A 1,024,364-nucleotide genomic window follows, 5' to 3' on the forward strand; every position below is an offset into this window, starting at 1 on the left:
TAAACCAGGCCACACATCGCGCACAAGATCGCAGCCAGATTTTTTTTATTTATTAAAATTTACAATCAATTCTCGCATTGAGAATTTTCAGTAATTTTTTCTGGCGTGGTGCAGTGACATGGCTAAATATTTATAATAAGTTAATACTTATTATAGATAAGTATAATTTATAAGTAAGTATTATAAATAAGTAAATATTACTTAATTTAGATAGCTAATTGAATCTAGCGTTTAGGTCTAGCGGGTAGTGTCTCTTCAGCCTGCGGATCCGGTCCGACGTATCAAGTAGTCCAGTAATTAAGGGGTTTCGATGTTTGTTGACTCTTTTGCTATATCTATCGCTATATTTTGTTATTTTCTCTTTGACTGTTGGTATCTTGAGGTCGCGACGTATTAGTTCGTTGACGACATACCAGGGTGCATTTATAATGGATCTTAGCGTTTGTATTTTCGACCAATCGCGGGGAGACGCAATCGCGAGGAGAGACGTCAACGGAAGTCGTAAATTCCCGTTACGATTATAATAATCGACACCATGAGTTGATCGATCCCCTGATTTCCGTTAAGATAATAGGGGTGATTCAGTTAGTATAACACTGTGATTCGCAGGGTTATAAGGTTTTTATTTCTAACACTTAAGTTACACTGTTGAGTAGGTATAAATCGTAGATGGGAAGTGGTGGGGATACATGGGAGGCAGACGTAGACAGGACGGAGCTGCGAGCGTAATCGAAATCTCCGGAAAACTGGAGAGCCTGGGCAAGGGAGGTAACCAGAGTGGAGGACTAGTGCCTGCGAGCGCAAAACGGGTGTGGATACGGGAAGTCCGGCTTGGACAAGGAGGAGTTAAAGCAAAACCAACCAAGTGTGAGGTTAGGACGGTGAAGTAGCCATATTAGGACGCGTGACAACAGCGCCGCTACACGGGCAACTCGAGGAACTACCCAGACGCAGCCATATTGGCGCGTGCGCCGAAGCGCGTTGCACGGGCCACTTGAAAGTGACAGCGACTGGCAGAGTGGCAAGTGTTGACCGAGCGACATTTCCCGCCCAACGGGGAAACGGACGCAACCATGGCGAAAGAGAAGGAGGTAGAGGAAAACGATAGGGGACGGAGGGAAACGGAACTGGCTGCGGAGCCGCAGCACGTTAGCACCAGGAGAATGACGAAGGCGATGCCGCCAAAGGAGGGACCCTCCCGCTTCACGCTGGACAAGGAGGGAATATGGACTGAGGAAACAACAGAGGAGGAGGAAACCCCCGCCAGAGAAGCACCCCGAGCGAAGAGAAAGAAGGCCAACGAATCCCCCGAACTCCCCGCGGACCCGGCTGAAGAAATGAGAACAGCCACAACGGCGGACATAGGAGCCGAACTGATTCGCCGGGCCGCCGAGGTGGCCAAGGCTGCCGAGGCACCCCGCGGCCACAAGGGCGCGCAGGGGAAAACCCTGAAGGAGGCGGCGAGAACCATCACCGCGGGCGTGACAGAGATAGTGAGGAGAACGGACCCTGTCACCGACGCACTCGCTATAGCGCAAGGACGCATAGCAACACTGGAGGCGGTGGTAGAGGCACTCCGAAAAGAGCCGGCCTCGCGCCCCTCCGCGGATGAGAGCAGCTACAGGGCGCGTCTCGCTGCAGTCGAGCACCATGTAGAGGAGATGAGATCCTTGCTGCACCGACTGGAGGAACAACTGCAGGGAACAGAAAAAGGAGAAGGAAAGGAGGTCGCCCCTGCCGCGAACACGAGAGGGATGGAGCCTGGAGCCCCAAGCACCCCAGCGCCCAAGGGAGGCCGAACGGCTGTCACCGAATGGCAGACCGTCGGAAGGAAAAGAAGAGGAAAGAAGAAGGAGGCAGGGAAGAAGCAGCCGGCGAAGCTGATCCCCGAGACAGGGGCGGAGAGCCAGAAGAAAACTCCGGAGAGTGGATTGGAGAACGCACGAAGAGGGGGAGGCAGGGGGCCCCTCCCGCGCGCACCGCGAACGTCAGCGGTAACAATCACCCTGACGGACAAATCGAGCCAATCCTACGCGGAGGTGCCGGCTGCGGCCAAGGACAGTGTCTCCCTGACCGAGCTCGGCATCAACACGATGAGGATGCGGAAGACTATCACCGGAGGTGTCATTTTAGAGGTCCCTGAGGACCAGGGAAGGGGGAATGCCGCAGCGCTCGCAGCACAGCTGACGCGGGCTCTGGACCCGAACGAGGTCCGCGTGGCGACCCCCTTCCGAGCCGCGGAGGCAAGGGTGTCCCTGATAGACATAGCGGCCACCAAGGCGGAAATCCAGAACACCCTGGCGAGGGAGAGCGGCTGCAAGCCGGAGGACATCCGGCTTGGAGAAATCCGCCTCGCCCGGAACGGACTTGGTACCGTATGGATACGAGGCCCTGCCAGTGCTGACGACACAGCGCTATTCGCTTCCCACGCAGAGCCGATAATTGCTTCATCCACTCTCCAGCGGTGTCTCGACTATATGGAAAAAATCCACACATGTAACCTTCACGCTCCGAAAACAAACCCGCCCTCAGATCACCACCAACAATACAACAATTCCTAGCAAGGACGCAGTCAGATACCTGGGTATGATCCCGGGCAGGAGATTAACCTGGGAAAACCACATCGTAGACAAAACGAAGCAAGTAAAGGACTAACTCAAAAAATTCGATTGGCTGGCTGCCCGACGAACCAAACTAAACACACAGAATAAAATTACTCTCTATAAGATTGTAATAAAACCTCTCTGGACCTAAGGAATCCAACTATGGGGAACAGCGAGTAATTCCAACATTGAAATACTCAACGCTTCCAATCGAAAACTCTGTTACGTCGGACGACCCTCTACCTAGACCAGGCCATACACCGCGGGCCAGACGGGAACCAGATGTCCGCTCATCCTTACTGCGTATCCTCAATAGTCTCAAGGACCCATCATAAATCCCAGTAATTTGCTAGCTAAGGTTCTTCAGACCGAACAAATACCTTTTTTCTCAATCGCCTTTTAAAGAGTGTTGTCTACTACGGCTTAACACGAGAAAGTTAGTTTTTCTCACGTACGATACTTCTCACTAGCCGCTTTCTATCGAGGACGGCTAAGACCCTTCCTAGTTCACCAACCTTCGTTTATCCAATCAGAAGCAATGCATACTGCCCTCACTTTCCTGACCAAACATGTCATGAACAAATCCGATGGTCCCGTGCTCAGGACACACCCATCGCTATCTTTCCTACGACACAGCATCGACACTGTACCTTACTTCTTCTGCGCCGCTAGGAAAGTCAACTACTTCTTCTACATCACTAGAAAAGTCAACTACTTCTTCTATACCGCTGGAAAAGTCAACTACTTCTTCTACACCGCTAGAAAAGTCAACTTCTTCTACACCGCTAGAAAGGTAAACTTTAAGACTAAGTATACACTGCGAAAAGTCTACTTTACTTATTATACAACGCTAGAGGAGTCTAACTCACATCAACTATCTAAGTCGGTTCTCGGGATTACCGAACATTTACTTTCTCTTAGGTATCCTCTATTCACTAACATACTCAATTCAACTATAAGAGTCTTACTCTATTGTGCATATCTATCTTATCCGCTGCTGCAATAATCGCGTAACAGCAGAGTAGTGTCGGACTCCTACCGACCAAAACTCCACGATGACCATCTTATGCGCGTGACAGGGGTGCTCCAGGAACCTCTTATGAATTAACTTCAGTTGCATCCCCTTCTCGCGTTCTCTTGTTCGAGCCGGCTATTGAGTCGGCGTTAGGGGGAGGTCGTTGCCCCTAGTGCTGTCACTTCTTCTGGTCGTAGTCCGTTGGGGGGTGGCGGGGCGGCTCTGGGTCGTCTGACTGCCATCCTTCTCCATCGTCTTATCCTGCAGGGGTGAGAGTTTTTCTTTCTCTCCCTTTCCGCTCGCTCCTTCGCGAGCATAACTCGCTCGCAGAAGAGGCGGACGGCCTCGTATTCCTGTGACCCTCTCAACATCGCTTCCACAATCGCTAAGGGGGTCAACGTTTCTTCTATGACGTGCCGCAGGGTGTAGCGGGGCAGCTCCCACGCCGGACAGAGCTCCAGGGTGTGCTGCGCTGTGTCCCTGCCCTCTCCGCAGTGGTGGCAAATGTCTGTCGTCTCTCGCCTTATTCTCATCAGGAACTCGCCGAACACGCCGTGTCCGGTGAGTACTTGTGTCATCCTGAATGTGAGTGGGAGGCCGTGGCGGCTCCTCCATGCCTCCCAGTTTGGTAGGACCGCATCCGCGCCTCGGTGTTCGCTTCTCCCGTTGATCAGTTGGGATCGCCACAGGTTCCATGTGTCCTCCTCGGCGGTTCCTGTGTCGTTTGGAGCCGCCTGCTCGGTGGGGTCTTCTCCCGGGTGCATTCTCTCCGGCGGGTGTATTTCTTTTTGAGCGCCAGCGCCCGCAGTTCCCACGGGGGGGGGGGGGGGGGGGGGTTAGGTTGGGGTTAGGTTGGGGTTAGGTTGGGACGCGGCTAGGGTGGACGCCGACGCGTGAGACACCGTCCGGTATCCCCTAATGATTCTGATGGCGGTCACTCTGTGCAGCCTTCTCAGGAGCAGAATGCTGCGACGGCTTGCCATCAGGTCTTCCGCCCATACTGGGTGGTTCCGCCACCACCGCTAGGGCGACCGTGCTCTCCCGGATGGTTTGGTAGAGCAGGTCTTGTGCTCGCCTCGACCTTCCCAGGTTAGTCTGGAAGATGCGCATTCTCAGTTCTTTGGTGTTCTTTCTTTGTTTGTGGCTTTCTCCGTGCCTACCTCCTTGTTCGCGGGCTTAGCGTCGCTTTGCGACGGGGAGCCTTTCTCGTTGCCTCTTGCAGCCGTGGATCCGCGGGCGGCTCCTTTCGTTCCTTTCTTCGAGGGGGCGCAGGCCGGTCCCCCCATCCTGTGCACCGATGGTGCTCCAAGCGCCTCGCAGAGCAGGCATTTCGGGCTCGCAGTAGTACATGCTCTCGCATGGTGCGCTGGTTCGCCGCATCTGAAGCACAGGTGCCCCTTGTCCTCCTTGGCGGTGCAGGTCTTCCCCGTGTGTCCTAACCTAAGGCACCTGTAGCACTGTAACGGTCTCCGTTCGATGGCTTCGACCTTCGCCGTCGACCAGCCTATGGCGACCTTTCCAGCCTGGGCCAGTTTCCTCACTGCACTGGCAGGGCCTCGTATCCATACGGTACCAAGTCCGTTCCGGGCGAGGCGGATTTCTCCAAGCCGGATGTCCTCCGGCTTGCAGCCGCTCTCCCTCGCCAGGGTGTTCTGGATTTCCGCCTTGGTGGCCGCTATGTCTATCAGGGACACCCTTGCCTCCGCGGCTCGGAAGGGGGTCGCCACGCGGACCTCGTTCGGGTCCAGAGCCCGCGTCAGCTGTGCTGCGAGCGCTGCGGCATTCCCCCTTCCCTGGTCCTCAGGGACCTCTAAAATGACACCTCCGGTGATAGTCTTCCGCATCCTCATCGTGTTGATGCCGAGCTCGGTCAGGGAGACACTGTCCTTGGCCGCAGCCGGCACCTCCGCGTAGGATTGGCTCGATTTGTCCGTCAGGGTGATTGTTACCGCTGACGTTCGCGGTGCGCGCGGGAGGGGCCCCCTGCCTCCCCCTCTTCGTGCGTTCTCCAATCCACTCTCCGGAGTTTTCTTCTGGCTCTCCGCCCCTGTCTCGGGGATCAGCTTCGCCGGCTGCTTCTTCCCTGCCTCCTTCTTCTTTCCTCTTCTTTTCCTTCCGACGGTCTGCCATTCGGTGACAGCCGTTCGGCCTCCCTTGGGCGCTGGGGTGCTTGGGGCTCCAGGCTCCATCCCTCTCGTGTTCGCGGCAGGGGCGACCTCCTTTCCTTCTCCTTTTTCTGTTCCCTGCAGTTGTTCCTCCAGTCGGTGCAGCAAGGATCTCATCTCCTCTACATGGTGCTCGACTGCAGCGAGACGCGCCCTGTAGCTGCTCTCATCCGCGGAGGGGCGCGAGGCCGGCTCTTTTCGGAGTGCCTCTACCACCGCCTCCAGTGTTGCTATGCGTCCTTGCGCTATAGCGAGTGCGTCGGTGACAGGGTCCGTTCTCCTCACTATCTCTGTCACGCCCGCGGTGATGGTTCTCGCCGCCTCCTTCAGGGTTTTCCCCTGCGCGCCCTTGTGGCCGCGGGGTGCCTCGGCAGCCTTGGCCACCTCGGCGGCCCGGCGAATCAGTTCGGCTCCTATGTCCGCCGTTGTGGCTGTTCTCATTTCTTCAGCCGGGTCCGCGGGGAGTTCGGGGGATTCGTTGGCCTTCTTTCTCTTCGCTCGGGGTGCTTCTCTGGCGGGGGTTTCCTCCTCCTCTGTTGTTTCCTCAGTCCATATTCCCTCCTTGTCCAGCGTGAAGCGGGAGGGTCCCTCCTTTGGCGGCATCGCCTTCGTCATTCTCCTGGTGCTAACGTGCTGCGGCTCCGCAGCCAGTTCCGTTTCCCTCCGTCCCCTATCGTTTTCCTCTACCTCCTTCTCTTTCGCCATGGTTGCGTCCGTTTCCCCGTTGGGCGGGAAATGTCGCTCGGTCAACACTTGCCACTCTGCCAGTCGCTGTCACTTTCAAGTGGCCCGTGCAACGCGCTTCGGCGCACGCGCCAATATGGCTGCGTCTGGGTAGTTCCTCGAGTTGCCCGTGTAGCGGCGCTGTTGTCACGCGTCCTAATATGGCTACTTCACCGTCCTAACCTCACACTTGGTTGGTTTTGCTTTAACTCCTCCTTGTCCAAGCCGGACTTCCCGTATCCACACCCGTTTTGCGCTCGCAGGCACTAGTCCTCCACTCTGGTTACCTCCCTTGCCCAGGCTCTCCAGTTTTCCGGAGATTTCGATTACGCTCGCAGCTCCGTCCTGTCTACGTCTGCCTCCCATGTATCCCCACCACTTCCCATCTACGATTTATACCTACTCAACAGTGTAACTTAAGTGTTAGAAATAAAAACCTTATAACCCTGCGAATCACAGTGTTATACTAACTGAATCACCCCTATTATCTTAACGGAAATCAGGGGATCGATCAACTCATGGTGTCGATTATTATAATCGTAACGGGAATTTACGACTTCCGTTGACGTCTCTCCTCGCGATTGCGTCTCCCCGCGATTGGTCGAAAATACAAACGCTAAGATCCATTATAAATGCACCCTGGTATGTCGTCAACGAACTAATACGTCGCGACCTCAAGATACCAACAGTCAAAGAGAAAATAACAAAATATAGCGATAGATATAGCAAAAGAGTCAACAAACATCGAAACCCCTTAATTACTGGACTACTTGATACGTCGGACCGGATCCGCAGGCTGAAGAGACACTACCCGCTAGACCTAAACGCTAGATTCAATTAGCTATCTAAATTAAGTAATATTTACTTATTTATAATACTTACTTATAAATTATACTTATCTATAATAAGTATTAACTTATTATAAATATTTAGCCATGTCACTGCACCACGCCAGAAAAAATTACTGAAAATTCTCAATGCGAGAATTGATTGTAAATTTTAATAAATAAAAAAAATCTGGCTGCGATCTTGTGCGCGATGTGTGGCCTGGTTTAGGCGTCGTCCGACGCAACATACCCTTTTGATAATTGGAACGGAATATCATGGTGGCCAGTTTCGATATATTGTTGATTTCCTTGGATTGCTTGGGCATAAGACATTGAAGTAGTAGAGAATTTTTGAGGACTGGGTACTTGATTGGTTGTCTCTTTTGCTCTGGGTTTAGGGTACTTATTTGTGTACAGGGTTTTATGGGCAGCGCAACCTTTATAGTTCGCAGGGTGGTCTCCTTCACAGAGGATGCACTTCGCAGGGCTTTCGACCTATTGATTAGGTCGATTCCTGGTGCTTTATTATTTTTTGTTTTCTCGATTATGTTTCTAATTTCTTGTGCTGTTGTTTTAGGTATCGTGTAGTGTTTGTCAGTTGAGGTACTAGTGGGTTGCACATCCTCGTCCGTATGGCATTTGGGATTGCTGTTGTTGATATTATGTGGTGTAGATGTGTTGTAAAGGTGGTTGGAAAATTCTTCAGCTTGCTCTTCGTTGCTTCTTGCCCATGTGTTGTCTGCTTTTCTGACTGCTGGGACTAGTTTTAGTGGTTTCTTTATTTTTTTCGTGCCTTTCCATAGGGAGTAGTTGGAGTTCTCGTGTGCAGAGAGTGACTCTATGAATTTTGTGAATTCGTCATTGTTATGCTCTTTTATTTTGTTTTTTATTTCCTTTGCAAGTTTGTTTAGGTACTTTTTGTTTTCTTGTGTTCTATGTTTTTGCCATTTTGCTTTCGTTTTTCTTTTTTCTTTAATTTTTTCAAGCATGTCTGGTGGAATTATTTTTGTTTGTCTGTTGGTTGGTTCAGGTATAGTGGTTGCCCTTGCTACTTCTTGGATAGTTTCTGTCATTGCTGTTACTGCCTGTTCGATGTGTTCGGGTGTTTTCAATGGGATGTTGCAGCTGATTTTGCTCTCAATTATTTCTTTAAATGTTTGCCATTTGGTGGTTTTGTTGCATAGTATCTCTGGGTTGGTATAAAGTATTGTATGTAATTATTATGGGTGTATGATCGGAGCTGAGCTCGCGGCTGGGTGTTATTTTTATTTTATTTGCGTTTAGTCCCTTTGTAACTGCAAAGTCGAGTAGGTCAGGAATTTTGCTCAGATCTGTTGGCCAGTATGTCGGTCTTCCCGTGGATAATATATTGAGGTTATTGTTTCTAATGTAGTTTTCCAAGGTTCTACCTCGTGGTGTAGTGATTCTTGATCCCCATAGTGTGTGCTTTGAGTTGTAGTCTCCAGCTGCGATATACTCGTCATCTAAGTGTCGAAAATACTCCTCCCACATTTACGCTGTCATTTTGTGTCGCGGTGGTACGTATGCTGGTGACAACTGGAAGTGGTTGCTGCTAGTTTGTACTGTAACGGTGGTTGTTTGGGTATATTCCTTTCTTACTTGGCTGTGTAAGTGATGTTTGATATCGTTTCTTATTATCACTGCGCCCCCCCCCCCCCCCGTGTGCATATATGGTGTAGTACGGTATTTTTATGTAACTTTTTGGAGAGAAGTGTGTTTCTGATACGAGTAGTATGTCGATATTATTGTTATACAGGAATGTTTTAGTTTCTAGGGCTCTTTGTTGTAGGCCGTTAGATTTCCAGGCTGCTTTTTAAGCATGTTCATTTTTATTTTTTGCTTAGCATGTTTGTAAGTAGTTGTAGCATGACTGTGATTTGTTGCGTTTGCTGTCTGGGGACTGCGTTTTGTTCGTTTATCATTTTTGTTAGCATTTCTGTGTTTTTGATGGATTGCTTTAGTTGTTCTTTGATTTCTGTAGTGTCGTTGCTGTAATTGTTCTGATTTTTATTGTCTAAGGGTGCTGATTGTTTGGTTACTTGCGCGTAGCTTCGGCTACTAACGGCGTTCGTGTTACTGTGCTTATTGTTCATTACGTGCTGTAGATTTGGTGTTGTCTCTGTTTCTGTGCTATCCTGTTGCGCGTGAAAGTTGTTGTGTGTCCTGTTTCGAAGCGGCGGAAACAGTTTACATTGCAGTTGCTTTCTGACTACACAGCCTTTGTTGCTGGCTGGGTGGTTTCCACTGCAGTTGTAACATTTTCGCGTGTATGGGCAGTTCGTTGTTAGATGCATTTCTGCGTATTTGACACACGCCGAGATTCTGTTGCAGTAATTTTTTGTGTGTTCATATTGATGACACCGTGTGCATTGCGGTATGTCTTTTTTATGTCTAGGTGGCTCCACTGTTACTATTGTGTTTAGAACCTTTTTAATTTCAAAAATTTCTTTGTTATTGTTTTTAGGTTCAAGTTCTATTAGGAATAGCGGCAATGGTTGTTTAGTATCGTACCTGGTTATGTTGTTTATTGCTCTTACATGATGCCCGATTTTAGCTAGTTCCTCGCATATGTTATTTGTATTTGTTTTTGGATGTAATCCTCTGATTACTGCTTTATAACTTTTATCTGGTAAGCTGGTAAGTGTGATATCCGGCGTTGTTTTCTTTTAGTGCTTTTGTCACTTTTCTGAAAATTTCTGGGGTGTTCGTTTGTACTTTTACTTGGTCTTGTTTTAATTGTTTTATACTGTAATTTTTTTCCTGCCGTGTTGTTAAGTAGTTCAATGAGGGGGTCTATTTGGGCTTCAATGTAAATTGACGGTGGTTTAGCGATGTGGGTTATTGGTTTTCCGACCGGAAGGAGTTTCGGAGTGTGATTTCTTGTAGCCATTGTTGTTTCTCTGCTTCTATAGCTTTCCTAATGTTGGTGTTTGGTGTTATTTTTCGTTTTTTGTTGTAACTTGCCACCTTCCAGCTTTCATCCTGGTGGGTTAGTTCGTTACTGGTTTTATTCTCTTCATTGTTTTGGATTGGTTCCATTTCAATTTCGTTTGTAGCTGAGCACTCCTGTTTTTCGCTTATTGATTGGCTTGGTTTTGAAGTGTTTGTTGTTTTGTTTATGTAGTGTGTTTCGTCTTTACTATTTATTTTTATCGGTGCGATGTGATTTTGCATTTTAGATTTGATAATAGTCTTCTTAGTAGGACACGGATTTCTACCATTTGGCTATGGGCGTTGACGTTCGTAACTTTCTTTTCCCCACTTGCCGCACTTTGTCTGAAGCACTGTTTTACACGTTCGTTTAGCTCGGCTGCTCGGGCAGAACTGAGAGTGAAAGTGATGGGAAAGGTCAAATGTATTTAAAGCCGAAAAAAGCGACATAAAGTGCCATGGCTGTGGAAAGTACAGCCACGTGGTAAGAAATTGTACAAACACGTGCAGAGGCGGAAACAATGGCGCAAACAATTGAGGAGCGCAATGGCAAGGAGGTGCGTATCAGCCGCAGCAGAATAGGGGTCGCGGCGGACCAAAGCTTTTGGCCAAAGAGGACGAGGATATGGTCAACGAGGATTTGGCCAACGAGGACGAAGCAGAGGCTGGCAACAACGCTACAACGGGGCAAGTCAACACGACGCAAATTATTCATACAACGAGGAGTACGACGACTAAGAAATTGGATCTTTCCTAACGCGAGTAGAGCGCGATAATAGTAAGAATGTATTACGGTATATACTGGCGATACGCGAAAAATTGATTGGATATTGGATAGTGGATGTTCAGATCACATTGCAAATGTGGCAGGCACTACCGGGCATAGCCTTACTGACGAGTCCACCGGTAGTCCCGGGACGAAACGCAACCTCTCTTTTCATCTGCCACATTGGTGACCCCGACGTGATAAAATGTCTAAGACCAATTCATCGTATATGTGCCCGCAACCAATCCGCGTGCCTCCGATGAAGCCGCAGAAGGTATCGTTCTGGTTCACTGTATTTGAGAAACAGCTTGAGGCGGCGGGAATCGAGCGAGATTCCGACAAAGTTGCCACCCTGTTTGGGTGACTCGAATCAGAGTATCTGGAGCGACTCGAGGACGTTGATTTGGACTCCACGGTCGGCAGTCAGTACGACCGGCTAAAGGAAGAACTGATACGGAGTCTAGCTGAATCCGACAGCGAGCGGGTTAAAAGACTGGTAGAAAAAGAGGTGATGGGCGACCGTAAGCCGTCCCAATTCTACCACGACCTGAAGAAGCTGGCCAGTCCCTTAGCGTCGGAGCAGTTTATCCTCGCGTTGTGGAAGAATCGTCTACCAGACCGCATACGACGGGTGTTGGCGGTTATGGACGACACCAGCACGGATAAAATAATCCAGGCCGCGGATAGAGTAGAGGAGGCCTGTTCTGGAAGCGATCAGCGGGAGGCGAGAGTAGCATCCGTGAGCAAACGCGAGGCACAGGACGACGCAGTGCCCAGTTTCAGGAAGGAAATGCGTGAGGAAATGCGCGAGGTAATGCGCGAGGAATTGCGCGAGGAAATGCGGCAGGTTAATGCGAGGATCAACGCGCTCAGTATTAGCGTCCGTCGACGAATGCATTCGCGTTCGCGTTCCCCCGGGAGGCGTCGTCGGCGTTCTACCTCCCGAAACCTATGTTAGCCTATGTTATTATCACGACTTGTACCGCGAGCGGGCGCGAAAGTGTAGATCTCCGTGTCGATGGAAGTCGGGAAACGAGTCCAGCCGTCCGTAACCGCGGCGAACGACAACGGCTTGGTGACCCGCCGCATTTTAAGTGGCGTTTTGTGATTGCCGACGTGAAAACGCCCATCATCGGCGTCGACGTTTTGGCCTATTACGGGTTACTCGTCGATCCGCAGCTGAGACCGACGTAGGATCCATTAAGACCATCGACAAGGAATCCCCGTACCATCGCTTATTAGCAGAATTCCCGGCGTTGACTCGACCACCTGTCTTCAGGCAAAGTACGATTGAGCATGGAGTGCAGCATCATATCTGCACGACACCTGGAACCCCCGTCCACGCGAAACCACGCCGCCTAGCCCCCAATCGTCTCAAACAGGCAAAGGCGGAATTCGAAATCATGATTGACCGAGGAGTGATGCGTCCATCGCGAAGCCCGTGGGCACCACCCTTGCACATTGTACCGAAGAAGAACGGAGGAATACGACCGTGTGGCGACTATCGGGCATTGAACGCCCGTACCATTCCGGATAGGTACACACCGCCACACATCGAGGACTTTGCCCAGAATTTGTATGGTAAGCGAATCTTTTCTAAGATCGATCTCGTGCGCGCTTACCATCAAATTCCCATCGCGCCGAAGGATGTACCGAAAACGGCAATTACTACCCCTTTCGGTCTATTCGAAGCGACTTCCATGATGTTTGGGCTTCGAAATGCCGCCCAAACGTGTCAAAGATTCGTGGACGAAATCACAAGAGATCTCGATTTCGTCTACGCGTATATCGACGACTTTTTAATCGCGTCGGAAGATGGAAAACAACACCGCGAGCATTTACGAATTTTGTTCAAACGCCTCGACGAATATGGGGTCGTCATCAATCTCGCGAAATGCGAATTCGGCGTACGCGAAATTCAATTCCTTGGCTATACCGTTACCGCGGAGGGGATAAAACCTCTGGCTGAACGCGTTGCAGCGATCATGAAAGTACCGTGTCCTTCTACCATTAAAGAATTACGAAGATACTTCGGTATGAGTGATTTTTATCGACGTTTCATACCGAGGGCCGCGCAAATTCTGCAACCACTCAACGATTTGTTGAAAGGCACGACCAAGTGCAACGCGACTATTGAGTGGTCCGATCAAACTGAAAAGAACTTCCGCGAGTCGAAGCGCGCCTTAGCTAACCGATTTGGGAGGACTTGAACGCAACGGCCGCCGAAATGCTCTACGGCACCGATATACGATTGCCGGCGGAATTTTTCATCGCAATTAAACAGCAAGCCAACACAGAGTACGCGAACCGGCTCAAGGAACAGGTGGGGAAGTTCAGGCCGCATCAGCCTACGCGTCGTGGCGAAAGAAAAATCTTCGTTTTTAAGGAATTGGAAACGTCGCCTTATGTTTTCTTACGTCGTGACGCCGTAGGAGGCCCTCTACAGCCTCAGTTCGACGGACCATACAAGGTCATCAAACGCCTCGACAAAGATTATATCATCAAAATAAACGATCGCGACGTAACGGTTTCCATAGATCGTTTAAAACCGGCGTTCGGCGTTCCAGACGATATTGAAGAGAAGACCGCCGAACCTCGGGACATACTTATTCCGGTAAAGCAAGAGAATGCGCACGAGGAAAGTAGCGCAGGCAGCGGTAAAACAACGGAAGAAAATGCTAGGAATAGGTATGTTACGAGGTATGGACGTAGAGTTCGTTTTCCCGACCGGTTCCAGGCAGGTCTCGATTAGGCGTCTTAATATGTCGGATAGGCGTAAAATCGTAAACAGCGATGACAAACTCGACGAAAAGAAACTCCGTATACACTTAAAAATTTTTTTTATAACGTAAACGTTATCACTGGAAGGGGGGTAATGTAGCGGCACGCGAGCAGGATAAATTCAAATCTTATTGTTGTTTTGTTTCCGAGTATCATGACCGTTAGGTCACAGGTATTGCAAGGTGTAATAAACTCCGAGCAAAACAATGCCGCCGTTACTTTCAACCGTCAAACGCAGTCGAGTTCAAACTTTCCGACCGTCCCTCGACCAGTATAAATAAACAAGCGAATTGACGAGCGAGGGAGTTCAGCGATCGCAGAGTAAGCATATCGACGCATCAAAGTGTATACGAAGTTTCTTGACACGCGCGTATTTATTCCGATAAATGATTACACCAGAACTTGTGCTTTGTATCAAAGCATTACTTTAATAAAGTGCTCACGACTTATAGACTGTAATAGTGATATTTGAACTGATCCATCCTCTACAGATGATTCTTATTTTGTTGAGTACGAAAATTTAAAAAGCCCGATAAATGTAAAGGTAGGAGACGGTAGAATTCTAAAAGGAACAAAAGTTGGAAAAATTTTAACTTACTTTGAAGTAAACAAAAGGAGGATTAAAATTATAATGTCTAATGTATTTTACGTGAAAGAAATGGATAACAACTTGGTTAGGTATGCGAGAGTAACGAATGAAAATAAGATAGTCTCAGCAGGAAATATTTCAAAGATACATAACAAATACAGAAAGACGATAGGGATCGCATTCAAAGATCATGGTTTATATAAAATAAGTAGTTACATTGAAAGGCAAGAATCTCACGCTATAAATGTAGAAAAAACGACAAATAAGGAAAAACTTTGCAAGATCTTAGGACATGTAAACTTTGGTTATTTAGATACAATGTGTAAGAAAAAATTAGTTGAGGGAATGCCAGAAAATTTTGAGCAAGTACAATTAAAATGTGGTACATGTATCCAAAATAAAATGCACAATTTGCCCTTCCAAAATAACCGTAGTAGAGCACGCGAGATTTTAGAATTAGTACATACCGATTTAAATGGACCTCATAAAAAAAAAAAAAAACCGGGTTTGATGGATCCAAATATTTCTTAACATTTATAGACGACTACAATAAGTGCGCATTGATTTATACTTTGAAATCAAAAGGTGAAATTTACAATTGTTTCCTTGATTATATAAACAAAGTTGAAAATCTTACTGGTAAGAAGATAAAGAGACTAAGATGCGATAATGGAAAAGAACATATGAACAAAAACATGTACAATCTAATTAGGGAAAAGGGAATTTTCGTAGAACCATGCCCACCTTATGTTCACGAGTTAAATGAAACAGCTGAGCGCTACAATAGAACAATCATGAATTCCGCTAGATGCTTATTACATGATTCAAAGCTGAATATTAAATATTGGCCGGAAATAGTTAGAGCTGCGGCGCACTTAAAAAATAGAACCATTACGAACACATATGAAAATGAAACACCATTTGAAATATTTTTTAAAAGGAAACCGAATACAAATAATTTAAGATTGTACGGAAGTAGAGTTTTCGTAAGAATAGCTGAAATTGCACTGGGATACTTGTAGGTTATGAAAACAATGGATATAGGTTAACAATAAAATTATAATTGCAAGACACGTAGAATTTATAGGTGAAGATGAAAATTTAGTAGGATTTCAAGGAAAAGATGAAACAGATAATGAAACAGAAAAGGATTTTGACGAACGTTCGGATTCAAACGAAATTCATGAAAATGAAATAAATGACGAAAAGGTCGAGCAGGTTGCAATAGAAAAGGAGAGAAATTGAAGTAACGAATCAGAAGAAAAACTTGAAGACATAGAAAATAATTTGAGAAGGTCAGGACGGGAAAGAAAGAAATCTCAAAGATGGCCAAACGAGTTCATATTTCATTTATGTATATGTAGTTAGCGCAGACAGTCCTCAAATCTATGAAGAAACTTTAAGTGGTGATGACAGCGGTTCATGGAAAGAAGCAATAGATCGAGAAATGAATAGTTTAATCAAAAATAAAACCTGGTAAATTAATAGAGAAACCAAAAGACAAAAAAGTATTAGATTTGAAATGAATATATACGAATAAATCTGATAATCGTAAGAAAGCGCGACTGGTTGTTCGAGATTTCCAACAAAAGGAAATACTGGAAGATTTATACTCTCCAGTGGCAAAAATGCAAACGTTGAAGTTCTATCTTATTGTTGTCAATATGGTTTGACGATTATGCAAATGGATGTAGAAACGACATTCCTAAACGGAACTATAAAAACGGAAGTATTTGTAAAACAACCTATAGGTTACGACGATAAAAGCGAGAGAGTATGTAAATTATCAAAAGCGTTATATGGATTGCGTGAAAGTTCAAGAGCTTGGTATGAATGTTTCGACGGGTATATGAAAAAATTAGGATTTCAAAGAAGTGAGAGCGATTATTATCTGTATATGAAGTATAAGAGCGATAATGTTATATATTTAATTCTATTCGTAGACGACTTATGAATATGTGGAAAAGCAAAAGAAAAATCGATGAAATTAAAAACAAATTGTCAAAGAAATTTGCGATGAAGGACTTAGGTGAAGTAAAGACTTACTTAGGAATAAACATTGAATACGATAATAAGGAGTGTGAGATGAAATTAGATCAAAGTAGTTATATAGTGTCATTAGCGAAACAATATAATATAGAAAATAGTAAACTACATTTTACACCAATGGAACAAAACTTAAGTTTAGAACCCGCACAATCAGCCTCAGATGATATAAGATACAGAAATCTCATAGGAGCTTTATTATATATTAATACTGTAACAAGATTAGACGTTAGCTATAGTGTAAACTATTTAAGTCGATTTTAAAACAGTTACGACGGGACCCACTATAAATATGCATTGAGAATTTTGAAATACTTATATTTAACTAGGAAATTGAAATTAACTTATAAAAGAAATTTGAATACTGAAGTTATTGATTGTTTTGTTGACGCTGATTGGGCTGGAGATAAAGTAGATAGAAAATCCACTACGGGATTTATCATAAGATTTTTCGGAAACGCAATTTACTGGAAATCGAGAAAGCAAAGTAGCGTGACAAAATCATCAACAGCCGTCGAGTATGTAGCTTTATCGGAAGCTGTAAGCGAAATTAAATTTGTAAGAAAATTGTTGTTCACTTCCATTTCATGAATGAAAGTTACGAAAATAAAGAGATTGACATTATGAAAGTAGATTCAGAAAATAGTGTAGCTGACATTTTAACGAAGGCTCTAGGGAGGAACAAATTTGAAAATTTTAGATTTCTTTTAAGAATGATTTGATTGACTTATAAAAGGAAATGAATATGCAGCACAAAAATTAAGGAGGTGTGTTGAGATGTACATAATTTTCTGTGCTGGACTGAGTTAAATGCGTAGTAGAGATGCTAGTATGTGGGTATCAGTGTGTGGAGGTATGTGTGTGCGCGGCGTCTCGAAAACAGATGAATGTAAACTATTCAATCGGTTAACAGTCGGGTATAGAAGAAACTGCTGAGACGCGTGCAAGTGTGTATCGATGAATATCTTTGGAATGGTTCATCAAATAAATATATGTCGGATCACGATTCGAATTTTGGGCGCGCGACGACTCTTCATGTGGACTAGCCATCGTTTCACAAAGCCGAGATTTTATTTACACGTATATACAGGTCTATCACTAAGCTTAACAAATAATAAGTACGACTAATAATAAGTCTAACAAACACTAAGCCTAATGAATAATACGATCTACGAATAATTAAATTAAATAATACTATTAGCAATGTTTGAGTTCAAACGAATCCACGGTCTCCGGGATAACTCCTTACTAAGCGAAACTAACTTAGACGCAAATGCGATCGTCGAAAATGCTCGATGTATCACTCTCCAAGGCAATCGCAAGAATGCCAGCCTCGTGGAGATTTTTCTCCCTGTACGATTGCATTTTGTTTTCTATACCCGTTTGGAAGCATCGAGAAGGTTCCAAACGCCGTTGCTAGGCACACTCGTTGGAAGCATCGAGAAAGTTCCAAACGCCGTTGCTAGGCAGTTTCTGCCTGGAGTTTTGATTACTAATACAATGTATGTCCCATTGCATCGGCACCTCCGAGGCAACATCACACGTGGCTCGGCCCGCTCTCGAGGCCGCATGCCGCCACAACCACATTTCTCGGAAAACACATACAACCACTCCAGACCTCCGTTAGATAAAACATCCATCCCGTGACCGTGGCTACGTTCAGCGACCGATTGTCACCTCGAACCCAATCTCGCTTATTACAAATCTTAAGCAATTACAACTATAATAAAATCTAGGCTAAGGTACTAGAGGATGTTCCCAAAATTTCCAAGGAAAGGCTTCGGCTTTCCTTTCATCTCCGACATATATAACTATTCTAATATTAATTCCAAATGTAAATTTAGTGCTCCCATGACATTATTTCGGCTATCAAGATCCACAATTCTCAACAAACGTATCGAAGCTAAGTTGTGTTTTGTCAGTCCAGTGGAATTGTATGTCTTTCTTAGTTAGTTCTGTTAACGGCTTGGCAATTTTAGAGAAGTTTCTAATAAATTTTCTATAGTATCCAGCTGGCGCAAAGAATGATTTTACATCTATAGGATTTTTGGGTAGTTTAAAATTCTTTACTGCTTCCATCCTTTTAGGGTTAGGTTTTACTCCATCTGCTGTCACTACATGTCCTAGATATTCTATTTCGGGTTTTAAGAACTCACATTTATCTGGTTGTATTCTTGGATATACTTCCCTGAGTCTTTGGAATATAAAGGCTAAATTTTTATTATGTTCTATCGATTGCCTGAATATAATGATATCATCCAAATAAACGAAATAATGATTGTTAATCAAACCTCTCGACGCGGTATCTATCATTCTTTGAAAGGTAGCAGGTGCGTTCTTGAACCCGAATGGCATTCTATTGTAGTGGAAGTGTCCTTGCTAAATGCAGTATATTTCTTTGAATTCTTGTCCATGGGTAGTGATGGAATCCTGAGGATAAGTCTAAAGCGGCGAAATATTTTGCGTTTCCTAGTTGTGAAAGTATATCGTCAAAGTCAGGTAGTGAATATGCGTCTTGGTCTGTTAGTTCGGTTAACTTTCTAAATTCAATTATTATTCGCCACTTTTGTTTTCCTGATGCGTCGATTTTCTTTGGAACGACCCAAACAGGAGAGTTATAGGGAGAGTCAGAGGGTTCTATAATCTTTCTGTTCAACATTTATTTATTTCGGTTTTATGATGTTCAGGAGGACGGTAGGATTTTACGTTGATGATCTTATTTTCTTTTAACGTAATGGAATGTTTGGCGAGGGATGTGCATGGTAATGTTCCACTATCTAAATTAAATACGCCCATGTAATAGAGAAGAATCTTTTCCAGAGGTTCTCTAAGAGGTTTTTCTATGTGCGATAGCCGAATCAAAGATATGAATTTTTCGATTTGATCTACAGTGTTTGTATTTTCAATAATGTTAGAAATTTGTACTGAGGACTTGCCACCATTGACAAAGCATACTGGCGTTGGCTTTCCTTCGAGGTATACAATCTTTTGAACGGTTTCTCCTGATGCGAGAGTCGCTTCTTGCTGCAGCAGAAGAGTGTTATTATCTAATTTTAATGTTTTATTGGAGAGTTCGAATCGATATTGATTTAAACCGGGTAAGCCTAATATGCCGTCTTCTATAATAGGGAAATTATCATCTACTAAGGAAAATTCTATCTCCTTGTTGAATAAATTTAGTTTAATTTTGGAATTGGATTCGTATTTGGAATGTCCGTCCCATGAAGAATTTCCTTGTGTCTGGCATTATACTTCTTCCTGGGTAGTATTCTTGTTTAAGCAAGTTGATTAATGCTCCCGAGTCAACGAGGAATCACAACCCTAGTTGTAGTCGTATTGTGGGTAATATTCCTGAGGTAGCATTGTTAAGTCTGATTGTCCTTGAATGTGGTTAATTCCTGGAGGGGCTTTTGTTTGAGGTATTCGAAAATTTTGACATTGATTGGCAAGGTGTTCCAATCGATTGAATTTGAAACATTTCGTTTGTGTCCTTTCGTTTACTGGTCGGTTCTCAAACTTTGTAAAATTATTCATTCTTGGTTACGATACGTCTGGTTACGATAAGATGGCGGAGCGGTTGTTTGTTGTGTCATCCTTCTGCGAGCGTTGTTTTCGCGAAAGTATCTTTCCACGTTCATTGCTTTTTGTTCTGCGTCAATGATGTTGGGGGGGGGGGGGGGGAGGGATTAGCCAATAGCACTTGCCCTATTTCTGAACGAAGGCCTCTTACATAGTTAGTCACAAATTCCATATATAGTCGATCGTTCATCGCTCGTCGAGTTCGTCCTTATATTCATCGTTAATGCTGTATTGAATCTTGTTAAAAGCACGTCGAAATCTAATGTTATAATTTAGCACGCTTTCGGTTAATCCTTGCCTTATTTCTCTTAATTGATCTTGGTGTTCTCTTACTGATGCTTGAGTAGCTACGTTAAATCTTAATGCTTCGTACAGAGTTTCAAATTCGTTAATATGGATATTGCGAATTGCCATTGCGGGTTTTCCTACAATTTTCTCTATTTTGATCATTTTTAATAACAACATTTGTTCGCCACACATCATTCTCATTTCTTTTATTTCACGAATAAAATCCTCTACACCTATATCATCTTCTCCGTTTAGTATGGGAATACATTTTAATGCAATTTCAGCCTTTAGATTTCCATAGTTTGCAGCTCTTGGATTGGATGGTTGGACGTATGTTGGTGGTCTTTGTGGCATAGGTGGAGGTGGATTAGTATGGTGTTTTAATACTGATATATTATCGCCATCGTTAGTCATCACAGAACCAAATTCAGTTGATTCTACGTCTACTTGTGATAGTTTAACACGAGAGAGGTTTCTACCTAATATTTTTATTTCGTTAGCGCGCTTTCTATTTTCTTCGTTGGCTAATCTTAATGCATTCTTTATTTCGTTAAATTGTTGTCGAAATTCTTCCTTCTGTCTCTGTATTAAGTCTAAAATTGCTCTGGTAGAGGAATCAAGTGATCCCGTTTTATTTTGGGTTTTACTTGTAGAGGGTAAACTTGTCTCGGCTTTTGAATCTTTCTTATTGTTCATTGTGAATATTGTCTCTTCGCTAGAGTTGCTAGAGAAACTAACTTTTCGCGTTCTATCGTTTAAAAGAATCCTGATTTTTCTCACCTTGATACATAAGTTCGTAGAATGAGGTTCCTTCGCGGTGCTTTCCTCTGTGGCACGTTCAAAGGTGTTGTTAGACTGTCAAACGCGTTCTGTTGATTTGTTCTATGCTGACAGTAGTCTCGCTGATTTGATCCACTGTAGTAAATTATTGGCAGCAGAGTTCACAACACAAATGGTCCCAATCCTTCGATCTTCAATGATGTCCGTAGACGGAAATCGTAATATCGTTTACACTGAAGCGAATGGATCCTGGCAGAGTCGCCAAAATGTCACGTAAAAATAACGCGAAAATAATAATAAAAAAAAAATGTTGGGTTCTTGGACCACAGTTCGAGATACCTTTATTCTATAATAAGATTACAAGTGTGCGATTAGACCGTTACCGAAAGGCTGAAGTCTCGATCAAGGCCCAGCCCTTCCAGATGTTCGTTTATCTTATGCCTATGTGCCGAATTCATATTCCTTTGTTTTAGGAGTTGGTGTCGTGTGCCAAGCGATTCGGGTTTCCTGAGTCGGTTGGAGAAATTTGTCGACGTTACAATAGTGTCACGACCAGCTTAGTTCACGACTGGAGATAAAGATGTGTTGGCACTCGGCAACAATGTATATCGCCGAAGCGGAGTGCCTAATGAACCATCAATATCCCAGCGGTGCTTCTGCCGAATGTTCGAGAGGACGACGTGCGTGGCACCAGTCGCGGACGCCTAACAAACTTTAGGATAGTGGCGATATAGAGGGGTGACGAAAGAAAAACAACCGAATCCGATCGGAAGTCAAGTCGTAAGAGTCAGTCTTGAAAAGTTACGCCTAGGACTCGGAAGTACTACTAGCATCCCACTCAGACCCAATAATGGCATCCCACACTCTCCAGCGAGGTCTTGACTCTATGGAAAAGTGGTTCCACAAATGGGGCTTCAAAATTAACGAAGATAAATCTACACAGGTTGTTACGTCGGGCGAGCCTCTATCTAGACCAGGCCATACACCGCGGGCCAGACGAACACCAGATGTCCGCTCATCCTTATGGCGGACCCTCAATAGTCTTAAGGACCCATCATAAATTCCAATAATTTGCTAGCTAAGGTCCTTCAGACCCAACAAACGTCTGTTTTCCGAATCATTTCTAAAGACTATTGTTTACTACGGCTTGACAAGGGAAAGTTAGTTTCTCTCACGTACGATGATTCCTACTAGCAACTTTCTATCGAGGGCAGCTAAGACCCTTCCTAGTCCACCAACCTTCGTTTATCCAATCAGAAGCAATGTATACTGCCCTCACTTTTCTGACCAAAATGTCATGAACAAATCCGATGATCCCGTGCGCTAGACACACCCATCGCTAGCTTTCCTCCGACAGAGCATCGTCACCCAACCTCACTGCTCCTACGACCTCAGGAGGGTCAAGTCAGCCACTTCCCATACGACATCAGGAGGGTCAAGTCAACCACTTCTCATACGACATCAGGAGGGTCAAGTCAGCTACTTCTTCTACAGATGCTGGAAAGGTCAGCGTCTAAGTCTAAGCACAACGCTAGAGGAGTATAATTCACATCAACTATCCAAGTCAGTTCGCGGGATCACCGAACATTCACTTCCTCTATTAAGTATCCTCTAGTGTTACGTCCACTAACATACTAAGTTCAACTCCAAGAGCCTTGCCCTATTGTGCATATTTACCTTATCTTCGTGCGACAAGTTGTTACCTAGGAATTATATCCACTCATCGGTGTAACTTAAGTGTTGGAAATATATAACTTATAATTCTGTGAATCGCAGTGTTATACTAACAGAATCACCCGTATTATCTTACCGGAAATCAGGGGATCTATCAACTCGTGGTGTCGATTATTTTAATCGTAACGGAAATTTACGACTCCCGTTGACGTCTCTTCTCGCGATTGTGTCTCCCCGCGATTGGTCGAAAGTACACAGGTAACCTTCATGCTACGAAAACAAACCTGCCCTCAGGTACCATTCACAATATCACAATTCCTAACAAGGATTCAGTCAGATATCTGGGCATGACTCTGGACAGGAGATTGACATGGAAACAACACATAATAGACAAATCGAAGCAACTCAAGGCTAAACTTAAAAAATTTTACTGGCTCATTGGCCGTCGCTCCAACTTAAGCACTCAGAGCAAAATAATGCTATATAAAGCCATACTAAAACCTATCTGGACCTATGGGATTCAACTATGGGGAACAGCGAGTAACTCCATCATAGAAATCCTTCAACGATTTCAATCAAAAACGCTAAGATCCTTAATAGATGCACCTTGGTATGTCACCAACGAAACAATCTACCGCGACGTCAAGATACCCACAGTAAAAGAAGAAATATACAAGTTCAGAAGCAGATATAACACAAGAGTCGACAACCACCACAACCCATTAGTCACCCAACTACTTGACACGATGGACCAGATCCGCAGACTAAAAAGAAAATACCCTTTAGATTGAAGCATTAGATTGAACTAGAATCAACATAATATATGTAGGAATGTTTATTATAAATTAACAGAAAAGACAGTATGATAAACACAATATCGTAACACTCTCACAAAACTGAATATAATATCGCACTTCACAAACTCGCTTAACACTATTTCTGCGTCACAGCAACACGATGAACTTCTCTCGACCACGATTAATTCAACTCTGACAGCATTACCACGCTCATTTTTCCCTTAAGAAACCTTGGTAACGCTCACAACACTCCTTGACAACATTAACATATCTTAACAACATTTATAAACAATCAGCCACGTCTTTCACTAACGTCACACCATCCGGTGTGACAGACAGACAGAAATAGAACGGACAGAAATAGAACGTGCAACGAAAGATTTGGAGAAAAAGAATACGTTGATAGAAGATATGAAAAAGCAATTTGAACACAGTACAAATACTTTGAAGGGGCAGTTGCAAGAGATGCAGAAACGATAGAAAATATTAAAAGAAAGATTGAACAATTTGATTATAAAATCGACCATAGACCAGGTACGGCGATGCGTCATGTGGACGCGCTTAGTCGAAATATAGTAGAAGAGTTATTAGTACAGGAAGGCCGAAGCGGTTTGAGTGATCGAGTTTGTCAAGCTCAAGAAGAAGATGACGATTTTGAAGACAACGAAGGATAATCGTCATCCATTGAGGTTAATAGTCGTTGCATAATAATAAAGAAATCAGGAACGCAAGTGTAATTAGTAATATTGAGCACATCTGGGGGCAGATGTGTTTGTCAGAATGGCCGAAGTTGTGGGATGGTGTGACGTTAGCGAAAGACATGGCTAATTGTTTATAAACGTTTTTAAGATATGTTAATATTGTCACGGAGTGTTGTGAGCGTTACCAAGGTTTGTTAAAGGAAAAATGAGCGTGGTAATGCTGTCAGAGTTGAATTAATCGTGGTCGAGAGAAGTTCATCGTGTTGCTGTGACGTAGAAAGTGTTAAACGAATTCGTGAAGCGCGATATTATATTCAATTTTGCGAGAGTGTTACAATATTGTGTTTATCATACTGTTTTTTCTGTTAATTTATAATAAACATTCCTACATATAAATTATTATAAACCAAGCTATTGTACCTTGCCAAATGAAATTACTTAAAATTTTCAACGAGAATTGATTGTAAATAGCCTACCAAATAAAAAAAAACCTTCTTATGATCAAACCGAAAGCAATGTCTATCGCCCTCACTTTCCTAGCCAAAATTGTCCTTAACAAATCAGCTCCTCTCTTGGTCTTAGACACACCCACACCTAGCTTTCCTCCTCCACAACATCCTCACTAAAACTTACTGATTCTCTATCTTTAGAACAGTCAACATCTCTTTACCGAGTTTCTACCCTTAAACCAATCGCCTACTTAATTTATATAAAGTTACTAGAGTAAGGTGTAATTTATACGTGTCTATTCAGTGTATATCTTAATTGTGATTATTAAGTGTATAATAAAGTGTAATAAAAAGTTCTAGATGGTTGGAAAAGTCGGCCGGCGCCACTCGCCCAATTTAACGTTGGATTTCTTCAACGGAACCGTCGGTCAACGACGAAGGTCGTACGCAACTACGTTTGAAGCACTCTTAAACCTGAATCAAATGGAGGACATTTATATCGTCTATCTGGGAAAATCGCATAGTGGTACCAGTTGCGATATACACACCCACACTTGTATTAATACACATACAACTTGTAATAAACATGTAAAAATTTCACTAACGGATATATAGGGCTATGTTGGCCAATAAAAACCTCTTTTATCCGTGTATCTTAAGGCTCGGTGCAGATGAGCCATATATTATCGTAGGACATCGTTCCGGTGCCTTTGGAAGAGCAGAGAAAGAAATAAAGCTCTCCTGTTTCGCAAAGGAAGGATACATACATATGTATTTTCTTGTTCTTCCAACTCATTGCCGTTGTGGTCATTTGTTGAAAATTCAATCGTATGCATCGGACCTAAATCTTGAGGTTAAAATCATCTGTTTCAAATTATCAATTAGACCTATTTATAACTTATGCTAATCCCATGTGTTATAAAATCTCTGCCAGTGCGATGGAAAACGCAAGGCTAGACATCTTGTAAATAAGTGCATTAGAAGAGACAGGAATTCTTTTAGAACGGCCATCTGTTACTACAAGAATTATAATAGTAGCAAAAATATGTTATTAAGAGCTTCATAATAAATTTAATAATAATGATTTAATTAAGGAAATTATTTACCTTTACCCCTTGTATTTTGAGAGGGCTATGAAAAATGTACATCTCTTTCAAGAGACCAATTAGAATACTTCCTATGATATACAATGCCACATTAAGAATCAAATACTTTCCAATCAGCTAGAAGCTCGGCGGGGCAAGCAGCTACGCACGTTAAAGCCCAGAACTGAAGACGGCGCGTCGCGAGTTCGAATCCGCGGCATACAGAGGAGCAGCCGAACACTTCCCAGAGAATGGAAGTTTCTTATTAAAAGAAACATATACAGCATTTATTAGAGGAACACTACACATGCAAGCGGCCAGCCCCTCCCTTGCGTGTGGCGTGGATGGATGTACTTTCTGGGAGAACATGGTTAAACGTGCTTGGTGTTAAGCACACAGCGCCTCGACGATCAACTCGCACAACACTATTCCCACTGTCGTCCCGCCCGTGGAGGTTTTAGCCGGTAAGAATCCGGCACTACCTTCTGTCCACCTACACTTAGGGTAGTAAGGTGTCTATGAAGATTTTCCTCCACGTAAAAAAAAAAAAAATTTTTTTTGTAGTATGAAAGGAGAGACGTTTAACACTCCCGTATACAAGGGTGGAACATACATATAAATGGCAAGGCACTGTCGCCTTTCGCCAACACTTACCAGATCTTTTTGGAAGGATCGCGGAGGGATTCCGCTATGCTAATAATTTTATGCTAAAAATAATTATTGGCATATAATAATTTTTGGTGCTAATAATTTTTCTATCTAGATTTTTAATCTAGATGTTTGATCCATTGACATCGTGTAATCAAAAACGAAATAAGAAAGATAAAAAAATTTGATATACAACACAGTATTACCGAGTAAATTTACACTATTAATTACCAAATTCCAGACTTGAACAATATAATCATAGGCAAAACTTGGATACATACCGGTGGTTAGAAGGTGGCGCCTACTGACATTCTGAATCAACTTCAGTAAACGTATTTCCTTGAATGATGAAATTAAAAATGTTACACGAGTAGCGGTAATATCGTAAACTGTTTATAATTTAATTAGACATAATGTTACTTATATGCTTGTAAAAAGTTTCTATTTGTAAATTGGTTCGTTAATTATTTTGTTTTACTTTATTTATATGATCATATATTACTTTATATCCTTTTATTTCATTTTATGTTTCTTTATCTCCTTTATTTATTTTATTTCATTAGCATAATTTTCTTTAATCTGTTCTATCTTTTCTAATAATCTGTGAGTACTGTAATTTTAAAGCCATTGGTTTGGATTCATTATAACTAATATTTTATTGATCTGCGGCATTTCAGTCAATATCACACCATAATGTTATTATTATTATTATATTATATTACTATATGGTTATTATTATATTAAAACTGTTATGAGAATAAACGCTAAAAAAGGTACACATTACACAGTTGTTCATCGAAATCGTTACAAAGTTACGTAGTATCTAAACACCCGACGCAACACTTAAAACTCGTTTGTCGGAAAGTAGCGGCATTGCTGTCAATGATATTAGCATAGGCGTCTGTGCTATGTGTATCAACACAAGCGTCGGACGCGTGTATCAGCTGGTGTTGCTATGAGAGTGGTGCAGACAGGCGATCAATGTCAGCCATACAATTCGGATTTAAGACTCAGACTGCGGATTTCAGACGCAACCGCGTAAGGCGCGGCTATACAGCTAAGGAAATTCCATCTTTAGACGATTGTCAGACATGTACTTACATACGTTTAAGGCGGATTCAATATTTGAAAATTTTTGAAAATCAGTTGGAAGTAAAATTTTCAGAATTAACAGACATGTGTTTATAATTTCCAACATCAGAAAGTATTGATTCTTTATTGCGAACGAAATGTCATTTAGATATGTTAAATCTTACACATTAAACCTTCAAAAGAGCAACTCGATTACAAAAATAGTTTCCGAATTCCATTTTCATGAAATGAGCAATTCACGTAAATTATATGATACTTCACTGAAAAAAATTCCTAACTTCAACGTTAAAAAATGATCGATTTGATGTGCAATGACCCTTATTGGAAAACAGAAGCATGTTTCAGTCATGCAAATGGGTGTGAGCCATACATCAGACACTACCATCTGATACTTATACTGTATTTTCTATCGTTACTTAGTATTTTATCTGGCACTTCGAGACTGAAAAAACTGAGGTTTTACATTTTCTTCCTGTGATTCTTGCTGTTCTTTATTCGATTTAATTAAGTCAGCTTTTCGTAACAGCCTATACCTACAATTATAACTAAGTATACAGATAGATAATACATAGATAATAGCAATAGATAATGAAAAATAAATAATAAATAAATAGATAATAATGTATTAATTAATTAAATGCTTCAAATAGAACGTTTTAATTTTATAAAAGGAGCGAGATAGGGAATTTTTATCAAGAAACAACTTGAAATCATGTTATTGAGGTATGTATAATTTTATGTGCTAGACTAGGTTAGCTGCGTAGTAGCATGTGAATATCAGTGTGTGGAAGATTGTGTGAGCACGGCGTCTCGAAAACAAAGGAATGTAAACTGTTGAGTTCACAGTCTGGTATGGAAGAAAGTGCTGGGAAGCGTGGAAGTGTGTATCGATTAATATCTTTGGAATTGTTTATCAAATAAATATATAACTATACTAATATTAATTCCAAGTGTGAATTTAGTGTTCCTATACCATTATTTCGGCTATTAAGATCCAAAATTCTGAAGATGTATTTAATTAGTGTTTTTAAATATACGTAAACGCAAACATAAGGAGAAAACAAAGAATAGAAGTGAAAGCTAGAAAAATTTGTTAAGACATTAGTGGTTTCAACATATGTAGGTGGTATTGCAATAAAATGTCCTATCGATTTTTAAAGGTAAGACCATTTAATTTACGACACTTTGTAATAGTGTTAGGGAAGTGATACATTTACACTGTACATGAGAGTGTGTGTGTAAGGGTTAGAGGGCGTCAAGGTCTTAGTGGAGACAAAAGACTGTTGCCAGATGTTAGAAGGATCTAGGATAGTCGGTTGGCGACCAGCGTGCGTGCAAGACGTTCTTCAGAGAGTAATATAGATGTATAACTGTTGTGTGGTAAATATAGTAAATAATTTGTATTCCCAAATCCTCGAATTTCCTTAACATGGTAGCAGAGCGTGGTTACTAGTTTTGCAAGATATTTAGTGCGTGGTTACGATCTTGCGAGTGAGTTTTCAGTAAAGAAAAAAAAAACTTTCAGAGAAAAAAAAAAGAAATATACTTCGAGCACGTAGGAACGCTTGAGTAAGAAAAGAAGAAAAAGAAGAATCAATTAAAATGGAGAGATCGGAAATCATGATACCTATAATCGATGGTGAGGATTATGGAATGTGGAAGCAAAGAATCACGATGTTTCTCAAATATAAGGAATGCGAGGTTGTTACAACTAGAATGAAGAACGAAAGAGACGATGAAGACTGGGACAAAAAGGATTTGAAGGCGATTAATATAATTTATAGTGCAATATCGAACAGACAATTGGAGTATGTTAGGGAAGGAAAAACGGCGTATAATATAATAAAAAGGTTCGATGAAATGTACTTGAAAGAGTCGACGGCACTGCAGATCGTATGCAGAAGGAGATTGGAAAACATAAGACTGGAGAACCACAGTGATTCAGCATCATTCTTTAACGATTTTGAGAAATTAATCAATGAATTAAAAAGTGCGGGCGCACAAGTAAGTGAGAGGGAAAAGCTGAATTACATGCTGAATACGTTACCCGAAGAATATAGCTACATAGCGGACATAATAGACGCATTGAAAGAAGAGGATCAAACGGTAGCGTATGTAAAAAATAAAATAGAGTTAGCAGAGAAGAAAAATAAATCCAATCGAGGAGAAAGGCAAATCAACGCCTTTTCTGCAAAAAAGGAAGGATGCTTCAGATGTGGAAGATTAGGACACTTTGCGAGAGAGTGTCAAAATGGCGTCCAAGCGAGAAGCAGTAACGGCTATTGGCATGGGCCAACACGTGGTCGAAGCAGAGGAAGAGGGAACAAAGGCAATACGAGCAGGGAACGTGGAAACTTTCATCGTCAATCAACAACCGGCGAGCATGGAAACTCAAGAGCAGGCATATGGATAGCAACGGCGCACGCAGCAAACAGCAGTGAGACGAATGAAATAAGTAAGAACGAAATAGTGTGGCTATTAGATAGCGGTTGTACCGATCACATAATTAATAATATAAATTATTTCGATAAATCTGTCGACCTAAAAGAACCGGTAAATATATATTTAGGCGATAATAGACCGATAAAAGCGACAAAAGTTGGGAATGTTATAAGTTATTTTGAAGCATTCGGAAAACAAAATGAAATAATTATGAGGAAAGTATTTTACGCGAAAGAAATGTCCGCAAATTTGATTAGCTTAGGTAAACTAACAGACAATAAGAATACGGTTATTTCCAAAGGAAATATTGCGAAAGTAATAGATGAGGATAATATACTTACAGCTGTAGCGTTCAAAGAGAATGGGACATATAGAATAAAAAGTATATTGAAAGGGAAGAAGCACTTAGTAAACAGCGCCGAACGTAGTGGTATGAGTAAAAAGGAAAGATGGCATAGGATGCTAGGACACGTAAATTTTAAATATTTAGAGATTTTGGGTAAAGAGCAGCTAGTGACTGGCATACCGAATGAATTTGAAAAGGAACTTTTGAAATGTAGGGTTTGTATAGAAAGCAAAATGCATAACTCACCTTTCAAAAATAATCGAACTAAGGCTAGGGAAATAATGGAAATTATTCATACGGACGTATGTGGTCCCTTTAAGACCACCGGATTCAATGGAGAAAAATATTTCATTTCATTTATCGATGATTATAGTAAAATAGCTAGGATCTATTGTATAAAATCAAAAGATGAGGTCTTTGATTCTTTCGTACAGTTCGTAAATGAAGCCGAAAATTTAACGGGCAAGAGGTTAAAAATATTAAGATGCGATAATGGTAAAGAATATTTAAATAATCGAATTTATAAATTTGCTAGGGATAAAGGTATAAGAATAAATAATTGCCCAACATACGTACATGAATTAAACGGGACAGCGGAAAGGTATAATAGAACAGTGATGGACATGGCGCGTTGCTTGTTAGCGGAAGCGAAAGTACATAAAAGGTACTGGCGGGAAATAGTTTGTACAGCGGCATACTTGAAAAATCGAATATTAGCGAATACTATAGAAAGAAAGACACCTTTTGAAATATTCTTCGGGAAAAAACCAAGTGTTAAAAATCTACATCTATATGGAAGTAAAGTTTTTGTAAGAAGGCCAGAACAAAAAAGAGTTTCCAAATGGGACAAGAAGGCAGATATGGGAATTCTATTAGGATATAGTGAAGTAGGATACAGAGTCTTATTAGGTGGGAAAATAACAATAGCTAGACATGTAGAGGTCATAGAGACAGACACTAAATGTATCGGTTTTGAGGAAAATTCATCAGAGGCAGATAGAAATGATAGCGAAGATAACTATTCATTGGTTGGTATGGATAAGGAAAAGTTAGAAGGTAGGAAAGATGAAAATAATAGTAGTATTGAAAGCTCAAACACTCCTAGGAGATCTACACGTATTAAGAAAACTTCAGTAAGGTATCCAGAAAAGGAAAATATTTCCGAGATGCATGCAAATTATTGTAAAGTAGATATCCCTCGTACATTTGAGGAGGCGATTTGTTGCGAAAATAATGAAGTTTGGAAACAGGCTATGGATAAGGAAATAGAATGTCTCTATAAGAATAAAACTTGGAAATTGGTAGAAAGGGTAAAAGGCAAAGAAGTATTAGATGTAAAATGAGTTTACACGAAAAAATCAGAGGACAGGTATAAGGCTAGATTAGTGGTAAGGGGATTTCAACAAAGAAACCTAGCCGATGACATATATTCTCCAGTGGCGAGTAATCAGACCTTTAAGATATTGCTATCATATTGTTGTCAAAATGGATTAATAATTGAGCAAATGGATGTAGAAACTGCCTTTTTAAATGGTGAAGTAAGCTCGGAGGTATATGTAAATCAACCAAAGGGATATGCGGACGGAACGAATAGAGTTTGTAAATTATCGAAAGCGCTTTATGGGTTAAAAGAGAGTCCGAGGGACTGGTATGAGTGTTTTGATAAGTATGTGACGAGATTAGGTTTTAAAAAGAACAATATAGAGCTGTGCCTATATACTTATGGAGAGGGAGAAAATGTTGTTTATTTGTTAATATACGTAGACGATTTGTTGATTTGTAGTAAAAACAAAGGGAAGATACAAAGTGTAAAAAGATTATTAACTGATAAATTTGAAATGAAAGATTTAGGTGAAGTAAAAGGATATCTTGGAATAAATATAGAGTATGATTATTTAAAAAATGAAATGAGATTAAGCCAAAAGAAATACATAGAATCATTAGCAAACAAATATAAATTACATAATAGCAAATTGTACTGTACACCTATGGAGACCAACTTAAAAATTGAAAAAGCTGAGATAAATAGAGAGGACATTGGATACAAGAATTTAATTGGCGCATTGCTGTATATTAGTGTAAATACCAGACCCGATATAAGTTATAGTGTGAATTATCTGAGTAGATTTCAAGATTGTTGTAACGATACACATTTTAAATATGCCTTGCGAATATTGAAATATTTGTACCGGACTAGAGATTTAGGGCTACATTATAAAAGAAATGAAAAGTGCGAAACGATAGATTGTTATGTGGACGCTGATTGGGCAGGAGATCATATAGATAGGAAATCGACTTCTGGGTATGTAATTAGATTGTATGGAAATGTAATTGGATGGAAGTCTAAAAAACAAAGGTGTGTGACAAAAGCCTCGACGTATGCAGAGTATGTTGCTCTATCGGAAGCGGTGAGCGAAGTAATGACTATCAGAGAACTAATGAAAATCTTCGATGTAAATGTAGACGATAACCCTGTAAAAATCTATGAGGATAACTCTGGAGTAATGAGTATAGCAAAACACGGAACTTTTACAAAAAATTCTAAACACATCGAAGTTCATTACCACTACGTTCACGAGTACGTAAAGGAAAATAAGATAAACATAATAAAAGTAAGTACAGAAGAAAACACTGCGAATATTTTTACGAAGGCACTGTGTAGAGAGAAATTTGAAAGGTTTAGGTCATGGATGAATGTAAAATAAGAGAAATGTAAATAAAGCGATAAATGTTAAATATTTTGTTAATTCGACAAGTATGTAAATAAAATTAAGTGTACAGTATAAATGTAAGGAGGCGTGTTAGGGAAGTGATACATTTACACTGTACATGAGAGTGTGTGTGTAAGGGTTAGAGGGCGTCAAGGTCTTAGTGGAGACAAAAGACTGTTGCCAGATGTTAGAAGGATCTAGGATAGTCGGTTGGCGACCAGCGTGCGTGCAAGACGTTCTTCAGAGAGTAATATACATGTATAACTGTTGTGTGGGAAATATAGCAAATAATTTGTATTCCCAAATCCTCGAATTTCCTTAACAAATAGAACATTATAAATTGGTAAAAACATCTAAAAAACAATTAGAATAAATAAATCAGGCTGTTTCTAGATCCCTACAAGCTGCATAGGATTTTCTGACTTTGTTTAAAAGGTTAAAAGTATGAAGTGCTTGAAATATTTCAAATAGTGTGCAAAAATAACAATTATTCCCAAAATTCTTATTAGAGAAGTTTTTTTAAAGAAAGTTAAATCTTAAAATTTAGTCAACTAAAGTCTTTCAAACAGACAAACAGTCTTTGTCCCAAATACGGGAAAATAGGGGAGACCTATTTTTCAACGAACGGCGTCTCCCACTAGCAACTTTCCCTCGAGGGCGGCTAGCATCTTTTTCTAACCACCGGTGTGGAGATTGACCAATTAGCAGCAACGCCAATTTCCCTTACTTTCTGAACGAAGGCTTTTCCCGACGAATCCGATGATCTCGTGTCCTTAGACACACCCCATTATAGTTTTCCTCCGTGGCATCATCGGGACGGGAAAGACATTCTCGCTGGCGATCTCATCGATTAAAGAGTAACATCTTCGCGATCAGTGGTTATTTCACGTTTTAACCAGACTTAGACTTTGTGAGTACGTTCTTTTGTAATCCCGTTGGCCGCGGATTCGTTATTGAGCCTGAGACCATCGTCACTAATGTCGCGAGTGCCGAACCGCCGTGATCAATTGTCAAGACTGTGTGGCGGATCGGTATCAATAGGACGCAGACAGGTCGAGGCATCAACACGGCGCAACACCTCCCGGGCGATCCGCTGGTACCAACCGCCAACACTAGAGGGCTACGACGACAACGAGTCTGTCTAACTCGCTAGCGGTCGAATATACGAGCGATTGATACAAATACCGCACCTAGCGAGACTCCCTCTACGTCTAAGGCAGGGACTACCGGGCATAGCCTTACTGACGAGTCCACCGCCAGTCCCGGGACGAAACTCACAACTCTCTTTTCATCCGCCACAACTGTAATAATTCTATCATTGCAATAAACTACACCTGTGTATACCGTACCAATGGCTAATTCTCGAGAAGATTCATTTGACGCCCACAACCCTACTCCCAGTGCAAATCCGACATATATATGTCGGGTTTACATTAGAGTTAGGGTTAGGGGCGTGAAACGAATCTTCGTTTGGGTTACACGTTGTCGTTATGCAATAGAGAAGACATTGACTAGTGCAAATACGATTATTATAGAACCGGACAAGTAACCGTGGTAGTTAGGTACTCGAGAAACTAATGACAATGATCCTAGGTTCAATAACGAATCCGCGATCGACGGGATGATAGATGAACGTACTCACAAAATCTAAGTCGGACGCGTAATATTCACTGGTCGTAAAGGGTTACTCCTTTCATCAATGAGATCGCGAGCGAGAATGTCTTTCCCGTCCCGATGATGCCACGGAGGAAAACTATAATGGGGTGTGTCTAAGGACACGAGATCATCGGATTCGTCGAGAAAAGCCTTCGTTCAGAAAGTAAGGGAAATTGGCGTTGCTGCTAATTGGTCAATCTCCATGTTGTTGGGACAAAGACTGTTTGTCTGTTTGAAGGACTTTAGTTGACTAAATCTTGAGATTTATAACGGGCCCTCGAGCTAGCTGAACATGTACTGCGGAGACGCATCGACATCTGGCAATCATCTTACTCGAAGAGTGGGGTCTGCGTGTGGCGAGCTACGGGACAGAGACCGTTGGAATGTTTACTGTCGAGTGTTACAACTATTTCCTTTTTAAGGAGAGCTATAGAATTATTCCATGCCTTTGTTAGACAAAGCGTTCATCCCGTGACCGCGGCTACGTTCGGCGACTGGCTGTCGCCTCGAGCCCAAGCTCATTCTCACAACTCTCGAACAATTACAATCGGGTTGAATAACTACAATTGTTCAATTACAGCTATAGTAGACTCTAGGTTACAATGATGCGGGATTATCCAAAATTCCAAAGGCTCCGCTGTTCTTTCATCTCCGACATATATGTATTTTCTTGTTCTTCCAACCCATTGCCGTTGCGGTCATTTGTTGCAAATTCGATCGTTTGCATCGGACCTACATCTTGAGGTTAAAATCTTCTGTTACAAATTGTTAATTAGACCTATTTATAACTTATGCTAATCCCATATGTTATAAAATCTCTGCCAATGCGATGGAAAACGCAAGGCTAGGCATCTTGAAAATAAGCGCATTAGTAGAGGCAGGAATTCTTTTAGAACGGCCATCTCTTACTACAAGAATTATAATAGCAGCAAAAATATATTGTTAAGAGCTTCATAATAGATTTAATAATAATGATTTAATTGAGGGAATTATTTAACTTTACCCCTTGTATTTTGAGTGAACTATGAAAAATGTGCATCTCCATCATGAGACTAATTAGAATACTTCCTATGATATACATTGCCACATTAAGAATCAAATACTTTCCAATCAGCTAGAAGCTCGGCGGGACAACCAGCTACGCTCGTTAAGGCCCAGAGCTGAAGACGACACGTTGCGAGTTCGAATCCTCGGTATTGGATGCTACTTAGAAAGGAACGGAAAAAGGGAAGTTTCTCTTTACTACAGGCAAGTGGCCTGCCCCTCCCTTGCGTTTGTTGCGGGTGTACTTTCTGTGAGTGCGCTTGGCAAAGGTGCTTGGTGATAAGCACCAGGGGCCCGAGGAGGAACATTCACGCACTGGTTTACCGTCCCCGCCCGTGGAGGTTTTAGCCGGTAAGAATCCGGCACTACCTCTTCTACCCGTCTGCACAGGGGTGGTAAGAGGTGTCTATGAAGATTTCCTCCACGTAAAAAAAAAAAAAAAATTTTTTTGTAGTACAAAAGGAGACACGTTCAACACAGATATAAATGGTTAGGTGAGATTATTTTCAATCAAAAATGAATTTTTGATCAATATCCAAACGTGTTACGTTGTATATCAATTGTATAAATAACAAGAAAGGATTAATATATCCTTTCAAACTTTGCACGCTGCACAAAAATACAGAACACATTTACTCGCAATATATTCTAATAGAGTTTCATTCGCTTGAAAAGAAACAAAAGATTTTGATTGCAATATACTTGCGTCTGCAGTTTGCTACTGGAACAGACGATTGTCAGACATGTACTTACATACGTTTAAGGCGGATTCAATATTTAAAAATTTTTGAAAATCAGTTGGAAGTAAAATTTTCAGAATTAACAGACATGTGTTTATAATTTCCAACATCAGAAAGTATTGATTCTTTATTGCGAACGAAATGTCATTTAGATTTGTTAAATCTTACACATTAAACCTTCAAAAGAGCAACTCGATTACAAAAATAGTTTCCGAATTCCATTTTCATGAAATGAGCAATTCACGTAAATTATATGATACCTCACTGAAAAAAATTCCTAACTTCAACGTCAAAAAATGATCGATTTGATGTGCAATGACCCTTATTGGAAAACAGAAGCATGTTTCAGTCATGCAAATGGGTGTGAGCCATACATCAGACACTACCATCTGATACTTATACTGCCTTTTCTATCGTTACTTAGTATTTTATCTGGTTACTTCGAAACTGAAAAAACTGAGGTTTTACATTTTCTTCCTGTGATTCTTGCTGTTCTTTATTCGATTTAATTAAGTCAGCTTTTCGTAACAGTCTATACCTACAATTATAACTAAGCGTACAGGTAGATAATACATAGATAATAGTAATAGATAATGAAAAATAAATAACAAATAAATAGATAATAATGTATTAATTAATTAAATGCTTCAGATTTTATAAAATTAATTTTATAAAGTTAATTTTATAAAAGGAGCGAAATACGACATTTTTATCTAGAAACGACTTGAAATCATGTTATTGAGACATGTATAATTTTATGTGCTAGACTAGGTTAGTTGCGTGGTAGAGATACTTGTATGTGAATATCAGTGTGTGCAAGCATGTATGAACGCGGCGTCTTGAAAACAAAGGAATGTAAACTGTTGTGTAAACAGTCTGGTATGGAAGAAAGTGCTGAGAAGCGTGCAGGTGTGTATCGATTAATATCTTTGGAATCGTTTATCAAATGAATATATAACTATTCTAATATTAATTCCAAGTGTGAATTTAGTGTTCCTATACCATTATTTCGGCTATTAAGATCCAAAATTCTGAAGATGTATTTAATTAATGTTTTTAACTATACGTACAACTTATACGTAAACACAAACGTAGTAAGGAGAAAATAAAGAATAGAAGTGAAAGCTAGAAAAATTTGTTAAGAAATTGATAGTTTCGTAACAACATATGTACGTGGTATTGCAATAAAATGTCCTATCGATTTTTAAAGGCAAGACCATTTAATTTACGACACTTTGCAATGGAACATTATAAATTGGTAAAAACATCTAAAAAAACAATTAGAGTAAATAAATCATGCTGTTTCTAGATCCCCATAAGCTACATAGGATTTTCTGACTTTGTTTAAAAGACAAAAAATATGAAGAACTTTGAATATTTCAACCAGTGGCCAAAAATAACAATTATTCGCAAAATTCTTACGAGAGAAGTTATTTAAAAAAAAGTTAACTCCCCTTGGCAATAAAAAAAACCTACTAAATTATAAAAGATGTTTTGAAAAAATTAAGTGATTAAAAAATATTAATTTTCGAGTGTTCTGATTACAAATAATCATTATAAATGAACATTAATACGGTTACCGATAACTATTATCAACGATAAATATTGTTTTTGGTTATCGATAACCATTACTGTAATGAACTATTTTTAGTTATTGATAATCATTATCGGTGACGGAATTTCTAACCAAAGAAATTTGAGTAATTGTAATGATTATTTCTGATCAAAACAATTTAAAATAATTGTAAGATACTAATGTTTAAACTATAACTTTGTAAATTTGGGTTACAACTGTCATAGTCCCATATTTCAACATATTTTTAAAAAATGAAAAAATACTATACAGAACATTTTAATTAATTGTAAGAAGCGCAGTAAACGGAATTTGGTCTTAAAGTTCGTTTCTCTTTCTTCCATAGAGAGAATCCAAGAATACGCTGTGTGGAAATACCTGGAGCCCTTTCGACGCACCTCGAATCGCGTTAGTCACAATCAATGTAAGGAAGCAAAAGGGTTGCAGTTAGAGTGGAAGAAAAATAGGAAACCACTGAGATTAATATGGAAATGGATGGAGTTAAAAAGATAAGAAAATCGGAAATTGTCCCAAGGATACGTCTGTTAGTTTCTAATTGTGGGTACTTTCCCAACTGTTTCGCAAAAAGCAATGTCGGTAGTAACTGCTATGGATATTCGTGAGATTACAGACATTAGGTAATAATGGTTGTAAGTTGAGTTTATAATATTTACTGATCGTTTTGAAGCATTTACGGAACATTTTAGAGCACTGGGTAATAAAATTTAATCATAATACAGATCTGAAGAAAATCATGTTGAATTTCTGAAAAATGGTTTCTAAATATGTAGATTTGAAGAAAATTGTGGTGAATTTCTGAAGGATACCTAGTATAAATTTATCGCACAGAATATCGTGTAATTAATAGTGCAATTGGTAAATGGATGTAATTAGATGATGTTGATTGTAAAGTTTTTGTAAGTGTCACTGAATATTTTGCAGGAGAGAGCATAATGATAAGAATCAAGAGCTATGTGTAGGTAATGCAATTTGTACTTGCACTGACATGGAAAAAGGAATAGACAATATAAGATAATATTTTTTCGTTTGAGGCTTTATTTTCCAAGACAATTAGGTTTGAACTTTATACTTTATGTGAAGTATAACACATTTTGTTTAACTAATTAATTTTCCTTTTTTATTTACATAATATTAAAAATGATTATCTTTTTTTCCAATGGGTTAAGTTTAGGTTGGACTATATAAAAATGCGGCCGTCTACTCTAAAATGAAACGTAATCGTAACATAAATTGCATTAACACTTTAGCTTCGGCAGTCCAGTCCGCCTAAGTGCTCTCCCTGTACGGAGGCGCGCGCCACACATGGGCACAGTGGCGTGATTGCTGTATAAATGTTTTCCTAAGTCTTAAATAACAACTATGCTGAATAAAACAATAATAAAACAATCTTTGCTCCAATATGGTAAGTATAATTTACATGTTTAATATGAAAAGGCTTGTTACGACCGTTCGCGGAGAGACGCGGTCGCTAGGAAAACGCGTTAGCGAGAGGCGTAAATTCTCGCTACGATTATGTTAATCGACGCCCCGAAATAGTCGTTCCCCTGTTTCGATTAAGATAACAGAGGTGGTTTAATGAATGTTACACTGTATTAACAGGTTAACATAGAATAATATATTTTACAATAATATGATGAATATGTCACAGAAATTTGACTCGACTTTGCGATATCTCTAGATAAATTCGTTTGCTCGTCGGATTTGTCGAAGTGTCACGTTAGACTCGTCAGAAGGAACTGAACGCCCGTCGATTATTCCTTTGTCTCATTTGGAAGACGACCCCCATTATGCTCGGGTCACGCCACCGCTAGCGCCTATGATCACGTATGCCTCTTCTTATGTGAAAAACGTAACGGTCAAAAATCGACGTTTCTAGAGCTCGCTGCTTGGCGACAACTATGCTCTCGTGGATACATTGTATATGATCCGGTGGGCAGATAAGACGGTCTGCCTGCAACGCTGTAGGACCGCGAGCGACGGTTAGAAAATACAGCCTGTGGTAAGCCTCGTGGCGTAACAAGGCTCACAAAATTGTAGGTAATATATTACATATTTACATGACTTTACGATAAGATGTTTAATATAACTAATTATGAGAAGTAAGAAACTTTAACTTCAACTTAATTTTAACTTTTAAGAAGCGATTAATCCAATATATCGATAAAATAAACAGAAAATGTTCTGCCGGTAACGAAAAAATATATTATTGACTACAGATGGCACTGGTGTAACTGGCGTATGATTGATATATGGGGTGCCGATCGTCGTGTGATATCAATTACTTTCCAATCCAATCAGAGATAAGATCTCGACCCCCGACTTTCGAACACCAAAGAGCTGCGACGCATTTTCGTCCCCATCAGAGAAAACACATCGACTCCCGACTGTCGGACGCCAAAGCTGCGACGCACCTTAGTCCTCATCGGAGATAAGACTCTACCCCCGACTTTCGGACTCCTTTGGAACTCACACCGAACCCCTCAACATCCCCAAGCCAGGGTGTATATAAGCCGAGACTTCATCCAGCTCGGGCAGTTCTTGTTCTTGTTCTACTCGCTGTTCTCGTACAACCTCTTTTCTCCGGTTCAGTGCCAAAGTTATGATAAAGTTCGATAAAAGAAAATTAATAGTTGAGTTACGACTCAGCTTTCTTTTCTCTTACAACCTAAGTATCGATTTTACGTGACACCGTCGCCGTCTATAAGCGGCACCGGAAGCGAAAGGGTTAAAGCTTTTTGCGAATATCTTGGAAACTAAAGCCATGTAGCGATAACATGTATAAAAAAAAGTTGTCCAGAATGATGACCTTGACAACATATTTCAAAATCATGAAAATTCTTATGTTCAATAAGGAATCCACGGTCAACGGAGTAACTCTTTGTTAAACGTAGAATATATTTTGAAGCACAAAATAACGTTTGTTGTGACACTCGGTATAATACTGCACGTAAATCATTGCATATTGTACATATATGTCGGAGATGAAAGAACACCGGAGCCTTTGGAATTTTGGATAATTCCGCAACACTGTAATCTAGATTTTATCATAGCTGTAATTAAGCAATTGTTGTCATTCAATCTGATTGTAATTGTTCGAGATTTGTGATAGCGAGGTTGGATTCGAGGTGACAACTGGTCGCCGAACGTAGCCACGGTCACGGGATGGACGTTTTGCCTGACGGAGGTGTGGAGTGTTTGTATGGTTCTCCCGAGAAATGTGGTTGTGACGGCATACGGCGATACGGTCGATATAATGGGACACACGTTGTATTAATAATCCAGGTTAATAATCCAAACTCCAGGCAGAAACTGCTTAGCAACGGCGATTGGAACTTTCTCGATGCTTCCAACGAGTATATAACAAACAAATGCAATGCAATCAATTTACTATTCGTGCGATCGCCTTGGAGAGTGACACATCGAGCAGTTTATACCGAGCGTCTCAACAATCGTATTTTATAGCTAAAATTATTCTACGCATAGTAAAGAGTTATCCCGTTGACCGTGGATTCGTTTGAACCCAAGAACATTGTTAATAGTGCTCATTAAACTCATTATTCGTTAAACTTATTATGCGTAAAACATATTATTCGTTAATCTTATTATTCGTTAAACTAATTATTCGTTAATCTTGTTATTCGTTAAACTCAATATTCATTATACTTTGTAAAAGTCTTGTATATACGTGTAAATATAATCTTTGCTTCGTAAAACGAAGGCTAATCCAAACGAAGAATTGTTACTGGCTATAAATTCTAATGTTAACCCGACATATGGATTATGTGGAACATCTCGTATCTTATTCCAAAAATTACGAGCTGAGGTGGTTTATTCTACGTGATAAAATTGTAATAGTCACTGTATATTCAAATCACTTTAAATACAAGTACAGAGAGAGATAGTGTATGCCGGTTGTAATCGTCGCTCGCTCAATGCTACCGTTCAACTCTACGCTTGCTATTCCACTGTATGACCTGTTATAATGATTCGTTATAATGATCGTCCTAGAAAGGACGCTCGTCTATTCGTACCGACCGATGGCATTATAAAAAGTTCAAATGTAAATACGGATGACGATTAGAAAGAACGGCGATAATGTTTTGTTCGGCATTTGTTTACCTTTAGACCTAGCAAAGCAAAACAACGTTGTCACTCCAAGGCACAACAATACGATCCGCCTTAAACGTACGTAAGTACATGTCTGACAATCGTCTGTTCTAGTAGCAAACTGCAGACGCAAGTATATTGCAATCAATTTCGATCATGTTTAAGAAATGTTGACAAAATCTTTTGTTTCTTTTCGAGCGAATAAAACTCTATTAGAATATATTTCGAGTAAATGGGTTCTGTATTTTTGTGCAGCGTGCAAAGTTTGAGAGGATATATTAATCCTTTTTTGTTATTTATACAATTGATATACAACGTAACACACTTGGATATTGATTAAAAATTCATTTTTTATTGAAAATAATCTCATCTAACGCTTGGAATGCCCCTTTATATCTAACTGACTTTCCTGATCTTTTTTTGTTGTGAGGTATTTTGCAATCTGAGCACGCTTTTCCTGGAAAGAGTGTTAGACAGGGTCCTATTGTCTAAAGATGGAATTTCCTTAGCTGTATAGCCGCGCCTTACGCGGTTGCGTCTGAAATCCGCAGTCTGAGTCTTAAATCGGAATTATTGGGTAAAATTGATCGCCTGCCTGCACCACTACATAGCTACACCAGCCGATACACGCGTCCGACGCTTGTGTTGATACACATAGCACAGACCACTATGCTAATATCATTGACAGCAATGCCGCTACCTTCCGACAAACGAGTTTTAAGTGTTGTGTCGGGTGTTTAGATACTACGTGACTTTGTAAAGATTTCGATAAACAACTGTGTAATGTGTACCTTTTTTTAGCGGTTATTCACAAAACAGTTTTAATATAATAATAACTATATAATAACATAATATTATAATAATAATAACATAGTGGTGTGATATTGACTGAAATGCCGGAGATCAATAAAATATTAGTTATAATGATCCAATCCAATAGCTTTAAAATTAGAGTGCTCACAGATTATAATTTCTTATATATAATTACAATATTTGCATTGATTAATTTATGCTTTCTTAGGGCATACGAAAATTATGTTGATGAAATAAAATAAATAAATGAAATAAAAAGAACAAAATAAAATAAAAGGAAATAAAGTAATATATGATAATATAAATAAAATAAAACAAAATAATTAACGAACCAATTTATAAAAAGAAACTTTTTACCGAAAGACTGAAGCCTCGATCAAAACCCTGCCCTTCTAGATGTTCGTTTATCTTATACCTGCGTGCCGAATTCACATTCCTTTGTTTTGGGAGTTGGTGTCGCGTGCCAGGCGGTTCGGGTTTCTTGAGTCGGTTGGAGATATTTGTCGACGTTACGATAGTGTCACGACCAGCTCAGTTCAAGACCGGAGATAAAGATGTGTTGGCACTCGGCAACAATGTATATCGCCGAAGCGGAGTGCCCAATGAACCATTAATATCCCAACAGTGCTTCCGTCGAATGTTTGAGTGGAGGGCGTGCGTGGCAACAGTCGCGGACGCCTAACAAACTCTAGGATAGTGGGGATATAGTGTAACGTCGCTTCATATTAGAGGCAGAATGTATGCAGGTCTTCAGTCCATACCCTCAATTACCCCAAGGACCCACCATAAGCCTAAACTTTTTAAGTTTATTATTTCTGCTATCTGTTTATGGATGGTCCTTGAAACAGCCCTTAGGTTGTTATACGTCCTTACTAATTACGGGAAAGCAGGTAGTTACTTAATGGGAAAAACCCAATACTCGACTAACGAAAAAGCTGGTTTTTCCCATAAACAATGTTACCTACTAGCCGCGCTGGAAGAAGGCTTTCTCCTCCTATCTTCATGACTTATAACCAATTAGCATCGTGGATCATTACCCTCACATTTCCTAACGGAAGGTGCGAACAGCGAATCCGCGTTGTTAATTAAAAATGGCGCACCCACGCCGAGCTTTCCTCCGTAATGAGACGGAAGCACCTGGGGAGAAATAGATAAAACTATCGAACAGTGAACATCTCTCCAATCTATGTAAACCTGTGCCGTGAAATAAAGACGATAGTTGTGTTACGACTCAGCTACTTTTTATTTTCATCAACTAACCTCAAAAATTACGTGACAAGAGAGTGTTAACAAAAGAAACATAACCGAATCCGATCGGAAATCGAGTCGTAAGAGTCAATCTTCAAAAGTCACGGCTAGAGCTCGGAAGTAAATTGTAAACCAGGTGCCAGAAAAAAATAAAGTTTCCTTTTTTTATTTTTTCATCTTAAATTTCTTTTTTTATTTCTTTGTTATTTTACGTGACAATAGCTTGAATAAGTTAGGAAAATTATTGTAAGTAACATGGTGTTACGAATAAGATTTGGAGAAGAGACAGTTTGGAAAAAAAATGTTATTTTAGGCTGGAATTTGAATTTACAGATAACTATTTATAGTTCAGGACTGTAATTTAGAAAAATACGCGAAACTTTTAGTAAATATATGTCGGAGATGAAAGAACAGCGGAGCCTTTGGAATTTTGGATAATCCCGCATCATTGTAACCTAGAGTCTACTATAGCTGTAATTGAACAATTGTAGTTATTCAACCCGATTGTAATTGTTCGAGAGTTGTGATAATGAGCTTGGGCTCGAGGCGACAGCCAGTCGCCGAACGTAGCCGCGGTCACGGGATGAACGCTTTGTCTAACAAAGGCATGGAATAATTCTATAGCTCTCCTTAAAAAGGAAATAGTTGTAACACTCGACAGTAAACATTCCAACGGTCTCTGTCCCGTAGCTCGCCACACGCAGACCCCACTCTTCGAGTAAGATGATTGCCAGATGTCGATGCGTCTCCGCAGTACATGTTCAGCTAGCTCGAGGGCCCGTTATAAATCTCAAGATTTAGTCAACTAAAGTCCTTGAAACAGACAAACAGCCTTGTCCCAACTACGGGAAAATAGGGGAGACCTATTTTTCAACGAACGGCGTCTCCCACTAGCAACTTTCCCTCGAGGGCGGCTAGCATTTCTTTCTAACCACCGATATGGAAATTGACCAATTAGCAGCAACGCCAATTTCCCTTACTTTCTAAACGAAGGCTTTTCTCGACGAATCCTATGATCTCGTGTCCTTAGACACACCCCAATATAGTTTTCCTCTGTGGCATCATCGGGACGGGAAAGTCATTCCCGCTCGCGATCTCATCGATGAAAAAGAGTAACCCCTTACGACCAGGGAACATTACACACACGACTTAGATTTTGTGAGTACGTTCATCTATCATCCCGTCGACCGCGGATTCGTTATTGAACCTAGGATCATTGTCATTAGTTTCTCGAGTACCTAACTACCACGGTTACTTGTCCGGTTCTATAATAATCGTATTTGCACTAGTCAATGTCTTCTCTATTGCATAACGACAACGTGTAACCCAAACGAAGATTCGTTTCACGCCCCTAACCCTAATTCTAATGTAAACCCGACATATATATAATTCTTTACTTTGTATTAAATTTTTCTATGTACTTTACTGCAGTCTGCTACAAGTAATATACCAATAAAACCATATTCTTAAGAATGATGTAAATAAAATGATAAGAAGAGTCTATCACAAAGAACGTTCGAACGTGTACTCAAACGAATGGTCAATAGCATGAAAATTCTTAATTATCCTCTTTGCATTAAATACTTTCACGTGTCATTTCTTTTCTATGAGAAAAATTTGAATTGATCATAAATAAATAAGGATTTAGCGTGGATAATGATTCTGATGTAACTACTTTCATTCATATAACTCATATGTCAGTTGTAATTGTTTTTAAAATGATTTCGAAAGTTAACAGAATTGAATAGAATAGAATTTGAATTTCTATAAAATTTGTTAAAAGTTACGGATAACTGTAATAACGGAAGTTTCAGTAATAACTGAAAAACCCCGAAGCCAACATCGCTTCTACTGTTTATAGTCTGTCTTCGTCGCAGACTTTTGTCTACACGCTGTCGATGGCTTCAGTTTTTTTCTTTTTTTTTTTGATTGTTCACATTCACTATTTGTCCGATTTGTACATTTGGTAGAATTTTTTGGCTGTTTGATTATCATGCGGGCGGCTACCCCCAGTGGGATACCCTCTTCGTGTTTGTCAGGTTGTGTCCTTTGTGAGGTCTGCTGGGTGTTTCCTTTTCAGTCTTTTGTCTCGTTCGCTGTGGAGTGCCGAAGCGTGCAGACGTGTCTCTAGTGCCCAGCGTAGTTCGAAAACAACACGTGTCGCCCAACCGTCGAAAGAGAACGAAGCTAAGTGTCCCTTACCCTCTAGGGTGAAGAAAATCCCACGCACCTAACCCCAACCCGAATACTAGCCTCACAGCCTCACGACTAGTTGTTCATTCCGAATTAACTAGCTCGATGATGGCCCAGCAACCGCGACCAGGCTCTCCGGAGCAGACTCGCAGCTACCCCGTGCTACCCCCCCCCCCCCCGTGGCAGAAGTGCAGCAGAACTCTCCGCACTAACGACGCTAACACTACAAAGAAAAGGAAAATAGAACCAGCAACGCAAATAAACACACACAACAGGTTCGCCGTATTGGAATCCTCAAACGACGCCATGGAAATCGTAGAACCGCCACCAAACCAACACTCACAGAGAATCCCCCCTCCCCCACCAATATTTGTGGACGACGTCATTGACATACAGACAATGATCAAGTCCCTAGAGAGAGAAACCAGCAAGGAGGAATATAACCTTAAGATAAGCAACAACAAGGTGAAAATACTACCGACGAACCCAGAAGCTTACAGAAAACTCACCAAGACACTCAGGACCCTGAACGCCAACTTCCACACCTACCAACTCAAACAGGAAAGGCCTTTCCGGGTGGTCCTACGAAACATACACCACTCAGCAGACATAGACGAACTAAAATACGAACTCTCAAAACTTGGCCACGAAGTCATCAACGTAAGTAATATAAGGCATAGAGTCTCGAAAGACCCGTTATCCTTATTCTTTCTAGACATTAAACAAAAACCGAATAATAAGGAAATATACAGCATCAGTCGCCTAATGAACGCGATAGTAAAGATCGAACCACCGCTCGTGAAAAAAGAAATAGTGCAGTGCAAAAGGTGCCAAAGGTACGGTCATACGCAGAAATACTGCAACCATACTTTCCGCTGCGTTAAATGCGCAGGCTCTCACTCCACTGACCAGTGCGCCAAATCACCGGAAACCCCAGCGAAATGCATCCACTGCCAAGGGGACCACCCTGCCAACTACAAAGGCTGCCCAGCATATAAAACACTATACACGAACAGGTACCCTAAGCTCAGAGCAAAAGAGGTATCCAACCAAACACCCAGCCCGCCGAAATTCACGACTACCCCAACCCCCTCAACCAACCAAACACCCAGTCCTACCAATTTCATCTCCACCTCAACCTCCTATGCCCAAGCAGTACAAGGCATCCAAAATAACCCGAACAGCCAAAGGAACCTTCCCCAAAACAGTGTCCCCAACCCACCAAACGCAGACAACTCCTCAAGGCTCGAAAAGCTAATAGAGAAACAATCGGAGCAAATAAATCACTTGCTATCGCTACTAACACTCATCGTGGAAAAATTAGCACGACCCGACTCAAAATAAAACCAAGGCGCATAGCTCTCTGGAACGCCAACGGTCTAGCGCAACACAAACGTGAACTAGAACTCTTCTTAAAACACCAGCAAATCGACGTAATGCTCGTATCGGAAACCCACTTCACCGATAAGAGCTACCTGAAAATAAATGGTTACAAATTCTACCATACCCAACACCCCAGCGGAAAGGCCCACGGTGGCACCGGAATAATAATCAAAGCAAGTATTAAGCACTACGAACTCCCACCATTCCAGAAAGACTACCTCCAAGCAACAAACGTAGCAATAGAAGACTGTCATGGCTCAATCACCACCTCAGCAGTATACTGCCCTCCCAGACACTCCATCGCCAAAGAAGACTTTGATAACTTCCTGGACACCCTGGGCAACAGATTCATAGTTGGAGGAGACTATAACGCCAAGCACATCCAATGGGGCAGCAGACTGGTTACAGCAAGAGGCAAAAACCTCTTAAACAGCATAATAAACAACAACCTCAACTACCTCACCACATACGAACCCACATACTGGCCCACTGACACCAACAAAATACCCGACCTTCTCGACTTCTTCATAACTAAAAATATCCCATCAAGACACGTCCAGATCAACTCCTCGGCCGATCTCTCCTCTGATCATTCTCCCGTGATAGCAACAGTCAGTTCAACAATCATCGAGAGTACACCTAATGGCTCCATTCACAACCAACACACCAACTGGCAGCTCTTCAGAGAAGTCTTTACACACTCAACCTCAGCCTTCACCCCACTAAAAACAAAGGAAGATATCGAAGCAGCCACGGAATACTTAAACACGAGCATAATAAACGCAATCCGCCTCTCCACACCGACAAAGCCAACTAACAGCAAACAAGAATATCCACAATACATACTAAAAAAAATAGCAGAAAAACGTAGACTAAGAAGAGTATGGCAGACCCACAGAACACCGGAGGACAAACGCAAACTTAACAACGCAACTAGAAAGCTAACCAGAACCTTAACAAACTATAAAAACGACTGCTTCCATAAATACCTCGCCAGCTTATCGCCCACAGCCGACACCAACTACTCACTATGGAAGGCCTCCAGGAAACTCACACGCCCCCCACAAATAATCCCACCTATCCGCCGTCCGCAAGGTGGATGGGCGCGAAGCCCTATAGAAAAAGCCGACCTGTTTGCAAAACACTTGTCAAAAGTATTCAAACCCCATTCCCCCCAAGCCGCCGCGGACGTTACTGAATACCTACACACCCCCTTCCAAATGTCCCCTCCTATCGAACCCTTCTCCTCTGCTGAGACTATAGAAACAATCAGTCGCCTAAACCCCAAGAAAGCAGCAGGACACGACCTAATAGGCAATAGAGCAATCAAGGAACTTCCCACAAAAGGGATAGCACTCATCACATCGATTTTTAATGCTATCCTTCGCCTGGAACACTATCCTAAGGCTTGGAAAATCTCATTGATTACCCTCATCCCTAAACCCGGTAAACCGATACACGAAACCTGCTCCTATCGCCCAATCAGTCTTTTACCTACCCTGTCCAAACTATTCGAGAAGATGCTCACGAACCGACTCCTTCCAATCCTAGAGAACTTGAAAACACTCCCAGATCACCAATTCGGCTTCCGAAAACATCATTCTACAGTAGAGCAAATCCACCGCTTAACTCATACGATCAGCCAATCACTCGAAAAGAAAAAATATTGCTCAGCGGTTTTCCTAGACATCCAACAGGCATTCGATAAAGTATGGCATGAAGGGCTACTATACAAACTTAAAAAGATCCTACCCCACCCCTACTTCTCCATCCTAAAATCATACCTAACCAATAGACAATTCATGGTTAAATACCTAGACGCCACTTCCGCAACATTCCCAATAGAAGCCGGCATACCCCAAGGTAGTGTCCTCGGACCCCTACTGTACTCCATCTACACTGCCGACCTACCTATATCAAACGACATAACAATAGCGACATTTGCAGACGACACAGCGCTATTAGCTTCCCACGCAGACCCGGTAATAGCCTCATCCACTCTAAAGCGAAGTCTCGACTCCATGGAAAAGTGGTTTCACAAATGGGGCTTCAAAGTCAACGAAAAGAAATCCTCACATGTAACCTTCACGCTCCGAAAACAAACCTGCCCCCAGGTCACCATCAACAATGCAACAGTTCCTAGCAGGGACACAGTCCGATACCTGGGCATGACCCTGGACAGGCGACTAACGTGGAAGACACACATCTCAGATAAAAGGAAGCAACTAAAGGACAAACTAAAAAAACTCTATTGGCTCACGGGCCGACGCTCCAAACTAAATTTACAGAATAAAATTACCCTCTACAAGACCGTAATAAAACCTGTCTGGACCTACGGAATCCAACTATGGGGAACAGCAAGCAACTCCAACATCGAAATACTCCAACGCTTTCAATCGAAAACGCTAAGATCCCTAATTGACGCACCTTGGTATGTAACCAATGAAACAATACACCGCGACCTCAAGATACCCACCGTCAAAGAGGAAATAGCAAAATATAGCAACAGATACAGCAAAAGAATCAACAAACACCGAAACCCCCTAATCACTGGACTACTCGATACGACGGACCAGATTCGCAGGCTGAAGAGGCACTACCCGCTAGACCTAAACGTTAGATTCATTTAATTATCCAAATCAAGCATATGCACTTACTTATAATACTTATAGATCATAAATTATAACTATCTATAATAAGTATTAACTTATTGTAAATAAACAGCCATGTCACTGCGCCACGCCAGAAAAATTACTGAAAATTCTCAACGCGAGAATTGATTGTAATTTCAACAAATAAATAAAAAAAAAAAAAAAAAAAAGCAATGAGAGTAAGGAAAAAAGGAAGAGCAAAGGGGGAATAATAACGGGTATAAATAAGGAACTGAGAGAAATAGATTACAAAGAAATAAGTAATAATATAGTGGAAAGAAAAATAGTATACAATGATAAGACGTATAGGGTAATGATGGTTTATAATCAAGACCCAAAAGGGACATGTAAAGAAATAGAGGAAAGAGTAGACGGAAGAGAGGAGGAAGTGATGATCATCTGCGTTGATTGGAAGGCAGGAAGAAGGAGAAGAGGGAGGGCCGATAAACGAGGATCTAGGGAAAGAAGAAAACAGGCGATCAAAAGACATGACGATAAACATGGAAGGAAGAACTCTGTTGAAGTACCTGGAAGAGAGAGGCTGGATGATAATCAATGGAAGAGATTAAGAAGGGGAGGAGTGGACATATATCGGGGAGAGAGGAAACTCAGTAATAGATTGGCAATCAGGTGGCGACAAAAGAAATAATCGACATGAAAGTAGGAAAAGAACAGAGTCGGACCACGTGCCGTTAGAAATAGAAATAGGGGGACCAGACTCATAAAAAAATGAGGGAAAGAAAGAAGAAGAGAAGGAGAAAAGGGAATGGGCAAATGAAAGTGCGGAAAAATACCTGGAGATTGTGATATAATGTGATATGATGTGATATAATTATCGGAAATATCATACAAAGAAAAAATTTTAAGGAATATCCAGTAAAATAGCCAGTAAGAACATTTAAATGCATTTAAAACAAGATTTAGATGCATATGAGGTTCGCCGAAGCCGGTGTCACGTAAAGTGAAAAAAGAAATGGAAGATGAAAATAAAAAAAGAGAGAATTTATTTGCTAACATCTTGTTTACACTAATGACAGTTTACTTCCGAACTCCAGCCGTGACTTTCAAAGACTGGAGCTCTTACAACTCGGCCGCATCCCTACACAAGTGGTTATCTTACGAAGTAGGGAGGACCCCCGGGTGTTGGGTCTGGGCCCTGACCCCCTGCTGCCGCGTGCACTCCCTTGCCGTCTGGTGGGTGTCCGTCATTAGCTCATCGGTTTTGAAGTGTACCGGTCCTGACACCGGATAAGACCGAATACCAGCACCTAATGACAAAATCTGCAATGACTTAATTGCCAACCCAATGTATAGCTATCGGAACGAGACCTGATATTTCTTCACGGTAAGTAAACTGTCACAATATAATCGGAACTCAAAAGCAATACATTTGATCGCTGTGAAAAAGGAATGTAGATACCTGAATCAGTAGACGCAAGTTGGATGGAAAAAAAATTAAATTTGTAGAAAGAAAGAGTGAAAAAGAGATTAGACAAGATCAAGTCGTGCTTTATTCGTTTTACAATTGAATATGTCTGCAGAACAGTAATGAATATTTTAGTAATAGCATTTTGCAATTAATTTAAAGATGTCTAATACAAAAACTGAAATGTACCATAACGAAACAGTAAAATAATTAAGAAATATGATAAATACAGATATGTATGTATGAGTATCATTTTGTATGTAAATTAATTTTTAAGGAATGGACAGGTGCTATATTTTAATCTTTCAGTTTCGACAAAGAAGATAATTCCTTTGACAAATTTTGTACAAATTCAAATCAGAAAATAAAATAAAAACGTATACAACTTTCTATTAACTTTCGAAATCATTTTAAAAACAATTACAAATAACATATGAGTTGTACGAATGAAAATAGTTACATCAGAATCATTATCCACGCTAAAACCTTATTTATTTAGTATCAATTCAAATTTTTCTCATAGAAAAGGAATGTCACGTGAAAGTATTTAATGCAAAGAGTTTAATTAAGAATTTTCATGCAATTAACTATTCATTTGCGTACACGTTCCAACGTCCCTTGTGATAGGCTCTTCTTATTATTTTATTTCCATCGTTCTTAACAATATGAGTAAAACTAACGCAGAAAAAATTAGTTATTGGTATACTACTTGTAGCAGACTGCAGAACTAAAAAGAAGGCAGAAAATAGCGCGAACTTACAAATTTTGACGGGTTAAAAAAAATGTGTTTTTTAAAAAGAAAAAATAGACTTTAAGGTGCTATAATGATTATTTAAATGAACTTCTTGACGAACTTTTTTAGTACATCGAGAAGAAAAATATATATAGAATAATTTAATCCTTTTTTGGTTTTTCGTTTCAGTCAAGGATTTCAAGGTGGATCTTTCACGCCGATTGAAAACTGCAGCCCATGAAATAGGCTTAGAAATCTATTATAATTTTTCTTTTTACTTAACAAAACTTTTTGTACTCGTTAAATATATAGAAAACCATACCTCGAAATTCAATAACTTTGTTTCTTTCTTTCCCTTCTAACAAATATCACAAAAAGACGCTATTTTAGAACATTCTAATTCAGGACATCCCCTTAAGGACTTGTCATATTTATTATCATATTTAACGCAGTCCTTCCCCTTAAATATTATTCAAAGCTTTAGAAATTGTCACTCATTACTCTTATTCTTAAATCAAGGAAGCCAATCCATCGAGCAAATTCAAATTGATCAGTCGCTCTTGCGTCAAATTTATCCAAACTCTTTCAGAATATGCTAATCGGACGACTTCATTCCTTTTTCGAGGATTCGAATATAACGTCAGATTATCAATTCGGTTTTCGGAAGCGACATTCAACAGAACAATATCATCGGATAGCACACAAAATCAGCCAAGACCTAGAGAAGAAAAAATTGTGCCTTGCAGCAGTGGTTATTAAAAAAAATATATACTTATACCTACTTCTCTGTATCATAGTTGTACTTAGTCAATAGGTTTTTCACAATAAATATTTAGGAGATGCTACTAACTTTTTTATTACATATATTTTGTCTCTCTATATTTCTTTATTATTATTATCTATATTTATTTTACTATAATTTTAGTTGATAATTGAATTGAAAACAATTTCATATTCGATATCGCTGCTATAATTTAAGAAGTATTGTTATTTGGTCTTAGATATCGAATGAAATAAATTTCTTAATTATTACTTCCACATAATTATCGATTACTGCTGCAGAAAATTTTAACTGTACACTATGTTCATAATTCTAAACTTTTCGTATTTTGCCTTTAGCATTCCTATAATATTTATGAATCAAGCGTCCTATTACTCTAATGAAATTATTGATATAACAATTGTAATATCGTAGAATAGCTTTGATTGGAGATCGGCTGAAATTAGAAAACACCGTGTACGCCGTCTTTTTGTGGTTTGTTTACATCCAAGAGCGCCTAGTAACAGTGACGCGAGAAAAGATAAGCAGCGTCAAAACAGAAGTACGGTTTCATATTTCAAGGAGTGGCAATCGAGAGGCCAGAGTATGTGAGCCGAAAAGTGTGTGTGTGTGTGAGAGAGAGAGAGGACGAGAGCAGGAGTGCAAGAGCGAGCACGACCGAGCAGGAGTGCATTGGCGAGGGTCAGAGTTGATGGAGACGTCGAAGCATAGAGTCGTTAGAATTGAGTTGCGAATGTTGTCGAGTGTAGAGTTGCTAGTGAGAGAGAGAGAGAGAGAGAGAGAGAGAGAGAGAGAGAGAGAGTTACCAAATAGTTGTCAAGTTATTTGTTGTAAATACGAGCGTTGCATTTAGTTTTCCTGTTAATCAAACATCGTTTCTCTGTCTAACTAATATCTGTATTTTCAATCCATTATTAATAAATCATAATTAATCGGACAAAATTACACCTTTAATATATTCCGATATTACAAGTGGGGGCTCAGCCGGGATTGAATAAGACAGAGAAACGACACGATTTAACGGAGCTATTTGTGCGGGAGTAGAAAAGAAAAGAATAGGCAAACGTTGAAGACGAACGATTGTCGGGTGAAGAGGATTTGACGCTCAAGAAGCTGAGGACGAAAGAGCTAAGAGCGCGTCTCGTTAGCTTGGGGTTGAAGGTAACGGGAAGAAAATCCGAACTACGCGCGCGGCTACAGGCGGCCCTAGAAGGGAACGATGTATCGTCGGAAGAAGAGAGCTCCGACGAAAGTGAAGGCGAGGACGATAAACAAGGCGCACGAGAGTACAGGAGAGGCACGCGAGCGGTGTATCAGGACTGCGATGAGTATCACCAGAAGGTATGCGTCGGTTCGATGTTGAGTCTTAAAGACGTAGAAGACTCATTAGAGAAATTGAGCGGGGATGATCTGCTGAGTGTAAATCAGTGGGTGGAAGACTTCGAGGAAATGGCAGAAGTGTGGGGTTGGTCAGACGCCCACATGGTGGCCTATGCTAAGAAATTACTCGCAGGCTCCGCTCAGGCCTTCGTACGACAAGAACGATGCGCGAAGTCCTGGGCAAAGCTAAAAAAGGCGTTGAGGAATGAGTTTGAAAATGTAGTAAGCGACCAACAGATACATCGCGAGTTATACCATAGAAAGAAGAAAGCAGATGAGAGTCTGCAACAATATATGTATCACATGTGCGGGATTGCAAAACAAGGAAGGGTTGATACGCAATCCTTGATAGACTACATTATTCAAGGCATTCCCGACGAGGTCGCGAACAAGACTGTGCTATACGGAGCCAGGAATATCGAGCAATTAAAAGAGCGTTTCAGGCGCTACGAAGCGATAAAAAGAGATATGGAGATGAGGACGAAATTTGAGGAGCCGAAGAGTAACAGGGTAAAGCCGGTGGCGAAGCTGTCCGAAACCGAGAGGAACAAGGAACCCGGTCGATCTGGAGATGCGAGGAAGACGCGATGCTACAATTGCGGTGATGCGGAGCACGTGTGTGCGGAGTGTCCGAGCAAGTCGAGAGGACCTAAATGCTTCAAATGTAGGGAGTACGGACACATCGCATCAAGTTGCGACAATTTGGGTGAGCCCTCAAAAAAAGTTTACAGCGTGTTTCGGTCGTTAAAAACAAGGCGTGGTAAGGATGTTAAGATGGAAAATTTCGAATTGAGCGCGTTGATAGACACCGGTAGTGAGCTGACTCTAATGCGAGCAGATCAGCATGTGAAAATCGGAGCGCCCAGATTAAGTCGGGAAATCGTTGGATTTGGCGGTGTCGGTTACGGAAGGAATTTTACGCTCGGGAAATTTTCCACGAACATTATTATAGACAATGAGTCGTACTGTATAACCATACACGTAGTTCCAGACACAGTGATGCAACATTCGCTTATTATTGGCGCAGACTTTTTGGACACTGTTGAAATAAGTATAAAAGGGGGAGAATTTTTTATTAGTAGAATAAAGGACGAAAATCCCGATGAGTGTCCGGAAGTCCTCAAGATAGATGTAGAGACACAGGCGAGTGAGATAGATTTATCACACGTTAAGGACATGCAACATAGGCTAAAAAGAGATTTGAAGAGAACCAAAGCATTGCTAAGAGACGCTCAAACGATGCTGGAGAGATCGAAAGGTGACTCGACGGGTAAAGCAGCTTTACGACAGCTGAAGAACCAGTTAGAAGATGCAGAATGCGCTAGAGCAGTTGCAGTTAAAGCGAAACAGGCACTGGAGCAAGAACCGAATGAGACGCAGGCTTCGTTGCAGGAAGTATTGCGGCAACGTTCCGAAGCAGAAGATCGTGTTAATGTAGCTAGTCGCGAACGAACTGAGCTACTGTCGCAATTGGAAGAAAATAAAGAAGAGTTAGCAGAAGTTTTGAAGAAGTATCGGGCAGCTGTGCAGCAAGTGTCGGAGGAACGGAGAATAGTGGCAAGACACGTGGTGATTGGTAAAGTGGACCAAGAGATGGTGTCCTCGTCGGATTCTTGCGGCCAGCAGGAGGACTTAGCGAACATCACGAGGAGGAAGAATCTGGCTAAACAACAGCAACAGGATGTTGTTGATGATATTTGCGAATTTACTGAGAAGGATAGCGTTGCGGGTGTGAGGGTTGTTTCAAGTTTTCGGATAGACTCGAAGAGAGTGAATGCAAGGCGAACGAAAAGACAAGGGAAGTCGCACGTGCGGAATCCCTCCAATAATATCGATATACAGAGGATGTGGATGACGAGGACGACGATGGGATTGTCGAGGACACGATGAACGTGAAGACCTTTGAAAAAGAAGAGATCATAGTCTCGGTAGATGGTAAGTTGTTAACGTCTTCCATGTACGAACCGAGCCTACGAAAATGTTACGATGCTGCCACGACGATCAAAGCCCCTGACAAGAGTGAAATGGGTAAACAAACAACGGAGAGGAAGATAGAGGAAGAGCGAAAGAGGAGCAGTAGCATCGAGGACGAACAGGCCGCGGTGTTCCAAGAGGAACGAGATCAGTTGCGTACAAACGCAAAGAGACGGATCGAAGAGATCCAAGCCCGAGACAAGTGGACGTATAACAAGAGACGCAAGAAGGCGACAGCATACAGGACGGGAGATCTAGTGGCGATCGAGAGGACGCAGGGCGTTCCCCGACTAAAGCTGCATCCGAAGTTCCTTAACTAAAAGTAAAGGTCCTGCGAAATGACCGATACGTAGTGCAGCGAGAGCAGCACGATCACGGCAGCCGATCACATGAAGTGGTGGAATGTTAACGATAGTGATGTAAGTGCGAGCAGCGACGATGAGCACATCTGAGGGCAGATGTGATTGTCAGGAAAGGCCGATTGTAATATCGTAGAATAGCTTTGATTGGAGATCGGCTGAAATTAGAAAACACCGTGTACGCCGTCTTTTTGTGGTTTGTTTACATCCAAGAGCGCCTAGTAACAGTGACGCGAGAAAAGATAAGCAGCGTCAAAACAGAAGTACGGTTTCATATTTCAAGGAGTGGCAATCGAGAGGCCAGAGTATGTGAGCCGAAAAGTGTGTGTGTGTGTGTGTGTGTGTGTGAGAGGACGAGAGCAAGAGCGAGCACGACCGAGCAGGAATGCATTGGCGAGGGTCAGAGTTGATCGAGACGTCGAAGCATAGAGTCGTTAGAATTGAGTTGCGAATGTTGTCGAGTGTAGAATTGCTAGTGAGAGAGAGAGAGAGAGAGAGAGAGAGTTACCAAATAGTTGTCAAGTTATTTGTTGTAAATACGAGCGTTGCATTTAGTTTTCCTGTTAATCAAACATCGTTTCTCTGTCTAACTAATATCTGTATTTTCGATCCATTATTAATAAATTATAATTAATCGGACAAAATTACACCTTTAATATATACCGATATTACACAATAAACAAACGTGCTAATAACGACAGTACCTTCAGTTATGACTTAGTTATTTCAATGCGACGTGATCAACGAGATGTCCATAACAAATTTCAATGTTACTCACCTGAAACGACAAATACAATAATTAAGTTATTAATGTGACATATTGGAATGGAGGGAATTACGAATTCTTACATATAAATTAAAATTCATTTTGTTCTGTTAGAACATACATCATTTATACGTAATTCAATAAATAAATACAAAGCAAAAAATGTTGTGGCTCTATTATTTCCTTATAAAACGAAAGAAACTTTTCGGACAATGTAATATTTATAATCCACTGTATTAATATTTATGTCATATAAACACATGGAGAGAGACTATTAACAGGTACATGGTTTGCGAAGACACGTTTAAATTTAGTTAAAATATATCGCATTAGATGATATTCTTTAATGAAAAATTTACCGCAACAAAAACTACCGATGGCAGAAATTTAAATATTTCCAAAGGTAGTTGTGCTTTGAATTAACTTCTGTCGTATAGTAAATATGAATTAATGAATTTAAAACAAATTGTCACATTATCTTTTTGAATGCAATATTGTTTTACTGTAGATAATAATAAATTATATCTTATAGTTACTGATCGATCGTTCGCGGGGAGACGCGATCGCGAGGAAGCGCGCCAACGGGAGTCGTAAATTCTCGTTACAATTAGACAATCGACGTCACGAAATGATCGATTCTCTATTTCGTTTAGGCCAATAGAGGTAGTTGAATTGATTATAACACTGAGAATAACAAGTTACAACGTACACTTTATTCCAGCAACTTTATCGACATAGACAGTTATGCCAGGTGGGTATAGATATGGTCCCGGCGTACCTGGTGGGGATCGTTCGAGCGTACCTCGCCGACAGGTACATCGTCTACGCCGGCAGGGACGGGGAGGAGAGAAGACGGATCGAACGCGGCGTTCCGCAGGGGTCGGTGCTGGGACCGTTGCTCTGGATCACGGCCTACGACTCGGTCCTCCGATGTCCGATGCCCCCGGGAGCGGGAACGGTGTGCTACGCCGACGACACCCTGGTCCTGGCCGGGGGACGGTGGTGGCACGACACGGCGAATCGCACGGAGGACGCAGTGGCGTGCGCGGTGGGCGCCATCCGGAGGCTCGGCCTGACGGTGTCGCCGGCCAAGTCGGAGGCGCTGTGGTTCTTCGACCAGCGACGAAGAGGAACGCCTCCCCCCGGGCTGACGGTGAACATCGGCGGAGAAGAGGTCCCGGTGGGACGACAGATGAAGTACCTGGGCCTCACGATCGACAGCGGATGGACCTTCGGACCGCACTTCGAGCAACTGGTCCCGAAGGCGACGGCCGCGGCCAACGCCCTGTGCGGCCTCCTACCGAACATCGGCGGAGCGGGATCGAGAGTCCGCCGACTCTACGAGGGAGTGGTTCGGTCCCGAGTCCTCTACGGGGCACCCGTCTGGGCCAGAAGTCTGGCGACCAGCCGTCGCAGCCTGACCTTGCTGCGGAGGCTGCAGAGGACGACCGCTATCCGCATAGCGAGAGGCTACAGGACGACATCGTACGCGTCGGCGACCGTGCTGGCGGCCTCCCCGCCGTTCGAGCTGCAAGCCTTGGCGCTCGAACGCGTATACGAACACCAGAGGAATCCGACGCCACCGACCGCCGGCCAGCCGGCCTCGAACATCCGGGAGGAGGCGAGGAAGGAGACCTGGGAACGATGGCGCTCGCAGCTGATCCAGGAGGACGCAGTGCGGCCGCACCGGGCCGTTCGCGCCGTGCTTCCCAACTGGGAGACGTGGAGGGATCGAGGCGGAGCACCGCTGACCTTCAGGATGACGCAGCTGCTCACCGGCCACGGAGTGTTCGGCGAGTACCTGCTAAGGATTCGGCGAGAGACGACGTCCGTCTGTCACCACTGCGAGGAAGAGGAGGACACGGCGCAGCACACGCTGGAGTTCTGCCCGGCGTGGGCGGAACCACGACGCGTCCTACGGCTCGAAATCGGCGAGAGCTTAGCCCCCGAAGCGGTCGTCGCGGCCATGCTCAGAGGGCGCCAGGAGTACTCCGCTGTCCGCACCTACTGCGAGCAGGTCATGCTGGCGAAGGAGCGGGCGGAACGTAGCAGGGAACGAGATCGCGACCCGTCAAGGACGTCGCAGCGCCCTAGGAATACAACGCGCTACAGGGGCGCGACGCCGCCACCGGCGCCGCCGCGGCCGCCGTAGGAGCGCGTGGAAACCAGGAAGAGGCGTCAGGGGGACGGGGTCCCTGGAACGACGCAATAGGAGCGAGGCGCTAGGGGGGCGTGGTCCCCCCCTAGCGTTCCAAGAAGATCAAGGACGCCTCCCTTCGACGAAAGGAGAGATAGACGCCCGGGGGTAACCGGTAGTAATTCGGGAGAGATCCCGGGTGCATCTCGACTCAGGCGTCAGGACAGGCCACCGTGGAGTTTTAGTCGGTAAGAGTCCGACACTACCCGCTAGCGGGTGTCCATGAGGATTTCTCCACGAAAAAAAAAAAAAAAAAAAAAAAAAAGGTGGGTATAGATATAAGTTAAACAGATGACTGATCTAAAGATGGACAATCAGTCAAGAAGATGTTGACTTATCTAAGGATGGCAACTAACGAAGATATGTTGACTGATCTGAGGACGATGAACCAGTGAAGTTCGGTGACGATGCTGTGACAACAGCCATACCCAAATCCACGTCATTCCACGCTACCTGACAGTGAACCGTTAGACTCTGACCTTACCTTTGCACATGGCCCAAAACTAAATTTTCCTCATTACGTAGGGCACTCAGGATCCTCTCCTTGCCTCTCAACACTACTCTTACTACAAGAAATATAATAGCAGCAAAAATATATTAAGAGCTTTATAATAGATTTAATAATAATACTTTTAATTAATGGAATTATTTACCTTTGCCCCTTATATTTTGAGAGGGCTATGAAAAAAGTACATCTCCCTCAAGAGGCTAATTAGAACACTTCCTATGATATACATTGCCACATTAAGAATCAAATACTTTCCAATCAGCTAGAAGCTCGGCGGGGCAAGCAGCTACGCTCGTTAAAGCCCAGAACTGAAGACGGCGCGTCGCGAGTTCGAATCCGCGGCATACAGAGGAGCAGCCGAACACTTCCCAGAGAATGGAAGTTTCTTATTAAAAGAAACATATACAGCATTTATTAAAGGAACACTACACATGCAAGCGGCCAGCCCTTCCCTTGCGTGTGGTGTTGATGGATGCACTTTCTGAGAGTACTTGGTTAAACGTGCTTGGTGTTAAGCACACAGCGCCTCGACGATCAACTCGCACAACACTATTCCCACTGTCGTCCCGCCCGTGGAGGTTTTAGCCGGTAAGAATCCGGCACTACCTTCTGTCCACCTACACTTAGGGTAGTAAGGTGTCTATGAAGATTTTCCTCCACGTAAAAAAAAAAAAAATTTTTTTTGTAGTATGAAAGGAGAGACGTTTAACACTCCCGTATACAAGGGTGGAACATACATATAAATGGCAAGGCACTGTCGCCTTTCGCCAATACTTACCAGATCTTTTTGGAAGGATCGCGGAGGGATTCCGCTATGCTAATAATTTTATGCTAAAAATAATTATTGGCATATAATAATTTTTGGTGCTAATAATTTTTCCTTTTGAGCATTGGATTTCGAACGATATATTAGACGCGAATCTAGATGTTTGATCCATTGACATCATGTAATCAAAAACGAAATACATAAAAAAATTTGACATGCAACTGACAAAATTTACACTACTAATTATCAAATTCCAAACTTGAACAATATAATCATAGTCAAAACTTGGATACATACTGATGGATAAAAAGTGGCGCCTACCGACATTCTGGATCAAATTCAGTAAACATATTTCTTTGAATTTTTTCGAAAGTTTCTATTTGTAAATTGGTTAGTTAATTATTTTGTTTTATTTTATTTATATTATCACATATTACTTAATTTCCTTTTTTATTATTTTATGTTTTTTATCTTATTTATTTATTTTATTTCATCAACATAATTTTCGTATGCCCTAACAAAGCATAAAATAGTCAATGCAAATATTGTAATTAAATATAAGAAATTATAATCTGTGAGTACACTAATTTTAAAGCCATTGGATTGGATTCATTATTTATTTAAAAAAATTTTTTTCGTATTTGTTAAATATATATAAAAGCATGCCACACAATTCAATAACTTTATTTCTTTCTTTCCATTGTAAAAAAATCACAAAAAGACGCTGTTTTAGAACGTTGTAATTCAGGGCACTCCCTTAAGGTCCAAGGGCTGTCCTCGACGAAGTACCCTAATACCAATGTGACCTAATCGCATTCTCGCGGTTACGATTTATCGTTCGATTAGCTTGAAATCAGTTGTTTTAAAGTTCAATAGTATGGGAACTGTTTGCATCTTGTTCAGTACACAGGATTCGGTCGAATAACCTTTACAGACGACCATGGGATAGTTCCATGTGAAAAGATGGTAAGAGAATATATGATACAAATTTTTCGTCCGTGGTTTAGTTTCCAAGCAAGCGAGTCTGAAAATTTGTCAAGTATACTTGAACGTGGCTAATTATAGACTGGGTATGAACAAACAATCAGCAGGGAGTTACTTTATCTGCGAAAATGGCTTCATTTTTATGAAATTAGGATTTGGATATATTTAATTAAAAATTGTCCTAGTATACGAGTACGATAAACTTCCGAATTTATTTGTCTCATAAGCGATGCGTCTTTTAAAGAAATTGTATTTTTTTCATTTTTGACTTATTTTCACATGTTATATAACTTCTTGTCGATTATTTACACCCGTCCAATCCGGAATTAACAATATTCAAGTATATATATTTGATACATTTTTGAATTTGATTTTATCGAAAACGAAGATTCTATATTTTCTTCTTATGTTTTCATAAGGATTGACCTCATTTGCATATCGATGTTATTCAGCCGGGTTTACATTTCTACGAGACTGCGAATTTTTATGAAAATTCATACTTTTGTAAATGTAATCAAGAAAATTGAACTCAAGCAGAGATTTGCTTCACCCTCTAAACATCGTAACAACTATTTTATTTCAGATATCTTATTGACAAGATGATTCTAATAAAATAATCGAAAGGGACTAAAACTCTATCCTAGCTGAAGTTAACACTAGAACTACCACACCAGTGAAATTGACTGGTTTTACAATTTTATTTTAGAATTCCTACTTCATGTTATATTTTCTTTCCGCAATGATGTAATGACTCTCGCAACGATAACTAAAAGAATAATATAATGAATTTTATTTTGTTTTTTATGTATCCAAACTCAAAATAATTTTGTATCAAGGCTACGTATACCAATAGCAGTTAAAATGACTGCTACTTGTCAAAGCGTGAAAGGGTCCTGCAATCTGTTTATCGAACTTCAATTAACCAGTTTCCTCGTTTCCTACAACTTCCCACACGTTTTTCAAATTTTTACCGCATATCATTCGATATGATGATATCAGTTATCAGGAAAATTTCAGATCGATCGCTAGATGCTAACGCTAGAAATACCACAAGCAGTCAAAATGACTGGTTCGACAATTTTATAAATGTGTCAACTCTCGTTTAGAGATTATTGTCCCGGATGGATCAATAATACCAAAAATCTACTACATAACATGGAATTGCTTCTGTAAGAAAGTAATAAATCAATAAATATAAAACTGTTCTATTATTACGTATTTTTTAAAGACCAGTCATTTTCACTGGTTTTGGTAGAAATAGCTTCGTGTTAACTATCGGTAGTTCTGGTGTTAAGGAACAATTGTAGAGAAAAATTGTGCACTGTTTTATCCATCACTCCATTTTTTTTATTGATTTGAGGTGTACGGTGTAATAGGTACTGGAGGTACACTCAAGTATGTTCAACCAATAACGTTTATTAACGTCTATCACTCGATAACAATGAATAACACTTAACGATTAACAACAGTTGACGCTTGACGACGATTAACAACAGCGGCGATTAACGGATCTCTTGAAAATAGCCGAGTCGTTTCTCTTCGCCATTCGCGCTTCGTGGTTCGGGGTAGAATGCCCTTTTTGTTCCAGATCGAACGGGTTCTTCCCTTCGTTGCTCATCGATATCGATATCCCCACTAGCGTGAGTTCATTAGATCTGCCGCAGCGGCTGGCGCGCGTATGCTCTTCCGAGAATTCGGCGGAAGAAATCGATGCCACATTTTGCACGTCGGTGTTGCGCTTTGACGGCGTAACGCTTTGTATCACGAAGCCGTTGGAAAGTTCCGTGACACGTGCCGCCGCAATCGTTAATCGTGGTTAATCGTTATTTGTTGTTAATTGTTAAGAGTTTTATTTATTTATTCTTAGTCCATACCTTTCGGCTTTGGACGACTTTTGGTTTACATTTCTTATATAATGCCCTTACATCACTTATATATCTCTTACACTAGCTCTTCTATAATTATATACAACTGCTTATACCTATCTATTGCACCTTACTTGATCTATCTCCATGTTCTAACTTATATCTAACGCTTGTAACTAAGTGTTCTTTCCGTCTTTGGCTTTTGCTTCCTTGTTGTGCTCCCTCCCTGTCGTTCCTCCCCTCTTCTGCTGCTCTTCTCTCCTCTATTATCGCTTTCAGTTCTGCCAGTCCTTCTCCAGTCTCATTTAGTGTTTCTACCATGTTCCTTGCTCTTCCTGTTATCTCACATTCCTCTAATATGTACATAAGTCCTCCTCTCCCTTTTTGCATAATCTGCAAATCCTCTTTCTCCCTCCTCTTTCCAGTGTTCCCTTGCCCTGGTTTCATTACTACATCTAAATCTTGCTACTATACTTCCATTTCATCTTTCCTTCTAGATATTTTGGTAGCTCTTCTTTTGCTATGTTTCTGTAATATCTATTGTACTTAGATTCCCTTATCCTTTTCTCCCTCTCCTCTGTTTCTCTCTTCCCTCTTTCATCTATGATTTGGTTTGCTGTCATCCTTTCTTGTCCATCTCCTGCCGCCACTTGTGTCCTTCCCTCTCTCGCCTCCTGTAACCGCATCTTTCTTTTCCTTGCTCTTTTCCCTTCTTGGCCCTTTCCCCACTTCCTTTCTCTCTCCTTTATACACTCCTTTACTAATTCCTTCTTCGATTCTAAGGCTTTCTCCTCATACCTTACTGCTCTTTTCAGTACCTTTTCTCTTATTTCCTCTATCTTGCACTCCTCTCTCAAAATGTAATTCGGCGTTGTTGTGTCTAAGCCTAGAATCCATCTCACGTATCTCCTTTTTATTCTGTCTAGTCTCTCTTCTTGTTAAGAGTTTAATAAACGTTATTGTTGAAAATCAATAGTATTTCTTGTGGGCACCTTCGCCGACGATCACCTCAGATATTTTATGTTTGTTTGCATATTACGTACAATTCGATATTTCTACAACCTCGAATGTCTTCGATCATGAAACACTTGATATTTGTATTAACGGATATTAATATTACGAATTTATATAGCAAACTGATTGTATTCGTGTGAGATTAATTTAAAATGAAGCTTCAGTTCCAATTCCTCGATGTTAGATTATTATAATATTTCTATCTGATACGGTGTTACAGCAATAGTCACTTAAGCACAGTAGAATTTTCAACCTCAAACTATTAGGGGGAGGATTAAGCAATTCATATATTGGGTTGGCAACTAAGTGATTGCGGATTTTGTCATGAGAAGGTAATTACAAAATCCGCAATATATAGCGCAAGAGCAATTTGAAGATGACGTTATAAAATGTATATGTAAAATATTATATTTTGTCCATCTAATGATTCCGTTAGAATGCGTGAAAGACTCTTTTTTGATCATATTCAATAATATAAACATCGTGTGGATTGCACGTTTTAAGTCATCCTTCTCCTAGTCGGCGAATTGGAATTGAACACATAAATAATAAAAAAGATTTTTTAATGATACACGAAACGTGCAATTTTTATACACAATCGTTAACATACGTTCAAATGAAAAGAAAAGTTTCTTTGGAATGATAGCACGTTGGAATAATTAATAATCTAAAGAAAGAGTCCATTGCATTAGCATGTTGAAGATTTCGTAGAGTTCACGGTACAGATAGAATTAACTGATCCAAGAAACGTATGATATAGTATGTACGATACGTATGATATTGCTGAAGACAAAATTATTGCAACGGCTATAGATAATACAAGCAATTTGGTGAAGCCTTCCAATTATTTGGAGTAAACGTAAAATGCATAAATAATTGCGAACGAACGTTTAACACTAGAACTACCGATAGTTTCTTTTTTTTTTTTTTATTTATTTGTTGAAATTACAATCAATTCTCGCGTTGAGAATTTTCAATAATTTTTCTGGCGTGGCGCAGTGACATGGCTGTTTATTTACAATAAGTTAATACTTATTATAGATAGGTATAATTTATAAGTATTATTTATAGATAGGTATAATTTATAAGTATTATACTGGCTAACAAGTGGAAAATCCAAACGAAGCATAGAAAACAAACTAAAAATATATAAAATGGTCATAAAACCAATCTGGACGCACGGAATAGCACTATGGGGAACAGCAGCAATGAGCCATATAACCAAAATAGAGGCAATGCAATCTAAAATACTCAGAACAATAGTAAGCGCGCCATGGTACGTTAGAAACGAGGACATTCGGAAAGACCTGGGAATACCAACGGTCAAGGAGGAGATTAACAAAAGTGCAAGAAGGTACGGAGAAAGAATAGCAACGCAACCAAACCGGCTGGCAGCGGAAACGGTCGACACATCAAGCATAAAAAGAAGATTAAAAAGGAAACACTCGACAGATCTCACAAAGGACATAACCTAACAAACACGATGATGGTACCCCGCTGGGGGTAGCCACCCACATGTTATATTGGTATACCGCTATAATATTTTACCAAATGTCCTACTGGACAAATTGTAAAATTTAAATAAATAAATAAAAAAAAACTTCGCTTGTCATCTACACGAAGCGAAAGATTAATGCAACCTTTTAAAGAAGCAGCCCAAGTCAATATCCAGAACAACAAAAAGAAGCTTCGTCTGGTGACGGGTTCTTCGATTTTGGAAATAATTACCATGAAATTACTTTACTTGCATCTAGGACAGAGTTAGAAATTCTACAATATTAGGTTGTCCGGAAAGTGTCTTTCTTTCGTAAACGTGTTTTTTACAACAATGCACCTTCATACAAACGTGAAACTAAGTCTGTGAAATGTCGTGGTGTTTATCTCAAGAGAACAAAATGGATCGTACGAAATTCAACAAAATAATATAAAACGAAAAATATGCGTCTATTTTTCGTCATAAAACGAAAGAAACCTGTCGGACAACCTAATACATTTGATATGTGAAAAACAGCAAGGTTTATACCTTCCATATCAGAATCCGTCGATAAGAAACGTTTTTTTCTTATACGTAATACGCCATTACCAACGTCAGCAGCCGTGAAGAGACTATCCTTTCATTATGCAATGATGGAAAAGGAACCGAAGGCGCATAGACTCTCAGATGAAATATTTTTAATGAAAGTCAAATTAAAAGCGTACTATACTCCCACTCGCACATCAAGATCATAATTTATATTCATTTATTATGTAAATATTTTTTCGTTGAATTATTCAACAAATGTGGATTTTATAAAAACTGTCCAATATCACTATAACTACCATAATACATATCAAATTTCTGAGTCGATCATGCCTACTGAATACATTTGCTTTGATTACTTCAGTTATTCATTAATTATGATTGCTAGATTACTTGGTAATCGTGATCATTAATTATGAACATGATTTTACGTTAGTCATAATCGTTAATCAACCAGATTAACTTTTAGCCCAACTCTGATTTAGAACTATGGAGACGAAACCTAATACAGAGCATAGCCGGAACACGGAACGAACACGGCACGGTTTTATCGACCTTTAGCTACACAGGAAACATATGCAAAATGAGTAAACATATTCGTCATCGATTTTCCATTTCTGTATTTCGAGTAACTCACATTGATCCATATCGACATTTGTCGTAGATCTTGCTCTTCTTCTTCTGTTTTTACAAACAGAGTAAATTGGACATAAAGATAATACGTATAATTGATATTTCGAAACAAATTTCTAATAAATTCAGTCACTTATTACTGTTATAAAATACTAATTTGAGAATTTTGGACCTTAATTGCCAAAATAATGTTATAGGAACACTAAATTTACACTTAGAATTTATATTAAAATAGTTATATATTTATTTGATAAAGGATTTCAAAGATATTCATCGATATACACTTGCACGCGTCCCATCTTCTTCCATACCACACTTAACTGAACAGTTTACATTGCTTTGTTTACGAGGCACTGCGCACACACATACTTCCACACACTCATATTCACATACATGTATAGCTACCACGCGGTCAATCTAGTCTAGCACATAAAATTATACACATCTCTATAATCATGAATACGATTTCTATATGATTTATAAATATGAATATTCCTTTTCGTAAAGTGTAACATATATTGGGTTGGCAACTAAGTGATTGCGGATTTTGCCATTAGGTGGCATTGACGAAATCCACAATCACTTAGTTGCCAACCCAATAATAACGAACAATGATAAAGACATACACTAGGTATATGCATGGACTAGATTTTCTTATAAAATGCTGAGTAAATTTGTAAAACATACGATGCCTTATTTAGTTCTTTGGCAAAATAACTTTCCACTCTAAAGTATAAAACTAAATAATAAAAGATATATGTGTATGAACTGTTTTTATAGAAACGTAATGTTTCAATTACTATAAAATCGATATAAGAGATAATTCTAGAACTGTCTCGGAAATAATAACGTTTTGTAAATAATTAATCTAGAAACAAAGTGTATAAGAATCAAAATAGAAATCGTTATAGAAACAGAAATTCCTTACAAGAATTACTCAGTGAGGTAGGTATGGTGATAGGTGCGTAAGGAACTACTCTTGGTGTTTTTAACGAACAATAGTTTTATTAGAACTAATCAACAATCAGAGTTATCAATTAACAACTAACAATTACACTTAACAGACAACAGGTAACAACTAACAAATAACGATAGACACCGCGAGATCATTCGACGCGTTGCTATGCAAATAGTACCGAGAAATTACACATTTAATGGCGCAAGACAGACTGACTCTGCTTTTGTTTCGGATCGCGCAGATTCTTCCCTTCGTAGCCCATCGATATCCCCCACTAGCGTGCATTCATTAGATGTGCTGCCAGTGCTGGCACGTGTATGCTCTTCCGAGAATTCGGCGGAAAGAGTGTGAAGATATCGATGGTACATTGGGCACGTCGGTGTTGCGCTTTGGCGGCGTCGCGCTTTGCATCCGGAGCCGTTGAAAAGTTCCGTGGCCCGTGCCGCCACACTCAGAATAGAAGTTCATAAATATCGTAAAAAGCAAAACCAATACCATAAGTTTTTTTTTTATTTATTTATTTATTGAAATGTTATATTTAACATATTATATTTAATAAATCATTTTACATGATTTCTTTTATATATGTCGGAGATGAAAGGAAAGCCGAAGCCTTTCCTTGGAAATTTTGGGAACATCCTCTAGTACCTTAGCCTAGATTTTATTATAGTTGTAATTGCTTAAGATTTGTAATAAGCGAGATTGGGTTCGAGGTGACAATCGGTCGCTGAACGTAGCCACGGTCACGGGATGGATGTTTTATCTAACGGAGGTCTGGAGTGGTTGTATGTGTTTTCCGAGAAATGTGGTTGTGGCGGCATGCGGCCTCGAGAGCGGGCCGAGCCACGTGTGATGTTGCCTCGGAGGTGCCGATGCAATGGGACATACATTGTATTAGTAATCAAAACTCCAGGCAGAAACTGCCTAGCAACGGCGATTGGAACTTTCTCGATGCTTCCAACGAGTGTGCCTAGCAACGGCGTTTGGAACCTTCTCGATGCTTCCAAACGGATATAGAAAACAAAATGCAATCGTACAGGGAGAAAAATCTCCACGAGGCTGGCATTCTTGCGATTGCCTTGGAGAGTGATACATCGAGCATTTTCGACGATCGCATTTGCGTCTAAGTTAGTTTCGCTTAGCAAGGAGTTATCCCGGTGACCGTGGATTCGTTTGAACTCAAACATTGCTAATAGTATTATTTAATTTAATTATTCGTAGATCGTATTATTCGTTAGGCTTAGTGTTTGTTAGACTTATTATTAGTCGTACTTATTATTTGTTAAGCTTAGTGATAGACCTGTATATACGTGTAAATAAAATCTCGGCTTTGTGAAACGATGGCTAGTCCACATGAAGAGTCGTCGCGCGCCCAAAATTCGAATCGTGACCCGACATCAGAAGTGGGATCAGAACCGTTTAAAGTGCTACAAGAGCAAATGGTCCTTATGCGCGAGTTAATTCAGACGCTAGCGCACAAACCGGAGGAGCAAAGACCGAGTACGGAATCTAAGGATGCAACGTTACCACGTTTTGACCCCGAAGGTGCGGGCGCCGATCCATCCGCGTGGTGCTCTCATGCTGATTTGATTTTGAAAGACCACCCGATGCAAGATAGTGCGTTACTTTCCGCTCTAAATCGCGCCCTAAGGAGTCCTGCTGCGCATTGGCTTTCACAAATGGTGCGCGGTGGAAAGCTTACCTGGCCAACGTTTAAGGAACAATTTCTTTCGCGTTTTGGTGGCAGAGAGACAGCCGCTTCGGCGTTAATAAGGATATCCAGAGAACGACCGTCGGAGACTGAATCCCCGGGAGCGTACGGTAGTCGCCTCCGCTCCATGCTGCAGATGAAGTTGCAAGATCTAACGATGCCCGAAATGATCAATGCCTTCGCCCTTTATATACTGAGTTCACAAGATCGACGCTTTCGGCGACTAACGCTCGCGAATAATATCAGGACGGAGGACCAATTTCATGATGAAATGAGGATTCTCCCTTACAACGATCAGCCGACATTTTCGCCAAGAAATTCACTAACGGAACCTGAAGCTAAACGAAGCAGGCTATCAGTTCCTCGGATTAAGTGCTACCGCTGTGGTGCTCTCGGACATAGGAGAACGGAGTGTCGCCTGCAAATACAAACGGGGAAGGAGCAGGATATACGAAACCCGAAGGAAAAACGACCAGCCGCATCGTCGAAGGTGACCTGCTTCAAATGCCACGAGGAGGGACATATCGCGCCTAATTGCCCATCATCGCGGAAAAGAAACTACGATTCCATTGACGAACGCCGGATCGACTCCTGTGTAGTGGAAGCTCCGGCTGGTAGATTAAGCCATCTGGGTGAGTCGTATCCATTTTACTTTGATTCTGGGGCCGAGTGTTCGTTAATCAAAGAGTCCCTAGCCTCGAAATTTTCGGGTAAGAGAATAACCGATGTGGTAGTGATGCGGGGGATCGGGAATACTTGTATTAAGAGTACACTTCAGATTTTGTCCACTGTTTGTATTAACGGTCTTACATTGGAGATAGTTTTTCATGTCCTTGCCGACGATTACCTAAAATACGACATCATGATTGGTCGCGAGATTTTGAGCCAGGGATTCGACGTAAATATCACGCAAAATAGCCTCGTTATTTGTAAAACAAAGGTCGTTAACGCTTGTGGTAAAGTCGCGGAAGATGCGGTCAACATTAACGAGGTTGACACTGATGTGATCGGTAACGACAAAGATCGATTAATCTCTGTTCTCGAAAAATTTAAAGAATCATTCATTACGGGTTTCCCGCGTACTCGCGTCAGTACGGGTCAGTTGGAAATACGGCTAATTGATCCCAACGTCACCGTGCAGAGAAGCCCTTACAGGCTTAGCGAGGAAGAGCGAAGAATAGTACGCGAGAGAATAGACGAATTAATGAATCGTAAAACCTAGTAATTCGCCGTTCGCGAGCCCTATGATACTTGTGAAGAAGAAGGACGGCTCAGACAGATTGTGTGTAGACTTTCGAGCGCTGAATAAAAATACGGTCGCGGATCGGTATCCCTTACCCCTTATTGCTGACCAAATCGCGAGATTGCAGAGTGCGAGATACTTCATTAGCCTGGACATGGCTAGCGGATTTCATCAGATTCCCATTCATCCTAACTCGACGGAATATACTGCGTTCGTTACCCCCGACGGTCAATACGAATACGTGACGATGCCGTTTGGGTTGAAAAATGCACCAGCCGTTTTCCAGAGAGCCATTTTCAAGGCCTTAGGCGACCTCGCTTATTCGTATGTCGTTGTTTATTTGGACGACGTTCTAATAATCGCCGACTCAATAGATCAAGCTCTAGAAAGGTTGCACACTGTACTAAACACTCTCGTAAACGCCGGATTTTCTTTCAATTTCGCTAAATGTTCTTTTCTGAAAACGTTGGTACTTTATTTGGGATATGTAATTCGTAACGGAGAAGTTCGTCCAAACCCGGGAAAAATACAAGCTTTGAATTCTTTACCTGCACCGTCGACCGTCACACAGCTTAGGCAGTTTATAGGTTTGGCCTCTTACTTCCGAAAATTTATTCCTAAATTTTCACAAGTGATGAAACCCTTGTACGCACTCACTTCTAGTAACAAGCACGTAACTTGGACGGACAGGCAAAGATAAGACGGAAAAGATAAGACAACAGATAATTTCCGTTCTGACCGACGCGCCGGTGTTAATGATATTTGATCCCAATCGTCCCATAGAGCTACATACCGACGCTAGTTCGGAGGGGCATGGAGCTATTTTAATGCACAAAGTCGAAAAGGAAAACAGAGTCATCGAATATTATAGTAAAAGGACCAGTCCCGCGGAATCTAGGTATCATTCGTACGAACTGGAGACACTAGCAGTAGTAAGCGCCGTCAAGCATTTCCGACACTACTTACATGGACGGAAATTCTTAGTAGTTACCGACTGTAATTCTTTGAAAGCCTCCAGCAACAAAGTAAACTTAAACGACCGGGTTTATAGGTGGTGGGCTTACTTGCAAACATTCGATTTTGACATCATGTATCGAGAGGGTAAACGAATGGCCCACGTAGATTTCTTTTCGCGAAACCCCGTAGACTTGAATCGCCGTATGATAGACAAGGTCGCAGAGAAAGAGATTAATCTGGCCGAGATCTCCGAGGATTGGCTATTAGCGGAACAACGTCGCGATCCGCAAATCTCCGAAATCGTTAATAAGTTGCAGAACGAAGAGCTCGCGGAAGATATCGCGAATACCTACGAACTGCGATCCGGTACACTTTACCGTAAAATACAACGAAAGGGCAGAACCCTTTGCTTACCCATTGTTCCGAGAGGTTTTAGATGGTCCGTCATCAACCATGTGCATCAGTCAATTATGCACTTAGGATGGGATAAAACGCTCGAGAAGCTCTATGAGTATTATTGGTTCGAGGGAATGGCGAAGTACGTTCGCAAATTTGTCGAGAACTGCCATGCTTGTAGAGTTTCGAAGGCTAGTTCAGGTAAAATACAGGCTGAACTGCATCCTATACCTAAGACCGGCATACCGTGGCATACGGTGCACATGGACATAACGGGCAAGCTGAGTGGCAAGAATGACTCGAAAGAGTATGTCGTCGTCTTGATCGATGCCTTTACGAAATTCGTGCACTTACATCACACACGCAAATTGGATTCGCTTAGCGTTATCAAGGCACTTAAGTCCGCCGTGTTTTTGTTCGGTAGTCCCTGTCGGGTAATAGCAGATCAGGGTAGATGTTTCACGGGCCGGGAATTTCAAGAATTCTGTGCAAGCAAACAAATCAAAGTTCATTTGATCGCGACCGGTGCAAGTAGGGCCAATGGCCAAGTAGAACGTGTTATGAGCACGTTAAAAAATATGTTCACAACGGTAGAAACGACCGGGCGTTCATGGCAAGACGCGATCGGGGAGATGCAATTGGCTTTGAATTGCACCATCAACCGCGTAACCAAATCGAGTCCTTTAGAGTTATTGATTGGTAGAGCAGCAAGACCGTATGACTTATTACTACCTGATAACATCGAGGAAAAAGAAATAGATATCTCCAGTGTAAGACAACAGGCAATAAAAGAGATGGAAACTAGTGCTAGGTATGACAAAGAGAGATTCGATAAAACCAAAGCTAAAGTAGTTAGGTTTAATCCCGGTGATTTGGTACTACGCCAAAATGAAGAAAGGAACCAGACAAAACTGGATCCAAAATTCAGGGGTCCGTTTGTAATATCGGAGGTCCTGGAAGGAGTCCGATATACCTTGAAAACACTGGATGGGAAAAGGTCATACAAGTACAGTCATGACAGGTTAAGGAAAATGCCGGATAGTTGCATTCCTGCGGAGTTGGATGTCTGTTGTGATGACGAGAACAGTGACCATGGCGATGTGAGTACCCCGATCCCAGAGGATCGTAGAATTATATGAGCCCAGGTGCGGCCATGGGATGGAGTTCAGTGCGGTCAGGCACTGGAAGTGACGATGTCACGAAGCTGGGAGCCGGTTTAGTACCGACAGCGACGATGTCACGAAGCTGGGAGCCGGTTTAGTACCGACAGCGAAAATGTCACGAAGCTGGGAGCCGGTTTAGTACCGACAGCGACAATGTCACCAGGTTAGAGCTGGTCTAGTACCGACAGCGACAATGTCACGGATTTGGAGCTGGTCTAGTACCGACAGCGACGATGTCACGAGGCTGGAGGCGGTCTAGTACGTGACCCGACATATACATTTATGGATTCCATTTTATATCGTGTTATTTTCATGCCTAAAATTCTTTGTAAGTGGGAGGTATGCCGTCCTTCCTTAACGTGAAAGCGATGTGATTACATTTGTCGGTATACCCTCTTTTCACTGATTTAACCAAAGTTCCAGCAATCGTATGTGTTACTGCAATAATGTCGATACAACCTTAGCTCGGTGGCTAGAATTACAGTATCATCCGCGAACGTTAAAATAAAGTATTTTTAGAGCTGGCCAGTATATCGGCTGTATACATACAGAGTATACGACGTAGTTATGAAAACATAACCTTGAGTATCGCCAGCACTGACAGTGTGTAATCTGAAAGAGTGTCTGATATTCAGCAAAGAATATTCTATTTTCAAAGTATAATTTAACAAACAGAAGAATATCGATAGGGAAGTTTTGTTTAATTCTGTCAAGAAGTCCCCCACATCATACTTTGTCAAATAGCTTTTCAACATCCAAAAATAGAATAGTGCAGTACTGTTTCAGCTCCAGTGCATTGATGATCTTGTTTGTTACCTTATGTACTTTTTCGTGGCGTATTTATTCCTGAAGCCAAATTCTTTCAGTGATTATCTTTCCCACCCCATTTTCAAATACTTTTTTCAATAACTTCACAACTTTTTATAGGTTTTTTGGACATTGTTGGGAGCAATGAAATCGGTCTAGGGGGAGTTTCCCTATTAGTGGACACTTATGGTTTTCCTTAGATACACAAAAGAAATAATGTCATGTTTTTGTTTATTTTGCATTAATTACAGGTCAACTAAGTAGAAGTCAAAGTAGAGAAATAAGATAAATAAAATTGTCATAATATTTAGATTAAACTAACATTAAACGTTGGTTATTGATTTTAAAAGAACATAGAATGGCACCTAATATCGGACATAGCGAAAATAAGTAACGCAGGGCAGCTTCAAAATAATTTACAACGATCATGAATATAGTCACCGAAAACACTCAAAAACGTCGACACAAACCTCGAGAAGTCATTCTATCGTAACCATTGAACCCAATATTAATCAATGATCCCTAAGCAAACTACGCAGACAGCTTATTTGTTTATATTTTCCAATTTCAGTGCACTGATTTTATATTCTTTGGTCTATTTATCTTTTAAAATCTACTTTCAAAATTCTTCTTCTATTCTTTAACACATTTTTCACTTTCTTTCTCTTAAAGAAATAATTTATAAAAATACGAAATAAAAACTTGACTCTTTTCTGATTTCCTTTTCCTTGGTTCATAGAATCTTTTCATCTTTAAATACATAACATAGATTTTTTGAAAGAATGTTGCTAGAAAATGTATAAACACAGAGTGGATATTCATGCAAATTCATAGTTTTCAAAATAACGCTTAAAGAATGGAACTAAAGTATTTGCTATCTTAAGTTATGACTTGTTTCTGTTTAATAGTGTAATTTTATTGGATAACTATGATCCTTAAGAAAGGAGACATTTTTAGTTATTTTTTAAAAATGTCTAAAAATTGAAATTTTTAAAAATCTGTTACTCTCTTAGCAACTCAACAAAGGGATGCAATGTTTAACATGTGCACAAGCATAGTTACAACGATGAATGCTGCTTTACGTTTATAGGCGCAAATGGATTAAATATCACGTCCTGTCCCTCTATTGGGCGGCACTCCTATATTTGATACGCTCCATTAGGAGATGAACTGATCGTTTCCTCGAGTAGGGAGCCTTAAGGTCTTTCTAATGAATTACTAGAAAATACGTAAAATACGTGTAAAAATGTACGTATTAAAAATTTTTGTTTTCCTACGTATTAAAAATTATAAAAATTCTTCATAACGTTAATACTGAAAATGGTTTCTCGAAGAATTTAGTGTATTTTTTAACTTAATATATATTTTAACTTAATGTATATATATATTTAGTTATATATATAACTAAATTATTATGAGCTATGAAGTCTCTTAGAAAAAAACATGATTCCATAATATGTTTCAATCTAATGATGAAATATCGCTTCAAACATTCTTTATAGCTACTTGAGCTACTATCCTGAAATTAAAATTGAGCCAGAACATTCTCGATTTTGATTTAACAAACGGTAAAATCATCAAAGAACTTTCTTCTAAAGCAATTAGAATATTTACTATGATATACATTGTCACATTAACCCCTTCCCGTGCTTTAACGAGTGAGACTCGCGATGAAGATTTTGGCCCAAACATGAATATCACGAGCCACGGTCGTGAACAGATAGCTTTACATCTGCCAGAGTGTTTTAGGAAATATCATACCATGGAGGTTTTTTTAGAGTTTATTTTACTTTACTTTTTACTATTTACTTTTTACTATTTACTTTTAGGCGTAGTATTATTACATTATTACATTGCTTCGGATAAAATCACATTTGAAGACTCTTGAATTTCTATTGAAGTATCGTTTATTCATGAAATATAATTTTGAAACCGTCATCTATTTCAAAATATAATATATTTATCATATCCATAAAAGGAAAAAGGATTAGAGTTTACTTCCACAACAGCACTGTCGCGTAAAACTGACTATATCATAGGTATTTGTATTTCGGCTTGTATTGTGACTCTTCTTGAGCACAGTCTGGTTTGTTTACCTATCGCTTGGGCCAGTTTTGTCGAGCTATATGAATCAAATACTTTCCAAACAGCTAAAATCTCAGCGGGGCAGCCGGCTACGCTCGTTAAGGCTCACAACCGAAGACGACGCGTCGCGAGTTCGAATCCTCGGCCTGCAAAGTATATTTGGAAAAGGATGGAAAATCCAACATCTCTCTGAAAGGTAATATACAACAGGCAAGCGCCCAGCCCGCCCATCTCCCTTGCGCTGTTGTGGGTGTACCTTCTGGGAGTGCTTGGTAAAGGTGGTGTGCTTGGCGTTATTAAGCACACAGCAGGGGCGCCCCCGACGATCGACTTGCGGCTGGTTACGCCCCGTAGTGGAGGTTTTAGCCGGTAAAAATCCGGCACTACCTTCCACCGTCCTGTGTTTCCGGCCCACAGGGGGTGGGTATGGTGTCTATGAAGATTTCCTCCACGTAAAAAAAAAAAAAAAAAAAATTTTTTTTTCTACAGTATGAAAAGAGAGACGTTTAGCACTCCCCTAGACAAGGATGGAACACATATATAAGGTAAGGCACTGTCGCCTTTCGGCGGCACTTACCGAATTTTTTTGGAATGACCGCGGAGTTTTTTTGGAATTCCGCTATCCTTCCGGATGACGCAGGCGCTCACAGGACATGGAGTATTCGGGGAATACCTGCAGAAAATCGGAAGAGAGGTGACGAACACTTGTCACCACTGCGGAGAGTGCGAGGACACGGCCCAGCATACGCTGGAGTTTTGTGCGGCGTGGGAGGCCCCCGTCGTATGCTGCGACTAGCGATTGGCGAGAGATTGGACCCCATGTCAGTTATGAAAACGATGCAAGCACAACAAAGATGTACACTTGACATCATTTAGAGGGAGTTTTCCATAATGTTGGACGGCGCTTAATATCGGACACCAGTTACATTTTTAAAAAATTAAAACGCAACGGAATAGTTTTAACTGTCAAAGCAGAGGAGGAGATAGAATAAAAGATGTGCAGATTTTTCCACGTTTCCATCGTGTATGTGTAGACAAAAAATCAATCGATCGTTGGCGTTTGACTTAAAATCAATGCACTGTGGAAGTTAAAAATTATATCCATTGCCTGATGCAGTAAAAAGGTGATATCGCGATGATAATTGCGGATGGAAGGAAGATGTACGTTTTTGTACAATAAACTCTGAAATGTATTTAACGACGTCTAATACATACGGATGAAGGACAGGAAATAAAAATAGAAAGATTAGATACTTAGATACAGTAATATGTATATAGATAACTATATGATGTGACTCTAATGATAATTACGATTATAGCGATTATAACGCTGCCGCTAACGGTCTTTTCTGTACATGTATATCAACAACTGTATAATATATATGGTTCGACGCGTCATTCAACTATATAATATATATAATCAATAACTATATATATATATTATATATATGTAATTTACAACAGACATGTGGAATAAAAATGTTAAATAGAATTCGTTAATAGGTTACTATGTATTAATAGTTGTGAAGTGGAACTCAAAAAAAGGACTTTAGAGCATACTTATCGCTTTGTACAAATCGTATATTCTGAGATATAAGAAAACAAATCTTATGGCTATATATTGAAAATTGATGAACTTACGTATAGTATATATATGTCGGAGATGAAAGGAAAATCGGAGCCTTCCCTTTGCAATTTTGAGGAAGCCTTCTAATGCTTTAGCCTAGATTTTATCATAACTGTAATTAAGCAATTGTCATTTGTAATTGTTTGATATTTGTGAAAACGAAAGTGGGTTCGAGGTGACAACTGGTCGCCGAACGTAGCCACGGTCACGGGATAAACGTTTTGCCTGACGAAGGTGTGGATCGATTGTATTGTTCTCCCTAGAAATCACATAGAATTGTACTTTAGAGATGTCGATATAATGGGACACACGTTGTATTAGGAATCAATCTCCAGACAGAAACTGCCTAGCAACGGCGTTTGGATCTTTCTCGATGTTTCCAAAGAGTATACAACAAACTTTTGACAGAAATTGCCTAGCAACAACGATTGGAACCTTCTCGATGCCTCCAGCGAGCATGTAACAAACAAATGCAGTCGTATAGCGAAAAAGATTTTCATCAGATATTCATTCGTGTGATCGCCTTGGAAAGTGATACATCGAGCAATTTACCGAGTGTCTCAGCAATCGTATTTTTGTGTTTAAAATTATTCTACGCATAGTAAAGAGTTATCCCGTTGACCGTGGATTCGTTTGAACCCCGGAACATTGTTAATAGCGTTAATTAAATTCATTATTCGTAAAACCTATTAATCGTTAATCTCATTATTCGTTAAATTTATTATTCGTAAGACATATTATTCGTTACTCTTATTATTCGTTAAACTTATTATTCTTTGATCTAATTATTAGTTAAACTTATCGTCTGTTAATCTTATCATTCATTAAACTCAATATTCATAATATTTTGTAAAATCTTGTATATTCGCGTAAATATAATCTCTGTCTCGTAAAACGATGGCTAACTCAAACGTAGAATCGTTACGCGCCTTAAATTCTAATGTTAACCCGACAAATATATGCAACATATACAGAAAATGTTATTATTTAATAAATATTTTATTATTTAAATGTAATAATTAATAATTACAATTTAAATTACAATAAGTTACGAGTATTTTTTCAAGATTATGGAGCATTAATTGATAACGTTTATCGCTTAAGATCAACTTATAAGCTGAGAATGAGCGTTCATCGTCACAAGACGTAATCGAGACATATTTAAATTTGCTGCAGTAGCATACTTTAACCTCATCCAATTCTTCAACTGACTGACCTCGAAAAATTTCATTAACTTTCTAGATTATTTAGAATCTGGTATGTCTTGCTAAAACTGCATTCCACTTTGATACAATTTTGGCTGCGCAAGTTCCAGGAATGCTCCTAAAATATTTATCAGTGTCAGTCGTTACTTTCACCGATTCAGTGAAAGACATTGCAATTGTTTCTAGTTTCTTTACATTATCCGAGAAAATCCCAAAGTGGGTTTTGATAAACATTAGATTTTGAATTAGCAATTCATTCTGAAGAAGATCTTGTGCTGTTTTAATTACTAGCACATCATCCGCGTCGAAAAATTTAACAACATTTTTAATATTTTCCAAATACCAGTGTGGTATAAAATATAGCTGTCTCGAGCCAAGTATCTGAGCTCGTTAAAATTGGTTCAGGTGGTAATAGAATGTTCTACGATACACTCTACGATAACATTCGATCCAAAGTGGTGCTATTATAAATACTTTATTAATAGAATGTACTACACTATTTACTAATGGGAAATGTAAACGTACTTCTTCTGCACCTCTATATAATTCATCAATTATACACGTTAGATGCACCATGTTTGGATAAAATATCTCAAGTGTTTTCCAGCTTTCATCATACCTACATCTGTTATCAACAATAACACTGTTTCTTCGTTACCATCTGACCATAGTATTCGACTCTCTGTTTCTAAAGATTGTGATAATATGGTATTACCCTTACTTTTATACGTCGAGTCTTTATGGATTTGTAAGCTATAAGATTTTATAAGTTTCCAATTTTCGCGCGATCAGCAGTGGTTCAATATTTTAAGAATCGAATCACTACTTAACATCAGTTTTTTAAATTCATTAAAAATATGAAAGAAAAAATATTAAATAAATACTTTTATATCGTTTATCTGTATTAGATTTGAAAGATTTAGACAACTTTTTAAACGAAACATCTTACATTCTTTAAAGAGGTTCAGGAGCTTTTGCAATGTCCCTCGTGTGCGTAAGTATAATTATTTATTTATGAAAAAATTCTATGAATAAATAGATCTAAATATTTTGTATGTATGTTCACATTATATGCAATCTGCAAATATATATAAATTTAACAGATTAATTATTCGTACAAGTACTATAATTTTCTATTATTATTTAAATAAATTTTATTAATGACAAAACTCCGTGCCTATATCTTCTACTGAATCAAATTTTTAATTATTTATTTTAAGAAGCATGTGTGAATTTATTATTTTAGTCCATATAATTATTGAATATTTATTACAATTTTTCAACAGTCTCAATGAAAATGCACATTGAATGGAAGAATTTAGTGGCATTTCCGTATAATTTTTAAGCCATTGAATATAATGGAACAAGGTTTAAAAATTATTATGATATAATCTCTTTCTAATAATTTATATATAACATATTTTCTATTTATTTCGTTAGTTTTTCAAATGTCTTAAACTTAATCGTTTGAAACAAATATAACAAAATAAACAAAACTGTTTCTTTGATAGCTTAGAGTTTTTATTTTTTAGGTAATTTAAATTGCAAGTTGGGAACATATTTACTTCACAGATTAAACATGGCAGGGCACAGGAATCTGAACGATTTTTCAAATGAAATAGAATTTTAAGATTTCAATTTCTTATGAAGCTTTTATGTTAATACAAAGATGCCAATTTATTTTTTGAAAAAGACTCTCTCGAATATTATTCTAGTTGATTCCAAAGATTTCCTATTACCTTTTGGATCATTTCGTTATGAAATGCTGCAATTTTATCTTTTCTTTCAATTCCTAAATATTGGCAAATGGAGGATCACACTCTTTGTTTTTTGGTTTTTGAGGCAACTATCACTAATCGCAATAAATCAAATTTGCCGATCAAGAGAAATAAGAAATATCGTCATACCATGAAACAGAATGTCCAGAAAACATTCCACGCGCAAACATTCAACACACTGCCATTGTGACGTGCAAAGTTGTATTAGGTTGTCCGAAAAGTGTCTTTCTCTTCCAGACACGTCTTTTACAACGACGCATCTTTATATAAGCATGAAACCTAATCTGTCGAACGTTGTGATCTTTATTTTGCTGGGAACAAAATGGATCATACGTAATTCGACAAAATAATACAAAACGGAAAATGCTGTGCATCCATTATTTCCTTATAAAACGAAATGAACTTTTCGATCTATTACCCTAATGGGACCATACAGTGTTCAAGTCGATGCAATTGTGGTTCCAAAGAATTACACAGAATTTTCACATAGCGGTCTTATGTCATCGTAACAGCACAGCCTGTCCTCAAAGAAAAGGCAACGGTACCAAACAATGCTGCTCCATATTATACGGTAATTTTCTGGGTGTGAAAACCTGAACTTCGTGAAGATTTTCAGGAAAATTTTATTTATCGACACAACCAGATAATACAAGATGAGTCTGGTCTGACATAAGCGGAAAGTTCAGCGCACTATTTACAGTCAAAATTTCAAGTAACTCTTGAGAAAAATTTAGCTGTTGGACAACAACTATATTGTATGGATGAAAGTTAGGGTCCTTGTGCAAAATTCTACGAAGACTTCGACTTGAAAATAAAGCGCTTGCGTGTCTCCTGGTTGAACAGCGTTGATCTCGTTGCATTGCTATTCTCACAGTTTCAATGTCCTCTGCAATTCGTATTGCACGAGCAACAGCGAGTAGCTTCGTGTTTAATGCAGAAGCACTGTGCCAAAAATTCCGAACCTGTAACTTGATGGAGTTACGGCAATGAACAGTGTCGTGGCGCGGAATTTAAAAATGTATGCGAAATAATTACTTTGTTCGACAATATAGAAAAATCGCCACAGAAGAGTTACCAAAATACTTAGAAGGGAGGATGAAGTGGAAGGACAGAAAAATATTAGCAGGATTCAGATGTGGAAACGAGACCAAAGCAAGGGAATACTGGAAACAAGAGGGAGAAAAGAGATGCAGGCTACGTAAAAGGAAAGAAGAAGACCTGAGGCACGGAATAGAAGAATGCGAAATAACGGGAGGACCAAAGGACACGGAAAAAATACTAAACGATGCTGGAGAAGGACTAATAGAATTGAAAACAATAATGGAGAAGAGAAGAGCGATACAAGACGAGGAGGAACGACAATAAGGAAGCACAGCAAGGAGGCAAAAGCGCAAAAATTGCCATAGTTTTAGAGACAGAATATATAATGGAGTGCAATATAATAGATAGATTTATAGATAGATTAGATAGATATAAGGGAGGAGGCAATAAAGCGATAACGCCATGAGACTGATAGAATGTAAAAAGCGTAATAGGTAAACGAGATGTAAAACCGAAAGCTCGACCAAGGCCGAAAGGAGCGGACTAAGTAATAATAAATAAAATAAAATAAATAAATAATTACTTTGTTCTAATAACTGATTCACTATTTTTAAAAAACATTTCTGATACAAAAGCACGATACTATTCGGTTCATCGTGCCATCATTACTGAAATTATCGGCAGGTACGCAAAGAAATACAAGGAAAGAGCTCATAAAAAGAAGACTAAAGAGAAAACACCTCAGTGACCTTACTAAAGAAATAAAATAAACAAACTGAAAGATGGTATTCCGATGGGCGTAACCATCCACATATTATTTAGCAATAAAGCTAGAAAAATTTACCAAATGTCTAGCTGGACAAATTGCAAAGTACAAATTAAATAATAATAAAAAAAAAACACCTTCTTCTACCAATGAAGCAGAAATATTTGTATATCCATAAATCATATTTGTGATAATACATGAAATTTCTGTAAATCACCTTTCTAGATATCTTTTCCTATAAAACCATTTACAAACTCAGAGGCCAAAGAAATGATCTATTAGCATTTTAACCCTCAAGAAGCACCGGGATACAATATGACAAGTAAGTAAAACGATTAAGGGAGTGTCCTGAATTAGAATGTTTTAAAACAGCGTCTTTTTGTAATTTTTTTTTAGAAGAGAAAGAAAGAAACGAATTTGTTGAATTTTGAGGTATGATTTTATATATATTTAACGAACAGAAACAAATTTTTTTCAAAGCAAAAAGAAAAATTATCCACCTCGTAATTCTTGACCATAACAGAAAACAAAAAAAGGATTAAATTATTATATATTTTTCTAATAATCTAAATCTAAATCTTGAGGTTCAATCTAAGGTTAAATCTAAATCTTCTGTTTCAAATTATTAATTAGACCTATTTATAAATTATGCTAATCCCATATGTTATAAAATCTCTGCCAGTGCAATGGAAAACACAAGGCTAGGCATCTCGAAAATAAGCGCATTAGAAGAGACAGGAATTCTTTTAGAATGGTCATCTGTTACTACAAGAATTATAATAGTAGCAAAAATATATTATTATGAGCTTCATAATAGATTTAATAATAATGATTTAATTAAGGGAATTATTTACCTTTACCCCTTATATTTTGAGAGGGCTATGAAAAATGTACATCTCATTCAAGAGGCTAATTAGAATACTTGATTCCTATACTTGATACCTATGATATACAATGCCACATTAAGAATCAAATACTTTCCAATCACCTAGGAGCTCGGCGGGGCATCCAGCGACGCTAGTTAAGGCCCGGAACTGAAGACGACGCGTCGCGAGTTCGAATCCTCGGCATACAAAGGAGGCACAAATAGCACAGGGCGAGAAGGTTTCTATTTAAAAGAAATATACAACAGGCAGCAGCCTCTCCCTTGCGTGTTCTCTGGAATGTACTTTCTGGGAGTACTTGGTAAACGTGCTTGGTGTTAAGCACACAAGGGCCCGACGATCAACTCGCACAACACTGGTCCACCGTCGTCCCGCCCGTGGAGGTTTTAGCCGGTAAAAATCCGGCACTACCTTCTGCCCGTCCCCGCAGGGTGGTAAGGTGTCTATGAAGATTTCCTCCACGTAAAAAAAAAAAAAAAATTTTTTTTTGGAGTATGAAAGGAGAGACGTTTAACACTCCCGTAGACAAGGATGGAACACACATATAAATGGTAAGGCACTGTCGCCTTTCGGCGGCACTTACCAGATCTTTTTGGGAGGACCGCGGAGGTCTTCCGCTATCCTTCCGGATAACACAGGTTATCTGTTAACCTTTTCTCGTGGCAAATGATCTTTACAGCTACATCCTTTCGAGCATTGCATTTCGAACAATATATTAGACGCGAATCTAGATGTTTGATCCATTGACATCGTGTAATCAAAAACGAAATAAGAAAGATAAAAACATTTGATATACAACACAGTATTACCGAGTAAATTTACACTATTAATTACCAAATTCCAGACTTGAACAATATAATCATAGGCAAAACTTGGATACATACCGGTGGTTAGAAGGTGGCGCCTACTGACATTCTGAATCAACTTCAGTAAACGTATTTCCAAAAATACCAGGAAAAAACGACAACACATCCAAACCAATTGACCGCCGAAACAAACAAAACTCTCATAGATAGAAGACAAAAAGAAAACATCCCATTGACCTCACTAAAGAAATAAAATAAACAAACTGAAAGATGGTATCCCGCTGGGCGTAGCCATCTAAATGCTATTTAGCAATTAAACAAGAAAAATTTACCAAATGTCTAGCTGGACAAATTGTAAAGTACAAATTAAATAATAATAATAAAAAAACACTTTCTTCTACCAACGAAGCAGAAATATTTGTATATTTATAAATCATATTTGTGATAATACATGAAATTTTTGTAAATCACCTTTCTAGATATTTTTTCCTGTAAAACCATTCACAAACTCAGAGGTCAAAGAAATGATCTATTAGCATTTTAACCCCCAAAAAGCACCGGGATACGAATTGATAAGTAAATAAAACGATTAAGGGAGTATTCGGAATTAGAATGTTCTAAAACAGCCACATTTTGTGATTTTTTTAGAAGGGAAAGAAAGAAACGAATCTGTTGAATTTTGAGGTATGATTTTATATATATTTAACGAATACAAACAAATTTTTTTTTAAGTAAAAAGAAAAATTATAACAGATTTCTAAGCCCATTTAATGAACTGCACTTTTCAATCGGCGGGACAGATCCACCTCGTAATTCTTGACCGTAATTCTAATAATCTAAATCTAGATCGTGAAGTTAAAATCTTCTGTTATAAATTAATAATTAGACCTATTTATAACTTATGCTAATCCCATACACTATAAAATCTCTACCAGTGTGATGGAAAAGGCAAGGCTAGGCATCTTGAAAATAAGTGCATTAGAAGAGGCAGGAATTCTTTTAGAACGGCCATCTCTTACTACAAGAATTATAATAGCAGCAAAAATATATTGTTAAGAGCTTCATAATGGATTTAATAATAATGATTTAATTGGGGGAATTATTTACCTTTACCTCTTATATTTTGAGAGGGCTATGAAAAATATACATCTCCTTCAAGAGGTTAATTAGAACACTTCCTGATATACATTGCCACATTAAGAATCAAATACTTCCCAATCATCTAGAAGCTCGGAGGGGCAGCCAGCTGCGCTCGTTAAGGCCCAGAACTGAAGACGACGCGTCGCGAGTTCGAAACCTCGATATAAGGACATCTCAAAAAAGGGGACGGAAAAACCAAAATTTTTCTTAAAAGTAAATATACTACAGGCAAGCGGCCAGCCCCTCCCTTGCGTGTCTTCTGGGTGTACTTTCTGGAAATACTTGGTTAAAGGTGCTTGGTGTTCAGCACACAGGGGTCCGACGATCAAAACTCGCACTGATACACTGCCCCGTTCGTGGAGGTTTTAGCCGGTAAAAATCCGGCACTACCTTCTGCCCGTCCCCACGGGTGGTAAGGTGTCTATGAAGATTTCCTCCACGTAAAAAAAAAAAATTTTTTTTGTAATACGGAAGGAGATACGTTTAACACTCCCATAGACAAGGATGGAACACATATATAAATGGTAAGGCACTGTCGCCTTTCGTCGGGACTTATCAGATCTTTTTGGAGGGACCGCGAAGGGCTTCCGCTATCCTTCCGGATAACACAGGTTATCTGTTAACCTTTTCTTGTGGCAAATGATCTTTACAGCTACATCCTTTCGAGCATTGCATTTCGAACAATATATTAGACGCGAATCTAGATGTTTGATCCATTGACATCGTGTAATCAAAAACGAAATAAGAAAGATAAAAACATTTGATATACAACACAGTATTACCGAGTAAATTTACACTATTAATTACCAAATTCCAGACTTGAACAATATAATCATAGGCAAAACTTGGATACATACCGGTGGTTAGAAGGTGGCGCCTACTGACATTCTGAATCAACTTCAGTAAACGTATTTCCTTGAATGATGAAATTAAAAATGTTACACGAGTAGCGGTAATATCGTAAACTGTTTATAATTTAATTAGACATAATGTTACTTATATGCTTGTAAAAAGTTTCTATTTGTAAATTGGTTCGTTAATTATTTTGTTTTACTTTATTTATATGATCATATATTACTTTATATCCTTTTATTTCATTTTATGTTTCTTTATCTCCTTTATTTAATTTATTTCATCACCATAATTTTCTTTAATCTGTTCTATCGTTTCTAATAATCTGTGAGTACTGTAATTTTAAAGCCATTGGTTTGGATTCATTATAACTAATATTTTATTGATCTGCGGCATTTCAGTCAATATCACACCATAATGTTATTATTATTATTATATTATATTACTATATGGTTATTATTATATTAAAACTGTTATGAGAATAAACGCTAAAAAAGGTACACATTACACAGTTGTTCATCGAAATCGTTACAAAGTTACGTAGTATCTAAACACCCGACGCAACACTTAAAACTCGTTTGTCGGAAAGTAGCGGCATTGCTGTCAATGATATTAGCATAGTCGTCTGTGCTATATGTAACAACACAAGCGTCGGGCGCGTGTATCAGCTGGTGTTGCTATGAGAGTGGTGCAGACAGGCGATCGATGTTGTCCATACAATTCGAATTTAAGACTCAGACTGCGAATTTCAGACGCAGCCGCGTAAGGCGCGGCTGTACGGCTAAGGAAATTCCATCTTTAGACAATAGGGCCATGTCTAGCACTCTTTCCAGGAAAAGCGTGTTCAGATTGCAAAGCGCCTCACAACAAAAAAAGAAAAGTAAAATAAGTTAAATATAAAGGGGCACTCCATGCGTTAGGTGAGATTATTTTCAATCAAAAATGAATTTTTGATCAATATCCAAATGTGTTATGTTGTATATCAATTGTATAAATAACAAAAAAGGATTAATATATCCTTTCAAACTTTGCACGCTGCACTAAAATACAGAACACATTTACTCGCAATATATTTTAATACAGTTTCATTCGCTTGAAAAGATACAAAAGATTTTGATTGCAATATACTTGCGTCTGCAGTTTGTTATTACCATCTTCTCGTCGGTGTACGGCCTGGTCTCTGATGTGGATTAATGTTACACGCTCGTCGGCCCTGATACAACGATTCTCTTTCCAGCAGTTTTTTCGTTTCTATTATAGTACCGCGGAGAGATTACCGACATACAGACAATGTCGACGACAAAGGGCAAATGCCGACAAGCCGAAAGGGTGGGAAACTTCAATAGGCCTAACGGCCATCAATATATTTCGGCACCACAGCCGTTGATGTTCGGTTAGCCACCGGAGTGTCAAGAGTCAAGAGTCGTTCTTCGACAGTTTCTCGACGAATCCGATGATCTCGTGTCCTTAGACACACCCCATCATAGTTTTTCCTCTGTAGCATCATCGGGACGGAAATGCATTCTTTCTTGCGATCTCGTCGACGAAAAGAGTAACACCTTACGACCAGTGAATTTACGCGTACGACTTAGATTTTGCGAGTACGTTCATCTATGATCCCGTCGACCGCGGATTCGTTATTGAACCTAGGATCATTGTCATTAGTTTCTCGAGTACCTAACTGCCACGGTTACTTGTCCGGTTCTATAATAATCGTATTTGCACTAGTCAATGTCTTCTCTATTGCATAACGACAACGTGTAACCCAAACGAAGATTCGTTTCACGCCCCTAACCCTAATTTTAATGTAAACCCGACATATAAGAAGCGGCATAGATATAAGAGATGTAAAGCCGAAAGTTCGTCCAAAGCCAAAAGGCACGGATAAATAAAAATAAATAAATAAAAATAAATAAATAAAATTAGCAAGAAGGAAATATAAAGTACAAAGCAAGATTACTCGCAGTAGGACGTAACTAGAAATCGGAATAAATTGCGGGCAATCATTCGCTCCTGTCAACGATTGGACACAGCAAGGGCTATGCTGGCTCTAACTTCGATTAATCGAATGAAAATCAAGCAATCCAACGTCAAATCGTCATACTTATACAGAAATACAAAGGACAGAGTATATATGGAACAACCACTAGGATTTATAACCGACGATAACAAAGTATGCGAGCTAGAAAAACGCACATATGGATTGCCTTAATCTGGATACCGTTGGATATTATATAACACACTTTGAAGGAGAATCGTGTGCATATAAATTAAGGGACAGAAGCAACCGATCGTTGGAATATACGTAGCTGACTTTTTATAGCAACAAATGATAAGATAGTTGAATTCCTTAAATATAAAAGTTATAAAAAATAAGGATGTGATATAATTATCGGAAACATACAAAGAACAAATTTTAAGGAAATACCGCCTAGAAAGTTGCGATCCAGTAAAATAGCCACTAAGAAAATTTAAATGCATTTAAAACAAGATTTACATGCATATAAGGTTCGCCGAAGCCGGTGTCAGGTAAAGTAAAAAAAGAAATGGAAGGTGAAAATAAAAAAAGAGAGAATTTATTTGCTAACATCTTGTTTACACTAATGACAGTTTACTTCCGAACTGCAGCCGTGACTTTCAAAAACTGGAGCTCTTACAACTCGGCCGCATCCCTACACAAGTGGTTATCTTACGAAGTAGGGAGGACCCCCGGGTGTTGGGTCTGGGCCCTGACCCCCTGCTGCCGCGTGCACTACCTTGCCGACTGGTGGGTGTCCGTCATTAGCTCATCGGTTTTGAAGTGTACCGGTCCTGACACCGGATAAGACCGAATACCAACAGTTACTGAGACCACTGATCTACTGCATTGGCAACTAAATGATTGCTGATTTTGTCAATACCACCTAATGACAAAATCTGCAATGACTTAATTGCCAACCCAATGTATAGCTATCGGAACGAGACCTGATATTTCTTCACGGTAAGTAAACTGTCACAATATAATCGGAACTCAAAAGCAATACATTTGACCGCTGTGAAAAAGGAATGTAGATACCTGAATCAGTAGACCCAAGTTGGATGGAACAAATATTAAATTTGTAGAAAGAAAGAGAGAAAAAGAGATTAGACAAGATCAAGTCGTGCTTTATTCGCATCACAATTGAATATGTCTGCAGAACAGCAATGAATATTTTAGTAATAGCATTTTGCAATTAATTTAAAGATGTCTAATACAAAAATTGAAATGCACCATAACGAAATAGTAAAATGATTAAGAAATATGATAAATACAGATATGTATGTATGAGTAACATTTTGTATGTAAATAAATTTTTAAGAAATGAACAGGCGCTATATTTTAATCTTTCAGTTTCGACAAAGAAGATAATTCCTTTGACAAATTTTGTACAAATTCAAATCAGAAAATAAAATAAAAACGTATACAACTTTCTATTAACTTTCGAAATCATTTTAAAAACAATTACAAATAACATACGAGTTGTACGAATGAAAATAGTTACATCAGAATCATTATCCACGCTAAAACCTTATTTATTTAGTATCAATTCAAATTTTTCTGATAAATAAGAGATGTCACGTGAAAGTATTTAATGCAGAGTTTAATTAAATGTTTCCATGCTATTGACCATTCGTTTGCGTACACGTTCGAATGTCCCTTGTGATAGGCTCTTCTTATTATTTTATTTACATCGTTCTTAACAATATGAGTAAAACTAACGTAGAAAAAATTAGTTATTGGTATACTACTTGTAGCAGACTGCAGTAAAGTACATAGAATAATTCAATACAAAGTAAAGAATTATATATATGTCGGGTTTACATTCGAATTAGGGTTAGGGGCGTGAAACGAATCTTCGCTTGGATTACGCGTTGTCGTTATGCAATAGAGATGACATTGACTAATGCAAATACGATTATCATAGAACTGGACAAGTAACCGTGGTAATTAGATACTCGAGAAACTAATGACAATGATCCTAGGTTCAATAACGAATCCGTGCTCACAAAATCTAAGTCGGACGCGTAATGTTCACTGATCGTAAGGTGTTACTCTTTTCGTCGATGAGATCGCAAGAAAGAATGACTTTCCGTCCCAACAATGCCACAGAGGAAAAACTACGATGGAGTGTGTCTAAGGACACGAGATCATGGGATTCATCGGGGATAGCCTTCGTTCGGAAAGTAAGGGAAATTGACGTTGCTGCTAATTGGTCAATCTCCATATCGGTAGTTAAAAAAAGATGCTAGCCGCCCTCGAGGGAAAGTTGCAAGTGGGAGACGCCGTTCGTTGAAAAAATAGGTCTCCCCTATCTTCCCGTAGTTGGGACAAAGACTGTTTGCCTGTTTGAAGGACTGATCGAGACTTCAGTCTTTCGGTAACGGTCTAATCGCACACTTGCAATCTTATTGCAGAATAAAGGTATCTGGAACTCTGGTTCAAGAGCCCAACATTTCTTTTTATTATTATTTTTCCCACTATTTTTACGTGACACTATCTTCGTTTTTTTATTAATTATACTTTAAAACGAATAACTTTAATGTATCATGTATTTTTGTTATAATGTACGAAATAATTATAATTTATCAACAAGCATCGTTATAAATATCATTCTAAACATCACAAGGAATCATTATAAACATCAGTTCTCTTTATTGGCATAATTATAAACTACAATAAGTTTTGGATCATTATATTACTACATTTTATATGTAGAAAACCGAAAAGTTTACCTTTTAAATATGTGCATATAAAAATAAATATTATTTATAATAATATTTGCGCGTATAGGGTAATAGTTAAGCGAATCATTTTATGGGATGTCTATATTTGTTTCATGTACATTAAGCAATAAGCTGCACAACCTACCTGAGCGATAAAATGTGTGTATATTTACATATCTGAAAGTTCTTCGATAAAATGAGAAATTATAAGTTAGAGAAGTAAAGTAAATTAGAGAGAAATATGAGAAGTAAAGAGAAAAATGAAATACCAAGAGATCGAAATAATAAGAAATATAACATGTGTAGTAATTGAAATAATCTACGACATAATACTATGTTGATTGATCTCTTTATCATTATATTTAACATTAAATCATATAAATATTAAAACATCTCTGCAAAATGTGCCCGAGTCAGCTCTTTTCTGGAACTCTCTTCAGATCACTCACTTGTAGCAACAAGTAATTCAACAATTATTGAAAACTAAATAGATCTACTCACAACGACCTCACAAATTATCAGTGCTTTCGAGAAGTTTTAACCTTTTCGCTTCGGGTGCCGCTTATAGGCGGCGACCACGCGATATATCAGGCATATACCAGTGCCATCTTGTAAATATGTAAATATGTAATATATTACCTGTAATTTTGTAAGCCTTTTCATATTAAAGATGTAAATTATACTTATCATATTGGAGCAAAGATTGTTTTATTATTGTTTTATTCAGTAGAATTCTTATTTAAAACTTAGGAAAACATTTACACAGCAATCACGCCACTGTGCGCATTTGTGGTGCACGCCTCCGTACAGGAAGAGCACTTAGGCGGACTGGACTGCCGAAGCGAAAGGGTTAAACATCCCAAGATCGACTTCAGTACCGCTAAGAACAAACGAAGATTTTGAAGCAGGTATGGAATATTTGAATAGCAACATAATAAATGCGATCCGTTCTACTACACCTGATGAAGAGTCCGCAAGCAAACAGGACTATCCAGATTCCATAAAAAGGAAAATTACAGAAAGACATAAGCTCAGAAGAATATCGCAAAGCAATCGAGAAGCAAGAGGAAACGCAGGTTAAACGAAGCAACAAGAAAAGTGACAACAATCCCTCAGAAATTCAAAAACAACTGTTTCTAGAAGTATCTATGGAACTTGTCTCTTACAATAGACTGTAACTATTCTTTTTTGTAGATATTCAAGAAATTCACTTGTTCATCGTAAATTATTTCTGCGATCCATTTGTCGCAAGGAGGACACGATACCCTACACAGATAAAGCAAACTTAGTTGTGCATTAGCCGAAGTATTTAAGTCACTTTCTTCTATTGAAATCGGCAGGTACGCAGAAAAATACCAGGAAAAAACGACAACACATCCAAACAAATTGACCGCCGAAACAAACAAAACTCTCATAGATAGAAGACAAAAAGAAAACATCCCATTGACCTCACTAAAGAAATAAAATAAACAAACTGAAAGATGGTATCCCGCTGGGCGTAGCCATCTAAATGCTATTTAGCAATTAAACAAGAAAAATTTACCAAATGTCTAGCTGGACAAATTGTAAAGTACAAATTAAATAATAATAATAAAAAAACACTTTCTTCTACCAACGAAGCAGAAATATTTGTATATTTATAAATCATATTTGTGATAATACATGAAATTTTTGTAAATCACCTTTCTAGATATTTTTTCCTGTAAAACCATTCACAAACTCAGAGGTCAAAGAAATGATCTATTAGCATTTTAACCCCCAAAAAGCACCGGGATACGAATTGATAAGTAAATAAAACGATTAAGGGAGTGTTCGGAATTAGAATGTTCTAAAACAGCCACATTTTGTGATTTTTTTAGAAGGGAAAGAAAGAAACGAATCTGTTGAATTTTGAGGTATGATTTTATATATATTTAACGAATACAAACAAATTTTTTTTTAAGTAAAAAGAAAAATTATAACAGATTTCTAAGCCCATTTAATGAACTGCACTTTTCAATCGGCGGGACAGATCCACCTCGTAATTCTTGACCGTAATTCTAATAATCTAAATCTAGATCGTGAAGTTAAAATCTTCTGTTATAAATTAATAATTAGACCTATTTATAACTTATGCTAATCCCATACACTATAAAATCTCTACCAGTGTGATGGAAAAGGCAAGGCTAGGCATCTTGAAAATAAGTGCATTAGAAGAGGCAGGAATTCTTTTAGAACGGCCATCTCTTACTACAAGAATTATAATAGCAGCAAAAATATATTGTTAAGAGCTTCATAATGGATTTAATAATAATGATTTAATTGGGGGAATTATTTACCTTTACCTCTTATATTTTGAGAGGGCTATGAAAAATATACATCTCCTTCAAGAGGTTAATTAGAACACTTCCTGATATACATTGCCACATTAAGAATCAAATACTTCCCAATCATCTAGAAGCTCGGAGGGGCAGCCAGCTGCGCTCGTTAAGGCCCAGAACTGAAGACGACGCGTCGCGAGTTCGAAACCTCGATATAAGGACATCTCAAAAAAGGGGACGGAAAAACCAAAATTTTTCTTAAAAGTAAATATACTACAGGCAAGCGGCCAGCCCCTCCCTTGCGTGTCTTCTGGGTGTACTTTCTGGAAATACTTGGTTAAAGGTGCTTGGTGTTCAGCACACAGGGGTCCGACGATCAAAACTCGCACTGATACACTGCCCCGTTCGTGGAGGTTTTAGCCAGTAAAAATCCGGCACTACCTTCTGCCCGTCCCCACGGGTGGTAAGGTGTCTATGAAGATTTCCTCCACGTAAAAAAAAAAAATTTTTTTTGTAATACGGAAGGAGATACGTTTAACACTCCCATAGACAAGGATGGAACACATATATAAATGGTAAGGCACTGTCGCCTTTCGTCGGGACTTATCAGATCTTTTTGGAGGGACCGCGAAGGGCTTCCGCTATCCTTCCGGATAACACAGGTTATCTGTTAACCTTTTCTTGTGGCAAATGATCTTTACAGCTACATCCTTTCGAGCATTGCATTTCGAACAATATATTAGACGCGAATTTAGATGTTTGATCCATTGACATCGTGTAATCAAAAACGAAATAAGAAAGATAAACAAATTTGATATACAACACAGTATTACCGAGTAAATTTACACTATTAATTACCAAATTCCAGACTTGAACAATATAATCATAGGCAAAACTTGGATACATACCGGTGGTTAGAAGGTGGCGCCTACTGACATTCTGAATCAACTTCAGTAAACGTATTTCCTTGAATGATGAAATTAAAAATGTTACACGAGTAGCGGTAATATCGTAAACTGTTTATAATTTAATTAGACATAATGTTACTTATATGCTTGTAAAAAGTTTCTATTTGTAAATTGGTTCGTTAATTATTTTGTTTTACTTTATTTATATGATCATATATTACTTTATATCCTTTTATTTCATTTTATGTTTCTTTATCTCCTTTATTTATTTTATTTCATTAGCATAATTTTCTTTAATCTGTTCTATCTTTTCTAATAATCTGTGAGTACTGTAATTTTAAAGCCATTGGTTTGGATTCATTATAACTAATATTTTATTGATCTGCGGCATTTCAGTCAATATCACACCATTATGTTATTATTATTATTATATTATAATATTATGTAGTTATTATTATATTAAAACTGTTTTGTGAATAAACGCTAAAAAAGGTACACATTATACAGTTGTTCATCGAAATCGTTACAAAGTTACGTAGTATCTAAACACCCGACGCAACACTTAAAACTCGTTTGTCGGAAAATAGCAGCATTGCTGTCAATGACATTAGCATAGTCGTCTGTGCTATGTGTATCAACACAAGTTTCGGACGCGTGTATCAGCTGTTGTTGCTATGAGAGTGGTGCAGACAGGCGATCGATGTTGTCCATACAATTCGGATTTAAGACTCAGACTACGGATTTTAGACGCAGCCGCGTAAGGCGCTATGGAAATTCCATCTTTAGACGATTGTCAAACAGGTACTTACATACGTTTAAGGCGGATTCAATATTTGAAAATTTTTGAAAATCAGTTGGAAGTAAAATTTTCAGAATTAACAGACATGTGTTTATAATTTCCAACATCAGAAAGTATTGATTCTTTATTGCGAACGAAATGTCATTTAGATATGTTAAATCTTACACATTAAACCTTCAAAGGAGCAACTCGATTACAAAAATAGTTTCTGGATTCCACTTTCATGAAAATGAGCAATACCAGCTATCCATAACCAGCTATCGACGAGACAAGCCAACTTTTTTTTCCAGAAATTCCCTGTAAGCCACGGATAGGATAGAAACAAGAGGAATCGTGTACTATTGGTTTGGCATTTAAGTGATTGCAGATTTTGCCATTAAGTGGTAATGACAAGATCCGCAATCATTTAGTTGCCAACCTAATGTATTATAGTTTGAATGTATATGTTGATATTAAAACTATTCGATTCTTCGATCCATACTATGGAATCCAACATCCAAAATAGTAGAGAAGACAATTGACAAAAGATGAATGGATGAAATAATAGCTAAATCCCTTTTTTTTGGTACGTGGAGAAATCCTCATGGACGCTTTGTTGGTGCTGCAGCAGTATAGCAGTGTCGGATACTTACCGACTAAAACTCCACGATGGCATGCCTACGTGTGTGACAGGAATACCACGGGACCTTTTACGAATTACCGCTGGTGCACTCTCCTAAAAGTGTCCTAACTGATTAATTTCACGCTAGGGGACGCCATTGCTGCTAGCGCCCCCTCCCGTGCTAGAAGGGTTGAGCGGGGCACAGCGGTCCAGGTTCTCTTCCTCGGCCGCAATAAAAAATTTTTGTTTTTCTTTTCTTTTGTTTTTTTTTATGTTTTTCTTTCTTTTTGTCCTTCCGTTTCAGTTGGTAGTGATTGCCTGTGTTTTTTATTATTTCTTTTTTTTTCGTGGAGGAAGTTCTCATAGACAACCTCTTATCTCTCCATCTTACCGGCCGGGGCACAGAGCGGTGGCAGAGGGTAGTGTGTCGGCCGGACTCTTACTGGCTAAGATCTCCACAGTCGAAATGGTAGGAACATGGTCGGAAGTGTGAGTGTTCGTCGGCTCTGGGGTGCTTACCAAGCAACTCTACCAAGCACTCTCAGTAAGTATACCAACAACACATGCAAGAGGAGCTGACCGCTTGCCTGTTGTATATTACTTGTAAGGGAAATTTTGGTTTTTCCGTTCCTGTTTTCAAGTTCTCTTTGCCAAGGATTCGGACTCGCGACGCGTCGTCTTCAGTTCTGGGCCTTAACGAGCGCAGCTGGCTGCCCCTCCGAGCTTCTAGATGATTGGGAAGTATTTGATTCTTAATGTGGCAATGTATATCAGGAAGTATTCTAATTAGCCTCTTGAAGGAGATGTACATTTTTCATAGCCCTCTCTAAATACAAGGAGTAAAGGTAAATAATTCCCTCAATTAAATCATTATTATTAAATCTATTATGAAGCTCTTAATAATATATTTTTGCTGCTATTATAATTCTTGTAGTAAGAGATGGCCGTTCTAAAATAATTGCTGCTTCTTCTAATGCACTTATTTTCAAGATGCCTAGCCTTGCGTTTTCCATCGCACTGGCAGAGATTTTATAACATATGGGATTGGCATAAGTTATAAATAGATCTAATTAATAATTTGTAACAGAAGATTTTAACCTCAAGATGTAGGTCCGATGCAAATGATCGAATTTGTTTACTTCGTTGGAAATTTGATTGAGGTGCATTCTATACGATTGTACAGTTTTAATGATTTTTGGAACCGTTTCAATTTTTGTTAGGATTTCTTCTAGACTTTCATTTGAGGGTAAAGCTATAGTTTTGAGATTTGTTTTCTAAGCTATATTGGTTTTTAATTTATTGTTTTCATCAAAAAGTTTATCTATATTTTTATTTATTAATTCTAAATCATCGTCATCCAGAGTTCCAAATAGATTGCTAGAAATGGATCCAACAAAATTCAATAACTCTCTTCGGTAACGAGTGGGTGTCATAAGTTTAATATGCATTACTAAATTGTCTAAATTTCTTTCGTGAGCGCGAGTAATCATTTCATTGAAAGACTGGCATTCACTCGTACAATGCTCTGTTAACATTAGTCTAAATCTTTTAATTTCGCTTAGTTTTGCATATATATCCTTAATGTCTAAACATATAATTACGTTTACAGATTCGCTATATATGTATGCATGAGCTAATTTTTCTTGATATATAGAACGTTTAGCTTAGCTATCTATGAAGAAGATGAAGACCGTCCTGGAAAGTAAGGTTTAATACGATTACCATGTATTTTCCTAATCGAGTCATTTACCATTATTTCGTAATAAAGGGTTTTTACTTTTTCAATGGTGTATGGCCCTAGCCATTCGGTATCTAACTTGTGTTCTTTATGATCGTTATGAACTAATACTAAATCTCCTTCTCTAAAAATGGATTGAAGTTTAATAATTTTTTTTTATCTCTTTCATATCTTTGTTAACTCTTCATTAGAGTTTCTCTGTCTTTAAGTAGTTTGGCAGCTCATTCTCGATTCCTGAAGCTAACATCATCAGCGTATGTTCTTTGGGGATTCTGGGATATGGTAGAGGGGAGATTGGCCTCATGTCCAAATGTGAGTTCGAAAGGGGTATATCCAATGGCATCATGAACCATTATGTTATATGCTAGACACACAAAATTTAGGTTTTGATCCCATTCTGTTTCATTGTCGTTTTGTATAGCTTTTAACATGTCGGATATTACAGCACGTGTTCGATCTAAGCTTCCGTTGGATTACGGGTGGAATGAGGTGGTTTTTATATGTTTGATTCTAAATGCTTCTTCGTATCGTTGCATTAGTTCGCTAATGAAACTTTCGTTTCACGGTTTACGTTTGGGTGCGGAGAATATATAAATGTAGTGATTCAGTAAAGCGTTCCAGATTGATTGGGTCTGTTGTTGTTTTTAAGGGTACAAGTAATAAATATTTGGTTAGTTCATCGTGTATAGAGAGAATGTATTGGTTTCCTGCCTTGGTCTTTTTCAATGGACTTATCAAATCCATAGCGATTTTGTCGTTAGGTTCTAATGGGGTGTCAGTTATTTGTGATTCTTCCTTTCCTCTTATCCGAACAGTCTTTGATGTTTGACACGTCGCACAAGTTCCTATTCCAGTTTTTATTCTGTCCATTAGGTGTGGGATATTATATTTGTCATTGATTTTGTCGTACGTCTTTTGCATTCCGGGATGTCCTATCAAGTCATGATTTTCTTTTAGTACTTGTTCTATCTCTTCTTCACTTAAACTCTGTATTGGTTCGTAAGCAAATTCTATGTCGTCGCTTTGGTCATTGAAAAATAAAAGAAGTCTTCTTATGTGTGCTTTTTCTTGTGCGTTTAAGTTAATGTCTCCTATTCCGATCTTTCTACTTGTTTGAAGTATGTTTGATATTTTCTGTAACCATGTGGTTTCGTCATATGGGCTTAGATCGTTTTTGTTAATTGGAAAAAGTAGTCTTTGCTAGATGTTAGTTTTAATAATTTTGGTATTTCTTCTGATTTTTCCCAGTGTTTGAATCGTTTTAATAAAACGTCAGTTTGTGTTATCGCGTGTATTCTGGATAGGGCGTCAGCGACTGTGTTTTCCTTTCCATTTACGTAATCCATGTCATATTCGTACTCCTCTAATTTTAGTCTTCATCGAATCAATCGGCTAGAGGGTTCCTTGCAGTTGTGTAGCCATTTAAGAGCTTGATGGTCTGTTTGAATTTTGAATTTGCGGCCTAGTAAATATTGTCTAAGTCTTTTAACTGCCCAAACGATAGCTAATAATTCCTTTTCTGTCATAGTATAATTTCGTTCAGGGGGGTTTAATGTTCTTGAAACGAAGCAACAAGGGTGTCCGTCTTGTGAAAGAATGGCTCCTAAACCTTCGTTACTGGCATCCGTTGTTAACGTAAATGTTTTCGTATAGTCGGGATATTTTAATACTAGGGCTTGGCATAGTTTTTCTTTTAATGTTGTTGAGATATATATAATTTTCTGTGCTGGACTGGCTTGAATGCGTAGTAGAGATACTTGTATGCGGGTATCTGTGTGTGGAGGTATGTGTGTGCGCGGCGTCTCGAAAACAGATGAAGGTAAACTATTCAGTCGGTTAACAGTCGGGTATAGAAGAAAGTGAATATCTTCGGAATCGTTTATCAAATAAATATATAATTATTCTAATATTAATTGCAAGTGTAAATTTAGTGTTCCTGTAACATTATTTCGGCTATCAAGATCCACAATTCTCAACATGGTAGCAAAAATCGTGATTGCCGAGATTCAATGTTATGGAACCACGTGAAACCGGAAGTGAATATATAAAAGTCGATTTTTAAAAAATTGGAAATAAGTTCTGAAGAGATAAAGAGGCTATTGGCAGAACAAATAAAAGGAACCTGGATAATGAAGAAAACTATTTTTGAAAAAGAAGAAAAAAAGGATGAAAATAAAAAACGAATCAAGATGCCAAGGGACGATGAAATTAAACTTCAAATATTCGATGGACGTGATTACAAAATGTGGAAGAAAAGAGTATTAATGTATTTAAAGTGTAAAAAATGTCTAGAACCGGCTTCATGAGAGAAAATGGACACGGATGCGCAAGATAACTGAGATGAAAAGAATCAATGGGCGATGAACTACATCTATGGTAGTATAACGAATGAACAATTAGAATTTGTTGGTGATCGAGACACTGCTTTAAAAATAATTAAAAAATTTGATGAGATGTATATGAAGGAAGCAACAGCATTGCAAATTTGTATAAGAAGTGGACTAGACATGATGAGGCTGAAAGACTTTGAAGAATCAAATTCATTTTTCACGGAATTTGAAAAAACGATAAATGAATCAAAGAGTGCTGGTGCAAACGTAAGTGAACGTGAAAAACTCGACTACATGCTGAAAACACTACCAGAATCATCGAGCTATATTGGTGACTTGAACGACTCATTGAAAGAAAGTGATCGAACTTGTGAATTTTTAAAAAATATTTACATTTGAACTTTTTATAATGCCATCGATCGATACGAATAGACGAACGTCCTCTCTAGGACGATCATTATAACGAATCATTATAACGACTCATACTGTAGAATAGCAAGCGTAGAGTTGAACGGAAGAATGGACGAGCAACGATTACAACCGGCATACACTATCTCTGTACTTGTATTTAAAGTGATTTTAATATACACTGACTATTACAATTTTATCACTCGTCTCTTGAATAAACCAACCAACACGTAGAATAAACCACCTCGGCTCGTAATTTTTGGAATAAGATACGAGATGTTCCACATAATCCATATATTCCTTGTCTTTGTTTTCAAACTGAACAGTATCTAGAAGTTATTTACAAATTCGGACATATTCCATCTGAAACATTTATTTTCTGAGATTCCTTAGATTTATAGATTAGCATAAGAAATATTTACCGATTATATAAAATATAAATATTTACCACTGTACGACAAATGTTTGTTATATACTTATAACAATTATTGTGCCAATTTAAAATATTCATAACCAAGGTTATATATATGTCGGGTTAACATTAGAATTTAAGGCGCGTAACGATTCTTCGTTTGAATTAGCCATCGTTTTACGAAGCAGAGATTATATTTACACGAATATACAAGACTTTTACAAAGTACAATAAATATTGAGTTTAACGAATGAGTTTAACGAATAATAAGATTAATGAAGGCTATTAACAATGTTCTTGGGTTCAAACGAATCCACGGTCAACGGGATAACTCTTTACTATGCGTAGAATAATTTTAACTATAAAATACGATTGTTGAGACGCTCGGTATAAACTGCTCGATGTGTCACTCTCCAAGCAATCGCACGAATAATAAACTGATGGAAATTTTCCTTGCTGTACGATTGCATTTGTTTGTTATATGCTCGTTGGAAGCATCGAGAAGGTTCCAATCGCCGTTGCTACGCAGTTTCTGCCTGGAGTTTGATTAGTAATACAACGTGTGTCCCATTATATCGACACCTCCGAGGTACAATCCCATGTGGCTAGGCCCGTTGTTGAGGCTGTATGCCGCCACATTTCTAGGGAGAACCATACAACCACACCACACCTCCGTCAGGCGAAACGTTCTTCCCGTGACCGTGGCTACGTTCGGCCACCAGTTGTCGCCTCGAGCCCAAGCTCATTATCACAAATCTCGAACAAATACAATCGGATCGAATGACGACAATTGTTTAATTACGCCTATGATAGAATCTAGATTACGGTGTTAAGGGATTTTCCCGAAGTTCCAAAGAGAAGGCTCCGATGTCCTTTCATCTCCGACATGTATATATAAAGAATATATAATGAATAAGTTGATTAAAGTCTTGAACACAAATACAAATTTAATGTTAATTATTCTCATTTTTTAACCTTTAACGCTCCGACTTTTAATTGTGAATATCGACCGACAATTCCAACTTATTCTCATTCTACTTCGACTTGCAAGCTTTTAACACTTTACCGACCGATAGCCGAATAATCGCTTTTTAGTCTCCGACGCTTACCGACCGATAGCCTATTCATCGGCTTTTTGTCGTCGACGTTTACCGACCAATAGCTTATTAATCGACTATGTTACGCCGGGCGACTCTCTGCCTGGCCCAGGTCACACACCGTGGGCCAGACGGACACCGAAACCCGAGTAACTTGCCTGCTAAGGTCCTTCAGACCCAACAAATGTCTTTTTCTAAATCAGTTTCTAAAGACTATTGTTTACTACGGCTTGACACGAGAAGGTTAGTTTTTCTCACGTACGATGCTTCCTACTAGCAACTTTCTATCGAGGGCGGTTAAGACCCTTCCTAGTCCACCAACCTTCGTTTGTCCAATCCGAGGCAATGTATACTGCCCTCACTTCCTGACCTACAATGGCATGAACAAATCCGATGGTCCCGTGCGCTAGACACACCCATCACAGGCTTTCCTCCGACACAGCATCGTCACTCAACTTCACTTCTTCTACCTCGCTGGAAAAGTCAACTACTATGTCTAACGCTAACGCCTATCGTGGCAGTCTAAGCATAACGCGAGAGTCGGTTCTTGGTATTGTCGAGCATACATCTCCTCTACTAAATATATTATATGACTACGTCCACTAATACACTAAATCCAATTATAAGAGCCCTGCTCTAACGTACATATCTATCTTATCTTCGTGCGATGAGTGATTATCTATTTATCTATGCTCATCAGTGTAATCTAAGTGTTGGAAATATATGATTTATAATTCTGTGAATCACAGTGTTATACAAACTCAATAACCCCTATTATCTCAACGGAAATCAGGGGATCGATCAATTCGTGGTGTCGATTGTTATAATCGTAACGGGAATTTACGACTCCCGTTGACGTCTCTCCTCGCGACTGCGTCTCCCCGCGATTGGTCGAAATAACAGACTATTATTATAATTAAAAGCTATTACTTATAATTCTCAGTGAGAATTAATTATAAAATTCTTCCAAATAAAAAGGAAAGAAAAAAACTTCTTAAGTGTCAGATTTTAAAAAGAGTACCGCACCGCATCGCACATTGGTGGTGCTTGGGAGGCACACTTGGAGCGTTAAGTGTTAAGAGGAGATATAAATTTGTAAATTTATCAAATTCAGAAATATTATTCAGAAAAACTTCAATAACTTTGACATTTTTTAGGAAAAAACACGTTTTGCAACACACGTTCAATTCTTTATTAGGTGCCAAACGGAAATGAAAAAGTTATCAATGTACAATGGAAGCTACCCACATTAAAAAGGAGAGCATGCATGCGCTAGCCTCCGCGGTACATCTCACGAACGCACGGTAGTGGGGATGTCGCTGGGCAACGGAGGGAAGAATCCGTTCGATCAATCACTTTATCTGTATGCGATTAATATCGTTGTGTAATATCGGAATATATTAAAGGTGTAATTTTGTCCGATTAATTATAATTTATTAATAATGGATTGAAAATACAGATATTAGTTAGACAGAGAAACGATGTTTGATTAACAGGAAAACTAAATGCAACGCTCGTATTTACAACAAATAACTTGACAACTATTTGGTAACTCTCTCTCTCTCTCTCTCTCTCTCTCTCACTAGCAACTCTACACTCGACAACATTCGCAACTCAATTCTAACGACTCTATGCTTCGACGTCTCCATCAACTCTGACCCTCGCCAATGCACTCCTGCTCGGTCGTGCTCGCTCTTGCACTCCTGCTCTCGTCCTCTCTCTCTCTCACACACACACACACACTTTTCGGCTCACATACTCTGGCCTCTCGATTGCCACTCCTTGAAATATGAAACCGTACTTCTGTTTTGACGCTGCTTATCTTTTCTCGCGTCACTGTTACTAGGCGCTCTTGGATGTAAACAAACCACAAAAAGACGGCGTACACGGTGTTTTCTAATTTCAGCCGATCTCCAATCAAAGCTATTCTACGATATTACAGTTGTATTCCAACAAAAATTCATGTATTGCAGAAAGATGACATAAATGATAATAGATTCTAATGTAAATTAAAAAACAGTGTTTGCAACATCGTCACTTAATTTGCGAAATTGATTACTGTGACTTCTGAACGGCTAATAGAACAGCCAACCTTTAATATGCATATTCACATATACCATGTATAACTAATTTGACTTAAATCAATCTAATGAAAATAAGTATATGTAATTGCGCTCCTGTCCTAATAAATGTATTTCATAATTTTACAAAAAATATATTGCAAAAATAAATAAAAAGTTTGAGATACCAATCAATTCGATGAATATAATAGCATTAGTGTAAAAAATAAAGTTGTATAAATGTTTAGAGATTTATACAAATTCTGTATAAATAATGTATAAGTAAATTACTCATTGTTCCTTTCTGTTTTTTTTTCTTGCGTTATGTTATGTAAAATTGAAAAGTTTGCAGTAATAGTGACACAATTGTTACTAAATAATAGGCAACAGTTTTAAGAAATAATATCTTTTGAATAAGACCTCGGATCAACGAAAATGAATTACACAACTTTTTCAGGTTGAAATACTTTTTGTGGTAAAGACTATACCAAATTAGATACTTTTTCGCGATCCTTATCACGTACGATATCAACCGTAAGGTAATTTATATAATTTATATAATAATAATTTAATTTACATTAAATTTAATTCACATTAAATTATTATTATATAAATTATTATTATTTTATTATTATTATTGCTTAGTCCGTGCCTTTCGGCTTTGGACGAACTTTCGGTTTTACATCTCTTATATCTATTTCGCTTCTTATATGTCTACCTCCCCTCTTATCCGCTCTATTCTATTTCACTCCCTTAATTATTCTATCTCTACGAACTAAATACTAGAAACTACAAATTAATAACTAATGACTAATAACTATTGCAGCTTTGGTCTTTAGCCTCCTTGCTGTGCTTCCTTCCTGTCGTTTGCCCTTTCCTTCTCTATTATTGCTTTCAGTTCTGTTAAACCTTTTCCAGTCTCGTTTAGTGTTTTTCCTATGTCCTTTGATCCTCCCGTTATTTCACATTCTTCTATTACATGTCTCAGGTCTTCTTCTTTCCTTCTACATAGTCTGCATCTTTTTTCTCCCTCTTCTTTCCAGTATTCCCTTGCTTTGGTCTCGTTCCCACATGTGAATCTTGCCTTCTATACTTCCACTTCATCCACCCTTCTAAGTACTTTGGTAATTCTTCTTTGGCGATATTTCTGTAATGTATATTATATTTGGATTCCCTTATCCTTTTCCCCCTCTCTTCTGCTTCTCTCTTACTTCTTTCTTCTATAATTTGGTCTACTGTCATCCTTGTTTGCTCCTCTCTTGCTTCTATCTGCGTCCCACCATATCTCACCTCTTCTAGTCCCTCCTTACCCTTTCTTGCTCTTTTCCCTTCTTGGCCATTTCCCCAATTTCTCTCTCTTTCCTTTATACACTCCTTTACTCCTTTTTAGTTCCTTTTTCATTCTAGGGCTTTATCTTCATACCTTGCTGCTCTTTTTAATGCTTTTTCTTTGATTTCTATTAGCTTGCATTCTTCTATCGATATATAATTTGGTGCTGTCATACCTAATATCCGTTTTATATATCTTCTTTGTATTCTATTCAGTCTTTCTTCCATATCCCAGCCCCATACCTCTGCTCCAAACATCTTCATTCTCCTCTCGTAGTCCTGTTTGAATATTCTTTCTCCCACGCTCCATGTTTTCTTCGTTGCTATTGTTGCTCTCTTTTTCCTGTCTTGTATGTGTTTCTCATCACTGCGGTTTTTCTCTAGCATGTACCCTAGGTATCTTATCTCGTCCACTTCTTCTAATTCTTGCTCTCCCCATTTCCATTTTCTTTGTCTCCTTTTATCCTTCTTTTTTCGAAAACTACTATCTTGGTCTTTTCCGTGCTCGGTTCTAATTCGGCTTTCTTTAAAAATTGTTTGAATCTCTTTAGCATATCTTTTAGCTCCTCTTCTCTATCTGCCATCGACACAATATCGTCTGCATATGTTAGTGACCATACCTTTCTTTCTCCTACCACTATGCCCCCAGCTTGTCCTTGCCTTAGTTCTTCTTCCAGTCTTGTTTGACTCCCCTCGAAGTCCAAAATTCCCTTGTGTCGCGGTTCTTGACTCTCGTATATCGCTTTAATCCTTCGGGTTAGTTTTTCGCTAATCCCCATTTTCCTCATTTTCTCCTCCAGTTTCTCTCTGTTTAGTCTGTTGAACGCCGCTCTTAAGTCCGCAAAGCAGGCATACAATTTCCCTCTTTCTTTACCTAGCTGCTTGTATATGATGTGGTTTATCACAAAAACCGCATCGGTCACTCCTCTTCCTTTTCTGAATCCGAATCTTCCAGTTTGTTTTCAATCTCTGCCTTCAGTCGTTCGTCCAATATCTCTGCATAGATCTTGCATGCTGTATCCATTAGCGTTACTCCTCTGTAGCTCTTCGCTACTCTCTTGTCCCCCTTCTTACATATCGATATCCTTTTTTCCAACCTTCTGGTATCCCCTCCCTATTTCCATATTCTCCTTAAGGGGGGGGGGGGGGGGGGGGGGGGGGGGGGTAAGGTATTACAATTTTTTTGTATTTTTTTAAATGAATGCATAATATCTTAAGAATATTGTATCAAAATTTCAAGTCGATTGGAGCAAAATTGACAAAGTTACGAGTATTTTCATACATGTCGGATTTTAATACATACCCGACCCGAACGTGCTATTGATACCTGGCAGATGTTTCGCTCTCTATATAATACATAATCTTACCCCCCAGATCCCGATGCCCCTTTGAACACTATTTCTGTACATAATTTACCAAGTAACGCTGTAGAGTTTTTTCAAATTTGTTAATTATTTTTATTTTACAATAACAAATTATCCGATTTTTTCGCAAAAAATCGCGTTTTTCCCTTCAAAGTATTCCAAAAAAGTGAAAAATTGAAATTTCGAAAAATCCTCCCAGCGTTACCTGGAGAAAACTGTTTCCTAACGAATGAACTTTAATTTTTTGATTTCAGATGATACAGCACCAAGTTACGAGAGGCGCCGCAATTCTACTTTTTTCCGAGACAAGTCCGTGAAAATTTTATACAATATACTTCGAATGTCATACTTTAGTGTATTATTGGTTTTAATAAAGAGATTCTAACTGTGTCGTCACAAAAAATTCACAGAAACATGCCTTTTTTGTACGAATTAACCTTAGCCCCCCTTAACTCCCATAAGGCCACCCCCACTTCCTTCGGTGCATACTTTCGTACCTCATATTCTAACCCGTTTTCCCCCGTTGCTTTCTTTTGCTTCTTTTCTTTTCTTTTCTCTTTTCCCTCTATGAGCGCTTCTCTGCTGCATTTTCCTTTCATAAACTTTGTCATCTTCCTTCTCATCACTCTTTTCGTTTCTTTCCACTCCTTGTTGTACCACGCTTTCTCTCCCACACCCCATTTCCTCATCGTCACTTTCTTCTTTGGCATTGCTTCGTTTATCTTCTTTTTGATTTCAGTCCACGTTTCCTCTACTGTTCTTCCCTTGCAGGTCCAGTCTTTACATTCCTCCAGGTATTTTTCCACACTTTCGCTTGTTCATTCCCTTTTCTCCTTCTCTTCTTCTAGCTTTTCCTGGTTTTTTTATAATTCTGCCCCCCCCCCCCCACCCTATTCAACGGCATGTAGTCAGACTATGTTCTTTTTTATACTGTTACGACCTTTCGCGGAGAGACGCGACCGCTAGGAATACGCGTCAGCGAGAGGCGTAAATTCTCGCTACGATTCTGTTAATCGACGCCGCGAAATAGTCGTTCCCCTGTTTCGATTAAGATAACAGAGGTGGTTCAATGAAGTAACACTGTATTAACAGGTGAACTTAAAAAAATATATTTGACAATAATATGTTGAATAAATTACACAAAGTTGTCTCGACCTTACGATATCTCTCAATGAATTCGTTAAACTATATGATTTTGATTTTGCTCGTCAGAGCTCCCGATGTCTAACGCTTGACTCGTCAGAAGGGACTGATTGCCTTTCGATCATTTCTTTGTCTTGTTTGGAAGACGAATCCCATTATGCTCGCTTCACGCCATCGCTCGCGCCTATGATCACGTATGGCTCTTCTTGTGTCGAAAACGTTACGGACAAAAATCGACGTTTCTAGGGCTCGCTGCTTGGCGACAACTATGCTCCTGTCACGACCGGCATACTTCAAATCCGACGGACTGACGATAGAGATAAAGATGTGGCGGCACTCGGCGACAATGTATATCGCTGAAGTGCCTAATGAACCATCAACATCCCAACGGTCCTTCCACCGAAGGTTCTAGAGGAAAGAGCACGTGGCAACGATCGCGGACGCCTAGCAAATGCATGGACGGTGGGGATGTTGAGGGATGACAAAAGAAAGTAATCGGATCCGATCGAAAGTAAAATCATAAGAGTCAGTCTTAGAAAGTCACGCCTAGAGTTCGGAAGTAGATTGTAAAGTGTATTGATGTTAGAAAAAAAATAAAGTTTTCTTTTTTTTATTTTTACCTCAAATTCCTTTTTTATTTTGTTATTTTACGTGACACTCCCGTCGATACATTGTATATGATCCGGCGGGCAGATAAGACGGTCTGCCTGCGACACTGTAGGACCGCGAGCGACGGTTAGAAAATACAGCCTGTGGTAAGCATCGTGGCGTAACACCTACTTTCATGTCGATTATTGATAAAGATTATTCGCCAGTGATACCATTTATATGTGTTCCCCCTTGTCTACGGGAATGTTAAACGTCTCTCCTTTCATACTACAAAAAAATTTTTTTTTTTTTTTTACGTGGAGGAAATCTTCATAGACACCTTACCACCCTGTGGGGACGGGCAGAAGGTAGTGCCGGTTTCTTACCGGCTAAAACCTCCACGAACGGGGCAGTGTATCAGTGCGAGTTTTGACCGTCGGACCCCTGTGTGCTTAACACCAAGCACGTTTAAAAACCAAGTACTCCCAGAAAGTACACCCAGAACACACGCAAGGGAGGGGCTGGCCGCTTGCCTGTTTGTATATTCTAAGAGAAATTTTGGTTTTTCCGTCCCTTTTTAGATGCAGAGACTTCTTATACCGAGGATTCGAACTCGCGACGCGTCGTCTTCAGTTCTGAGCTTCAACGAGCGTAGCTGGCTGCCCCGTCGACTTTCTACCTGATTGGAAAGGATTTGATTCTTAATCTGGCAATGTATATCAGGAAGTATTCTAATTAGCCTCTTGAAGGAGATGTATATTTTTCATAGCCCTCTCAAAATATAAGGGGTAAAGTTATATAATTCCCTTAATTAAATCATTATTATTAAGTCTATTATGAAGCGCTGAATAATATATTTTTGCTGCTATTATAATTCTTGTAGTAAGAGATGGCCGTTCTAAAAGAATTCCTGCCTCTACTAATGCGCTTATTTTCAAGATGCCTAGCCATGCGTTTTCCATCGCACTGGCAGAGATTTTATAACGTATGGGATTAGCATAAGTTATAAATAGGTCTAATTAATAATTTATAACAGAAGATTTTAACCTCAAGATTTAGGTCAGATGCAAACGATCGAATTTTAATTGGATTTTGTTATCTCTCGCTTAGCGTTCTGTATTATATACGTGCGTTTTAGGTTCTTCTTGCTATTTTAATGTTTCCATGTTTGGATGGGATATTTTCAGATGTTCTTTTTCTTTTTTTTTTTTATTATTTAATTTGTACTTTACAATTTGCCCACATTCGGCAAATTTTTCTAGCTTATTTTCAGATGTGAACGTAGCGAAGGAATAAGTTTCCGTTTTTAGCGTTGTTAGCAACAAACAAAATAGAAAATGGGTTCGAGGACATTTTCTTGTGAAACCGTTAATTTCTTTCAGAGAGGACACATACACTTCTAATTTTAACATACAAATACCTATTCGTAATGTGGGAGAAAATAATTCTATATGTGCTATTCAGCAGAATTGTTTATAACTTCCTTAAAATCCTTCATTTTATCACATAATACATAAAATCATTCAATCTTTAGCGGAGGCTTTTTCCACATTGAGAAGCAACGCGGTGCAGTATTTTCCACCTTCCGTTGATCTAATTACGTCGCTGGTCATTCTGTGTATTTACTTTACTGTATTCTGATTCTTCCTGAATCTAAATTGTTGGCCTAGGATTAGGTATTTAGCTTTTGGCCGGATAGCCAGCTACGCTCGTTAAAAAACAACGGAAAAACTAAACATTATCGGCACCCACTTTTCCAAAACACACACACGAAACGACCACATGGGTCGAGAACGACTGAACAGCATTATCATCGCCGAAACAAACAAACTCAAAAATAAAATAGAACAAGGCATAGCGCAAAATAAAACAGTTTGCACATTCTCAAACGAAAACACCTCGGACAACCCCAAACAACCAGAACCAGAAATAAACTACTTTACAAATTACAGCCAACTAAATATAATATTCTCCAAACTAAACAAGAAAAAATCCTACGGCTTCGATGGCATGCCAAACATTTTGCTCAAACGCTTACCTAACGAAATAAAATGGTACTACACGGTACTCTTCAACAATGCGCTAAATAACACGTATTTCCCCGGAAAATGGAAAAAGGCCAAATTAATAGCCATTACAAAAAAATAAAGACGGTTCATCGCCTGCAAACCTACGACTTATAAGCCTCCTCCCCAACATAAGCAAAGTATTGGAAATAGTCATAAACAACCCCCTAGCCTCCTTCTGCGCAATAAATAACGTAATCCCAGAAAATCAATTCAACGCAATTAGAAGAAAAACAGCAGTTACCCCATCAGCGACATCTACAGCCAGCGCAACAATTATCACGAACAACACTTTTACACCTAAACAATAAGAACAGAACTTCAAGAACTTTTTGACAAAATTAACGATTACTACTATACATGGAAACTAAAAATTAATGCTACCAAATGCGAAACCATACTGTTTAGATCCACGTCAAGTGAAAAAGGCCCAATAGAAAGAGAACACTGTAAAAAATTCCAATTAAGAGGAAAAGCAAACGAAGGGGAGCTCATACCACACAAAAATTGCGTAAAATATCTAGGCGTAAATATAGACGACAAATTAAACTGCAAGCAGCACCTCGAAATTCAACTCTCCAAAGCCAGCAAAGCATTCTAGAAAACGAAAAGATTATTCTACACCAAGCGTCTCAACAGCAAAGTAAAAATCCTGTGCTACCAAGCACTAATCAGACGGATCATAACCTATAGCTGCCTAATCTGGTACAACGTATCAGCTTCCCTAATGGAAAAAATTCGCATATTCGAAGGAAAATGCATCAGGGCTTGCCTGAGTACTTACAGATTCGAACACAGCAGATTCAAAAAATACGTCAAAAATAAAAGAATCTACGACTTAGCCAACAACCACCGCATCGACTGCCACATCTTAAAACAAGTACATAACCTAACGAACAAACACACACCACACTAAAGAAATAAATCAATCAAATTCGAAGATGGTATCCCACTGGGGGTAGCCATCCACATGTTATATTATTATGCCACTAAGCTATAATATTTTACCAAATGTCCTACTGGACAAATTGTAAAATGTAAATAAATAAATAGAAAGAAAAGCATCTCAAAACTAACAAGGAGCCACTTCGCGCAAGCTGCAAAGATAAAACAAAATAATTTAATCTTCGGTTGCTTATTTCCAAACGATTCGTATTACAAAAATACACTGACAACAGGTTAGGCCCCCCCCCCCCCCGCCCGAAGCGTTTTTATACCTAGACGAAAGAAACTATCTCCAAGACCAAAATAATATCCCAATAATATACCATATAAAAAGAAAGATAGGGATTAAAACAATACTCTACGAGAAGAACTTAAATGGACAAACCGTAGACACTAGGTGGAGATACAACATGGCCCTTCCCCAAAAAGACACAGAAGACAATCACAGAAAAAACATAAAAAAATTGGTGGATACCGAAACCATAGTAAAAAAGAGAATAACAAGAGAAAGAGCCACAAAACGGCAACGCTCAAATCTCCCTCCGTATAAAATAGTGTGAATATTGTAAACTTTGTAAATATTGCAAATAATTCTACAGGACACCCCTCCCTTCCCCGCCCCGACCACCCTCACCGACCCCTTTCCAAAATCCCACAGCACCTCCAAAACCGAATAGACTAACGAACTGTCCTGTTTTTGCGACCAGGTTTTCAGGACAGAGATACAAAGAAAAAACTACATCGTATATACGCACCGCTCTATAGCGACTTAAATCCAATTTCTATATTGTAAAGCTAAAAAAATGTAATTCCGACATACAAAATATTGTATGCCTATGTCGTACCGTCATGTATCGGTATTTTTGCCTAAACAGTCCCACAACCAAAGTTCATTGTTTATGGTGAACAGCATGCCAATGTAACATTCTGTTAAGGTATAGAGAGGAATCGGAAAAGTAAATGATTTACTTTATTCACAACAGCTATACATATATATGTCGGGTTTACAATAGAATTAGAGTTCGGGGCGTGAAACGAAACTTCGTTCGGATTATACATTGTCGTTATGCAATAGAGAAGACATTGACTAGTGCAAATACGATTATTATAGAATTGGACAAGTAACCGTGGTAATTAGATACTCGAGAAACTAATGACAATGATCCTAGGTTCAATAACGAATCCGCGGTCGACCGGATGATAGATGAACGTGCTCACAAAAACTAAGTCGGACGCGTAATATTCACTGGTCGTAAGGTGTTACTGTTTTCGTCGATGAGATCGCAAGAAAGAATGACTTTCCGTCCCAACGATGCCACAGAGGAAAAACTACGATGGGGTGTGTCTAAGGACACGAGATCATGCGATTCATCGGGGATAGCCTTCGTTCGGAAAGGAAGGGAAATTGACGTTACTGCTAATTGGTCAATCTCCATATCGGTAGTTAGAAAAAGATGCTAGCCGCCCTCGAGCCGCAGCCACGTTCGGCGACTAGCTGTCGCCTCGAGCCCAAGCTCATTATCACAAATCTCGAACAAATATAATCGGATCGAAAGACGACAATTGTTTAATTACGCCTATGATAGAATCTAGATTACGGTGTTAGGGGATTATCCCGATGTTCCAAAGGAGAGGCTTCGATGTCCTTTCATCTCCGACATATATTACACTCTGAAGACCTCGATAACCTTCTTACACGCACGATTGTTGTCAACAGACTATTCTAATAGATTCTTCTAACAGCTACCAATCGTCTTTTGTCTCAACTGAGCCCTCGACGTCCTCTGACGCTTACGCACACATTCACATGTACAGTGTAAATGTATCATCTATCTAACACATTCATCTACTGGTCAATAAACATTATAAAAAAAAAAGCTACACTCGTTATGGCCCGGGACTGAAGACGACGCATCGTGAATTCGAATCCTCGCCCTGGATATATTTCCAAAGGATGGAAAACCCAAAATCTCTCTCAAAAGCTAATATACGACATCTCCCATATGCGTTGTGTTGGTACTTTCCGCGAGTGCTTGGTAGAGTTGCTTGGTAAGCACCCCAGGGCCGACGACCACTCACACTTCCGACCATGTTTCTACCATTTTGACTGTGAAGATCTTAGTCGGTAAGAGTCCGGCCGACACACTACCTTCTGCCGCCGCCCTGTGTCCCCCGGTCGGCACGATGGAGAGGTAAAAGGTTGTCTATGAGAACGTTCTCCACGAAAAAAAAAGAAAAAATAAAAAACACTGACAATCACTAACAACTAAACGAAAGGACAAAAAGAAAGAAAAACATAAAAAAACAAAAAAGAAAGAAAAGAAAAAACAAAAGAAAAGAAAAAAAATTGTTTTTTAATGCGGACGAGGGAGATGGTGGTCTGGTGGCCCTGGACCGCTCCGCCCCGCCCGCTATGGGTCAAGACTTTCAGGGAGGTGGCGCTAGCGGCAATGGCGTCCGCTAGCGCCAAATTAATCAGTTAGGAAACTTTTAGGAGAGTGCACCAGCCGTAATTTGCAAGAGGTTCCGTGGCATTCCATTTTAGTCGGTAAGAGTCCGACACTGCTATGCTGCTGCAGCCGCAACAAAGCGTCCATGAGCATTTCTCCACGTACAAAAAAAAGGGATTTAGCTATTATTTCATCCATTCATCTTTTGTCAATTGTCTTCTCTACTATTTTGGATGTTGGATTCCATAGTATGGATCGAAGAATCGAATAGTTTTAATATCAACATATACATTCAAACTATAATATATTAGGTTGGCAACTAAATGATTGCGGATCTTGTCATTACCACTTAATGGCAAAATCCGCAATCACTTAGTTGCCAATCCAATAATACACGATTCTTCTTGTTTCTATCCTATCCATGGCTTGCAGAGAATTTCTGGAAAAAGAAAGTTGGCTTGTCTCGTCGATAGCTGGTTATGGAATGGTTGGAAGAGTTTTTGTAAAATTCCTGTGTGGGAAATTATAAGAAAGGTTAAAAGCCTGACGCTGCTGGTGGTGTCTCTGATACTCGTATGATTCGACATTTACGTTCGGCTTAAAGCCATCCGTTCTTAAACGATGGTGGAAAAAATGATCCTGGTTAAATACTACATAACAAGGTAAGACACGACACAACATACGATTAACAGATTCAAAGAAAAGCCAGAATACAATATAGATATAATTGGAAGGAAAGTTACTGGTTATAAGCGGATGGTGGTATTACATTCTTATTTGCTTTTTCTAACACTATCTGTGCACGTTTCCATATCTGTGGAAAATTCCCTAGCCTGAAAATAAAAATCTTACTCCTTTGTCCGGAATTTCTTTTAATATTTTTGCTGTTATTATATCGTATTCAGGTCTTTTCCGTTGTTTCTTTAAATTTTTGATTATTGCTTTCTTTTATCATTTCTGCTTAAAATTTGTTACTCGTTAATGCAGTCGATATTTGGTTCTTGTATGTTTAAACATTGTTAACCATTTGGCTATAAACCGAATAATAATATAAATGGATAATAAATGGCTGGTGATAATTGGAAGAAATAATCTTTTTGCAGCTCCTTCCTTACAATCCAACATTTGTAGCTTGCCGGATGATTGTTTCTGCAATTTGCACAGATTACCTTTTTTATTTTTTTACATATGAGCAATTAATCGAGAGACACATACCTGAACATTTGACACGAGTCGGTAATTTATTACAATAATTTTTCGTGCGTCCATGTCGTTCACACACTGTGGAATATTATTATTAGCTCTTGGCGTTTATACTTTTATGAACATATCACATACCGTCTTATTCACGTTCAGAGAGAAACATTGACAATGATGTTAAAGCGACACTTTCGCTTAAGTAAATTACGTTGTGTAGCGTGTGTCTCCTTTCCAATAGATCTGTTTTGATATATTTTATGTCAAGTTTTGGGTGTTTAAATTACTTATAATTCTCAATGAGAATTGATTGTAAAAAGTCTACCAAATAAGAAAAAAGTTTTGGGTGTAATTCTTTTATTGTCACCTGAAACCTTTTAATATCTTTGCTTAGTAGGTATAATAATTTACATTTTTATTTTTTGGAATATTTCTTACTATCCTGTATGCGTCTGAATCGAGCTCTTGTAATTTCATTTGTTCTTCCAATTGTTTCGTTATATGTTTTTTGGTTCTTATATGTAGTTTTAACGTTTCCTTGTCTTATTTAATTTACATTACATTTAATGTATTGTTTTTGATATAAAAGTAGAATGATTTTATAAATTCTCATCACTGATGTTTTGTAATGTTATACATCTATTTGACGTTTACGAATCTTCTAACCACTTAATATTGGTTTTCACGTTAATTAGTCTTATTTTCGTACGTGAATTCTCCAAATCTACTTTTGTTCCTCTTTTCCTTTCTAGTGTGGGAAGCTTCCATTGTACATTGATAACTTTTTGTTGTTGCAAAACATGTTTTTTCCTAAAAAATGTCAAAGTTTTTCAAGTATTTCTGAATAATATTTTTAAATTTGATAAATTTACAAATTTATATCTCCTCTTAACATTTAACGCTCCAAGTGTGCCTCTCAAGCACCACCTATGTGCGGTGCGGTGCGGTACCTTTTTTAAAATCTGGTACTTAAAAACGTTTTCTCTTCTTTTTTTTTAGTTGGAAGAATTTTACAACCAATTCTCATGGAGAATTATAAGTAAAAGCTTTTAATTATAGTAATAGCCGATTAATAGTCTATCAGTCGGTAAGTGTCGACGACAAAAAAGCGATTATTCGGCTATCGGTCGGTAAAGTGTTAAAACCTTGCAAGTCGAAGTATAATGAGAATAAGTTGGAGTTGTCGGTCGATATTCACAATTAAAAGTCGGAGCGTTAAAGGTTAAAAATGAGAATAATTAACATTAAATTTCTATTTGTGTTCAAAATTTTAATCAACTTATTCTTTATATATTCTTTATATATATATATGTCGGGTTAAGATCGGAATTTTGGGCGCGTGACAACTCTTCGCGTGGACTAGCCATCGTTTCACAAAGCCGAGATTATATGTACACGTATATACAAGACTATCACTAAGCTTAACAAATAATTAAGTCTAATGAATAATAAATTTGATGAACAATGAAGTTAATGAATAATATGATTTACGAATAATGAATTTAATGTACACTATTAACAATGTTTTTGTTGGGTTCAAACGAATCCACGGCCAACGAGATAACTCTTTACTAAGCGTAAAAAATAATCTTAGGCGCAAAATACGATTGACGAAAATGCTCGATGTGTCGCTCTCCAAGGCAATCGCACGAATGCCAGCCTCGTCTGCAATTCGATACGCACTCGTTAGAAGCATCGAAAAGTTCCGAACGCCGTTTCTAGGCAGTTTCTGCCTGGAGTTTGGTTATTGATACAATGTATGTCCCATTGTCTCGGCACCTTCCAGGTAACCTCACACGTGGCTAGGTCCGCTCTAGAGGCCGCATGCCGCCACAATCACACTTCTCGGAAAACCCATACAACCACTCCAGACCTCCCTTAGGCAAAACGTTTATCTCGTGACCGCGGCTACGTTCGGCGACCAATTGTCACCTCGAACCCAATCTCGCTATCACAAATTTTAAACAATTACAGCTATAATAAAATCTAGGCTAAAGTACTAGAGGATGTTCCCAAAATTTCCAAGGAAAGGCTTCGGCTTTCCTTTCACCTCCGACATATACATATATACGTATGTAAGTATACACACGTATACATATAATATCAATTACGATGCTTATAATGACAATAATACTACTTATAGTTTCTGTCTTCATTTCTAGTTATAAAATACATTTCACTGTTAGTGTCAAAGATTGAAATATCATATTTGCATAATTTCTTACACTTCGATACAGGTAGGAAAACATTGCCATCTCTGCAGAAAAATTATTTCAGCTGTATTTTAAATAGTAATAATTTAAATTCTATTTTTCATCTATATTTTTTATTTTCATTTATTTTTTATTTCTATCATTTCTGTTTATTGCAATGAAGTTATCATATCAAGCTATTTGTGAAAATTATATACAATGAAGATAATAGTATACACGACGAAATAGAAAATTTTGTTTAAAATTTGTCATCATGTCATGTTAGATTGTATGAATATGTATCGAAAAGATAACATTTTTCTTTTTTTTTTATTTGGAAGAATTTTACAATCAATTCTCTTTGAGAATTATAAGTAAATTATTCTGGTGTGGTATAACTTGAATAATAAATGTTTATCGTATGTTTGATTCTGGTTGAATCTAATGCTTAATTCTAGAAAACATAACATGTATGTAGATTATTTATTTTTCAAAACGTACACTATAAATATCAAATATCAAATGCAAAATTTTTCATGGTTTCCTATGAATTAATATATTTTGAAATCTGTCGGAATTAACTAAATATTTTTGCTTCTTTCGTAGATTCTGCAGATGTATTAAGGGAATGCCCTGAATTAGAATGTTCTAAAACAGCGTCTTTTTGTGATTTTTTTTAGAAGGGTAAGAAAGAAACGAATTTGTTGAACTTTGAGATATGATTTTATATATATTTAACGAACACAAACAAATCTTTTTTTAAGTAAAAAGAAAAATTATAACAGATTTCTAATCCTATTTCATGAGCTGCAGTTTTCAATCGGCGTGAAAGATCCACCTCGTAATTCTTGACTGAAACGAAAAACCAAAAAAGGATTAAAATTATTATATATTCTCCTTCTCGATGAACTAAAAAAGTTCATCAAACAGTTTATGTAAATAATTGTTATAGCACCTTAATGTTTATTTTTTCTTTTTATAAGACACATTTTTTCTTTAAACCCGCCAAAATTTTTAATTGCACGCTATTTTCTGCCCTTTTTTTATCTCTGTTATTGTTGTTATCTTGTTATCTTATTACATTCATCCACGCATTTTTACTCTCTATTCCGAGATAAATCTCAACAGCTTTTGATGTACAGAAAACGAATATTTAGAAAAATATAAATGTGTGTAAAAATAAGAATGATATAATGTATGGTAATAGTGTAATACTAAAACATTAATGTTTTTCGATGCTTCAATTATAGATTATTGAAAGTATATTGTTAAGTAAAAGAGATTGGAAAAATAAGAAACCAACACCACTTCTTGGATAGTTTCTGTGAGCGTTGTTACTGCTTGATCGATGTGTTCGGGTGTTTTCAGTGGGATGTTGCAGCTGATTTTGCTCTCTATTATTTCTTTGCTCTCTATTATTTCTTTGCCATTTGATGATTTCATTGCATAGCTTCTCTGTGCTGCTGTAAAGTATTGGTTTGTTTCTGTATGTAATTATTATGGGCGTATGGTCGGAGGTAAGCTTGAGGCTGGGTGCTATGTTTAGTTTATTTCTGTTTAGATTTATAACGGGCCCTCGGGCTAGCTGAACATGTACTGCGGAGACGCATCGACATCTGGCAATCATCTTACTCGAAGAATAGGGTCTGCGTGTGGCGAGCTACGGGACAGAGACAGTTGGAATGTTTACTGTCGAGTGTTACAACTATTTCCTTTTTAAGAAGAGCTATAGAATTATTCCATGCCTTTGTTAGACAAAGCGTTCATCCCGTGACCGCGGCTACGTTCGGCGACTGGCTGTCGCCTCGAGCCCAAGCTCATTATCACAACTCTCAAACAATTACAATCGGATTGAATAACTACAATTGTTTAATTACAGCTATAGTAGACTCTAGGTTACAATGTTACGGAATTATCCAAAATTCGAAAGGCTCCGGTGTTCTTTCATCTCCGACATATATAACCTTGGTTATGAATATTTTAAATCGGCACAATAATTGTTAAAAGTATGTATCAAACATTTGTCGTACAGTAATACGCATGATCGGTAAATATTTCTTATGCTAATCTATAAATCTAAGGAATCTCAGAAAATAAATGCTTTAGATGGAATATATCCGGATTTGCAGATAACTTCTAGATACTGTTCAGTTTGAAAACAAAGACAAGGAATATATGGATTATGTGGAACATCTCGTATCTTATTCCAAAAATTACGAGCTGATGCGGTACATTCTACGTGTTGGTTGGTTTATTAAAGAGAGGAGTGATAAAATTGTAACAGTCAGTGTATATTAAAATCACTTTAAATACAAGTACAAAGATAGTGTATGCCAGTTGTAATCGTCGCACCTTCAATGTTACCGTTCAACTCTACGCTTGCTATTGCACTGTATGACCTGTTATAATGATTCGTTATAATGATCGTCCTAGAAAGGACGTTCGTCTATTCGTATCGAACGATGGTATTATAAAAATTTCAGATGTAACACCGGATGACGATTAGAAAGAACGACGATAATGTTTTGTTCGGAATTTGTTTACCTTTAGACCTAGCGAAGCAAAACAACGTTGTCACTCCAAGGCAAAACAATACGATCCGCCTTAAACGTATCTAAGTACATCTCTGACAATCGTCTGTTCCAGTAGCAAACTGTAGACGCAAGTATATTGCAATCAATTTCGATCATGTTTAAGAAATGTCGACAAACTCTTTCGTGTCTTTTCAAACGAATGAAACTTTATTAGAATATATTGCGAATAAATGTGTTCTGTATTTTTGTGCAGCATGCAAAGTTTAAAAGGATATATTAATCCTTTCTTGTTATTTATACAATTGACATACAATATAACACGTTTGGATATTGATCAAAAATTCATTTTTTATGAAAATAATCTCACCTAACCATTTATATATGTGTTCCATCCTTGTCTACGGGAGTGTTAAGCATGTCTCCTTCCGTACTACAAAAAAATTTTTTTTTTTTTTTTTTACGTGGAGGAAATCTTCATAGACACCTTACCACCCTGTGGGGACGGGCAGAAGGTAGTGCCGGATTCTTACCGGCTAAAACCTCCACGAACGGGACAGTGTAGCAGCGCGAGTTTTTATCGTCGGGCCCCTGTGTGCTTAACACCAAGCACGTTTAAAAACCAAGTACTCCCAGAAAGTACACCCAGAACACACGCAAGGGAGGGGCTGGCCGCTTGCCTGTTTGTATATTCTAAGAGAAATTTTGGTTTTTCCGTCCCTTTTTTTGGGGGCCTTCCATACCGAGGATTCGAACTCGCTACGCGTCACCTTCAATTCTCGACCTTAACGACCGTAGCCAACTGCCCCGCCGAGCTTCTAGCTCATTGGAAAGTATTTGATTCTTAATGTGGTAATGTACATCATAGGAAGTATTCTAATTAGCCTCTTGAAGGAAATGTACATTTTTCATAGCCCTCTCTAAATACAAGGGGTAAAGGTAAATAATTCCCTTAATTTAATCATTATTATTAAATCTATTATGAAGCTCTTAATAATATATTTTTGCTGCTATTATAATTCTTGTAGTAAGAGATGGCCGTTCTAAAATAATTGCTGCTTCTTCTAATGCACTTATTTTCAAGATGCCTAGCCTTGCGTTTTCCATCGCACTGGCAGAGATTTTATAACGTATGGGATTAGCATAAGTTATAAATAGGTCTAATTAATAATTTGTAACAGAAGATTTTAACCTCAAGATTTAGGTCAGATGCAAACAATCGAATTTGCAACAAATGACCGCAACGGCAATGGGTTGGAAGAGCAAGAAAATACTTCGACTCGCGGAAGTTCTTTTCAGTTTGATCGGACCACTCGATAGTCGCATTGCACTTTGTTGTGCCTTTTAACAAGTCCTTGAGCGGTTGTAGAATTTGCGCTACCCCCGGTATGAAACATCGATAAAAGTTGATCATACCGAAGTATCTTCGCAGTTCCTTAACAGTACCAGGTGCTTTGATTATCGCATCAACGCGTTCAGCCAGAGGTTTTGTCCCCTCCGCGGTAACGGTATAGCCAAGAAATTGAATTTCGCGCACGCCGAATTCGCATTTTTCGAGGTTTATAACGACCCCGTATTCGTCGAGGCGATTGAACAAAATCCGCAAGTGTTCGCGGTGTTGTTCCTCGATATCGGACGCGATTAAAAAATCATCGAGGAAATAGCAAAATATAGCGACAGATATAGCAAAAGAGTCAACAAACACCGAAACCCCCTAAATAAACAGCCATGTCACTGCGCCACGCCAGAAAAATTACTGAAAATTCTCAACGCGGGAATTGATTGTAATTTCAACAAGTAAATAAAAAAAAATACCTGGGCATGACCCTGGACAGGAGGCTAACTTGGAAAAATCACATCATAGACAAAACAAAGCAACTCAAGGACAAACTCAAGAAATTCTATTGGCTCACATATTATATTAAATATTATATTAAATATTATTGGCTCACATATAATATCAAATATTATATTAAACACGAAAAATGTAAAGCGCCGACACATATTATAGCATGGCTACGTCGTACCGTTGCGTATCGGTACCTTTGCCTAAAACATCATTACAAAAATTCACCGTTTATTGTGAATACCAAAATGTATTTAAAATTGTATCTTGGGTTTAATAAACATCTTTAAAAAAAAAAATATTATCACACTTTGTTTACAGACAACTTTGTAAATGCATAGTTTATACATTTATATCTATACCAATCTATACATAACTGCTGCAGGAAGCTCTTTTATAAATGGCGCTTTTATAAATTTTTATAAATGCAAATGAATTTAAGAGGATTTTAACCGTACGTCAGCACATACAGTTTATTTTACGTGTCTCTACATAAATATGTTTTATATTTATATTATAAATACTTACATTTGTGCATTGTGTTTAATTATGAAACTTCTGTTTCGTACAATTAATAAATAACGATGAAATATAATATAATAATTCATAACACGATGAAATATGTCATATTTCGAACGTGTTTCCCGAGGTATAAAAAATTAACCGTTTAAATAACTCGTTAGAATTAAATTTCAATGAACTACTTCAAAAACGACTTGAAAATTATTTTTTCAGAAAATAATTTATTAGCCAAATAAATAGAAAAATGAATAGAAAAATGTAGCAAATGTGAAAATTATTTAAAAGTTGAGATCGTGCGCGGTTATCATTAGTTTGCATTTTGGGCACATTTTGTATACATTATTTTAACCAATTGAAGAAGAAAATAAAGTGCAACATTCCATATATTAATGGATTCAACGAAAAATATTTCCGGCCATTAGGCAACCGGATACCACACTAACCCAACCAACTACTTCTTTTCTTTTTCTTCTTCTAAGATTCTTGTGGATATCTAGGGGGAACTGAGATCGAACGGCGATAACATGTATAAGGGAAAGTTATACAGAAGAATGCCCTTAACTACATATTTCAAGTTCATTAAAATCGGTCAGACATTCTCTGATGATAATTAAGGAATTAATATGGAGAACAATTTATGTAACAATACATTCGCTGACACGTTGAATGAAATATTTAATAAATATTATGTAGGATTCTTTTATTTATTTAGAATGAGTTAAACAGGAAACGATGGTTATTTAACGTGAGCTAAATACTAATACGTCGGGTTAACATTAGAATTTAAGGCGCGTAACGATTCTTCGTTTGAATTAGCCATCGTTTTACGAGACAGAGATTATATTTACGCGAATATACAAGATTTTACAAAATATTATGAATATTGAGTTTAATGAATGATAAGATTAACAAACGATAAGTTTAACTAATAATTAGATTAAAGAATAATAAGTTTAACGAACAATGAGAGGAACGAATAATATGTCTTACGAATAATAAATTTAACGAATAATGAGATTAACGATTAATAGGTTTTACGAATAATGAATTTAATTAACGCTATTAACAATGTTCCTAGGTTCAAACGAATCCACGGTCAACGGGATAACTCTTTACTATGCGTAGAATAATTTTAAACACAAAAAAAATACGATTGCTGAGACGCTCGGTAAACTGCTCGATGTATCACTTTTCAAGGCGATCACACGAATGAATATCTGATGAAAATCTTTTTCGCTGTACGACTGCATTTGTTTGTTATATGCTCGCTGGAGGCATCGAGAAGGTTCCAATCGTCGTTGCTAGGCAGTTTCTGTCAAAAGTTTGTTGTATACTCTTTGGAAGCATCGAGAAAGATCCAAACGCCGTTACTAGGCAGTTTCTGTCTGAAGTTTGATTCCTAATACAACGTGTGTCCCATTATATCGACATCTCCAAAGTAGAATTCTATGTGATTTCTAGGAAGAACAATACAACCGATCCACACCTTCGTCAGGCAAAACGTTTATCCCGTGACCGTGGCTACGTTCGGCGACCAGTTGTCACCTCGAACCCACTTTCGCTTTCACAAATATCAAACAATTACAAATGACAATTGCTTAATTACAGCTATGATAAAATCTAGGCTAAAGCATTAGAAGATTTCCTCAAAATTGCAAAGGGAAGGCTCCGGTTTTCCTTTCATCTCCGACAAATATATACAATATTGTTAACTAGTGATTTGAATTGTATAGAGTTTTAACAGTTGAGCAGATTACAGTTGCAATCTAAAGCGTGATCATATCCATTTCCAATTAACTTCAACCAAAAAAAAAAAAAAAGAAATTATAACTATATAAATGAAATACAGATATGTAACAATTTATCTTGCATATTTTACTTTTTATAATTCTTGAAGAATATTTGTATCCTATCCAAATTTTTTACATTATTTTCTAAATTTAATCAGGACTCAAAGGTTTAAAAACAATATAATACAGAGAATATTACATAATTATTGCGGATCAATATATTTTCATTAAAAACAGAATTTGTGTGTATTTCACTGTAACAAGGTTATGTTTATGAATAGAAAAATTCGGATATGGATGGTTCTACAGAAGTGGGAATTTCTTGCGGTCCTTATATTTCAATACTTTTAAAAATGTTAAATTGTATTATAATTGCACGTCATAGAAGGATAATAAATGTAATTTCATAAGCAAATTACGAAGAACTGCCAATTTAATTTAATTATATCCAAAAATTACCCTTTTACACGTGAAATTCTCAATCCACTGTTAAATAATATGATAAAGTTGTAAAAGAAGTAGCAACCTGAAGCAGCCTGATAAGAGTGTAATATAATATTTATGTTATATTCATGCTTGCGAGTTTGCTCCGGAGCGCCTGGTCGCGATTGCTGGGCCATCATCGAGCTAGTCAATGATGATGAAAAATTCTCAACGCGAGAATTGATTGTAATTTCAACAAATAAATAAAAAAAAAAAACACCACACCCAAGCGGTCACCCATCTAAGTACTATCCGTGCCCAACGTTGCTTAACTTTCGTGATCGGACGAGAAAGAGTGCTTTTATTTTTTTTATAACGTGTTTTTTTTTTTTTAAATGTTTATTTAAACCCAAGATACAATTTTAAATACATTATGGTGTCCACAATAAACGGTGAATTTATATAATGATATCTTAGGCAAAGGTACCGATACGCAACGGTACGACGTAGCCATGCTATAATATCTGTCGACGCTTTACATTTTTCGTGTTGAATATAATCTTTTGGTTTAAGCCGCTGGAGGAGCGGAGCTTCTATGTGATTTTGTTTTTATTTGTTTTTACTGTCCTGGAAACTGGGTCGCAAAAACAGGACGCTTCGGTAGTATATTTTTGGGTGCTGTGAAATTTTGGGGAGGGGTGGGATGAGGGGGAGGGGGAGGGGGATGTTAAATAAGTTTCTTTTAAAAGAAGGAGAATTACAATAATTACAATGTTTGCACCTGTGTTGTACGGGGGCAGAATTGAGTTTTATCGGTTTAATGGATTTTCTCTCTTATTTTATTATGGATTCAGTGTCCACCAATATTTTTTTATATTTTTTCTATGTTTGTCTTTGTGTCTTTCAGAGGGAGGGCCATGTTGTATCTCCATCTAGTGTCTGCGGTCTGTCCATTTAGGTTTTCTTCGTAAAGTATGGTTTTGATCCCTATTTTTCTTTTTATGTGATAAATTATTGGAATATTATTTTAGTCCTGGAGGTAGTTTTTTTCGTCAAAGTATAGGAAAGCTTCTGGCGGGATGTAGCCTGTTGTCAGAGTATTTTTGTAATATGCGTCATTTGGAAATAAGCAACTGAAGATTAAACTATTTTCTTTTATCTTTGCCGCTTGCGCGAAGTAGTTTCTTATTAGCTTTAGGATGTGACAGTCTATGCGGTGAATGTTGGCTAGGTCGTATATTATTTTGTTTTTTACATATCTTTTGAATCCGCTGTGTTCGGATCTGTAAATACTCAAGCAAGCCCTGATGCATTTTCTTTCGAAGATGCGAATTTTTTCCATTTGGGAGGCTGATATGTTGTGCCAGATTGGGCAGCCGTAGGTTATGATCGGTCTGATTAGTGCTTGATACATAGAATTTTTACTTTGCTGTCGAGATGTTTGGAGTGGAATAGTTTTTTTATTTTCCAGAATGCTTTATTGGCCTTAGTAAGTTGAATTTCGGTGTGCTGCTTGTAGTTTAATTTATAGTCTATGTTTACTCCTAGGTATTTTACGCAATTTTTGTGTGTTATAAGAGCCCCTTTGTCTGTTTTTTCTCTTAGTTGAAATTTTTTGCAGTATTCTCTTTCTATTGGGTCGATTTCACTTGACATGGGTCTAAACAGTATGGTTTCGCATTTGCTTATGTTGATTTTTAGTTTCCATGCCTGATAATAGTCGTTTATTTTCTCAAAAAGTTCTTGGAGTTCCGTTTTTATTGTTTTGGTTTTGCGACCTGTTACGTAGATGATTAGGTCATCTGCGAAGGCTATGGAGCGTTTATGGGTGGATGTATTGAGATTAAAGAGATTTAGTAAGTCACTGTTGTAAATACTGAAAAGTAACGGGGAATTTACTGTACCTTGTTGTAGACCGTTTTTTATGGAGAATTCTTTGCTTGATGAGTGTGAACCTTCAGTCATTACGAATGTTCTGCTTGTGATCATGTCCCAGACTATTTTAATCAGGTATTTAGGAAAATTTTTTTTGATCAATTTGTATATGAGACCTGGGATCCAGACTGTGTCGAAAGCTTTTTCGAGGTCTATTAAGCAGGCGGCTACTCGTTGTTTTGCGTTTAGAGCCCAGCAGATATCCGACGTAAGTTTGTTTATTGCGTGAATTGTGGAGTGTTTGTGTCGGAAGCCGAATTGATTCTCTGGGATTATGTTATTTTTTGTGCAGAAGGAGGTTAGCGGGTTGTTTACGATTATTTCAAATACTTTGCTTATGTTGGGGTGGAGACTTATGGGTCGTAGGTTTGCGGGCGATGAGCCGTCTTTATCTTTTTTTGTTATAGCTATCAATTTGGCTTTTTTCCATTTTCTGGGGAAATATGTGTTGTTTAGAGCATTGTTGAAGAGTACTGTGTAGTACCATTTTATTTTGTTCGGTAGGCGCTTGAGTAAAATGTTTGGGATGCCGTCGAAGCCGGAGGATTTTTTGTTGTTTAGTTTGGAGAAGATTGTGTTTAGTTGATTGTAATTTGTGAAATAGTTTATTTCTGGATCTGGTTGTTTGGGGTTGTCTGCGGTGTTTTCGTTTGAGAATGTGCAGACTGTTTTGTTTAGCGTTTTGTCTTGTTCCATTTCATTTTTTAGTTTGTTTGTTTCGGTGATGATAATTCTGTTTAGTTGTTCTCGGCCCATGTGTTCGTCTTGCGTATGTATTTTGGAAAAGTGGGTGCCGATGATGTCTAATTTTTCTATTGTTTTAGATATTATGAAGTTACCCTCGGTGTCTTTGATGGTGTTGTGTATCGTTATACCTGCTTCTTGGATGAGGGAGGCATTTTCTGGGGGCAATTTGAGAGGTGGGATGGGGTTTTGTTCTTTTGGTCTAAAGATTTGATTTATTTGTGGGAACATGTTGGCTGAGTCGTTTTTGGAGATGTTTTTTATTTTGTTTGTCCAGTAATGGTTTATAGAATTTGCGAATTCTTGTTTCAGTTGCGCTTTTATTCTGTATAGTAGGTACTTTAGGAATTCCAATTCTTCTCTTTTGTCGTAAGAATAGTTAAATTTTATATTGTTTATTTTGGAGAGTATGTAGCTTTTATCTCGATGTAGATCTTTTATTTTATTGTTTATATAGCATGAATTTTTTTCTTTTATGTTTGGCACGGATTTTTGAAGAGCGATTTGTGTATGTTTTTCTATTTCATCTATGAATGAGTCGATTTGACTATTTGTTAGGTTGACGTTGTTACGCCATGCGGCTTGCCATAGATCATATTCTTAACTGTCGGTCGCGGCACTATAATGTCGCAGACGGATCTTCGCGGCTGCCCGGCAAAACAAACATTGTAGTGGCAAGCGCATGGTTCATTAAGCAGGGCGACCTCCAGAAACGTCGATTCGTGGCCGTTATTTTATCTGGCGTAAAAGAATGTGGCGTGATCCGAAGGTAGTGGGGGTCGCCTTCCAGAAAGAATCAGAACGTTTCGAGAAGCCAAACAGTCAACACATATCTTATATCGCGCATTACGTAGTCACATTTCTTTTTGTTGTTCCATTTATATCTTTCTAGTTAATAAGTTGTTGCAATAAAAATTAATTTAGTTGCGTTAATTCTGTGAAATTTCATTGAACTACCCTTATTATCATAATCGAAATAAGGGAATCGATCAGTTCGTGGCGTCGATTGTTTAATCGTAACGAGAACTTACAACTCTCGTTGACGTGATATCTCGCGATCGCGTCTCTCCGCGAATGATCGAAACAGACGTTGTTGTAGATCTTTAGGTCGCAGTTTTGTTCAAGTATGTTTTGGAACTTTTTCCAGTCTGTCTTTTTGTAATTGTACCTGGGTGTCTCGGTCTGAGTTTCGAGTGTTAGGGAGTCAGATGTATTTTTGTTTACGTGAAATACTAGGGCGTTATGGTCACTGTCATAGGCTGAGGTTTTGAGGTTGTTATTTGGACGTAGGTTTTGGAATTTTAGTCGCGCATCTGCTAGGCATATGTCCAGGTATGAGCCTCCTTTTGGGTAAGAGGGTAGCTCGGAGCTGTATAAGTTTGTTTTGTAGTGGATGCTTTTATTGTCTAGCCAGTTTCTAATGAAGTTGCCTCTCGTGTTGTTTATTTCGTTTTTCCAGCTTGTATGTTTTGCGTTAAGGTCTCCTGCTATTATATAGTAGTTTTCCGGTTTGTTGAGCTGTAAGAGTTCGAAAAGATTATTGAATTCGTAGTTAAATTCTTTCTGGTTTCCGTAGGTTGCGTAGGCTGCAGTGATGAATAAATTTTCCTTATTGCTTATTTTTATTTTTATGATCGTTGTTTCTAAGGTTTTGAAACTTGTTATTTTGTCAATTAGAATTGTTTTGTATTTTATAGGGTTTTTTATGAGGATCGCTGTTCCTCCTCCTTGACTGGCGTTCGGTCTGTCGTGTCTTATCATGGAGTAGTTTTTGAAGTGTACATTGTGTCTTTTGTTTAGTTTTGTTTCTGAGATGAGTACCATATCGGGGGCTTCTTTATTTATTAGGGTTAGCATACTGTATCTTTTTTGGTTTGAAATTAAAGAGTTAGCATTTATTGCAATTATTTTCAGGTGCTTTAGGTTAAATTTATGTGTTTTTTGCTGTAATTGTTGGTTTAGCGTGTTTTGGTTATTCGTCATCTGTACTATTGAAAGTGCTGAAGATGGCGTCGAACCTTTCTTCGTGCGTTGATAGTGTATTTTTTATTTCGTTTAATTGCATTTGTTGTTCTTTTAACGCTTGGAGGATACCTTTCTTAAAGTCTTCGATAACGTTTATAATGTTTAAATGGGGGGAGTCATCGATTGTGGTTGAGATTTGGCTTGAGCGCGGATCTAAGTTTGTTAATTGTGATGTGTTTTCGATTGTTTGATTTAATTTTGTTTGTTGTTTCACTACGTCAGAGAACTTTAGTTCTGGGACGTATTTGCGGCTTATTTGGGCAATTCGTTTTATCTTTGTTTCTTTGTCTTTTTTGATTTTATCGGCTAGCTTTTTACGAAGCTCTACGAGTTTGGGGCAACCTTTGTATGACGCGGGGTATCCATAGTTTTTGCAATTGACGCAGAATATTTTGTCTTTGATTACTGCGTTTTCCCTTTTTATTTTGCAGTCGCCTGGACCATGGGGCTCACTGCATTTAACACAGCGGTAGTTTAGGTTGCAGCTTTGCGCTGTGTGACCTAATCGCTGGCATTTGTGGCATTGAGTTATGTCATCCTTTTTTTTTACTATTTTTCCCCATTTTATTCTGAAGTAGTTAAAATGGTTAACTTTTAACAAGTTATTTATATTACTGTCGGGGGATACCTGTATTATATAAATTGGGAGCAGTATATTGTTCTTCCTTGATCTTTTTGTCGTGAATCGTGTGACTTTTTTGAATTTTACGTCTTCTATTTGCAAGGCTTGTAGGTCTGTAAGTATTTCTGTTTCGGTGTAGCTATTGTCTAAACCTTTTAACAAGTATGTATGGTGTTTCTCTGTTTTGGGTGTGCACGTGTAGAAGATTGTGTTCGCTGAGAGGAGTGTTTGTTTTGCTTTATGGAAGTCGGGTAGGTTTCGGAGGTAGAGTGCATGTTTATCTGAGTGTATTCTTTTAATATGGAACTGATTGATGCCCGCTACTTTCTCTATGAGCGTTACCGTGTCCTTTGGGTCTTGTAGCGTTATGTTGATAGGCGGCGGTTTGTTATCCCTTGTAGTGGATGGGGTACTCGTACGCTCCTCCGCGGAGCATCCGGTGGGGCGTCCGTCAGGTGCTCGGTCCCCCCTTGGCGATGCTGGTGGCGCCGGGCCTCCTGGGTTGTACGATGGGGTGTGTCGCCCCTGCGGCGCCGATTGTTCCGATGGCATGGTGGGACCGTGCCTTCCCATTTTGCCTCCTAATGTTTCTTTTTTCTTTTTTATTTGTTCCAGCGTTGAGCTCGAAGTGGGGTAGTTTGATGGTCCCGGTTCTGGATGAGGCTCTGGTTCAGATTGTAATATACTGAATCTGTTTTTTGTTATGATCGCTGGAGGCGAGGTAGCTCTTGTGGGCTTCATGTTTTTCATTTCGTTAGCCTTTTCTTCTTGGCTGGAGTGATAATCTACAACTGTGTTTCCTAGGATGTTTACTAGTCTTTTCGTCCTGGCAACCAGGTTAGGTTGTGGGTTGAGTTTCCGCGTCTTTTGAGCGGGAGGTCTTAAACTATTGTTGGTTTCCTTGGCTGTTTTTTGTGTGATTATTTTTCTCTTGATGGCTTTTTTTATTGGGTCTACGGTGGGTTCCGTTTCGTTGCTTTTGGCTTCATTATCGGCAGCTTCTATCTTTTTATACAGTTTTATTTTGTCTTGTTTTATTTTATTTTCTTTTTATTCTTATTTGTATTTATAGAGATGATGTCAATGCAGTATTTTTCACTTTTTGTCACTTTTTGTCACTTGTTCCTTCTACTTTAGTGAATGTTAGTCTACTTTGACGCGCGCACTGAGAGGTCCATCCTGCTCGGCGATCTACAATCAACTGATTTTTTTTATAATGTGTATTGACCAGTAGATGAATGTTATATTGGTATGTTGTTCACAATAAACAACGAACTTTGGTTGTGGGGTGGTTTAGGCAAAAGTACCGGTACATGACGGTACGACATAGCCATACAATATTTTGTGTGTCGGAATTACATTTTTTTAGCTTTACAATATATAAATTGGATTTAAGTCGCTGTAGAACGGTGCTTATATACGACATTGTTTTTTTCTTTCTATCTCTGTCCTGAAAACCTGGTCGCAAAAACAGGACAGACAAGAATGAGTGCACTCAACTCGATTTGAGCGTTGGCTGAAATAAATGGTTTTATTATTTGCTTTTGCTGAAGCGATGTTCACTTCTAGGAAAACTCTACATCTGCTTTAGTTTTTTTTTTTTTTTACTTATTTATTAAAATTACAATCAATTCTCGCGCTGAGAATTTTCAGTAATATCTTCTTTAGTGTTTAGTTTTTTTTAGTCCTCAAAGCCATCGAGTACTGTTTAGCTCAATTTTTTTTTTTTATTTATTTGTTAAAATTACAATCAATTCTCGCGCAAAATAAATTTGATGGGCCTCCCAGCCTTTTCTAGGAATATGCCATGCACAGATGGTACAGCCGCGTATATATATGTCGGGTTTACATTAGAATTAGGGTTAGGGGCGTGAAACGAATCTTCGTTTGGGTTACACGTTGTCGCTATGCAATAGAGAAGACATTGACTAGTGCAAATACGATTCTTATAGAACCGGACAAGTAACCGTGGTAGTTAGGTACTCGAGAAACTAATGATCCTAGGTTCCATAACGAATCCGCGGTCGACGGGATGATAGATGAACGTGCTCACAAAATTCACTGGTCGTAAAGAGTTACTCTTTTCGTCGATGAGATGGCAAGAAAGAATGACATTCCGTCCCAACAATGCCACAGAGGAAAAGCTATGATGGGGTGTGTCTTAGGACACGAGATCATCGGATTCGTCGAGAAAAGCCTTCGTTCAGAAAGTAAGGGAAATTGGCGTTGCTGCTAATTGGTCAATCTCCATATCGGTGGTTAGAAAAAGATGCTAGCCGCCCTCGAGGGAAAGTTGCTAGTGGAAGACGCCGTTCGTTGAAAAATAGGTCTCCCCTATTTTCCCGTAGTTGGGACGAAGACTGTTTGTCTGTTTGAAGGACTTTAATTGGCTAAATCTTAAGATTTATAATAGGCCCTCGGGCTAGCTGAACATGTACTGCGGAGACGCATCGACATCTGGCAATCATCTTACTCGAAGAATAGGGTCTGCGTGTAGCGAGCTACCGGACAGAGACAGTTGGAATGTTTACTGTTGAGTGTTACAACTATTTCCTTTTTAAGGAGAGCTATAGAATTATTCCAATTATTAGCTAGACAAAGCGTTCATCCCGTAACCGCGGCTACGTTCGGCGACTGGCTGTCGCCTCGAGCCCAAGCTCATTGTCACAACTCTCGAACAATTACAATCGGATTGAATAACTACAATTGTTTAATCACAGCTATAGTAGACTCTAGGTTACAATGTTACGGAATTATCCAAAATTCGAAAGGCTCCGGTGTTCTTTCATCTCCGACATATATAACCTTGGTTATGAATATTTTAAATCGGCACAATAATTGTTAAAAGTATATATCAAACATTTGTCGTACAGTGTTGAAGTGGTTACCACTTCTAAGAAAACTCTACATCTGGTCTTTTTTAGTTTTCTCAAGCACTGAAGCCATCGACAGCGTGTAGACAAAAGACTGCGACGAAGTCAGGCCATAAACAGTAGACAGGCGACGTTGGCTTCGGGGTTTTTCAGTTATTAGATAATACAGCTAGCGTGCGGATCTGGACCAGCTCAAATTGTATTTTTACTTATTACACTTCTATTTAAATATATTTTCTACCTTACAATTTATCCACGTGTTTTCTCTGTTTACACACCGAATAACCTCAACAGGTTATGGGCCCAGGGCTGTAAATTGCAAGGTAGCAACGTGAAGTGAATAAAATTGTTAAAGTGTTGTGCTTAGTAAAATAAGGGATAGTGCTAAAATGGAATCAGCAAGTGCGAAGGTCGAGATGTTACGCGGCGAAGAAAATTGGCTCCAGTGGCGTTTTGTTATGCGTACACTTTTGGAGGAAGATGACGACCTGATCAACGTGTGTGAAGGGAATTTGTGTCATCCAGGTAACAGCGCGGAGAAAGAAACCGCTCGTGGAAGACTTTTGAAAGCAGATCGATTAGCGAGAAAATTAATCGTGACCTCAGTAGGAAAGAAACCGTTGGATCTTCTTTTATGTTGCACGACAGCACATGAAATGTGGAAAAAGCTGAATACAGTATATGACATGAAGTCGGATGAGAATTTAAATATGGTCCAGAAGCAGTTCTTCGATTTTAAATGGGAAGAATCTGAAAATGTCTCTTACAACCTATCAAAGTTGGAACTCATAGCGGCGAAGATGAAAGCCCTTGGGAGTGAAATTGGCGAGAAAATGCTGATAACAGGCATTTTATCGGTGTTACCAAACAAATTCGATCATTTTCACAGTGCGTGGGATTCCGTGGAAGAAGAAAAGAAGACCTTAGACAGGCTTAGTACCAGGCTGATGACGGAAGAAATTAGATGGAAGAAAGAAGACCAGGAAACATCGGTGGCACTGGTAACAAAAGGTAATAATTATAAAAGGGAACAGCAGAAGCAGTCAAGTAAACGCGAATACGAGAAACAAGGACCAAGTTGCTTTAACTGTGGAAAAGTTGGCCATCTAAAGAAGGATTGCTTTAAATGCTTTATATGCAAAAGGAAAGGCCACACCAGCAAAAACTGTTTTAAAAATAACAAAAGAAGCAACAGTAGAGACAACCAGGAACCTAGAAACCAAAATCGGGATCACAGCGAAATTGGTCTATTAGGAAGTACCTCAGCGATACAAACGGCAAACCCTGATGTTTGGATAATCGACTCAGGAGCTACGGATCACATGACGGGACGACGGGAATGGTTCAGCGTTTTCGAAGAATTCGATAACACGGTGAAGATAGAGATCGGCGATGGTACGTTCATGGATGCGTGCGGCAAAGGAAAAATCAGAGTAGAGACTTTTGTGGACGGCAAATGGGTAACATGTACAATGAACGATGTTCTATACGTACCAGGTATGAAAAGAAATCTGTTTTTGATTCGATCTGTCGCAAGAAGGGGCATAGATTTTTGTATTTCAAAGGAAGGGACCAATTGCATATTTTTACAAAATCAGAAAATAATAGCAAGAGGTTCTGTTATCGGAAATTTGTATAAAGTAGATATGCGAGTTATCATACCGTCAGTTTGTAATTTTAGCAATAGAGCGGAGTCAAACGCGGACACATTGCAGTTATGGCACGAACTATGTCATCAGAACATCAGACATGTTAAAGAATTCTTAAAGAATTCAAATATGAAAGTTGTAGAGGATAATAACTTTTTCTGTGAAGGTTGCGCGTACGGGAAACAGCATAGATCGAGTTTTCACGAGAAAATCAATCGGGCGACTAAACCTCGCGAAATTATTTATACGGATGTATGTGGACCTATGGAAGTCGAGTCATTAGGCAAGAATCAGTTCGCTGTGGAGTGCCGAAGCGTGCAGACGTGTCTCTAGTGCCCAGCGTAGTCCGAAAACAACACGTGTCGCTCAACTGTCGAAAGAGAACACAGCTAAGTGTCCCTTACCCTTTAGGGAGAAGAAAATCTCACGCACCTAACCCCAACTCGAATACTAGCCTCACAGCCTCACGACTAGTTGTTCATTCCGAATTAACTAGCTCGATGATGGCCCAGCAACCGCGACCAGGCTCTCCGGAGCAGACTCGCAGCTACCCCGCGCTACCCCCCCCCCCCCGTGGCAGAAGTGTAGCAGAACTCTCCGCACTAACGACGCTAACACTACAAAGAAAAGAAAAATAGAAACAGCAACGCAAATAAACACATACAACAGGTTCGCCGTATTGGAATTCTCAAACGACGCCGTGGAAATCGTAGAACCACCAAAAAACCAACACTCACAGAGAATCCCCCCTCCCCCACCAATATTTGTGGATGACGTCATCGACATACAGACAATGATCAAGTCCCTAGAGAGAGATATCAGCAAGGAGGAATATAACCTTAAGATAAGCAACAATAAAGTTAAAATACTACCGACGAACCCAGAAGCTTACAGAAAACTCACCAAGACACTCAGGACCCTGAACGCCAACTTCCACACCTACCAACTCAAACAGGAAAGGCCTTTCCGGGTGGTCCTACGAAACATACACCACTCAGCAGACATAGACGAACTAAAATACGAACTCTCAAAACTCGGCCACGAAGTCATCAACGTAAGTAATATAAGGCATAGAGTCTCGAAAGACCCGTTATCCTTATTCTTCCTAGACATTAAACAAAAACCGAACAATAAGGAAATCTACAACATCAGTCGCCTAATGAACGCGATAGTAAAGATCGAACCACCGCTCGTGAAAAAAGAAATAGTGCAGTGCAAAAGGTGCCAAAGGTACGGTCATACGCAGAAATACTGCAACCATACTTTCCGTTGCGTTAAATGCGCAGGCACTCACTCCACTGACCAGTGCGCCAAATCACCGGAAACCCCAGCGAAATGCATCCACTGCCAAGGGGACCACCCTGCCAACTACAAAGGCTGCCCAGCATATAAAATACTATACACGAACAGGTACCCTAAGCTCAGAGCAAAAGAGGTATCCAACCAAACACCCAGCCCGCCGAAATTCACGACTACCCCAACCCCCTCAACCAACCAAACACCCAGTCCTACCAAATTCATCTCCACCTCAACCTCCTATGCCCAAGCAGTACAAGGCATCCAAAATAACCCGAACAGCCAAAGGAACCTTCCCCAAAACAGTGTCCCCAACCCACCTAACACAGACAACTCCTCAAGGCTTGAAAAGCTAATAGAGAAACAATCGGAGCAAATAAATTACTTGCTATCGCTACTAACACTCATCGTGGAAAAATTAGCACGCCCCGACTCAAAATAAAACCAAGGCGCATAGCACTCTGGAACGCCAACGGTCTAGCGCAACACAAACTTGAACTAGAACTCTTCTTAAAACACCAGCAAATCGACGTAATGCTCGTATCGGAAACCCACTTCACCGACAAGAGCTACCTGAAAATAAATGGTCACAAATTCTACCATACTCAACACCCCAGCGGAAAGTATGGCATGAAGGACTACTATACAAACTTAAAAAGATCCTACCCCACCCCTACTACTCCATCCTAAAATCTTACCTAACCAATAGACAATTCATGGTTAAATGCCTAGACGCCACTTTCGCAACATTCCCAATAGAAGCCGGCATACCCCAAGGTAATGTCCTCGGACCCCTACTGTACTCCATCTACACTGCCGACCTACCTATATCAAACGATATAACAATAGCGACATTTGCAGACGACACAGCGCTATTAGCTACCCACGCAGACCCGGTAATAGCCTCATCCACTCTCCAGCGAAGTCTCGACTCCATGGAAAAGTGGTTTCACAAATGGGGCTTCAAAGTCAACGAAAAGAAATCCTCACATGTAACCTTCACGCTCCGAAAACAAACCTGCCCCCAGGTCACCATCAACAATGCAACAGTTCCTAGCAGGGACACAGTCCGATACCTGGGCATGACCCTGGACAGGCGACTAACGTGGAAGACACACATCTCAGATAAAAGGAAGCAACTAAAGGACAAACTAAAAAAACTCTATTGGCTCACGGGCCGACGCTCCAAACTAAATTTACAGAATAAAATTACCCTCTACAAGACCGTAATAAAACCTGTCTGGACCTACGGAATCCAACTATGGGGAACAGCAAGCAACTCCAACATCGAAATACTCCAACGCTTTCAATCGAAAACGCTAAGATCCCTAATTGACGCACCTTGGTATGTAACCAATGAAACAATACACCGCGACCTCAAGATACCCACCGTCAAAGAGGAAATAGCAAAATATAGCAACAGATACAGCAAAAGAATCAACAAACACCGAAACCCCCTAATCACTGGACTACTCGATACGACGGACCAGATTCGCAGGCTGAAGAGGCACTACCCGCTAGACCTAAACGTTAGATTCATTTAATTATCCAAATTAAGCATATGCACTTACTTATAATACTTATAAATTGTACCTATCTATAATAAGTATTAACTTATTGTAAATAAACAGCTATGTCACTGCGCCACGCCAGAAAAATTACTGAAAATTCTCAACGCGAGAATTGATTGTAATTTCAACAAATAAAAAAAAAAAAAAACTTATTACACTTCTATTTAAATATATTTTCTACCTTACAATTTATCCACGTGTTTTCTCTGTTTACACACCGAATAACCTCAACATACAGTAATACGCATGATCGGTAAATATTTCTAATGCTAATCTATAAATCTAAGGAATCTCAGAAGATAAATGCTTTAGATGGAATATATCCGGATTTGCAGATAACTTCTAGATACTGTTCAGTTTGAAAACAAAGACAAGGAATATATGGATTATGTGGAACATCTCGTATCTTATTCCAAAAATTACGAGCTGATGTGGTACATTCTACGTGTTGGTTGGTTTATTAAAGAGAGGAGTGATAAAATTGTAACAGTCAGTGTATATTAAAATCACTTTAAATACAAGTACAAAGATAGTGTATGCCAGTTGTAATCGTCGCACCTTCAATGCTACCGTTCAACTCTACGCTTGCTATTCCACTGTATGACCTGTTATAATGATTCGTTATAATGATCGTCCTAGAAAGGACGTTCGTCTATTCGTATCGAACGATGGTATTAGAAAAATTTCAGATGTAACTCCGGATGACGATTAGAAAGAACGACGATAATGTTTTGTTCGGAATTTGTTTACCTTTAGACCTAGCGAAGCAAAACAACGCTGTCACTCCAAGGCACAACAATACGATCCGCCTTAAACGTATGTAAGTACATCTCTGACAATCGTCTGTTCCAGTAGCAAACTGTAGACGCAAGTATATTGCAATCAATTTCGATCATGTTTAAGAAATGTCGACAAACTCTTTTGTGTCTTTTCAAACGAATGAAACTCTATTAGAATATATTGCGAATAAATGTGTTCTGTATTTTTGTGCAGCATGCAAAGTTTAAAAGGATATATTAATCCTTTCTTGTTATTTATACAATTGATATACAATATAACACGTTTGGATATTGATCAAAAATTCATTTTTTATGAAAATAATCTCACCTAACCATTTATATATGTGTTCCATCCTTGTCTATGGGAGTGTTAAGCATGTCTCCTTCCGTACTACAAAAAAAATTTTTTTTTTTTTTACGTGGAGGAAATCTTCATAGACACCTTACCACCCTGCGGTCGCGGGCGGAAGGTAGTGCCGGATTCTTACCGGCTAAAACCTCCACGAACGGGACAGTGGTACCAGCGCGAGCTGATCGTCGGAGGACACCGCCCCTGTGTGCTGAAGAACACCAAGTAGCATCTTTAACCAAATATTCCTAGAAAGTACACCCAGAAGACACGCAAGGGAGGGGCTGGCCGCTTGCCTGTTTGTATATTCTAAGAGAAATTTTGGTTTTTCGTTCCCCTTTTTTTCTGTCCTTCCATGCCGAGGATTCGAACTCGGGACGCGTCGTCTTCAGTTCTGGGCTTTAACGAGCGTAGCTGGCTGCCCCGTCGACTTTCTGGCTGATTGGAAAGGATTTGATTCTTAATCTGGCAATGTATATTAGGAAGTATTCTAATTAGCCTCTTGAAGGAGATGTATATTTTTCATAGCCCTCTCAAAATATAAGGGGTAAAGTTATATAATTCCCTTAATTAAATCATTATTATTAAGTTTATTATGAAGCGCTGAATAATATATTTTTGCTGCTATTATAATTCTTGTAGTAAGAGATGGCCGTTCTAAAAGAATTCCTGCCTCTACTAATGCGCTTATTTTCAAGATGCCTAGCCATGCGTTTTCCATCGCACTGGCAGAGATTTTATAACGTATGGGATTAGCATAAGTTATAAATAGGTCTAATTAATAATTTATAACAGAAGATTTTAACCTCAAGATTTAGGTCAGATGCAAACGATCGAATTTTAATTGGATTTTGTTATCTCTCGCTTAGCGTTCTGTATTATATACGTGCGTTTTAGGTTCTTCTTGCTATTTTAATGTTTCCATGTTTGGATGGGATATTTTCAGATGTTCTTTTTCTTTTTTTTTATTATTTAATTTGTACTTTACAATTTGCCCACATTCGGCAAATTTTTCTAGCTTATTTTCAGATGTGAACGTAGCGAAGGAATGAGTTTCCGTTTTTAGCGTTGTTAGCAACAAACAAAATAGAAAATGGGTTCGAGGACATTTTCTTGTGAAACCGTTAATTTCTTTCAGAGAGGACACATACACTTCTAATTTTAACATACAAATACCTATTCGTAATGTGGGAGAAAATAATTCTATATGTGCTATTCAGCAGAATTGTTTATAACTTCCTTAAAATCCTTCATTTTATCACATAATACATAAAATCATTCAATCTTTAGCGGAGGCTTTTTCCACATTGAGAAGCAACGCGGTGCAGTATTTTCCACCTTCCGTTGATCTAATTACGTCGCTGGTCATTCTGTGTATTTACTTTACTGTATTCTGATTCTTCCTGAATCTAAATTGTTGGCCTAGGATTAGGTATTTAGCTTTTGGCCGGATAGCCAGCTACGCTCGTTAAAAAACAACGGAAAAACTAAACATTATCGGCACCCACTTTTCCAAAACACACACACGAAACGACCACATGGGTCGAGAACGACTGAACAGCATTATCATCGCCGAAACAAACAAACTCAAAAATAAAATAGAACAAGGCATAGCGCAAAATAAAACAGTTTGCACATTCTCAAACGAAAACACCTCGGACAACCCCAAACAACCAGAACCAGAAATAAACTACTTTACAAATTACAGCCAACTAAATATAATATTCTCCAAACTAAACAAGAAAAAATCCTACGGCTTCGATGGCATGCCAAACATTTTGCTCAAACGCTTACCTAACGAAATAAAATGGTACTACACGGTACTCTTCAACAATGCGCTAAATAACACGTATTTCCCCGGAAAATGGAAAAAGGCCAAATTAATAGCCATTACAAAAAAATAAAGACGGTTCATCGCCTGCAAACCTACGACTTATAAGCCTCCTCCCCAACATAAGCAAAGTATTGGAAATAGTCATAAACAACCCCCTAGCCTCCTTCTGCGCAATAAATAACGTAATCCCAGAAAATCAATTCAACGCAATTAGAAGAAAAACAGCAGTTACCCCATCAGCGACATCTACAGCCAGCGCAACAATTATCACGAACAACACTTTTACACCTAAACAATAAGAACAGAACTTCAAGAACTTTTTGACAAAATTAACGATTACTACTATACATGGAAACTAAAAATTAATGCTACCAAATGCGAAACCATACTGTTTAGATCCACGTCAAGTGAAAAAGGCCCAATAGAAAGAGAACACTGTAAAAAATTCCAATTAAGAGGAAAAGCAAACGAAGGGGAGCTCATACCACACAAAAATTGCGTAAAATATCTAGGCGTAAATATAGACGACAAATTAAACTGCAAGCAGCACCTCGAAATTCAACTCTCCAAAGCCAGCAAAGCATTCTAGAAAACGAAAAGATTATTCTACACCAAGCGTCTCAACAGCAAAGTAAAAATCCTGTGCTACCAAGCACTAATCAGACGGATCATAACCTATAGCTGCCTAATCTGGTACAACGTATCAGCTTCCCTAATGGAAAAAATTCGCATATTCGAAGGAAAATGCATCAGGGCTTGCCTGAGTACTTACAGATTCGAACACAGCAGATTCAAAAAATACGTCAAAAATAAAAGAATCTACGACTTAGCCAACAACCACCGCATCGACTGCCACATCTTAAAACAAGTACATAACCTAACGAACAAACACACACCACACTAAAGAAATAAATCAATCAAATTCGAAGATGGTATCCCACTGGGGGTAGCCATCCACATGTTATATTATTATGCCACTAAGCTATAATATTTTACCAAATGTCCTACTGGACAAATTGTAAAATGTAAATAAATAAATAGAAAGAAAAGCATCTCAAAACTAACAAGGAGCCACTTCGCGCAAGCTGCAAAGATAAAACAAAATAATTTAATCTTCGGTTGCTTATTTCCAAACGATTCGTATTACAAAAATACACTGACAACAGGTTAGGCCCCCCCCCCCCCCGCCCGAAGCGTTTTTATACCTAGACGAAAGAAACTATCTCCAAGACCAAAATAATATCCCAATAATATACCATATAAAAAGAAAGATAGGGATTAAAACAATACTCTACGAGAAGAACTTAAATGGACAAACCGTAGACACTAGGTGGAGATACAACATGGCCCTTCCCCAAAAAGACACAGAAGACAATCACAGAAAAAACATAAAAAAATTGGTGGATACCGAAACCATAGTAAAAAAGAGAATAACAAGAGAAAGAGCCACAAAACGGCAACGCTCAAATCTCCCTCCGTATAAAATAGTGTGAATATTGTAAACTTTGTAAATATTGCAAATAATTCTACAGGACACCCCTCCCTTCCCCGCCCCGACCACCCTCACCGACCCCTTTCCAAAATCCCACAGCACCTCCAAAACCGAATAGACTAACGAACTGTCCTGTTTTTGCGACCAGGTTTTCAGGACAGAGATACAAAGAAAAAACTACATCGTATATACGCACCGCTCTATAGCGACTTAAATCCAATTTCTATATTGTAAAGCTAAAAAAATGTAATTCCGACATACAAAATATTGTATGCCTATGTCGTACCGTCATGTATCGGTATTTTTGCCTAAACAGTCCCACAACCAAAGTTCATTGTTTATGGTGAACAGCATGCCAATGTAACATTCTGTTAAGGTATAGAGAGGAATCGGAAAAGTAAATGATTTACTTTATTCACAACAGCTATACATATATATGTCGGGTTTACAATAGAATTAGAGTTCGGGGCGTGAAACGAAACTTCGTTCGGATTATACATTGTCGTTATGCAATAGAGAAGACATTGACTAGTGCAAATACGATTATTATAGAATTGGACAAGTAACCGTGGTAATTAGATACTCGAGAAACTAATGACAATGATCCTAGGTTCAATAACGAATCCGCGGTCGACCGGATGATAGATGAACGTGCTCACAAAAACTAAGTCGGACGCGTAATATTCACTGGTCGTAAGGTGTTACTGTTTTCGTCGATGAGATCGCAAGAAAGAATGACTTTCCGTCCCAACGATGCCACAGAGGAAAAACTACGATGGGGTGTGTCTAAGGACACGAGATCATGCGATTCATCGGGGATAGCCTTCGTTCGGAAAGGAAGGGAAATTGACGTTACTGCTAATTGGTCAATCTCCATATCGGTAGTTAGAAAAAGATGCTAGCCGCCCTCGAGCCGCAGCCACGTTCGACGACTAGCTGTCGCCTCGAGCCCAAGCTCATTATCACAAATCTCGAACAAATATAATCGGATCGAAAGACGACAATTGTTTAATTACGCCTATGATAGAATCTAGATTACGGTGTTAGGGGATTATCCCGATGTTCCAAAGGAGAGGCTTCGATGTCCTTTCATCTCCGACATATATTACACTCTGAAGACCTCGATAACCTTCTTACACGCACGATTGTTGTCAACAGACTATTCTAATAGATTCTTCTAACAGCTACCAATCGTCTTTTGTCTCAACTGAGCCCTCGACGTCCTCTGACGCTTACGCACACATTCACATGTACAGTGTAAATGTATCATCTATCTAACACATTCATCTACTGGTCAATAAACATTATAAAAAAAAAAGCTACACTCGTTATGGCCCGGGACTGAAGACGACGCATCGTGAATTCGAATCCTCGCCCTGGATATATTTCCAAAGGATGGAAAACCCAAAATCTCTCTCAAAAGCTAATATACGACATCTCCCATATGCGTTGTGTTGGTACTTTCCGCGAGTGCTTGGTAGAGTTGCTTGGTAAGCACCCCAGGGCCGACGACCACTCACACTTCCGACCATGTTTCTACCATTTTGACTGTGAAGATCTTAGTCGGTAAGAGTCCGGCCGACACACTACCTTCTGCCGCCGCCCTGTGTCCCCCGGTCGGCACGATGGAGAGGTAAAAGGTTGTCTATGAGAACGTTCTCCACGAAAAAAAAAGAAAAAATAAAAAACACTGACAATCACTAACAACTAAACGAAAGGACAAAAAGAAAGAAAAACATAAAAAAACAAAAAAGAAAGAAAAGAAAAAACAAAAGAAAAGAAAAAAAATTGTTTTTTAATGCGGACGAGGGAGATGGTGGTCTGGTGGCCCTGGACCGCTCCGCCCCGCCCGCTATGGGTCAAGACTTTCAGGGAGGTGGCGCTAGCGGCAATGGCGTCCGCTAGCGCCAAATTAATCAGTTAGGAAACTTTTAGGAGAGTGCACCAGCCGTAATTTGCAAGAGGTTCCGTGGCATTCCATTTTAGTCGGTAAGAGTCCGACACTGCTATGCTGCTGCAGCCGCAACAAAGCGTCCATGAGCATTTCTCCACGTACAAAAAAAAGGGATTTAGCTATTATTTCATCCATTCATCTTTTGTCAATTGTCTTCTCTACTATTTTGGATGTTGGATTCCATAGTATGGATCGAAGAATCGAATAGTTTTAATATCAACATATACATTCAAACTATAATATATTAGGTTGGCAACTAAATGATTGCGGATCTTGTCATTACCACTTAATGGCAAAATCCGCAATCACTTAGTTGCCAATCCAATAATACACGATTCTTCTTGTTTCTATCCTATCCATGGCTTGCAGAGAATTTCTGGAAAAAGAAAGTTGGCTTGTCTCGTCGATAGCTGGTTATGGAATGGTTGGAAGAGTTTTTGTAAAATTCCTGTGTGGGAAATTATAAGAAAGGTTAAAAGCCTGACGCTGCTGGTGGTGTCTCTGATACTCGTATGATTCGACATTTACGTTCGGCTTAAAGCCATCCGTTCTTAAACGATGGTGGAAAAAATGATCCTGGTTAAATACTACATAACAAGGTAAGACACGACACAACATACGATTAACAGATTCAAAGAAAAGCCAGAATACAATATAGATATAATTGGAAGGAAAGTTACTGGTTATAAGCGGATGGTGGTATTACATTCTTATTTGCTTTTTCTAACACTATCTGTGCACGTTTCCATATCTGTGGAAAATTCCCTAGCCTGAAAATAAAAATCTTACTCCTTTGTCCGGAATTTCTTTTAATATTTTTGCTGTTATTATATCGTATTCAGGTCTTTTCCGTTGTTTCTTTAAATTTTTGATTATTGCTTTCTTTTATCATTTCTGCTTAAAATTTGTTACTCGTTAATGCAGTCGATATTTGGTTCTTGTATGTTTAAACATTGTTAACCATTTGGCTATAAACCGAATAATAATATAAATGGATAATAAATGGCTGGTGATAATTGGAAGAAATAATCTTTTTGCAGCTCCTTCCTTACAATCCAACATTTGTAGCTTGCCGGATGATTGTTTCTGCAATTTGCACAGATTACCTTTTTTATTTTTTTACATATGAGCAATTAATCGAGAGACACATACCTGAACATTTGACACGAGTCGGTAATTTATTACAATAATTTTTCGTGCGTCCATGTCGTTCACACACTGTGGAATATTATTATTAGCTCTTGGCGTTTATACTTTTATGAACATATCACATACCGTCTTATTCACGTTCAGAGAGAAACATTGACAATGATGTTAAAGCGACACTTTCGCTTAAGTAAATTACGTTGTGTAGCGTGTGTCTCCTTTCCAATAGATCTGTTTTGATATATTTTATGTCAAGTTTTGGGTGTTTAAATTACTTATAATTCTCAATGAGAATTGATTGTAAAAAGTCTACCAAATAAGAAAAAAGTTTTGGGTGTAATTCTTTTATTGTCACCTGAAACCTTTTAATATCTTTGCTTAGTAGGTATAATAATTTACATTTTTATTTTTTGGAATATTTCTTACTATCCTGTATGCGTCTGAATCGAGCTCTTGTAATTTCATTTGTTCTTCCAATTGTTTCGTTATATGTTTTTTGGTTCTTATATGTAGTTTTAACGTTTCCTTGTCTTATTTAATTTACATTACATTTAATGTATTGTTTTTGATATAAAAGTAGAATGATTTTATAAATTCTCATCACTGATGTTTTGTAATGTTATACATCTATTTGACGTTTACGAATCTTCTAACCACTTAATATTGGTTTTCACGTTAATTAGTCTTATTTTCGTACGTGAATTCTCCAAATCTACTTTTGTTCCTCTTTTCCTTTCTAGTGTGGGAAGCTTCCATTGTACATTGATAACTTTTTGTTGTTGCAAAACATGTTTTTTCCTAAAAAATGTCAAAGTTTTTCAAGTATTTCTGAATAATATTTTTAAATTTGATAAATTTACAAATTTATATCTCCTCTTAACATTTAACGCTCCAAGTGTGCCTCTCAAGCACCACCTATGTGCGGTGCGGTGCGGTACCTTTTTTAAAATCTGGTACTTAAAAACGTTTTCTCTTCTTTTTTTTTAGTTGGAAGAATTTTACAACCAATTCTCATGGAGAATTATAAGTAAAAGCTTTTAATTATAGTAATAGCCGATTAATAGTCTATCAGTCGGTAAGTGTCGACGACAAAAAAGCGATTATTCGGCTATCGGTCGGTAAAGTGTTAAAACCTTGCAAGTCGAAGTATAATGAGAATAAGTTGGAGTTGTCGGTCGATATTCACAATTAAAAGTCGGAGCGTTAAAGGTTAAAAATGAGAATAATTAACATTAAATTTCTATTTGTGTTCAAAATTTTAATCAACTTATTCTTTATATATTCTTTATATATATATATGTCGGGTTAAGATCGGAATTTTGGGCGCGTGACAACTCTTCGCGTGGACTAGCCATCGTTTCACAAAGCCGAGATTATATGTACACGTATATACAAGACTATCACTAAGCTTAACAAATAATTAAGTCTAATGAATAATAAATTTGATGAACAATGAAGTTAATGAATAATATGATTTACGAATAATGAATTTAATGTACACTATTAACAATGTTTTTGTTGGGTTCAAACGAATCCACGGCCAACGAGATAACTCTTTACTAAGCGTAAAAAATAATCTTAGGCGCAAAATACGATTGACGAAAATGCTCGATGTGTCGCTCTCCAAGGCAATCGCACGAATGCCAGCCTCGTCTGCAATTCGATACGCACTCGTTAGAAGCATCGAAAAGTTCCGAACGCCGTTTCTAGGCAGTTTCTGCCTGGAGTTTGGTTATTGATACAATGTATGTCCCATTGTCTCGGCACCTTCCAGGTAACCTCACACGTGGCTAGGTCCGCTCTAGAGGCCGCATGCCGCCACAATCACACTTCTCGGAAAACCCATACAACCACTCCAGACCTCCCTTAGGCAAAACGTTTATCTCGTGACCGCGGCTACGTTCGGCGACCAATTGTCACCTCGAACCCAATCTCGCTATCACAAATTTTAAACAATTACAGCTATAATAAAATCTAGGCTAAAGTACTAGAGGATGTTCCCAAAATTTCCAAGGAAAGGCTTCGGCTTTCCTTTCACCTCCGACATATACATATATACGTATGTAAGTATACACACGTATACATATAATATCAATTACGATGCTTATAATGACAATAATACTACTTATAGTTTCTGTCTTCATTTCTAGTTATAAAATACATTTCACTGTTAGTGTCAAAGATTGAAATATCATATTTGCATAATTTCTTACACTTCGATACAGGTAGGAAAACATTGCCATCTCTGCAGAAAAATTATTTCAGCTGTATTTTAAATAGTAATAATTTAAATTCTATTTTTCATCTATATTTTTTATTTTCATTTATTTTTTATTTCTATCATTTCTGTTTATTGCAATGAAGTTATCATATCAAGCTATTTGTGAAAATTATATACAATGAAGATAATAGTATACACGACGAAATAGAAAATTTTGTTTAAAATTTGTCATCATGTCATGTTAGATTGTATGAATATGTATCGAAAAGATAACATTTTTCTTTTTTTTTTATTTGGAAGAATTTTACAATCAATTCTCTTTGAGAATTATAAGTAAATTATTCTGGTGTGGTATAACTTGAATAATAAATGTTTATCGTATGTTTGATTCTGGTTGAATCTAATGCTTAATTCTAGAAAACATAACATGTATGTAGATTATTTATTTTTCAAAACGTACACTATAAATATCAAATATCAAATGCAAAATTTTTCATGGTTTCCTATGAATTAATATATTTTGAAATCTGTCGGAATTAACTAAATATTTTTGCTTCTTTCGTAGATTCTGCAGATGTATTAAGGGAATGCCCTGAATTAGAATGTTCTAAAACAGCGTCTTTTTGTGATTTTTTTTAGAAGGGTAAGAAAGAAACGAATTTGTTGAACTTTGAGATATGATTTTATATATATTTAACGAACACAAACAAATCTTTTTTTAAGTAAAAAGAAAAATTATAACAGATTTCTAATCCTATTTCAGGAGCTGCAGTTTTCAATCGGCGTGAAAGATCCACCTCGTAATTCTTGACTGAAACGAAAAACCAAAAAAGGATTAAAATTATTATATATTCTCCTTCTCGATGAACTAAAAAAGTTCATCAAACAGTTTATTTAAATAATTGTTATAGCACCTTAATGTTTATTTTTTCTTTTTATAAGACACATTTTTTTCTTTAAACCCGCCAAAATTTTTAATTGCACGCTATTTTCTGCCCTTTTTTTATCTCTGTTATTGTTGTTATCTTGTTATCTTATTACATTCATCCACGCATTTTTACTCTCTATTCCGAGATAAATCTCAACAGCTTTTGATGTACAGAAAACGAATATTTAGAAAAATATAAATGTGTGTAAAAATAAGAATGATATAATGTATGGTAATAGTGTAATACTAAAACATTAATGTTTTTCGATGCTTCAATTATAGATTATTGAAAGTATATTGTTAAGTAAAAGAGATTGGAAAAATAAGAAACCAACACCACTTCTTGGATAGTTTCTGTGAGCGTTGTTACTGCTTGATCGATGTGTTCGGGTGTTTTCAGTGGGATGTTGCAGCTGATTTTGCTCTCTATTATTTCTTTGCTCTCTATTATTTCTTTGCCATTTGATGGTTTCATTGCATAGCTTCTCTGTGCTGCTGTAAAGTATTGGTTTGTTTCTGTATGTAATTATTATGGGCGTATGGTCGGAGGTAAGCTCGAGGCTGGGTGCTATGTTTAGTTTATTTCTGTTTAGATTTATAACGGGCCCTCGGGCTAGCTGAACATGATGCGGAGACGCATCGACATCTGGCAATCATCTTACTCGAAGAATAGGGTCTGCGTGTGGCGAGCTACGGGACAGAGACAGTTGGAATGTTTACTGTCGAGTGTTACAACTATTTCCTTTTTAAGAAGAGCTATAGAATTATTCCATGCCTTTGTTAGACAAAGCGTTCATCCCGTGACCGCGGCTACGTTCGGCGACTGGCTGTCGCCTCGAGCCCAAGCTCATTATCACAACTCTCAAACAATTACAATCGGATTGAATAACTACAATTGTTTAATTACAGCTATAGTAGACTCTAGGTTACAATGTTACGGAATTATCCAAAATTCGAAAGGCTCCGGTGTTCTTTCATCTCCGACATATATAACCTTGGTTATGAATATTTTAAATCGGCACAATAATTGTTAAAAGTATGTATCAAACATTTGTCGTACAGTAATACGCATGATCGGTAAATATTTCTTATGCTAATCTATAAATCTAAGGAATCTCAGAAAATAAATGCTTTAGATGGAATATATCCGGATTTGCAGATAACTTCTAGATACTGTTCAGTTTGAAAACAAAGACAAGGAATATATGGATTATGTGGAACATCTCGTATCTTATTCCAAAAATTACGAGCTGATGCGGTGCATTCTACGTGTTGGTTGGTTTATTAAAGAGAGGAGTGATAAAATTGTAACAGTCAGTGTATATTAAAATCACTTTAAATACAAGTACAAAGATAGTGTATGCCAGTTGTAATCGTCGCACCTTCAATGTTACCGTTCAACTCTACGCTTGCTATTGCACTGTATGACCTGTTATAATGATTCGTTATAATGATCGTCCTAGAAAGGACGTTCGTCTATTCGTATCGAACGATGGTATTATAAAAATTTCAGATGTAACACCGGATGACGATTAGAAAGAACGACGATAATGTTTTGTTCGGAATTTGTTTACCTTTAGACCTAGCGAAGCAAAACAACGTTGTCACTCCAAGGCAAAACAATACGATCCGCCTTAAACGTATCTAAGTACATCTCTGACAATCGTCTGTTCCAGTAGCAAACTGTAGACGCAAGTATATTGCAATCAATTTCGATCATGTTTAAGAAATGTCGACAAACTCTTTCGTGTCTTTTCAAACGAATGAAACTTTATTAGAATATATTGCGAATAAATGTGTTCTGTATTTTTGTGCAGCATGCAAAGTTTAAAAGGATATATTAATCCTTTCTTGTTATTTATACAATTGACATACAATATAACACGTTTGGATATTGATCAAAAATTCATTTTTTATGAAAATAATCTCACCTAACCATTTATATATGTGTTCCATCCTTGTCTACGGGAGTGTTAAGCATGTCTCCTTCCGTACTACAAAAAAATTTTTTTTTTTTTTTTTTACGTGGAGGAAATCTTCATAGACACCTTACCACCCTGTGGGGACGGGCAGAAGGTAGTGCCGGATTCTTACCGGCTAAAACCTCCACGAACGGGACAGTGTAGCAGCGCGAGTTTTTATCGTCGGGCCCCTGTGTGCTTAACACCAAGCACGTTTAAAAACCAAGTACTCCCAGAAAGTACACCCAGAACACACGCAAGGGAGGGGCTGGCCGCTTGCCTGTTTGTATATTCTAAGAGAAATTTTGGTTTTTCCGTCCCTTTTTTTGGGGGCCTTCCATACCGAGGATTCGAACTCGCTACGCGTCACCTTCAATTCTCGACCTTAACGACCGTAGCCAACTGCCCCGCCGAGCTTCTAGCTCATTGGAAAGTATTTGATTCTTAATGTGGTAATGTACATCATAGGAAGTATTCTAATTAGCCTCTTGAAGGAAATGTACATTTTTCATAGCCCTCTCTAAATACAAGGGGTAAAGGTAAATAATTCCCTTAATTCAATCATTATTATTAAATCTATTATGAAGCTCTTAATAATATATTTTTGCTGCTATTATAATTCTTGTAGTAAGAGATGGCCGTTCTAAAATAATTGCTGCTTCTTCTAATGCACTTATTTTCAAGATGCCTAGCCTTGCGTTTTCCATCGCACTGGCAGAGATTTTATAACGTATGGGATTAGCATAAGTTATAAATAGGTCTAATTAATAATTTGTAACAGAAGATTTTAACCTCAAGATTTAGGTCAGATGCAAACAATCGAATTTGCAACAAATGACCGCAACGGCAATGGGTTGGAAGAGCAAGAAAATACTTCGACTCGCGGAAGTTCTTTTCAGTTTGATCGGACCACTCGATAGTCGCATTGCACTTTGTTGTGCCTTTTAACAAGTCCTTGAGCGGTTGTAGAATTTGCGCTACCCCCTGTATGAAACGTCGATAAAAGTTGATCATACCGAAGTATCTTCGCAGTTCCTTAACAGTACCAGGTGCTTTGATTATCGCATCAACGCGTTCAGCCAGAGGTTTTGTCCCCTCCGCGGTAACGGTATAGCCAAGAAATTGAATTTCGCGCACGCCGAATTCGCATTTTTCGAGGTTTATAACGACCCCGTATTCGTCGAGGCGATTGAACAAAATCCGCAAGTGTTCGCGGTGTTGTTCCTCGATATCGGACGCGATTAAAAAATCATCGAGGAAATAGCAAAATATAGCGACAGATATAGCAAAAGAGTCAACAAACACCGAAACCCCCTAAATAAACAGCCATGTCACTGCGCCACGCCAGAAAAATTACTGAAAATTCTCAACGCGGGAATTGATTGTAATTTCAACAAGTAAATAAAAAAAAATACCTGGGCATGACCCTGGACAGGAGGCTAACTTGGAAAAATCACATCATAGACAAAACAAAGCAACTCAAGGACAAACTCAAGAAATTCTATTGGCTCACATATTATATTAAATATTATATTAAATATTATTGGCTCACATATAATATCAAATATTATATTAAACACGAAAAATGTAAAGCGCCGACACATATTATAGCATGGCTACGTCGTACCGTTGCGTATCGGTACCTTTGCCTAAAACATCATTACAAAAATTCACCGTTTATTGTGAATACCAAAATGTATTTAAAATTGTATCTTGGGTTTAATAAACATCTTTAAAAAAAAAAATATTATCACACTTTGTTTACAGACAACTTTGTAAATGCATAGTTTATACATTTATATCTATACCAATCTATACATAACTGCTGCAGGAAGCTCTTTTATAAATGGCGCTTTTATAAATTTTTATAAATGCAAATGAATTTAAGAGGATTTTAACCGTACGTCAGCACATACAGTTTATTTTACGTGTCTCTACATAAATATGTTTTATATTTATATTATAAATACTTACATTTGTGCATTGTGTTTAATTATGAAACTTCTGTTTCGTACAATTAATAAATAACGATGAAATATAATATAATAATTCATAACACGATGAAATATGTCATATTTCGAACGTGTTTCCCGAGGTATAAAAAATTAACCGTTTAAATAACTCGTTAGAATTAAATTTCAATGAACTACTTCAAAAACGACTTGAAAATTATTTTTTCAGAAAATAATTTATTAGCCAAATAAATAGAAAAATGAATAGAAAAATGTAGCAAATGTGAAAATTATTTAAAAGTTGAGATCGTGCGCGGTTATCATTAGTTTGCATTTTGGGCACATTTTGTATACATTATTTTAACCAATTGAAGAAGAAAATAAAGTGCAACATTCCATATATTAATGGATTCAACGAAAAATATTTCCGGCCATTAGGCAACCGGATACCACACTAACCCAACCAACTACTTCTTTTCTTTTTCTTCTTCTAAGATTCTTGTGGATATCTAGGGGGAACTGAGATCGAACGGCGATAACATGTATAAGGGAAAGTTATACAGAAGAATGCCCTTAACTACATATTTCAAGTTCATTAAAATCGGTCAGACATTCTCTGATGATAATTAAGGAATTAATATGGAGAACAATTTATGTAACAATACATTCGCTGACACGTTGAATGAAATATTTAATAAATATTATGTAGGATTCTTTTATTTATTTAGAATGAGTTAAACAGGAAACGATGGTTATTTAACGTGAGCTAAATACTAATACGTCGGGTTAACATTAGAATTTAAGGCGCGTAACGATTCTTCGTTTGAATTAGCCATCGTTTTACGAGACAGAGATTATATTTACGCGAATATACAAGATTTTACAAAATATTATGAATATTGAGTTTAATGAATGATAAGATTAACAAACGATAAGTTTAACTAATAATTAGATTAAAGAATAATAAGTTTAACGAACAATGAGAGGAACGAATAATATGTCTTACGAATAATAAATTTAACGAATAATGAGATTAACGATTAATAGGTTTTACGAATAATGAATTTAATTAACGCTATTAACAATGTTCCTAGGTTCAAACGAATCCACGGTCAACGGGATAACTCTTTACTATGCGTAGAATAATTTTAAACACAAAAAAAATACGATTGCTGAGACGCTCGGTAAACTGCTCGATGTATCACTTTTCAAGGCGATCACACGAATGAATATCTGATGAAAATCTTTTTCGCTGTACGACTGCATTTGTTTGTTATATGCTCGCTGGAGGCATCGAGAAGGTTCCAATCGTCGTTGCTAGGCAGTTTCTGTCAAAAGTTTGTTGTATACTCTTTGGAAGCATCGAGAAAGATCCAAACGCCGTTACTAGGCAGTTTCTGTCTGAAGTTTGATTCCTAATACAACGTGTGTCCCATTATATCGACATCTCCAAAGTAGAATTCTATGTGATTTCTAGGAAGAACAATACAACCGATCCACACCTTCGTCAGGCAAAACGTTTATCCCGTGACCGTGGCTACGTTCGGCGACCAGTTGTCACCTCGAACCCACTTTCGCTTTCACAAATATCAAACAATTACAAATGACAATTGCTTAATTACAGCTATGATAAAATCTAGGCTAAAGCATTAGAAGATTTCCTCAAAATTGCAAAGGGAAGGCTCCGGTTTTCCTTTCATCTCCGACAAATATATACAATATTGTTAACTAGTGATTTGAATTGTATAGAGTTTTAACAGTTGAGCAGATTACAGTTGCAATCTAAAGCGTGATCATATCCATTTCCAATTAACTTCAACCAAAAAAAAAAAAAAAGAAATTATAACTATATAAATGAAATACAGATATGTAACAATTTATCTTGCATATTTTACTTTTTATAATTCTTGAAGAATATTTGTATCCTATCCAAATTTTTTACATTATTTTCTAAATTTAATCAGGACTCAAAGGTTTAAAAACAATATAATACAGAGAATATTACATAATTATTGCGGATCAATATATTTTCATTAAAAACAGAATTTGTGTGTATTTCACTGTAACAAGGTTATGTTTATGAATAGAAAAATTCGGATATGGATGGTTCTACAGAAGTGGGAATTTCTTGCGGTCCTTATATTTCAATACTTTTAAAAATGTTAAATTGTATTATAATTGCACGTCATAGAAGGATAATAAATGTAATTTCATAAGCAAATTACGAAGAACTGCCAATTTAATTTAATTATATCCAAAAATTACCCTTTTACACGTGAAATTCTCAATCCACTGTTAAATAATATGATAAAGTTGTAAAAGAAGTAGCAACCTGAAGCAGCCTGATAAGAGTGTAATATAATATTTATGTTATATTCATGCTTGCGAGTTTGCTCCGGAGCGCCTGGTCGCGATTGCTGGGCCATCATCGAGCTAGTCAATGATGATGAAAAATTCTCAACGCGAGAATTGATTGTAATTTCAACAAATAAATAAAAAAAAAAAACACCACACCCAAGCGGTCACCCATCTAAGTACTATCCGTGCCCAACGTTGCTTAACTTTCGTGATCGGACGAGAAAGAGTGCTTTTATTTTTTTTATAACGTGTTTTTTTTTTTTTAAATGTTTATTTAAACCCAAGATACAATTTTAAATACATTATGGTGTCCACAATAAACGGTGAATTTATATAATGATATCTTAGGCAAAGGTACCGATACGCAACGGTACGACGTAGCCATGCTATAATATCTGTCGACGCTTTACATTTTTCGTGTTGAATATAATCTTTTGGTTTAAGCCGCTGGAGGAGCGGAGCTTCTATGTGATTTTGTTTTTATTTGTTTTTACTGTCCTGGAAACTGGGTCGCAAAAACAGGACGCTTCGGTAGTATATTTTTGGGTGCTGTGAAATTTTGGGGAGGGGTGGGATGAGGGGGAGGGGGAGGGGGATGTTAAATAAGTTTCTTTTAAAAGAAGGAGAATTACAATAATTACAATGTTTGCACCTGTGTTGTACGGGGGCAGAATTGAGTTTTATCGGTTTAATGGATTTTCTCTCTTATTTTATTATGGATTCAGTGTCCACCAATATTTTTTTATATTTTTTCTATGTTTGTCTTTGTGTCTTTCAGAGGGAGGGCCATGTTGTATCTCCATCTAGTGTCTGCGGTCTGTCCATTTAGGTTTTCTTCGTAAAGTATGGTTTTGATCCCTATTTTTCTTTTTATGTGATAAATTATTGGAATATTATTTTAGTCCTGGAGGTAGTTTTTTTCGTCAAAGTATAGGAAAGCTTCTGGCGGGATGTAGCCTGTTGTCAGAGTATTTTTGTAATATGCGTCATTTGGAAATAAGCAACTGAAGATTAAACTATTTTCTTTTATCTTTGCCGCTTGCGCGAAGTAGTTTCTTATTAGCTTTAGGATGTGACAGTCTATGCGGTGAATGTTGGCTAGGTCGTATATTATTTTGTTTTTTACATATCTTTTGAATCCGCTGTGTTCGGATCTGTAAATACTCAAGCAAGCCCTGATGCATTTTCTTTCGAAGATGCGAATTTTTTCCATTTGGGAGGCTGATATGTTGTGCCAGATTGGGCAGCCGTAGGTTATGATCGGTCTGATTAGTGCTTGATACATAGAATTTTTACTTTGCTGTCGAGATGTTTGGAGTGGAATAGTTTTTTTATTTTCCAGAATGCTTTATTGGCCTTAGTAAGTTGAATTTCGGTGTGCTGCTTGTAGTTTAATTTATAGTCTATGTTTACTCCTAGGTATTTTACGCAATTTTTGTGTGTTATAAGAGCCCCTTTGTCTGTTTTTTCTCTTAGTTGAAATTTTTTGCAGTATTCTCTTTCTATTGGGTCGATTTCACTTGACATGGGTCTAAACAGTATGGTTTCGCATTTGCTTATGTTGATTTTTAGTTTCCATGCCTGATAATAGTCGTTTATTTTCTCAAAAAGTTCTTGGAGTTCCGTTTTTATTGTTTTGGTTTTGCGACCTGTTACGTAGATGATTAGGTCATCTGCGAAGGCTATGGAGCGTTTATGGGTGGATGTATTGAGATTAAAGAGATTTAGTAAGTCACTGTTGTAAATACTGAAAAGTAACGGGGAATTTACTGTACCTTGTTGTAGACCGTTTTTTATGGAGAATTCTTTGCTTGATGAGTGTGAACCTTCAGTCATTACGAATGTTCTGCTTGTGATCATGTCCCAGACTATTTTAATCAGGTATTTAGGAAAATTTTTTTTGATCAATTTGTATATGAGACCTGGGATCCAGACTGTGTCGAAAGCTTTTTCGAGGTCTATTAAGCAGGCGGCTACTCGTTGTTTTGCGTTTAGAGCCCAGCAGATATCCGACGTAAGTTTGTTTATTGCGTGAATTGTGGAGTGTTTGTGTCGGAAGCCGAATTGATTCTCTGGGATTATGTTATTTTTTGTGCAGAAGGAGGTTAGCGGGTTGTTTACGATTATTTCAAATACTTTGCTTATGTTGGGGTGGAGACTTATGGGTCGTAGGTTTGCGGGCGATGAGCCGTCTTTATCTTTTTTTGTTATAGCTATCAATTTGGCTTTTTTCCATTTTCTGGGGAAATATGTGTTGTTTAGAGCATTGTTGAAGAGTACTGTGTAGTACCATTTTATTTTGTTCGGTAGGCGCTTGAGTAAAATGTTTGGGATGCCGTCGAAGCCGGAGGATTTTTTGTTGTTTAGTTTGGAGAAGATTGTGTTTAGTTGATTGTAATTTGTGAAATAGTTTATTTCTGGATCTGGTTGTTTGGGGTTGTCTGCGGTGTTTTCGTTTGAGAATGTGCAGACTGTTTTGTTTAGCGTTTTGTCTTGTTCCATTTCATTTTTTAGTTTGTTTGTTTCGGTGATGATAATTCTGTTTAGTTGTTCTCGGCCCATGTGTTCGTCTTGCGTATGTATTTTGGAAAAGTGGGTGCCGATGATGTCTAATTTTTCTATTGTTTTAGATATTATGAAGTTACCCTCGGTGTCTTTGATGGTGTTGTGTATCGTTATACCTGCTTCTTGGATGAGGGAGGCATTTTCTGGGGGCAATTTGAGAGGTGGGATGGGGTTTTGTTCTTTTGGTCTAAAGATTTGATTTATTTGTGGGAACATGTTGGCTGAGTCGTTTTTGGAGATGTTTTTTATTTTGTTTGTCCAGTAATGGTTTATAGAATTTGCGAATTCTTGTTTCAGTTGCGCTTTTATTCTGTATAGTAGGTACTTTAGGAATTCCAATTCTTCTCTTTTGTCGTAAGAATAGTTAAATTTTATATTGTTTATTTTGGAGAGTATGTAGCTTTTATCTCGATGTAGATCTTTTATTTTATTGTTTATATAGCATGAATTTTTTTCTTTTATGTTTGGCACGGATTTTTGAAGAGCGATTTGTGTATGTTTTTCTATTTCATCTATGAATGAGTCGATTTGACTATTTGTTAGGTTGACGTTGTTACGCCATGCGGCTTGCCATAGATCATATTCTTAACTGTCGGTCGCGGCACTATAATGTCGCAGACGGATCTTCGCGGCTGCCCGGCAAAACAAACATTGTAGTGGCAAGCGCATGGTTCATTAAGCAGGGCGACCTCCAGAAACGTCGATTCGTGGCCGTTATTTTATCTGGCGTAAAAGAATGTGGCGTGATCCGAAGGTAGTGGGGGTCGCCTTCCAGAAAGAATCAGAACGTTTCGAGAAGCCAAACAGTCAACACATATCTTATATCGCGCATTACGTAGTCACATTTCTTTTTGTTGTTCCATTTATATCTTTCTAGTTAATAAGTTGTTGCAATAAAAATTAATTTAGTTGCGTTAATTCTGTGAAATTTCATTGAACTACCCTTATTATCATAATCGAAATAAGGGAATCGATCAGTTCGTGGCGTCGATTGTTTAATCGTAACGAGAACTTACAACTCTCGTTGACGTGATATCTCGCGATCGCGTCTCTCCGCGAATGATCGAAACAGACGTTGTTGTAGATCTTTAGGTCGCAGTTTTGTTCAAGTATGTTTTGGAACTTTTTCCAGTCTGTCTTTTTGTAATTGTACCTGGGTGTCTCGGTCTGAGTTTCGAGTGTTAGGGAGTCAGATGTATTTTTGTTTACGTGAAATACTAGGGCGTTATGGTCACTGTCATAGGCTGAGGTTTTGAGGTTGTTATTTGGACGTAGGTTTTGGAATTTTAGTCGCGCATCTGCTAGGCATATGTCCAGGTATGAGCCTCCTTTTGGGTAAGAGGGTAGCTCGGAGCTGTATAAGTTTGTTTTGTAGTGGATGCTTTTATTGTCTAGCCAGTTTCTAATGAAGTTGCCTCTCGTGTTGTTTATTTCGTTTTTCCAGCTTGTATGTTTTGCGTTAAGGTCTCCTGCTATTATATAGTAGTTTTCCGGTTTGTTGAGCTGTAAGAGTTCGAAAAGATTATTGAATTCGTAGTTAAATTCTTTCTGGTTTCCGTAGGTTGCGTAGGCTGCAGTGATGAATAAATTTTCCTTATTGCTTATTTTTATTTTTATGATCGTTGTTTCTAAGGTTTTGAAACTTGTTATTTTGTCAATTAGAATTGTTTTGTATTTTATAGGGTTTTTTATGAGGATCGCTGTTCCTCCTCCTTGACTGGCGTTCGGTCTGTCGTGTCTTATCATGGAGTAGTTTTTGAAGTGTACATTGTGTCTTTTGTTTAGTTTTGTTTCTGAGATGAGTACCATATCGGGGGCTTCTTTATTTATTAGGGTTAGCATACTGTATCTTTTTTGGTTTGAAATTAAAGAGTTAGCATTTATTGCAATTATTTTCAGGTGCTTTAGGTTAAATTTATGTGTTTTTTGCTGTAATTGTTGGTTTAGCGTGTTTTGGTTATTCGTCATCTGTACTATTGAAAGTGCTGAAGATGGCGTCGAACCTTTCTTCGTGCGTTGATAGTGTATTTTTTATTTCGTTTAATTGCATTTGTTGTTCTTTTAACGCTTGGAGGATACCTTTCTTAAAGTCTTCGATAACGTTTATAATGTTTAAATGGGGGGAGTCATCGATTGTGGTTGAGATTTGGCTTGAGCGCGGATCTAAGTTTGTTAATTGTGATGTGTTTTCGATTGTTTGATTTAATTTTGTTTGTTGTTTCACTACGTCAGAGAACTTTAGTTCTGGGACGTATTTGCGGCTTATTTGGGCAATTCGTTTTATCTTTGTTTCTTTGTCTTTTTTGATTTTATCGGCTAGCTTTTTACGAAGCTCTACGAGTTTGGGGCAACCTTTGTATGACGCGGGGTATCCATAGTTTTTGCAATTGACGCAGAATATTTTGTCTTTGATTACTGCGTTTTCCCTTTTTATTTTGCAGTCGCCTGGACCATGGGGCTCACTGCATTTAACACAGCGGTAGTTTAGGTTGCAGCTTTGCGCTGTGTGACCTAATCGCTGGCATTTGTGGCATTGAGTTATGTCATCCTTTTTTTTTACTATTTTTCCCCATTTTATTCTGAAGTAGTTAAAATGGTTAACTTTTAACAAGTTATTTATATTACTGTCGGGGGATACCTGTATTATATAAATTGGGAGCAGTATATTGTTCTTCCTTGATCTTTTTGTCGTGAATCGTGTGACTTTTTTGAATTTTACGTCTTCTATTTGCAAGGCTTGTAGGTCTGTAAGTATTTCTGTTTCGGTGTAGCTATTGTCTAAACCTTTTAACAAGTATGTATGGTGTTTCTCTGTTTTGGGTGTGCACGTGTAGAAGATTGTGTTCGCTGAGAGGAGTGTTTGTTTTGCTTTATGGAAGTCGGGTAGGTTTCGGAGGTAGAGTGCATGTTTATCTGAGTGTATTCTTTTAATATGGAACTGATTGATGCCCGCTACTTTCTCTATGAGCGTTACCGTGTCCTTTGGGTCTTGTAGCGTTATGTTGATAGGCGGCGGTTTGTTATCCCTTGTAGTGGATGGGGTACTCGTACGCTCCTCCGCGGAGCATCCGGTGGGGCGTCCGTCAGGTGCTCGGTCCCCCCTTGGCGATGCTGGTGGCGCCGGGCCTCCTGGGTTGTACGATGGGGTGTGTCGCCCCTGCGGCGCCGATTGTTCCGATGGCATGGTGGGACCGTGCCTTCCCATTTTGCCTCCTAATGTTTCTTTTTTCTTTTTTATTTGTTCCAGCGTTGAGCTCGAAGTGGGGTAGTTTGATGGTCCCGGTTCTGGATGAGGCTCTGGTTCAGATTGTAATATACTGAATCTGTTTTTTGTTATGATCGCTGGAGGCGAGGTAGCTCTTGTGGGCTTCATGTTTTTCATTTCGTTAGCCTTTTCTTCTTGGCTGGAGTGATAATCTACAACTGTGTTTCCTAGGATGTTTACTAGTCTTTTCGTCCTGGCAACCAGGTTAGGTTGTGGGTTGAGTTTCCGCGTCTTTTGAGCGGGAGGTCTTAAACTATTGTTGGTTTCCTTGGCTGTTTTTTGTGTGATTATTTTTCTCTTGATGGCTTTTTTTATTGGGTCTACGGTGGGTTCCGTTTCGTTGCTTTTGGCTTCATTATCGGCAGCTTCTATCTTTTTATACAGTTTTATTTTGTCTTGTTTTATTTTATTTTCTTTTTATTCTTATTTGTATTTATAGAGATGATGTCAATGCAGTATTTTTCACTTTTTGTCACTTTTTGTCACTTGTTCCTTCTACTTTAGTGAATGTTAGTCTACTTTGACGCGCGCACTGAGAGGTCCATCCTGCTCGGCGATCTACAATCAACTGATTTTTTTTATAATGTGTATTGACCAGTAGATGAATGTTATATTGGTATGTTGTTCACAATAAACAACGAACTTTGGTTGTGGGGTGGTTTAGGCAAAAGTACCGGTACATGACGGTACGACATAGCCATACAATATTTTGTGTGTCGGAATTACATTTTTTTAGCTTTACAATATATAAATTGGATTTAAGTCGCTGTAGAACGGTGCTTATATACGACATTGTTTTTTTCTTTCTATCTCTGTCCTGAAAACCTGGTCGCAAAAACAGGACAGACAAGAATGAGTGCACTCAACTCGATTTGAGCGTTGGCTGAAATAAATGGTTTTATTATTTGCTTTTGCTGAAGCGATGTTCACTTCTAGGAAAACTCTACATCTGCTTTAGTTTTTTTTTTTTTTTACTTATTTATTAAAATTACAATCAATTCTCGCGCTGAGAATTTTCAGTAATATCTTCTTTAGTGTTTAGTTTTTTTTAGTCCTCAAAGCCATCGAGTACTGTTTAGCTCAATTTTTTTTTTTTATTTATTTGTTAAAATTACAATCAATTCTCGCGCAAAATAAATTTGATGGGCCTCCCAGCCTTTTCTAGGAATATGCCATGCACAGATGGTACAGCCGCGTATATATATGTCGGGTTTACATTAGAATTAGGGTTAGGGGCGTGAAACGAATCTTCGTTTGGGTTACACGTTGTCGCTATGCAATAGAGAAGACATTGACTAGTGCAAATACGATTCTTATAGAACCGGACAAGTAACCGTGGTAGTTAGGTACTCGAGAAACTAATGATCCTAGGTTCCATAACGAATCCGCGGTCGACGGGATGATAGATGAACGTGCTCACAAAATTCACTGGTCGTAAAGAGTTACTCTTTTCGTCGATGAGATGGCAAGAAAGAATGACATTCCGTCCCAACAATGCCACAGAGGAAAAGCTATGATGGGGTGTGTCTTAGGACACGAGATCATCGGATTCGTCGAGAAAAGCCTTCGTTCAGAAAGTAAGGGAAATTGGCGTTGCTGCTAATTGGTCAATCTCCATATCGGTGGTTAGAAAAAGATGCTAGCCGCCCTCGAGGGAAAGTTGCTAGTGGAAGACGCCGTTCGTTGAAAAATAGGTCTCCCCTATTTTCCCGTAGTTGGGACGAAGACTGTTTGTCTGTTTGAAGGACTTTAATTGGCTAAATCTTAAGATTTATAATAGGCCCTCGGGCTAGCTGAACATGTACTGCGGAGACGCATCGACATCTGGCAATCATCTTACTCGAAGAATAGGGTCTGCGTGTAGCGAGCTACCGGACAGAGACAGTTGGAATGTTTACTGTTGAGTGTTACAACTATTTCCTTTTTAAGGAGAGCTATAGAATTATTCCAATTATTAGCTAGACAAAGCGTTCATCCCGTAACCGCGGCTACGTTCGGCGACTGGCTGTCGCCTCGAGCCCAAGCTCATTGTCACAACTCTCGAACAATTACAATCGGATTGAATAACTACAATTGTTTAATCACAGCTATAGTAGACTCTAGGTTACAATGTTACGGAATTATCCAAAATTCGAAAGGCTCCGGTGTTCTTTCATCTCCGACATATATAACCTTGGTTATGAATATTTTAAATCGGCACAATAATTGTTAAAAGTATATATCAAACATTTGTCGTACAGTGTTGAAGTGGTTACCACTTCTAAGAAAACTCTACATCTGGTCTTTTTTAGTTTTCTCAAGCACTGAAGCCATCGACAGCGTGTAGACAAAAGACTGCGACGAAGTCAGGCCATAAACAGTAGACAGACGACGTTGGCTTCGGGGTTTTTCAGTTATTAGATAATACAGCTAGCGTGCGGATCTGGACCAGCTCAAATTGTATTTTTACTTATTACACTTCTATTTAAATATATTTTCTACCTTACAATTTATCCACGTGTTTTCTCTGTTTACACACCGAATAACCTCAACAGGTTATGGGCCCAGGGCTGTAAATTGCAAGGTAGCAACGTGAAGTGAATAAAATTGTTAAAGTGTTGTGCTTAGTAAAATAAGGGATAGTGCTAAAATGGAATCAGCAAGTGCGAAGGTCGAGATGTTACGCGGCGAAGAAAATTGGCTCCAGTGGCGTTTTGTTATGCGTACACTTTTGGAGGAAGATGACGACCTGATCAACGTGTGTGAAGGGAATTTGTGTCATCCAGGTAACAGCGCGGAGAAAGAAACCGCTCGTGGAAGACTTTTGAAAGCAGATCGATTAGCGAGAAAATTAATCGTGACCTCAGTAGGAAAGAAACCGTTGGATCTTCTTTTATGTTGCACGACAGCACATGAAATGTGGAAAAAGCTGAATACAGTATATGACATGAAGTCGGATGAGAATTTAAATATGGTCCAGAAGCAGTTCTTCGATTTTAAATGGGAAGAATCTGAAAATGTCTCTTACAACCTATCAAAGTTGGAACTCATAGCGGCGAAGATGAAAGCCCTTGGGAGTGAAATTGGCGAGAAAATGCTGATAACAGGCATTTTATCGGTGTTACCAAACAAATTCGATCATTTTCACAGTGCGTGGGATTCCGTGGAAGAAGAAAAGAAGACCTTAGACAGGCTTAGTACCAGGCTGATGACGGAAGAAATTAGATGGAAGAAAGAAGACCAGGAAACATCGGTGGCACTGGTAACAAAAGGTAATAATTATAAAAGGGAACAGCAGAAGCAGTCAAGTAAACGCGAATACGAGAAACAAGGACCAAGTTGCTTTAACTGTGGAAAAGTTGGCCATCTAAAGAAGGATTGCTTTAAATGCTTTATATGCAAAAGGAAAGGCCACACCAGCAAAAACTGTTTTAAAAATAACAAAAGAAGCAACAGTAGAGACAACCAGGAACCTAGAAACCAAAATCGGGATCACAGCGAAATTGGTCTATTAGGAAGTACCTCAGCGATACAAACGGCAAACCCTGATGTTTGGATAATCGACTCAGGAGCTACGGATCACATGACGGGACGACGGGAATGGTTCAGCGTTTTCGAAGAATTCGATAACACGGTGAAGATAGAGATCGGCGATGGTACGTTCATGGATGCGTGCGGCAAAGGAAAAATCAGAGTAGAGACTTTTGTGGACGGCAAATGGGTAACATGTACAATGAACGATGTTCTATACGTACCAGGTATGAAAAGAAATCTGTTTTTGATTCGATCTGTCGCAAGAAGGGGCATAGATTTTTGTATTTCAAAGGAAGGGACCAATTGCATATTTTTACAAAATCAGAAAATAATAGCAAGAGGTTCTGTTATCGGAAATTTGTATAAAGTAGATATGCGAGTTATCATACCGTCAGTTTGTAATTTTAGCAATAGAGCGGAGTCAAACGCGGACACATTGCAGTTATGGCACGAACTATGTCATCAGAACATCAGACATGTTAAAGAATTCTTAAAGAATTCAAATATGAAAGTTGTAGAGGATAATAACTTTTTCTGTGAAGGTTGCGCGTACGGGAAACAGCATAGATCGAGTTTTCACGAGAAAATCAATCGGGCGACTAAACCTCGCGAAATTATTTATACGGATGTATGTGGACCTATGGAAGTCGAGTCATTAGGCAAGAATCAGTTCGCTGTGGAGTGCCGAAGCGTGCAGACGTGTCTCTAGTGCCCAGCGTAGTCCGAAAACAACACGTGTCGCTCAACTGTCGAAAGAGAACACAGCTAAGTGTCCCTTACCCTTTAGGGAGAAGAAAATCTCACGCACCTAACCCCAACTCGAATACTAGCCTCACAGCCTCACGACTAGTTGTTCATTCCGAATTAACTAGCTCGATGATGGCCCAGCAACCGCGACCAGGCTCTCCGGAGCAGACTCGCAGCTACCCCGCGCTACCCCCCCCCCCCCGTGGCAGAAGTGTAGCAGAACTCTCCGCACTAACGACGCTAACACTACAAAGAAAAGAAAAATAGAAACAGCAACGCAAATAAACACATACAACAGGTTCGCCGTATTGGAATTCTCAAACGACGCCGTGGAAATCGTAGAACCACCAAAAAACCAACACTCACAGAGAATCCCCCCTCCCCCACCAATATTTGTGGATGACGTCATCGACATACAGACAATGATCAAGTCCCTAGAGAGAGATATCAGCAAGGAGGAATATAACCTTAAGATAAGCAACAATAAAGTTAAAATACTACCGACGAACCCAGAAGCTTACAGAAAACTCACCAAGACACTCAGGACCCTGAACGCCAACTTCCACACCTACCAACTCAAACAGGAAAGGCCTTTCCGGGTGGTCCTACGAAACATACACCACTCAGCAGACATAGACGAACTAAAATACGAACTCTCAAAACTCGGCCACGAAGTCATCAACGTAAGTAATATAAGGCATAGAGTCTCGAAAGACCCGTTATCCTTATTCTTCCTAGACATTAAACAAAAACCGAACAATAAGGAAATCTACAACATCAGTCGCCTAATGAACGCGATAGTAAAGATCGAACCACCGCTCGTGAAAAAAGAAATAGTGCAGTGCAAAAGGTGCCAAAGGTACGGTCATACGCAGAAATACTGCAACCATACTTTCCGTTGCGTTAAATGCGCAGGCACTCACTCCACTGACCAGTGCGCCAAATCACCGGAAACCCCAGCGAAATGCATCCACTGCCAAGGGGACCACCCTGCCAACTACAAAGGCTGCCCAGCATATAAAATACTATACACGAACAGGTACCCTAAGCTCAGAGCAAAAGAGGTATCCAACCAAACACCCAGCCCGCCGAAATTCACGACTACCCCAACCCCCTCAACCAACCAAACACCCAGTCCTACCAAATTCATCTCCACCTCAACCTCCTATGCCCAAGCAGTACAAGGCATCCAAAATAACCCGAACAGCCAAAGGAACCTTCCCCAAAACAGTGTCCCCAACCCACCTAACACAGACAACTCCTCAAGGCTTGAAAAGCTAATAGAGAAACAATCGGAGCAAATAAATTACTTGCTATCGCTACTAACACTCATCGTGGAAAAATTAGCACGCCCCGACTCAAAATAAAACCAAGGCGCATAGCACTCTGGAACGCCAACGGTCTAGCGCAACACAAACTTGAACTAGAACTCTTCTTAAAACACCAGCAAATCGACGTAATGCTCGTATCGGAAACCCACTTCACCGACAAGAGCTACCTGAAAATAAATGGTCACAAATTCTACCATACTCAACACCCCAGCGGAAAGTATGGCATGAAGGACTACTATACAAACTTAAAAAGATCCTACCCCACCCCTACTACTCCATCCTAAAATCTTACCTAACCAATAGACAATTCATGGTTAAATGCCTAGACGCCACTTTCGCAACATTCCCAATAGAAGCCGGCATACCCCAAGGTAATGTCCTCGGACCCCTACTGTACTCCATCTACACTGCCGACCTACCTATATCAAACGATATAACAATAGCGACATTTGCAGACGACACAGCGCTATTAGCTACCCACGCAGACCCGGTAATAGCCTCATCCACTCTCCAGCGAAGTCTCGACTCCATGGAAAAGTGGTTTCACAAATGGGGCTTCAAAGTCAACGAAAAGAAATCCTCACATGTAACCTTCACGCTCCGAAAACAAACCTGCCCCCAGGTCACCATCAACAATGCAACAGTTCCTAGCAGGGACACAGTCCGATACCTGGGCATGACCCTGGACAGGCGACTAACGTGGAAGACACACATCTCAGATAAAAGGAAGCAACTAAAGGACAAACTAAAAAAACTCTATTGGCTCACGGGCCGACGCTCCAAACTAAATTTACAGAATAAAATTACCCTCTACAAGACCGTAATAAAACCTGTCTGGACCTACGGAATCCAACTATGGGGAACAGCAAGCAACTCCAACATCGAAATACTCCAACGCTTTCAATCGAAAACGCTAAGATCCCTAATTGACGCACCTTGGTATGTAACCAATGAAACAATACACCGCGACCTCAAGATACCCACCGTCAAAGAGGAAATAGCAAAATATAGCAACAGATACAGCAAAAGAATCAACAAACACCGAAACCCCCTAATCACTGGACTACTCGATACGACGGACCAGATTCGCAGGCTGAAGAGGCACTACCCGCTAGACCTAAACGTTAGATTCATTTAATTATCCAAATTAAGCATATGCACTTACTTATAATACTTATAAATTGTACCTATCTATAATAAGTATTAACTTATTGTAAATAAACAGCTATGTCACTGCGCCACGCCAGAAAAATTACTGAAAATTCTCAACGCGAGAATTGATTGTAATTTCAACAAATAAAAAAAAAAAAAAACTTATTACACTTCTATTTAAATATATTTTCTACCTTACAATTTATCCACGTGTTTTCTCTGTTTACACACCGAATAACCTCAACATACAGTAATACGCATGATCGGTAAATATTTCTAATGCTAATCTATAAATCTAAGGAATCTCAGAAGATAAATGCTTTAGATGGAATATATCCGGATTTGCAGATAACTTCTAGATACTGTTCAGTTTGAAAACAAAGACAAGGAATATATGGATTATGTGGAACATCTCGTATCTTATTCCAAAAATTACGAGCTGATGTGGTACATTCTACGTGTTGGTTGGTTTATTAAAGAGAGGAGTGATAAAATTGTAACAGTCAGTGTATATTAAAATCACTTTAAATACAAGTACAAAGATAGTGTATGCCAGTTGTAATCGTCGCACCTTCAATGCTACCGTTCAACTCTACGCTTGCTATTCCACTGTATGACCTGTTATAATGATTCGTTATAATGATCGTCCTAGAAAGGACGTTCGTCTATTCGTATCGAACGATGGTATTAGAAAAATTTCAGATGTAACTCCGGATGACGATTAGAAAGAACGACGATAATGTTTTGTTCGGAATTTGTTTACCTTTAGACCTAGCGAAGCAAAACAACGCTGTCACTCCAAGGCACAACAATACGATCCGCCTTAAACGTATGTAAGTACATCTCTGACAATCGTCTGTTCCAGTAGCAAACTGTAGACGCAAGTATATTGCAATCAATTTCGATCATGTTTAAGAAATGTCGACAAACTCTTTTGTGTCTTTTCAAACGAATGAAACTCTATTAGAATATATTGCGAATAAATGTGTTCTGTATTTTTGTGCAGCATGCAAAGTTTAAAAGGATATATTAATCCTTTCTTGTTATTTATACAATTGATATACAATATAACACGTTTGGATATTGATCAAAAATTCATTTTTTATGAAAATAATCTCACCTAACCATTTATATATGTGTTCCATCCTTGTCTATGGGAGTGTTAAGCATGTCTCCTTCCGTACTACAAAAAAAATTTTTTTTTTTTTTACGTGGAGGAAATCTTCATAGACACCTTACCACCCTGCGGTCGCGGGCGGAAGGTAGTGCCGGATTCTTACCGGCTAAAACCTCCACGAACGGGACAGTGGTACCAGCGCGAGCTGATCGTCGGAGGACACCGCCCCTGTGTGCTGAAGAACACCAAGTAGCATCTTTAACCAAATATTCCTAGAAAGTACACCCAGAAGACACGCAAGGGAGGGGCTGGCCGCTTGCCTGTTTGTATATTCTAAGAGAAATTTTGGTTTTTCGTTCCCCTTTTTTTCTGTCCTTCCATGCCGAGGATTCGAACTCGGGACGCGTCGTCTTCAGTTCTGGGCTTTAACGAGCGTAGCTGGCTGCCCCGTCGACTTTCTGGCTGATTGGAAAGGATTTGATTCTTAATCTGGCAATGTATATTAGGAAGTATTCTAATTAGCCTCTTGAAGGAGATGTATATTTTTCATAGCCCTCTCAAAATATAAGGGGTAAAGTTATATAATTCCCTTAATTAAATCATTATTATTAAGTTTATTATGAAGCGCTGAATAATATATTTTTGCTGCTATTATAATTCTTGTAGTAAGAGATGGCCGTTCTAAAAGAATTCCTGCCTCTACTAATGCGCTTATTTTCAAGATGCCTAGCCATGCGTTTTCCATCGCACTGGCAGAGATTTTATAACGTATGGGATTAGCATAAGTTATAAATAGGTCTAATTAATAATTTATAACAGAAGATTTTAACCTCAAGATTTAGGTCAGATGCAAACGATCGAATTTTAATTGGATTTTGTTATCTCTCGCTTAGCGTTCTGTATTATATACGTGCGTTTTAGGTTCTTCTTGCTATTTTAATGTTTCCATGTTTGGATGGGATATTTTCAGATGTTCTTTTTCTTTTTTTTTATTATTTAATTTGTACTTTACAATTTGCCCACATTCGGCAAATTTTTCTAGCTTATTTTCAGATGTGAACGTAGCGAAGGAATGAGTTTCCGTTTTTAGCGTTGTTAGCAACAAACAAAATAGAAAATGGGTTCGAGGACATTTTCTTGTGAAACCGTTAATTTCTTTCAGAGAGGACACATACACTTCTAATTTTAACATACAAATACCTATTCGTAATGTGGGAGAAAATAATTCTATATGTGCTATTCAGCAGAATTGTTTATAACTTCCTTAAAATCCTTCATTTTATCACATAATACATAAAATCATTCAATCTTTAGCGGAGGCTTTTTCCACATTGAGAAGCAACGCGGTGCAGTATTTTCCACCTTCCGTTGATCTAATTACGTCGCTGGTCATTCTGTGTATTTACTTTACTGTATTCTGATTCTTCCTGAATCTAAATTGTTGGCCTAGGATTAGGTATTTAGCTTTTGGCCGGATAGCCAGCTACGCTCGTTAAAAAACAACGGAAAAACTAAACATTATCGGCACCCACTTTTCCAAAACACACACACGAAACGACCACATGGGTCGAGAACGACTGAACAGCATTATCATCGCCGAAACAAACAAACTCAAAAATAAAATAGAACAAGGCATAGCGCAAAATAAAACAGTTTGCACATTCTCAAACGAAAACACCTCGGACAACCCCAAACAACCAGAACCAGAAATAAACTACTTTACAAATTACAGCCAACTAAATATAATATTCTCCAAACTAAACAAGAAAAAATCCTACGGCTTCGATGGCATGCCAAACATTTTGCTCAAACGCTTACCTAACGAAATAAAATGGTACTACACGGTACTCTTCAACAATGCGCTAAATAACACGTATTTCCCCGGAAAATGGAAAAAGGCCAAATTAATAGCCATTACAAAAAAATAAAGACGGTTCATCGCCTGCAAACCTACGACTTATAAGCCTCCTCCCCAACATAAGCAAAGTATTGGAAATAGTCATAAACAACCCCCTAGCCTCCTTCTGCGCAATAAATAACGTAATCCCAGAAAATCAATTCAACGCAATTAGAAGAAAAACAGCAGTTACCCCATCAGCGACATCTACAGCCAGCGCAACAATTATCACGAACAACACTTTTACACCTAAACAATAAGAACAGAACTTCAAGAACTTTTTGACAAAATTAACGATTACTACTATACATGGAAACTAAAAATTAATGCTACCAAATGCGAAACCATACTGTTTAGATCCACGTCAAGTGAAAAAGGCCCAATAGAAAGAGAACACTGTAAAAAATTCCAATTAAGAGGAAAAGCAAACGAAGGGGAGCTCATACCACACAAAAATTGCGTAAAATATCTAGGCGTAAATATAGACGACAAATTAAACTGCAAGCAGCACCTCGAAATTCAACTCTCCAAAGCCAGCAAAGCATTCTAGAAAACGAAAAGATTATTCTACACCAAGCGTCTCAACAGCAAAGTAAAAATCCTGTGCTACCAAGCACTAATCAGACGGATCATAACCTATAGCTGCCTAATCTGGTACAACGTATCAGCTTCCCTAATGGAAAAAATTCGCATATTCGAAGGAAAATGCATCAGGGCTTGCCTGAGTACTTACAGATTCGAACACAGCAGATTCAAAAAATACGTCAAAAATAAAAGAATCTACGACTTAGCCAACAACCACCGCATCGACTGCCACATCTTAAAACAAGTACATAACCTAACGAACAAACACACACCACACTAAAGAAATAAATCAATCAAATTCGAAGATGGTATCCCACTGGGGGTAGCCATCCACATGTTATATTATTATGCCACTAAGCTATAATATTTTACCAAATGTCCTACTGGACAAATTGTAAAATGTAAATAAATAAATAGAAAGAAAAGCATCTCAAAACTAACAAGGAGCCACTTCGCGCAAGCTGCAAAGATAAAACAAAATAATTTAATCTTCGGTTGCTTATTTCCAAACGATTCGTATTACAAAAATACACTGACAACAGGTTAGGCCCCCCCCCCCCCCGCCCGAAGCGTTTTTATACCTAGACGAAAGAAACTATCTCCAAGACCAAAATAATATCCCAATAATATACCATATAAAAAGAAAGATAGGGATTAAAACAATACTCTACGAGAAGAACTTAAATGGACAAACCGTAGACACTAGGTGGAGATACAACATGGCCCTTCCCCAAAAAGACACAGAAGACAATCACAGAAAAAACATAAAAAAATTGGTGGATACCGAAACCATAGTAAAAAAGAGAATAACAAGAGAAAGAGCCACAAAACGGCAACGCTCAAATCTCCCTCCGTATAAAATAGTGTGAATATTGTAAACTTTGTAAATATTGCAAATAATTCTACAGGACACCCCTCCCTTCCCCGCCCCGACCACCCTCACCGACCCCTTTCCAAAATCCCACAGCACCTCCAAAACCGAATAGACTAACGAACTGTCCTGTTTTTGCGACCAGGTTTTCAGGACAGAGATACAAAGAAAAAACTACATCGTATATACGCACCGCTCTATAGCGACTTAAATCCAATTTCTATATTGTAAAGCTAAAAAAATGTAATTCCGACATACAAAATATTGTATGCCTATGTCGTACCGTCATGTATCGGTATTTTTGCCTAAACAGTCCCACAACCAAAGTTCATTGTTTATGGTGAACAGCATGCCAATGTAACATTCTGTTAAGGTATAGAGAGGAATCGGAAAAGTAAATGATTTACTTTATTCACAACAGCTATACATATATATGTCGGGTTTACAATAGAATTAGAGTTCGGGGCGTGAAACGAAACTTCGTTCGGATTATACATTGTCGTTATGCAATAGAGAAGACATTGACTAGTGCAAATACGATTATTATAGAATTGGACAAGTAACCGTGGTAATTAGATACTCGAGAAACTAATGACAATGATCCTAGGTTCAATAACGAATCCGCGGTCGACCGGATGATAGATGAACGTGCTCACAAAAACTAAGTCGGACGCGTAATATTCACTGGTCGTAAGGTGTTACTGTTTTCGTCGATGAGATCGCAAGAAAGAATGACTTTCCGTCCCAACGATGCCACAGAGGAAAAACTACGATGGGGTGTGTCTAAGGACACGAGATCATGCGATTCATCGGGGATAGCCTTCGTTCGGAAAGGAAGGGAAATTGACGTTACTGCTAATTGGTCAATCTCCATATCGGTAGTTAGAAAAAGATGCTAGCCGCCCTCGAGCCGCAGCCACGTTCGGCGACTAGCTGTCGCCTCGAGCCCAAGCTCATTATCACAAATCTCGAACAAATATAATCGGATCGAAAGACGACAATTGTTTAATTACGCCTATGATAGAATCTAGATTACGGTGTTAGGGGATTATCCCGATGTTCCAAAGGAGAGGCTTCGATGTCCTTTCATCTCCGACATATATTACACTCTGAAGACCTCGATAACCTTCTTACACGCACGATTGTTGTCAACAGACTATTCTAATAGATTCTTCTAACAGCTACCAATCGTCTTTTGTCTCAACTGAGCCCTCGACGTCCTCTGACGCTTACGCACACATTCACATGTACAGTGTAAATGTATCATCTATCTAACACATTCATCTACTGGTCAATAAACATTATAAAAAAAAAAGCTACACTCGTTATGGCCCGGGACTGAAGACGACGCATCGTGAATTCGAATCCTCGCCCTGGATATATTTCCAAAGGATGGAAAACCCAAAATCTCTCTCAAAAGCTAATATACGACATCTCCCATATGCGTTGTGTTGGTACTTTCCGCGAGTGCTTGGTAGAGTTGCTTGGTAAGCACCCCAGGGCCGACGACCACTCACACTTCCGACCATGTTTCTACCATTTTGACTGTGAAGATCTTAGTCGGTAAGAGTCCGGCCGACACACTACCTTCTGCCGCCGCCCTGTGTCCCCCGGTCGGCACGATGGAGAGGTAAAAGGTTGTCTATGAGAACGTTCTCCACGAAAAAAAAAGAAAAAATAAAAAACACTGACAATCACTAACAACTAAACGAAAGGACAAAAAGAAAGAAAAACATAAAAAAACAAAAAAGAAAGAAAAGAAAAAACAAAAGAAAAGAAAAAAAATTGTTTTTTAATGCGGACGAGGGAGATGGTGGTCTGGTGGCCCTGGACCGCTCCGCCCCGCCCGCTATGGGTCAAGACTTTCAGGGAGGTGGCGCTAGCGGCAATGGCGTCCGCTAGCGCCAAATTAATCAGTTAGGAAACTTTTAGGAGAGTGCACCAGCCGTAATTTGCAAGAGGTTCCGTGGCATTCCATTTTAGTCGGTAAGAGTCCGACACTGCTATGCTGCTGCAGCCGCAACAAAGCGTCCATGAGCATTTCTCCACGTACAAAAAAAAGGGATTTAGCTATTATTTCATCCATTCATCTTTTGTCAATTGTCTTCTCTACTATTTTGGATGTTGGATTCCATAGTATGGATCGAAGAATCGAATAGTTTTAATATCAACATATACATTCAAACTATAATATATTAGGTTGGCAACTAAATGATTGCGGATCTTGTCATTACCACTTAATGGCAAAATCCGCAATCACTTAGTTGCCAATCCAATAATACACGATTCTTCTTGTTTCTATCCTATCCATGGCTTGCAGAGAATTTCTGGAAAAAGAAAGTTGGCTTGTCTCGTCGATAGCTGGTTATGGAATGGTTGGAAGAGTTTTTGTAAAATTCCTGTGTGGGAAATTATAAGAAAGGTTAAAAGCCTGACGCTGCTGGTGGTGTCTCTGATACTCGTATGATTCGACATTTACGTTCGGCTTAAAGCCATCCGTTCTTAAACGATGGTGGAAAAAATGATCCTGGTTAAATACTACATAACAAGGTAAGACACGACACAACATACGATTAACAGATTCAAAGAAAAGCCAGAATACAATATAGATATAATTGGAAGGAAAGTTACTGGTTATAAGCGGATGGTGGTATTACATTCTTATTTGCTTTTTCTAACACTATCTGTGCACGTTTCCATATCTGTGGAAAATTCCCTAGCCTGAAAATAAAAATCTTACTCCTTTGTCCGGAATTTCTTTTAATATTTTTGCTGTTATTATATCGTATTCAGGTCTTTTCCGTTGTTTCTTTAAATTTTTGATTATTGCTTTCTTTTATCATTTCTGCTTAAAATTTGTTACTCGTTAATGCAGTCGATATTTGGTTCTTGTATGTTTAAACATTGTTAACCATTTGGCTATAAACCGAATAATAATATAAATGGATAATAAATGGCTGGTGATAATTGGAAGAAATAATCTTTTTGCAGCTCCTTCCTTACAATCCAACATTTGTAGCTTGCCGGATGATTGTTTCTGCAATTTGCACAGATTACCTTTTTTATTTTTTTACATATGAGCAATTAATCGAGAGACACATACCTGAACATTTGACACGAGTCGGTAATTTATTACAATAATTTTTCGTGCGTCCATGTCGTTCACACACTGTGGAATATTATTATTAGCTCTTGGCGTTTATACTTTTATGAACATATCACATACCGTCTTATTCACGTTCAGAGAGAAACATTGACAATGATGTTAAAGCGACACTTTCGCTTAAGTAAATTACGTTGTGTAGCGTGTGTCTCCTTTCCAATAGATCTGTTTTGATATATTTTATGTCAAGTTTTGGGTGTTTAAATTACTTATAATTCTCAATGAGAATTGATTGTAAAAAGTCTACCAAATAAGAAAAAAGTTTTGGGTGTAATTCTTTTATTGTCACCTGAAACCTTTTAATATCTTTGCTTAGTAGGTATAATAATTTACATTTTTATTTTTTGGAATATTTCTTACTATCCTGTATGCGTCTGAATCGAGCTCTTGTAATTTCATTTGTTCTTCCAATTGTTTCGTTATATGTTTTTTGGTTCTTATATGTAGTTTTAACGTTTCCTTGTCTTATTTAATTTACATTACATTTAATGTATTGTTTTTGATATAAAAGTAGAATGATTTTATAAATTCTCATCACTGATGTTTTGTAATGTTATACATCTATTTGACGTTTACGAATCTTCTAACCACTTAATATTGGTTTTCACGTTAATTAGTCTTATTTTCGTACGTGAATTCTCCAAATCTACTTTTGTTCCTCTTTTCCTTTCTAGTGTGGGAAGCTTCCATTGTACATTGATAACTTTTTGTTGTTGCAAAACATGTTTTTTCCTAAAAAATGTCAAAGTTTTTCAAGTATTTCTGAATAATATTTTTAAATTTGATAAATTTACAAATTTATATCTCCTCTTAACATTTAACGCTCCAAGTGTGCCTCTCAAGCACCACCTATGTGCGGTGCGGTGCGGTACCTTTTTTAAAATCTGGTACTTAAAAACGTTTTCTCTTCTTTTTTTTTAGTTGGAAGAATTTTACAACCAATTCTCATGGAGAATTATAAGTAAAAGCTTTTAATTATAGTAATAGCCGATTAATAGTCTATCAGTCGGTAAGTGTCGACGACAAAAAAGCGATTATTCGGCTATCGGTCGGTAAAGTGTTAAAACCTTGCAAGTCGAAGTATAATGAGAATAAGTTGGAGTTGTCGGTCGATATTCACAATTAAAAGTCGGAGCGTTAAAGGTTAAAAATGAGAATAATTAACATTAAATTTCTATTTGTGTTCAAAATTTTAATCAACTTATTCTTTATATATTCTTTATATATATATATGTCGGGTTAAGATCGGAATTTTGGGCGCGTGACAACTCTTCGCGTGGACTAGCCATCGTTTCACAAAGCCGAGATTATATGTACACGTATATACAAGACTATCACTAAGCTTAACAAATAATTAAGTCTAATGAATAATAAATTTGATGAACAATGAAGTTAATGAATAATATGATTTACGAATAATGAATTTAATGTACACTATTAACAATGTTTTTGTTGGGTTCAAACGAATCCACGGCCAACGAGATAACTCTTTACTAAGCGTAAAAAATAATCTTAGGCGCAAAATACGATTGACGAAAATGCTCGATGTGTCGCTCTCCAAGGCAATCGCACGAATGCCAGCCTCGTCTGCAATTCGATACGCACTCGTTAGAAGCATCGAAAAGTTCCGAACGCCGTTTCTAGGCAGTTTCTGCCTGGAGTTTGGTTATTGATACAATGTATGTCCCATTGTCTCGGCACCTTCCAGGTAACCTCACACGTGGCTAGGTCCGCTCTAGAGGCCGCATGCCGCCACAATCACACTTCTCGGAAAACCCATACAACCACTCCAGACCTCCCTTAGGCAAAACGTTTATCTCGTGACCGCGGCTACGTTCGGCGACCAATTGTCACCTCGAACCCAATCTCGCTATCACAAATTTTAAACAATTACAGCTATAATAAAATCTAGGCTAAAGTACTAGAGGATGTTCCCAAAATTTCCAAGGAAAGGCTTCGGCTTTCCTTTCACCTCCGACATATACATATATACGTATGTAAGTATACACACGTATACATATAATATCAATTACGATGCTTATAATGACAATAATACTACTTATAGTTTCTGTCTTCATTTCTAGTTATAAAATACATTTCACTGTTAGTGTCAAAGATTGAAATATCATATTTGCATAATTTCTTACACTTCGATACAGGTAGGAAAACATTGCCATCTCTGCAGAAAAATTATTTCAGCTGTATTTTAAATAGTAATAATTTAAATTCTATTTTTCATCTATATTTTTTATTTTCATTTATTTTTTATTTCTATCATTTCTGTTTATTGCAATGAAGTTATCATATCAAGCTATTTGTGAAAATTATATACAATGAAGATAATAGTATACACGACGAAATAGAAAATTTTGTTTAAAATTTGTCATCATGTCATGTTAGATTGTATGAATATGTATCGAAAAGATAACATTTTTCTTTTTTTTTTATTTGGAAGAATTTTACAATCAATTCTCTTTGAGAATTATAAGTAAATTATTCTGGTGTGGTATAACTTGAATAATAAATGTTTATCGTATGTTTGATTCTGGTTGAATCTAATGCTTAATTCTAGAAAACATAACATGTATGTAGATTATTTATTTTTCAAAACGTACACTATAAATATCAAATATCAAATGCAAAATTTTTCATGGTTTCCTATGAATTAATATATTTTGAAATCTGTCGGAATTAACTAAATATTTTTGCTTCTTTCGTAGATTCTGCAGATGTATTAAGGGAATGCCCTGAATTAGAATGTTCTAAAACAGCGTCTTTTTGTGATTTTTTTTAGAAGGGTAAGAAAGAAACGAATTTGTTGAACTTTGAGATATGATTTTATATATATTTAACGAACACAAACAAATCTTTTTTTAAGTAAAAAGAAAAATTATAACAGATTTCTAATCCTATTTCAGGAGCTGCAGTTTTCAATCGGCGTGAAAGATCCACCTCGTAATTCTTGACTGAAACGAAAAACCAAAAAAGGATTAAAATTATTATATATTCTCCTTCTCGATGAACTAAAAAAGTTCATCAAACAGTTTATTTAAATAATTGTTATAGCACCTTAATGTTTATTTTTTCTTTTTATAAGACACATTTTTTTCTTTAAACCCGCCAAAATTTTTAATTGCACGCTATTTTCTGCCCTTTTTTTATCTCTGTTATTGTTGTTATCTTGTTATCTTATTACATTCATCCACGCATTTTTACTCTCTATTCCGAGATAAATCTCAACAGCTTTTGATGTACAGAAAACGAATATTTAGAAAAATATAAATGTGTGTAAAAATAAGAATGATATAATGTATGGTAATAGTGTAATACTAAAACATTAATGTTTTTCGATGCTTCAATTATAGATTATTGAAAGTATATTGTTAAGTAAAAGAGATTGGAAAAATAAGAAACCAACACCACTTCTTGGATAGTTTCTGTGAGCGTTGTTACTGCTTGATCGATGTGTTCGGGTGTTTTCAGTGGGATGTTGCAGCTGATTTTGCTCTCTATTATTTCTTTGCTCTCTATTATTTCTTTGCCATTTGATGGTTTCATTGCATAGCTTCTCTGTGCTGCTGTAAAGTATTGGTTTGTTTCTGTATGTAATTATTATGGGCGTATGGTCGGAGGTAAGCTCGAGGCTGGGTGCTATGTTTAGTTTATTTCTGTTTAGATTTATAACGGGCCCTCGGGCTAGCTGAACATGATGCGGAGACGCATCGACATCTGGCAATCATCTTACTCGAAGAATAGGGTCTGCGTGTGGCGAGCTACGGGACAGAGACAGTTGGAATGTTTACTGTCGAGTGTTACAACTATTTCCTTTTTAAGAAGAGCTATAGAATTATTCCATGCCTTTGTTAGACAAAGCGTTCATCCCGTGACCGCGGCTACGTTCGGCGACTGGCTGTCGCCTCGAGCCCAAGCTCATTATCACAACTCTCAAACAATTACAATCGGATTGAATAACTACAATTGTTTAATTACAGCTATAGTAGACTCTAGGTTACAATGTTACGGAATTATCCAAAATTCGAAAGGCTCCGGTGTTCTTTCATCTCCGACATATATAACCTTGGTTATGAATATTTTAAATCGGCACAATAATTGTTAAAAGTATGTATCAAACATTTGTCGTACAGTAATACGCATGATCGGTAAATATTTCTTATGCTAATCTATAAATCTAAGGAATCTCAGAAAATAAATGCTTTAGATGGAATATATCCGGATTTGCAGATAACTTCTAGATACTGTTCAGTTTGAAAACAAAGACAAGGAATATATGGATTATGTGGAACATCTCGTATCTTATTCCAAAAATTACGAGCTGATGCGGTGCATTCTACGTGTTGGTTGGTTTATTAAAGAGAGGAGTGATAAAATTGTAACAGTCAGTGTATATTAAAATCACTTTAAATACAAGTACAAAGATAGTGTATGCCAGTTGTAATCGTCGCACCTTCAATGTTACCGTTCAACTCTACGCTTGCTATTGCACTGTATGACCTGTTATAATGATTCGTTATAATGATCGTCCTAGAAAGGACGTTCGTCTATTCGTATCGAACGATGGTATTATAAAAATTTCAGATGTAACACCGGATGACGATTAGAAAGAACGACGATAATGTTTTGTTCGGAATTTGTTTACCTTTAGACCTAGCGAAGCAAAACAACGTTGTCACTCCAAGGCAAAACAATACGATCCGCCTTAAACGTATCTAAGTACATCTCTGACAATCGTCTGTTCCAGTAGCAAACTGTAGACGCAAGTATATTGCAATCAATTTCGATCATGTTTAAGAAATGTCGACAAACTCTTTTGTGTCTTTTCAAACGAATGAAACTTTATTAGAATATATTGCGAATAAATGTGTTCTGTATTTTTGTGCAGCATGCAAAGTTTAAAAGGATATATTAATCCTTTCTTGTTATTTATACAATTGATATACAATATAACACGTTTGGATATTGATCAAAAATTCATTTTTTATGAAAATAATCTCACCTAACCATTTATATATGTGTTCCATCCTTGTCTACGGGAGTGTTAAGCATGTCTCCTTCCGTACTACAAAAAAATTTTTTTTTTTTTTTTTTTACGTGGAGGAAATCTTCATAGACACCTTACCACCCTGTGGGGACGGGCAGAAGGTAGTGCCGGATTCTTACCGGCTAAAACCTCCACGAACGGGACAGTGTAGCAGCGCGAGTTTTTATCGTCGGGCCCCTGTGTGCTTAACACCAAGCACGTTTAAAAACCAAGTACTCCCAGAAAGTACACCCAGAACACACGCAAGGGAGGGGCTGGCCGCTTGCCTGTTTGTATATTCTAAGAGAAATTTTGGTTTTTCCGTCCCTTTTTTTGGGGGCCTTCCATACCGAGGATTCGAACTCGCTACGCGTCACCTTCAATTCTCGACCTTAACGACCGTAGCCAACTGCCCCGCCGAGCTTCTAGCTCATTGGAAAGTATTTGATTCTTAATGTGGTAATGTACATCATAGGAAGTATTCTAATTAGCCTCTTGAAGGAAATGTACATTTTTCATAGCCCTCTCTAAATACAAGGGGTAAAGGTAAATAATTCCCTTAATTCAATCATTATTATTAAATCTATTATGAAGCTCTTAATAATATATTTTTGCTGCTATTATAATTCTTGTAGTAAGAGATGGCCGTTCTAAAATAATTGCTGCTTCTTCTAATGCACTTATTTTCAAGATGCCTAGCCTTGCGTTTTCCATCGCACTGGCAGAGATTTTATAACGTATGGGATTAGCATAAGTTATAAATAGGTCTAATTAATAATTTGTAACAGAAGATTTTAACCTCAAGATTTAGGTCAGATGCAAACAATCGAATTTGCAACAAATGACCGCAACGGCAATGGGTTGGAAGAGCAAGAAAATACTTCGACTCGCGGAAGTTCTTTTCAGTTTGATCGGACCACTCGATAGTCGCATTGCACTTTGTTGTGCCTTTTAACAAGTCCTTGAGCGGTTGTAGAATTTGCGCTACCCCCGGTATGAAACATCGATAAAAGTTGATCATACCGAAGTATCTTCGCAGTTCCTTAACAGTACCAGGTGCTTTGATTATCGCATCAACGCGTTCAGCCAGAGGTTTTGTCCCCTCCGCGGTAACGGTATAGCCAAGAAATTGAATTTCGCGCACGCCGAATTCGCATTTTTCGAGGTTTATAACGACCCCGTATTCGTCGAGGCGATTGAACAAAATCCGCAAGTGTTCGCGGTGTTGTTCCTCGATATCGGACGCGATTAAAAAATCATCGAGGAAATAGCAAAATATAGCGACAGATATAGCAAAAGAGTCAACAAACACCGAAACCCCCTAAATAAACAGCCATGTCACTGCGCCACGCCAGAAAAATTACTGAAAATTCTCAACGCGGGAATTGATTGTAATTTCAACAAGTAAATAAAAAAAAATACCTGGGCATGACCCTGGACAGGAGGCTAACTTGGAAAAATCACATCATAGACAAAACAAAGCAACTCAAGGACAAACTCAAGAAATTCTATTGGCTCACATATTATATTAAATATTATATTAAATATTATTGGCTCACATATAATATCAAATATTATATTAAACACGAAAAATGTAAAGCGCCGACACATATTATAGCATGGCTACGTCGTACCGTTGCGTATCGGTACCTTTGCCTAAAACATCATTACAAAAATTCACCGTTTATTGTGAATACCAAAATGTATTTAAAATTGTATCTTGGGTTTAATAAACATCTTTAAAAAAAAAAATATTATCACACTTTGTTTACAGACAACTTTGTAAATGCATAGTTTATACATTTATATCTATACCAATCTATACATAACTGCTGCAGGAAGCTCTTTTATAAATGGCGCTTTTATAAATTTTTATAAATGCAAATGAATTTAAGAGGATTTTAACCGTACGTCAGCACATACAGTTTATTTTACGTGTCTCTACATAAATATGTTTTATATTTATATTATAAATACTTACATTTGTGCATTGTGTTTAATTATGAAACTTCTGTTTCGTACAATTAATAAATAACGATGAAATATAATATAATAATTCATAACACGATGAAATATGTCATATTTCGAACGTGTTTCCCGAGGTATAAAAAATTAACCGTTTAAATAACTCGTTAGAATTAAATTTCAATGAACTACTTCAAAAACGACTTGAAAATTATTTTTTCAGAAAATAATTTATTAGCCAAATAAATAGAAAAATGAATAGAAAAATGTAGCAAATGTGAAAATTATTTAAAAGTTGAGATCGTGCGCGGTTATCATTAGTTTGCATTTTGGGCACATTTTGTATACATTATTTTAACCAATTGAAGAAGAAAATAAAGTGCAACATTCCATATATTAATGGATTCAACGAAAAATATTTCCGGCCATTAGGCAACCGGATACCACACTAACCCAACCAACTACTTCTTTTCTTTTTCTTCTTCTAAGATTCTTGTGGATATCTAGGGGGAACTGAGATCGAACGGCGATAACATGTATAAGGGAAAGTTATACAGAAGAATGCCCTTAACTACATATTTCAAGTTCATTAAAATCGGTCAGACATTCTCTGATGATAATTAAGGAATTAATATGGAGAACAATTTATGTAACAATACATTCGCTGACACGTTGAATGAAATATTTAATAAATATTATGTAGGATTCTTTTATTTATTTAGAATGAGTTAAACAGGAAACGATGGTTATTTAACGTGAGCTAAATACTAATACGTCGGGTTAACATTAGAATTTAAGGCGCGTAACGATTCTTCGTTTGAATTAGCCATCGTTTTACGAGACAGAGATTATATTTACGCGAATATACAAGATTTTACAAAATATTATGAATATTGAGTTTAATGAATGATAAGATTAACAAACGATAAGTTTAACTAATAATTAGATTAAAGAATAATAAGTTTAACGAACAATGAGAGGAACGAATAATATGTCTTACGAATAATAAATTTAACGAATAATGAGATTAACGATTAATAGGTTTTACGAATAATGAATTTAATTAACGCTATTAACAATGTTCCTAGGTTCAAACGAATCCACGGTCAACGGGATAACTCTTTACTATGCGTAGAATAATTTTAAACACAAAAAAAATACGATTGCTGAGACGCTCGGTAAACTGCTCGATGTATCACTTTTCAAGGCGATCACACGAATGAATATCTGATGAAAATCTTTTTCGCTGTACGACTGCATTTGTTTGTTATATGCTCGCTGGAGGCATCGAGAAGGTTCCAATCGTCGTTGCTAGGCAGTTTCTGTCAAAAGTTTGTTGTATACTCTTTGGAAGCATCGAGAAAGATCCAAACGCCGTTACTAGGCAGTTTCTGTCTGAAGTTTGATTCCTAATACAACGTGTGTCCCATTATATCGACATCTCCAAAGTAGAATTCTATGTGATTTCTAGGAAGAACAATACAACCGATCCACACCTTCGTCAGGCAAAACGTTTATCCCGTGACCGTGGCTACGTTCGGCGACCAGTTGTCACCTCGAACCCACTTTCGCTTTCACAAATATCAAACAATTACAAATGACAATTGCTTAATTACAGCTATGATAAAATCTAGGCTAAAGCATTAGAAGATTTCCTCAAAATTGCAAAGGGAAGGCTCCGGTTTTCCTTTCATCTCCGACAAATATATACAATATTGTTAACTAGTGATTTGAATTGTATAGAGTTTTAACAGTTGAGCAGATTACAGTTGCAATCTAAAGCGTGATCATATCCATTTCCAATTAACTTCAACCAAAAAAAAAAAAAAAGAAATTATAACTATATAAATGAAATACAGATATGTAACAATTTATCTTGCATATTTTACTTTTTATAATTCTTGAAGAATATTTGTATCCTATCCAAATTTTTTACATTATTTTCTAAATTTAATCAGGACTCAAAGGTTTAAAAACAATATAATACAGAGAATATTACATAATTATTGCGGATCAATATATTTTCATTAAAAACAGAATTTGTGTGTATTTCACTGTAACAAGGTTATGTTTATGAATAGAAAAATTCGGATATGGATGGTTCTACAGAAGTGGGAATTTCTTGCGGTCCTTATATTTCAATACTTTTAAAAATGTTAAATTGTATTATAATTGCACGTCATAGAAGGATAATAAATGTAATTTCATAAGCAAATTACGAAGAACTGCCAATTTAATTTAATTATATCCAAAAATTACCCTTTTACACGTGAAATTCTCAATCCACTGTTAAATAATATGATAAAGTTGTAAAAGAAGTAGCAACCTGAAGCAGCCTGATAAGAGTGTAATATAATATTTATGTTATATTCATGCTTGCGAGTTTGCTCCGGAGCGCCTGGTCGCGATTGCTGGGCCATCATCGAGCTAGTCAATGATGATGAAAAATTCTCAACGCGAGAATTGATTGTATTTTCAACAAATAAATAAAAAAAAAATATTCATGCTTAAAAAATGCTTTACACTGTTTCGGTAAAGTTATGAAGTGTATAATTTATTTATTTTAATTTACAATAAAGAACGCAAGATTGATCATTAGATCGCTTATGTAAGGAATAAATGTTCGCTATTTTTAAAAATGCAATAATTATTTTTAAATTTAACTGAGAATTGTCAAGATTGATAGCTAGTTCGCTTATGATTAATAAATATTAATTGGGTGAAACTATAGAACCGTTACGTCTTTTCCGATCTCGATGATTTTTGAATATGTTGTCAAGTGCATGATTGTCCTACTGAACAAATTGTAAAATTTAAATAAATAAATAAAAAAAAAGTGCATGATTGCGAACAACTTTCTTCTTTAACTGTCTAAGAAATCTATCTATATCAGTAGAATAAATTCTGTTTAGAAAATACATATCATATAATTATACAATGACTCATTGAAATCTAGCTTTTATTTTTTGTTGATAGTATGGTAAGAAAATACGAAGTTCGAACGCTCGTAGCGATTGCCTGGGTTACGTCATCCTTTGTTCTAGGAAAAGATAGCGATGCTCAAGGGTGTGGCGGACTTCGATGTCTTTCACAGCTGCGACGCCAAGCATTTTTTTTTTATTTATTTGTTAAAATTGATTGTAATTTTAACAAATAAATAAAAAAAAATGTCACGTAAAATTCGTGATAAAAAAAGGAAGAGCTGACCAATAGCTTAACCTGATTGTCCTTTTATATTTTTATATATTTTATATTTTTAGTCACAAAAGTGGTAAAGCACAATATTACAATGAATCAGCGAAGTTACAAAGTATTAAAATATTTGTTTAAATCGCGGCCAAAACTAGTCTCGTGGTCAACGCACATTTTTCTCAACATGTCCCAATTCACCACATTTGGGACATTTTACTTGTCGCTTAGCAGATGATTCACGTTCCGTTTTAGAAACCGGTGAAACGCGTTTGTTGACTGGATTATTGTTACGTGTGGTAGGTAATGGTCGATCACTTGCTGTTGGTCGAGAACCTGTCCTCCATCCCTTTTCTTTTTCTTGTAGGTATCTTTCAACGTCTACGGCTTTTTTTTCTGTTGTGTACAAGGAATCTAGTTTGCCAGCTAACAGTATGCGTCCTATGTCGCGTCGAAGTCCTCTTAAATAAATTCGACTTACTTTCCTCATGGTGGCTTCAATCATTATTCGTCTTGTAATTGGTTGTAGATTTTCACTAATTATTGCATATGTAAGTCTATTCAATATGCAGCGGAATCGGATATTGAAACTTTGAACAGATTCGTGGCGTCCCTGTTTCAAATCGCGTAATTGTTCTTCGTATTCGTCAGATGTTACATCAACTACTACGTTGGATCTCAAAGTGTTATATAAATCTTCATAATTTCCAATCGGTATGTGTCGAATACTGCGCGCGGCTTTACCGACTATTTTATCGATTTTTATGGCTTTCAATAACAAATCCTTTTGTGAACAACACATTCGCATAGCATGTACTTCTTTTATGAACTCTTCCACTCCAACATCATCGTCACCGTTTAAAGTTGGTATAAATCTTATTGCATCTTCCGCTGATAACATAATCTGGTGTTGTGGTTCGTTGTAGTATTGGTCTCCGCCATTATTATCGCTTTTGGGATCAAATGTCGTTTCGGGTATGCTCGCTGCAGGTATACGACCCTTCTTTCTTGATTTCACGGTTTTCTTTGTGGTCTTCGTCACAGATTTAGAATTTTTGGACTTAATTATTTTTGTATTTGTAAGAACTAGCTTTATTTCGGCAACTGCTTGTTTTAGCTGTTTGATTTCTTTAGCGCGGCGTTCATTCTCTTCCCTTGCTTGTTGTGCTAATATTTGGATCTGATCTTGAATTTCGGTGTGTTTCTGTATCGCTTGTAATACTTGCCGTAGACTAATGTTGATATCTTTATATGATAAGTCATACATTTTTTTTCTTTTCTTATTTTTTTTTTCTCGAAAATTGCTACTTAGTCCGAGGTTTGGTTGACAAAAGAATCAAGCTTTACCTTGATATCCGTAGAAATGGAACTTCCGTAGAATGTCCGTTAACTTCAGATTGTGAGTTTATCGTTGATGATGACCCGTAATCCAAGTTGAGTCCTTTTCACGTAGATAGGATGTCTTGTTTTCCTAACGAGCACTTATCACTATTGCTTAACTTGATATTTAATTTCACTTTTATAATTTGATATGCTTTTACTCACAAAAATGATTAAATGCAATATTACAATGAAGTAGCGAAGTTACAAAGTATCAAAATAGTTCAAGTCACGGCCAAGGCTCTACCCAAGACTAGTCTCGTCGTGGAATGCTCGTAGTTTTTATATGTGTAGAGCTTGAAAAAGTTGAGGGGCGAGGAGAGGACCATGAATGCCCTACGTGATGGGGAGTTTGGTTTGGGCCATGTTTCCAAAGGCCAGGTTAAAATCTAACGGTTCATTGTCAGTAGCGTACTTATAATACCTACAAATTATACCTATCTATAACAAGTATTAACTTATTGTAAATAAACAGCCATGTCACTGCAACACGCCAGAAAAATTACTGAAAATTCTCAACGCGAGAATTGATTGTAATTTCAACAAATAAATAAAAAAAAAAATTGTCAGTAGCGTGGAATGGTATGGATTTACGTATAGTCGATGTCACACGGGCGGGGTTGTTCTTTGTACAATTGTCAACGTGGAGGAGCGTCAAAGCAAAACCACGCAAATTCTGCATTTCCGATAATATAGAAGACTGCTTTGAATTCGTTCGATCAATTCCTAACAATATCTATAAACAGTGAACTTAAGGCCCCATTCACAACTACATGCACTAGATTGTAAGAAATATTTGTTGTATATGTATGTAGCGGCACGTGAGTCATAGGACGATTCGAATCGAGAGTGACTTGTGTTATTGTTTTGCCTCGGAGTATTAACACCGTTTCGATGTATGAGATTTAAAAGTAAACAAACTCCGGACAAAACAATATGACCGCTACTTGCAACCATCAACCGGAATCGAATTCAAACTTCTCTGATCAATATAAATAGGCGAGTATGCGCTCTAGAACATTCATTAACCAGTATCATTATAGCGAGTAGCATTGAGCAAACGACGATTACAACGTAATATACTTTTTTTAAAATATTTACTAAAATTACAATCGCTTCTCGCGTTGAGAATTTTCAGTAGTTTTTCTGGCGTGGCGCAGTAACATGGCTAATTATTTATAAATAGTTATTACTTATTATAGATAAGTATAATGCGTAATATACTAACTCTGTATTTTGTACTTTTTTTTTTATTTAGTAGACTATTTACAATCAATTCTCGTTGAGAATTATAAGTAAATTCTTTTGGCGTGGTACTGTAACTTGGATTATAAGAATTTATAATATGTTTGATTCTAGTTGGATCTAATGGTATTCTGTACTTAGAGCGATTTTTAATATATCTGACTATCACGAGTATTCACTCGTCTCGTCATTAAATAAATCAACACGTTTGACATCCGCCTCAGCTCATTTGAAAGCCATTTGCATAAATTTGAACCGCCGACCTTGCACAAATCGCTTGTTATTGTTTTAGTAGGGCCGACTTCTTAGAGTAGTCAGTAGAGAAAATGTCGTCCATGTATATTTATTCTAGATCTCACAAAGGACATAACCTAACAAACACGATGATGGTACCCCGCTGGGGGTAGCCACCCACATGTTATATTAGTATACCACTATAATATTTTACTAAATGTCCTACTGGACAAATTGTAAAATTTGAATAAATAAATAACAAAAAAAAAAAATGTATATTTATTTCTCTAGAATTGCTGCTCTTAGAGGAAACATTGTTTTCGTCTGCAGTTAACTCTTTTATTACTTTATTGACTGAAAATGAACTACTATTAATCCTTATATGTAATTATATATGTATATGTATATATAGTATAAAAATCCTGTACGCAGCTTATAAATTCGAATTAGCTCCGAGACGTGAAATCTCCTAGAGATCAGTGAGAATCAGAAAGAATTAACGACGACCGTGTATAAGAATTTATAAGAATGTATAAGAAACGTAAACGCAAACTTCTATGTACGTTTGAAGAACCTTTGAAGCAAGCAAAGATTTGTTACAAGAATTATTGCGATATTGAGCTCTCTGCGAATTATCTTCTTACACAGAATAAGAGGTAGAGATTTAAAATTTACTAGCATTCCCGAGTTTTCAGCCTTAAGCTTAGTATTCAAGAAAGTATCCGTTCCTTGAGAGTTTGCGGATCGAGCTTTCTGGCTACCAGGAAAATCGGCCCAAATGTTTGGTTGGACGTTTGACAGCTGCCAACATAAATAAAGAACCAGAAGTGCATCTTTTTAATTTATTTTCCCTGAAAGCTACAAATTCAGAAACTTTTCCAGAAATCAAAAGAGTTCTCTAGATAAATGTTCTTCGCGATGTAGTAAAAATTCTTTTGCCATCGGCATTCTCGTTATCCAGGATCCATCATAAGCTTCGATGAAGCTTTTCCAATGCTTATTCAGATTCTCAATTTGTACTTTTATAGCATCTTAACACTTAGCCAACTACGTGCGCCACAGCGAGTTGTACATTTCCAACGCACTGGGGCAAGCTAACCTATACGCTTTCCACCGCGCATTTTTCCAAGTATCGACGACTAATATTTACTACATAAAAAACAAACAAGTCCAAAAATTATTTAAGTGGTTAATTATGTTTTGCAGTAATGATTTCATTTAATGATTTCACATGTTGCTTATACAAAATATCAAATTAAAAGTATAAAAAAATATAGATAAAATTAAAAACATTAAAGATGACTAAAGATAAATAACGCGACTTGAGTGTGAAATTAAAAATTCATAATGCATTTTAATATTTTTTTACAGTGTGGTATCGTCTGATTATAACTTTATTTAGTCATAACTGATAATGTAAATTTTTAATTAATTTTAACATCGCTAAATTGGTATACTTTATTATATACTGTACTTTATAAAAGCAAAAAGAATGGTGCAATTAATTGGGAACAATTTCAACTAAACGATAATTGATAATAACAACAACAACAACAAAAAGAAAACGCATTGCTAAAGTCAAAAAGGGAAATTTCCTCATTCGGTCACGCACCGATGTTCTTCACAAAGGGGTGATCTCCCTCTCAGTTGGCCTTAGTGTCAAACCATTTCAACTAATTTTTCCTTTTTAAAATGTCTTCGGACTTCCACACATAAAAGGAAGAAAGAGGATGATCTCCCTTTTTTTAGAGACAAGAGCAGATGTGCGTTAGGGGCGACCAGAGAATTGGACGAGGGAAAATCCTTTCAAACGAAAAGGGAGGATGGTAAGTTGTAGCACAATAAGAAGAGACTCAGAAGTTCGGGCGATTGTGACACCAATCACATCTCAACCTACATCAGTGATAAGACATCGACCGCCGACCTTCGCACATTTTTGGACACATCACCACCTTATCATCATAGCATACATCAAGGCTGTGACGCACCTTAGTCCACATCAGAGATAGGATATCGACCCCCGACCTTCGGAAACTTTTCCACATCATAACCTACACCTTTCTCAACTTAAAATAGTTTCATATTTTTTAAATATGTGATGTACAAGATATTCGTAGATGCACATTGCACGCGTCTCAGCACTACTTTTGTGTCGCAATCTTTTCAACCATCGTGCGTACAGAACAATTGCACCCTTCTGTTTTACGAGACGCTGCGCATGCACATACTGGCACACACACGCGGCTAATTCGGTATAGCACACAGAATTACATATATCTCAATACTTCGTTTCTTTTATTCTGTTTAATGAAAAATTATAAAATAAATAAAGGATATTCTGTTCAACAATGTACATTGTCCTATATGTCTGTCAATTTCTTCAGAAATTTTAGTATTTTTCTTTTATACATATATAAATACCTGAAAATTCGCGATCTATATATATGTCGGAGAAGAGTCAGGAACAGGGTTGTGGGCGTTTGATAGACCTCCCTTGGAGTTGGCCATCGTTGTGTGATAATGAAGACGCGGCCTGATGCTACGAGTAGGGACACTACTGATTCGACAATCAACAGCGGTGATTGGGCACTTGCGATATTAGCGACGTTGATTGGTCGATTTGGGACAGAAGCTGCCTGTCTGTTTGCAAAAATCTTAATTGCCGAAAACCCAGGTTTTATAGCGGGTCTCCGGGCTGGCTGGGCTTGTGCTGTGTACGTGCCTTCACATCTGGTATTCATTGTTCGAAGGGACCTCTATGGGTGTTTCTTTTAATGAGGGTCATACTGTAACTCCACGCCTTTGTTGGACGGAATGCCCGTCCCGTTGACCGCGGCTACGTTCGGCGACTGGTGGTCGCCTTAAGCCCAAGTTTATCACAAATCGGAAACAAGTACAATTGGGCAGGATGATGGCAAATTGTTTAATTACGACAGTAAACTTTAATTGCAATTTTATGGATTTTCCCGAAGTTCCAGAGGGACGGCTCCGGCGTCCTTTCGTCTCCGACATAGAAAATAAAATTTCGTTCAAGATTATGTAGGGCTGCAATAGTTCCGACAATTCACTTAAAGATTACCTAAGGCAGTCACGTATCATTTGTAGTATACGTACATATAGCAGTATACATATACGTACACCCTTTAGTTTCTATGGGCTGCGCAATCCTATATCTTTACTAAATCTTCGGTAATTCTAAAGACCCATAAATTTTCATCGTTGTTAACATCATCATTGTTCATCGTTGATACTGAATAGAAATTGTATAAAATATTGTTCCAGGAAAGAATATCCTTTGTTCTATGATAATACAAAATTTTAACTTTGATAATGTTCATTTGTGGGAACAATAAGAAACCTATTCATTGAAATCTGGATATTGGGACTGTTACAATACTTTATATGCCATAATTTCCATAAGTAACATACAGAGCAGTACACAGACAACAAGAAATTATTTAGAGAATTTAAAAGCTTTTTTTCTAAAAGCTTTTGTGTTTATTTATTTATAGAATACAATTTTATACAAATTATAATTGTAGTGCGACTTTTACCTGCAAATACTTACACACGAACCTCCAATATGTGAAAAGTGTGATGTGTCAATTACCGTCAAGTAAGCACGTGAAAACCATTATTCTGGGAGAAGAACAATTAATTTATCAAACACGAACGAAAATGTAACAAGTCTCATTCAATTTCTAGTAAAATTAAATATTTTTAAAGATTTAGCAAATCCTTTTAAACGTTTTATTACGGGTAATTATACATCGCCAAAACTTTCGGTTAGTCGGTAACCAGATATGTCAAGATACCTATCACTGTTTTCTACGACGACCGTGGTAGCGCTATTTCGCAGGTAATTGAAGACACAAAGCCGAATCCTCTCTCTATCATGCGCCCAAATAGCTGAAACCAATCAGAATTATATATACACTTGCATTACACTGTACTTTCTATCAATTAGAAATAGTTTTTCTCCTCCAATGCACATCCACTTTGTAAAAGAAATTCTAGCCAATATAGTTAACATCTCTAAACTCTAATATTATTTTATAGATATAGTATTCTGTTACACTGCTATCATTTGTTACAATTTCATTAACGCATGATCTTTTCATACTGTAAGGTACGAGAACACACGACATTTCATAAACATTATTCGGCTGAAATTATGCGTACATAACAAAAGCTGTACCAAAGATATAATTTTAGAAATTGATAATGACCTTCGATGTTAAAGCATCATTAACTTCGGCACTCTATAAAAAGGGAAACAAGGAAAAGCTCGGGATGGTAGTCGATCGTAGTTGACGGCCGTCGGTAATAGTCGATTAGTTAGTCAGACAGATAGCCACGGTTAATTCGTATCGAGTCTGTATCGACTCTGTATCGAGGCTGTATCGAAACGGTAGTTTAGTTCAGTAAGCATCAGATCTGTATCATGATCGCTTGAATTCGACGTGCATCACGTTACGACGACGATATAGAAGTAAACACTTTTAAAGTTAAACATCGGAGTACTAACACCTAACATGTCCTCCACCTCGATGCTGTTCTCTACGCAAGCACATTGAAATGAAGTTTTTAATAATTAAATTATAATTTTTCTTGAAGATATGATGCATATACTTTAACTTTAACAATTTACTTTAATAATTAATAATATAATTCAGTGTGATATATGTTACGACCGTTCGCGGAGAGACGCGGTCGCGAGGAAAACGCGTTAGCGAGAGGCGTAAATTCTCGCTACGATTCGGTTAATCGACGCCGCGAAATAGTCGTTCCCCTGTTTCGGTTAAGATAACAGAGATGATTAAATGAATATGACACAGTATAGTAAGTTATATTTCACCGTTTATTCTAACAACTTATGGCGAAGGCAGTTACGCTGGTGCGTATGTACGAGATGAGTGAGTGACTGATCTACGGGTGTGTATACCCGGTTGAAGGATGTTGACCGTTCGAAGGATGTAAAATCAGTGATGTTCGGAGACGATGCTGTGGCGAAGGAAAGCTAAGGATGGGTGTGTCTAACGCACGGGACCATCGGATTTGTTGGTGACGATTTTAGTTAAGAGAGTGAGGGAAATAGGCTTCGTTGTTAATTGGTTAAACGAAGAGTCTTAACCGCCCTCGAGAGAAAGTGGTTCGTGGGAGGAAAGTTGCATCATACGTGAGAAATTCTCAACGCGAGAATTGATTGTAATTTCAACAAATAAATAAAAAAAAAAAAATACGTGAGAAAAACTAACTTTCCCTTGTCAAGCTGTAGTAGACAATGGTCTTTAGAAATGCTTCAGAAACAGACCTTTGTTTGGTTTGAAGGACCTCGACTAGGAAATTCCTGAGATTTATGGAAGGTACTTGAGACTATTGAGGGTACGCAGTGAGTATCCGAAGACATTTGGTTGCCATCTTGCCCGCGGTGTGTGGCCTGGGCTATATATAATATATACAATATATTTTAAAGCACGGTACGGCACATAAATCCACGTTACAATTTTCACACTCATAGCACGATAGTGTTTTTCAAATTGCTCTTCGTTTTCTATTTTGTAGCGACATTTTGAGGTTGAAGATTCTAAAAGATTATAGGGAAACGGATCGGCATGTTAAAAAGAGCATCTAGTAATGGTATGTTTATATTAACGAAAAGCAACAATTGATACTTGACACTGGCGTATCAAAAACGAAGATAAGAACGTTGTGGGGGCAAAAGAAGTGTGAAACAAGACAAATGAAGATCATTTACTTCAAACGGTGAGCGAATGAGTCAGTAGAGAGTCACTATAGTGGCATGTCGTGATATAAGATGACATCCACGAAAGCCACTATAGTGGCACCTAAGAGGTTAATTTTCAATATTTCGAGATCATTGATCCTTATGGCCGCTTCTATCGACAGGCTTACCAAACTACATCAGTTATATTAAAACTTATTCAAATACTATCGTTGGCAATAAAATTTATACATAATAGACAAATATTATTCATAGTATAATTCGAAATTTTAACAAATATCTTGTAATCCTGTGCTTGTACTTTCTAGCATAAATTACCTAATATAATCATTACGCTTTTGTTAGCTGCTTCGTAACGCGCGGTATCACTATAATGTACGCTATTAATTTTAGTTGCAAAATCATTAATCAAGAAAGATATTGCATTTCCTGTATCGAGAACTACTACTGTTTCGCTTATACCGAGTCGTATTTTTGCAAACAACTTTGCGAACGATTTCGTATCCTTTATGGACATTTAATCAAATCCACATATAATATAAATAATAAATTGTAAAACGACGCTTGTCGTATTTCTTAATGTTTAGTAACTTAGCGTTGGCGCTGTAAAAAAACGAATTTATCTTAGAACCAATTAATTCTAGGACAACGTTCTGTTTTAAATTACGTGGAAGTATTCCTCAAATCGATAGAAACAAGTTTCATTACGGTTGGATGTAAAGTGTGAAAATTACTGCGTGTTACGCAAAAAAAATTTTGTTACATTTGCATGTCAAAATATAGGTTCTCCAGATGGCGTACAAGCACGGAGGATGAACTGAGACAAGCTCATACATTTTTATTATTATTCTATTCTTTGTGTAATAACAAAGTTGTGTAAAAAAGTGGAATTGTTACTGAGTTTACCCTGTCATCTGATAATAAACGGAAAGATAGCAAAGAAATCTCGTTCGTATCAGGAGCCTACTTTGAAGGTAATGAAACGTAAGTAAATTTGTATTTTATTAAATATATTATTAAGGTGAAGTCTAAAAAAAAAAAGAATATTTCATAAAAGTCTTGTTATTTAGTTAATTGCATTTTAGGGGCTGCGTACAAACCCGAACCAAACGAGGTAGGCGACCACCTAACCTAGCGCGCCACTTACAATAGGAACAAGCACTAAGTATCACGGCCGGCTTGCATGTGTCGCTAACCGACTTGTCTAAAAGAGCTATTCAAATGGTTGAATCGCTTCGTTGACTGGACGAATCGGTGGACTAGACCTGAGCGTCTATAAGCCGGCTTATCTATGTCTAGACCAGGTAGATTTACTTTATTACAATAATAGTGACTGAAAGAAAAAGGGAAAAGCTAATTCTGTTTTTCTACTTGAGCAGAAAATCAACAAATTTGGATCTACTCCAGCAAACCTTTTCGTTTGACAAACTACATTACGAACTACATTATTTGCCACTTGTCTCTACTACTGGAACTTACTCTTATATACTGGACTAGATTTCGATGTTCACACACGGCAACTTCTTAAATTCTTTGTTACTTACCTGCTGTACTGGCCGTGTCTGACCCAGCCTGCAGAAACTTGGTGGAAACATATGTGGTGGAAACATATAAAAATTCGCGCTTTGCATACAGACATATTATGATAGAGATTATTGGAAGTTGGTCGATAAACTAAATTTGATTAACAGTCTTTTCGAATTTTGCGCGTATGTGACGAGTGTCTTGTAGGTAATATAAAATGATTTTATACAAAAATTAACTTAAAAAACATTATATTTTAATAATCTGTATGTATATCTTACATTTTTAAACATATTTTTTAATATTTTTTCTGTATTTTTTATGATAATTTATAAAACACCTGCCAAGATGTAAGGAAATAAGTATCGCAATAATAAGTTGTTTCATGTCTTTCTCCTGCTTTATTTCGGAAAGAAAACACCTTACAATACTTTTTTGTTCCTGTTACAACTACATGGAGCTTTCCATTTAACTGAATTTCGTCACAATTAACAGTTGACGTCGAAGATCGATCTCGGGATCAACTGGAATCAGGAGAGACTCATATCGTTGTTCCTTGGAGTACCAACCTTGTTTTGGTTTGTTAAGTTTAAAGATAAACAAACTTCCCTTCTTAGGAGAAGGGGCCGCTATATAGTGGCACCCACGTTTGGATCCAGTTGATTAAAATTTACAGCTCCTGGCGTTTGTAGTCATCGTGGTTCACTGTGTCGATGTTTATTTGGTGCTGGATTGTTCTTAAGTTGTTTTCTTGATATTATCGCTGCGTTACGTGCTTCAGCAACCGCTGGTTCCGCATCAAACGGACTGTCCTGCTTGGACTCTGGTTTCAGGAGAGCAGTTGCGCTCTGAATTGACCAGCATTAGGCTTAGTTTGTTCCTTGGAGGTGTCACCATGCTGGCACTGTGCAAGGAATGCGCTGCTTCGTCCTTCGTGGCGAGTTCGCCGTTGGGAGGGTCAGGTGGAATGGCTCGACTGCTCTGTAGTGTTCCAAATATCTCCGTAGTCCGATAGCTTGTTCGTAGCCCTCCAGCAGGCCTTCGATAATGCGACTCCAAGATATCAGGACCTTGCGAGTTCGTTCTCGGTCTCATCTTTGTTTCGGCTTAACGCGGAGATTCCGATTCGAGCCAATTGCAGATATGATCCATCTCGGAGGCGGCGGAGGTGGTGTTTCACATTCTGTTCCGGATAATGATTCTCCGATACGATATTCTTGATCTGGAACGCTTTGTCACGCTTTGTAACAGATTGAAGATGTTTAGTGGCGTTGGATAAGGTTATGCTCAGATAATGACGATGTGGTTGCCGTTAAAGGGGGTGTTGGAGGGGGTGTTGGAGGGGGTGTCGAAGAAGTTTTCAAAGGGGGTGTCGAAGAGGGGTCGAAGAGGGACTCGACGAGGGAGTCGAGGAGGCACTCGAAGAGGGGCTCGAAGTGTGTGTCAAAGAGAGCGTCGGCGAGGTTGTCGAAGGAGGAGTCGAGGAGGGAGTCGATAAGGGAGTTGATGAGGGAGTCGAAGAGGGAGGCGAAGGAGGTGTCGAAGGAGGTGTCGGAGGAGGTGTCGGAGGTGTCGGAGGAGGTGTCGGAGGTGTCCAAGGAGGTGTCGAAGGAGGTGTTGGTGGTGTCCAAGAATGTGTCGGTGAGGGAGCCCAAGGATGCGTCGGAGAGGGTGTCCAAGAATGTGTTGAGGAAGGTGTCGAAGAAGGCGTCCAAGAATGTGTCGAAGAGGGTGTCCAAGGATGTGTCGAAGAGGGTGTCGAAGGATGTGTCGAAGAGGGTGTTCAAGGATGCAACTATTTTATCGATTTTTATGGTTTTCAATAATAAATTCTTTTGTGAACAACACATTCGCAAAGCATGTACTTTTGTTATGAACTCTTCCACTCCAACTTCATCGTCACCGAATAAAGTTAGTATATATCTTATTGCATCTTCCGCTGATAACATAATCTGGTGTTGTTGTTCGTTGTGGTATTGGTCTCCGCCATTGCTATCGTTTTTAGGATCAAATGTCGTTTGGGATGTGCTCGCTACAGGTATACAATCCTTTCTTCCCGATTTCACGGTTTTCTCTGTGGTCTTCGTGACAGATTTAGAATTTTTGGTCTTAATTATTTGTTTACTTGTAATAACTGGATTTGTTTCGCCAACTGCTTGTTTTTGCAGTTTGATTTCTTTAGCGAGGCGTTCGTTCTTTTCTCTTGCTTGTTGTGTTAATAGTCGGATCTGTTCTTGAATTTCGGTGTATTTCTGTATCCCTTGTGGTACTTGCCGTAGATCAGAGTTGATATCTTTAGATGGTAAGTCACACATTTTTTTTCTTTTCTTATTTTCTTTTTCTCGAAAATTGCTACTTAGTCCGAGATTTGGTTGGCAAAAGAATCAAGCTTTACCTTGATATCCGTAGAAATGGAACTTCCGTAGAATGTCCGTTAACTTCAGATTGCGAGTTTATCGTTGATGATGACCCGTAATCCAAATTAAGTCCGTTTCACGTAGGTAGGATGTCTTCTTTTCCTAACGAGCACTTATCACTATTGCTTAACTTGATATTTAATTTCACTTTTATATTTTGATATGCTTTTACTCACAAAAATGATTAAATGCAATATTACAATGAAGTAGCGAAGTTACAAAGTATCAGAACAGTTCAAGTCACGCGCAAGGATCTACCCAAGACTAGTCTCGTCGTCGAATGCTCGTAGTTTTTATATGAGCGGAGCTTGACGGGAGTGAGAGGTGAGGAGAGGACCCTGAGTGACCTACGTGATGGGGAAAGTTTGGTTTGGGTCGTGTGTCCAAAGGCCAGGTTAAAATCTAACGGTTCATTATCAATAGCGTGGAATGGTATGGATTTATGTATAGTCGATGTCACACGGGCACTCGGTTGTTCTTTGTACAATTGTTAACGTGGACGAGCGTCAAGGCAAAACCACGCAAATTCTGCATTTCCGATAATATACAAGACTGCTTTGAATTCGTTCGATCAATTCCTAACAATATCTATAAACAGTGAACTTAAGGCCCCATTCACAACTACATGCACTAGATTGTAAGAAATATTTGTTGTATATGTATGTAGCGGCACGTGAGTCATAGGACGATTCGAATCGAGAGTGACTTGTGTTATTGGTTTGCCTCGGAGTATTAACACCGTTTCGATGTATGAGATTTAAAAGTAAACAAACTCCGGACAAAACAATATGGCCGCTACGTGCAACCATCAACCGGAATCGAATTCAGACTTCTCTGATCAATATAAATAGGCGAGTATGCACTCTTGAACATTCATTAACCAGTATCATTATAGCGAGTAGCATTGAGCAAACGACGATTACAACGTAATATACTTTTTTTTAAAATATTTACTAAAATTACAATCACTTCTCGCGTTGAGAATTTTCAGTAGTTTTTCTGGCGTGGCGCAGTAACATGGCTAATTATTTATAAATAGTTATTACTTATTATAGATAAGTATAATGCGTAATATACTAACTCTGTATATTGTACCTTTTTTTTATTTGGTAGACTATTTACAATCAATTCTCGTTGAGAATTATAAGTAAATTCTTTTGGCGTGGTACTGTAACTTGGATTATAATAATTTATAATATGTTTGATTCTAGTTGGATCTAATGATATTCTGTACTTAGAGCGATTTTTAATATATCTGACTATCACGAGTATTCACTCGTCTCGTCATTAAATAAATCAACACGTTTGACATCCGCCTCAGCTCATTTGAAAGCCATTTGCATAAATTTGAACCGCCGACCTTGCACAAATCGCTTGTTATTGTTTTAGTAGGGCCGACTTCTTAGAGTAGTCAGTAGAGAAAATGTCGTCCATGTATATTTATTCTAGATCTCACAAAGGACATAACTTAACAAACACGATGATGGTACCTCGCTGGGGGTAGCCAGCCACATGTTATATTAGTATACCGCTATAATATTTTACCAAATGTCCTACTGGACAAATTGTAAAATTTAAATAAATAAATAACAAAAAAAAAATGTATATTTATTTCTCTAGAATTGCTGCTCTTAGAGAAAACATTGTTTTCGTCTGCAGTTAACTCTTTTGTATATTGCAGCGGGAGACTATAACTCAAAGCACACACTATGGGGATCAAGAATCACCACACCTCGAGGCAGAACTTTGGAAAAATACATTAGAAATAATAACCTCAATATATTATCCACAGGAAGACCGACATTCTGGCCGACAGACCTGAGCAAAATATCTGACCTGCTAGACTTTGCAGTTACAAAGGGACTAAACAGAAATTTTTTTTTTTATTTTTTTTATTTGTTGAAATTACAATCAATTCTCGCGTTGAGAATTTTCAGTAATTTTTCTGGCGTGGCGCAGTGACATGGCTGTTTATTTACAATAAGTTAATACTTATTATAGATAGGTATAATTTATAAGCATTATAAGTAAGTAAGTAAGTTAATTACAACAGAGTTTCGAAGCCATGAATCTATTTATAGAACTACGAAGACTGGCCCGTCTATATGTCGGATTTTTTCCAAAATCGATCTCGTGCGCGCTTACCATCGAATTCCCATCGCGCCGGAGGACGTACCGAAAACTGCGATTACTACCCTTTTCGGCCTTTTTGAAGCGACTAGTATGACGTTTGGGCTCCGAAACGCCGCCCAAACGTGCCAAAGATTCGTGGACGAAATCACAAGAGGCCTCGATTTCGTCTACGCGTATATCGATGATGTTTTAATCGCGTCCGATACCGAGGAACAACACCGCGAACACTTGCGGATTTTGTTCAATCGCCACGACGAATACGGGGTCGTTATAAACCTCGCAAAATGCGAATTCGGCGTGCGCGAAATTCAATTTCTTGGATATACCGTTACCGCGGATGGGACAAACCTCTGGCTGAACGCGTTGTCGCGATAATCAAAGCACCGCGACCTGGTACTGTTAAGGAATTGCGAAGATACTTCGGTATGATCAACTTCTATCGACGTTTCATACAGGGGGTAGCGCAAATTCTACAACCGCTCAAGGACTTGTTAAAAGGCACAACAAAGGGCAATGCGACTATCGAGTGGTCCGATCAAACTGAAAAGAACTTCCGCGCGTCGAAGCGCGCCTTAGCTAACGCAATAATGTTAGCGCATCCGATTCCAGGCGCGCCCGCTAGCTTCGTAGTCAATGCTTCCGATTACGCAATAGGGGCGGTACTCCAACAACGCGTCAATGATACTTGGCAGCCTCTGCGTTTCATCACGAAATTCCTATCCCTCGCGCAACGAAAGTACGGGATACATACATATGTATTTTCTTGCTCTTCCAACCCATTGCCGTTGCGGTCATTTGTTGCAAATTCGATCGTTTGCATCTGACCTAAATCTTGAGGTTAAAATTTTCTGTTACAAATTATTAATTAGACCTATTTATAACTTATGCTAATCCCATATGTTATAAAATTTCTGCCAGTGCGATGGAAAACGCAAGGCTAGGCATCTTGAAAATAAGTGCATTAGAAGAAGCAGCAATTATTTTAGAACGGCCATCTCTTACTACAAGAATTATAATAGCAGCAAAAACATATTATTAAGAGCTTCATAATAGATTTAATAATAATGATTTAATTAAGGGAATTATTTACCTTTACCCCTTGTATTTAGAGAGGGCTATGAAAAATGTACATTTCCTTCAAGAGGCTAATTAGAATACTTCCTATGATGTACATTACCACATTAAGAATCAAATACTTTCCAATGAGCTAGAAGCTCGGCGGGGCAGTTGGCTACGGTCGTTAAGGTCGAGAATTGAAGGTGACGCGTAGCGAGTTCGAATCCTCGGTATGGAAGGCCCCCAAAAAAAGGGACGGAAAAACCAAAATTTCTCTTAGAATATACAAACAGGCAAGCGGCCAGCCCCTCCCTTGCGTGTGTTCTGGGTGTACTTTCTGGGAGTACTTGGTTTTTAAACGTGCTTGGTGTTAAGCACACAGGGGCCCGACGATAAAAACTCGCGCTGCTACACTGTCCCGTTCGTGGAGGTTTTAGCCGGTAAGAATCCGGCACTACCTTCTGCCCGTCCCCACAGGGTGGTAAGGTGTCTATGAAGATTTCCTCCACGTAAAAAAAAAAAAAAAATTTTTTTGTAGTACGGAAGGAGACATGCTTAACACTCCCGTAGACAAGGATGGAACACATATATAAATGGTTAGGTGAGATTATTTTCATAAAAAATGAATTTTTGATCAATATCCAAACGTGTTATATTGTATATCAATTGTATAAATAACAAGAAAGGATTAATATATCCTTTTAAACTTTGCATGCTGCACAAAAATACAGAACACATTTATTCGCAATATATTCTAATAAAGTTTCATTCGTTTGAAAAGACACAAAAGAGTTTGTCGACATTTCTTAAACATGATCGAAATTGATTGCAATATACTTGCTTCTACAGTTTGCTACTGGAACAGACGATTGTCAGAGATGTACTTAGATACGTTTAAGGCGGATCGTATTGTTTTGCCTTGGAGTGACAACGTTGTTTTGCTTCGCTAGGTCTAAAGGTAAACAAATTCCGAACAAAACATTATCGTCGTTCTTTCTAATCGTCATCCGGTGTTACATCTGAAATTTTTATAATACCATCGTTCGATACGAATAGACGAACGTCCTTTCTAGGACGATCATTATAACGAATCATTATAACAGGTCATACAGTGCAATAGCAAGCGTAGAGTTGAACGGTAACATTGAAGGTGCGACGATTACAACTGGCATACACTATCTTTGTACTTGTATTTAAAGTGATTTTAATATACACTGACTGTTACAATTTTATCACTCCTCTCTTTAATAAACCAACCAACACGTAGAATGTACCGCATCAGCTCGTAATTTTTGGAATAAGATACGAGATGTTCCACATAATCCATATATTCCTTGTCTTTGTTTTCAAACTGAACAGTATCTAGAAGTTATCTGCAAATCCGGATATATTCCATCTAAAGCATTTATTTTCTGAGATTCCTTAGATTTATAGATTAGCATAAGAAATATTTACCGATCATGCGTATTACTGTACGACAAATGTTTGATATATACTTTTAACAATTATTGTGCCGATTTAAAATATTCATAACCAAGGTTATATATGTCGGAGATGAAAGGACACCGGAGTCTTTGGAATTTTGGTTAATCCCGCAACATTGTAACCTAGAGTCTACTATAGCTGTAATTAAACAATTGTAGTTATTCAATCCGATTGTAATTGTTCGAGAGTTGTGATAATGAGCTTGGCCTCGAGGGGACAGCCAGTCGCCGAACGTGGCTGCGGCTCGAGGGCGGCTAGCATCTTTTTCTAACTACCGATATGGAGATTGACCAATTAGCAGTAACGTCAATTTCCCTTCCTTTCCGAACGAAGGCTATCCCCGATGAATCCCATGATCTCGTGTCCTTAGACACACCCCATCGTAGTTTTTCCTCTGTGGCATCGTTGGGACGGAAAGTCATTCTTTCTTGCGATCTCATCGACGAAAAGAGTAACACCTTACGACCAGTGAATATTAAGCGTCCGACTTAGTTTTTGTGAGCACGTTCATCTATCATCCGGTCGACCGCGGATTCGTTATTGAACCTAGGATCATTGTCATTAGTTTCTCGAGTATCTAATTACCACGGTTACTTGTCCAATTCTATAATAATCGTATTTGCACTAGTCAATGTCTTCTCTATTGCATAACGACAATGTATAATCCGAACAAAGTTTCGTTTCACGCCCCGAACTCTAATTCTATTGTAAACCCGACATATATATGTATAGCTGTTGTGAATAAAGTAAATCATTTACTTTTCCGATTCCTCTCTATACCTTAACAGAATGTTACATTGGCATGCTGTTCACCATAAACAATGAATTTTGGTTGTGGGACTGTTTAGGCAAAAATACCGATACATGACGGTACGACATAGGCATACAATATTTTGTATGTCGGAATTACATTTTTTTAGCTTTACAATATAGAAATTGGATTTAAGTCGCTATAGAGCGGTGCGTATATACGATGTAGTTTTTTCTTTGTATCTCTGTCCTGAAAACCTGGTCGCAAAAACAGGACAGTTCGTTAGTCTATTCGGTTTTGGAGGTGCTGTGGGATTTTGGAAAGGGGTCGGTGAGGGTGGTCGGGGCGGGGAAGGGAGGGGTGTCCTGTAGAATTATTTGCAATATTTACAAAGTTTACAATATTCACACTATTTTATACGGAGGGAGATTTGAGCGTTGCCGTTTTGTGGCTCTTTCTCTTGTTATTCTCTTTTTTACTATGGTTTCGGTATCCATCAATTTTTTTATGTTTTTTCTGTGATTGTCTTCTGTGTCTTTTTGGGGAAGGGCCATGTTGTATCTCCACCTAGTGTCTACGGTTTGTCCATTTAAGTTCTTCTCGTAGAGTATTGTTTTAATCCCTATCTTTCTTTTTATATGGTATATTATTGGGATATTATTTTGGTCTTGGAGATAGTTTCTTTCGTCTAGGTATAAAAACGCTTCGGGCGGGGGGGGGGGGGGGGCCTAACCTGTTGTCAGTGTATTTTTGTAATACGAATCGTTTGGAAATAAGCAACCGAAGATTAAATTATTTTGTTTTATCTTTGCAGCTTGCGCGAAGTGGCTCCTTGTTAGTTTTGAGATGCTTTTCTTTCTATTTATTTATTTACATTTTACAATTTGTCCAGTAGGACATTTGGTAAAATATTATAGCTTAGTGGCATAATAATATAACATGTGGATGGCTACCCCCAGTGGGATACCATCTTCGAATTTGATTGATTTATTTCTTTAGTGTGGTGTGTGTTTGTTCGTTAGGTTATGTACTTGTTTTAAGATGTGGCAGTCGATGCGGTGGTTGTTGGCTAAGTCGTAGATTCTTTTATTTTTGACGTATTTTTTGAATCTGCTGTGTTCGAATCTGTAAGTACTCAGGCAAGCCCTGATGCATTTTCCTTCGAATATGCGAATTTTTTCCATTAGGGAAGCTGATACGTTGTACCAGATTAGGCAGCTATAGGTTATGATCCGTCTGATTAGTGCTTGGTAGCACAGGATTTTTACTTTGCTGTTGAGACGCTTGGTGTAGAATAATCTTTTCGTTTTCTAGAATGCTTTGCTGGCTTTGGAGAGTTGAATTTCGAGGTGCTGCTTGCAGTTTAATTTGTCGTCTATATTTACGCCTAGATATTTTACGCAATTTTTGTGTGGTATGAGCTCCCCTTCGTTTGCTTTTCCTCTTAATTAGAATTTTTTACAGTGTTCTCTTTCTATTGGGCCTTTTTCACTTGACGTGGATCTAAACAGTATGGTTTCGCATTTGGTAGCATTAATTTTTAGTTTCCATGTATAGTAGTAATCGTTAATTTTGTCAAAAAGTTCTTGAAGTTCTGTTCTTATTGTTTAGGTGTAAAAGTGTTGTTCGTGATAATTGTTGCGCTGGCTGTAGATGTCGCTGATGGGGTAACTGCTGTTTTTCTTCTAATTGCGTTGAATTGATTTTCTGGGATTACGTTATTTATTGCGCAGAAGGAGGCTAGGGGGTTGTTTATGACTATTTCCAATACTTTGCTTATGTTGGGGAGGAGGCTTATAAGTCGTAGGTTTGCAGGCGATGAACCGTCTTTATTTTTTTGTAATGGCTATTAATTTGGCCTTTTTCCATTTTCCGGGGAAATACGTGTTATTTAGCGCATTGTTGAAGAGTACCGTGTAGTACCATTTTATTTCGTTAGGTAAGCGTTTGAGCAAAATGTTTGGCATGCCATCGAAGCCGTAGGATTTTTTCTTGTTTAGTTTGGAGAATATTATATTTAGTTGGCTGTAATTTGTAAAGTAGTTTATTTCTGGTTCTGGTTGTTTGGGGTTGTCCGAGGTGTTTTCGTTTGAGAATGTGCAAACTGTTTTATTTTGCGCTATGCCTTGTTCTATTTTATTTTTGAGTTTGTTTGTTTCGGCGATGATAATGCTGTTCAGTCGTTCTCGACCCATGTGGTCGTTTCGTGTGTGTGTTTTGGAAAAGTGGGTGCCGATAATGTTTAGTTTTTCCGTTGTTTTTTAACGAGCGTAGCTGGCTATCCGGCCAAAAGCTAAATACCTAATCCTAGGCCAACAATTTAGATTCAGGAAGAATCAGAATACAGTAAAGTAAATACACAGAATGACCAGCGACGTAATTAGATCAACGGAAGGTGGAAAATACTGCACCGCGTTGCTTCTCAATGTGGAAAAAGCCTCCGCTAAAGATTGAATGATTTTATGTATTATGTGATAAAATGAAGGATTTTAAGGAAGTTATAAACAATTCTGCTGAATAGCACATATAGAATTATTTTCTCCCACATTACGAATAGGTATTATTTGTATGTTAAAATTAGAAGTGTATGTGTCCTCTCTGAAAGAAATTAACGGTTCCACAAGAAAATGTCCTCGAACCCATTTTCTATTTTGTTTGTTGCTAACAACGCTAAAAACGGAAACTTATTCCTTCGCTACGTTCACATCTGAAAATAAGCTAGAAAAATTTGCCGAATGTGGGCAAATTGTAAAGTACAAATTAAATAATAAAAAAAAAAAAAGAAAAAGAACATCTGAAAATATCCCATCCAAACATGGAAACATTAAAATAGCAAGAAGAACCTAAAACGCACGTATATAATACAGAACGCTAAGCGAGAGATAACAAAATCCAATTAAAATTCGATCGTTTGCATCTGACCTAAATCTTGAGGTTAAAATCTTCTGTTATAAATTATTAATTAGACCTATTTATAACTTATGCTAATCCCATACGTTATAAAATCTCTGCCAGTGCGATGGAAAACGCATGGCTAGGCATCTTGAAAATAAGCGCATTAGTAGAGGCAGGAATTCTTTTAGAACGGCCATCTCTTACTACAAGAATTATAATAGCAGCAAAAATATATTATTCAGCGCTTCATAATAGACTTAATAATAATGATTTAATTAAGGGAATTATATAACTTTACCCCTTATATTTTGAGAGGGCTATGAAAAATATACATCTCCTTCAAGAGGCAAATTAGAATACTTCCTGATATACATTGCCAGATTAAGAATCAAATCCTTTCCAATCAGCCGGAAAGTCGACGGGGCAGCCAGCTACGCTCGTTAAAGCCCAGAACTGAAGACGACGCGTCCCGAGTTCGAATCCTCGGCATGGAAGGACAGAAAAAAAGGGGAACGAAAAACCAAAATTTCTCTTAGAATATACAAACAGGCAAGCGGCCAGCCCCTCCCTTGCGTGTCTTCTGGGTGTACTTTCTAGGAATATTTGGTTAAAGATGCTACTTGGTGTTCTTCAGCACACAGGGGTGGTGTCCTCCGACGATCAGCTCGCGCTGGTACCACTGTCCCGTTCGTGGAGGTTTTAGCCGGTAAGAATCCGGCACTACCTTCTGCCCGTCCCCACAGGGTGGTAAGGTGTCTATGAAGATTTCCTCCACGTAAAAAAAAAAAAAAAAAATTTTTTTTGTAGTACGGAAGGAGACATGCTTAACACTCCCGTAGACAAGGATGGAACACATATATAAATGGTTAGGTGAGATTATTTTCATAAAAAATGAATTTTTGATCAATATCCAAACGTGTTATGTTGTATATCAATTGTATAAATAACAAGAAAGGATTAATATATTCTTTTAAACTTTGCATGCTGCACAAAAATGCAGAACACATTTATTCGCAATATATTCTAATAAAGTTTCATTCGTTTGAAAAGACACAAAAGAGTTTGTCGACATTTTTTAAACATGATCGAAATTGATTGCAATATACTTGCGTCTACAGTTTGCTACTGGAACAGACGATTGTCAGAGATGTACTTACATACGTTTAAGGCGGATCGTATTGTTTTGCCTTGGAGTGACAACGTTGTTTTGCTTTGCTAGGTCTAAAGGTAAACAAATTCCGAACAAAACATTATCGTCGTTCTTTCTAATCGTCATCCGGAGTTACATCTGAAATTTTTATAATACCATCGTTCGATACGAATAGACGAACGTCCTTTCTAGGACGATCATTATAACGAATCATTATAACAGGTCATACAGTGCAATAGCAAGCGTAGAGTTGAACGGTAACATTGAAGGTGCGACGATTACAACTGGCATACACTATCTTTGTACTTGTATTTAAAGTGATTTTAATATACACTGACTGTTACAATTTTATCACTCCTCTCTTTAATAAACCAACCAACACGTAGAATGTACCGCATCAGCTCGTAATTTTTGGAATAAGATACGAGATGTTCCACATAATCCATATATTCCTTGTCTTTGTTTTCAAACTGAACAGTATCTAGAAGTTATCTGCAAATCCGGATATATTCCATCTAAAGCATTTATTTTCTGAGATTCCTTAGATTTATAGATTAGCATAAGAAATATTTACCGATCATGCGTATTACTGTACGACAAATGTTTGATATATACTTTTAACAATTATTGTGCCGATTTAAAATATTCATAACCAAGGTTATATATGTCGGAGATGAAAGGACACCGGAGTCTTTGGAATTTTGGTTAATCCCGCAACATTGTAACCTAGAGTCTACTATAGCTGTAATTAAACAATTGTAGTTATTCAATCCGATTGTAATTGTTCGAGAGTTGTGATAATGAGCTTGGCCTCGAGGGGACAGCCAGTCGCCGAACGTAGCCGCGGTTACGGGATGAACGCTTTGTCTAACAAAGGCATGGAATAATTCTATAGCTCTCCTTAAAAAAGAAATAGTTGTAACACTCGACAGTAAACATTCCAACTGTCTCTGTCCGGTAGCTCGCCACACGCAGACTCTATTCTTCGAGTAAGATGATTGCCAGATGTCGATGCGTCTCCGCAGTACATGTTCAGCTAGCCCGAGGGCCCGTTATAAATCTAAACAGAAATAAACTAAACATAGCACCCAGCCTCGAGCTTACCTCCGACCATACGCCCATAATAATTACATACAGAAACAAACCAATACTTTACAGCAGCACAGAGAAGCTATGCAATAAAACCACCAAATGGCAAATATTGAAAGAAATAATAGAGAGAAAAATCAGCTGCAACATCCCACTGAAAACACCCGAACACATCGATCAAGCAGTAACCACGCACACAGAAAGTATCCAAGAAGCAGCAAGGGCAACCACTATACCTGAAACAACCAACAGACAAACAAAAACAGTTCCATTAGACATCCTCGAAAAAATTAGAGAAAAAAGAAAAGCGAAAGCAAAATGGCAAAAACACAGAACAAAAGAAAACAAAAAACACCTAAACTAACTCACAAAATAAATAAAAAACAAAATAAAAGAGCACAACAACAACGAGTTCACAAAGATCATCGAGTCACTATCTGCTCACGAGAACTACAACTACTCCCTATGGAAAGCCACAAAAACAATAAAGAAGACAACAAAAATGGTACCAGCAATCAGAAGAGCAGACAACACATGGGCAAGAAGCAACGAAGAGCAAGCTGAAGAATTTTCCAACCACCTATGCAACACATTCACCCCACACAACATCAACAACAGCAACTACAATAGTCATACGGACAAGGATGCGCTAACTACTAGTACACCAACTGACAATCACTACACCATACCCAAAGCAACAGCACAAGAAATCAGAAACATAATTGAGAAAACAAAAAATAATAAAGCACCGGGAATCGACCTAATTAACGGCAAAATCTTGAAAAACCTTCCGCCAAAAGCGATAAGACAAATCACAATAATAGTTAACGCAATACTAAGAATACAATACTTTCCAAAAACTTGGAAACTGGCACAAATCATAATGATACCCAAACCAGGCAAGGACCCACACGAAATCAAGTCCTACCGACCAATCTCACTACTTCCGGTGTTCTCCAAGATACTAGAGAAAGTAATTTACGACCGCATAAAACCTATAATAGAGAAGAATCAATTAATACCGCATCACCAATTCGGATTCAAAAACAAACACTCCACAATAGAACAAACGCACAGACTCGTCAATGAAATGTTACAGGCGCTGGAAACAAAACAATACTGCACGGCACTCTTTATGGACATCGAAAAAGCATTCGATAAAATAAACCACACTAACCTACTACAATCAATCAGGAAACAGTTCCCGGAGCAGATATAGCAATTAATCAAATCATACTTAAGCAGCAGAAGCTTCATAGTAAAAATCAAAGACACATACTCTGAAGTTAAAGAAATCAAGGCAGGAGTTCCGCAAGGAAGCGTCCTAGGACCAATTTTATACACATTATACACGGCCAACATACCAACAACTAACAATAGCAAAATACTGACATTCGCGGATGATACAGCTGTACTAGTCAGGCACACTAACCCTGCAACAGCAGCTACATTACTACCAGAACATATCACAAAAATAGAAATGTGGCTTCAAGCAAAACAAATTAAAGCAAACTCCGATAAATGCAAACATATTACATTCACACTGCGAAAACCACCAAACATTGTACTAAACGGCACACACATAATACAAACAAGGCAAGTTAAATACCTAGGAATCCACTTAGATACACGACTCACATGGAAACAGCATATTAAAGCAACAATAGACAAAATACAGATGGCAAGGAGACAAATGTACTGGCTAACAAGTCGAAAATCCAAACTAAGCGTAGAAAACAAACTAAAAATATATAAAATGGTCATAAAACCAATCTGGACGTACGGAATAGCACTATGGAGAACAGCAGCAATGAGCCATATAACCAAAATAGAGGCAATGCAATCTAAAATACTCAGAACAATAGTAAGCGCGCCATGGTACGTTAGAAACGAGGACATTTGGAAAGACCTGGGAATACCAACGGTCAAGGAGGAGATTAACAGAAGTGCAAGAAAGTACAGAGAAAGAATAGCAACGCACCCAAACCGGCTGGCAGCGGAAACGGTCGACACATCAAGCATAAAAAGAAGATTAAAAAGGAAACACCCAACAGACCTCACAAGGACATAATCTAACAAACACGATGATGGTACCCCGCTGGGGGTAGCCACCCACATGTTATATTAGTATACCGCTATAATATTTTACCAAATGTCCTACTGGACAAATTGTAAAATTCAAATAAAAAAAAAAAATTTGTCAAATCGAAGTGTTCACACCATCGTTCTGCCAGTTCGTCTGTCAAATCGAAATCAAGTTAGTAAAAATTTTATAAGTATTAACTGTTAGTTACCATTTTGTCAATTAAACTGCTCATACCGTCATTTTATAAGTTGTCAAAGTTCGATTAACCGCCAAGATTCATAGATATGAATCCCTGAATATGAATTCATAGATGTGAAGAAACCCACGCTATTGTTACTATCTTCCCACATTTGACTAATTTGTCATATAATTCGTGAATTACTATGTACATTGCCATGCTTCGCATCTTAGATTTGAAAAATAGTGGAAATCTGAAAAAATGATCAATGTACATGTTTCAATCGTACAAATATTATTGAAATCATTCAGGCCTTTTTCTTTTTTTTTTCATTATTTAATTTGTACTTTACAATTTGTCCAGTTGGACATTTGGTAAATTTTTCTAGCTTTATTACTAGATAATAAAAAGTGGATGGCGGGATACCATATTCTAGTTTGTCTATTTTATTTCTTTAGTGAGGTCAGTGATGTGTTTTCTCTTTAGCTCTTTTTTTATGAGAGTTTTGCTCGCTTTAGCAGCCAGCTCATTTGGATGTGTTGCCCTCCTTTCCTTGTTCTTTTCCGCGTACCTGCCGATTTCTTCTTTGACTGTTGGAACTTTTAAATCTTTGCGTATATCCTCGTTTCTGAATCCATATTTAATTAATTTGTTTTTAGTAAGGGCAGCGGCTCCTGTTCCAAGATTTTCATTTTTAAAACTGTTGGTGTAAACGTGCATGAAATTGCACGTAAAGAGCATTAAACAGATTTTTCCATTCCTAAGCAGACAGTACTTCCTTTTTGTATATTACGAGCGATAAGTCGATAACGGATGCCTTTAGTGCCCAGAGAAGCACTTTGTAAAATTTGTTTTTTTTTTTGTATAGCTGATAGATTCTAATTCGTCAAAATACAAAGGTTTGTCAATTAGACTTACACTTCAATTACAGTTTAGTGATTTCATTGCATTAAATAATTATTTTTTTATTTAAAATTATGTTCAACTGCTAGAATTACAATGAAATAATATCTTACAAACATTAGGGTCCTTTTTCTATCGTTGGTAATTTTCATCTTTAACGTTGTTAGAATTTAATCTTGAAATTAAGATTAATAATCTGTGGAAGACACAATGTTTATGTTAAAATAATATTATGTGATATTTATTAAACAAAAAATTACAGAACCAAAAATATAAGTGAGTGTTATGGAATGTTAACAGTTGGCTAGTTATTCTCAGACTGTCAGCGCCCGCTGGCAGCGGTGGAGACGTGGACTTCCCACCGATCACATGGGTTAAGCAACGGTCGCCGCGGCACGGACAAGGATGGGTCAACGTTCGGGCGGGCGCTGGCGAAGAGGAAGAAGGCGCACCGCCGCCATTTTTCTGGGATTCTCCAAGGAGCACTAGGCAGGCAGAAGCCCCCGGAGCGCAGGACTACCCCGGGGGTAACCGGCGGAGCTATCCCGGCCGCCACAGGAGCACATGGAAACCAGGAAGAAAGGCGTCAGGGACGGGGTCCCCAGGAAGACGCGCAGGATCGAGGCGCTAGGGGGTGTGGTCCCCCCTAGTGTTCCAAAGAAGAGCAAGGATGCCTCCCTTCGAAAGAAGGAGAGATAGACGCCCGGGGGTGACCGGCAGAATTCGGAAGAGAACCCGGGTGCGTCTCGACTCAGGCGTCAGGATAGGCCACCGTGGAGTTTTAGTCGGTAAGAGTCCGACACTACCCGCCTAGCTGGTGTCCATGAGGATTTCTCCACGATAAAAAAAAAAAAAAAAAAAAGTTATTCTCAGACTGACTGACTTACTGACCCATGGCGCCTGAAAAGATTTTGAACCCGTGTAAATGCTGTGTGGCGGCACGTGCCACGGAACCTTCCAGCGGCTTCGCGATACAAAGCGCTACGCCGTCAAAGCGCGACACCGACGTGCCCTATGTGCCATCCATATCCTTACGCTTCTTCCGCCGAATTCTCGGAAGAGCATGCACGCACCAGCCGCCGCGGTACATCTCACGAACGCACGCTAGTGGGGATATCGCTGGGCAACGAAGGAAAGAATCCGTTCATCACCTCATCTGTATAAGATTAATATCGTTGTATTCCAACAAACGTATTAAACATTTTCTTCTATACATTTCTTCAAAATTTGAATTACTAAATATGAATTCTGTAAGGTGTGCTGTTGTATTTCAGTTGGTTATTGAATAATACTGGAAGTGAATAAAAAAGATTGAAAAAAAAGGTTACAAACAAGATTAAATTAAATAAAAAAGATTACAAAAGTACAGAAAATAAAAAAGGCCCAAAGAAATCTACAGCAGAATAACTTAAACTATACTAAATTTACAATTAACTCCAACTTCATGTTTATACAATTCTCCTAACCTTTCTTTTTGGCTGTTGAAACGATTCTATCCTTTCAAGATTGTTTTATCCTCTTACCAAATTTCTAAAATCGCTGAAACATGTTATTTATGTAAGTAGAGTTCAATTTGATTCTATTGGTAGCGAAGAGTTCATTCAGAAAAAATATTTGCAAAAATGCCTTTCATTTACAATTGTCTCCTATCCGTTTATGACTCGGATAACACCTCTGCCTTTCTTGGGAAACTCCGACTTTCCTACCTACCAAGTTGTAAACCTTACGACGTGGCTCATAAACACCCTAAGTGCCCGATGGGTCAGGTCTAAAGTAAACATCTGGTATCAGTCAGCAATACCAGAGAATATGCGCCCATGAGAATAGACAACTACAAGATTTGAAATAATAGGTTTTGGAGTTGGATATTTAATTGATTCACGCAGACACAATTAATATATTCTGTATTCACCGGATACACTCAGATAATTAACACATGACGGACGCCAAAACAAAAGAGCGTCGTTAGAAGTCGTACCAACTTTGCATGTAGGAACTAGTAATCATACCAACTTAATATTTTCCTTAACAGAGAATCTTACAACAATCTTGATCAGAACGTTATACTCTTCGTGTTACACTAAACCGTATTAAATAAACATAACATTATTCTGTATCATAAAGTGCTAGTGATTCTCTTCGTGTATACCAAAGAGTGAAAGTAAATAACCTAAACATACTCGGCATCTTTAATTTACTTCCACCTTGAGCGTTAATCTCGTTCAAAGTTCGTGATATCAACCGATCAGTTGCAACCTGACTGATCGCCACTTGGTTGAGACTCGAAGATGGCATCTCGCTGGGAGTAGTCATCCACATGTTATTTAGCAACTAAACTAGAAAAATTTACCGAATGTCCAGCTGGACAAATCGTAAAATACAAATTAAATAAAAAAAAGAAAAAACAATTTAGTTGAGAATTCGCAACAGTCTCCTTCAATCTGTTTCACTTTTTATTCAGAGGAAACACCCAACAGATCTCACAAAGGATATAACCTAAGAAACACGAAGATGGTACCCCGCTGGGGGTAGCCATCCACACGATAATCAAACAGCCAAAAAATTCTACCAAATGTCCAAATCGGACAAATTGTGAATGTAAACAACTAAATAAAAAAAAAGAAAACTTTTTATTCAGAATGTTTTCCGCTTTTGAGAATATTCTTTCAGGTAATACCAATGTTCTTTTTTCTTTTTTTTTTTATTTATTTACATTTTACAATTTGTCCAGTAGGACATTTAGTAAAATATTATAGCTTAGTAATATAGTAATATAACATGTGGATGGCTACCCCCAGTGGGATACCATCTTCGAATTTGATTGATTTATTTCTTTAGTGTGGTGAGTGTTTGTATGTTAGGTTACGTCCTTTGTGAGATCTGTTGGGTGTTTCCTTTTTAATCTTCTTTTTATGTTTATAATACCAATGTTGCCATAATACTTAAATACGTCATTACTTACAATTTCTTATAAGATAAGATACTGATAACATTTTCAAATCAGAATGAAAGTGGTTGTCCTTTGTTGCCAAAATATGGACGGTTTATATATTCCACCACTAAAGAGATTGTAATCTCTACATTAATTAAAATGAAGAAAACAGAAGAAAAGTGAACAGTTTTGTCCTTTTTTGTTTGCGAAATGCTAGAAACCGCATTTCGTCTTACTCTTATCTCTCACGAGAAACAGTCACGTCACAAGGTACAAGAGTACGATAGAAGAAGAAAGAAAATGTTCGATTGTGAAATATTCAACAAAACTGAAACATGTAGATGAATCACGTGCACGTCATGAATATTTTGCATCGTTTCTTCGCCTTTTCTTCATTTTTTTCGCTAGTTGCTCCATTATTTAAGAACGAAGATATTTCTTCTTTTCTTTTTATTTGGAAGAATTTTACAATCAATTCTCATTGAGAATTATAAGTAAATTATTCTGGCGTGGTACTTTAACTTGAATAATATGTGTTTATCATATGTTTGATTCTAGTTGAATCTAATGCTTAAATCTAAAGGGTTATGTCTTTTTTTCTTCTCGATGAACTAAAAAAAAAGGCAGAAAATAGTGTGAAATTAAAAATGTTGGCGATTTTAAAGAAAAAATGTGTTTTTTAAAAAGAAAAAATAAACCTTAAGGTGCTATAACAATTATTTCAAAAATCTTTCTGACGAACTTTTTTAGTTCATCGAGAAGAAAAATATATAATAATTTAATCCTTTTTTGGTTTTTCGTTTCAGTCAAGAATTACGAGATGAATCTTTCACGCCGATTGAAAACTGCAGCCCATGAAATAGGCTTAGAAATCTGTTATAATTTTTTTGTTTACTTTAAAAAAATTTTTTTGTATTCGTTAAATATATATATGTCGTATCGTCGTCATAATACCGTCGGTTTGGGGTATGTAATGAACCTTCACTCGAACTATCCATCTTCTTACACAGTTGAAGTGACATCTATTGATACAAATACGGATATTACAGAGTTGACAAAGAATCGCGATGATTAGGCACTAGTGACACTGATCTAAGACACGATAACGACCCGACGGTCAACGGGATAGTAGGTTTAATTTTTCGTCAAAGTCTAAGTTGGAATTTATATCAAACATGGAGTAATCACAGATAGTAAGGCGTTAGTTAATTCGTCAATAAACTCGTACACGAGAGAGAGTGTTTTTTTTCTTTTTTAAATAACGTTTGTTTAAACCAAGATACATTTTAATACATTTGGGTATTCACAATAAACCATGAATTTTGATAAGATGTGTTAGGCAAAAATACCGATACGCGACGGTACGACGTAGCCATACTATGTTATGTATGGCTATGTTATGTTTTAATATAATCTTTGGCTTTGTGGCGGCACGGGCCACGGAACTTTTCAACGGCTCCGGATGCAAAGCGCGACGCCGCCAAAGCGCAACACCGACGTGCCCAATGTACCATCGATATCTTCACACTCTTTCCGCCGAATTCTCGGAAGAGCATACACGTGCCAGCACTGGCGGCACATCTAATGAATGCACGCTAGTGGGGGATATCGATGGGCTACGAAGGGAAGAATCTGCGCGATCCGAAACAAAAGCAGAGTCAGTCTGTCTTGCGCCATTAAATGTGTAACTTCTCGGTACTATTTGCATAGCAACGCGTCGAATGATCTCGCGGTGTCTATCGTTATTTGTTAGTTGTTACCTGTTGTCTGTTAAGTGTAATTGTTAGTTGTTAATTGTTAACTCTGATTGTTGATTAGTTCTAATAAAACTATTGTTCGTTAAAAACACCAAGAGTAGTTCCTTACGCACCTATCACCATACCACCTCAGCTTTAAGCCGCTGGGGAGGGGAGCTTTTATGTGATTTTGTTTTTAGTTGCTTTTTCTGTCCTGAAAACTTGGTCGCAAAACAGGACGACGAGAGAGAGTGTCTCTCCGTCACGGTGAGACCAGGCCGCTGTCACGACCGGCTCACTTTAAAATCGGAGATAAAGATGTATTGGCATTCGGCAACAATGTATATCGCTGAAGTGCCTAATGAGCCATCAATATCCCAACAGTCCTTCCGCCGAATATTCGAGGAGATGGCGTGCGTGGCGGCAATCGCGGACTCCTAACAAACTCAAGGATAGTGGGGATATCGAGGGGTGACAAAAAACAAGTAACCGAATCCGATTGGAAGTCGAGTCGTAAGAGTTAGTCTTGAAAAGTCGCGTCTAGAGCTCGGAAGTAAAAATTGTGAACTGTGTTAGAAAAAAAGTGAAGTTTCTTTTTTTCATTTTTTTCTGTTTTTTGTGTTATTTTACGTGACACTGTCGGGGAAAACTATGATGGGGTGTGTCTAATGGTACGAAATCATCGGATTCGTGGTGAGATGCCTTCCTTCGGGAAGTTTTTTTTTTTTATTTATTTATTTATTTACATTTTACAATTTGTCCAGTAGGACATTTAGTAAAATATTATAGCTTAGTGGTATAATAATATAACATGTGGATGGCTACCCCCAGTGGGATACCATCTTCGAATTTGATTGATTTATTTCTTTAGTGTGGTGAGTGTTTGTTTGTTAGGTTATGTCCTTTGTGAGATCTGTTGGGTGTTTCCTTTTTAACCTTCTGACTTTGAAGATGACAGAAATGAAGCGTCTGATCTTTGGCAAATGTTCTTCTTTTCTCCAGCTAATTCCTTGGCTAAACAAAATATGAATTCCTTTCTGAATAATTTCGATCAGGTGCACTCCTTATATAATATCCACCCGTTTATCGCTGCCAAATCCAAAATATTGAAAAAGATTTGAAAGGGCCATCAGAAACTCCCTGCTTTCACACTATATTTGCGTGCCATTTGGTCAACGACGTCCACACCAAACTTTGTTTTATTGTAAAAAGCAATGGTTTCTGGAACACGATTATAATTATCTTCTCTTCGTACACCTGTATGTTTGGTGCTTAGAAGGAGGACTTCTACTTTAGGTTTACTTTTATACACAGCAAGTGTACAGTTTTCTGATTTATATAAATCTAAGGAAAACAAAGTCATCTTGTCCTTTTTTTCCTTCGCTGGTTTTGCCAGTTCTCTTTTATTCGACCGGATGGTCCCAACCAAAGTTGTTTTTTGTGATAGCAATTTTTTAGCTAGCGGGATGCTTGTAAAGAAATTGTCTGTCCTTATATTTTTGCCTCGTTGTAAATATGGTTTGGCTAATTTTAGTGTTACAAACTCGCTTAAATCTCGGTATTGAGCATCGAGTTTCATCTTTCCCCATATAAGAGAAATCATTCAAAATCTACTTTGTTTGGACGTCAACTGCTAACAAAAATTTTTTTTTTATTATTATTTATTAAAATTACAATCGATTCTCGTGTTGAGAATTTTCAGTAATTTTTCTGGCGTGGCGCAGTAACATTGCTAATTATTTATAATAAGTTAATACTTGTTATAGATAAGTATAATTTGTACGTAAATATTGTAAATAAGTAGATGTTACTTAATTTAAATAACTAGTTGAATCTATCGTTTAGGTCTAGCGGGTAGTGTCTCTTCAGCCTGCGGATCTGGTCCGTCCGATCCAATTTAATGCCAAATTTATGAGGTTAGGTTATTCGGCATATATTGTGTAAATCTGCAGCGGGCTTTCGTTGGAAATAATTGCTCATCTATCGAAATATTTCCATATGGCTTATGACAAGCCTGGCTATTACTTATAAACCTGTTCCATATTTCGGAAAATGCAAAATAGTTAAAATTAATACTATGGTTCTTGAGATATTTCATTTCGAAGTTCGAAATCCGTCAAATTGATGTCCAGTAAACCTAGTGTTAATGTTATTGTTATTTTTTTAGTGATAATTGAAAATTGAAAAAAAAAGACTTTTTACTTATTAATAATTTATTTAAACGTGAAGCCTAATATTGTTCCTTTCAGACTTAATTTGAATAAATCCATTTTTTAAAGAAAAATGCGTATCGTCGTTTATCCATCAATTTGACGGGTGCTCGTAGAGATAGGTATATACGAAACGCCCGTAAACCTAGTGTTAATTGGTCAATTTCCATGTCGGTGGTTAGAAAAAGATGCTAGCCGCCCTTGAAGCGTCGTTCGTGAGAAAAATACATTTCCCCTATCTTCCCGTAGTTGGGACAAAGACTGTTTGTCTGTTTGAAGGACATGTTTTTTTTTTGTTTGTTAAATTTACAATCAATTCTCAGTACATACAATCTCAGTCTCATACAATCAATTTTCAGTAATTGAAGGACGTTAGTTAACTAACTCTTAAGATTTGTAACGGGCCCTCAGGCTAGCTGAACATGTACTGCGGAGACGCATCGACATCTGGCAATCATCTTAGTCGAAGAATAGGGTCTGCGTGTGGCGAGCCACGGGACAGAAACCGTTGGAATGTTTACTGTCGCGTGCCGCCACAAATATTTCTTTTACGGAGAGCTATAGAATTACTCCATACCTTTGTTAGACAAAGCGTTCATCCCGTCACTCCCAAGCTCATTATCACAAATCTCAAACAAATACAATTAGATAGAATGGCGACAATTGTTTAATTATGGCTATGGTAGACTTCAGATCACAATTTTACGGATTTTACCGAAGTTCCAAGGGGAGGCTCCGGTGTCCTTTCATCTCCGACATATCAGTTCGCTGTGGAGTGCCGAAGCGTGCAGACGTGTCTCTAGTGCCCAGCGTAGTCCGAAAACAACACGTGTCGCCCAACCGTCGAAAGAGAACACAGCTAAGTGTCCCTTACCCTTTAGGGAGAAGAAAATCCCATGCACCTAACCCCAACCCGAATACTAGCCTCACAGCCTCACGACTAGTTGTTCATTCCGAATTAACTAGCTCGATGATGGTCCAGCAACCGCGACCAGGCTCTCCGGAGCAGACTCGCAGCTACCCCGTGCTACCCCCCCCCCCGTGGCAGAAGTGTAGCAGAACTCTCCGCACTAACGACGCTAACACTACAAAGAAAAGGAAAATAGAAACAGCAACGCAAATAAACACACACAACAGGTTCGCCGTATTGGAATCCTCAAACGACGCCATGGAAATCGTAGAACCGCCACCAAACCAACACTCACAGAGAATCCCCCCTCCCCCACCAATATTTGTGGACGACGTCATTGACATACAGACAATGACCAAGTCCCTAGAGAGAGATATCAGCAAGGAGGAATATAACCTTAAGATAAGCAACAACAAGGTGAAAATACTACCGACGAACCCAGAAGCTTACAGAAAACTCACCAAGACACTCAGGACCCTGAACGCCAACTTCCACACCTACCAACTCAAACAGGAAAGGCCTTTCCGGGTGGTACTACGAAACATACACCACTCAGCAGACATAGACGAACTAAAATACGAACTCTCAAAACTCGGCCACGAAGTCATCAACGTAAGTAATATAAGGCATAGAGTCTCGAAAGACCCGTTATCCTTATTCTTCCTAGACATTAAACAAAAGCCGAACAATAAGGAAATATACAGCGTCAGTCGCCTAATGAACGCGATAGTAAAGATCGAACCACCGCTCGTGAAAAAAGAAATAGTGCAATGCAAAAGGTGCCAAAGGTACGGTCATACGCAGAAATACTGCAACCATACTTTCCGCTGCGTTAAATGCGCAGGCACTCACTCCACTGACCAGTGCGCCAAATCACCGGAAACCCCAGCGAAATGCATCCACTGCCAAGGGGACCACCCTGCCAACTACAAAGGCTGCCCAGCATATAAAACACTATACACGAACAGGTACCCTAAGCTCAGAGCAAAAGAGGTATCCAACCAAACACCCAGCCCGCCAAAATTCACGACTACCCCAACCCCCTCAACCAACCAAACACCCAGTCCTACCAAATTCATCTCCACCTCAACCTCCTATGCCCAAGCAGTACAAGGCATCCAAAATAACCCGAACAGCCAAAGGAACCTTCCCCAAAACAGTGTCCCCAACCCACCAAACGCAGACAACTCCTCAAGGCTCGAAAAGCTAATAGAGAAACAATCGGAGCAAATAAATCACTTGCTATCGCTACTAACACTCATCGTGGAAAAATTAGCACGCCCCGACTCAAAATAAAACCAAGGCGCATAGCTCTCTGGAACGCCAACGGTCTAGCACAACACAAACGTGAACTAGAACTCTTCTTAAAACACCAGCAAATCGACGTAATGCTCGTATCGGAAACCCACTTCACCGACAAGAGCTACCTGAAAATAAATGGTTACAAATTCTACCATACCCAACACCCCAGCGGAAAGGCCCACGGTGGCACCGCAATAATAATCAAAGCAAGTATTAAGCACTACGAACTCCCACCATTCCAGAAAGACTACCTCCAAGCAACAAACGTAGCAATAGAAGACTGTCATGGCTCAATCACCACCTCAGCAGTATACTGCCCTCCCAGACACTCCATCGCCAAAGAAGACTTTGATAACTTCCTGGACACCCTGGGCAACAGATTCATAGTTGGAGGAGACTATAACGCCAAGCACATCCAATGGGGCAGCAGACTGGTTACAGCAAGAGGCAAAAACCTCTTAAACAGCATAATAAACAACAACCTCAACTACCTCACCACATACGAACCCACATACTGGCCCACTGACACCAACAAAATACCCGACCTTCTCGACTTCTTCATAACTAAAAATATCCCATCAAGACACGTCCAGATCAACTCCTCGGCTGATCTCTCCTCTGATCATTCTCCCGTGATAGCAACAGTCAGTTCAACAATCATCGAGAACACACCTAATGGCTCCATTCACAACCAACACACCAACTGGCAGCTCCTTAGAGAAGACTTTACACGCTCAACCTCAGCCTTCACCTCACTAAAAACAAAGGAAGAAATCGAAGCAGCCACGAAATACTTAAACACGAGCATAATAAACGCAATCCGCCTCTCCACACCGACAAAGCCATCTAACAGCAAACAAGAATATCCCCAATACATACTAAAAAAAATAGCAGAAAAACGTAGACTAAGAAGAGTATGACAGACCCATAGAACACCGGAGGACAAACGCAAACTAAACAACGCAACTAGAAAGCTATCCAGAACCTTAAAAAACTATAAAAACGACTGTTTCCATAAATACCTCGCCAGCTTATCCCCCACAGCCGACTCCAACTACTCACTATGGAAGGCCTCCAGGAAACTCACACGCCCCCCACAAATAATCCCACCTATCCGCCGTCCGCAAGGTGGATGGGCGCGAAGCCCTATAGAAAAAGCCGACCTGTTTGCTAAACACTTGTCAAAAGTATTCAAACCCCATTCCCCCAAAGCCGCCGCGGACGTTACTGAATACCTGCACACCCCCTTCCAAATGTCCCCTCCTATCGAACCCTTTTCCTCTGTAGAGACTATAGAAACAATCAGTCGCCTAAACCCCAAGAAAGCAGCAGGACACGACCTAATAGGCAATAGAGCAATCAAGGAACTTCCCACAAAAGGGATAGCTATTATTAGATATTAACTAGATAGATATTAACTTATTGTAAATAAACAGCCATGTCACTGCGCCACGCCAGAAAAATTACTGAAAATTCTCAACGCGAGAATTGATTGTAATTTCAACAAATAAATAAAAAAAAAAATCTCCGACATATAAAACTGCAGCGGCACATGAGTCATAGGACGATGCGGATCGAGAGCGACTCGTGTTGTGTTGTGCCTCGGAACACGGACACCGCCTTGACGCACGAAACATAACGATAGATAAACTCCGGACAAAACAAAGTGACCGTTATAGGCAACCGTCGATCTAAGACGAATTCAAATTTTTCTACTCCCCCTGCTCCCGACGCGTGTAAATAAATGAACGCGATCGCGAACGAGTCAGTTATTATCCGAGTCATTATCGGAGTTACAGTTCGAGTTATTTGTCTGAGTTATTATCTACGTTTAATAGAATATACGAGTTATCGAGTTATCCGCGAGCGATCATACTTTCTCTTTGCGAATACATTTATAGGAGCGTCTCTCGACGGTATTTATATTTATTCATATTTATTTAATTTATTCTAAATATATTTCACGGGTTGCAACAGCTATTTCTCGTTATTTGCCTCCACCAACCTAGAGATTTTTTTTTCTTTTTTTTTCTTTTTTTTTATTTGGATTTTACAATTTGTCCAGTAGGACATAACCTAGAGATTAATATGATTTTAAAAGCTTTTTAAATTCCTCACATACTTAGAATTAACCAAATAGCTTAGTATATAAGAGAGTGAACTTATGTCGAATGTTATAAATGCAGCTGCGTTCGTTACAACAATTGCCATTCCAAGGAATTTCTCTCGAAGATCGCGGTGAAGAATTTGCTTTGTTAAATTATTATTGGTATACTTCGTCAACTTGTGGAATATCGATACAACTTGTCAACCGTCACTTTTAATAGCTTCTCGCTAATAAAAACAATTCGTAATTATTTAATAAGAAGCAGTATATTCTTAGTTATTTAGAAATTTGCTTAATGATGTTTAAAAATACAAATGTGTTTAAAAATTATATCGTAAATACATGTGAAGTGGTATGGTGATAGGTGCGTAAGGAACTACTCTTGGTGTTTTTAACGAACAATAGTTTTATTAGAACTAATCAACAATCAGAGTTAACAATTAACAACTAACAATTACACTTAACAGACAACAGGTAACAACTAACAAATAACGATAGACACCGCGAGTTCGTTCGACGCGTTGCTATGCAAATAGTCCCGAGCAGTTACACGTTTAATGGCGCAAGACAGACTGACTCTGCTTTTGTTTCGGATCGCGCGGATTCTTCCCTTCGTAGCCCATCGATATCCCCCACTAGCGTGCATTCATTAGATGTGCCGCCAGTGCTGGCACGTGTATGATCTTCCGAGAATTCGGCGGAAAGAGTGTGAAGATATCGATGGTACATTGGGCACGTCGGTGTTGCGCTTTGGCGGCGTCGCGCTTTGCATCCGGAGCCGTTGAAAAGATCCGTGGCCCGTGCCGCCACAGTACCCCCTTACCAGTGATAACGCATATAAATGAAAAATATATAAATGTTACAGGCAAGGGTGCACGTTCGCCGGCTCCTAACGCCTATCCGAGACCCGCCTGAAACCAATCAGGAAATCGAACTCTCCTGCCCGCGCGTGTGGTGTGATGAACTCTTGAGTCCCCTTCGCTTTGTTCGTTTCGGGCACCGGGCGGTATTGTTACATTGCGCTTTTCCGTGCTATGGTGTTCAATATTATCGTTAAATAGAAATGCGGGTTTCAATCGGTCTATGGACACTATTACGTTTTTATTATTTATTTTAATAGTGAAGGTCTTTTTTCCTCGCTCTATAACCTGATACGGCCCGTCGTAGGGTGGTTGTAAGGGGTCTCCGATGGCGTCGCGACGCAGGAATACATAAGGCGATGTTTCGAGGTCGCGGAACACGAAGGTTCTCTTTTCGCCGTGTCGCGTAATTGGATGAGGCCTGATTTTTCCTATTCGGTCTTTTAGGCGACTTGCGAATTCCGAATTGGCCTGTTGTTTAGTCGGTATAAAAAATTCTGCCGGCAATCGTATGCCGGTGCCATAAACCATTTCGGCTGCCGTCGCGTTTAGGTCCTCTTTAATAGCTGTTCGTATGCCTAATAGAACTATCGGCAAGATATCCACCCAGTTGCTCGTATCGTGGCATTTGATTGCTGCTTTTAGTTGTCGGTGCAGGCGCTCTACCATCCCGTTGGACGCGGGGTGATAGGCTGTCGTGCGCAAATGTCTGATGCCGAGCAACCGGCATAGTTCGTTAAATAGGTTCGACTCGAACTGGCGTCCTTGATCGGTCGTTATTTTTAAAGGCACGCCGAAACGGGATATCCACGTGGAAAGGAGAGCCGAAGCGACGGTTGCCGCCTCCATGTCGGCGATGGGAATGGCTTCGGGCCAACGCGAAAAACGGTCGATACACGTTAGACAATATCGGTAGCCTTTTGAATATGGCATCACGATAATGTCTATGTGTAAGTGTTCGAAACGGCCCGCTAATTCTCCGAATGTTCCGACGGGTGAGGATACGTGCCTGGTGACTTTACATTGTTGACACGGGATACATTGTCGTGTCCAATTTCGGGAGTCCTTATTTATGGACGGCCAGACGAAACGCGTCGTCACCAGGTTTTGAGTGGCACGTATCCCTGGATGGGAAAGTCCATGGAGCGAATTAAATACGTCGCGCCGCAAGGATTTCGGTACGTACGGTCGTACAAAGTCACCCGATACGTCGCAATATATTTCTACGTCGTGATCGGGGAAACGTATTTTCTTTAACCGTAGCGCGGATGTACCGGAGTTGACGATGTTGCTTAGTTCTTTGTCGGCTTCTTGCGCGGCGGCGAGAGCTCGATGGTCCACAGACTTTCCTATCGCTTCGATGCGTGACAGAGCGTCGGCAACATTATTGTCTAACCCCTTGATATATCTTACGTCGGTAGTGAATTGTCCGATGTAATCTAGTTGCCGGAATTGTCGCGGCGAACACTTATCAGGATCTTGGTTGAACGCATATGTAAGGGGTTTATGATCGGTGTAAATTGTAAAATTTCTCCCTTCAATGGCGTGTCGAAATCGCTTTACCGCAGTGTACATAGCGAGTAATTCGCGGTCGTACGCGCTGTACTTTCGCTGCGCGGAGTTCAACGGTTTGGTAAGGAAACCTAACGGCTGCCAAGAGTCGTTGACGCGTTGCTGGAGGACCGCTCCTATTGCATAGTCGGGTGCGTCTACCGCGAGGCTAACAGGTGCGCCAGGTATCGGATGCGCTAACATCGTGGCGTTAGCGAGGGCGCGTTTCGACTCGCGGAAGCTGGCTTCGGATTGCTCTGTCCATTTGATGGGCGCGTTGCCCTTTTTTCCTCCTTTTAATAGGTCGTTTAGGGGTTGAAAAATTTTTGCGGCCCCCGGTATGAAACGTCGGTAGAAATTAATCATACCGAGGTACCTGCGTAGTGATTTAACGGTCCCGGGGAGCGGTACTTCTACAATAGCGTCAACGCGTTCGGCTAGCGGCTTTATCCCGTCGGCGTTTACGGTGTGTCCCAAGAATGTGATTTCGTTCACACCGAATTCGCACTTTACTGGGTTGATGACTACGCCATACTCGTTTAAGCGTTCAAACAAAATCCGAAGGTGTTCGCGATGTTGTTCTTCGGTTTCGGATGCGATTAAGAAATCGTCTATGTAAGCGAACACGAAGTCCAGACCATGGGTAATTTCGTCAACGAATCTTTGACACGTTTGCGCGGCGTTTCGAAGCCCAAACATCATGTTGGTTGCTTCGAAAAGTCCGAAAGGTGTCGTGATCGCGGTTTTCTTAACGTCTTCTGGCGCGATCGGGATTTGGTGGTAAGCGCGGACAAGGTCGATTTTTGAGTAGACACGCTTACCGTACAGATGTTGCGCGAAATCTTCGATATGTGGTGGGGAGTACCTGTCGGGTATGGTGCGAGCGTTCAACGCACGATAGTCGCCGCATGGTCGTAGACTTCCGTCCTTCTTTGGGACGACATGCAGAGGTGATGCCCATGGACTCTTCGATGGCCGCATCACTCCTTGCTCGATCATTGTTGCGAAATCCGCCTTGACTTGCTTGAGACGATCCGGTGCGAGACGTCGAGGTTTACTGTAGACGGGTGGCCCGGGTGTGGTTTCAATATGGTGTACCACACTGTGTCGGATTTTCTCTCGTCCGAAGGCCGGTGGACGAGTTAGATCCGGAAACTCCGCCAAAAGTCGATGGTAGACTGATTCGCCGATTACGGTTTTGATGGATATTTCTTCCGTCGTGGCAGCATATCCCCTTGATGATAATTGGGTTGTCGTGTCGAGGAGTCGTTTGTTTCGCGGGTCCACGAGCAACCCATAATGGCTTAAAAAATCTACGCCTATGATAGGCGTTTGAACGTCAGCAATTACGAAGTTCCACTTGAAGGCTCGTCTTAGGGACAGGTTAAGGCCAATCGCAGTGGTACCATACGTTGCGATGCGCGTCCCGTTGGCCGCGAATAGTTCGTACGCGTTTTTCTTGACGTGCCTATGGATTTTACTGCGGGGGTATACGCTGATGTCGGCGCCGGTGTCTACAAGGAAAGAGATCTTCGTTCCCTTGTCCGTAACGAAGATGCGGCGGGAACTCAGGCCGTCGTCGTCTGCCGCGTCTACGGACGGCTGGTCTCGTTTCCCGACTTCCACGTGCATGGGAAACGACAGCTCCTCGCGCGTTCTCCGAACTTTGCATGATAGAAACACAGACCGTCTTGCCGTGGCCGATCTCGCGAGCGCGAACGTCGGTGGTATCGCGAACGCGAGCGTGATCGTGATCGTGGTCGACGATGATTAATCATGCTCAACGCGTTCATCTGTGCCTGCAACTGTGATATTTGCTCGCTCAACACGTTGATTGCGGCTGCCATTGGTTCGTATACTCCGGCGTTTTGCGCTGGTGGGTCCATTACTGCCGTTACCCGGGCGGTGCGCCGAAAATCCTCCGAGAATTCTTCAGCGATCAGGTCCGCCTGCTGCAATAACCTTTCTGGGTCCGAATCGTCGACTGCCGCGAGGATACGCCTGATGCGGGCGGGTAATCGGTTCCTCCACAGCGTGAGGGTAAAATCATCGGGCGTGGAGGGGCTGGAGAGTTTTTTTAAGTGTTGGTAAAACTGGGATGGCTTTCTATCTCCCATCTCCTCGCTTTCCACCAACTTCTTTATCCGGATCGCGTCCGTATCGGATAATTTGCGAATGAGCGCATGTTTTAATTTCTCGTAGCGTCCGATGTCTGGAGGGTTCGTCATTAGGTCTTCGACGTCCTGGAGCTGTTGATCGTTGAGGCATTTTGCCAGCGTCACGTACTTAATGGTGTCTTCCGTAATTCGCGCTGCCTCGAATTGTCTCTCCAGAAGGGCAAACCATGCCGCCGTGTTTGTCACGTAAAATAACAAAATAAAAAAAGGAATTTGAGGTAAAAAATAAAAAAAGAAAACTTTATTTTTTTTCTAACATCAATACACTTTACAATTTACTTCCGAACTCTAGGCGTGACTTTCTAAGACTGACTCTTATGATTTTACTTTCGATCGGATCCGATTACTTTCTTTTGTCATCCCTCAACATCCCCACCGTCCATGCATTTGCTAGGCGTCCGCGATCGTTGCCACGTGCTCTTTCTTCTAGAACCTTCGGTGGAAGGACCGTTGGGATGTTGATGGTTCATTAGGCACTTCAGCGATATACATTGTCGCCGAGTGCCGCCACATCTTTATCTCTATCGTCAGTCCGTCGGATTTGAAGTATGCCGGTCGTGACATGTTCGTGGGCAGCAGTGGAGACATGCTGATCACCTGGCTGGCTATGGTTCCCTGTGTATTACTTTCCATCGTCGCGGTGCACTCAAAATCGGTGGTTAAAAACGATAGCACTATCACGGTCACCTCTTTCACTAAATGTCACATTAGATCACGTCGGTAGTCACCAGTTTGAAGTGGTATGGTGATAGGTGCGTAAGGAACTACTCTTGGTGTTTTTAACGAACAATAGTTTTATTAGAACTAATCAACAATCAGAGTTAACAATTAACAACTAACAATTACACTTAACAGACAACAGGTAACAACTAACAAATAACGATAGACACCGCGAGATCATTCGACGCGTTGCTATGCAAATAGTACCGAGAAGTTACACATTTAATGGCGCAAGACAGACTGACTCTGCTTTTGTTTCGGATCGCGCAGATTCTTCCCTTCGTAGCCCATCGATATCCCCCACTAGCGTGCATTCATTAGATGTGCCGCCAGTGCTGGCACGTGTATGCTCTTCCGAGAATTCGGCGGAAAGAGTGTGAAGATATCGATGGTACATTGGGCACGTCGGTGTTGCGCTTTGGCGGCGTCGCGCTTTGCATCCGGAGCCGTTGAAAAGATCCGTGGCCCGTGCCGCCACACATGTATACATGTTTATACATGTAAATACATGTATTCGTAATTATTTAATAAGAAGCAGTATATTTTTAATTATTTAGAAATTTGCTTAATGATGTTTAAAAATACGAATATGTTTAAAAATTATATCGTAAATACATATATTTCATTTCATGTTTTACTAATATATCTTTAATTTATATTAAATATCTGAAACTTGAAAGGTACTTTTAAAACTTTCAATATATCGCATTCGTTTCAAATTTAGTGCATAATTCTTAGGTTATATTACCTTCGCTTTCCAAAGATTAATCTTAGTATATGGATTTAATGCATCATACAATAACCTCTCTTTGTCAGACAATTTTAGAAATTATCTATATGACCATAATCTTATTTCATGGTGGATATATTAGATTTGATGGACTATATTTTAATTTTACTTTATATTACTATTAATAGAATAGTAAGTAGAAAGATTACGTATATGCACTGTTACATAGTACGAGTAAGCATACAATTTTTTATATTTCGCATGTAACAGCAATTTGTAATTCGGTAATTATCTGTCTTCACATAATACTTAAAATTCGCATTTTAAAATAATAATGAACAATATGTTCATTCTGAAAATATTTGTTAAAATACTAGATTTTCTTAAGGAAATTATGTTTGTTGATGTACGCATATATACGTGTGCACCTTAGTGTTCAAATTCTTACAGTTATCTGGTTTGAAAATGTTCAGTTCAATTCATTGATTAATTGCAGAAATGCATAATGAAATAATCAATATTCTATTCCATGCTTTTTCATACAGTAACGTTTAGTAACGTTTGATTTATGATATACGCATTTATATTTTTTTCTTTTATTTATTTATTAAAATTACAATCAATTCTCGCGTTGAGAATTTTCAGTAATTTTTCTGACGTGGCGCAGTGACATGGCTGATTAACGCATTTATATGACAATCATATATAATATATGTCTGAGACGAAAGGAGGCCGGGGCCCCTCTGGAACTTCAGGATAACCTCCTAACATTGTAATCTAGAGTCTACTATAGCCGTAATGAAACAATCGCAGTTATCCAAGCCGATGGTAACCGTCCGGGATTAGTGACGGTGAGCTTTGGCTCGGGGCGACAGCCTGTCGCCCAACGTAGCCGCGGTCAACGGTACGGGTGCTCCGTCTAACAAAGGTGCGGAGCGGTGTTATGACCCTCATTAAAGGAACTACCCATAGAGGTATCGGACAGTAAAACATGCTAACGGTTCCTTAGGACAAGTAATACCTGAGGTTGAGGCACGTACACAGCACAAGTCCCAGTAGCCCGAGGACCCGCTATAAAACCTGGGTTTCTCGGCAGTTAAGATGTTTTGCAAACGGACAGGCAGCTTCTGTCCCAAATTGACCAATCGATAGCGACGTCGATCCGAGGATCTTGGGTACTTAGGCACCCCACCAGAGTTTAGCTCGGTGGCGTCGTTGGGACGGAGAGGCATTCCTGACTGAGACCTCAACAAGGAAGGGAATGGCGCCTTACGATCAGTACACGTTTGAGTTAGAGCAAGCATATCGATCCTCCCGTTGACCGTGGATTCGTTATCGAACCTAAGACCACTATCACTAGTGTCGCGAGGGCCTAATCGCCGCTGTTGATGGTCGAATCGGTAGTGTTCATACCCGTTGTATCAGGCCGTATCTTCGTTATAACACGACCCTGGCCAACTCCAAGGGAGGTCTAGCAAATGCCCACAACTCTATTACTGACGCTTCTCTGACATATATATATATGTCGGAGATAAAAGAACACCGGAGCCTTTGGAATTTTGGATAATCCCGCAACATTGTAACCTAGAGTCTACTATAGCTGTAATTGAACAATTGTAGTTATTCAATCCGATTGTAATTGTTCGAGAGTTGTGATAATGAGCTTGGGCTCGAGGCGACAGCCAGTCGCCGAACGTAGCCGCGGTCACGGGATGAACGCTTTGTCTAACAAAGGTATGGAGTAATTCTATAGCTCTTCTTAAAAGAAACATTTGTGGCGGCACGCGACAGTAAACATTCCAACGGTTTTTGTCCCGTGGCTCGCCACACGCAGAGATCCTATTCTTCGAGCAAGATGATTTTGCCAGATCTCGATGCGTCTCCGCAGTACATGTTCAGCTAGCCTGAGGGCCCGTCATAAATCTTAGAATTTAGTTGACTAAAAAGTCCTTCAAACAAACTTTGTCCCAGCTACGGGAAGATTGGAGAGGAGATTTATTCTATTGTAGAGGATGAGTCGAGTCCGTGATGATTGTGGCTGGTGGCTGTAGATGTCGCTGCTGGGGGTACTGTTATATTTTCTTCCTATTTAGAATCGTGTAATAAAAATCGGACTTCGGTCGCCGGGATTCGATCCCGCGTTCCGAACGTTCGTAGCCTAATGCGCTAACCACTGCGTTACCGTCGTCCGTTAGTTGTTTATGTCGAGTAGCGGTATTTGTGGTGTCGAGTGCCGCTACACTATATTTTTGACTTCTTTTTTCGCGTAGAATCACCCCCTTTCCGCTTGTACCACCAGTTACCAACCACCCTGTATATAAAACGTAACACATAACAGAATATAATATAACGTAATACTATATGACGTAATGCAATGTAATGGAATATATTATAACGTAATATATTGTAACGTAATATAAATATTCCGTAGTGTAATATGACGTAAACCTATATAACGTAATACATTATAACGTGATATAATATAACATAATACATTATAAGGTAATAATTTACATCTCCTCTTACTTAACAGAGGCTCGACCAGCACATGCGTGGCGTGGGGAAGGTGTTCCGTCGTTAATATTACATGGGGCACCCCCAATCCGTTCCGACGGGTGTCAGGCTGGGGAGTAGCTGAGGGGATTGATAAGCTCTCACACCACCTCTATATATTCATGGAGGTCAAGCCGGAGACAAAGCCCGCGGGAGAGGCCCACGGCATCCGGGGAATGGAACCATCCCGCCCGCCATCAAGATCGAGACGCATCAAGGATAGAGCGACAGCGATCGAAGACGACGACATGCTCCAGGCATTTGCCATCGTCGCGGCCTGGAATCGCGACGCCCGTACAAAGAAGAAAAGCGTGGACAAGAAGAAAAGCGCGGACAAGAAGAAAAGCGTGGACAAGAAGAAAAGCGTGGACAAGGAGAAAAGCGTGGACAAGGAGAAAAGCGTGGACAAGGAGAAAAGCGTGGACAAGGAGAAAAGCGTGGACAAGGAGAAAAGCGTGGACAAGGAGAAAAGCGTGGACAAGGAGAAAAGCGTGGACAAGGAGAAAAGCGTGGACAAGGAGAAAAGCGTGGACAAGAAGAAAAGCGTGGACAAGGAGAAAAGCGTGGACAAGGAGAATAGCGTGGACAAGGAGAAAAGCGTGGACAAGGAGAAAAGCGTGGACAAGGAGAAAAGCGTGGACAAGGAGAAAAGCGTGGACAAGAAGAAAAGCGTGGACGAGAAGAAAAGCGTGGACAAGGAGAAAAGCGTGGACAAGGAGAAAAGCGTGGACAAGGAGAAAAGCGTGGACAAGGAGAAAAGCGTGGACAAGGAGAAAAGCGTGGACAAGGAGAAAAGCGTGGACAAGGAGAAAAGCGTGGACAAGGAGAAAAGCGTGGACAAGGAGAAACGCGTGGACAAGGAGAAACGCGTGGACAAGGAGAAACGCGTGGACAAGGAGAAAAGCGTGGACAAGGAGAAAAGCGTGGACAAGGAGAATAGCGTGGACAAGGAGAAAAGCGTGGACAAGGAGAAAAGCGTGGACAAGGAGAAAAGCGTGGACAAGGAGAAAAGCGTGGACAAGGAGAAAAGCGTGGACAAGGAGAAAAGCGTGGACAAGGAGAAAAGCGTGGACAAGGAGAAAAGCGTGGACAAGGAGAAAAGCGTGGACAAGGAGAAAAGCGTGGACAAGAAGAAAAACGTGGACAAGAAGAAAAACGTGGACAAGAAGAAAAGCGTGGACAAGGAGAAAAGCGTGGACAAGGAGAAAAGCGTGGACAAGAAGAAAAACGTGGACAAGAAGAAAAGCGTGGACAAGGAGAAAAGCGTGGACAAGGAGAAAAGCGTGGACAAGGAGAAAAGCGTGGACAAGGAGAAAAGCGTGGACAAGGAGAAAAGCGTGGACAAGAAGAAAAGCGTGGACAAGAAGAAAAGCGTGGACAAGGAGAAAAGCGTGGACAAGGAGAAAAGCGTGGACAAGGAGAAAAGCGTGGACAAGAAGAAAAGCGTGGACAAGGAGAAAAGCGTGGACAAGGAGAATAGCGTGGACAAGGAGAAAAGCGTGGACAAGGAGAAAAGCGTGGACAAGGAGGAAAGCGTGGACAAGGAGAAAAGCGTGGACAAGAAGAAAAGCGTGGACGAGAAGAAAAGCGTGGACAAGGAGAAAAGCGTGGACAAGGAGAATAGCGTGGACAAGGAGAATAGCGTGGACAAGGAGAAAAGCGTGGGCAAGGAGAAAAGCGTGGACAAGGAGGAAAGCGTGGACAAGGAGAAAAGCGTGGACAAGAAGAAAAGCGTGGACGAGAAGAAAAGCGTGGACAAGGAGAAAAGCGTGGACAAGGAGAATAGCGTGGACAAGGAGAATAGCGTGGACAAGGAGAAAAGCGTGGGCAAGGAGAAAAGCGTGGACAAGGAGAAAAGCGTGGTCAAGGAGAAAAGCGTGGACGAGGACGCGGCATATGATGCGTCGATGCTGCGCTCTTCGACTGATGCTAGACAGGACCGACATGCGTACTGGTGGACCCAGGACATTGCAGATCTACGGGCGACGTGCATTCGGGCCCGCAGGCGGCTCCAGAAAGCCCGCCGTCGGCGGCATCATGACGAGGAAGAGATCTCCCTCTGCTACGAGACATACAAGGGGACGCAATACTTCTTAAAGCGGGCGATCAAGAGCGCTAAAGCCCGACCCCGGATAAGCTTCGACTTCTCCCAACAATTCCGACTCGTGCATGTGTGAAGAACGTAATATTATATAACATAATACATTATAACATAATACATTATAACATAATATATTATAACGTAATATATTATAACGTAATACATCATAACGTAATATAATACTACGTAATACTATATAAAGTAATACTATGTAACGTAATAGATTATAAGGTAATAAATTGTAACATAATACATTATAACGAAATACTATATAACGTCATACATTATAAAGTAGTACCATATGACGCAATATATTTTAACGTAATATAATATAACGTTATATCGTATAATGTAACGTAATATAATATAATGTAATATGATATAACGAAATACATTATAAAATATTACTATCGTCATTTTATATTGCTCTAATTATAACTATTACAGTCTGTTAAATCTTAACTGGTTATTCAAAATTTTCCCAATTTTTCTCACTCTAACGTTAATAGTTTCTAATGAAAAAAAAGTAGGCGATTATTTTTCAATTGTATCTGGAGCCAGCAATATTTGTACGAATTATAGACTATAATGAGAATCAATTATTTCACGCAATTAAACGACGCTGAATCCTTTCTACATAAAAAATAATGTCCCTCTACAAAAATCGTAGCACGAGAGAATTCCAAGTTATGACACACTCGCCATTATTCAATTCACCATTGATAGGAGCAGTTTTTTTCTTTTATTATATTTCTTCTTTTTTTTTAACCAAAGCGTAGGATAATTATAGGACGTTAATAATCTAGTCTGTCTGAATTTTTGGGTCCTGTTACAGCGGATTACTGAACAAAGACGGGTGTCTTCATCAGAAACATGGCATTGCTAGTGTGTTTTCTTTTCTTTCTTTTTTCATTTTTTATTTTGTTTACGACGATTCGTCGCGATTCGTTTTAACACGACAACCATCGATACCACAGGACTGTTCCTGAGATCTTCCCACGTCACCTCATTGTATTTGTTGCCCCGTATAGGTTTCGTTTTATCTTTTCTGTCATTCCCCTTATTCTTCCCTCTTAATCCCACGGTGTGCTCATATTGTGAGAAGACGAAGATCTTTTGAGAGAATCGAATCACACGACTGGTTTTTCGGTTTCAAAATTGAAAATAATTGTCACCTGGTCGCGATGATTCCCTGTTTCGCCATCTTCGTTCAAAATAAAAAGGAACCAACGCGAAGTGTATTCGAGTCGAATACCATCATGTTACCTCGATCAATCATTGTGCTATATTTATGTAAGTTATGCAAAATAAATCATCTGTAAAATTTACTTTAAACCTCATTTCGAGTCAATCTACTCCTCGCTGCCTTTTGTAACAACTTTCGATCATCTTTCATTCAATAAAAATGAATAAATGAGACAGCAACCTTTGATTTTCTTTTTAAGCATCGTGTACAAAATTTCTGTTATACATGTAGAAGATTGCTGAACGTATATTATCATAGGCTGATGTAATTGCGTTTTGCATGCATAACGTATGCAATAATTGACCATAATCCAGTGCCCCAAATGGCCTCGCATAAACGCAGTGCTCGACTTTCCATGCTACCGATGCTCCAGTGGAAAGGGAAATTTTGATAGCACACCATGTGGCCAACGTACAGCAGTAAACCATTCATACCTACGGATAATCGAATATAATCGTTTTTACATTTGTTGCAAAAGAGTGTTGAAACAGTGAACAGGTTGCGCGCCAACCTGAATTTTTCTTAATGCTATCTTTTAACAATCTAATAAAACGTTTATTACAAATTTATATATAAGTTATAGTATATTTGAATCGTTAATTAGAAAAATAGCTATTTGATATCTGCTGGCTAGTAAGACACTAACTGCATTGAAAAGTGTATCGAAGACGATAATGGTTTAAAAAACTACGTTTTTTCAGTAGCATTAATTCTTCAAACAGGTCTTAAATCGATTTGGCGCGAAACCTGTTTAGTGGTTGTGTAATCTCGTGAAAGTCATACCAGGAATACGAAAAGGTCCACCGTTCCACACCTTGACGACATCTACGAGCAAGTAGCAAGCAGAAAGGAAAGCCAAGGAAAAAGACGTGGTTACGAATACGAATGACAGTGACCTGCATATATAATAGCAAATAAATACGGTTTTATAATGTAATCGATACGACGTTGTCCTTTTTTGGAAACGTACCATAATTTCTTGTTGACGGGAATTACGTTGGTAAAATGAAGAACGCATCCTACGCAACCGAAGAACGCAGCCCATGCTAACCATCTGATTACACGTTCTTTCCAGTCTTTGTAAGTCATCATGATTATGCCAGCGTGTAGGCCAAGAAAGACTTGAAACGCCGCTGTAAGGGTACCTTGATTTTGGAAATAATTATTTAGAAACATCAAAAAGAAAAATGTCGAATGAATAATATTCATTTCCACGTGAAGTAGGTTATTATGGAACTGTGAATTTTATTTCTCTGAAAAGTAAAATTGGAAAAAAGTTAAAAATTCTTCCTAATAAATTTAAATAAATTTGTGCAGTGTGAGATTTTGGAAAAGAAAAGTTAAGATAACAATTGAAAGTCTGCAGAATAAATTTTCACAGTACTTTAATGGAAGACAGTGTACCCAGAATTCCTTCAGGATCGTACGGTCCAGATTTATAAACCGTAGCTGAATGGTGCAAATGAGCTTCTTTAAGTATCACTCTATCAATGTAGCCTGCTGCACCGCCCACACAATCAAAGTATTTCGCGTCGTCGTGAAGACCACCGGGACCAAGATATCCACTAAGAATAATCGCTTTTGATGCTTTCGTAAAAACACAATTGTCATTCATTAAATCATACGTACATACGTGGGACATCCTGGAACGTTTAAGCAAAATGTTATGACGCAATGAACGACCACAATCACGAGCATCACGCACCATTGAGGAAGAAGCAGAAGAAAATCTTGCACTTCTCGTAACATTGGAGACTATGAATGAAAATGAAATATTTTGTAAATCGATGTTTCCGAGAAAATATATAAAAATATTTGATACTTTTACGGGGAAATACATACAGAAAATTTTCATTTATAAGTATGTATACACTTACTTGTATCTTGCTTGGTCTTCTTGACATTAAAAGGAAATATAACAGAGCAACAACGAAATAAGTTATACCGAATCGTTGCAGAACACCGAATATGCGAATGGTTTCAAGCTGGCCACCTGTGCTCACCGTATTCAGAGACAATCCGATTAGAAATAAAAGTATGCTCCTCTGCCATATAAAAAAGTAAAATATAAATAAATATAAATAAATTAAGATTGAAATACAAAGTAAAAATTCTAATTTGCATAAATTCTATATTTCCTATTACAACTGTTTGAATGCAAATTACATTCTACCAGTTTTTCTTTGCAATTGTTTCAATGCAAATTAAATTTTATATTTATCTGTGAAATTGTTATCAATTACTTTGACGATTCCATATAATATCTGGCGTTTCGGTGTCATGCGCTTCATCTGACTGGACATCGCTATGGGGATACACACGCCCATGATCCATATGAAGCAAGGGAACAACAAATCTCCTGGAAGCAATCCATTCCAAGTCGCATGACCAAGAGTCCTATAACCACCCGATCCATCGTTCACGAATATCATCAACAACGTACTGGCCCTGTAACATTAAATTTTTCTTAAATACTGTAATATTTTATACGGAGCGATTTTATTAAAAGAGAAATAAATAGAATAGAAATATTTACCCCCGCACCGTGTCAATCGCCTTCACTCGACGTTTCGCGGGTTGCTTCATAGCGCCATCATCCACCTGACTTTTCATATATTTCTTCCTGCATACGTGCCACAGTGATTTCAAGCCAGACAGACCAAATAGAACGAGTAACAATACTCCAAAAATAACAAGAAGCTCTGAAAAAAATGACACTTTTATCAACACGACCGTTGAACTTTATTTTGCTGTAATCTCTTCTACAATCAAGGTGCTATCGTACATCTTAATAAATTAAATCAGATGTAACATGGCTGCTATCTACAACCATCCGGTAAATATTTATAACCATCAAACGGATCTGATATTTCGATACAAATAAATAAGATCTGGATAAAGTCTAAACACAGATTTATACGTATAACAATTACTGGTTATTTTTCAACTTTTATTAGAAATTCTATTTGATGCAGGGAGTCTTGCCTGTATAAGGATACGTTGGCGCATTCAGAACCTTTATATCGCAGCTTCGATTTACTATAGAAAGTTCGTACACACCGAACTGTCCCAGGTTCGGCGTCAGCTCACAGATCACGTCGCTGAAATGCGAAAAAGATGTAAATCGTATAAAACTGGACGGCGTTAACTTTAAGACACGTTGTATCGTGACACTTCTTTCGGTCAACCAAATGTACCTGGTATTTTTAGCGGATATAAATTCGTTGGGATCCTCGGCATCCAACACTCTCAAGCTCGTGGATCGAATAGTATCGATTGTCACGCTGGAAGTCCAGTTTACTACGATCTGCTTGATCCTAGTATATGGGCACTGTAACGAGATTATTCTCTGTGGTATGACTACATTTTTATAGAGGAAAATATAGGTCTCGATTAAAGAAGTTGATTAATTTCAAAATTCGAACACTAAAAGGTTATCGAACTAACTGCGTTTATTAATTCATCCTGTATCATCACAAGTATCACGCAAGTATCACACCAATAAATTATTTCACTCGTGTAACGTTACGATGTAATAAATCGGAAATGAAAAAGGATTCGAAGAATGAAAGAAAAAAAAATCTAACCCTGAATGCTCAAATGTGCATCCCAAGCACCACCGATGTGCGGCGCTCTAACTCTTTAAAATCTGACAGTTAACACTTTACTGACCGCTAGCGGTTCAACAATATACGCACGTCCGACTGGCAACTCAGGTGCAGATTCTCCCTGGCGCCGGCTCTGTTTCGGTTTAGACTCTCCAATACCATTCTTTTCGTTTATCGCGAACGGTAAGTTTTTCAAATTGGTATAAAACTGTGGAAGCTTACAAAGCAACGCAACTGACGCAACTGATCAAGGTATCTTAGTACTAAATAACAAATTACTGCTCAAATAATGAGAAAGATTGTCGACGACAAAAAGCCGATTAGTAGGCTATCAGTCGGTAAGCGTTGGCGACAAAAAGCAGATTAATAGGTATCGGTCGATAAAGTGTTAAAAACTTGCAAGTCGAAGTATGATGAAAATAAGTTGGAGTTGCCGGTTGATATTTACAATTGAAAGTCGAAGCGTTAAGGGTTAACTTCTTCGTCTGTATCGTAAAAAATATATTACTGAACGGTGGATTTTTATGCAAATTCATATTTTGCTGAGCGCAATTAGAAAAATGGAACCCCAATACCGACTTTTTTCATTCTGTAAATATTATGACGATTAATTTACTATAGATTTTCCATGTGTTCGCGTATTTAAATTTATAAATGTATAAACATGTGCAGTCTAATTGTTTTAAAAAAAGCTCTTTAACTTCAAATTTAACCAATAATCATGGTTACCTGAGACTCCAATCAACATTTAAACCCGTTCTTGGAATATTCATAGGAAACGGTATTGCACAGAAGCAGGCAAAAGTATGCAAAGCACGAAAAAACATAAAAAGAGCGTGTCCTTGCGTGACTCACCAGCGCGCAATCCGCGGAAAGCAGGTAGAGCCAGGCGTTCGAATCTTCTGTGCGTAAGTTGATACAAGCCTCGTCGTATCCAAGGGTGTCCTGGTCACAGATCCACTCATCCATTGTCTCCATGTCACGCTGAACCGAGAATAAATGCTGGGTAAGGAAGAACTCGCGGTGCACGCTTCGAAAGTCGCGCGAGGAATCACGGCTGATGACTAGATTTAACACGCATCCTTAATTTGAGAGAAATGTTTACAACACGTTCCATATACGGTGACCGGGAAAGTGGAACGCTAAAAACCGAATTTTTACCATGAGTTCTTCTGCCTTTTATGGTATGATAATGAAGTATCTAGATGAAATAAAAATGTTTTTACGCGGCACAAGAAGGAGAATATTTTAATTTTCGCCCGAATCCATGAAATTTGAATTTCTTGATTAATTTCTTGACGAGTCAAAGAATTATTTCCGAACTATAATTTGATATTTATGTACATAAGATTGTTACTTTAAAATCGTCGATATCGCAGAAATTTAATCTAAGAAGAGTCGATATTCTATGGATAAAGAGCTTTTAGCGGATGAAGTTCACCACTGTCTTTCGCCTAATATTGCATTGTTACCAATAACCGACACGCTATCAAGTAATTTTTAGAGTACGTTTAAATACATTCACAAATATACTCCGTTTAAAGAAAGAGAGAAAAATAAAAAATTAATATATAAAATACCTGGTATTGTTCTTCAGACTCACAAGTAGATGCGCATTATAAATGCTTGGACCTCAGAAAGGAAAAATGTCGAACAGTTGTCACGGGACAAAAAGCAAAGAACAATCGGTGCTTCTCAGTGCAAAATAGTTAATACAAGGTATATAACAAGCTAGCTGGATAATTCGCAATAATGATCGGCTCTAACGGTATATTACCACATATGCGTATGTATATCGACGTTCGGTCAGCAAATGTTTCCACGATCAAATATTGCGCGGCCGTGGTTTAATCGGCGCAAGTTGGAACGAGAGTGGTGCGACAGCTTTTTAATATCGCGCCGTGTGCTGGCGAACAGACAGCCGGCTCGAGTCGTCACGAATCACGTGGGTGCATCGACTGACATTTCACCTGGCATTCAACAGGAATTTTACCTGGCCACTAACCGAGCCATCGCGATCTCCTGCATACAGTATCGGCCGCCTTGAACCAGACTTTTTATCCGACGGGCTTTGGAACGTGTTTACCGATCATCGTTCAGCGCCTTATGGTGTGCGAGATTGATGTAATTCTGTAATGTAGTTCGTAACAGATGTTCCATGTAACGGAACTTCTTGTAGGATATTTTATGAAATTCTATGATCGGTGCAATTGAGTAGCGGTTTTTAGTACTTTCTAATACGGAAATTGAAATAATTTGACGCTATGCGAGAAGACACAATACGAAAAATCGATTTATACGCAAAGATTTTCTCTTCCTGGCTTCTGCTTTTGTCAGCTGAGTTTAAGGGGATCGAATGAAAAACTGTATATCGAAACGTGAGGCAACATCATTCTGGAATCATACAATCGGAGATAGATAACCTTGAACAGGTGAAAATCGACACACACATTGACCTGAATTGGAGAACTCGATAAAAGGGGCTTGAAATGTATGAAAATCGATAAAGCCTTAGCATGCGATGAACTTATATTGAATGAAATCATTGAGGTCACTTGATTCCTATACTATTATCAGGAATATTATTTGAAGTATAGGTAAAAGTATTTATTCGTGTTATCACAATTGCTGATAAATTTAATTGATTAATTGATAGATATGTCGATAATAATACAATCGCGGATGAGATATGACATGGAACATGAACCTAATATTCGATGCATAACGAATTTTTGTAGATTATTCCAATGATCGTCTAATTTAAAAAGGTTGGTACTCCCGAACTAATGGAAAGCATGACGTGCATAAATGGGAAAGATCGTAATTTTCAAGTTCCTTTATTTTGAAGCTAATTAAAATACTTTGACATATATATATCATATAATGATTCAAATAAATAAGTGCCATTAAATACGTACGAGCTGAGCAAATTATAAAACAAATTTGATATGTGCAGTTCGGTAGACTGACTAGCATAGACGTTTCGAAATCCATAACTTCATAAATGTAGTCATTTTTTAATCAATTACAAAGATAATAATTAATATCGAAAAACTTTCAATGTTAGACAAACAAACCTTTTCCTTAAGATGAGTATATTGGTCATCCATCTCATGTTATCCATGTACATTACAATTTATAAACAACAGCAGACATATGTGGCCACTTGTTTAGCTTGTTCGAAATTCCTTTTTCTTCAGATTTACATCCATATAAATATTTACGACGCGATGATGTGTATGGGTCGATGACTGCGACTCTATCAAGATTATTTATTACAATTCGCCATATGTGACAATAAATTCATGCATAGCTAATGCTTTCCTCTCTTTAGCTTGAACTATATTCATTTTACAAGAGAAAGATAATATACGAATAGATATACGTCACAAACACTAGGTTTTTTGCTAGCTTGCAATGTGTTGTGTATTTTTCATAGTAACAGAAGGAATGTAACTAGTATAATATTGTGTCTGTGGAATTTTTAACATTAATAATTCTTTATATTATGAAATACTTTATATTATGAAATACGTCGACATTATGTAATACTGTGAATAGGATTGGATTTTATACAAAAGAAAAAGGTGGTTCGCACAAATTTCGCTATTACCGAAAATATAACTTAGGCCTTATAAAGTGGGTGTGCATTTCTTAATTTTTGTTTTTTTTCCCCCAATTTTTCCTTGCCTAAAACAAATGCATGCAATAATTTTATTCATATCTTCCTAACGTTAATGACCTTAGTGTACATTATATAATTTATATTCTTTCGTTTTCATATAATTTAACGAGTTTTCTACCTTTATTATCTAGATCCTTTTCGTGTACAAGCAATTTTAATATTGCAATAATATATTTATCAAAAGCGTCAAAATCATCACATGCTAACATCTATTATTATACCCAATAAATAGTACAGCAAGATTTTAAATAAATGATTAACAGCCAAAAGTGATGATCTATTACTATACCCAATAGATAGTACAGCACGATTTTAAATAAATTATTAACAGCCAAATATTAATCGATGTTTATAGATATTGGAAATACTTCTAAATCTTCAAAATTAATGTTCGCCACTAACTATGCCACCCAGGTGTTCCTCTGCGTGTCGTAGCGACGATACATAGATAATTTTGAATAACAGTGCATATAAATTAATCAACATATTGGATATATTAGATTATATTATAAAATTGCACCGTTCAGTCTAAAGAATTTAAAAATTATGTTAGATTAACTAAATTAAATATGATATTAATATTGTATGTTGGAATTCCTCATACGTGCTATTAAAATCAATTTACAATTTAAGTTGGAACAAACAGCTTACATGGTCTATGTAAAATTTCATGACGGATCGAGAAGAATATCATTTATAAATTTTTACGCGAATATATAGAATATATTACGCATAAGCATTATACTTGATATTCTTCATTTCATCAAATAGTAACTACACACGTGTAAATACAATATACACCTATCTACAACAAAATTCTATTCAAAAAAGTATCGCCGCTATATGCCTTGCAAATCTTGTACCCTCTTACATGAGGGCATTTCGATATTTCTAGCTTTGGAAAATAATTCTTGATCTCCAAAGTTTCTTGCTTTCCACATCATCGTTTCCCCTAAGGATTAAAGAAACGATATATCCAAAGTATAAAGACATATCCTTTGACTATTATGTTAAGTCCCTTTTTACAATCTGTCACACAAAAGTATACCGATGATATCTACGAAATTTGATAATTAATGTGGGGAAAAGTGTAATACTCTAAACTTATACAGTCTTCTGGAATACGCAGTGATTTATAATGTCTTGGTCTTAGTACCTTTTGTGACAATGAATAGAAATACAACATATATATCCGAAAAATGAATACTGCCTACGCGATACGTTTTGAAACGATCTTTTTGTTTCCATTATGCTGAGCTGGCCACCACAGTCATTTAATGCAGGTCCGATAGAAAATATGTAGTCCTCTATGAAAAACAAACTAAAGGGAGAACGCATATTAAAGATTAGAATCTCAATGGCTCGCGTTCGAAGAACATGGAGTTCCTACCAGTCCTGTACGCCAAAAAATTAATAGAAAGCATACCGAAACGATGTCAGACTATAATCGATAATGGAGGAAATTGGATCCATTATTAAATAAAAGCAAAATAGTTGCACTTTTGATCCATACTAAATTTATCACAAACGAATTAATATTTGTAGAGATATCGTCGGCATACTCTTGTGTGACAGACTATTATTTCTAAGAACTACACGTAGTTTGCTACTCTGGGACATTTAGTAATCAATTGAGTAAAATACTTACTATAATTTTTCTCTCTAAAACAGGCATGTCTCAAATTATGCAGGTATTCTTCTTCAACAGAAATTTCTAGCCTACGTAAACTGCCTTGATATTCAGTATGAAAGTTTTCTTTCACATAGTAGGGCGCCCTTAATCCTTGAGTTGTTCTCAATACAGAATATTTTCTGTGTACAAATTTAAAATTTGCATATAATCGCATTCATACGAGTCAATCGTTCTCTTTAAAATATACCAGAGATAGAAGCCAAAAAATAAAGCGTAAATAATAAAATTGAAACATTCCATAAAATTATCAATTTAAACTAATTTATTCGTCATTATTTGTCATAAATGTATTTGTCGCGAATTATGAATACACTTACGCGCTAGAATGTAAGCTATATACAGGATCTGATATAAAGAAACTGCTCATCATAGTTAACAATATTAATAACAGCACAGGCAACATTTGAAGGAATGTGGTATATCCATTTGCTTGCTAAAAATCATAATATTTATTTAAAAAAGCATGATCTGATTGAAAAAGAAATTGTAATTACTATATTTTAAATATATTAAATTACTATATTTTTCCTTCATACCTGAGAATGAACATGTTGAGCTTGTGCTTCTTGTTGTCTCGCCCACCTTCCAGAGCGTCTCATATAAAATTCTTGCTGTGGGAACCCACCTCCAAAGAACATACTGAACAATTCTTCTGCTGTTATGTCAGCTAGGAAAAATTATTTAATCAGTATATATGTTTTAATAAATATTGATAAATTATTACTATTATTATTATCATTGTTCTTTGTTTATCATAGTGAGGCTTAAAGCTTATTACAATCTCTGTTACAAACCTATTAATAATAATTTTAATAATAAATGGTGATAAATGTATCTAATAAATTTATGATAAATAATTATGATAAAAAATAAATATTGGACAAAAGATATTATAATACGTACCTTCAAATCCCCTTGTATAATTGTAATGTGAATGATTTTGGTGAGCTTGAGCACTTTGCATTCTTTCATCCTCAGGGCCATACATGTCATACTGCTTTCTTTTTTCCACATCAGTGAGTATAGCGACAGCATTTCCAATGGCTAAACACAATATAAATTATACATATGTCACAATAAATACTATATATCAATAAATAATACTATATGTCATAATAAATCTGCCTCAAATATACTTTTATTATCCTTTTTAATTTACCTTTAAATGCTTCAGCAGCACCTGGTGCTTTATTTTTGTCTGGATGTAATTGAAGTGCCAACTTTTTATATGCCTTCTTAATATCACTATCAGTTGCATCTTTGCTTACACCCAAAATTTCATAATAATCTTTGCATTTCTTGATTCTACAAATAAATGAATTACACCAATATTAATGATAAAATAACAAATCTTATTATTATATCTCAAAATTTTTATTAAGATGATTTTAGAACTTTATTCGACACAAGTACCTTTTAATATGTTCAAGCTGTTCCTTTGTATAATCATTAGAAGCTTGAGTATGTGTAGTTTCCTTAGGTGCAGTTTGACGTTTCTTAATTGTAGGTTCAGATTCAGACTTTTGTTGATTTTGTTTTGACATCATTGTCACTTTTGCCAATACATCTGTGAATGTATCATTAATTACAAAAAAATAGTATATAGTTACACAAATTTCACTTAAACTCTTAATTTTCTGCTTACTCATACTACATTTCTCTCTTGATCAATATTCAGACACACACGATTACCATGAAACCATATTTCTTAAAGAATTCAATATAAACATTAAAATAATCTTTTAAAAAAAATGACAATCTTTGAAACCAAAAATACAACAGGGATCTCCTCCAAAATGTCAAATAATGTCAATAGTGTCAATAATTTAGTGGTTAGATGTAAATAAAGTAAAGGACAACTAAGAATTGATTAAGTTATTTTATAGAAGCTGACGTGGGTTTTTCCCACCTTACCTTCTGCTTTTTTTGTTGGGTAAAGTTTCTGTGCTTTACGTACAAATTTTTCCGCCTCTTCGTATCTTTTCTCCCGTAGATATCGTTCAGCGAGTTCCATACATCGCTCAGCCTCATCTTTATTGCTATCCATGACTTTTCTTAAAGGCCAAATTAAACTTTACCTTAAACACAATGACGGAGCAGAACAGTAAATAAATTTAATCATACACTAATTCTCCGCCATAGCAATTTAATAAGTTGCGTCATGAACACGCTATGAAGTAGAGCATTCCACTACCATCCTTACATATACTAGTATAAGTGACGACACATTTCACAGGCGCTACTTATAATATAATAATTATTGTTTTTATTCACGGACCTGAATAATTTAACTCTAAAATCAACCAATCAGAATGTTTGCCATCGATTAACTGAAATTTGTATAATTCAAAAAAGTTCTGTTAACAATAACATAAAGCGACCTACATAAAGAAGTAAATAAACGCGTATTGAATAATTTTCTAAGACATAATATTACTTCTTGCAAATTATACGAAGTAATTGTTTTTATATAATTCAAAAACTTTATTTTATCATAAATAATTTCTTTTATTTACAATAAGAATTTGTCAAAAAATATACCCTGATCGTATATGTTAGATTAAAATATTACTGCCAAAGTGGCATCTCTAGTTTCTTTAGAATCAATGTATTTTCTATGTCAATAGTTTGAAACTATTTGTATATTATAAACTAATGTTATATACTCAAGCATTAATTTAACATTATTATTCGTATAATTGTCAAACGTTTATAAATTATTTCAGGTAATCATATCTTTTATTTATTAAATGATATTTATTTATGATGCATTTCAACTGCAAGGTTATCTTTTAATATATTTTGAATTCTTCAAAATGTGAATTTATATTAGAAATAAATGAATATTCTTTAATTATTAGTTCTTAATTTTATATACATTTTCACATTTACAGAAAATGCTAGGTATAAGGCAATGTGTACAACGATTTATATCAAACAAAATATTTAATGCAAATAACTCCAATTGTTTATCTAGTATACAACAAAGATCATACAATTGGTATAAAAATGAAGAAGAAGAAGAATCAAATAAAGGATTCCTTAAATATAATAAAGTTGTTTTTCCTCCGCAAAAACCAGGTGAAAAGAAAAGACCAGGTGTAAGTTTATTTTATATTGTAAAATAATTCCATTTTATTAATTAAAATATAATTATTCACTATATTTTTATATCTTACAGTATGTCTGTCACGTAAAAAAATTCATTAAATATAGTCCATTAAATATGTGGTATATTGCTTGTTTTGTAAGAGGTATGAGTGTAGATGAAGCTATTAAACAATTGAGCTTTTTGAAGAAGAAAGGTGCAGCTATAGCAAAAGAAGTTATCTTAGAGGCACAACGTATGGCTGTAGAGGAACATAATATTGAATTCAAAAGTAACTTATGGGTTGGTAAGTATATTGAAAAAGAAATAAAATGTTTTCAATATTTTTAGTACTACAGCATTATAGATTTTCATTGTATTTTTCAGCTGAATCTTTTGCAACAAAGAGTATTATAATAAAAGGCATACGACGTCATGCTAGAGGAAGGATAGGAATAGTACATTACAGATATTGTAATTACTTTGTACGTTTAGAAGAAGGGAAACCACCAAAACATTATTATCAACCAGCACCTAAAACAGGCGAAGAATGGTTGGAAGAATGGATGGAACAAATGCGTACCCGCAAAATATATAATTCGTTATAATATACACATATATGGTTATATGTAAATAAATAATTATACATCATACTTTTTTCTGAGATTATGTACTTTGATCGAAGTTTAGATTAGGGTTTATTATTTCCAAATACAAATTTACATGTTAAAGTTAGAGTTTATTTACGAATAAACGATTAATGTATATAGCAATCAAAAAGGCAAATACATATCAAATTCATTTTACAACTTCAACTTAGTTCTTCTCCAGTGACGCCGTTTGGCGTTGTACCTATAAAATGAATTATAATAATAATAAATAGTGCAATGATTAAAAAGGAAAATACTAAAATACATATATTTTAATAATTCTTACCGGATAGTGTTGCCAGTACGCATTCTGACCCATTGTGGAATCGGCCTGTTTTGCTTTAACTTTTTGGCAAGCTTCCGCTTGATAATAAATGTTTTGTGAGCAGACTGAAACAGAACATGTAGTTTATGTATGTCTTAAATAAAATTTTCTAACAATTATTTACATATAATTAATAGGATGTGAAAAGAATTGTTAGATAACCTAAACCTTACCATCTTGCTCAAACACAATCAATGAAATGGTCGAGAATCTTCCTGCGTCTTTCTGAACAGGTTTTCTACCAGGCAAATGTCACTATATAAAAGTTACCAAGAATAATAAAATAAATACTAGATATAGAATCTTTATGGTACATTAAAAACAGATAAAAAATAAAAATAATATAATATGAAGAATAAATATCTAATATTAAAAAGAGCAAATATTACATAAAAAAATACAGAATCTAATAGATGTTTTAGAATATAATATTATTTCCATATAGTTAAAAAATTTGAGAGTTTTCAAATTAGCAATGTTCGTTTTGACGCTTGAAAAAGACACATTTGCCATCTTATCTATAAAATTTAATATAGATATTAACTTAAAATATATTTACATTTTTTCATGATATATTTATAAAGTATATTTAATAACATATATTTCTATATAACAATTTTAATTTTAATAAATGGAGTATCAAATTTAACTTATTCAATTTAGTTTAAATATCTAATCGAGTTATTTCAAAACATTATTACGTCACAGTTTGTATATCTTTTTTATCACTATGTGTTTTATTGTTATTCCTCCCTGGAACTTTGGACTTTATTGATACAAATTAGTTTTCACGATTTAGTTAACATATTGTTAAAAGAAATTGTTTAAAAATTATACTTGTCAAATATGTTCACCACTTGTTTTAGAACGTTTCGAACTGGGAACAAAGTGAGTATTAGAAACTTATATTTCCTTGATGTTCGATTGTTTCAATGACCAACCAATTGATCGATACTTATAAGTGATTTGGATTAATAGGAAACAAAACTAATTTTTATTATACTTATAATATTGTATGTTTCTTCTATTGTATGAAACATTTTTACTTATAAAGAATAATAATATTAAATAAAAATGTATTAATTTTATATGAAATCGCATATTTTTGTAAAATAAAATTATATTAATTTAAAAATAAAAACAAATGAGGTATTTAAAACGATATTATAAATTACTTGTTTCAAAAAGGATTAATATTTAAGGAACTTATTTATTATTTTAGTATGGATTATTGGCACGTTATGAATCCACGTTAGTTATTGCAGAACATAATAATGAATCTCTAGCCCCTATCACTTGTAATACATTAAGTGCAGCAAAAAAAATTGGTGGTGATATAACAGTCTTAGTTGCTGGTACCAAATGTGATGCAGTTGCACAAAGTGTCAGTAAAGCTAATGGTGTATCCAAAGTTTTGGTGGCAGAGAGCGACGCTTTTAAAGGATTTCTTCCAGAAGCACTAACGCCTCTTATCCTTGCTACTCAAAATGAGCATAAATTTACCCATATTTTAACTGGTGCTACTGCATTTGGTAAAGCACTATTGCCAAGAGTAAGCATCTAATTAGAAAGTCTGTTTTCTCTACCTTTAAATATATATTACTATAGATAAAAAGTATTTTTCATAGTTTGTATATAACTTTCATTCTTTAAGGTTGCAGCTAAATTAGATGTGTCTCCAATAAGTGATATTATTGGTATTAAAGCAGCAGATACATTCATCCGTACAATTTATGCAGGAAATGCAATTCAAACTTTAAAGTGCAAAGACAATATAAAGATAGTTTCAGTGAGAGGCACTGCATTTGAAGCAATACCTTTGGATGGAGGCAGTGCCAAGTGTGAACCTGCACTAGCTGGTGACTACAAATCACAATTGGCAGAATTCATTAAACAGGAGTTATCTAAATCTGATAGACCAGAATTGACATCTGCAAAAATCGTTATATCTGGAGGAAGAGGAATGAAGTCTGGCGATAACTTCAAATTATTATATAGTTTGGCAGATAAACTTAATGCTGCAGTTGGCGCTTCCCGTGCTGCTGTTGATGCTGGTTATGTGCCTAATGATTTGCAAGTGGGGCAGACAGGAAAAATTGTTGCTCCAGTAAGCTTGGCTTCTAGTTATAGTCTATTATAACCGCTAAAAAATTATTTACATTTCAATTCATATCTTTTAGAATCTATATATTGCTGTTGGTATCTCTGGAGCAATTCAGCATCTAGCTGGTATGAAAGATTCAAAAACGATTGTGGCAATTAACAAAGATCCAGAAGCACCAATCTTCCAAGTAGCTGATTATGGCTTAGTTGCTGATTTATTCAAGGCTGTTCCTGAACTTACAGAAAAATTGTAAATTTTAACAATATTTTATAAGGACATTTTTTATACACACACACATATATATACAAAATATATTTATGCAAAACATTTATTAAAAATATAATTTTTTTTATAAATATTAAATTTATAACTATTTATTTTAACTGTATATTAATAATCTAAGATTAAAATAGTATTATTTTTTCATTTATATAAATCAACAACATTTTAGGCTCTCCTATTTGAAGCATAACATATGATACTATAAAGTATCTTTATGGATTTTATGACAAACTATTATGTATTCAGAGCATACATGAAAAGATGAAATTTCTCCAAGTTTATGGACAAATATCTAATTAAAGCAATAATTTCGATAATATTTATTATTAAGTTTTCGACTTTAGCGCCATAATAAGCTTCTCAGTGAGGAAATGATAGTGTATACGCTATGATGGTTCTGGTTGTTCCCCAGCTAGTGCTGCACCATACACCAAGTGCTAAAGGTAGCCATGCTAGCATATACAAGATCCTATAAAATTAGGAGTCTGGTGGCACGCTAGCATAGACAAGTTCCATGCTACAAGAACCTATTTAATTGTACGGTTCTGTGGGAAAATTCATATCTATTTTTCTATCCGGAATAAACAAGTATGAGAGTACCAAATCGTGCAATAATTGAACTAGTTGTAAGTTGCCTAGAAAAGAGAGACTAATTGTTTATTATATTTTTTTCAGACAAGAAAAGAGAATATTTTCTTTCAAACGATAATGGATCACTTAATTCGTTGAGCCGTAAATAAATAATATGCAAAATAAGAGTATGCAAAATTTTATATCCAAATGTTTATTAGTTTTTCCAAAAAGCTATTTAACAACTAAAAAGTAGTCTTCGTTGCACACTCGTCATCTCCACGACGGAGAGAAGGTTCCCTTGACGCACTGAAAGGCTCGACAGCCTGTTGACCCTCGAGTAGTGTAACATGATCCAATGTCAGATATCCACGAGGCAATGTATCTAGGTATTAATTTAAAAGTGAAACTTCTTTCATTTTTGACTTTTTTAAAATTAAACTTTTACAAACGTGTTTGTGAGATGTTTCTGATTAAAACGAGTATAGAAATATGCGCCAAAATACATCGTGTTTGGTGTCATTTTAATCCGAAAAATGTAAGAAACATGCTGGTAAAAGTTTCATTGGTCACAAATAAAAAATAAGAAAGTTTGATTTTTAAGTTCGAGGTCTCAGCTTATCACAGCCTTTTAATATTTATTGATCGCTTCGATTCTCAGTTCCTCTTTCTCTTTCATTCACATTGCCCTTCCCTACATTCGACACGTGTAAAATCTTAGTTTCGAAAAATAGAATCGTTTCTACATCTCCAGTATTGCAACATTTGCGCTCCGATTTTTGTGCAATTATCAAATATTTCTTGTATTATAAAAAATTTATATATACAACAATAATAGCTGAGAAGGAATTGCATTTGGGGACGAAATGCTGCCATTTTTTCAATTAAAATATACTTATGGTAGGGACATTTTAGCATTCTGATAATATCTTAGGATTTATAATAAAACAATTACATAGTTTTTTTTATTAAACATCTACTACCAACTACGCAGGTAGCGGCAAGCAATATTATTCACAATGCAATAATAAAACTTTAGCCCTTTTTATGACACTTTCATCAATATGTGATATTTTTCTATTTAAAATGTCACGAAACACGACACTGTAAGCGAATTTCAAGGGAATATAATCTGTTATTTATATAAACGCATTCTGATTTATTTATTTCTGACGCCCCATTTATTCAGGTTGGTTTGGGATAGAAAAGTAGATATTTTTTTTAAGCCTTACGACTTTTCGTAGGACCGTACAATTAAATAGGTTCTTGTAGCGTGGAACTCAATAGGTTCTTGTCTATGCTAGCGTGTACCAGCTTCAGAACTTGGCCGCATGGTGCAGCATCTGTACTGTAAAACAACTAGAACTGCGGGCGTGAACATTCTCATTTCCTCTCTGCTATTTCGTATTTACTTCTGTTATACGTGCGTACATATTTATATGTGTGGAATCGCTGCCATCTTTGTCATTTCTTGGCGTGGTGCATTGGCGTGTATGGCCGGCTAGATTACCGATTTTTAAGTATATAATCGTATTTATGTGTTTTGTGTCTATAGATGTGGAAATTCGATAATAAGTTTATCATGAGTATGGACAGTATCGAAAAATTGTACAAAAATTTTGGCATTTTGGCTGATGCCAAAGATAAATTGGCTGAGGTAATTGACGAGCTTGGTTATATTTAATAACCACGTTTACTTAATTCTAACATTTACAATTTTATGTATTTGCAAGCATAAATAAAACTTTCTATCCCATTTAAAACATGCAAATATGTATATTAATTTCGTAAGCTTCAAGTTAATTTAACGATGTTTTTATAATAGAAATGAGCCAATATTGTACATAAATAATTAAGCGAAGAAAGCGGCAAATATTATGAGTCTAAACGTTTTATTTGTATGTTTCAGCATGAGAAAGAGTATTTAGAAATTCTGACAGCAGTGAAAGGATCACCGAAAGAAAAACGATTAGCATCGCAATTCATTGCAAGGTTTTTTAAATATTTTCCAAAATTAGCTGATCAGGCTATAGATGCTCATTTAGATCTATGTGAAGATGAAGATATGGCTGTATGTAGTATTTATATCACTTGACCACATATGCGAATACATACACATTTGTATTAAAGTCTCCATACAATGGAAATTTGATGATTTGATATATTGATATTTTCAGATAAGAAAACAAGCAATTAAAGATTTACCTGCATTATGTAAGGATAATAAAGAACATACAGCTAGAATTGCAGATATTTTAGCTCAATTACTTCAAGCTCAAGATCCATCGGAATTAGCTGTTGTTCATAACAGTGTTATGTCCCTTATGAAAACTGACCCAAGAGGTATGGAGTATATCATTGTTTGTTATAGATACATCACAATGTAATGATATTGTAATGAGGTATTAATTATATTTAATATATTCTGTTCTTAAGGAACAATAAGTGGATTTTTTAGTCAAATTATCAATGGGGATGATGGAACGCGGGAACGTTGCATTAAGTTTCTAGCGACAAAATTAAAAGCAATAGGTCATGACATTATTACTAAAGAACCAGAAGATCTTTTAATTTCAGAATGCAAGAAAGTGTTACAGGTATAATCTTTTTACCATAATAATAGAATTTTTTCTTTAATTACTGTTTATATAATACTTCCTTTTCCATAGGATGTTACTGCTGATGAATTTCATAGTATTATGGAAGTACTTGCGTGGACTAGATTAGGTTCAACAATTAGTGGACAACAAGAATTAGTAGATATTACAGTTGAACAAGCTGAATTGTCTGAACCATTCAAGCATACTAATGTTGAACAATGGAACAGACTTGTACAATGTATTAAACACGCACTTCCATTCTTTAGTGTAAGCATACTTTAACTATATTTATATATCATTTTATGATTATTAATGAAAATTTATGTAATGTAATTTATTCCTTAGTCTCAAATAGATTCATCACGATTCGTTTCTTACATTTGTGTACAAGTTTTACCACATCTTTCTTTAATTACTTCACCCAATGGAAGAGATGTACAATTGGAATTATTAAAGCTTCTTGCTGAATTAGCTGTATTTTGTGGAACAATTGATAAACCAGAAGAAAAAGTACAGCAGCTTTATAATACTCTTATTGTAAGTAATAACATTATTTAGGAGCAAAAATTTATTTTATATCGAAAATATTAATACTGTTTCAATATTTATAGACATATATGCCACTACCGCCAGTCTCAGAAATAACTGAAGTACCAAAATTACAATTCAGTCATGTTGAGTGCCTTATGTATACTTTTCATAAACTGTGTAAACAAACTCCGGAATTTTTAATGAAAGATCCAGAACAGCTTAAGGAATTTAGATTAAGATTACAGTATTTTGCACGTGGCATTCAAGGCTATATAAAAAAATTACGGGAGGCAATTAGCGGCAAATCGGAAGAGGAGTTGAAGTCAGAGGAAAATCAGTTAAAAGTTGTTGCTTTAAAAACGACAAATAATATCAATAGTTTAATCAAAGATCTGTTTCATTCACCACCTAGTTTTAAAAGTATTATACATCTTTCATGGAAAACAACAGCTAATGATAAGAAGGTACGTATTAAAATAGTTACAATTTTTTTAGAAATGTGGTATTTTGAATACTGTAATACATTTTTTGTATCTTATTCTAGAATGAAAAGCATTCGTCTGCTCAAAAAAGACATACACCCATTACGTTTGGAAATGACAGTAATTCAAATAAACGAAGTAAAGAAGATAAAAGTAAAAGAGAATTGTATACTCCTCCTAGTGGAAAATATAGCTCAAACATATCATCAAATTATGGTAATTGAAGAAGCATTTTTATTTCATAAAATAATATGTAGAAATAAAATAAAAATCTATCTTTATATCTTTTGTTACAGGTCGAGGTAGATTTAGAGGAAATAGATCAGGTGGTCGAGGTGGTTATAGACCAAGAGGTCGTGGAACATGGAGAAAAAATTTTTATTAATTAATGACTGAAATTGTTGAAAAATGATATAGTAAAAGCTCCAATAATATAAAAGACTAAACCAGTTCTGTAAAATGTACATATTAAGATGAAGGACTTAAAAGTGATTATTTACTGAAAGTGAGTTTAAGAGAAGTGACAAAGGGAGAAATACAATTTTTTATCCTATAAATCTTAGTGTAAAGAAAGTGTTTTTTGTGAAAGCTTTAAGTACATATACAAGTTTCAAATACAAAATTGTAAGAATCGATTGTTTACTAAACATAGTGATAATGTCAGTAACGAAATATTGACATTTAAAGAAGAGAACATTGCTGTGTAATACTGTACTAATGGTGTTATCAGAACCTTTTTTTATATTCATTGTTAAATAACTGGAAAATACAATTTGAAGAAACCTGAGTTTACAAAAGTGAACAGCTATGGAGAAAGAAGTGGAGAAACTTGATATCATGAACTTGAAGAAGTGTTTATTACAAAAATTCTAAACCAGGTACCTTAACAGGCAATACAATATACACGAAATACCGAAGAAAAAATGGTGTGGCAACACAACACATGAGTCATTTGAAGTATTTGAAGAAACATCAGATGTCACAAACAAAAAATTACATCTATTTGATACAAAATATTTACAAATTCATACTGTATAATGATTGGCTTGTGCTAGGACACTTGTGTTACACGTATTTGCAAAAGACAGACAATATTTCTCTGCCATAACAATTTTGGCATCAAAAAATAGTAATTAAAATAGTATCAAAATGTATTCCCCTATCTCCTAGTTCTTCCTAGTCCTTTCTCTCTTGATCATATCTCATTTCTTTTGTCAACAGGAAGTGCAGACGAGAGTAAGCAGAGGGATAATGACAGAGTATCTAATTCTGAGAGAATAATGAAATCAAAGAAACTTAAAAACAGCTGTTGTTTTCTTAGATTCGAAATTAGTTATATTTATTGATTTATATGCTACATTTACTAATCCTATGTTTGTATTATTATTAAGTGTTTACATATTTTTTTAACTGAATGGATGAATCTTCTATTAAAATGTCTAATTTGAGTACAAAAAGACATATTAAAATGATATAAAGATCAGCATAAAATTATAAAATCGTTTACTAAATAATATAAATAAACAAACAATATGAACAAGTGATTTTTCAAGTCAAAAAGTTTCTTTGATTACATGAATGAAGGTGTAATTTATTGTATACATTTTATCTTGCAGATGCTGTGTGGTGATTGCTGACTGAGGATGGGAAAGCAGAACAAAAATAATCATGTTTTGATTACAGGTTGTCCAGTAAGTCCAAGGTGGAGGCTCATAAGAAATGATTATAATGTACTTTTTTCAGGAACCAAGGTACGGTTGTATATTGTCTTTTATCTATATATTGATGGTAGCTGTTTTGTAAGGTGAGTTTTAAAACATATTGTATCCTTTTCCTATCCACCATTGAATAAAACTTGTGTAATACTAATAATAATAATTCATGAATATATTATCATTTAATTTAATAAACAATACTATTGCATAATATATGTTGTATTTTTTATGCCCAATATCGAATGTCACTATATATGGCTAATTAAAAAGATTGTAAAAAATTTACAGTTAGTGAATATTCATACATGTTTGAATTAATATTTAATACAAATGTTTTGTGACTTGTTAATTATGTAATTATATCAAATTTGCTCATGTATTAGTATATTGTAATATTCTAAAACTATTATTTCTGTTTATTATAATTTTAAATATGTAAATTTCACTTCAATACATTTATTACATTATTAAAGAAATAAAAGATATTTAAACTGCAATGTGTTTTTTTAGTATATGCAATGTATATATAATATTGTTTCTTGTCGTTTAACAAATAAACTGTATTTGTAGAATAGTTATTATTACAATGTATCTTACAAATATAATTACAATACTTTTTACAGCATCTTATAAGAAAAGAAATTCATTTAATACAATCCATTTGTTGAAATCATATCATCTATTGTTTTGCACATAATGCGATCACTTGGACTACATGGATCTGGAGTTTGTTGTTCAGAACCTAAATTATCAACAGATTCCATAGCATCTGTATTTATTGCTAATTTAGAATCCAATTCTGAAGTATCTGGTAACATTTGCAATGCATGTTGTAAAATTTCTTGAACCTGAAAAAATATGGGAATTTTAACTAAATATTGTATTGTCAAATGTACAAAAGATTAAAATTTGAGAACCATACTTTTTCTAAATGTTTCTGAAACCTAAGTGCTGTTTCTATACGTTGTCTGCGTTGCAATTCCATCATTACTCTTAGCGTTTCTCTTGCTTGATGCGGTCTGAATTCATTTAACAAGTGATGAATGTGAATAAATAATAAACTGAGATCTTCCACCTAAAAACAATAAAAGAAACAGTGAGTATTTGCATTATATGCCAGGTCATTACATTAAGTATTTACCTTTTCAGCACGTCTTGGACTGTCAGGACATTGTACGAGCAGATCTATCAAATCCAAGAAGTTAACAAGCAATGAGTGATTCAATTTTTTCAACTCTCGTCGCCGATCGAAATGCTGAGGATATAACCTTTTAATTCCTTGAGCTTCGAGTGGCCTAATGATTGTATCGTCTGCGTTAAATACATTTCCAAACATTGAATAAGAATCGTGTATCGGCGGTGGTGGTCGTGGTGCTCTGCCTCGACGAACATTTTCGTCTGTGTACAAATTAATATATTGCACTGGAGGTAGGGGTAGCGAACTAACTTGTATCGCTTCTGGTGCTGCCATTTTTCACGTTTGATATTGGTATTCTTAATGAAAAAAATAAAAAGCAATTGCACTTAAGATGAGAGTCTTTCAAAAAATGCACAATAGGTTAGGTTTAACTAAAAGAAACACTGTTGTCAAACTGATCGGAACGTCCAAGTTAGTGCGCAGGTCCGTAATTTCGCGCGTAGTTATCACTTTTTTTTCACACAATTCATATTCTGCTTATTTAATATTCATAATAATAAAAAATAATAGTTTATAGTAATATTGCAAAATCAATGTTTATATATTACAAAGTTGAATGACAGATTCTAGCTTCACACTTGATATAGTGATACTATACGTTAGGTTACATTAATATCATTTCACAATATTTTCAACGAATTTCTTGATCGATCCTTCTTTTTTTGTAAACATACGATCAATTAGAATATTTCTATGCACGCTACACGGACTTTTCACTACGAATTAACAAGAGCTAAATATCGTGCAACTAAAACAAAACAACATGTAACGTAGCCTTCGATCCGCCATCTTGTTTTTTTAAAATGAGTCAACAGGTATTCTCTGTTGGCCAGTTAATACGTTAATGCTAGCAGGACGTCGAACCCAGATTGGGGATTTTCGTTGTTTAACTAGCAAAACGAAAGAGCCGATCTGTAGATATTGTTTGTTTTCCATTTGGTAAATCATTCTCGCGGCAGCGCGATATTTCGGATAAATGCTTTACTAACGTAGTGAGGTATTTCCTGCTATCTCGTGAATTTCCAACGTCTTCGTTTGACAGATTGTCGGTGTGTGTATGCGTTCGTTCCACGTGAATTCTTTGTTTAGGCACCGGTCATGTTTCTGACAAGCATTGAAATTGCGAGGTGGTAGCAGTACCCTAGTGCATGGTAAGTTGATTTTCTCATATGAATTTCGTGCGTATCAATACTATTTCGATTGAACTTTCACATAGAAATATCCATATAGCCGAGTGTCAGGATAACCACAAACTATCGCGTTGTCGTTGATCTCACTGTTCTGTTATTTTTGGCAATTTCGAAAGGAATGCCTCTGTGATTGCCCTCGTGTAATTAAATGCTTGTAAGGTGGTATAATTTTTTCGAAAAATCCTAAACCACGGTCAAAACAAAGAATAGAATTTGATTCAGAATTCGTGCATGGTTTGTATACAGGGTGGCCCATAAAACTAGCATCAGTTCGATATTTAAAAATTGTGATGGATTTTGATCAACCAGGCTTCAAATTTTATACATTCTAAAGTTCTTTACATATATGTTAGAGTTCATTCTCATTGATTTTCTACAGAAAGTGATGCGAGTGTTGACTTAAAAATTTTTAATAAAAAGTTAGCATGACGAATAATTTACTTAAAAAATACACGCTTTTTGTTTAAATTACTCGCTTTAAATTATTGTTTCAAAAGCATTTGCAGTTTATTGTAAAACGAAGTAAGAGCGAAAGCCAAGATGGCCGAAACTGATTGTATTTATAAACAATTTTATAAATAGATATATTTTATTGCTTGCATATTTATATATACATATATGCGCATATACAGGTAATGTTGTTATGTATAGTATTAGGTTATATTTTTTCATCTAATCTATTTTATTTCTTTTTGTTTCTTTTTGTCAATATTGTCAATACAATTCTTTTACTTCTCATTATATTTGTTTCTTTATAATTTTATCTATTAGAATATTTTTATTTTGTAAATTTGTTATTAATTAATACGTAGATGTTTTTGTAAATAATTCTTCGAATAATTTTATTTAACATCCTTGTATAGTAACATAATTTAAAATTCTCTTCCACTTTATATAATAAGAAACTTATAATTTTTCCATGTAAAAAAATCCTCCACAGGTATTTAATAAGTAATTGTGACAGTTAATTGTACCAAAATAAACTTTTAGTAATTCGATTTCCTTCGCTTAACGAAAGAGACAGTTATTCTGTGGTTTTGTCCAACGTATCGCGGTGTCTCATTCCTTTCCCATTTCCAAGAAGCGCGGAAAGCACGAAACGGAAATTCAAAGGACGTCGCGGTTTAGGCGGCGCCTTAAAATTTCAGAGACACGAGTTACAAAAGAACTTCAGTGGAAGTAGGCGGTCACCGAGGTTCGCTCGAGTGCTTCGTGTCAAGCGTTCGGTTCATGTTGGTACTTTGTCGAATCGTAACCAGTTCTATGCACTATGTGATAAATATGTATATTCTCATGTATACAAAATTGTATTCTTTCTCTATCGATTTTACTTCCTTTTATAAATTTCAATTAATTGTCAACAGTGATATAGAAGGTTTCGTCTTAACTAAAGTTGAGAATAAGCAATGTTGTAATATATATAATATATGTTTTTTTTTTCTAATTAGCTTGATAAGATAATTTTTATGAAGATAAATATTAAGATACATTCAACCTCATTTTGAGCCTCTTTAAAATATCTATCTAAAATTAAAGACAGACTATTAAGTTACTAGGAAAATTCTAGATAAATCTTAGTCTTCTGCAGAAGTTCGGGACAAAAAGTTTGACGCAGACGTAAAACACGTGAATCGTACTTGTGCGCGTGCGCGCTGGCGATCGACGAATGCGTGTTAGTTGACACGCGTTCTCGCTTCGAATTGTCGATGGCGCGCGTTAGCCACTGTTTACGCTATTTATTTAGACTGCCTCGTAGTTTTACGCCAAACAGATTTCGCGTTTTCTCTGTGAACTTTCCGTGGAAATCAATCGTGATTGTCGGTATAAACGCGACACAGATGTACCTTCGTATATTTTCATTTGTAAATGGATACGTTTTGAAAAAGTGAATCGATGATATACAGACAAAGGCCTTTTTATTGTTTCATCTCGTAGATCAAATGGTACGAATGAATTTAACGGCATTGTTTTATTATTGTTGTATTTTAAGCAAGGAACATGGAACAAATATTTCAAAGAAGAATAAGAACAAATTTATTCGTTTACTTTATACATCGAAATGGGTTGCTCTGTATAACTTTTCGCGGGATTAAAATGATTCAACCTGTGGGAAGTTGTTTGGTTCTTTAGTTCTTTTACAGCACCGAAAATGGTCTAGGCTTGTCTCGTGAGAACGCGGCCGAAGGTTTCAGCCTGTCTCTCTGGCTCTCTATTTTGAATGGAAATTCTTCGTGGTCGAGTCACCCTGGCTTTAATGGAGGTTCAGGATCCCTAAAACCTTTATATTTGGCTCACCAGGGTTTGAACATTCTTTCTCTGATAAATCTCTGATAAATATAAAACTTATTATCACGTGTGTAATATAATCTTTTCTTCATGCAATTGATATCATGATCCTATTTTTACTCTCTGATATGGTAATCTTATCTTCTTTTTTTTAACTTGTTGTCCAAATACAACCACTTGGTTTTGTATTGCATTGGCAACTAAGTAATTGCGGATTTTGCCATTAGGTGGTATTGACAAAATCCGCAATCAATTAGTTGCCAACCTAGTTAATGTTATTTGTTCGTATTTACCTTGAATTATGTTTAAGCTATGTTCGATGGAATTCTTTGGGAATAAAAAGTATTCAGGCTGCAAACTATTCGGATAATTGAAAGTTCATCGCGCGACTCGCCTAATTGATCTTCGACCAAGTTAACTGCGAGAAACTTGAAGTTTCTACGGAACGTTGCAACGTTGTTTCATAGAAACGAAGAATTAAGTGTTTCTATCAGATTAAAGTAACTCGTAAGTGGCATTAACGATGCAGTTACCCACGACGAGTCTATACCACTTTATTGCACGAAATCACACTTCGTGTAAAATAATATTCAAAAATGTTCGCCACTTGCTTATGAAAATTGCCTAATTGATCATTTCGATTCATTCATTAATCGCTATTTACTTCACCATATATTCCGTTCTGTTTTCGTGAAACAATTCAAAGGAATACAATTCACGCAGAAATTTCTTCCACCCGGTAAATATTGGGTTGGCAACTAAGTGATTGCGGGTTTTGTCAATACCACATAATGACAAAACCCGCAATCACTTAGTTGCCAAGCCAATATTATGATCTGATATATGTATTTGAAATACTTTATATATTTTTGCATATAACATGTACTCTACAGAATTTTGCATCTTTAAATTTCCACGGTTTATTCATTAATTTTTTTGTCAAATTTCCATCATTCTACTGAACCACGTCAATTCAGAAACCAGTGCTATTAAGGGGGGGTCCTGAATCAGAATGTTCTAAAACAGCGTTTTTCTGTGATTTTTTTTTTAGAAGGCAAAGAAAGAAATTAAGTTATTGAATTTTGAGGTATGGTTTTATATATATTTAATGAATATAAAAAGATTTTTTGTAAAGTAAAAAAAAATTGTAACAGATTTCTAAGCCCATTTCATGGGCTGCAGTTTTTAATCGGCGGGAAAGATCCACCTCGTAATTCTTGACTGAAACAAAAAACCAAAAAGGATTAAATTATTATACAGGGTGGTTGGTAACTGGTAGTACAAGCGGAAAGGGGGTGATTCTACGCGAAAAAGAAGTCGAAAATATAGAATAAAAATTTTTTTTAATTTTTTTTTTTTTTAACGATCTACAGTGAGATCCGTTATAACGAGACGTGCTAAAGTGCACGCGTACCGAGCGAGAATTCAAAGTCGATTTTCTCGAAAACAGAGCCTCAAACGAAAAATTTTTATTCTATATTTTCGACTTATTTTTTGGCGTAGAATTACCCCGTTTCCGCTTATTCCACCAGTTACCAACCACCCTGTATATTTTTCTCCTGGGTGAACTAAACAAAGGCAGAAAAAAAGTTTATTTAGATAATTGTTATAGCACCTTAGTTTATTTTTTTTTTAACATTTTTTTAAATCCACCAAAATTTTTAATTTCACATTTTTCTGCCTTTGTTTACCCAGAGGAAAAATATATAACAACTTAATCCTTTTTTGGTTTTTTGTTTCAGTCAAGAATTACGAGGCGGGTCTTTCCCACCGATTGAAAACTGCAGCCCATGAAAATAGACTTAGAAATCTGTTACAATATTTTTTTTTACTTCAAAAAAAATTTTTTTGTATTCGTTAAATATACAGGGTGGTTGGCAACAAGGGTGGTACAAGCGGAAAGGGGGTGATTCTACGCGAAAAAATAAGTCGAAAATGTAGAATAAAAATTTTTCGTTCGAGGCTTCGTTTTCGAGAAAATCGACTTTGAATTTTCGCTCGGTACGCGTGCACTTTGTACTTGTAGATTTTTCAAAAATTAAAAAAAAAATTTTTTTTAGTTACAAATGACCCTGTATATAAAACCACACCTCCAAATTCAATAACCATTTCTTTCTTTCCCTTCTAAAAAAAATCACAAAAAACCGCTGTTTTAGAACATTGTAATTCAAAACACCCCCTTAAGTAATTCTCCATTTACTTGGTTCATTGTATCATTTGAAACAGAAACATCGATAACAATTTAATACTGTTTTCTGTGTGCAGGGTGGCCCTCCATTGGGAATGGCGGGGAAAGATGGGAAGGCGGAGCCAAAAAGCGGGGACGTGGTGCGGCAGGGGTTCATGGTGAAGCGTTCGCAGAACAAGAAACGCTTCACACCAGTCAACTACAAGCAACGTTGGTTCGTCTTGACGAGGCGCTACCTCGTCTACTACGACGGCGATGGAGAGGTACGTAACCGAGCTTTTTTTGCAATTTCAACATCGTCACACTCCGTCCACTTGTTTTTTGCTCTGTATTCCCCCCCCCCCCCCCCCCCCCCCCCCATAGCTGCCCCATTAACGGCCTTTCTCTGTTGCCCCGAAAAAAACGTCTGCTCCATTAGCGATCGAAGAAGAGGGTTTTCTCTTTGTAAATAAGCCGGTAACCAGATCGACAAATGAAATAGACAAGCAAAAAGTTTCACCGTGTAAATAGACTGCAAATATAGCTTGATAAATCGAGCAGACAGAAATTAAGCGATGAAAAACGTTCAAACGATATTTCGATGCAACCCCTCTTTTGGCGTTTCACTTAAAACTTGCCAGACACCCTTGTAACTTTAATTTACGACTTCGGGGGCTGATTAATACTTGGGACGACGGCAGCCATTGTTATTCCCTTTCCTCCCCTTCGTTCTAAACAGACACGAATTCTCATGGAACGGACAAACCAAGACTTTCATTGAACAAAGTAGGTTCCAAGGTTTTCGAGACTGGTTCGCCAGGTTCCACTAATTTGCCTTTCAATTCGTTATAAATACCTAACCGTGTTTGTAGCCTCGCCTTTTGGCCTGGTTTTCGTCGTGGTACCGATCATCGAGGATTGTGTTCGTCGAAACCAGGTCGACGTGTCTTTCCTCGGAATGAAAGGAGAGGAAAAAAGGGGAATCGGAGAAAGAAAATAAAACTCGTACGGACCGTATCGATGTAATTGCGAAGTCGAAGAAACGTACTCGACGATGCGATTTCTCATTCGATAATTGCTTCGAAATAGTCCGGATACACGGGGTCTCCAGCGATTTCCAGCGATCTGCAATGAATTTCCGTGGAATTCGTCGGCGGCGATTCAGAGAAATGAGACGAGACGAGAGTGCAGCGTGTGTTCACCTGTTTAACTCGTTGAAAACACGGAAACGATGGTTTCGAAGCTTTAGGGTGACAGAGAACGGCCTTGAGGGGCGGCGAATTGAGCGAGACGGCGGGCAAAAGCCTTTAGACCGGAAAAAACTAAATGTGACTTAGATTGGATGGCGTTCGTTTTAGGGAAAAAAGGACGAACCATCTTGGTGTTTTGATTTAGCCCGAGAGAAAGTGCTTCTCGACTTTTCTTCGATACGTCTTCTTTCTATTATTTGGCGGAGGTTTTTTTACGTGGCAATTTCTTTGCCCTTCGTTCTTACGTGCCGCTAGTTTCCTTCAATATCGCTCTTTAACACTTGCGATGGACTCAGCTCTGGCGTTTTAATTCTCGTGAAAAAATGTTTTCAATTTGAGCAGGGACGAGGGCGTCTTTAACTTTTCGATGTTACGCTAAAAGTAGCAGGTTTCACGAAAACGAGGTCTAATTGGATGAAAAGGAGAATTGGAAAACGGATAAAAGAGTTAGAAAGTGGTATTAAAAAGTAGATTAAACAGTTCTCTGATCTGAGCCTGAGCGTCTGATCATGTAACGGCACGAGCCGAGATCGATTTGGTTCTGTTCCTTTCGTTTCGCCCCGTTCGCGATTCCTACTGACAGCATTTTGCTGCAGCGTAAAATTCACGCGACGTGCAACGCACTAAGAGGCCGTCGGAATCGATAATTAACGATCCTGAAACATCATCAGTTGCGCGAGACTACAATTCACGGGAGAATTGATAGTGGGTGAAAATCAGTTGCGCTGAATCTCCCACTTGAACATTATTACGTTTTCAATCGAGCGATTACCATAATTGTGGCTGATGCGTCCAAAATAGACAGGAATCTTTCGTACATAAACTTCTTCAACTATTTTCTCCTCAAATTTTCTGTATCTTACAATTTTTAATTCTCCTTATTTTATTGTATAATAATATCTAACCTTTACTCTTTTTTCAAAAGAAAGAAATAGATAAAAACATACATTTCTGCGTCGTGTAGAAAATTTTCGTTATTATAAAAATATAATGTAGTTTGAGGAATAGTGTAGTTTGCGTTCTGTAAGGAAGTTTGTAGAGTTTCCTCGTCTTGTCGCTTATTGTTATATATTGGCTTGGCAACTAAGTGATTGCGGCTTTTGTCATTACCACCTAATGACAAAAGCCGCAATCACTTAGTTGCCAAGCCAATAGAAGAGACAAAGAATGAAAAGAACGATACTCGCGTCGAGTCCGATATCTCGGAAGAATTTTGAAAAGGGACGCGTATGAGAATGCAAATGACGGGAATAATAACGCTGAGTTTGCTAGCGGTACGCCTCGAATCAGGGCCAATTGCTTTATACACATTACCTTGCGCTTGACAAGCGCCACTAGCGTTCCGGACGCTAAACTCACCATATTATCTCTGCCCGGCCGATAAAAAGCCACCTATTATTCCTTGTTTTCTCTGGTTACTTTAGATGCTTTGTTCATGATCAGGAGAAACGGTAGCAGGAAGCTTTCACGAGGAGCAGAAAGCATATGTACGTATACGTATACGCATAAAGATGTGGAGGGATTTTTAGTGTCAAGGTGCGATTAATTGTGCGAAAGTGCTTCTAAAAATGTATTAAAGCAGCGAGTTTTCTTATTCGCTTGTGTTTTATTCGTTCTACCTAAGATATTTTGCTCTTGAGTATCTTTTTTTTTTAAACGTCGATAACATAAATAAATCACTTGTGGCGTGGAAAAGAGTAGCTTGGTATTAGTTTTTTATTGGTTCACATTTTTATTTTTTTAGTTTTTAATGGTCGATCGTCTAACGAGCTACAAAGAAAGTTCTCAGCGTGAAACGAGAAAGCACACGATATATCATCATTATACTTTGTTAAAAGAAATCTCATTAGCTGGTATATATAGGCTGTGACCAATAAAAATACATACGTTCGATTAAAACCTCTCTTCAGTCTTAGAACGTAGAATTGTAATTGAAGAGATTGCGCAAAATAAGAAGATAGTTTTACTTTCCATTAATTTGGGCAAGTTAACAAAAACTAATTTAAAATCAAATCATTTCTTTTAAACGAACTATACATTTATACTCCATTGATATTAGTAGTAATCAATTTTTGCATATTAAGCTCGTATATTCCTCTTCCTATAATTCCAAATTTAAATCACAAATTTAACTTTCCTGTCTTGTTATACATTTCTCAATTAGAATCTTTCACTTTCTCAACCTTTATGAACTATCAATTCTAGAAAACGTGAAGATCGTTCGAGCCTCGAAATGTTCGAATAAATGCGCTTACGTAACCCGGAAAGTAGGTAGAAACGCAAACATCCAGGAAACAGGCACCTCTTCCAATTCTCCGCAATAAATTACAAACCGAAAGATCAGCGCAATCGGCCACTGGACACTCGACCTGAACGAACACCGTGGTGTAGCCATTTACAGATATAACCGGCAAAAGCAGGCTTCTCCCACTATCGCGCGTTGAGAAATGTTAGGTTGGCATGATTGCTAGTTACTACAAGCTAAGTTGGTACGACTTCTAACGACGCTCTTTTGTCTTAGAAGTCGACCACGTGTTAATTGACCAAGTGTATTCTGTGTGTTAAGACGTGTTGTACGAGGCGAAAAAATATATTGGAGAAAATCGAATCTGCGTGCATCGATTAATTAACAATCCCAAACCCATATCAATTAACATCGCGATCATAGTCGAGGCAACTCCTCTATAATCCTTATTCGATCTGTCTGGTTTTTTCTAAATGGATTTTTTAGCCGCTCTCCCTTTTTCTCGTATCGGAAGTTTTCTTTATTTACCATCAAAGCTCGAACGCTCGGTGTATTTGGCTAAAAATTTATCTTTCGCAGCCAAAGTGCAAGTAAAACAATTGAATGAGAATGTTTTACGTTATTAATTGAAATTCCTTTTTTAGTATACAAAGAATATAAAATAAAGCAGAGTTTTTTTCATTCCCTTTATATCCTCGTACAATAGCATTTCAGTAGCATTTCAATATTTTAACCATCCATTATTATCTCAGAAATCTTCCGCCATATTATCATTTGAAACACAATTTCAAAAAAACAGATCTCCTTTCTTCTCATAAATCTTTGCCTTTCTCTCGATACCACTCGCGATATTATTTCTCATGAAACATCATCGCAGTATTTAACCACTGGTTCTTACCTCTTAAAATAAATTCATTATCTCATTATCTTTCATTATATTGTTTTTAACAAACGATTTAACGAAAATTTTCTTTTTTATCGTCGATCTTTACTTTTCTCTAGCAATTCACAAAATCACTTCCGTGAAATCTAGTCGCAATAAGTTAATCATCCGTTCTTATGTCTCAAATCAGATTACCCTTCTTTATTATGAACTTTTATCCTTCTTCCTCAATTTACAAAATCATTTCCCATCAAACATCGAAGCTAATTGCGATATTTAACCATCTATACTCCGTATTTCTTAAACCAAATCAACCCTCCTCTCTTCTCGATACCGCTCACAAAATTATTTCGCGCTAAACGTGAAATTTAATCGCGATATGATGACCATTCAGTTCCGTCGCTTAAATCGAGCCAGCTATTACTACGTTGCTCAGATATAACCACCGGAAACAGCAACCCTCTGTATCCTTCTCCTGTCTCCACCATCTTATCCTGTCACGCAGCTTTCTTTAAAACACTTTGACTGCCACGCCGAAATCACATGCTTCACTGAAGACGCCACGAGAGTATTTTTATTATTCGAAGCATATAGTGGAAAAATAATAATAAATTGATGATGTAAGACTACATTCTTCCTCAATGGACCGTTTATCTTATTGGTCGTCACCGGTGATCACCGTGGCGCCTTGGTAACAGTTGACAGCGACATATTATAACAACGCTTCGTTTATTTCAACAAACCATTCGCATTCGTTATTTCGTCGTAAGCAAAACGTGCAGAATATATTGTTGAAAGGTGTAGAAGATATCAGTAAACGGTATTATGATTATTTTTACGATTTCGATGAAATGGTAGAGGTCCGCAAAAAAATTTTGTTTGTGATAAACCAATGGTAGTGGTAGATTGCAACAGAGGAAAATGTGCTGTAGATTTGTCAGATCAAATTGTTACGACCGTTCGCGAAGAGCGTTCCTACGATTCTGATAGTCCACGCCGCGAACCAATTAGGTTAACGATTAGGTTAACAGACGTAGTTCAAATGATTGTAACACTGAATTAACAGGGTTAATATAAACTTCTATTTTTAACAATATTTAAAATGATAACTAACACGTTACAAATGATTTAACGATGATACAACTAGTTTATTATTATAATTCGATTCGACTTTATAATATTTCTCCACGCATTCGTTTGACTAAGCGACCTTGATTTTATTTCTCTGGACCTCTCGATGCATTCGGTTTGAATCCTCGTATGAAACTGACTGCCCTTCGATTTTTTCCTTCGTCTTCTCTTGGAGACGACCCCCACCACGCTCGGGTCTCGCAACCGTTCTCGCCTATGATCACGTACGCCACTTTTTTGCGTAGGTAAAATAACGAACCGAAGGCGAATCGATGTTTTTTAGAACTCGCTGCTGGACGACAACTACGCGCTTATCGCTACATTGTGTATATTTCGCCGGTCATGTAAGACGATCTGTCTGCGACACGGTAGTACCAAGGGAGACGGTTAGAAACACGGCCTATAGTAAACCTCGGGGCGTAACACAAATAATGGCATATTCTACCACATAGAAGAACCCCCAAGTGATATATAAAATTAGCTTCAGAGTTACTATTAAATACATCAATTTCAAACGCGATGATACTCTATAAACAAGCAAGAAGAACAAAAATCAAGGTATCGGATTTTAGAATGGCACTCGCGATGCACCTTACACAGTGCCATTCACCAGAGCCGTGAAATATACTTATTCGACAAAGATTGCGACGCGAAACGCAGAAGAAAAAGGGGCAAGCGTACCTGGCACGAAAATTTTGCAGAGAGTGGTATAAAAAAATGTTAAACAGTTAGGATCAAAAATTGCTAAGAATCGGACCAAAAAGGTGACCACCTATCGTCCAGATTGTATCGATGAGCCACATTTATGTTTAAAGTGTTTCAACACAGTGCACCGTTAGATGCAACATTTGTTCTCATTTTTTTTTTTATTGATGTTCTAATAAAAATGTTTAATTGTTCAATGGGGCATTTTCTATTTCAAAGTATCTTCTATTTATCGGTTATATTCAAAATGCCCCAACTGTCAATTTTCATTCAATTTTTACAATTGTAAGAAGTTGAAACACTCCGGTCAGCGATGGTCATAGGAGAAAACCGTGGTGGGTCATATATGACCCATCGCAGTAGTCAAAGTGTTAACAGTAGCAGTTAGCTGCGTAGAGGTACGCAGCCTGTTAGCTGGTAGGCAAGCCAGCCTGTTTCGATGGCAGGGGCTGCTTAGGGGTGGATATAACGTGCTCGTAGACCATGTGTAAAATTGGCAGCGCAGGCGCCCCAGGGCCGCCACCGCCACCTTCTCTTCATCCTTTCTTCCGCCGTGAGTTCCTGATGCTGCTCCGCGGCTCAGTCAGTGGTCGTCATCGGGATCGCTCTTTGCTGCTCCTCAGCATCTACGATATATCTGAACATACATAGAAACATACCAACGTCAGTCAATTGCATTCTTTCATTTTGGTGTTCAGCTGCTTTCAAGCAAGAAGCTCTGTTTCCAAGAGCAATTAATCCGTGTAATTTCCGTATTTCGAAATATACATCGATACTCGTATACATCGTCTGTTAGTCGATATATTTGCCAAGATATTCGCCGCTATTTCATCGATCGATGCTAGGTGTTGAATCGAACGTTGAACAGCGTTTTCACGAATAGTACAACCGAGGTTACGAGGATTTCCAAGAGCGAAGAGTATCGTATATTTCCTATTCCCCTCGAGTTGGGTGGTTCTCGGAAGGAAAAAGCTGCAGCTTTAAGTCGGCGCAAGATACCAACCGAAGTAATTGGATACTTGGAGAGAAGCAATCGTGCAACACCGTCTGCTGAGAGACTATTCGAAGACTATCGATCAACGATCCGCTGTACCCTCGAGAAGTAGAGTATTACTCCACGGAAGTTTTCTCATCCGAGATATTCAAGATCGGAAGAGCTTTTCCGACAGACTATTCAGCGAGTCGCGGGAATTAATCCATCGTAGAGAAGTTTTTCTAATTAATCCTCGGTTTCTTCGATCCACTTGCCAGCTCGTAGGCAAGCAATCGTTATTCATCCGGAATATCTTCGACACCACGGAAGACTTTCGCATCTTTCTGGAAAGTTGGGTCGTTAAGACGTTGAGAGGTCGCGCTCGATCAATCCAGAAGCTACAATAGATCACACGGCCTCATCGAGTTCCACGCGCCAACAGGATTCTTTCGTTTTTGCCTCGAGACGAACACTTTTCTCCACGTGGCAGAAGCGACGCCAATCGTGTCTCCTCGACGTGATCGAACTTCCAGAACCCTTCGAGACTGCTGCAACGTGGAGGTAAGATCGACTGGATCTTTCCAGGGAAGCATTACTTTTAGCTTATCCGAGATCTCCGCCAGATATCGTTTATTCTTGATCGCGTCGGGAACACTCGCTCCTTTTTTACCATCGGTCAAGTTCTCTCGCCGCTTTAGTCGGATCGTGAATCATTTCTTTAAGGGGCTGTCATTGGGAACGTTGAACGAACGGATGGTTCCTATTCGCTGGTCTTGCGTTTTTTTTCTTTTTTTGGTAAATCGACCTGGTAGAAATCCAGCGAAGAAGTTTTGATTGTTTTGGATGTTCGAAGGAAAATACGAAGAGAGTGGGTTCGATCGATACATTTTGGGGCAATTTGTATTTTCCGTGATGCCTTAAATTTCTTTGGGGATTAAGGTGAGAATTTTGAGCGTTAAAGGGGATGACAGTGAATGGATGATAGAGACGGATAACGCGAGCTTAACAGTAGAACTACTATACCAGTCAAATTGACTGGTTTTACAATTTTATTTTAAAATTCCTACTTCATGTTATATTTTTTTCCGCAATAACTGAAAGAATAATATAATGAATTTTATTTTGCTTTTTATATATTCAAACTGACAATAATCTTGTATCAAGGCTACTTATACCAATACCAGTCAAAATGACTGGCGCTTGTCAAAGTGTAAAAAGGGTCCTGCAATCTGTTTGTCGAACCCCAATTTAACCAGTTTCCTCGTTTCGTACAACTTGCCACACGTTTTTAAAATTTTTATCGCGTATCACTCGATATGATGATATCAGTTATCAGGAAAATTCCGGATCGATCACTAGATCGCTAGATGCTAACGCTAGAAATACCACATCAGTCAAAATGACTGGTTCTATAAAATTTTATAAATGTGTCAACCCTCGTTTTGGGGATTATGGCCCCAGATGGATTAATATGCCAAAAATGTATTACATAACATGGAATTCCTTCCGTAAGAAAGTAATAACTCAATAAATACAAAAATGTTCTATTATTACGTATTTTTTAAAGTCCAGTCATTTTCACTGGTTTCGGTAGAAATAGCTTCGTGTTAGCTATCGGTAGTTCTAGTGTTAAGGTAGAATAATGCAAGTCTAAGAAGCGATCAGTCGACCTTCAACTGTACGTCTGCAGAGGAGTTTTGCAATTCTGAACATAGCGTTCAACGAAATTCACTTTTTCTTTTTACATACGAACGACTGTACTCCATTGAAATATCGAATCTTTTAGTTTGCTAAATTATACTCACCGTTCTGTCAAGTGAGAACAAAAATACGAACAAAACTGTGTATTAGAGGAACGGTCAGCGTGAAACAAGGTAAATTAATTGCTCCGTGCAGTTATAATTAATTTCGCAACGGTGCATTACGTAAATTTAACGAGCTGTCGCGCGTTCGACGAAACACATATCCAAACGAAACGAGAGTTAACTTGCTGAAAGAACGTGTTCCTCTTGGATTTTTCTTCCAGAAACATTCTTCTTCACGATTCTTCCTATTATCTTCTTTCTTTCCTTATCTTATCTTTTTTCTATTCCTATCCTTCTAAGATGGAACAATGCATCGATTCAACGAATCATACCTGTAATTCATCCTGCAAATCACTAATGTTTCCCTTTACACATATAAATATGGTTTCTCGCGTGATTTTTGCTGAAAAGCGAGTTATTTAACATTTTGATTGCCACGCCGAAATCACATGGTTTGCTGAGGACGTCATGGGTGTATTTTTATTATTTAAAGCGTATAATGGCAAAATAGTAATAAATTGATGAATCTCTCGATGCATTCGGTTTGAATCCTCGTATGATACTGACTGCCCTTCAATTTTTTCCGTCGTCTTCTCTTGGAGACGACCCCCACCACGCTCGGGTCTCGCACCGTTCGCGCCTATGATCACGTACGCCACCTTTTTTGCGTAGGTAAAATAACGGACCGAAGGCGAATCGATGTTTTTAAGAACTCGCTGCTTGACGACAACTACGCGCTTATTGCTACATTGTGTATATCTCGCCGGTCATGTAAGACGATCTGTCTGCGACACTGTAGTAGTACCAAGGGAGACGGTTAGAAACACGGCCTATAGTAAACCTCAGGGCGTAACACAAATCATAGCATATTCTACATCACATAGAAGAACCCCCAAGTGATATATAAAATTAGCTTCAGAGTTACTGTTAAATACATCAATTTCAAACGCGATGATACTCTATAAACAAGCAAGAAAAACAAAAATCAAGGTATCAGATTTTAGAATGGCACTCGCGATGCACCTTACACAGTGCCATTCATCAGAGCCGTGAAATATACTTATTTGACAAAGATTGCGACGCGAAACGCAGAAGAAAGAGGGGCAAGCGTACCTGGCACGAAAATTTTGCAGAGAGTGGTATAAAAAAATGTTAAACAGTTAGGATCAAAAATTGCTAAGAATCGGATCAAAGAGGTGGCCACCTATCGTCCAAATTGTATTGATGAGCCACATTTATGTTTAAAGTGTTTCAACACAGTGCACCGTTAGATGCAACATTTGTTCTCTTTTTTTTTTTGTTGATGTTCTAATAAAAATGTTTAATTGTTCAATAGGACACTTTTTATTTCAAAGTATCTTCTATTTATCGGTTATATTCAAAATGCCTTAACCCTCAATTTTCATTCAATTTTTACAATTGTAAAAAGTTGAAGCGCTCCGGTCACCGATGACCACCGTTGCAGTCAAAGTGTTAATTAAAACTGGCATCGTTGCTCGTTGTTCTCCCTTACAAGAAAAAGAGAAACAGAATGCCAGTAGAAAGGGGGGAAGAGCGAAGAAAAAAGAAAGAAGATGCCGAAGTTGGAAGTAGCTGCACGCGAATGGACCGAGTAATTCAACACGGATTTTTTTTCACAAAACTCGGATTCTCCCGTTTTCCAGCTTTTCCCTGCTTTTTTCTTTTACTTCTGCAACCTAAACGCGTCGTTCCGTCTACGCTTCGCGAGAAGAACGTTCGGTCTGTGCCTCTATTTCCTCGATTATTCGAGTTCGTGTCTTGATGAACGAACAAATGGACCAACGGACGTCGTTTCGACGAAGTGTGCCTGACGAGACAGAGCAGAGTGGGGAAACGTAAGGAGAGGGGTTAAAACGGGTGGGGTGGGGATAGAAGAGCGTGGTTGCGCTCGTAGAACATCGACGTTAACGAAGGTCACCGGAAACCGGCGAATCTAATAAAGACGTCGTGGCACGGGACCCACTCGAAAAGCCTAAATGAAATTTTCCAACGGCCACCGCTTTCTTTTCGCGTCAGCCGCCTCCTGAACGAGGATGCAACCGAGGCTAGCAACCAAAGGGAGGTCTGTTTTCTGGCTTGCCGAGCTTTATTAATGTTTATTAGGGCATGGACGTTGTACGTCGTGTGTCGGACGTTTTTGCTCGTGCCAGGGGTGTTTTGTGCAGCGGCCGCGAAGGCGGAAGCGTGTAGGTGTTTGTGGAATTATCGGTGGTTTTTTTTATTCTTTGCTTTCTTTTTGTCGTTTTTAGCTCCATTTTTAAATCTGCTTCCTTTTGTCGCAGTACATCGAGTTTCGAGAATTCTTGTTTTAGCCGAAGATGGGCTACGCGCATATTAAGAACGTAGTTAAAAGGAATATTCTAGAAAGGGTTAGATGAGTGTTAAACAATGGAACCGGGTTTCGAGTACTGTTAAAAAGGACGCTTTATTGGACAAAAGAATCCTTTGAAAAGTGCACGAGTGGTGAATTGAAAAAGTCAGTCAGGTTTAATTCTTTGCGTTCTTAAGTTGAACTATATCACTGGCGTTTGCCTTTAGCATGTAGACTAAGCTTTTGTGTATCAAAATTTAATTTACTAGAAATACTGTCGACCAGAAGTACTAGGATACGATTTATTTTGAAGAAAACTTCGATAGCTATGATAGAAATTGTACGTCTTAAATTATATGTATTTCTTAATAAAATTTTCATTAATATTTTCATTATTATTATACATTACTTTATTTTATATATTCTTTTTTATTTCTTTATTGTACTATAGTTTATTCTATTTTGTATTTATTTCATCCATTTTACTTATTATATACGTTACTGTTACTTTCTTCGTTCGCACTTCAATTTAGGAAACGGCTTCCTCGAAAATATTCGGTTGGCAACTAAGTGATTGCGGATTTTGTCATTACCACCTAATGACAAAATCCGCAATCACTTAGTTGCCCAATGTTGAGATTGAGGTTAACTGATTGAAGAACGCGTGGATAAATTTGTAATAAAAAAGTATATTGAAAAAATTAAAGGTATAAGTACAAGTATAATTTATAATTTATAAGTTTATGCTGATTGACATCCTTACTCTCTTAGTGTTACTAGACAATGGAATAATAGGGAGCACGTTTGTATATTTATAGGAAAAGGATATTACCAAGAAAGTTAACCTTATAGCCTTGGCTAGAGACTACAGGGAACATAACTAGAAACCTGTTTATTAGTTCCTTTGTTCCTAGACCTTGCAACCCAAAACATAATGCATACTCAAGGGTACAATAATATGCACCGCTCCTTATTTAGAATATTTCTGCGTAATAGCTGTCCTCAGGTCACGAATATACATAAATAAAGAATGTAGAGTTTTTCTTGAAGTAGTTACTTCAACACCCAATAGCTTTACTATTCTGTTTGTAATAAACCGTGCTAGCCGTCTGCACGCCAAATATTTCTTTCGTTCAAGGAATCGACCGGCTATAAATTCGAAAGGAGTTGCTCAAAATTTGAATTTTCTCGCTTAGCAGGAACGTCCGTCGTCAGTTTCCATACAGCGATTCCTCTTAATGCCGCATGCGTGCACGCGAAATAATTCCCATCAGCTGTTCCCATCGCCGTTTTGCAACTAATACGTTTCGTCGTTTTTAATCCACGTAATGGCATTAAGGGATAAACGAAGGATGACCAGTGGGGGAGACTGTGTGGGTAGTATTAAGCGTAACGCGATTTAGGGAAGGGAGCAATACCGAATAACCTGTTGAGAAAATTATTGTAGCGTAACACAAGATTCGAAGGCTAGCGAGATTCGCTGTATGCGCGTGCTGTCCAACGAACGCGTTCCATTATTGTATAAAGCTGTGCTGTGTGTGTGTGCGTATATATCTATACACGCAACCAATATCCTTTTACAGTAACAGGAAACTAGATTTGCCTCGCTGGATTCCACTGTTGCAAAAGAGCCAGTTCGTGGTGTTATCGTTTGTGTTAGGGTCCTCCTCTTCAACGGGAACAACTTGTTACTGTTTGTAATAAGCATATGGTTTCATAGGGAATTGCTTCATTGCGTTTGTTACGTGGCTTTCTTGCGTACAGTGTCACTCGTGTTTTGCTTTCAGCACGTTCATTTTCCAATTGCTCTGTTTTTGCTGTTACGCAGAACTGCGAGAAGAAAAGGGTAGGAGAAAGGAAGGGGGAAAAAATGACAGCGAGGAAATGAGGCAGAAGATAGAATAGAGTAAGAATTATAGAGTCAGAAAATAAGAAAAGGGAAGGGGAGGAAGATACAGAATCTTTCCTTCGGGTATTTGTAGCGTAGATTGATTTTATTACAATTTCTTTCAAATTTTTTACCATACGTTACCCAGTATATCGCCTATACATAATTCAATTTTTAGCGTTATTGGCGCGAATGGAATGGAAAATATCTATCTTCAAGGTTGAAAGTATAAGTAATCCCTATAGCAAGCAGCTGCAAAAATGGCTTTCCAATTTGTTACAGAAGAACCGTCCTTACAAAGTTGTGAAAAAGTTAATTTGTCATGTAAAACGGTTGGAAGAGTATCTTTTTAAAGAAAAACTTAGGCCTCGCGTCAATGAAAGTATGTAACGCTCGCAATTTGCACGTCCAAAATGTCGTATATCGTATATAGGTAGCATAATGTGAAACTGCCATTATGTCCATTTCTAAATTGTTCGTTAGCGCGTAAGAAGCACAGACAACGAAGGAACTTTCTTCTAAAAACAGAATCTTGTCGTGTTTTAACGTTATACCTTAAATACATTAAAATGACAATGACTCGGAGAGACAGTGCCATAGAGAATCGGAAATGTATCATATAACTTACGAAAGAGTGAGAATCTGGTCGATGTCGACCATATTCCTATGTCATCAAATTCGATGCGCATTTGTCGAGTGCGTCCATGGCCGGTGGATGCACTCGATGCCCCCTGTTTGATTGACAAACGATGTTCGATTTAGAATTTTGGTTCGTTTATTTTCTCATCAATTCCAGGCAATTTGCATATAGAAATTTCCAATACACAAGGTGTCACGAAATATGTGAGGGATATTTGTAGACTTTATAGGGTGTATTTTTAGCGCAAAATGAAATTGCTTCTAATATGAAAATAAGCCTCGAACAAATTCTATACAAATCTTTCTATACAAATTTTTTCGTCGTTTTCATATCACCAATAGGCCATATAAAAATCCCGAAATATTTTCTCAGGGTCTGTATATTTAATGATACATACATACATACATTTACCTAACATGATATGTAACCCTAATCCATTATGTAGGTATTTGGTTTCCTTTGGAAGCCCGAGAAGCAACAGAGAATTTTTTAGTTCGTTGTATCACAAATCCTACTGTCTTTTATGAAATGTCCAATTTCGTCGAACACGGTAACTGATTTTCCATTGAAAGTCCATCTTTTACTGTAGAAAGACAATGAATCGTTTATTGATGAGATAAAAAAAAAATAAACATGACATCGTCTACGTGGCTTGCCGATTTTCTCCGCTAATTGAAATATCGCATCAACTTTGGCATATTTCCGATATTAAAACAGGTTTTTTTTTTCGATAATAGGAAAACCACATTACAAATGCTCTTCTCTTTACTTGTATACGTAAAACAATTTTCGTTTAAAATTCTTCATTCGCAAATTCTGTTTTCTGCCGATAATAATTAAACACCGTAGGAAAGAAACGACCATGAGCACAAAATATAAAATTTGTAGTATTCGAAAAACGAATTTTGTGAACTTGTTTCCCCCTATGCAATATTCCAATGTTCATTTTTTGTAATTGATTGCTGTTTAAATGCGAGTCCATAAATTCGTTCATTAATACAGTTTCAAACGGTTTCAAGCAATTACCCAATTGTAAAAACATATTTCTGCTAATACTTTCACTGTACAGTACAAAGTAGTTTTTAATATTGTTAATAATTGTTAATAATATTGTTTCTAATCCTCGAATTGTATTTGCAGTGATATTGAGTGTAGTGCGTTAAACAATCACTCGGTGTTTAGGTCAAAAATATGTTTATTAACAAGCGTCTTCTTTTGATCGCGTCGCGTATCGCTCTCGGTTTCGCTAGTCAATCTCACTGCCCGGTTACGACTCGACCTTATCGCTTCCTAGTTCGAACCTAACTGTCGATCGGATTCGATTCTTTTCTTTTCGTCGCCCCTCAATATCCCCACTATCCACCCGTTTGTTTGGCGTCCGCGAACGTTGCCACGCACGCCTTTTTTCTCGAACGGAAGGACCGTTGGGATATTGATGGCTCATTAGGCACTTCGCTTCGGCGATATACATTGTTGCCAAATGCCGTCACATATTCTTGACTGTTCTTTCATTAAATACATGGATCGCTTTTTCCTAAATTCTCTGCTTCTTAATTTTCTTGAAATATGTCTGTTACTCTCTTCATATGTTTCCCTAAACTATATCGTATCGTACTCCATAAACTATATTAACTAGAATTTCAATTTCGATTTGGAGTGGCATACAATCGCAAGCAATTCTGTTTCTCAACTTTCGTTGACTTCACTGACACGAACATGCTACTTTATTTAACAGTGCTTCTTTCAAAAGAGCAAACGAAGATGGAAAGATAACGTTGCATGAAAAAATAATAAGGAAGACATGCGAAAATTGTTGCAACGCTGGCTGCCAGAAACCGCTATCAAAATTTTTCGATCAAGAAACCACGGCTGTTCCGCGATTTAATGTTCCATGAAGCGCTGGTTGCAGGATTGAAAGAGGACCACGTCGATTTTTACGTGACACCGAGTTATGCGCCGGTATTTTGACGTGGAAGCTTCGTTATTTCTTCGCGATGTCGAGCAATAAAAACGCGCTTTTTCGCTATCTGCTGGAAAAACCGGCCTTTTTGCCGACCTCGCCCAGTGATTTATGATTCTTGCGCGGATTCCAGCAGCCAGCCATGGTGACACGTTCAAGTGATATGATATCGCGCTGCAATTTGTTGTATTTTTAGTTGCGAGTTCATATGGCGTGGGTTAACTGGTTGCAATTTCGAGAAAAGATTTTCAGTTTCATTTGTTAAGCGCATGTTCGTAACTTCAATTTCCTCAAGTACTTTCCGTTATCTAGTTACGATACATGTTCTTTTAGCGAAAATTAATTAACCTGTTAACTGCGGAGTTTAATTTCAAAAGTTCCATACGGGATGCGCAGGTAAAATCAAACAATGACGAATATACACGTCAACCGCACTGAAATGAAGTTTTAGATTGACGTGTATACATGTCGAACGCAGTTAACTGGTCATGTTGTAACAGTTAATATCTATAACAATACATACAGAGTTAATCTAGTTTAACACTTTACCGACCGCTAGCAGTTCAACAGCATACGCACGTCCGACCGGCAGTTCAGGCGCAGATTCTCCCTGGCGCCGGTTCTGTTTCGGTTTAGACTCTCCAATATCATTCTTTTCGTACATCGCGAACGGTAAGTTTTTCAAATTGGTATAAAACTGTGGGAGCTTACAAAGCAACGCAACTAAGCAAGGTACCTTAGTACTCAATAATAAATTACTGCTCAAATAATGAGAAAGATTGTCGGTAATAAAATCGGTCGGTAAGCGTCGGCGACAAAAAACCGATTAATCGGTTAATCGGTCGGTAAAGTGTTAAAATATAGAGTTATCTTTGGTTAAAAATGTCGTTTACGAGTAACCATTATAAATGATAAATATTTTTTTGTTTATCGGTAATCATTGTCAGTGACAGAAATTCTGTTTGGGTTACATATAATCATCATCGAAAAATTGTTTCTGATTATTTTCAGTTATTCTCAATCTTCAACTGTTAACCATTTTTTCTGCTTAATAAGATATATACCTGACTTAAAATTAGTTTTTTTCATGTTATCAATGAATACTAAACCATAATGTTAACAATTGACAACAGTCAAATGTGGCCAGAAAAAAGATTTTGTTACCCATATTGGTTAGCGGAAACCAAAAAAATTTTTCGTTATCGATAATGGTTATCGGTAACGAAAATAAAACTCTGGCCAACGATAATGGTCCCTGGTAACGAAAAAAATTCCGATCATTTGTTTTAGTTACTGGCAATGTGAATGAAATTTCCGTCATCGATAATGGTGACTGGTAGTGCAAAAAATGTTAATCATTCGTAATGGCTATTCCTAATAGGAACAATTAAAAATTAATATTTCTTAATAGTTTTACTTTTTGAGAAATTTCTTACAGTTTTATTCATGACTGACTTTCATTGAAATAAAAATTAATTTTTATTCAATGACGTCTTTCCAAAAAATATTAGAAATAACTGTTACTTTGGATCTTTGAATTCTTTCAAACGACTGCTTCCAAAATTCATTGCAGTAAGATTCCTGAACAAGGATCACCAAACGTAGAATTTAGGAAAGAAAATGTATTTTATTTACATAAAGAAACAAAATAATTATATATAATATTAAGTTCTTAACAGAATCTGGTTCTACGTTTCAGTCGAATATTTTTCTTGTATATTGCAAAAGTTCAGGTAGTTTGCAGAAAAATCAATAGGGTAGAAAAATTACACGTTATCCTAACATCTAAGATCATGAATCTTGTATCTTCAGAATCTCAGTCGTAAGAGTGAAGACCTATGGGCTTTGATACTGACAGTTCCAGTTGTGTCAGATATAACAGCCAGTCCCGAGGGAAGTTGCATCCATAAACTTAAATCCGTGTTATCTGGTTCAGGAAATTCTGTGCCTTTCGAAAATCAATCCTAATGTTACAGAATCCGACAGATTTAGATCCTCTAGCTGGATTCAAGAATCTGCTACCAGTGCCAATAACGATATTTACAGCACTTCCACTATCTCACAAGTCTGCGATACTGTTTGCACTAGCCGCCATAAACTATACAAACCTGCATTATCTACCTACGCGTTTACTTACTTCAATGTTTGACTGTTAACTTGAACAGTGAAGTTCGCTCGTAAAACTAAAGTTGAGACCGCCACAGTCGATATTCGAATTTATTACTCTTCCACCGGTTCATGGCGGCATAAAAGAAAAATGCTGGCTAATTTTAAAAGATACACTCTCTATAATTTAACGTATAATTCTAAATATCCTGCAGAGATCAGAAAAATAATTACACAGTATTTACAGCTAAGCAATTGCGTTACAAAGTATTTATAATTATCCATTATATTAATTGCAATAAATAAGACGGGATCATCTTTAACGCTTATTGTATGTGTAAGATAACATGTAAGATATACTAACTGTTGAAAATTGTGGATCCTTGAAGCCGAAATAATGTTATAGGAACACTAAATTTATACTGAGGATTAATATTAAAATAATGATATATTTATTTCATGGACGATTCCTTATATATTCATCGATACACACTTGCACGCGTCTCAGCACTTTCTTCCATACCCGACTGTTAACCGACTGAACAGTTTACATTTCTTTGTTTTCGAGACGCTGCGCACACACATACCTCCACACACTGATATTCACATACAAGTATCTCTACTACGCATTTAACCCAGTCCAGCCCAGAAAATTATACATATCTCAACACTACCTTTTTGCCCGATGTACGCATGTTTGTAGTAAATACTTCGCAATTTCTATATTCCTTCGTATATTCACATTTGTATTGTTCATTTGTATTCGTAACAATGTATAACGTATCTCATTACAGAGCTACCGAAGTTTCAAAATGTTTTATATAGCACACACAATATGGGCATAGTAGCATTCTACGGTAAGAGTTCAGATACATTCGCGAGTCAGTGTATACATTTTCTTGGGTATCGTTCGCATATCCAATTTCGTTGTAACGGTGACAAAACAGACTATCGCGTCGTTCTTAAACCGATCCGTTAGTCAACGAAGAAAGCTGGATTCTCTTCTTTCATTCTGCACGCTTTATACGACGCACGATACCAGAAAGCTGGTTTCTCATTGATTAATGACAAGCGAGACGTTTTCTCGGTGAATAACAGAGAAGATTGGAACGCGTGTACAGAGTTGTAAGCAAATAGAGGGAAGAGAAGAAACGCAACGAGGTCAAAGGATTCGACTCCCTTGGCATCTCTCTCGCTCTTTCGCCAACTCGGCGAGAATGGCGAATGCAGGAGGAGATGGTAAAGGGGGAAAAAGATAGCGAACGGAGGAAAGCACTTAGAAAGGACGAGGGGAATTAATAGAGAAAGCGTGAAATGAAAGAGTGGAGAAGTTGGACGAGAAGTTGTGCGATTTCATCGCTCGTAGCGGAAAGAAATTCGAATCGGGAACCAAGTAAAAGATAAGACAGTCTTGATAACCAGACTGAAGGAACCTCGAACTAGGAAACGCGATTGCGCCTTTCGTTTCTTCACAACTAATTTCGAAATTCGCAATTCCCTTTTGAATCCCGTTTCTCGATAGATTCAAGATACACAGCTCTTTCAAACAAACGTGCCTGCTAAAATAACTTCTTAAATATTTGTCATTTACACACGTTGACTCATTGTGAGCTTCTTTATACAATTATCGTTCAAACTATTTGTCGTGTAACTGATTTTTTGGATAGAAGTTACTTTGTTTCAAGGAAGATGGCCCAACTAGGTGCAAGTTTCTGTTGAGAAATGTTAAGTTGGTATGATCGCTGCTTACTACAAGCTAAGTTGGTACGACTTCTAACGACGCTCTTTTGTCTTAGAAGTCGACCACGTTGTTCTATTGACTTGGAGATTCCTGTGTGGTAAGACGTGTTATAAGACTGAAATATATTGGAGAAAACGAATCTAAGTGAATCGTTATTTTATAAACCCAAAACCTTATTAAATAACAGTTTCTTGACATTTCAAGCTGATTTTCATTGTGTTAAATAGAACAGTATTTTTGTGATAGTTGGCCGCGTAATATACTTCGAGACAAGTTCATTGGCCTATGATATGGTTGGTTATTTGAAGTTTTCTTTGAATAGAAAAAGTGTTCTTTATTTTATTGTTTCTCTTCCTACATGAAAACTGCAACGAGAAATCTATCCAACATTACTTCGATACTATTGTAGGGGCACTCGACAGCAAATTACGACCGGACGACGATAGGGCAGTGGTTAACGCCGTTGGTTACGAACGTTTCTGTACCAGGTTCAAATCCCGGCACTTGTAGGTCCCATTTTTTCTCCACGATTTTTTCTCCACGATTTCTAAATGAGAAGAAGCACTATCATTACGTACAGTAACTCACAAAAGTATTCGAACACTTACATATGCAAACTTGAATGGGCGAAATAATGTACGTTAGAGTAATTTGGTTAGGCAAGCAGATGTCAATAGGAAGATGGAAATTTTGAGGTTATGTCAGTAAAATTTGAAAAGGATTCAACGACGTAGGTTAGGAATTTGATACATTTATTAGAAACAGGCATTGTAAGTGACTGACAAAAGTATTTGAGCGCTACATATGTTATTAAATTATTTAATATTAATATTTTGTTGGACCACCTTTAGCAGCGATAGTGTGTCTCAATCGACGTTCCATACTGTAAACCAATGATTTTGTAAAACTACACTCAACGGAGTTCCATATTTCTATAATTTTATCTTTCAATACTTGCTTCGAGGTTATCTGAAATTTATTTCATCTTTTCCCGATTTCAGCCCATAAATTTTCAATCGGATTTATGTCTGGACTTTGCGGTGGAGTAATTAGCATGCGTGGTGTGTTATATACGATTCATTCTTTCGCAATTCTAGCAGTATGCTTAGGATCATTATCTTGTTGGAAGTGGAAATCCAATAATCCTAATCTACAGGCACTTTCTTTAAGGTTATTTTTTAAAATATTTAAAAATATTTAAGAGTTAATCTTTTTTTATGATTTACCGCATTAATGTATGGCTTGTTTCGCAGTACTCTGCCTTGGAAATCATTGTTTCGTCAGATTCGTCGACATAATTCCGGGTGAACTTCTTCATGAAACATATCAGCTACCATACTTGCGAGTCGAGGAGCGGATGCAGTAGGATTTTTTTTAATTCGCGAACGATAACTTTCTCCTCTCTTCCAGTCAATTTCTTTGGTCGACCTGATCGAGCTTTGTTTGCAAGTGTTTCCTCATTCTCTCACTTGTTTATGATATAATGTATCGTGGACTTACTTCTGTTCACAATTCCGGCAATCTCGTTATATGATCTGCCGTCCTCGTGTAATCGGATATTATTTCACCTTCACACTTTTTACTTTCACACTTTTTGGTATTCATTTTAAATACTGTTATGCACACTTTTACGTTACTGTTACCGAAACGATATCCTAACATCAAGTGAACGTACCGATATTTTCATCTAGCAATGATGTTTGCATTCGCTGCAAAGGAAAATAGAAAATTATCAACAGTGCTACAGCGTTCGAATACTTTTGTGAGACACTTATCATGAATGTTTCTAATAAATGTAACATAACCCCTGTCTATATTATTGACTCGTTTTCAAATTTTACTGATATAATTGTTGAGATACGTATAATTTTCTGTGCTGGACTGGGTTAAATGCGTAGTAGAGATACTTGTATGTGAATATCAGTGTGTGGAAGTATGTGTGTGCGCAGCATCTCGTAAACTGTTCAGTCGGTCAACAGTCGGATATAGAAGAAAGTGCTGAGACGCCTGCAAGATTGTATCGATGAATATATAAGGAATCGTCCATGGAATAAATATATTACTATTTTAATATTAATCCTCAGTATAAATTTAGTGTTCCTATAACATTATTTCGGCTTCAAAGATCCACAATTTTCAACAATAATCTTGACACTTTTTCGTCACTGTGGATACCAAATTGATTTACAAATTAGTTTAGTACACCTCATGTTATTACTTGAAATTTGTAAGTATAAGCATTCGAATACTTTCGTCAGCCATTGTATATTTATACAGAAAACATTGTTGCATCTAACTTTCAGGATATTTTACATCGAATAAAATCTACTCTTAATTTACCCAGACCATGAAATCCGTTCTAACCGTTGTAAAATGTGTTCTTGCTATCTCTGGCGATTTAGCATTCTGGAAATGGTCGAAATTGGCATGGAAGATGGTATCATCGGGGCAACCGAAAGTCCAAACGATTTGGACGGTCTATTTCGATATTCCTTTCGAATACCGTTTCAAATGTCGATCCATGAACACACGTGTACCATAGGGAAATCGGATTCGCTGCTCGCTGGCAATCTAACAGTTAAAACGTGTATGCAGCAAAGCTTTAGCCGAAATATTAGTGGAAACGGTATTGCCTGGTCCCTAAGTAGCATTTATATTCTCGTTATCCAAATAGCGATGTTTTCGACGTTTCGGCAGATAGGATGCCCGTGTAATCAAGATTCTCTGTCCCGATAAACGTGGACAGTACGCGGATAGCTGTCGGTCTTCGTTTCTGTACGCGTTTCGTTCATACGAAACGTGAGAAAAAAAAAAAAAAAAAAAAAAAAAAAAAGGACAAAAAGGGAAAAAAGGAAGAAATGGATTGACATTGTCAATCAAACGATTCGCGACGCTCGGCTTGCAATGGAAACCGACTGCTGCGCTTGAATAAAAACGTAAATATGCCCCAGAGTGTTGGTTGAGATAGTATTGCTAGAGATACGATTGATGGACATTGATATGGATGGCATTTGATGATTTTATGAGTAATCGCGAGAAAACTACCTTCTGTGCTGTTAAAATAAATTTTCAAATCTGTTGTCCGAGCATTTGATCCTGTAATCAGAGAGATGAATGGCCTGTGACGTTGATTTGATGCAGTTAAAAAGTAGCGTTAATACACACAGCCCTGCTTAATCTTTAGTAAATGAAACATTTATTAATCAATTTATCAATTTGCAATGTGATTCTTTGCAAGAATCTAATTATAATAATTTCGTATCAGGGAAAAGGAAATGGAAAACAGAAATTTTTGTAAAGTGTCAGTTGCCATATCAACCCTTTGCACTGCGAATTTTATTTCAATTTCGTTAGCAGCAGCTGCCAACGCTTTTAAGTGTTTTATTTGAAATTTATTTTAACTAAAAAAAATAAGACAATTGAAATAAATAAAGGAAGAAAGAAATTCACTTATCAGGCATGTAAGCATGAAACCGGAATTTGCTTATAGATGGACCTAGCTGATAATGTAGTTATCACTAAACTGCGTCATTGATGCCAAAAGTCCTCGTTGACGTCTCACAAACATTTTCGACTCGGAACAATACAACTTTCATACAACAGCATAGTTTGTAATGCCAGGTCTATAAGTATGAAACCGGAATTGGCTTATAGATGGACCTAGCTGATAATGTAGTTATCACTAAACTGCGTCATTGATGCCAATAGTCCTTGTTGACGTCTCACAAACATTTTCGACTCGGAACAATACAACTTTCATACAACAGCGTAGTTTGTAATAGCGTTGAACATGTCAAATTTTGTGCCTGGAAACCACGATTTGCGGACAGCATTGACTTTCTGTTACCATTTGAAGAAAACTGCTGCAGAATCGCATCGAATGCTTGTCGAAGCTTACGGCGAGCATGCTCGTGGTAAATCACAGTGCTTTGAGTGGTTCAAAAAATTCAGAAGTGGCAATTTTGCCGCGAGGAACGAAGAACGTGGAAGACCACCGAAAAAGTTTCGAGACAGCGAATTGCAAGCATCGTTGGACGAGGATGACGCTCAAACGCAACAACAACTCGCTGATCGATTAAACGTGACACGAGAAGCCGTCTCCATACGTTTGAAAGTCACAGGAAAGATCCAGAAGTTGGGAAAACGGGTTCCACACGAACCGAATGAAAGACAGCAGGAAAACCGAAGAACCACTTGCGAAATGCTGCTCGCCAGATACAAAAGAAAGTCGTTTCTCCACCGAATTGTGACTGGCGATGAAAAGTGGAAATATTTTGAGAATCCTAAGCGTAAAAGATCATGGGTAGCTCCAGGCGAACCACCGACATCGACTACAACACCAAATCGCTATGGACGGAAGACGATGCTCGGTGTTTGGTGGGATCAGAAGTGTGTGATCTATTATGAGCTGTTAAAACCTGGCGAAACCGTTAATACTGAGCGCTACCGACAACAAACGATCGATTTGAATCAAACTTCGCGCGAAAAACGACCAGGATATCAAAAAAGGCAACACAAAGTAATTTTGCTTCGTGACAATGCACCATCGGCATACAGCAAAACCGGTCAAGGAAAACGATCGAAGCGTTCAGTTGGGAAATACTTTCGCACGCGGCTTACTCACTATACTTGGCTCCGTCCGATTAGTATTTATTTGCATCGATGGGACACGCACTTTCTGACCAGCACTTCTTACCAAAATGGCTCGATGACTGGTTTGCCTCAAAAGAGCGACAGTTTTTTTGGCGTGGCATCCACCAATTGCCAGACAGCCGGGAAAAATGTATAGCTAGCGACGGGCAATACTTCGAACAAAATATTTTTAATCATTTTCATACGATGAACGTGCATTTTCTATTAAAAATTCCGGTTTCATACTTACATATCTGGTATTCACGCTATTGTTGTATTTTCGAATTTTTAAGTGTGTGACATATCTTGAAACAGTTTCCAGCGTGCAATTCTGCTTTTCTTTCGCGCGTTTCACAAAAAAAGGTGGGGCTCGACGAAGGAGCTGCTGAGATAAAAACTGACGTCGAGTCACATTCGACATAGCAGTGGTCCTCAACATTGTTTATCGTGTCTGATTTAAGAAAAATTGATATAGCTCTAAGGAAAATGTTAGAAAATAGAGAAAAAGAATGGAAATCGAAGTTTTAATATCTGTCTGACAAATATGTGCATAGAACTTGATCCGAGTATACGTATACTTAGAACCAGAGATTTCGATCTTTAAAAGCCATCTCCTTCATTAATGTTCGTATTATAATAATCTTTGATTCAGTGTGTCAATTCATTTGGTAGAACAAACTGGAGGAAAACAGGCTATCGATGTCGAATTCGATAGGACCTAGTCGACCTCAATCGTAATTTACTTAGAACTTGAGGGTAGAAGAGGGAGTTAATCCATGCGAGACTTCTTCTGTCACATCGCAACCACAACTGCGACAAGTTACAAATCCGAACGTTGCCTAAACTACTTCAAGTTGGTAATCGAAACGTTCTCTAAACCGAAACCATTGAACAAACTAAAGAGATTACGGTAAAATAAATTCTCTGAAAATCCTCAAATAGGTACAATCTTTCATTCTAGTCATAATTCTACTCAAATAAGAAACAATAAAAAAAAAAAAAAAAAAAAAGGAAAAAATAGTCTTAACTATGTCTCGCAACTCCAAAGAGAAATTTCAACTTGATATAAAACGCGATACAAAAAGCAAAAGTTAAGAAGAAAGTGGCGCGCACAGGAAAAAAAAGAAAAGTGTCTAAAAATTCTCAGAAAGTTAGTCTTTCACTCGCATTATAACCACGTCCGAATAAAAAATGCAGCACCATAAAACACGTCCATTCTAACTAAACTCCTTAACTTCAAATCTCAGCGTGAAACAGAACACGATAGAAAAATAAAAAGTTCAAGACAAAGTCTAGCGCATAGAAAAAAGAGAGTACAGCGAAACAAGTATCTCAAAATCTTCAAAAAAGTTACGGTCTCTGCCACTCGAGTTATAATCCTGTTCGAATAAAAATAATAAAAAAAATACACCTGTTACGACCGTTCGCGAATAGACGCGTCAGCGAGAGGCGTAAATTCTCGTTACGATTCTGATGGTCGACGTCGCGAACCAGTCCCCCAGTTCCCCTGTTTCGATTAGGATAACAGAGGTAGTTCAAATGATTGTAACACTGAATTAACAGGGTTAATATAAGCTTCTATTTTTAACAATATTTAAAATGATAACTAACACGTTACAAATGATTTAACGATGATACAACTAGTTTATTATTATAATTCGACTCGACTTTATAATATTTCTCCACGTATTCGTTTGACTAAGCGACTTTGATTTTATTTCTCTGGACCTCTCGATGCATTCGGTTTGAATTCTCGTATAATACTGACTGCCCTTCGATTGTTTCCTTCGTCTCCTCTTGGAGACGACCCCCACCACGCTCGGGTCTCGCAACCGTTCGCGCCTATGATCACGTACGCCACCTTTTTTTGCGGAGGTAAAATAACAGACCGAAGGCGAATCGATGTTTTTTAGAACTCGCTGCTTGACGACAACTAAGCGCTTATCGCTATATTGTGTATATCTCGCCGGTCATGTAAGACGATCTGTCTGCGACACTGTAGTACCAAGGGAGACGGTTAGGAACACGGCCTATAGTAAACCTCGGGGCGTAACAACACCAACCCCGTAAAACACGTCCATCGCAACTACTCGTCGTAACTCCGAACATAAACGTGAACGTGATACAAAAATGCAAAGTTCCTTAGGGACAAAGTGCCGCGCAGATAGACAGAGTGAAAAAGAAAAAGGAAAAGGTAAACGTTTGCAGAGGAAAAGGAAGAGGGTTGTTCGCGTGTTTCCTGCCGTGGGCCACGTCTCTCATATCTTTCTTCTTTTTTTCCTTCTCGAAACGATAACGAGACAACTACAGAGTTGTTCTCTGTCCGTAGCGGCGCAAGGAGCGAGGTAGAATCGCGGTCGAGAGCGTCCACGTGGTTGAAACGGCCAGCCTCGGGAGCAACGCCGGCGGCGTCGGCGGTGTCGGCAGCGACGTGGCAGGCAGCGAGGCAGGAACAGGCGGCGGCGGGGGTGGAATACCACCTGGGCTACCCTTCCAGGTGGGCTATCGGGAAGCCGGCCAAGAGTACACGCTGTACCTTCTCGCAGCCCGCGAGCAGGACCGCGCCGAGTGGATCCGTGCCATCCGTGCTGGTGAGTTCGCTCTTTATTTTCCTCCTTGCATCTTCTCTTCTTATCTCTTCTTACCTTCTTGCCCGGTCTTTTTCAAATTTCTTTTTGCTTCCTATCTTTCAAACGCGATCAAACACGTAAGATGTTGCTCTCTGTGGTGTCAGTACCATCTATTGACAAAATCCGCAACCACTTAGTTGCCAATTCAATAGTTGTAAGTTGCACGAAGATTTTGGTTTGTGTCATAGATGGTGAAATTAAAGTTGCGACGAATAAATTGCAAGTTTTTACTTCGTCAGCTCCGTGAGAGTTAACCAATTGTAGAATTGCAAAATGGCACACGATAAAAGTGTAGAAAATATATAACCTACAAATTGCACAAATAACTTCTAGCATTTTATAATTTCTTTTGCTTTTATATTGATCAAAATGGTAACGATTGAATGTTAAGAATAAACGATAAAAATACAGTAATAAATACGTGGTAAAATTAATTAACGTTACGATTTTCTCTATGAAAAAAATATTTTCGTTTGTCATCATTTACCATTGCAGCTGGTGAATTATGAAGCTCGTTACTGCCACCTCGATAATGTAGAAATCTCCTCCATATGCTTTGTCCGTTTCTCGCGCAATACCGTTCTTTATTCTCGCGATAACAACTCGTACGTTTTTCACCAGGCTACTTCAATCGTCGTTAGTATATTTTAATCGGCCCCGGTTACTGCAATTAGCTTTGGCTTCGCGTACTTCGTTAGAGCATCGTGTTTCTATACGAGTCACGATTCGCGGGATACAATAACGGGCCATCATTTAAAATATATTTAGGGAAACTGGAAATTGAAGTCGTAAGTCGGCGAGTTTTCTTTACCGCTTGTTGTCTGGCGATAATAAGCGCGTGTCCCAGATACTACCCTGAGGATGCTCGGTTTTTCTTAATAGGTCTGCCCTGCGGAGGGACGTCGTTAAGCATTGTAATTCATTTGCAGCCGTAAATCTGAAGCAGTTTCGTTCAGTGGGGCTTACGCTCGTTCCTCCAGGCCACTGTTCTTTAAGCGAGCGTTCATTAAAGGCACCTTTAAATTGCCGCCGCTGCTCTTCTTCGTGAAATAGATACATCACCAAGGGAAAAATTTTCTTCTCTTTCTGGCCTGTGCCTCTTTTCACCTTTCGATTTTACGCTCCCAACTGTTGACACTTGTATACTTCATCGCGATAACCTGGTAATTATCGTTTCAATTTCATTCTTTAGCAGATAAGGTTTGATTTAAATTGCCTATAGTCGTGAAAGTCATCCACGCCATTTTGTACGTTTAACACTTTGGTCATTGGTGACAAAATTGAATGAAAATTGACAGTTGGGGCATTTTGAATATAACCGATAAATAGAAGATACTTTGAAATAAAAAGTTCCCCATTGAACAATTAAACATTTTTATTAGAGCATCAAAAAAAAAAAAAATGAAAACAAATGTTGCATCTAACGGTGCACTGTGTTCAAACACTTTAAACCTAAATGTGGCTCATCGATACAATCTGGACGATAGGTGGTCACCTCTTTGATCCGATTCTTAGCAATTTTTGATCCTAACTGTTTAACATTTTTTTTATACCACTCTCTGCAAAATTTTCGTGCCAGGTACGCTTGCCCTTCTTTCTTCTGCGTTTCGCGTCGCAATCTTTGTCGAATAAGTATATTTCACGGCTCTGGTGAATGGCACTGTGTAAGGTGCATCGCGAGTGCCATTCTAAAATCTGATACCTTGATTTTTGTTCTTCTTGCTTGTTTATAGAGTATCATCGCGTTTGAAATTGATATATTTAACAGTAACTCTGAAGCTAATTTTATATATCACTTGAGGGTTCTTCTATGTGATGTAGAATATGCTATAATTTGTGCTACGCCCCGAGGTTTACTATAGGCCGTGTTTCTAACCGTCTCCCTTGGTACTACGGTGTCGCAGACAGATCGTCTTACATGACCGGCGAGATATACACAATATAGCGATAATCGCATAGTTGTCGTCAAGCAGCGAGTTCTTAAAAACATCTATTCGTCTCCGGTTCGTTATTTTACCTACGCAAAAAAGTGGCGTACGTGATCATTGGCGCGAACGGTTGCGAGTCTCGCGCGTGGTGGGGGTCGTCTCCAAGAGAAGACGAAGGAAAAAATCGAAGGGCAGTCAGTTTCATACGAGGATTCAAACCGAATGCATCGACAGGTTCATCACTTTATTATTATTTTGTCATTATATGCTTTGAATGATAAAAATACTCTCGTGGCGTTTTGAACGGAACATGTGATTTCGGCGTGGCAGTCAAAGTGTTAATCGCTTTTCGCATGATCAAATTAGTTCGGTAGTATGTGCCGTTTTGTTTGCATTAAATTGGTCCTTTCGGTTTTTTAACTCGTGGAAACGATTAGGCATCTGTTGGAGAACGTGTCTGCGCGCAGAGTGTTTTGTGCGTCCGATTTGTTACAAATGATAATGTTGTTTGAAGTTGCAGAAATATTGCAATAAATTCATAATCAATGCTTCGTAATATTTCAGTTGTATTTCGTAACCGGATGCGACTGTGTACGGTATAAAACGTAATTTTAGAATCATCAATTGCAGTAGCGGATACGTCGATAAGTTTTGTATAAATGACATCATTATCGGACCTCTTCACACAGATTTAACGTGCATTTGTACTATATCGAGATACTGTCGATAACTCGTCGTCCGGCTTGTTTCGGTGAAGTACAATAAATGCGGCTACGATCGCTGCTTCTCCAATTACGCATTGATTATAGATCATTTTGCAACAGCGATGCAATCATTAACGTGGCTCTCATCGAATTAATTTACATATGTAGAGGATGGTAATAGAAGTCAACTTTAATGATAAGGAAAATCGTATTCGTTTCGTTTAATTTAGTTGAAGCCCAATCGAAAGTCAAATTGTAAGAGCTTCAGTCTTGGAAAGTCACGGCTGGAGTTCAGAACCAAATCGTAATTAGTGTAAACCAAGTGTTCAAAAATAAATTCTCTTTTTACTTTTTTATATTTTATTTTTCTTTTCATCTGAGATTTCCTTTTTTTTATTTTGCGTGACATCTCGACGAACGTTTAATATTGGATTGTCATTGCCACCTAGTGACAAAATCAGCAATCACTTAGTTGCCAATACCCATATTTCCCCTATATTTCGTGCACGTCTTTGGCAAGCATCATCGGTACTATGAAAATTGTATGTGAAAATTGGCCGTTTCGCGTGTGTAGAAGCAGTACGGAATAAAGTTTTTGCGGATCAGTACAATGCGGTCGGTAACAGCTAACTGACGATAAAATAAAATAAAAAAAAAAAAAAAATAATAAACGTCCCAATTAGTCACTTGGCGTACCATAGCTGGGAAAAATTAGCAGTGATATGTCGGTCAAGTGGTTGGTAGTAAATAATGCAGACGAGGGACATACGAACGATGTTTGCAGAGCGTTAATTTTTTCATGTTATTTTGACATGCTCTCCTCTAATGGAAAATTCACAGAAACGCTTCAATAATTAAATAACATTCGTAGAGAAATAATTTATTATCTCACTGAAATAATGAATTTAATTATCCTTAAAAGCTGTTTTATCATTTTCGAATTTCACATAATAGTAAAAATCACGTTCAAAGGAAAAATTAGAACATCGTCTAATTTCTATATGTTTCAACAAGTTTTTGCAACTCTTTCAAGCAGAGATAATAGATTACCGTAGAAGAAAAATGTCTTCTCTAAGCGAATAAATTTATGTTTTGTCTGAACAGAATATCGAGAGATGGGGGAAAAGTCAATTTTCATTAAGCTATTTTCATTCTCACGAAAGATTAATTTTTCTACGATTTTACGATTAATTTTAATTTCCAATATTTCCAACAAACTTGATAGAACTTGATAGAAACATCAACTTTTAATTCTCGTGCATTTTTTGTGATTTAATGGAATTTCTTTTTAAATAAATCACAGTATCTCAGAGTAGAGAAAGGCTTGGTTATATCTGTGGGGTAATTTCTCAGGGTAGCGGTATGACAGTGATGGATTGAATTCTCCATTATACCCACGAAGATGTGCAACCACTAGCAATAAGATCTACCTAAGTTCCATCGAGATAATATCAGATGATCTTGCATGTGACTCTGAGTGTCCAGCACAGTTGTTCGTATAATAGTTTGCAACAGATTTTCATTGTGTGGCCACAAGTTCTACCGTACAACTCAGACAGAAATTGGTATCCGTAGGAGGAGAAGCGATGACTTGGACGAAATTGATTCCAAAGTACTTTAGTAGAATTTCTAAATTGCGTCACTTCTAAGTGGAATAATCTGCAATTGCAGCGACGAGCTATCGTTACAATTTATCGTGTTGCAGCCATCGCAATGCTGATATCATCTTGCAAGTATAACGTAAAAAGTTTTTAGGAAGCACAACATCATTGTATTGGGTTGGAAACTACGTGATTGCGGATTTTGTCAATACCACCTAATGTCAAAATTTTGTTTGATATTCATTGGGTGGTATTGACAAAATCCACAATCATTTAGTTGCTACCCAATATTTTATGAGATACCTAAGCAAGAAAGTTGTCATTTTCTTCAATTATCTAATTAGATGTATAATTTTATTCTCTGTCAGGTACGTCTTCACAACCTAAACAAATATATCTAATGAAATTTGTATAGCAATAAATATACAGAAGATTATTCTATAAGAAACAGCAGTAGACAGACCTACATCATACTTCTCTATATAGTTTAACATGATTCTGGAAAGATAGGACTGATAAAAAAATGTTTCTTTTATAATAAAATATCGCGGTTGTCGTTTTCTTTGATTATCTAATTAGATTTGCAATTTTATTCTCTGTCAGATACGTCTTCACAACCTAAACAAATATATCTAATGAAATTAGTATAGCAATAAATATACAGAAGATTATTCTATAAGAAACAGCAGTAGACAGACCTACATCATACTTCTCTATATAGTTTAACATGATTCTGGAAAGATAGGACTGATAAAAAAATGTTTCTTTTATAATAAAATATCACGGTTGTCGTTTTCTTTGATTATCTAATTAAATTTGTAATTTTATTCTCTGTCAGATACGTCTTCACAACCTAAACAAATATATCTAATGAAATTAGTATAGCAATAAATATACAGAAGATTATTCTATAAGAGACAGCAGTAGACAGACCTACATCATACTTCTCTATATAGTTTAACATGATTCTGGAAAGATAGGACTGATAAAAAAATGTTTCTTTTATAATAAAATATCACGGTTGTCGTTTTCTTTGATTATCTAATTAAATTTGTAATTTTATTCTCTGTCAGGTACGTCTTCACAACCTAAACAAATATATCTAATGAAATTAGTATAGCAATAAATATACAGAAGATTATTCTATAAGAAACAGCAGTAGACAGACCTACATCATACTTCTCTATCTAGTTTAACATGATTTTGGAAAGATAAGACTGATAAAAAAATGTTTCTTTTATAATAAAATATCACGGTTGTCGTTTTCTTTGATTATCTAATTAAATTTGTAATTTTATTCTCTGTCAGGTACGTCTTCACAACCTAAACAAATATATCTAATGAAATTAGTATAGCAATAAATATACAGAAGATTATTCTATAAGAGACAGCAGTAGACAGACCTACATCATACTTCTCTATATAGTTTAACATGATTCTGGAAAGATAGGACTGATAAAAAAATGTTTCTTTTATAATAAAATATCACGGTTGTCGTTTTCTTTGATTATCTAATTAAATTTGTAATTTTATTCTCTGTCAGGTACGTCTTCACAACCTAAACAAATATATCTAATGAAATTTGTATAGCAATAAATATACAGAAGATTATTTTATAAGAAATAGCAGTAGACAGACTTACATCATACTTCTCAGTATAGTATAACAAGATTCTGGAAAGATAGGACTGATAAAAAAAAGTTACTTTGATAGTAGAATATCACGGCTTAAAATATTCCGGATAAAATAAATGGTGAAGTTTCAGAGACGACTGCACGTGAGCAAATATTTCTCACTTCTTCACTAGCCTATGGAGTTTCATCAAAATCGATGCATACCACTTCATACGTACCCTTTGTGAGCTCTGGGGCTTCAGGTAGTTTCTTGCTCCTCTATTTTTTCATAGCATCGCGCACCAGCGTTGAAACGAGTTGGTCGCAGTGATCTACAAAGTCCCGTATAACTTGCTGAAAAAATAACAAAAAACAATGATAATGACACCTGTGTCCAATACGCGACACGTATTTTTTATTCTCGCAACGAAACCTATTTTACTTTAATATCGAGTTACGTACAGTATATAAACTCTTCCATAGATGAGAGAAAATTGCAGGGCTTGTAGCAAATACGATCATTATATTTTTCTTCCAGAATATATACACAAAGTAATGTTTAGCAGAATATTCGATACATACTAATTTTTTGAAATAAATTGTGTATGATATATGAATAGCGTTTCCTATCTTTTATAAAAAAGTAATTTTAAAGTTCAATAATGTCATTAATTAGTCCCACGTGAAAACTATTTTGGCCGTTTTGCAATCTTGCATATAGAAAAATATTAATAACGTCAGTTAGGCAGGCTAATTAATTAAATTGAATATTACCTGACTCGACCCATCACATGCTTTTCAGAAGACTTACAGTGGCTCAGAAAATTGATCGCCTGACAATTCGTTTGTCACTTAATAATTTGTTAATGTGAATATCAATTAATCAACCCAATTTATCTCTTTTTAATTTTTATCAAACAATCCAAATAAAGGCAATTCTCTTCTAATTCTTCAAATCATTTTGTAGTATTCGTTTGAACAAAAAAGGTTTATATAAAATATGATACATTTTATCCCCTGTAAAGATGATTTCGTTTAAAGTTTCCGCCAAAATTACGCTACAAAGCACAAATAATACAAAGCACGATAAGTTCTCAGCATGTGTTCATGATACATGACACTCGATGCTCCATTTGAGGTGGTGTTGGTTGTAAGTGCCCAAGAAGTACTCTCGGTATTCAACAAAAAGTTTATTTAACAATTAACAGTCAACAATCAACGATCAACAATCAAGCTTCCCGAATGTGTTTGCTTTGCTGTTACGCTAGACCCTTCGCACTTTGCCGTTACGCTAGACCCTTCGCACTTCGCCGTTACGCTAGACCCTTCGCACTTCGCCGTTACGCTAGACCCTTCGCACTTCGCCGTTACGCTAGACCCTTCGCACTTCGCCGTTACGCTAGACCCTTCTCATTTCGCTATTTGGAACGGAATGAATCTTTTGTTCCAAACCAAACGGATTCTTCTCTTTGTTGCCCCTCGATATCCCCACTACGCACGCGTTTGTTAGATGTCCACGACGATTGCCGCGTATGCATTCTTCCGAATATTCGGCGAAAGGACCGTAGAGATATCTATGGTACATTGGGCATAGCGCTTCGTGTCGCGAAGCCGTCGGATGCCGCCACACATTCATCAGCTTCGAAGACGTATTCGGTTTGCGATTTAACTATCTTCAGCTCGGAATTCAGCTATTCTTTAAGCCAATAAATGATTTCCTTAACGAAAATGGAAACGGCACCTTTGTGTAATATTCGTTGGAACGACTGAAAACTGTCTGCTTAACGTAACATCCCCAAGGAAATCAAATCTTGAGAATAAGATACTCTCTCTTTGTGGAATGTACATAGAAGTGACTTTCCTTAGTTCAGCTGAGATAAGAAGATGTAGAACCGATGAAGCTATTCTAAAGTTAATGATTATTCTTTGTTTGAACTGTCTCTGGTTAACCATGCTGCGTTTCTCAAATTTTCATATCTCAATTTCGTTCGCGTTTCAACAAACAGGAGTTATAATAGTTTTCAAATTTTTAGTATAATATTGAAATGGGAAATGAAGCGTGTCGTTAACGATTCTTTTATATCTTGCCCGAACTCGAGGAGTCTTTTAACGATAGAAAAGTTGCGATCGAAAATGACTGGAATCTTTTATATTTATATTCTTTAAGGAATTAAAGCTTCATTTTCTTTAACGATCAGTAAATTGTCAGTAAGAACTTTTAGTGTTCATTCTTCGTTTAAAACTTTTATCTAAAATTTAAAGCGTTCATTTCAGCAAGAAGATTTCATATACATTAATGGAAAGATATCTGTAATAGTTTCTGTGTATGGCCGAGAATCTTGTAAATCTAATACCAAAACAAAAGCCTTTTTGTTCGTGGAAAGTGATTGCGTATTTTAAATAAAAAGGAAAATTCAAAATTTTTGCTTAGAAATATAACTTTATACAATTAGATATTGTCCATTTTTGTCGATCACTTTTTGCCATCTTTCAGGTAGTGTCACAATTCCATGTTCATAAAACTTCTGATTTTTGCCAGCAAAAAACTGAATTAAATGTGACTTTACATCATCAGCGTCATTAAAAATTTTACCATTTAAGGAATTCTGCATAGAACGAAATAAATGGTGATCTGAAGGCACAAGGTCAGGGCTATATGGCGGATGTGACAACACATCCTAACCTAGTTCCAATAATTTTTGGCGAGTGAACAAAGATGTGTGGGGCTTTGCATTATCATGCTGGAAAACAACACTCTTACGTTTCGCCAATTCTGGCCGCTTTTCTTGAACTGCATCGCTCATTTTTGCGAATCGTTGAACGTACACGTTTGAATTAATCGTTTGGTTTCTTGGTAAAAGTTCAAAGTACAGAATTCCTTTATAATCCCACCAAATTGACAGCATAATCCTTTTTTGGCGAATCTCAGATTTTGGTGTCGTCTGGGCTGGTTCATCTTGCATCACCCACGATCTTTTCCGATTAACGTTGTTATAAACTATCCATTTTTGGTGGCCGATAATCAGTCGTTTCAGAAATGGATCAATTTCGTTGCGTTTCAGAAGCGAATCGCAGATGCTAATGCGTTGCGTCCAAAGAATTTCTTTAAGCTGATGAGGGGGACATAAATCGAGTTTCTTGACAAAGTCAAGCTGTTTTAATTTTTTTTTAATGCATGCACGCGATACATTGAGCTTCTCTGCAATCTCACTCGTTGTGCTATGACGATCTGAATCGATAATGGCCTTGGTATGAGTCTCGTCAACTTCAACTGGACAGTCAGATCGTTGAGCATTTTTCAGTGAAAAATCAGCAGAATGAAATTTGCCAACCAATTTTCACACTGCCTCTCTTTCAAGGCTTCATTCCCATATACTGCACATAACCTGTGTGCTTGCGATGCGTTCTTGCCTTTTCGGAAATAATACAATAAAATATGTCTGAAATGTGCGTGTTGTTCTTCCATTTTTAAATTGGAATAAAAATGAGCTAAATAACTAATCGATACAATTGTTTTACTAAATTAAAGGTGGAAGTCCAAGCAACATGAAAACAATATGGGTTAGGTGCTTTGAACACGTTGACAAAACAAAAGAATGTGCTAAGGCCACCTATTGACAAAATCCGCAATCACTTAGTTGCTAACCCAATAGTTACGTTCATTTCAACGAAGTTTTCTATGTTTAGTGCACGTTAATATCTGTAGAAAATTTCGCGGCTCGTTGAAATTACCAGGAAATTTCCAATCTTTGCATAATACAGATATATAAACACAGATATAAATAGGCAATATTTGTGTAGCGGCACTCGGCAACAATGTATACCGCCGAAGCGAAGTGCCTAATGAGCCATCAATATCCCAACGGTCCTTCCGTTCGAGAAAAAAGGCGTGCGTGGCAATGTTCGCGGACGCCAAACAAACGGTTGGATAGTGGGGATATTGAGGGGCGACGAAAAGAAAAGAATCGAATCCGATCGACAGTTAGGCTCGAACCAAGAAGCGATAAGGTCGAGTCGTAACCGGGCAGTGAGATTGACTAGCGAAACCGAGAGCGATACGCGACGCGATCAAAGGAAGACGCTTGTTAATAAACATATTTTTGACCTAAACACCGAGTGATTATTTAACGCGCTACACCTAATGTTACCTCATTTGCATAATATAATTCGTAGATATAATACATGTGGTTAATAATATTCTTGTGTGAGAATGTGATTTCGTACTGAAATGTCGGTTAAATGTGGCTTAAATCTAATAGCAAAGAAAAGCCTGGTTCACTTTGCATCAGAGGCTCGCAAGAAACTACTCGAATTGCTCGCGGCATGCTAGCTCTTAATTGTTTCGCAATTGCGAAGATCAAAGAATCTCTCTCGCGCAGTTTACACCAATTTACATCAAATATCGTTTGGATTCGCATCAAAGCGTCTCTTACTCCCTCGTTCATCTTTGATTTAGCTTGAAACTTCGCTGCGCAAGCTTCGCCCCGTCGATTTCGTGCAATTTCCCCGGCGAAAATATGACCATCGACGCGAAACCCAACGAGAAACTTAGCCAGGTATCGGTTTTTCGTCGATGGAAAGTGATTCATAGGCGAAAACCGGGCCAGAAATCATAAGAATCGATGCAGGATATCGGCAGCGTATCTGGATTCCCGAGTTGATTGATTTGTCACCAGGATGGCCGAACTTTTAACGAGTTTTCGAAGAATCTCGTCGCACGGAGAGCTCGTTATTATTCACGAGGACGCCACGGGAAATCGACTCCGGCATTTTTTTCCATATTCGTGAAACTTATTTCGTCTTTCGCAGTGATGCATCAACTTCGAGGGCTTGGTCGCCGCAAATTTTCGTTTTATGCGGATATTTCGCCATTAAAATTCGCTTTGCTGTATGAAATTTCTGACAGTGACTCTTCTCATCCGACTGCGGGAAACAGAAATTCCTACCTTTGCGTTTCTCTCTCTCTTCCTTTCTGCTCTTCTTTTCATATTCGAGTAGATTTTCGCGAATCTGTTTTTCGTCTTCAATATAAAGTATGTATGCTCCCTGTATGTTTGCCTCAAAAACGTTCCTGTCGTGATATCAATTTTTAAAGAATTGCTTATTTCTATATCTCGGCAAAGAATAATCTTCCCTAACTTTTTACATAACGTTCACGTCAATATCATATATAGGAATTGTTGAAGTAACTACTTCAAGAAAAACTCTACATTTTTATTTATGTATATTCGTGACCTGAGGACTGCTATTACGCAGAAATATTCTAAATAAGGAGCGGTGCATATTATTGTACCCTTGAGTATGCATTATGTTTTGGGTTGCAAGGTCTAGGAACAAAGAAACTAATAAACAGGTTTCTAGTTATGTTCCCTGTAGTCTCTAGCCAAGGCTATAAGGTTAACTTTCTTGGTAATATCCTTTTCCTATAAATATACAAACGTGCTCCCTATTATTCCATTGTCTAGTAACACTAAGAGAGTAAGGATGTCAATCAGCATAAACTTATAAATTATAAATTATACTTGTACTTATACCTTTAATTATTTCAGTATACTTTTCTATTACAAATTCATCCACGCGTTCTTCAATCAGTTAACCTCAACCTCAACATTGGGCAACTAAGTGATTGCGGATTTTGTCATTAGGTGGTAATGACAAAATCCGCAATCACTTAGTTGCCAACCGAATATTTTCGAGGAAGCCGTTTCCTAAATTAAAGTGCGAACGAAGAAAGTAACAGTAACGTATATAATAAGTAAAATGGATGAAATAAATACAAAATAGAATAAACTATAGTACAATAAAGAAATAAAAAAGAATATATAAAATAAAGTAATGTACAATAATAATGAAAATATTAATGAAAATTTTATTAAGAAATACATGTAATTTAAGATGTATAATTTCATATCATAACTATCGAAGTTTTCTTCAAAATAAATAGTATCGCGAGCGAGGGGCCCGGGAGTTGGCGGGTGAACCGCGTGGAATGTCGCGAGAGCCGAGGCGCTCGTTTCGATCGCGTAGTTTTAGAAAGAGGAGGCCTACGTGATCTTGGCCACGAGTGGTTGCTAAGGAACGAGAGACGAATCAACAGTGATTGCGAGTTGCGTTGCCGAGAGAGTGTTGATTGCGTTTATGAAAGTCGAGTCGATTAATTATTTAGTTGTGCTGTTTATTAAACGTTTGCTGCGATTAGTTCATGTTGAACAACTGTCGTTTTTCTGTCTGATTAACACCTGTATCATCCATTCATTGTAAATATATTCCATCACGATATTACATATATGAACGTGCTCCACACCATTCCATTGTCTAGTAACACTAAGAGAGTAAGGATCTGAATCAGCATAAAATTATGCTTATACTTATGCCTTTAATTATTCCAATGTACTTTTCTATTACAAATTCATCCACTCGTTCTTCAATCAGTCAACCTTAACCTCAACAGGAATATTCCTATCTTGTGTCGTTTTTGCTTTTACCATTGATCGGTCATTTTTTGGAGGTTAGAAAATCTGGGAATCTTCTCAACGTGCAAGTTTTTCGTTGATCACGGTAGTGTTTAATTTGTTACTTCGTTTGACCATCCACAACTTTCCTCGTTTCCTATTTTCTGCATCGTGTGTTTCGTAAAGCGTAGAAATCGGACGTATTAGTAAAAATAATAAAAGTGAAGTAAAGATTTGCGATATTTCCTGGTGGAAGTTGAACGCTTGAACGAATGGCTCTCCTTTAAAAAAAGGCCAATGAGAAAGAGGAATGCAATATCACCTTGCCATTTCATAGGTTTTTTCGTTTCGAATTTCTTCCTTACCGTCGACCGTGTGGACCGGCCAATATATTTGTCAATTTGTCTGGATACATTCGATTGGCTTCCTTTCTTTCCATTAAAGAAGAAATCTTTAATGGAAAAAATTGTATTAGCTTTTGGCCAACTATCGGGTTCATATGTCAGTCGATTATATTGGTACGGCTATAATAAAAAAAGTCAACACTTTGAGACACGTCGAGTACTGTAATTCTGAACAGAAAAGATCTCACGATATATTTAGAATTATTTTTCTACGTACCAAAGTTATGGTTAAAGTGAAAAAACATCAGCGATGAATTATACGACATATTATAAAATATCGAGAAATATTGCAACATTAATTTTCAGCGCAAGAAGCCGATAGTGTTACATTTACCTTATCGTTCAAACATACCTTTCTGAGTATTTAAAAACATGAGTTTCACCAGGAAACCAAGTCGACCATTACTTAACACGTAGAGATAAAATCTAAAGGAAGAAGCTGCATGCATTAAGAACATCTAACCTACAACTTACAACCATCCGCTTGTACCTCGAGTGCAACGAAGCAGCCGGTAAGATGCACTCGAAGCTTTTTTCCAAATAGAATCACTGAGGCCTTCTCACTCCAGAAAAACCAGTAGAAACGTTCAAACGCGTTTGAAAATATTTTTCTCAAACAGTGGAGAAAAGAAAAATGTAAAATATCAGTGAGGCGAGAAATATAAGATTTGATCGTTTTATTTGACTGAAAGCTACATTTTCCATAACACGTACGCTATACGATAGAATATAAATCAAATTCGCTGACTCGTACATGCTAATGAGGCGATTAATTACGAGATTTCCGTTGAAATTTCGGCCGTCGTTCCACCAGACAGCGGATGGAGGTTGAAGAACGAAAGAGAAAGAGAAAAAGAGCGAGCTAGAGAGAGAGAGAGAGAGAGAGAGAATGAGAGAAGAAAAAAGTCAGAGGTAGACGGAAACGAGGATAATTAGAGAGGGAGGACAGGATAAAAGACGAATAAGCAGAACTAGACTACTTTGCACTTTCGTAGGCTCCGGGGCTGTCGTGTACAATAGTTCCTCATCGATATTGTCTCCGCCGACAAATTGCTCCGGGCTTTGATATCGATCGACGCCTTTAAACTACTACAATTCCCTCTTTTTTCTCTCTTCTCTCTTTCTGTCTTTTCCTCTTCTGTCTCCCCCTCTTTCACTTTGTCTTTTTGCGAACGAATGCATATGCATGCAGTCGTTGGTGAGAATTTCCGCTGAGCGAGGTCCATGTTAATAAAGATTAATCGTGTCTAGGCCGCATTCCTCGTAAACACGCGATTTCCGGACCGCATCTGACGGACGGAAGTTAGACACCTGTGTCAGGTTGTGTAGGGCCTCGTGTCGGTGAACTTGGAACGTAATTTCCAGCGAACACCACAATTACCAATTCTTCATGATAATAATAAATTGTAAGTTGGAAAGAAATAAATTTGAATAATCGTGTTTTTGTCTCGCTGAGAGTCTATTGGGTTTAAGTGATTGCGGATTTTGTCAATGCCACCTAGTGACAAAATCCGCAATCACTTAGTTGCCAACCCAATATTATTCATTTTGCCAAAATAGTGAATTTAATATTTTGAGATATAGTCGTGATACAAAAGAACATTCTGAGATCTAGAAAATCCAGTTTTTGTATTGTTACTGAACGAAATTAATACTCCAAGGTTCAATAAACAGTTAGTAAATAAGAATATACTTTGCGCAAGAGTAAGAGTGTCAAAGAAGATTATGAAAGTAGTTTGAGGTAATTTAAAATTTCTGTTAAAAATACATTAGACTCTGAAAAGTGGTTTACCTTTTTATATTTCGATTGTTATTACGTTATATTGGGTTGGCAACTAAGTGATTGCGGATTTTGTCAATGCCACCTAGTGACAAAATCCGCAATCACTTAGTTGCCAACCCAATATATTCATTTTGCCAAAATAGTGAATTTAATATTTTGAGATATAGTCGTGATACAAAAGAACATTCTGAGATCTAGAAAATCCAGTTTTTGTATTGTTACTGAACGAAATTAATACTCCAAGGTTCAATAAACAGTTAGTAAATAAGAATATACTTTGCGCAAGAGTAAGAGTGTCAAAGAAGATTATGAAAGTAGTTTGAGGTAATTTAAAATTTCTGTTAAAAATACATTAGACTCTGAAAAGTGGTTTACCTTTTTATATTTCGATTGTTATTACATTATATTGGGTTGGCAACTAAGTGATTGCGGATTTTGTCAATGCCACCTAGTGACAAAATCCGCAATCACTTAGTTGCCAACCCAATATTATTCATTTTGCCAAAATAGTGAATTTAATATTTTGAGATATAGTCGTGATACAAAAGAACATTCTGAGATCTAGAAAATCCAGTTTTTGTATTGTTACTGAACGAAATTAATACTCCAAGGTTCAATAAACAGTTAGTAAATAAGAATATACTTTGCGCAAGAGTAAGAGTGTCAAAGAAGATTATGAAAGTAGTTTGAGGTAATTTAAAATTTCTGTTAAAAATACATTAGACTCTGAAAAGTGGTTTACCTTTTTATATTTCGATTGTTATTACATTATATTGGGTTGGCAACTAAGTGATTGCGGATTTTGTCAATGCCACCTAGTGACAAAATCCGCAATCACTTAGTTGCCAACCCAATATATTCATTTTGCCAAAATAGTGAATTTAATATTTTGAGATATAGTCGTGATACAAAAGAACATTCTGAGATCTAGAAAATCCAGTTTTTGTATTGTTACTGAACGAAATTAATACTCCAAGGTTCAATAAACAGTTAGTAAATAAGAATATACTTTGCGCAAGAGTAAGAGTGTCAAAGAAGATTATGAAAGTAGTTTGAGGTAATTTAAAATTTCTGTTAAAAATACATTAGACTCTGAAAAGTGGTTTACCTTTTTATATTTCGATTGTTATTACATTATATTGGGTTGGCAACTAAGTGATTGCGGATTTTGTCAATGCCACCTAGTGACAAAATCCGCAATCACTTAGTTGCCAACCCAATATTATTCATTTTGCCAAAATAGTGAATTTAATATTTTGAGATATAGTCGTGATACAAAAGAACATTCTGAGATCTAGAAAATCCAGTTTTTGTATTGTTACTGAACGAAATTAATACTCCAAGGTTCAATAAACAGTTAGTAAATAAGAATATACTTTGCGCAAGAGTAAGAGTGTCAAAGAAGATTATGAAAGTAGTTTGAGGTAATTTAAAATTTCTGTTAAAAATACATTAGACTCTGAAAAGTGGTTTACCTTTTTATATTTCGATTGTTATTACATTATATTGGGTTGGCAACTAAGTGATTGCGGATTTTGTCAATGCCACCTAGTGACAAAATCCGCAATCACTTAGTTGCCAACCCAATATATTCATTTTGCCAAAATAGTGAATTTAATATTTTGAGATATAGTCGTGATATAAAAGAACATTCTGAGATCTACAAAATCCAGTTTTTGTATTGTTACTGAACGAAATTAATACTCCAAGGTTCAATAAACAGTTAGTAAATAAGAATATACTTTGCGCAAGAGTGAGAGTGTCAAAGAAGATTATGAAAGTAGTTTGAGGTAATTTAAAATTTCTGTTAAAAATACATTAGACTCTGAAAAGTGGTTTACCTTTTTATATTTCGATTGTTATTACGTTATATTGGGTTGATAACTAAGTGATTGCGGATTTTGTCAATGCCACCTAGTGACAAAATCCGCGATCACTTAGTTGCTAACCCAATAAGATTACTATAGCCACCAGCTTCTTTCTATTTTTTAACAATTATTTTTACTAAACTATTGCTCAAAAGTTAAAGATTGTAACTTAAAGATCCTTCAATTGTTTCTTCATTTGCATTTTAATTAAATTATCCACTACTTTGATACATTTGATTACTTTACATTAATATTGGGTTGGTAGCTAAGTGGTTGCAGATTTTATCAATTAGATGGTGTTGCCCAAATCCACAATTACTTAGTTGCCAACCCAATATCTGTTAATTCCCTACTATGCGTCATTGCTTTCGAAAGTATTCACGTGGAAGTTCATTACGCGTGGAATACGCTCGCGCATAATCTGCTTTCAATTCGATCATTTGCCGATATAACAGCCATCAAGTATTAAAGACGATTGGATGGGGAAGTACGTGTGAATGGATCATTATCGACGTTTTGTTAAACAATAAGTTCTGCGTGTTAATTGTCAGAGCACATTAACGTCACGAAATCACACATCTTTGTTGATGGCATTTTGAAAAACGATCGACCCATCAATCTTTTTTCCCATCTTTCTTCCACATGTCGAATCAACTACGAACATTATCCCTTGGCTCACTCTGGTGTCATCGTTCTTTTCTCTTTCGATGAAACCGATGTAACAATGTAAAACTCAGCGCTCTATTTTTTCTCATCCAGATTTAGTGGAAAATATCGGGATTTTTTCTACAGTCGAAGCGATTGTTCGCGGCGCACGGATCGAATGATCGATGGTTAAATTAGTTTTATTATCGTTAGAAAAGTTTTCGTCGATTTCGATTCGTTTTCCACGTTTTGCAAGATTCATACAGGCGAAAAATTGACAGTGGTTTACACAATTGGTTTATTCGATGCTCAGACCAGATTACGCTACTTTGTTAAGCTATTGAGTATTAAGCTGATTCCCATTGTTGGAAATACCTTTGGCCAGCGAATCGATGTTTCTCGTAAGTTCAATTTTTCTTTCTCGCGTTAAAAATATACGGCGAAGCTTAAGCTGCTTAGCAGTTGTGCGAGTATTTAATGAATACGAGCTACCGTAACAAAATCTGCTTCCATTTATGCCAACTTCTCGTGGATCTACTTAGAGAAGAAATCCATGGTTCATTAGCAGAAAAGAATTCAGTGAAAAAGATTTCCCTGATTTTCGTCAACGTGTAACAGAAGCATACAAATTTACAATATTATTTGTACGTATAAAGGTCAGTGAAAATATTTGGATTAAAAAGCTTTCACGACAATAACCACGATAGTTGGGTCTCGTCGCGAAACTAATCAAATTTTCAAATGTATGGTGGCACTCGGCAACAATGTATATCGCCGAAGCGACGTGCCTAATGAGCCATCAATATCGCAACGGTCCTTTCGTCGAGTATTCGAGAAGAAAGCGTGCGTGGCAACGCCTAACAAACGCGTGAATAGTGGGGATATTGAGGGGTGACAAAAAGAAAAGAATCGAATCCTATCGACAGTTAAGTTTGAACCGGCAAGCGATGAAGTCGAGTTGTAACCGTGCAGCGAGATTGAGAGCGATACGCGACGCGATCAAAGAAGACATTTGTTAATAAATATATTGGTGACCTAAACACCGAGTGATTATTTAACGCGCTACACCAAATGTCACCTTAAATTTTTCACGTAACAAACGTAATACGTCTATTTAAGGGAGGGGGGGGGGGGGGTGAGGTATTAAAAATTTTTTTTTTGTATTTTTTTATTTTTTTAATTGAATGCATAATATCTTAAGAATATCGTGTAAAAGTTTCAAGTCGATTGGAGCAAAATTGACCAAGTTACGAGTATTTTTATACATGTCGGATTTTAATACCTACCCGACCCGAGCGTGCTATTCTTACCTGGCAGACGTTTCGCTCTCTATATAATACCTAATCTTACCCTCCAGATCTATCTATAGAAATTTTCACTTAAGTACAAACCTCCTTATACCTGTACTGTATATTTTGTCAGTATAGAGTATAGAATTTGGTGTAGCGGTAAATATTCTATCGAGCAGACGTACACGTGCGTTCCTATTTTCGCATCATTTTGGTTCCGTTTTCATTAAGTTTTGTATTAAATTATTACTAAAATGCCTAAAAAAATTACAAGAGCTGATAGAAAAGCAACTGGTTCGAGATTATATCGACCTAGAAAAATTGTACCTCCGCACAAACGTAAAAACGAAGGCATTTCAACGAGTAGCGCGTCGGCTAAAAAAATGAAAGTGACCGTTGAAGATCAAGTTGCGGAGGACCTTGAAAAACATTATAGGATAATTGATTTTTTATTAGTCTTTTCAACAATTGCTACGCTAGTGAAGTGTGTGAAATGTGATGGAAAAGTAAATTTTCATTCGACTAAGAAAGAAGGCCTTGGATTTAACATCAAAGTGTCGTGCGAATGCTGTAAACAGATTACAAATGTTCCGTCTAGTGCAAGAATAAACTCTGGTATTTTCGAAGTTAATTATCGGTTTGTTTTCGTGATGAGGATATTAGGCCTTGGATTAGATGGCTGTGAAAAGTTCTGCGGCTTGATGGATTTGTCCAGTAGGTTTTTATCGACATCGACGTACAATGATTACGTGAAAAAAATGTGCTCGACCGTAAGAGAAGTAGCGAGTCGATTTTTTTTATCTGCTATAAAAGAAGAAAAAGCAGCAACAGCCGAAGAGAAAAAGACTGAAGATGCCGACGAACTCACCGTATCGGCCGACGGAACATGGAAGAAAAGAGGCTTCTCATCTTTATTCGGCGCCACCTCGTTAATCGGTTACTTTACAGGTAAAGTTCTTGACATTTTCGTCAAAAGTTCATACTGCCATGAATGTAAAACTTGGGAACATAAATTAAACTCTGCCGAATACGAAGAGTGGCATGAAGCCCATGTAAGTGCTGGCAAGTGTCGGGCAAATCATACCGGTGCAACTGGGAGTATGGAGGTCGAAGCGATAAAAACCATGTTTCAACGCTCGGTAAAGAATGGTGTACGATATCGCAACTATATCGGCGACGGTGACTCTAAAGCTTACTCCGAGTTGGTGAATTCTAAACCTTATGGCGATGATTTTTCAATAGTGAAAAAAGAATGTGTAGAACATGTTCAAAAAAGAATGGGCACTCGTCTACGTGAAATAGTCAACAATACCGTTGTCGATACTGAAACTAAGGCTGGAAAGAAGATTGAAAGAAAGAGTCTGTCTGCTAAAGGGAAGCTTACGGCTAAAATGATCGATAAACTGACGGTACACTACGGTTCGGCTATTAGACGTTACTCTGATTCCGTGGAAAGTATGAAGAATGCTATCTGGGCAACGTTCTTTCACTACAGTTCGACGGACGAGAATCCGCAGCATAAAAAATGCCCGAGCGGCGCGGACTCCTGGTGCGAATGGCAAAAAGCTGCAGCTGCTGATGCATTGGATTCGTTCAAACACACGTACAGTGCTCTTCCGGAGGATGTTTTGAATGCCATCGAGCCTATCTATGAAGATCTGAGCAAAGATGCTCTCCTGGAGCGATGTGTCGGAAGCTTCACGCAGAGCAACAATGAGAGTTTGAACCAACTTATTTGGAAAATCTCACCAAAGCACTTGAGTGAAACCTCTGTCATCGTTGAAATTGCAGCTTATGTGGCAGCCAGTGTTTTCAACGAAGGTTCTTTTGCTTTACTAACCTTCATGCAAGACATGGGAATCAGTAGTGGATCAAGCGCTCATGACTGGGCGCGATCAACTGACTCCATACGTGTAAGCCGAGCAGAGCAGGAAGCTGAAAGACAAACTAAAGAAGGGTAGGATTGGTCGTAGACAGGAGCAAAAAAGGCAGGACCTGGCATTGGTGATTTAGTGTGAGGTAAGCCGATAAAATTCGCTTATGAACGTTTTATACCAGATTTTTTAGTGTTCAAAACTTTAAAGCGTTTTCCCCACAACTCACGTTTTCAAAGTCGGTGACCCTCATAACTTCGAAACTACAGCACCGAGCCTTTTCAAATTTTGAACACTATTTCTGTACATAATTTACGAGGTAACGCTGGAGAGTTTTTTCAAATTTGTTAATTATTTTTATTTTACAATAACAAATTAGCCGATTTTTTCGCAGAAAACCGCGTTTTTCCATTCAAAGTGTTCCAAAAAAGTGAAAAATTGAACTTTCGCAAAACCCTGCCAGCGTTACCCGGGGAAAACTGTTACCTAACGAATGAACTTTGATTTTTTGATTTTAAATGATCCAGCATCAAGTTATGAGCAATTCTATTTTTTTCCGAGACACGTCCGAATAATTGCTGCCATTGCTGTATTTTTTAATATTTCTCCGTGAAAATTTTATACAACATTCTTCGAATGTCATACTTTAATGTACTATTGGTTTTAATAAAGAGATTTTAACTGTGTCGTCACAAAAAATTCACAAAAACATGCCTTTTTTGTACGAATTAACCTTAGCGCCCCCTCCCCCCTTAAATACGATAACAGGTTGCACTGATCAAATCCATAAAATTGAAAAGCAAGAAAAAGCGAAGGTGTTACACTTATTATTTTTACAAATTTATTTTGTGTTTCATTTATTCGACTAAATCAACTTATAGAATTAGATCATTTGTGTGAACAATTGAACAGTGATTGAATGAAATTTAGACTTTTATAAAAGGTGGATTTACGAAAAGTTCATCAGCTTTTATCATTTTTATCACTTTCTGTAATAAAAAGTTTCTGTAAGTGTTGAAATACTTTGGTGAACAATTGCATGTATTATCAGGTTGACTGCCACGTCACCCATATTCGGGTGATAGCAAAGTTTCTGATAGGGCCGCCCCATCCGCATTCGGACGACAGCAAAGCCCCTGGCAGCGGGTGTCACCCACATTTGGGTGACAGCGAAAGCTGGCGAGACCGTGTCACCCGCATTCGGATGACAGCAAAGCTTTTGGCAGGGGCGTGTCACCCATATACGGGTGACAGCAAAATTTCTGATGCTGCTGCGTCACCCGTATTCGGGTGACTCTTATTTGACTGCTTGCGAAGGATCGTCGTAGGTATTTGAAAAGATATTTCACAAGAAATAATAAAACTATTCAATTGTTATACAAGTAATACGAAAATGGTTTATTAAGAAAATTATTTAGAATGTAAAATTTTGAAGCATTCTATACAAAGCTGAGTTTGATCGGAGCAGTTTGGACAATAAGTTGCTGTTTTCTTTAAATTCTTCCGTGTCTTTGATCGGTCCGTTCGACGTCTTTTATCCGCATAACATAGTTTGCATGCGCGTCTAATGCTTCTTCCGGAATCATTTTTCCGGACGGCGATATTATGCTGACTCCGTCGAAGACAAGGATTTTTTGTATTTTCAGACAACCCTAATAATTTTGCAGCTAATAATTCTCTAAATCTTCTAATATTTACATTCTTCCTTGTCTCAATTTTCTGATACAAGTAAGTTTATTATTTCGTCATCGACGAACAGCTGAAACACATGATATGGATTGACATCGTCAGGTAATTGCCTAATGAGGCCGTCTGTTTCGGGAAAAGAAAATGACTTCTGCCGACCATTAAATTCATCCCATTCGCCAAATTGAATTGTACTTTCCTCGGTATCTCGGTTCTTCTTTCTTCCTCAATGACAAATTCTTGTAAAATCACGTTCAGTATCACCACGATTGCACTTATCAATATCCGAATCAGGATCAGACGATGTAATTCTATTTATATTTCTATTTCTAAGAAATCTGATTTCTTCCTCATCGCTACCATCCGAATTTGTGTTTAACCTCGTAAAAGCTTTCTTTTTCACTGCTATTTGACTCACTAAGCAATAAGTTTTCCATTTTTCTTTTCCACATTGTAACGAATTAGGGCAGAGATTTTAAGTTATCTAAAATATCGGTGGGAGTATCTAGCAGAGTACGCTTGGTTCTGCGGCACTCGTGGCCTGAAGGAGATTTCATTGAAAACACGCACGGCAGTCAACGTGTTATAATAACGTATATTCAAATATTCATGGACAATAGGATAAGAATTATTTTTACCAGACTTCTCACGATTTTACGTGTTCACAATGATTTTCAAGGTAAAGGAAGTTCGCTTGAGGAGTTTCAATTATCGAAATGACCTACGTAAATCATATTCATGAGAATGGCTCTTTTACCCCAGCAACATCAATTTCATAGAGGGCGTCGATTTACGCGAGCTCGTGCGTTTGAGACGTTGCATCTTCTGAAAGACGATCGTTGCCGCATGCAAAAAGCCCGTGAATAGCCTTTCACGTGTTCCGAGGAGCGGCCACTTGTTTCGTGCTCTCGAGGGCGGATGCGAAACGTTTTTCCGGCCTCTGTAAGATGTCCGCGGGTCAGTGCTTTCATAGCGTTGCGTGCACATTCTACTTGTTCTTCCGCACTCGTATTTTTTCCTTTCTTTTAGTTGAATTGCTCGAAACTCGATTGTTTTACGTAGAATACAAAAATTGTAGTATGAGTGCACAGTATGACTCAAGTTAGAGGGAATTTTTTCCTTAGTCTTTAGGGTTTTCAAGTAATTGGTTTTTAGGTTAAGACTCAAGATCATAATGGTATAGGTTAGAATTTTGAGAACTTGAATTTTGTCACATATCTTAATTCTTTCATGTTTCCCTTTAGTTTTACATTTTACATAGTTTTAAATTTTTGAACAATATATGACGAATTTTGTATGACATTACAGTTTTGCATCATTATGATATTCAGTCAGCGAAATCTAATTATTTGAAGTATATTGACATCTCATTATTAAATGTGTTGAGGTAATTACTTCAAGAAAAGCTCTATCTAAAAAGTCGTTTCTCTATCACTTAACCTCAACAATATCACACATTAAATTAATAAATAACGATAACAATTTACTTGACTTTGATCTCACTATACCTATACTTATATTTCTATATATTTTTCTATTAAAAATTCATCCAGTCGTTTCTCTATCATTTAACCTCAACAATATCACAAAATTAAATTAATAAATAATGACAACAATTTATTTAATTTTGATCTCATACACTATATCTGTACTTATACTTATTTCAATATATTTTTCTGTTACAAATTCATCCAGTCGTTTCTCTATCACTTAACCTCAACAATATCACACATTAAATTAATAAATAACGATAACAATTTACTTGATTTTGATCTCACTATACCTGTACTTATATTTCTATATATTTTTCTATTACAAATTCATCCAGTCGTTTCTCTATCACTTAACCTCAACAATATCACACATTAAATTAATAAATATTATAACAATTTACTTGATTTTGATCTCACTATACCTGTACTTATATTTCTATATATTTTTCTATTACAAATTCATCCAGTCGTTTCTCTATCACTTAACCTCAACAATATCACACATTAAATTAATAAATAACGATAACAATTTACTTGATTTTGATCTCACTATACCTGTACTTATATTTCTATATATTTTTCTATTACAAATTCATCCAGTCGTTTCTCTATCACTTAACCTCAACAATATCACACATTAAATTAATAAATAACGATAACAATTTACTTGATTTTGATCTCACTATACCTGTACTTATATTTCTATATATTTTTCTATTACAAATTCATCCAGTCGTTTTTCTATCACTTAACCTCAACAATACCACACATTAAGTTAATAGATAATGGTAACAATTTACTTGATTTTGATCTCATACACTATACTTGTACTTATACTTATTTCAATATATTTCTCTGTTACAAATTCATCCAGTCGTTTTTCTATGACTTAACCTCAACAATATCACACATTAAATTAATAGATAATGGTAACAGTGTATTTGATTTTGACCTTATACACTATACCTGTACTTATAGTTGTTTCAATATATTTTTCTATTAGAAATTCATCCAGTCGTTTCTCTATCACTTAACCTCAACAATATCACACATTAAATTAATAAATAACTATAACAATTTACTTGATTTTGATCTCATACACTATACTTGTACTTATACTAATTTCAATATATTTCTCTGTTACAAATTCATCCATTCGTTTCTCTATCAGCTAATCTCAACAAAATATGAAACATTTACCATTATTCTGATTTTTATCTTAAAAAAATAAACTAAAAATTATTACAATGACAGTTATCTACTTTAGTAGAGGATTTAATTGATGCATTGGATTTACTTGATGCATCATTTCCAGACAATTATTTAATTACAAATAACACGTTTGCAGCATATTCTGTGTCAATCTTAATAATTAGTTTCGCCAGTTTAATCTCTAAAAATGAGATTTTCCTACCGCGATAATACAAAACACCATCCACCGTGGTAACGTTCGATTTTAATATTCGTTGCTTTCCACGCAACAACTTGCTCGCCCATCTGAAACAAGGTCAAGGGATCTAATTGTAATCCTCGGAATTATTACTATTTCTTCCCGCGGATCGCATTTTAACGAGCTAATTGGATTAATTAATTCTTAGGCCCCCCCCCCCCTTTGTTACACGCTCTATCGTTCCTCTTGACCTCTCATTTTCCCCGCACGAGATTCGTCTGTGGATTTTCTTGTCTTCGAACACGATACAACCCACTGTACAACTGACAACATGCACGCAAAACTCGAAACATCCGGGTTAGATTTGGTTAGGTTCCGAGGAACATACTTGCAAGCATTGAAATATACAGGGTGGTTGATAACTGGTGGTACAAGCGGAAAGGGGGTGATTCTACGCGAAAAAAGAAGTCGAAAATATAGAAAAAAAATTTTTTTTTTTTAATTTTTCCATCGAGACAACGATCTACAGTGAGATCCGTTATAACGAGACGTGATAAAGTGCAGGCGTACCGAGCGAAAATTCAAAGTCGATTTTCTCGAAAACAAAGCCTCGAACGAAAATTTTTTATTCTATATTTTCGACTCCTTTTTTCGCGTAGAATCACCCCCTTTCCGCTTGTACCACCAGTTACCAATCACCCTGTATAATTAAATTGAAATTCTCAAAATCCCGACTTTTTCATACGTTCTCATAAACTCAATACCAAACGTAATCAAATATTCTATGTATTTTCGACCAATCGCGAGGAGACGCAATCGCGAGGAGAGACGTCAACGGGAGTCGTAAATTCCCGTTACGATTATAGCAATCGACACCACGGGTTGATCGATCCCCTGATTTCCGTTAAGATAATAGGGGTGATTGAGTTAGTATAACACTGTGATTCACAGAATTATAAGGTTTTATTTCCAACACTTAAGTTACACTGTTGAGTAGATATAATTCCCAGATGACAATTTGTCGCCCGAAGGTAAGATAGATATGCACGCTAGAACAAGGCTCTTATAATTGAACTTAGTACGTTAGTGGACGTAGCACTAGAGGATGCTTAATGGAAGAAGTGAATGTTCGGTGATCCCGAGAACTGACTTGGATAGTTGATGTGAATTATACTCCTCTAGCGTTGTGCTTAGACTTAGACGCTGACCTTTCCAGCATCTGTAGAAGAAGTAGCTGACTTGACCCTCCTGATGTCGTAGGAGAAGTGGTTGACTTGATCCTCCTGATGTCGTAGGAGAAGTGGTTGACTTGACCCTCCTGAGGTCGTAGGAGCAGCGAGGTTGGGTGACGATGCTGTGTCGGAGGAAAGCTAGCGATGGGTATGTCTAGCGCACGGGACCATCGGATTTGTTCATGACATTTTTGGTCAGGAAGTGAGGGCAGTATACATTGCTTCTGATTGGATAAACGAAGGTTGGTGGACTAGGAAGGTCTTAGCCGCCCTCGATAGAAAGTTGCTAGTAGGAAGCATCGTACTTGAGAAAAACTAACTTTCCCTTGTCAAGCCGTAGTAGACCATAGTCTTTAGAAATGATTCCGAAAAAAGATATTTGTTGGGTCTGAAGGACCTTAGCTAGCAAATTACTGGGATTTATGATGGGCCCTTAAGACTATTGAGGGTACGTCGTAAGGATGAGCGGACATCTGGTGTCCGGCTGGGCCGCGGAGTATGGCCTGGTCTAGGTAGACGGTCGCCCGACGTAACATTCTATGTACACAGAAATTTCCCATTTTTATTTTTATAATATTTTTTATGAAATATATTTATATACAGAGGTTGGACAAAATAATGGAAATGCCTTTTTATGTCATATACGTATTATACAAATATATACATACAGATACATATATGACATATAAGAATTCTGTTCAACACCTTTGTATGTGTTTACTGTCTTCAGATGTTTTTGAACGAATAAGCGTCCACTGTAACCATAATCTCATTTTTTTTTATTTATTTATTTATTTACATTTTACAATTTGTCCAGTAGGACATTTGATAATTATAGCAGTATACTAATATAACATGTGGGTGGCTACCCCCAGCGGGGTACCATCATCGTGTTTGTTAGGTTATGTCCCCATAACCTCATAACACTATAATTTTCAGTCCACTATTTACACTCGTGTTCATATTATTACCAATTTCTAAGAGAAGATTAAAAAGGAAACACCCAACAGATCTCACAAAGGACGTAACCTAACATACAAACACTCACCACACTAAAGAAATAAATCAATCAAATTCGAAGATGGTATCCCACTGGGGGTAGCCATCCACATGCTATTGTCACGTCCCGCGCTGCGCACGCGCCGTAACGTAGGCTAAAACTACCAATAGCGCGAGTGAGCGTTCCAATTTGAAATTTAAATAAATTTTAACAATTTGTATATAAACCAAATTCGAACGTCAAACCCCCACGGAATAACCCGTCACATGACAACTCCTCCACGGTAGACCTAAATATAAATAAGCGTAGCGGCATAGAAGAAGCGGTAATAATTCCTTAGTTTTAGAGTAGTTAATTCCTCAGTTTTGGGTGATTAGTTTTCTCAGTTCTTGGTGATTAACTCCTTGGTTCTTGGCGATCAGTTCCCATTTCCTGGCAAGTAATTTCTTGTTCATAGCGATTAATTCTTAATTCCTCTAGCTCTTAATTTCTCAATTCCTTTGTTTTTTAATTCTTCAGTTCCTTAGTTTTCAGCTCTTAATTCCTTTAGCTCTTAGTTTTGCTCTCAGCTTTTAGGTTCTTTAGTCCTTTAGTTCTTTAGCTTTTAGTTCTTTGTTTTATTAGTTTCCAATTCTTGTTAGTCTTGTTAATCGACGTGTTTGTATTTGTCAATTTGTAAACTATCGAAAATCTATCGAAATTAAAATCTTGTAATTAATAAGAGCGAAACGTATTGCGAACGATTGTAACTCCGAGCATTCGAAATTTCAACGACTATTCTGTCAATATCCAATTAGAATACGAATAAACATTTTTTTTTTGTGAAGAATATTTGTCTAATAATATAGCAGGATTAAGCGAACATTTATTTTCACCAACTTTAATCCCCTCCCGTGCCAGTACTCCTGCGCATAGCAGGTTAGCCGAAACGTGGAGTTTAATTTCAAATCGCATTAAATAACATACAATACTACAATTTAATCTAAATTCAAAAATTAACGGCAACGCAACCAAAACGAGCCATACAAAACGTAACACTATATTGCTATATCACTAAGCTATAATATTTTACCAAATGTCCTACTGGACAAATTGTAAAATGTAAATAAATAAATAATAAAAAAAAAAGAAAAAAATTTCTAAGATGTTACAAATCCCAATTGTAGTACAATTTTTTCTAACTCTTACAATGGCTATCCTACAAAAAGTATAAGTCCAAGTGGCAAAAGTATAAGAAGGAATTTTCAAAGTCTAAAGGAACAGTTTTCGTACTGGAAGCGGTTAGACCAATTCCTGTTAATTATCGCCATGTTGCTCGCCTCCGTACTTCTCGAATGCATTTCTGTAGTTCGCGGTGTCTCCCGCTGGCGACCCCAACAAAATGCGAGAAAGCTTCACGGTGAGACAACGGGGAAAAATTTTTCTGTCGATCCTTTTTTTTCTCTCTAGCGAGGAGAAGTTTCGCCAGGAACGTAGTTCCGCGAATGGGAAGTTGCTAGGTACTTTGATGGCGCTGTTGTTTGTCGATGTGGTCGAAAGTGAGGAATGGGGTTAGGTTGTGTGCGCTGATCAGATTCGTAGATAAAACAGCGCAAGCATGATTTTTATCAAATTCATCGGTGATATTCCGCGAGGAACAATATGGGAAAGGATGCGATAGATAATTTGCCAAATAAATACAACACGACGCGAAAGCTCGCCTCGAATAAATCGAACGCTGTCTCGTGAACCAATGGCGTTTCGATATTTGGTTTTTTTTGTCTTCTCTCGTTAGAGGCTAATGATCATCGATTCGAACTGGATTCTGTTTCCCTTTTCCTCTGACAGAATCATGACGTATATTTTCATTTCTCGTTCGAAGGAATAATTCGAAAAATTGAAAACTCTCGGTTGTTGTTTCGTTAAAAATGGAAATCGAACTACAGATCTCTAGCAGCATGCGTTCATTTAATGCTCATTGCCAATCAGATCCACGATCTCCACAATTAATCTCGTTGGCAGTCTCTAAATTTTTATATCGCGTTTCCCTTTGTTATCTATTTCGATAAACAAAACAATTCGCGATATTTCAGGGGAAAACTCGAGGATTAAATGGAAACGAGAAATAACGTGTATTAACAACGATCTATATTTTGATGAAATTTAAGATATTCTCGTTACGATCGGAAGATCTGCAGTGACACTCGACGACGGAACTTTCCGACGGCTTCGCCACACAAAGCGCTATGCCATCTAAGCGTAAGGCTGACATACACAATGTACCATCGATATCCCTATGGTCCTTTCGCCGAATATTCGGAAGAATGCATACGCGGCAATCGTCGTGGACATCTAACAAACGCGTGCGTAGTGGGGATATCGAGGGGCAACAAAGAAAAGAATCCGTTTGGTTTTGGACAAAAGATTCATTCCGTTTCAAATAGCGAAATGAGAAGGGTCTAGCGTAACGGCGAAGTGCGAAGGGTCTAGCGTAACGGCGAAGTGCAGAGGGTCTAGCGCAACAGCGAAGCAAACATATTCGACAAGCGTGTTTGTTTATTGTTTGTTGTTTATTGTTTATTGTTTATAGTTTATTGTTTACTGTTTACTGTTTACTGTTGACTGTTGACTGTTTACTGTTTGCTGTTTACTGTTTACTGTTTACTGTTTACTGTTTACTGTTTACTGTTTACTGTTTACTGTTTACTGTTTACTGTTTACTGTTTACTGTTTACTGTTTACTGTTTACTGTTTACTGTTTACTGTTTACTGTTTACTGTTTACTGTTTACTGTTTACTGTTTACTGTTTACTGTTTACTGTTTACTGTTTACTGTTTACTGTTTACTGTTTACTGTTTACTGTTTACTGTTTACTGTTTACTGTTTACTGTTTACTGTTTACTGTTTACTGTTTACTGTTTACTGTTTACTGTTTACTGTTTACTGTTTACTGTTTACTGTTTACTGTTTACTGTTTACTGTTTACTGTTTACTGTTTACTGTTTACTGTTTACTGTTTACTGTTTACTGTTTACTGTTTACTGTTTACTGTTTACTGTTTACTGTTTACTGTTTACTGTTTACTGTTTACTGTTTACTGTTTACTGTTTACTGTTTACTGTTTACTGTTTACTGTTTACTGTTTACTGTTTACTGTTTACTGTTTACTGTTTACTGTTTATTGTTTACTGTTTATTGTTTAGTGTTTATTGTTTATAGTTTACTGTTGACTGTTGACTGTTGACTGTTGACTGTTGACTGTTGACTGTTGACTGTTTACTATTGACTGTTTACTATTGACTGTTTACTGTTTAATGTTTACTGTTTATTGTTTATTGTTTACTGTTTAGTGTTTAGTGTTTATTGTTTATAGTTTACTGTTGACTGTTGACTGTTGACTGTTGACTGTTTACTGTTGACTATTGACTATTGACTGTTTACTGTTTACTGTTTACTGTTTACTGTTTACTATTGACTGTTGACTATTGACTGTTTACTATTGACTGTTTACTGTTTACTGTTTATTGTTTAGTGTTTATTGTTTATAGTTTACTATTGACTGTTGACTGTTTACTGTTCACTGTTTACTATTGACTGTTTACTGTTGACTATTGACTGTTTACTGTTTACTGTTTACTATTGACTGTTTACTATTTACAATTGGTTGTTGTCTGTTTACTGTTGACTGTGTTGCGGATCGGTATCAATAGGACGCCGACAGGTCGAGGCATCAACGCGGCGCAACACCTCCCGGGCGATCCGCTGGTAGCAACCGCCAACACTAGAGGGCTACGACGACAACGAGTCTGTTTAACTCGCTAGCGGTCGAATATACGAACGATTGATACAAATACCGCACCTAGCGAAACTCCCTCTACGTCTAAGGCAGGGACTACCGGGCATAGCCTTACTGACGAGTCCACCGGTAGTCCTGGAACGAAACGCACAACTCTCTTTTCATCCGCCACAACTGTTTACTGTTTACTATTTACTGTTGACTGTTGACTTTCCGCTGTTGAGTGTTGAGTGTTGATTGCTGGCTGTTGATTGTTGACTGTTGTTTGTTAACTGTTGATTGTTAAATAAACTTTGTTGTTGAACATCGAAAGTATTTCTTGGGCACTTACATCTGCAACCAACCACCACCTCAGATCGGATAAAAATAATTAGAAGGATAACCAAATTAATTATAAACACACATCACGCGTTTAACATACAGTGGTTCACCAGAAACTCGTAGAAACCTTTTATGAATAAATTACGTGTATTACATGAAACATTCTGAAATTTCATTAGAACTGTAATAAGACTGGACCGTCATGATGATATTGATAAATTATGAAAGAGACTTTAAAAAATATACAGAAGTAGCAAGAAATTTCTGGTGCAAGTATATTTTTCATAGAAATTATGAAAATATTCTTCCTTTAATTATTAACATTTTGACTGCCACGTTGGGACCGGAGCGCTTCAACTTCTTACAATCGTAAAAATTTAATGAAAATTGACAGTTATGACATTTTGAATACAACCGATAAATAGAAGATACTTTAAAATAAAAAGTGCCACATTAAACAATTAAACATTTTTATTAAAACATCAATAAAAAAAAAAAATGAGAACAGATGTTCCATCTAACGGTGCACTGTCTTAAAACACTGTGGCGCCCTCAGCGAAACATGTGATTTCGGCGCGGCATTTAAAATGTTAAAGGCTTTTTATTGATTAAATTATTAAAAGAAACATAGGAATAGAACATATCTAGTCATAAAGTAAGCTTTATAACTAACGATTTATAATCAATTTATTAATAAAACTAATATTCTAATTTGTTAATAAAATATCTAATTCGACGGTTCGTTGGTCTGTTCACAGTGTGCAGCGAGAATCCTGGCCTAAGCGGTCGTTACCACGCCGGACTGTGGAGTGGAAAGCGTTGGTCCTGCTGCCGCTTGTCCACACGTTCCGCGGAGGGCTGCGACACTTGCAGCTCCTGGTCCTCTAAGCCGTTAAACGCAACGAACCCGTCCTCCACGTCCACATTGAGCTTCACCTCGGCCACCGGAAGCACCATCGCCACCACTGCCGCCATAACCGATCGACCACAGACGACCAACTCAGAGGCGAACAACAATCCCATCGTTCACTCGCAGGCCCGTTCAACTATCGGTTCGTACCAACTTTCATTTTTCTCCTTATTGTATCTCCTTCTTTTCTACGATCTACGTTCTTATTTCTCTTGTTCTGTTTGCTTAGCAAGATTTTAAAAATAATTTCCAAAGCTTCTACATCGGTAGTTCCGATCGTGAACAGCAGAGGGCAGGTGCGACGCTTAGAAAAGAAACGCGCGCACTTTGAATGTGATAGAATCGCGAATGTTTCAAAATCGGATTTTTCCAAGATTTTTAAATTGTATTTGCCAATATTGTGTAACATAGGATTAAGTTGACGACAGGCTGCAGGCGATCCATCTTTAAAAGGTTAAAGTATGAAGAATAGATTTTTCTTGTTTTGTTGGTAACCTGGACGTGGTAAAACAAGATGAAAGTATGATGGCGCACGTGGAATGCTATAGGATGATCGATAGAGGAATTAGCGAACTGACGATTGTGAAAACTAAAGTGAGAAGTTCAAAGGTTAGAGATATACATGCTGTAACTTGATACTCTGGCGACTCTTTCGCGCCACGCTTGCCAAGGTCTACGTTTCAAAGAAACCAGTAGAAAATTATCTGCTGACTCTGGCAAAGAGAGGATAAAACCTGCAAACCACCACATTTCTTTGATACGTCGAGCGTTTTACCTTTTTTAAAGACGACGAACGTGTGACATGAATTTCGTGTTTCAAGATCTTTCAGTGCAACTCTCAAGTTTTTCTTACAGTTTCACCGAGATATCTTCGCGACGTTAACGAAGCTATTCTTCTTCCATAATAATCTGTTTCCATGAACTTTCTTCTTTTTTTTTCTTTTTTTTATTCTACTTTTCACCAGCTTTAAAATAGATTCGACCAATCGACTAATAGCTTAATTAATCCCATGAGTTGGCCAATGTTAAATTCAACGCTAGTTTTCCGTTTAATCTGCGGCCTGCTTCCTTCCGGTTCGACTTCGCGTCGTATTTCGGGCTTACCGAAACTCACCAGCCCCCTTCCAGTTAAATATTAGCGAGCGTCGCGGTAATTCCAAGACAAACTCTCCCCTAGTCATAAATGTCCGGTCAGTTAATACCGGATTCCATTAGGACCCCTTAGTGGCTTTGAAATTCCAATCAGTTTCAGTAGAATTGACAGTTGTTGAGCTCACGTTGCATGGAATAACTAGGAAATTGCGTTATTTCATTGGTCTAACGATCAGTCTTGTATTAAATTTCCATTTAAATTCTCCTGTTTGTTGGATTTATCCTGTTTCCTCTTTTTTTTTTTTTTTTTTTTTTTTAAAGACTGCATCGAAATGTAACATTGTTTTTATTTTTTATGGAGATATATTTAATTAACTATATTGAAAACACCGAGATATTCGAAATGGTCAATTCGTAGGTTTTCGTAGGAATTTTATAAATTTGCCACGCTACAATTTGTGATTTTAATGATTTTTTTTTTTGCAAGTATGGGTATAAATGTCTTTCCCTTGCATTATATATTTTTCCATATACCTTTCATTTTGATTTCTTTGGTGCAACTTTTATACTTTGATCGTTGATAGTTTTAGTATTAATATTACAATAGTCACCAGCCTTTTTCTATTTTTTAACAATTATTTCTACTAAACTATTGCTCAAAAGTATGAGTGAGTACTCAATATTGAAATATTTTAAAGATTAAGTAAATTAAAGATCGTACAATTGTTACTTCATTAGGATTTTAATTAAATTATCAAATACCTTGATACATTTGTACACCCAATAAGAACAACCCAATAGGATACAGTAGTCACCAGCTTTTTTCTATTCTTCAACAATTGTTCCTACTAAACTATTGCTCAGAAGTATGAGTACTCAATATTGAAATATTTTAAAGATTAAGTAAATTAAAGATCGTACAATTGTTACTTCATTGACATTTTAATTAAATTGTCAAATACCTTGATACATTTGTACACCCAATAAGGACAACCCAATAGGATTACAATAGCCACCAGCTTTTTTCTATTCTTCAACAATTATTTCTACTATACTATTGCTCAAAAGTATGAGTGAGTACTCAATATTGAAATATTTGAAGATTAACTAACTTAAAGATCGTACAATTGTTACTTCATTTGCATTTTAATTAAATTGTCAAATACCTTGATACATTTGTACACCCAATAAGAACAACCCAATAGGATTACAATAGTCACCAGCCTTTTTCTATTCTTCAACAATTATTTCTACTAAACTATTGCTCAAAAGTATGAGTACTCAATATTGCAATATTTTAAAGATTAACTAACTTAAAGATCATTCACTTGTTACTTCATTGGCATTTTAATTAAATTGTCAAATACCTTGATACATTTGTACACCCAATAAGAACAACCCAATAGGATTACAATAGCCACCAGCTTTTTTCTATTCTTCAACAATTGTTTCTACTAAACTATTGCTCAGAAGTATGAGTACTCAATATTGAAATATTTTAAAGATTAAGTAAATTAAAGATCGTACAATTGTTTCTTCATTTGCATTTTAATTAAATTGTCAAATACCTTGATACATTTGTACACCCAATAAGAACAACCCAATAGGATACAATAGCCACCAGCTTTTTTCTATTCTTCAACAATTATTTCTACTATACTATTGCTCAAAAGTATGAGTGAGTACCCAATATTGAAATATTTGAAGATTAACTAACTTAAAGATCATTCAATTGTTACTTCATTTGCATTTTAATTAAATTGTCAAATACCTTGATACATTTGTACACCCAATAAGAACCCAACCCAATAGGATTACAATAGCCACCAGCTTTTTTCTATTCTTCAACAATTATTTCTACTAAACTATTGCTCAAAAGTATGAGTGAGTACTCAATATTGAAATATTTGAAGATTAACTAACTTAAAGATCATTCAATTGTTACTTCATTTGCATTTTAATTAAATTATCAAATACTTTGATAAATTGGAACACTTTACATTAACTCTTTGCACTTCTCTGTCGAGTGTGACTCGACGTCAGTTTTTATCTCAGGAGCTGCTTTGTCGAGCCCCACTCGACATTCTTTACCACCTTTTTTTGTGATTGCATCCTGGAAATTGTTCCAAGATATATCACACACTTAAAAATTACAAAATACAACAATAGTGTGAATAAAACTGTTTAATTGAATCTAACTAAATTTCTGTCTTCCTTTATTTATTTAAATTCTCTTATATTTTAGTTAAAGTAAATCTCAAATAAAACACTAAAAAGCACTTGACAGCTGCTGCTAACGAAATTGAAATAAAATTCAGCGTACAGAGGATTAATAAATATCAAACAGTTATTTGAAACGATATCATTGGCATAATTTTTAACATGCAAGAAATTTTCATTTTCACAATATTTCGCTTCTTTATTTCTTTGGAAAACTGTCCATACGAGATGTCTTCGATGACGTCGTATCTTACGTCGACGATCAACAGTAACATCTCGACGTTCTTCTTCTTCTTGAAGCACGGAACATGAAGCAGAGGACCATAAACAGGGCTGCAAATACAAAATAAGGGATGAAATTCGACAGGCGTAGTTAAACGGGTCAATGCACAGCGATAGTATTCGTTGTGCCTTGCTCTTTATGCTGTCATTGTGCACCGACCCATTTGACGCGGCTTTTTATATTTTATTTTTCCTTTTCCGTCACCGTGCATCGACCCACTCGGCGCATCGAACAGATCCTCTCCGCGTCTCGCATTCTTCCTCTCTCCTTTCTTTTATTTTTCTCTTCTTCCATCTGTCTGTTCGAACAGCTAGACGTACATTTCATGAATTTTACATTTTGAAACTTTTACGATGATTAGACGACATTTCTCATAGTTCTTCGAGCTTCCATCATATTTTTATTAGTTGCGATCTATCGCGAGGTTCCGTCAACATTCCAACACGCATCTTCGGGATAAACTTGAACATTTTTTTCTTCTTCAGGGCAAGCCCAAAATATTCTATATGTACTTGCGCAGGACTTGTAGATAATTGTAATATAGAACAACGAGAACTTGCTGTTGCAACCCGTCAAATATATTTAAAAAAAAATAATTAGTATACAAACTATATTCGTTGATACGCTCGTATAAAATATAAATATAAATCGCTAATGACTCGTTAATTAGATCGCTGATATCTCGTAGATATTGATCGATAATTCGTAGATACTGGGTATATACTCGCGATCGTGTCACGTAAAATAAAGAAAAGGAAATTGAAGATGAAAAGTAATAATAAAAAAAAAAGAGAATTTATTTCTTAACACACTGATCAATCTACTTCCGAACTCCAGCCGTGCCTTTCCAAGACTGAAGCCCTTACAACTTGACTTTCGGAGGAATCCGATTCTTTTTCTCTGTCGCCCCTCAATATCCCCACCATCCACGCGTTTGTTAGGCGTCCGCCACCGTTGCCACGCACGCCTCCTCTCGAACATTCGGCGAAAGGACCGTTGGGATATTGATGGCTCATTAGGCACTTCGTTTCGGCGATATACATTGTTGCCGAGTGCCGCCACATCTTTATTTCCATCATCAGTCCATCGGTTCCGAAGCGCGGCCTGACCTCTGATGTGGATTGAGATGTGGTTGATGTGACAATCGCGTCCGTTTATTTATACTGGTCGGGGGATAGTCGAAAAATTCAGATTCGTCTTTGTTCAACGGTTGCACGTAGCGGCAACATTGTTTTGTCCGGTGTTTATTTAGCGTTACGTTTCGTGCGTCAAGGCGGTGTCAATGTCTCGAGGCAAAACAACAATATAAGCTTTCGATTCGCATCGTTCTCTGACTCATGTGCCGCTACATATTCTAAAAATATTCTAAATATTCTAAAGTATTTTAAAATTATTGAGATATGTATAATTTTGTGTGCTGGACTGGGTTAGATGCATAGTAGAGATACTTGTATGCGAATATCAGTGTGTGGAAGTATGTGTGTCGCGGCGTTTCGAAAACAGATGAATGTAAACTGTGTTCAGTCGGTTAACAGTCGGCTATGGAGGAAAGTGCTGAGACGCGTGCAAGTGTGTATCCATGAATATCTTAAAAATCGTCCATCAAATAAATATATAATTATTCTAATATTAATTCCAAGTGTAAATTTAGTGTTCCTATACCATTATTTCGGTTATTAAGATCCACAATTCTCAACAAAAATAAATATTCTAAAAATATTCTTCTCCTGGATGAACCGCAAATACAACATTTAACGTTTTCTGTACCATGGGTTTATTTATTCAATGATTATTTTTGCAACAACGCGAGATGCTCAATGGCTTGTTCGGTGAAAAGTGGAAAATTCGATGACCAGATTGCTCTCTCGCTTTGGAGGAAAGAAAAATTCGACATTGACCGGCTATCGATGGTTCGTTGTGGGATGAATAGAACGATAGTGTCGGTACGTTCTATTGAAATTTTTGACGCGAATGTCGATCAGGTGTACACAGCGTTGCAGAACCTGTGACAAGTATACGGCGACCGTTTTCCAAACATAAGAATGTTGTGTCATAGATAGAAATTAATACGTAAAATTTTGTTGTCTCAACTTGAACGAAACGTAAACTAATTTATTTCTAAATTAATATCATCCTTCTGTGAAATAATTTCAATTAAATTGCCGGAAGCACCTCTGCTTCATTGAATTTATTTACCACTTATGCACATATTAATTAATCGGGACACATAGGTATATTAAATTTCGTGTTAATTAACAGTATTTTCATATAACTACAAATATTTCATACTATAAAAGTTACACGTAGAATTTGATAAAAAATTGTATACTCACAACTTTAGCTGAAATACTCTTAACACTAGAACTACCGATAGTTAACACGAAACTATTTCTACCAAAACCAGTGAAAATGACTGGCCTTTAAAAAATACGTAATGATAGAATATTTTTATATTTATTGATTTATTACTTTCTTATAGAAGGAATTCCATGTTATGTTATTGAGAATCGTAGATCTTAATTGCCGAAATAAATGTAAAGGAACACTAAGGTTACACTTAAAATTCAAATTAAAATAGTTATAGATTTATTTAATAAACGATTTCTAGGATGTTCGTCGATATACATTTGCACGCGTCTCGGCACTTTCTTTGTCTCGCCATCTTCCGTACCACGCTGCCAACGGAACAGTTGCATTCATCTGTTTTTCGAGACGTCGCGCGTACACATACTTCCGCACACTCATATTCGCATACGTGTGTCACTACTACGCGGCCAATCTATGTAGCACACAAAATTATACATATCTCAATATATGTAGTACATTTTTGGTATTATTAATCCATCTGGGACCATAATCCCTAAACGAGGGTTGACACATTTATAAAATTGTAGAACCAGTCGTTTTGACTAGTGTGGTATCTCTAGCGTAAGCATCTAGCGATCTAGCGATCGATCCGGAATTTTCCTCATAACTGATATCGTCATATCGAATTATACGCAGTAAAAATTTTAAAAACGTGTGGCAAGTTGTACGAAACGAGGAAACTGGTTAATTAGGGTTCAATAAACAAATTGCAGGACCCTTTTACACTTTGACAAGTACCAGTCATTTTGACTGGTATTGGTATAAGTAACCTTGATACAAAATTATTTTCAGTTTGAATACATAAAAAGCAAAATAAAATTCATTATATTATTTTTTTAATTATCATTGCGAAAGTCATTACATTATTGCGGAAAAAGGTACAACATGAAATAGGAATTTGAAAATAAAATTGTAAAACCAGTCAATTTGACTGGTGTGGTAGGTCTAGTGTTAATTCATCAAGAAAGAAATTTGTGAATCTGTCACAGTAAATAAGGAAAAGAAAATATAAGATTAACGACGATGAAATGGCTACAATAATCTAATAATTTAATAATTTCTGGCTACGATCCGCGTTATCGTTTTACATTTGATCCTGCTACCATTTTTCAGTGTGCTCCAGCGTACAAACATCTTCCACTTCTCGCGGTATACAGCTGTTCCGTTTCCAAGGAATAGCTCATCCGATTATTTTCCCCGAGTTGCTTCCTCGAACAAGTTCCTTGCTCGCAACTGCGTTCGTGCCTTAGAAGTTGGCCAGTTTGTAACATTAACACTTGCTGGATCGGTCTAATGAAATTAGCACGGGTATTAGCTTGCAAATGCGCTGGGAACGTCCATGTGTATCTTCGTTTTCGAATATTCGTGCATCCAGCCACGTGCTTCGTTCACGTGTTCTAAACGTATTACATTGGGTTGGCAACTAAGTGATTGCAGATTTTGTCTATACCATGTAATGACAAAATCCGCAATCACTTAGTTGCCAACCCAATAGGACGATGATGACCAGCTACGGTAGATAACCAACTGATTATCAGTGTTGAATCATCAAAGTGTTCAAATTTCATCCACTCAGAAACACGCAACTCGGCACTTTACCGAGTCAGTCATTAAAAAATGGAAATTCTATTTTTCTAAACATAGTAAATCACGTTTCTGTCTTTTATAACACGTTGACTGGCGTGTCACCCATATTCGGGTGACAGCAAAGTTCCTGATAGGGCCGCCCCAACCGCATTCGGACGACAGCAAAGCCCCCGGCAGCGGGTGTCACCCACATTTGGGTGACGGCGAAAGTTTCTGGTGAGACCGCGTCACCCGCATTTGGATGACAGCAAAGCTTTTGACAGGGGCGTGTCACCCATATACGGGTGACAGCAAAGTTTCTGATGCTGCTGCGTCACCCGTATTCGGGTGACTCTTATTTGACTGCTTGCGAAGGATCGTCGTAGGTATTTGAAAAGATATTCCACAAGAAGTAATAAAACTATTGAATTGTTATACAAGTAATACGAAAATGGTTTATTAAGAAAATTATTTAGAATGTAAAATTTTGAAGCATTCTATACAAAGCTGAGTTTGATCGGAACAGTTTGGACAATAAGTTGCTGTTTTCTTTAAATTCTTCCGTGTCTTTGATCGGTCCGTTCGACGTTTTTTATCCGCATAACATAGTTTGCATGCGCGTCTAATGCTTCTTCCGGAATCATTTTTCCGGACGGCGATATTATGCTGACTCCGTCGAAGACAAGGATTTTTTGTATTTTCAGACAACCCTAATAATTTTGCAGCTAATAATTCTCTAAATCTTCTAATATTTACATTCTTCCTTGTCTCAATTTTCTGATACAAGTAAGTTTATTATTTCGTCATCGACGAACAGCTGAAACACATGATATGGATTGACATCGTCAGGTAATTGCCTAATGAGGCCGTCTGTCTCGGGAAAAGAAAATGACTTCTGCCGACCATTAAATTCATCCCATTCGCCAAATTGAATTGTACTTTCCTCGGTATCTCGGTTCTTCTTTCTTCCTCAATGACAAATTTTTGTAAAATCACGTTCAGTATCACCACGATTGCACTTATCAATATCCGAATCAGAATTAGACGATGTAATTCTATTTATATTTCTATTTCTAAGAAATCTGATTTCTTCCTCATCGCTACCATCCGAATTTGTGTTTAACCTCGTAAAAGCTTTCTTTTTCACTGCTATTTGACTCACTAAGCAATAAGTTTTCCATTTTTCTTTTCCACATTGTAACGAATTAGGGCAGAGATTTTAAGTTATCTAAAATATCGGTGGGAGTATCTAGCAGAGTGCGCTTGATACAGCGGCACTCGTGGCCTGAAGGAGATTTCATTGAAAACACACGCGGCAGTCAACGTGATTTCAAGACAATTTTAACAATCGATACACTTTCAACTATACGTAATTATGTCTCTGCAGAAAGTTCTAGGATTAAAATAAGAAGCTGAATTCTCAGCCCAATGTACTCAAATTCTAAGTGTTAAAATCTGTAATGAAATTAGCGAAATTCTTCTATTGTAAATCCCCTTAATTCTAAGCCATTTGTGACGATAACAGTTAGATCAGCATGGTGTCTGGTACACCAAAGAATTTTAAATACTTCAGCATTCCACTCGAAAATTCTTAATCATCTTAGACCCTTCAATAACTTTAAATTCTCTTTAAATTCTTCTATTGTAAATCGTCTCAATTTTAAGCCATTTGTGACCATAGCAATTAGATCAGCATGCTGTTTGGTACACCAAGAATTTTAAATACTCGAGCAGTGCATTCGAGAATTCTTAATCATCTTAATCTTTTTCTTGAAATACTTAGTTTTCGAACGATCTTTCTTGCAATTGAAGATAAAAGAAAATAAAATACAGCAATCTGTTCTTCTCGAAGGCAATGGAACGGAGGTGATTAAATGTATAATGGTCGATGATACGTTTTAGGTTATGTGGCAACAGTGTTAGAATCCTCGGTTCGTATGCTTTTTTCCAATGACGAAGCAGCGGCTTTACCGTTGAAAAAAGTGAAACGAAGCAAAGCAAAGTCTTATTTGCTCGACGTTCTCCTTCTTTGCCTCATAGTTCCACGTAATCTCGCGCCTCCAAAGCATCCCGTTATGCAATACCGAGAAGTATCTTGCTGGAATGCAGAAGTTGGAAGAACCGAGAAAATAAGAAGCCACGTTCCACATTCTCCCTCGATGGATAGCTTCAAGTAGTGACGCGTCGAAGAATGATAAGTGGCGACAGTTCTATATTGTCGTTGTTTTTCCATCATACTGCTACATTCTTCATGGTAAAATCGAATTGAATTAAAAAAAAAGTAATAAAAGGTTTCCTCAAAATTCGTTTCTTTTTTTTTACTCGTCCAGATATGGAAGCGTATATTTTCTTTCAAAATCTACCGCAGTTCGTTTTGTTTACTAAGTAAACAGCCGGTGAATGTAAATTAAAATAGCGAGTGAGAGAAAATAACTAGCAATGGGAGAAGTTGGCCTGTGCTTGCGACACTAATGGAAGATTACAATAGGAAAATGTAACAAGTTTAATTTAAGCTCATATTTTAAAATAACAATATTTCAAATTTAATATGTTGTGAATGAATTTTATATTACCAATTTCTCTCCTTTTATTTCATTTTAGCATTAAATAAAGCATAGGGAAATGCTTGTTCATGGAAACAATTTCGCAATTCAATAGCGTAGTTTCAAAATTGTCTTTTCATTAAATTTGTTTACAGATATACAGGGTGGTTGGTAACTGGTGGTACAAGCGGAAAGGGGGTGATTCTACGCGAAAAAAGAAGTCGAAAATATAGAATAAAAATTTTTCGTTCGAGGCTTTGTTTTCGAGAAAATCGACTTTGAATTTTCGCTCGGTACGCGTGCGGTACGTTATAACGGATCTCACTGTAGATCGTTGTCTCGATGGAAAAATTAAAAAAAAAAATTAAACAAAAATTTTTATTCTATATTTTCGACTTCTTTCTGTATTACGACAACTACGCGCTTATCGCTACATTGTGTATATCTCGCCGGTCATGTAAGACGATCTGTCTGCAACACTGTAGTATCAAGGGAGACGGTTAGGAACACGGCCTATAGTAAACCTCGGGTCGTAACATATTCTACCACATAGAAGAACCCTCAAGTGATATATAAAATTAGCTTCAGAGTTACTATTAAATACATCAATTTCAAACGCGATGATACTCTATAAACAAGCAAGAAAAACAAAAATCAAGGTATCGGATTTTAGAATGGCACTCGCTATGCACCTTACACAGTGCCATTCACCAGAGCCGTGAAATATACTTATTCGACAAAGATTGCGACACGAAACGCAGAAGAAAGAAGGGCAAGCGTACCTGGCACGAAAATTTTGCAGAGAGTGGTATAAAAAAAATGTTAAACAGTTAGGATCAAAAAATTGCTAAGAATCGGATCAAAGAGGTGACCACCTATCGTCCAAATTGTATCGATGAGCCACATTTATGTTTAAAGTGTTTCAACACAGTGCATCGTTATACGAAACATTTGTTCTCATTTTTTTTATTGATGTTCTAATAAAAATGTTTAATTGTTCAATGGGGCACTTTCTATTTTAAAGTATCTTCTATTTATCGGTTATATTCAAACTGCCTTAACTGTCAATTTTCATTCCATTTTTACAATTGTAAGAAGTTGCGGCGCTCCGGTCACCAATGACCAATATGGCGTCACAGGAGAAACCGTGGCGGGTGATATATGACCCACGTGGTAGTCAAAGTGTCAAATTCAATCTAGCATTCTATATAAGCCCAATGAAAAATCCTATTATTATTAAATTTAAATATTTTACAACTGCTATCATCATCTCCACCTATCGTGTACCTGCAATAACCTGATTATATTGTACACGTACATTTGGTTTAGGTTAATTTATGCTGTCGCAATACATTTCTATAACCACGTTTAAAATACGAGAAATATCCTCACGCAAAGTGTTTGATTCGATAGCAGGAATTCCATAGAATATTTAGTTTCTTCGTAGGTAATTTTTTAAAACTCGATACGACATCGATTAACGAAGCACGATAAATGTATTCAATTTTGATGAAATTGGTCCGCTATATTTCAGTGTGTTATACACACGAAATTGCTCCGAAAAATATTTCTATTGTTCGTATTCAATAAAATACAATTTTTCTCATAGGTTGGAAGTATTCGACCTTGGAAGGGTAAACAAAGCGTATAAAGAGCGTGTTGATTGATTTAATAGTAAAATGTAATTGAGCCACCTAATAATTACGAGTTTCATGTTCCGAAACGATCTACAAAATGTATCTCGCGAAATATCACGACTACGATACTAGCGACATCTGGAATTCAAGCTTTTCACGATATTAGCATAGGTTGATGCGAAATAATCGGTGAACAGTGTTTGGACAGGCAAGTTTCGAGGAAGTTGGTCGGCTTGAAGAGGATCCGATGGAAAAAGTTTGGACTGCCATTCACGGTACCGGTACTCGAGTATTTGATAAACGATCTCCCTCTCTGGTTTCGCCTATCCTCCGGCTTTGCCGGTTAAAACTTTCGTTTTTCGAATAGGAACACCGCAGACGAATGGTCGGCAACTCGGCTAGAAACTCGGTGCAGTTCATTTGCATGCGTTTCGCGTACGCGGCCCACGGCTACATTTTCTGTCGGAATTTAAGACTCGATTTACACTGACATGGCACCGGTCACAATGTAGTTAGGGCTCAGTCACACTCCATTTAAATGGTAATCGATTCTCTTGGAACGACGAGGGACGATGCTCGATGTGTAACGACGATTTAGAGATTTCGCGTGGACACCGCTGTTTTTCTCGCTTTTCCGTCGAACAGCTTCGCTCAATTTCTGTCCACTCACCCGCCATCTCAATGGAATAATAATGCAGTGAAACGTTCAGGTTTTCCTTTAGCTTGGATACAATTGTCAGGCAATTTTGCATATTTAATCATTTGAAGAGAGAAATATCTTGGGACAAATACCTTTCTTTTGGTTAAATCTCTTCGTAGTTAACACATTGTTTACCGGACATTTTACTGAATGTTTCGTAATTGGATGTACAAGTAAAACAATATAATTAAACTTTAATAAATTTGACTTATTATTCAACTTTTAATATTTCCTTCTCCTATGATAAACAGTGTAACAATCATCTACGTTAATGGTACACAACAGTTTTTGCAAATATATCTGAAGGATGCATCACTATAATAAGGAGATGTTTTAGAAATTCGAGAAGTGTCAGGTGCGATGCTGCATTCTTTGGAATCCACAGTTATCCATTCTCTAGCTACTTCCAGTAGAAATTTGTTGTATCTTGTTTTATTTTCTGGCAGATAGGTACAGTACATTTTATATGCATCGAACAAGGTGCAGTTTATCAGAAAAAATGCTAATTTTCTGGACCACTTTAAAGTTTTTCGTAAAATACTGCTGTTCATCAAATACTGATCTGCACGATCTACGCCTTTCACGTTGTTACGCCCCGAGGCTTACTATAGGCCGTCTCCCTTGGTACTACAGTGTCGCAGACAGATCGTCTTACATGACCAGCGAATATACACAAAGTAGCGATAGGCGCATAGTTGTCGTCGAGCAGCGAGTTCTAGAAAACATCGATTCGCCTTCGGTCCGTTATTTTACCTACACAAAAAAGTGGCATACGTGATCATAGGCGCGAACGGTTGCGAGACTCGAACGTGGTGGGGGTTGTTTCCAAGAGAAGACAAAGGAAAAAGTCGAAGGGCAGTCAGTGGCATACGAGGATTCAAACCGAATGCATCGAGAGGTTCAGAGAAATAAAATCAAGTTCGCTTAGTCAAACGAGTACGTGGAGAAATATTATAAAGTCGAGTCGAATTATAATAATAAACTAGTTGTATCATCGTTAAATCATTTGTAACGTGTTCATTATGATTTTAAATATTGTTAAAAATAGAAGCTTATATTAACCCTGTTAATTCAGTGTTACATTCATTTGAACTACCTCCGTTATCCTAATCGAAACAGGGGATCGACTGGTTCGCGGTGTCGATTATCAGGATCGTAGCGAGAATTTACGCCTCTGCTGACGCGTTTCCTCGCGATCGCGTCTTGTCGCGAGCGGTCGTAACACATGTGCTTATTGTATTGTAATATACACGTAGGTTTAATGATATTTTTGTGGTCTAATATCAGATTCACTATCTCCTGATACAGTATCATTTTCCAAGTTTTCCAAATTTCACAATTTGATTTGAGGTGTAAGTGTTGTGAAGTTGCCCACAAGAAATACTCTTGATTTTGGTTGGCCATTAAAACACGAGTTACCTTGTGACCTGTCAACAATATGTTAATTAGAATTTTCTTTCAATTCTGAAGATAATATATTTTTTGTAACAGTTGGAGAACGGAATCGCGAATTTTAACTTTAACTTGAAACTAAAATATTCAGTGAATTATCTACAATAGATATGTCGCTACGATGTAAGAATAATATCGTAAAAAAATAGTCGCATGAATTTATAGCAATTTGTAGGAAATGCAAATAATCATATCTTCAGAAATATGTAACTTTTGAAATAGTAAACTCACAAAGCGTTTAAAAATTGCGTTGAAAAAAGGATCGCAGTTATCGTGTACGTGGAGGTATCCAATTTCCGCAAAACAATTATCCAACACTAATAAAACAATATTGTAAAAAAATAGTCGCATGAATTTATTGAAATTTGTAGGAGATGCAAATAATTATAACTTCAGAAATATGTAACTTTTGAAATAGTAAACTCACAAAGCGTTTAAAAATTGCGTTAAAAAAGGGATCGCAGTTATCGTGTACATGGAGGTATCCAATTTTCGCGAAACGATTCTCCAACACTTTCGCAATTTCATCGGCTATTTCGAATGGCAATATCGGCCGAAATTAATCATCGCGACAGAGGATTGAATAAAATGTCATCTTGGTGCAGGCTGCGGATTTCCCATGTAAACTGTGTTTTCTTATACACCATACGTAAGGTGGATGAAATTTCATTGGCGAAACACTGTCAGCTAAGTTCCCTTCCCGTCGTATCTTTTTTACCCGACGTAGGTAACGACGAATCGATATTCGACATTAAATCTTTAACCGTGCCATGAAAGCTCGATAAGATTTTATGCAGGATAATAAAGTTTTAAAGAGTCTGGCGATATAGATTTCGCGCGATCACCATAAAACGAGAGACTGTCGCGAATATCGCCTTGGAAAACGATTCTTTTTATTTACGCGATTGAATTTAACGACTTGGCGATTCTATTGGCCGTTGTAACCTTTGATAATCGAAGCTCAATTTTCTAGTGCAAATGGTTCTTGGATAGAAAAGTGTCTGTGATCCTTATTTCTGTGACAAAGGTGCCGTTTCTGTGATAAATTATAAGCAACGCACTTAATATACAAATTCCTCTGTGAGAAATTGAAAATTACTGGGAGAAAGTGGTAAGAGAAAAGATAGAAGAATTGCTCGTAATAAGCTGGAATTTAAACGAAGACAAGAACTTTTGGTATTTTAAATTTGTAATATCTTTTACGATTTTTAACTCTTCTTTACTGATCACAGAGATGAAATATTATTAACGAGAAAGATTTTAATTTCTGGAAATCGATAGTAATTGTTCATCCGTATCATCAAATTCGAACTAACCTTTTAAGAAATATAGAATACATGTTTCACTGTTTTAGGCTAAAGTTCTGCAAAGAAGAGTAGTTTTAATATACAGGGTGATTCGTAACTGGTGGTACAAGCGGAAAGGGGGTGATTCTACGCGAAAAAAGAAGTCGAAAATATAGAATAAAATTAAAAAAAAATTTTTTTTTAATTTTTTTATCGAGACAACGATCTACAGTGAGATCCGTTATAACGAGACGTGATAAAGTGCACGCGTACCAAGCGAAAATTCAAAGTCGATTTTCTCCAAAACGAAGCCTCAAACGAAAAATTTTTATTCTATATTTTCTTCTTCTTTTTTCGCGTAGAATCACGCCCTTTCCGCTTGTACCACCAGTTACCAACCACCCTGTATATTGGGTTGGCAACTAAGTGATTGCGGATTTTGTCAATACAATCTAATGACAAAATCCGCAATCATTTAGTTGCCAACCCAATAGTAACGGAAGCTGCACAGTTCACACGAGTTGAATACAATTCACATCAAACACGAGAACCGTAAGCGAGTAACCAGATCAGCGTTTGTCGATGTACAGACGTTCGTCTAATTGGTTAAGCTTTAACTGATATAATAATATTAACAACAACAATAACAACAGCAACAACGACAACAACAACAACAACGACGACGACAATGACGACAACAACAATAACAACAATAACGACAATAACGACAATAACAGCAATAACAGCAATAACAGCAATAACAGCAATAACAGCAATAACAGCAATAACAGCAATAACAGCAATAACAGCAATAACAGCAATAACAGCAATAACAGCAATAACAGCAATAACAGCAATAACAGCAATAACAGCAATAACAGCAATAACAGCAATAACAACAATAACAACAATAACAACAATAACAACAATAACAACAATAACAACAATAACAACAATAACAACAATAACAACAATAACAACAATAACAACAACAATAACAACAACAACAACGACGACGACGACGACGACGACGACGACAATGGCGACAACAACAATAACAACGACGACGACAATGACGACAACAACAATAACAACGACGACAACGACGACAATAGCGACAATAACAATAACAACAATACAACAATAACAACAACAATAACGACAATAACAACAACACCAACGACAACGACAATATGTGTTGATTTATTAGGCGAATTAAAAATAGCTTGTGTGAAAAGTGTAACGAATGAACCGACGTATATAAAGTGCAAAACTGTCGGTCAAATGTTCGTTTCAACGTGAGACAGACATCTGTAGTTGGATGAGAATTTATACGAATAATCGTATGGAAAAAAATGTTTTAAACGTTTTTCCTTCGCTCGCCTTTTTTCCATCCTCTTTTTCTCCCTTTTTCCCCTCTATACGATATAGTCACGGTAGAAATATGTAAAATTAATGGATTGTGCACGACCATTCGAATAAACCGAACGATGTTTCATTTCCACCGATGAGGGGAAGGAGGACGAAATACGATATTCAGATTTCACGGACGATTGAAAAAACGTGGGGAAAAACTGCGGGCGAACGTTGAAGTTGCGAATTATGCGAGAAACGTGGCAATTCAGCGGCAGCTTGATGGACCGGATAATTGGATAATCCAATGCGAAACAGTCACTTTTTAATATTAATGCTGAAATTCGTCAAACGTTCGTGCCTGCGACGTTTTTACTTCCTATAAAAGGGTAACGTCGAGCGAATCCTGACACTCAGGCGAATTATTCATTTTCTGAACCATCGCGATATTTCATCGTTTCACACTAAAAATCAATCGAAACAACAAGTGAAATTTATTCCATCTCGAATAAATCATAAGCGTTAGTTTCATAAAATTTGTAGATAAAATATTAGCACATTCGCTATCCGCAAGGTGTGATACATGAAAATATATCGTTTTCGTTAAAATAAACGTATGTTGCATACATTAAATATGTGTTGAATTCTGTGGTATATTAAATATTTTTCCTAATTATCTAACTCTTTCGAAACACATTTTTCTTTTAATAATAAACCGAGTAATATATTATTGGGTTGGCAATTAAGTGATTGCAGGTTTTGTCAATAGGTGGCCTTAGCACATTCTTTTGTCTTGTCAACGTGTTAAAAGCGCCTAACCTATATTGTTTTCTTTTTGTTTGGACTTCCATCTTTAATTTAGTAAAAAAATTGTATCGATTAGTTATTTAATTTCATTTTTATTCCAATTTAAAAATGGAAGAACAACATGCACATTTCAGACATATTTTATTGTATTATTTCCGAAAAGGCAAGAACGCATCGCAAGCACACAGGTTATGTTCAGTATAAGGGAATGAAGCCTTGAAAGAAAGGCACTGTCAAAATTGCGTGGCCAAATTTCGTTCTGCTAATCTTTCATTGAAAAATGCTCAACGATCTGGCCGTCCAGTTGAAGTTGACGAGACTCATACCAAGGCCATTATCGATTCAGATCGTCATAGCACAACGCGTGAGATTGCAAAGAAGCTCAATGTATCGCGTACATGCATTAAAAAAAAATTAAAACAGCTTGGCTTTGTCAAGAAATTCGATTTATGGCCCCCTCATCAGCTTAAGGAAATTCATTTGACGCAACGCATTAGCATCTGCGATTCGCTTCTGAAACGCAACGAAATTGATCCATTTCTGAAACGACTGATTACCGGCCACCAAAAGTGGATAGTTTATAACAACGTTAATTGGAAAAGATCGTGGGTGATGCAAGATGAACCAGCCCAGACGACACCAAAATCTGAGATTCGCCAAAAAAGGATTATGCTGTCAGTTTGGTGGGATTATAAAGGAATTCTGTACTTTGAACTTTTACTAAGAAACCAAACGATTAATTGAAACGTGTACGTTCAACGACTCGCCAAACTGAGCGATGCAGTTCAAGAAAAGCGGCCAGAATTGGTGAAACGTAAGAGCGTTGTTTTCCAGTATGACAATGCAAAGCCCCACACATCTTTGTTCACTCGCCAAAAATTATTGGAACTAGGTTAGGATGTGTTGTCACATCCGCCATATAGCCCTGACCTTGTGCCTTCAGATCACCATTTATTTCGTTCTGTGCAGAATTCCTTAAATGGTAAAATTTTTAATGACACTGATGATATAAAATCACATTTAATTCAGTGGTTTGCTGGCAAAAATCAGAAGTTTTATGAACATAGATTTATGATACTGCCTGAAAGATGGCAAAAGGTGATCGACAAAAACGGACAATACCTAATTGTATAAAGTTATAGTTTTAAGGAAAAACTTTGAATTTTCCTTCTTATTTAAATGATGCAGTCGTATCTTCTTATGTTCCACTAGAAAAATTAAAGCAATCCAATAATTAGTTTCGTGCCCATCAAAGGATTGATACTAAAATGATAAATTTCAATGTTCTCGGTAGGAGTTTTTAATAAAATTAATGTTGACTTTTATCGTGATTGAAACACGATTATGCTCAAACATATTTCGTTCTCATTCTACAATTTTAATTATTATTATTTTTGTATGATATTGCTTTAGTGTTAAAACTGTACGAAGTTGATGTCTAATACCTGCGTCCCCACAAATTGTTCGAAGTCCGACGAATTAATTTATGTGGAAGGTTAGATGAAAGGTAAAGTAATACGCGTGTGCCAATTACAGTATTTTCTCTATAATTGATCGCCACTGTGTTTCTCATAATTAATCAGCCGTCATCCCCATTGCTGGTCCATTTGAAACACCGTGAAGTTTGCCGGTTGGGCGCTGCTCAAGTTACGTTCCTGATCCCAGTTCAATTTCATGGAAAAATACTAATTATCCATGACACAACGATGTAACCTTTCTACTTTCATCTTTTTAGTGCTAAACCTTTATTTATGTATTTGTTAGATTTCTCTGATTTAAAATAGCACCAAACACGATAAACTTTCAATTATATTCACATGTATTGTATATAGACAAAATAAAATAGACAAAAGAAGATAAGTTAGTGCCCGTAAATAAGAAAATACGCTCTAATTTATATCGTGTTTGATCTAGTTCCAATCACAATAACCTCACAACTACGCTAGTGTAGTATCAGGGAAAATCCCTAGGAATTAACAAGGTCTACTTGACCATAGATCATCCACGTCCGTGGAACATGTGTGTGCCGAGTATACAGTGTAGTATAGGGGAAAAACTCTGGATAATTAAGTTCTACTTTTTATTTTCTTTTTTATTTTTTAAATTGTACTTTATAATTTGTCCAACTGGACATTTGGTAAATTAGAAGGTAAATTAGAAGGTCTACTTGACCATGGGTCATCCACATCTGTGGAACATGGACGTGCCAGGTATACCAGAGCCATGGTATAAAAGGTAGCTGTTAGTGAGTTATTGGGAGAATGTTGTCAGCGTTGTCAAGGAGTGTGGCCAGCGTGAAAAAGAGCCGCTGTGGTGAAACGAGTGAGTGACGAATGATGACTGCGCGCATATAGATTGATGGAGCATCGTATTAGGTTATCCGAAAAGTCTTTTTCGTTTCATAAGGTGATAATAGACGAACAACAATTTCTGTTTTATATTATTTTATCGACTTAGGTATGATCCATGTTGTTCTGCGTAATTCAATAAACTAATGTAAAACAAAAAACATTGTGAGTCTATTATTTCCTTCTAAAACGAAAGAAACTTTTCGGATAACCTAATACTTGACTTCGTGTTGGCGTGAACGATATTGAAACAAATCACACCGTTGCCAAATCTACTACCAGCACTATATTTCCTCACATTAGGGAAAGTTTTATTCGATAAAGATCGATGGTAAGGAAGTTACGTTGCCGCATTAACCCTTTGTACTGACGTCAGTTTTTGTCTCAGCAGCTCCTTTGTCGAGTGCCAGCTTTTGTTGTAAAACGAGCCAAAGCAAAGCAGGATTGCGTTCTGCAAATTGTTTCAAGATATATCATACACTTAAAAATTAGAAAATACAACAATAGTGTAATATCGGAATATATTAAAGGTGTAATTTTGTCCGATTAATTATAATTTATTAATAATGGATTGAAAATACAGATATTAGTTAGACAGAGAAACGATGTTTGATTAACAGGAAAACTAAATGCAACGCTCGTATTTACAACAAATAACTTGACAACTATTTGGTAACTCTCTCTCTCTCTCTCTCTCTCTCTCTCTCTCTCTCTCTCACTAGCAACTCTACACTCGACAACATTCGCAACTCAATTCTAACGACTCTATGCTTCGACGTCTCCATCAACTCTGACCCTCGCCAATGCACTCCTGCTCGGTCGTGCTCGCTCTTGCACTCCTGCTCTCGTCCTCTCTCTCTCACACACACACACACACACTTTTTGGCTCACATACTCTGGCCTCTCGATTGCCACTCCTTGAAATATGATACCGTACTTCTGTTTTGACGCTGCTTATCTTTTCTCGCGTCACTGTTACTAGGCGCTCTTGGATGTAAACAAACCACAAAAAGACGACGTACACGGTGTTTTCTAATTTCAGCCGATCTCCAATCAAAACTATTCTACGATATTACAATAGTGTGAAAAAAACTGATATTTAAGTGAATTTCTTTCTTCCTTTATTTATTTCAATTGTCTTATTTTTTAGTTAAAGTAAATTTCAAATAAAACACTTAAAAACGTTGGCAGCTGCTGCTAACCAAATTAAAATATAAAATTCCCAGTGCAAAGGGTTAACATTGTCTGACTGATATACGTTTCTTCCCATTAAGCAGGTTCTCGCACTTTTTTCTCTGTCACCCGCGCTGTTTCTTTTTCCAAATTTGGAAATTAAGTTTCGTTCCGTTCGTCTATATAGCTCCTTTATATTTATTAATTTTAGTCATTTTTTTTCCACTAGTGCGTTTAAGAGTTTCTCTGTATTCATCAAATTTTTCAACGTCTCTCGTAATCTTCTTAAAAATTAAAATCGCAGGTCCTATCTGTTACATACAATCGAGCCCTCTAGACGATAATTCATCGCCGAGTAGTCTCGATTTTCCATCAATTGCGCAGAAAATACTCCGTTTCTCGCGCTCCGTCGATATCATCCTAATTGCTATCGAGCGTCTTGGTAATCCATTAGCGAACAGAGATGGCCTAGATCAGGCAGCGTGGTAGGCCTATGCTCCTCGTATTCGCCGCGTCCTATCTTCTCTCCACGAAGAATCTATCCGGTCTGCGTTCTATCCAGATCCACGGTACATTTGATGTAGAATCGCGTCTCTTTTGCATTCGCGAGGATTAATGGAGGAGCGGTACGTTCCCCGATCATCTAAAGCATCTGATGTATTGCATAGTTTCAACGAACAGATGCATCTTTTTTAGAATTCTCATTCGAATGTCGCTTTAGCAATCTCCTTACGTCTCTCCTCTGAGATATCTGTAGTACGAGATCGAGTGATAAAAAATAATGATAATAATAGTAAGTAAAAATAAAAATAACAAATAAGAAGTTTCTGTGTGAAAATTCGACAAATTCAATTGAGTGTCAATCAGATTAACACTTTACCGACCGCTAACGATTCAACAGCATACGCACGTCCGACCGGTAATTCAGTCGCAGATTCTCCCTGACGTCGGCTTTGTTTCGGTTTAGACTCTCCGATACCATTCTTTTCGTTCATCACGAACAGTAAGTTTTTCAGATTGGTATAAAATGTGGGAGCTTAAAAAGCAACGCAACTGACGCAACTGTGCAAGGTACCTTAGTACAAAATAACAAATTACTGTTCAAATAATGAGAAAGATCGTCGGCGACAAAAAACCGATCATTACGCTATCGGTCGGTAAGCGTCGGCGACAAAAACCGATTAATCGGTTATCGTTCGGTAAAGTGTAATTAATGATGGAGCACATTGTAATTTTTGCAACACTTTTATATGAATTTTTTTTTATATTCTACGGAAAAATTATTTAATCGTACGTTCGCCACCAGCGTCACGTATATGAATTTTGTAAATTTTAAACCGCGATATAAATGAATACATAATTAACGTGCTTACTTCTGAAAAGGTAGAAGCTGCTGCTTATAATAAAAGTAGGTTTATTCTATCATTGAATACATTGTAGAAAACTACAAGAAACAAAGCATGCTGTGGTGAACATCATAAGAGCGAATGCATTAATCCACTGCTTTGCCAACCGCGCGCGCCACAACGGGCTGTACGTTTCTCACCGCAATGGACAAGTCAACCCATACGCTGTCCACCGTGCATTTTTCCAATTATCAACGACTAATGTTCACTATTTAAAAAACAAAGAAATCTAAAAGTTATTTAAGCGGTTAACTATATTTTACGGTAATGATTTTCTTTAACGATTTCACGTATTGTTTATACAAAACACTGAATTAAAAGTATATATTAAAAGTATAAAAAGAAATAGGTAAAATTGAAAACGTTAAAGGCGACTAAAGTTAAATAACAGGACTTGAACGTGAAATGAAAAATTCATAATGCATTTTAATATTTTTTTATATTGTAGTATCGTTCGATTGTAACTTTATTTAGTCATAACTGATAGTGTAGATTTTTAATTAATTTTAATACTACTAAATTTTGTGTTTTATTATATACTGTGCTTTATAAAAGCAGAACGAGTGGCGCGATTAATTCGGAACAATTTCAGCTGAACAATAACTGACAATAATAATAAAAAAAAGAAAACACGTTGCTAAAGTAAAAAAGGGAGATCTCCCAGTTGGGTCACGCAGCGATGTTCATCTTAGAGGGCAGATCTCCCTATTCGGTTGGCTAAGTGTTAAAAGAACATTATCCACCGTCAATTTTTTAATAAATTGATAAAGGTCCTAGGTTTTACGTGTATTGTTTAAGAGTAACTTAGTTCCAAGACAATTGACTGTATCAGAAAATTACAATAAATGGATGTAGAAACATACACAATACTACATATATTATTATATTATAATATACAGGGTGGTTGGTACAAGCGGAAAGGGGGTGATTCTACGCGAAAAAAGAAGTCGAAAATATGGAATAAAAATTTTTCGTTTGAGGCTTCGTTTTCGAGAAAATCGACTTTGAATTTAGGCTCGGTACGCGTGCACTTTATCTCGTCTCGTTATAACGGATCTCACTGTACATCGTTATCTCGATAGAAAAGTTTAAAAAAAAGAAAGAAAAAATTTTTAATAAATAAAATAAATAAAAAATTTTTTTTCTTAATTTTTTTTTTTAATTTTTCCATCGAGACAACGATCTACAGTGAGATCCGTTATAACGTGCCGCACGCGTACCGAGCGAAAATTCAAAGTCGATTTTCTCGAAAACAAAGCCTCAAACGAAAAATTTTTATTCTATATTTTCGACTTCTTTTTTCGCGTAGAATCAGCCCCTTTCCGCTTGTACCACCAGTTACCAACCACCCTGTATATTATATATTATTATATATTATTTATTATTATACATATTATATTATTATATATTATATTATATTATAATACTATATGTATATATAATTATATGCACAGTATAAATTTATCAATATATCAATTTATTATTTTTTTATTATGTATTATATTTTTCATATTATATATTATATTTTTTTATTATATATTATTATTATTTATTAAAAATAGACAAGGTTGCCTCAATACGACTGGATTAATACATTCGCTAATACGATGTTCGTCACACATCACGTTTTATTTTTTCTAGTTTTCCGCAATATATTCAACAAGATATATTTATACCCAGTAAATTGCTAAATATAAATAATTATATTGTAATTACCTTTGTTCTCTCGCTTCAGCATCTATTATAATTAATGCAAATGAGCATTACTATAATGCCAACGTTGTAACGTAATAATGAATCATCGAATATTCTCGAATAGTCCACCACATATATGCGGAGAATTAAATTCACGATCGGTAAAATCCATTGGGGAAATTGTAATCTTTTTGAACACATCGCATCCACCGTGGTTATTTTACCGTGGTATGGCAAGGGAGCGGGGATAGGCTATTGTAAATCCTTGAATTTTATTTCGATGAATTATCGTCGTATTTATACGAGAGTTTCGTGTTTTATTCGTGTTTTTGTTTTCCACCGATAGCCAGCCAGCTATTGAAATTCAGATCAGAGGAGCGAGTGTTTCGATTTACGGATTAACGGATTACGGGAATAATGCTTGGGATAATTCGGGTTTCTGTCGAATATCGGATACGCCAATGAGTAGATCTCGCGGGGAAATTAAGCTTCGTTTCGTTCGTCTATATAAGCTCCTTTATATCTATTAATTCTAATCATTTTTTTTCCACTAGTGCGCTTAAGAATTTCTCCTTTTTTCCTCTGTATTCATCAAATGTTTCAATGTCTCTCGTAATCTTCTTAAAAACTAATCTTTTCGTATCGTATTTTCTCTTCGTATTTTCTATGTTTGTTAAATTCTGTGTGTTACGTGCAGAATTTATCATCGATCTAGAAAAATTCACAATTCACTATTGACTTGGCAACTAAGTGATTGCGAGTTTTATCAATGCCACCTAATGGCAAAATCCGCAATTACTTGGTTGCCGATAGTTAACACGAAGCTATTTCTACCAAAACCAGTAAAAGTAACTGGTCTTTAAAAAATACGTAATAATAGAACATTTCTATATTTATTGATTTATTACTTTCTTACGGAAGGAATTCCATGTTATGTTGTTGAGAATTGTAAACTTTAATTACCGAAATAAATGTAAAGGAACACTAAGGATACACTTAGAATTCAAATTAAAATAGTTATGGATTTATTTAATAAACGATTTCCAGGATTTTCGTCGATATACATTCGCACGCGTCTCGGCACTTTCTTTGTCTCGCCATCTTCCGTATCACACTGCCCACGGAACAGTTGCATTCATCTGTTTTTCGAGACGTCGCGCGTACACATACTTCCGACACTCATATTCGCATACGTGTGTCACTACTACGCGGCTAATCTACTCTAGCACACAAAATTATACATATCTCAATATATGTAGTACATTTTTGGTATTATTAATCCATCTGGGACCATCATCCCTAAACGAGGGTCGACACATTTATAAAATTGTAGAACCAGTCATTTTGACTAGTGTGGTATCTCTAGCGTAAGCATCTAGCGATCTAGCGATCGATCCGGAATTTTCCTCATAACTGATATCGTCATATCGAATTGTACGCAGTAAAAATTTTAAAAACGTGTGGCAAGTTGTACGAAACGAGAAAACTGGTTAATTAGGGTTCAATAAACAAATTGCAGGACCCTTTTACACTTTGACAAGTACCAGTCATTTTGACTGGTATTGGTATAAGTAACCTTGATATAAAATTATTTTCAGTTTGAATACATAAAAAACAAAATAAAATTCATTATATTATTTTTTTAATTATCATTGCGAAAGTCATTACATTATTGCGGAAAAAGGTATAACATGAAGTAGGAATTTGAAAATAAAATTGTAAAACCAGTCAATTTGACTAGTGTGGTAATCCTAGTATTAATGCTCGTCAAGTTTTTACGGTGCGGTAAGGAACAAGCAGACGATGATCGATTCGGCCATGATTATTCATTCTGCAGCTGATCAATATCGCAAGCCGAGCGGAGTGATGATGTATCCGAAACCGTAGAGCAGCCTGCTATAAATTATAACGGCGTATTAGGGCGTGCAGGCACTAGAAAGCCTCAGAAACTCGAGTATTGCATACATAAATGCATGTCTGCCCTGCTGAAGGACAATGGGCCGGGTCTGGCTTCGTATTATGCTGGTTCCTGCTTCGTGCACCATGAAAAGTGAAATAATTTTCGAAATTATAATTAAATACAACTTAATTACAATTACAATTTAATACAATTAAAAAAGAAATACGAAAGATACGTTTTGTAAGTCACAGGGTGAAATGAATAATTTCTTCTGTAAACATCGTCTCGTTCTTATTTCCACCGTAATTAGTGCAAAAAATATATAACCAGGTGGTAAAATACAGGTCGAACGTTGAAATTTATGTGCTCAAACAATTTGAAACATATATTAGGTTGGCAACTAAGTGATTGCGGATTTTGTCATTAGCACATAGTGACAAAATCCGCAATTACTTAGTTGCCAACCCAATAGATAAAAGACGCAGAGCTTATATTTTATACGAAGTCTTAATCGATTACTGATACTCTCTGTAAGGCAGCTTATTAAAATTGTAGGTACCTGAAAGTTATAAACTTTGTAAAAGTATAAACTTTGCACTCCTTGGTCGTCCACTTCCACTCTATACAAGTTTTGTTTTAATATTGGATTGGTAACTAAGTGATTGCGGATTTTGTCACTAGGTGGCATTGACAAAATCGGCAATCACTTAGTTGCCAACCCAATATATTCATTTTGCCAAAATAGTGAATTTAATATTTTGAGATATAGTCGTGATACAAAAGAAAATTCCGAGATCTACAAAATCCAGTTTTTGTATTGTTACTGAACGAAATTAATACTCCAAGGTTCAATAGACAGTTAATAAATAAGAATATACTTTGCTCAAGAGTAAGAGTGTCAAAGAAGATTATGAAAGTAGTTTGAGGTAATTAAAAATTTCTGTTAAAAATACATTAGACTCTGAAAAGTGGTTTACCTTTTTATATTTCGATTGTTATTACGTTATATTGGGTTGGCAACTAAGTGATTGCGGATTTTGTCAATGCCACCTAGTGACAAAATCCGCAATCACTTAGTTGCCAACCCAATATATTCATTTTGCCAAAATAGTGAATTTAATATTTTGAGATATAGTCGTGATACAAAAGAAAATTCCGAGATCTACAAAATCCAGTTTTTGTATTGTTACTGAACGAAATTAATACTCCAAGGTTCAATAGACAGTTAATAAATAAGAATATACTTTGCTCAAGAGTAAGAGTGTCAAAGAAGATTGTGAAAGTAGTTTGAGGTAATTTAAAATTTCTGTTAAAAATACATTAGACTCTGAAAAGTGGTTTACCTTTTTATATTTCGATTGTTATTACATTATATTGGGTTGGCAACTAAGTGATTGCGGATTTTGTCAATGCCACCTAGTGACAAAATCCGCAATCACTTAGTTGCCAACCCAATATATTCATTTTGCCAAAATAGTGAATTTAATATTTTGAGATATAGTCGTGATACAAAAGAAAATTCCGAGATCTACAAAATCCAGTTTTTGTATTGTTACTGAACGAAATTAATACTCCAAGGTTCAATAGACAGTTAGTAAATAAGAATATACTTTGCGCAAGAGTAAGAGTGTCAAAGAAGATTATGAAAGTAGTTTGAGGTAATTTAAAATTTCTGTTAAAAATACATTAGACTCTGAAAAGTGGTTTACCTTTTTATATTTCGATTGTTATTACATTATATTGGGTTAGCAACTAAGTGATTGCGGATTTTGTCAATGCCACCTAGTGACAAAATCCGCAATCACTTAGTTACCAACCCAATATTAAAATTATAATATGATTGGAGTGTCATTTGTAGCTACAGCAAATAATAACTTTTCCATTCTTTATTTGATATTAAATACATCTATTTTTTTTTATTTTAAGCACAAAATATAAATCTATTAAGGTGAAATTTTGCCTCTGATAGAATCAACGTGATTTCTATTGACGACAGCTCTTAATGGTTAAACGAGTCTGCTTAATATTTCAATTTACCGACTGCAGTACTGTGAATAATTATAAACTCAAACACCGTTTCTCTATTAGTTCTTCGATATTTCCAGGAAACTACTGATCATGCCTACATATATCAAGAGAAATTTGAACGCTATAAAATAGCACAAGGTGTTACATAGCGAAATATTGTTTTTTAAAATGGTAGACAGAAAGACAATTTATCAAGAAGACCATGCTGCCATTATACTACTCCTATTACAAAAAAGTATTTTCAAGGTTTCACAATAGAATTATTATCATAGCCAGCTTTGAGTCTCGTCTAAACCCGACTGAGAATCTGTGATTCCAACAAGAAAAGTTTATGATCAGGAGAAGCCAGCTATAGAAAGTATGGCGGAATTTAGAAAGAAAATAAAATCCGCCTTAGCTGATATTGAAAGCAAAAGTTAGTGGATAGTGCGCTTGACAGGTTAACAGAAGCGATAAAAAATAAAGTAAAATCCACTAAATGTTGAATGAAAAGTTAACGAGATTGACACTGAGTCTACATTCCTTCACAGCCAAAAACATAATTCTAAAAGAAAATGTAAAAGAACAACATTTTTCTCCGTTGTATCTTCAATTTTCTTTCATGTTATAATATAAAGTTACATAAAGGACTCTGTCAATTTTTCTTTTGATATTCTGATTAATTTTCTAATTATTTACGGCACTGTATATCACTTGCACCAAGTACAAATTCATTTTATATCATCAGATACGTGACATCACATAATCCTTTAACTAAATAGATTTCGATAATAGTCATTCTCGCTCACGGACCAACGATAAATCGGAAGTATGATTGGTTCCCGGACACACAAAGGGCCGAGCGTTTAAGGGCCGCTCGAAACGCTCAAAGGAAGAACCATCGAGGCGAGTGGTACGGTGCGGCGTGGCCAGGTTAATCTTCGTCGTGGCAATCGGATATCATGTTTTACTATTGACCCTCTTTTCTTTCCAACTAGTTCCTTGACGACCCTCAGACGCAGGAATCGTTCTGGACCTTGTACAATTTGAGAAAAAAGGAAACGACAAAATGGAAGAAGACGACAGGCAGAGAAGCGAAGAGGCTCCAAAGAAGAGGAAATTGAAGGGTTTAACCTGACCCTCTTCGCGTCTCCAACGACCTTCTTCAATTAATGGCGTCCGTGGTCAAATATTTATAATATAACATTCCTGTTAATTGCGAGAATCGGCTTCAAAGACGTAGCGAAACGATCTGCGAAGCTTTTACGCTTCGGTACTCTTGCTTCTGCTCCCGACGAGCTTCTATTCATTTTATTTTCTCTCTGTTGAATCGTATCTCGTTACCATTAGCGCTCACACGTGCCTGTACTGCGTCGATGGCCCCTGAATCTATGCAACCGGTTGCCCGTGCTTGTAGCTCGTTCGTAATTCACGACTAGTGGCCACAGACTTGCGAGAACCACTGGTTAAATGCGATTCGTCGAGCTGTAACTCGAAACGCGTTGTCTTTCGATGCATCGAGGCTCGTTAAGGCTCGCGTGGTTTCCGGATTCTTCGTCATTTAGAATATAACTGTTCGTATCAAGCTGTAATACATCCAAACGAAGATTCACATTGTGTGTGGTTTGGGAAATGGACATTCTGAATAGGTTTTGAGAAAAGTTGTTGAGGATTTCGCAACGTAACGCGTTCTATCTTTCCTGCAAATGAAATATAATATTAATTAGTGGAAATTTTTCATGCAACAATATGTCTTCCGTAGATTAAGGATGATATCGGTTAGCGAATCAGCGTCATCTGATGCAACTAATATCACAAATTATTAGGTTGAATAGAAATAATTATTGGTCTAATATTGTTTAACAGTTACCGCTCAATTGTGCAATGTAAAACAAATATTTTTGGAAGTATATATTTGTTTTTTGTTAGTTTGGAACAAATTAAAAAACATAGTTCGCCAAGCAACGCACGACCATGTGTGTCACACGACAAAAATTGATACAACTAGAATAGTGTGTTCTACCATATTCCGACCTTGCATATTCAGATTATCATTTACTCAGCTTGTTACAAAACTATCTTATTATTTTGACTGCCACGTTGGTCATATATGACCCGCCACGGTGGTTGCTAAGTTCATAAATCGAAGACAAGCACGCGTGTACAGCTTTACAAACAAACAATTCTCACATTTTACAACATTAATAACCAACACTATTTTACGATACTAAACTGACACACGTGTACATAGCTGAAAATGGCCCTGCTGTGAAACATGACACCTGCAATGTGACACTATCACTCACACACGTAATTATAGAGTTGAGGTGTTATAGGGTGTAGTGCGTTAAATAATCACTCGGTGTTTAGGTCAACAATATATTTATTAACAAGCGTCTTCTTTTGATCGCGTCGCGTATCGGCTTCGGTTTCGCCAGTCAATCTCGCTGCCCCGTTACAACTCGACTTTATCGCTTCTTGGTTCGAACCTAACTGTCGATCGGATTCGATTCTTTTCTTTTCGTCGCCCCTCAATATCCCCACTATTCACGCGTTTGTTAAGTGTCCGCGACCGTTGCCACGCACGCCATCTTCTCGAAAATTCCGCGGAAGGACCGTTGGGATATTGATGGCTCATTAGGCACTTCGCTTCGGCGATATGCATTGTTGCCAAGTTCCGCCACAGAGTGCTCCACACACAATAAGAAATACTGAGATATATACACATCTATCTATTAGTTTGGCAACTAAGTGATTGCGGATTTTGTCATTAGGTGGTATTGATAAAATCCGCAATCACTTAGTTGCCAAACTAATAGAAGTGGAATTTCGAGTACTGGTATATTTATAATTATTATTATGATTCATTTATATTTATTTCATAAAATCAGTTGAAAGATACCATTAAATTCTCAACTTATCGAAACCTTTGTTACAAAATTTAATGCTATCGGCTTAACAACTAAGTGATTGCGGATTTTGTCAATAGGTGGTATTACTCGACTTATTGACAAAGTCCGCAATCGCTTAGTTGCCAACCCGATAGTTTACTTGTGTGCGTGTATGCGGCTACGCTTGAACATGCATATGTTACATTATTTTAATTCGACTAAAATCAAACGTGCTTTGTCTCCATTGGCAAACGTGCTCCATAATGTTGAGGTTAAGGTTGACTGATCGAAAAACGAGTGGATGAATTTGTAACAGAAAAGTATATTGAAATAATTAAAGGTATAAGTACAAGTATCATGTATAAGTATAAGTTTATGCTGATTCAGATCCTTACTCTCTTAGTGTTACTAGACAATGGAATGATGGGGAGTACGTTCATATATTTATAGCAAAACGATATTACCAAAAAAGTTAAGGTTATAGCCTTGGCTAGGGGCTACAGGGAACATAAAGAGAAATCTGTTTATTAGTTCCTTTGTTCCTAGACCTTGCAATCAAAAACATAATATATATTCGAGAATGCAATAATATGCACCGCTCCTTATTTAGAATATTTCTGCGTAATAACAGTCTCAAGGTCACAGATATACATAAATAAAGATGTAGAGTTTTCCTTGAAGTAGTTACTTCAACAAATTTTTCTAACTTAATTACTAAATAATAAAAGGTGGATGGCTACCCCCAACAGGATACATCTTCGAGTTTGACTAATTTATTTCTTCAGTGAAGTCAGTGGGATGTTTTCTTTTTAGTCTTCTTTCTATCAAAGCCTTTAGAAATGACAGTCAATATCGAGCAATCAGACAAATAACATGACAAAGAACGTATACGTGTTTAGTTGCCGTAATAAAATCTCAACTTAAACGAAGCCCCGTTTCGACTCGTTTGTCGCAGCAAATTTGCTTTCATCAAATTGGAAACGGATTACATGCTTCAGTCGTCAGGTTGTCGCAGTCGCGTAAAACAGCTTTACAACCGTTGGAAAATTTGAATTCGAATCGCAGTGGATAGGCAGAGCTATCGAATGCCTCGATCCATTCAACACCTCTCTCTCTTTCTCTCTCGATCCTCTTCATTTCTGCCCTTCTTTTCGACTAGTCGAAGAGAAATGTCTATGAAATATGTCGTTCGAAACTTTTGATCTGAAACGTTGATTACTTCATCGCGAGAAGAGACGATCTTCTACCATCGAGCAGAAGTCAGATTCCGCGGATTCTTCTCCTTTTTCTTTTTTCCCCTCTGCTTTTCTATCTCGCTCTTTTAATTCGCGCGTCACTGTATCAGCCGCTGACACAGTTCCGTTATATTAACGCGAAGGATGCAATTAACGAGTTGGTTTGAGCGACGCCGACGGGGCGCGACAGCCGGCAAAAGCAGCGCGTGCACACACCAACGAAATTATAACGACTCTCGACTCTTGCTCGCGGCATCCTCACCTTTTCTCCCGATCTCGTCCTTTGCCAAATGAATCGCGGCGTTGCCGTTGCTCCTCCATTCGTATCGTTAAACGCCACGCTAATGGCAATTCCAACGATAGTCTTCGCTGGATTATGACCGAGATCCACCAATTCGTTTACAGCCGTTATCTGATAGACGAACGAATAACACGAAGAAGATTGTTGACGATCTTCTAGATGGGATAATAAGTGGAGAATTTTAGCCCTCTCGTTACGAGTGCCGCTCATAGGTGGCACCCACGAGGTGACCTGTGGGTACAAGCGTCGCATATAGGTGGCGATCACGTGACGACTCCTGAGTTTTTTTTTTTTATGTTTATTAAGCCCAAGATACAAGTGTTCTAAATACCTTTTGGTGTTCACAATAAACGGTGAATTTTTGTAGTGATGTTTTTGGCAAAAGTACCGATACGCGACGGTACGACGTAGCCATGCTATGATATGTGTCGGCGCTTTACATTTTTCGTGTTTAATATGATTATTAGGTTTAAGCCACTGGGGGAGCGGAGCTTCTGTGTGATTTTGTTTTTGTTTTTTCTGTCCTGAAAACTTGGTTGCAAAACAGGACGCTTCGGTAGCTTGCTTTTTGGGTGCTGTGTGACTTTGAGGTTAGGTTGGGGGGGGCGGGGAGGGGGGTGTCAAATATTTACAAGTGTTTACAATATTTACAATATTTACAATTTTACACCTCTGTTATGCGGTGTCAGAGTTGTGTTCTGTTGGTTTGATGTTTTCTCTTATTTTGCTATGGGTTCTGTATCCGCCAGTATTTTTTTGTGTTTTTTCTGTCGACGACTCCCGAGTCCGGCATTCAAAATGATGCATACACAAGTGCTATTTGTAGACAATAATATATTTGTTCGTTATTGGCAGAACATTTTCTGTTGATTTTATTGGCATATTGGATTAATCACTTTTTAACACGTTGGTCACCACGTCACCCGTATCTATGTGACAGGTGTGCTTCCGTGGAACCCCGTAACCCAAATATGGGTAACGCTCTTCCTGTTCGAGTTAATTGAAGTTACTCGTTGTTGGAACAACATCAAAATGTTTCACGCAATATATTTCAAACATCCAGACGATTCGCACGTTTCGCAAAAATAGCTGAGACTCGATAAAGGAGCTGCTGAGATAAAAACTGATGTCGATTCACATTCCACGTAACAGTGCAAAGGGTTAATGTATAATGTTGTGTATACATATATGTACATTATACACTGTGCAACTATATACAGGGTGGTTGGTAACTGGTGGTACAAGCGGAAAGGGGGTGATTCTACGCGAAAAAAGAAGTCAAAAATATAGAATAAAAATTTTTCGTTGGAGGCTTCGTTTTCGAGAAAATCGACTTTGAATTTGGGCTCGGTACGCGTGCACTTTATCTCGTCTCGTTATAACGGATCTCACTGTACATCGTTGTCTCGATAGAAAAGTTTAAAAAAAAAGAAAGAAAAAATTAAAAAGAATTTTTACTAAATAAAATAAATAAAAAATTTTTTTTCTTAATTTTTTTTTTTAATTTTTCCATCGAGACAACGATCTACAGTGAGATCCGTTATAACGTGCCGCACGCGTTACCACCCTATATAGAAACACGAGAATGAAAGAGAAACAGTTATTTACTCTCAGCGAGTAGTCAGAAATAATCAGAAGAGTGCACAATTCACAGGAAGGATTTTTGTTTAAAACACCTGTCTGTAACCTAACGTTCATACACGTGTTCTTATACAAACGGGTTGGCTAGACGAGATTTTTCGACAATTGTCACTTAGTGCGCATGCCTCTGCTGGTGTATTAACTGTAGAGACATTCGCGAATTGCAAGGAAATTATTTCTCACCACAGATGCTTTGAAATCACGTTAAAGTTTTGTTGAGAATTGTGGGTCTTGATCGCCAAAATAAATGTATAGAAACACTTACATTACATTTAGAATTGATATCAAAATAGTTTCAGATTTATTTAATATGTGATTGACAAGATATTCGTGGATACACATTTGCACGCGTCTCAGCACTCTCTTTGTCCACCATCTTCTATTGAGTTGGTAACTAAGTGATTGCAGATTTTGTCATTAGGTGGTATTGACAAAATCCGCAATCTCTTAGTTGCCAACCCAATAGACACGACAGAAGGAACCAACTTCTCCCCCAACTTTTCAAATATTTCTTTTTAAGATTCATAACTGTTGGGAATTGTGGATCTTAATCGCCAAAATAAATATATAAGAACACTTACATTACATTTAGAATTGATATCAAAATAGTTTCAAATTTATTTAATATGTGATTGACAAGATATTCGTGGATACACATTGCACGCGTCTCAGCACTCTCTTTGTCTCGCCATCTTTTTCATCACCATGCGTACGCAACAGTTGCATTCTTCTGTTTTACCATACGCTGCGCACGCACATACTCCACAGACTCATATTCACATACGTATGTCACTATACTACCCGGCTAATCTAGTCTAGCACACAAAATTACACATATCTCAATAAGTTTCATCCGACAGGAACGCGAAACAGAATGACAAAGGAGCTCTCGTTGCTGGTATCAAAAGACAAGCAAACGAAATTCTCTTTGGCCTGGAACGTCCGCAAATATCTTGCAGATATTATTTAGGACGCCTTCAACCGTCTTGACGATTTCACTTGGTTGCAAGGAAATGGGAAGAGCGGAGAAAGTATAAGGGGCAGGGTCTTTAGGTCGGCGTGCAACGAAGGATTTTGAAATTTTCATCGGCAACACACACACACACACACACACACACACACACTGGGTTTGGTTCTTGCTAGGCAAGGTGTTTCCACTTAAATCGCGCGCTGCACCGTGTTTGCTCCTATCATTTTCAGAGTACCGTCTCATTTCAGACGTCTTTGAGTAGTTTTGCTTGCTCGTAGTCTGAAAACCGTGTTGAAGAGGTCCTACCGGCGGAGCTGTGAGTCGTGTTCACTGTACCAAGAAGAAGGTCAGCTTAATAGGCTGTCAGGCCATACAAGCGGAACCGTTTGCCTTCGTGTGTCTGCTTATTTACTTGCGAAACGCCGACCCATTGCTGCCGATCTTCCCTCGCGCACGTTCGTTCACCATGGAACCTCGCGATTGCCTAAAAATTCTACAGTTCGATGATGAGTTATCTCGTGCTGCTCTGTTTCTTTTTGATCGAAATTATAGCAAATTAAAATTTACGATCACGTGGCCTCACATTTTCGCATATATCGTGATCTTCTTTTGTGGGGGAAAAAAAAGATGTCAGATGGAATACAGAATTTGTGTGGAAGAAATGTACAGGTGACCGACGCTATAGAAAGTTTCTGAAAAGAAAATCTATAATTTACAATTGCTCGATTTAATTAGTTCTGGTAGGATGATTTGTACTTTGGACATATTGGGTACTCATACTTTTGAGCAATAGTTTAGTAGAAATAATTGTTGAAGAATAGAAAAATGCTGGTGGCTATTGTGATCTTATTGGGTTGACAACTAAGTGATTGCGGATTTTGTCCTTACCATCTAATGACAAAATCCGCAATCACTTAGTTGCCAACCCAATATGATGTGCGACTATTCTTTATTTCTTTGTGATTCAAGGTTATTATTAGCAAACTACTTCTAAATTCACCATTTACTTTATAAAATATACTAAAACTTTTTAATGCACATCATACGATACGTTGCAAATCATAGTGGTGTAGGTGGAGATTTAGAGAATTTCATTCTATCAAGTATCATAAAGGTTTCATTATTATTAGATAACGAAGAAAGTTGTATGTCTGGAAAGAATAACGGAAGAATATAGAAGAATAATTTTAAACATACCTCTGTTTTCTTCTATAAAAAAGTGATTTTCGTGGTTACCTTATACACACAACATATATAATCTGTGGGATCTATTTTGCGTGTTAATTTACTATTCTATTTTATGAGATACCTAAGCAAGAAAGTTGTTGTTTTCTTTAATTTTCTGTTGGTTGGCAACTATTGGTATTATGGACATACGTATGTGAATATGAGTCTGCGGAGTATGTGCGTGCGCAGCGTATGGTAAAACAGAAGAATGCAACTGTTGCGTACGCATGGTGATGAAAAAGATGGCGAGACAAAGAGAGTGCTGAGATACGTGTAATGTGTATCTACGAATATCTTGTCAATCACATATTAAATAAATTTGAAACTATTTTGATATCAATTTTAAATGTAATGTAAGTGTTCCTATACATTTATTTCGGCGATTAAGATCCACAATTCTCAACAGTTATGATGAATCTTAAAAAGAAATATTTGAAAAGTTGGGGGAGAAGTTGGTTCCTTCTGCCGTTGTGTCTATTGGGTTGGCAACTAAGAGATTGCGGATTTTGTCATTAGGTGGTATTGACAAAATCGGCAATCACTTAGTTGCCAATCCAATAATTAGATTTGTAATTTTGTTCTCTGTCGAACACGTCTTCACAACTTTTTATCAAATATCAAATCAAATACTTTGATAAATTTGAACACTTTACATTGATATTGGGTTGCTACTAAGTGGTTGCGGATTTTATCATTAGATGGTAATGTCAAAATCCGCAATCACTTAGTTGCCAAGCCAATAGTAACTTTCCTAAACGGTTCGTGACGTGAATCGAACAAGTTTTAATTGTGGAAAATATGGACTGTAGTAGTGGAAGTGGTACGTGGTCGAGTAAATTCTGATAAAGTAACTGGTAACGAGATAAGATCGGTTACGATGTGTAAAACTATGCTCGATCGATCAAAGGGCTAGCCATCGAAGCTAACTCGTTTCCAACTCTTAATTGTTCCAATCACCGAAGAAAGTTTCCTCTTAGCTAAAGAAAAGCCTAACCGTCTTCGGATAAACTGCCCTCAAAATTGGTACAATGGCAAAAAGAAGGAAGAAAGTAACAAGAATTTCACGTAGATACTAAACCTCCTTTAGCGTGTATGACAAGACTGTCATGATATTTGTTTCAATTCTTCAAAGCAGAAACTTACGATCTGCTCAAGTTTTGTATTTTAATTGGAAATTCACTAACGAAGAAAGGTTATAATATAGAAAAGTTGCGAGTTGCAAGTTAGAAAATAGAATTCTGATGATAAAAATCTAAAAGTATGAAAAAAGAAATGTTTACATTTAAAAAAAGCAGTATGTTGTGTATGTGTGTAAAGGTCTCAAAGAGGAAATTGCAGTGATAGAAAAAAAAAAAATATCAGAAATGGAATCTTCGCCATAATGAGATAAGAAACGAATTCGAGAAAAGAATTGTATTAGGTTGTCCGAAAAGTTTCTTTCGTTTCATAAGATGATAATACATGAACAATAATTTCTGTTTTATATTATTTTATTGAATTATGTATGATCCATTTCGTTATATTTCTATTATTATGTTCGTGCATAATTCAACGAAACTAATATAAAACAAAAAACATTGCGCGTCTATTATTTCCTTATAAAACGAAAGAAACTTTTCGGACAACCTAAAAAATAGACGTGGAAAATTAGAAGCAAAAAAAGAAACAGGATCGAGAGTAAGAAAACAGGCAATGTAAAGACACAAACAGTAGAGTTTTCTGGCGATAGAAAAAAGAGAATGCGTCAAACATCGCGAAAGGAAGAGTTGCGACAATAGAGTAAATTCTGTGGAGCAGCAGAAGAAAAGAAATTCCAGCAACAAAAAAAGCAGAGCAAGGACGCTAAAAAAGAAGAAGAGTCGCAAGAGTAGAAAAAGAAGTACAAGGACATAAAAAAAAAGGAATTTTAAATTAAATGTTATTAAATGTTATATGTATGCTATAAGAAGAAATTGCAAAAATAGATATAATACAAACGATTACGGTCAGAAGAAAATTTGATTACGTCATCAAATTGTATTTTCTATCATAGTAACTGTGTAAAAGACGCGAAAGATTTGCTTAGCTTAAACGAATCGAGAAATTTATTTGGGAAATTTGACGAAATCGGTGTTTTTATCACGTTATGATAAACCGTTGCTCGTTCACTGACAGGTCGGAGGATCAAACTGCCATCGAAGAACGCTTTCGACACCGCGAAATCCATCGAAGTAGCCTAATACCGACAAGTACCATAATCCACGTCAGTGGCGTTAAAATAAAGCAAAACGCGGCTTGCGCTCTCGCTTCCGATTTCTGAAACGTTCTCACGTTCACTTGCCGCGAAATTCGTAGGCGACTAACGGCCATTAAGACACATCCCGTTTCTCCAGGTCTCCGGCAAATAAGTTAAAGCCGCTTACGCCAGCCTCCGCGACGAAGATCCGCGAGGAAGACGCGATTAAGATAACTGTCGCGTATAACAGGCACTCGTGAACTGGCTAACGAATCGCGACAGTTCGCAGACTCGACGATGAAGCAAAGCCTGCGAAATTTCCACGTTTCTCGACCGCGTTCCAACGCGGACGACCAACGAGTACAAATCCGTGGAATTACGTCGCGGACGCGGCCAGTCTCGTTCTCTTTATTATTCCAGGATCAGAGACAGTAGGATCATAGCTATAGACGATAGCAATTTCTACGAACAACGGTATTCAGCCACGAGCAAATCACCAGACCGAAACTTCTGCTTAATCCTTGACTCGTTAACCCTCACAGCGTCGTGCAGCTATAAACGACTATGATAATTTATGTTAGATTATTGGAGTTATTTAACGTTACTTTGTATTCTTACTTTATTGCTATTTTTACTGCAGTTTCGCGTATTTAAATTTATTTTAGATTTTTCGTGCCAGAGATAGCAGAAAAATGAAATTTCATGAAAAATTGTAAAACTAAGTAATCTGAGCTGAAACTGCTCTGGTTCCCAATGACTCAATGATATTGGTTAACATTTGAGCGCTGCGTTGTCCGACTGCTGTATTTTTGACGAAATAGCGCAAGTTGAGCAGACTGAATTTTCATTACAAAATATATTTGTCGGAGATGAAAGAACACCGGAGCCTTTGGAATTTTGGATAATCCCGCAACATTGTAACCTAGAGTCTACTATAGCTGTAATTGAACAATTGTAGTTATTCAACCCGATTGTAATTGTTCGAGAGTCGTGATAATGAGCTTGGGCTCGAGGCGACAGTCAGTCGCCGAACGTAGCCGCGGTCACGGGATGAACGCTTTGTCTAACAAAGGTATGGAGTAATTCTATAGCTCTCCTTAAAAGAAATATTCGTGGCGACACACGACAGTAAACATTCCAACGGTTTCTGTCCCGTGGCTCGCCACACGCAGACCCTATTCTTCGAGTAAGATGATTGCCAGATGTCGATGCGTCTCCGCAGTACATGTTCAGCTAGCGTGAGGACCCGTTACAAATCTTAAGATTTAGTTAACTAAAGTCCTTCAAACAGACAAACAGTCTTTGTCCCAACTACGGGAAGATAGGGGAGACATATTTTTCAACGAGCGGCGTCTCCCACTAGCAACTTTCCCTCGAGGGCGGCTAGCATCTTTTTCTAACCACCGATATGGAGATTGACCAATTAGCAGCAACGTCAATTTCCCTTACTTTCTGCACGAAGGCTTTTCTCGACGAATCCGATGATCTCGTATCCTTAGACACACCCCGTTATAGTTTTCCTCTGTGGCATCATCGGGACGGGAAAGGCATTCTCTCTCGCGATCTCATTGATGAAAGGAGTAACTCTTTACGACCAGTGAATATTATGCGTCCGACTTAGACTTTGTGAGTACGTTCATCTATCATCCCGTCGACCGCGGATTCGTTATTGAACCTAGGATCATTGTCATTAGTTTCTCGAGTACCTAACTACCGCGGTTACTTGTCCGGTTCTATAATAATCGTATTTGCACTAGTCAATGTCTTCTCCATTGCATAACGACAACGTGTAACCCAAACGAAGATTCGTTTCACGCCCCTAACCCTAATTCTAATGTAAATCCGACATATTGATTGTAACTAAAATAAATTATGTAGTGGCCTCGGAAACCTTAATAACCATTTATTTCATTAAGCAATAATAACATGAACAATATCAAAGTTTTAAATTATATCTTTTAAATTGAAAATTTAATAATTTTGTACTGTATTGTACGATCTTATATTACAATTAGTTTATTTACAATAGATGGATTAAACAGATGATGATTAAACAGGAAACGATGGTTGTTTAACGTGAACTAATCACAATTAATCACAAAACGTATTATAATTAAGATAACTAGATAGTTAATTCGCAATTCTCGTCACCACCGATCCAACGCTCTCTCTCTCACTCGGACCACGCTCTCTCGACAACGCTAGCAACATTATCTCCCCGGCTTTTCGATTCACACTCTCTGGCTTCTCAACTCACACTGACTGTTAATTCGGCTTTGTCCCTTAGCAACTCCTTATGTTTCGCTTAGCCCCACCACGCACGTGTTCCAGAACCGCTCGTGGCCAGGGTCACGTAGACCTTTCCACGAAACTATTCGATCGAAGGATCGACGATACATTGTTGAGCCTGTCGGTACTTCGGCTTTTTCGCGACATTGTTTATAGTTCACCCGATATCTGTTAGGCCTTTCGTCTACGATACTACAGTGTGGTAGAACTGAAAGCAAGGTTCGATACATAAGCCAATGTTACATTTTTTGCATTCGTAACGCGAGTCAGTCTTGCGATTATGTTTAGTGCAAACGGCGCATCTTCGTCGCGAAGAATGTTTATTATTTTCTTTAGTTACGCAGGATGTAGGGAAATACCTCTTCGTTAACCGAAATGGAAGGTCGATCAACTCTTCCTCCCTTAGCATGGTGGGTATTTTTGCAAAATATCTTTTATAAGAAGCAGATGAAAATTTTTAAACGTTCCAGTTTTATTATTAGCACTTTTGTCAAGAATATATGCATTATATATAGCGAGGTCTAAGGGATGGAAAAAATATTTTTTATGCCATTTTGTGCTTTTTCGAACGCGACGAAGTGAACTTAAAATCATATCGATTTTACCAACTGCACCCATCAAGGCATTGTAGTTTGCTACACACTTTGGTTTCCGCTTTGCTTTGTCAATTTGATAATTAACTTTTTTTTGTTTCAACGAAATCATCAGAGTGTCAGATGGATAACACCCATACGTCTTTTTTATCACGCCACTTTAACGCCACTTTTAGTCTAAATTGAGTGGTTATGTGAGAACGCATATACTCGTTCATAGCGCTCGACGAGTTAGTCAACCACTCTGTATACAGCATATTTGGACACATATAACATATTGTTGAGAATTGTGGGTATTGATCACCGAAATAAATGTATAGCAATATTTATAATATACTTAGAATTGATGTCAAAATAGTTTCAAATTTATTTAATATGTGATTGACAAGATATTCGTGGATATACATTTGCACGCGTCTCAGCACTCTCTTTGTCCACCATCTTCTATTGAGTTGGCAACTAAGTGATTGCAGATTTTGTCATTAGGTGGTATTGACAAAATCCGCAATCTCTTAGTTGCCAACCCAATAGACACGACAGAAGGAACCAACTTCTCCCCCAACTTTCCAAATATTTCTTTTTAAGATTCATAACTGTTGAGAATTGTGGATCTTAATCGCCGAAATAAATGTATAAGAACACTTACATTACATTTAGAATTGATATCAAAATAGTTTCAGATTTATTTAATATGTGATTGACAAGATATTCGTGGATACACATTTGCACGCGTCTCAGCACTCTCTTTGTCTCGCCATCTTTTTCATCACCATGCGTACGCAACAGTTGCATTCTTCTGTTTTACCATACGCTGCGCACGCACATACTCCACAGACTCATATTCACATACGTATGTCCATAATACCAATAGTGACAAAATCCGCAATTACTTAGTTGCCAACATAGTATACACTACACTTTGACTGCCACGGTCGAAATCACATGTTTCGCTCAGGATGCGACGGAAGTATTTTTATTATTCGAAGCATATAATGGCAAAATAACAATAAATTGCTGATGTACGACAACATTCTTTCTCAATGGACCGTTTATCTTATTGGTGGTCACTGGTGACTACCGTGGCGCCATGGTAACAGTTGATAGCGACATATTATAACAACGCTTCGTTTATTTCAACCAACCATTCGCATTCGTTATTTTGTCGTAAGCAAAACGTGCAGAATATATTGTTGAAACGTGTAGAAGATATTAGTGAACAATATTATGATTATTTTTATGATTTCGACGAAACATTCGGCTGAGATGGTAGAGGTCCGGAAAAAAAATTATGTTTGTGATAAAGCAATGGTAGTGGTAGGTTACAAGAGAGGAAAATGTGCTGTAGATTTATCAGATCAAATTATAGCATATTCTACACCACATAGAGAAACCCTCAAGTGGTATATAAACTTAGCTTTAGAGTTACTGTTAAATACATCAATTTCAAACGCGATGATACTCTATAAACAAACAAGAAAAACAAAAATCAAGGTATCGGATTTTAGAATGGCACTCGCGATGCACCTTACACAGTGCCATTCACCAGAGCCGTGAGATATACTTATTCGACAAAGATTGCGACACGAAATGCAGAAGAAAGAGGGGCAAGCGTATCTGGCACGAAAATTTGCAGAGAGTGGTATAAAAAAATGTCAAACAGTTAGGATCAAAAATCGCTAAGAATCGGACCAAAAAAGTGGCTATCTATTGTCCAGATTGTATTGATAAGCCACATTTATGTTTAAAGTGTTTCAACACACTGCACCGTTACATGCAACATTTGTTCTCATTTTTTTATTGATGTTCTAATAAAAATGTTTAATTGTTCAATGGGACACTTTTTATTTGAAAGTATCTTCTATTTATCGATTATATTCAAAATGCCCTAACTGTCAATTTTCATTCAATTTTTACAATTGTAAGAAGTTGAAGCTCTCCGGTCGCCAATGACCAACGTGGCGTCACAGGAGAAACTGTGGTGGGTCATATGTGACCAACGTGGCAGTCAAAATGTTAATTAGTAAATTTGCTATTAGAATTCGTCCACTCCTATCAATTTTACCAAAACATAAAAAATATCGAAAGCATATTCTGCATCCAAGTGAATATTCAACGACTACAGTTGAATCGAGCAGGAGTCCGTACGGTGACTGCAGTTTAACAATCGGTGATCTCGACAGGTCGCTATATAGAAATATGGAAGTTCAGCTTGAAGTTAAAAACCAGAGGCTGATTCGATTCGATACAATGGGGATAGCTCGACTCGCGAGTCGAAGGACGGTCGATATCGTTTTCTTGACGGATCGATTGCCGGCGTATCCCTCGTTTCGAGGCTGATCCCGAGAGAGGGAAGCACGTTTGCATTGTGTCGATCGTTTTTTGCAGACGCTGTAAACGCGTTATTAGGAGGTTTTCGCTGGCTTTTGTGCGTGCACCGTGACCCAGTTTTTGGCGTGACATTTCGCCAGAGTTTTCCGCGTTCACAAGCACCTTGACATCTTTCTCAACAACTTTTTCTGGAACGTTTTATCCAGCTGTACTACTATTTGCCGGAACCGAGCCTCCTTCCCTACTTTCTCCACCTCCTGCGTCGCCGTGTACGTGGAACAGAAAGAAGTGATACGTAGAACGAAAAGTCTGGCGCGCACGCGTTCTTCCCTGAACATTTGGCCGAATCGTTCGCCGTCTAATGCTTTGCTTTTCATTTAATTAAAACCGTTTGCACGAACGGACGTTTCAGCGCGCGTGTACGACGCGGGTTTATGCGAGACGCGTAATTAATTTCCACGATAATTTCGTTGCTTTGACGCACCCAACTATGGATCGTCGCATTATTTTCCATAATTACGCGCCGCTGCCTTGTCCGACCGATTTAATTTCCCTTCCTCGCTTTTGTAGCTGCGAGATATGCCACTTGGAGAAGTTAAACGCGTCATCAAATGCGCTGTACCTTTCAAAATAAAGCGAATAAAGCACAGCACTCGCGGTATGAATACGATCTGCTGCATTCTTTCAATTATTTCTCAGCCAATTCTATTTTTTTATCATTGATAAATTTTACAAGTTGCAGGAGAATAGGAAAGAATCGCATATCGATACGCATGATTTTCTCTTTTCATCTTTCGCTAGGAATTTTGTGAAAACGTGAAAGTTCTTTGTTAAACCGAGAGCGCGAGGTTTAAACGTAATATTGGGTTGGTAACTAAGCGATTGCAGAACCGTGGAAAGATAAAAAGAGAAAAATTTTCTACTTGCTTTACTTCCACTTTATTATGCTATTACGTACACAAGCAGGTGCTGCGTAATTATAACACTAACACCCTTTCTTTCTTCTTTCTTTTATACATCAAAGACGCGTACAGAGTTGAAAAATTCACGTATCGCGTGGCGCGGTTCGAGTGTTCGCGAGTCGACGAATCGGGTCAAGCGTCGAGTTTCATCGGCAGACTCGGTTCTCTTCGGTGATTTTCGGCCAACGAAAGGCAGAAATTTCTCTCGTGGCTGCAATAAGAGAGCAGCGCGCAAAGGCAGAGGGCGACTGGGGCGGTTCTCTTCCTTTCAAAGCAGTCGATTCTCTGTCTGAGAAACTTCGGCTCCACTGCTTCGAGACTTTACGCCGGGTGAAATCGCGTTGTTTTCCGGAGAACAACACGGTGTGCGATGAGGAAACGCGATAACAAGGAGGGTCGATAGGCGCATTTCGCGGAAAAGTGGATGAACCGACAATGGCGAATCGGAGTACGAGATGCAAACCGCTCGGCCGTGTAGAATTTCGCCTAGTAATATAATATTAGCGTTTAGTGGCGAGGATTGTGTGTCTGTGTAGGAGTATGCGTGGAATGGCGTATGCACGCTAGCCGCAAACGATAACGCCAAATGTTGGATTAATTGTAGCATTGCGATAGCTGTTTGCGTGAAACTGTTATCCTGCTTGGCTGATTATTTAATTATCCTGTTGGTCGCTATCGCTACCGATCTATGGATTAATGGAGACATGTAGTAGGTTAATGTTTTCCGATCCAGTAGTTCGATCGTTCAGTGGGCAATTGGAAATATCGATGAAATTTATAAATTCGTCGAAAAATTCGAGTTTATAATAGAAATGAGGTGGGTAGGTCGAGATAGGTGCTGAAGAAACACTCGAGTGTAATTAACAGTAACTTTATTAAATCGTGGGTCGCCACGTCACCCATATCTATATGACGGATATGCTTCTGTGGGGCCCCGTAACCTAAATATGGATGACGCTCTTCTTGTTCGAGTTAATTAAATATAGGATATTATATATAGGATATAAAAGATAAAAATATTATAAAATATATATAAAGGATCTCTTTGCGTATGTTGACGTCTTAATGTTTCAACTACGTCCATAGAATCGTCTGTAGATTCTAATATCGCGAGTCTCTTAGAAGTGGCAACATGGCTTGTTGTCGATTCGTTCCGACTAGTGTTTACATTTTTATCAACTATATCTAGCTTACGTTTTTTATTGTTGTTCGTGTGATTTGAGAGATGGGGCAGATTACCCTTCTGCCACAGAGGAGGTAGAAAAGTGCGATTATAGTTTTGCTTATGAGAGCCTGATCGAATTACTTGGGCCATCTTCGAGCTAGTTAATTCAAATTGAAATGATTAGTCGAGAGGCTATGATTTGAATTAAAGGTTAGAAGTGTCGGATTTTCGACGAGTAAGTTTAGTAAACGCTTGCTTTATTTCTGTTTCGATTCACTTTCAACGGAAGGTCGTCACTTATTGTATTGTAAACTTCAGTGAGCACTAGACGCACGTCTATACGCTTCGGCAGTCGACGACAGAATGAGGAGAGTAAACTAGCAAAGATAAGTTTTGTCCTAAACTCTTCAATGTTTTATTCCAGATCACTTTGAAAAATCACGTTTGATATCCATTTGGAAGACGCTCTGATATCATGAAAAACATTCGTCCTACATATTATATTTGTTATTAAATATAGGTTTGGGATTGATATTTAATAGATTCACACAGATTGAATTTTACTTTCTATATTTCACCACCTCGTACAAAACGTCTGAACACACCGGATACACTTAGATAATTAACACGTGGTCGACTCCTAAGACAAAAAAGCGTCGTTAGGAGTCGTACCAACTTAGCTTGTAGGAACTAGCGATCATACCAACTTAACGTTTCTCAACAATACTGTATATATATATGATAGTGGAATAGAGAATCTAAATGTTTTTTTTTCATTATTATTTGTACTTTATAATTTGTCCAGCTGAACATTTGGTAAATTTTTCTAGCTTAACACTAGAAGTAGCACACCAGTCAAATTGACTGGTTTTACAATTTTATTTTAAAATTCCTGCTTTAACCACAATTATAAAAAAAATATCAAAATTCAGTAACAGGTATAATATAAAAGTTAACAACCACCAAAACCATTAATTACCCAATTACTTGACACGACGGATCAGATCCGCAGACTAAAAAGACAATACACCCTTTAGATTTAAGCATTAGATTCAACTAGAATCAAACATATTATAAATTCTTATAATCCAAGTTACGGTACCACGCCAAAACAATTTACTTATAATTCTCAATGAGAATTGATTGTAAATAATCTACCAAATAAAAAAAAATTCCTACTTCATGTTATATTTCTTTCCGCAGTGATGTAATGACTTTCGCAACGATAACTAAAAGAATAATATAATAAATTTTGTTTCGTTTTTTATATATTCAAACTGAAAATAATTTTGTATCAAGGCTACTTATACCAATACCAGTCAAAATAACTGGCTATACAATTTTATAAATATGTCAACCGTCGTTTAGGGATCATGGTCCCAGATCGATTAATAATGTTGAGGTTAAGGTTGACTGATTGAAGAACGAGTGGATGAATTTGTAATAGAAAAGTATATTAAAATAATTAAAGGTATAAGTATAATATATAAGTTTATGCTGATTCAGATCCTTACTCTCTTAGTGTTACTAGACAATGGAATGATGGGGAGTACGTTCATATATTTATAGCAAAACGATATTACCAAAAAAGTTAAGCTTATTGCTTAATTAAGTTGGCTAGAGGCTACTGGGAACATAAATAGAAATCTGTTTATTAGTTCCTTTGTTCCTAGACCTTGCAATCAAAAACATAATGTATACTCAAGGGTACAATAATATGCACCGCTCTTTATTTAGAATATTTCTGTGTAATAGCAGTCTCAAGGTCACGGATATACATAAATAAAGATGTAGAGTTTTCCTTGAAGTAGTTACTTCAACAAATTTTTCTAACTTAATTACTAAATAATAAAAGGTGGATGGCTACCCTCAACAGGATACATCTTCGAGTTTGACTATTTTACTTCTTCAGTGAAATCAGTGGGGTGTTTCCTTTTTAGTCTTCTTTCTATAATAGTTTTCCTCCCTTCAACAACCAACTGGAATTTGGATATATTTTTTTTATTTATTTATTTACATTTTACAATTTGTCCAGTAGGACATTTGGTAAAATATTATAGTGAATTTGGATGTATAAGCAGAAAATGTGAAAAGAGACTATGGTAGGTGGAGGAAGCGTGAACGCAGAAAAGCACAAGTGGAGTAGTGGAAAATGGTGGCATCGGGCAAAAAGGAAGGGGGAATGGCATTTGTTGGAAAGAGTATGACTGTTTCGGTGGCTGTTTCATATTCGATGGCTTTCAATTGGCCGGCTTATTGTTGCCAATTTTCATTTCGTCTCTCTCTCTCTCTCTCTTTCTCTCTCTCTCTCTCTCTTTGTCATAATCTCTCCTCGCCTTCTACCCTTAGCCCATGCTGTGCTGTAGTTGTAGCAGTGAAAAGCTAACTTTCTCGATACACGGAACATCCTCGAGTCCATTCTAACAATCGTAATGCAGTTCGCTGCAGTTTGTTCGCCATATGATCCGGCAGGGCGAAATACGGCTTCTTAAATGGAAACGGGAGAAATATTCGTTGCTCTCGTTTCCCGATTACGAGATCGTTAGTACGAGAGTCTGTTGGAAAGTTATATAACTTGGGTCTCGACTTTATGCAACATCAATTACGGAAATAAGCTCGACGTCGGTTACCGCGATACTCGAGCGCGAAATCGTCGAAAGAATCGTCGATACTGCACGTAGAATTATTCTCTTCTTGTTATCTTATTTATTCGATTTTCCTTTCACCGCGCCCTTTTCTTTCCTCATCTTCCGTTCTCCTGTTCTGGCGATTTATCAGCTCGTTAAATTACTGGATCTGCTGTTTATATACATATTCTTTTTATTTTAATTATATGTTTATTAATATTTATTTATGCACGTGTTCCGCCGTTTAATGAAGTTTAATCGACCACTGATTCATATTGTTGTATTATATCTTTAGTAGACGTAGTTAGTTTGGAAATACGTTAAACACGTTTTTACTGTGCCGCTCGGCATCGAACGAGAACACGCGCGAGACGAGGAAATTACGGAGAAATAAGCTTGTAAGATATCGTCGAGTTAATTTAGTTTGTAATGAGATTGCCGAACGTAACGTTGCAGTAAACGCGAAGTCATTAACTGCCACTCCGCCGATGAAGATAATTAGCAAGGCTCTCGGATTTAACGAATCCAATCGCGGCGCGTTTATTTTACTCTACGTTGAAACTTTCTGGCGTTGCAACCGTATCCAAATTCGATAATTATTGATGTTACGCCCCGAGGCTTACTATTGGCTGTTTCTAACCGTCGCCCTTGGTACTACAGTATAGCAAACAGATCGTCTTACATGACCGGCGAGGTATACACAAAGTAGCGATAAGCGCGTAGTTGTCGTCGAGCAGCGAGTTCTAGAAAACATCGATTCGCCTTCGGTCCGTTATTTTACCTACGCAAAAAAAGTGGCGTACGTGATCATAGGCACGAACGGTTGCGAGACCCGAGCGTGGTGGGGGTTGTTTCCAAGAGAAGACAAAGGAAAAAGTCGAAGGGCAGTCAGTTTCATACGAGGATTCAAACCGAATGCATCGAGAGGTCCAGAGAAATAAAATCAAGGTCGCTTAGTCAAACGAATACGTGGAGAAATATTATAAAGTCGAGTCGAATTATAATAATAAACTAGTTGTATCATCGTTAAATCATTTGTAACGTGTTAGTTATCATTTTAAATATTGTTAAAAATAGAAGCTTATATTAACACTGTTAATTCAGTGTTACATTCATTTGAACTACCTCTGTTATCCTAATCGAAACAGGGGAACGACTGGTTCGTGGTGTCGATTATCAGGATCGTAGGGAGAATTTACGCCTCTGGTGACGCGTTTCCTCGCGATCGCGTCTTTCGGCGAACTCTCTGTTAAGTGAAAGAAGGTCCACTTTTGAGACACTTCCCTGACAGTTCATCCATTGCAACTCAATGACGATTGATATCGAAGTTCAAGAATTTTTATTAAATATAGAATTCCATTTTTTGCTTCACTTTCTGGGCAATATATCCACCGCAACGTTGACAATTAGCGTCGAAATTCTAGCAGTTTCTGTTTGAGTGCCATGCCGAAATCACATGTTTAGCTGAGGACGCCACGGGAGTTTTTTTATTATTCAAAGCATATAATGACAAAATAATAATAAATTGGTGGTGTAAGACAACATTCTTTTCCAAGTGTTTTAACACAGTGCACCATTAGATGGAACATTTGTTCTCATTTTTTTTATTGATGTTCTAATAGAAATGTTTAATCGTTCAATGGGGACCTTTTTATTTCAAAGTATCCTCTATTTATCGGTTATATTCAAAGTGGCCTAACTGTCAATTTTCATTTAATTTTTACAATTGCAAGAAGTTGAAGCGTTCCGGTCACCAATGACGAACGTGGCAGTCAAAGTGTTAACTAAAGATCAGCTCTAAAGAGCATTTTTAAACAATTTAGCATGAAAATTCAATGATCTCTACTTAATAAAGAAAAAGTGGACGGATGTTCGAGACAGTTGCTGGACAATTTATCATCAAATGAGAAACATTCTTCACATTGAAATTCTATGATTTTCCATTAAATAAAGCAGCATGTATCTCTCTTTGGAACACATTTTCGACAATTTATCAACCACTGCCGCATAACACACGATTACCTAAGTTTGCAACGTTTGGATCGTAATTTGGCAACGAAATAAAATTCCTAAGAAATACAACACAAGCTATAGGGAAGTAAGGCAAGGAATATTCGAGGAAAAGTTTCGATCTTAAATAACAAGCAAAATTTCGTGTACAGCTGCACGGGTCTATCGGAGATAATCGTGGAAGATGGAAGCGAGAGATGGTTTATGGTGGCGTTCCGGCTAAAGTGGTGCGTGTCAGTTATGTCGCTGCATTCGCGATAGCTCGTTTAACGGCTGTAAGAATTTGAAATTTCCACCGCTTTACGATTTTCTCTCGGATTGAACTTCCGGTGAAATGGTACCGCGAACGTTTCTTACGATCCTCACGTTCATTGCTACTTTATGATCACTAATAATTGTATTATTTTCAAAGAATTACAGATTTCAGTTTTTTCAATGATACAATTCAATCGTTTAAGTATATTTTCTCTTATTTATGTGACTTTTATTCCATAGCTTGGTAACAATATTTACGCAACGTATATCGATTATCAAACGATGATTTTTATTTATTTACATGGATTTTTGCTAAAAAAATATTCAGATCGTAACATAATCGTGCAAGAAAATATTTTCTTTTATTTATACCAATCGTATTTAATTTCTTATAACAATATTTTTAATAAATATTTACTAAAACGTATTAAATGTCCAGTAATAAAATCACATGCCCGTGAATTAATGATGAAATCTGCTAATTAAAGCTCTGGGTCCTAAAATATTCTTTGGAATCTTGTTTCGCCAATGTTTACTTTTCATTTCGAACTTCCATCTACGTTTCAATTTATCTTCCAGCAGTTTAAACAACTTCTCGTTGGCCATGGAGCAACGTTACTCTCAGTGACTCGTGAAAAAAAAAAAGATATCGTAAGTAACGTAGGTGCAGGTGAACGAATATTCGCGTATGCAATGATAAAGCTGCTCGCGGAGCTCGTTGGAGAGAAAAAAAGGTATCGTCAACGTGAAATTCGTCGAAATTCGACAGGTCGCGCGTTCGTTCCCTGTTTTTCGCATTTTCTCGGTCGGTCGGCATTTTTCGCGTTTCAGAGCAGCGATTTGCCGGCAGCTGGCATTCGAACAACGGCTTTCATTACTTCGTAACGAATATTCGTTGTGTACCGCCTGTGTATAATGCGCGGCTTTGTTTTTAGCGCGGTTGTACAGCCTTTCAGTACCCGTGGGCCCTTTCCTTCCTTTTTTTTTCGAATATCGTTGCCTGGACGGATGTAATTTAACCGAAGAACCGAAATACCCGTCGGCATTCAAAGTGTTTACGACAACCACACCGCCTATTCCCTTTCCTTTTTTCGTTTTTCTTTCTGCTATGTTAAAGTTAATCAACTGTGTTTTTTTCAACTATGTGCCTTTCCAGGGTTAAACAATTTCTTCTTATAGGAAATTCATTTATACATTTATGCAATGAAATTTGTATAATAATGAGATATAGTAATAAGAGTAACGATCATTTTTATAATAATAAAGAAAATATATTATTTTTTAAAAAAAACAGCAGTTTGATCTGAAATTCTACTTCACTGCATCGGATGTAGTTCTATTTAGGTAGAAACTGCGAAACATTTGTTCATAGTGGGGTTTCGCTTAATGTAAATATATAAACAGCTATTACAATAAATAGACTAAATCGTATCCAAACTGAGACTAACTTTGATTCGAACGAGAAATTCAGCGAAATAAATAGAAATAAAACGCTGGGGAATGCAAACAAATTGTTTATTCACTTGCCACGTGTGTTATTTTCATGGAAAAAACATGACGTTTCTATTAAAAACATTTTTTAATTGCTGTTTCTTTAAACGTTTTTCTTGCTTTAACACGTACTGAATATGTTACGCACTGGTTAATTGGAATTAAAACAATACGAGAAAAATAAGTAAATACATGAAGAAGGCGGAATGTTGTTTTTTCTTTAAACCTCTTTTTCTGCTTTTGCTTGTACTGTATGTTTTACATTTAATTTAATTGAAACTAAAACAATACGGCGGATATAATTAAATATATGAAATATTCATGGGGAAAAGGGGGAACGTCAAGTTTCAAAATTTCATAAATTTTCAAAAGGGAAAGAAAATTTATTTTTCGTATAAAACTTCATATTCTCTCATATATTAAAGTAAAACATCATTTTATTCTTCACTTTATTCTGTATCATTTCAATTTTTATTGTAATTCTGAGTAATATATAACACGTTAAATCCTAAAAAATGAAAATCATTTTGCACACCTCAATTTTTTATGATTCTTATAAAGTGCAAAAAATTTTAAAAGAAGACATATACCAGAAATATATGAAAAAAACGTTAGTCTGAAAATTTGTAAAAATTGACATTTCCTTATCTTCCCTTCCTATGTATTGTAATTATATGTTTTGGCTTAGTAAAAGTAAACATCAATATTAGGTGCCAAAAACACTAGCATATTTTTAGTAAATTTTTAGTAAAATATGCAAACAAAGGATCTTTAACGTATACCTAAATATGTTATAAATAAGTAACTTGGAAGAAAAGCAATACGATAAAAATAAATAAACAAATAAATAAATAGATATATATGTACAGTAGACTGTCGCATAACACGATTATGCGACATAGGAATTCGCGTTATAGGAAATGATATGGTGCACAGGAATTCTTCTCGTATATCGCGCATAACCTAAAATAACATGTTTGAAATGATTATTGCTGTGCCAACTTTTATTTTCTATGTTCTATCAAATAGAACAATACTTTAAATAGTAAATAGGATTATAACTCAAATAGTAAATAAGACAATACACTAAATAGTAAATAGTACAATACTTTAAGTAGTAAATAGTACAATACTTTAAATAGTAAACAGTACAATACTTTAAATAGCAAATAGGACTATAATTCAAATAGTAAATATGAAAATACTTTAAAAATAAATGGCACATATACGAAGTTGATTAAAAAGAACATATTATTAATGTATGTGATAAATCTTTTATTTTATTGAAATTTAATAAGAATGTAATTATATAAATTTACCTATTAAATAGGACAATACTTTAAATAGTAAATAGGACTATAATTCAAATAGTAAATAAGACAATACTCCAAATAGTAAATAGTACAATACTTTAAGTAGTAAATAATATAATACTTTAAATAGTAAACAGTACAATACTTTAAATAGCAAATAGGACTATAATTTAAATAGTAAATATGACAATACTTTAAAAATAAATGGCACATATACGAAGTTGATTAAAAAAACATATTATTAATGTATGTGACAAATCTTTTATTTCCTTGAAATTTAATAAGAATGTAATTGTATAAATTTACATAATACTCTATATTGTAAATAAGACAATACTCTAAATAGTAAATAGTACAATACTTTAAGTAGTAAATAGTACAATACTTTAAATAGCAAATAGGACTATAATTCAAATAATAAGTGGGACAATACTTTAAAAATAAATGGAACATATACGAAGTTGATTTAAAAAAGCATATTATTAATGTATGTGACAAATCTTTTATTTCATTGAAATTTAATAAGAATGTAATTATATAAATTTACCTATTAAATAAGACAATACTCTAAATAGTAAATAGTATAATACTTTAAACAGTAAATAGTACAATACTTGTAATAGTAAATAGTACAATACTTTAAATAGCAAATAGGACTATAATTCAAATAGTAAATATGACAATACTTTAAAAATAAATGGCACATATACGAAGTTGATTAAAAAAACATATTATTAATGTATGTGGCAAACCTTTTATTTCCTTGAAATTTAATAAGAATGTAATTATATAAATTTACCTATTAAATAAGATAATACTCTAAATAGTAAATAGTACAATACTTTAAGTAGTAAATAGTACAATACTTTAAATAGCAAATAGGACTATAATTCAAATAGTAAATATGACAATACTTTAAAAATAAATGGCACATATACGAAGTTGATTAAAAAGAACATATTATTAATGTATGTAACAAATCTTTTATTTCCTTGAAATTTAATAAGAATGTAATTATATAAATTTACCCATTAAATAGGGCAATACTTTAAAAATAAATGGCACATATACAAAGTTGATTAAAAAAGACATATTATTAATGTACGTGTAGCGGCACTCGACAGCAGCTGCCGTCGGACGACGGCCTAACACTACACCTCATACGTAACAAATCTTTTGTTTCATTGAAATTTAATAACAATATAATTATATAACTTTACCTATCAAATAGTGCAATACTTTAAATAGTAAATAGAACAATACTTTAAATAGTAAATAGGACAATATATTAACAATAAATGGTACATATACAAAATTGACTAAAAAAAAAGCATATTATTAATGCATGTAACAAATCTTTCATTTCATCGAAATTTAATAAAAATGCAATTATATAAATTTACCTATTACGTTCTTCCAGATTTTTTAAACTGAAAAATACTTTTACGATCTTAGTTATTAGTCACTGTCCAATGTCTTCGTTTTCCGTGAAAATAAATATTTATTTTCATCATCTCGTCAATCAATCTGTTATCTTGCTTTATTATAACGTATTTGACGCGATTTATACGAGAATCTACTAGAATCATATTTTTATCGCAATAAAAATAAACGTTAACATCATCAAAATTACACTTGAATACACAACAAATCTGATATCATTAATTTTGATTTATTTGCAACAGTTCTCGCGTTACAACCTCAACCAAAACTATTTCTTTTTTTTTTTCCAAGATTTCTATTCATCGAAATTAATTTTTTCTCTCAATATCTAACAGTTGCACTGTAAAATTTGATCGGCAGTAAATACAGGCAGACAGTTTCCGGACGAAACACGAGCAAGCTCAGTTCCAAGCAAATACCTAATCTCGAATGAAAAGTTTGGCTGAGTTCGGCTTCCGTTCGCCGGAAGTTCCCGAAGCTTAGCCAGTTCTTGTTCCCTCGTGATTTTTCGGCTATGCTCAAAGCGACGAATGTATATTTCGAAGCTCTCGTTCGGATATTTCCGGTGGCATAGCGTCGACGTTCTATCCGCACAGACGAAACTTTTCAATTTTTAGCATCGGATACGCTTTCTAAATCGATTGGTCGCTCGAATATTCCGTGGGATGGATTTCCATGCAACTTTCTTCAGATGTTTTCCACGCGATTCGAAGAATCGGGAAAAAGTGGTAGAGTTTCGGATTCCTTTTTCCTTCCTCATTCGATTCTTTTGTTCTCGTTCTTTTCTCCATTTCATGCAATTTCGATGGGACTAGTTTCTTCGACAATGCTTCAAGCTTTTCGGAATATTTTTTACAACGATTGGTAAATGCCTAGTTTTGCTAAAATCTGAGTGGAATTAATTAACTTGAAAATATTAAACTTTTTCAATGATATTTTTCGCGGTAATGTTTTTTTATCTATGAAACGCTAATGAAACTTTTCACCAATGTTAGCTGGTTTTGTTAGAACTAGTGCGGAAAGAGATATTTTAAAAATGCTCATATTTCATCGCGATATCTTTTACAACAGTTTTTCAGATTTAAATTAAACGTATGTTTTTATTTTATCATTAGCTACTGTTAAAAAGATGTTAATTATTCTAAAAGAATATCGAAGAAAGAATAAAATTAGGTATATAGATTGCAATCATCCTTTTGAAAAGTATAGTAGGTGTTTTTAGGTTAAGTTCGATTTAATTAAGATATCGAGATCCCGTTGATAAGTTTCGGATCAGATTTCAGGTTTTTGAGGGTTGGCGTGGTGAGATAAAGTTTACCAAGTTTAAAAAGAACACGTTATATCTTTCATCTGGTATATTAACTTCGTAAAACTTTCCACTAATTATGTTAAAAAGAAAATGAAATAGCAGCATGAGACGCCTGAAGCTGTCTGTGGAACAGTTTCTTATTCTACTTCAATTAGACTTGTCTTATTATATTAGGCTAGTTCTATGAGTAATGCGGTTTTCCTGATTGCAGGAACCCAGTTTCCAACAATAAAACTCGTTATGATAAGAGCTTTATAGAAATAGATGGCAAAGAGTCGTAGACAATACACAGCTAACCAATTATCAGCAGATGGTAGATTATTTTTTGTCTGAAATATGTACCTGAACAAGCTGCTTTAATATTTTTCCACATATCTGCTATTGTCTCTTATTAACTAAAAGGATTTATTATTATCTTAAATAAAACATAGAGAAACATTTATCTTGGCGCGCAAATTAAAAGTTTTTAAATAAGTATAGCTTGCAGTAAAATAATAATTTCTACTGCAGACATTTTCATCAATACAATCAAACAAACAGCAGCTAAATACAAATTCGTTGTATTAATATTTCATTTTGGATATTTTCGAATTTTCGAGTTGCCAAATTTGGTCATCTATCGGGTTGGCAACTATGATAGGTGATTGCGGATTTTGCCATTAGGTTGTATTGACAAGATGCGCAATCACTTAGTTGCCAACCTAATAGATGAACAAATTCGGCAACTCGGGAATTGTCGTTGTTGTAGACATCTAACTGTGAAGCGCAATAAAAACCTTCATCATTTGCTTAATTGTTTGCTTAACACTTTACCGACCGATGACCGATCAATCGGTTTCTGTCACCGACGCTTACCGACCGATAGCCTACTAATCGGCTTTTTGTCGCCGATAATCTTTCTCATTATTTGAACAGTAATTTGTTATTTGGTACTAAGGTATCTTGCTTAGTTGCGTCAATTGCGTTGCTTTGTAAGCTCCCACAGTTTTATACCAATTTGAAAAACTTACCGTTCGCGATGAACGAAAAGAATGGTATCGGAGAGTCTAAACCGAAACAGAGACGGCGCCAGGGAGAATCTGCGCCTAAGATGTCGCTAGTACGTGCGTATGCTGCTGGATCGCTAGCGGTCGGTAAAGAGTTAATTATTTGAAGTGACAAATTGCGAATCTCTTTTTGCGATTTTTATAACATTCGGTCATCAGGTTTGCGCATAGCATCTGTAGGTATTATAGTTGCTTGTTTTTCGATTGATCTGCGATGAAGTAACAGCCCGGCACGTTTTAAAGGTTATCCATAGTATCGGTAATCAGCTGCTAAGTGAATTCATCGATCTATTGTGTACGAACGTTCGAACATTGCTCTTGATGATGCAACGTGTTTGTCATCTGCTCAGATGCGCCTCATCGCTGCTAGGGATTTCCTTCGATTTTGCGAAAATTGTTTCTATTTTTTGCGTATAGGGCATCTCGGTTATATTGAGTTGGCAACTAAGTGATTGCGGATTTTGTCAATACAACCTAATGGCAACATCCGCAATCACTTAGTTGCCAACCCAATATATCTTCTTCGGTTGATTACAGTAAGTATAGTATTTTGCATGTAATTTGAGTGATATCGTAGGACGAGTAGCTCTCAAAGAATATTTTTCTTATATCATTTTTCTGAGTCTCTTCGAACGTCGTTGATGTTTTTTCCTTGCGTCTTGCAGCCGATATTCAGATGCAAAATTATACGATCTCGAAATAATTTTCAAAAATAACAAAGAATCTTCTCTGGCGTATAATTTCATTGTAATATATATATATGTAAAATATAAATACTTCCAAATTAATACAAAACTATATCACAATATACTGTACTGCACAACCCCACAAAAATACAGTACAATAATTGTATATTACAACTAATTTGGATCTAATTATTATATAAATTAAAAAAACACTCAAAATATATTAATTCAATATAGTAGATTATATCTAAATATCAGTAAATACATTATAGTACACTATACTTTAAAATATAATATAATAAATATTTAATCTATATAAATACAAAGAAATAATTATAATCTAATATATATGTAATATAAAATTCCAACCCAATATTTTATACACTTTTATGCAATCTATACGTTCTACGTATTCAAATTTCATCAAGAACACCTACCAATAATTTTTCCTGATGCAATAAAATTTCCTGATAAAATGGCACAGATTGATCTGTACAATATGAAAATGTTCTATCGAAAACTTGTAAAAATTTCCTAACCTCAATCAAAATCCAAATTCTTAAGGGGAACTCGAACAATACGATTGTCTCAAACAAACTACTCTTCTACTTAATTTACACGACAAGAGAGCGACTTTCTTCGAGAACATAATCACGATAAGCGCTTATCACGATCTCGACGATCGAAAGGGACTTTGGTCTATAACTCGTAGACGCGCCGCTTAATAAGCGGCCATTTTATTTCCTCGGGCGGGCTATTTAAATTGTAAAACACCACTGTCCCAGGCTCGAATTGATTTCGAGACAGCCGGTTTGATTTAAATGTAAAACAGCTTGCTCCTCGCGAGGATGACGGTGCTTGGCGCTAGTAACTATTTTCAAGCGGAGCTTAATCTGGCGCGTTCGTCCAGCCTTGCAAAGGGAAAATGCCGGCCGTGAGACGTTAGAAAGTAGAGGCTGCTTTCCTTCGAAGTACCTGCTTCATTTCCCGCTGAATTATCTCGTAATAATATTTTTCCCGGCGAACTTTGTCCCTCGCTGGGTTACTTGCAGATATTCGCGTTATCTTCGAATTAGAGAAGTTGCATCATGAAATATTACGATACTTCTAGAAAGAAAATTCGCTTGGGAAATTCTTCTCTTCCTTATCCCGAGAGATTTTCTGCAAAGTTCGAGAAATTCGGAATTGCGGATCGATGATCTCTTTATATTGGGCTAATTGTCATTAGATAATATTGACAAAATCAGCAATCACTTAGTTGCCAACCTAATATTAATGTAAAGTGTTCAAATTTATCAAAGTATTTGATAATTTCATTAAAATGCAAATGAAGAAACAATCGAACGATCTTTAAGTTACAATTTTTTAGAAGGGGAATTTTTAAAATATTTCAATATTGAGTACTGATACGAAACTTTTGAGAAATAGTTTAGTATAAATAATTATTAAAGAATAGAAAGAAGCTGGTGGCTATTGTAATCTTATTGGGTTGGCAACTAAGTGGATTTTGTCAATGCCATCTAATGGCAAAATCCGTAACCACTTAGTTGTCAACCCAGTATGTTTCATGTGATTCGTTTCTTAAATCCTAGTTCCCCGCGTGCCCTAAGAATTCACTATTTCGCCAACTGTCATTGGATTCTTCACAGTAAATGTAAACCTAAGCTGTGGTTGATAGGTCTTTCGGAAGTTCGTAGTTTGCGGCGTAGCACTTCATCTTGTTTTGTGTCTCGCAAACTAATATATGATACTGTTTGTTGAAGTTAGCCATCGCGAAATTTAGCTGGCTGTTCATACTCGATGGAAGATTCTCTTGGAAACCGGAACATATTGTTTCGCATTCGCTTCGCTCATACGTATCTCTTATCGTGAAACCTCACTTTATCCTTGATCTTCCGTAAACTGTTTGCTTGTGAGAAAAACAATTATGATTTGCTATAACGATACGTTTTAATCCCAGCAATATTAATATATTCTTTCATATATTATATTATTTGGTGTATGTGTAGGGAAGTGATACATTTACACTGTACATGAGAGTGTGTGTGTAAGGGTTAGAGGGCGTCAAGGTCTTAGTGGAGACAAAAGACTGTTGCCAGATGTTAGAAGAATCTAGGATAGTCGGTTGGCGACCAGCGTGCGTGCAAGACGTTCTTCAGAGAGTAATATAGATGTATAACTGTTGTGTGGGAAATATAGTCAATAATTTGTATTCCCAAATCCTCGAATTTCCTTAACAGTATGCGTAGTAGACAAGCCACGTATTGCCATCTAATGACAAAATCCGCAATCACTTAGTTGCCAATCCAATTGCTCGTGGAACCGTGTTCGTGCGAAACAAATTAGCGAAAAACTGATTGGTTCACCCATTAATTAACACCAGTATTAACGCAACGTTTCATTTGCAAATTTTCTTATAATCATCCTATGGTATCTAATTCTACTTTTTTTTTTATTTTATAGCTATGACAGGGAATTTTAAAGAGATGGCTATATTTCTTCGTTATTATGTAAACTTTGCATGGAGAAAATGGCAAGTTTCATAAAACTGTAAAATTGATGTTTAATAATATTATGACTAGCCATTGCTCGGTTAACGTTGTTCGAAATTTTAACAACATTTAACCCTATTGCACTCCTTTGTCGAGTCTCACCTTTTTTTGTAAAACGTGCAAAAGAAAAGCAGGATTGCGTCCTGGAAATTGTTTCAAGATATATCATACACGTAAAAATTAGAAAATACAACAATAGTGTGAAAAAACTGGTATTTAAATGAATTTCTGTCTTCCTTTATTTATTTAAATTGTCTTATTTTTTAGTTAAAGTAAATTTCAGATAAGACACTTAAACGCGTTGGCAGCTGCTGCTAACGAAATTGAAATAAAATTCCCAGTGCAAAGGGTTGATGTTGCATTTTGTAAAAAGATTTATTTCAGAAAATCCTTGAAGAAGTATCGTCGACTAAATTCTGTAGAAAATTCCACTGCGCGCATCGATATCAGCGATAATTGCGTTCCGATGCCTATCGCGGTTTTTCATATTTCTTTTTCCTCTCTCTTAATAGATGGTTTTCCACGAAAAATGCAAACAAGCTCCGCGGTATATCGTTTCTCGTTCGCTGAAAATTCCTCTCATTTTCTTCATTATCTCGTTAACGGGCAACTACTCGAGATTTATGGCCACTCGAAGATATCGTTGAACCGTGCTCTAATAAATAGAGAGAGAGAGAGAGAGAGAGAGAGAGAGAGAGAGGAGGAGGAGGAGGAGGAGTGAAATCCTTGCTGGCTAGATTTTTCAGCCGAAAACTTGGCCGTACCTGTTCATTCGCTTTAAATTTCATCTTTTATTCATCCGCGTCCACTTCGTGTCGCTGGTTTTACATCCGCCAATTATTACTATTAATTTCGTCGAAACGATCGCGCGCAATGCTTTTTAATCGCTTCGTAAATACACATGGCTATTTGACGAATTACTCTCAAATGGGAGTGCAAACGTTATTATGTAGATGTGGCGTTGGCTGTCGCTGGATGACGATTTGTATAGTCGTCTGACTCGGTGATAGCTACGTTGAAGTGCGTCCTCATTGCTGTTCGCCAACATTTCACCAACGGTTCGTCTGTTCGGCATTTGCATATTGTTCGCAAATACGCTGGTGTCTTGTACAGTGGACTTAAAATGAAGACTACACGCTAGAAATAGATAATAACATTACCATGGATTTTTATGTCGTTTGATCGTGTAGAAAGGACATATTTTAACACTAGAATTATCGATAGTTAACACGAAGCTATTTCTACCAAAACCAGTGAAAGTAACTGGTCTTTAAAAAATACGTAATAATAGAACATTTCTATATTTATTGATTTATTACTTTCTTACGGAAGGAACTCCATGTTATGTTGTTGAGAATTGTGAACTTTAATTACCGAAATAAATGTAAAGGAACGCTAAGGATACACTTAGAATTCAAATTAAAATAGTTATAGATTTATTTAATAAACGATTTCTAGGATGTTCGTCGATATACATTTGCACGCGTCTCGGCACTTTCTTTGTCTCGCCATCTTCCGTACCACACTGCCAACGGAACAGTTGCATTCATTTGTTTTTCGACACGCCGCGCGCACACATACTTCCGCACACTCATATTCGCATACGTGTGTCACTACTACGCGGCCAATCTAGTCCAGCACACAAAATTATACATATCTCAATATATGTAGTACATTTTTGGTATTATTAATCCATCTGGGACCATAATCCCTAAACGAGGGTCGACACATTTATAAAATTGTAGAACCAGTCGTTTTGACTAGTGTGGTATCTCTAGCGTAAGCATCTAGCGATCTAGCGATCGATCCGGAATTTTCCTCATAACTGATATCGTCATATCGAATGATACGCTGTAAAAATTTTAAAAACGTGTGGCAAGTTGTACGAAGCGAGGAAACTGGTTAATTGGGGTTCGATAAACAGATTGCTAGACCCTTTTACACTTTGACAAGCACCAGTCATTTTGACTGGTATTGGTATAAGTAACCTTGATACAAAATTATTTTCAGTCTGAATACATAAAAAACAAAATAAAATTCATTAGATTATTCTTTTAATTATCGTTGCGAAAGTCATTACATCATTGCGGAAAAAAATATAATATGAAGTTCTAGCGTTAATATGAAACAAATAATTGAAGAAGGTAACACTTTGATAGACGAGAAATTTTTTTTTATTATTTAATTTGTGGCGACACTTGGCAACAATGTACATCGCCGAAGCGAAGTGCCTAATGAGCCATCAGTATCTCAACGGTCCTTCCGCCGAATGTTCGAGAAGACGTGCGTGGCAACGGTGGCGGACAACAAACGCGTGGATAGTGGGGATATTGAGGGGCGACAAAAGAAAGAAAAGATTCATTCCGTTTCGAACAACGAAGTGCGAAGGGTCTAGCGTAACAGAGAAGCGTGATTGTTAATTGGTGATCGTTGACTGTTAATTGTTTAATAAACTTTGTTGTTTAGAGTATTTCTTGGGGCACTTACATCTAATATTTCCATCTCAAATTTGTACTTTACGATTTATCCAGCTGGACATTTGGTAAATTAGACGATAAATTGACAACGTTTTGTGTGAAACGAATGATATTGATTTACTTGATACGTTAGTTTATCTTAGTTAACAAACATTTACCTTCGTATCTAATGTTACGTGTATTTTTAATTTTTTATTTTCCATTTTAGACACTCGATGTGCTGTAATTCTGCTTTACGTTAAAACCGTTATTTTAACAAACTTCAGATTTTACTGGTGTAATTAACGTCGATTTTTATTTAAACAAAGAAGTGAATTGCACATAACCATTTGTATTCATTGCGTTATTTTAACTGTAATCTCATACATATAGAATACATTTATACAGCTACATATTACACGTCATTATTCCAATTACTGAAATTCATTCTTTTTAATTCCTTCATCATCTGGCCATTAAGATTCTTTTATCGACCATCAGACGACTTTATTAAGCGTAGCGCTCGCAGCTAACAAAAGCTTATACAAATTTAAATTCAGGACAACGAAGATTTACGTTATTTGCTCGCATTCATTTCCAACCGTAGAATCGCGGTTTTTAAAGATATTATTTATCACTGTTATTTACAAATCTGTTTACCGAGACATCCGGCGTGCAGATCACAATTTACGATCTATAATTATCGCAATACACATAAAGCGTGGATTATCTGGCCGTTCGTTACGCTAATTAGTCCGACAGTGGAAGGAAATTATTCGAAGAAAATTCCGAGAGAAGCAGGAACAGTGCAAAAAAGAAAAAGAATAGGAAACAGAAAAAGAGGAAAGAAGTGTGAAAGATTGAATTCTCCGGGTGCAACCGATAGTTAAACATCGCGTTTCGTTTTATCTTTCCATCTGTTTCTATCATGATCGCGTTGCGGTACTCAACAGCCGTGAGTGGAACGAGCAGTGCTGCGATTTTGCAGAAGTGTTTTGGAGAAGGCGAAAGGCGCGGCATCCTCTCACGGAATCCCGCAATTATTTTGTTACTGCAACAACGATGCCAATCGAAGCGAACCGTTCCGCTCCCGATCGACCGCAACAGTTTCGTTCCTTTTCATTTGTCGAGGAGCAGTGAGAATGGATGGTGGTGTTTCAACGACGTTATTTTTCCCTCCTTCGCGTTTCTCTTACACCTGTTTCTCCTCTCGCTTATAAATATTACTCTGTTGTTCCTTGATACGTTTCACAGAGATTAATTCGTCGATATAACCGAGTATCGACAACTTGTTCCTTAATTTATTAATTTGCTGACAGAATTTATCGATTGAGTGTAACACCCATGCATTTACTAAGTCGTTCACTTACTCAATTTATTAGTTGAATTTCTTTAGAGGTATTGGTACATAAAGTGGCTCACGAAAGTATTCGAACGCTTACATATGCAAACTCGAATGGCCGAAATGACGTACATTACAGTAATTTGCTTCGACAAGCAGATGTCAGTAGGAAGATGGAAGTTTTGAGGTTATGTCAGTAAAATTTGAAAAGGATTCAACAACGTAGGTAAAATTGATACATTTATTAGAAACACGTATTGTAAGTAACTGACAAAAGTATTTGAACGCTATATATATTTGTTAGGGAAGTGATACATTTACACTGTACATGAGAGTGTGTGTGTAAGGGCCAGAGGGCGTCAAGGTCTTAGTGGAGACAAAAGACTGTTGCCAGATGTTAGAAGAATCTAGGATAGTCGGTTGGCGACCAGCGTGCGTGCAAGACGTTCTTCAGAGTGGAATATAGATGTATAACTGTTGTGTGGGAAATATAGTCAATTATTTGTATTCCCAAATCCTCGAATTTCCTTAACAATATTATTAAATTATTTAATATTAATATTTTACTGTAAACCGATGATACATTTAGTTATATATAGTTTGCGTTTAGCCGGAGCATAATTGTAAAAGACATAACGATTATTATGTATCTTTCAATCAATGTTTGAATTTATTGTTTAATCACTTACTCGCGTGTATGTCGTTTTTGCCGGAAGAATAAAATATATAGCCACCTTTTTCTAAGCCAAATAAATTTGTTTCTCAATATGTTCAACATTAATCAATTTATTAATTCGTCTACTCGCGTATCAGTTCACTAGCCAACTGTACTAACTCTGTCTCGATATTACAAGCTTCGAACATGCCAAGACTACCTTAAATCATTCGTTGATTTATTCATTTAATTTCCCAACTGCGATTTACGCGTCCCTTAACGTACTTTCATATTGGCTTTCTCGTTTATTTGCTTACTCATTAGCCTATTCAGTCGGTAACTGAACTGTCCCATTGATTTACACGCTCATTTCTTGGGACCTAGGCTTTCCTCCTGCGCCTCTCTTTACCAATTTTCCTCAGTGGCACGGAAAAATTAGCTTTCAGCGAGGTGCACGGGTCCTCTTTGTGTCTGCGATGCAGCCCCGCATTCGTAAGATCCGAACACTGGACACCTCGTTAAAACTTGATAACACGGGCTCTTTAGTTGGCCTCCTCCTTTTTCCTCCGTCTCACTCTCGGTTCTATGCTTTTCCACCTTGTGCCCCTGATGTCACGACTGCCGCTCGTGCCTACCGATAAAAGAAACCTTTTGCGGCCACAGACCACTAGAGGATAGATGAACAGGCGTTTCCCGAACCTCTCCGGACTACACTACGCGACTTTTCTTCTCGCAAGCTGCACTTCTTTCATCCTGCTCGCTTCCCTTCACCGTCAACGTATTTCTATACAGACGTTTCGATGCTTCTCTCAAAGACTTCCTTGGCCTTCTGTCGTTATTTCAACATTTTTCTTCTTTCCTTCATCTCTTTTAAATATTTACTTTTCTTTTTCAATAGTCGCATTGTATACATTGGCATATGACAATGATCAGTGGCGATATAGTGACGATATAGTTCGATATTGGTTTGTTTAAAATAAAATCTTTTCATTAAATTTGGAAGGGCGTTTCAATGCAAAATAATATAATTTCTCTAGTTGAAATTTTTCAACAATTGGCTGTAGGTTTTATTCTTGATTTGTTATCTTCTGCTTTTGATTGGACAATCTTACGCCAATATTTAACTTACATTCTATTATTCTATTATTGGGTTGACAATTAAATGATTGCGGATTTTGTTAGTCACATTCTTTTGATTTGTCAACGTGTTCAAAGCACCTAACCTATATTGTTTCCTTGTTGCTTGGAGTTCCATCTTTAATTTAGTAAAAAAATTGTATCGATTAGTTATTTAGCTCATTTTTATTCCAATTTAAAAATGGAAGAACAACACGCACATTTCAGACACATTTTATTGTATTATTTCCGAAAAGGCAAGAACGCATCGCAAGCACACAGGTTATGTGCAGTATATGGGAATGAAGCCTTGAAAGAAAGGCACTGTCAAAATTGCTTGGCCAAATTTCGTTCTGCTAATCTTTCATTGAAAAATGCTCAACGATCTGGCCGTCCAGTTGAAGTTGACGAGACTCATACCAAGGCCATCATCGATTCAGATCGTCATAGCACAACGCGTGAGATTGCAAAGAAGCTCAATGTATCGCGTACATGCATTAAAAAAAAATTAAAACAGCTTGGCTTTGTCAAGAAACTCGATTTATGGCTCTCTCATCAGCTTAAGGAAATTCATTTGACGCAACGCATTAGCATCTGCGATTCGCTTCTGAAACGCAACGAAATTGATCCATTTCTGAAACGACTGATTACTGGCAATCAAAAATGGATAGTTTATAACAACGTTAATCGGAAAAGATCGTGGGTGATGCAAGATGAAGCAGCCCAGACGACACCAAAATCTGAGATTCGCCAAAAAAGGATTATGCTGTTAGTTTGGTGGGATTATAAAGGAATTCTGTACTTTGAACTTTTACTAAGAAACCAAACGATTAATTCAAACGTGTACGTTCAACGATTCGCAAAAATGAGCGATGCAGTTCAAGAAAAGCGGCCGGAATTGACAAAACGTAAGAGTGTTGTTTTCCAGTATGATAATGCAAAGCCCCACACATCTTTGTTCACTCGCCAAAAATTATTGGAACTAGGTTAGGATGTGTTGTCACATCCGCCATATAGCCCTGACCCTATGCCTTCAGATTACCATTTATTTCGTTCCATGCAGAACTCCTTAAATGGTAAAATTTTTAATGACACTGATGATGTAAAGTCACATTTAATTCAGTTTTTTGCTGGCAAAAATCAGAAGTTTTATGAACATGGATTTATGATACTGTCTGAAAGATGGCAAAAGGTGATCGACAAAAACGGACAATACCTAATTGTATAAAGTTATATTTCTAATTAAAAGTTTTGAATTTTCCTTTTTATTTAAAATACGCAATCACTTAGTTGCCAACCAATATATCAACGTCCCATAATTGATAAACACTACATTTGCACACGCGTAATTAGAAATGTCTTAGCACCTGGAAAAAGGATAGTATTTTATTTGAACCACAGTTAAAGACAAAATAGATAATACAGTGAGATGATATTGGGTGTAGTGCGTTAAATAATCACTCGGTGTTTAGGTTAACAATATATTTATTAACGAGTGTCATCTTTTGATCGCGTCGCGTATCGCTCTCGTTTTCGCTAGTCAATCTCGCTGCCCGGTTACATCTCGACTTTATCGCTCCCTGGTTCAAACTTAACTGTCGATCGGATTCGATTCTTTTCTGTTTGTCGCCCCACTAATCCCCACCATCCACGCGTTTGTTAGGGGTCCGCGACCGTTGCCACGCACGCCTCCTTCTCGAACATTCGGCGAAAGGACCGTTGAGGTATTGATGGCTCATTAGGCACGTCGCTACGGTGATATACATTGTTGCCAAGTGCTGCCACAACCGTATCGATGCAAGTACATACTCTTCACGAAATTAGATAAAGGCGTATACAGATACTGAAGAGGATTCAAAATTTCAATGAAATTCCAACACGTCTCTGTTGTTTTCAGAAAAATCACCACCGGTATTCATTTATTTTTCGTTTATTTTCGCCAGATTGCGATAGAGGCGCGAATCGAATGACCCGTATTTCAATAATTATGCAATCATGTCTTGGGAGCGCGTCTTGCGCGGGCTCGTGCCTCGTCATAGGACTCCGCCACCGCTTTTATTAAAAATTCCCCAAGGCCTTCGGTGAATAGCGCTTTCAGCTTGCACGATGCAGACGCGACCGATAAATAAATTACGAGAGAGAACGAACTCGCGTTTTCCAACTTTTCACCGACTAGTGGCATTAACAAATGCCACGTTCTCCCGATGGATTTCCACCCCTTCCCAACACATACATACGCGCGCCAAAGAAAATGAAATGGTCCATTTAGAATCTTTTGTTCTTTTAGAATAGAAAGGCTGAAATGTTTAAAAAGATCGAACAACCTGCAGCTCTTTTATTATTGAAAATTCCCCTTGATTTAGTTATAACTATGGTTATCGTGGCGAGCAATGCCAGTAGAATATGAATGTTTTATATTAGACATGTAAGGTCATACAAGGTCGTTCTTGCTTGAGAATTTCTTGCAGAGTTTTTTTTTTTTAATATTAACACTAAAACTACCGGAATTTGAGACGTAGCTATCTCTACCAAAACCAGCCAAAATGACTGATTTTTAAAAAATACATAGTAGTAGAATATTTTTATATTTATTGATTTATTATTATCTTGTAAAAGGAACTCCATGTTCTGAGATCATAAAAACTATATAATAACAACTATAATAATAACAATAAGTACAATAATGAAAAATATTTAGTATCAAAATCTTTGGTAACAAGAATACTAAAATAAATTTCCATTGGTAAATATAAGAAGTATAATATAATAATATAATAATAAGCGTAATAGAATAAATAAAATACAAATATAACTTAAAGCAGGTATTACAGTGGCTAGAAAAAATATTGCTATATTAACCGCAGCATTTACGTACTAATTAATTAAGTTTCATTTATTAGTATTACTTTAACGTGAATATAAAAATTTAACATCGCGAAAATGAAATGTAGATTAAACATTTTCTTATTATTCATGAACGTATCTGCAAATACTTTTTATAGCCAGTGTGTGTTACAACCTAATAACAGTACACATTGAATACCTGTAATAAACACGTGTAGCAAATTGCATTTCTTTTTTTTTTCCTGTCTCCATTAGGCTCTTTCCTTTCATTCGTCCATTCCAAAAAAAAAGGTTCAATTTCATCCATCGAAAAAACGAACGTAACATCTCCGCTACCTACCAATTTATCAAATCTGTAAAGCATGGCGTGTAACACACGATATTAAACGTTTCCGCAAGTTCATGCCACGGAAAGCCAGCAGCAGGAGGACATTAACGACATTCATTTAATACCGGATGTCCTTGGAAAAAATCCATTAAAGCTACACGTTCGAAAAAGAATTACGGGGTAAAATGTACGAGAACGTTGAAAAAAAAAAAAAAAAAGAAAGAAAACCACCGTTATATGAAATATTGCTCTTTATTTTAACGGGGCAACCAGAACAGAGAGAATATTTTTTAATGCGTTGCGCGCAGACGAAATGGTGGCGCTGTTAGCCCGTCAAACTGTATCGTTCCTATTCCGACTCGTTCGTTACACGAAATTTATTCAGAACGGAAATTCCATTAGCAAACACTGCCAACAGTGGAATCCTATCTTTTTTCTCCGACATTTTTTTTTTTTTTTTTCTTTTTTTTCTCTCGATTCACTCGCGGTTCTCCACCGCGGTTCGATTATGAATCAGCTTGTCATGCAGTTTGCACGAGGCGCAATATTTGCCCACGGGTATGTTGATTCGGGCGCGCTGTTGAAAAGTGTCTGTGTCCGCCTTATTTGAGTAATTTGTCGATGTTTGTTAACCGTGAACGCACGCAGGCAAATTAAGAGTTTCGATGGAGCTGCAGCGTTTTTACAATTAATTTGAAATATCGCGTTTGTTGAGACATTTAATTGCAGAATAAACAAGGCCGATGTTGAATTTTATATTTTTTATCGCGGCACGTGCTCTCGCATCACGTCTTCACTTTTATGCTGCGTCATTAATTTTTCTAGCCATGTTCGAAAATATGTCAATTTTAGGAGAAAGGAAAATTATTTTTAATTATTAATCGTCGACGATTTATATCTCCGTGTAATTAGCATTTATGGAAAGTCGATTAGTCGGAACTAATCAGTTGCTTTCCCTAATCCATTCGGTTGCGGAGATTTCGAAAAATTCATATTTTTTTTTTTTATTATTCAATTTGTACTTTGCAATTTGTCCAGCTGGACATTTGGTAAATAAATTCATATTTTACGAACACTGCTGTAGAAAGAGATCGTAACGACTATTTTATGCTACTTTGACTACTTCGTATTTTTCTGCACATTTAAATTTCCCATAAGTGCGTAAACATTCGAAGTCTGCTAATTGCGAGTTCTAGCAATGGAATCGAGAAATTTACAGAAAATCGAAATTTATAATATGAAAGAGAATAAATTCAAACGACATGGTACATAACCTTCAAATCAATGAACGTACAGTGATCTGTGATCCTAATCGAATATCGCCATGTAAAATATAATTCAATATAAACTGCTCTTTCTCTTATTCGAATTTGTTAGCGACTCTTATTACGACTATTAATGACCAGGATAATGACTAATTGTTTAATTAATCAGATTAATTAATAGCCCATTATTACAATTAACCAAAAATCAAGATCGCAAGCTAATGTAGTGTTTGTAGATTTAATGCAAACTATTGCTAATACCACCTAATGACAAAATCCGCAATCATTTAATTGCCAACCTTTATGTTCATAAATAACATAGTTTTCGTCGATATAATTTGCAATCAGTTTTTCCTTTGACCACGTAGTCGATACTACCTCGCGTCCATCTTGGAATTACGACACGGAATTCGCTGTTTAATCTTCCTTCACGAACGCGCATTCATCAACCTTTTTTTCTTGCCAAAAGATAAACATGTTGCCAATATTTGACCTTTGTCTTCTACTTTTTCTTTTCTTCTTTTTAATACACGAGGTTGAAGAGGCTGTTTTTCAGCTGCGCAAACAACAACATCGAGACGAAAGTATAAATAAAGGGAAGCCGTTAAATCCATAAACTGTTGTACGAGAGAAGCGAAGAATTTTGTATTTTTAACATTCCAGTATTTTCCTTCGCACGATACACGAGACATGCAGATTCCTCGGTTCTATTCCATTTTTTCCCACTCTAACTGCCAACTGTAGATACGATATGTTACTAACGTTATACTGCATTATCGAACGTCGTAAATATCAGTCGTGTGCGCGGCCACTAAATTTATAATAATAAGCGTTATGGAGAGCGGAATTGTAGTCGGCGATCAGCCACATTGTCAATGTTTCACCGTTTCCATCCACCGTTTATCGTTCTCCCTAATCTCTGCCAGTTTCAAACCGAGTTTCCTATATGAAATTAATCTTTTCTTAGTTGACATCTCAAAATGAAACATGAAAGCCTCTTACAAATGATCAAAAAACACTTCCCGGAACAAATCTACCACTTACTCAAATCATACCTAAGCAACAGAATTTTTGTAGTAAAAATTTATTTTACATCCTTTAGGATGTATATTCTGAAGTAAGAGACATCAAGGTAGGGATACCGCAAGGAAGCGTCTTAGGACCAATATTATACACATTATACATGGCCGACATACCTACATCTACCAACAGCAAAATACTGACATTCGCGGACGACACGGCTGTACTAGTCAGGCACACTAATGCAGAAACAGCAGCCACATTACTACAAGAGCACATTAGAAAAATAGAAAAATGGCTACGGGATAAACAAATAAAAGCAAACTCCGTAAATGCAACTATATTACATTTACACTAAGAGAACGGAAACCACCAAATATCCAATTGAATAGCACGCACATAACACAAATAAGTCTACACAACATAACACTAAATCAATTGTAGACAAAATACGGATAAAAAGAAGACAAATGTACTGGTTAACTAGTCAAAATTCTAAACTCAGCATAGAAAATAAACTAAAAATCTTAAAAAATCTTAAATAAAAAAAAAACAAAACGATAGTAAAACCAATTTGGACGCACGGAATACCACTATGGAGGACAGCAGCAATGAGCCACATAAACAAACTAGAGTCGCTACAATCGAAGATACTAAGAACAATAGTGAACGCCCTCTGGTATGTCAGAAACGAGGATATACGTAAAGACTTGAAAATACCAACGGTGAAAGAAGAAATCGGCAGGTACGCAAAAAAATACAAGGAAAGAACGGCAACACAGCAAAACCAGCTGGCTAATGAAGCGAGCAAAACTAATAGAAAGAAGACTAAAAAAAAAAACACCCCACTGACCTCACTGAAGAAATAAAATAGTCAAACTCGAAGATGGTATCCCGCTGGGGGTAGCCATTCACGTGTTATTTAGCAATTAAGTTAGAAAAAATTACCAAATGTCCAGACTGGACAAATTGTAAAGTACTAAAGTGATATCGGGTTTCGTGCGTTAAATAATCACTCGGTGTTTAGGTCAACAATATATTTATTAACAAGTGTCTTCTTTTGATCGCGTCGCATATCGCTGTCGGTTTCGCTAGTCAATCTCGCTGCGCGGTTACAACTCGACTTCATCGCTCCCTGGTTCAAACTTAACTGTCGATCGGATTCGATTCTTTTCTGTTTGTCGCCCCTCCATATCCCCACTATCCACGCGTTTGTTAGGCGTGCGTGGCAACGGTGGTGGACCTTCTCGAATATTCAGCGGAAGGACCGTTGGGATATTGATAGTTCATTAGGCACTTCGCTTTGGCGATATACATTGTTGCCAAGTGCCGCGACAGTACAAATGAAATAATAATTTCGTATTCTATGAACCTTTTCTATTCCAGTGGTTTATATTTGTCTTTCTTTTTTGTTCCAGGTGAGTACACTACGATACCGATTTAATTGACCTGTAATTTGGTGAGTATTTGTCAAGTTGTTTGAAAATGTTTGCACGGCAAAAGTAGGCCATAATTAATGAAATGTATAATTATATCGTGCAAACCATAAATAAATAACATTCATGCAGAAATGATTGAGACTAACGAATCAGAAGGAAATTATTTGCTTATCGTGACGATAATTGTTAATATAAAATTTTTATGGAAATTACTACGCCGTTCGTCTTATTTTCATAGACTTATTACCATCAAATTTGTATTTGGTTTTGATTAATGCGAGATATTATAGAAAGTATAAGTTTGCATACGATGGAAAACTTTAAAGCAGCAAGCAAATATTTCGCGTTGAAATTCTAACAATTCTAACGAGAGAGAGAGAGAGAGAGAGAGAGAGAGGAATTAAAAAGTGCGAGTTCGGAAGTGTCATAGATCAACTCAGTGAATTAAAAAGCTATAGAAAAGTGATAATATTGAAAACATTGTTTCTTAAATTTACCTCAAAATTTTCTACTATTTTCTTATCTTCTTGGCATAAGTAAATTTATAGAAGTAATTTGTTTCTTATTAAATTGAACCTGAAGCTTTTGTTTCTGCATATTACCAGCTACTCGAAGCGTACACTTGCATGGTTAAAATTGCGCGTAAAGAGAATTCTAGTTATTGGGTTGGCAACTAAGTGATTGCGGGTTTTGTCAATACCACCTAAGGATTTTGTCATTATCTGCCATATTGCGAGAAGTATCACGTTGCCAAACAAAATCTTATTGCGTCACGATGAGCGATGTATTGGGTTGGCAATTAAGTGATTACAGATTTTGTCAATACCACCTGATGACAAAATCCGCAATCACCTAGTTGCCAACCCAATAATTAACGCTTTACTGACCGCTAGCGGTTCAGTAGCATACGCACGTCCGACCGGCAGCTCTGTTTCGGTTTAGACTCTCCAATATCATTCTTTTCGTTCATCGCGAACGGTAAGTTTTTCAAATTGGTATAAAACTGTGGCAGCTTACGAAGCAACGCAACTGACGCAACTGAACGAGATACCTTAGTACTAAATAACAAATTACTGCTCAAATTAGAAGAAAGATTGTCGGTGATAAAAAGCCTATTAATAGGCTATCGGTCGGTAAGCGTCAGCGACAAAAAGCCGATGAATTAGCTATCGGTCGGTAAAGTGTTAACGTGGAGGACGTGTATACTCGTGCAAACGAGTACAAAACGAGCGATTAAGAGGAAGTTCGATGTGAATCGTTCGTACGTTAAAAACAGGGAAACGAAGGAAATACGGCAAGTAGCGGTTATTGTTAAACAGCATTGTTAATATTACTGCTGCCTTTTGTCCCGTAGAAAATTTCTATTTTATCGATGCAATGGAGTAGCAAGCAGCTAGTTGGTGAAAATGTGTAATCTAATGGCTAACGAAGAAATAATCGAATGCTCTTGATTTTGGTCGTTCGTTAAACCGAAATGAATTCCACTGTAGAATTCATATAGAGTTGTATTTAAAACGTATTTGTTTAAAAAATGAATTCAGATAAATTCAACTGAGAAGAATGAAATGTTTCTATTGGGTAGGCAACTAAGTGATTGCGGATTTTGTCATTAGGTGGTATTGACAAAATCCGCAATCACTTAGTTGCCAACCCAATATTAGATGTCTCTGTTCCACGACGCTGATGATCACAAATATTTGATCGAAGTTTCCAATTAGTAGGCTTTTAATTAGTAGACTACGTCAATTATTTCCTCGACACGACGATTCCATCGAATCTGCTCGATCGTTTCGCGAAAGTTCCTATCATACAATCCTGCAATTTCGTTGGATTTTTCTCGTTGTTGCACGAACGTAATTGTGAAAATAAGGTTAGCCATCAACAAGGATCGGAAGATCGGCAAGCGAGATGTTGTTACTGGAACAGCGTCGCTTGGCAATTCGCCATTCGAAGGATGAATGGCGACAATTAAGGGACACGCAATGATGTTGCTACCCTGTTGCGATTAACCGTGCAGTGTGCTTAACGAAATTGTTAATTGCTAATTAAAGCAAGATCGAACTCACGCTGTTAAATATGCAGAATGCCCTGTGTTCGCGTGACGAGAAAGCCTCTCGGTTAATAATTTTCGACGTAATACTATGTTAATGAGTTGAAGCATCACCCCCAAGTTAGTTACGAGGAAATTTGTGCCACGAAACGCGTAGTTATTGCTTTTCGCTTTCATTACTCCATACACGTAGCAGCAGCTTTAATCTCTTGTTGATATTGAATTATAGAAACAGCTGGAATTTACGTGGAAATCTTTCGAGTGTACATTTGCCAACACCTGATACGACTTCATTAAAACCGCTGAATACCCAAGCATTTTCGTAATTTCCATTTTAGGTGGCCATCCATGCGTTCACGTGTAATCGTATTATATATCGGCAACTAAGTGATTGCGGATTTTGACAATACATATAATGACAAAGTCCGCAATCACTTAGTTGCCAACCCATATAATATTGTACATGGTACATGGTATATCGTACCTGGTACATGGTACATGCCACATAGTACATGCCACATAGTACATGCCACATGCTACATGCTACATGCTACATACTACATGGTACACGGTACACTGTACATGATACATGGTACATGGTACACGGTACACTGTACATGATACATGGCACATGGTACATGGTACACGATACATGATACATGGTATATGGTACACGGTACACTGTACATGATACATGGTACATGGTACATGGTATACGGTACATGGTACATGGTACATGCTACATAGTACATGATACATGATGCATGGTACATGGTACATGGTACATGGTACACGGTACATGGTACACGGTACATGGTGCACGGTACATGGTACACGGTACATGGTACACGGTACATGGTACACGGTACATGGTACACGGTACATGGTACACGGTACATGGTACACGGTACATGGTATACGGTACATGGTACATGGTACATGCTACATAGTACATGATACATGATGCATGGTACACGGTACATGGTACACGGTATACTGTACACGGTACATGGTACACGGTATGCTGTACACGGTACATGGTACACGGTATACTGTACACGGTACATGGTACACAGTACATGGTACACAGTACATGGTACACGGTACATGGTACACGGTACATGGTACACGGTACATGGTACACGGTATATGGTACACGATACATGGTACACGGTATATTGTACATGGTACATGGAGTTTCGTTCCATACAAAATAACCCCGACACGATGTAAATGTAAAGTTGAACGCATGTCACCGCTATCAATCATCGATTTAATTGTTTTATAATTCTATATAATTAAAAAACGTACTTCCTTATCAATAGTACTGATCTTAACTTTCATCCAAGCTTGCCTGAGAAAAATTCGGTATCGACATTCGACAGTTCGATTCTTCGACCAATCAAGCGACGTCTATAGCTAAACGTAGCTTGTATATCATCGACGAGAAAATCCTTATCCGATGATGAAATGCTCTGTTCATGATGCAATATGTTCGTAGCGAGAAACAAGAATGGAGAAACGAATACCGGTAGACGATCGAGTTATCAGGAAAAGTAATGAACACGGTTTCAATAGCAGACTTATCGACGTGGTGCAGTCACGTCCAGCGAATTCGACTAATTTTTTTCACCCTCTTTCTCTCTGTGTACCTAACGATCGAACGCAAGGGAACAAAAAGAGACGAGAGAACGACAGAAACAAAGAAAAAAAGAGAGATAGAACAGCGAGCAATTAGTTGGTTCGCTAGACTAGTTGTGATTAATTGTGGGCGTTAGGTGGCGTTTTCAAGCAGCGACGACTCGCTCGGTCTGCGACTGGTGCATCAAGCCGCAAGCCCGCGAACGCCGATTAATCGCCGTAATCCGAAATGATCGTGGCAATTTGACGAGGAAAGATATGGTTGGAAACGCGGCGTAATTTATTCCTCGTGTCGGCTTCTCACCGACTGAAATCAAAAACGCTGCCCCGTGAATTAGTCCAAGTCCCGTCACCCCATCGATTCCTCAGCCTCACAATCAACTTCTTTCGCAAATTTCCTCGTTTTCAAGCGTTTCCTCCAACCTGTTTTTAATTACCGATTTTTTCCAACATTTAACGAGCTGCTTTGGAAGATTTATAGGCGTTGAAAAAGTCAGGATTGAAGATGTTTTTTCGGTGAAACTGCTTGATCGAATTGCATTAATTTTCAGCTGTCAGAGTGATAGGTTCCGGATTTTCTTTTGCTCTTGAAAATTGTCGGATATGCACAGCAGTTTTTCTCAAAATTAACGCTCATTTTTACTGACACAGAAATACGTATATGCCTTCTTCATTGTAATAATTTATTATTAGGTTGTCCGGAAAGTGTCTTTCTTTCGCAAACGTGTTTTTCACAACAGTGCACCTTTATACACATGATAAACCATGTTTGTGAAATGTTACGATGTTTATCTCAACAAAACAAAATCGATCGTATGTAATTCGACAAATGAATATAAAACAAAGAACGTTGTGCTTCTATTATTTCCTCATAAAACGAAAAAAACTTTTCGGACAACCTAATATTATGTATTATAGGTTAGCAACTAAGTGATTGCGGGTTTTGTCATTATCACCTAATGACAAAGTCCGCAATCACTTAGTTGCCAACCCAATATCACGTATTGTGTTTGCATTTTCTTTGGGAGCCGTTTCCGTGGCTACGAGATCGCGTCAAAGGGACACTGATCTAGGGATTCTGATCGAATTGTATAACCGTTTGAGTCGCAAGCAGCGCGATGGCGCTGTTTACATTTGCTGTGGAGAAGTGCCAGTACATTTGAACGATACGAACGACTGTATTTTCTATTTCATTGTTACCTTGTCAATAATTTTTATTGAAGAAAACTTGAAATATTTATAAACTAATGGTACGCATATATAATAATATAAACGTATTTCATACAAATAACAAATATGATTTGGCATTTTCCGATCTTGCTTTTTCAAACATTCCAACGACTCAAGCGGATAATTATAATTTTATTTATTTAATAATGAATTTGTAGCGGCACTCGACAGCAAAACTTTCCGACGATTTCTGGACCGTGTCTTGCTACACAAGGACCTTATACTCCACCGGACGACGGTAGAGGTGTGGTTAGCGTCGTTGGTTGCACAAACCTATCAGACCAGGTTCGAATCCCGACACTCGTAATTCGGTTTTTTCTCCACGATTTCTAAATGAGAAAAAGGCAACTCGGATGATAGACAAAAAAATTCTTCTCATACAGTAGCAGCACACTATCACGACCTATCAACCTCAAATTGTTTTATATCAACATACTACTTCAAATCAATATACTAGCGCGAATACATTCAATTCTATTTTCACAAGGTGAACAGCTTAGAAAAAAAGCGCGGGAAGAAATCAGCAATCAGCTGTCGTCTCGTTCACTTGATTACTGTACCGGAATATCAATATAGCAATCTATTCGGCGTATCTAACTCTCGTACGTTCGGCACGATATTTACTTTCGTTTCACGATCGCGTGAAACTTCTACTTGAAAATGAGCAGCTGATATTCAAACCTTCAACGGCACACACCAGTTTTTCCTGTGAACGTGTTACGTTTTAACACGTCCAATAATAAGGTTTCTGAAGTTAAACACCGTGAAAACGGGATTTTAAGTGTAATGTGGTATTTCGGTAGACAAATGGGTGCATTTGTCATAGGCGAAAAATTCCTGCAAGAGAAAATGTTTCGACCACTTTCGTGCAAGGTAATTAAAACGCGCACAAACAAGCGATAAATCGAGCTACCTTGCAGACGTTTTAAGAGGGCGTTTATTGCTTTAATGCGTTTCATTATCATCATGCTTCAATGTGGTGATGAGAAGATTTGAAATAGTTTGGCAATCTTCTTGTTCATGCAAAATTTAATAATTGAATTGATTTTTGATTAAAGAATTTTCTCATTTTTTCGCGCAATTCTAAGCAGGCCTTTTAAATTGTTGATTTATAGAAGACGTTTATTGCTAAATAATAAAAGGTGGATGGCTACCCCCAGCGGGATACCATCTTCCAGTTTGTCTATTTTATTTCTTTAGTGGGGTGTTTTCTGGTCGATTATTTAACTAACTTACTTAACTTATTTAAGTAATTATACAAAGTGTACACTAGCCTTGCATAAATGAAAGTCTTTAATTTAATGTCATTGTACGTGAAACAACCACATACAATCAATGAATATTCAGAAAATAAATAGTCGATATTAATGACTGCAGATAAATGAACAATAACATTTATAAATAAAGTTTACGATGCAGCCACATATTCTTTCTTTTAATTTGAATCTAGTAGAATATTTAATCTCAGTCGTGGCAGCAAGTAAACAATTAAATCAATAGACATTTATTTATTGTAATTTTAAAAGTATCACAAAAATATAAATCTAAATCGATGCCTCTAAGAGATTAAACCTGAAAATATCACACGAAGAGAATTAAAGACGCTTACAAATTTCAATTAATAGAATGAGGTGTACTAAACTAATTTGTTAAAACAATTTGGTATTCATAATGACAGGAAAGTGTCAAGATTACATCAGTAAAATTTGAAAATGATTCAATAATATAGACAGGAGTTACGATACATTTGTTAGAAACATTCATGATAAGTGTTTCACAAAAGTATTCGAACGCTGTAACACTGTTGATAATTTTCTATTTTCCTTTGCAGCGAATGCAAACATTATTGCTAGATGAAAATATTGGTACGTTCACTTGATGTTAGGATATCGTTTCGGTAACAGTAACGTAAAAGTGTGCATAACAGTATTTAAAATGAATACCAAAAAGTGTGAAACAAAAAAGTGTGAAAGAGAAATAATATCCGATTACACGAGGACGGCATATCATATAACGAGACTGCCGGAATTGTGAACAGAAGTAAGTCCACGATACATTATATCATAAACAAGTGAGAGAATGAGGGAACACTTGCAAACAAAGCTCGATCAGGTCGACCAAAGAAATTGACTGGAAGAGAGGAGAAAGTTATCGTTCGCGAATTAAAAAAAAATCCTACTGCATCCGCTCCTCGACTCGCAAGTATGGTAGCTGATATGTTTCATGAAGAAGTTCACCCGGAATTATGTCGACGAATCTGACGAAACAATGATTTCCAAGGCAGAGTACTAAGAAACAAGCCATACATTAATGCGGTAAATCATAAAAAAAGATTGACTTTTAAATATTTTTAAATATTTTAAAAAATAACCTTAAAGAAAGTGCCCGTAGATTAGGATTATTGGAAGATTTCCACTTCCAACAAGATAATGATCCTAAGCGTACTGCTAGAATTGCGAAAGAATGAATCGTATATAACACACAACGCATGCTAATTACTCCACCGCAAAGTCCAGACATAAATCCGATTGAAAATTTATGGGCTGAAATCGGGAAAAGATGAAATAAATTTCAGATAACCTCGAAGCAAGTATTGAAAGATAAAATTATAGAAATATGGAACTCCGTTGAGTGTAGTTTTACAAAATCATTGGTTTACAGTATGGAACGTCGATTGAGACACACTATCGCTGCTAAAGGTGGTCCAACAAAATATTAATATTAAATAATTTAATAATATATGTAGCGTTCAAATACTTTTGTCAGTCACTTACAATGCGTGTTTCTAATAAATGTATCAAACTCCTAACCTACGTCGTTGAATCCTTTTCAAATTTTACTGACATAACCTCAAAATTTCCATCTTCCTATTGACATCTGCTTGCCTAACCAAATTACTCTAACGTACATTATTTCGCCCATTCAAGTTTGCATATGTAAGCGAATACTTTCGTCAGCCACTTGGTATATTTACAAGCTCTCAGCTGAATATCCGTACCGATTTTTCTGTCGCGACCAGTTATATTCTCTCTGGCTGTAGATGTGTTTTCGCGTAAAACGTCCCACGTTCAGCTAGCGGCCATGTTTAAACGACTGGAACTGCCTGAGCAATTGTTTACGAGGTTGCGACCGGAGAGCGCGGTGATCGTTCGAGCGGACAATAAACATCGGACGCGATACGAAACAGAAGTCGAAGGCGTGCCGATAGATGACGTTTCCTGGTCAAAACAATAGCACTGTTTCGCGGAAGGCTGTCCATCGTGAGATTAGCGGAAAGAGGGTGTCGCTCTAACCGATCGCTCGAGCGGAACGTTTCCTGAGATTTTCCACGGGAATCGTGGAAATTTTTGACGATTTTTAGATCAACTTTTCTAAATAATAATTGCTGTTGAGTATTTTAGAGTTGAAATTTCAGGTAGTTGTCGAACGACGAACAAGTATCACCACGGTCACAGTTTCTTCTGACGAGATCCACTGCTCGTCGACTCGACAACCTTGGTATGTTTTCAAAAGGGGTTTTGCTTATTTCTTTGAAAACACAGAGGTAGCTGTCTTCATTCGCTCAAGCCTTCGTAGCATCAGTAACTCGGAGGAAATCCATTTAACCATTTCCTTTACGTTTGCAATTTGAAGGAAATGAATGGTAGAATAGGTTAGCTTCGTTTGAAAGCCCATTTCTCTTGTTGTCTCTCGTAGATTGTTTTCAGTAGTTTCTTAAAACGTTATTTCTCAGTCTGTAAATTGTATATACGAAGACAGTCACCTCTGTGCTTCGAACAAATAAGCAAAACCTTTTTGAAAATGTATCAACGTTCGCATCTGCATATATATTGGGTTGGCAACTAAGTGATTGCGACTTTTGTCAATACCATCTAGTGACGAAGTCCGCAATCACTTAGTTGCCAACCCAACATTTTTCCATCATCCGTTTCTTCATCGCAGTTCTTTTTGTCTTCTAAAGTTGGTAATATTTGTGTATAATCGTCTAAGTATCTAGTGTACACGATTAGAAAGTTGAATTTAGGTAAAATGACGCTGTGGAATCGACATATACGAAAGAACGTGTTACTTAGAATTTCGATATGAACGTTTCACTTCTGAAAACTCCGTGTAATTTCACAAAATTCTTATCCTGCTTCGATGGACTGTGTCAATCAAAAATATGTCTTCAATATGTATATATGTAAATTTAAAAACCCGAGGAAAGAAAAAAAAAAAGACCAGAATGGAAGAGATAATGGAATAATTTTGAACGACAAAGATGGTATCCAGAGAAGGAAGACGCGTCTCTTCCCTCGTCGAGCCATCGTTGGCTAGACACGTCCCATTATACAAACGTAGCTCTCTTTCCTTTATCGGCGGCCCATCTAAAATGGAAAAGTTTCCGCTATTTTTCCTCAACGGTCCGCCAGCCGCATCTAAAGTACTCGGACGATGAAGCTGGTGAATAAAAAATCAGTCGGACGATTTCATAGAAGATACGCGTTTAGTCGAAAACTTGGATGAAACGTGGGAGATACGAATACCAGTTTCTGGTCGTTCAGTCTATCGTAGAGTGCATTAGCAGATAATCGACGAACATCGCCGGCCAACGAGGAAAAAATGGTGCAGTTTTAGCGGAGAAACGCGGTGACAGATATTCGCGAAGCGACATAAAAATTCAATCCCCTCGATGAAGCGTTTCTGCTTGTTCCGTGGCTCGTTCTATTTCTACGCCTCGAAGCGACGAATATGGAATAGTCTGGCGAATTATGGATCGACGAGTATATATGGAAATTTCGGCTGATAGGTGGAGATGCGTGTTTGACGAGGTAGTTTTGAAAATGCAGATGATTTATTAGAGAAGCACAGTGTATGTTCTCAGAGTAGCGAATGTATGAGTATCGATGGATAGTTTGAATTTTTCATCGAGTTTCATTTTTGAATAAACGACCAGAGGGATGAAAGGCCGACGACTGATTGATTTTTCTTTTTTATTCATTTGTTCGTCTGCCTTTGGCGTACAACACATTATTAGTATATGAAATATCAGTAAACGTCAGAATGGGACGAATGTATCGTCGGGTTGTATAAATCTTTCGACTAGTTTCACGTGGAAATAATAAATGGCGAAAGGGGTGAAATAATCGATGAAATTTTGTTGTTTATTCATTTGTTCGGATAGCTTTAGCGTACAAAAGATCATTGATATATAAAATACCAATAGAACGTATTTGCGATTTGTAATCTATTCTCTGATACATTGTGCAATGTAACGCAAAATAATCTTCACGGAGATATTGAAACTGCTTGAACGAAAGAAAGAAAAAATACAATATTCACTTCATCCGATTAAATATGATATTCTAAAAGATTTTACAGAAAGTAAATTCCATTAATAACATAATTGAAAGTGAAACAGAGCCACGTACTAACCCAAATTTGTAGCCTTTTGAGCGCTGCGTTGTCCGACGTTAAGCGTGGGCCATGGGCGGCCCACTCTTTACAGAAAAGCACACCGTGGGCTGCGTATTTTTTACGAAAGAGCGCAAGTTGAGCAGATTGAATTTTCATTGCAAAATATATTGATTGTAGCTAAAATAAATTATGTAGTGACCTGAAAAGCCTTAATAATCATTTATTTCATTAAGCAATAATAACATGAACAATATCAAAGTTTGAAATTATATCTTTTAATATGATAATAATGATAATAATGAAATTTAATAATTTTGTATTGTATTGTAAATCTGGAAGCAGGGTTCAATATACAGGGTGGTTGGTAACTAGTGGTACAAGCGGTAAGGGGGTGATTCTACGCGAAAAAAGAAGTCGAAAATATAGAATAAAAATTTTTCGTTTGAGGCTTTGGTTTCGAGAAAATCGACTTTGAATTTTCGCTCGGTACGCGTGCGGTACGTTATAACGTACCTTACTGTAGATCGTTGTCTCGATGGAAAAATTAAAAAAAAATTTTTTTATTCTATATTTTCGACTTCTTTTTTCGCGTAGAATCACCCCCTTTCCACTTGTACGACCAGTTACTAACCACCCTGTATAAGTCAATGTTACATTCTTTGCATTCGTAACGCGAGTCAGTCCTGCGATTATGTTTAGTGCAAACGGCGCATCTTCGTCGTGAAGAATGTTTATTATTTTCTTTAGTTACGCAAGATGTAGGGAAATACCTCTTCGTTAACCGAAATGGAAGGTCGATCAACTCTTCCTCCCTTAGCATGGTGGGTATTTTTGCAAAATATCTTTTATGAGAAGCAGATGAAAATTTTTAAATGTTCCAGTTTTATTATTAGCACTTTTGTCAAGAATATATGTATTATATATTGCGAGGTCTAAGAGGTGGAAAAAATATTTTTTATACCATTTTGTGCTTTTTCGAACGCAGCGAAGTGAACTCAAAATCATATCGATTTTACCAACTGCGCCCATCAAGACATTGTAGTTTGCTACACACTTTGGTTTTCGCTTTGCTTTGTCAATTTGATAATTAACTTTTTTCTGTTTCAACGAAATCATCAGAGTGTCAGATGGATAACACCCATACGTCTTTTTTATCACGCCACTTTAACGCCATTTTTAGTCTAAATTGAGTGGTTATGTGAGAACGCATATGCTCGTTCATAGCGCTCGACGAGTTAGTCAACCACTCTGTATACAGCATATTTGGACACATATAACATATTGTTGAGAATTGTGGGTATTGATCACCGAAATAAATATATAGCAACATTTATAATATACTTAGAATTGATGTCAAAATAGTTTCAAATTTATTTAATATGTGATTTACAAGATATTCATGGATACACATTTGCACGCGTCTCAGTATTCTCTTTGTCTCGCCATCTTCTTTACCACACTACCAACGGAACAGTTGCATTCATCTGTTTTACGAGACGCTGCGCACGCACATAATGCCACACACTCATACTTATATATGTGTATCACCATTAAAATTACACATATCTCAATACATATACACGAGATATCTCGTTTTCATGTTTTTTCGACTGAATCGATGACTTAAGTAACCAGAGACAAATGTTTTTGTTACGTTAACAGGCTAATGAAGCCTTGCACATTTTTCCGACTAATAATTAAGAAAACAAATGAATGTTGACATTTCCAGCATATAAAAACAATGAGTCTTTTATAGCCAGTACATCGGAAGATCTGTGTCGATCGTCTATCGTACCTTATAATGTATTTTATTGTTGTACATTTCATTATTTCAAAGTTTGTATTTTAATTTGTAAGGAAACAGCTTTTTAAAAATCATTTACATTTTCACTCTGTTACTGACAATTTATAACAAAAATTATTTTATGAAACAGGCCCTAATTCTATAAAAGTAGCAAAATGACACATAGATGTAAAGAAAATGAAAGTCAAAGTGAATTGTTTGATGATTTATCTGATACAGGTAACATCACTTACAACGAAAATGAATTCAGTGATAGCAGCAATATTCTTGAATTAAGCGATGCGATTAGACATAGAAGAAGACTGAGTAAAAAATATAATACCAAATGCAAATTAAAAATGTGCATATGTTAATTGATATGGGTTTGAAGTTATTAATTAATCGATCCACGCAGATTCGATTTTCTCCAATATATTTTTCCGCCTCGTACAACACGTCTTAAGACACAGAATACACTCGGTCAATTAACACATGGTCGACTTCTAAGACAAAAGAGCGTCGTTAGAAGTCGTACCAACTTAGCTTGCAGTAACTAGCGATCATGCCAACCTAACATTTCTTAACACCATATATGCATCCTATTGTTTACCAAGATGCTTCTGGAGAGCAGAGCGCCGTACGCAATGTGTTAATGTAATTAACCGTGGATTTAAAATGTTCAGCAGTGACTGTGCAACACACCATCGAATACAAACGTACGATTTACCGAAGGGACGTGCGCGTAACATCGTTTCGTTTCAGCCATTCACGGCAGCCCATATTTCTTCTTAAACGAAACCTAAGCTGTCGCAATAAAAGAGACTCGCAGACCGCGTCACCGAGCAAAGGAAGAGATCTCGATACTCGGCACGTACGCCGCGTGGATTCAGCCCGTGTTTCTCGACTAGGGATATTTCTATCGTGACATATGACTACGGAGCAGAAATAAAGGGAAACCGTATCTTCGTTTCCGATGCGCCATCCTCGACAAGACGTGCGCGCTCTCCCGTCCCTGTGGAAAATGCATTTTCGTTGCTTCCATTTTTAAGGGGAATCCGACACCGACCGAGAAGGTCACGCGATCGACGTATCAGAAGGTTAAGTCACTGACTCGCTCGTATATGGAACAGCTTCGAAAATAATTTTTGTCGCCGTTTTGCCTACGTAACGACCTATCTGCCGGATCTATGGACCCTGACGTAAATCACGGAAGATTCGTTGGGAATATTTGAATACATCTACGTGGTAGGAGACACCAGCTCTTTTGTATTTTGCATTGCAACCTATACCGTGCGTGATTTAGTGGGCAGATGATCGTAAGAATGTTGGGAAGCTTCATGAAAGGGCACGATCTGGTATTTTTTCATCTTTTTTTGAAATTTCGAGCTAGTTTCCATTTTCCAGTTATTCAACAATTTTCGAACGTTTCTTAAAATGAAACACTACTTCTTGGGTATTTTTTTCTTACAAATCTATGCAGAGACTGTTTGCGATCAGCGAGGCTACAGTTATATTTATTTATTAAAGTCATTCCCTGCTTTGTAATCGTTTTAATGTCAGGAGACTTGTCAGGGAAAGACAAAAGATCTATTGTCTGTTTTTTTAAATATGCTTTTTGAGTCCATATGCTATTCATTATGCTTAGCACATTCTTTTGTTTTGTCAACATGTCCAAAGCACCTAACCTATATTTTTTCTTGTTGCTTGGACCTCCACTTTTAATTTAGTAAAAAAATTGTATCGATTATTTATTTAGTTTCGTTTTTATCCCAATTTAAAAATGGGAGAATAAGACGCCCATTTCAGACATATTTTATTGTATTATTTCCAAAAAGATAAGAACACAACAAGTTATGTGCCGTATATGGGAATGAAACCTTGAAACAAAGGCAGTGTCAAAATTGGTTTGCCAAATTTCGTTCTGCTGATCTTTCACTGAAAAATGCTGGAAGATCTGGCCGTCCAGTTGAAGTTGACGAGACCCATACCAAGGCCATTATCGATTCAGATCCTCATAGCACAACGCGTGAGATTGCAAAGAAGCTCAATGTATCGCGTACATACATTAAAAAAAAAATTAAAACAGCTTGGCTATGTCAAGAAACTCGATTTATGGCTCCCTCATCAGCTTAAGCAAATTCATTTGACGCAACGCATTAGCATCTGCGATTCGCTTCTGAAACGCAACGAAATTGATCCATTTCTGAAACGACTGATTACCGGCCACCAAAAATGGATAGTTTATAACAACGTTAATCGGAAAAGATCGTGGGTGATGCAAGATGAAGCAGCCCAGACGACACCAAAATCTGAGATTCGCCAAAAAAGGATTATGCTGTCAGTTTGATGGGATTATAAAGGAATTCTGTACTTTGAACTTTTACCAAGAAACCAAACGATTAATTCAAACGTGTACGTTCAACGACTCGCCAAACTGAGCGATGCAGTTCAAGAAAAGCGGCCAGAATTGGTGAAACGTAAGAATGTTGTTTTCCAGCATGATAATGCAAAGCCCCACACATCTTTGTTCACTCGCCAAAAATTATTGGAACTAGGTTAGGATGTGTTGTCACATCCGCCATATAGCTCTGACCCTATGCCTTCAGATTACCATTTATTTCGTTCCATGCAGAACTCCTTAAATGGTAAAATTTTTAATGACACTGATGATGTAAAGTCACATTTAATTCAGTTTTTTGCTGCCAAAAATCAGAAATTTTATGAACATGGAGTTATGACACTGCCTGAAAGATGGCAAAAAGTGATCGACAAAAACGGACAATACCTAATTGAATAAAGTTATATTTTTAAGCAAAAATGTTGAATTTTCCTTCTTATTTAAAATACGCACTCACTTACCATAGTTGCAATCTTTGCAATCTTTTAAATATTGCAAGGTTTATTCATCCGTGTTATAGGATGTTTTGTTGTACGTTATATCTGCAAAACAAAGATTTCTTTTTCACCGGAAGATGGTTAGCTGCTCTATGTATCGCGTTGAAGACTGATTAATTAACGCGATAATGGAAGATATTACGCGCTGCCGTGAATTACGAAGCGGGAATATTGGTTGGCCGTGGCAGCGTTTGCCGCAAAGTCATCAAAGATTTACCACGAATCCGGCATCGGCCGTAAACTCCACCGCTGTTATTTCTTAGCTTACCGCTAGCCTGGCCGCAGCTACACCAGCGTGAATAACCTGCACGCTGAAATCGCTCGTTCGTTGTCGTTGCATCTAAACTATCTCTCAAATGAACGTAAATACGTCGAATATTGTTCCATATTTACGATCGTCCTCCGCTTCTTTAACCAGGTTAACGCATTCTATAGCGTACCAATATTATGTGATTTATCGTTCATACTCACAATTTGTCGTTACAGTGATCCACGTTCTCTATTCGTTATCAATTGTGCTCGATAACGGTTAGAAAATGACAAAAATTAGCATAAAGAAAAGGTAGTATATATTATTATTGTGTATCGATGGATGATAAACATTTATGAAATATTATTCGATTAATTAATTTGTATTATATGGTAAACATCTTGCTATAGGCATTTGTAGAAAATGTCTTGTAATATTAATTTAATACAATTAATTAATCTATGAAATTGTCTAATTCTATTAACGCTTTGTGGTCATATTGAGTTGGATATGATAGCTGCGCTATTCGGAATTAATTTCTATTGATCGGACAGTATAACGTAATATGATATCGTAGTATCGTGGACAAAAGACCCAAGAGATATCGGCTACCGAACTATAAACAATGTCGCGAGAAAGCCGAAGTGCCGATAGGCCCAACAATGTATCGTCGGTCCTTCGATCGTATAGTTTCGTGGAAAAGGCCTACGTGACCCTGGCCACGAGCGGTTGCGGAACGCGAGCGTGGTGGGGCCGAGACAAAAACAAGGGGTTGCTAAGGACAAAGACGAATTAACAGTCAGTGTGAGTTGAGAAGCCAGAGAGTGTAAATCGAGAAGTCAGGGAGATAGTGTTGCCAGCGTTGTCGAGAGAGTGTGGTTCGCGTGAGAGAGAGCGTTGGATCGGTGGTGACGAGAGCTGTAAATTAACTATCTAGTTGTCTTAATTATAATACGTTATTGTGATTGGTTCACGTTAAACAACCATCGTTTCCCGTTTAACCATCTGTTTAATCCATTTGTTGTAAATAAACTAATTGTAGTAAAGATCCTACAATATAATATAATATAATATAATTTTGTATATAGTAACTAATTTGTAAAGTCTTATTTAGAATTCTATGTGTTTTCGAAGCGTGTTTACGTAGGTAGCAGCTAAAAGTAGACATACGACCAAAGCAGTAGAAACCTTTCAGTCACAAAGAATTTGTAAAAATTATTTCTGTAATAGAATTCTAGAATACTCAATTTCTAAAAATCTACAAATTCATTGTTATTATTAGTTAACAGTATTTTGTGCAAAAGACACCGGAAATATATTTTACAATATTTTCTTTCTACTTGTATAATCAAAATATTAAACGGATGGAACAGGTTAGCAGTAAGACCAGGCAAAATGAACCGTGTTAACTGGTTTCGAACACATGGCTAGAAATTCTGAAATGCGTAACATTTATTGCGAAATATCGTGGTCGAGCGAGAGGGAAAATTTCGAGGAAAAAGACAAAACGAAAGCAATTTACGAATAATTACCTAATTGCTTTACAAGTTAATTGCCATAATGCAGAAGTAATAACAATGGCAGCAACGGTTGGCATTCGTTATTATATGCAGTCGCGTTATTGATGATTAATGTATTTGCGTTTTCAGTTATTAATTGTTAACCGTAATTAAGTTTGGTACGTATGGTAATCGGGCGAATGCGGTTTAACGCGTTGATGTGGTTACGAGGAAACGAGAATCGAAAAACGTAAACGGATTGAATTTGCAACAAGCGTGCATATATCGAGAACATTTGTGTTTTAATCGTTTTAAATATTCGCAAAATGTTCTACCTTTTGTTGAAACTATTCCTATAACGATTCGTATTAAAAGAAGTATCCTTTTCCTTTAGTTGTATTGTACATTTATTAAGAGAGATTTCTAACCTAGAATTCTAACTCAAATAGTTCTATTCTATAAATAGTTCAATAAGCGTAATTTTGTATAATATTTCAATTCTCTGCTCCAGGTGAAACGTTAGAGTTGCGAAAAGATAGCATACGTAGCCATTTTATTCTTAATCCTCAAAGTTTTGATTGGCAACTAAATGATTGTTATTAAAATATAAATAAAAGTTATATTTTTATTATTATATAAAAAAAATAAATTTCATATGATAATATTACAATTATATTATTTATACATTTAGTTATTAAAATATAAATTAAAATTCATATTTTTATTATTATATGAAAATAAATTTCTTCTGATAATATTACAATTATATTATTTACAAATTTAGTTATTAAAATATAAATTAAAATTCATATTTTTATTATTATATGAAAATAAATTTCTTCTGATAATATTACAATTATATTATTTACAAATTTAGTTATTAAAATGTAAATTAAAATTCATATTTTTATTATTATATGAAAAAATAAATTTCATATGATAATATTACAATTATATTATTTACAAATTTAGTTATTAAAATATAAATTAAAATTCATATTTTTATTATTATATGAAAAAAATAAATTTCATATGATAATATTACAATTATATTATTTATACATTTAGTTATTAAAATATATTAAAATTCATATTTTTATTATTATATAAAAAAAATAAATTTCATATGATAATATTATAATTATATTATTTACAAATTTAGTTATTAAAATATAAATTAAAATTCATATTTTTATTATTATATGAAAAAAATAAATTTCATATGATAATATTATAATTATATTATTTACAAATTTAGTTATTAAAATATAAATTAAAATTCATATTTTTATTATTATATGAAAAAAAATAAATTTCATATGATAATATTACAATTATATTATTTACAAATTTAGTTATTAAAATATAAATTAAAATTCATATTTTTATTATTATATGAAAAAAATAAATTTCTTCTGATAATATTACAATTATATTATTTACAAGTTTAGTTATTAAAATATAAATTAAAATTCATATTTTTATTATTATATGAAAAAAATAAATTTCATATGATAATATTATAATTATATTATTTACAAATTTAGTTATTAAAATATAAATTAAAATTCATATTTTTATTATTATATGAAAAAAAATAAATTTCATATGATAATATTATAATTATATTATTTGTAAATTTAATTTTTAAAATATAAATTAAAATTCATATTTTTATTATTATATGAAAAAATAAATTTCTTCTGAAAATATTACAATTATATTATTTACAAATTTAGTTATTAAAATATAAATTAAAATTCATATTTTTATTATTATATGAAAAAAATAAATTTCTTCTGATAATATTACAATTATATTATTTACAAATTTAGTTATTAAAATATAAATTAAAATTCATATTTTTATTATTATATGAAAAAATAAATTTCATATGATAATATTACAATTATATTATTTATAAATTTAGTTATTAAAATGTAAATTAAAATTCATATTTTTATTATTATATAAAAAAAATAAATTTCATATGATAATATTATAATTATATTATTTACAAATTTAGTTATTAAAATATAAATTAAAATTCATATTTTTATTATTATATGAAAAAAAATAAATTTCATATGATAATATTACAATTATATTATTTACAAATTTAGTTATTAAAATATAAATTAAAATTCATATTTTTATTATTATATGAAAAAAATAAATTTCTTCTGATAATATTACAATTATATTATTTACAAATTTAGTTATTAAAATATAAATTAAAATTCATATTTTTATTATTATATGAAAAAAATAAATTTCATATGATAATATTATAATTATATTATTTACAAATTTAGTTATTAAAATATAAATTAAAATTCATATTTTTATTATTATATGAAAAAAATAAATTTCATATGATAATATTATAATTATATTAATTAAAAATTTAGTTATTAAAATATAAATTAAAATTCATATTTTTATTATTATATGAAAAAATAAATTTCTTCTGATAATATTACAATTATATTATTTACAAATTTAGTTATTAAAATATAAATTAAAATTCATATTTTTATTATTATATGAAAAAAATAAATTTCTTCTGAAAATATTACAATTATATTATTTATAAATTTAGTTATTAAAATATAAATTAAAATGCATATTTTTATTATTATATGAAAAAAATAAATTTCATATGATAATATTATAATTATATTATTTACAAATTTAGTTATTAAAATATAAATTAAAATTCATATTTTTATTATTATATGAAAAAATAAATTTCATATGATAATATTACAATTATATTATTTATAAATTTAGTTATTAAAATGTAAATTAAAATTCATATTTTTATTATTATATGAAAAAAATAAATTTCATATGATAATATTATAATTATATTATTTGTAAATTTAATTTTTAAATATATAGGAACAAATTTCCCGTGTGAAATTCAACTTTCGCCCCTGCTACCAAATCTATAGTATTTAATTACATATTTAAAAATATATAAACGATTCTTTCACGCAACACTGATAATTCGTTTATTTCATTCTTACAAAATATGTCATGTTAAATGGTAATTTAATTAATTTGCCAATTGTAAGAATTTTTATTACAATATTAATTCTAATTGAAGGAACATTGAGCAAAGGAGCACCAAAAATTCAATATATCTAACCTGTACACTCTGCGTAAGATTCTTTTCGAAACCAATAAGTAGCTGACCAAGACCTTCGGCCCGTTACAATTCACGGATTTCTAAGAGTGCGGACCTTGAGAACCGCTACAGTTAAAATACAAGCTGTCAGAGAGCGCGAAGAAAAGGCACGGTGGAAAATGAGCGAGAGAAGGCGTAGTAGAAAGGCATGGAAGAAGGGGCCAAGAAGCAGGCGATTCACGTTGGCCAGGGAAGGGAACTTCGTAGACTTCTCAGTCAGAGAAGCTCCGCGAGCCACGGCACACCTGGTCATCGACGCGTGAACGCGAATGTTGCGCGTGTTCCGTGTGTTGCGTTCGTCAGTGACCGGTAAAACGGTGAACAATCGAAGCAAAATCGCGTTTTCGAGGTGCAGTTTCACTATTAACACGTTGACACGCGAATTTGATATATCTTTTTCCTACAATATACCGTAATATTTATAACCAAACTGTTGATTTTTATGCATTTGTAGAACAATTCGAAGATAGAAAAATGCATATAATAGAGAAAAATATATAAAACATCGGAAGTATAGTTCCTGTTAGTAACATTTAACAAATTTTACGTAAATTTATATCTTGCAGAGTAGATAAATTAAAAATTAGAATCTCGGTAGAAAATTCTTTTATCTGTCGAGTATTATAAAGAGCTCTATACTTCCGACATTCTATATATTTTATCATATCTTCCGCGTTCTATGTAATTTTCAACTTTTAAACTTCCTAAAAATCTATTAATAAGTGAAACAATTCTCTATCTAGATTCCATTCTTTTTTTTTTTTTTTAGTCATATTCGAAAAATTATGAACTTGCACGAATATCCTTAGTCTAATCATAACGTTTCGTTTCTGGGGAATATGCATGTCGCGTTTGCGCACTTTTTTTTACAGATAATCTGGGTTATTCGTGTTATTGGAAATTGTTTAGTCGATGACGTTGATCTTATTTTAATCATCCTTAAGAATTTAAAGTCGAATTCTACTTCTAATAAAACGTGGGTCAAAAGTGCTAACCGACACTTTCTTTAAGAATGCGAAAGGAGACACTCAGCTTGGATAGTGTGGTTCTGTTCGTTGCATTTACTATTTCCAAAGATTCGTGGAATTTCTCGTTTAGGGATTTTCCTACGCCGCGTGGCCGATGCAGCAAGATACTTTAAAGCGACTCTTGGTGCGAATAGCATTGCGAAGGATTTTAATCGCAAGAAGGAGAGTTTGAATTTTGGTGTACAGAGTGGAAGTTTTAAGCTTGAGTGGAAGTTTTCGGTTTGTTTCAGAATTTCCGTGAGTTTATTGTCTAGAGATTTTCGTTTGGAACATGAACTTCGGCAATATAGTATTTTCACATTATTCTTAGCGCGAATGTATGCCTGGCAAATAATTCAGTTTAGAAATTTGTTGTTTAGGGATTTTCGTCTGGTTGTATTTAAACTGGAATTGTAAACATTTCTCACGAATATGAATATCTTGAATTGAACGTATCTATTGTATTGGCAACTAAGTGATTGCGCATTTTGTCATTAGTTGGTATTGACAAAATCCGCAATCACTTAGTTACCAACCAATAATAACTAGACCAAAATTAGTTCAATTTTACTTAGGTTTGTAAATATATCATTCAGCAACTTTGGATAGTGGAAGCGATATTAGCAATAATAGTTCTCGGTGTGGATGAAATTTTCGAGTTTTTGATCGTCGGTATGAGCATTTGAATTTGATAAATGTGGTCGGTTGTGGGTCACAAGAATATTACATTTCGGAATTGATTGCAGAGCAATTGTATCTTAATTCACGCAAATGTCTTATATATTCTCTTTTAATTAATCTAACAATCATAATGCAAAATTAATTAATTTAACATTAATAAAAAAATAAACAACAAATTTTAATTTAATTTAACAATCGATCTGTACAGTTTGCAGTCACTTCACATTACCTAACATCGGAATACTATTCTCCTTACAACCAGTCTGCCGACAACATACAGTGCACCCAGCGACTGCATTCCAATCTGCTCAGACCTTTAACAGTCCAAGAATATACAGCGTTGTTCAAATATTTCGCTCGCCTATTATTTTCAAAGGATTTTCGTTAGCAAGAAAACGACAGAGAAAAATGTGAGAAATATCAAGGATCGTCAGAATTAAACTTACGCATGCGAGTAGCATTGAAAAGTTTTACCACTTTAAGCCATAAAATGTACTGAGGATTATTGTATTGGCAGCTAAGTGATTGCAGATTTTGTGAATGCCATCTAATGACAAAATCCGCAATCACTTAGTTGCCAACCGAATATTAATGTAAAGTGTTCAAATTTATCAAAGTATTTGATAATTTAATTAAAATGAAGAAACAATTGAACGATTTTTAAGTCACAATCTTTTAGAAAAGGAATCTTTAAAATATTTCAATATTGAGTATTGATACGAAACTTTTGAGCAATAGTTTGGCTGACGGGAAAAGCTGATGGCTATTGTAATCTTATTGGGTTGGCAACTAAGTGGATTTTGTCAATGCCATCTAATGGCAACATCCGAAACCACTTAGTTGCCAACTCAGTATGTTTAATGTGTTTCGTTTCTTAAATCCTAGTTTCCCGCGTGCCCTTCTAAGGCTTTGCGATTTCGCCAACTGTCGCTGCTGCATCCTTGACAGTAAATGTAAACCTAAGCTTGTAGTTGATAGGTCTTTGGGAAGATTGTAGTTCGCGGTGTAGCAGTTTCTGCTCGCGTCCTGCTTCAGTATCGTACTTGCATTTCATCTTGTTTTGTGTTTCGCAAACTAATATATGATACTGTTTGTTGAAGTTAGCCATCGCGAAATTTAGCTGGCTGTGTTCATACTCGATGGAAGATTCTCGTGGAAACGGGAACATATTGTTTCGCATTCGCTTCGCTCATACGTATCTCTTATCATGAAATCTCACTTTATCCTTGATCTTCCGTAAACTGTTTGCTTGTGAGAAAAATAATTATGATTTGTTACGACAATACGTTTTTATCCCAGCAATATTAATATTAATACTATTGCATATATTGGCAACTAAGTGATTGCGGTATCATTAAGTGGTATTGACAAAATCCGTAATCGCATGGTTGCCAACTGTATTATATCATTTGGTGTATGACTAGTAGACAAGTTACATAGATTGAAACGTAGAGAAAGATGATGATGTTACATGATGTGGCAATGAGTCATTTGTTTTTTTCGGTATTGAAGATGAATAGTGTGCCAGGATAATGAAACCTGAAAGTATAGAAAATGCGCAATTGATCAGTTTGTTTTGTAAAACGATCGTACGTAATAAATCATTGTTAATAAATTGTTTGCTATCAATACAACATACTATAGCAATAAAGCAAAATAACAGTAATAGTGAACGCGATAAGATTTAAACGTTATAAATATATGGACATTTTAATTCATGTGTACATTCTAATTTAAACAACGATGACGAGGTCAGCAATAGGAAGTTGACAGTCTAGTGAACATTGTTGATCAAATGTTGCAAAGAATGTCACAATGTCTATTTATTTATCGTCCATTCCTGCTCGTATTTTGTGTTACGATGTTAGTGTGTACATTTAGTCACGTGTTGAATTTTACGAGCAATATGAAATAATATTATTGTTTATTGAAAAACAACTTTGCCTGTCAAGGTTTTTCGTTACGATGCTTACGAGTTGAATGTATATGAAACAGGAGAAATTCTACGATATATTATTCGATTAATGTTTCTGTATCGAATTACGCTCGACAATATATTGGTATGTATTAACAGCGATCGATAAGTGGCAGATAAAAAAATATTTCATTACTCGTTAAATTATTCGATCGTGAATTCCTCATTTGTTTTAATTGGTATTAAATTTCCTTCGAATTTTACAGCAAAGCTATCCACAAAGTATCGTAACGACTATCGATATGAAATATGGTTTATCGCTTTCCACGTACAATCGGCTTCTCTTGCAGAACGTTTTATATTTACGACCTTTGTTTATGACGATAAATCGTACATGGATAGTCATGAATTTTTGACAGCTTTGATAAGATGATCGCGATAAAAGTGTATCTATCGTTTCAGAAATAAATATGAAATTGGCTGAGAAATATTTGCGAATACAATTACGTGTCTGCTTTTGATTTATTCCATTGATATTATAGCAACGAAGAACGTCGTATTCGCTTGTTATCATAACACGTGATTTCCACAAGTTTATCAATTGATTAGGATCGATGAATAATTTCAAAATCAAACTTTAAAAAATTGTAAAAATAAAATAAATTCACACCTTAGAAACGATCAAAATATTGTCAGAAGTCTATCGATTTGGTACAGGAGACCGTCAACAAACCTAACCTATTAGGTTGGCAACTAAGTGATTGCAGGTTTCGTCATTAGCTGTGGTATTGACGAAATCTGCAATTACTTAGTTGCCAACCTAATAAATCATAAATTATAAATTAGTTGCCAACCTAATAAATCATAAATTAAACTTCTAGAATTATTAGAAAAGATTCCTCGAAATTTCCAGTCGATCTGACTACCAAATTCCAATTTTTAAAGTATTAAGCAAATTCTCATAAATCTAAAATCATAATTCAACATGGAGGGTTACTGAAAAATTTAATCCAAACTTGAAGTGTCGCATGGAAAATTTGCGAAAATTTCTCGTGGATCCTTAGTGCATTCGTAATGAAGATCTGACAGAAATCTTGAATCGATTTGGTATCCAACATCGCTGTTTGATTTCGTTTAAAATTCTTCCGTGATCGTCATAAAAATCCGAAAACAGAGCAATCCTGTTCGCTGAAGCGGTGATCCGGAGGATCGATGGCTAGTGCACGTCGAGAGCAACTTATTGAAAACGGTTCGTCGCACCTGACGCCTCCGCCATTACTGGCCAGGTTTCATCCTGGCGACCGCTTACTCCGGAAACGTAGCTCGTGGGACACAGTGGCCTCGTGTTTCATGGAGAAACGGAACATATTGCCGGATCATCAATCCTGGCTGCACTGGAAATTTTATATCGTTCCACCGGGATGCTCTTACTTGACGTGTCCTGAGTAGTTTCTTATTTACTTGGTCCGCAATATTTCCTAAAATATTCTGTCTGGAAGATCGTCGTTGACTCTTGTTCGTTTAAAATCTTTCCAAAATGATTCTTCGGAATATCAATCATTGAGCATTTCTCTCGGTGGTTTAGGATATTTCTACGATTATTCGAGACTTGGGACAGTGAGAAATGGGATGGAAATATTTCCAAGATGGCTCTCCAAAATGTAGATCATTGAGAATTTTCCTCGTTGGTTGGCAATATTTCTATCGTATTATTTTTTGAGACATGGATCAATGGGAAATAAGAAGATATTTTCAAAATGATTCTTCAGAATGTAAATCATTGAGATCAAGATTTAAATCAGTGAAAAATGAGCAGATATTTTTCCCCATAAATCTAGAATATTTCTACAATGTTTCTTTGCATTTGGACTAGAGAGTATTTTAAAAAAAAAATCCTTCTTACAGGAGCAATATAAAGAGATTTTATTATTCCATCTTGGTGGATGTGTGAATACAATGAAACTATGAAACGAGGATTTTCCACTCGACAAAGTAGCCCAGTAGAGTAGATTGTCATGCAAGGATAATCAAATTTTACGATTATAGAGCTGAAAGAAGTAATATACCTTCAAATTGAGGATGAAAATCTGAACTCATAGGTCAACGTATCGCATAAAAGTGGTAGAAAGAACATTGCTAGGATCGTTAATTAAATATTCTAATCGTAAAAATAAATTATTTCAATTGTATTACAATCCTCTTTCTTCTCATTTTCCATCACATTTAGAATTTATTATTCATAACCAAACTATGTAATACCACAGTATATAGTCGAAACGAGCACCATGCACCACACATTAATTCTACTCAAATAACTCATGTAAAATTCTACCAATTTCCATTTTCTCCAAAAATAAACCAACTATTTTTCATTACTATTAAATCTACAATTCACTATCCATAACCAAATTGTGTAATGTTACGGTATAAATTGGATAAAACCAACACATACAAAATGTTCACACACATACTCATGTTCTCCAATTTTTCCCAAAGTAATCCAACCATTTTCCAATTCCATCACAGTAATTACTAGCTATTACCTTTTTTTTATATTTATTTATATTACTATTAGTTACTAAATTAAATTAGTAATCGCTATCAAGCGCCATCTTTAACTCTTGCCTTGTACCTCCAAACAAGTTTTTTCCGCTAAACCTGTCAAAATTCTATTTTCTATTGGATTGGCAACTAAGTGATTGCGGGTTTTGTCAATACCACCTAATGACAAAATCCGCAATCACTTAGTTGCCAAGTACAGCGTTCGCGTTTTCTTCGTGTCTTCGTATTATGCAAACGTACGGAGGAACGTTGCAGCCAGACAAGTGTGGTTAATAATATGTCTGTTAATAATATGGGAGACGTTAGTTCCGTTCACTTAGCCGGCACGCTGGCCAACATTAAGGATTTTCAGTCGCGGACAAGCTCGATAGATTCGGTGTTTATTCGACAGGAAGTTGCCACGACTGCTCCTAACCTTGCTTAGTATGACTTGATTATGGATCAATGCCAATTGTGCTAGCAAAAGCAAAGAAATTCGGAAATGATTGTGCAGTGGTTGATTATACAGTGAAGTGGAAGTTGAAGTGGAATTGGTATTTGATTTGGAAAGTTGGATCATATTTCCAATCGAAGCTCGTTTTCAATTTTGCAGTTTCCTGTCTCATGCGAATTTGATAGTAATAATAGAAACGTGCTGATGAGATGTGTTTAATTAATTACCTTTTTTCATGGTTATTAAGGTTTTCATGATTCGTGATTATTAATTTCATTCTGATAATCCGTTCCGTTTCTATCATTTGCGTAGCATCACGTGAAATTTGTTGAAATTAGATGTCTCGATACGAAACTCGAATTTCGTCTGTCAAATTGTGGCTACCAAAGTTTTCTATAAAATAAGGGGAAAAAATAGAAAAAAAAACCTTTGTTTAAAAAATTTCTATAATCAATTTACAATTTACAAGGTTTGAGTACAAGTTTAGGTACAATTTACATTCTACTGGAGTCTGTATTATGCACAAAATTCATCAGCTGTTGCCTTAACATTGGAGAAAAAGCAGAAACTTACAACTTGGAAAAATTTGCAAAGTGACTATGAGTTACAAGCTCAGCAAAATGCTTGTTTGTCGTGTATCAAACGTTGAAAAAACTAACAAATTATTACTTGGAATAAGTTGTAGAATAACATTCATCAGTTACGTATACTAAGTCGTTTATATGCAATACTTATCAATAGTGGCTTAAAACTTCGAAAAATCATTGCCTCGACAAGTTTTTCAAATAACGTACACGATATATCTAAATGAAAAATAGCTGTAATCAACAGGAACTTTTTATCTTCAATTTTTATTATTATCATTCCTTATTATACAGCTGAATGTATTTTTATTAACAGAGCGAAGTTTCTAGAACAAACTAAAGCTAAAAAGTTAATTTTCAATTTTCAATCGGCCAATTTTAATATAACCAGACTTTCTTGTTATCTGATATCGTTGTTAACTAATTTCACTAATAATATTCATTTTATCGACTTCTGAATTTTATTTCAATGATATCAAATTTTTCTAATCGTATAAAAGTATTACCAAATGATACAAAATTTATTATAGTCGAATTCAATGAATTATATAATTGCAATAATAAATACAGAAGTTCAGAAACAATTTTTCTAGCCACTCTAACTACACGGTGCTATTAAAATAATTGTACGTTCGTCATTGTGCACGATGAGCGTTCGTGGTCACGGAGGAAACATATGGAGACAGAAGTTATTCGAGGGGCGCAGCTGACTTGACTACAAATATCGTGGCTGGTGTTGCAGAAACTCGATATGAACGGTGCCGCTCGCCCTTGTGCCAATAAACTGTATTGCAGCTCGTATCTCGCCGCTAGAGCCATTAGCTTGTCGAATCCTAATGCCGATTGTGATTATTACGATCTGCCAATCGCCTATTTCAAATGCGACTCGCGATCTTTAACGTTTTACGTTTCCGGTCTCTGGTTATCTCGCTCAGAATCTTTCTCGGTTTGCGCATTTGGTCTACGATGGAGAACTTAGTGGAGTTAAATTTAAGTTCGTCTATGAGACGTGAAATTTTCCAAAGATTTCCCTCATTCAGAAAAGATATAGCAAGGTTATTGGTTTACAGAAGATTTCTAAAATTGGTGTCTACAGAGTATGAATTAATTTGTCACTGTCAATTAAATTGTTAATATTTTGCATGTGATCGTTTATTTATTTAGGATTTTTCAGTATCTGTCACCAGTGTTCCATAGTAACTCGTCTCACCTGCTTTCTTATCCCCTGAAAGCATTCATTTTATCTGAGGGCCTCAAAGCTCGTATCTTCCAACGCTCAAATTAGCCATGTCACATTTAAGGCGTTGACTTTCACGGGAATTTTATATATTGGGTTGGCAACTTTGTCGATAGGCGGTATTGACGGAATCCGCAATCAGTTAGTTGCCAACCCAATATATATAAAATTCCCACTCCTGTACAGTCTGTTGTATTGGCAACTAAGTGATTGCGGATTTTGTCAATAAGTGGTATTGCCAACCCAATATTTTGTCGTAATGGGTTAAAATATACTACATGATAACATTTTATTTTTGCAAAATATTGTGTATATATATATTTGAGCGCTATTTCTCTGAGAGTGTTATCTGATTCACGCATATTGTAAAAAATTTAATTCATGCAATTTGTCTCGTTTTAAAGACACTCGCGGCCAAGAAATACCACTCGGTTTGCAATTTTTCTAATCACATCCTTCCTGGTCCGATCTTATCACTCATCCTTCCGTGCTATACTCTTTATGCTACTCTTAATCTGGTTACTGCACACTAATTGTCTACGTTACAAGCCGCTGCTACTCCAAGACTATTATATCCGCCAACGACCCTGTCGCTAATTGTCTGCTTGTTGCACCTTTTAATCTCTGGTATCTTCTCTTTTCTTTATCTTTTTAATCACATCTTCCTTAACGATTCCTTCACCAGTTCCGATCTTCTATCTCTTAAAATACTTCTCTACGCTTGTGTTTAGCCTGCCTACTCCTGTGCAGTCCGTTGTATTGGGTTGGCAACTAAGTGACTGCGGATTTTGCCAGTACCGCCTAATGACAAAATCCGCAATCACTTAATTGCCAATACAATAGACTGTACAGGAGTACTGACTACTAGAAATGTAGAGCAACTGACGTTGTCAAAATTTAATCCATGAGGTTTATCTTGCTTGAATCGTGTCAAAGGTCCTGGTAACGTGGGTCACTGAGCCATCGCGGCAGTGAACGTGTTAGAAAATCTTTCTCAAACGAATCTCAGTTAGTCAGATGAATTCACCTCGAAAACGTCGATCGGTGTTTCCGCTCGCTTTAGAATGATGCCGAGTGTTTACACGAGGTGAGCAACGGAAATGGCGAGGCTGTGCAAGTGAACATAAACGCGGTGTTTCGTGCTGCACCACATTTCTCACGCATCTGGCCAGAATCCCGTTTGGATTACGTCGTAGAAGGAGGTGGAACGCGCAGCAACCAAGAAAGGGGTTGGGCTGGTCTTTTCACAGGAAATTGTGGTTCTGTGAATGCCGTTTGGATTACTCAAGAGCGTCCAACCGATGCCTGATTTCGGGAATCAGCGCCAGGCAGCCCCGGATCCTCGCATCATCCTCGTTTGAGAACACCTCAGGCATGAAGGAGCGCGAGATGAAACTCTTTGGCTGCCGATGGTCCTTTTGGAATTTCGCGACTAATCTCGCAGGTTCGTCATCCGGGTATTATTGAACAAACGAACGTCACACAGCAAATACTATTCGTCTCTCTCTCTCTCTCTTTCTCTCTCTCTCTCTCTCTCTCTCTCTCTCTCTCTCTCTCTCTCTCTCTCTGTCTTTTATTTGCCCTCGCGCGTTTTCTTCCCTGATCATCTGATCATCGGCTAATGCTGAAACAACGAGAAGACAGGGGAAATCGGACGAGAATTACGAAACCACTGCGGGACCCGCATTCTCAAGTCTCCGTAGAAACATTTTTATTGTCAGAACTTTTTAAATTTAACTTTGAAATGGCTAGTTTCTTGGTAAACGGAGCTATATCTGTGTAAGATGTACAAGATATACTTGGAGGTGTGTAGTGAATGGGAGGATGCTTTTGTAGAATAACAAGACCAAGTCGATGGAGATGACGCGGAGCTAATTGTCGATCGTTTGCCTGGTTTCAGTTTCAGATGATGTTTCGTAGATTCGCAGCGATTGGGAAATTCCGTGTTGCTCTTTCAGTGTTGAAGTTATCGTTACGTTATCGTTGATTCCCGCTCTTAGATGGAATTGTTTCATTTAAAAATAGCTGGTATTTCGATTGTGCATAATATTGATCCTTCGTACTTGTGTCTTCTTTGTCTTTATTCCGCAATGAAGCATTTTCCTCCGTTTCACCTTTGTAGTATCAAATTGTGTATCGTCAGATGATGCGAAATTTAATGTACTTGCATCTAATTAATTAGTAGATACGTAAATGTTATAGTAAATATAATAGTGCACCTATAGCTGTAGCTACGATAGGTTTATTAAATCGAGAAATGTGGAACCTCTATCTCAGTGAACGTGAACCAGAATCCACGACGACTGATCATAGACCAATGCTGAAACAGCGAGAAGATAGTGGAAATCAGATGAAAATTACGAAACCACTGCGGGACCCGCATTCTCAAGTCTCCGCAGAAACATTCTCATTGTCAGAACTCTTTAAATTTAAATCGCTCATGATCCTCGTAGATAGCAAATTACATAGCCGGACATCTGGCTACCTTCTTTTACCAACGAGCAAAGATTTCGCCAAAATTGGACACGCGCCGTTCTACGTAGCAATCTGCTGATTGTAAATTCGACCGTGAAACGTCTTCACTGGGCGTTAGGAAACGTCGAATGGAGTTTTCGTATCGATATGGAAGGAATCGACGAACGAAACGAGGCCATTGTTGATTTGACCCAGTTTCCCCTAGAAATTTTCTAGCTTCTCATGGCGATTCGTCTGGGCTAGGGAACTTTTGGTAGAAATTGAAACGAAGAAATTACTATAATCTGAGATGTAACTGAGATGTAATCTGATATACGTGTCAGATTCAGAATGGATGTTGTGTTTAAAATTAATCGCCAGAGTAAGTGGTATTGCGCTCCTTTGACGACAGACCAAAAATTATTTGGTTGGCAACTCGAAAATTGTCGCTGGTGTAGATATCCAACTGTGAAGCGCAATAATAACCGTTTGCTGAATTATTTGAAGTGGTGAATTGCGGATCTCACTTTTTGCGATTTTTATAACATTCGGTCATCAGGTTTACGTATAGCATCTGTAGGTGCTATAGTTGCTTGTTTTTCGATTGCTCTGCGATGAAGTAACAGCCCGTCATGATTTGAAGGTTATCCGTACTATCAGTAATCATCAGCTGCTAAGTGAATTCATTGATCTTGCGACTATTGTGTACGAACGTTTGCTTCATCGTAGTTGGGCAACAACGTTACCGCAAATTGGCTCAGTTGCATCATTGTTCTTGATGATGGAACGTGCTTGTCATCTGTTCAGACGCACCTCATCGCTGCTAGTTATCCTGCGGCGATTTCCATCTCGATTTTCTTCGATTTCGCGCAAATTATTTCTATTTCTTGTGTATAGGTTATATTGGGTCTGGGTTATATTGGGTTGGCAACTAAGTGATTGTGGAATTTGTCAGTGCCACCTAATGACAAAATCAACAACCACTTAGTTACCAACCCAATATGTCTTCTTCGGTTGGTTACAGAAAGTATAGTATTTTGTGTGTAATTTGAGTGATATCGAAGGACGAGTAGCTTTTAAAGAATATGTTTCTTATATCATTTTCCTGAGTCTCTTCGAAGGTCGTTGATGTCTTTTCCTTGCGTGATGCAGCTGACATTAAGATGCAAAATTATACGATCTCGAAATAATTTTCAAAAATAACAAAGAATCTTTTCTGGCTTATAATTTCATTGTAAAATTTTCGCTTATAACACACGCGCACAAACAATGGCGACACTGTAAATTTGGCTAATGCTTTGTACGAATTTCTGTATAAATATAACAACATTCTACGTGAATTTTAGATTAAGTATGAAATTAAAAGTACTTAGAATTGTTTACAACATCCCTTCAATGACGTTATATCTTTTTAACTAGCCTTTTCCAACATATTGAAGTTCGGAAAAATCAAAGTCACCGACCAATTTGTGAAATATTTGGTTGGCAAGTAAGTGATTGCGGTTTTTGTCAATGCCACCTAGTGACAAAATCCGCAATCACTTAGTTGCCAACCTAATATTAGCAAAATTTGTCAAAGTCGGATGACACGACAATATTTGTCAACCCAAAGTTTCCTCGAGAGTTAACGTTTCTATTAGTATTAATAAATATAGTATTAAGAGTTAAACGTTATGGCGTAACATATTTTAATCTAATGCAGTTTTCAGGAAAGCTACTAAAAATTCACGTATTCACCTTCTCATGTTGAAATTTAATATCCCCGGAAGAGGGCGTCCTTTGTACATTGATCACGTGATCCTTCATTCTCCTCGTATAATTTCCCTCTTTCCTTCTCGATCCTCTAATTTCCTCTAATCTGTTCCACTTTAACCCTGCACGCGTATCATCACCCAGCCAGATCCATTCAAAAGTTAAATGAACTCGTTTACAGAATTTTATCTTGGCCGTGCGCGTTTCGGTAACATTTATCCCGAACATAACCAAATTTATTCCCTTTGTTTCCTTCTCTGGTCGGATGTGATTTCAAGCCAACAGCCAGTCGCGTTCTCCTTTCACTCTGCTTCTCCTCCCTTCTGTCTCTTTTATCTCGTTTCTCCCTATCCTTTTCTCATTCCAACCGATCGTCTCGTCGTCAACGTGCCATTGATCGAGAGAGACCGAGGTAATATCCGTTTGAGGAATCAGCACGGAAGCTCCGCCAGTATCTCTGCTTCCGGTGCAGACGTTCGATCCCCTTTGATCGCGCATTCTTTTTGCCCCGCCGTCTGTTTATTTATTAACCGAACGGATGAAGGCTCTTCGCCTGGTGTCATATCTCCTTTCCAACTTCCTCTTTCGCATCCAAGCAAATAGGAAGCGAGAGAATGTGTTCTCGTGTGGTTCGAGGATGTGCTTCGGTGAAATGTTACTTTTGTAACGCGTGCGTGCGCGTTAGTAGACTGTGCTTGTGGTTAGGTTAGGTTGTTTCGATTGAATTTGAAATTGAAAAGTGATTTATGGTTTTTTTCGTAGATGTTTGAAGGGAAAGAGTAGTACTGTGCCTGTTCGCGTAGCGTTGTGTGTTTGTGAAATGTCTAGAGTTCATGGATTTTAGTTTTAGATCTTTGAAAGCTGTTTAACCTTTTACACTGCTATGTGGAGTGTGACTTTTGACATCAGTTTTTATCTCAGCAGCTCCTTTGTCGAGTTCCACTCGACATTCTTTCATGTTCCACTTTTTTTTGTGATTGTTTCAAAATATATCATAACTTAAAAACTAGAAAATACAACAATAGTGCGAATAAAATTGGTATTTAAGTGAATTTCTTTCTTCTTTTATTTATTTAAATTGTCTTACTCTTTGGTTAAAGTAGATTTCAAATAGAACACATAAAAGCGTTAACAGCTACTGGTAATGAAATAGAAATAAAATTCGCAGTGCAAAGGGTTAAAGGAAGAATATTGTAAAAAGATACGGTTTTTCAGGCAGTTCTATTACGCTTTCCAAGGAATTCTGTAAATACAGCAAATTAAATTTAAAAGATACTGTTTGCCACGCTATTATCTTTCTCTGCTTTTCAATGTATGCGATTGATCGCTGTAGCTTCTCAACAGCTATCATTTCAGTATATTATAGTTTTTTAATGCTGAGAAAAAATGTTGAAAAATTGTTTATTTAAAATGCTGGAACAGGTGACAAGAATACGTCGTAGGTATTTTAGTGGATCTGTGAAAGCGAAATAATAGTGAAATTAGGAGGGCTGGCATTTTTATTCGAACGTAAATACTAGCTAATTCACGAGAACAATTACGAACCTGTCCCTGGGTCAGTCGTAACCCACCACCCATTAACGTGGATAATTTCATTACTGCTGGCTGCACGATCTACAATTATGAGCCGGTCTTTTGCTTTCGTGCGCGATTCCATAGTCGTTGTTAAATACATTGGCGTAGTTCTCGTATTCTCGTATTCTCTCTGGTGCGATTTAAATCGAAAAGAAATGAACAATTGCTATTGGCTAGTTATCGAGCATGTTACGCGGAATTATGTAACGTGTGAAACCTGTCAGAAAATGTAAATGTATATGTTTCTGTCTATAGTTATAATTAGCTGGCACAAGTGGCACAGATATGAATTTTACGCGTTTCGTAAAATTACGATATTACAAAATGTGAACGTAGAAAAGTACGTTGTTCGAGGTATGCATTTGTCGTTTTCATCGAACGTTCTCTTCTGCTGAATAATCGAATGATGTTAATGAAAAACGTTTAATAACGTAAAATGTAAATTGCAAGCTCGAAGGAAGCTTGTCCCTAGAATTGCACTGTGTTTCGTCGAATTGCAAACGTTTCGTTTCTCTGGTATATTTAAACAAATACTAGTGAAAATCCTAGTAATTAATCGTGCAATCTTTTTACCCATTTTAGAAATAAAAATTAAAGAATTTTTTAATTAATTGAAGAATTATTTAGATTAATTAATTCTTTAAATTAAAGAATTATTTAAAGAAATAAAGAATTTCAGAGGAATGTTTCGATTTCAATTAGAATATACCCCTTTTTTTCTTCACGATTATCAAAATTTAGAGCTTCTCTAGAGCTTTATGAAATAAAAAGGATTCCTTTCGATTTGATATTTCATGAACGACGAACGAGATGAAGTTCTGAATATTCCGCAAGTCTGTTCGCTCCGTTCTCAGTTTTTCAGATGTCTGGCAAAGATATCCACCGTTACATCCGCCTTCGCTCGTATTTACAACGCCGTATACGAGCGTGTGTTGCTATTTCATGTGTGCGTTATTCGCGACACGTTCAACGGGGAACGGCATTACGAATCACGCCAGCTTCCTTATTCAATATCCGAGTTCGACGACGCTGATGTCGCGTGATAGGCGTTCCTTATTCGCTTCAAGAACTTCCTGGACAGGGATATCTATCTAATACAGTAGCATGCAAAAGTTTTACCAGCTACTGAATAAAATTGTTTCGTTTCACAAATGAATTTAAGAATATTTGATAATACTTTATTATTAATATTATTATTTAGTTTGAGAATTGGCAATTATTTGAAGAAATATATCGATTTCTTTGCAACAATTAATTTTTGTCAACTTTCTTTTTAACGATAATTCTGAAAGAAAAATGCTGCTGAATAAATTTGTTAATAAGTCAATTTGTGTTTATTACGCTGTTTTCTTGTTCAAATGTTCTTACGTATTCTGTAAGATTTTGGCTGCTTAATTTTGAAATATCTCGTTTTAATTCGTATAATACGAAGCATTGGATAAAAAGAAGAGATATGATGAAATTTTGAAATATTTAATTTTACAATCATTCGTATCACACGTAACACGTATTACAAAATATAATGAAATACCATGGAAGCAATATAAATGTTGAGAATTGTCTTAATCGGCGAAATAAATGTATAGCAACACTTACAATTACCTTTAGAATTGATATCAAAATAGTTTCAGATTTATTTAATATGTGATTTACAAGATATTCGTGGATACACATTTGCACGCGTCTCAGCACTCTATTTATCTCGCCATCTTCTATACCACACTACCAACGGAACCGTTGTATTCATTTCTTTTACGAGGCGCTGTGCACGCACATACCGCACACACTCATATACTCATATATGTGTGTCACTACTACGTTAACCTAGTGTAGCACACAAAATTACACATATCTCAATAATAACCTCTCAACAATATGGTCTACTACTAGACTAGAACTAACTACTAGAACGAACAAAAATTGGATCGTGCAATTCCAAATCCATGAATTAAAAAAATATAAAATGTACAAGCATCGTCGAAACGTAAAAAAGAAACACATCTAATCTTGTTCCTCTAATACTATCTTTCTTCTTCTAATTGCAAATCAGAAAAGAGGTACGACTCGTTCCACTTATCTGAGGATCATGTTTCACAGAAATATTCTGTGCAAAGGCACGGTAAATGGAACGTGGCCGGTGAAAATTGTTTCATCGTGTAAACGACCTTCCTCGTTCCTAGTTTCTTTCAGTTTTTACGCAGTCCGAATAAAAGGGACTGCGTGTAATGCAAGCACACGGAACGATTTTGGTAACTGGCGCGATCTTGATGATAATTAACCGCATGTATGCTGGTCGAATATCGACGGCTGCCATATTCGCTGCACTAACTTCCTACTGACGTAGCAATCGAATAACGCGCCATATGAAACGGCTGGTAACGGATGTTGATTGTTTCGAGCGCTCATTGTTTCAGTCAGATCAGATGCTTGTAAATCAAGAAGCTTTCGATACTTTGGATATAAAAAATAATTAATCGTTGCGAAGAGAAGGAGATACGAGCCTCTCAGAAGCTGTTGAGTTGGCAACTAACTTTTGCCAACACCACCTATTGACAAAATCCGCAATCACTTAATTTCTAATCTAATAAATCAATCAACTCCACTTCTCAAATTCGTTTCAAGCTTCACCAATGTAATCGTGACAGTGCTGTATCGTTATAGCAACGATGAAATTTTTCTAAATGTTTCATGCAACGCAGAGCTTGCATAAATGGTGGAATATTTTCGCGAGCCGCGGTATATTGAAACTTTATAGTGGAACTGTGTAAACGTATGTCACAGGTTATTTACTTTTTTCGCGAAAATAACAAATAATACGCTATACACCTTGATAGTTATAAATGTTTATCATTGGTGATATCCGTGGTTTAGTAGTGTGCCACGTTAGTCATAGACGAATGCGTTGTTATGACATTCAGTCGAAATGAATTTCAGCGATGAACTATGACAGCAATCTTAGACTTCCTCCACGATAATTACTTCTATCAATCTCTCAGTCTTCTAATAAAAACACGTAACATGTTGTAACTACCAGAGATAAATGTATCACCACGTAAGCAGCCTGAAAAAGTGAGATAAACGGCCTTCCGCTACTTAATCACAAATGCAATATTATTTGTTCGGCCATATTTTTCGTCAAACGACTTTTCTTCCTTACCGACGCGCTCTTCCCTCAAAAAACATCTTCAACTGTATTACCATAATTGACGCTATTCATTGTGTTGCCAACTAAGTGATTGCGGGTTTTGTCATTAGGTGGTATTGGCAAAATCCGCAATCACTTAGTTGCCAACCCACGGATCGTCAACGTGAAAATGTCAAAATGTCAGAGTGTACGTGTATGTGATAAAAAATGTCACAATATCTCGCAGTCTAGCCAGGAGGGAAATTTCCAACGACGTATTTTTCCTCTCTTTTTTCCGGTCCATTTCGGTTCGATCCTGTGTTCCCGGAGGCGGAAGCGGCTTCACACGGTCCGCACAGTCAATAGCGCGGTTCAATTTTTGAAGTGTACACATAATATATGGAGATACGTAGGTAGCTGCCAATTTACCGGGGGTCTGGACCTGCGATCCCTTCGTTCTCCACTGGGAGGTGACTTCGACCAACGCGATGCGCGATCCGGAAAAATAGCAGCGTCGCATAGCGCGGCATTTGAACGAGGACACGGGACGAAAATCAAAATTCGCTCGCCACGTTCGCAGAACGTTTAAGAATTTCAAATACAATTTAATATAATTAGTAATGCATTATTATTAAATACATATTTTTACCTATATATATACAATATAAATAAATCTGTTCAAAACCTTTAAAAGTAAATACTATTGTATTATACAATACAAACCTCTAATAAATACAATATAACACAAATATATTCTACTTATAAATAATTTCATTTATATATATGTATATAAAAATTTATTTATGAACTTAAAATTTTTTAATTTTGGTTTATTTTTATATGACAAAATTACATTATCTACAACATTATTGCTCATATAATATTCATATTTTTTTTTTTAATTTAACCTACTCAACAGAGCTATTTATTTATATAAATATAATTAAATATAAATATACACCTCACCTTGTTATTCATATGAAATAAAAATCTAAAATACAATTTAACATAATTAATAATGCATTATATTGCAAACGTAATGCCTTTCCCACAATGAACAATTTGTTCACACAAAACGTCACTATCGCACGTGAAAAATGATTAAAAAACCGAAGTATGTTGTCGATTATAATCGACTGATGGGAACTGTGGAACGAATCGCGATACCAGCGCCAGATTTCCGATGTTGGCCTATGTGTAACACCATGTTTCGAAAAATATCACACGCAATACCATTATTAAAGCTATTTAATTATATAATTTATAATGTATATAATGTATAATTAAATAATTTATAAAATATAAAAAAATATAAATTATATACAATTATATTATATCATATCATATTATTTATATTGTGTAATGTTATTTGTTTGCAAATTGTAATTATTAGCTTGGCAACTAAGTGATTGCGTATTTTAAATGACAAGGAAGATAAAAATATAACTTTATTCAATTAGGTATTTGTTGAGATATGTATAATTTTCTGTGCTGGACTAGGTTAAAGGCGTAATAGAGATACTTGTATGTGAATATCAGTGTGTGGAAGTATGTGTGTCCGAAGCGTCTCGAAAACAAATGAATGTAAACTCTTCAGTCGGTTAAGAGTCGTCGAAGAGTCGGTTTACAATTGGGTATAGAAGAAAGTGCTGAGACGCGTGCATGTGTGTATCGTTTTGTCCATGAAATAAATATATCATTATTTTAATATTAATCCTCGGTATAAATTTAGTGTTCCTATAACATTATTTCGGCCTCAAAGATCCACAATTTTCAATAGTATTATCCGTTTTCGTCCATCACCTTTTGCTATCTTTCAGGCGGTGTCATAATTCCATGTTCATAAAACTTCTGGTTTTTCTCAGCAAAAAATAAATACTCTGTTTCGAGGAAATTGTTCTTCTTCGAAAAACACCGTCAGAACAGCTCGGTTTGCAGTGAGGCGTAAACCTGGTCGCTGACGATCCTTTGTTAATAATAGAAATATCTTTAATAAAATAAAATATACTACCCAAGAGAATACGATTATTGTTATCGTTGTTATTAGTGCGAAGCTGCACCTATCCGACGCAGTTGCGAAATAAGAAACGTTGGACAACTGAATCAGTCGGATAATACGATGTCGCCAATTCTTCCTTCTTTCGCTTATCATTCGTATTTATCGTTCGTATAATTGGAGTTAATTCTCATATAACTGGATTTCGCTGAGCTGAAGTTCGTAAATACTAAGACAAAGACTTTTATCCGCATAAGCGTGACCGTCACGTGACCTGAAGTCGAATAATACGAGTTGAAAAACGTATCTGGTAAATCGGACATTGCGGTGACATAAGTTTGCATAAGCGCAGTTCTACTTATTCTAATTATGGTTATGTTGACCAACACTGGTTTCACAGTATTCAGGTGTCAATTCAAGGACGTTGAGGAGAGCGCTAATGAAGTAGTTTCTTCAGGGCGGAGAAAATGCGAGGATTGCATGGAGGATTTGAAAAAAAGGAAGAAAAAAGGCAACGTTCGTAGGCAACGTTTGCATGTTTGCAGGTGGTGTCGTTTTGACCCAACGTCGGAATTTCGCCGAGTTCAGCGTTTCCCGCGGAAACTGCCTTTGTCAATCGGCAACCGGCATTCGAACCGGATTGCCCCTTAAGAGGAGCGAGCTTTTTCATGTTCCCTTGATTCAACCTATGTGTGCAGACCTCTATGCCTTGCTGATCACGCTTTCGAGACAAAAACGTGGGAATTTCTGTCGACCCAGAGCTTTCGCTTGCACTTCGCCTCAATTTCCATCGAAATTCCACGTATTTTTGGTCTGGCAGAAATGACAATCGAAAATTTGGCAATTTAACGATCTGTGACGGTACTTGGCAACAATGTGTATCGCCGAAGCGAAGTGCCTAATGAGTCATCAATATCCCAACGGTCCTTCCGCCGAATGTTCGAGAAGGAAGCGTGCATGGCAACGGTCGCGAACGCCTAACAAACGCGTGAATGGTGGGGATATTGAGGGACGACGGAAAGAAAAGAATCGAATCCGATCGACAGTTAGGTTCGAACTAGAAAGCGATAAAGTCGAGTTGTAACCGGGCGGCGAAACCGGGAGCGATACGCGACGCGATCTAACGAAGACAGTTGTTAATAAATATATATTGTTGACCTAAACACCGAGTGATTATTTAACGCACTACACCCAGTATCACCTCAGATCGTTAAACCATTCTGTTCTGTTCTATGGAATATTTTTGCTTCTATAAACCAGTTATTTCGTTGGAAAAGTGGAATATCTTTATGTGGAAGAATACTCTGATTTTACAGTGTAAGATTTCTTTTTTAACACATTGTTGACTGGTCACGAGTTAATTCGTGTTTTCATGGCCAAACGTTACCGACCTGCCACGAGTAAACTCGTAATGCGTTTCTTTTTCGCATCGGCGTCGTTTTCTCAGCGCGCTGTTGGAGATGATACGGTGCAATTGTTGGTCAGCATACCTCAAACTGTGTCTCTCGCTTGTAAGACCCGTCAAGTTGCGTTCTTTGTTGTAAAAAAAATGTCAACGATGACGGGACATACCAATGAAGAATATTTCAATGAATTATACGCGGATGTTTTATCTGATTGTCCGAGTGGTTGTGAATCAAATTGTGGTGACTTGGAAAATGATACTGTAGTATCAGTATTTTACTAAACACTTTAGACCTGCAGTATTTTACGAAAAACTTTAAAGTGGTCCAGAAAATTAGCATTTTTTCTGATAAACTGCACCTTGTTCGATGCATGTAAAATGTACTGTATCTATCTGCCAGAAAATAAAACAAGATACAACAAATTTCTAGTGAAAGTAGTTAGAAAATGGACAACTGTGGATTCCAAAGAATGCAGCATTGCACCTGACATTTCTCGAATTTCTAAAACAGCTACTTATTATAATGATGCATCCTTCACTGATTCCTTTACTAAAAAATAGTCACTGGCAGAAAAACAAATCAGACTAGAGCGTGTAGAGTATGCTGTTCAAAAGGAAAACTCAGAAACTAAATATATTTGCAAAAGTTGTTGTGTACCATTACACGTAGGTGATTGTTACACTGTTTATCATAGGAAAAAGAAATATTAAAAGTTGAATAACAAATAGAATTTATTAAAGTTTATTTATATTGTTTTACTTGCACGTTCAAAAATTCTCAGTAAAATTGACGGCCAACAATGTGTTAACAGATCCTACATTTCGTGTAAATGTAATATGTTTGGAGCTAATTAATTAGCATATAAAATGCCGCAATAAATAAAATGGTGTACAAATGTTTTTTGTAGGCATCGAATGTACTTTTCGAAGAACATGTAGCCGTCAGATCGACTATCTTAGCTTGCAATATTCTCGTAAACGTGCTCCTATTTACACAAACGATAGGAGATCTCGTTTCAAGTTAATGATTCGGGTCGTTCAAACGATATATTTCTTCTTTATTTTTTTTTTTTTTTGCATCGATCAGATGAAAGTTGGACGCTTGAGAAGTTTCATATGAAACCACGGGGCCGCGGTGTTCCATTTGCTTTCATCTTGAACTACTTCTTCGCCTTGATATTTCAGTAAAAAGTTGTTTGCGTCAAAGTTGCTTGCTTCTTCCTGTCTTTTTTTTTCTTCGATTGTCAACAATCCGCATCGTTCCATTTTAAACCGTGTTCCCAGCCAAAACGTTTCATATTCCGGGAGTAATTCCTTTTCTTAAGCAACGAACGTCACCTTTTACTTTGAAGGATCGGTCAACTTCAAACTTTCTCCTTGCAAAATTTTACACCAATTTTTCATTTGAAATTTTTTGCCAACTCCGCCCTCTTATTTCTATTTTCATTTTTCCTTTCTTCTTAAATACTTGAACTTTCCTCGATTTAATCGATTCACAGTTGACACGATTCTTCGTTGTGAAATTCCCTTTACGTAGCTTCAACCAACTAAAATCTTTTTAGTTGCGTCACATGTAGTATCAGGTGTCCGTTCGAAGCCATAAAAGAACAAATGCTACCATATCATTCGGTGGTTCGAAACTAAGCTTCGCAGGTTAAGGAGTTTCCCCCACTTCGTCTTAACTATAAGTCGTTCTTGGAATAGGCGAAGTGACGTTGAACGGTCAATTGATTTCGGACGCGCTGTACCGAACTCTTTATCTCAATTACAGTTTCCACCAGGCACTTCAGGAATTCTCTTCACGGAATTTCGTTTGATCGTTGGTTAACCAATTTTCCCAATTTTACGGTTTCACGTCGTATTTACGTATTGACGATTATGTTAAATTCTACCAACAATATGTATTAATAAACAAATTGTGTAGCATGAATTGCCGTTAATAATATGTTAACCCAATAGGTGTACAGTTATTACAATAATAATAATAATAATAATAATAAAACAAATGTATTAATAAAATGATAGTACATCGCGAAAGTATTAAATGCAAATATTATATATCGCTACTTACTCATTGGTTTTAATGGTTTTTTAACGACTGTCTCAAACAGCAATTCTCCTAACGACTCCGTCACTTCTAAAGATTGTTGTATTTTATTTGTCTACAAAAATAAGAATGATAAATGTACAGATTGTATTGGGTTGGCAACTAAGTGATTGCGGAGTTTGCCATTAGATGGCATTGACAAAATCCGCCAACCTAATATATAGCACTGTAGACCGTAAGTCTCACACTTTTTGGTATTCATTTTAAATACTATTGTGCACACTTTTACGTTACTGTTCCTGAAACGACATCCTAACATCAAGTGAACGTGCGATTATTTTCATTTGGCAATGACGTTTACATTCGGTGCAAAGTAAAATGAAAAACTATCGACAGTGTTACAGCGTTCGAATACTTTTGTGTGAAGATACAAAATTGTTTTAACAAATTAGTTTAGTACACCTTATTTTAATTAATAATTGAAATTTAATATTGATATTGAATATTTAATAATAATTGAATAATAATTGAAATTTGTATGTCTAAGCATTTGAATATTTTCGTGAGCCACTGTATATATACAATTTACTGTTTTTTCACGTGCAGTTAAATTTTTACTCGATTATCATCGTTTATGTTTAAACGAGATCCGATTCATGGTACACGGTCATGGTACACGATATAATGCGCTCGAAATTTCCAGCTTGAATATATTGGAAATGTTGGAACTTTGTTTAAAATAGCTAGAAATTAATTGAAAATACTTGTCATAATACAAATGTCATGATTGCCACAATTGTGCACAATGACACAGATAGTTGTAAATAGCATGAAATACGATTTCACGTGAGAAAGCTCGAGGCCAGGAACGATATCGCGGTGGTGCGACTTTCGTGAATCGCGCGTAAATACGCAGACGTATCGGAATATCCAATTGGCCCAGGGGAAGTTAATCGGACGATACGTCCCGTTGCCAACGGGGCTGATCCGCAACCGCGACGACCGCAAATGGAAAATCCCCGTAAAAAGTAGCGTAACCCGCTTTGCCCTATCAGTCGCGCGACTATTCCCAGCTGTAAATCCATTTTTCTTCCTTGCCCTATCGTTCTCTATCTGCATTAACCCCCTCCTTTTTATACGAAAATCCCGTTTTAAACGGAAATTGCACAAATTTCAACGAATTAATCTGTTAATTAGAGAACACGAGTTACCTGGTCTGACTCGGATTCATAATCTCTTATAACCTCTTAATTCATCGTAATTTCTCTATTTTCATCTGCTATATTTTAATATATTCGTTCATTTCTGTTTCCAAGTGAATTTTACATTTGGTGTCCATTCGGCAAAAAAGGATAAGACGGTGCAAGCAGTTTTGATGATCAATAATAATGTTCTGTGAGAAACGAATAATATTGTGTTACTTCAAGTTAATTAACATCGTGTATACTTTATAAATGTTTAAGAGAGTAATATTTATTTAGTTCTATTAGGTTAGTGGTAACTAAGTGATTGCAGATTTCGTCAATACCACCTAATGGCAAACTCCGCAATCACTTAGTTGTCAACCTAATAAAATGAAGCGCAAGGATAGTTGCGATATAGAATTGGTTAATCGGAAATTGAATTTTCAAATATTTTTCTATAAATGGATAACAAATGTTATTTATCACGCACCTCGCCTGTGGCCTTCGTTTACGTTTAGAAAAATCAACAGTAAAACGTATGTGAAAGTGATTTATCCTTCTTTGTTAACTCCTAACCTCAATGTATAGTTATTTTTTTTTTTATCAAATAACTGTTACCAGACCATTTACTGTTAATTAAATTTCATTTTCTAAAGAAATGGAGAATGGTAGATATGGAGTTTGTGCTCTTAGGGTATTTCAAAGTCGACGAGGTTATTCGAAGACGCGGAAGGTGCGCCTGAGGATACCAGCCGGAGTTTAATTCGAATAAAGTGGGACGGTTAGGAAAATGGTACCGGGCAATTTCCGTTTTTCGTGAGATTAGCATCTACCAGATGTCGAACTGCCCGTCCACGGTTTTCATTAAACTGGATCGTTCGGTTAATGTGCAGAGTTTCGAGGCACAGCGATGCCTTATCTTAACGCCATTTCAAAGTCTGGAATTTTTACTCAAGATTCCTCGATAAAATTGCTCCTATCGTTCCTTGCAGTTGCCCGGTTTCTGCGTTTGAAGTTTAATGAGAAAATTTAAGTCTCTGACTTGTCTAATAGAATTTTTAAATGCATCAGATAAAAATGTATATATTGGGTTGGCAACTAAGTGATTGCGGATTTTGCCATTAAGTGGTATTGAGAAAATCCGCAGTCAGTTAGTTGCCAATCCAATACACATTTGGCACAATCTAGCGCAGTCCTTAGGATATAAACACGCTTGGGCTTAATTAATTAATATATAAATGACGCGATAAGTACAACAGTGTAAAAATACATAGTCTATATAGCTTCTGTTGAAGTAACTACTTCAAGAAAAACTCTACATCTTTATTTATGAATATCTGTGACCTGGAGACTGCTGTTACGCAGAAATATTCTAAATAAAGAGCGATGCATATTATTGTACCCTTGAGTATACATCATGTTTTGGGTTGCAAGGTCTAGAAGCAAAGGAATTAATAAACAGATTTCTATTTATGTTCCTGTAGCCTCTGGCCCAAGCTATAAGCTTAACTTTTTTGGTAATGTCCTTTTGCTATAAATATTTGAACGTGCTCCCTATCATTCCATTGTCTAGTAACATTAAGAGAGTAAGGATTTGAATCAACATAAACTTATACATTATACTTCTACTTCTACTTACACCTTTAATTATTTCAATATACTTTTCTATTACAAATTCATCCACTGGTTCTTCAATCAGTCAACCTCAACCTCAACAGCTTCTATAAAAATTCATTTTTTATCATATGCTTATATGAGCACTGAATAGATCTTATTATATTTATTGTTGGTACATTATACAGTATGATATTGTTATGTATATTTATTGTAGATACAGTATATACTACTAAATAAAAATTTATGATTGTATGAAAAACTTGGCCAAGCAAAGTTGTACTATCTCAAGGTTACATATGTAACAGTGGGAAGAATTCTTTCACGAGTTTCCAAGATTATTGGTATATTTTTAAATGGAACCGTATGTATGTTTTTGTCCATCGATTGATGTGTTTTTTAAATCTCTGTGCAAAAGCATCGAAGTAGCGTTTCAAACTACATAGTATAGGATTTTTTTATTTATTTAGAAATATTAGAAATTAGGGTTTCCAATGATTTCTATCCTATATGATAAATTTATTGATCTATAGATTTATTTTCAATGGATTAAACAGAAAACAATGGTTATTTAACGTGAACTAAATACAGTAATGTGCTATAATTAAGACAACTAATAGTTTACAACTCATAACAACTCAGCAACTCAACTCTCCACTCCTCATAACTCGACTCCTCATCACTCGACTGTCAATTCACAACTTCACTCCTCGCAACTCGACTCCCCACTCACGACTACTCCACTCGACTGTCCACTCACGACTTCTCCACTCGACTTTCCACTCCCAACTACTCAACTCGACTCCCCACTCACGACTACTCCACTCGACTGTCCACTCACGACTACTCCACTCGACTCTCAACTCCCACTACTCAACTCGACTGTCAACTCACAACTGCTCCATTCGACTCCTCAGGTGACGACCACCCGGTAAAACTGCCAGGCCCCTTAGACCATTTGTCCACGATACTACAATAGTTTAAAAGATATTTGAACCTTAATTTTGTAAAACTTGGCGACTGAAACTTATGTCTTCCTTGTCTTTCATGCACTACATTTCATCAGGTTAAAATCGAAATATCCTTTGAACTACACATATGCCCACATAATTACTATAATACTTTTTTAATTTTTACATAGAGAATAAATAATCACATCCACTGGCGTACAAGTATAAATAGGGTTCTATTCCAACAAAATACCGACGATCATGAAATTTGCTAAAGAAATGAAAAGATTCTTTCTACTATGTGTAAGTTTGTCTTGAGAAGTCTCTCCATGCAACAATACCCAAGGCCGATGTTTAGGTGATCTGATTTAACTGAGACACCCCGTATACATAAATAAGAATCATTACAGATATAAGTATACATGCTTAGAATGGTGTGACTGAGTTTTCAGAACTTCTCTTAGAAATATATATAGTACGTATCTATACCTTTGAATACAATGTATTGTATATGCGTTTCCAATTAACAACCGTTAACCGATATCGTAAACCAATCGTTTATCTGACCAGAGATCAATTAAAACCCCGAGTTTACTGTATCTGAGTGTTTTTGTAGACTCGTTCAATCATTTACGAGCGTTCTTCTTCCTTTTACTACTTGACACGGTTTCATTTAACTGTACCAAATAGAATGCATAAAAATAATTCGCCCATTTTTCACCATCGCTCCATTTATCCATTCTTTTAAATTTCTACGAACCCTGGGACGAAGGATCGAAATTTACTTCTCCATCTACCGGTAATCGAACGAACCGGAATAGCTTCTCGATGACCCGCTGAGGCGGCAGTCCGTAGAATAATTCAAGAGAAACTTGAAAATAATCGACTGCGCGTTAGTTAGCTAGGTTCGGCGAATGCTTTATTCTGGTGTCGCTATTCTCGGCGCATAAACCGATTGAGAAAATAGCGCGAGACTGTGCGGCCGTGGAAGTTGCGGGGATTCAGTGGTTTCTGATAAGGCGACCGGCGTGATTTATCCTCGTCGAGCAGCCGCTACCGTCTCAATTGGTATCGGGTAATTCAGTTACTTTTCCTTAGAGCATTCGCCTTTGCAACCACGGCAACGGCTTATCGTTCTTCTGAATCTCTGGCGTTTCTGCGCCGTCCAACTTCTTAAATTGCTACGGCTTTAATTTACCAATGCCAAGCTGAATATATGTATATTGGCGATAAAGTCAGAAATCTCTGGCTCGCTTGGTAAGAAGATGAGGATATTACAGAGTTTATGGCGGCTCTGGATAATGTCTCCATTCTCGTCTACTTTCTTCCAATAAAGATACGTTCAGAGGGTTCATTCCTTTCGCATTGAAGACAAGAAGCTGTGCATCAGTTCTCAGGAATATTTTGATTATTTTAGTTTCTCCTGCCCATTTATATAGATTCGTCTATTTTATTTTATTTACATTATTTTTATTATTATAATTATTTGTGTCTTTGTTAGAAATACCGATCAAGTTTCTCGAAATTTCTATGTGTATCATGGAGTCTTTGTTCTTGTTCTATTGGGTTGGCAACTAAGTGATTGCGGATTTTGTCGATACCACTTAATGACAAAGTCCGCAATCACTTAGTTGCCAATACTTTCTCGTAATAAGACTCGTTTCTTTTGCATTGAAAGCAACACGCTGTGCGTATGTTCTTGTAGACATCGATTTTTCAATTATTTTAATTTTTAAAGTTTATTTAATTTCCAATCCTGTTTACTTTCTCCTAATAAACATACGTCCGGAGACTGATGTCTTGGTGTTGAGAACAGAAGAGACTTGGTGTATTGAGACTGCGAATCAGTATTTTAATTACTTTAGTATTCCTTCCTTCTTTTTTCTTTTTGTCTATATTTTATTGACTGTTGGAACGTTGGTCAAATTGCTTGTCCTAAAATCGAGGATATTACATTGTGAAAAATGTATATAAGAATTATGTAAGTGAGATAGCTGAGGATGCCGATAGTTGAGCACCGCTGCTTTAATATCTTCCATGCAAACATCATATACGAACCTAATATTGGAACATTCTATGATTTGTATCGTCCATAAGATATTATGGGTAAGAAATCAGAGAAGAAGTTGCCGGAAATATACCTATACTGTTATTGTCATTGAGGCTTCTGCATGTAAGCTGAGTTCACTGGACATTTCATTTCCTACCATTTGCAATGCATTATTGGAATCTTAGAATACGATTCTTACTGGACATGGTTTGTATAGATTCTGAGAACGTAAAAATATAGCTGCTTATAATACATCTTCCTAACACCGAAAGGCTCATAATAAATCCACAGAGAAATATTTTCTGCTTGCATTTTGAATCAAAGTCAACAAATTTCAGTGTCATCGAGAAAACTATGTCTTAGTTGCATGAAACTTAATTAAATTACCATCGTTTCTCAGCAGAGATCAACTTTATTACATTCGACAGGCTTCTGGTGTTATTACTCAAAGCTGAGGTGATTAACATTGAAAACAAACTCCTGATTGTTAATATCGAAGAAACACATATTACACGAATTGTCCATGTTTCATACAAAAGTCTGGTATTGTTTGCCAACTGCTCCACACACTATCTTTTAAACACCTTTGTTTCTTTGTTTTGTTTGTGTCTTTTAAACACCCCTTTTTAACACACTAAACGAATCTTCCCATATTTCTTCGACCAACTGACCACAAACTACATAAGTAAATCCCTAGGAAACACTACATCTTCCCAAAATCACTTTCTCTTCTTTTCTAAAAATCTATTTCATACAACCAGGTACATACTTAATAAATAAATTAAACCACTGTATTTATCACCACTGTATATAGTTCACAAATTCGCCATTTAATTAACATAAAATTCTATATTCTAAAATATCCATGTACTCCAAAAGTCTCTAAAAACCTCCCTAGTTCCACTTCTGTTACATTTGGATCTTCTAAAAAAAGTAACTATATCTCGATATCGCCAGTTGGCCACCATTTTAATCAACTCTCTGGCTTTCGAAATTATAGGAAGGGAACGGCGCGATGTGTTGGATAACGAGCGTGCATCGGGAGGCGGCTCGGCCTGTTTCATAGCCGTAATAAGAAATTTCTCCTAGGGACATTTTACCGGGAGCATCCTAGGCGGCTTTGTGCGCCTTCTATCGTCGCTTTGAGGCATGCAACGGTTCCTAATTAGGCCAAGCAACGCTGTTGCAAGTTTACGAGCCTGTTTTCTTTGCCCTCCTCCTTCGGTTCGCGCATCTGCTTGCTTGCCTATCCTTACCCTGAGTGGCGGATGTATTAGGTTGTCCGAAAGATGTCTTTCTTTCGCAAACGTGTTTTTTACAACAGTGCACCTTCACACAAACGTGAAACCAAGTCTGTGAAATGTCGCGGTGTTTATCTCGACAGAACAAAGGGTGAATCGTACGTAATTCGACAAAATAATATAAAACAAAAACGTTGTGCGTCTATTATTTCCTCTTAAAACGAAAGAAACTTTTCGGACAACCTAATATTATATCCGCAATATTATGTATTATATTTGCATTTTCTTGGAGAACCGCTTCCGTGGCCATGTTCGGTGTAAGAGATCGCGTCAAAGGGACACGGGTATTTTTCAATTAAAATCTATTACGCGGCCGCAAAGGAGAGACAGGGGACAATGTCAAGGGGTAGAAAGACGCTTGTGAAAGATGGACAGTTCAAGCATTCTATCTTTATTTGATTCGTGTCGCGTGATAGACGTGGAGGAAAATAGAGAGTGTAATTGTGAAAATTCTTCTATCGTATTTCTTTCTGTGCTGTTATTTCTGTATTTAGAGGTAGAATAGATATTATTTTATTCTATCTATCTATTATTTTATTATTTATTATTTTATTTAAATCTATCACACCGTTCTGAGCCGCAAAAGCTTCATTGCACTTTCTTACATGAACTAGGGATAAAAAACAAAAGAACACCTTAAACCTATCGATTAAATTTATCGATTGTACCTAGAACTATATTCTAGTTACTATTTATTGTAACTAGCGCATCTGCATGTGGATGACGTGCACGAACTCACGTTGTCATTTTCAACATTCTGTTTCTTTCTTCTTCTTTTATTGTTGCGCAGGAATAGTTTATTGAATTTGAAATGAAATTTCTTCTATCGTATCTCTTTTCATCTTTTAATTGTTTCATAGGAGAAGTTAAAGATACTGTTACGACCGTTCGCGGAGAGACGCGGTCGCTAGGAAAACGCGTCAGCGAGAGGCGTAAATTCTCGCTACGATTCTGTTAATCCACGCCGCGAAATAGTCGTTCCCCCTTAAGATAACAGAGGTGGTTCAATGACTTTAACACTGTATTAACGGGTTAACATAAAATAATATATTTGACAATAATATGATGAATATATTACAGAAAGTTGACTCGACTTTACAATATCTCTCAACGAATTCGTTAGACTATGCGATTTTGATTTTACTCGTCAGACCTCTCGATGTGTAACGTTCGACTCGTCAGAAGGAACTGATTGCCTTTCGATCATTTCTTTGTCTTCTCTGGAAGACGACCCCCACTATGCTCGGGGCACGCCACCGTTCGCGTCTATGATCACGTATACCGCCTTCTTGTGTCGTAAACGTAACGGACAAAAATCGACGTTTCTCGAACTCGCTTCTTGGCGACAACTATGCGTTCGTCGATACATTGTATATGTTCCGTCGGGCAGATAAGACGACCTGCCTGCGACACTGTAGGACCGCGAGCGACGGTTAGAAATATAACCTATGGTAAGCCTCGTGGCGTAACAGATACGAATACTCTTCTGTGCTAATTCTTTCCGTTCTTTTCTTATTATTTCGTGGCATTGGTTAACTGGGCTTGAAGTTATGAAAATTCTTCTATCGCGTTCCTCTCTTTTTCCTTTTTTGTTAGTTTACGGAAGGAGTTAATTGAATTTCAAGTTATGAGAATTCTTCGACAACATTTCTCTTTTATCGTGTTTCTGATTTTTTACAGGAACAGCGAGAAGGAATAGTTGAAATTGTAGTTGTTGTGATATTCTTCTTGCGAAAGATTCGCATTTTTGTGAGATGGAATTATTCAGTCGAATGTTTTGAGAATTGGCGAGTTTTGAAACGACAACATGATTTCGCTTCAAACTTGAAACGCCATAGTGGAAATACTGCATTCCGCGTATATTTTTATTCTAGCTATTCGAAAAAGTTGAAAGCTCTTTGCTGTTTATTATACTCTCTTGCGTGATGAAAAAGAAAACGAGGTTATTTCAGTCTGACTAACGAAACAGAACTTGTTTAAAGTAATTATTATGTTAATTATATTATTCAACCATCCGAATTCTATTTTTACTCATTTTCATTGTTACCATACGTCGCAGTATACGTGGTGTTGCAGTATGTGTAGCATACTATAGTTAACTAAGCTAATGAATGTATTTCCATACAGATAGAACGATTAAATTATGAGACTGTTTCATAAACTAACAATAACACACGGTCTAAAAAAAACATTTTCGACTATCGACTATTATTCCAGATTTTTCACATACGAGTCTACTTTGAGTATTCAATTAAACAAATAATTTATCTCTTTGTCTTTCGTCGATGATTAATTATCATTATCTATGGTAACAACGAACAAGTCGATTTTCTAAATTTAAATGGTTCTCTCATAAAACCCTGTTATAAAATTATAAGACTAAAAGCGATTATTCACAGAAGGTTGGCTACGCGATATAATTTTAACAAATAATTCACCTCGACCATAGTTCCAAGGACATTTGTATGGAAATCTCGAAGGGTTCACAGCGCATTCTGCCCAAAGTTTCGCAGTCTGCGTCGATCGTTTTACAGGTTGCAGATATCTCGTTGGAAGACGATATAACGTGAAACACGAAAGCTGGAATGTGTTTGAAGCTTATAGGTCAGTGCAACTAAACCACTTTTGCCCAAATTGTGCTAAATGCGCTTTAGATCGTTGTTCGAGGTTCCTATTCGTTTATTTATTTCGTTTGATTTCTCGATGGCATTCCTTGGTGAAATCTGCTGAACGCATTACAAGTGCTGCAAGCGGTACGATATTGGGAGAAATTGTAGCAGGCATTTAGAACGGCCACATCGGGCCATCATTTTAGCCCGAAATTGTCCCGTTGCTGCGGCAACACGCCGTTAAATGGTATCGCTTCATTTAGCGCTGCTGGCAAAGATGGCCGCGTGTACATCTAACTGGTTTTATCGAGCTAAGTTTATCGACTGTTCAAACAGTCCTGTTAATCATCCGGACAAACTTATCCACCGAGAAAGATCGATCGACGATTAATCTTCCTACGATTATCGAGCTATCCGCTTTCGAATCGAATCGAACAATTTCCAAAAGCTTTAAACGAGACAAATTTGTCACGTGTTCAATCGGTAAATTTTCAGTAACGTTTATCATCTGGAATAAAAATTCGTGGAAATAATAAGCATTTTTTATGCGTCTTTAAATAACGAGCTTACGAAATATTAAAGACAAAGTAGACTTTGGGCAACAAACTTTGAAAGTTTATTCCACTTGCAACATTTTCTCTTTTGTTTCGGCTAATTACTTCGTAGAGTTACGATTGCGTCTGTGCCAAGATTCCAGTCGCGTCTTCTAGGTTTGTTATAAATTCCACTTTTAATCCCTCTAGAAGCTCAAGTGTCTCATTTTCCCTTAAATTTTCTCGAACTTTCATTTCGACGATCAAAACCCATCTCCGTTCGAATTTTATCAGCTAACTATATCCCTTCCATCAAAAGCGCACGTTGTTCACTCATACACGGCCAACATATCAACAACTACCAACAGCAAAATACTAACATTCGCAGACGACACGACTAGTCAGGCACACTAATCAAGAAACAGCAGTCACATTAGCACAAGAGCACATCAGAAAAATAGAAAAATGGCTACGAGATAAACAAATAAAAGCAAACTCCGTAAATGCAACTATATTACATTTACACTAAGAAAACTGAAACCACCAAATATCCAATTGAATGGCACGCACATAACATAAACAAGGCAAGTTCAATATCTAGCACACCACTTAGACATACAACTTACATGGAAGCGACATACTAAATCAATTATAGACAAAATACGGATAAAAAGAGGACAAATGTACTGGTTAACTAGTCGAAGTTCTAAACTCAGCATAGAAAATCAACTAAAAATATACAAAACGATAATAAAACCAATTTGGACGTACGGAATGCCACTATGGGGGACAGCAGCAATGAGCGACATAAACAAACTAGAGTCGCTACAATCGAAGATACTGAGAACAACAGTGAACGCCCTCTGGTATGTCAGAAACGAAGATATACGTAAAGACTTGAAAATACCAACGGTGAAAGAAGAAATCGGCAGGTAAGCAGAAAAATACAAGGAAAGAACGGCAACACATGCAAACCAGCTGGCTAATGATGTGAACAAAACTCTGATAGAAAGAAGACTAAAAAGTAAATACCCCACTAACCTCACTAAAGAAATAAAATAGTCAAATTCGAAGATGGTATCCCGCTGGTGTTATCCATCCACTTTTTTTATTTAGCAATAAAGCTAGAAAAATTTACCAAATGTGCAGCTGGACAAATTGTAAAGTAAAAATTAAATAATAAGAAAAGAATATTGTTCGATATCTCATTTCCGCGTCCTAAAACACTCTCCATGCGCGTCATCTCAGCTTTCTGTGTCTTCGTGTCAACGTATCCTCGCCATGGAAGTGCGCCTCTCCAGCGAAAGAAAATCGCGCGAGACGTAAATCGAGGGAACGTGGTCCCTGCAGGCTGAGCGGAGTAAGATATTGATAAAGGAAGAGTAGCTCGGTGGCGCGTTTCCAATGTAAAGTGGGCCGAGACCGGTCGTGTTCCCGCATATAAACCCCGTGTCCCGTACGTGTCACGATTGACATGATCCATCGTTTCGTGTGTACGACGTCGTTCCTTTCCTTTTCTAGACGACAGGGCTGCTTAACCTATTTATTCGCGGAGAAGAACCTGCTCCGCGGATCTTAGCTCGAAAGTCCCTTGTTCGCCGTGATCGAAATTGGATTACAGCCATTTTGATAGTCCTGGTTCGATCAACCATTTGTGCCTTTTCCTTCGCGCCCAATTACAATGGACAGCAGCGAGATCCTCTGTGACCGAAGAAGCGGAACGAAGAAAGGGCAGAGAGTGGGTTGCTGGCAAATGGAAAGCCGGCTTACCCTCCGAAATTACGGCCACTCTCATTATACCGGGCTGGTATTACGTTTGCCCTGGAAACCTAGTTGAATGGGCGGGTTCGATGTGATTGGTGGACAGACGCGTGGCCAGCCTTGATGGAAAAGTGCGTTTGGTTATTGGTTTCGGTGGTTTCCTAGTTTGGGAAGCTTGTAGCAGTATTGGAAGCAAGGGAAGTGTGCTGGGTCGTAATGGATTATCTCGATCTCGCCTGTACTTTTGGCTGCAATTATTCAGATATGTCTAATTTTGTGTGCTACACTGGATTAGCCGCGTATTAGTGACACACATATATGAATATGACTGTGTGTGAAGTATGTGCGTGCACAGTGTCTCGTAGAACAGAAGAATGCAACTTGTTGAAGTAAATTACTTTAAGAAAAACTCTACGTCTTTGTTTTTGTATATCCATGACCTGAAGTCCGCCGCTGAGAAGAAAATAGAATTTAGTGAAAAAATTCGAAATGAGAAGAGGTGCATATTATTGTGCCCTTGAATATAAATGTTGTTTTGGGTTACAAAATGTGGGTTACAATTTTATTGTATTGTAACGCTATAAGAGTGCAGATCTTCATCAGCGTACACTATACTTATACCTATACTTGTTTCGATATATCTTTCTATTACAAATTCATCCACTCGTTCTTCAATCAGTCAACCTCAACAATATGATATATTAAATTAATAAATAATGATAACAATTTATTTGATTTTGACCTTATACACTATATCTGTACTTATACTTATGCCTATACTTATTTCAATATACTTTTCTGTTCCACTTCATCCACTCGTTCCTCTATTACTTAACCTCAACAATATCACACATTAAATTAATAACTAATGATAACAATTTATTTGAATTTGACCTCATACACTATACCTGTACTTATACTTATTTCAATATATTTTTCTGTTACAAATCATCCAGTCGTTCACCTATCAGTCAACCTGAACAATATCATGTATTAAATTAATAAATAATGATAACAATTTACTTAATTTGATCTCATACACTATACTTGTACTTATATTTATTTCAATATATTTTTCTGTTACAAATTTATCCAGTAGTTTCTCTATCACTTAACCTCAACAATATCACACATTAAATTAATAAATAACGATAACAATTTACTTGATTTTGATCTCACTATACCTGTAGTTATATTTCTATATATTTTTCTATTACAAATTCATCCAGTAGTTTCTCTATCACTTAACCTCAACAATATCACACATTAAATTAATAAATAACGATAACAATTTACTTAATTTTGATCTCACTATACCTGTACTTATATTTCTATATATTTTTCTATTACAAATTCATCCAGTCGTTCCTCTATCACTTAACCTCAACAATATCACACATTAAATTAATAAATAATGGCAACAATGTATTTGATTTTGACTTCATACACTATACCTGTACTTATAGTTGTTTCAATATATTTTTCTATTAGAAATTCATCCACTCGTTCCTCTATCAGTTAACCTCTTCAATATCATATATTAAGTTAATAAATAATGACAACAATTTACTTAATTTGATCTCATACACTATACTTGTACTTATACTTATTTCAATATATTTTTCTGTTACAAATTCATCCAGTCGTTCACCTATCAGTCAACCTGAACAATATCATGTATTAAACTAATAAATAATGATAACAATTTACTTAATTTGATCTCATACACTATACTTGTACTTATACTTATTTCAATATATTTTTCTGTTACAAATTTATCCAGTCGTTTCTCTATCACTTAACCTCAACAATATCACACATTAAATTAATAAATAACGATAACAATTTACTTGATTTTGATCTCACTATACCTATACTATATTTCTATATATTTTTCTATTACAAATTCATCCAGTCGTTTCTCTATCACTTAACCTCAACAATATCACACATTAAATTAATAAATAACGATAACAATTTACTTGATTTTGATCTCACTATACCTATACTTATATTCCTATATATTTTTCTATTAAAAATTCATCCACTCGTTCCTCTATCAGTTAACCTCTTCAATATCATATATTAAGTTAATAAATAATGACAACAATTTATTTAATTTTGATCTCATACACTATACCCGTACTTGTACTTACTTCAATATATTTTTGTATTACAAATTCATCCAATCGTTTCTCTATCACTTAACCTCAACAATATCACACATTAAATTAATAACTAGTGATAACAATTTATTTGAATTTGACCTTATACACTATACGTGTATTTATGCTTATTTCAATATATTTTTCTGTTACAAATTCATCCAATCGTTCCTCTATCTCAACGCAACCGTTCCGTACGCATAGTGGTAGAAAGATGGTGAGACAAGAGAGTGCTGAGACGCGTGCAATGTGTATCCACGAATATCTTGTTAATCACGTATTAAATAAATATGAAATTATTTTAATATCATTTCCACGTGTAATGTGAGCGTTGCTATACATTTATTTCGGCGACTAAGATCCATAATTTTCAACTGTAATATCGCTGGAAGTGGTCACGTCTAATTGCGTCGTCGAGCATCCAATTGGCCGCTCGATGAGCGATGCCCTGCTATTTCTACGTAGTAAAGAATGGTTTTCTGACGAGAATATTAGTATAGATTACTTTAGTAAATGATTTTGTAGCTTGGAAAGCTTGTACCGCGTGGAGCTTGAAAGAAGACGAACGTTCATCCGATTGGTCGTGATGTAATAGATTAGGGTCGCCTTGATCTCTCACGCTTTTTCGGTCGTAACGTATTATTAACGAAGCTAGTCGTTTTCTCTGCATAGCGAAGGCTGATGGAATTGCGACGAAAATATCAAGTGGATAATTTGTAATTTGAAAAACTTGTACGTTGTGTAGAATTTGAAAGAAGACGATGACGTTTGATTAGTATTAGTCGCAATAGATTAATATCTCCTCGATTTCACACGTGTTCTCGGTTGTAGCATATTATTGATCGCAGTGCTCGAGTCTAATTACGTCGATTACGTATGTTTTTCGATCGTATCTATCGTGATTTCAATTTTTTTCAGCTTTTTACGGCCATTTGTGAAGAATAAATTCATTTCACAGACTAATCAATGTTAATTAATTTCCCTATTTAAGTACTTGTCAAAATACATTTAGCGAGTTATCATGAAACGAGAAAGACCTAAGAGACAGCTTTGAATTCCCTACACGAACGACAAATTAGTTTGAAATTCCTGCGAGGTTGGATAAACCGATATCGGTAAATTCATAATCACAAGGCGAATCCACGGCTTACCTCATGTCAAACCTAACGCGCCGCAATTCCGATCGACACCGTTCGATCTGAACCGGGTCGAGTTAGTGCGCGTAAGTTTCGCCTCTGTCAGCGTTACGGCTAATCCCGAAAATCCCTAGATTCCTGTTCTGCTTATCACATGTACCTACATGTATCGACGATACGCACAGTAAATCGATCGTGTCTTTCGTTATCTCGCCACGTTCCCCGCCATCGAAGATTCATCGAGTTTCTAAAGGTTAATTCGATAACATCCGCTCGTTCTTAGATGAGGAATTTCATATAGTGATAAATTATGGCAACATAATCGACGCTTACAAAATATTAAGACAGATTAAGAAGAAGATTAGGTTATCAATTATTTCTTCACGAATAAACGTTTTGCGTTTAAACTTAATCTTTAAGACGCAGAAAATTGATATCGTGAAATTGAATAGAAGATGTATCCGATTTACGGATACATCTTTCTACCTGTGCTGTTGTGAAGGTTCTACAATTTATGAAACATCTTCAGATACGAGTGTCGCGAGCCTTCAGACGTCTAATCGGTAACAGTAGGTTATTTTTCATAGACATTATATCGATACGATTTCACAATGACAGAGACCGAGCTTTTGTCTCAAGGTTTATTGGATTGGTAACTAAGTGATTGCGGATTTTGTCATTACCATCTAATGGTAATCAAATTACCATCTAATCAATATCCTGATCCAAGTTCCATGAAGTTGTACGAATTAAAACCTTATGCTACTAAAATATACAAATTTTCCGCGTTTTCACTTATCGTGCAAATAAATTTATTTCAAACTTCCATCGTCCTAAGATTCTTATCAAGTCTCGTGTGCTCAAACGGACGTTGGAAAGAAACGAAAAGCGAGAAAGAATGGGTCAGAACCGCCCCACAGTTGGGCAAAGAACGAGCATCCGGGGCGGTGGTCTCGAGTCAAAGCTGGAAACGGTAATTTTACGAAAGATATGTTTCTAATCGGGCGTTAATGGGCGACGCCGGAAGCGTCCAACCAGCATTCTCCTTGCTCATCCGGAAAAATACTTTCCGCTTCTTGCTTTCCTTCTTTGCGCCGGGTTTTTCCTCTGTTCTAAGTGATTGCGTCTGTTCTTGAAATTGAATCAGGCCACGCTGCAAAAAGGAATGCCGGATAAAACGAAGGAAAGGGTGGTTCCCGCGCGATCGATCGATTTCAATTTGCCAACATCCGCACGATAGAGTACGCCAGAACGATACTTGGTGAAGAGAGAATTCCCTTTTCAACGGGAATTTACAAACTCTTCAAATAAATTCACATTAGTTCGCACGCGTTTTGTTCAAACCGAGACAAACTAAGGTAAGGTTGGCAACTACGTGATTGCGGATTTCGTCAATACTACCTGATGACTTAGTTGCCAACCCAGTACGTATTCTTAACATTTTACCGACCGTTAACGATTCAACAGCATACGCACATCCGACCGGCATCTCAGGCGCAGATTCTCCCCTGGCGCTGGCTCTGTTTCGGTTTACAGTCTCCGATACCATTCTTTTTGTTTATTGCGAACGGTACGTTTTTCAAATTGGTATAAAACGGTGGAAGCTTACAAAGCAACGCAACTGACGCGACTGCGTAAGGTACCTTAGTACTAAATAACAAATTACTGCTCAAATAATGAGAAAGATTGTCGGCGACAAAAAGCAAATTAATAGACTATCGGTCGGTAATCGTTGGTGACAAAAAACCGATTAATCGGCTATCGATCGGTAAAGTGTTAAGACGTTGAATGACACGCCAGTTTTACAAGGTTTGGCCGTGGCGCCACGATGAATTTCGTTATTATGCGATACATATAATGTTGAAATATTACCTACAACAGATATGCTACGGTGTATAATCATCATTAATGAATTTATCTCACTGAGGTCACCGGTGACCCCCACGGCGCTGTAGTGCAATTTCGCTCGATTCACTTACTTTTTGCGATTGTCAATTATCTTATATTGTTTCTTCGCGTTGCTAAATAATTGTTCTATGTTGTTAGGTCCCAGGATGTACCATAAACCATAACGTATCCCTCGTTCATACTTATTCGGACCAGCAATAATCCTAAAGAACCGTCACAAGATTTAGCATCTTTTACTTTACTGTCAACGTCCTTAATTTCCATTAAACATGTTTCAAGTCGAAACGTTCCATAGGGTTACTGTTCGTTAAGGTAAAACACGGAAAAAGCGGGTTTTTCCCATGTTCGACAGCCACTGATGGAGGGCGCACGTAATAGACGTATATTTCATGTATAAATAAAACTATTTTTATATATTTTATACTGCATTAATTTCGTCATACCATTGTAGTAACGATGATAATAATAACAAATTTATAATTATTGAATTTGTTCAAATAATGTATTTCTACTAATGTTGGTGCGCCGGTCACCGGTGACCCCCATAGCATTCGTGTTAATATCGAATGAGACAGAGCGCTGTTCAGATTAGACAAATTACCTACGATTCGAACGATTTGCAACTGTTTTATCGATGTGAACTTGCTTAGTTCATTTGAGATATCCATTCAAAATTCTATATTTGTCCTTATGAAGTCTTGTTCAGATTAAACAAGTTATATGCGTCCAAACAAATGGAAACTGTTTTATCAACGTGAACCTGTCATGTAATTTTAGACGCTAAATATTCATTTAATCCTTAAGTAGTATATTATGAAGTGCTTTAAAATGAAATAGCTCGTTGAAAATTAGCCAGTGATACCAATTCAAAGTTAAAATTCTTCAATCTGAAGCTCGTGACATTTAAAAAGGAAGGTGTATAATTATGCTCTGTGATGGACGAAATTAGCGTTTCTACGAACAATAACTTACCATATGCTTTCTGGCTGAATTATTCCCAACCAGAATTCCAAAGACTATAATAAATGAATTATTTCCAATTAGAATTCCAAAGACTATAATAAATGACAAAGAAAAAGGTGGAAGTAGAAAAGTTAAAGCAAAAAAAGAAATAGGAAGTATCGCTGAGCAAAGAAAACCTGGAATACGTTTTAAATTCCTTTCACAGGCGGCCAATCTTTCCAGTTGTTTGTCGCGAAGGTTAAGTAAGTTTACGCGTGCGCCCGATATAAAACTTTGCATCGTTTCATTTTCCTGCGACGGGATTGCAAGAAGTTTGAAACTCGTGGCAAAGTATTCCGAAAGGATCTGCACTCCTTTCACTGGCAACACGATCTTGATTTTAATTAAGCTCTAAGCGAACGCGACGCGATCAAACTTGCGACCTGTTTCCTCTCGCCAAGCCAAGCCAACCTAACCTATACTTCCTCTTTGATTCGTCGTACCGGCTTTCCGCTAGCTGCAACGTAAATTTTATTCTGAGAAATCGACTCGGTTGTTCGCCACAGAGAAACACCAACCAACGTTACGTTGATTTATTTCCGATCGTTTGTCAAAAAGTTTCAGGAATTTTGCTCAGTTGCGCTCGCAATGTTTTCTGCAACTCCTGTTTCGACACTAGTCACTGAAAGTTCCCGCGGCTTTTCAACTATTCCCTTTGGAAGAACGTAATGCTAATGAAAAGAATTCCTAACGCGATTCCCTACCAATGTGTGGAAAAGTTGGGCTTTGTTTTTGTCTTCAAATAAATCTCATGAATGTATGAGTGAATTCATAGTGAATGTATAGTGAATGAGAAGTATTTTCAATAAGTATTCGCTGTCAGTCTTCCAGCAAACATGCAACTTCCTATCTTCCGTTTAAATTGCTTTCTCTTCAAAATTTATTGTGTAATTGGACTTTAGGAAGAAATTCTTTGCGTATTTTCAAACTGCAATAAATGCTTCCTAACCTCTCGCAACGAGCAACCTAATATTTCAACCATCTCCTCTTGTACACAACGACAAATACAAAGATGTTAATGTAACTGTGTCTTCTCAATATCAATGCAACTGTATATCAAATTTCACGATTTCTTGTCGAGTATGTCGAGTTTTTAGTATTGCAGGAAATGACAATCTGATGCACAGTGTTGAAATCTCAGATTTTCGTCCTTTGAAAAACAATAGTGTTGGAGTGTTAAGACTGTTTATATTTGTATTTATCATTTGTCATTTTTTTTATCGCGATCACCAAAAAACCCAGATTACTTTAACGACGGTCGTTTATTTGAAAGAGAACGTTCGCAGGAATAAGCTGCATTGAAAGTTTCCTTGACCTATTTTGTGTCGTCACTTTCGGAGAAGTAACCTGTTTCGCGCGCCGTTTGCACAGCGGAAGAGGAAGTTTCCTGTGGGGAACAGTGAAAACGTCCGGCAATAAACTTCGTGGCGAGTAAACGGCTCGTTTGCGCCGACTTTTCGTATCTTGCATGACCGACAAGTCGGAAGTCACGTTAATAATGAAATTCTCCTTGCGATGTTACAAATTATGCTATGTCACGACGCGCCATAATGTTGTTTTCAGAAAATTATGAGACAAAGCCGAGCCGGACGATGAAACGAGTTTGCAAAAGCCTGCTGGCCTGCCTTTTCGAGTCCGAAGGTTCCAAGTTTCGAAAAACGCAATTAATTGCACCGGGAAAAGAGAAAAGTCTCACTGTGATTAAACGTTTTTCCTTTTCCTTTTTCAGATAAATTGCGATTACACGTCTGTAACAGACACTCGATTCAAAATATTCTAAACGCGGATTAATGGAATTTTTGGATTAGATTTAATGAAATATCTTTGGATAGAATGAAAATAGTGAAACAGTTAACGTAGGTTATAAAGTTACATTTAACTGATGAAAGGGGAGAAGTTTTATTGAGGAGGAAATGAGTTTGTTTAAAGGAGAATGCAAAAGACTGAAGGAATCTTTGGATTTTCACGAGCTAAGTGGGTTTAAATAATAATTGGAGGATAAAGATAGGAAAAATAGATTAACGTGGTTCGCAAATTTACATCTGATTGACAAAAGGTGAGAAGTTTGCTGAAAAAGAGAAAGTAAGTTTTGAGGTTAGGTTGGCGTTAGGTTGGGGTTAGGGAAAATAAGTTTTGGAAAGGTTATACGAAACGCAGTACTAGATATAAAAAAAGCTACATAGAGAATTTTAGGAAATCAAAGAGCGATCATAAAAATAAAGCACGAATGACTGTAACACATTTTAAAATGTCGAATTTGCCACGATTACGATGTAATTCCATTTCGTGTTATTGGACTATTTTCAAGATCATTCAGGTCTCGTAAACTTTCCTCGATATCGTCAAAGGTCTGAGAATCAGACTGTGGAAGCTGTACAAAAGAATATAGCTCGGATCTTTATTGCTGTTTGTCGTGTTCTAGAATTCTAGAAGCTTTTACGATGTTTGTGACGACTCTCGCAGTGCGATGATATACGTGATGGATTAATCATTACATACATCTTGATTGATGACGAACATCTGCTTTGGATTCTTTGCAGGATCACAGGGATAAAGGAGCATTAACCTGTTACAGGAGGAAGATAAATTATTCAAACCACGCGCCACATATTCGAATATCAGATATTCAGGAATATTCTAACTTATACAACGACAGTTGTACGGCTGATTAAATATTATAGGATTTTTTTTATTTATTTAGAAATATTAGAAATTAGGGTTTCCAATGATTTCTAAACTATCTGATAAGTTTATTGATCGATAGATCTATTTACAATGGATTAAACAGGAAACGATGGTTATTTAACGTGAACTAAATACAATAATGTGCCATAACTAAGACAACTAAATTGTTAATTCACAACTCACAACTATTGTAATAGTTTACAACTCATAACAACTCTCCACTCCTCACTACTGGACTCCTCACCACTCGACTGTCAACTGCCAACTGCTCAACTCGACTGTCAACTTTTTTTTTTTTTTAACGTGGAGAATTCCTCACGGACACCCGCTAGCGGGTAGTGTCGGACTCTTACCGACTAAAACTCCACGGTGGTCTGTCCTGACGCCTGAGTCGAGATGTACCCGGGATCCCTCCCGAATTACTACCGGTTACCCCCGGGCGTCTATCTCCCTGTCGTTATTGAAGGGAGGCTTCCTTGGGCCGTTAGGGGGGGACCACACCCCCTAACGCCTCTTCCTGGTTCATCACGCTCCTACGGTGGCCGTGGCGGCGCCGGTGGCGGCGTCGCGCCTCTCTGGCGCGTGGTGTTCCTCCGATGTTGTTGTTGCGTCGTCCTCGAAGGATGCCGCGTTCTCAACCTGTTTCTTTCCGCCCGCTCCTTCGCAAGCATCACCTGCTCGCAGAAAGTGCGAACGGCGGCGAACTCCCGACGCCCTCTGAGCATGGCCTCCACCAACGCTTCCGGGGCCAACCTCTCGCCGATCTCGAGCTGCAGGACGCGTCGCTGTTCCGCCCTCGCCGGGCAAAACTCCAGCGTGTGTTGCGCCGTGTCCTCCTCTTCCTCGCAATGGTGACAGGTGGACGTCACCTCTCTGCGGATCCTCAGCAGGCACTCGCCGAACACTCCGTGCCCGGTGAGCAATTACGTCACCCGGAATGTCAGCGGTACCCCGCCTCGCTCTCTCCAGGCGTCCCGGTTGGGAAGCACGGCGCGAACTCCTCTTCCAGCAGTCGAGAGCGCCATCGCCCCCAGATCTCCAGCTTGGCCTCCTCCCGGGTGTTCGGGGATAGCGGCCCGTCCGAGCTCGAACCCCTCAGGTGTTCGTACACCCGTCGGAGCGCCAGGGCCTGCAGCTCGAACGGGGGCGACGCCGCCAGCACGGTCGCCGACGCGTACGACGTCGTCCTGTATCCCCTGGCGATGCGAATGGCCGTCATCCTATGCAGTCTCCTCAGCGCGATCAGGCTGCGCCGGCTCGCCGCCAGGTCTTCCGCCCACACCGGGGCCCCGTACAGTACTCGGGACCGGATCACCCCCTCGTAGAGTCGACGGACTCCAGCTCCTGCTCCGCAGGAGATGTTCGGCAGGAGACCGCACAGAGCGTTCGCCGCGGCCGTCACCCTCGGAACCAGGAGCTCGAAATGGGGCTCGAAGGTCCATTGGCTGTCGATGGTGAGACCCAGGTAGTTCATGTGGCGTCTCACCGGGACCTCCTCTCCGTCGACAGTCAGCGACGACAGTCCGGGCGGAGGGGTTCCTCTGCGTCGGTGGTCGAAGAACCACAAGGCCTCGGACTTGGCCGGCGACACCGTCAGGCCCAGTCTCTTGATGGCGCGTACCGCGCATGCCACGGCGTCCTCCGCAAGGTTCGCGGTGTCGCTCCACCACCGTCCCCCTGCCAGCACCAGGGTGTCGTCGGCGTAACAGACCATCCCCGTGCCCGGCGGCATGGGACACCGAAGGACGGAGTCGTAGGCCGTTATCCACAGTATCGCAGCTTCTTCGTGGCCACCTTGTAAGGCCGCCCCCACGGGTCGGAGTCGACCGCGTCGATCAGCTCGTTCCAGCACCGAGCCATCGCCGACTTGATCTCCCTCTGCAAGGCTCGTCTGGTCTCTCGGTACGCCTCGTAGCGGACGGAGATCTCTTCCTCGTCGCGAGTCAGCCTGCGACGTCGGGCCCTCAGGTATCTTCGGCGGGCCCGAACGCACGTCTCGCGCATCTCCGCGGTCTCCGGCATCCACCAATAGACGCCGCGATCGCGTCCACCGCCCGGAACGGAGCGCGGCATCGAGGCGTCGCACGCCGCGCATTTGGGCGCCGAGGCGGGACAGCCTCTGGCGCGGTGCCCGCTCCCGCCGCACCTGTAGCACAGGTGCCCGCGATTGACCGTGGACACGCAGGTCGCTCGCACGTGTCCGAGCTCCAGACACCTGAAGCACTGCAGCGGCCGCTTAGGTATAGCCGTCACCCTCGCGGTCGACCAGCCCAGCGCTATCTTCCCTGCCTGGGCTAGTTTCCGGGCCCCCGCCACCGGACATCTTATCCACGCGGACCCGAGTCCGCCTCTGGTCGCGCCGATCTCGCCGACGGCGGCGGCGGCGGCGGTGCCACGGTCTTCTTCCGCTTCCCTCTCTTCTTCCTCTTCTTCTCCACCACCCTCCACTCTCCACCCTCTTGCTCCCTCTGGAGCGATGTCGGTTGGGTGGGTTGAGGACTGGCAGAGCCCTCGGTGCTGCGCTGGGCATCTGGGGTACGTCGTCGTCATTGTTGTTCTCCCCCGAGCCGTTCCTCGATGGCCCTGATGATGGATGGTTTCATCTCCTTCACCATCCGTTCCAGGGCAACGAAGTGCGCTCTGTCAATCGTGTTCTCCCGGCCGGTCTCGCAAGCATGGCCGGAACACCGCGGGCACTCGCCGGCCCGAGCAGCCAGCTTCGACACCTCTCGTCGAAGGGCGGCGTTCTCATCCTCCAGCGCCGTGAGCCTCGCCATTGCGGTGTCACTGTCGCGCGTCGGTCTCGTCCTCACGGACGACTCGTGCTTCCATGCGGCCGTGATGAAGCTGGCCGCCTCCTTCAGGGCCTTGATGTACGTCTCCTTTAGGTTCGACGATATCGTCGCAACCCTCATTATCTGGGAGACGTGCATGGTAAACCCTGCACTGACGTCCGCTGGGGAGCTCGTCCTGATCAGTAACGCCAGCTCCTCGGACACGTTCCGGGGTGGTCACGGCGATTCTCCTCTTCTTGCTCCTCGACGTCGTCGACGAACGCGACGCCATCGTGGCGACCGAGGCGACCGATTCCTCGTCGTCGGACCTCGGCAGCGCCCGCATTCCTGCGAAGTCGTCGTCCACCGCGGCCGGGGCGAGAAACTCGCTCTTCAACCTGTTCGACGAACCTCGCTTCGTCCTGTTTAGAGGCTCCTCCGCAACCTCCATCGCGTCGTCCCGCGTCTCGCCAGGCGTAGAAACACGTTCGAGGGCCTGGCGGTCCACCCTCGAACGGCCGCGGCCGCGAGACAACGACGCAGCGGGGCCCACTTGACAACCCACAACTGCGCCGGTACTGGGGTCTCCCTCCCCTGCACCGTAAACGTATTTCTCTTTTGTTCGTCTATCCATTTTTCTCTTTTTATTTGTGCCTGGTCGTCCTCGAGATTCCCGTCCTGGTGCCACTCAATCTTTCGCACCCTACCCCGGTCAAGGCCGGCGCAGGGTGACGGGGAGCCCCACGAGAAGGTGAGGTGAGTGGTCTTGACAGGTATGGGCCCACCAACTTCTCCGAAATTCTCCGCACCTGATCGGCGAGCTGACGGGTACCAAAGGCACCGACCAGCCGCCACCCGACTATAGGGGAATATCAGATACATCGGGGTTTCCCAGGGCGTGGTCCTACGCCCCGAGAACCCATACCCGCCTCGTGCTCCCCACTCGACTGTCAACTGCCAACTGCTCAACTCGACTCTCAACTCACAACTCCCCCACTCGACTCTTCAGGTAACGACCACCCGATAAAAACAGCCTAACGGCACTTAGACCTTCTCGCAGTATTGTTTATGGTTCACCCGGTATTTCTTAAGCCACGATACTACAATATTAATACTCAATAATGATTTCGATTGTTCTAAATATTCGTTGTTTTGGTAGAAACTACTTTGCTTCCTTTGAAATATCTTAATATTTGCTTCTTATAAAATATCCGGTCTTAGGGAATTGCAAAACGGTCAGCAGAGACTTTTCGAGTGCTTCGTGAATCTTTTACGTGCTACGCGTAACGTACCTCATATATAAAGCGTAGAAGTACACGAGAGAGGAAAATAGCAGCGACATCTCTTATCCCATCGGCCATTCATACAATCGATTGTCCCTTTTCATGTTTCAATCCTCTACGTCTTCTTCTGTTTTTTGTTCAAGCGGATCTCACTTCAAGGAAAGCTGTACATCTCCTCTAGCGTTTAGTTTTTGGTATAACGATTCCCTTTCAGCGGCTTCTTTCGTCTCTATTATAATACCACGGAAAGATCTCTGACATACAGACAATGTGGACGATAAAGCGCAAATGCCGACAAGCCGAAAGGGTCGGGAAACTTCAAAAGGCCTAACGGTCATCAATATATTTCGACACCGCAGCTGTTGATGTTCAGTTAGCCACCGGGGAGCCAAGAGTGAAGAGTCGTTAATCGAGAGCTGTGATATCACACTACTGCATTAAGTTCAAGTTAAATAATCATCGTTTTCTGTTCATTCACTGTAATAAATTCATCTATCAATACATTATCACATAGGATAGAAATCACTGGAAATCCTAATTTCTAACATTTCTGAATAAAGAATTTCTATAATACATTCATCCACGCGCTAACTCTCTCTATTCCAAAATATAAAAAAACCTCAACATTTTTAATTTATAATCTTTATATAATAATATAATAATTTATATAATAATTTATATAATAATTTATAAAATATAAATAAATAATTTAATTAAAATAAACGACGAGCTATACGTAAGAAGTGCGTAATTAGAAAAAAAAACAAGAATTAATCACGAAGTACCTTCAATCTCACAGTGGCTCTAGAAATTACACGCACAACCTCTTATCTTTCAATGAAGCGTTTTTTAAATCAGTGCCTTAAATGGCACGTAATTTAACATAATCAGGCTCGATTAACTAAAATATAAATGCTACAATGAACGGTGTGCCACGTGTGTTCTATCCACTGTGTGTTGCTTTAGCGTTAACATTACCGATATACCGGGCTCAAGAGTGGTTCAACGTCTCGCCAGTGCTGGGAATATGAGAAAGGCCCGTTCAAATTTGATAAATAAAACATCGTAGCGCGATATAACGCGGAACGTGGAGCTCATATGCGGCTGCTTGGATATCGTCTGGACGGAGCTGTATTTTATTCGAGACACGTGACTCTGTAGCCATCAGAGTCGCAAATACATATCCCGGGCAAAGTCCTAGGAATGCCAGGCTTTCGGTGTCCCGCCAAAGGATAAGGGCTGTCTACGTGTCCGCGGTGGTCGAGTGAAAGTCGTGTGGACGGCCGAAGCAGGCTCGTGACCATGGCACAAAGGGGTAGAAACACGACTGTGTGTCGTCGAGTTGCGTTTACCGAAGCTGAAGTTAAATTACGCGTGAGACGCTTTGACTCGTGCTGCAGCGGCCCGTGTCACGTTTCTTGCATCAAACAACGAGGAGAAAGCAAGAAGAAACCAAGAAATGAAAGAAAGAAATGGACAGAGAGCGCAGGCACAGGAAGAGGCTTGAGAGAAGAGAAAGAAACGAGGGAAGAAAAAGATGAGAGCAGGCACAAACAGATTGAAGAACCTAGAGAGACAGACAGACAGACAGACAGAGAATACAGAGAAAGAAAGACAGAGGATGAAACAGGAGAAAAAGGAGGACGACCAGTCACAAAAGTTAGAAGCCAGGGCGAAATTCTTTGTCGGATCTTAAGCATTGTCGCCGGTGCATCTGGCTTTTTCAACGCGCGAGATAACGAACAGACACTACGGTTCTCCGTGCATTGTCAGCACAAGCCAAGCTTATATAACGTAAATACGATACGCGAAGAATGGCAAGAGACGCGCGCGACTAACAGCGAAGGCAAAGGTAAAGGATGGAGAAGCTTCGGAGTCAAACGGACAGAATGAAGAAGGTGCACGCGAGCTTTCGCGCGTGCTGCGTGAAAGAGACACGATAGTGACGGCAATGTTATCCCAGCAGGTGTATCTGGGTGATTCAGCGGGATGGTCGTATTGGTCTACTTGGATAACGCGAGTTCTGAAGAGCTGCATACATATTAAATCTGCTCTCTGGTAAAATCAATTATTTCAGGATATTCTTGGAGTAGTTGTCAGTTACTGTTTCTTCTACTGCTTCATTATATGTGTATGGATTCTGGAAAATGGAGTTTATTTTGGAAATAAATTAAATTGCATACAATAACCATTAATAACAAATCTATTAGAAATTTTACCCGTCGAATCGAGAATCGATTTCCTAAGTCCTAAATTACCGTTCTTCTCTCGTGATCTAACCTATTTAGTAAAATGACTGTCGGTAAAACAAAGCATAAGTAAATATGTCCATTAGCAGGTAGTTTGAATGCTATAAAATTTACACCTACCTTCCTTGTGTTGACAATTCCAGTGGGAAAATGTAATTCACTTCACCTTCTGATTTTATTATAAATTCTACACATTCTATTCTTTCATCTTTTGTGTTTTTGTTCATGGAGGTATCGAGGATAACGTTCAACGGCATGGCGTAGAGAAAATCGATTTGTAATAACGTAAATCCTTGGGACAATTAAGTCGATGGATTCTGGAAAATCTAGTTTATTTTGGAAATAAATTAAATTACATACAATAACCATTAATAACAAATCTATTAGAAATTTTACCCGTCGAATCGAGAATCGATTTCCTAAGTCCTAAATTACCGTTCTTCTCTCGTGATCTAACCTATTTAGTAAAATGACTGTCGGTAAAACAAAGCATAAGTAAATATGTCCATTAGCAGGTAGTTTGAATGCTATAAAATTTACACCTACCTTCCTTGTGTTGACAATTCCAGTGGGAAAATGTAATCCACTTCATCTTCTGATTTTATTATAAATTCTACACATTCTATTCTTTCATGTTTTGTGTTTTCGTTCATGGAGGTACGGAGGATAACGTAGACGGCATGGCGTAGAGAAAATCGATTTGTAATAACGTAAATCCTTGGGACAATTAAGTCGATGGATTCTGGAAAATCGAGTTTATTTTGGAAATAAATTGAATTATATACAATAACCATTAATAACAAATCTACTAGAAATTTTACCTATCGAATCGAGAATCGATTTCCTAAGTCCTAAATTACGTCTTATTCAGTAAAATGACTGCCGGTAAAACAAAGCAAAAGTAAATATGTCTATTGGCGGGTAGTTTGAATTCTATAGAATTTGCATATGTATGTCGTTGAAGAAGTTGCTTATACAGTGCGGGGGAAGATAATTAAAAAGTTACTACTATAAACTCTAAAAAAAATCTATTAAATAAATCTATTAAATCTATTAAATCTATTAAAATCTATTAAATATCTATTAAAATCTATTAAATAAAAGAATCGTACAGATAAACTGTTTTGCACAGTGTAACTAAAAACATTCAGGATAACTTGAATTATCAATTAATTTTTCGCGATTTTTCTACACTAAACAATTTTATTATCTCGTTTAGTTTGTTACAAATGGTTTAATTCTGGACTGTATCCTACGGTTTATTTTTTTTAAATAGGTCAAAAACAGTTTTCCGTCTAAAAAATGCTAAAGAATATTCCTTAAAGCTTATTCAATCGAGCAATAGTTGACCAGGCGAATATAGTTAGCAACGACAGTAGGTTATGCGAGTTATCGTAGATGGGGTGGTTAACGCGATCATTGGCTACGAAGGAATTAATAATGGGTCGAGATTAATTGCGTGCTACGCAGATAATCGATGGCCGATGTCCGAGTGCATCTTACGCGTGTTGGCAATTTAATTAGTGGGACATGTTCCCTCCTGTCTGATTATCATAATGATGGAAGGGGCTTCGGTAAATTATCGTAATGCGATTCGACTGTGCGCACCACGTATCCACCATTTTATATCCTTTAATTTCATTTCCCTTTTGAAATTTCTTCATTGTTATTTACGTTATCCAATTGAAAAAAATGCTTACTTCGAAATATGTACATACTAATCTATCGAATTATAGAGAGAAACTTGATAGTTGGAGAGAAATTGGATTCGTGACGCTTAAGACTTTTTCAAAATCGCTTTTAATCTACATAATAATAAATCTCTTTATCAAATGTGCATACGAACAAAAATAGACTATGGGAACAAAGTAATTGAAATAAAATAAATTGAAATAAAGAAATTGAAATAATTGAAATAATTAGGTTGGCAACTAAGTGATTGCGGATTTTGTCATTAGGTGGTATTGACAAAACCCGCAATCATTTTATTGCCAACCTAATAGTTTGCAGAATAAAATACTGAGCGATGATGCGAAAGAGAAACCCAATTTCTCTAACAATAAAAAAATACGTACCAATAGCAACGAATATATTAACCACACATTCAGTCAAACCTGAAATCTGCGTTTCGTTCTACCTTTTTCCTATTCTATCGAGTTTTCACTTTTCACTTTTTATTTGACTATTCCGAACTATGTTACTTGCAACTACTCTACCACGTGTCGATGAAATATAAAAGACGAGATTGAAATTTTGTTATAAGTTAGCGGGCTCGTAATTAGCTTAAAATTCTATCCTAACCTCAACATGTCTTTATTATAGAAATATCTTAATTACACTTGCAGATTCATATTGATAACGACCATGAAATTGATTGCAGTCGAATTTACCTTGAATTTTCGTTTATCAATCGTCGATTTGTCCAAGATGAAAAAGATTGACTGGCAGATTACGAACGTCATTAAGTTTTCTGTCGGCATCGATGGCGCGCACGGATCAATCGTCATTGAATTATTGGCCAAGGCCTCGATATAATACGCCAAGAGAATCCCCGGCTTTTCGACAGGCTATTTTGCGAGATTCGAATTTCCCTGCTGGCGATCGTCATTATAACGCACTTAACATCGCATCGCATCGATTAATCGCGCCCTCTCGCACATCCATCGTGCGGCCATTTGTCGCCTGCTATCCTTCTTCTCGCGTTCACATGTGACACGAAACATCACGCGTGTTGTGCATCGTCGTGTTTTTGCCAATGTGCTAAAATTCTTGATGCATTGATTTTCTTATCATTTCTTTGGAACTCAAACGATACGTCATTTGGTATGTTATCTATATGCGGTTGAAGTTTCAGAAAACCTAGCCTTGCCGAGATGCAGATATTCATCTTCGAGATTGAGATTTTAACGTGTAATGTTGGGTTGGCAACTACCTATACGTTGGCAATACCACCTAATGACAAAACCCGCAATCACATAGTTGCCAACCCAATAGTAAGCAGTTGGAAAAATGATTTTTTGATTAATTACGGAAAAACCGTTTTCACACGGTTGTTGAAAAACTAACGTGTCATGTAAACGGGTTAAAAGAATCTCTTAAAAAAAAAATTTCAGCTGAGACCTGGCTGCCTTTGAATAAAAGTAACGCGAATTACCTGATGTTGGTAATTGTCCAACTTGTCGTATACATTACAATGTGAAGTTGCAATTTTGTTTATTTCCCAGTTGTTTGTTAGCGTACGCGCGTAAAAAGTACAAACAGCGAAGAAATTTCTTCACGACAGGAGAATCTGAGACACGCGTGAAAAATATTGACTTTCGAGTTTTAACGTGTTTTACTTTTGAGCGACGTTGTCGTGCTACAAAATCGTTGTAAATTTTTTATGAGAATTCACAAATTTCACAGAATTTCGAAAGTTCAACATTACGCAAGCTGCACATAATATGAAAAAATATATCAAAATATTCAGAGTGTAATGGTTCCTATAATACTTGGCGGATATATAAAACGATTATCTACCGAGATTCTAATTGTAATATTTTTTTAAATTATAGAAACTCTTTGATCATAAGCCTAGAGAATGTAACAATGTTAAACGCAACTTTCTACATTGTAGGTATTTAGGTTTTATAAAAGTTTCAATAACAAAGAGATAATATTTTGTGGCTTATCGTTGGTTCGTTTTACCGATGTTTCAATCGAGTATGTGCAAAGACACGTATACATAGTATAGGATTTATTTTATTTATTTATAAATATTAGAGATTAGGGTTTCCAATGATATCTATCCTATATGATAATTTTATTGATCGATAGATTTATTTACAATAGATTAAACAGGAAACGATGGTTATTTAACGTGAATAAATACAGTAATGTGATATAACTAAGATAACTAAATAGTTAATTCAAATCTCACAACTATTGTAATAGTTTACAACTCATAACAACTCGGCAACTCAATTCCCCACCCCTCACAACTCGACTCCCCACCACTCGACTGTCAACTCATAACTTGAATCCTCACAACTCGACTCTCAACTCACGATTACTCCATTCGACTGTCAACTCACGACTACTTCATGGTTCACCCGATATTTCTTAGGCCATTTGTCCACGATACTACACTATTATTATTGGCGATGTCACAAGTTAGACAACGATAGTAGCTTTTGCATACTTCGCTATTCCAGATATATCCTACACTTTCTTCATCCACAATTTAATTTCAAATTAATAACAAACTTAATTAATAACAAAATAACCATAATCGAGAAGCTATTCGAAATTTTCAACCAATACGTCAATCCATCGAAGAATTCTTTTAAACGAGTCACAAAAGTCTTCACGAAAGTTTAGTTTATTAATTCTGTAGTAAAAACGGTATCAAAAAGAAGCAGATCAATGTGCCTCATTTGCCAGGAGCTGCGAAAGACTACACTTGGAGGACAAATAATTTTAATATCGTCGGAATCCCGGTATATTTTTATCCGACTAGATTCTCCGCTCTTCGAACTTCCTATTTGCTTAAAGCTACTGAACCGGACTGGCTCTTCCCCTTCCACCCGTTTTTGCTCGATTTGTCTCAGTCCTTTCCTGACGATGGGTTGCGCCACGCCGCGCCGCGCCACGCCGCACCACGCCTCGCCGCGCCACGCCGCGCCACGCCACGGCGGTAATGGATGTCTAGCCGATTTGATCTAACTGCGGATTGATCGCAATATCCCCCGCGGAGGCGGAGGTTAATCTGATTTAATTCATAATCCTAGATAAGCCTTTTATCATTCGTTTACTGGTTAATTGAACGACACGGATCAGCCAGCAAGTAGCACGTGCTCCATTGTAAATAGAACATTTGCTTTTTGCTTGAAAATGATTATGTCGATGGTCGTTGAGATGAAGATGTTCCAATGATTTTTAATAAACTGCTGTTGCTATAAAAGTTTATTTATTTCTACGTTCATTTTCAGTTGTTTCATTGTCGTAGGATATTATGGATAGGCCGTGGATGTTTATGCAAAGAAAAAATATTTTTCCGAGGACAATTAAAAATGCAAACGAAGTAGAGATTTATTTCACGCGTTAAATATTATCACGAGGACCATACTTGGAATATTTTACACATTTCTGCGCGAATTCATTACATGCGACCTGTGCACGTTTGCGCTTTTAAATTTCCCATAAACGGCGAGACTTAACAAACCTTCGTAGTCTAATTACAAATAACTGCAGTTGCTTCGAAAATTGTAGGTTTTGCGTAACATCGTCAATATGGGATTTTCGTTCAAACGACGATAAGACAAAATATAAAATTTCACTTGGCAACAGTAAGTTTCCGAATACATTCATTGTCCGACCATAGAAAAATTGCTATATCGGAAAACGAAATTGATCGCCACCATTTATAAATAAACTATCGCTAGCGCATTTTTCGTTTGTATGTAAAATATTGCGAACGTACGCGTGCAAAAACACGCGGTTTATCAGCCGGTTGACGGAGGAAAACAGTTGCAAACCAGACAGTTGATTACAAAGTGCACTGTATTAATTTATTGCATGCTAAACCATGAAAGCCACTTACGAACAATCAAAAAATACTTCCCGGAACAAATCCACCACTTGTTCAAATCATACCTAAACAACAGAACCTTTGCAGTAAAAATAAAGGATGTATATTCTGAAGTAAAAGACATTAAGGCAGGGCTACCAACAGCAAAATACTGACATTCGCGGACGACACAGCTGTACTAGTCAGGCACACCAATGCAGAAACAGCAGTCACATTGCTACAAAAGCACATCAGAAAAATAGAAATATGGTTTCAAGATACATTACATTGTACTATATCTTTTTATCAAATATTTTTGTCGAAATGTAAACTCTGCTTTGCTACACGTTGCTTTTGCGTAGTCCAGTATTTGTGTGCAGACATCGTAACCGCACTCTGTGGAAAATCATTTTGTTGGGTCTGGAGATTTTGCAAAATATCGCCTCTTCTGTCGATATTGGAAATCTGACTCGCGTTTAACGCGTACATTAATCACGTATTACCACGCCTGCTGCTTGTAATTCGCCACACAGTAGAAATTGGTGTACTGGCTTTTAACGCACGTTCTAATAGGAACATGGAAATATGTCGATGATGATTTGTGATCGTTTTATGCAAAACTAACATAACCTAATCATCGTTTGTAGTTACGCAAAAGTATTTGGTTGTTTATCACATATTTTAAATAACATATCACATTACGAACTGTTACTCAGCGAGATTTATACAAATTTGAAAGTGCACGTGTATAATCCTACGCTTCAATGATTCCGGTTACAACTCACGATTTATCACTTTGCAAATGCAAAGCGTTGTTCGCGATAAGATTTCACGACATGCTACAGCCAGCTATTCCCAGTTTACGGTCTCCAACACAACGGTTTCAATTTCGATTCGTAGACTAGCCGCGTCTTCTGTGCGCCAACCGTCGACTTTTCCCTTTGCCCATCCGCCCATTCAACTTTCCCTTTTGATCGCGTAAAACGTTGACAACTGTCGTCTCGTCTATCTGCATGCATCGCGGATGCTTTTTCAATTTCTCGCTGTATGCTCTTTAAAGTTCTTTAAATCTCGAGTCTCATATGTGAGCACGCAGCATGTATTCGGACAAAGTATATCACATGTGATCATTATACGAGGCTGGAGAAGTTTCTTCGTAATTTTCCTTCTTTTCTTCGTCGCTTAAGACTCGTTACTTTTCTGTATTTTATAATGTTAATAGCACTCGTGATTATTCGAATGATATGTACAGCGGCTGAGGAAAGTATTCGAACGTTTACACTTACAAATTTCAATTAGTAAATTGAGGTGTAATAAACTAATTTGTTAAAACAATTTGGTATCTTCACACAAAAGTATTCGAACGCTGTAACACTGCTGATAGTTTTTCATCTTCGTTTGCACCGAATGTAAACATCATTGCTAAATAAAAATATTGGTACGTTCACTTGATGTTAAGATGTCGTTTCAGTAACAGTGTTACTACCGTTCGCGGAGAGACGCGATCGCGAGGGGCGTCAATTCTCGCTACGATTTCGATAGTCGACGCCGCGAACCAGTCGTTCCCCTGTTTCGATTAGGATAAGAGAGGTAGTTCAAATGATTGTAACACAGAATTAATAGGGTTAATATAAGCTTCTATTTTCAACAATATTTAAGATTATAATTAACACGTTACAAATGATTTAACGATGATACAATTAGTTTATTATTACAATTTGACTCGACTTTATAATATTTCTCGACATATTAGTTTGACTAAGCGAACTTGATTTTATTTCTCTGAACCTTTCGATGCATTCGGTTTGAATCCTCGTATAATACTGATTGCCCTTCGATTTTTTCCTTTGTCTCCTCTTGGAGACGACTCCCACCACGCTCGGGTCCCGCAACCGTTCGCGCCTATGATCACGTATGCCACCTTTTTCTGTGTAGGTAAAATAACAGACCGAAGGCGAACGATGTTTTTTCGAACTCGCTGCTGGACGACAACTATGCGCTTATCGCTATATTGTGTATACCTCGCCGGTCATGTAAGACGATCTGTCTGCGACACTGTAGTACCAAGGGAGACGGTTAGGAACACGGCTTATAGTAAGCCTCGGGGAGTAACAGACGGTAACGTAAAAGTAAAACATAAAAGTAAAATACCAAAAAGTGTGAAACAGAAAGGCGTGAAAGAGAAATAATATTCCAATTACATGAGGACGGCAAATCATATAACGAGATTGCCGGAATTGTGAACAGAAGTAAGTCCACAATATATTATATCATAAAAAGTGAAAGAATGAAGGAACACCTGCAAACAAAGCTCGATCAGGTCGACCAAAGAAATTGTCTGGAACAGAGGAGAAAGTTATCATTCGCGAATTAAAAAGAATCCTACTTCATCCGCTCCTCGACTCGCAAGTATGGTAGCTGATATGTTTCATGAAGAAGTTCACCCGGAATTATGTCGACGAATCTTACGAAACAATGATTTTCATTACCGCGAAACAAGCTATATATTAATGCGGTAAATCATAAAAAAAATTGACTTTTGCAAAAACCTATATTAATAAAGATAATTCTTTTTGGGACAAAGTCATCTTTTCGAACGAGTCAAAGTTTAACATTTTTGGCCCGGATGGTCAAAACTATGTGTGGAGAAAACCAAATACAGAATTGGAAATTCGACTGTTACATCAAACAGTGAAACACGAAGGTAGATCGGTTATGGTGTAGGGGTGCATGGCCTCCAGTGGCACCGGAAATTTGATATTTATTGATGGAATACTTGATAAATATAAGTAATTAAATATTTTAAAAACTAACCTTAAAGAAAATGCCTGTAAATTAGGATTATTGGAAGATTTCCACTTCCAACAAGATAATGATCCTAAGCATACTGCTAGAATTGCGAAAGAATGAATCGTATATAACACACCACGCATGCTAATTATTCCACCGCAAAGTCCAGACATAAATCCGATTGAAAATTTATGGGCTGGAATCGGAAAAAGATTAAATAAATTTCAGATAACCACAAAGCAAGTATTGAAAGATAAAATTATAGAAATATGGAACTCCGTTGAGTGTAATTTTACAAAATCATTGGTTTACAGTATGGAACGTCGATTGAGACACACTATCGCTGCTAAAAGTAGTCCAACAAAATATTAATATTAAATAATTTAATAATATATGTAGCGTTCAAATACTTCTGTCAGTCACTTACAATGCGTGTTTCTAATAAATGTATCAGTGCCTACCTACGTTGTTGAATCCTTTTCAAATTTTGCTGACATAACCTCAAAACTTCCATCGTCCGACTGACATCTGCTTGTCTAAGCAAATTACTTTAATGTACATTATTTCGGCCATTCAAGTTCGCATATGTAAGCGTTCGAATACTTTCGTCAGCCATTATATATCTCTTGAATAATTCAAATTTAATACATTTCGTTCATAGGTGTAACAATGTAATCGTACGAGCGAGCAACTCTTACCTCATGTGGTCCTAAAAGTCTATGACGAACATAGCTTAGAATTTCAAGTCTCTGCGAATGAAACAACATTTCTTAACCTCAAAATTCCACTTTTTAGTAGAAAGAGAAAATTAATAACTGCTAGATCGATGTGTGTCCTACATTAATATTAATATACTGTTACTACATGCTAATGTATCTAATATATTTTAATTTATTCATTGTATCTCTCGACATATTTATTTGTATCCATTAGAACCATCAAACCATCCATCTTACATAGAATATCTGTTTCTTGTTTCAGGTGAGTGAATCCATTGCTCGTGAAGGTAGCGTCGATCCATTAAGGTTTAAGTAAGTTCTATCCTCGCCTTACTAAAGTCGATCACTTTTGCAATCTGCCGTTATCACGGCTAACGGGACAAGTACAGTTAACCGATAATCTCGAAGACTGGCTGGAACCTTGGCAAAGAAACCGGTCTCTCGCGCGAATGTCCCTCGCTCCGCCCCGATCAAGACATTATCGATAAAGACATTGCCTCGATCGGTTGTCCTCGCTCGTGCGTTCTTGTTAAGCTCCGAGAAACACGTCCATTCGCCACACAATGTATTGAACCTGAGGATCGTTTCGTGTCCAAGGCTTAAGACGCTCGAGGATCAACAACGTCCTATTGCTTCTGTACAAGGTGTTCCGTATTGCAAGGAGACTGGAAGCTCTGAAGCGGTTGGAACAAACTTTGAAGCTGTTGTAGATCAGGTCCTTTTTCACTATTTTGCGGCCCATAAAATGGGCATTTCTCTAAAGAACAAAGAGGATACTTTTTTAAAGAGCTTAAGTTAAGCATTTGCTTATTTAGCAATCCTCTGGTATCTACTTTGTTTTTAAAAAAGACAGATATAGGGCGATACAATTAAGGTGATTCTACATGAGAAAATAAATTGAAAATGTAGGTTAGAATTTTTTTTAGGTTAGAATTACCATGGAGAATATTAACTTGAAATATTTGTCTGTACTTAACTGTGTCTCGGCTTAGCGGAGAACTTGATGTTAATTAATATCTGTACTTACTTCCGCTTGTTTTATTTCAGTTTGTGTTTATCTTGTTAGAGAACACACGTTAGAGAATATTTCAGTTTTCTGGTCATTTACTTTATGAAATACTCGAGCAATCTTTCCTTTCAATTGTTCAAGACTTGTAATTTCTTCAGAGTACAATTCGTTCATTGTCTAGCAAACAATTGTTTAAAATAAATTTTCACAAAAACCAGAAGATGTTATTCTACATTTTTTATTTTTCTGATTTTTTATTTTTCCACGTAGAATAACTTTCTTTTTGGACGCGCCCAATTGGTTACAAGACACCCTGTATAATAATTTTTCAAACCTGGTCATTTCAATGGCAAACGTATTTTACAACGCACGTAATATTTGAGCGTGTGTTTTCTTTGTTCAATTTGTCAAAGCGGATCAGTAAAATGTCCGCTTGTCCTTGATGGGCTTATGGCGATTTACTCGACGTTTATTAACGCGATAAAGCGTATTAAATTGTTTATTCGCGAAGGTGGAAGGATCGTGGCTAAGGTTCTGATCCAGAAAGCCGTGAAAGTGGAAAAACGAGAAAGATAAGGATTTGTCGAGTGGGAGAATGGAAGGACGCGAAATCACGACACGACGTACGAGATGTGGGAGTAGAGTGAAGGTTTTCGTTTCTTTTTCAAAGTAAACTGCGAGATGTTTCGTTGGAAGTCTGTTGCAATATTCTCAAATGTACAATGAGATCTTCTACTTTCTGCGTACTCGCTTATTTTTATTCTTCAAAATCACTTTAGACTTAAATCTTATCTTCTTAAATCTAAAGATGTCGAGGGTTGTTCGGAGGATCCAGAATATAGAGATTCGTGCTTTTTTGAATTATTTAATTTGTACTTTACAATTTGTTCAACTGGACATTTGGTAAATTTTTCTAACTTAATTACTAAATAACATGTGGATGGCTACCCCCAGCGGAATATCATCTTCGATTTTGACCATTTTATTTCCTTAGCGAGGTCAGTGGGCTGTTTTCTTTTTAGTCTTCTTTCTATCAGAGTTCTGCTCGCTTCGGCAGCCAGCTGGTTTGGCTGTGTTGCCGTTCTTTCCTTGTATATTTTTGCGTACCTGCCGATTTCTTCTTTCACCGTTGGTATTTTCAAGTCTTTACGTATATCCTCGTTTCTGACATACCAGAGGGCGTTCACTGTTGTTCTCAGTATCTTCGATTGTAGCGACTCTAGTTTATTTATGTGGCTCATTGCTGCTGTCCCCCATAGTGGCATTCCGTACGTCCAAATTGGTTTTATTATCGTTTTGTATATTTTTAGTTTATTTTCTATGCTGAGTTTAGAATTTCGACTAGTTAACCAGTACATTTGTCTTCTTTTTATCCGTATTTTGTCTATAATTGATTTAGTATGTTGCTTCCATGTTAGTTGTGTGTCTAAGTGGTGTGCTAGATATTTAACTTGCCTCGTTTGTGTTATGTGCGTGCCATTCAATTGGATATGTGGTGGTTTCCATTTTCTTAATGTAAATGTAGTATGGTTGCATTTACTGGGGTTTGCTTTTATTTTTTTATCTTGTAGCTATTTTTCTATTCTTCTGATGTGCTCTTGTGGTAATGTGACTGCTGTTCTGCATTAGTGTGCCTAGTGTGCCATGTGGCTACTAATACAGCCATGTCGTTCGCGAATGTCAGTATTTTGCTGTTGGTAGTTGTTGGTATGTTGGCTATGTATAGTGTATGTAATATTGGTCCTAAGACGCCTCCTTGCGGTAGCCCTGCCTTGATGTCTTTTACTTCAGAATATACATCCTTTATTTTTACTACAAAGGTTCTGCTGCTTAGGCATGATTTGAGCAAGTGGTGGATTTGTTCCGGGAAGTGTTTTTTGATTGTTGGTAGGAGGCTTTCATGGTTCACTTTGTCAAATGCTAATCATCTGCTATTAGACGAATTACCGCTTGCGTTCAATTTGCCGAAAAGTTTCCGACTGAGTCGAATGTGAAGCAATGTTATTCTATTTTACCGACAAGACTTATTCAAAGAATGATAAAACTTTGCGTGCGAGTAAAGTAAAGTATCTTATCCGTAATTCTAACACAAAAGTCACTTACAGATGTAAAAACGGGAGTTACCAAAATTTTATTTACACATTTTGGTTAGTAAACACAATAGAACAATACAAGTTTAAAACCTCATTTTAGATATCTTTCGTGGCTCTTCGGATATTTCACGAATAAGAAAATTCTAAATTTTTCCCGAAGGAAATAATTCCATTTCTTAAAACCGAATTGTGGCACCAAAGAAAAATAGGGTTGTATTGTACGGACGACGTACTTGTACGCAAAGTTTCATAATTTTTTGCATTTCCGAGTTGCCTAATCTTCCTCGTGAATGAACAATTTTGAAGAAACAAGATCATAGTAATTTCAGGCAGCAATTAAATTGTTATAATGTGCATATTATTTTTATTACGGATTTTTTTATTTTCGTATGATAAACAAGGAAAAGAAAAATATCTATATTTACTGACATTTTTATCGATGCACAATTCCAATCTCTCCAAATATATTCCAATAAAAATTCCTACATATCAATTTTCCATTGCATCCTCGCTTAACGTTCCAGTTCTCCTTACTATCACCATCTCTCGTAGAAGATATCCATGTTAGGAATTTTCCGTGCATCTTTATATTTCTGAAACGAATAAACGCTGCCAATCGCGTTTTTAACAATTTAAAGCATATATTCCGATGCAAAATATTCGTAAGAATAAAATGTCGTACAGTTGGCAACTAAGCGATTGCTGTTGTCATTAGATGGTAATGACAAAATCCGCAATCACTTAATTTCCAACTCAATATATTCTTTTTTCTATATTCTTTGGCCTTGTGCGTACATATTTCTTGAGCTGATAACTCTTAAATCTATTTCATTTATAAATGTGTATGTTGTTCAAGTAGTCGCTTGTTTCTCATTCGGCTGTTGCCAACTCTTCTCAAGTTGCAATATTCGCAAGGAGGAGGGGTATTCGGAATGTATTTAATTCAACAGTAAACCCATAATAAGAATGAAAGGAAAATAGACAGGAAGAAAAGACGAGAAACAAAGAAAACGGTCGAGTTTATTATCACAAAACGCAATTAGATTAAAATAACTGAAGTAACAAAAGGGGTTAAGCTTGCATTAAATGCAGAGGGCAGCAGCGGAAACAGCATACGAACACGTACAACGATCAACGTAACGATTAAATTCATTTATCGAGTCGATTCGAGGCTCAGAACCAATTATTTCCTCTGCGGTTGATCCTCATAGAAAAAGTTGATTCTGTATCCGTCCAATTCAATGTTCGTACGTTCCTCAGGAACGGATCAATGACGAATATGAAGGATATGACCGACAATGCTCTAGAAAGCTCCATGAAAACCACCATAATAATACAAAAAAGAAAAAAAAAAAACAATTCAAAGTAAAAATTCCCTTTGCAAAAAGATAAAAATTCGCAAAGAGAGAACTATCTTTTTTCCCCTTGCCCCTGTGCCGCCCCACTAATAATCTTGTTGCCAGCTTCTACGAAGAAGCCCAGAAGCCTATTCGTTTGCCTTGAGAACCGAAATTATCGTCTGTGCACCAGCTAAACACAGAAGGCAAGCGTATCATTATCACGCTAAGTGGAGGGATGAAAAGTTGGCGGCGCACGCGTGTCACGGTGTCATCGACGCACCTCTGCACGAGTACACAAATAGCTCATTATGACTGCAGCCTGCACTTGCACCCGTCGTGCGCACAACGTAATTCGGGTTAATGATCGTGTGTACGCTCGTGCTCTCGTGCTTGTACGCGAAGCAGCACTCGACAACTTGGCCCGGACCAGGCATTCCACTCTCTGGCCATTAGCAAGTGTAATGCCGGTCGTGGCAGCACCACGTTTCTTTGCAACTATCTTATAGTGGCAACTAAGTGACTGCGGATTTGTCAGTACCACCTAACGTCAAAATCCGCAATCACTTAGTTGCCAACCCAATATGGTAAAGACGAACTGTGCCACAATTTTTACTGCGAATACCTCGCGTTCCAGTGAACCGTAGCAACAACTATTCGTTTACAGTGAATATTTAGCAGCGCCTTAAGAAGCGAAATAATTTGTACGCGAGGAAAGCTACTACATATACACGTACTTACGTGTTAGTGGACATATTTTTCATATACGAATAAACAGGAATATTCGCAAGAGAATCACCAGCGAAATTGGCGTATGTTTACGGAACGTGAAATGTTCGCTGTAAATATCAGGTTGACAACTAACCGATTGCGGATTTTATCATTTGGTGGTATTGACAAAATCTGCAATCACTTTGTTGCCAACTTAATAATTCCAATCCTCCTTTGTTTCCATTGCTTCTCTTCTAGTGATCTCGGTTCGTCCCTATCATTCGTTCTCCTTCGGCAATGTTTTCTAGCAGTTTTTTTTCCTCTTCTTTGTTGGCGGGACGATGAGTCATTGGGGACTTTGACGAAAGTGATTAGAAATATGATAGTTTGAGGAGGTGGGGGCGATGGTAAAGTGGGGATGAGTGCCATGGTCCTTACGATTGCAGCTTCTTTTGTTATCTTTTTAACAAGAGTCTGGTAATAATTGTTAAGAATTATGTGGGTCTCGTTGGTAGAATTAATGATAACTTTTATTCTTAATAAACTAACGTTTATTCTTACTACGCTGTTTTAATCGTCTATGTATTTTTATTATATCGTATTACCGTAGATCGTTGTGTAATTCTGGTACTAAAATGTTACCTATCGATCTTTACAAGATTTTCACAAGAAGAGCTTGCAAGCTTTAATCCTTTGCACTGCAAATTTTATTTCAATTTCGTTACCAGCAGCTGCCAACGCTTTTAAGTGCTTTATTTGAAATTTACTTTAACTGAAAAATAAGACAATTTAAATAAATAAAATGAAGAAACAAATTCATTACCAGTTTTATTCACACTATTGTTGTATTTTGTAATTGTTAAGAGTATAATATATCTTGAAACAATTTCCAGGATGCAATCCTGCTTTACCTTTGCATGTTTTTCAAAGAAAAATGAGACTCGACAAAGGAGCTCCTGAGATAAAAACTGATGTCGAATCATACTCGACATAGCAGTGCAAAGGGTTAACAGCGATAATTATTAATTCACATCTTTGTATAATATATCGATGACTGTTTAAAATTATATTTGATAACGAGTAGTTGTTATGATTATAATTTTTCTCGTTATCCTTTTAAAATACTATCTGGAAATATTTATTTTAATCTGTTCTATTTAATTAGTTTCTATTAAATTAATTAAATTAATTAAATTAATTGTTCTATTTAATCTATTTAATTAATAAATTTTAAATATTTATTTTATTATTTTAATCTTAAAATAAACCAGAAACGTTTGAAGATAAATATCTTACAGCTTTATGAACACAATTATGAACATTACCTTACGACAATGAACGCATGTTGGTGTATATTTTTGAAAAATACTCGTAAGGTCAACTTGTATTTCTACCGAGATCTTATTCGCTGAGAAAAGAAATTATTTAACGAAATGGTAGCGTATTACCTGCGTTATGTAAACCGAGACCCTGACCGAAGTTCTACCGTATCCTCCCGTGAGATTTAAAGCGGAGAATGCGTGGATTTTCAAGTCAATGGACACAATGAATTTACCTTCTCTCCGAACGAGTATTTAGAAGGCGGGTCACAGAAGAGAACAACGCGAAATAGAGCTACTGAGACACGATGCTTCTTGGAAATGCGAAATAGACTTTCCACGGTCGTAGAATAAATCAACATTTAACTTAAATCGCTTAGAAAGATGTTTGTACTCTTCGATGTTCTCCACTTTGAAATTTCAATACTAAATACGTGTAGATGTACTCTTCACCATTCATCTTCGTAATTTACGATATCTCCCATATTACAATTCGGCAGTTGCACGTATGTTGCACAGTCGAACGCTTTACCTTTTCTTTTTCCTTACTTTCTATTTGCTTATCTATGTTTTAAAACTACTCAGCTTAGCTCTATATAAAAGAATATGTATTTATGTTGCAATTCGTTTGAGGTGGATTAAACGTGTAGGTGTATTTAATTAATAACGTAACGAGTGGACGAATTCGTAATAGTCAGTGGTATAAAAATAAGTATAAGCACGAGAGATAGTGTACGCCAGTTATAATCGTCACTCGCTCAACGCTACTATACCGATCGAATAAAGGATAACAATAATCTCCTAGGGGGCACGTTCATCCATTTATATCGACAGACGGTAGTACAAAAAGTTAATATTCTTATGTAACTCCGGCTGAAGATTATAAGAAACGGCAATAACAATCTGTTGGGAGTTCGTTTGCCTCTAGAATTTGCAAACCAAAACAGTCGTTAGTATTCTGTTGAAGTAATTACTTCAAGAAAAACTCCACATCTTTGCTTTTGTATATCCGTGACCTGGAGAAGAGAATAGAATTTAGTGAAAAAATTCCAAATAACGAGAGATACATATTATTGTGCTCTTGAATATAAATTTTGCTTTGGATTACAAGGTCTAGAAACAAAAGAGCTATAAGTAGATTTCTATCGCTGTTTCTTGTAGCCTTCAGATACAGCTACACACAGAGGTTAACTTTTTGGTTATATGAATATTTTGGATATAAATATATGAACGTGATCCTTATTCTTCTTTTTATTGTATTGTAACGCTATAAGAGTGCAGATCTTCATCAGCATACACTATACTTATACCTATACTTGTTTCAATATACTTTACTGTTCCACTTCATCCACTCGTTCCTCTATCACTTAACCTCAACAATATCATACATCAAAGATACAATAATGTGGGTCTCTCGCAGATTCCAATTTTCTACTCTCTCTGACTTTTCTACTCTCGTGTGCAACTACATCACTACTTTAACAGTGATAACGTTTTTTTCTGTTTTGTTTGTTTTACAAATGTTGTCGCAGATAGATCTTACATACCAAGCGAGTCCTATTGTTTTTAATAAATCAGCACAACAATAATTAAGAGTATAATAATTAAAGAGAATAATAATTAAAAAGAATCCATAGTCATTTTTAACCCCTTGCTTTAGAATTGCTCATTTCATCTCTGATTATAGATTATAATTTGATAAATTTTTTATACTTTTTGATACTATTTTGATACTATTTCTTTACACCTAGCAATCTTTGTTTGAAACACCTTTGATTACAATTTTTAGTTTGTTTTTTAGAATCGTCGTTACTAATTTCCTTGAAATTCTTTGTCAAGTAGAAGTTCGTTAGAAAAGTAGAAACAACATGTTATAATGTTCAAATAGACTCAGTTCACTTCGAGTTCATTGTCCTTCATTTCTTCAATCCCGCTGGATTAATTCTAAGCCTGTTAGTTCACAGAATTATGTTTGCGCCAGAAATCTAGCAAATTACATTCTATGTATTCAGAAAATTGTTCTCCCTAGAAGTCGGTATTATAATACTTTTAACGTACGACTTAAAAAAGCTACTTTACCGCGTCCTTGTGACATTATTTGTATATACATTTTTCCATCCATAAATTGTATCTTTTGGATACAATCAATTATCTTAAATCGATGTTAATCTTAACAATTTACCGACCGCTGGCGATTCAACAACATACGCACGTCCGATCGGCATCTCAGGCGCAGATTCTCCCTGGCGCCGGCTCTGTTTCGGTTTAGACATTCCAATACCATTTTTTTTGCTCTTCGCGAACGATACGTTTTTCAAAGTGGTATAAAACTGTGAGAGCTTACAAAGCAACGCAACTGACGCAACTGAGCAAGATACTATAATACTAAATAACAAATTACTGCTGAAATAATGAGCATTAATATCGGTCGGTAAGCGATTTATTACCGATTAATCGGCTATTGGTCGGTAAAGTGTTAAACTACAAATGTAAAACAGCCTACAACACATCCATTCGATATTCATACGAAGAAACTTGCTTCGTTTATAATTATCGCTCGTTTCATCGTCTAAATTCCAACAACTGTTCGTCAGTATTACCCTCTTACCGCGAAAATGCCACACGAGACTGACAAGCCTTCTTGAAACTTGATGGCAATACTCCTCCACGCTGAACATTAATTAGCAATCGTTCGTTACTCGAGGACGACACTTGTGAACCAATACTTCCTATTGTCATTAATTATTGCTCGTTAACGATTAATTACTCCGCGGTTTTTTTCCGTTGGAGACGAAGCCAGGTGCAAGGGACAAGCAGAAAAGGCAAAAGAACGTGAGAACGAAATTTCTGGATATCGAGATCTCTGTTAGATAAATCCGTGGATCGATTGGTAAACGCGAATATTCGCTTGTATATGTGCTCGTATTGTCATTAATCGGTTGGTAATTAGCGACTGCTAATTGTAGCGTTGTTTCTCGTTGAAACGCGATAAAAGCTGACTCGAAAACGAAGTTGAAAAAGCTGCCCGGGGAATGATGGAACCAGCTTCCTGAAAATTAGCCTTTTTATGAACAGTCGGTAATTGATAAGTAATTGCTTCAAGTTTGTAATTAGATCACTAGATTGCACACCGATTTACAGGTATATTTTCTTTCTGTCTGTTGTGATATTTTAGTAGTAGAAATCTGAAAAATTCAATGAACATTTTAATACAGTTATAAGTAATATAATTAAGATACAAGTAATTAACTGCACGTTTGCGTGTAAACAATTATTAAATAATGATAGAAATTGTTTGAAATGTTGTAAATCATTGCTACGAATTCTGGGATACTATAGTGTGATAGATACTGAATTCTCCATTTATTTCTACTTTATATTTAAGAGATGGCTTTTTTTATTATTCATACGTTTACTTATTAACATTCTTTTTTTATTATTCATACGTTTACTTATTAACATGGTATAGAGAAGAGGCGAAAAAAGAGGAGGAAAGAGAAATTAAAACGTCTAATGTTTCAAAAATGTTTAGAGGCGAGCAGCTTTGGTGCTAGGCAACGTTATCGCTAAATCGTATCCCGTTTATTATTCCTCTGGTATCGCCAGAAACATTCCCTTTGTGCTGCAACTCTATGTATGTTCAGAAAACCGATATCCATCGGTCATCAAACCATAGTAATGCGATCTCGAACGCTCTCTCTTACCTGCAGAGCATGTTACGATAATTTGAAAAATTCCTTTCTAGATACGTAAAGTTAGGAAAAAGAAATCTAATAACAAAGCAGAACTTTATTCGAGGAAAAATATATGAAAATAAGTGCAACAATGAAAGTAAACACTGAATACAAGCTATATATAGGAATTTTTTATTTATCCTATATAATAAGTTTATTGATCGATAGATCTATTTGCAATGGATTAGACAAGACACGATGGTTACTTAACGTGAACTAAATACAGTAATGTGCTATAACTAAGACAACTAAATAGTTAATTCACAACTCACAACTATTGTAATAGTTTACTACTCGTAACAACTCGGCAACTCAACTCCCCACTCCTCACAACTCGACTCCCCCCACTCGACTCCCCCCACTCGACTCTCAACTCACGACTCTTCTACTCGACTCCTCCCCACTCGACTCCCCGGCAGAACTACCAGGCCCTTTTTAGCCTAACGGCACTTAGGGCTTCCCGCAATATTGTTTATGATACGCCAGATATTTCTTAGGCCATTTGTCCATGATGCTACATATACGTTACTTAGTTTCTATACTTTAAACAGTTAATAAGCTTACGAAGAAGTATAAGTGATTTTGGAAAGTGAACTAACAAGTGAATAGATCTAAGAATAATGTAAAAGTATACGTGAGATCTTCTACGTATATATTTACTAAGTTAACAATTTATCAAGATATGTTGCGTATGTCAAATGATATTGTTCATTTTGGAAGATCAAATGTAAATGAGTCAGAGAATCGAGTGAAGATACAAGCGAGCACAGCTATATCGACTGCGTATATTTTAGTAAGTTAATCAAATAATTTAACAATTTAATTTATATATGTTAAACGATGCGATTAATTTCGTGGAATTGAATAAAAATAAATGAAAATATCGAAATGGTATCAATCGTGCTCACCGATTTATTTTATTTTTAAGAAATTTAACCATACCATCAAGAGATACATTTACTTTTGAAAACTAAAATAGTATCGAAATTTGGATAAATTTGTAGCGCCACATGAGCGTAGAACAAGTCAACGAAAGTACGAGAAATAAGTACGTCACGCGGCCAAGAAAATTTGCTTTGCTCGTCGATTACAGGCATAGTTTTGTTAAGTACAAGTACAGAGATAGTGCATGTCGTAATCGTGGTTCGCTCAATGTTACTATTCGACTCTCTAACTGTTCGCTATTCTTCTAACAATTCCATTATATGTCTGACTGTCCCAGAGTTCGTCTATTTGTATGGACCGGTGTATTACAAAAAGTTCAAATGTAACTGTAAGAAGATATACACAGAAACAGAAAGAACAGAATTAGCCCACGGAACATTAAGATAGATACATTTTCCAGACGTTTTTATCATCTTCTATCTTCAAAGCGACGCCCGCTCGCCATAGTTGAACTCTTATCGCAGCCTCTCTCTGGCCAACCACCGATCCTCCGTAATGGAATATCGATTCTCCGTGTTTGGACGGTCAATTTTCCTGTCACGACACGATGAATTGCTCGCTAATGATAGCACGGGCTCGCCAAATAATATTCCTGCGATTGCAAAATCGTCCTCTCACGCGATAGCCAAGGTATTCTATGACGAGGCGGTGTGAATCAACGATTTTTTATTTACCAGGCGATTACCAATAACCTGAGCTCTGAAACATTGTTGAAAACCACGCGAAACATTTCCCGGAACAGTGACAAATTACAGTACTGGTGTATTGCGTTGGCAACTAAGTGATTGCGGGCTTTGTCATTACCACCTAATAACAAAATCCGCAATCACTTAATTGCCAACCCAGTAATTAACGCGAGGGACGTGTATACTCGTGCAAATGAATAGAAAACAAACGATTAAGAGGAAGTTCGATGTGAATCGTACGTACATTAAAAACAAGGAAACGAAGGAAATACGGCAAGTAGCGGTTATTATTGAACGCCATTATTAATAGTACTGTTACCGTTTGTCCGGTAGAAAATTTCTATTTTATCGATGCAATGGAGTAGCAAGCAGCTGACTGGTGAAAATCAACACAATGTATAGTTTAATGACTAACGAAGAAATAATCGGTTCCTCTTGAAATTGGTCGTTCGTTAAAATGACATGAATTCCACTGTACAATTCCTATAGAGTTGTATTTAAAACATATTTGTTAAAAAACGAATTCAGACGAATTCAATTGAGAAGAATAAATGTTTCTATTGGGTAGGCAACTAAGTGATTGCGGATTTTACCATTAGATGGTAATGACAGAATCCTCAATCACTTAGTTGCTAACCTAATATAATAAATAACGAGACAGAAACATCCTTACGTTTCAATAACGTACATATGTTCTGTCCATAGTAGAAAAGGGAAACAAGTAACAAAAAAAAAAGGTATTTGTTAAAAAACGAATTCAGACGAATTCAACCGAGGAGAATAAATGTTTCTATAATAAACAGCGAGACAGAAACATCCTTACGTTTCAATGGCGTACATATGTTCTGTCCAGAGTGGAAAAGAGGAACAAGTAGCGAAAAAAACTTTGGTGTAAAAAGCGAAGCACGATCGTGAAGCTCACGTTGAAAAAAGAAAAAGAAAAAGAGAGAAAGAAAATCGCTTCTTCCGGGCTTTTCTTAATTAACTTTCAAGCTCTTTGCCCAAGCTTACCTTCATTAACTCGAAAAAAACCCTTTTCCTCATCTTTACAAATTTTCAGCCCCATTTCAACTCGACCTCTTTTATTCGCTCTATTTACGCGCCGCGTTTCCTCTGTATTCCACGAGGACCGTAAGTCTCCCCTTGTCGTCCTTTCTTTCTCTCCGTATCTTTTCTTCTTCTTCTACTCCTTCTTCTTCTCCTTCTTTCTCGTTTTTTATTAGACTTGCAAACGAAAGAACCCGGAGCGCAGTCTGCAGAAAGGTGTTGGCAATTGGCGCGCGGAGACAGCGCTTTAAAGTGAGCACCGAGTCGAAAATGGAGAAGAAATAAGACTAAATGGAGAGGAATCGGTATCGGTAGGTCTCTGTCGCGTCTCTTCACTTCCTTCTTCTTTCTCCATTTTTATTACACTTGCAGACGAAATAACCCGAGAGCGTATTCGAATCGGTGCTACCTGCAAGAAGAAATAAATAGAGAGAAGTGGACATTTGCGTGGAAAGTTGTAGGAAAGCTATTGAAATCGCGATGTTCCAAGCGGTTCCTTCACAGGGATCAACTTTTTCATCGTATTTCGCGCGAACGAAGCTGGAAAGTTTACCGGCTCGATAAATTGTCAGCGTCAGCTGTACCTGGCATCGAAACACGAACAACTTCACTTCGCCTACGAAACTAGATCGCGCGATTAAATCCTTCCATTCATTGGTTTTTCCACTAACTTCCGCTCTCGTCCGCTTCCTTCCATCAGTTATGCCAACTTTCACCATATTACGGTTCGCGCCTCTTTCATCTGATATTTCCCTAACATCGAAGTGACTTCAAGCGCACGGCTTTGCTTCATCAGACAGCAATCAGAAATTTGGTATCGTTTGCTTTTAACGATGATACCAGATGGACAAAATTTATAGAATTACTTGAGAATTTTGCGGACTGTCATAAATGATCGATTCAGTATGCAGGTTCAATTGCATTGAATGATTGATGTATTCTTAGTGAAAGAGAGTACATAGATCTTTTTATTCTTATATCAGTGTAGTAAAAGTAAAAGTACATAAAAGTATTAAGTTGGCAACTATGTGATTGCGGAGTTTGTCACTAGGTGGTAATGAAGGTTGGAAGTGAATTAGGGTTAGAAGTTTCACTCGCTTGATGATGTTGATAGAGTACCGACCTTGGGCTGTATTAAAGGCATAAATAGTCGCGTGGCAAATATCATATAATTGAGAGATTTTAAACATCTACAAGTTTCTTCCTTTCTGCTACGTTCTACGTATTGAGGTTAGGTTGAGGTTAAGTGATCTGCAAATAAGTAATTGCGTGATAAGTGACACTTAGTTGTCAACCCAATAGTCCTATTGAACCTGATTAGATCATGCACCTACTACATCGAAATTGTATTGTAATTATATTAAACATATGAAAGTCCTCCCAATTCTTAATATCGTAAACTGTCAATTTATAAGTATACAGAACCACGGGATAAGAAAGCAGTGAGAAAATTATCAACAACAATAATAATCGAGAATAATGGAAACATCAAATGAAACTAAACAGAAGCTTCGTTTAATCCAGCATCGCTTATTCGACATCGTTCAACATCGAAAGATAAACTCGTGGAATAAGAAAGGCATAGCGTAGATGATCAAGTTACACAGAAGTCAAGTCGGTAAACAACATCGCCTATACTAATCATGTGATGTTTGAAAGATTAAACAAAAGAAAGATTCAGCCAGTTGAATCAATCTGCAATGAACAAAATAAATATCGCGAAACCTTTCATCATCGCCAGGCGCAACAACATTGCAAAACGCAAACGATTGAATAAATATAAACAAATGAACGACGAATCACGGCTGGGAGCGGCTGTCGAAAGTCGATTCCACGGGACTTAAACGCAAATTTCTGAAGCTGGAACGCCAGGAAGAAACGCGACGACCTACATACGTACGTCGAGGAACGCAATCTAACGTGGAGGAAATATAAAAGCTGGCTCGGGTTGGTGCACGCCACGCTTTTCTGCTTCGGCTGATTCCAGAGTTACCTTGGGAAAAATTGGAGAAAATTGGGTGAAATTAGGGAATCGTTCTCTCTCTCTCTCTCTCCCCCTCCCTCCCCCCCTCCTTCCCTTCCTCCCTCCCTCCCTCCCTCCCTCCCTCTCTCTTTCTTCCTGCAGACGAATAAAAGGAGAAAGAGATTGGGAAGGAAGATAAGGGTGCTGAACGAGCGATTTTAAAATGTGTTTGAGGGGGAACTATGAGGTTTGATGGTGAGAAACAGATTGCAGGGTAAGGGAAACGTCTCGTTTTCGGTTTAATTTGACGTTTAAAAGAGGATGAAACGAGGTTAGGGTTTTTACGAGTATTTGATTTGGAAGTTGCTAAGCTTTTGAATATTTCCGTTAAAATCATTTGCAAGCTGCGTAAGCTTCATTTAATCCTTCACGTCCTGAACGTACTTTAGAGTACTATTGGATATTTATTGATATATAATATATATATAATATTAATTATATGTAATATTGATGGAATACCTGTGAAAGCTTATTTACGCTATTTCATATTAAAAAGGCAATTCTCAAATGGAATTTATGCCATGGAATTCATTCCATTCATATGGATTATTATTGAGCAACTAAGTGATTGCGGATTTTGTCATTAGGTGGTATTGACAAAATCCGCAATCACTTGGTTGTCAACCCAATACTTTTATCAAAATGTTGTTACGAATATGCATATATTATTCTAATTACTCAACAATTTCTGTGGAATTCTAATGTATGTGCGTTTATATTTGAATGAATATATTCATGGTCAATGGATACAGTTACACTGAATATATATGCATTGTTCAAACTACACATATGATTAGAATATATAACATGTAATTTATGACATAAAGGAGTGGGAAGAGTTCACGGACAAACATAATACAAAATTCGTTCTTCGGTTATACACATTTTGTACGTGTGTTTTACAATATCCAAGCGATATCAAGTGGAATATGAAAGGAGAATTAAAAAGCAGGAAATATGAAAAAGAATTTTCATAATAATTCCTATAAAGCATAGACGATATGGAAATAAATACCGTTTGAAAATTGCCTTTTTAATATGACATAGCGTAAATAAACTTTCACGGGTATTCCATCGGATATTGCATATAATTAATATTATATGTATATATTATATATCGATAAATAGGTTGTCAATATTAATAATATCAGACGGTACTTTAGTTTGCAGTCGATAAAATTTACCTGTACAGCCTCAAGCAATTTCTTTTCATCGCATTTCCACGCTATAATAATATTTAGAAACATTATATAATATCATTAAACGCGTGTAATCTATTCAAAATACTTGCGGAGTTAGAAACTTTAAAAAAGCGCTGTTAACACATTGTTGACTGACAATTTTACTGAGAATTTATCTCATGTCACCGGCTATTATTTGGTAATTGGATGTGCAAGTAAAACAGTATAAATAAACTTTAATAAATTCTATTTGTTATTCGACTTCTAATATTTCTTTCTCCTGTGATAAACAGTGTAACAATCACCTACGTGTAATGGTACACAACAACTTTTGCAAATATATTTAGTTTCTGCGTTTTCCTTTTGAACAGCATAGTCTACACGCTCTAGTTGGATTTGTTTTTCTACCAGTGACTATTTTTTAGTGAAGGAATCAGTGAAGGATGCATCATTATAATAAGGAGCTGTTTTAGAAATTTGAGAAGTGTCAGGTGCAATGCTGCATTCTTTAGAATCCACAGTTGTCCATTCTCTAGCTACTTCCAATAGAAATTTGTTGTATCTTGTTTTATTTCCTGGCAGATAGGTACAGTATATTTTATATGCATCGAACAAGGTGCAGTTTAGGAAATCCTAAACTAAAGGAAGCCAATATATACGCCACACGTGGAGAGATCTGCCCGCCTCTGTAGCACACAGTTGCCAAAAAAGCGCCATTCTTCCAAACACAAAAACGAAAAAACCTTCTTTCTTACCAAATAAATTTCCTTTTCTCAGTCCGTTTTAATCGGTCGGGCTCTAAATCGTCTAAAAAATGTGCATTCAATTAAACGTCTCATTTCGATTACGTGTCATGCAAAACTCGAGAAATTTGTCTTGCAAGCAACTCACCAGTCAGCAATTGCGAGATTCTACGGTGGCTCGGGGTTGGCTGTTCCCACAAGAGGCGATGAAGTGGCGTTGCTCGCGACAAACAATGTACTCTGTGAGCCGCGTCGTTTAATAAAAATCGCTCGAACGGCACGGATTCCTCGACGACACAAAGACACTCGACGAGAAGTCGTGGAGAACCGGTTACACCAATGTAACCGAGAAACTGTGCGATCAGCAGCTACGCCAATTCCCTTCCGTCGCGTTTCTCCACCAAACGACCTGTTAACGCACGAGCAATGGTATCAAAAAACAAAACAGCAGAAGAAAACAAAGGAATATGAGAATAATGGAATTTTATCGAGCGAATGAAGAATGTTTGGGAATAGAACAATAGAAGCGTGAACACTTGTTTTAAAGAAAAAATATGTACAATAGAACTCTGTTTACAGTGAGAATCGAAAACGAGTACATAACACCTCGAATATGCATACAGAAACAACAACAGCAATACAAATAATGAAATTAAAGGAAATTTTCGAATAATGGAACTACTTCCTGGTGTTCATCTTCTTGTAATTCAAAAGGGAACATAAATATTAATAACAGCAATACAAATAATGAAATTAAATATGAGTGGATTCAAGATTTATGGATTCTAAATTTTCTTACCTACTAAATCACGTTTTAGTAGATTTAATCCCATAAAATTACATTCCTTTTGGACCTCCTACCATCTTTATTTTGTTAAGCTATTAAGTGCTTTGAAATATTCAGGCATATCATCATTGCTATTATTTATATTCATGTTTCAATTCATTATTCGAAGCATACGTGACATTAACATCATGTGAAGAAGACGTCCACTGAAGAAGAAGATTCATCACATTAAAAGCGTTCTATTGCGTCGACATTATCAAGATCATCGAATTCTGGTATTGTATGGAAAAGCAGTTTCTTCTAAATCTGTTGTAATATAATAAATATGGTGTCCTCGATCTTCCTAGTATCGCATTTAACACATATAACAGCAGTACAACAGCTAATCCTTTTAATTGTTCGTGAAGCTGTATCGTCTTTTCGCTGGTAGCTTCGTTGATTGTTAACAAACATTCTTGCAGAGGATTAAGCTTTTTCCACGTGAAAAGTGTCCGAATAGTGGAACGTTATCCGTAGAGTAGGTCCTACTCTGCATATGTATGCTACATAAATTAAAAATTAATTGAAAAGACATAAAATAGGAATATAAAAAATGTTTGTGAAGTGTATACTCGCTCGTTGGCTCTCACTGTGTGCGAACTTATCAAAGAATTCACGTAATTAGAATTGATACAATAGGAATGCTGCTCTACCTTCTCCACTACTTACAATTCACGTAATAGAAGTATAGGTTCAGATAATTAGATTCACTGGTCAGAGGTTTGTCAACTCAAGTGAATATCAAAAATCATACGTAATGTTAATAGACTGTTGAAGAAACACGAGTAACGAAGATCCGCAAGTTCTAGTAGAAGTGAACCCATGACTGTGTTATTGGGAAACGTTACAGTTTCAACAGCATATATTTCCATTAATGAAATCTTGTTTGAATAAATTGATCAAGCTTGCTGAAATAAAAAGTAAAAATACAGTATACATATAGTTTGCACCATTTGATTTATTATTGAGTTGGCAACTAAGTGATTGCGGATTTTGTCGTTAGGTGGTTCTGACAAAATCCGCAATCACTTAGTTGCCAACCCAATACTTTACGGGTAAAGTACCTTCGTTTAATATTTCTTTCTTCCATTTAACTTTGCAATTACCTTCCATTTAAATTTGCAAACTCAAGAAGCAAATGAAAGTTTGGAAGATTTTCGTGTAAGTGGCTGATTCACGAACGAATCGTCCGAGCGAATAGGAAATTCGGCTAATTCTCGAAGCCGCGACAACGTGAATGGGGAAGAAAACAGAATAGCAAGATGGCTGACCTATTTGGCGGCCGAATAGAATAGCCGAGGGGGGGTGGAGAGACGCGAGTAGAATGGCGAGAAAAAGGGCAAACCTTGTGTACCGAATACGCGGCTGCCTTTTGTTGTCTGGGCCTGGCCACCGGCGTAATTAAAATTCTACAGGCTCCACCCGGAAGTTTGGACTATCTCCAAAATCCTGGAACCACTGGATTTCTTGTCTCCTACGTGACAACTGCAACGTCTATGCTATACCTTCGTAGAGATTAATACCATTAAAGTAAAAAAAATATTTATATACCATCTGCATTTATTATAACACATGCTAATTAATTAGAGCGAAATATATCTCGCACGATTCGGTGTAATACTTTCATATGATTAATTTACCGCTATAAAAGTCTCTGATAAAGGGACGTTTCGCTGCAAGATAAGGCTACGCATCGATAATTTCTGCAGCCACTGTATCTGAATATATTGACGTTTTTATCGAGTACGTCGAAACGTCAAATAGTCCGAATATTCGTGCACTGGTTTTATTGTACTGTAAAATTGGAAGCTCTTGTTGAGAATTGTGGTTCTTAATCGCCGAAATAAATGTATGGCAATACTTACATTACACTTAGAATTGATATCAAAATAGTTTCAGATTTATTTAATATGTGATTTACAAAATATTCGTATGTAAACATTGCACGCGTCTCAGCATTCTCTTTGTCCCGCCATCTTTTCATCACCATGCGTACGCAACAGTTGCATTCTTCTGTTTTACCATACGCTGCGCACGCACATACTTCACACACTCATACTTATATATGTGTGTAACTACCACGCGGCTAATCCAGTGTAGCACACAAAATTACACATATCTCAATAGTTCTATTCCTGATAATTTATCGAATTGGCGAAAAATTGGGTTTTCATCGTGTTAAGAAACAATTTTAAATGGCTCATTTGTCACAAAGTTTGCAGATACAGCGATTTTATAGGCAATTAAGTAACATTAGGTGGTAATGACACAATCCGCGATCACTTGCCAACCCAATATAAGAATAGTGTCCTGTGTTGAAAAGATAGTTGGTTCTTATAGACTGAATCTATCGTTGAAAATCGATTTTCATCTTTTGTCCGTTTCCTGTGTGCAGGTGTCTGAAAAATTTATCCTGATATCGATTTACTGTAACGCTTACAGTCACTGTAAACTAGTTGCGTTACATGCAAGGACTAATTCGCCTGGGATCAGCTAGAAAGTTGTAGGTGTCGCAACACCACGTTTCCTTTAAACGAACAGAAGAGAACCGCTTACGAAACCTATTTCAATATTTAGTCGAGCCGGCCAATTTCTAGGAATCCTCTCTCTCGAGATATCTCAAGTAAAACACTTAACCAATTGCAGGCAAACCTACGCTATAAATTTTCTTTTTCCTCTTAAAATCGTATTGTCCGAAAGCGTTTGCCAATTTCTGTTATATGCACGTGACAATCATAACCTTTTACAAATTTTTATATCTAGGGACGATTAAATTATGAAACTTGCAGGAAAGAATTACGAATAATAGTAATATAAAAAAATATACAACGCAAGTGAAAAAATTGGTGTTTGCAGAGAAAAAGTTGCTCTATGTTTATACGTAAGTGAGAAATGTCGAATAAAGATTATTCTTTTATAGCCTCGTTTTTAGAACAATTCAATTTAACGTGTTTCATATATTTTACTTATCTGTTATTTTTCTTAACTTTGTACGTGTATTTTAGGCATTCAAATGACCTCACATCCTGTCAATTATGTTGCTACGAACTGCAACAGTCTGCTCGCTACAAACAGCTTTATCGCAGTATTTTCAGAAGTGTTTAGTCATCTTACATCGTTTTGATGGATAAAATAAAAATTGGCATATTGCAATATATTGTACAAACGAGTTATGAATACGCCAGTCATTTAATAATAAATAATAAAACAATAAGTAACAAGAAGAAAAAAGCACGCATAATATAAAATTATTGAATTGACAACTAAGTGATTGCGGGTTTTGTCAATACCATCTAATGACAAAATCTGCAATAACTTAGTTGCCAACCCAATCCTTACTTATTACTTGTCTTTGACTTTACTTTCATATCATTTACTATATTTTATTATCACGTAACCTGTAAATTAGTCACACAGACTGTGCAACACGATAGCTTGTCAAACAACGAACGCAGTGCGTATTTCTCGAACGTAAATAAGAAGCCACTGAGCGCGGTAGCCATTTTGTTCGCAATTTCAGACGAAAGGTTGTCGTCTCACAGACGATAGTTAAACAGAACATTGTTTTAGAAGCGAAAATAAGTGGAAAATATAAACTAGGGTATTTTCTTTTGAAACTTCATTTCAGAGAGAATTAGGTTTAAAAATATGTCGAGTATACGTGCACTTGACTAGCTTATAGTCGAATAAAGGCCGATACTGTGGTAATAAGGCGAGATAAGTAAAAAATGTAGAATAATATTTTTTCATCGTACGCCTCGTTTTTCCTAAAATAATGTCTGAAATTGGAGTCGTTGACGCTCCATCCACGAGCTCGACGAACACGTTCAACCAGCAGTTAGGTGAGTGCAGAGTGCACGTGTACTCGATAAATTTCCAAACTCGATTTTCTCCAGAATAAAGCCTCATAAACGAACAAATTTTACTCTTTCTTTTCTCCACTCATCTTTCATCACTCATCCTCATACATTGTACGTAATGTAGAAAGTAGACAGTAATTTATCTCAACTTCTCGCGGAACGAACAGTTCACGTAATAAGAGTTCGCTGATTCTTTCTATTATAGGTTAACCTAAAAGTTTCTTTCGTTTTAGAAGAAAATAATAGATGCACAACGTTTTTTGTTTTGATGCGAACGAAACGTGTCCTACGACAGCTAGAGGACGATCGAAGATAAAGACCACAACATTTGACAGATTAGGTTTCATGTTTGTATCAACATAGCCAGATAAAGCAGTTGCCTACAGATAACGAAAGACATTTTTGGGAGCTAATAGTTAGGTATGATTTTATGCAGTAGGAATTTACGTTCAGATGAATAGATTCGTCAGCAATTTTTTCATCATGTGTTTAATCAATTAATAAAATTAATAAATTTACAAGTTACAAGTTCATCGTAGTTGACCTTCGAGTTATCAATCGTGTTATATATTGCTTTGTAAGCCGATGTTTCATAAACTACGATGAGATATTCACGCAACCATCATGGCAGATTCAAACAAGTTACGAGTCATAGACCTCTTAGAATTTGATAATTTTTCAACAAACTATTGTGTTGGCAACTAAGTGATTGCGGATTTTGCCATTATGTGGCAATGGCAAAATCCGCAATCATTTAATTGCCAACCCAATATAATTCAAATTGTACTAATAATAGTTCAAGATTTTGTTCCATTGCATTCCATCGTTCAAGAGGGTTCCTTGAGTTCACTTAATCAATAAATAAACAATAAACAATAAATAAAATTCTAGAAGATAGACGATTTAAATTAAAAGTAAAAATAAGTTTCCCGTAATAACCAGTTATATATATTTATTATCTACTTTTTGACATATTCACGCATATGTTTATTCATTTACGAACCTTTCTGCAGAGTGTAGCTTTCCATCGTACGAGAGATAGGTAAGAAATAAAATTTCTACCCTCTTGCAGTTGCCAACCCTTTCCTTCACGGCAACGTCGAACTGTACGACATGCGTCAACTTCTATGACGTTTCGAGCAAACATTCGCGATATGTACATCACGCAACGGAAGGATATACATACGATACACGAAACGCGAAACGTCTGGGAAACGCGGGGAAATTTATTCGCCGCCTCCAGGGAACTATGCACCGAAAATTGTACGGACTATTTGCTGCGATTCATATCCCACGGCATGGAGAATTCGCCAAGTGAATTATAAAGGCGAGCCACGAATTGCGAAGAAACAGCCAGCGAATTTAATTGAACGTTGACGATGTATTATTCCGTGGTCGTTGCATAGAAATTTTCCTCCCCTAACTTCTAGTTTCAATTAAATTGAATGCTAACCCGCTGGTCATTCGTTGATTACTCTAGCGACGAATTAATTGTTTCACCTGTACCTATTTCCTCAACTCGTTTTTTCTCCTCTAGTTTTGCTGAAATAGACGAAAACATAGTGGTTCATTAGTCGAAATGATTGCAAACAGATTCTCTGAAACGAATTGGCCAGCTTCACTTTTTTCAACTTTTCAGTTTCTCATAGTGGCAGCAAAAGTATTAACACATTGTTGTATTTGAGGTGATATTGGGTGTAGTGCGTTAAATAATCACTCGGTGTTTAGGTCAACAATATATTTATTAACAAGTGTCTTCTTTTGATCGCGTCGCGTATCGCTCTCGGTTTCGCTAGTCAATCTCGCTGCGCGGTTATACTTCGACCTTATCGCTTCCTCGTTCGAGCTAAAACTGTCGATCGGATTCGATTCTTTTCTTTTTGTCGCCCCTCAATATCCCCACTATTCACGCGTTTGTTGGGCGTCCGCGACCATTGGCACGCGCGCCTTCTCGAATATTCGGCGGAAGACCGTTGGGATTTGATGGCTCATTAGGCATTTCGCTTCGGCGATATACATTGTTGCCGAGTGCCGCCACATATTTATTGTAGCATTTTGCATACTAATTGATTAGATCGTAAGAGATTAAATTTACCTCGAGGTTTGCTATTATTTATGCCACCTTCTTGCGACAAATGAAAATTGGTTTTTATTAACTGGTTGTATCATTAACGTTCGACCCCCTCCCCTCCCCAAAAGAAGAAAAGAAGAAGGAAAGAAAAGGACAAACGACCAATTTTCATTTGTCGCAAGAAGGTGCCATAAATAATAGCACACCTCAAGGTAAATACAATCTCTTACGATCTAAGCAATTAGTATGTAAATGCTATAATAAATACAACAGTGTGTTAATACTTTTGCTCCCACTATACTTTTATCTACAATATACAATATATATATTATCAAGTACATAGCTATATACAAGTCAACGGAATCTTTGAAGAAGTGCGACGTATCTCTTTCGAAGTTTAACAAAATTTAACATCAACGAAAACTGTCTGTTATCACATAACCTAAAACGCAAAGATCTGTCTGTCCAACCCAATATATTTGTTCGCTGAAAACAGAACCGAACTCTGGATCGAAAGGAAGAGAAACGATTCGTGGAGCACTCAAAGTTAGCGGCTGCGGTAATCTTCGTACATTTAATTGGACGTTGGTGAGAGCGGTTGGTGGAGATAGGTTCTTGTGGCAAAGTGCTGAGTTCGCGAGCTAAGACTCGTGTTCCGCTCGCGAGACCGTCGCCAGCCATTTTGCGCCGTTGAAACTTGTATCCGGGCCGTGTCTAGCCTCGAAAGGAATCGAAGCCGCCGGATAACAGCCTTTTAGAAGAAATTGCCTCTCCTCTTCTCCCACTACAGCCGTGAATCTTTGTCTTGGCACGGGAAAAGTAGGTTCCTCAAAAACGCCAGCCCTTGCTTCTTTTGCTTTCTTTTCACTGAACCTCTTATCCTTTGTTTTCTGCTTATCGATACAGTTCTCGAATGTTTCTCTTGGAAATGGGAAACTTGAGCTGCCGGATGCACGACGCGTTGCTAGCTCTCGCATGAAATTTGTTTTCGTATTCTAATTTTTCAAATGGGATGGTATACTGTTGATGTTGATGTTTGATTTGAGGAGGAAGAAAAGTTTGTTTAAAAAATAGGTTAATGAGGTTAGGTGAGAAAGATAGATAGGATAGGTAAGTGGATAAACGTAGGAAGAAGTTTAAAATCATATTTTATAGGTAAATATGAAGATAGAGGAAAAGTGGATGGTCATAAAATATCGTTTGGCTCCTTGTTAGGGGCAAGTTGAAAGGCTGAATCGTCTGGAGGAATTTGTGACGAGAATTACACGAGCCTTCTGTAACACACTGTCGGACTAATCAAGTCCTGCAAACTGTACACATATGCCAGAATGCTTGATGAACACGAGGTTATCAGACACCAAATTCAAACTCTGGCTGAAATTCAAGTTTCCAAATATAAGTTTAAATTTCTAAATACAAATTCAAATGTTCAGACTCAAATTCAAGTTCTCAAATTTAAATGTAAATTCATATAATAAATTGATCTGCAAACCCAAGTCTTGAAATTGAGATTTGTCATTATTAGATACAAATTCCAGTTTTCACGTGCGAATTTGGATCTTCGAATTTAAATATAATCTTCGTAACAAATTTCTATCCGAATAAAATTGAAATCGAAATTTTTTCATACTTTCTTCGAATTGTCAAATTCAAGTCTTCGAATTCAATTTTAACTTTCCACGTTTTTGAACTTCGAAACAAAACGCAAGCTACTAAAAGGAATTCATCAATGTACCAGCTGGATATTAAATTAATAGTTTCATAAACCACGTAATCACGAAGGAACAAAGGAATTATATTCGGCCAGTTTGCAACTATCATCAGAACAGCCAGAAATACGTAATAACCGAGCATCGTATATTCGAGGTTCGTTAAAGCAAGTTTTTATCGCGCGTAATATGCAACGAGCTAACTTCGCCGAACTAATCGGCCAGGGCAAGTTTTCTCGGCCCCTTTACAGCCGGAAGTTCGATACCTGGGGGCCGGCAACTCGTAATTTCATTTGCGCCTGCAACGCCTCAACTTCGTATCGCATTACGTTGCCGGTGAATTCTCGGCTTGGAAAATCAGACGGCCGGAAAATTACGCTCCTACTGTCCGTTTGCTAATTTTTCATGGCCGTTCGCAGTCAAGAATCGAGATGTCGCCTCTGTCGTAACGAATCGCCTCGATTCCACCATAAGTAATGAAACGTAATAGACTCTGTCACGGTTCGAGAAGAATAGAGATGATGAGATATAGTGCAGATACACGGTTGATAAAACAGTCCACGATTTCTTATTACAAGTTATTTTCTCACACGATAGTCATTAAGACGATACGGGCCGTCTGTGATAGCGTTGCGTCTCTAAATGCGAATTTTTATGCATATTCATATTTATTGTGAGTATAATTAGAAAAGTAGAATCTCGGTAGAAAAATTGTTTTAGCTGTCGAGTATTATAGAAGGCACTATATTTTGAATATTTGATATATTGTCTCATATCCTGTGCAATTTTCCACTTTCAGATTTCCTGCAGATGCATGAAAATCCACGGTCTACTCGTAACTATTAAACTATACTAAAATTAGTTCTTAAGTACGAGATACGATGCAACAAAATCTGATTACATCCGATTGCAATTTTCGTTTTTGTGTAATAAAATATTCTGTTACGCTGTATTAGGTTGGCAACTAAGTTAGTTAGGGTTAGGTTGTGGTTATGTTACGTAGTTGCCAACTAAATATAGTTGTGAAGGAAGAACGAACTAACCTTCCAACCTTTTTCTTTTTTCGAAGCAATACAATCTGTTCCTCTTGGGGAAGAAGAAAGAACAAATTGTTTAACGTACAAAAATATGCAATACAACATACCAAAATTGAATGCTACTGAGTGGTTTTATAGTTATGAAATGTATAATGGTTCTTGTAGTTTGATAGAAATATATATATATATATACTATTGTAATATATTGATATTGTAAATATATATATAATAGTGTAGCGGTTTTTGTAGTAACATGTTTCTTGGAATTGTGGAATTTTAAAGATGCCGAGAAAAAACAAATGAAGAAACCAGCATGTGATTAAAGTTTTGTAGGAAAGAAACGAGATACGAGGGCACGTACCAGTACGTATTTTGTGACATTGATTGATGATATTGCTGCACGTATTTAACCTTGGTGACGTTGTGAGAGACAAAGACACAGGGTATCTTACAATGAGACATTTTATAGTTATATATAATGATAACGACAATGTAATACGTGTTAGTATGTCTGTAGAAATTAGGTAAGAAATGTGGTTCGTAGACTCACTATAGATTTCACTGAAAATACCACCGAGTAATTAGTAAGTTTTTAATAATTAAAAATGTATAACATGTGCTTCATACAGTAGGAAAATATTCTAATATATATTACATATTTTACAATAATCATGAGTTAGAGAACATAATATGCAACAATAATTATTAATATTTTTTAATAATATCTATTCTGCTATTTCTGCCACTAACATGTAGTTTTATGCATTTGTCCTATGGAACGTAGTTTCCCCATATTTTTTTTCTATGAAACGTAGTTTTGCATCTTTCTGATAATTTTGTATACTTTTTTGCTACCTTAGTTTTATACCAATTTACACGCTTCCGGAAATATTCCCTATATTTCATCACATCGATCAATATTCATCAATTTTGTTATGAATATTCAGTCGAAGAGATTAACCAGATTTGAACCAAGTTCGAGACAGGGAAATCGCTCATCAAATTTCATTCGAAAATTATAATATCCATTCGTCTAATATTCTTATTCATTAACTATTTTTACTTAACCAATATATATTTTATTACTCTATTACTAACGCTGTCGTATTTAATTTTGCTGCTTTCTTCCGTTTGGAGGGGACGATTTATAAAAATACTGCTGGTACTTGAAGAATCGATTAAAAGCGAAAGATACAATCGAGCAAATTCTATTTTAAAATTCAAATTTATAAATTTCAAATTTAATCCCGAAGAAAATGGAAAAAATTCTAATTTCGATATCAAACTGCCGGAGAAGAGCAAGGACTCTTGAGAAAGAATTCTCGTCGGTTGTTCCGGCGCGAGTTATCATTCCTCCCGAACAACGCGTACATTCTCTGCCGATAATAGAATGGAGGAACGGAGAAAGGAGCGACCCGGGGTTGATATATCTGGACGGTGATTCTGTCCGCGGTGGCTCGTGCTCGGAAAGCTGGAGAAGATCATTGAATTTTGAAGTGAAGCCACTTGCGCGGTGACGCTGATGGGATTCGATTTCGAGAGGCAGGAGAACCGAGGAAAGAGGAGGATAGTGCTTTGCTACTGTTCCAATATACTCTTCGTCCTCCGATCTTCTCAGTTTCATTAAATACGGCTCGTTTATTACTATAACCGCAAACCTTGCGTCGCGGTTTGGCAAAAGCCGGCCAATCTACGAGAAATTCGCGATAAGCGAAGCGAACGATAAAGAAGAAAACATTATTGTTGAGGTGAATTGTTATACCTGTTGAGAATTGTGGATCTTAGTCGCCGAAATAAATGTATAGGAACACTTACGTTACATGTAGAAATGATATTAAAATAGTTTCAGATTTATCCAGTATGTGATTTACAAGATGTTCGTAGATACACATTGCACGCATCTCATCACTCTTTTTCTCTCGCCATCTTTTTCATCACCATGCGTACGCAACAGTTGCATTCTTCTGTTTTACCACACGCTGCGCACGCACGTACTCCCACACACACTCATATTCATATATGTATGTCACTACTATGCGGTTAATATCGTGTAGCACACAAAGTTACACATATCTCAATAATACGTGTTGGTTTATTAAACAGACGAGTGATAAAATTGTAATAGTGTATATTAAAATCATTTTAAATACAAGTACAGGGATAGTGTCTGGCGGTCGCAATCGTCGCTCGCTATTTGACTGTTTTTTTTTTCATTTATTTATTTAAATTTCCCAATTTGTCCAGTAGGACATTTGGTAAAATATTATAGCTTAGTGGTATAATAATATAACATGTGGGTGGCTACCCCCAGCGGGGTACCATCTTCGTGTTTGTTAGGTTATATCCTTTGTGCTATTTGACTGTGTGTCCCTCTATAATGACTGTCCTAGAGAGCACGTTTGTCTATTTGTATCGACCGGTGGTATTACAAAAAGTTCTATAACTCCTGTTGACGATTAGAAATAACAGCGATAATGTTTTGTTCGGAGTTTGTTTACTTTTAGACCTAGCAAACTAAAACAACGTTGGCACTGCAAGGCACAACAATACGAGTCTCTGCCGATTCGCATCTTCCGTTGACTCATGTATCGCTACATTGCTATCACCGGGCGTGAAGCATGCCTGGAATAGAATGTAATCGTAAAAATGTACGGTGCCCCATGAGGAAACGCCGGGAATCTTCCGCATCTGTCTCTAACTGGAAGTATTGGAATATGCATGAGGAGATACAGTGGAACAGGATTCCAGTTGCATATTATTTATTTCGCACGCAGCCTGAGTTCGATAGGTGAATGCAAAAGTGACGCGATGAAAAATTGAAAGCTCGCGTGGGAAAACAACGTTCGATATCCTTTTCATATAACTTTTATTAATAATATGCGATACTGAACATGGTGAGGTGATTTTAGTGTAGGACGTGTAGGGTGGTGCCAAAGAAATACTCGGCGGTGTTTAACAGTATATTTATTAACAATTCTCGCTTCCCACTCTTTACGTACAACTCTCCATTCTAACTGACTATTCTCACTTCTCGGTTACAACTCAACTGTTTCTTTTTGTCGCCCCTCAATATCCCCACTACTCACGCTTTCTTTAGGCGTTCACGATCGTTGCCACGTACGCCTTCTTCGAAATATTCGACGAAAGGACCGTAGGGATATCGATGGCTCATTAGGCCTGTCGGCATTTACGCTTCGGTGATATACTTTATACCGACAAAACCGTTGGAAAGCTTTGTTGTCGAGGGCCGCTACAATGAAGAAATGATTCTCGAATGACGAAATAGAAATATATTGAATTCTTCGTGACTGAGATACTTCAATGAAAAATTTCAATCTGAATATGAATTACGGACCGCTTTGCGAGTTATAATTACAATTTCAATTGCGAGGCTCGATGTAACCGAAGAAAAAGAATTGGAGAAATTATGACAAAGTTGCAGTTGAAAATTAACGTAAAATATGATCTGAATTTTGAACGACAGTAAATTGGTTTTTCATATGGACTTTTGTATTTCGTTCCTACTATAAGAATTTTATTTTCTAGCTATCTATAAGACGATAAAAAGGAATTTGAAATACAAATTCTGTGATGTGCGATCTCATCCCAACTAATCTTGACCCTGGAGCAGCGTGGTTGATCACTATCATCAAAATCAGTCACTACATGCTAATACGTATTGTGTCTATATATTACATATATTACGTCACTTCCATATAAATGTCACTTTAACTTCAAGCCTTGTACACTGTACGACGTAACATTAAGCGTTGTGCAGTTTCCATTTACTAGCGCGTTCCAGCGATTACGAAACAGGACTGCTCCTTGATGAACAATTAAATCCGACACTTGGTTCCCACACTGCCATTACCATGGAATGCTCGCGGAATTTTTTCCCGGCGATTTTTCTCTTGAAATAAAGAAGATATATGGACACGTTGGATCGCGCACTACTTTTGTACCGCTCCGTAGCGCGGCGTAACGTTGAAAAGTAAAATCATGTCAGCGGCGTGGCGAGAAAGAAGGATATGGCTGTGCAACAAGCGGTAAGGTAGGTGGTCGCGTAATATTTTTCTTGTTCCTCGATTTGTTCACCTGCCTGGCTCACGGGAGCTTTACCTGTGCAAATGAAACCCGACTCCTGCCTCCGTTCACCAACCGTGCACGATGCCCAGCGTCTGGTGCCGTATTAATTCGAATGAAGGATCGTGGGGGCACGCAGCCCGTCGGCACTCGGTTTGCTCTTGGGTTACCACCAGAGTATCGAGTAACGTTACCGAAGTAAACAGACCACCGATCGCCCGACGGATTATCGCGTATCGCCTGGGGACGACAAACGCTCCGCTGCAACGGCGGTTGATGGCTTTTGTGTCAAACTTTATTCGTTTAGTTTTCAAAATCCGATCGATAAGACGATGCACTCTGTTTTCTCTGCTTTTTGTATTTACTGGAAGGTAAAGGTGGTTTTAGCGATTAGCGTGTTATCGAATGATATATGCAGTTTTTTATTAGTGCTTTATTCACTGGTTATATTTGTGTATGCGTAAGAGTATTTGTTTACATCGCAGGGTTAGGTAGAGAACAGATAGATTTTACTGGAAATTAAATTTGAAAAGAAAATTGGAAAATAGGGGTTGCAGGATAAAGGATATACTGTCTATCCCACGATTCATTTTTTGAGTAGAATTGTATAAATCATGACTTTTCCTAAGATTGTGAAATTATATTACTTTTTATAAAATCAGACAATTCGATAAAGAAGAAATCCATGATAATATGAATATCTAGTTAACATAAATACATAAATCAAGTAATAACGAATATACACGTCGACAAAAAATTTTTATTCGACAAAAAATTAACGATTCATTGTTGAAAAAAAGGTATTGTTATTAAAAGCTTAAAAATTGCCCCAAAATAATAAAGTACACAAAGGAATTCGGGTAACAGCCAATGCATTGAGGAAAATAATCTTTTATTTATACTCAATTTATAAAAAACAGTAATCAAATAATCAAACTTTTTCTTTCTACATTTTCTTTTTTATAAAATACACAATTTTACTAAAAGTATACAAGAAACATGCCACTAAATGTCATTCATATTATTTTTTACTAAAATTTTGAGATTTTATAGTAAATGGTAACTTTTTGTTTTACACGACGAGTACACGCGTTAACAGCGCCGAAATATAGTTTTGCATTGACGTACACACAAGTCGAACGCATTTAACTGTCTAATCAAATACAAAATTCCTGACATTATACTTAACATGTGTACATATGACTCGCTGACTTTCAGAAAACCAATGAACAAAATTCTACAGCAAAGTTATTAACGAAATTCAGATAAAATTAAATAGTACACCAAGCCGCGAAAAATATCTGCGAACAAATCAGTGTCAAACGGTTCGATCGAGAAAAAGGACGGGTGTTCCACAAATCGAAACCGGTGACCCATGCCGATTACGAAAATCAAACGAATCGCGGTTGCGTGCCTTATACGTATCGCAACGGCTAATTAACTCGAAATTCCCCCGTGAACCACGATTTTCGTCTGGCTTCCAGACACTCGAAAAAGGAAATATCGTTTTCGTGAGTATCTTTTTCCCAGACGCTTCACTCGTGTAATCGCGTGGAAACCAATTAACCCCGTTAAGGTTCTCGCGTCGAGGAATTCACGCAGCCGATACTTATCCACGCAAATGCAATTTTATTAACCTCGGTCTTAGCGGATCGCTTGCGTCAACGAGTCTGAGCCTGACGTTTGATGAAACTCGGAAACGATCGGATTCGTGTGAGAAAATAATTTTCAAATAAAAACAGGAACGTAGAAGAACCAGCGACAACACAACTACTTAGATCTGAGGTGAATATGTCGTGTCCGTAATGATCGTGGCTGGTGGCTGTAGATGTCACTGCTGGGGGTACTACTATATTATTTTCTTCCTGTTTTAGAATCGTGGAAGAAAAATCGGATTTCGTCGCCGGGATTCGATCCCGCGTTCCGAACGTTCGTAATCTAATGCGCTAACCACTGCGCTACCGTTAGTTGTTGTGTCGAGTGGCGGTATTTGTGCTGTTGAGTGCCGCTACAGATCTATTAAGAAATAAGAAATAAGCCCAAAAACATAGAATTTACAAATTCAGTGCTACTCGTATTTCTTGTAAAACGTGGCACAGCGTAATTCGATATCTGGTAGTCGGTAAACTCCTTGTTATCTTTAAAAAAACTTTACCACACGCTAGCACAGAAACCATAAGAAAGATGAATCGTTCTTACGAGAAGTCCCCAAACAAGTCTGTCAGCCTCGATATTGTCCGCCATTTATCGAGTCAAGGCTCGATGTATAGTCAGTGGAAGAAATAAAATAAGGTTAGAAAATTGTTCAGATGTTAATGTTAATAAGCATCTGTACTCATTCCAGGACTGTTCTTTTGTTCGTAATATATTGAACAAAATTTCCTACGCTCTAAAAATACGTGATCATTTGGTATTCTTTATAGAGAACTTTAAATTATTGAAATTTAAATGGTGGAAGTTTTCATCATACAGAAATTTCACATTTTTTCCACATATAAAAATAAGAATGACTGAAATCTGATCCCACTTTACCAGTTACGAGTGAAACCATCATCTAACGTTTATATGTAAATTTCACAACGATTTATCGGAAGTATATATCACTGCAGAAATAAATCTCTAAACGCGTGCATGAGACAGCACGATGCATTTCTATCGAAACTAAAGAAGCATGAAGATGTAAAAATATGTTTGCACATCATTCTACTTATCGCGTCGTTCACGCTAATTAATTAAATCCAAGTACATTAAACGTCGTACCATCCGGTAGTGCTTTCATGCGACAACAAAGCTTTGATATTATGAAAATTAAACGTAGAAGCAAATAAAAAGACGCTTCGTTGCAAAATAATACTTTTTGTAGCCACTGTATAACCCCGACACCCAACGTGTTATTCTATCGTATTGCTGTCTTATATTATAGTACACAATGCTTTACTTTATAACCTCACTACATATCTCTCTGAAAGTGTACACGCTCGTTGGTCCAGGAAGAGGATATCACAGGGATGTCTGGACTAGGTCAGATGAACTAGGTCGAAAACGCGGAATCGTCGAGCCTAACAATTCGATTATCGCAAAGCCTGCGGCGTGTAACGTTCGCAGGTCATCCGCCTCCAGCTGGCGAAATAGAGTGGATCCACCGGTGTTGTCCAACACCTACACGCGTCAGCCTGGTTCGCAAGACTTCCGTGAAGGTGAAACTGCGATGAAGAAGGCCGAAAGAAGAAGAGGGGCGGCACCTTGCTCCCGTGTGCGTGTGTGTGTGTGTGCGTGATGGCAGCGCTGGCTTTCGCGTTCTCTACGTGCTGGAACGATTTAGTCGAGCCTAGACGACAGTCACGATCGGCTGTTTCGTTTTACGTTATACTTGGCCCACGTCTTTCATGCGTTCTTCCACCTTTCTGTGCAGATCGGTTGCATAAAACTTGCGAACGATCCAACGAGATTTTAAGTACGAAGTTCAACGAATTCGTGTTTGTAATCCGTTCTTAGATCTAAAGGTTAATTTAACGCAGAAATATATTCACAGGAAAGTACTTAATATTCTAGTAAATGCTATAAACATTAGGACATTTAATAATAATAGCAAAGTTATAGTTTAATATAGATGTTTGTAATATCTCGTTAAAACCGATTTTTTGAACGATATTTCGAACAATACACGGCTGTGAAAATCGCAATGGAGAAATTTTAAGATGGTGAGAATGTTGATTTTCCGATTGTTGGAAGTTTCAAGGTAATTCGGTTGGTTTTACGTCGGTCGAGGATAGTTGTTTGGATATCGTGTTCCTGGATATCCTGCATGGGATAGCCGGAGATTCGAGTGTGATAAAAGATATGATGGTGATAAGCGCGTTGAAGCATGTCGCGAACGCGGCGACCAACGCTGTTCACTCGGCGACGAATAGCACCAGCGCTGGACACGGCCACACCAATTCTGGTACGTTTTAATTATATTTAATCTACTCGTATTTCATCCTACGTTATCATCCTATATTTAAACAATTTTTCTTTATAAATTCAGAAAGTGTCTTCTACGTTGAAAAGTTAAAAGTTTTAGCAATAAAGAGGGAAACAGGGATCGGACAAAATGTATGTATGTATATACATGTATACATACATATATGACACATACGAGGTGTCTAAATTATTTTGTCCAACCTTCGTACTTTATGTTAGGTTATCCGAAAAGTTTCTTCCGTTTGATAGGGAAATAATAGACGCACAATGTTTTTTGTTTCATATTAATTTATTGAATTATGCACGAACATAATAATAGGAATAGAACGAAATGGATCACATCTAATTCAATAAAATAATATGAAACAGAAATTGTTGTTCATCTATTGTCATTTTATGAAACGAAAGAAACTTTTCGGATAACCTAATACATAGGCGAGCTTAATTTTAAGAATTTTGATTTGAGACTCTAAACTGTGAATATCATTATAAATAACATTGTCAATTTTTCAATTCTGTGGTGTTCATTTCAAGATTAATTATTCTTTTTACCGGATAATAAATTCATAATTAGATATTGTATCGACAACTTTTAACCTCAAAGTGTTTAATTTCAACAATATTTTTTCTTCTTTTTTTTTAAGAATAGCAAATTCATAATTATTAAGTATATTGCTAATGTTCAAATTCTGAATCATTAATTTTAAGGGAATTTGTTCATCGAATAAGAAATGAAGACATTCAGTTTCAATGTGGAAAATTACTTTCGATTTTATTTGATTTTACGCAAGGTAAATGTCGTAACTGGAAGAAAGCAGCTTTTCGGAAATTAGGCGTATCGACTGTACAATTAAACGCTTAAGATTTTTATCAAATCTTACAGTATCGATTTGGCACCAAATACGATAGCGAACCACGATAATCGCTTATCTCAAACGTTCGGGAAAAGCCAAACGCGCGTATCGCGAGTGCCAGGAAATCGATTTAATTTCCTTCGGTTTATTAATCGTGACAACGTCGTTTAATTAGCCGTGTAAATCAGGCGACCGATTTTTATAATTCTAAACGTTTTTTCCTTATAAATCTCATTTTCGCTTCTCAACATCAGAAATATTCCGCTCTGCAGTGGAATGAGCATTGCCAGGACAGTAATTTTAATAATTTCCTAAAACATGTAGAATTGAATATCGGTGTAAATAAGTGATAGTGAGTTAATAATCACGACAAAATAACACGGCATTTACGCGTTGATATTATTATTAAAATTGTATTCAAAATACTAAGATTATTGTTAAAGATATTAGTTCGTCAAAGTGCCACGCGATATCGCTATAACACGCGAAATCACGACACAACACGTGGTCTGTAACGGACATAATGGTTCAACGCACACAAGCTTGTAATCCTGCTATAATATAAAGCTACGAAATTGCGTGGCGTCACAATTACGAAATTCCAACGATTTCGCGTTGCTCGCATTTAACGAGCCTTAAAAATATATACTTGCCAAATTGAAAGCCACGTTACGTTGCTCGTTTATATGCGGCCTTGCAAGTGTTATTTGTTAAATTACAATCACGTTTGCATCGCTGGTGGAGAAATTTGCATATAAACGTTGCATGATGACTTAATAACCATATAATCGTTAAATCACTGTAATAACAAATCCAAGCAACAAATCATTCTAATAACAAATCTATCTTCGAGTAAAAGACTCGAAGGTTTGCCGGCTCGAATTTTCACGCTTAACGCTGTTGTACGCTACACTGTTCGAGGCATCGTTTCACTGCGTTTTTAAATTCTAACTACAAAGCTGGCGAAACGTCAGAAAGAAATTACTTTTAGACACACAACGGTGTTGTATACAAGCGTGAAATTTATCCTCGGCGAACCGCGCCTAAAATCGATACGAATCGTAATCTTCAAAAATTTCTGTAGGTTACGTAAAATTGATTTTACGTAATACACGGAGAATCGATCGAGGGTTGTAAGAAAGATCGACCAGATGCTCGATTGGTTTCTTCGTCGCGTTTTTTCGCCATTCTTCGGTTTATCTCGGTCGAAAGCATCCACGCGCCTCGCTCGATTGTATTCATATTGGAATATCGGTTACGCAAAACACGAAAGGTCACACAGACACCATGAGACGCGCATGAGAGCACACAACTTTCTTGTTTTCGACGCCTGCAGAACGGACACGTGATATCGCGATCGATAGAAACGATCGAATACAGATACGTATATCGAATTCGAATTCGATGCCAATCATTGGGTAATTATTGAATTTTATGTAACGCGCACGAGCGATTGTAGCCGAGAAATAAGCGGAGAGAGGGATCGTATGGAAAGGTCAAAACACGGTAGATTGTGCAATTGGTAGAAAACGTGGATTCTTCGGTAATTTTCTACATTGTTCGACGCAATTTTTTTCAGATGGCAGATTTGATTTCGTGTGTGATTTCGCAATTCGATGCTGCTACGGATCATTTCAGTTTAATCGCGTTCCTCAATCTTTCGAAAATTTCTCAAACTTGACGAGAATATTACAAATTAATCGTCTGTATGATTTTTCTTTTCGATTCGTCAGAGACGTTAACGGTCCTGCTTCGTGTTGTTGTTAATAATAATCTATCGTTCGTTGAAACTAAAGTCTTGAAAGCTAGCTGCGATGCATACAAACGCCATTACGACTAAAACAAACTGTTTATGCGACCGCTACGATAATTTCCACGGCACGAAGCAACCACAACCGAACACATTACCGTCACGATACCGTGCGCTCTTACGAGAACGGAATCGCAACTTTCTTGCCACGCCTAATGTCAAGAGCGCCATTCTGTCCCGTACTCTTCGTTCCAATTCATCCGCCATTCCCCATATCTAACGTACTAACGTGTAGTTACTTCCAAAGGAACGAGTCAAACGGTTACTCAAACCCGTAACGAGCTTCGAACTCGTTTAATTTCAAACAACTAATTATTACGAGCTAATTACGATTTACGATGATAAGCGGTTCGAAGAGTAATTGTAATCGAAATGTGAAATTTCGTTGAAAACGCGATCGACTGTGTACGTGTCACTATACAGCTGCTTCAAGCTAATAAATTACGAAACGTTGAAATTTTTTACACAAAAGTATATGTGTTACGAAAAAAATTGTATGTTTCACAGGAAAACCTAACCTGTATTAATATTTTTCTACTACTCACTGTGCCAATCATGTTTACATTTTCGTTAAAATTGATTTTCCTAAAAGCAGCGCTTGCCAATTTTTAGATATACTAAAAACAAAAAGTTTCCGGAATTTGTTCTGTTTGTTCTATTGTTAATTAACACACCAATAGGATAACGCAATAGTGCGTTGACCTACTATTAGACTTCGCGTGTCGGTCGGCCATTTTCGTTTCTATTCGCCATAGATTATAGGTGGTGAAAAGATGGTGGCTGGACCTATAGGTGACAGACGGGATATTTTTATGGCTGACAAAGAATTTACTTTTTCATGGCGCGTGCAATTTCAGGCGAAATTGAGCGGCAGGCCGGAAACGTGCTCGTGTACAAGTTGATTGGAATAGCGAAGGTTACTTGGCATTTCGACGAGTCTCGTTCGACACGTGTAATATTCAAAGTAGATGTCAGAGCCGCGTATAGGTTATGGAAACGGCAGAGTACGTCTCATTTCGAAACTTTCTTTCCGCTTTCAGACTGCTTTTTGCATGTTGCTATTGTCAAAATTCCGAATGTACGAAACGCTACGAAATATTAAATATCGTTTTAAGATATTACTTTTGAAATAATCAAGGAATTCTTCAACATATTTACATATCATCTTGGAAAACGATACATCATAGAATATACTTTCAAATATCAAGCGTATAAGTAACAATTTTTTATTTATATTTCTTTTCGCTTTTTTTTCGGTGAAATTGTACATTTCGGTTTGTTTATCTGTAACACTGTAGCTTATGCGAAACGACGAATCGTACGAGGCAAGGCAATTTATAATTATTTGAAAGTCAAATTTCACCGAGCGACTAGAATATCTCCGAGCTGCATCAACATTCAAGGACAAGCCTTCGAATTTCTGCTTCCACTTTTGTTCGCAAATCAGCCGCGAATAATTCGTTCAAATCTACAAATATATCCTCTTCCTCGTTTATTAAATGACGAAGGTCATTTAATGTTAGTATTTAACAAAGTAACGAACATCGTAAATTTCGTCGATTTCACTGGACGAATTTTAATACGGAGCTTCTTATTAATAAAAAATATTAGTAACTTGAAAGCCAGGCAACGAAGTTAAAACGACACACTCGGTACGTTATCCTTTTCAACTGGATTTCAAAATCCGAACAGGCTTCTCTTCAACGAAAGCCCCATTTACCTTTCCGCTAAGGCCCATTCCATTCTTTACCATGTATTTTCCTGCACTGAGATTTATCTTTTGTACAGAAAAATAGCGTTAAGAGATCTTGCATGGGTCTGCCACTTCTTCTTCTCCTTTTTTTTTTTTTTTTTTTTTTTTTTTTTGTATAAAGAAACGCTGTTTCGCTGAAACGATGCTATGTGAAGCCACCTCTTTCATATAAAAACGTTCGCTCATAGAAATGATTCTTCATGGTTCCATCCGTTTTATAGAGAGAACCGCTCTCATAGAAACGATCGTAGAAACGACGCGGCGAGATTTATCTTGCCGTCAGTCGGAATATTCTTTTAAACGCTTCCAACCGACTGGCTCGCCGTAATAAAAACACGAAGCATCGTTCTGCTACGCGTTTTCATCATTACCAATTTCCGTTCCCTCTGTTTATGCGTTTTATACGATCCGTATACCGTGTGCTCGAGGCGGATGAATGCAACCGGAAGTGGAGGAACGTCGGCGGTTTCTTTGTACGCAAAGTGCATACGGTATTTCTGTCTACGGACACGTGTAATATCGTGGATCGGCTATCAAATGATAATCCTGTTTAATCGTTGAAAATGATGGACAAGTTGAGTGAGCTTTTATGTTTAATGGGATAATCACAGGATGTTTAACTGAAATAAAAAGAAGAAATGAAATACGTGTAAACAGTGAAGAGTGAAATAACAATGAAACAGTTAATAATATAATTGTGCGAAAGAGAAGGTGTTTTAATTAAATTAAGGCTGATATGTATCGTATGGTAAACGCTGGTAGATAGTTTTTGAGGTTAGAAGGTTTATTCGCTTAGTGATGTTGATAGAGTACCAACTTTGGAATTTATTTAAGACATAATTAGTCGTGTGGTAAATATCATATAATTGAGAGCTTTCAAACACCTACAAGTTAGATTCTGGTTCGTTATCGACAAAATTTTTAAGTTTCTTTCTTTCTGCTACTTTCTACGTATTGAGGTTAGGTTGAGGTTAGGTGATCTGCAAATAAGTGATTGCGGGTTTTGTCGTTAGGTGGTATCAGTTACCAAACCAATACTTTTTAAAAGCTTCCATACAAATGTTAGATTTCAAAATGTACTTGATCTCGTCTCCATTTTCCGCCAATGTTCCACATAGCGAACATTTAAGAACAATATCTGCGTATCGACATAGGCAACGAAAAGAAGCTAACTTTCTAAAATTCCGTAGATCGAAATGATTAAACTTTCCAGGTTTTTAACCGTGTAAGATATGAAAGTGGTAGAAGGACAAGTCTAGAGCGAAGAAAAGCGAGTAAAAAAAGTGAAAGTCGTGCTGCGAGAAGAAGAGCCACTCGTTTCGAACCAAACACCCGAGATATATCGTTCGTTACCAATTGCGATGAACGTTTCCGCGTAGACGATTACAAAATCACCGAAACCAGACACGATTTATAGAAACACGACATTAAACGCTTAGAAAACGATGGAAGGCGTGTAGTGAATGCCACAGTCAATAATTGTCTGTCACGGTATAATTGTTGCGCCGCCAATTTGTTTCTATCATCAGCGATACAACTGCCGACTATTATGTAAGCACACTTATTTTCTAACAGGATAATCAAAATGTCTGCGGTCTGGAAGCGAGAAAAAAGGCATGCGTAGTAAAGAAAAAAAAATATTCTTTGCTGTGCAAAATGCATTTTTTAAAATCGAGGGGCTTGCAACTAAGACGACTGTTGTTAAATTTTTTAGCAATGGGATATAGCTTGCAGAACGTTGTACTCTAAGAAGTTGTGAATTAACCTAATCTCAACCTAACCTCAATCAAAATGTCTGCTGTATGATAGAGAGAAAAAGGGCATGCGTAGTAAAGAAAAAAAAATATTCTTTGCTGTGCAAAATGCATTTTTGAAAATCGAGGGGCTTGCAACTAAGACGACTGTCGTTAAATTTTTTAGCAATGGCATATAGCTTTCAGAACGTTGTACTCTAAGAAGTTGTGAATTAACCTAACCTCAACCTAACCCCAATCAAAATGTCTGCTGTATGATAGAGAGAAAAAGGGCATGCGTAGTAAAGAAAAAAAAATATTCTTTGCTGTGCAAAATGCATTTTTGAAAATCGAGGGGCTTGCAACTAAGACGACTGTCGTTAAATTTTTTAGCAATGGGATATAGCTTCCAGAACGTTGTACTCTAAGAAGTTGTGAATTAACCTAACCTCAACCTAACCTCAATCAAAATGTCTGCTGTATGATAGAGAGAAAAAGGGCATGCGTAGTAAAGAAAAAACATATTCTTTGCTGTGCAAAATGCATTTTTGAAAATCGAGGGGCTTGCAACTAAGACGACTGTTGTTAAATTTTTTAGCAATGGCATATAGCTTCCAGAACTTTGTACTTTAACAAGTTGTTAATTAATCAAACAATAAATAAATTTAAACTGTACAGCATCCTGTTTCATATACAAATACGTTGCTACTGTGAGTAATTGGTAAAATAAATTAGCCAGAAAATCATTTGCGAAAGTCTTCAATAAAAGATAAATCAAATTTGGCTAAAAGATACAAGAAAAGAAAAACACATCTCCGTTCGCGAAAAAGAAGAAGAAAAAAAGGATCAATGAGTTGTATTGTCAGAGAAAATGATTGTTTTTTTTTACATTTCTGTCCGCGATTCATTGAAATTCGTCGGATGGTCGACGACGCATGGACAAGCGGAAGCTCGTCCGACCTCCGATATATTGCCGTGTTCGATTCGTGGATTTTCGTACGCGAAGGGCACATAATGAGCATGCGTGGCCTTGCGACTATCGTTTGCAACGCAAGGCCGCGCGATTGCCTCGTTATTTACCTGCAAAAAGCGTCAGGTGTTCCACGCCTGACAAACAGTTTATTGTTCCTTTATGACTTACGCGTGTTCGGGTCACAGCGTCTCGTTCCTGCATCTGTGTGTAAGTTCGTTAGTTACTCTAAAATATTAGGTTGGCAACTAAGCAATTGCAGATTTCGACAATACCAGCTAATGAAAAATCCGCAATTACTTAGTTGCCAACCAACAATAGTTTAGAACAGAACGTTTTGTCAAATTGAACGAACTGTACATTCGCGCGAAACCTTCACACGTATTCTTTATGCCTAACCTAACCTAACCTCAACCTAACCCCAATCGCTGTCACAGAATTCGTATCACCGTTTTGTTCCTCTATTTTGTTTCTTTTTTATTCGCTTAAGGTTGTAATGTTTTGTTAATTAAAAAGAAAAAAGAATTCTTTCCACGGAATCAGAAGTAAATTTGTCGATATGATATCAGTGGCAGGACGTAGCGTATCGTGATCCTTTAAATTACATTTTATACTCGTTGCCACGTGTAACGATGTTTGAAGAACAAAGGTTTATGGAAATTCATATTTTTCTAAATGCAAGTGAAAATGTAGAACCTAAGCATAAATTCGTCTCGCGCATGAAATTTTGCAACGAGCGCTACGCTTTCGATGTTTCATATATTTTTACATATTACGTACCTTTAAATTTCCCACAGCTGCATTAACATTCACGGCCTATGTTATTACGTAAGACAGCTAGCAGCAGAAATAGTTGCACGTATTTCTATATATAAAACAGGTGTGAAACGCTGCTCATAATACGTTTCATAGCGCCACTTCCTCTTTCGCGCGTTTGTGTGCAGCAGGCGAGCGAATGGGGCGCTGGTGTCGCGTCGTCGCGTCGTTCAACGACCTCGCAGGCGAGAGGAAGGAGGATCGTTCTTCTCGGCTTTTCACCGATTCCTTGTAGAAAGTTTGTCGATAGGAGGCGCGCCAGCCTTGAAAATCGCCGCTGCCATCGTTCAGGTGATCGACTCGATGCCAAAAAAGGTGTCACGGACGTGATAAGTGGCGAATTTAGAATTTCAAAGGTAATTGGCTGTGCCGCTAACATTTTACGTAACATTTGACGAAAAAGCAAAGCTTGTAAAAATGTATTCCTTTTCCTCTTCCTTTTTTAGCTATTCTGTTTCATAAAACTGAACAACTTTAATCGCTTTCGTAAATCTTACGACCACATTTTCACAGATTCGTGGAATTTTCCAGTTCGACGAAACTCTTGTTATCTTTCGGAATAGATCGAAAAAGTTTCGTTTTATTCAGACTGAACTGAGTATTGTGCGAGCTTTGTTCGGAATGATAATTGTCAAATGTAATATTTTGCAAAAGGACGTAGACAATTTTATGGAATTCGCAGTTCTCAGAACATCGTTCCCGTAGATTTTCTTCTAAATTTTCCAAGTTTCCCGTGACGTCATGTAGAAACGTTGAACAATTACCCTCATACACCTCCTCTTACAAAGAACGATCTTCAGCGGAAATGGGTTAATCGTTCGGGCACAAAGGAACGCGATCGCGAAAAATTACAGGTCTGACAGAAATCTGACGTGTAACATATGTCAACAGACTCGACCGTTCTTTTTCGTCGTCGTTCTTTTCCCATCTTCCAAAGGAACCGAGATAAAAAGCTAACCGCAACTGTGGACTTTCTGTAATGAAATAGAACGTTCATTTCCTCTTTTCTGATTATAAATCAAACTGCAGAAAACAGAGGTATGAAACTGAATAGAAAGAAGCGATAGAATAATGTCCATCGTGAGACAGCCAATTACCCAATACGAAAAAGCAATTGAAGCAGAAAGTTCTCGCAATTATCCAGTCGGTCTACGATTTCCTACTTTACCACTGTTCTGTTAAAACACACGTGATTCCTAAGTTCAAGATCATGTTTTTTTATTATTATTATTATTATTATTATTTAATTTGTACTTTACATTTTTCTAGCTTTATTGCTAAATGATAAAAAGAGGATGGCTCTACCCCTGGTGGGATACCATCTTCCTGTTTGATTATTTTATTTCTCAAAATCATATTGAGAAAAAGTTACCATCAGATGGCACATACTTCAGTGAGAAAAGAATCTTTCAAAATACTGCAATTCTTATTCTCCGGGAAAAAGTAAAAATTTGCTTCTTCAAGAATGAAATTTCGTCTTTTTCTTCTGTTACTTTAAAAACACCCACAAATTTACAAACTCACCTGACATTTCCACCGAACAGCGAAAATATCGGCTAAATTTTCATAGAAAGAAGATTAAAAAGTAAATACCCCACTAACCTCACTAAAGAAATAAACTAGTCAAATTCAAAGATGGTATCCCGCTGGGGTTAGCCATCCACTTTTTTTATTTAGCAATTAAGCTAGAAAAATTTACCAAATGTCCAGCTGGACAAATTGTAAGATACGAATTAAATAATAAAAAGAAAACTCGTCTGGTTTTCCAAAATAGAATGATCCTACTCGTTATCATCTAACAATCAGAAACTCTACTTCTCCACCGACCTCTCTGTCAGCAAATACAAACAAATCTGGACGCTGGACGCGTCACGAACAGCTAACCGACCGAAGATCGATGAGTCATCGATGGCCACCGCGACATTCGTCTTAATTCGTCAGACTCGGACTTTCTCGTGCCGAATTGCAACAGCGCCTTAGTATCTTGGAAGATCGTTCCGCGAGTCGCAGGATCGATAGCCTGGTTCTTCCCCAGAGGAAAGTTCGGTGCCGCGGCTTTATTAGAAACCGTCACGGCAACAAAATATCACGAGAGAGGCATCTACGTATCGGCGACAAGCGGAAATTTATCGACGATATTTCTCGGCCAGAAGTATCGACCCTCGTTTCCATCCAACGAGCAACGTTGTTCCGCGCGCGCCTCATCCCCTTCCTGCCGTGCCATTCTCCTCTTTTCCCCCACCACTCTCTATCCCTACTCCTTCGCTCTCTTTCGCCCGATCTTCCCATCGCTCCTCGAAAAACGATTTATTCCTGCCACCTTGCCACTCCTCGCCCAACAATCCGAACGCTCGAGATCACGCGGATCGGTCGCTGGAATAATTAGACCCGTTTCGAATCGCTTAATTAGCCTGGAAAAGCAGAAGGCGCGTTTTGAAGAATGGCCTTGTGGAGGGGGATGTAGGTCGTGGAAAAAAGGCCGGCCTCTTGTCGACAGTAGTCGGAAAAACCGACGCAAGTTCACGGTCGTGTCTCGACTTCCCGTGAAACTGGCTTTTCCTCTTTTTTCCTCTCGTAGCTCCCCGGCTTGTTTCAGTGCACCTGCACGCAACTGGGGTACGCTGAAATCCATGCACCGAATACTTGCACTTTATCGAATTTTCTGACACGTGCACATAAGGTCATCATCAATTGCTTACGCACGTTAACTGTTCGTAAAGAACAGGACACTTACAGAAGGTGGGGTAAAGCTAAAAAATTATTCAGATGTTTAAGAATTATGATCAGATCGTTAAAGAATTAGCTGGCGTGTAACGTTAGACGATATATTGAATTTTACGATGGCGATCTGATCGATGGCACGAGCAGAGAATTTCATGTTACCGCCATAGGATTTATTTATTCAGAAATATTAGAAATTAGGGTTCCCAATGATTTATATCCTAAATCATAAGTTTATTGGTAGATGCATCTATTTACAATGGATTAAACAGGAAACGATGGTCATTTAACATGAACTGAATACAGTAGTACTGTATAATTAAGATAACTAAATGGATAATTCGCAACTCACAGTTAGTAGTTTACAACTCATAACAACTTGGCAAGTCCACTCTCCACTCCTCACAACTCCACTCTTAGTTAACGACTGCCTGGTAATTCGTCTTTCTCCCTTAAGCAATCCCTTTGTCTTTTCTCACAGCCTCACCACATACGTGTTCCGTAACCGTCCGCGATCATGGTCATGTCACAGAGCCATAAATTAGCAATAGAAAAACCAAGAATATCTCGCTGGCCATCGAAACAACAACGTAGAGAGTGTTGCAGTGTGAGAAAACAGTAACAGTATGGCCACCTGTGACCTTGGGCCCCGGCAACGCCCTCTCCATAAGAGCCAAACCCATGGTATATATAAACCTTCCCAAAATCAGCTCTCCAGACACTCTGTTCTAACATTCTTAACTGTCACTCTGTTGGATTCACGTAACAAATTCTGTCAGTACATCTAAAGTCTGAATTTTGACTCACCTTGCTCGTGGAACGTTTCAATTTACGCGAAACCATTCGAACGATCAGTGATTTTCTTAATTGCACCACTGTCCGTGTCTTCAACCTAACAGTCACGTAGACCTTCCACCGCGTAACTATTCGACTGAAGGACCAACGACACATTGATGGACCACTCGGCCCATTGAAGTTTCCAGACCCTTTTGGGGTTAGGTTGAGGTTAGGTTGAGGTTAGGTCTATGCTGTCGGCACTTAGACTTTCTCGCAACATTGTTTATGGTTCAGCAGATATTCCTTAGGCAATCTGTCCACGATACTACATCAAATTAGGTGTTACTTTCACTACTAAGAAGTTAATCTTTAGAATCTGATCTGTATTCGCTTGCAATTCAGCAATTGATCGTCGACCGTTAAGGATTCAAGAGGATTTGTCTCTGTTTCTGAGGATGATATAGGATTTCACCTCGTCTTCTAATATTTACACCATTTTCCCTCGTGCAATCAGTCTTCCACCGCTTGACACCTATTTACAGTATCTTGCTACACAATCAGCCTGCAACAGTGCTTATCGCTTGCTATTCAGATTATTCAACCGTACGCTCCCCGTTCATATTCTCATACAGCTTCTGAGGCAGTCGTGGATGGCAGAAAAATCAAACGGTCACGATATTACACGCGATTCCCAACAATTCGTCAACTGCAGTGTGGAAAAGAATTTTATTGGAAAACAAGCGATAACGTAGCGTGGAAGAAACGATGCGTGGTGGCAAGATGCTCGGAAGTGGGACGAAATCGTAACGTTGATAAGGTATTGGATGCGTAAATAAGGTTGAAAGTCAGATTTTCGCGAGAAGCGTGTCCCTTCTCGTCAGATAATCGTGTCAGAGGTCGTGGCCCCTATCTAATCGAGGCTCTGCAAACGTTATGCACCGAACAACGTATACGAGAGCTGAGAACGGATGGTCAGTCACGATCCGATCGTTAATAACTTAACCTGGTGCGTGAAAACTCGATCTGAAAATGCTGAAATCGTATCTGTCCGTTCTATCGATCGTTTTACTATTTTCCACGATCGTTCGATCGCAGGAACAACAAACCTGCAGGCAGATAAAAGGGTACAAGGTGTGCGACAAAAAGGGAACCCTGGTGGACGTCAGCCAACAAGAATTCGAGGAAACGTTAGAGATTCACGACTTGAACCTGCTGGCTATTCGAGAAAACACCTTCAAGAATCTAACGACCACGAAGCTGAGCTTCGGTCTGGGTAACAAAATCTCCGCGGTGAAAAAGAAGTCGTTCAAAGGATTGGAGAAACTGGAACGGCTGGACCTAGACAGCAACGTTATATCTCTGTCACCGAATCTGTTCTCAGAACTGAAGCAATTGCATTCGCTATCTCTGATCTTCAATAAGATCAGCGAGATACCCAAAGACACTTTCGCTGATCTGTCCAACTTGATGTGGCTGTACTTGGGACACAACGACATCGAATCGGTGAACAAGGACTCGTTCTCAGGATTATCTTCGTCGCTGACGTTCCTCTGGTTAAACGACAATAAAATCACCAGCATAGAGACTGGAGCGTTCAGTCAGATGCCAGAATTGACCCGTCTTCACTTGGAGAACAATAAACTAACCTCAATTCAGCCAGGGGTGCTGCGAGGATTGCACAAGTTGGACGGTCTCTTTCTCGAAGAGAATGAATTGACCAGCGTGTCCAAGAACGATTTCAAAGGACTGATTGGTTTAAGGATTTTGAACCTGCATCACAATCAGATAGCAAGTATCGAGTCAGGAGCATTCTCAGATCTCAGTCAGTTGGAACAATTGGACCTGAGGAAGAACCAACTGACCCGAGTTGACTCCGGAGTGTTCAATGGACTGTCCAACTTGAAAAGGTTGGATCTCTCTGATAACAAGATCGCTGTAGTGCAATCTGGTGCGTTTGCAGGCCTTTCAGCGCTGAAAACCTTAATCTTGGCGAACAATAAATTAACTGACGTAGATAGAAAGGACTTTGGACTGACCAGTTTGACTATTCTGTATACGTAAGGCGAGGCTATTCTCTGCTATACGGAGTGTTGTACACAGTTTGCAGAATGTAGAGATCGGTGTAATAAAGGAGTGTGACGTTGTACATGTTAAATCAATGACCAACTTGTCTTTGTCCTGGCTCTATTTCTTCAATTATTATGTTATAGTAAAATGCCAATACGTATATTGCATTGATCTTTCCATAGAGTTTTAGGCCTCAAAACTTCTCAGTCGGCTGAAAGAAAAATTCAAGTCTACACTGATTTAGCTTGCAATTAAATTATGTTTGTAAAACCTAACCTAATGAGGGATTCTGGAACTATTAGGTTGGAAACTAAGTGATTGCGGATTTTGTCATTACCACCTAATGACAAAATCCGCAATCACTTAGTTGCCAAGCAATAATAGGCAACATTTTCTCACTGCCAGAAAAAAATTAAACTAAACTTAATTCAGGATGTTGTTTGCAGAATTATTTTCAATTCTTACAATTATTTCAAATTCAATGGTGTATTTTTAAAACCTATCAAATCACGTATTCGTAGTATTCTGATCTAGTAGCAACATGATCTGAACAAAGTTAAAAGCGATTGCAGATTTTTTTCAGTTATCTAATCCAGATTCATTTCAGTTCAAAGAAATCTTATTTTTATTTACTCGGTTTTTAAGGGGAATTCGTGTTATGTGATGTCAGATGTACGCGATTCTCGTTAATCTCGCTGGCCGACATTAGATAAGTGGAAACTTCTGTCGGTCGTTGTTCTTTCTGGCGTTATCAGCGTGCAACAAGAGAGTGCGGCACGCGCGAGTCAAGTGTTGCGTTTTAAACGCGCACGCTGTTCAACGTGAAGTGAGCGCGAGAAATAGCGTCGCCATTTTGTTAGCCGAAATGCATGCCACACTTTTCAAACAACTTCCATTTCCTGCAAATTTCGAAATTTCTTCCGTATTCCAAAAATAATGAATTTTTTTTTTAATTATTTTTGTTAATGCTTAGAATCATAGAAAAATACGAAATTACAAACTGGAAGGCGATTGCTGTTCGTTACACTAAAATCTAAAGATCCGAGCTTTGTGTTACGTGCATTGCAGATTAAGAAAAAATTGTACTCTTGTTAGGAAAAGCAAGAGATAATGAGATGGGTGGAAGCTTTCGAGAAAAATATTGGAATCAGAATAGCGAAGTAGCTGTGGAAGCGCTCCCTTGTAGGAATTCCAAATCGAAGCTGGGAAAGTAGGTGGAAATGGAAAAGGCTGTCGAAAAGAGTTAATGGCTGGACGAGAACGACTTTCTACCAAATTGATCCAACTTCGTATTCTCAGCCTTCATCCACTTTTCCTTGAATATTTTAGTACGTAAAACATTCGTGCAGCATTTGAAGACGTAGGATTTACATCTTCTGATATTGGATTGGCAACTAAGTGATTGCGGATTTTGTCATTAGGTGGCGTTAGGTTGAGGTTAGGTTGGAGTTAAGTTGACAAAATCCACAATCACTTAGTTGCCAACCCCATAGAATGCACATGTTTAAAAAAATACAGTATCGGTAGTTAAGGGAATAGAATAATTCTACAGAAAAATATTTGCAATCCTCCATAGAGAAAAAAGTGGAAGATAGGTTTATTTGGAAAGAGAAGTAGTTTGGAAAATGTTGAACTAGAAGCAATGCTGCAAATAAAAGCTTGTATAAAGGTATTAAAATGTAAGTGTGTATGGGAAACACTAAAATTGGCTAGAACTTGAATTGGATAAAGATATTTAAAGAAACAAAAGGAAAAATACGTGAGAATATTGAAATGTTGGGTTGGCAATACCACCTAGTGACAAAATCCGCAATCACTTAGCTGCAATAGAAAGAAACAATCGAGATACGTAACAGGGGAATTTTCAAATGATACCAACGTCAATCTGGATCTTCTCTGCTTTACGTGATGCGTAAAAAAATTTTGGCGAGTGCTTATCGTAAAAATCTGGAAGAAAGTTCGCTTCAGTAGCTACCTTCGTATCAAGGACAGGCAATTTGTCAAGATTGCGACCTTCGCACATAAACTCTGATCGATCTTGGCGCAATGGAATCAATCATTTAGCAGGCTAAACTCGTAGTACGTACGCGTCGAAGGTTGACATTTCACTGAACGTTTCTTGGACGATAGACACATGATTCTTTAGAAATTGTTGAGATATGTATAATTTTCTGTGCTGGACTGGGTTAAATGCGTAGTAGAGATACTTGTATGTGAATATCAGTGTGTGGAAGTATGTGTGTGCGCAGCGTCTCGAAAACAAAGGAATGTAAACTGTTCAGTCGGTTAACTGGAAGAAAGTGCTGAGACACGTGCAAATGTGTATCGATGAATATATAAGGAATCGTCCATGAAATAAATATATCATTATTTTAATATTAATCCTCAGTATAAATTTAGTGTTCCTATAACATTATTTCGGCTTCAAAGATCCACAATTTTCAACAGAAATAATACACATACCGGAAATTTATAAAGCGTCAGAACAATGAACAATGAAGCATTGTTTGTAGATTCTAAAAGCAAAATTCCTTAAATTAAACAACAATGATTAACGAAATCATCTCAATATCCTAACTCTGCTTGCTAATTCAATATTCAATCCTTTGTTCAATCATTCCTAAGATTACCCAAATAATGCAAATAATCTCAACTATGCAGAAAGGTTACATTAGAAACTATCTACTAGTCAAAACGACTAATTTAAATTCATAAAGTCTTACAGAAATTTTGTAGAAATTGTTCAGATGTGGTTAGAGGCTTGCTTTCTCCATTGCTTCCATTCTGATTTTTTTCATACATATTTCACTTCCAATTGTGTTACATTAATTTTGATATTAATTCTTCTCGTCGTTATTTGAAAAGTTTTCTCTAGAAATAAATACACATACGTACAATACGTACATACATACGTGTACTACATACATTTTCCACTCAACTGGTTGAATTATTATAAAATTTTGATTTGTTTTGTAAAGGTTCTTTAGGATCCTGTTAGAAACGATCGAAACGTAGCTAATTTTAGGTTAGGTAGATTTACTTATCGTCTTATCTTTCTCAGAAAGTTGCTCGATTACGATTGAGAAATCCATTCGTATCAGCACAAAAGTTCGTATGAGCCGCGTTTGTACTTGTCAACTGCTCGAACGACATGTCATCTTTAGCACGAGACGCGATATTCATCACAAGGACTCGCGTTAGAATCGTAGCGGTTAGCAGCGGCCATTGAATCGATACAAATGGCGCCGGTAAAAGTGCGGTTTTTGAGTGGTGGCGTGACATTACACTCGTGTGTATCGTTTCAAGAAACAGATACTTGTGCGAGTCCCGTCTCTATCTGGGTATATGGTATACCTAGAACGACAGGAGGAGCGGCAGAGACACCTCGGGTTTGATTTACAACGGCCATTCAGTGACGGCAAAAACGCACTCACGATGCATCTGAGAACAGCTATGGAACGTGACAGGAACACCGAGCATGGTCGTGCGTTAGACCGTTTGAAAAGCGTGAAATTATTAGCTTGCTGCATACGAGATGTCATTTCTACGACGCTTGAATTTAGCGGGCCGATACTATGAATTCAGTTTTGTCTTATCTTCGATCATTATCGCTAGAATGTTGATAAACACTTAGATTTTGATAACTACGTTTTTTAATACGTCGTTTAATATCTGTTGAAGCTATACAGGCTGTGAATGCCGTGTAAAATGTGATTTACATTTTGTGACATAAAAATGGCGATAGAGTCTTATATTTAACGACGCTACTTAAGAAACTCTCTTTCATATTATTCCTCTGCTTGTCGAGATGAATGTTGGATAAAAAGGGAGTTTCACACAGGAAATAAAAATCACCCTTTTTTCTTTTGTTCCAAGTCTCCTTCGTTCTGTAATTTGCAGCTGTTCTATTCTACTTGCCCCATGAAGAATATTATCGTGGATATGTAGTTCATCTTGAACCATTCATCGTTTTCCTGTTTCATTTTTTTCCTTACGCTTATCGTTTACGAGAAAAACGCTGGGAAGAAATAGCATAAATGCCCTACACATAGAATTCGAATGGCTTCTAACAAAAATTTCCAAGAAACCAAAATTTCCATCGATATCTCGAAAATGTACACAAAGACGTAATTTTAACAATTTTTACGTACTCCATAAGCATCTCAGGTGCTGTAAAAAAATTTGCAATTATCGAGCTCCAGTACTATTTTCAGATAAGTACGTACTTTCTCCAGCGTGGGAAATTAGTGAAAAACTCGACGACCTTGTAACCGGTTCATCTCGCTTGTCCTAACCCTGATTTAATCAAGCTTACACCGCCATTACAATATTAAGTAGATTGGATCGCTTGCAATGATATCATAATGATAACGCACGGTCCTTTCACTTTGACACTCTCTCGTACGACAATTGCTTCATCCGCTCGTATTGGCTAGCCGAGTTAAACAGTTGCCTCGACCAGACGCAATGGCGTTATTTTAATCTCTATACTTTTTTAAAAATCCTGGTCATTCCATTTTTTCTTATTCCCGTAATTAGTTGCTGTCGTTGGTAGAAGATCATATGTATCTTGTTTCTATCTTTGTCATATTCTTTAATTGATACGTATGAATTTGTTGATATTAGACCTTGGTCTTAAATCAAATGGCCGATTTTCGCTAACGAACGAAATGATTGCAATTTAATTCCAAGAAGCGGATAAAAATAAAGTAAAAAATACTACAATATATTCTACACCAATAATCTTAAATCTTGGCATATCTTAGGACATTAATAAAAAAAAAAACAAAAAAATAACAATAAGAAACTGCTAAAAATAACTGGAAAGTATACTATGATACTATACACATTCTCGTCGATATCCATACTCGAAACTTTAATCAATATAATGCACCAAAGTAAGAATTCCACTCAAGAATCAGTGCTGCCAGTCCAAGTAATATCTCGAACATTTTGTGCGTTCAATTTCTCACAAAACTATAATAAAGCGTAGTAGTAATCTCGCGAAGGAGGTGTCGCGATGCTCGAGAGCGTCTTCATTCGTCGTTTCAAATATATATGTCTCTTTCCCTTCGTATCATTTCCTGTGCCTGTCTCATGGCACGAATTGTATTATGAAACACGCGAAGACACACAGCTCTGGGCAGAAATCCGAACAATTTCCTTTCCTTCTTTGCGGTCGATGGTACCGAGCGCTTTTCGATCGAGCACACGCTGCGACACCGTTGCCACATTTCGTCCGAAGATGTCCGAGTAATCTGCACAGATTCAATCTCGACGATAATACGTCCAAAACTTCGACTCGAAACGTAGCCCCTTCGCGGCACAGTTTACTGTTTCCAGTCCCACACATCGGACCTATAGCGTCGATATATACAGCAAATCGTGCAATTGAGAAAGACAATGGTCATCCAAATAAGTTGTATTTTGAATTTAATTTTTTAAAGGCTACGTTTGTGTTAATACGACAATTTATTTGCAATCTTTGTTTCAATTAATATACATGATATTATGAAATTCCGTTTTTAACGTTCCATTATATTGTGAAAGAGAATTGGCTAAGAATTTACTTCTTAGTTCTTAGCACCTTGTCCTCCATCGTTTTCTCTTACATCTAATCTTCCTTAGAGATAGCAGTGCTTCCTCAAGAGTCCACGCAGTTATATTTAGTCAGAAATTTTTAGTAATGTGACTGTGTTGCCATACTACGTACAAGTAAATTACTGTATTCTACTTACAATTTTCTATTATATGAAAAAGAAACAAAATTGGACAAGACTGATAATCTAAAGCGAACCAAATTAATTCTTAACTAAATTACGAGACTTCCTCAAGCACGTTCGTCGAGTATTCGTCAAACACCTCGCCGTGCCAATCGAAACTCGACGTCTCGTCGAATTAACATTTCTCGGAAGCTTTGAATACAATTTCACGAGAAAATGTTGCAATATTCTAACGAAGAATACATCTCAGCTTGACGTATAGTTCCATCTAAAGAGTTAAAGACGACGTTCCGTTTTATCGAATCCCTTCAGAGAAATGTACAAAGAGAATCTTCCCATGCAACTTTTTCCCTTCGTCGCCTTTCATACGTTCATATGCATATGTACGAAGATATTAAGATGCCAGTTGTTAAAGAAGCATCGCGTATTATATGCATTTTATGGTAGATTCAGATTCACCGATATTTGGCCATTACGATTTCTTCAAGCAAATGACTTTGTGCTTTGAATTTAGCACTTGGAACATATTGGCGCGATACATATCCATATTTAACGCTAATATGTATGTGTATTTGTGTGCATACACGCAGTTAAGCATTTCTTACGTAACTATGCACGATTGGGAAGTTCGTCTCATTTTTACTCAGTTGTAAGGCTTGAAGTGTTGTTCCATCGAGCAGAATATCAGGTTTCCTGCTTCCCCTTTTTCTTTTCCCCTCTTCTTGTAAGAGTTTTCTATGAAAGCACCGATATCACGGGCACTTGTCGTTATCTCCTTTATAATTAAAGTTCTTCCGTAATTCTCCAGAAAAATTCACGACGCTGAAGATATTGAGCCGTGCAACCTCTGTGCCAAGCCGAAACTTTCGTTTGGTCGTTAATCCCTTGAAACATGTAAAATTCAGGTTGAAGCGACCTCGAGGAAAAAAAGCGTCAGGATTTAGAGGGGATCGCGCGAGAGTGGTAATACGATATACGTTAAACGGAAGTATTATGTTCTATACGATCGCAATATGTTCGTGATATAAACGTGACGGATAAAATAAGCTATTGAATTTGAGAAATTTCTTTTTCGAAATATTATTCGCTTACGAAATATTCTCCTAATTTGTAAATATTTTCTGCGCGCCGGAGAAAGGCTTTCGAAAATGTATTCTTTAATTGCATTACATTCACGAATAATAGTTATATATTATATTTACGGGAGAAAAATAAAAATCCATTGTGAAAGATATACTGCACCCGTAAAATGTAAAGTAACAATTCAATTATATACAATAAAAATTTTTTTAATTTTTTTTTTTTTTTGAAATTTTTTCATCGAGACAACGATCTACAGTGAGATCGGTTATAACGTACCGCACGCGTACCGAGCGAAAATTCAAAGTCGATTTTCTCGAAAACAAAGCCTCGAACGAAACATTTTTATTGTATATTTGCGACTTTTTTTTTCGCGTAGAATCACCCCCTTTCCGCTTGTACCACCAGTTACCAACCACCCTGTATATATTGAAGTAATAATTTCAAGCTGATTCTTCTAGTATCGTTATTGTATCTTCCGCTTTTTGCTTCGAGTCTTAAACGAAGATTAAAGATTAAACTCACTAGGATACTAAACTGTCCACTGAATATCCTTGCAACATTCATCAGCATTGTTATACCTACAATGCCCTAGTATATCACACTTGCAAACCTGGAAAATTTAGTTTAATCCTCTATAACCCAGAATTTTGTATACTCAATAGAAAGAAAGATAGTAATTGTTATAAATAAACCATTTGACATCGATGTTGAACTATATCAATGAAATAAAATAGTTTCGAGTATAAACAGTTGAAATAAAATATGAACGCGTGGATATCGAATCTCCCAGTTATTGTATTCCATAATGTTATAAAATATTAATGCATCCTAAGACTCATAACTAACAAAAAATTTGAGTCTAATCTTTAAACTACATCGCAAAAGATTAGTTCGTTCTAAAAATTATAAATAGAAGAGAAGCTTCCATATATCATTGCCAATAAAAAATTTGAAACACCGATGGATTTACACATGGTACAAGTAATCGGTAGCCGGACAAGCCACGTTAACAAACAACAACACAGTCACTCCATTTGACCTCCCTGTGCAACAATCGTACCCAATTAATCGTCGAACAGAACGCGCCCAAGTAGACCAATTAACGCGTTCAAATAATCGACCGACATAACGCAAAATTATTCGTTGTCCCGATGTTATGAACGAATCGCTTGTGTAAATATGGCCGCACGCGCGAGACAGGACAGGACTGGACTGTCTATTGCGGCAGTCGCGTGGGTACTACGTAGCAGCACCTGTCGACGACAGAATTTGCCAGGCAAACAAACAGTTGCACAGAAGGGGTCGTCGTCGGTTTTCCATGCTAATGCACGGAGAGACAAACGAGCGACGATGTCGAGGCCGAGTAAAATAAAACACAGTCAACTTTTCTGCTGCTTTTTCATCAGCGATCAATCATTATGATCGACATCGTCGTACTAAGCCAGACACCGAACGACATTCTTTTTGGCGTTGTAATTTACGAACCAAGCGGATAGGGATAAGATTGACATCATCAAGATGAAGAATCGTCTATGGTCAACTAATAGCATGGAGCATACATCTCTGTTTGTAGTCTCCTTGCTGATCTCGTTTAAAATTTGATACCTGATCAGGTTATACAGATAAATTAATTAGTTGGAATAATATAATTTATGAAAGATGACTATTTGGAATACACAGAAACGTTTGTAATGTTACAGAAACATGATATTAAATTATTAAAGTTGTATTATTGATCTCCAACAGCTGTTTTGAGTTTTGTTTCTGTAAGGTGATTGAGAAAATTTTAGACAAACTGTATAGAAAATTAAGAAAAGTCGGCTAAATATCTGAATCTGGTTGAAAATTTATGCGAACGTGAAGAATTCATATATTCAACGTTACTGCAAAATTCTCATCGCATGAATATCATTTTAATACGAACAATCGTGCCTCAACTTACGCGCCATCTTAATTTACGCGCCATCCTAATTTACGCGCCATCCTAATTTACGCGCCATCCTAATTTACGCGCCATCCTAATTTACGCGCCATCTTAATTTACGCGCCATCCTAATTTACGCGCCATCTTAATTTACGCGGCTAGAAAATATATTTTCCTAACGGATTCCTCGTGATCGTGAACAATATAAAAATATGATGTGACAGGGAGAAATGTCAGTCACGATTCAATCGTCAATCGCTTCGTCTGTCGCACAAAAACTCGGTCTTACGATGTTTCAATTCCTTCTATCCGTTTTATCGATCGTGTTACTGTTTTCGCCGATCGTTCGATCGGTGGACGATCGACGTGCAGACAAACAGATACGCTCAAAGTATGTGATAAAAAGGGGAACTCTGGTAGACGTTATCCAAAAAGAATTTGTCCCAGAATAAGAGTTTTGCGGGTTCAACCTGCTGGCTATTCGAGAAAACACTTTCAAAAATATATCGGCCATGGGGCTGATCGTTGGTCTGGGTAACATGATCTCCGTGGGAAAGAAGTTTGTGAAGTAAAATAATCGTTTAATGGACTGGAAAGATTGGAACGGCTAGACCTAGACAGTAACGTTATACCTCTGTCACCGAATCTGTTCTGAGAGCTGAAGCAATTGCATTTCGCCATGTCTAACCTCCAATAAGATCAACGAGATATCCCAAGACTCGTCCGCTGTCGTGTCACATTTGTTGTGGTTTGGTTTGGCATTCGACGATATCGAATCGATCAACAGGATCGTTTCCAGGATTACCCGCTTCTACGTTTCTTCTCAAATCTTCTTCATTTTCTAATTTGCGACCATTCTTACCTACCAACGGTACATCCATAACCTGCGTGTATCTACCTATATGTGTATTCATTCCGTTGCAGAGATTACACCGCAATTTTTCAGGTTTTATTGTCCTGTCATATCGCTGTACTCCTGGGAAAACATTATAGTATTTCAGGACGAATATCGGCAAGCTATCGTATCGATGGTTCTGTTCTAGCGAAGGATTTTAATAGCTTCACGTAAAGAAGAGAGTTCGTATTAGCTTCTGGCAAATAAAATTCAGATTCGTCGTTATCGATGGAGAAATTATTACTTACTAGTTTAGCGTTATGGTAGTGAAGCTACAGAATCCAAGTACAAGATATGAGATTATTCAAAAAGTTAGTAACGAACTTTGAGCACAATTTGAAGCAAATGTATTTTTATCGCATACACATTTTATCGACCGAAATATACGTAGTATTTCTTTTAAATATGGATAAAATTTGTGCAAAGGGAAGTCCTCTAGCAATATTTTCAAAATCTACCACGGAACATGTCAATTGTGAAAAACACTACGAATTTTCTTATCAACCCATTACATATACATACGAAGTACCTAAAGAAAGGTAGTATATATATTGTAAATATTTATTGGATGGAACGAATGTCTGTTTTTAGTTGTATTAAATATAGTCGCCATTCTGTTAACTATGACATGTATATAGTGAACAGAGAATTAGGATTTTGTGCATAGAAAGACAGGTGATGAGAGTTCTTGAGCTGTTTATATGAGAAAATGTGAAATTTTACAGTTACAAATCTTGAAAAGGAATATTACAAATATTAAGGAAATATTTCTGTTTCCTTTTGTCGCTATGTTTTTTATTTTTGCTTTTCGCTATTATTTTTTTAAAAACTGCACAGAAACGAAGCAAACCTATCAATTCTGCGAGGAATAATTGATCCGAGAAATTCTCTAACAAACAAAGGATGCGGCGTGGAATGTCAGTCAACTGATTTTATCGGTCTATTCTCTGGAAATCGCCGATCCAGAATCCTGTGAACCGGCTAAAAAGTATCTTCCACGGTATCGACGGGATTCACCGATGGAGCAGGGATTCGATTTAATTGGCTTGGCCAGCCAGATGACCTGTAATAAATCGTAGAAAGTAACAGTCGAACGAACAACGATAGCCAGAACTTCGGAGCGATGCACAGTCCACTCTGTAGCGATAAAAAAATTTTTTCCCGAATTAAAACGCGTGTTCCATCCTATAAAATATAAGGTTCGTGGTCCTGACCGTGTTCAATCATTATACATATACTATTTGTCGTATGGTTGGTGAAGCGTGTTCTGCAATCTGCAATGAGTCATTTCTAATGGCTCTAATAGAGACGTTTTATTTTCTAGTCGTTTTTCTTTTTACTTTGTTTTATTATCCATAGTACATAGAAGTTGCTGGACGAGATTTGAAACGAGTTTCAGGTTATTCAAGACCCGAATGCCGCACTAACTGAATAACGCTGAATATGGAACTGAATGTATAACATCAACGGAATGCTAAGAATTTGCGAAATTGATTTGCCTTTTCACGGTTGACACGTGTTTTTAACACAGTGTTTTCTCAACTTTGGTTTAATGTGAAGTAACATTGGGTGTAGTGTGTTAAATAATCACTCGGTGTTTAGGTCAACAATATGTTTATTAACAAGTGTCTTCTTTTGTACGCGTCGCGTATCGTTCTCGGTTTCGCTAGTCAATCTCGCTGCGCGGTTACAACTCGACTTTATTGCTTCCCGGTTCAAACCTAACTGTCGATCGGATTCGTTTCTTTTCTTTTTGTCGCCCCTCAATATCCCCACTATCCACGCGTTTGTTTGGCGTCCGCGACCGTTGCCACGCACTCCTTCTTCTCGAACAATTGGTGGAAGGACTGTTGGGATATTGATGGCACTTCGCTTCGGCGATATACATTGTTGCCAAGTGCCGCTACAGATGTTTGGAAACTAAACGTTAGCATCACCTTTCATCGCCTTTTATGCTCATATTTGTCACGAGATTCGCGCGTTTGTCTATAATGCCACAAGACTTGGAGACTCTCAAGGCCACAAAATGTTCAACTTTTCGCTCTTGACAAATTCGAGAAAATTTTAGATAATTTGTATTCTTTGTATTTCAGGCGTAATCATTTAGCATTTTTATCTCTTTTTCTATATACCTAAAGCAATACGCAAGGGTTGACTATGGTAAGGGCATAATAAAATTCATTAATCTACTTTACAGTGTTCAATCCTGGCAAGTTTAAGAAGATCTTCCTAATTTACTTCTACTTTCTTAGTCGTAATCTTATTATTTCATCCTATAAAGTCTTTCCGTATTCGTCCATTTTCATTCTCTAATGATACTGTTGTCAAAACTATCAAGAAAGTTACGATCTTTTCGAAGCGATTTTTTAAAAAATCTGTACCAACGTATCCCAGTTCGAACGTTATTAATAGACAGTTTCACTTTCGGTTTTTAACACACGTTCGACAAGGATAGCAACAAAGAAGTAAAACGGTGTAATAATCGATCAGCCAGTGGTTTGCTCGTTGAACCGAGGAATTCGCTTATTGTCGGTAATCCGTGTGAAAAATCTCTCTTTCCCCTCCAAAAGTGGTAACAATTTTCACGAATCTCGATCGTACATTCACTAACACAGGACAAAAGAACGATTAATTCGTTCGGCAACTATTTTTCCACGACTTTCTCCCCTCTACTCGTCGACCATTATACAACAAGAAATAAATCGTCTTAGAGCCTTTTAGCTTACTGAACTGATAATATTCGATTTAAGCGACGATAAATTCAACAATTTTCCACACCTTCCATGTGTGCGTTTCACACTATAGCGTGTGAAACAAAGCTAAGGAAAAAGGTGAAATCGCAAGGGATTCGATTCGACGTGCCAAGTGCTTAAAGTTTTTTATTTTTTTTTTTTTTTTTTTTGTTATTTAATTTGTACTTTACAATTTGTTTAACTGGACATTTGGTAAATTTTTCTAGCTTTATTGCTAAATAATAAAAGGTGGATGGCTACCCCCAACGGGATATCATCTTCGATTTTGACCATTTTATTTCCTTAGCGAGGTCAGTGAGCTGTTCTCTTTTTAGTCTTTTTTCTATCAGAGTTCTGCTCGCTTCGGCAGCCAGCTGGTTTGGCTGTGTTGCCGTTCTTTCCTTGTATATTTTTGCGTACCTGCCGATTTCTTCTTTCACCGTTGGTATTTTCAAGTCTTTACGTATATCCTCGTTTCTGACATACCAGAGGGCGTTCGCTATTGTTCTCAGTATCTTCGATTGTAGCCACTCTAGTTTATTTATGTGGCGCATTGCTGCTGTTCCTCGTAGTGGTATTCCGTACGTCCAAATTGGTTTTACTATCGTTTTGTAGATTTTTAGTTTATTTTCTATGCTAAGTTTAGAACTTCGACTAGTTAACCAGTACATTTGTCTTCTTTTTATCCGTATTTTGTCTATAATTGATTTAGTATGCTTCCATGTAAGTTGTGTGTCTAAGTGAAGTTCCAGGTATTTAACTTGCCTTGTTTGTGTTATACGCGTGCCATTTAATTGGATATTTGGTGATTCCCGTTTTCTTAGTGTAAATATAATATCGTTGCATTTACTGGGGTTTGCTTTTATTTGTTTATCTGGTAGCCATTTTTCTATTTTCTGATGTGCTCTTGCAGTAATGTGGTTGCTGTTTCTGCATTAGTGCGCCTGACTAGTACAGCCGTGTCTGTGCTTTGCCTGGCTTAGTGCTTTGCATTGAAGTCTCCCGCTGTGATGTCACCTAAGGATTGAAAATATTTGTGGCGGCACTGGACGGCGAATCTTTCCGACGGCATTCGACGATGAAACTTTCCGACGGCTTCGCGACACAAAACACATCATCGAAGCGTAAGGCCGATATGCCTAACGAGCCATCGATATCCCTACGGTCCTTTCGCCGAATATTTGGAAGAAAGCGTACTTGGCAACGGTCGCGTACGTCTAACGAACGCGCGCGTAGTGGGGATATCGAAGGGCAACAAAAGAAACGAATCTGTAAACAGAGGCATTCGAGTTTGAACAGCCAAGTGCGAAGGATCAAATTTCAACGTCGAAGCAAGTCTAGTGGAGAAGCGAGAAAATCAGTGGTAATGGAGAATTATACGAAACCACTTGAAGGCGAGGATTGTTAATTGTTGATTGTTAAACAAATTATATTGTTGAACACCGTTGAGTATTTCTTGGGCATCTTACACCAAACACCAGCTCATTGTTTTCATTTTTGTAATGTCATTTTATGTCGCGGTGGTGCATATACTGCTGACATCTGGAAATAATTGCTGTTACTTAAGTGCTTAAAGTGTCACGGAAAATGAGACGATGGCGTTCTTGCATCGTTAGAGTCTATCCTAACTGATTTCAGACGCTTTGTTCGATTTTTATCCATTTTAGATCGCCGTCGCTCCTATTCCGTTATCCACTCAAAAAATGTTTGAATAGTTTTACAAGAATCTGCCAGAAGATTCGTTCCTTTACGGCGATCGAAAGCACTTTAGCATGATTTCAATGGGGAAATCCGCCACTTTCAACATTTCTCATCCCGAGGTTTGAACATAAGCGAAAAGTATAATTAAACATTTCCTATAAATTAATTCGTACTTTATTATTTATTATTATTCGTACGATTTATATGCATCACGTGAACTTTGTTACGATCAAACCACGTTGATACTACTATCATCTTTGCAAAAAAATTGATATCATAATAATTGCAAGATAATTTCTATATTGTGTTATAGGGCTTTTGGTGTTATAGGACGAATTAGTGTACCAAATTAATAACAAACTGTAACATAAACATTTGATGTAACACTATTTCGTAAAATATCAGAAAAAGAAATCTAGCAATACCTGAAGTTCATTGAAAATATTTCCACGTAACCTCTCTTTCAAAGTTCACAAGATTTTTAAATTATTTGAAGAATCTAACTGTAAATGCATACTGCTCATGCTACTAATTTCCAGCGTTATTCCTGCAAACGTAGTGATAAAGCTAAAAAGGTGAATTGTTCAAAGTGAACTACGTATTGATTTTCCAAGTGTAAAAAGCACATCTATTTTCTTTTTTTAATGGAAACCTTCCCCTTTTTTTCACACATCAAATCTTCTCGTCATCCTACGAACAAAATATTCAGCTAAAGTGCTCGAAAAACGATTAATTCACAATATATTTAAACCCTAACTTCTTAAATCCTTTAGCAACTACTATTTGCTTCAAAACTTGTGCAAAGGTAAATGTATACCATAGAATTTTAAAATGGATAAAAAATTGATATATTCGATATTTCAACAAAAATTTCATTATAAAAATTCCACCTCGTTTATGTCCATTATATCACCGCTTGAACATCATTTTAACACGTAAGTGGCACCTAGCGAATTCCCCATCAACCTAAACGGTATAGAGGTCGTTGCTTCCATCTAACAGAGCTGCTAAACCAACAAATATTCAGAGTGACACGTCAGTCACGATCCGATCGTCAATCGCTTAGTCTGGGGCGCGAAAACTCGATCTCAAGATGTTTAATTTTATCCATTTTATTCTTCTTAATATCTTTCCTGGCCGTCTGACTTTCTTCGATGCTCGTCTTACTGATTTCGCCTATCGGTCGATCGGTGCAAGAACAGACGTACAGACAGATAGGAAAGTACGAGGTGCGTGACAAAATGGAAAACATGGCGGACGTCATCGTACAAGAATCTGACTTAGGATCAAAGATCCTCCACTTGAACGTGTGGGTCATCGGGGGAAACGGTTTCAAAAATTTAACACCTGCGAGACTGAACTTTCGTCAAGGTAAGAAAACCTGAGAAACGAAGAAGGAATCGTTTAAAGGATTGGAAAATGTATTCTAGCTAAACCTAACGTACAATGTCATACCAGTGTTGCCAAATCTGTTCTCAGAACCGAAGCAATTGAGTTTCCTGTATCTGATGTACAATAAGATTAACGAGATATCCCCAGACCTCATTCGCGGACGTGCCGCATTTGTTGGGGCTGAATTTCGGATTGAACGACATCGAACCGATCGACAGGAGCTCGGTTACAGCGGTATATTCGCCTCCGGTTAAACGATAATAAGGTTATTAGCGTAGAGCCTGCAGTTTGTAGATATATTGTAGGATGGAACCTTCTGGAATTGGGAAACGATAAATTAACCGTCATCCAGCCAGGAATCCTACAAGGATTGGGGTTAGGTTGGGCTATCTCATATTGGAAGGAAATCAGTTAAGCAGAATGTCTTACATCGATTACAAACAACTAATTGGTTTATATGATTTGAACTTAGACTACAATCAAATAGCAAATATCGAGGTAGCATCGTTTCCAGACATGAATTACTTGAAGCAGCTGCACCTGAGCACGAATCAACTAATTGCAATTATCTTTGCAATGTTTCATGGACTAACGGATTTAAACGTGTTGGATCTCGCTAATAATAAAATCGTTACAATGCAACCTGGTGTGTTTGAAGACCTTCCAGTGCTGGCATTCGTAAACCTTACGAACAATAAATTAACTGGCATAAAAGTAAATGAGTTTCCATTTTACCATTATATTTATAAATATACAGCTAAAATAATTCTTGGTATAATGTGTTATGCGAAGATTGCAGAATGTACAAATTGGTGGAATAAAAAAATGTGACGCATAAACATGTCGAGCGCAAAAATCAATGAGTTTGGCCAAAGTGTGACAAGTCTACATCGAGTACCTAAGATAGCGGAGTTAGAGGTTCTTTTTACGCTTCTTACTAGTGAGCCAGAGCGGAGCTTTTCAGGCTCGCAAGTCTTAGGCTTCCGCAAAAGCATCGCAGAGGTACATGGTGCTATCGCAGATGATGAATCGTTAGATCTACATGCTAAGCTAGTTGAATTTTCACACAGCTTAATTCGCTTCAGCTAGACAAATCTGACCCTCGTACCTTTTTACAACAATCTCTGTTTTTAGGATCTGACAATCTCATTTCATACCTTCGTTTTAACCTTCTTTGATCAAGAAAAGTTACAAGTCATACTAGAATATCAACATCTCTCGATATCTAGTAACATCTCATTCTGATATTTTTAAATTGGAAAACGTTCGCTCATATCGTTGAAGATACTACAGTTTATCTAACTCTCTTCAGCAGCTTGATGATATTAGCAAAACAGTCATATTCTACTCCTTCCAATGTGCAATGTGCAGAATTATAGCTGTCGAGATATTTCTTTTTATGCATGTAAAATTGTTCTACCTAGAAGCAACGAGGGTATCATGTTGTTACAAAATTCTAATCAACAAATTTATGGAATTGGGGAAGGTAATGTATACAGTTACTCTAATAGTTCTTGTTTCGATTAAATATTTTCGTTTTTTAATATGTCGTTTAATATCTGTTGAGGCTGTGAATGTCATGCAAAATGTGATTTACATTTTGTGACATAAAAATGGCGATAGAGTCTTATATTTAACGACGCTACTTAAGAAACTCTCTTTCATATTATTCCTCTGCTTGTCGAGATGAATGTTGGATAAAAAGGGAGTTTCACACAGGAAATAAAAATCACCCTCTTTTCTTTTGTTCCAAGTCTCCTTCGTTCTGTAATTTGCAGCTGTTCTATTCTACTTGCCCCATGAAGAATATTATCGTGGATATGTAGTTCATCTTGGACCATTCATCGTTTTCCTGTTTCATTTTTTTCCTTACGCTTATCGTTTACGAGAAAAACGCTGAGAAGAAATAGCATAAATGCCCTACACATAGAATTCGAATGGCTTCTAACAAAAATTGCCAAGAAACCAAAATTTCCATCGATATCTCGAAAATGTACACAAAGACGTAATTTTAACAATTTTTACGTACTCCATAAGCATCTCAGGTGCTGTAAAAAAATTTGCAATTATCGAGCTCCAGTACTATTTTCAGATAAGTACGTACTTTCTCCAGCGTGGGAAATTAGTGAAAAACTCGACGACCTTGTAACCGGTTCATCTCGCTTGTCCTAACCCTGATTTAATCAAGCTTACACCGCCATTACAATATTAAGTAGATTGGATCGCTTGCAATGATATCATAATGATAACGCACGGTCCTTTCACTTTGACACTCTCTCGTACGACAATTGCTTCATCCGCTCGTATTGGCTAGCCGAGTTAAACAGTTGCCTCGACCAGACGCAATGGCGTTATTTTAATCTCTATACTTTTTTAAAAATCCTGGTCATTCCATTTTTTCTTATTCCCGTAATTAGTTGCTGTCGTTGGTAGAAGATCATATGTATCTTGTTTCTATCTTTGTCATATTCTTTAATTGATACGTATGAATTTGTTGATATTAGACCTTGGTCTTAAATCAAATGGCCGATTTTCGCTAACGAACGAAATGATTGCAATTTAATTCCAAGAAGCGGATAAAAATAAAGTAAAAAATACTACAATATATTCTACACCAATAATCTTAAATCTTGGCATATCTTAGGACATTAATAAAAAAAAAAACAAAAAAATAACAATAAGAAACTGCTAAAAATAACTGGAAAGTATACTATGATACTATACACATTCTCGTCGATATCCATACTCGAAACTTTAATCAATATAATGCACCAAAGTAAGAATTCCACTCAAGAATCAGTGCTGCCAGTCCAAGTAATATCTCGAACATTTTGTGCGTTCAATTTCTCACAAAACTATAATAAAGCGTAGTAGTAATCTCGCGAAGGAGGTGTCGCGATGCTCGAGAGCGTCTTCATTCGTCGTTTCAAATATATATGTCTCTTTCCCTTCGTATCATTTCCTGTGCCTGTCTCATGGCACGAATTGTATTATGAAACACGCGAAGACACACAGCTCTGGGCAGAAATCCGAACAATTTCCTTTCCTTCTTTGCGGTCGATGGTACCGAGCGCTTTTCGATCGAGCACACGCTGCGACACCGTTGCCACATTTCGTCCGAAGATGTCCGAGTAATCTGCACAGATTCAATCTCGACGATAATACGTCCAAAACTTCGACTCGAAACGTAGCCCCTTCGCGGCACAGTTTACTGTTTCCAGTCCCACACATCGGACCTATAGCGTCGATATATACAGCAAATCGTGCAATTGAGAAAGACAATGGTCATCCAAATAAGTTGTATTTTGAATTTAATTTTTTAAAGGCTACGTTTGTGTTAATACGACAATTTATTTGCAATCTTTGTTTCAATTAATATACATGATATTATGAAATTCCGTTTTTAACGTTCCATTATATTGTGAAAGAGAATTGGCTAAGAATTTACTTCTTAGTTCTTAGCACCTTGTCCTCCATCGTTTTCTCTTACATCTAATCTTCCTTAGAGATATCAGTGCTTCCTCAAGAGTCCACGCAGTTATATTTAGTCAGAAATTTTTAGTAATGTGACTGTGTTGCCATACTACGTACAAGTAAATTACTGTATTCTACTTACAATTTTCTATTATATGAAAAAGAAACAAAATTGGACAAGACTGATAATCTAAAGCGAACCAAATTAATTCTTAACTAAATTACGAGACTTCCTCAAGCACGTTCGTCGAGTATTCGTCAAACACCTCGCCGTGCCAATCGAAACTCGACGTCTCGTCGAATTAACATTTCTCGGAAGCTTTGAATACAATTTCACGAGAAAATGTTGCAATATTCTAACGAAGAATACATCTCAGCTTGACGTATAGTTCCATCTAAAGAGTTAAAGACGACGTTCCGTTTTATCGAATCCCTTCAGAGAAATGTACAAAGAGAATCTTCCCATGCAACTTTTTCCCTTCGTCGCCTTTCATACGTTCATATGCATATGTACGAAGATATTAAGATGCCAGTTGTTAAAGAAGCATCGCGTATTATATGCATTTTATGGTAGATTCAGATTCACCGATATTTGGCCATTACGATTTCTTCAAGCAAATGACTTTGTGCTTTGAATTTAGCACTTGGAACATATTGGCGCGATACACATCCATATTTAACGCTAATATATATGTCTATTTGTGTGCATACACGCAGTTAAGCGTTTCTTACGTAACTATGCACGATTGGGAAGTTCGTCTCATTTTTACTCAGTTGTAAGGCTTGAAGTGTTGTTCCATCGAGCAGAGTATCAGGTTTCCTGCTTCCCCTTTTTCTTTTCCCCTCTTCTTGTAAGAGTTTTCTATGAAAGCACCGATATCACGGGCACTTGTCGTTATCTCCTTTATAATTAAAGTTCTTCCGTAATTTTCCAGAAAAATTCACGACGCTGAAGATATTGAGCCGTGCAACCTCTGTGCCAAGCCGAAACTTTCGTTTGGTCGTTAATCCCTTGAAACATGTAAAATTCAGGTTGAAGGGACCTCGAGGAAAAAAAGCGTCAGGATTTAGAGGGGATCGCGCGAGAGTGGTAATACGATATACGTTAAACGGAAGTATTATTTTCTATACGATCGCAATATGTTCGTGATATAAACGTGACGGATAAAATAAGCTATTGAATTTGAGAAATTTCTTTTTCGAAATATTATTCGCTTACGAAATATTCTCCTAATTTGTAAATATTTTCTGCGCGCCGGAGAAAGGCTTTCGAAAATGTATTCTTTAATTGCATTACATTCGCGAATAATAGTTATATATTATATTTACGGGAGAAAAATAAAAATCCATTGTGAAAGATATACTGCACCCGTAAAACGTAAAGTAACAATTCAATTATATACAATAAAAATTTTTTTTTAATTTTTTTTTTTTTTTTGAAATTTTTTCATCGAGACAACGATCTACAGTGAGATCGGTTATAACGTACCGCACGCGTACCGAGCGAAAATTCAAAGTCGATTTTCTCGAAAACAAAGCCTCGAACGAAACATTTTTATTGTATATTTGCGACTTCTTTTTTCGCGTAGAATCACCCCCTTTCCGCTTGTACCACCAGTTACCAACCACCCTGTATATATTGAAGTAATAATTTCAAGCTGATTCTTCTAGTATCGTTATTGTATCTTCCGCTTTTTGCTTCGAGTCTTAAACGAAGATTAAAGATTAAACTCACTAGGATACTAAACTGTCCACTGAATATCCTTGCAACATTCATCAGCATTGTTATACCTACAATGCCCTAGTATATCACACTTGCAAACCTGGAAAATTTAGTTTAATCCTCTATAACCCAGAATTTTGTATATTCAATAGAAAGAAGGATAGTAATTGTTATAAATAAACCATTTGACATCGATGTTGAACTATATCAATGAAATAAAATAGTTTCGAGTATAAACAGTTGAAATAAAATATGAACGCGTGGATATCGAATCTTCCAGTTATTGTATTCCATAATGTTATAAAATATTAATGCATCCTAAGACTCATAACTAACAAAAAATTTGAGTCTAATCTTTAAACTACATCGCAAAAGATTAGTTCGTTCTAAAAATTATAAATAGAAGAGAAGCTTCCATATATCATTGCCAATAAAAAATTTGAAACACCGATGGAATTACACATGGTACAAGTAATCGGTAGCCGGACAAGCCACGTTAACAGACAACTACATGGTCATCTCTCTTCACCATCCTGTGCAGCGATCGCGTCCAATTAATCGCGGAACAAAACACGGCCAAATAGTCCAATTAACGCGTTCAATTAATCGAACGACTAAACGCAAAACTATTCAGCCTCCTGGTCGTTCGAACGAATGGTTTCGGTAAACACGATTGTACGCGCGAGACAGGACAGTCACAAGAATTTGCCAGGCAAACGAACAATTGCACAGAGAAGATATCGTTGGTTTTCGATGTTGACGCACGAAAAGACAAGCTGGCGATGAATTCGAGGCCGAGAAAGATAAAAAACATAGTCGATTTGTTTCTCTTTTACCGGCGATCGATCATTACTATCGACATCCTAATAGTGAGCTTGGACACCGAGCAGCACCGTCGGATGTTTCTTTTTGGCGTTGTAATTTACGAAGCACTAGCATGGGAATAAAGTTGTGGTCGTCGAGACAAGGAATTGTCTGTGATCAACAGGCAGTAAGAAGCATACATTCCTGCTCGTAGTAGCCTTGCTGATATTATACAAATTGTGATATTTGTAGAGATTTATAAGAAAACGATTAATCAGTTGAATACATTTACGAAAGGTAACGATTTATTGTGGAATATACAACGATGTTCATAATGTTATAGAAACATGATATTGAAATTGAAATTAGTTTTGTTATTGATATCTATCACCTGTTTTGAGTTTTGTTTTTCGAAGCTTATTGAGAAAAACTTTGATGAATTGTATAGAATATTCAGAAAAGTCTGCAAAATATTTCATTCTGAGGAAAGAAAATGGAAGTTCAATGGACTATCCATCTTGATCTCTCTCATAACAATGATCACTGTAATGAAACACAGTGGATTTGGAGGAATTCCAGCATTGAAAATCTTAAACCTTGCGAACAATATATTAACTGGCATGGATACAAAGGTCTTCGAATTTGACCATTATGTGGACGTGCAGCAAAAATAATTTTTGGTATCATGTGTTATGTATAGACTTTGTAGAATGTAGAAATTGGTGCAATAAAGAAATATGACGTATAAATACGTCGAGCGTAAAAAAGCTATATAATGATGCGATTGCTCAGACCATAAGAAGTTTACATCGGGTAGTTAGAAGTTTTTTTTATAGTTCTTAGAAATGAGCTGGCTGAACTTCCAGGCTCGAAAGCCTTCAACCTCCGCTCAAGCATGGCAGAGATATTATATATAGTACTATCGCAGATGATAAGTCATTAAACCCAAATGCTAAGGTAGTTCAACTCCTACACAGCTTAACTCGCTTCAGCTAGTCAAATCTGACTCTCGTTCTTTTTTATAACAATTTCTGTTTTTAGCCTCTTACAATCTCGCCCCCTACTTCCGTTTTAAGCTTCTTTAATCAGGAAAAGTTAGAAGTTATATTAGAATGTTAACGTGTCTCTAACAAGTCGCCTAATATCTGTTCAAACGACATAGACTATCGATGTTCGTATAAAGTATACGTTTACATTTTGTGACATAAAAGTGACGATACCGTCGCTGTGTATTTAACGAGGCTGCTTAAGAATCTCCCTTTTATATTACTCCTGGGCTCGTCCAGATGAATTTTAGATGAAAGAAGGTTTAACAGGGAGAGATCAGAGGAGATAGAAATCCCGCTTCTACGTTTTTTCCCAAATCTTCTTCATTTTCTAATTTGCGACCATTCTTACCTACCAACGGTACATCCATAAAAACCTGCGTGTATCTACCTATATGTGTATTCATTCCGTTGCAGAGATTGCACCGTAATATTTCAGGCTTTATTGTCCTGTCATATCGCTGTACTCCTGGGAAAACATTATAGTATTTCAGGACGAATATCGGCAAGCTATCGTATCGATGGTTCTGTTCTAGCGAAGGACTTTAATAGCTTCACGTAAAGAAGAGAGTTCGTATTAGCTTCTGGCAAATAAAATTCAGATTCGTCGTTATCGATGGAGAAATTATTACTTACTAGTTTAGCGTTATGTAGTGAAGCTACAGAATCCAAGTACAAGATATGAGATTATTCAAAAAGTTAGTAACGAACTTTGAGCACAATTTGAAACAAATGTATTTTTATCGCATACACATTTTATCGACCGAAATATACGTAGTATTTCTTTTAAATATGGATGAAATTTGTGCAAAGGGAAGTCCTCTAGCAATATTTTCAAAATCTACCACGGAACATGTCAATTGTGAAAAACACTACGAATTTTCTTATCAACCCATTACATATACATACGAAGTACCTAAAGAAAGGTAGTATATATATTGTAAATATTTATTGGATGGAACGAATGTCTGTTTTTAGTTGTATTAAATATAGCCTCATTGCATTAACTATGACATGTATATAGTGAACAGAGAATTGGGATTTCGTGTACACAAAGAATAGTCGATCTCGCTCAGTTTAAGATGGCGAGACAAAGAGAGTGGTGAGACGCGTGTAAATGTGTATCGACGAATATCTTGTCAATCACATATCAAATGAATCTGAAATTACTTTGATATCAATTCTAAGTGTAATGTAAGTGTAGCTATACATTTATTTCGGTGATCAATACCCACAGTTCTCAACAGTTATAAATCTTAGAAAGAAATATTTGGAAAGTTAGGGTTAGGTTGGGTAAAGTTGGTTCCTTCTGTCGCCGTGTGTATTATTTTTCCTTGGTTATTTTTATTAGACACTGGATTGAAACGAAGCAGCTCTCGGGGAAACTTAAATTGGTTGAAGGATTTCTCTAACGAACAGGGGATGCGACTTGAAACGTCAATCGATTGATTTTATCGGTCGATTCAGGTCCTCTAAGCCGGCTAAAAAGTATCGTTCACGATATCCACGGGATTGGCCGGTGAAGCACGGGTTTGATTTAATTGACTTAGCCGATAACGTTGACGTCGTCAAGAGCATACATTCCTGTTTGTAAATATTGGAACATTTGCTGATCTCATATAAAGTGTAATACATGATCGTTTCATACAGATTATGAAGGAAACGTTGAATTGGTTGGAATTATATTTCCATGGAAGATTACGATTTAAAATACGCAAAAAGGTTCGTAATATTACACAGACATAATACTTAATATTATATTATATTATTAATTATATTATAATATCGCTATTATATTAAATAATATTTATATATAATTGTATTAGTGATATCTACTATCTCCTTTGAGCTTTGGTTTTGAAACCTCACTGAGGAAATTTTTAATGAGACGCATAGAAAGTTCAAATAAGTCTGTAGAAATTCTGAATCTGGTTGAAAATTAGTCAAGTATAAAACTATAATGGCAAAGTATGAATCGGTCATAAGCAAATGTTAAATGTAACTGGAATCGCAAAGAATGAATAGCAGAACCACTGAAAGCTAAAGTATGAAATGTGTATCTATCAAAGAAACAAGAAATGAAGGTTACAGTGATTTTAACGAAGTAGAACATAGTACTATAAAGTGTGAAATCTGTTAAAGGAAGAAAGAAGAAAGAAAAAAATATTACAAAAATTCTAAAATTTACTATCTTGAGGTCGTACAGTATTTTGTATCTATGAATGTTTGATTAACTAAATTAGTAAACCAGGAAATAAACCAGTTGCCCGATCTGGATTAACAGGAAGGTAACAAAACCGGTATCGATTCGAGGTTAGTTATCTGGTTATTATTGGGTTGGCAACTAAGTGATTGCGGAATTTGTCATTACCACCTAATGACAAAAGCCGCAATCACTTACTTGCCAACCCAATAATACACTACGATCACTCGACTAGAAAGTTCACTGTTCGCTTGGTAAAAAAGTGAAACAAGTCCGCGTATCGGGTTACATTTTCATACGATATGTGTACTACATCGCGAAAGTCGGCCATGTTGCTTCGTTCTACTGCGTTTCATTGAAATTCCCACTCATGAAGGTGTTCCAGCTGAAAACGAAGCAAAAGGCGAAAGGATAGGAAGATACTGGAAAAGAAGAATTTTAATTTTTCCAATAGAAAGTTGAAGATAAATGGAAATCCATGGAACCTGATATTTAATGTTAAAAAAAAATGTCATATCAAGTAGTCCGATGCTTATGGGCCGCCGTTATACTAAATTAGATATAATCAGGTGAACAGACAATATTCAAAGAAAGGAAAAACGTATGTATACGAGACACGAATATAAAAGATATCCGGTTACACCGACATACACATGTACAAAAAACTATAGAAAACGAATGGAATACATTGGCGTGTGTGCGTGTGCAGAAAGCAGGACGCGTATCGATAAATACGTGCGCGAACACACATGTATAGACACAGAAAGGCCGAAGGGTAAATAGGCAAACACACGCACACACGTAAATACACATAGGCGCGGAAGCAAGCAAAGCGCTATTATGAAATCCATTGAACATAATATTGGTAAATTATGGGTTTCCATTTGCAGTGGAGCAAACAGGTCGAATTGGACAAATGTCGTAAAGGACTATGCCATTGCTGCAGCAAGGAATCGATCAGACGACGCGACGTTACGACACGCGTAAAATAGTCAAGTTCAAACGGTGGAAAATCGTGGAAACTTGTCCGTAGATGTAGAGCAATGCCAAGTTAGACAAACCCCCATAGTCCTTATAATTGGACGAACAAAACGAAATTCCTATGGAATTACACAAATGTTTTACGGCTGAAATGGCTTTTTGTCCTTTCTCTTGTTTCACGATGGGCGTCGCGTCAAATTTCGTGCCGCATTTTTCTCTGCTGACATTTGTTCCCTTAGCGCGTCAGAGCACGCGCGTGAAATATCTTTTTTAAGGAAAGAATGGAAAATGTAAAACAGAGGGGGACGTGTCTGGTGTTCGGTTACGATAAATCACCGTAAGAAAAAAGAAGGGAAATTATATAAGGTTTCTCTGCAACGGAATTTCGATTTTACTGAATTTTTATTCCCACAGATAGATAGGTGCTCCGTACTGTAATTCATCGTAACGATAATTATTTATCATTCAGTAGATTTAGTAAATTACAATTTAATTGATTGCAGTATGGCAAGGGTGCAATGACTGATAGCGGTCGAGTGTTATTTTTACGAGCAAAACGATGAAGTTTCAACTATATTCTCGATATACAGTGGCACACGAAAGTATTCGAACGCTTACATATGCAAACTTGAATGACCGAAATAATGTACATTAAAGTAATTTGCTTAGACAAGCAGATGTCAGTAGGAAGATGGAAGTTTTGAGGTTATGTCAGTAAAATTTGAAAAGGATTCAACAACGTAGGTAGGAGTTGATACATTTATTAGAAACACACATTGTAAGTGACTGACAGAAGTATTTGAACGCTACATATATTATTAAATTATTTAATATTAATATTTTGTTGGACCACCTTTAGCAGCGATAGTGTGTCTCAGTCGACGTTCCATACTGTAAACCAATGATTTTGTAAAACTACACTCAACGGAGTTCCATATTTCTATAATTTTATCTTTCAATACTTGCTTTGAGGTTATCTGAAATTTATTTAATCTTTTTCCGATTTCAGCCCATAAATTTTCAATCGGATTTATGTCTGGACTTTGCGTAGTAATTAGCATGTGTGGTGTGTGTTATATACGATCCATTCTTTCGCAATTCTAGCAGTATGCTTAGGATCATTACCTTGTTGGAAGTGGAAATCTTCCAATAATCCTAATCTACGGGTACTTTCTTTAAGGTTATTTTTTAAAATATTTAAAAATATTTAAAAGTCAGTCTTTTTTTATGATTTACCGCATTAATGTATGGCTTGTTTCGCAGTACTCTGCCTTGGAAATCATTGTTTCGTAAGATTCGTCGACATAATTCCGGGTGAAGTTCTTTATGAAACATATCAGCTACCATAATTGCGAGTCGAGGAGCGGATGCAGTAGGATTTTTTTTAATTCGCGAACGATAACTTTCTCCTCTGTTCCAGACAATTTCTTTGGTCGACCTGATCGAGCTTTGTTTGCAAGTGTTTTCTCATTCTTTCACTTTTTTATGATATAATATATCGTGGACACACTTCTGTTCACAATTCTGACAATCTCGTTATATGATCTGCCGTCCTCCTGTAATCGGATATTATTTCTCTTTCACACTTTTTTGTTTCAGACTTTTTGGTATTCTTTTTAAATACTATTGTGCACACTTTTACGTTACTGTTACTGAAGCGACATCATAACATCAAGTGAACGTACCAATATTTTCATTTAGCAATAATGTTTACATTCGGTGCAAAGCAAGATGAGAAACTATCAGCAGTGTTACAGCGTTCGAATTCTTCTGTGAGACATTTATCATGAATGTTTCTAATAAATGTATCGTAACTCCTATCCATATTATTGAATCGTTTTCAAATTTTACTGATGTAATCTTGACACTTTTCCATCACTATGGATACCAAATTGTTTTAACAAATTAGTTTAGTACACCTTATTTTATTAATTGAAATTTGTATAAGTGTAAGCTTTTGAATATTTTCGTCAATCACTGTATATTGTTTCACCTCTTTTATTCTATTTCTTTTACTTCGACCATCTTTCATCTGGAACTACCACACCAATCCAATTGATTGATTTTACAATTTTATTTTAAAAGTCCTACTTCATGATATATTTTTTCCCCCAATGATGTAATGACTTTCGCAACGATAACTAAAAGAATAATATAATGAATTTTATTTTGTTTTTTATTTATTCAAACTGAAAATAGTTTTATATCAAGGCTACTTGTACCAATATCAATCAAAATGACTGGCTCTACAATTTTATAAATGTGTTAACCCTCGTTTAGGGATGATGGTCCCAGATGGATTAATAATACCAAAAATGTACTACATATATTGAGATATGTATAATTTTGTGTGCTAGACTAGATTGGCCGCGTAGTAATGACACACGTATGCGAATACGAGTGTGTGGAAGTATGTGTGTGCGCGGCGTCTCGAAAAACAGATGAATGCAACTATTCCGTTGGCAGTGTGGTACGGAAGATGGCGAGACAAAGAAAGTGCCGAGACGCGTGCAAATGTATATCGACGAAAATCCTGGAAATCGTTTATTAAATAAATCTACAACTATTTTAATTTGAATTCTAAGTGTAACCTTAGTATTCCTTTACATTTATTTCGGCAATTAAAGTTCGCAATTCTCAACAACATAACATGGAATTCCGTCTGTAAGAAAGTAATAAATCAATAAATATAAAAATATTCTATTATTACGTATTTTTTAAAGACCAGTCATTTTCACTGGTTTTGGTAGAAATAGCTTCGTGTTAACTATCGGTAATTGTAGTGTTAAAGCACAGGAAGAGGTTAAGACCGTTCCGCGTAAACCTCCAATTTGTTATTTTGTCTGCAGACCAAACAAAATAGTGCGATCTTTTAATATCGGTAAAATTTCGATAAAAAAAATACATCAAGTGTTTCGTGTGAAATTTTGGTGGTTTGTCGTTATCGATATCATAGTAACAATCTTCCACGATCAAGCGAAAACCAATAGCAGGTGGAAGATCGAGAGCATCGATGGGTGGCCATGCGCAAAAACCAAAGCGTGGAGTATAAATAAAGGAAAATGAAAGCAACGTACGATACGCAAATATGAATGCCAAACATTGCCGGAGCGCAGCACGAAAACTCGACGTGGCTGCAAAATAATTAGTTTCAGAGAAGCTTCGATAGAGCGCGAAGTGTATATTCTGTCGACACGACGCGATAACTTCGACTTTCAGATAATTAATTTTCCATTCGCCAACATCAACTTTCATAAAAAGTCCTATCAGCGAATCACGTCGATTTTTCATCGTATATCGGTCGAAATAATCGCCAAAGTTCTGATAAAATGACCATCGATTTCCAAAGTCGTAAGGGAAAGTCGATAAAGCAGTTTTAAAAGTAAGGTTATGGTGCAATTTCAAACTGATGTTATCTTAATATCGGGATGTCATAGGGCGAACAAGGATTGATTTCTTAAACGAAAGGAAATCATATTAAAATTCATAGTTCATTTAAATGTTTGTAATCTACGATTTAGTTCTCAGGGAAATTAATTTCGAAAGTGTGTATATAATTTTAAAAGAAATAATTGAATTGAAGAAAACAGGAGGAAAAAGGTTATCAATTAAGTATCTTATCTATGTAAGTGAACAATTTTTCAGAAACAGTTTTCTTCAAAATTAAGCTTTACGTGAGAAAATCGTATTCTACACTTTTCATCTATTGGGTTGGCAAGTAAGTAGTAGCCAACTCAATAGAAGATGGCGAGACAAAGAGGGTGCTAAGACGCGTGCAAATGTGTATCCACGAATATCTTCTCAATCACATATCAAATGAATCTGAAACTATTTTGATATCAATTCTAAGTGTAATGTAAATGTTCTTATACATTTATTTTGACGATTAGGATCCACAATTCTCAACAGTCATGAATCTTAAAAAGAAATATTTCAAAAGTTGGGGCAAAGTTGGTTTCTTCTGTCGTTGTGTCTATTGGGTTGGCAACTAAGTGGCTGCGAATTTTGTCAATACCCCACCTAAAGACAAAATCCGCAATCGCTTAGTAGCCAACTCAATAGAAGATGGCGAGACAAAGAGAGTGCCAAGACGCGTGCAAATGTGTATCCACGGATATCTTCTCAATCGCATATCAAATGAATCTGAAACTATTTTGATATCAATTCTAAGTGTAATGTAAGTGTTGCTATACATTTATTTATTATGAATCTTAAAAAGAAATATTTCAAAAGTTGGGGCAAAGTTGGTTTCTTCTGTCGTTGTGTTTATTGGCTTGGTAACTAAGTGATCGCGGATTTTATCAGTAGGTGGTATTGACAAAACCCGCAATCACTTAGTTCCCAGCCCAATATATTCGAAAATACCTTCCATCGAGCATAATTACGCTCTCAATAGCTTTAATTACATTCTAATTTCATGCAATCGCAAGCGCGTGTCTTGAATTTATAAACAAATCGATGGAAGAGTTTCATATCGTTTGCGGTGCCGACCGGATGGCTGGACAGCACCGAGTTTGAAAGGCATTTGCACCGTGGACACGTGATGCTTTTAGTGAAACTAGCTACACACAGAACGATACAAATGAGCTGATTTAACACGGCCGCATTAATCGTCGGCTGATTAGGCGATTCGAATACTCTGAACCCCTCGTTAGTCCAAAAAATGGTACACGTTACGATTAATAACCTTTGCACTTCTATGTCGAGTGTGACTCGACGTCAGTTTTTATCTCAGCAGCTCCTTTGTCGAGTCCCAGCTTTTTTTGTGAAACCTGCAAAAGAAAAGCTGCATTGCATCCCAGAAATTGTTTCAAGATATATCATACTTTAAAAATTACAAAATACAACAATAGTGTGAATAAAACTGGTATTTAAGAGAATTTATTTCTTCATTTTATTTATTTAAATTGTCTTACTTTTTAGTTAAAGTAAATTTCACGTAAAACACTTAAAAGCGTTGGGAGATGCTGCTAACGAAATTGAAATAAAATTCGCAGTGCAAAGGGTTAAGGACCCCACGTTAGTCTAAAAAATGGTACACGTTACGAGTAAATTGGTCGCAATTGCTTCTGAATCTAATTATTGGGTTGGCAACTAAGTGATTGCGGATTTGTCAATACCACCAAATGACAAAAGCCGCAACCACTTAGTTGCCAATGAAAAAGAAGCAACAGAGAACTTTTCTTGTAAATTGCCACAGTTGGAACCTAAACTTGTTTGTCACATATGAGGATAGAAGTAATCAATAGACAAAATGTACAAAGGTTCATCTATCCTTTATATCTGTCGAATGATCTGATTCGCTGAAGATCTTTCTCAGAACGCAGATATCGAAGCACTTGCTGCTTTACAGACCAATTGTTTAAGGTGGAAAACAAGCTGACTTTATCTGCCAGATTCATCTACAGAGTGACTTCTCTTGAAAGATGGCTTCCATGAATCAATTGAATCCAATTTCACGAATCGAAGCATGAAACGTTTTCGACGAAAAAGAACAGCCAATTCATTCTTCCTCCAATCGTGCACTAATCAAATGATATAGCTGCCCAATAAAAAGTAAAACACGCTTGCAACGCCCACATATACATATACATATACCCAGCATCAGAAAGCGAAATATTGGGTTGACAACTAATTGATTGTGGATTCTCTCAATATCACCTAATAGCAAAGTCCGCAATCACTTAGTTGCCATGGAAAGTCCCAATAGAAAATAAAATCCAGGTTTTATGAGCACCCTTGACAAAACAAGAATCAGTTCATCGTTCCCTCAGCAATATACCAATCAAACTATGTATATTTCAGCAATAAAAGCTAAGAATATCAAATGAATTACCGAAATGCCATCCATAGGAACCAAGACAGCTCAATATTGGGTTGGCATATTCCTGAGGGAGCATTGAACTGATTCTTGCTTTGTCAAGGGCGCTCATAAAGCGTGGCTTTTACTTTCTATTAGGTTGGCAACTAAGTGATTGCGGATTCTCTCAATACCATCTAATGGCAAAGTCCGCAATCACTTAGTTTCCAACCCAATAGAAAGTAAAAGCCTTTATGAGCTCCCTTGACAAAACGAGAATCAGTTCATCGTTCCCTCTGCAATATACCAATCAAACTATTTATATTTCGGCAATAAAAGCTAAGACTATCAAACGAATTACCGAAATGCCATCCGTAGCAATCAAGACACCCCAAGTCAACGATCCCAATTACAGCATCGAAGCTACCGCTTCCTGCTTATCGTCGGCCGACAAGTAATAGCCCTAGACACCGTGTACATGGCACATGTGCGCGCGCACTCGTCAATGCATAATGCATATAACAGAGCGATACGATGGTAGACAGTGGCTTAACCCGGTGTCTGGTCAGAAGGTTTGCATCGTGATGTCGTGGCTGCTTGTTCTCTCGCTGGTCATACCAACATCCTTGTCGTCGTCGCCAGACGTAGTGACGTGTAGGCAGAGCAACGACTACACGATCTGCCGTGAGGATGACATTCTCGTGAACGTCAGCCAACACGGGGAAGCGAACAGCTTGAGCATCCACGATCTAAGTCTAATCGAGGTGCGTGAGGACGCGTTCGAGAACTTGACGGCAACCAGCTTGAGCCTGGGTCACGGCAACCGAATTTCCACACTAACGAAGCTGTCGTTTCGTGGATTGGCGGATTTGGAGGAGCTGCACCTGGACAACAACCGAGTCAGCCTGGAACCTTATCTGTTCTCCGAGCTGAAGAAGCTGAAGGCTCTCTATCTGAGCTTCAATCGGATCGATCACCTACCAAAACATGCATTTGATGGATTGCCCTATCTGAAGTGGTTGTTCCTCAGATACAATCGCTTAACATCCATCGAGCAAGACACTTTCGTTGACCTGACCGATCTGTTGCAGTTTCTTAGGTTGGATAACAACAGGATCGGCAAGATCGTGCCCGGCAGTTTCGAGAAGCTACACGAACTCACCCATTTGCATTTGGAATATAACCTTATAAGCAAGATCCTACCTGGCACGTTTCGTGGACTGAAAGCATTGACCGCTCTGTTTCTCGATTACAATTCACTGACGAACATTTTCAAAGGAGATTTCGACGACCTTGACTCGTTGCAGATGCTGAACCTTCAGTTTAACGAGATTGCTGATATAGAACCTGGGTCCTTCGACAATCTGTCCAGCTTGAGAAAATTGAACTTGAGGAGGAACAAACTGACTCATATTACCGTCGGAATCTTTGACAAACTGGCGAAATTGTACGATCTAGATTTGTCTTACAATTTCATTGACATCGTGGATCCTGCAGCTTTCAGCAGTGGCAATATAGAGTCGTTCCATTTCATTCATAACAATCTCAGTGACATCAACGAAAACGTCGTTGGATTGTCTTCTTCCACCATAATATACTCATAAACCTGACACTATAAACAAATCAATAAATGTGTGCGGGTCGTTTAATTCAGTGGAACGTGATCCAGACGAACTCGAATGGAAATTCAGGCGATAACCGTTCTAAACGTTCCTAGAAAAGCATAAACAAGTGAAGCAGCAAGTTGACATTCGAAAGATCAGGATCGACCTTGCAGTTAACCACATTACAGAAGCGACCGAATGGGAGGCCTGCAGGTTCCAAGTTTGGCAAATCCAGTGCACTTTCAGTTATCTTACGTCACTTGGATGGCTAAACGATCATCAAGAGTGTGGATGTCGGCTGAACTAAGAATTTACCAGTAGGCTTCTGTCACTGACTGGTTGGAACATCGCTGGAACTTGGACTGGATTCCCTGTCGATTTCACGCTACCATTTAATTGGACAGTATCAGGAAAGCTAACGGTTCTACGTGCAACCACGTTCTTGAGAATTCTATTCGACGAGATTGAGAAAATAGATTGGACAAAGTGGAAGAAACATCGTTGAATTGGTGTTCATCGTGGTTCTTCAGTTTGTAAGAGGGTGCAGAACGTTCGTGAATTTCGTGGCTCGTGTAAATCCCTTTCGAACGAAGATCAAATGTTTGTGAAGCAAAGAGAAGGCTCCTGTCGCCAAATTTGCCAAAGTCTTAAAATCATATCCTCTAAATGGCATTCGAATTTCGCTCTCCTCGACTGAGTCCCTGGCTGGAGACACGATTCTCAGTTTGCTTTAGGTACTACTGGGTCGGCAACTAAGTGATTGCGGATTTTACCATTACCACCTAATGACAAAATCCGCAATCACTTAGTTGCCGACCCAATATAAATGCAGATATCGAAATGGGAATTTTACTTTAATCTCGTTGATAGAAGATCTATGGGTCCTCTAAGATGGAATTTCGTGTCGTTGGTAGATTTATTCTTCTTTTCTCTACTTTCTCGATTTTTCTTTTTTTTTTTTCTTTTAATTTTGAAAGAATGATTTCTCAGAAGATTTGGACGATTGACGCCTGAAAATTCAGATATAATCGAGTGAAACCTGTTCATCTGCTGACAGAGTGGAAATTGAGACTCTCTAGAAATTCCTAAGTGAACAAGTGGCGCCCCGTTGCCACGGTATAATAATTAATGGTAGCATTTAGTTTCTGGAATTAGAGCTGTCCAAATCACCTAAAACGCTTCAATTACATGAGCTGCTAATTTAGTCGCGGATGGATATTTCTTTTAATTCGTTGCTACTGATTTTGCGACAAGTTTAATACTTAACCTTTTGAGCGCCTCGTTGTCCGACGTTAGGCGTGCGCCATGGACGGCCCACTCTTTACGAAGAAGCACACCGTGAGCTGCGTATTTTTAACGAGAGAGCGCAAGTTGAGCAGACTGAATTTTCATTGCAAAATATATCAATTGTAACTAAAATAAATTATGTAATGGCATGAAAAGCCTTAATAACCATTTATTTCATTAAGCAATAATAACATGAGCAATATCAAAGTTTGGAATTATATCTTTTAAATTGAAAATTTAATAATTTTGTATTGTATGGTAGATCTGAAAGCAGGGTTCTATACGTAAGCCAATGTTACATTTTTTGCATTCGTAACGCGAGTCAGTCCTGCGATTATGTTCAGTGCAAACAGCGCATCTTCGTCGCGGAGACTGTTTATTATTTTCTTTAGTTACGCAGGATGTAGAGAGATGTCTCTCCGTTAACCGAAATGAACTGTCGTTCGAACGAACTCTTCTTTAGCCTCTACTCTGCGTGGCGGGTATTTTTGCAAAATATCTTTTATGAGAAGCAGATAAAAATTTTCAAATATTCTAGTTTTATTATTAGCACTATTGTGAAGAATATATGCATTATATATAGCGAGGTCTAAGAGGTGGAAAAAATTGTTTATACCATTTTGTGCTTTTCGAACGCAGCGAAGTGAGCTCATATCGATTTTATCGACTGCGCCCATCAAGGCATTGTAGTCTGTTACACACTTTGTTTTGCCAGTTTGATAATTAACTTTCTTTGTTTCAACGAAATCATCAGAATGTCAGGTGGATAACATCCATACGTTTTTTCAATCACGCCACTTTAACGCTACTTTTAACCTGAATTTATGCGTTATGTGAGAACGCATATATGCGTACATAACCTAAATTGAATTGTTATCTGAGAACGCATATATGCGACCATAGTGCTCAAACGGTTAAACGTAACGTCGTATATCGTAGAATACGTAAACGAAGTAACTTGAGTATTTTTGATAAAAGAAGCAGAGTCTTAAAGAAGTCTCTGTTAAGAATAGAAAAAAATATTTCATAAATCCGCCAATTAACGTCATGAACATTAATTTCATTCCGCCATTGTCTACGTTATCAAACAAATCTATGAGTCTTATAAATTCTTTAGCTGTGAAAAAACGTGAATTGTTTATATAATTATTTGCATTCGCCATTACCTTGTTCATACATTTTCAATTCCCGCTTCTGAGTCATCTGTTTTATGTGGACGTCGTTTATACCGCAATATTATGACCAAAGAATTTTATTTTCATTTACAATATAGTCAGAAGCAAAGTATATAATTTTTTTATAAAAAACCCGAATGTATTGTTTCATTTTGATTTCCTAAAAAAAAAAGAACCCTCCGAAAAATTGAAGTAAATCAACGACCGATTATTCAAATACTTATTATTATACTACGAATGTTTGTGCATTTACGAACCATTTTTATTTGATGGAAAATTAAACAAAATGTATAGAATATAGAAAAATATACGAGATACTGAAAATGAAATTTCTATGTACAATATCTGTGTGAAAGGAACCTCTACTTCGATTCGTAATCCGAATTTATATAACCATCCACGGTATATATTTATTGCTGCAAAAATTTCCATAAAAATCAATGATATTGGAAGCAATTTGTTATCAATAGACTGCGAATATTTATGCAAAAATTCATATTCATATAAATATGTATAACTTGAAAAATGTAACGCAGCTATAAGAAATTGTTTCCTTTATTAAATATCACATTCTACTATACTTTGGATATTTCATACATTTTTAAATAATCTAAGTTTCTGCACAAAAATCCGCAATTTAATTATCAACAATAACCCAATCTACACCTTCGTAGAAACTATACATCGTCGTTGAGGAAATTATTACGTTGGCAATTAAATAATTGCGGATTTTATCATTCGGTGGTAATGACAAAATCCGCAATCACTTAGTTGCCAGCCCAATAGATCGGTAGCTGACCGACGCATCGCACAACGAACCGGAGCTGGTCAATCTCGACCGGTCGTTCGTTTCCGGTCGGCCATTGTCTCGAGCGGAGCACAAAGCTTTTTATAGCCGGAGCCGGTTTATGACGGAAATAAAAGGAAGATGGCGGGGTTGGCGCTTGTTTAGCGTAGTTACGCGCACTTCACAAGCCTTTTAGCACACTCCAGCTACTCTGTTTCCCCGCAATTAAATGTTTTCGCCGGCCGCAATTCCGCTGTGCTTCGCCATTCCCATCTCGCCCTCAATCTTTTTCTTTTCCGCTGTTTCTCTCTTGGTTTCTGGCGCGCGCGGTCGCCGTTTGTCTCCCAACACTCGACCGAATCTTGCGTCGTTTCGCGATAATAAAACGACCTGATGGGGCCGGGGAAAACGAGAACGAGAAGGGTAATTGGTAGATACTGCGTTAAGATTGCGGCGATAAGTGTTAACAGTTTGTCCGACGCGAAGTACAGCATACTGGCAAACTCGATGCTGCTAATTGCATTTCAGAAGAGAAGAGAGGCTTTTAACCGTTTTAGCGCCACGCAGCGCCATCGCACTGTTTGCGTATTGTGGTGAACTATGTCGCGATGTTTCGTCACGATCGTCAATTCGCAACGCGCTCGGTTCCGAATGTAGCACGTCGCGAGTCATATCAGAGTTTCCTCTCGTAATTACTTTTTTTCAAATAATCGTAAACCATCTGCATAAACGAAAAAAAAGATCAGTGCGATCGCAAATAAATGAACGAAACGCTATCGCGCTGCATGGCACGATCCGACACGGATTTTTAACACTTTACTGACCGCTAGCGGTTCGACAGCATACGCACGTCCGACCGGCAGCTCAGACGCAGATTCTCCCTGGCGCCGACTCTGTTTCGGTTTAGACTTTCCAATACCATTCTTTTCGTTCATCGCGAACGGTAAGTTCTTCAAATTGGTGTAAAACTGTGGGAGCTTACAAAGCAACGCAACTGACGCAACTGAGCAAGGTACCTTAATACTAAATAACAAATTATTGCTCATATAATGAGAAAGATTGTTTTGTCACCATGGCAACCGATTAACTATAGGTAGGCTATAGGTCGGTAAGCGTCGGCGACAAAAACCGATTAATTGGCTATCTGTCGGTAAGCGTCGGCGACAAAAACCGATTAATTGGGTATCGGTCGGTAAAGTGTTAAAAACCCCGGTACTAAAACGGTTAAAACATCTTTACTGCCACGTTGGTCCTATATGACCGGCCACGGTTTGTCCTGTGACGCCATGTTGGCCATTGGTGACCAGAGCACTTGAACTTTTTAGAATTGTAAAAATTGAATGAAAATTGGCGGTTAGGGCATTTTGAATATAACTGATAATATAACCGTAAGAAACGATATTTTATATTGGAATAAAAATACAGAAAACTGAATAAATATAGGAGAACTAAAATATATAGTAATAAATGTTATCTTCGCTTTTTCTACAAAACTGATACTCGATATATCCACTTTACGTTATCGACTCGAATAAAGATTGGAATATTACAACAAGATTAAGGAATTTTGTCGACCAATTCCCCGTATCCCGGATTTACTATCATTTGTATCCTATAAACCAATGTATAAGTACCTATACAAGCCACGAAAACCACTGAATCGGTATAAAGCTGGATTTTCATACAGCATCGTCGTGTAACTGCTTTTCCGTACAGAAGTGCACAGTGAAAAGGTTAATCGTCGAAAAGACGGCTAATTAATGAAAACTAATGATGCCGTTTCCGTGGCTGATCGCGTAAATAAAAAATCGCTGTTTCGTTATTACCATCGGACCGTACGACTGTAACCTAAATAAGCTTTTGAAGTGGATGCGCAAACGCTTTGAGAAATTAGAGTTATCGGAGACCCGGAATTTCATACTATATACGTACATATTATTAGACACTCGATGTGAAGAGCAGTGCTAATATTTACGAAGCTTCTGGCCTGCTCTCCAACTAACCTATCCACTAGACCGTTTCTGCATTTCCACGTGACTGTAGACTCCTATAGTACTAATTTGTACACTACAAGATCGCTAATCGAGGCTTTAACGCCTCGTACTTTCTGCTCGATGCAACGGTCTCGCCGGAGATCAGAGATCAAGTGGTTCTGGTAATTCGATGGTCAGACACGAGAGCGCGCTATTTCGTCGATCCTTTGGTGGGAATTATTGGGTTGGCAACTAAGTGAGTGCGGGTTTTGTCGTTAGGTGGTATTGACAAAATCCGCAATCACTTAGTTGCCAATTATACAAACGGTGTTTCAACCTGTTAACTGCGGAGTTTATGAAATGAAAAGGTATTACGTTTTTATTCGATAAGAAATTAACGATTCGTTGTTGAAGATGGCGTTGTTATTGAAAAATTGGAAATAATAAATAATAAAATAAATTACCAAAAATAATAAAATTCATAAAGTAGAAAAATTAAAGGAAAAAAATCGAAAAAATTCAAGTGATCTCAGTGTGGTATTTTTAAAAACAAAATGGCATTTCGCAGGTCCTGCCTTTTTGTTACGCATTTCATTTTTCAGCGGACAGCATATCTTTGAAGTGGATATTTGCTTTTTAAAACACATCAAAATTTTTAAATAATCAATCTTTTTTTTATAAAAAACATAATAGGTTTGCTGGAAATATAAGCGAGACATATCGCTAAATATCATTTATACTACTTTTTACTAAAATTTCGAGTTTTTATGGTAAATGGTAATTTTTTATTTCACACGACGAGTATACACGTCAACTGCATCGAAATAAGGTTTTCCATCGACGTGTATACACGTCGAATGCAGCTAACTGGTTAAATGAATTAAACTTTTTTTTTGGGTATGTTTGAAATCTCTCCATGGGGATGAATTTATTGAAATATAAAATTTTTTAAAATTACTGTGAACGATTTCATTGCAACAACCAAACAAATAGAAATTCTGTAAGCTAAACTGATATTTTATTTGTTTTTGTAAAGATTGACATTAAAATAATGATAATGAAAAAATGTAAAAAAAATAAAAATAAGAATCAAAGGACATAGAAAACAGTTTTCTCTAATTATTTTAAGTAAGACACATCAAAAAAACATGGTTCCCAAATTTTAACGACAAATCATGTTAATAACGCATGGAAGCGAGTAAAAAGCTAATTAACAAAAGATGTGTAAATTTAAGATACTACAGATCGTAATTTATGACGCTCGCGTCTTTAATCACGAGGCATTAAAGAGTCGAATATCGAAAATGAATCAATTAGTAGAATGGCAATTTTTCCTGCTATTCTCCCAGCGTCGTTAATTACGATAATTAATTAGTTGCATCTAATTACCGCGGGCGACAATTAATGTTCCACAAAGGTGTTCCTTTAACCAAAGTGACCCAAAAATGATTAAATCGTCCTAAAAATCAACTCAAGTTGAACTTGAGTATCGAAGACTATTAAAATTTTGTGGAAATTAAACACATGCAAAGTGAACTAACCTAACTCGTATAACCTACTACCTACTTGTGTTTAATTTCAATATTAAGCTGATCTGAATTATCCAGCTCTATTAATTTGTTTAATTAACCCAAAAAATCGTGTAGAAAGTTGAGTATCGATATCACAATTAGATTTTTGTGGAAATTAAACACATGCAAAGTGAACTAACCTAACTCGTATAACCTACTACCTACTTGTGTTTAATTTCAATATTAAGCTGATCTGAATTATTGAGCTCAATTAATTTGTTTAATTAACCCAAAAAATCGTGTAGAAAGTTGAGTATCGATCACAATTAGATTTTTGTGGAAATTAAACACATGCAAAGTGAACTAACCTAACTCGTATAACCTACTACCTACTTGTGTTTAATTTCAATATTAAGCTGATCTGAATTATCGAGCTCAATTAATTTGTTTAATTAACCCAAAAAATAGTGTATAAAGTTGAGTATTGAACACAATTAAATTTTTGTGGAAATTAAACACATGCAAAGTGAACTAACCTAACTCGTATAACCTACTACCTACTTGTGTTTAATTTCAATATTAAGCTGATCTGAATTATCAAGCTCAATTAATTTGTTTAATTAACCCAAAAAAATCGTGTAGAAAGTTGACTATCGATCACAATTAAATTTTTGTGGAAATTAAACACATACAAAGTGAACTAACCTTATTCGAATGAGCTACCTATTTGTGTTCAATTCCTCCATCTTGAAATTTCAACATTAAGCTGATCTGAATTATCCAGCTCAATTAATTTGTTCAATTAACCCAAACAATCGTGTACCACTTGTGAATCTTCTTTTTTTCATTTTGAAATCATCAACGCTACTTACGTACTTACTTACGCGTTTGTAAAAATCTGGAAAATATCCAAAGCATAGTATCTTATTTTTTTACAGTATTTAATAAATAAAACAATTTTTATCCAACATCTACTTTTCCAATTATGTTCATAAAAATATGAATTTGCATTAATATAATATAATGCTTTGTCTAGTAATAAAGCTAATTTTCATTCGCGATTGAAATTTCAATCGCGCGAAGGAGGAAAAGTAATGCGCGATATCGCGCGGAATTTATGTTCCATACGAAATTCAATGAACAGCATTCTTCGAACGAACGACTGGCACGCCACTTTCAAGAGTAGCACTCGAATTCTTCGGGCGTGGAGTGGACTAAAGGAGAAAACAGGTTTCTCGAGACCCAATTAAACAGCAGCTCCGAGCTATCCTTCGTTGCAAGTTCAATGTTCTCGGCTAAACTTTCGATGGAAAAAGACAGGATAGAAAATAGAGTTTGATTAACTCCTCTCTCATTAAAAAACATTTCCTCGGCTCAGATTACTCAACAGCAAAAAAACGAGATAAGAAAAAAATGGATTGGAAAAGAAATATTAGGTTATCCGAAAAGTCTTTTTCGTTTTATAAGGAAATAACAGACGCACAATGTTTTTCGTTTTATATTAGTTTATTGAATTATGCACGAACATAATAATAGAAATAGAACGAAATGGATCGTACCTAATTCAATAAAATAATATAAAACAGAAGTTGTTATTCATCTGTTATCGCCTTATGAAACGAAAGAAACTTTTCGGACCTAACCTAATATTTGTAAAATTTTCCAAATTAACGACGCGAGCATTAAAATTAAACGAAAGTGAATGGGATCGTGGAACTGTGCAGGTGAAGAGGCGTCCACGAGGAAAGAAAGGCAAGAAATTTTAATCTCTCTTAACGCGCAGTCTCACGTGAGTTCACACAAACTGAAGGAAAGAAAAAGACAGCAGGAGAGAAGGAAGCTCAGAGGAGTATGGCGAGAAGTTGGCGCGAGTGAAAAGTGATCTCGTGTTTCATTCGCACGGCTTAATATTCGAAGAAGTTGGAACCAATCCAGATTAAAGGCGCCTGCTGGAATTATTATTATTAAACGTGGCGCTGTGTAATTTTCTCTCTGCTCTGTCCCGTCTGCTACCTTTGCCATTCAAACAGACACACGAATGGAATATCTTTTAACATCCGCTCGACGTTATGTTAATTCATGTTAATTCCATTCAATAAATCCTACTAATAATTCCGCAGTTTCTTTTCTTCCTTCGGAGAAAAGTAAAAGAGATTCGCCACTCTTTCATTCTTTTCTCTTCTGTCGTCAAGTGTCCACTCGAATCCATACGGACTACAAAAGCGAAGTACAATAGTTTTCAGGGACGATCGACCAGCTCTCGCAGCGCCAATTTAATATTCAACGAATCTGGAACTAATCCAGGGGACTAGATTCCGCGTGACATTTTTGCAAAACGTGACACTGCAATTTCCTTGGTGGGCACGATGCCGAGCGTGTCTTCCTTGTTCCAGATCCTTTCGTCTGTTTTTCTTTCGCCAATATCCGACAATCTACCGGCGTGCAATTCTTCTTCTTCTTCTTCAGCTCGAATTTCTCAACAAATCTCACGCGAACTCGACTTATCAAGAATGCGCGCGGTAAGAGGTACGTTTGCTCGCGGAGGTTATTCGAGTATCAAATTTCGGGAAGCTGGTTTGTGTGCGTGAATAGCCGCAATGTAAACAATGGTTTTAACGAGAAAGGTTTGTCGAGTAAAGTTTTTGCAGAATTCTTCTTTTAAAACTGAAGGACGCTTGAAAGTAATTTTCGATTTTGTTATTGGCGATGAAAATATTAAGTTGGCAACGAAGTGATTGCGGAGTTTGTCAATGCCACCTAACGACAAGCTCTGCAATCACTTAGTTGCCAATAGAAATAGAATTGCAAATGCTGGTATAAAACTCGACGTAACAACGTTTGCAATCTGAACGCAGAAATTACGATTCATTTACATTTATTTCATAAAATCAGTTGAAGAATACCATTAAATTCTCAACTTATTGAAACCTTCGTTACAAAATTTAATGTAGTTATTTAGACCTCTTACTTTTTGAAGAAAATACTAATAATGGAATCACAGAGAATAAAATCACTTTCAAAATAGAAACAACGACTATAAGAAGTATTTTCACACCATTGTATTTGTTGCAGTATTAATATATTAATTAGTTAGGTCCACGTAGGTATGATTTTTGTTGGTAGTACTTTTAATGCCATAATTATGATTTCTAACTATATGTATCTAAATAATGAATTAATACTTTAAGAATATACTTATACGGAAGAGGAAACCTTTGATTTCAGTCGAATTAAAATAATGCAACATGTGCATGTACGAGCGTAGCCGCATACACGCACACAAGTAAACTATTGGGTTGGCAACTAAGTGATTGCGGATTTTGTCAATAGGACGAGCAATACCACCTATTGACAAAATCCGCAATTACTTAGTTGCCAACCCAATAGCATTAAATCTTGTAACAATGGTTTCAATAAGTTGAGAATTTAATGGTATTCTTCAAATGATTTTATGAAATACAATACAATAATCTTAAGAACACCCTAACATCGACCCCGTTCCAACAAAAGATCATCAACTTCTGTAAAGAAATTAACAGTTTGACTACCACGTTGGTCATTGGTGACTGGAGCGCTTCAACTTCTTACAATTGTGAAAATTGAATGAAAATTGACAGTTAGGGCATTTTGGATATAACCGATAAATAGAAGATACTTCGAAATAAAAAGTGCCACATTGAACAATTAAACATTTTTATTAGAACAAATCTTGCATCTGACGGTACACTGTGTTAAAACACTATGGCGCCCTCAGCGAAACATGTGATTTTGGCGTGGCAGTCAAAGTTTAAGATGTTGAACAAAATTCGATAAGCCGTTGAATATAAAAATAGTCGCTGATGACCGAAGTAATCGATGCGAATTTAAATAAAATAATTAAATAATAATAATAATAAATGTCTTACGAAGAAATTTCCCATCGATTCCATCAATCGGTTAAAATAATGCAGAAATATGATCTTTCCACGCTAGAAATTTACCAGCGTAGAAAAGAACGATCGATGAACAAATTAATGAATGAAAACTTAGTTTACGAATTAATTAATTGCTGCAGTCGCTCTTCCAGTTTTTCGTTATTATTATTCGTATCCGCTTAAGCTGATAACTACCATTGTAAACAATTTTCAATCGATACAGAAATTCGCGTTTTTATCGGTAAATAATCGAAAGACTTGGAGCTATTCGTGCTCGCGGAGAAAAAGACAAGTTTTTGTTCGGTCAGAAGTTACGTATCGGCGAAGTACCTGCCGATATCGACACTCGAGAGAGTCTAACGCCATCTGCAAATGAAAGCGCTTCCTCCGAGACAAATGTACCCTCGTTTAGCAACTTATTTAGCTAAGTTATTATCGCGTCGAGTTTGAATAAACGTCTCTGATAAAATGAACACCAGCTACGTGATCCTTGGTGCAGATATCAAAAGGTTTAGACAGAAACAAATTGTATTGGATTGGCAACTAACTGATTGCGGAGTTTGTTATTAGGTGGTATCGACAAAATCCGCAATCACTTAGTTGCCAGCCTAATAAAACATGAGTAACGTGTGCTGGTAATTTGGTCGTCGAGATAACCTGTGTTGTGAGAAACATGATACTTCGTTGATAATATACGAGCATCCCTTAAGAATGCAATGACAACTGAAAAGTTTCATTGTGAAAGAATAGGTATAAATCATAGAATGGCGAGTATTGGATTAATTCTGACACGCGTGAATACAGTGCATCCTTGTGTAATATTGGGGATATGTTTCTCGCGTGTGTAATGATATCTTTTAAAACAAAAAGTTGCAAAGTGTTAAAATGTTAAATCAGAGTGTTATCTAACGCTTTGTACGGAGTGTTTATCGCGTCCTGTGAGCTTTGCTGGTGGTTTTATCGTCGCTTTATAGGTCTACGTAAACAATTTGAATTTTTACTATCTGAACTTTACTATCACGTGGTAGTACAAATTATTTCGTTTGGTTCTTCGCTTATCGCTCTAAAATAAAATATTCCGTTATACGCAGGCTAACCGTAGTGTTTCGTATATTTATTTTTTATTCCGTTTCTAAATATCTTTTGATACTTTTGTATTCGTTCGAATATAATACAAAATAAATATTAATGCTCCTAACTTACTCGCATTTAGGACCAAGTTGCCCCAATTCAGCTAGAAATTGCTGTAATTAGAAAATAAAAAATTAATAAAGATGAATTTGTTGCATTCAGATCAGTTTTAATAAAAAAATACACAGAGTCACGAGTATTGTTTAGCTAAAAGAATAAAATCTAAATTATGTCCTCCGCGATAATATAATAATATATACATTAATAACTAAATAATAATGTACAATACCGATACTCCTTCAATGAAGTCCATTGATATTTCTTCATTCGCCTCGAATTAATTGACGAGAACAGATAAAAGTAAAATATGAAGAACGAAGAAATAAGAAAGACGAGAGGAAAGGGGGTGAAAAGGAAGAAATTAGGCCGGAGAAGCTCGGCTCGGCGAAAGAAATTAATAAAATACGAAACGAATGCGGGAGCGGACTCGTTCTGTGAATGCCACAGCAAGACAATGGCGCACGGAGAAGGAAAAAGTGGTCTCCGATTAAGCTGACTACTGATAACGCCGCCGAGAGGGAGGGGCAGTCGCGTGCGAAATTCTGCATTTCAACCTCAAATGATTTAAACCTCGTTTAAAAGGTTTTAAGCGGTTTCATCAAATACGCGGGTTAAATTACAGCGTTCGTCGTCGTTGCGACGAGTTGGTGCCTGCAGCCGTGTGGAAGACGAGGGCTGATCTTTCTTTCTATTGGAGGGACAAGGAAGATAGGTGGGGAGAGTGAAAGGAAAAAGAGAAAGAGCGTGACTTGATGGTGTATTGTCTGCGAATGAAATTGGAGTCTGTAAGATCGATCCAACTGGCATAATATCTGGTTGGCGCATAATAGCGATACATTCACGCCACATTTTAACCTTTTTCATCTCTTCTTCGGGATACGTGAAGCGCATCGGGCATGGCTTAACCCTTGATCGTTTCTCTAACTTCACTGTGGTCATTGTCCCATCAGTTGTGACTATTCTAAAGTCGAATTCGGAAGTCGACAATATTCAAGTGCGAATTTATAACCTTTTTGCTGTTGTTCGTGTCGGTTGGGGATGTTCATACGAACGCGTGTTTTTATAGATCTGATTGGAGAAATGGAATCTAAGCAGAAAATTTCATCCAGTGAATATTATGACAAATACTATATTTTGAATGTTTCGATGATTGATCACATTTTTGCAATTTTACATTGTCTATAGATGCATAAACAAGCAAAATTTACTCGTCAATCATGTTATCAATGATTCGATGTAATGTCGGTAATCTGGTTAAGATAATTTATCGAATTTAATATAATTATTTATTGAATTTAATTAAACCTTGGGATAAGCATTACGTATTGTAAGACCTACACTGACTTCCAATGTAACTTGTTTCGTTCATGAAAATCCATTTTTAACTAACATTGGTTTGATGAATTATAGAAATTACTGGGTTGATAACTAAGTGATTGCAGATTTTGTCATTACCATCTAATGAGAACATTAGCAAACCAGTTGCTTAGTTGCCAACCCATACGACACGAGTGGAAAATTATACCAAGTTTGTTATGCCACATTCGCCGTTCCAATTTCTACGTCCAATTAAAGACAAAGAAAAAAGACATTGAGAGTGCACTTTCTGACGGCAAAATTTCAAAACATATATGTAAGAAGATCGTTAATCACGTGGTAATTCAGGTGATCGATTTTGAAGTCTGAAAATCGAATTTATTGTGAAAATACTTAAATGAAATATAGGAGTAAATAACAATTAATAATTAACAACAATTAATAACAGTAATAATTAAATAAACATCAACCAATTAATAACAGTAAACAATAAATAACAAGTTTTGTGCAGTGTCCACCTAAAAATCGAGAATCGATTTTCAACGTCCTGAGTTATCGATCTTTCTCCGTCAATCTTCAATGTTTTAAATAATTACTCTTTCTTCTATGGTCTTGTCTATCTCTGATGTTGCTCTCTGCCGTCCGTTTGGGACGTCTCTCAAAATGGCTGTCCGTAAAACAAAGAAAGTCGTTCTGTCCGTGAAACAAAGAAAGTCGTGCTATCTGTGAAACAGAGAAAGTCCCTATCACCCTTGAACTCTAGGGAGTTTACATGTATATTCATAGTTTTGAAGTAACAGAAATGATATTGATAATTTCACCATTCCGTTTTTACGATGATTCTTTCTCATCTCCGCGATCCGCAATAAATACGAAAATTATTAAAATCGAAAATACTGAACATTTAATGGGTTGCTACGAACATACCGTTGTATCAAATGAATTCACGATACTCGTAATTTGAACATTTTCTGTCGAACGTAAATTCACGGAATTATGAAAAATATGATTTAACAGCAGCTTTATTTAAATTCATGGCGTGTTCATTTTAGTCGATCGTTATTAAACAATTTCTGTCGGCTCGATACGGCCGAATGGAACAGCTGCTACAAGAAAGTATTCATTACACGGTATTTTGCAACGTCCACAGGGAGAGAAGTACACGTAGCAAAATGGATTATTCTTTGCTACATTATTCTTCGTTTCATTATATTTCGCACGATAGAGAAGGCTATCGCGAAGAAAACGTGATGTCGGTGTCGTGTTAGGATTTATTAAACCGTGTAACAAAATGCTTCTCGATTACATGAAAAGTATTGAGTCATAAAAAAATATTCTTCTCTTTTATTTGTCTTCGGCAATGAATTTCAATATACGGTACAAGGACGAGTTTATTATCTTCATTGAAAAATGCCTTTGAATTATCTACAGTGACTGACGAAAGTATTCGGACGCTTACACTTACAAATTTCAATTAATAAAATGAGGTGTACTAAACTAATTTGTTAAAACAATTCATCTTCACACAAAAGTATTTGAACGCTGTAACACTGTTGATAGTTTTTCATCTTCGTTTGCACCCAATGTAAACATCATTACTAAATAAAAATATTGGTACGTTCACTTGGTGTTAGGATGTCGTTTCAGTAACAGTGTTACGACCGTTCGCGGAGAGACGCGATCGCGAGGGGCGTAAATTCTCGCTACGATTTTGATAGTCGACGCCGCCAACCAGTCGTTCCCCTGTTTCGATTAGGATAACAGAGGTAGTTCAAATGATTGTAACACAGAATTAACAGGGTTAATATAAGCTTCTATTTTCAACAATATTTAAAATTATAATTAACACGTTACAAATGATTTAACAATGATACAACTAGTTTATTATTACAATTCGACTCGACTTTATAATATTTCTTGACGTATTCGCTTGACTAAGCGACCTTGATTTTATTTCTCTAAACCTTTCGATGCATTCGGCTTGAATCCTCGTATGCCACTGACTGCCCTTCGACTTTTTCCTTTGTCTTCTCTTGAAGACGACCCCCACCACGTTCGGGTCTCGCAACCGTTCGCGCCTATGATCACGTATGCCATCTTTTTTGCGTAGGTAAAATAACAGACCGAAGGCGAATCGATGTTTTTAGAACTCGCTGCTTGACGACAACTATGCGCTTATCGCTACATTGTATATATCTCGTCATGTAAGACGATCTATCTGCGACACTGTAGTACCAAGGGAGACGGTTAGGAACACGACCTATAGTAAACCTCGGGGCGTAACAAACAGTAACGTAAAAGTGTGCACAATAGTATTTAAAACGAATACCGAAAAGGTCTTTTCGGTTCGGGGCGAGAATAACGCGCGAACGGAGAGCTCTGTGGAAAAAGTGAAGTGTGGAGGGAAAAGGGAAAAGGAAGCATAAAGAGGCACGAAGAAGGGAAAATAAAGAGTGAGCATACGAGGAGAAAGCAAAAGAAAAGCGAAAAAGAAAACAAAAACGAGAAATAGCTACAAATAAGAAAAACTAGAAAAGAAGAGGTTAGGAGGCCAGAAGCGCGGCAAAACAAAGTAAAGTAGGGAAACGGCAGATGGCGACAAACAAGGGAAGACCAAGGAGCACTGGTAAAGTGAGAAATAAGGCGGTCTTCAAAAATACACTGGACAAATACAGCTCGACAGAAAAAGAGACAGCAGCCAGGGAGAAAGGAATGGAGGCAGTGATGAAAAAAATAGAGGAAAAGAAATTGGAAAGTGGTTTCGAGGCAAATTCGAAAAGCAAATGGAGGAGATGAAGAGAGAAATGAAAGAGGAAAGGGAAAGATAGAAAAGATGGGAAAGAGAGACAGACAGAGAGAAAGGAGAGTGGGAAAGAGAAAAGAAAGAATTATTGGATAGAATCAGAAGAATTGAGGAGGATCAGGACAGGGAAGAGAAAGAGAGAGAAAAGAAGAAGAAACATAGCAATGAAAGGAGTGGACTGGAACGAAGGAAGCAACGAAGAGACAGTAAAGGAGTTCATAAACGAAACAAAATTAGGAATACCAAAAAGTCTGAAACAAAAAAGTGTGAAAGAGAAATAATATCCGATTACAGGAGGACGGCAGATCATACGAGATTGTCAGAATTGTGAACAGAAGTATGTCCACGATATATTATATCATAAAAAAATGAAAGAATAAGAAAACACTTGCAAACAAAGCTCGATCAGGTCGACCAAAGAAATTGTCTGGAACAGAGGAAAAAGTTATCATTCGCGAATTAAAAAAATCCTACTTCATCTGCTCCTCAACTCGCAATTATGGTAGCTGATATGTTTCATAAAGAACTTCACCCGGAATTATGTCGACGAATCTTACGAAACAATGATTTCCAAGGCAGAGTACTGCGAAACAAGCCATACATTAATGCGGTAAATCATAAAAAAAGACTGACTTTTAAATATTTTTAAATATTTTAAAAAATAACCTTAAAGAAAGTACCCGTAAATTAGGATTATTGGAAGATTTCCACTTCCAACAAGGTAATGATCCTAAGCATACTGCTAGAATTGCGAAAGAATGGATCGTATATAACACACACCACACATGCTAATTACGCCACCGCAAAGTTCAGACATAAATCCGATTGAAAATTTATGGGCTGAAATCGGAAAAAGATTAAATAAATTTCAGATAACCTCAAAGCAAGTATTGAAAGATAAAATTATAGAAATATGGAACTCCGTTGAGTGTAGTTTTACAAAATCATTGGTTTACAGTATGGAACGTCGACTGAGACACACTATCGCTGCTAAAGGTGGTCCAACAAAATATTAATATTAAATAATTTAATAATATATGTAGCGTTCAAATACTTCTGTCATTCACTTACAATGCGTGTTTCTAATAAATGTATCAACTCCCACCTACGTTGTTGAATCCTTTTCAAATTTTACTGACATAACCTCAAAACTTCCATCTTCCTACTGACATCTGCTTGTCTAAGCAAATTACTTTAATGTACATTATTTCGGTCATTCAAGTTTGCATATGTAAGCGTTCGAATACTTTCGTGTGCCACTGTATATTATTGGTTTCACAATGACACTGGAACACAATTGTAGAATATGTTTCCACGTAATGAGAATAAATATTCACATACATATACTATACAGTGAATCACAAAATCTCTCGCAGTCGTTAAATTTACATAATTAATATACTTTAACAGCATACACTCTACAATTGTCGATAGGAATATACAGGTGTAATAATTAAACTTGTAGCGGCACATGAGTCAATCGAAGATCTGAATCGACAGAGACTCATATTGTTGTGCCTTGGAATAACAGCGTTGTTTTGGTTCGCTAGGTTTAAAAAGGTAAACGAACTGCGGGCAAAATATTATTTGTAGTCGTCAACCGGAGTTACATTTGATCTTCTTGTAACACCACCAGTCGATACAAATAGACGAACGTGCCCTCTAGGACGTTCAGTATAGCGAGTCACGCAGTCGAATAGCGAGCGACGATACGACCGGCATTATCTTTGTAATGGTATTTTAAAGTGATTTTAATATACACTTTTATATTACAATTTTATCGCTCGTCTGTTTAATAAACCAACACGTATAATAAACCACCTCAAGCTGTTCATTGGAAAATATCGATTGATTATATACAAATGGAAATTTAAATAAATCGTGGAAGTCAATAATTACTAGAAGATAAATACCTCTGTAATTCACTATGTATTTATTTCATACTTGCATGTGTGTATTCCAACCGTAACAGTTGCTTCGTCGAGTGGTACACAAACTCTGAATATGTTAGTAGAAAACATGGTTATTAAACAATTTTTGGACAGAATTTACGAAGAAAAAAGTAGATCATGCGAAATGTTAATTAGTTGAAATGAGTCGCTGTTTCTCGAATGAAATAATTTTTAAGAAATAACAAGAGAAGAATATTTTTGTTACATTTATCAATCGTTCCTCTATTCTGTTCGTTTATAAACGTTTATAAAATATCACAATCACAAATTCGCGTACAAAATACAAAGCTTCTTAATATAACAAAACGAAAGTCAAATCTTCATTATTTTGGTTACCAATGTTATTTAGAAATTAAACTAGAAAAATGTCTAGCTGGACAAATTGTAAAGTACAAATTAAATAATAAAAAAAAAATTTCGTTGCTTGAAAAGAACATGCAACTAAAGGCCGCGAAGTATTCTTAAGCGTAATAATTATTTTCTTACCGCACGAATGAAAATGCAGTGGAACGGAAGTAACCGGTTAACAACGAGGAGCATCGCATGAAAGAACGTCGTTACCAGATAATTAATAACAAAGAGCCTAAGGGGCCAAGCACCAACGTCGATAATAATTAGCGGCAATCCGGGAAATTATGACTGAATTTAACAGAAGAAATGACCCAATTACACGATCACTCCTTCGTAAATGCAGCGAAGAAAAATCCTCTTTTCATTGGCAACTCGTGAAAGTATTCACACACTCGTACATATATACCTTTCATAAATATGAGGTGATTTAAGGTGTAAGTGCCCAAGAAATACTCTCGATGTTCAACAATAAAGTTTATTTAACAATTAACAATCAACAATCACGCTTCTCGAATATGTTTGCTTCGTTGTTACGCTAGACCCTTCGCACTTCGCTGTTCGAAACCGAATGAATCTTCTGTTCGAAACCAAACGGATTCTTTTCTTTGTTGCCCCTCGATATCCCCACTACGCACGCGTTCGTTAGACGTCCGCGACGGTTGTCACGTACGCATTCTTCCGAAAATTCAGCGAAAGAACCGTAGGGATATTGATGGTACATTAGGCATGTCAGCCTTGCGCTTTGATGGTATAGCGCTTTGTGTCGCGAAGCCGTCGGAAAGTTCCGTCGTCGAGTGCCGCCACAAATATATATATTTTTTTATTATTTAATTTGTACTCTACAATTTATCCAGCTGGACATTCGGTAAATTTTTCTAATTTAATTGCTAAATAACATGTGGATGGCTACCTCAGCGTGATACCATCTTCCAATTTGACTATTATAAATATATTGTGTGTATTATAATTTGCAATTTCATTAACTTTGCATCGAGACTCGATTATCATAATTATATTGATCCACTGACCACGAAGCGTCGTTCCATAGAAGCGTATTAGACACGTTGATGGTAACAGTACGCTATCATGCAGCGGTCATTCTAAAGTAATGCGCACCTGTCCATGAAACAACCGTTTTCGTCGTCACGACTGGCGTTAACATTGACAGTAGCCAGGCATTCTATAAATATAGAGCGTAGTGATCGTAGGATGAAGACGTCTTTCTTCGTCGCTCGACATTTTAATAATCAGACAACATGTTGTATCGTACTATATGCTTCGTAGACTGAACACCAGGGTATTAGTATCGTCACGTCTAATAGGGTCTAATATCTTCGTGCATAGTGCGTGGACAGAGGCTTTTGTTTGGAATAAACGTGTACTATTGGGTTGGTAACTAAGTGATTGCGGATTCCCTCAATACCACCTAATGACTAAATCTGCAATCACTTAGTTACCAACCGAATAGGAACTGCAAGATATTTAAACAGTTAATTATATATGTCATATTGATAAACTGTAATTTTTAATGAAACTATTTTACTAAATTACAATTATAAAAATTGTTTAGAATATTCAATGGGAATTTTCTACTAAATGTAACATATATATAATTTGCAATAAATATCTTGTAATTTCTATGTACATACATTTTCAAATCGGTTTGTTATTTTATCAAAATAATCATGACAGTCGTGTTTCATTACAGTGCTAATGAAATTTCAAAATGTTTTATATAATACGTACGATGATATAATACACATAAAAATATTCTATAGTGAATATTCAAATATGTAGAATTGAGCTACTTTTAAAAGTGTTAAAAGGTAAAAGCGACGTAATAATAGGTCGGGCCGAGATTCAAATTTCATGCAGGCTGCGAGCAACCGATTATATTACGATCTCATGAAATACGCCGACAATTTCGGCTATCCTAGTAAATTCTACGGTGGAGCCACCTCCGCGCCGCTCCAAATATTCCGACAGTAATTACTCGTAACCGAGGTAGCACCGGCCCGATCTACGGCCAACACGTCTATCCGTGCACTAATTAAGAACTTAGGTAGTCAGATGCGCGATGGGTGGCAGGTGAACGGGAGAAATTATTTTTGGTTAAATTAAACGGCGAACCGAGGACCCTGGATACGAAAGACGACGTGCAACCATGCGATATTGTGGCTGTTCTGGCTATACAACTATAGGACAGCATAGAGTAAATTTGCATTGTACAATAATTTACGTAACGGAATATTTTTCTACTCTACGCTTCTACTATTCGAATTTTATCATCGCTAACCAACATTTGTATTTACTTTTTTTATTTATTTATTCATTTCTAAACCGCCGATAGTAAATGCTGGATAAATGAATAATACAAATGTGTAATAGTAAAACTGGCTAAAATAAGGTCGTGTGTGTAAGTCGATGGATACGCGTAGATGATTTTTTTTATTATTATTATTTAATTTGTACTTTATAATTTGTCCAGCTGGACATTTAGCAAATTTTTCTAACTTAGTTGCTAAGTAACATGTAGTTGGCTACCCCTAGTGGGATACCATCTTCGAGTTTGACTATTTCAATAGGCTATCGGTCGGTAAGCGTCAGCGACAAAAAACCGATTAATCGGCTATCGGTAAAAATTGAACGAAATTGACAGTTAGGGGATTTTGAATATAACCAATGAATAGAAGATACTTTGAAATAAAAGGTGCCCCATTGAACAATTAAGCATTTTTATTAGAACATCAATAAAAAAAAAGAGAACAAATGTTGCATCTAACGGTGCACTGTGTTGAAACACTTTAAACATAAATGTGGCTCATCGATACAATCTGGACAATAGGTGGCCACCTTTTTGGTCCGATTCTTACTAATTTTTGATCCTAACTGTTTAACATTTTTTTTATACCACTCTTTGCAAAATTTTCGTGCCAGGTACGCTTGCCCTTCTTTCTTCTGCATTTCGTGTCGCAATCTTTGTCGAATAAGTATATTTCACGGCTCTGGTGAATGGCACTGTGTAAGGTGCATCGCGAGTGCCATTCTAAAATCTGATACCTTAATTTTTGTTTTTCTTGCTTGTTTATAGAGTATCATGGCGTTTGAAATCGGTGCATTTAACAATAACTCTGAAGTTAATTTTATATACCACTTGAGGGTTCTTCTATGTGGTGTAGAATATACTATCATTTGATCTGATAAATCTACAGCACATTTTCCTCTCTTGTAATCTACCACTACCATTGCTTTATCACAAACATAATTTTTTTCCGGACCTCTACCATTTCAGCCGAATGTTTCGTCGAAATCATAAAAATAATCATAATATTGTTCACTAATATCTTCTACACGTTTCAACAATATATTCTGCACGTTTTGCCTACGACGAAATAACGAATGCGAATGGTTCGTTGAAATAAACGAAGCGTTGTTATAATATGTCGCTATCAACTGTTACCAAGGCGCCACGGTGTCACCAGTGACCACCAATAAGATAAACGGTCCATTAGAGAAGAATGTTGTCTTACATCATCAATTTATTATTATTTTGCCATTATATGCTTTGAATAATAAAAATACTTGAATAATAAAAATAATAAGTTGCAATCAAAGAGTTAATCATTGCTTTTAATTGTTGCTTTGTATTGGTAACCACGAGCGCGGACCGTACATGAACAGCGGTTGGCCATAAGACGAGACAGCTATCTCAGCGCATTGGTCACGGAAGACGTCAGGACGCCGCACCGGCTAATTATTTACCGGTTATTACACAAAGCAACTAGACTTCCCGGCTGCTGGCGCGTCGGTATCTATTATGCAATCGTATCGTGTCCTCGCTAATTGTTGAAATTTTCATTATTTTTGCTGATTACGAAACGAACGCTTCGCGCACACAATCATATTTTTGTAGTATCCAAGAGGAAATACAGACAGCGTAGATAACTTGCAATTGCCGAATGATAAGAACTAGGAATGAAACGATAACGGATAGACTGAGAATGTTCGTGGAATTTCTTATTTTTGTCAATATGGTTAAAGAGATTTTGTTTTACTCCGTAGATATCGCAGTATTCTGCTAGAATCCTAGTACCTCAGACGATGTAAATGTAATGTCGATTCATTCAATATAATTCCAACAGCCATCCTTGACAAAATCAAAGAAAAAAAGAAAACGAAAGCAAAATGGCAAAAACATAGAACACATGAAAACAAAAGACATCTGTTGCACTCGACAGCAAAACTTTCCAACGGTTTCTGTCCCGTGGCTTGCTACACAAAGACTCTATAGCTGCCGGACGACGGCAGCGCTGTGGTTAGCGTAATTGGTTACGAACGTTCCAGACCCAGGTTCGAATCCCGGTACTCATAGTCCGGTTTTTTCTCCACGATCCCCTAACTGAGAGAAAGCAGCAGTATCTATCACGATATATTATCCACCTCAAAAGCTTTTTAAGCTATGGAGATATACTTGAAAATGCAAAATGAGAAGAAAATATGAAGTCAACTTTCGAGTAATCTAAAGACAAATTTCTCAAGTAATTTGAAGTGAAAGTACTAGAATTCAGATGTCGAATAATTTGAACGAGTCTTTAATTTCCCGTGGCATCGTCCTAATCAAATTGAAGGAAGATCGATATCAGTCAGCGATATTGGTTTAATTATCTCAGCCGGCTTAATCATAGCCGTATGGTTATCCTGATTAAAATAATACAATATTTATGTTATAGAAAATTATGCGCCCACGCGATGACACATGAGCGACAGGGGATAATTATATTTTTGCACGTGTCCGGCAGAATGTGAATTGTCCAAGTTTGTAGCAGTTTCTAGGGACAGAACGCAATCAGCATCCTTTGAAATCCAATTTTCCACGGCAAGGACATAACTATCCCGACAGTATTTAAGCGTAATTATGAGAGAATGAGACGGAATGGAGGTATTTCATGAGGAGGAAATAGGTGTCCTGATTTAAACTTCGCTCGCGCAAATTTCGCCTCCAAAATTGATGTTCCCTAATACTCTTGTTGAATACTAATACCTTCGTATCTCTCATTCACATACTATTTTTATACAATTTTAAATAGTTATTGGTAAGCCCGCCAGGCTGAAATAAAATTATTCGTTTATCTACTTAAACTGTGAATTTTTATGCAATATGTTTATGTGCACAACTAAAAGAATGGAACTTAGATGGAGATTCGTTTTATCCATTAAAAATTATAACAAATATTCTACATTGAATATTTTGTATATTTCTATTTGTTATATGCATTCTGTTATATTTTTGCATCTGTCAAGCTCGCATAAATGTGTAAAACTGCGCAGTATAGTAACGGTGATGGTAACAGTGAAACGTATACTATAAAAATTGAATTTCTCTTCTATTGGGTTGGTAACTAAGTGATTGTGGATTTTACCAATGGCCACCTAATGGCAAAATCCGCAATTACTTAGTTGCCAACCCAATGGTATAATTTGCTAGTCTTACCTGTGATTCTCTACGGTTGATAAAAATTCATCAGAGATGATTTCTCACAGACTGTAAGAATTTCTTTTATAAACTACAAAAACAACGTTGCTATCTTCCTACTGTATGTTTCTATTGTTGTGTTTCTCTCTATATTATCTATATATCAATATATATAAATATATTATGCAACAAATCTTTGTAAAAGGTAAGGTGAATACGACCATACTGTTCCTTGAGGAAAATAACGATTCTCCTACAGAAGCCCCCTGTGCCTTTCGCGTTCAAGTCAAACCTCGCGGATCATTATGGCTTGATTTGTACGCCCCAGATATGCAAAAGCGAGCGGCTCTTTATCGCTCTATAAACACGCCACGGTTCCAACAGGATAGATCATAATGGAACCATTGCCAGATTCGCGAACGAAACTCTTTTCAAGTTTTCTTTTCATTTCCAGTATATACCCGATCAATTTCACTCTCACCAACTCTATTAACGAAAGATTTTCTTAGAATCCTCTCAAGAATCCTTATTTTACGTATATTGAACTATAACGAGACACGATAATACCCATGCAATCTTTCTGAAATTGCTTTTTAGAATTTACACGACTCGTGGTAATATTTAGACATTACAAAAATATTTTTTTTATTATTTTATTTGTACTTTACAATTTGTCCAACTGGACATTTGGTAAATTTTTCTAACTTAATTACTAAATAACATGTGGATGGCTACCCCCAGCGGGATATCATCTTCGATTTTGACCATTTTATTTCCTTAGCGAGGTCAGTGGGCTGTTTTCTTTTTAGTCTTCTTTCTATCAGAGTTCTGCTCGCTTCGGCAGCCAGCTGGTTTGGCTGTGTTGCCGTTCTTTCCTTGTATATTTTTGCGTACCTGCCGATTTCTTCTTTCACCGTTGGTATTTTCAAGTCTTTACGTATATCCTCGTTTCTGACATACCAGAGGGCGTTCGCTATGGTTCTCAATATCTTCGATTGTAGCGACTCTAGTTTATTTATGTGGCGCATTGCTGCTGTCCCTCGTAGTGGTATTCCGTACGTCCAAATTGGTTTTACTATCGTTTTGTAGATTTTTAGTTTATTTTCTATGCTAAGTTTAGAACTTCGACTAGTTAACCAGTACATTTGTCTTCTTTTTATCCGTATTTTGTCTATAATTGATTTAGTATGCTTCCATGTAAGTTGTGTGTCTAAGTGAAGTTCCAGGTATTTAACTTGCCTTGTTTGTGTTATACGCGTGCCATTTAATTGGATATTTGGTGATTCCCGTTTTCTTAGTGTAAATATAATATCGTTGCATTTACTGGGGTTTGCTTTTATTTGTTTATCTGGTAGCCATTTTTCTATTTTCTGATGTGCTCTTGCAGTAATGTGGTTGCTGTTTCTGCATTAGTGCGCCTGACTAGTACAGCCGTGTCTGTGCTTTGCCTGGCTTAGTGCTTTGCATTGAAGTCTCCCGCTGCGCTGTGAAAATATTTGTGGCGGCACTCGACGACGAAACTTTCCGACGGCATTCGACGATGGAACTTTCCGACGACTTCGCGACACAAAACACATCATCGAAGCGTAAGGCTGATATGCCTAATGAGCCATCGATATCCCTACGGTCCTTTCGCCGAATATTTGGAAGAAAGCGTACGTGGCAACAGTCGCGTACGTCTAACGAACGCGCGCGTAGTGGGGATATCGAAGGGCAACAAAAGAAACAAATCTGTAAACAGAGGTATTCGAGTTTGAACAGCGAAGTGCGAAGGATCAAATTTCAACGTCGAAGCAAGTCGAGTGGAGAAGCGAGAAAGTCAGTGGTAATGGAGAATTGTACGAAACCAGTTGAAGGCGAGGATTGTTGATTGTTGATTGTTAAACAAATGATATCGTTGAACACTCCGAATATTTCTGGGGCATCTTCCAAGGTTCGCTTTGTCAAATGCTTTCTCAATGTCCATGAAGAGGGCTCTACAGTACAAAAATATGAAGACCAGTAACAGATTCGAATCTGTTTGAAAAGCACGTATATTCAATCCATGTGATTTTTCATTATTGAAGTAGGCCTCACTTCAAGGAAATTTAGCGAATGTTCAGCTGGATAAATTGCAAAGTACAAATTAAATAATAATAAAAAAAAAACTTCAAGGAAAACTCCGTATCTTTTCTAAAGTTTAGTTTTCTTTGCCCTCGAAGCCATTGAGCATTGTTTAGCACTAAATCAATTTAAAGGGCCTCTCAGCCTCATAGTTTTCTAGGAACATGCATAGATAATGCAATGGTGTACAGATAGACCAGTTTTCCATAATTGTATAAATACTCATAGACTCATGGCTTCGAAGCTCTTTCATAAAGTAACGTTGCCAGCAGTGTACGAATCTGAACTAACATACACATTGTACTTAATTACATTATAATTAAACTTGCTTAAATATATTTTTCTATTATACATTCATCCACGCATTTCCTCTCTCTCTCTCTGTTACGAGATAAAACCTTAACATTAATATACGGCTGTCGTATTAATTAACGGTAATTAATGTTTTCGTATTTTAATCCGTACAATTATTGTTATACGCGTATCTAAATATTTAAATGTATTGGGTTGGCAACTAAGTGATTGCGGATTTTGTCAATACCACCTCATAATAAAACCCGTAATCACCTAGTTGTCAATCCAATATTTACCAAAATAATGGTTTGATAAATCTGCGAATTACAGGTAGCAATAACATATTTGACTAATTTTCTAAAAAATAATATACCCCTGAAACCCATGATTTCTACATAGATATTCTGTTTCCTCTTGCAATTATATAAATTTAAATTAGATCAGTGTAAACAGCAATTTTCAAATTAAAAACTGTCTGGATCTGTACACATAAAAATGCATTAACTCTAATATTTTTCCCCTTGCAATTATACAAATTTAAATTAGATCAGTGTAAACAGCAATTTTCAAATTAAAAACTGTCTGGATCTGTACACATACAAATGCATTAACTCTAATATCTTTCCCCTTGCAATTATACAAATTTAAATTAGATCAGTGTAAACAGCAATTTTCAAATTAAAAACTACCTGGATCTGTACACATACAAAAGCATTAACTCTAATATTTTTCCCCTTGCAATTATACAAATTTAAATTAGATCAGTGTAAACAGCAATTTTCAAATTAAAAACTACCTGGATGTATACATATACAAATGCATTAACTTTAATATTTTTCCACTGGACGAATTTAAAAAAGGAACAATGAAATAAAAATAATGATGCGAGCGTCTAGTAGGTTCCATTGTAAATACACAGTATAAAACAGGGGAAGATAGAGAAGCTCGAGGGACCTGGCTGTGCAATAATAATATCGAGAATCACGCGGCAATAAAGCTTTCAACACGGAAACGAAAACGAGCGTGGAAAGATTTCCCTGATGACGTTCCAGCGCTTAGCTCTCAATGCGTGAAAGATCATTTCTCGTGGAGGCAACAGTTGCACGATATGGTATGAAGAATCGTCCAACCAACCCTGACAATGTCGACCCCTACCCATCTCTCCATGTGACGAATATTGATCATCGTCGGTGCACAGGAACCAGAGTTTCCTCCTCTATCAACGATCGCAGCCGGATTCTGAATTTTGATCGAGAGAGAACCTTCCGTCTTCCCTAATCTTCCTCTTCCATTTCCGCGAACTTTTGGGAGATTGAGGTATTTCTGGTTGCGCGGATCCACAATAGATCGAAGCGATTCATGGGGGAAGAGAAGGGATATCTCTATGGTGGAAAAGATAGATCCAGGGTAAACTGGAACCGATAACAGGGAATTTCCTTCCTGTAGACGATCTTACGTGCGCTGCAGCTCATGAGTACTCTTAGGTCTATTTATAGCAACAGTATATCTGCATGAATTGTACCAAAGTTCTTCTTTTTTTTTTCTTATTTAATTTGTACTTTACAATTTGTCCAGCTGGACATTCGGTAAATTGTACCACAGTGTAGGAATTAACGAATTAGTCAACTAAATAAAAATTAATATTAATAATTAATTATTTTTAATATTTAAATTGTAGAATTATTTAATTAACTTTTTTATATTTATTTATATATGTATATATATAAAAAAGTTTAATTTTTTAATTTATGAATATTATATTTATATAAGTGTTGTTTATAATATAATTTCTTTCATAAAATAAAAATTGATATTAATAAAATTATTATATTAAGTATATATATATATATGTAAACTCCCTAGAGTTCAAGGGTGCTAGGGACTTTCTTTGTTTCACGAACAGAACGACTTTCTTTGTTTACGGACAGCCATCTTGAGAGACGCTCATTTCCCAAACGGACGGACAGAGAGCAACATCAGAGATAGACAAGACCATAGAAGAAAGAGTAATTATTTAAAACATTGAAGATTGACGGAGAAAGATCGATAGCTCAGAACGTTGAAAATCGATTCTCGATTTTCAGGTAGACACTGCACAAAACTTGTTATTTATTGTTTACTGTTATTAATTGGTTGTTGTTATTTAATTATTACCGTTATTAATTGTTATTATTTAGTCCTGTATTTCATTTAAGTATTTTCACAATAAACTCGATTTTCAGACTTCAGAATCGATCACCTGAATTACCACGTGATTAACGATCTTACATATATACAAAGCAACACTTGCTACCTTTTAATGCAATCAACAATTTGTAAATCTAAATCAGCTACAGATATACTGTTAAATATACTTTCCATTCAATAGCGAAAATTTCAAAATTTCCCAAGATACCAAAGAAGCAAAATGAGAGACAGTGAAAAGTTTTTGTGCAATTCCATTAGCATAACTCCGTTAATAGAAGTTTGGGAATTTTCAAAGTGAGAGAAGATTGAAATATATTAGATGTAAAGAAAATTTTGCATAATTTCTAGAGCCGAGACTTTTTTGCAATTTTGGTATTTTGGGATTATGAGAAATGGAATAAGGTGGTGATTTGAAAATATCGTAGAATTCCTGTAGATTCCTTTGTTCCAATCCAAAATTCGCAATCACTTAGTTGCCAACTCAATATATAACTCGCATTGGTAATAACATTTGTCAAGAATTTCTGTACATTCAAAATATCCCACATTTTGGAAGCATTTCCATTAAGACATTTCGCCCAAACAAATGTTGATCATTTGAAAGTTTAAAATGGTGGTTAATGAAAAATCATTTAATTTGTGGCGACACTCGACAGCAAATACCACCGGACGACGCCAACTAGTGTCAGACGACAGCAGCGCAGTGGTTAGCGCCTTAGGTTATGAACGTTCGGGACCCAGGTTCAAATCCCATGGTCCCATTTTTCTTTCCACGCATCTAAATTAGTAGAAAAGCAGCAGTACCCCAGCAGTGACATCTACATCCGCAACTACAACTATCACGGCCTATACACTTCAAATTTCTCTTCCTTTTCCCTCGCTATCTCTCTTCTAGTTAATTTACAGGACACGTTCGACCGCGCGAATATTCTAAGATAATTATCTGCAAGCAATTTACAATGCGAAACACAGAATTTCACGAACGTAGTGAACGGGGTTAAGTGGGCAAAGGGAAACTTTTAAACAAAAACATTTTATCCGAAATCGCCTGCGTCTCTGTAATTAAGATGAAAAATTCTAAAAAAATTCGCTTGAACGAAGTATCGCCCGGTTTTTCGAAAAAATTCAGCCGCTGATAAATTAATAAACTGCTTTCAAATTAGCAGAAGAATCGTGTCCTAGTTCCGAGGACGAACAGTCTCGGTTTCAATCGAAACGAACATGTTTCTCCTTTTTTTCCAAGAACTTTCTACTCGTGGAACATGTCTATCGAAATTTCTCTCTCTCATTGAGGAATCTGAAATTTCGGTAGATTAAATACTCTCGTAATGAGACAGATCTTACTCGACAGGAATTCAATAATCTTTTTAATTAAAGCCTTTGCAGAATTTCAGATATAACCCGCTTTACCATTAGATTATTACTTAATAAATGTTATTTCGAAATAAATAACATTTTGAAATGAAGATCGTTAATCGAACCTTCGTTGATGATTAACTGAAATGATATGTTTCCCCTTGCAATTATACAAATTTAAATTAGATCAGGGTAAACAGCAATTTTCAAATTAAAAACTATCTGGATCTATATATATATATATAATTTGAACATTGCTATACAATATTTATACAATTACGAGAGCCAGATCTATATATATAAATTATACTATATATAAATTATTTGATGTAAACCTGGTGATAAAAATCTTGGCTGTTTCAGGACAGTTTCACAAAGTTTATATATCATAAAGATTTTTTTTTATTTATTTATTTACATTTTACAATTTGTCCAGTAGGGCATTTGGTAAAATATTATAGCTTAGTGGTATAATAATATAACATGTGGATGGCTACCCCCAGTGGGATACCATCTTCGAATTTGATTGATTTATTTCTTTAGTTTGGTGAGTGTTTGTTTGTTAGGTTATGTCCTTTGTGAGATCTGTTGGGTGTTTCCTTTTTAATCTATATCATAAAGATAACCGAAAAAAGAGAGAAATAATACGATAGTTATCAAATAACAATAATATACAAAATCTCGTAAGAAGCATTTCATTGTTACCAGAAACATTGGTTGCTGAATAACCCAGATGATAAGAACAGCAGAACGCAGATCGTAAACTACTGGACGTAAAATATAAAAATCTATACACGTTCGAGAAAATCATGGCGCGATGGAGGTATCGTAAACCTTTCAAAGAATCAAGAGAATTGTTCGAGCCACGCTGCGAAGTACACTTATCAACGCAATTTGTCAAACGGAAGATAATAAAGCCGCGGTAATAAATTTGTAGAAACCGTAAAACGTTCTCGGCTGAATATTTTTCTACCTCGACTGCATTCGAACGATGTTGAGAAATCGTTGAAGAATGGAAAACAATATGAAACATTCGGTAGCGGCGATAATAGCAAGTAATAACGTATTCGCGCTCGCTAACCGTACAATGGGCGACGCGTGTGTCGTGTATCGTATACAGAGCAACTACTCGAAACAGGTCAACTGTTCCAGCGTTCTTTTCTCCATCGATAGAAGTATTCGTGTTTCTAGCGAACATTTTGTCGCCCCAACGAGCAATTACCGCGGACGATTCTATCGGTCGAGGTTAATTCTTTTGTTTCCATCGCACAGTTCACAGGAGGTGAAATGAGAGGAGAAAGACAGACTGTTGTATCGCGGTTCATCAATTTTTTAGATTAATGCATCGCGATCGTGTCTCGCCCTCGAATGCTTTAAGAACGTCTACTCTCGTCTCAAGGCGAGATATGGATGCAAATACTTGACTGAAACGAACAAACAAATAGAGCGTGCCGATACGTTTTTACTGTCCGATGATACGGAAAGAGCTCCACGATGGTATATCGATGGTAACATAGCCGGACTGACTATGTGGTAGTGTAGTCTCTGTGATTTGGTTTAGTTTTCATGTAGTACGTATGGGGGCACTACCCGCTAGACCTAAACGCTAGATTCAATTAGTTATCTAAATTAAGTAATATTCACTTATTTATAATACTTACTTATAAATTATACTTATCTATAATAAGTATTAATTTATTATAAATAATCAGCCATGTCACTGCGCCACGCCAGAAAAATTACTGAAAATTCTCAACGCGAGAATTGATTGTAATTTTAATAAATAAATAAAAAAAAAAGTAGTACGTATGTCTGCTGTATTATTCAATATTTACGCATTTATCACGATAGACGTTTTTTATGATCGTGTACGACTTTTACAATATTCTGCTCTTCCGTGAAAATGTTTTGATATGTTCTGCGAAACTACGTTTCACACTAATAAAAGTATCAGAATAGATTTAACTATAGAGCAGAATAGTAGGATTTCATGCGATCATGCTGGTTTTCTACAATATCCTATTGCTTTTAAACAATTTTCACTTAGTTTCATCTGTCGAATGCATTGCTTAGACGATCTAATATTACGTTTCTCATTGTCAAGTTTACTTTCTTATAGTATCGCCACTTGTGAAAATTGTCAGGAGCTACTCTGCCCTTTGACTGGAGTATTGATTGGACATCGTTTCGATCAAGTAGCACAAAAACGTATTATAAAATTGCTCACGCTATTACGAACTGACGCTGTCACGATGAATAAAGGAAAGAGCGTGATACTACGCGAAATTAACTGTTCGTTAGTGAGACTCAACAGTGACTTGCTATTCGTAAGTCCAGAACTGGCGTGTCGCACACTACGCCCGTATCGAATCCCGGCAGCTTCTTTCGCACCGCCTCTCGGTGACACGAACATTTTTACACGCATTATCGGTTTTCCAAACAGCCGTATTTCAGCGAAACGAAATCCGGCTGTATAAAACCTGGTGCCGGCAACGGCCGTTAATAAACATTTCCTGTCCGGTCGCAAAAATCGCTGACATTTTAACAGTCTCAAATTGCATTCCCTCGTTCCATTTTCCCTCGATCCGTTCGCTCTTGTCTCTTCGTGCGTGTGTAGCACTCACAAATATCTACATCGCTATGTGTGACGAGGACCATCGTGCCGGTCGAATGAAACAGCATGTTCCCTACAAAAATAGAAAAGAGATAAGACCAAGGAAAGAACAAAAGAGATAAACAAGGAAGAGAAAAAGAAATGGCGAAGGTAGAAGAGGAGCAAGAGAAAGGAAGAAGTAGCAACTTGTATCCGTAGTCGGTGAACGTAGTACACACTCCATAGAGTGAAGCAGCGGCAGACTGCTTCCGGTAATGAAACTAGACATGAAGAGGAACTTCGAAAGAGAGAGGGACGCAGGGCAGGCAGGCAGGCAGGCAGGCACGCACGCACGTGGGGACGTTGAACGGTCTAAGGGATGCTGGAGGGGATGCAGGAGGTTGAGGTCGCATTGATTTTGTCTAGACAGGGTGGAGACTAGCTGTGGTATCGTCCTTCGCTCACCGTTGATATTCCGGCATTCAGTGCTGCCGGTGCACGCACCTGCACTCTTGCTTGCAACCGCGTTTCTCTTAGTCATCGTACTAACCATATACCATATTCTCCTTAAAAGCCACGTTTCTTCATCGTGTGGTGTTTTCATTCTCTATATCTCCGTATCTTTTTCTCGTACGGCGTGTGTTATTCCTCTCGATCTCGACTTATCTGAAAAACACGTGAAGTTAGATCACAGTTCGCGAGTGAAAGCTTAACCATCTAGGTATCATTACCTGTAGAATTCACGTCTCCTCGTTGTACGTGGTTCCTACAGGTTTTCATATTTCTTTGCAATAAAATATTTCTTCTCTCGATTAAATCTTTCTTCTTCGGCTGTTTCTTGGGACGCGTCGGGAACACGTGAAGTTCGGTTACAGTTCGCGAGTGATAACCTAACTATATATATATATATCTATTATTCCCTTTAAAATCCACGTCTCTTCGTCGCGCGTAGTTGCTCCGTGTTTCTCCGTTTTTCTATATTATTTATTTATTTATTTTCTCTGTTTATTTATTTTCTCTGTTTATTCGGCGTGAAAACATACAAAATTCGAGGGTAGTTGGTGAGGTAAAAATACCTGTGTAAAACGCGCGTTCACGCGTAGTCTGTGTGGTTCTAGAGCTTTCACTTAAACGTTCGACGATAGCATCTTCAGAAAAGTGGTGTGGAAGGAGGCATAGGAGAGGCTCGATGGCTCGCTTTGGCTGGATCATGGATCCGTTGCAATTTCTGGCGTCGTGGTATGTTTTCAAATAAAAGCACTAGAAAAATTTACCGAATGTCCAGCTGGACAAATTGTAAAGTACAAATTAAATAATAGAAAAAATAAAAAATAAAATAAAAGCTAACGACCAGAAGGATAGCACGAAGTTGCGTGCTAGAGTAGCCGATTGCTACGATTAGTTTGCTAATTGGCCACTAGTCGCGATCTTACCTCTTTATTGATCAATTATCGAAGAAAGTATATTTCTCTTTTCTTCGTCGAATACGAACGAGACACGAACATCTGGCATAATTATTTATTTAACGAACGTAAAACTGAAACCTTTTTACACGATAGTAAATTACCAAGTGACAAAGCATAGGTTATAAACATTTATTACACAAACAGTTTTCATATTCTTACAATTTTGTATCGTAAATACCATCGATCGAATTGTAATTCGTACAATTCACTTGTAAATCTTCGTCTTATTGTCAAGCCTGTTACTGTCATACGATGGAATTGATTAACATTGCTAATTTCGCCAAAATTTCCTCCATAGTATTAACCATTTGCACTCGGAATTTTATTTCAATTTCGTTACCAGCAGCTCCCAACGCTTAGCGACTATATTGTACTCAAGATCTACTTCTCGCATATAGTCATCACTACCACTACTGTCAAAGTCCTTATTTATTTCGCGCCTTTCACTCGTTGTAAATATTTAGAGGGTGACAGGTATACAATTTTCAAACTCTGAGCAGATTGATATAAGTTAGGTAAGTAAGCCAGTTCGGTAAGAGCATCGATAACCTGTGCGCGACATCTATTGATTTGGACATGAAAGAATGTCGAGTGGGACTCGACAAAGGAACTCCTGAGATAAAAATTGATGTCGAATCACACTCGATATAGAAGTGCAAAGGGTTAACTCGATCGAAGGGTGCTTTTGAAGCACCATCAATCAGTTACTAGAACTGGTGGAGATCGTAACAGTGAACGAAGCAAAATCTTTGCCAGTTAAGAAAGTGCTATTATGGTTATCATTCAGGCAACTAGAATCCGGTTGATCTAAAGGTTTGAAAGTTTTAAGAGGAAAGAGTAATTAAAACGAAAAATCCAGTTGGTTGTACAGGGATCATGGAATCGTGTATTTTATCAACGAATCGGTCAGCTAACGAGCTGCAGCTCGTTACGCGTCACGCTAATTGAGACCAACAAAGAGTCGCTGCCTGAAACCAAGAGAAAACAGAAATATGATCCGTAGAGAAAGCTGGGTATCGATGCAAATTGCTCGTTTCGAAAACATCCTCAAACTCAATGTTCTCGAACAATACGTAATACCTATTGCAAATAGTATAACACGAGACGTATGATATACTATATAGTTCATATTTTTAATGTTATTATATCTCGTTATTGCTGCCTATACTTATTGTATACTATACTTCTGAGAAAAGAGACTCATAAGACTGCGTCGAAAGTATTAGTTCTAGTCTTTTAATATTAGGTACATTCGAATTGGTAATTATCAAACCGTGAATATTTATACAAAACGATACTTCCATAAATACAATTAAAAAACTGAAACCCAAATAGAGAATTACTTTACCTACCGAACGTTATAGAGAGGATTATACGTTGGATAAATTTCTATATTTTCATATACATTAAGTGCATTTTTGCATTTTCAAATTTTCCACAAATGTAATATACAAATTCGCAGTCTTATGATTACAATTGAACTTAAAGAAATTTTCTCTTCTTTATATTTATGAAATGAAAGAAAGTCCGTATATATCTCTAATAGACCTATAGAATCTTTCTTCCAGAGAACTCCCCGAATTTACCGAATGTCCAGCTGGACAAATTGTAAAGTACAAATTAAATAATAAAAAAAATTTTTTGCTACGACTGTCAGAGTGTGAAGTACTAGCAACAATTTTGTTAAACTGAGCTAACAGTTTCCTTCTAGCGTTCCATGGAAGGATGTACTGTACATATTGAATAACGAAGACAGAAAACAGTAATTTGGAAAGAAAGTCGGATAGATCGACTGGACGAGCGTTCCTCGTGGAGAAATATGAAACGTAGATCGGCGACGAGACGTTAAAAGTAAATAAAATTCGACGAGATGCCGCGGGGGATTGAATTTCTCGATAAGATAACTTGATCCGTTTAATTTTGTAAATGTTCATTCATCCGTCTCGTTGCCAGGCAAGTGAACAATTGGCAACACAGCCATATTCTCGTATAAAGGTTACGTTTGAAGCTGAGTTCGCTTCGAGGTAAAAAAAGATATACAGACGAAAAAAAGATAGGAAAGGAAATATGCAGAACGAAGCTGCAACTCTATTGTTGCGACATATCTAGATAGAAATGAAAACTATAAAAGAGGAAAAGCTGTGCGAATATCGAAACGATGCTCGACGTGCTGTTCGCAAAATATTAACGAAACATCAGGCTCGATACCGCTGACATCGAAGTAAATCGGTCGATTCACAGCAAACGAAAATATTTAGCCGATGACCTACCCATCGTTTGTTCTCGTCATTTCTTTTTTCCTCTCATATCCGTTTTTTTTTTTATTTTCTTTTTTTACGATTCGTTATGATTCTTTCCTAGCTTGGAACGAATATTACGAGATACAGAGGATGTATCATAAAACACGAATGGATATATTGTTGTCTATTAGCGTGTTCACTGGATGTTCGCGTGCGTTATTAGAACACCCGATAGAGTGGCTCGTCTGCTTTGCTTGCGACGAATGTTTGAAACCTTCGAGCGAGATTCTACGAAACGAGTAGCTGTTTTAACGCTCGACACTTCGGTCAGGTACAAAAAAAAAAGGAATTTCATCTCGTCAATATTTGTATTTCATCGTTTATGTAATTTGAATGTTTTTTTATTTCTCAAAATGATTTGCATTTTATTTAAAATAAATTTGGATATTTAGAAACGTAGACGTTCGAATATCTGATATAATGATATTTTTACAGATATTCGTTGAACGAAAGCATTTTCTGTAGTCTTCTCGAGAACTGTACTTTAACTATAGTTCTCTGTATCATAAATTATTATACTATAGATCGACAAATCGCTGTTCAAAGTTTAACTGCAACATTTCTCAAACGTCTGATGCAAACGAAGATGTCATTATTAGTCGACCGAATTAAACGAATTTTTCAACATCCTGTTTCACAAATGAATAATATTCTGTGGACGTTCGTTACGATTATTGTCTGAACTCGTAACGGAGAAATAAATAGAACGAAAACTTTTAATCTCTGCTTAATTACCAACGAGAAGAGAGAGAGAGAGAAAGAGTTGATTAATTGGCTCAATAATAAAATCCACTATAATTCCAGTTGAATTCTACTTTACAACTCACCTACGTAACAGCATCGGTTATTCTGCCAATAAATATTTCGTCAAAAAGTTGCAATCTTTCCATTTCATAATTCATTGTTAATTAAGGCGATTTAAGACGATGAGAAAAGAAGCGAACATCGTAGAATTTGTTTGTTAGATTAAAGAAAAAAAAGTTGTCCTTTTCTTTCTCATTCATAGACCGTTCCTACGAGAATGAGTGCAATTATTCTCGGTTAAAAAAGCTCGCTTCGCAGACCGGACTTTTCCTTTGGAGGAAAGGAGAACGAAATTTTAGAGTTCATTAGTATTCATTAAAAACATCGCAAGCAACGTAAGCTCATTAGACGTAAGTTATGAGATCTCTTCTCCAAAGTCTTCTCCATGCTACATTCGATAATTATCCCAGGAAACGAACCAAGCAGCTTCGCTGCCGTGAAAAACTCAGACTAATGGCGAATGTTTCGAAAAATGAAATCTAGTTCTAAATTGCAGACCCTGTTTAGGTTGACTGATAGAAGAACGACTGGATGAATTTGTAATAGAAAAATATATAGAAATATAAGTATAGGTATAGTGAGATCAAAATCAAGTAAATTCAAGTAAGTTATCGTTATTTATTAATTAAATATGTGATATTGTTGAGGTTAAGTGATAGAGAAACGACTGGATGAATTTTTAATAGAAAAATATATAGAAATATAAGTATAGGTATAGTGAGATTAAAAGCAAGTAAATTGTTATCGTTATTTAATAATTTAATGTGTGATATTGTTGAGGTTAAGTGATAGAGAAACGACTGGATGAATTTGAAACAGAAAAATATATAGAAATATAAGTACAGGTATAGTGAGATCAAATTAAGTAAATTGTTATCGTTATTTAATAATTTAATGTGTGATATTGTTGAGGTTAAGTGATAGAAAAACGACTGGATGAATTTTTAATAGAAAAATATATAGAAATATAAGTATAGATATAGTGAGATCAAAAGCAAGTAAATTGTTATCGTTATTTATTAATTTAATGTGTGATATTGTTGAGGTTAAGTGATAGAGAAACGACTGGATGAATTTTTAATAGAAAAATATATAGAAATATAAGTATAGGTATAGTGAGATCAAAAGCAAGTAAATTGTTATCGTTATTTAATAATTTAATGTGTGATATTGTTGAGGTTAAGTGATAGAGAAACGACTGGATGAATTTTTAATAGAAAAATATATAGAAATATAAGTATAGGTATAGTGAGATCAAAAGCAAGTAAATTGTTATCGTTATTTATTAATTAAATGTGTGATATTGTTGAGGTTAAGTGATAGAGAAACGACTGGATGAATTTTTAATAGAAAAATATATAGAAATATAAGTATAGGTATAGTGAGATCAAAATCAAGTAAATTGTTATCGTTATTTATTAATTTAATGTGTGATATTGTTGAGGTTAAGTGATAGAGAAACGACTGGATGAATTTTTAATAGAAAAATATATAGAAATATAAGTATAGGTATACTGAGATCAAAAGCAAGTAAATTGTTATCGTTATTTATTAATTTAATGTGTGATATTGTTGAGGTTAAGTGATAGAGAAACGACTGGATGAATTTGTAACAGAAAAATATATAGAAATATAAGTATAGGTATAGTGAGATCAAAATCAAGTAAATTGTTATCGTTATTTATTAATTAAATATGTGATATTGTTGAGGTTAAGTGATAGAGAAACGACTGGATGAATTTTTAATAGAAAAATATATAGAAATATAAGTATAGATATAGTGAGATCAAAAGCAAGTAAATTGTTATCGTTATTTATTAATTAAATATGTGATATTGTTGAGGTTAAGTGATAGAGAAACGACTGGATGAATTTTTAATAGAAAAATATATAGAAACATAAGTATAGGTATAGTGAGATCAAAAGCAAGTAAATTGTTATCGTTATTTATTAATTTAATGTGTGATATTGTTGAGGTTAAGTGATAGAGAAACGACTGGATGAATTTTTAATAGAAGAATATATAGAAATATAAGTATAGGTATAGTGAGATCAAAATCAAGTAAATTGTTATCGTTATTTATTAATTAAATATGTGATATTGTTGAGGTTAAGTGATAGAGAAACGACTGGATGAATTTTTAATAGAAAAATATATAGAAATATAAGTATAGGTATAGTGAGATCAAAAGCAAGTAAATTGTTATCGTTATTTAATAATTTAATGTGTGATATTGTTGAGGTTAAGTGATAGAAAAACGACTGGATGAATTTTTAATAGAAAAATATATAGAAATATAAGTATAGGTATAGTGAGATCAAAAGCAAGTAAATTGTTATCGTTATTTATTAATTTAATGTGTGATATTGTTGAGGTTAAGTGATAGAGGAACGAGTGGATGAATTTGTAACAGAAAAATATATTGAAACAACTATAAGTACAGGTATAGTGTATGAGATCAAATCAAGTAAATTGTTATCATTATTTATTAATTTAATACACGATATTGTTCAGGTTAACTGATAGAGGAACGAGTGGATGAATTTGTAATAGAAAAATATATTGAAACAAGCATAAGTATAGGTATAAGTATAAGTACAGATATAGTGTATGAGGTCAAAATCAGATAAATTGTTATTATTATTTACGTTGAAGTAGTCACCATTTCTAAGAAAACTCTACATCTGGTCTTTTTAGTTTTCTCAAACACTGTAGCCATCGATAGCGTATAGACAATAGACTGAGACGAAGGCAGGCCATAGACAGTAGACACATCAGAGATCAGGCCACGCACCGCAGGCAGGGTGGTGCCCGCCCAGATGTTTGCACATCCTTGGAGCGTACCCTCAATAGTCTTAAGTACCCACCAGGGGTCTTGGAATTTTCTTAGTTACGGTCCTTCAGACCAAGCGAGTATCTCTTGTCTTAGGTTTCCTTTTACGTTTATTGTTTACTACGGGTTAACACGGAAAGTTAATTTTCCTCGCGTCTGGTACGTTCCGTTAGCAACTTTCTCGCGAGGGCGGTTAAAACCCTTCCTGGACCATCAACCTTTTTATTATCCAATCGGAAACGGTGTCTACTTCCCTCACTTCCCTAACCAAAATTGTCATCAACAAATCCGATAGTTCCGTGTCCTTAGACACACCCACTCCTAGCTTTGCTCAGACACAGTATCATCAGTAAAACTCACTTATTCGGTATCCTTAGAATAGTCAACATATCTTTACCGGTGTCTACCCTTATAACAGTCGCGTACTTAACGTATCGGTGTAACTGGGTTTTACATAACCTGGTTGGAGTGAATTGTGATTTATGTGTGTTAATTCAGTGTGTATTCCATTGTGATTGCTGAATTCATAATAAAGTTTAATTAAAACAAAATTAATAGTTGTGTTACGACTCAGCTATTTTATTTTATCATCCAACCCTCGACAATGTGACAATGGCTTCGGGGTTTTCAGTTATAGGACAACACTGCTAGCGTGCGGATTTGGACTAGCTCAGATTATATTTCTACTTGTACTTACACATCTGTATTAAAATATATTTTGTGCTTTACAATTTATCCACGCGTTCCTCTGTTCGTACATCTAATAACCTCAACAGGTTATGGGCCCAGAGCTGTAAATTGTAAGGTAGCAACGCGAAGTGAATAAATTGTTAAAGTGTTGTGCTTAGTAAAGTAAGTGGTAGTGTTAAAATGGAATTAGCAAGTGCGAAGATCGGGATGTTACGTGGCGAAGAAAACTGGCTCCAGTGGCGTTTTGTCATGCGTACGCTTTTGGAGGAAGATGGCGACCTGATCAACGTGTGTGAAGGGAATCTGTGTCATCCAGGTAACAGCGCGGAGGAAGAAATCGCCCGTGAAAGATTTTTGAAAGCAGATCGATTAGCGAGAAAATTAATCGTGACCTCAGTAGGAAAGAAACCGTTCGATCTTCTTTTATGTTGCACAACAGCACATGAAATGTGGAAAAAGCTGAATACAGTATATGACATGAAGTCGGATGAGAATTTAAATATGGTCCAGAAGCAGTTCTTCGATTTTAAATGGGAAGAATCTGAAAATGTCTCTCACAACCTATCAAAGTTGGAACTCATAGCGGCGAAGATGAAAGCCCTTGGGAGTGAAATTGGCGAGAAAATGCTGATAACACGCATTTTATCGGTGTTACCAAACAAATTCGATCATTTTCACAGTGCGTGGGATTCGGTGGAAGAAGGAAAGAAGACCTTAGACAGGCTTAGTACCAGGCTGATGACAGAAGAAATCAGATGGAAGAAAGACGACCAGGGAACATCGGTGGCGCTGGTAACAAAAGGTAAAAAATATAAAAGGGAACAGCAGAAGCAGCCAAGCAAACGTGAATACGAGAAACAAGGACCAAGCTGTTTCAATTGTGGAAAAGTTGGCCATCTAAAAAAGGATTGTTTTAGATGCTTTATATGCAAAAGGAAAGGCCACACCAGTAAAAATTGCTTTAAAAATAATAAAGGAAACAACAGTAGAGACAACCAAGAAACCAGAAATCAAAATCGAGATCACAGCGGAATTGGTCTATTAGAAAGCACCTCAACGATACAAGCGGCAAACCATGATGTTTGGACATTCGACTCAGGAGCTACGGATCATATGACAGTACGACAAGAATGGTTCGACATCGTCGAAACATTCGACAACACGGTGAAGATAGAGATCTTTAAGCATATGCTATGTGTAGACAATACTAGTGCTGTGGAATTAATTAAGAATGCAGAATTCCATCAAAGAAGATGTAAGATATCATTATTATTTTGTAATTTTTGATTATTGATGTAAGATATCATTTCTTGCGAGATTTATACAATAGGGGCGAAATTGATGTAATGTATGTAACAAGCGAAAAGCAACTGGCAGATATATGTACAAAAGCGTTGCCAAAACCAAGATTTGAATATTTAAGACAAATGAATATTTAGGTTTGAGAAATAAAAAAGATATTAAGAGGTAATTGTTTGTAGGGATGTAGAGTTTTTAGGGAGAGTGGTCGAAGTGGTCACCACTTCTAAGAAAACTCTACATCTGGTCTTCTCAAGCACTGAAGCCATCGACAACGTACAGACAATAGACTGGGACGAAGGCAGACCATAGACAGTAAAATGGGGACGACGGCTTTGGGGGTTTCAGATATAGGGTAACACTGCTAGCGTGCGGATCAGGACCAGCTCAAATTATATTCCTACTTGTACTTACACTTCTGTATTAAAATATATTTTCTATGTTACAATTCATCCACGCGTTCCTCTGTTCATACATTTAATAACCTCAACAATAAGTGTAGGTATAGTGTATGAGGTCAAGATCAAATAAATTGTTATCATTATTTATTAATTTAATACATGATATTGTTCAGGTTGACTGATAGAGGAACGAGTGGATGAATTTGTATAGAAAAATATATTGAAACAAGTATAAATACAAGTACAATGTATGAGGTCAAGATCAAATAAATTGTTATCATTATTTATTAATTTAATACATGATATTGTTCAGGTTGACTGATAGAGGAACGAGTGGATGAATTTGTAATAGAAAAATATATTGAAATAAGTACAAGTACAGGTATAGTGTATGAGGTAAAAATTAACAATTTATTTATCATTATTTACTGATTTAATATATGATATTGTTGAGGTTAAGTGATAGAGAAACGACTGGATGAATTTGTAATAGAAAAATATATAGAAATATAAGTACAGGTATGTTGAGATCAAAATCAAGTAAATTGTTATCGTTATTTATTAATTTAATGTGTGATGTTGTTGAGGTTAAGTAATAGAGAAACGACTGGATGAGTTTGTAATAGAAAATATATAGAAATATAAGTACGAGTATATTGAGATCAAAATCAAGTAAATTGTTATCGTTATTTATTAATTTAATGTGTGATATTGTTGAGGTTATGTGATAGAAAAACGACTGGATGAATTTGTAATAGAAAAATATATTGAAACAACTATAAGTACAGGTATAGTGTATGAGGTAAAAATCAACAATTTATTTATCATTATTTATTAATTTAATGTATGATATTGTTCAGGTTGACTGATAGAGGAACGAGTGGATGAATTTGTAATAGAAAAATATATTGAAACAAGTATAAGTATAGTGTATGCTGATCCAGATGCTCACTCTTTCAGTGATACAATACACTAGGAAGAAAAAGGATAGAGAGCATGTTCATATATTTACAGCAAAGGACATTACCAAAAAGTTAACCTTGGTGTGTAGCTGTAGCTGAAAGCTACAAGAAACAACGATAGAAATCTACTCATAGCTCTTTTGTCTCTAGACCTTGTAATCTAAAACAAAATTTATATTCAAGGGCACAATAATATGCACCTCTCCGTGTTTGGAATTTTTTTCACTAAATCCTATTCTCTTTGTAACAGCGGTTTGCAGTTCACGGATATACAAAAGCAAGGATGTAGAGTTTTTCTTGAAGTAATTACTTCAACAGACCGTACAAGTGTTTCTTCATTATATCCTTTTTTTATATTATATACTTGTAACTAAAATTAACTCTTCCATGAACGATAGAAATTAGTTTTTCTACAAACTCAAGTCAGAAAATATAAGAATACATTTCCGTTTTTTTTAAGTTACTGCCCCACATAAAGCGTCTACATTTTGCAGTTTTAACTTGGTACAATATGTCCAATACGGAAATATATTTAATACTCTTGATCGTAAACGACTGTATATGAAATACATCGATTTTAAAATAAAGGTATCTTTTATTTTAACAAATCAGTCGCTAAGGAAAACTTGTAATGTTTATGTTACAGGGACCCCCTCGACTCCAATAATGCCAGGGGGCACACCTGGGACGCCATCTTCTAAAACCAAGGTAAAGTAACAAATCCTCCTTTCATATTTCAACGAGCTACATATCCTTCCGCCACAAGAAAACGAGGTGACAGATAAATATCACTATTTTCCATAAAACATTATTTACCACATTGTAATAATATACTTCTCAAAAAAGAAAACATTCTCCGTAATTAAATAATTAAGTAACCTAATTTTTTGATTTAATTGAACAACGTAAAAATGATAAATTGAGTAACAATCAATACATGTTGCAGGACAAGATAATGATGAGAACGAAGGTCGTGGTAGCTCTGTACCCTTTTCGAGCGATCGAGGGTGGCGATTTGTCCCTCGAAAAGGTAAGGGAAATTCGGTTTTTCGCTTTTTTATTGAAAGAATGAAAAAAAACAACACTCACAATAAACCGTATCATGAGTCGACTTATCCGCGTGGTACGACGTTCACGAGTATCGATAGGTTATAAAATATGTAATACGCGATTAAACGGCGATAGAAAGGATCGATGCACGGGATCGTTTAACGGACGGTTCTGTAATGCAGTTTTAATTACATCGGGGAGAACCTGAAGCCACAATAATTGCCCATTGAAACGGAAATCCGAATCACATAAAAGCAAACGACAGTCGATATTCGATTGTGAATGGGCCTTCCATATCTTTTCGTTCTTTGCGAAGATTCCAATAATTATGCGTTCGAATGGTACGAAATCGCATTCAGCTAGAGTAGCTACGTAGCGAATATAGTTTACGATCCGACGTTAAACCGAACGTTACCGCGGTCTATGGTAGGAAACTGCATTGTTTCCTATCAAATCGAATTAAATCGTAGCGCGTGCACTCGAGCTGAATCGATTGGAATCGTGTTATGTACAACGTGAAAGAAGGAAAAAAGCAAACTAGCATTACATGGTACGTATCGTAGCCAGTTATGTCAAACTGTACCAAACGAAATCAAATCGGATCGCGTCGTAGAGATGAAAATCATACGTCGATAAAGTAAAGCGTATCATATCATATGAGGGTAAATGTTATCCTAAGAATCTGTGTTATACCACGATGCAAACTAAAAGGTATGGTAGCAAACTGAACTACGTAAATTACGCCGTTTGTATCGGTTCAAATGGAACTTGACCAACCACGATTTAATCGCGTCGAACACTTGTTCGTCCTATCGAATCCAAACACGCGTACATATTACGTTAATAACCGCGCCACTATAAATCGATTTGATTCATGCGCTATATCATACAGAATCGAACAGGCAAATTGAATTACGAGGATATAGAAACTTTACACCGCTGTCCAAAGCTTTCGAAGGAGTTAAGTAAAATCTTGAATTTTTTCGATCATTCCTTGCGGAAAATACAGATAGTATTTTTTGTTCCAAAATGACCTGGTTCTGGCTTGACACAGTAGACCGTCTAGTTTAGGTGGATAAATGGATTAAATAATTCTGTTACCTTCGATAGGTCACATTTCGCGTGATCATGTTTTCTGTTGCAGAAAAGCTTCTTCGATTTTAAGAAAATATGCAAGAATCATTAAAAATGATTTGCGCGCGATTTTTTGTCTAATTCTAGCTATTCTAATTTGTAAGTACTTGAAAACAAGCAATAGAACGCTAACAAATACGGATACAATGTTCCATAGAATCCTATTTACTGACGAGCTTTTTCTTATTATATTTTTATTATATTACATTACTTAACACGTTCAATGCCATGGGATTAGGTTGGGGTTAGGTTAACTTAACCTCCACGGCGCCCCACGGCCAAGTTGAGAGCCGGTCACCGGTGACAGTGTAAAACATAAAAATAGTTTTATTTATACATGAAATATATTATGTGCGTCCTCCACCAGTAGCTGTCGAACATGGGAAAACCCGCTATGTCCGTGTTTTACCTTAATGAACAGTAACCCTAAAAAACGTTTCGACTTGAAAGATGTTTGATGGCAATTAAGGGTATTGACAATAAAGTAAAAACTGCCACATCTTGTGACGATTCTTTAGGATTATTGCTGGTCCGAATAAATATGACCGAGGGATGGATTATGGTTTATGATAGGTCCCGGAATCCAATAACGTAGAACAATTATTTAGCAACGCGAAGAAACAATATGAGATAATTGATAATCGCAAAAAGTAAGTGAATCGGGTGAAATTGCACTACAGCGCCGCGGATGTTACCGGTGACCTCAGTGAGATAAATTCATTAGCGATGATTATACACCGTAGCATATCTGTTGTAGGTAATATTTCAATATTATATGTATGTCATAATAAAAAGTTCACCGTGGCGCCACGGCCAAACCTTGTAAAACTGTCGCGACATTCAGCGTGTTAATATATTATATTACAAAAGAAAGAATATAAAAGTACAGGTTGCAAGCAAAATCGGAGAAAATAAGGAATTTTTGAAAAATGTATATGTCGTTAGAAATGTAATTTTTCTTTCTACAGAATCCGTCTGGTTAAAATATTACGGTTACTTTTAACCTAACAACCAAGCAATATTTAGTTCACCAAAAGATATAACTGTTTGGGAACTTTTTGACAATAGATGGCGCACCTAAAACCACCACATGCTTCTAACGAGCAAACAAAGTTCGGTCAAGGATCATCGTCAGCAATTTCCTTTCTAAAACTATTGGTCGATCGTGCGACCGTTTTAATTCAAAACACATGGCGTTATGGGAAGATTCGAAACCAGCGTTACATTTCCAAGTTATAATCTAGATACAGCTGGATCCTGCGGTTAAATAACGGTCCGTGTAATGTCCTGCGTCGATCATGTTATTGTCGACGTAAGCAGCAGCATCTCTGGCATTCCACGGGCTCTCTGGTTATCCTCTAATATGCAGAGAAACCTTGGGTCCCATTAACACTTGAACACGTACGGTGCACCACGTTCCATCAGACATTAAATTAACAAAGAGATATTTTATGGCTTTCGAAAATTTACTAGACGTTCCAGAATAGTTTTCTAAATCCTCGCTGTACCAATAAGGACCAAAATATGTGAATAAATTGAATTAACACAAAGGATATAACCTAACAAACACGAAGATGGTATCCCGCTGGGAATAGCCACCCACATGATAATCAAACAGCCAAAAAATTCTACCAAATGTCTAAATCGGACAAATTGTGAATGTAAACAACTAAATAAAATAAAAAAAAGAAAAAAATTGAATTAACGAGCTTAATACATACAATAAATAGATCGACGATAGACACGTTTGTTACTCGCGAAATTTAACGTATTATATTTTGTGGTGTTCAACAATTCACTAAATACGATTCACTAGTCATACGATTCAGTGTAACTTCCGGTTGAGGTTATTTGACAATCATGACGCGTAATGATCGAGGTCGAATAATCGACGCTCAGAATTACTTGGAAATGATCGACGATTCTCAAAGTCAAAGTCATAGCATTTTCAATCAAGGTGAAAATCATGGATGGTTGTCGAGGTTATGGTTGGTTTTTAACATTAGTCGAAGTTGTTTCGTTCAAGTTTAAGATTATTTGGAGATACATTGTCATCGAGAGTCACATCGAAGGTTGTATTATTCGCGGTTAGAATTAAAAGTCATTGATTGATACTTGTCAACGTCGTATCGTATACGGAATTTAAATTATTCAAGTATGATGAAAGAATAATAATAAATTGTTTCGTATTGCAGGGTGCAGAGTACGAGGTGCTGGATGACTCTCAGGAACATTGGTGGAAAGTCAAAGATGAACACGGGTATGTAAAGGCTGCATCATATTTAACAAAAGAAGAGCAAAGCAAAAGAAGCGTAATTTTAATTCTACGTAGAATCATTTTTGCTACATTTATTTTTAATATGTTGCCTCGCTTCTAATTTATTTATTTACGTCTTTTGTCCTAAAACTTTCTCTAAAATTTCCTTGAAAACTTATTACCATTTTAGCAAACATTAATTCAAGCGAGTAAAACCACACATCGGATCGAAAGATTTCGATCGAGATCAAGCTTCAATTTAATTAGATCCAGCCAATTATGCAAACCCTTGCTGCAAGCGGTAATTAGGATTAACGACGTTTCGCTCGATACCCATATCTTCGTAGCAATTTGCATGCTCGGCAATCGAGTGCTTTTAATGGCTTAGGTTCCTCTCTTCGTACTCCCTGATGACTACTTAACGCAACCAAAAGCAGATTAGGGCTATGCATTCGTTGGTAGACGATTCGACTAGCGAACGTTATAATAAGACGTGTAGCAAGTAAACACGAGCCAAGGGAAACTGTACTTGGCATGTAAAATATGTATATTAGCGTGCTGCATGTGTAAAGGACTGATAAACGTAGTGGTGTAAGTCAGTCCACTAACTAGCTTTTATAATATAATATTCTGCATTTATTGCTATAAAAAATACATTTTTTCACTAACAATAATGTTACAATTTAAACCTAATTTTATTGATAATGAGATTAAGGAGATGATACTCTTAACCGTTATGAATTATGTTACCAATTTGACCAACATTTTGCCGGTTTGGTAAACAATTATCTACTGTTCAAGCTCAGAAATAGTTCTTTGCTCTTCCCAAAAGCATACTTGTTTGAGTTACGTCACTTTTGAAATTTTGAAATATGTAGAGCAATCGACGTACACGCAAATGATATTGATACAATCAAAATTGCCTATTCGTTTTGCATATTTGAGCACCGAATATGTGCGTGGAAACGAAGCAGGATAATGATAAAATGACGTCCATTACACGATATGATGTTACTTTGTCTGCTATAAATTCGTAATTGAATTTTATCAAAACTTAAGCATAATGTTCATTTGCGAAGTTTCATCAAATTTCCGTGACATCGGTTTGTTAATAATTGCACAATGTTTGTACAATATTTATAGAATAGTTTGGACAGAGAATAACGTAGAACAATTAATTGTAACCTCTGATTCTCCTTTCAGATCCATCGGTTACATTCCTAGCAACTATGTGAAGGAAAAGGAACTCCTGGGTCTTCAGAAATATGAGTACGTACCTGCAGGGAGTTCATACATAATTTATGCTTTTTTAATGTTATGTAATGTTGTGAGGTAGTGATAAAATGTATTGAATTGAGTAATTAGTAAGATAAGATTTCAGAATGTAAATGTAAATATCATGTAAGCCGGAAATTATAGATTATAATAAATAAGGAACTAATTAATGAACGAACGCTATATGTAATGATGATTGAAATATAATGATTGGAATTGTAGGTGGTACGTGGGTGATATGTCCAGACAACGTGCAGAATCATTGCTCAAACAGGAGGATAAGGAAGGTTGCTTCGTCGTACGTAATTCGTCTACCAAAGGGCTGTACACACTTTCTCTCTACACTAAAGTGTAAGTGTTTTCACATACGACCCTACTTTACACATTAACAATTGTAGAGAAAATTAATAAGAAGATATTCATATCGTTATAGCCCACATCCTCACGTAAAGCACTATCACATCAAACAAAACACTAGAGGAGAGTTTTATCTGTCCGAAAAACATTGCTGTGGCTCAATACCAGACTTGGTTAACTATCACAGGCACAATAGCGGTGGACTAGCCAGCAGACTGAAAACCAGTCCTTGTGATCGCCCTGTGCCACCAACTGCTGGCCTCAGTCATGGTTTGTAATTTCGAGACTGTAGATTCTTATATATTTATGGGAATTATAAAGCAAAAATGTATGCTGGTCACATAATACGTAAAAATGTATAAAATATCTAAGATAGAATACACGTTATAATATTCAGGAGGCAAAACAAATCTTCTGCTTTCAAAAATCTAAATCTTATTTCTTTAATTCTGCTCATGAAAATATGAATCTGCATAAATATCCATAGTCTAGTAATTTCCAAAAGAAAAAAGGGAATTACAAAGGCATTAAGAAGTAAACCATTTTCTGCAGAATGCTGTAGCAAGTCTTTGATTTACAGATAAGTGGGAGATTGATCCAGCAGAATTGCACTTGTTGGAAGAACTTGGCTCTGGACAATTTGGCGTAGTGCGAAGAGGAAAATGGCGCGGTTCTATAGATGTTGCAGTAAAAATGATGAAGGAAGGCACGATGTCTGAAGATGATTTTATAGAGGAAGCTAAAGTGATGACGTAAGCCGATAATTAAATCAATCTTTTAACACGTTGATTGCCACGCGTGTTTTCAAAGAAATCTCCGTCAGGCCACACGTGCAGCAGTACCGAGCGTTCTCTGCTAGGTACTCCCATCGATATTTTAGTAATGCGAGTCGCTCAAGTGATGGTCTCAAGAATGATCTCTCGTTTTTTTTGTTTCCATTCCTTCGCATTTATTTCTCATCTCTTCAGTTTCTGCAAATTCAGTTTGAATCTTGGCCGAGCAAGGAACGGTATAACTTACAATCTCTGCCCTAATTCGTTACAACGTCGAAAAGAAAAATTAAAAACTTGGAAATAAGTTTTACATCCTAAATAATTTTTTTAATAAACCATTTTCGTATTACTTGTATAACAATTGGACAGTTTTATTATTATGGAATATCTTTTCAAATACCTACGACGATCCTTCGCAAGTAGTCAAATAAGCGACACCCGAATATGGATTACGCGGCCTGACCTGAAACTTTGCTGACACCCGAATACGGGTGTCGTGGCAGTCAACGTGTTAATAATTGTAGTGTTAAGAAATAAATTTAGAGAATGACAAATGTTAAATTATTGGGTATAGGAAACTTCAACATCAGAATTTGGTCCAACTATATGGCGTTTGCAGTAAGGACAGACCAATATATATTGTCACTGAATACATGCGACATGGATCTCTGCTCAACTACCTCCGTCGTCATGAAGCAACTCTAGGAGTAAATGTTGGTCTCCTTTTAGACATGTGCATACAGGTAAATTCAAAATTGCTAAATGTCATTCCTTCATTTCTTAATCATTCTAATTATTAATGCTAATTGAAATACTCTGAATTACAGGTTTGCAAAGGCATGGCTTATTTAGAAAGGCATAACTACATTCATAGAGATCTTGCTGCACGCAATTGTTTAGTGGGCTCAGAAAATGTGGTAAAAGTTGCAGATTTTGGATTAGCAAGGTGAAAACCTTTTCTACATTATGCAGCTTCTTGTACTCCTTGTTCATAGTTACTAATTAGAAATCTTTTAATTTCGTTGTAGGTATGTACTGGATGACCAGTATACTAGTAGCGGAGGCACCAAATTTCCAATCAAATGGGCGCCCCCAGAAGTGCTGAACTACACTCGCTTCAGCTCAAAATCAGACGTCTGGGCCTATGGAGTGCTTATGTGGGAAGTATTCACATGCGGAAAGATGCCTTATGGTCGCCTAAAAAACACCGAAGTTGTGGAAAGAGTGCAACGCGGAATCATATTGGAAAGACCTAAAGCCTGCTTCAAAGAAGTCTACGAGGTTTGCCATAGCCATATCGTATTCCAAATTATTTACGCTATGATGTACAAGGTGGTCCACACAACTGCTTCATGTTATAACTCTGTTACCAGTACAGTTAGAGAAAAATGTCGAAGGAGAAAGATGGATGATGATGGATGGCTCTTTTACATAGAATGACGAGAGAAATCTATTTATGTAATAAAAAGTATGCATTTCCATTTTAAAAAGATAATGCAATTATTGATTGCACATACACCACTGTACTTCCAAAAAAGACATGGTCCTACGGATATAATACTTTTTGGATCATTCATGTTCCTCCTTTGACATTTTTCTGTAACTGCACTGCTAACGGAATTATAACATGAAACAGTTACTTGAATCACTCAGTATACATAATATGTAAAGAAATAAACATGATTATTTTCAAGGAATTCTTCTAATAAGATCATCCTACAACAACCCCAAGACTTAAATAGGAACTCTATTTGTATATTAATTGATTATTTGTGTTTTAGGTAATGCGAAAATGCTGGGCCCATTGCCCGGAAGTACGACCCTCCTTCCGCGTACTGAAGGAGCAGCTAATCAGTGTGTCTCAAGGTCTGCTCAATGATTGACTCAACCTTCTACGGTGTATGCGCCTATCGTCGCCTTCGAGCCGGTCAATACAGGCGGCAAAATCTCCATCGCTCGAGCGATCGCCCTCAATACTACCATCGTCTAACTCGTCATCGTCGTACAACTCAGCAACATTACCGTCATCACGTAAAACACGTGCACCCGCCACTCTACCACCCTCGGTTGATTTTCTACATCTCTCGTCATCCACGTGTAAATTAAAGAAAGAAGGGTCATCCTCACCAAGTACACCCGGCCACCAACCTAGTCAACCATCATCAAGCTCGTCGAACGTCTGTGACATTTGCAGTTCCTACGGACACCCGTGGATTGAAATTTGCAAGGCGATACGAGCCACTAAAGGCAAATAAAAGTTGTGTGTGTGTCCCGAAAGTATGTGTGTCGATTTCAACGATTGTATTAACGCAGCTTACAAAACAACAGAAAAGAAACGAGAAAAGCGAACAAAAAAAAAAAAAAAGAAAGAAGAAGAACAATATTAATACGACATTATTTGACCCTGCAGCATCGCGACCCTTTACCCTCGTACCCTTCACTCCCCTTCTCTGTCTTTCTCTCTCTTTTCTTTCTCTTTCCTTCTATGATCTAAATCAACTTTCAAAAATTTCCTCTTTACTATAGACATTTTAGATGTTGTTTTTTCTCGTCGAACGAAAACGATCCGAGTGCGTGATATTATTATGTGTTTCTCGGATATATCAGGTTTTTTCAATCTATCCTAATCTTCAACTCTCCAACCCCCTGCCTTGTCCATCATGAGTTTCAGAGTATCTGTTCCACGCAACGATACGAATGCATTTACAAATAGAACAGTAGTATTTATTGATTATCCTTCGAACAGGATATATTAGTAAGTTGTGATTTTGCCGTAGAAACGTGTACTGTCCTTTTGTTATCGACTTTTTAACGAGAACACTAAACGTAACTCCACGAATGAGAACATTATTTCTGCTTGATAAGTGAATTTAATAAATGAATGTCTCACTTGTGTATTATATACTATGACAATTTAATAAAATAGAATAAAGAAAAATAACATGTCCTGTTGTATTACCGGTATTGTAGATTTAGAATCATTAATAACAATATTACTCGCCTAACAGACGCATTTTCACCAATTGTTATTGTATCTTTCATAGAGAGAGCTCTACCTAGCTTGACGATATCTTCATAATACAAATTTAAATGAAAGTAGATTATTTTAGAGCATGCAACTTTAAGAATATTGTTACGTCGCGTGGGGCAGTCCGTGCGCCGTCCTTCATGGTCTGATCGTCAAAGGCCCACGCACAGTAATTCAGACCCTCAATAAACCTAAGGCACCACCATAAACAGAATCTTTTTAACTGAATCTTCAACCCTGTAAGTATTTTCTGCGTATGGCTGGTCCTTAGAACAGTCCTTAGGTTTGTTATTAGGTTTGTTGTTAGGTTAGGTGTTATTTGTTAGGTTTAGGTAAAAATCACGGAGGAAGCGGGTAGTTACCTAACGCGAAAAACGAATATTGTCTAACGGAAAAGCTGGTGTTTCCCATGAACAAGATCACTCACGATCCACGTTGGTAGGAAGCTTCCTCCTTCTATCTGCATTCATTAACGTGGGTCATAACCAATGGACATCGCGGATCGTTATCCTCACTTTCCTGACGAAAAGTGTAAACAACGAATCCGCGTTCTTCGTTCAAAGAGCACACGCTTACCGAGCTTTCCTCCATAATAACATAAGAGCGAATAGTCAGTTAAAACACAGTTCGAGGAACAGAAGGAGTCAGAAGTCAGTCAGCAGAATTTTCAAGTCGAAGACAGTCAATCGACAGAAGATACATCATCACAGTCGCCAACATAAAACGAGTCTCAGGTCGTATTCATTCGTAGTTTGGCATTCCACATATGCAACATTGTACCACTTTGAAGTTGTTGGATCTTTGGAAATATATATTGACCTGTTAATATCAGCGGTATATTTATTCAACCACCCTTATTATCTTAACCGAAATAAGGGATGGAACGATTCGTGGCGCCAATTATTCAAATCGTAACGAGAATTTACGACCCCCGTTGGCGCGCTTCTTCGAGATCGCGTCTCCCCACGAACGGTCGAAAGTTCAAATATAGAACTTTATACTTTTAATCTTAGAGTAAAAAACCCTTTAAAAAAACTCTTATATTCTTTAATTCATAATTATCAGGATATTTTAGCAAGAGATACTGTATACATATATGCACATTAGAGAAAAATTTCGTTTTAATTGTTTGAATTATATCAAGCGTCTATCAATGTCTGTTCACGCGACTGCAAAAGTCGTATTGATCATTCAGAATATTGCACAATAGTGTTAATTCGCGTCGTGCTCAAGCCGTAACAGTTAAATATTTATGTTGTTCAAAGATATTATTGTCTAATTGAGGTCGAAAATTGCATAGGCTGTCTTTTTGGGCAACTCCCATCCATCGTGAAATACTATACCGGAAGTAACATGCGCCACAGGAAGGATCACGTGAAGTTCTAAACGTCTGCACGAGAATTTGTATCTTTACCAAAGGTATCATGTAGATGTAGATTATATAGCATGTATGAAAAATCCCTACATATGAGAATAAATATTCTTCGCGAGGATACGTTATATTACGCTTCAATATGTTCGAAAAACATAATTGTAATTAGAATTGGCGTGCTTAATGATAGTATGGGTGAATATATGCATGTAGGAGCACATTACGAAGCGGGAATTTGAAACAATTCAGCAATATATAAAGGTGAGTAATAAAATACAAGCACCATCCTCCATAAAAAGCAGAACATCCAGCCATTCGAAAGAGATTTAACATAAAAATCGGCATAATATAAAAAGAGTTTAACAAAAATAGATTACCCTAATAATCAACATAATCTTCACTAAAATTGTAATTGTCGTCACGTGAATTTAAGTTTATGATACATCACTAGGGAAATTAGAATATTAGACATTTGTTGAATATACAATAATCCGTAACCTTCAAAAACTCAATTGCACTATTAATACCTCTTTGTTGATAAAGGATCTTATCAGTATATATATGGAGCTAGTAATTCTAAAAATTATATGAACGATGGCATAAAAAAATAAAGTTGACTCACCGATAGAAGTTTATTTCATTACAAATTTACGATTACTACACATTCCACAATCCATTGATTTCGAGGACGATTTTTATCATATTCATAAAAGTACTTTACCACTATTATTGTTACTTTTATACCGCACTATATTGGCATGAAGCATAAATATCAAACACCAACGTTATAAACATGCACCAAACTTTTTTTTAAAGTATTAACACGATTACAAATTAAACATAACACAGCAGTCACAGAATTCAAACTGATTGAAACTTTGTTTCAGAGGGTCTGCAGTAGCCGGTAGATGGCTCATAACTACGCGAGCACAATTCGAGTGCGCGATATTCAATACTTACTTTTCGTTAACCTATAAAATTTTGATAATTTATTTTATAAATTTGTAAAAACTTGTTATATATGTATAATTCTTATATAAGCATATTTTACGATTTATAGAAATTATTTTCTTCTTTAAACAAAACGTCATTATAAAATATATAATTATTAGTATATATCTATTAATGTATCCCATTTCAGCATCGACATTTCTGTATTATTAAATGTTCCTATGTCGTGTAAAGTAAATAAGCGATGAGCATGCATTTTCTAAGCAGTTTTTCTATTATTAAATATCACAGGTAATAATTGGAAAGAAAATGTAATAAGAAAATGTATAAGTGTATCTAGTAAGTTATTTGTAGTAAATGTAACTTAACTTTGTCTATAAAAAATTTTATATTGATCCAAACATAAAACACAAAGAACTTTCTTATCGCTTATTTTTAATCGTCTTATAACTTGATCTTTTAGAAAACAGTTTTTAGGACATCTTATCGCTAAATTTAGTACTATGGCACACCCATTAGTTGCAGTATGTCAAATGACATCAACAAATGATAAAGAAAAAAATTTACAAACTGTACGAGAACTAGCTGAGAGGGCTAAATCTAGGACAGCTTGTGTAAGCACATATAATAAAACTTTAATTTCATTTTTTTAATATTATTTATATTTACATAAATTTTTACAATACTGTGATAGATTGCTTTCTTTCCTGAAGCCTGTGATTATTTAGCCGATAATAAAAAAGATATAATAGCCATGGCTCAACCTTTGAATGGATCAATAATATCAAGCTACAAAGAAATTGCTAAAGCAAATAAAATTTGGTTATCGTTAGGTGGATTACATGAAGCAGTAAGCTTAAATTTCTTTTTATTTCTTTACAAAAAAAATATTACAATTGTTTTTTATTAATCCATATATTCTAATTACATATCTATAGTTAAATGACGATAAAAATCGTATAAGTAATACACATGTTGTAATAAACAGTGAAGGGGAAATAGCCAGTATTTATCGTAAAATCCATTTATTTGATATGGACAATAAAACTACTGGCGTGAGATTGATGGAATCAGATTATGTCTTAGCAGGGCAAAAGATTGAACCACCTATATCAACACCAGTTGGTAAATTAGGCCTCAGTATTGTATCCTTTCTAAATTTTATAATCTTGTTCTTCAAGTCTAAGAAATTGTATTTACTTAACAGTAATATTAGTGTTATGATATGCGTTTTCCCGAATTATCTCTTTCATTAAGAAATATGGGAGCAGAAATTCTCACATATCCATCAGCATTTACATATCAAACAGGTGCTGCTCATTGGGAGGTATTATTGCGTGCAAGGGCTATAGAAACACAATGTTATGTTATAGCTGCAGCTCAAACTGGTACACATAACAAAAAGAGAGTGAGCTGGGGTCATGCAATGGTAAATAATTTTATAGTTTATGCTAGTTTTATTACATTAAATATGATGCTATATGTATAAAATTTTGTCAGATTATTGATCCATGGGGAACTATAGTAGCGCAGTGTAGTGAAAAGACTGATATGGTTTTAGCAGAAATTGATTTAAACTTATTAAAACAAATTCGGCAAAATATGCCGTGCGAAAATCATCGTCGAACAGATGTATATCCTAAAATAGAACCCTGTAATCTTTAATTCAAATGATGTATATATGCGTATATATCTACATAATTAGCAAAAAGAAAGGAAAGGAGCAAATGCTCGTGCTAAGCCCGATATTTTATGTAAAGTAACTAGGGATTGAAATGTAATAAACATTATATTTTCTTAATATACATATATAAAACAAACATTTATTATGATGAATTGTATTGTACATACTGTCTAATATAACTTATAAATATTAACTTATAAATATTTGTACCGTAAAGATGTAAAGTAGGTGAAAATATATTGCTACAATTGTAATTGTGGACAATTTTTGTACATATGAAACTGAAAGTATAACAAACTACTAAGAAATTGTAATGCAGATATTCTAATAAAATGTAAAATAATATTTTGTAGAATGTTATAAAGAATGCAATAAATTATACATCATTTATTATGATAATTCAAGTTATTAATTCATTTAGTAATTTTATTAAAACTTCAATTATTTATCCAAAAATGGCACATGCTATATCTATGGATATAGATGTAATATTTATTATTTGCTACCTATAAGATACAAAGTATTATTAAAATAAGAGGCTAATATAAAATTTATCATTAGTCATATTCACATACCTTCACTTGTATCTATTCTTTGGGATCCTATAAGATCTGCTTCAACTCCTTGCAGCGCCCAATTATGTTCATATATTTCCAATGCTTCCCATTCTGATTTGAAAGCAGCTTTTGGATCTGGTGGCATAGACATTGCAGCACCTGATACTTGATCCTGTAAAAGTCTGGAGGTATCAGCAGCATTGCTTTCTCCAAGGACAAGTGTATAAATGGAACGTAATCCAAACACATTAAGGAAATACCAAGATGCAGATGAAACCCATGCAGCATCAAGTGTAGCTAATTCTATGCCACGTTGCAACATTGGTTTGAAACGTAATGTCAAAGGAAATGGTACTTTAGCTAAAATATAATTATTACTGTTAATTTGAAAAGACTGAATTTATGCTCTAGATCATACATATAACCCTTTGAACGTACTTGTTACAAAGCCAGAAAACATCCAGTTAATCCAGCCACCTATTAATACCATTGGTAAAACATTAGTTACATTTCCCTTTAACATATCTGTCATCATATTAGGATCTGTCATTGGGTTCTGCGATACTGGGGCACGTTTTTGTGTTTTAAAATATCCTGTCTCTTCATTATTAAAGAAATGCCTTCTGCTAATAAATGCCATTTTTGGAATATATTGACCATTTTCTCTTAGCAGCCTAGAGCGTATCATCACTTGACTAGAAAACATCAAAGTATATAATAATGAAATGTTTCGACAGGTTGGAAATACACTATATTTATATATTCACATATACAATTTATAGATTCACGTAATCACCTGTCTTGTACTTGATGAAGCTCAACCTTTTTCTGTGAAGCAAGTAATATCGAAACATAATGTCGAATAATGCCTACGAGAAACGTAATCACAACGATAGGTAAGAACACCCATCCTCGAATGTTTGGATCTAAAATCAACTCAGCCATACCACTTGTCGCTACACCGAAATTTACGCGGAAGAAAGAAGAAAAGTAAGAAAACTAAATAGATTGAAGAACATTTTACAAAGGCAAGAATATGTGCATGTTAATACCAGTTGCCAGTTATACATAGCAGGAGCCCCCTAGACGACACGATATAGAAATAATGATTCATACCTCACCGATAATAAAGTGTATTTAATGTATTTTTTGCAGCATATAAAGCAACTAAATTAAATAAAATTCCTTCAGGATTACGTATACATTATGCACATATAAGAAATAAATTTTTAATGTCCATGAAAAAGTTAGAATACATTAATTCTACATATATAAATACTTGTAACATATAAAAGTGCTTATTATTCACTCGCGTATTTGTATTTATGTATGCATTTTACTGATATTTTAAAATTTTATCTCTGAATAGTACATTAAAAACTCAATTCTCACTTTTGTAATTAATAATACAAAACTATATTTCGCTGATAACAATAAAAGAAGAGCGGAACAATATGTAAGTACTTAGTATAATAAGTTATATTCGATGCAATTTCCCGCTCTTGGAAGAATCAACTTCGTTATCGACGTGTAAGCCTGGAACGTGGAGCAGAATCCCGACGGAGGGCAGTGTCAATCGCTCGCATTTGGCGGCGTGATGTTCGTCGGGACACCTACATTACATTCGTATAATGTGATTCAGTTTCGCCAGCGCTATTACGGGGTGAGATTTGCAAAGTGTGTCTGAACATCTCTCTCTCGAAAAGTGCGTCGCACGTAAGTGCGAAGCGTGATATGAAATAGTGAATTGGATTGTGATTCAAATGGACAGGCGATACTAACCTCGCGTCATGGGATTGTGAAAGGAATCGAGAACGTATAAGAAGGTGGCAGGAAGTGGGAAAAGGGCCAGGGATACAACGCTCACGCCCGGTTGTCACGACGCCATGTTTCCCCGAAGTGGCCTACCGATGTCGAGTATCCCTTTGATGATACTCTGCTTTTTCGTACTTACCGTTGCCGGCCTTGACGAATCTGGTAAGTTGTAGAAATTATTTAACAAACTGACTCGCGAACGATTTCAACGCGACGACAGCTTCTTCCGCTATTCTCGTCGATCGTCCACGAGAGGATACAATGACGAACATTTATGAGCAGTGTATCTACTATTTAGCGGATGCATGATGCACCGCTGTCATCGTAATCCTCACGATTGTTATCCTTCGTAACAAATAGTTTTTAATATTTGTACCCTGAACAAATATCATGGCAATGATTTTAAGCCATGTTAAATGAATTGTTGGTTGTACAGGCGTGCATAAAATTGCATACCGTCATGCACGATTGATTAACAACATAAAAAGATATCGAATGTCATTGGCGTATCTTGATCGTTTCAATTATTTATCATTCGATACACTCTTGCCTTTTATCTTTTCTGTTATGTGAGCCGTGTTTATGCTGGAAGATTCAATTCTCGTGATACATTGATTACTGAAAGATGCATAATACTCGTGAAAATACATAAAATATTGTGTACACGCATACTTCGAAATTGTAGAATCGAATGTGTTCAGCTTTGAAAAATTTATACATTAAAAGATATGAATTTATTAATAGAGACATATAATTTATTTGCATTCTATTCTTTTTTTTATAAATTAGAATTAAAATTAAAGGATATTAATTTATTTATTTAATTTGTATATTAAAATGTTTATGCTACAATTGAAATTTACTTACGGTATAATCAGCGGTATGTTATCGCTCGATCGATTCCTATTTCATTTAACCACCTTGTTACATGTTACATATATACTATTGGAGTAAATAAAAATATTTTAATAGCACGGAATTGAAGTCGTAAAATGATTACATATGCGCAAACCGCAATCGTAATTATAGATCTTACATTTACTCTTGAATATGATAATTTATTTATTAATGGAATTACCAGAATGATCAAAACGACCAACACTGTACGTAATTTTCCATAGAAATTTGATAAATTTATGACAATTTATCTTTTGAAATTTTAGTGATTTTTTGAAAAATATTTGGATAGAGACTTGTTCCTTCTCTTGCATTATATATTTCTTCATATAATTCTCATTTTGATTTCTTTGGTACAAGCTTTATATTTTAATCATCAATAATTCTAGTAATAAACAATTCGCTTATTAAGTAATAAAAGAAATATTACTTACAAAATAGCTATCAAACCTTCTATCTTGTTAAAATATATGCTGTGGAAATTCTTTTCTGCAATTATTTCCTAATTGTCAAGCCGTTTCAGTGTGGTATATTAAATACCTAAATGATACTGTTGTGTTTATAGTTTATACATAACATTCGCTTCTAGTTCGTATATTTGTTTCACCGCGTATAATATTAAGTTACATTTTTCGCGGAGAATAACTTCGATTTGGTATGAAAACGATTTTATAAAAATCGAAACAAGTGAAGCTGCAAAAAATCAAAAACCATGTAAGATGTTATTTCATACATAATCGGAAGGGTAATTATAGGTTAAACACTTTGAACATTTAACTATAGTTTAACCTTATATTTAACTAACATTTAACTTTGATTTAAATAAAAATTAAAAACATTTTGTTTTATTTGTTTGTTTTCAATACAACGAATATGTTTCGTCGCATAATATACGTAATCTAATCGCGTAATATGGAATATAATCTAAAGACACTTAACATGAGAAAACGCCATTATTGAGTTACTGATGCCATATCGATAATAACCGTTGAATTCATAAAATGAAGAACATGCGCGACATATATATATGCACATACACTTACACAGTCTTACACTTAGCACAAAAAAGATGAGAACGCAATATAAGATAACATTATTTGAAATTCATGTTATTCCAGATTATAAAATAAACAGTTTACATAATCATAGTCATTATCATGTACAAAATAAAAACATCCTAATTGCTTATTTACAAAACAACAAACATAAATCAGGAATAGTTTTGATCAATTGATAACTTATTCTTATTTTATTAAAATTTTACGCTCAATATTTACATTTTCTATGTTTGTGTATATCAGAAGGTTTAGTAGAATATATTATTTAATCTCAAGGCTCATAAAACATTGTAACAAAAGTTTTAGTAAGATATACTTCGGATCTTTGATAATTTGAGCTATTAAGACAAAACTTGGTCTGTTTGTATGACTCCGCTATTATGATTTTAATGAATTAATTAGCCAATTACTTGGTTCGTTCATATACTACTTTACTAAAAGTTCTTTAATTAGACACAATTGCAGTTTTTCAAATAATATGAATGTTATTAGTTAGCATGTCAATTTACCTTTGTTTATTACTATTATGTTTAAGTTAGCAAAAATATCATGTTAATTTACATATTTTCATTTGACTACATTGATGTATTAGATTAATATTAGATATACAATAGAAACATACTTATACCTTTATATATCCCTGTGCAGCTGTTGAAAAAATAGAAACCACTGAGTCAAAAAATGAGAATCCAGCAGTGTTAGAAATTACAGCATCTCAAGACTTAGAAGGTATTGAGGCTGGCAGTACTCCATCACTTATATGTAAACTCAATGTACCTGGTCAAATATGGTGGACCAGCAATGGAAAGAATCTCACCACTATTAAAGATTTTGATTCTGGAGGACGTTTGGATATTAAACAGGCTAGTAGAAATGATACAGGAGATTATAAGTGTATGGCGCAAACTGTAGATGGAGAATTGTTAAAAAAGGATGTTCATATTAGAGTTATTGGTAAATATCAATTATTAATTAGCTACAATTTATTTATTAATATAAAATATAATTTGCAAAATTTATGTTTATATACTATCGTTCATATTCGTAATCACAAATTATTTTCATTCTAGAACCAGGTAGAATAACAGCTGGGGAAGATATTAGGGCAAAAGTGATGGAATCAGCTAACTTGACATGCCTCATGCATGGTTATCCATTATCTCAATTTACTTGGTTAAAAGGGAATGATTCAGAAAGTACCGACCACTGGAAGGATTTCACCACTATCACGCAAATAAACGAAACTCTCACTCTACTGACTTTAGAATTTGAGAGCTTAACTCGGAAAGATAACGGAACGTATATTTGCAAAGCACGCGATTACAGCGGCGAAATTAGCGCTTATAGACATCTCTTTGTGATTGATGTACCGAAAGTGAGCATCGACTTTATGAAAGCTGTTGGTGCTGGAAGTATATTCTTAAACTGGACTGTAAATGATGGCAACGAACCGATTAAAGAATATGTTATCCAACATATGAAAAACGGAACTAATCAATATCAATATTATTCTAAACAAATTGGAGGTGGTAATTCGAGTTATGTTTTAAGAGGTTTTGAAAGTGGTACGGCGTATCAGATTGGAATTAGCGCTACAAATACCGTGGGTACATCACACGTACGACTTGATCCACGTTGGATTACTACGCTTGAAAAAGGTATTGAAATAAGGAATAATCCTGATCGTGTATTTTCGTTTCCCGAATTACGAAATACGAAATAATAATTTATTACAGATCCTATATTTGTGCCAAAAGTTTCCGTTAACGGAGTCACTGAAAATTCTATTACAATAGGATGGACAGTACCGCCACCGGATTTAAAAGAACACGTTCATTATTATAATTTAATGGTTACACATGGAGATCAGAAAAGAGAAGCAGTATATCCAGCGCAACCATTTACCGTCTACGCATTTGTCGATCTTGATCCCGATACAACGTATAAGTTTAAAATTGCCGCGTGTAGTGAATATACAAAGGAATGTGGAAACTGGAGCATTGAAGTGAATGGTACTACTTTAGATGGAGGTAAGATATTATTGAATTTGCAAACTCAGTATTTTCTAAACTTTAGAAATTTAAAATTAATCATATAATCTTAATTTTAGTGGCCAGTCCTCCTCAGAATTTATCTGTTAATTGTCGATTCGATAATATAAGTAGCTCCAGTTTTATCTCTATTACATGGGATCATCCAGAGAAATCTAACGGCGTTATTACTCGTTATAATATACAATTAATCGGCATCGCCAGATTTAAAAATGGTATGGGTCGTTTAGATATCGATACTTGGGGACCACAGAATTGGAGTGTTAAAAAAAATAGCACGCATTTTAATCAAATACCGGCTAATACGAATTACACGGTTCGTGTGAACGGTGTAACTAGATCTCGTACACCAGGAAAGGATGCTGTCGGTAACTGTACCACGCCAATTACCATACCAGATAGAGATAGCTTAAACATGCGATCGTGGCGAAAAATCGAGAATCAGGGTAAACAATTGTTTAAGTTATATCTTCCGCGTATCACAGAAAGAAATGGTCCTATATGTTGTTATAGAGTTTATTTAGTAAAATTAGCACCACGAAAGAGCGTCACTGATTTACCACCGCCTGAAGAAATTAATGTGTATTCCTATCAATATGCCCATAATTCACCTTCCGGTGGTGCTTACGTTGCCGAAACATTCGATAGTGATCGATTGATACCCGAGATTTTTCTTGGCGATGGCGAATCATTCAACAGTAGTAGTATGTGCAACAAATGTATTGGACTTAGGCCAAAAGCCGCTCCACCAGTATTACATTTTGTTCCCGAAGTTTCAACAACCATCTCAGCACTTAATACAACACCTGCCACTACTACAACGTCAGTAACGTGGACTACAACTCCCGCTCCAACAACATCGTCACCTACTACTCAAAAGATCGAAACAACCATTGCAAATCTAATAGACAATAATCATACAGAGACTGTGGAAAGAAGAAAAAGAGAAAATATGGCTACCCAGAAAACAAAGGGTAATGATGGATCTTCTGAACTACCATCATTTACCGCACAAGATGGTTTCTTAGATGAAAACTCAAACTACACGGGTTTTATCGAAGTTATTGGTATGACTAATATATGTATAAATAAGCTTATGTAATTTACTCTTAAAATGATTTATAATAATATACTTTCTTATAGTATTTGGAAATCAAGACCAGCTTTTACCAGCCTATAGTAATTACTTTAATCCTCTTTATGGAGGGTTAGATCCCGTAGCCGTAGTGTCAGTGGAAGTGACTACACTCAGCGTAATTCTGCAAATTTCTATTGCTCTTATACTGATCATCATCATTCTTCTCATTGCACTTTGTGTATTGCACAGATATACAAAGCGTGCTCAACAGAGAGGAGAAGAAATAATAACTTTGAGAAATAGTTTCAGGTAAAAGAATATTTTATAATTATAGCCATTATATATTTTTGCTAGAAAAAAATATGAGCTTAAAATTTAATAAATATTTTTATCTTGATAGGCATTTATGCAGGAGTCTTAGAGGTAGACATCAATTGGTAGCAGCAAGCCCTCCAGACATGCCTCCCATTCCTAAAGGTGAACTGCTCCAGGCATATCTCGAACGGCATCGGGATTCTGATTATGGTTTTCAACACGAATTCGAATTGCTACCAGATAGGTTCACAGATCGTACAACAAGAGCTTCGGAGGCACGTGAAAATCTATACAAAAATCGTTATCCAGATATAAAGTGTTACGATCAGACTAGAGTAAGACTCGCACAAATGGATGGAATTTGCGGATCTGATTACATAAATGCGAACTTCGTGTTAGGATACAAAGAACGTAAAAAATTTATATGCGCTCAAGGTCCAATGGAAAATACCGTTTGCGATTATTGGAGAATGATTTGGGAACAACATCTTGAGCTGATACTTATGTTAACAAATCTCGAAGAATACTCAAAAACGAAATGCGCAAAATACTGGCCAGACAAAGGTGAAACTAAAAATTTTGGCGACATTACTGTTGAACATGTTCGAGAAAGAGCTTACTCAGATTACGTTGTTCGTGAATTAAAAATGACACGATTAGGAGAACGAGATGCACGCACCATCGTTCAGTATCATTTCTTAGTTTGGAAAGACTTTATGGCACCAGAACATCCTCATGCGATACTGAGGTTTATCAAAAGAGTGAATGAAGCTTATTCGCTGGAAAAGGGGCCGATATTGGTACATTGCAGTGCAGGTGTCGGACGAACAGGAACATTGGTCGCATTAGATTCTTTGCTGCAACAACTTGCAGAAGAAGGTCAAGTTTCGATTTTCAATACAGTATGTGATCTAAGACATCAAAGAAACTTTTTAGTGCAATCGTTAAAACAGTATATTTTCACTTATCGTGCGTTAATGGAAATGGCACAATACGGGGATACGGAAATTCCAGCATCTCAGCTTAAAACTACAGTTACAAGATTAAGACAACGAGATAACGGTAAAGAAAAATGTAGAATGGAGGAAGAGTATGATGTAAGTTAAAATCTTGGATTTACATGACAAAATTATATTAGTTGATAAAAGTTATTTATTTTGATTTTATTACTTGTAGAAAATCAATTCTGTATTAGAAGACAGAAAATCATTTTCTGTTGGTGGAGGAGAAGAAAATAAGAGCAAGAATAGAAGTGAATTAATAATACCATATGACAGAAATCGAGTAATTCTTACGCCCGTTCCAGGTAGAGAACATTCGACGTATATAAATGCATCATTTATTGAAGGCTATGACAATTCCGAGTCGTTTGTTATCACCCAAGATCCATTGGACACTACGATAGCAGACTTCTGGCGAATGATTTCAGAACAATGCATCTCTACGATAGTAATGTTATCCGATGTAAGCACTCTTTTTTCTTTTTTCTAATTGTTGTAAGTTTTTATAAATGTTTAAAAGCTTTAAAGTTCTTGCGTAAATATCGTACGTGGTACGCAACTTATATTTTATACATAATAAATACAGTTGGACGAAAAATATTGTTGTGTCTCCAACTTCTTTCATAAGTACATATATTATATTGCATAGAGTCATATGCCAGATATGCCCTTTTAGAATATTATACAGATTATAATATAAACATTTATTTCAGTTAAATGAGGGTCCACGAAAATGTCCACGTTATTGGCCTGATGACGATGCAGCATACGATCACATAAGAGTTAGATATATTCAAAGCGAGAGCTGTCCATATTACACTCGCCGTGAATTCTGTGTTTCTAACACTAAAACTGACGAAAGCGTTGTTGTAACACAATACCAATATCATGGGTGGCCAACGGTAGAGGGAGAAGTACCTGAAGTAACTCGTGGTCTCATTGAACTCGTAAACCAAACACTTACGAATGACACAGAATCAAGCGGCTCGCTAGTCGTACACTGCAGTTATGGATCCGATAGGAGTTCTATGTTCGTCGCTCTTAGTATATTGGTTCAACAACTAAGGACTGAAAAACGCGTAGATATATTTACAACGACGAAGAAGTTACGATCGCAAAGACACGGCATGATTAGCACTTTTGTACGTAATTTGAATTTAATATTAAAGAATTATTTGTTTTAATATATAAGAAATATTTTATATTAATGCATATATTGACATTTTCAGGCACAATACGAATTTCTACATCGTGCTATCGTGAATTATTCAGATCTTCATAATTTGGCCGACGACGAACCAGCTTCTTAATACCATGGAATGTAACAATGGAACATCTCGGTAATGTTCGGTGAATATGTGCATAAAGACAATTCACGTACAAAAAATGTTTGAAAATGTACGAATGCTCAAAGAAACGTATATTGGGCCAACCAAAGAAATTACTAATATATTGGTGAAACAAATACATCATGAAGTTAGACTGAAATATGCATAAGCATAAGCAACTATCGATCTTTGACAATTTTCATATTTTATGCACAGACTATCGAATTATGTGTATTAGACATTTATTCGTACTACAAGAAGTAAGCAGTAAACATTTCACATTGAAAAATTCATAGGATTAAACTAAAGATACGATTCGTTTGATATGATACAGAAATAAAATTAACCAATTATTGGTTAATCGTTAAAAAGTGTAATACAGTGAAAACGCTCGTGGTATCACGTTCTTGACAACGTTGTGAATCAATCTCAATAATTTATTTTTATTGATGGAATCTAGAAAGAAAAACCTGAAATAGTGTAACAGTTAACATTTTTGTGATTGAAAATGGGATACGAGGAAAGCATTGACGCAACAAAGTAAGTGCGTTTTTATTAACAAATACGACTATTTGGTGGACTTATGAAAGAACTAAGCATATTTATAAGACGTACGAATATTCTGACAAGTGGACCATATAACTTACCAATCTAATATTTGATCGTGCGTTTATACCGTTAGAATGTTCAAGCTCAATGTGAAATGTAAAATACATTGCAATATTAAAATTATGTTTCACGAAAAATAAAAAACTTCTATGTATATCTTAAACATAACTTTTATGTTTTTTTAGCGCGTTATATTATAGATATGTGTATATTCCTTTTCATACACGATCACATATAGATGGCATAGTTTATATGGATTAAAGCTGAATTAAGAACTGGGTTGTATTCTTCCAAACGTTTTTGCTGGCATGCATTGTTAATCTACCGTTCGATGACAAGGAAAGATCAAACACTAATTTGATCTTCCTTACTATTTACGATTATTAATGATACTACGCACGCACTGTGTGTTTATTAGTGCAGGATTATTTGTAACATAGGAGTCATATACAATATAAAACGTGCGTACGCTAATTTTTCTTCTAAATAAAGACTGATCTTCTTATTCAGTTCGAAATTCGCGAAGAACGGCATGCAAAATTGCTGTGAATTGTAACACGAGGAGAAGAATCATTTTTTACTTTTTCATACATGAAATAATTAGGAATATATCTATGTGTGTGGCATGTCCGCAAATGTGCTTTGTAAGTCACCGACGAAGTGTTACGCATAATTGGAGGGCTTACGCGGCACAATAGGAGTTAGGTTTTTACTTGAGAATACTAAAGACATAGGTAGTTTTTAAAAGAAAATTTACTAATTAAATTACTTGAACGACTGTGAAACGAACCTAATCTAGGAGGGTCCTCTTAATTCATAATTAATTAAAAAATAAAATCATCGGAAAGACATTATACCAGAATAAAATTGAATTTTTATATTAATAACAGGAACTACCTATAGCTGCTAGTGTTCTACCTCACAGTGGATAATGCTAAATATAAAAACAGGTCGATGAGATTACTATAAATAAGGAAAGAAAAAAAATGGAATCATTGAAATGAAAAAATTGCGGAATTATGCACTATATATGTTATTTCTTCGCACGCTCGTTCTTTTCTAGTCAAGTTTTTAACTCCGACACGTGCGCTGCTAAGCCATTCATTTATGGCAGGGGACAATCACATTTTAAATTCTTAATTTACATCGCATCGATCGGCAGGATTTATTTTTCTTTCCTTTCCTTCGTGTCAGTTTCATTCCATTCGCGTGCATACAATGCACGTCCCTAATCGATGTATATGTGTGTATAACCTACTCATTAACTGAGAAGCAATTAGTTGCTAGTTTGCGCTTCGATTATGTTGTAATTGATAGAGATCTAAGAGACGATTATGTTCAGCCTGGAATTAGAATCGCTACTATCACTACTGTTGCTTTATTGCATTGACAAGCAGTGTGACGTATTTGTTTTTATACTCAGACAGACTAATGCATAGGAGTATTTACGAAGGTGCAAAGTGCCTACGAATTTCCACCTAGTCCCATTTTTTACACAATGTAACATCGTTAATGATATTTGTCTTTTTCTCGTGAGTTTTGTGTAATTAATTGATTACAAATCATTTGATTAGGCATCGTATTGGACATTTCTAAGATATAAAATATTTAAAGATATTCTGTACTATTTTGTATGTATTATTTATATACATGTTTACATCAATAGTTTGTATATACTTTATAAATGATGGGATTTTTACACTACCTGAATATTTACACTTTTCTAACCTTCATTATAATTTTATGAGAACTTTTATTTTGTTTGACAACACAATACTCCTTAATTTGCATAGATTTTATGCATGCCTTTTTTGGTCAGTGCAAAGGAATATTGTATGGTGGAAATTCTTAAACATTTTGTATAGTAGCTGTAGTCTAGAATGATTTTTATATTGAAATATAATGGAAAGATTTTTTTTAAAGGCAAATCGACACGCACAATATGCATGTAAAAATATAATCTCATGGACTTTTGATATTTTTTAATGTAAAATTTACAAGCACAACGTCTCACTTGTAATGAATATATCTCTTTTAATTTATATTACGTTAATATCAGTGAGAAAATAAATAATGTTCATTTATTTATAGGATATTTATAAGATATGCGATATATATATATATATTATATTATATTATATATATTATACATATATATAATATATATATATAATAATTAATTGCGTTTCTATTATTTAATAAGAATTTTGTGCAGAATTAGCGGTTGTTTTCAACTTTTATTGCATAAAACTGAAACGCACTTTACGTGCACGTGAAAATGCGTAATTTAGGACAGTAATAACAGTAATAACATTGTTAATATTTGATACAATATGTAATTGCAAAATTGTAATGACAATTTCGTAATTAGTTACATGTATGTTCTTATTACATATTTTCACCTCATGTGTAAAAAAAAACATCGACATTTTTACAGCCAGTGTATGAATTAGAAGCATTAAAAGCATTGTTGTAAATTAATGTATACAATTTTTTATTTTTATCATAACAAAGATACTGATACAGTCCAATAAGAAAAAAAAAGGATATGTTTTGGCCAAATAGCAAGTGTATTACAATCTTTTAACTTCTTATTTTGTAAAATGCGCATAAGAAAAATGCAATGTATTATAATACAGATATACCTTAGATATAAGTTAAAGTTAACGGCAGCTGCACAGCTTGCCATTTTCTCTCAAAAGGTATATCTTGATAATGACGCGCATTATTAATTACATCAGGCTGTGTGTTGATACATTAGTTCTTTATTTAAATCAAACTAGATGCGGTCGATTGGAGTTAAATTGGTTATCGATCTGATATTAACTTTAATTCATCTCGAAGTAAATGGCTCTATGTAATTGGCTAGGAACATGTAACGCGATTAATGATACACCGTGCCCTATAGGAACGTGTGCGTGAGGTTTGTTGGTATGATTAGGCAGTACGTGTAAGAAAAAGAGGAGACGGCGGTCTTTTTTGTGGATAATATATAATTCATGTAGGATATATATTAAATATTCTCCTGTGTCCAGACAAAGGTGATTGACCAACTATGTGTCAACTTACGCGTTAAAGATGCCATTCATGATGAATTCACTCTATTATCCGAATGAAATAACTGTGTTAAGTAATAGTACTCGAATCAGCTAGCGTAGATCTTTGTACATTGTGCTATTGCCATAGCAGTGAAGTATGGTATATTGTGAATATGATTGTGCTGCATTTGACAAATATCTTTAAAATATTGGAATTAAAATAAAATCGTTTACCAAAGGAGTTTACTTCTTTGAAGGAAATACCTTTGATTCGATGCAAACAAATTTGAAATTTTTCTGTTGCTATTACAGCACAGATGTCAATTGTAGCAGCACAAGCTTATTACAATTAAAAGGAAGGGAGAAGACTTTTACAAAGCACAATAAGAAAAACTATTTTGCTTGGAGATCAAAGTGCTTGAAGCAAAAGCTTTTTTACGATTTTGATACATAAATTGAAATTTGCAATGATACCAAGTAAGATAATTGTCAAGGGCATTTTCTATGCTTATACTTCATTTTTTCATTGTGATTTATTCATTGCTTGTGTTTGACGATTCACTAAAGTACATTGAGAAAGCTTCTTAAATATGCAATGTAGCGGCGAATTATTGCCTTAGTAACAAGGGTATACTGACAGACTTTGGATTTTAAATTGAAACAGGATAACTTTAAGATTTGTTCTTTTTCTATACATCTTTATACTTTCTTAATACGTGCACGAGCAATGTACTATCTATTTGATATACATAAATCCAATGGCACCTACTAACGTTCCTGTGATATTCTATGCGACTGATGAGTTTAAGATGTGATGAATCACAATCCTTTTTGTATAACTGGCAATAGAAATTAGTTTCTATAGCATCAATCTTGTACTTTTATAACTTGTAATTTCGAGTTACTTTTATCTAATTCTTCAATGAACTTCCGACGACATTTTACATTTGATACGGATATACATATTTGAAATTTTTTTAATACTCGCTGTTAAGATGAAAGTAATCTGACAATTAAAATGTTACTGATCTTTTTTCTTCTTTTTTTATACAATCATTCGATGTAGCATCGGTTCAACTTGCGTTCAAATATTGGCATGATGTAAAAATATCGGTATCTTACAGCCAATGGTCCGACACGATGTGTATGGAATAATCTTTCATTGTAAATAGCTGCTGAAATTACAAAAACTGCGTAGTGATTTTTTCGAAACTATGTAATACTCGAAGCAAAAAGACGTTACATCTGAGTATTAAGCTTATATATATAGGGTATTTAAAAAATATACATATGTCGAATTAATGATTTTGTCCAATACGTATTCATTAATGGATCAAGATACATTACCCTATATATGTATACTTCGTTTTATATTTCCGATTATTTTCTCTCGTTATAAAATCTTAATGGCGGAGGAAATATCGTAGACAGATAATACAAAAAAGTATTATCAAAAGTATTCTTTATAATTAGGTATTATCGTTACAACCTTTGCGTCGGGATTTTAACGAGGTACTGCTTATTCTGTAAACATAGCAATAAAATATTTTACACGATTTAATTGATTAGCGACATGTATAGATATATTGTTAAATTTGATTTTCTCCGATGCGTAGCTTATATCGAACTCTGTAATTTTTATTTATTCAATGACTGTACTGTCAAGTAGAGGATTCTGATAATTAAGGATAAGTATACTTGCGACGTTCGTTTAAAAATATCGTGCTGCCATGTACAAATACATATATATAAGTTTCCGCTCGAATTGTGTACGTAAAGATGTGCTATGAATCGTCGTTGTTTCATTTTTAGTATACAGTATAGCGTACATTTATGTTCATCTACTTACACGACTAGCAATTAATTCTAAGAGCGATCTGTAATGTACATTCAATATGTACGTCTTTCTTTATGTTAATCGAAGCTTACTATAAAATTACATTTACAACTTTTTGTATACCGATACTCAATTTAAACGATAAGGATAGAAGCAAGAAAAGAAAGAGAAAAAGCCTATCTCGGCCTATTTTTAGCGAAATTACTAGCGATATAATCTCCATCGTTGTTTATAATAATCGCACAAACAATTCTCAAAAATGAATGCAAATTATTAATTACTCAATTCGTGATCTGAATTCAATGTGCGAACGAGCCGAAACCAGATCTTTTCAAAGAATAGTCTTTCATCATAGGATCGTATATCGTGATTCTGAAAAAAAACGTAAATCTTTATCGAGTATCACTTTCAATCAACTTGGGCACTAATCTTTTGTAACGGTATTCTTTCGTTCTGTATATAACGTATCCTTTTAAGGCATATTTTTAACTAACCACGTTAAGTTCACCGTCAAATATCAGAAATTATAATACACGAACGGCTCTTTAAATTTTCGTGTTCAATATCGAACGGTGCTGAACAGCCGGAACTGATGCGCGTAGTAACCGTAAGTGCGCGCGCACGTGAACAAACTACGTGACAAAGTTCAAGTCGATTTAGCGGCAATCGACATTCCGTCTATAATTGACGGGTGTAAGACCACGTGCAAATAAGCTACTCAATATTGTTGAGATTTCGTAGCGGTAACTCTATGTGCGATTTTCAATAACATTATATTTTTAACCCTGTCTTTACAATTCATATAACTGCGAATATTGTTCTTCTATAGTAGAGGAACGTGCGCCGCGAATATTCATTTGCATTAATATTTGCATAGAAAAAAGGAGTTAAATAAAACTGTAACTTTCAACATTGAAAAAATTAACATATATATACCATTAACGGATTGCTTCCGAATTCTTCCGAACAGAATCAAAATAATAACTAAAGAACGTAACACAATTGTTACCGAATAAATCATTACTATAATCGGCGTTAGTATGGTTTATTACATACGTGCCGACTATGGACGGCATTCGTATCCACAGTTCCTCGCATGGATGCTGACTACAGCCAACGTTAGAAATGAAAAAATTAATAGCGGGAACGCACACTTATGTGCATTGCATTATTAAAAATATATATACATAATTGAATCGCAACAATAACTTTGTACACTACTGCGTAATCGCAATGACATCGCAATGGCTCGTCTGCACCAGGTCTAATTCACAAGAAAAGAACAGTTTCTGTGCTTCGTATATTTCGTAAAGAAAAATGTAAACGCTCTAAAAAGAGGGCCTACCACCGTCGTCTCCAATCCGGTTCGTTAACCCATAATAAGTAGAATCTTTTTTTTTTTGTAAATGAAACCGTGTAAGAGAAATAAAATTGAAATTCAATTGTATTAGAGCATTATGTTCGTATGTAATGGAGGATTAAAAGTTAAATTACGTATAGCCTTAGATTTTGTATGATATTCACTTTATAAGAGGGAGGTTATGCTAAAGATAAAGATATATATATATATATATATTATATATATTATATCTATGAAATACGTGTAACGACAATTGATCGTTCGCCGATAATAGACGAACCACAAAAACGATGTAGCGGCGCTGATTATCGAATCATCTTTTTGTATGAAAAGAAAAAAAAATTGTAAAGCGATATCGGTAACGGTGCACTCGATGTGAAAGGAAATACATGACACAATAACGAACTATACGAGCAATTTTCGTTTTCCTTTCCTCCCCTTTCTTTTACTAACATAACAGGACACGAAACATTACGGTACATTCTTTTAACATTCGTCCAACGAAAATCTAAAACTACTTTTATATAAATTCCTTCGTGTAATTTATAGATTCACAAAATTCCATTCCGAATGTATGCATATATAATATTTGATTATTATTTTCTATCTATTCGCGAATCTAGTAATTTTCAATTCCACGAGTTAATGTACCGCTATGTAAATTTTAAGCTACAAACATCATTAATATTGGTATACATAACTATTTAATCGTTTTTATTGTAATATTATCAATATTTATCATTATAAGAAATTAGAGCAATTTAATTTTGTAACGAAAAGTGTATAATGTAGAAAGTGGGAAATATCAGTATTGTAATCTAGACGAGTAATTACGGTGGACGAATATAATTAAAGAAAATCATTGGTTACCATCTAACGGCTCCTCGCGGGTCCACTCAGTGAACCGCAATTCCTTCATCGTTTATTGTACACGGTCTACATCGAGAACTTACACTATGATTTGCATAATAAACTAATGACAATTATAATCACGACATAGATTTTATACGAGCAGGATGTTATAAACTATATCTTCTAGGAAATTACTATCCCATTATTATATTGTTCCATATACATTATTACCATCTCATATGGCATTTTTAGAATAAATCAAATATTAAAACAACTTTCTCAATTAAAATACTAATACTGATATACCAATTGCCTCTCGCTTAAAACAAAAAGTATTACCACAACTGAGGAAATATATATCTATTATGTATACGATTCTCGCTTTTGCCTGTGTTCAGGCATCCATGCAAGTTTCCTTTTAACGAACTACGGAGTGAAACAATCTTATGTAGTTAGCAGAACAAAAGAAAACCAGTTTTCTGGCACAACATTTCGATTATAATCTAACTTCATTTACCTTGATGCCATCCTACGATTTGCGTCAAAAAGCAAAAGACCAGATCACAATTGCACTTAATCTTGTCGCTTGTTTCCTCTGAACTGGTTTACTGTACTGTTCCCATTTTTCTTACGAGTCATTTAATAATCACTCGTGTTGTCCAATTTCTGCACAAGACATGGATAAACCGATAAGAATACGAAACGAGCGATGAGATGATATTGTCAAACACACGTTGAAATCTCCAAAGTATTACGTACATGTGTATTCGGAAACTTGATCATGGGGTATTCGTCAAATACGTATGTGGTTTCGAGCACATCCGCTATATTCTATCGCATGTCTATGGAATCAGCAATCTTAAAAGAATAAAATTTCGTAACAGTATAATAGAAATGAACATATTTCAAACATCATCCTTATATTTCTACACCGATAAGATTTTCTATTACCTTGCATAGTAGTAGTAGTAGGTAATTGGATAATTGTACCTATGAGTTTATTAATTAAAAAGAATTATTTAGTAAAAATGATATCTCATTAACTTTTATCTATTATATTTCTAAGTATATATTTTAAAAAAGTAGATAAAAAGTAATATAAATTGTTAATTATAAATATTTTAATATTTCTTAGAAATAAGATTATAAATATAATCATTGCTTAAAACTACGTCAGTAATCGCAGAACTGATCATAACCCAATAACCAGAAACCCACTAAAAAAAAATGTTAACTTTAAACATGCATTTAACATACAGCAAGTTTGTGCATCTCTTAATGGATGTTCTGATACGTACAACCATGAATTCCTCGAATACCTGGTGGGGAACGAGTTGGCCGAGGATATTCGTGCAGTCCATCCCTGCTAGTACAATTGCGAACATACTGACCGCGAGTGTTTGTTACGCACATCCGTAACATGGTATTTCCATTACGAGCGTGAACCTAAAAAAGGAAAAATCATTGTGTAATCGGAAATTCAATGAACACAAGAGAGTAACGAATCTCTGGCGATTAATTGCTAGTGAAGTTACGATAATAAGGTACAACGATACGCGACATAGCTCGCTAAGCAGAAAATTAATATTACAGCAATAACGTGAAGATCGTTAATTATTATAGAACCAATGTGATACCGGTAAAAATGTATGTTATTTCGTTTTAATTAAATCTTATGGATAATTGAAAACATCCCGCTATAAAAATATGGAAAAATGATTAACAAAGAAAAACACTTCTATAGTTAATCAACAGATATGTTTCATATAGAATAAAAAAAAGTTATATATTTATACGTGAAATGAATACATCGAAAAGGATGAAATTAATTTATCTTGTTTTAGTAGTTTTAAACTCTGTTAGGAACGTCAGAATGAACGGTGAATCGAGCGGAGAATATCTTCAAAAGGTGATGTTCCAACTTCAAGAATTCAATGTTCCCTCCCCTACTAACATTTATGATAGGATGTTGTCAAATAACGGCTATAAAAATGTAATCTATATGAACAAAGATCGACAAAATTATCAGGTTCAAAAGATTAATATGAATACGCAACGAAATACACAAAAATACCAAAACCACAGCTTCCAACATCATAATACTATACTTAATGAAAAGGTTGATTTACATCCAACTGATTTAAGTTTTTCACAATATCACGAGGTAAATAAATGACATTTTTATTCATACATTTTAAATAAATATTTTATTATTTTTGTTTCATATAATTTGTTATATATCTAAAGAGTTCCAAAAAGAGCTATTAAGAAATTACCTTTAATTTTTCAGCCTCACATTCCGATCGTTACCAAAGTAAAAAATCCAGAAGTACTTGGATTTACCAGGGCAGAATTGGCGGCCATGTATAAAAGCGCATTAGAAAAGGGATCGACGATCAGTTTGTCTTCATTAACCAATGCACTCTCTTCCGGCGAGGTACCTCAGATTACACAAACTCACGTGGAATTTCCGATTAAGCAGCCTCTCTATCAATATTACTTCTTTCCACTAAAAACTTTTATGTCAGAATTTAAAAAAGATCGCGGTTATAAAACGATTGTAAGTACATATTCTAATTTGAAATTGAAGAAAATTCGTCTAATTTAGAAAAAAAAGAAATGAAAATTATTAGTTTAATCTTCTCATTATTACGTTCCTGTCATTCTTTGTAGCCTGCCCATGCATATGACAAGACGGAAGCTGCACAAACTACTCAAACGCAGTTATCAAATCCTATTTTTGTAGCCATAAGTACTTTTGTCACTATGGCAATTGTATTCATGATGAGTGTTTTATTCTTGCCAAAGATTACTCAACTCGATATATTTCCAGCGCGAAGTATTCAAGATGATTTCTTTTATCTAACGAATATAGTTACGAACGCTATTGAACGTTATAATTTGTTGGAGAAATTTAGAGATCATCATGTAAATACTATCAGGTAGTTTATAATATAACGAGATAAATAATGTATATACCTAGGTGAATAATTAACATAGGGAAAAGAAATGTAAGCGATTTTATAGATTATAACTTGGATTAAAATGTATAAGGCTGATGTAAGGCCGAAATAAAATTAGATAATTTGTCAAAATATATTCATAACATCTATTTAATTACATCATTTGTCACTATAGTTAGATAAATTTTAACAAAAACAACAGTGAGCTAAACAAAACAATTCTTATTTGATAACAGTATATAGTATTTCTAAATTTTGTTCCTTAAAAAATGTAATGTTTTACAATTCCTTTTTTGTACATAAATATGTATTAATAAAATTGTATGAAATTGTACAACTAGAGATATGCTCCAAATAATACAACATTAAACGATACTAGAAACATCTACAAGTATTGTGCATTGTGTATTTTTATAATCTTAGTTATGGTAGAGAAAATAGGGATAAATTATTTTCTGTGATCTATTTGGGGAATGTATATGTATCTGTGATTACATTCAAGAACTATCTAAATTTATAATAAAGAAGTTAGGTACTTTTCAAACTTTTCTATATGTACTTCTATGTCTTGTAAAACTATACTTGCTTATATTTTACGACCTGTACAATATGACGTATATAAAGGAAGGCACACTTTGGAATAATACCTGTAAGCTCATTATTCACTTTACATGCTATCTATTCTTTTGTAATCAGTCTGTCCGATTGGCAGTGGAAAGAGATGCCTGCTCTGCAGCTTTCCGTTTTAATACTTGACGTTGATGTTCGTATTCGAAATCTTCTTCGGTTAGATTTAATTTTCGAATCTGCGATATTGCATTTATTTAACAAAATGTACTTGTTTGCAAGAAACGAGACACGAAAATCAAGTATCCTACCTGATAAACTAAAGCTTCTTCTTCCATAATATCCTGAGGAGGATTTCTTAATACTTGAAGCGTTTCATAAACTGTCGGACAGCGCTTAGTAAGAGATGTGCGTCCTAAGCTGCCTTTTAACAAAACTAGTCCAACTTTAAAAATAATTTTAACACCTTCACAAAGGAACATATCCCACACTCGTAGAATACTTTCCCATGGCAGTGTTCGCGTATAAACACATAAGAACCATTCGGTCATATATAAGATTGGTTCCATCTTTTGTTTTTTCTGAGAAATTAATGGCGATAATTAATTCTCATTTACATGCGGATTTTAATTAATTAATACTAACCAAATGTTTGTAAGCAATGGGAGACACTCTTTTCAAAAGAGCAAATAAAATATCTCCATCGCGTAATAATGTTTCCATTCCTTGACTATAATATCCAATTAAATACTTGTCACATATTGCAACAAGGCACCAAAATGCTTGTACTGCTGGCATATGCATCAGTAAAAATGCAGCAATAGGTGCTTGAGCTTGACAATAACCAACTTTACTATTTAAAATAGAATAAGCTTTCAATACTTTGAACAGTTCCTCCTGTCCAGGAGCTTCTCCAATAAACATTATATGATGTGGAAATTGACGATGAAGATCTTTTTTGATATCATCTATATACTTTGGATCACCAGATCGCTCCACCAACTCTTCAAATAAATTTGGGTTTGTATCCATTAGCAATTGACCTCCGCAAAGATTTAGCCATGCACGAAGTCTTACTGAAGGTGGAATACCCTTTCTACATCTTTCTCTAACTTTACGGTAATTTGTATTCATGAAATAACTCCAATTGTTCAACATCTGTATCCATTTTCGTTCCCTTCTAAGCATTACCTCTGGTGGTAATCCTTGTTTAACAAGGCTAGTATTTTACACATAAATATTAGTATAAAAATGCATATTTTACCATCATAACTGTTACATTAATATATAATTATTATATTACCTGTCAGAGCTACAATTGGAATCTTGAAGGAAACCATGTCGATCAATTTTAGAACCTTCAAACTTATCACTCTCTGTCTCTGCATCCCCATTATATGATCCTGAGGACGCCATAGCATTTTTCTAATTGTCTAGAATAAAATATAAAATTTTTATAATATATATATATATATATATATATATATATATATATATATATATACTGTACTACTTCCTTGGAAAAATAATATTTTGATCAAAAAAGTTTTGTTTATTATATTGGACATCGTTTAAATATTTTTACTAATATCAATATAAATTTTAGTTCTAAAAATAACAAATAACAATAAAAAATAATCATACGAAGGATCTAACAATTTTCAAATTTAATATGAACATGTTACCAAGTATTCTGACGTTTTATAAACTATGTATTTTATATCTATCTCGATTGCATTGACAACATTTTTACACAAAATAAACGTTAATCGGCGCACTTTATGATTACAAATTTGTTTCACTTACAACATTAAAACGGAATAAAGAAGAGAATATCTGAACGCGTTTTATAATTGACAGTTGACAGATACATGCCAATAAATTTCGAATAAATAATATGATAACAAGATCATAATTTAAGATATCAATACTTCATATGTCGCACGATAAGGCACTGTTTTGTAACGCCCAAAAAGTTCGTGCAACGAATTACAATCATTTGTACGTGTCAAAGTATCTTGTCTCAGCTTGATAACTAACATAAGCGCGTTACTATATACATATTCACACATTATTTACTTTCACATTATCACATTAACAATGAGTGGGCACACCGTGTGAATTAACATTAGACTTACCATCGATGATCCGCAAAAATCTGATTTATGAAATTCCAAAAGAATATACTATGCATTGCTTTAGAGTATCGATATTTTTCTTTTATCACACGCGTCAATTATAATAAATATATGAATTTAAATTAATTGATATATTACAACAAAATGTAGTGGAGATTTTTATCTCGAAATGGAACTACCAGGTACTCTACGTTAATTGGACAGTTCCGTTGATTCATTTACTGTTATCCAATAGTAAGAAAGGATTAAAAGTAAAGATAACTATGCTTAACAGCGTAATCGATGTAACTATACAGCTATGTAATTCAAATCTAATTTCGTATTTAAGAAAAAGTGAAAATAAGTACATTGGAAAATGAAACGTAATACAATTGAAACTGAAATAATTTTACAATAGTAACGAGATAATGTAATATCTTCCTCAATAGGAAAGACTGCTTTCTACTTTGAGTTACATATGTGTGACACGTAAGTACCTATATAAATACCTATTTTTTGTAACCTTACATAAATCGTTTATTCGTTTAATCGTCACAGAATGAAATTTGACCAGAAAACTATTCTAGCAATATATACATATATACATATATTGTGCATTTACGTAGTCTGTATATATATATATATATAGATATATATATCTCTTGTTATTCGTTACTACGTAAATGCACTTAATGCATTATATGCCAATGGTTTATTTATTTTATTAAATGTAACTTACCGGCATATTTTAAGTTTTGTTATGCGCTTTCTAAGCTTTAACTCAAAAACATGAATAGAATGAATAATAACAATTGATATGTAACAGTATTTATATATATATGTCTCTAAATTTAAATATTAAATAATGAATTGCTTACGGAGCTTCCCATTTTGAAGTTCCATGGATAACTTGAAGATTTGATAATTCTATGTACGGGCAATAAATTATAATGAATTTTACCAAGAATATGACTGACTGATTGAATATAAGTATTGTTTTGAAGTTGCAGAAAATCATGGCAAATGAAATAACAGAGATACCTGTTAATATGTTAACGTGAGTATCTTATAACAAATATTTCAATGTCTCTTATTTATTTCTTTCGTGTGAAATTAATATCATATATTTAAAACATTAATATTTTTCAGGGCAGAAGAACTGATAGAAAATAAAGGTTTGAAGTTTAATGCATGGAATGAATACGAGAAGTCAGTTAAAACTCTTCCAAAAACTGGAATGAAACAATTTGAACCAAATGATTCCTGGCTCCAAAATATGCAAATTGAAAAAGGTATTATAACTAGAAAAAATTTAATAGCTATAGAAAGAGTAGATCGTATTTCACAGTTAGCTAGTGCAGAATGGTTGCCTGAACAGAAAAGAGCTAAAGTAACAAAATACTCTGGTCAAGATTGGAGTAGTTTTGGTTTGGAGAAAAGTGGCACCTTGTATTTAATACCAGAAGAAGCATTGTTTCTTCTAGAAGCTGTATGTTATAATACAATACTAATGTATTTACAGAAATTATTTCCTGATATGGTAGAGAAAATATAAAACATTTTCTGTTTTAGAATTGTTTAGAACTTACATGGAATGATGTAGCATTGTCCATCCAACAAGCTTATGAACTTCTAATTGATAATGTTGAATGCTCATTAGAGGAATATAGAGTTTATAGCCAGTTAGTACGATATGGTTATCGCATACAACGTTTTGTTTATGATTCAGAAAGAAAGACAAAAAGTGATAAAAATTCTAATATAAAACGTAAAGTTATTGTTGAGCCAGAAAATGGCCTTTGGAGAACTGATACTCAACAGCAAGATAAAGATTATATAGATGTACAGAATGGAAAATCTGCTAGTTGTCCAAAAAGAACTGATGCAAATATTAATAATTTTCCTACAGGGATTTTTCAAGATCTAGCAGAAGATGAAGATATATCAAATAATGTCTTTGAAATCATAAATGATCTTCTTTGTGCAGTAGAAAATATCGAAGCTCAATCTACAAATGTTGAATGCGAAAAGGATATGAAAAACGGGAAAAGATCGGATATTACTTTGCAAACTGTAAATATAGATGAAAATAAAAAAAGACGGAATTCTAAGGTGCAAATTATATCAGATGAGACTTTATTAGGAAGTATTAAAGTTGTCAAAGATAATATGAATGATTGTACCAAAGGAAGTAATATACCAGCAAATTGGCGAGCATCTCGCATACAACGCAACGTTAAATTAGTACCTAGAAGAACAGATAAACTATTATCAGCTACTGATATTTTAGATTCTAATTATAAAAATTCTGAGTGCAATTCAAGAAAACCTACATTATCTTCGCCACCTAGAAAGAATTCACAATTAAAGAAATCAAAACATGAGGTATTGTATAATGATATTTATAATAGTTATATTCACAGTGTTAAAATATTAATGTTTCTCCCTCTTTTATATTCTCCCTTCAATTAGGTGATAGAACTTTCTGATGATGAAATTCAAGAGATACCAAAACCAGTAACACGAATAGATTTATTAGATTCAATTCCAAACATTGCATTTCAATCCACAATTACAATAAAAGTTTCAAGAGCATACATACCACATAGTATAAAACCTGTTAAAACGATCTATCATTATGAAAGTGCAAAATTAAAAAAATTACAGCAAACAGATAAAAGATTGCGATCTAGTCAAAATCTAGAACATGCAAAAAGTAATGAAAGTCAAAATATGTATCAATGCAATAATATCTCTATAAGTAACAATAACGTTAGAAAAAATACAAACATTGCTCCATTTAATCAAAATTTAGCAACAAATGCGCACAATGTTTTCATGCAAGATTATTTTTCCATGCAACATAGACAACATGGGAACTTTAATCCCAACTATGTATATAGTAATAAACCACCTTATACATACAGCCAAAATCTATATTGGCATCATAGAAATACTACATTTCAAAATGTATTTGTTGCTCTTGATAATCATAGTGCTACTGTTCATCAAAACAGATTCACATCTTTGCCAATGAACAATTTGACAATGCCAAATATAAGTAACAATGTGACTAGGCATTCTTTTACTCGAAACCAGTTTTATCATAATTTTCATCAAAATTTCTTTCCATTAAGAAAATTATGTCATCAAAGAATCGTGGAAAATACATCAATACATTGTAGCGTAGCTGGAAGTGTATTACTTACAGAACCTCGTCAGAGATATTGGCCACGAAATTATCATAAAAACACAAATATGACATCAAATCATAACGATGAAGTTTATCAATGTTCATTTAAAATACTGCCAGGAGCGTCATCATGGTCGGAATTAAAGACTAAATGGCGCGAAGTAAAAACGATCACTATCGATGATGAAGATACGGGAATTGAAGATTGTAATGAAGTACAAGTAGTTGGACAATTACGCACTCCTCTTGTTGGATCAAAGAATGCAAATAGTCTTGAAGAAGTCTTCAGTAAACTTAAAATAATTAAGTCTGCATCCGAGAAAATTGTAAGAAGAAAAAAGAATAAGTACAAAATATCATACAATGTTTATTCCAATACACAAAACTATAGAAAAGCAGATCCTGGTCTTCCATTCTACAGAGTAGTTGTGATAAAGTAATTTATTTTTATTAGTTATATTTATTTTGTAGAACTTATACAATAATGTTTTTTTTTTATTTCAGACAAGATGATTCATTTATACAACCAATTGAATTGCACCGTTTAATGCAAGATGCAGGCACTTCACCAATACTATTAGCCTGTGTTTCAATGTCAATTTCATATATTCAACCAGGATTTATATCTATACCTAATCTAACATAATTCAAATAAAATATTTCATACGCAATATTTAATTCTTTTCTATTTATTTTTATGTACAATAAAGAATAGTTGAACACAAAAAAACTCAATTAACTATCAAGTATCTATTTATGTCATCCAAAAATTTGTTGAAAGATAAATTTTTATTTGTGATAAAGAAAATGCTTTATAAAAACTTTATAAAACATTTATTTAAGCTTTATAAAAGCTTTATAAAACATTTCTATCGATTTTATATATTACTTATGTTCAGGATAAGAATAGTAAGCAAAATGCATTAAATAATACACAAATTATATGTACTTCGTACTTTATTATAAACATTTCGAACAACACTATGTTGTAGAAATTATTTTCAATTTGTTTTTTATATTAAATTTTTGTTATCTCGTGATATTCGTGGAATTATTTTCGGTCTATAACTGGTTCTATTGTTTGTCCGCCACAAATTTGACCCCAACCAATCAAACGCCAATGTTTTTCAACACGACGCGACAACGCAATTTTTTCGTCAATTTCTGTACATACAGGATTTGTTAAGCTGATTTTAGCTAAATCAGCACGAGTGGCTAATACACGACCTCCAGTGCTTAATGACCCAATATTTACTAATAGCACCTCATTTCTCGATAATTTTGGTACCTATTATAAAAAAATACTTTATAATTACAATAGAAATATACTAAAAAAAATCTGATTATAACATCTCCACAAAATATATTTACCCTTGCACCTTTCTTATCACCCTCAGTTCTCACACCTAACAATCGCTTAAGAAGATAATATGATATTTCGAGTTCGATAAATATTTTAGGTAGAGCTCCTACAGCTCCTAAAATTTGCCCCACTAAACGATCAGCACGGCATAATGTTGGTTCGATTTTTGTTCCAACACCTTAAAATTTATTTTTCAAATATTACCAAATTTCTTTTATGATTTATATTTTGTCCAATTTGTTTTTTTTCTTTTATGGTATTTGCTCTTACTTACCTATGAGACCACCTGGAACAGCAAATTGAAGTTCATTCTGCTCAGCAAATAATGATACTATCCGCGAAAATATGGGTCGACAGGTCAGTTTTCCTTCACTGTCTTTAGAAACCAGTCCAGGACGAACTTCAATTTCCATACCCACCTGGGAAACAATAAATACGTAAAATTACATTCACGTAAGCATAATAACAAAAGTGTATTTTTAGCGTACTTTTAATACTCCTCTTAAAATACTTCCACCAGCAACGCCGCCTTTCAGATCATCTACTTCACAACCAGGTTTATTTACGTCAAACGACCGAATTACAATTAATCTCGGTTCCGAAGTGAAATCTCTTAAAGGTACTGGAATTTTTTTCGTAATATATTCGCACAAGACTTCAATATTATACTTGAGTTGTGCAGAAATTGGTATTACGGGCGCTCCTTCAGCTACTGTACCTAATTTAGAGAAAACATCATGTTTTTAATATTATATATGCATATCAATAACAATTCGTGTAAATTCATTATAGAATTATTATCAAGATTAAAATACCCTGTACGAATTTCAAAATTTGCTCATATTGTTCCTTTGCTTGTGCTTCCTTTACTAAATCTATCTTATTTTGCAGAATTACAATATGTTTCAATTTCATAATTTCAATGGCAGCCAAATGTTCTGATGTTTGAGGCTGGGGACACGACTCATTACCGGCTACAAAATAAATATTTATTAATTTCAATATTTCAAATAACTATCATTCCAGATACAATAATATAAAAGAATTTGACTATGTACCAATTAAGAGCAAAGCTGCATCCATGACAGCAGCACCGTTCAGCATAGTTGCCATAAGGATATCGTGTCCTGGACAGTCAACGAAGGATACATGACGTACAAGTTGAAATCGTCCAGAACAAACTGGACGTAAACAAGGAAATGAATCGTCTTTGCTCGAACCTCCGGATATGTAACATCCTGGTCTTGGACATTTTTCATTATCACACTTATAAATCTTTGCATTCGCGTATCCTGAAATGAGCCAATTAAAAATATTCGTGATATTATTTTATTTAAATAGATTTGCTCTAATTCTATATTCCTATAAATTTTGTCCTGATTAATGAATAGGTAAAATCAAAATTAATTATAGGATATAAAAATAGATAAATTACTAATATAATAATATGAATTTATTTGTTTACATTCAACGAAACATTTTTTTATACATACTTTTAAATAATTTTAAAATTGTTGCGAGAATATTTATTTTATATGAATTCAAAATATTAATACGACAATTAAACAAAAGCCAATAGTCTTATAATAATTTCAAAATTCAATAAAATTATTTTTTTATAACGAAATATAAGTTTTTATTTAATTCTTTATTTCATTTTTTTGAGTTATATAAATTATTTTAATTGTTAATATATTTAACAATCAATGTTTGTATACGTGGGAATGTTATTATGTTACTATTAATTAGAATTTAAAATTATTGTAAGAATTTGACATACATGAAATTGTATTACAATAATTTACACATTGAAAGTTTATTTTTACTACAAATATTTTTTATAATTTCAACTTAAATGGTGCACTTTTAGCAAAATGATTTTAATATAATATTATAGTTTCATAGAAACATCAAATGAAAATATATTGTACGTATTCTATACACATACAATAGATCATACATGAAAAATAAATGTTAAGTTTTTGATATTCATGATTTGCAATCCTATGACTAAGTGTCTATGTGTCTAAAGTAATTTATTTTATTATTATACCACTTCAAGTTACTTTTACTGGTAATATTTCATTTGTTTACCAAAAATAACTTCTTATTTTTAAACTATACTACATAACATTCTTAACATGAAACGATTCTTTTTATGTGAATATTATTATATATAGAGGTTTCTAATGATTATTTATATTAAAATTACGAGCATTTAATCATAAACATTTTATATTATGTGATATAATGCATTACATATTGTGATATTAAGTTTATGATAACATTCATATAAATAATCGAAAACAGTAAAATTTGTCACTCCCGTTTTGTCATTTTGAATAATTTGTGACAGTAAAGAGAAAGATATTAACTATAACATGTAATACAATTCAACTATAATTATTTCTAACAAATATATATAAAATTGTAAAAACTTTATCAAACGTTTCCTAAGTATTTTAACTATTTTGTAAGTAAGTATATAATCTATTGTTTAATAATTAAATGAATAGAGAAATAGCTGAAATTCAATTCGATTCTAGTAACATAGTATTTAATCTATTTAGTTGCTCGCACGATTATCAAACTGATAAAAACTACATGTTTATAATGCTGTTAGTATAATAAATTTGTGAACAGTTATTCAAAACAAGTATCGTCTACAACTTTGAGCGCCACATTTGCATAAGGTTCTAATGTTCGACAAGTCTGATTCTGGTGTCTCTGGACGTAGTTCTAACTCCTCTTGAAATTCCGTGTTCATATATATATTTAAATTCTCTTTCATCGACATATTTTGCTTTATAGAATTTTCACTATTCTTTGATGATTGACACATGTAATCGAAGGTAATTTCTTCGTTTTGTTTAATATCTCTCAATGCAAACAATGCAAGCTTAGGAAGATTCGGATCAAGACAATTGATCCAAACACCATAGACAGCGAGATTTGGATTGCAAGAATGATTGATGAAATGCGAAACGTTGCCATATACGGCAGCATCTACAGTATATGGACATTCTTCTTCAGACTCATTATAGTCAAGATCAAATAAGTATGTTCTACCAGCGGCATCGTATTCTTTGCCACGCTTTTCGGCCTCCTCATTTGTTATGACTTCGCCCACATATTGTGTGACAAAACAACCTTTTTTAATCGCTTGTAATGTTTTTACACCCCAACCCCGTCCATTGGCAGTTCTAAAAATGCAAAACTTCATCTTGCTGCCACGTTGCACTACTCGATTGAAGCAGTTCATGTCGCAGTTGCATCGTTTGTTACATTCGTATATCGGTGTTCCAGGTGGAACTCGAATCTTACATGACGGGGTGTACGGACATAGTCCGTTATCCTGGGCAAAGCAACAGTTTGTCTTAGAATTACAAGACTTGCATTCGCAACCAATAGGTGGATCATCAGGTATTATGACTCCATTACCAGGTAGATAATCTTCTATATAATAGAAGTCTCGAGGTGCTGTTTCCAAGTCTATTACATTCTCCACCCGTATTAATGGTTTACCTTTAGTGATAGTATTCATTTCATTTTCCCACTCTTCTAAAGATTCTAACTGTTTTTTCCTTAAATCAATGACTAACATACGGAGAATATCATGTTTTATAACTTTCTCCAATTTACTATTTTTGACATACTTTAGATGTAAATATTTGGTTATATTAATATATACTGTATTTGGTTCTACCGAAATTGATGTTATCATCTCTCCTCTACACTTAAGATAATTTAAAAATTCTCCAATATCCCTATCGTTCGGATAAAAATTTGTTTTCTTCTTGAAACGATCGATCAATTGTAATCTACTCTTTTCAAACTCTTCTAGAACATCTGGGCAGTTTACTAAATTCGACGCCGGTTCCCATGTGTTATACTGTGAATTCCAATTCTTCCATTTGATTAAATAAGTTGGCACACCTTTTAATTCTTTCTTTGCAAGAATCTTTTCTACTTCCCAAAGGGTAGTCTCCATTAGTAACTTTTTCATTCTCTTCTTATTTTCATGTTTTATATCCATATATCTTACATCTTCCAATATAACTCTGAGCTCCTTCAGTCTAATATTTTGTAAATTTTTTTTGTAGTCTATTTGATACATTTCAATATTGGTATTGGCATTTAATTTGCTTAGTCTTATATTTTCTGTACTAATTTCTTGATTATCAGAAAAATTCAGATCTCTTCTATCGTTGATTACTTGTTTCTCTTCTTGGTTTTTTTTAAAATGAACATTATTACTGTTTAAGTTGTTGCTCTTTGATTTATCATCATGGTAAGAGTTATCATTGTAATTATTTTTTTCAGAAGAAACAAATCTTTGATCAAGCTTTCGATGTTTGGCCAATGGTTGAACTAATCCTGGAGAAGCTGGCCTTTTTTCTGGTGTAGAAGACATTTCGCTTGCGTAACCAAGATTTTCTTCTTGTTCCCCTCTGGTATTGCCCTCTGCATGAGCGTCTGTAATGCCAAACATTTAAAGGATGTCATTCTCTCCAGTCACACTTTCCCATATTTTGTGTTTAACTTGTATAATTGTTTCTCCCCTTTCTCTTAGTATTAACGTTATCACCTTGAACATCAAGAATCCCTTGAATCCTCTTCGCTCTTCTCTGTCATTTATTGAGGAAAATGTTTGGTGCCATTATAAGAAAATTAATATAACTTATACAATGTTTATGCAAAAGAATGTACACATTATATAGTAGCATTTTTGAATGTTATAAATTATTACTTCAAGTTTCCATTAAATTATTTGGAAGATTCATGTTTAAATCTTATAATATGAATATGGTAAATCAGCTGATTTTCTGAGATAATATATATACTTAATGACTAAAGCACACCTTAATATTAATTTTGTATTTATATTTACAATTACACTGTAAGGTATAATTATTATAAAACAATAATAATATGTTTTAAAACACCTTAAGCCAATTTCTAAGATTTTCATAAATAAAACACTAACTTCATATAACAGAAATTATTAGCTCTTTATTATATTTCTTTACATTATAAATAAATTTGTACATTGTATATTATAATAATTATATATGTATAAATTTAAAAATTTATATAAAAAATTTGATATATATAAAAAATTTAATTAATAAATGTAATTATACTTACCTTAAAGTTATACATTATATTACAAAGATATGTTCACACTCACACATTGTCTATTATATCAAATTGAATCACAGAAATAATTTGGTTTTATCAACAAATTTTTGGCACTTTAAGTCAATTTATTAAGGTATGCTTTAATCGATAATTATTTAAATCTTTCAATTGTATATGATCATTTATTTTTTAATGCATGAAATATACTAACTAGTGCACACATTTAATTTATTACAATTAAAAATAATCATGCATGAAGAGTGCATTAAAAACTTACTTGTGTATTAAATTATATGTGAAATTTTTATTGCAAACTGAATATTATATTTATGTTGCTATATCAATATTTTAGTATGTTCTATTATCCTTTGTATTTGTACTTAAATTTAACCTTACTTTATTAATAAAATAATTCATTTATATGCTAATATATGTAGATAATTGTGCACTTTAAAATCATTACGAGAATAAATTAATTATATTTTATTTAATATGTTTACTAAGCAATTTAAATAAAATATAAATACGAAAAATGACATAACTTGGAAGAAATAAAAGAAATAGTATTACTATTATTACGTATAATTAAACAAATTATAATATATAATATTTTAAATAATTACATAATACTAGAAATAGAATTAAATGTTCAAATATGTCAGTTGTAAAACATTTTTGATTCAGCTACTCGGAAGTACATTTAATGAAATGGCGACAGTTTTTGACGATTAGCGCCATCTATGTAGGAAATGATAAAGAATATAATACAATGATAAAGAATATAATACAATGAAGAACAAGAAGTAATTCTTTCTAAATATAAATATTTTCTTTAAATATAGCGGAAATAACGCCTAAAATAATTTTAGATAGAATTCGTTCTTTTACAAAATTATTAAGTATAAATATATTAATACTTTTCTAGTTAACAATTTTGTTTAAACTTTATTTTTTCCCTCAAAAAAAAAAAACTCAAACCTATCACTCATACAAACTGTAATTGATATGCCTTTATTAATAATTTATCTATTCTAATTGTTAAAGTAAGTAATGTATATAATATACAGTGACTCTCAAAAACATTCGTACACTACACACTACAGAATGACTAATTTTATGGTTCTATGTTGTTTATAAAGCAATCGCCCTGGTTATTTTTTTAATAATATGAAAACATATAATTTATTTGGTAAATTCACATACATTGCATAGTAAAAGTTGCCGAAGAAAATAACGCCGTACTTTCAGTTCACAAAAATATTCGGACATATTTTATATTTATCTGTTTATCTCCTTCTGGCAACCCGATATTCCAAGAAAGCAGAAAAATCTCTATTTCTCAATAGTAAAAATGACCTCGTCCAAAATGAGTCGCAAAAGAAATAATACGGCATTCAACATGCTGCAATTTATAATTTTCCACCAGAAAAAGGGAAGAACCTATCGTGAAACTGATGCTATGCTCCATATAAGCAAAAATATTGTTGCAGATATCATTCAACGATTTTATTTCGAGGATCACATTGAATATATTCCACAAACTGGAAGACTAAGTCTCTTAAGTACAAAGGAGAAAAACAGAATTATTCAAAAGGGAAAGAAAATCCGCAAATAAATGCCCCAAAAATAGTTAGTGAGGTATTAGAAGCAAGCTACAAAAACGTTTCGATTGGAACAGTTCAAAGAATTATCAGACAAGCTGGAAACAATGGAACAGTAGTCAGAAAACAATTTTTTATGAATGAGAATAGGGAGAAACAAGTCAATTTTATAAAAGAGCTAATTTCTAAGAATGATTCATGGTGGAAAGATGTAGTATTTATTAACAAAAGCAAATTCAACCTTTATAATTCTGATGGAAGAACTTTGGTATGGCAAAAACTGATTAAAAAATTCTACTTTAAAAGTACAAGAGGTACAGTGAAACATAGGGAAGCTAGTGTAATGGTCCAGGGCTGTATTTCATCATACGAAGTTGAAAACTTGATGACAACATTATGGATAAAAATCTTTACTTAAGCATATGTAAAAACAATTTAGTTCAAAATGTCAAAAAAAAAAAAAAAAAAAAAAAAAAAAAAAAAAAAAAAAAAAAAAAAAAAAAAAAAAAAAAAAAAAAATAGGAATTCATAATAGAATTAAGTTTTATCAGGACAATGACAAAGCATGCATATATAGTACATTCATAAGGTGAATTACATAGAATAATTTGGAAAACTACAATTTTTTCAATAGTCGAATTAGAACAATGACTCGAAAATGAATGGTCATATGTAACTGTAGAATATTTAAAAAAAAGTGTAAATAATATGTCAAACAGATTAAAACGTGTTCTAAAATAAAATGGTTTCTCATCATGAGGTATTAAAATTATTTTGTGATAGTGAATTATATTAAATAAATGATAAAAATAATTCTTATTAATAATAATAAATGATCTGTTATTAAAAAACTAACCAGGGCGATTGCCTTATAAATAACTGAAATATCAAGCCATGAAGTTAGTCATATTGTAATATTATCATAGTAATCATCCAAATATTTTTGGGAGTCACTGTATTAAATCTATGTTTTGACTTTACACAGTTTTTATTATATATGTTGGGTTTGTCGGGTTGGCACTGGTTCTTGGGGTACGTTGCGTATCTTCATTAGGACAAGTCATTGTAATAGTTCAAAGAGGTTTATATTTACAGTGATATGTACAAGAGTTGATTTAACAGGGTTTAACAATTAAACGTGATTATAAGACACTCTTAAAGTAAAGATAATGTTCTTAGGTTCAAACGAATCCACGGTCAATGGGATAACTCTTTATACAATTGGATATGTGTTGATACTCAAAATGACGTTAGCTGTGACATACGGTATCTTTCAGACTGACAGACTGACGTTGTGTGTAAACTCTCCAAGGTGATCATAAGAATAAAAGACTGACACGATCACATTTGTCAATTGCATATCGATCGGGGTTATCAACAAAATTCCAAGCGCCGTTACTAGGCAGACTCGCGTAGAGTCGTCATTGCTCCTGCCTCGGAACTTGTTTGTTAATACAACGTGTGTCCCTCAATATTGGTACTTCTACTGTTAAGTAAAACGTTCATCCCGTGACCGTGGCTACGTTCGGTGACCAGTTGTGTCACCTCGACCACAAGCCCACTATTATAATTCTATAATGAACAGCTATAACAAACAGTTTAGACCAAAGTATTGGGAATCTTCCCAAAATTCCAAAAGAAAGGCCCATTATCCCTACATCTCCGATATATATATTGAAATGTAAATATTGATAATTTTGAATATTTTTGGCATTAGTAATAATCTATCTTTTTCTTGTATTAATCATTTAAAAATCAATTATATAGTTAGTAATGTGTATAATATTTTACAGTTGAGTAGAGAAAAAGGGAAACTATATACCTGCATTGCGGACTTAAAAGCAGCATTCAAGGCTAAATAGAGAGAAATTGGAGGAGAAAATGAGAAAAATGGGGATTAGTGAAAAACTAATTTGAAGGATAAAAGAGCTGTACGCAGAAATAAAGAATGTGGTGAGAAAAGAATTTTGGACAGTGAGGGGAGTCAAACAAAGGTGCCCGTTGAGCCCGACATTATTCAAAATCTATGTGACAGGACTGGAAGAAGAGATAAGGAAAGGACAAGCCGGGGGAATAGTGGAAGGAGAAAGAAAGGTATGGTCATTGACATATGCAGACAATATTGTGCTGATGGCGGATAGAGAAGAGGAGCTAAAGGAAATGCTAAAGAAATTCAAAAAAATTTTAAAGGAAACCGAATTGGAACTGAGCACGGAAAAGACCAAGTAGACATAGTAGTTTTTGGAAAAAGAAAGAACAAGAGAAGACAAAGAAAATGGAAATGGGGAGAGCGAGAATTAGAAAAAGTGGATGAGTTAAGATACCTAGGGTACATACTACAGAAAAACGGCAGTCATGAGAAACACATACAAGACAGGAAAAAGAGAGCAACAATAGCAACGAAGAAAACATGGAGCGTGGGAGAACGGATTTTCAAACAGGACTACAAGAGGAGAATGAAGATGTTTAGAGCACTGGTAGAGAGCGTGGCGCTGTTTGGAACAGAGGTATGGGGCTGGAACATGGAAGAAAGACTGGATAGAATACAAAGAAGATATGTGAAATTGATCTTAGGTTTAGATATGACAACACCAAATTATATATTGGTAGAAGAATGCAAGCTAACAGAAATCAAAGAAAAAGCATTAAGAAGAGCAGCAAGGTATGAAGGGAAAGCCATAGAATCAAAAAAGGAACTAGTAAAGGAGTGCATAAAGGAAAGAAAGAGAAACTGGGGAAATGGTCAAGAAGGGAAAAGAGCAAGAAGGAGAAAGAAGAGACTAGAAGATGTGAGAAATGAAGGGACACAGATGGAAGCAAGAGAAGAGCAAGGAAGGATGACAGTAGACCAAATTATAGAAGAAAGAAGAAAGAGAGAAGCAGAAGAGAGGGAGAAAAGGATAAGGGAATCCAAATATAATATACATTACAGAAATATCGCCAAAGAAGAATTACCAAAGTACTTAGAAGGGTGGATGAAGTGGAAGTATAGAAGGCAAGATTCACATGTGGGAACGAGACCAAAGCAGGGGAATACTGGAAAGAAGGGGGAGAAAAAAGATGCAGACTATGTAGAAGAAAAGAAGAAGACCTGAGACATGTAATAGAAGAATGTGAAATAATGGGAGGACCAAAGGACACAGAAAAAATACTAAATGAGACTGGAGAAGGACTAACAGAACTAAAAACAATAATGGAGAAAAGAAGGGCAATACAAGATGGGGAGGAACGACAATAAGGAAGCACAGCAAGGAGGCAAAAGCCCAAAAGTTGCTGCAGTTTTAGAGACAGAATAATTAAGGGAGTGCAATATAATAGAGTGGATAAGAAGGGAGGTAGATATATAAGAAGCGAAATAGGTAAACGAGATGTAAAACCAAAAGCTTGTCCAAAGCTGAAAGGCACAGACTAAGTAATAATAAATAAATAAATAATATAGTATATGATATTTTAATTTTCTTAAAATTAATGTCTTTTATATTTATAAAAAAAATTATTTTCTTTTACTTTGTACATATGTATTACACTTTTCATTGTTATATTAAAAGCAATATATAATATTTTTTAAACATAAATAAGAAATATATTGTTAAAAACAATTCTGTTTCAGTATTGATCTGAATTAATGTTGGTTTTATGTAAAAAATATTATAATAACTTAGCTAGTGGAGGACATACATATCTCACAACAATGTGTCAATTTTATATAAGACTTGCATCTACTTACCAAGTTTAATAGTAATGTTCCTTTCTAATTCATTTTTAAAACGAACAGTCTGCACTCCCGATATAGCTTTTACAATTGTAGACTTTCCATGTGCTACATGACCAATGGTACCTACACATAAGATTTCAAATTTATATATGTCTAAAAAATTGTTTTTGTGCAGTATGTTTTATATGTATCTTTATAGCCATAGGAAGATTATATTTACCAATATTAATTGTTGCTTGTCTACTAATAACCTCGCGAGATAGTGCAGTTAATTTGCTGACATCCTAAATAACAAGAATTTTATACATTTTGATATTAAGATAATAAAATATCGCCAATGTAAGAACTTATAAAGAAGGCAACAAATTAGAACAAAAAAATGTATGTTACATTTTATTCCTATGAAATAAATTTATAAAAATGTACTTTTACAAAATTGTAAACGTACTATGTTTTTGTAGTCTATAAAACTTATATTACAAACATTAATTTTTATGAAAATGCAAAACAAAAACTGATGATAAATTCTTATTAGTAACAAAATCATATGTTGACATTGTTAATATAAATATAAAAGCATATAATTCAGCAAAAAACAATATATTTATAAATTGTTATGTGATAATATGATGTATATAAATTCTAGATGTCATCAACGATTGATAAAACAAAATATTTCAATAATAAAAGAAATTTTTCAAATAATATGTAGTTTTTAAAAATTAATATTGTATTTCTCAACATTTTTGTCAGTGAACATTTTTATTTAATGCAACGGAAAAAGAGATTATTATAGTATGCTAACAATATATGAATTAAGGTTATATATAACATAATGAAAGCTTGTTAGATTATGAAGATATAATTATATATTTATTACTCACAAGCTTCGAGAGATCTTGTTTATAAAGATTTGGTTGACCCGTAGTCACTCCTAAACCTTCTTCACCACCCATAATCACTGAATCACCTTTATTAACACGTAAACCACGCGAGGGACACTTCAAAAAAGGCAATAGCTCATTTAAAATCAAGAATATACATAGACTACTAGTCGGTAAAAGTAAAAATGCCAAGAGAGCGGAAGCAACGCCAAGTGGAAATACTTCGAATTAACGTGGAACATAGATTTCCTCGGCTTGTCGATTTTATATTATCTCTCTTATATTATGTACATTAATTTTTAAATATTAAATTTAGAATATATAAAATGTTACATTTCATAATATTTACTTGCAGTGTTAAAATATAATATAATTATTGAATGTATAAAATACTTAAAATAATAATATGAGAAATATAAAAGTTTTAATCATTTTTGTCATGTTGATTTTGAACTATTTTACTTATTAAAAGAAAAAAAATAAAAAATACGTTATCTTTTTGAGCAACAAGGAATAATAGGACCTTTTAAAAAGTATATAAAATAAAGTTATTAGTTCAGTTACGACCGGTGAAATAATACAAATAACAATTAAACTTGTATTTCGAATAATAGCTTTTAGTACACCATAATTGTAAATAAAAATATTAATTAAAAAATGCAGAATTTTATCATGAAAGTTTAAGAGAAGGAAGTAGAATGTTTGAAGAAGAGGTGTAATTAATCGAACAAATCATAATACGATCGATAGTACATAGTGTATGTACGTACGAATAAAATTTAAATAATTAAATGTCACTTAAATTGAGAATCAATGCATATTAATTATTCATTATTGAATTAAATACTGGTCATCCTCCTGATAAAATATTCCTAACGTGGTAAACGAATTTAAAAAAGAATAAATTTGTTGCAGATATTTCATGTTCAAAATGGAACAATATCCAGAATTTGTGGATTTATTGCTTGCAAGACGAAAAGATTATGATATTTTGTGGGTTTCTCGGTCAATGGATCCATTATCACCACACAAACTTCCATTAGAATCTAAATATTCCAGAAATGAAATAATACAGGCAGTTTTAAATGATGAAAAAGTTAAGCTAGCAATTATTTCTTTGGCTGCAATACTCGAAACAGATATCAAAAAAGTTAACCAAGAAGCTTATAAAATAATAAATGAAATGGCTAATAAAGCACATTTGCCCAGTGTTCGTTTCATGGGTAAAATTAAAGTCTTTTATTTTAAATTATAATATCTTTATTTTCTGGAATTATAAGTAATGCTTCAATTTCAGGTTTAATTATTACAAAAGTTCTTAAAAGAATTTTTATGAGCATTTATATTAATGAGAAATCAATATATAAGATGAAAAAAGAAATGCAAATTTCTCAAGTACAATATGTTTATGCACCTTCTCATAGAAGTTACTTAGATTTTGTATTATTATCATATATTTTATTCTCCTACGATATGGCCCTTCCAAACATTGCAAGTGGAATGGATTTTTATCACATGTACATAATAGGAGAATTATTAAGAAAATCGGGAGCTTTTTATATGCGGCGCAGTTTTTCTAATGATTTATTATATAAAAGAATATTTAATGCGTATGTAATGTCCCTAGTAAAGCATAGTGACAGAGCAATTGAATTTTTCATTGAAGGCACTCGAAGTAGAAGTTTAAAAAGCATCGTACCAAAGTTCGGTGTGTTAAAATTAATAATTCCAATATGACTTTTTGATATAATTAATATTTAATGAAAACATAATATAAAGATGGTTTCATTTCAAGGTCTTTTGTCAACTATTTTGGAGAGTTTATTAGAAGGCAGTGTACCTGATATATATTTTATACCTATTAGTATTAACTATGAACGACCACTAGAAGAATTGTTATTTGCATATGAGCTTTTGGGAGTGCCAAAACCAAAAGAATCTACTGCTGGTTTATTTCAATCTCTATTTATTTTACAAAAATCATATGCTTATGGATCTGTTGTTTTTAATGTTGGTGAACCTATTTCTGCATGCCAATTTTTAACTATGGAACACCGCAAAGCAAAAGTATTATCACCTTATGCAAAATTACCGATATCTGTTGTTAAAAACTTAGCCTATTGTATAATAGATTCACATAAAAAAAATACAATACTCATGCCTTTTAATTTAATTACTTTATTATTTAATGAAAGAAGTCAAGTACATCCAGATAATCCATATACATTAAATTATTTAATCAGTGATTATCTATGGTGTAAAAAGCTTTTACAAGTATTCAATGCTACAATATATATAGGAAGGTAAGTTTCAAAAAATACTAATAGGACTTAATATAGTATGTAGATATTAGTATTATAGAAAAAAGTTCGTACAGATCATTTGATACAAATAATCAAAATGTAAGCAACGTGGAGCAAGAAATATTAAATAGTTTAAAGTGCCATGAAGAATTACTTATATTTGATGCATCACAAATTTTGAGACTCAAAGAGAGACACAGAACAACAAAACTGGGAAGTAATATTCGTGTTAAAAGTCATACCTTATTAGAAAGAACTATGAGAATAGCTGTGCCTGTCATTAATATTTCAATTTATCTAAATCCAGCTTTATCTTTTCTAATAAAACCAGCTATTATTACTGTTGCAATGGGAATAGAAGGAAGTGAACTTGGTAATATTATTTTATACATACAGCATGTTACATATAAAAACCAAACAAAATTGGTATGTTATTGCATTATTTGTAGGAAATGCATTTAAACGATACGTATTATTAAGAAGGCTACTGACTACGGAATTTGTAATGCCTTTAATAGAAGATGAATCTATAATAAAATCTGAATGGGAGGAAACATTGAATTCGCTATTAAAACAAAATTATATAAGTATTCAGAACAATACATATATACAAAGAGAAGATACCAAAGTATGCTCTCTCCTTTATAATGTAATACTACCATTTATAGATACAATATATGTTACATGTCTTGTCCTATTTGAGGTAAAATTCAATAATATTTGCGTACTATTTTACATTTGTTATCTTTTTAATATATATACGAAGAAAATCTGTTTTCATTTACAGTGGGATGAATCAAAATCAAATTGTATAACGATACAAGCAGTTTTGACTGAAGCACAGAAAGAAATAGAAAAAGCATTTCTTGAAGAGCGGCAATGGGGACAACATCCCTATTCTTTATCAATCGACTTAATTAATAGTACAATATCTAATCTCATAATACAAGATATTTTAGTACCTTATGAGAAACGAAATGCATACCAAGTAGATAAAGTCAAACTAACACAAATTCTTGCACAGTTGCAAAATCTTTCATTAAAACGACCATTAGGTTCATATCTTAATGCAGTATTACTGCCTATATTACCACCACCTGTTTCTGCTAAATTGTAAAACAGAGTATACAGAACAAAGTTGAGTATTAAAGCAGCTTACGTTACATAGAGATTTGATTATGAAGATTTTAATATAGTTAATGCTAAAGATATTTGTTTAATTAGTATGTAACTTTCTTTTTATATTAAAATTTAGAAGAAAAGTTATATAAATTTTTAAGAATAATTGTCGCATCATCGTCAAATTTGTCTATCGATTTTTTTCTTCTGCCAAGAAGTAAGGTAGCTGTAGTAGTTGATGCAGAATTATTCATATTTCTGAATAAAAGCTGAAAAAAATTATTATATGAATCATTAGTTATATGTATATAACATAATAGATATTACAAATAACTAATTACCATGACTAATCTAACCAGATACACAGCAAACGTGAGAAATGAAATAGCCATAAGTGCACCTTCTATGGAGGGAAATCCAGCTGCATGCTCATGATCATAACTGTGATCATAATGTTCAGTACCCCTTCTTTTGCGAGCAACCGTTATACTTCCTGCAAGTTGGGATTCTGAAAACATTATTAAAAATACTTTTTTTGGAAAATACTTTAAAAATTACTCATTGACATGTCATATACATCAATTAATTTTTTGATCTCAGTTATTGTGTCATTGTTATCGTTATTTATTGTTACCTATTTCAACCATTAATGTATTTTCGAATGTTCTTAAAAATTGAATTTTTCCATCAATTGATGTTGGTTGAGATTTTAAAGTATAATGAACACTTCTAAGTATATCTACTGGAAGGTAGTTCAATAGTCCTGCATCATTAAAAGTAAAAGATTCATTTAGGTACTGCTTATTTCTTTCCCGTTTCTATAAAATAAAACTTTCGATTACTAATTGTTTCTCAAAATTAAACATTATACAGAAAGCTTCAAATATAATAGTGTAATTACCTTGGTCATTGAAGGAACTGCTGTATCATTGTATTTTTTTGGATTAGATACAAACACATTTTCTTGATCAAAAACAGTTGATTCTTTTTTGATATTATTTTCCATATTATGGAAATTGTATTTTCCACTTTCATTAACTGCTGTTTGTTTTGTTTTTGCATCCTTATAAGTAATATCTTCATATGTATAATGGAACTGATTTTCCACATTTTTTTGAGCAAATTTATAAAAATGATCTTGTTTTATTGTAGGTGTTCTATGAATAAGAAATGTAAAAATATCTGATAAAGTAAAATTGATGCTATTTAATATGATGTTATACATACCTATATATCTTTTTTTCACTAGAAAATTGAGGCATATCTATCCATTCTGCCAAACTACTGTTCAATAATAATATTTTCAATATTAATATACTAGTTACGAACATTGTAATTGATTAAAGTATGCAACTTTTACAATAATATTTATACATATATATGTTTAACAATATCACACAATAATAATTAATTTATCGCACATATTCATATTCACTAAATAAAATGAATAAACAGATATTATGTTGTTTCTTCAAGTGATACAAGAACTAACTGAAGATATACTTGCATACATGGTGTGATAGGAATCAGGATGTTATTATTTCAGCTAGGAGTTCTGTTAGATTTAACGAGGACAAAGATTAGATTTACGACGTAATGACATCAGTTATTTAAAGTATTCTTACAAATTCTCATATATAAAGTTTTTGTCTGAAAAAATTGTTTAATGAAAATATATACAAAACATTAAAAATCTGTTACCATTAATAATTTATTTATTCTCATTATCATGGTAAGTACAATAATGACAACATTTTATACTTTTTTATGAAAATTTGTTAATTTTTCTTAAAATCTATTTATTATAATGTTGCTGTCTTTTAAGTACTTTTGTTTGTTAATTATGTAATTGTAAATAATATTATAAACATAGCTTGAACAAAATACAAGTTGTTAGTTATTATAAAATTTAATGTTTTTATAAAACTTTAAGTAATAAAAAAATTCAAATAGATTTAATATGTACAAACAATTAATTTAGAAACGTATTATAAATACATGATATTATATATGAAACAATTACCAATCTAACAAATCATATACAGATTGTTTTAGGTATAGCAACATCTATTGATATTGCACAAATCTTTGTATGTAATTAAGATTATAATAACTGCTGTGTTTATATCTAGATTTAGACTCATTATTTCAATATTGATTAATTTAATGTAGAATTTTATTAAAATTATAATAAATGTTTTATAATAAAAAGATGGACATAGCAATAAACGTATTCCACTCATTATGTAATTAAAGTGATTTTTAAATAAATTTTCAGAAATATAGGCCATATATCATGTACAATAATGCATTTAATGTCATATTAATATAGAAAAATATAGCTTGAAATATAAAATAATTAAGTATTTTGCAAATAAATTATACATATGAGATTCTGTTAATTAACTAACATATGATTAAAGTAATATTTATATATTATATCATAATAAAATGTAATATAAAAGTACTGTAAAAAATGGTTCGCTTAAATATAATATTTTATATATAATAACATTTCATTTAAGATATTACTGCAACATCGAGTAAAAACAACATTTTTAGACAAATTTCAAATATTTTTATCCAAAAGCAACTCAGTCTTCACAAAATATTTGACTAAGAAATGAGAGATTACATTTCTTCACATTTGATTTCTAGAGTTAAAGAAAATTATTTCTTTCGTGATTTCTTTTAATGATTTCTTATCTAATTCTTCATCATGCTTGTTTTATTACTATATTGTTATTAATAATTAGAAAAATTGCAGGAATATTATGATAAAAAATAATAAAAAAGAAAGTTGTTGTATTAGTAATGTAATGAATAATATGCCACTACAAAATGAATATTTAAAATTTATAATAAATCTATATCTACTTGAATTAATTACTTTTTAAAAATTATACATTTTTTATGTTGATCGTGTATGAAACAAAAACGGAATGAACACAGTACTTGAAAACGAAATAGATGCATGTATATAATTTAGATCTCTTTCTATTTGGAATGTACTTTACTTTCAATGAAACAAAGAAGAATATAAAACAATTTTGTATATTAATAAAATAAAATAATAAATATATTAAAAACTTGGAATTTACAATTTTCTCTATTATGTATATGTTAATTATCGACTGGTTCTAAAAAATTTTGTTCACTACTTTCTAGTATGAAATTTATCACAATAATAATTATAGTTATAATATTATATAGAAAATGTTTCAGAATATGTATCATAAATTTCAAATTATTTGGAATGTACTTATTTAATTATAAATTTTTTCTTGTCTTTATGATTAATAGAGAAGAAGATCTATACAAATTTTAATACGACGTATAAGATCAAAAGTGGAGACTAAATTTGCAATAATCTTACTTTTTATCACTTTATGCGTGTCTTGATCATTTTTAGTTTTTTTTATATTAGTTCTCGAAAGGTTTGATACGAATTATAAACGTTAAAGCTTCTAATGTCTAAATTTAGATGCTTTGAAGCAAAAATACGAATTAGTAAATTTATTACATGTAGCACAACGTCGCGTGTATATTAATTTAATCCATAAAAAATTCTGTGAGTTCTTAAGAAGTAATATAATAATATTCTTAACTCATTCTCTCTCTCTCTCTCTCTCTCTCTCTCTCTCTCTCTCTCTATCTATCTATCTATCTATCTATCTTTCTTTTTTTCTCTCCTTCCTCTCCATCATACTTCAAAGAATGTCAAAGGATTTATGTATATGAAATATACATGTGTTCTATAATTTATATATACTGCTATGTATTATTTCATATCTAATTACTTTATTTTAAGCATTTTTTGTGCAGTTATAAAACATTCTATTTTAAGCTGGAAAATATATTTATATTATGAAGTTAGCACTTATATATTACTTGTAAAATGGTATTATGTATTGAGTGTGTTACATTAATAAAACTGTATGAGACAATTATTTACCTTATCATAAGATAAATAATTGTTTAAGATATTATGATAACATTATATATATTATTTTTTAGAGAATCTTTTATATTTTACTAGCTATGGAAAATTTTTATATCCAGTACTTTACAATATTGAAACACGTTCAAATTTATTATTAAAATTCCTCTAGAATTCTCATAAAAACATTGCTGTTGTTTTCTCTATGTTTGAATGTTTTATCTTACACGATGCAGTCTAAATCATTTTCTATGTAATTATCCTTAGCTTTTACGTAAAATGTTTTGGAAGATATATAATAAAGTTATATTTAATATCAGTATACTGATATTTAAAAAGAAATATAGTTGTACTTCCTTTCATGAATGTATCCAAGTCAGGCACGAATGAAACGTCGTAACGTAGCTCGAGCACTACGAGCCCAGCCTTTGTGTATAGACAAGTTATTTGGCAATGTTTCGATGTTTAACGTAGGTAGAGAGTTCTGTCATGTACGCTGATTACTGTATGCTGACCACCGGGCATCATCACTTTCGTGAGTTAAATAGCGATACCCTACTTTTGTTTCTAATTCTCGTAAATCACACCATGTTTGATAATCCTTAAGAAAAATATAATTTATAATAAGCTTGTATTTTATAACATTAAAAACAAGTATCTAAGATTATAAAAATGCTTACCTGCAGCCATACGTGTTGTAAACTCTTATCTACAGTATAACGTTTTCTTTGTTTCACTTGTAACAAATTATTAATTAAATCAATTGCTAAAAAAGACGATAAGTTTTATTAATTTTTATTGTTAGATGACTATTATTTTATTTCAGTGATTTGCATACCATCAGATGAAATTTCCTGCCAAGGAATAGGTGGATACATAAAAGCAGCATTTTGAATTTGTTCATTAATATCTTCTTCTTCATTGAATGGAAATGTGCCACTTAAAGATACGTAAATAATTACTCCAACACTCCACATATCTAAAGAACGATTATAACCTTTGTTTCTTAAAACTTCTGGTGCTAGATATGCTGGGGTACCAACAACACTTCTTCTGAAACTTTTTTCTCCTATGATTCTTGCAAAACCAAAGTCACATAGTTTTACTTGTGTAAATTCGCTATCGCTGCTTAACAATACGTTTTCAGGTTTTAAATCACAATGTACTATATTCTTGCTATGTAGATGTTTTAATGCTATTAATATCTGTGTAATTAGGAATTTAGTTACTCTTTCGCTAAGACGGCCACGTTCTGAACTTAGTATCATTTCTAGCATATCGCCTTTTAATTTTTCCATCACTACAAATATTCGTTCAGGAGTTTCGAACATCCGTTCTAGATTAACAACTCCGCTATGCGAAAGATTCTGCAAAATAGCAACCTCATTTTTAAGTTGTGCTTCTTGCTTTGTAGGAAAACGTAATTTATCAATAACTTTGATGGCAACTGCTCGACCACTTTTACGATGAACACCTCCATACACTGTACCAAATTGTCCAGAACCTAAAACTTCATCTGGAAAAATTTCATATAATTGAGACATATCAGTGATATTTTCTTCAGGTTCTGTAGATTCTTCTTGACCTAAAATCAGAATATCTTACATAGATATACTTTTTCTAAACATTGAAAGTACATCTATTAAATAAAAGAAGCACTTTTTAATATAAAATATAATAAAAGGAAAAATTACGTACTGGCTGATATAGTTACAGGCATCAGTGCTTGTCTAATACCAGTTTCCCATGACCTAGCTATATGTGCTCCAATACCACTTTCTGGTGGAGGAACTTGGCTACAGTTATCTCCATATGAAGGATCTTCTCCAACATAATAATCAATATTGGCAGTTTTTAACTCAAAGCAATGCATTGTATCTAAAATACAATTCATGTTCTTTATATCACTAATATGATAAATACGATTTTAATAAAACAAATTTGATATAGTATTAAATACATACGTGAACGGGATGTCTCAGCAGTTTCAATAGACAATATTTCAACTAATGGAATTTCTTTATAATATTTGGAGCTATTTTCATTTTGAAATAACGTTATAGCTTTTGTATCAAGACGCCAATAATGTTTCTTCCGCTGTGAATATTTCCAAATATAACTTTAACAATTCTTTCTTACATGTGTATACATATAAGAACATTTATATATGCTAATTATTTACCAATGGATCACGATTTGTAAAGTGTACCATCCAGCCCTCTTTTAAAACTTTCGAACCACGCCGTTTTGTATGTTTAACACTTTGCACTATGCGCATTAAAGGAATATTATTGCTTGGTGTAGAACTGCAACTAGTAAGTTACATAATAAAACATAAGTTTACATATATATACATAGATAGTAACTAAACAAAAAATATACTTTACCTTGATGGTCTAGATTTTTGAAATTCATCGTAAATAATGTCATCATTGCTTGGGACTTGGTCCTATAAAAATAATCTAAATAAATATTATATTTATTATTGAATATTTTACGAAGTAATAATATTAGTTACAACATTTAAAAAAATATTTCTGTTACATATTTTCTATTATAAAAGTATGTTTACAGTGTATTCGTCAGATCCTTTTGTTTCATCTACTACAAAAGACGAATGTTGAGGAGGTGAAGGAGATTCAGCATCACTATCACCATCGCCTTCTTCGTTTCTACCGTCACATTTTCCTTCCGGCTCACTACCGACACCACTATCGGGATATTCGTTACCTAAATAAACATTTTTATTGAAATAACGTTCATGAAAAAATTAAGCAATAAAATACAAATAAAAGGAACCTGTATTGTCACGTGGATTTTCTCCAGTACAGTCTTTAGGTATTTTTTCTATACATTTCTTGTGTGCATTATATTGACAATCTTTGCACTGTAGGCCTTGCTTAAATAAACCTCGTAATAATTTTTTACAATATCCACATACAGTTGGTCTGGTATAAGTATGTACCACAAATGTATGTGGAATTTTTATACGTGTTGCAAGTTCTCGTTCAACCCATACTGGTCTTCCTCCCAATGAAGGAGAGCGAGACTGTTTTGGTGCCATTATACTCGGTATTGTCTAAATTTATAATACAATAAAACACAATAATATAAACAATAAATTGATTATATAAGCTATAAATCGCATTATCGATAGAATCTTACCAAAGTACTATTATTTTGACTTGCATTCGGTGTATTATTTGTACTATGATTATCATCACTAATGCTGGTCAAACTACTAGTAGATCCTTGACTTGGAGACCTTGGTACATTTAACATTGCAGAACTACGCCGTCTTTGACTGGCATCATGTGAGCAATTATTAGGTACTTTTATAACACATCTTTTATGATAATTCATTCCACAACCTACAAAATATAATAATTGATTGCATTACTTCAAATAAATAAAATAATAATAACAAAATATGACATTTACCTTCACATTTTAATCCTTGTCGAACAAGGCCAAATAACATTTCTCCGCAAAAATCACAAAATGTTGGAACTTTATATGAATGAACAGTTAAAGCATGGGGACGAATGGGAATTTCTTCATTTGGCACTTGTGCTAGAAAAGATTAAATGATTATTTTTGTTTAATTCTTCTATTTCTATATTTTATTTGTCATCATATACATGATGAAATATATAAATTCAAAATTTACCAGTCAGAACAATTTCCACTAATGTTTCATCTACAACTTCAGTGGCATTTGTAATAAGTTGTAAAATATTAGTGGAATTATAATCATGTTTAAATAAAAGCAATCGCTCAAATAAATGATTTAATCCATGTTCCGGACACTTTGTATTTATAAAGTCACAAGCAAATTCTTTAAGTGTCTTGAGAGTCAATGTGCTGCTTTCAACTGTAACAGTATCGCGAGTTAAACCAAACTGGAATAAAAATGTTACTTCTGGTCCCTCCATATTAACTGTTTTATCTGTAAGAAAAAGGTGAATTTCTTAATCTTTAATATCTGAATGCATTTGGACCATATAATATTAAATGCATAGAAACTATTATAAATTAAGATAAGAATATACAAATCAATACTTAATATTAATCTTCATATTTTTGTATAATATTTGTAAATATTTTCATATCTACTAAAAATCAAATATATGTGTAAAATATATCTTTCTTTTATTTTAAACGATTAAAAAATTATCACATAACAGACATCAAATAACACATATTGAATTAAGGCATTTAGGAAATCATTAATTAATATTTGATATCATTGAATTATTTTTAACAAGTAGTTTTTAAATTTAAAATTTAAATTTAAATTTAAATTCATATGTTCGGACCATATGAATTTACAACATATGAAAAAAAGGTGAAATATCTACTCTGAATAATGAAGTATATAAATGTTTTATTTAAACAAGAATTATCTTACGTACACGTTTAAATTAATCAACGGAAGATTCTGTACCAAGGTAGCTATTTATTCCCCGATCAAATTAACATCGATGAAACATAATTATTGTGACAACAGATCCCATGAGTGTCACCAAACAGCATCAAATCCATGCCTGACACACATTCGTTGATGACATTTTACAGTTATCTCCAGGTGACCGACCCACCTTCGCGTATGCCTCTACCTGTTATATATTGTTGTACGTTGAATCGGGTACTTACGTAAATTCAAGTTAATAAGCAACTTAAAAACTATCAGAATATCGAAAATATTGCTGAAAATTGATTAAAAGCTACGATAATATTGTAGAGAAATTTTGAACGAATCAATGAATCTATTCTTTTATATACATATTTACGCATTATACATACGTAAAAATCTAGTGCCATATAGTAGTTACCAAAGATTATTAAGAACAGGATCAACATTCTGTTGCTATTAATCCGATTAAAGACGAAGGAAGATAGCTGTTTAGAAGAAGTTGGAGTAAAATGACAAAGAAAAAATAGAAATTTAAACATCTAACACATTTTTAAGGAAAAAATACAATTTACTTTCGTTAATTTTCTTTATAATATCTTCGAATAAAAAAATAATCCTTATTTCTATCTATTGTTTAGAATAATATGAGCGCATATTTGAAATTACACATTTTAGTTCTATAGCTTAGTACTATTTACATTGATAAATAATTTATGTATAAAAGATGTTATAATTTTCGAATAAGAAATAATCCTTACTACCATCTATTGTTTAGGATAGTATAAACGCATATTTGAGATTACACATTTTAGTTCTATACCTTAATACTATCTATATTGATAAATGACTTATATGTAAAATAATTTTCGGATGAAATTCAAATTTTAACTGCATCATAAGAGATCAATTTATCGCGTTAGATTTATATCTGATTTGTAGTATGTACTTCTGAGAACACTATGGTTGTGTGTATATGTATATGTATAAATTTAGAGAAAGTAGTATAGACACAGATCGTGTAGAATTAACCATAAGTGAGCACCATTGCACACGTGGAGAGGTTCTAACCTAAGCGGATATATTTATGAATGTAATTTCTATTTAAGCATAATTTCCACATATAAAAATGACTTATAAAGTTATAGTTGATTCTAAAAATCCTCCAACAGGTATGTTGTACAACACAATTTTGTTAAATATAGTAAGTTCAAGTACATACATAAAAAATAATGTAGAAAACAGATGTCAAAAATGTTCGCTAAATGAACCCTTATTTTTTCTTTATTTTTAAATAATATTAGTGAAAAAGTGTGTTTTATTTGATAATATATAACTTAATGTTAGAAAATATCTTCCTAGTGTAGTGTTTAATAAAGTAATACTATTATGTATTTTTTAAAAATAAAATTGTGTTAATTTGACAATTGATGTTTTGTAATGTATATAGATGCATTGATAGTATTAGAGGTAATCAATTCCCAAAATAAGGAAAAAATTGAAATAGTTTGGTGCAATGATTGGAAGGATGATGGAAATATACGACTAACTGATAGTCAAAACAAAGTATTGGGAAAAAGAAGCAGTGATGTTAGTCGCTATTTTGCTAGAACTACATGTACAGATCTTTATGGTAAGTGTATATCATATATGTATTATTTCTTTTATAATATATAAATAGATTTTATTTTTTTTCTTACTTTTGTTATATGTTTAATTTAGGTGGTGTCAATCCTCGTGAAAAGACTGAAGTTGATCATTGGTTATCATTTGCAATCGGACCTCTTGAATTTTATCCATTAAAGGAAGATGCACTCTCTTATTTAGATAACATATTGATGACAAACACTTGGTTGGTCTCCAAAAAATTAACAATTGCTGACATCCATGTATTTTGTACTCTTGTAGATAAGAAATTTTTGACACAATTCGAAAAAAAATTTATTAATATAACCAGATGGTATAAACAGGTGCTTTCATTATCAGCTGTGACAAAAGCATTACTTTTAGTTAAAAAGAATGCTAAATTATCTCTTCATAATAATGTACAATCTGAGAAAACTATTAATAAACAAACAGGGCAAAGAAAGCAAGAAGGTAAATTTATTGATTTGCCTGGAGCAGAAATGGGTAGAGTAAGTAATTTATATTTATAACAAACTGTTTATTTTATAAGGTACATAAATCTGTATAAATTTATTTATTCCTATAATAGGTCATAGTACGTTTCCCACCAGAAGCAAGTGGCTATTTACATATTGGTCATGCTAAGGCTGCCTTGTTAAATCAATATTATGCACAAACATTTCAAGGACAATTCATTATGAGATTCGACGATACAAATCCTGCAAAAGAGAATGTAGAGTTTGAAAAAGCTATTCTAGAAGATTTAGAGTTACTGCAAATTAAACCAGATCGATTTACTCATTCTTCTGATTACTTTGACTTAATGTTGGAGTACTGTACTAAACTGATAAAAGATGGTAAGGCATATGTAGATAATACACCAGCTGATATAATGAAAGAACAACGTGATCAGAAATTGATGTCATCAAACAGAAATAATTGTAAGTATAAAACATTAAAAATTAAAATAAAAATAGTACAATGTTTCCAAAATCTAAAGGAAAAAAAATTATTAAGAACATCATTATATTCATATTCTTAGCTATTGAACAGAATCTTGAATTATGGAATGAGATGCAGCAGGGTACAGTTAAAGGTCAGGAATGTTGTGTTAGAGCAAAGATTGATTATCAATCTACAAATGGATGTTTACGAGATCCAACAATTTATAGATGCAAACCAGAACCACATCCTCGTACTGGAACAAAATATAAGTATGTATGAATATTAAAAATCTAAAGGACTTAACAAATGCTTCATTTTTTGTATATTTAATTCAGTAACAATTTTTCATATAGGGTTTACCCAATATATGATTTTGCTTGTCCTATTGTTGATGCTGTCGAAAACGTTACTCATACTTTACGTACAACAGAATATCATGACAGAGACGTTCAATTTTATTGGATAATTGATGCCCTGGGATTGAGACGTCCTTATATATGGGAATATTCACGTTTGAATATGACGCACACAGTTTTATCAAAAAGAAAATTAACTTGGTTCGTTGATCAAGGTTTAGTTGATGGTTGGGATGATCCACGCTTTCCAACAGTAAGGGGTATTCTGAGAAGAGGGATGACAGTTGAAGGATTGAAACAGTTTATTATTGCTCAAGGTAGTTCAAAATCTGTCGTTTTCATGGAGTGGGATAAAATATGGGCATTTAACAAAAAAGTTATTGATCCAGTTGCTACTAGGTATACTACACAAAAAACGTTTTTATGAAAAATATTCATAAAGCTAATTCACATAATATCGATTTTTAGATATACTGCTTTGGAATATAATAAAATTGTACCAGTGCATATAGATGATGCGAAGGAAGAATGGTTAACCGTTCAAAATCATCCAAAAGATATATCAAAAGGCACTAAACAAGTATTAGTAGGATCACAGGTATATATAGAAAGAGATGATGCAAATTTGCTAACTGAAGGTCAAAATGCTACCTTCATTAATTGGGGTAACATTTTAATAAAAAAAATTGAAAGAGAGAATGATGTTATTAAACGAGTTGTAGCACAATTAAATTTAGAAAACAAAGATTATAAAAATACATTAAAAATTACATGGTTATCGATACCGTCTGATAAAAATCATGATGTTAGTAAAGTTAATCTAATTCCATGCTACGCTGTTTATTTTGATCATATTATAAGTAAGTCAATATTGGGAAAGGATGATGATTACAAAGATTTCATTGCAAAAAATACAAGAGTGAGTTTTATCGTTTTTACTAATTATAAATTTAAGAAACAGAACAAAAATATATGTAGTAAATATTTCAGACAGAGATACAAATGCTTGGAGAAGTAGCATTAAAACATGTGGAAAAAGGAGAAATAATTCAATTACAAAGAAAAGGATTTTTTAGATGCGATGTATCTTATGCTCCTGTTAGCCCATTTTCTTCTAGAGAACAGCCTTTAATATTATTTCAAATTCCAGATGGCCATACTACAAATATAACAAAATCCATACCTACTGGTAGTACACCAGCATCTGTTAAAGAAATTTCTCAAAAAAATGTATGTATCATTTTTTCTACAATTATATGTTAATAATGTACATGTAATACGATTTACATTTATGTAAATTCTTTTTCTTATTGTTATTATTTTAGAAACAAACACTAGATGCGAACTTAATTAACGAAAAAATTGTTGTACAATTAGAAGAAATTGGGACACCAGGTACAACTTTAAATAAATCGCAAATGATATCTGATGAAAATAAATTGTCTGAAAATACATTGTCTGAAAATATTATACAACAAGAAAGCAGAATTAAAAAATTACAATTGAAGATAAATCAAGAAATGCAACAACTTTCGAATTTAAAAACAGAATATAAAAATAAAACTGGTAATGAGTGGACTGGAGTCAAAAATCAAAATATAACAAAAGATATATTAACAGAATCACATGCTGTAAGATTATATAATGAAATTCAAAAACAAGGAGATAATGTAAGACAATTAAAAAGTTCGAAAGCAGAAAAAGGTGTTATTGATGAAGAGGTTAAAAAACTTTTGGCTTTGAAGTCGGATTACAAATCTGTTACTGGTCAAGATTGGAAACCATCTACTATTCCAACAACTGATATAACGAATAAAGAAAATTCTGCTGACAAAATATCAGAAAGTATACAAAAACAGGGAGATAAAGTAAGGCAATTAAAAAGTTCGAAAGCAGAAAAAGGTGTTATCGATGAAGAGGTAAAAAAACTTTTGGCTTTGAAGTCGGATTACAAATCTGTTACTGGTCAAGATTGGAAACCATTTATTATTCCAACAACTGATGTAACGAATAAAGACGAAAATTCTGCTGACAAAATATCAGAAAGTATACAAAAACAGGGAGATAAAGTAAGGCAATTAAAAAGTTCGAAAGCAGAAAAAGGTGTTATTGATGAAGAGGTAAAAAAACTTTTGGCTTTGAAGTCGGATTACAAATCTGTTACTGGTCAAGATTGGAAACCATCTATTATTCCAACAACTGATGTAACGAATAAAGACAAAAATTCTGTTGACAAAATATCAGAAAGTATACAAGAACAGGGAGATAAAGTAAGGCAATTAAAAAGTTCGAAAGCAGAAAAAGGTGTTATCGATGAAGAGGTAAAAAAACTTTTGGCTTTGAAGTCGGATTACAAATCTGTTACTGGTCAAGATTGGAAACCATCTACTATTCCAACAACTGATATAACGAATAAAGAAGAAAATTCTGCTGACAAAATATCAGAAAGTATACAAAAACAAGGAGATAAAGTAAGACAATTAAAAAGTTCGAAAGCAGAAAAAAGTGTTATCGATGAAGAGGTAAAAAAACTTTTGTCTTTGAAGTCGGATTACAAATCTGTTACTGGTCAAGATTGGAAACCATCTATTATTCCAACAACTGATGTAACGAATAAAGACGAAAATTCTGCTGACAAAATATCAGAAAGTATACAAAAACAAGGAGATAAAGTAAAAAAATTAAAGGAAATTAAAACAGATAAAAGTATTATTGACCAAGAAATAAAAATTCTATTAGATTTGAAAAATAATTATAAGGCATTAACAGGACAAGAATGGAAGTCAATACCTGATATGTCTAAGAAGAAAAAAGAAGATATTTCTAAACGCGAAAAACAAAATACATCTAATAAAGAAATAAGTAAAAATGAAAGCATGAAAGATGTAGATATAGGTAAAACAAGATTGGGATTAGAAGCAAGAAAAGAAGAAAATTTCTTTGAGTGGTATTCTCAAATTATTACTAAAAGTGGTATGATTGAATATTACGATGTATCCGGTTGTTATGTTTACCGCCCGTGGAGTTTTGCTGTGTGGAAAATGATAAAAGAATATATTGACAAAGAAATAACACAAATGGGTGTACAAGAATGTTATTTTCCTATGTTTGTTACACGAACAGTATTAGAAAAAGAAAAAAAGCACATAGCAGATTTTGCTCCTGAAGTTGCATGGGTAACAAAATGTGGAGAATCAGACTTAGCAGAACCTATTGCTATAAGACCAACATCAGAGACTGTAATGTATCCTGCTTATGCCAAATGGTTAAAATCTGATACTGAACTTCCTTTAAAACTTAATCAATGGAATAATGTTGTAGTAAGTATCAAATACATATGTAAATTATTAGCTATTACGAATAAAATAATTACTTTTTTATTTAAAATGTTATTGTAATCAAATGTTTCTTTATCACAGAGATGGGAATTTAAAGATCCTAAACCTTTCTTACGTACAAGAGAATTTTTGTGGCAAGAAGGTCATTCTGCTTTTGCTACTAAAGCTGAAGCTGATGAAGAAGTCATGATCATTTTAGATCTATATGCAAGAGTGTATGAAGACTTGTTAGCAATACCTGTTGTTAAAGGCCGTAAAACGGAAAAAGAGAAATTTGCTGGTGGTGACTACACTACCACCGTTGAAGCTTTTATTTCAACAAGTGGCCGTGCAATACAAGGAGCGACAAGTCACCATCTCGGACAAAATTTTTCTAAAATGTTTAATATTCAAGTAGAGAATGCCGTAGAAGGGAATGAAAAAACATTTGTCTATCAGAATTCATGGGGCCTAACGACTCGTACGATTGGAGTTATGATAATGGTATATATACCTTTGCTTTAGTAGAAGGATACTTTTTAGAGAAATAATTTCATACTTCATTTGTAGGTCCATGGAGATGATAAAGGTTTAGTATTACCACCAAATGTAGCTTGTATTCAAGCCATTATAGTTCCTTGCGGTATTACAGCAAGTACAACGCCTCAACAAAGAGAATTATTGTTCTCTGAATGTAATAAATTATTGGATGAACTTTCGAAAGATTCGCTTAGAGTTAAAGCAGATTATCGGAGTAATCGCACACCAGGTTGGAAATTTAATCATTGGGAATTAAAAGGTGTACCTGTAAGAATTGAAGTAGGTCCTAAAGACTTAAACAAAAATCAGGTCACTTTTGTACGTAGAGATAATTCTGAAAGAGTATTTGCAAAAAGACCTGATGTAGTCACAGCTTTGCATACATTACTGACTAATATACAAGCAGATATGCTTTCCAAGTAAGCTATTAAAAAATAAGATCTTTGTATAATATTGTAAATACTATTATTTTATAAATGGACTTTTTCCCTCACAGAGCAAAAAAAAACTTAAATGAGCATATTAAGCGTGCAGATAATTGGAATGAATTTTGTTCTTATCTCAATGAAAAAAACATATTATTATCACCATTTTGTGGAGAATCATCTTGTGAAGATAAAATTAAACGCGACAGTGCACGGTAAATATGGTTAAAATCTTTTCTATGATTGACACTTGTCTGTAGAATATAAAGTAGATACATTTTATTTCTTTTCATAGAGAGGATACGGGAGGAGAAATTGGAACATTATCAATGGGTGCAAAAAGTCTATGCATACCATTTGAACAACCACCTTCATCAGCATCTTTTGATAAACAAACATGTATCCACCCCGATTGTCAGAACAAACCGCAATTTTATACACTTTTCGGCCGTAGCTATTAAAGTAATGTAATATGTATACAAAAATGAGACAATTATTACAATAAAAATTTCTTTAAACAACAGTTTTTCTACATATAACTTTAATATTAGTATTATAATCCATATGAATTGGTATTTGTATTAGATTGTCCTAAAAGTGTCTTTCTTTTACAGACACATCTTTAACAACGACGCATCTTTATACAAACATGAAACCTAATCTGTCGAACGTTGTGATCTTTATTTTGATAGAACAAAATGGATCGTACGTAATTCGATAAAATAATATAAAACGGAAAATGTTGTGCATCCATTATTTCCTTATAAAACGAAAGAAACTATTCAAACGACCTAATACTATTTCAAATTTAAAATAATCAACTTCATTTTATCATTATTTTATTTATCATTGTATTTACTTACAATTGTTTTAATTGTATCTAAAATTTATTATATTGCTTATATTACTTAAACCTCTATTTAACTAAATTTTACTTAATTTTATGTATTCTTATTTATAGTTAAATTATAAACAAACTGTTGGAAAAAATTGTCTGTTATATTACTTAAAACAAAATAAACTATAACAAATTTTAAAATGATTTTAAATATAGTAAGACACATATACTATATATACAACTAGGAATAATAAAGGAGAAGACATATGCCATTTAGGTTTTGAAAGCATTTCATAAACTATAAAATTTAATTATAAAAGATACTTAAATATTATAAATTTTATAAGTATAAATAATACTTATTGCAAATACATTAGAAGCTAAAGTAATGTATTGTATGCAGAATTGAAATGTATTTACCGGCATATATGTACAGTACTTTTAATTCATAATTGAAACAAAACAATAGTATTCTTTCAAATATGTATATTTTTAACATCTTGTAGAATATATCAGGAGAGATGGTAATCAGGCAAGAAGTTATTTTATATACAAAAGTAAGTCGAGTAAGATGAAGATTCTTGGTTGAGATTTTATTTTGAAAAAAATCATATTTGAAAATTTTTCTATTACGTATGCACGTAGATAACTTTCAATTGAATAAGGGTGGTACAAGCAGGTAAGAAGTTATTCTACAAATAAAGGTAAATCAAAAGTGTAAGATAAAACTTTTCGTTTGAAACTTCTTTTTCGGTACTTCAAATTTGAAATAATAGTCATTGACAGATACAATCAATTCGATCGGGAATGAGCTGAGTAGTGTAAATTTTCAAACTCGACTTTTTGTTGAAAAGAATCTGAAATGAAAAGATGTTATCCTTTTTTTCAATTTGCCTTTGTTTATAAACTCATCTTCTGTCCAGTTACATATATTACCTACCCTGATACATTTTTTATGTACGAGTATTTATATGTACGTACATATGTAATTTTACAAAATTTACAAATTATTCTTGTATTATCCTTAAATTTTTAAATGTTGCATACAAAAGTGATATATTTATTTTATGAAATTATATTATTAATGAATGTATCATGTATGAACGTGCTTTTAACATTTTGTAAATAAATATTCTATGTACATATTTATATTATAACATCGAAAATATATTATTTCAAACAATTTCTTACTACTACTTCTTAAATCACACTTCTAACTATTGTACAAAATACCAATATGTATTGTTTATTGCAACGATTTCATTTCAGTAATGAAATCTTCAATTTTTTTCAGTTTCAGTGTTGTGACTTGTCAATTCTTTTATTACATATTTAGATGTAGATAATGTAAAATTTTCATCGTGTTTTGATTCATCTATGCTTGAATTTTTTACATGTTCTGATGAGTTAAAATTTGTTTGTATATTATTTTGTTCTTTTAAAAAATTTGCTTGTTGAATGCACCTTTTACTATCCTCTTTTTTATATCTTGAGAACAAGTTTGGATTATCATCGACAAAACATTTAATCTTTTTTAAATCAATACTTACTTTAAAATCTGTTTTCAAACCTTTTTTCATATGGTGTATTTCATATGTTTTGTCTATAATATCATCAAAGTTTAAATTTTGAATATTTTGTTCTACATCAATAATACTTTTAGCATAATTATGGTTACAACTTGTAATGGCATCGAAGTTATTTTTAATGTCGTCACGTAATCTAATAGTTTCATGATTTCGTCCTCCATCATTATGCTCAACTGTTTTATTCTCACTTTGATTATTGTTATTTGTAAAAATATTTGGATTATTTGTAACTAATGTTGCATTAATTAGTAAATCATCTTTTGTATTTTTGCAAGGAATTGTTATTACTGGATCCAGATTTTCCTTTATATCATCTTGATCATGTTCAGAGTATTCATTAACAAATATGTTTGTGTTTTTGTCTTTATTGCTATAAATATTTCCAGATCTAAAATTTAGTAAAGTATCATTTTGTGTTTTAAAAATACATTGTGGAGCAACCTTCTTTATTGGTACATCAAATGTAGTGTTCTTCCTTGTAGTAGTTACACATTCCATATTAATATTTACAGAATATTTATCATATAAGATCATCTATGCAAAAAGAATTATAATCACGTAGGTAATCCATAAAGTTCCTACATATTTTTAATGATATAATAGACAGATACTAATTAAAATATATTCACCTGCAGATTATTTATATTAGATACACGAAACTTAAGATCACGTAAACACACATATTCTGGTATTAATTGAGAATAATTACTGTCTGTGGATTCACTTTTCCCTTGCCAATACATATTGTGAAATTTATTATTTGATGTCCTGTGTTGTTTTAGCATAAGCCTATAATTCATGAAATATCATAATATTTTATATACAAGTGCAATGATATTACTTACCAAACATTTTATCCATTTGGAAGTATAAATATGTAAAATTTAATTTCGGTAAATTGTTATAATGTAAAAATATTAATGGAGATATATAATGCTTACATTTCAACATCGTTCTGAGGTTTCCATTGTTCGGCTATTTGTGATCTTTTTGATTTTGAATGGTCTAGTGTAATAGATTTGTCAATGCAATTAATTCTTGTATCATTTGTGAAACTTCTGTTACTTGATTCAACAACAGGGCTGATACCTCCATCCTCATCACACTGTTAATATTACAAACGATACATTCAATAAAACAATTTAAAGAATTTATATATTTTCTCTTTCAAACTATTTTTAAATAATGTTAATTATTCTTTAATAAATAATGTTAACATGAAATATATTGTACAATATATAGACACAGTTATTTTATTATACATCTCTTTTGTAGAAAATATACAATTTAAAAGATATTTTACTTACATCTTTTATGTTATTATTAACTTTAATATTTTTAGATATTTTATTCATTTCATTTACAGTATCTACAGACATGTGAAAATTTTCTTTGTTTGTATCAGTATTATTAGTGAATATATTATTTGATACATTCATTTTTAATGAACATTTTGCACTAGACGTATGTGGAATATCTTGATTCTTATTACAATTTTGTTTAATTTGAATATGTTGTTTTTTGTTTTGCAAATGAAATTCATCTATCGAAGTGCTATCCTCATTATGATTACTAATTTTTAGATTATTTTTATTGGATGCAGCATATGTAAAAGCATGTAAAGGTATGTGTGATGCTCGTGATGTTTCTTCCATTACACTATTAGTTTCCCGCAACTTTTTAGGTTCACTTATGCATGAAGCTATTGGGAACGATATACTTTTATCACGTTTTCTTTTTAAATTTAATTTTAAAATATTACTGTGATAACATGAAGGTTGTAGCAGTGAATTATTACTTATCGATCCATCCCTATTTTGTGTTGTTGGATTATTGATCTTTTGTTCTACTTCAATAGATGATAGATTCTCAAATTCTTTGGGTGCCAATGAAACTACATTTGTAATTTTGATATTTGAAGTAAAATCAGTATAATTGTGTTCATTTTCATCGTTTAATTGTACTACATTATCCAAAATGTTAAAATTTGTTTTATTCTGTGGACTGAATTTCTTTAAATTATCAAATTCAGTTACATTTAAATTACTTATCAAGGAATTATTAGTATCTGTTTGATTTTGATTGTTTTCTTGTAACAATTTTTCTATTTTTAATAGACTAGAATCGTATATAGTATCACTTTTATTAGATTCGACTTTATTTCTTTTAAATGAAGATAAACAATTTTCACTTTCATTAGCTTCAATAAACACGTTATTTAATGAAATAAAATTACTGGCCTGTAAAATATATACGAACATCTGTGTAAATTGTATTTTATAAATGATTATTTAATTTATATTTTTAATATTGAAATAATTTATATTTTCAGTTAATTCGTGTTTATAAGTTTTAATATTTGCCTCTATAATGTCATCATCACTATCGAGTGTAACAATATCAACTTGTTTGTCCAGTTGTGATTTGGAATGCCAAATTGAAGAATTGGAACTATCTTCATAATTATGAAACATTGAAGCTGTTACTGAATTTGACACACTCATAAAACTTTCCTTAGTACTTGTAGACTGCAGGCTGTGCTTTTCCACATTCGTTGGATCCAACATGGTATTTATATTTTCATTGGTTTGATACTTATTATTGCTATTGAATATTAAAATAGCTTTTAATATTAAGTTTAACGTACTTAGAAATTTATGCTCTTAATACCTTATATTATTTTAATACTAACTTTTGCATTTCTTCAATTAGTTTAAGCTGTCTTAATTTAAAACTCCGAGGGCCAGGGCGTTGTTTAACTATTGGTGATTGTGATGCAGAACTTATAAGTGGTGAACTTGATGTAAATGGTATAGGTGAGTCTTTACCAACAGAAATATCACTGTCAGAATCTTTGAAATCAGAAACATTCCTGGAGAAATAATTATGTACGTAATAATATATATTATATATATACTAAATATAATATACGTAATAATTTAAATTTATAAATAATATACTAATAATTCATATATTTATTAAGTAGTAATACTTAAATTTAATTCCTAGAAACGGACTAATACATACTGTAATGTATCTTTTGTTGTGCTTGAACTAGCAGTCACCTTAGATTTGCCTATGTAAAAGAATAAATCAAGATTAGGTAAAAGATTATTTCTTCAAAAACTTTAGTTAAAAAGTTCTTAATTGTTTACCTAGAATAGAAATACACTCTCTACATTCCCAAACAGGATTAGCCCATTTAAGCTGTCCACAAGCCATGTGAGTTCCTTGTGAACCACAAGTTCGACAAAGAGCTAATTCCCATTTCCTGCAAAATCACAATTACAACATATAAAAAATAAGAAATTAAAATCTTCAGTCACATTAATATGTAATAACTAAAATTTTTCTTTACTTACGCGTTACAACTTGTATATTTTCTACCTTTGGGACATAAGCATATTGGAGCATTACATTGATCATGTCTATATAAAAGTTCTTCAAATGCATTCGGTACGAGTTCCCAAGAAGCATCTCTACAGCAAAACCATTAAAATGAAAAATTCTTCTGATTTGGCATTTTATTACAAAATACACAAACAACCTTTATTTTTTACTTACTGACTTGGAATAAAAATACCAAATTCTGACATTGCCTTTTGAAATAAATTTTTATTATTGCATAAAGGACACTTAAAAAAATATCCAGCACTCATAGCCAGTTGCTAAAACAATTTTTTCGGAAACTAATATATATTTTGATATACTTAAAAATTCAAATATTTTTAAATAAACTGTTATTTTACCTGAACACATTTTCTATGAAACCATGCATTTTTTTTGCAACATGGAGCCCACATTGTACCAACTGTATCATAAGGATCTACTTCATCATAACATATGCAACATACTACTTTATTGGTTTTTGACAACTCAATTTTGACTCGAGCATCTATTTTCTGTTTTGGTCTATGCTTTATACAATATGATCTAAAATATAATATATTCATTTTTATAAAAAGGCCAAAATTATAAAGTCAATATAAATATAATGTACCTAAATTCATCAAAAAATTGATTTAGGGTTCCAGCCCTTAGCCCACAAGGATAATGAAATATTTTTTTACATTTTACATTACAACATCCCAAAGTGGCACCAGCTTTTTTGCAGTATGAACATACCTTTAAATTAAAATCATATTATAATTTTCAAATATATATTTCCTTTTTTTGTTTATATATGCATACTTACCAATCTTTTGCCCCTGCTAATTTCCTTCTTTATATCTGTTTTCAAAAATCCTAAAATACCTTCATCATCCTTTCCTCTCTGTTGCATGTTTGATGATAAAAGCTATAAGAGGATATTGTGTTGAAATGTTAAATATATATTATGATATTAAAACTGCTTAAAATATGATACTTATAAAATCATGTACCAAACAATAATAATGTGTAACAATTTCACCATCTTCATAAAATTTTCCAAATTCCAATTCATTATTCTCTGATAATCTACAGAAGCAGCAAATTCTATGTTTAGATGGTTTATTGCGCTTTGACATGGTGTTTGCTATAAAATTTAATAAACAGATTTAGAATGTATAACACATAAGAGATTAATATATGATATTTTTTATATAACTAATACAAAAAATATATATAATTGCTATATATTTAACACAATAAATATCTATTAAACAAATATAATAAATATATTGTTTATTTACTATAAAATGACGTACTTAAAAAAAATAAGTTTGAATATTTTATATAAGTAGGAATCATTCTTCTTACATTAATAAGTCAAAAACGACAAATTTTTAATTGTCGTTGTCATTGTTATAGCAAATAAGTGGTATGTAAAATAAAACCAGTGCAATACGTACAAATTAATTTCTTTTCTAAAGACATAACTTCAGATGCATATATGCAGATAAAATATACATCAAAATTAAAAGTATCATATGAACTTTCTTTATAAATACATATTTGGAAAACACTTGTATTATGTATGTACAATGTACATATAAGTCATTCTTACAATGAAAACGATCGACAGAATGTGAAATCGTGATATTAATGCATGATAATATAAATGAAACATTCCATTTCAATAACCCAATTAATATCTTTCTCCGCACAATACAGACAAGAGTACATAAAGAAATAACAAATTTTTAAACTTCGACAGGTTATTGCTCGATCACAAGCAGCTTATTTTCAAAATAATACTACGCGGGGAAACTCCATATAATTAATGTGATACTACACCAAACTTCTAATAAAGATTCACATGCCAATAACTGTATAAATTCTATATTCGTATATATGTCAAAAAATTGATAAATGAAGCTTTATTTAATTCAAATTACTAATTATTATTTATTATCAACAAAATATGCACTACACACACTTTCTTTTAGAAGAAATTACAAACCATTGAATATATATACACACATGCACGATACAGCCCCAGTTGCACGTGTAACGATATTTATACAGATGCTGCGCTCTCTGGTGACGCAATAGGTAAACTATTCAAATACTCAAGTTAATTTTTTACAAATATTTGAGTACAGATTACATATTTTTACTCTTATTATTTTTTAATATATTATAACAATTATAACATACAATGTGATTATAATATTAAAAAAATGGTATTTAATTTATAATCTCTTTTATAAAAATATGAAGATATAATGTATTGGATAAAAATCACTATTTCATGATTTTTCTTTTTATATAGAAAATACCATTACATATTGCGAATAATATTATTTAAATAAGGTATTTGGACGAGATCTCTTCGAGCTTGCATCAATCGATATAAAACCGGGCAATCTAAAGATTCACATTTCGGATCATCCAAGTAGCCAGTACAAGACTGACATATCTTAAAAAAATAAACATTTTTATATCAATGCCCTTTATATTCATACAAAAAAATAAAATATAAAAATTATATGTACCATAGTAAGTTCGTGATGAGTACGTTCTAACCACCTTAACTTTTCATGTAGAATAGTAATTGTTTGACTTGGCTTTGACATGCAATTCATACAAATATCTTTTTGCGTTTGATTTTCACAAACAGCACATATAACAGTATTAAAAAATTGTCGAATAGTTAGCTTTTGATTGTTCGCACATAAATTAACTATTTTATCAGGTGTTTGGCGATGGATCATTTCTGTATACCTAATGATAGAGGAAAGTTAAAAGGTAATATTTCAGAACAAATATTACAAATAAACATAGCATAAAAGCATATTATATAATATTCATTGTACCATGTATTAGCATCAACGTTGACTAAATTTAAACACCGATTAAGTGGTGGTATAATAACTTTTGTTATGTAGTATATCGAATTTGGACTTAAACTTTCATCTAAAATTACTTCTGTTGGAGTTCGTACACACTGAATTAGTGGCTGATTTGGGGCTCCAGCCACTATAATATATCGTACTCTTTCACCAGTACGAGGTATCGCCCGTGGATCTTTGCGCATCAATCTTCGTGTTAACTCCAATGCAGGTACACAAGCACTGATTTTGTAACCATTCAAACCACGAAATTCCTTTGCAAATGTTAAATCTTGAATTGATATTCTTTTACGTAAAATTTTATCAAATTGTCTAGTAACATATTGTTTTACTAAAGAGAGATCCTTTGTATCAAATAGGATTTTCAATGTTTTCTCAAGTATCTGAAATTAAAAATTTAATTTAATTCTAAAATGTTTAATAATTAATAATAAAATAATAATTTAATTAATCAAAATTTAATATTGATATTTTCATATTATCATTTCTTCATTTATTTATCTTATTTTATTTCATTTACTTACCTTAGTTACAGCTGGACAACCATCTCTACGAACAGTTTCAATACCTTTTGCTAAATATTCAGGTTCTTTCTGTTCTGGAGACTCATACATATAACCACAGTATCTTTTTTTAGTCTGAATATGAAAAAATATTGTAGAATGTTATACTTATTAATTAATTAATTAATTTATTATTATTTATTTATTTTTGTTATTAATATATTATTTATTAATAATATTAATAAAACTTTACTTGTAATATTGATGGTTGCAAAACTTTCTCAAATTTAAGTTTTACAGGAGGAGGATTAGCTGCAGTAACAGTATCAGCAATTTCAGCTCCTATTGAAAACGCCTCTTCTTTTGATTTTCTACGTAAAAGAATAAATAACGAATCTGTATCACCATAAACAACTTCAGCTCCCCATTTAGGTGTAGATTCTACTATTTTAATCGCTCGTTCTAATGTTTCCCTTCCTTTACTAACAACACTGTCCCCTATCTTAATTAATAATAATTATAATTAACTTTGCAAAAAATTCATAAAAATATTATGTAACATATGTCTGACATACTTCAATACAAGGCATTCTGCCACTAAAATTAGCAGCTGTATAACCATAAGTAACATTTGCAATTAACTTAAGCCCTAATTGTTGTGAATGAAGAATACGTTGTAATGCGTGATTTTCATTCCCATGAAGTTTCATAGACTTTTTTACCATTAATCGAGTATTTAAAATTTCTGTAAGCATACGCGGTAATATTCCCATTCTTATTTCTGGTTTTACAAAAGCTACACCACAGGGTGCAAAATTTATTTTTCCAAATAGTTTCTTAGCAGTATCTTTTTTTATTTTTAATGTAGTTGCACCAAACTCATATGGTTCATAACTAGAAGAAATAAAAATGGTATTATATTTTTATGCTACTCTTTTTATCATAAACATATAGGAATATTGATATTATACTTACTGGCCAATGTGCTCTACACGACCTAAACATGTAGAGAAGCAATAGTTATAAGCAATAATAATGCTTGGATATAAACTTTGAAAATCCAGGACAATTAACGGATCAGTGTATAATGTGGATTGTGGTTCCATAATAAGTGGTAAAGATTCAGGTGCGCGCATTCGGGCTCTTTGTTGTATAGAGGGTGAAACTGAAATATAATTCAAAGGTTTTGCAAGCCTCAACATCATTGATTCAACTCGAAACTGAGAACCTCTTGAAAAAACTTCATAAAATTGTATTCCGAAAAGTCGTGCATGTTCACAAGTTCGACCTAAGATATTGTTGAGATATTATATAAGAAACAGAACATTACATTATAAAATAGAATGAAACAGTAATGGCTGATACAAACCAATAATATCAAGATGGATTAATATTCTCAATGTACCCACAATTCGTATGACATAATGAGTAATAACTCTCCATCGTATTGTTACACTTTTATGGTTCCACCAATTAGTTAAAATCTGAAAAGTAGGACATGACACTCTTTCACGCATTACATGATACATAACGTTCTCAAATGTATAATTTAATAATGCTATTTCATGTCTTATTATTCTCCAAACATCAAGGATAATTCGACCTGAGATTTTTGCATCACTGAAATTATCTTTATCAGATGCTTGTCCTTTAGATATTGGAGGGGCAGTTGGAATTCTTGAAATTTGCCACATAAAATCTTTTAGACCAATATGAGAAGCTCTATGAAAGATATATCCCCATGAAAGAGACTCAACCTCCCAACCAATTAAAATATCTGGATCACAATGCCTAACTAATATTATAAGACTATTTAGTAAATCCTCTTCAGTAGATACATATGATGTAGTACATGTATTAGCTGAATGTATATTTTTTACTTTTGTATTTTGGGTTAATGAACTTACAAGAATAGCACCTAAAATAGTATTATAGTTAGTTTTATTCATGATTATAAAAAATAATTAAAAAAGAAATACACTAATTCTAATATATACCATGCTCTATTTGTTCAATTTTTGAAGATAATGGAACATCATTATGAATAGCATAGAATATTGCTCCAATTGGATCATGATTTGGATCAGGGAGAAATTTATCACGTGTAATAACGTGTATTTCTACTGCTAATATTGTCAGATATTGATGCTGCAATAGTTAAAGAAAATTTTAATAACATCTGATATGATGATATTATCTTATAATTGCATTTGATATGATAGTATTACCACAGTTAGGCCTTTGGCATTTTGACGATTTTCATTTTCAATATTATTACTATGGCCTTTTAGAGTATATTCAATTTGTCCATATGAAATACCTAGATATTGTGGTGTATCATTATTCTTGTATAATAATGGATTTTCAAGCATTTTTTGTAAAGAAGAATTAAAACTATTATTAGATTTGCTTGAATGCTCTGAACTGCCAGAACATTGTGATTTCATATATAGATTATTAGCAAGTATTTTGTTGAGAATATTGCTTTCTTTTATATCTCTTGGAAAATCAATATTATCTTTTACTTCATTATTATTGTTCTTCTTTGATAAATACTTTTTAGCTTGTAACCAAGTTTTAACATTTTTCGATGTTGGTGGCTGAATAAGAGGATGAATTATTAACGTATTGTACCCTGCAAGAACTCTCTTTATATTGCAAGATTTTATACTTGATCCAGAAGGATAAAACTCATTTATTCGTACTCGACGCCAGAGTTTAATACCCGTAACTCTATCTAAACTACATTTAAATGGAATTACTTTGTAAATATTATTACTTAAATTTTTTCTTTGCTTAAATTTTATCAAATCAATTTTGTTGCTGAAAAATAATGAATTGAATTTTGATTCTAAAATATCATACATCTTCATAGAGTTTATGATTCTTTCTCTGCTTGGTGAATTAAATTTACTTGTAATAGTAATCAACTTAGTTTCTATACCACTTATATCTTTTAGTGCCATGATATTTGGGGTATTTGATTCTGATTCTAATTTTCCATTAAGGTATTGTGTATATGTCATATTACAAACGTCTTCTTCATCTTCATCTTCATCTATATTTTTATGTATTAATGACATTTGGTCTGAAGTATTGTCTAAGTACAAATTGACATTATCTCTGGATGTACTTGGTAAATTATATTCATAATTGACTTTCTCATTCTCTCTTGTGTGTAGTTTTATAGAATTTCCATGACATTTAGAATTCATTGTGGAAATGCTAATGGAATTATTGCTTTTATGTATATTATCTATGATTTCTTTTGTTAGAGATAAGTTTTCGAAATATATATTATCCTTTACAGAACTAATTTCTTTATTATTAATATTCATAAAACTTAATTTTTTACAAATCTGTTTGTTATTTTTAAGAATAATTTGTGTTTCAAAATTTGTTTTTGATACATTATCTTCTTTATCAAAATTAATTGACTCTTCATGTACATTTGAACTACTAACACTAAAAATCAAATTTTATATAAAACATTCTTGTAAAATAAAAATATAGTCATATTTGTAACATTTACCTGTCTTTGTGTTTAAGAATAACTGAGCCTGTTTTGCTAATATTTGAAGTTTCATTATGTGTAAAGAATGCTGAAAAAAATATAAAATAATTTATCTAAAACATAGTTTGATATATTTGAAATGATATATAACAATAATATACTACTTACTTTGATTTTCCTCTAAAGCTAAATTATCTATTTTATCACGAAATAAATGTTGATTATTTCGTTTCAAAGTATCATAACTAGATTCTGAACTACAAGATTCATTATTTCTAATATTTTTATCTATTTTTGGAGACACTATTTTTATATCAAGCGAAGAATATTTTTTTGAGACAGAACATGGACTATGTACCAATTTTGCTTTAGTTGGGATAGGATATGGTTCATTTGATAAATAATTTCCAATGGTATTACGTCGCTTATAAGGAGATTGCAAATTAGAATCTTCCAATTCAATCCTTCGTTTTATCAGTGAAATATTAACCACACCCTTGTCACTTTTAAATTTTGTATTTGGCTTATAAACACAAATGCGCTTTTCTTCCTTGTTAATGGTAGTATCCTGATCTACCTCAGAATCACTGGAGCTATTATCAGCATTACCATCAAGTGCAGGTATGTTTAATTTATTTGAAACACTATTCCTGATATACGATTCATTAGGATTGTTTTCAAAATCTATTGAATTTTTTAAATGTTTACACTTATGTAATGTATATTCGATCTCATCTATATCATAAACATCTAAATCTTTGTGATCTAATTTATAAATATTTATATCTTTATAATACGACAACTTTTTTTCAGTAGTTTGTGACGTTTTTCTACGTTTACTTTCAAATTCTCGATTTTGTTCCTGATAAAATGTAAAATGTTTAGATAATTTAATATCAAATATAGTTCCTTGCGGAATCATTAACTGATTTTGTAAAAGATTAAGATTTATTGGAATATTTATAAATTTTAATTCATTTAATATCATATTACTATTGAAATGTAGTGCAAATTTATCCAATTTTGTACATGCTTTTTTTCCCTCCTTTATTTTATTTCTAGTAAGCTGCCATATTAATTGCTCTTCATTTTTTAAAACTAAATCGCTTGAGCCATCATACTGAGGAACATCTCTTGAAGAAGTACTTTCAGTATTATGTTCAGTTATATCATTTGTTTGTTTGTTATCTTCTGTCATCTTACTTTCAATTTCAGTGATAATTGAGTTCCACGAACTAAGGCTCAAATCTAAACTTGTAATGTTCAAATCTTCAATTTCATCATCTTCATTATCCACTTTAATTTCATTATTCAACATAGAAAATTGAGAACCTAACATGCTATCGTTATCTATAATTTTCTCTTCTTCATTTTCTTCTCTTAAATCAGCCAATATTTCAACCAAATACATATCTTCAGAGTCCACTAAAACAAATAAGTATATATGTACATGTACGTACAAGTATATATATTTACAAATAAAAACTCCAATATATAATTTTAACAAGAAAATGTTTAATAAAAAATCCTACTTATTGTATAATTACTTACAAATAGTATTTTCTATTGTTTTATCTTGAGGTAAATTTTCTTTTATCTCAAAGTTATCAAATTCTAATAAACTATTATTTAAAAACGTTTCATCTTTAGTTTCTTTATTTAGCATTAGTGATTTAAAATGATTTGGAACATATGAAGCACTAAATGAGTTATTTTCATCATCCACTTCTAAAGGATAACTGTGTATTTTTGATGTTTTTGAAGTTATATCTTCACTAATCTAAGAGTACAAATGAATTAGACTTATATTTTTCAATGTGAACATTTTAAAAATAAGTTAATACTATACCTGTGATATAGACTGCAATTTTTTCCTTAATCTTTCTTCTTGATAAATATCATTCTCTGTTAAATCATAAATTCTGTTACTAGTATTAGAATACAAAAATTGTGATTCAACATTCTCTAAATCTTTTGCTTCTCTTCTATGTCTTTCTTCATTCCAAATGGCTGCAATACCAGGATTTAAATCCAAATCATTCTGAATTTCTTGTCTATTGAGTATTTCACATGCTTGTGCATCTACTTCTAATTTGCAGGTGCTTTGTTTAACAATAAATGCTGGGAGGTATTTTTGTGAATCAAATAAATTTAATGGACTCTCATTTTCTGAGTTTTCTTCTAATTTTGTATGTATGCATTGTCTAAATTTAACATCTTTTAAGTTTATTAAACTCATACCATATAGATTATAATCAATCATAAATTGCAAAATAAAAGGTATATGTGCTTCATGTGGTTGTAAACTTTGACCAAATATTACTCCATTCTAAAAAAGAATATTTGCTATTATTTCTGCATTCTTTAATAAATATAAAAAGATAATTACAAGCACAAATACTATATACTTGTAATAAATCAGCTGCTCGTTTGATCATAGCTGGATTGTAAAAGTAAATTTTTAGAAACAAATGTTCCTTTTCATGATATCCGTAAAAAGGACTAGAAAAAAGATTTTATGTAATCAAATTCATATATATATATATATATATATGATATATATGTACTAATAATATGCAATATATTTAATATTCTTACATTCCAGAAACTTGTTGAATTTTATAAACATGCTGAGTATTAGATATTGCAGATCCCAAAGATACATTTATTGCAGAATCTATTGCTGCTGCCAATTTGTACATGTAACTATTAACATTATCATTTATTGTACATGGTATGTACATATATGGAAATACTCCATGTATATGTAAACATGTTTTTGTTCCTTAATACAATTAAAAATAAAAGATAAATAATTATTATTTAAGTATTTATTAGTAAATATTACATATTAATAAACTACAATATACCAGAAGGAGTAGATCCAAATATCCTGATAACTGGGACTTGCCTAATTTCATTTCCTCGAAAGTCTGAAAATGTTACATCTACTCCTAATAGTGGAATTGACTGATAACTATCTAAAGTTACCAAATTGATTGAAAACATATTTCTTATCTATAAATAAAACATTATATCTTTTATATTACTTACTTAAATAAATAAATCCGTTTTTTAAGTACTTACCTGAAGAATTGCAGGTTAGAAAAATTTTCTTTTTACACAATTATTGATAATAATAATTCATGTAAAGTGAGAAATATGGAATTCCAGGTTATGCTTATATTTGTTCGTCCACTGATATTAAATCTCAAAGTTATTATGCTCACAATGTTTCTTGAAGTAAAGATGTTTTGTAAATGTTATTTTACTATCATTTTTATACATATATTAAACTATTAATATTGTTTTTAGAAATTCCAATTAATTTTTACATAGCCACACAACTGATGTTTCTGCTAATATGATGCAAAAGTCACAACATCAGGTATACTTTTATACTTTTAACTAAAAAAGTAAGTAACTGTTAATTTCATTAAATAACACTAAAATAGGTATATAATAATAATATAATAAAAATTAGAATTTATATTTTTTATAACATGTTTTTATTTTGTATTACAATTTAAATTTTACAAGTTCATTGTTATATAAGCATATGTAATTAGCAAAATAAATTGTACAAAAGTACATTAAACATACATTAGGCATTTGAAGTATTTAATTTCAACTTTGATTATGTAGACTGAATGAAAAATAGACTATAATATACTTTGTAGAGTAACAGGTTCTCATATTTAAAAGATATTACATTTCATAAGATCAACATTGTACAAAATAACATTTCACTTTTGTATCGCGTATATACTTATGCATATGCAGATAATATTGATACATATTAGAAATATTTTGTGCGTATGTATTTCATGGTAATTTATAGGCCAATAGAATTATAATAAAGCATTAGCAAATTATATTAGAAATTCTTCAAATATAAACTATTAATGCATAATTCTAAAGTTTAACGTTTACATGAAATAAATATCAAAATATTCATAGAAACAATAATAATGATGGCCCAAATTAATCAACTTAAGGTAATTAAATGAATGTTTGAATATTGATGATACAAATAGACTCGATATTTCATTCTAATCATATAATAAATTAAACATATCAAAATACAAATACTTAGAGGAAAAAAATTGAAATGATTCGCTTTTTACTTTAAACATGCAAGTTTAAAAAATGGTACAGTAACTTCTTTCACGAAAGGGATTCGATTTCTGTGATGAAAAACCAACCAAAAGATAATCTTCTTGCTCGTGTTCTGTAATGTATTTCATGATATCTTCAACAGCTTTGCTAACTGTAATTCGTTTTAAAGCAGCTTCACGTCGTAGCTGCTCCGTAATTTGCCGTTGTTGTTGTAAATTGGTGGTCACCATATCCATAACAGACGAAGGCAACAGAATTTTGTATGGAATACTAAAATAAAATACTAAAATGCACAACATTTCTTTCTTCTATTATTTAATAGCAATATTTAAAAGTATTAAAGCTATGAAATCAAATTACCAATTTTTGATAATAACCTCCGTCAGCGCGATACGCTTAGTAATACTTCAAATAAATTATTATACTTTTCCTACGTCTTAATAAATTTTATCAGTTTCCAACTTTAAGCCTATCCCTTAAGGCTAGTTTTCGTAAAGATGTATATTTGGATTGATAGGAGCTTTAGAACCTATATGACATATATAATCCCAATTTTTACACAAATATTTCTTTAAATTTAAATAAATCGTAACTATTTATTTAAAAAATAATTTATCTAACATCTAAAATTTGTCTAGTTATAAAATTAGAATTAGCACTGAGAGATGTCGTTATAGTAGAAACCTCGAAGGAAAGATCTGGATTCTTCATCATTTATGACGGAAAGTTAAATTAGGGTATTAATTGTGAATTGCACGTGAAGTATAAGGATCTTCTAATTTTTATAAAAATAATCATGGCTTTGCATGTACCAAAAGCACCGGGCATGGCCCAAATGCTTAAAGAAGGTGCCCGCGTAAGTATAAAATACTTTTTAAAAATTACGTGTATATTATTAAGCTAATATGAAATTATCTCAGAAGATGTCTGCTTTGGAATATGACACAATGTTTCATCAAACATTACCTTTTATAGACATATTATATTCGTTTGACGTACATATTTCTATAATATGCTTAAAAATGTAATATTCTCAAAAAATTAAAAAATTCCGATATTTTTAAATTTATTTTTTATATTATTTACAGTCGGTTTATAGCCTATAGATTGTTAATATAATTGTATGTGAACTTCAATAATAAATTTATGAATAAGTTTGGAATCATTACATGATGAACTTCTAAATGTTTTTATGTTTTAAATGTGATTAATAATTTCTAAGCAATAATTTTAAGCAATACCAAAGACCAAGTAGAACCAAAAGTTTTTATTTTTAATTTATTTTGGTTAATATTAAAGTACAGCTAAGTAATTAAATATAATATTCATAACCATAACTGATATGCATTTTCTCTCTAATCAGTATTTCTCAGGTTTGGAAGAAGCAGTATATGGAAATATAACAGCATGTAAGCAGTTTGCACAAACTGTAAGGACTGCTTATGGTCCAAATGGCATGAATAAAATGATAATTAATCATATAGAGAAATTGTTTATCACAAATGATGCTGCAACAATTATTAATGAATTGGAAGTTGAACACCCAGCTGCTAAATTGTTAGTTCTAGCATCAAAAATGCAAGAAGCAGAAGTCGGCGATGGTACCAATTTTGTAATCATTTTTGCTGGAGCACTTCTTGAAGCTGCAGAAGAACTACTTCGTTTGGTAAAATTTCAAAATTATAAATACTGATATTATTTGTTAATTTTACAAATCACAAACATACTGAAAGGGTATAAACATTTTATATACTAGGGAATTACTACATCTGAAATAGTTGAAGGATATGAAGCTTCCTTGGAAAAAGCTTTGCAAATATTACCAACATTAGTCTGCTATGAAGTAAAAGATTATCAAGATGAAAAACAAATAAAACTGGGAATTAAGACAGCTATTATGAGTAAGCAATATGGAAATGAAGAACCTCTTACTTCTCTTGTTGCACAAGCTTGTGTCTCTATTTTACCAAAAAAATCTACTTTCAATGTGGATAATGTACGTGTTTGTAAAATACTGGGAAGTGGTATATCTAGTTCTGAGGTTGTACAGGGAATGGTATTTAAGAGGCAAGTTGAAGGAGACGTTACAAGAAAAGATAATGCCAAAATTGCTGTCTATACTTGTGCTATAGATGTTATACAAACTGAAACGAAAGGAACAGTATTGATAAAAACAGCAGATGAACTAATGAAATTCTCTAGAGGAGAGGAATCCTTATTAGAATCTCAAATAAAAGCAATTGCTGATAGTGGAGCTACTGTGATTGTTTCAGGAGGAAAGTTTGGAGATATGGCTTTACACTACATGAACAAATATAATATAATGGCTGTTCGTATACCTAGCAAATTTGATGTTAGGAGATTATGTAAAACTGTTGGTGCTACTGCACTTCCAAAATTGGTAAATAATTTTCTTGTAATGGTTATTTTTTAAACATATCACAAAGATTTAACTAATCATTTCTGCTTTAAGATTCCACCATCGAAAGAAGAGTTAGGGTATGCAGATTCAGTATATATCGACGAAGTTGGAGACACTATAGTAGTAAAGTTTGCAATAAATGGCAAAGATAGTAGAGTTAGTACTATACTTATTCGGGGATCTACGGAAAATTATATGGATGATATTGAACGGGCTATTGATGATGGAGTCAATACATTTAAAGGAATAACAAGAGATGGGAGATTTGTTCCAGGAGCAGGTGCTACAGAAATTGAACTTGCCGCACAACTCAGTACATATGCAGATACTTTACCAGGTTTAGAACAGTACGCAGTACGTAAATTTGCAACAGCTTTGGAAATTTTCCCAAAAACCTTAGCGGAAAATAGTGGAAGTCATGCATCTGAACTTCTATCTAAGCTTTATGCTGCACATAAGGAAGACAAAAAGAATTATGGTTTTGACATTGATGTACGTATTCTGCTATGTATCTGCTTAAAATTTTTGTAAAATTTCAATAATTTCATGTAAATAGTGAATATTAAAGAAAACTATATTTGTTTATAGCAAAAAGCAGGTCTTATAGATACACTGGAAGCTGGAATCTTGGATTTGTTCTTAACAAAACAATGGGGTTTAAAATATGCTGTTGGCGTTGCGTGTACTGTACTTAAAGTCAATCAGATTATAATGGCAAAACGTGCAGGAGGACCAAAAGTACCAGGCGGTGGTATTCGCGACGATGACGAGTGATAATACATAAAGCATCATATACATACATATAACATTTAATTATTCATTAATTCTTATGTTGTTAGCTTATAGTGTTATATTACATTGCTTTTTCATTAAACTTCATGTCAAACAAGAAAAATATTTATAAAAAAATATTGACTATTTATTTACACACTACATACTTGTTAATACATCTGTATGTAATATTACGCTGCTTTTTCTAATGAAAACATGATTTATAATAAAATAGTATTTTATAATTTCCTTTAAATGTTATGAATATAGCACTTAAAATTCGAATTATTGTGTAATATGTATAAAAGGCTAAATGAATGTTAATTAGGATTAAATATTTTTATATTATTTATTATTTTTTAATTTATTATATTTAGTTAAATATAAATCTTTTTAAATTTAATTGTTTATTAAATGTGTTATTAAGGTTAGTGTGTAGTTAGTATAGTGATTAATTATGACTAACCAATAAAAAACAACAAATTTTCTGGTGAAATAATACAAAACAGAAAAATAGACTTTCATCGGATATAAATAGGTCTGTTTAATCAAAATTTGAACCATATATACCATATATACATATGTATAAAAAATATTTCTTGACTCTACACATTGTTAGGATATTAGTTTCTTGATAAAAAGATAAGAAGTTATATAATGTCTCAAATATTAAGCAATAAACAGTAGTCATTCTATCAGTAATTATAGTTAGATATTCCAGAACCTTTACAAAAGAAAAATAAGCAATATGAGCCTTAAATTTGCTTCCAACTTATCCTTTATGTTCACAGAGGCACCATCTATCATTGAAAGATATAAATTGGCAAAAGAAGCTGGTTTTAGAGCAGTAGAAAGTGGATTTCCTTTTGGTTTTTCCATTAAAGATGTATCAGAAGCCCAAAAAAATGCACATGTTGAACAAATTCTTATAAACGTGTTTACAGGTATGTATTTGACAATTACAACTAATGTGAAGCATTATACAAATAATGGCAAGAAAAATAGTCTTATATTAAGGTATAACTTTCGTTTTATTATAAATATGTAGGTGATGTTTCAAAAGGAGAGTTAGGATTTGCAGCGATACCTGGAGAAGAAGAAAACTTTAAAAAAAGCATTGATTTAACAATAGAATATGCAAAAGCATTAAATTGTAAACGGTAAAAGAAATTGTTTAAATTGATTGATATCATTAATGATTGTTTTTTCTAATAAAGAATTTTTCGTTTTATTTTTTATACAATCTCTTTTTAGAATTCATATTATGTCAGGCAAAGTAAATAAAGTAACAACTGTCAATGATGATGTGTATGTAAAAAATCTTTTATATGCATTGCAAAAATTTGAAAAAGAGGGAATACTAGGCCTTATAGAACCTATTAATAATATCACTGTACCAAATTATTATATGAATAGTTTCCAGAAAGGTAACCTTCTAATACAAAAGTAATTTTAATGAAAGACTTGAATAAGTCATTAATATGACATTTTTTATAGGTTTAGATGTAGTGAAGAAGATAAATAAGCCAAATTTAAAATTACAACTTGATATCTTTCACTTACAACATATTTGTGGCAATATTACAAAAAACATCAAGGAACTTCTACCATACATTGGTATGTGATTTTTCTAAATTACATATACATATATACATATATTTATATACATGTGAAATTTATATATTTTCTTGTCATTATAGGTCATGTACAAATTGCTCAAGTACCAGATAGACATGAACCTGATACTTCTGGGGAAATAGATTATAAATATGTTCTTTCGATCTTAGAAAAAGAAGGATATGATGGGTATGTAGGTTTAGAATATTGTCCAAAATCATCATCAGTAGATGGATTAAGTTGGATACAAAAATATGGTTATGAATTATAAGATTCATTTTGTAATTATATATTGAAAATCTTCATTTATAATATAACAATCATTTATTTCTTATCATTGTTTAAAGAAATCTTAAGTACCTCTTCTTATAACAGTCAAATATATTTTGTGTTACAATATACTTGTCACGTTTCTATTACAATATAACTTTATTATGTACTTTATATACACACAACAAGATTGATGAATAAGTCAAACTTATGTTAATACTTCCTACTAAAGTTACTTCTTTGCACATTAGTCTTATTTTTTTCACTTATGATTAAGTTGAACATAACCATTATTACTAATATAAATGTAAATTTTTAGTATTTAATTACCATCTACTAAATTTACACAATTGTGTCATCAGTGCTATCACTGCTTTTGTATACAAGATAAGATTCACTAATAATACTTTTTTATTTAGTACTGTTATCCAGTACTTTTATATATCTTACTGATGTTACATGATACATTATATTTCAATAAAATCTGTAAACAATATAAAGAATATAAATTATAAACCATAAATTTGTTCTAGTAATGTAAATGTATTATTTGTCAATTATAAAGTATATGTTATATTAAAAGATACCAACTTTATTGTTAATCTTATTTTAATAAAAATATTATTGTTGTAAGTAAAAAATAAATTTATTCAAAACTCAGTTAATTTTTTTTATTAATCTTTAATTATATATTTATATTTATTAATTTATTAATAATTATATATTCGTTAATTTTTAATTAATTAATTTTATAATTAGTTGCATTAAATAAAATACATGAAAAAATCATTATTATAACGAAATATTTTCGAATATGAGAAAACGAAGAAATATCCTTAAAATTGTTTTTATTCTTTTTAATATGAAATAATATTTTTAAAAGTATGTAATTGTATTAGTTTTTTAGTTATGTAACATAACTATCTCTAACAAATATAAATAGAGAATGTTATAGAATTTACATCAAATGTGATTAAAACATATTTTGTACAATATAAATAAAATTCATTTTGATATTTCATTTTAATGATTATTAAATATTTTTAATTTGAAAATGATAACAGATTTATTACCTTATAGTAACTTTAATTCATAATTTCTTTATAAAATCATTAAATTCAATGGCAACATTTCTTTTGTTTAGTCATAACTATTTATATATATCACCAAATCATTTTTATATTCTTCACATTTCAATGGCATCAATTATTAACAGCAATTTAATATCTATAAAACATTGTAAATTATGATCAGAATTACATATATTGCTATATGCAATAATATCTGTAAGTAATGAGAATGTTACTTATACATACCTAAAATCTTAAAAATTTTCTGCAGATTTTGTTCTAATTTCTGTCAATAATTTTTATAATATATGTTAATGTATACAGAACTATAAATGTTCTAATCTATAGTAATAAATATAATCTAGCTATTAATCCTTTGCATTTGTATATCAAAATACTGCAAGAAAATTATCAAATTAGCAAAATAACAAATAGTCCATAAAAATACCTACAGAAAAAAATTTACTGAAAAATATTTAACTTCAAACTTAAGACTAAGAAGGCTTTACTAAGATCAATAGAATCACATTTAACAGAAGGACTAATTAAAAAAGATAGCAAGTGCAAAGGATTTATATAAAGACTTTAAAATTAGGTTGTGTTAACAAGAAATATTTGTTAATAATAAAAAGATGAATAATAAATTTTAAATGCTGCTTCAAACAACTTCAGTTGCGTCCACCAATGGTTGATTGGCATCTGTTGCACGAGTTATCATAGCAGAGCTGTAAAATATTTTAAAGAATATTCAATAAATTTACTTATCACATATACAGATTGACTAAAAATATTTGTTATGCAAATAAATTTATATTAGCAGTTATATTAAAAGAGTTTACTAAAAGTACAATATCAAATATAAAGAAAGCTGTGACACATAATTATATATAAAAATTACTGTACAAGATAATGTTTCAAATTACACTTTCAAAAAAAGCATTAAATGTTAGTGTTTGTAAACAAAAAACATGCAATAATACAAAACTCAATTTTGCCATAGATGAATTTAAAATGAAGTAAATATATATGTGTATATATATATATGTATATATATATATATATATATATATATATATAGAGAGAGAGAGAGAATTTATATAGAATTTTATAGAATTTTATAGAGAGTAGAGAATTTATATATATATATATATATATATAAATTCTCTACTCAACATATTTTACAATAAATTTTATTATATAAAAAGCTAACTTTCTGTGTTATTTATGACAATTTATGTTACAAATATAGTTCACATCATAAAATACACTTATTAAGATAATTAAAAAATGTTTCCAGTAATTATTATTCACAAAAACAATAGTTGATATTTGTATAGTTACAATGAACATGTTGTTTCATATGTCAAACAATATGTTTTCAAACATATATATATTTATCAATTACAACAACAATATTTATCAATTACAACATTTTAAAAAATGAATACACATTGGACCAAACAATTTGATATTACCCAGTGCCAAGTGCCAAAAGTGTAGCTTCTTCTAGCAATGTCATTTGATCAATGGTAGGCCTGTGGTCAAAAACTCAATCTAATTACTATATTAAATACACACACATTGATATGGAGATATATTTGCATAACTATGTAAATTTTAGTAATATGAATCAATTAAAGAGAATTTCTATAGTATTAATAAAAATAAGTGTGTTATATTTTAATTACAGCAAGAAAATGTAAATGTATTTTTTAAAATAGTAAACAAACTTTATATATGTTAACGTGAGGTACATCTCTTCTAAGTACACAATAAGAAAGAGTTACAATAAGTAAGCAGTATTAGTATAGCTTACAATGAAAATACATAGTACAATTACATAATGACAAAAGTGAACTTTTATGCAATATATTAATATACATATATATATATATATACTTTTTCAATATTATGATATATTTATATTATATTATATATTAATATAGTATTATATGTATACACATATTATACAATAATATATAGTATTTTATATATATATAAATCCTAAAGTTATGTATTATAACATGCATGTCTATAGATATAATTCTACGTTCATGCACAGTAACCAACTTTAGTGGAACAAAAATGATAGATTGTATTAAATCAAAATTAATTATATATAAGAAGAAAGTTAATTAAATATAAAATCTTTTATGTATAAATACGTTGAATGTTTCAACTTTATCAATTTATTTATCTCCTTTTTATTACAGCATTTTTAAATCAGTAATGGACATTAAAGTTTATCTACATATTTATCTCATAAATAGTATTTTACACATATCCTACAAATTAATAAATTCGTAAATAACGAATTAATATATAATTCATACCTTTATATACTTTTTTAGGCATACCTCTTTGTTTTACTTATTATGTTTACATTAATTATTATAAAAAATGTATATATTACATATTTACTACACACTTCCTTATTTTTTAAGTATGTAGTCATATTGACTACTAAATTAAATTATTATCTAACTTTCCTTTAGAAAAAATTACACAATATATAATGTACATACATAAAATATGAGCTCATATAAACTCTTTATTAGTTGATACTATAATGGTTTGATTTTGGTAAGAGAAGAAGAGTTAAACTGTAAGTTTTCATAATTTTTATAATTTTTTAAGCCAATTTATCTTTATAGTACTGTTTATTTTATTTTTATTGATAAAAATAAAAAGAATGTAATACGACAATTTTCTAGAGTTAATCCCTATATTTTATATTTAAAATATTTCAGAATAAATGTTATATCTTTCCTTCTATGAGGCAATGATAGTAACTTATTTGTGATAAAAAAAAAGATTAAATATGTAAGCTGACATTAGTATGTACTATTACTTAGATGATTGCAGAACTCTTGTGGCTAATATGAGTTTTGTACTAAAAGTATCATATACTTGGATAATGCATATAAATTAATGCGCTGCCTCAAAATAGGGATTCCAGACTACACAATACCTGATTGTGACCCATAGGGAGGTGGAGAGTCAAGTTCAGTCTCATCACCCCACTGTTGGGTAGTATGTCCCAACAGAGTATGTGTGTCTTCATTGCACAGCCGTTCAGGAAAGTTTACCCCATCGCCAAAACTGTAACCCACACCCTACCTTCTACTTCATGTAATCCCATCTATTTTTAGAGGTAGCGTATCTATTTATCTCTGATAAACATGTAAAAATTATGCAATATTTTGATTTTAGAATTTTATATAGCTTCTAATATTTTCAATATATTTCTGCTTTTCTTCGCGTTTATTTGTGATTTATTATTCATAAATAAAAACTGTATACATACAGAAAAAATAATGTTAAATATAGTTACGCCACTTCTAAGAATCAAATAAATATCAATTTGCAAGAACCAGATGCACAATATTTTTGATGATAGTAAAATAATTATACTGATAATCTCTATTAACACACAATATAATGCATCTACAAAAAATATACATTTTTGCATAAAAATAAACATAGCACCTATTTTACAATCTATCACAATAATTGTCTGTGGATTATATATAAAATAAAACCTTAATCTTATTATAAATATATAAATAAATTTTAATATACTTTATCATTGTAGTATAAATGTAATATTATTCGCTAATATTGTAAAAATTCCATTTTTCAACATAGAAAATTAATATTGTATTGACTAAAATTCATTATTGTAGAACACATTTCAACAAATAACAGAACACGCACCTCATTAATCAACAATTAATAAGAGCATTAGATACATATAGCTATAACATCAAAATTGTAATTTTATCAATTTTATGTTACTCTCAATGTTAATAATAATTCAATAAATTTTTTAAATATAACATTGGCCTTTAAGATGGAATTGAATAAAAGCATAAATAAAATAAGTACTTGCATGCATTTGTGAAGCAAATATATATATGTAACTTTGTTACTCTGGAACTCTGTATAAAATAAATAATAACTGAAAAAAAATGGTTCCGTAAAAAAGGAAGTGCATAAATTTAACAAAAAGATATGAAGAAAATGTTTCCCACTTCTTCTCCTATAAAGTATTTAAACATTTTTCAAATGTATAACAATATATATTATTTATTTTAATATTAACTGCCTTTTAATCAACAATATTAAGGAGTTCCATAGTAAGGTTTATATATAACTATCATTATATTGGCACTGTAGATTTCTATAATGCTGACCTGTTTCGGGTACTGCCCATGGAGTCATAAGTATTGGATGTGCCTTGATGTTGCGCACGTACTGGATAGGCGACACCATTTCCAAGACTAAAACACATTCAACGTATCCATCGCGTTTTAACGGCAATTACTATTGTATTTATGTACTTATGACAAACATAAATTAATATAGAATTATTGAGAAAATAAATGATATGTATTATTAAAATGTAATATGTATTATGAATAAAGATTAAAATCATTCTTGACTTTTCTTTGATATTTAATGTCGAATGCAGTACAAAATTAATTTACATAATTTGATTTTTAAGGCAGTTTATATAATCTATATTATACAAGGTGTTTTACAGAACTGTCTTGCGGGACAGGTCATAGTGTTAAAACGCCAGGAGATAGAAGAAATATTTATTAGAAAAATTAAATGATTTTGAGAGATATATTACGTTGTGTATGTATCTTTTCCGGAAGTAGTAACATTTCAAAGATTCCAACTCATTGTAAGGAAAGACAACACAGTACTTTTTTTGTTAATATTTTCCTTATCTTCTATACGATAAATTTTACAAGATTAAAGTTAAAATATTTTTTAAACATGATTTTTCAACTCAAAAAGGTTAATATCTTTTTGTAGAGAATTAAAAAATGCATTGAATGATGTATAAAAAAATATAAGGTAATGTAAAGGTAATAAAGGTAATATTGAAATTTTTGGAACATTACTACTTTTGGAGAAGACGCATGCATCACATAACGTATCACTCAAAACCTTTCAATTTTGCCTAATGAAATTTTCTTCTACTGTTTTAACGCTGTGACTTGTTCCATGGGACAGTTGTGTGAAACACCCCATTATTTATATTTTTACCATTTTCTTCACTTTTATCTAGAAGATAATATTACGTTTCCATGAAACTATACTACCACTTAACAAAAAAGCATACAGTACAACAGATAGTGCTATAGGTGAAAACATCTGTATATCTAAGTACTATTTACTATCATTATATTTAATAATAGAAAGAATTAAATTTCCTGAAATATACATATGAGACAATAACATTTATAAATTTGCAGTATTATATTATATATATATTCATGTATGTATATTAGGATACACATGCTCTTTTACATGATTCATAAGTATAAATTGTAATTACTACATAAATACAACAAGTGTACTAAATTCATCACATCTGTATATTGTGCAAATGGTTCATAGTCTTATGATAAACTTATATTTATTATATTATTATGATAGGAATACCATATTGAAATGTGAATTGCTAAATACTTGTTAAACTTACCTAGTAAAAATAGGAAGGAACCATAGTTTACGATTATCACCAAAAACTTCTTGGAAGTTATTGTATTTTCCAAGACTAAAACCATCCTTATCCTTCCCTGTGCGGAACATAGGTGGTGTAAATGCCTCTACAAATAATTCATAACATTTAGTGCATATTACAAGTATTTTATAAAACATTAAATAATTTTTGTATAACATGCTTTTAATTACCTAATGTAGATCTATTATGTAAAACAAGGTAGCAATGATAAAAGAAAAGGGAAGTTAAACTAACTGCAAACATCAATGCGACAAAGAATAAGAACAATAGATGGAATCTACCCATTCCATCCAATTCCCCCTATGAAGAAAATATTTGCATTATTATAAGGTTAAAAAACAATGTACAAAGTTTTTTATATACATTTCAATTATATTTAAAGATTAAAAAAGAAACAATAAAACATTAAAACATTAAAAAAATTTAATTAAATTATATTCTTATAATTTTTATAATTTATTAAAACAGGTAATTTAGCAGAAATATCTAAAAAAATTGTATACTTACTTTCCAAAAACGTATAAGATATTGTAAAGATGTAGCAGTAATGAATATGCAATAAAGAAGGGCATATGCCAGGAACAACATGAAAAATTTATAATTGTGGAAACCTACACAATTGTTCACCCATGGACAGTGATGATCCATTTTTAAAACACATGTACTACATACACTACAATGGTGTGCTCGATCTGGCTTGATTAATTGACATTTCTCACAGAAACGTATGACTAAAATATATATTTTACATACAATACATTTCCTTAATATACAAATATGAAAAAGTAAACATTATACCTCCTTTTATAGTGCGATTTGTAACTGGAAGACCTTGTGCAAATCTCTCTAAGATTTGCCTCTGTGCTTCTTCCGTTCCAGCTTGATGAAATTTTTCCATTTCCGCATCTGGTATTTTAAACTAAAACATCATTTGGCACAAAACATCATTTTATTAATATTTTATATACATATGTTACTTTTATATTGTAATTGTTATATAGATCAAATTTTACCTTGTATGGTATTTCTATTAGGTCCGTAAATACAGTTTGCCAATAAGACCATAAAAATAATAGAAACAGGATGTGGTAAAAAAACAAATAAAAAGCTGTTGGAAAAGAAAAAGACAATAAAGTCAGTAAATTTTTAATAGAAGTATATTTTTATTAACAATATTCTATTAGTAATTGTACAAACCTTTTTGAACATAATTATCTACAGTATCTAAAATGGAAAAAGAGACAAAATTAGTATACATGATATCATACAAATTTTTTACGTGTATTACAGATTGAAAATAATAACGAAATTTTATTTTTGTTACAAAATGTTTGCTATTAAGAAGAAAAAATCTATGAAAACACTTACAAAAACATAACTGCACCACATAAGCATAATACGACCATAAGACAATCGTCAAAATAAAAATAACTGGTATCCATTTTGCGGCTTTTACAAACCACCAACAAGATCCGTTTTGCTTTCCCATTCTATTCACTGTATTATAGTTATACATGTGTGCACAATTATATCATTCAGGTAAACATTATTTTTACCATTATCAAACCGATGCACCATTGCAGACACTTTGCACACAAAGTGTACATACGAGGCCGACACTTCCTTTATTACAAGGAATCATATTACGATAAATAGTCAAATATTATTTTGTTTTTATTATTTATCTTCTGTCATCAACATTACGTATACCAATATGTATTAAATTATACAAAATAAGAGTTATTTTTTCGAACTGAAATGATATTTTACTTTTGTTGTCTATTCCATAACATCCTTAGATAAAACAGATATATGAGGGCATGTTTGTTTTAGGTTTTAGTTATTAAATGTATACTTTACAATTATATTTAAAGATATACAAAATATAATTTCACTGCTTTTCATCAAGCTATGGCGTTTCGAAAAAGTGGCCAGTAAATGTCGACGATTTTTTTCAACAAAATTTAATTACATGATATGATTGATACCATACTTTTATCTCTTGTCATTATTGTACATAAAGGTCAGTAAAATTAAGTTTCCTAAAATTACCAGTTTTCAAGTTCAACAATCATATGTGCATAATCAATATATAAGAAATGTATTAATTGTATGAGAATATAATTTGCGATAGAAAAGTAGATATGAACTACCATTAATACTAAACAGGAATCTTAAGATATATAAGTTGGTAAATTGGAAATTGCGCACAATTTAAAAATTTCATTTTGGCGAGTAACTGTAAGGAATTCAAAAATTGATTAAAATATGATTATAATTATATTTTAAGATATAATTAATCAAACAGCTTCACACAATAATTATAAATTATCTATTTATAATTATTTGAACATAAATTTACAATATATATATATATTTATATTACATTTTATATAATTAAAATATTATTGTCTACAACAAAGAATTTACTTCATTATGGCTAGATTACAAAATTACGAAATTCTATTTATATAGACATTTGCCTAAAAAAATATATGTAATATTCTTAGTCATTTGTCACACATTCGGTATTCTTTATTACAATTTTATTATAGTTATTTACAGACACTGGGATATAGAAAATCGTTCACAATTTAGCATCTTTTACTTACATAATTGTATGATTTCATAAATATTTCAAAAATACAAAAAAGGCAAAAAACTTTGCCTCTTTAAAATAGATTACTAATAGCATTGAATGAGTATGCTTTTTATTAATACTGAATATATGTATATAACACAATAAATTAAAGAGAATTGTTACTTTGTGCAATATTAAGCTTCAGATGCTAATCACAAGATTACTTATTAAAAAATTAAATAATTTTTAATTTTTTATGAAGTAAGTCCTTTATGTTTTCGCTTCATTCTTGCATATGGACCTATATCAGGATCCATAATGAAATCATATAAAACAGAAACCCAAGAGTTATGCTGTGGTAAGTTATCGTAAAACTCGGAAGCAATTCGTTTTACCTAGAAAAAAGTAAAATATTTTTATAACACATACTTTTCATAAAAATAGATATCCAATAATATAAATGCTCTTTTTTGTTAAAATGGATTGCACTCACTTCTGGTAGTCTCGAACCAGGAACAGCAGGAAAATCATGATGCTCATTATGGTATCCAACATTAAATGTAATCCAATTTAGTGGGCCATAATAACTATAAGTTTCAAAACCCTTTCTATACATATAATGTTCTGATATAAAATGTCCAGCAACAGGGTGTAATCCCATTGCCATTACTGATCCAGAAAGTAAATAGAGTAAGGCTTTTCCACCTATAATAAAATATTTGTGTAATAACATACTAATGTGATATTATTATTATTACCAAACTCTTACCAAAAAAATACCATATCAAACTATCAAAAGTAAGTTGTATTACTAAATTTATATATTCCATTAATGTAGGTGCCATTGGATAAACAACAAGAGGTCTAAATGCATAAAAAAATGGCTGTAGATACAACCAACAGAATTTTCCAAATGTTGTGCAAAATAATTTTGCTTCTAGTAGTGTTGGTAAATCTGTATCTAATTTTTCATCACCTTGATACTGCAATTTATTTATTAATATGTATTATATATATCTATAATATTTATAATACTATTTTATTCCGTTTATATTTATATTTATAAAATATATTTTATTTTTACTTACACGGTGGTGTATAAGATGATATTTTTTAAAGCTGACTGATACTGGTATACCTATAGGTAAATTAGCAAAATATCCAAATAATCTATTAGCTCTCGGTCTAGCATGTCCAAAAGCAAGATTATGTGCTATTTCATGTATTGCTACAAATAAAATGACGAAATACTTAAATTATTTATTAATAATTAAATTTTATATTTAATTAAATAATAATTAAATTTAATATTTAATATTGAATAAAAAAGTCATATAGATATATGTTTGAGCAAAAATAATGAAATTAGATGATTTAGTTATATCATAACAATATAATAGATCTATCAGATAAGAATTAATGAGTCATATCTCTTAAAAATTAATTCTCTTCAATTACAGTCATAAAAGCTTTAATGAGTGCCTTTATATATAGGAAATTTCTTTTTTTTTTACTATAATATGTATATAATTAGATAATCTTTTTGTTTCATATAAATTTGGCAATAATCACAATATTTCAAGAGATATTAAATATTTTACACAAACTAATTAAAAAACATTTTCTACTTACCTAACATAAGAGAATGATTAATTACACCTCCAAAACAATATGCTAGAAGGAACAACATTGGATAACTTAAATTTTTTACAAAATATATGGAGATAAACTGAGTTAAGACCATCCCTGTTACCACCCATTTAAACTTTGGGTCATATCCAAATAATTTTTTTATTTGTGGATATTTTTCTGAAAAGCAAGAAAAACATTTCAAAATATCTCATAAATAAAAATATACAGCATGTATTGTAAAAAATTATCAATGTATAAAATTTAATTCACTGAGCATGAAAATATAACTACGTATTAATTGTATTTTGGAACGTTAATATCATTCGGTATTTGTTAATTTTATTTATTATATTTCGTTAAACATTAACAAATCAAACTTTTATTTCAAATGTAAATTAAAAAGCTGATAAAGTTTTAACCGTTTATAATACATTGCATTCATACCTAAGATTATTTTTCGTCGTGATGCATGAGGTTCTTCTGTGTAAACCCACTCAAAATCAGTTCTCGAAACGTGTTGACCCATCTTTACATTTAAAAAATTTTCAACTATTTTTATTAACTAAATATTTAGTAATTTGCAATCAAACAACATACGACAAACGTTAAATGTATGCTTTAAGATAAATACAAAACATACGGATATTTCATACCCGGCATTATCTACAATCGACTGAGTTAATCACTTAAGTACTGATTACAGCGCAATCTATCAATGTAAGAAAACCAAACATGCAAGTGAAATAAAAATTTATATTCAATGGAGTATACAAATTTTTACAGTTACCACAATAACCTGCAAGAACGAGGCATCATATAATAAGATTAGAGAATACATTTTTCAACGCTCAACAAAACATATACTTTAATATAAATGATTGTTCATTGCACTATATAGTCTCTAATTTTGATTAAAAACCAATTTTCTTATTGTATTTTAAATTACTTTGCTCTTTTTATTACATTGTAAAGATAATTTTATATTGGTATTTCTTTTCTAAATTACATAACAGTTATACCATATGATTATCTTTAAATGAGATAGGTATAATTATATATTTCTATCATATATAAATAAATAACATATATTACATCATTAAATACATCATAAATAACATATGTTTTATATTAATATTGTCTGAAATAATTAATCATTTTTATATAAAACTGTTAAAATTCGTATATGAAATGCTAAAAATAATGTAATGTATATGAAATTAAATTTTTTATACCATTAGATTATTAATATATAACATGTAGTGGTAGTACAGAATTCCTTTTGTAAATATAGAAAGTATTTACTAAAAATATTAAATATAATGTTTAAAATTAAGAATATCGTTATTGAATTTATATTATCGTGTATGTCCTCTACTGAACACTGCGTGAACTAACTCGCGCCAAATTCAAATTGTAAGGTACCGCAGCCGGAGCAACGAACAGAGAGAATTTATCTAAGTAAATATTGATTAACTGTCAAATTATTTATCAGTGGTAATTATAATCACTCTCCAATTTGTACATTTGTCTAGTTAGTTATCATAGAAGTTATCATGGAAAAGAACATTGCAAGGACATAAATCCTCGCTCTATTATGTGATAAATTCCAATGAGAACAATTGTTATTGATATTAGCCAATAAGAATTTTTCTTATTGGATCATAAACAAATTACGTTTGTTAGGTAAAATTCCAAGACATAAATAGATTGAACAATGATAGAAAAGACAGTGAAAACAGTAAAAACGTGAAAATCATAACAGATTAAAAATTTCTCAATCTGTAATTAGTTGATCAAAATATAGTTATCTATTTGAAGCTTAACTCATTTAAGTTTGTGTTTCCTTCTGTGTTTTTTCTAAACCACTCGTTAATTATCAACTTTATTTAATCCAAAACACTTAAATATGTGCAGAGTGCTTTAACACTTTACAGGCAACAATTCAAACTGAAATTCCCCAAGTCACACGACAATATCAAAAAATTAATTTAATAACTCGCATATTATCATACGTAGGGAATTATAAATTGATTCAGTTTCTTAACTTGCAATTATTAAAACAATTTTAAAAAACAGTTAAACGGCATATATTATTATTAAAAATAAAGTTATTTGTTTATAATATAAGGAATTTTATGAAATCGGCATTAAGTACAACCATTAGGTTTGCTTTGCAAGTGTCCGTTCTAAATACTGCGGATCGATGGCAGAATCTTTTAGTGATTTCGGTATTTTTTTGTTTTTATGTGAAGTGAATATGTCAAAGATTGTAGCGATGTATAGTTAGCATTAAGATTAAATTGAAACTAATTATAATTACATATTATAAGTGCGAACATCGATGAAGCGTTATGAATTATTAATTACCAGCTGGTCATAGTTGGAATCACGACATGGCATCTCGCAGGTGAGGCACGTTTTTATACTTGCATAAAAAATATATAATTATCATAATTCACGAACGATCTGTGAACAAGCCTACTTATTTTTCGGTGCTAACCGTAGATTAGCTAAATAGATTCAGAGGTAAATTATGCGCACTTAAATTAATTAACATCGTTGAATTCTTCATGTCCAAAAATGGATACAATAATTTCGTTTTATGTATACATTGATTACACATATTTATACTCTGTATAGTTATTTTATGTCCTATATTTTGTCATTATAAAATGAAACTTTCCAATTATTTACATACAGCGTGCTTAATCATATTATTGTAGCATCATTATTCGTTTTTGTCACCGTTATTAATAATAAATAACGAATAAAGATTGAATATATTAGAATAGATCTGTAAAATATTAGATATAAAAAAAAGTAATTTGAATAGATTATAGGTTTTTAAAATTAAATTAAACTTACAATATATTGTTTTGAAATAAAAATTCTGCTTATTATAATTTTTTGGAAAAATGTTTTTATCCTACGGAAATATAAACATTTTTATTGCAGATGGTTTCATCCGAATATATCGGGTTTAGAAGCAGAACGTTTATTAATGGAACGGGGTTATGATAGTTCATTTTTGGCACGACCAAGTTCATCTAATCCTGGTGACTTTACATTATCTGTTAGGTATGTACATAATATATCACATAGATTATCTGTTTATATAGTTATAAGACATTTGATATCTTTATATTATCCTTAGACGGAATGGTGAAGTGACTCATATTAAAATACAAAATACAGGGGACTTTTACGATCTTTACGGTGGTGAAAAGTTTGCAACATTATCAGAACTTGTACAATTTTATATGGAAAATGGAGGACAACTGCGTGAAAAGAATGGAGAAATTATTGAATTGAAGTATCCATTGAATTGTGCAGATCCAACAACTGAAAGGTATTTGTACAATAAAAACAGAATATATACATAATATCTTGCATAATAAACATTACAGCAAAGTTTGTTATGTATTGGAATATTTTCTTGTTATTGTTACTTCAAATGCACGCATATAGCATGGTATGTGTTAATAGTAAAATATGGGTAAAGGTGGTTCCATGGCCATTTATCAGCTAAAGAAGCAGAACGTTTAATGCTGGAGCGAGGTAAAAATGGATCTTTTCTGGTTCGTGAATCCCAAAGTAAACCTGGTGACTTTGTATTATCTGTTCGTACAGATGATCGTGTTACACACGTTATAATACGATCTCAGGTTAATTACATTTTGTATTTTTTACTGCATATCTTCATTATATTTAATATTTTTATAAATATCAAATCTTTGACATTTCATTATCTGTAATAATGTATATTGCAGGATAATAAATATGATGTTGGAGGAGGTGATAAGTTTGATAGCTTAAGTGATCTGATAGAACATTATAAACGCAATCCAATGGTTGAAACAAGTGGAAGTGTTGTCCATTTACGGTAATATAAAAACTTATTAATTTCTATATATGCGATAGAATATATATATTGTCATAATATATTTATTATTTTCTAGACAACCTTTCAATGCTACTCGTATAAATGCCAGTGGTATTGAAAGTAGAGTAAGACAGTTACATAAAGAAAATGGTTGTTCAAATGGATGGTTGTGGAATGGTGCCACAGGTAGCAATGAAGGCGGAGCAGGGCGTGGTAAAGGAAAAGCCGGGTTCTGGGAAGAATTTGAGTCATTGCAACAGTTAGAATGTCGTCACTTATTTTCCAGGAAAGAAGGATTACGTTCTGAAAATCGAGCGAAAAATCGATATAAAAACATCTTACCATGTATGATCTTTTTCTTTCTTTATTTTTTTAATTTAATTGTGTTTGTACATAAACTTTAATAACTGTTCTATAGTTGATCATACAAGAGTACGTTTGAAGGACGTTGATCCAAATATTCCTGGATCTGACTATATTAATGCTAACTATATTAGGGTAAATTTATTTAATATTTGTAGTATTTTATATAAATATTAAAATCTATTTGTATATGTGGGTTGGGTGCATATGTATATATATTTATAGAATGAAGAAGGAGATGGACAAGCTAGTGGAATTAATACGTGCGGTGATGGTGGTTCATTTAATAAGTGTTATATTGCAACACAAGGTTGCCTTCTAAATACAATTCAAGATTTCTGGCATATGGTATATCAAGAAAATACACGAGTGATAGTTATGACGACTAAAGAAATGGAAAGAGGAAAGGTATGCTATTTAAAACTATTCATTCTTAATTGAAATTTTATTTTAAAAATATGTATATTTTTTTAGAATAAATGTGCTCGATATTGGCCAGAGGAAGGTGAAGTTACCGAATATGGAGGTGAATGGAAAGTGCGTGCTTTATCTCGTACTTCAACAGCAGATTATACATTACGAGAATTCTTATTACATGGAAATAGATCCGGTTTCACAGAATCCAGACGGATTTACCATTATCATTTTCAAGTACCTATTATAGCTATTATTATTTATGAAACGCTCACACATATTTAAAAAAAATAAATTGATTGCATTATATTAACATTTTAGGCATGGCCTGATCATGGTGTTCCGTCAGATCCCGGATGCGTGTTGAACTTTCTTCACGATGTTAATGCGAGACAAGAATCAATTGCTGCTTCTCTTGCTTCAAGCGGTCAAACTGCATCATGTATAGGGCCAATTCTTGTACATTGTAGCGCAGGAATTGGTAGAACTGGAACATTTATTGTTATCGACATGATTCTTGATCAAATCAAGCGGCATGGTAATAAAATTTTTATTTCACTAATTGTTCAAGATTTTCTATATATTATATTTGTAGGATTGGATTGTGAAATTGATATTCAGAGAACTATTCAAAGAGTACGTTCACAAAGGTCAGGAATGGTTCAAACAGAAGCGCAATATAAGTTTGTTTATCTGGCTGTATTACACTATATTGAAACTGTATCTCAACGGATGCAAGCAGAGCAAGTAATTATAATAATTATGAAACTAATTGATTATATTTTCTCAGCTTCTATATATCGATTTATGTTGTATCTATTATTGTTTTTACAGAAATCTCTTCATTTAGGTCGAGAATATACTAATATCCGATATAAAAGTGAAACGAATACTACAACTATAGGCGATATTCCGGTCCCCACATGTACTGCAACAACTCTTTCAACGTCAACACATTTTACATTACCCACTCCTATTAATAGTTTGAGGCCAAAGTAATTAACATTAATGTCATCAAATAACGAGATTTTTAAAAAGCAAAGAAGAGGCTTTGTTACTCTTACCATATGTGGTTTTGAGCTTTCGATATTATCGTAACATACTCTATAAAAGCTTAATTTTCAAATTAATTGATTATTCCAAATATTTTTCAAAATATGTGTCATCATAATGAACTTTCGTACAATACATGTATTTAATTAGTGCGTATGCACATGAACGTAAACGATATGTAGAAATTATAATATCACCACTTTGCACTTGAATTGTTGATTACTTAAAAGTAATCAGCAATATATTAGAACATTACATTAGAGAAAAATAATATTTTTTGCAACTTAATCGCAGTACTGAATTATAAAAAAACTTAGAATACAAAGTCTCAATAGTAATTATGTTAAGTGTAATCAAAGTATATAATTGCTTTTCATATTATTTCGCTATCTGTATTTCATCAACTATTAATTGGATAACAGATTTATCTAGTTATAGTTATCATTTTTCATGCTACTTATCTTCTATAAAATATATTATCAAATCCTTTCTTAAAATTTCAATATTTCTTCGAATAAACAACGAAAATTTGAACATTTTTCTAAGTTTCAGGTGTAGTATTATATATTGTGCCTCAAAACATATTAATAATTGTTTTTATTGTGATTATATAACTGTACAAATTATCTAGTAATATTTAGGACTGACTTTTTTATATAGAATTTTCTTTTTAATATTTTTTCAAAGATCACAAATAAGAAACCTTTATTCTTTATAAATTTCATTATATTACAAGGCAGAACGCGCATAGATGTGATACATTCAGTTTCATGTACAATAAATAATATGGCGATTCTTTTTTTCTTACAATTCACATTTGTTACTTTTAATATTTCGGTTGTACTTAATTATATCATAAATATTAGTATCGAACTTTATTCATCAAATTGTAAAAAAGTTTTATATTAAATATTAATATTAAAAGAGATGAAGATGATAAATATGAAAATCAAAGTTAAAATTTTTATACTTTAACACATATTCGTTAAAATTTTTTTTAATCATCTGCGCACAAATTTTATCATTTTTATCATTCTGACACGAATTTCATTATCTTCACTCTGAAAATTAGGTAGAACTATAGAAGTATGTAAGTAGAAGTTTTGTTATAGCAAAAGTTACTATAATGCTTACAGTTTGTATGTATCTCCTGAAATTTTTATAAAAACGTACATAACATATATATTAAATTATATGTGCTTCAATATTATTAATGCCTATTTTATATATTTTTTGTATTTGTTTCTAATACTTGAAATATATATGTTTACATTAGAGCAGTGCTGGTGAAGTATGCATCTGAGTGAGTCCTGCCTTACAAATTGAGTCACAAATTTGATATTCTTAAAAGTATATTGTTACATTATTCCAAAACCAAATCAATAATAACTACTTTAAATATATATTTAAAAAATCTGAGATCTGTACTAAATTCTTTTTACATATTTTATAAAATTTCAAGATTTAAATATTGATTTGTTTATTTACAATAAAGTTTTATTTATCTAGTATGCCATAATGCAAGTATTATATTTGTTTATATTTATATAACAATAAAATATAATCATTTTTATACTTATTTAAATAACAATAATTCTATAATTTTTTGGTATGTATGTTTTCAAAAAGGAAACAGTTGTATTTTTTATTAATTTTTATCTTATTTAATGTACCTTGGTTTTGGAGAAATGTTATATATTATACTTCTAAATATTATTGTATCTTATTGCTATCAAAGACATACTGTATGTGATACTAACTATGGCATTAAAGAATTTATGTTATAAAATTCTGTATGTAGGGCATCATATAAATATTATATTAATATTGAATTAAAAAGATTCTAATAATTATGCATAGTTTAAATTGCAATGCAATAAATATCAGAGTTATGTTTAAATGTAAATAATTTGGGTTCTTATGAATAATAACAGACAAATGTACATTGTATAGTGTTAAATAAACGTATAATAAACTTACTATTAAGTATATAAAATGATGCTTAAATGTGAGAAAAGAAGAAACAAGAAACTACTACATTTAAAAAATTATTCTTTGTGAAACATGTTTCATTGCAGTTTAAAGGCTTTTTCATAATAAGAATGTAATGTAAGAATAAAATGTTGCCAAAAAGATAGATTTTAATTAATTCCAAAAAATATTATGAACTATCTTTATAGCTTTTTTAATGTTAATATACTTTGGAATAAAATGGTAATTGTAATTAAATACAATTTCTTTTTTATTTCATCATTAATATAATACATAATCTAATACAGGAAAGAAATGCAGAATATTTTCAATCTGTTTACATCTTATAAAACTTGTAAGTTAAAATTATGTAGTAGAAATTTTACTAAGAGTAGACTTAATAAAATTAGAACTACATAGAATAGGTTATATTGTACAGGCTTGTACAACACATATTGAAATCATCGAAAGCAAAAAAGCAAGCTTATAAAATATTGTGAAAACATATATGATATACGTATTATTACTGATAATAATATTTCAATAATATAATTTCAATAATAAATAATTCAGATAAAATTCATACGAGAATTTTCAATGGTGAAAAATGCATGTTTTGCTCGAGCGGTGTTTGGCCCCATTTACATCTAATATTCGATGTATTCGTAACATAAGTTATAGTGCAATAAAATATGCGTTACCGACAGATAATGTAATGTATATTTTTGATAGAAATACAAAGCTGCTACAGAGGGAACGTGCTGCACAATCTGTTGATGTAAAACTGTATGATTACATCAAAGATGAAGTAGGCTACAGACTTGCAGATAGAATATTTGACATAAAAAGAAATTTCAAAAAAGCACTTGATTTAGGATGTGGTCGTGGTTATGTATCAAAACACATTTTGGCAGAATGTGTGGAAGAATTAATCTTAGCTGACATGTCAACTAGCTTTGTACATCAAGCAGAAATCACTGAAGGAGTTAAAGTATCACGGATAACTATGGATGAAGAAAATTTTTCAGTTGAACCAAATAGTTTAGATTTAGTAATAAGTTCATTAAGTCTGCACTGGATAAATGATTTACCAGGATGCTTTAGGAATATTAATAAAAGTTTAAAAAATGATGGAGTCTTTATAGGAGCTTTGTTTGGAGGAGAAACGTTGTTTGAATTAAGGTAATTTTAAGGATAAATTAAGCATATGTCAAATCTACAAGTTTAGGTTTTTGTTTTTACAGGAGTTCCTTACAATTGGCAGAATTAGAAAGAGATGGTGGAATTTCAGCACATATTTCACCATTTGCAGATATTAGAGATATTGGAGGTTTATTGACAAGAGCTAATTTTACTATGTTAACCATTGATGTGGATGAAATTGTTATTGGATATCCAAGCATGTTTGAATTAATGTGGGATTTAAAAGGTGATATTTAAAATCTTTATAATTCTTATTTGTATCTTACTTGAAGTTTGTTTAATTGTTTACATAATTTTGCAGGAATGGCAGAGAATAATGCAATAAAGAACCGAAAATTACGTTTAAATAAAGATACTGTTCTTGCTGCTGCATCAATATATAAAGAACTATATGGAAAAATTAAAGAAGATGGTACTCCATATGTACCTGCAACATTTCAAGTAATTTATCTATTAGGTTGGAAGCCAGATCCATCACAACCAAAACCCTTAGAAAGAGGTAGTGGGGAAGTATCACTTAAAAATTTATATAAATTAGACGAAATTGTAAAAGAAACAAAAGATATTAAAATGGACGAAGATAAATAATCATTGTACATAGTATATGAAGAACTGTAAATATTTGTATTAAATACAAAATTCAATGTATTTATTATAGAAATCTTTTTATAACTTATTAAAATAGGTTAATCAGTAATTCATCTCATAATTAACATATTTTCATTTATATTATACAATATTTTCTTTTAAAGTTACGATTTATGTTCATCAATTTTATCTTTATGAGCTATAGCACCTTTTTCTATAAGATCAGGAATTTCAACTGCTAACCAAGGTCCAAGCTAAAAATATAAGAAATCTTTATTTAAAGATTATCTAATAACAAAATTGATGATTTGTAAAGACTTATTTATAAATAGAACAAACTTACTCCTAGTGCCATGGCATGTGCAATTCCAAATTTTGGTACATTACGTGCCCATAAGGGTTTAAAATGATCTGTAAGACAAATCTTTCCACCTCTGTACATTTTTGCTGTTTTACCATCTAATTCTGGTAAAGCAATTTCAGGTGCTGTTATAGGGTATGTAACAGGTATCTGAATAAAAAATTATATTTTATCAAAAAATGAAAAAGCTTAGTGGAGTCTATACATTTAATAAATATACAAAAAAGAAAAATTACTTACATCAAACTCAATTTCAAATTCATATTTTGAAAAGTTATGTATATACCAACATTTACCAAACCATTTTGTACCCTCTTTATTTGATTCCAGACGAAACCAATCATTGTCAGATTCTTTATTATTTCTCACATACTGAAAAACAAATAAGAATTTCTTGAAATCAATACTAAGTACATTGGAAATGTATTATACTTTAAGTACAATTAGTATAATAAAAACAATTCTAAGTTCTTCTTTTTGGGATTTTAAATAACCATATGGTAAACTAAATATTAAATATAGAACATACTTTAATTAAAGCTTGGTATTCTTCTTTCAATCTCTGCACCCATAACTCTTTATCCCTAGGTCCAGCTTTTGTTTGTAATAATGGAATATTACTTAATGTCTTCTTTGTAGACTCATCTACCATCTTAATTATTATTACAACAACACAGGTCTATGGCTATGACTTCTATGTAGATATAGAAATGACAAATGTGTTACAATTCAAGTATTGCATCTCTTTTACATCGCGTAGAAAGTGCGACAGTGCGATTAAGAGCAATCGATATATCGAAAAAATTCATATATAGAAAGACAGATAGGGATATTTGAAAAATTTAGTTATAAATAAACACATAGGTTAGAGGAAGTTTAAAAAGTTACATCTTTTTCAATGTAAATATTTTAATTTCATTACATATTACATTCATTTTTATTCATTAGAAAGTAAACTCGATAAGTTGAGAGATAATATCTATTAGTGATCAGTAAACGCTAGTCACGCGGTTGCAGTCCGTGGCGTGCTGAAGTACTCTACTTGCGTTACAATTTCAAATAATTCGGAAAACTAACTCGACATTTAAATGAAGAAATATACAACGAGAAAGATTAACTTGAACAATAATTTCTATTTAAAACTAAATATTTATAATAGATTGGCTACTTTAACAAAGATTTGCGCTTTACTGAAATTTATTTAGACTCTGAGCTGTGTGACAACTCTAAAGGTGCAACGATTTTAACGATTCCCTTTCTTTCAGGTCGCAGAGTGGTGTATCTGCTCAGATTTATGTAGCAATCTACGATTTATTTGTTATCTAGTAAGACAAATTTTTATTAATTAATGCTAATAAACATTAATTTGATTGGAGTTTACAGTATTAGAAAACGAGCAATTTATGTCTTGGCAATATCTTCTTATGGCAATAAAAGTAAATACAAAATTTGAGAGTGATTGCAGTTGTTACTAATAAATAATTTTGACATTTAATTAATAAACTTGTTTGCTTGGCTAAGCTGCTGTACAGTTAAATTCACAGCGCTAGAAGTTACCCTATTATCATATAAGATATTCACACTAGAGGGGGCCACAGAACTACACCAGTTCACAACATACTATCCATATTCGCAAAGGTAGTGACATTAAAATTTTTCGTGTTGCATGCATTTCAATTTGATTTGCTCCCTGGGCTGTTGAAAGCATTGTGTGATAAATTGTGTCATGTTAATCAGGATTCGAAAAGGGATATCAATTGAAAGAAAATAATACTGATGCACCATGGCTGATTCATCTTATGAGAAAGGACTTACAGAACTTTCAAAAATGAAGGTAATGCAAATGTATCTTGCTGATATGTGTCTACACCCGGGAAGCTAACCTTAAAATTAGGAGAAATTTTTTATGTAATGTAAAACAATCTTTTTTACATTAATTTCTGTTTAGCTTGTATAATTGTTTTAGACAGATACAATTTCGCTTTATTAATATTTAAAAATTATATTTGTTGAATATAAAAAATTTATATACATCTTAAGATTATTAAAGGGAATTATATATAATTATAGATAAATATTATTGAACAGGTTGCAGATCTGAAAATTGAGTTAAAACAAAGAGGACTACCTACTACTGGCAATAAAAATGAATTGGTTGAAAGACTTCAATTAGCAATTCATGGTGGTATATGCTTTCGAATGACTTTTAAACTGTTTTGTTTTGTGAGAGCTACCTATTGATAAAATAATGTTTTCATTGAATGTCTAGATTCTGCACTATCTTTAGATGAGACTACAGAGGAAATTTTAGATGAAGATGCAGTTCTTGGCGTAATTAAAAAAATATGTTTTGTATATTATTTGATTTTAATACGACATTGACAATATACCTGTTTAAATAGGATGAAGAAATAGAAGAGCTATCAAATAAACCTGACTCACAAGAAGGTAATGAAAAAAGAAAATTGTCTACTGAAAGTAATGTAAGTGCTAAAAAGATAGTTCTAAATCGAAAACCAGTAATTGAAGAAATTAAGAATGAACAAACAGAAAAGATTGAAATTGATACAAAAACTATTGAGACTGCACCACCAGAAAAAAAGATAATTAAATTATCAGAGCTTGGTATCAAAGAGGTAATATTTTCTTTTTACTATATCTTGCAGAATTATAGAGATCAAATATAAAATGCTAATAAATTTATCGTATTAATAGAGATTAGAAATGAGAGCTAAGAAATTTGGATTACCATTATCAGAAGCTGCTAAGAAAGAAGCTAGATCTGCAAGATTCAGTATTAATAATCAGAATAATAAGTCAGCTGCATCTGTAAAAACACCTGTGGTATATATATTTACGCAACTACAAGTGTAATATCTTTGTTTGTTTTCTAATATTATCTATTGTGTGCATTTGCAGCATACAACTTACGAAGTTCTAAAGAAGCGAGCAGAAAGGTTTGGTACGTCTGTTTCTAGTTTAATGGAAAAGGTAATTAATTATGTTAATAAAAAGTTTACTATATTAAATGTAAATACTAATTCTATTACATATTTTATAATTCTTTTATATTTGCATATTTCAGGCTGAATTAGAAGCCAGAATAGAGAAAAGAAAAGTCAGATTTGGCGAAGTGAAACCTACAAATAAGAAAGTATTTTATAATAAAGTTAAAATTGTTAAATGATATTCAGTGTTATATACCAAATAGCAATTTAGATTGCAAATTTTACATTAAGTTTTCTTACTTCTAATAAGACTATTGTATACAAAATAAAAACTTATCGTATTTGTTATAAAATGCATGACAAAAAGATTTTTTTCGAGTAATCTTTTATTTTTTTTAAGAACTGTACGAAAATTACACACATGCACTTTACACTTATATTTCTATTCAATTAAAATAATTATAAAAAGAACAAAATATATATATATATATATCATATACATAAATTGTGTGTATATATATATATATATATTTCAGGGTATTGTATGAAATGGAGATTATATGCAATGTTGTAATATTATTGTTTCCATTTTAAATGAAGGAATTATTGACATATTAAATTAGCATATAACACACATCTTGGTTTTTGTATTAAAATAAATAATTAACTTGTAATATGTGTATATTTATAATATTAAAATTTTGTATTATTATAGAACAATATGATTAGAAACAAGTAAATAAATTGTTTTTCTATAAAATGCATTAAAATTTAGCGCACGGAAAAAAAATAAAAACATTTTCTGATATTCAATATATTGAATTTTATTACAAAATGTATTTAGGCTACAACATGTAATATAATAATTGCGTTTGGTCTAGACCCTTACGAAAAAGAAAAGCTAAACTGCACCACATTTACTGTTATCTTGCTAAGACACTTCGTTCGTTTACGTTTCAAGGAAACATTTATAAATGCGAAAAAGTTTGGTACATGTATGAAAATGAAGTACCTCTTTATAAGTTATAAGAACCACGTTTAATACGTTTATCCAGTTTTGAGATCGAATCATTGTGTTATCATAAATATATCTTATACGAGCTATACGAATTTTTCTAAATGCGGACATGCCATGCATAAAAGCAATACAAATGTACATGAATATATATATACATATCTTTTAAAAAAATTCATTTCACTTTCCCTGTGTTTCAATTTTTTGTTTAAAGGATAAAAAACAAATCTTCGGACATATTGAAAAGTTTCAAACTTTTTTCTTTTTCTTTAATATAAATTCGCATGATCATTGTATTATGAAAAATTAAATCTCCAATAATACTTTACAATACAATGAATGCTTTATATGGTATCAATAACCATTCGAGCATTTGTGAAAGAACTTACATTACATATTCGCATTTTCCTTGAAGCGCACCCTAAGAACGAATGGTCCGAAGACACATGTTATATTTAAAGAAGACAGTAGATTGTACATTAAACAATATACAACTGAAATATATCGTATAGATGTAAAAATCATAAAATTATCGGTAGTAAACTCTCTATTACAATATACGGCGTGTTGTAATGTGTGTATATAATCGTTCAAATTCGGTTGTTAAACGTTCGACGAAGTAAAGGAAACTATCCCAAGCAGCTAATCCTAAGATAATGATTTCCTTTTTTTATTTATATAACTTCTATTTATATTAGGTATGCACGTACTTGTGATAACTAAACAGATACATGATGATTCTTTGTGACGCAAAGACACTATCAGCTTTGCGGATCGATCAAAGAGCAGGAGGCTGTTATATGTAAAATGAAAAATGAATGTTAAAAATTATTTTATATCCTGATTATTATTTTTATTATCTTTTTTTTGCACGTAATCGTATCTGTTCAGTGAATCACTTAATCCAATTAATTTCGTTTGTATTCATTTCTTGATCAAAGCAATATTCTTCGAATATTTATCTAAGAAGTGAATTCAAGGAGTTTATAGTTTTCTCAAAGCTGCACTGCAGCTACGAACAGCTTTGAACTTGGGTCTAGTTCATAATGATTTCTAATAGTACGAAACATTCCTTTTTTTTTATTAGTTCTTTACATGTTGTTATTATTATTGTGTGTATATATATATTTTTATTTATGTATATATATATATTTTCTTTTTTTAAAAAGCTTGAAATATGTCTTAAAAAGATTTTCGGGAAAAAGAGCGGATGTAGAAAAAATAAGAAACAAGAAAACCATTTTAGTCTTTGTCGACAATGTTGAACGTATTAAAAAAAAAAGTCATATTCACACATATATAGCTACATATAAACGTATTTATATGTACTTTTAATTGCACTCCATAATAAAATAAAAATTTCTTCCGTTAAGTTATTTCCCCGATTATCTACACACGCTTAACGTCAGTTTCGTTAAATTTCTTTTCTCTGACTTTCTTAGAGTTGGACTTAGCAGCCTCCTGTTCTCTAATATAACTATATCCAAATGTTTTATTCTTTTATTATAATTATCAAGTAAAATTTGTAAAATACAATATACATACTACCTATCATAAATTCTTAATTTTTCTTTATAAATAATTATAGTAGTAGTCTTCACACCATTTGTTAATTTATTATAATCGGATGCCGTTCCTTTCGTTTTAATTTAAATATTACATTTGTGCCCTTTGCACTAATTCATTTTATAGTATTCTGCGTGACTGTGTATATATAATACATATAATATAATCTAAAGGACTTATTGTATTTACATATATACATGTAACAACGGCGCATAGTCCGAATTTGTTAATTTTTCTCCTGATTGCTACTAAGATCGACTTTTTCAACAGCAAACGTTTATCTGGGAGAGGACATCTACACATCTACAATGGATTCGGAAGTAACTGTGCACAAATTTCATGTGTAAATACTAATGGATGTTTAGTTAAAATTCTGGTCAGATCTTTGTATAATCCTTTCTCTAGCAACACGCAACTTCCGTTGCTACTAGCGACTGGTCTCGTTTGCTTCATATAAATTTAATCAAACTTGAACTAATTACAAAAAGCTTACAACTTTTAGGAAATAGGCTCCATTGTTAGTGATTAATATTTTTTTCCTTATTCTCGCTTGGCCAACCTCGGATTTGGTTTTGGTGGCTTTCTTTTTTTCTTTCTATTTCGAAAGTATAAATGTTTTGAACAACTGTTTGCTTAAGAGGTCAAAGAGGAAGACAATTCTAATTCTACGCCTTTTTCCTTACGTTTTAAAACAGTACAATATGTGTATAAAATAATGTTAGAACGTACATCATCATATGTTATGCAAATACTCTTTCTTTCATCATTATTTCAAACATTCCAATGCCCCAACATATATATGTATAATATATATAAAGTAGATATAAATGTATATCTACTTTTTTTTTGTATTTACGATTACATTACATCTTGCTAGCTTTTTTTATGTTTCTCTTGTACTTGTCCCTCTCGAGCAAAAGTTGCAATCTTACCTGACCGTTAAAACACCATTGTTTAATGCACCCTATATAAAGTTTTAGGGTTGGCCAAGATCTCACTCATGCTACGAATCAAGATCATCTTCTCTCTGGCTACTGAAGTATGATACTAAACCGCCAAATTCTCCAGAACCTTCTTCATCGTACTGTTTGTTTCCAGTACCAGCATCGTTCGCATGCGCTTGCTGTTGTGGTGGAGGCTGAGGGGGAGGCGGGGCTTGAATGGGTGGTTGATTATCCGCAGGAGATGAAAAGTGATCCGCGGGATACGGAGATCCTTGATATGCGGCTGCATCATCTGCTGTGGACATCGGCGGTGGTGGTGGATAGGCACCATAATGATAATTAGGAGGAGGGGGAGGATGATACGGTGAAAAATTACCAGGTGGTCGATTAGGAGGCGGTGATGGTTGTTGCATATTATGATTAACCGGTGATGCATTGGTGAAAGGAGGCATTTGATGTCTAGGACCCATTGGATTATCTGCAAACCTGGACATGGGAGGTGCCCCTCTGACATAAGGAGGAGGTGGAGGAGGTGTAGGACCACCTTTTGCTAGAGGACTTCCGGCAGCTGGTGGAATCATTGCAGGTCCAGGGCCAAGTGGAGAACTACGATCTCGATTGTTGATCGATATCGGTCCACCACCTGATGGAGAAGGATCCATTGGATGATGCGGCGTATGATATATTTGCGGACCAGGTACCCTCATTCTCATTGGCGGAGTTCCTGATCTTACAGCAGCAAAATGAGGTGGTATAGAAGATTGTCCCGCTTGTCTATACGGAGAAGGTATTCTTCCACGTGGTTGCATTTCGTAGCCTGTCCTAGGTCCGCCCATTATTTGACCTCCAGCGTTTGGTCCACCGAAGTATTTGTGTCCCATTGCTGCAGCTGCAGCGGAGAACGATTGTGGACTACTCGATACAGGTTGAGATTGAAGCATCCTGGTGATAACGGAAGACTGTTGATTAGGTGGTAACGACGGATAAACAGACTGTGAAGTCGGAGTTTGCGAAGAAGGTGGTCCTTGTGTTGTAACAACGCCAGCAGGTGGTGTGGACGGAGCGGAACCAGAGGTGCTACTACCTGGTGTAGGAAGTACATTCGGGATTTCACCAGGTTTCATCTCCGAATTAGAATCAGTGCCCATTCCAATTAAACCAGCCTCAGCAGCAGCTTTTGCCGCTGCTTCAGCAGCTCTAGCTGCTTCCAGGGCAAGAGTCTTTTTACCCTTACCACGTCCCCTTCTTTTAGGTTTCATAGGCGATCCATCGGGATTAAAAAGTTGTCCATCTGGTCCCGTCATCATAGGAATGTGTCCTTCGCCGGTTCTTTCCGCATCAGGAGTCATAATCGCTGACATATTGGGAGTGATATTAGATGGTATGGTAGTTACCAAGTTTTGTGGCACGCTAGCAGATAAAACAGTGGTGTTTAAATTCGGAGCCCCATCTCTGCGCATTTGTTCTGCAAGAATTTCGGCTTTACTCCGACGGCCTCTCTTTTTCTTCTTTGGTACATCTCCATCAGTTCCCTCTGGCGCGTTAGGGTCTCGTTGCCTCTCAGCTGCCAATATCTCTAATGCTTTTAAACGCGCCTTTTCTAATTTTTTTGCTTCTCGTTCTTCTTTCTTCTTCTTTTTTATTTCGATAGCTGCAAGTTCTAACTGTCGTCTGGCGTATTCTTCATCCTCCATCATCATTTGTTCTAATTGTTCGTCATCTAAGTCAGCTAGTTCACCTGCTCCAAGTCCCGTTAAGGAACCTTCTGGCACATCTCCGGTGAAAGAACCTGCTACCGACATAGCCGTACTGGTTAGACCTACATTCTCTGAAAGATTATCATCAAGTTTCGTATCTATCTCTCCCATAGGATTATCTATGACATTCGCCATGATATCTTTTTCGCCATCTTGATCATCTCTTCTTTGGATAACAGAACTAAGCAAAAAGTTTTGTTTACGTGACTTGTTTTTACTTCCAGGTTTCGGACCAGGCTTTTTTCTTTGTTTTGGTGTTCCATCGTTTAACATTTTCCGTTTACCACCGGGACTCTTGCTTTTCCTAGGTTTTCTATTTTTTGGCGATTTAGTTTTAAATTTATGACCATCTTTTTTTGGATTATAAATATCACCTATAAGGTGATATTATATGTTAATTCATAATATTTCTACGTTTATATTCTTAACATTAATATGCTTTTTTCTCAATTTACCTGAATCTGAATCTTTCTCAGCATCTTCATTTAAATCTTCGCCCTCATTTACAACAAATTCATCTTCACTTTCTCCCGTTTTTCTTAATGCCTTTTTTAGCTCCTATAATATTACATTCTTTTATTTCTAAACTCCTATGTTATATAACATTATGTATTACCTCTTCGCTATCTGATGCAATTTCTTCTTGATAATTAATCTTTTTACCGCGAGTTCGCCTACTTAATATTTCTTCTTCTTCTGGTTTATTTTCATCCGGAAGACCACCGTATATAATCTGAAAATATAATTAAGTTTAAATCAAAAGTTTGTTATTATATATTAAAGTAAGTAGAATAAGATAAATTTAACATACTTTTCTCCGAATTGTTGGCGTCTTCTTTGTTCTTATTACATTATCCTGTGATAAATCGAGGAAGAACGTGTATATTAAAAAAAAGATGAAATACAATTATTTCAAACAGATTATATCTATAATCTTACCTTCTTCTTTTTTTGTTGCGTTATTTCTTCGAGTGGTAGAGTGGCAGGTGTACCAGATATTTCCGAGTTTATTTCTGGTGGTTTTATATCTTTTATCTGGTTAATATGTTTGTCTTCATTATTTTCATTTAAGTTATCAAGTTTGACATCTAATACATCAGACATTATAGATTCGTTGTTTTCTAATTGTGGTTGTATCTCACACGACATTTCAATTTTTGATTCGTCATTTGACTCTTCCGTTTCGCTTTGGTTGTCAGATTCGATTATACGTTTTCTCTTCTTTTTCTTTCTATTTTTCGTCTTCGGCAATGTTTTATACCTAGATGTCGATACGTTCCTACTTCTAAAAGAAAATTTAAAAGTAAAACAATTTAAGAATTGAACAAAGAATGAACTAATCATAAATTAACTATTTAGTAATAATAATATAGGATAGAACAATAGTATCTTACCTTTTTTTCCTCTGTCGCCATGAATTATCGCTATCTTCGTTATCTGAATCCCATGTAGACCGAGATTTTTTTCTTTTTGGTCTATCGCTTTCTTCACTGTCGTCATTTACTATAAAAGGTTTATTATTACAATTTTTTCTTACCTCATATAATAATATCCATTCTAATACTAGTCAAAGAATTGATTCCGTATACTTACTAAAGTCTTCGTAACGCGTAGTTCTGGCTCTAGTGCTTCGTCGTACGGACCGCGAATCTCCTTTTCTACTACGTCGTTTTACGTCAGCAAAAGTGCTTTCATCAGAAGATGTTATATGGTCATCAAAATCTTCTTCCTCTTCAGAACTCGTACCTTTAAAATCTTCGTCACTTTCAGGATCATCTTCGCTGCTTATATCAAGACTATTCAGCTTACGATGTTTCTTACGCGACAAGAATTTCTTTACTGCTCCTTTGTCTTGTTCTTCTTCTTCCTCGTCAATACCATCCTCACATTCCATCTTATATTCTTCGTCGCTCTCTTTTTCTGATTTTTTGTCAATGTCATCTTTACCTTCTGGAGCTTCTTCAATGTTTAATACTTCATTCTTAAAATGCAGCTAGAAGCAAATTTTTATTGAAAAATTTAACATAACATAAAATTAAGTAAAAATATGTAATAATAGTTTTTTTTTACTTGCGCTTCTTCTTTTTCCGCATTCACTATAGTTGCAATGTCTTTTCCTCTTCCTTGATTTCCAGCTCCCTGAACTGCTTCTACTTCGTCTTGAATTGCAGCATTGATCATGGCATCATAGTCATTAAATTTATATTTGTTAGCGGATCGTCTTTCACGTAACTGATATACAGGTTCACTTTCTTCACTACTAGATGTTTCTGTACTTGTCGAAGATGATGCTGATGAAGATTCTATAAAAGATACAAGATATTAATTCAAGATAACAAAAATGAGTAGTAAAAAGGCAAAAGATTACCATTATCAGATTCTTGGCTAGAGGCTTTTGATCCTTTCTGATGACGTTGTGATTCATTTTTGTGAAGAACATTATCTAGACTTATACCAACAAATGCTAGTCTCTTCTTTCTTAAAACTTCATTTTCATGTCTTTTTGTCAATTGATCGTACATTTTTAAGCTTTCTCTTAATTTAATCACTAGCAAGTTCTAAAATAAAGTATTAATTTATGACACAATTTTTTTTTAAGTAAATAGCTTATTCAACAAGTATGCTGAGATTAAAAGCTTACGTGCTGACATGGAGGACAGAACCAATCACCCTCTGGTATTAACATGAGAGCAGGTCTCAAGCAAGAACAGTGCCACCCTTTATCACAAGAATCACATAAAAGTATCCATTCTGGATGATCTGCCTTACCACATTTTTGACAAGCATACTCATCATCTGCTTCTTCAACATCACTTTGAGCTATAATTAAACAATGTTGATATATTGGAGTACAATTTAGTGTTTTTTTAAGTTTGTAAATAATCATGTAATACCTTTTTGCGCAGTCCTTGCTCTTCTTAATGGCTCTGATTCTTGATCTTTTTCAAGATCACTTTCAGGCGAAAACTCATGATCGCTTTTAAAAAGCAGAGATCCTTCACTTTCTATTTCTTCTTCTTCATCCTCTTCTTCATCATTCTCATTTTCATCATCACTACTAGAACCTGAAGAACTCTGCCATGGATTTGCTTCATTAAATTTAGCAGACATTTTCTTCTTTTTCCTTTTTCTACGTTTCTTTTTAGATTTCTTTTCTTTCTCTACTTCTTTTATTGCGATTTCCTCTTCACTTTCAGGCTAAAATTACGATAATTATATGATATGTTAATATCAACTGTACAATTGAGCAAAATAAAAAAATATACCTTTGGTTTCTTCCGCTTCTTTCTTTCCACTGAATCTTTTTTGTCTTTTCTTTCATTTGAAGTCTCTTCCTCAATCCTTCGTCTATCTGCTTCTTCTTTAATTTTTAATTGTGCTATTCTTCTAGATTGCCTTACAGGTGTTTCATCTTGAGTTAATCCTGTTTGTGTTTCGGGAACAATATCTCTACCTACCTCTAGGCCCAACACCATTTTTCCTATGAACAATATTTTTCTAGATAGTAAATTGTATGTTATCTGCGAAATATATAAACATATGAAAGGAGAAATAAAAACTTACTTTTCTTTCGTTTTTTCTGTGAAATTGGTGTCATATTTAAAGAATCATTATTGCTTGGTGTTTCATCAAGGTGGATCTCAGATGATACCTCAGAAGTTTGAATACTCTGAAATTCAGAATGTTTCGGTCGAGCTGAACGTCCACTTCCTCTATAACGCCTTCGTCTTCCTCTAGGACGTCCTCTTGTTTTTCTTCCAATTGCAACCGAATGAGTAGTACTTTGGTCATCGCTAACATCCTTAACTTCTTGATCTTCTGACTTTTCAGGGCTACATTTTACAACCTCGTCTTCTGAACTTATTGTTACAACGCGATTTTCCTCCACAGACTTTCGCAATTGCTTATCAGGTATTCGTTCCGCACGTAATTTTATTCTTTTACCTCCTATTATTTCTTCATCATTTTGTTTTGCAATTATATCTTCAGAATTTGATTCATGGGAACTATTACGTCGCTTACGGGATACTCTCGGTAATTCAGTGGAATCCAGTTTCCATCCATCATAAACGAGTTCAGATACGGGTTTAACCCGTAAGCCTATTTTTGGAGCAGAGATATCACTCTGTTCGTTATCGTCTAATTTCTTAAATGTATCTTCGTCAGTACATGCTAAAGGATCCATTTCCTCGGGAACTGTACTGAATAAATTTTCATTGTCTACTTCCATTGAATCGTCAGATGATACAGAGACTGTTTTCACTTCGATACTTTGAATTTCTGAGCTCCCTTTTTTCTCGTCATTTTCGTCGTTATGTTCCTGCACAACTTTGTTCAACACGATGTCCGCTGTATTAGATATTGTGCTGTATTCATGTTTTGCTAAATGTTTCGTGGTACTATTAGATACTACATCCCCACTTATTTTATTTTCATCAATTTCTACTTGTTTAAAATTATCCAAATTTTGACCCAATTGTACTTTAGAATTTGTTAAGTCTTCTAATATTTGTTCACTGGATTCTATATATGGAGATTTAGATTTTAATGGAGGAACATCTTGAATATTAGAAACATCGCTCAATCTCTTACTAGTTGCCTTCTTAGCATCGTTTATGACCGTCGCTGATTCTGATGTAGTTTCTTGGATATTAAATACTGCTGATTTATCATTTAAACTAGAGACAGTATTTTCAAGAAGGGATTCTGTACTTTTATTTATAACATGAAATGATTCGCTATGCTTCTCATGGTTATCTGTAGCACTCAAATTCTCTGATTTTTCAGATATAAAATTTACAAATTGTAAGTTATCTGTAGATTTGAAATCTTCTGGTATAGTTGAAATATTATTTTCATATATTTCTGATTTATCTATACCTGAGGATGTATTGTCAAATTTATCAAGTGGTAAAATATTTTGTACAGAATGTATGGTTATATCATTTTCAGACATATCTTTATTGAAATCTCCTTCATCATGTAAATGTGCAGCAAATTTATTGTCTTTATTACTAAATCCTGAAAATTCTGTCAATTTATTATATGATTCTATGATTGAAAATTCTTCTGTAACATGTTCAACTTCTTTATTTTTGATAAATTTGATATCATTATCAAAACTCGTTATTAATTTTTCTTCCATAGGTTTTACACATTGCTCTTTCAAGCCCTCGCATGATATTTCTTTTTCAACATCATTAAATTCAATGTCTTCATTTGTTTGTTTTTGGGTTTTAATTATGTTTATAGAATTTATTGTTTCAGAATCATTTCTTCCTTCAGAAATCGTATTCGTGATTTTGTCTGAAACTTGAACTAAACCATCATTTTCACTTATTTCGCCTATTACATTGTTTGTTTTAGTTAATGCTGAATTTATATTTTCTTTATTCACTGGCTCAGTTTCAGAAACGATTGATGAAACCTCCGCTTTTATTACTTCTGCACTATTACTTTCTGAAATATTAATATCTTTTTTCTCATTTATAATTAATTTTTCATTTAAATGAAATTGACTAACAATACAGTTATATTCTTCTTCAATTATTTCATTGTTAGTTATCTTCACTTCTTTATATTCAGCTTCTTCGTTTTCCATTTTCTTAAAACTATTTTCTGACACTAATTCTCTTCCTTTTTTATTAGTAACTGCATTCTGTAATTCTTCAGACAATTCTTCATCCTTTGTAATTAATTTTTGAATTGTTTGTTTTATTTTTTGTTCATTACTAATCATTGTTTCTTCTTCTAAATCTGTAAACAAGTTATTTTTATTTTCAATTGTTTCTCTTTGAGGGCTCTCAAAAGCATCATTACTGTCATCATTGGAGTCACTGCTCTCATAATTTGCGACTAAAGACTGTTTTATTTTGTCTGGTTCTTGCAAATTCACAGGATTTATGTCTATTTGATTCAATTGTGGTTCCTCTGTCTTTGATTTTTCAATAATATATTCTTGCTGAGTATTATTTGCATTTTCTACAGTATTATTTGTAGAATTTAACTCTTCATTTTTTACATTACTGTCTTCAATATGTTTTATAATATAATCACATTGATTTATATTACTTTTTTCATCCTGTTCAATCATCTCTTTATCTTCTGAAATTATAGGCTCTATCATGGTATCAGATTTTTGCTGAATGTCTACATCATTGACGTCCTCTGTTTTTTTCCTTTCAACAACAGTACCAAATTTATTTGTTTCATCAGAAGATGAACATAATTCCAACGAAATACTATGTGTATCTCCATATGATAAGTTGTCATCAAAACATTCTTTTTCTTCATTTAGTTTAAAAGGTTCATTATCAGACTTTGACAATTTATCATCAATAGACATATCTTTATTTGAATCTTGATCAACACAGGAACTTCGGTTTTCTAATGTTTCAATGTCAATTATATTAGATACAATCATTTCACCTTCAGCTTCAATTGCATCAGATTTAGATGGTTTAAAATTATTTGTGTCAGGTACTGTCTCTGCTAATACATTGTAAATAGAACATTCATCTTTAAAGGAAAATTTCTCAGAATCTGAATGCACTTTAGCGCTTTCGTAAATCGAAGTCTTGTGAGTGCAATTACCATCTGAGCTACTTATTGTAGGAACTAGTGAATCTTTACATTGTTCAATTAATTCCGAACTAGTAACAGTAAAATTGTCTGTTAAATCTAATTTGGTATTAACATCAGGCACAGAATTTTTGATAAATGAATTAACTGAAATTTCATTTTGTTCTGAAATTTCTATTTTTTTACTATTTTTAATGCAATTATGTGCCAAATGTACATCAGAATCAGTCAAAATTTTCATGTTCTCATTATCAGGGTTTATTAATTGCTTTTCTTGATTATGAAATTCTGGAATATTATCATTTTTGTCATTTTGTTTAGAACTTTCAACAGATAAGTCAAATTCTTTCTCAGATACATGTTCCATTTCTTTTTCTGCTAAACTATCTACTTCTTGATAAGTGGAAAATTCTTCCTTACTTGTACAACCTAATTCTGAATTTTGAGCAAAAGATGAACATGAATTATTAACAGATGTTGTATCTGTTTCTAACTCGCTTTTTTTAAGTGTATCAGATGATTTGCAATCAGCTTCATCTTTAGAACAAAGAATTGGAGTTTTTACAGTTTCATCAGTGTCATTTTGTAAATCTGATATTTTATTCTGACTTCTTACTTGTTCTTCTAATGTATTACTTTCTGCTGTTGATATCTCAGGTTGCATAGATTCAATATTTGAGTCGAACTGTACTGTAGATGGTGTTACAATTGCATTCTCAAGCTTTATATTCGCATCTTGCATATTTGCATCATTCGTACTGTGAGGTTGTGAAATTATGCCTGATATTTCTGTTTCTTCAGATTTTGTATACTCGTTTTTTGTATTTTCACTACTAGTAATAGAATCCTGTACAATAGATTTAAAATTTTCTTCTTTTGATTCAGAACTAGACAAATCTATTTCTGTCTTTTGCATTGCACAACGTCCTCCATCTATAGAATATTTCAAAGGAACTGTTTCTTCCCATATATTAGTTGATTCTCCAACCTTTTCTATTTTATTCTTATTATCATCTTCATGAAGTGGACTATTACTTGTAGGTGCATACGAATTTATTTTTAACGAGTTATTATTCATTTGAGTTACGCCAAAATCGTCTGACGTATAAGAAGTAATATCTTCCGCTGGTTTGGAAGAAGAAACACATTCATATTGCAGTGTATCAGATTTAGATTCTATAGTTGTTGAAACTGTATGATCAGATGATGACTCAAATACTTCTGCTCTGGAAGTGTATGAAATACAATTAGGACCAAAAAAAAATCTTGGTGGTGATGCAGCTGCTGGTTTGCATTCATTATCTACTTTTTCTGCAGTATTTGTCTCGTGTGAAGTTATACTGTCGGAATCACAAACATTCTCAGCAGCATCTTTATTACTTATTGACTGAGTTGTGGGTGTAATTTCTGGATAAAATTCAAGCGTTTCTGACGTATCTGCTTGACATAAGGAAATAGACGAATCACACTGCATGGAATCTTGAGAAACAGGATTTAGTTTTTGCCTCAAGGAATTTCCTTCCGTGTCCTGTGAATTTTCGGCTTCTACATTTCTTTTTTGTGAAGTTGAATTTTCATTACTTACAGAATTTCCATCTATCTTAACATTTTGATTTTTATTAGAGGAATTTTCACATTCAATTTCATTTCTTTTCTGTGATATGTCTTCTTCATTTGATATGATACTACTGTCACATTCTGGTTTTTCTTCTGGTTTTCCAACATCCCATCTCGATATCCTTTTTACAGAACTGTTAGAATTTTTTGGTATTATTTGAATGCCCAATGATGGTTTGAACTTGGACTTTTCTTGTGTTGAGCCTACAGTTTGCCGATTACTTCTTACATTGATACTTGATTGCGGATAATTTCTGTTTAATTTTATGGTATTTTTACTTGTTATTAGAGATCCGGTAGACACTTCATGTATAAGGCTATCTTCGCCTAAATTTTTACTCGGCAATAAAGAAGAAGTAGCAGAATCAGCTTCATTTTTTGATTCGTTGCTTTCTTTATTGTCAGTTGATGTATCCTCACCAGGATTACCTGTCTGACACTCTTCACCAGATCCTTCTCCATAAAAAAAAATTATGGGCTCTTCTACAGCTTCTCCAAGAGCAGGATTAACTGCATCACAATCACTACCAGATCCTTCACCTTGAATCATTATCATTGGTTCCTCAATGGTTTCACCAACTTCATCTCTCCAATTACTACTCATTATTGATCTCTTATCCATGGAACTTCTAATTGGTATTACATCTGCTCTTATTCTCTTTAATATGTCTTGTTGCATATCATCTCCTTCTAATGGACGTTTTATCGGTGTTGGATTCATTCTTAGAGCCGTAATTTTACTCGGATCTGGAAGTATGGTATAATTTGGTAATCTGTGATCTTCTTTATTAGATATTCTCGAAGCATTATGATATGAAGCAGGAGGCATATCGTAACCAGGAAATGACATTTGTCGTTTACTTAAATCTGCTACCATGCTATGATTACGCATCATCACAGCCCGAGCATCATACGGTAAATTTGTAACTTCCGGTTTGTTTATCTTCTTCGTACTGAGGTCCATTTCTCTATGTTGAAAATCTTGCGCCCTATATCCGGCAGAAGGTAAATCGATAGTTTTGTTAAATTTTCGACTAGATAAATCGATTCCGGAGAAATCCATTGGCCTGTTTTGCTCATTTGTGTTCTCCCATCCTCTTGGTGATGTCGATAAATCCATACCTCTATGTTCTCTAAGCGAATTCACTTTATCTATCTTTCTTGCACAAAAATCTTGTGGTATTCTATCATCATCTCCATTTATTATATTTCCCACAATACTTCCCGATCGCGCTAGGTTTTCAGCAATTTTCTCTAATGATTTTGCTCCACTTGGCTTTTCAAGTTTTTCAGATTGCATCCTCACAAGGTTCGCAGCCAGTTGATCTATTGGCTTCACAGACAATTTATTATGAGTTGTTGGCATGTCAGCAGAAGTAAAAAGAAAACTATTTTTATTAGATAACTTGTCTAGTGATTTCATAACTTGATCTGCTGAATCTTCATATTTCTTTGTTATATTCAATGTATGTGTTATTCCAGTAATTACTTTTTCTTCATGTAATTGTTTCATTTCGGAAACATTTACTAACTTAAGAGGAGATGTAATAACAGGTGTTTCAATTGATTTAAGAGGCACTGATTCTTCAGAATCAATTTTTGAATTACTCACTATTGTATGCTCTTCAGATTTGTATGTTTCTACAGGTTTAGTATCATTAGATACAATAGTAGTAACCATCGTTTTCTGAATAGTGCTTAATTCTTTCTCTTGTGATGAAACTGTTTCTTTTTCTGATAATGTATCAACCTTAGCATTTAAAATTTTAAGGGGACATGATGATAATAAAGGGGGTGTTTCAACAGGATTTGATTCTACCATTTCATTTTGTATTGTCTGCTGAGAATCATCTTCCTCTGTATTTTGTTTAGAACTTTCATCATTTGTCAATTCATCTTCACCATCCATATCTTCCTCAGCATTACCAGCCTCATTAATGTCATCTTGTTCTCTTTCATCCTCAAAATCTTCACCTCCACTCTTATCTAATTCTTTTTCATCAGATCCTTCCATGTGAATGCCATTTTCCTGTACAACTTCATCCTCCAAACTTGGTGATGTAGTTATTTGTCCCGTATCAATAATAGGTTTCTCAGAAATTTCTAAACTATTACTATCTTCATTAATTGGAATAGCTCCAATTTCTCCATTTGATAAGGTATTTATAAGATTAACTACTCCTTCTCGATCCCTAACAATATATTTAAAGATTTTAAAATAAGAATTTAAAATGTAAATAAAAAGAAATTCACATTTATATTGAACACATACTTAGCTACAAGTTCCCAATTTTCTTCATCTATATCTTCTTTATAAACCCTTATATTGCACTCTTCATCAAGTTGACACCAATAAGCTAAACCAGATTTATCTCTTCCTAAAGGTTCTACCCGTAATTCCTTAGCTGCTAATTTATTTACTTCATTTTTAAACTTTTGATTTAGGTCAAACTGTGTTTCTAAAAGAACCTGCAATGGAAAAAACTTATGTAAAAAAAATTGGCATATATGATCATATAAATATAACATTGGAAACATGAACATAAGCATTCTTTATCTAACATTTTACAATATATAATAGAATAATTATATTTATACTTTAAGTAGTCGTAGTTTAACAGCAATACGGGCTTTTTTGTAACCAAAACGTTCAAGTTCCCATCCATCTTGATTAGAATATGTATGACAGAATTTAACCAGTGCACGTTCCCATTTTTCTGGTGATACTGTTTTACGTGTTTTTCGTAATAATTTGATGTGGAGATCTATCAACTGTTGTGGTACTAAAAAAAAAAACAATTGATTGTAAATAGAAATAAAAACATGTATAAAAAGTATTAAATATTTATATTTTAGCACAAATAAAATTAAGAAATATCTTTGAAATATTTTCATTAGAGATATATTATTATAAAATTACAAAATTGTATGTAGTAACCTAAAATTTTTATTTACAAATGCATAGCCAATAAGAGGCTAACAGTAATTCATAAATCATTTTTTTTATATAGTATTAGAGTCATTAAAATGTGTATTTTTAAATCATTAATTTGACACACGATTCATAACTCGTAATCACGTGTAACTGAGGTTGACAACAAGGGAGGTGGCAGCACATGAGAAAATAACAACAGTAGATAGTAAATTGAACTAAACTGTCAATAATAGCATTATTTAAATGAAATGATGAATTTGATGTAAATAATTATCAATCGCATATTACTAATTAATTAGTAAATTCTCTTATTGTTAACTGTTGCTACACAAAGTAAACAAATAGGAAGACAAAGATCTTTAAGAATGATGTGTAGAATTCCGATGAAAAAAAGGGGATGAAAACAACTATAAATTTAGTGCTCGTGGTTGTTCAGTATAAAATAATTATTTGAAAGTAATATTAGAATTATAAAAAAATACGGAATAGCATAAAATTTGAGAAGAAAACGCGAAATCGCGAAAGATAACTAATAGCACACGCGAGACTTTTGGCCCCGCGGGGGCGGGTCAATCATTCTCTCTCTCTTTTCTGCACATACACGTATGCATGCAGGTGTTACTCACCCTCCTGTGTGTTTTCAAGCATCTCTTGAAGGCGCGCAATATCAGGATAAACGATACCACAGGACTTGCCGAAGCACTCGAGAAACGAACAAATCACCGCGAAATTTGGGTCACTCGCGCAAGAGGCTTCGTTATCGGACGCCATTTTTCCGCCGCTTCTCTCTGGGCCCGTCGCCGCTAGGCGATATACTACGCTAGGCGACCTAACAACTCGTATCGCATTTTCGTCAAATTACTTTCGATCGTCACTGCTGTTTCACAGCACGTTTATGAAAAAAACCTGTTAACGTAGTTAAAAAAAAAGAAAAACGACAGAAAATCAATGTTTTAGAACGTTCGAACACCGCTTCCCGCTTCGTTGCTTTCGTTACCTTGATTGTTCTCTACCTGCTCTACTCACACCCGCATCAAAACCACAAACGAACACGCGCGTCCAACAGAGACAAATGAAAACGATAAAGGACAGAAGCGAGAAAAAACACACGCGCACGTACTTGTATTGTTGTCTTAAACTCCCACTCTATTTTCGTATCGTTCAGACATTCAAGAAAACGAATACTTTCTCACGCGCCTTCTCTTCTTCGTTCACTTTACACTTTTCCACATATCACGATGCTTACCACAAACACACTCATACATACAAGTAAGAAGATCGTTGCGTCTCCCGAGTATATACAAGATGTGTAATGTGTGCACGCGCGCGCGCGCGCGCGCACCTTCGGGCGCAATAATAACGATGCACGTAATCGTGGGGGTATCGCCTTTCCTGGACGAACGTTATTCGTACCTCGCTGTTCTATCAGCGAGACTTGTTACTGTCGAATCACAGGGTATATTAGCAGCGCAGAAATAATAACCACCACAATGACAATGAAAACAGCCCCCTTCCTTGCACCACGGCGCACTGGACATCGCCTTCAGGTCCGGGCTATGAAACATTTGGAGGGTTCTCAACCTGCGTATGGCGCGGTACTCGAGTACCTGCCAAGCTTTAAGCCATCTCTACGGAATTATATCCTTTAACTAAACTTTTTTATATTCTATCTCCATTAGATTTGCTTGTCGTGTCGTCTAGTATCGGATTACCGTTCCAATAAGCATAAGTTGTCTATTTATACAGTCCATTTGTTCGGTGGTACCATTGAAATTCGATTATATTGAAAGAGCGCGAAAAGTTTACGGTAGAACGTCAAACGCACATTTCAAGGTTTCCCCGACCGACGCTGTCGCTCAATGACGTAGTTCTGCGTAGTTTCGTATAATTTCGAACAGCGGGAGTAACGATTCGATTAATTAGGGCTAACCAAAGGAAATAGAATTTTTGTTTTTTATCTATTACGTTCCTCTCGTGAACACTCGCGAATTTAACGAATTATAAAAACAAACCCGATTCTTAATGAATTGCACACGAACATGTGTACTCTACTCCATTTGGATTCTGTCACACCGTTTATTGTAATTTTTACATGGCCTTATACTCTATGGTGCTATACATCAAACACAGTAAACACGCCGACGTTTCATAGCAAGCTGAGATTGTGCGACTGCTGCGATCGATCGCGAGAGTCAGAAACACGAGCGATGTATACCTATATGCAGCGTAGAGACAAGACTCCTTGTCGACACCATTATGTTACAAGTAAATGGTAAAAATGTCCTTTTAGTCGTAACGACTATTTTTAAATTGTATTTTTCCAATTGTAGATGAAAGAATATTTCCGAGCAATAGTTTTGTTCCTTTCAACAGGAGGTGAAACGGAAATCCATTGAACAGATCGATAAACAAAGTTTTTAAAATATGAAACTTTGTGGTAGACGGTGCTGCCACGAGTACTTTCAAATCGATAGCGCGGGAGACATTTTCACAAGATTATCGATTATATGCTTGTTTTGTGAAATTATAAACTTCGATTAACAATTTTGCAAAGTTATCACGTGCACTTCGTATTTTATATAATTTAATTGTATCAAATTCGTACAAGCATGGTATAATATATCTTGAATAATTATTCGGTGTATATTATATATACGTCTATGTTTATTCACCATGTTTATTGAATCGTTAAAAAAATTGAATCACGTTTTATAAAACTATTTTTACTGTATCTATTCGGTATTGAATAGCATAACAATACGAATAATTCGTGAAATATAAAATGTTTATTTTCGAGTGAAAGTTTACAACTTTGCATCAACAACTTCTATTATCATTATTGTATTATATAAACGTTTATATTTACAACATATATTAAAAAGTCATAATATTATGTAATTTGTTGGATTCAATAATATTTGACACTTGTTAATTCTCTTTCATACATTCTACACTTCGTCATTTGTACCTGAGTGGACTACTTTCTTTTGTCTGCTGTACATTTTTCTATTTGCCATTCTTAAGCTAGAAGTTTCAATTATTTAGGATTTCATTCGAATACATAGCACCATATAGACTGTTAAATAAACAAAGTAACTATTTATAATTTTGAATTATGTTTTAATTGGGAATTACTGATAAAATACTTGAAATGAAATCTTATTTGTATGAAAATATACAGAACGATAACAGTAGTTATCGAAATAATATGTAAATACATTTGTTAATCAGACTCTATTTTATATTTATATTTGCTTTCCACATTTTATGCTTTCGATAAACTGTTCATAAAAAATATAGCTTTTTCTGATTGAAAATTAATTATAATTAATCAATACAATATACTACAATTTTGAATCATTATGTACCTCTGATTTACATATATATGTAAGTGATATATACGATGTTTCTTGTCTACTAAACATTTATAGTATTTTTGTTTTAGAAAATATAAAGAGACAGGTAATATTCATTATATCAAATTTTGTTCATAAAACTTTTTATTTTGATAGAAATCACCTATTTGTTTTATTTTTCATATAGTTCTAATTATTTAACGACATTATAGAATAATTTCATAATTATTATGTAACCTTAAAATATATATAAAAATTCACTATATATAAAATAGATCATGTACAATTTAAAAACGTATTTTATTGTAGTATTATTTATTTTTATACTATTTTCCTAATATTGCTTAGAAATGTGTGTTTAGTGGGAAAATGATGTAATCTCGAGAATGAAGAAAATACTGTTTACTGATAGTAATTTGTAATAAATGTAGCTAAAACAATAAATAAAGTGTTTCTTTTATTAGTGTGATGAATGTATAATTTAATGTAAAAAAATATTTTGAAGATAGTAATATTATATTATGAAAGAGATTATAATCAATTGCAAGATATTATGTGGAAAGCAAATTGATGCTTTGTATATATTTACATTTATTTTTAAAAAACATTTGTGTACTGTATAAATCAGACTTAATCACGCATTCACATACACACATGCGTGCGCAAGCACACACAGGCCCGTACGCACACATATAATATGCAGCTTTTAGGAAGTATGCATATATTAAATAATATATGATTATGCCCTGTAATACGACCAACTCAGTTTTCTGATATAAATCAAGAGTATTAATAATACCGATTTAAGGAATCTTGTAGATCCGTAAAATAATCTATACGAAAGTAAGTAGTTAGTAACGAGAAGCTCGTATAAATACTACTATAATGCTTTGAGATAAGACAATGAGAAAATACAGGGTGGTTGGTAACTGGTGGTACAAGCGGAAAGGGGGTGATTCTATGCGAAAAAAGAAGTCGAAAATATAGAATAAAAATTTTTCGTTTGAGGCTTTGTTTTCGAGAAAATCGACTTTGAATTTTCGCTCGGTACGTGTACCGTACGTTATAATGGACCTCACTGTAGATCGTTGTCTCGATGGAAAAATTAAAAAAAAAAAGAAACTTTATTACCAACCACTCTGTATATTAAACTATTAGAGTATAGTTTTCAAATGAAATCTTGTACCAAGCTGAAAAGCCAAGGAAGATATTTTTTGTATATAAAAGAGGGCTCAAGAAATGAAACTTAAGATAAAATATTTACTTATACAAAATCACTTGGATGCCCTTTGCGCTGTAATAGTTTTAAGTTGCTGTTTATATATTTCAGCTTCTTCCTCTTTTTTTTGAAGCCGTTTACGATACTCAGCTGCTTGTCTTCGTGCTTCTGCCAATTGTCTATTCAGTAACGCAATATCCATAACTGGTTCATTATTATGCGTTGGATCATCTTCGACAATTTCTTCTATATCATCGTCTAATTGTAAAATTATTGGTTCCGTCATTTTTGCGGGCGAATTAATGATTTTACTCTGTTAAAATCATTAAACATAAATATAATAAAAGTTATAAACATGCATTAATCTGATTGTTTTCATTTAATATCTGATTTCACACCTCTGATGGAGATATTAAGTTTTTCGATTGTGTAAGTGTTGATACAGGCGTAGTACTAGAAATTGAAGAAATAAACAATTTTCCAGCTTTATTATCCACAGAAGATCTTTTCAATATATTGGGTCCTCTGGATGTGAGGGTGGGTGTATTATGACTTAAAATTTGATCTGCTCTAATTGCTATCACTTTCCTAGGAGTTCCTTTCTTTCCAGCTACGTGAAGTCGTTTCATTCCTATTGAAGAATTTCTTGTTAAGTTTAGAGCAAGTTTACCTGCTTCTGTAAGAATAAATTATCGATGTCGATAAATATAAATATGTATAGCAAAATGTATATCTCATTAAAGTATTTTGTACCAGTTAAAACAACTGTTCTTCCACTTTCCATTGCATTTTCAACAATAGATGAATCATTATCTACAGGTATCATTGTGATTCCATGTGCTTCTAATAACCTAAATTTTTTGTTGATTCCCCCAATAGTTGTAATATCTTTGCGTTTCTTGCTATTATTAATATTATTTGTATCAGTAATTTCATCCACACCTTCGATTTCTTTTTCTCGATCAACATCAACATTTGGTCCAACATGAATTTGTTGAAAGATCATTCGTGGCTTTTTTCCCATTTGCACTAGATATTTAATAAAAAGTAGTAGTACTATTAATCAAGTTTGACATTCAAAATCTTACTGATTAAAATATCAAGTGATATACCTTGTGTAATCTTTTTTTTTTGTTGTGAATCTTGCTGTGGAAGTTCAAACTTTTGTTGTTCTTCCTCTCTTTCAGATTCTAACTGTATTAAATTATGAGTTGCTACTTCAAGTTCTGCTGAATTTGCTTGATTTTGTTGATGTGCTCTAATACCTATAATTTCTCTTTCTTGTTGCAATATGTCTACTAAGTCTAACCTATCATGTTCTAATGCAAGACTAATTGGTGTTTTGTCAAATTTACTAGTTGCATTTGCATCTGCTCCATGTTCTAATAAAACATGCATTACTTCTACATGTTCCCTTTCTACCGCCCAATGTAAAGGCGTCATTTTTAACTGCAAATGTTTTTTGCATTAAATATATGATACACGAAGTTTATTTTTACGATTTTATGTTAATTACCATATCTCTGCTATCGACATCTGCACCATAATTAAGAAGTAACTGTGTCATCTGATGATGGCCTTCATATGCAGCCATATGTAAAGGCGTTCTATCCACTTTTGTTCTTGCATCTCTTGAAATTCCTGCTCTAAGTAAAACCTCAGCAGTTTCTGTATGATTATTTTGTGCAGCAAAATGTAATGCACTTGTACCCAACTGTCAAAAAATATTATTTCATTATGAATTACTATATAACTGTAGAAGTTTATTATGAAAATATATACCCAATCCGTAGTAAATGGTGCACCTCTGCACATTAGATCACGGACACTGTCAGTATCCCCATATTTTGCACTAAAAAGTAACTGCTTTCCTAATTCCACTATTGATAAGGCATCTTGAGAACGTGCTCGATGAGATACATCACAGGAAAGGATTTCAACCTATGAAGTATGTACAGATGAAACAATATGCCTAAAGAATGATTATATGAAACAGATTTATATGAAATTATACATACAGGAATAAGGGTGTCTGAGTCCAGACCCTCAATATCATTAGTGCAAATACTTTCTGCTTGCATTTTTGTATATTTAACTCAATCCCCTTCTTTCTGATGCACGCTAAAATCAAACGATCCATAATAATTGATATCATTGGGACTTGTTTTAATATAAAAAGGGCTAGTTGTGACCATTCCATTTTTCACTCAGTAATTCGTCAGTGTTGTTCGACCTTGAAGTGCCGGGATCGAAAGTAGGTCGACAAATTAAAATTTGAAGATCAATTCGATAAAATTAACACGATTTATTTATTTTTGCCTACTTGTTCGGAAACGTAGCATGTATATTTTTCAAAATTTTCTTCAGTACAGGATGTTTTTATTTTGCCATTTCAGATTGTGAGGAACTTCCTGTTCCTGTTCATTAAACGGAAGTCCCATGCCATAGGCCCCGTGTTTTGTGCCCAAAAGCGATTCAAGTCGATTGTAAATAACATTGAAGAAAGTTATACTTACGACCAGTACATTATTCTTGCTTTTTAGCAATTTTTCCAACAATTTTCGAGCGCACACACTCACTTTGAGGAATTGTTCCTCCCCTCAGCCTTCTCGATTTACCGTCTTGGTAAAGTTTTATGAAAATGGCGACACCTTGGCGCCATTCCTAATACAATTTTATCATTGTTCTAAGCAGTTTTTAATGTCAATTTGGACGTATTTTTGTGGTTAGAGGTATCCTTTTATGTAAAGTTATAATTTTTTTAGCGCATTTTAATTACTTTATTTGAAATGATACTGAATAGTAGTCAAATATGTTAAATAGAGCGTATTACAGCGCCACATTGTGGTACACGTGAAAAGTATCTTACATTAAACAGGTTAGGTGTATTAAATTCGAGTAAGATTAGGTTACGTTGTAAAGTTTTACTCACAGTTGTATACATACATAGATATGTACATGGCTATGGTCATATACACGTCGTGTATAGGACCGCGATTTTATTTGTATAATAATTTTATTTATATAATTATAGATAAAAAAAGCGGAATAATTGTTGTAAAATGTAACATTCATTAGCTATATAATAAATAAATTGTATGAAATCAAAATATTTGATTAAATGAATATAATAAATATTTATGATATGACGAACATTTACATATATGTATGTTTTGCGTATGAACTTTGGCATGAATCTTATATGAATTTTTCTAATCATTTGTATCTAAATAATCAAATAATATACGAATATATATATATATATATCCATATATACACATACATGAAAATTATGCATTTTACATAGTATGCGATGAAAAGTCAGAAAGTATTCTGTTTGTTCTTACGCCGTTTCCTAACATTTTATATGCAATGAAAGTTGTGTAAATCGTTCATTTTAAACATATATTTTAAAAACGTTGTTAGTAATATTTTATCTGAAATATGTATTTATTAATTTTCCTGAAATAATACTTTTGTTTTTTATATTCTTTTTAGTTTATAACTTTCCGTTTTTTTATTCTTTTTTTCTCTTCTTCTAGTATGCTTGTTTACATTCCGATCCTTCCTTTTACAATTTGTCCTATAATTAACCCAATATCACAATCTATACATTTTATCATGCAATCATCGTGCGGAGAAAATATATGTATATAGACACAAAGGATGCACATAACTTTGATGTATTTATATAAATGAAAGGTAAATGGTATGGCTGGAATCACAGACAAAACATAAATTTTATGTCTTGTTTATGGTTATAATTTATTCCACATTACGCTTCATACGACGTTATAATTTATAGAGGGGGTAATAAATCCTTTGAATAGTTGGTATTATAGAATATATTCATATTCGTATATGATCATCAATGAGGTACGGAATAGACGTGACATCTGTGATGACATCGTGACATCCAATGCTTTTTCGTGTCTCACGTTTACCTGATCCTCCATACCATTTTTGTATCGCACGTGACATTACCGATTCAGTGCAGTAGTAGCACAATCAATGCAAAAATGTTAGAGATTAATAAATCATATAAAATGTATGTATGTATATTATCTTAAACTTAGCAAAAAAATAGAGTTTTATTAAAAGAATTTTAATAAGATTCGGAACAAATTAAATTTTTTGAGTTAAGATGATCTTGATATTTTCAGTGGAAAAATATGTAAAAATTAATTTTTAAAGAATAAATTATATGGCACTATCAGAAGCGAAGTTTCGTGAGTTAGGGAAAATTCTCGGTGGGCTGGTAGAGATTTGAGGCCGTTCTACGTAGAATTTAATCTTTGTACTAAGAACAATGTGGATAAAGTTATAGCAGTAAATTCTTTCTAATTGTCGTAAACAATAAGAAAACATGTATGCTAGACTTCAGGTAGAAAACTTCAGGTCAGTCGGTAGGGATTGGTAATCGCTGTACATAAAATTTAATTAATGAACTAAAAGTGCAGGACCAGTAAAAATCGATCATATCGATAATCTCCCAGTAAAAATTTAAGTTCCAGTCCGTCCCTGGGTACGTTAACAGAAATTAATGATAAAGCTAAAAAAAAAAAAGGGTAATATGGTACAGGTTAGCCATATCCCAATTAGGGCAGTCTTACATGATTAATTAATATTTTATCTATTTAATCTCCAACTATTGTTATCTTATCTTACTACTATCATCTTTAGTTTTTAGAACTTTTTTATTCTTACTATTTAATTCGTAATTTAAATTCGTAATTTCATCTGCTTCGATATTTTTAAACGAATATTTATGTTAATTATTTGAAGATTATTTAAATAAAAAATCGTTTTTATTTATTACTGATTATTTATATCCAAAAATTATTTAATATATTATATTATGAACACAATTATCTTGGCTTGGAAATTTACATCTGTATATCATTTAATGATATTGTAAATTGATAATATTTCTTATTGATAGTAAATTCTTTCGGAATTTAGTCAGTAAGAATGATCAAGATCATTGAATAAGGATACTAATAACATTCGTTATCACAATCTTTTAGTTTGCACTCAGTTTGCAAATTTCTTGGGACATTACTTTTAAAATAGCATAGGGTTCAACAAGTTTCTTGATCAAATATTATTGCAACTTCTTTACATTGAATTTTTCTTTGAATAAAAAATTTCATTAATTAACAGAAGTAAATTCATCTTTGAAAATCAGCCGACTTTTTAAAGGAATATTTGCAAATTGTAACTCATCTACAAATATCAATTACCATGAAAAGTTACCTGATACAGGAGTAGAATATCTAAACAAAATTATTATTATTTAAATAATTATTACTATCGATAAATCATAATTATTAAATAATAATTGAATTATCATTATAAAATACAATTTAATTGTAATTGTTGAATATATAGTACATTTGTATTGTAGTGAGAGTGAGGGAACGTAGAGCGAAAACACACACAAGTATGTATCCTCTCCCTAGTATGTGCGTGAGCGTCGCACAATAGTCTAGGCCACCGTTGAGGAAAGAGAGCAATGCGCAGTGTGAAATCTTGTGCTCTAGGCCTCCGGCGAGTAACTCACGTGGCGAGCAACGTTATGTGAATATTCGAATAAAGTTCTTTGTAATACCTCTTCAAATTCTCTCCATACCTTAACAATAATAAATAAACAATTCTATTTAGATCTTCTACTCTTGTATATTTTTATGATATAATTATGATAAATAGAATATTTTAAATTCTCAAGAATCACTCGAAATTCTAAAATATTGAATTACCTTAAGAATAAACCTACAACGAAAAAAATATCATGAATATGTTATTTCTCAAATATTTAACTTTTTCGAAGAACCAAAAATTTATAAACGAAGTAACTGATCTTTTATCAGGTTTTTAATGCAAATATTTCACTGTGTCTCGTGTCGTATTTCCTATTGTAACGATTATACATATATGTATGACGTAAATCTTCATAATGACCTTCGATTCTTCAGAATAATTATTTCACATCAATAGTAGTTATATAAGAGTAAATTATCAACAAGAAATATTACTTAAGAATAGATCGTATAAAATTCGACTGATTTTAGTCATCAGTAACATTCCTCTGTTATCTATTAAGTATATTCGTCGATTATATATATTTGCTGTTTCAATAACAAAATCCAGATGTAATCTTATTTTATCACGACTTAAATAGAACATACAATCATCGCTGCATCAGAGTATCATAATTTACATCTTTTTCATTTCTTAACAATTTTTTCCAATTTTCGAAATCTTATACTGTATTATTATTTATAAACGTACATTAAATTTGAATATTGATATTCGGAATATCGTTTTACCTTTCTTTGATTAAAGAACTTTTCACTGTGTGATTAATTAAAATTTTGGTTAAGAACGACAGGCAGAAGGGTTAGGGCAGTATAACAAAGTGCAATGTAACATATGTTGTATTACAAGGTAGCATAAGTGTACTGCAAGGTGACTTAAGTAGTAATGTAAGAAAGTATGTAAACCGGAAGTCGTCTAAAGCCGAAAAGCAGGGACTAAGTTTAATAAATAAAATAAATAAATAATAATTAAAATTTTGGTTAATTTATTAATCGTGTTAATGAGAAGAAGAACGAAATATTAAAGGCGTAATGTTAACAAAATTATTAGAGGAGGATAAAATAAGCAAAAAATTAAAGAAGTATAAAAAATAGTACAGGAAGTCCCCAGTTAATAAAAAAAAATGTTACAAAATCATCGAAAGAGTCAGATTAGTTAATCGAATTTCCTAGCACACAACACAGATAAAGCTGAAAATATAATAGTTTTCCTCTTGAAATTCCCAATCTCTCAGACGTGACATGTGTTATCTTGGTTTATCGTATATGCGAAGTTGATCACGTCTGTGTACCTTTTCCTTGTTTCATTCAAAATAAATCGCGCTAACTGATATTCCTCCATTCAACAGTCGAGGTTGGAAGAGGATGGATCTCTCTGAAATTGTTTAATTAAATTCATTAGACAAGAAAACTTTGAAACCTATTTCTTTATTTCTTATAAAAAATGAACGAATTACCAAGATATTCGTTGAAAGAAGTGGCGAAACACGATGGAAAAAACGAAGGGAGCCTCTGGATCGTCATTAATGATATGGTATATGACGTGACCGATTACAAACATAAGGTAAGCGAGCAAAGATATAAAGAGAATTACAAAAGATTGCAAAAGCGATTGTAAAATATCTTCAAAATAAATGAAAAATAAAGTAAATCGTAATTACATTTATTTAATTATAAATTATCAGGTAGGGAAAAGGAGAAGATATCTTTGAATAATTTTTTTTGCAATATGGTATTTAGGGGACATTGAGAAACTTGTAGCATTAAAATTGAAAATATTTTTCAACACGTTAGGAGTAATTCTTCATGCTGGAAATCTTAATCAAAGTTTTAAAATTGATTTCAGCATCCTGGCGGAAAAGAGTTATTGGAAGAGTATGCAGGACAAGATGCAACATGTGCATTCGACGAATTTGGACATTCTTTAGATGCAAAACGTATGTTGAAGACGTTGCTTGTGGGTGAATTAGTGGAGGTAAAAATATATAATTTATATTTTCGTATTATCTTTTTATACCTTTTATATAAGTAGTTACAATCGTCTAAATATTTATTTTGCGTTATAGGAAGATAAAATAAGTAATAGAAGGAAAGAGAATAAGATCTCCACTAAAATGGAAACGCAGAGAAACAGGAGAGGGTATGAGAAGAGAGAGAGAGAGAGAGAGAGAGAGAGAGAGAGAGAGAGAGAGAGAGAGAGAGAGAGAGAGAGAGAGAGAGACAGAGACAGAGAGACAGAGAGAGAGAGAGAGAGAGAGAGAGAGAGAGAGAGAGAGAGAGAGACAGGGAGAGAGAGACAAGTATTTTTTACATATAAATATTAACAACAAAATAATTTTCATTTGCAGGTTTTTATCAGTATTATGTTTCAAATGTATAACGTGACACAAGGAAATAACTGGAAAAATCCATTCCTGATTAAATTACATTAATTTATTTTATTCCTTTTTATACTACCAATATACATATAGAGCTAATTATAAATTGCTATGTAGAGAAAGAATTATTATTTTTTTTAATTATCACGTACAAGTTTGTTTAAAAAAATCGCCTCTTAAAGCTTCTATTCGATGCGAAAGTCGAGAGAATCGAAAGTACATACGTTGGCAGCATGCTAAGTGTATACGAATAAAAAACATGAATCAATCAATGAATTTCGTGAATGAATGTTCATTTGTCTCTAAAACTGTTCTACAATATTGTTCGTTTTGCTGTCTGTCGTTCATTTTATCTCACGCCTACATTAATTCTCGATAATAACTAAAACTTATAACAAATCAGACAATACTAAAGAAGAAAAAATGTAAAAGATAAAATCACATATAGCCTACAAATAAATATCTAATCATTGAGATAAATCTAAATTTCTTAATAAATTAATTAGTGTCAAAGAATTAAATTAATTGTCTTGTCGACGTTGAATGACAATTACTTATATGTCGTTTTCTCAGAAAAAAGTAATAATACACGAAGAAAAAGATAGATACGAGAATAAAAACGGTGTCTCTTTTCTCGATCATTGTAAATTATTATAACTGGAACTCATAACTATAAGACAATTAAATTACCAATGTCTTCACTCGTTAAACAAATTTCCTGCTAAATATGGAAATTTAAATCCATCCACCCATTATCTGGCCAGTTGCCTTCGATTTTCCCCTCAATTTTGTCGTAGCTACCGGAACATTATCCTCCGGCGCCGCAGGTTTTGATGGCTCGCTGCTCGATTCCTTTTTCTTTTCTCCTTCATCCTTCTTCTTTTCTTCCTCTCTCTTCTTCTTCTCCTCTTCCATTTCCTTTTTCTTCTTTTCTTCTTCTTCCCTTTTCTTTTTCTCCTCGTCTTCGGTGTTCTTCCTATCTCCTTTCTCTTTTTCCGGCAATGGTTTCGTATCTGTTGAGTTTTTCGCTAAACCAGCTTTGCCCTGAGGTGAATTTCCAACCTCTCCTTCCTTCGGATCCTCGGGAATCGGCGACGGTGCCCTAACTTCTATTGAAACTGCTTTCTCTCCACCTTTCTCCAAGCTACCACTACTCAAAGATTTCAGTAGAGTCTTTTTCAAGATCGGCGTTGCATGGACAGGCTCGGTTACAATTCGAACGGATTTTTGCGATCCTTCAACATCACTCTTACTTTCTACAGCCAACAAAAAATAAAATTACAAATGTACTTTATTGTATGCAATTAATACTAAGAACTATTCGAATTAAAATCCAAATTAATTAATATTTTAGGGTTACAACGGTGCATGCTTGAATAATGTTCATTTGAATAATTTTTTTCCAAATATGTTATGTAAAGAATTTTTGTATTTCCACTTATTTGATAAAAGCTTTATGTTTTAGTCCCAAGATATAAGAAGAAGCTAACATCTTATTAAAAAAAAAAAAGAAAAAAAGGGAGGAGTAAGAAAAATATAAAAATGTCCGAGACAGTCAGAGAAGAATGATTTTCCTTCATACCTAATTTTTTAAATAATTAATTTTGCGTCAACTGTAGTGAGCTGATTTTACAAGGTCAGCTAAAGGACATGGATCGCTTTTCTGCACGAAAGAGCTGTGTCCAAGTTAAGCTTTAGAATTTAGGAAGCTTCAACTTTATTACTATAAATATTATTTCTATGAATAATAATAATAAGGTGGACATTAGTATAGAAAAAGAGATACACTTACCCCCCTCCTCCTTTTGCTCTGGAATAGGTCTTGCCCGACCTATCATGAATTTCGCGTAGGCGATCCTCGTGGTCGGTGATACTTCCAATAGATTAGGATTGTAATCAACCAAACGATTAGGATCTAACGAGGCCAAGTCCGAATTCTGAGTTTGTAAGTGCCTACGTATACTGCGTCGCGTTTGTTTCATAGTGGCCTCGGTCGTGCTACCAATAGGATCCTTTACGAAAGTGTTCTTCCGGACCATGGCGTTCCAGTCTTTCTTCTTGCTTCCGCTACTCTTACGACCAATAGCCTTCGCGATTTGACTGAACACATCTTTAGGTTCCTTCTCACTCTGGATCACGGCGTTCACGATACCCTCCACTATACCGATCTGGAAGTCCTTTTGCAATCGACGTTCCATCACACGACCTTTCTTGCCAGATACTAATGAAAACAATTATTATTGATTGTCATTTATTATTACTAGCAGGTTGCGGATTTTTTACATCTACAAATACAAAATGCACATATGTTTGCAACAATATTCAGTGTTTCTGTTTACATTAGATATTTTTAGACGTGTTTATAAAAAATATCATTTTGCATAAATATCCGCACTTTATTAGCCATATTACTTGTATCATTTTAGTTGATTTACTTTCTTACGCGACAGAAAAGATTTGTCTTTTAGGTAAATTATAATCTTTCTCAAGTTCTTTACACTTATGCTCTGACAAGCATACAGTTTGAATTCCTGCGTATTTTCGAAGTGGTTAAAAAGATTCAAATGGTCCGTCGCAGAGTTCGTTCTGATTTACATTTCGATTCGATATACATTTATTGAATTTTAATATGTATACGTGGTATTTTGTTTCACAATCTTTCTCCATCTTTCACGCAACTTGAATATTCCATTCTTCCAGAACCTCTCTGATTTTTTGGCGAAAAACTTTTCAATACGATTTTTTACGTTGATCAAGGAATTACAAACACTATAGTAACATTTTGTTTATAGCACAAATTGCTTTCTTTACTGTTTTATTTAATAGTACTTAACATTTTTATAGCATTAACATTTATATAACATTTACATTTTATATTTATGCCGCATGAAGTATGCAAGACGCGAATTCGCGTCTGCAGTCCACAAAGTGTTAATATTAACGTGAATATTTCTATATCTTTTATATCTTGAAAGAGGAGATGAGTGAGTACATATTTCTATATTTCTTTGAAGAAATTACTCATATCAAAGCTTCATAGTATATACATACACCTGGATAATGTAATATCAACTACTGCAAACATAATGTTCGTTTTCAATTAAAGATAAACCATTCATGTTTCAGAACTTTTTTTTTTTGTGAGATATAACGTAAATAGCTATCATATCTCGAACAACAACAAGCAATAATCACATGAACTCATTCTAATATTGTCAATCGTAAATTTAAAAGAACAACCGAGTATAACTAATTTTTCGATATTTTATCGCTGTAATCTAAGATATGAATCATAGATATCAAATAATATTCATGGATTGCATAATAAAATAATGAAACAGGAATGGTTGAAGGTACAATATGGCGGAAGCAATTTGGATCTTACGCGCGGCATCCTGTTTGTCGAGTGTTGGTGTTCTCATTCCATTTTGTCGAAGTATGTCAATAAGCTCGTATCGTAACGTGGAAATGTCCTGTCTGATCTCCATTACGTCGTCTTCGGTGATACCGAACTCGTCCCGTTTCCTTTGTTCCGCAGTAACATAACGTCTGATGAGCAATCGCATCACCGTGTCATGTCTTGCCAACGCTTTTTCTCTGGACTTTTTCTGGAAGTTATTTGTAAAGATTTCTTTTAGTTCAGCAGTGGCGATTTCGCGAACATTAACGTAGAATCTTTACTACAACTAGTTTATTTACAAGAAAGGGATTAAACAGATGTTGGTTAAACAGGAAACGATGGTTGTTTAACGTGAACTAATCATAACGTATTATAATTATAATTAAGACATATTATAATTAATTATAACGTATTATAATTAAGACAACTAGATAGTTAATTCGCAACTCTCGTCACCACGGATCCAACGCCCTCACGACAACACAATTCGCACTCTCTAGCTTTTCAACTCACACTGACTTTGTTCTTTCGTCTTTGTCCTTTGTCCCTTAGTAACTCCTTGCCTTTTGTCTTAGCCCCACCATGCACGTGTTCCGCAACCGCTCGTGGCTATGGTCACGTAGACCTTTTCCGCGAAACTATTCGATCGAAGAATCGACGATACGTTGTTGAGCCTGTCGACACTTCGGCTTTCTCGCGACATTGTTTATAGTTCGCCCGATATCTCTTAGGCCTTTCGTCTACGATACTACACTCGGCCAATTTGGCAATTACATCTGCCCTCAGATGTTCTCATCTTCGCCAGTTTCACTCGCACCACTAATTTCAACAATGTCCCACCATTTCATATGATCAACCGCCGTGGAAGTCATTTCGCAAAACTTTCACTACGCCCCTGTCTTGTATGTTGTCGCCTTCTTGCGTCTCTTGTTGAACGTCTTTCACCGACAAGAGGTCGAATTGATAGCTCGCCTTCGCACTATCTGAAATTTTCTCGTAACCGCCTCATTCTCGCTTTTCATTCGCCGCTTAAAACTAGCGCTAGGCTTTATTTATTCGATTGTACAATTCGCACGATACTCTGTACATCCTACGAAAACTTCATCGCAACCGACCGTGTCATCTCCACTCGCTCGTATTAAAGTTAATTCGCTGTCGGTGTCTATCAGCGCGGTCAATTCGAAATTTCGAGGAAGGCGATCTTAACGCCTTTACCACACTTCATCTGTAACAATCGCCATGCACTACAGACCTCTTTAGGGGACTCGCTCAGGTTGTCGCACTTCGATGCGATGTGTCCGTCTACACCCTCTACACTTAAAGCACTTAGAGACTCTAGACTTGTTTGGACAATTTACACTCATATGCTCTTTGTTACCGCAATTGTAACATCTTGTCTTCTTCACTGCATCTCCAAATTGACTGGGCTTCTTGTTTTCAATTTTGATCGACTTTGTTCTGCGACACTTCTGTTCCTCGTACATAATTAACCTTTTCTTTAACGCTTTGATTGACATAGCACCGTACAGTGTACACTTGTTGCTTTCTTCGTCTACTATTCCGTCTATAATGTATTCCATTTTTGCTTCCTCTTCCATATCCACAAGGCTGGCTATTTCAAGCATGCGGTACATATAAGCCAAACATGCTTCATCACTTCTTTTTCGTTTCTCTGAGCCTCTGATGCACTTGTCGACTATTATTTTTCGAAAATTTTTTAATCAGCCCTCTCTTCAGCTCATGCCAAGTCACTTTTTTGCCGAGCATTTTTTTATTTATTTATTTATTTAAATTTTACAATTTGTCCAGTAGGACATTTGGTAAAATATTATAGCTTAGTGGTATAATAATATAACATGTTGGTGGATACTCCCATCTTTGCGTTTGTTAGGTTATATTCTTTGTGAAGTTCTAGCATGGCACTCGAAACTCGCAAATGTTTTTGCTGATCCTTTCAGCAGTCTCCTCACGTAAATCGCTTTCTATTCTTCTGACCACATGCACATGTCTGCAGTTTCCTCGAACGACTCGAACCATCGCTCGACATTTGTCGCTCAACTGTTATCACCACTGAACGACTCTAATACGTCTTCGTCGTCTTTGAAGCTCAATGTCGAACCAACACATGCCTTTCGATAGCATTTGTCACAGTTCTGGTGCACCCCCGCGTGCCTATCCTGCATTCTCTTACGTCTTTTTTATTGCCTTCATTCTCACCTTCGTCGTCACTTTCTTCTTCCGACGATGTATCGTTTTCATTCATGGCCGCTTGCAGCTGTGCGCGTAGTTCAATTTTTCTGCCCGTTGTTTTTAACCTCAAACTAGCGAGGCGCGCTCTGAACTCTTTCGTCCTCAGCTTCTCGAGGTTTTCGTCTTCATCTCAATCGCACTCAGCTTTCTGCACGTTTCCTGAGCCTCGCTGGTTTGTTGACCCTTCACCGTTTGTTGATCGATTTCACCGTTTAAGATTCGATTGTCCAGCCTTACACGCTCGATTCAGCCTGCTGATCAATGCTGACTTTGCACGGGATATTGGTATGCGAGTTCACTCTTCAATTCTTCCAGCGTCAAACTTTCTTCACTTGATAATTGTTCGTTTTCAACGTTTGCCATTTTTTATTTTTTCAACACTACACTAATTTCAACGGTCAACGATATCGTCTCTTATCGCACCGCTTACAGGCAAATCCAAAACTAGTACGAATAGTTCTGTTAAACGTTTCGTTTTCTGTCTTGTCCAACGCCGGACGAGCCCCCAAAATTGTAGGATCTTTACTACATTCAGTTTATCTAATAAACGTTTATTTAATAAACGGATTAACAGATGTTGGTTAAACAGGAAACGATGGTTGTTTAACGTGAACTAATCACAATAACGTATTATAATTAAGACAACTAGATCACCACGGATCAAACGCTCTCTCTCGACAATGCAGTTTGCACTCTCTGACTTCTCAACTCACACTGACTGTTAATTCGTCTTTGTCCCTTAGTAACCCCTTGTCTTTTGTCTTAGTCTCATGTCTTTTGTTTTGGCCCCACCACGCACGTGCTTTACAACCGCTCACCGCAACAAGAGTCACGCAGGCCTTTTCCGCGAAACTATTCGATTGAAGGACAGACGATACATTGTTGAGCCTGTTGACACTTCGGCTTTCTCGCGACATTGTTTATAGTTCGCCCGATATCTCTTAGGCCTTTCGTCTACGATACTACACTCGGCCAATTTGGCAATTACATCTGCCCTCAGATGTTCTCGCAATATTAACAATCGCAATATTGTAATAATTATCTTTCATTCTATCATTTAAATTAGAACAGTAATAATCGAAGTATGTACACACAATCAAAGATCTGGTTTGCCGCCCGGTCTTCCCGCACTTGATGATCCTACTGAACGTTTTGCCGGTTGGAACCATATTAAATGGAGGGGGCACAGTGTCACCGTCTTCGAAGTAACTCATCCATAAGTGACTCCTGGCGAATTTCCATTCAGTGTCAGCTCTTTCCTACGAATTACATTAGCCGAATGATTCATTGATTATTTAATAAGAATAAACTCTGAATAAAAATATCTTATAATATATTGTACCGAGATGATTTGATAGGAATTAGACATCATGGCAATAAGCATGTTCAGTAACACGATGACGTTTATGACGGAGTAAGAACCGAACATAAGAAGCGCCCAGAATCTGGTGAAGCTTTTTATTCCAGTTAGATCAAACGACATCAGATCCACCATACCGAAACTGGCCCAAAACAGCGACTGCGATGTCTCGAACAAACTGAAAATAGTTGTTGAGAAAATAAAAATTTGTGATTATATTAGTTACAAAAGCCACAAGAAATTTAGTAAAATTGTCAGATAATCTTTTCTGCTTTTTTAACGTGGTTGTTATAGTCGTTACATACTTGGCGAAACGTCTCCAAATTGAACAAGCCTTCTCCTGATTATCAAAATCAGGTAGATCCGGAAAATCCTTCATATGATAACACTTCTGTTTCTCCAAATCCGCATAATACCACATTAGTTGATTCATTCCTAAATTAAGCAAGTCCTTCCATTTTTTAATCCTTTTATCATTAATAATGATAAAAACATTTGAACTTTAGAATTCTTAAAGCAAGGTGATATCTTTAGTTTGGAAATAGATTAATGAGTTTCAAGGACTGTGAATAAATGAACGCGAGAAAGCAGCTCACCGCAGCCAAAGGCGAACAGCACCAGAGTATAAATGAAGAAGAACTTGATAATGTCTATTATCATCCTCCCCAGGGAAATTTGAAGTGGCCCGAGGTGAGGGTTCACGCTGAATATGTGAACTAGCTTCAAAAAACTGAAAACAGGCTATAGTTTTCATTTCAAAATTAACCTCATCTTCGTTCAACCAAATATTTTATTATTTGGTTTGCAGTGTCACTGCAATCACTAAATTAAGAAGAAATGATCTTTTTTAGTAAAACCGAAAAGAATGTCCTTTAAGTCAATCGTTTCAGGTAATCATTCTCTTCAGAATTTCATTTTTTTAGTAAATTATCGTAAATGAGTAAATCTGGATAATACTGTGTTACCTGAAAATCATACCAGCTGCGAAGGCTCCCTCAGAAAGAAGCATAGGGTCGAAGGCGTGCCATTGGTCTCTGGGATACCAAGGATCTAGGCCATTCCAGTATTCCCTCTATTACACAAATGATATAGAATAATCATTATATCTTCGATTAAATTAAATGGTACTATTAGTTCATGTTTGTAGAACGTGATATTAAAAAAGACGCTATAAGGTACGTAATAAGAGTAACTTTCTTTTCATTAACAATTAGAAAGTAGAAAAAGATATATTACCTGAACTACAATCCATGCGGTTATTCGTAACATTACCCAAATCACGTAAAACATATTTTGAATGAAATCCACTATGTTCCAAAGGTCTGATATGTACTCCAGCAGCCCATCCGACCATAATGATCTCATTTCGCCTATTACCAGACCTAAAAAATTTAAGCTAGTTATCTCACTCGTTAATCACCCAAAAATAAACGACAATAAACCAAACTCCACATAAACAATTTTTAAAGTGAAATAAAATAACGTAAGGGAGGAAATATTGATTCTTTCTCTTGTTTTAAGCAAGCGTTCATCAAGGTCTGTTTACTGATTACGTAGATGATGACACCGGATTCGACGAAACCAGGAATGCAGCCACGTTCCCGTCTCTTCCATCCGGCCAGTATCTCGTGCATCCAGGCGTTCCCAAATAATTCGATTACCAGGTACTCGATACGTTGTGACGCCATCCCGAGAAGCACTAACGCAAATTCCAATCAGCTCGAGTCCTCGTTGCTCATTATAACTAAATTTCTAACAATTAATTCTTTTAACCGCCATCCCTTCATTGAAAGGTTTGGCGGAGAAGCTGAGCGAAAACTTTGTTCTTTTCCAACGCGTAATTAGAAGTCGAATGTTAATTTGATTTCTTATTTTTAGAACAACGATAAATTTGTTTTCCATTCTATTGAGTTTGAATTGTAGAATTTGTTGTCTCATAAAGGTTGTTCATCTCGCTATTATTTTAACTATTACATTATTCTTATTTATTGAATTATTTAATAGTGTTTAGTAGTACCAAATTATGCAATCATTGAGAGAATTTGTAAAGGAGGAAAATTTAGATCTGTGGAAATTCAGTAACAAATTTCAGAATTGCAGAATTTTATATATAAAGATTAATAGATTTTATGTATAAAAATAATAGAAAAAGATTTTATATATAAAATTAATATAAAACTTTTGTAACAAGTTGTAAATATTCTGAAATCGTAATGAAGGCAAATTGATAACTTTTTTGTAGATAAAATTGATCATAAGATAGAGAGACTTACTTAAGAAGAACGCATAGGAAGAGGAGTGACAGATGAATTTGACGAAAGGTTTCTTCATGAACAGACCCATTGGTGACGTTGGCGAGAGCATGTAGATTGTGCTGTACACTGGAAACATCGCTCCAAGCTTCCCGATCTCTATGAACTGTCCGATCATACTTTTTCTTCGAAAGCCAGGCAAACCGTCGTACCATATAGCAGCCAGTAATTGTTGAACGTTTGGGTGAGCCACGAACTTTGGTCAAAAAATTAAGAAAAGATTAAAGATATCGTTAAAAATACTTACTATTAATTATTTGGAAACTGAAATTCTATCAATTCATCGTTAGTTACTCATTTGTCAATCTTGCAGATATTGCATTAGTTGTTTGATATCAAAGTTGTAACAAATACAATAATATTATAATAAGAAAATGTTGTAAATCGAATTTGTAGATTTACTTTATATAAAAATATAACTTATTTCACCTGTTTCTGTTTGTATTTAATAGCAAGCTTGAGTCGATCCAGGGTTTGTCTTTCTCCAGGTTCCCAGTTTTCGCCATGCGGATTATAATTCAACATTACCTCCAATTCCAGAGAGGTACGAGCGTGATCCAACAGGGCTGTAGCAAAATTTTGTGTTTGCTCCCGCATCTCCTATGATAGAAAATTAATATACGAATTAATTGGTAAATGATCTTTAATATACAACTATTTATCCAAAGCTGTTGTAATAACAATGCTAAGGGGTCGTAAATTAATTTATTATTACATTATACTCGAAACGAAACTCTTGTTCCATATGACTCAATCGACGAAGTTCCCAGGAGAGTTCGAAAGCGGTCAGAAGAGGGTCCCTCGATGATAAGGCGATTAAAGATGGCGATGTAAGCGCGCGATACGCGTTTATTCGCGCTTGAGAATGTCTCAAAGAATCCTGTTCGCTGGATGTCACGCACTCGTCGCAACCACATCTTAGAGAAAGATGAAACGAATGAAAGATGTTGATAACGAAACATTATTGAATAAAGAGTATTAAAAATTGAATAAAAATAGTAGGAAATTGTTAGTAAACAGAAGAGTGAGATGTTTGAAAACTTTGAAAGAATTTTGAAAACATGATATTTTTCATAAAAGTTAAATGATGAATGAAAGGAAAATTAATTTAAAGTTAGAATAAATTTGTCTATAGGGTGGTTGAAGGTAACTAAAACGAGCGTAATACTATTAGTATTACAGTGAAGGCAAAAATCTAACCTCAAATTCGGGCTGTCATATTTTTTAATAGAATCTAATGCAAGCACGTTACTGCTCGGCACGTTTTGAGATCAGCACGTGCCACTTCTACAATAACATAATTAGCACGTTTAATCGAATAACTGCACCGTAAGCGGCAGATGAGTATTGGCATGAAGCCAAAAAACATAGAATAACTGGTCTAGTTCGATTTAAAATATTCAAATTAACACTGTTTTGGCCGATTTTAGACAATTGTTCATAGATAGATAGCAAAATCTGAAAATTAAAGAAATTTATTTTCGTTTAAAGTTCAGAACTCTTGGTCTAAGTGTATGCATGTAATGGAACGAATTAATAACGACGATGCTTTGTGAATGCATCTATTTCATTGTAAAACGATACCTGGCATCATGAGGAGTGGGAAGCGTGGCACCGCGATCTAGGAGGATTTTTAAAATTTCGTAATTGTTCTTATGTGCTGCCAAAATCAGTGGAGTTATATCTGGTGTAAAGTTCGACGATGATCTGTCTACAGCTTCCCAACTCTGCAGAAAAATCCATAAAATGGTAAGAAAAATAAATGAATTTGTATGCTTTATAATAGCGAAATTTTCATATCTGTTTTCTTGAAATTTATAATATTAAATTAGGAAAATTACGAAATTCACAAAATTTCATAAAACTCTGCAAACTCGTCTTCGAAGAATTTCAAAATTTTAGTACCATTTTGTATAAATAAATCTCTAATGAGATTCACAAACATAATTGAAAGGAATGACGCAGATCATTAGCTCTTTATCTATAAATCAAAAATATCTACATATAATCTTGGAACTAAAATTTAATAACGACAAATCAATCTCTGATATATCGATCTCAAGTTTTTAAAATATAAATATTATAGAATTTATTTTCAGTAGAAATGAATTGGTCCATTGTAACATAGGAGATACAGAAAAAGTCAACTCTTAACTCCTTTACATAGGAAGACTACGAACTTATCAAGTGAGACGAGTTAGCTTGTCTTCCTCAGATTAATTGACGAAAGAGAGAATATTTTATCTAAAAAAATTAATCTTACGTAAGGTTGACCAGGCTCGTGTATTTTTTCCTCCCATTCGAGAAGGATCTCCACAGCTTCCACGTACTCTTCTTTTATGGCGTGTAGGAGTGCATCCTGAAGGAGGAAGCAGAAATTATGTTGGTCGTGTACTATGCTTTTAAACGCATGGACCCACCGGTAGAAACTTTATCGATATTGTGCGTTATATGCCACCATTTTTGTTGTATCATCCGTGTATTGTATAGCCAATTTACAACACAATGTAATATTATCTATTACGTAACTTAAAGAAAAAAATATCCGAGAAAAGATCGATGATTTATTAACAAGCATAATAAAAGAGCAAGAAAACTCGTTGTAAAGTTTAATTGTTAATTATAATGGAAAATGTTACCTTCACTTGAATGCCTAAGTCGAGAAGTAGTCTGATGAGTTCAACATTCTCGTTCTCAATGGCGGCGATCAGAGCGGATCGGTTAAGAGGATCCACGCAGTTGATGTTGAGGATCTCTGGATGATCCTTGTTCTCTTCCAATAGTCTGATTCATAACGTTTAATTTTTTCTATAGAATTTTTACATTTCCAATTTTTCTTTCTTTTGGAGACGATCATAATAAAGTTTTAATTTTAAATGTTTAAGTATAGGTTATGGATCTCCAGCTTCACATTATCAACTATTTCATAATCTTATAATTTTAGATCGTCAGCTCTATTTTCTACTTATAGCTACTTAATCTACATTAATATATATTTATCACCTATATATGCAAAAATCTCGAAAACATAAAATATTCTCTAACAATGTCCCCCTGAAGGCTGCACAAACTTCAAATTCAACAAATAGAAACTTAAAATCATGAAATATTCTCTAAGAAGAACGAAGCTTGCAAAAATATAAAATTCAACAAATAACTCGTACTCGTCACACTTTTTTAATAAATCCTAAATTTAATAAAACTTTGATAATATGTTTCAAGGCTATCGAAATCGGTGAAATATACCCTATTCCGCATAATTACTACCGACATGTATGCACGAAATCACATTGTGTCGCGTAGGAGGAATAATCCTTTTGTCCCTTTGTCGTCTCGAATACCATCCTTCGAGAAACGAATGCTAAGTAGCAGAAGTAACGAAACAAGAAATCAAGCAACGATCCTCGCTCTATGATACTACGATTCTCTCAGCTTCGAGATCGATGCACCCTTCCCCCCTCCATCATTCTCGTTGCCATCCCTGACGATTTATCTTCCGGACAGACACGAAGGATTACCTTTTGACAGTGGCACAATCACCTCGTTCCGCGCTGAGCAGGAAGTGCTTCTCAACTGGGCCAAGACTATAGTCCGAGGGCGGGTTTAAAGATTGCACCGATGGCGCTCTCGCCTCGTTCGCGAGAAGATTCTGCTGCGACTCTGATGGATTCATCTTGCAAGACTCGTGTCTCCCGCGATACTCACGTGCACTGGTTCATCGATCACACAGGAGCAACCTACGAACGTTGAATGTTTGTTAAATCCAGGAAGGTTCACATTTTCAAATGTTTATTGTTATTTGGGCGGATGTTTCCAGGTCGGGTGAAGAGATAACGGCAGATAGAAATTGTATAATAAAAGTTGCATGGATTTTGAAATTCCTTGCCCGACCTCCTGGAGGATATTGACAGAGAATCGTGTAGCAGTATGGAAGATTAGATGAACAGATGAGATCATATATATTATTCATAAAATGTGAGACATATTTGAGACAAAGAGCTTGAAGATTCATTTACAATTGTATAATCTCAATTTAGAATTGCCTTTCCTTTGGAGTATGTTTAAAAAGATGTATGGTGAACAATGTTTGAACAGATTAGTAATTATGAATTAAATCTTAAGCTTAAGCTCTGATAGCATAATCATAATCAGCAGAACATTATTCACAAAATGCCATGGAAACGACGTTATACGTTTCAAAAGCTGAAACAGTATATGGATACTATCTCGGTGCTACAATAGATTACAAGTAAGTACGTAAGTTACAGCAGTACGTGGGCGAATGCGATCTCGATTTGTGATACGACTTCCTTCGTAGTATGTTTAAAAAATTGTATATAGTATATCATACACAATATGATGGACGAAGAAACGTTTGCAATTTGTGGCGACACTTAGCGACGGAACTTTCCGACGGCTTCGCGACACAAAGCGCTATATCGATATCCCTACTTTCGCCGAATATTCGGAAGAATGCATACGCGGCAACGATCGCGGACGTCTAACAAATGCGAGCGTAGTGGGGATATCGAGGAGAAACAAAGAAAAGAATCTGTTTGGTTTTGAACAAAAGATTCATTCCGTTTCGAACAGCGAAGTGCGAAGGGTCTAGTGTAATAGCGAAGCAGACGCATTCGAGAAGCGTGATTGTTGATTGTTGACTGTTAATTATTAAATAAACTTTATTGTTGGATATCGAGAGTATTTCTTGGGCACTTACATCTAAGATGCACCTCAAATTAAATAAAAAGTGTGATAAAGAAAATTCAATTAAAAGTGTAGCATTGAGATTTGAAATGTACAGGCAGCTGGAAAGTGAATCGAAAATTAACTTGACGGATCGCGGTATCCAGATTAAGTTCCCTTAGATTAAATATCGAAATTGAATTATGGATTTCACGGAGGAAATGCGGAGCAATCGATAGGTATGACGTATATCCACGTTCATAAGATTATCTTCGGATCATTACAAAGGAATCCTGTATTCTCTGCTCAATCCGAGAAACTACTTTCCCTTTTGTCACGATACCTTTGTCTTGCGACTTTTTCGCTGCATATGCAACTGCGTGAACAATATGAAAGTAATATAGCTATATTCTCCTATAGTAGAGTAGTTTCGCAGAATTAGGTTCATCAAGAAGATTATGAAAAATACTAAGAAACTTTCATTGCTGTTAAAAACCTTGATCGATAAATTATTTCAGAGCAAGATGTTTCGTAAAAGTTACATTAGAAAAATTTGTAACACAGCTTTCACGAGCTTCTTTAGAAAGCTTTTTTAGATTACGGCTTTTACAAGATTATTTTGATAAGAAAAATGTTCAATACTGAAGATCAGAGGCATTGAAAGAACATTGTAAAAGTAACAATGAAATGTTCAATAACGAAAAGATAAATTGAATCGCTAAATAAATGCAAGATAATCTAAATATTTCTTTTTTTCGTACTATTATCACGTATATTACTTTTTCTTTTGTTTATCTTTAAATTTTGTTAATATAAATTACTGATAACATTGAGTTTTACTGACGTGTAATTGGTTCAATGCAGATTCAAATTTCAACTAGAGTTCTTTTTTCGTGGAGAAGCTTCTGAAATTGTGTGTTCGATTACACGAAATACGGTCACATCAGTGAAACAATTCCATTGACCAATCAACATAGATGCAGTCATCCAAGAATCGCCATCCATATGCAGATGCGCTAGTTACAATAAATAGTAACTAGAAGATAGTTCTAGATATAATCGATAGATTTAATCGATAATTTTAAGATATTCTTTTGTTTTTATCCCTAGCCGATGTAAGAAAGTGCAATAAAGATTATTCAGCTCAGAACGGTGTGATAGATTTATTCAAAGAATAAACTAATAGCTATTGCGATCCTACCTCTAAATATAGAAATAACAACAAATTTTCACAAGTTTAACTGGACTCAACTTACACCACGGATTTATCGATCATTTTAAACTATTCTAAACGAATCCTCACTACATCTACACACTATACACACACGTAGTGAGTCGTACCTCGTAGTTTCTCTAGATCAACGTGAACCGATGTCGACCATCGCGATCTTCGTCAACTCAATCTTCGATCGACTCAACGAACTCCTACTCTACTCTGGTCTACTGGCCTCTCACTCGATAGCTGCAATCGTTTCGAAACTTGGTCACAAGTGACAGCGGAATAAAGCCGTGCGTTCACCAAAGCTCTGGATAGTTGGTCGAAGCCATAGGACGTCGGTCAGCTGGGGCATGGATTAGGCACAAACGCGTGGATCGCATCGAAAGAGGAACGCCTAGTGATCACATTGTATATCCACGTGCACGAGATCCGAAGAATCTCGCGAGTCTATCATAATTCTTCGGATTAATGGACCACGACAAAGAAAAAGCACGGAAGAGGCGAAGGGATGTTCAGAGGCAGTTCAGCCCCGATCGTTCTTCTTCGTTTGCTTCTGGACACGAGTTAATATGGCAAAGGAGGACTACCGGAGCTCAATGAAACCCGCAGAATTTTTGTCGTCATTTATGAGGATGTGTTTGTATCGTATGGTGTACGTGTAAACAGCTTCAACGAATTTCCTCCGGGTTGATTGGGAGAAATAGCGACATTTAGGAGGGTTAGTAGTTTGGATGGTTTCCTTCTTTCTTTCCCTATGAAGTTTCGCTTGGTTATTTTGGCTTATTTCCGTTTTAGTGGTAGATGGATTTTTTCATGATGGCTGTTCTTTATGGAAAGAGTAAATCGATTCTATTCTCATTATTATTTCCATGTTATCCACTGTTATTTGTACGAAAAGGTGAATGCTGATTGCTTGAATGAAACTTCGAGAAGAATCGGCTTGGGAATTGGAGATACTGTCGTTGGAAGAGTTCAAGCTTTATCAGCATTATTTTGCATACATGAAGCATATTGTGCAGGTAATTAGCTTGTGTAAGTGGAACCTTCTCATTTTTTCAATAAGGGTGTTTCCTTCTTTCTTAATAATATTTTCCTCGTTTTTAATAGGATTGAACAATGTTCTGTGCAATTTTATCAAGCCCTTCGAAAAGGAATTACGATTGTATTAGTCATCCAAAATTAATATAATTAACTGTTGATGTTTCAAAAAGATTTGTATAGCATGTATCATATGTTAATAAAAATTTTCTATGGTAATCGCGAGTCTAACTGTACGTGAGGTAAATTCGAAGCAATACGTACAAATTTGAAGATTCCACTGGAAATAGTAGTGATAAGTCTTGATTTTTCTCGGGTCAGCCTAAACGAAGGAGGAAACGCATATTATGGAGAGGGGTGAATGAATCAGAAACGTAAACCATATTTCCAGTCACTTTTTTTGTCCCTTTAATTATTTAATTATACGCGTGTATTAAATTTACATTCACTTTAAGAATAACGTTCAGGTTACAGACAATGTACAGTAACATAATACTAGTTCCTATTCAAATTGTAGAATACTCCAGAAAATAATAACTAGGTCCATAAAACTCTAAAAAGAGATAACAAAATATGTTCTGCTAATAAAAAAAGAAAAAGGAAAATTATTATAGTCGCGACACAATTATTTCTAGTTTCACAAGGTAAGAATTCTCTATTTCAATTTGGCAACTTTTCATTTCATCTCAAATACGAAATTAATTTGTAAATATTATTAGGTCATCCCATAGGTAATGCGTTTTTTATGTATTTATGTTGAAAAAATAAATGAAAAGTTTGCTAGCAATAAGTAAACTCGATTGGTTTTTCGAAAATTTATAAATAATGATTTGAATCAATTTAAAATAATTTTAGAAAATTAAATTTAACTATATTAAAAAAGTTCGGTTTGTTGCACTTTACTCTGTGCAAGAAACGAATATATTATTTTAAAATAAATCTTTGTTGCTAGGTTGTTAGGACTTAGCCAAAATTTTTTCAGGTACTCGACAATCTAACAATGGAATGACGATTTAGTTTTGTTATAGACAATGAAGACGATTGTTGCAACGCAGAAACGTTCAAGTTTTATTTCATCTCTTTTCTCTTTGGACTAATCTCGTGGACTCTCGATTCACGTATACGAAGCCAATGAAATTTTCTTTATTTACACTGAATACGCAGGTGGATGTACATTAAAGTACCCAGAAGGAACGTTATGGTACAACGTTATTCGTCGGCCTTTTTGTTAATCGAACAAATAGATCTTTATGAACAGAAATCATTTAAGGTTATACAATTATCTACGAAGGCATAAATCAATAATTAGACTAATTAGCGACGACATAAAATTCTGAAAAGATCGTAGGAAAGTATTTTTTACTACTGATAAAATAGAAATTAATTTGTGAAAAGTAATTAGTGAGGTAGATCGTTATAGATTATCGCATAAATTGATACACCAAATTTCTACTATAGTGATTCATATAACTGTGTTTATCTTCCGTTTATTATCACGCTTATCTCTTCAAACGGCAAAATTTATTCATTAAAAATGAATTATAAAATTGTTACTTGTAATAATCACTGCTTCCATGTATCATGTTTCGTATCATTCATAATTAAATATTATCGATTCAAGTGAATACAAACTGTTGAAGTGGTTACATAACCTCAACACAAACAGTTCTTCTTTTTTTAGAATTATTGACTGAACTCTCTTGTGCGCAATTGAATAACATTATTAATGAAATTTTATAATTCACAAGTTACAGATTAGCAGTTACAGGTTAGCAATTGACTTTCTTACATAATTGGGCCAAGTTTGATAGCAAAGCAAATGGAATTTTACAAATGAATTTATATAAAAAACATATATAACAAATAACATGTAAATCATTCGATTAATCTATTTAATGTAAAATTGTACATTTATAAAGAAGAAATCTATAACTCACAACTTGTCATTCGTCAGTTCACTACTACTAATTAATAAATTATGCAAAAGGGGCCATATTATGGCCATTAAAAAATTTAATAATGCGTTAACAGAAATAATATCAAACAGCATTATTTACATATGATCGCACAACGATCCACAAATCTTCTCGAATCTTTACAAAATTCAAGGAACTTACTGAAATATCTCCGTGAAAACCAAATAGCACAGTAAAAATGTTAAAATCGATCCATAAGAAAAATTGAAAAATATGATAAATCCATTTTTGTTTCTGACAATTATGTCACTTGATGTCTGAAGAAAAATGTTTTAATATGAAACAATTGAGGAAGAGAATAATCTTACAGATTTGAAAATATAAGATTTTGTAAAGTAAGTAATAAATATCCATAAATTGTCTTCTAACAAACGAATAATATGACGTAGAATTCGTTGCCGATGTATTTGTAATTGTCTAATACTATTAAGCGCAGTTTTACCTGAAAGACCAAGACAAAAGCATCAACCGGCTCCATAAAATCATTTGCAAGGCTAAAAGCTCGAAGAAAGATGTAACAGGTCTTCGTCAAGTCATAACTGAGTATGGATCGGCCGATAACAACGTTGTCCATCGGAATTTCGGGATCGATTGCGGTGCAGTGTCCCGAAAGTGAGCTGTTGACGGCGGGTCTTGGCACGAATTCCGATGAATAGGCGCGATGGATCGATTACAAGAGCATATTTAATTGTGTTTCGAACCGAGCCGGTCTTCTAAGAAGTCCGGACTGTTTCTATGTTCTATATCGCTGTTGTTCAAAATGTTACACAGACGAAGCAATCTCGCCTCGTACGGATGAAGATCGTTAATCTCGTCATTTGATAGTAGATCGGAGCACATCGCAGTCATGTCGATTTCTAGAGGATAAACCTGCACGTTCCGGCCGTATCTAGTATGGAAAATGAATATTACGAAGAACGTTATGAACATTATTATTATTAGGTACAGTGACTACAAAAAGTATTAGCACACATTCTTATTTTCCAAAAAAAGTTTTTTTTTTAGTAGGTTTTCATTTCATTTTCATTGTACCAAATTTTTGTAGTCATATGAAAATACTACTACTAGTACTATTTCTAGATCTAATTAAAGCACATAACTGTGTGGATCAATGGATCAACGGATGAATTGTGGCCAGAGGAACGAAATTAAATGTAACCGGTTTTCTCAACAGAAGCTTCAGAAGACATTTTAAAGTTCAGACAATTAACTTTCGTTTACTGTAATTTCCTTTACTTCGATAGGTATTTGACAAATTTTTAATTTAAATAAAATCTTGGAAAATCTAATTCACTTTCACTTACCTGAGAAAATTCAAGTTATTTCTTCCGTGTCTGTAATGTGTGTCATCGTTCAGGTTCTTGAAGCCCGATCGGCCAAACCTAATGATGATATCTGGTGACTTGAAACGAGGATACCTGTTCACCTTTGAGCTACCATCGCCATCGCTGCTGGAAACTCTCTCTATATTTCCGTCCAGATCGCTGCGGCCGTATCTAATGAAAGAGGACCCCATGCTGCTTCGTCGTTCTTTTGAATCAGGATCTTCCGAACTTCTATCGACGTCATGCCTCTTCAGCACGTATTCGAAGTCATTGGGCCCATCCTTGAAGATCCTCAAACTTCCATCAGCCTTCATGGGGGTTAATATGGAGGAAGAAACCAGCGCCCAGTTGCAGATGAAGGACAGCACATACAACGATGTTAACGAGCTCTTCTGAAAGAATATTAAAATCCTTTGGGCATTAGTTGCGTATGAAAAATCGATGAAATGGAAATGTGCTAATAATTTGCTGGCGAACTCTCAAGTACGCCAATAAAAGATTTAAATCTGTACTTTTAAGTTATCTCCGAGAGCACTCTTTCTCAAAAAGTACCTAATAAAATACAGAAAATGATATACAATGTTATGAATTCACAGATATTTATAAATATGTATATTAATAATAGCATGAAAAAACAATAATAGCAATGAAAAAGATCTTACAAAGGTGAGAAAAAAGTCATACAAAAAAGATAAAATAAAGTGTAACATAGAGAATACATAGGAATATTTATAGAAAGAACTGATTATTTACTTTACGTAACAAGATGGACGAACGATAATATCATTTGCATAACATTCGAGAACGCTGAAATCCCTATTGAACAGGACACACAATAAGGAGTAGTTATGAAGATCCAAAGAATCGCCGCGTAACGATGTTTCGTATATAATTTCATACATTTCCTTTTCCCTGTATTTCTTTCCGTTTTATTCGCGTGTACACTCTCCTGAGCATAATGATTGTTTAAAAGTTCTTAAGAAGCTCTTAAAAGCTCTTAAAAATTGCACAAACTACTTTCCATAGAATTATTAAAATATCGGAATGTAGGAGAATAGGAATGAAAAGAAATATCAAACGTATTTTTTTTTTAATGTAAAACTGGAATTTGCAGATAAAATGTATAATTCCGTTAATTAGATTTCAACAGAAAAAGAAGGTAAAGATGAAAAGTTTGTCAACTAACGAAATATATATTCTACAAGATTTAGGGTTAAGTTGGGGTTAGGTTAGGGTTATTTGACAATTACAAACACCAGCTTTATTATAATATATTTAATTTTGGAAACCAATATAACCGAGTCACAGTATTTCGATCACATATCTCATTGTACTCCGGAACTTATCCATAATTCTATAATTAAAATAGATATTTTCAAAAATAAGCAAGTATCCGGATACTTTTGTACAGTAATGTTAGTACATAGTAAGTCTAAATTCTCAAAATCTTAACTTCCACTGCTATGATTTTCAGCCCACGAAATACCACATGGTACAATTACCACGAGATAGCGGAGAATTGGTCGAAAGATTCTGTTACAGATTCCTCCAGATTATTTGATATGCGTTGTTGGTGACCGCGTCGGAAGCCGGTGATAAATAATATCGGCTTGTTATTAGATGTCTTAACAGGATGTTTAGTAATAACGCGGTATACCGAGCCAGATTAATACGACGTCTTACGTTACTTTAATTAACCCTGTACACGGTCGCCCTTCATAATGACCACGTCGCCTACGTTTTCTACTAAAAACGTACGGATTTACGAGGAAGAATAACCAGAGGAATAACCGACATAAACCAAGACCAAGAATAATATCGATGCTCTACTGGATCATTATCAATGTTATTATTCTTCGTTTGGCCTGGCCCAAAGCTTCAAGGCTTCTTTAACGACGAATGAGCAATGTTTACACAGGCAACAAAGGAAAAGAATATGAAGATCCGAAAAATTACAATGGTGATTCGAAAGTAAGATTCGTGGGAGAACAGAGGAAAAGAAAGGGAGAATAAAAATGATTTTTTTATCAAGACTGAAATTGTAAGAAATTTCTTTCTCCTGATTACGTTTGTGATTATAATGGAAAATTGGATTTGATGGGGAATATTGAAGATAAGAAAAAATTGGTCATCGTAGAAGTGATTGTGCGTGTGAATGCAAATTTTCAATATCGTGATTACGCCACTATGATTTTCAGTCCGTCATATAAACGTATAAGTCGATAGAAATGGAAAGTTTCTCGAAACACGTTGAAATAAAATCATCGTTAAATAACACCACTGAAGAAATATTCCAAACTTCATCTCCATCATGGATTGAGGTTAGGTTGTTCCACAATCAGAGAATTATTCATAAATTTCTTTCAGTCTCCTTAACTTTGACTTCAGCAATGATGATCACTGTTACTTTATAAATTTCAAAAGCATTTCCTCAAAAACTATCAGAATACCGTCAAAGAAGGGTAAAGAATAAGACGAAGAAGTTGGATGAATGTGAAATTAAAATTCGTTCTCCGTCTGATATCGTATTCGTTGTCCGCTACGGAAGAAGATCGACTTCGCAAATTATGTTATCCATCGTCCTCGATACACCTACCGCTCTTTTGATAGCAATTTGTACGAGCAAGTCGTAAGAAAAGTGGCGAAACAAGATGGGTGTAACCATGAGGAATTTTAAATATATGTCACTGGCAAAAGAAATATCTCGTCAGAGCTATCGAAAATAACGGAAGGAGAAATGCAATGAACGACTCTCTAACCTATATGCTGTCTGCACGTACTATAATACATTTCTTTTATTAATTTAATATTTATCAGTTGAATTATATATATATATTATATAATGTTAAATATATATATATTTATAAAATCATATACATATATCCATTACATATATATAATCATTACATATATATATATATATATATATATATATCATTTCTCTTTGCTTTTAAGGGATTTGTTTGACGAAGGGAATTTTATAATAAAATATATGTATAATGATATCGATAACTTATGATACGTGTCAGAAAAAGATAACGAGATCTATTCTTTATTATAAACAAATTGGCTTGAAAATTGTGTCTAATTGAAATAATATGGAATTTTTTTCCTAGCAGTGAGTTGCGCAACGAAAAGTTAAAGAGGTTTTGGTTCGTGAAGCGAGCGTGTAATAACTTGATTATAATTCGATTAAGCGATAATTCGATTCGAGTAATTATATATATAGAATAATATATATCGATAATTCGATTCGAGTAATTATATATATAGAAGGAGAAATGTAAAATTCCAAAAGAAATAATGACATCCTTAAATAAATCAATATTTTATTCATAATATTCTTTTCTGTCAGAAAAATATACGGAAGAATTTGCTTCGTCCAAAAGGCGAAAGAAGTACTAAACTTTAGTAAATATAATAAAATATAATAAAAATATAATTAATTATTTATGGAATGAAATCCTACAAATTAGCTTTATGCAACTAATTGTAAGTATTAAATATAGATACATTGAATGAAAATCAAAGTGATTCTACATAGAGAACATTTAGAGTTACTTGACCGGAAATGATCTGATGAGCTGTATGTGTAACAAAATACTAACTTGTACAAGAACAATTCTGCTACTTTCGATGTTACTGTTGAGATAAAAAATGGATATTGTGTAAAGGTAATAAAAACGCAAAGCAGAAGAAACAGAAAATACTAAAATATGCAATGCGTGGAAAATAAATTATTATATTATTATCATTTCATGTGTATAATACGTGGGAGTATTATCAAATGTTTGAAACGAATTACAATAGATTCTCATTTTCTTGAACCACATTTATTGGAATGAAATGTTGGTTAATAGTTAAATCCTCTTGTCTGAATATAATCTATTATTAATTGGATGAAAAATTGTAGATAGAGAAAATTAGTAAGTTCCTATCATTGTTCCATTTTGCTTCCTTCATTAATTAATGAGATGATATCATAGGTAATCGAAGAAGATTCATAATATAATTATGTAAATAATCAATGAACTCTTATTTATCTTATTTATTTAAACTTTTCAGAGAACTAACTGTTTATGCGGCTAAAATTCATTAATTTTCTTCACTATCTGCGATTTGTCCATGGAAATAAAGTTCTAGTGTAATTCGGACTTCATTCGGATTTCATTTTGTACGCGTACGGTCGAGCTTAAATGATTTCAAATGGTACATTACGCGGTACGAGTGCCTGTTTCAGAAATGGAGACTTTTTAAACGTTTCAAAGTTACCTTCATCTTCCTTAATATAACTATATGTTGTTTTGTAAATTAATTAAAATAATTTTCAATTCTATAGAAGAAAGTAAGCTTTTTCAAAACAAGTTCAAAAGAAATTTCAAACTAGTTACTGTAATTATATGGTCTTTCCATTCCATTAATAGAAATATATAAATTATAAAGTTCATTTCAAAACATCATATTTGCATCTATTTAATATTCCAAATTGAAAAAGAAAGTTAAGCTGCATGTAACTTTTAAACTTTTTTATAGTTTCATTTGCAATGGCCTACAAGAAAGTGTAACTATTTGTCCATAACTGCAAACATTCATAATTTGTAAAATATTTAAAATTAATCTAATTAGTCAATTCAATGGAAGAAGATCGATTAGTATTCAAATTAACTGCTGTTTTGATTGAATTACATGGAAACAGAAAAACAACAGTGGAAGCTGTAGAATAATTACAAACGAAATAATATTATACCAGGGATAGAATAGAAGATACTTGAACGTTTTTAATATCGCTTCCATTGTTTTGTCATTATTCTTTGCTAATCTGTGGTTACCGCGTCGACAACTGTTACATATTTGCCACGAACGCAATAAGTCTCATTTATTATCAAAACTATTATCAATTCACAAGACAATGCAGGCAATTTTTAATAGAATTGACAACAGACTTCACTTACTAACAATAAGACTTCTGACGCAAAACTATCTAAGATTGTTAACAAAATCAAGATCAAAGTATGCCTCTAATTGTGGTACCATTTCCTTTGACACAAAACAGTCACAACAACACAAAAGGTTAATACATTCTATTAAAAAAAGAAAACTTCAAATTACATAAGAATGCAGAAGCTGAAGATTAGTAACATTTTCACCGTGATTTTAATACACAAAGCACCCTTTACCTAATCTAGACCTATTGCAAAAAGAAGGAACATAAATAAATGAAAAGCCAAGAGAAAGTATAATAGCAAGAAAAAGGTCCAAACAGAGAGATCCACCGGTGCACCAAAAATTCACAAGAAGATTGAATCACTCACCATGTCGCAAGTGTAGTTGCTATGACTATCGAAAATTTTTCTCGATGGTCTCCGAATATGTCAAGTTCCTCCCCTTGGTGGGTGGATCGCGGTGAATTTGTTGCACAAAATGAAGAAGAAGAAGAAAGGTAGGGAAATAGAAAGGAAACTATCGCGTTCGCAGAAGGGATACGCGACGTTTGCGGCCTGTTGCTGCGGTGGAATGAGTGCCCGGGGTTAGAGATGACACCCTTTATATAGAGACACCCTCGGCGCATCCCCCGTAGTCACCTCGGGCCGACATGGGCCGACACATAGACGAGATAGCCTGAGTTATGATTGCCCGAGGCGTATAACACGATACCTCTACATTATTTTGATTCAATTACACCACCGGCTATCTCCTTTATTATTTATGAGTCTTGGCAAATAATAATCATCACCGAACAGAATCGATGATCCCTGTACCAAGACTTCTGAGATGGAACACGGATTGATCTATCAGTAACTGCTTCTTTTCACACTGGCACGATTATTTTCACGATTTTTCAATATAATAGTCTCAGATTTTCTATGTGAGTAATTTGGCCAAGTAAGAATACTGACATGGATTACACTGATCGATCTGTAACTGTTTCTCTCCATGGTTGCACGACTGTTCTGACTATCGCTCCACATAATAGTACAAACGGTTTAAAGTTTTCTGTTCGAGAGGTTTAGTGGAATAGGAATGATTTGCTGAGTCGTATACAGGGGATTTGAAGCTAATAGTCATTTTGGGGCCCCTACAAGTAAATCAAATTTAAAAAAGTTTAACCTGGCTAGATCGATGCTTGTTAAATATTAATATTTAAATATTTATATTAAATATTAATATTTTAATATTTATATAATATTTAAAAATTCTTTGGTTAATCTGTCACAATTCACTTGGATTATTACTGTTACTATTATATATACATTATTATTAATTAGAATACGCACGATGCAATGGACAAAAGTGTTTTTAAAACTGCCATGATAAGCGAGACTCGTTGAAGGATTCAATAACGTTTTGATTTAACAGACGTCATTTTAGCAAAGTTAAAATTTGTATCCCAGTCTTTGCATACTAACAGACGTATTTTCTGTGATAATTGTTCACTAATTTTGTTGATAAGTATTTTTGCAGCCCCACGCTTATAGTATCATTAGCGTGAAAGTAAATTCAAGCCTGGTTATACAATAGCACTATAATAAGACATGACTATTTTGATTGTAAAATTTGAAAAAAATCTGAAAATATACTGTTTCGACCGTTCGCGGAGAGACGCGATCGCGAGATAGCACGTCAACGAGAGTTGTCAGTTCCCGTTACGATTAAATAATCGACGCCACAAACTGATCGATCCCTTTATTTCTATTATGATAATAAGGGTAGTTCAATGAAATTGCACAGAATTAACACAAATAAATTAATGTTTATTTCAACAACTTATTAACTAGTGAGATATAAATGGAACAAAATCAAAATATAACTGCGTTTTGGTTGATAAATAATGCGCGACGTATGATATGTGTGGACGGTTCGACTTCTCGAAAAGTTCTGATCGCCCTTCGATCTTTTTCGTCTTTTCTGGAAGACGACCAACCTAACCCCACTACGTTCGGATCACGCCACATTCTTTTACGCGAGGTAAAATAACGGCCGCGAGTCGACGTTTCTGGAAGTCGCCCTGCTTAATGAACCATGCGCTTGCCACTACAATGTTTATTTGCCGGGCAGACGCGACGATTCGTCTGCGACATTGTAGTGCCACGATCGACGGTTAAGTATATGACCTATGGCAAGCCGCATGGTGTAACATATACATAGACATTATAATACATATATATTACATACATACTCTGTTTGGTAAAGATTAATTTTTGAATATGTGAGTAAATATTTGTGTTTAATTTAAAGGTGAACAGTTGTAATTTATGTCTAATATTTTCTTCTAGAATTGTTTCCCATTTATGTGGTATTTGATTTCATTCGCTCTGTTTGGTGAAATATCGGAAATTTGAATAAATATTTATACTCTACGGAAATTTCTATGTTATTGAAATATTGTAATAATTTATATAATTGTTTTTTATTCATTCCATATTCAGTTTGGATAGAAGAATATTTCATATTCGGGATTTGTGCTTCTATAATAAATGGTTATACAAAAAGCTACTGGAAGTTTGCATAAAGATTTAAGTGAATATTCACGTATTTATTTTTCATCGTTTGTTTTGTATTTGTTTTTCATTCGTGCTACCCTTTCCACCGATTACTATCACTTCCGTGATATTTTAGTGTAGCACCTAGAAAGAAGGATTCTTTCTCCTAAACACGCTTTGATTTTACTTCCTGTTGATTTAGATCGATTTTTCATTTTTAAATATTTCTTTTTTTTACCGATTTCTCGACCCAAAAATGATTCTGAGAATTATTCTCGTCGATAAAAAGCGATGAAAGCCAAATTAGTAAAATTGCAAGGAATATTAATTATTAATTTTTTTCATTCCTATTCTTTTTACGAAAAAGCATTTTCTTCCTTTTATTCTTTTCTAATGCTAACACTAATTCTAATATTCTTAAATGCTTTATTATAATTTTCAAGTAGACGAGAAAGATATAAAAAAATTCAAAGGAAGAAATATTATAAAAGGCGAAATATTTCTATAGAATATTTCTACAGAAATATGTCTACATATTTCTTTAGTAGATAAAGGCTTTCATGCATCGGGGATGAAGTGCAACAGGTAGAGGCACTTGTTTTCTAGGGGCGAATCTGGGTCACTTGTTTTCCATCATGACACAACAATCGCGACACAGGTGCGAATGTTTCCTTCTTATTTGATATATGTATTTCTTAAATGTTTTGGATCGTCTTCCACTAGTCGCGGGAGCGGGGAAGCAGAAGGAAGGGGCATTTAACTTTGCGTAAATCTTAAGTGCAATAAATCTGTAACAATAAAAATTCATTCGTCATCTTTCCAATTTAACCTATATTTAATTTTGTTAAAACAATTACTAAGTATCTTTTAAATTCGAATAAACATTGAAACAAAAAGATAAATCTAACAATATGCCCTATGCGTGCATCAAAATGTGTGTAACTTCTACAAGATCAATTCTTCTTTATCTACTTCCGGATAAAACGAACCTAATAAACGAGTGCGCACAAATTCCATAGAGTAGGAAAAAAGTGTAGAAGAAAAATAACGACCTATTTGGAAAACAAATCAAATTCTTACAAATTATATTAATAACAGTTGATATTGAACGAAGTTTACGGATTATAAACTTTATCGATTAATCGAATTAATGATTTCTGCTTTAACTTTTTAAGGACACAAGCATAACAACATCGGAACTTCCGGTAGTGCGCAAGTATTCCCCAATCTGACTTGAGGATAAACTTTAAAGTATTCAGACGCAATTCTTGAAGACGTGATTGCGTCTCCAGAAAAGTTAGCTGGCTTTTATTCCTGTCGTTCTTTCTTATGTCCTCTTCCTCTTCCTTCCTTTCCCTCCTCTCCTTTCTCTCCCACGTAGATGTACAGCGTATATAAGTACAATATAGCACAGTTTATCTTGAAAAATGGTTGTTTCCCTGCTCGCCAACAACCATTGTATATACATACTTGCTGTGTGGACGAAAAAGCCGGACTGACATCTTTAAAAGTATATAATCCGATGTTAAGCCTACGTACCAGTGGAAGGTATCATAGACAGTCTGCTGAGAATTTTATATTTGGATGACATTGATGGTGAAGATACAGATCAATTAAAGAAATGGTTTAGATACTTACTATTTAATTGGTCATTTTAATCTTTTAAGTTAGAAAGTTAGGTTAAGTTAGAAAGTTACGTTTGGCCGTAATTCGACTAATTTGATTTTTATTTTCGTTTTCCAATGTAAAACATAATGAATTGGTAGAAATGTACCGACTAGTGAACGACTAGTTAAGCCGATTATCCGGCCACTTTTGTAGTCAATAACTAGTAGGCAAAAAAAGCCGATTGATCAGCCTTAAATTTGTAGTATTATTAATAACTCGATAAGATATACAAATAGAAGTACAATGTACTTCCTTTACTGTCTTTAGTATGATTTTAATATTTTTTAATATGTAGTAATATAGTATACTTACTTATATGTATATATTTGTATGTAACATAATTGTTATATAAAAAATTAAAAATAATAATTAGTAATTTAATTAGTAATAAGTTAGTATAAAATAAACTAAATAAACACCAATTAATATACTATAAATACCTATTAATAAACTATAAACTTTGGTAATTATATCTTAATTTTATCAGAGCAAAGACTTCAATAAATATAACAATGTTAAAAAATTTACTTTCAAGTTTGTAATATTAAACAATCATAAATTTGACGCGTTTTGTAAAGGCTTTTGAAAATCATCGGCAAAGACGTCAGCTTCTTGAGAACCGGTTAATCGGTTAATCGGATAGTTGCTAAATCTCTAATGATATGTTTAATGTAGAAGCAAATTGATGAATACCATTCCTGATCCTAATATTATTAGTGTTCTTTAAAAAAGATCTTATCATAGATATAATATGTAATATTTAGAGAAGTAACTATGAAAGAGAAGTTAACAATTAAATGATTAAAACTAACAGAAAATTGATCATTTAGTAGAATATACATATAGAATTTACATGGTTGTTGATCTTATGTTCTTAATTTACAAGCAAATAATAACAAACAAACAATAATGCTCACTTAAGAGTACCTAAATGATAGAAATGACCCCATTATAATCACATATAATTCGATTAAAGTTTCTAAAACCATTAAGTTATAGAAAGGATTGTTAAATAAGTAATACAAGGCTTATGCAAAAACGAATTATCTTTATATTTTAGGAATTTGATTCCACAATACGAATTTTTACGAGATAAATACCACAGACAAAAGTAAAAATCTTGTCATCATTTTAATATCAAAATATTTGTGTGCATGGCCATTTTAGAAATAAATAATTATACATGTATATGTGGAATGTTACCGTCTTAATAAATAAAATGCAACAGCTGCCAAGATTTTAATTTCATAATATGTTTATTCATAAAGCGTGAGTGCTCCTGGTTTTTGTTTAGAAAATATAAAGTTGAAAGAAGAGTGATATATTAGTTAAACTTTAAAAAATTGATCAACGTGATGTACTAAAATTTTACCTTAACTACCTAAATTTATTTGTACTTGAGTTTAAATCAATATACTTTCCTCTTTAAAATGTTATCACTTTTTAATAGTCTACTTATCACTCCTCTTTGTATTTTTTAAAATTATATTTTACTTAGCATTAACACACTATTGATATAGTATATTAAAACTAAATAAACCGAAATCTTTAATTAATTGAGGAGAAAAACGAAATATCACATTCCTTATGTTTCTCTCCATTTTTTATGGTATTAACTTATGGCAGGACAATTATTTTGCATAATTAAAATGTTTCGCTTCTACAGCATTTTGTGGAATCTTCTTTTCTTATTTATGAGAAACTCTTCAAATTAAGCTACCTAAATTCCTTCTTATCGGCAAACGTTAAAATCGGTTCATGAAACGACACTTGTGCCACACATGTAGCCATTATAAGTTTATTTAGCACGCAACCACTTATAAAATAGTATCTGTAAATTATTTTAAATTCAGTCTTTGTAAAAAATGTCCTTAGAAGCTATATTTTGTTTCACATTTGTTTGTTTCTTCTTGTTTTTGGATACAAAAACTTTTCGCAAATGAACAACAATTCCAGTTATTTTCCGAATCGTTGTTCGGATTTACTATATTTTTCTAACAGACACGTGAAATCCTTTGCAGATAAACTAACGTGTAAAGGTAACGTGCTGAAATAAAAAATACATATTATTATAAATTGAATGTAAAAAATGTTGAAGAATACGAAAACTATATATGATCGAAATAAACTTACTAGAATTCTGTTATTCGTGTTTGCCATGGCAAGACACCGTACGTGGAACAAAGGCGACCATATATTAGTCCCATATCAGGGTCCGGAATTCCCCGTGAATTTAATTTCTCATTAAGTAAATCGATATTTATTTCTTCCGGCTTAATCGTCCCTGTGACGACAGCTTCAGCTAATGTTTTTGTTAACGATACTATTTCTTTTTTTCCATCTGATGCGCACAACAAAGATATCCGCGTTTTCAATTTGAAGTCTATAAATTAGGAAGAACGATACATATATACATTACCATGTTCACCAGCATTATAGAATTAGATCCTATTCAATATATTATTAATTATAAGACATTATTTGTATAGGAAACGCACCGGTTATTCCATTTTGTGTGAATCCTGCATTTGGTTTACTCCAACTGATGCGATCCAGTAAATCGGGCCGTCTTTTTGCGAGTTCGTATTTCAATAAATTCTCATTTCGGACTAAGTAACCTATAACAACAAAAATCATTATAAGTATACTATTAATTATAAACATGATATAATTAGCAATGAAATTTAATTATAAAATTCATTTTCTAATAATTTTCTAATTGTAAAACATTTTATAAGTACTTTTTATTGATTTAGTAACAAAGTTATAGTTGAATAATATATCATATAATTATGTATCTTTTTAATAGCAAAATTAATCGAATTCGAATATACTATCGCACGCACACTTGATTTATCCTTGAGACTAGATAAGACTAAGTAAACTTTGTATTCAGTTCTAAAGATGCGAAAATTATTTGACATAACTACATTTTTTCAAATAATTACATTTTTAACTTATAAAATAAGTTCACATTGCTACAATTGAATATTTGCTATATAATTTCTACTAAAAATCCTAGAGAATCAAATCCATTTAATGCATTATTATTATTTTATTATTGAATTTTTGTTAAAAAATTATACAATTTTTAAATATACTTTTGTCCAAACTATTAGTAGATAATAATAGTAATAATGGAACTTTAGCTAGTAGATAATATAATCAACAGCTTATGATAAGATTTGTAGTATGTTTTCAAAAAAAATTTTTGTATGGAAACATAATGTTTGTAAAAAATTATTTAAATAAACTAAGGATATATGTAAATCATGATAGAAGTTTACAAAAAAGTTGCATTATTACTACATTTAGCATTAGAATAAAGCATTTTACAATAAACATTTTATGATTTTTTTTAAACCCACATATCAAAAAGGATTGATACGAAATTAAAGAAAATAAAGAAAATTAATCCTAGGAAGGGAACTTTAAGTTAATGCCAAGATATGTTTCGATTTTGAGGTTAGAATAAATACTCTATGAAATAAATATGTATGCAGAGAAATATTAACAATACAAAGATATTCTCAATTAGTTACGTGAAAAACTTTATAAGATCAACTAACTGAAAACATTAGTTCTACTAAAAATTTAAATAATAATTAAGTTTAAGATAAGATTTAAGTCATGAAGTACTCCAAATTTAAGTTGACAGAACCATTGTTTCTACATTCTTTTACCAAAAAGGAGTACCTTAATTACATGTTCCGCTTCTATCTTCTTTGCATTTAAATTTTTCTGAAACCAGATATGACATTGACAAATCTAAAATAATCAACAGAATATTTATCTCTTGGAATTTAGATAGAATGACTGGCATAAAAAGATGAGATTCATATAGATTCATGTATCTTCTTATTTAAAAAAGTAAAAAGATATAATGATAGGAACGATGACATTGTAAAGCAATAAACAAAAATGAAAATTACCACTGATGTCAAAGAAACTGATGTAAGGTATACCAAGGGTAATACACCATCCAATAATTCGTATACAGTCAAAAACAGTGTCCTCCTTCGCGCCGAAAATGATCACTAAATGCCTTGGTAGCTTTTTCATTTCGTTCGCGACACGCGTCAGCATTTCAGTTTCTGTCCTTAGGTTCTCACGGTACCAGATTTCAGTACACTTGCGATGAACGATCATACAGCAATTATAAAACCCGGCAAATAAGTCACATGAAAAGTGGATTAGTGTTAGTAACATGCGAAATACTGTGAACATTATAACGTCCGATGATTGTCTAGTCTATGTAACATAATCACACAAGACTGGTCGTGATTTTAATGTTGAAACAAACTTTTTCAAAACTACCCGGGGATGGTCACGAGGAAAATTATGCACGTAGCCACTGACACTGACCCGTCTAGCAGACGGTCACCGTCACCTCACGTGCACCTGCTTACGCCAAATGATAAACGCACCCTTCTGTCGACAAGAAGCATTAAAACATATCATGTTGGCCGCCAAGTCACATAGAGTATGAGCACATTTTTGTCGCCTAGTTACTTTATATATTTTCATTAAGTAACGAATTATGACAATGGGATATATTTTTAAATGATCTGTAATAACCCTTCCCTATCTTATCTAAACAACAGCTAAACTGCACTACATATAATTGCACTATTTGAAGTAAAAGTGAAGATGGCGTATAGTTCATTTTTACTGCTAGTTACAATGTGTAAGAGGTTAGGATATTAGATGATACGAATTTCCAATATAAATGATGGCATAGTATATTTGCAAATTAAATAAATGGTAGTAATGGTCATACCATCACAGGAACGAATGAAAAAATGTATGCCTGATGTCGTTTAGGTGATGTTATTTGTATTGATTTAATGTACTCAAAGGAGTGTTATAAAATTACGGCTAAAAGATAGTTGGATACTGAGCTGATCTTTATTGAACTGTATCTGTAATAAATCGGAAATACTAAGTAGAAAAATTTGACATGTTAAATATTCAAATATTAAAATGTTAGTTATTACGTCGTAACTATTTTTATTTTTCAGGTTATGTTTAATTCATTAGTATTTGTTTTCAAATTACAAATACCATAAAGGATATAACCTAGCAAACGCGAAGATGGTACCCCGCTGGGGGTAGCCATCCACATGATAATCAAATAGCTAAAAAATTCTACCAAATGTCCAAATTGGAAAAATTGTGAATGTGAAATATTAAATAAAAAAAAAATGACAAATACATATATTATAGTAAAAAAAACTAAACATTTTGAATGTATATTGTGTATTTACTAATACTTATTTACAAAATGGCGATATAAATAGCAGATTACAGTATACATAAAAAAAATAGTATACAAGAAAGTTAAGTGTAATGAAAATTGATATCAAACTTGAATTTAAAAATACAAGATATGATAAAGTTACGTTAATTTTATAAACAAAATAGTCCACAATATTATTCTATTTATGTAATTAATACCTTAAACTCTTTTAAATCATTTCATTCAAGTACTATATGCCGTGTTAGATCACTACATGCTCATAACGCGCATGCGCAGACTGTAATCATAAGTGTAAACTGTAGCTCACGGAAGGAAATGCCGCTATTTTGTAATAACAGAGTGTAGTTACAGTTATATAAACATAGTGACAAAGTTAATTCTGATATGTTGTGCAGTTAATAACTTGAATCATAAAAAATATCGTATAACTGCATAGAGATAGAAATATTATCATTTTATTGACCATAATTTTTACAGGTTAGACACGTGGTTTTACTCTACATTCTTACTTTTGTGAAGTTATGTATTTTTCGTACATAACCTTATATGTATTTTTAAGTTAACAATAGAATGAATTATTTTCAGTATTTATAAAATAAAAAGATGTCATTCCGAGGTCGCGGTGGTAGCGGCGGATTTGGTAAAGGGGGAGGTCGTGGTGGAAGAGGTGGAGGAGGATTCCGAGGAGGCCGTGGTGGTGATAGAGGTGGAAGAGGGTAATTATTACATTTCATACTTTCTCACTTGATATATAATAATGATTCATATATTATAGATATGATCAAGGTCCACCAGAACAAGTGACTCCATTAGGGCATTTTACATGGACGGTTCAAGATGACTTAGTTGCTAAAGTAGATATAGAACAAGTACCCTTCTTTAATGCCCCAATTTATACAGAAAACAAACAACAAATTGGAAAAATAGATGAAATATTTGGCAACATTAGAGATTACTATGTGTCTATAAAATTATCCGAAAATATAAAGGCATCCAGTTTTCAAAAGGATGCACAGGTATATTTTGTTTTATATATATGAATCAAATTTAACAACTACTTTCCATTAATTATTACTACTGTATTCCATTACAGCTATTCATAGATCCAGCTAAGTTGTTACCTTTACAAAGGTTTTTGCCTAAACCTCCTGGTTCTGTACAAAAGAGAGGAGGTGGAGGTGGACGTGGAGCAAAAAGAGGTGGTGGAGGACATGGTGGTGGACGAGGTGGTGGCAGACCATCATTTGGACGTGGTGGAGGTTTTGGAAGAGGAGGTGGTGGTGGTGGTTTTAAAGGACGTGGAGGAGGAGGATTTGGACGTAATGATTCTGGCAGAAGTCGTGGAAGGGGAAGATGGTAGAAAATTAAAACTGCAGATGGATTTTTATATAAAGACATATTAAATGATAAAAATTTCTTAATTTCATTAAAGAGACTTAAATATAGGTAATTTTTAAAATACATAGCTGAAAGAATCATAATGAAAACAATATATGATTTATTTGTAACAATGCTGTTGGATATTATTTATCATTTCTGTTTTTATAAGTTCATGATATAAAACCACCTGTTTTATATATAATTGTTAAGTATATTTGACAGGAAAGAGTACTCTAAGTTTACACTTCATCGAATTTGATATGCTTCCCAAGTTCTTTTTCTGCCTTTTTTAGTAATTTATTCCTTCCTCTCTGTTTGATTTTTACTTTTTTACTCAATTTTTCTTCTCTGTCATGCAAGATTTTATCCCAATACATTTTTTCCTCTTCACCTACACAAGAGGACATAAATGAAATTACTTCCTACTAAAATATTTACAACGTTCTCTTACCTTCTAATATTCTCATATTTCTTTCCTCATCAGACTTTTGTATAAATGCTTGTGCAGCTTCACTTGTATCACATCTTACATAAGCAAAACAAGAACCATCTTCAACATCTATATATTTTACAGAACTATTATTTTTTAATTCCATCTGAAAATATTAAAATATATCAAAATTATATATATATATTTATTTATTTTTTACTCGCATTATATCTTCATGTTCGACATATATATATATACCTTTAAACTTTTTGGATCTGTACATGGTTTATCCATTTCAATTTTAACTATAACTCCTGATGTAAATGAGAAACGACATGCAGATATACTATTTTGTTTCCCCGTTTTGTCCTTCTCATCATTTTCTACCCTTTCAGGTTTATTTTTTTCATAATTCGACCACTGAGTCCATCTTGTTTTTCTTAAATGTTGTTTGAGTTGTTTCATCTTACTTCTCTGTAATTCTAAGTATTTATTCCTAAGACATTTCCAGTCCTTCTTAGCCATAACTTGTAATCCTATACTATAACTAAAATCTTCCAGTTTACTTTGCTTCTTCCGCTTTTTCCTTTTCTTTTTTTTTTCATTTGTATTTTCTTGTTCTTTATTATTTAGAATAGTACTGTCATCAATTACCATTTGTTCATTTTCATCACAATTATCTGATACTTGTTCTTCCTTTAAAGGCACATTCCTCTCACATTTATTTAATTTTCTTTGTGTACCTTCCAAAAAAACATCACTTTGTTTTTCATTACTTGATTCTATTTCTCCACTGTGTAAATCACTGGGATTTTTAAGCTTTTTCTTTTTACTTTTTATCAGTTCACTGTCCATTTGCTCTTCTGTTTCTCCTGGTTCTGCAGATTCTGTATCTGAGTGTTTTCTTTTTTTTGCTTTCTTTTTATTGTTATTATCATGATTTTCTGAAGTATTATTGATGTTTGTGTGCATCTGCTGCTCATTACTTTTGTCTGTTTCAGTGTCTTCCAATTTTTCATTAGCAGCAGTATTTTCAGAACAGATACTTTTCTCATTTCCTAATGTCACATCTTTTTCTGCATTATCAAATGTAGTAATGCTTAAAAGTTTATCAGGAGCTGTATATGATGGTAAAACACAGCCTTTTTTTTCAAATGCCTAAAATATATTAATTCAATAGTATAAAGTAATTAAAAATTTTCCATTGTTATATATGTTCCTCTTACCTTTAAACAGTTTTTAGCACTTTCAATTGTATCGAACTCTACAAATGCAAATCCTTTTATCTTTTTATTATTTTTAAATCGTGGAATAGAAACATATACAACTTGACCATATTGAGAAAATATTGAACTCAGTGTTTCATGATCTGTATCTGGAGGTAAATTTTGTACGTAAACTGTACATTCATCAGTGTTTTCTTTTTGTGCTATTGGTGTTATACGTCGTACTTTCATACCATCTTCAGATAACGATAATATTGTAGATGCTTGTACACCTTTAGATATCCTGTTTATATCAGTAGTCAATTCTCTTATTTTATTAAATTTTAAAAAAACACTGAGGTCCACATCTGAAATATTCAAAGATAGAATTTTAAAATGTCAAATGACAATTAATAATGTCATAATGTTAACATTATAATTCTTACATGGATCTTCTTTAACTAAATTACTTAAAAATCTATCTTTACTTAGATTTGCATCACTAAAGTAAAATTCCATTTGTTTTAGTATCGCAGCGTGCAGTGCCTTTTTTCTAAGTCTGGGTTTCCCTCTAGAAATGCTTGTAACTTTATTAACTGTTTCTATACGCGAGTCTTCCACTGATTTTTGCACTTGCGGTACAGGAACTCTCTCTGAATCTAACTCCATATCAGACTGTTGTTCTTCCATCACCATTGTTATTTAAAAATTTGTATAACTGACGATGAACAACTACGTATAATTTCTCCTATTACCAAGTATCTGTAAAGAATAACGGAAATGTAAATTTCAAACTTAAGCAAATGTTTCGTACTTATTTCAGACACCTTATAAAACTAGAATGATGCTAAGAATATTCAATATCTTACAATACGTATATAGCACTTGAAAAAAATGAAATTTGTTACGCATACAATCCAAATTGTAAACGTTTACTGGTTGAGAAACCTTGTAAACATAAAGCCAAGCCTGAAATCACGCAAATTGCAGTCAGAATATCTGAGGAACTATATAGGATTATTTTAAAGATGCTAAAATGTTTAAAAATCACAAATTTATAGGGATTTTATTTTGTCATTTTAGGGACCTTTAAAACATTAATCGTCAGATATTACAATTATTTAGTTAAACAAAAATATATATTGCTGTAAAAAGTAGATTAACATATATGATTTAAAAACAATATTTAACGAATGTTTTATTATCTGTACCAATAAAATTCATAATATTTTAGACATATGTCTTTATTTGACTTCCTTTCTGTAGTCGATTAAGTAGTTAATGGTAGCCACTCCTGACATATATGTATAATCATTGAACTGAACTGTTCAAGAACCTCAAGTCATTCGTTGATTCGTATGTCGGGTGCAATTAATTAAAGAAATTCTATTTAAAACAATGGATGAAATGGGTATTATTCTGCCTGATAAGGTATATATATTTCTGTTCAGATTTTCTTCCAAAATTACAAAACAGAGAAATGAACGGTCAAGAGTTATTGTTGAACTTAAAATTATTCACTGTAACCTCAATTTGTATTCTATTTAATTGTTATGTATTGTTATTTATAATAAAAATTCCTCGTACTTTTGTTGTGACATAAGTAATATTTCTTTTGTTAAATTTTAGGATATTGGAGAGATGGATTGCAAACCTGTAAGTGGACACTATACTGGTGCTGGTGATGAACTAGATGTTGAAGATCTTTATACAAAGTACAAGGTAGGAAAATTTGATATTCTATTCCTCTATATACTTCTTTGCTTATGTATATATATTTAATTAATATATGAACATAATAATAATTTTATATTTATAGAAACTACAAAGAATGCTAGAATTTCTCGAGGTTCAAGAAGAATATATTAAAGATGAACAACGTAATTTGAAAAAAGAATATTTACATGCTCAAGAAGAAGTAAAGCGCATACAAAGTGTGCCTTTGGTTATTGGACAATTCTTAGAAGCTGTAGACCAAAACACTGGTATTGTAGGTTCTACTACAGGTTCTAATTATTATGTACGGATTTTATCTACAATTGATAGAGAACTGTTAAAGCCTTCTGCAAGTGTAGCTCTTCATAAACATAGCAATGCTTTAGTAGATGTTCTACCACCAGAAGCTGACTCAAGTATTTCAATGTTGCAAGCAGGTACTTTATTGTTATTGTTAGCAATTTAAAAAATTGTAGAAAGAATAGTGTTTCATGTACTATTTTATTTTATAGATGAAAAACCTGATATTCAATATAGTGACATTGGAGGCATGGACATGCAAAAACAAGAGATTAGAGAAGCAGTAGAACTACCTTTAACTCATTTTGAATTGTATAAACAAATTGGAATCGATCCACCAAGAGGTGTGTTAATGTATGGTCCCCCTGGATGTGGTAAAACTATGCTTGCAAAAGCTGTAGCTAGACATACTACTGGTATGTATCATTTTCAGTGTTATATATTTTAAGAACATTTGAATAAACAGTATACTTAACTTCTTCTAACTTAGTACAATTAATATTTTTTAGCTGCATTTATTCGCGTAGTAGGATCAGAATTCGTACAGAAATACTTAGGTGAAGGACCAAGGATGGTCAGAGATGTCTTCCGTCTAGCCAAAGAAAATTCGCCAGCTATAATTTTCGTTGATGAAATCGATGCTATAGCCACAAAAAGGTTCGACGCACAGACTGGTGCTGACCGTGAAGTTCAACGTATTCTTTTGGAACTGCTTAATCAGATGGATGGTTTTGATCAAACTACTAATGTTAAAGTTATTATGGCTACAAATAGGTACGATTTTGATCTTTATTGTGATCTTTACAAAAAGTAATTGATATAAATGCAATGATCCATCTTCTTTTTAGGGCCGATACATTAGATCCTGCATTGTTGCGTCCTGGCAGGTTAGATCGAAAAATCGAATTTCCTCTACCTGATCGTCGTCAAAAACGTTTGATTTTTTCGACAATTACGGCGAAAATGAATCTGAGCGAAGAAGTAGATCTTGAAGATTATGTAGCACGACCAGATAGAATTTCTGGTGCAGATATTAACGCAATTTGCCAAGAAGCAGGAATGCACGCAGTACGTGAGAATCGATATATAGTCTTGGCGAAAGATTTCGAGAAGGGCTATAAAAATAATATTAAAAAGGATGAATCTGAACACGAATTCTATAAATAATTAGGGAGAAACCCTAATAGTAATACTATGCGCCATTTACATTTTATGATCACATATGTATTTGCAAATTTATGTATTGCTATAAATCCAATAATCAATATACGTTTATACAATTTTTGCCTTATCAGTTACACACATTATTAGTTATCTGTCTCAGTTCACGAATTTTCAGTTATTTAGAAATATATGAACACTAGTGGTATTGTAAGGAAGTTTATCGCGTGTAATTGATCTATTTAAAATTATGAAACAAATCATTTTTTAATATTGATTATTATTACTAAATTTATGAAATGTATTAAAGAAAATACTTATACTTTCGTTTTATCAAAATTTATCGAAATACTAAAATATATGAAATAAGTCAGAATTATTCTAGTTTCTTTAAAGGTCAAGTGATCACAAACGTCATTGTGATCGTCCATCACGAAATGTTATGACATGATACAACATCGATATGTAAAATAATTCAACTAATTCATTGTTCAAAGTATATAACAACAAAAATATCGCTGTATATCGAACGAAAGTGATTAATTTTATTTATTTAATATTACATTTTTATATCAATTAACGTAAAGATCGCAATCCTAACCTAACCGTCAGTTAGTAGTTAGTAGTTTAAAAAATATCTTTTAAATTTTTCAATATATCTTGAGATTATTGAACTTTAATAGTACGATAAAACTTTATTACGAAATGAATCTACCACGAATATTAATAATAAGCACCGAAAAAGGGAAAGCTAATGAAATTGCAGCGCGTAAGTTGAAACTTTAATATCTTTTTAATTTCGATATTAAAAATTTGGTAAATTAATTTTTTTTATATAAATGTTTGGATGAGTATTATTTGTTGCAATAATTTTTTATTTTTATATGTTATTTTATTTTATAGATATAGGTGGAGAAAAATTGTCTAACCAAGATCATTTTGAATATCATTTATGGGATATTCAAAACAAATATTACAAAACACAAGTGTTAATATGTGTAATAGAAAATCCTTCTGAAGATATTTCAATTGATAATGTAGAAGCATTAATTGTACATCATAATCCACAGGCAGTAAGATATTTAACTTCTAAACAGAATCTTTGACAGAACGAATGATCTTCAGCACTGATTTTCCTAGGAAGATGCAGATCAGAATTTAAAGAAATGGTCATCTCTAATTGATTCTTTGGCAGAAGCTGAGGTGCTACTGTTTTCTTGTAATTTTATAACAGACACCATAATTAGGAATGAAGGTATATACAAATAACAATTGTTATATTAACTTGAGGAACATTAGACATGTAATTAGTGTATTTCAGTGATAAAATGGTGTCTGCAAAACAGATTTGAGCTAATTGAATTAAATAGACCGGATGTAGGTGCTTCAGAAGCTGATTCAGAAAATAATAAATATGGTATTGAGAGGATTATTGAAGCTTTACATGCTCATATGTGGCCAAACATGATACTTAAAGGTTTCTAATAAAGACCTATATATACACTTAAACTAAATTGGCTAAGTTTAAAAAATATTGCTTCATAAGTGGAAATGCTTATTCACTAATTGTTTAAAATTTGTAACTTATTGTAACTTTACAGGAAAACCATTGGATGTAGGAGAACAAAATCCTGATATGGCTGAAGTTGAAGAACAGTTTGAAAACATTGAATTAAGTCAAGATTCTACAGAAACATTACCAATAGAGAACATGCTAGGTAAGTTGAAGAATAATTCATTATGAGATTTTTTTGCAGCTCCTATATACTATTTTTTTCAGATGGAATTATGGGTGAAGAGAATGTAGATTTTGGAGAATTGTTTAGTCAATTGAGAGCTATGAAAGAACATGCAGCATTGCTGCCAACTGATCAAAGACGAATAGCCGCTGAACAATTAGTTACTGCTTTTTGGAAAGCGATGGGTGGTGATCCATCAGAAATGGAAGATTAATATATGTATTAATTGTATAATGCACTTAAATTCATATTAGGAACGTGTATCTTTATCTTGACATCTTTTTGATATATTAATTTTTAAGGAGAGAACATGACGGTCGTTACAATAGTTAATTGTGAAATATTTGAAGTCGTTTAAATAAAAATCAGATGTAACGTAACAATGTTAAATTATAATAAACATAAGTATAAAATCAAAAGATTTGATTAAAAGTATTGTTTGTAAAAGATTCTCTTTTACACATGAATATTTCCATTGAAACTTTGTATAATTTCATTATAGATACAATTAAATTAATTCAAATAATCATCGATCGAATCGAAATATATATACAGTAATGTTTCGCTAACTGACCACGGATCTGGACTGTATCTGGCCAATTATCAAGAGAAGTATTTTAAGACATTCCAAGTATTTCTTTTTGTCAATGAATGTGAGTGAGATATAGATACTTGATACATTTGTTTATTTTGTATGCGTAATATCAGTGAACTGTGGATATTTATACAAGTTTATATTTTTATGATTATAACTAAAAAAATAGAATTTGAATATAAATTTGTTTCACCATTTAAATATTGTAACGAGTAGTATTATATTTCTAGTATTTTATTTCGAATATTTTTATATATTACGTGCATTATATAGATTTTTGCATTTAAATTCTACTTAATACATAAAGATGCATAAATGTTCAAAGACCAGAACGTTGAAAGTTCACTTCCAAGAACTGGCGGGGGTAGAAATGGTCAATGAATCAAATTCCTGGTCAGTTAACGTGGCATTATTGTATTTAGTGGTTGTTCTTTGTTTATTCCTCAAACATTGGCATCCCTTGTTTCTCCCGAATTGGTGAGCGTTTATAGTTGCCGGCCTGCCGTTTGACTAAAATGTCTGACGCTTTTCTCGCAGTGGCTCCGTTTGATTTGGACGAACATAGGATAGTGAAATTAAAAATATTGGTAGAACAAAAAAATCAGGCGTGTAACATTGATAATATTTCATCATTTTTATCGTCAACAACATGTACCCATCGGTTACTTAGCACTCAGCATGAAGTAAGTTTTTGTAACAACCAACAAAACTATATCCAGTAATATTTAGTCCTCTATTAACATTTTTTTTCGAATTTCGATCTGTTTGACTGGATGGTGACAGTTTTGTAAAATTTTACTGAAAATAAGTGTGTTCATCATAACCTTATAAAGTATATTTAAAAATTGGATAGTCGAACCTATTTTACTTTACTTACGATTTCCTCTATAAAAACATACATCAATGATTTAAACCAGTCAATGTTTTAATGTTTTACCTGTCTGTCGAATCGGTTTCGTAATTGCTTTTTATTTTGTGAAGTATCAATTTAAAATTATTATTGATGATGATGTATATGGCATAATTGTACTTGTAGTACTATTTAATAAGGTTCTTGTGGGGATATGTGTAAATGCTTGTATTTTTGTAAAATTTTGATTATATTTTATATCAAAGTGTGTTCTTTTTTTGTGAAACATATTATATTGAATGTTACAAAAAAGAGACCTAAGATAATTTTTGTATCTTTTGATCATTTATGTTGACCACATATTTTTTTAGTCTTCTGAATACTAGGTTACAAAGTGTTATAATCTTTTTTTTATAATACCTTGCTTATTAGATTTAAAAAAATGTTAATAATATTCTTATTTAAAAAACAAAAATACATAAAAGAATAAGTTATAATTGTTTCACGCAAGAGGATTATAATTTTTTGTACATAGATATGAATTATATATGTTTTATTTTATAGAATCTGATATATATATATTAAGCATGAAAAATAAAGTTTTTGTTGATGCTTGTAGTACTAATTTAAAGAATAATCATATGCATGATAAAGTAAGGCATTGTCAATGACAAAAACAATGTAGCTGATCTCCTTGAAGGTAAATTTTCATACTTGTTTGTTTATTTCTGCAATAAATTAATTATGTTGTATTCTTTTTTTTATTGTGATATAATTTTATATATAGAAGAACCAGAAAATAAAAGTGTTAACACAATGTCACAATCAGAAGATGCTTATGCTCCAGAGGAACCAACACCAGACATTCCAATATCTTTACTTGATATACAAATGCCAGAAACACCAGATAGTACAAAAGGCCAAACTAGCGATGGAGACACACCTAGGTTGGAGAGTCCCAAGATGCTCAAGCCTGTGCTAGGAAAATTACAAGCTAAGAAGAGATTGATGGCATTTGCTAACAAATTTAATGTCCCACCAAAACTCCAAAATAAATCCAATCAACTTCAAGCACATTCTACCAAAGTTTCTAAATCTAAAAGTATGCCAAGTGATAATAGTAAATCTTCAAAAAATGATTCAAGCGCAATTGTAAATGTTGACTCAGACTCTGTACAATTTCATAATCGTCATTCAAGTGGTGGTAAATCAAAAAAGAAAACAGGTAATGTTCAATAAGCTTAATTTATAGATCTTTTTATATTTAAAAAATGTATAATTTGTAACTAATTTCAATATGGAAACATTTCCATCATATAGAAGAAAAAATATTGGCTATTGAAGAGATTAGACGAGAAGAATCTAAAAGTAAAATGTTACTGGCCGAAGCTATGGCTGCAGGTACTTATAATATGAAATTTTAGATAAAACTTAATTATAACTATAACTATATTACACTAACTATATTATCTTACAGCTAGTTTAGAAGAGGAAAATTATGCAAATAGGAATGGACAAAATTTATTAGATAATGTAAAGATTTTGAGAGAAAGAAGTAGACAAGATGATGTTAATGTCTCTTATAAAAGTGCTTCAAAGTCTGCAATAGAAAATAAATATTCAGAGAGGTATAAAAATATTTATCGTTTTTGTATAATAAACAGTTAATTCTTGCATTTTTATATGTATAAGTAATGTGCCAAAACTATTTTAAGAAGGCGATATGGAAGAGAAGAACGAAGAGATAGCTCGAGTAAAGAGTCAAAAGATTATAATGGTAGCAAAGAACGATATTATAAAGTCCCGCGTGATAAAGAACAACGTAGAAAAGATAAAGATAAGAAAGATGATAAAGATAAGCGAGAGAGTAGTAATAAATACGAAGAGAACCGAGATAGGAAAGATGAAGAAAAAGATAAAAAGGATAATGATAAATGGGAAGATGTACGAGAAAAGAAAGGAATAAAAGAGAAGAAGGAGAGTCTTAAAGAAAAAAGAAGTGATTCACAGGAGAAACCTGAAATTAAAGATAGAAAAGAAAAGGAGAAAGATAAAGACAAAGGAAAGGAGAAAGACATAATGAATTTTTCTTCGTGGGTGGAGTTAAAAAAGTGTGGTATAATGATGGACGACATCATTGAGATTAAAAGACGTGATTACTCGGAACGATCAATAAAGAACAGGTTTGCTTGTATCTCAAAATATTTACATTATTTTTTATATCTTTTTTATATATTATGTAGATATTTGGCATATATATATATATATATATATTACAGAACAGCCGAGGATTATTTACGTCACTTTGAGCAAATGTTAATGATAAACGATTGTCGTTTGAAACGTTACGCTTTTATTGCCGAAGGACTGGAAGGTCCTAAAGAGTACCCTCCTGAATCAGTAAGAGCAACTAAACGAGGAAGGCCTCAATTATTTTATTCTGAAAATCCTCGTATGTCGCTTTTCATCAATCATCAGCAAATTCTTCAAGCAGTTACTGCCGATCATCGTGATAAAATGCGGAATATATGCGAGACAGACTTTATACGGTATACTAAAATGTCTTTTGTCTCACTAATTTTCCTTTACCCATTCAGATCTTAACAATTCTAGAAACGATACGGAAGCAGCGGAAAAATCTCAATGTACACGTAACTGGTATCCAAAGACAGGCATATGTAAATCTGAAGGAAATGACAAGTGGCATGTACCAATTAATGTACAACTGCCTAGGTCAAAATGGGATAGTGAAGATGAAGACAGATTATCCGACACTGAAAAGGAACAAAGAAATGTAGTGAAATCGAGCGGCATGACTTCGAAGCAAGGTAAATATTTTGTTTACTTTATTTATAAATTAGAAAAGTTTGTATAAAATTTATTTTAGAACCTGAGGAATTTTCTCCACGGTTAAGTACGATAGAAGAAGACATTAATAAAGACCAGAAAATGATCAACGAAGATGAGGCTTCTAGTGTTAAAAAAATAGACGACAATAGACAATCAACATCTCCTTTGTTACAATCTGCAGGCAACGAAAAATTAGCATCGGAGTATGAACAGTTCATGAAGATGGTTTGCAGTGATATTCCAATGTCGAAAGAATTCTCCCCAAAACCAAACAAAGCTTCTGCCTCGACGTTAAGCTATCATGAATTTAATATAGAAACTAATTTGCCGAATGACAATAATTTTTCGTTTGTAGAGCATAGTATATCCGGAAAGTCGGATAAAAGTAATTCAAGTAAAATTGAGGAAAAATTCAAATCCAATGAAAGCCGACAGAACTTGGAAAATATTTCGAAGATCGAGGACGATCAGATACCATCAAGCAGTTCTCATATTCAGGTTCAAAAACGCGTAAGAGTAGAGAGTAAAAATATACATGATAAAAGTGAATCGGAAGATTCTAAATCAATACCCAGCGATTGGGAAAACGTTCGAATTAAAGTAGAACGTATGAGCGACGAAAATTCTGATTCTAAAGAAACAAGAAAGAAAAAAAGACGAAAGAAAGTGACTTCTAGCAGTAGTGAATCATCCAGTTCGTCGAGTTCTTCTGACTCTGAGGAAGAAGTAAAAAGAAGGAAAAGAAAACGAAAAATATCGAACGATTCGGACTCATTATCGGATTCAGATAGCAGCGATAGTAGTAGTAGCAGCAGTGATTCTTCTAGTTCCGATGATAAACGGAAGAAAAGAAAGAAGAAGAAACGAAAAGCTGAAAAAAGAAAGAAAAAAGCGAAACGAATTGCAAAGACGAAGAAGAAGAGAAGAAGGAAAGTCAGTTCGGATTCAAGTAGTAGCGATTCGTCTGAAGATAGGAGGAAAAAAAGGGTAGCGACTAGAAAGTCTAAGCAGAAGAAAGAATATAACGATAAACAAGATAACAGAGAAGATATAATAAAGACGATACAAAAGTCGCCTTTGGAATCTTCTTCATTAGAAAATGCGAAATTGGTACGTTCTCAAGTTCCATTAAAGAAAATTAAAGAGGAAGTAAAAGTCGAAAATAGGAAAAGATCCTCAGATAAACACGACGTTTGGAACAAGGATCAGGAATTGGTCAGAAAGGTGATTTCCGATAGCGACATCCACAATAAAACCCACAAAGATGAAGAAAAAAGAAACAAAGTCGAAGAGCGATACTTGGAAGAGTGGGAAATGGATTCCGTGATCATGCCGCAGAAAGGAGAAAAACTGTCAAAGAGTAATGTTGAAAAAGTAGAAAATACTGATATACAAAACATTCGAAAAATAGAAAGGAAGGAGGAACGATGCAAGAAAGATGACAAGAATAAAAATGACGAACGTTTGGAAGAAAAATGTTCAAGCATAAGCAAGGAGATCATCCCAGGGAGTTTAAAGATAGAAGAAGATGTAGATGGAAAGAAAAAGAGGAAAAGAGATAAAGAGAAAAAGGACAGCAGTGAATTTTTAGCTGACTGGAAGAAGGAGAGTGAGCGTATATCTCAGCAAATAATGCAAGACGAAATAAAGCTTTCTAAAAAGTTAGACAAACAAAAAAGAGATAAATGGGGAGAGACTGAATTTGATACTCTGAATGTCCCATCGTTAACACAACTTGAAAAGGAAGTAAATAAGAGACAATTACTAGCGGACGAATGGGAAGTTGACAGCTTAGAAGCTGTGTCTGATTTAATGATTAATAAAAAGAAAACCTCTCGTATTTCAAAGAAATTAGAAAAAGAGGTTCGATATGATAAGAAAACAGATACATATATCGCTATAGAAAAGGAAACTGTAAAGGAATGTAAAAAGAGGCAAGATAGATTGTCTGCAATGAGAATTTGGGAAGAAGAACAAGAAGAAGGAGAGAAAGAAGCTTTGATGCTCCTGGAACAGAAGAGTAAGAGGAAGAGAGATGATTGGGACATTGAAGAAGAATCATTCTTACGAGAAAAAAGTGACAGAAAAGAAAACGTAGAAGACAGCATTACTATAATTGAGAGCATCCATAAGGAGGTAAATGCAGTCAGTAAAAATGTGGATGCATCTATGAAGCATGATGTTGTTACTAGCAAAAAGAGCAAGAAAAGTCGTTGGGATATGGAATCACAGTCTGAAGAAAAAATAAAGCTTAAAGCTCCTGTTATGTGGGAGGAAGAGTGTGCAGAATGGACGAAAGTGAATAAATTCGACCACGATATTGAGAGAGTATCTTTGGAATGCCGTGACCCGATATTAGCTAAAACGAAGATAAAAGACGAGGACGTTTGTATGGTTGAACAGCAGTTGAGAAAGTCTACATCTAAGAATTCAACAAGTGCAGATATTATCGATTTGTTTCCTAGAAAATGTCAGGATATAGATTTGTTAGAATCATCCTGGACTCCGGAAGAACATACTAGATGTAAGTCGCGAATAAGAAGTTTGGGCAACAGTTCACAGGAGAATGTGCTCTTTGATAAGACCAAGGAATTGACGCCTTCGAAAGAACAATGTACTGCAGGACAATTAAAGGATATCTTTGAGATAGATGTGAAATTAACGAAAAAAAATACAGAATTATATAGTCCCAGTTCTCCAGCTGGATCCCAGAAGTCTGAAGTATGTTTATATATAAGATACATTTTTTAAGTCTATATTAATTAAGTATATTAATTATTTGTTTCTTCTTTTAGGATATGGAAATTTTTAAGGATAATCAGGTAAATCTGAAGGAGAGTCTCCTACACGATAAACTAAAGAATGAAATTCTGGTTATGTCTGATGATGAATCAGTTCCCAATATACCTCTTCAAATAAAGTATCGCGATGGTAAATATGCAAAAGCTGCAGTGATGAAGGAAGAATTTGAAGAAATTTTAGGAGTGCAGAAGATAGAGGATCAGACTCTTCGAAAGAAATTCGATGTGAAAGTATCTGAAAGTTCGTCTGAATTTCCAATCAACGAACCATACCCAGACACGAACTATAAATCATTACGAATGGACATATTCGCAGGGTATGAATCTGATGAATCACATGGAAAATTAAGCAACAAGAGTTCTGAGGCAATATCTTCATCTGCCAGCGCAAAAGGAACAGAGGAGACTAATGAAGGAAAAGCAGCACTCAAGTTGATTCCTAAACAACTGTTAGTCCGACGAAACAATGAACGCGTGAAGACAAAAATGATTTCAGACGATCCCATGCAACACGCTGCGGCTCTATTGACCATTCAGAAGAAACTTCGAGAGTCGCACTCTGTGAAAAACGATATAAAAAACACATATTGCGAAGAACCTAATGAATTTAGGATCGAGTGTGAAAAGACATCCAATATACATGCACCTGTTGCTGAAGTTATTCCTACGGAACAGACTACTATTACGGATGTTAAGGTGGACTCGAAAGACTTGTCGATAACAGTGAAAACCTCGATTACCACAAAATCGGAATCACCAGGGGCGGTGAAGCTCGATTTCAATGAGTACAGGTCTGGGAACAAAGGAACTAAGTTGGAAGAACTTAAAAAGTCTAGACCACGTAATAGTAAAGATATTAGTGACACGGAATGTCAAGTAAGATCACCGGGCAGAGAGCAGAAAAAGAAAAGTCCTAGTAGAAAGGGGAATAGGGAAGATAAACGAATTAGTGATCGTAGCAAAGAAAGAAGAGATAAGAAATTTGATGATAGAGAAAGAGTAGATAGGAGAGATAGTAGGAGTTCGAAACAGGAGTACAATGAATGTAGAAGGAGGTTCAGTCCTTCTACTAATCGCAATAAAAAACGTACTTCCTGGGAACGGGAAGGAAGTCGTAGCGAAAGCCATAGCCGCAGTTGGAGTAGAAGTAGAAGCAAAAGTCCAAAGAGAAAGGAAGAGTCGTTTGCAGGCTTTTCTAGTAAAGAAAAACGATCAAATAGAATCGATGAGGATAGATCCAGTAGAGCAAGAATAGATGATAGAAGAGAAAGATCTATAAGAGGTTCTCCTAGATCTAACACTACCCCACATAATAAAGGTAATGTTTTTTTCTTTCTTTAATATTTTTCCTTTTTTTACCTTCAATTTTTTATGATTTAGTATTATTGGTAATTGTCTACAGATCATTTTAAAAAACATGGACCTATTAAAGGAGATCGAGGTGACTGGAATAGAAAGAAGTACGACTGTATGGAAAGAGAAAAGGAAGGTAGGTCGTACGAACCAATGGAAGTACTAAGAGAGAGAAACGTGGATATTGATAGACATAGAGAGAGTAGATTTCGCGGAGATGAAGCAGATCGGTCACTATGGCCGTACGAAGCAGAGAACATGCTTCGGGATGGAAATGAGTCCTTAGATTCCTATCCCAATAGTCAAGATTTAGATCTTGATTATGAAGAGAAAACGTACTACAGGGATGACAGTATTGAGAGGGATATCATGGAAGGTCCTTTTCGTCCTTCATCAAAATTCAAGCATAGGTAGCATTAATATTAACATTATTAATAAAAGTAGTATTGACGTTAACAATGCGCACTAAACGAATTATATTATTTCAAAAGAAAAAGTAGGCTCAGTACAAGAAGAGACAGACAATGGGAAAAGGAAAGAGAACCTTTGGATCTAGATAGACATGGACACGTTCGAAGAACGGATAAATTACCTCCACCTAGAGGTCGTTCTCCATTACGGTCGCGAAGATCACCACGTAGATCATCACACGACCGCTTTAGACGTGAATCTAGATCGCGATCGAAATCATGGTCAAGATCAAGATCACGATCTAGGTCAAGATCTAGATCCAGATCGCGATCTCGATCAACATCCAGGTCCCGGTCGATGATGCATTCAAGATCGAGATCTAGATCAGGATCTCGATCAAGAACTAGGTCTACCTCGGGGTCCAGAATGAGAAGTCCGGATCATTTACGAATGACGGAACGATTACGATCTTCCAGGTGAATTTCTAAAAATAATTTATAGTAATTAGTTATTGTTGGATTGTTGGTAAGTTTATCTTACTATCGATTCAGATCACCTTCCATGGGACGAGGTAGAGTGAGCGAAAGTTCAAGGGAAAGGAAGGATGAACACGATAATATGAAACTATTAGATAGCTGCACCGAAAGAGGTAGACGAATAGAAACGATCGTGCAGTCCGTATCCGGACTACCTAGGGACTCGACTGTGTTAGACTCGGAAATGCACATCGGTGACAATATGGAGACAGTTGCAACAAGTTTCCAATATTCGGCTGAAAACGAAGTTGGAAACGAATATTACTATACAGAGAATAACTTGACTTATCCACCGTGCATTGATGACTCAACGGCGAGTTCTCCGAAACGCCTATCCCTCGACGATAGGTAATACCTATAGAAATCGTGTTCGGAATCCCAACCCCACCTACCCTTCCTTTCCACTGTTTCCTGAACCATTATAGATTGACTGATCCCACTATTTATAAATATTTATATTTTATGTAATATTATGTACATATTTAGATCTTTTGGTTAATTTTAGGCTAGAACTTGAACTGGGAATTAAGAAGCAACAGGATGGAGCAGGAATATCAAATGATTACGGAGAAAACTTTAATTCGAATGTATGTTATCCATCACCACCTGGACAACAGCAGCAAATGTTATACCGTCAACAACCTACTGTTTTACAAGTATGTGACATTTAAATTAATCAATGACAATGATAATCTTTAGCTTAACAAGTTTTACAGGTTATGTTTGTCTTCTTCAGTATTATAATTGGTATAATATTGCTTCATTTTCATTTCTTTATATTTTTGGCTCATTTATCTTTCCTTTTATTTAATGATATTGTAAAGATGTTAAAAAGGAATAAATAGTGTATTTTAACGTAAACGTATCAAACAGGTGGGCAATGTGTTGCAAGTAGTACCTGCAGATTTCAATGGTGTCCCAGCAACACACAGAGAGCCGACCAACTCCTCCTCAGCACCAATTGTACGAGGTTCCAGTCAAGTAGTTCGCGTAGGTAATGTTCTTCAGGTTGTGCCGACGTCCTTGGATTGGAGCGGTGGACAGCCTTCTTCAGTTGATCAATCAGGAGGGATGATGTATTCCACGACAGTCCCTCAATCTTCTCCGGTTCCCTCAGTACCTATATCTGTACCTGTTCCAGTTCCTGTCCCCATGCCTGTACCGGCCGTTCCATCCGCTATGAACTCATCGACACCAGTTTCCACTTTGTCCCCAGTTTCATTGCCTCTTTCCGTTCCTGTTCCCGTTCCTGTTCCTGTCCCTGGCCCTGCTCCTGTGCCACTTCCTGTGACGCAAACGACGTTCCCCAGAGCAGAAGTGACACCGCAGAGTAAATATATGAGAATTTACTTTTTCAAATTTTTTATTACAAACGTCATTAAATAATGTAAATAATTATTTAAATGATTAAAATTTGTAGAAGTACCTGTTCTGCCGGTTTATAATTACGAAGTTATCTTGGAGACTCGTAGAAAAGAACAAGAGGAGCGTAAGCGACTGCGTGAGATTAGGAGAAAGGAAAAAGAACGTAGGCGAATCGAACGAATTAATCGTCGCGCTCTTCAATTGTTAGAGAAGAGTAACATGCGTCAGTCAGAAAACGCAAATCAGCAGAAGAATTCAAACCTGGATCCATCTGTTTTAAAAGCTCTTCGGGAAAGTGAAGAGCAAGGCGATGCAGAGGAACAACAAACTTCCTCTACTATTTTTGAGAAGGAGGAAGAAATGCCGGTAGTCGCATCTTCTGCTTCCACAGAAGAAGAGGAGGTACCTGTTGAGGAGGACGAGGAAGAAGAGGAAGAGGAGGAGGCTGAGGTGGAATATGACGAAGAAGAAGAAGAAGAAGCGGATGACGACGAAGAGGAAGAAGAAGAGGACGATGAAAAGTCACGGTTAAATAAATTGAAAAGCGAAATCGATGAAACTACAACGGTAACAGCGATAGATGAAACAACTAAGGTCCAAATCGAAACAGAATCTAAAGGATGGCCGGAGTTACCCCCACCGCCTTTGAAAGGAATTTTAGTCGCATCAGGTTTCAGGTATACAGTTGTTCATATCTCTATTTGACAAGGTAAACAACACAGTTTACTTCATTTTTCAAGTATAAATGTACATAAATCTAAATATATTTTAGAAGGACCTCGGTACCTAATGGCAATTTGGATGACCTTTCTACTCCTGAAAATGATAACGGAAACAACACGGACAAAGAGGATATAGAAATAGATAAAAATGAGTCCAGCAAAGATGAAGCTGGTGAGAACAAGTTAAGCAAATTGAAAAATCAAATGAAGAAAACTAAATTAGCGAAATTAGGAAAACGGAAACAGAGAAGTAAAAAATCTGTCCAATTCGCGGATGGAATCAAACCTGGAGAAGGTACTAGTCCTAGTGGCGGTGAAGGGGATATGCCTTCCCCTCCACCACCCACTACTGTCACTCGAGGTGGAATTCGTGACGTTCGAAGGTCCAGTTCTAGAAAGAGTAGAAAACAAGAGAAAAGAACACGACCTCCAAAAGCAAAGAAAAAAGTGAAGGTTAGCCATTTCTTAGCTTATAAATTTAATTTCTTTGTTATCTATAAGAGACGAAGAAAGAATTAAACCGTGAGCTTTTCATTCTAATGTAACAAATCAACGTTTCTTTAATTGTGTTTATTAGGTGAAAATCATAAAACTGAAGAAGCCCCGTGTCACTCCATTAACGGCGATGATGATGAATGATTCGGACGAATTAGATGATCGTTCTCCGCCACCGCCACCTCCAGGGTCTCCTCCACCGCCGCATCTTTGGCCAAGTTATCTTTCCGCTTACAACGCTAACAACCGTACTAGTGAAGCTCAAACAACAGCTGCTGCAATTTCGAACAATGTTCAAGCTCCTCCACCACCTACACCGCTGCCTCTCTTAGTTCCTCCTCCTCCTTTGAATTACACGATACAACCTTGCAGCAAGGCGTAAGGCTTTTATGTATTTTAGATAACATTATTCTATGCTAAAGTGTAACAATCGTAGGTGTTAAACTTGTAAAGTGAACGTTATATGAACTCTTACTTCCCAGTGAAGTCACAAAGAATGAGAAAGAGAAGAATGTGCGTGGCCTTGATATAAAGGCTTTGTGAAATCGTTGAAATTTTGCACAGGACTTAGACGCAAAAAATAATGTATTATTATTAGTAACAAATTCATCAACAATTTGTTTTTTGTAAATAGCTTCATTTTTCGTGACACAATTATTAGTCGCTCTCGAAATGAAAAGAATTCGCGTACGACTAGTGTTCCATTGCGTCCACGTCCCTGCAACGCGTTGCGTTTATATATTTTTCGATACGAAGAAAGAAATAGTCGAGGAAAAAAGAAGAGTGAGATACAGTGGAAAATTGTAACACATGAGACAAGTACAATTTATCCGAAACACTTTAAAGATCAATTGTTAACAACAATTATATTATTGAAGATGTAAGGTAACATAAGATATGAATTTATCATTGTATATTTTATTTCTATAGTGTATCGGTTATTTTTGATTTAGGCATAATTTTAACAAAAAAAGGGGTCTTGTGCAGTTTCTTCTTTCTTTTTTGAGTTAAGTACTTTTAATTATTCGAGCTCATTTTATTAATGAGATAATGAAATTTGTACATATATACGCGAGGAAATAGATGTAATTAGACCAAATTTCATATTAACCGACGAATAAGGCAAATAAACAAGAAAATTAAGCTGAACTTGGTTAACTATTCTCTCTGAATTTCTAACATTTATTATACATATCTCGGTAGATCATTGTTTAGCGTGCGAAGATCGTAATTTCTTTTTATGCTGTAAACAAATCTTTCCCTTTTTGGATTAAATGATGTTTCTCATCTTTAATAAGGAAATGTTAACTGCCCGTAATATCTGAATTACTACAATAACTTTTGGAAAAGTATCGATTTGTAACAAATAAACGTAATTCTTTTAATAAGGCTTGTGCGTTCATTTCAAAATACATACGTTATCGACTGCGGTTACAATAGATACATTCAGTAGAACTGAAACATGTCAAAACAAGAAGAATAGATAAATGTTGTACAATTTTTAGGATCGCGTCAAAGTACATTGATTATTCTCAAGTCTTTCGATGATCAACTACTGAGGTGTTCTACTGAAATTTTTTAAGGAGAAAACTTTGTGATTTATATTGTGATTTATATAAAAGAAAAAAAATGAAAGTGGCCGTAATTGGAGGCGGAATAATTGGTTTGACAACAGCCTTACAATTAACTCGTGAATTACGTAACTCTGAAATCACAGTTTTCGCTTCTGATTTTAATAATACTGTCAGTCATGTGGCTGCTGGAATATTTAGAGTTGGTTCATCATATTCTGGACCAACTGAAGAAATAACAAGGTTCATATGAAAGACAAATCTTGTACTTGTTTCTACCTAAGTTTTTATATTGTGTAATTAAGTGCTTCTTTTAGAAACTGGCTGCGAGACTCGTACGCATATTATGATGATATCCGAAAATCTCATGAAGCTTCTTTCGCCGGTGTAACTGCTATTTCCGGTTACTTATTCGCAAATTCCTCTCCGGAAACCGTAAAGGTTTATTCTATACTTTAAAATGTATCTTTTTATTACGATTACATTTTAAAACAAATAATGATAATAAATTAAAAATAGTTTTTATTAGAAAAGAAATTAGTATTTGTTAATTTTTTCTTTTTCTTAATAGAGTCAGTGGATGGAAAATTTAGTACCAATATATAGGAGAGTCACGGATGAAGAATTTCAGCTAGTCGAGGGTAACTGGAAATATGGGTCATTTTTTAGTACTCTTCTCACCGAATGCAAATTACATCTCCCATGGGCACGCAAGAAGTAACGAATTTACTGTATTGATTATAATCTTTCACGATTGTTATTAAAGAAATACTTATTTTCTAGATTAGAAGAAAATGGAATCAGTTTAGCAGTAAAAGAATTTAATTCTCTGAGGGAACTTGTTCCCGATTGGAATTTAATTATGAATTGTACAGGTCTGGGCGCACGATCTTTATGTAACGATAGACGTCTCGTTTCTATGCGTGGTCAAGTACTTAAAGTATGTTCTTTTTAATGTAGAATTTATTTCATGAAAGAACAAAGTCCAATTTACAAATTTAAAAAAAATAGGTAAAGGCACCATGGATAAAAACGTTCTTCTATGGCGAGTTGGACACTTACATTATACCTGGTTTTAATGGCACAGTTACTCTAGGTGGTTCACGAAATTTTGATTCCGAAAATGTGAAACTTTGTCCGCATGAATCTGCAGCGATACGCGAGAGATGCGAAAACCTTCTTCCAGGCCTTAAGAAAGCAGAAGTTATAAAAGAAGAAGTTGGCTTGAGACCATATAGAGCAAATAACGTCAGAGTGGAAGTTGAACACATCGTAAATGGGTTTTCTAAAGCTATTGTTAGTTTTAATGAAATATTGTTTATTTCAATGAATTGCGTTTCGTTATCATTAATGAAACGCCCTGTATTATAGGTAGTGCATAATTACGGTCATGGAGGTTACGGAGTATGTACTGCACCTGGAACTGCTAAGTATGCCATTAAGTTGGCAAAAGAAATGCATAAATCTTCTATTGCAAAATTATGATTGACGAATATTACTTTACCTCAACACGCTGACGCCGGCGCCGATATTTATGGTTTTCTCCGTGGGGCGGCGCTCGAATTCACTGTCTGCTTCGTGGGGCGGCGCTGGGTCACTACCTATTTTGTGAAATACATGTGTCATCGCCGCCCCTCGGGACAGACACGTATGACTCGCCGATGGGGCACGCCGCCTCACGGAACAGACACGTGCGACACGCCGATGGGTCGCGCCGGCATCAACGTGTTAATATTGATACGACATTAATCTCTCGACGTTATATTCGTTGAAATTTTACCATAATTACTCACGAATACATAGTTTATTATTAATGAATTTACATAAAAAATCATTAATACAATCTAATACTGCGTGGTATCGTCAATGTTAATTTTCGAATTGATAAATCTCGAACAAAAATAAATAATCTTTCCATTATAAATACATGACATTTGGAGTCACTATCAGTATATTATCTTCATTTCTCTTTTCATAGTGTACTGCTAGGCAGAAAACTATATAAAGAACATTATCTTAAACCACCTATCAACATTTCTACGCTCTGAAGAATAGCGAAGCTCTATAAAGCGTGTTCATTCGCGTTATCTTCCGATCAAAAAACCCTGCACGTGTACAATGCATATTAGTGGAGACTGTAATGCATCGTATAAAAGTTGTTTAACAAACTTGGAAACATCGTTTTGTCGCTGTTTTATCAAGTGTTTGCTAAACACATTAAATCGTGAATCTCACGGTAATGAAAGCCGTCGAATTCCCATTTTCTTTCTACTATTTCTTGCCAGATTTCACGTTCTTTCGTGGTGGAGCTCCCCATCGAAGTGCACTGCTGTCCACTGTTAAACGAGGTCTCTTGTACTGGCTGCTTTTAATATGTTCCTCGACTAATTTAGGTGTTACGCAGATTACATGTTGTCCCTTCCAATATTTGACCATGTTCATACTTTGCAATGTCGATATTATATCCGTCTGCGATATACTTGTCATCTGACTGTATATTATATTGTATATTTTTTAACTTTGTTATGTACGTAATTTAACCGACTTTCCTATACAATTTTATCGAAAGTTACCTCAGATCTTTAATACTAAGAGTACCTCGGAAATCCCGCAGAATTTCCAAAAGAATCCAGCTCCAGTAACTCCTGTATGATAATTTTCCTAAGTCACTCAACGGCTTTTCGGGACTACCAACTGTTTGTTCTATTCTGCTTAATTCGTAGCTAAAAGCGATTAAAAGTTTTCCATATCCTTGCCTTTGAAAAGGCGGTAAAGTTAAAATGCAAGCAACATTATTACCATCGGGTGATTCTTTTTCCTGAAAGCAGATAAAACATGGTAAAAAAAAAATAATTTGCAGGTTATAGATGTAATCATATATAGAAAGAGGAAAATACCTTTGAAAAATAACCAACTAAATGAGCTCCATGTTTATCAACTTCACACAGGATATAAAAAAGAAATGGTTCTACATCAAAGTAAAGGGTTTTGTGATCCAAAAAAAGTTTTGCGAGCAAACATAAATTTTGACAATAAATTTTATGCTCTCTACCATCCACTTCCCAAATGCTTAATGTGCCTTTACGATATATTTCTTTGCCAACTGGTTGCCTGTGTGTACATTCACTCTGAAAATAAAAAATTTCAGCTTCTAATTTATTTATTTTCATAAAAAATTAAATAACTTAGTATTAACATTTTTTACCATATGGTATCTATAAGTCTTTTCAAGGCGCATGTATTTAAGGCAGTATTCACAAATCCATAGCTTTGGTTGCTTGCCATACTCTTCTGGATATGGACTAAAGTACCATGTATCAATTTCATATTTTCCTAAAAGTAAACTTTTGAAAATAATGAAACCTTTTTCACATATTGGGTATAATACTGTAAGATATGTATTGATGCTTACCGATTTGAATTTTGTCAATGTATTTGACTTTTGTTATTGCTTCGTGTTCCTTTTCTAAAGCGGCAGTTGTAGGATCCATTTCAGCATATGTCTGTAATTGAAAATAACAAAATTTGTTATAAACACACATCCAAAATTTGATAGATACACTCATAAATATGTGCCTTTTGAATATGATTAATTTCATCATGTCTCCTTTTCTGATTTCTTGTAATTTTACGATCTGAAGAATCTGCTAGCAAGTCAGTACTAGAGTTTCTATCTCCACTTTTCCAAGTTCTATCACTCATGTCAAACCTGCTTGACATAATTCTGTCTCTGGGCACCCATTCATCCAATCTCCTATTGTGTCCTTCATAATGTACATAATATTCATAATGACTTTCACTCTCATTATATCTGGTTTGTATAATCTCTGCTGGATCTGAATACAATTAAAAAATCTTTTCTTTGATATTATACACATAACTCATTAACCTTAAATAATTTACAACTTGCAAAATAACAAGCCAAATATTTCAAGTATCATATGAAGACTACAAGAAAATAATACAATAAATTACATACTTCATTTTTTACAGGAGGATTTTAAAGCTAAATATGTATTTTTGTATGCATAATTTTAAAAATATATCAGTTTTAGCTATTTTATAATAAAGCATTTCTTTTTAATCATAAAATGATATCAAAATCAAAAATTCAACAAAAGTACATTTGTCGTATTTCTTTCTTGTCCTCTTCCTATACAAACATCGTCCGTAATGTTTTCAAAACAAGTATAGTTTATTCGGGTGAAGCCGGTAATACAAACACAAATACGAAACGGCGAAGAAAGCGCGCAGATAATCATCCGTTAACACTAGATGTTTCTTCATACGTAATAATAGATAAAAAAATTATAATCGTCTGATAATATATTTACGCCAGGAGTTATCGGATCTTCGAACCAGGTAGTGTTCGCCTATATCAAGAGGCAATTCTTCGAGACTATCCGCGTCATCGCCAGATCCCTTCCCGCCATTCGTCAACGTGTTCTCACGCTTTTCTTGCTTCACCATTGTTTCCTTCGGTCCTACGATACAGTTCTCTTTATTTCTTTGTTCCGATTCGGCCATTTTCCAAATTAAAAGATCACTGATTGTTGAAATGATACACGTCGCTGTGAAATAACCGAAAATAGATGAACATTGCACTTGCTGACGCAACGCGAATATGGTCATAAAATTCTTCGCAGCGTATATCTTTATTATGTATATTATGTGAACTGTATGTATTGTGAACTGGAGTAGGCCTGTGGCTCCCTCTAGCATGAAGAATATCTTGTATGATAATAGGGTAAATTCTAGCGCCGCGTATTTAACTGTACAATAACGTAGCCGAAGTCACGAACAATAGTTATTTAACAAATTTATTGATTAAATGTCAAAATTATTTATCAATCTGTGGTCACTCTCAAATTTCGTATTTACTTTCGTTATTCACGATCTTGTAATCATGGTGCTTGCGATATTGTGTTTCAAACATTAACCTTTTAAGTAGGAAAACTAGATACATTCAGCGAGTTGGATTAAAAAGACATATTACTTGTCGATTACTAAAGTATATCGCATTTGGCAACTTTGTCTAAATATTTTCTACAATAGTAGGGTTATCTCTATTTGTAATTTACTAGAGACTACTAGCGAGTAACTGAAATACCACGTAACCGATGTTATGTTTATGTTTCTCGTTAAACAAAGCCATTGTAGATGGTCATTATCGGAAGTTTTTTTCTTCTGAGTCGGATAACAAAAGCAATATATTCCGATTGAAGCAAGAAATCTAATATGCGTAAATTATATATTAAAGATAAAAAATTATTGTGTCTATGATTTTTCTAAAGGGGAATCAAGAAATATGTCCATAAGATTATTAGTAATATTTTAAACAATGAGTAAAAGATACTTAATTTTGTATCATGTGTTATCATGTGTAAAATTTCCTACTTGTTCATTTATTTTCTTATTAGAAACATTTAATTACGACAAACTAAAGATATAATACCTATTATTATTTTATTAATGTTATCTACATTGTATACTTAATATTAATATATAATTTTATTAATAATTTAATTTTTTATTATATTTAATACTTACAATATTTAATATTAAACCATTAAGATACTCCCACTGAAAACGAACATAATAAAATCGCATGATTGTTATGAAATTATGAATGACGAGTATAGAAAAAATATAATGGCTATTACATATGACTACACCATATAGAGTGCGTAAGCGAGCTGAAAAAGCAATATAGAAATAGGAAGAAAACGCTGCATAGGGGCGTTGTTCTACAAGGCCTTGTAGAATAACACATGTATATTCGTACAGTAAATATGTAACACCGATGAATGAGCTACGTCAGCATATATGCCTGATTAGACAAAAATATAAGGAGCCTCTATGCAGTGTTTTCTTTCTATTTTTTATCGCATACTTGCACAAGTATATGACTCGTATAGTGTACTCTATCTTTATATCTCTACGTCTATGCATATAATCATATGACTATTTCCATCTATAGTGAATTATATACTGTTTTGTAAATATCGATTTTTATTTGAATCAAGCATGATTCAAAAGGTATCAATGTGTATCGTTCCATTTTTTGTACGGTTAAATCAATTTTACAATCGAATAGTAGACTATCGGGTGGTTATCCATACTGTTTAACGAGGTAGTTATGCGCATGAAACAGTAACAAATATACTTATATATTTTCTATAATTGTATAACCCTTTAGTTAATTAGATTACCGTATTTTGTAGAAAAACAAAACCATGTCAAAGATTTTCTGCACTTCGAAGGATATAGTAAAAAATGTACTAATCTGCTTTGGTCTTAAGATTATCAATGCTATCAAACATTAGAAATCTTAGAAATGTTACGACGAAACAGGTAAAATGCGTTCATTATGATGTAGTCGATATCAACGATGTACATTATATTTAACTAACATTCTGACAGAATATTAGAATCGTAAAATGATGCTTTATTATTTTTATATTATTAATATTCTTTTGTTTATTTTGAAAATTTTAATAAAACGTTTGTTTAACAAATTGTACTATATAGATTGAAGAATAAAGCGATTGCAATTGGTCTTCTGGTGCTGGCTGTTGTAATTTACAATGAATTTTCAGTGTATGATATACAAAAGTTAAAATGGTCAGTACGAGAGTGTTCAGAATGTGTCAAGGTGCTGCTCGTTGCTGATTCTCAGATATTAGGTCAAAAGAATGAAAATTATTTTGGCTCATGGATAGCACAATGGGATAGTGACAAGTACGAATAATGATTAATTTGTTTATCGAATCATGAGCCTTATACAAATTTGATGGTTCTTTTCAAATGTAAATATTGACCTGAATTTTGTTCCACAGTGTTTTATTTGCAGGTACTTGAAGAAAACATTTTCTAGAGCCTTAGACCACTCTAATCCTCATGTTGTTATATTTCTTGGGGATCTTATGGATGAAGGACATATTGCCAATGCAGAAAGTTTTAAGGATTACAAAAGGAGATTAGATTCTATCTTTGAAATGCCTGATCATATAATGGTATAATTACATATAAGTAATCAGGTGAATACCATTGTTCAAGATATATTTAAACATTTTTTTGTTTTATCAGAAAATTTATCTACCAGGAGATAATGATATTGGAGGTGAAGAGGATGTAGTTTCATCCAATATTTATAACAGATTTAATTTTGCATATAGTCAACCTGACACTTTAGTTTATAAGACAGTAACATTTTTTAAGGTAATGACAAGCATATATTAGTTTATAGGAGAATGTACATGTATATATATATGTAAATATATTTTGGATTATATTATATGTAGTAATATGCATATTTCTTGTTCTAGGTGAATAGATTAACCCATACAATGCCAGAAGCACCAAAAGATGCCTTCCTTAACGATTATGCAGAAAGAAACACAACAAACGTAGTACTTAGTCATATGCCTTTATTATTTATGCCTGGTACCTTCGTCCAAAATGTATGTGATATTTGTTCATTTTTTAGACAGTGATGTTATTTTTAGTTCTTGTTAATAATTGCATTACGATATTAGGTACTGAAAGAATTGTCTCCCCAAATTATTTTTACTGCACATGAACATAAGGCCATGCATATCAGTTTAGATCCAGTAACAGATCAATTAAGTGACATTTGGGTTTTATCTCCTTATGAAACTCTAGTACATTCATTAAGAATGGACGTAGGTGATATTCACGAGTTGCAAATACCCACATGTTCATACAGAATGGGTACTCCTCATACGGGTTACGGACTTGTTTACATCGGTAGAGAAAATATAACATCGTGTTCATTTATGAAATTGACAGCTTTTTTTTCTTTTTAATTATATTTCTTCTTTTTCATTTTTAGATACACAAGAGAAAATGATAAATTTTACAATTTTATGGCTCCCAGGAAGATTTCCTCAATTATGGATTTACGTTTTCGTTGGAATATTTATTTTAGCTTTTAGCGTTTGCACGTGTATTTCTAGTTATTGTGTAAAGGGTCGTGCAGCATATAGTCGTATGTCTTCAATATAAAGCAGCATATAATCAAAAATACATAAAAAATACTTAAATATTGAAAATCTGAAATATGATAACTTGACATCAGAGATGGGGTATAAAGATCCGTCCAATGTAAGTGATTCTGTTACTATCCATGTCAAGTTTTGAATGGAATTGTAATTTGATGTTTAACAAGGAAGATTTACTTATTATCAAATATCAATAACGTAATTCTTAAAATATGTTCCTAACATCTAAATATGGTTAATACTTAAAAACGAACAACTTCATTCATGGTATGTTCATGGCTTACATAAACCAACTATTTGTTAAATTTAGTATTTAGGAATAGTATTTTAACACGATGCTATATTTATTTGTTTTTCGTTTAAATAAGTTCGTAGTTGTAAATTACAAGGCTGAAGTAATATATCTTCTGTATAGTGTGTAAATCCCTTTTTTACCCATTATAATCTATAGTACAATATCAAATGTAAACGTAAGTACATAAAGTGTCATCTATATTGAAAATTATATATATTAAAAATCATCTATATTGAAAATCATCTATATTGAAAGTCATCTATATTGAAAGTCATCTATATTTCTCCTGTTTAAATAAATTAAAAGAGATTATGATTGCTGTATTAATATAGCAGAACATTGTTAATTCTTTTAGAAGAGATGGTTTATATTTGTGTGTGAAAATGTATATACGTTCGCCCAAAATATATAAATATAACATGTTAAAACTTGACTTATTATTTTTCATTTTAATAATATCCAACTATTATTTTATTCGTACAATTACGTAAATTATATGAAAGTAACGTAATATTAAGTTTTAATACTCGGAAAAGAATTTATTAATTGCGAAATGGTTAATTTAATGTTGTTATATTTCTTGAATCTTTAATCGATTTTCGAAAAATTTAGCCAGAACATTTGAAATAGAAACATAAAATAAACGTTCAGTCATTGGTCAACATCCACATAGATGTCAATTGTGAAGTAGTATTTATATAGATGTATACGTAAACGAGAAACATTACATACGTCAGTTCCTTTTTACGTTCTTTTGAAAAAAAAGCTACTTGATAAAAAAGTTAATAAATTAAACTTGTTTGTATACACAATTTTATTCAATAAGATGGGGAAACGAAAGGCCAGTGATAGTGCAGGAAGTCCGAATCAAGATTTATGTGATTTTCTTATGGGTAAATTATTTGTTATATATTCTGTATATATATATTTTATATAAATAAAAGAAAATAATAGAAGTAAAAGTTTCAATCATTTAATAAAGGCATACTTTTATTTGCCATTATTTGTAACCTTAGAGTTTGTATCATAAAAAATTTAGAATTGTTATTTAAATATTTATAACTATCACATACAATTAATAATTGATGTATAAATTTACATAATGAAATTACAGAGTTAGCAAATTATGAGCGGAATGTTAGTAACAATATTTACAAGTATAATGCCTATCGTAAAGCTGCAAGTACCTTAAGTACATTATCAGAGAGAGTAAAAAGCGGACAAGAAGCAAGAAAATTACCAGGAATTGGAGAAAAAATTGCTAAAAAAATTGACGAGTTTCTTAATACTGGAAAGTTACAAAAGTTGGAAGATGTATTTATTTTAATTTATTTTTTAATAACAAAATATACTTTAGTTTTTCTTTTTGTATTGATTTTTAAAGTTGTTATTTTTACAGATTAAGATGAGAGCAATGTTGCAATTAATTTATTGACTCGTGTATCTGGCATTGGACCTACAAAAGCCAAAGAATTAGTGGATAGTGGCATTAAGACTTTAGATGATTTGAAGAAGCATCAAGAAAAATTAAATCATCACCAAAAAATTGGGCTCAAGTATAGAATAATCAGATGCATAGTACTTATTATTTGTTCCCATAATAATCATGTTTCTTTTTAGATATTTTGAAGATTTTGAAAAAGGAATTCCTAGAAAGGAGATTGAGCAGATTGAAAAAATTATAAAAGATTCTATTGTAAAGTTAAACAAAGAATATATTATAACTATTTGTGGAAGTTACAGACGTGGAAAAGAAGAAAGTGGGGATATTGATGTTTTGTTAACACACCCTACATATACATCCAAAGAGAAAGAATCAAAGAAAAAGACTTCACTTAAAGATGTTGTGGAATGTCTTGAAAAAAGAAAATTAATTGTAAATACAATATCTCTTGGGCAAACAAAATTCATGGTACATTAATCATTTAATTCAATTTAGACAAAGAAATTATGTTTAAAAACATCTTTAATTTTAGGGTGTCTGTCAAATTCCCAGTAATAATAAAAAACCATTTAGGAGACTTGATATCAGACTTACACCTTATGATCAATACTATTGCGCTGTACTTTATTTTACCGGAAACGATCTTTTTAATAAGAGTATGAGGGCGCATGCTTTGGAGAAAAACTATACTTTAAATGAATATACGCTAAAACGTCTAACACCTGAAGGTATATAATTAAAAGCGAAAATTTTTTCAGTATGAGTAAATCTACATATTTATATTATATATAATGTAGGAACTCCAGGGGAGGCAGAAAAAATCGCATGTGAAGAAGACATTTTTCGAATTCTCAAATTTCCATATAAAGAACCAAAAGATCGAAATTCATAAGTAATATTTATTGTATACGAAGAATTATAATATATTAGTTATTTGTATAATATTTTGATTATTTATCAAGTAAATTATTAAAATTTAATTATTAAAATAATGAAGCAAGGATTCGTTCACTGTCTTTATTTATAAAAATTTAATATAACTTTAATAAACTTAAAATAATTATTTAAAACTAGAATAATTACCTTTTTCCCTAATATCTATTAATCAATGTTAACAATGTTCTCAAATGTAAATGTGTCATTAATTCTTTTCTTACATTATTGTATTTCTTTGCCTATAATACAGTTATCTAACATTTCTTTTTTGTTCTATAAAACGTAAAAGAAAAAGAAAGTCTTTTTTAATAAAAGAATATTTGAATATGAATTTTAATTTAAAAGATAGAAAGTCTTCTTTACGTTTTATAGAACAAAAAAGAAATGTTTCATTCATGTTAAGGCAATGGTAGATATTATTACGCTGATAGATATACTTTTAAATAGTTATGATAATATCTTTCCTATAAAGAAGATATGCAATTATTGCCCATAAAGTTGTTGTCCATAAATTCATAGCCAGAAGAGAAGCATGGGAAGGATGAGCGATATTCCACGCCCATGGGAATAAATCTTTTGTCAAAACGTGACCAACGTACAGAAAAATTGGATTTATCCCTATGAAAAACAATAATTATATAGTTTCATATAAAAAAGAATATTTATTTATATAACAGTTTCTTTTTGCATTAATACATACCAGCATAAATGAAAGGAGCTCCACTCCAGAATTGTTTATAATCAATAAGAAAGTATAAAATTGCATACAACAAAAAAGCAAAACTAGAACAAGTCAAAACGTACGATAATGTCATCATCCTTTTGCTAACTGGAATCACTCCTCCTTCGCTTTCGAAATTGCATAAAATTCCAGCAATAATACCCTAGAAAATAATATTTTTTGTTAGTAGGAATTACATTGCCTTTCGAAAAAATTTATTTCTGTCAACTCACTGTAAATATTGCCCATAAGAACCACCTAATCAGCCTAGCATTACCCTGATAATACAGCAATAAAATTTTGCCAGCATGAACTCCCAAATAAACAATAAATATGGCCGATATAGTGTTCATCAATCCTGCAATTTAATTGTCGTCATGGATATTAAATTATATACAAACTATTTTTCTATAGACATATATAAACAATATACCTTCAGGGTCATAACGTAAGATTTGACCATAAATAGAGTCTTTTATTTTAGAATACGTGTGATTTCCAAAGATCAATCTATCTATGTAGCCAGCTGCGCCAGCGGTGCAATTCATGTATTTTCCACGATAATGATATTTTCCACCTGGTCCAAAGTAACCCGTCGGGCAATTCGGTATATGAAGGAAGAATGTAATTAATGTGTGTGTAGTCATAATGCCTGCCATAATTAACCATTGAGGCCAGCTATCTAAGATGTCTCGGAATATAGCGAAACGGCCAAACTGGAGTAAGATATCCTAATGAGTAATTTTTGTAGATACCAATTAGATAAATATAAAAGCTATACGTAACAAAAATGATTATATTCAAACCTGAGAATGGGGTTTCATGAAGATTGTTTCCAATATGGCGCATACGAAATACGACACAGCTAGTAACTGAAGAATACCAGGAAAACGAAGATCGTTTAAAGATTTACTATCAATTGAATTTAACATTAATCCGAGAAGAATCAATATCGCTGATCGTCGAAGGCAACATAAAGTTATTTTCACACGTGATGTTGTTAAACGAAGTTCTGCCCGTTTTGAGATTGTTATCGACATACCCATAATCCATGCAAACCTACAAGTTATTTATTGTACTTTGTGAAAGATTAAACATAATATAAATAATTACTTACCAAGGAAGTATTAAATCAGCTACGGAAAGTCCAAACCATGCACTATGATTGAAGAAAACGTACTTTCCTCCTCCATTATTGACAAATATCATCAGTAATATTGCAATTCTGTAATAATATAAGTAATATGATATCTAAATTGGCAAATACGCGAGAAACAAGCAAAAATATAAAAATACCCTCTAAACGCGTCTACTGATTGTATTCTACTGCTGAATTTCGTAACTCTAATTACTGGATGTGTTGTATTCTCTTCTTGAAGTCTATTCAAATCCTAGAATAATATTAAATGAAATGAAATGAAATGAAATGAAATGTACAATAATATATCAAACTATGCCTACATCATATACATTATTGGGGGACAATTTTCCTCTTATTACTCGTATAATAACTTTAGATGTTGTCCATGTGACTGCTAATAACATATATATCATAAATGCTGTCAAAATTGCTGTAAAAGAAATTTGTTAGTATTAGAGTTGTTAGTATTTTATGATGAACCACGATTATGAAAATGTATTATTAAATATTACTTACGAAAGTAGCTATTTCTTGGTTCATGTATTACATAAATATTAGAACATATATCAGCACTTGATATATTCCATCCATAACTACCATATTCCTTGAAGGTATAAGTTGTGCTACAAAGATGGTTGGAAATAAATACATAGTTGGATGGAAGTGCATATCAGATATATACAAATAAAGTGTTACAACCTGTTTTCTTGAAAACCATAGCAGATATTAATTTTTTTTTAAATATCACGATACAAGGGGACTGTTTATTTATGGTACAAAAGATTTTTCTGAAACAAAATTTTCTAGAAGTATTTAAAATGATGATGTTCACTTCTAAACATCTATAAGTTATGAGTACAACACTTATAACAAAAGAAGATATAAAGAGAAGAATACTAAATGCCTGTAAATCTATAACTGCAACAATATTATCAAATGTACGAAATAATATCATACAAAAAATAAATAAATGTTTAGATGTCAACAGTTTCCACTTTGGACATTTAATAAAATGAATTGTACCTTAGGATATATCTATTTTAATTAACCTTTGATGTCTCTGCATAGTCTCCCTTTAGATCTTTTTCTCGTTATAACTCTTTAATTACGCAGAATAATAAAAAATGCTTTAAGCAAATGTTTTGCAGTCTCAGAACAGCTATCCAAATGAACAGAAATTAATATGCATTCAATTTTAAAAAAATGAGAGGGACTTCCATTGACCCCCTAGCAGTCATCTTAGAAAAATCTCTTGCTCCAAAAATAATCAGCCCCCTTGTACCATTGAAATTAAAAAAAAAAAATTAGTAAATATTAGCTATGGTTTCTAAGAAAATGGCTTGTAACACTTTTTTTGTTCCTATAAGAAGAAAGGATACTTACTGACAATATTCATAATTTTTATGTGGTTCAACAGTTTGATAATATATGTGTAATGGGTATTTTGTGCTTATTATCAAACTTGTATTACTTTTTGGTGTTAAAGTAGCCAACGGGACACCAGTACCCTACAAATCAATAATTTATATATAATTTAGATATTACACATGTGTTTGATATATATAAATTAATTTCAAAATTGTGTATATATGAATACATACTGTGTAAGCTTCCCATGCTATTGCATAAAAGATGACAGGATTAATATATAAATTCAAAATACTGAAACATGCTTGATCTATTCCAAGCGAAGCATTTGAATTAGCACAAGAACTTATAGATGTGTCTATCATTTTGGAAAACTTAAACTTGTCCCAAACTTATTCACATCCGCACAAGAAATGATATTTTTACAAATTCTTGCTTAATTTGATCCATGTATAATGTACCAAATATAACGTGAAATTATGTCTGAAATTAAATACACAATGATATTAAAATAAATATACGAATTAATATTTTCATTATAAAGTATACAAAAATTATAACGTAAAATGAATTTTTCTAAATAACATACATTTCGATTCGTACAGTTTCCTAAAATAATCCATGTATTTACAAGCTAATCTATTTTGGTACAAATTGGAACTCTTTTTTCTTCAGAAAGAAATATCGTACAGCGATCAATTGAATTTCATAGTTTCTTTAATACACAAATTAAGTAAATCAATTGGATTTCAAATAAATGACAATATGACTTAGATCGAAAGGCGTTTTCAGTAAGTAAACATTATGAATGCGTCGTAATCAATAAACAAATCATAACACATAGAATGCACTACGCGGTGAACAACGCATTTCTAAGCTGAAAAAAGGACATGAATAATGCACGAGTTACATAAAGAAACAATATTAAAATGGATTATTAATGTACCGTTGAAAAATTCTAATCACGTAATTTTGCTACGAATGAAACAAAAACTGCCTGTCCAATGTAGCTTCACTCAGAAAATATTGGAAGACACAGGAAAATATGGCGGATTTCCTTTGCTTTTAGCAATGTGGTGAAAATACGTATATATATATACATACAAGCTGATATAAATTAAATACATATATATATAGTTGTTGCTTTACGCATTTCATTTGATGTTTCATCAAATGCATTTGAATATTTACATATACGTCTATACATACAAGCTGGACATGTGTTATCGCGTAAATGAGTGCGATATGGGAATAGAAACAGAACCTTGAATTTATCTCCCTTCTCTCTTTGTCTAATTAGGCAAGCTCACTGACGCTGCTTGTTGATCGGTGTTACACTTGCATACATAGTTACATACTGTACGAATGTGCTTGCATTATTATAAGCAAGAATACAGGAGGCTTTTTGCAGCGATCTTTTTCTATTCCTATATTTTTCGCCTTTTCAACTCGTTTACGCACTCCTCTACAATATACAATAACATATTTCTATATCCATGGCAAACTTCCACTAATGACATTTGAAAAGGGTTTGGTTAGTCTCAGAGATACATGAATTGAAATTGACGCCTAGATTAAAGATTAAAACAGAAAGGAAATTTCCTCTCTGATTAAGAAAAGATCCAATTTATTTTATTTTTTAATTTCATTTCTTTCTCGTATATAAAGCTATAAAATAAAAGTGGTAAAATAGAATTTAAGCGGCATAATTAAAAATTCGAAATGAAGTCTGTGTTTAATTTAAAAAACTAAATTTTTGTGTAATTATATATTTCATATAATAATAACAAAAATTATTTATTATTGTAAAGAACCTTTAATATATATGCAGAATGAATATTAAAACTCCTACGCTTTTAGATGATATTTTACTAAATTTAACGTAACACGTGTGAATAATATTGAATTTAAATGTCGTCTACTCTTAACAGCTGTTAATCTAGCCTATAATTAAAAAGTAGAGACAAAATCGATATAAATTAAAAAATAAAATTAGAAATTCGTATGTTGCGAATAAATAATTGATATACATTACTTCAAAGGAGCATTGAATTGCATTAATTATCACATTAATTATATGAAAGCCAATATATATTTGTGTATATTAAATAATATACGAGACAATAAGCACAATAGTAATTACACTGAAAAAAAAATGTTAGTAAATTAAGATGTGTGTGATCAAATTAAGCGATGGTTTGGTTGAAAATATTTTGTTACATTAATTGATATAAAACATTGTAAAAAAGCACATGGCAAATCAATTCGTTAAATTTTATGTGTTTTAAAAACCAAAAAATGAATTTTTATTTTTTCATGTAAGATTTGTATCTCTTTCTTGTGAGAATATTATATTTTAGTTTAAAATCTTTTCTAGCAAATGTTATGTGTATGTCTAACAATTTTGTATTCTTTCAGGATGCATATGGTATTCTCATTAAATATGTTGCTTGTAATAGTCATATGTAAAATATTATGTATATTTATTATCTTACCTATTTTATTAATAACATGGAGAAAGCAATATTCCAAAAGTCGAATGGAAAGATCACACAAGGAAACAGTTGTAGCTTTCTTTCATCCGTATTGTAATTCAGGTGGAGGAGGTGAAAGAGTACTTTGGGCTGCTGTGAGTGCTATACAAACCAGGTATAACTATTTTAAATAAATTAATAAATTAAATAATAATTATGTTATTTACGATAACTTTAATTAATTATCATATGTTTAAATTATTATTTTTATCAGATATCCTAATGTATGCATAGTTATTTATACTGGGGATCTTGATGCACATCCAGAACAAATTTTAAATAAAGCAGAAAAAGTATTTAATTATAAAATTGAGCATAAAATTGAATTTGTATACTTACATAGGCGCAAATGGGTGGAACCTTCAATGTATCCATATTTTACACTTTTAGGACAGAGTTTGGGATCAATTTGGTTAGGTATTGAAGCTTTAAATAGTTTTGTACCAGGTAAAATTTTATTTCATATCTGTTTTAATAATTGTTTTATAAATACCATATATTATGTTAAATGACATATAAAATATTGTTTTAGACATTTACATCGATACCATGGGTTATGCATTTACATATCCATTATTTAAATATATTGGTGGGTGTAGAGTAGCAACATATACTCACTACCCCACAATTTCAACTGATATGTTGAGACATGTTTATAGAAGAGTTATCTCTCATACTAATAAAAGAGTTATAGCTAGAAATCCATTCTTATCGGCAGCTAAACTTGTTTATTATAAATTATTTGGACTTGTATGTATATAAAGATTATTAATTAATTATGCTTTGATGATATAATTTACAACAATTACTTCAGATATATGGTTGGGTTGGCAGTAGGGCAGAAATTGTAATGGTTAATTCCTCATGGACCGAAGAACATATTAATACAATTTGGAAATGTCCATTGAAAACTCATAAAATTTATCCACCTTGCAATGTAAAGCACTTAACATCACTGCCACTTCTCAATGATGATGAAAAATGTAATAATATTCGTATAATATCAGTCGCACAATTTAGACCAGAAAAGAATCATCCATTAATGTTGAGAGCCATGTATGAACTTAGATCAATCGTTAAAGAAGAGATTTGGGAAAAAGTAAGTTTAATATAATATAATGATATAAATAATAAAAGGTTTCATATTAGCAGCTTTTATTGCAATGTTACATGATCTTGCCAGATTCGTTTAATTCTTATTGGTTCTTGTCGAAATTTTGAAGATGAAGTACGCATGAAAGATATGAAGGATTTATCAAAACATTTTGCATTAGATGAAAATGTAGAATTTAAACTAAACATACCATACTCGGAACTTCTATCGGAACTTCAACGAGCAATGATAGGTTTACATACAATGTGGAATGAACATTTTGGTATAAGCATTGTTGAATGTATGGCAGCTGGATTAATTGTAGTAGCTCATGGTTCTGGTGGACCAAGGTAAAGTGTAATCAAAAATATAGTAATGTAATAGTCAAAGGATCCTCAGCTTTTTCAGAAATATATACCAGCAAAATTAAAGTTAAAGAAGAATTGAAGAAAAATATTACTTGGCTGAGAACCATTGATATAGTCAATAAAATTTATTGCTAAAAATATTCTTTTATAAAAATAAAAATACACAAATTAATACATAATTGTAATATATGAATAATTATAGGGCTGATATAATAGAAACACAACCAGGGTCTCAAAATGGATTTTTAGCTACAGAAGCTGAAGAATATGCAAAGATTATGGCACATATTATCAACATGCATCCAGAAGATAGAAATGCCATTAGGACAGTTGCTAGGTATTATTACTTTTTGCGTTATTATTTTTTAATAATAAATCGTATTGATTAATATGAAAGATAAATTTACAAATGATCAAAAATAAATTATTTTTTTAGAGCATCTGTGGATCGGTTTTCGGACGAAATGTTTGAAAGAGAATTCTTACGAACTATAGAACCATTTTTTAGACAAAAACAGGAATGATAATTCTTATTAAAATATTTATTATGATTAGATGTATACTTTTTTAACATATTTTTGCTTCTTCTATAAAACAGAAAACATCATAAAGTTATTCATCTACTGATTGAATAAAAAATTATGTACATAAATATTGCAAAAAAGAAATAGATATAATCAAATAAGAAAAGGAACAGATGTTATACAAGTTCTTTGTTTTATGTGTTATAATTATTCTTGATAAAATAAATAAGGTAACAATGAGAGAAAGCAACTAATACATGTACTATGCATTTTGCATTATACTTATTCTGAATATACAACTGTTACTTATTTTATATCTTTATTTTCGTACCCACAACCTTCACATTCTAAGGTATAGGAATTATTACTTCCATCATTTCTATTTTCGCATAACTTAAATTGAAGATTAAACTGTTGTAAGACCAATTCTGCCACTTTTATAGCTGTTTCAGTATGACAAGTAAGTTTTTTACTTCCGAGATTAATTTTAGAAGTACCTTTAGCTAAAGCCATCAAAATGATTAACTAAAATATACAAGTAATTATAATTTATGATAAAAATAAATTAGTTTTAATTATTTTATAAAAATATACATACTTGATCTTGTGCGTGTTCGTCAACGCAGGATTTTGCTAAAATTGTGTCCAATATTTCATTAGCTGCCTGTATACCTGGTGCTACTAGCTCTTGACGTCCAGAACCCAATCCTGATCCACCAAAAACACATCCACTAGTCGTAGCGCACATTACACTGATGATATCGTTCATATTTAATTAAAAACATAATGTATAAAATTCATAATTTTTGGCTGTATCTAAATCTTACTTGATGCCAGACCCATTACTAATAGTTACAGATCTATCCTCTTTATAAACTTCGATATTTATAGGTGGCAATGGAATATTAGATTTATTTAAACCTTTTGTTAAAACTGATTTTACATCATTTGCCATTCTATGTGCTTCCTTTAAAACAAACAAGATATGTATCAAAGAAATATAATATTACAATTATACAACTATATGATACATACCCTAAAGTGAACAACACCTGCAACATATGCCCATCCTACTATTTCATGTGGAATTCCTGGATCAGTTAAAGTAATAGCTTTCAAAGTATGTACAGGTTTAATGTACAAATGTACCTCTCCACCTCCCTTTGGATAATAACCCCTACATAAATTGTTAAAAAATTAATATTCTATAAATATCTATAGTTTACAGCAAAATATTAAGAACAAAATGGCTAAATTCGTATCATCACATCAACGTATACCTTGTTATAACTTTAAAATCAAAATCAGCTCCAAATTTATTAAGTAATGGTCTGAATATTTCTGTAAAATATTCTATATGTGGTCCCATAGGAACGTTTGTGCCACCTTTAAGAATCAATGTAACTGTATCCTTTTTTGGAAGAAAAAGGGCACAAGGTAAAGCTACTTGAGCTAACAAACAAATACAGCCAGCAGTTCCTGTATCCACAAAGAATGTGTGTTTTTTATCCGTGTTTAACTGACCAGGTTTAAACTCTAAAGTTGTTGATCCTATATGAGCTCCATAAACTTCTGCATTACACATATCTTTTAACAGTTCTACTCCTGTAATAATGTTCAATTAAAAAAAAACAAGATTAACAATAATCAAAAGTTATATTTTAACAAGAACATACCTTTTAAATGTTGTGCAGCAAGGCCAGGCTTAGGACGACCTGCTCGTATATTATTAATTTTAATTGGAATTTTATATAATGCACTCAGGCAAAGTGCAATTCTTAATACCTGACCACCCTAAACATAAGCATAACTTTTTAAATTTTAGTTAGGAATATTAAAAATAACATATTTCATTTGTGCATTCAATAATTTTTACATACATATACTTCTATAAATCCTAATTAAAGCACTTGAATTATCTAATCTTATATGATTTATAAAATAAACAATTTTTAAATACATACACCTTCGCCTAGGCTTCCATCAATTTGTATCGAAGACATAGTACGGATAATACAATCAAGTGTACGAAATGTACGCAACACTGAGGAAAATATATTTTTTACTAAAATGTTGCTTTTTTCGGAATCTTTATAAACGAAACTGAAGTTGTTTACCTAAATATTAAAAAATCTAATATGTATAAACTGTACAAAAAATTCATTTCATATGTATTTGCAAAGAGCATATAACTATATAATAAACATACTACTCTCTAGTACTACTAGAGAGGAAATCTCTGATATTATATAGGGATCATTGAATCATATAATTCAAATATGTAAGTACGTACATACTTAGTATTATATTGTTTATAAAAATTAATGTACGTTAACTTTGCAATCTTTAATGTTCTTTTAAGTAGTGCGTTATGAATGAATTCTACAGGGTAATCCCAGAAATGAAAGTGCTCACTCTTATCGTTCCGGTTATTCTCAGATTAGTGCTGCCCTCAGCGGTCAAGTGCTGAAGATGTTCCACGCTATCGTATAAAAGAATCTATTTAGTTCCACTATAAATGAAGTATATTCGCTTTGGTTCCACGCTACAACAGTCCATTTCATTATGTGGTCCTACGAAAATGTTCATACTTTTCTGTACTAATTAAATTTAGTTGCCTTAGAAAGAGAAACTAACTGTCTATTATATTCTTTTTAGAGATGAAAAGAAAATCTTCCCTTTTAAACGATAATGGATCAGTGGAGTGATACAATAATTTTAATATATTTTCCATGCGCAATAGCGTTGTAGACATAAAATTAAATTTACTTTCCTTGCGATAATGTTTTTATCATAATAAAACCTAAATTTTATTTTAATAATAATTCCAGCAGTTTATTCAGAAGCACGAGGCTTTGAACACTTGTAGTCTTGATTTTCGCCATCCCCGGTTCCAGGAAGAGGTAGCTGAGACATTTGAGGCTGCCGTAAATTATGCGCCTTGCTGTTTCAGGGGTTCGCAGGCTTCAAGGGTTTTGCGACTACAACGCCGAAGATATTCGAGTATTCTTCATAGAATCGTCAACAAGGGCGGACGGAATCGACTATTCTGTGCGTTTTCTACCATTCTGAGTACATGCGGCGTCTCGGATAAATCGGGATATGTTTATACAAATAATAAATTATATTTCTACACATAATATTCCACATATCAGATGTGGAATTAGAACAACGTGTTTTTCTGGTTGAAAAAAATATCAATTATCGAGAAAGGTATTTCTTTTCGTTTCGTGTGTGTTTGTATGCGTAAGACGGATGGAATTGTTTCGTTAAATACTAATTGCGAACGGGGAGCTGATTTCCGATTCCGGGAGAATTCATTACAATGTGCTTAATTCAGTCAAATGGCGTAATTTTATTATATATGACATTGTGATATTTACACGCACGAAGCATATATACAAATGAACGATGATCTAGTGTGACACAAATATAGTTCATACAATGGGTGCGGGAAAAAGGCTCGCTCATGTGAATCTGTAATCAAAACGCGAAGAAACTTGAAAATCGCTGCCGGACGTCCGCCAAAACGGAGACCTATTGGAGGGGATGAATATTCTCGTGTAACGGAAAGTTTGACGAGGAGTAACCACGTAGTACGATTATTTGTATTTACAAAAATTTGACGCATCAACGGACTCGTATGCTAACCTCGAAGTTCTAGTAGTGTGAGTATTTATTTAATGTGCGAAATATCAATTCTCAATGCATCGTGAAAATTCTAAAAGGACACAGTGATCAGAGCGGCTATCACGATCACTCGGAGTAGAAATCTTCCTTACAGGAATTAATAGCGGAAGATAATTTTTTTTTTTTTAATTTGTGCTTCACAATTTGTCCAGCTGGGCATTCGGTAAATTTTTCTAGCTTAATTGCTAAATAACATGTGGATGGCTACCCCCAGCGGGATACCATTTTCGAGTCTGACTTTCTTATTTTTTTAGTCAGGTCAGTGGGGTATTCTCTTTTTTGTCCTCTTTCTATAGAGTTTTGCTCGCTTCAGCAGCCAGCTGGTTTGGATGTGTTGCCTTTCTTTCCTTGTATTTTTCTGCATACCTGCCGATTTCTTCTTTGACCGCTGATATCTTTAAATCTTTACGTCTACCCTCGTTCCTGATATACCATGGGGCGTTGATTATTGTTCTGAGTATTTTCACTTGTAGCCACTGCAGTTTATTTATGTGGCTCATTGCTGCTGTCCCTTACAGTGCTATTCCGTACGTCTAAATTGATTTTATTATCGTTCTGTATATTTTTAATTTATTTTCAATATTGAAAAATGTTGGCCTTTTCGTATGCTTTTCCTGAGGGGTGTTTCGTATCATAGATAGTGTTTTTTTTTTTATTTAAAATTTCACATTCACAATTTGTCCAATTTGAATATTTGGTAGAATTTTTTATCTGTTTGATTATCATAGGTGGCTACCCCCAATGGGGTACCATCTTCGTGTTTGTTAAGATATATCTTTTGTGAGATCTGCTGGGTGTTTCCTTTTTAGTCTTCTTTCTATGGTTTCTAACGTACTGTGGCGGATCGGTATCAACAGGACGCTGACAGGACGAGGCATCAACCGCCAACACTAGAGGGCTACGACGACGAGTCTGTCTGTCTAACTCGCTAGCGGTCGAATATACGAGCGATTGATACAAATACCGCACCTAGCGAGACTCCCTCTACGTCTAAGGCAGGGACTACCGGGCATAGCCTTACTGACGAGTCCACCGGTAGTCCCGGGACGAAATGCTCTCCAACTCTCTTTTCATCCGTGACATTCGACCACGAGCCGCGAGACGCGAAAGACGAAAAGAAACGTGTACGCTTTTATCGAGAAATCGACCGAACGACGCTATTGTTTATCGACGTTAAGAATCAGCCGATGTTAATTGCAAATTGTCAGTTGTTGTTATCTGTTTAATAAACATTATTGGTTAAATATCACCTAGTGTACTTCAGTACCTATTACACCATTCCACCTCAGTACCATGGGGCGTTTACAATTTTTTCTTTTTGTTTTTTATTTATTTATTTATTTAAATTTTACAATTTGTCTAGTAGGACATTTGGTAAAGTATTATAGCAGTATACTAATATATCATGTGGGTGGCTACCCCCAGCGGGGTACCATCATCGTGTTTGTTAGGTTATGTCCTTTGTGATATCTGTTGGGTGTTTCCTTTTTAATCTTCTTTTTATGCTTGATGTGTCGACCGTTTCCGCTGCCAGCCAGTTCGGGTGCGTTGCTATTCTTTCTCTGTAGCTTCTTGCGAATCTGCTAATCTCTTCCTTGACCGTTGGTATTCCAAGGTCTTTCCTTATGTCCTCGTTTCTAACGTACCATGGGGCGTTTACAATTGATCTAAGAATTTTAGCTTGGATTGTCTCTATTTTGCTTACATGGCTCATTGCTGCTGTTCCCCAAAGTGGTATTCCGTACGTCCAAATTGGTTTTATGATCGTTTTGTATATTTTTAGTTTGTTTTCTATGCTTAGTTTGTATTTTCGACTTGTTAACCAATACATTTGTCTCCCTGCTAATTTTGTATGTATTTTGTCTATTATAGATTTAATATGCTGTTTCCATGTGAATCGTGTATCTAAGTGGAGTCCTAGGTATTTGGCTTGCCTTGTTTGTATTATGTGCGTGCCGTTCAGTGTAATGTTTGGAGGTATCTGTGTTCGCAGTGTGAATGTAATGTGGTTGCATTTATCGGGGTTTGCTTTAATTTGTTTAACTTGAAGCCACTTTTCTATTTTTGTGATATGTTCTTGTAGTGATGTGACTGCTGTTGCAGGGTCACTGTGCCTGACTAGTACCGCTGTGTCGTCCGCGAATGTCAGTATCTTGCTATTAGTAGTTGTTGGTATGTTGGCCGTGTATAGTGTGTATAGAATTGGTCCTAAGACGCTTCCTTGCGGAACCCCTGCCTTGATGTCTTTAACTTCAGAGTATGTGTCTTTAATTTTGACTACGAAGGTTCTGCTGCTTAAGTAAGATTTAATTAAATGGTATATCTGATCCGGGAATTGTTTTCTCATTGATTGAAGTAAACTTTCGTGGTTTATTTTGTCAAATGCTTTCTCGATGTCCATAAAGAGGGCTCTGCAGTATTGTTTGTTTTCTAATGCTAGAATTATTTCATTTGTAAGTCTGTGCATTTGCTCTATCGTGGAGTGTTTGTTTCTGAAACCAAATTGCTGATCTGGTATTAATTTTTCCTTCTCTATTATTGGTTTTAAGCCATAGATAGTGTAATATGGTATTTTCATGTAGCTTCTCGGTATGAAATGTGTTTCTGAAACAAGCAATATGTCAATATTATTGTTATACAGAAATGTTTTAGTTTCGAGGGCCCGTTGTTGTAGACGACCGGAGTTCCAAGCTGCTATTTTCAGCGTGTCCATTTCTATTTTTTACTTAACGTGTTTTTAAGTCATTGTAGCATCATTGTAATTTGTTGCGTTTGTTATCTGAGTACTGCATTTTGCTCATTTATCACTTTTGTTAGCATTTCAGTGTTTTGGATGGATTGCTTGAGCAGTTCCTTGATTTCTGTGGCGTCGTTGGCGTTTCTATGGCTAGTGTTCGACCCGTATGGAAGATAGAGATGCCAAAGTCCAGGCGACCACTCCGAGCGTTCAAAGCTTTACGTTTTCTTGTAAATACATAGATAATTTCAGTCGGAAAATATTTTTTTACTGCAGTTGGGACTCAACTGTGGGAGTCCACAGACGTATGAAAGTATGTACTATCAAATGATACAAAATTTGATATACTTGGACTTAACTAATTAGCATGTAAATGCTATGGGCAAAAACATTTTGAATACCAACCAGCAAATAGTATTTTACCTATAACTATCTTCCAATATTGATCTGTTTATGCTTTATCTGTTCATGGATGCTGCTGGATCTCTTCAATGACTGTTCATGCTTTATCCCCTTAACTACTTGGATGATACCCCCTAAACCAATGTGGTAATGTGACACGGTAGCGACTTTTCTTTCAAGATCTGTATCGCCTTTGTATCGTCGAGACAATGTTGTTGAATTCCGGATGGTGGAAATTTGGCAATAGGCGCTGAAAAGTTAGAGGTTTTATTCGTAACGGGTAACTGTATGCTAGTGGCGACTGCAAAATTCTCCTTGTCAATTATGGAGAAGTGGTTATAAGCTAGTGGCGAGGATGAGTAATATGGCCACAACAACGGTCAAGGAGGAATGATGAGAAAAAAGAGTCGAAGTTTGGGATGATTCAGGAAGAGAAACAGAGATTAGGGTGTTTATTGTAGGACGAGTCTATGATGTTTGTTGCAGTATAAATTAGGAATTGGTCATCCAACTTCCCCCATTTTTTGGTGATCATAGTTTCTGAATCTGCATACATTCTAAAATTTATCTTATCATTAATCTAACAGTTATTGTTATCAATGTAGGTTTGTCTTATACAGAACCTATGGTAGAAGATTTGACGCTGTTGTCTTATAGGCTTAAATCTATGAGTATTAATTACATATAATTCGCAGTTATATATGTCGGATCGTCACTGGGAATGGGGTTGTGGGCGTCAAATGAATCTTCTCGAGGATTAGCCATTGATACGGTACACACAGGCGTAGTTTATTGCAATGATAGAATTATTACAGTCTTGACAATTGATCACGGCGGTTCGGCATTCGCGACACTAGTGACGATGCTCTCGGGCTCGATAACGAATCCGCGGCCAACGGGATGACAACAGAACGTACTCACAAAGTCTAAGTCTGAAAATAATCACTGATCGCGAAGGCGTTACTCCTTAATCGATGAGATCGCGAGCGAGAATGCCTTTCCCGTCCCGATGATGCCACAGAGGAAAACTATAACGGGGTGTGTCTAAGGATACGAGATCATCGGATTCATCGAGAAAAGCCTTCGTTCAGAAAGTAAGGGAAATTGACGTTGCTGCTAATTGGTCAATCTCCATATCGGTGGTTAGAAAAGGATGCTAGCCGCCCTCGAGGGAAAGTTGCTAGTGGGAGACGCCGCTCGTTGAAAAATATGTCTCCCCTATCTTCCCGTAGTTGGGACAAAGACTGTTTGTCTGTTTGAAGGACTTTAGTTAACTAAACCTTAAGATTTATAACGGGCCCTCGGGCTAGCCGAACATGTACTGCGGAGACGCATCGACATCTGGCAATCATCTTACTCGAAGAATAGGGTCTGCGCGTGGCGAGCCACGGGACAGAAACCGTTGGAATGTTTACTGTCGCGTGTCGCCACGAATATTTCTTTTAAGGAGAGCTATAGAATTACTCCATACCTTTGTTAGGCAAAGCGTTCATCCCGTGACCGCGGCTACGTTCGGCGACTGACTGTCGCCTCGAGCCCAAGCTCATTATCACAATTCTCGAATAATTACAATGTTGCGGGATTATCCAAAATTCCAAAGGCTCCGGTGTTCTTTCATCTCCGACATATATATATGATTGAAATTAAAGTAATCTATGAGTATTGTTATTCGTTGGACAGTTATTAATAATTAAAATACATAGTTAAAAGAGCCTTGTACGTTTTCGAGATCTCCTTCATGTGGTTCTTGTCTTCTCACAGATGATCGTCAGGGTTGTTGGATATTGCAAAACGTATAGCCATTGATTGTTTCCGACATATTTTCATGTTTCAATATCGGCGTTTATCGTTTTCGCTGAGCAGTCCTGCGGTAGGTGGTTCTTTATCGTGTAGTACAGTAGTACTGCACTTTTTCACATGTGAAGAACCTTCGGTGGTCTTTGCCGTGTGTATATCGGTGCATATGAACTTACCTTCTAGACTTACCTTCTAGAGTCACCTTCTAAACTTACTCACTTCTAGTAGTCGTTACAGCTCTTCAATTCCGGTAGGATGGTATAATAAGACTTGGATTGAGAGAGGAACAAGTAAATCTGCGTTACGACCAAAGAGTAATTCGTAAGGAGTACGATTAGTGAACTGTAGTAGAATCTAGTCATCCCAGTCTGTTTGATTTGGTTTAATATAAATGCTTTAGGTAGTCTTTGAGTGTTAAATGATAGCGTTCAAGAGATCCATTGGTTTGTGGGTGGTATGGAGTTGTGGTGATATGTTTAGTTTTAAACAAATTACAGAAAATTTGTATTAAGTCCGACATAAACTCAGGTCCTTGACCAGAAAGGATTGATTTGGGAATTCCAAAGCGCATAAATAGTTCGACTAGGGTTTTACTTACAGTTACTGTTCGTGGTCTGGTAACAGTAGATCGTACTGTGCGGTTAAAGACAATGGACCTACTATGTCCATGGCTAGTCTATCAAATGGAAGATCAAATGTTGAGCTAGTTTCCATAGGTTGCTTAGTCGGTTTGAAGTTCGTTTTTTAATGTGGCAGGAATGTCACGACTTTATATAATCCTGAATATCCATCTTAATTGTGGGCCAATAATAATGTTCCTTAATTTTATTATTTGTTTTATTAAATCTATAATAACCCGCTAGTTTATTGTTGTGATTTTCTTGTAAAATTTTATTTATTTCGCCTTGTGTTTTTGGCGTTATTTTATTGTTATGAGATATCTTTAAATCATTTGCGTTAGCATTTCGTATAATAAGTTACGTTTTACATTATTATTTTTATGAGGATAAATAAAGACAAAATTATCACTGTGTATTTTAGGATTGGAAGCACTTGAACAAATGTTTATACTTTATCTTATCGAAGTGTAGATTCTATGGGAATAGCAGATAAACTATTTGCTTGTTCTTCAAACTGTTGACACCGTGTAATATAATGTCCAAATCGGATAAATTGTGAATGTAAACAACTAAATAAAAAAAAACCATGTAATATTGCCTGTAAGTCAGTTATGCCAAGATTTGATTATATATATTCAGAATATCGGTTTCTTTCCTCTAAATCTAAGGACCAGATAAGAATAATTGGTGCGTTAATTTTTGCAACACACCGAGCTTTTTTCGAAAATTCTATCGGTTCTAATTATGTGTAATGGAATTTTATAAAATCTTGATACGTTTGAGGTTATGCGTCAGCGAACTGGCTTTGATTTATCGTAAAAAGTCGTGAAAGTCCATCTGCGTTTGAATTTATACATCCAGCTTTATATTTAATTTCATAACTGTATTCTTCTAATCTCAATCGCCATCTCACTAGTTTCGAAGAGAGTTTTTTGCAATTAAATAACCACTGTAGTGCTCGATGATTTGTATACCTAGATTGGGGTTAGGTTGAGGTTAGATTAGGTTAAGGTTATGTTCTGCCGAGTTGACGATTGCTAGAAGCTCTTTCTTTGTTGTAGAATAATTACGTTTCGAGTCGTTCAAAGTGCGAGAATAATACGCGACAGCTTAATACTTGTAGCTTTTCTTCTGGGAGAGGAAACATTCATAATACTTGACTCAATTTCAAAAAATTCCTATTCCGAAATGTCAGAAAACGACGATACTATCGCAAATTTATCGATTAATTATCGACGATACTACTTATAATTTTATTTATTTATTTACGGACGCAACTCCGTAGAGGTATCTTTAGATCATTTAATTAAACTTTTGCTTTTGAGATAGGACGAAGTTACGATCGTTTATCAAACAAGTAGATTCTGTATTCGAATTGGCAAAAGCCAGTATTGTTACCATTTGTGAAAAATAAAATGGTAGGAAAAGCTAGAGGCCAAATTGATATTCATTGTAACCTTACGACGTGGGAGGAAATTTCCGACTTATTATTAAATTTGTATCAAGATAAGAAATCGTTAGATCAATTAATGGAGGAATTAAATTCTATCAGACAAATACGTAACGAAAGTATTTCATAATTTTATCAATGGTTGGAAGAACTTCAATCTAGAATCCTAGGTACAATTCATTCAGCAGATAGTGAAGATAATACGTTAACAGGGCGTGTAGCAATGTTTAATGAAATGACTTTAAATATTATAGATTCGTGTATCATTCATGTTGAGGTTAAGGTTGACTGATTGAAGAACGAGTAGATGAATTTCTAATAGAAAAGTATATTGAAATAATTAAAGGTATAAGTATAAATATAATGTATAAGTATACGTTTATGCTGATTCAGATCCTTACTCTCTTAGTGTTACTAGACAATGGAATGATAGGGAGCACGTTCATATATTTATAGCAAAAGAACATTACTAAAAAAAGTTAAGCTTATGGCTTTGGCTAGAGGCTATAGGGAACATAAATAGAAATCTATTTATAGCTCCTTTGTTTCTAGACCTTGTAACCCAAAACATAATTTATATTCAAGGGCACAATAATATGGATCTCTCCTTATTTAGAATAGTTTTTGTTTCACTAAATTCTATTCTCTGCGTAATTGAGGTCTCCAGGTCACGGATATACAAAAGTAAAGATGTAGAGTTTTTCTTGAAGTAATTACTTCAACATCTATTATGGAGAAGTGATTCTTATAGCCTAGTGGCGAGGATGAATAATATGGCCAGGACAACCATACAGGTGTTTGTTGCAGAATGAGTTTGTGATATTTGTTGCAGTACGAATAAGGAGTTGGTCATCCAACAATATTAATGCAACAATGAAGTTTTATTATTTTTGACTTTTTGTTCACGTTGAAATGGATCTCACGTCTAGGAACTCTACATCTTCTCTAGTGTTTAGTTTTTGACACAACGATTCTCTTTACAGCGATTTCTTTCGTCTCTATTATAGTACCGCGGAAATATCGCCGGCATACAAACAATGTCGACGATAAAGTGCAAATGGCCGACAAGCCGAAAGGGTCGGAAAACTTCAATAGGCCTAACGGTCATCAATATACTTCGGCACCACAGCCGTTGATGTTCAGTTAGCCGCCGGAGAGTCTAGAGTCAAGAGTCGTTAATCGAGAGTTGTCGTATCACATTACTGCATTAAGTTCACGCTAAATAATCATCGTTTTCTGTTTACTCCACTGTAATAAATCCATCTATCGATGCATTATCATATTTTCTTTTATTATTTAATTTGTACTTTACAATTTGTCCAGCTGGGCATTCGGCATTAATTGCTAACTAACATGTGGATGTGTTTGTTTCTGAATCCAAATTAGTAATCTGGTATTAATTTTTCTTTCTCTATTGTTGGTTTTAGGCAATCGTATATTATTTTCTCTAGTACTTTGGAAAACACAGGAAGTAGATATTGGTAGGTAAGATGCTGTTTGGTGTGGGTCTTTACCTGGCTTAGGTAACATTATGATCTGTGCTAGCTTCCATAGATTAGGAAAGTATTGGATTCTTAAAATTGCATTGAATATCATTGTGATTAAACGTAGTGCTTTTGGGAGAAAGTTTTTCAAGATTTTACCATTGATTAGCGTTTCTGGTGCTTTATTGTCTTTTGTTTTCTTGACTATGATTCTAATTTCTTGTGCTGTTGTATTAGGTATGGTGTAGTGCTTGTTAGTTAGGATACTAGCATATTGCGCATCTTCGTCGGACTGATATTTGGTTTTACTTTTGTTTTCTTTTCCAGCAGTGTTGTTCTTATAGAACAATTCGATTAGGGCATCTATTATTTGAGCATTTATGTAGATCGGTGGTGATTTAACGATATGAGTTATGACATTTCCTTTTGGGTCCATATCTATTTCTTCTATTAGTAGATCGAATGAATTTCGAAGTGGGATGTCTTGTAGCCATTGTTGCTTTTCTGCATCTGAAGTTTTGATGGCGCTTGTGCCTGGTATTATTTTGCGCTTTTTGTGCGCTGCTGCCATCTTCCAGTGTTCATCGTTCCCATTTCTTTTGTAGATGAGTTTTCCTGTTCTTTGTTTATTGGTTGTTTTCTACTTAATGTATTTGTAGCTTTATTTATGTAATATATTTCACCTTTGTTTGTTATTTTGATTGGTGGTATTTGCTGTTGCATTTTGGTGCTTTACCATTTGGCAATGTTTGTTGTCTTTTCGTTCACCTAAATTCGCTCCTTGTCACACTTTCATCGAAGCACAGTTTCTCACGTCTGTCTAGCTCGGCTGGTCAGGCAGAACTGACATTATCATATAGAATAGAAACCATTGGAAATCCTAATTTCTAACATTTCTGAATAAAGAATTTCTATAATTTGCTCTCTCTATATCGAGTTATATACAGGGTGGTAAAAACTGGTGGTACAAGCGGAAAGGGAGTTATTCTATGCGAAAAAAGAAATCGAAAATATAGAATAAAAATTTTTCGTTTGAGGCTTTATTTTCGAGAAAATCGACTTTGAATTTTCGCTCGGTACGCGTGCGGTACGTTATAACGGATCTTACTGTAGATCGTTGTCTCGATGTTTCCGCTTGTACCACCAGTTACCAACCACCCTGTATATTTTAATTAGATTGTTAATATTTTTACTCAGTAACAAAAGTAAAATGGATAGAAACGTGAAATCTTATTTGTAGTTAATTTCTACTTCTATTTTTAACGTTTTTGTAAAAACGAATACGCATGCAAAACAGATATATTACGCCAAAAATATTATTCGCAGCCTATCAACTACTGAAATTACTATAAAAGTGAAATTTAGGTTTTATTATAACAAAATATTATCGCGAAGAAAGTAAACAAGCAAAAAGTTATTGTATATAAAGAATATATTAATTAATTTTTCTTTTTTTCTAAAAAGAATAGAATAAACAATTAACTTTTCTTCCTAAGGCAACTAAGATTAATTATTGTGCTCGGACAGAAAAGTATGAACATTTTCGTAGAACCGTACAATGAAATAAGCTCTTGCAGCATAGAATCACAGCGAGTATATTTCATTTGCGGTGGAACTAAATAGATTTTTGTATGATAGCGTGGAACGCCTTCATTTCTTGGTCGCTGGGGCAGTACTAATCTGAGAATAACCTTATAAATGTAGCATTCGTTCCCTCTTTGGTAATACTATTCCCTAATTAATTCAAAGGTAGATGCGCCACTTACCGTTATTACTGCTGATTACTTGATCACACTCTCGTTTTCATTATAGATACATACAACATACACACACAAACTGCCTGCTCCTTAATATAAAAACGTGATATCGGTCTAATGGGTCTAATGAAACTAATGACTAGGAACTAATGACTAATGAAAATGATACAAAACAAATCACACATATCTACGACATTGTTATTATTGTTACCGTAATGTAATTGACAGCACTGCCTTTAAGTTAGTGAGAAAATCATCCTGTATGTTATCAATTATATTTTTATTTTCAAAATAGTATATCGCGTAAAAGGTGCTTTAGAAACAAAGTGTAAACATGCGCACTTTATATTTTATCTTCTTAATTATACTTTGAGGAAGATCTTTTAATCTTAGATATATTTGAATTTTATGTATATAATATATGACATTTTAGGTTTCTTTATAATGAACATTTTAAAGTTAAAATAAAAATATTTGTCTTTTCTGGAATAATAACTTCTTAATATTTTGAAGCAACATAATTAATAAAAATATAATAAGTTGCGATCTATGGATCATGAAATTATTCAAATAAATTTATGACATTATTTATCTTGTATTATGTTTCTTATAATAATTATTATACAATAATTATATATAAAAAATAAGTAGTTCATAAAATATTTCATATTTCTCTTAAATGTTTATTAACCTCATATTTAAACATAATTCTTTCAATATGAAAGAAAAAAATTGTATTTTATAGAAGATTATTTTATAAAAAACTTTTTATATTATACATTTATTTAGGTAACATAATATAGAAAGATATATTTACCAGAATTTTTATTTTTGACAAATTTTAGTATTAACGATATTGGCTGACAATTAATAATAAAATGCAAGACTCATATTTCAACTATTTAACATCTAATAATTTGTTGCCATGAAATACTTTAATAATGAAAGTTTTGAGAGCATATAAATATTACTTATGGCTAACATAAACTACTTGAAAATATAAATAATTAAAGTAAAAATTGATCCTTTTTGTCTCTAAATATGACATTAATTTGTAATATTAACATTGTGAGATATGTTATAAATAACATTTATATATATGCAATTAAGGAGTAAAACAGTTTATAAGCAATGAAAACATAATTGTTTTATTTTCCTGGAACTAATTTTTTGTTTTATTATCTAATAATTGAATGAAATATTACTAATATATAAGTCATTTATACTTCATTTGAAGTTTCGTTTATTTTACGTTTTCTGTATTCATTGTAATGCCATAAGAGTGATACAAAATGTAAAAGACAAGATAATGAATTATTATAGACGAAAAATTTAATTATTAAATGCTTAAGACTATTGTGGTTAGATTTCAGTAATTTGCCACATTTAAAATCTATGTCAGTAAAAAATCCTATCACAAATTGTGGCTTTGAAATATTCTTATTCTTAGTTTATAATACTATATATGTTAAATTAATTTTACATGTAATTATACTTTCACAGCTAATATTTTTTCTGTTGATTTTCAAAAATGTTCGCTCAAAGCTTTCAAGATTGTTACTAACCTTTTGTGCTCTTCATTGTATTTATTCACAACATGTAATATATACATAATATTCTTGAAATACCGTGTAAGAATTTTGTACAAAAACATTATCTAATTTTTAAATTAAGTATGACCTACATACATATATTGAAGGCAATTGTTCCTTTTTAAGATTCTTTTAATTGCAATTTATTAAATATCGATAGCCAATTAACATATAACAAGATTAATAATTAATTATTAACATTGAAATAATATATCCACTGAAAAAAATGTGTGATAAGAGATGTAAAGATCACAATTTGATCACAAAAGGTTAAATCATTTAATGTAAATACGCAGTTACGTTTCTTTTTCTTAACGAAGATATTCGAAACTCATTTAATAAAAAATTTCTTATTTACATTCATTCATATGCTTCTTAGATACATAAATACAATCTCGCGACAAAACATTAAATAGTAATTTAAATTTTGCATAATTTTCAGCATTAAAATTTATTAAACATTTTGATCATCCTAAATAATTTCATTCATCTTTTATAATTCACCATTTTTAAAATAATTTTTTAACTTTATATTTATACTCACATATAATTAATTTCTTTGTGTTTTTAACGTTTTGCAAGTGTATGCATATATTTATAATATTCTATTCATAATATACGAATTATAAAGGACATTATATCACATTAATGTTACTACTATATGACTTGTTCATTTTCTTTTTACGGCACTCTCTCTCACGTATTTCATATAATAGCAATAACTGATAAATTTGAGAACGAAATTCCTCGTTCGTTTATAAAATGTATGATACAAGTAGAAAATATATGTGTGTGTGTGTGTGTGTGTGTGTCTTTCAATACATTTCATATATGGAAAACCAAATTTTGATATAAAAAGAGGTACTTCAAATTGTTCCTATTCGACATAAATACATTAATATTTGTACTTTCTATTTAACTTTTAACAAAATTTATTTTTATTTTTAAACTAAAGTCTAATTTCTTCTCTTGTTCGGTATGTTGAATAAATATTAAACATCTGATTCAGCACCTTAAAAATAATCCACCATCATATATAGTTGTAATATATTCCGTGTACTTTACTAATATTTATAGTTATAATTGGTATGATAATATAGTAACTCACTTTAAGGCCTCAATACTGCCATTTAACGTCTCTTATTCCCATGACGTCGACCGAACTTACGATTTTTTCTACAAAAAGGAAGTTGTAAATCTATTAATATATATAAAAAATATTTGTTCAAATTGTCAAAATGCTTAATATTTATATTCAATTTAATTCCTAAACTTAATGTTATGCAAACATACGAGCATAGAAAGTATACCTAATTTTACTCGGCGAAGGAACCGGAGTATGTTCGGCGATAACAGGTAATACAGAAGTAAATTTATCAGTTGGACGTAAAAGACGTGCTGTACGAGAAGATAATCTCCATATCAGTCTTTGCCTGTGAGGGGTTTGCTCCTGAGCATTGTATTTGCTCAATACAGCACCCACAGCTTCATGTGTGGAAAAGAAGCTTGTGTCTGAAATCTATAAACGTAATATACCAATCATTTATTGTTTTACCTGTTATATTTACAAGATTTAAAATTCATTAAATTATTATAACGTTACCTTACATATTTTCTGAAGTTCTATAGCAAAGTCCAAAAGTCTAAGCATTTGATGCCTTGATGTTACAGATGTATTGATAGTAGAGGAACTAGGAATAGCAGTAGTAGATATGGGAATATCTGTATTAGTATCTAATCGGTTCACTGCACCATCTAAGTATGTGCAGAGTAGAACAAGTGCTACTTCCGACGACTTCAAACTTGCACAGTTACCATCACATGCAACCATTTCTAACCTAAGTAGAAGCTCAGATTCCTAAAATAAAGCAATCAAATTGATATATCATTATAGTAATATAACCAAGTCTTCTATTTTTACATAAATAAAAATTATTACCGTTACAATACTGGTATACATGTCTCCTAGCCCTAGTTGTGATGCAATTGCAAGAAACATTGCATTGAATAAACGAAGAAAAGTTAAAGATGTAACAGGTTGAGTACCAGGTGCCCATTCTAACTTATTCCGTATTACTTCTGACATACGTTTAAGATCACCTCCAGTGCATTTGCACTGAGAAATTGAGACTAAGTGGTCAGCATCCAGTGACTGAGCTAACTGAACAGTAGCTATGTGAAAAGCAGATACACTGATACATGCCATATATTTTGGTCTTGCTTTCATTTTTGTTAAAAAACGGTCCATTAAATTGATGGCAACAAAAAATACATCGGATGGTAGATCATACCATACTTTCAAACACCTTAAAACATGGGCTGATCCATCACGAGCTCCAATTGTTATGTCATCATTCTGAAAGGAGAAAAAACATTTCATATAAAATAAAATTACTTATGATATTTTACAGATACCCAATTGTTCTATTATTCTATATGATTTATATACATACTTGTGATATATTAGGTAACGGAAGGTTAGGTTGATACTTTACTTCAAGAACCAAAGCTTCTTGCAATTGTTCAAGTAGCGGGTGGATTGCATCCGGTACAGGCAAGCCCGATGTGTCCATTCCTGCAATGTGTGACTGACAGCTCACTACAGCAATAATTAAAAGATAAAGCAATGCAAAATATGCGTAGTGTAGCTGATGATATGAATGTCACACAACAAGAATGGCGCAGCTGGCTAGCCTTGTATCTATAAACAGAAAATATTTATATTAAAATTATTATTTAAAAGATCTATTATTGTCTAAATTATTATGTTAAAGATAATAAATATATCTGTTTCTAGAATGTTTAATTTAACATAACAGTTTGTGATAAATAACTTATTCTTTAATAACATAAATATAGTCGAAAAATTCTATAAGTTGTTTAACTATTTTAATAAATTACAGAGAAATAACAAATATCAGAATAATTTTTTTCTTTAATACACTATAAGAAGACCATATTTTCTTCGTGACAATTGTTCCTATGTTATTTTAATACTAAAACTTGTAACAATTTTATTCCAGCTTCTTATTTTTACTTCTGTTCTTTGCTATTGTGTAAGGTGTGCGAGTTTGCATCCACGCGCCATCAATAGATTTATATACTTGAAAGTTTCAGGAATGTACTAGAAAATCATCTATATATAATTCGAAGTAACTTCGAGCGCTTTCGATTTTGTATCTTTTTCTTTTATATGATTCCTTTTTTAGAATAAATTGAGTCAAAATTCTTTGCCGTGATAATATTTTTGTAGAACTACAGTCATTATAAAATGTTTAAATATATTATTACAAACGAGCTGAATTTATTATTTTTGGTTTAATTTAAAAGAATTCAATTTAGAATAGTGTCCTATTTTATAAATAGCGCTTCCAAAATCATGTAAATAAAATGATAATGTAATAAAGGTATAGAATTACAAAAAAAATCGAATATTGTAAAAATATAAGTCATCAATATAATAAGGAAATAGTTAATAAATTTTGCAAAATAAGACAAAATAATATAACGATAGTTTATAATGTAATAATAGGCTACTGTAAAATGATTTTCGAGAATATTCTAATGCGAAATATCGAATAGAAATGTGTAATTTATTTATTTGGTAATACTTAAGTCGTATTATTGTCATATATTATCAAAACGACAAAACGAGAAGATATATAACCAGCTGATGCAATGTACTGTCAGAATTGAAAGAACTTAAGTGCGTCTAAGTCTTCCATTATTTGTATCATACGTCAATTCAAAACGAGCCAAAAATGTCCAAATAAAAATATTTTCAATTAAATATGTTAAATATAAGGAAGAGTATTTAACTGAAATTAAAAGTTCAATGCAAATTTGTCCTGAAACATGGATAAAATAAAAAGATTTAATAAAAACTATTAGTTTTGGAAAGATATAAAAACTAAAATCACATATTTACATATATATGTTTATAAATTTCACTGACCCGAAAAGCTGTTTAAAAATTACTGTATTGGTGATAGCAATGAAAATATGCAAACAAATCATAAAACAATATATGAAATAATGGTTTAGTTCATAATATTATAACTTACTACGAGATGCTTAATTTGAATTACATTATAGGTAATGACAAGATATAAAACAATAATGAATGATATAATGAAAGATATAAAACAAAGGAAATTGTTTATAAAGAAATTGATCCTCGCAATTTATGAAGAATTAATGTATCACTTAACGAAAGAAATGTTTATGTTGATCAACGATCAATTCGTTGTTAGTAACAAGATTCATACCTATAATATTTTCCCATATATAAAAGCAAATTAATGTACACACTTATCATTTATTTTAGACAATGTGGTATTATGAAATCACAGAATCATCGAAATCTATAGGTATATATTGTTTTTTTCTTTACGTAAGAGCAACGAGCTCCTACGAAGAGCAAAGTATACACTCTATATAAACGCGTACTCGAATGATACTGTTAATTCGCATCTGCTATGCGAATCGTCACGGATGAGCAATATCCGAATTACTACGAATATGCACGAATTTGGACGAAGTTAACTGTAAAGCAGTATTAAGATCAAATAATATATGAAATCTTTGGTTAATAAACGAATTTAATCATTTATTTGCAAATGATAGAATTTCAATGATCATTTAAATAAGAATTAACAAATTATTTCAACAAAAATAAAAATGTATGTATTGTAAATAATGAGCAATAAAAAATAACTTTATGAAAACATAAACTTTAAAATGTTGAATGCGAGTCTGTGGAATATAGTTCTTATCTTTTATATTTATATATATACACGCGCGCGCACGCACGCACACACGCACACACGCACACACACACACACAGAGAGAGTATCTCATCTTATTTTTGTTATATTTGACACGAGTTTATACAATTTATCATACTTCATTATTAAATAAATTTCATAGCGATCCACATTTTCTTTATCTAATCGTAAATAAATATTATGCTATTTACTCTCAAATGCCAAGAACTATAGAGATCTCATTTACTCCTGTCATTTAATTTGTAGAAAAAAAAATTAGATTTTTATCGCGATTATTCATTATATATAAAGTTCCAATTTTGTAGTATTGTCAAAAGCTTTATCATTATTATCTTAACTAATTTATATTATATCATATAAAAGACATATCATAAATAATCAAATAATTAGAAGTACATATATACAGTATGTATATTCGTCGAACTCTTTCTCTGTTCTCATTACCACCATTTTGTTTTAGTTAGACATTTGAACATATATTTTATAAACACTTTATGCACTACAATGATATTTACAAAAAAAAAGCAAAGATTTACCCGGATGCGTCCGAAACGCTGTTACGTCGATAGATCACCCAATCTTGGCTTTTTTTATCGTATTTGTCGATACGGATAGGAAACAGATTCACGAACGAACTATTCCGTTTGACAGTTGTTTTAACAATAAGAAATGGCGAAGTCATGAACGTTCAGCTGATCATTACGAGCTTCCATACGCTCATGCGTAATAGTCCTTCCATAAGCGTAAATCTCTCTGCGAAAAATTTTAAATATGATGTCACTATATTTAGATAATTTATTATCTTCACTGCAGTTATATTATTTCAAATAATTTTCATTAATTTTAGAATTGAATATTCTATTTATAAATCTAGTTTGAATATAGCATTATTTCATAATTTTAAATTTTATATTGGTATTAAATAGTATTAACATGTAGATTAATGATTGTGCCGTAATATAGGAGCAGAAGACAGCACAGATACGTAGCATAGGAACAAAAAACGTGAGGATTTCCGTAGATAACTTTTTGACACCCGCTTTCGAAGACAAGAGGCTATTTTTAAGTTGGGACACTAGCACTTAGCATGATTTTGTTCAGCAATGGTAACAATGCCTGTAATTTTCTATGATCATCATGTTCTCAATAGTCGAGCGTGCAATAAATGCAATTATTTCCGATGGGTAATTTAGCTAATTGTAATGACCCGATTGGTCAAAGATCACTCTGAGGAACGTCCGTGACCTTTATCTAATCACCTGGAAGCCTCATGTTTCGTCCAAATATCACTCACCCTTTTCCCCCAAATATTTATATCTATGTATATGTTATTTTATTTTGTTGTAGCACTATTAACTTGCTACTAGATCTTAAATTTATATGTTAAATTTATTAGTATTTTACTTATCTTATTGTATCAATATCATTGTGCTGCTAAATATTAAAAAAAAATAGATGATTAGATGTAAAAACCAAAGCTCCACAAAGTCTGAAAGGATGAACAAGATAAATAATAAATAAATAATAGTAATAATGTAGATTAATGATCTTAATTTTATTGCAATACTAAAAATTTGAAATGATGCACATATATGTATTTCAGCAATATGTGGAATATTTTTGTTAAAATCTACTGATATAATCATTTTATTCTTGACATTTTCTTTCTCAATATTACAGTTAGGAAGGGACCTTAAGTATACATAAGTTATAAGTATGTGATCACTTTTGTAATATCAGATGATTTAATATAATATAGAAAAAATTTTTTGAACTATTAGTATTCCATAGATGTAGTTTATGAGCTAGCTTTTAATTTTTAGATTTGTTATGCTACTTCATTGGTTAACATAATATATATTTATACATGTATAAATAGTAAACAAGAATGATTTTTGAATACATTTTTACATTTTATAAAATGAAGCTTTTTACATTCATTCATTCTTATTATGTACAAATTGATAGATATTTAAATAAAAGTACTATATGGTAATATATTATAATAAAAATAACATCCCTTTCTTATTATACATTCCTATTGTCAATTATAGATTACTTTTATTTATATTATGTGAAGATATAAAATTTCATACTATACAAAGGTTTTATTTATTTTTTCTAATTACACAGATAATACAAATAATTTGCCTATTTTCCAATGTTTTAAGTACAAACTTTTGGTTACATTATTCAGCTCTGAAATATATTATTAAAGAAACACATTTCTTATCCATTCTCACTATCACATAAATTTTTATCCAATTTCATTTCCATATTTTTTTCTTGCTCTAACATTTTCACAGTTGCCTCGAGTGTATATAAATGTTCGTCATTTATACCTGGTGCTATTACTCGCATTGCAGATGCCAAATTATATAAATATTCTGTATTTGTTCCACTAGGACCATGAGACACTAGTATCTGTTTTGCTATTGTATATATGTCCTCTACACCTGCATAATTTGGATTATCTTCACCACCTATGTAAATTGTGATATAAAATCGCATATTTTCTGAAACTGATGATAATAGTTTTTTATTTTTAAGATCATTTGGAAAAGTATTATCTGTTAAAGAATATGGTGCAGTATTTTTAATGGAATAAGATGGATAAAAGAGAACACTTTTTCTTTCATAACCTCCTTTTTCTCTGTAATCCAAGTGTTTTACTACTTTATCTATATTTTGGGGTGATATTCTATAAGCAACACCCCATACTTCATCATTAGGATTATCAGAATTAAGTAATGTTACAACACGACCAGGCTATAACAAAATACCATTGTTTGTATACTTAAAAACTATGTATTATACATTACATAAAAGTCAACATAATATGAATTGTTAATAAGTAATAAAATAATTTACACTTAATGTAATATCTAAATTTTTAGACACTATTTTTAAATAACCATACACATATCAAATTCTATTAATGAAGAAATAATTACAAAAATTGATTTTTACTTTTCTTCAAGAAAACTAATTAATCCTTTAATTGCAAAACATTATTTGCAAAACACAAAAAAAAAGAAAATCCCAAATTAATTTGAAATTTGAAATTTAAAAAACGTACATAATTTAATCGCAAATGTTAAAAGATGTTTTAAGTGAAAAAAATTACGTAAAGAAGTTTAACACACAATAATTATAATACGTACTCTACTAGGTATTCCTCTATGATCTATACTTTTCTGGTAAAATCTTCTGATATATCCTTTGATGTATCCAACGAGAATTTCTTCGTAAGGAAAGTCCGCTTTCCATATCAGTGAACCATAACCAAACACCCACATTATTACTTTTCTTGTTAAATAGTAACTGCCTTAATGATTGTTTGAACTTTTCATTTAAAATTATATTTTTTTGTAAAAATATATAAATTCCGAGTAAGACAGTATTTCCTATTCTCCTAAAACATATTTAATGTTGAATTCACATTAAATTATTAAGACGACAGATACATAGACTATTTAGTAAAAGTTTTAAAACAATCAAAATATACTTTACACTAAAATTTTGAATAATGGTTTATGAAATATAATTATTTCGAACAAATTTATTGTTCCTTCGACATTACGCTATTTTTATTATTTAAAATATACCTTTTTCTAATCTTTTGTCCAAAATAATTTTACATTAGTATGTATATTGAGAGAAATTATGAACATCATATATGTACATAGTATACAGTACATATACATATTTAATGAAAAGTACGTCAGATAATCACGCGAATGTTCAAATTTTCGTGTGTGAAGAGAGAACGAATTTTCATATTGATTTAAGTGTGTAAGTTTTAATGTCTATTGACGATCAGATGATTTTATTTTGATATACGGTTATTAAAAGTATTTGGTACTAAAACTTAATATTTAAAATGTTTTCAAAATTTCTATGTACCGATGTACTTGCCATTCGCTGTGTTGATAATTTCATTTTTGTAGGTTAGTATCATATATGTAATTTTTTCACAATAAATAAAAGTTATAACCAAATCTTCATTTCTCCATTTAAATAGTAATACATATTTATATTTTGTAATTTTTATAATTTCCTTTTCAAATTATACATAGGTATGGGATGTGTACTATATATTTTTAATGCCAAAACATACAAATTGGAAAAAAAAATAAATTGTCTTTATCCATATAATATACATGGAATTGTTAAGGGCCCTAATAACAAATTAACTGTATTTGGTGCTAACTATTTTTCTACATATAAAATTTACCATAAACAAGAAACATTGATGTATGTTTAAGTAATATACATATAATATTTGTTTTATTAAGTATTATACTTTATTTATCTATATATTCATAAGAAAGTATATATTTTAGGATTGAAGAAGATTCAAATAAAAAAAGACTTAATGATTGGATTGTGGCAGCAGAATGGGTGATATTTGATGAATGCGATTATCTATGTGTTCTTTTAGCACACAATAATGTTTGTATTTATAACGTATCTAGTGAATGCTATCAAAGCATATGTTGCGAAGAAAGATGTATTCTGTATCCTTATATTTATATATTTAAACAAAATATTTTAACATTAATCTTAACTTTATTATTAGATACGCTGGCTCCATGTTAAATAACAGTAATAGAGATCTAATTATTTTTAGTGGAACTGTATATCAGGAAATATTGATATGGCAAATAAATTATAATTGTCATTCTAGAATATCTCCAGTTTTACATCGTTTACAGGGGCACAATGTTCGTAATATATTACCTAAAGCAATGTCCTTTTTTATGCATTATGTTAAAGTTTAAGAATGCAAATGAACTGAATTCTAGGGTGTAATCTTTTCAATCACATATGATATAGCTACACAAATTATTTGTTCTACCTCAGATGACAGAACAGTCAGATTATGGAAAATAAGTAACAACAAAAGTAAAGACTGTAAGCTTACATTGGAAAGAAAATCAGTGAACACAAATTGGAAAGAAATTAATATAAAACTAATGCGAACAATGTTTGGTCATACAGCTAGAGTGTGGAAATCTATCATTAAAAATGAAATTTTATTTACAGTAGGAGAGGTATATATCATTATGTATACATAGTAAACAATTTATAATAAAAATAATTTATTTTCATGTTCATAATCGAAGGATTCTCTTATATGCATCTGGTCATTGGATGGTAAACTACTTAACAAAGTTTGTGCTCACCATGGTGCTGCTATATGGAGTATTGACATATCAAATGATAATAAATGTGTTTTCACTGGTGGTGCTGATGGTGCAGTTTATGCATGGCCTTTTGTTAATGGTTATGTTCAAAAAGCTGTATTAATACCAAAAATACATACATGCACTGTGCCAAAATATGTTTGTTACTTAAGAAGTGGTAACCTTTTAATTTTTGATGAAAATGCTACTTTATTTATATTTAACAATTATTATAATAGTCTGCTAGGGTCATTGTATTTAAAGAAATATAGTACATATTGTGTTATGGAGGTTTCTTTATGCCACACCTATGTTTCTTTTGCATCAAGAGATGGATATATAACAATATACAAAGGTAAAGTAATAATAAAGATTGATAAAATTGCATTAGTTGTTAAGAATATTGTACATAATGATTTTAGAAGTTGCAGCTAATAGAGAATTACAACAGATTATAGAAACAAAGATAATGGAATCACAAATATTTTCTGTACAGTGGCTAGGAGATAATAAATTAGTAATTTGTGGCCTAAATGGAATTTTAAAAATATTTAATTTTACAGAAGGAGGTATATTTTATAAAATATAGAATAATCTGTTGTTTAGTAAAATTTAAATTTTCATTTAATTTTTACAATTTTTATTTTATACAGGATTAATTAATATAGAATCAATATGTTTGTTACCATATAGTCGAGAACGTTGGTTAACAGCGGCTGTTTTATATGAAGGACTATTAGTGTGTGGAGATAGAACTGGAAATATGCATGTTTTTGAGCTTGAAAAATCTGTATCATATAATGGAGCAAATGTACCTGAAGCAAAAAACAAACCTATCCAAACTTTTGTTAAAGTTCATGGAAAAATTGGTATTCAAAATTTCATAGTTTTGAATTCAAAATTAATATCAACTGGTCGTGATGGAATGTTAAAGTTTTATGAATTAAATAAATATAAAAGTGCAAAGTTATTATGCGCTTTACATAAACAAAAGATGCCAATGGATTGGATTAGCAGCCATTTAAAATCCTCTGATGATGTTCTTATACTAGGATTTAAAGAGGTACATACATATGTATTTAAACAGATGTTATACATATATATGTATATACATATTTTTTTTACATTTTTTATCTTTCGTCGTTATTATTTATAGGTAGAATTTATAATATATAGTCTGCTCCACCATCGAACTTTGATAAGAGTTCCTTGTGGTGGTGGGCATAGATCATGGGATTGTATGTTACAAAATGAACTTATTACATTTGTATATATTCGTAATAAGCAAGTATATGTATCTGATTTTTCATTAACTTCTTTCATGTTGCCGGTTTTATTGGTGAGTAATTTCTTCATACTGAAAATTTTATACTTTCCCAGAGGAATTAAAAGCATATTCTTTTAAATTTTTAGAATGGTTTACATACAAAGGAAATATACTGCATCAATCCAATATCTAAAATTGGTCAGTATAATATTTTCATATCTGGAGGTGAAGATAGTACTCTTCGCATTAGTTACATCTCAAGTACACTGATGAAAAACAATCTCACTTTTCAAACATTGAGTATTTTTGATGGTCACATCTCTAGTGTTAAATTTATAAATTGTTTAAATTTACAAACTAATCTTTTTTACAATAAATATCTCATTTTTTCGGGAGGTGGAAGAGCACAATTAAAAGTTTGGGAAATTGATATAAAAGATAATAAAACATCCTTACAAAGTACAGATATTTCTTGTCATGACATTACATCTCACATGTTGTATGGATTTGATCGTTATCATAAAAAGCAGTGGCAAGAATCTAAATATTCTTATAATATGCAACCTGAGAGTCGATATATGGATATTGAAATTTATCGTTGCTCTATAAATTTACATTATATATTGCTCTTTGTTGCTTGTGCAGATGGATTTGTAAGGTACATTTTTTGCTTGATATTTATGAATTTACAATGTAGTATCTTATACAAATATACTTGTGGATATTCTATATTCATAGAAATATAATTTTAAATTAATATTCATAGAAATTATTGTATTATTCATAGAAATATGTATAATCTTTATTTTTTGTAATCTAAAATGAATTTTTGAAAATCAAGGTATTTTTCTATTCAAATATTTACTTAAATATTATTTGCAGAGTATTTTTATATGATATTACTGTGAAAAATATTTCACTCAAAGCACATGTAAAGTGTGTGGATCGTTGTATAACAAAAATAACTGTTTTGACATATGATGAAAAAATAATTGTCTTAACAATGTCCACTGATGGAATCGGTCGATTTATTGATTTCACTGATATTATTTCAAAGATTATAATATGTCCACAAATTGAAGAACAAGAATTTCACAACTGCAAAAATGTATTCATTGCAAAGTTTGATTTACATCAATCTGGAATTAACTCATATGACATAAAAGTGATTGAAAAAAGCGAATATTTGTTAGCAACTGGTGGTGATGATAATTTGTTTAATGTTATTTGTTTTAAAGTTCAGTTAGAAGGTAAGAAGGAAGAATTACATATTTCATTGTTATCAAAATGGAGTACTGCGACTGCACATGCTGCTCAAATTACAGGTATGTTTACAATTTTTATGTCAGTATATATTTTTAAATAATGCTTAACATTATTTATATTTATTCTGTATTTGTTAAATTACAATTAGAAAATATAAACGAATAAAAATAAAATAAAGTAAGCTAGAAATGTAAATAATTTATTGATAAAAGTATTCAATTAATTTGAAAAGATATTTTCCAGGAGTAATATTTCACGAAAGAAATACAATTTTTAGCGTTGGAGTGGATCAACAAGTAAATATGTATCATTATGATTATAACAATAGCACTTTATCTGTAACATTTTTGAAGAAAATCTTTACATTTGTAACGGATGTAAAAGGCTTAACTTCATGGTATAATTCAAAGTATGTTTATTGCTTCTATGATATTTAATTATGATAATCTGCATTATTATGTTTTAACGGATTAATGTTTGACTAAATTGGCATTAAAATTTAATTGTTTTAGTGATGAATCAGTCATATGTGTGTACGGTAGAGGATTTGAGATATTAACCCTCTAAGGTGAAATATATATTATAAAAAACTATGATGTCAGGTAATATCGTTTCTTGAAAATTTATTAATAAAATAGCATATATATATGTCGGAGATGAAAGGACATTGGAGCCTTCCCTTTGGAACTTAAATCCCTTAACACCGTAATCTAGATTCTATCATAGGCGTAATTAAACAATTGTCGGGTTTACATTAGAAGTAGAGTTAGGGGCGTGAAACGAAACTTCGTTTGGATTACACATTGTCGTTATGCAATAGAGAAGACATTGACTAGTTCAAATACGATTATTATAGAATTGGACAAGTAACCGTGGTAATTAGATACTCGAGAAACTAATGACAATGATCCTAGGTTCAATAACGAATCCGCGGTCAACGGGATGATAGATGAATATGCTCACAATATCTAAGTCGGACTCTTTGTTAAAACATGGAATATCCACCGAGCGTACAGAGACACTAAGTAACTCGCTAATACGACCTCACGAGAGGGATGACTTTCCGTCGTGATGATGCTGCAGAAGAAAACTATGATGGGGTGTGTCTGAGAACACGAGATCATCGGATTCGTCGAGGATAGCCTTCGTTCAGAAAGTAAGGGAAATTGACGTTGCTGCTAATTGGTCAATCTCCATATCGGTGGTTAGAAAAAGATGCTAGTCGCCCTCGAGGGAAAGTTGCTAGTGGGAGACGCCGTTCGTTGAAAAATAGGTCTCTCCTATTCCCGTAGCTGGGACAAAGACTGTTTGTTTGAAGGACTTTAGTTAGCTAAATCTTAAGATTTATAACGGTTATATGAACATGTACTGCGGAGACGCATCGACATCTGGCAATCATCTTACTCGAAGAATATGGTCTGCGTGTGGCGAGCTACGGGACAGAGACCGTTGGAATGTTTATTGTCGAGTGTTACAACTATTTCCCTTTTAAGGAGAGCTATAGAATTGCTCCATGCCTTTGTTAGACAAAGCGTTCATCCCGTGACCGCGGCTACGTTCGGCGACTGGCTGTCGCCTCGAGCCCAAGCTCATTATCACAAATCTCGAACAAATACAATCGGATCGAAGGACGACAATTGTTTAATTACGCCTATGATAGAATCTAGATTACGGTGTTAAGAGATTTTCCCGAAGTTCCAAAGGGAAAGCTCCGATGTCCTTTCATCTCTGACATATATTTATTTAGTTTTATCATTTTCGCTTGAATAATAAACAATTCTGTTTACTATCACCAGATGGCGAACCTATCAGATAAACTTAGTGTTGCTATTAATTCGATTGTCGTGTTGAGTTTGTTAATGTTTATAAGAAAGTGAAATATTACTTTAGATATTAAATATTTTATAGAAATGACAAGTATTACAATATCAGCAGTTCGAACACGAACAAGTATACTTGATAAATCATTAAGTAAGGGAAAGGGAGAGGTTAGCTTGAGTTGTTTCGCACTTCTGTTTTCAGAACTTGTGCAATACTGCCAAAATCGAGTTTACACCGTACCAGAATTACAAAATAAGTATGTAAATAATCAAGTTCATTAAAAATTCTTATATACAAATGTTTTCTATTTATTGGTTAGATTGGCAGAGATAGGTACAGAGGTTGGTCATAAAGTAACAGATTTACTCGTTGTACGGGAAAAAGGTGGAAAGCGCGAGATAAAATTATTAAATATTTTATTATTTATTAAAAGTACGGTATGGAAGTCATTGTTTGGTCGTGAAGCTGATAAATTAGAACATGCAAATGATGACGAACGGACTTACTATATCATAGAAAAAGAAGCACTAGTAAATAAATTTATATCAGTTCCAAAAGATAAAGGAAGTCTAAACTGTGCTTCTTTTATTGCTGGTATAGTTGAAGCTATTCTTTGTGATTGTGGTTTTGTGAGTATTAAATTTTTGTCAATATCACTATTTAAATTATAAAATTATTTAGGTAATGAATTAATTGGAAATATTTGCATTTGTAGCAAGCAAAAGTCACTGCACATTGGCATAAAGGAACAACATATATGGTTAAATTTGATGATGCAGTTGTTGCTCGTGATAAACAACTCGAAGATCGATAATTAAAGACATAGGAAAGAAATTAAAAGTAATAAGATAAAATTTTATATTCCAATACAATTAAGGAATGAATCTTTGAATTAAAAATATAAAAAAAGAATTCCTTGGTTTTGTTTGTGGTTGATTTAAATTATTTTCACAGATAAACATTTCAGCATTTCATAATAATTTTCCTTTGTTTATTGAAAATGGAATCATATGTGCGAAAATGAAATGCCAGCAAATAAAATGACATGTACATAGTTATAGCATTTTATATTTACTAATGAAGTATTTATTTTATATTTTATTGTATTAGAGTACAGATGCTAACATATATATTGTAAGTTTAAGATCTACAAATATACAATTGGAAAAAGAAATGTTATTATGCAAATTTAAATTCTCTATCAACATATGCTACTTGACCAGTACGATACAAATAATCTTCATCATCCTATAAAATAAAACAAATTTTATGTTCATGGTATACTCATTAAACAAACATTTAATAATATACCTTCACTTTCTCGAGAAATTTTGCACCAAAATATATGCCTCCAAGCCAGATCAAACCAAATAGTAAATGTGGTACAAATTTTACATGTGAAACATAATCATGGTTATGTCTCAATGCAATTAGTCGTTGAACTGCACTATCCACCTATATTAATTAATTACATATTTAATACAAATATCATAAGGTCTTTTAACAATTAACAAAATTAATATTAAAGTAATTTTTAACGATATTTTCGTGTAATTTATATCAATGAGAAAAATACTTGTTACATAATTACATTTTTTGCATAAAATTATGAGACTGTTCCATAATTAAATTAATAATTACCTTAAATAACTAAGCATACATTACATAATTAGAAATGAATCTAAATGAGTTACATTTTTTCAAATACAACGGAAATTATTATTAAATCTATATAAGTAAGGTTAAAAAATTATCACTACATACGGGCATTACTTGCATCGATGGGTTGAGAACTTCTTTTAAATATTTGTGACGTAATTGAGCTCTTCTCGTGTATTTCCATTCTAGTATTGCTCGTTGTTTTTGTGATACATCGTAGGATGTTATTTTCTGTGCACACATCTTTTCCAGCAGAAAATTTGCACTGTTCAGAAGGAATACGTGACAAATCGCAAAAACTGCATGGAACTCTTTGTAACTGCAACCTGGAATAGCGATATAGGCTACCTATACTTTTGATAAATATGTATATGCATACATATATATGTGTAGAATCTATATCTAGAATTTGTTTAGGGAAATCTTTGATGAACATTTAGTTGTTAATATATATAATATATATAATATTATATATACATATATGTGATATATAAACATAATAATATATAATAATACTTTTTAATTTTCTGATACGTACTATTTTAATCAAATTTAGTGATTATGTCAAATTTAATATCTAGAATTCAATTTAAGTAATAACACGTAAGTAAAAATGGAAAGTTCATCATAAACATATAACTACATAATATTTATGATAAACTACGTATATATCTGATTTGTACAAGAATGATTAATGAAAATAAATAAAATAATTATTAATTGTTATATGTATGAAATAAAAAGTAACAATAAATAGTAGTAGTAGTAGCATTAGTAGTTTCTTTTATTGTATTGGACTTTCGTCCATGATAATCTTAAAATTAAATATACATTTAGCGATAATTATACTTTATGTCTGTTTTACATTATTGCTTATTGACATATTATTTACTTAGAATTACTAGTTAGATCTACATTACTATTGTTTGTTAGAATAGTTTAAATAGTTAAATAAACAGCTTAAATAGTGTCGACAGATTATAAAGTTTGAATGAAAAGAATGCGTAAACATTGTTTGCGATAAAATACATCACTCACATATAGACACATATGTTTGAAATGTGGGTTGCTCACACTTATCAAAATCACATGACAAATGACAACTGCAATGTATTGTGGAGGATGATATTCAAATCGATTTACGTAAAATATCTGGACGCATGTGAATAGATAAAGATTATCCGATACTCTATATTCCAGTATTTCCTAATGGATTGAAATTTTATTAAAAATGTGTTATTAATTTAGTTATTACATAATATATGTATAATATTATAAAAAATATTTGTTAATATTGTTATTCGGCATTTCGGAAAGCTCAATAAATAAAAGACGAAAGATTTGAAACGTTAAAAGATTTTAGTTTAAAACACAAAAAGTTGTAGTTCTATGAAAAATTGCTCAGTACATATAGCTAATTGAGATTCAAACATTTCTAACAAGATAATATAATTTTAAACAATTCAAAAACAGTTCAACTAAGTGTAATATATGTATACGATAAAATTCATATTCTTAGCTCTGTGTACAACATATTCAAGAGCTATAAGTGTTAAGAGTAGTTTCTATATCTTAAACCATTTTATGTTTCCATTATATTTTATTATCGCAGTTTTTAAAAATATTTTTGTATATGTATAAAATTTTAAATCCAATATATTCATATTTATCATATAGTTTAATAATGTTCTTATTTTTCTTATGAGTCATATAATATCGTGATGGATGCGGAAGTTGGAAGTTGGGAGACGCTATCACACTACAGAACCAATGATGAATCACGTAGTAGAAGGGGAAGCTATAGAATATAGAGAAGAGAGAGCGCTTTACACTTTGACAGTAGTCTAGCTAAAAATCTGAAGTCTGAAAGGTCGTGGTTACTATTGGTTAGTGGGCAGTCTGAAATAACGGGTCATACCTACGTTGTGTGTATCAATTGTTTTGCGTCAAATCCTCTCAGCAATTAAATTATTCTTGGTAAGGCATTTAAAACTTGTTTCATCGTTTATGTCATTAATATTGAATCGTAATTAGACATAAATATAAATGTATATAAGTTATACATTATTGTTATACTTTTCAGGAATTATATTTTACGATAATATTTGACTTTTCTTTCATTGATAGTTTTTTCTTTTTTTTTTAAATATGTAACCTTATCCTTTTTTGGACAATTAAATATTTCATTTTAATCCGAGTATTATAAAATTATACTGATTGCGGAAATCCATTTATATGTCGGAGAAAGATCGTGCTTTGTTCGGCATATATTAAGAGTTAGAGAATTATTTCTTTTTGTTCTTTGTCATATGATTAATTTGAGAAGATTAACCAATACTCATTTACTTGTGATATCGATATAAATGTATCAATAAAATACTTGATATGTATGCTCCTGTTACACAGAATTCCAATTGATGACTATCATATTATGTCTTTGTTCGTATGATGACAATGATAGATGCAATGTACAATTTTATGCGTAGTAGAAATTTTTGTATACAAGTAATGGTAGATATCGCGGAAATACATAGGTCAACAAAATATGTAATTACATATTTTTTTATAAATAATACGGATTTTAAGCGTAGGATTTTTATATGATTTAAAAATTTCCTTTCTTATTGTCATTATCTAAATTTTTATTAATAATTTCATTACGTAAAATTGATTTATATTTTCACTTTGCACTATTATCCGTATAAATATTCCTTTTAATATTTACATATTTTCGATAACAGACAGTACAAAGACGTCATTTTATAAAATGAAATTAGTGATTGATACAAATATGGCGCTATCTAGATTTTCAAATTTCGACTTTCTTTTTATAAACAATATAATGGTAGAAAACATTTGATACAAATTTAAAAACGATCAGGAAATAAAATGTATAGAAGATAATATATTTTAATAAAAAAATTAATTTGTATATATTTTTTTCAGATATAATTGCAAAATCATGAAGCTGTTTCTACTTTTAATTGTAGCAATACTTGCTACGGCACAAGCTATTTCTTTTTTTGAATTGGTTAATCAAGAATGGACAACATTTAAGGTAATTAAATATATTGCTTTTATGAAAAAGGTTAATAATGCTGTAATAATTTTGATATATCTTGTGTAACACATTAAAAATTTTGTCTTAAATTGAATCAGTTATATTGTTTAAATAAGAAATGTCCCCTTGTATATGAAATGTATCTGGCCTGCAGTTGACCTTTATCAGTATATATATCTTTATGTGCAGATAAAGTATTTTCCTAGAAATAAATATGATCATTTGTTTATTTTTATAGCATAATATTTATATAATATTCTAAAATATTTTAGAGTATAGAACAACCTTTATAATAACAATAACATAAATGATTATAAATTACAATAAAATAAAGAGATATACCTTGTATTATTCATTTTTAGATGGAACATAATAAAGTATATAAAAATGATATAGAGGAAAGATTCAGGATGAAGATATTTATGGACAATAAACATAAAATAGCTAAACATAATGGGAATTACGAAATGAAAAAGGTTTCATATAAATTAAAGATGAATAAATATGGTGACATGGTAAATAAATTGCAAAATTTAAATAGCTTCATATTACGTATATATATTGAAAATTGTATAATTTGATTTTTAGCTTCATCATGAATTTGTGAATACGTTAAATGGTTTTAATAAATCCATAAATACTCAGTTGAGATCTGAGAGATTACCTATAGGAGCTTCATTTATTGAACCAGCGAATGTAGTGTTACCAAAGACAGTTGATTGGAGAGAACATGGTGCTGTAACTCCTGTCAAGGATCAGGGACATTGTGGATCATGCTGGTCATTTTCTGCAGTAAGTTTTGTGACTAACAGTATACAATAGTTTAGATATCAATAATAATTCAAATAAAAAAATTAAATTATAAGATATATTTAATGTTTTTAATAAATTTACTTATTATATTATTTATTAAAAAATTGTAATTAGGATTGTAATATATTGTAATCAAGTTTTAATGAAATGAATCAATCAAAATCATTGTATAGACTGGCGCATTAGAAGGACAACATTTTCGACGAACAGGAATTTTAATCCCTTTAAGTGAGCAAAATTTAATTGATTGCTCTGGAAAATATGGCAATAATGGGTGCAATGGAGGACTGATGGATCAAGCTTTTCAATATATTAAAGATAATAAAGGTTTAGATACAGAAGTTACTTATCCATATGAAGCTGAAAATGATAAATGCAGGTAAGTATTATAAGAAAAGATTTTTTCCTAGTTATTATGATTAATTATTTCATAATGTGTAGATATAACGCAGCAAATAGTGGTGCCCGTGATGTTGGCTATGTAGACATTCCTCAAGGTAATGAGAAAAAGCTTAAAGCAGCAGTTGCTACTATAGGCCCAGTCTCTGTTGCTATTGATGCTTCTCATCAGTCTTTCCAATTTTATTCCGAAGGTTTGTTTGTTCATTATATAATTTGATGCTAAACTATGAATTTGAACCAATTGTTAGTTTCTAATAAAATAAATGTTATATCTAAATTATAGGAGTCTATTATGAACCAGAATGTTCTTCAGAAAACTTGGATCACGGAGTATTAGCAGTAGGATATGGAACTGATGAAAATGGTCAGGATTACTGGCTAGTAAAAAATAGTTGGGGTGAAACATGGGGTGATAATGGATATATTAAAATGGCTAGGAATAAATTGAACCATTGTGGTATTGCTTCCACTGCTAGTTATCCTCTTGTTGGGTCTCAAGGATAGTTTGTTAAGGATTTTATGAATAATTCTAAGATGCAAACAAAAAGTGAAAAAACGAAAATTAATAATAAGTATTTGAACATATCTAAGTTTCTGTTTGTACATCACAAAAGCAAATATATTTTTTTTATTAATTGAATAAAAAGAATGTTTATTAATATTACATTGTTTTAATATTACCTTTTAAAATTTTTATATATACATATACATATACAGGGTGGTTGGTAACTGGTGGTACAAGCGGAAAGGGGGTGATCCTACGCGAGAAAAGAAGTCGAAAATATAGAATAAACATTTTTCGTTTGAGGCTTTGTTTTCGAGAAAATCGACTTTGAATTTTCGTTCGGTACGCGTGCGGTACGTTATAACGGATCTCACTCTAGATCGTTGTCTCGATGGAAAAATTTGGAAAAAAAATAAGAAAGAAATTTTTATTTTATATTTTCGACTTCTTTTTTCGCGTAGAATCACCCCCTTTCCGCTTGTACCACCAGTTACCAACCATCCTGTATATCTATGAAGTGTCTTGAACACTAAATTGATGTGTTGAATCTTTAAACGCAAGATGGATGCCATTGAATTAGTTTGTGCCGAGACTGTCGAGACGTATGCATAAGCTGTTACCATCAGCGGTCACAATGTGGAGTGCTACGGCATTAATATATGCATGTTGTAAAATATAGTCTTATGTAAAAATTGTAAAATTTTTATCAACTAACAAATTATGAATGCATGAATCGATATTGTGCGAGTTTTAGTTGTGTTAGTATATTATATTGAAGCATATTTACAGTTTAAACATAACCTATTAGATTTCAAAATTGATCGACGTTTATTCCATGTACATATTCGGTGATTTAAATAAATGAGTACGTTTAAAAGATTTGTATAGAAATATGTATTTTAAATACAATATAAATATATTTTCTCTTAAACTGTTCACACGATATTTATAATTGTACATGCGATTGTATGTTTACTTAAAGAACTGTTTTTGAAAATTATTTTATACTTGTATAAATAAAATATGTTAACAATTTTATATTATTTATGAAGTTTATATATAAAATACTTTATCTAATAGTTTTTTCATTAGTTGTTATATAACATTTATTTATTCTAATTGTTATATGTTTCTAAAATGTATCAATTAATGTTGAGGCAAATATTTTTATTTTAATATAAATTCTTGAATATAATTGAAAAAATTAAGAAACGATATATGTAAACAATTATCATTTCTTACAAGTAAAAGTTCAATTTTTTAAATATATACATTATTTTCTTTTTTGCAGCTACTTATACATAATGGGTGAATTAAATGTATGTTTTCAAATAGATACAGACAATCGTGAAAATTTTCCATCTGCAGCTGCTTTTCAGACATTTAAAAATCAAAGAGATAGTTTTTATGAGATATTTAGGATATGGGAAAAAAACCATTTGGTGCCTGGATGGATATTTCAAATAGCTTTAGGAAGTAAAATAAGAACTATGTTGACATTACACAATGATGCTATAAATTATTATCATTTTGCAAGATTATTTAAGTCGCAACTTTTGATTTCATGTATACAAAATAGGCAACAGGTAAGCTAGATTAATAAAATTATATGTTTAAATATTCTTTATTTTGCTTAGATACTAGTTTTTTAGTTTGTTTTTATTATTTTCAGACAGAGGTAGAAGATGATGAAAGTATAAGTGTTTTAAAGACATTGAAAAATGTAAATCCGAAAAAATTGGATCAGCTTCAAAAGAGATTAGTAACTCCACAGCCTTCCAAAAACCAAATTACGGAACCATCTTTCCCTGGAGTACAAGAATTTTTCAAAGACTTTATATTATTTGCTTTTAATCCAATCTTTTATGTTCATCTAGAAAATTGTTTAATCCACGAGATAATGGAATTGAACGATACTCAGTTTAACAATAGTGAAATAGAAGATTCAGGTATTAATATATACATATAGCATTAATGTAAGTTATGTATTTTCATTTATTATTAATATAACTATATTATTTTCTTTTGTAACAGAAACAATAGTTGATGAGCAAACACAACAAAATTTTATTACTTGTGTATCCAGCTTAAGGCTCCTTGCAAAAGTTTTAGGTTTTCTTATATCATTACCATATAGATCAGAATCAAACAATTTTAAAGAGTTGATAGCAACTCAAGTAGAAATTAGAAGCAAAGTAAGTAATAAACTTCCTGCTTTATATATTCTTTTATTATTAATAAACGAAATTAACCTTAAGATTTTTATTTAGGTTGTACCAGCAATAAATTTACATGTTTGTCTACATAATGCAATAGCATTAGGAAAATTATCATTAACTGTACCTTGGATTGCAAAATACTTGGCTATGATGGATACTGTGTGTCTTCGTTTACCATATTATAAGCAAATTTTGGAACTTTTATATTATATTTATAAAGCTGTAAATCATTTTGATTTTTCAACATCTGACAGTTTTATTTCTCAACAAACAGCAGTTCTTCTTAAATCTACTTTAAGTTGGTTATTTGAATTACCAAATGTTCCAAAGGATTTGTATTCTATGTGGCAAAAGATATATAAAGTTAGAGAATTGCGAAGTTTGAAACAACCTGATAAATATCATGAGCAAAAATATATGCTATTAGGAGAGCCGACTGTGTCTGTTACATCAACTAAATGTAGTTTAGACAAATTGGACATAATTAATGAAAGAACGTTGCGCATATGTTGTCCATTGGTTGGATTAAACGTATCTGTATCAAATTCTAATACAAATCTAAATAATTATAACTCAAATAAACACATTACACCAGTTTCTAGTCAACTTCACAAATCTGCTAAGAGTGCAGATATAAAGCATTTAGAGGTAAGTTTATCGGTTAGACTTGTTTCATAAGAAAAATTTTAATATATAAATTTCAATAGTTGCAATTGGAAGAGGCATTTTTTGGCGGACAACCAGCATCTACTCGAAAAACTGTTGATTTTGTATCAGAGCGAGTTGCGTCAACTTGTGTGAAACATATATGTAACACTTTGTTAATGGCCTCTAGAGAAACAAATCTGAATATTTTTAGGGAGATTCTGAAAAAAAAGCAAATCGAAAGACAACCTGAGAAATTCGGGGAACAACGTAACGTTACAGATTTTAAGGTAGATTTTCGAATTTTTTATATTCATCGTAATACTACGAAATACTATGATGTTTAAATATATTTTTAAATTACCTAGCTAATTCATATATTATTCCATTTAGGCAATTGTGACAACTGATATGAATACATTGGCTACGAATATGTCTAAAGAACTGAAAGAGCAGTGCGAAATATCTATACCAGGAATTTGTGAATTACGGGTAACTAAATGTATAGAATCTCTTTTAGCGGAAGATTCGTTGACACCTGTGAAAGAAATGTGTGCTAAAATTGCTACGAGATTAGCTATGGAACGTATATATCAATGGATACAATCTCACATAGTGGGTGGCTCATTATTTATAAAAGATATGGAAGTTGAATTAAATAGATTTTTAAGGAATAATGCACCACTTCATCCTATTGAAGAAAAGAAACATAATCCAAATGTTATGAGCCCAACAACTATCACTGATAACTTGAGAGTAATTATTTACATGCTTGATATTTCGTTTAATAGAGTAACATTAAAACTTATTAGTTTTTGTATTATAACTTTTATAGGAACTTATATGGGTTATACTTGATAATGGTGGTGATTCTTTAACAATAATGATTGTTTCGACTATATTAGATAATTTATATCAGACTTTAAATGAAAGAGCTGATTTAGTTGTGGGGCCAGAGAAAGTTTTATATTCTCTTAGTACAGATTTTGCGTTATTTTTAGGTAAGTAAATATTAAGTTATTAATAATATATATGATTCATTATTAATTATTGTCATACTACGAAAAAAATCCTGAACTTTTATATTTGCAGTTGCTTATCGAAGTGATCTGTTTGTTCCAAAAGTTCAAGAAAAATTTATAACAGTATGGGCAATGAATCGTTGTAAAACTTTGGAATCAGATTCGCCTATACATAGAATACTTAGTTCTAGAAACGTTATGCTCTTAGCTCAACCAGAAAAAGAAGAAGTTTGGACAGTGTTTGGAAAATTTATTAATAAATTAATAGAGAAAAATGTTTTAGATATTAACAGTTTTAGCGATCAATGTGTAGCTTTATTTAGGCAGAACTGGCCTGTGGTAAATATTTTATTTTTCTATTACTTATTAAAATAGATTGTGACAATTATCATTTATATCAAGCTATCAGTTTCTGTATTTTTATTTATAGCCTATATTGAAGCATCTATCAAAATGTTTAATGGAAGTTATAACAGATTTCAAAGCATCAGATGAAACAACAGAGAAAGTAAAATATCTACTTGGTTGGATAGCTGAAACGTATAACGAGATAGAGTTTTGCAGTGATTACAATCCCATAGACTGATGTTCTTTTGATCCTTTATACTTATAGCTTCTTCGTGGGCTGATATACTGTATAAATTCTACAATTCTTGTGCATATATGAATGTAAATTATTGTACATTAATTAATCAATTTAGTAGGTGAAAGAAATGTATATTTACGATATACAGTAATTTCGGAAATTGTTATTACGATATGGTTGTAAATCGATATAACGAATTTCAGTTTATTTTAAAGTACATAAATTGCTGAACTTGTAAAACAATACCATAAATTTGAAATCTGGGATTTGATTGATTTTTTATTTAGCAGCACTACTTATTGTTAATCGTACATTAGTTGATCGTTGATTGTACATATGCATTGTACATGTACATATGCACGGATTTCAATTTTTACTTTTAAATGTTACGTTATATACTCGTTTCTATGTTTGACATCAACCGTTGCATTTTAATGGATAAATGCGTATTTTGTAGTTAACGACGAAATATTAACTTTTCGTATGTACGAAACGTAAAATAAAGAAAAAATTGTTTTTTATATTTTTATTTTTTGATTATAATCCTTGCATTGCCACCTTCCATTCTCCATACTTTTGATAATTTATCTTAGTTACAATTAATCGCGTATCGAGCTACGAGTCCCTTTTTTTCCAAATACTTTTATTCCCCACTATTTCTTCGAGTGTATGCGCAACGTAGGATGCGCGAACGAGTTGAGCGCGAACAAATTTTGTTGCAGTTCTCCGCCGTTGCTCGAGGAGTTTGTACGTATCTTGTTGCTTCGTAATTTTTCATTAAATACTAGTATCGATGATCACGTTGCGTCAATCAGCAACGTGTTTTTTCGAGTGAGCCTGTCATTTTTTATACGTTTGTTAATTATTCTGTAGAACAAAAAAGATGTGTTTTCTTTATACAAATTCGGTCATACTTCAAACGAATATAACTATTTATTTTCATTCATTTCAAATAACAGGTGATATATTGCAATGATTTAGTAATGCATTATCATTTGTCGACTTACATTGTATTATTTTAGACGCGTTAATGTGCAAATAATTAAGAAGAGTAATCGATGACACTGAGAAACGAAATCTTATATTTGTTAATATTTCTCTATGATAGATAAGATCACTATGACACATGAATGTCGGTCGGTAGCTAAACAAAACGAACGCGATATTTTGCAACAGAAGTCGCATCTTTTTTAATAACAGGTAAATATCTAGTGTTTCGCGGGATTTTTCTTCATTGTACTAAGAATCTAAGATGTCGATAAGAAAAGAGGGAGAAAGGGAAGACGATAAAACGGTGATGTTGACAGGTGGTAGCATCGGAGTAGCTGCGTTCGCGTGTATATTTCGATCGCGTGTATTTACTCATTCGGTGGGTCGCTCGGTGGGTAAAGAAAGGCGATCCTGTGCATCCAGCTCTCGCAAGCGAAAAGAGATTGATCGACCGGTGTCTGAGCGCGAACACGTTCTCGAGGATGCTGCTGCACACGCGGCGCAACGGACGAGTGTCGAACAATGCGGCCTACTCCAGTAACTTTCTTTCCTCCAAGAGCACCCGTTAATTCGAAGGAACACGCGATTTACATTCTTGTAGCACGTGTTTACTGACACGTGGCTCGCTCGAGAGGCTGTCAAACGATCCATGGAATCGCGCAACGTCTGCCCATACTTTTTCATCGAACTAACTATTTCTCCATCTCGTAAGGTAAGTTTCCTCACCGAGTGTTTGTTCTTCAATTGTTTTGATCACGTGATTCTTAATACGTATCAATGAAAGTAACATCTAGCCTTTTCTATATAATACTAATTAAAGGAACACGTTCACTTGAGTGTAAAATTACCGTGAATTGCTTTCGGGAGTAATTTCTCACAAGCGGATACTGCGTCGAGAGCGACTATCTAATCGAATAGTTTATTATCCGATATTATTTATTATTACATTAGCGGAAATAACGAAGAGTAAATATCATAAAGATAAATTTTTGCGAAAGCGTTAAGTACCAGAAAAAAGTGTGCATTGGTGATATTGCAGGCTTGTTTGTAAACTGTAACAAGCGTTCTTGTGAATCGAACTGGAAATCAAAACGATAAGGTCACTACATTTAAATATCGAATCCGCTCGGAAACCGGATAGAAAAATACACGTGAGACACAGTTTTGCTATCGTTGCGGTTATTAACGAGCAGTTTTTTCAAACATCAAACGACTTTGTCTGCGAGCCCTTAACAGCATGCTTCTCCAAGGAATGGAGAATGGAATCTGTTTACGTTCTTTTGACAACTTCACACCATTCAAGAGAAATTTTTTCTCTCATTTTTGGTTTTTAAAGATAAAGATCGAAGTCGGGCGAAAATGTTGCCTTTTCGCCTGTTATACTTGATAGATTAGCTTGGTTGATTAGTAACGGTTACGCGTAGTTATAAATGCTCGCTATTACTGGCAACTTTTGTAAGGGACGGCCGCAATTTGTGGCTGGTGGTGTCGAGCGCCATTTTGATTCACCTCTTTACAGGAAATTACCAGGCCTGTTTCAATTTACCCCTCCCGCGACACGCGAGGCTCCATCACAAATTCAATTTTCCTCAGCAGAACCAGTTGAAAAGAATATTAGTCTGGTTCTACTTCGATCTAAAACCACTCGTATAACATTTTATTTCATTATTTTTATGCAAATATACGAGACTTATTGTAATCAAAGCCATGGCAATTCCTTAGATCCGTGGTATAAAACGTTATATGATTAATATCTAATTTACGCGTGTACAAGATATCGAGGGTCATAAATCTCAATCGGCGTTCCGCGCTCCCTCGCGCTTCCTATAGAAATCATAAATCAAAGCTTCTTATGCTGTTATTATGTATTGGGTTGGCAACTAAATGATTGCGTATTTTAAATAAGAAGGAAAATTCAACATTTTTGCTTAAAACTATAACTTTATTCAATTAGGTATTGTCCGTTTTTGTCGATGACCTTGATATCACATCATCAGCGTCATTAAAAATTTTACCATTTAAGGAGTTCTGCATGGAACGTAATAAACGGTAATCTGAAGACGCAAGGTCAGGGCTATATGGTGGTTGTGACAACACATCCCAATCTAGTTCCAATAATTTTTGGTGAGTGACCAAAGATGTGTGAGGCGTTGCATTATCATGGTGGAAAACAACACCCTTACGATTTGCCAATACTGGCCGCTTTTCTTGAACTGCATCGCTCAGTTTGGCGAGTCGTTGAATGTACACGTTTCAATTAATCGTTTGGTTTCTTGGTCAAATTTCAAAGTACAGAATTCCTTCATAATTCCATCAAACTGACAGCATAATTTTTTTTTGCTGAATCTCAGCTTTTGGTGTCGTCTGGGCTGGCTCATCTTGCATCACCCACGATCTTTTCCCATTAACGTCGTTATAAACTATCCACTTTTGGTCGCCGGTAATCAGTCGTTTCAGAAATGGATTAATTTCGTTGCGTTTCAGAAGCGAACCGCAGATGCTAATGCGTTGCGTCAAATGAATTTCTTTAAGCTGATGAAGGAGCCACAAATCGAGTTTCTTGACATAGCCGAGCTGTTTTAATTTTTTTTTTTATGCATGTATGCTATACATTGAGCTTCACTGCAATCTCACGCGTTGTGCTATGACGATCTGAATCGATAATGACCTTGATATGGGTCTCGCCAACTTCAACTGGACGAGCAGATCGTTGAACATTTTTCATTGAAACATCACCAGAACGAAATTTGGCAAACCAATTTTGACAGTGCCTTTCTTTCAAGGCTTCATTCCCATATACGGCACATAACTTGTTGTGTGCTTGGGATGCGTTCTTGTCTTTTCGGAAATAATACAATAAAATATGCCTGAAATCCGCGTCTTGCTCTTCCATTTTTAAATTGGGATAAAAAGGAAACTAAATGACTAATCGATACAATTTTTCTACTGAATTAAAGGTGGAAGTCCAAACAACAAGAAAACAATATAGGTTAGGTGCTTTGAACACGTTGACAGAATAAAAGAATGTGCTAAGGCCACCTATTGACAAAATCAGTAATAACTTAGTTGCCAACCCAATAGATGACACGTAGATTACCTCAAAGATTCAGAATTTAAGTAATCGAATAAACACTTTATGTTATATTTCAAATAAAAACTGTATGTTCAAACGCATAAAAATTATATCGTTGCCCTTTGTGTAGTATGGCAACGTTCCAGTGTTCTTAAACTTATATGTACAATAATGCTGTGCGTAAGTATTTGGACATTTGATGCAATCTAGTCGAAACATTGATATTTTCACTGTATTTCTAACATTATGATAGAAGAATGTTTCTTAACTGTTAATTCTTTACTTCTTGGAATAAATGGGCTGAATTGTATTAAAATTTTTAGAATGTGTTTGGAAGTAGATATTCTAACCATTTAAAAATCTTAACATCGAACAGATACACTTGAAATCACTAATTAATATCCAAGGCGTATTTTATACATCTACAATAACGCGGAAGTGTCCAAATGTTAATGCATGGTTGTCTACCTAGATATATTGTACTGTATCTTTAACACGTTGAATGCCACACCAGTTTTACAAGGTTTGAACGTGGCGCCACGATGAATTTCGTTATTATGCGATACATATGATGTTGAAATATTACCCACAAGAAATATGTTACGGAGTATAATCATCATTAATGAATTTATCTCACTGAGGTCACCGGTGACCCCCAGGGCGCTGTAGTGCAATTTCGCTTGATTCAATTATTTTTTGCGATTATCAAATATCTCATATTGTTTCTTCGCGTTGCTAAATAATTGTTCTATGTTGTTGCGTCCCGGGGCCTACCACAAATCATAATCCATCCCTCGGTCATACTTATTCGGACCCGCAACAATCCTAAAGAACCGTCACAAGATTTAGCATTTTTTACTTTACTGTCAAGGCCCTTAATTACCATCAGACATCTTTCAAGTCGAAACGTTCCTTACTGTTATTGTTCGTTAAGGTAAAACACGGAAAAAGCGTGTTTTTCCCATATTCGACAGCCACTGGTGGGGGACGCACATAATAGATGTATATTTCATGTATAAATAAAACTATTTTTATAAGTTTTATACTGCATTAATTTCGTCACACCATTGTAGTAATAATAATAATAATAACAAATTTGTAACTATTGATATTTGTTCAAATTATGTATTTCTACTAATCTTGATGCGCCGGTCACCGGTGACCACCACGGCGCCACGGCCGTTGAGTGCCGGTCACCGGTGACCTCCACGGCGCCACGGCCAAGTTGGGTGCCGATCACCGGCGACTTCTACGGCCAAGTTGAGTGTCGGTCACCGGTGACCTCGACGGCCAAGTTGAGTGCCGGTCACCAGTGACCTCGACGGCGCCACGACCAAGTTGAATGCCGGTCACCGGTTACCTTCACGACGCCACGACTAAGTTGAGTGCCGGTCACCGGTGACCTCCACGGCGCCACGGACAAGTTGAATGCCGGTCACCGGTGACCCCATGGCATTCAACGTGTTAAGAAAGAGTTGGAATAACTAGTTACTTGTATCGTAAGTTACTCTGAAGAAAGTGAAAAATAGCATCAATAAATATATAGTGTTCTTGAATAGATGCGAGAGTAACGAAGAAATGGAGACACTTTACACGGGAGCAATCCACGGGTTTCCCCAATCGAACGGTGGACTGTCTAATGGAATATCTACGGGAATTGCCAGCTCGTTCGATCAAGACGGCGTGTTGAGTCTCATCGTCGTTCTGGGCGGAAGCTTGTCTCTGGTTGCTCTAGTCTTTGCCTTCATTACCTATAGGTAAGTCGATTGATATTGCTATTGCCAATAAATAGTCAGCAACATAACAGATTTTTCAAAAAGAGTCAAATAATTGATTGTCATTGTTGTCGATTGGTAACAATGGATACTGTACATTGTTCATATCTTAACACTTAGCCAACCGAATAGGGAAATCTGCCCTCTGTGAAGAACATCGCTGCGTGACCGAACTGGAAGATCTCCCTTTTTGACTTTAGCAACGCGTTTTCTTTTCTTTTTGTTGTTGTTATTAGTTATTGTTTACCTGGAATTATTATTTCCCAAATAATTGCGCCACTTTTTCTGCTTTTATAAAGTACAGTATATAATAAGATACAGCAACTTAGTGGTGTTAAAATGAATTAAAAAGCTACACTATCAGTTATGACTAAATAAAGTTGTAATCGAACGATACGACGCTGTAAAAAAATATTAAAATGCATTATGAATTTTTACGTTCAAATCGCGTTATTTATCTTTGGTCATCTTTAATGTTTTCAATTTTGCCTATATTTTTGTATACTTTTAATATATACTTTTAATTTGATGTTTTGTATAAACGATATGTGAAATCGTTAAATAAAATCATTACCGCAAATATAATTAACCACTTAAATCATTTTTACACTTGTTTATTTTTTAAGTAGCGAATATTAGTCCTCGATACTTGGAAAAATGCGCGGTTGGCTAAGTGTTAAAGAAAGATTTCGACAAATCCAAGTTATTATTTTCTTATACTAATAAATTACACTATAATACAAGATAATTAATAATATAACATATATTATAATATAATATAAATAATATAATACAAGAAGTTATACCAAATTATCATTTTCCAATCGGATTAACATGCTTGAAGCGTATTTGGCTTTGTGAACAGTTAACAATAAGATTAGGGAAGCTGATATAAACTTTATAATCAGGTATTCGCTATCGGAAATTGGATGGAAATGAAAAGGCGCAGTTTCTTTCTTTCTTTCTTTTTCGATGTTGGTTATCGATATCCTGAAACCCGATGAGATAAAATAAAAACTTGAGAAAATGTTGATCATGTTGAAGTATCGTAATCGATTTGATTTTAATAAATCGACGTTTGCACTATAACAGCGCGTGAAAAATAAAACCAGATTACTATTTATTAGAAAGTAGTTTTTTTCCTATAAGCGAACATGCTTATTATTCAAGAATCGTACTGTGTTGTTAAATTGCACGGGATGCTTTAACAATTTAAATGCAATGCTGTTTCCGCGCCACTGAAATTCCAATTATCAGACAGATAAAATTTAACAAACGAAAAGAATCGAAGTTCTTTTTGAAAATCTTTCCAAGTTATTTATTCCCTCTAATTTATCACTCGTTTAGCCATTACGTATAAAGTAGTCTAGTATCGTGGTCGAATAGCCTACGAGATATCGCGTGAACCATAAATAATGTCACGAGAAAGCCGAAGTGTCATCTATGTATCGTCGGTCCTTCAATCTAACAGTTACGCGGAAAAAAGGCCTACGTGACTCTGGCCACGAACGGTTGCGGAACACGTGCGTGGTGGGGCTACGAGAAAAAACGAAGAGATGCTAAGGGAGAAAGACGAATTAACAGTCAGTGTGAGTTGAGAAGTCAGAGAGCGTGCATTGTGTTATCGAGAGAGTGTTGCTAGTGTTGTCAAGAGAGTGTTGCTAGTGTTGTCGAGAGAGTGCGGTCTGCGCGAGAGAGAGCGTTGGAACCGTAGTAACGAGAGTTGTAGATTAACTATTTAGTTGCTTAGTTGTGGCACGTTATTGTATTTAGTTCACGTTAAATAACCATCATTTCCTGTTTAACCAACACCTGTTTAATCCATGTTTAAATCAAATAATAATAAGATCCTACAGTAGCGAACGAAGAAACAGACAAAGTTATTTAATGATCGTGAAACGAAGAAGCGCGTCCAGTCGGTTTGAAATCCAATTACAGATAGTTACGGTAATATAAAACCGCCTTTGTTCTATTTCACTCCCTCTTTCAATCTACTTTCCATTGTGTTTCGATAGTCCGATAAATTTCAAAACCCTTTCGAAATAACACCAATCGCCTTTCTTTCTAAAAATCGTTCGCTCCTGTCGAATGTATCAAAAACATCGGTTTTGTTTCAACTTTGTTAGTTTCCATATTTCCCTCCCTCGATATCACGTATTTACTTCGATCCAGCGAATTTATCTCACAGCAGTCAAAACCATCGGCATCGATTCCTCAGGCTATGTATTGCGAAATTTTTCGGACCGTTGTATGTTGAATTTTGTCTTGTCTGTTATTCTTTGTATTAGAATTTTGTCGACGCTCAAAACCAACAATTTCGCACAAGATTATTTCAAATATACAAAGTGGTTGGTAACTGGTGATGCAAGCGGAAAGGGGGTGATTCTACGCGAAAAAAGAAGTCGAAAATATAGAATAAAAATTTTTCGTTCGAGGCTTTGTTTTCGAGAAAATCGACTTTGAATTTTCGTTCGGTACGCGTGCGATACGTTATAACATATCTCACTGTAGATCGTTGTCTCGAAGGAAAAATTTGAAAAAAAAAAAAAAGATTTTTATTCTATATTTTCGACTTCTCTTTTCGCGTAGAATCGCCCCCTCTCCGCTTGTACCGCCAGTTACCAACCACTCTGTATATCATTAATTTCATTCCAACTTTGATCGCGCGTTTAAAATAAAACGATCATTGCGATGTATTGAAAATATTGAGTTGGCAACTAAGTGATTGCGGATTTGGTCATTAGGTTGTAATGACAAATTTCGCAATCACTTAGTTGTCAATTCAATAGGTTAAGTTAAAAACGAGTGCACGTTTAACGAAAACGTTACACGAAATACACAATCTATGTGCGATCGATAATGAACCTGATCGAAAGTACTTTTTCTTTTTGTATTTCCCTTTTGCAAATTGTTTTCACAAAATTGCTTTGTTATATGAAAGTATGCTTTTTAAAAATCATTTACATTTTCAATCTGTTACTGACAATTTATAACAAAAATTATTTTATGAAATAGGCCGTAATTCTATAAAAGTAGCAAAATGACACATAGGTGTAAAGAAAATGGAAGTCAAAGTGAATTATTGTTTGATGATTTATCTGATGCAGCAAATAACACTTGCGACGAAAATGAATTCACTGATAGCAGCAATATTCCTGAACTAATTGATGTGATTAGACGTAGAAGAAGACTGAATAAAAAATATAATACCAAACGCAAATTAAAAACGTGCATATATGCATCCTATTGCTTGCTGCGCATGCGTTAAAAAATCTGCAGGCCCTGGGAACGCGTTGAGCGTGCAGAGCGCTGTACGCAGTGTGTTAAGAAAGGGAATTATCTGGAAGAATACAGAAGTTTGTTCTTGTGAGTAGCGGTTTTTTCGCTGTTCGTGTTAAGAGGCATTTAAGAGATTGTCCTGAGATTTTCGTTAGAAACTTGAAGTAAATTACATAGAATATACTAGTTTGTCAACTAAGTGATTGCGGATTTTGTCATTAGGTGGTATATTGGTGTGGCAACTAAGTGATTGCGGATTTTGTCATTACCACCTAATGACAAAATCCGCAATCACTTAGTTGCCACACCAATACTATAAGCGAAAATAACTGAGTTTTTACCCACGAAGAAAGTAGAGTGAAAGAAATTTTGATTTTCACGTAAGTTGCGAAATATTTCATCTTCGTTGAGTATTGCATGATAACGCAATTGACTTGTAATTAATCGCAAGGGAACGAGAGTTGGTTAGATATCGGAGAAATTCGCGGCAAACCGCAATGTCACTTCGACGCTTAATCATCTGACGGTATGGGGATCGATTCAGACATTTTCTCCGAAGTATCAATCGCAATTAGTAGCAAAGCGTTTCGAGCGTAACCTTTAACAAGAACGTGCATACGATGCAAAGGTCGTACAATGAGAAAAAAGAATCAACGAAAGCAAACCCATTGATGTGTTAAACGTGGAAAACGAGGCACTGCATTCTGGCGAAGCAATTGCGATTCAATAAGTTTCGTTGGGTACGTTGTTGCCTGTCATTGAATTACATATGTGTTGAACTGTAACAAACTGCAGCAGCTCGATTGTTTTCGAACAATCGCAACACATTCGATAACTGTTTCGCCTGATTTTTTATTTTATCGTAAATTGCATGGAAGAATTAACCGTTTGCACTCGACAGCCCTTTCGGTTGCGTGTAGCAGCAACTCGAGGTGATTTGCAATGTGATATGTGATGAGCGTCTTGTGGGTAATATAAAATGATTTTATACAAAAATTAATTTAAAAAAACATTGTATTTTAATAATCTATATATATTTGCATCTTTGAACATATCACTTTTTAATATTTTTTCTGTATTTTTTTATGATAATTTATAAAACATCTGCATAAGTTGTTTCGTGTCTTTCTCCTGCTTTGTTTCAGTAAGAAAACACCTTACAGTACTTTTCTCTTCCTGTTAAAATTACATGCAGCTTTCCATTTAATCGAATTTCAACACAATTAGCAGTCGATGTGGAAGCGCGAGCTTGTGGCTGTCAAATATTTCCTCCCAACTGATCTACTGAAGTTTTTATAAATCGCAGGTGGTTAAGTGGCCTTTCGTTCTTTTGCTTTTTTACAGAGTGTATGAATTAATTAAACAAATTTCCAAATCCAAATAAAGAGCTAAGGAATCTATTTACGAACCAATACTGCGCTCTCATCTGAGGAAAATAGCCTTTCGAGTGTAAAGGGTTAATGGTTATAACAATTAAAAAGATCGATAGTATAGGAATTTTTTATTTATTTAGAAATATTGGAAATTAGGGTTTCCAATGATTTCTATCCTATATGATAAGTTTATTGATCGATAGATCTATTTACAATGGATTAAACAGGAAACGGTGGTTATTTAACGTGAACTAAGTACAGTAATGTGCTATAACTAAAACAACTAAATAGTTAATTCACGACTCACAGTTAATAGTTTATAACTCGTAATAACTCGGCAATTCAACTCACTACTATTCCACTCCAATCTCGCAACCCCACTCCTCACCACTCGACTCCCCACCACTCGACTCCCCACTCACGACTATTCCACTTGACTCTCTATAATAAGGAGCTGTTTCAGAAATTCGAGAAGTGTCAGTGCAATGCTGCGTTCTTTGGAATCCACAGTTACCTATTCTGTAGCTACTTGTAGTAGACGGCGGTTTCGCTAGCTACACTCGTAAAGGGCGTATGCGGTAGTAACGTGTCGCGAGTTCGAAACCATACCTGGTCATATTTGCAAAGGTGGAAAATTTCATAATTGGATGTGCAAGTAAAACAATGTAAATAAACTTTAATAAATTTTATTTGTTATTCAACTTTTAATATTTCTTTTTCCTATGATATACAGTGTAACAATCACCTACGTGTAATGGTACATAACAGCTTTTGCAAATATATTCAGTTTCGTTGCATTTTCCTTTTGAACAGTATACATTACTCGCTCTAGTCGAATTTATTTCTCTGCCAGTGATTATTTTTTCTAACACGTGGTCTCTTAGTTGTCTGGAAAGTCTGAGGGGTGCATTATTATAATAAGGAGCTGTTTTAGAAATTCGATAAGTGTCAGTGCAATGCTGCGTTCTTTGGAATCCACAGTTATATATTCTCTAGAGACTTGTAGTAGACGGCGGGTTCGCTAGCTACGCTCGTAAAGGGCGTATGCGGTAGTTAACGTGTCGCGAGTTCGAAACCATTCCTGGGCATATTTGCAATGGTGGAAAGCCAAATATCTTCTAGAAGTAATATACAACGGGCAAGTGGGTTCCCCCCCTGCCTATCATGTTGGTAGTACTTCCTAGAGTGCTTGGCAAGTACTTCCCAGTTTTGAGTCACTTGCGCTGACTACCCAGCCCCGCCCGTGGGGTTTTAGCCGGTAAAAATCCGGCACCCTTGTCCCCCGCCCCGTGCGATGAGATAAGGTGTCTATGAAGATTTCCCCACGGAAAAAAAAAAAAAAAAATTTTTTTTGCAACCAACGCCCTAGCCGCGCTGAGTGCACTCGTTCCCGTCAGTTTTCAGGACAGAAAAAAATAAAAAAAATTTATAAAAAAGCTCCGCTCCCCAGCGGCTTAAACCCAAAAATTGTATTATACAACGAAAAATGTAAGGTGCCGACGCATAATACAGCATGGCTACGTCGTACCGCCGCATATCGGTACCTTTGCCTAACATATCATTACAAAAATTCACCGTTTATTGTGAACACCATAATGTATTTATAATTGTATATTGGGTTTAAATAAACATTAAAAAAAAAAAAAAAAAAAAAAAAGCTACGTCGTACCGCCGCGTATCGGTCACGAAAGTTAAGCAGCGCCGGGCACGGATAGTATTTGGATGGGTATCGTGTGTGAACTCCGTGTGGCGTTGGTGAAGCGCGCTGCCCCCCCCCCCCCCCCTCCCCCCGTGGGGTTCGGGCTTGGGCGCTGGCGGCTCAGCGCCACGGGGCCGCCAAGCAGTCCGGTAGGGGAACCGGGCTGCCTGGTATATGGCGGCTCCGGCGACGAGACGCGGTGTGACAATGGTCACACACCGCTCCATCAGCGGCGGTATTAGGTGCGCGGGGGAGGTCTCGTTGTGACGCTCACACCGGTTCCCGGACCTCTCGCGATCGCAGCCGGGACGGTTATCGTGGAGGTTTTAGTTTGTTGGAGTCCGACACTACCACGCCGCTTTCTCCAGAAGCGGCCTGGCGTCCGTGCAGATTTCCTCCACGTAAACATAAAAAAAAAGCTACTTGCAGTAGAAATTTGTTGTATCTTATTTTATTTTCTGGCAGATAGGTGCAGTACATTTTATATGCATCGAGCAAGGCGCAGTTTATCGGAAAAGATGCTAACTTTTTAGACCACTTTAAAGTTTTTCTTAAAATACTGCTGTTCGCTAAATACTGATTTGCACGATCTACCCCTTTTCATGTGCTTATTGTATTGTAATATTCACGTAGGTTTAATAATATTTTGGTGGCCTAATATCAGATTCACTATCTTCTGATACAGTATCATTTTCCAAGTCACTACAATTTGATTCAAATCACTCGGACAATCTGATAAAGCATCGGCGTATAATTCATTGAAAGATTCTTCATTGGTACGTTCCGTCATCGTTGACATTTTTTTTACAACAGAGGATGCAACTTGACTGGTCTTGTAAGCGAGAGACACAGCTTGAGGTATGCTGACCAACAATTGCTCCGTATCATCTCCAACAGCGCACTGAGAAAACGACGCTGATACGGAAAAAAAGCGCATTACGAGTTTATTCGTGGCCGGTCGGTAACATTTGGCAATGAAAACACGAGTTAACTCATGACCGGTCAACAATGTGTTAACCAGAATGAAATGAAATTCCGTTATCTACTTTGTATTAATTTGACGAAGCGAGACTGCCCGAACATATATTCCGATCTATCGAGGTAGCATGTTCACAATCCATCGTACAATTGATCTTGATACCTGGCAATATAGAAATTGATCGATAGTTGGCAGCACGCGAGCAAGCAATTTGATAATCACGTGGCAGTTCTGCTCTCGCCATTTGTCAAGCGCGGGGTCATTTACGCTGACGCCTATGCGAGTTTCTTCTTTCCTAGGGTAGGTCGTTGAAGAAGTATCCATCAATTTATCATTTATCATTATCGACGATTGTGAAATGGCATAGCAAGGTAAGGATTACAGTTAGAATTACAGCGATCATTTTTTAACGCAAAATACAATGGAAAATAAATTCCGGTTTTAACGATAATGTCTCTGAGGACGTCTATGTTGAAATACAGGCCGAATAAATGCAAGCTACAACAGAAATGGAAATAACCCTGCAACCTGTTGTACGTCTAGTTTCGATAGACAATCGTCTTAGGGACACTGTGAGCTATTTAGAACTATCAACGTGTATAATACGACTACTCAACTCGACTTCTCTCATTCGACTCCTCACTCACGACTATTCCACTCCAATCTCGCAACTCCACTCCTCACCACTCGACTCCCCATTCACGACTATTCCACTCGACTCTCCACTTACAACTTGACTCCTCACAACTCGACTCTCCAATCACCACTCTCACAACTCGACTCTCCAATCACCACTCTCACAACTCGACTCTCCAATCACCACTCTCACAACTCGACTCTCCAATCACCACTCTCACAACTCGACTCTCCAATCACCACTCTCACAACTCGACTCTCCAATCACCACTCTCACAACTCGACTCTCCACCACTCGACTACCCACTCACGACTATTCCACTCGACTCTCCACTCACAACTTGACTCCTCACAATTGGACTCTCCATTCACGACTCGGACAGCATGACTCCCCACCACTCGACTCCCCACTTGCGATTTAACTCCTTACAACTCGATTCTCCAGATAACGACTGCCAGATAACGATCACTCGGTAACAACTCCCAGGCCCTTTCCCGCTGTATTGTTTGTTTCACCCGATATTTCTTATGCCATCTGTCCACGCTACTACAATCGCTAAGAGTAGCGATTTTCGTGCGAGAATTCTAATTAGAAGTCTGCTGCAATTTTTTAAGTAGGATCATTTATAACAACCTTCAAATTTACAAACACGAATGTAGGCAAAAAATCGCACATGTAAGTTTGCGTTGAGGGTGTACAAGCACAGGACTGCTGTAGTTTCTCTATCATGTACTGCGAGATGGTATTACCGACTTCAATGTAAAGAAAATGCAGACAAGCTTGAGTAACGAGTACACGTACTCAGTACTCCCTTCGTGTCTAAAGTAATCTATCATGAATAATATAATCGACTAATGGCACCATGAAGCGCGCTACGTAAATTTGGGGAAGCCGGAGAAACTTCTTATCGCTGGGGAAGTGTCAAGGTAACTTGCAAACTAGGAACGATCGCTTTTCCAATCGATATCTTGTAAATTTTTCCAGTTAATTAACGTACGTGATGTCTCTTAATACGTGATATATAATGTATATAATGCTTAATAAAAATAATATATATAATAACGTAATAAGTAAGTAATAGGAGCACGGATGAAAAATGTGAAAATAAAAATAAAAATCGTTCGTAAGAGACGAGTATGTGTAACAGTAGTCTAAAACACGTGTATTTAAATTGATCAATTCGGCGAGTAGACGATTGGCAATATCTAGTCGAAAGTCTTGTTGCGTGTAATTTATGATGGATGATGGCTTCTAGCTTTGTCGTATTGCGACGTTAATGCACAGCCGATGCCATTCGATGCCTATTATTCACGCTTCCCCTTCCGTATAATCGCGATTGAACGCCAGACGATGTTGATAATCCGGCAAATTTCCAAACGAGCGGCCATATAATTCATACTGGGACATTGTTCCGCGCAGCTACCCCCAATCCCCTCGATTGTTCGTTTATTTGCCACGTTCAATGCGAAAGAACGTCCATTTTCGTTTACGTCTCCATCTATTTGGTCGAACCGAGCCAAGACTCGTTCAAATTACTTATCCCAGTTCTTCGTCAGCCTTGTTACCTTCGTGGCGATCGTATTGTCTTGACAACTAAGTAATTTCGGATTTTGTCAATAGGTGGTACTGACAAAATCCGTAATCGCTCAGTTGCCAACCCAATATTTTCCTCATAATTAGTGCCACGTGATTTCTTGGGAATGTGTAGAATAGTAGCACACTGGGAGAACCAGTAAAGGAGTTCGATTAGATTTTTATAAAAAGCGTGGATCGAGTTTGGATTATCTTTGCATTACATTTCAATTAGTGTGAACACAATGCATATGAGCTGTGTCGTATATGGGTCGTGTTAGCTGGGTTATTTTAAAATTCAAAGAAAAAGCGTTCCGGTGTGTTACTTGAAATACCCGTGGGAACAAAAAGAGCTCGGGTTAAGTGTACTTTATCACGCTGCATACGTCATAAAAATCTGGAACGCAGTCGCAGAGTGCAGCGGAGTGAAAAGAAATGTCGGTTAGGTTCTTCATCCTCGGAATCAACAGCCTTGGTTTCCTTCATTCTCTACAATCATTCTGTTCTTTAATTCGTTCGATCATTCTTTCATTTGGGTCTTAACTGTTCGCGCAGTTGCTTTCTCACCATGTATATGTATAATACTGCATTCGTATGCATGTGCACACACATATCGATATAATAGTATAATAATTAGTTTCATTTTTTTCAACAGAATCTTGATATCGCGAAAATTGGGTTACATTAAACAAAAAATTACGTTAAACAGTATTGGCGTTAGAGTGAATTGCTAGAGTGGCCTGTAATTAAGTGGATCCTGTAGTGTGAGACAGCGGGTGAGAAGGGGTAAATAGCGAGGATCGTTTAACTTGATTTTCGCGTTATCCTTAACGAAGTTAAAGTCGCTCTCACGTTCTATGGTCCGCTCTCGTTACCTATACGCGATAGAATCGGTTGTCTGACCTGCGCAAAATTCCATTTCTTTGTTCCAAGGATGTCAATTGGAATTTTACATGAATGCCAGGTTCTTACTATTGGGTTGGCAACTAAGTGTTTGCGGATTTTGTCAATAGGTGGTATTACAAAATCCGTACATTATGGAGTAACATGGAGAAAGGAAAAGAAATTAGAACTTGAGCATGAAGATATTAATATAAGAAAGGATCTCGTTGTTCGTGCCTGAAATGAATTAATAAAGCCAACGTGAAAAACAGTATACAGAGCGTCGAAACGTCAACTTTCGTTTGGCTCAGATAACACAGCTAGGTTTCGAGTTCACTTACACATTTTAGGATTAGTGAAACATGATATGTTTCTATTTTGAAGTTTCAAATTTCTTTCTCGCTACAGTATCTTCGTTAAGACAATATTTTCTATCGTTTAGGAATCGATTTACAATAGCTACTGGTGTGGTTATTTATTTAATTTGCTGGTACATTTAATTGTGATGTATTGGGTCGACAACTAAGTGATTGCGGATTTTGTCAATGCCACCTATTGACAAAATCCGGAATCACTTAGTTGTCAACTCAATAGATCTGGTTGACAATAAAATCCTTTATTATGTTAGTATGTAATGTTAATTGTTGCGTACGATAACTTCATACCGCTTTTTCTTCCATTATTAAAATTAAATTCCATTTATCGTTACTATCTATAGCGCTGCCGTCAACTTGCAAACCTAATTCTCGTGTAATTTCCATTTCTGCAATTTGATAGAGCAACGATAAGAAATACCACCTATTGACAAAATCCGCAATCATTTAGTTGCCAACCCAATATTACGCGTATCCTATATCCTAAAAAAAAGGAGGTTATATTTTCCAAGGGTGGAACCATGAAATCGGCTATAAAAGATGAAAAATGGAAGACTAGAAAAATGGGATCGATCGGCGTACGTATTGGTTTATGTCGCGTTGTGTAAATATAATTTCATTTATGCAATTATCTATCTGGAAGTAGGATAATTAAAGCTAGCTATCATACGATATTACGGTAACGATACTACAGCGTTGCCATATGTTGCCTTTCAATTTGCCAATTTGTGTACAATATAACTATATTTAACACATTGTTGACCGGCAATTGTACTGAGAATTTATCTCATGTCAACAGATATTATTTCATAACTGGATGTGCAAGTAAAACAATGTAAATAAACTTTAATAAATTTTATTTGTTATTCAACTTTTAATATTTCTTTTTCCTATGATATACAGTGTAACAATCACCTACGTGTAATGGTACATAACAGCTTTTGCAAATATATTTAGTTTCGTTGCATTTTCCTTTTGAACAGTATACATTACTCGCTCTAGTCGAATTTATTTCTCTGCCAGTGATTATTTTTTCTAACACGTGGTCTCTTAGTTGTCTGGAAAGTCTGAGGGGTGCATTGTTATAATAAGGAGCTGTTTTAGAAATTCGATAAGTGTCAGTGCAATGCTGCGTTCTTTGGAATCCACAGTTATATATTCTCTAGAGACTTGTAGTAGACGGCGGGTTCGCTAGCTACGCTCGTAAAGGGCGTATGCGGTAGTTAACGTGTCGCGAGTTCGAAACCATTCCTGGGCATATTTGCAATGGTGGAAAGCCAAATATCTTCTAGAAGTAATATACAACGGGCAAGTGGGTTCCCCCCCTGCCTATCATGTTGGTAGTACTTCCTAGAGTGCTTGGCAAGTACTTCCCAGTTTTGAGTCACTTGCGCTGACTACCCAGCCCCGCCCGTGGGGTTTTAGCCGGTAAAAATCCGGCACCCTTGTCCCCCGCCCCGTGCGATGAGATAAGGTGTCTATGAAGATTTCCCCACGGAAAAAAAAAAAAAAAATTTTTTTTGCAACCAAGGCCCTAGCCGCGCTGAGTGCACTCGTTCCCGTCAGTTTTCAGGACAGAAAAAAATAAAAAAAATTTATAAAAAAGCTCCGCTACCCAGCGGCTTAAACCCAAAAATTGTATTATACAACGAAAAATGTAAGGTGCCGACGCATAATACAGCATGGCTACGTCGTACCGCCGCATATCGGTACCTTTGCCTAACATATCATTACAAAAATTCACCGTTTATTGTGAACACCATAATGTATTTATAATTGTATATTGGGTTTAAATAAACATTTAAAAAAAAAAAAAAAAAAAAAAGCTACGTCGTACCGCCGCGTATCGGTCACGAAAGTTAAGCAGCGCCGGGCACGAATAGTATTTGGATGGGTATCGTCTGTGAACTCCGTGTGGCGTTGGTGAAGCGCGCTGCCCCCCCCCCCCCCCTCCCCCCGTGGGGTTCGGGCTTGGGCGCTGGCGGCTCAGCGCCAAGGGGCCGCCAAGCAGTCCGGTAGGGGAACCGGGCTGCCTGGTATATGGCGGCTCCGGCGACGAGACGCGGTGTGACAATGGTCACACACCGCTCCATCAGCGGCGGTATTAGGTGCGCGGGGGAGGTCTCGTTGTGACGCTCACACCGGTTCCCGGACCTCTCGCGATCGCAGCCGGGACGGTTATCGTGGAGGTTTTAGTTTGTTGGAGTCCGACACTACCACGCCGCTTTCTCCAGAAGCGGCCTGGCGTCCGTGCAGATTTCCTCCACGTAAACATAAAAAAAAAGCTACTTGCAGTAGAAATTTGTTGTATCTTATTTTATTTTCTGGCAGATAGGTGCAGTACATTTTATATGCATCGAGCAAGGCGCAGTTTATCGGAAAAGATGCTAACTTTTTAGACCACTTTAAAGTTTTTCTTAAAATACTGCTGTTCGCTAAATACTGATTTGCACGAACTACCCCTTTTCATGCGCTTATTGTATTGTAATATTCACGTAGGTTTAATAATATTTTGGTGGCCTAATATCAGATTCACTATCTTCTGATACAGTATCATTTTCCAAGTCACTACAATTTGATTCAAATCACTCGGACAATCTGATAAAGCATCGGCGTATAATTCATTGAAAGATTCTTCATTGGTACGTTCCGTCATCGTTGACATTTTTTTTACAACAGAGGATGCAACTTGACTGGTCTTGTAAGCGAGAGTCACAGCTTGAGGTATGCTGACCAACAATTGCTCCGTATCATCTCCAACAGCGCACTGAGAAAACGACGCTGATACGGAAAAAAAGCGCATTACGAGTTTATTCGTGGCCGGTCGGTAACATTTGGCAATGAAAACACGAGTTAACTCATGACCGGTCAACAATGTGTTAACCAGAATGAAATGAAATTCCGTTATCTACTTTGTATTAATTTGACGAAGCGAGACTGCCCGAACATATATTCCGATCTATCGAGGTAGCATGTTCACAATCCATCGTACAATTGATCTTGATACCTGGCAATATAGAAATTGATCGATAGTTGGCAGCACGCGAGCAAGCAATTTGATAATCACGTGGCAGTTCTGCTCTCGCCATTTGTCAAGCGCGGGGTCATTTACGCTGACGCCTATGCGAGTTTCTTCTTTCCTAGGGTAGGTCGTTGAAGAAGTATCCATCAATTTATCATTTATCATTATCGGCGATTGTGAAATGGCATAGCAAGGTAAGGATTACAGTTAGAATTACAGCGATCATTTTTTAACGCAAAATACAATGGAAAATAAATTCCGGTTTTAACGATAATGTCTCTGAGGACGTCTATGTTGAAATACAGGCCGAATAAATGCAAGCTACAACAGAAATGGAAATAACCCTGCAACCTGTTGTACGTCTAGTTCTGATAGACAATCGTCTTAGGGACACTGTGAGCTATGTAGAACTATCAACATGAATAATACGTTTGCGTTTTAATTTAGTTTAGTAGTTGACTAAGCTTCGAATTGCTTAATAATTATTGTTGCAGCCTTTGCCTAAGAATGAGTTGTAGAAAAGAAACCGAGAAAATGATAATTCGCGGTTTTAAATATTGGGTTGGCAACTAAGTGATTGCGGATTTTGTCATTACCGCTTAATGATAAAATCCGTTGCCAATCTAACCCAATATAAAACCCAACCTAATATAGTTGCCAACCCAATATAAAAATATTAAAACTATGAAAACGTTGGTGAGGATTCGTAAAGTCTATCCGCGTTCTGTAAGTAGCTTTTGTAGAGGTTTTTATTTTAGTTTGACGAAAGAACGAAGGTGTCGCGATAGACACGGTTAATTAACCAAACATTTGCATAACTCGAATTAAAAATTAGAATCTAGCGATCGATCAACGCTGTGCTATCCAATAATGAATAATTATGCTTGTCATGTTCGCGGATTAATCCCGCTTCGTTATTCCGTAATATATTACTCATTCACGAGCGGATGCTTCGCGAGTTAATTAAATTCTTATCGTAATTATATGAATGATAATGCGAGATTGCAGTAATTTTCATCGAGATTCTTTGATCTATGTAAATCTCCCATCTAACGATTCGTTCTTCACATCGATTAATTATACTTATCTACTTAACCTAATTTTACTTGGGTTGTGACAACACATCCCAATCTAGTCCTAATAATTTTTGGCACATAACTTGTTGTGTGCTTGGGATGCGTTCTTGTCTTTTCGGAAATAATACAATAAAATATGCCTGAAATCCGCGTCTTGGTCTTCCATTTTCAAATTGGGATAAAAACGAAACTAAATGACTAATCGATACAATTTTTCTACTGAATTAAAGGTGGAAGTCCAAACAACAAGAAAACAATATAGGTTAGGTGCTTTGAATACGTTGACAAAACAAAAGAATGTGCTAAGGCCACCTATTGACAAAATCCACAATCATTTAGTAGCCAATCCAATACTTGAATAAACCTACATAGTACACCTGCGTCGTGATAATTTTACGAATGTCGTAACCGCATTGCAAATAATTAATAGCAAGTAAACTTCCTGTACTGTGGTAAGCTAATGTTTATTTTAAAATGTATACCAGAAAATGAACATATGGTCGTACCTGTGAAATATGAAACTAGCATTAACTACCTTTTCGAAATGGTCTCTGGTATAAGCACCGATACGTTTGTAGAGAGTGCAAATAACTTCGTTTGAGCACGGCATTCAGCGATTACTTTGCTTTTCCGAATTACCTTGAGTCAAGTGCGACATCAACCATCGATCATCTACCCTTTTCTTTTTCCCATTAAAAAACATCTGTTACAAAACATTTAATTGCATCTTTTTCAAAAAGTATGCTCGTTTTTATCTTTTTTTTTGTTTTTTTGTTAATAACAATTATATGATTCTTCTTTGATATATTGGGTTGGCAACTAAGTGATTGCGGATTTTGTCATTACCATCTGATGACAAAATCCGCAATCACTTAGTTGCCAACCCAATACATTTATTCGTCCTGCTTTTTCCATCATTTTGTTTCAGTTAATTTCTGTAATCTTTATTTTCACAACATATTTTGTACGTGTTTTGCTACGCAAGGATTAACAGTTGCAACTGGGAATTAATTCGATAAAACCAGAGAATTGTAATCGAATGGTTGCCAGCTCATTCGTTTAAATTTCTATTTCTCACTGATACGCGAATTTATTTCATGATATTCCATTTTTTTCTCTTTGTAACCTATGAATATTTATCAGCTCGTATTATTCTCTCATCATGTTTTGTTCGCGATTCGTTGGCCGAAATCAATAATTCAATTCCGGCAGAAGACGGGTCGCCAGGCTGCTTTCGCATAATAATAGCGCGTCAGTGAGACTACAGAGACGCGTCGCAGTATAATTTACTGGAAATTCCTATTTCAATTTAATTGCTCTAATTAAACGCAGTCCGCTGTTCTCTTGCTTCGAGTCAACTTATGTCACAAGGAATATAGGCTAATAATCGAAGTTTCGAGGAATTGCCAGTTAAATCTTCTGATCTCGAGGCACTTAAATTATTTTAACGAGTTTGTAATGCGGTCATGCCATTCCTCCCTTATTTTATTATGAAATTCCTCGTCATCTTGTATCGCGTGCTAACCAGCTCCTCGCTCTTGAAAACTTGATACGTTTATAGCCACATATGAGTCATAGAACGCTTCGAATCGAGAGTGACTCATGTTGTTTTGCCTCGGAGTATTAGCACCGTTCCCATGTCCAAGATTTAAAAGTAAACAAACACAGACAAAACAGAGTCGCCGTTACGTGCAACCGTCGACCGGTGTCGAATTCAAACTTTCCGTTACTCCCCGAGCAGTATAAACAAACGAACACGCTCTCTAGGACAGTTGGTATCGAACATTCAGTAAGCGAACGACGATTAACTCTGTTGAAAATTGTGGATCTTTGAAGCCGAAATAATGTTATAGAAACACAAAATTTATACTGACGATTAATATTAAAATAATGAAATATTTATTTCATGAATGATTCCTTATATATTCATCGATACACACTTGCACGCGTCTCAGCACTTTTTTCTATACCCGACTGTTAACCGACTCTTAACCGACTGAAGAGTTTACATTCCTTTGTTGTCGAGATGCTGCGGACACACATACATCCACACACTGATATTCACATACAAGTACCTCTACTACGCATTTAACCTAGTCCAGCACAGAAAATTATACATATCTCAACAAACTCTGTACTCTGTACTTAGAACGATTTTAAATATATTTGACCATTACAAGTATTCGCTCGTGTCGTCATTTAAAGCAACACATTTAACCATCCACCACACGTTAATAACTGTGCTAGTTGTCAAAGAGAATTAGGTGCGGTTCGAGCTACAGTCATATGCTGAAACATTGAAGCTTTAGCTAAATTAAGTTTAACTTACTTGGAAGTGGTGGTTAAGAGGCAATTTCCTGATGTGGTATTTGAAAAGTGGCAACAAAAGCGTAACCACGATCACAAAAACTCCTCTTTCATTCTCTGATCTAGGATATGCTTTCTTTTTGCTTCTTGAAAGCCCTAATTCCCTGCTAGTCGAAGGAAGCACTTTCCTTTGGTAGCAGCGAGTTCCCCGCGAAACCGCCACGAATAAAGGCAGAGTAATGGCTTTAAAAACCCGAGAAGGAGAGATCCTGCTTCTTCGCTATCTTCTCCCTTGAAATGCCACCGCGATTTTTATTCCCGAATAAAGTAAGAGGCTTACTAGCGAGAATCCTTGCTCCATTTTGTCATACGCGTGGGATCTTAATGATCCCTTGGAAGCCTCGCAGATTGAATCTTAGGAACTTCATATTCCCTCTGGATCTGTTTCATGCATTCGTCCCTGGATATAGCTACCACCAACTGTAACCTTTGTTAGTCCTATATGAGGAGTAAAAGTAGCGCCAAACAATGGGAAAAGATGTTTTGCCAAAAAGTTTCCACTCCATTCTATCCGATATAATGTCTATTTATAATATAATGTTTAATTATATTATATTATATATTATTATATATTATTATATTAATTTAATTAATTCAATCGGTTCCTCTATACAAATATAGTTATATAGGTATCTTGGAATCTATCTGATAGGAAATTGTTATTGAAAAATGGGAGAAGAAAAGGAGCTTATGAAGCAAGCTAAAGATAAGCTGATAAGACTATAAACAAAGTAGAGGCATTATTCAAAGTAACATGATCTAGTAGGTACGCAGAGTCCTTCGACAAGAAACATTTTTCCTTCGAATAACTCGATGGTAATGTCAAATCCTGCAATTAATTCCGATTTTCCTCGAACAAAATCTCTCTCGTTCGCACGTTTATATTGTCTTTATTTATCGTCTAACAAATATTATTAACAATTTAATGCCATAGATTCGTCAACTTTCACTTTCACTTGTAACGGATGCTGGAAAAAAAGCAGACCGATATATTGGGTTGGTAACTAAGTGATTGCGGGTTTTGTTAATGCCACCTAATGACAAAATCAGCAATTACTTAGTTACCAACCTAATAATATTTTGAGTTATGCTTCACAGATGGAAGAAAATAGATATTTTTGCCGAGTAAGAATGCTTTTGAACATGATTTTGTACAAGTAGAATGTTCTCGATTATTATTGAAAATCTTCTTTTATTCAAAATTAATACAACTAATCGCTCGCATTTTTTTTTCGTTTGCTGCTTGTTTTAGCGAATAAAATGTTTTATGGTTATTCCCTTGAAACTACCTATTATCTCGTTCTATTATTATTTCCGGACTCAGTATAGTATCCGGATTGCAAAATATTTGACTCTTATTAGGCGTTTTTCAGGTCACTGAAGCCAAAAATGAGGGTCGTGTTTTACGGAAATGGGACGTGAAAACTGTTGATGTGTGACATCCTCATGAATTTGAAAGATACCTTTTTCAAAACACGCTACTCTTAACTTACTATGTGGCTTGTTTTATATGCATCTGAATCATGATTACTGAATTAACTTTCACTTACTTTCTGTTTTTCCGATCGTCTCACCGTAATCATACAAAGACCATATTGTGATATGTATAATTGTATATGCTAGACTAGGTTAGCTGCATAGTAGTAATACTTGTATGTGAATATCAGTGTGTGGAAGTATATATACGCATCTCCAAAACAAAGAAATGTAAACTCTTCAGTCGGTTAGCAGTCGGATATGGAAGAAAGTACTGAGATGCGTGCAAGTGTGTATCGATGAATATCTTTGAAATCGCTTATCAAATAAATACATAACTATTCTAATATGAATTCTAAGTGTAAATTTAGTGTTCCTATACCATTATTTCGGCCATTAAGATCCAAAATTCTCAACAGACCAGTAAGCGGTAAGCAGGAAAATTGGCATTGCCAATGCCATCACCTGATCACGGTCTCAAGCAGATTTCTATAGTTCAGATCTTGGTCTGTCAAATGTTCATAAGGCAGAATTTTCAAAACCGTTCATTTTCGTGAAAAATGGCTCATTTTTGGTTTAGCTAAAATATTCCAGAAAAGACACGCACCGATACAAAATTTTGCACATCCTTATTTTCCTGTATCCATGCAAACGTCCATTGGGTTGGCCCCAAGGTCAACCCAATACTTGTAGAATCTGGCGAAAATTTATAAAAATACGATAAATAAATGGTTTGAATTAACGTGGTGTTGAATATTAGATGCTAAAAAGATTGGCGAGACAATGATTGTTACTGGACGTTTTTATTTTATTTACATAAACAAAATCGAGTCCGACGAATAAATTCATTGCTGAAATTGAAAAAGCTTCGATTAGTTTATAATAGATTAGATTACTAGATAATAACCTATTTTAACGCGATTAGTCTATCTTTATTAGTCAGCCATGCGCATACTGTTGAGCTTAATGCTTCTCGTCGCGTCGGAATCCCCCTACTAGTTGGAAGTGGTGTCTGATTACATTTGACATGTTGTAGCGCACAAGGTAGCAGATCGCGTGAAATTTCCACAAGGATTAAGGATCAAGGATATCCACGAGTATAATGAAAACCGCCTTCATCGTCTGTCTTTTCCCCTTCCAATTTTGTTAAAACTTCCTTTCGCCATGTATAAGATCGTGAAAGGATAGTCGTTAAAGTAAGCCGATTTACAGGTTAGGTTTAAAAGAATAAACCCCATGTTATCCTTACATAGCGAGACGGCTGGGCGGGTGCAAATAAATTCCCATAAGCAGAACAACTGAAGGGATTCTAAGATCTGAGTTGCAACTGGAACCTGTGAATTTTGAATGAATTTAATATTTATGTACATGCCATAACACATATACGTTCACATTATACGATTTATTATATAAATTTAACCATTTCAATTTAATGGAAGGGCACTTATCTTTATACAAGGATATGCACTCAGATATCCTCGTTAAATCCTTTGTAAATTAGCTCGTAGTAAGGTGAAATTTAGTTGGAAACTTTTCGACAAAATGCCAAGAATTTTGTGCCAAAGTTAACGAGTTGGAGAATTTGCAACGAACGATGAAGCAACAGCAACAAGTTTACGTAACAGCCAAACGTTGAAACATCGCTGATGAAAAATCTGAAAAAGATCTACAGTAGAACAAGTGCAAAGTTTTGCAAAAAAAGATCGCATTTATTTTATATAATCAAGCCGTTTTAGCGTTTTAGTTAGATCAATTGAATTGTAATTCAATTAACCATATACCATACTGAAATTACAATGAAACTGATAATTATTTAAGCAACAGAGTAATATGCATATATTGGGTTGGCAACTAAGTAATTGCGGATTTTGTCATTAGGTGATATTGACAAAATCCGCAATCACTTAGTTGCCAACTTTGGCAATTTGAAGGGACTTTATGTTTGTAGGAAAACAAGTTAATCCGTGCATCATGGAAGGCATATACGCGAGTTGGTCTAATTTCAGGAACCTTCTAGGTCTGTAAATCCTAGCCACGTAGAGTGCGGTTTATGCGTGCTGCTAAAACGACAAGCAGTTGGTGGCTCGTTCGTTTCGTGACATCGTGAAACCGTAAGCGGCTTACGATCCCTTTCTTCACCCCATTTCAGCTTTCCTTTGGGATTCACCTTCGTCATCCTCTTAATATCAAGCCGTCCAGGATATTAGGCGTCGTTTTAATATCGCCCAGAGAAATTGTGCTTGCTCGACAGCTTTATGCTCCGTTGCCTTCCATTCTTCCCTAATTAAGAGATCCTTAATTTAGCAATGAAATTCCGTTGATAGCGAAAACGGTTATCTGAAATATTCCTCTTCATTTACCATTCTGCGTATTATTACTTCAGACATCAACAAAACTTACATTGCTTTTTTCTGCTTTGTTTATTAGATTTCCATCCTATCTACTGTATCCTACAAGATAAAGGATCAATTAGATTGGCAAATCTTCAGAGTTTAACATGTTCCTCAATATTTTACTTCGCAAGAACTTTCTATTCGCTTGGCAACTAAGTGATTGCGGGTTTTGTCATTAGGTGGTATTGACAAAATCCGCAATCACTTAATTGACAATCTAATATCACAAGAATTGGTGTTCTTTGTTGAATTAAAGGAATCGAAGAAAAGCTTATGGAAGGTTTTCCATTGAGTGGAAGCAAATGTCATTTACACTCGATTTAGGAGTTGAAACTCCGTGCCACGCAAGCTGAAAAAGAGAAAACGAGAAGGCAGAGACAAGTGATGAATTTTTTCGATTCGGTTCGATAAGCTGTCAGGAATTGATTTTGATGGATCGAGCAAGTACGCTGAAAGCAGGGTAACCGCTGTTGACGTTCAAAAAGAGATCTCGAAGGAGCGGTGACAGTTGGCCCTAAATAAAACTGAGACCACCTCTGGATCTCTCTAAGCATACGTACATGTACCTATGATGTATATAATACAACGGTTCACGTCACAAATGTGTATGTTGGGCAGCTTATATTTCTACTTTATCTGTTCTAAAATTACCATTCTTAGAATCCTAGCTTAGGACATGTTATATATTTCAAGATGACTTTCATTCGAGGATATCTTAGAATTTGTTCATAGTATATATTTATTGTTAAGAACCGTGGATCTTAATTGCCGAAATAAAAGTAAAAGAACATTAGGGTTACACTTAGAATTCATATTAAAATAGTTCTAGATTTATTTAATAAAGGATTGCCAGGATCTTCGTCGATAACATTTGCACGCGTCTCAGCACTCTCTTTGTTTCACCATCTTCCATACCACACTGCCAACGGAACAGTTATATTCAGCTGTTTTTCGAGACGCCGCGCACACACATACTTCACACACTCATATTCACATACGTGTGTCACTACTACGCGGCCAATCTCGTCTAGCACACAAAAGTATACATATCTCAATATTTATATTCCTACTAAGGAAATATTCCAATCTTTGTCCTGATATTATATTTTCTTGCTGTAATTCTTTTTTGGCTCCTTCGCCTCATTTTTTTATTACTATCAACTTTCCCTCTCTTGGGTACATTAAGATTCTCATTGGCTGATCAAATTTTTTTCTCCCTCCTTGTAGTAAAATGCTTCTTCAAACGTAGCATTATTTCTGTCCCGAAATTTCACCACAGGAGGAAGGTATTGCCCAAGAAAGCTCGTAGAATAGTGAATTATCTTTCACTACTGAACCGAGATATACGTTACACGCAGAAATAGTTGATATCGGAGAAGAATCTTTCGAAAGGTCTACGCTAGTGTCACGTAGGAGACAAGAAATCACGAAATTGACAGATCACCGGTGATCTTCTCGCGTGGCAGTTCAAACGTTTCACAAATAAAGTAAAGAATTGAACTAAATATATTTAGTAGTAAAATTTATTGTACGAATCCAACAGAGTGACGGCTCAGTGTTTTTTTTTATTATTAAATTTGTACTTTACAATTTGTCCATTTGGTAAATTTTTCTAACCTAATCGCTAAATAATATTTGGGTGGTTACCTCCAGCGGGATGCCATCTTCGAGTTTGACTATTTTATTTCTTTAGTGAAGTCAGTGAGGTGTTTTCTTTTTAGTCTTCGTTCAGAGTTAGAACAGAGAATGTCGAGAGCTGATTTTAGTAATGTTTATATACTATAGGTTTGGCTCCTATGGAGGGGGTGTCGCCGGGGCCCAGATCAAAGATGGCCACTGTTACTGTTTTCTCACACTGGAACACTCTCTCTATGTTGTTGTTTCGATGGCCTGCGGGACGTTCGTTAGACGCCCTTGGTTTTTCTATCGCTAATTTATGGCTCTGTAACACTAGACACAACAAACCACTACAGAACAAATTTTTGATCAGCATCGTAATATTCTATTTCAATTTAGAATCGTCATATTTTGATTTTTACAAGGCTATCGTGTACTTTCATCGGCTAGTGACAATTCACACTCGTGCAAATATTAAGTTGGCAACTAAATGATTGCGGGTTTGTCAATACCACCCATTGACAAAATCCGCAATCACTTAGTTTCCAACCCAATAAATCGGCAAGGAAACATAAACCGTTGTGTTGTGCCTTAAAAAACTAATAAATCGAGCTTCCCTAAATTTCGACTTTGATTTCCCAAAGGAAAGCTGTACTTGCCATCGACTTCTTATCGATCGCGTTCTCTCTCTCTCTCTGTCTCTGTCTCTGTCTGTCTGCCTCTTTATGTTCAGTTCGACGCAGCTCCTATGTAGACCAGTGGTTCTTAATCGTATTGACATTGGCACGATATTGCATTCGATTGCTTGCGGTATTTATCGGAATTAAACAACAAATTAATGGTCCCTTGTATTATTTATTTGCTTTTATATTGTTCCGTTATATCTTGTAATTCCTTTCACATATAAAACACATTTCGTTATGTAACATTTATACATAGAACATACTTATTATACACGATTCAAATATTTATGAAAAGTAACTTATTTGTGTATATGGACATATATATATTTTCTAAAGTATATTTCGCATAATGTTAGAATTATTTAATGGAGGTATTGTATTTGCAATGGAAGAACCACTGATAGATAATAGATGGTGTTGTAGCGTCCTGAGAACACTTTGTACAGCTCGTAAAGTGTTTCACGATTGAATTAGCTAGTATGCATCGATATCTGGACGAAAACGCCCTTTGAAGGACTAGGCTGACGAGCATACACTATTGGGTGTCCTTTTCTACTATTATACTCCGTGGTTTCAAATTACTCCTTGTGGAGCGACAACATATTTTGTTGATCTCTTTTTTCAACGTAAAGTATCAAAGCGAGTTTTTACAGTCCTTTCAATGCTTTTCATGAACACACTGATACAGTTGCAAAAGTTGTTTTGCTTTAAGCAGCCTTTTGACACGTATCTAGTAACGTAGAAAATTTCGCCTGAGAAACAGGAGTTGCTTCTAATCTCTGGCTGCTTTTATTTTAAACTCGCAGGTGCTCGCATCTCAATGACCTCTATGCGTCGTTTTATACTCTAAACTCTTTGCAAACTCTTCCTTTTTAAGTTCTCCTTTGCTGTTATGTTGCTAGGTTTAAATTGATGTTAGCTAGTGGCTCACAACGTCGAAAGTTGTTGCCGGTATTTTAACATCCATTTTATCCGTTTCTTTTGATGTGAAAATTTACGAAACTACCGCGATAAGTTTTTGCACGATAAGTATTTTGTAGCAATAAGCTTGGGAATTTCGCCGCGAAAATTGCCTGCATACTGCATATTGCATTCTGCATACTGCATACGATGGAAAATGTACGGCACGAGAGTTGCATTGCATATTCGAAATAGCATATAAGATTGCACTCTCGCCAACCTTATTTCCTAGCTGTGCTTCTTCTAATAAAATGATTCAAAATGCCACGGAATATCTTACTAGCTTCTGTGTCTCGTTCTCTTTCCATTCTCTCAAGTCCTTTTATATCCTTCGCCCCTTCATAAACATTCCAATTGTGAATTTAATCGCAAGGCCATCCTTCTCGTAGATCTACTCAATTCCTTAAGATATTGGGTTGACAACTAAGTGATTGCGGATTTTATCATTAGGTGGTAATGACAAAATCAGCAATCACTTAGTTTCCAACCCAATACATCGATATACATATGCATCTCTGATACAAAGCAATCGCGTGTTTCGCTTACATACACATACATATGTATCTATTTGCGTTGCATGAGAACGATAAATTTACTTTCATTTACTTTTCGAATATTTCTTCAAATGGCGTGTCTCTACGTTATTAAAAAGTAATTAATTATACAACCGAGCAATTGTTTGTTCTTCCAATTACTATTATACTATTGAGATACTATTGACATATGTGTAATTTTGTGTGCTACGCTAGATCAGCCGCGTAGTAGTGACACACATATATGAGTATGAGTGCACGGCGTCTCGTAAAACAGATGAATGCAACTGTTCCGTTGGTAGTGTGGTATACAAGATGGCGAGACAAAGAGAGCGCTAAAATGCGTGCAAATGTGTATCGACGAATATCTTGTCAATCACACATCAAATAAGTCTGAAACTATTTTGATATTAATTCTAAGTGTAATCCAAGTGTTCCTATACATTTATTTCGGCGATTAAGATCCACAATTCTCAACATTTATGAATCTTAAAAAGAAATATTTGAATAGCTGGAGCAAAGTTGGTTCCTTCTGTCGCTGCGACTATTGGGTTGGCAACTAAATGTTTACGGATTTTGTTATTAGGTGGTATTGTCAAAATCCGCAATCAATTAGTTGTCAATCCAATATTTCGTTTTATCGTGTTAGAAATTTTGTTCGTCTTTGTTTATATGAAAACTCTCAAATTTTAAAGTTATTATTGAGATATGTGTAATTTTGTGTGCTACGCTAGATTAGCCGTAGTAGTGACACACATATATGAGTATGATACACAGCGTCTCGTAAAACAGATGAATGCAACTGTTCCGTTGGTAGTGTGGTATACAAGATGGCGAGACAAAGAGAGCGCTAAAATGCGTGCAAATGTGTATCGACGAACATCTTGTCAATCACACATCAAATAAGTCTGAAACTATTTTGATATTAATTCTAAGTGTAATCTAAGTGTCCCTATACAATTATTTCGGCGATTAGGATCCACAATTCTCAACACATACGATTTATCCTTGAAAGACGTCTTTTGTAGGCTGACGTATGTAGAATATGATAGATCAATTTTTTCGATAAAAGCTTCAGTACCTGGAAGCATTGCATCCTTTCCATAATACGAATGTTTAGAATTGGTTGCTTCCAAGTACGATCCAAAAAAGGTTTTCTCAGAGAAAATGTTTCTTCTTTCTAGCCGCGTTCATTTACGAGATATACAGTCTAAGAACTTGAGAGATTACGATCGCTCGTTATTTCTTATCGATACAAATGTAATAGTAGAGATTGATCGCCTAACGTTTGGCCAAGTGTCGCGGTTTTCATGCGACGGATTTATATTGCGCGTACGAGACACGTACACATATTTGTATAGTTTTATTTCACTTCCGTTTACAATGCTTTTTCCTGTCTGGTTATTCTCGCGTACAGTGGATCGTTAAAAAAACCGTGTCAATAGCTAAACTTTGATAAATCCGCTACCGATTGTATATCGAAAGATACGTTCTGTGTAAATGAAATACTTTTTTCGTTCAATATTTATTCGAAACATTTGGAGCACCTTCTCCAACCACCGCTTCAATTATTCTTCTCCGTCACTTTCGTCGAACGTTTCCCAAAACCAGCTGTTTTTAACGTTACCGTTCTAACAAAAACATACAAAAGTTGAGTTTTCCTTTAAATTTAACCGGCCATTTTCTCGCGATTTTCCAGCTTACTGAAATGTATAGGTTACGCGTCAACGAGCCTGTACCACCTCGCGAGTGGATCCGACGTACAAAAATAAAAAAAAAAAAAGAGAGAAAATAATTCGCAGAACTTCCCTCCCCTTTGACGTCGTTTTCCAGTTGCAGTTGTTCTTGTATGACACTGCTCTTCTTTCTTCTTTCGTTCCTTCCTTTTCCGTAAGAAGCGCTCGAGATGATCAGTTTCAAGTTTCTCCGAAACTTTGAAAAGTTACACGATCCGTTCGATGTATCGAGCATTATCGACTTATCAATGCCGTGCTTTGAAATCACGAAAGACGATACGCGCGATCGTCGAACTCAGCACACAAATTACCGGAATCACTAAACGATACTCGTTCCCATTTACATCGAATAATACGCATTTATTGAGTTGGCAACTGGTGGTACAAGCGGAAAGGGGGTGATTCTACGCGAAAAAAGAAGTCGAAAATATAGAATAAAAATTTTCCGTTTGAGGCTTTGTTTTCGAGAAAATCGACTTTGAATTTCCGCTCGGTACGCGTCTCTTTATCACGTCTCGTTGTAACGTATCCCACTGTAGATCGTTGTCTCGATGGAAAAATTAAAAAAAAAAAAAAAAAAAAAAAAAAACTTTTTTTTTTTATTTTTTTGACTTCTTTTTTCGCGTAAAATCACCCCCTTTCCGTTTGTACCACCAGTTACCAACCACCCTGTATCTACGTACATTGATACGGATTGGTTGTCTCGCATAACCTAATTTGCATAATATTGCACATCTCGCGTCTCTAACTTCACGTCATTCGCTGTATATATTCAACAATTAATCCGCCACGTTCAGTAAATTAGAAGATATTTTCACAATGGTTTGTTTATTCATGCAAAAATGTTGAATAATTCAGGTGCGTCGAAGGCCACGACGCGTGAAGGAAAGTTCTCTATTTTCATTGAATTATGTACAAGATGAATAATACAAAAGGACGAGGAAGAATAGTTGACGTCTTCCATATTGCCTTTTGCGCTTAATAACCATCATCGTTCACCGTCGGTAAAGTAACAATCGTGCGTTATTCGTGTAGTTGTAGAACGTGAATCAACTAGATCGTAATGAGAATTTAATGTTGAAACGGCGAAGCATATGGTTGGTATAAGCTCCGCCGATGACAAATAGATGTTGCGTTGGGGGAAATTTGGATGTCTGTTCGTAGACGAAGAAGGGATTCGCTGACCTTTCACGGAAAGATCGATAACGGCCTCCTTCGTTGTTTCAACATGTCACTGTGATAATGTACTGCGTATCGAACTCGTCTAATTTTCATCTATGCGAGCTGCGATCGATCACGGGTCAAGGATAATAGGTTATTCTTCTTTTCTATCGATTTTCCATAGTCATGATAAACACGGTGGAAGAAAAACACACGCTTGCTTTTCTCCTCGATGTTAAATTTCGCTTGAAAAGCACACTAAATCTTATCGAAAACGTTTTGGGAATCCAGGCCATAACTTGAAATATTCTCGTAAAATTTCCCACGCTTCTCGCATAATTTTATTTCCAACTTTCCCTTTCCTCCGCTTCAACGCACACAATGTCGCAGAATTATTTCATCGTGACAATTTGACCATCGAATATGTATTTCCCGAAACGAAGACGAAAGAAAACACGCGTTTCGATTATGCTTTTTTTTTATTTCCAAAAAATACGTAATTCGGAAATTTTCCCTCGAAAGCTTTTAATCGAGGTAAGTTAAGCGACCAGCCTGAGGTAGTTGACAGAAATTGGAGAAACAGGTCCTCGTTAAATCGAAGCGCTCATCCAGATTCCTACGATCGCGTGTATCCAGTTGGCGATGCAAACGTCGAACGAAGCTGCTCAAAGACTTCACTTTGAACATTCATTCGCGTCTCTGTATGTCAACTGAAAATCGCAAGTTGCACGGAATTTCTTCAACATTAATGAGAGCGGAAGAACACCGTAGCATCGCCGGGCGGATATTTACGACACGATCCTTGCAAAAGACAGTTCTCATTTTTCACGAGATTTTCTCATTAAAACTCAACGCCAGCGTTTAAGCGCTTTTTAGCTTGGCATATTTTACTTTCCTTAATGATTATTCGCATATATAATATATACATACGTACGTGAGCGGCAGAACTAAAGCGGCAGCGACAGAAGGTCGCCACGAGATAAGTATTTTTTATGGAAATTGGGCTAAAATAATGGTTGGCTGCAAGATTTACGACAGTTTCGCTCGGCTCATAGTTATACGTACCTTGAAATTTTCATATTTTCAAGCGTGCAAAAGTTCTGGAAACACCGTGCATAATCGAGCATTTTGTATACTACATGCAAAATAACATATGCCAATTCATATCGACGTATGCATCGTATGTATCGTCGTGAAACATTACAAACTGTTCTTACTCACTTTGTATCGAAGCTATTTCACTTTTTCTAATTCTTCTTCGCGTCTGCAAACGTTAATGATCGCTAGGATTGAGATGGATTATTATACGTGTTGCTTTATTAAAGAGACGCGAGTGATCAAATTGTAATAATCAGTGTATATTAAAATTACTTTAAATACAAGTACAAGGATAGTGTATACCGGTTGCAATCGTCGCTCGCTCGACGCTACTGTTCGACTCTACGCTCGCTATTCGACTGTGTGACTGTGTGAACGTCCTAGAGGGCACGTTCGTCTATTTGTATCGACCGATGGTGTTATGAAAAGTTTGAATGTGACTCCGGTTGACGGTTAGAAATAACGGCGATAATATTCTGCCCGGAGTTTATTTACTTTCGAAACTAACGAACCAAAACAACGTTGGTGTTCCAAAACACAAGAATATGAGTCTCTGCCGATTCTAATCTTCCGTTGGCTCATGTGTCGCTACAGGATCTTTAGACGTTGATTATATCTTTTATCAGGTGTTGTTTGGTAGAGTTAAATATGTTAAATGTTATGCGAATATATTGACCCCTTGACGTACAAATAAACTGGAATTAGATACGTGCGAAGAATACTATTTAATTTGGCTCAACTGAACAGTTATAATGCAAGCTTAGAAACAGGATATTTTATTTCGAAATTTACATCGTTGTATAATATTTAATCAGGTTGGTATATAACGTTAATGGACAGTAGTTAAGTAACATTATAAAATAATAAATGAATAATTCTGTGAAGTATGATACGTTTGAAAACATTTTTGAATATGTAGAGGAACTAGACATTTTTTACACTGTCAAGTTGTTTCGCTTCTTATACTATTTTTTACACACACGTGGCATCTCTTTGCAAGATGTTCCTTTTTATTAGTCGAAGGTACGTGTTCAGGAAAATGTATCCAATGTTTTGCCTGTAGCCGAGTTGGCCACTCACTTTGCGACGGTCTGCCGCGTGTCGAATAATTGGAAAGAGACAAATTGTGTAGCATATCTCCTGCGATATTCAATCGTGTTGTAGTAATTACTTCAAGAAAAAAACTACAATTTTCCTTTTGTATACCCGTCACCTGGAGACCGCTGTTACGAAGAGAATAGAATTTAGTGAAACAAAAGATACTCTAAATAAGGAGAGGTGCATATTATTGTGCCCTTGAATATAAATTGTGTTTTGGATTACAAGGTGTAGAAACAAAAGAGCTATAAGTAGGTTTCTATTGCTGTTTCTTGTAGCCTTCAGCTATAGCTACAAATTTATCTTTTTGCTAATGTCTTTTGTATATATGATATATGAACGTGCTCCCTATCATAGCTTCTATTGTATTGTAACACTGTAAGAATGAGGGTCTGGATCAGCATATATTATACATACATTTATATCTTTATTTATTTCAATATATTTTTCTAATAATAAATTCATCCACTCGTTCCTCTATCAGTTAACCTCAACAATATCATACATTAAATTAATAAATAATGATAACAATTTATTTCATTTTAACCTCATACACTGTACCTGTACTTATACTTACTTCAATATATTTTTCTATTACAAGTTCATCCACTCTTTTTCTCTCTTTCTATCAGTTAACCTGAACAAATTGAAAATTTACAATCGGTTGCTTTGTTGAATTAGGCAACTTAGAATACAGCACATAAGCGTTATAAATAGTATGTAATTACAGAGGACAGTTCAAATCGTGTTGTTGTTTTGCCTCGGAGTATCAAGATCGTTAGGATACAAGTAATATAAAAACAAATAGACTCCGGGCAAAACAATGTTGCCGCTACGCATAACCGTCGAATAAAGACGAATTTGAATCTTCTGACCCCCCCCCCCCCCCCCCCCCCCCCCCACCACCACCACCACCACACCACCATCAGTATAAATAAACGGACGCAACCGAAGAGAGTTTAGTATCTCCGAGTATCTACGAGCATCTTTCTGTATCAACGAGCGATCTAAGTGTTATCTACCGAGTTATTCGACGAGCATTTATCGAGTATTCAACCGCGATTTTACTTTGCGATTTATACTCTGTACTAACGACTCAGCGATTATAGGCTGTACATTAATTTATTGTTTTTAAATATATTCGACGGTTATGACAACAAACGATAACGATAAACCAACCAATTAATCTCATGATCAAACATCTTTCATACCTGTCCTCTAGAGATTCTAAAAAAAATATTGCGAAATGGCTCGTTGTTATTTATTATCGGACTAAAATTTAACACTATGTATACTAGCAATCGGTATGCGTGTTTACATGGATGTTTACGTATGAAATCGATATTCCTAGAAAATTGAAAGAATAATCTCTGTTTGTAATACGTATATGTAGATATATAGATGCACGCGTGATAAATTCATCGAACAAACATTTTCCTCCATTCTTTGCCCCCCCCCCCCTTCTCGTTCCGTTTGAAACTCACACAGTTTGCTAGTTGGCTGTTCTGTCAGAATACGCTCATGGTGAAAGAAGATAACACGAGAATGTACTCAGCCATATATGATTACTAGTAACTCTCTTCGATCGATCGAAACTTGCTCTAAGATTTTACCGGTATACTCTTGAAAGCACTCGATATCTGGCCCCATTCGAGCGAATCGTTAAACTGACTGCCTCCTGACCTTAATTAATCCCAAGATCCTCGAATCCGCCGCGTAATTTTCCGACTATGCGACTGTGTTCTGGTATTGTCGGTAACTTATTTCGTGAAAAAACTGAAATACATTCGTCATCTTTCGTGAGTATGTAACAACGTCGAGATATATTAGGTTGGCATCTAAGTGATTGCAGATTTTGTCAATGCCACCTATTGACAAAATTCGCAATCACTTAGTTGCCAACCCAATAGATCTGGCTGATAATAAAATCCATTATTATGTTAGTGTGTAATGTTATTTGTTGCGTACGACAACTTCGTACCGCTTTTTCTTCCATTATTAAAATTAAATTCCCTTTATCGTTACTAACTATAGCGCTGCCATCAACTTGCAAACCTAATTCTCGTATAATTTCCGTTTCTGGAATTTGATAGAGCAACGAATTAAGCGAAAGTGATTTGTAAAAACTGTCGTTTTCTTTGCTATACGATACGTCTAAAGCCGTTACGAGCAACTCGGTTTAGCGAACAATGCAAATAACCAAAAAAAAAAAAAAAAAAAGATACAATCCGACTAGTAAGATAGGAAATGCAGGTGCCATTGATTCGATAACCTACTTGCTACCAACCAGCCTACATGACAATGACCCTTTAGACTTTGACCTTACCTTCGCACATGGCCCAACACCAAATATTCCCCATTACGTAGGGCACTCTGGATCCTCTCCTTGCCCCTCAACTCCTACAAACTCAACATATAAAAACTGCGAGCATTCGACCGCGAGACTAGTCTTGGGTACAGTCTTAGCCGTGATTTGAACAACTATTTTAATATTTTGTAACTTCGCTACTTCATTGTAATATCGAACTTAATCATTTTGGTGAATAAAAGCATATAAAAATATTAAAGGACAATCTAAGCTCAGCTATTGCTCAGCTCTCCCGTTTTTATCCCGAATTTTACGTGACATTTTGGCGATCCATGATTGGCCAGGATCGTGAAAAGTGCTCGTTGGGAAAACAAGATATCCTACCTACGTGGAAAAGGAAACTCTCTTGGGCTACGGGTCATCCTCAACAACAAACTCACAATCCACGAATCCGAAGCCTATAACGTGATAACGGACATTCTATGGAAGTTCCATTTCTACGGATATCAAGGTAAAGCTTGATTCTTTTGTTCAATATAAAACTAGACGTTTTAGCTTTGACAGTCAAGACTCAGACGAAGTAGCAATTTTCGGGGAAAAAGAAATGTCTAAAATATCAACAAGTAAAGACAGTGAAATTAGTCTAAAGCAAGTACTAGATGTGATACAGGAACAGAACGAAATTCACGCGAGAACTACCGCCGAAATTCAACAACAAATTCAAATACTAACCAAACAAGCAAGCGAGGAGAATCAACGCCTTACTAAAGAAATCGAACTGCTGAGAAAAACAGTTGCCGAATTGAAGCTAGGCATTGAAAGTCAAGAAACAATTATAAGCAAAGATTTTGAATCTGTAAATAACATTATAAAAAAAACGGCGAAATCGAGAAACAGGGATCGTGTACCTGTAGCGAGCGCACCCGAAACTATATTTGATCCTGAAAGCGACAACGATGACGAATTCCAAGACTACAGTGAACCACGCCACCTGACTATGTTATCAGCGAAAGACGCAATAAAATACATTCCAATTTTAAACGGTAACGACGATGTTGGAGTGGGAGATTTTATAAAAGAAGTACGTGCTATGCAAACGCGTTATTCACAAAAAGATTTATTATTGAAAGCCATTAAAATCGATAAAATAGTTGGTAAAGCTGCGTAAAGTATTCGAAACATACCTATTGAAAATTATGCAGATTTACATGACGCTTTGAGATCCAACGTAGCAGTTGAAGTGACATCTGACGAATACGAAGAACAATTACGCGATTTGAAACAGGGACGCTACGAATCTGTTCAAAGTTTCAATATTCGATTCCGTCGTATATTAAATAAATTTACGTATGCAATAACTAATGAAAATCCACAACCAATTACACGACGAATAATGATTGAAGCCACCATGAGAAAAGTAAGTCGAATTTATTTAAGAGGACTAGTTAGTTAAGAGGACTAGAAGGACTAGGACGAGACTAGTCTTGGGTACAGTCTTGGCTGTGATTTGAACAACTATTTTAACACTTTGTAACTTCGCTACTTCATTGTAATATTGAACTTAACCACTTTGGTGAACAAAAGCATATAAAAATATTAAAGGAAAGTCAACTTGGTCACATAGTTGCCAACCCAATACATCACAATTAAATGTTCGAGTAAAATAAATAAATAACTACACACAGTAGCAATTGCAAATCGATTTTTTTATCACGAATTTTAAGTGACACTAGCAACACTCTCTCGACAACGCAATTCGCGCTCTCTGACTTCTCAACTCACACTGACTGTTATTTCGTCTTTCTCCCTTAGCATCTCTGTTTTTTCTCATAGCCCCACCACGCACGTATTCCGCAACCGTTCGTGGCCAGAATCACGTAGGTCTTTCTTCCGCGTAAATATTCGATTGAAGGACCGACGACGACACATAGGTTGTTGGTACTTCGGCTTTCTCGCGACATCGTTTATGGTTCGCCTGATATCTTTTAGGTTATTCGTCCACGATACTACATGTATGTACTTATGTATTAGTACCATCTCTTACATGCGTCAGAAAAATTGATACTTTTATAAATATTAATAAAATTATTTTAATATTATTAACAAAATTGGGGAAGATTATAGATTCGCGTTTTAGCATTCAATATTCAGAGGTAATTGCGTAAATATGTATGGTATCTGTGAGATGAATATAAATTTTTGGAAAACATTGATCGGATAACGAGAGTATCTTCCTGGCTGAAAATAAAGTTGGTAGGATGGTTCATAATTGCAACTATAGGAGAAACGTCTCATTGTCACGCCTTCACCCGCGTGAATGTTACGAAACAAACTTTTCGCGATGTGAATGCAAACTGCCGTTCTCAGTGCCGTTTCACCAAATCCATTTTGCTGCTACACGTTCATTTGTGAAGCGTAGAAATACGGCGATAACGAGCGAGAATAGCTGGCGAATGTAGCAGCTTGCATGAAAGATCTATTGATGATAATATGCGGTTTGGCTGCTTTTCAATTAAAATTTATTCTGTTAAATTCCCGCTATCACAAGCATTCTATTCACATTTATTAAGAATACGACTGTCAACTGGCGTGAAGGCACGAAAGAAATTAAGAAAACTGTTAGGTTGGCAACTAAGTGATTGCGGATTTTGTCAATACCACCTAATGATAAAACCCGCAATCACTTAGTTGCCAACCAATAACATAATATCTGCGAAAGAGCGGAATCTTGCGTTGAAGCATCCACAGCAATTAAGAATTTGTAAAGTGTTAAAAAAACATCGTGACTCGATAAAATTACGTCTGATTCGCAGCAATAATTGCATTTCGTTCCTCTGAAGTTGTCAGTAACTTGAAACTGCTTCGATCTCGTTTACGTCAAATTATTTGGGTTTAGTCGTTTTCTTTTTATTCTTTTTTCACCAACTACCAGCGCAATAAAGAAAATTTCAAAGTAGAAGGAATTTTTTCGTCGTTAGAAAATAGTTACGAGAAAATAGTTAGATAACGAGCGACTTCGATTATTGGCAATTTTGTGGGGCGGAATGGAACCGAAGAACTCGTTAATACAAGAAGTTTCGCCATATTGGTTGAGAATGATACAGGTCGGTCGTGAACAGGTCCAACAACTTACCACGTCCCTGTCTTTCGATTTATATCGTACGTGTATACATAGATCGAATTGTCGACATACTTCAATTTCCAGAGCAGCTTTTAAGCTCAAGTTATAGGAATCTGATCGATAACTATTGGGTTGGCAACTAAGTGATTGCGAATTTTGTCAATAGGTGGTATTGCCAACCCAATACATCACAATTAAACGTTCGAGTAAAATAAATAAATAACTACACACAGTATCAATTGCAAATCGATTCCTAAACTATAGAATATATTGTTTTAACGAAGGTTCTGTAGCGAGAAAGAAATTTGAAACTTCAAAATAGAAAGATATCTTGTTTCACTAATCCTAAAATGTGTGAGTGAACTCGAAACCTAACTGTGTTGTCTGTGCCAGAGGAGAGTTGAAGTTTCGAAGTTCTGTATATTATTTTTCACGTTCGCTTTATTAATTCATTTCAGGCACGAACAACGAGATCCTTTCTTATATTAATATCTTCATGCTCAAGTTCTAGTTTCTTGTTATCTTTTCCTTTTTCCACGTTACTCCATAATGTATGCTTAGTTTCGTTCAATTTTGTACAAGGTACATTTGAAACCAACAGAAAGAAGAAACTCGTGACGGATTTTATTGAACCGAACACAGCGATAAAAAAAAATTGTATGCTTTTCGGTGGTCGGGAATTTGCGAAGGGTTCTAAGTTTTGGTTGCTTGAAAAGCTGTCCATTTCGATGTACGTGGAACGTCCTTCAACCTCAATGGCTGGCCAACCGTGGACTCGCAATATCCGGCAAAGACGGCATCGACAGCAGAAAATATAAGAGAAAACCGGAGAATTCCAGAATGCCACGATTATTCTGGTTCTTTCAATCTTGGGTAGATCGATTTTATTAAATTCACGATCGTAGGCGTCACTCTCAGCTTCAAGGAAATCTCGAATTTTCTTAAAGACCGTGGATTATCAAATACTTTTTTAGGTTAGGAATCGCATCGATAAATCTACGATAACTTTGAGGCGTAAGGAAATAATTGCAAAATTTTCGAAGAATATTACAAATAAAATCGTAAAACAGAATCTTCAAAAATTGAGAGAGACGAATTGCGATTGGTTACATGCGAATTATTCAAATTTGATTAAAAATTTTATTCAAAATATTTCTTCAACTATCGCGTTTTATCTTCAGTAAAATTACAGAATTTCTTTCTGTTGCGTAAGATATTATTTATTTATTTCTCATTCGGGGTAGAAATGATTTTTTCCCCCAGACATCGACCTCGTCACATGATTTTTTTATTATTAAACTATTTTCCGGGAGATCCTTTCTTTTGTTTTTTTGTTTTTTTTTTTTTTTTAATTTCATCGTAGCTACGGTGACATTATAGCAGAGCAGCACGAAACTGTGGCAGATTAAGAATACAATTTGTGCGAATAACATGTAACTGCTCTAAATGAATTACATGGGCTATGGTTTTAAAGAAACGCGCGTTAAAAGTGTACCTTGGTAGTGCTCATTATTTTCATAAAAGCAATAAATTGTTTCAGTGTGACACAGTTGAAACGAGTGCACGAGACCTTCGATTGACATAAACGAGTATGGGGTGTGAAACGCGATGAATAGAGTGAAAAATATGTTTCAATGGTGCAAAACCTCGAACCGTATAAATACATGTTTCTTTATCCATCCGCCTTTTTCTCGCGTGATAACGAGTTGCAAAAGTAAATTCTATTTTATTCCGGCATAAATCCATATTGCGAAAACGACGCGCTACAAGTGGTTTCACAGCCGTTATTATTGAGCGTTCGATTCAAGCCTTTAATTATAAGTGGGGAGTGTCGCTTGAGCATCGAAACGATCAAATTAGTCGCCATACATAAACTATATATATTGTAGAACGAGATGCTAAATACGTTTTAATATAACCGATATGAGTGAAGTTGGCGCGAATTCGATAACGTTATTCAAAACAATGCAAAATTTTATTCGTATAATTTATAATGAATAAATATAAGAAATAAAATTTTGTTCATCACTAATGTATAGATATCCAATTGAATAAATATTTATTTGAATGAGGAATTATTTGTGTAAGAATTTATCTGTATGAAAATTAAATCGAATAACTTATTCAGATGAGAATTTATTCAGATAATATTTGTTGAAGTAATTACTTCAAGAGAAACTCTACACCTTTTCTTTTGTATATCCGTGACCTGAACACCGCTGTTACAAAGAGGATAGAATTTAGTGAAACAAAAGATATACTGAAGAAGGAGAGGTGCATATTATTGTACCCTTGAATATTAATTTTGTTTTGGGTTACAAAGTCTATAAACAAAAGAGCTATAAGTAGATTTCTATTGCTGTTTCTTGTAGCCTTCAGCGACAGCTACAAGGTTAACTTTTTGGCAATGTCCTTTGCTAGAAATATATGAACGTGCTCCCTATCATATTCTATTGTATTGTAACACTGAAAGAGTGAGGTTATGGATCAGCATACATTATACTTATATTTATACCTTGATTTATTTCAACATATTTTTCTATTACAAATTCATCCACTCGTTCCTCTATCAGTTAACCTCAACAATATTATATATTAAATTAATAAATAATGATAACAATTTATTTGATTTTCACCTCATACACAAATACCTGTACTTATACTTACTTCAATATATTTTTCTATTACAAGTTCATCCACTCGTTCCTCTATCAGTTAACCTCAACAATATCATACATTAAATTAATAAATAATGATAACAGTTTATTTGATTTTCACCTCATACACTATACCTGTACTTACACATATAACTTTATTTATTTCAATATATTTTTCTAATAATAAATTCATCCGCTCGTTCCTCTATCAGTTAACCTCAACAACATCATACATTAAATTAATAAATAATGATAACAATTTATTTTATTTTGACCTCCCGGCAAAAAAAATGATAGTTACAATTTTTCTAACCACACTTTCTTATCCTACTTCCGCACGCATCTTTTCATACTTTATTCTTGCGCTATGCTAACTACTTGTCACTGTACTAAGAGTCTATGCTAGAAATTCGTGTTATTCTAAAATTATTTCCACCAGCCACTCCTTTTGCTAATCGTGTGCTTATTGCACCATTTAATCTGTGCTGTTTCTTTCGCCATTTCTTCTTCATCTTTCTCTTCCATTATTCTTTCTATCTTCCTTTTATCCCTTGGAATCTTTAATATATTATGTATAAATCATTATTATGCATAGATGAAGGATATTTTCAAGATTCATTGTCCAACTGTTGTAGCATTTACTTTTATAATTAATATGTTTCAATGTCAGGTTAGAAAATTTATCTTTTCTTGACTAATTAATCATCCGGCAAATTAATAGTAAGAAATGTACTAGTATTCGCACGTGCCTGTACAGAATTAAACAGAGACGAACAATTATTCGTATTATTTTTCAAATATTTCTGCAATCATTATTCGAATAACAAATAATTATTACTCAAATAAAATATTCGACTAATATAAATTTATTCGGATAATTATTTTCGATAAATATTTGTTCGAAACAATTTGAAAAATGCTTAACTCTAATTGAGAACGTATGTGAAAAATAGCCGATTAGTCACAATATTCCCTCGAGAAAGATAGCTTCGATCGATGATTCGAATAAAAAGATGCCACGTTGGTACCCATAAGATATAGCTATGAACGAGAAAGCACAAAGTGTCGAAAAGCAGATGAAAAAGAGGATTCATTATCCGAGAGAGAAATTGGCAATCCGACGCGGTACCCAATTATTTGATACGATCGAGGGTATTCCGTAATTTTATTCGCCGTAGACGTAAACGATGCGTGTCACGCGATTCAATTACTGAACGAAGTATTATAGTGTCTATAGAAGGGAAGGATGGTATAGGTACGCTGAGAAGAGGAATTCCTTGGTGAATTAGCGGAGCCGTTCTAATTTTCTGGGTGGTACGATTAGTAACGATTCCGGAACGACACCATGTGCCAACGTTTCACACGATTAGCTCTGTAATTTCTGCGTTGGCGCGCTTTCAATCGGATATGTTGGAACAGAAACGGAATACTTTCGTGCACCGCCATTTTGGACATCCTAAATTCACGTCTCGTACAATATACAAGTTTTCGTTCAGTTTGTATCTCGACGCGTGTATATTTTTATAGGAATTCTCCATATTTATTTTGTTTTAGTTTACCGAATCACACTGAAAAATTGAACCAAAATATATAAATTGTATCTCAAACAAGTCGTAACTCGTTAAATAATAATATCGTATAATATATAAAATAATATAAAAATAATATCGTATAATAATAATCATTTTAATGGAGGATAGACAAGGCGAGCCAGAGAAACGATTCGCATCGTGATGCATCCGATGAAATCAGCAAGGACCGAGAAGTGGAGAAATATAAATAACTGCAAGCTTTCCGACTCGTTCTAAACTCGTTCTAAATTCAAGCAAGCGCGGTCACTTTACTCTCCTTTTTATGCGTTTCGCTGTCGTGTCACGTTGTTACTTTATGACCGTTCCTTTCGCGTGGTTCGCTCGTTCGCACCTTCTTCGGCTCTTTCGAGAACCGCTTCCGACGGCTTATCGTTATTCCGACTATGCCTGGTTAATTGCACTCTTTGTCCGCTTATCAACGCGGTCACGTACGACAAGTGGAAAACGTCGGGCTTTTTCCTCAAACCCGATATTCCGCAACCTACGATTGCTCTTTTCCGTGAATCAGCTTTTCACCAACGTGCTCTTTTCAAACGTTACGCAGCTTACTGAGTTCGTGCTTCTCTCGTTTACTCCCCTTTTTCGCGCACAATCAAAGTTTCTCAAAGTAGATGGTATTTGTAGCATAGTAGTAGTTGTCGAGCAAAAGCAAGCAGACGAAAATCCTTTACTATACGAATTTGAAATCAAACGGTATACGAGATGGCAAAAGAATGTTGACGATGATAATGTTGTTTATGGCGATTAGGAAATTCGATACGATATTAGTTTATACAGCGACGAACATTTTGCAACTTCGCCAATCGAAAAAACTCTCTTTGCAACGATTGACCGGGGAATTAGAAAATACGTATATCGTGTAAGCGGATAAAACGAGAGGTGATCAATGAAAAAAATCCTAACTTGTTCTATCACCATGTTCTACGCCACATTCATCGAAAAATTTGAACAGAGGTACAAGTAAAAATTAACCTTAATAATCGGTTACTTTTTAATACCAAAAATTTCTTTTTAAATTGAACATCTCGCATAATCGACTTGTCAGTTTTTATCCTTCATCGTTAGCATATATCGTATAAAGGAAGGTAAGGTTATTTTGTAAAATAACGAGGGATTTTCTATGCTTGTCCCCTTATCTACATTGCAGATGTGTAGTTTATGGTAAATATATTTTTCCAGTGGCTATGATCCAGGTTGGATAGCTTGGGAAATTGCTGGAATCGAAATTGCGTTTGCATCGAAAACGATCTACGCAGGTTACGTATTTTTGCCTTTTGTTGCAATCCAAATCGTTGGAATTTTAATAAATTTTTTATTCTTTCAATTCATCCAGCTTTCGAACGGAAAGAAAAGAGTTACGCGTTACGCGATCATTATATGAGAGACAATAAAACAGCTTCGTACCATGGAGCATCGAATTTTTCGTAGAAATTGTCAACAAAAGGTTATGTCTCCGCGGTCTGTGGCGTTCGTTGCGCGCCTTTTCTCGTGTGGTTAGCCATTACGAACACTCTTGATTTTACGGACACGATGTCTTTATGTGGCACAAACACGTTCACCTCTTTCCGTTTAGTGTTCAACAGTATATTTATTAACAATCCTCGTTTTCGACTGTTTTCGTACAATTCTCGATTCCAACTGACATTTCTCGCTTCTCGGTTACAACTCGACTGTTTTCTTAATCCGATTCGTTTGTTTTTATCGCCCAATATCCCCACTACGCACGCGTTCGTTAGGCGTCCGCGACCGTTGCCATGTTGCCTTCTTCGAAATATTCGACGGAAGGACCGTAGAAATATCGATGGCGCATTAGGACTGCCAGCCGTACGCTTCGGTGATATACTTTGTACCGACGAAACCGTTGGAAAGTTTTGTTCTCGAGTGCCGCTACAGTTGGATTAGTCGAAAGGGGAGTGCTGAAATTCGTTGCATTCTAAAAAATAAATTAGTCCTGTTCGCCACGTTTTTTGTGACTGTTAATTACCACGGTAGGTATCCTCGGTGAATAGACGGGTACAGAGACCAAGGTAGGATAGAATTCAACGCTGGCTCTATTGTCCGAGCAAACTTCTATCCTGATAAAGGACAGTCCTGCCCTACATTTTTAAGAAATCGTAATTGCACCTCGTTCTCCCTGCTTTTTTCTTTCCTCGTGCAAAGTGCTATGCATATTTCATTGTATATCTTCTCTTCGGTTTAACGGCAAACCGTTTTGCTGAAGAGCTATGTATAGCCCTGAGAGGTTATGATAACGAGACAACAAAGATGGTGACTGTTTCAAACGCGACAGAGGATTAAGATGGGCAGGTCCTCTGAATTTCTACGGATTTTCATAAATTCTTTTCATCCTTTGTCGGTGCAATTCCGAGCAGACAAAAAGTTGGGCAATTAAAAAGAACTATCAGATTTCACAGAAAATGAGAACAAAAGAAACGAAAAGAAATGAAAGAAAGAAAAAGAAAACGTGAAATGTAACGTTGAAGCTGCCACAGTTGAAATTTCTATTTACACATTTCTTAAGAATAAGTGGGATATAAAGGATTGAAATAAAATATAAATTACTTGAAATTTGTCTGGTTTGTTTATTTTAACATAAGATTTACTTCATGACACTAATTATGCAACGTGATATCATTCTATCGTCTGTCTCGTTTGACTCAATTTTCTACATTTTCTATATCAATAGAGTGGCTTAGATTGTTTTTCAACCGTCACTGGGCTATTGACTTACTTTCCAAAAATCCTCCTAAAAATGAGTATAACATATTAAATCACATAATCTTGTTGGCCACTTGATGTCTGTTCTTGGTGAAATGAAACTTTTATTAAATGGTAATTTGATAATAAATTTCAGCAATTTGCATAAGCTTTAGACAAAATTTTTTGTTTGTTTTTGTTGATCGAAATTTTGATTCCCGAAATGGCCAGTCGATTTGGTCGAGACCTTAACGCAATTCAGCATCTCCGATTTGTATCGGATATTGATAAATCGGTTGGCTACTGTTGAACCGGCAACTCTAAAACTTTGTAGATGTAAATAGAGCAACAGAGGTCTGTCGATGCCGCTGAACTTCGAGCTTGTGTGCTTTTCGAGCGACAAACTTTAGATATAGTGAGATTCGACCTCAAATCAATTTCAACCGAGTCTCTGACCGCAAAAACTTTGCTACACCGCTCGAATCGCGTGCAATCAGCCAATGTAATTTTCTTTGCCCTTTCAATACTCGATACTTCTGTACAGAATGACCGAAAACTAATTATTCCTTTTCTTCGAAACCTTTAAGCAATGGAAAAACAAGATAACGTTTCTCTTGCAACCAATCTTCTTCGGTCTTGTGCTCGACTTGTTAACGACTTATATTACGATTGTTCGTCTCATCGAAGTTGAAAGTAGTCTCGGGGGGACGCGATTCATAAATCTCGAACGATCAATCCCTTTTTTCACCGCTAGTATTTCAAGGCTTTCGGAACGCTTAAAAACTTTATCATCCGGATGAATAGCTGGAAAAGAAAGAGGAAACGAAATTTAATGGAAGTGCTCTGCTTGGCCGACTTCTGACATACCGATCGATAAATCGATCGAACTTGACAAAGCTTCGAAGTTTAATCACCTTTCCTTTTCCTTCCACCATCTTTCAAACCGACCCTAACGATGTAGTAAACGAACAAAAGCTTCGATACAATTACCTCGCAGTAACGAGTTGAAGCACGAGTAGCATCGCTGTCGATTAACGAAGAGAATTTAATGTTTCAAACGGTAAATTAAAAATGCACGATATTCAGGCAACTACTTTATATTCGTTCTCGTAGTCGTTTTGTACGACGAGAGACGAATTTCTCTCGCAAAATCGAACAAAAGAACAGCAGGTTAATCCTTTCCTTCGATTTCATCCATGATTCCTCTCCCCACTGGGTTACCATTGGAAGTTCGGCTCAGGATGAATTATTCACGGGTCGAATGAGAAGTCGTCAATAGGATTTTAGAAAGACCAACCCCTCGACTAGCAAGAATTTAAAGATTTCTGCAGTCGCAAACCCTTACCCGATTCTTACTGCTTTCAGACACTTCGCCACGCGTAGGAGTATCCATCTTTTGGTTGGTAGAACACACCAAATTTCTAATAGATTTGATATGAATTGTTGTTGTATATAATTCAATTTATTCCCAAAATAAACTCGATTTTCCAGAATCGATCGTCTTAATTACCTCAAGGATTTAGGTTATTACAAATCGATTTTCTCTACGCCATGCCGTTGAAGGTTATCCTCCATGAACGAAAACACAAAAGGTGAAAGAATAGAATGTGTAGAATTTATAATAAAACCAGAAGACGAAGTGAATTACATTTTTCCACTGGAATTTTCAACACAAGGAGGGTAGGTGTAAATTCTATAGAATTCAAACTATCTGCTAATCGACATATTTACTTTTGCTTTGTTTCACCGGCAGCCATTTTACTGAATAGGTTAGATCACGAGAGAAGGACGGTAATTTAGAAAATCGATTCTCGATTCGATATATATATATCGAATATATATATGTAATTTCTCGCTAAGTACATCTTGCAAATGGAAAACGAGATGCGACAGAATACATACTTTGTTCGTTGCGACGAGGATCCGAGCATCAGCTCGGTATACGTACAGTATATTTGTCGAAAATTCGCTCGTGGGATATTTTCCTTTCCGTACGTTATTTCGAAACGCGGTCTGTTTGCGAAATCCGACTAGTCGCGGTCGCTAGAAATATCGTGAAACTCGATATCAATTCGAATTGCAGGTATACATGACTTTCGTATCGAAGGAATTTTAATAAAGTGCGCGGTTCGTTGCTTATCGGCGCATAGAGACGGTAAACCGCGTATTTCTATTTTCTCCTTTTATCTCTCCTTTTCTTTTGCTTCGTTTTCGCTCTTTATATCCCTCCCCCTCTCTCTCTCTTTTCTCGCTCTCGCTCTCATTGCAGTTACATAGTTTACCCTTTGAGCGAAGTATCGTGGTCATCGAAATAGAAAATGAAACAGAGCTTTCATTTTAGCGGTTGCGCGAGCATCTAGCAAAGCCAGTATTTGCGTTGAAAAGCAAAAGCTCGCAGAAGATGCAAATAATTTTGGATCGGTGACCGTTAAATACAACGTTTGAACAAAAATTCTTTCGAACTGTAACTAAAGAAAACGATAGAAATTTTTTAAAGCAGGAAGCTCTCAAGATTCGAATCGGAAATTCAATAAAAAAAATCTTGGTCAGATTACGATAGGATCGGTTTGATTCCAAATTTGAGTGAAGCAGAGGGAAACCGTATTTCTAGTTTCCGATAAACTTTCTTCTGAAATAAGCTCCGTTGTTTCCTTTTTACTTCATCCTCTGCCTCTAGAATTCAATTTCGTTACTTTTCCTTTCTTTCACGAACGAACATTCACAAACACCAAACTTTGCACGTAACGTATATTAAAATCTTGGAAACCACTAGCGTTACTTTATTTCTCGCGCACGTATGAAATCGATACAACGCATGACGCCGTGTATTATTTATTTGCTGCAGTCTCCGTTGATATATCGGGAACAAGATCTGCGTCGAAACTTTTCAGTTTAGCAGAAATCTAATTCCGTGTGTCTTTCAGACGTACCACTCGAAGAAAGTACGACCATTTCTAAGATTTTCGTTACTGCGCTTTCCGACGGTAACGCAAGTAGCCGCACGCTTGAAAGCAATCGTGAGAATTTCTTTCAAAATGACCAATAGCGTGCAACATCGCTATTACGTGTATGTTTTAACTCGCCATCTTTGGACGTATCATCTTACGCTTCTACTAAGAAAGACATAATAATATTTCAGAAACTATTAACGCGGTGTTCCATTTCGTCGCACGCCGACGGTTTGGTCGTTCTAGAAAATAAAAAGGGGACGAAACACAGATAAGCAGCGAGGCCAGTTTCACCTTGACCAACCTCGACCAGCTTGTTTGATTTATGAATTATTCACAGCCGACGGATTGCTCGCGAAGCCACTCGTGCGGACCCTTTGTCTGTTTCCTTGTACCATCTGTATCGCGCGATACCTTTCAACACGTATCGTTCGCGCAAGGCCATAAATAATTCCCAGAATTTTCATTCCGAACAATTTGTAATTTTTCCTTCGTGCGAATATTTCCTTTCTCATCTAGCAGTCGAATAAAATATTACTGAAACAGAGAGACGAAGAAAAGGAGGCAGTTCTCCTTTGACGCGAATCACGACGTAAATTTTATTTTGTATTCTTCTGTCTGCTACTCTTCTCCATACAGCAATGCAAATTGTCTGTACGTGAGAATGCAACGATATCCTACCGCGTACTATTCGGTTCGAGTATCTTTTATTTGGTTTCGCGCGTTGCATACCCATTTGTCGTCTTCGTGCTGGAACTCTACCGATTTTTCTTCCAAATTAGTGTTTTTTTTTTATATATACATATAACGTTTATTGCCCAAGAAAATATATATTATATATGTATATTCTGAATAAAGAAGGAATTTTCAAGGAATACACAAGGAAAATATTTTCTGTCGGATTTACATTTTTAACATTACAGTGTATAATTAAATTTAAGCTGCTGAAAAGCGCTACTTCGAAGTTAGTTATACGGAGTTATCTGATTTCTAGAAGAGATGGAAGTCAGAACATTCGTTATGTTACAGCCTATTCTCGGACTTAAGAAGCCTGGCGGGTACGATCCTTATGAATCTCTTGGCAGCTCTTTTTATGGTTCAACTGCTCTTCATAGTTGGAGTAGGTGGCGTTCAGGTAAGTTTCGACAGTTTTTTCGGAAGGAGAAACCTTCCTTTTCCTATTGCAAACTTTTTGCTTCTTGCGTTAGTAGACGAAAATATACGATCAAATAAACAACGAACTGGAAAGAAATTTCTTTACCTGTACGTGTATTTTCATGATACCGTGCTGCTCTAGCATTTGAAAGACTTTTACTCGATTTAATAAAGGAATTACCTTTCCAAGATCGTAAGCTCGCCGAGTAGGGTAATCCGATTGATATTTCAACTGATAAAACGGTCAAAAGTTTCTACGGATCCTTATCTAAATATCATTTGAAACTGTGCTCGTATAAATCGTGGAGGTTCATTACGTAGCAAGCTATTTAGCAGAGACGTAGCGTTCCCCGAAAAAGAAATCGAAGAAGAATCGAAAATGATTGGAAGCGACGGAATAGATTAACAAGACTACGAAACTTTTTTCTGAAAGGAAAGAAAAATAAAAACGACGTTTACACGTAACGTCTGACAAGCTCGTACCCATTGCACGATCGAAGGAAAATCGAATAGAAATCAGAAAATCGAACTAGCCGTACGAAGAATGTCGCTGCGGCAGTGGGGATTTTGAATAGCTGGCAGATCTCACGATTTTTTTTTATTATTTAATTTGTACTGTACAATTTGTACCAGCTGGACATTCGGTAAATAAAAGATTATAATCAACGATAACACGGAATTCCCAAGGAGCGATATCACCTATCTTAGTACTCTCCGCGACACGCGCTGCTTAACTCTGGCGATCGGACGAGAACCAGCATTTCCAGCGCGCTTTTGTCCTTGGCGATCTCACGAGTGCATGTAGGCGGAATCATCACGGCGATACGCCAGAGTTGAACAAAAGCCAGGGAATTTTGTTCAACGCGCTAGCACTCAGCTGCCGTGGCATACCGCGACATGCTCGAAACACCAGAGCAAAAGATAAGCGGTTTCTGCTAGAAACAACTGCCGCGTGTTTCTTTCTCTCTCTCTCTTTCTCTCTCTCGCTCATTCGCACATTCTTTAACAAGTTTTCTCCCTCATGGCTGAAAAAACATCCCCAAGTCATTAGGGGGCTCGTACGTGTAGCATAAAAGGGGTTAGTGGCGTATATCGTCTCGACGTGCTGTCGAGGAGGACATTAAGAGTGTGTATATCTGTTGGGAGCGTATTTCTCTTCCCACCTGCCTCCATTAACGTCTTTCTTTTTGTAATTACGCCACTGCCTGTACGCCAGACCTCATGAATGCTGTTTCTACTTCTTAAGAGCACAACGTTATAACACGTTGAATGCCATGGGAGTCACCGGTGACCGGCACTCAACTTGGTCGTGGCGCCGTGGAGGTCACCGGTGACCGACACTCAACTTGGTCGTGGCGCCGTGGAGGTCACCGGTGACCGACACTCAACTTGGCCATGGCGCCGTGGAGGTCACCGGTGACCGACACTCAACTTGGTCGTGGCGCCGTGGAGGTCACCGGTGACCGACACTCAACTTGGTCGTGGCGCCGTGGAGGTCACCGGTGACCGACACTCAACTTGGTCGTGGCGCCGTGGAGGTCACCGGTGACCGACACTCAACTTGGCCATGGCGCCGTGGAGGTCACCGGTGACCGACACTCAACTTGGTCGTGGCGCCGTGGAGGTCACCGGTGACCGACACTCAACTTGGTCGTGGCGCCGTGGAGGTCACCGGTGACCGACACTCAACTTGGTCATGGCGCCGTGGAGGTCACCGGTGACCGACACTCAACTTGGTCGTGGCGTCGTGGAGGTCACCGGTGACCGGCACTCAACTTGGCCGTGGTGGTCACCGATGACCGACGCATCAAGATTAATAGAAATACATAATTTGAACAAGTATCAATAGTTATAAATTTGTTATTATTATTATTGTTACTACAATGATGTGACAAAATTAATGCAGTATAAAACTTATAAAAATAGTTTTATTTATACATGGAATATACATCTATTATGTGCGTCCCCCACCAGTGGCTGTCGAATATGGGAAAAACACGCTTTTTCCGTGTTTTATCTTAACGAACAATAACAGTAAGGAACGTTTCGACTTGAAAGATGTCTGATGGTAATTAAGGGCCTTGACAGTAAAGTAAAAAATGCTAAATCTTGTGACGGTTCTTTAGGATTGTTGCGGGTCCGAATAAGTATGACCGAGGGATGGATTATGATTTGTAGTAGGCCCCGGGACGCAACAACATAGAACAATTATTTAGCAACGCGAAGAAACAATATGAGATATTTGATAATCGCAAAAAATAATTGAATCAAGCGAAATTGCACTACCGGTGGCCCCGGGGGACACCGGTGACCTCAGTGAGATAAATTCATTAATGATTATACACCGTAACATATCTTTTGTAGGTAATATTTCAACATGATATGTACCGCATAATAAAAAAATTCATCGTGGTGACACGGCCAAACCTTGTAAAACTGGCATAGCATCCAACGTGTTGGATCCGTTAAATGGAAGGAAGATGTGAAACAAACTGTTTCGGGATATTCGATACGATAAATTTTCTACGTGACGAGTTTTTTAACGGCACGTACTTATTCAGCGGCACGATTTCACATTGCAATCAGTGCTCGAGCAAAGGTATAGATATTTATCTTGGATTAAAATCTCTGTACTTTTCACCATGTTCATTGCAAACGTTTTAAGTGAACAATTCTCGTTCAAACCGTGACAGCGCGATTTGTTTCTGATAAAGATCCCGATCGATTCTTGCAAGTGTTTGTTTTATTTAAACTGAGGTGCTCTGTTACACGTGTTTGTTTGTTTACAAAAGAAACCAGTAATAAAATTGTAATAGTCGGTGTGTATTAAAATAACTTCAAGTAGAAGTACAGAGATAGTTTATGCCGGTCGTAATCGTTGCTCGCTCGATGCTACTGTTCATCTCTACGCTCGCTATTCGACTGTATATCATTCGCTATACTGAACGAACTAGAGGGCACGTTCGTCTATTTGTATCGACCGGTGTTATTATAAAAAGTTAGTTAGAGTTCATATGTAACTCCGGTTGACGATTGTAGCAGCACTCGACAACAAAACTTTCCAACGGTTTCGTCGGTACAAGTATATCACCGAAATGCCGACAGGCCTAATGCGCCATCGATATTTCTACAGTCCTTCCGCCGAATACTTGGAAGAAGGCGTACGCGGCAACGGTCGCGGACGCCTAACGAACGCGTGCGTAGTGGGGATATCGAGGGGCGACAAAAAGAAACGAATCGGATCTAGAAAACAGTTGAGTGGTGACTGAGAAGCGAGAAAGGTCAGTCGAAATCGAGAGTGGTACATAAAGAGTCGAAAGTAAGAAATGTTAATAAATACATACTGTTAAACACCGCCGAGTATTTCTTTGGCACTCTACACCCTATTTACCTCACGATTACAAATAACGGCGATATTATTTTGTCCGGAGTTCGTTTACCTTTGAAACTAGCAAACTAAAACAACGTTGGTATTCCACGGCACAATAATACGAGTCTCTTCCGATTCGAATCTTCCGTTGACTTATGTGCCGCTACAGAACTTTTTCCAAAATTTTATCCGAACGAAAGAAGTTTCGAATTAGCACGAATTGAAAATTTTTAAAGATTCATTTTCCGTAGGTTAGACTCGTTTTAGAATAGAGAGCCATTTGGGCGTTTCATTGCGTGAAATTCGATCGATAGCGTACACGCGACGGAAGATCTGTACGTTGAAGAAAATGGGAATGACATTTCCAAGGCGTGATGTTACAAATGTGCACCAGGAGCTATACAACGTGTCGCGATCGTCGAAGAGCACTTAGCGCACCTATAAGAAACTTAATGACCTCGTCTTGCAAACCTGACTTCAACTGAAAAATGGTCGTACGAGTAATGCAACAATGTGAGAGGTTAACAAGTGTTTTGCAACTTTTCCTCCCTCGGGTGGGTGTTATCTGTTGAAATGGGTCTCACTTCTAGGAAAATTCTACATTTTCATTAGTGTTTAGTTTTTGGCACAACGATTCTCTTTACAGCGGCTTCTTTCGTCTCTATTATAGCACCGCGAAAAGATCGCCGACATACAGACAATGTTGACGATAAAGCGTAAGTAGGCCTAACGGCCATCAGTATATTCCGGCACCGCAGCAGTGTTCAGTTAGTCACCGGTGAGTCAAGAGTGAAGAATCGTTAATTGAGAGTTGTGATATCACACTACTGCATTAAGTTCACGTTAAATAATCATCGTTTTCTGTTTAATTCACTGTAATAAATCCATCCATCAATACATTATCATATAGAATAGAAGCCATTGGAAATCCTAATTTCTAACATTTTTGAATAAAGAATTTCTATAACACATTTGTCCACACGTTTGCTCTTTCTATTTCGAGATATATAAAAATGTCTATTGTATGTCTATTTTTCTGAGCAATAATCTTACGCGTATTTATGCATGGGTATAGTGAACTAAACAGTATTATGTTTTTGGTGAAAGAAAATTACAGATCTTTAAAAATCTTATCTTCCGTTTACCGTAAATTCGCGATGCAGGATGATGGTGGACTCAGAACGAATTTCAATCTTTCAATGGCACTACCAGACGAATCAGCCAGCTTTTTATATATTTTATATATTTTTTATAATACTTTATACATGCTGCCTAAAAGTTCCAGAAAGAACATGTTCGATAGTGATAGTAGTGATGACGAATGTTATTTTGAACCTGACAAGATAGAAGACGATAACAGTGCTTCAGATAGCGACAGTGATGATGAACTAAATATTGAAGAAAATGATACAAGCTTCAACAATGAATAACGCAATCGTTCAACGTGTATACTTTCTCAACTGCGCGCGCCGATACCTCTCGTTCACAGCGACGCTCGCTCATCGAGAGGCCCCGTCCGTAAAGGTTAGCTTTCGCTTCAGATTTCCACGACGTCACGCCTCTGGAAAATGTCCATTCTTTCGGATATGGACACGGGAAACGAGCCCAGATCCAATCGTGATTCAGGTCAAAGCTGAGTCCAATCTAACTCGAAGCTAATGCAAACGAAATTCGTTGAATTTAATCCGAAGCAAGCAAAGCGGATTTACCTGTGTTTCGAATCACATTTCCGAACGACAACTTTCGAGCAATATCGTAATTATTCGCCGAAAAGGAGCGAACATTAAAATCGAGTTGCAGCTGTTTGTTAGAAAGTATTGTCGTAAATGTTGCAAATTTTCTAGGCTATGAAAAAATACCAAAATTATATCAACATTTACCACTTTTGCGCTCTTTTTCCTGCATCGAGACGACGATTAACTAAGTAAGTCAAAGTACAAGGTTGTATCTAAAGTTTCTAATTAACTATCATCTCGCAAATAAACTAGGATCCCGCATAGAGATATTTCCAGCTAATTCGCTCGGGTCATGTCGTTTAATTATCCGGACGTACAAATCGACATGGATGAAAACTAGCGCAGTGTTCGGAATGAAGTTAGCTGGATGACGCGAATCAACTACTTTTTGTCTTATGGAAAGATAAAGGTCGCGACGAAAACTGATTATAAAAATTTAATTGCGCGCGTGGTTTTCCGTGTACTTTTTTCATGGATGTTGCAAAGAGCATAATCCTTTCGGGCTCGACCCTTAAATTGCAAAGAGAGCAGATAAAAACTTCAATTATTCTTTCATCCTTACTTCGAATAACAAACTCGGTCGGTATAAAACGCAAACGAAGGTACTTAACCATAGTTAAAGGAGATTAACCACGTTTCATTCGAAGGAAACAATTATCACCAGCTGAATAAACGAATTTATCAATTCTTTCAATATGATTTCTAAGATTTCTAACATTTCTCTTTTCTTTGATTGTATTATCGCGAGCACCGAAAATTTTCTTACTGTGTGCATGCATCCAACTATTGGAAAACACTGTATATAGTGGCAGCCATAATATGAGTAGTAAGAGATATAGCAGACTGATGGCGTTACGTCTCATCGATTTCAATTTGATGTCGATGATCTTTAAAGAAAGTGCAGATCGATGGATATCGAAGCAGTAATTACGTACCTGTAAACAATCGAAATCTACGATTTTCCTAACTGTGTGAAGTGTGTCGATTGTCTGTCGTATCCTTCGTTTCACGCGCGCGTTCTCAATTCCCACATAATTTCCGTATAAAGCCGGATAGGACCTTAGTTGGAATATGATATATCGAAACGTATATTAAGAAAATTGCGTTTTATGAGCTCCTACAATGGATATATATTGTCTGAAAATCGACGTATGGATCGACATAAAGATTAAAGGCATTTATGACGATCGATGGATGTTAGTTAATCTACGTCACAAGTTCAGTACCCAGTAATTTTTCGCCGCGACCCCCATGATATTAACCATGTTCATTGACGTCCATACTTCAGTAAGTGACTTTTAACATTTATCTACTTTCTTTCTCGCGCAGCTTATTCTTCTTAACAACTTTTAGACACTCACATTTTACATTACTTTTCATTCATCGTTAGTAAATCATTTCGTACCGAAATGATACTGTTAAATTAGCTAAACGATTTAAATCACCTTTTCGGTTCAACATTTTGCAGTTACGTTACGATAACGATGTAGCCAAATTCTAATAAGCCATTGTTATAAAATACATACTTTGCGATAAAAACGATACGTCCTTACAATCGATTACGCGTCGATGCGTTCGAAATGTGTAAGAAGATTTTCGTGATTTATATAAAAATCCATGTAGCTGGAATAAATGTCGAAAGGAAGAAACGCGGATGTGTAAAGTTAGAGTAATGCCGATCAAATTCTCGTTGTTTTCGCAAAGAAAGATTGAAAATGAAACCGCGAGGAGGATACCAATACCTGCAATGCAGTATACTTCTCAAAGTCCACAAAAGTCGCTGTTTGAAGCGAACTGTGGGAGAACATTTGAGATTCAGAATTACAGTGGAGGTTCTTTCAATTACAAAGTTTTCCCATAGTTGAAGAAAGTAGCGAAAATCGAACTCGTGCATCGTTGAATCATGAATGTTCTGCCTTGTAAGTTGTTCGGTTTTCGAAAAGATTTTAAAAGCCTTTATCTTTCACTTGTAATCTAGCGAGATTTAATTTTAGTACTGTTGAGAATTGTGGGTCTTAGTCGCCGAAATAAATGTATAGGAACACTCACATTACATGTAGAAATGGTTTTAAAATAGTTTCAGATTTATTTAATATGAGATTTACGAGATATTCGTAGATACAGATTGCACACATCTCAGCACTCTTCTTGTCTCACCATCTTCCTTAACACCGTGCGTACGGAACAGTTGCATTCTTCTGTTTTACGAGACGCTGCGCACGCACGTACTACCACACACACTCATACTCATATATGTGTGACACTACTACTCGGCTGATCAAGTGTACCACACACAATTACACACGTCGCAATAAGTGCACGGTCCAACGAGGAGAATCAACGACGAATGTATTTCCCACTTAGGGATTAATAATCGATTAGTCGTCGTTGTAAGAGAAATTATGCGCTAAACGTGCGATATACGAGTGATCAATTTAAAAATTAGATTCACGTAGTTCGATACGAATCATTTTCGATTCCACGGTTTAAAAGGAGCAAAGGGAAAGAAAAAATCGCAAAGCGTATGCGCGAGAAAGTTTCAAAAACTGCAGTCGTGGTAACGGGAATATAAATCTATAAAGTTTTCTCAGTTCAGCAGAGAAAACTTTGTCCAGGAAGCATGCATTATTTACGTAGAACTGAGGTGAAATTTGCCTTGTTTTATCAACGATATTTGCTTAAAAGTTGCCTGAATATATATAGCTGTATTCTCCATTTAGTTCTGGATAAGAAGTTTGCAAAATACGCAGTTGCTTAGTTTTAAAAAGTTAGAACTAAGATTTTCATTTTTCCAAATATCTACCAGCTGCAATTTAAATTACATAATTTCTCAGAATCTCTTGGCGTAAACCGAATTTTATCTTTAACCATAGCTACGACATCCATTTGCAAAATATATTATGTGATAAAAATCGCAGCTAACCAAGCTTCTCAAAGAATGAACAAATTTTGACTCTTATCAAATTACAACATTTTTTTATATCTGAAGCTTTTATGCGTTTTTTAATAGCTTTCTAACATTTAATGATACTGTTTGTTAAACTTTTTCGACAACAATTTCCTATCCACCGGGTTTAGTCGAAACCCGAATTTTCTTATATCGAAAAACGTAAGATCGTAGATATGTGGACGTGAAAGGAAAGAAAATAAAAAGAGAAGCACTGTTTTCACTAAAATTGAATCGACGCTTTCATTGGTATGTAATTCGAAAGACTGAATGTAATTTTTAAGACTGAAACGACAGAACCTACATATATCGATAACACTGCTTTTAGGTTAACGTTGGATCGAACAACTTGCGTTTATCTTTCCTAGACACGTTTTATATTACGTGCAACTTTTCAACACGTTTGTTTTGAAACGGGTAAACTTCCATCTCCGACGTGTAGCAAAGATATTGAAAATTTTTATAGAATCAAGAAGTTCAAGTAAGAAGTAGAAACAAATATGTAGTTGGTTTCCAAGTTTGTCGCGCATCGAAGCAAACGAACGACAGATTTGTATCGTAATCCATCAAATATATAGGTGTCGCGGTAGTCGCAACCGTACAGTTAAATTTTCACCGTCAACTTTCAAACTCCTTAGATGGCGCTCTGCCGATACAATCCCCGTTTTTCTCAATATTAATGTGTGCGGCCCATTTCCAACATTTATCAGAAATTTCTTTTTTAAATGCATTCTAATTTCTATTCTTTGGAAGATCCATAGTCTAAAGAGGCTATCTCATTAGACTCAATTTCCTCATTGCGTGTACACAGACCAGTACGTAAAATTGTCCAAGTCTAGCGTAATTTTAACTATTTGTTTTAATAAAGTAATATAAAAGGAGACATACGTCTCACGATGTTATTCAGTGCTCGTTAAGCGGAGTAAACCGTTAGTAGTTCCAGTCACGATCCATAGCGTCGATAGGGTTACAACGAACTGCGTTATTTGTCGAAACCGTGAGCACGTCGTGACCGAACTTGTACAGTTAACAAAGTCCTCTCAACTGTACGTTATCTAATTGTAGCTTAATTTACCAGACGATCGATAAACAAGAACGATCATCGAATATTCAAACGTAGAACGAACTCGATCGAAAAACAAGTTATTCGCGAAGGTAGAATGATACTGAAACGACAAGAAATCGATAATAATAAGAAAAAGTAGTCGGTAGGAAACCAAGAAATATTGACAAGAATGCACGAAAAGAAAACGCAATCAAAATCAAGCTTAATCGAGTACTATGGAAAACTCGATAAAGTCGATCCCTTTAGCCAAAGATAAGAACAAGAAGAAGCTTCTAATTCTTTCGCATTACATCTCGCATTCCAAATTTCACCTGTCCAATGAATCAAAAATAGTAATTCAGTGCTTATAGAAATATATATCGTGTCTATAAAGAGTTTTATTGTAAGAATCGATAGATTTTGATACTTTATCCAATCTTAACCTATAATTTATGGTTCCATGATAATAGCTTACAATTATAATTTATTACTCATTGCAATCGCAAATTAAGATCGTGTTTCCAATTTGTTATAACTATGTATGTCATGTAAATCTTCGCAAGTCTATATCACGTTCACATTCTGATATTATTGATTTGCATCGTAAAACTACGTTATAGACTACTTTTATTACTCTCTTGAAATGGTAATTACGTAACAAAAACTAAAAATTGGATTGAACGTCGGTTATCGATCGAAACACTAATACAAGTAAATATTATACATTATGGGAGCTGCAGCAAAGCAATTAACTTGTGCACATTTGATACACTTGATTATATTTACCTCATAGCGACGCATCAAATTTACAGAACGATTAAACAATTTGATAGACTAACAAGCTCGATATTTCAGCTTCTCGTCTGAAATTGTTTGCAATTCGAGACCATTATCGATTAGATTATCGATAGAGACGTAAAAGAGGTACTAAAATATTGAGAGAAAGAAAATTAGCTACCTTCAGGGCAATCATATTTCTCCACGGCAAAGGCGATTACTAGTAATCGCTTCGATATAACAATCGAATCTTTTTTTCACTAGCTTTAATCGATTCGTATTTCAAATTGACAATTCTCGATTTTCCTGTAATTTGGTGTCGAAAGATCACGTGAAATCTTTCACCGAAGGTTGGAGAAGGAACATTATCTTTGAACTTTCTCGATACAAGAACATCTTGGCTTCAAATTCGTTCATTCGAAATCTCAAATTCACGATGTCGATTCAAATTTCCGATCCTGTTCCTTAATACTCGTAGTCAAGGGATAATCCCGAGCTTAGACCTCGACCGTACATATCGAGAGGTTCGAGTTCTCTCGGCTTTACGCTATTCTACTTCGCTTTCGTTCGATGCTTCAAAAGAATCTACTCTTTCGAACGCTTCCATTCTCGACTGTTGCATCTTTAAGATATATTCGTCCCGGTATACCTGAAAAACCGTTTTCTTTTGCATAAACCTTTATGCACAGATTTATACAGGATCCGAGAAAACAGGAACGGTATGAAAATTTCAGCTAAAAATGTATTTATATGTAACGTACATGAATATTACGAAAATTACGGAATCGACCTAAAATTGCATGTTCCGACTGCATTAATTACAATGAATTATTAAGTTGCATCTGTGTATCTACTCTCGATAATAAATGAACATCCTCGTTGTTACGAACGTAATTTACGTTAAATACATATCTCGAGATTAATTCATTGCTATTCATATACATTGATTAATTAAATATATTGATATACAATATATCTATTGTTAATCAATACATATATATATTGCTTATTATTATCTATATATATTATATATAACTCATTACTATTCATATACATTGATTAATTATATATGTTATATATGTATAGATTAATTAAATATATTGATATATAATATATCTATTGTTAATCAATATATATATATATTGCTTACTATTATCCAGCAATTATATATATATAATTCATTGGTATACATATACATTGATTTATTATATATATCACATATGTATATAGATTAATTAAATATATTGATATATAATATATCTATTGTTAAGCAATATATATTATTATCTACCAATTATATATATATGTAACTCATTGGTATTCATATACATTGATTAATTATATATCTTATATATGTATAGGTTAATTAAATATATTGATATATAATATATCTATCGTTAATCAATACATATATATATTGCTTATTATTATCTATATATATTATATATAATTCATTAGTATTCATATACGTTGATTAATTATATATATCACATATGTATATAGATTAATTAAATATATTGATATATAATATATCTATTGTTAATCAATATATATTATTATCTACCAATTACATATATATATAATTCATTGGATTTTATATACATTGGTTAATTATATATGTTATATATATAGGTTAATTAAATATATTGATATATAATATATATATTGCTTATTAATAATCTACCAATTATATATATATAAACGTTCGATTAGATAAAGAACACTGATAGTCGGTGAACCAATACGTATATAAATATGAAACGATGCGATTTATCGGCTAGTGTAATTACAAAGTCAGAATTCGAAATGTCGCATGGTTGGTTTACAAGCTCGTCGCGTTGGTGAAATTTTCATTTACAGTCGGACGGTGAAAGCAACGTGGCCGAAAAAATTTAATGGATCTGTTTAAACGATTTTCGCGGTGAATTTGCGCGATGCAGGCAGACTGAGCGCAACGAAAATGTTTCCTCTACACAAAATGCTAATTACTGTAATTGACGCGTATTTTCTGGTAGAATTTTGCGAACCCGAAGAGAGTAGCTTTCCTACTCACCACTTCCTGGCATTTTTTATCGTTGATTTCAGCACCCATCGCTTTGCATGATCCTGTTTCTCCCGTGTTGTCTTCCTTTAAGTCCAGTTTTTTTTTCTTATGATCTTTCAAGTATTACTCGCCAATCGCCAATTTGTATTTTGCGAATATCATCGTTATCGCCGAATAAATAGTCGAGATAAGCCAATGGTGTAAGCTTCGACGAACTTTCAAATTTGAAATATGCTCATTTTGCCTTTTGATGTTATACTTTAAATAAATGCGCAAATGGTTTGTAAATCGGCGATGAAATATTCTTTAACCAACTTGCAAGCTGATAACAACGTGAATTTAATTTATGTTAAAGTAATTACTTACAGAAAAACTCTACACCTTTCCTTTTGTATAGACCTGAACACTGCTGTTACAAAGAGAATAGAATTTGGTGAAATAAAAGATATTCTAAATAAGGAGAGGTGCATATTATTGTGCCCTTGAATATGAATTTTGTTTTAGGTTATAAGGTCTAGAAACAAAAGAGCTATAAGCAGATTTCTATTGCTGTTTCTTGTAGCCTTCAGCCAGAGCTACAAGGATAACTTTTTGGTAATGTCCTTTGCTATAAATATATGAACGTGCTCCCTATCATATTCTGTATTGTAACACTGAAAGAGTGAGGTTATGGATCAGCATACACTATGCTTATACTTATACCTATACTTATTTCAATATATTTTCTATTACAAATTCATCCACTCGTTCCTCTATCAGTTAACCTCAACAATATTATATATTAAATTAATAAATAATGATAACAATTTATTTGATTTTCACCTCATACACTATACCTGTACTTACATGTATAGCTTTATTTATTTCAATATATTTTTCTAATAATAAATTCATCCACTCGTTCCTCTATCAGTTAACCTCAACAATATCGTATATTAAAGTAATAAATAATGATAACAATTTATTTGATTTTCACCTCATACATTGTAGCTGTACTTATACTTACTTCAATATATTTTTCTAATAATAAATTCATCCATTCGTTCCTCTATCAGTTAACCTCAACAATATCATACATTAAATTAATAAATAATAATAACAATTTATTTGATTTTCACCTCATACACTATACCTGTACTTACACGTATAGCTTTTTTAATTTCAATATATTTTTCTAATAATAAATTCATCCACTCGTTCCTCTATCAGTTAACCTCAACAATATTATACATTAAATTAATAAATAATGATAACAATTTATTTGATTTTAACCTCATATGCTGTACCTGTACTTACACTTATACCTTTATTTATTTCAATATATTTTTCTAATAATAAATTCATCCACTCGTTCCTCCATCAGTTAACCTCAACAATATCATACATTAAATTAATAAATAATAATAACAATTTATTTGATTTTAACCTCATACACTATACCTGTACTTATACTTACTTCAATATATTTTCCTATTACAAGTTCATCCTCTGTCAGTCAACTTCAACAATGTGAAATTGAATTGAGAACGTGATTTTGGTGGAGAAAATGGCGCAAGTTCGTGTCGCGTAGCGCGAGTATTCCTATCAACGATGAAAACAAGAAGATGGTTGCATCGTAACTTGCTCGGAATATTAATGCCGTGGCATGTCCGAGATAGGGTGGCCGTGTTTCAGAACCGTTCATCCGATATTGCGCCAACATCCTTTGGATATTGACACTCGATATCCGGCCGACTGCCAGCCTTCCGTGATAACGTAGCCGCTATGCGTAATACCCAATTTAGTTTCCACTTTCCTCCGTACTATCCGACAACTACCTAACTCCATCAACTTTCCCCTCCGCCATCATTGTCTTCGCTATCTTTTATCTGTTCGTGCTCTTTTACAAATTGTTGTGGATCTCACTTCTAGGAAAACTCTAATGTTTTGGCACAACGATTCTCATTATAGCAACTTCTTTCGTCTGTATTATAGTACCGCGAAAAGATTGCCGACATACAGACAATGTCGACGATAAAGCGCAAATGCCGACAAACCGAAAGGATCGGAAAACTTCAACAGGTCTAACGGCCATCAATATATTTCGGCACCGCAGCAGTTGATGTTCAGTTAGCCGTCGGAGAGTCAAGAGTGAATAGTCGTTAATCGAAAGTTATATCACACTACTGCATTCACGTTAAATAATCATCGTTTTCTGTTTAATCCACTGTAATAGATCCATCTATCAATACATTATCACATAGGATAGAAACCACTGGAAATCCTAATTTCTAACGTTCCTGAATAAAGAATTTCTATAACACATTCATCCACGCATTTGCTCTTTCTATTCCGAAATACGTAAAAACCTCAACACAAATTACCGAATCTTCTTCTTTATCGCGGGAAAGCGAAAACATGTTAGCCTGCTGCTTACAGAGCTAACAGCAACGACAATCTCGGTATCTCCGATATATTCGATTACAGGTTGTATATAACTGTAACCAATGGTATTCGAGCGACGGTAGCTCGGCAACGTAGCAGCTGGTTTAATCTGAGACAGATGAACCACCGATACCGTGAGTCGTGTCTCCTTCGGTATTCCTGTTTGCTTCCACCTACTATGTACTATGTCGGAGGTTCCGCGTGATCGATCCTCTCCGCGCGGTTGCTTTCAATCGATAGGCCGCACCGCGCCAAGCTACGTCACATCGTGCCGATCGTTCCAATAAAAATTACTAAAGAATATCGTCCCGATCTCCGGCTGAAGAATATTCAGTGATCCAGTTAATTTTACGAGATGCTCTCGACGAATGTTTCGCGAGGGACGTAGACAATGTAATGGCGCATCGCGAGAATGTCGAACCGATTCGGTCTCTCGAAAAACAGTTGATCGCTCCATCGATAATGCAGGATCGCGAAAAATAAGATTCCACTGGTACTTTATTGCGAATCAGAAGCGAGCCAATCTGTTGGAAGTGGAAAGCTCGAAAACTGATCGTTAGGAGAATCCCCGAGACCGAAAACGGACACGCCGAAAGAGGAGACGCAATCTCGTTCCGACAATGTCACGTTTCTGATTGAAGTTAGTCTTGTCGGATTTTTGCAGAAAAGTATACGCGTATATACGGCTGATTCTACGTCCGCGCTCTAATAATCTGTAGTGGCACTCGACAACAAAGAACTTTCCAACGGTTCCGTCGGTCAAAGTATACCATCGTCGACAGACTGTTTTCGAAAGACCGACGAAACATAAGTAAGATCACGACGAAGTGTCGACAGGCCTAATGAGCCATCAATAATTCTACGGTCCTTCCACGAATAGTTGGAACGAACGCGTGTGTGTGGGGATATTGAGAGGTGGCAAAAAAGGAACGAATCGGATCAACGGAACAGTTGAGTTGTGACCGGGAAGCGAGACTGGTCAGTCGAAATCGAGAGTCGTACGTAAAGAGTCGAAAACGAGAATTGTGAATAAATTGTCGCCCGCACAAGTCGCGAGTCGAGACTTGTAACGAAGTCATTAAACGTGTTAATAATATACTGTCAAGCAAAACGCCGAGTATTTCTTTGGCGCCCTACACGTCCTACAGAAACCACCTCACATCCACGACGTAGTGAACATTTTGTTGTCTGATTTCAGTAAGCATGTTTCATCGACTTCGTTATTATTTTGATGCTTGAGATTTTGACATTTTGTTAAGAAAGAAACTTCTTGTCATATCAGCAAAGCTGATTTTTCGTTTGTTTATAATATATAAAAAGTGATAAAGTGGCAATTTGCAAGTGTATTATTGGGGCAATTAGGTATATAAAAAGTGATAAAGTGGCAATTTGCAAGTGTGTTATTGGGACAATATTAGTCAAACTTGTAATAATATGCGTGTAATAATAAAACGTATAATAATAATATACGGGCTTAGCAAGTGGGCGTCTTGGACGACGGCCTACACGCTCGAGCAATCGACGCTTTTATTACGTCCGCCAAGCTGGTTGCCCCAATGAGAAACTGGCAAATTGTCATTTTATCACTTTTTATATAATAAATTACGAACAAACAGAACATCAGCCTTGTCGCTATGACACGAATCTTTTTGGCAATGTAAAATGTTTCCAGTCGGCCTCTGTCCCGGTAGGTTGGCAACAAACATCCATTTTAGCATTCTCAAACATAAAAATAAGGATAAAAGTGAAGTAAATCAAGTTTACTAAAGTGTCACGCAGGAAACGTTCACTGCCTATTGGATTATAAACCAACAGCTTTGCAATCTGTTTCTCGCGATCATTCCGAACCGACGGCTAAACGAATTGGATCCTCTTCCTAATAGATTGTAAAATTCTTGTCGCTCTTTGCACGAAATTAATTGTAATAATAACGAAAATAGAAGAAAATAAAATCTCGGTGTTCGCAGGATTGGGAGCTATGCATTTCTCTGGAGTTGAGCTTGCAGTATCTTCGGATGACGGTGGTTTGTTGGCTGGCTGCGATGTGTCATCATCTTTACGCAACCGTTGCTTCGATCCCGCGACGCGACGATCCACCATCTTATCTGAAATACAGTCTGTTCGCCTGGGGTACACCATTGCTCGATCTGGCCATCGCCACTTTCCTACAGATACGTGAGGCGACTGTTATTTGGAACATAGCGGATCTTACACCTTTCAATTGCTGGTATATTTTCTTCTCCCCATCCTACTTTTTTCTCTTTCTCTTTTTCCTACCTTCTTTCATGTTTTCGTCTAAAACAGAAACCTCGAACATTTATCGGAAGTTATTTGCACGTAATTCCAAGAAGTTGCGTTACGGGGTTTCAAATATGACGAGTTGGCGCGACGTGACCCGACGATTGCTGATACTTGTAAAAGTTGTAAAATAAAACTTGTAAAAGTTATTACACGTCCCCATACTGGAATTACGATTTACCGTTTTACGAGGAGAAATCGACACAGAAACGATAGCGAAATGGCGGTCGAACGTGCACGCGAATAGCATTTTTCGAAATAAAATGATCATCGAGGCCAACTAAAATTTGGCATGGTTTGCTCGCTGAAATTTCACGTCGGCCATCTTACACCTCGTTTCGGTGGCAAACATTTTACGCCTTCATGGCTATTACCATCTTAAAAATTCATGCTTTATTTTAACAAGTTCAAGAGAAACTTTTTTAGATTTAACAAAACTTTCCATCATGTTAATTATCGGTTTGTCGTGCTACGTCGAACCCTGCGCGAATACTCTTTGAAATTTAATTTCCCCAATAAAGCGTTAGCTATGGTTTTGAAACGAATTAAAAACGTCACGATATAGGAACGACGTGATATCGTTTTATCTCGTCCCTGATCTCGTTCCGATTTTCGACTAAATATTCAAAACTCGTTTTCCTATTTCCCTCTTCCGTCGCAGAGCGTCGCGAAATTTTAAGAACGAAATTCTCCAGTTTGAACAATCGTATTTTCATTGTATCTTCTCTGCTATTGTTCCATCGTTTCCTATTTTCAGCTACCGAAAGGCAACTGGAAAAGAGCAATGGAAATGTGATTTTACTCGATTTTCCGTCTCGTAACTATTGAATTTTCGTAGGTACTCCACTGAGTGTGACACGGTTCCAAATAAACAGGTTGCAATACTAAAATTTGGATGCCAGATGCCTTACAATATTATATTTTGAGCGTTCATACTTCGACGCGTTGCATATTATAATTTGGACGTTACAAACACAATATAATCTGTTACAGGTTTCTAGGAACGAAGGCAACGATTTATGCGTACGGCTTGCCAGTGGCCCTTCTGCTTCTTTCCGCCGGCTACTATCTAATCAAAGCTGCGATTGTATCCAGGTAAACTGCTTTTCACCAAAAGTATGCGTCGTCTCGAAATAAATCTGCGGTTTAGGAAAAATTGTATTGAAAAGTGGACAGTAAGAAAGAAACGTATGGTGTATTCACTGGTTACGATGTGTCCGAGTGCTTGTTCGGGCTGATTTCCATTTAGCGGCCATGTATAATTCAGTGGAGCAAATTCAGTCTTCTCTCAAGTTTATTTACTATTAATCTTTCAACGGTCAACAGCGCATCCTTCGCACTAGTACAATACGTATCGATCTACGGATCGACACGAAAAATGTGGCACTCCTCTCCAAGCGTAGAGAGCGTAGAGACCTGTGTGTGACGTGTAAACGTATCGTCCTTAGCAACGAGAAATCTCGTCGTAATTTACAACGCTCACTCGCGGCCATTTTGATCGAACCAGAGTTGAGCGACGTTCGCATTGTCTCGAATAGATATTTGTCTAAGATAATTATCCAAACAAATTCTATATTAATCGAATATTTTATCTGGGTAATTGTTTTCTATATATATTCGAATAATGATTACAAAATTATTCGAATAATAATACGAATAATTGTTTGCGTGTACTTAATTTGATGGAGATACTAGTACAATTTTTACTATTAATTTACCAAATCACTAGTTAACCGTGGAACAATATTCTATTATGACATTTGAGAAAAATGAATTATAAGAGCCAATACTACAATAATTGGACAATGAAGCTGAAAAATATATTTCACTTTCAGTATTTTGTCCATACATATAAAATACGTACGATATATAAATATTTATATTACAATATATAATTTCATTCGAATAAATTCTTATTTGAGTATGTTATCCAATTCAATTTTTATACGAATAATCGCTTGTTCGAATAAATTCTCATTTAGACAAATACTTATTCGACTTGATATTTGTTCATTAGTAAAATAAATAATTTGTTCATTAATAAAATTTTATTCCTTGTATTTATTTATTATCTGTTATTCGAATAAAATTCTGCTCGTTTCTGTTTTGATCAGAAACGATTACCGAATATTTTAGCGAATTTCTTTTGTGCAGATACACGTGCAGCATGCAACTGGAAATTAAGCAACGCGAGAAGATGAAGAGAAGGAGAGCATTGCAAATTATCCTGTTTTTAAAAGTGTGTATAATAGTGGGTCTCATAGCTGGGTGTGGAGTCGCGTCCAGGGTGTGGAAAGTCCCTTTCCTCTGGGCTGTATTCTGTACTGGACATTCTTTGCAGGTAAAATAATAATTGTCTAATAAATACTACAACTTGTGGAAAGATATATTTACGATCTTGCTATCTAACTGGAATATCTAACTGGAAAGTTCTGGCTACAGTCTTCTACTAGAATTCGATAAAACAGAACGCGCGGCTTTGACCTACGATTAGTTTTGTTGGAAAAGCAATCTTCTTATCGGTTTCTGGCTGCCAAGTTTCTTCTTTTCTATACGATCAAGTCCGATTTCGCGATTATCGAGATTTATATGGTTTGAATAAAACAAAACCGACCGAACGATTGGAAGGTAAAAAAGCGCGTAACCGTGCGATAAACAGCAGGCGGAAGTTCTCTCTACAAAAGTCACGTTGGAAGTTTCCATCAATAGCCATTCGAGACTCTAGTCGAGTCGAGTCGGGTCTTAAACGGTTATTCAACGACGTTTTCTTCGTATGCGGCCCGAGTATCAAATGTTTTCCACTTAGAGACTTTTCCATATGGAAGAACGATCGAACAATGGAAGACGACCCTTGCCTCCCTTGCACATACCTTTCTCTAATCGAATATTCAATTCCCTTCACCTCGATTATTCTTTTCTTATCTACGTTCCGCCATTTTATCTTACGCTTTTTGCCCTTCCACTGTCTTTTTGCATGGACTTATAACTAAAAATTCCCTCGCGTCGCATTACGACGCGTTTATCGGTATTCGGTAAGTGACCGCCTTACAATTAGCTTCAGCGATTTAATACATACGTATACGTATGTCGAATAAATTTCAATTAAAAAAAGTTTGAGAACGTTTGTTAATGATTCCTGTGCAAGTGCGATAATTGGTATTCCTCCGTCAAAGATTTACACGCTTCAACAAAATGAAAGCGTGTATTATTAGACAGTTCGAAACGCATTTACTTAAGGTAATTTCTCAGAGAGAATGCTTTGAAATATCAGCAAAGGATGGTTGAAAATCGGGCTATGTGAGCTTCAGGGCAAACGCTCGGTAAACGCGGAAACGTCCGTACCATACGAAAGCGAATTATTCATATGAAACGAAGCGAATGCCTCTACTTGATCTCATGCGCAAAAGAGATATGTAGTTGTAGTTGCAATTGGAGTTAGCGTTTTCGGTGTCAGAGGATACCCCGTGAAAGAAAAGTCGTAAAATTTTCATAGCGAACCAAATATCGCCTCTGGCTGGTAACAACATTTTTTATTTGCAAGTATCGCGTGACAGTAGCAGCAAGGGAATGAAAGCGAAACGCAAATACGTCGTTGAAAAATAGATTTCTACGAATTGTTTTTGATATTGCACGGTAACTCGAATATTTTTGAATTAGTTTTGACAATAAAAGGTAATTAAAAGGTAAAGGTAATTAAAAAATTGTACGTGTATTTAACATTCCACTGGAATTGGACGTTCGTTCATCGAATGAAACTCTTGCAAACTTTATCGAGCGATCCGACGGAATTAAAATCTTTTCAGCTATATGCTGCTTAGACGAACAATAAAGTTATTCAAACGAACGATTCAAAGGCATATCGAATGAAACGTTCGTCCTTCAATTCTCAGCAAACTTCCCGGCCGATATTCCACTTTTGGTTTTTAGCTGTTTTAACGTTTTCCTGGAAAGCGTGGGCGATACACGTAAGTATACGTCACCACTAATTGCTAGTAGGATCGATTTGTCTTCGTGTTCGGTCTGTCCATCGACTAAGTTCAAACACAGCACCTAAACTTTTTCCGGTTCGCTTGGGATTCGCAATCTCTATCGGTAACGTTAAATATCACACGTGTATGCCATTTCTGCTTTCTTTTCTTTGCATGGATGATCCATCGACCGATCGATACGGCAGGGACTAGTTGTAGCGCTATCCGTCGCGTGCAACTGCAGAGTTTTGAAAATCTACACCAGGAAATCGTACAAGCAACCAAAACAACAGGTAAATCTCTATCCTCTCTGTTTTTCTTTTCTCTATTCCCCGAAAGGTGCTTAATTTTTGAAAACCGATCTGTGTTTAGTTTGTTATACGACAGCTAGCGACAGATTTGTCCGACTCACTTTCTTAACTTTGTAAAAATATTTTTTATAGTGAATATGCTTTATTAGTTGGTGTCCGCCGTGCGAGTGACAAAACGATTTCGAGCTGATTCATTGAAGTAACTCCTTATTTTAGTCTAGAAAAAGTTTGTCGTGCTCTTCGTAGCCTTCGTGGCTTGTGGCGTGCCTCATCTCCTCAAGTGGCTGATAGACTTTGTCTTGTAGATAATGTAGTAGAGCGACTTTATCTGAACATTTATTTCATGATGTTCATAGTTGAGAAAAGTTATTTCGGCGTCGTTAATGATCTTAGTCAACGACACTATCCTTTTTCACATAGTTAAGACGCTCCTGTTGAGCTTTGTTTCGCGTGTATTAGAAAACTGTCATTTTCTTTATTTATTATATAGCACCAAAATAATAGAATAACGTTAAAAAAAATGTTAATAAAATCGGCTTAAAATTTCTGTCGCTGGCTTCCGAATTATTTCGATACGATAATTGTTAAGAAAAATACTTCAATTTAAACAAGCTGAAATTACCAACAAGTAGCCTCGGACTGTGGCGTCATAACTTGTCGATGCGAGATTTTCGGTTGACTTGAATTATTCGATGTTCAAAAATAGATTTCATCGTGTGTTTATTTCGTTTCGGTATCTGGCTGGTAACATTACATTGCCGCGCAGAATCAAACGAATTTTATCCAGCCACTGCTATATCGTCGTTAATCGATATTAATCTTTCACAGTGATTTCACGCGCGATTCGAACGTATCCAGCGAACGAATCGTGTTAAGCGTGGAAATGTAACAAACGTATCGCAACACCGTTTATTTTTACAGATCGCGCATTCTAGTAGCAGCAGCATGCAACTGCTCGCACCTGCGCCAGATCCGGTCTAGATCCACGAATTTTCGGCTACTTTTGCGGACGAAGCCACCAACGAAGATGAAAATAAAGGGCCATCGAAACAAAGGATTTCCATTACATTTTCCATCCAAACGTATCTCTCGCTCTCTCCGAAATGATTCTCTAGTGATAGAGAGATATTCTTCTTCTTCTATTACATTTACGAAACTGAGACGTATTTCGAACAAAATCGATTTTCATTTGCTGCTCGAGAACGGTTGAAAACACTGCAAAGATATCAAACGTTTAAAGCTAAATATCACTGTGAACTTTGACGATTTTCTGCTGTGCTGTTTTCTTGGGTCAAAGATTTATTCGATTATAGGAGAAAAAAAGCACGGACAAGGAGAGAGTTCAGGAAAAACGACCTCGGACGTGAAGAAAAAGAAACGGCGAGAGAACAGTCGTAATTTACTTTAAATTACGTTTTCCGCTTTCCGGTGGCCGCGTTCAAAGCCTGCGAGCTGAACGCACTTGAGTATAGAGGCTTTTCGTGGCAGGAAGCGGTAGCGAATATCGCGCGCCGTTCCAAACCAGCGGAACTGGAAAGATCAAATTTCACGAGTCTATCGCGTCAGTGGCCATAAAGACGACCACCGGACGCAAAGAGATTATGTGAAGATAGTCGCGCGTCAATGTATCGCGTCGTTGTTGATTTCACAAGCCTTGCATTCCGTGCACGTCGAATGCCACGCTGTAAACGGCGTCGCTCCGCACTACTCCGCACAATTCTACCATTTTACCATTCGATCGAATTGGAAGTAGACGTACGAGTAACTTTTAACATATCTCTCGTCGCATACACGAATGCCTCTTTTTTTGCCTTATTTTTCGAGCCATTTTACGAAACTACTTTATTTTCTCGATCTTCGTAAGAAAGAGTAAATCGCATAGAACCAGCAACGAACGCCAACTAGCGCCAACGAACAGAGAGTAAATCATGCGGCATTCCGGACGATGCATTTCGGTAATATGAGTATTTGCTCGTTACGGAGAAAATCGGAACGAAAGAGGAACAAAAGATGAAAAAAGATCGATCCAATATGAAAGGAACGGAGGCGCGGTGCATTCGGAAGCGCGTTCGGGAACGCGTTCCCGGCGGTTTTGCGGCTATCATTTCCCTGCGATGTAATTAACACTTGGTAATCACCTATGCGATCGCATTAGTACACCTAACCACCAGCACTCTGTAAATGTAAACGCATGTAGTTATGAGGAAATAAATATTTTGAAATCCAATAGAAACTGTGGAATACCGAGGCACATCGATTTGTGAACTATTTCCCTACTTAATCGACCGCTTCGTCTGCTAGTCGTGGCTAGTCGAGAAACAAGATCCGTTTGTTAAACTAATTACCGATTTCGTTGCGACCACGCCACGGCCCCCTTCGTCCAGTTTCCTCCCTATTCCATCTCGAAATCAATGCTGTCACCGCTCTAATTGCAGGGTCAATTAATTTACGTGAGCTCGCCGCAATCCGTTATCGTTATCTCGATAATTGCGTGAATTACACAGAACAGGAAATTCTCGGAGATGGTAAGCATCTAATACGTAACTGTTTGTAAACTGTAAACACTAAAAAGCCAAGTTCTATCTACAACGAACGCATCCGATCTGTACCGATCTGTACCGATCTGTACCGATCAGTGAATAAACACGAACACTGTCACCAGTGAAATAGTAATACCAAAGATTCTAATTACACATATACATACTTGGTACGCTTGTATCTTGTGCTTCTGCCAACCAACGAACAACGACTCAACTTTCGCTCAAATATTAACAACTTTATGTGAAAAGTCCGCAGAGGATGGCATCATTCTTCTCATTCGCGTTGGCGTTATCGATTAAATCAAACGTTGTAACTTTCATTAACTACGCGCTCTTATCGTTAACGAAAGTCGTGTTATTGGGTCCAAATTTGTGTCACTTCCTTTGCTCTTAATTTTCTCAATTTCACACAAAATATTCAACGAGAAAATGTCAAACTCGCGAAAGAACTCCGTCGCGTTGATCGCCATGTCGATAACCACTCGCGTTTGACTCAACTATGCGATTTCATAGGATTCGTGCGTTCAGAAGTTTAAACCAAAAGCGTAAAATATTTTAAAAGCCTCTCTAAGGACATATCTTTATGATTAGAAAAGGAAACTATATAACCGATGTAAACGTGCCACGACCGACCGATGAAAACAACGTGTCATGTCTCGCTGTCTCGCCTAGCTATCTGACATTTAATTATCGAGAAGCAGCGCGATGGCCGATGCAGCGAGCCGCACCCCTTTTCGCTCGTTCGCTCGTAAACAGTTTCTTTTTATCTTGTCGTCAACGCGACACGATGCGACTCGTGTCAAACGCTCCTATTCGATTCATTGTACAAACGTTGCCATTCCGTACACCTGTTCCAAGATACGTACAAGTACATATCTGCTATAGAATAATTTTTTGACTACTTCAAAGTATTTGAATGTCGGAACGATTTTGCAACTATCTTTCTAGTTTATCGACACGTCTTTCTATCGGTTTTTTTTTTTGTATTTCGAATAACGATGGCAAATGTAGTAAAAGGACGAAATGAAAAACACATTTCTTGCAAAAAGTTGAAACAGAATTCATACAGATAAGAAGCAAAGATGACTCATAGTAGAGAAAATATAGAAGAAATGAAAAGACATTAAAATATCGGTCAACGATTGTTCGTAATAGCGAGCGGGAGGCTTCGTTTCCACTGAAACAACTTCGAACAACTTTTTATTAATATTCCATGTTTCTTGAAAAAGTTGTCGCATAATGCTTCAGTATGGATAGAATGTTTCTATAAGTTGCTGTTTTTTGGAAATGTATTGGAATGTAGCGACGAGAGACAGCAGAAAGTTGATCGTTGTTGCTTCAGTGAAAACGAGGCCTAACAATCATGCGCTCGTCCATCGAAGTCAAGGCCAACCTAAGTAGATATCTGTTATATATATAGTTAGGTCTATGGATCATCGAAAAACGCGCAGATCAACAATGTTGCACGAACTAAAGGTTAATTGATTTTGATGCAAAGACAACGTAAACGTCGAACAAGAAAGAAGTGGATTTTCATTAGAAAGACGGCGAGCGCATTAATCTGAAACACCTATACATGTATACATACGGTCATGAACGAAAACATCGAAACACTGTTTAAAATAAAATAACTTTCTAAAAATTAGGCCAAACCATTTGAATCTTTTTTAGAAGTAAAAGGGCTAGTTTACTAGATGATGCATAAAAAAATTTTGAAAAAAATAGTAAAGGTCACTTTTTGCAACTTGTTTATCTGAGTCTGTAATGAAAATTTAAAAAGTATACTTTATAGATTTATGTTAATTATATATGTGCTAAAAATGTCATCGAAATCGGTTAACGTTGCTATAACCTGCAAACGGTTAAAACTGACGAAAATTCCAGTTTTCTGCGACTTTAGGCCTATATCTGAAATCAATCTACATTGTTGTTCATTTTTTGATGCCTATTGCTTATTTCTATATTAACCGATTTCGATGAAATTTTCAACATGTGTATGTATAGATGGCGTAACCTTTCATAATATGTCACTTAAATTTTCATTACAGGCCCAAATAAGAATGTTAGTAAAAAGTGATCTCTATTATTTTCTTCGCATTTCCAATTAACTGCAATTTAGAAAAAAAAATTTACGCATCTTCTAATAAACTAATCCTTTTAACTTCTTAAAAAGATTCAAGTCGTTTAAGTCTAATCTTTAAAAAGTAATTCTGTTTAAAGGCTGTGCCAATACTGTATGTATGTATGTACCAAAAAAATGGAGTACGAACAATGAATAATCCGGTTAAACACGAAATTCGTATTACACTTGGGAATAAGCACAACGAATAAAGAGATAACAAAACAACAAAAGATTTCCTTCGTTTCGTCGAATCGTAGATTACTTGCCATGAACACCCGATACCCATTCTCTTCTTGTAGAACTTTTTAAATGATTTTGCAACTTAATTAAAAAAATAACAATGGTTAAAAAATTGTTGTTCGTGTAAATTTCTCTATAGTAACTGATGATAACAATCATGTTTTTGTAGTTCTTGTTTGGATATAAATAGAATTTCTACTATTAAACGAAAACAAGCATGATAACTCTTTCCTCTTTCTTTTTTTGCTTCGTTTCCTTTTAAGATATATTCAATTTTTCTTTTCCGTTATTACAATCTGTTTTAGAGTTTATTCTTTTTAAACAAATTCTGTGAATAATCCGAATTATTGGTTCTGCACGCATTTTTCTTTCTTTCGCTTTTAAATTTGCGGTATTTGTAAAGCGCTGCGATCTCGCCATCTGGTGACTAAACGCAATCGATTAAATAGTGAAATCGACATTGTTGACTGTTGATAATTACGGTAGCAAGAACTATATTCAACATCGAACGATACGATAACGTGAGTATGCTTAAAATTTGTTTATTTGTCATGATAATCTTTTCTCCGTTTTTATAGGCAATATTTAACGTTTGTGAGAAATATTTATACACTCGTAAAATACTTTTAAAAAAGATATCGAATTTTATCAAAACTAATATACTGATTGTACAAAATCATCGTCTTTCATCCTGATTTCTATTAATATTTACAGATCCAGCTTTGAAACGATTGTTCAATTTAAATATAATTTATCTACGAAAATCTCTAAATTCCATTTATAGAGACGCTATAAATTTCTCCACGACGAAAACGAACATATTGTTCATGTAACTTGTATTCCACGTCTATTAAGCAAAGCATATTCCGTTTTTATATCTCATCTTATATCTGTTCATAAATAGATTTATCGATAACGACTTTTTTAATTATTTCTCTTCTTCTCTTAGCTTCTCTAAGATATCTGCAAGATCTGACACATCACATTTCGATGGATATATTTTTGATGGTTTTTCTTTCTTTTCGAATTGCAAATTTGTTAAGTGTTCGTCAAATTGTAGTACAGATTGTATCAAACGATTAAATTTTACACATACTCGCACACATCGTTTCGAATTGAACTACCCAAATATGATCAAAGCACAATAAATGTACAGTAATATGAAAACGTCTATTGGTGTCGACTACCGAGAATGACAAATATTAAACTTAAGTTTTCAATAATCTATTTTTCTCAACTGATTATCGTTCACCGCGAGTTATTCATGTAAAAATATGATTCTCTTGAATTTCTCAAACCGAAAAAGAACTTCCTTTAGCTATTCTTTATAAGAGTTGAAGTATAAGGTTCAGGCTGATAAGAATTCTCTAATTTATAACAAGAATAATACACAGCTAAAATAGTAAATATATATAATATATATATGCGTATGTATATGTTTATGTATATATACACATACGTATCGTAAAAATTCTAATATCGAACCTCGTAGACACTTTTTCTCATAAATGCTAATCATTTACATACTTATGTATAGATAAAATAAATGTACCGTTTACTCTCTCTCTCTCTCGTAAAAAGGACTAAATGTTCTAATTTATAACGTAATATGTATCATAAAGATTAGTGTTTAACTGAATTAGTAAAAAATATGTTTCAGCTAGACTTTCTATATTTTCTATAACAGATGTTCACGCTGACACATGTCGTTCCAATCCTTCACGCTACCACGTCGAAGATAAGATCAATTGCCACACACGAAGCTTAACCTTAACTATATACACGCGTATCGCATTTGATTTTAATCTCTCGCGAAAAGCGACGCTTTGTCTCGTCGTGCTACTTACAAGAAAAAGAAAAAATACATGGAATGGCAAATCCTATTTTCCCTTACAATACAATTATCAGAAGCAAGCAACTTAGCTAAAACCATTTTCTTTTCTACCTTTTTTCTTTTTCTTTCTTTGTTTACAAACTCTGTCAATTATCTGAATAACGCTTGAGTTAGAAATAAACTTGATAAACTATTTCAGAATTTATCCGAAAATTTTGCAACAAATATCAAGGAAGAGGAGAAGGATAAAGTTATTTTACATTCGCGTGATCTAAAAGATATGTAAGCGCGATCAAAACAAACTGCTTCTTTAATTGCACACATGTTCGAACGTTCGAGCGTTTAACGATTAGATTTATCATTCCATTTCTGTATTTCGTTAAAACCTGTAGACCTTTTAATTATATATAGTTCAATGAATTATATAATCTATCTGTACATTCACAACCGTTCAAATACACAATAATATCAACATATTTAATATTGGACCATTAAATGAAAAGAAAACGGTGCTTAATAAAAAGATTTACATTCATTACAGAAATTCTACTATAAAAAATACATATGCATAAATTTATTATACAATATTTTTGTTGCTTTTCATTTTCTTCTTTTTTCAATTTGAACGATAGAAAGAAAGCATATCCTATTAAAGTGTTAGTTGCCAAATACAAAGGAAACTGAAAATACGAAAAATTGAAAAACCGGTTGTTATTAGTAACAATGTACGAGGAAGGAGAATTGATATCACGTCACGACGCGTTTCTCAGAAAATTTATTTCTGCATACCATGAAAAAAGAGAAATTGTTTCACCATAATTCTCATATATTCCATTTCATTCAGTCATTATTTATATAAGATAAGGTATTACAGTAATTTACTATGTACGAATTAATTTTAGCTACTTCCATATCAGATCTGAATTGAAGACTGGTGTTTAAAGACTCCGGCCTCAGCTCTGATTTGAAAACAACTTGTCTATGTAAGTCCATATTAAATATATTTTACAATAATATTATCATTGTACATGAACAACGTACGCTCTACACCTTGTTTTTGCATCGTAAACTAATCAGTGCACGAGTAATTTTACTCTTTACCGAAGTAAAAGTGCATTAGAACAACTACTCTATGGTACACTCAATACCATTTAATACATTAATTAAACATATATTTATCCTGGCAATGAATGTATAGCAAAAACATATCTCAATATTTCGTCTGCGAATTAAAAAGGAAAATAATACTCGTGTACGCTGATTAGAATAACGATCGGCAAGAAGGTGTCAATTTGTTAAAATAGACGAGGGGACTGGCTTTGTAACCTCAATGTGTGCGCCGCCCTGGTACCTGCTACAGTAAAAGCAATATTTTATAACAAATTCTTTGCTTTTAAACAAGCTATAATTACGTTTTGACAATGCTCTCTATGATTCAATTTGCTTTCTAATCATGTACTGACATTATTAAAATTTATAAAAATCTATACAAGTTTTATACCATTCATACTTCGTGTTGTTAAATAATTTTATACTATGTACTCTTATACTAATCGAAAAGACTGAGAATGCATGGAAAAACAATATATCTCCTGTCTCATATGTCATGATTAACGATAACACATATAGTTATGAAATTGTATACTTATAATTAATGCACATTTTTATATTCGTTAGCAATAATTACAGTTCTTTGCACATCCATAAAAGTTCAGGAGTGTAAATACATGAAAATAGTTATATATTTTTCTTGTAACACTCATACATTCTCATTCCTTTCCACTTTATTCAACCAAAGTCTAACCAATGCTAATGACGAGTCAAAGAATCAATTGTAAAAAAAAGTGCTTACATGAAGTTGGTAAACAGACGAAAGGAGGTTATTCCTTATTTTCTTCTGTAGTAGTAGCATTAGAAGGATTTTGAGACTCTGATGAAGATGAAGGTGGTGCCTCTGTTGTTGTGTCTGTTGCATCTTGACTCGAATCCGAGCTATCCTTTATGTCTTCCTCCTTTTTCTCTTCACTGACACTAGAACTCTTGCTTTCTTCTGCGAAGCTTTCCGATTCTTCTGTAACTTTTTCCTCCTTGAAATTAGAGTCAAGCGCCTTTTCAGAAGCCTCTTTACTTTCAGTTTTCGCAACACTCTTGTCCTCGCTATCCGCCAATTTTTCTGTTTCCTCTTTGTGTTCATCCACGTCCATTTTCATAGATTCTTCCTCAGAATGCTTTTCGCTTTTATTGTTAGCTGCTTCTTCATCTGTATTATTGTCATTATTTTTCTCTTGCCGTTTAGGACGCCCGCGCCCACGACCAGTGCCTTTTGTTGATGTATCCCTCTTCTCTTTTTTAGGTGGAGATGGCACAGGTGTTGATGAGGTTAGGCCTCGTGCTGAACTACGTGTGCGCCTCCTCCCTTCAACTTCTCCAACAGATGCATTCAAATCCTGCAATAGGAGATCACTCACTATTAATCATAACTCTGAATGCAGCATAGTCCAAATAGTATCTTACAACAAATCTGTTTCTTACAACAATAATGAAAATTTTAAAATACAACTAAAATGCACAGCGTACTCTACTACCTGCACAATTAAACAATAACATGATTTCTTTTTGTAATTTAGTCTATACCTATTAATTTTTACTCTAGCGAAATAATATAAAAATTCATGTTATTTGTACATATCCTTACTACAACTATAACGTAAAAGTGAGATCAAACACAGAAATGTGAAAAGACATAATACTACATATACATGTCGTCTAAGTTTTTCAAAAGAACCATATTCGCCGAGGGTTTGTTTTGCTCTTTGAATAACACGTCTGTCAGGATGTCGACGATTGGGATACCGGTGTCTGTAATGATCAGCTGTGGCTGATGCGTTAACACCACACGCACCTAACGAAAGTATCATGTCCGTATATTCCCGATTGCTGTATGTAGACATGATGGTAAACTAATAGGTACTGATAGTAGATAGCGATAAAAGTCGGATAGTAAGTTAATAGGTAGGAAAACACTTCGGTCACATTGGAAGTGTTTATCAACATAACGTCAATCGAGACAACGATCTACAGTGAGATTCGTTATAACGAGACATGATAAAGTGCACGCGTACCGAGCGAAAATTCAAAGGCGATTTTCTCGAAAACAAAGCCTCAAACGAAAAATTTTTATTCTATATTTTCGACTTCTTTTTAGAAATCAATCACCCCCTTTCCGTTTGTACCACCAGTTACCAACCACCCTGTATATCAATAATTAGAGTAACAACAAAGAATCAGCTATTCAATCTGAAAAATATGAATGACTTCATAATTGGCGGTTACAACGTGTATTAGCGGGAAATTCTCTGTCTCCCTCCCCCACCTGAGAGAATTCCCCTTGCCCCTACTCCAGCCCTTTGTATCCCCACTCTTAACACCCTTTTCCTCACGTAGGCAAACAATATTTACAGGCAGACTAAATAGAGGGAAGTAATAAAGGGATGAAATCTTGATTCTTTGAATTTTGGGAACATTTACAAATTTTTGGACAAACCTAATTCTCATCGTGTAATCTAATTTTAAGAAAATAAAGAAAATACATAAATAGAAAAGAATAAAGAAAGTAAGGTATAAACGAAGAAAAAAAGACAGAACGCACCTTTGTGACTCGCTCTCCTTCTTGAGCCAATCTTTCTAGTGTAGAGAGTCTTTTCGTGCCTCCTCGTTTATTTTTCGTTGGGCTGGGTTTCTCCTCTGCTGAATGATCCTGAAAATAAATAATTGCTACATTTTAAGAAGATTCGATGAAATATATAAAAATTCATTGTCTCATAATTGTAATCATAACTTAACGCAAAATAGTGAAAACAAATTAAATGGTAAACGATTTAAGGATTATGTCGAACTAACAGAAAAACGCATAAACGTGATGATAATTACACCCGTGATAAGATTATCAAGAACCGTTGAACTATATGAGAATACATAGCAAGTTTATTTAAGTTTCCCGCCATTTTGCCAAGTCGATATGTATTTCTAGCGTCGTAGTCTCGAACAATGTTCCTAAATGAGAACGAGTTTTCGTAGAAAGCTGTATGACAGACAGTCTTAGAATCAAAATCTGTTTCCCGCCTTTTTTTGTACAGGCTTATTGCCATTAACCAGCGACTCCCTTCGTCACGAGAGTTACAAATAAAAAACATCCACCATCTTTGCTAATGAAGGACAAACGGCGCAGCTTTGAAAAATCACTGAGCCTGTAGCTACGCGGTATAAAGCGTCCGTGCATTTTAGCTGTATAGCTTCGTGTCTCACGTAATCACTTTTCAAACGATATTTCTTTATCGTAGCACAAGCTATTCTATCGAATTTTTGAGAGAACGAGCGTCTCTTCGTATTTCAGGGGCGCAACACGCCGCCTTAGCATGAAAACTCGGCTTGATGAAGATATTTCTCGTGCTTCCCTCTGCTTACCTTTGACACATCCTCGATATTGTTATCGTTCTTGCTCTCCGCCTTGATCTCCGACATTTCTTCGCAACTGAATCACTCAAAAACACTGGAAAAACCACAATTTCTCAACAAGAATTCGTGCTGAACCCGGTCGCACTGTTTATACGATAAGCAAAGATGGCGGTTAGCGTGGGTCACGTGATACATCGTCAAACGCAGAGCGGGAGTTCAGAGCGCCGCCTTGCGATTAACCGAGTAATTTGACACGTAGCGACGCATAACGCATGGAACATTTTAAATTCATTCATGTAACTTTTACTTTGTTATTCTTCATCATCCGTAACTGTTAATTTATCTGCTGATATTCTTTTCGATCTTATCGATAAAATCCATTATATAACTTTTTTTTTTAACACGACGAAAATACTTGGTTACTGAATTTCCGGCGTTATTATCGAAAAGCGAAAGGTAATACAAAATGCACTGCTAGCATGCATTCCATATGCATACTTCCGAATATTTTACCGGAATACATTTGCTCGTATAACGTAATACATTTCTTTTTGATGCACTACTTATCTGTAAACATGAAAAATAAAGAATTTTCGATTTTTATAATCGATAATTTAATAGACGCATAAACTATTGCGTCATTTATGTGAATTCGTCTATTCGTAACACTGACATCGGTGAAAATTGTCGTCTTTTTTACTTCAAAAAAGCAAAATGAAATGAATAAGTACATTTGATATAAAATTAGGTATAACATACGCTAAATGAATAAACGTTTGTCGCTTCAGGGCGCAGCAAGTAATCATTTGATCATTTAAGATTGTTTGTACAAAATTTTTTGGAATCATTCGCAATCCGATACTTCTTTCTCAACGTTTCAACGATTATTATTCTGCTAATCATATCAAAAGCTACAGTAAATGTTACCAAACTTAAATTTGTTATGTTCAAGATGGGTATTGATTCTTTAAATTCCAATCTAATGAGTGGGCATTCTTCTAAACCAAAATCTTGCTCTAAAATCATCACTGCATGTTAAGAATGCTGGAGCGGTTGGAGAATGGACAATCAGTCTTACTGGACCATTATGTCCTAATGATAGTAACTGTTTCCTAGATGCATTTCGAGAATTCCATGCACATAATGATGTTGTCGCTTCATCAGGAAACATTACATAGTCTTCAGTGTGATTAAAAATAGCTTGAGCTTTATGTTCTTGTTTGCCTATTAAAAACCATCAATTAATCACAATACATATACAATATAATTTTACACAACAAAGAAAGAATTAATTTAACTTTTTTGTATATACTTTGGATGCACTTAATGTGTTGGTATTTTACCTGTAGTTCCAGCACCTGTATATGCTATTAGACATCTGCTAGTAGACAGTTCCCATAATTTTATCAAAGAATCTTTCCCTGATGACAGTAAATACTGAAATTCAGAATTATAAGATTATGTATTAATGCACAAATTTATTACATAACAAGTATACATTTTTAATACGAACCTTTCCATTTCTCGTAAAAGTCACTGAACATACTTCATAGCCATCATGTGCTTTCACAAAAGTATTTATACATCGGTTTGATACACCATCCCATAATTTGATACTTCCATCTTTACCAGCTGATGCATAAGTTTTTGCATCGGGAGAATACTTAATACTAGTTATTCCAGCAGTATGTTGATGACTTGGTATGCTACAGACAAAGCACTGTGCTGTATTAACATCGTATAACCTGACTACTGGATGGTTGGTTCCAACAACTAAAAAATCGCCAGTAGGATGAAAAGATAAACATCGTATCTGATCTGCATCTGTAATAGTTCTGAATGCCTTTTTAACACTGGCTTTGCTGAAATCAAACAGCTTAATAGAAAAGTCTCTGCTCCCAGATACAAGAATAGGCTCTCTTGGGTGAAATTCCAGACATGTCACTTCTTCTAAATGATCATACAATGTCCTTATAACTGGATGACCACCTGTTTGATCACCAGGTGCCATTTCATCTGGTGCAGATTTAGCTAGCATTCTATCCACATCTAAAATTTTAATTGATGCATCGACTGATCCAGTTGCTATCAACTGACCATCTGCAGAAAATGCTCCAGCTCTGCAGTTTCCTTTGTGGGAAGTTACATAGGCAGTCTCATATTGTGCAGGTTCTGGTGCTTGAGTTTGAGCTTCTGTTTCAAATTCTAAATCTAGACCAGGTCCCAAAGTGTTATCAAAAGTCGATGTGAAAGAAGATAAGTTACTCGTGTCCTTTTTAGAACGATCAGGTTCATGAGCTAGACCAATCAACATTAAATGAAGTAAACGATCGGATGGAGGGCATGGAGGTTCTGCTTGAATTATATTTGACAGCTGTACCGCCAATGTCTGGTGTCCATCATAGAACAATTGGCTAAAATATTTATTATACATTATTAATAAATTTCAATTTATTTAAAAAGAATTATATTGAAGTACTTGCAAATCGCAAATAAGTTTAATAAAGTAATTTTAGAAAACTATTACTTTCACTACTTCAGATGACTAAAAAATAATTTATATATGTGCAAAAGCAGAAATACGTAACCTGATCATAAGCCTGTAAAGGAGTTCTCTGCTTTTTATAATATTTTTCGGGTCCACTTCTGGTTCTTTCATAGTGTATAAATCTCGTATTTCACGTTAGGTTAAAGACTGTCACTTCTTTCCGGTACGATGCACTAAATCGCACTCAAAACGCCCATCAATCGATGCCGTTGCTTTTCGAGGTTATAATTCTTTTTCATAACTGATCCAATAAGTAAAATTACCCCTGAATGTCTACATAGTCAGTTTAATAGTCTTTTCTTATTTAATCAAAAAAAGATTTTTATTAAATGAATTCTTCTTTTACAAATAAAAAATCAACAGAAAGTCGCGTGTAGTATTTATCAGAATGGCCGATATACACGAATGTTCCAAGTTAAAAGTGAACTTTCCAAGAAAGAGAAATAATCCTACAGTGAAACGTAAAAAATTATTATCTTCTGATTATATTATTAAGAAGAGACAACCTTTTGATACAAAGAAGAAACGGAGGAATAACGATATATATATTACTAATAGCACAAACTTTAAGGTAATTTTTAGCATGAACGTATAACCTTTACTTTTAACACTGTTTATTGTTAATTGTTAATAAGTACAAGAATAAAGTCTCATTCCTACAGATTTTATCACGAAATTTCTTATTATGTTATCTACTGACCAAAACATAAATATGCAATTATAGAATTTATTCCATTTGTTGAATTTATACATCTGAAGTTTTATATTAAATACAAGTGCATATAGTTCCTTATACAGTTATGTAAATCATCAGTGAAATAATAATTGTAAGACAATCATTTTCTTTAATTTTAATTGTTTTTTTATATTTCCATAATATAAGGCTCAATTAAAAAGATGCGAAAAACACTTAAATAATAGTACCTCCGAAGTGATTATTCATGGTCTTGGTGCTGCTGTACAAAGAGCATGTAGCTTGGCTCTACAATTAAAGAAGAATCATTATGATAGCATAGAATTAGAAGTCAAGACTTCTACGATATCTATTATTGGTATATAAATATTACATATAAAAGATATAAACCATATTTATAATATTACACATTATATTAAAATAATTTTTTATTTATTCCAGATGATTTTGAACCTGTTAATGATAACGCAGGTTATGAAATAATTAATCGAAAAAACTCAGCAGTACATATTCGAGTGTTTCGAAAATTTTCACTACGTACCCTTAAATATCAAGAATAAAATATAACTTTCTAAAAAATACTCAAGATTCTTTAGTAAAAACAATTTACAATAAGTAACAAAAGACAACTGATAATATAATAAATGAAAACATAAAATCAAATTGATAATTAGATATTTCATAATTTTTAGATACTATAATTAGATATTTTTCATTGCTTTAAAATGATATTTACTTTAAATGAATTAGAACATTGGTTGGGACTGACCATTTTTGAAATGTGGATAAATTTAGTTTCATTAACAATTTTCTCAGTGTTACTAGCTCTCAGATTGGACGAAAATTATTTCCTGGGCAATACAGGATGGTGGATAGTATTCTCACCACTTTTTGTTGCTGATGGTCTGAATGCTTATTTTTGTGCAATTATTTTCATAAGAATGCATATGGAAGGAATGGTCAAAGCTGCTGTTTTAAGAGGATTATGGAGTCTCATATTGTTGATCTTAATATTTGTTTTTAAATATCTCCTGTGTAGAAAGCTATCAGGACAAAGTCCTTTAGAATATTCAGAAGTTTTGAGCCCCCTATTTATTCTTTTGCAATTAATTGCAGTTAGAGCATGTCAACTTCATTAACTTCTATAGCATATTATTACATACATAAGGTCATAACATACTTTTCATCATAATCCATTACCATATGTACACAGGCAGAAAATGTATTTACCGTTTTACTATTTCTAAAAGTTTATTATTAAAGTAAATAAGCTTATAATGTGTAGTAAAATATCTAAGAAATAAATTCAGTTGAAGAAAATACAATGTAAATGTAATATTCTAATAAAGAATTGTTTAATGCTTAATGCTATTTTTTAATTTAATCATTAACTTTATATTACTAAGTTTTTTTATACTACTAGAAAAATTTAAGCTAAAATTCTTTCATAATAGTTAATACCTTTGGTAAATTTGTTTTATATCAATACTTCTAAACATTAATGAATGGTCCGCATCAGATATTACAATATTTCAATGTATGTATTTATATGTGTACAAAATAATAAATTTACGATTACCTGTTTGTCACGCGTTTGTTAATGTGTTTCATAAGCATTTTATAATAGCAATAATCGGAAAGATTCGTTTAATCAAGTGTAGGACATTTGAATCTAAATACATATACAGTTAGCTTGCATCATTGTCCATTATGTACAATAGTATAGATTCTACTATGGATAATTTGTAATATTAGATTCAAATAAATTTTCATTAACGATGTATCGTTATATTAGATATGTGTAATATAGGAATATGTATATAAAAATCAAAAATTGATATCATAATTACAATTGTTAATAATAAACAATTGTGAAAGTTTTAAGATATCCTAAAAACAAGGACCAAATTTTTATTTTATAGAATTTCCGATCAACTTAAGTTAAAAAAATTTTTAAGAAGGAAAAGGACAATTTTACGTTTTAGGACAATTTATAATTGAAAAATACGAAGTTTTTAGGTATCGAAATGCTATATGCATGATTGCAACAAGAGATAATAATAAATAATAAAACAGAATTAATTTGATAAATTTAGTAATGTTCTATTTATATTCTAAAGAACAATGGACAAGCGTAAAGCTCAGGATAGTCTGAATTCTCCCTCCAATCATCCTTTGTGCAAAATCAATATTTCTAGCAAGAGGGTGAGAGAAACGGATGGGACTGTAGGTATCCGCGAATTGGAGAAGGGGTGCTAATCGGACTACACTATAAGCAAAGCCTGTTGCTGCAGTCACATTTCAAAATCCGTTGTTGCGATAAGTTGCTCGTTCGAATAAAAAAAATTCGATTGTGTGTTAACAGGATTTAAGTATTAGAAAAAAGTTAGTGATGTGCTGTGAATTTCAATCCAAAGATTATGGATAAGCTGACTAATTGGACCCGTGGTCAGTTGCTTCTTATATTTTGATATTTTTTCCCTTTGTTTTTTTTATTACTGTTATTAATTGTTTCACATTATGATAAAAAATACATATATGTGAAAGTAATTCTCCATAACAGATGTAATTAAACACTGGGACATAATAAAAAAAAAGGATCAATTTTATAATTATCCCTCAACTTATATCTTATAATTGTTTAATTACTCTTACTTTATCTATAGGTATAAATATATCATTATCAACACCAATACCTGGGCAAAATTGTGTTTCAAATTTGTCAACACCTTCAATTTTAGACAAATTACTAATCATTACTCCATCAATCACATCAATACATCAAGAGCTAAAATGGATTTTTCTTTTACATACATATGGTTTTGCCTGCCTCTTCTTTGTACTTGCATTTTACACATTTTTATCTATTCTACACTTAAGGTATGAAATTATATCTTATTCCAGATATACAGAACTACAAATGTATTGAAAAATATTGTATTTTCTTTTAGGTCTCTTATATCAAGTCGGCCTTTTATGTCCACAATTAATATGTTTTTATGTATACTTGGAGCATCAAGAGCAGCATGCCTCTTCATAGATCCATATAATTTTAAAAATATTATGCCCAAAATTATTGGTTCCATTATTTGGGATGTTGGATTTCCATGTGTAACATCTGCCTTTAGTCTCATACAACTGGCTTTTCTGCAATTAACTCAGGTAATTTTAGTGTTCTAGAAAAAATTGAACATTAAACAAAACTGATTTAATATATAGTAAAATATATTTCCAGCTTAAATTTGGACCAGAGAAGATTCAAAAAGAATCTTGTCTCAGTTTAATCATAACAGGACACTTTTTTTTTGTAATTGCTAGTGACGTTGCTCTTACCTCCCATAATTGTTATATAGCAAAATATGTGGTCCAAACAGTGTTCCTTATCTGGAGTATTTTATTGTACTTAACATTTCTACATGCAGGATATAAGATAATTCATTTACTGCAATCTGTGCCAAGTAGTATGTTAATGAGAGACAATTCTAATACACATCAAAAAGGTTTGTTTCTATAAGCTAACTTCAGTTTATATAAAATTATGGTAAAAAAATAAGACTTTATATAATTAATTAATAAGTATTAATAATATGTATCTATTGTAATATATATATTATAGTAGATATTATATTATATTATAAGGTGTAATGTTATTATTAGATACCCGAAAAGGTTCGTGTAGTTTTTTCGGTTACCAATGAATTGATATTAAATTTCGGTCAGTAATTTGTATAATATAATGCATAAAATTCGTATCAGCAAAAAGTTTGATCTATGTAGTTGGTATACAATTAAAAAAAATTCATCCGACATTCGGAAACAGGGAAGATGTATACAATAATGCATGATCTCGTTCTTCTTTCAACTCACCAAAAAATAAGGAATGGATAGAAGTTTCTACCGCATCCTCCTTACAAGCCAGATCTGTCTCCTGTATCATCTATTTTGATCAATGTTAAATTTGCAAATAGTAATTTTAAAAATGATGCAGTGGTCAAATCAGTAATTAGTTCATTTTTTGCAAATAGAAATCGAAGCTTTTACAACGAAGAAATGCACAAAAGTGATAAATGGTGATTATATTGTTAAATAAAATTATGTTACGAAAGACACAGAATATTTGTATTTTGTTCTAGGAATTCGCACGAACTTTTTTTAGTACCTTATATTGATAATATAGGTATTAAACAACTATTTAAATATTTCATATTAAGTGTTGTTTTAGGTATTATGCAACTGGCAATGTTAGCTCCTTATAATAACTTGGCATCATCTGTTGCCACTGCCTTAGTACCTACTTTGCTCAATCCCAAAATTAAAGATGCTGAAATAACAGAACCTGCAACCCTTACAAATGATTTGGACAAAAATCCTAAAGGTAAAAGAGAAATGAAAAAGTATAGGTATAGAAGCAATATATTTTTAATATTTATTATTTAATATTTAAACTTCTTTTATTTTAATATCATAGATCAACCTATGAAAATAACAGAAAAAGAGGAACAGGTTCAAAAAGAATGTGACAAATCACCTTGTAAAAGTATGCCATCCCAAGATGACAAAACAATTCCCAAGTCGACTGTACCAGAAGTATATGTTAGACCCCCGACACCTACGCCATCAGCGACAAATTTACCTATAATAACAGTATCTAGTCCAAGCCGTAGAAGTTCAGTAGCTAGTAGACGAAACAGTGACGCGTCTAGATCATCTCGTAGAAATTCAGAGTGTAGTGTTAGATTTATAAATGAAGAGGATGGTTTCACATCGGAATGTCGACGCAATTCTGACTTTAGTCCTAAACATTCACCCGAGATTGATAGAAGACGATCTCCGGACAAGATGTCTCGAAGATATTCTGAAAATGTGACACCTTTAGGAAATATTAGAGATTTAAGACGATGTTCTGATTTTTCACATGAAAAGAATAGAAGTTCTCAATTTGCTGCTAAATTAAAAAGGAATAGCGATTTTGGGAATAGAACACCTAGGCGAATGTTACCTCCGACCGATCTTCATAAATTGCCAAAAGTCGTGGACCTAAGTCCTACAGGTAAATAAAACCTAACAATAACACACGTACACACATTGGTTATCAATCCTAGTATAAATACACTTTTATTTCAATTATATTTCATTTATATTTTAGGTTCAAGACGTAATTCTGATGTTAGCGGTTTTACTCCCCGAACTGAGATACGTAGAAATTCAGATATTTCCTTTCGACGTAATTCGGAATTTGTTCAAGTCAAACCACTGGATTTAAATCGCCGAAGTAGTGATATTAGTATTAGAAGCTTGAGCAGAAGTCCAACTCACGGCCGTAGCATAGTTCCTGAAAAAATAGAGATACAAGAAAAATCTGAATCTGATTCGGATCAACCAGATTGTAGTGAAAAAGCAGCTCTAATGACAGAAAAAAGTAAAGATAAAGATGATGATGGAAAATTACGGAAGAAAAATTTATCTTGGAAAAATGAAAAGGAGAAAGAAGATGTTGAAGATATAACGGTCGAAACTAATTTGCTTCCCGAAAATACTAAAGTCGACGGAAAAGTTGGGGTATTTTTATTTCACTTTAATGTTTGTCTCAAAAATTAACTTTTGTTATATCATTTTACAAGGTTGAATACTTTTTTTTCAGAATAGCGATTTTACGCTTCATTCAATATTAAATCATATTGCGTATGTCAATAGGACTAAATCCGATACGCCTTTACATATGTTGGAAGAAAATACAGCGGCAGTTAGGAGATCGCAAATTCGAAAAGTATTAAATGTAACATATGCAACTGCGGTTTTAGGAATCATTTTATGCATTACAGATGTAGCACGTATTTTTGGGCCATACGGTAATTTAATATAAAATACAAGATTACTAGCATAAATGTATTAAATGCTATATAACAAATTTGATTTTTGAGAAAAGGAAAATTTTTGTAAAAAACTACAAATCTTTTTTTTAATATAGGTCTCTTAGCCGAGACTACAAAACATGGTATGCAACTAATCGTCACACAATATCCCAGACCATGGCCGTGGTTTATATATCAAACTTTGTGCAGAGGTTTGGAACTAATCATGGGTTGGGCAATGGCGAGTATTACAAAACAACCATCAGTAAGCCCACGACATCAATATCTAGGCAGTTATCCTAATTATAACATACATGTGAAAAGAGGTAATAATCCTTATATATAAAGCAATATACTGTTAAGTTGAGAATTATGAATTGAAATGCCAAAATGAATATTTTTAAAACATTATATTTTATTTGAGTTTATATTCTAAATCTTATAGAAATATATTTACAGTTTTACAATTATTCAAAATTCAAATAAGGAAATCTTATTTGTTCATAATATTATAATGAAGAAGAAAAGAACAAATAATCACAAAAATATAATATAAATTTAAATGTAATTGATAGCAAAAGCAAAAAGAGATAAAAGACAGTTAAAATATTCTTTAAATGAATATAGCAATAGATCAGTATGTTGTCTCAAACATGAATGTGTGTTCTAATAACTTATATATAAAAGTACATATACTACATTTCTAAAGAGAAATTTTACACAGGAAATATTCTTCTAAAGAATATATCTTGATTGAAAAATGTTTCTATTTTTCAGATTAGATTAGTTTTTAAACACATTATTTTGATAATGTTTCAGTTCCTTTTATTTTAATCGTAAGCAAAATATTTTACAATTTAATGGAATAATGAATCTCTAGAAAAGAGCTACTGCTTCCTAAAAGAAATACCTGATATCTGTATATAAAAAAATATTGTATTAGTAGACAAATTACTCATAAATAAGAAGATTTTATTCTACATCTATTGCACCAATTGATAATTAATAGTAATAACAATTCAAGTTTAAAGTGCCCTACTATTGAATGTTTAACAAAAACTCTTTGTAACTGATATATAATCAATCTATCTGCAAATGCAAATCGTAACAGTGTTGTGATCCTACATGTGATATACAATCGTGTCTAGAATAGGAGGCCATTTTACGCTTATGTAAGTGTCATATAACAATGTAACAAACTACTTATGAGATAAGAGACTGGTAAATTTTGTTACTTATTATTTAGTATTTTATTTAAAAAAAATTCTTTGCAAGCTTTTGCAAAAATGTTAAGTTTTCTTGAATTAAATAATTTTCATAACCAAGGTTTTGTAAGTAATAACAGGTATTACTTGATAGTACAACCATACTATGAAATTATAACAATATTATATTAACATATTTTTATATTCTTAATAACATTAATTGTCATGAAATATTGAAATTATTAATCAAGAATATGTGACTCGATCATCTCAATGAAAATAATGCGTGTATGTGTGCGTGTTTTGCGTGCGTGCGTGCGCGTGCGTGGAAGAAAAAGAGAATGGATAGAGAGAAAATAATTTATATATGGATTTTGATATGTGATATATTAGCTCAAAACTTTTGTGTTATATAATGCAATAATTATTCTTTCTATTTTGTTTATATTATTAAAATCTAGATTCGAGGAATCAAATATATTTAAATTATTAATAGCACATTATTATAAAGTATGGAATATAAAGTATTACGAAATATGGAGCAAAATAGATAATTATACTTACACAAGCGTGAAAGGTCTCACTATTTGTTTAGAAAAATCATATTAGGTAAATGTTCAATGTGCCAAATCTTATGTTAACGATATTAAATGTTTATAAAGATTGACTCATATAAATTAGTCTTTTAAAATTATTGGTATAAATCGATATTTATATACTATTCAGTGTACGTACAATAATGAATAACATTTTAACTGTACTGATGAATGCTGTTCAAAATGATAGTACACAATAAACCGCTATTTTTATCGATCAACGTCAGATTATTAGAAAAGAACCTATTCCATCACACAAAGCTTAACGAGAATTTTGCATAATAATAAAAATTAAGAAATTTAACACTCCCCTTTACAATATTTTTTTAAACATTTTATGAAATATAGCAAATATTATGCATAATTATTTAAAATTATGTTCAATACAAAATTCGGATGATGTATAAAAGCGAAGGATTAGATTAGAATTACAGCGGGGAGAAACTTATTAATATTATATTCTTATCTTATCTTATAATATTGTATTATATTGTTATTATCACAGAGCAGATCTCTAATTTTGTAGGTTCTTGTATATGCTAATGTTTGTTAAGCTCACCACTTAGCCGCATGGCGCAGCACTAGTCTGGGAACAACTATCTATTTGTAAAATTTTGTATCACTGGTAAGTCAAAGAGGAAATCTCCTTCCTGAAGCGGGTAAGACCCTTAATGTCGGGAGTTGAGGTTTACAAAGTGACAACCATAGAATGCTGCGACCGATAAGTTAAGATTTTGTATTTAATACTATCCTTCGGTGAAAGCATTGAAGCTAAAGAACATGCATTAAGAATGGGATATATTCGTCTGTGGTAAAGAATATGATCTAAACCATTATTATTACTCAGTGACTAAACAAAGAATATTAATTATGAAGTATTATTAAATATGTATTACTATTTCAAACAAAAGAATTTAACAAAATCACAATTTCCAAATTAAATATTTACAAGGCTTGTAAGAAGTAAGTACAAAACCACTGTATGGCGATTTTACACCTCTGGATCGATGGAGATTTGTAAAGAAAGTTCGTGTAAAATTGACCTCAAGCATGATTTTCGTTAAAATTTATTTTAATTGCAACGTACCTTACTTATCATGAACACATAGACCCACGTCACAATTTTTACACTCATAGCGCGATAGTTTTTCAAATTGCTCTTCGTTTCCTATTTTGAAGCGACAATTTGAGGTTGAAGATTCTAAAAAATCATAAAGATACGGATCGGCATGTTAGAAAGCGCATCTAGTAATGGTATATTTATATTAACGAAAAGCAACGATTGATACCTGACGTTGGCGTATCAAAAACGAAGATTATATATTCTGTCTGTATATTGTTAACACTGTTATAGAACGATGTGAGGGCAAAAGAAGTATGAAGCAAGACAAATGAAAATGATCATTTAGTTTAAAAAACGGTGAGCGTATAAGTCAATAGAGTGAGTTATTATAGTAGCGCGTCGTAATATAAGATGGCGCATAATGCCTAAGAGGTTAATGTCGGAAGTTGTGTTTTATAAATCGGTTGTTACCATACCACTTTGATCTATTTGTTAGGATTTGTAACGCAGTATGATCTTGAATCTGCAACCTATAATACTACTATATTATCGACAGACGAAATATGAGAATAGACAAATTACCTTATGGACCTTCGTAGCCCAACGCGAATGTCATACCAACTTAGGAATTTGATACTAATTTTAGCGTCTTTTATTCACAAACGGCGGCCATTTGATAAAGTATTTATGAAAGAAGTATTAGTGAGAACTAAACAACAGTCATGTGTAAATGCATGTGTGCCGATAGAGAGGGGAGACGTTTGATAGGCAATTGCGTGCTAGATGGAGTCACGATATGTATCGCGCAAATATTATATAAGACACACACAAATAAAGAAATAGACGAGTGAACAAAGCTACAGCGGTTTTTACTAGTAAACTAAATAATTTCAAAATCATAAAATATCTTTAAAAGTTTCTTTTACAGATACACCATGCATATATGTATTTCAACAAAGTAAGTTTATCGACCACATGTTTATAACTTGCGTTGCATCTCGCTGTTTACAGAAAAATCAGAGTTTAATAATTCACGTGAGGCATATATCGATAAAGAAGATTTCTGTAATTGTTACACATGTTTTCATGTTGCATTATAGTGATTTTATTTTTATCTTAAATCGTAATAATGTTTGGATATATAAATATGTAGTTTTACAAAATCAGGTAGATTCTTTTTATGGAAATATATTTGTTTATAATTTTGTCATAGAAGAAAATTTGGGAATCTTTCCCTAATTTCTTATATCGTTATTTTTCTCAGTTAATTCAATCATGGTAGTTTACTTTCAGCTAGATGGACTACAAACCTACAAACAAGTGGCTATGATTGTTATTAATATAGAAAGAGGACATTTTAAATGTCTTTCTTTCATGTTAATTCCATTACCACTATACGTACATATAGAATGATAAAAACAATAATAATAGATAATTATAACAAACATACGTACTTGGTAATATTAACAGAATTGGCCATGTGAAGCCATGAAAGAAGAACTTACCAATTCCACTTTGAAAACTTCCACCACCTTCAGATTCGCATCTGGCATAGGCAAAACAGGTTCGTTAATGTTAAATAGAAGAAGGTTGAACTTGTTGAACCTTTTTCTCTTCTGAATTTTCATATACAGTTTTTCGTATTTACATGTCTCCACAAAAGACGAAGCCGACAATAGTTTAAATTCCAGTATCGGAACTCTCAGAACAGTTCAGTAAATAGAAATATTATCTAATTTTGCGACTGCTGAGTCTTTGATTTCCTTGATTCATTCTTATGGTGAAGAGATCAAGTTTAGTATTAATCTCGGATAAAGCAGCATGAGGAGAGGCCTGTAGACGATCGAATAATGATGATAAAGAATTGTCATCCGATCCGTGCAAATCTGAGGATGTTGAGGTTGAATCAGAGCAGTTTATGAGTGTGTCGGTGGACTAAGAGTGACCAGATCTCATCAAGCATAAAGAGCGTGCATAGAAACTAATTCCACAAGATACACAAGTCACAGGTTTGTCACTATCACTAATCCACAATCTAATACAGCAATCGTTATAGGTGTAATAGAGTTCAATAGGACACTTATTCACAAGAATATAAAACAGTCCGAGAAAACTAGGTTGGTAACAGTAGAATACACAGAGCAAAACAAGACACGGCTTAGCACAGCAATTACGAAGTAGTCTTAACACGTCACCTCGCAAGGTCAGCATTTGTTTGCTTAATCGCTTCAACTCAGCTTAAAAACTAAGTCGCGAGATAGTTTTTCATATAACTCGTAAACTAAGACCGACCGCCGGTTATATGCTCAGGAAAAAATTGTTCAAAATGTTGAGACTTACAAGATACTACATATTTAACATTAAAATTGTAAAGGGCGTTACATTGACAGATTCACCAATTAAGCGTGATAGCCAAATACCGAGTTCTTCACGATTTTGAATACTACAAACTGTGAATCGACATTAACTATACAATAGTTATAAAATTTTTTTTTTATTTATTTATTTAAATTTTACAATTTGTCCAGACATTTGGTAAAGTATTATAGCGGTATACTAATATATCATGTGGGTGGCTACCCCCAGTGGGGTACCATCATCGTGTTTGTTAGGTTATGTCCTTTGTGAGATCTGTTGGGCGAATAACTATAAAATTTTTTTTTTATTATTTATTTATTTAAATTTTACAATTTGTCCAGTAGGACATTTGGTAAAGTATTATAGCGGTATACTAATATATCATGTGGGTGGCTACCCCCAGCGGGGTACCATCATCGTGTTTGTTAGGCTATGTCCTTTGTGAGATCTGTTGGGTGAATAACTATAAAATGATGCTATAATATTATGAATAATAAATTGACACAATATATAATTCTATATTCCAGAATTTAAAACGTAATAGTTCAATAAACGATTCGCTTAAAGTTATTCACATTCACATTTTACAAAATTTCATTTACGTCGAGTAATATTAACGTTTCCATAGACTAGGCATGTTGTGTTTAATAATAACAAAATATAGTGTTGCAGAACATTTATTATTGTTATAATAATGTAGAAGTGCACAATGTGCCATCTCAGACGTGAATCTTTTATATATGTATATATATATGTATGTATTTATTAGTTACAGTGTCAAGGTCACGGAATGTCCAGTCAACTATCCAGTCAACTATCTTCTCGTCATTCCTGTCACATAATACGTTTTCTATATTACACTTCTCTTTCCTCTTTCTATTTATAATCTTACTGTTCTCAGATAATACGTACCTCTGCTAGCAATTTCCTAGTCAATACCTGTTAAAATTTCTTAAATTCCTACATCTGGTCCTAGCAATTAACTTCTGACTGCTTTTGTTCTCACTTCTCAGGTACTCCAATATAGTACTGTAGATCTGTATATTATACTATAGCATCTTACAGGCCAATGCCATTAATTCCTGCGTTTTCCAAAATTCTAGAGAAAATAATATACGACCGTCTAAAACCAACAATAGGGAAAGAAAATTGAAAATATCCAATTGAACGGTACTCACATAACACAAACAAGGCAAGTTAAATACCGAGTACTTCACTTAACATACAACTTACATGGGAGCAACATAGTAAATCAATTATAGACAAAATATGGATAACAAGAAGACAGATGTACTGGCTAACTAGTCGAAATTCTAAACTTAGCATAGGAAATAAATTACAAATATACAAAACGATAATAAAATAAATTTGGACGTACGGAATACCGTTATGGGGGACAGCAGCAATGAGGCACAGAAATAAACTAGACTCGTTACAATCGAAGATACTAAGAACAATAGTCAACGGTTAAAGAAGAAATTGGCAACTACGCAGAAAAATACATCGCATAGAAACTCTCATAGAAAGAAGATTAAAAAGAAAACACCTCACTGACCTCACTAAAGAAATAAAATAGACAAATTCGAAGATGGTATTCCACTAGGGGTAGACATTCACTTTTTATTATTTAGCAATAAAGCTAGAAAAATTTACCAAATGTCCAGCTGGACAAATTGTAAAGTACAAATTAAATAATAAAAAAAAAATTATATTGGTAGTTCCTTTCACTCTGAATTGATCATTTTCTCAGATTTCTTTTCCACTATTTTAAAAATCTAAGATACAAAGCATGTCTCAAGGAAAGTCTCCCATAGAAAGAAGACTAAAAAGAAAACCTTACCCCACTGATCCCACTAAAGAAATAAAATAGCCAAACTCGAAAATGATATCCCGCTGGGGGTATCCGTCATCCACATGTTATCTAGCAATTAAGTTAGAAAAATTTACCAAATGTCCAGCTGGACAAATTGTAAAGTACAAATGTAAAGTACGGGAAATTTGGTTTCTCTCACGTATGATGCCTTCCATTAGCGACCTTCTTTGTGAGGCATGTAGCACCCTTCCTTACCAACTTACCTTTTTTTCCTAGCCAATTAGCAAGGATAACCGTTGCCCTCGCTTTCCTCCTGAAAATTGCCATTGACAAATCCGCTTATCCGGTGGTCTTAGACACATCCATAACTAGTCGTGACCATCGTCACAGGAATTTAGTTGCTTCAGGTTTCTTGACCAATCAGCATCTCAATTTGTTGACCATTAGTCGACGTTTTAACTATTATCACTAAAACTTATGTTCTACGAGAAGAGATTGTTGAACTAAAGTGCATATTTTAATTTGTTAACCAAGTGTTATCGTCGGTACAACCACATCTTTGACGTGTTTCGTTGGCGAGCTTCTTCGCGATCGGTCGAACATTTTTGGTCCTTCAGATACACGTGCACAGTCTTCAAGATAGCAAGTTCCAAGAACGACGAAATCTCGCAGCAAGGTAAGCTCTTTAAAGTGTTTCGCCAATTCCTGTTCCTTGCACAACACCAACACCCGTCAAAAGCATGGCGACCGCATCAAACATCGACTACCTGCAACAAAAACGCAATCAGCATCTCGACAACATCAAGTTCATAACGAAAGACATTGACGATTACCAACAGTCCAACAATTATAACGTTGGTGCTTTAAAAAGATATAAAGCCCAACTCGAGTACGAGTGGAAACAATTCCGACTCGTCCAGGAGGAATTATACGATCTCGAAGAAGAAGAGAATACTGAGGAGCGCGAAGCGTTTGGCTATTACATATCCCTGGCTGCTCGAATAAAGAATCTCATAGAAAGCAGGGAACCATCAACCCCATCGACACCCACAGGCAGCGGATTTCCTGCGAAATGTTCGTCCAATAACACTCTCTCCTTGACAGCAGATAACAGTGACCATCTTGTCAACGCAAATAACAGCGACGCAGCTGACCCTCACCAGAAGAGGTTCGGGTGTCCACGACACATCGCTTTTCACCACAGCCTCGCAATCGTTAATTTTCCAAAAATAACTGAACCATCTCCAACGGCCTTGAGGCAGTTAGTTGACACGGTCGAACAAAATCTCCACTCATTGAACAATTTAGGAGAGCCAATCAATTTAAATACGATAATTATCAGTCTGATCAGTTCAAAATTACCAGCAAAGACCGTGCGAGAGTGGCAACTCACGTTACCTGACAAGGAAGTGCCTCAGTATGCTCATCTACTGAACTTCCTTCGGAAACTGGTATACAACTTGAAATTGGTCTCTACATACAGAGTGACAAGACAGACATGCCCCATCTGCCGAGGACCGCACAAGATTTGGGGATGTGATACTTTCAAGGCGAAATCCGTTAGCGAGCGCCTTAAAGACGTCAAAGCGGCATCCTTATGCACCAATTGCCTGAGAGAGGGGCACTCTATGGTAGATTGTTACGCAGGACCATGTCGTACATGTGGACAATGGCATAACACGATGCTGCATAAGGACAAACGCCACTCAAAGTCTCGTTCCGTTACATTCAGCCAAACCTTCTCTTCGTCGAACAGTCGATCCTCGAGACCCTCTTCGACATCCTCATCACCGACTGGTCATCGGAAATCTACAACGAAACACAGGTCGGAGACGTCACGAAGGGGCTCGTCTCCAGGACCATCCTCCAGCCATCGACGAACGCGTAAATAGTGATGTCGACGATCGACGATTCCAATGACAACTGAACCAATTAAGCCATTAGCATCCAACTCATTATACAGCGCTATATCGTGGAGCAGTGCTCTAGCATGAACTTCATAACAGGAAAACTGGCAAAATAAAGTACTCATCGTTGAAATTGTAGCCATTCTGCATTCAAAACCGCTGACTCCAAAATCCTCTGGTCCAAGTGACCTCCTGATCCTCATTCTCAGCCACTTCCTCATTGGCGATTCATTAATGAACCTGCGAGAGCGAGATTTCAGGGACAGTCCACTCAACCGGCTCTTCAGACGATAACACATTTACCAACTGAAACAGCATTTCTAGAATCGCTGGCATCGGGAATACCTGAATGAGTTGACCAGTCACAATAAATTGAGCAAGGCCGACCACGGCATCAAGGAAGGCACGATCTTCAGCATCAAGGAGGATAATGTGCCCCCAATGCAATGGCCTTTGGACCGAGTCATCAAGGTCCATCCAGGCGCAAACGAGCATCTTGGGTCCAGACGTCAAGAGGCTCGTCCATTACCAAGTCAACTCGATCCCGAGAAGCCCGGACAATTGTTCAGTGTGAAAGCAAAATTTCGCAGTCGAGTTGTCCAACTTTAGTCGACCGATGTTGTTGAGCCGTGTAGCAATCCTCAGAAACATTCCCCTCTATTTGTTTCTTTTTGCTCACCGAGTTCTCATTTGACACGTCATGGTTAAGTTTTTACCAGTTTGAGTTAACAATCAACGTGTTTTGTACTGATCACCATCTTTCTGCCTGTATGTTTTTATCCAGGGAAAGGTGGAGGGGGGCAGTTTCCAACAGGGAAGTCCCCCAAGGTATACTGTCCGGTTGGTAGATTGTTATTAACTAATTCCTTGAAATTTCCGGTTTATGATGAGTTGTTAAAGGATTCAGAGTAAGTGATGAAAATCTAAAAGTCTGAAAAGTCCAAAAATCACTCACCAACAGTAGGAAACCAGATGTATGAAACCAACAAAGAAGATTCCAGATTCCAAAATTCTTGTCCTGTACTATAATCAAAACGTAATGAAATCGGTAATAAAGAATTTTTAATTTCTATAGGACTAATCTCGTATATAATCTCGTATATAGAGGATGATCTCGTGCCCTTAGACATCATAGTTTTCCTCCTCTGCAGCATCATCGTGACAGAAAGAGAGTTCCTCTTGAGCAGACCTCATCTTAACTCATTAGCTCATCGTCTAGAAGTCGAGTTGTACCGCCAAGTGTAATCGCAAGCTCTACGTACAATGTCCATAACGAGAATTGTTAATAAATATATTGGTTAAATATATCCGAGTATTTATATATATTTCTTCAGCACCTATCACGACCTATCCATCTCAAACTGTTTAACAACTACAATGCTTGAACAAAAATGAGCAAATAAATAGATATTAAATAGCACTGTAACTTAGAAATTTCTTTCTACTTTCATGTGACGTATAGATTATTTATAATTATTTATAATTATTTAATTATTATTTCGGATAGCGACTATAGAAACAGATTTTGTTTTCTAATTATTTTAACTGGATGAAAGTAGCAGCGGCTAAAAATATGACAACGACATAAATCAAAATATATGTTGCCTTATTATATTTAAGTCGCAAATTAATCTTTGGTAGATATATACACATACGTTAATGCTGAAGGTAGCAATTACCAGTCTGGAAAGCACTGCTTCATTTCTTTTCCTCAGTTATCTGCTAATTTGTTGTTAATAATATTATTATTCAATTTCTTTCACTAATATAACAATTCTGAAGCGTTATTTTAAAGTCTAGTACCTTAAAATGAGGAAACGTTCAAAATGCCATAATTTCATGAATACGTCGATATGTTACTTGTGTTAGATGGAGATCATGCAAATTATTGATGTTTTGCTGCCCTCATTCAAAAATAGTCTTTTGTCTTCGTATGTCATAAATTATCCACGAAAATCCTCACGTTTTTGTTCCGTCAGATAGAACACATATTACAACATAACTGTAAAAGAAGCCGTTGCAATGAAAATAGAATTATTGAAAAATTGTAGTCTACTAGAATCAAAGCGTTTTATCGAAAGAGTTCTTGACACTGATTACAAAAACTTCGCCTAAAGGGAGAAAAACGTACATATGAAACAAACAAACAAGATATATTGAGGACGAATATAATAATTTAAATTCGTACAGGTTAGTCAATTAGCTGTATTAATAATTAATGAGCTCCTCTAAGCTGTATATTATTGCTTTCTGGATTGCCTCATCTTGCTCTAATAATTAGCTTTTGGCTACTTTCGCTTGTCCTTGCTACAAATACTCTAGTAACCTATAAAACTATATATCTTCATACCTACTATTATATCTTGAGCTTTATATTTTATTAAATTGCCTTTATCTTTGATTATAATAATGTGTTGTTTTCAATATGATACTAACCTGCACTTTTTTATTGCATATATTTTCCATCATTGTTTTACTATGGTATTTTTTGTATATACTCTAATCTTTCTTTACCGAAACTCTATTCTTCCTCTTTTAAATACTTTTCTCTCAGGTATTTTTTCGCTAATCTCACCTCGTTGCATTTTCCTGATTTTCTCCTCGTATTTCTCTGTCCTTTACCCCGCATTTACTCTTTTTTCTCTTTCCTTAGCTCCTCGAATACAATGTAACTCAACGTCTAGTTACATACTTAGACGTAAACATTACTTAAGATGCAACGCATCTGTTTATCTAACGACCTCGAGCCGTCGGCTGCACATCGGTCAACTTCGGCAAATTTCGGCGCTTCGCGAGATAATCGATTATCTCGATAGTTTAGACCATTACGTGTTCAAAAATCTAAAACTCAGCAATGGAACAGGTAGCACGCAATGGTACACTACTCGTTGACAGTCGTTTCGTTTCGTTTTTAATTACGTTAACTAGTCAAATCCCTCTCTTGAAACCAATTGCGTTTTCAATCACGCAAACTAGTCAAATCCTTCCTTTCAAACCAATTCTTTTCTCAATGCTCCACATATTTCTCATTGTCATACCTGTCTCTGTGATCCTGTCTTTTGTCCCTTCATACCTCCATTTTTTATACCTTAATCCTAAATATGTATATTTCTAATAGTAACCTATCATATCATCGAACCCGTTGTGTATCATTGTTGCGAATCACCGCTGCATACATGCGTATCATTTCTTTGATGTGACGGCAAAAAAAAGTCTACAATTGAGCGTTCGAATCCGTTGCGTATCGGCGTTGCACATCAATTTGGATGGGCAAAAGCATCGTTGCGTACATATCAAAACATGGTCCACAGATACAGAACGAACTGATCGGCCACGTGTTTGTTTTTTGTTGTTACAAAAGCTCGTGGACATACAGAAGGACGATGTAACAAAGTGGTAGAGAAATAAAACAAGTGAGTCGTTCTTCTGCAGGTTCACGGCCGAAGAGCAGGATGACACGATATAGTCCAGTCAAATTAGCCTAAGAAGAGGACAAATTCAGTATTAAATTTTCTTGCGCGAACTTATGCAAATTATTCTCGGGAATGAATCCTATATGTTTGCCACTCAAAATTTCTTGCACAGACTTTGCAAAAAATCTCCAAAGTTGTAAAAAACAGGTTTTTTTGCATATAACAACAACTCTAATAATCGGATTGCAAAAAGTTTCAAATAAAAATTGTTAAAATGTGTTAGTTCGTTAAGCCGTAAATTAATTGTTGAGATATGTATAATTTTCTGTGCTGGACTGAGTTAAATGCGTAGTAGAGATACTTGTATGTGAATATCAGTGTGTGGAGGTATGTGTGTGCGCAGCGTCTCGAAAACAAAGGAATGTAAACTCTTCAGTCAGTTAAGAGTCGGTTAACAGTCGGGTATAGAAGAAAGTGCTGAGACGCGTGCAAGTGTGTATCGATGAATATCTTTGAAATCGTCCATGAAATAAATATATTGCTATTGTAATATTAATCCTCAGTATAAATTTAGTGTTCCTATAACATTATTTCGGCTTCAAAGATCCACAATTCTCAACATTAATAAAAACGGCCCGAAATCGCACTATTTTCTATTGCCAATTATTCATGTAAAATTGAGAATGCGAAGTTGAAACATTTTGAAAATGTTGTTTTTCTCCAGTCCAGTTTTTGATGTAATTAATAATTTAGAATATAACCGAATAAAATCGGCTTTATGCTCGTTTAAATAATTATTTTAACGTTGAAGGGCCATTTTCCTTTATCCAATGGAATCCAAACTTCACAGAATTTTTTTATTAATTGGAACCATTCTTGAAAGTGGCAGTGGTGAAAATAAGAGCCAGTTTACTAGACACTAGCCAAGAGATGTCTTTAGCCATTGAGTAGTTTCGTTGTTTATTGTTGGAATGGTGAAACATATAATCACAAGTGTATGTGTGCTGTAAGTGTGTACACTGTAGTATGTGATGTACAAAAACTCCGTACAAAACAATATCGCCGCTACGTGCAACCGTCAACCGGAATCAAATTCAAATTTTCTGGTACTTCTCCGACCAGTATAAATAAACGATCATGCTCTCCAGAAAGTGAGTATCGATCATTCTTATAGCGAGTAGTATCGAGTATTCTCGATTATATAATAACTTGTCTCGTTATTATATAAAACAACACGTTTAGTCTGTGGCGGCACTCGACGACGGAACTTTCCGACGGCTTTGCGACACAAAGCGTAACAGCATCAAAGCGTAAGGCCGACATGCCTAATGTCCTCCCGCCGCGAAAGTCTAACGAACGCGTGCGTAGTGAGGATATCGAGGGGTAACAAAAGAAAATCAGTTTTGAACAAAAGATTCATTCAGTTTTAAACACCGAAGTGCGAGAGGTCAAGCGTAACACGAAGCAAACATAGTCGAGAAGCGTGGATTGTTGATTATTGATTGTTAATCGTTGAACATTGAGAGTATTTCTTGGGCACTTACACTTAAAACTACCTCAAGTCATTCACCACAAACTGGTGATCCCGACACGAAAGAAAGCGAAGGGAGGTATTTAAGATGGTAAATACTAACGAGGCTGCGAACAGCAGAAGCACAGCCAATCAGTTGGTCAGCATGCGTCCACTGCAGCCCCAGAGTATGACGCTATGATTTGCATTATTGGAGGCGCAATTCGAGGCAGCGGATATTACGTGTAACAAAATAAAATTCGTGAACCACGCCAGATGTCTCGAGGTTCGGCACTTGAACCAAGTCGAGGACATAGTGATAAGTCTCCCGGCCACGGGATATAAGAAATTAAAAAACGAACTTATCCGCAAACAGACAGATTTAGACAGTACGAGAGTGTGAAAGTTACCGGAATGTGAAGAAATGGGCGACAGAAAGCCGTCCCAATTTTATCGAGATTTAAAAAAACTCGACAGCCCCTCCACGCCAGACGATTCTATCCTCACGCTTTCGAGAAATCGACTACCAGCTCACGTCCAGTACATCCTGGAGGTTTTGGAAGATACCAAAGTAGAAAATTTAATACGGATAGCCGACCGGATAAAGGAATCATGTCCAGAGAAAGGACGAATTGTCGCCATCGAAACAGAAAGAACGGAAGACAAACGGCAACGCCGCACTTCGGACACGATGAATGACAGGTTGTGCCGAATAGAGGCACAAATCAACGCGCTGAGGCTCGACATTCGTCGTTGTCGGCGATCAAGTTTGAAACATCGCAAATCGAGTTCGAAAGACAGATCGTCTGTTATTATCACGAGGCCTTTCGAGACCGCGCAAGGGAGTGCCGGGCCCCTTGTAACTGAACCCAGCGAAACGGGATCAGCCGTCCGTAAACGCGGCATGCGGTGATGGCTTTGGTATCCCGCCGCATTTTCGTGACGGACAAGGCATCGAGGATCTCTTTCCTCGTGAACACTGGTGTCGATATAAGCGTATACCCGCGCAACAAACTACGCAGACTCGCGAACAAAGATGCGTACAAGCTGTTCGCGGCCAATCGAGTGGCCGGAGCAAACCGAAAACGCCTTTCGCGAGTCGAAACGCGTTCTCTCTAACGCCACGATGTTGCCGCATCCAGTATCGGCAACAGCGCGTGAATGACAAATGGCAACCGCTAGGATTCGTTACAAAATCCTTGACTCCTGCGCGATTAATTCTGTACTTAGAATAATTTTAAATACATTTGACAATATTACGTATCAACTCGTCTCGTCATTATTTAAATCATCCACCACAAATTTAAAAATAGAATAAGAAAAAGAGAGAAAAGGGCAGACAGAAAATTAAACTGCTAACATGTTCTTCTATAATAGTATTTTAACATCAATATTGTAATACGCAATGTGAAAATGAAAAAATTGGAAGCAACCGAACTACGAATAAAACTGAATCACTTCGCTGCTTGTAAAAATAACTTTTAGTATCATAAACATAAGTCAAATAGCAAATAGCATAAATTGAATTTACCCAAACTCTTCTTGAAATCTGACAAAATGATTTTTTATTTTGTCAAAAAAACCTTTACGTATTTTCCATTCGCATTCGCTACGTCGAAACTCCGTCGGGTAGCAGTTAATTTCATTTAAAGTAGAAAACTATTCAGAAACGTATACACACAGCAACGAACCAGTTGTCCTGTTATTGCCTCCTTCTCGACGGTTCAAATTTCAGGGACGATCGACTATGCTCGACCCAGTACGTCATAATTATTCGCAAAAAGTATTACAAACGAAAGTTGTAACCAGACGTGCCGTTAGTAGTCACTCGAGAACTACCATTTTTCGCCAACTTCAGTGTCCCCCCTGCGCGCTCGCTTCTCCTTGTTTCACCGTTTCACCGTTTCGTTCCTAACATTAACGACCAGTTCTGGCAAATTTTTCCGTTCCAACAAGGAAATCGAGGGATCAGGAAACCAAACATATTGCATCGCATCACTAGAGACACTAATTTTTTTTTTCTATTTATTTATTTACATTTTACAATTTGTCCAGTAGGACATTTGGTAAAATATTATAGCTTAGTGGTATAATAATATAACATGTGGATGGCTACCCCCCAGTGGGATACCATCTTCGAATTCTAGAGACACTAATGACCTAATTTTAAGAACTATTATAGATAGAAAGTATATTGTATTCAAAAAATACTTGTGGCGGATGAAAAGAGAGTTGTGCGTTTCGTCCCGGGACTACCGGTGGACTCGTCAGTAAGGCTATGCCCGGTAGTCCCTGCCTTAGACGTAGAGGGAGCCTCGCTGGGTGCGCTATTTGTATCAATCGCTCGTATATTCGACCGCTAGCGAGTTAGACAGACTCGTTGTCGTCGTAGCCCTTTAGTGTCGGCGGTTGGTACCAGCGGATCGCCCGGGAGGTGTTGCGCCGCGTTGATGCCTCGACCTGTCGGCGTCCTGTCGATACCGATCCGCCACATACTTATGTTAATAACGCGACACACTATTTTTCGTTACTATTTACGTTAGAATTTTCCATAATGTCGAAATACTTTCGTGAGAGACTATAACCCGTTAAGAGGTCAATAGCGATATCACAATGAGGAGGAGTTTTGTCTTTTGCATTTTGGAAAATCTGACCAGGATTCAAAAGGCGCGAGGCAATTAACATGGCGTCCGTTCTTTCAAATCTTGTTACGATAACGCTTTAATTAAGACGCGACCTAACGACGATCACGAATCAACGCAGCCCTTCCCCGGTGATAGTCAAAGGCCTCGTTAGACTCTCACTTTCTCTGGAATTAAACCGCAAATCGGGCCTGTAATTTTGCCGTACAAATTCCATGCCGCAGAGCGAAATTCCGGCATTATTGCCGTAATCACGAAACGATAACGAGACACCTTTTGACCGAGATTCTGCGAACGAATAGCGTTTCGTTTCCAAAACGAATTTCGTTTGGCGGAAATTTAAACAAAATCCGAAACAACATGGTGTTCTGCAACTGTCGTTAATCCTTTAAGATAAAAAAGATTGACGTAAAATTTTGACAGAATGAAACTTCACGATAAATTCAGGTGAAATTAGAGCGAAGCTTATAATGGGAACATAGTTTGCTTGTCTGTTGTCATAAAATGAGATATACAGAATATATTAAAAAATATAGTATATGTAATACGAAACTTCATACTATTCATGTTATTATGGATACAATATCACAATATGTTCATATATTTAAATCTCATCCAAAAGAGATTATTGTATGTAGAACACAGTTTAACTGTATTTTGAATTCTTGTTTATCAGATCACAATTGATAAGTTGAGATTAGGATGACTATCCTTATTTAAAACAATTTTGTGACTGTTACTTGCTAATATACTTCACATCCTATGTACATTTTAAATATGTTACGCAAAATCGAAGTTACAAGGAACAATAATAAGAATTCAATATTTCAATAACGCCTTTCACGATTATAATTAAATATTTTTCAAAATGTCGCATGAGTGTTACATCTAGCACCCCTCACACAAAAGTTTACCAATTTATAATGTATGTACTACATATATTGTAATATCATAGAATAGATCTGAATTAGAAATCGGTTGAAAATAGAAAAAACCGTGTACGTCGTGTTTCTGTGGTTCGTTTACATTTAAGAGTGCCTACGTGACTAAAGGCACGTAGTTGGTAGTTCTTACATAGGTATGAGGGAAACAATAGACAACGTTAGAAGAAGGACGGTTTCGCTATCGAAGGCGAATCGAAAAGTGTGCGTGTTGCGAGAATGAGAGCTAATTGAGTCGTCGAAGAGTAGAGTCGTTAGAGTTTTCGAGTCGTTGAAGAGTAGAGTCGTGAGAATTGATAGAGTTGTTAGAGAGAGAGAGTGTGTGTGTTAGATTCGTTGTGACGAGAGTGGTCAAATAACTGTAAAGTTATTTGATATAGATACGAGTATTGCATTTAGTTTCTGTTAAATATCGTTCTCTGTCCAATTTATATTTGTATATTCAATTTAATATTAATAAATTGTAAGTAATCGAAAAAAAAAATTTCTATCCTTATTTTTCGATATTACAATATGCACCTAGTAGATTGACCAGTTATGATTTACAGATTATATAGAATTCCATTTTATGATTTTATAATTTTTCGTTAAATAGGATAATCAAATAACTTGCAGTTAGTAAAATTTCATTTATTTTATCGTCAAACTTGTGCAAGGGAACATATTAATACTGGTAACTTTAGTGACTTGCAAAATTTCAATAGTGCAAGACAGGCCAGATATTCAATTGCAATTGGTTGCTATCCATATTTTCATCGGTCTTACAATAACCTTATGCTATCAATTATGAATTAAAAAGTTATGAAATCACAACTCACCCAAGGCCAATGGTTATGACTTCTTTTCGAAGATCCATTGAAATCTCGAGTTTGTTGTTTGAGACACCCAGTTACCACAAAACATAAACACCACTTTATTACAGCCGACGTAAACAAAAGATGACAGATTAACAGAATATTCTTCAAATATTCTTCGGACAACAAACACAGGCTTACACACTCACTGTTTTAAAGTCACAGTTTGTCGTCGAACTTTTGCCAAATAACTTGATACGTACATATATACGTCCCTGGAAATCAGTTTACGACGATAATACATACGTAACATGTTATATTGCAACCGAACGTGAATTTCTCGGGAAATACCTCGATATCGTTTATTTATGCGTCTCTCAAATGCGAATTTTACTATACACCTCGTTTAAGGTACGCCATTTTGCAAAACGATTATCACAAGATTACTGCTTACATCGAGATCGAGAATAGATTCGCAGGAAGCTAGATGCCACGATTTTTTCCTGCGCTTTACACCTTTCCGGAGCTGTGATTGGTTAATTTCCTGGTGCCATATTTGGTCTCGCCGAGAATCGCAAACGTACGTCGAAAGCAATGCGAGGCAATTATTTAACTTATTTCATAATGTTATTTATTATATATCGTGAAAAGTTCTGAATATTCGGATTCTTCGGTTTTCGTTTCATCGTGTATTAGCATTATCGGCTCTCGGTATCGAATTGACAAACAGAATTTTTCTCATATAAAGTAAGTCACATTAAGTATATGTATATGTATGGTCGAAGCAATGCAATTAAAAATGTTTCTATTTTAATTGGAATTATTTATCAAAATACAGACATTTTACCAAGTATTTATTTTATAAATCATATATTATATATACATACATATAAATATATATATACACACATATATATGTATATACATATGAATATATATACACACATATATATACATATGAATATACACACATATATATGCAATACAATAGAAATACTTTCATGTGCTATTATACGTAGTTCAATAGATTACATTTCACGGGCCCCGTGTTGCACCCGCGTTGGTTTCGTTCCTGTTTCCGACGTATGAGTGTAGCGGCAGTGATTCGCGTGACGCGACGTAACTTTCAGCGCTTGTCTTTTTTTCTCTGTTTATGCGTTGTGTGTTCGTTTGAATGAAAATGTCGCGAGTGTTGCAACAAAAACCACGCAAAACAGAAGAAGAATATGGGAGCAAGGAATTCCAGGCTGCAGCAGAATGCCCATTGTCTAACAGGGTTTCGTTCCATGGTATCTCAACGGGGTAAGCTAACTCTTTTAATACGCTTCAAGGCGCCTCTTTCCAACCAATTAATTTGCGTTTAACACCATTTTAACTTCGTATACTCAGAGAAAATATCGTTCTTTTGTATTTTCTAACTCTATTCTATGTATAAATTTACCGCGACGGGTCGTTTTTACGGATTAACGTGTCTTATAAAAGCGTTGCGCGAAATGTTAATCGTATATGTCTTGAAACATTTGCACTAATCTCATAGAGGAACGTAGTTGGTACCTTCCGGGCGCCATATTGTATGCTTGTTACATGAACTTTCCAAATATCTTACAGTTAAATGGTTGGATTATTTATTAGAATAAATAACACAACACTGTTTTTGATTTATTGTTAATGAATTTATAGAACCATATTGTTTTATACATATACACTATCGCTCAAAAGTATCCCAACATTTGGTTACTTTTGATATTATGTTATTTAATTGCGCAATCAAATTGATAGTATGTGACGATATACAGGGTGGTTGGTAACTGGTGGTACAAGCGGAAACGGGGTGATTCTACACGAAAAAAGAAGTCGGAAATATAGAATAAAAATTTTTTTTTAATTTTTTTTTAAATTTTTTAAAAAATCTACAGTGAGATCCGTTATAACGAGACGTGATAAAGTGTACGCGTACCGAGCGAAAATTCAAAGTCGATTTTCTCGAAAACAAAGCCTCAAACGAAAAATTTTTATTCTATATTTTCGACTTCTTTTTTCGCGTAGAATCACCCCCTTTCCGCTTGTACCACCAGTTACCAACCACCCTGTATAATGATTGCGATCTGTATTATTATCTTATTCCTATGATGTGGTTTTAACAAAGGTCGTAACAAAACTAAGGTCAGAAAAAATTCTTTATTCTCAGACTCTGTACGAAACGAATTACATAAACAAGTTTCTTCTATACTTATACAAGGACTAGCATTATATTAATTCAAACAGTAGCGTTTAGGAAATTTTAATGAAAATCGGGTACATATATTAATACCAATGATGTGTATATTAATTTCTAGCACTTGTAAAAATAGGTTTGAATTAATATACCTTATAACCATAGCCATAACCTCTTTCTCACCGTCTCACAGCTTGCTGCTATTTTCGCGACGCGATTCGACCAATGTCAGTTGCAACCTCCTTTTTAGAAACAAGCGTCAAAATTGGGAATTTTCTTTGACGCGTTTCTCCAGTTATTGAAGAGAGATATTTATCGGGTAGAATCTGTAGTCATTTTTCATATTAAAATTAGGGATACAGTCAATATTGATTATCCTTGCAATCGAGATTGGTTCTAATGATTACGATAATTTAATGAAATCTTGAAATTATTTGGAAAATTTCTCGAGTTGCTTTACGACGCAATCAGGCAATCGCGTTACGTTAACTGCCTTTTATAATAATTTGAGAAAAATTGAACTCGACGTTTTGAGGAATTCAATAATCACGATAATATCGTTACAACTGTTTCAATTTATGGAAACAATGGAATTGTCATTCTGAATTCGACACGAGTTTCGGGAGTAATACTCGCATTAATTCATCATTAACATTAACATTAACATTAACGTAAAGAAGAACAGGGAGGTTAATTAATTAAAATTTCTCATATTGTAAAGCTGTGAAATAGCGTAATAACTCTGTCAGAGGTTTGTTTCCTAAAAGGCTGATGCTCGTGGCAACGGCACGCGACGTAAATAAATTCGCCAGTGGATTATATTTTCGAGTTTTATTCCGTGCAAAGAACTCGGCCTCTCGAAAAGTGGGCACGCGAGTTAATTAAGGGAGTCGCGCGGGAGAATTAGAAGGCGGTAGCGTTAATTAAAAGAATCGCAGGCACGTTTTGGTCTTATGACGAACCTGACTACCTGTCTTAACGGTCAGCAGGAACAATGCAGGAGTAACAAAAGCCTGGTTAGCATTTTCCTCATAAATCGCCTTTTCAAACCCGCTCATACGGAAACGAGAAAATCAGAGATTATTTATTAGGGGTTATTGCAATTATCGAGTGCCCGACCTTTTCATCGACCGTGCTATATCCCGAGTAAGAACTCATACTGGCTTCGCATCTAGGTGTTCGTTTTCATTCTCGTCTACTCTCTAGCGCCCTCTATCCTAGCAACACCGCGCATACATAGGCGGTGCGCGATTTGAAAACCCCCTGCCCTCACCTAGCGGCTCATTGGACAAGTTGCGCCTAGCCTTTCGGGCGGCAGCTCGCTTAGGCGATGCCACACGATGCGTGCATCGCGCCGCGTCGTTACCAGCGGGGGCCACAAGGAGGCGGAGCTACCAGCACATAGCTCGGTCTCAGCTGGTTGGCTCTCCAGCCGATTATCCCTGTACCGTCTCGGCACCTATTTCTACGGGTACCGCCTGCACTGACAGTCCCAGGTTTCCTCTCTGACTCACACGTTTTGTGTTTTGCACAATTATTCTTTGATGTCTTTGTGTAATTATTCTTAGTAATAAAAATGCTCGATTTAAATACTTGAAAAATAAATGAGAAGACCGTTGTATAAATGCGTTAAACGCAATAATTTCAACTTCTCGTAATTGGTAATTTAATAAATTCGACAAAACGAACGCGGCTCGTTATTTCCTCGAGCATCGATGGTTTCTTTATATCCAACGATCCACTCAAGAAGAATAGAATTCGAAGATCACAAGGGAACATAACAAGTTCATTTTGTTGCATTTTGGATGTTACTTGGCGCGTGAGTCGGAATGTCCCGTGTCGTGCGTTTGGATAGGCGAAGATTAAATTACGTTCTTCCCGTTGTCTTCAAATTCTGCGATTCTGAAATTTGATCTTCGCGCGCTTGGAAATTGGCGTTCAAATAAATAACGAAGCTATGTTTCCCTCCTCGGCATCGATATACTATATCGATCATATTACATTTTATGGTTTGCCTATACATTATTTTCAGTCGTCTCGATGTTTCTCGCGTGAAGCGCTTCGTTGAACAGACTCAAAGTTCGGCTGACGTTTTGCGGGCCCTGCAATAACGGCTCGTAACTCTGTTCGCCTATATTTCACATTTATTGTCAGACTGTAGCTGTTACGTAACGAACGGGTCCGCGAGCTCGAGCTCGCGCTCGTGACGTACGTGCCACGAAATATTGTACGTATAAACGATACCGATGCACCGCTTGTTCCTGTTCTCTATTTTTACGTTGTTCGTGCTGCTTCTTCTCGTGTCACTTTATACCCCAGTTCGAGCTCTAACTATGAGCTTCGGGTCGAGATGAGAATCTCGTTGTAACCTACAGGTTCGAAAAAGCTGATAGGCTTTGGTCTACGTGGTGGTTGGGAATTTTCATTCGTTTTGAATTTTCGTTCGCTTAGCTGATAAATAGTGAAAGTGCATTTCTTCCAAAATAAAAAAGATAGCGAAGTAGATGGAATTGTGGGTCAAATTTGAAATCGCTTCTCGGTTATGTGGAAGTTGATTAAACGTGTTGGTGTATATAGTGATGAGACGAGTTGATATTTGGTATAGTAAAATGTGTTTAAAACTATCGGCAATACTCTTCTAACGATCTTAAATTCGACTTCGGTTGACGGTTGCGCGTAGCGGCCATATTGTTTTGTACAGAGTTGTAACGGTGTTAATACTCCGAGGCAAAACAACAACATGAGTCATCCTCCATTCAAATCGTCCTATGACTCGTATGCCGTTACAGTTATATTGAATGTTTTAGTAGCTTTGTTATTAGTTCGAAATTAGCGTTATCAATAATATAGTAGATTTATACTCCGCCCCTGGTCCAGACTCCATTACGACGACGCATCGTTCAGGAAGCTTTTAATAATTCGCTTTTAAATCGTACGAAAACGAGCTCGTCCATGTACATTCTTGCAGACTGTTTATTGTACCAGAGGAAACTGCAAGAGCGATAATGACGTAATCATTTATTTTATCAGGATAGAAGCTGCCTCGTAAAATTGTTTGAACGAAGATCGCATCGATTTCGGGAAATTTGAATAATCGGTTGGAATTCGAAGCGAACGACAGTGCAGTTTCGAAGAGTTTAAATCGATCTTGCGATTCAGGCACGAGATACGCAGTGGAAAATGTGCGATATAATTATCAAGCGGAGGAGAATTTTATCGAGAGAAGTTGGTTTAAGAAATTAATGCAAGTATAGAATTCTAATAACGGGAATTACTAGAAGAGATTAGCATAATTATTATTATTAGGCTTTTATTAAGGCAGAGCATTGGTAGCAGTTACTACGAGTATAGAATTTTATTAGCAGAGCTTTACAGCAAGCATGGAATTTTATTAATGAAAATTTTGTTGATTAATTATTATTATTAGGATTCTATTCTGGAAGATTATTGGCAGCAATTACTACGAATATTAAATTTTATTAACAGAAATTATTACAGGAATTTTCTTACGAATGTACATTTTTATCAGTACAAAGATTAAGAAGAAATTATCAGATGAAAAATTAAATTATAGACATTACACAGGATAGTAACGTCTAAATTGAGAAGATACGAAGAATCTACCATTTTTCCCCCTCCAAACTTCAATGTAGCATTTCGCAAGTAGTCGTAGTCGTTCACTTATCGCAAAGATTTTTATTTTTAATACCTACCGCTGCGTATTTCGTTCGTAAAACTGATAGAAGCGCCACGATTTAGCTCGTTAAACTTATCTTACAAAAGTATCCTATAAAATGTTATAAGGGACGGACTGAAAGTTATCCTATGGAAGGGGTTTTATTCTCCGCTAAATTGCCAGCCCGAATTCACTGTAAGGAGACTGTTTGATCGACCAGTGGCGGGGAGACGTGATCGCGAGAAACAAGTCTAGAGATGTGGTGACTGTTCTGTAGTTGTAGCTCAAGTCCAGAGATCAAGTGAAGTTCGTTCTCGTTTTATTACGGACGAAAGTGTTAAAAGGATATAGGTTTGGGTTTATTAATTAATCGATTCACGCAGATTCGATTTTCTCCAATATATTTTATCGCCTCGTACAACACGTCTTAACACACAGAATATACTCGGTCAATTAACACGTGGTCGACTTTTAAGACAAAAGAGCGTCGTTAGAAGTCGTACCAACTTGGCTTGTAGTAACTAGCGATTATGCCAACATTTCTCAACAGAAAGCTCGGTGTTTTTTTTTTATGTATTGATCAAATCGAACATTTGTGATCAGTGCTAATTCATGAAGAGTTTTTCTTCATTTTTTTAATGATACACGTGCGTACGTATATAATGTATGTTTATGTATGTATGCGTTTAATTCGAAAAAAAGAATAAAACGAAGAGACTAAAATGAGAAAGATACTTCTTAGTGAGAAGTGGATGATGATGCGTCTTTATTCGGTCAGCTGGCGACTAATCTTAGTAACGGGAACAAAAGCTCAAGTAGCATTTGTCGCGGCTGTGTTTTGTTTGTGTTAGTTTTTCCAAATTATGCAAGTTTTCCTGCTTTCTTCGTTTTAAACGGGCTCTATCGCTCGAGCTTAGAGATCCAATCACTGTCATCGAATTTCGTCGAGTAATCGCTGTTTCTCAAAATCTCACTGCTTTCTTTTTCTCTTTTAAAGTGATAAATAAATATATATGCCGGAGATGGAAGAACATCGGGATTTCCCGTCTGGAATGTTGGGAAAACCCCAATATCCTAGTCCAGACTTTTACTACACTTAGTCCAGGCTTATAGCTACACTTAAGTAATAAAAATAAGAAATAGTTTTAATGTTCCAACCTGGCTTTATGACGATGGGTTCGGGTTCGAAGTGACATAGCGCGTCACTGGACGTAGCCACGGTCACGGGAGGGACGTGTACCTGACACAAGTATGGAATGATTATATGGCTCTCCTTAAAAACAAAGACTGACCCGAGAAGTGGGCACAGGAATATTTATATATTATTATAATAGTATATATTATTATAATAGTATTATTTATATATTCATATTTATAGAATATTTGTATATTCATATAACAGGGCAGTTTCATTTGGATTACGAGTTAGTTGGTTAGTCGTTGGGCGAATTGCTGATTGAGTTATCGAGAGAGTTATCCGAATCGTGTATTACGTTGGCACTCGTCATCCCGTGGACTGTGGATTCGTTATCGAGCCTGAATTCGTTGTTACCATCATCTCGACCATCCTATCGCCGCTACTACTCATAGCCTCTTGTAGCGTGCATATTTGTACTGTTACGTTTTGTTTGGCTCGTTTTGGTTGTGCTGCCGTTAATTTTTGAATTCAGATTAAATTGTAGTGTTGTCTGTTATTCGTCAGGGGTTGTGAGGCTCGAATTTGGTTTCTATACAAATTGTTAAAATTTATTTAAATTTCAAATTGGAACGCTCACTCGCGCTATTGGTAGTTTTAGTCTACGTTACGGCGCGTGCGCAGCGCGGGACGTGACATACCAATAAACATTAGCTATATAAATTGAGTTAAGGGTCATCGAACGCCCCAAAATTCCAATTCTAATTCGACATGTATTTTATTGTTCTCTTGTACAATGTGTGGAGAAGTGCATCGATCAGCAACACTATTACATTTAAATTTTTAAATTTTCTAACATAATATTTCAACGATAAAATAAGTAAAATAGATAAAACAAAGTAAATTGATGAAAAAACAATATAAATAAGAGACACAAGGATATTTTGAATTGTTAAATTAGCCGCGGTGACGATTACGCTCTCTTCTCTTTCCTTTTTTTTTATATTATTATCAGGTAGATAGGTAGGAGAAACACAGCAGGTAGAGTGCAGAAATATTACTCGCAAACGTGACACGATGACAGGAATTTCTCAATTTCCAAGCTGAATCCAAGCTGATCAGGCGAACGTTTTTGATAGAGAAGTGATTTAATTTTATCTTATTGGGAGTTGCACGCCGTTCACCGTACTCATCTTTAGCACATCATTCTCGTACGTCAATATTGTTTCCTTTTCACCGTCGCGAATCCTGAAACAATCACAGATACAAATCGTTATCGTTTCTGTACATCTTGCAGATAGTACATGAAAATTCTATCGAAGATCTCATGTTGTTTTACAAATATAAGTGACGTCTCATGTCTTATGGGATCACCTACATACGATTTATTATCTATGATAAATTCTTTGTTCATTGTTCTTACTTTTTGATGGTGATCTTTTTGCCGTTGACAAATTTAGTTGAAACACTTATCTGTCTCATACAATAAGTAACGCGGCCTCTACTCGCATTGTACCAGGTCAAGTTTCCTGGCAGACGTCGAAACACATTGTGTTGCCGCAATAATGATGGGATAGCAAAGCGAGGAGCAGCTCCTAACGGGCCAAAGAATCCCGGCGTCCTGCTTCTGCTTGAATGACTATGCCTGTTGAGTCTGCTGGGTACACCGATTCTAATAAGGTCTTTGGAACAATTAAAACACTAATTAATCACATGGTTCTTACTACTATTTAAACATCTGTGGCGGATCGGTACCAACAGGACGCCGACAGGTCGAGGCATCAACGCGGCGCAACACCTCCCGGGCAATCCGCGGATACCAACCGCCAACACCAGAGGGCTACGACGACAATGAGTCTGTCTATCTCGCTAGCGGTCGAATATACTGGCGAACGATACAAATACCGCACCTAGCGAGACTCCCTCTACGTCTAAGGCAGAGACTACCGGGCACGGAAACGCAACCTCTCTTTTCATCCGCCACACATCTATTATTCGGTTAATTACTTGAATACGTTTTTTTAAGTGGATAAGGTAACTGCATATTTATTTGCGTGCTCCAATATTTCATTCTATGTGTCTCAGGGTACAGGTAGTTGGTGCTACACAGAATCACCGATTAAAGACTAGCAGAATGGGTTTACTTACTAGAGATCAGGTTCTCGAGAGGAGCATCAAAGAATTCTCTAAATACTTCCTCAGGGGGTCTAAACATGAAAGGTGGAATATTGAAGTGTGCATTAATGTCGGTCCTGCATTGCCTCTCAGCACATCGCGTTTGAAGTCCTCCCTTTCCATATTGATCGTAGGTGCTTCTTTTCCTTTCTGAAAAGCATATAAAACAATAAGCGATCATTACTAATTGTAAAATAAAAGTTGAAGGCAGATTGCTTAGTTTTATTTGTTCCAAATTCCAAGGGTTGTCAGGTTAGTAGAATACGCTGAATGATTGATAACATCAATCTGAGGTCGTCCTCCGCAAGAGCAACATCATTAAAGAGGAAACGATCTCGGGAATCGTCGAAGTCGTAGACAGCCCTCGAAGAATTTGTAAAAACTTTAAGAGATCAAATACAGTGACGAATAAATACAGAAACTTACCGTCAATTAAGACTTCGTACGCCTCGGATATTTCTTTGAATCTCTTGTTCGCTTCTTCCAGGTTTTCAGGGTTTTTGTCTGGATGCCATCTCAATGCCAATTTTCTATATCTGTAAGGCAATGCTTTGTTTAATCAACCGACCAGCGATGCTTCTTTATAGTAGAACTTAAGAAGTCTCTTGACTCCCTCTAACCAAGATTGCTGATCGACTTCTAGATCAGAGCCAGCTGCCTCAACGGAGTTGAAATAAAAAGCCATTCAGTCTTTTCTCACCCATCGTATTTACCATTCGTCTAATAAAATAGCACCAATGACAAACAAGTAATCACACTTATTTATGATAAGGTAATTCATTTGAACATATATATACAGGGTGGTTGGTAACTGGTGGTACAAGCGGAAAGGGGGTGATTCTACGCGAAAAAAGAAGTCGAAAATATAGAATAAAAATTTTTCGTTTGAGGCTTTGTTTTCGGGAAAATCGACTTTGAATTGTCGCTCGGTACGCGTGCACTTTATCGCGTCTCGTTATAACGGATCTCACTGTAGATTTTTAAAAAAATTAAAAAAAATTTTTATTCTATATTTTCGACTGTATATACAGGGTGGTTGGTAACTGGTGGTACAAACGGAAAGGGGGGGCGAAAATATAGAATAAAAAAATTAAAAAAAAATTTCTACAGTGAGATCCGTTCTAACGAGACGCGATAAAGTGCACTCGTACCCAACGAAAATCCAAAGTGGATTTTCTCGAAAACAAAGCCTCGAACGAAAAATTTTTATTCTATATTTTCGACTTCTTTTTTCGCGTAGAATCATCCCCCTTCCGCTTGTACCACCAGTTACCAACCACCCTGTATATATATCTTTATAACACATATCCTCGTTGAACTTGGCTTTTTCTTTATAATTTTTTTTTAAATACTAATTCAATCATATCATAGAATATTAAATGCAAGTTAAACGTTCGAGTATTCTTGTACATTCTTCTCCGTTGATAACGGGCTGCTCTGCTCTTATTGAGCCATTACTTACGCCTTTTTGATGTCCTCGTTCGTGGCGGTTTTTTGCACGCCTAGTACATTGTAGTAGTCAGCCATCGTTCACAGTGTTTGCACTTAGATGTTAGGATTTAGGCGAACACCTATCGAGCAATGCAGAGAGACGGTTATAGTAATTAGCACCCATGTAACGAGACACGTGTAAAGATACAACTTTTGTTCCGACAGTCTAGATGTTTTGAACGAAAGGGGCATCTTTAGAAAAAACAAAAACCACGTAGGAAAGAAAGCTTGATAGTATAAGGTACGACAGAGGTTTATAAACCTCTATAGAGATTAGATCTCTATACCTCTATAGAGGTAAGACCTATATACTTCCACATTTAGGATAGTTCTCTATGATGTTAACAAGTTCAATGAAACATTGTTTCGACCACTCACGGGGAGACGCGACCTCGAAGAAGCGCGTCAACGGGAATTACGATTTGAATAATCGACGCCACGAATATAAGTAGTATAAACGAAGTATATAGCTAATTTGAACAGGTTATAGTATATATACTTCCAACAACTACGTACACTGTAATATGTGTATGTCGACTGTCAAACTACGAGTGAGACTGATTTCGTGTTACCGTTTGTGATTTGATGGTTGTGTAACTGAGTTTTAGACTGTTCAATTTTCGAGCTGAGATTCAGACTGTTGCCTAGCTGAGATTTAATTGTTTACTGGCTTGTCCGCTCTCATGCCATTACGGAGAAAAGCTCGGTGTGGGTGCGTTTGTTGTATGAAGAAAGCGGATTCGTTGTGCTCACACTTTTCGTTAGGGAAGTGGGGGTAACGATTCGCGATGCCCATTGGTTAGAGCCAACGTTAATGAATGTAGCAAGCCTCCTAGCAATGTGGCTCGAGGGTGACACTGACCGTGGGAAAAATCCGCTTTTCCCGTTAGATAAATATTTGCCTTCTCCATAATTTGTAAGAGCGCGCAATAAATCTAAGGATTATTCTAAGGACCATCCATAAAACAAAACACTTACAGGATTAGAGATACTTTCAAGTTAAAAGATTAATTTTATGGCGAGTCCTTAGGTTTAGTCCTTAGGTTTAGGATAACGAGGGATGGCGTGCGGATTGTATCATGCGACAGACAACGAAGACTTTACTATTTTACTGCTGCTAATTCATTCGGGAAGGGACCTTATTGCCGGCGAAGGACCATAGAATCAACAGCGGTTCGTTAAATTGTTCTATTTGCCCCCTTTCGCGGCCTCTGTGCCACGTAAGTAGTAAAAATTTCGGCTTTTTCGGCAGAGAATCCTGCGAAGAAGAAACTGCGCCTTCTCTCTATAAATTCTCTTTTAGAACGAATATCTTAAACGGTAAATTCGTATTTTATAATCCATTTGCTGTAGAAATTTTAAAACGTTCCAACGTACAACGCACAAAATATACTCGCGAAAGGTATCGAAAGAAGGTCGCGCAGGAAAGTAATTGTCATTTTCAAGTAACAACAAACAAAAATGCGCTTTAAATAGTTTTGTTCGTTCGTAACTTTCCTCGTAATTTTTTAGCACAACCACCATCCCTGTTTCACCACTTACCTCGATATTCTATGATTTTTTGAACACACAATTAGCCATACACTTGCGTCGCCAGTTCGCATAACCATCGTTCACGCAGTATTTAATTTCAACCTACAGGTTTCTGAAATACTTGGAACGAAGGCACACAGGGATAATCACGCCGCATCTCGCGCTGTTGCCATTTTAAGTAAACAAAGTCCTCGCTGGCAACCGCAACTATCCAAATATCTCGTTCGTCGCGCAAGGATCGAATTCGTGGCTGCTAAACAAGTCTTTATCAATTTGATTGTTCACCGTTGCTTTGTTCGATCTCCACTACGCGCGGACACTCGTCAAAATTTCAAACTAAATTCCATGAAAATTTCTCGCGGTGTTGGACAGTTCTTCCGCGGTGTTTGAAATTTCAACAATTTTTCTGAATTTCTGGCTGAATTTTTCGGATAAATTTGTCGCCGGTTAATCGATTTCAAGCTTGTTTCGGGTGATTTTTAATTCTACAAGTTGTGGCTGCGAGCTTCCAAAACTTGCATAATCAAATATTTCCGACGTTGATTTTAATATAGGAAACTTTCACGCGAAGATTTTCTGTCTGTCATTTTGCAAACATCTGTCTATTCACTGTCTTTATTTATTGCGTTTTCTTAGAAATTCCTTCGCCGATATTATCGAACTTAACATTTCTAAAATTTATACCGACAGAGAAACTAATAAATTTTTATATTTCAAACTTTCGGTAATAGTGAAATATGACAAGCACCTGAAACTTTGGTTTAATTGAAAAATGGCATAAAGTAACAATTTTGTTACGATGCAGGTGATTTGATATGAGATGGTGTTAGATGTAAGTGTCCAAGTAATACTCTCGATATTCAAACAAAATGGTTTATTAAACAATTAACAGTCAACAATCAACAATCACGCATCTCGAATGTGTTTACTTCGTGGTTACGCGAAGTGAGCCTTCGCACTTCGCTGTACGAAACGGAATGAATCTTTTGTTCAAAACCAAACGGATTCTTTTCTTTGTTGCCCATCGATATCTCCACTACGCTCGTGTTTGTTAGACGTCCGCCATGTTTTGATGGTATAGAGTTTTGTGTCGCGAAGCCGTCGGAAAGTTTCGTCGTCGAATGCTGCTACAGATAATTCGCGGTATTCCAATCTATCTTCGTTGTATAAGATTAAAGAACATGTAGATAAAATTATTTCCTCGTACGATTTAGTCAGACAGAAAAAATCGCAGCATAGGAACAATCATGCTAAATATCGATTCTGTGTCTTACAACACATTCATAACGTATTCACATTTCACACACGAAACACGCCGCGTCTGCTCTTCTCTTCTATTACTTTCGCTGTAATCGACAGAAAAGGCAGGAAGCATCCTTTTCGGCAGGTTTTCCGCCGATATTCGGAGTTGGCAACAAGCCATTAGAACCTAAAATTCCACGTCATATTTTCTATTTGTCAAACGTTTGCATAATCGACACGAAACGATAGCATTGACATACTAACGAATAGTTGGAGCGATTTGCTGTAAAGTTTCGACAATTTTTGTTCACTTTGTCGAACGCCTAAAATGCCAATTAAGTTGTCCACGTGGTTCGAGTTGCAAACTTTATAACGTGCAACGTGGAAAAACTCTAACTTCTAAAAAATAGCTGATGCGCGGTTCGTATCGTAAACTTGGTATAATATCATATGACAAACAATTATTATTACACGCAAAATGAACAATCTAACGCTTTTTTCCTAGGAAGCTCCCTTCCATCTTGTCGAACAAACTTCAAACGGACACGTATAATACGTTTCAAAAAATAGCTTGCTTCACGAAATGCTGAGAGCTCTCGTTGCGCATTCTCGCCACGCGCAGACAAATATCCACGTGGCTCTGCGCATGGGATGTACGTACAACAGTAAATAATACATCTAAAACAATAAAATCAATGAATTAGAAAAAAAGGGCTATAGGCAAATATTTTACAATATGCAGTGACATAATCTGCAATTTATTATAAAATAATTGATCCGAACAGAATTTATTATAGAAGAAGGTTGCTGAATATGATAGACATTGTCGAATACTAATCGAATAAAATCATTTAGTTAATTTTACAGCCAATTAGTTCATACTATTCGCTACATAATTAATATCTGTATCACGTACAGCGATGCAGGCGGTATTGAAGAAAAAAAGCCATTTTATGTTACAACTATAACGAGTAAATTTACTCGTTTAACTTGAAAAGAATTAAAAAGGCACCTGACTTTTAAGTAAGCATTAAATAAGAATTTTAAATATCGCAAACAGTGATGTAGGTATTATTCAAGAAAAAAGAACATTTTATTTTATAATTAGCACGAGTAAATGAACGAATATCGATAATATAATATAATGCTTAATATGAATTTTATCTGTCTAATTATTTAATACCTTAACTTATTCCACAGTAACGTCATCAACTGCCGTTAAGCTTTTTTCTCTTTTTGTCCAAACTAATTGATAGTCGAAAACTAGTATCAAAGAAGTGTGAATTTAATCTTAGTTTGTAGAAACTATCATCTCGACACCTTGTCAGGTTATATAAGGAACACACAAGTCGCGCACGAGCTCTTTTGTGCCTGAACTGCCGGAGAGTGAACATCGAAGAAGAATTGCAATATGAGGTAAATAAAAAAAAAATATCAAATAATAACATTGAAACTAGTAATTTATGACATCTAAGCCATTAATTTACAACACTTAAGTTATTCATTTATAACATTTAAGTCATTAATTTATAACATTTAAGCTATTAGTTTATAACATTCAGACCATTAATTTATAACATTTAAACTATTACTTTATACATTTAAACCATTCATTTGTAACAGTCAAACTATTAATTTATAAAATTTAAGCTATTAATTTAATACATTTAAAACATTAATTTACGACAATGAAACAATTAAGTAACAACATTCAAAAGATATATTTATAACATCTAAACTATTAATTAACAACGTTCAAAACATTAATTTATAACATTTAACCTATAAATTTATAACATTTAACCTATTAATTAATAACAATCAAACCATTAATTAACGACATTTTAAACATTACTTAAGAACAATTGAAGCACTAATTTGTAATATTTAAGCCATTACTTAATAACAATTATATCATTAATTTGTAAAAATCAAACCATTAATTAACAACTTTTAAACCATTACTTAGTAGCAATTGAAGCATTAATTTATAATATTTAAACCACTAATTTATAACATTTGAACAACGATATCATGCTAAAAACTGTTTTAATATAGTCTAGTCTAGATCATCCAAAACAGTTTTGTTGATCTGGACTGGACTAATACCTCCATAGGGGGCACCGTAAGACGTCATGGGCCACCGTGGGATGCGTGCGCTTCGCCTTAATTATTCATGAGGTAAATACATATGTTAAGTGCATTGCGATCCCATTCTGTACAATGATACTTATCCGTCTTGAAACGAAAAATAAAAATCTCTTCTCTCTTCATTCCCTCGCTTACCACACAGAAAAAATTGTTCTCGCGATTTATCGGTTCGCGATCAAAAATTAATCAGTTGATTAATCTTTGGAAAACGATACCAAGCCAAGAACTACGCTACAGTCCAGTTTGGATCACTAAGAGAATTTTGGATGATCTAGACTGGACTGCACCGTGGGACACCATGGGACACTGTTCACCTCCATTTTTCATTATCTCCAACTTTTGAAATAGCAATCGCGCATCGTGTTTTGTTCTGTAACTGATTTTTTGCAGCCTCCGTTTCTACCATTGGCCTTTCAATGGTTCCTGCCTAATGTTAGTCTCCCTGATGATACTCGCTGGGATAGTGCAGCACGATAACGCCCTCTGTTTCTCTGTTTCAATAATTTATCAATTTTCATAACTTAATTATAAGCATATACTATTATTTAATAATTAATTATTAAATATATAAATCTAATATGTTCTTACACGCACAAGTTTGTTTTGCTTTCAAATGTAAGATCATGCTATAGTAATAAAAATTTTGGAATTTATACATCAATTAATAGCAAAGTAAATAATGATAATAAATTATATTCAGTTAAAGAAATTTCTCTTTCCATGATAGTTCCGCTATTAATTCTCAAAGACCATTGTAAATTGCTAACATTTTTGTCACGTTTTTCTATTTATTACAATGTTTGAATCATTGAAATATATTTATTAACAATTGTATGAATAATTAAGTAATATACCGTAATGATATTCTTACTAATACAATATTTTGTTTAATAGTAGCAGCTACACTCATGTAATATAAAAGCTTTTCATTAAGAACATAATCTTGTTCGTAATTGTTACTGAACATTGTCTTAAATACGTTTTCTATTTCTCAATCTCATCAATTTGACTGTTTGAATACAATAAATTTGCGCGCGCTCGTGTATACGAAAATCGAGTGTTCCTATTGGCGGAATATATTGCGAAGTCAAATTTAGCGTGCCTATTGGCGCAGAATATTGTCAAATGAAATTGAGTGTTCCTATTGGCGCATTATATTGTGACGTCATATCAAGCGCTCCTATTGGTTCAGAATATTGGAAAGTCGTAGTTTAAACCGGGCCAAGAGGTGACATACTCCTGAAAGTCGTGGAGCGAAAATTCGTCTCGTCGAACGTTATCCTGTTGTTAGTACCTTCATTTCGACCTTATCAACGATTCTACACTTCTATCTAGTTCATGCACATAGTACGTTCGTATTTAATCAGTTATTGATTATAATATTAGTAAAATTAAATAGTATCCCGAAATTTTCTTTTACCTTTATCGTTGACTGCGTATTTGACAAGTTATAGTTATTGATCGTTCATATTGAAGATCTTTGAAGTAGAATTTGGATTCTATTATTACTTTATTTCACTATAATTGCTTACACTGTTGTAAATTATTGGTTTATTATACATTTATTATTGACTGTAATTGTGATGGTTAAAATTATCGATAATTCACATTACACCGATCTTTACCATAATTTGTTCTGTTATTGCAAATTATTGGTTTTCTTTTGTGTAGATTATTGGCTGGTCACATGACTGAAATAGAAAAGGCGTTCACATCACAAACGCCACAAGCGATTAACGATCGATAATTCGAACTAAAACAAGATGGATGTCATAGATGATTATTAATAAATGGAGTCGTTGATTTCTCATGCAAATTTGGTAACGATTGAGGTATTATAACAAAACAGAGGTACGTGCTCGACTATTTTCTCTTTTTATTGGATCAATAGTAATCGATATTTGCTACATAATTGCTATACAGCTTACAATTGGTATATAGTAACATCATTTTATAAATAATTGCATAATTTGTTGAAAATATTAAGATGAAAGAAAAATAGGTTAAAGAAATCACATTTGAAATTGTTCACATATAAAAATATTTCGGGTATATAGATTATCGTTAATAATCGGATATACTATTAAGTAATTAATTAATGTTTTTATCTTAATATATAACAAATTATGCAAATCATTTAATTGTTATTTGAAAACAATCTAGTACGAAATTATTATATTTTTGTATATTGAAATGAGAAAATATTAATATGATATAATATAATGAGAAAATTTTTATAGTAATTAGATTTTAACACAATTTTATTATTATTAATATTTCAAGTTTGAATAGAGTTTTATTTTTCATTACCTTAGACTTCTTTAACAATGAACGATATATTTTTAAGAACAAATTATAATATTTCATTTGTTTTGTTTCAGTTTTTCATAATTTCTACCTTTTCTTGTGCTTCGAGGAGGACGCAGTGATGCTTCAAACCTAAGCATGTAAGAATCTTTGCATATCGCACTCCAATTAATTTTATTCCTTGTGTTTTGCTTTAATTATTCAAAATAAAAAAAGTCTAATTTTATACTTTAATATCAGAGTTTCAGTTGTTATAGTAATTAGAGTACACTAACAATTTAAAATTTGTTGCCGTGTCATTACTTAATTTCCAAAATAAATTATTCACGCATGTATTATTTATATATCTATACGAAGACATGCTTTGTTAAAGGTTTATCACTCCTTCCTCTTCCTCCTGCTTCCTGAAAAGGACCTAGTGGTGCTTCACAAGCCAAGAATGTAAGTAATATGTAAATTATCTAATTCTATTTCTTATATATCAATTTGCTACTCCTAATTTGAATATTGTCAGTATAATTTTAATAGATATTAACAGACATTAATCTTCCACTGCTTTAAATTTTCCCATTAATTAACGTCATATTTAAGAGCAAATTATAATATTCCATGCATTGTTAACAGTTTTTTCTATGATGGGATTGCATGACTCGTCTTTGATGACGGTCTTCACGACGACTTTCCTGGGCTACCATAGCATCGATGACTATGTTCCTCGCATCTTATCGTGAATCGTATGCATTTTTGTCTCTCTGGTCACTCAATGATGTCGTAGGACGAAAGGTCCGAATGGATACGGGTGACTGGTTGTACTACGTAAAATTTTTTACGAGCACAGTGACCGCGGGTATTTATTATACTCGTGAGTACTAACATTTTCTTTTTTAGGATAGGTCTTTTTGCACATCGCGTTTTTGTTTATGTTAATTACATGATACTGAGAAATTTTATATTAACAATATTAATAATTCTACTAACTGATAAAAACGACATTATATTAACAATTAATTTGAATATTTGTGATTGAAAATATACATGTATCTTCACTATAATAATCACTTTTAAAATTGGAATGTATTAAAAACGTATATGTACAGAGAGTTGCAATGATTTAATTAAATATTTCGCAGTGACGAAGTCGGACGCCCGACGACTTTGTTGCATTAAAAATTGCAATTACATATTTAATAATAACGATAATAAATAATTTTTTATTTTACCTTCTATTCTCTCATGGCACTATTCTGATGAAGTTAATTGTTTGCCATTCATTTTTGAATTTGAGTATTAATTTAAAATATACATATAGTGATAGTAGAATTCAGTCCTGCCGTACAAATATGCATAGAATCTTATGTGCAAGGAGAAACCTCGCGACAGATAAATTTTGGAATCAAAGCAACAAGTTTTGAACACTGCTTTTTGTATTTTCGAAAATGTGCTTTGACGAAGGGATTGCCTGAGGTTGTTTGCAATAATATCTAACTTTGAATCTATTGTTAAATAATTTCTTATTCATTGTCTATTTGTTTCTTTTGTAATGGAATTTCAATAGTTCATAGAGTCAATTATTTGAATGAATCATTATATTGTATTGATCTTATTTATGCTGTTTTCTTTAAATAAGTTCAATATTAGCATTTCGGTAAATTATAAATTTAATAACCTAGATTATACAGTGATAGTAATAGAGATAAAGTTCGAAAATGCAAAGTGAAGAAAGATTAGTCCGTTAAATACAAATTAGATGCACTGATACGTTTTTTAGTTAGGATTTTAAGGTTTAACCCCTTCCCTATTCAATGCCAGGATCTCACTCACGTGCTCAAGATATTACTTGGGTGAGAGAAAGGCAATGAGTACGATGATCATTGATTTTATAATAATTTGCAAGCGACTGACGATGAATTAGCGTATCATGCACGACGTACTTTCCACAGCATATTTTCTGGCGTGTCTGTTAATTACAAGTAGGTAGGGCCGGGCAGGTTGACACAATCTCTGGTCGGGTAGACGCGCTTTCGTGTGACCAACTTGTTTCTGGAAATCTGATTTGAAAAATCACCGGTGAAATTGGCACGAGTAGAGTATGCTCTCGTCACTGGTTTTGACAATGGCTTTGGCCATCCTGTCAATCAGAATCCTCGGATGTATCTAAAATATTGAATTTTTTCGACATTAGACTCAATACAACTGACATTATTTACAATTTAACTAAATGTCCAAATAAGCCAAGGGTCCAGTTCAACAACAAAAATTTTGATCGAATGTTCAATAACAAAAATAAAAAAACAAAAATCAATAACATTATGATTAGTATTGAAAGTGCTAGTTGCATCCTGTGAATTACCAGTCAGACTGTAATGACATGACAGACCATTCTCGATCTCGTACCTCAATAAATCTCACTTTTTCTAGATCACATTACCACACTGGGCGTATGTGAAAACACTATGCTAGATGTTATGGCAATAGTGCTAATGATCCTCAGGGATCGGTGTACTGATATTGTCATTGTCACTGCCATTGTCATCACTGCAGACATCCAACCCAACAGAAATGCAACTCTCTGGCATTTTTCTCAATTTATCATGATTGTATTTATATGATTGTTTACCATCTAATGTTTTTAAAACATACCTATCTCCTTGCAAAATCTCTGCTATTACAAATGGACCATTAAATTTTGGATCTAATTTAGTTTGATTATTTCTTTTCTCATTTTTACGTAATACAAAATCATCAAGATTAAATCTAACTACTTTCGCTGTACTTTTGTCAAATCTATCTTTATCATATTTAGCACTAATTTCAATATTATTTATTGCCTGCTGTCGTACATCGGAGATATCTACTTCTCTTTCTTCAATATTATCGGGTAGCAACGAGCCATAAGGTCTTGCTGCTGTCCTACCGATTAATAATTCTCTAATGGACTCGATTTAGTCACACGATTGGTGGTGCAATTCAAAGCCAAGAGCATCAGTTAGGACAGAAATTATCTTTTCATGTTTATCTGTCCAAGTTATGTTTTTGTTACCTAAAGTAGGTATTATACAGAGGTTCCATTACTTGTGAAAATTTAGGTACGAATTTTCGGAAGTAAGAAGCTAGACCTATGAACTGCCTGAGGTGGATATGCCACCATGTTGATAGCGCTGCTGCTGGTGTAAGATGTCGCTGGGAGGTATGTTGATTTTCTTTCTTTTTGCATTCGGAAACTTAGACGAATTGAATTATTTCCTTCTTTTGTTTTTTCTGCATTTTGTAAAGCACGTTATGGAAAGGAAAAATCGGACTACGCATGCTGGGATTTGAACCTGAGTCCTGGCCGTTTGTAACCAAAGGCGCTAATCACTGCGCTATCATCGTGCGGTCCTAATTGTCACTGCTGGTAAGCTCAAAGCTTGTGTTTTACCCGGGTTGGGGCGAACTTCTCCATTATGAATTACATACCCAAAATAAAGTATCGATATTTTTAGAAAAGAACATTTAGAGAAATTGAAAGAAAATTCAGCTTTTATGAGGGTATTTAATACAATGTATAATCTTTTTAGAGCTTGGTCTACCGAGTCGGCAATAATTAAAACATCGTCCAAATAAACAACAACGTACGACTGAGTGAGGTCACCTAAGGCCTTGAGAATGACCCTTTGAAGAACGGATGGTGCATTTTTCAACCAAAACGGCATTCTTATATACTCTTATTATCCATCGAGGGTAACAAATGCTGTATACTCAGTACAATTAGGATGAATAGGGATTATGTGAAACCCGCTGGCTATGTCTAGGCTAATAAAGTATCTCGCTTTTTTGCAATCCTGCGATTTGATCCGCAATAAAAGGTAAAGCCCGTATTTACGCGAGTACGGGTTTTCAGCGGTTTTATTACACATTAATTATTTTTGTTTTACAGATAGCGAGACTATTTTGTGTAATATTTACGTCAAAACTTTGGCTTAAAATTTCACGACCAATCATGATATACAGGGTGGTTGGTAACTGGTGGTACAAGTGGAAAGGGGGCGATTCTAAGCGAAAAAAAAGTCGAAAATATAGAATAAAAATAAAACCACCCTGTATTTTAAATAATTATCAACAAGGACATGGAAAGTTATCTCCAATGTAAAACCATTAATACATACAACTGACAAAATTTGTAATGTACAGTTAATACAGGTATTTCCTATTACTACTATATCAGTCATTCTTTTACCAGAAAATTTCAAGGCTACGGATTCTTTTTTATTAAGGAACACTCGGCTCCAGAATCGAAGTAAAATGGAAACGACTTACCTATATGAATGACTGTGGCAGGTTCCACCACGCAGGCGTCGACTCGATGTTCGCTGCCGGAATTGTAGGTTCTTTTCCGCAACAACGGACGATCAGCCGCGGCATCGTCCTCCTCATGATACTTGAAATACGACGCCTTTGACGTGCTTGGTTGATTTTCTTCTCGAGTTTGTATATTCTTCAGTTTCGCAAACCTTATTCTCTTACGGCACACTGCCATTTTATGTCCAAGGACACCACAGTAGAAGCACTTAATCCGGGAGCGAGATGACTTGCGAGCGAGTTTAACTTCAGGGCTTGCTGATAAATTATTTGAGAAAGGCACCGACCACGCGTAAGAGAAATCTCTCATTAGACTTCGAAATTCTTCCTCATTCGTGACATTCCCCGCAAGTGCAATGTCTTTAATACGCTCATCTTCTGAACTCAGTCGAGCAAGAACACAGGCGTTGATTATTTCAGCAGGAGTCAAATTTTCCCACCTCGTCTTCAAGAAGCAACGGAGACGGAGGCCGAACGCTCCCATGTGTTCGTCCTTCATTGGTTGTTCCTTCATTATCTTCATAAGTGCCCAAGTTGTTGATTCGTTTCCACCAAAACGTATAATGAAAAGTTCTTTAAATTTTGGCCAGGTAATATCCAATTCATTGACCATTACTTTCTTAAGCCATAGCATTGCAGAACCCTCTAGAGCATTAATTAAAACAGAGTACAACGCGCCGTTTTCTAAAGGATTTTTCTCCATAATCCGATTGGCAGCTGCGCACCATACAGCTGGATCGGAGCCCGCGATTTCGGGATTAAAACGCGGTAGCCACACATTTTGAGGTTCTGCATTCGAGTTTTGCGTGTACGACTGAATTAACTCTTGTATGATAATTAAAGAATCTTGCACTGTTAATTTACCATGTATTGTCGAGTCAACATGGGGCTCAGGGGTGCTAGGCGAACTTTCACTTGGATTATTCATTTTTTAGTAGATGATAGTTGATGATGATCGCTTAAGATGTCAAGAAACTTGGATCAACTATTACTGCTAACTACCAACTACCGGCTCTGACTGCTGTCTAACGACTGACTTTCCGCCATAAAGACGCTCCAGAGGAAACTATGATGGGGTGTGTCTAAGGATACGAGATCATCGGATTCGTCGAGGAAAGCCTTCGTTCGGAAAGTGAGGGAAATGGACGTTGCTGTTAATTGGTTACTTTCTACGGTGGTGGTTGAAGAAGGGTGGTATCCGCGATTAAGAGAAAGCTAGTAGTATCTTCCCATACTAAATAATAGATTTAGGGGCTGTTAAGATAAAGACTATTTGTTCGTTTGAAGAACCTTAGCTAGAGAAATCCTAAGATTTATAGCAGGTCCTTAAGCTAGCTAAAGGGAGAAACCGTTGGAGTGTTTATTGTCGCGTGCCGCCACAAATATTTCTTTTAAGGAGAGCTATGCAATTACTCCATACCTCTGTTAGGTAAAACCGATTGTCCCGTGACCGCGGCTACGTTTAGTGACTTTGAGCCTAAGTTCATTGTCATAAATCTCGGGCAGACATAATCAGAAACAGCTACTTCTAAGTTTTATTATTTACAGATATAATGCGAGTCAACAACCACCAAAACTCATTAGTTTCCCAATTACTTGACATGACAGTTCAAATCTGCAGACTGAAGAGATAATACCTTTTAGATTTAAGGGGGGGGGGGGGCTAAGGTTAATTCGTACAAAAATAAGGCATGTTTTTGTGAATTATTTGTGACGACACAGTTAAAATCTCTTTATTAAAACCAATAGTACATTAAAGTATGACATTCGAAGAATATTGTATAAAATTTTCACGGAGAAATATTAAAAAATACTCCGTAAATTTTCTCAAAATCGGCTAATTTTCCCTTCAAAGTTTTCCAAAAAAGTTCCGAAAAATTTCGAAAAACCCTCCAGCGTTACCTGGGAAAAACTGTTACCTAACGAATGAACTTTGATCTTTTGATTTCAGATGATCCAGCACCAAGTTATCAGGGGCACCGCAATTCTACCTAGCCGCAAATTTTCGCAAAATCGGCTAATTTTCCCTTCAAAGTGTCCCAAAAAAGTGAAAAATTGAAATTTCGAAAAACCTTCCCAGCGTTACCTGGGGAAACTGTTACCTAACGAATGAACTTTGATTTTTTGAATCAAGCATTATAAACTCTTATAATCCAAATTACAGTACCACGCAACAATAATTTACTTATAATTCTCAATGAGAATTGATTGTAAAAAGTCTACCAAAAAAAAAAGTTTTATTATTTAAGTACAGGTAGACTAGATCTTCCCAAAAATTCTAAAAGAAAGGCGCCGATGTCCTTTCATCTCCAACATATAAATTTAACAGCGGCAATGATTGTTTTATTCGATTGTTAAAGGTATCATTAAGAAAAATCAGGTTGACGCGCAACCTTTTTACTGTTTCAACACTCTTTTGCGATAAATGTAAGACCAATTATATTCGACTATCCGTAAGTTTTTTTTTATATTTATTTATTTAAATTTTACAAGTTGTCCAGTAGGACATTTGGTACAATATTATAGCTTAGTGGTACAATAATATAACATGTGGGTGGCTCCCCCCAGCGGAGTACCATCTTCGTGTTTGTTAGGTTATATCCTTTCTGATCCGTAAGTATGAATCATTTACTGCTCTACCTTGTCTATGTCACGCAAAATTTATGATAAAAAAGGAGTAACAACTTGACCGTGTTTTTATAATTTTGTAGGCTTTTATTCACGAAAATGATTAAGTATAACATTACAATGAAGTTCAACTCACGGCCAAACTGTACACAAGACTAGACTCAAGCCTAAAAAGACTTTTCTTGACCGAATACTTGCAGTTGTAGTATGTTGCGTTTGTAGGTGTTGAGGAGCAAGGGGCGAATCCTAAAGGTCCTGTGCTAAAGATCAAGTCAAAACCTAACGGTTCGCTGTAAGATGGTATGGAATTTTTTTTTTTTTATTTTATTTATTAAAATTACAATCAATTCTCGCGTTGAGAATTTTCAGTAATTTTTCTGGCGTGGCGCAGTGACATGGCTGATTATTTATAATAAGTTAATACTTATTATAGATAAGTATAATTTATAAGTAGATGGTATGGAATGACGTGGATTTGGTTAGGTCGTTGTCACATCTACATGTGCTATTAGAATTTCCCTTTCCACTGTACTACAGGTAACGTGAGTTAGCACTGCGTTTATGGCAAGCCATTTGGAGCACTGAGTTATGAGCAATTATTGCAAACATAATTACATCAGCCTATGCTAATATACTAACAGCAACCTTCTACATGTATAGCAGAAATTTTGTACACAATACTAAAAAAGAAGTTCAAAGGTTGCTATCCCATTTATTTACTTCTATTGAATGAAAGGTGATGGAAAGTTGTTAGAAAAGGCATAAAGGGATAGACTGACTCGAAATAAGGTTTAAAGTGAACTTTACAAATAATTTATTTTACACAACTTACATAAATATAGCACAATGATTGATCGAGGTAACGTGATGGTATTCGACACGAATACACTTCGCGTTGATTCCTTTTTATCGAAGATGGCGAAACAGGAAATCACCGCGACCAGGTGACGATTATTTTCAATTTTGAAATCGAAAAACCAGTCACGTGATTCGTTTCAGTGAATGTCGTTAGTTGTCGATCGTTCGAACGACCGATCGATCTCTCGAAAGTTCTTCGTCTTCTAACAATATGCGCACACCGTGGGATTAAGGGAGAAGAAGGAGTAAAATAAAGAGAATGGCGGAAGGGACAAGACGAAACCTATACGGGGCAACAAATACAGTGAGGTGACTTGGGAAGATCTCAGCAGCAGTCCTGTGGTATCGATGGTTGTCGTGTTAAAACGAACCGCGACGAGTCGTCGTAAACAAAATAAAAAATAAAAAAAAGAAAGAAAAGAAAACACACTAGCAATGCCATGTTTCTGATGGAGGCACTCGTCCTTGCTCAGTAATCCGTTGCATCGGGACCTAAAAATTCAGACAGACTAGATTATTAACGTCCTATAATTATCCTATGCTTTGGTTAAAAAAGAAAAAAAAAATAATAAAAGAACTTGGAACTCTGCCGCGCTACGATTTTTATAGAGAATAATTATTTTTTTCTAATAATTATTCTAATTATTTTTTATGTAGAAAGGATTCAGCGTCGTTGAATTCCATGAAATAATTGATTCTTATTATAGTTTATAATTCGTTCAAAATTTGTTGGCTACTCAAGATACGATTGAAAAATAGTCGTCTACTTTTGGTTTACTAGAAACTATTAACCATAAAGTGGGGAAAATTGGGAAAATGTTGAGTAACCAGTTACGATTTAACAGACTGTAATAGTTACAATTTGAGCAATATAGTAAAATGACAATAGCAATAGTTGTGATTACGGTAAAATGCTAATCAAAAGCAACGAATGACACTAATTATTATTTGTTCAAAGCATGGATTATTTCAGTAAGTAGCTCTATTAACGATCGATCGATTATTATCGATCATCGAGGCGTTAATTTACTTACGACTCGTTCTGCCTCTGGATTTGGTAAATCCAAACAATCGTACCGATCCGATAAATCGCGATATAATCGTCGCGCTTCGAACTCATGGCACAATATACAACAGAACAAATGCATCGTGCATGCATGGCGTGCGTATTCAGGGGCTGTCCTGAATTAGAATGTTCTACAGCAGCGTTTTTTGTGATTTTTTTTAGAAGGGAAAGAAAGAAATGAAGTTATTGAATTTTGAGGTATGGTTTTATATATATTTAACGAATACAAAATAATTTTTTTTAAGTAAAAAAAATAAATTGTAACAGATTTCTAAGCCTGTTTCAGGGGCTGCAGTTTTCAATCGCCGTGAAAGATCTGCCTCGTAATTCTTGATTGAAACAAAAAACCAAAAAAGGATTAAATTATTATATATTTTTCTTCTGGGTGAACTAAACGACGACAGAAAAAAATGTGAAATTAAAAATTTTGGTGGATTTAAAAAAAAATGTGTTTTTAAAAAAGAGATATAAACTTTAAGGTGCTATAACAATTATTTAAATAAGCTTTTTTCTGCCTTCATTTAGTTCACCTAGAAGAAAAATGTATAATAATTTAATCCTTTTTTGGTTCTTCGTTTCAGTCAAGAATTACGAAGTGGATCTTTCACGCCGATTGAAAAATGCAGCCCCTGAAATAGGCTTACAAATCTGTTACAATTTATTTTTTTTACTTAAAAAAAAATTATTTTGTATTCGTTAAATATATATAAAAAACATACCTCAAAATTCAATAATTTCATTTCTTTCATTCTCTTCTAAAAAAAAATCATAAAAAACGCTGTTTTAGAACATTCTACTTCAGGACACCCCGTTCAGGATTATTAAAACAGGAAAACGATTCGCGTTATTCACAGGATACGGTCGATTACACAATCAAGCATGCATGAAATATTTTTATTCGCAACATAATGCAGTTGTGGGTCGAATCAAGAGGCAATCCTGCGTGAAATCACACTCTGCAAAGATTACGAACGTAATAAATCACATCGTCTTCCTTTTGGCAATCGTTCTTTTGCACTCTGAAATGAAACACTGACAATGAATTTTGTTTGTTTATCTTAACGTTTTCGCTATGCAAAAATACCGCGAGAACATCTTTGTAGATAATGATTTATCGCTGGTCTCGTTCTTTATAGATCATTGATACCCACCGATGGTAAAAAAGAACGAAGAAGACGGAGCAGTGCGAAGGTGCTGCCAACTGGCTTGCAAAAAGATAACAGAAATACGATAAAAACAAGACATACGAAGCGTTAATGTTGATCCAGGAGAGAAGACAAACTAGAATTGCATCGTTTGGACCAGAGGCGGCTGATTAGTGACAAATCTCAGCAAAGAGCAAACAAAGAGAAAAATAAATAAAAAGAAAACTCCGAATCACGGCTGACAGGATCGATTCGTTTGCGAAGTGAAGAAAATTGACAAGGAAATAAACAAATAAAAAAAATTAATAAATAAAAACAATTACACCCGTGTAGAAGATCGGTGCCCGTTCGACAACAAACGAAACACATGAGTAGAATAGAAAAAGAAGAAGAAACAAAGACAAAAAAAAAGTAGAAAAAAACACTAGAACGATAGAAGAGAATATAAACAAAAAAAAAATAATAAAATAAAATAAACAAAATATACAAAAAAAAATCAGGAAGAAAATGCGAATAGATAAATATATGCAAACGATATGTACCGATAGAAAAAAAAACCACGTAGCCTGTAGCCCCCCGGGCATAGTCAGCCCAGTCTTGCGAATCTAGAGAAAAGTTGCGCGAGGCTCGTCCGTGGACCGGTTGCTCGCGGCCAAACGCGGCCTCATTCTGCCCCGGGCCATCAGCAATGGTCACTTTTTAGGTTAGCTTGGAAGGGCGAGGAATTTGGAGAGGATGACACCATCGAGTTGGTCTGTTTGTTCGTTCGCAACGTCTGTGGCACGCTTTTCGTACTTTTAATCCGTGGACAAAGCACGTTCACCTTGTACGACCATAATGGCCTTCTACTTTCCAGGACCTTGAAAGCCAACGATGGCACCACGTCGTGATCCACCGATGGTGCCGGAGGTTTGGGAGTTTTCCAAGCTTGATAGTACGGGTCTTCCTTGCAGGAAATTCGATCTTGTCGACCTTGACGTAACACGTCGCCATTTTGGTCCGGTAACCTGGAATTGTCCGCGTCGTGAAGTCTCTTCCACGATTGTTCGCAAATTGGCGAATATTCTGGAGATGTCACGCCGCTAGAGTAATTGGAACAATAATTCTCGTCGTAATTGAAGGCGTTGCTCTTCAGAGGTAGGTTAAGGTATTCTTCAGTCGAAGAAGATTCATTGGTTTTCTCTGTATCTTCTAGGAGGATCGAGTCGTCGTTTAGAAGCCTGAACAATCTCGAGTGAGTCTGAGTCCTCTGATACTTTCTCATGTTTTTCGACGAGGTGCATTCCGAATCTGTATCCACTTCGGAGATCATGCGACTCATGTCCGAAGTGACGCCACTGTCTTCGTCGTCCGTCTCTTCTCGGGAATTCTGCACGCTCAACAGGTGCTTCGACTCCTTGCTTCTTTTCTCTTCAATACCTACCTCGTCTTTGCCTTTTTTTAACAGGTCACTGTTTCCTTCAGACTTATCCACTCGTTTCATCTTCGAGTCTGTACTTTGTAACTTGTCAGAAGACTCCTTGTTGTGTTGCGAAGATTCCTCTGCCAAGTTAAACTCAGAGACGATCACTTCAGGTTTCAGGATGTTTCTGTTGAAGTCGCGCGTCTCTGAACCAATGTCCTTCGCTGTCGCAACGTGAGTGCAATTATTTTCTTTATTCTCTCTGGTCACAGAATCATCGTTACTTTTCATATTAGCGCGTTCTTCTTGACCCTTGTTCGTCCTATCCTCTTCCTTTTTCACGCTCGTCTTTCTCCTAATCGTGAACTCTGTCTCCACAGTCTCTTCGCAATTGATTTTACCAAACCTAGTAGGAATCTTCCTCAAAGTAAAATTCACATGGGGTACTACAGGATCTTCGTCCTCTTTCACCTTACTTTCCGTCGTTTCCTCCTTCGTCCTTTCATTAGAATGATCCCTGTCCTTTTGTTTGCTGTCGAAGCTCTTCTTTTTAACTACAAAATCCACAGTAGTGTCATTCTTCACTACAAAATCCGCGGAAACCTCATTAGCCTTCTCCATCTGACTTCTACTGTCTTGGACCTTCGACTTTCTGCTTTCTTCCTTGCTATAACCTCTCTCAGGCTTGATGGTGCTGTCTCCAACGATCACTGTGGTCACATCTTCGTTATTTTCAGATACAGAAAATTTAAATCTCAATGGCAGACTCACGCTGACTGTTGGCGCGTCAGTATCATCAGGAGGGTCGTCAATGGTTTCGAGAGGCGTCTCGTTCCAGTCTTTCACACTTCTAGGCCCTCGGGCTCTAGGACTCTCGGAATCTGGACGCTCGACGTCCTCGTAAATCACGCTCAGTTGATGAGGAAACGTGCTGGTCTGCGTTTTCTCCACGTTGTCCTCCACTTGTTGCTCAACATCTGCTCCAGAATCGACATTGTTCTTACAGGATGATTCAGAATTTTCGTCCTCGTTGCAAGATTCTTTGCTCGAGCTATTTTTAGTCGGATTCCTCTCATCGTCATTTTCTAACCTGCCATGAGCATTCAGTCCCGTAGAGTACGCTAAATAAGAATCAGAGTCGTCGCTATCGGAAGAAGAATCATCAGAATCACTGCTACCTTTAGACGATTCGATGATGGACTCGTTGTCAGATTGCGATTCCGTGTCGGTGGAGTCGCTGGAGTCACTCGTGTCGATGTAGGTATAATTTGGAACGTTGACATTGAGACTTCCATTGGGGCAAGATTTCGTCTCTGGTCTGTTAGAATTCTTGTTATCCTCGTCTACTTCTGACACAATTATCTCACCAGGAATCTCCTCTTCATCGGTAATATTCATCGCAGTAGTACAGTCACTGTCTTTGCTATTGTTGCTGGCAGTTCGTGACACGCTGTTCACCTTCTCCCATTGCAGAACACCATTTGTACTATCATCGTTCTCCCTGGCAATTTTACTTTCCAGTGCTTTATTTCCTCCATTATTTTCCTGAATATTCTCTGCAATATCTGCAATATCTGTAATATTCGTTGAGTGAATTTTTGCTACTATCACATCGCCACAGACTTGTTCACAATTGTTATTGCAATTGTTATTGTTCTGTGGAGCAACTGGGACGATGTAAGGTGGGTAAACACCAGAATATGCGTTTTTATTATTCATCGGATCATACTGTGGATAAGGTGAATAAAGTGGGTAATTTTGATTGTAAATAGGAAAGTATACATAGGCAGTGTTATCAGGATGATAAGGGTAAGATTCGTTCGCGACACCAGGATATGGAAGAGGGTAGTAACCCCACCAACCACTGTCAGGGGTCCAAAATGGAGGAGGACAGGGAGAGAGGAAGACACCCTGCTGATTGCCCGGCACGTTATTCTCTGTTTGGCAGTGGTAATCTGCTTGACGATTTTCTTGCGTGGCTACAACAAACAGCACAATGCATTCAGACAAGAAGTTCAACTGTTCCTATTGGGGTGTGATGTGGTCTTGCGTTTCTCCCTTTTCTATTTTTGCTTCTCTGCTTTTATCCCCTTCTTTTCACCCGCACACTTCCCTTTCTCTTATATTACACGCGATATTCTTTCTTTTTCATATTAGGCGATGGAAGAACGAGTGATAGACATTCATTTCATGTTCTGTTTAAGCTTGAGGCTCATTTCAAATTCACAATCTCGTTATTATAGATATCATGGAATATTGTTAATTCTGATAAGGAATGACTTGGTGGCTGAAAAAACCTTACCAACTAAAGGCTACAGGAAAATTCCAAAAGATAAAAGATTAGATAAGAAATACAGTTCTTTGAATACACAACATGTTTGGTGAACTAATTATCAAAGAAGCAGTGTCTTGCGCGCAGTATGTACACAACTTGTACTATTATTTACCAAAAAGAATATACATAGAATATAAGAAGAATATCTTTTACTAGCAGAACAATTGTTTTTAAAGAACATCTGTGTGTATTTAAATTTCACTAACGTCAGTATTCATGGGATATTCAGGAATTTTTATTTCTTCTAGGCAAAAATGTTCCACACTATTATGTTGAAATATTGACTTGGCAACTAAGTGGTTGCGGACTTTGCCGATAGCGTCTAATGACAAAATCCGCAATCACTTAGTTGCCAAGCCAATATTACAGAAAACGAAATAAATGTCTACCATGAACGATCCTCCGTTGGCTGTGAAAAATCGACGGACAAGCGAGATGCCACGAGGATAAGCAACGAGTGTAATCGCGGACGGCTACGAAAGAATGAGAGAGAGAGAGAAAGAGAGAGAGAGAGAAAAAAAAACGAGACGTGTGATCCTGTGTTCAAAGGAAACGATCGAAAATTGTGAACGCAAAACCAGCTCGTCGATGATCTTCGACGGGACACAAGCGATCATTACGTTCGAGTAGGAAGAACATGCTCGTACGATATTCTGGACAGATGGATCGTAAGTGTCCAAAATAATCGTAGTACGGTTTTACATGCAAATCGATCACTTGCAATCGTATTAAAATCCCAGCGATGATTAAACACGTGTGAAATCAATTAATAAGAACATGCAACATTCCCGGTTAAATTACCCAAAATCCATATATCGTAGCTTGCCATACTTTCTCGTGTATTCATTTCTAAACGAGGAACGGCTATGTCAACGTTGACGAATCGACACGTTTGTTACGACGATGATCGAACGATTTTACAAGCAACATAGTTTACCACGATACTACTCGATCGATGGAAATAGACGAATAATTCACCTACCATGCACTTGTATATGTACGACATATCGAGTGACTGGTGTTTTAAAAGACCATCTCAACAGCAATCATAAGTTTTTATTCGGCGAAAGAAAAGTTCGTTATATTGATCGTTGCTCGATGATCGGTGTGTCAATCGTTAAAATACACAGGAACGTCCAGAATGGGCATTGCGTGACAATTTTTCTAATGTAACTTCTGTTGCAACGAGTTTGTCGGGAGAGAAAAGAAATTATTTGTACGAAATTTGAATGGAACGGGGTGAGGGCTTAATCGAGCTGAACGATACCAAGGAATTTTCGTTATTCCTGTGAACACAGGATTCGGGAATGTTCCAGCGACGGCACGCAATCGTTACTTCAAGTTTTAATCATCCATTAGAATAGTAAAGACGCTTGTCATTGAACATTAATGTACAAGGGTCAATAGAAGCTTGTTGCGATTATTAATTCATCATGGACGAGTAGCGTGTTCCTGCATGAATTATGAACATGTTGTACGCGTTTCCTTTCTTCTTCTTTTCATTCAGAAGGATGACAGATTTTTTACGCTTGTTGGTCTCGACGATAAATGTTCGCCGATCGACACTCACCGACGCTCTCCGGCGCTGTCATCGCTTGTAATATCCTGAACGATCTGGAGGGAATCGCGCTGCCCATGTATTTCTTTGGCTCTGGAACCTGTTGCTCGCTTGGTGGTAAGTTCGCTTGCGTTTCTTCTGAAAATATTATATTTATCATATACATCTTTTAGGATTAATGAGAAGCTAATCTTGCTTCGATGTAATGGAGAGCTAATCAGAGAAAAATGACTAACAAGTTTACTTACCAAACGTCTTTGAATTCCTGTTCTGCTTCTTGTTTATGGCGGATGGTGGTCGTGACGCTGCAACGTACGATTTTATTTTATAATTTTATAAGTAGATTCTTTTATAAGTAGAATTTTGTTGTACTATCAGTACATTCGTTACGTGCACACGATATGTATTTTACAAATACTAATAATACAGAGTTGTACCTTTATGGTCGATGGATTCCATGGAAAAGTGATAAAAGTATACGTTTTTTAAAAACAAGATGAACACATATGAAACGATATATATATAAAATTGATATTTATCTATAGAATTTTGTTAGAAATTTCCAAGCTTCCATAACGTTATAGTAATAAATTTAATGTTTAGAAAGATACAGAATTTTCTACTGACATTTCATTTTATCTACAATTTTCAAAGTCATGTTTTGACTATTTGTACCACTTTCTCTCTGAGCCTGTCAATTGATTGAAACGTAAAAAACTTACTTGTGTTCACAGCAGGAGCATCACCGGACTCCGTCATAGTCTGTAGGAAGCGGAAAGCTCGAGAGGGTATAGCACCACCACGATATCTCGGATCTTCCTCGTGATGAAGAGAAGATTCATTGTCGACTATAGAAAGAAGAACACGTAGTAATAACAGAATAATCAAACGATAAAAAAACAGATCATTCTGGTAAAATACGATCTTTACTTTGTTCCTTGAATTTATTCATCAGAATCCTATCGTCCTCTGACAATTGAAGTTTACGCATCTGTTCAGTGTCCACGTCGTTCGTTGAATCCGTGTCTGTGATCTTCTGAAGAACTCTGAACGATCGAGATTGAACTGGACCAGAATCCGATTGCTGAACTTGCACAGGTATAATACGTTGCGCCATCCTAATAGCAATAACACAACAATTAATTCAAATTTATATTTTGACTAAGATATAAATTTATATTAGCTTCTTACTAGATTATGAATTTTTATAAATTCTTACAATATTATTCAATCTTTATAATATTTCTTCTACTTACAAGTCTACTTATAAGATAATTGTCACATTTATAATAATAAATAAGCTTACACTTTCTGGTTCTGATTCTCAGCATTAGACGCGTTATTCCTAAGAATCGGTTGCGAGTACGAGGTATTCGAAGTAGCTACACCAGCAGGCTTCTTATCACTTCCCTCGATCATAATTGGTATAATGTACGCGCCACCTGTCGATTGTTGAGGCACCTGATTCTGGATCTGATTCTGAACTTGATTCTGCATCTGATTCTGAACTTGACTCTGAACTTGATTCTGCACCTGATTTTGAACCTGATTCTGAGTCGGTTGTCCCCAGCGCTGCTGATGATGTGGACTCGCTTGCTTGAATTGATGGTGACCAGGCTCTGGTTTTACGTCGAACACAGACGGCCTATCCTCAATCTGGACACAAATGATTATTGTATGTTAATATACTATGATTTCCATACTTCATTTTACAATTCTTTCTTCTCTAATTATTCTTTAAACTCAAAGTTTTAAGCAATTCGAGGGTTGAAAGGTCTGTTGCAACAAGAATGCAGCTCCACTTTCTGATAATTCGAATAAACCAACAAAAACCAATTAAAAATCGAATCATCTTGAAAATGTGTGAAATAAATATTCAACTAATATTCATAATAATAAATTTTTGTATTTTTGAATATGAAACCTACGCCTCTCTTTTTCTTCCAATAAACTGGACTTAAATATTGGAGCTGCCTTTTTGTTACTGCGTGTTCTTCTATTCTATTTTTCTATTCTAACAACTCTTTTACTTGCATTTCTTAAATAAAATAACAGAAATAGTTTTGTAGGTAACTGAAACGTTAAATCTTTAACCACCAAGAAATAGCACAGTCCAACTAAAGATCTGATCCACCGATCGTTGAATTTATCAAACGAATGGATTGACGTGAGTTACAGTAGTCAGCAAGATCGTGAAACTACTTTCGAACATCTGCCTCGCATGATAATAAACACTTACGCGAATTGGTATCATGCGTTCTTGCGTCTGCGTTGGATGAATCTGTTGCGTTGCAGAAGGACTAGAGAACGGACGTTTCTGTTGCTGATTGAATTGCTGAGGCTGCTGGTATTGGTATTGTTGCGGTTGCTGAATTTGCGATGGTCTCTGTTGTGTTGGTTGAAGCGGCTGAGACTGCGGCCTCTGTTGAATCGATTGCTGTCTTTGTTGGGTTTGTTGCCATTGTGGTGATTGTTGCTGTGTTTGCTGAATCGAAGGCGCGTAAACCGGTGGTGACGTTGGACTATCCGGCGAAGACGATGACGTGCTCTGCTGCTTGTTCACGCTCGAACGTTTCGCCCACTCTGGTAATTCTTCCTGTGGCTTGTTCTTATTCTGCAGCCACGGAGTTGGCGCCTTTGTCAAAGTCACTTGAGTCGGAGTGCTCGGACTCTCGGGTGTGTTCGGCTGAACTGCAATCGTGGGCGTTACTTTGGTCTCTGCTTTGGTCACGTGTTTCGGTGATTCTGGTTGCTTCTCTGGAGCTGAAATGACAAAATTATGGCATTCAATTTTTTCCGTTGTCCGGTTACTTTAGATTTTTGCTCGATGATAATGGTATAGCGGTACAAAAATCAACGGAAGATTTGAATCGAGAGAGACACATATTGCTGTGCCTTGGAATTCCAACATTGTTTTGGATTGCTAGGTTCAAAGGTAAACGAACTCCGGACAAAACATTACCGCCATTATTTGTAACCATAAACCGCAGTTCGAACTTTTTACCATCGGTCGATACATGTAGACGAACGTGCTCTCTAGGACAGTTAGTATAGCGAGTCATGCAGTGGCTTACGGAAGTATTCGAACGCTTACACTTACAAATTTCAATTAATAAAACGAGCTGTACTAAACTAATTTGTTAAGACAATTTGGTATCTATAGCGACGGGAAAGTGTCAAAATTACATCAGTAAAATTTGAAAACGATAAAATAATACAGACAGGAATTATGATATTTTTATTAGAAACATTCATGATGAGTGTCTCAGAAAATTATTCGAACGCTGTAACACTGTTGATAACTGTTCATCTTCTTTTGCAACGAATGTAAACATCATTGCTAAATGAAAATATTGGTGCACTTGAAAACACTTGAAAACAAAGCTCGACCAGGTCGACTAAAGAAATTGACTGGAAGAGGGGAGAAAGTTATCATTCGCGAATTAAAAAAAATCCTATATACTACAAATAATCTCAAAGCAAGTATTGAAAGATAAAATTATAGAAATATGGAACTCCGTTGAGTGTAGTTTTACAAAATCATTGGTTTACAGTATGGAACGTCGATTGAGACACACTACTGCTGCTAAAGGTAGTCCAACAAAATATTAATATTAAATAATTTAATAACATATGTAGCGTTCAAATACTTTTATTAGCCAGTCATGTTTCTATGCCATGCGTGTTTCTAATAAATAAATCAATTTCTACCTATGTTGTTGAATCCTTCTCAAATTTTACTGACATAATCATAAGACTTCCTTCTTCCTATTGACATCTGCTTGTCTAAGCAAATTGCTTTAATGTACATTATTTCGGCCATTCAAGTTTGTATATGTAAGCGTTCGAATACTTTTGTGAGCCACTGTATTTGTGAGTTTTAATTATTAGGAAGTTCTGTAGCGGTGCAGAAACATCATAGAAGAAGACTTGACTTCTTGCAAATAGATTTAAAATTCTGAGGAAATTTAGACTTCACAATTCATATGCACAGTCTCTAGAAAATCTATTAAGAAATGTTTACCAGGTGGACATAAGTGGATTTGGAGAGATTTTTTTTTAATGAATTGCTTTCATCCAATCTACATGACTGAGTAGAGACAACATCATCAGTATTCTGTTCGAGGTCAAGTGTTTAGCGACTATCATTATAATTATTATTATATCTGAAAGTATTTAACTTGTTTTCTAAAAGTTCTACTTTTTCTTCATCATTTTCTCAACTACGCTCTCACATTTTTACCATCAAGTATACTTACTAGCAGGTTGAATCTTATTGGCAGGAGGTGTAGATGGCGTTCTATTGACAGACGGTTGAACCGGAACATTGGTCGGAAAGACAGGAATCGCCACTTGAGGCTGAACAAACAGATTAGCCCCGGTGTTTTGTGCTGGTGTCGGCTTCGGTTCAAGCGCCGATTTTGGCGGACCCTCGATTCCCTCGTCGTTCGCATTCTTCGCCACTCTGCGTGCCATTCGTGGGCTTCGAATTTGAGAAAGGTCCAATTTTCCACCCATTCCCGGTGTATACGTGAATGGTTTCTTATCCTTGGTCAGCATTGCGTTCTGAATAGCCGCTGGTGGTTCGTAAACATCGTTGTTAGCCATCTGCGGCCTTCTTGTCACCGGTGCCTACGATTCAACGTCTCCCTTAGCATCTTTGTGATCGTTAAATGTTAATTACACAGTCGCATTACGTGACATTAAAATAGAAGCCTCGCGTTTGGCAAATTTTTCCAATTTTTCACCTTCAAAAATAAGAATATAGTGAGAATAGTATATTAAGTTGATTTTGAAGATATCAAATTTGTCAATTACAGAGTCGAAGATATTATACTTCATACAAGGCTATTCTTCGTCTTTTCTTTTTGTTACGTGCTTAAATTATTTTTAAATATACTGGAACAAAGAACTGTACATGTGGAAAACAAACACTGAAATAGAATACACGTGGAACAAAGAGAAGATACAACAGCCTTGAGATCTCTTTAATTTTGGACCAACTATAATTCCTCGTGAAACATCTTTTATCTTAAATCTACCCTTTCATCGCGACCTCGCATTCTTTCCATAAATCCTCATATATATATGTATATGTATATGCCCTCGTTTTCTTCAGGCTATACGCTTCAACTTGACCCAAGAAATCCTTTCATCTGAACACTCACCATTCTTAGTTACCCAACTGAATAAACTGAAACACAAGCAGAAGGAGAAACACTCTAACACTAAGAAGAATTCTTTTTCAAACAATATTACGAACGATTCACAAATAAAATATTACACTTGAAGTTGAACAATTGGTCCAATCAACGCACATAATATTTTCCTTCTTGTCCTTCCTTTCGTTTGGGTCAGTTAAAGCTTCCTACGTCATGCCACTAAAACCCGCGAGGATCGCTCGCAACGAGCGATAAACGCCGACTGAATACGATCTTCCACTTACCTCGATGGTGTTGATCCTCATGGCCGGCACCTGACCAGGCACTGGAGGTGGTGGTGGCGGTGGAGGAGGCACGGGACAAAGTCCTGAAACGATTAGCGATTTAGTGGAATGCTAACGAGTGGCCAGCTATGCGGGATGTGTGCGCATCGTTTTCGCTGCACTTTCACACGTTCTCTATATGCCTCACCAGAAACCCCGTGGCCGACTCTACTCGTCAGATTTACCGTCGTCGTAACCTCTGCTTCGTCTGCCAAGAATTCCAGCAGTTTACAGTTTATAGCGGTATTAAAGGTAATTCGTAAAAGTATTGACAAAATTGTTTATATGATAGAAGCTAAAAAACGAAATTAGGCAGATTTACCAGCTAACGTTTATGGTTTGGAGTGATATAAAACATGGTTATTGTTTACCATCATGGAAGTTGACAGGTTGACCGTGACGGTGGCCATCAGTGACACAGGTTGTGAAATTTTTTATTGGGTTGGTAACTAATTGGGGATTTTGTCATTAGGTGGTAATAACAACATCCGCAATCACTTAGTTGCCAACCTAATAGAACGATCGAAGTAAGATGAATTTCATAAATTAACAAATTTTCAACGATGCGAATGACAGATAACATTGTCACAGGGAAAAATATACTCGTCGAATTGAGATACCTTCCTTCTTCTCTCCTTTCCAAAATCGGTATAAAAAGTGCACAAATGTAATGTAGTATTTCGCAAGAATAAAATGTTGTAGTGTAGCGTATTTCAATCTGTGGCGACTCCAGCGGCAAAATATATAAAATTCGCGTAGCGGTCGACGTGTTAGATATTGGACAGATTTATTATCGTTGTAACCTCCTCTTTGAACTCATCTCTCAGGAATTCGACGAGTTTACAGTTTACAGTGGTATTAAAACGGTAGATACACAGTATTGATAAAATTGTTTATACGATAAAAGTTAAGAAAAATTAATGTTACTTAAGAAAACAGTTACCATTCGCGAGAAGTTATTTTTCTATATTTTACAGTTAAATCTGCAAGTGTGAACGAACGAAAGTCTATTTACAGCGGGAAGTTTGGAATGTAACCTTATATGGGATTAAGTTTCGCCGTGACCAATGCGTGAATCGTAAAATCGTAATACGATGATCGTCAGTAAACGGTAAATTCGATCTTTTGTTGAACTTTTGATTCGTACTCGGCCCTCCTGTGCAAGTGGGCTCGATGTGGATCTCGAAGATATTGTGGGTTCATTTGGAATTTGTGTATTTAGAGACGTTTTGTGTACACACGGAGCGAAGCTGCCGGCTGTTTCTCCTGTTTCCAGAGATACGGAAATCTCGTGTAGCTTGCGTGATGCCAAAGTAAACACTGTTTCTATGTTGCATAAGAATTTTTTTCGGAGGAAATACTTTTTTAGATATTTAAAAAATCGAAAATATTGACGATATTTGGAAAAAATTGTATATGTATGTTTTTTAACTGGTTTTTATAGGAATTCATATTGGGTAAGGAATCTGTAATATTGTTTTATCGATGGACTGCCAGAAATGTTTGTAAACGTTGAAACGACGAATCTAACTAACTGCATAGCTCGAACTTTCCGTTTGCTGGTTATCATGAGGCAGCAGTTATTATTTGCATACGTCGCATATCTTCGTTGCTACGTTTTACGAGCAACCAAGCCCGCGAAATTATTTTGCTTGAACGTGGATACACGTACCTGTCACTAGGCCGTCTGAATTCCTGAAACGAGAAACATTTGATCACTTAGGAGGATACAGTCGTCGAAGTATTAACCCTTTGCAACTGATAATATTTTATCTCATATAAACAATTTATTTTATGAAACAAAATCTATATACGTATTTTATATAAATTCTTTAATAAAATATTCGTGTATAATTGCAAAGGATTAACGAGATTAAAAATGTTATGGATAACATAGATATTTTAAAATTACAACACTTTTTCCTGTTTACTCTTAAATTAACGTACGGTATTAAATTATTTCTTAACGATTATAGATTCTACAAATTTTCTAGTTATTTCAAAAAATATGTCCATTTGTCCAGGAATCACTCGATATCCATCTATGTAAACATAATTTTATTCTTTGAAACAAAATCATTGTGTTAGGTATATGAGGTTATGCAAACCGATAATAATATTAGGTTGGCAACTAAGTGATTTTGTCATTAGGCGATATTGACAAAATTCGCAATCGCTTAGTTGCCAACCTAATAATACTGAAATTTCATGAAATTTCTAAAGCTGACAGAAACATCAATTCATCGATTCGTCAACATGTACAGCAATGACAGGCCATAAACCTGACCACCATATCAAGACATCGAAGGCAATTTTATTCTAGTGAAGGCAATGAAGTTAACGCTTAGAGAAAACGGCTGTTCAGTTTATTGTAAAATCACTAACGTCACGTGTCTGAGCAATAGAATTGTGATAACATATAGAAATAAATAGGTATGACATGTGTGTTGATAAAGTAATGATTAGATATATGTATATATGTTCATTGTACGTGTAATGACTTAATTTAGATGATGAGTATCAGAGATATGTTTATATACGCAATTAAGACGACAGTGCTACATATTTAGAAGTTGTTTTCAAAGACGATTTCATTTGACATTGACACTCACAAATTAATTCGCGGATCGCAATTAAAGTCAATGTTAGGAATGGGAAGGTTAAAGAATGTATTGAAGTAAAAAATGTTCATGTTGAATAATTTCAATCATCCATAGGCAGACGCATATTTTTTTCATACTACATAGGAAAATTGCACTGTTTATATTCAAGCGAATTAATTAATTCTTATTCCAGACTTTAAAAAGATTTAGAAAAATTCTAACACACTTATCAAACTTTCTACTAACAATTAGTTACAAAATTGTTCACGATGTTAAACATTTGAATTCTTCCCTTTCTGGCAATAAAATATTTCTTTCGAAATATTTCCATGGTAAAATTTCATTTAGGTGATCGATTCAATTTGTCTACGTCAAAAGTCACTAAAAGTGTTTATATTCCAATATGCCATTGAAGATATCAAAAGGTTGAATTCTCGGGAAACTATTAAGCAAATGATCATCAGTAACGATCATCGCGATAATACGTGTAGAGATACGTATATGGAGGATTTTCTTTAATGTTAGTTGGATACATTCCTGCGTTATCTGTGGAACGCAGTTATTCGAAACGTTGAGTCATATCGCGTGGTATCGGTATTTTGGTTCACCTACGTGCACTACATGACATTCGCGCACACCGAGAGCTGCTGTCAAAACGACTTGTTTCGATAGCTTTAGGATTGCGTCGGTGGTCGCGTTCCAATTACCGTTTCGAGGGCGCAGTTCAAAGTAACATTGAATGAAAGAGGTTATGGTTGCCGATGGAAGCTTGGAAATTTTTTACTTGAATCATCGTCTGGTTGGAAAGTGACTTTCATCAACTTTTTCATAGAATTATCAATTTCATTAATTTTATTCATTTCCATTTCATTTTTCCCATTTCAATATCTAGAAAATCAAAAAAGAAGTTTGTATTCTTCCTTGGTAAAATTGTCGTTAGTTTTGTTCAATGTATAATGTTGAAACTGACAACGTGAGTTCGCGCTCGCCATCTATATGCAGATGCGCTAGTTACAAGAAATAGTAACTAGAAAATAGTTCTAGATATAATCGATAGGTTTAATCGATAGGTGTTTGTTTTACTGTTTAGTCAGTCCATGTAAGAAAGTGCAATAAAGGTTGTTCAGCTCAGAACGGTGTGATAGATTTATCTGAAGAATAAACTAATAGCTATTGTGATTCTACCTCTAAATAAACAAATAACAACATATAATTTTATTCTTCTTCTTAACTTTAACAAAATTACCATTTTATTTATCTCCAGTATATACTTTCCAATCCAATTTCAAATTTCGGGTTCTTGTTTTAAGAAACTACTTTAAAACGACTTCTTTCAGTAGACGAGACTTCCAGTCATCACGACTATGTTTAACGACTTAAGCCTTTATCAATATTTTCATTATGTAAAGTTTAGCAGAATTCTTATTTTAAGATGCGATTTTATTGTTTAAGACACGAAGGAGGATACATTTCTTGAAGGATATATTTTATCGAGCAAGACAATTGCCGTTTAACTGATTTAGCGAAAGCACTAGGTGACCTGGTAAAGCAAGAAGTTCTAAAATACTCGAATCGAAGCACCTTTCTATTTTCAAGTGTGCAAAGTAGTCGAGAGCAAGAAGATTTATTTCCTGGGCGACACGGTAGCCGCTGCTGTCGTGTGTTTGCCGTCGGTTCAACTGAATTGCTTTTGGAATTATCAAGGAAAGAATGAGAAACGGTAACCTAAATATGTATCGTCGCGACCGCAACTTATCTTTCGATGACTCGACTATGTTTCATCGCCTAATCCTTTTAAGGAAGTCATCGCGCGTAGGAAGGTTGCTCCGTTTAATTAGTTTGAGAAACCCGCGACCATTCTCTTTAATAAATCTGTCTGTTATAAATCACACAAATGTCTTAAAAATTATTGCATTTTAATATTTTCTTTAAAATCTTGTTAAATGTTACTCTGAACACTTTGTGGCTCAAGTTACAGATATACATATATAATGTTATTATGCAATAAACATAATTTATATGTATATATATATATACAGGGTGGTTGGCAACTGGTGGTACAAGCGGAAAGGGGATGATTCTACGCGAAAAAAGAAGTCGAAAATATAGAATAAAATTTTTTTTTAATTTTTTTTAATTTTTTCCATCGGGACAACGATCTACAGTAAGATCCGTTATAACGTACCGCACGCGTACCGAGCGAAAATTCAAAGTCGATTTTCTCGAAAACAAAGCCCCAAACGAAAAATTTTTATTCTATATTTTCGACTTCTTTTTTCGCCTAGAATCACCCCCTTTCCGCTTGTACCACCAGTTACCAACCACCCTGTATATATTATATAACGTGTATTGTTTAAGAAAGATATAAATTACATGTGCATTCACAATAAACATTTCTATTTGAAATTGGTTTTGGCAAAAGTACCATTACGCGACGGTACGACGTAGCCATACCATATTTTGTGTTGGGTTTACATTTTTAACATTTGTAATTTAATTTAAGCTGCTCAAAAGCGGTATTTTTATACAATATTATCTTTTCTTTCTTCTCCTGTCCTGAAAACTAGGTCGCAAAATAGGACAGATCAGTAGCCTACTTTTAGTTCCTGCGAGGTTAAGTGACTGCGGGAAGGGTGGGGGAAGGAGGAGTGGAGTGGGTAGGGGATGTCATTTAGATTTATTTACAATATTTACACTTATTGTACAGGCAGAGAGATTGGACGCTACTGACGTTTTGCGGTCCTCTCTCTTTTTTTCTTTTTTTTTATGATTTCAATATCCACCAATACTTTTTTATGTTTTTCTGTGTTTGCCTTTTGTGTCATTCTGCGTTAGAGCCATATTGTATCCCCATATTGTATGAGCCATATTGGGTATATTGTTTTCATCTTGGAGGTAATTTTTTCCATCTAGGTATAAGAACGTTTCTGGGGGAATATGGCCTGTTTTGAATGTATTATCGTGGTACTATACTAATTTATCTTTCGTTAAAATTGACAAATGTAACTTGAAATAGAAATAAAATGGTATCGATGCAGGTCGATAAATAAGCTTATAATTTTCAGAATACTCTGATGCTTTATAATCAATTTATGGTAGGTTTGAACCAGGGCCGGCGCAAGACAGGTTCAGCGCTTTCGCCGGAACCCGGCCACGCGTTTTGAGAGGCTCCGCGGTCTATGAAAATTACCCAATTAAAAAATACAAATTTTGATTAACTTTTTACAGAATGACGATACCATTAACAGATGCAAGACATATTTTTAGTAGCGATGATTTAGTTTAAAGAAGTGAAAAAATCATGAAAGGTCAGTGTAATTCCGTAAATCCTGGAAACTACTTTAGATAAAAAAAAATCCAGGCGCTTTCAGAGAAATGAACTTTTTAGAGAAATTAAACTACATCAACACTTTTTTCGCAAAAGTCATACAATGATTACAAATTTTCTACTTTCATTGAATTTTTTGCCTCTTGAAAGCGAATTATGCATGCGAAAAAATATTACTTGAATTTGTTTAAAAAACTGCTTATAAACAATATATAATACGTAACAGCATTTGTAAATTAATAATTCGTCGTTGTAAAATTTAAATGTAGGATTTCAATGTGTATTCAGGACCCCCAAATTTTTAGACCCGGGCCCTCAAAAAGTCACGCCAGCCCTGGTTCAAACTATCCACGTCTAAATGCAATATTTCACCCTAACACGTTACATTTTTTGCTGCAGAGAATCATAGTCGATATACAGGGTGGTTGGTAACTGGTGGTACAAGCGGGAAGGGGGTGATTCTACGCGAAAAAAGAAGTCGAAAATATAGAATAAAAATTTTTCGTTCGAGGCTTTCTTTTCGAGAAAATCGACTTTGAATTGTCTCTCGGTACGCGTGCACTTTATCACGTCTCGTTATAACGGACTTCACTGTAGATCGTTGTCTCGATGGAAAAATAAAAAAAAAATTTTTATTCTATATTTCGACTTCTTTTTTTCGCGTAGAATCACCCCCTTTCCGCTTGTATCACCAGTTACCAACCACCCTGTATAATACGTAACAGCATTTGTAAATTAATAATTCCTCGTTGTAAAATTTAAATGTAGAATTTCAACGTGTATTCAGGACCCCCAAATTTTTGGACCCGGGCCCTCAAAAAGTCACGCCAGCCCTGGTTCAAACTATCCACGTCTAAATGCAATATTTCACTCTAACACGTTACATTTTTTGCTGCAGAGAATCATAGTCGATATATATTAGGTTGTCCGAACAGTTTCTTTCGTTTCACAAGGTCATAATAGACGGACAAGAATTTCTGTTTTATATTATTTTATTGAATTAGGTATGATTCATTTCGTTCTATTTCTATTATTACGTTTGTGCATAATTCAATAAACTAATACAAAACAAAAAACATTGTGCATTTATTATTTCCTTATAAAACGAAAGGAACTTTTCGGACAACCTAATACATGTATATTCATATGAATGTAATATTACATCTACATTTATTTTACCACAAGACATTCTACTCGAAAATCAGTATAACTGGACCTGAAATAATCTTTAGATAATAGGAGCTATTAATGGTTAGTTTTGACGGCGCGCGAAACGTTCGTGGCACGAAAAATGGCCAGCAGTCATTTCACTGACGAAATTACGTGTAGCTTATGATGATCCGCTATTTAAAGAGTCGTTATTTTTACAGTACAGTTTCAAGCAGCGATCGACCAACTATCTGCTCGATATTGATAGTTCTCTATTTTTGCTGGTCCCGTTGTCAGTGTACTTGATCCACTATATTGTCCATTTTCTTTCAACAAGGTGATTGAACTTTTTATAAAAATTCGTTTTAGCAGTTGCGAAAGCTCGTTGATCAATAACAAAAGATCTGTCTAGTCGTTTATCAAGGAAGATTTACGATTTCTAAAATTCGCGAAATAAGGTAAATTTCTTTCCAGATAATGTTTGAATGTAATTCAAAATTATAGCATCTCATTGAGAAACTTTACCATTTCATAAACTCCGATTATTTGGGGTTAGGTTTCCAACTAACCGTCCAAGTATCATCGTTCTCTTTCTATATTATGTATAAAAAACAAATACTAATTTTGTGGCACATTTACAAGCATCTAAGAACAGTCTAGTCTCAAGATACAGAAACGTATTTCGCAAAACAATGTTCGGCCCATGGCAAACTCTCGATGGCGTGCGAAAGTCTCTTTTAATAATAGAATTTTGGAGATATGGCTTCGACACGACGTCGCTTTTTTGGCATGCTAATCGGTGCCACGTGTCTTCTTGTTCTCGATTAAATTACATATATTGCCACTACCAAAACAATCGAACCGGTAGAAAATTCAAAAAAATTGTTCGATTAACCCATTCCAACCTAACCCTAAAACGAGATCGTAATATTTGCAAGAAAAACGCTATCAAAATCATCAACCGTGAACCCGCCCTTGACTAATTTTAACATTGAATCAGACAGATGACGTCATTGTTATCATGACTGGAATCGTAATTCACGCGGTCGACTTTCTCGGAAAACGCGTTGATCGTTTCCACGCTGCAAAATTTTGCAGGAGAAACGAGACTGGAACGACGAACCAACTGAAAAAAATAATAAACACCGAGGGCGCTCGAATAGTTTGCCTCAGCTTTTAGTCGATTCTAGGTGGCGTAAAATCGATTGTTATTTCTGCTGTACTTTCTCAATTATGCGAATGTTTATGCGAATAATCAAACAAATTAAACTAAATTCGTTTCGTCTATTAGATATCATAACTTGTACTTTTCCTTAGATGTTTTATATATTTTTCCACGTTACGTGCATTCTGCAGACTGTTCCATTGAAATGTCCCATAAATATGGTTTATGGCGCATGGTTTTCAATTTTATACCGAAGTTTCCCTCGAAACAAATGAAAATTCTCTTACTTGTTAAACGAAGATGAGTTTCTCGTATTTCACTCATCTAATCTTTTGTTTATGATTCATCCGTGGAATTCGTGATTTACATAAATCTTTAGAACCCAATTGGCACTCATTTGCGGTTCAGCAGTTGTTGTCGGTCGTTAAGAGTTAACCTACGTTCTACAAATTTGATGGTTCTCCGTGACAAAAAACCTCGTTGTAAATATAATATCAAAGGATAAAATGAAAACACGGAAATGTGTTTTCTGCGATTATTCCGATTAAAGGATGCAGGTTCTCGCAAAAGACGAACTTTCTCGGAAAAGCTCGGTGAGGGCGAGCGGTGGTGGCGCGGTGTCGCGATGCTCGGAACCCAGCCAACAACAGGCCGTGGCTTGTACCAATGTATTTAGGTAGATACGCGAGGCGTAGTTAAATTTAGCGCGGTTCGACCTGCGCGTTACCGCGCCGCACAAAATGCTTCCGATTATTTTATTTTTAGGGCTTCGACGCGTCGTGGCTCCTCCGCGAGCAAGGCGAGCACACGTCAGGTGTCCGATACCGAGCCGATCGGCGAATTAATTTGTCAAACGCTGTTTGCCTTGCGCCAGAAACCGAACAAACTAAAAGGTATCCGATCCAAGTTTTTCTACTCAATTATTCCAGTTTGATACAAAATTATAACTAAATCGCCTCAACGACGACGATTAACCAAAAAAAAAAAAAAAAAAAAAACAGAGAAAACAAAGAGCAGTAGCCAAACAGAAAGAATGACTGCAAAATATTTCATCGACCACAAATCGTTCGTTCATCCGTGAAAAAAGAAACGAAATACGATCCTCGCTCGATGGCCTGAGAAAAAAAGGCACGAGGCGATTATCCTGGAAGGAGAAAGCAATGGTCCGGCAAAAACGAGACGCACACAGTCTAGCGACGAGTTGGCTCAGTGTACATCGGTGAACGGATCGATTGTCGATCGAACTTTATACACATGGAAAGTATGGCGAGAAGACGAAGAATAGCTCTCGCGATGAAGAGCGGAGTGATCGACGTCGAAAACACGATGCGTTTAAAAATACACCGTGGCGGCCAGTCGGGCACGGCACGTGGCAATGAACAATTTTCCCGTACCCTCTTGATTGAAGGGTCGTTCACACCTGCGAATTTTCCTGATGACGAGGCGGATCGGCTAAGACCAATAGAGGGAGAGAGAATGCGGCGCGCCTAGTCACGTAGCTGATCAGACAAGAATGGAATCGGTTGGAGCTTAAACTGCGGGGCTCGAGCAAGGTTCCGAGACGTTCAAAATTGGATGATTCGTAGGCGTGGACCTAGAAACCCGTCGGTGTATTTCCATCGCGACAAACGTTCGTCGATCCACCCTGTCCCAATGGAGACCATCGAACGCGATCACCTTTGTCAAGATGAAATATCATTGTCAGGTTAACCACTTTACACTGGGAATTTTATTTCAATTTCGTTAGCAGCAGCTGCCAATGCTTTTAAGTGTTTTGTTTGAAATTTACTTCAACTAAAAAATAAGAGAATTTAAATAAATAAAGGAAAAAAGAAATTCACTTAAATACCAGTTTTATTCACACTATTGTAGTATTTTGTGATTTTTAAGTGTATGATATATCTTGAAACAATTTCCAGCATGCAGTCCTGCTTTTCTTTCTCACATTTCACGAAAAATGGTGGACATGAAAGAATGTCGAGTGGGTCTCGAGGGTCGAGTGGTTAAGGCTACGGTTATGGATTCGTTCGAACAATCAGATATATAGATCCTTCTGAGAGTAGCTATATCGTTCTTGAAATGTTTTATTCCAATGACAGTTGGCTAGAACAAACATCTACTGTTTAAACCATAGCTTAAGTAGATCAGGGTGATCAGGTAAATTAGGGTACATCTTTGTGAATAGGAATGTAATTAAAATTTGGAATTCTGCTGGTAAAGCTCTGGTTCCGTTATAACGATGTTAAATAATACAAGGTTTGTTACTTATTTTCTTTTCACCGATGAAGAACGAGAAAAAGATGGCGTCTACGTAAGCTTTACACGAATTTATGACCTTCTTTCTTTTTAGGAAAAGTTTCACTGTGCAAATAGGTTAGAGTTGCTATCACAAAATCATATACCGGGGAGCAAATTTATATCGAGCTACATTGCAGGAGTTTCCATGAGATATTCATTGTTTGGAAGAAAGAAAGTTTGCATATTTCAAAGGCTCTAGGTTATGTCATAATTGGTCTTTGTAATATTCTATGTACAGTGGAGTTTTTTCAAAGTTCATATCTCATCGATGTTTAGCCTTGGGATACCGGACGCGTGTTGAAGACTACTCTGTGTCTAACAAAACGTCTAAAGACGAACACTCATGCGAACGAAAATTTCGCCGTTGACTGACGTCCAAGCAATATTTTTTGCGGCAGTGGCAAGAATCGGTTGCAAGCGGCATGTGCAACACTGGATGAAGCGTTGGCGTGCGTCTGACTCTAGATGAACGTAGCCAACACGAGGTTTATGTTTTTGCGGAAAAATGGACGTCATCTGAAGCTACAAAGCAAGCTTTGTTTATCGTGCACTGTGCGCTACGCCAACGATGTAAATCTGCAATATGAGATGTGTAACGTAACGAATGAAGAATGGCGGGAAATTTGAATTTGTAACATGAACCTGTATCTCGTGAGAATTGAATTTTCGTGAAGAAATAAAAGACTAGGGGTAATCGAACGGTCCCGATGCATCGATTATTTCATCGAGCTGCCTGCTGAGATTACTCATCCACGTAGATATAGAATCTCGTCGTGGGTGGTAACTATAAACACGTTCCGCGAGCTTCCCTTCGTTCGATGCATCGTCTTAGCTTCTTATTTCCTTTAAAACGTCTGATTTTCTTCTTATTTCAAAATTTCTCCTTTTCTATTTTATAAAATGTCATTTTTCTATTTAATTCGAATTCGTTCATACGATCTGAAGTAAATACACCACTTCGAATCTCGGATGGTTTCATGCAATTTTCCACTTATTTATAACTTATTCTGCTCGACTTAGTTTGGTGTTGCCAAATTGGAAATTGTTGTGCTCAGGTGCATAATGATTTTCACTTTGTGTAATTGTACTCGTTATAAATAGGCCAAAGTTCCTCTTTTCCGAAATATGCACGTTCCAAACGCCTTACGTAACCTAACCTGATCTAATACAAATTTTGATCTCAGAGAAGAATTTTAGACTTTCGATACGTTTCTTTGTTTCTTCCAATTCTATTTCATACACGGTGACTATAACAAGTATTTGTATGCCATTGCATTTATTATTCCATTTGTAGTATAGTCATTTGGAAATATATACTTTCATTACGAAAATCTGATACTATGAAAATAAAACGTAGAACCTTAAAATAAAATTACAAAACGCTTCTTTGCAGACTAAGGGTACGTAGAAATATTCTTTCTAGCCACTGTACATACTTTCACGCGTGTAGATTTTTATTGGAATGGCGAAGCAAGGTTAGGATCGAGAAATGGTTGATCGATCGTGCGAGAGAAACCCATGCAAAGGAAGCAATTAATCAAAAGCAATATCGAACAGTCACGAATCACTGAACAGAGAATCTTTCGATGAATGCTCCTCGGTGTTTTCCTTTTCAACGACGAAATATAGGTCGAACAGCTCTTTCTTAGAATCGTCGCAAAGCCCGTCGTTCGAACTGCCATCTTCAACGAATGAGTTGCTCGCGATTTACTATTCTTTGTCGATTTTGCCGCCATATTATTTAAGAACGAAAAGGTATCCAGTAACGGAATTGAAATACTCGAAATTGTAATATTTTGGAAAGATACAAAGCTCAGACCGATGTGTCGGATTTATTGCTTCTAATAATTGTTCTTGGCAGACGATTTTGTTTACCGATTTACTATTTCTGCAATTTTGAACTGCTTTAAATAAACGCACGATCGTGGTGCTAGAAAAAATACCATGAATGATGATTTTAAAATTTAGCATTTGTTAATGCTGCAAATTATACGAAAAAAGAGAAATAAATTAAGAATTTTCTACGGTAGAAAGTTTGTCACATAAACCAGCGAGGGCCAACGTTGCGTTAATACATTTCGTCCGCCATGTTTTTCAAACAATTTACGTTATCAAATTCTGCTTTTTAGCAATTGTCGCTGTAAAAAAGAATTCTACATTTCTATGAAATTTCAAAAATTTAACATGTAATAATGTTATAATAATATATTGCTTGATGAATTCTATCGAACGTAACAAAATCAAGTTGCAACTTAGAGTAGGAATTTCGTAAGAGGTTATGTGAATTTTCTCAAACGTGAAACTCGGACCCCATGAACGTGAAACCGGGAAGATCCCGACCTTTCTCAATCCCCTAACGCGTTCCAAAACGTCGCCGCTATTTCTGTACAAGCTGGAAGTGAGAATCAACTGCGCAGATTAGCAAAATCGTGATAGCCATCCTCTTACACGAATCTATCTCAGAATCTTCGCAAACATATTTAAACAAATTGCGCACAACCATTGCGCACTCCGATAGCTTTTAAACCTCTTCAGTCGCTTGTAACAAAGCTACTCTGTCCACAGAAGTATCCTCGAGCAACCCCAACAACGAAGCTGAGGAAGCCGAATCGAAACAGCAAAAAGAGCAAGCAGGTCCTTCTCACCGGACGAGTCCTTCCGAACGCCAAACTAGAAACCAGTTTCACCTATCCTACCATTTCTGGTCACCAGAAACTTTCCTTTTTATATACAAATCACAAAATCCTCGAGAACTGGTATCTCTAGAACGGAAACACGAAAATCAACCAGGATATACGTTTTTAGATTTTATTATACTTACATAATTGAGTAGTTTTCAGAAAAAAATGGGATACACATCTACGATAAATACATGGCCAGTTAATGTATCTTATGATGAAAGAGTCGGATTATTATGAAATTTGTAAACGCAAAACAAGACGGTTTAAGAATTTTTATTACGATTATCACGATGGCATTCGTGGCATCTTTCTAAGATCCTCGTTAGCTCGACGATCACGCGTTTATTTAAAGCAGTAGCTAATATTGGAAAACAAGAACCAAGGCTTGCGATACAATTTTCTAATTCACCGTTATGTCTTACGAGTTTCCTTTCCAGAAAGCTGTTCAATTATTTTTTCAGGATCTTCGAACAACACGCTAGACTATAGCAAAGTTTACATGAAAGCAACAAGCGGTAGATTCAAGATATCTATCGTTTAACTATAGCAATTTGCTGTTTCAGGACAAAAAGATCTATGTTAGATATCCGAGGATTAGCGGAACAGCCACAATCAAAGAAAAAACTCCCTAGAGCCTCGTGTCAGCGAAATGAAATATCAGCGATTGAGAACCCTTCGACGCTTTATCTACTTCATCTGCCTATTTTTCTTTGTCTGTTTTACGAGATAGGAGGAAAAGGAAAATCCACGCTTACCCCACGAACGTCGAGGTGCTCATACTCGGATAGGGTTCGATATCCGCCGCAGACGATACGAAATCCGGTGTGCCGGGTTAAGCTCGCGCCGCCTCGTGCCGCTTTCCACCAGCCGACAGGAACCGGTTCTCTTTCTGGCTGGCCGTACCTGTTCCACGGAGGTCCGTGAGCGTACGAGGAGGTGGAAGGTAACGGATCTGGAAAGGGACGAGCAGCACCGATGTCGACACTAGCACGCGCCCGCTGCTACTGCTGGCTGACCACGATCGCCCGGATCGTGGACCACGCTCGGATTCCGCCGCCATTCCTCTTTGTCGCCGCGATACGCTACACGCTGTGGCGCGATCGGACAAACCGAGATATTCACGCATAGTCGACGTGAAAGATCGGTTGCAGGTGAACAGGGGCGGCTTGAGATCGAAAGGGGCTAATTTTTAATATTTCGAATGTAAATAATAAGGACGAAGGATTTGAGGATCTGCTGCGTTGAATTTGGTGGATTTTGTATTTTTCAATCGACGACCAACGGATGGCTTTCGTTATTGTCAGATGGGAAATGATGAAGCTTCGGGAGTTTCGCAGAAAAAAGTAGATTTTGTTTGAAAAGATTTTTGACGTTGCAGGCTGGAAAATAATGATTAGAAGGATCTGTTGCAACTAACTTTGTGAATTTTATTTAGGTGCGAAGGAGAAATGGATTAAGTTTGAAAAAGATAGAATTCCAGTGCTATAAGGTGTAAGAGATATAGGTTAGAAAATTTGGGAAATTGAAATTTGAAGAAAAGCACGGAGGATCTTGTGCAATGAATAAGAAATAAGCGAATGTTGATGGGAATGTAAAAGTGAAATGCATTGAAAGTTAATTGGAAACTAAAATTATTTTTGAGAAAAATTTATGTCTCTCTGAATTGGAGATTGAACTATTAAATGATAAAATTGTATATGAAAAAAGAAATGGTTTTCTAGATGGATAGTCCAAGGGAATAATGAGTTGTATTAAAACGACGAAAGGTTTCTCGGTTGACGAATAAAGC

General features: G+C 35.4%; 70 protein-coding genes, 28 long non-coding RNA genes, 6 other non-coding genes and 8 pseudogenes across 260 annotated transcripts; 57 read left to right on the forward strand and 55 right to left on the reverse strand.

The window, feature by feature from the left end:
- Positions 1-4,533: 4,533 nt before the first annotated feature.
- Positions 4,534-6,488, reverse strand: LOC126875573 (uncharacterized). The gene is made up of 2 exons (XM_050638525.1): positions 4,779-6,488; positions 4,534-4,713 (listed from the first exon to the last, which is right to left on the reverse strand). The coding sequence occupies exons 1-2, from the start codon at positions 6,486-6,488 to the stop codon at positions 4,534-4,536; spliced, it is 1,890 nt and encodes a 629-aa protein (XP_050494482.1).
- A 4,672-nt stretch (positions 6,489-11,160) lies between these two features.
- Positions 11,161-310,595, forward strand: LOC126875441 (uncharacterized). Its single transcript, XM_050638358.1, has 2 exons — positions 11,161-11,194; positions 307,899-310,595. Exon 2 carries the CDS (start codon positions 308,226-308,228, stop codon positions 309,930-309,932), a length of 1,707 nt encoding a protein of 568 aa, XP_050494315.1. The 5' UTR covers positions 11,161-11,194; positions 307,899-308,225; the 3' UTR covers positions 309,933-310,595.
- On the forward strand, positions 26,379-26,485 carry LOC126875625 (U6atac minor spliceosomal RNA). The gene has a single exon (XR_007693595.1). It is a non-coding gene; the product is annotated as a U6atac minor spliceosomal RNA (small nuclear RNA).
- On the forward strand, positions 61,295-61,401 carry LOC126875630 (U6atac minor spliceosomal RNA). Its single transcript, XR_007693597.1, has one exon. It is a non-coding gene; the product is annotated as a U6atac minor spliceosomal RNA (small nuclear RNA).
- LOC126875610 (U6atac minor spliceosomal RNA) lies at positions 77,698-77,802 on the forward strand. The gene has a single exon (XR_007693582.1). It is a non-coding gene; the product is annotated as a U6atac minor spliceosomal RNA (small nuclear RNA).
- On the forward strand, positions 85,003-85,109 carry LOC126875614 (U6atac minor spliceosomal RNA). Its single transcript, XR_007693585.1, has one exon. It is a non-coding gene; the product is annotated as a U6atac minor spliceosomal RNA (small nuclear RNA).
- On the forward strand, positions 86,922-87,028 carry LOC126875635 (U6atac minor spliceosomal RNA). Its single transcript, XR_007693600.1, has one exon. It is a non-coding gene; the product is annotated as a U6atac minor spliceosomal RNA (small nuclear RNA).
- LOC126875636 (U6atac minor spliceosomal RNA) lies at positions 94,868-94,974 on the forward strand. The gene has a single exon (XR_007693601.1). It is a non-coding gene; the product is annotated as a U6atac minor spliceosomal RNA (small nuclear RNA).
- Positions 109,345-109,427, reverse strand: LOC126875599 (U6atac minor spliceosomal RNA; annotated as a pseudogene).
- LOC126875584 (U6atac minor spliceosomal RNA) lies at positions 120,854-120,953 on the reverse strand (annotated as a pseudogene).
- On the reverse strand, positions 138,887-138,986 carry LOC126875650 (U6atac minor spliceosomal RNA; annotated as a pseudogene).
- Positions 150,414-150,513, reverse strand: LOC126875585 (U6atac minor spliceosomal RNA; annotated as a pseudogene).
- On the reverse strand, positions 168,447-168,546 carry LOC126875651 (U6atac minor spliceosomal RNA; annotated as a pseudogene).
- LOC126875586 (U6atac minor spliceosomal RNA) lies at positions 179,974-180,073 on the reverse strand (annotated as a pseudogene).
- On the forward strand, positions 197,082-233,419 carry LOC126875575 (uncharacterized). Its single transcript, XM_050638526.1, has 2 exons — positions 197,082-197,222; positions 231,223-233,419. The coding sequence occupies exon 2, from the start codon at positions 231,365-231,367 to the stop codon at positions 233,417-233,419; it is 2,055 nt and encodes a 684-aa protein (XP_050494483.1). The 5' UTR covers positions 197,082-197,222; positions 231,223-231,364.
- LOC126875587 (U6atac minor spliceosomal RNA) lies at positions 201,450-201,549 on the forward strand (annotated as a pseudogene).
- On the forward strand, positions 206,850-206,949 carry LOC126875588 (U6atac minor spliceosomal RNA; annotated as a pseudogene).
- On the reverse strand, positions 234,326-240,878 carry LOC126875442 (heparan-alpha-glucosaminide N-acetyltransferase-like). Its single transcript, XM_050638359.1, has 12 exons — positions 239,778-240,878; positions 239,053-239,181; positions 237,787-237,920; positions 237,575-237,690; positions 237,126-237,291; positions 236,833-237,037; positions 236,467-236,634; positions 236,223-236,344; positions 235,994-236,154; positions 235,560-235,734; positions 235,373-235,485; positions 234,326-235,023 (listed from the first exon to the last, which is right to left on the reverse strand). Exons 2-12 carry the CDS (start codon positions 239,173-239,175, stop codon positions 234,842-234,844), a joined length of 1,665 nt encoding a protein of 554 aa, XP_050494316.1. The 5' UTR covers positions 239,176-239,181; positions 239,778-240,878; the 3' UTR covers positions 234,326-234,841.
- On the reverse strand, positions 241,019-245,768 carry LOC126875447 (dnaJ homolog subfamily B member 12). Its single transcript, XM_050638366.1, has 8 exons — positions 245,490-245,768; positions 244,989-245,142; positions 244,735-244,880; positions 244,479-244,619; positions 244,112-244,242; positions 243,893-244,008; positions 243,531-243,694; positions 241,019-242,834 (listed from the first exon to the last, which is right to left on the reverse strand). The coding sequence occupies exons 1-8, from the start codon at positions 245,620-245,622 to the stop codon at positions 242,722-242,724; spliced, it is 1,098 nt and encodes a 365-aa protein (XP_050494323.1). The 5' UTR covers positions 245,623-245,768; the 3' UTR covers positions 241,019-242,721.
- Positions 245,810-247,316, forward strand: LOC126875452 (39S ribosomal protein L22, mitochondrial). 3 transcript variants are annotated; one of them, XM_050638380.1, is made up of 4 exons: positions 245,810-245,968; positions 246,470-246,676; positions 246,757-246,970; positions 247,051-247,316. In XM_050638380.1, exons 2-4 carry the CDS (start codon positions 246,473-246,475, stop codon positions 247,269-247,271), a joined length of 639 nt encoding a protein of 212 aa, XP_050494337.1. In that variant the 5' UTR covers positions 245,810-245,968; positions 246,470-246,472; the 3' UTR covers positions 247,272-247,316. The 3 variants fall into 3 exon arrangements, with proteins under 3 accessions (XP_050494337.1, XP_050494336.1, XP_050494335.1); XM_050638379.1 differs by having other exon boundaries at positions 245,881-246,031; XM_050638378.1 differs by lacking the exon at positions 245,810-245,968 and adding an exon at positions 246,137-246,301.
- Positions 247,382-248,494, reverse strand: LOC126875455 (60S ribosomal protein L39). Of its 2 annotated transcripts, none has more exons than XM_050638387.1 (4): positions 248,476-248,494; positions 247,812-247,893; positions 247,600-247,703; positions 247,382-247,515 (listed from the first exon to the last, which is right to left on the reverse strand). In XM_050638387.1, the coding sequence occupies exons 2-4, from the start codon at positions 247,812-247,814 to the stop codon at positions 247,467-247,469; spliced, it is 156 nt and encodes a 51-aa protein (XP_050494344.1). In that variant the 5' UTR covers positions 247,815-247,893; positions 248,476-248,494; the 3' UTR covers positions 247,382-247,466. The 2 variants fall into 2 exon arrangements, with proteins under 2 accessions (XP_050494344.1, XP_050494343.1); XM_050638386.1 differs by lacking the exon at positions 248,476-248,494 and adding an exon at positions 248,198-248,346.
- Positions 248,378-251,197, forward strand: LOC126875449 (electron transfer flavoprotein subunit alpha, mitochondrial). Of its 3 annotated transcripts, XR_007693426.1 has the most exons (6): positions 248,378-248,526; positions 248,861-249,190; positions 249,293-249,745; positions 249,819-249,991; positions 250,437-250,612; positions 250,700-251,197. XR_007693426.1 is itself a non-coding variant. In XM_050638368.1 (5 exons), exons 1-5 carry the CDS (start codon positions 248,485-248,487, stop codon positions 250,219-250,221), a joined length of 1,026 nt encoding a protein of 341 aa, XP_050494325.1. In that variant the 5' UTR covers positions 248,378-248,484; the 3' UTR covers positions 250,222-250,428. The 3 variants fall into 3 exon arrangements, 2 of the variants coding, with proteins under 2 accessions (XP_050494325.1, XP_050494327.1); XM_050638368.1 differs by lacking the exons at positions 250,437-250,612; positions 250,700-251,197 and adding an exon at positions 250,194-250,428; XM_050638370.1 differs by lacking the exons at positions 250,437-250,612; positions 250,700-251,197 and having other exon boundaries at positions 249,819-250,092.
- On the forward strand, positions 251,957-256,133 carry LOC126875443 (apoptosis inhibitor 5). The gene is made up of 9 exons (XM_050638360.1): positions 251,957-252,251; positions 252,504-252,665; positions 252,772-252,937; positions 253,031-253,191; positions 253,264-253,461; positions 253,540-253,731; positions 253,806-254,189; positions 254,270-254,423; positions 254,504-256,133. Exons 1-9 carry the CDS (start codon positions 252,150-252,152, stop codon positions 254,590-254,592), a joined length of 1,608 nt encoding a protein of 535 aa, XP_050494317.1. The 5' UTR covers positions 251,957-252,149; the 3' UTR covers positions 254,593-256,133.
- On the reverse strand, positions 256,482-257,895 carry LOC126875451 (mediator of RNA polymerase II transcription subunit 7). Its single transcript, XM_050638377.1, has 3 exons — positions 257,064-257,895; positions 256,845-256,997; positions 256,482-256,770 (listed from the first exon to the last, which is right to left on the reverse strand). The coding sequence occupies exons 1-3, from the start codon at positions 257,391-257,393 to the stop codon at positions 256,570-256,572; spliced, it is 684 nt and encodes a 227-aa protein (XP_050494334.1). The 5' UTR covers positions 257,394-257,895; the 3' UTR covers positions 256,482-256,569.
- Positions 257,975-474,309, forward strand: LOC126875450 (tyrosine-protein kinase Btk29A-like). 5 transcript variants are annotated; one of them, XM_050638371.1, is made up of 5 exons: positions 257,975-258,271; positions 262,862-263,047; positions 289,384-289,645; positions 321,502-321,795; positions 331,084-331,373. In XM_050638371.1, exons 1-5 carry the CDS (start codon positions 258,269-258,271, stop codon positions 331,356-331,358), a joined length of 1,020 nt encoding a protein of 339 aa, XP_050494328.1. In that variant the 5' UTR covers positions 257,975-258,268; the 3' UTR covers positions 331,359-331,373. The 5 variants fall into 5 exon arrangements, with proteins under 5 accessions (XP_050494328.1, XP_050494331.1, XP_050494329.1 ...); XM_050638374.1 differs by lacking the exon at positions 331,084-331,373 and adding an exon at positions 473,736-474,309 and having other exon boundaries at positions 258,106-258,271; XM_050638372.1 differs by lacking the exon at positions 331,084-331,373 and adding an exon at positions 394,482-394,522 and having other exon boundaries at positions 258,106-258,271.
- On the reverse strand, positions 289,652-303,919 carry LOC126875457 (uncharacterized). 22 transcript variants are annotated; one of them, XR_007693453.1, is made up of 8 exons: positions 295,993-303,919; positions 295,770-295,884; positions 295,556-295,590; positions 295,321-295,475; positions 295,086-295,240; positions 294,851-295,005; positions 294,616-294,770; positions 289,652-294,300 (listed from the first exon to the last, which is right to left on the reverse strand). It is a non-coding gene; the product is annotated as an uncharacterized LOC126875457 (long non-coding RNA). The 22 variants fall into 22 exon arrangements; XR_007693451.1 differs by having other exon boundaries at positions 295,560-295,590; positions 295,993-303,918; XR_007693440.1 differs by adding an exon at positions 294,381-294,535 and having other exon boundaries at positions 294,620-294,770; positions 295,321-295,884.
- LOC126875458 (uncharacterized) lies at positions 313,128-456,633 on the reverse strand. 6 transcript variants are annotated; one of them, XR_007693459.1, is made up of 5 exons: positions 450,949-456,633; positions 450,809-450,877; positions 450,262-450,739; positions 449,899-450,122; positions 313,128-313,777 (listed from the first exon to the last, which is right to left on the reverse strand). It is a non-coding gene; the product is annotated as an uncharacterized LOC126875458 (long non-coding RNA). The 6 variants fall into 6 exon arrangements; XR_007693460.1 differs by lacking the exon at positions 450,809-450,877 and having other exon boundaries at positions 450,262-450,737; positions 451,283-456,630; XR_007693457.1 differs by lacking the exon at positions 450,809-450,877 and having other exon boundaries at positions 450,262-450,737; positions 451,018-456,629.
- On the reverse strand, positions 323,583-327,426 carry LOC126875466 (uncharacterized). The gene is made up of 3 exons (XR_007693471.1): positions 324,723-327,426; positions 323,912-324,112; positions 323,583-323,707 (listed from the first exon to the last, which is right to left on the reverse strand). It is a non-coding gene; the product is annotated as an uncharacterized LOC126875466 (long non-coding RNA).
- On the reverse strand, positions 347,207-350,479 carry LOC126875459 (uncharacterized). 2 transcript variants are annotated; one of them, XR_007693461.1, is made up of 2 exons: positions 348,041-350,479; positions 347,207-347,610 (listed from the first exon to the last, which is right to left on the reverse strand). It is a non-coding gene; the product is annotated as an uncharacterized LOC126875459 (long non-coding RNA). The 2 variants fall into 2 exon arrangements; XR_007693462.1 differs by lacking the exon at positions 348,041-350,479 and adding an exon at positions 347,717-347,809.
- LOC126875460 (uncharacterized) lies at positions 400,917-408,522 on the reverse strand. Of its 2 annotated transcripts, XR_007693464.1 has the most exons (4): positions 402,422-408,522; positions 402,198-402,308; positions 401,795-401,966; positions 400,917-401,711 (listed from the first exon to the last, which is right to left on the reverse strand). It is a non-coding gene; the product is annotated as an uncharacterized LOC126875460 (long non-coding RNA). The 2 variants fall into 2 exon arrangements; XR_007693463.1 differs by having other exon boundaries at positions 402,198-408,517.
- LOC126875461 (uncharacterized) lies at positions 414,092-429,239 on the forward strand. The gene is made up of 3 exons (XR_007693465.1): positions 414,092-414,789; positions 416,337-418,188; positions 418,310-429,239. It is a non-coding gene; the product is annotated as an uncharacterized LOC126875461 (long non-coding RNA).
- Positions 416,210-416,613, reverse strand: LOC126875468 (uncharacterized). Its single transcript, XR_007693473.1, has 2 exons — positions 416,575-416,613; positions 416,210-416,489 (listed from the first exon to the last, which is right to left on the reverse strand). It is a non-coding gene; the product is annotated as an uncharacterized LOC126875468 (long non-coding RNA).
- LOC126875469 (uncharacterized) lies at positions 436,216-437,415 on the reverse strand. Its single transcript, XR_007693474.1, has 2 exons — positions 437,237-437,415; positions 436,216-437,053 (listed from the first exon to the last, which is right to left on the reverse strand). It is a non-coding gene; the product is annotated as an uncharacterized LOC126875469 (long non-coding RNA).
- On the reverse strand, positions 462,882-577,634 carry LOC126875462 (uncharacterized). Of its 2 annotated transcripts, XR_007693466.1 has the most exons (8): positions 571,494-577,634; positions 473,182-473,211; positions 466,807-472,950; positions 464,963-465,158; positions 464,813-464,889; positions 464,537-464,733; positions 464,387-464,463; positions 462,882-464,307 (listed from the first exon to the last, which is right to left on the reverse strand). It is a non-coding gene; the product is annotated as an uncharacterized LOC126875462 (long non-coding RNA). The 2 variants fall into 2 exon arrangements; XR_007693467.1 differs by lacking the exon at positions 473,182-473,211 and having other exon boundaries at positions 571,500-577,634.
- Positions 481,179-502,026, reverse strand: LOC126875456 (uncharacterized). 3 transcript variants are annotated; one of them, XR_007693432.1, is made up of 11 exons: positions 501,567-502,021; positions 492,993-501,494; positions 492,700-492,921; positions 492,192-492,632; positions 491,101-492,035; positions 490,450-490,710; positions 486,908-490,365; positions 486,319-486,763; positions 485,627-485,790; positions 485,013-485,320; positions 481,179-483,127 (listed from the first exon to the last, which is right to left on the reverse strand). It is a non-coding gene; the product is annotated as an uncharacterized LOC126875456 (long non-coding RNA). The 3 variants fall into 3 exon arrangements; XR_007693431.1 differs by lacking the exon at positions 481,179-483,127 and having other exon boundaries at positions 483,786-485,320; positions 492,399-492,632; positions 501,567-502,026; XR_007693430.1 differs by lacking the exon at positions 481,179-483,127 and having other exon boundaries at positions 483,786-485,320; positions 492,473-492,632; positions 501,567-502,025.
- Positions 519,292-526,154, forward strand: LOC126875448 (insulin-like growth factor-binding protein complex acid labile subunit). Its single transcript, XM_050638367.1, has one exon. The coding sequence runs from the start codon at positions 520,314-520,316 to the stop codon at positions 521,343-521,345; it is 1,032 nt and encodes a 343-aa protein (XP_050494324.1). The 5' UTR covers positions 519,292-520,313; the 3' UTR covers positions 521,346-526,154.
- Positions 537,839-549,072, forward strand: LOC126875465 (uncharacterized). Its single transcript, XR_007693470.1, has 3 exons — positions 537,839-543,099; positions 543,251-547,776; positions 548,042-549,072. It is a non-coding gene; the product is annotated as an uncharacterized LOC126875465 (long non-coding RNA).
- Positions 550,052-555,780, forward strand: LOC126875446 (leucine-rich repeat-containing protein 15-like). Its single transcript, XM_050638365.1, has 2 exons — positions 550,052-555,170; positions 555,246-555,780. The coding sequence occupies exon 1, from the start codon at positions 553,318-553,320 to the stop codon at positions 554,434-554,436; it is 1,119 nt and encodes a 372-aa protein (XP_050494322.1). The 5' UTR covers positions 550,052-553,317; the 3' UTR covers positions 554,437-555,170; positions 555,246-555,780.
- Positions 577,635-582,361: 4,727 nt separating the features above from the next.
- LOC126875424 (uncharacterized) lies at positions 582,362-609,476 on the reverse strand. Of its 4 annotated transcripts, none has more exons than XR_007693422.1 (5): positions 609,328-609,476; positions 587,780-587,963; positions 587,435-587,678; positions 587,169-587,369; positions 582,362-586,797 (listed from the first exon to the last, which is right to left on the reverse strand). It is a non-coding gene; the product is annotated as an uncharacterized LOC126875424 (long non-coding RNA). The 4 variants fall into 4 exon arrangements; XR_007693421.1 differs by lacking the exon at positions 609,328-609,476 and adding an exon at positions 588,137-591,845; XR_007693420.1 differs by lacking the exon at positions 609,328-609,476 and adding an exon at positions 588,137-591,845 and having other exon boundaries at positions 587,780-587,988.
- LOC126875397 (tyrosine-protein kinase Btk29A) lies at positions 595,666-606,686 on the forward strand. 2 transcript variants are annotated; one of them, XM_050638284.1, is made up of 12 exons: positions 595,666-596,052; positions 598,106-598,167; positions 598,406-598,489; positions 601,839-601,903; positions 603,104-603,169; positions 603,398-603,526; positions 603,609-603,802; positions 604,113-604,284; positions 604,880-605,048; positions 605,133-605,251; positions 605,334-605,586; positions 606,087-606,686. In XM_050638284.1, the coding sequence occupies exons 1-12, from the start codon at positions 595,911-595,913 to the stop codon at positions 606,186-606,188; spliced, it is 1,557 nt and encodes a 518-aa protein (XP_050494241.1). In that variant the 5' UTR covers positions 595,666-595,910; the 3' UTR covers positions 606,189-606,686. The 2 variants fall into 2 exon arrangements, with proteins under 2 accessions (XP_050494241.1, XP_050494242.1); XM_050638285.1 differs by lacking the exons at positions 595,666-596,052; positions 598,106-598,167; positions 598,406-598,489 and adding an exon at positions 600,457-600,955.
- A 154-nt stretch (positions 609,477-609,630) lies between the features above and the next one.
- Positions 609,631-611,480, forward strand: LOC126875410 (nitrilase and fragile histidine triad fusion protein NitFhit). 2 transcript variants are annotated; one of them, XM_050638318.1, is made up of 6 exons: positions 609,631-609,947; positions 610,120-610,270; positions 610,351-610,506; positions 610,595-610,801; positions 610,873-611,085; positions 611,157-611,480. In XM_050638318.1, exons 1-6 carry the CDS (start codon positions 609,901-609,903, stop codon positions 611,319-611,321), a joined length of 939 nt encoding a protein of 312 aa, XP_050494275.1. In that variant the 5' UTR covers positions 609,631-609,900; the 3' UTR covers positions 611,322-611,480. The 2 variants fall into 2 exon arrangements, with proteins under 2 accessions (XP_050494275.1, XP_050494276.1); XM_050638319.1 differs by having other exon boundaries at positions 609,876-609,995.
- LOC126875415 (ER membrane protein complex subunit 3) lies at positions 611,460-612,996 on the reverse strand. 2 transcript variants are annotated; one of them, XM_050638324.1, is made up of 5 exons: positions 612,694-612,996; positions 612,336-612,592; positions 612,158-612,257; positions 611,916-612,069; positions 611,460-611,846 (listed from the first exon to the last, which is right to left on the reverse strand). In XM_050638324.1, exons 1-4 carry the CDS (start codon positions 612,840-612,842, stop codon positions 611,943-611,945), a joined length of 633 nt encoding a protein of 210 aa, XP_050494281.1. In that variant the 5' UTR covers positions 612,843-612,996; the 3' UTR covers positions 611,460-611,846; positions 611,916-611,942. The 2 variants fall into 2 exon arrangements, with proteins under 2 accessions (XP_050494281.1, XP_050494280.1); XM_050638323.1 differs by having other exon boundaries at positions 611,916-612,257; positions 612,694-612,995.
- Positions 612,997-613,519: 523 nt separating this feature from the next.
- On the forward strand, positions 613,520-628,694 carry LOC126875392 (tyrosine-protein phosphatase 69D). The gene is made up of 10 exons (XM_050638271.1): positions 613,520-613,874; positions 616,316-616,621; positions 616,738-617,325; positions 617,404-617,697; positions 617,778-618,785; positions 618,862-619,105; positions 619,197-620,208; positions 620,288-620,575; positions 620,826-621,254; positions 621,342-628,694. Exons 1-10 carry the CDS (start codon positions 613,784-613,786, stop codon positions 621,420-621,422), a joined length of 4,341 nt encoding a protein of 1,446 aa, XP_050494228.1. The 5' UTR covers positions 613,520-613,783; the 3' UTR covers positions 621,423-628,694.
- On the reverse strand, positions 625,602-631,558 carry LOC126875422 (uncharacterized). 7 transcript variants are annotated; one of them, XR_007693411.1, is made up of 5 exons: positions 630,435-630,568; positions 630,088-630,126; positions 629,896-629,994; positions 629,654-629,802; positions 625,602-629,562 (listed from the first exon to the last, which is right to left on the reverse strand). It is a non-coding gene; the product is annotated as an uncharacterized LOC126875422 (long non-coding RNA). The 7 variants fall into 7 exon arrangements; XR_007693413.1 differs by lacking the exon at positions 630,435-630,568 and adding an exon at positions 630,394-630,428; XR_007693415.1 differs by adding an exon at positions 631,413-631,558 and having other exon boundaries at positions 629,896-630,582.
- Positions 630,582-632,235, forward strand: LOC126875411 (uncharacterized). Its single transcript, XM_050638320.1, has 3 exons — positions 630,582-631,300; positions 631,427-631,696; positions 631,810-632,235. Exons 1-3 carry the CDS (start codon positions 630,938-630,940, stop codon positions 632,080-632,082), a joined length of 906 nt encoding a protein of 301 aa, XP_050494277.1. The 5' UTR covers positions 630,582-630,937; the 3' UTR covers positions 632,083-632,235.
- LOC126875407 (TBC1 domain family member 10A) lies at positions 632,232-634,966 on the reverse strand. Of its 2 annotated transcripts, none has more exons than XM_050638310.1 (5): positions 634,805-634,966; positions 633,970-634,099; positions 633,312-633,885; positions 632,978-633,247; positions 632,232-632,905 (listed from the first exon to the last, which is right to left on the reverse strand). In XM_050638310.1, exons 2-5 carry the CDS (start codon positions 634,080-634,082, stop codon positions 632,792-632,794), a joined length of 1,071 nt encoding a protein of 356 aa, XP_050494267.1. In that variant the 5' UTR covers positions 634,083-634,099; positions 634,805-634,966; the 3' UTR covers positions 632,232-632,791. The 2 variants fall into 2 exon arrangements, with proteins under 2 accessions (XP_050494267.1, XP_050494266.1); XM_050638309.1 differs by lacking the exon at positions 634,805-634,966 and adding an exon at positions 634,473-634,769.
- A 121-nt stretch (positions 634,967-635,087) lies between these two features.
- On the forward strand, positions 635,088-638,649 carry LOC126875396 (uncharacterized). Of its 3 annotated transcripts, none has more exons than XM_050638281.1 (6): positions 635,088-635,272; positions 635,788-635,840; positions 635,933-636,272; positions 636,356-637,168; positions 637,256-638,412; positions 638,481-638,649. In XM_050638281.1, exons 2-6 carry the CDS (start codon positions 635,800-635,802, stop codon positions 638,620-638,622), a joined length of 2,493 nt encoding a protein of 830 aa, XP_050494238.1. In that variant the 5' UTR covers positions 635,088-635,272; positions 635,788-635,799; the 3' UTR covers positions 638,623-638,649. The 3 variants fall into 3 exon arrangements, with proteins under 3 accessions (XP_050494238.1, XP_050494239.1, XP_050494240.1); XM_050638282.1 differs by lacking the exon at positions 635,088-635,272 and adding an exon at positions 635,332-635,714; XM_050638283.1 differs by lacking the exon at positions 635,088-635,272 and having other exon boundaries at positions 635,933-636,075; positions 636,132-636,272.
- Positions 638,650-638,904: 255 nt separating this feature from the next.
- Positions 638,905-650,891, reverse strand: LOC126875399 (eukaryotic translation initiation factor 2 subunit 3, Y-linked-like). 4 transcript variants are annotated; one of them, XM_050638291.1, is made up of 9 exons: positions 650,682-650,849; positions 650,018-650,081; positions 649,810-649,920; positions 640,398-640,631; positions 640,155-640,313; positions 639,828-640,057; positions 639,614-639,758; positions 639,348-639,517; positions 638,905-639,264 (listed from the first exon to the last, which is right to left on the reverse strand). In XM_050638291.1, exons 1-9 carry the CDS (start codon positions 650,751-650,753, stop codon positions 639,028-639,030), a joined length of 1,422 nt encoding a protein of 473 aa, XP_050494248.1. In that variant the 5' UTR covers positions 650,754-650,849; the 3' UTR covers positions 638,905-639,027. The 4 variants fall into 4 exon arrangements, with proteins under 4 accessions (XP_050494248.1, XP_050494247.1, XP_050494246.1 ...); XM_050638288.1 differs by lacking the exons at positions 638,905-639,264; positions 639,348-639,517; positions 639,614-639,758; ... (1 more) ...; positions 640,155-640,313; positions 640,398-640,631 and adding an exon at positions 641,029-643,815 and having other exon boundaries at positions 650,682-650,891; XM_050638290.1 differs by lacking the exons at positions 638,905-639,264; positions 639,348-639,517; positions 639,614-639,758; ... (4 more) ...; positions 650,018-650,081; positions 650,682-650,849 and adding exons at positions 640,999-643,815; positions 643,928-643,967; positions 644,759-645,237.
- Positions 645,300-649,681, forward strand: LOC126875417 (chromatin assembly factor 1 subunit A-like). 6 transcript variants are annotated; one of them, XR_007693409.1, is made up of 5 exons: positions 645,300-646,981; positions 647,068-647,163; positions 647,262-647,763; positions 647,876-648,176; positions 648,273-649,681. XR_007693409.1 is itself a non-coding variant. In XM_050638330.1 (3 exons), the coding sequence occupies exon 3, from the start codon at positions 648,539-648,541 to the stop codon at positions 649,175-649,177; it is 639 nt and encodes a 212-aa protein (XP_050494287.1). In that variant the 5' UTR covers positions 647,262-647,763; positions 647,876-648,176; positions 648,273-648,538; the 3' UTR covers positions 649,178-649,681. The 6 variants fall into 6 exon arrangements, 2 of the variants coding, with proteins under 2 accessions (XP_050494286.1, XP_050494287.1); XR_007693406.1 differs by having other exon boundaries at positions 645,300-647,163; XR_007693407.1 differs by having other exon boundaries at positions 647,068-647,763.
- A 218-nt stretch (positions 650,892-651,109) lies between the features above and the next one.
- Positions 651,110-654,288, forward strand: LOC126875398 (dihydroxyacetone phosphate acyltransferase). The gene is made up of 7 exons (XM_050638287.1): positions 651,110-651,443; positions 651,597-651,904; positions 651,979-652,389; positions 652,477-652,984; positions 653,059-653,357; positions 653,434-653,687; positions 653,772-654,288. The coding sequence occupies exons 2-7, from the start codon at positions 651,604-651,606 to the stop codon at positions 654,099-654,101; spliced, it is 2,103 nt and encodes a 700-aa protein (XP_050494244.1). The 5' UTR covers positions 651,110-651,443; positions 651,597-651,603; the 3' UTR covers positions 654,102-654,288.
- LOC126875412 (uncharacterized) lies at positions 654,034-656,438 on the reverse strand. Its single transcript, XM_050638321.1, has 5 exons — positions 655,331-656,438; positions 655,005-655,260; positions 654,738-654,921; positions 654,445-654,611; positions 654,034-654,372 (listed from the first exon to the last, which is right to left on the reverse strand). Exons 1-5 carry the CDS (start codon positions 655,432-655,434, stop codon positions 654,229-654,231), a joined length of 855 nt encoding a protein of 284 aa, XP_050494278.1. The 5' UTR covers positions 655,435-656,438; the 3' UTR covers positions 654,034-654,228.
- A 1,259-nt stretch (positions 656,439-657,697) lies between these two features.
- Positions 657,698-664,300, reverse strand: LOC126875395 (serine/threonine-protein kinase D3). 4 transcript variants are annotated; one of them, XM_050638279.1, is made up of 14 exons: positions 664,158-664,300; positions 662,459-662,662; positions 661,714-661,992; positions 661,485-661,616; positions 661,209-661,414; positions 660,843-661,122; positions 660,616-660,773; positions 660,431-660,492; positions 660,226-660,355; positions 660,008-660,140; positions 659,742-659,921; positions 658,882-659,628; positions 658,724-658,809; positions 657,698-658,644 (listed from the first exon to the last, which is right to left on the reverse strand). In XM_050638279.1, exons 3-14 carry the CDS (start codon positions 661,976-661,978, stop codon positions 658,531-658,533), a joined length of 2,493 nt encoding a protein of 830 aa, XP_050494236.1. In that variant the 5' UTR covers positions 661,979-661,992; positions 662,459-662,662; positions 664,158-664,300; the 3' UTR covers positions 657,698-658,530. The 4 variants fall into 4 exon arrangements, with proteins under 4 accessions (XP_050494236.1, XP_050494235.1, XP_050494237.1 ...); XM_050638278.1 differs by lacking the exon at positions 664,158-664,300 and adding an exon at positions 662,850-663,273; XM_050638280.1 differs by lacking the exon at positions 664,158-664,300 and having other exon boundaries at positions 660,226-660,349; positions 662,459-663,273.
- Positions 663,292-670,579, forward strand: LOC126875390 (bifunctional glutamate/proline--tRNA ligase). Of its 10 annotated transcripts, none has more exons than XM_050638269.1 (16): positions 663,292-663,629; positions 663,908-664,090; positions 664,180-664,592; positions 664,673-665,024; positions 665,126-665,297; positions 665,382-665,783; positions 665,853-666,303; positions 666,375-666,614; positions 666,710-667,105; positions 667,304-667,504; positions 667,907-668,704; positions 668,804-669,205; positions 669,272-669,660; positions 669,738-669,881; positions 669,962-670,128; positions 670,281-670,579. In XM_050638269.1, the coding sequence occupies exons 1-15, from the start codon at positions 663,587-663,589 to the stop codon at positions 670,125-670,127; spliced, it is 4,752 nt and encodes a 1,583-aa protein (XP_050494226.1). In that variant the 5' UTR covers positions 663,292-663,586; the 3' UTR covers position 670,128; positions 670,281-670,579. The 10 variants fall into 10 exon arrangements, with proteins under 10 accessions (XP_050494226.1, XP_050494227.1, XP_050494217.1 ...); XM_050638264.1 differs by having other exon boundaries at positions 663,293-663,629; positions 667,706-668,704; XM_050638265.1 differs by having other exon boundaries at positions 663,293-663,629; positions 667,304-667,487; positions 667,689-668,704.
- A 499-nt stretch (positions 670,580-671,078) lies between these two features.
- On the reverse strand, positions 671,079-677,546 carry LOC126875393 (putative uncharacterized protein DDB_G0282133). Of its 6 annotated transcripts, XR_007693400.1 has the most exons (16): positions 676,926-677,470; positions 676,476-676,609; positions 676,289-676,390; positions 676,094-676,218; positions 675,843-676,026; positions 675,658-675,761; positions 675,456-675,572; positions 675,249-675,364; positions 675,121-675,169; positions 674,786-674,965; positions 674,457-674,697; positions 673,401-674,333; positions 673,035-673,198; positions 672,723-672,882; positions 671,445-672,627; positions 671,079-671,361 (listed from the first exon to the last, which is right to left on the reverse strand). XR_007693400.1 is itself a non-coding variant. In XM_050638273.1 (15 exons), exons 1-15 carry the CDS (start codon positions 677,496-677,498, stop codon positions 671,785-671,787), a joined length of 3,474 nt encoding a protein of 1,157 aa, XP_050494230.1. In that variant the 5' UTR covers positions 677,499-677,546; the 3' UTR covers positions 671,079-671,784. The 6 variants fall into 6 exon arrangements, 3 of the variants coding, with proteins under 3 accessions (XP_050494230.1, XP_050494231.1, XP_050494229.1); XM_050638273.1 differs by lacking the exon at positions 676,926-677,470 and adding an exon at positions 677,477-677,546 and having other exon boundaries at positions 671,079-672,627; XM_050638274.1 differs by having other exon boundaries at positions 671,079-672,627; positions 672,723-672,861.
- A 198-nt stretch (positions 677,547-677,744) lies between these two features.
- Positions 677,745-685,754, reverse strand: LOC126875389 (DNA polymerase zeta catalytic subunit). Of its 7 annotated transcripts, XM_050638256.1 has the most exons (19): positions 685,473-685,753; positions 685,256-685,403; positions 684,984-685,170; positions 684,794-684,887; positions 684,627-684,714; positions 684,235-684,395; positions 683,937-684,165; positions 682,554-683,810; positions 682,404-682,473; positions 681,100-682,330; positions 680,869-681,019; positions 680,241-680,789; positions 679,847-680,159; positions 679,447-679,765; positions 679,125-679,373; positions 678,893-679,006; positions 678,333-678,751; positions 678,012-678,240; positions 677,745-677,935 (listed from the first exon to the last, which is right to left on the reverse strand). In XM_050638256.1, the coding sequence occupies exons 2-19, from the start codon at positions 685,392-685,394 to the stop codon at positions 677,798-677,800; spliced, it is 5,937 nt and encodes a 1,978-aa protein (XP_050494213.1). In that variant the 5' UTR covers positions 685,395-685,403; positions 685,473-685,753; the 3' UTR covers positions 677,745-677,797. The 7 variants fall into 7 exon arrangements, with proteins under 7 accessions (XP_050494213.1, XP_050494211.1, XP_050494209.1 ...); XM_050638254.1 differs by having other exon boundaries at positions 681,100-682,327; positions 684,235-684,714; positions 685,473-685,754; XM_050638252.1 differs by having other exon boundaries at positions 684,235-684,714; positions 685,473-685,754.
- Positions 685,348-686,094, forward strand: LOC126875426 (uncharacterized). Its single transcript, XR_007693425.1, has 2 exons — positions 685,348-685,486; positions 685,701-686,094. It is a non-coding gene; the product is annotated as an uncharacterized LOC126875426 (long non-coding RNA).
- Positions 686,056-687,030, reverse strand: LOC126875421 (guanine nucleotide-binding protein subunit gamma-1). 2 transcript variants are annotated; one of them, XM_050638336.1, is made up of 2 exons: positions 686,865-687,030; positions 686,056-686,774 (listed from the first exon to the last, which is right to left on the reverse strand). In XM_050638336.1, the coding sequence occupies exon 2, from the start codon at positions 686,738-686,740 to the stop codon at positions 686,528-686,530; it is 213 nt and encodes a 70-aa protein (XP_050494293.1). In that variant the 5' UTR covers positions 686,741-686,774; positions 686,865-687,030; the 3' UTR covers positions 686,056-686,527. The 2 variants fall into 2 exon arrangements, with proteins under 2 accessions (XP_050494293.1, XP_050494295.1); XM_050638338.1 differs by having other exon boundaries at positions 686,056-686,787; positions 686,865-687,029.
- A 162-nt stretch (positions 687,031-687,192) lies between these two features.
- Positions 687,193-689,946, forward strand: LOC126875403 (T-complex protein 1 subunit theta). Its single transcript, XM_050638296.1, has 5 exons — positions 687,193-687,360; positions 687,868-688,170; positions 688,261-688,905; positions 688,978-689,418; positions 689,515-689,946. The coding sequence occupies exons 1-5, from the start codon at positions 687,301-687,303 to the stop codon at positions 689,698-689,700; spliced, it is 1,635 nt and encodes a 544-aa protein (XP_050494253.1). The 5' UTR covers positions 687,193-687,300; the 3' UTR covers positions 689,701-689,946.
- A 304-nt stretch (positions 689,947-690,250) lies between these two features.
- LOC126875414 (putative hydroxypyruvate isomerase) lies at positions 690,251-691,648 on the forward strand. The gene is made up of 5 exons (XM_050638322.1): positions 690,251-690,641; positions 690,746-690,857; positions 690,952-691,124; positions 691,195-691,314; positions 691,398-691,648. Exons 1-5 carry the CDS (start codon positions 690,446-690,448, stop codon positions 691,583-691,585), a joined length of 789 nt encoding a protein of 262 aa, XP_050494279.1. The 5' UTR covers positions 690,251-690,445; the 3' UTR covers positions 691,586-691,648.
- A 1,563-nt stretch (positions 691,649-693,211) lies between these two features.
- Positions 693,212-700,297, reverse strand: LOC126875405 (palmitoyltransferase ZDHHC2-like). 11 transcript variants are annotated; one of them, XM_050638301.1, is made up of 11 exons: positions 699,565-700,285; positions 699,394-699,420; positions 699,210-699,304; positions 698,995-699,115; positions 698,704-698,927; positions 698,367-698,496; positions 698,155-698,281; positions 696,851-696,937; positions 695,626-695,756; positions 694,130-694,189; positions 693,212-693,379 (listed from the first exon to the last, which is right to left on the reverse strand). In XM_050638301.1, exons 1-10 carry the CDS (start codon positions 699,710-699,712, stop codon positions 694,170-694,172), a joined length of 1,110 nt encoding a protein of 369 aa, XP_050494258.1. In that variant the 5' UTR covers positions 699,713-700,285; the 3' UTR covers positions 693,212-693,379; positions 694,130-694,169. The 11 variants fall into 11 exon arrangements, 8 of the variants coding, with proteins under 8 accessions (XP_050494258.1, XP_050494260.1, XP_050494261.1 ...); XM_050638303.1 differs by lacking the exon at positions 695,626-695,756; XM_050638304.1 differs by lacking the exon at positions 696,851-696,937 and having other exon boundaries at positions 699,565-700,280.
- Positions 700,298-700,708: 411 nt separating this feature from the next.
- LOC126875409 (sphingolipid delta(4)-desaturase DES1) lies at positions 700,709-717,242 on the reverse strand. Of its 5 annotated transcripts, none has more exons than XM_050638315.1 (7): positions 704,777-704,924; positions 702,854-702,935; positions 702,410-702,586; positions 701,866-702,005; positions 701,547-701,760; positions 701,271-701,482; positions 700,709-701,172 (listed from the first exon to the last, which is right to left on the reverse strand). In XM_050638315.1, exons 1-7 carry the CDS (start codon positions 704,807-704,809, stop codon positions 701,032-701,034), a joined length of 999 nt encoding a protein of 332 aa, XP_050494272.1. In that variant the 5' UTR covers positions 704,810-704,924; the 3' UTR covers positions 700,709-701,031. The 5 variants fall into 5 exon arrangements, with proteins under 5 accessions (XP_050494272.1, XP_050494273.1, XP_050494271.1 ...); XM_050638316.1 differs by lacking the exon at positions 704,777-704,924 and adding an exon at positions 704,234-704,341; XM_050638314.1 differs by lacking the exon at positions 704,777-704,924 and adding an exon at positions 703,206-703,432.
- Positions 704,668-709,399, forward strand: LOC126875400 (tyrosine-protein phosphatase corkscrew). Of its 4 annotated transcripts, none has more exons than XM_050638292.1 (12): positions 704,668-704,816; positions 705,365-705,487; positions 705,564-705,758; positions 705,912-706,074; positions 706,180-706,292; positions 706,369-706,637; positions 706,711-706,790; positions 706,881-707,063; positions 707,130-707,306; positions 707,391-707,607; positions 707,665-707,816; positions 707,904-709,399. In XM_050638292.1, exons 1-12 carry the CDS (start codon positions 704,803-704,805, stop codon positions 708,066-708,068), a joined length of 1,851 nt encoding a protein of 616 aa, XP_050494249.1. In that variant the 5' UTR covers positions 704,668-704,802; the 3' UTR covers positions 708,069-709,399. The 4 variants fall into 4 exon arrangements, with proteins under 4 accessions (XP_050494249.1, XP_050494251.1, XP_050494252.1 ...); XM_050638294.1 differs by having other exon boundaries at positions 705,605-705,758; XM_050638295.1 differs by having other exon boundaries at positions 704,806-704,935; positions 705,605-705,758.
- Positions 710,480-711,957, forward strand: LOC126875408 (arginine-hydroxylase NDUFAF5, mitochondrial). The gene is made up of 3 exons (XM_050638311.1): positions 710,480-711,275; positions 711,338-711,522; positions 711,598-711,957. Exons 1-3 carry the CDS (start codon positions 710,701-710,703, stop codon positions 711,882-711,884), a joined length of 1,047 nt encoding a protein of 348 aa, XP_050494268.1. The 5' UTR covers positions 710,480-710,700; the 3' UTR covers positions 711,885-711,957.
- LOC126875419 (ubiquitin-fold modifier-conjugating enzyme 1) lies at positions 711,918-713,035 on the reverse strand. Its single transcript, XM_050638334.1, has 4 exons — positions 712,775-713,035; positions 712,486-712,617; positions 712,228-712,395; positions 711,918-712,138 (listed from the first exon to the last, which is right to left on the reverse strand). The coding sequence occupies exons 1-4, from the start codon at positions 712,895-712,897 to the stop codon at positions 712,049-712,051; spliced, it is 513 nt and encodes a 170-aa protein (XP_050494291.1). The 5' UTR covers positions 712,898-713,035; the 3' UTR covers positions 711,918-712,048.
- LOC126875416 (SAP domain-containing ribonucleoprotein) lies at positions 713,042-715,561 on the forward strand. Of its 3 annotated transcripts, XM_050638326.1 has the most exons (10): positions 713,042-713,145; positions 713,511-713,681; positions 713,767-713,883; positions 713,983-714,079; positions 714,334-714,430; positions 714,515-714,576; positions 714,648-714,881; positions 714,961-715,089; positions 715,165-715,236; positions 715,331-715,561. In XM_050638326.1, the coding sequence occupies exons 4-10, from the start codon at positions 714,029-714,031 to the stop codon at positions 715,430-715,432; spliced, it is 747 nt and encodes a 248-aa protein (XP_050494283.1). In that variant the 5' UTR covers positions 713,042-713,145; positions 713,511-713,681; positions 713,767-713,883; positions 713,983-714,028; the 3' UTR covers positions 715,433-715,561. The 3 variants fall into 3 exon arrangements, with proteins under 3 accessions (XP_050494283.1, XP_050494284.1, XP_050494285.1); XM_050638327.1 differs by lacking the exon at positions 713,042-713,145 and having other exon boundaries at positions 713,234-713,681; XM_050638328.1 differs by lacking the exons at positions 713,042-713,145; positions 713,511-713,681; positions 713,767-713,883 and having other exon boundaries at positions 713,890-714,079; positions 714,334-714,427.
- On the reverse strand, positions 716,002-732,740 carry LOC126875388 (titin homolog). The gene is made up of 17 exons (XM_050638251.1): positions 732,607-732,740; positions 732,236-732,515; positions 731,273-731,457; positions 730,947-731,143; positions 724,040-730,866; positions 723,742-723,956; positions 723,370-723,673; positions 723,117-723,295; positions 722,844-723,033; positions 722,546-722,778; positions 722,069-722,468; positions 721,870-721,978; positions 721,415-721,760; positions 721,287-721,331; positions 721,092-721,208; positions 720,931-721,033; positions 716,002-720,849 (listed from the first exon to the last, which is right to left on the reverse strand). Exons 2-17 carry the CDS (start codon positions 732,378-732,380, stop codon positions 718,778-718,780), a joined length of 11,667 nt encoding a protein of 3,888 aa, XP_050494208.1. The 5' UTR covers positions 732,381-732,515; positions 732,607-732,740; the 3' UTR covers positions 716,002-718,777.
- A 991-nt stretch (positions 732,741-733,731) lies between these two features.
- LOC126875423 (uncharacterized) lies at positions 733,732-734,804 on the forward strand. Of its 2 annotated transcripts, none has more exons than XR_007693418.1 (2): positions 733,732-733,874; positions 733,940-734,804. It is a non-coding gene; the product is annotated as an uncharacterized LOC126875423 (long non-coding RNA). The 2 variants fall into 2 exon arrangements; XR_007693417.1 differs by having other exon boundaries at positions 733,738-733,881.
- Positions 734,377-739,127, reverse strand: LOC126875404 (GA-binding protein subunit beta-1). Of its 3 annotated transcripts, none has more exons than XM_050638298.1 (8): positions 738,508-739,116; positions 738,203-738,417; positions 737,967-738,125; positions 737,701-737,898; positions 737,297-737,633; positions 736,938-737,213; positions 736,583-736,860; positions 734,377-736,497 (listed from the first exon to the last, which is right to left on the reverse strand). In XM_050638298.1, the coding sequence occupies exons 2-8, from the start codon at positions 738,263-738,265 to the stop codon at positions 736,240-736,242; spliced, it is 1,569 nt and encodes a 522-aa protein (XP_050494255.1). In that variant the 5' UTR covers positions 738,266-738,417; positions 738,508-739,116; the 3' UTR covers positions 734,377-736,239. The 3 variants fall into 3 exon arrangements, with proteins under 3 accessions (XP_050494255.1, XP_050494254.1, XP_050494257.1); XM_050638297.1 differs by having other exon boundaries at positions 738,203-738,305; positions 738,701-739,115; XM_050638300.1 differs by having other exon boundaries at positions 736,583-736,815; positions 738,203-739,127.
- Positions 739,128-743,087: 3,960 nt separating this feature from the next.
- Positions 743,088-744,435, forward strand: LOC126875420 (cytochrome b5-like). Its single transcript, XM_050638335.1, has 4 exons — positions 743,088-743,345; positions 743,628-743,756; positions 743,848-743,921; positions 744,130-744,435. The coding sequence occupies exons 1-4, from the start codon at positions 743,226-743,228 to the stop codon at positions 744,164-744,166; spliced, it is 360 nt and encodes a 119-aa protein (XP_050494292.1). The 5' UTR covers positions 743,088-743,225; the 3' UTR covers positions 744,167-744,435.
- Positions 744,200-759,671, reverse strand: LOC126875394 (transient receptor potential protein). The gene is made up of 18 exons (XM_050638275.1): positions 759,509-759,671; positions 757,000-757,218; positions 756,121-756,265; positions 755,745-755,840; positions 755,066-755,208; positions 754,197-754,398; positions 753,911-754,081; positions 753,443-753,677; positions 752,716-752,868; positions 752,406-752,551; positions 752,135-752,241; positions 751,766-751,899; positions 751,475-751,604; positions 751,152-751,347; positions 750,904-751,068; positions 747,545-747,767; positions 745,952-746,380; positions 744,200-745,415 (listed from the first exon to the last, which is right to left on the reverse strand). Exons 2-18 carry the CDS (start codon positions 757,152-757,154, stop codon positions 744,895-744,897), a joined length of 3,351 nt encoding a protein of 1,116 aa, XP_050494232.1. The 5' UTR covers positions 757,155-757,218; positions 759,509-759,671; the 3' UTR covers positions 744,200-744,894.
- Positions 759,672-759,867: 196 nt separating this feature from the next.
- Positions 759,868-762,854, forward strand: LOC126875425 (uncharacterized). Of its 2 annotated transcripts, none has more exons than XR_007693423.1 (3): positions 759,868-760,104; positions 760,182-760,418; positions 760,494-762,854. It is a non-coding gene; the product is annotated as an uncharacterized LOC126875425 (long non-coding RNA). The 2 variants fall into 2 exon arrangements; XR_007693424.1 differs by having other exon boundaries at positions 760,182-760,405.
- Positions 760,809-769,267, reverse strand: LOC126875418 (FMRFamide-related peptides-like). Of its 2 annotated transcripts, none has more exons than XM_050638332.1 (3): positions 769,038-769,267; positions 763,705-764,114; positions 760,809-763,289 (listed from the first exon to the last, which is right to left on the reverse strand). In XM_050638332.1, the coding sequence occupies exons 1-3, from the start codon at positions 769,038-769,040 to the stop codon at positions 763,085-763,087; spliced, it is 618 nt and encodes a 205-aa protein (XP_050494289.1). In that variant the 5' UTR covers positions 769,041-769,267; the 3' UTR covers positions 760,809-763,084. The 2 variants fall into 2 exon arrangements, with proteins under 2 accessions (XP_050494289.1, XP_050494288.1); XM_050638331.1 differs by having other exon boundaries at positions 763,705-764,117.
- A 4,635-nt stretch (positions 769,268-773,902) lies between these two features.
- Positions 773,903-777,900, reverse strand: LOC126875332 (dehydrodolichyl diphosphate synthase complex subunit Nus1). Its single transcript, XM_050638215.1, has 4 exons — positions 776,807-777,900; positions 775,373-775,492; positions 775,008-775,257; positions 773,903-774,921 (listed from the first exon to the last, which is right to left on the reverse strand). Exons 1-4 carry the CDS (start codon positions 777,099-777,101, stop codon positions 774,831-774,833), a joined length of 756 nt encoding a protein of 251 aa, XP_050494172.1. The 5' UTR covers positions 777,102-777,900; the 3' UTR covers positions 773,903-774,830.
- LOC126875350 (uncharacterized) lies at positions 777,671-778,123 on the forward strand. Its single transcript, XR_007693354.1, has 2 exons — positions 777,671-777,819; positions 777,896-778,123. It is a non-coding gene; the product is annotated as an uncharacterized LOC126875350 (long non-coding RNA).
- Positions 778,124-778,335: 212 nt separating this feature from the next.
- On the forward strand, positions 778,336-779,646 carry LOC126875337 (H/ACA ribonucleoprotein complex subunit 1). Its single transcript, XM_050638230.1, has 4 exons — positions 778,336-778,611; positions 778,720-778,850; positions 778,910-779,150; positions 779,228-779,646. The coding sequence occupies exons 2-4, from the start codon at positions 778,738-778,740 to the stop codon at positions 779,492-779,494; spliced, it is 621 nt and encodes a 206-aa protein (XP_050494187.1). The 5' UTR covers positions 778,336-778,611; positions 778,720-778,737; the 3' UTR covers positions 779,495-779,646.
- Positions 779,610-782,187, reverse strand: LOC126875311 (la-related protein 7). Of its 3 annotated transcripts, none has more exons than XM_050638163.1 (6): positions 782,086-782,187; positions 781,596-781,911; positions 781,171-781,517; positions 780,203-781,102; positions 779,966-780,110; positions 779,610-779,905 (listed from the first exon to the last, which is right to left on the reverse strand). In XM_050638163.1, exons 2-6 carry the CDS (start codon positions 781,843-781,845, stop codon positions 779,754-779,756), a joined length of 1,794 nt encoding a protein of 597 aa, XP_050494120.1. In that variant the 5' UTR covers positions 781,846-781,911; positions 782,086-782,187; the 3' UTR covers positions 779,610-779,753. The 3 variants fall into 3 exon arrangements, with proteins under 3 accessions (XP_050494120.1, XP_050494117.1, XP_050494118.1); XM_050638160.1 differs by having other exon boundaries at positions 782,019-782,179; XM_050638161.1 differs by having other exon boundaries at positions 781,977-782,178.
- Positions 782,188-782,418: 231 nt separating this feature from the next.
- On the forward strand, positions 782,419-784,456 carry LOC126875321 (26S proteasome regulatory subunit 6B). Its single transcript, XM_050638187.1, has 6 exons — positions 782,419-782,580; positions 782,779-782,871; positions 782,969-783,302; positions 783,378-783,581; positions 783,675-783,939; positions 784,014-784,456. Exons 1-6 carry the CDS (start codon positions 782,548-782,550, stop codon positions 784,330-784,332), a joined length of 1,248 nt encoding a protein of 415 aa, XP_050494144.1. The 5' UTR covers positions 782,419-782,547; the 3' UTR covers positions 784,333-784,456.
- A 253-nt stretch (positions 784,457-784,709) lies between these two features.
- LOC126875331 (alpha- and gamma-adaptin-binding protein p34-like) lies at positions 784,710-786,484 on the forward strand. The gene is made up of 6 exons (XM_050638214.1): positions 784,710-785,095; positions 785,230-785,399; positions 785,467-785,581; positions 785,648-785,803; positions 785,928-786,044; positions 786,107-786,484. Exons 1-6 carry the CDS (start codon positions 785,032-785,034, stop codon positions 786,277-786,279), a joined length of 795 nt encoding a protein of 264 aa, XP_050494171.1. The 5' UTR covers positions 784,710-785,031; the 3' UTR covers positions 786,280-786,484.
- Positions 786,227-788,068, reverse strand: LOC126875386 (uncharacterized). The gene is made up of 2 exons (XR_007693398.1): positions 787,538-788,068; positions 786,227-787,458 (listed from the first exon to the last, which is right to left on the reverse strand). It is a non-coding gene; the product is annotated as an uncharacterized LOC126875386 (long non-coding RNA).
- On the forward strand, positions 787,125-799,431 carry LOC126875303 (227 kDa spindle- and centromere-associated protein-like). 4 transcript variants are annotated; one of them, XM_050638135.1, is made up of 18 exons: positions 787,125-787,343; positions 788,075-788,210; positions 788,298-788,735; positions 788,831-788,911; positions 788,988-789,138; positions 789,226-789,693; positions 789,790-790,059; positions 790,124-790,338; positions 790,398-793,081; positions 793,156-794,479; positions 794,564-794,924; positions 795,006-795,401; positions 795,477-795,809; positions 795,967-796,117; positions 796,335-796,791; positions 796,882-797,503; positions 797,599-798,001; positions 798,126-799,431. In XM_050638135.1, exons 3-18 carry the CDS (start codon positions 788,327-788,329, stop codon positions 798,423-798,425), a joined length of 8,625 nt encoding a protein of 2,874 aa, XP_050494092.1. In that variant the 5' UTR covers positions 787,125-787,343; positions 788,075-788,210; positions 788,298-788,326; the 3' UTR covers positions 798,426-799,431. The 4 variants fall into 4 exon arrangements, with proteins under 4 accessions (XP_050494092.1, XP_050494091.1, XP_050494093.1 ...); XM_050638134.1 differs by lacking the exon at positions 788,075-788,210; XM_050638136.1 differs by lacking the exon at positions 788,075-788,210 and having other exon boundaries at positions 789,229-789,693.
- Positions 799,432-799,520: 89 nt separating this feature from the next.
- LOC126875329 (D-aspartate oxidase) lies at positions 799,521-801,540 on the forward strand. Its single transcript, XM_050638207.1, has 6 exons — positions 799,521-799,857; positions 799,932-800,055; positions 800,186-800,331; positions 800,398-800,554; positions 800,626-800,910; positions 800,986-801,540. Exons 1-6 carry the CDS (start codon positions 799,673-799,675, stop codon positions 801,097-801,099), a joined length of 1,011 nt encoding a protein of 336 aa, XP_050494164.1. The 5' UTR covers positions 799,521-799,672; the 3' UTR covers positions 801,100-801,540.
- On the reverse strand, positions 801,400-805,282 carry LOC126875314 (histone acetyltransferase KAT8-like). 3 transcript variants are annotated; one of them, XM_050638170.1, is made up of 8 exons: positions 805,165-805,282; positions 803,949-804,185; positions 803,191-803,450; positions 803,027-803,117; positions 802,820-802,947; positions 802,512-802,742; positions 802,188-802,432; positions 801,400-802,105 (listed from the first exon to the last, which is right to left on the reverse strand). In XM_050638170.1, the coding sequence occupies exons 2-8, from the start codon at positions 804,139-804,141 to the stop codon at positions 801,886-801,888; spliced, it is 1,368 nt and encodes a 455-aa protein (XP_050494127.1). In that variant the 5' UTR covers positions 804,142-804,185; positions 805,165-805,282; the 3' UTR covers positions 801,400-801,885. The 3 variants fall into 3 exon arrangements, with proteins under 3 accessions (XP_050494127.1, XP_050494128.1, XP_050494126.1); XM_050638171.1 differs by lacking the exon at positions 805,165-805,282 and having other exon boundaries at positions 803,838-804,949; XM_050638169.1 differs by lacking the exon at positions 805,165-805,282 and having other exon boundaries at positions 803,949-804,544.
- Positions 805,283-805,420: 138 nt separating this feature from the next.
- On the forward strand, positions 805,421-808,366 carry LOC126875325 (metallophosphoesterase 1 homolog). Of its 2 annotated transcripts, none has more exons than XM_050638198.1 (8): positions 805,421-805,747; positions 805,822-805,968; positions 806,146-806,355; positions 806,468-806,630; positions 806,704-806,835; positions 806,943-807,077; positions 807,153-807,384; positions 807,470-808,366. In XM_050638198.1, the coding sequence occupies exons 2-8, from the start codon at positions 805,952-805,954 to the stop codon at positions 807,640-807,642; spliced, it is 1,062 nt and encodes a 353-aa protein (XP_050494155.1). In that variant the 5' UTR covers positions 805,421-805,747; positions 805,822-805,951; the 3' UTR covers positions 807,643-808,366. The 2 variants fall into 2 exon arrangements, with proteins under 2 accessions (XP_050494155.1, XP_050494154.1); XM_050638197.1 differs by having other exon boundaries at positions 805,839-805,968.
- Positions 808,367-808,497: 131 nt separating this feature from the next.
- On the forward strand, positions 808,498-810,380 carry LOC126875346 (DNA polymerase beta-like). The gene is given in 6 exon segments (XM_050638244.1): positions 808,498-808,826; positions 809,048-809,249; positions 809,331-809,489; positions 809,554-809,845; positions 809,910-810,105; positions 810,175-810,380. Coding segments are annotated over 6 exon segments (1,011 nt in total). The 5' UTR covers positions 808,498-808,759; the 3' UTR covers positions 810,270-810,380.
- LOC126875312 (heparan-alpha-glucosaminide N-acetyltransferase-like) lies at positions 810,381-814,954 on the reverse strand. Of its 4 annotated transcripts, XM_050638165.1 has the most exons (13): positions 814,490-814,743; positions 814,133-814,420; positions 813,777-814,026; positions 813,559-813,683; positions 812,692-812,798; positions 812,496-812,605; positions 812,331-812,425; positions 812,152-812,259; positions 811,841-812,093; positions 811,468-811,765; positions 811,268-811,392; positions 811,014-811,197; positions 810,381-810,931 (listed from the first exon to the last, which is right to left on the reverse strand). In XM_050638165.1, exons 3-13 carry the CDS (start codon positions 813,906-813,908, stop codon positions 810,753-810,755), a joined length of 1,716 nt encoding a protein of 571 aa, XP_050494122.1. In that variant the 5' UTR covers positions 813,909-814,026; positions 814,133-814,420; positions 814,490-814,743; the 3' UTR covers positions 810,381-810,752. The 4 variants fall into 4 exon arrangements, with proteins under 4 accessions (XP_050494122.1, XP_050494123.1, XP_050494124.1 ...); XM_050638166.1 differs by lacking the exons at positions 814,133-814,420; positions 814,490-814,743 and adding an exon at positions 814,808-814,954; XM_050638167.1 differs by lacking the exon at positions 814,133-814,420 and having other exon boundaries at positions 811,468-811,750.
- LOC126875316 (GDP-Man:Man(3)GlcNAc(2)-PP-Dol alpha-1,2-mannosyltransferase) lies at positions 814,929-818,376 on the forward strand. Of its 2 annotated transcripts, none has more exons than XM_050638173.1 (8): positions 814,929-815,077; positions 815,962-816,192; positions 816,292-816,524; positions 816,610-816,827; positions 816,892-817,176; positions 817,261-817,520; positions 817,741-817,875; positions 817,975-818,376. In XM_050638173.1, the coding sequence occupies exons 2-8, from the start codon at positions 815,963-815,965 to the stop codon at positions 818,060-818,062; spliced, it is 1,449 nt and encodes a 482-aa protein (XP_050494130.1). In that variant the 5' UTR covers positions 814,929-815,077; position 815,962; the 3' UTR covers positions 818,063-818,376. The 2 variants fall into 2 exon arrangements, with proteins under 2 accessions (XP_050494130.1, XP_050494129.1); XM_050638172.1 differs by lacking the exon at positions 814,929-815,077 and adding an exon at positions 815,716-815,861.
- LOC126875320 (RNA 3'-terminal phosphate cyclase) lies at positions 818,063-820,618 on the reverse strand. 5 transcript variants are annotated; one of them, XM_050638184.1, is made up of 8 exons: positions 820,478-820,618; positions 820,027-820,179; positions 819,739-819,856; positions 819,343-819,667; positions 819,098-819,239; positions 818,890-819,029; positions 818,661-818,814; positions 818,063-818,587 (listed from the first exon to the last, which is right to left on the reverse strand). In XM_050638184.1, exons 2-8 carry the CDS (start codon positions 820,063-820,065, stop codon positions 818,369-818,371), a joined length of 1,137 nt encoding a protein of 378 aa, XP_050494141.1. In that variant the 5' UTR covers positions 820,066-820,179; positions 820,478-820,618; the 3' UTR covers positions 818,063-818,368. The 5 variants fall into 5 exon arrangements, with proteins under 5 accessions (XP_050494141.1, XP_050494140.1, XP_050494139.1 ...); XM_050638183.1 differs by having other exon boundaries at positions 820,360-820,521; XM_050638182.1 differs by having other exon boundaries at positions 820,356-820,520.
- Positions 820,619-821,585: 967 nt separating this feature from the next.
- LOC126875305 (WD repeat-containing protein 6) lies at positions 821,586-848,400 on the forward strand. Of its 9 annotated transcripts, none has more exons than XM_050638141.1 (14): positions 842,180-842,328; positions 842,458-842,635; positions 842,725-842,898; positions 842,961-843,105; positions 843,187-843,435; positions 843,508-843,922; positions 843,990-844,136; positions 844,221-844,630; positions 844,724-844,906; positions 844,981-845,492; positions 845,717-846,159; positions 846,344-846,509; positions 846,613-846,702; positions 848,123-848,400. In XM_050638141.1, exons 1-13 carry the CDS (start codon positions 842,262-842,264, stop codon positions 846,665-846,667), a joined length of 3,144 nt encoding a protein of 1,047 aa, XP_050494098.1. In that variant the 5' UTR covers positions 842,180-842,261; the 3' UTR covers positions 846,668-846,702; positions 848,123-848,400. The 9 variants fall into 9 exon arrangements, 7 of the variants coding, with proteins under 7 accessions (XP_050494102.1, XP_050494103.1, XP_050494101.1 ...); XM_050638142.1 differs by having other exon boundaries at positions 846,613-846,668; XM_050638145.1 differs by lacking the exons at positions 842,180-842,328; positions 848,123-848,400 and adding an exon at positions 821,586-821,730 and having other exon boundaries at positions 846,613-846,755.
- LOC126875327 (cyclin G) lies at positions 833,132-839,072 on the reverse strand. Of its 2 annotated transcripts, none has more exons than XM_050638204.1 (7): positions 838,915-839,072; positions 836,045-836,292; positions 835,531-835,947; positions 835,195-835,449; positions 834,902-835,110; positions 834,700-834,767; positions 833,132-834,603 (listed from the first exon to the last, which is right to left on the reverse strand). In XM_050638204.1, exons 2-6 carry the CDS (start codon positions 836,162-836,164, stop codon positions 834,722-834,724), a joined length of 1,047 nt encoding a protein of 348 aa, XP_050494161.1. In that variant the 5' UTR covers positions 836,165-836,292; positions 838,915-839,072; the 3' UTR covers positions 833,132-834,603; positions 834,700-834,721. The 2 variants fall into 2 exon arrangements, with proteins under 2 accessions (XP_050494161.1, XP_050494162.1); XM_050638205.1 differs by lacking the exon at positions 838,915-839,072 and adding an exon at positions 837,860-838,054.
- Positions 839,913-842,135, reverse strand: LOC126875334 (putative glutathione-specific gamma-glutamylcyclotransferase 2). Of its 3 annotated transcripts, none has more exons than XM_050638217.1 (3): positions 841,987-842,135; positions 841,543-841,793; positions 839,913-841,147 (listed from the first exon to the last, which is right to left on the reverse strand). In XM_050638217.1, exons 2-3 carry the CDS (start codon positions 841,675-841,677, stop codon positions 840,608-840,610), a joined length of 675 nt encoding a protein of 224 aa, XP_050494174.1. In that variant the 5' UTR covers positions 841,678-841,793; positions 841,987-842,135; the 3' UTR covers positions 839,913-840,607. The 3 variants fall into 3 exon arrangements, with proteins under 3 accessions (XP_050494174.1, XP_050494175.1, XP_050494176.1); XM_050638218.1 differs by having other exon boundaries at positions 841,892-842,026; XM_050638219.1 differs by having other exon boundaries at positions 841,887-842,014.
- Positions 846,694-849,100, forward strand: LOC126875338 (trafficking protein particle complex subunit 5). Its single transcript, XM_050638231.1, has 3 exons — positions 846,694-848,177; positions 848,241-848,550; positions 848,637-849,100. Exons 1-3 carry the CDS (start codon positions 848,011-848,013, stop codon positions 848,733-848,735), a joined length of 576 nt encoding a protein of 191 aa, XP_050494188.1. The 5' UTR covers positions 846,694-848,010; the 3' UTR covers positions 848,736-849,100.
- Positions 848,970-850,766, reverse strand: LOC126875342 (uncharacterized). 2 transcript variants are annotated; one of them, XM_050638240.1, is made up of 4 exons: positions 850,619-850,766; positions 849,686-849,906; positions 849,233-849,376; positions 848,970-849,169 (listed from the first exon to the last, which is right to left on the reverse strand). In XM_050638240.1, the coding sequence occupies exons 2-4, from the start codon at positions 849,821-849,823 to the stop codon at positions 849,101-849,103; spliced, it is 351 nt and encodes a 116-aa protein (XP_050494197.1). In that variant the 5' UTR covers positions 849,824-849,906; positions 850,619-850,766; the 3' UTR covers positions 848,970-849,100. The 2 variants fall into 2 exon arrangements, with proteins under 2 accessions (XP_050494197.1, XP_050494196.1); XM_050638239.1 differs by lacking the exon at positions 850,619-850,766 and having other exon boundaries at positions 849,686-849,945.
- Positions 850,767-851,389: 623 nt separating this feature from the next.
- Positions 851,390-854,517, forward strand: LOC126875328 (cathepsin L). Its single transcript, XM_050638206.1, has 7 exons — positions 851,390-851,557; positions 852,527-852,638; positions 853,004-853,156; positions 853,230-853,433; positions 853,628-853,833; positions 853,896-854,047; positions 854,140-854,517. Exons 2-7 carry the CDS (start codon positions 852,543-852,545, stop codon positions 854,358-854,360), a joined length of 1,032 nt encoding a protein of 343 aa, XP_050494163.1. The 5' UTR covers positions 851,390-851,557; positions 852,527-852,542; the 3' UTR covers positions 854,361-854,517.
- A 141-nt stretch (positions 854,518-854,658) lies between these two features.
- Positions 854,659-859,356, forward strand: LOC126875307 (codanin-1). 3 transcript variants are annotated; one of them, XM_050638154.1, is made up of 10 exons: positions 854,659-855,226; positions 855,653-855,947; positions 856,034-856,310; positions 856,396-856,556; positions 856,632-857,228; positions 857,288-857,515; positions 857,619-857,981; positions 858,061-858,226; positions 858,318-858,586; positions 858,678-859,356. In XM_050638154.1, the coding sequence occupies exons 2-10, from the start codon at positions 855,666-855,668 to the stop codon at positions 858,831-858,833; spliced, it is 2,499 nt and encodes an 832-aa protein (XP_050494111.1). In that variant the 5' UTR covers positions 854,659-855,226; positions 855,653-855,665; the 3' UTR covers positions 858,834-859,356. The 3 variants fall into 3 exon arrangements, with proteins under 3 accessions (XP_050494111.1, XP_050494108.1, XP_050494112.1); XM_050638151.1 differs by having other exon boundaries at positions 854,659-855,119; XM_050638155.1 differs by having other exon boundaries at positions 854,659-855,119; positions 858,657-858,727.
- A 230-nt stretch (positions 859,357-859,586) lies between these two features.
- LOC126875330 (cadherin EGF LAG seven-pass G-type receptor 1-like) lies at positions 859,587-941,504 on the forward strand. 5 transcript variants are annotated; one of them, XM_050638211.1, is made up of 12 exons: positions 859,587-859,792; positions 859,856-860,033; positions 860,141-860,535; positions 864,443-864,653; positions 911,039-911,144; positions 927,475-927,734; positions 928,799-928,900; positions 929,960-930,146; positions 931,980-932,066; positions 933,006-937,507; positions 939,723-939,803; positions 941,174-941,504. In XM_050638211.1, the coding sequence occupies exons 4-10, from the start codon at positions 864,475-864,477 to the stop codon at positions 933,063-933,065; spliced, it is 981 nt and encodes a 326-aa protein (XP_050494168.1). In that variant the 5' UTR covers positions 859,587-859,792; positions 859,856-860,033; positions 860,141-860,535; positions 864,443-864,474; the 3' UTR covers positions 933,066-937,507; positions 939,723-939,803; positions 941,174-941,504. The 5 variants fall into 5 exon arrangements, with proteins under 5 accessions (XP_050494168.1, XP_050494166.1, XP_050494167.1 ...); XM_050638209.1 differs by having other exon boundaries at positions 864,456-864,653; XM_050638210.1 differs by having other exon boundaries at positions 859,942-860,033; positions 864,456-864,653.
- Positions 864,661-877,291, forward strand: LOC126875372 (uncharacterized). Its single transcript, XR_007693383.1, has 2 exons — positions 864,661-869,904; positions 876,690-877,291. It is a non-coding gene; the product is annotated as an uncharacterized LOC126875372 (long non-coding RNA).
- LOC126875349 (uncharacterized) lies at positions 881,385-926,704 on the reverse strand. Of its 6 annotated transcripts, XR_007693351.1 has the most exons (7): positions 924,388-926,704; positions 923,848-924,233; positions 902,783-902,989; positions 887,448-895,175; positions 884,828-885,857; positions 884,657-884,741; positions 881,385-884,103 (listed from the first exon to the last, which is right to left on the reverse strand). It is a non-coding gene; the product is annotated as an uncharacterized LOC126875349 (long non-coding RNA). The 6 variants fall into 6 exon arrangements; XR_007693353.1 differs by lacking the exon at positions 881,385-884,103 and having other exon boundaries at positions 884,131-884,741; positions 902,836-902,893; positions 923,906-924,233; XR_007693350.1 differs by lacking the exon at positions 881,385-884,103 and having other exon boundaries at positions 884,131-884,741; positions 902,836-902,989.
- LOC126875382 (uncharacterized) lies at positions 898,473-902,190 on the forward strand. Its single transcript, XR_007693395.1, has 2 exons — positions 898,473-900,988; positions 901,656-902,190. It is a non-coding gene; the product is annotated as an uncharacterized LOC126875382 (long non-coding RNA).
- On the reverse strand, positions 903,054-911,032 carry LOC126875365 (uncharacterized). Its single transcript, XR_007693376.1, has 3 exons — positions 908,572-911,032; positions 905,769-908,482; positions 903,054-903,521 (listed from the first exon to the last, which is right to left on the reverse strand). It is a non-coding gene; the product is annotated as an uncharacterized LOC126875365 (long non-coding RNA).
- On the reverse strand, positions 938,382-943,668 carry LOC126875333 (myoneurin-like). The gene is made up of 4 exons (XM_050638216.1): positions 943,285-943,668; positions 942,470-942,577; positions 940,673-941,267; positions 938,382-940,174 (listed from the first exon to the last, which is right to left on the reverse strand). Exons 1-3 carry the CDS (start codon positions 943,339-943,341, stop codon positions 940,701-940,703), a joined length of 732 nt encoding a protein of 243 aa, XP_050494173.1. The 5' UTR covers positions 943,342-943,668; the 3' UTR covers positions 938,382-940,174; positions 940,673-940,700.
- Positions 943,669-943,805: 137 nt separating this feature from the next.
- LOC126875319 (cleavage stimulation factor subunit 1) lies at positions 943,806-946,012 on the reverse strand. Of its 2 annotated transcripts, XR_007693336.1 has the most exons (5): positions 945,864-946,012; positions 944,789-945,689; positions 944,619-944,712; positions 944,035-944,499; positions 943,806-943,842 (listed from the first exon to the last, which is right to left on the reverse strand). XR_007693336.1 is itself a non-coding variant. In XM_050638180.1 (4 exons), the coding sequence occupies exons 1-4, from the start codon at positions 945,932-945,934 to the stop codon at positions 944,255-944,257; spliced, it is 1,311 nt and encodes a 436-aa protein (XP_050494137.1). In that variant the 5' UTR covers positions 945,935-946,012; the 3' UTR covers positions 943,950-944,254. The 2 variants fall into 2 exon arrangements, 1 of the variants encoding a protein (XP_050494137.1); XM_050638180.1 differs by lacking the exon at positions 943,806-943,842 and having other exon boundaries at positions 943,950-944,499.
- On the forward strand, positions 945,897-947,180 carry LOC126875340 (ribonuclease P protein subunit p20-like). 3 transcript variants are annotated; one of them, XM_050638237.1, is made up of 4 exons: positions 945,897-946,044; positions 946,187-946,394; positions 946,707-946,875; positions 946,959-947,180. In XM_050638237.1, the coding sequence occupies exons 2-4, from the start codon at positions 946,212-946,214 to the stop codon at positions 947,075-947,077; spliced, it is 471 nt and encodes a 156-aa protein (XP_050494194.1). In that variant the 5' UTR covers positions 945,897-946,044; positions 946,187-946,211; the 3' UTR covers positions 947,078-947,180. The 3 variants fall into 3 exon arrangements, with proteins under 3 accessions (XP_050494194.1, XP_050494193.1, XP_050494192.1); XM_050638236.1 differs by having other exon boundaries at positions 945,958-946,103; XM_050638235.1 differs by having other exon boundaries at positions 946,032-946,394.
- A 46-nt stretch (positions 947,181-947,226) lies between these two features.
- On the forward strand, positions 947,227-947,883 carry LOC126875341 (transmembrane protein 203). The gene has a single exon (XM_050638238.1). The coding sequence runs from the start codon at positions 947,243-947,245 to the stop codon at positions 947,654-947,656; it is 414 nt and encodes a 137-aa protein (XP_050494195.1). The 5' UTR covers positions 947,227-947,242; the 3' UTR covers positions 947,657-947,883.
- Positions 947,884-948,481: 598 nt separating this feature from the next.
- LOC126875308 (uncharacterized) lies at positions 948,482-954,387 on the forward strand. Of its 2 annotated transcripts, XM_050638156.1 has the most exons (10): positions 948,482-948,965; positions 949,184-949,397; positions 949,469-949,679; positions 949,753-950,017; positions 950,740-950,892; positions 950,986-951,567; positions 951,664-952,076; positions 952,159-952,366; positions 952,486-952,695; positions 952,829-954,387. In XM_050638156.1, the coding sequence occupies exons 1-10, from the start codon at positions 948,938-948,940 to the stop codon at positions 952,882-952,884; spliced, it is 2,340 nt and encodes a 779-aa protein (XP_050494113.1). In that variant the 5' UTR covers positions 948,482-948,937; the 3' UTR covers positions 952,885-954,387. The 2 variants fall into 2 exon arrangements, with proteins under 2 accessions (XP_050494113.1, XP_050494114.1); XM_050638157.1 differs by having other exon boundaries at positions 948,495-948,965; positions 952,486-954,387.
- On the reverse strand, positions 951,607-955,963 carry LOC126875355 (uncharacterized). The gene is made up of 3 exons (XR_007693360.1): positions 955,816-955,963; positions 955,258-955,371; positions 951,607-951,849 (listed from the first exon to the last, which is right to left on the reverse strand). It is a non-coding gene; the product is annotated as an uncharacterized LOC126875355 (long non-coding RNA).
- LOC126875351 (uncharacterized) lies at positions 955,379-958,970 on the forward strand. 2 transcript variants are annotated; one of them, XR_007693355.1, is made up of 3 exons: positions 955,379-955,590; positions 955,730-958,838; positions 958,915-958,970. It is a non-coding gene; the product is annotated as an uncharacterized LOC126875351 (long non-coding RNA). The 2 variants fall into 2 exon arrangements; XR_007693356.1 differs by lacking the exon at positions 958,915-958,970 and having other exon boundaries at positions 955,730-958,604; positions 958,695-958,831.
- Positions 958,971-962,505: 3,535 nt separating this feature from the next.
- LOC126875353 (uncharacterized) lies at positions 962,506-964,897 on the reverse strand. The gene is made up of 3 exons (XR_007693358.1): positions 963,115-964,897; positions 962,967-963,033; positions 962,506-962,565 (listed from the first exon to the last, which is right to left on the reverse strand). It is a non-coding gene; the product is annotated as an uncharacterized LOC126875353 (long non-coding RNA).
- Positions 964,898-978,209: 13,312 nt separating this feature from the next.
- On the reverse strand, positions 978,210-981,376 carry LOC126875576 (dnaJ homolog subfamily B member 6-like). The gene is made up of 5 exons (XM_050638528.1): positions 981,275-981,376; positions 980,239-980,348; positions 979,786-979,962; positions 979,061-979,319; positions 978,210-978,885 (listed from the first exon to the last, which is right to left on the reverse strand). The coding sequence occupies exons 1-5, from the start codon at positions 981,337-981,339 to the stop codon at positions 978,792-978,794; spliced, it is 705 nt and encodes a 234-aa protein (XP_050494485.1). The 5' UTR covers positions 981,340-981,376; the 3' UTR covers positions 978,210-978,791.
- Positions 981,377-996,299: 14,923 nt separating this feature from the next.
- LOC126875345 (uncharacterized) lies at positions 996,300-1,023,618 on the reverse strand. The gene is made up of 13 exons (XM_050638243.1): positions 1,023,331-1,023,618; positions 1,011,024-1,011,046; positions 1,009,500-1,009,559; positions 1,009,313-1,009,395; positions 1,008,126-1,008,498; positions 1,006,106-1,006,629; positions 1,005,173-1,005,522; positions 1,004,797-1,004,984; positions 1,004,589-1,004,714; positions 1,004,115-1,004,171; positions 1,003,879-1,004,004; positions 999,395-1,001,952; positions 996,300-996,852 (listed from the first exon to the last, which is right to left on the reverse strand). The coding sequence occupies exons 1-13, from the start codon at positions 1,023,351-1,023,353 to the stop codon at positions 996,790-996,792; spliced, it is 4,554 nt and encodes a 1,517-aa protein (XP_050494200.1). The 5' UTR covers positions 1,023,354-1,023,618; the 3' UTR covers positions 996,300-996,789.
- On the forward strand, positions 1,001,507-1,005,342 carry LOC126875348 (uncharacterized). 2 transcript variants are annotated; one of them, XR_007693346.1, is made up of 8 exons: positions 1,001,507-1,001,655; positions 1,001,746-1,002,391; positions 1,002,557-1,002,976; positions 1,003,816-1,003,983; positions 1,004,040-1,004,178; positions 1,004,601-1,004,735; positions 1,004,822-1,004,964; positions 1,005,195-1,005,342. It is a non-coding gene; the product is annotated as an uncharacterized LOC126875348 (long non-coding RNA). The 2 variants fall into 2 exon arrangements; XR_007693347.1 differs by having other exon boundaries at positions 1,004,604-1,004,735.
- On the forward strand, positions 1,009,312-1,018,603 carry LOC126875366 (uncharacterized). The gene is made up of 2 exons (XR_007693377.1): positions 1,009,312-1,009,415; positions 1,013,533-1,018,603. It is a non-coding gene; the product is annotated as an uncharacterized LOC126875366 (long non-coding RNA).
- LOC126875356 (uncharacterized) lies at positions 1,019,771-1,023,324 on the reverse strand. Its single transcript, XR_007693361.1, has 2 exons — positions 1,020,537-1,023,324; positions 1,019,771-1,020,470 (listed from the first exon to the last, which is right to left on the reverse strand). It is a non-coding gene; the product is annotated as an uncharacterized LOC126875356 (long non-coding RNA).
- Positions 1,023,619-1,024,364: the final 746 nt, after the last annotated feature.

This window comes from Bombus huntii, chromosome 18 (genome assembly GCF_024542735.1).
Source record: "Bombus huntii isolate Logan2020A chromosome 18, iyBomHunt1.1, whole genome shotgun sequence".
Lineage (NCBI taxonomy): Eukaryota > Metazoa > Arthropoda > Insecta > Hymenoptera > Apidae > Bombus > Bombus huntii.

Excerpts from the sequence above, each read along its gene's own strand:
- LOC126875575 (XM_050638526.1), top strand. The coding sequence starts at position 231,365 with ATGGAGGTCAAGCCGGAGACAAAGCCCGCGGGAGAGGCCCACGGCATC.
- LOC126875341 (XM_050638238.1), top strand. The coding sequence starts at position 947,243 with ATGATATTTACTTTAAATGAATTAGAACATTGGTTGGGACTGACCATT.
- LOC126875398 (XM_050638287.1), top strand. The coding sequence starts at position 651,604 with ATGTTCAAAATGGAACAATATCCAGAATTTGTGGATTTATTGCTTGCA. Across the intron at positions 652,985-653,058 it reads GCTACAATATATATAGGAAG|ATCATTTGATACAAATAATC; the intron begins GTAAGTTTCAAA and ends AAGTTCGTACAG. Across the intron at positions 653,688-653,771 it reads CATGTCTTGTCCTATTTGAG|TGGGATGAATCAAAATCAAA; the intron begins GTAAAATTCAAT and ends TTTCATTTACAG.
- LOC126875388 (XM_050638251.1), bottom strand. The coding sequence starts at position 732,380 with ATGGCGTCCGATAACGAAGCCTCTTGCGCGAGTGACCCAAATTTCGCG. Across the intron at positions 723,957-724,039 it reads ACAGAAAAAACGAAAGAAAA|GAAAAATGGTGTTGGGCCTA; the intron begins GTAAGTTTTTAT and ends TATTGTTCATAG. Across the intron at positions 722,469-722,545 it reads CGGAAAAAGAAGAAGCGCAA|CTGCATTTTAAGAATGAAGT; the intron begins GTAAAAAAAAAC and ends ATTTGCTTCTAG.
- LOC126875418 (XM_050638331.1), bottom strand. Across the intron at positions 763,290-763,704 it reads AATAACTTGAATTTTCTCAG|ATACGGCCGGAACGTGCAGG; the intron begins GTAAGTGAAAGT and ends TTTCCATACTAG.
- LOC126875414 (XM_050638322.1), top strand. The coding sequence starts at position 690,446 with ATGAGCCTTAAATTTGCTTCCAACTTATCCTTTATGTTCACAGAGGCA. Across the intron at positions 691,125-691,194 it reads TATGAATAGTTTCCAGAAAG|GTTTAGATGTAGTGAAGAAG; the intron begins GTAACCTTCTAA and ends CATTTTTTATAG. Across the intron at positions 691,315-691,397 it reads GGAACTTCTACCATACATTG|GTCATGTACAAATTGCTCAA; the intron begins GTATGTGATTTT and ends TTGTCATTATAG.
- LOC126875325 (XM_050638198.1), top strand. Across the intron at positions 806,631-806,703 it reads AAATGCCTGATCATATAATG|AAAATTTATCTACCAGGAGA; the intron begins GTATAATTACAT and ends TTGTTTTATCAG. Across the intron at positions 807,078-807,152 it reads CTGGTACCTTCGTCCAAAAT|GTACTGAAAGAATTGTCTCC; the intron begins GTATGTGATATT and ends TTACGATATTAG.
- LOC126875392 (XM_050638271.1), top strand. The coding sequence starts at position 613,784 with ATGTTTCCCCGAAGTGGCCTACCGATGTCGAGTATCCCTTTGATGATA. Across the intron at positions 620,576-620,825 it reads CGATAGTAATGTTATCCGAT|TTAAATGAGGGTCCACGAAA; the intron begins GTAAGCACTCTT and ends CATTTATTTCAG. Across the intron at positions 621,255-621,341 it reads ACGGCATGATTAGCACTTTT|GCACAATACGAATTTCTACA; the intron begins GTACGTAATTTG and ends TGACATTTTCAG.
- LOC126875447 (XM_050638366.1), bottom strand. The coding sequence starts at position 245,622 with ATGGATAGCAATAAAGATGAGGCTGAGCGATGTATGGAACTCGCTGAA. Across the intron at positions 245,143-245,489 it reads CCCAACAAAAAAAGCAGAAG|ATGTATTGGCAAAAGTGACA; the intron begins GTAAGGTGGGAA and ends ATACATTCACAG. Across the intron at positions 244,243-244,478 it reads TTATACAAGGGGATTTGAAG|CTGACATAACAGCAGAAGAA; the intron begins GTACGTATTATA and ends AATTTTTCCTAG.
- LOC126875390 (XM_050638260.1), top strand. The coding sequence starts at position 663,587 with ATGACTTATAAAGTTATAGTTGATTCTAAAAATCCTCCAACAG. Across the intron at positions 664,091-664,179 it reads TACATGTACAGATCTTTATG|GTGGTGTCAATCCTCGTGAA; the intron begins GTAAGTGTATAT and ends TGTTTAATTTAG. Across the intron at positions 666,304-666,374 it reads TCATTGCAAAAAATACAAGA|ACAGAGATACAAATGCTTGG; the intron begins GTGAGTTTTATC and ends TAAATATTTCAG.
- LOC126875331 (XM_050638214.1), top strand. The coding sequence starts at position 785,032 with ATGAATCTACCACGAATATTAATAATAAGCACCGAAAAAGGGAAAGCT. Across the intron at positions 785,096-785,229 it reads AGCTAATGAAATTGCAGCGC|ATATAGGTGGAGAAAAATTG; the intron begins GTAAGTTGAAAC and ends TTTATTTTATAG. Across the intron at positions 785,582-785,647 it reads CACCATAATTAGGAATGAAG|TGATAAAATGGTGTCTGCAA; the intron begins GTATATACAAAT and ends AGTGTATTTCAG.
- LOC126875405 (XM_050638301.1), bottom strand. The coding sequence starts at position 699,712 with ATGTATAACTATAATACAGTGAATAGAATGGGAAAGCAAAACGGATCT. Across the intron at positions 699,421-699,564 it reads TGTGGTGCAGTTATGTTTTT|ATACTGTAGATAATTATGTT; the intron begins GTAAGTGTTTTC and ends TTTCCATTTTAG. Across the intron at positions 694,190-695,625 it reads TCCCTATGGGTCACAATCAG|GCCTACCATTGATCAAATGA; the intron begins GTATTGTGTAGT and ends TTTTGACCACAG.
- LOC126875420 (XM_050638335.1), top strand. The coding sequence starts at position 743,226 with ATGAACGAATTACCAAGATATTCGTTGAAAGAAGTGGCGAAACACGAT. Across the intron at positions 743,757-743,847 it reads TTGTGGGTGAATTAGTGGAG|GAAGATAAAATAAGTAATAG; the intron begins GTAAAAATATAT and ends TTTGCGTTATAG. Across the intron at positions 743,922-744,129 it reads ACGCAGAGAAACAGGAGAGG|GTTTTTATCAGTATTATGTT; the intron begins GTATGAGAAGAG and ends TTTCATTTGCAG.
- LOC126875576 (XM_050638528.1), bottom strand. The coding sequence starts at position 981,339 with ATGGCTGACTACTACAATGTACTAGGCGTGCAAAAAACCGCCACGAAC. Across the intron at positions 979,320-979,785 it reads TCTCGAGAACCTGATCTCTA|ACCTTATTAGAATCGGTGTA; the intron begins GTAAGTAAACCC and ends ATTGTTCCAAAG. Across the intron at positions 978,886-979,060 it reads AAAAAGATCACCATCAAAAA|GATTCGCGACGGTGAAAAGG; the intron begins GTAAGAACAATG and ends TGATTGTTTCAG.
- LOC126875417 (XM_050638329.1), top strand. The coding sequence starts at position 648,539 with ATGAAGATGTTTAGAGCACTGGTAGAGAGCGTGGCGCTGTTTGGAACA.
- LOC126875329 (XM_050638207.1), top strand. The coding sequence starts at position 799,673 with ATGAAAGTGGCCGTAATTGGAGGCGGAATAATTGGTTTGACAACAGCC. Across the intron at positions 800,056-800,185 it reads CCTCTCCGGAAACCGTAAAG|AGTCAGTGGATGGAAAATTT; the intron begins GTTTATTCTATA and ends TTTTCTTAATAG. Across the intron at positions 800,911-800,985 it reads ATGGGTTTTCTAAAGCTATT|GTAGTGCATAATTACGGTCA; the intron begins GTTAGTTTTAAT and ends CCTGTATTATAG.
- LOC126875421 (XM_050638336.1), bottom strand. The coding sequence starts at position 686,740 with ATGGATATGGTGACCACCAATTTACAACAACAACGGCAAATTACGGAG.
- LOC126875441 (XM_050638358.1), top strand. The coding sequence starts at position 308,226 with ATGCCTAAAAAAATTACAAGAGCTGATAGAAAAGCAACTGGTTCGAGA.
- LOC126875409 (XM_050638313.1), bottom strand. The coding sequence starts at position 703,247 with ATGTATTCTCTAATCTTATTATATGATGCCTCGTTCTTGCAGGTTATT. Across the intron at positions 701,761-701,865 it reads ATCATCTTATACACCACCGT|TATCAAGGTGATGAAAAATT; the intron begins GTAAGTAAAAAT and ends AATAAATTGCAG. Across the intron at positions 701,483-701,546 it reads TTTGATATGGTATTTTTTTG|GTGGAAAAGCCTTACTCTAT; the intron begins GTAAGAGTTTGG and ends ATTTTATTATAG.
- LOC126875342 (XM_050638240.1), bottom strand. The coding sequence starts at position 849,823 with ATGTGTGCACAGAAAATAACATCCTACGATGTATCACAAAAACAACGA. Across the intron at positions 849,377-849,685 it reads CATCGATGCAAGTAATGCCC|GTGGATAGTGCAGTTCAACG; the intron begins GTATGTAGTGAT and ends TAATTAATATAG. Across the intron at positions 849,170-849,232 it reads AATTTCTCGAGAAAGTGAAG|GATGATGAAGATTATTTGTA; the intron begins GTATATTATTAA and ends TTTATTTTATAG.
- LOC126875303 (XM_050638135.1), top strand. The coding sequence starts at position 788,327 with ATGTCACAATCAGAAGATGCTTATGCTCCAGAGGAACCAACACCAGAC. Across the intron at positions 788,736-788,830 it reads TAAATCAAAAAAGAAAACAG|AAGAAAAAATATTGGCTATT; the intron begins GTAATGTTCAAT and ends TCCATCATATAG. Across the intron at positions 794,925-795,005 it reads TCATCAAAATTCAAGCATAG|AAAAAGTAGGCTCAGTACAA; the intron begins GTAGCATTAATA and ends TTATTTCAAAAG.
- LOC126875338 (XM_050638231.1), top strand. The coding sequence starts at position 848,011 with ATGACAAGTATTACAATATCAGCAGTTCGAACACGAACAAGTATACTT. Across the intron at positions 848,178-848,240 it reads GTACCAGAATTACAAAATAA|ATTGGCAGAGATAGGTACAG; the intron begins GTATGTAAATAA and ends TTTATTGGTTAG. Across the intron at positions 848,551-848,636 it reads TTCTTTGTGATTGTGGTTTT|CAAGCAAAAGTCACTGCACA; the intron begins GTGAGTATTAAA and ends TTGCATTTGTAG.
- LOC126875308 (XM_050638156.1), top strand. The coding sequence starts at position 948,938 with ATGGATAAGCTGACTAATTGGACCCGTG. Across the intron at positions 949,398-949,468 it reads TTATCTATTCTACACTTAAG|GTCTCTTATATCAAGTCGGC; the intron begins GTATGAAATTAT and ends ATTTTCTTTTAG. Across the intron at positions 951,568-951,663 it reads CGTGGACCTAAGTCCTACAG|GTTCAAGACGTAATTCTGAT; the intron begins GTAAATAAAACC and ends TTTATATTTTAG.
- LOC126875397 (XM_050638284.1), top strand. The coding sequence starts at position 595,911 with ATGACAGTACGACAAGAATGGTTCGACATCGTCGAAACATTCGACAAC. Across the intron at positions 596,053-598,105 it reads AGAATTCCATCAAAGAAGAT|GGACCCCCTCGACTCCAATA; the intron begins GTAAGATATCAT and ends TTTATGTTACAG. Across the intron at positions 605,587-606,086 it reads GCTTCAAAGAAGTCTACGAG|GTAATGCGAAAATGCTGGGC; the intron begins GTTTGCCATAGC and ends TTTGTGTTTTAG.
- LOC126875399 (XM_050638288.1), bottom strand. The coding sequence starts at position 650,753 with ATGGGTGGTGAAGAAGGTTTAGGAGTGACTACGGGTCAACCAAATCTT. Across the intron at positions 650,082-650,681 it reads AACAAGATCTCTCGAAGCTT|GATGTCAGCAAATTAACTGC; the intron begins GTGAGTAATAAA and ends CTTGTTATTTAG. Across the intron at positions 649,921-650,017 it reads ACAAGCAACAATTAATATTG|GTACCATTGGTCATGTAGCA; the intron begins GTAAATATAATC and ends TCTTATGTGTAG.
- LOC126875410 (XM_050638318.1), top strand. The coding sequence starts at position 609,901 with ATGAGCATGCATTTTCTAAGCAGTTTTTCTATTATTAAATATCACAG. Across the intron at positions 610,507-610,594 it reads TAGGTGGATTACATGAAGCA|TTAAATGACGATAAAAATCG; the intron begins GTAAGCTTAAAT and ends ACATATCTATAG. Across the intron at positions 610,802-610,872 it reads GTAAATTAGGCCTCAGTATT|TGTTATGATATGCGTTTTCC; the intron begins GTATCCTTTCTA and ends CAGTAATATTAG.
- LOC126875442 (XM_050638359.1), bottom strand. The coding sequence starts at position 239,175 with ATGGAGACAATGGATGAGTGGATCTGTGACCAGGACACCCTTGGATAC. Across the intron at positions 237,921-239,052 it reads TTTCCGCGGATTGCGCGCTG|TGCCCATATACTAGGATCAA; the intron begins GTGAGTCACGCA and ends ATCTCGTTACAG. Across the intron at positions 237,038-237,125 it reads GCGATTGACACGGTGCGGGG|GGCCAGTACGTTGTTGATGA; the intron begins GTAAATATTTCT and ends TTAATGTTACAG.
- LOC126875328 (XM_050638206.1), top strand. The coding sequence starts at position 852,543 with ATGAAGCTGTTTCTACTTTTAATTGTAGCAATACTTGCTACGGCACAA. Across the intron at positions 853,157-853,229 it reads TGAATAAATATGGTGACATG|CTTCATCATGAATTTGTGAA; the intron begins GTAAATAAATTG and ends TTTGATTTTTAG. Across the intron at positions 853,834-853,895 it reads GCTGAAAATGATAAATGCAG|ATATAACGCAGCAAATAGTG; the intron begins GTAAGTATTATA and ends CATAATGTGTAG.
- LOC126875312 (XM_050638166.1), bottom strand. The coding sequence starts at position 813,908 with ATGATAGACACATCTATAAGTTCTTGTGCTAATTCAAATGCTTCGCTT. Across the intron at positions 812,606-812,691 it reads ACCAAGAAATAGCTACTTTC|CAATTTTGACAGCATTTATG; the intron begins GTAAGTAATATT and ends TTTCTTTTACAG. Across the intron at positions 812,426-812,495 it reads CCCCCAATAATGTATATGAT|GATTTGAATAGACTTCAAGA; the intron begins GTAGGCATAGTT and ends ATATTATTCTAG.
- LOC126875307 (XM_050638154.1), top strand. The coding sequence starts at position 855,666 with ATGGGTGAATTAAATGTATGTTTTCAAATAGATACAGACAATCGTGAA. Across the intron at positions 855,948-856,033 it reads GTATACAAAATAGGCAACAG|ACAGAGGTAGAAGATGATGA; the intron begins GTAAGCTAGATT and ends TATTATTTTCAG. Across the intron at positions 858,587-858,677 it reads TTAGGCAGAACTGGCCTGTG|CCTATATTGAAGCATCTATC; the intron begins GTAAATATTTTA and ends TTTTATTTATAG.
- LOC126875305 (XM_050638141.1), top strand. The coding sequence starts at position 842,262 with ATGTTTTCAAAATTTCTATGTACCGATGTACTTGCCATTCGCTGTGTT. Across the intron at positions 842,636-842,724 it reads CATAAACAAGAAACATTGAT|GATTGAAGAAGATTCAAATA; the intron begins GTATGTTTAAGT and ends TATATATTTTAG. Across the intron at positions 843,106-843,186 it reads ATCGTTTACAGGGGCACAAT|GGTGTAATCTTTTCAATCAC; the intron begins GTTCGTAATATA and ends ACTGAATTCTAG.
- LOC126875446 (XM_050638365.1), top strand. The coding sequence starts at position 553,318 with ATGTGCGCGCGCACTCGTCAATGCATAATGCATATAACAGAGCGATAC.
- LOC126875337 (XM_050638230.1), top strand. The coding sequence starts at position 778,738 with ATGTCATTCCGAGGTCGCGGTGGTAGCGGCGGATTTGGTAAAGGGGGA. Across the intron at positions 778,851-778,909 it reads GGTGATAGAGGTGGAAGAGG|ATATGATCAAGGTCCACCAG; the intron begins GTAATTATTACA and ends CATATATTATAG. Across the intron at positions 779,151-779,227 it reads GTTTTCAAAAGGATGCACAG|CTATTCATAGATCCAGCTAA; the intron begins GTATATTTTGTT and ends ATTCCATTACAG.
- LOC126875415 (XM_050638323.1), bottom strand. The coding sequence starts at position 612,842 with ATGGCTGAGTTGATTTTAGATCCAAACATTCGAGGATGGGTGTTCTTA. Across the intron at positions 612,593-612,693 it reads CTTCATCAAGTACAAGACAG|TCAAGTGATGATACGCTCTA; the intron begins GTGATTACGTGA and ends GATGTTTTCTAG. Across the intron at positions 612,258-612,335 it reads GTTTTCTGGCTTTGTAACAA|CTAAAGTACCATTTCCTTTG; the intron begins GTACGTTCAAAG and ends ATTATATTTTAG.
- LOC126875400 (XM_050638292.1), top strand. Across the intron at positions 706,638-706,710 it reads ATATAAAAACATCTTACCAT|TTGATCATACAAGAGTACGT; the intron begins GTATGATCTTTT and ends ACTGTTCTATAG. Across the intron at positions 707,817-707,903 it reads AACGGATGCAAGCAGAGCAA|AAATCTCTTCATTTAGGTCG; the intron begins GTAATTATAATA and ends TTGTTTTTACAG.
- LOC126875316 (XM_050638172.1), top strand. The coding sequence starts at position 815,821 with ATGTGTTTTAAAAACCAAAAAATGAATTTTTATTTTTTCAT. Across the intron at positions 817,177-817,260 it reads AAGAAGAGATTTGGGAAAAA|ATTCGTTTAATTCTTATTGG; the intron begins GTAAGTTTAATA and ends TGATCTTGCCAG. Across the intron at positions 817,521-817,740 it reads CATGGTTCTGGTGGACCAAG|GGCTGATATAATAGAAACAC; the intron begins GTAAAGTGTAAT and ends GAATAATTATAG.
- LOC126875332 (XM_050638215.1), bottom strand. The coding sequence starts at position 777,101 with ATGTTCACAGTATTTCGCATGTTACTAACACTAATCCACTTTTCATGT. Across the intron at positions 775,493-776,806 it reads CAGTTTCTTTGACATCAGTG|GTTACTTAGTCCGAAATGAG; the intron begins GTAATTTTCATT and ends TTGTTGTTATAG. Across the intron at positions 775,258-775,372 it reads CACACAAAATGGAATAACCG|ACTTCAAATTGAAAACGCGG; the intron begins GTGCGTTTCCTA and ends CCTAATTTATAG.
- LOC126875404 (XM_050638298.1), bottom strand. The coding sequence starts at position 738,265 with ATGCAAGCAGAAAGTATTTGCACTAATGATATTGAGGGTCTGGACTCA. Across the intron at positions 737,634-737,700 it reads ATGTCGATAGCAGAGATATG|TTAAAAATGACGCCTTTACA; the intron begins GTAATTAACATA and ends AAACATTTGCAG. Across the intron at positions 736,861-736,937 it reads AAGAACAGTTGTTTTAACTG|AAGCAGGTAAACTTGCTCTA; the intron begins GTACAAAATACT and ends TTATTCTTACAG.
- LOC126875573 (XM_050638525.1), bottom strand. The coding sequence starts at position 6,488 with ATGGCGAAAGAGAAGGAGGTAGAGGAAAACGATAGGGGACGGAGGGAA. Across the intron at positions 4,714-4,778 it reads CTAAGCCCGCGAACAAGGAG|ACTAACCTGGGAAGGTCGAG; the intron begins GTAGGCACGGAG and ends CGCATCTTCCAG.
- LOC126875311 (XM_050638163.1), bottom strand. The coding sequence starts at position 781,845 with ATGGTGATGGAAGAACAACAGTCTGATATGGAGTTAGATTCAGAGAGA. Across the intron at positions 781,103-781,170 it reads GTGCTAAAAACTGTTTAAAG|GCATTTGAAAAAAAAGGCTG; the intron begins GTAAGAGGAACA and ends AATATATTTTAG. Across the intron at positions 780,111-780,202 it reads CAGATCCAAAAAGTTTAAAG|ATGGAATTAAAAAATAATAG; the intron begins GTATATATATAT and ends TAATATTTTCAG.
- LOC126875395 (XM_050638279.1), bottom strand. The coding sequence starts at position 661,978 with ATGGAGGGACCAGAAGTAACATTTTTATTCCAGTTTGGTTTAACTCGC. Across the intron at positions 661,123-661,208 it reads GTCAAAATAATAGTACTTTG|ACAATACCGAGTATAATGGC; the intron begins GTAAGATTCTAT and ends TTATAAATTTAG. Across the intron at positions 659,922-660,007 it reads TGCTGAGACATCCCGTTCAC|ATACAATGCATTGCTTTGAG; the intron begins GTATGTATTTAA and ends ATTGTATTTTAG.
- LOC126875334 (XM_050638217.1), bottom strand. The coding sequence starts at position 841,677 with ATGTGGGTGTTTGGTTATGGTTCACTGATATGGAAAGCGGACTTTCCT. Across the intron at positions 841,148-841,542 it reads ATAGAGGAATACCTAGTAGA|CCTGGTCGTGTTGTAACATT; the intron begins GTACGTATTATA and ends ATTTTGTTATAG.
- LOC126875403 (XM_050638296.1), top strand. The coding sequence starts at position 687,301 with ATGGCTTTGCATGTACCAAAAGCACCGGGCATGGCCCAAATGCTTAAA. Across the intron at positions 688,171-688,260 it reads CAGAAGAACTACTTCGTTTG|GGAATTACTACATCTGAAAT; the intron begins GTAAAATTTCAA and ends TTTATATACTAG. Across the intron at positions 688,906-688,977 it reads CTACTGCACTTCCAAAATTG|ATTCCACCATCGAAAGAAGA; the intron begins GTAAATAATTTT and ends TTCTGCTTTAAG.
- LOC126875455 (XM_050638387.1), bottom strand. Across the intron at positions 247,516-247,599 it reads CGTACTGGCAACACTATCCG|GTACAACGCCAAACGGCGTC; the intron begins GTAAGAATTATT and ends TTCATTTTATAG.
- LOC126875330 (XM_050638211.1), top strand. The coding sequence starts at position 864,475 with ATGGAGACACTTTACACGGGAGCAATCCACGGGTTTCCCCAATCGAAC. Across the intron at positions 864,654-911,038 it reads TTTGCCTTCATTACCTATAG|CCTATTCTCGGACTTAAGAA; the intron begins GTAAGTCGATTG and ends GTTATGTTACAG. Across the intron at positions 911,145-927,474 it reads TTGGAGTAGGTGGCGTTCAG|GATTGGGAGCTATGCATTTC; the intron begins GTAAGTTTCGAC and ends CGGTGTTCGCAG.
- LOC126875407 (XM_050638310.1), bottom strand. The coding sequence starts at position 634,082 with ATGGCGTCCTCAGGATCATATAATGGGGATGCAGAGACAGAGAGTGAT. Across the intron at positions 633,886-633,969 it reads TCCAATTGTAGCTCTGACAG|CCTTGTTAAACAAGGATTAC; the intron begins GTAATATAATAA and ends GTAAAATACTAG. Across the intron at positions 632,906-632,977 it reads AAGAAGCTTTAGTTTATCAG|ATTCGAAAATTAAATCTAAC; the intron begins GTAGGATACTTG and ends GCAATATCGCAG.
- LOC126875449 (XM_050638368.1), top strand. The coding sequence starts at position 248,485 with ATGTTCACCACTTGTTTTAGAACGTTTCGAACTGGGAACAAA. Across the intron at positions 249,191-249,292 it reads GTAAAGCACTATTGCCAAGA|GTTGCAGCTAAATTAGATGT; the intron begins GTAAGCATCTAA and ends TCATTCTTTAAG. Across the intron at positions 249,992-250,193 it reads CCTGAACTTACAGAAAAATT|GCTCTCCTATTTGAAGCATA; the intron begins GTAAATTTTAAC and ends ACAACATTTTAG.
- LOC126875408 (XM_050638311.1), top strand. The coding sequence starts at position 710,701 with ATGCATGTTTTGCTCGAGCGGTGTTTGGCCCCATTTACATCTAATATT. Across the intron at positions 711,276-711,337 it reads GAAACGTTGTTTGAATTAAG|GAGTTCCTTACAATTGGCAG; the intron begins GTAATTTTAAGG and ends TTGTTTTTACAG. Across the intron at positions 711,523-711,597 it reads ATTAATGTGGGATTTAAAAG|GAATGGCAGAGAATAATGCA; the intron begins GTGATATTTAAA and ends ATAATTTTGCAG.
- LOC126875333 (XM_050638216.1), bottom strand. The coding sequence starts at position 943,341 with ATGTCGGAGATCAAGGCGGAGAGCAAGAACGATAACAATATCGAGGAT. Across the intron at positions 942,578-943,284 it reads ATATCGAGGATGTGTCAAAG|GATCATTCAGCAGAGGAGAA; the intron begins GTAAGCAGAGGG and ends ATTTATTTTCAG. Across the intron at positions 941,268-942,469 it reads AAGGAGAGCGAGTCACAAAG|GATTTGAATGCATCTGTTGG; the intron begins GTGCGTTCTGTC and ends CTCCTATTGCAG.
- LOC126875393 (XM_050638272.1), bottom strand. The coding sequence starts at position 676,950 with ATGTCTTTAGAAAAGAAATTAATTT. Across the intron at positions 676,391-676,475 it reads TTACACATTATTATTGTTTG|CTTTTATCATCAAACATGCA; the intron begins GTACATGATTTT and ends ATCCTCTTATAG. Across the intron at positions 676,219-676,288 it reads TTAGCAGGGGCAAAAGATTG|GTATGTTCATACTGCAAAAA; the intron begins GTAAGTATGCAT and ends TTTAATTTAAAG.
- LOC126875394 (XM_050638275.1), bottom strand. The coding sequence starts at position 757,154 with ATGAATCCATCAGAGTCGCAGCAGAATCTTCTCGCGAACGAGGCGAGA. Across the intron at positions 754,082-754,196 it reads AGTTTCGTTTCGAGTATAAT|GAGATGCGGGAGCAAACACA; the intron begins GTAATAATAAAT and ends TTTCTATCATAG. Across the intron at positions 751,348-751,474 it reads ATTTGGAGACGTTTCGCCAA|TTTGTTCGAGACATCGCAGT; the intron begins GTATGTAACGAC and ends AACTATTTTCAG.
- LOC126875443 (XM_050638360.1), top strand. The coding sequence starts at position 252,150 with ATGTGGAAATTCGATAATAAGTTTATCATGAGTATGGACAGTATCGAA. Across the intron at positions 253,462-253,539 it reads ACGCACTTCCATTCTTTAGT|TCTCAAATAGATTCATCACG; the intron begins GTAAGCATACTT and ends TTTATTCCTTAG. Across the intron at positions 254,424-254,503 it reads AAACATATCATCAAATTATG|GTCGAGGTAGATTTAGAGGA; the intron begins GTAATTGAAGAA and ends CTTTTGTTACAG.
- LOC126875320 (XM_050638181.1), bottom strand. Across the intron at positions 819,857-820,026 it reads ATGGAAGCCTAGGCGAAGGT|GGTGGTCAGGTATTAAGAAT; the intron begins GTATGTATTTAA and ends GCTTATGTTTAG. Across the intron at positions 819,668-819,738 it reads TGCTGCACAACATTTAAAAG|GAGTAGAACTGTTAAAAGAT; the intron begins GTATGTTCTTGT and ends ACATTATTACAG.
- LOC126875411 (XM_050638320.1), top strand. The coding sequence starts at position 630,938 with ATGAATACATCGAAAAGGATGAAATTAATTTATCTTGTTTTAGTAGTT. Across the intron at positions 631,301-631,426 it reads GTTTTTCACAATATCACGAG|CCTCACATTCCGATCGTTAC; the intron begins GTAAATAAATGA and ends TTAATTTTTCAG. Across the intron at positions 631,697-631,809 it reads ATCGCGGTTATAAAACGATT|CCTGCCCATGCATATGACAA; the intron begins GTAAGTACATAT and ends CATTCTTTGTAG.
- LOC126875412 (XM_050638321.1), bottom strand. The coding sequence starts at position 655,434 with ATGTTCGTAACTAGTATATTAATATTGAAAATATTATTATTGAACAGT. Across the intron at positions 654,612-654,737 it reads TACATTAATGGTTGAAATAG|AATCCCAACTTGCAGGAAGT; the intron begins GTAACAATAAAT and ends TAATGTTTTCAG. Across the intron at positions 654,373-654,444 it reads ATCTGGTTAGATTAGTCATG|CTTTTATTCAGAAATATGAA; the intron begins GTAATTAGTTAT and ends AATTTTTTTCAG.
- LOC126875452 (XM_050638380.1), top strand. The coding sequence starts at position 246,473 with ATGCTAGGTATAAGGCAATGTGTACAACGATTTATATCAAACAAAATA. Across the intron at positions 246,677-246,756 it reads GTGAAAAGAAAAGACCAGGT|TATGTCTGTCACGTAAAAAA; the intron begins GTAAGTTTATTT and ends TATATCTTACAG. Across the intron at positions 246,971-247,050 it reads CAAAAGTAACTTATGGGTTG|CTGAATCTTTTGCAACAAAG; the intron begins GTAAGTATATTG and ends TGTATTTTTCAG.
- LOC126875419 (XM_050638334.1), bottom strand. The coding sequence starts at position 712,897 with ATGGTAGATGAGTCTACAAAGAAGACATTAAGTAATATTCCATTATTA. Across the intron at positions 712,618-712,774 it reads AATACCAAGCTTTAATTAAA|TATGTGAGAAATAATAAAGA; the intron begins GTATGTTCTATA and ends TTTGTTTTTCAG. Across the intron at positions 712,396-712,485 it reads AATTTGAAATTGAGTTTGAT|ATACCTGTTACATACCCTAT; the intron begins GTAAGTAATTTT and ends TTTTTTATTCAG.
- LOC126875340 (XM_050638237.1), top strand. The coding sequence starts at position 946,212 with ATGGCCGATATACACGAATGTTCCAAGTTAAAAGTGAACTTTCCAAGA. Across the intron at positions 946,395-946,706 it reads CTAATAGCACAAACTTTAAG|GCTCAATTAAAAAGATGCGA; the intron begins GTAATTTTTAGC and ends CCATAATATAAG. Across the intron at positions 946,876-946,958 it reads TTCTACGATATCTATTATTG|ATGATTTTGAACCTGTTAAT; the intron begins GTATATAAATAT and ends TATTTATTCCAG.
- LOC126875389 (XM_050638252.1), bottom strand. The coding sequence starts at position 685,394 with ATGTTTTCAATCAATTTGGTAACTTTAGATAGTTATCAGTCAATTCCA. Across the intron at positions 684,166-684,234 it reads AATTGCAGTCTATATCACAG|ATTAGTGAAGATATAACTTC; the intron begins GTATAGTATTAA and ends TTGTACTCTTAG. Across the intron at positions 683,811-683,936 it reads AACAATAGAAAATACTATTT|TGGACTCTGAAGATATGTAT; the intron begins GTAAGTAATTAT and ends TATTTGTTTTAG.
- LOC126875416 (XM_050638326.1), top strand. The coding sequence starts at position 714,029 with ATGGCTGATTCATCTTATGAGAAAGGACTTACAGAACTTTCAAAAATG. Across the intron at positions 714,080-714,333 it reads CAGAACTTTCAAAAATGAAG|GTTGCAGATCTGAAAATTGA; the intron begins GTAATGCAAATG and ends ATTATTGAACAG. Across the intron at positions 714,431-714,514 it reads TCAATTAGCAATTCATGGTG|ATTCTGCACTATCTTTAGAT; the intron begins GTATATGCTTTC and ends TTGAATGTCTAG.
- LOC126875314 (XM_050638169.1), bottom strand. The coding sequence starts at position 804,336 with ATGCTAGAGGGAGCCACAGGCCTACTCCAGTTCACAATACATACAGTT. Across the intron at positions 803,118-803,190 it reads AAATTAATCATATTCAAAAG|ACATATGCTGAAATGGATCC; the intron begins GCACATATTTAT and ends TTTCAATTACAG. Across the intron at positions 802,743-802,819 it reads AGACTTATAGATACCATATG|AGTGAATGTACACACAGGCA; the intron begins GTAAAAAATGTT and ends TTTTATTTTCAG.
- LOC126875345 (XM_050638243.1), bottom strand. The coding sequence starts at position 1,023,353 with ATGAGCACCTCGACGTTCGTGGG. Across the intron at positions 1,004,172-1,004,588 it reads TGCTCCTGCTGTGAACACAA|CGTCACGACCACCATCCGCC; the intron begins GTAAGTTTTTTA and ends CGTACGTTGCAG. Across the intron at positions 1,001,953-1,003,878 it reads GACAGCGCCGGAGAGCGTCG|CCACGCAAGAAAATCGTCAA; the intron begins GTGAGTGTCGAT and ends TGTTTGTTGTAG.
- LOC126875450 (XM_050638371.1), top strand. Across the intron at positions 263,048-289,383 it reads ACTACGACGGCGATGGAGAG|CGGCGCAAGGAGCGAGGTAG; the intron begins GTACGTAACCGA and ends CTCTGTCCGTAG. Across the intron at positions 289,646-321,501 it reads GATCCGTGCCATCCGTGCTG|TGTGCAGCGAGAATCCTGGC; the intron begins GTGAGTTCGCTC and ends GTCTGTTCACAG.
- LOC126875451 (XM_050638377.1), bottom strand. The coding sequence starts at position 257,393 with ATGGCAGCACCAGAAGCGATACAAGTTAGTTCGCTACCCCTACCTCCA. Across the intron at positions 256,998-257,063 it reads GTCCAAGACGTGCTGAAAAG|GTGGAAGATCTCAGTTTATT; the intron begins GTAAATACTTAA and ends TATTGTTTTTAG. Across the intron at positions 256,771-256,844 it reads TTCAGAAACATTTAGAAAAA|GTTCAAGAAATTTTACAACA; the intron begins GTATGGTTCTCA and ends ATATTTTTTCAG.
- LOC126875319 (XM_050638180.1), bottom strand. The coding sequence starts at position 945,934 with ATGAAAGAACCAGAAGTGGACCCGAAAAATATTATAAAAAGCAGAGAA. Across the intron at positions 944,713-944,788 it reads CTTTTACGAGAAATGGAAAG|TATTTACTGTCATCAGGGAA; the intron begins GTTCGTATTAAA and ends TCTGAATTTCAG. Across the intron at positions 944,500-944,618 it reads TACAGGTGCTGGAACTACAG|GCAAACAAGAACATAAAGCT; the intron begins GTAAAATACCAA and ends GGTTTTTAATAG.
- LOC126875321 (XM_050638187.1), top strand. The coding sequence starts at position 782,548 with ATGGATGAAATGGGTATTATTCTGCCTGATAAG. Across the intron at positions 782,872-782,968 it reads ATCTTTATACAAAGTACAAG|AAACTACAAAGAATGCTAGA; the intron begins GTAGGAAAATTT and ends TTATATTTATAG. Across the intron at positions 783,582-783,674 it reads TGTAGCTAGACATACTACTG|CTGCATTTATTCGCGTAGTA; the intron begins GTATGTATCATT and ends AATATTTTTTAG.
- LOC126875396 (XM_050638281.1), top strand. The coding sequence starts at position 635,800 with ATGGCAAATGAAATAACAGAGATACCTGTTAATATGTTAAC. Across the intron at positions 635,841-635,932 it reads ATACCTGTTAATATGTTAAC|GGCAGAAGAACTGATAGAAA; the intron begins GTGAGTATCTTA and ends AATATTTTTCAG. Across the intron at positions 637,169-637,255 it reads TAAAGAAATCAAAACATGAG|GTGATAGAACTTTCTGATGA; the intron begins GTATTGTATAAT and ends CCCTTCAATTAG.
- LOC126875327 (XM_050638204.1), bottom strand. The coding sequence starts at position 836,164 with ATGGACACATCGGGCTTGCCTGTACCGGATGCAATCCACCCGCTACTT. Across the intron at positions 835,450-835,530 it reads TGTATACCAGTATTGTAACG|GAATCTGAGCTTCTACTTAG; the intron begins GTAATAATTTTT and ends GCTTTATTTTAG. Across the intron at positions 834,768-834,901 it reads CCTTCGCCGAGTAAAATTAG|AAAAAATCGTAAGTTCGGTC; the intron begins GTATACTTTCTA and ends TCCTTTTTGTAG.
- LOC126875448 (XM_050638367.1), top strand. The coding sequence starts at position 520,314 with ATGCTGAAATCGTATCTGTCCGTTCTATCGATCGTTTTACTATTTTCC.